Here is a 1,153,433-nt window from a genome sequence, read left to right as displayed (position 1 = left end):
TTCCTGGCATGAACTCTGTCAAGGTCACATTTTCAGGCAAAGTTTATGGTTGGTACAGAGAGGTTCAGAATCTTCACCATGACACTATGAAGCATATGGAAACTGAAACTTCTCAAGGAAACTTTCCACTTCAGTATTTGGCAAAGAAAATAAGACTGAGACAAGAACAAGAATTAGATCATGACACATGTTACTTGGCAAAAGAGGAAGTCAAAGAAAAGAGGATGAAGGAAAACCTAAGAGACAAAAAGTTGGCGTCACTTTTGTACCTAGGACTCTCCTTCTTTTAGCTGGCTTCCAAGTTAATTTTTTATTATTCTTACATTCTTACTATCTTTATCTTGTTCAATACTTCATAGTTAATAAAACAGCGGTTGAAAGCCAGTTAGTTATTTTTCTAGAGAGTTCTTCCTCCAATTGTAGAGCTCTGTATTCTTGTTACTTTTCATAGTCTTATTCAGTATTCTTTGATTTAAGAAATTGACCAGGTTTCTGAAGGCAGTCTGTTGTCTTATTTCCAGTTTTCAGCTATGTTCAATTTTTGGGTTATTCAGAATAGAGAATATTTTGCTTCCTTGTTGGTACTTCTCAAAGTATAGATAACAAATATCTTAAAAACACAAAAACTAATGTTGTAACATATTGGCTCAGTAAATCTGTAAGTAAGAAACTGGAATGCAAAGTGACACTGCTGTTAAGTGGCAGAACTGAATTTTGAATCCATGTGGTCTTATTTCCCTCATGTTCACTTTGGAAAACATTTTCTGAGAACATGATAGGTACAAAATACTACAGTATATACACTAAAAGCTGCAACAGCCAACAAAGTATTTGAAGAGATGGACATGGCCATAATTAAAAGTGAAACTAGTATACACTTTAATTTTTTTTTTTTTTAGTTAAAAATACTTGGGGGGGGGGTACCTGTATGGCTCAGTCAGTTAAACATCTGACTCTTGGTTTTAGCTCATGTCATGATCTCAAGGTCATGTGATTGAGCCCTGAGTCAGGCTCCATACTCAGCATGGAGTCTGCTTGAGAGTCCTTCTCCCTTTCTTGCTGCCGCTCCCCCTTATGTACACTCTCTCTTTCTTGTCTTAATTAAATAAATATTATCTTTTTAAAAATATTTTTCATTGTGCTTAGTGGGAAAAAAGAATTCTGATGACTCTTAATCTCACAAAACAAACTGAGGGTTGCTGGGGGGAGGGGGTTTGGGAGAACGGGGTGGGATTACGGACATTGGGGAGGGTAGGAAACCTATTTGAAGGAGATAAGCTTTGAATTGCTCTTTGCAGTCTGAAGCAGAAAAGACAAGCAGAGACTGGGGAAGGACATTCAGATGGGAGAGCATAGGTAATGGTCTGGAGGCTGAGACTGTGGCAGGCTGGGGCTGAAGGGTGAGATTTCCCATGTGACTAAGCTTGAGGATATAGGAAGAAGGCAGAATTTAGAAAGAGATACATGTACAAACATATATAGTCAGATGTGGAGAGCCTTGAATGTGAAACCAAAAAAATTTGGATTCATTCTATATGCAGCCTGGACCTAGTAAAGATTTTAGACTTGGGTTATATAGTCAGATGAGTTTTAGAATGAGATCTCTAGGAGCAAAGTATAGGGTTAACTAGAAAAGAAGAAAGTGCCTCAGGGGAAAGCAAATCAGTTAGGATACAAGTGGGGAGCTTTATATTTAAGAGAAAATATGTCAAAAGTAGAGTTGGAGCACCTGGGTGGCTCAATGGGTTAAGACTCTGCCTTCGGCTCAGGTCATGATCCTAGGGTCCTGGGATCGAGCCCCATATCAGGCTCTGTCTGCTCACCTGGGAGCCTCCTTCCCTCTCTCTCTCTTCCTGCCTCTCTGCCTACTTGTGATCTCTGTCTGTCTAATAAATAAATAAAATCTTTAAAAAAAAATAGGGTTGACAAGCTTTGGCCAGTAATTTATTAATCCTCTTCACCCAATTCACTCATCCCCCCATTCCCACCCCTCTGGCTACCACCAGTTTGTTATCTACATTTTTTTTTTTTTTTTTGGTCTCGTTTGGATGGGGAATCCTGATTGCTCAGAAGTGTTCCAGGGTGCACCTTGACTGCACCACGGTTAATACATCCAGCTACATCTGTTCAGTCATCTCTCACCAAAATGACTAGGAGGAGGAATGCCCAACAGAAGAAAAATACAGAGGATGGACCTTCTGCAACAGAGCTAACAGATATCAATATAGACAATATGTTGGAAAGAGAATTCAGGTTAACAATTATCCAGGCAATAGCTAGGTTGGAGAAAGCCATGGATGACCAAACAGAATTGATTAGGGCCGAGCTGAAAGCGACCAGACAGGATGTTCACAATGTTAGGGTGGAGCTTAAAGCTACCAGGGAGGAGGTTCACAATGCTCTCAATGAGTTCTAATCTAATCTAAACTCTCTCAAAGCTAGGGTAAATGAGACAGAAGATAGAATTAGTGATCTGGAGGACAAACAGATAGAAAGAATCAGGAGGAAGCCTAGAACAAACAGCTTAGAAACCATGAAAACAGAATCAGGGAAATAAATGATGCCTTGAAACGTTCCAACGTCAGAATTATTGGAATCCCTGAAGGGGAGGAGAAAGAAAGAAGTCTAGAAGATATAGTGGAACAAGTCCTTCATGAAAAATTTCCCAATCTCGTGAATGGAACCAGCGTTCATGTACTAGAGGCTGAACGGTCTCCACCCAAGATTATACATTCCAAAAAAACATCACGACACCTGATAATCAAATTGAGGCATTATAATTGTAGGTATAATCTCTTGAAAGCCACTAGGGCAAAGAGGCTCCTTACTTACAGAGGAAAGCCCATCAGAATAACATCAGACCTGTCCACAGAGACCTGAAAAGCCAGAAAAGGCTGGCAAGATATATTCAGGGCACTAAATGAGAAGAACACGCAGCCAAGAATACTTTATCCAGCAAGACTGACATTCAAAATGGATGGAGAGATAAAGAGTTTCCAAGACTGGCAAGGCTTAAAAGACTATGCAACCACCAAGCCGACACTGCAGGAAATATTAAGGGGGGTTCTATAAAAGAGGAAAATCCTAAGAATAGCATTGAACAGAAATATAGAGACAATCTACAGAAAGAAAGACTTCAAAGGTAACTCGATGTCAATAAAAACGTATCTATCAATAATCACTCTCAATGTGAATGGCCTAAATGCGCCCACAAAACAGCACAGGGTTGCAGATTGGATAAAACGACAGGACCCATCCATATGTTGTCTACAAGAGACCCATTTTGAACCTAAAGATACACCCATGGAGCATCTTTACACCCATGGAGAAGCATTTTTCATGCCAATGGGTCTCAAAAGAAGGCCGGGGTAGTGATTCTCATATCAGATAAATTAGATTTTAAACTAAATCTAAGTCAGAGATACAGAAGGACACTACATAATCCTTAAAGGGTCTATCCACCACGATGATCTAACAATTGTAAATATCTATGCCCCCAATATGGGAGTAGCCAATTACATAAGAAAACTGTTAATCAAGATAAAAAGTCATATTGATATGAATACACTAATCGTAGGAGATCTTAACTTGCCTCTCTCAGAAATAGACAGATCATCGAAGCAGAAAATCAGTAAAGAAACAAGAGAATCAAGAAACAAGAAAATCAATAAAGAAACAAGAGCATTGAATGACACATTGGAACAGATGGATATATACAGAACATTCCACCCTAAAACAACAGAATACTCATTCTTCTCAAGTGCACATGGAACCTTCTCAAGAATAGATCACATACTGGGTCACAAATCAGGACTCAGCTGATACCAAAAGACTGAGATTATTCCCTGTTATCTACATTTAAGAGTCTGTTTGTGTCTTTCCCTTTGTTTTATTTCTTAAATTCCACATATGAATGAAATCATATAGTATTTGTCTTTTTTATGACTGACTGACTTCATTTTGCATTATACCCTCTATATCCATCCATTTTTTGCAAATAGCAGGATTTTATTCTTTTTAATGGCCGAGTAGTATTCCATCGTGTGTGTGTGTGTGTGTGTGTGTGTGTGTGTGTGTACATATACATATGAAAACTACTGAGATATATCATATTATGTATAGTATTTTTATTATTCTAGTCTATATTATATAATCCTTCACAATGTATGTGTGTACTGGGGCTTTGAGTACTTGCTTAGCATGTGAATCTGCTCATCATTGTATCAAAAATCTCTATGATAATCCAGATCACCTTTTGCTGTTTTCCTTGATCATGCTATTATTTCTAAAATACAAGCAATATTTCTATCAGAAACTGATATAAATTTGAAATAATTGGTAAGTAGGACCAACAGTTCGGTGATTTGAAGTGTGGAAAGATTCTAGTACAAAGAAGGTATTTTTAGATATAGAAGTCATATTTTAATTTTACATTATTCTTAGAGAAGATTGAGTAACAGTGCTTTCTAACAAATAGATCTTTTGGTTATGCTAGCAATATTCTATTCAAATATTTCAGTGGATTATAAATCTACATTTATGTCTGTATGTTTTTAAACTTTTAATCATATTTAAACCATTGTTAATCTTGGAACTTCCCAAGATCTGGGGCATATTTTTGATATCTTTTAAACAGGTGGCACACACTTTAAAGTTACATTTTCCCTTAAAAATTGTAATATAATTTTTATAGATGTATTGCTTTTATTTTGTTTTATTTCTTCCTATCATGATTTAAAATTATCCTGTAATATAAAGAGTATTTAAAGGCACACATCCCCTCCTTACCTAAGCTCTCCAGATGCCTGCCATGTCCATTCTCATGTCAGCAGAAGTATAGGGTTTTATTCTCTGGAGAGGACTCTGAACTGCAGGATGCCATGCACATAGTCTAGCCTTTACTCTAAACCCTAACCCTAATCCTAAAACTGATCCTAACTCTACCCCTAACCATTACTATAACCCTGACCCTAAACCTAATTATCTGGAGAGGTCTCTGACTCCAGGCACCTACCGTCACCCTAACCCTAACCCTAACCCTAACCCTGGATGTGAGAAAGAGGCTTTCCTGAACACATGATCAGAAAAGCTGAGAAGCAGCCTAGTTATTCTGGAGACTGGAATGAAATGAAGTGAAATAAAATGAATTGAAATACTTTCCTGTATTTATAATGTTTATATATATATAGTTTTTGATAATTGTGGTGTATTTCTAATCTGCTATGTATCTTTTTGCAATGAGTCGTCAGTAAGTCATTCTGTAAAAGGAACTTAATTTTTATATCCTTTAAGATGCCATCTATCTCTATGTGTCTAACCTATCAAAACTGAATCCAAGACAAAGGAACATTCTCTAGGAAATTAGTCAGATGCTCCTGGCAATTTTTTATAGATTGTATTATTGTGGAAATAATGTGATGCTTTTTCCAACTAGGTCTTTAACCTGACCCTCTCTAAGTCCCAAAATTATGCATCCTGCCCCATTCACTTCAGGTTTGGCAATATACTTTGTTTGGGTCAGTGAAATATATGTAAAAGTAACATGTTACACTTTCAGGCAGAATCCTTAAGAGTAATTGCCTTATTATACCAACCTTTTTGTCCTCTTCTCTTCTAGAATAGCATATCATAAAGAGGCTATACCTCTGCCTTGGTCTCAAAATAAAGTACTCTTGGAGCAGAACCTTGGTCAGTCTGTAACGATGTGTTTTTCTGAGCTACTGAGATTTGCAGGTTATTTGTTAACTGTATCATATACGCCTTACACTGACTAATCCAAATGACTTTTTTTAAAAAAAAGATTTTATTTATTTATTTGATAGACAGGGATCACAAGTAGGCAGAGAGGCAGGCAGAGAGAGAGAGAGGGAGAGGAGGAAGCATGCTCTCTGCTGAGCAGAGAGCCCAATGTGTGGCTCGATCCCAGGGTCCTGGGATCATGACCTGAGCCGAAGGCAGAGGCTTTAACCCACTTAGCCACCCAGGCACCCCTCCAAATGACTTTCTACATTCCTGATGTTTGCTATCTATTCTTCATTTTGGTGCAAACTATTGTAGACTTTCTCCTACAAGTCTCCTATATAAATATTAGTATGTTTTTATTAAACAGTATAATACTATGAAATAATTATAAATTTAAAAATCTTTATTATATTTCACAGTGTATTGTGAATATTTAACCATCTTATTTGGCATATTTAGCCATCTGTGCGTTTACTGGTTGAATACTGTCCTTTTGATGGAAAGTAGTATAGTGTAGTGGTTAAGGATACAATACAGTCTATAGGACAAAATTTTGTGGTTCAAATCACTGTTCTATCACTTACTAGCTGTGTGACTATAAGTAGGATATTTAATTCATTTGTGATCTTATATAATAAACTTATTTGCCTCATGATATAGTAAACCAGTCTCTTATTGTTGAATAATAATTAGTATTTTTCTATTATAAGAACATGTTGAATATCACTGGCACCATCTTTTCCCTTATCCTCACTTTGGTCTTACCCCAATTTCTCACCTGATTATTTTAGTTTTAAAATATCTCTTTTATCTGTAAAATATATCCAGTACTACAATTACCAAATTACTTGATGATTTAAATATATGCTGAAGAGTGGGGTGCCTGGGTGGCTCAGTGGGTTGGAGCCTCTGCCTTCAGCTCAGATCATGATCCAGGGTCCTGGGATCAAACCCCACATTGGGCTCTCTTGGAGGAGAGCCTGCTCCCCGCCCCAACCCACCTCTCTGCCTACTTGTGATCTCTGTCTGTCAAATAAATAAATTTTAAAAATTCAAATAAATAAATAAATAAATGCTAAATAGCATGAAACATTTTATAAGTTAATAACTACTATTGACTTAATAAAAACTATTAGGAAATGAGTAAAATGGAAGCATCATTAACCTCAGAAAGACTATCTGGCAACATATCTCCTACTTGTGAAACATTTAATGATATTTTCATTAAAATAAATGGTAGGCCAAAGATGACATCTGTTTTCCAGTACTGTTTCTAAAAGGCATCTAAAAGGCATCCCTTTTGGAAAGATAGATAAACTCAGCATTTGAAATACCCTGCACTGTGAATAAAATGGTCTTCACAGAGTTCTCAGTACTCCTTGATGTACTCCATTTTGATCTTTATACTATCAACTGACCACTATAATACTTTCTTTGAATATATGATAATATTAGTTAAGTGAGCCATTTACATTTAATGCTCCCAATCTGTCTAGCCAATCAGGATTTTTTGTCCATCAATAACCATGTATTGGGTTTGTTTCCCTACCCCAGATGAAGAAGGTGGATTAAGTGAGCCATGCAACGGGGTTCCCTTGGTCCTAGAATAGAAGCAGAATTGCCTCTCTCCTACAGGTATTAATGTGAGGTTTGAGGGGAGAGGAGAATTCCAAAAGGGGTCCAATGGTGGAAGCCAGGGAAATATGCTTGAATGTTTTTTACATCTGCAAAGGTCTGGGGTTGGTGATCCAGGTGAGAGGAGCATCAGATAAAGGATGAAAGAGAGATGGAGGGTTGTTAGAATTTTCTGCTTGGCCAAAGGGAGTCCAATCCAAGGCCAATTCTTTTACATGGCAATTTCAGATTATTCAGTAGCCTTTCTGTGACTCCAAATGTACATACATCTCAGATACACTCAGTCTTTGTAATTCATTCCTTGCCCATGTTTAAATATTACAGGGAATATGAGTGAACACCAGAAAAGATAATTAAAGAAATACTTTACCCACTCTGGTGGATATTTGGAAAGCAAGAAGAAAAATATGCACTAGAAATCAGTATTTTCTCAGTAGTGTCACCAGTGGGAAGGTATGAAATTCAAAAGAAAAGTGAGATATTGTTTGACGAATCAAAGTAGAAATATTTTCTTAAATATTACTTTGTGTAAGCAGAGAAATGTTAAAACTGGTACTGTCATACAAATAACTTTGGCCTCAAGAAGCCAAACAGACTTTGAAGATGTGAAGAAATCTTGACTAGTCCTACCGTTTCCATCACCTACATGTGGATCTTAACACCCAATCTCAAGGCGGGATGCCCCATAGAGAATTTCTGGAACATGTGTCAGCTGGTGCTATAGCAATGTTTTCTGTTACATAACTCAGCTGGCAGGCTCAAGCACAGAGTATGGATATTTGCAAAGCAATGGTTCTAGGCTGCAAACACTGCATCATTCAACCAATTAATCCATAGATGGATATGGCATGCCTGATCTATGGATGGGGACTGGACTCACACAGGTTTGCCTAAATACAGCATTTTAAAGAAAAACAAAAACATAGCTTTAGGTTCTGAGATTGGACTGCAGATGGTGAGAAAAAAAGAAAACTGTTGGGAGAGACAGAGTTACAAATAGGAATAATTACCCCAACTTCTAAACTAAATCATAATCTTTATATGCAAGTAATATAGGAAGTACTTTAGATTCAGTATTGTAGATAGAAGTCATATAAGTTCAAATCAAAAGAGCAATGATATAATTCCTTTTATTATAAAATCAAGGGTAATTCTACATTTACAAAATACAAAGCCATTTTATACTTTACATGAATCTTTTTAAAGTATAGAATTTGGCCTGACTCTATGTGTAATGTGATGTTTTACAGCTCTTTTTGAAAGGAACTAAATTTCTTAGGTGGGATGTTCGACTTAAATATGAACACATTTGTTATAACTCTAGGGATCTTTTCCAATGGATTTTTCTTCAGTTTTTATGTTGAAGGTTCCTGTAGACTCAAAGGTCTAAACTAGTTCAACTGAGCTGAAGGAAATCTGCCACTAATAACACAGTAAACACAGGGCACCAAAAGGGATTCTGGCTGAGAATATTCCTCCTATAAGGGAGGACAGAGTCTATGTCAATTATGGTGGCAACTCTTTGTGAAAAAGCAACACTTTTATAACATTACCATTTTTAAAAAAATCAAATTGCATGACTGCCTACATATTCTGGATGTACAGGACCAGAGAAAATTTAGTAAACAGCCATCTAATCCCAAATCATAAACATGTATCAGATAATTCTAAAAATTTCCTACCTGTCTTCTGCAGATTTTTCTAATTTGTCTTTGAATTTATTGGTAACTCAATATGGGAAAGAAACTATGTCAGACATCGGCTAGTTTGAATAATTTTGGTGAAACCTGATTTACAATATTGGTTCCAGGTGTTCTAGTACTTGGCTCTGTGGTGAATTAGAGCAGGAGGAACAGTGTCCCAGACCACAGGATTCTAACACAAGGAAGCAAGTTGAGGTATGTACTTGGGATTGGTTGGTTTGTGTATCAGAGATACCCTCATATGTGCTATCTCTAAGAATTAACTAGTTTCTCCCCAGTCAGCAAGGCCCCAGATTCCAGAGAATCAAGAATACAGAACATAAGAAAACATTGCTAATCTACCTTTTTATCAGATCAATGAGTAATTAGGAGCTTTGGTCCTTGAAAAATCCATTAAGATATATATATATATATATATATATATATATCTGATATATATATATATATCTGATATATATATATATATATATATATCTGATATATATATATCCATTTTATATATATATCCAAAAATCCATTGATTATATATATAATATATATATGTAGGCATATTGATTATCTATCTATTTATATGTAGGCACTAAATTCATTAATGTAATGTAATTTTTTAAAAGATTTTATTTATTTATTTGACAGAGAGAGATCACAAGTAGGCAGAGAGGCAGGCAGAGAGAGAGGAGGAAGCAGGCTCCCTGCTGAGCAGAGAGCCCGATGTGGAACTCGATCCAAGGACCCCGAGATCATGACTCGAGCCGAAGGCAGCGGCTTAACCCACTGAGCCACCCAGTGTAATTTTTTATAGATTTAATTTTCTACTCTTTGTTCTCAGTGTATTTAAAAAGTAGAAACTCAATCCAGGACAAGACTTACCTGTTCAACAGATAGTCTCCTTATGTCACCACATCTCTGTTCCTTTCCCATAATTAGAGTTCCTCTCCAAACCATCTTTCTGATGACATTCAGTCAGTTATGGGTTAGACAGGTTCATTTAAGATTGTACCTCATCTTTTGTTACATCATAGATTAGGAAACCAGAGAAAGATTTGAGCAAATAAAAAGGAGTTATAGAACAACTTTAGGTAGTAAAAGTTTAGTAATATAGTTTGGGAATCTCGTAGCCATCACTAAGTTTTTAATCTTATAATTTCACTGTTCACTGTACTGTACTTTATGGGTACAGTAACTTTAGAGAAAGTATGTGGATAACCAGAAAGAAGTGGTTCATTTCCTCAAAGCCAGTTTTTCACTTATGCAGAACAACTTTATTATTTTATTTATTTTTTACAGTGATTTTATTTTAATATTAAGTATTTTTTCTTGCACCTAATTTTATATTTCTGTTTCTGCTATACAAATCGGTCTTTCATTGTTAGTTGCCTTAAATAATAATAGTTATAATAATAATAGTTATTATTATTATTACTATTACTATTTTAGAGAGAGAAGGGTGCAAGTAGGGGTGAGGGGAGGGGCAGAGGGAGACAGAGAGAGAGAATATCAAGCAGGCTCCATTCCAGCATGAGCCTGACACAGAGATTGATCTCAGGACCTTGAGATCATGACCTGAGCTGAAATCAAGAGTCCAATGCTTAACTAACTGAGCCATCCTCCCCAACTTTAAATTATTTTTTGGAAAGGGGAGAAGAACAGCAAAAATGCATGTAAAGATGTGTCTTTATATCTGACAAAATGTTCCTTATAGAGAGAAGATGTTTTAGTAAATGAATAAGATAGTGACAGAATGAGGCATAAATTTCCTACTTAAATTTATACTACCTAGGAGTTTGCTCCAGACTCCTCTTGAACTAAAAAGGGAACTACAGTTAAGGATGCAGGAGTTTGGGCTCTCCTTTCAAACACTCCCATGTCTGCCTTAGAGCTCCTACATCAAAGCCTAGGAACCGCATGTGGAGCCTGGCACATGAGGTTAGTAGGTTCTGGGCCAGCTTCACATAGCTGTTTGGTCTAATCACCACAGTTACCCAAGAAGATCCCTCCCACCCAGTCCTCTTATCTGGCCCTGGTGCCCCTCACCAACAGTGACAGAATAATGCCTCCTTCTGACTCTCTTCCAAGATGTTCATGTCCTAATCTGTGGAATTTATGAATAGTTACTTTATAAGGCAAAAGGAACTTTGCAAGTACCATTAAGTTGAGATCATCCTGGATTAGCTGGATGGTCTTATAAGAGAGGAAAAAAAGGGTCAAAGTCTCTACTAGTAGATGTGATGACAGAAGCAAGAGGTTAGAGTCATGTAATGAAGAGGCCATAAGCCAAAGAAGACAAGTGGCCTTTATAAGCTGAAAAGGGCAAAAAATGGGTTCTCCCCTAGAGTCTCCAGAAGGAATCAGCTCTGCCAACAGTTTGGCCTTCGTTTCTTGCTCTAGGCTGATTGTCTTCTCCAAATTTGTATGCTGAAACTTAAGCATATTTGATGTATTTGGAGATGGGACCTTTAGGAGATGATAAGGTCATGAGGGTGGAGCTGTCATGAGTGGGATCAGCACCCTGATAAAGGAGACCCTGGAGAGCTCCCTCACCTCCACCACCCCATAATGACACAGCCAGATCATGGTCATTTATGAACAAGGAAGCAAACTCTCAACAGAGACCAAGTCTGAGGGTGCCTAGATCTTGGAAATCCCAGGCTCCAGAAAGGTGAGAAATAAATTTCTGTTGTATTTAAGCCATCCAGTCTATGGTATTATTTTATGGCCACCTGAATGAACTAAGAAACCTTGTAAGACTCATTTTGGACCTCTGACCTTCAGAACTGCAAGAGAAATAAGTTGGTGTTGTTTTAAGACCTGAATTCATGATGATTTGTTATAGCAACAGTAGAAAACTACTAGTCTGGCCCTTATCCCCAAAATTCAGCTGTTATCTGGTAACATTTCTCACAATATTTTCTATTTTTAGCAATGTCAAAAGGGCATTTTTTATGTAAAGAATCTTTCCACTCTGTTTCCTCCATATCCCAAATGAGTTTTCATAATAAAGAAAAATCATTTGAAACATTTATTATTCCCAGACAAGGCACTCATGATGACAAATAAATGAATGAAAACACACTTCATTATGAGTTATACACATTGATGAATATAAATACACATATGTGTTTTAATTCATATATGCATATATTTATATGTGTGTCACTATATCTGTATATTAAACCAAGTGGAAAAAGCCCAGCCAAAAGCAATTAGCAACTTTCATATAGATGCCCTATTACCAATAACTTCTCCCTTCAAACATTATTTCTGGAGGGCAACTTAGCAGTGCCTATAAATTTCAACACATGTATATCTTCTGGCCCAACAATTCAATGTTTAGGAATTTAATCTGAAGAAGTACTTTTTAAAATGTGCAAAAATCTATATGTAATAATGTTTGTTGCAACATAACATCTTGTAACAATAAACTGAAAACATATCTGTCATTTAAAAAGTATACTTCAGGAGCACCTAGGTGGCTCAGTTGATTAAGCGTCCAACTCTTGATTTCAACTCAGGTCATGATCTCAGGTCCAGAGATTGAGCCCCATGTCTTGCTGCACACTCAGTGTGGAGTCTGCTTGTTCCTCTCCCTTGGCTACATCCTCCACTTGCTCTCTTGGTTTCAAATAAATAAATAAATAAATAAATCTTTAAAAAGAAGTATTATAAGAATTTTCTCACACAGGCATCATTACTTTGAATACACACACACACACACACACATATATTGTATATATATGTACATATATTGTATATATATGTATATATATATGTGTGTGTGTGTGTGTGTATATATATATATAGCATGAAGATCAAGAACAAAGAGAAACGTCTAAGTTAGGAATGCAAAATTTTAAGAATGTTTGCTAAATAGATGGTTATACCATTTCTTTTTCCATTAAATTTATAGGTGAGTTACTCTTTAAAAAGTTAGCTTTTTAAAATGCTATTTAAGGGAAAATAAATAAATATAACTCTGGAATTCTTTTCCTATAAATGCAAATGAAGTGATGTTATGTGCATGTCTTTGTCCTAACAATTTTAATATGTCATTGCTTTTTGTTCATGAATGCCTATTGAGACTATAATCATTAGGCACATTTTTCTAGGGAAGAGCATTTGTCCAGGAAGCACGGTGTGATCTTGTCCCATGTTCTCACATAGAACTCATTGCTTTTTCCCCATAACACAGGTCATAAAAATACTCTTTGGTTTTATGCAGCCTACTAGTGGAATTATTTTTCTTAAACTTCTATTTGCTAAAGGTGAGCCTTTGTCTTGGGCAAGTTCTGTTGGGAATGTGCAAACACAGAATGCAGCCATATAAAGTATCTAAGATGATAACTTCACTTGTAAAATTTTCTTGCTCAAAAAAAGAATGGTTACAATTTAAAATATGTATCTTGAGCTTTTCTCTTTTGAAGACTATCATTAGACATTTTATCTTAGGTGCCAGGAGGTTAGGGCTTTTAATTTTCTTTTTGTCAAATCCACATGTATCAAAATCTGAATTTAGACATATATATTTAAACATAAATTGGTATTTTTAGACAAAACTATAGCTGATCCTTCTGATGCTTACCATCCAGATATTTTATTGTGCAGTTTGGATCCTACATTTGTGCTGTATTTGAAGAAACACATACTGAAATTCAGCGAAGAGCTTGTAAACATTTGAGATTATTATTGATACGAATAATAACACAGTTCCTTACATAAGAACTCAATAGCTACATTTTTCAAGGAGTTATTGCCTTAATATGGGCTAGAATCTCCTTAAAGAGTGCTTTCAGCCCAAACAAAACCAGTGGTTCTGAAGAATTTCTCAGTCTAGTGGGAGCAAACTTTCCCCATTAAAAAACAGCATACCTATTGTGATATATATATATATATATATATATATATATATATATATTGCTTTATATATATATAGTGTCTCCTATGTGCTAGGTATTATCATGATTTCCTCTAAATTTGCTTATCTGACCCTCACAATAACCGGGTTTTCCTCTCCCTAGAATGTGCTTGCTCTTACAGTCTCTTGGAAACTCTAGTTTATCCTTCAGAATCTTGCTGCGATGGTTCCTCTTGCATCTCTGCACGTATATGTGTTACATAAACCACACTGAACTAGCATTTCATGTTTATGTCTCTCCGATTCAACTGTGAGGCCCTTTGAGGAAAAGGATTTTGTCCTGTTTGTTCAAGTCATACCTTACTGCACTGGACTAACCACTCAAGTCTTCAAAGCTTAGCCAGCTGCCCTAAATCATATCTCTTGTCATCCTCACTGCCTGCACCTGAGTTCAACATCTAAACATTCTTTCCTTCTAGGAAGCTTCTCGGATGTTTCAGGCAGATAAGGATATGCCTTTGTATTGTATCTTTCTCTGTGTCCCTTGTGATCTTCTGAAACCACTCATTTGCTCCCTGGCCTCCTCCACTAGACTATAGGGTAAGAGCTGAATCTCATTTGCCTCTGTCTTTTATCTGGATAGTAACCAAAGCCTGAGGGCACTCTGTAAGTGCTTATCAAACTAAATATTTCTCCTTAACCTACTCTACTTTTGAAAAAATAAATGTTGTTGAGGGATAATTTGTATGCAATAAAACTCACATATTTTATATGAACAGATGGGTTACTTTTGACAAATATATACCTCTGTGTATCCATCACCCACATAAAGATATAGACCATTTCCATTTACCCAGAAAGTTTCCTCATGCCCTTCTATACTATATCCACTACCTTTGCTCCAAAGACAAAAATCTCCTTATTATGGAATAATTTTACCTATTTTAGGAGTTCACATAAGTGGAATCACACAGTTTGTACTCTTTTGTGCCTGGCTTCTTTCCCTCAATTTTATGTCTATAAGCTTCATCCATGTTTTCATATGTGGAAGTAGTCCTTTATATTGCTGGATAGTATTTCATTGTGTGACTATATTATAAATTTTTTAACCATTCACCTGCTGATTATGCTTGTGTTTTATCATTGTGTACTTTGTCTCAAAGTCTGCTTTGTCTGATACTAATATAGCCACATTTTAACTACTTTGTGAAAAGAAAACAAACCCAATCTTTTATATTTTTGCAGTTATAAATTTTGGGGATGTTGCATACTCTCTTTTAGATCCAAGTTTTATTAGTATATATTTTCTTTTGGCCTTACAATCATCCTTCAGAATTTCTGGCTGTGTAGTTGGCTGGTGGAAAATTTGCTCAGCTTTCATTTATCTGAAAACATCTTTATTTCATCCTGGTTTTGAAGAAAAATTTCCCCAGTATTGAATTTTCTATTGGCAGTTTTTCTTTCAGAACTTTGAAGATGTCATTTCATTGTTTTATGGGTTCCATTTTTTTTCTGATGAAAAGATGAAATAAACCAATTTCTTTCCCTTATATGTAATACGTCCTTTTCCCTCTGGCTGCTTTGTTGGATGGTAAGCCAATTATTATTATTTCATATATTTTCCTTTAATTTTTGAACATACTTGTAAAAACAGCTTTAACTTTTTTTTTCAGCTTTAACTTTTTTATCTGTTAAGTCCATTATCTTGTCAGTCTGGTGGTTGATTTCTAATGTCTGCAATTTTTTTCTCCTGATTATGGAGTACTGTTCCTTTGTATGTCTAAGGAATTGTTTATTGAACTCTGGTTATTAGAAGTAATAGACCTAAGAGATTCTAGGTACTGTTCTCTTTCTGTTAAGAATGTTGGCTGTTATTTTAACAGGGAATTTGGTCATTTTGAACTCATGTACGATTTGGTTTAATTCTAAGCCTCAGATGGTGCTGCTTGATATAGGTACAGTCAAGACCTCCCCCAGAGAACTATAGAGGGCCTCCAATAGAATTCTAAAATAATTCCTTTTTTTCCATTGCCAAGCTTCATGGATTCCAATGCCTAAGCTGCTCCATCCTCTTAATTTGACTTCCTCTGTTCCTAATGGGTTATGCTTGGACCCGGGACAGCAAATTAAGAAATTATTTATTAAATAGTAATCCAGGGAAATAATGGGACTGGGCTACACAGGCACTGTGATAATTTTTCTTTGAAAAGGGAAAACAATGGAGGAAGGACAGGAACAAGAAGGTAACAATTAAAATCTATATAATTTAACAAAATAGAAGTCTTTTGGAAGAGGAAGAATTAATATTTTCAACCTAGTGCAGGAACTAAGTATCAGACAAATCTAGTAAATAAGAGATCCTTGTAGGAATTACATGCACCAGGATTGGTAAAAGTGACTTATAGTTACCAAATAAATTATGTGGAAGTAAATTTATGTTTTCAGATTACTTGAAGGCACATAAATTAGTTTGTTTCAAATAACTTGAAGATCTATTTAAATATGCAAAACATTATCTCAAATATCTTTTTCTGTGTGTTCTATGTATGTCTGTCTAGGTGTAAAGTCCTTACTCCACAAAGAATGAAAAGGTACCATGTAAGCAAGTTGAGTTGGGATTTTCTCTTATCTAAGAACAATAGATCAAATGTAAAAAATCATTAATGTCACCCCTATTCCTAGAATGTAGAGTCACTACTTATTCTATAATACTGAAATAGAAGATAGAATCTCTTCTCATTGAAGAAATTTCTCACCCTTCTGAAATGGCAAGAAATCTTCCTCTTACAGCATTCTCCAAGAAAAGTTTGGTATTCTTTAGATGTAAGGACAATTCTTTAAGTTTTACAAGACACATGAAAATTCATGACAGGAACATACAGATTTATAGTGTGCTAATAGATGTAATATTATTTAGTCTCTTCTATGTGTTTTTTCCCATGGCAATATATGAAAGTGAATATTAATATTCAGGTAATTCCTTAATGGTTAGATTTCTAGCAAGCACATTCTGAATGTTATAAGTAGAAAAAAGATCTATAGAAAGTTATTTATTGTAAATATTTTATTTAAAAGTTTTAATGGAAAATAAATAGCCCATACTTAATAGTTTTTGCACAAAACAATTTCACATATATTATCATAATGAATCAGCACACTAGGATGGGATTTTATGGGCTCATCTTGTGAACCAAAAACTTAAGTTAAATTGTCCATGATCAAATAAATAGTAAGATTTGGAGCCAGAAACCACAAGCAGGTTTTCTGACTCCAATAGATATGAATTCCTCTTTGCAAAACAAACATATAAACAAAAACACAATGCTAACCATAAGCATGTTCTTTAAGATACTTCTTTCAAGCAGTGGACATTTTGGCTAAGTGGGAAAAAAAAAACAGATGTGGAAAAATTTTCTTTGGCTATGAAAGAAATGAAAGATATTTATTAAAGGAATCATATGGAATTTCTACAGTTAAAAAAATTACATGAACTGATCAGAGATACAGAAGGACACTACATCATTCTTAAAGGGTCTATCCACCAAGAAGATCTAACAATTGTTAATATTTATGCCCCCAATATGGGGGCAGCCAACTGTTAATCAAAATAAAGAGTCATATTGATATGAACACATTAATTGTAGGGGATTTTAATACACCATTCTCAGCAATAGACAGATCATCTAAGCAGAAAATCAATAAATAAACAAGAGCTTTGAATGACATATTGGACCAGATGGACCTCACAGATATATACAGAACATTCCACCCTAAAACAACAGAATACTCATTCTTCTTGAGCACACATGGAACTTTCTCCAGAATATACCATATACTGGGTCACACATCGAGCTCAACCAATACCAAAAGATTGAGATTATTCCCTGCATATTCTCAGACACAGTGCTTTGAAACGAACTGAACCACAAGAAAAAGTTTGGAAGGAGTACAAACACTTGGAAGCTAAAGACCATGCTGCCTAAGAATGTTTGGATCTACCAGGAAATCAAAGAAGAACTTAAACAATTTATGGAAACCAATGAGAATGAAGACACATTGGTCCAAAACTTATGGGATACAGCAAAGGCGGTCCTAAGAGGGAAATACAGAGCCATCCAACGCTCCCTCAAAAAAAAAAAAAAATTGAAAAATCCCAAATACACCAACTCTCTTTACACCTTAAAGAACTGGAAAATCAACAAAGCCAATCCCATGCACAAGAAGGGAAATAATTAAGATTAGAGCAGAGATCAATGAGTTAGAAACTAGAGATACAGTGGAACACATCAACGAAACTAGAAGCTGATTCTTTGAAAGAATTAATAAGATTGATAAACCACTGGCCAAACTAATCCAAAAGAAAAGAGAGAGGAACCAAATTAATAAAATTATGAAAGAAAGGAGATCATGACTAAGACCAAGGAAATAAAAACAATCACCAGAAATTACTATCAACAGCTATATACCAATAAGTTAAGCAACCTAGAAGAAATGGGTGCATTCCTGGAAACCTATAAACTTCCAACACTGAAGCAGGAAGAAATTGACAACCTGAATAGACCAGTATCTAGTAACGAGATTGAAGCAGTGATCAAAACCTCCCAAAAAGAAAGAGCCCAGGACCTGATGGATTTCCTGGGGAATTCTAACAAACATTCAAAGAAAAAAATAATACCTGTTCTCCTGAAGCTATTCCAAAAAACAGAAACAGAAGGAAAACTTCCAGACCCTTTCTGTGAAGCTAGCATTACCCTGATCCCCAAACCAGCCAAGGACCCCATCAAAACGGAAAATTTCAGACCAATATTCGGTCTGAAATTAATATGGATGAATGAAATGAATATGGATGCCACAATTCTCAGCAAGAATTTAGCTAATAGGATCTAACAGTACCTTAAAAGGATTATCCACCACGACCAGGTGGAATTTATCCTTGCAATGCAAGGGTGGTTCAACATTCCCAAATCGATCAATGTGATAGAATGAATTAAGAGGACAGAGAAGAACCACATGGTCCTCTCAATTGATGCAGAAAAAGCATTTAACAAGATATAGCATCCGTTCCTGTTAAAACTCTTCAGAGTATAGGGATAGAGGGAACATTCCTCAACTTCATAAAATCTATCTATGAAAAACCCACAGTGAAATCATTCTCAATGGGGAAAAGCTGACATCATTTCCTTTGAGATCAGGAACACAACAAGGATGCCCACTCTAGCCACTGTTGTTCAGCATAGTACTAAAAGTCCTAGCAATAGCAATCAGACAATAAAAAGAAATAAAATGTATTCAAATTGCCAAAGAAGAAGTCAAACTCTCCCTCTGCAGATGACATGATACTTAGATGGAAAACCCAAAAGACTCCACCCCCAAACTATTAGAATTCATATAGCAATTCAGTAATGTGGCAGGATCCAAAATCAATGTACAGAAATCAGTTACTTTCTTATACACTAACAATGAAAATATAGAAAGGGAAATTAGAGAATTGATTCCATTTACTATAGCATCAAGAACCATAAGATACCTGGGAATAAATCTAATCAAAGAAGTAAAAGATCTGTACTCAGGAAACTACAGAATACTCATGAAAGAAATTGAAAGACACAGAAATATGGAAAAACATTCCATGCTCATGAATCAGAGGAATAAATATTGTTAAAACATCTATACCATCCAGAGCAATCTATACTTTCAGTGCCATCACGGTCAAAATTCCACCGCCATTTTTTTAAAGTGCTGGAACAAACAATCCTAAAATTTGTATGGAAAAAGAAAAGACCATGAATTGCTAAGGAAGTATTGAAAAGAAAAACAAAGCTGGGGCATCACATTGGCTGATTTCAAGCTTTACTACAAAGTTGTGGTCACCAAGACAGCATGGTACTGGCACAAAAACAGATACATAGACCATTGGAATCAAGTAGAGAGTCCAGATATGGACCCACAACTCTATGGCCAAATAATCTTCAACAAAGCAGGAAAAAGTATTCAGTGGAAAATAGTCTCTTTAATAAATGGTGCTGGGAAGATTAGACAACTATGTACAGAAGAATGAAACTCGACCATTCTTTTATACCATATGCAAAGATAAACTCAAAAGTAATAAAAGACCTCAACTTGAGGCAGGAATCTATCAAAATCCTAGAGGAGAGCAAAGGCAGTAACCTCTTTGATGTCGACCACAGCAACTTCTTTCAAAAGCAAAAGAAACAAAAGCGAAAATGAACTTTTGGGACTTGATCAAGATCAAAAGCTTCTGCATAGAGAAGGAAACCATCAACAAAACAAAGAGGCAACCCACAGAATGGGAGAAGATGTTCGCAAATAACACTGCAGACAAAGGGCTGATAGCCAAGACCTATAAAGAACTCCTCATACTCAGCACACAAAGAACAGATAATCATGTCAAAAAATGGGCAGAAGACATGAACAGACACTTTTCCAAAGAAGACATACAAATGGCTAACAGACATATAAAAAATGTTCATCATCCTTAGCCATCAGGGAAATTCAAATCAAAACCACATTGAGATACCACCTTATACTAGTTAGAATGGCCAAAATCAACAGGACAGGAAACAACAAGTGTTGGAGAGGATATGGAGAAAGGAGAACCCTCTTACACTGTTGGTGGTTGCAAGTTGGTGCAGACACTTGGAAAACAGTGTGGAGATTCCTTAAAAAATTAAAAGTAGAACTAGCGTATGACCCTGCAATTGCACTATTGGGTATTTACCCCAGAGATACAGATGTAGTGAAAAGAAGGGCGATTGGTACCCCGGTGTTCATAGCAGCAATGGCCACAATCGCCAAACTGTGGAAAGAACCAAGATGCCCTTCAACAGACGAACGGTTAAAGAAGCTATGGCTCATATATACAGTGGACTATTATGCCTACAAGAGCAAGGATGAACCAACTTTTGTATCTGGAGGAGATTATGCTGAGTGAAATAAACCAAGCAAAGAAAGTCAATTATCATAGGGTTTCACTTTCTTGTGGAGCATAAGGAATAACATGGAGGACATTAGGAGAACAAAGAAAAGTGAATTGGGGTAAACCGGAGGGAGAGATGAACCATGAGAGACTGTAGACTCTGAGAAACAAATTAAGGGTTTTGGAAGGGAGGGGGGGTGGGGGGATGGGTGAGCCTGGTGGTGGGTATTAAGGGGAGATACGTATTGCATGGAGCACTTGGTGTGATACATAAACAATGAATCTTGGAACATTGAAAAAATAAAATGAAATTAAAAAAAAAATACCTGAACTGAAAAATATTCTCTGTGGGCTACATACAAAGCACAATTCATCTTTTTTGAAAACCAGTGATACAGAGAATATCTTAAAAACAGAAAGAGAAAAAAGATGTATTACACATAGGGGAACAAAAAATAAGAATGATCATGGAATTGAATATAAGCCAGAAGCTGAAGAATAACGTCTTTAATGTAATGAAAGAAAAAAGATAATTGTCAGCCTAAAATTCTATGTCTAGTGAAAATATCCTAATTAAGACAATATAAAAGCATTTCGACACACCCAAAAGATGAGAGAATGTGTCAGTCTTCCTCAGGCTAAGGAAATAATACCAGATGGAAATTGGATCTACAGAAAGGAATAAAGAACTTCAGAAATGTAAATATGTAAATAAGTAATAACTTTTTCCCCTTTCATGGCTTCTTTAAAAAAATTGATTGTTTACATTAAAGATAATAAGACTGTATTAGAGGTTAAGATATATGAAAATAATACAACAAAGGACAAGAGGACAGAAACAAATACATCGTACTTGGAGGGGTATAATATTTGGTGGTAGATTGTGAAAACGTAAAGGTTGCATATTGCAAACCTCTTTAATAAAAAATAAAACAGTGAAGTAGAGCTAATAATCTAATAGAAGATAAAACGAAATACTGAAATATTCAATTAACTGAAAATAGAAGAAGGAACAAAGAAAAGTGCACCAGTGGCCAATAAACACACTAAAAATTCTCTTCATTCTTAGTCATCAGAAGGATGTAAACTAATATCACAATGGCACACCACCACACATTCACTAGAAGGCTTTAATTTAGGGAAAAAATGCCAACACAAATGTTTAAGAGGTATGGCACCATCAGAACTCTCATTCATTTCTGGTTTAAGTATAAATTTTTACAACCACTTTGGAGAACTCTCTGTAGTCTCTTATAAAGCTAAATAATACCTACTCTATGACCACTTCAAAGTATTTACCCAAAACTTAAGTGCACTAAACAACTTATCTGAGAATATTTATAGAAGTTTATTCACAATAGCCAAACTGGAAACAACTCAAATATCTGTCATTAGGGAAATGGATAAAGATTTTCTGGTATAGTCATACAGTGAAATAGTACTCGGCAATAAAAACAGCAAACAATTGATGCATGCAATGGCATGGATGTATCTTGAAAACATTACAATAAAACAAAGAGGCCAGACTGAAGAGTCTGTCATCCATGATTTCATTTAAATATAATTCTACAGCAAGCAAAACTAGAGTGACAAGAAGCCTATCAGTTTTATCCTGGGGCTGAGAAAAGAGAGGTATGGAATTAATCACAAAAGGGCAGGAGGGAACCTGGTGGTGTGATGGACATGTTCCATAACTTGGTTTGAGTAGTGTTACATGAATGCTTACATTTGTTAAAATTCATCACTCTGTATACATAAAATTGGCACATTTTATTAATATAAATTATTCCTCAGTAAAGTTGATTTAAAAAAGAAAAATCATAACATAGTAGAATAAATTTCATAATTAAAGTGTATATAAATTAATATACTATATTAGTTAATATTGCTCATTTGTTATTTTAATCTCAAACTGCCAATCTGGAATAAGTCCATATTTACCTGATACAATCACTAGCTTTAAATTCCTCTTCCACTAGCAGCCCTTTACCACAATACCAATTAATAAATATCTTTCAGTTTCACGTTAGTTACAAATAAAGTCACTAGTTTCCACAAATGTTTTGGATAGTGAGAGTAACATGTGTGTGGCATGAAGAAGTTGTACTTGTAATTACCAGCTTGCAGTGAACTAAGTTTTCAGACAACTTACAATGCATAGAGAGATGCAATTTGCTGGAATTTGGCTTCTTGAGATAAGTCTGATCAGCTTCATAGTATAAAATAAATATCATAATTGTTTGGTGGTTGAGTTTGAAATAGGACAAAAATGTCATGATGAGTCAGGTATCAAGAGGCTGCCTATATTTAGTTTGAAGTAAATTAAAAACAACAATAATACATCATTTGGTTTGTGTGTGACTCTCTAGAAGTAGTTTGTTGTTTTTGACAACAGAAAAATATTGAAGGACCTGTTTGTCTGCAAGTATTTCTTATTTCTGCCTTCTGATTTCGATTACGTTATGGGCCCCTGAGTCTCATCATTTCATTTCATTCCTCTCATCTGTATCAACAGGAAACATGGAAAGTAGTGACTGAATTCATGCTTGACAACAATAAAAATGTTTAACAATAAAAATGTTTAATTCATGCTTGAAACAATAAGAGAGTTTAATTGAAACTTCTCTCATCAGCACCAAACAAGCTATTAGATTTGTGATCAAAGAGTGAAGCTTAATCATCAGAAATTTATTTTATTCCCTTGCATAGGCACTAAGTAAGATATACCAAAGAACCAGAGGTGACTTCACTAAAATTTGTATATTCCTTTCTCACCCAACTGTGCAACTGTCTGACCCCTAAAATAGGTAGTTGAGGGGCGCCTGGGTGGCTCAGTGGGTTAAAGCCTCTGCCTTCAGCTCGGGTCATGATCTCAGGATCTTGAGATCAATCCCTCTGCTGAGGGGGGAGCCTGCTTCCTCTTCTTTCTCTGCCTGCCTCTCTGCCTACTTGTGATCTGTCTGTCAAATAAATAAGTAAATAAATCTGTAAAAAAAATAAATAAAATAAAATAGTTGATTTTAATCCTGAAGGACTCTCACTTTTATAATTCTGTGACTATATGAAATTGTGATGTAGAGTAGAAAAAAAGTAATATCAAAAGTAATGCCACCTTATTAAGCATCCAAAAATATTTTCCAACATGCATATTTGATGCAATTTACTTAGAGAAGTTAATACATTATCTAAACAAATTTTATTCAGCTGTTTTAATATAGATAGATAATTTGAATGTTTGAAATGTGATCCATGACATTGGAATCATTTAAAAATAAGTTGATACTGATTACATTTTAGGAAAAAGTTTGCATATAGTTAAGTTATAATAATTTCCATTAATACCACTGAATAATGTAAGATTATAAAAAATATAGGAATGTTACTTTTGTTTTTATTTCAGAACATATTTCTATACCAATGAGTAAATAATAATCTTATGTTTCTTTGTGGTAATCAGAAAAAATGCAGACTATTCTTTTATTTATGCTGATTTAATTGCCATATTTACATATTTCCTTTTGATTGGCTCATACATCTGTTCTTAATATTTCTATGAAAATTATATTAAAACCACAAAGTCAAGGTTTTGATGAGTAGCTCAGAAGCAACCCAAATACAATATAAACATTAGAACATAATGCTTCTCATGGCTAGTGATGGGCAGGGCCATTTTTCATGGAGGCTGCAGAGCCAAAGAAGCCAAAAATTAGAAATATGTCAGGCTCCAAGTTTAAGATTTTTTTAAATAGCTAAATACTTCCAAATGTGCAAGTTTACCCAAAGTAACTTTGACTTTATTCTGTTCCTATACTAGGGGTAAAAGTTTCCAAGGATAAACGCTTTCTTGTGAAAATTCTAAATCATCATAAGAAATACCAGGTCAGAAATTCTGTGTAAAGATGTGGGGTGGTAATGATGATCTTGTATGTGAAGAATATGACACTATATAGACATCTAATGAACTGTTCAATGAACACATAACAAATAATGTGTTAGAAATCAAGAAAATATATTTAGCCATATTTTAAATCTACTTCGTTTGAATGGCAATGTATCAAAATAAGCTTAAGAAGCACTGAACAAAGGAATTAAGGCATAAATCAGAAATTATAGGTAGTGCTAATTGTTTAATCAGGCATATGCATTTATCATTTTATCTTTTTTGCAGTGGCTCAAGTACTTGTCCCATGCAGACACTAAAATGTTGTCCTTTAACTTCTTTGGACTTTGTCTTCACATCACTAATATATACAAATCAACTAGTCAGGCACATTGGATTCAGATATCATTTTTCTATTACCCTGAGATATGTAATTTAAAAATGAAGTAATGAATCAGAGGACATCTCAATGTAACTTTCAATGATAAGATGCTTGGTCATTGTTGATTAATTTTATTTTGTGTCAATATTGAGACCAAATCACAAGGAATATAAGCACCACGTGAATAGAAAATTTAATATTCAATAAGAAGGCATCACTCCGGGCACCTAGGTGGCTCAGTGGGTTAGGTCTCTGTCTTCTGCTCGGGTCATGATCTCAGGGTCCTGGGATTGAGTCCCACATCGGGCTCTCTGCTGAGCAGGGAGCCTGCTTCCCACCCACACCTACCTCTCTGCCTACCTGTGATCTCTGTCTGTCAAATAAATAAAACCTTAAAAAAAAAAAAAAAAGAAGACATCACTCCTTAGTCATCTTTCTTCCATTCCTCTCCATTCAATAAGTTAAATCAAGTAAGAAAAGGTAAAAGGGAAAGAAAATTCATTATTTTTCAGTTCTAACTCCCTCTCTTTTCCTATTTAATATGAGCAGTATTAGATAATTAGAAAATTTTAAAAATGCACAAAGAAGGATATAGTTAAATAAAATGGCTCTACCACTTTGGAGAACACTTTGGCTTAATGACAATTATCTCCATAATATTAGATTGAGGGGGGAAAATATGGCAGAGAGATATGCTTGGCATGCTATCATGTTTATGGTTGAAAAACATTTGAAGTTACATTATTTTTTTTTACTAGGTACAACAAATTTAAGAATCAAAGCATGTATTTAAAAATCATCAGAAGGAGGAGAAAAGAGAATAATATCTAGAAAGAGATGAACACAGTAATATTCTATCATATTGATATTATTTAATTTTTTATAACAAGTATAGGTTTGGGGATGCATACTACAGTACTTTTTGCCTTTTGGCATGTCTGTTAATATTGTTACTATTCCATAGTAACAAAATTAAAAGAAAGTAAGGTTATTCAGTCTGAAGATAAAAAAGTTAGTATTATTTTTTTTAATGTGGAGCATGAGAAGCAGCTATTTTCTGCCTCCCTAAACAGAATTGGAAATTTAGGTTAAATATAAGGCTGACTTTCCCAGGTTAATGAGTTCTTAAATACTGCCATAAGTTGCAAAGAAAGGTTTATGTGGCTCCTTCTGAACATCTTGATAATGAGGTTGGGCTTTTATTTCTCTCTAGGAGCTTGGGTGGTCCTGGCTTAAAGTGATCTCATCACTTCCTTACTTCCATCTGACTTTTCCATTCTTAAGTGGTAAGATGGTAATAGTTAAGGTGAAGAAGAAGAGGGAGGAAGGAACATTTATGAGCACACATATTAGAGATTAAAACCTCCCAAAGCAGGCCAAATAAACATCACAGAGAAGTAGTCTCTTCTTTCATTTTTGTCCTTTATGATTAGAAGAAATTTCTAAGCAAATCAGACATACTTCAGTGTCTTTTCACTCAGTGCTTTAAATCAATTTTTTAAAATTTGTATAGGGAGTTTCCTGGGAAGGAGCCTTTAAAATAGCTCCAAATATATAGCCAAATGATGGAGTCAGTTGGGAAGATCTTGATCTTCCACTCCTCCATTTCTATGTCCAACTGAGATTGTTGCAGACTATGCATGGTCATTACTTCTTATACCAACATGAGACTTAAATTGATCCTACATCTGGAAATGGGACTTAGATTAGACTTTTTACATAATGGTATTTCTGGATGAGGGACAATGTTTAGACTCCATTTTCCAACTATAGAAAGAATGGACATTTCTTCAATACCACATATTGTTAGTGCTTAAATTTGTGCTCTTGTGTGACATTCCTGAAACACTGTCACTTCTGCTCCAAGTGTAGGAACCATCTGCTTGTTTATGTAGATGAGGTAAAATTTCTTTCCTAGGACTGCTAGGGAAAGAGTCAGAAAAAATAGAAATCATGAATCTAAGCCTTTTTACATTGATCCCCTATATAGATACACTTCCCAGAAAATCACTTTTAACAGCTTTGATCAGGAAACAAAGTCCATGACTACCAAGATTTTTGTCTGTTTTGTTCACTGCTATGTGCCTGGTGCCTCGAATACCACCTGGCACAGAGTTGTTGTTCAAAACATATTTGTTAACTGAGTGAGTGGATTACAATCGTGTTTTCATGCATAAATTCTTTCTAAAGATTCCAAAAGGTTTCCTTATTTCTGCAAATGTTAGAATTTTGATGGGTCTTTTTCTTCCTACTACATATAGCAAAAGTACTTTTGACCTCTCAGTGATAATCTATAGAATAGGTGTTTAACTTAAATGTTATGTGGTGAATCTATTTTTTTTTAATTTTTTATTTTTTATAAACATATATTTTTATCCCCAGGGGTACAGGTCTGTGAATCACCAGGTTTATACACTTCATAGCAGGTAATCTATTTTTTTAAACGTTGATGGAATTTGGAGAATCCAGGATTGCTTGCCGTATATTTCAGTTATTTCTACAGTAGTACAAAGTGCCATTTACACGTGTATTGAAAACATACACACACACTCATACAAACACACATATCTGCTAGGGAGGAAAATAACATATACATCCAGAATGGCTTACTCATCTATAAAACCTAGCTAACAATATCCATACTGGTTCACTCCAAAGGTTGTGGTAAGAATCAAGTAGAATTACATATTTAAAAACTTTTGAAAAATGTAAAATATCAAGTGCTAGGCACTCAGACATGCATTTCTATATAATTTCATGGAGAAAGAGTTGCAAATAATGAGTGCATTTCACAACTCCTTTATTTAAAAAATTAAGCAGATAAATTTAATCTCAATTGTTTTTAGTTTGCCTTTTTTATCATCATGTTTAAAAAATTGACCTATTTCAGTTATAATTAAAGAGATAACAAGCTTAGTTTTTGATACCCAATTTGCAGAGCTTATTCATTTTATCAAACCAATCTACAGGTTGAAATAATGATCTTCACAAATTAGGTAAAATGTTCAGAAAAAGTTTGTGTGTTCTGAAATCTGTGTATTCAAAGGTTACCTATTTTACTGACAAATAGGGATTTCCCCATGATGTGTTGTCACACAGAGAAATGTAATTTATGGTTGGCACACTTCTCAACTGTAAACATTTTGCCTAGCTCATGAGGACATATGTCATAATATATGTCTCTATTTCTGACTACAAAATATGGACATAATAATTCTATTCAGTAAGGCTGGTATTTAATCTAACCTATGTTAATTTTTCTCAAGATGCACACATAAATTTGTATTTGATGGAGAGTTATTTAACAAATTTTAAAAATCAGTACTTTATTATTTAAATATCAGATTTATAGCCAGAAAGTTGAATTTTTGCTTTATCTGTGCTGAATTATAGCAAATAGAATCATAGTAAAATATTCAAAATAACATAGTTTGAAGAGCAGCTATCACCTGCTAGCTAATGCTTAATTATTCATTAGTGGAAAATCCTGTATAGCCTGTATTTTTGTATTTGCATTTTAAGGCAATAAAACTAAATTGCAAAATAACTCAGACTATGAAACACCAATAAATATTCTCATTAATATATCCTCATATTTTGGATGAAATAAAAACAGTGAATTCTAAAATTATCCCAGGTGCTATTAATATTTGTTGAGCATGTAGAACAAGAATTGGGAAAGAATTGGGAAACACAGACTTCTGCAAGCACAAGACAAGAGAAATTTGTTTTATAAAGTTTGTCTTTTTTTTCTTTATTCAACCTGACTAAAAGTATGGTAACGAGATAGAGTTTGTTGTTGTTGTTGTTGTTGTTGTTGTTGTTTTCCTGTCTGGTGATTTAATTGCAATTTTAATGTTTCAGAACCATATAAAGCAACTTCCCTTCAAATTAATATAAATTGGCAAGTGTAAAAAAATCTCTATGAGCTTTGTTTTTTCTCCTTCAAAGCACAGTATTTCATAGTAGCTGAGTTCTTGGAACTGTAAAAAGTACATAATTCTTTTTTAAAACAGTAAAAACAGAAGATTGTGTACACAGAAATGGTTCTACTAAACCCATTAAAAAATAGCATTACCTTTTTCTCAGAACTAATAAGCAAATAAAAGTAGCTGTGATTACAATTACTGGATGTTATCTTGGCAGATTTGCAGACAAATATTTTCCCAAAAGCATAGAAATAAACATACCCAAATATTTTTTTTTCCAGCAGAAAAGAATGCAAAAGAACTACATTCTATAAACCTAAGTATACAATGAATCAACTAGATTAATGTGCATTTCAGAAAATATTCTTGAAATAATTTTTTATTATTTAGAAAAATTCACTTCCATAAGTTGAATTTATTTATATCTATTTATTTGTTTATTAAACATTAAAAGACTTCACATTAACATTACCACAAATATTTAGCCAAGAATACCAGACGCTGATTATAGGCCTATGACAGAAAATGTGGCCTATTTCCAATCAGATGCCTCTACTGTATCCAAAACAGAGCATTTAAAAATACAGTGCTTCTCTGCTGAAAGATGTTTAATCCCCAAATGAATATACTTGAGAGAATGCAATCTACACATTGTAGCTAAACCATTAGACTAGGACATTAACATAAAACTGAAAAGCAAGAAGTCTCTGGATGATGCTATTAAAGACCAACAAACCTGTAGTCACACACACACAAACTCAAATACAGTATAATAACAGCTAACAGTTCTGCGTGCTTATTCTATCTAGGCTAAGTGATTTATGTAAACTAGCAGATCTAATCCTCATAATCCTATAAACCAGGAACTATTCTTATCACCATGTTAGAGATAAAAGGAAAAAACTGTGGCACACGGATAGCACATTAGATGTTCAAAATCTTAAAGGCATTTTGACTTTGGAGCCCATAACCTAACATCCCTGTGTCATGCAGTGCTATCTCATGTACATGCATGTTCTGATACAGAGACTAAAGATTCAACCAGACAATACTAACATCAAATTAAACATATATTACTCAGCAAATAGCCAGTCAAGTGTGGTGTCACAAAGTGGATTGAGTGACCTTTATCATACCACTCCTTTTGTCTTTTGCTTAATCATCACTGTTCCTAGAGTTGGCATTTATCTTATATCTACTTTTACCTTGAATAAACAAAACCCCAATGACTTCAAAGTTAGCTCCAGCAAGAGAATATCTAAACAGGAATAGAAAGGCTGCCCATGGCACTGGTCTGCCTCATGAGGTTAATTCCTCCTTAAGGTTTCTGGCAGTTAGATGCTGCGCCTTCACTGCGTGCTTAGGTCTTTACTCTTCACACCATGGTCCAAGTGTGCGTAGTGGATTCATAACGAGTTTAATACCAGTCACCACTTATGGGGTAATATTCAAATTATCTACATTTGTACTGAGCATGGGACATACAGTGACTCATTTAATCCCAAACAAGAGTCATTATTTTCATTTTTCTAAGTAAGAAAAAAGAGGCCCAAAAAGAATAATGAAGTTGCCTAAGGTCACTGACCTAAGTGATAGAACTACATATAGACTCAGTTTTCTTTTAATTCAATGACTATGTCCTTAATTTTTACACTTGAATTTCCTCTTCCCAAACTTCCTAAGGAATTATACCCTTAAACAAATTCACTCAAAATTATATTTTTAAGTGTTCTATGTGCCAAATACTGTAGTAGGGTTTAAGTGCTAAGAATATACCAATATCACATTTTTTAAGTAGTTTAGTGTTTGCCAGGGAGGAAGCACATGAAACAAGTAATTAAAAATGTCAAATGGTCTGACAGGTTAAGGCTAGATAACTATTCCACCTTACTTTTCCAGGTAAGGTAGAGGAGGCTGGAGGAGACACAAAGGATAGACGCAAAGGATTATATATATATAATAATATATCTAATAATATATATATATATATATATTTGCATTTTCCACCACTTACTCATGTTATCAAAAATAGTTCAATCTGTTTTAAAATAGACATCTTTCCAAAGAAGACACATAAATGACCAACAAACACATGAGAAGATGCTCAACATTGCTAATCATCAGGGAAATGCAAGTCAAAACCACAATGAGATATTATCCAATGCCAATTAGAATAGCTAAAATCAAATCAAAATGACAAGAAATAACAAGTGTTGGTGAGGATGTGGAGAAAAAGAAACCCTTGTGCACTGTTAGTGGGAATGTAAATTGGTATAGTCCCTGAGGAAAACAGTATGGAGGTTAGTCAAAGAAATTAAAAACCAAAGTACCATATAATCCAATAATTCCACTACTGGATATTTACTCAAAGAATATGAAAACACTAATTCAAAAAGATATATGCACCCCTATGTTTATAGTAATATTATTTACAATAGTTAATCTATGGAAGCAACCTAAGAGTCCATCAATAGATAAATGGATAAGGAAAATACACACAATAGAGTATTATGCAGCTATAAAAAGAATGAGATTATACCATTTGAGACATGGATGTACCTAAAAGGCATTATGCTAAGTGAAATAAGTCAAACTGAGAAAGCAAATACCATATTACTTCACACATAACTGAGATTTAAAAAAAAAAAAAAAAGAATAAACAAACAAACAGCAGAATCAGACCTATAAATACAGAGAACAATCTGATGGTTGCCAGAGGGGAGGAGAGTGGGGGGGTTGGGCAAAACAGGTGAAGGGGAGATGGAGATACAGACTTTCAGCTATGGAATGAATAAGTTATGGGAATAAAAGAGCATAAGGAATACAGTCAATGACATTATAAGAGCAATGTAACAGGACAGATGGTAGCTACACTTGTGGTGAACATAGCATAATATATAAACTTGTCTAATCACTAAGTTGTACACCGAAATCTAACATAATATTGTATGTCAACTATATTAAAAAAAATCAACTCTTCTTGAAAAACAAAAGCAAATTAAAATAAAATAAACACACATATAACATTTTTTTTCTAAGACTTTAACCCACTCGCACCCCACCAAAGGAGGAAAAAACTAACTCTGACTACATTCACAGAAAATGACATCATAACATACACCAAGACAGAAGGAGGTGTCATCTGCTCCGTGTCCAAATATTTCCTGTCTATTTCTTATATGAGGCAAGCAACCATCATTGAACATGCTGTGAGCCAAATTAAAACATAACTTCAACATATGTCAGATCTCTCTAGAAATGGTAAATACAGTAGAAATTGGAGTTTTCCAGCAATATTTTTCTTTAAATAAAAGATGTGTCCTTTGGGTCACATAATGAGAGGTATAGTGTATTGAGTAAAATCTAAAGGTAAGCAGAGGCCAGATCATGTAGGACCATGGAAATCATGATAAGGATATACTATCTTAGCTTTTTTTTTTATCTATCTATCTATCTATGTTTTTTTTTTAAGATTTTATTTATTTGACAGAGATCACAAGTAGGCAGAGAGAGAGGAGAAGCAGGCTCTCCGCTGAGCAGAGAGCCCTATGCGGGGCTTGATCCCAGGACCCTGGGATCATGACCTGAGCCGAAGGCAGAGGCTTTAACCCACTGAGCCACCCTTGTGCCCCTATCTATCTATCTTTAAAATATTTTATTTATTTGAGAGAGAGAGAATGAGAGCGAGTGAGCCTGGGGGGAGGGTGAGAGGGAGAAGCAGACTCCCCACTGAGCAGGGAGTCCCATGCAGACTGGATCCTGGGACTCCAGGATCATGACCTAAGCTGAAAGCAGTTGCTTAACCAACTGAGGCACCCAGGCACCCAGGATATATCTTTTTTTTTTTTTTTTAAGTCAGCAGAAAATCACCATTTTTCAACCTCTTAACTTGAGGCACTGAGGTCACTTTTATGCTATTTCTGCCAAAAATGAATAACCTGAATTTATGAGGAAACATCAGACAAAGCCAGAGTGGGAGCTATCTTACAAAATAAGCGACCTATACTTTTCAGAAATATCATGATCGTGAGTCATAAAAGATTAAGGAATTATATGAGATTAAAGGAGATTAAAGACACAGAGCAACTAAATGCAAATTGTGACTCTGGATTGGATCCTAGATCTATGCATATGGTGGTTATATAAAAGAATGTGCTTGTTTTCAAGAAACACCATGAAAGTATTTAGGGGCAGAAGGTCATTAATTACTTCTGTAACTTATCCTCAAATCAGAAAAATTACACACACTTTCACATACAGATGCAGAAAACAAATATGATAAATATTAATTTGGGGAATCTGAGTGAAAGTATAAGAGAATTCTTTGTACTGCTTTTGTGATTTTTCTTAAATCTAAAAACTATTTGTTGTAACCTAAATTGAGACCATCTTTAACACTAATGTTCTGGAGTGTGTGTGTGTGTGTGTGTGTGTGTATAACATATATATATATATATATTTTTTTTAAATATTATTATATATATATTATTTTTTGCAGTCTAACCTGAAAGAAAAGTTAAGACACAAATTATATTTTCCTTTCTATCTAAGGCCTAGTATCTCAGATTTTGTTTTCCCTCTGTGTGTTTTTCCCCCCTCCAGGTGCTCTACATACAACATGACTTCACTCCATCTCATTTCCACAGTACTAAGTTGTCCTTGAAAATTCTCGCAAAATAAACAAATCCAAATGCAATCAAGTAACTAATATCCATGAGTGACATACAATAGATTCACATTTTACACTGGGGCTAAAATTGAACATTATAGTCAAAACTATCCTGGAACAACCTTTAAATACCCCCATTAAGTAGAGGATCATTGATTTATATAGTCATTCTTAAGCACAGTAAATTTTGACAACCACTGAGCTGAACAAAATGAAAATTTAAATGTAAATGAGCATTCAGATAACTCTGCTCTTAAGATTGTCAAATCCTAAACAGTCTGTGGTGGGGAAGGGGATGAAAGGACAATCTTAAGTCATTCTGCTTGCTGTGGAGTTGATTCTATTTGGTTTAACGTTAAGCCTCTAAAAACACAATATATACAAATAGATTTGTTTTGCTGTCAGTAATAAACAGGAGTAGAACAAATAAATTGTAATCCCAACCATGATGGAGGAACTGGTATCACAGTAAGCCTTTCACCATTAGCGACTAGAAAACTAGAACACGTGTATGAAATCACTGCTTTTAGACATTGGGAAAAAAGCACGCAAAACTGTGATCCCTGAAGGGCAAAAAAATGAACCCTGCAATTGTACCAGCTTTCCACTTGGTGTCACTTTCCAGACTGTGGCTCAGGGAAGGGGAGCACAAACAGCACAGCAGTCTCCCTGAGCTGAGGAAACACAGGTGATAATTCAGAGCTGGTGAGGTAGCTGGAATTTGTATGGTTAAGTTGCTGGAGAGAAGTGAGTGGGGCAGAGAAGGAGTTTCAGAAATCTGAATAGGGATCCCCTAGAATCTTTGGCTGAATAGTAAGTAGTGTATATGTAGGTTGAAATTCTGAGGTAAGACAAAGTATAATGCTAGGAAATAATGCATACTGAAGAGCTGAGAATCAAACTCCCACAGCCAGACAGAGCAGGAAGACATTTGTGTTCTGACCCACCCACAAGAAAGGACCTTATGAACAATGCAGATTCAACAGAGACTCCAGAAGGGCTATGCCTTAGGAGTAGGGCAAATCCAATCCTAGAGAAAAGGTGACCTTTCACATACCCTAACAATAGGGCTTGAAAGAATGAAACGCTATGGCAAATAATTTGACTCTTACTAGCACTCTAGTAAGAAAGTCAATAAAATCCAGATTGTCAATGATGAAGCATCTATAATGTCCAGTATATAAGTTAAAAGATTACCAAACATAAAAAGAAGTGGGAAAATGTGGCCTATAACCAAAATAAAAATTACTTGACAAAAATAAACCCAGAAATCACATAATGATGAAATTAGTAGACCATGTCTTTATGAAAGCTATTATAAAAATACTCAAGGATTTAAAGGGGGGAAAAAAGAAGATAAAGAATATGATAAAAATCAGCAGGAAAATGAAAACTATAGAAAAGGATATACTACAGATTAAAAAATACAATACAAAAATTAAAACTAATTGACTGGGTCCCTCAGCAAACTCGATACTGTAGAAGAAGTTATCAATAACTTGAAGATGGAGCAATGGAAATTACCCCAACTGAAGCATAAAAGGAAAAAAGTCAGTTGAAAAACAATAGTGGAGTTTCTGTACTTGATGGTATAACTTCAAGCAAATCCAAGAAGCTCAAAGAATCCCAAGCAGGGTAAACATCAAGAAGACCATTCCAGAGCATATCAGTTAGGGCTCAATTAGGTAAGAGAACTACTATATGGGATGTACAACAAGGAATTTATTTCAGAATTAGACCTTAAACCATTGTGGGAACTGGTTAGCAGTCTATATAAGGCTGTTGCCTCTGTGCCAGTTAGGCCTGTACCTGGCAAGGAAATTCAGACATGAAGTGGAAAAGAGCAGAGATGAACCCTGAGGGAATCTGTGAGGGAAAACTGAAATCTGTGAGGAAAAGTTAGAACTCACTAGAACAAATAAGAACATGTGTTTCTCTTACCCCCTTTAATTTTGTTGATGTGAGTGAATTGCAAGCTAAGTTGGAAACCTTCTTCCTGAAGCTATAGGTGACCTGGTCAGGGATTCACAGGATCTGAAAGAGTAGTTCTGGTTAGAAGAACTTTATCAAAGTTAAAAAGTACTGCTTGTCGGAGGCGCCTGGGTTTGCTCAGTTGTTAAATGTCTGCCTCTGGCTCAGGTCATGATTGCAGGGTCCTGGGATGGAGCCCCACATCAGGCTGCCTGCTAGGTGGGAAGCCTGCTTCTCTCTCTTCCACTCTCCCTGCTTGTGTTCCCTCTCTAGGGGTGTCTTCTCTGCTAAATAAATAAATAAATAAATAAATAAATAAAATCTTTTTTTAAAAAAGTTCTACTTATTAATGCTGGTGTTAAGAAAATATGTATGAAAGCCACAAATTGAGGGGAAACATTTGCAATACAAAATTTTTCTCTAAAGCATACCGATACTTCCACAATTCAATGATAATAAGATAAAAACAACCCCATAAAAATACATAAATTGCTTGAATTGGTACTTCATAAAGAGAGATATATGCATGTATAATTATAAGCACATGAAAAAGTGCTCAGTGTCTTTAGTTATCAGTGAAGTAAATTAAAACTACAGTAAGACATCACAATGAACCTGCTAAAAATAGTTAAAATGAAAAAGACTGACAATACAAATGTTGGAGGGGGTATAGAGCAACTGAAATTTTTGTACATTGCTGGTAGGGCTGTCAAATGGCATACAACCACTTTGGAAGTGAGTCTAGCAGTTTCTTATAAATGTAGTCATGTATCTGCCCTATGACCCAGCAGTCATATAGTCAGGCACTTGCCCAAGAGGTATGTTTTCTTGTGTGTACACGAAAAGATGCACAAAAATGTTCTAAACAGATTTATTAATAAATAAGTAAAGACTAGAAATGATCTTAATGGCCACACACAGAAGAAAGGATAAAGAAACTATGGTATATTTTTATAAGATATTGCTTTAGCTCACCAATAAAAAGACCTAATACTCATAGATGGAATAATATGAACAAACTTTAAAAAATTATGCTTCATGAAAGAAGCCAGACACAAGAGTATATACTATATGATTCTGCTAGTCCATGACTGAGGGTACCAGAATCTCTGGGTGAAGGGCTGAGGTTGACCGGGAAGAGGCACAAGAAAACATTCTGAGATTATAGACATGTTCTAGATTCCAATTAGAATTTGAGTCCCACAGGTATATACAATTCTTAAAACTCATCAAATTGAATAGGCTCTTCATTTAATCTGTCATTTTACTGTATGTAATTGCACTTTTCTGCGGGTCATCCCATAATAGACACTCACATATTTACATAAATTGAACTAATGTATTTTTTATTACGCTTTTATGAATACATTTTTTTTTAAGTTGTGAACTATCTTCAGCAGCTGTTTCCAGCCTTTCTAAGTCAAATTATTTTATCTAGGCCCTACTACACAGTTACCATTTTCATGCCCTGGAATGTTTGTTTCAGGACCTCTTCGAGCTATCATTGAACTCTTGTGATTGACTATGTACTCTATGGTATAAATTATTAAAATCAGAAAAGTCAAAACAATCCATAGGATACTATGCATAATTGCTGTTCAAGTTCACTTGCATGCCAGGTTAAACTGTCCTACCAGGCTGAATTCCTAATATATCAAAAAAAGACATCACTTGCAAAAAGCTAAGCAAACCTGGGGGATCACCTAGTATGAATTCTCATTTGTTGAGCAGTTTTATGTACAGTAAGATTCTTCTGCGGTGGTTATATATTTCACACCTAGAATCAGACTCAGAGCCTATCTTCCTGTTCTGCATCCCTGGGCTGCAATCAATGTCTACTTGATCTGTGAGAGGCTGTAAGTGCTGTCAAATCTCCACAATCACTCATATTGCCTGCAGGTGTCTGTAATGTCTGTTGAATGACTTTATCATTCTTAATCAACAAATGAAATCAACTCCTAGGACAACAAACAAAAACTGCAGTGCCTCAATTGATTATAGTGACAGGAAGAAAACAAATAAAACAAAAAACCATCAAATTTTTAAAAGAACAAAAACAAACAAACAAAAAAAGGGAAAAAATGGAAAAGCAAAAAACCAGAAAGAGAAACAAGATAATGAGAAGAAAAATGCACACATACAAGCATGATTTATGAAGCACACGATACCCCCTCAAGCTCTATTATTATAAGATGTCTTTGAATAGTTGCATTGAATTTTTTAAAAACACATAACTCTTTCACTCACAGTAAGAAACAATTTAATCCTTTGGAACGTACTTACTGCTTTCATTCAGAAAATTCTCTCAATAGCACAGATCTTTCTGCAAAGAATTAAGTTCATTAATAACCTAGTGAGTAAGAATATATTTAAATCATGGCTGGATTTCCTTTTTTAAAAATTAACATATAATGTATTATTAGCCCCAGGGGTACAGGTCTGTGAATTGCCAGGTTTACACACTTCACAGCACTCACCATAGCATATACCCTCCCCAATGTCCATAACTCAACCACCTCTCCCTACATCCCTCCCCTCGGCAACCCTCAGTTTGTTTTGTGAGATCCCATCTTGTTTCATTTTTTCCTTCCCTACAACCCAGACCCTCTGCCATGCCTCTCAAACTCCTCATATCAGAGAGATCATATGATAACTATCTTTCTCTGATTGACTTATTTCGCTCAGCATAATACCCTCTAGTTCCATCCACGTCGTCGCAAATGGCAAGATTTCATTTCTTTTGACGGTTGCATAGTATTCTATTGTATATATGTACCACTTCTTTATCCATTCATCTGTTGATGGACATCTAGGTTTTTTCCATAGTTTGGCTATTATGGACATTGCTGCTATAAACATTCAGGTGCACATTCCCATTCGGATCACTACATTCATATCTTTAGAGTAAATACTCACTAGTGCGATTGCTGGGTCATAGGGTAGCTCTATTTTCAAATAGAGCTGTATTCCAGAGTGGCTGCACGAGCTTGTATTCCCATCAACAGTGTAGGAGGCTTCCCCTTTCTCCACATCCTCCTCAGCATCTGTCATTTCCTGACATGTTAATTTTAGCGATTCTGACTGGTGTGAGGTGGTATCTCCTTGCGGTTTTGATTTGTATTTTCCTGATTCCTAGTGATGTGGAGCACTTTTTCATGTGTCTGTTGGCTATCTGGATGTCTTCTTTGCAGAAATGTCTGTTCATGTCCTCTGTTCATTTCTTGATTGGATTCTTTGTTCTTTGGGTATTAAGTTTGATTTTTTTTTTTTTGAGTTTGATATGTTCTTTATAGATTTTGTATACTAGCCTTTTATCTGATATGTTGTTTGCAAATATCTTCTCCTATTCTATCAATTGTCTTTGGTTTTGTTGACTGTTTCCTTTGCTCTGCAAAAGCTTTTGATCTTGATGAAGTCCCATTAGTTCCTTTTGCCTTTGATCCCCTTGCCTTTGGCGATGTTTTCTAGGAAGAAGTTGCTGTGGCTGAGGTTGAAGAGGTTGCTGCTTTTGTTCTCCTCAAGGATTTTGATGGATTCCTTTCTCACATTGAGGTCTTTTATCTATTTTGAGTCTATTTTTGTGCATGGTATAAGGAAATGGTTTAGTTTCATTTTTCTGTGTGTGGCTGTCCAATTTTTCCCAACACCATTTGTTGAAGAGACTGTCTTTTTTCCATTGGACATTCTTTCCTGCTTTGTCAAAGATTAGTTGACCATAGAGTTGAGGGTCTATTTCTGGGCTTTTTTTTTTTTTTTTTAAGATATTATTTATTTCAATCTCAAGTAGGTGGAGAGGCAGGCAGAGAGAGAGAGAAAGAGAGAGAGAGAGAGGAGGAAGTAGGATCCCTACTGAGCAGAGAGCCCAATGTGGGGATCAATCCCAGGACCCTGACATCATGACCTGAGCCGAAGACAGAGGTTTAACCCTCTGAGCTATCCAGTGCCCCTATTTCTGGGCTCTCTATTGTGTTCCACTGATCTATGTGTCTGTTTTTGTGCCAGTACCAGCTGTCTTGATGATGACAGCTCTGTAATAGAGCTTGAAGTCTGGAATTGTGATGCCACCAACTTTCTTTTTCAGCATTTCTCTGACTATTGGAGGTCTTTTCTGGTTCCATATAAATTTTAGGATTATTTGTTCCATTTCTTTGAAAAAAAAAATGGATGGTATTTTGATAGAGATTGCATTAAATGTGTATATTGCTTTAGGTAGCATAGGCATTTTCGCAGTATTTGTTCTTCCAATGAGCATGGAATGTTTTTCCATTTCTTTTCTTTTTTCTTTTTTTTTTTTTTTTTTGCAAAGTTTAATTTTATTTCCTTTTCAGAAAATAATTTTATGGTACATTTTTTTGACAAATTTTTAAAAATTTTTTATTTTTTATAAACATATATTTTTATCCCCAGGGATACGGGTCTGTGAATCGCCAGGTTTACACACTTCACAGCACTCACCATAGCACATACCCTCCCCAATGTCCATAACCCCACCCCCCTTCTCCCAACCCCCCTCCCCCCAGCAACCCTCAGTTTGTTTTGTGAGATTAAGAATCACTTATGGTTTGTCTCCCTCCCAATCCCATCTTGTTTCATTTATTCTTCTCCTACCCCCTTAACCCCCCATGTTGCATCACCACTTTCTCATATCAGGGAGATCATATGATAGTTGTCTTTCTCCGCGTGGCTTATTTCACTAAGCATGATACCCTCTAGTTCCATCCAAGTTGTCGCAAATGGCAAGATTTCATTTCTTTTGATGGCTGCATAGTATTCCATTGTGTATATATACCACATCTTCTTGATCCATTCATCTGTTGATGGACATCTAGGTTCTTTCCATAGTTTGGCTATTGTGGACATTGCTGCTATAAACATTCAGGTGCACGTGCCCCTTCGGATCACTACGTTTGTATCTTTAGGGTAAATACCCAGTAGTGCAATTGCTGGGTCATAGGGTAGTTTTATTTTCAACATTTTGAGGAACCTCCACGCTGTTTTCCAGAGTGGTTGCACCAGCTTGCATTCCCACCAACGGTGTAGGAAGGTTCCCCTTTCTCCGCATCCTTGCCAGCATCAGTCATTTCCTGACTTGTTAATTTTAGCCATTCTGACTGGTGTGAGGTGATATATCTCATTGTGGTTTTGATTTGTATTTCCCTGATGCCGAGAGATATGGAGCATTTTTTCATGTGTCTGTTGGCCATCTGGACGTCTTCTTTGCAGAAATGTCTGTTCATGTCCTCTGCCCATTTCTTGATTGGATTATTTGTTCTTTGGGTGTTGAGTTTGCTAAGTTCTTTATAGATTTTGGACACTAGCCCTTTATCTGATATGTCGTTTGCAAATATCTTCTCCCATTCTGTCAGTTGTCTTTTGGTTTTGTTAACTGTTTCCTTTGCTGTGCAAAAGCTTTTGATCTTGATAAAATCCCAATAGTTCATTTTTGCCCTTGCTTCCCTTGCCTTTGGCGTTGTTCCTAGGAAAATGTTGCTGCGGCTGAGGTCAAAGAGGTTGCTGCCTGTGTTCTACTCAAGGATTTTGATGAATTCCTTTCTCATATTGAGGTCCTTCATCCATTTTGAGTCTATTTTCGTGTGTGGTGTAAGGAAATGGTCCAATTTCATTTTTCTGCATGTGGCTGTCCAATTTTCCCAACACCATTTATTGAAGAGGCTTTCTTTTTTCCATTGAACATTCTTTCCTGCTTTGTCGAAGATTAGTTGACCATAGAGTTGAGGATTTATTTCTGGGCTTTCTATTCTGTTCCATTGATCTATGTGTCTGTTTTTGTGCCAGTACCATGCTGTCTTGATAATGACAGCTTTGTAATAAAGCTTGAAGTCCAAAATTGTGATGCCACCAACTTTGGCTTTCTTTTCCAATATTCCTTTGGCTATTCGAGGTCTTTTCTGGTTCCATATAAATTTTAGGATTATTTCTTCCATTTCTTTTGGAAAAAAATGGATGGTATTTTGATAGGGGTTGCATTAAATGTGTAGATTGTTTTAGAAGGCATAGACATTTTCACAATATTTGTTCGTCCAATCCATGAACATGGAACATTTTTCCATTTCTTTGTGTCTTCCTTAATTTCTTTCATGAGTACTTTATAGTTTTCTGGGTATAGATTCTTTGCCTCTTTGGTTAGGTTTAAAACTAGGTATCTTATGGTTTTGGGTGCAATTGTAAATGGGATTGACTCCTTAATTTCTCTTTTTTCTGTCTTGCTGTTGGTGTATTGAAATGCAACTAATTTCTGTGCATTGATTTTGTATCCTGACACTTTTATGAGTTCCTGTATGAGTTCTAGCAGTTTTGGAGTGGAGTCCTTTGGGTTTTCCACATAAAGTATCATATCATCTGCAAAGAGTGATTGTTTGACTTCTTCTTTGCTGATTCGGATGCCTTTTATTTCTTTTTGTTGTCTGATTGCTGAAGCTAGGACTTCTAGTTCTATGTTGAGTAGCAGTGGTGATAGTGGACATCCCTTCCATGTTCCTGACCTTAGAAGAAATCTCTCAGTTTTTTCCATTGAGAATGAGATTTGCTGTGGATTTTTCATACATGGTTTGGATGATATTGAGGTATGTACCCTCTATCCCTACACTTTGAAGAGTTTTCATCCAGAAAGGATGCTTTACTTTGTCAAATCCTTTTCCAGCATCTATTGAGAGAATCATATGGTTCTTGTTCTTTCTTTTATTTATTTTTTGTATCACATTGATTGATTTGCAGATGTTGAACCAAACTTGCAGCCGAGGAATAAATCCCACTTGGTCGTGGTGAATAATCATTTTAATGTACTGTTGGATCCTACTGACTAGTATTCTGATGAGAATTTTTGCATATGTGTTCATCAAGGATATTGGTCTGTAAATCTCTTTTTTGATGGGGTCTTTGTCTGGTTTTGGGATCAAGGTGATGCTGGCCTCATAAAATGAGTTTGGAAATCTCCTTCCATTTCTATTTTTTTGGAACAGTTTCAGGAGAATAGGTATTAATTCTTCTTTAAATGTTTGGTAGAATTTCCCTGGGAAGCCGTCTGGCCCTGGGCTCTTGTTTGTTGGGAGATTTTTGATGACTGTTTCAATCTCCTTACTGGTTATGGGTCTGTTCAGGTTTTCTATTTCTTCCTGGTTCAGTTTTGGTAGTTTATATGCCTGTAGAAATGCATTCATTTCTTCCATATTGTCAAATTTGCTGGCATGTAGCTGCTCACAATATGTTCTTACAATTGTTTGCATTTTTTTGGTATTGGTTTTGATTTCTCCTCTTTCATTCATGATTTTATTTATTTGGGTCTTTTTTCTTTTTGATAAGTCTGGCCAGGGTTTTATCAATCTTATTAATTCTTTCAAAGAACCAGCTCCTAGTTTTATTGATTTGTTCTACTGGTTTTTTTGTTTGTTTGTTTGTTTGTTTGTTTCTATTTCATCAATTTGTTCTCTGATCTTTATTATTTCTCTTCTCCTGCTGGGTTTGGGCTTTCTTTGTTGTTCTTTCTCCAGCTCCTTTAGGTGTAGGGTTAGGTCGTGTATTTGAGATCTTTCTTGTTTCTTGAGAAAGGCTTGTATTGCTGTATACTTTCCTTTCAGGACTGCCTTTGCTGTCAGATTTTGAACAGTTGTGTTTTCATTATCATTTGTTTCCATGATTTTTTTCAATTCTTCTTTAATTTACTGGTTGACCCATTTATTCTTTAGTAGGATGCTCTTTAACCTCCATGTATTTGGGTTCTTTCCAACTTTCCTCTTGTGATTGAGTTCTAGCTTCAGAGCATTGTGGTCTAAAATATGCAGGGAATGATCCCAATCTTTTTGTACCAGTTTTTTTTAATTTCCTCTTTTAAGCCCTCTAGAAAGTCATGATTTTTTTTATGGTGGCTACAGTTGTGAATTTTTAAAAATTCTTGATTCATACATTTAAATTAGTTTCTAATATTTTTATACCCTGTAGCTACTCCTCACAGTAACAGAAGGAATATTCTTACCGAATGCGTTCTGACCAAATGAATTGTGAACTGGGTATTTGCTATTTTTTTAAATCTTTTTTAAAGATTTATTTATTTATTTTAGGGATACAGAGAGAAAGCAGGCACACAAGTTGGGGGAGGGACAGAGGGAGAGAATCTTCAAGCAGACTTCCAGCTGAGCATGGAGTCTATTGTGAAGCTTGGTCCTATGATCCATGAGATTGTGACCTGTGCCTAAATCAAGTGTCCTATGCTCAACTGACTGAATCATCCAGTCACCTGAGTATTTGCCATTAAAAAAAAAAATCAATCGAATTTACTAAGTGAGATATTTCTGTTAGGAAATAGGATAAATCACTTTCCATAGGTCCTTGGTTTTTTTTCACCTTCCGACATCCAAATAATCCTGAGGTGTGTTCTTCTTTCTGTTTTGTTCTATTACTCATATTTACAAATTTATCTGTTAATTTTGTGTTCATTTATAGATCCACTAAACTGTAGATGCTCATACAATCCCCTTCCATTTGTTCACTAATCTGTCAAATAGTTATTGAGAATTCACTGTTGTAAATACTGGCGACACAGCTGTGAACAAGACAGATGTAGTCCCATCCCAATGGAGCTTACAGTTTCTTGTCACACAAGCAATTATGCAAATGATGACTTAATTACAAATACAACCAATGTCAGGAAGAAAAACCTGGATGTGTGTGGGAATACCATTAATCAAGTTCTCATCTAGTGTTAGCCATTAGTTTAAATTTTACAGGTATACTATTTTCAAATCTAGTTATTTTGGGACAGCATTGTCATTTTTTAGTCACATCAGCCCCAATCCATCTGGTGGTGTTGAACAGTATTATATTGATTTGTTACCTTTGCCCAGGTTGAAAATGGTTTGTATTGTTTGAATTACAAATATTTACAGCTTGATTTAAATTTAATCTATATCTTTCTAGGTTTGTTTTTCCAATAATTAAGTACAAAGTTAATTCTTATTTTCTGAGCCATAAAAATCCACAGAAAAAATAAATAATTATGAAATGCTAACATCTTGAGAGAGAGCATTTTGTGACCTTTTGAAAATTGCATTTATTCATTCTTTGGGGATAACAATGAAAAAAATTTTTCTTTATTGTGCAAGATGCTAGAAGTTGATATAGTTCTGCATTCTATAACAATTAAATAATTAAATGTTTCTTTATCAAACAAAACATTATTCTTACTAAATGTCCTTGACTTTATTGACTTAGTTATATAACTCCATTGCTTACCTGTAGAACTATATAGTTAATATTGCTTAACTCTAAATAATTTAAGGAATAAATATCAAGAACAAGATTTCATTTTATAAACTGCCTAGAACTTATGTTTTTCTTTACTTTCAATTTCTTAGCAATTTCTACAGATCTATATATGACAATGAACTAACTTGCTACACCTTATGTGAATGTTCAAAACAATGACAAATCTTGAATGTCATTGCTGACATATGCCTAGATTGGTTGCTTTAAGTTTTAAAAGATTTCAACAGTCATGTTCATTTTTTAGTGATATTTTAGAGAAAGACCTAAAGCCAAAAGTGATCTCAGTTTTGAAGTACCCCAATAGAGAAATTTATTTTGGAAAACCTAATATTGTGTTATCTTTATGTTGTGCATCTCCCAATTGAAGAAAAACTAGCTGAACTTAAAAAAAAAATTTTTTTTTAATTTTCAGCATAACAGTATTCATTATTTTTGCACCACACCCAGTGCTCCATGCAATCCGTGCCCTCTCCAATACCCACCGCCTGGTTCCCCCAACCTCCCACCCCCCACCACTTCAAACCCCTCAGATTGTTTTTCAGAGTTCATAGTCTCTCATGGTTCACCTAGCTGAACTTTTTAAAGAAATTAAATCACTGCATTAGTCTAGTTAGGCTGCAATAACAAAATATCATAGCCTGGGTAGCTCAAACAACAAAAAATTATTTGTTTATAGTTCTTGGGAATGGAAATCTAAGATCAAAATGCCAGTAGGATTGGTGTCTGGTGAGGACTACCCCTTGGCTTGCAGATGGCCACTTTCTTGCTAGGTGTCTTTCTTTGGCACATGTAAATGGAGAGACAGTGAGTTCTATGAAGTCTCTTCTTTTAAGTACATTAATCCTATTGGATCAGGGCCCCACTCTTATGACCTTATTTACCCTTAATTATTTCCTTAGAGACTCTATCTCCAAATACAGCCACACTGGGGTTAGGGCTTTGATATGTAAATTTTGGGGGAATGTAAACATTTAATCCATAAGAGTAATGAAAATGTCCATTTAGGTTAAAGCCAAGATCAGTAATGCATTGCTTTACTTAACAAGAATGAAACAAGCTTTGATTCTCAAAACTTGGTTCCCATTAGCAACCTGAACCTTTGGGTCAAACAGAAATAATTTCATGTTGAGATATTATTTAAAAATAATATAAAATTCATATCAGAGCAATCTACTGACAAGTTTATCTTGTTAGCAGTACTTATAAAAAGATATTTTAGGGAGTGCCTGGGTGGCTCAGTGTGTTAAAGCCTCTGCCTTCGGCTCAGGTCATGATCCCAGGGTCCTGGGATCGAGCCCTGCATTGGGCTCTCTGCTCAGCGGGGAGCTTGTTTCCCTTCCTCTCTCTGCCCACCTCTCTGCCTACTTGTGAATTCTGTCTATCAAATAAATTTAAAAAAAAAAAGATATTTTTGTACCTGTCAGTGCAATACCTAATATATTAGAGATTGTTAATGATGTGATAGCAATCAACTATATTGTAATAGATATACTTCACTCACTGCTCTGTAGGAAAAGCAAAAAAAAAAAAAAAAGAAAAAAGAAAAAAGCATTATATAAAAAATTAGCATTTCCAAAATGAAGGAGTGATTTGAAACAATATTATAGATATAGCAAAATAAAACCTGTTAAATTAGGAAACACAGGTTTTGGCATGAGTAGGCTTAAGTTCCTAATTATTTCCACTTTTACTTTAGCTACAGAGTGCTGGCATAGGCTGCCATAGGCTAGAACACTGAGGATGCAGAACCTCAAAATGTGATGTCCAAACATGGTCATCTCAGATGTCCAAACATGGAAGACAAACAAGCCTGAAAAATACTATCCTCAAAGAAATTAGAACTACAAAGAGATGCTTTCCAAACTTAAAATTTATGTGGTGGAATAAGCACCTCATTCTCATGGAAATGATAACTTCTTAGAATGGACACACACACACAAAAAAGCAACTTCGTACACCTGGATTGGTGCCCGGTTTTTAGTGCAAGAGTTCTGATGTTTTTAAGTAAGAGACCAGTTCTCAGGTTTTCCAGAGAATGACCTTCTCAGCTCTGGTGGAGCCCTTACCATCTGGGTGTGTTACACATTCTATGTGTAGCTCTGTTCTATAACTGAGCACCTCACACAAGTCATATAGCTCTCCTGGGAAAGCAGGGAGCAGGACGAAGAGACCAGAAAAGTTACAAAGGGAAACCAAGGAGAAACCATTCAGTGGGATTTTATGGTGCATGTTGACACAGGAACAAATTAGCTAAATGGATAATTTGGGTATCAAATGGACATAAATCACATGGATAAAGTGGTTAAAGTTGATTTTTGAGAATGAGACAAATTGCTTGCTAATGAAATGTCTTCTAATAGGTAGAATATATTAAGAATTGGGGTCTTGGGGTTTTTTTTCTTTAATTGATACCCATTGTGAGGTGTTTTCATGACTTGGATCACTATTCTGATTAAACTTTAGGGATAGAGAAAGTGTTTGGCTTTTTTAGTTTGTTTTTTAAAACAGCTTGAGCAAGATAGATCTGGAAAAATGAGAGCTGTAGCTAAGTCATTCGCGAGTTGATCCAACATCCAAATATCAGTTTTTGAAGTAAAAACCACTGTAATTATAAACCAAATTGTAAGTTACAAGAATGTTATTATATAAGAAAAAATGTCTCATTTTTCCCTGACCAAAAAGTCATAAAAGTGAATAAATCCAATAGAGTCTTAAAAAATACTCACTCATACTGCTTGCATATCATTTAACATAATTTATTTAAAATTTTAGAATAGTTAACCTGATTATAGGAATGTTGCAAAGTTTGTAAGAAACTCAGTAGGAAAAATGAAACTCCTAAAACAAGGCAAATGCAGAGTAACCACCTACACCATGCTTGTCACATAATAGTTTCCCTCTAAAGATTTGTTGACACATTGAATGCCTGGCTTGAAGGCCAGAAAATAGTACAGCATAAATTTTTTATGAGGGTGCTCTGTAAATATCTTGCATTTATCTTAGAGAGGTAACTTTTCCTATACCCTGGGACTACTTTATTTTGTTATAGCTAACAGATACAATCCTGAGTTATTAGCTTTGCTTTGCTTTCTATATTTTCTTTTAAATCTCTATAAAGAATAACATGGGAACTGTAATGTTTACATTTTACATCCTCGAATTCCATTCTGTGTTCAAAGCAGGTGGAGAAAGAGCAACAGAAAATTCCGTATAGTATGTCTCAGCTCAGAGTCAGAACCTGTGTTCTGAACTTTGCTGGAGATGACAGAAATGTCAAAGCTTGGGGGGGGTTGGCAAATGAGAAAGAAAGGTAATAGATCTGTAGATCTTCATGAAGAAACCTGTAAGACCTTGGGCTCGAGGCAGGTAAAGACTCCTTTAGGGTCGTGTTCTATCACTTAACCTAAATGATCCTCAGTTTCTTCATTTATAAAGTGACCTTGATAACATGAAGATTAGAAGCAATATGATTAGGTTCTACACTTGATACAGTAGGAGCTCAAGAAATTTACCATTTTTCCAAAAAATTTTTAGTGATATAAAAATATAGTAAATATCACCCAGGAATCATAGAAGATTCTGGGTAGATGATAGTCTAAACACCACACCCAAAGTACATCCATGAGGAAATTTCCGTGGGGCCAAAGAAAGCTGGGAACTATTGAGACCTTGAACTCAGGTTTTCTCCCACAGGGAGATCCTCAAGATCTGAGGATCCTCAAGATCTGAGGATCTTGCGAGGGAACTATTGCCCCCAGTGGCTGGACCCAAATCTGACCAGATAGTTCCCCAGACCTGTGACCCCAGCACCCACTCAACTCTGATTCTCACCACAGTCTAGTAAGTCCCTGCTATTTTCAGTCAGTCTAGTCCAGAACCCCCCATGATTGTACTTTGGAGCACTCCTTCCCACTAGAAGAGTGCAGGTTTAGGGAGGGTAGAGTACAGAAGAGAGAGGCAGGTTCCCGGTGGTCTTTGAACGAGCGTGCTTACTCTCCCAGTAGCACTATTTCTAGCTTTCCCCAACCCTGAACACCTCCCCCATTGATTCCAGACCTCCTGAGTTTGGCTAAAGGACTCATTAAAAATTCTCACTACTGATGCCCTAAATCTCTCTTTGGTTGCCAGCCATCCTCTATCTCTATAGAGTTTTGCAATCTCCATCTAGAAGATTAGTGGAAAAACACAGAAAGTAGATGAGTTGCCCACTCCACGGATTAAAGCAAGACCCTTACCAATGGGTCAAGCTCACATTTCCATACCCAGCATGTACATGCAATGCTTGTTCCATAATTCAGAAAACCTGAACTTTTAGTTCAAGTGGCTTGATGCTAGGGTTGGGGCTGACAGGGCAGCCTGCTCTGTCCACAATTCCTATTCTGCCAGATGGCTTCCTTCTAACTGGGGTGGTTTGGAGGGAGAGGAGGGATGAGGGGATGGAGATAAAAAGGTAGGTTGAAGTTGGATTGTATGGAGGCTTAAAAGCTAAATTAGGGAATCAGAATCTTACCATGTAAGCAGTGGAAAATCAGAGAGGTGAAACAAGTTTTTGAGGAAAATTAATCTGTAGGCAAAATGCAGGACTGGCTACAAGAAAGAAGATACTCAAAGACAGAGACAATACCTAGGAGAATGTTACATTAATCCAGGTGTGGGGACTTCGCCTAGGAGATAATATTGGGAATGAAAAAAAAAAAGTGATGTCAGCGAGGAAACATTGACACAAACCCGGTGACAGATTGAAAGTAAAAGCAATGATTCTGGTTTTGATAGATAGGTAATAGATAGCTAATAAAGAGAATTAGTCAAAACAAACACACAACAATCTTAGTTATCCCCAAAGGTAACTAAGAAGTGTATATTTACTAAATTCTTTTATCAGACCTTAAATTTTATATTCCTCAACTTAAATTTCCTTTTTGGTGTTATCTTCAGTTTAAACATTGATGTTTAAATCCCCTTAATTGTTTACACTTTATACTAAATGATCCTGATATGCATGTTTTTCTCATTTTCCCATTTACCAAATATATATTTACATGACGCTTATTAATGGGCAGAATTAGTATGCTTGTGCTCTCTGCCATCTTTCTGTAGGTAAAAGCAGAAAAAGGGATTCTAGAGATTAAAAATAAGAATAAGAGCTCGCTTTACTGAACTTTTATTATGTATCCACCTCTATGCCAAGTTTCTAATAAGTCCTATCTATTAAATGCCTCTAGCAACTCTATGAGATAGGTCCCTTTATTATTCCATTTTACAGGAAAGAAGGCCAAGACTTGGGGAGGTACACGAAATTGTTCAAGGTCATGAAACCAAAAGTAATAAGGCCAACATTGTATCTTCTGGCTGTATCCTCCAGAGCTTACACTCTTAACCACTACTGATGAAGGTTTATAATAACCGATTCTAAATACATCTGAAAAAAATATTGTAACTGGGAGAAGTGAAGAAAATTCTGGCATTGTTTTTCACACAGTGGCTTGTTTATGCTATAATTTACCTGTTAAATAGGAATGTTTCCATGGTTTTCTTTAAGACTTGTATGTGATCCGAAGACCATTACCACACTTTAATGCACTAGAACCTGGCTGCAACATATTTCCAAGAAAGAGAATTTGCTGTGATTGAGAAAATCTTGAACCCCATCCAGTAATTCATTATTTTTAATCCAGATATAAACATAAAGTTATTTCAAGGTGTAAACTCATGAACAGAAAGAATGTCAGTGTATTATATATAGCATACCCCATAAAGGGGTCTGACTATATAAATAATAAACAACTATTTTATGCCAAATTAATGAGAGAAGAGAGAACAGGCACATAAATCAGAAATCGAAGTGCCTAGAGGTTGGTAATTTTTGTGTGTTCATATTTTATTTGTCAGTACGCTCTCGTAAGTGATTTTCAAATAAGCAAACACACATTAAAGGAGAATCTTATTTGATTCATTTGCAAGGCAGAGACTGTGGGTTTCTTTTTGCTGGTCCTTTCTGCACTTTCAGTGGAACAAACAGTGCAATTTTTATCCCTTCTGTTTTTAGAGCGGCAGCTGTAAAAGTAATTAATGGCTAAAGAAACTCTAGCACGTCCCACAGAAGACCATTCTGCATTCACAAGTGGCCACCTCTCACCCTTCTGGACCCTGGGGGAGCATCCTGGTGCATTCTGGGACTCCTGTCTCAATATCAGAGCCTCCTCTGCACCCTCATTCATTTTCGCCATTGACACCTGTAAAGAGAAACTTGTGTCAGTGGGTGTTTTTATACTACTTCACATGCTGACTTTGGTGGATGTTCAAAATACTTTTAACCCTTCAAGTTGACAGTGATGACCACAGACTTTCTACATGTAATTAGTAAAGAAATGAGAGAAAGAAAGAAAAGAAACGAAAGCAGTACATTTTACAAAAGGAAGTGCATTTCCCCCTGATTTATTTCTCTTCCTTTTTCATCTTCACTTTTTTCGTTTCGTCTCTCTACTTTTCTTCCAAATACGATTGTCGAGAAAACATGCCTGCGGTTAGGTAATGTCACATATAATGAGGAAGCCTGCCCTGTGTGCCATCTGTAAAGGCAGTGGACACAACGTGGGATTGAAACCAGATGAGCTGGCTTTTGGGCCTTGGCAAGGCTGTTGCTACCTGTGACCTTGAGTAAATTGCTTGACCCTCTGGATTCTCAGCTTTCTGATCTATGAAATAAGGATAACAATACTTGCCTGGTTTACTTCAGAGATAAGTAAAGCTTATAAGCGTCCTTGAGAGATAATAAACGTGAGAGCGCTTTTAAACCAAGATGGTTCTATACAAACATGGGGAATGATGGTGTTGATTTTGACAGAACAAGACGCTCCACAACAGTGGTAAGAGAGAGGACTCAGCCTGGGGTTCCTTTGTTTCATCTCATTGAGTCGTCTAATAACACTGAGGGGACAACTTTTTGTTGCCTCCCGGTAGGCTGGGAGAACACAGATTTGCCAAATATGGAGGGGGAAGCAGAGCCTTCTGGATTCCCTCCTGTTTCTGCCCTGGAGCTGAGCCATTCTGCATCTCCAAAGGTTACTGATGTAACAGTCAGGAGGCTCCCTTCATTCTGCCTCAGCTCTGCGCTGCTCCTCCAAAAGGCTCAGCAAAGTGATCTTAAATTGTTATGGCTGTCGCCCCACCCTTGGGAGAATGCCCAGGGGATGTGGACCGCCCCCAGGCAGCCCACAGGAAACTGGACCAGAAAGTGCAGAGTCACTGTGCACCCAGGCGCCAGCACGCAGAGCTTTTCTCCACCACATGCATTTTCAGTGGGCCCTCTTGCAAATGCCCAATATTGGACATTTCAGAATGCTTGGGAAGTGTCCTGTTAGTCTTTTACTTGCCATTAAGAAGGTAAGATAACATTTATCCAACTGTAATTGGATAAAATTGGTAACAATTAAAACTGGACTATAGACCCGGGGCCTAAATTTTTCTGACCATGGCCAAATTAAAAACACTAAAAATTGAAAATAGCATTCAAGATATTTGTGAAGACTCATTTTAGGTTTATTTTTTTCCCCCTCTCTTACCCAGACATGAGTTTAGTAAGAATTAAAGAATTTTATAGAAATGGTAAAAATATGCATCTGCTAAACTGACAAATGGACTCATTTCACAAAAATATCTTAATTTTTATGTTGAATCCAGAACAGCAGTTCTCAAACTTCTTGGTCTTGGGAACTCTTCAAATTAATAAATTATTCAGGATCCCAAAGGGCTTTTGTTTGTACGGATTATATCAATAAATATTAACTATATTGAAAGTTAAACTTAAAGAAATTTTTAAAATACCTATTAATTGATTCAAAATTAATAGAAATAGACTCATTATTTGTTAACATCAAAGCAATGGTATTATCATATGTCATACAGCTACTGAATACCTAAATTGTTAATTCACAAGGAAATGAGAGTGAGAAAGGCAAATAACAAAGGAATTGTTTTTTGATAATCACTTTGAGAACTTACTCTCAAATATTTTGATCTTCCAAAAAAGGTATAAGGATCTTCTTTGAAGAAAGTTTTAAAAGTTAGTTTCATTGATCTGAAGAAATATGTTTGTACGGTTAAGATTGTGGGCAATGAGTTTGAATCCTCTTTCGGCCACTTACTGATGGAATGATGTTGGACAAGACATTTAAGCTTTCCAGACTCAGTGAACTAACTTATCTGTAAAAGAAAGGTGGTAAAAATGTACCTAGTTGTAATGAACAAATGACCTTGTACATATGTATTAGTCACAGTTGCCTAGAGAAACGGAACCAATGAGATGTATATGTATATATGTGTATATATGTCTATAGATGTGTATATACAATATATATTATTATATCATATAATATGGTATATTTAATATAAAACATGCTATACAATGGATAATAGATAAATATTGTATATCATAACATAAAATATATATTTTACATCAGAGAGAGAGAGAGGGAAAGAAAAAAGAGAGGGAGAGAAATTTATTTTAAGGAATTGGCTCATGTGATTATGGAGGCTAGGGAATCCAAAATCTTCAGGGAACACGAACAGCCTGGAGACCCAGGGAAGAACCAATGGTGTAGTTCAAGTGTGAAGACCTTCTGCACTGGGGAGATCAGTCTTTTGTTCTAATCAGTCCTTCAGGTGATGGGATGAAGCCCACTCATATTATGAAAGACACTATTTTATTCAAAGTCCACCAACTTAAATATTAATTCAAAAAATTAATTCAAGAAACTCTCATGGGAATATCCAGAATAATGTTTGCTCACATATTTAGGCACCATAGTCAGCCAGGCTGACACATAAAATTAACATACATTATATGAAGTACTTTGTCTTTTTGTTTTTATTTTGTTTCTTAAATTCTATGTAAGAGTGAAATCATATGGTATCTGTCTTTCTCTGTCTGACTTAATTCACTTAGCATTATACCCTCTAGGTCCATCCATGTTGTTGCTAATGGTAAGATCTCATTTTTTTTTAATGGCTGATTAAAATTTCACTGTATGCATATGCCAGTTTATTCACTTATCTGTGGATGGACACTTGGATGACTTCCATATCTCAGCTATAGTAAATAATGTTGCAGTAAACATAGGGATGCATATTCTTCTCAAATAGTGTTTTGTTTTCTCTGAGTAAATACCCAGTAGTGGAATTACTGGATCATATGGTATTTCTATTTTTAATTTTTGGAGGAAACTTCATAATGTTTCCTACAGTAGCTGCCCCAATTTACATTCCTACCAACTGCACAAGGGTTCCCCTTGCTCCACATCCTCTCCAGCACTTGTTACTTCTTGTCTTTTTGATTTTAACCATTCTGACAGGTGTAAGGTGGTTTTGATTTACATTTTCCTGATGATTAGTAATGCTGAGCATCTTTTCATGTGCGTGTTGGCCATCTGTATGTCTTCTTTGGAGAAATGTCTCTCTGCCCATTTTTTTCATGGGTTTGTTCGTTTTTTGTTTTTTAAGTTGACTTGTATAAGCTCTCTATATATTTTGGACATTAATTCCTTATTGGATATATTATTTACAAATATATTCTCCCACTCTGTAGGTTGCCTTTATTTTAATATAGTCCCAATAGTTTATTTTTGCTTTTGTTTCCCTTGCCTGAGAATACATACCTAGAAAAATGTTTCTATGGCTGGTATCAAAGAAATGGCTGCCTACATTTACTTCTAGGAGTTTTTTGGTTTCTGGTCTCACATTTAGGTGTTTAATCCATTTTGAGTTTATTTTTGTGTATGATGTTAGAAGGTGGTCCAGTTTTATTCTTTTGTATGTTGCTGTCCAGTTTTCCCAGCGCCAGTTGTTGAAGAGACTATCTTAGCCCCCCTATAAATCCTTGCCTTCTTTATTATAGATTAACTGATCATATAAGCTTAGATGTATTTCTGGGCTCTCTATTCTGTTCTTTGATCTGTGTGTCTGTTTTTGTGCCAGTACCATACTGTTTTGATGACTACAGCTTTGTAGTACATCTTGAAATCTGGGATTGTGATACCCTCAGCTTTTTTCATCTGTACTGTATACTGTACATTGAATAGTGCTTGGCATAAACAAACTTTCAACAAATGTTAGTTACTATATATTGTTAATATTATATTGAATATATTATTCAATTTTAGATATTATCGCATGAAAAATAAAGTAATATATTAAAATGTTTTTGTAAAGAAATGAAAAACCAAAACTCAAATGATAAAAATAAAAATATTTTTACATCAGGGTACAATGATAATCATTGATAAAATCAATGATAAAAATATATGGCACCCAGAAATAGCTTTTAATATATACAGTGATATATGATAAAAGCTGACATCAAAAATCATTGTGGAAGTTGAGTCAATTTTTCAGGAAATAGTGTTAAAAAGTTATTTAATTATTTGTTTAAAAGTCACTTAATATCATCACTTTATTCCAAGTGCAAAACAAATTTCAGTAGGATTTAGGAATGAGATGCTAAACACACACACATACACACACAAATTGAGGAAATAATCTACAGATTTATCTATGGATAAATATTTAGCTTATTTCTAGGTAAGAAGGACTTTTTTAGCTTAGAAATTACAAAATAAATTACAAAACATTGATATTGATTACATTAAAATTCCCAGTATTAAAAATAACTGAGAAAGAATGTCCACACAAATATATAATAGTATATTTCAAATATGATGAGTTTATATAAATTGAGAGCTAAGACCCCAGAAGAAAAAAACAGCAAAGGATCATAATGCTCTGTTAGCTCCCTTGGAGTCAGAAGGATGAAAGAAATACTGGTTCCTTATTATACTGGAAAGTTACATAGGATTCCTGGGACTGTGGTGTTAAATTATTGATGTGGAAAAATTATTGTCCACTTTGATCTCACAATCATCTAAACTGAAATAAAGGCTTAGCTTCAAAAACAACTTTAACAATTGTTCAGTTGGTGAAGGAAACCTCTCTGTTTACCTTGCTTTTGTACTTTGTAAAAACCAAACCTGATTAGATGTTTTGGTAACACTAGATGGGTAAAGAAGTTGATTTATGGGAACACATTTTGGAGAAGATTTATAGCATCAACAAATAAAAAGTGGATGTGTTCTAGACTTTCTATTGTATTGACTCCTATGCAATGACTTGTTGAAAATGTTTCAGCCGTAATTCTTCCTCCCACCCCCACCCCCCTGCTTTTGGTGAGATTTTTATGGTCTCATCAACTGTGGTTCTTTTCAGGATCATGATCCTATAACTGAGGGGAGGATTCATTGTCAATGCCAAGTCTCTCACAAGTGCTCCACACCCCCTTATGTCTCAACACCACATAGGAGAGCAATTGCCTCGTAGGATTAATTGGTACTTTTCACAAAGTGAAGAGGGAGCCAAATTCCTGTTTCCAGAAGATGAGCTGTATAGGTTGACTCTTATCTCTGGTTGGTCCAGACCAGTATTTTAAAAAAAAAAAAAAATCTGGCTTGATTATAGAAATTGGCTTAGACTGCTGGACCAAAGAGCCAACTCCTGATCCTGATCATTGCCTGAGAGCCTGTGTGTGGTCTCAGAGAGAGAACACTTGGCCAGGAGTAAGGAAATCAGAGATCTGCTGTGGTCCAGTTTTGAGGACAAGTGGCAGGGCCAGCTTTGTTGGACTCCACTGTGGCTTGTATGCCTCTAGCCTTCAAATTGTAGTACTCCTTTAAAAAGGCAAAGTCTTTGAATTCACACATCTTTGAGTTTGAATTGCTGTCACTCATGAACTTCAACTATTGGATTTACCTCTCTGAATCTCAATGTTCTCATTTGTAAAATGGAGAAACTATCTATACCATGCCACTTAAATGTTGACTAAATGAAATAATGTATATAGCATTGTACCATATAGATACAGTATTGCTTGCCATATAATAATCTCTCTATCGATTATTCTCTCTCCTTCCTCTTGAAGATTACCTCACCATCTTGTTTCCTAACAAACCCACTTTTAATTAATTTTAAGAAAAGATCATGTAAGTCTTGTGTATTATTGGCTAATAAGGCATAGTTAAGTGTTCCTTCCCAAGTATGTTGACATTTTAATAAGGATAACTGAGAAATTATAGTTGTAATGATCCTATCAAGGCAGCAAGGAAAAACCAATAGGGATTGTGTCTGGAGATTCAGGAGAAACTATCCAGGAAATCTTAGCACCAAAGCATTTTGACTCAATCTTTTGATTTAAGTCTTCTAAAATTTAAATTGCCAAGATTTTGAAACAGGATATAAAGATCTTTATACACCTTATGTGCTTTTCAGATTTTCCCTTTTCAGAAGGGAAACTTTAATTTGTGAGTGTTAAGGAGAATAGGAAGGTGGTCCTATAACTGGATATTTAAGGAGTAAAGGGAGAAGAGAAATAGGGGAGAAAACGTCACATAATTCACAATTGTACCTTGAATTGTAAAAAATTACTGGTATAAATAAGTACTTTTGCATAAACTGGTTTAAAATGCTAATGTATGGTATTTTTATTTATTATTCTTTATTTTGAAAATTTCCACTCAAAGATACATTTCAAATAATACCCTTAATCATCATTATGCTCCCCCACTTATTGTAAATTCCTATAGAAAGTCATATATTTCCTTCCGGTTGAACTGTTACTCTACAAATCATAGTATTTTCCTAGGATTTTTACTGTGTAAGTTTCATTGCAGTATTTGCGGTAAACTCTATTGTGTATGATATTACATGATAACAACAATGCCTAGTGCCTAAAAGCTGTAATGACCAGCTATTCTGTGGTCGGTAGGAGGAAATTATATAACATTAGTTGCCAATATGCTGTTAAGGGAAAGGTCTTCACATTGCTACAACCCAGCCCCTGCCCCTGTTACTTACCACTAATAGTAGGTTTTGCAAATAGGTTGAGGATAAGTGGACCCTGGAGTACTATTCTCTGTATCCCCAAACCATGCCCTACCCTTCCGCTTGGTTATTTCCCCTTGGTTATAAATCAGTGGTGGGCAAGTTCTGGTGGGCTTAACTCCCACGCATTTATTCTGTTCTATCTCAATCTAGGTGTGTCTAGCACTGTCAGTCTAGGCATTTTCACTATTTCTTTATTTATATAAAACAGTTTTTAAAAGACTAGCTTGACCTAAGATATTGGTAGTCTTGGACTCTCTCATCCTGTGTTTGTTTTGTTGGTGGTTTTTTTTTTTTTTTCCTTTTCCAAGTATTTGCCCTTTAAATGAAAAGGGACGGCAGCAATGGTTACTACTTCCCTGTCCCTTATGAGCTTTACCCTTCACGTTCACTTCCCTTTCACAAGTAATTGGCTTTCAAATAAGGTCTCTGCTAATCTCCAGTGTAGGAGGCAGCCACTCATCCAGGGAGATGAGGCCCAGTCCCTCCATCAGCCTGTGCTGGCCACGTGCTTGCCCTGACCCTGGGTCTGGCTTGGTTTGCCCATGATTATGGCTCTTGCTGGCAGCTCAGTGGTCCATGGGTCAGAAAGCAGAAAAGGAATTTAGAATTACAGGGGGAAATGATGCTTAAAAAGGCAACAGTTTACTGATGTCTGGGTGGTTTTTTTTTTCCACTCTAAGATATTTTCATGCAGTTTGTCCTTTATTTCCATCAAGTACGGTTGGTTGCCCTTCTTAAGAAACTTAAGTGAAACTACGTGAAACTACATTTCATTATGCAGTGAATCTTGGTGAAATAATCCAAGGCTACAGAGAAAATACATCCGCAGCTTTCTTCACTAAACATGTGACAGAATAGATACCTGGGGTGTAAATTTTAAAAACTTTTTTAAAATATAAAGAATAATATATTTTGCTTAGTTAAAATGTTATTAAGCATGTTATGCTATTCTTTTTGTTCATATTAATCAGTCATTTATATTCATTTTATATGTTTCTCCATGTAGTGAATCTCTTCACGCATTTGATTCAATGCTTAAAAGGTAACAGATACCTTAAAAACAAACTGAACACTGTTAAAATGATTATGCTCATTGTTTTTATCACTACTTAACTTTAAAAAAAACTGCTAACAATTTATCTCAGTTTACAGAGTACCAAATATAATTATTGGATCTACTCTTTCCAGTAACGAAACTTTAAAAAGAAATTCTCTTATATACACTCTTCAAAATGAATTCTTTGTTACCTTCTTTCCCCCTGAAATATCAGGTTTTATCAGTAGTGATGGATTTTCTTGTGTGTTTCTTAACCTACCGGGCTTGCTCCAATCAGATTCACACACCTGAGATGAACCCCAGGGCCCCGGCAGCTATGAAATCATTCAGGAATGTAGACTTATAAGTAAGCAATTAAAGCAGACTCTGGAGTCCTCTAAGGCATGTGGCAATCATACTGGGCAACAGGTGATATACTTTCCATCATTCCTTCCCCTTGCCCCAGTTAGCCTCTCTTAAAATAGATAACATGTTCTATGCTACCAAGTATATATGTATCACCTCTTCTTTCCTTGTGTTTTAATGGACATAGGCAGAGAATAAACAATAGCAATAAATAAGAAATCATAACTGCTCACTATAGTGGATCGCTGATTATATAATTTTGTAATGTAATTCCTATTTAGGCTCCTGTGGACTTTGGAACCCCTATTTCACCTGTCCTTTCTCCTTCAGGCTTCACGTTGACTATTTATTACTTTTTTTCCCTCAGTCTTTCAACATATTTCTCAGTATGGTCATTATCAAAACTCTGCATCAGAGCCACTTGTGTACTTGTTCAAAATATTCCTCGTCCTCCTTCCCCACCTACTGCCAGCTGAATTGGATCCTCTGGAAGAGGGACCTAGAAATATGCCTTTTGAACAAAACCTGTGTCCTCCACAGGTCGTTCTAATGCATGTGGAAGTTAGAAAACAGGTCTTTTGATATCACCTGCAACACAGTAATCTTTCCAGTTATGTCTTTTTGTGGCACTTTCTTCTTTTTTTTTGGTGTCAATTCCTCCATTTCTTTTGTTCCCCCTATTTATTTAATTATTTATTATTTATCTATTTATTTCATTTTTTCTCCAAATTCTTATTTGTTTGTTTGTTTTAAAAAGATTTTATTTATTCACTTGAGCGAGAGAGATAAACGGAGAGCACAAGCAGGGGGAGAGGCAGAGGGAGAAGCAGACTCCTTGCTGAGCTAGAAGCCTGACGCCGGGCTTGAATCCAGGATCCTAGGATCATGACCTGAGTGGAAAGCAGACACTTAACCACCTCAGCCCCCCAAGTGCCCCTCTCCAAATTTTTATTTAAATTCCAGTTGGTTAATATACAATATAATATCAGTTTCAGGTGTAGAATTTAGTGACTCATCACTTATATACAATATTCAGTGCTCATCGCAAGTGCACTCATTAATACCCATCACCAATTTAACCCTTCCCCCCTGCCGACCTCCCTTCCAGTAACCCTCAGTTTGTTCTCTATAGTTAAGACTCTGTTTTATGGTTTGCCTCTCTCTTTTTTGTTTTCACCCTATGTTCATCTGTTTTGTTTCTTAAATTCCACATATGAGTGAAATCATATGGTATTTGTCTTTCTCTGTCTGACTTATTTTGTTTAGCATAAGACTCTCTGGCTCTATCCACATCACTGAAAATGGCAAGAATTTATTTATTTTTTATGAAAGGGTGCTCAACATTTCTCATCATCAGGGAGATACAAATCAAAACTATAATGAGATAACATCTCACGCCAGTCAGAATGGCTAAAATGAACAACACAAGAAACAACAGGTGTTGGTGAAGATGTGGAGGGTGAGGAACACTTTTACACTCTTAGTGGGAATGCCAACTGGTGCGGCCATTCTGGAAAGCAGTATGGTATTTCATCAGAAAGTTAAAAATAGAACTACCCTACCGTCCAGCAATTGCACCACTAGATATTTACCCAAAGGATATAAAAATACTGATTTGAAGGGATACATGAACCCTGATGTTTATAGCAGCATTATCAACAGTAACCAAATCTTGGAAAGAGGTCAAATATCCATTGACTGATAAATGCATAAAGAAATGTGGTACATCTATACTATGGAATATTACTCAGCTGATTTCTCCATTTTCAAGAGGATTTGTGAGCCAGTATGAAATGGTATTATTTCATTCTGCTCACCAAATCTTTATCTACCTTTAGACTTTATCAATATCAACTCTCTGATCCAACAGAAGGATCTGGATTTGTCCTTAGTCCTTTAATACCATTTTAGAGAGGGCTCCAGTATTCCATGGCTAGTATCACACCATTGGGCAGATCATTCTTTAGCATCATGAAAGTCTAAATCATGTTGTGACAGTAAGTTGAACAAAACTGAAATAACAAAAACAAACACAACAAAAACTCAATTCATATTTGCCAAGTTTCTCCTTTTCATATCTATTTCTAAAATCTCCAGGTCAAACAAGAGCTCTAATTCTGTCCTATGTCTCCTACCCACTCTGACTCTCTGACACTCTTTTGGTTCTCATATTATTTATACATGGGAAACACTTAGGATAGTGTCACACACATGTAATCTGTATTCTATAAACTTATATATTATCATTATTCATATTCTTTAAAACTGCTCTTAAGTAATATCTTGGGAACCAGAGCATATCACAGATGAGCTGTGAAAGCCCTAAACCTATTTAATTGATTTATCAACATACTTACCCTATCTTCTGGAGCTTAGGGGACTTAGGCTTAACACCCTAGGCATCCTCAGTGCTCAGAGCTTTAATAGGATTCCCCTGACCTTGTTCCAATGTCTTAACTCAAACCCTGAAGGCCTCTTAAGAAAGAGGCCAAACATTGTATGTCCTTGAGAGTGTTTTCAGTCTTGTATGCTAACCTCCTTGAAGTCATGAAAACATATTTTTTCTTTGATTCATTTTATCTAAATGTCTTGGACAGTTCCATAAATGGGTTTATTGATAATAACTGTGAACATGTTTTTCTTTTAAACTATCTCTCTGATGAGTGTTTGGTGGCTTTAGAAAGAGGGGTTTTTGCTTATTAGTGTGGGGTGTTAAAACTTGAAGGTTAAATGGATGAGGCTGACTTTGAATGACCTTACTGAAGCAATGTGTGTGAAAAGTCTTCTGTTAAAAAAAAAAAGTTTTATATTTGATAGGTCCACAAAAAAGACTTTCACTGCCCAGGGCAAACTTTTAGAAGGTCACAGTCTTACATTTCCATATTGTCAATACCAAGTCCATAAAGTTTCCAGATGTTTCCAAAAGCAGAGATTTATATCTTGAAGTTGTTGAGTAGGTGTAGCAGAAGGGTCAGGTTTATCATATGACTGGGCAGTAAGTCTAAGTTTATCATGTGACTGGGCAGGTTTATCATATGACTGGGCAGTAAGTAAGTATCTGACCTGACCAAAAGTAATTTTTGAAGAGGACCTCTCTTTGTCATGTTTTCAGTTTTTTCTCAAACTGTCTTTAAAGATTGTACTTTGTAGGCAACAAAATGGGCTGCTAATGAGGAGACCCTAGACCTTGAGTTGACTTCTGGCAGAAGACCTCAGAAAAGGAACACAGTGAGCCCTTGAACTGAAAGAATTGGTAGAAGAACCCAGGAAATGACAAGGACTACTTGTACTCAGGAGACCTGTTCAAGTACAGTGATTAAGCCTCTGTGGACCTCACCTGTAAGCATAGTAGAGAGTAGTTGATATTTACTCAATATGGTTTTAAAAAATAAATCAGTGACTGAATAAGCAATTTTGTTTATATTAAATCCCTGACCAGGACATAGGGTCCTATTCCTAAACCAGACCAGGAGAGAAGATTCTGGATCTGACAGACAGCAGCCCCACAATATTCAGGGTCTTCAGATACCATCTTGAGTTTGAACAACAATTCCAGGAAGTAACCCCTGCCCCACTGAGCACACTAACCATACCAAGACAGTTTTGTGAATCATTTGACTACAACAACCAACTTCAGGCAGTCAGTGGAGAAGCCTGCAGCTGAGGCCCCAGATTCACCTGAATATGAGCTAAGATAGTAGGCAGGGCCTCGTCTCTCTTACCCTTGAAAACATACCCAAGAGACATCTTGGTTAGGAGTGCTGCTGCTTCAGGTGGCCTGGTCCTAGGCTGAGTTGAAACTTCTCTTTAATGAGATGAAAAGACCACATCTTGAGGATGGGAGTCCTTCTGGCTGATGGGCCAGCGTTCTCAGCACACTGTCCTTACTGCACAACATTTACAGATTTGCCTTAGGCTGTTTGTGCTGGCGAAGAAAGACAAGTCTCAGCAGTGGATGAGAAAAGAGGCTTTATACCACCTCAAAGGTTCTAAGAGATAATATTCCTGAGGACAAGACAAAAGAAATGAGAGAGCTAGACCTATGGTCCTTGACTCCATTCTTAAAGTAGATTTCCTCCTCCCATGCCAACGAATAAAAATCAGCATTACATAGTCCAGTGGCAAAAGTCACCTTTCTGAGGAGTTTGGGGGCATTCAGGATACTTCTGCTATGTGTAACATTCCTACCCATTTGGTCTATTATTCCAGGCTTACATATCATGACTTTACTATTTAAGGTTCTGGTTGAAATGGAGAAAGCAGGAATGTAAATGGGCAAGGTGGATGAAGAGCAATCAGCAGCTCTATGGTCCCCTGGGGCTTGGCAGGAGCTGGACCACAGAATGGAATGAGAAGTGCAGAATGGAGCTCTATCTTGTACACATCAATTACTCTGATGAGGGAACCAGGAATTAGACAGCTAACCTGTGGGTTCTCAGAGGAACCAGGTCGCTGTGAAGACATGTTTAAGGGATAATTATTGCTTTACCAGAGCTTCGACCAGAAATGGATGCTGAGGTGTCAATGCAAAATGGACTGAACATAGAATAGCATCTGTGTGTCCATGGAATCTCTAGAGAACCCGTGGAGAGGTCAGAATGAAAGAGGGGATACTGGGAAGCTTATTTGAGAGCTGGGAGTGAAAAAAATCTGATTGCCATAGAGATTTTTAAATACAGCTATTACCCCTTTCAAGAATGACTAATAATTATTATATGAGGCAATGTTTGTGCACCAGGCCGTAACAAGAGTTAAAGAAAATGCCTGCTCAAAAGTCAAATATCTATGGACATTGGGGAGGGTATGTGCTTTGGTGAGTGCTGTGAAGTGTGTAAACCTGGCGATTCACAGACCTGTACCCCTGGAGATAAAAATATATGTTTATAAAAAATAAAAAATTTTAAAAAAGTCAAATGTCTAAAGTAAATATAGTTTTAGGAACAAAATATATTTTATAAAGAAAATATAAAGTATGTAGTGTGTGTGTGTGTGTTTTTTTTTTTAAATGTTTATGCAACAAGCACTCATAGGCCCTTTTTCCTCACACTGGTTTGTCATATTAGACTATTTAAAATTCAAAAAGAAATAGGTATATTTTTGTGTGTACAACTACCTAGAGTTGCATCCCTAAGTATTTTCCCCCATCCCCAACACACAAACACATGACTAATAGCAGAGTTATTGTTTTGTAAAAGTTTGATGGTTTTCACTTCTTGGAAGTTGGGTGTTACCAGTTTGTTCATTGCTTTTCTGGGAAATGTGGTCCACCTGTTACAGTTGAAAATACTGTCAAAGTGTCTCTTACATTGCTAAAAGGCCCAAAGGAGAAAATATATTTTATAACCAACAAAAGGTTAGGACCAGTTCTTAAATGCTTGCTTGGGGGTTCAAATTAAAACTTAGAACATCTCCACTGACCATGTTGTTCTAATTAAAATATATTGACATGAATGCCTATTTTGACCGTGAATAACCATACAAATATAGCTTATCAAAAGAGTATGTGGATTTCGCATAAATGTTGTTACTATCATTATTTTGATTTTAAGTGGGAGATGCAGAAAATATGCAAAAATAAGATATTTCTACTTTCAGCATTAATCCTTCTCAATATAGGTGTTCTTTCTAGAAACCTCTTAAGGACTCCTGTGTTTGTTTCTCCATCACCCTTCCCACTACTCCAAACTGACTTTTCTAGGACACCCTTTTCCTCTGAAAATTGACCATTCATTCCTCCCCAGCTACCTTGTGGTAACTGTAGGAACTATGAGGCCTTGGGATCCTGTCCTTTCTTTGACCCTGAGGTGGGCAACCTAGGCTCTGCTTTGGTGTGCTGAACTTGAATCCAAATAGAGTAGGAGAAAAACCCTCTCATGAAGGAGAAGCTGTGGGATGTAATTTTGAAAGGTATAGGCAGCCATAGTTTCTGCTATGTATGGAGAACTGCTCTATAGTGGAAAAGATTAAGATCGCCACTCCAAGAAGAGCAAAGACAGGACATGGAGGGGTAGTGCTATCAATATACAAGCTCCTTATTTCTCTGGATCACTGCCTATCCTGAGATTTGATTAGTTCAACACTTTCTTGGGTTGCCTAAAGCAATAAATTCTCACTTGTCCTATGTGAGTATTGCTTGGGTTATTAGTCATTTAAATAAAGAGTCTTATTCAGAGGATTTGGCAAACTCCTGGGTGTGAATTTGGAAAGAAGCCTTGGGGCAGATTATCTGAAGGAACAGTAATTAGAAACATCAATCCATAGCCAGATATATCCATGGCATGAAGTATATAGATGGGTTATGTACCCTTGGCCACAACCCACATATAGTGGCATTACAATATGTTCCAAATTATTTGACTTTACACCCTCCTTTCATAAGGTGGGATATAATTTACCCTTCATTTAAATATGGACCCAACATGATGACTTGTTTCTAATAAGCAAAATATGGCAGAAGTGATGTTACATGACTTCTGAGACTAGGTCTTAAAATGGATAGTTTCCACCCAGCATTCTCTTTCATGGATCACTTTCTCTGGGAAAATGTAGATTCCGTGTCATGTAGACATTCGACCAGTGCTAAGAGAGGCCCACATGGAAAGGGACTTAGGCATACTGCCCACTTGCCAGCCACATAAAGGAGCCATCTTCAAAGTGGATCCTTCAGTCCCTGTTAAGGGACAGATAACTACAGCTCTGTTCAATATCTTGATTGCAACTTCATGGAAAACCCTGAGCCAGAACCATCCAGATGTGACATTTCTGAATTCCTGATGCACAGAAATAATTAAATGTTCATTGTTGTTTTAAATCACTATAGATGTGGAAATTTTGTTTCCATTTCTTTTTTTTTTTTTAATTTTTTATTTTTTATAAACATATATTTTTATCCCCAGGGGTACAGGTCTGTGAATCACCAGGTTTACACACTTCACATCACTCACCAAATCACATACCCTCCCCAATGTCCATAATCCCACCCCCTTCTCCCAAACCCCCTCCCCCTGGCAACCCTCAGTTTGTTTTGTGAGATTAAGAGTCACTTATGGTTTGTCTCCCTCCCAATCCCATCTTGTTTTATTTATTCTTCTTCTACCCACTTAAGCCTCCAGATGTGGAAATTTTGTTACATGGCATTAGATAACTAATAATACTATGTCTAAGATTGAAGAGAATTCTTCTGAAGAGGTTAGTAAATCAGCTTCAATAGTAAGCAATGACAGGAGATCCCAAAATAGGTAAGCCAGTCACAGAAATAAATGGAGGTCATGGTTTAGAAGTTTGGTCTCCTTGAACTAGGGTTCCAGGTAGAAAACACAATTATAGATTACCTACTACAAAAAAATAAAAATAAAGTTCTTTAAAAGGTGGTTCAAATGCATAGTTTTAAGGTCAAGCACATATATAGATTCAAATCTTGACTCTGCTAGTTTCTACTTGAAGTTACAATTTGTCCATATTTTTTCAGGTAGTTTCAGGCTTATAAAAATGTTACAAAAATTATCAACAGTTCCAGTGGCTCCTTAACCTAGCTTCTCCAAATGTTAACACTTTAGCACTAAAAAGCTAAGAAACATAGCATAAGAATATAACATAGTAAAAATAAAGCAGAACAAGAAAAAAGCATCCTGATGTCAAATCCATGAATCATTTTTCTGATAAATGACTAGAACCTCGATTTATATTCATAAAAGGTAATATATATTGTGTCAACTTATTCTATTCCCTCTTTTTCTTTTCCTTGGTTCTACTTTTCCAGGGCATCTGGGTCCTTTTCTTCCTGCTGTGTCAAATTATTCTTTCCCAATGCAAATTAATGTATCCAAGCTTATTTCTCTCTTCAAAAGATTTAACCATGAGCAAAGAAGCCAGTGTGAAATTTCTCAATCTTAGTTTCTCAATATTTTAATAAGCAAATTTCCAAAATGAGTGATTCTTGTCCACCACACCCACACCAAGAAATTTTGAGAAATTGATCATGAATTTCTCAGAAAAATAATCACTTAAGAAATGTGCAAAATATCACAAATTATCAGTATATGTATGTTTTAAAGAAAACATTGTTTTGTCTTGTGGCATAAAGGAATTTGTTTTCAGAACTTGAACTTAACCAGTTAGAGAAGAAAAATGAATCAATGAAGCTAAATCCTGGGTAAGGTCAGCCATATTTATGTACTGGGGTGTGCAGCTGCCTTTTCCGTCCTGAATGTCAGCTACATAAAGACAGGAGCTATGCATGACTCAGTTCTGGGTCCTCTGTACCTAACACAGTGCCTGACATAGAAAGAATATGTTGATGGACTTCAATATGATAAAGAGGTTCCTCTAAATTTTATATTTTTTTCAGCAAATGATTCAAAAGTTGAATACACATTACCTAAGACATAAATCTCAAAAAAGGAAACATTCTCTATAAGGGGCCACACTGAATATTTGTAAGGAAATCTTAGCCATCAGGTACATGAGCAGACCTTCCTACCAATATGCCAATGGGACCTGTTCTTGGCCCAGCTCATCCCCAGAAGCTCTTACCCTTCAGTGCTACCTGAGGCCCTTTCTTGGAGCCCTGAGATGCAGTTCACCCCTTGCTAACTCATCTTCACATATGACTGCAGACTAAGAACCTGGTTTACATCCCTGGAATTGCTGCCCTGAAGGAAAGTCAGTGGCGCTCTCTCTCTCTCTCTCTACTTAAAACAAAACAAAACAAATGTGAATGCTAATTATTGAGTAGTAAGAAAAAGCAAACTATAGACTAGTGACAGGACAGTCATGGTCCAAATTCAGATTTCCTAGTTTGTGACTGAGAAAGAGCTTCCTGCACTTCCAGGCACCTATTCCTGCCTGTGCTGTGCTACACTGGGTTTGTTTCCTGGTAGGCTGGCAATGTATTGATGTGCCTTCCAGGGTTTTCTTCTTAGTGGGCATAGCACTAGGCGGTATCCACAAGGAATAATAATTCAATAAATAGTTGCTGAAATAGTAAATGAATGAACCATTTGCCTCCTTTTTTATCCATTCGGCTGGTGGAGGCCATAAAAACATTGTCAGAGTAAGGAAGTCAAGTAGAGGGAGGGCACTGGGAAGCAAATGTAGTTGGGAGATAGCAAAGAAGGAGACATGAGGCCAATCACTGACACTGTGAATGCAAAACCATCTCGGTGGGAGTCTGACTTTCCCACATAGTAATTATGTGTCACATTGTGTACATCCTCTATAGCTTATTTCTCAAAACATATTTGTGGGAACATTTTTGCCTATGCTATTTTCATAAGACGTGTTCTACATAAAAGACCAAGAGCAGCCAGAAGCAAAACCCACCAAAGTCCTGTTTTGTTTTTCTCTCTGTTAATATAGGCAAGACTTAAGATAACTAAACTACTTTTCCTACTTAGAATAGAAGGATTTTATAAATTCTTCAGCTAGCCTACCAGTAATTGGCTTTGACATCAGTGGAGTTAAAAGCCAGTAGAATGGTTCTATTTTGTATGTGTGTGGTTACTTCTTTCTTGGCACACACGAAGGATATTTTTGACTCTCTCTTTGCTGACATGAGCTATAGAGTCCAGTTAAGAAAACCCTCTGAGTGAAAACAAACAAAAACTCACCAGAACAAATTAGGGACAGGGGAACTTGGAAGCAGTGCAAGAGTTGTGAAACCATCAGAACATCAGGATTTAGGATGCTCCTTTAAAGTTCCCTAAAATTTCTGAGAACACTCTTTGGGAAGTGTTTTGTTCTCATGGGGAAGTTGTTGCATGCCTGACAGACCAGGGAAGCGGGTTGCATGAAGGCTGGAAACTGAAAACATTTTCAGCAAAAGCCAATCTGGTAGCAAAAGTCTAAAAATTGTACTTTCACAGTACTGTCAGAATATGCAAAACATTCTTTTCCTTATCTATTACATGAAATTAAAAAGGATTTAAGGCAATTGATGTTTCTGTTTCCTCCCAGAGAAAAAAATCAATTTTGCAGAGTTCTGGTGTATCAATTAGTACATGATTGTTTCAGATTGTCTTTTCAGCTGCAATATGTGTCATATCAAAGCTTGCCTGATATAATTTTGTTCATTCATTAGCTAAGTCTTACCAAACTCTCATCGAAGAGGAGAGCCATGGCCAACTTAATAAAGGGGCAGATTTAATTTTTTTTTAATTGAGATATAGTTGACATGTAACACTTTGAGTTTTAGGCATACAACATAATGTCTTGATAATTGTATATGCTTCAAAAATGACTACCACAATAAGTTTAGTTAACACCCGTCATCATGCATAGCAACCCTGTTTTTGCATGTTGAGAACTTTTAAGATCTACAGTCTTAACAACTTTCATATATGCAACAGAGTTTTGTTAACTACAGTCACCATGCTGTACATTAAACCCCCAGATTTAAATTTTTATCCAGTAACCATAAAGTAGAAACATAATGAATCCTATGCAATTCTCATTCCATCATTAATTTGTATCTGAAAGAACAAGCAGGATACATTTTCATGTATCAGATAATTTGGCTATTAGCCATTTAGCATATGTAATAGGACTTACAGAAGTTACAGAGTCATAAAGGGACACAGTCAGATATGGGAAAGCATATAGACCTCTTGTTTCTGAATTAGCTGCATTTCCAGGCATGCGAGGTGAAACTTTGGAGGAAAAAGAACTTCAGCGATCAGTTTACATGAGGAGCAGGTTTCAACTAATCTAAGTAGTTAGTCCCAGTCAGGCTGGGTCAGACTGTCCTTAGATTATCAAGTGCGGCTTTACTGGTGTAGAATTATTATCCCAAAGGGGATCTGCTGGAATAAGCCATTTCTGCTGTGGAACAGCATGACTTTTGGTGCTTTAATTTCCTTCCTTCCTTTAGAAGGCAGATCTGCGGCCTACTGGGAAGGGCACATGCTTTGTGGCCAGCCATGCCTGGATCTGAGTCCTGTTCTGACGCACACCAGCCAGTGTGTGATGTGTTTTTCTCATAGATTCTCTGCCTCTGGTTTCTGCCCGGTAAAATGAGCCTGGTGATGCTCACTTTGTGGAGTGGGAGGAGTTCAGATAGATCATGTGCCACAGAGCAAGGGTTCAGTTCCTACCAGCTAATATTCATGCAGAGACATCACCATTTCTTGTTAACCAGACTGAGCCAACTGGCATCCTGGGTCAGAAATCCCTCAGCAACTAGCTAGCACTAATTACAGACTCTTTCAAAATGAGGACTATCAGCGTATAGTTAGGCAGTTACTGGCCACTAATTCTTTCCCACTTAAACATGTCGTAATTGTGGTCTGTTTAGAGCAGTGTTGAAAACAAAAAGAAATTCAGAATTTGTGAAGAAGCTTTAGGTTGCTTGATTTGTTTCAGGAAAGCACGCTATCTGAGTACTGTTCTAAGAAAAAACACAGGCACTTTTGAGAGTGCCCTGAGTTTTGCAGAATCTCCACACTGTTTTCCGTACTGGCTGCACCACCTTGCATTCCCACCAACAGTGTAAGAAGGTCCCCCTTTCTCCACATCCTCTCCAAGACTTGTTTCCTGTCCTGTTAATTTTGGCCATTCTAATGGTGCAAGGTGGTATGTCAATGTGGTTTTGATTTGAATCTCCCTGATAGCTAATGACAAACATTTTTTCATGTGTCTGTTAGCCATTTCTGTGACTTCTTTGGACAAGTGTCTGCTCATGTCTTCTGCCCATTTTTTGATGGGCAGAATATTATCTGTTTTTTGAGTGTTGAGTTAGAGGAGTTCTTTATAGATCTTGGATATCAGCCCTTTGTCTGTAGTGTCATTTGTGAATATCTTCTCCTATTCTATGGGTTGCCTCTTTGTTTTGTTGACTGTTTCCTTTGCTGTACAGAAGCTTTTGATCTTGATGAAGTCCTAAAAGTTCATTTTTGCTTTTGTTTCCTTTGTCTTTGGAGACATGTCTTGAAAGGGTTGCTGTGGCCGATGTCGAAGAGGTTACTGCCAATGCTCTCCTCTAGGATTTTGATAGATTTCCTGCCTCATGTTGAGGTCTTTCATCCCTTTCGAGTTTATCTTTGTGTATGGTGTAAGAGAATGGTCAAGTTTCATTCTTCTTTACATAGTTGTCTAATTTTCCCAGCACCATTTATTAAAGAGCCTTTTTTCCACTGGATATTTTTTCCTGCTTTGTCTAAGATTATTTGACCATAGAGTTGTGGGTCCATATCTGGACTCTCTACTCTGTTCCACTGGTCTATATGTCTGTTTTTGTGCCAGTACCATGCTGTCTTGGTGATCAAAGCTTTGTAGTAAAGCTTGAAATCAGGCAACGTGATGCTCCCAGCTTTGTTTTTCTTTTTCAACATTTCCTTAGCGATTCAGGGTCTTTTCTGGTTCTATACAAATTTTAGGATTGTTTGTACCAGCACTTTGAAGAATGCAAGTGGAATTTTGATCAGGATGGCATTGAAAGTGTAGATTGCTCTAGGCAGTATAGATATTTTAACAGTATTTATTCTTCCAATTCATGAGCATGGAATGCTTTCCCATCTTTTGGTGCCTTTCAATTTCTTTCAAGAGTGCTCTGTAGTTCCTCGAGTACAGATCCTTTACCTCTTTGGTTAGGTTTATTCCCAGGTATCTTCTGGTTCTTGGTGCTATAGTAAATGGAATCGATTCTCTAATTTCTCTTTCTGTATTTTCATTGTTAGTGTATAAGAAAGCAACTGATTTCTGTGCATTGATTTTGTATTCTTCCACATTACTGAATTGCTATATGAGTTTTAATAGTTTAGGGGTGGAGTCTTCTGGGCTTTCCATCTAAAGTATCATGTAATCTGTGAAGAGAAAGAGTTTGACTTCTTCTTTGCCAATTTGAATACATTTTATTTCTTTTTGTTTTCTGATTGCTATTGCTAGGGCTTCTAGTACAATGTTGAACAACAGTGGCAAGAGTGGGACTCCTTCAAAATAGAGCTACCCTATGACCCTGCAATTGTACTACTGGGTATTTACCCCAAAGGTAAAGATGTAGTGAAAATAAGGGCCATCGGTACCCCAATGTTCATAGCAGTAATTTCCACAATTGCCAAACTGTGGAAAGAGCCAAGATGCTTTTCAACAGATGAATGGATAAAGAAGATGTGGTCCATATATACAGTGGAATATTATGCAGCCCTCAGAAAGGATGAATACCCAACTTTTGTATCATCATGGACAGGTCTGCAGGAGATTATGCTGAGTGAAAGTCAACTGTCATGTGGTTTCACTTACTTGTGGAGCATAAGGAATAATATGGAGGACATTAGGAGAAGGAAAGGAAATGTGAATTGGGGTAAATCAGAGGGAGAGATGAAAGATGAGAGACTGTGGATTCTGGGAAACAAACTGGGGGTTAGGAAGGGAGGGAGGTGAGGGGATAGGTGAGCCTGGTGGTGGGTGTTAAGGAGGGCACATATTGCATGGAGTACTGAGTGTGGTGCATGAACAATGAATCTTGGAACAAGAAAAAAAGTAAAATTAAATTAAGGCGTTAAAAAAATAAAGTAATTACTATGGAAAAATTTTTCTACAGAATTAGAATGTTAAATCAGAAATAATAATAATAATAACAATAATAATAACAAGAGTAGTTTTGTGGTTGGTGGTTTTTTGTTTGTTTGCTTTGTGTTTTATTTTGGGGGGGGGGTGCTTTTTTTTGCCACTGAGTGACTGCCAGGATTTGTCTTTTCCTTTGGTCCATGAGGCCCCAGCTCATGCAGTTTTGGGAGTGAGGTGCACCTAGCTCCCATCTGTAGGATTCATTCTACCTCTTCAGAGGGATTTCTGACTCTTAAAACAAACTTACATAGATAACAGATCAAATATTTTGTAATCTGAAGTAACTCAGTAGGAATTCGGGATGAACATAACACTTAAAGTCCCCATCTTCCCTAGCTCTTTCCCTCAGGCCATAAACATACTAAATTCATCCCATTCTAAGGTGACTTGGTTATGACTTGGCATCCCCTTATGTTGCTGCTGCTGCAGCCAAAAGTATGTAATCCTCCCTGACTAGATCCTTTTTCTCCACTCCCATTAATGCTCTACCTTCTGAACTTCCTGCTGCCTTCTTGAAATTGTCTCTGCCCAGCTAGAAGTGGGAGCTGCTTGCTCAGGGCTCATCCTAGACTTGAGAGATTGGACTGTCCCACAGTCCCCCACAGGGGTCTACATTCTCCCAAGTGATATTAAAGGAACAGTCCTCTGTAAACCCCACCACTGCTCCCACCATTACCAACTCTTGCCGGTGGAGCTAGGAAGCAGCGGAAGTTGAACTGAGCTATGGGGTGGGAGCAGGAGTCATCCAAAGGAAAAATGACCCCTGCTGCAAGTCTCTAGTTATCATGATCAAAAGAACACTGGCCATTTGTAATCAAAGTCTGTGTTTTTTCTCTGGGAATTCATTTGTATTTTAAATGCTCTAAATCTCAAATTATCTGGGTTCCTTAAAGGTACAATGATTATATTCACTTAATTTCAGTGAATAGATAAATTTGTTTGCTTTATAATGGCGGTTGGGTTTTCATTTGAAAAATTCAGAGGAAGAGCCCCTCTGTCTTTAGTCAACTTCTTAATTACACTAATTTTGCTTGATTGATATATTAGGCTTTGAGGGAAAGGGAAAACAGGCACAGAGAGGCCACAATACAATCCCTTATTCTCAGCTCCAGACAGCACAGGAAATCCTCAATTAAATTGTACCACTTCCCTCAGCACTCAATAAAACACATGCATTATATTTAGTGCCTTTAAACTCATTTATAATAATGATTTTATGTGAAATGGTGCAGTGAATTCATTCCTTCTAGACCTTCTTTTTATTATTATTGCAAAATAATGCATGCTTTTTGTGAAAAATCAAAAGCTGAGAGGAATAAATCATGAAAATGAAAGTCTCCTTCTGTTTCCCTTAGGTTTTCATTAGAGAGCTTCCTGAAACAGTTTCTTTCAGTTTGGGGAGGTAGATAAGAGGACATCTCTTCACTCACAGCCAGGAAACTAGGCATGTAATATTGTGCTGGGACTCTTTCTTGACACGATTAGGAAGCAAATACGATTTCTTGGGCCCAGGGAGGACACGGACACAGCAGTATAGCATCACAGAAAAGGGAGAAAGTCTGACCATGGTTATGCTGTAGAATTTTTTCTTCTGATGCAAGGTCTGAATGAGAACAATGTCTGCCTTGTGCATACCCTTTCAGGAAGGGTTGGCTGGACCCTGACAATTAGTAGCTTGGCACATAGCTTTCTGTGTTGGTGGCCCAGTAAGGGTCTGGAATGGGTTTTCCTTCTACCTCTGCTCCCTGGCCTGGGCCGCCATGATGTTAAAAGAGGAAGAGCCCTTTGCTCTGGAACCCGCTATCCACGGTTGAGCAGCACAACCACCTAAAGGCCTGGAAGGATCACAGTTGTGGGGAGTACATTTATTTTGTGGTGAGCATTTGAAAAAAGCCATCTCCACCTCCAGGACCTGCTCAGCCTTCTGTGAAGGGACGGACTATTCCCTCTAGTTCCAGTGTTCTCTACTCTGACCTAATCTACATGTGTGATTCCTCTAGAACTATGAGTGTCCCTGACTCCCTGTGTGTCCTTGTGTACCCTGCTGGGGGACACAGAGAGCAAAGCTTCCCATTCTGTCATCAACTAGCCTCTGGTTTGCAGGCTTAGCTGCCAGCAGCATTAAGTCTGTTCCCATCCAGGTAGAGAAAGGGGAACTTCCAGGGAGATTCAGGACAAAAAAGAAGAAAAAAAAAGAGATTCAGAGTAAAAGTCTTTTCAGAAGTGCCATTTATTTAGATTGAATATTTTTCTCTCAAAATGACAGACTGAGTTTTGGAAAGGCGGGATCCCTAACAAATACACCCCCTTCATATATAGTCAAAATAACCCCATAGATTATGTTCTAGGGAAACATCTTAATTCTGTGATTTTCCATATTTCCTTGGCTATACTCTATGATGAAACTGGAACAAACTGGCTTAATGGGACACCATTTCTCAACATTTTATAATTCTGGTGGTCTCTGACTGGAAACCAGCAAACTTCTAATTACCGAATAAAACTTTCAGATGTCTGGTAAACTTTTTTATCCGTCTTCTGAAAAAACAAATTAATTTTAATGACATTTTTAACCATATCTGTTGCACTTATATAGATGTGTTAGCACTAAATCTAATTTGTACTAATGAGAGAAAATTACCACTAGTTTTAGGATAAATTATACCTGTCTGATGACTTTTTAAGATATTTGAAGAACCTTGACCATATGGTTTCTTAGACACTGGGAATATTATATTATCCAGATCATTGACATTAGGTTTAAACTGCCCCTATTAAAAGATAGTTGAAATTTAGCTTCTTGGACACCTTTTATTTCCAAAGTATGTACATAGTGAGTGCTTAATAGATAATTGACAAATTGGTAGGGACCACTTACAGTACAAAGAGTTTTAAATACTTTTACAATCTGATTTGTTAGGGACTTAATCTTTATACTTTGCTTTTGCATTTACAGAGGAAATAGAGAAAAAGTTACACTGTTTGGAAAAAGTAGCATTTGAGTTTACATCCTATATCCTAGCCATGTGAATTTGGATAGGCTCATATTCTCTCTAGGACTCTATGTGCTTATCTGTAAAAGGCAGATAATGATACTTTCTCAGAGTCATTAATGGGATTGGCTAAGATCCCATATGAAAGCACCAGCACAGGACATGTTCTAAGTGTGTAGCAAATGCTATTCCCTTCCTTTCACCTTTATGTGGCCCAATTGACCAATCCTCTACAGTAGTTTACAAAAGAATTAGAACAAATACCAAAGCAATATGTTCTTCCTCTTAAGTGACAGTAGGAGGATAAGATAAATATATTTATTCACTTATGCATTCCGCAGCTCATCCATTCAACCTTTCAAGAAACACTCTCTGAGGGGGGGAGGAGTCAAGATGGCGGAGAAGTAGCAAGCTGAGACTGCTTCAGCTAGCCGGAGATCAGCTAGATAGCTTATCTAAAGATTGCAAACACCTGAAAATCCATCGGCAGATCGAAGAGAAGAAGAACAGCAATTCTGGAAACAGAAAAACAACCACTTTCTGAAAGGTAGGACCGGCGGAGAAGTGAATCCAAAGCGACGGGAAGATAGACCCCGGGGGGAGGGGCCGGCTCCCGGCAAGCGGCGGAGCAACCGCGCACAAAATCAGGACTTTTAAAAGTCTGTTCCGCTGAGGGACATCGCTCCAGAGGCTAAACCGGGGCGAAGCCCACGCGGGGTCAGCGTGGCCTCAGGTCCCGCAGGGTCACAGAAGGATCGGGGGTGTCTGAGTGTCGCAGAGCTTGCGGGTATTGGAACGGGAAAGCCGGCTGCAGAGACAGAGCTGACAGTAAGCTCGCAGCTCCGTGTTACCTTGAACCGGTCGCAGGCTCGGTGAGCTCGGAGCGCGGCCGGAGGTCAGGCAGACGGGAGTAACTGGGCGCGGTTCTCTGAGGGCGCACTGAGGAGTGGGGCCCTGGGCTCTCGGCTCCTCCGGGCCGGAGACCAGGAGGCCGCCATTTGTATTCCCGTCCTCTGGAACTCTACGGAAAGCGCTCAGGGAACAAAAGCTCCTGAAAGCAAACCCGAGCGGATTACTCACCCCGGCCCCGGGTAAGGGCGGTGTAATTCCGCCTGGAGCAAAGACACTTGAGAATCACTACAACAGGCCCCTCCCCCAGAAGATCAACAAGAAATCCAGCCGAGACCAAGTTCACCTACCAAGGAGTGCGGTTTCAATACCAAGGAGAGCAGCAGAATTCCAGAGGAGGAGAAAGCCAAGCACGGAACTCATGGCTTTTTTCCTGTGATTTTTTTTAGTCTTGCAGTTAATTTAATTTTTTCTTTTTCTTTTTTTTTTTTTTTTCTCGCCTTCGGGTAAAATTTTTTTTTTAACTGTTACCTTTTTCTTTTTTAACGACTTTTTACTAGTTTATCTAATATATATATATATTTTTTTACATTTTTCTTAGGTGTTTTCTTTTTTTAAAAATTCTTTTCTTTTCTTTTCTTTTTTTTTTTCTTTTTCTTTTCTTTTTGTTTTTTTTTTCTTTCTTCCTTTTTGAACCTCTTTTTATCCCCTTTCTCCCCACTCACGATTTTGGATCTCTTCTAATTTGGTTAAAGCATATTTTCCTGGGGTTGTTGCCACCCTTTTAGTATTTTACTTGCCCCTTCATTTACTCTTATCTGGACAAAATGACAAGACGTAAAAATTCAACACAAAAAAAAGAACAAGAGGCAGTACCGAAGGCTAGGGACCTAATCAATACAGACATCGGTAATATGTCAGATCTAGAGTTCAGAATGACAATTCTCAAGGTTCTAGCCGGGCTCGAAAAAGGCATGGAAGATATTAGAGAAACCCTCTCGAGAGATATAAAAGCCCTTTCTGGAGAAATAAAAGAACTAAAATCTAACCAAGGTGAAATCAAAAAAGCTATTAATGAGGTGCAATCAAAAATGGAGGCTCTAACTGCTAGGATAAATGAGGCAGAAGAAAGAATTAGTGATATAGAAGACCAAATGACAGAGAATAAAGAAGCTGAGCAAAAGAGGGACAAACAGCTACTGGACCACGAGGGGAGAATTCGAGAGATAAGTGACACCATAAGACGAAACAACATTAGAATAATTGGGATTCCAGAAGAAGAAGAAAGTGAGAGGGGAGCAGAAGGTATACTGGAGAGAATTATTGGGGAGAATTTCCCCAATATGGCAAAGGGAACGAGCATCAAAATTCAGGAGGTTCAGAGAATGCCCCTCAAAATCAATAAGAATAGGCCCACACCCCGTCACCTAATAGTAAAATTTACAAGTCTCAATGACAAAGAGAAAATCCTGAAAGCAGCCCGGGAAAAGAAGTCTGTAACATACAATGGTAAAAATATTAGATTGGCAGCTGACTTATCCACAGAGACCTGGCAGGCCAGAAAGAGCTGGCATGATATTTTCAGAGCATTAAACGAGAAAAACATGCAGCCAAGAATACTATATCCAGCTAGGCTATCATTGAAAATAGAAGGAGAGATTAAAAGCTTCCAGGACAAACAACAACTGAAAGAATTTGCAAATACCAAACCAGCTCTACAGGAAATCTTGAAAGGGGTCCTCTAAGCAAAGAGAGAGCCTACAAGTGGTAGATCAGAAAGGAAGAGAGACCATATACAGTAACAGTCACCTTACAGGCAATACAATGGCACTAAATTCATATCTCTCAATAGTTACCCTGAATGTGAATGGGCTAAATGCCCCTGTCAAAAGACACAGGGTATCAGAATGGATAAAAAAACAAAACCCATCTATATGTTGCCTCCAAGAAACACATTTTAAGCCCGAAGACACCTCCAGATTTAAAGTGAGGGGGTGGAAAAGAATTTACCATGCTAATGGACATCAGAAGAAAGCAGGAGTGGCAATCCTTATATCAGATCAATTAGATTTTAAGCCAAAGACTATAATAAGAGATGAGGAAGGACACTATATCATACTCAAAGGGTCTGTCCAACAAGAAGATTTAACAATTTTAAATATCTATGCCCCCAATGTGGGAGCAGCCAACTATATAAACCAATTAATAACAAAATCAAAGAAACACATCAACAATAATACAATAATAGTAGGGGACTTTAACACTCCCCTCACTGAAATGGACAGGTCATCCAAGCAAAAGATCAGCAAGGAAATAAAGGCCTTAAACGACACACTGGACCAGATGGACATCACAGATATATTCAGAATATTTCATCCCAAAGCAACAGAATACACATTCTTCTCTAGTGCACATGGAACATTCTCCAGAATAGATCACATCCTCGGTCCTAAATCAGGACTCAACCGGTATCAAAAGATTGGGATCATTCCCTGCATATTTTCAGACCACAATGCTCTAAAGCTAGAACTCAACCACAAAAGGAAGTTTGGAAAGAACCCAAATACATGGAGACTAAACAGTATCCTTCTAAAGAATGAATGGGTCAACCGGGAAATTAAAGAAGAATTGAAAAAAATCATGGAAACAAATGATAATGAAAATACAACGGTTCAAAATCTGTGGGACACAACAAAGGCAGTCCTGAGAGGAAAATATATAGCGGTACAAGCCTTTCTCAAGAAACAAGAAAGGTCTCAGGTACACAACCTAACCCTACACCTAAAGGAGCTGGAGAAAGAACAAGAAAGAAACCCTAAGCCCAGCAGGAGAAGAGAAATCATAAAGATCAGAGCAGAAATCAATGAAATAGAAACCAAAAAAACAATAGAACAAATCAACGAAACTAGGAGCTGGTTCTTTGAAAGAATTAATAAAATTGATAAACCCCTGGCCCGACTTATCAAAAAGAAAAGAGAAAGGACCCAAATAAATAAAATCATGAATGAAAGAGGAGAGATCACAACTAACACCAAAGAAATACAAACTATTATAAGAACATACTATGAGCAACTCTACGGCAATAAATTTGACAATCTGGAAGAAATGGATGCATTCCTAGAAACATATAAACTACCACAACTGAACCAGGAAGAAATAGAAAGCCTGAACAGACCCATAACCAGTAAGGAGATTGAAACAGTCATTAAAAATCTCCAAACAAACAAAAGCCCAGGGCCAGACGGCTTCCCGGGGGAATTCTACCAAACATTTAAAGAAGAACTAATTCCTATTCTCCTGAAACTGTTCCAAAAAATAGAAATGGAAGGAAAACTTCCAAACTCATTTTATGAGGCCAGCATCACCTTGATCCCAAAACCAGACAAGGATCTCACCAAAAAAGAGAGCTATAGACCGATATCCTTGATGAACACAGATGCGAAAATACTCAACAAAATACTAGCCAATAGGATTCAACAGTACATTAAAAAGATTATTCACCACGACCAAGTGGGATTTATTCCAGGGCTGCAAGGTTGGTTCAACATCCGCAAATCAGTCAATGTGATACAACACATCAATAAAAGAAAGAACAAGAACCATATGATACTCTCAATAGATGCTGAAAAAGCATTTGACAAAGTACAACATCCCTTCCTGATCAAAACTCTTCAAAGTGTAGGGATAGAGGGCACATACCTCAATATCATCAAAGCCATCTATGAAAAACCCACCGCAAATATCATTCTCAATGGAGAAAAACTGAAAGCTTTTCCGCTAAGGTCAGGAACACGGCAGGGATGTCCATTATCACCACTGCTATTCAACATAGTACTAGAGGTCCTAGCCTCAGCAATCAGACAACAAAAGGAAATTAAAGGCATCCAAATCGGCAAAGAAGAAGTCAAATTATCACTCTTTGCAGATGATATGATACTATATGTGGAAAACCCAAAAGACTCCACTCCAAAACTGCTAGAACTTATACAGGAATTCAGTAAAGTGTCAGGATATAAAATCAATGCACAGAAATCAGTTGCATTTCTCTACACCAACAGCAAGACAGAAGAAAGAGATATCAAGGAGTCAATCCCATTTACAATTGCATCCAAAACCATAAGATACCTAGGAATAAACCTAACCAAAGAGACACAGAATCTATACTCAGAAAACTATAAAGTACTCATGAAAGAAATTGAGGAAGACACAAAGAAATGGAAAAATGTTCCATGCTCCTGGATTGGAAGAATAAATATTGTGAAAATGTCCATGCTACCTAAAGCAATCTACACATTTAATGCAATTCCTATCAAAGTACCATCCATCTTTTTCAAAGAAATGGAACAAATAATTCTAAAATTTATATGGAACCAGAAAAGACCTCGAATAGCCAAAGGGATATTGAAAAAGAAAGCCAACGTTGGTGGCATCACAATTCCGGACTTCAAGCTCTATTACAAAGCTGTCATCATCAAGACAGCATGGTACTGGCACAAAAACAGACACATAGATCAATGGAGCAGAATAGAGAGCCCAGAAATAGACCCTCAAATCTATGGTCAACTAATCTTCGACAAAGCAGGAAAGAATGTCCAATGGAAAAAAGACAGCCTTTTCAATAAATGGTGCTGGGAAAATTGGACAGCCACATGCAGAAAAATGAAATTGGACCATTTCCTTACACCACACACAAAAATAGACTCAAAATGGATGAAGGACCTCAATGTACGAAAGGAATCCATCAAAATCCTTGAGGAGAACACGGGCAGCAACCTCTTCGACCTCTGCCGCAGCAACATCTTCCTAGGAACAACGCAAAAGGCAAGGGAAGCAAGGGAAAAAATGAACTACTGGGATTTCATCAAGATCAAAAGCTTTTGCACAGCAAAGGAAACAGTTAACAAAATCAAAAGACAACTGACAGAATGGGAGAAGATATTTGCAAACGACATATCAGATAAAGGACTAGTGTCCAGAATCTATAAAGAACTTAGCAAACTCAACACCCAAAGAACAAATAATCCAATCAAGAAATGGGCAGAAGACATGAACAGACATTTCTGCAAAGAAGACATCCAGATGGCGAACAGATACATGAAAAAGTGCTCCATATCACTCGGCATCAGGGAAATACAAATCAAAACCACAATGAGATATCACCTCACACCAGTCAGAATGGCTAAAATCAACAAGTCAGGAAATGACAGATGCTGGCGAGGATGCGGAGAAAGGGGAACCCTCCTACACTGTTGGTGGGAATGCAAGCTGGTGCAGCCACTCTGGAAAACAGCATGGAGGTTCCTCAAAATGTTGAAAATAGAACTGCCCTATGACCCAGCAATTGCACTATTGGGTATTTACCCTAAAGATACAAATGTAGTGATCCAAAGGGACACATGCACCCGAATGTTTATAGCAGCAATGTCCACAATAGCCAAACTATGGAAAGAACCTAGATGTCCATCAACAGATGAATGGATCAAGAAGATGTGGTATATATACACAATGGAGTACTATGCAGCCATCAAAAGAAATGAAATCTTGCCATTTGCAACAACATGGATGGAACTAGAGCGTATCATGCTTAGCGAAATAAGTCAAGCAGAGAAAGACAACTATCATATGATCTCCCTGATATGAGGAAGTGGTGATGCAACATGGAGGCTTAAGTGGGTAGAAGAAGAATAAATGAAACAAGATGGGATTGGGAGGGAGACAAACCATAAGTGACTCTTAATCTCACAAAACAAACTGAGGGTTGCCGGGGGGAGGGGGTTTGGGAGAAGGGGGTGGGATTATGGACATTGGGGAGGGTATGTGATTTAGTGAGTGCTGTGAAGTGTGTAAACCTGGTGATTCACAGACCTGTACCCCTGGGGATAAAAATATATGTTTATAAAAAATAAAAAATTAAAAAAAAAAAAAAAAAAAAGAAACACTCTCTGAGTACCTAAATCTGCCAGTCACAGGATTTACAAAGAAATATAAGACATGAATGACCCCCTCCTTCCAAGAACTCACCAGTTTTCCTCACTGTAGTTCATCTGTTTTCTGTGGAAAAGAGAAGTTGATCAAAGAGTTGGGGGGAAATAAAAAGTCAAAAACAGAAAAATGTGTTCTTTTTACATTCTTTAAAAACTGATTGGTGTAGGGGTGCCTGGCTGGCTCAGGGGGTTAAGTGTCTGCCTTCAGCTCAGGTCGTGAAAACTGGGTCCTGGAATTGAGCCCCACCTCAGGCTCCCAGCTCAGCAGGGAGTCTACTTCTCCTTCTCCCTCTGCCTCTTCCCCCCGATCCTGCTTTCTTGCCCATGTTCTCGTTCTTAAATAAATAAATAAAATCTTAAAAAAAAAAAAAAGCCTGGTGTAAAAATGAAGAATTTGTAAATAACGATCACCACCATCATCATCATCATCATTATTATAGGACAAATTATGCTGTATAGCATGTACCAGAGAAAACTGTGCTGTTAGCTTCTGTTTGTAGGAGTCCAAGCAAAGTGAAATTAACCTTCGGTGTATAGAATGTACTCTGAAGTCTTCACTGAAATGAATGTTATTCTGCTGTTTGTCTATCCTATTTTTCTGAATGTTTCTTTGACTTGTTCTTTTCTGAGTTGACATAAAATTTCCAGGATATAATTAATTGATATCATCTGATTCATAAACTCTCCCTTTTCAAGAAATGTTCCCATCATTGTGGTCACTAGCATTGTGTTCCTTTACATTTACTTGGCGTGTTACTCTTGAAGCCCAGAGTAGTGGTTCCTTTACACATTTTTCCTATCTTTTCAAAATATCTCTTTCCCCAGCTCTAAATTTCAGATCAGGAACAAAGCCTGTGTCTTTCTCAGGCATAACTGATACTGACGGACTACTGGACAAGAAATATTTGGACTTATGTTTTTGCCTGACTTGGAAGGAAGAGGGAAGAGGTACTCATCAGAGTTGCCTCACAGTGTTGAAGAGGATGGGGTAAGCAAGAAAGGTTCCCAGAACTCTTTCTGCTCTCTCTACCACCCCTACAGTGTGGGAGAGAGCTTGATTCTGACAGCTGTCTGCATAGAAGAATTTTTAGCCATTCTCACCTGCAGTTATCTGTCACTGTGGGTAGCATGATTTTTGAACGTGGAGATAGTTTCTTTTTAGTGGGTAAAACCCTTCATATCTCAAGCTTAGCTACAGGATTTAGTGAGAGAAAAGAAGAAAGTCTGATACAGTCCAGTAATTATTATTGTTAGTGTTAAACCCTGTCCTTGACTCTAGCACAATCCAAACTCACCTCTGAAGAACATTCAGTTAGCAGCAGGCTGGCCTTCCTTTTTGGAAAGCCATTAGGGTCCTGCAAGGCTGTCCCAACTGTCCACACTCTGAGAGCATGGAGCTGAGAAATAACCTTTTCACCATGCTCAAGGTCACAACTGCCAGCAGCTCCGATGGTCTCTGGGGCACTCATCTTCTTGTCATCTTCAACTTTAGTCCCTTGGGTACCTATGTTCCAGCACCAACTTGTCCTGCCATGGGGTCTTTGAACAAGGGCCATCGTATCTGGCTTCTCACTTAATGGTCTGAGATCTACTTTCCCTTCTTACACTCAGAACAAGCAAATGGCCAGGATGAAAATGTATCAGAAATTAGCTTTAGTGTATCTGCTGCTCTTAAGCAAGCTTAGGCATTAAAATAGAACATACAAACCAATAAACAAATAAAGCATTAGGTAAGACAGTTATTCTCTCTCTCTCTCTTTTTAGTATCAGTATCTTTTTCTTTTTGTTAATGGATACTACAGTATGGAAAGATTTCATCTGCAAAGAAGATTGTGTGTTACATTAAGTTTGACTTCCTACTCAGGCTTCTCTTCATATCACATAAATATGTCCACTTTTATTATAGTAATAAACATGTTTTCTTTTTTATTATTTAAGGACACGAGTAACTATCTTCCAGAGCTGTAAGAAGCACAAGGTGGCAAATAGGGATTTGCTAACTAAGTTCATGATATTCCAACCAAAAATGAAGAGTTTTGACAATGGTTTTGGACTGTGAGGTCTTATTTCAATTTAGCTTTTTAATGTGTAAAAATTGCTCCAGGAGTCCCATGCCTCTGCAATTACTGTTTTTACTGAGCCCCAGGTTTCTGAACGCCTCAAGTTGGGGATCCCTGGTTAGAGTTTGTCAAAAATAGACTTGGGCTTTGACCTCCCCATTTCCTGTGGTTAGCTGCAGTTTCTGTAGGTTGATGTTCATGGAGCAGCCAAAAAGAAACAAACATGATGTCCTGTCCTCCTAACAGAAGGTTTTTCTACTGCATAAAGTGTGCTAGGATTCTTATCATACATAGCCAAGGACAGAAAATGTAAGAGAGAGGGTTGGGAAGAGAAGGACCCGAGCTGAAAGAACGAGTAAAATTCAGTGCCCCCTATAGATTTTTTCACTCTAAGTGCCATTCACAGAAATTTGGTATCCATGGAGACGAGTGCAGGGCATGCTAAGGTTACATATTCTCTGCAGATACAAAAGGCGAGCTATCCAATCTGATGCTACGTTTAGGAGTAGCAGAGGGAAAGCATTTGAGAAAAGTGTTGAATAATTAATTGAGTACCTACCATGTGCAAGGAATATGATTTGCACAATGAAGATACAAAATGTACAACGAATGATTATAAATATGGTATCAATTATTTCCATGTATGAGTCTTGGCAATCTTTAGCATTTTGGCTTTTCACAAATCCATAATATTACCTATGAAAATATGAGAAAATGTTCCTGCCATAAATCTACTTTTCACCTGCTGCTTTGGGAGAAAAAAAAATATTATCAAATTTAAGCAGAAATTTCCCTGAAATTTATTTTATAATAGAATGATAAACAAGTAAGCAAGGATTCCCAGAAATTGAAGAAGAAGATCATAAAAGCTCGCATTGCAGACTGGTGACCAGAAATCAAGCAAAGCTGGGAGAGAAAAAGAAATAATTGAAAGAAGCCAGTGTTTGATAGCATGACAATTTAATCAGAGTGAATGAGCTGTCACTGCAAGAGTGTGTTCAGAGGAAGAGAGAGTGAGGAGCAGTCTGGAAAAAGAACCCATTCAGGGAAGTTAATGTATGCTATGACCAGGAATGGGAAGTTCATGGAACTTTCTGCGAAAGTCAGGGGAGAAACACCCCTTGGGATAATAGGAATTCACTGGGCTACAACTCTGCCCTAACTCAAGGGTAAATCATAGAGAGACCAGCTAGAAAGAACTCTGTTTTCTTAACTCTCAGTGGAATTGGGCAAGAGAGTTCTGGCATAGCCTTGGAGAATAAGCCTGTGTGACTACAGAATGAGGAAAATGAAAGAAAAGCTTAATATTATTTGAATTGCACTCAGGGAATGATATATATAGATCAATTTCATAGCCTCTTAAGAAACTAGAAAGTTACCGGTCCCTGCTGCTTATTTATTTTTCAGTCTATGTGTGAGATATGGTTGTCTCATTCATCTCTAGCAAAGTGGTAGAAGGTGGTAGAGGCAGTATTGATTTGAGATCATGCAGCATAGGAAAAGTGGGGTTGTCTTGTGCCATGGCAACAAGCAGGCATGGAAGATAGTAGAGAGAAAAAAAAAATGACCATGCTAGAGAAAAATGCATTCATAGTTTCAATCTCTTGCTGAAACATATCCCTAGCTTTTTTTTTTTTTTTTTTTAAACCTAAGAACAAAGAATATTTTCCTATTGGCAAATGTCTACCTCAATAAATAAGTGAAAGTGCCCTACGAGGCATTTAAAATGCTGTATGCCTATGTCTCCATGTTCACACACTAACCATTTGAAATAGTTTTCATGTTACAAAATTGATTTTACATGTGGTTGATTTAACACAATTTAACTGAAACATTTTTTATCTTAAATTTTACATAAGACATCAGTTTAAACCAACCTCGCAGATTCATACTGTACCAGGCATCTCTACTTGCCCCTCTCTTGAGATAAATGTCCAAAGTTGTCACACTGTGATGCACATCTGAAGAGTCATTACACACCTCTGAGGTCTTTTGCAGGGGGATTCTGTAGTATATGTGGTAAAGACTTAGGCATATCTACATGGATCCAATAACTGTAAAAGTTGGCCATCTCCCCAGCCATGAAGCTGCCAGATACATACAATTATTCTAATTTCTTGTTTTGTAAGATTGGCTAAAGCCATTTAATGACAGTGGGATAAGATACCTGAGATGAATAAATCGGCCTCTCCTTTCATAAAAGGATCTGTTTCTTAGGGAATACCTGGTTTGCTAGCATTAAGAAGCACCTCCTCATTTTTCTAGGTTTTTGTTTTAAGATTTTATTTATTTATTTATTTATTCGTTCATTTGTTTGTCAGAGAGAGAGAGAGAGCACAAGCAAGGGGAGAAGCAGATTCCCTGCTGAGCAAGAAGCCCAAAGCTGGACTAGAACCCAGAACCCTGGGATCACACCCCAAGCCAAGGGCAGACACTCAACGGACTGAGCCACCCAGGCGTCCCTCATTTCACTGTTTATATCCACTTTTCTTGTTCTTCTGTGGTCCCTCAATAAATGTATAGGTAGACTTTCCTGCTGCTTGCAACCCTCCCTGAGACATAATTTCTTATAGCTCTTCTTTAGTGCTAGGTGATATACCTCCTCTACTGACCTGCCCACTAAAATCTTTGTCCTCCTGCAAAATAAGAACCTCATGATTTTATCACTCAATAAAATATCCAGCTTCTTTCCCTGGGTTCATATAAGCCAGATTCCCAGCACAGTTTAACTGCTTTTGGCTTCCAGCATAGTTCTGTTGTCATAAGGACCTTTTTTCTCTCCTTTTAATTTTTATTTTTTATTTACTTATTTATTTTTACTCTCCTTTTTAATTACGTTCTTTGACTCATGTGTAACTTCTCCAGCCACTCTCATTTGCTTATCAATTCATTCATTAAAGGAATATAGACTGGTGACCTACAGAATGTCAGGTAGTGTGCTGGGTTCTGGGAACACATTACACAGCTAGTTAGACCCAGTCTGGTGACCTCGTAAAGCTTACTACCTACTGGTGGTATATCACTGAGTTCTTAAGAAAGGCATGTGTGTGCTTTCCTAAAATACAAGTAAAATGTTTTCCTACTCATTAGAAGATTCCCTAAATATAACATGTCAGTTGAAACTTTGTTAACTGGAATTCAGGTTTTAAATGCCCTCATGCATTTAAATCTTATAAAGTGTATTAAAGTATCCTGTAAAGTTAATAATCAGACTTTAATTTTTATTATGAATTTTAACTTTTGGAATGATAATTTTCTTAATGTTGATCAATTTTATAATAGTTCAAAAATTAAAGCATTTTAAAAAGGCAAATAAATAATCTTTGTAAACGGAATCTCTATTTTAAATGCACTAAGGGTTACTGCTGTTTAAAGGAATCCTGATGTAACATTGCAGAGAAAGTAGTTAACCATCAACTTATTTTTAATAAATTAGGGTTTTTAAATTATAATTTCTATATTATAGAAAGCAAAGCCTTTAACAATATAAAAAATTTAACTGATAAAAACCAAAATGTAAATTACAGGAAAATATACATTGATATTATGAAAAGAAACACACAAGCAGTCAAACACACGAAACCCTTTACCTCTTATGTTCTGAAGAAGCTACTTTCCCCAGAGTCTTAGTCTTACTTAGGATCTATGTTTTGGCATGTATTAGTTTGCTTGGGCTTCCATAACAAAATGTCACAGCTGGGGTGGCTTAAACAACAGAAATTTAATTTCCTCATAGTTCTGGAGGCTGGAAGTCTCTGATCAAGATGTCATAGGATTGGTTTTATTCTGAGGTCTCTCTTTTTGGCTTACAAATGGATGTTTTCTCCTTGTGTCTTCCTATGGTCTTCCCTCTGTATCTTTCTGTGTCATAATCTCTCCTCATAAGGACACAGGTCATATTGGATTATGGACCACCCTAATCACCTCACTTTAACTTAATCACCCTTTTAAAGGCCATATCTCCAAATAAGTTCAGATTCTGAGGTACCAGGAGGTTAGGGCTTCAACATATGATTTTAGGGAGACACAATTCAGCCCATCACATGGCATGTCTCTAGATGAGAAAATTCCAATGTGAAAGTAAATAGCCATCAGAGTCATGACACAACATTTTTTTTTTCCTTCTACTAAAAATCTTCCACATGGCTTAGGTTATCAGATAACTACCATGTTCAGGTACAGCCACTCTAGAAAACAGTGTGGAGATTCCTCAAAAAGTTAAAAATAGAGCTTCTCTCTCTCCCTCTCCTGTCCCCTCTCTCTCCCTCTCAAAAAAAAAAAATAAAATAAAAAATAAATAATTAAAAAAAAAAAAAAAAAACAGAAAATGAGTAACCAAAGCTAAATTGTGATTTGGAAATTTGCTGTGCTGGAGAATTGTTGAAGATAAGCATTAAATGGTAGAGTTTAAAAGGTTTTTGTTTTTGTTTTTGTTTTTTGCTTCTTGCTTTCCAATTGTGCTTTCTATTTGGTATTTTTGCTGTGATTCTGAGCTAAATTAGCACTTTGGAACCATGGTCTCCAAAGATAGTCTGTTGATTTGGGAAACAGTTTTGGTAAAAGAATAGTAGTGGCAAAAGAAAAAGAGTAAATAATTTGAAATAGGAAATATTTTAAATGCAGTGGATGAAAATCCAGCAGAAGGGCAAATATTTCTATCTTGTCAAGATTTAAGTAATTCATTCGTAATGAATTTTGCTGCTGATGATAGAAGTTTCCAGATCTTAGTAGGCATTCAATAAGTATCTGTAAATATTATTTACTTTATGCTTGACCAAAACTTTTCTGTGAAGAAGTAAAAATTCCATTTTCAAGGGCTTTAAGATATGCTCTCACTGCCTTGCTGTTCTATCACCAGCAGGGAGGAGGATTCAGATCGGCAGACAAGGTTATAGTGAAACAAAAAGGAGAAGGTGGTATGAAATATACATCAGTTGACAGAAATGTGGAGATGATAGATGAGGAAGGGTGGTGTCCATCAGAAGAGTTAGTGAGGAGAACACTAAGCTTGAGGACTCTGTACCAGGTAAGAAGGGCTAAGAGAAAGGGTAATGACCTGCCTTAGACTCCATGGAGGTTGTTAGAGATTATACCCATCTTAACATTCAAAAGAAAATTTCTAAAATTTAAAACCCCATCTGTTTTACCTTTCTCCTTTTTAAAAATTTTTATTTATTTATTTAGACACAAACAGAGAGAGAAAGATCACAAGTAGGCAGAGAGGCAGGCAGAGAGAGAGAAAGAAAGCAGGCTCCCCACTCAGCAAAGACCCCCCATGCGGGGCCCAATCCCAGGACCCTGAGATCATGACCTGAGCCAAAGGCAGAGGCTTAACCCATTGAGTCACCCAGGAGCCCTCTTTTACCTTTCTTGAAACAAAATTTTCTTTGGATTCTGTGACACCACATTCCCCCATATTGTTTTGTTGTTGTTGTTGTTTTTGAGAGAAATGTGGGGGTTGGAAGAGGGAGGAGCTGAGGGAGAGGGAGAGAGAAAATCCCTAGCAGGCTCTGTACCCAACACAGAGCTCCACTCAGGGCTTGATCTCGTGATCCTGAGATCATGATCTGAGCTGAAATCAAGATTCAGATGCATAACCAACTGAGCTACCCAGGCACTACTCTTTGTCCAGTTTTAAAGGCTTCTCTTTGTTTGCTTAGCCCTTGAACATTGGCATTCCTTTTGGGCCTTCTCCCCACCTCCAGACTTTCTCCTCTGTTTTATACATCTGATGGAGAGGGATGTCTGGAGGCTCAGTTGGTTAAGCATCTGCCTTTAGCTTAGGTCATGATCCCAGGGTCCTGGGATAGAATCCCAAATTGGGCTCCCTATGCAGCGGAGAGCCTGCTTCTCCCTCTGCCTGCCACTCCCCCTGCTTGTGCTCTCTCTGTCTCTCTGTGACAAATAAATAAAATCTTCAAAAAAAACTCTGATGGAGATGTACTAATGTGTAATAATGTATATTTATTATGGTTTATATAGGCTGAAAATATATTTATAATGTCTTTGATCATATAGAAGACTTTAACTTTGGCTTAAGATACTTTATCAATGTGGGGCATCTGGGTGGCTCAGTGGGTTAAAGCCTCTGCCTTCGGCTCAGGTCATGATCTCAGGGTCCTGGGATCCAGCCCCGCATTGGGCTTTCTGCTCAGCAGGGAGCCTGCTTTCCCTCTGTCTCTGCCTGCTGCTCTGCCTACTTGTGATCTCTTTCTCTCTCTGCCAAATAAATAAATAAAATCTTTAAAAAAAAAAAAGATACTTTATCAATGCTCTTTGTTGTGGCCTTTGCTTTAGTACCTTTTTAAAGGTCTATTCTACTTTGAGATCACATATATCCAGCTGTATGTTTTCTAGCAACTTTGTAGCTTCAGGTTTTCATGTTTAAATCTTCTAAATATGTTTTATATTTGCAAATGGATTTTGGAATGAATCTAAGGTTGATATTGTATTTACAAATGGCTAGCCTTGTCCCATCAGTTTCTGAAGCAGTCTATTCCTCCTTCACTCATTCAAAACACCACTTTTATCATACCTATTGGTTCACTTTCGGGCTTTGTTCTGTTCTATTTATTTGCTTTTCTTTTTTTTAATTCTTTTTTTTAAAAAAGATTTTATTTATTTATTTGGCAGAGAGAGAAATCACAAATAGGCAGAGAGGCAAGCAAGAAAGAGGGGGAAGCAGGCTCCCTGCTGAGCAGAGAGCCTGATGTGGGGCTCGATCCCAGGACCCCGAGATCATGACCTGAGCCACAAGCAGAGGCATAACTCACTGAACCACCCAGGTACTTCTTTCTTTATTTTTCTATTTATTTATACCTACATCAATACCTTCATGTTTTAGTTTTATAGCAGTTTAGTAGCTATAAAAGATGTTGTACTGTTTTCCTCTCAGCAGATTTAGCATTATTAACTATATTTTATGTCTTGAAACACAACTTTCCTTAGATCCTATGGACGCCACATCCTCTTTTCTCTATGTTGCCACTCTTTGTCCCCATTTTTAAGGTTTCTTTTCATTTCCTGGCCCTTAAATATTGTGTTCCTTTTGGTTTCTTTTCAGATCCTTTTCTATTCTCATGCTAGGCACACTTTCTGAGTGATTCCATCAGCACATATGGCTGATTTCAACCATATGTATGATGGTACTCAAAACTTCTCCTAACCTACGTTTTTCTGCCAACAACGTATCCATCTTCACTTCGATATTAAGTTCCAAACTGAACTTATCATGTTCCCTTCCAAACCTAACTCAGTAAATGGCACCCTATTTGCCATGGCTAAAACTTGAGTGCTGTCCTTGATTGTCTTGTTCCTTATTCTTATCCCGTAGTAAGCTTTTCAACTTTCACCTTCAATCTATCACTGAATCCCATGGAAGGCATCTCCTGAACAATGTTAAATTTTTTCATATCTCTCCTTCCACATGACCACCATCCTCATCCAAGCTACTGTACTTTCTCTCCTGGACTTCTTGTCTCCAGACTTCCCTCATCTGCTCTCCACATAACTGCCAAAGTTATGTTTCAAAATATGAAGTTGATCCTTTATTATCTAAAGGTTTTCAATATATCCCCATTTCATTTAAAACAAAGTCCCAATTTCTTGTATGACTTTAAAAGCCCCGTACTATAGTTACTTCTTCTTCCTTTTTTTTTTTTTTTTTTTTAAGATTTACTTATTTATTTGAGAGAGAGTGTGTGCATGCACACGTGTGAGTTGGGGAAGAGCCAGAAGGAAAAAATCTCAAGCAGATTCCCCACTAAGCATGGAGCTTGACATAGTGCTCTATCTCAGAACCATGAGATCATGACCTGAGCTGAAATCAAGAGTAGGACTGAGACACCCAGATGCCCCCTGTGTTTACTTCTTATCACTCCAACCAAACTGAACTTGCTTCTGTCCCTGGAGTAAACCATGCTCATCTTCACCTGTCCATGTTTATGTTATCATTTCAGCATTCATCATTTTGTACCCTCCCTTTTTATTGGAGCAGCTCTTAATCATCTCAGGTTCTTTTCCTTTTTACCAGAGTACCTTTTACTTATCTTTTAGAATTCATCTCAGATGTCAGTATTTTCAGGGAGAAGCCTTGAGTTAAAAATATGGTGTTGGTTTCTCTCCTATATACTCCCAAATCATCCTGGACTTCCCCTATTACATTCCTCACTCCCTTGTATTGTAATCATATGTTTAATTGTCTGTACTTAACACTAGACTTTTCGGCGAAAAGGAATACTCTACTACTATTTTAATTCCCTACTTGCAGACCTTTAATAATGCCTTACTCCTTAATGAGTAAAATTCAAATTTTAGATTTAACGTTCTATAATTTTCACTGATCTACCATGATGGGTTCACAATATATCATTCCTTTCCCATGTCCTGTACTTCCATATCCTTATACTTAACCTACAGGTTAGTCTCTCAACATAACATGTCTTCCTGGTTCAGGACAAATGAAATCTCCGACATTATGCAAAGTCTTCCCCTTGTGAGAAATAATCTCCCCTTTCTTTGGATTTCCATTGTGTCTTTTTCCATCTTAAGAATTCTTACTGCATCTTTCCTCTTATTACTCTTATAAGAACATGTATATTGCCCTTTAAGCCAAATATATAACTTTCAAAAGTAGAGATCACATCTGTTGATTTCTGTCAACCCCAGTAGTATGTTGAACATACACTACTGGGTTTTGTCAATAATTTATGCTCAATAGGTACTCCTTGAGCAAATTTAATATTTCTAAGGTCACTGAGAAAGTTATCTTTCTTGAGATGCAACACAAGAAGAATTATATTTTCTATTCTGGTAATAGAGAAAATAGAGAGTTAAATTATAAAGGAAAGTAAATGAGTAAGAGTGGTCATTTCTGTGAGTCATAAGCTATTTAAAAAGGGAATTTGGGAAGAAAATGAAGAGGCCAAAGTAAGGTGGCTCTTTGTGGATTATTTTTCTAGCTAATAAATTACAGAAAATGTGGTCATTTCAAATGTTGTGTTTCAAAGAATACTCCAAAATATATGTTAAATAATGGTGCCTTGGAAAACCAGTTAATATTTCAAATAAGTAGTCTTAGTAAATATTTTGTACTTGGTGGAAATGATTAGATAGATATAGATATAGTTACAGACACAGATAGATCCTTAAAGTTTTTCAAGCTGCAAATGGTGAAGTATTTATATCAGGTAGAGGAGAGTTGACAGTCACCTCTAGGAAACATTGACACCGTATATTGAATTTGTTAGGACTCTTCCTGTTATAAGGAACAGAAAGCCAACTGAAGTGGCTGCAAGCAAAAAAAAGAGAATTCGTGGCTCACGTAACTGTATTAGTTCACTTGGATTGAATAACAAAATATCATAGTCTGGGTACTTAAAAAATAGAAATTTATTTTCTCATAGTTCTGGAGGTGGAAGACCAGGATCAAAGTGAGAGCAGCGTTAGTGTCTGCTGAGAGTTCTCTTCTTGGCTTGCAGAAAGCTAACCTTTGGCTATGTTCTTTCATGGTGGAGACAAAGAGTTCTAGTGTGTTTTCCTTTCTTACAAGGGCACCAGACCTGTCGGATTAGGGTCCCACCTCTATGACCTCATTTAACCTTAATTACCTCCCTGTGGGCCCTTTCTCCAATTGCAGTCATACTGGGAGTTAGGGCTTCAACATATGAATTGGTAAGTGTCCTTGGGAGTACCGGGGAGGGTAGAAACATTCAGTCCACACCACCAACTATTGGAACTTAACTTTTGAGAGCCCGCTGTCTTGGTTGTGTGTCTACCTCCATGTCCAGTCATTTTTGGTCTCCTTTGCTAGATCATCCTCAATTTTCCAATATCCCAATAGATATTGGAAGACCCCAGACTTTCGACCTTGAGTCTATACTCATTCATCAAATGATTTCATGCCCTCCCATAGTTTTCAATAGCATTTCATCTGCCCTTACCTCCCCAGAATTATCTCCAAGCTGCCCATATGACATTTCTATTCGAATGTCTCATGGATATTGTAAAGGTAACACACTCTCTATTATCACTTTAATTAATGACAACTAAACTCAAATAAGCCCTTAGTACTCTTGACCATTATGTTATCCTTCTATGATAACTCCTTATTTTTACTCTTCTGGATGACTATTTCACTTCTTTTCTCTTCAAACTTTCACCACTTCTTCTATACTGTCTCTTAGCCAATATTCTTAATTCCTGGGGTGCCTGGGTGGCTCAGTGGGTTAAACCTCTACCTTTGGCTCAGGTCATGATCTCAGGGTCCTGGGATCGAGCCTTGCATTGGGAATTTCTGCTCATCAGGGAAACTGCTTCCCCCCTCTCTCTTTCTGCCTGTCTCTCTGCCTACTTGTGATCTCTGTCTGTCAAATAAGTAAATAAAATCTTTAAAAAAATACTTAGTTCCAATTTTATTGAGAAATTAGAAATCACAGAGAACTTTCACAATCTTGCACCACCATTACTACAATCCACCTAGCAATATCTCTACCATTTACTCTGCCTTCTCTTCTGGTTCTGTGGATGAATCATCCATGCTGCTTTCTAAAGCCAATCATTTTATACCAGTGTTCCATCACTGCTGTAATGGATTAACAGAAACTTTATTAGTTCATAGATCTTTAGGTGCCTTGGCTAGATACTCTGCTTAGCATCTCAAAAGGCTGAAAACAAGGTGTCAGCAAGGCTGTGTTTCTTTCTTGAGGTTCTAGGGAAGAATTTATTTCAGGTTGTCCATTCAGGTTGGTTGCAGAATCCAATGCCTTGCAGCTGTGGAACTAAGGTGATTGTTCCCTTCTTGTCAGCTGGGGATAGCCTTTAGTTTTCTCTTTTCCTTGCACACAGGTCCTACATCTGAAACCAGTAGCAATGCATTGAATGCTTCTGATACTTGGAACTTCTCTAACTTCTTCTGCTGCATCTCTCTTCTGCTTCCAGCCAAAGAAAGTTCTCTGTTTTTAAGGGCTCCTATGATTAGATTGAGCACACCAGATAATTTAAGATAATCTCCCCCCCCCCTTTTTTTTTTTTTAAGTTTTATTTATTTGAGAGAAGGGGGAGAGAAAGAGAGCACAAGTAGGGAGAGAGGCAGAGGGGGAGGGAGAAGCAGGTTCTCCACTGAGCAGGAAGCCCGATGTGGGGCTCAATCACAGGACCCTGAGATCATGACCTGAGCCAAAGGGAGACACTTAACCATCTGAGCCACCCAGGTGCCCCAACAATCTCCATCTTTTAAGATCCATCACCTCCATTATATCTGCAAAGTCCCTTTTGTCATGTAATATAATAGAGGCACAGATTCCAGAGACTGGGCATCTTTGAAGGGCAATTCAGTATACCACATACTCCATGTGTTCCAACTATTTCCCCTTCTCTCTTCTGCATCACTAATTATTCTTCTTAACTCGATATTTCCTATCACTGCATACAAAATACTGATATTTCTCCCAGTTGGAAAGACCTCCTTGATTCCACTCTCCCTACCAGTTAGTACCCCGTTTCTCAGCTCTCTGTGGGTAAAAACACCTTAAAAGAATTGCCTATACTGTCTGCCCCCACTTTTCTCTTTAATTCTCTTTTGACCTTTCACCCTTTCTACTGTACTGAACCTGATTTTGTCAAGGACACAAATGATTACACATTCTAAATTCAAGGGTCAATTTTCAGTCTTTATCTAATCTTCATTTTACAAGGCTGATCATTGAAAATTTCATTTGTCTTCCAAGGTATCACACTTTTGGGTTTTGTTTTGTTTTTTTTTTTTCTTATCTCTTGGAGATTCCTTCCCAGTCTCCTCCACTTGTTCTTTCTCATATTCCTGACTACTTAATCTTGGACTGCCTGGGGCTTTTCCACCTGTACTCACTGCCTTGGTAATTTCATCCAGTCTCATGGTGTTAAATACCTTGAATATACAATGATTTCCAAATTTATATCTATAGCTCGGAACTGTCCCCTGAACTCCAGTTCTATATATAGAACCATCTACTCCACATCACCCATTCAGTGTATCCTTTATAATCTTCTACCTTATTGTAATGATTTGTCTTCTCTCAGAAAAACCCAAGTTTCATGAGGGCAAGGGCCTTTGTGTTTGTTTGTTTGTGTTCACTTCTTCATCTCTAACACTTAAAACAGTGCCTGTACAGAGTACATGATCAATAAATATTTGTTGCTGTTCAATGAAGTCCCAGAACCACTTTTATTTCAGCTCAAAACTAGGTTCTTCTTCCAGTTACCCTCTATCAGTAAGTGCCAACTCTATTCTAGTTTGCTCAAGAGAGGATCCTGGGAACTATTCCTGATCCCTCTCTTTCTCTCACACCCCACATCTTGAAATCCTGCTAATTCTATATGTGTACACACACACACACACACATCCTTCCAGAATCTGGCCCCCTTCACCTTCCCCACCTTCACCGAAGATCAAGCCATTATTGCAATGGTCTCATTATTGGCCTCCCTACTTTTACCCTTGTTCCTCTAAAGTCTGTTTTCCACACAGAAGGGAGAGGAAATCCTTTTAGAATTTATGTTGATCATAGGCATTCCTTAGTTCAAAACACTCTGATAGGTTTTCCATCTTAGAATAAAGTCTAAATGCTTTAACTGGCTTCTAAGATGCTTCCTGATCTTGCCTGAGACATATCTCTCTAAACCCATTTCTTTCTTTTGCTCATTCTCTTCTAGCTATTCGATTTCCCCTGTTTTTTGAATATACCAAGCATTCACCTGTCTTAGGACTTTATGCAGCTTCTGTTGCCTGGAATGCAGAGACACAGATGACCTGCTTCTTCATTTCATTCAGGACTCTGCTCCACATTGCTTTATCATAGTGCTTCCATGATCATTATACCTAAAACAGCAAACACACGCACACGCACACTACTTTTGCCCTTACTTACCTTTATTTCAAAGCCTTATTACCAACGGATATTATATATTTATTTATTCTTATTGCCTGTCTTCACGCTTCCCTCAGATGTAAAGTACATGAAGGCAGGTACTATCTGTTTTGTTCATTGCTGTATCTTCAACATCAAAGATGCACCCTAACAACTACAGGCTTATTTAACCCTACCTCGTACGCTTGTAGAGAGAGAGAAATACGTCCTTTCCCAAAGAATCAGTATTAATATTTGAAAAAGGACTCTGGCCTTTCTTAAGTGATGTGCCTACTCCTAAAACATTTTCTGTGTCTAGAGCAATGGAGAAATCTGATTGGCCAGTCTGGGTCACTATGGTCACATAGTTGGGGTGGGGGTTCAGGGGCTGAGAGGGAGGAGGGAGGTGGCAGAGGAAGGCTGTGCGGTCCATAGGTGGGGAAAGGAAAGTTTCCAAAAGAAAAAAAGATGTTCTAATAGCAAAATGGGGCAGGGGGCGAAGGGAGAGAATATGGAGGAGGGAGAAACAACAGATGGCCACCACTGAGATTTTCCAGAGTAGGAAGAGAAATACAGGGATAAGCTGGGGCCCCTGGTAGAGGAAGAATCCTTAAATAACTGTACCTTCACACGTTTGGGAAGAGGACATGCTGAAATCCCAGGCATGCCTGTATGGTATCAGCACGCCCTGCTTCTTAAATGATTCCCTGTGGGGAGTTGCAGGAAGGATCCCCCTAGCACAAATAATCCTAAAGCTTCACCACAGAAGCTGGAGGAAAGATAGAAAATCAGGGATCAGCAGCATAAACAGGATCTCTGTTTTTCCCTGCACATAATATCACTCACCAGCTCATTTGCAGAACTCTGCATCCATGACTATAAAGATTAACAATTCATTTTAGGTAAGGCTGACAAAGAGTTCATTTTGAAATAAGCAACAGCTGTCAAGTGGGCATATGTACACAACTTGCATTTGGAAAAAGAGTATATAAATCTTGCCACTATTATTTAGCTCAAGGTTTTTATCTATTTTTTGTTTTTATTTTTGTTTTTGATACACCCAACCATGAGGTATTTTAAATTTTTAAACTCCATTCCTGAATATAGGAAATGTTTCTTGGGTTCTCCTGAGAGTGGGGTGCCCAGACTAACCACAGGCACACACACATTCTTCCCATAGTACAGTACTTTAAAATTAATAGCACATGCAGAGGAAAAACTAAACCCTTTGACGTCACTCTTGAAATGAGGAAACATAAACAGAAAAGGCTCCACTTCAGTAAGCCGCCAGAGTTGAAGCCGATTGGTCTCTGCTTTTCCTCGCCTGTGGCAACTGACAGCACCTCCCAGCCTAGCAGGCCGGCTGCCTGCCTGCTCCCCCAGCCAGTCGTGGGTCTGGGCACTGCAGCAGGCTCGGCTCTGTCCCAGCTCTTGCCTGGGAGAAAAGTCGTGTACTCACCCAGAGACAATCTCTCTTTCTACCTTCTTTCTCTCTCGATTTCTCTGCGTGCTTTTGTGTTTCTTTTCTTTCCTTTTCTTTTCTTTTCTTTTCTTTTCTTTTCTTTTCCCCTTGTTTTTACTTAATTATATTCCTAATCCTGGATGAAGTTGCTGGATTCTGCAGCACAAGTCTTCATGAACAAGCAGCACCGCTCAGAGATTTCACGGCATTCAAAGGTCACAGAACTGCCACTATGGTTAAATGTCTTGTTTAATGGTTGAGGTAGGTACAACAAATTTAAGCGGCAAGCTCATTTTTCTTGAGAGAACGGAATCACAGAGAGATGGCAGGAGTTTTATTTAAAATGAACCTGTGTGTATATATATATATGTGTGTGTGTGTGTGTGTGTGTGTGTGTGTGTGTATATATATATATATATATTTTTTTTTTTTTGGTCTGTGATTGTTACTACAGCAACCAGCTTTTGAATTTCCTTCCTTTTTCTAGGCGAAGGGACTAAACATTATCACTTACCCTGAATTAACCCTTTCATTCCAACCAGCCTAAATGCGAGACTCCGGGATTTTCATTGCACTTCGAGCCCCCATGGAGGAGGATTCCTATTTCCCTTCTTTTGTAATGAATGCAATACTTCTTCTTCAACATAAACCTTAGAGTTGGCTAATTTTTCTTTTCAGTGGAGATAGAACAGGAAAATATTGGTACAGAGATTGGTGAGGACTGCAGGACAGGGAAAAAGAAAATCAGGGTTTTTTCTTTTTTTTTTTTTTTTTTTTATCTTGAGTTTGCCATGTTGGTTGATAGCAGACTTCAAGAAGAAAAAATTAGTAGGAATAAGCTAATAGGTAATAGGGCTGAAGGTAGAAAAACTTGTAGAAGGTATGTCAGAAAAACGAATTCCTGAGGAAAATGCACTTTATCACCTTGTTGCATTTAAAAAAATATTCTGGAATTGGAAGTCGGCAGAAGAGGTGCAGGCGCTGAGTTAGATGACCCATGGTTTTTAGATCTTACTTTTTATAAAGGAAACTAAAAAGTTCTTTATTAACCCTGTGAATTTGCTAATTTTCTTTTCCTGCAAGAGTTGAAAGCAGAGTGAGATATTTAATTAGGGACCTCAGTGATTGAGCCGGGGATCTAATTAATCATCCATAGATCCTGTTCTTTATGGGCTTTGGGCAGAGTGACTGTTTGAGTAAACCTCTTTGCATCAGAAGGCAGGCATAGACAGTAAACACACTAACTGCTGCAGGAAGCAGGGCAAATAACATAATGTTGTTTTCAATGACATGTTATTATTATGCGTTGAGGGGAACCCCTGCTAAAAATCATTTCTGTGCAAAGAGTCCAATTTTGCCAAAGCAATTCCAGTAACATATGGTTAACCTGGATTTCCTTATTAGCCTTCTCAAAGTTATGCAATAGCAAGTAAGACGGGATTATTCAAAACCATGACTCTGTTTCCAAAATTTCTTACTGATTTTTCTTTTTTTAAAGATTTCTACTCTCCACCTCGAAAAACAGAAATTTTAAAAAGTGGGTCATGTTAGAAATATTAAGCAAGATATCAAAGACATAGTGCATTTCAAAGGGTTAACAAAATTAACTGCATGAAACTGTGATGTACTAAGTTAAGAACTGTGAAAATATTAGCTCCGAAATGCAAAGGATGTGCTGTGAATGGACAATTGCTTTTCTCCAGCGCCTAGTGGGAAAACAAGGACTTTGTGTGTTCCAAATGCGGTCCCTCCATTTCCTCTGCTTTATCTTGTATTACCCGCTGGGGAAACAAAGATGGGTGTCAGTAGTTGCGTCTTGATTGACATTTTCTCCAATAAAATGAAGTTGCTTTTTGTAGCAAGTAGAAGCCCAAAGTTAACTAGTTGCAACTCCGAAGATTGTACCCTCTTTGTAAGGATTTTTACCTGATACCATAAGCTGTCCAATTTCAGACTGTACTGGCTCAGTTGACCAAAAGGAGACAAAAATCAGTGGTGACTCTAAGTCAGCAAATTAGCTGACAAAAAACCTTTTTGGAATCAAGTTACTTAGGATAAGTGTGGAAAAATTCAAGATGTGTCATGAACAGACATCGACTTAGGGAAAATCATACCAGTGCACCTTTTGGTGCTTTACATGGTTTTCAGCACAAAGCTGTTTATTGTCAGTTCTCAATAAATACCTAGTTAAAATACTTGTCGAGCACTTACTACCCTTCATATATTGTAAATTATTTAAATGCTTCAAAAGTATGGCATTTTTTACTGTCTTTGAAAAATGTTTTTGGTGTCAGTCCGGCCTAAAATGTAATCTAGAAATCAGCACATCAGTAGTACAGAGGAGGGCATTCTCAGCATTGACCTGTGTTATTTTCAGCCAAAGGACATCCTACTCCAAACAGATGCAAAAGTAAAATGACCAAGTTTCCTCAAAGTGAAAATGAACCACCTTGAAAATGCATCTGCCTAGTAATTAATCTTCCAAAGTCCAAGGTTGTTAGCTAGGCTCAAATCACGGAGGAAGCTGCTTGCCAACTCACAGAACAGTGTTGGAAGGAATTTTTTAAGCCCTAGACTAATCTCAAGCAAGATAAAGAGGTCTTCATTATATTAAAGAGAACCACCAAAATTAAAAATTAGGATAGATTTCCAAACATCTAAATGTAAAAGCTAACAGGTAGTCTAAGTAGCTCAACTGACACTGACTTTGGGGGGACATCTTATTGGGGAAAGTAGGTCACTTACCGGGGACCCTGGATATACAGAATGTCTTCTTCCAAAAATCCACCATCCTATGGTGGGCACACATGTGCTACTTTGCACGTGTATCCCAAAAGTAGCCTAGAGACAAGTAGGAACCTCTCCTCTAAGATGTACATCTGGCTGAGGAAGAAGGGATTTGGCATTTGGACATGTAATGAGGTCCTCTCTAACAGTGTTTCTTCATGGTGGCACCTGCATTTCTCCCAATGATGTGCCTTGGAGAGCACTTCCATCATTCACATGAGAGCAGCCTTGTGATCTGTACTGTTGGCTTCCAGGAGCATCTGGGGTGACTAAGTGGACGTGCTAACTTTGATGTGTGAGATGGTACATACTTGGTGTATTAGCAATTTTTGAAGTAATTGATATGGAAATTTGGGGGAGAGAAGGGAAAAAGGGATGTAGAAACCCAAACTGACTGAATATCTACTATACACAAGCACTTAGAGATTTGAACGCAGAGAGTGAAGCGTGTCAAAGTTCTAGTGTATAACCAAGGTATTTATACTTTTCCAAGAATCATTTAGGTATCCAAATGATTTCATTTGTACTTATTAGAAAGTGACTGCATGGAGCACACAAAACAAAACAAAACAAAACAAACAATGACAGCAGCAACAAAATCAGGAGGCAGAGACAGGAGACCAGAGTGGATATTCTCTTCAGGCTCTAACTAGCTGGGTGACTGAGCTATTTGCTCACTCTTCACTTCAGTTTCATTATCTATAAAGGAAACTGATTGTATTGTGTTTCTAACAGTGCTTTTTATTTGAAACTTTTTATAGTATTCTTAATTTAGAGTTTTTAAAATAATATATATGTATAAATGTGAAAACATCAAACCTTTATTCAAAAACATCACTGTGTATTTTCTACATGTCCCATGAATGAATACAAAGATAGATAAACAACAATTTCTACCTTTGGGAAATTTAAATTCTGGATAAACATATAAGTGAATAGCAGAGTCTTTGCAGAGAAATGGAAGAACAAAGCAAAGTTTGGAGGGAGGTAGTGATGAGGAAAAGTGAAACTGAAGATGTGAAACTATGCTAATTGGAATTTAAGAAGAAAACTAAATTTTCTATCTATGTATTTATTTCTATTATGGTGATCTTTAATATGATCAATTAAAGGCATTGCCATTCTTCTAAAATAACATATATAATGGTGTTATTAAAAAAAAATACAAAAATATAACATTGAAGACATCTGAAGTTTTCTCCAGGGGCCGAATTAAGTTACTGCACAGGATGGAGATGGTGAATTAAGTCAGTGAACTAAATCAATGGTGATGATGGTGTCTTCTCTATCATCGTTTGAACTTGGAACCCCAAGGAGTCATAGAAAGCAGGAGAACTTTAACAGCAGCCCCAGATGCCAGCAGCCATTTGGTACAAGCAGGGAATGGTCACAAACTGCAATGGGCTTGAGTTATTGATGCAATGTGGTGGTGTTCTGGGAAATGCCCTCAGTGTTAGGAAAGCTTACCTAGCAGCTCAGAACTTATGGAGATAACCCATGTGAGTTAGTGCACATTTCTTAAATTTGGGGGGCCTCAGTTTCCTCATCTTTAAATGCGGCCATTGGAATATTTGTAGAATGCCGTTTTCCTTCCCAAATCTGACAAGATTAATATCTGACTTCTTAGCATCCATTTGTTTTTATTCTTCCATCTCTCCCATCCTTTATTTCTACCACTTCCCTTTCTACTTTGCCTTTGCTCAGTTTTCCAAATTCACATAATTTCACCTCCAAAATACTCTCATTGCCTAAGAAAAACAAAAGCCAAACAAAGTCCTAGGTTTTGGAGAATTTCTCCTCAGGAAGACTATTGCTCCCCAGAGACGATCACCCAGGCTTGCCCCGGTTCTCTTGTGCTAGGGTAATGGGCTGCTCCATGGCGGCAACACTCCTTCATACAGTAAGGGACGTGCTCTGTGTTCATTGTAGGTGGGTACTATAATGTTACATAACAAGAATCTTTCTCCTGAGTGCCAATCATTATTGTGGATTTTCTATATTATTTAGTTCAATATCTCCTTAACCCAATTCTGGTTTCTTTAGCATAATTGAAAACATGTGGATAATCCAATTGGAGGAATCCTCAGACAAAGAACATTTTCTTTGGTGAATCAGTTGTCCACTGAGTAGCTGCTCTGAGAACTTTGCCCTGATGGCCCAGGGTCACTGCCTCATCCTAGTGGTGGGATTGATGCAGTTCAGCTCCCCTAATCCAGACACACTGGTGAGATTGGATCTCACCAGTCAGATTGGGTCAGAACATTCATCCTGGCATCTCCTCTATGTGACAATTTACAGTTACCAACTCAACCATGGAGAACAGGGAGCAAGGTTTGTAGTTTCAGATAAACCTAAAAATAACTCAACACTAAACACACAGGAACTTATTAAACAATATACAGGTTTTAATGTAATACTGTATAAATACACCAATATTTTGAAAATCTAAATCCTTTCATGGCTGCTTTATACATCTATTTGCATGTAGTATAGAAGTAGGATAATAATAGCCTTAGCTGACATGCCAGTAAAGAAAGTTTATGTCATACATTTAACCTTCTTCCTTCCCTCCCTTCCTTGTCTCCTCCCTTTCCTACATTTGTAGGGAGAAGATGGAAAAAATTAAGATTAGTAATGAGATGTTGATGGAGTTTCCTTTAGTAAAATTTGGAGTAATATTTTTTTTAGTTTTTCCTTTCTAGTAGTTGGTAAATTCACCTAAGATTTTTTATTAAAATTCCAGATTGTTTTCTTATTAAGACCTTTTGTGTTTTGCATTGTCATAATTAACATATAAATAAGAAATACATAAAATATCCTTTTAACAGGATATTTGATGAAATTTATCATCACATGATGAAAATGATCATTACCAGCCCACTGCTTCAGACATACAAAGTAAAGATTTTGTTCAAAAAGGGGGTTTAATACCTGACTTAAATATACTGAAATATATTTAAGAGTTCTGAGTTTTAGGAATACGCCTATCTTCTCCTGCAATTGGAGGTCAGGTCTAGGGCCAATTTGGGCTTAGGGCTGTTTCCCTAGGTCCAGGTGTAGACATAAGGTGGTTAACATATGCCTGATTTGGTCTGACTTGGTATCAAAAAGATATCAAATAGTCAATGACTTAAATATTCGTTGACCTTGGTAAATCTTAGCCTAAGAACATATCAAATTATGTTCATTTTATATTCTGTAATATAAAAAGAACAAGAAGGTTCCTAAATCCAATAATAGGTGAGTTGTTGAAAATGTTACTTTAAATATGTACATTAGAAAACAGATAGTTATTTAAAAGAATGTGCTAGATCCGCAAGCACAAATATGGAATTTTTAAGGAAATTAATTATTAAGGAAAAAAAAGGCTAAACATTTCCACAACTATATATACACATTCATACACACCAACAGAAATTTTCTGGAAATTCCAATAAAAATCTTAAACGATGGACACCTCTGGGAGAACTTGGAATACAGGATGGAGAGCAAAACGTACTTTTCCTGCATATACTTTAGAATCGTTCAGCTTTTCTCCCCACAAGTTTATTACATCTACAGTGGGGAAATGAAAAATATTTATTTTTATTGTGTGATATTTAAAGTTGAGAAAAAAATAGAAAGTAAAAGAAGAGTTCTGTTTTGTTTTTTAAATTGCTTCATTTGCTTCTTCCTTCAATCCTGTTGAGTTCTTCCCATATGTCATTGACATGACGAAGGAGCGCAGTATGACCAGCAAGGAACAACTCCTGCTTGAGTAACTTTGGGCCAATCATCACTCTGAACTCCAGTTTCCTCCTGGAAAAAACAAGGGGCTTAGTGAAGGTCAAAGTTCCTTCTAGCTTTTACACATGTCTAAGAAAATATTTTGGTCCATTGTATGCCCAACTATTTGAGATTTTTTTCCATAAACTGTATATACATATTTTACTGTACATATTTTATTGTTTTGAACATTTTGTCTAAATTTTCTGCTTTAGAATTGGTCAGGTTGGTTTAGTTTTTTGAATTAATTAAAGACCCAAAATTTATATTCATCCAAATAGTATTTAGGGAAACCACATGTTATTGATAGACCTTTAAAATTAAAATTTACTATAATATCATGTGTTCACAAAACAGTAGAAAACACTTATGTGTATTAAAATGTGTCATTTGTTGCAATACAAGCAACTAACGCTTCAGTTTGAATACGATTTATATATTTTTTGGTTTTACAGGAGAAAAAAAAAAGACTTTCATTTCCCTTTCTCATTATGCCACTTGCCAGCTGTGTCTGGTCAGATGAAAGAACTCAGTCATTCACAAAAGTGTAGAAGCATTCTTATAGAAAGGAGATGCTGCAGTAATACAAAGGTCTAAAAAATGCCTTGATTTAGAAAAGGTCATTAAATTTAAGAAAAAAGTTGTTTTTCCATGAAATAGAAATATAGCATATTTCTATGTCTGTAAGATATTGTTCTTGCTTTTTCAACTAAATGAAAACATGTTCAATTTGGTTTTTAATTTGATTGGGAAAATGTAAATATTAGTCATTTTTGTTATTCAGTACTTTTTATTTTATATTTTTCTAGACTTTATATTATGTTTGGAGTAAAGAGTAATCTTTAAGTAAAAATAAAATGAAAAGGATAAACATAAAACAGATAGGAATTTGTTTGATTGCAGGTTTTGAATGACCAGAGCCAACATTCTAAACTTGTCTTCATAAATCTATTTTAATTATTAAAAAAATCATTAATCACATAAAATTATTCATTGACTTATAATAATTGAGAAATATTGTCCTCTTTTTAAAATTAATATATTGCCCCAAGTGTTTACGTGTGAGTGCATGAGAAAGAGATTAAAAGCAAGGACTTCTCAAACTTGAAGACGAATTTATATAAAAGCTTTTTATGTGGTAATTCATGTCAAGAAGACAGTGATTTGGAGAATATACCCTACCGAAAATGCATCCTTTAATGTAATTCTTTACCAAAAGAAATAGATGCATTTATTAGATTAAATGATAATAATTATAATTTTTCTTTAAAAATTCAGTTTGTATGTTATGTTGTGAAAGAGAAAGGAAATCAGGAAGAAAAAAATGAGGTTCAAACTTTTTTTTTAATATTTTATTTACTTATTTGACAAAGAGAGACAGCGAGAGAGTCAACACAAGCAGATGGAGTGGGAGTGGAAGAGGGAGAAACAGGCTTCCCATGGAGCAGGGAACCCAATGCTGCTGAATCCCAGGACCCTGGGATCATGACAGGAGTCAAAGGCCGACACTTCACGACTGAGTCACCCAGGCACCCCAAGGTTCAAACTTTTACAAGGGGCACTAAACTTGTAATCTAAAGCCTTGAGTTTAAGTTCCAGTTGGTAGTCTTTCTGAGAGTAATAGTTTCAGCAAGTTATTTAGAGTTTTTGTCTTTTGTATTTCTGCAATGTAAATATTTATTTATTTATTTATAAGAGTAGGAGAGCATGAGGAGAGGCAGAAGCAGACTCCCTGCTGAGCAGGGAACCTGACATGGGGAGGGCAGGGAGAGCCTGCCCATCGAGCCTGACAGGGGACTCGATCCCAGGACTTTGAGATCGTGACCTGAGCTGAAGGCAGAGGCTTAACCAACTGAGCCATCCAGGTGCCCCTGAAATATAAATTTAAAGTGAAGTAACTTTAGGTTCTAAAATTTCTAGGACTTACTGCAAAGATGAATTGACTTTCATATGTAATTAATCACTCGATTCATAGCACAAATGTCAAGTCACCTCATTCTTGAAAGATTCCTGTTAGGAAAAGATTAGTTATGCCTATTTTAATGGCAAGAAAATTGAGGTTCACAGAAGTTACAGCTGACAGAATTGGTATACAACCCCAGCTTTTTAATGACAAATTTTTATTGCTTTTATATGTTTAAAATGCTTTATGTTTCAAGTTCATTTTGAATCATTCTAAGCATGAATTGAAAAAATTTATGCAAAACATAAAAGTATGTTTCAAATGTTAAAGCAATCTACTTGGTATATTTACTTATAGGATGTTCTAATATATAAAGGAACAATACTATTTCTTTTTAAATGGATTCACAATGGATGAATCTGACACTTTATACTTCAGAATTTTGGCTGTCAGAGGCAGTATAGTGTAATGGTGAACGGTGCAGAATCTGGTGCAATTCATTGTGGTTCGCTTATTAGCAATATGATCCCAAGAAAGTTATTTAATCTCTTTGGGCCTCACTGGACTTACTATAAAATAAAAGAGTTTATAGTAGTGCATCATATGATTGTTGAGAAGATCAAATGAGTTTTACCTGTAAACTGCTTAGAACACTGTGTGAAAGACAGTAAGCATCATGTGTGTTAAGAGTTGGTACTATTTTCTTACAAAATATAAAAATTATTTCATGAAGTTGTAGCTATTTTGTGTATAGTGCTGCTGGGTGCTTTAAAAATTTAAGGGAAATATTGTTTTTTTAATTTTTAAAATTTTCTATATTAAACAATAGTGCACATACAGAAAAATACCCATCATATAAATAAACATAACAATTCACTTATTGTAAGTGAACCTGTGCAATCATGACCCAAGCCAAGAACTTGAACATTATTACATTATTGCCACCTCAGGAATCCATCATGCCTCCTCCATTCTGCCATTCACCATTACAGGGTAAGACTCATTCAGTTGTTAAATATGGTTGTATTTTGTTTATTTTCACTATTCCATAGTGTTTAATTATTTGAATATGCAAGAATTTGTTTGCTCATTCTGCTGTGGAAAAACATTTGTGTTGCATCTAGTTTTTTAATATTATAAAAAATACTGGCCTGAGTATTCTTGTTACACATCTTTGGTGCACATGTACCTGTATTTCTGTTGAACGTATACTTAGGAATAAGTTGCTAGCCAACAGAGAATGTTAATGTTCAACCTTAGTAGAAAATTCGAAAAATTGCTCAAAATGGTTCAAATAATGTACATTCTTACCAACTCCATATGATAGATCACTTCCCCATAACCTTACTTATTAGCATTTAGTAGGTATGTAATGAAAGCTTATCTTGGTTTTAATTTGCATTTTCCTGATTATTAATAAATTGGAGCATTTTTTCACTTGTTATAGGTCAGGTAAACATTCTCTGTCAAATTTTTAAACAAGTCATTTAGATATTAACTTATAAGAATTCTTTATATATTTTAATATATAAAATATATATGTATATATATTTTATATATATTTATCATATATATAAAATCATATATATATGATTGCTATATATGTTATATATATTTTCTCCCCTTGGTAAAATCTTCTGTTTTCGTAAAATCTTCTGTTTTCTTCTTCAGGATTATTTTGGTCCTTCTTCATTCCATATAAATTATAAATTAACTTAGTTTCCTTCCTGTAAAACGAAACACTGTTACGATATTGATCATAGATCAGTTTGGAAAGACTGACATCTTTCCTGACTCTTCAAATTTATAACATAGTATATCCCTCCATTTATTTAGGACTCTATTAAATTCTCTCAATAATATCTTCTAGCTTGTTTTGTGGCCATTTTACACATTTTTTGCTACATATTTTGATATTATTCAGAATGCTATCTCTTCAATTTCAATTTTAACTTTTGTTGCTAATACTTAGAAAAACAGATTTTTCTAGGAGCACCTGGGTGGCTCAGTGGGTTAAAGCCTCTGCCTTCAGCTCAGGTCATGATCCCAGGGTCCTGGGATCGAGCCCCCATATCGGGCTCTCTGCTCAGCAGGGAGCCTGCTTCCTCCTCTCTCTCTGCCTGTCTCTCTGCCTACTTGTGATCTCTGTCAAATAAATAAATAAATATTTTTTAAAAAAACAGATTATTTTATATCAATTTATCAACAACATTGCTTAACTCACTTATGAATTATAATACTTTATTCTGTAGATTTCTTTCATTTTCTAGGTAGACAATCTTACTATCTCTATATTGACAGTTTTTTTATCTTCTTTTTCCATACTGAACTTTGTCTTATTGTGCTAGCTAGAATTGTCAGTAAATTGTTGAAGAGGGTAACACTGGGTAAATGGATTGTTTCAAATCTCAGGAGAGCTTTCAATTTTTTTTACACTTAGTATGATATTCTTTATAATATTTGGTAGTTTCTTTCTATTCCAGTTTGCTAGTTTTAATGAATGAATACCTATCAGATTTTTTTTTAAGATTTTTATTTATTTGTTAGAGAGGGGGGGGGGGAGAGATACAGAGCGCAAGCACAGGCAGACAGAGTGGCAGGCTAGAGGCAGAGGGAGAAGCAGGCTCCCGGCTGAGCAAGGAGCCCGATGTGGGACTCGATCCTACGATGCCAGGATCATGACCTGAGCCGAAGGCAGCGGCTTAAGCAACGGAGCCACCCAGGCGTTCCTCAAATTTTTTTGATACCTATCATATGATTTTTCTGTATCATTCTATTGTGATGGTGGTTGATTTTACAATGTCAAATCAAACTTGAAGTCCTAAAATAATTGCAATTTAGTCATGATATGTTGTGCTTTTTTTTTTTTTTCCCCTAAATCCCTCATTTCCTTGTTTCTGGAATGCTAATAATTTTCAGGATTTTGAAACTGTGTTGGTGAAAAAGATTAGCCTAAAACGATCCTTTTTGGTAACAACCCTGTCAGGGATCCACAGGCCTCATAAAATTAGAAAAATTATTCTTTTAAAAATATTTTGGGGGAATTTATATAAATTTCTGTTATTTTTTCCTTAAATATTTGTTAAAAATTATAAATAAATCCATGTGGTCCTAGAATATTTTATAGAAAATTTTATAGTTATAATTTTAATTCCACTAACTTTTATAGGCTATTCAGATTTTCTACTTTTATTTTCAGTTTTGGTAAGTTGTGTATTTCTTGTTCTTAGCTATTTTGTCTAAATTTTAAAACTAGCATGAGGTTATTTGTAATATCCTGTTTTAATATTAGTCTTACTTTTTATTCTTGCTATTAATTTATTGTGCTATTCCTGTTTTTCCTTTTTTCCCTATGGTTTTGTCAAGATCAATTTTATTAGCTATTTCAAGTAAATAAGTTTTATTTTTTAAAAATCCTTTTCATTTATCTATGTTTGTTGTCTATTTTTAATTTCAGTTCTTTATTATTTCCTTCTTGTTCCTTTCTTTAGACTTATTTGCTGAGTTTTTGTTTTGTTTTGTTTTTCTGTTTTCCCAAATGATTTTGTTGTTGTTGTTATTGTTTTTGGCTCATTTACTTTTCAGTCCTTCTTCTTTTTGAATATATACATTTAAAGCTATAGATTTTCCTCTAACAGTTCTAGCTGTGTCCCAAAATTTAGCGCTTCCATTATGAGTTCATTCAAAATAGTTTCATTTGTAATTTCTCTTTGGACTCACAGATGATTTAAAAATGCATTTATTAATTTTTAAGTATATTGAGATTTCCTAGTTATCTTTTTGTCATTGTTTCTTAGTATAATTCTACTGTGATCATAGATCATACTGTGTATGATTTAGGTCTTTGAAATTTGTTGCAGCTTGTATGTGTGACCCAGCATATGGTCAACTTTTGTAAACATTTCACATGCACTTGAAATGAATGTTTATTCTGTGGTTGTTAGGTATAGTGCTTTATATATGCCAGTTAGAAAATTCAATAATTGCATTATTCAGATCTTCCACATCTTTACTGATGTTTTTTCTTCCTCTAATTACTGAAAGAGGAATGTTAACAGCTCCAGATAATTGTGGATTTGTCTATTTTTCCTTTTAATACTGCCATCTTTTACTTCATTATATTGTGTTAGAGATATGAAATTGCCATTATGGATCAAATAGCTGAATATCAGCATTTTTATATAAACTAATAAACTAATATTTTAATGGTGTGCTGTTAAATCATACCTTCACTGTGGGGTGATAATTGGTTCTTGGGAAGCAGAACATTCTTACATATCGTAATAGTTTATCTCCTTCCAAAAAGACTCACTAACAAATATAGTGTTGGAAAGAGAAGCTAAAAAGACTCCTTAAGGAAATGGGATGATACGGAGAGGTTGATAAATACTTCATTTAGACAAATTATATCTTCCTGGTGAAATGAAACTTCTCGTATAATAAAGTATCCTTTTTTTTTTTTTGTCCATCAATGCTTTATGTGTGACCTATTTTTCATTCTTTTAGTTTTAAATTTTCTATATGTTTATGCTTTAGATTTGTCTCTTTATAGTGGATGTATTGCTTTATCATTCAGTTTGGTTATATAGGTCTTTTCAGAGGAGTATTCAGCCCTTTTATATTTAATGTAATAGTGATTTTTTTTTTAATTTAAGTGCCGACTTACTCTCTACATTCCATTTGTTTTCCTGTTTTAGATTTCCTTTTATCTCATTGCTAGTCATCTCTTGGGTTGAGTATATTTGTCATTGAATTTTCCTTTCCCATTAGCTTGTTATTTTTAAATTCTTTCACATGTTTTACTGGTTACTACTGAGGTTACAGAATGTATGTTTGACCTAATCAAAGTATGATGCAAATTAGTATTTTTATTACTGTAGCAAAAATTGAGAACCTTTGAATGAATGTCTTAACTATTTTTATACCTCTCCTGAATTATATGCTGTTTTCAGGTATTTAATTTTATATAATTTAAGTCCCATAATACATACATTATTATGTTTTTATACAGTCATATATACACTTAATTACTTCCTGCATCTCTGTGATTGCATATAGAACTTCTTTTAGTCTATTCATAATTTGGTTTAGGTTTTCGTTGTCTGAAACGACTTTATTTTGCCCTTTTTAAATGTGAATGTTTCCTGGAAATAAAATTCTAGATTGGTAGTTTTCTTTCCTCACTTCAAGACATTATTATATTGCTTTAAAAATTTCACTGTTTTGTTTTTTTTTCTTGAAGTCAGAAAACAGCATTTAAAAGCAATCTCTCCTTTTTACAAAAATTTTCTTGATGATTTGTAGTTCTTTATACCTTCAATTTCCAATAGTGTTACCATTATTGCTTTGTTGTGATTCTCTTTGCATTTATTCCTGTGAGGGTTTATATGATGTATTAAGTGTGCATCTTGATATCTTTCAGCAATTTTGGAAAATTACCATTCATTTTCTTTTTCAACATTGCTTCTGTCCCATTCTCTCACACTATTCTTAATGGGACCCCAATTACATATATACTTATCTTTGAATACTTCTACCCTCATCGTTCACCTTTGGTCTCTTTGTTCTTCGTTTTGGACATTTTCTTTTGACCAATATTTTATTTTCCTAATTCTTTATTCAGCTGTATACAATCTCGCACTTAATCCATTAAAGGAGTTTGCAACTTCTGTTATGGCATTTTTCAGTTCTAGAATTCTAGCATTCTTTTTTGTAGTTTCTAGATCTCTTTCAAAATTCTTAATCTTGTCTTTCATATCCTTGACTATATTCTACATACTGTTTTAAAGTCTTTGTAACTGTTTTATTTATATATTTTGAGTGTTTATATGTATTATCTGCTATTGATCCTGACTGGATCAAATTGTCTTGCCTTTCATATCTTTAATGGCTGTGAAAAGAGGGAAAGGGAAGAAAGTATTAAGGTTAATTGATGTGGCATTATATGCACCAGTGGTAAATTCTCGTTTTTCAAAAAATATTTATTGTCTTTTCTCATATATTTGAAATAAATTTAAAAATGAGAAGTTGTATTCATCGAAGTCATGAATTAAATAGATAAAAATTAGTATGTGTTCACCTGCCTAATTTTACTATGGTCATTATAACCATTATGCAAAAGCTAAACAATATAAGAATTATAATCTCAACAGTGTAATCACCTCATTATATAATTATTTTCCTTATTATATAATTATTATATATTATTTTCCAATAGCACTTTGACAAACTATTATTTTGAAGATTGTTAATATCCTAATGAGACCTTGGGTCTAAGAACTATTTGTAATAGACAGACTTTTATCTGCACCTCACATTTCCAATTAAAGATAGCTACATAAAAATATTATTTAATTCTTGATTTATGATTTTTGTGACTGGAAGCTAATGTTTTAGATTGTAGCTAATATAAATTAACTACAATGAGCTATTAACAAATTTCTTTATTGTCCTAATTGTTTCATACAAGCAAATATGTCATTGAATGAAAATGATACTCCATATGTGTTATAAACACTCAAAAATTTTTATTTTTATTTATTTTTTAAGTTTTTATTTAAATTCCAGTTAGTGTACATAGAGTGCAATATTAGTTTTAAGTGTACAATTTAAGTTATTCAACACTTACATACAGCACCTGCTTCTCAAGTGCACTCTGTTTTTTGTAATTAAAAAATAAATTATTTTCAGTACACTAGCTTGTCCTATGGAATGCACAAATTAATTATTTAAATAGTTGCAAACAAAATATTCCTGGGAATAAGCTGAGCTATGCTATAATTAAACTTTGGCCTAGTTATGGAAAACCAGATTTTTGGTGTTCTGTATTTATCTATTGCCTCTGGCAGTTTGTTGGCTTTCCTGAGTGTTTGTGCTGTCCTAGTGCTACTCTATGCAGGTTTTGCCAGGACTGGGATATCTTTGAAGCACAGGTAAACTTGATGTCAAACCTAATAAGTGCAAAATATACCACGTCCTTAACCTTGACTCTAATCACTAATTACTTATGAGAAATTTTCAAACAGCTTGAGAATATATATTTTTAGAATAAAAATATTAAGAAGTTAAGAAAAATGAACTTGATACATTCTCCTCTATTGGTATTCTCTTCAAACAAATGTGTATTTCTAGTTTTCATACCTTGTGTGATGTTTTCTTTTCAAAATAGAGATGAAAAAATTGGAATTTAAAAAGAATCAATGCTCAATAATTTTCAAACCTATTACTAAGTAGATATTAAGACATAATAAATTTAAAACATACTAATAAGAGGTAAGTTTTATGCACTGTTACTGTTTTCCATTGATAATATCATACCTCACAGGTAATTAAAATAAAGGAAATTTATTTGATATTTAAGCCAAATGACTAAGTTTCATGTGTTACTCCATGAAATTTTAAATTGAGAAGACATTTTTAGCTTTAGCACATTATAGAGGAATAGCGAAGAGTTACAAATTATTGAGTAACTAAATAGTAGTTATGTAGTTTTTAATTGCCACTGCCTCAAATTCTTCATAAAAGCTACATGAGCTGTTTTTTCCATTTTTAACAGAACAAATATTTAATGTCTTTTCCTTAAAGAAATGCAAAAAAAAAGGGAATATTTAAACTAATATTTAAACTGATTTAATGTGCTGTCTCTCCTTCACATTTGAAGGAGTTAATTTAATATTTAAATTATTTTAATGAGCTAATTTAAAATTAATAAATATTTACAAATCTGATTATTTTGACCTGGTTATTCATGCACACTTGAGTAAACAAGATGATTTCATATTTTCTAACTGTGAAATGGGCCCAAACTTATGTCATCTGTCTCCAAAAAAGTTTGATATCAAAATATCAAACATTTTTTTTTTAAGAGTGTCAGGGAGAATTTTTTCCTATGGCTTTCAATTTGCACATAGCTAAGAATTCCTTGTTCTGGACTTTTGTCACAGAACAGGGGCAGATATAGACTTCTTTTGATTGCAAAACTCTCAATTTTTGCACACAAACTATTAGTACAAATTTGTGATATAGTATATTGATAAGCACTATCATCTTGAGGAAAATTTTAATTTCTGATTAAATCTCTCAAATCTCCTCAGAAAATCTCCACACAGGTGTAATTGTCCCCTTTTCAGGAGCAAACACAGGCTTTCATTGGTTAAAAAATTAGTCTAAGGTCACGGCTTTTCAACAACAGAGCCTGATTCATTCATTCGACCATCAGGTACTTGGGGACCTAATGTGGTATAGGGACTGGGGATATGAATGTAGAAAAAACAAAGTTCCTTGCCCACAGAGCTTGAATTCCAGTGAGGAAGACTGACAGTCAACAGGTAAACAAGTAGATAAAACAAATTGTTTCAGACATGGCTAAATGCCATGAAGAAAATAAAGCAAGATAGTGAGACAGCTCGATGCCAGCCACAGAGATACGGATGTGTGTTGGCAGGTCAATGGAGTCTTCTCTGGGTCTGAAATGATGAGGAAGTAGCAGCTATGAAAAGACCTGGAAGAAGAGACATCCAGGTAGAGGAAAGAGCGAGAGCAAAGCCCTTTGAAAGGAGCAAGTCACACTGTTGTAAAGACGGAAAAGGGCCAGTGCTGCTGGAACAAAATGAGATGAAAGGAAGGACAGAGACAGTGGGCCTAAGTAAGCAGGGCCCAGACTGCATGGGCCTTCACAGAGCCTGGTTTGAATCTTACTCTCGCACTGTGAATGAAGTCACTGAAACCAAGTAGACAGGGAAGGGACAGCCACTGATTTATCTCCTGGGTGGAGCATGGGTTGTTCAGCCCAGGGTACAGTATCCATCATGGGCAGCTGCTGGCTACAGCAGGCCAGATGGGAGGTGAGGGGGCTTGGATCACAACAGAGACAGTGGAGTAATGATCAGTGTTCAGACATTGAGCATCTGACAGTAGAACAGATGGGACTGGATGGTGGATCAAATGTGAAGGAAAGACAGCGATACATAGTGCTTTTGATCCCAGACTCTGGGGATGGGCTCCCTGGGCTCTGGTCAGCCTCCCACCAGATTTGTAACCTTGGACAAGTAACTTCAGACAAGTAACCTGTTCTCTAATTTGTAAAATTGGAGAAGGATTCCAATCATGCCTGTGTTATAGGACCGATTGTGTGTGTGTGTGTGTGCACGCGTGCGCGCCCGCGAGCACGTACACTTAGGAGTGGGTTCAGTAGTATGTACTTTGTCCATTGTGTACATGACCGTTAAATAAAATAAATTTGAGAATGATTGATGCCTTCTAGATGTTTAGCTCACATCATTGCCGGTAGCATTGACAATATAGGGAAGATAGAGGGAGGATGAGGATGGGGAAGGGGGTTGCAGAGAGAAGTTAGGAATTCTGTTCAGGACACATTCAGTTTGAGATGCAGTATTCAGGAAAGAGATCAGAACTGAAGTTAGATTTGTCAGTGCATACGCTATTTAAAGCCTTGGCACCAGATGAGATCACCTAGAAAGACAACGTAAATAGGAAGAGGGTGGAGGACTAACCCTTCCACCAGCATCCAAGGGTCAGGAGAGGAGGAGGAGCCAGGAAATGATTCAAATGCATACACATCTGGTTTTTACATGGTGCTGCCTATATTACTGGAGTCTTGCCAGAGCTCATGCTTTAGAAGACTCTATAGACATGAAAGCCTCTTTGTACATCTCTAGTGGCAAGGGGCTGAGGCTTCCGGCTTGGACCCTGACGACAGGAATTTTCCATACATACTTGAAAGCAGCACAAAGAAACTGTGGTATAAATATGCTGTTCCATGTTTACTCATAGATTTTTTTTTTTCTTTTAGCACAGTCATACTTAAGCATGGCCCCTAATGAGAACTCACTTGGCTTTGCACAAGCTCAGATTTCTTCACATGAAAGTATGGGCGTCTCCAATTGACAAAGATTTTTGTTTTGGTACAAAAGTCTAAAACTGGAAAAGAATCATCTCCTAGATGCTGTATTATTTATGACAGTTTGATTTCCAGTCAGCCCACCAAAGCCTCTGTAACCCACAAAGAAATGAAATCCAAGTGCAAAGAATACATATGTAGACCCTAAACTACACATGGGGCAGGGTTTAAGGAAATAGTCACAAGAGACCAGGAACACATTTTCTTCTCTTGTTGGGCCTAGCAAAAAAAGGGTAAGAGAATTTCCTACTGGGTGGGGATGTTTGGCATCAGAGAAAGGTGTTCTTGTGGCCATGGTCATTAACATATAAGCTGGCCAGTAATTGTGGAAAACACAGATATATGAACTGAGGAAAAGAATTCTCAGGAAAGATAGGAAACTTGAAATTTAGTCTTGGCTCTGACATTTACCTTTGTTGTGATATGAAGGAAGTCACAAACTGTTCTGTAGTTCAGTTTCCATTCGTTTGATATTGGTTGTAATAATCCCTCACAGTGTTGTTTTAAGAATAGATTGATTATATATATAGATATACTTATGTGTGTGTTGTGTATAGTCTGTTGAGGTATATACGTAAAATATGTATTCACTATAGCGGTGTGAATGATGGAAAGATCATTTCTCTTTGATTTTTATTTTAGTAAACGATTCTTAGGAAAATATGAATGACTGGATTTTAATCATGTGGAGCAAAGATAACAAAAATGAAATTTGAAAGAAAACTAATTCAAGCAATTCAGAATAATTTCTATTCATAATAACATTGCGATTAGGTTACCTCATTAGCTCCTCCAATTTTTCCTAACAGATGCCTCAGAGAGCTGTCAAAAATGATCCAATTCCAGCTTCTTAAGAGCCTGAGTGCTTGCAGAGAAGAGTTCAGTTGCCTTAGCAAATTTTACCTTATATAAATATAATTGGTAGCATCCTTATAATTTACCTCCAGCAGGCGATCTAGAATTTCATTACAAATCATTATTTACTATCTTAGTGCTGCTCCATGTGCTAAACCCAGAAGAACGCTTATTTAGGATTTCATAATTTTATCAATCACTACCCAGTTGTATGTCACTAATGAGTGAAAATGCTATGTTTCTCATTTTTTCATGCCTAACTCTTTCTCTTACACTGTATTTTTGAAAAGCTTTTTGAACACCAGCAGATTACCAGTAACTTGAGTTTGGTGAGGATATTCTCAGCTTATATTTTATTCTACAGAGAGAATGGGTTCTACGTAACAGAACAATTTTTGTGTCTTGGTGTATTGTCTAATGCTTTGGTGTCTTGATTATTGATTTCCATCAATATTCTATAATGACTCTTGTATTAATGAATTAATTTTACAAGTGTGAAAAAAATTCACTCTGGTAACTATCCATGTACACAATCATACCCTAAAATGAAGTATCTGATTATTATACTTACAAGGAAGATGGAGAGCCAGAACTGAAAGAAAAACTGATTTGGTTATCAATCCAGAAGTGGCACTTGTTTAACTTCTTTCATTCGTCTCTTCCACAGACTTATAAAACACATCTGAATTTGTAAACCATCCATAAACACCAAATGATACAATATACGAAAATACCAAAAATGGGAAGAGAGATGTCTTTCCCATACATATTGTCAGGTGTCGTTTTTCCTTCAGGTTTTTAAATAGACTTTGAGTCCAAGAACATTCTCCATAATGTTCTCACTGAAAGAATGCAGTGTCCTGTGAGTGTATGTATTATGGAGTTGGGTTTTTTCGGCCTAAATTGTTTTTGAAGTATTCTTTAATGATCTTTCATATAGATCATTAATATTGAATGATATAGTTCTGGGAATTTCTCTACTTCTGGAAAAGAACAGATGCTTTAAAACAGTTATTGAATTTGCTGAATATATGAACTAGCTGTTTATGATTTATTTTGATGAGTACTACTTTTATCTTTGTTGTGATTATAAAAACAATATAAATATGTTGTAAGTAATTGGACAACATAAAATATAAATATTGATAATCATTAATACTTTGATTTCTATTCATAGACATCGACTTTTTATTTAAAAAGGTTGCTCTTTTTTTTTTTTTTTTTTTTTTGAGAGAGAGAGAGAATGCATGCATGTGTGATGGGAGAGGTGGAGTGGGTGGGAGAAGAAAGGGAGAGAATCTTAGTAAGCTCCATGCAAGGGCAGAGCCCACTGAGGGGCTCCATCTCATGACTTGGAGATCATGACCTGAGCGGAAACCAAAAGTCATAGGCTTAAGTAACTGAGCCACCCAGGCACCCCAAAGTTTGCCTTTTTAATTGCAAATATTTCCAACATACAGAAAACTATAGAAAAGAAAATGTTGTGGCAGACATCTGTGTACTCACTACTTCCATAGATGTAAAATTACTCATTCAACAAAAAGTTCCTGAAAATTGCTAAACTAAACACTGTTCCAAGTGCCTGCAGATTCAGCAGGGAGCAAAACAGATACTAGCAGGGGACACAGTAAGTTAAATGCATATGTAAAAGATAATAGTGATAATTGCTGTAAGAGGGAGAAAAAAAAGCAGGAAAGATAGGGAATGTTGGGGGGTGGGCATGAAATTTTAAACAGAGTGGTTGGGAGGCATCACTCAGCAGATGATGTTGTAGAAAAGACCGGAGATGCTGAGAGAGTGAACCATGCTGATACCGATGCCTCAGGGAACAGCAAGTGCAAATGGCCTGAGGTAGGAGAGTGCCTGATGTTTGGAGCCTCTCTAGCTTTCTTTTTATCTGTCTCATTAATTTCTTTCCTTAATTCAATGGGGGTTTGTTTTGTTGTTCTACCAACTATTGGTTTACTCTGTTGTCAGTTTTAATCTTTCTTTCTTTCTAATTTATACATTTCACATTGTAAATTTCCCTTCCAATATCTTTTTACCTATCATAATCTTTAAAATATGGTATATTCATTGTAGCTCATTTCTAAATATTTTGTAAATTCTGTGATTTTTTTTCTATTAGATGATTATTTAGAAGTTGTTATTTTAAATTTCTAAGCGTGGGAGGTGGTAAGGAGATGCTTTCTTTTGTTACTGATTTCTAAGTTTGAAGCATTGTATTCAGGGACTACTGCTCATATAAGATGATTCTTAAATCCTTTTGAGAATTGCTTTGTAGTTTAAGTCACTAATTTTTGTGAAAAAAAAAGTTCATGTGAGAAAGAAAGGAAGATATTTTCTGTAATTTTTGGAAATCGCAAATAGTCCCCAACTCAAGCTTAACTGTGTTGTCAAAAGCATCTATTCTCTTACTAGCTTTTTAACAGCTGGATCAATGAAAGCAATATGTTGTTAAAATTTCTTACTCTGATTTGTGAATTTCTCCTTGTAATATTGTCAATTTTTGCTTTGTACACCTCAAGGTTTGCCTAGTAAGACAATGCAAATTAAGAATGATTATCTTCCTTGTAATTATTACTTTTATTTCAATTATGTAGTCTATTCCATCTAATATTAAAACATTAACAATCTCTTAATAATATTTTAACATAAAACCTGCTATTCCTGTTCTCATCTGGTTGTTATTTTTCTGACATATCTTTTTTTATCCCTTTGCTTTCAACATTTCTGCGAGTATATGTTCTTTGTGTGTCTTTTCAGATAACAGAACTGGGGTTTAATTTTTTTATTATATCAAAGACTCTCTTTTAACTGTCAAGCTAAATCCATACATACACTAAAATCTATTTATTTAGTTTTAACTTTGCTTTTCTATTCATGATGCTTTTTGGTTATTTCTTATTTACTCTTTTTCTGCTTTCTATTGAATGGATTTGAGCTTTTAAATTCATTTTCTCTTCATTGGTCTAGAGATTAAGCATCTCACTTTTTAAAAATGATTTTATTTATTTGGAGGGGGGAGGATCAGAAGGAGAGGGAGAAGAGGCTCCCTGCTGAGCAAGGAGCCTGATGCAGGACTTGATCTCAGGACCCTGAGATCATGACCTGAACAAAAGCAGACACTTAACCAACTGAGCCTCCCAAGCACCTGAGGCATTTCAGGTTTTATGGTTTCAGTGACTACCCTTAAATTTTTAATATTCACACTAGAGATAAATATAAATAAGTATATATGTACTCAATATCTCTATCACACTCCAGAATGATATAAGGAACTGACTTAAATCAGATCCTGTCTACCCTCCAAACCATGTCGTTATGCTATTTGAGCTTATTTGAGCTTATTCAGGGTTTATTTTTAAACCCTGAAGTATTATCTTTTTAATATTTTTATAGTAAATGCTTATTTAAATTTACCATTAGTTTCCAACATCGCTCAACATTGTTTCCTATGTTTGATTCTTTCTGTGTAGGTCCTTGTTCTTTCTTTGAGTGTTCATAAGTAATGAATACTTTCCATATTTAGATTGGCAAATGTCCTTTTTAAATCTTATTCTTGAATGATAATTTAATAAGATATAGACTTCTTTAAGTTTCATTCATTTTCTTGCAACACTTTGAGGATAATATTCACTTGCATTTCAGTCTTTATTGTTGCTGATGAAGTTTTTGCTGTGAGTCTAGTTTTTACTTTGTAGTGCTCTGTCTATTCTGGTTGCTTTTCAGGTTTTCTAGGTTCAGCTCCTCTGCAAAGCACACCTCAAGACAAAGGTAGAAACAGAAAGGGTTTCTTGGGGGAAATGATCTTTGGAGGGTAAATCACAAAGAGATCAGGAGTAACTGGGAGAACTTTCAGCCCACAGACCAGGTCTGACTTTGAGAAAAGAGAGAAGAGGAAAGGAGTCTGGGGTAGGAAAGGCTCAGCCTGCAGGGCAACTCCGAGAACCTCAGCCAGGCTCCTGGGGATCTCCCAAGCACAACTGCCTGTTGGAAGATTTTGGTTTTGGGCCAGAAGAGCTTTGCTCTCATTCCCTCACTATCCCAGCATGAACTAAGAACAGTCTGGGAAGAGTGGCCTCCATGGGAATCCTGGTGTAGATCCTGAGGGAGGAGAAGCTGGAGCCCTCATCTGAGGCACTTCTTCCACCAGGTCCTCCCTTGAGTGCTGAGGACGGCTTCTCTCTCTCTCCTGTTCCTCAGGCTCACTGAAATATCTAGATTTACCTATATTTATCCTGCTTTATAATTTCATATCTCTTCTATGTTTCACATATTTCATCAAATCTGGTAAAACTTCAGCCACAAGTTCTTTGAAAATTGCATCGAATACCTTCTCTTCCCTTCCTGAATGTCTGTTAAGTATGTGTGGTTTGCATTCTCCTTCCATGATCCATTTTTCTTAAACACTTTTCATATATAGTGTATCTTTATTTCAATATACATCATTGTGAATGTTTTCCTTAGGTTTCTCTTCCAGATCTGTAATCTTTTGAGCTATGTCTTAAAGGCTTTTGATCCATATTTGAATTTTCATCTTTAATTAATCTTATTTCTTAATTCTCAGTTCTAGAAAATATATTTGTTATTGCCCATTGCCATGTTAGTGTCTTGTTCCTTCCTTATAATTTTGATATTGTCCTTTATTTCCAATAATGTTTAGCCTACCTGTTTTTCGAATTTCTTCAAATTGTACTAATAACGTGTGTTCTAATTCCCCTGATGACTGACTCTTGTTTGATAAATTTGCTCTTTCTAATTGTATTTTTTACATTGTTTAGTTTATATTCAGCAGAGATTTGCTTTTCTCAGGTCTTACATGTTTTGTATTTTCTTCCAAATAGTATCCTAGGAATTTTGCCATTTTAGAAGCAGTTCATACTTTTTTTTTTTTTTTTTTTTTTTTTTACACTTTACATTCCTATACTACTTAAATGCCAGGCTCAGGTCTTGGTTTTCAATTTCTCATGTCAGGTTTTTTTTTTTCTTCCGTATAACAGAAACTGGCTTGCCATTTCCCTGGGATGATGAGCAAAGACCTTTGTGACTTTTGTCTCTCCTTTCCTTGAGGTACAGCCCAGGATTATGGTAAAACAAAACTCCAGGTTCCAGGTTCCTTCACTTTGGCTTTCCAATAAACACTAAAATCTCAATGCTATACTTACGAGTTATTAACATCTTTCTTAGTCTTGGTTCCCCTAAAAGTCAGTCCTGAGGCAAGAACTCAAGGGTGTATAGACTTTGGGAGGTCTACTCAGAAGCCTAGTAAGACAGAGGGGAGGTGAGTGAGTGGCAGGGAAGTGAAGGAAGCCACTGAAAAGTGTGTATGTAAGCCAGCTACGTCACTGCAGAATTCAAGTGGGAAATTCTGGGAAATGGTGCAAAACACATACCTCATAATTAACCTACTACAAAGGGTTATATAAACCATATCTGGAGAATCATTGGTTGAGGATGGCTAGGGCTGGGGGTGGAGGGGATATTATTCTCTGGTCTTTCCAATATGCCACGTAAAATCAGAGCAGCCTTCCAGAGTTGTGGGGAAAGAAAGCTTGGAGTTACTGAAATGCAGATCATGGCCATTGAAAATCAGCAGGAGCACCTTAAATAGCCCAAGTGATGTGGACAGGAAACTCTCAGCATCTGCTAGGACATCCTGTTGGTCGCCCAGTTCTCTCATGACCAGAACACCTGGATTTAAGTTCCCTGTTTGCTCTGGTTCACAAGGACTTTCTTTTCTTTGTTTTATGTTTAATAAGATACTTACAACTTTTGTTCCGTATCTTATCAAACCTTTTTAAATGTGTGTTTGTAGGTGGAAAGAGGTCTGCCTAGGTCAGTCCTCATGTGGCTGGAACAGATGTTCCAAGATATTTAACATACACTTTAATTTTATGAAATAAGATCACACTAAGTATGCTATCATAACTTGCTTTTATACTTAAATAACGTTGACACTTTTTCCGTAATCAGACATGAATATAAGGTCCAACTAATTCTTCTAAATTTATTTTCCCAAATTCTATAAGATAGATCTCTGTTTATAAGGTATCACTATTCAAAGAATGCAATAAACATTATTTCATCCATGTTCTTACATATTTATTGCTAGTATATTTCTGGATTAAAATCCTAGTACTAGAATTTATGGGTCAAAACTTTAAGCAGTTAAATTTTAAAAGATATTATCAAATTTACCTAATGTTTATAATTGTTTTTATTCCTACCCACAGCCAATAAAGGTATCTTTTCCCTTATCCTTACCAAAAATGTATAATATCAATCACTTGATTCTTTGATGATCTGATGAGTGAAAAGTGACAGGTTACTTAATTTGTTTTATCTAATTATTAGTGAAGATAATTTCATATGCTCCTGGTCAGTGGTATCCACTTGTATCACTTTTGCTCCTATTTTTATTGGCCTGCTTATTTTTAATATTTGACTCATGAGAGCTTTTTTATATTATGAACACTAGCCCTTTGTCATTTGTCTTGAAAATATTTTTGAAGCTTATATTTCCTTTTTTGAATTTGTTTGTGCTTTCTTACCCATGTAAAATTTTATGTAACCAATTTCATCCATTTTTGACTTTGTGGTTTCTCATTTTCATGTCATGCTTTTAAAGGGCCTTATATAATTATTAAATATAAAGAGCATTTAGGCACTTATTGAATGCTTACTATGAACTGAGTATACCGTGGCATGAGGGACAAGGGACAACGATGAATAAGAAGCCTTTTATTGCTTCAAAAAGTATCATATTAAATATAAAATATTTTGTTCTGTTGAAGGAATGAAGTAAATAGATCTTTTCCCCTCTACAAACAAACAAGGGAACAGATAACAATTCTCCAAACTTGTTTATCTTTTTTTAAAGAAAAACTCAAACCAGTCAAAACATCAACACCTATAGTAAATAATAATATTTAGAGCTGATCATCAAGGAAACCAGACCTAGAACTCAAGGTCTGTTTACATACTGATACTGTGAGACTGTCAAACAGTGCCACTTTTTTATTAGCTGAGGCAAATTCTGCAGGATCTACAAAAAGAGAGGGTTTTTTGTTGTTGTTGTTGTTGTTGTTGTTGTTGTTTTTAATGCACTTAAAAAAAAATGTTTAGCCAGGACTCATCTCAGTAGCATTTTTAGACACCTACTGCAAAGGCCAAATTTTGCTCAATGTTGATATAAGTGAATACTGTTTAAGACACAATCCCTGCCCTTAAGAAAATATAGTTGAGAGGTAAAATATACATAAGTGAAGCAGAGAATAATTTGAAGACAAATAGTGTGGGACATTCCCTATGTATATTTGCACAGATACTGACAGTTTAGGGAAAAAGTGCTCAATGACCCAGTAGCAATCAACAAGTATTCGTACCAACACAATGTAGAGATTCCATAAGTTGTAAGCTTGCAAATCATGTTGACATCTGCTGACATAAAAGGCTTTTGGACAGTAAAAAAGATACAAATAAGTTTCTGTATGTATCAAATTACATGTGTAAAGATATAAGTATCTACCAAAAAATTAAAGAAATAAGGGTAACCCAGAAGTCTTGACTTTTTCTGTTAATGTAGCGGGACAGAGTAGTGAACAAGCCATAAAAGCAGACACAGTAGAAAATTCACTTCTCTTTGTTTTCATACACATAGGACTACCTCACCTACAAATCGCATGCTAATCTTGCCAACACTCACCCTGCCTGTAAAGGCCCGGCGGGACCCTCTTTGATGCCTATCAACTGAATGGGGTTTAGAGGGAAGACCAAAAGAAGAAAAAAGTGGACTATAGATAATCCACCCAACAGAAAATCTACTCTGGAGAGTCTCTTCTCTGAGCCACAGATTTTGGGAGCAGAAATGTTGTTCTAGAACTGGAGGGTCTCCTGAGTTTATTCCTCTATTGAACACTTACTAAATATACATTATGAACGAAGCATGGAAGCTTAGATGGATGGAATCAAAAGTCACTATTTAGCCACATAGAGGAGGAAAATCTGAGGCAAGAGTATGATAAGTTGGAATGGTAAATGGGATGTGTCGAACTAGGGAAAACACTGCAGATGATCTGATGGCCGGGAAGAGGCTTCAGATTGGAAGGTGGGAAAACCAAAAGTATAACAAGATGAAAAGTGAGGTGTGGGAGAACCATCCTGAGTAGGAAGAAGTAAATTTCTCTTATTCCTCCATCCGGAATTTAAGAAAAAGAGAATGTGGGACTGATCATCCTTTGGGCCCTGAAGTTGAGAAAGACAAAAACAAAACAAAACAAAACAAAACAAAACCGTTAAGGACAAAGAAAGCTAGAAAGCTAAAGCCAAGATTCTTGCATAAAAGAAATCCTTCAGCAAATGGGGATTTCAGGCAGCTTAGCTAAATAATGTCCATCTGGGGCTGGTAAAGAAAGGGAAAGTTTCATTCAGGGGATGAAGAGGCAGGAAGAAGGCAGTTGTCTGGATGCGTTCTTTGCAATCTGGATATACTAGAGTTCAGCAAACAAAGTTGTAAGTTTGCTAATAGTTCCAATCCCAGAGATGCTGAAAAGGAAAAAAAAAATTTTTTTCTTTTCCAGTCAAGAGTCATGCCAGGGTAAATCTCAGACCAGGTTTGATGTTTGCACATTTCCCTCCATGTATTTTGGAGCTTGGGAAGTACAGAAGCCCCGCAGGGATGGCATGCATCATTTGTTTTTATTGCATTTCAGTTTTGGACCATGCAAGTGACCTGTTTTATCAGGCGACATGGCGTGGAGGGCAAATCTTTGACAGTCTGTGTCAGAATCACAATGTCGTAAAAAAGAAATAGGAAGTTCAGTGCTGGAGCCTGCACATTAATATCCAGGTCCCGCAATATGTTTTTAATAGCAAATACCTACAGCAATGACCTGCAAATCTAGAGAAACTATAGGTCTAAAGGCAGTAAAGGGCAATGTGCTAGAAAAGCCATGTTTACTGTAGGTAAGGCCACTTGCCCAGACGCTAGAATGGAATCACTTTGCAAGTCACTAGCAACACCTCTGGACTTTTCTCCTTGCTTGCTCTATTACACAGGGAAATTTCCTTTAGAGAAACTCAGAGTACTCTAGAAGAATGCAGTTGAAATAACTGCATTGTGTAATTGAAATAATTACACAATTCTTTTCGCTACGCATTGTTAAAAAATGTTTAAAAATTTGTTGGGAACAAAGTGGAGGAAGATTTGTTTACCTTAACCTCTCCCATCCTCCCACCCACTCTTATTTGTGGAAGAGGTTTGAAATAAGTCTACTCTTTATTATGTAGAGGTACAATTCTTCTTCTGTGTTTTTAATAATATGCTCTGGAACCATTCCTCAAATCAGATTGAAATTTGCAAGAGATGAGATTTAGAATAAGAAGTGAGGCAGCTGGCCTGATCCGTCTGGGGGAATTACTCAAAGCTGGAGTGTAAGATTTGTGGCTAATTCTCCTCTTGGCTATCTGTACATAGCACACCAAGTTCTTTTTTCTTAGCATGCAGTGTGACCACCTGAGAACAAAGATAGTTGTTAAATTATCTCCTGCTTCCCTGAGTTCCTTACAGTGCTGACCAAAATGTGCTGTGTAATTAATTCATGTAAAAAAAAAGTCTTCAGCTGAGAAAAGATCATTTTCAATTCTCTTTCCTTCTGTGTTTCTCCTGCTTCCTGGTCCCTTTGTTGTTTGTTGGTTCTCCCCACTATCATATCATCTTCTACCATGTTTCTTTCAGTTTGAACATTCTCAGTTTCTCCCTTTCGGTTTGTCAATCCTCCTGCTGCTTTTTTCCTAAGTATTGCCTCCATTTGAACCTTATTCAGTAATAAATATTCTTTGAAGGCTGAACAGATGGATTACAGCACTTTTCCCCTAAGATTTCCATGTAGAGTGATTTCTCAAACAAAATAATGGGGATGGGGATAAAAGTGTTCCATCTCTTCAGAGTGTCCATGCAGGTTTTTAAAACAGGGTTTGCACTGTGTATCCCATGTGGCTTTAGAAGGCAGGGTCTTTACCACCTTTGATTTGTAATTTTTGTTTTGTTAACTGGATTGGTCTGTATAGTGAGAATGAAGATTATCATCTATCTTTAATAGGATCTCTTTTATAGAGCAGTTTTTTTAATTTTTAATTTTTTACTTGAGTGTAGTGGACACTCAATGTTTTGTTAGTTTCAGGTATACAACATAGTGATTCAACGTCTCTTTACATTATGCTGTGCTCACCACAGATGGAGCTACCAACTGTCACCATACAACACTATTACAATATCATCAACTATATTCCCTGTGCTGTATTTTGTTATTGTGACTTTTTTTTATTATTGTGACTATTTATTATTGGGACTTTTTCATACCATAACTAGAAGGCCATATCTGATACTCCCTTTCACCCATTTTACCCATCCCTCACCCCCTTCCTTCCAACAATGATCAGTTTGTTCTCTGTATTTATAGGTCTGATTCTGCTTTTTGTTTATTTATTCATTTGTTTTGTTTTTTAGATTCCATGTATGAGTGAAATCATATAGTACTTGTCTTCCTCAGTCTTACTTCATTCAGCATAACACCCTCTAGGTCCATCCCATGTTGCCACAAATGGCAAGCTCCCACCCTTTTATATGGCTGTGTAATGTTCCAGTGTGTGTATAATGTGCATGTGTGTGTGTATGAGGGTGTGTGTACACCATGTCTTCTTTATCCATTCATCTATCAATGGACACTTAGGTTACTTCTATATCTTGACTATTGTAAATAATGATTCAATAAAAATAAGGGTGCATAAGCTTTTGATCTTGATGAAGTCCCAAAAGTTCATTTTCACTTTTGTTTCCTCTGCCTTTGGAGACATATCTTGAAAGAAGTTGCTGTGTATGTTCTTCTCTAGGATTCTGATGAATTCCTGTCTCATGTTGAGGTCTTTTATCCATTTTGAGTTTATCTTTGTGTACGGTATAAGAGAATGGTAGAGTTTCATTCTTCTACTTAGAGCTGTCCAATTTTCCCAGCACCATTTATTAAAGAGACTGTCTTTTTTCCACTGTATATTTTTTCCAGCTTTGTCGAAGATTATTTGACCATAGAGTTGAGGGTCCATATCTGGGACCTCTACTCTGTTCCTCTGGTCTATATGTCTGTTTTTATGCCAGTACCATGTTGTCCTGGTGATCACAGCTTTGTAGTAAAGCTTGAAATCAGTAACGTGATGCCCCCAGTTTTGTTTTTCTTTTTCAACATTTCCTTAGCAATTCGGCTTCTGCACAGCAAAAGAAACAGTTGACAAAACAAAGAGCCAACCCACAGAATGGGAGAAGATATTTGCAAATGACAGTACAGACAAAAGGTGGATACCAGGATCTATAAAGAACTTCTCAAACTCAACACACACAAAACAGATAATCATGTAAAAAAAGGGGGCAGAAGACATGAACAGACACTTCTCCAATGAAGACATACAAATGGCTATCGGACACATGAAAAAGTGTTCATCACTAGCCATCAGGGAGGTTCAAATTAAAACCACATTGAGATACCACCTTACACCAGTTAGAATGGTCAAAATTAGCAAGACAGGAAACAACGTGTGTTGGAGAGGATGTGGAGAAAGGGGAACCCTCTTACCCTATTGGCGGGAATGTAAGTTGGTGCAGCCACTTTGGAGAATAGTGTGGAGATTCCTCAAGAAATTAAAAATAGAGCTTTCCTATGACGCTGCAATTGCACTACTGGGTATTTACCCTAAAGATACAGATGTAGTGAAAAGAAGAGCCATCTGTACCCTAATGTTTATAGCAGCAATGGCCATGATCGCCTAACTGCGGAAAGAACCAAGATGCCCTTCAGTGGACGAACAGATAAGGAAGATGTGGTCCATTTACACTATGGAGTATTATGCCTCCACCAGAAAGGATGAATCCCCAACTTTTGTAGCAACGTGGACGGGACTGGAAGAGATTATGCTGAGTGAAATAAGTCAAACAGAAAGAGTCAATTATCATATAACCATATATTGTGAAGCATAACAAATAACATGGAGGACTTGGGGAGATGGAGAAGAGAAGGGAGTTGAGGGAAATTGGAAGGGGAGAGGAACCATGAGAGACTATGGACTCTGAAAAACAATCTGAGGGTTTTGAAGGGGTGGGAGGTGGGAGGTTGGGGGAGCCAGGTGGTGGGTATTATGGAGGGCATGTATTGCATGAAGCACTGGGTGTGATACATAAATAATGAATTCTGTTACACTGAAAAGAAATTTAAAAAAAAAGAATTTAAAAAAATAAGGGTGCATATATGTTTTATAATTAGTGTTTTTGTTTTCTCTGGGTAAATACTCAGTAGAGGAATTATTGTATCATATGGTATTTCTATTTTTGATTTTTTTGTGGAACCTCCATTTTGTTTCAAAGAGTGGCTGGACCAGTTTACATTCTCACCTATAGTGTGTGATAGTTTTTTATTTACCACATCTTCACCAGCATTTGTTATTTCTTGTTTCTTTGATTTTTGCTATGCTGACAGTTGTAAGGTAATATCTCATTGTGGTTCTATTTGCATTTTCCTGATGATTAGTGAGTTTGAGCATCTTTTCACATATCTGTTGGTCATCTGTATGTCATCTTTGGAGAAATGTCTATTAAGTTCCTTGCCTCATTTTTCAATGGATTATTTGGTTTTTTGGTGTTGAATTGTATAAGTTCTTTATGCATTTTGGATGTTAACCCTTTACCAAAAATATATTTGCTCATATCATCTCCCATCCAGTTGGTTGCCTTTATTTTGATGTGGTCCCAATAGTTTCTTTTAGTTTTTGTGTCCCTTGCTTTAGGAGACATATCTAGAAAAATGTCGCTCCTGCTGATGTCAGAGAAATTACTGATTCTGTTCTCTTCTGGGATCTCTATGGTTTCAGGTCTCATAGTTAGGTCTTTAATCCATCTTGAGTTTATTTTGTGTATGGTGTTAGAAAGTGGTCCAGTAACCTTTCCATTTGGCTGCCCAGTTTTCTCAACAGCATTTGCTGAAGAAACTATATTTTCCCTGTTATTTTTGCTTCCTTTGTCATAGATTAATTAGCCATATAAATTTGTGTTTACTTCTGGGCTCATTATCCTGTTTCTTTGATCTGTGTGTCTACTTTCATGTCAGTACCATACTGTTTTGATGACTACAGTTTTGTAGTGTATCTTAAAATTTGGAATTGTGATACCTCCAGCTTTGTCCTTTATTCTTTCTCAAGATTGCCCTGGCTCTCTGGAGTCTTTTGTGGTTCCATACAAATTTTAGTATTATTTGTTCTAGTTCTGTGAAAACTGCTGTTGGCATGTTGATGGGCTAGCATTGACTCTGTAGATTGATTTGGGTAATATGGAGATTGTAACAATATTAATTCTTCCAATCCATGAGCATAGAATATCTTTAACTTGTTTATGTCATCTTCATTTTCATTTACCAGTGTTTTATAGTTTCTGGAGTACAGATATTTCACCTCCTTGGTTAGGTCCCTTCTTCTTCTTCTTCTTCTTCTTCTTCTTCTTCTCCTTCTCCTTCTCCTTCTTCTTCTTCTTTGCAACAGTAAATGGAATTTTTTTAATTCCTTTTTCTGCTACGTTGTTATTAGTGTATAGAAACCAATTTCTACATATTAATTTTATATCCTATTACTTCTAGTCATTTTGGGTGGAATCTTTAGGGTTTATTATGTAATAGTATCATACCATCTATCTTTATTTGAAACTTTCAATGACTGATGGAGACCTTAATATTTCAGTAGATGGCCAGTAGTTTGACATTTCCAGTCAATATAAAGTTTTCTATTATACTGAAATCCATTCTAAATTTCACTGTTAATACGACAGAGAACAAATGCACTCTCCCTTTTACAAAGTAAACATTGAAACATTGGAAGACAAATCTCCTACTCTTCAGACTAAACATCTTCAATGATTCCAGGCACTCCTCAAACATCAAGGTGTCCAGTTTCTTTGCGTTCATGGTTTTCTTTTATTGATACACTCTAGTTGTCAAGTTTCTATTTAAATCTTGTCACTGATTTGGGAGAATGAATTGGTCAAACATGATTTATGACCATCATTAAAATATTAATGTATACTCTAAAGATAGGACATCTCCCCTAAGACCTGTTAAACAGATGGCCTGGTAAAATAGGCCACACTCAGCCAAAGAAATGCAGCATCAATTGGACATACTAGTTGTCCTAACAGCTCCACTGAACGCAATGACACTCAGCCCTCATGAGGAGGCCTTGAAAACTGCCCAGCCCACTATGGTTATGTTTTCTATGAGTCAGATATTAATAATTCAGCAAAGCTAATTCAGACGGAGTGTCTTTTGATGTCTAAACTTTTTTTTTTTTTAATAGAAGGAGATTGGGGAGGAGCAGGGGAAGAGGGTAGGAGAATCCTAGGCAGGCTCCATACTCAGTGAAGACCCAGAAGCAGGGCTCAATCTCACAACCCTAAGATCAGACCTGAGCCTAAATCAGGAGTCTGATGTTTAACCAACTGAGCCATCAAGGTGCTCCTTGATGTCTAATCTTTACTGATAAGATACATTCATTCTCTTAGGCCATCTAGTAATAGGAAAATAAAACAAATTTCTCTGATGAAAGTGATTTCCAGTTGTGACTGCAAAATCTGATGATTTTTATTGCTTAAAACATGAGCCTGTAATAGTGTTTTAGTCAATGGAACAATTAGAGTGAAGGACTTTTGTCAATGAGATCAATGAGAAACCTGCATTATTTATTCAGAAAACTTTCATCAAGTGTTCACATGTGCCAGCCACTGAACTAGGCTGTTTTCTTAGTCCTCAGTCCAGACTCTTTCGGGGTTTTAAATATGGGTTAAAATAAGCAAAAAAAAGTTCACATTGTCCCAGGTCACCAAATGTACTCCACTGAAAACAAGGGCATTTTTTTCAGGGCTTCCCTGACAGTGTTGATGTCCCCTCCCACTGGGGTCCTACACCATGATACTGTCAGATCACCAATGAAGAGAGGTGCTTTCTCAAGTTCTGCCTCACTTCACTAAGTTGAAGGGACGTGACTAAATCTGCATGGTTGATTTCTCCATCAGCAAAGTCATTTGAGTTTTAGTTTTGCTTTGTATTTGGTAATAAGAACTAACAGAGACCATTAATACAGAGAACGTTATTTTTTAGTGTTTCAAAACAATCTCCGAATCTTAACTATCAATAAGTCCTTACCCATTTTGAATCATAACAGCTCACATCCCATACATTCATAGAGTTTAGGTGTCAATACTGTCCATATGGAATAAATAGAGGAATATCTCTAAGTATTTTATGGGCCCACTAGCCTCATATTTTACTTAAATAATAGATATGATTTAAATTTCTCAAATTCACTAGAGAAATTGGATCCTTCTAGTAACCAGTGTGTATTATATTCTAGCACATATTGACTTTTCATCATTTTCATAACTCTGCTGATCACAGAATTGCTCTCCATATTCTCTGAGCCCTCCACACTTGATCAGAAACTTCTTATATCATTCCTCAACCATAGCTCTTGGATTTCATGTCAAAATCTGTACCCTGGTCCCAGTATCTTCTTAAGGTCACTAGCATCTTATAAATCAAGTCCAGGTGCCCTTGTTAGGTTTTATTCTCTTTTAATCACTGTGGCATTTAATACTGCTAGTGACAGCATGTTGTGTGTGTGTGTGTGTGTGTGTGTGTGTGTGTTTCTGGAACCCTCTCTTCCTTTATTTTTGGGAAGACTCTATATTTCTAATTTTATTGATTAGTCAACAGACACTTACTGAACACTAGGATCCTACTTCATGCATATCTTTTTCATTGTCTTCTGCTGCTGCTCTTTTCATGATTCCTGAACTAAAATCCAGTCTTTATCTTTCACTCTCTGCCTCTCCTCTGTCTGCCCAAGAGTCAAACTAGTAAAATTATAGAAATTCTGAATTAGAAGGCAGCAGTTAACCCAAGTAGCATTCTACAATGAGGAGATTACACCCAGTTAATTAAGGGTATCCCCTATGATGTCACAGCTAGCTAGTGACAGAGCCCACACAAACTTGTGTAAAAACCAGGGATATTTCTATGCTGGCTCTTTAACATGGATGGAATCTCATTCTGGATCTTCTGAAGCTCCAGATCCAAGTCTCCTCTTGATTTTCCTAGACTGTCACTATATTTCCATTCCTCTCTATTTTAGAGATTAGTTTTAGTTATATTTGACATCTCCCAATTTCTTATTCCCTTCCATCCTTACAGTCAAATTATTCACAATGTCCAGGACAGCCTTCCCTCATGATCCCTTAAAAATCTGTTTTTTTCCCTTTAATTGCTATCACCGTGGCTTAGACAGTGAAGCTGTATAATCATAAACATCGTATCAATGGCCTTCTAGGCTTTGGTCTCCCCATTATCAATCAATTCTATAGTTCAGTTTTTGAAATATCACTTTTCCTAAATCAACCATCAGAAAGCCAGTCTTTTCTCCATTTATAAACAGTTATTTATAAATGTTCTTAAATATTGAGGAAAATAAGAGACATCCCTTTGGAGAGGCAACCTGTGTTAAATGGACCTCTATGGGACAGTAATAATACTTTTAAAAGATATTTCCTTCCTTTTTTTTCTTTCCTTCATACATTCTTTCTCTCAACAAGTATTTACAAGTATTTGCTGAGCATTTATATTGGGCAAAACTTCATACTAAGGCCTAGACATACAATGTTAAATCTTGCTTTGGGGTATATTATAATTTCTTTGCAAATTAAATGCAAAGTCCCAAGTAAAAGGAATTCTTCCCTAAGCTGTTCCCACTAGAAAAAGTAAGAGATTATAAAAAGATCTGCCTAGATTAGGAAAGAGAATATACCAGTTAGATTAAGTTATGATGACAATACAGCATTGACAAAGAAAAGATACTAAATATACACTTAGGTGTTGGTGTTTATTTAAATATTTGCTATCAAAATTGTTAAGCAAAAGCTTATATTCAGTAATTAACCAGTATTTATAAAAGCTATTTAATTAAGGGCTTTCTTTTCTTGGTTATGCTGATCTGTAGCCTCACAATTATCCACATTTGGAAAAGTTTAGTTGCTCCAAATAAATATAACTTATAGCAGTTTCTTGTAGTCCAAACCTATAAACTAAAAAATCTCACATATTTCTTTCTCATAGATTTTCATTGTTTTTAGCACCAAATTCAGTCTTTTTTCCTCATGTTTAGATTCCTCCATACTCTGGTCACATCCTATCTTATGACTATTCATCTCCCACTACTCTCCAATTCTTACTGCACTATGTTGACAATTTCCCTGAATAAATCTTTGTGTTTACTTATATCATTCCTTCTTTGAAATGTCATCTGTTAATTCTCTCCATCGCTGATGCTGTTGACATTGAATTCTTACCACATATCAGCTACTGACTGAGTACTTTTACCTGTTATCTCATGTAATTTTATAATAACCTATGATCCCAATGAGTCTCATGATAAACATTAAAAATACGGAGACATAGAAGGACTAGGTAATCTTCCTAAGGCCACACAATTAATAAATGACAAATAAAACTTGAATCAAATCTGTCCAATTGCAAAGTCTAGGTGTGTAACCATTATGCTCTGCTGCTTCCAGTGGCTTATAGCTATACCTCAGGGTAATTATTTTTGTGACATGATAAATTATCTGACATCTCTGAGCCCTAGTAAAACTAGAAGAAAACATACTCATATGTGTGTATGTGTGTGTATGTATATATATGTATATGTGTGTATATATGTATACATGTATATATATACACAATACTAAATACATATATATAAAAGACATATATATTTTTTTAGAATAGTTTCTTGTTATTTCATTTATGGTTATTACAGGTATAAAATAAATGTCATTATCTTGGGTTATCTGGAAACATAGATCAAAGAAGTAAAACCAATGTCAACAGTAAAGTATGGGTAGCTTTGTTTTTCAGTGTTTGTAAATCTTCTTCCAACTTTGTAATTCTGAATACCCAGAAGATAAATGTGATTAATAGGTTCTACCCCAAAGAACATACACTTAAGGAAAACAAACACAAGTAATATGAATATATCTAAAGTTGTGATGTTTCTGAAAGTCAGAAATGAATTTTTTAAAAAATTCAATCCAGATGATTTTTTCCAGTTATTCACCATTCTTAGTTAGAGAAAATATGTCTGGGAATGGTTTTGGTATTCTAGAAGTGAATTAAAAGCCTTAATTTAAACAAATGATATTTAAACAAATGATATTCATCGGCACCTGTTTTGAGCTAGCTCTTCTAGACTCAGGAGATACAATGACGGAAAAAACAGAATTCTGATTTTCAAGGAGCTGAGAATCTGAAGAATAAGTATTATATCAATAATCATGCAAATAATTATTTGTTTACAACTGGGATAAGTGCTTTAAATGGAAGTATATGTTATGATTGGCATGCTTGAGCAGGGGGTGAATACTAGGTAAATCCAAAAGTCTGAAGAGATACTTAAATAAATGTAAACACTGTGTAGAAGTTGATCAGCTGAAGTAGGTGGGGAGCGGTTTTGCTGACAAAGAACATAGCATATACCCAACTTCAGAAAAGGAAGAGGAGGCCATTAAGGCTGAACTTCAGAACACAGGAGAGAGAAGGCTCTAAAGTGGCTCTAGACAAGGTCTGAATGATGGCTTTCCAGGTTATGTTACATTGTCCAGATTTTTATCTAAAAGAAATGGGAAGCAATGAGCATATTTTAACAGTGTGTGTGTGTGTGTGTGTGTGTGTGCGCGTGCATGTGTGTGTGCATGTGTATGTGTATGTGTGTGTGTGTTAAAGAAGGCAACATGATCAATTTTTATTTTAAAGATATTTCTCTGACTAGTATGTGGAAAATAAATTTATAAGGAGATTCTTGCGCCCTGACTGAAAAATGATGGCTGTACTAAGGTGAAGGGAAAAGTAGATGAAAAAATTATTGCCAGATTTGATGCATACTTTGAAGGTAGAGTTAGCAGAGATTATTGATGAACGTTTGAATGTGGAATATGACAAAGAAAAGGTATCTAGTATGTCTCCCAGGTTTATGGCTGGAGCAGCTGAGCTGTATCATTACTTTGATGGAGAATGCTGGAGGAGAAGGAGGAGGAGGAGGAGGAGGTATAGAAGAGGAATGGGGGAAGGAGGAAGGATGGAAGGAAGGTAAGAAGGAAGGAAGGAAGAAAGGAAGGAAGCTAGTTGGTTAGTTCTTACAGGGAAGATTGTTGTTCCATCCTGGGAATGTTTCAGAGAATTTGAGCTATCCAAGTGGAGTTTTCATGGAGTCAGAATGTTGATTGTAACTCTGAAGAGAAGACAGGTTACAGATATAAATTTGGAGATTAACATGACTCTGACATTAGAAGTAAAATACGGTGAATGAGAAAACAATAAAGTGAGAAGTGAAAGGAATCTAAAAACTAAACCCTGAGAAACACCAACTTTCAAAAGTCAAGTGGAGGAAGAAGTGCCAATGAAGAAGACTGATAATGAAAGGTCAGAGAGAGGACGAGAAGCTTAAATGCACAATGCCCATTTTATATGAATAAATGAGAGAATAAGAGAACATTTCAAAATGGAGGAGATGGGTGGGACTTCCAGCTAAAGTGACATGAAGAGGTCAGTAAATTCTCTCTCCAATACACAAGATGTACATACAACTAATAAGCATGTGAAAAGATGCTCAAAATCACTAGTTATTAGAGAGCTGAAAATTCCAATTGCAATGAGATACCATTACATGCCCACTAGACATGGCTGTACTCCAAAAAACTGACAGTACAAAATGTCAGTGAAGATACAGAGCTTTATTCACAATAGCCAATAACTGGAGAAAATTTAAGTACTTCTTAGCTGGTGAATGGATAAGCAAAATGTGGCCAATCCACTCAATAGAATGCTATTCATTATTTAGATAAACTTCCAAAACGTTATGCTAAGTGAAATAAACCATTCAGGATATATATAAACCATATATTACATGATGCCACTTATATGAAATGTCTTTTAAAAGATCAGTTTAGACAGAGAGCAAATGAGTCGCTGCTAAGGCTGGGAGGCAAAAAGGGGACTCACTGCAAACTGAACAACAGGAAACTTAGAGGATGATGGACATATTCTAAAAGTGGATTATGGAGATGGTTGCAGAGCTGGATAAACTGACAGTCTTAGAACTTTAGACTCACAGTGAGTTAATTTTATGGTATATAAATTATACCTCAATAAAGCTTCAAAAAAATGAAATGGTATTCATTCTTGGCTAACCCACAATGAAGCATGTCCCATAAGCCTTTCTTGCTCCTCTCTAAATTTTACTATTTATTTGTAATATCCCTTTACTATGGTATCAATATATTCTACTTGGTTTTGAACCTAACTTCAGTATGGAGGAGAACTTCTTTTCTCGAGTTTGCCTGAGAATATAAATGGAATGTCTTCGCTGAGCAGTTTGATCTCCACGGGTCATGCCAATTTGTAGATTCTCAAGAATGTCTTAAAGTTCTCTTCAGGCAACTGGTTCATTCTAGAGGCGTCCTGAGGTTTGGGTAACATGATCTACCAATGGAAGCCTCAGGCCTATATTAGAGTATGGATCTAAACCAATTCAGGCTCTTGCTGAACCACTGCCAGTTTGACCCGAGAGGACCCTGGCTCTAAGCCCATGCTGTTCAGCTTGCTCCAGCTGGAATATCTTGCTTCTTTTTCACACCAACCTCAGTGTGTGAATAAGGCAGGGACGTGAGCTGAGGACCAGTTATATTCTTTTTTATGTTGTAGTATCCATGATTCACAACAATTAACAAACTTGCTCTGATAAAACAATGACATTTTCCAAGAAGATCTATTATCAGAGATTTCTAAAGAAACCATTTTGAAAGGCGATAGAAAGTCAAAACTGTTCTTTAGTCTCTGATTTATTAATATAGTAAATTCACAGGGCAGGTTCTAGGTTTTCCCTGTGGTATTCGGAGCTGTGGATATTCTGTCCATTCAAACAGGCCAAAGTAGCAGATGAGAGCACTGTTATAGATTTGTTTCACTCTGGTGAATGTAAATGATTTGTGTTCAACAGATTTGTCCTACTAGAGATAAAAGAGAAGGAAGAAATTGTACAGAGCCTCAAAGATACAGCTTAACTCCACTAGTAACCCAGAATGGCCATCAGCATACCTGGCATTTTTAAGTGTACATGCTAACTCTCCAAGGAATCAGCACCATCTTTCCTTAGATCATTATAGATCAACAAAAATTAGTAGAAGAATATGGAGAGGGATCAAAAGAGGAAGCAACTATAGCTTCACCTTTTTTTTTTTTTTGGTGGTGCAAGGCAATTGCATTAAGTCCAGGAAAGTAAACAGACACTTTTCAAAGTCCATGGAGGAAAATGCAGAAATTGTTAATGTGAAAATGTCCCTGGTCACGTAAGTGCTGTGATATTTAAGTGTCCCTGCTCTACTCATGGTTCTCTACTCATGAGCAACCCGTTCTCTAAGAAACTACTGAAAGTTGAAGTGTTTACTCATATATTATTTTTAAGCCAGTAGTACAACAGGAGGGCATAGTTTCCTATCTTGCAACCGAAAACGACATGCCAACAAAGCCCTTGTTTGACCTGCTTGCAGGATTCAGAGGCTTTCTGCCACCAGTGGGCTTTGGTTGCCCATCTTCATGGAGTACCATGCACTTTGACTTTACCATGTCACATTCCATGGGTGATGCTGCATTTACAAGTGCAATATATTTTCTCCCAGCCTAAACCAAAGAGCAGAGACATTCCTGCTCTTTCTGATAAGATTTTAACTATAATATTGTGCTGTTAGGAAAACTAGATTTCAAAGCAGAAGCAACACTTATAATTTCAAGATGAGACACCAAGAATAACAAAAAATGTTAAATGTGAAAAGAATGTGAAAGAGTGACCCTAGTTACAATAAAAATCCTTATGGAAATGAGTGCACATAAAGTCATAGATATTAGGACCCAAAGAAGAAGGTATTTGCCAGACATTAAACTGGCCTCTTAATTTGATCATTTCTTACCATAGGTTAAGAATTCCATTGGCATGTCTCATTAGTAATGCTGAGAAAAGCAAGGCAACCTTCAGAGCATTGTTAAAAGTTACAAATGTATTACAGTGAACTCATTGCGAAACTGAAGCAAGAGATTCAAAGGACTTACCAGAGGTCCATGCTAGAATCAGCTGGAGGAAGTGTTTCATGCCAGGGTTCTAATGCCAGTCATTTTCATTCATTTGGGTCTGGAGTGAAAGTTAGGTATATGACTTTTGAAAAATTCCCCGAGTGATTTTTATGATAACACTAGTTAATAAAAGAAACCATTTTCCACTCTCTTTTGAAAGGAACCTGCCTTTTACCTTGTGTCTTTTGCTATGCTTAGCACAGCTAAACTGTAAACTCCAGGAAGGAAGAATGTGTGCTAGTCTTCTTTGATATTGTAATTCCTCTTGCCCCACTCCTGCATCCGCAACTAGAAGAACAATGATCTATCATTGATACTCAAGAAATTGAATTTTTAAAGTGAATACTAGATTTGAAAGTAAGGCCAGAAACCATAACTCCTAGAAGAAAATAGGCAGTAAGTTCTTTAACATTGTTTTGGGTGATTTATTTTAAATTTGATTCCAAAGACAATGGCAGCAACAACAAAAAGAAGTAAACAAATGGGACTACATCAAACTAAAAAGCTTCTGCATAGTGAAGAGAAACATAAACAAAATGCAAAAGCAACTTACTGAATGGAGAAAATATGTGCAAATGACAATAAGGAGTTAGTATCCAAAATAAAGAACTCATATAGCTCAGTAACAAACAAAAGCAATCCAATTAAATATGGCAGAGGACATACAGATAGCCAACAAGCACATGAAAAGAGCACGAATAACAACAGCACTAATAACCAGGGAAATGCAAATCAAAATCACCATGAGATATCACCTCACAGCTGGAAAGGACAAGAATAAAACAAGTGTTGACAAGGATGTGGAGAATAGGAAATCCTTGTGCACTGTTGATAGGAATGTTAATTGGTGCAGCCACTATGGGAAACAGCATGGGGACTCCTCAAAACATTAGAAATAGAACATCATAAGATCCAGCAATTCCACTTCTGGTTATTCATCCAAAGAAAATGAAAACACGAATTCAAAAAGATATATGCACCCCTATGTTCCCTGCAACATTATTTACAATAGCCAAGATATGGAAACAGCCTAAGTGCTCATTGACAGATGAGTGGATAAAGAATATACTATATATATGAATACTACTGAGTCATAAAAAAGAATGAAATCTTGCCATTTGCAACAACATGGATAGTTGCACGGTATGTTAAGTGAAATAAGTCAGACAGAGAAAGACAAATACTTGTATGATTTCACTTGTATGATTTCACTAAAAATCAAAACACAGGAACAAACAAAACAGAACAAAACTCACAGATACAGAGATTGATTGGTGGTTATCAGAGGGGAGTTGGGGGGGTGGGAAGGGTAGATGAAGTGGGCAAAGTGGATCAAGAGGTACAAACTGCCAGTTATAAAATAAACAAATCATGAGGGTGTAATAAACATCATAGTAACTATAGTCAAGAATATCATATTACACATGTGAAAGTTACTAAGAAAGTCAATCTCAAAAGTTGTCATACAACAAATAAATTGTATCTTTGTATGGCTACAGATAGCAACTAGAATTATTATAGTGATCATTTTGCAATGCATACTAGGTAATCAGTACATAGTCACTATGTTGTGTACCTAAAAATACGTTGTATATCAACTATATTTCAATTCAAAAGATGACTATAAGGAATTTCACTCTATATGTATGGACTTGAATTGAGTTTTCTCTTTTCTTTTGTTATTAATGTCATAGTGGGTTCTCAAATGTTTGTTGAATGAACACATTGAGTTTTGAAGGTTAAACAGAAATTATTTTAAGGGGCTTTTGAGTGGTAATTGTAGAAATCAGTCTCATTACTTTATATTCATTCATGTTCTCTTTTTGGGCTTCTCTAAAATACATCCTTGATTTATACCAGATTTGGTGAGAACAGCTTAATTGTACGTGCTTTCAGAAAATTGGGAATCAAATAACTAATCTGAAGTAACAAAATAAGCAAATACAGTTGATACTATTACTTCAAGTATCTTTCCCAAATGGCATTACTAATGGATCTTATCTCATGGACTAGCATAACACTTATTTTTATAACTGATGTATCAAAAGACTATTTGGGGGCGCCTGGGTGGCTCAGTGGTTAAGCCGCTGCCTTCGGCTCAGGTCATGATCTCAGGGTCCTGGGATCGAGTCCCGCATCGGGCTCTCTGCTCAGCAGGGAACCTGCTTCCTCCTCTCTCACTCTCTGCCTGCCTCTCTGCCTACTTGTGATTTCTCTCTGTCAAATAAATAAATAAAATCTTTAAAAAAAAAAAAAAAAAAGACTATTTGGACTATTCATTTCTAAGGTCTTATAACCCTAATTTTATTTTGAGGAGATACTTACATGTTCTAGTGATATAATGAAAAGAAATAAAAGCAGTTATTGATTAATTACTGCAATCAATACAGAAATAATATCACATAAGGGAATATATGTTATAATAGCCCACTTCTTCCATGTGATTCAATTCGCTGATATATGAAAATAACTAGGAATGATAAAATTGATTGGCATCAATTGTGGATTGTTATTAAAGGCCATCATTGAAATTTATATGTAGAAGATATGATTTGAAATGTTCAGCTAGGGGCGCTTGAGTGACTCAGTCAGTTAAGCGTCAGACTCTTGATTTCGGCTCAGATCCTGATCTCACAGTCATGAGATTGAGCCCCCCATCAGGTTCCATGCTGGGTCTGGAGCTTGCTTCAGATTCTCTCTGTCCTCTCTATCTGCCACTCCCCCACACTTACTCACTCTCTCTTTAAAAAAAAATAAAATAAAAATAAAGGGAAAAAAATGTTCAGCTAGTCACATTCATATGAATTATAACAAGCTGAATATTTCTCAGTATCTTCATTAAAGATGCTCATTTTCTGGGTACAGTATATTTGTAATAGACCAAGCTGAAAATGTATAGGTGAAATATGTGCTTTGTTTCCAACTTCACTATTTAATGTATGTTTTACAAACTTTTCTCTGTTCCCCTTTTACTGTGATCTTGCCTCTCTTTGAACCCATATGTATGGATTTTGTAGCTTCCGTATGCACTTACCTTCCTCTGTCTTCTTTTAGACACTTTACCAACTAGTAAACACCTGTAGGGGCAAGACTTATTCTTACTCATCCTGTGTCTCCTGCCATGACAAGCACATAGCAAACACACCATTGTAGACTCTTTGAATTGATCATCTGTTATCCAGAAATTAATAATGGCAATATCTTCATAATCCCAAGAATAATTATACCATTGAAATTAAAGCAAAAAGAGAGCATTTAACTTCAAATGTTGAAGTCTTTTAAAAATAGATGTTATAAGATGATTTAAAGTAGATCTTTTAAGCTGTCACTAAAGTCATTTATTCTAGTTAAAAACCTGATCCATTTATATATTCATGCATAATTTATATTCTGCCTACTTCCAAAAATTAATTGAAGGAACCATTAAGATGATGTCAGTCATGGGGGTGACTGGGTGGCTCAGTCGGTTGAACATCCAACTCTTGATTTCCACACAGGACATGATCTCATGGGTCATGGGATCAAGCGCAGAGCTTGAAGATTCTCTCCCTCTGCCCACCCCCCCAGTCATAATCTCTCTCTCTCTCTCAAATAAATAAATCTTTTTTAAAAAAAATGATGCCAATTATGAAAACTATTAAAATACCAATAGCAAAACTGATCACATAAAGTTTTATTTTTAAACTATTTTGATATTTTTAAATGTTTGAGTTAAAATATTGACCACACCTATATGCATTATCTCTACACCAAATAGTTTTGGGATGTTTATTGTTAAATATTTTAAGGTAGTCACCAGTTTATCATACAATTCTATATCAAGTATTTTTTTAAATTTACACCATTAATTTATGCTGTTATTAAAACAGTATGAACTATAGAGTGAATAGAACACACACACACACACACACACACATACATATTTTGTGAAAAATACCTTAACTCTTGGCTTCAAATTAGTTTAAATATGGAAAATTCCAAATGGTTGGGAAATCAAACACTTTAAGGTCTAGCAAAGCCACAATAGAAGGAATTGTAACCTATTCCCACTTTCCTTAAAAGATGACTTGAGGTAAGGGCTCCAAGGAAACAAGAGAGTCTGTTTCAAGAGAGAAATCTGAGGCAAATGGCCACAAGAGGAGAGAGAACATCCCAAGGACAAAAGCCTTCCACGTTCCCACCCAAAATGCACTTACCAAAATTGCACAATTCCAGTGAGCTCTGCACAATTGACCTGTCCAAAGGAGTTGTGTGGCAGGCATTCAACTTTCCACTCAGATAGGCTGAAACATACAATAAATCTTGGAACACGTCATTTAAATTAAAAATGAAATATTTGGACATATCAATATAAGATGGGTCCTGCTAAATACGAGAACATATTTATCCAGGCAGATTCAATCATAATTCCTACTCTGTGAATAAAATTTCAATCTAGCTAGCAAAACTAAAAATTATAATTTTAGAGGTTTTTTAAAAAGAAATTTTTCCCAAAAAAAGAATTGTAGTTCAATTTTAAATATTGGATCATTTGACTTTATGCCTTTCTATTTAAGATGGGACTACACTAAAAACCTATAAAAGAACTCTCACTGAAATATATATATATATTTTTAAATATATATATAAATATATATGTATATAACTCTCACTCTCTCAGTGAGAGTTCTTTTATATATATATATATATATTTCAGTGAGTTCATTGACCAAAATGAACTCATTCATTGGTTCATATATATGTATATGTATATAGGCAGTCGAATCATTGGTCAATGATGGCAGTCATGTGATGGAATAAAAATAAAGCAACTAAATAAATCTTTTTTGAGATTTAGGCTCTGAATTGACAATAATATGAAGTTTGTCCCTCAATATCCAAAGGGCACACATGCAATAAAGAACTTTATATCATCCAGAAGAAAACCGTCAAATGACTAGAAATCCATTAGTAATGATAATGAGCAGTAAAAGCTAAAGACTGTATGTCCAAAATCAATGCTGTTTAATCAAGCCCTGGTAAACGGGTTTACTTCTAACACACCAGATAAAGTTGCTGCCAAACGTGAGGTGCCATGATAACCTGCATCAGGAAGGGAAAAACCCACTTAAAGACTAGAAAGAGATCTGATATCCTAACACCTCTCTCTTATTGCTGCCAATGTTGCTGGCCCCATGGATAATTCAGTTACACTAGTTATGTCTATTGTTGACTCAGAAAGAAGTCCTTTATCCAATGGACCTAGAATTCAGTGCTGGTCTGCCTGTAAAAGTTTTAACAAAGATTAGAGTTAACTGTGGTTATAGGCTCCAGCATGTAAAGCAAGAACACTTTGGGAATATTGGCTAAAAAGTACATTCATTGTAGCCTGGAATGGAAATAAGGCCTCATGAAAACACTTAAAGCATTAGAACTTTCTACTTGTAAATAAAAGCTTCTGTTGCATACTGACAGGGCTTGCTAAGCCATTAGTGTTAGTGTTCTTGGAGGGAGGGGTAAGGGAAAAAGGTAATAAGCAAAAAGAATGTGAAGGGGATTTTGGCAGAGAAGACATAGCCTTGCATTTCATATGTCTCCTTCAACTAGTACTTGCTCCATTGTCTTCTGTGTCTCATCCCAAGGTCTACTGAATCTGTCCCAAGTGTCCCTTTTCTTCCATTGTACCAATCCCCTCATTTCCTGTGAAATAGATATCTTGAGAATGTCTCACCCTTTCCCAAACATCTTCCTCTTTATCTGATATGATTCTTTGTGACTAGCTACGAAAGTTGGTGCCACTTACAAGAAGTTTAGCTGTTGAACAAATTTTGGGGGGGTAGGCCTAGAATATGCCAAGTGATGGATATTTGAGAAAGTTGGGAGAGGACAATTCATTCTCCTAGCATTGATGAATTCACAGTCTAGTGAAGAACTAGAGTAAAGGGGTGATTTGGACTGGAGGTAGAGCTAAACACTGTGGGTGAGTCTTGCTTCAGATGAACCTATTCATACCTAAACAGGTGGACCCAATGCTTTAGGTCACTGACAGAAAAGCTGACCTGGGGACTCAAGAGAACTATGTCAAGACACTGCTCTGAAAGATTGGTCCAACCAACTTCTAAGATGACCTTGTGACATCTACAGCCCTAAGCTCTTATTATGCACCTGTTCCTATCTGGCCAAGTCAATTTTCTGCTTTGAAACCTTCTGTTATGGTCTTTGCTACATTTTATGTTATTTCCTATAAGCCTGGTAATGTGTTAGATGATTTACATATATCTACTATAATCCTTGCAATATATCTACTATGATCGGTGCTACTGTAAGGTGTATATAGGTATCCTCATTTTATGGATGAGGGAAAACAGACATGAAAAGATAAAAGAGTTTGCTCAGGAGTGCAAAAATGGTGATACACATGAGAATCAAACCAAATAAGTCTGGCTCCAAAATCCATGCTCATTGCTCTAGACCTCATACCATTCAACAGTTCCTCAGCTTGCTTCCCAAAGCACAGTCCTGCTGCTTGTCTACATTCTAGCTCCTTTCTGACCCTCTTTTCATTCCACTTAATGCTACAGCAATAGTTAAATACTTGTAATCCACCCCCTCTCCTCCTCCTCAATGTGTATGCATGCTCTTTCCTCTGCTTGAAATACTGCTCTCCAATTTAGCTTAGCACCCCTTTTCTTTCTAGATGTGGGTTCCCTCAAGAAGGACTCCCAGGTACCTCCCTCAGACACACCGCAGCCTACATCCGTCCCCGTCAGAGCACTTGCAATAGCGAGCTGTCACAGTGATCACTTTTGGGTATGTTTCACCTACACAGTCTCGTGAGATAACAAATACATTTTTTTTTTTTTTTTTTTTTTTACCTTCACATCAAGAAAAGCCAGGGTGGTGCCTGGCACAAGCAGAAACTCTGAGAATGTTAATTGAATGAAACCCATTTTGAAACTTCAGAATTGCTTTCCCATTGTGGGGTGTGTGTGTGAGAGAGACAGACAGAGTACAAAAGTGTGTGTTTTAATCTTCTCAACTTGATTTCATGTTTTGTAAGATTAGGGATGGTGTCTTCTATTTTTATTAGTGTTCTCCTTCAAAGCCCCTTGCCTGCTGAAGGCAACAGAATGAATGACCCTGTTCATGTCAGTGTTGAATACACCCACGAAGGTAAATACACGAAGTGAAAGACAGTGAGGACAGATGGCAACAGAGAAAAGTACATATATATTTTGTATGTGAATTTTGCCAGCTTGTTAAATAATTTGAGATTCTAACAAAATTAAACAAAATAAAGCCAGGCAATTAGGAATGAATGTTGAACTGAAACAAAATAAAGGGAAGAGAAAAACTGATAATTGAATGATCTACTTCAATTTGGGCACTTAATTTAGCCATGTTTCCTGACAGCTAAAAATCAGAAAGCGTTCAGTACCATGGATTATCAGTATTATTTGGCTACAAATAATAGAAAACCTGGCTTACCTATAGGGTTATTCTTTTTGAGTAGGTCTAAAGAGGCAGCCATCTTTGATTCAATAGCTGGATTATGTCAAGGTCACCATCTCTGCAAGCCTCTGTCTTTTCCTCAGGTTTCTCACCTACTATGGCTGCAAGATTGTTGCTGCTGTTCCAGACATCACATCAGGTTTAAGGCATAAAGAAAGGAGGGAGACAACAAACCATGTCTGCTGCTTATAGCAAGAAAAACAAGAGCCTTTACAGACTCCTTATTAAGTTTTATTGATCAGAGCATGTCAAATGGTCACTTAGAGCTGGAAGAAAGTTTTTAAAAGATATATCCTACTGTGGCAGGACACATTGCTACCCAGATCAAAACTGGCATTCTACCTGCAAGGAAGAAAAAAGCAATAAGTATTAGATAAGCAACTCACACCAGTTGCAGATTGTAGATTTCACTGACTGCCAATAAATATCATATAAACTCCAGAAGAAATTTATAACATACTTCAATAATTATTTGATGAATTAATAAGCATAAATTTGGTCCCCCTAACCGAACTCTTTGGGGGAAAAAACCCACAAACTTGATTTTTCTGCTTATAAAGTAAAAATGTCAGAAAACATGTGAGATAAAAATATAAGATAATGGTGATCAATAATCATGTCCCAGTGATATTTTATTTAAAATGTTATTTTCATGATCCTAAAAAATGCAACATATATTACTGTAGAATACATAGAAATTATTGTAAAATATGTTGCATACTCAAAACCTAGCATGCAATTAATAACTCCAGTAATTCTACCATCTATAAAAACAGATAATTTTAGCCATTTTGATAAGAAAATAGCTTTTTCACAAAATTAAGGTCACACTTTTTCTAAAAAAAAATAAAACTTAACCATATATTTTGACTAAAAATTGCTTCAGAACCTCACTTAGCATGGCCAGAATTTTGTGTACAAAATTTATTTAATCTCCTGCCATTGGACATTTAGATTCTTTCCATTATAAAGAACCCAAGGATTAATATTGTTACAGATACACTTAGGAACATATTATTATTTCCCGGGTAAAAAATCCTAGAAGTAAAATTCTGGTGACAAAATTTTTTTTTTCTGGTAACAAATGTTTTAAACATTTTTCAATTTTTTTTTTAATTGAGATTTTTTTTTTCTTTTCAGTGTAACAGAATTCATTGTTTATGCACCACACCCAGTGCTCCATACAATACGTGCCCTCTATAATACCCACCACCTGGCTCCCCCGATCTCCCACCCCCACCCCATCAAAACCCTCAGATTGTTTTTCAGAGTCCATAGTCTCTCATGGTTCACCTCCCCTTCCAATTTCCCTCAACTCCCTTCTCCTCTCCATCTCCCTATGTTCTCCATGTTATTTGTTATGCTCCACAAATAAGTGAAACCATATGATAATTGACTCTCTCTGCTTGACTTATTTCACTCAGTGTAATCTCTTCCAGTCCCGTCCATGTTGATACAAAAGTTGGATATTCATCCTTTCTGAAGGAGGCATAATACTCCATAGTGTATATGGACCACATCTTTCTTATCCATTCGTCCGTTGAAGGGCATCTTGGTTCTTTCCATAGTTTGGCGACCGTGGCCATTGCTGCTATAAACATTGGGGTACAGATGGTCCTTCTTTTCACTACATCTCTATCTTTGAGGTAAATACCCAGTAGTGCAATTGCAGGGTCATAGGGAAGCTCTATTTTTAATTTCTTGAGGAATCTCCACACTGTTCTCCAAAGTGGCTGCACCAACTTGCATTCCCACCAACAGTGTAAGAGTGTTCCCCTTTCTCCACATCCTCTCCAACACACGTTGTTTCCTGTCTTGCTAAATTTGGCCATTCTAACTGGTGTAAAGTGGTATCTCAATGTGGTTTTAATTTGAATCTCCCTGATGGCTAGTGATGATGAACATTTTTTCATGTGTCCGATAGCCATTTGTATGTCTTCATTGGAGAAGTGTCTGTTCATGTCTTCTGCCCATTTTTTGACATGATTATCTGTTTTGTGCATGTTGATTTTAAGAAGTTCTTTGCAGATTTTTATACATGCTGTTAAATCATGCTTCAAGAGAATTCTATAGTTTATATCTCACAAGTAGTAAATAAGAATGCTGATTACCTTGTATCCTTCACAGCATGACATTTTGTGTGTGTGTGTGTGTGTGTGTACATATTTATATATGTGTGGGTATATATATATACACATACATACATATATACGTGTGTACATATACACACACATATAAATAAAACATACACACACATACATATATAAATACACACATACTTATATAAATAAAATCTTCCAGCTGATTAAGTTAAAACTGATATTTAATGTTTTTGTTTTTATTAATTTTTCTTTGGTTACTCATTTGAGTAAACATATTCAAAAATGTCTTATTAAAAATGTGTATCTAGGGGCACCTGGGTGGCTCAGTGGTTTAAAGCCTCTGCCTTTGGCTCAGATCAAGATCTCAGGGTCCTGGAATTGAGCCCCACTTCGGGCTCTCTGCTCAGCATGGAGCCTGCTTCCTCCTCTCTCTGCCTACTTGTGATCTCTGTCTGTCAAATAAATAAAATCCTTAAAAAAAAATGTGTATCTCTTTGTCCATATTTCTTGTTTATATTCCTTGCTAATTTTCCATTGGGATATTAGTATTTTTTGTATCGATCCAATAAGAGCTCTCTCTATATTATGAATAAAAATTCATAGTTACGAAATAAGAACAAGAATACAACTATTCATTTTTGGACTTTTAATTTTGTCCTTTAATTCCTCCCTCTTCAAATCTTTGAAAAAATATTCGTGGGTAGTATATTTTATATACTCTTATACATATGACAAAATTTTTCTGTTGTTTTCATTTATGTCTGTAGATGATAACTGTTTCGGTCTATGATTTTTTGTTTACATCATTTTTAATCTCAGAACTTTAGTTATTTCTTTACCTGACTTCTGGAAATTAATGTTCTATTTTTAATAACCTTTTAAAGCTCCAATTCTAGCTGTTTTCCTAGATTTGAAAATTTAATGTTGTCAGCAAGTCATCTAAAGTTAGCCTAAGGATTATTCCTTTGTAGCTAACTTTTCCCCCAGGCCACCTAGTTATTATTATTTTTAATTGCTCAGTCTTTTAATAGAGGAGAACCTCTGCTATCTAGTTTGTTAGTGTAAACACTTCTCTTATTTTTTTTTTAATTTAATTTCTTAGGTCATAGTGAGAATGTTCAATCTGAGTATATGGATCTTTCTAGCACAGAAATATTTCTTTAGTTATGCCTTGATTGTTGCTTCCTTTTATTTCTTCCTTAGGAATATCAGTAAACTTTGGGTTGGAATTTTTACATGTTGTCCTCCAGAGCTACCATATTTTCCTTCTTTTTTCCATCTATCTTCCCAGAGTTTCCTATGATTTTTCTCTGATTCAATTTCTTATGGTGTTAATTCTGATTTTATTTCTTTCCAATGAGAACTCAGGTATTTCTAATTCACTTATAATTTCCTTTCAATTCTATCCTATTTCACCCAGTTATCTTTAATTTGCCTTGTTGTCTTTGGTTTTTTGTTTGTTTGGTTGGTTGTTTTTTTTTTGTTTTTGTTTTTGTTTTGTCTTTTCTGTCTCCCCATGTCTTTCTGCTCAAGTTTCGTGGAAGACATATCTACTTGCTGCCTGTTTCAGGAGTCAAATTCTTAAATATTTTCTTTTAATTGTTACATTATCTTTTCCTATGTAACTTCAGGATGATATCCTTATTCTGTATTTTTTTTTTCAAAACCCTCATATATAGATTAGCCTTCCATACTCAGAATTTCCAGTTGTTAAATGTCTGATTGACTTTGGACCTTCTCAAAGTTATTTCAGTGTTGATAATGGTGACATATTCTCTTAGCTCCATTTTAGGTGTCTAGACAGCATTCACCTGCAGTTTGTATGGCAAATCTTTTATTCTCAGTATCTGATTCTTTGCCACCATGAATCTGAATGCCCTTGGCCCTTCTAAAAGTCTTACCAACCCTTTTCCCAATAATTTTTGGATGCCATAGCCCATGCAGCAGCAATAACTATGGTGGGGAAAATATCTTGGACTCACTTATAGGACTTCCAGGAATCTGACCATCACAGACATTTATCAAAGGAACCAAAGTGGCAACAACTGCTAGTGTATTCAAGTCATATAGCATAGATAAGATCACCCACTGTCAATGAAGAATGCTGCTTTTTAGGAAGATGCAGAATAAATCAAAGCAGAAATGGGAAAACTCTACATTCATACAGAGCTTCTGTGGATTCAAATTTATAAGTCTATTTAAATAATATGTAATAAGCCATACTCAGAAGCAAAAGAAAGCTATATATGTTCTTAGGTATGTGAGATGAATGATTTCAGAGAAACTGATTAGCTTATGTGGGATCTTTTATTAGGTGGGAGAAATAGTAATTATCTATCTTTATTAAGTGATTCCTTAAAGTTTGGATTTGAAAATGTTTTCAATAACTGGAATTTTGCAGTCTGGCTCTTAGTAGATATACAATACATATTTTTCAATGAATGGATGAATGATTATTGAAAAAATAAACTTGAAAAGAGTGGGAGGTGAAGTGGGGTTGGAGCTGCTCTCTTCTTCTTGTCTCCAAGGAGTGACCTCCCCAAACTATGCACCATAGGGTTCATGTTGCTGAGAAGGCCTGGATGGAAGGCTCAAGCTCCATATTGATACCCAGAAGCACACCAGGCAGCAACAGTGTCCAGCAGCCTTTTATGAGCCTCCAATTATCTCCATGCTTAGCCAATTCCAACAGACCATGCTTAGTTTATTGTAACTCAGTAATTGGTAACTTCTACAGTACACAAAACCCTTAGTTTTCAAAAACAATTACCTCAGTGTTCGGGCTTTATATAAGAAGAGATTAGTGTGGAGAAATATTGATTATTATACTTAGAATTGTCCTGAACTGTGCAGGAACTAAAAAGCAGAATGCTTAATTCTAATCCTGTCTTGGAACCTTGTCTAGCCTTGGGAACATTTCTGAATCTGAGTTTCAGTTTCCATTTCTTAAAAATGGAGGAACTGAACAAGATCATCTCTAAGGACACTTTGGCTATAATATCCTACAATTCCTTTTTCAGATCAAGGGGACACTCACTGTTCCCGTTCCTGGACACTAACAAGGTTAACTCTGTGAATGTGACTCTCAGAGCTCTATAGGTGTTTGTTTAGCAGTAAACAGGAAAATTGCTTATGATGCTTCTACCCCTACTGTAGTCTGAGATTAAAAGGGTGCATTTTTTTCAGTATGTTCAGTTTTCAAAAGACATGCTGGAGGAAGTCAGCCAATTTCTGCCCACACAACTTCCAAGTGACGTCAATGGAAGCAGAGCACACAGATCTCTAGGCAAGTTTTGGCTCATTATGTGAGGGTTTTTTTTCTTTTTTTAAAGAACAACTGCAAAAATGATTTCTCTCAACTCAAATTACACAATTTGTTCTTCTTTGTGCCCTGAGTCAGCAATAGAAATAATGTGGAAAATAAAGCAAGATCTCCTTTTTACACATCAACTAAAACGGGACATAGTTATGTGAAACACAGCATGTTTGAGATTCTCAAACACTCTAAGCAATATTCCTCTTGCCATGGGCTGATAAATGATCATCAGATGAACAACTGGAAAAACATACCTAGTTATTCTTATTTTGACCGTGGATTTAATCTCCAGTCCTGCTATTACTGTTACATATCTGGGGTTCATGGCTTAACCCTTGGAAGTATTTTAAAGGACTTTCCTGACAAAAAAATATAATTTGTGTTTTGTCTTTAGCTCAACTTTATGCAATAAAATCAAATAGCTCTAGTAATTATATTCTACTTTAAATAAATACGTCTATAAGACAAAGAGTATTAACAGACACGCAACTCTTGATATGTGTTAGGTACAGCTTGGCTCAATCCTTACGGCAAACTTAAAAGGACTGGTATTGTTATTCTTCTGATTTTATGAATTAAGAAACTGAGGATCAGAGAAGCTGGGTAATTTACCCAAAGCCACACAGCTGAGCCAGTAGCATTAGGATCCCCAAATCATATAGTCTGGCTTCAAAATCTAACCACTATGCTATCCAGACAATAATTTATTTTTCTACTCAAAAAACATTGAATGGTACCTAATTATTTAAGGTTCTGAGTATGGTTAGTTACTAGATAACGTGGAATAATGGCAAAAAACCAAAACAAAACAAAACAAAAAAACACCAGAATGAATAGATGGGGAGGAAATTCAGATTTTCTGCACCTACATTGTATCAGTCAGAAAGTATGCTAGACAATCCACATCTATATAATCTATGGGAAAACTCTATGAACAAAGCTGTTGTATTGATGAAGAAACTGAGTTGTAAGAAGGTTGTCACTTGCCAAAAATTACACAGCTGGTTAAAGCTTGAATTTTAAACCAATTCTGTGTGTTTCTACCACTGGCATTTGCTTCACTACCACGTGCTGCCTCCATGAGCATGAGTATTGTCTTAGCTAGAACAGGGGACATGTACAGGTGCCCCAGTATTTGGGAAAGTCTTAGAGTTACTTTAGAAATGATAATATCAAAGGGAATTTCTAGATTTTGGAACTTTTCTTTTTCTATACTCTAATGTGGTCTGCATGGCCCAAACAATATTGGGAGGATTATGTTCAAGTCTAAATCTGGAAGTAGTCCATGGACAAATTGGAATGTAATTTTTAATTAATAGTATGTATTTGACCTAAGCCAGCATCAAAACATTAAATTTCTTAGTAAAGCAATTATAAGTGAATTCCATGTTTCATATATAAGCTCTGGTATTTTTAGAGGTACCAATAGAAATTTTTGAGTGAAATTGTATTTTTTCATGAGTATGTGCAGAAAGGAAAATTGGTATCCTGTATATGATATGTCCTAGAAGGACCATTTTATAAATATTAAAAGGAGAAACATCTGAGAAATATTAAGGAAGTACTTTAAGTCTTTCAAAATCAAAATGTAATATAAGCTTAGTTATTTTATTATTCCCTTCTTTTTTGACTTGAACACTTTTCCTCATAAATATTACCAATTAAGTAAGAAGCGGTTGGGGTTTAGATTGTTCTCCTTTCAGAGTTTGTTCACATCACACCAAATGTCTTATTTATATTTAAATACCACAGGGAATGGGCAAGAAATTGTATGTTTAAACTGGACTTTTCCAAGGCTTTTAAGGCCAGAATATTTGCTTTGCCGAAGACCAAATTATTGCAAAGTGGAGCAAGCACCTGATCTTGTGGTGAGTCAGAATAAGTAAATATCTCCACCTGGAAATGGAAACAAATGCTCTCAAGACCCCAGGGCACCATCCATTAGCCTGGTGACAGCTGTCCACTTGTTGGTGTCTCGGCTTGATTATACATATTGAGAATAGGGATCCCCCAGCAAACTTGTCTCCTAACACATATTCCACGTCACTTATGTCCTTACTCTTGCAAATTTTAGCACCTTCCAGGCCAGCACAAGCTCTTCAAAACCCAGAAACACTTACAGACAGCAGGTCACCTCAGTCCCTACCTCCTCCATGTTTATACAGACATTCTAAGAAATAGAATTTCTAACTAACTTTCACCCCAAAATGTTTCAATAAACTGTCGGTCCAACCATGTACTACATAGTCTTCTGATAATATGAAATTAGCTGTATTATAATAGTGCATGAAATACTATGATGTAAAGTTAACTGTGACATGTGTGGGGACACTTTTAATCATAGGATCAGCACAACTCTAATACATTTTTTTAAACTTCTCCATCCTGGGGCACCTGAGTGGCGCAGTATGTTAAGCCTCTGCCTTCGGCTCAGGTCATGATCTCAGGGTCCTGGGATTGAGCCCCGCATCGGGCTCTCTGCTCAGGAGGGAGCCTGCTTCCTCCTCTCTCTCTGCCTGCCTTTCTGCCTACTTGTGATCTCTGTCTGTCAAATAAATAAAATCTTAAAAAAAAAAAAAAAGAAACAAACTTTCTCCATCCTTCCTGGAATATATGGGGATCTCAGAAGAGATCTGTGTATACTTAAGATCAGAGATTGGCTGTTCCTATCTATCCTGCATGAGTAACACAAGATACTACCTATTGCTATTCATGAACCTCACAGAGTTCATTTACCTTCTGTATTTGCACAATTTCTTTTTCCTTTGTAAATAGGATTACAGAACTTTTACCTTCCTGAAAGTCATGTTTAGGGCTGGATCCTGTGCATATGACCCATGCAGTTGCATTGTGTTTTCATTTTGTACTAAGATCTGCAAATTATGTAGCCAGTCCTGAAAGTTAAAGTGTAAGAATTAAATGAAAAATTGACCAAAGTACAACTAACACATTTGAGAGGTTTTTCCAAAATGTTCCATTTAGTATTTAGTAAATCTGGATTTTTCCCCCCTGGTAAAATAATCCTATTTCTTAAACTGATCTTTCTCCAGTGTATTATAAGATACATGCACCCATGTTTATCTGTGTATATTTACAGGCCTTGGGCAATAAATATTTTGCTTTTGCATAGTTGTAAGTTGAGCAGAAGGGAGTAAGGAAAAAGAAAGACCAACCAGATTCCGTAATCTCTTAATTTAGTTGTGGCTAAACCCTTAAAACATTACACACTGTTTCCTTTCACTATAATCATTACATTGCTTCCTCTCTTTCAGAGAAATCATAATCCTTTCTTATTTGTTTTTGGATTATTCTTGTTTATAAAAATGCTGGAGATGTGTAAATGTCACCAAAGTTGAGATTGAACATGGCCAAACAGCTTGGAAGCCTTGATCCTGAATGCCTTGATAACAGTCTGAGAGCCCAGCCCAGTCTTACCATGTTTCCCTTTCTTTCTCTGTGTGGGTGCAAGGGCGTAGGGAGTGGGCCAATATGATGCTAAATGCAATATGCAAAAGCCAGCATGAATCCCAGGCCTTTTTGTGGACAGAAAGGACTGATTGTGTGGTGAGCAGCTGGAATGCATGCCGGTCACTGTTTGGAGCGGTGTTAGCAGGCATCGTTTTGCTGGATTGTTCGAGGGAGTGACAGAACAAGGACAGAAGGCAAGCCTCCTTCTCTGTACTTCTGTGGCCCTGTAATTTTCCTCTTCTTTGTTCAAATTATAAAGAAGAATTCCATACATCCAGAATTCTTTGATGCTGTTTTCTCAATTGGATAGCGTTTTTCCAACAGTGCAGCCCTCCTTCTCTGACTGCTGGGAAGTGAACTGTTGAGGAAGTGTGCCCAGAATGACAGGAGTTAGGGTATCTGGCAGAGCAGGCCTATGGTGGAGACTCAGAGGATATTTACGAAGGTTGTATGGATAAGGCCTGGGATGGGCCAGTAAAATGCTTGTAACAAATAGCATTTTAGAGAACTTCTTGCATAGAATGGTAAGGGGGAAAGCCAGAAATTTTTTTTATGGGGTCTTTGAGTTTATTAAACAATTTTGCAAAATTTTCTGCAAAATTATAACCAAAAGGCCTACCCATTGGACTACATACAGATCTACTGGCTCCAGTTTCACAAAGTTGGAGAATGCCCAAGTTCTGATTTTTGTCTAATGTTTGATAATTAGCTGTCACATAGTTGGTCCAGGCCTCAATCCTCTGGATATCCATCCACCCCACTCCCACCAGCACTCACAGCTCCTGCAAACCCAGTCACATCTGCTGAGCACAGACATGATATATAAAACCCTGTAAGAAGAGGTTCCAAACGTCTTTCCCATCTTGCTATTTTTGTTGAAGTGTATTCTCCAACTTCAAATAGGAAACAGTCGAAGTCCTCAATGATGCATAATCTTCCCTGCAGGCAGGTATGAGAATCAATGGTATGAACATACTTTATACAGTGTCTTTCCATAATGAGTCACACACGTATTTTCAATAACATGAAAGCTTACATTTCTTATTTTGACTTAGATTTTAATAAGACCTTTTTTTTTTTTTTTTTTCCAATCCACTGGGCTTTACCTGGGATGTCAGTTTGGAAATGCAGTTAATGAGATTTCACTTGAGTCCATGTGCATTTTTGGCTTCCATAGTTCATTGGTAGCCCAGCTGAACCAGTCAAATAGATTTTTTTTAACTTTAAAAAATTTTTTTTTCAGTGTACCAGAATTCATTGTTTATGCACCACACCCAGTGCTCCATGGAATACGTGCCCTCCATAATACCTACATCACCAGGCTCACCCAACTTCCCACCTTCCGCCCCTTCAAAACCCTCAGATTGTTTTTCAGAGTCCATAGTCTCTCATGGTTCATCTCCCCCTCCCATCCTTAGCCATCAGGGAGATTCAAATCAAAACCACATTGAGATACCACCTTACACCAGTTAGAATGGCCAGAATTAACGAGACAGTAAACAACGTGTGTTGGAGAGGATGTGGAGAAAGGGGAACCCTCTTACACTGTTGGTGGGAATGCAAGTTGGTGCAGCCACTTTGGAGAATAGTGTGTGGAGATTCCTTAAGAAATTAAAAATAGAGCTTCCCTATGACCCTGCAGTTAAATGGATTTTAATTGCCTGGCCCCACCTATTCCTCCTGGCTTGTGAAAAGCTCTGGAATGGCTTGGTAGGATAAGAGGAAATTAACTGGAATAAGCCACGTGCAAGGGGAACTGCAAACACCCGTCTCTCGGCACCAGGAGATCTGTGCGAAAAATCTCTGCTCAGTTTTAGGTTGGCCTCCTGCCTAGGGCTTTCTGCTGCTTTCTGTGGGATTCTTGGATGCGGTTCCTGCACACGTACGATTTAGGAGTCAGTCAACAATTTAAGAGGAATTTGTGTAGAGCTTTTAGGGTTCTTTCCCCAGCTCTTCTTGGAGTCCTCAACTTTGACCTCTGATTCCTTAAGCCAGTAAAACATGCCTTTCCATTTATACCCTCTTTTCTGGCACCCCAAAGAAATTTTAAGGTCACCTTTCCTTCACAGATCGTTCTTCCAGTTTCTGCTAGCTTTGGTTGCTGTGCTGTGCCTTCAGGCAACCGTTTACATTTATTTAGCTTTTATAGTTCTTACCAGAAGGAGGGTTCCGCCCAATACAAGCCATTGAGCCACACTCAGACCTGAAATTCCTGAATTACTACAGTTAATAAGAGAGTATTAACAATTTGCTGGTTAAAAATTGAATATACAAAATCAACTGCATTTCTATGCACCTGGGAAAAAGCAGTTAGACAACATAATTTTAATTTAGTTTACATTTAAGTTTGGTAGAAGGATATAAAATCCTTAACAGCTAATCCTACAAAAGATGTACAAGAATTTTATACAAAAATTTATAAAACTTCTTAAATAAACAGTTTGGAAGATTTTATTACCTTAATAAAGACATATGTGTCTCATTCTTGGGCAAAAAGACTCAATATGAAAAAAAAAAGACATTAATTCTCCCCGGAGAAATGGGGAAAAGAATAGAAAAGAATATCACAGCAAAGGCCACAGAAAATGGCTCATAAACATTTGGGAAGATGCTCAATCTCACTGGACATCCATAAAATGCAAAATTAAGTTCCTAAGAAATACTATTTTACACTTACCAAATTGGCAAAAATTTAAAAATCCGATCATATCAAGCATTGTGGGGAAATAAGAAGGCCTGTCAACTGTTCACAGAGATGTTAATTTGTCCAACATCTGAAAATACTAAGTCATTATCTATTTCAGCCCTAGATATTTATCTGAAGAAACCTTTACATGTATGTATGTAGAAGTGTTCGTAAGACTATTATTGCTAATAGTAAAAAAAACAAAACACAAGAATCTTGAAGCAACCCAAATGTCTATCAGCAGCAGAATGGATAAATATAGTGTGGCATTAGAGTACCCTACCATGGTAAAAATGAATAATATACAGCTACACAGAGAAAGTGTGAAAATATAAGTTTGAAAGAAGGAGGAACAAGTATCCAGACCATTCATTTCTATTTGCATAATATTTGAAACAAAACAGCATGTAATAATACATTTCTTTAGGGGTACCGAGCAGGTCAGTCTAATGAGGCAGAAGAGGAAGAGCGTGATACATTTCAGAACGGGCATTTCCTCTGGGTAAATGGTGTGACTGGGGAAAGAAACAAAAGGGTCTCCAAAGTGTGGTGCTGTGATGTTGTTTTTCCCATGCTGACAATGGGTACATGGGAGCTTTAGTCCCTTTTTTAAATTGTGCATAAATATTTACATACTCTTCTCTGTGTGTATTTCACAACAATGTATATTATTTTATATATATTTTTTATCGTATCCAGGTAGATTTTTAAGACTGCTCTCTGGAATTGCTGTGGAAAATAAGGTGTCTGGGCAACAGGGTCTTGGTAATAGGGTGGGATGTGGAACCCAGGGCTGGTGGAGACAAGAGTAAAAGGTGTGGCATTTGAAGGTCCACACTTGCAGCTTTGGGATTGTCAGTGAATGGGCAGGTGCGATCTTGGGAGTGGTTCTAGGTCGAATAGTTCAAATCTAGCACTCCATCACTGTACCAGTTATCCTTGAGGTAGCATCCTCAACTGCTTACATAAACTAGAGCACGTTCCTGTCATTTGAAACACAGATCCCTAAGTGACATTTTATATTTGCAATGTCTGTGGGAAAAGGTGAGGATATTCAATTAGGCCATTAGAAATACAAGTTTGAAATTTAAGGATGATATCTAAGATTGACACAAGTGTCAAATATATACGGTCAAACTGTGACAACAGATGAATTCACTAGGCAGAATATGGAGCGTAACCCCAAAGAGGACCCATCACAACATCCACTGTTCTCATGCCCTACAAACCAAAATTGCAATCACTACTTTAGAATCCTAGGTACCATCTAAGAATGTACCAGAATACTCACTAAATGGATTTTTAAACTTTCTTTGATGACATGACTTCCACACAGTCTAAGTGACCCCATACTCTTAGAACAAATCAGAGCATTACTCTGTACAATTAGCCTACAATCTAGTGTCAGAAACCAGACTAAGAAAGAGTGAAAAATAGATTATTAAGTAATATATTGTTATATTATAACTATCATATAATTATATAATTTTATATATGTAATTATCTGTAATATATAATGTATGATATTATATATAATATTAAACTACTGATAGTGATTGTATGTTGATAGCACAAAACTCTATTCTGCATATATACATCTTTCATGAGAGATAAAATATTTGAAATGTTAGAATAAAAGGAAAAAGTGAAAACATTTGACTATGAAAAAAGGATTCAGTAATTAAAGTGAACATCTCATTAAATATAGTCTTTATTTGCAGGAAAGCTAGAGAACTCTAATTAAGTCATAAGCTGTCCCTATGAGTAATTAACTGTGGCAGGAAAATTCTAGGTGGTCCATTAAATCTTTATACCCACAGCTGTTCAGGAAAAAATATAAGCAAACCCTACATGTGCCCAGATTTTGGATGGATGAGGAATTTCCTCCAGTGGCTTTTTGTCACAATGGGCCATGCGTATCAAGAGATGGCATTTAAGAAAGTCAACTATTTCGTGAATAGTTTTATATTCATTGTATGTTGAATGCTAATATTTTGACTACTAGCCATATTTGACTACCAGAAATCTTAAAATCGTATAGGTGGTTTGCATTTGTAGTTTGCATATATATATATTGGATGGCACTTTGGATTCGTGGGCTGAAAACACATATGGGAATATTTTCAAAAAGACATCAGAGGGTCCTAGAGCTATACAATTTCCTAACCAGAAGAGATTTTCGAAAGTGAATAATGTTGAAGTGCTTGTACATTCTCAACGTAGTCTTTACTTTCCATCACACACTCTCACACAAGTCTCCATGCATCCAGCACTGTGATCCTGTAAGTGAGGAGTTGCTAGGACAGCACACGGCATCCCTAGAAAGAATGTCCTACTGGTGTTCTAAACATTCTATTAGCACGTAAGTTGGAGAGTCAGAGGAAGAATATAACTGAAAAAAGAGACTGAGCCGAAGAGATCATGGACAGAGAACAGACATGAAAGTAGAAGGGAATTGGAAAAGAAAAATAAAATGAGCAAAACCTGGAAAAAAAAAAAAAACTGTGGGTCTCTACGACAGGGACAAATGTGCTATTGATAATAATCAATATCTTGAGCCTTTGAATTACAAAGATTTCTTCTCAAGCATCGTTTTAGTTTATCATCACAGAAATCTGTTGTTACCATTCCCATTTACAGATAAGAAATTCAAGAGACTTGCCCCCGATCACAGTTAGTCGACAGTAGGACCAGAACTTGGGGTGTAGGTATTTCTGTTTGCTGAGGACTGGGGCTTCCCAGAACATACGACCTCTAGTGCTAGAAGCAGGAATGTCCAAGACAAACTATACACTTGAACTTGTATCTTCTGACTCTAAATCCTACCCTTTGCATTAATAACAATGACATTTATTGAATGCTTTCTATGTGTCATAGACTATGTAACAAAGATCTCAGATAATTATCTTTCAAATCTGCAAAACAACCCCATGAGTTAACTTGGTATTTCTCTTCCTATAGTCCAGATAAAGAAAATTCAAATCTCCTGGCTTATTGGTAACTTACCCAAAGTCACACAGCTGGTGAGGGTCTGGGTTCCAGCTCAGGCTATCCCAGGCCTGGGCTCACGATGCTGCCCAGAAAGCAGGAGGCTCAGGACTGTAAGATAATGTAGCTTAACTGAAATCTGTAGGTTTTTTCTTCACCACCCTGCTTCTACTGCAGCTATTCTTTGCTGCATAAAACATTCCTCCCTGTTTATATTCCACCAGATTCCATCTGATATAACCTCTCTTATTGAAATCTTACAAATATCTCTCCCTACCTTCTACTATGTCTTGATTCAAGAAGTGTTCTTAGAAGGTAAAAAAGGAAAAAGAAAAAGAAAAAGGAAAGAAAAGAGAAAGAAAAAAAGTTTTCATTCTCATTTGACATGTACCAGCAAGAGCTGCCAGACAACTTGTCCTTAGAATTATAAGCAGTTACGTTTGCTTTAATAAAACCCTACTTTTTGTTATCATCTACCATTTAGTTTGCTCTTAAAAATGCTTCTTAAAAGAATATGCATTATTTACATGGGACAGAACTTCTTGGCACCATTTAAGGCATGAAAACCGATACACAGGTGTATTTTGTGATCCTGTTCTTATAAAGTGTGTTACGATTAAGTTTCTGGAAGACAAGGATTCTGTAACCCATCCATCATGGACACAGTGCTACATGAAGTTTTCCAGAAATGTAGAATCAGGTGGGATATAATGTTAGACAGTGACCTTGCTGGCCCAGGGCGGAGGCCAAAGGATTTATCTGATGCTCATTGTCTATGGCTTTAAGCCTGTCACGTCTTTCTCCTTGTGCCTTAACTTTCCAGAGTTGAACATCCCAAGCAGTGTTGGTATATAGCTGCCACTTCAAAAGGTGAAACTGATGTTGGATATTGGAATTATTTCCCTTTTTAAATTTTATTGAATTATTTATTACCTTATTATTATTATTTAAAGATTTTATTTATTTGAGAGAGAGAGAGGATGCATGAGCAGGGAGAGGGGCATAGGGAGAAGCAGATTCCGCACTGAGCAGGGAGCCTGTTGCAGGGCTTTATCCCGGGATCCCTGGTTCATGACATGAGCCAAAGGCAGACACTTAATCGATGGAGCCAACCAGATGCCTCACCTTACTATTTCTTTATTGAGGTAAAATTTGCATATTCTAAAACTCATCCTTTTTGAATTCATCGTTTTGAAAAATAAACCACGTAGAACACAATCAAAACATAGAACACTTATATCATTCCAAAATATTCCCTGTGCTGCTTTCTGTTGTCAATTCTAGTCACCACTCTGAGCCCCTGGCACCAGTGATGTGTTTTCTGTCCCTACAGAGCTGCCTCTCTGAGACACAGAATCTTGCTGCCGGTAGACTTTTAAACTGGCTTCTTTTACTTCGTATAATGCTTTTGAGATTCAGCCATCTTGCTGCATACATCAGCATTTGCTCCTCATTTTTTTTTCTGCTGATTATTATTCCAAAGTAAGAATATAACAAATTTAATTATCCATTCCCCAGTTTAAGGACATTTAGGGTTTTGCATGCCTGTTATGAATACAGCTGCTATAAACAATGTACAGGTCTTGGTGTGGATGTATGTTTTCATTTCTTTTGGAGACGTATGTAAGTGTGGTCATAGGATGAGTGTATATTTGCCTTTCTAAGAAACTGCCAAACTGTTTTCCAAAATCATTATAACACTTTGCATTCCCATCAGCAATAGAGGCGAATTCCAGGTGCTCCACATCCTTGCCAATACTTGCTATCATGAGTCTTATTAATTTTAGCTATTCTTGATGTAGCTCTTTGTGGTTTTAATTTGAATTTCTAGTAGATCCCTTTTTTTGGTATAATTTGTATACAGTACAATGATTTTACATGTTACAGCTGATGAGTTTTGACAGATACACAGCCCTTATGTAACTCACACCAGATCAAGGTAGAGATAGTTGCCAAACCCCAGAAATCCCCTGGTGCCCCATCCAATCACTTTTATCCCACCACAAACACTGTTGTGACTTTTTTTTTCTATCATAGATAACTTTTGCCTATTGTATAACTTCATATACATGGAATTATACAGAACTTACTTTTTTTGTAACTGGTTTCTTTCACCCAGCCTGGTGTGTTTTGAAGGGCATCCAAGTTGCAGTGTGTCTGTCACACTGGAGTTCCTTTGGAGTTCCTTTGATGACTGAGTAGTGTTCCATTGTATGGATAAACCACAATTTGTTTATTTATTCTTTTGTTGGTAGGCATTTCAGTTGTTCCCAGTTGTTGTCTACTATGAATAAACTTCTATAAATATTTGCCCAAGTATTTTCGTGAAGACATTTTTATTTCTCTTGAGGAAATAGCTAAGAGTGTAATTGCTGGGTCACAGTGTAGGTATATGTTTACTTTTATAAGATGTTGCAAAGCTGTTGTCCAAAATGACTTCTCAACTTTGCATTTCCACCTGCAAAGTATGATTTCAATTGGCTTACATCCTTGTCAAAATATTGTTCAGCATTTTTTTTAAGTTTAACCATCGTAATGGGTATATGGTTATATCTCACTGTGGTGATACTGCATTTCCCTAATAACTAATTATGTGCCTATAGCCCATTTGCGTATCTTTCTTTGTGAAATGTCTGCTCAAGTCTTTTTGCCTTTTTTTTGTTGGATTGTCTGTTTATTACTGACGTACAGTCAGTTGATTGAGTTGTAGTTATTTAATATATTTTGTATACAAATACTTTTTCACGTATGTATTTCTCTTTGTATGTGACTTGGGAAAAGTATAATAAAGTACAAGCATATATAATATTACACATAATATCTTCATAATTTATTCACAATGTATTTAATATAATCTATATTTGAATAAACATATTTTATAAAATACAAATATGTTAGGTGAGCAAACATTTTAATTTGATGGTCTAGTTTATCAAAAATTTGTTTTTCCAGTTTTTTTGACAAGTAATTTACATATAATACAGTATAAGTTTAAGGTATAGAGCATGATGGTTTGATTTACATGTATTGTGAAATAATTATCACGATACGTTCACCTAATATTTATCATTCATTAGCTATAATATAAAGAAAAGAAGAAAAAGAAGAAGAAATTCTCCTGTATTGAGAACTTTTAGGATTTATTTTCTTAACAACCTCCCATATATCATACAGCAGTGTTAACTATAGTCATAGTGTTGTATATTACATCCTTAGTACTTATTTATCTTATAACTGGAAAATTATACCTTTGACCACTTTCCTCCAGTCTTGCCTCTCCTTACCCTCCACCTCTGGTAACAGCGTGTCTAATCTCTTTTTCCATGAGTTTATTCTCACTTTTGTTTTTGGATTCCTCATATAAGTGAAATCATCCAGTATCTGTCTTCCACTGTCTGACTCATTTCACTTAGCGTAATGCCTCCAAGGTCAATTCATGATGTCACAAATGGTAAGATTTCCTCATTTTTCATTGCTAAATAATACTCTGTTGGGTATATATACTATGGCTTCTTTATTCCTTCATCCATCAATGGAAAATTTAGGCTGATTCTATTTCTTGGCTATTGCAAACAATGCTGCTATGAGAATGGAAATATAGATATCTTTTTGAGTTAGTGTATTCACTTCCTTTGGATACATTCTCAGGATTGGAATTGCTAGATCATAATAGTTCTATTTTTCGTTTTTTTGAGGAAACTCCATACAGCTTTCCATAGTGGCTATACTAATTTATATTCCCACCAACAGTGCACAAGTGCTCCTTTTTCTCCATGTCCATATCAGCATTTGTTATCTCTTGTTTTTTTGATGATGGTCATTCCAGCAGGTGTCAGGTGATAGCTCATTATGGCTTTAATTTGCATTTCCCTGATGAGGAGCAATGTGGAATATCTTTTCATGTACCTATTGGCTTTTGGATTATTTGTTTTTTTGCTACTGAGTATTTGAGTTCTTTATATATTTTGCATATTAACCCCTTATCAGATATATGGTTTGCAAATACCTTTTTCCATTTCATGGGAAATACAGAATGATCCATATGTATCTATTAGATCCATTTGCTCTCTGTCCGGTTAATCTGTCCATTGTTCCTCCAATCTTGGACACATAAATATGTACAACTCTCTACAATAGCTGTACCATGTATAGTATTTTTGGTTGACAGCTTTTTTTCTTTCAATAGTTTAAATATGTCATCCAAAATGTTCTGTTGAGAAATCTACCAATAATCTTATGGAAGTTCCCTTGTATGTAACTTTTCTCTTTTATTTTACTGCTTTTAAAACTCTTTCTTTTGCCTCTGATTTTTAATTTAATTATAATTACTCTCAGTGTAGGCCTATTCAGGTTCAACCTGTTGGAACATTTTGGGCCTCATAGATCTGGATGTCCATTTTTCTTCCCAGGTTTGGGAATTTTTCAGCCATCATTTATTTATTTTTATTCAAGTATAATTAACATACAGTGTTATATTAGTTTCAGGCGTATGACATAATAGCTGTTATTGTTTTAAATATACTTTCTGCCCCTTTCTCTTTCTAGCATTTGCACATGTGAACATTATTTATTTTCATTGCATTTTATGTCTTTTTTCCTTTTTATTCTTTGTCCTCCTTGCTTCTCTGATTGGATAATTTCTAATATCCTCCAGGTCACTGATTGTTTCTTTTGCATAGTCAGGTTTGCTTTTGAAGCTCTATTGAATTCTTCAGTTTAATTGGGATTCTCTAGGATTCTTTCTGTCTTTTCATTGTGTGTTGTGCTGATAGTCTTCATTGCTTTGCCAATCTTTGTCTTTTGTTTACATATTGTTTTTATAATTTCATCAGTTGTCTTTGTGTTCTTATAGTCTATTTAACTTCATTAAGAGGAACATTCTGAATTCTTTGTTGGAAGGTTCATAGATCTCCATTTCTTTAAGGTCATTTACTAGTTCTATTAGTTTCTTTTGGGGTGTCATATTTACCCAGTATTTTGTGATTCTTGATTTCTTATGATGGTATCTCGACATTTGAGTAATCAGTTCCTCTTCAGACTTTACAGGTTTGCTTTGGCAGAGACAGGTATTGGCCAGTCAGCTCAGTTTGGGTTCCTGGGGGCATCTGCTGGTAATGTTTCAGGGAAGGTAGTCTATTATGGCCTAATTTGGGATGAAGCAACCTTCTGAGTTCTGTGATTGGGGATGGGGGATTGGGTCACTGACTCTGAATAGTTGGGTAAGAGTACTGGTTTGGTTCTCTACCCACATGAGTCTATCATATGGGCTCCATGGTTGCCTGGATTCTCTGGTCAGGCTTACAGGAGATTTGGAACTAGGGGCTGCATTCAGTTGCAGATGAGGTTATTAATTAGCTTCCTTGCCCTGACAGGGCAGCAGGACAGGTCCGAGGACCTATATAGTTTGTTGTTTGGGGACCCAAATCAAGCAAGAGAGTGCAGTGAATACCCTGGTCAGGTGAGGCCCCCAGTTTTGCTCTGCAGATGGGGAAAGCCACAGACCGTGCTCCTGTTCAAATGTCACTGTAAGCAGGACTATTAGATGACCTATGTAGTTTCCCATATGTTCTGGTTAGGCTCCCAGTCAGGCAGGCTGGAGGCTGTATTCAGTAATAAACAGGACTATGAATTCATTTCCTTGTCTGGGTACAGTGGGGTGCAAAAGCAGAAGCAGCTTTAAGGCTGGTAAAGTTCATTGTTATCTTAACTCAAGCTGACCCTCCCCCCTCCCCAGCCAAGTTTCCTGGCCTTACAGGTCCATTGGCTTTGCTCTGCAAACTGTAAGTTCTGTCTGTCCTTTCAAATCAAGTGCCACTTGGATTACACAGCATCCAGGCATTCTCTCCAGTTCTTCTGGTTAGATGGAACTAGGAGCCACAGTGGGTAGGTAGAACTGTGTCACAGTTTCATTGTCTAATCAGAAAAGGCATGGTCCACTCTAGGCAACTCTAAAGTTCCTAAATAAGCTCTCCATTTGGGAGGGGCCAGGAGCTATACCCAGCCTTGGTTATAAATTAATTTCTCCTACGCAGGAATCTTCCACCACTGGTACGGCTTTGCTTTAGAGGTGATCAGTTTTGCCCACTTGGCTTTCTACACAAGCACTGCTGGGCCACAAAGTCCCAGGTGTTCCCACCAGCAACTCCAGTTGGATGTCACCAGGAGACACCCTCCGCTATGGGTGGGGCTGTGACTAAGTTCCTTGCCTCAGTGTGAGCAAACCAGGCTCTAAGACCAGCAAAGCTTTTCATTTGACTCTCCAAATCAAGACATCTGCACCCCATTGAGTTCCTTGCTCAGAGTGCACCACACACTCTTCTGCAGATGAGCAAAACCCACTATTTTGGATTATTGCTTGGACACTGTGGGTGTTAACTCAGGGTGCCAAGATCCCTGAACTGGTAATTGCAAGCCCCTCTCCTTCTCGATCACAATTAGATACCCAGTGGTTGAGCCCTGCAGATTCCTCTGCAATCACTGTGGGGTGAAATCAGAGTCGTGGCTCTCATAAAGGGACCCACACTACTGAGATGAGTAGGAGGCTTACTGTCCTGTGGGTTCTTTTTTCCCACTGGAAGAGCCAGGGACCCATGAAGGACCTCTCCTTGCAGCCTGGAAGAGTGGCAAAGTAGTCAGTGTGTACGGCTTCTCTTACCCTTCTAATGCAGGCTGATTTGGTCTCTGTGATGCAGGGGGTACTTAAGCTTTACCCCGTTGTTCTAGGATTCTCTCAGGGATAACTTGGTCTTAAGTAGTTGTTAGTTGTTCTTCTGAGTGAGAGTGAAGTCAGCAAGACGTATGTCACCATCTTGGTGATATCACTCCCCTCAAAAGTGATTTTGAACACTTTTAAATTGTTTATTTAAAATTAAGAAAACAATTTCTTAATTTTCTTAATTTTCTTTTGTATTGTTCATTGCTGGTGTATTGAGACACAACTGATTTTGTGTGTTGATATTATACTCTGTATCTTTACTGAATTTGTTTTTAAGCTCTGGTAGCTTTCTTTGTAGAGAGTGAAATCTTTGAGATTTTCTGTATCTAAAATCATATCATTTGTGATGAAAAATAGTTTTACTTTATCAGAAAGTGTTTTTATATTTAGTTCTTTATTCTATGTAAGAAATCTTTGCCTATCATAAGGTCTCAAAGATATTCTAGGTATGTGTATGTTATAATAATACTACATTATTATGATTACTGCTGCTTCATAGCAAATCTTAAAATCAAATTGTCTCCAACATTGTTTTTTTTTCCCCCCCAGGATTGTTTGGCTATTCTAGGTCCTTCCATTTTCACATATGTTTTAAAAATTAATGTAAATTTTTATAAAATCTGCAGGGATTTTTTAAAAATTTTTCTTCTTTTGTGCCTCAATTTTGTATAGTTTTTGTTTTCCAGTTTTCAGTGTCACCTTTTTTTCCTCCCTGTGTATCAAATCCATTATTAAGCCCTACTCAATTAATTTTTCACTTAGAATATTGTATTCTTCAGTTCTTAAAGTTTCATTTGGTTGCCTTTTACTTCTAGTTTTACACTGATATTTGTCATTTCTTTACTTATTATATTACTCTTTCTCCTTTGAATTCAAAGCATGTTGAAAATAGCTATTTATTTTTACTTTTTATATAATAAACTGTTATGCTAAGGCTAAGCCCTGAGCTTTTAATAGCTCCTGCTGAGCAGGTTATTGGAAATAAATTATATTTCCTTTCCTAGAGACAATTACGGTCCTTGCCTTCAAAAAGTTTACTATCCACTTATGTAGAGCAGGACTATTATACCCAAGGTGGAAGGCTTATTGTTCAAACCACTTTTCTAAGGTCAAAGCCTTCAAGAATAAGTAAGATTTAGGTATATAAAAGAGGTAGTATCAGGGAATTAGCTTATCTGCTAAGTCCAACATCTTTGTCATTGCAAGTTTGCCTCTATTTTCTTCTGGTGGCAGCTTAAATTTTTTTTATTCCTTTGTATAGCTAGTAAATTTGGGGAGTATGCTAGATATCATGAATCTTAACTTGTTGAGAGTCTGGATTTGATTGTCTTCCTTTAATAATTGCTGGATTTTGTTCGGGCAGGAAGTTAACTTACTTATAATTCAGTTGACTCTTTCAGGGCTTGTTACTAAGATGTGTTAGGGCAGGTTTTGTATAGTCCTTACTCTACACTACACTGGCCTTCCTCCTAAAGTGTGGTGATTTCAGAGCAGTTGTATGCCCAGAGTATCTGTGAGGCCTCTCCACTCTGGATGGTCACAATTCCTGCCACGCCCAGCTCCATGCACTCCTGGTGTCTTCAGCCCACTCTCAGTTCCCTAGTAGCCCCATGTGTACCACACTGAGTCTTTGACCCAAGTTTTAAAAGACCTCTTATGCAGATTTCTATAGTTCCTTCTCTATGTAGTTTTCCCTTCTCTTCTCCTTAGGAGCCTGCTCCAAAATTTTAGTCATTCCATCAGCCCCAAACTCAGGTATCTGCCTCCTCATCTCAGCAAAACTAATGGGCATTAGTCTTTGACTCCATCTCTCTGTGCCTAGGGAGAGATCTAGGATATTCAGGGAGGTCTTTCCATGCAGTTCCTCTGTGTGGCCATGGTTCTGTGCTAAGTGTCTTTCAATATCTGAAAGCAGTTGTTTCAAATATTTTGCCATTTTTTAATTGTTGGTGGTCAACTGAGCCCACCGTTACCAGTTACTTCACTGTGGCTGGGAATGCAAGTTACCCATATCATTCTTGACATTTTCTTCGTGTCTCACATCTGGTGTCATCTCTGAAACCAGAATTTCAATTTTGTTTTTTGACTGCTACTATTACATGTATAACTCTGAAGCAAAGTAAGAGTATCTGCAAAGGATAACATATGTCTTGAGAAAGTATTACCCTCCTGTAAGATGTAGTTCTATGTTAGGATGCATTTTATAGAAGAACTTTAAAAAGTATTTGGAATTTCAATTGTATTTAAAGTGAGATCATGTTTTTATCATAGGCAGTTCCTCTGGATGATTTGTACAGATGACACAAAGGTGTTCATTTAAGTAGAAATACAATATCTCTAGCATTTAAGGCATTCCATTTCTGCTTTGGCAGAGAGTAAGTACAGATTCCTATCATTTTTGAAATATAGCATCTAATATTTTACAATGAATGAATTATTTCCAGTCAGATCATTTCTGTAAGTCTGCTGGTATGTTTTAACATGAGGATTGTTTTGTGCTGTGTTTAGTTCCTCTACAGTCCCATGGGAACTTTTTAAAGCTAACTGTCTTGTGTACTAATTTAAAACACTCCCCACATTAATATTCCTAATAGGAAAAATATGAAAGCATCAAGATATCATATCACTTTTTCAGGTCAGCTGCATGGGAGTCACTCTCCAGGGTAACTGTGCGTTCAGGTTTTGGAAAGAATCACAAATGTCTTCTCAAAATAAAAGAACTCCTCTGGCTATAATATGAGAGGATAACAATCTGAGCAGATCTTTCCACTTGTGCTCCCAAACACCTCTTTTTTGAAAGTCTCTTACTTCAGTTTCAGTTGAAAATTAAAGGCAACAAATAATGAGTGCTTTGTTCATTTGACCTAACAAGGAATCTTTTAAGACTTAGGCTAACCTAAGGATCCAGTCTTCCAAATACTACATCTTTAACTCTCTGGCTTATTACAACTTCCTGAATCTTGCTAAGAAAAAAAAAAAATTAGATATAGTCACCTAATAAAATGTTATTAAAAATTATGTAATTTATACACTTAAGTAATCATATCCTTGCTGTGAATTGCTCTTGTGCTCCCTACAAATACTTATAGATTTATTTTTTTTCTCAACATGACAATAGTACATCCCTGCTGTGATTGCATAAACTCCATTAGAGTACTTGTGATGTGCTTATGACATAGGTGATCTTTAAGCAAAACACACTGCATTTTGTTTTTCCTGGTATTTTGATGTGTCCTTTACCGTGGAAATAACTCCAGAAACAGGAGACCCAAGTTGAAATTCAGACTTTGCTACTTCATAACTAAAGAACCTTGTGCCAACTAGGTAACCTTTCCAGGACTTACTTTATATGCTGAATGGTTATGAGGATAGTACTTGCTTCACAGGAGAGTTGCGAAAGTTAAAGGAGTTCACACAGGTCAGATCAGTGCCTGGCACTTGTAAACACTTGATAAAACTTACCTGTTGTCATCCTCCTCATCATTATTGTTTACAGAGCTCTTTAAAATTAGCTCATTGAGTCTTTACAACAGATCTTTAAAGTAAATATTGTTATCCCCATTTTATAACAAGAAGGCCAAATACAGGCTTTTGAGCATGGTTAAGCTATATTTTTGTCTCAGTTTTCCTGGGTAACATTAAAACATTCAGACTTTTAAAAAATGTTGATGATGAGCCTTTGCTAAGGTTAGCTTGCTTATCTGTTTAAATTAAATAATAATTTCATAATCATTTTTAGTGTCATCCAACCTTTTTTTTTTTTATAGAATTCAAGACTGTGAGGTATTCTGCTAATAGGAAACATTGCTAGTTCTGTTTAGTTCCCTATAATTTCCTTTACAATTAGAATACAGAACTGTTCATTGTAGTACATGAGAAACAGGTTAAAGGTAAATAAAGCCCCTTGCCTGGCACAGAACATGTCAATCCCCCTCAGGTTTCTTTTTCCTTTGAAGTAAATGTATCCAAATTTTTGATCTGTTAATCTTTCGAGAAGTTATTTCTCTGATTCTAATTCAACTTTCAGGTACACAAGATCCCTTATACCAATGTGGACAATTTATTTTTCAAACCATCTGTAGCTTGACCTCCTGAAAGACTAGTCTGTCTCTAGGACTATTTTTGTATATTTTCCATGTAATAGGCTCCTCCAACTTTTTTCCATTCCCATTGCAAAGATCTATTACTCAAATGAACTTTGAGAAGGAGATTCACATAAATATCAGTAATTAGAGTTAACTTATCAACCCATAGAAAAATAATCGCAGCCCATGAAGTTCTTTTGGGATCTTAGACTGAGTCTGTGATTTAGGTTACTTTCCACTTCGATTTAGGTTACTTTCCACTTGTTTTAAGAGCTAAACATAACCTAGGAAAGGAAAGGTATTTGAGGTGAGAGCTGGTTGACCATTTCCTGCAAAGAATGTCCAATCCAGTTGAAAATGTTCTGGAAATGTCTCCAGATTCATCAGCAAGGGCTGGGGGAAGACGTCACTGTGGGATTTCTACCGAACTTTATGTTCTGATAAACAATGTGGTGCTGGTAGTTCCCACTGGTAAATTCGTTTTCTCTTGGGAGGAGCCAGCCAACTTCCTTATTCATTTTCAAGCTTTGTTTAAAGGGCAACAGAGAGTAAGACAGAAAGAGCTTGGGAGTGGACAAATGCCAAGGAGGACTACCTATTAAAATCAGTGAGTGCTAAGGACAGTATTGGAGTTTCATTCTATTTCTCTTTGAGTACAACATAAGTAAATAAACAGAGTTTCTTGGAAAATGAACTATTTCCAACTAACCACCAATTGTGTCCTGTTCTAATGTCCTGTTCTAATCTCCATCCTAACACTTTGTGGTAGAATCCAGATGGCAAAAGTTATCTTGGAATTAGTGCTTTTCTGAGATGAATGGCTGTATTCAGGAGGCTGATAGGGTGACATAGTGGTGGTGAAAGCTCTTCCAGCAGCAACAATAACAATGAAAAAACCCAACAGGCGGTTTTGCAAGCTTTACTCCTGAATGGAAGCCAAGAGAACGTATTGCTTGTCACCAAATTCAGAATTAAAATAATACTAGAATTTTCACAGAAATAAGCACATGAAAATGCCCTTGCATGTTAGGCTGTTTCCATTAGATTATGGTCACTTATATGAAAATTTCCATAGTAGGATGCATCCCGTCATCTGGGCACTCCGAGGGGTTTTATTTTTATTTTTTCAAAGAAAATTACTTAAGTAATTGCTGTCTTTAGAAAGGGGCTTTTATTTTCTTCAAGACACAAGACTGACATGCCAATAAAAATAAATGAATTAAAATGAACTCACAATTTTATTCGAATACCTTTAGAGAATTAAACTAGGTTCCAAAAGCCATACTTACTTGCAGGTTGTGAGGGTTTTAGAATTTGGAGGAATATTCCCAAACCTCAAATAACAACAACCAGAGTCTTTTTTTAACCTGTTCTCCATATCCTTTACTACGACCAAAAGGATTAAAAAAAAAAAAAAAAATTAAAGCTCTGAATTCACCTTGTAGTCTTATCCCAACCTCTCATTTCAGTATTTTTTTTTAAAGATTTTATTTATTTATTTGACAGAGAGAGATCACAAGTAGGCAGAGAGGCAGGCAGAGAGAGGAAGGGAAGCAGGCCCCCTGCTGAGCAGAGAGCTCGATGTGGGACTCGATCCCAGGACCCTGAGATCATGACCTGAGCCGAAGGCAGTGGCTTAACCCACTGAGCCACCCAGGCGCCCTCATTTCAGTATTTATCCCCTCTCCTACCCTTCCTAAAAGCAGCTACAAAACAAGGAAAAATAAAATTCACTGGGTCAGGCTGAGAAGAGCTGGTTTATAGCTTTCTCTCTCCCACAGTTCAAGCATCCATAAAATGAGCATAGCATTAGGACTCAAAACATAAGGACTGTTTTCAGTATGGTTTCTATAAAGTCTGAATCCAAGTTTCTACTGATTGACACTGTTGATTCTAATTCTTATTTTGATTTTCTCTCCTGCTGACTGTCACTCTCAAGATCTCTTACATCAGAAGTCTTTATGTCCTCATTTATAACTCTGGATAAGTGTAAGAGAAAATACAAGCCCAGAGTGGCATATTACGGGATTCAGTAAGGTGCTCCCCTGTCCCAAATGGCATGGGAACCAGAGAATCATGTGGAGTTACAAGTTTCAATAGTGAAACTCTATAGCTTTCTTGGCCCTTATAAAACCAGGTCACAGCTGCCTGGCTTCCTAATTTGGTTTGATGTACTGTGAATTCCCAAGGGGATAAGTCACTCTTTTATTCATATGTGAGTTCAGGAACCATTCCAAAATAAAAATCAGTCAGAGTTTATCTGTGATTTTATTTTATTTTATTTTTTTTAAGATTTTATTTATTTATTTGACAGAGAGAAATCACAAGTAGGCAGGCAGAGAGGCAGGCAGAGAGAGAGGAAGGGAAGCAGGCCCCCTGCTGAGCAGAGAGCCCGATGTGGGACTCGATCCCAGGACCCTGAGATCATGACCTGAGCCGAAGGCAGCGGCTTAACCCACTGAGCCACCCAGGCGTCCCTATCTGTGATTTTAAATGCCCTCTAGCACTCTACAATGCAGATCACCTAGAGCTGACTCTCAGCAAACATTTACCATATTGGAGAGGAATTATATGACAATTTTTCATCTTTTGAAATAGTAACTTTATTACCGTGAATATTCATGACGATAAAATTGCCAGAAATTTCTTTTTCTGCTCTAGGAATGTTTCACTGAATGTGAAACCATTAAAATGGAGAGAAAATGAAAGTTAAAAATAATTGATTATAAAATATCTTAACCATGAGATACTGTGGACTATGAGAAACAAACTGAGGGTTTTGGAAGGGAGGGGGATGGTGAGTTGGGTGAACCTGGTAGTGGGTATTATGGAGGATACATATTACATGGAGCACAGGGTGTGGTGCATAAATAATGAATTTTGGAACACTGAAAAAAAAAATAAAATTAAGAAAAAAATGAAGAAGAAGGATATCTAACCGAGGTGGGGGGCGGGAATAAAATATCTTAACAAACAGGGTCTTATGTTTAGTGTATGAGATAGCATTATTATATATTTCTCTTGTTACCTTCCAACTCATAAGAATATCATAAATCACCTTCCTTTATAATATTTGATGGGGCAGAAAGATCTTCCCTGTTGGTCATCAAATTAAGATGCAGTATGACTTTACACATTGTTCCATCTCAGACTTTGGCTGTGTTCTATCTTTGTAATTTCCCAGAGCCAACTTAAGGTTGTTTGGGTCTCTGCCAGTGACTATGACACAGATGCCTTTAATAAAGAGATCCAACCACCTGGAAAATCTCCTTGCTTTATTAGAACTTTCAAGAGATATCAATCCTGTTTTATTAGTGTTTATTAAAAAAGAAAGAGAATAAACTAAAGTAGACAACGCAGTCTTGTAGTCTGCTTTGTTTTCCTTCTTTTACTGCATAAAATAGAACACTTCTGGAAAAGTTCATGCAGTTCACAACTGTATGTTCAATGGCAACTATCAGTCAAGCTTTGCACTTGGCAAAATAGATATGGTGAAGATGCATGGCCTTTCCTGAAGAAGCTACACAGATGTTATATTACTTTAAAAAAAACTTAATGAAATAATCAAAATTAATCTGTAAAATATGTAGAGATGTTTTTATAATGTCATATGGGGTAGAATATTTAAAAGTATAAAAAATTGAGACAAGGTGACTTTATTATATATGAAATAATGCAACATGTGATTAAAATGCTTCACAATGTTGGGAAAGTAGTAGATCATTCAAAGAATGGTATAAGGAAAACTGACTATTTAGAAAAAAATATAAATGGTACCAATCTCCAATAGGACACCAAAAAAAATTAATTAATGGTTAGTTGTATTAAGAACTATATAAAGTAGAAAGAAATGTATATATGTAATGGCCTTAGGATAGGGAGAGAGTTTCTAGGAATAAGTCATGGATGAGAGAGAAAATGTGAAATTTGATAACATAAAAATGTAGAAGTCATATATAGAAACCTTTTAAAATTAAAACACAAGTGATAAACTTGATAAAATGCTTGCAAAATATGACAACAAATTAATACCGCTAATAATTGAATGTTTCATCCAAACCAACTAATATTGCTAACTATATGTGGAAAATAGCAAATGATATAGAAATACACACTAAAAGAAATTCAAAGAGGGAATGAATATGAATTTATGTTAAACTTTACTGGTAACCAGGAAAGCCAATTAAAACAACAATAATAAATAAATTTTTGCTTATCATATTGACAAATATTTTTAATATAGTAACCACAGTATGAAGGTTCGCAAGCAATCTCATTCAATTCCTGTTGATACTAGAACAAATATTCTAGAAATTTGTTTAAACTAAATATTACAAAAAGTTTTAGAGTTATTGTGCTTTAATCTAATAATGCCAATTCCAGAAGTGTCCAAAACTAGTAATGAAATATTTATGTAAAAATATATTCATCACAGTGTTACTTATTATATTAAAATTTGATTGTTCTGTTGTAGAGAAATCAACACCTTGTAGCCTATCTAAAAGATAGAATTACTTTTTTTCAAAATAACTTAATGACAGGAGGGAAAGCTCTTGAGTTATTGATAAGCAAAAAATCTTACATACACTAAAATAATTTTTAAAATACATGTATTTATTCAACAGATAAAATTAAACATGTACTATGTGACAGGCAATATTCTCAATGTTTTATGCACTTTATCTCTTTAAAACTCACAAAAGTTCTACAAGGTAGGTACTATTTGTATCCTCATATTAAATGAGGGAAATTGTTTCCCAAAGAGGGAAACAATTAAGGCACTTGCTGAAAAACTTGCCTGACATCATCATTGTTGGAAACAGTAAGATCCTTATTCTCATACAGTTTACAATCTAAAAGAAAGATATTAATCAAAGACTTGTCAAAACAAATGTGAAATTGTAACAGTGATAATAACCCATAAAGTAGAGGTCCATTCTAAAGGGACTGCCCTAGCCTAAGAGAGGAGGAATGCTTGCTTCAGGAGACCATGATTGAGCTGACAATGTATGCAGGAGAAAGTGTTAGCTGGAAAGAGAAGACTACTCCAGGAGGAGGGAACAGCATGTGCAAAAACTTTCTGGCAGGGAGGTGCATGGCATGGTAGAAAGAATTGGCAAAGCTAAGACAGCATTGGAGCAAAGAGCGAATAAGAGAAAATGTGATGTGAGACAATGTTCAGAGCACAACCAGTGGTCCAAAGATGCTCATTTATAGGTGAGCAATGCGGTAGTCTGAAAGGCAAGATGACTTGTCCAAGTCGTACCACCTACTTGTGACAACCTCTCTGGTTGCAGGACCAGGAGTTTTTCTACCACATTATTTGCTTTAGAGCAGAGGTTTTCAAACTTTCTGAGTAGTAGAATCTTATACAAAATTTCCAATAAAATAAAGATCAAAATATTGTAGTAATATAAATATAGTTTTTTTTTATTTCAAAGTATAATTTTTACTTGTAAAGCCAGCCAATGAGAAGAATGGAAGCTGTTTTAATAACACAAACATATAAAGAATGGGTGATGGGTGAAATTTTTAGTTTTATATCAAACTCAGCATACAATGTATTTCTGTATTTTGTTTTTTCTGTAATATGGGGGAAGTTCTGTTTCAACCGATGAAGTAGCAGCAAATGGTAACAGTTTTAATAGTTTGTATGGCAATCCTGGAATAGTGTCAATTATATTGTAACTGAAGCTGAAAGAAAAGTAGAAATTCTTCTATTTTGACAGTAAATTGTTAAAAATATCGAGTAAATACTATATTCCTTAATTGTCAAGAGTTCAACTTGGAAGGTGTCAATGACAGATTCCTCAGATCTTCAGTAAACCTTGATGAATGTCATCTTAGTTTGTGCAAGCTGCTATAACAAAAATACCGTAGACTGAGCAGCTTAGACAACTGACATTTCTCTCTCATATTTTTGGAGGCTTGGAAGTCCAAGACTGACACACCAACAGATTTAATATCTGATAAGGGCCCGTTTGCTCATTCATAATTGGCCATTTTCTTGCTGTGTCCTCACATGGGGGAGAGGGACAAGGGAGCTCTCTGGGGTATCTTTTTATCAGGGCACTTATCCCATTCATGAGGGCTCCACCCCCATAACCTAATCACCTCCAAAAGTCCCACCTCCTAAAATCATCACATCTGAAGGTGAAGTTTCAACATACAAATTTAGGGTGACACAAATGGTGGGGGACATTTAGTCCATAGCGAGTGTTATAACATTATGAGACATCCAATAAAACCCCTCAGATTACCCACGAGTGAGATATCTCACTCTACCTCAGCTAGATAGTCATTATGTTTCCAGTCAAATGTATTTCACTGCTGACACTTTCTCTGTGGTTTTAAGCATTCCTGTAATGTGATCCTGCAGTGCCAAATTGAGCTTGTGATGTTTACTGCAAAGAAAGTCAGCAAGGTATGCAAACCAGGGAAAACAAATTTTGAAAAATATCTCACTAGAGGAAATTTTTATTTCTTTAAAGATTTTATTTATTTATTTCACTAGAGGAAATTTTTAAAAAATGAATTTTTATCAACACCTTTCCATAAAACACCCAAGGATCTTTGGTATGAAAAAAATCTAGAGCTAACACTACAAATATTGACATCTGTGATTTAAAGACAATTTCTTAATAATATTTACAATTAGAATGATCTTAGACTGTTGCCTTGACAGATCTTTTTTTACAAGCTTATATTCTCCTATGACACATAAATAGCTTTTCAAAAATAGCTTTTATACAAGGCATAAGACACTAGTTTTTTCCCCCAACATTCTTTTTACACCACCTCCATAGCCTTTCTAAAAAATTCTTATTATTTTACTTTTCTGTCATGTTGTTTGTTGGTATGTGAAAAACCAGTCTACCCACTCAACCTAACCACTCCTTCTATGTGACAAGTATTTAATAAAATACCATATTTTTCCTGCAAAAACCTACTGAACAAGGAAAGAAAAAGAAAATCGGCAGTAGTGATACTCTTGAAATGTTGAATTTATAAATAGTATACATAATCTTAGTCATTAAATAAATTTATCAGTTCTGTAGTGTTCATGTTCTTGGACTGTTTTTCTGGGTTATAGCACTGTGGTGCTAATTGTCTAATTGCCTTTACAATAGCAGCCTACTCACCCATTATACTTGTTAGCACATAGTTTAATGAGCCTTCTCTGGAGAAAAATGTATTTCTTCCCCATATACTATATGATACTTTTTGTCATTACTCCAGTTTTTTCCCTGTAACATTTATGCTAAATTAACCTGAGAATCTTATTTTTATGCTCACAATGTTTTGTTTTAAAATAACACTGTAAGTTGACAGGAAAGATAGAACCATTGTACAAAAATTTCACAGCCTACAATACTGTGAGGAAATGGGTGATTATTATCTCTGCAAAAAGTGAACCCTGTAACTAATAACACTCAATGCAATCTCCAGGTGGCTGTCTGGGAGATTCTTGTGCATTTTACTTTCATTTTATTCACAGTGTGGTGAACAGTGGTGACAAAATCCACTGATGTTGGTGTATCGTTATTATTTTATGTCTACACTCTTGTCCAATCCACTGTCATTTTTTTTTCCAAAGTCTAGTTTTAAAAGATGACCTATTTTTAATATAAAAGTCTTGTTATATCATATTTTTTTAAAAAACTATCAATACAAAAATTAATTCAAGGATACATAAAACTTACAATGAGATTAAGGGAAATACAAACAAAGACAAAAAAGCACCTACTATTTCACGTACAAGTTTTATCTGTAACTATGCTATCCATATATGGCTCCTGATTGAGATTTGCTGTAAGCATAAAATATACACCGGATTCAAAGCATTTGATACAAAAAATTTAACATATTTTATCATTAATTTAATGCTGAAATAATATTTTAGATATCTTGGGTTAAGTGAAATATGCTAATAAATTAACTTCACTGCTTCCTTTTCCTTTTTTCAGTTTTGGTTTTTCCTATTTTCCTTTTTATAAGCTGGCTGCTAGAAAACTTAAAATTACATATGTGGCTTGAATTATAGTTCTAATGTGTAACACTGGTCTCTGATAAATCACTAGTATTCAGTCACTTATTCCATGTCAAAAGCATATGTTGAGCAAATGTGCCTGAATTTACCTGGCATTGACTCAGTGAGATACAGAGAAGCCATTCCAATGTACCTGCTTGGTTAATTTCGTGTGAACAGACACTCACAGACCTGCAAGAACTATCATTGCTCCAGTCAAGGATATAGTCATGAGAAGTTCAAGTATAAGGCCAGAGATGACAGGAGACACTCTATTCTTGAGGTTACAAGTAGCTTGACAGTGATCTGTTCTATCAAAATTGTTAAAGAACTGTTTAATTGTGCATATTTTTATTACATTTTTAACTTCTTAAAAATATCTAATTGAAATGTTTGTCAAGTAATCAGTACTGTCCCTGAAGTGAAATAAATCTGAGAAGCACATGGTTCCACAAAATCTATTTGAAAGTTACTGCTTTAGAAGAATTGTCATGGGTAGTTAGGTTTATTAGTCAAATATATGTATCAACCACTTTAGCTTTGTTCCTTCTCTCTTTGATTTAGAGTAACAGTTCTCAGACTCTTGTGTGCCTGACAGTGTGGAGACTAATTCAGCAAGTCTGAATTAGTCTGGGGATGTGGGGTGGGATCTGAAATGTTAATTAGTTTCTACTCTGAGTCAATGAGTCTACCTATCAAGAAGCCCATTGAGGGCCCGTGTTGCGAGCCAAAGTCTTAAAATATCTCTCAGAATGCTGCCTATGAAGTCATTAAGCTGGATCCTGAGACAGACTGCTGGGTCTGAGAAATGATGGCCAACCATTCTTACCAAAAAAGCAGCTGACTTTCCATTTACTGTTCAGAGTAAATTATTTAGATTTTTTTTAATTGACTTGTGAATTTTGGGAATGAGCACACAAGTCACAAATCCTAGCGCATGCATAAAGATAAAGTCATTCTAAGATAATGAATGAAAAGGGCAGGAGAGTGTCTATCAGAGAGAAGGTATTGCCTTCTTTCTTTTTCTTTTTATGTGTTGTATGTGTGGGTGTGTGTGCACGCTCATGTGCATGTGTATTCAGAAGAGGGATTCTCTGTCAATGTGCTATTCTACCAGCTATGTATAGAAACTAAAAAGTTGTTTAATCATGGACATGGGTTATAGTTATTTAAATCTGAATATGTCCTTCTGGGTTTCCAATCCTGTTGCTTACATGCCATTCAACTTCTGTCAATGACTAAAAACCAAATTCTCAAAAGAAGAAAATTTCTACTTGCTAGAAGCAAGCTACTAAAAAGATTTTTTTTTAAATAGTGAATTGAATGTCAACACTGGGTATTTCTTAATAAACTAACAGAAAGGTCCCCATAGAGCAGTGAAATATCAAATAAAACACATACAAAATATAAACCCAAACCAATATTTTGTTATCATTCCACAGGAGTATATTACATCCAGATGGAAAGACTGGCCTTACTTGGACTTTTCCTGATTTTGGTGGTTTGTGTGTCCATCAATTTTAAATAGAGTATACTTTTGAAAAGTTCCTATCTTGCTGAGGTAGAATGAGGTTTTAGTTCTAGACCATTTCTCTAGGCTACAATCTATAGTACAGAGTGCTATTCTGAGTCACATTATATTTTTAAACAACTATTTTCAGTATATTTATAAAGATGCAGTAATTCCTGTGGTCCATAAGGTTAGCTATGCTTATTTGTGCTTATCTTGAAAGGAGAAAATTTAGATTATAGTATATTTTGACTATTTTTTTGAAGTGTAAAAGCTGACAATGAATAATGCCTCACAGAATCACTGGAAAATTCTCTTTTTGTTAAACATGCATGAAGTCTGCCGATTATAAATCTAGCCATTGCAGAGTAGTTTTCAAATTTGTTTTCTTAATTCCATTATTTTTCTTGAATGAGGTTATCTTAAGAAAAAAATCAAAATAATAGTCACTAAAGGGCTAACTCCATAGAGAATAGTATCGTTCTAGCAAGACTGCCCTTCTATATTCTTGACTTACTTTGCTTGTGACCAAGTCTATGAAAGGAAGTACACAAGAGCTATAGGAATAAATTCAAATAATTTCGAGGTGGAAGGATGGTCAGTGGTGAGGGACTTACCTAAGGTCATCAAGCTGGACCTGCGATGTAAGGTTCTTATACTCCTGGCACTTGGAGCTGGCTGGAAGTGTACTCTTTGCTCATTATTAGACTATGTTTGGAAGAAAAATCACAAAAAAAAAAAAAAAAAAAAGTCCAGAAGGGTTTGAAAAACATCTGGTCCAACTCTCCTGTTTTCCAAGGTAACACTAAAGGACATTAGCATCAGCACCACCAGAGGTGATTTTTAGATGTTTAAATTCCTAGGTCCTTCTATTTTTTTCTCTGTCATGGTAGAACCCAGGACTACCCATTTCAACAGACACATCAGATGACTTGTATGCCAACTAGAACTTGATAATCAATGCATCTTACATATAACATTTTTAAAGAAAAATGCAGATTATCTTTATATACAAAAAGTATATAAAATAAAATATATATTGAGATAGGCAATTTGGAAAACTGACCCCAATTAAGAGGAATTAATTATGAGAGCCATCTTGGAGGAAAACAGGTGAGCAAGTGAAATGTGCGATGGTTTTACATTATTGAGGTTTGATGAAGTAAGAGTGCATCTTGGACAAATGCACAGAAGTGGATATGAATAAGCACACACATATGGAGAATATTACATCAGTGGGATCTAGGAATCATACTGGGAAGCGAGAGAAAAATAAAGCTGCATGGAAAGGGATTCTCACAAGATAAATGTTATCGTTTGTCAAGCTTTCATGCTTCTAAATGCCTTAAATATTACAAATGTTTGTTTTTGGTAATGAACTGAAATACACAATAGCAAAAAAATACATGTTTGTTATTTCTATTTGTCAGAGCTTTAATTTAAGAAGTAATTGTGTTATCTAGGTCATGTTGGGGATCCAAAGAGGAGAAATGTTTTCATCCTTTAAGGAGCTTAAAATCTAAACAGGAGTAATGAACCATTAATATAAAAAATGCTGACCATACAAAGAGGTAAATTGGTGTAAAGATTTGGAGAAGGGAAGAGTGATGTCACATACGGCAAGCAAAGCAGTGTGACGGTGGGGAGATGGTTCACAGGGGAGGTGGTCTTTAAGCTGGATCTGGGTGGGCAGGTGGAATTTTTTTACATGCGTTGGCCACTGTCACTGCTTAAAATTGAATTTGGGTTTTAAATTTCAGCCATTTTGAATGAACTCACCTCAAAAAGAAAGTTTATCTTTTTATTTATTGAATTTATTTTTCCAAAACAAATAAAATGTCCTTATCTCTTTTGGATTGAGAGTAAGCAAGAAAATAGGGTTTAGTTCAAAAACTATAAAATAACCATAAAATCAGCATAATAATTGTAAGTGTTAAAAACTTGCAAATGATTAGATCTTTCTTCTCATAAACATTTTTAATGTCTTATGCAATTTTTCAGCCATATGTTTAGTTACATACAATATGGGCCTCAAACTATATTAGTATGTTGGTACAGAGAAAGGAGACATTTAATCTTGAAATTTGATTGTGGGATTTTTTTTTCTCTTTGATACATCTAAACTTCAGAATGCCAGCAGATCATAACGAATATGTCTCCCTGTTTACACAAAAAGTAGAGGTCCAAGAATAAAACTAATCCCCCTACATTGAATTCTGTTCTTTTCCTATACCACTCATTCGTGCTAATAACAGACAATTATTATGCAATGCCTCTGCCTTACTTCACTCCAAAGCTCTTTGTTCCCCCGCAAGACTAGAACTCCAGTATCAAAAGAGTGTCAAGAATTTTAATTTTTTTGTTTTATTGCTGTTTTGAATCCAGATGTTCTCATACTTGGGACACCCAGCACTGTTTTTACTTACTCTTGGATGACTATGTAGACTTTGTGAGACTTCTCTTTTGTTCTATTAGAGTCACATGTCTTTCACCCCTGTTTCCTTCCTTCCTTCCTTCATTCAACAAACATTTATTAAGTGCCAATTAAGTATGAGACACTGTAGCTGAAGATAAATTAGGGGACTTACCTGCCTTTTAGTCTAGGGAACTACCTCAGCGTGTAAGTGCTTTCATAGAGGTCTATCCTGAGTGCCACCATGGTGTTCAGAAGAGGCAGTCTGCAGAACCTTAGAGGTTGAAGAAGGCCTCCAGGAGAGGCAGATGGTGTCCACGTTGTAAGGTGAAAGAAGATAAGGAGGAACCTTTGGTGAAGGTGCGGGGGCGTACAGTACATGGAAATAGTGAAGCAGTAGGACAGTAGCTCGGTAAGCCAACAGCAGTGTAGGGAGCAAAAGCCGGGAGATGCAGGACCTTCTGTGCCAGACTAAGAATTCTGGGTTATTTTGGGGAAAAGGGAGACATGAAAGTCTTCTGAGCAGGGAAATGACTGACTCAGACTGTAGACCATTCTGGCTGTGATGTGACAATGAGAATACTAAGAAGGGAGGATTTATTAGGCAGCTGTGCAGAAAGTGCATGATGAGAGGGCTGGAACTGGGGTGCTGGCAGCGGGAAAGGGAAAGGTAGATGGATTTGAGTAGAAGCGAAAAGACTTGAAAAATCATTAAATTATTCTGAGGCTGAGGGAAGTAGGAGTGGGAGGTAGCAAGAGTAAGAAAGAAATCAAAGAAGACACTGACGATTCTGGCCTATGCAACTGAACGAGAAAACAAGGCAGAAATAAAAAATGTCATAAAAATTATTTTCAGGCTATTCGCCTTCCAGATATGTGAGTGGTGTGTGCATGACCAAGACTTTAATTTACATTTACTTTATCATCCACTGTACGATTTCTGGGGCCACTTGGAGTTACATATGTAATTGAAAGTTTGTGTTATATTTCATGTTTTAAAAGTATCATTTGCCAGGGCTCTTTGGCTTTCTTATTCTGATCATCAAAATAGTTTCCTTATGCAGAAGCATTCTTGCCAACTCACCTAAACACATGTTTGAAACATCGGCTGTTAATAGGTTGGCTGGTATTTTATCTTCCTTAAAATTTGCCTTACATTAAAGGTTTTGCACATCAACATTCAGAAAAGATATTGCTTTTCCTTTTTAGGTAGCAAAAGCCACTGAGGGGTCTAAAATCTGAAAATAAAATAAAGACTTAGTAAATATTTTACGTAACTAACACATACACCTAATGAGTAGTTAGTGTAAAGATACTCAAAATCAGATCCTGGTTTTAGAACTTTGTTTTGAGAAAATTCCATAATTTTACTTCCTTATTCAACTAAGTACTCTCTTAAAAGAATAATCTTCCATGATCTGATATGGGCGATAGTATCAGAAGGACTGATGGCCTGTTTGTACAGATGAAATCCAGAATGCTATCCAACATCAAGATTATTCACTTTGAAAACAAACAAACAAAAAAGATTTACTCTTGAGATTTAGATGAAGAAATGTTTCACTAACAGAGAGCTAGCTCTAAAGGAACGTTGGCAACGGTGAATGTGAAAGGTATGAATGGTGGCAGGCCAAGAAAACAACTGAATATTACTTCCTTGATTCCAAATGCTTAATATTTTCGTTTGTAATACATGAGTAACACTGATCAAAATTTTTTCCTGGAATCATAACAACAAAATATATTACAGGAAGTGTCACAAGAGAATGTCTCCTGTCTTAATAACTTCAGAGTAAATAGAAGATTTCAACACGAAGAACTTTGTTCTACAGTGAGGTTATTAGCACTGTGAACTAAATGTTATTTTTTGGAACATTCTGAGGTTTTAATTCCAGACTTTAAGCTTGGTTTAATACGCTTTGCAATATATGTGTATGTAGGTGTGTGTATGGGGGTGGTGATCTGCATATGTTCATAAACATTGAACATATGTGCACAAAAAGAAATCTACATCTACCCCCAAATCTTTGTACAATAAGGCAGGGTTGTAACAAGGTTTTTAAAAACAGGTCCGTGTTCTTTTTTTTCATGACCACACTCTCTCTCTCACACACACACACACACGCACACACACACACAGAGACACTAATTCAGAGGCTGAAGGGGAAATATATGGAATATTTAAAGCAAATCTGGATTCAGGCCTTAAAGACTTCATGGTCTAATAGACAAAGAAGTGAAAATGTGAACAAGAAAATGGAAAGCTGCTATAAGAATTATAAGACATTCAAGGAAGAAAAAAGGTTAACTTCAGCTCAAAAAGTATCAGAAAAGCTTCATAAAGGATCACCATGTTACCTGGGCCTTGAATAATATGGTGAACACATGGAGAAAAGAGGGTGAATACTGAAGGACAAGTGCCTACACAGTTGCATAGACGCACATGTGCATAGAGTAACACCATGGAGCTGGGACCTTTACCCGTAATGTCGAATCCTCGGGTCCGGAGGGCACGTGGCTGGTAAATGCCATCCACAAGCTGCTGGATTCCAAAGACCAAGCTCTCTGCCACCCCTTCTTTGTACTTCCTCAAAAATACAGAAGAAGGGACACCTGGGTGGCTCAGTCAGTTAAACATCTGCCTTTCGCTCTAGTCATGATCCCAGGGTCCTGGGAGCGAGCCTCTTGCTCAGAGGGGAACCTGCTTCTCCCTCTGCCTACCTCTCCCTCTAATTGTGCTCTCTTCCTGTCCCTCTCTGGCAAATAAGTAAATAAAATTTTTTTAAATTTTAAAATTTAAAAAAAAAAAATACTGAACTTGTGGGAAAAAAACGAGCACAGGAAAGATTCACTTTGATCGGAGGACAAAGTAGCATGATGTCCAGACTTGTCCAAACAAGACTTTTCCTTTTCTGTTCTCTTGACTCTGATGAAGGCCACAGTGTAAAGGTACCATAGTTACAGAGGCACACACTGTCTACTTCCTCCTATGTACTGGGCACTGCACTAAGAACCTCGTGTGGGTTATCTCATTTAATCTCTTAACACCTCTGTGTTGTCTCAGTTTTTCAGATGAGGAAAGAGAGGCTTTGAGGGAAGGAATAAGTCAATTTCCAAGGTCAAACTGCTAGGAAATGGTGGGGCTGGGATTCAAACTCACAGTTAATGAGACTACAGACAGCAGCTTGAATTCTTAACCACCAAACCTACAGCATAATAGACAGCAGTTCTATAATATGCATCATGTGTGTGCGCCCGTGCATATGTGTGTGTGTGTGTGTGTGTGTGTGAAAGAAAGACACACACACACACACATTTCATCCTCACAGTGATAACCAGAAAGGTTATTGTATTGACATGTTTGAGTGTAGCAGAATTTGTTTAACTAATGATCAGATTCCTCGGTATATGATATTTTCTTCATTCACCCATGCATGAAAACATTTATTATGTACTTGCTTTATGCCAAACAACCTGCTTGATCCTAGAATTCAAAGCTAAGACATAGTCCTATCCCTAAGTAGCCCAGCCTTTTGAAATTTAAGGATAGTAAATCAATACAATGAACCTATAAGCATGATTTTACTTCTAAAATTATTTGTTGTTTTGTGTTCAATTTCTTTCTTGCTTTACAGAAAACACAAGGAGCTTTATGTCATCAGGTTAAAAAGATTCAATATAAGCAAAAATCTACTAGTTCGCTAAGCATTAATTAATTAACAAGCATTAATAGTAGATGAATATATGTCCCATTACAATGTCAGCTGTGCAGGCAGTTTACTGATAAAGCATGATCTTCAGGATTCCAGAAGTTCATTGATAATAATGAAATCTCAGATCAATGATCATCTCTACTTTTAAGAAGGCTAAAGAGGATTTTGAGGCCATAAAGTGATTAAGATGAGAATTTTAGGCCATCAACAACATAGCACCTACTATCTCAAGTAATCCCCGTGACCTTTATACAATTTTTCTCCTTCCACACCTGAAACACATGGCTGGTTTAACCCTTCAAACATTTACTAGTGAGATGGCATATAGATATTGCTTCTACTCCTTGATATGGACCCTGACCAAGAAGATTTAAAAACAAATTCTGTCTGTTTTATTGTTTAATTTTAGGGACATTCATCAGTGGAAAGAGCTGCTGGTTGAAAAATGAAGTGTATATGAGTCCTGCTTTTCAGGGAAAATTATGTTTCAACCATATAATACTTGGAGAAATCTTTGCCTTTGGGTTGGGCTCCACTTAAACATTCATGGTAGATTCACTGCACCCCCCCTCCCACCAGATGCCAACTTCTTTTTTTTTTTTTTTTTTTTTTTTTTTTAAAGATTTTATTTATTTATCAGAGAGAGAGAGAGGGGGAGAGAGCAAACACAGGCAGACAGAATGGCAGGCAGAGGCAGAGGGAGAAGCAGGCTCCCTGCTGAGCAAGGAGCCCGATGTGGGACTCGATCCCAGGACGCTGGGATCATGACCTGAGCCGAAGGCAGCTGCTTAACCAACTGAGCCACCCAGGCGTCCCCAGATGCCAACTTCTTAAAGGAATAATGCCATCAAAGCTTGCAATATGATCTTATTTAAATTTTATGTACAATTGTACTCACTTTTCTTCTCTTTAATTTGAATTTTCACCATCTCACGGACTTTTGACTTGACTGCCATATAGTAATGAATGGATTGGGTAGATTTTAGGCCCATATCATCCGTTCATTCTTTATTTCAAGCAATATTTATTGACAGTCTAGGGTGTGACAAATGATCTAGGTGCTGGGGCATAGCAGTAGATTAGACAGGAAGTCTCCACCTTTATGAAATGAGAAAGATCCAACAGGAGGTGACTTTTTAATACTGCTTTTATCCAAGTATGTTGTGGGGATTAGTAAGATATACCAAAGCAGAATACAACTGTTAGCAAAATAGACACTATTTTCATTTTTACTTGTAGCTTTTAAGACCTGTCAGTTGTTTCTCCAAGATATTGGATTTTCCAGCTCTGATTTGAAGTTGCCATTGATTGCCAGTAGAACTTACAGAATTCTCCTTCCCGAGGCCAAATGCATGTCTCAGAGCTGTCCATATGGACATGGTCAATACAGTTTGACCAGTAATGGTTTTTTGATTGTCTGTGGGAACATCTGGATCTTTGACCTCACAAGTAGTTATACAACAAGCCCTTATCCCTGTGGAAAAGTGTTTGTTCCTTTGTGGCTCAGAGGCCCTGTGTTTGCATGTGAGGCTTCATGTTCTGGAAGTCATTTTCTCTAGCACTGGGGTTATTTAATTCCAAGGACTGGTTTAAATTTCTTTTAAAACTATAAGTGTATAAGATTACATTTAATTGTTGGTTTATGTACAGGAGCATTACTGCACTGAGCAGCAAAAGCACATTGTAAGTACTCCTTTGTCTTGTGTAAATATTCATTCAGTTACAGGCTGGATGAGGTCCCATAATCTCTGAATCACCATGTCTGTATGATGATTTGGAGGTACTGCTGATATTATCTATGAAGTTTTTGCTGTCTATAGGGTCTTATAAAGTAGCTTGGAAATTGCAGTGTAAATCAAGAAAACCAATGTCTAAAGCTTGGATGCTTCAGCCAGATGGCTGGAGTTTAGCAATTTTGAGTACATTATGGGCAACACAGGTCAGACAAATAGGCGATTATTTCAAGGACTTGCAACATCAGTCTTCCAGGGGCAGCAGAGGGACAGGTTGCATGTAATATCAGTCTGAAGGGTAGGAACACAGAGTCCTGTTTGGGTTTGATTTTCACTCCGAAGGTGACAGTAGAATAATGGAATGATTTTCTTGGAGTACAGCGTGCTTTCCCAGTAGTGTCTAGAAGGAGATTCTATCTCAAGTTTTGGGAAAGACTTTGGTTACAGGACCATAGTTCCACCATCTTTGGGGAATCCATGGACTTGGCTACTAATCACCCCTTCACTGTGTTCTCAGTCTTTACCCTATGCATGACTTGAAAGGTCCTGCTCTTTGTAAAGTATTCATGCTAGACATGGAAATTTGACAAACTGCATTCTTATTTCCATGAACTATCCTTTGTAATGGCCATATGGATTACACTAAATCTAAAGAAATCTGATTGTGAACACCCTGTGTGAGTGGTAATGCTGGAGAGTCAGAAAGAGTGAACAGTTGTGGTGGTGGTCCTTAACTTTGTTGTTTGCCAAAACTGTGAGTATTAGGGAGAATGAAGATGATGTCATTAATCACTCAAGTATAAGACGGTATAAGCAGAACTCTTTTCCCACTTAAAGATACAGCCAAGTGTGGTGAGGAGCAACATCAGTCAGCAAACGTGGCGGCTGTATGGTATTCCCATCACAAAAGCTTTCTAAACACTTTTGGGATTTCTCTACTGCCTTGAACAGATGGCCTGTGACCTGTAGTACCTTTGTTCAGATCCAGGGCCTACAGAACCCAGGCTCGTCTCCAATCACTAAATGGAGTCCCACAGGGCCATGTGTGATCTGGTCCTTACCAACTTCCCCAGCCTCATGTATCCCACTTGTTAGTTCTGATTATCTGGACCCCATCCCCTTCTAGCCATTCCTAACTTCCTTCATTTACTCAGCCACCTTTAGGTTTTTGTGCCCATAGTTTATTACCCAGAATAAATACCCTTCTAGCTTATCTTGTGTCTTCAACTCCCACTAAGGACTAGTTCAATGTTAGTTTTTCTCTTCCTTATCCAATCAGAATACATCATTCAGGAACTCTTCTGCACCCATCAAGATGTGGCCAGTGTAGCTGAGCACCTATGAGAAACCTCCTTCTCAAAACCACTTGTGTTCCTCCCCTTCCTCAACACCAAGTAAAAGGGTGCATCAGGCACAGTCAGTCAGTCTCTGGGCACCAAATATAGGAACCTCCTAAAGTCAAAGTGTCCACTATACAAAAAGTCTGCTTAATTCTCTTTAATTAGGACTTTAAACACACAAGAATTATCTGAGAATAATATAATCAAAATAGAAATAGTTTCTACTGAATTTAATAAATAAATTCAGCATAAACAGCCAAATATAGATAATTACGTTGCTGCACTGGGAATCCCTCAATGAAGGTTTGCTGAATGAATATTTTGAATGAAATATTCAACTAAAGTGAGACGTTAAACCTTGACATCCTTCCCTTACAGCAACTGGAGATAATTGTCTTGGAGGGATTAGTCCAGTTTTCAACCTGCTCTTTGCCCTCTGATTTCCCATTCATTCATTAAACAAATATTTGTTGGCCTCCCCCATCTAACAGGTACTGCAGGTGTCTGTTTATGCGTGCTTCAGGCGCCTTGAGGCTACCCAGGGCAATGACTCAATGTCCAAATTAAGGGGGTAACATGGACTAACACTGGATGGCAGCTGGAAAAGCCATGGTTTTCATGGCTTCTCTGCTTACAAATAATTGTATATTCTTGAAAGTAATAATAATTTATTGGGTACTTACTTTTTCCAGGCACTATTCTAGTTGGTTTACGTATATCAATTCTCATGTGATCCTCAAGATGAACCCATGGTGTAGGCAGTAGTAATATCTACATTTGACGTATGAGGAAATTTTTGAGGCAGAGAACTACTGAGTAACTTGTCCAGGGTCATGCATCTGGTAAATGCTGGAATCTTGCTCTCAACTCAAGAGTTCATATTCTGATCATCGTAAGACCTTTTGAAAGGGAAAGTCACCTAACTTCATTGGCCTTGTTTGTTTACTACATCTAGAAAGTGACTGGTTGGCCACAGCGCTTTCCCAGATCCCTCCCAGATTAGCAGTGCATGTTTCTGGTACTGGAGCTGCCCTGCCCATGCTACAGAGCCATGACTTTTCCTGCCTTTTTTCTCTGCCCCTCACATGAAACTCTGTTTCCTCTCTTATCTAATGCTTTCTCAAAATCTGCTACTCTGCCCAGCCTGGCCTTACCACTTCAATCTTGCCCTGCCAACTTCTGTTCTCAAGACGACTCTGACTTTGCAGGTTACCCTCTAAGGGGCGAGTGCTCTCCATCATGGGAGAAGACAATTTTTCCCCTCACAAAATCCTATGATTTACACAGTAGAGCTGTGTTTTCTTCCTTTTAGACAACCCCATGAAATGGCCCTCTCCACCTTCCACCTCCTTCCTTCCACAAAACAACGTACACACCAGGCCCCATTACAGGTTTCAGAGTACATAAAATGCTTTCACACATATTACCTTAATTATTTCAGTAAAAGAGTGACCATTGTCATTCCTTCTCCTTCTACAAAGAGGTTCAGAAAGATAAGTAGTATTTCCAAGATCACACAGCTAAGGAGGGATTAAATTTGGGATTTGGATCCAGATGCTCTAATTTCTTTCCACTATGAACAGCAATGCTGTTCTCTTTCTATACTGCTTGCTGCTTTCTCTGACACAGAATATCTACGGACTTCACTCTTAAAAACTCACTATGTAAAAATTAAATATTTATGCCTTCACGGAAGTTAACTGTAGCTACTTATGAACACCTATGACTCCAAAAAGAAAAACAAAAGATGAAATTGTGTTGCAAAATTCTGACATAATTTTTTCTGACTTTATAATTGTTTGTGGCATAGGTTTTTGTGTCTGATATAGGGGAATTCTCAGAGACCATTCCAAAATTATTCCCAAACTGCCTTGGACCCAGATGTCCACTTAGTTGCTATGGCTGGGTGCATTAGAGAGATATCTTTGTTACATTCCACAAGCCATCAGCCTTTGCAGGTACAGATTCTGCTAAAATTGTGCTGGACCAAAAGCTTATAGCCATTGTTTTATGCAATGAAAAATGTGATATTCAAAGTGAATTTCGATATGTGCAATAGAACTCAAGCATAAAAGTGCATGGAGAAATTCTGCAAATACTGGAGAGCACAACAACACAGGACAACTCTGAACCTGTGCATCCTTTGACCCCAGGATCTCCTTAAGTGGGGATCCAACCCGACATTAGATGGACAACCTTTCTAGTGCCTTCTACTGTCCATGGCTGAGAGGACAGAAAACACAGTTCTGAATTCTGGATGTTTGCTTAATAACAACAACAAAAAATTACTCTTGGGCAGAAACCAGGTTTTCCAAGTTTTGGTTCATAATAAGTAGTTTTTAAACATTTAAAAATAGGGGTGTGTAATAAAATGCTGAGAGACTCTCTGGAGATTGCTGTTGCTGGCACTTCTCTAATAGAAAGCATACGCCATTGAGCTAACATTTTGTTCTTTGACTGAAGGAGAAAACAAAGCTGTTAAAAGCTTGGTAGGCTCATTTTCCAATAGCAATAGCATTAATATCTTTCAAGTCACTCCTAACTGTAGCTAATTAGAGGTTTATGAGGGATGGCCCTCCTGAGGGGTCAACTCAGGTTATGTAGCCCACAGATTTGCTATTGACTATTGGCAACAATGGATTTGTTAAAAGAGTTTCTGCTCAGCTCAAGGTGGTTATCTTTTTTCCTTTTGCTGATGTGTCTCGTATTTTGACTGGCTGAAGTTGGATTGGACAATGAGGCCCCAATTCAAAGACAGTGCCGGGCTGTTGCTGGAGATCTGCACTGACAGATTGTTGAAAACTTACTAGTCTGACGTTTTAACAGCCTGCAATGGGATGGAAATCTACTCTTTCACTGGAAAAACTTAGAAAGGAAAACATGAGCTTAAGCCGAAATCAGCCCCAGTTCCAAATCTGCCATCCTCTGACATCAGAAAGCCAAGGGCTGCCACAGTGTTTAGAAATTGAGGCCTGGCTATGCCACCCACATGGTAGATGAAACTTGTGCCACCGTAAAGTAGGAGACCTTGGAAACTCACCCTGTGAGAGCAAGGGAAATTGTGATGTACTCAACTCTAGGTGCTAATGGCTTCACCAGTAGCGACAGGACAGTCGGCCTCACATGAGGTTTTGACTGAATGGTTAGGGACTGTTCTTTTGGCTGTGGTCATTCTGTGTAATAATTCAAGAAAAAAGAATAAGGAACACCGCAGACTTGGTACCCTCTTGGAGATAGAAAGGGACAAAAGATTGTAATCAATACAATTGGTGAGAGATATCTGGGACCACCATATTGTAATTATATTACAATGCTAAAAGAATTTTTTAAGCATCTGATTCTTCAAAAGCCAACTCAGCCTCTCTAAGCAAGCTCAGAATTTTTATAATCCCTGTTGGCCCATACTTACCTCCTGTCCCGCCTGTGACTACCACTTTGATTAAGCCCTCTAACCTGACCCACCAGTTTCGCTCTCCTCATGGGCAGCTACTGGAAGGGTCCCAGCAGGGTGTCAGGACTTTGCCTGAGCAGCTGCCTCTGTCCTCTCCTTTGTCAGCCAACTCCTTCCTATCAGACCTGTCTTGTTTTGGAAGGATTCTATGTTAGCCCCAGGCAGCACTAGGGAGCCCACCACTGAGGGTGCCCACGGTCTCCTATGTTCTGGTTTCAGACTGACGTATAAACTTCCTGAGGACATTTGGTGTTCCTAAGACTCATTTGATTTTGTATTTACATTCATGGTACCACACCTACACAGAGAGTAAGCACTCAATAATGACGTCGTTTTGAATATTCAGGCATTCATTCATTCATTCATTCACTCATTTGATAGACAATGGAGTTCCAAGCTTCCACGCCCTTGTTAGACTTTGGGAGTTCAGTTTCTTAACAGAAGCTATCTTTTTATGATCTATAGACCTAGGCTATTTTCTCTCGAGGCTTGTCTTCTGGAATCTGGTTTTGATTAGTAACATTCTGTTTATTGTTGGGGGAAAATGTGAGATGGAAAGTGACCCAGATATTATGAAATGCCTTCTCAATGTTGGGTTTCCCCCTTCATCACCACACATAGCTCCCCATCGTGTGGCTGCATCTAACAGCAACACTTACTGGTGTGTGTATACGTAAGAGTCCAGAAAACAAATTCCTTTCATCCTATCCCAGATAATCTCAAATTCCAAGCATGTCCCACAGAACTGCATTAAAGAAATATTCATTCATTCATTTAATTAACATCAGGAGTGCCTATCATGCACCAGTCATCATGCTAGACACTTAGAGGTTCAGAGGTGAACAAATAAAACAGATGCGTCAGCATACAGGCATTTGCCTTGATTACTGAAAGCCTCACTAGAGAAATTCTTGGATGGCAAATTTGCAGAATCAGAACACTCAGTGATGGGGTGAGGGTGAGGTGAAGTCGGGCTGTGCTGAGGCTTGCCTACTCCCGGCTGGCTTTCTTGCTCCTGACACAGATGAAAGGTGCTTCATTGACCACCAGAAAGCAACCATGGTTAACACTTCTTCAGCTTGGGAAACTCAGTTTTGATTTTTTTTTCCCCCCCTGGGATAGGTCTAGTCATATGCTAGAGCTCTTCATGTTGTTTTTTGTTTAATGCTCTATCAAGCACAGTCATGGGCATGTTGGGTTTTTCTGCATTTCTGCGGGATCCAGCATTCAGTTACTAGCTCCATGGGTATCAAAAGGCAATCAAGCCAATAGCTTTCTAATCTTTGAATCATTGCCATGATGGTGTACTCTTGAAGTTAACAATTCCAGTGATGCCCCTTGCTCTCCACGCTCCCAGTTGTGGCCCACCATCAGTTCCCCTCATGAGCCAATTCTGCATTATCAACACTCATTTCTAGATGCCTAGCATATAGCCTTTAGTGAGCTTCTGAGCACCTAATTTCATGTATTAAATGTCTTTCTACTTAAAAAAAAAAAAAAAATAGCTACAACGATGGGAAGAAAATAATCAAGGAAGCACAGCCTTTTAATTATTTGCTGATAGCATTTAACATTACCTACTTGCAGAAAATAGATATTGCCTCAGCTGGAAAACCACCCCAAGCAATGAGGACTTCAGTTTTGGGTTTTGTTTGCTAATGTTTCCTCCCATCCAAAGATATTAAGACACCTGCCCTAAAAAGATCAATTGCTGGTGGCCTGCTGAGAGACTAATATATTCAAAGGATAGGAAATATCCAGAAAAATATAAAGAGTATGAAGTCTTATTCGAAGCAGGAAAAATAGTAACTGATTTAAGAATGACAGAGTGCTGCCAGTTGAATAATGTATGAACTTTTCACTATCTTTAATGTTTTTTATTTCTTTTTTAAATGTTTTTTTATTTCTTTTGAGTATATTAGTTGCTATTATCATTATTTTAAGTATTTTCATTTCAGATATAAATTTCCCTTAAGAAAAAGTTTTTGAATACTTTAGTGTGATTTGTAAAAATCACGCCTAATATCAATTTTTCATAACTAATTTTATTATGAAAGTAATGAAAAAATATAGTTCACATAAGCAAAATATATTTTTTGCACATTTTGCAGAAACATGATTTAACTAATAGAAAATATTTTTAATTTAAAATACTAAGATGTAGTATTTTATATATTTATATTACATAGATAATGTAGGTTATCCATGTTTGTCTTCCTGACTAAAAGGCAAATTTTAGATATAATATAGAACTTTTTAATAATAGGAATTAGCAACCAAGTTGTGAACTATTCTGAATTTTTAGATTAGAAATATTCATTTTTAATCCTCATAATAATGAGAATTAAAACTTAATGAATAAATTATATTTATTCATTTATATTTTTGTATTACAATCTCATCTACAGTACTTTAAATTAGTACATTCTTATTCACAATGAATTAAAACTAAACATAATGATACTAAGATGTAGACAAGATTGCCTTGTTTTACAAATGAGAATGCAAGTTTGACAAAACTAAATAAATCCTCCATAATAATATAGTTGGTAAGTGATGGCAACAACAGTATTTGAACTTAGATCAATCTAGTACAAAGCCTATGCTCTGATAGATTAAAACCCAGGCAAAAAGCCAGCGGCTGAGTGAGGGAAGAGGATGTCAATGGACATGGTCTACCAGACCAAGACAGAGAGGGGTCCAACAATAGTCCAACAACATTAAAGAATCTGTGTCTGCCCATCAACTGTCAGGTAAACTGTCAGCTTTCATTCTGTCACTCATGGTAGTGGAGTATTCTGTAGTGAGTGGTACTCTCTTGGCCTCAATTTTCTATTCTCTTAAAAGAGTATCACAAAAGGATAGGATGAGAGATGTGCAGCACTTAGAACAATGCTTACTTAACCCAGAGTATGGGCTAAATGGATGTCAGGATGTCAGCTATTCTAATCTAATTCAAATCTAAATTAGATTTAGATTCTAATCTAAATTATCTATTCCTACTAGCTAATCTAAATTAGCTATTCTAATCTATTCTAATCTAAAAAAGATTCACAAATCTTTTTTTAAGGGCCTGGTAAGTATAAGGCATCAGGATTTTTTTATTTTATTTTATTTATTTATTTGAGAGAGAGAGAGAGAGTGCACAGAGGGAGAATGAGAGGGAGAAGCAGATCCCTGCTGAGCAGGGAGCGTGATGCAGGGCTTGATCTAGGACCTTGAGATCATGACCTGAGCAGAAGGCAGATGCTTAACCAACTGAACCACCCAGGTGCCCACAGGAAACAAGACTGTAATAAGGAGGCACGTTGGGAGCACTAACAATGAAAGTGGTTTGAATCTTCATGTCTTTGAGGGCAACAAGCATTCAAACAGGAGTTAATGTGCAGCATATCCTCTGTGCTTAGAAGAACATATGCCAAGAGGATTTCTGTTGCCAGCAGGGCTCTAGCTCCTTGGATGGAGATTTCGATAATTATGACCTATTATTTGGGGTAGTGTTGGCTGGGAGAGATGGACAGAACAAGAAGAGTTGGTATTAGGATATCAGGAAAAAAAAAAAAAAAAAAAAAAAAAGATGGAGATCCTGTAGAGAAATGGGATTTTGAGAAGTAGGTAGAAGCCTGGCATCAGAACCAGGTCAAAGTCAGGATCATGCAGCAACAAGGAGCTTAAATGGGAAGTCCCAGCATCCATGACCAGGTAGAGCCATAAGGAGACAGCTGCAGCACCTGAGAACCCAACAGGGCATGAGATCTTGCCTTATGGAAGATCCTGCGGTTTTCTGAGACTCAGACTCTGTGGCTTAGCCCAATTAATCTCTTAGACTGGGTCATTGTCCTAGGTTGCATAGCAAGCATAAGTGTGGCAGCCAAGGCCCTGTAAACACTGGCATCAATGAGAAAAAGCACTGGAAAGAATCCGGTTTCTTTCAAGTCCTGAGAACAATCAGATCCCCTCCTGGGCATTGCTTTAAAATCTGTTACCACCATTAGGTAACTTTACGAAGCAGAGCAATTAAAGAAGTAGTTAGAGGTGCCTCAGCCATTCCCCAGACAGCCAGGGAGATGAAGACACAGAAGAGGATGGTCCGGTGGTCATCAGAAGAGCCATCACACCTGCTCCTGCTGCTCAGTCACTAGCTGTGTGGTCAGTGAGCCCAGGCGGGCCATGACTGTTAAGGAATGCATGTTTCAGGACTTATAGAAACTTATTCTGGATTTGTTTATGTCTAGGAAAGACAGCAAGACCCCCATGGCACAAGTCACACCCATACCCATCCCCACCTGCCTCTTTAGGAGCATATATAAGATTGCCTTTGAGTTTGGATGGCGATGGGAAATCATGCGACCTCCACCAACCATCTACTTCCAGCCCCTGTAGTGAAAGAATGGAAGCTCTTCAATCCCAGCACATGTGGGGGCTTGGCCATTAACAAAGGGTAAAGGAGCACTCCAGAGTTGTTTCCTTCTAGGACCCAGGATATAGATTGATAGGGCTCCTTAGCACTTTGGTTTTTGCCAAGAAGTTGAGAACATTTTTAGAAACCTCTGCTCTTTCCTTTAAAAATAATTATTAACTCTTTCGGGTCATAAAAATACCCCTTGGAAAAGGAGGTAATGCGGAAATGCATCCTAGCAATTTGAATGGGTTTCACCTTTGCCAAAACACAAACAAAACAGGAACAGATGGTTGAATCAGACTCCACGGATTGTTAATCCTCACATTTGCTCTCTGATCTGACTTTGCGGCGTATACCAGCATCCCCATGTTACTTCCAAAGAAATGAAGCGTGGAGAGATTAAATAGCGTGATAAATATCACATGATATTTAGGTCAGCAGAGTAGCCGGGAAAAAAAGCTCATGATACAGACTCTCTGCCTAATATTCACTGCCCTCTTGCAACGTTCAGGCACATCCAACCTCCCTGCTCTGCCATTCCATTCTCTTGATTCACCAGAGCAACTGGCTTCCTTCCCTGAGCCAAATGTCCATCTCTCTGATGTAGGTCACCCCAGAAAATTAATTAGTTTGAACGTATATGATCGAGTTGTCAATTACCCTCTCAACCTGCCCTCCTTAGTACCACAGGATTTCATAATTATGAATGACAACATATATGCTCCATGTATCACCCTCCTACCCTGATTTTGAGCTTCCTTATTCATTGCCTATTTTTATGCTTTTTCTGTAAATTAATATGTCTACAAACAATATGTACTATTTTTAGATATCTTCAACTTCATATAAATTGGAGACAGTTTTTATATGTTTTATATGATTTGAAAATTTTATGTCTTTGCATGATTTGAACACTATATATTTCACATAATTGGAGCATTATCATTATATAACTTTATTATTATACATTCACATGTACATGTCACACATATATAATTTATGTTTTTAAAATATGTATAATCCTCCCCCAAATAAAATATACATAACCCTAGTTCATTCATTTTAACTACTGTATAGTATTCCAATGTATGAAAAATATATTTAGCTGTTTTGTAGCTGGACGTTAAAGTTGTTTAAGTAAATTTCTCCAGTCATTGGTCTAGAAGATGACTTGCTATGTCATTGGATATGCACATTTCAACTTTACTATATTTTGCCAATTTTTCTCTGAAGTAGTTCTATCATTTTATATTCCAAACCCCAGTATGTGAGAGTACCCTTTCCCTACATTCTTGGTAACAATTGTTCTTACCAGACCCGTAAGTTTTGCCACACAGATGAATTCAAAATAGTCCTCATTTTACCTTTAATTTGCTGGTTCTTGGTTATTAGTGTGGTTGAATTTATTTTCTGTGTTTATTGACCATTTGGATCCCTGCTTCCATGCATTGCTTGTACCTTCATCCATTTTTCTATTGAATTATGTGCTGTTTTCTTCTCAGTTTTAGAGGATTTATTTACATATTCAGGTACTAACCATTTTTCAGTCATATACATAAATGTAGTCCATTCTCAATAGCTGATGGTTATCTCCAGAGTTCACCTTGCACAAAACTTTTAACAAGCAAGTTGAAACTAAGATATAGATAAGAAAGTTGCTATTTCCATGAGTCTGTGAGTTCAGGAAGAGCATCACGAGGGCCACTTTTTCATCATTTCCTTATTTGTTTCCTTCAGGTTCAGAGAGTTCAGTGTAGGCCACTTAGTTTTGTGCCTACAATATCTGTGTTTGATTGCAGAGTGGGTAGTTTAGAATAATTTCAGTCTGAATAAGGACCAATTTTGAGAGTGATTAACTTCAGAGTAACCTCAGAGTATTAGATCTAAAGATTACATGTCTTCCACTGAAATAGAAAACATTAGACACCTAATTCATCTCTGGCCACAACTCAAAACTCCTCAGAAGAGCACACAAAATCAGCCCCAGGCAGACTCATGAGGCATGAAGGAACAATTTATCCCAACTTACCTCCTAAACATTTACTACCAGGAAATTTTCTGCTTGTGACACAAATCCCTCGACTTAATTAACCAAGCAAAACATGAAAAGTAGAGTGAAGTTATGGTGATGTCCAGTTATGAAGACACATTGTCTTGGGAACACTAATATAAGATCTTAAAATAATTATGGCTTTCCTTCTCTTTCAGAGGTGTGGCGAAATCTTGTTTGAAAATCCTGATCAGAATGTCAAATGTGTTTGCATGCTAGGTAAGAAGCCTTCTCATTTTATATATATTAAGTATGTTGATGTCACGTGGACTTCCTGTTGCTCTGTAGCCTTACTGACAGTCTTTTGTTGCATATTACAGAGGCCTATGGGTTTTTTTAATAGGTGTATAGACAGGGATAGTACATTTATATGTGGAACACTTGATGATAAAAAGGTTTAGATTTTATTAACTGTCAATAAGTCAAGAACCATGCTTCTTAGTCTGTCAGAATTACTCTTGGATCGTCGGCATAACATAGAATTGGGTGCCTTGTATTGAGGCAAATGTGATGAAAAATAAGAATCACACTGTTGGGGTGCCTGGGTGGCTCAGTGGGTTAAGCCTCTGCCTTTGACTCAGGTCATGATCTCAGGGTCCTGGAATTGAGCCCCACATCAGGCTCTCTGCTTGGCAGGGAGCCTGATTCCCTCTCTCTCTGCCTGCCTCTCTGCCTACTTGTGATCTCTATCAAACAAATAAAATCTTTAAAAAAAAAAAAAAAAAGAATCACACTGTAATTCCTAAACCAGAATGGTAAGTAAGTAAACTATTAAGAATTTACATCACAGCACAAAGCTCTTACTAGAGCCTGGGAGAAATATACATATGAACTAATTTAAAGTTAGCACAATTACTGGCATTGCCTTTGTAACAGAATTGCAACATTGTAATGAAAAATCATTTGTTCTTGTGGGATGATCTATCATCGACACCTTTCACAAACCTTTAAATATATAATATTCAGTTAAGAAATGAAGTTGATATGATTTTCCTCATTTTATAAGTTAGAAAGCTAGTAAAGAGAATATAAGAGATGTACTTCACCTCCAAGTAAGGAATTGTCCAAATTATAACATAAATGTTTTTAAACTGTAAAGGTTTAGGTATAGTATTTAAACTTATTTAAATCACTAAGCTATGTCTATTAAGCTTTTGGTTAATTATTCAAATAAAATAAAACAGTAGCTTGGATAAAGAAAAATAATCCCTAAATTTGACTCACAAAAATCTTACTGTTGTCCATTCCAATCTTGAAAAATACTCATTAGCAAAGAACAAAAGGATTCATTCTAGCTCTTCCATTTTCTCTGGTTAGCTCATAGGTTGACAGCCTAGGTTATTAGTGAGATGACTCAAAAATCAGCAAGATAGAGGCATGGGATGGTCTTGGTAATGTGTAACCTAAGATAATCGGATAATAGTAACCAAAGATTGCTCATGGCTTGAAAAATAACCAAAAACTAACAAAAACAGATACCATATTTCCCAACCTCTTGATCCTCCTCATTTTTTTGTAATAGTGTTTTAAACCTTTGTTGCAGTTCTTATATGTTTTCATTTTAGTTAAGATGGTGGCTATATCCCCTGTTCAATGAGTATTTTATTGGAAATACATAACAAGAAACATAGCATAGCATCCATACAGCCATTTCAAATATCCCTTATTTCTTATGAGATAGATAGATAGATAGACAGACAGACAGACAGATAAGCAGAAAAAAATTCTTTGTCCAGCCATTATATCCCAATGTTGGATTTGGGAAAACATTCCACCATCACATCAAATCTATTCATCAATTAACCCATTTAATTTTTTCAACAATAGGATGAAGCTGGTGCTGTTATTATCTTCATTTTATAGATGAAGATAATAAATTGAAGTAAATTTTCAAATAGGGTACCTGAATACTATTAAAATATTATATGATTATAGTAATTATAGTAATCTAGTAATTTCAATCCATTTTTTTTAACCCATAATCATTTTAAGCACACGAGCATCATCTATTTTGCCTGAATTCTCTTTTGTCCTGGTTTCCCTGTGAGTTACTTGTTTAGTTTATAGCAAGGACAGGGATCGCAGCAGACTGTCTACTACTGCCTATAGATCTCTCTTCCCTAAAGTAAGGCCAGTCAACTTCCCATCTCTTCTAGATTATATGGAATGTTTTGTATAGCTGCCGGAACACATTCCTGGCCATGAAATGCATCCCCAGTGAATCTGCCTGATTATACAATATTCAAAAACTAGAAATATACTTTATTAACCAGTTCCATGTGACTATTACTATCATAACAATTATAATTAATTGAGCACTTAAATATATGACAGGTGGAATCTATCCTAAACACCTACATAATTAGATCATTTATTCTAAGTAAATTAAGGCACAATATCTCTTTCAAAATACAAATAGTCTTGGTAACAGCAGTATATGATTAAGCCTGCAGATTTCATTAGTTTATTAGATTTCTATTTTCTTAGTGATATAGAACTAAATAATATAAAGTCATTATGAGAATGGAAGTTTTTATTAGTTTGAGGACACAGGAAAAGTAAAGATGGAATAGAAAGAACATTCATGCATTTTACCTTTAAAATGGATGGTAGATGGTTATGTGGTGTCAAAAATAATACCATGCCTAGAAAGCTTGATATATTCACATAGTGAAAATTTGTGCCCTCAAGGAACTTGCATCTAAGAAGGTTTAGACTTTTTCCTGTTTATCTTTTTTTTTTTAAGATTTTATTTATTTATTTGAAAGACAGATATCACAAGTAGGCAGAGAGGCAGGCAGAGAGAGAGAGAGAGAGAGGGAGGGAAGCAGGCTTCCTGCGGAGCAGGGAGCCCGATGCGGGGCTCTATCCCAGGACCCTGAGATCATGACCCAAGCCGAAGGCAGCAGCCCAAACCACTGAGCCACCCAGGCGCCCCTTCCTGCTTATCTTTTTAAGAGGATTGTTACAAAATTTAACTGAAACATTTGCAAAGTTCTTTGAAATCTTAGATGAAGTAGAGTACAAAATGAAATTATTAAATTATTATGGGTATCAATACACATGCATAACCCACCATTAACAGGTTGTACCCCTGGTGTACCCAGGTGTACTCGGGGGCCATCATTTCACAGCAATATGGTACAAGATAATAAGAGAAGTGAAGTCAAATGGTTTATTCCCTTAAAATCAAGTTATGAACATGTGACTCACTGTAAATGAGAGCATATCTTATATTTCATCAAGAAGGGGAATTTATACTCACACAACAACAAAACACCTCTTCACCATTATCTGAAGTATTTGTTGCTTCCTTTGAGAGGAAACTGTGATCATGCACTTATGACTTCCTAAAGCATTTCTTGAGAAAATTTTGCTCTCCAACAGTAAAAGATAGACTCTGTTATTTTAAGGGACTATTAAGTTTTCTAATTGTTGCCAGTCATAAGCATCATTTCTTTTTTCACAGGTAATGTTACCACATTTTTATTAATAAATCAGAATTTCCAAACAAGAAAACCAAACCAAACATTTATGCCACCTCAGAACTGAGATCCCTAAGGGAGGCCAACCAGAGACATCCATGGTTTTAAGTTGTGAAGTTTGGGGCTCACTGTAACCCCCAAGAGTTCCCTCTTTTCCCACTTACATGCCACAGTGCTCTGGCTCCACACAGTGGAGACAGAATATGGAAGAGGGTCACTAGCCAGGGACACCGTTTGCCGTTTCTGTCTCTCCTGCTGGTGCGTCCCCAGATCATTATGAAAAATACTTCGAGTGTATGAGTTAAGCTGTGTAGTTCATAACTTTCAGATGTAAGCCATCCTCACCAAAGTTGTGCTTCTGACTCATTACATTCAATGAGATAGAAGTGTAAAATTCACCTTGAATTACTCTGAAACACGAATTCAATGCAGTTTTAAGTGGGAGCAATGACTGTCTTGTGTAGGTCTTACAGAGAATCATTTCTGGGTTGAGGGGAATGGTTCGTGTTGGATATGAAGGTAAATAAAGATGTCCTGCAGGGCTGGCTACACTGAGTACTGAGTATTCATCCCCTCAGAGAAGGCAAACATGGGCAATTGAGTTAAGCATCAAATTGTAACAAATATTACTTTCTTCTTCCCTTTATCCTTAGGACATATGTTTAAACTCCACCCTCCCAACTCCATCCTTTTTAAAATTTAGTCATAAGATTTCTCTTAAGCCCAAACTGACCTCAGAAACTCATATAACTATATCCAAGGGTATATAGCAAGACCTGTGTCTTACTTAGGTATAATGAGCTGATACCAAAAGAAAGAGGAAGTGGAAGAGAAATTAGCTCTTATTGCACAAGTAATGTCTAAAGTATGATGAGTTACAAAGGATTTTACTTTTTAAATATAATGAATCAAACTGACTCACAAAAAGTCAAGCATATTTTTAAAAATTACATAAAGTGAGCAGTGTTGATTCCCTTCTTAGTCTACTTGCTGACCTCACTCTGTGAAATGATAAATTTTGGGAAAAGAAACTTTTAAAAAAGAATTCCCCAACAGACTTGATGCCTCTTATAACTGCTTCTTTCTCCTTATTCTTAGAGGGAGATTCTCTTAAATAGTAAGCCTTATTTTGTAGTCGTTTGGGGAGGAAGGCTGTTTTAATTATTTTATTTGAGTACGACTGACACACAATGTTACATTAACTTCAGATGAACAACACAATGATTCAGCTTCTCTGTACATTATGTTGTGCTCACCCCAAGTGTAGCTACCATCTGTCATCATACATTATTACAATATCATTGACTGTGTTCCCTAAGCTGCCTTTTATTCCTGTGAGTCTATTCCATAACTGGATGCCTTTGTCTCCCACCCCCCTTCACCCATTTTTGTCATCCCTCCACCCCCTGCCTCTGGCAACCATCAGTTTATAAGTCTGATTCTGCTTTTTGTTTGTCTGTTTATTCATTTATTTTGTTTTTTTAGATTCCATATTTGAGTGAAATCATATGGTATTTGCCTTTCTCAGTCAGATTTATTTCATTTAGCGTAATACCCTTTAGGTCCAGCCATGTTGTTGCAAATGACACAAATTTATTCATTTTTTTTTTCCTTTGGCTAAGTAATATTCTATTGTGTATGTATATACCACATCTTCCTTATCCATTCCACTATGGATGAACGCTTAGGTTGCTTCCATATCTTGGCTATTGTAAATGACACTACAATAAACACAGGCGTGCGTATATCTCTTTGAATTATTTTTATGTTGTTGTTTTCTTTGGGTAAATACTCAGTGGTGGGATTATTGGATCATGTGGTATTTCTATCTTTAATTTTTTGAGAAAAATTCCTACTGTTTTCCAGAGTGGTTGCACCAGTTTGCATCTCCACCAATAATATACAAGAGTTCCTTTTTCCCCACATCCTCATCAACACTTATTTCTTATATTTTTTGTTTTTAGCTATTCTGACAGGTGTAAGGTGATATCTCATTGTGGTTTTGATTTGCATTTCCTTTAATCCGTAACTTATGGCATTTTGTTGGCTCAATTTCTCCAACCTTTATCAAGGTTTAATTTTACAGTTTGAAATTTTCAGTGATGCTGCTTTTATTTCATCTGTGATGTTTTCATGCTAATTGGTGTCTTATATCAACATAAAATATGCAGTTTTTTAGAACCATGGCTTAGAAGAGGGTGTTCATACTGTCAGGCTTTTGGTTGAAGTTTCTTATAAATCAGTTAAAATGGTTACCAGTTTCAAAGCAAAAAATAACACAAAATCAGTGTTTTACTCGCATATAACATAAGCAAAGAGAGACTTGTTTTCTAGCCCCACCGCTGAAAAATTAACTGTGTATTCATAGAATATGTTTTGTCTTTAGGCTTTAATTTATTGTTTTTCTGCAAAGTGGAAATAGAAACATCTGTTCTTTCTAGCCGAGGGGTTATTCTGGTGATAGAATAAAATGTTCTATGAGGAGACATTGCTTGCTGTTAATGTCCTAAATATCATTTATGCATCAATAAATTGGTAAATAAATAATAAACAATTGAACACAAACAAATTGATGATAATCAAAATAATGAATTATTTATTGATGACATTAATAGTGTTTAGAAAAGCAACTGAAAAGTGAAACATTATATAAATATGAGAACACTTTTTTAAAAGTATTGAATATAGGGGCGCCTGGATGGCTCAGTAGGTTAAAGCCTCTATCTTCAGCTCAAGTCATGATCCCAGGATCCTGGGATCGAGCCCTGCATCTACTTGGCAGGGAGCCTGCTTCCTCCTCTCTCTCTCTGCCTGCCTTTCTGCCTCCTTGTGATCTCTGTTTGTCAAATGAATAAATAAAATCTTTAAAAAAAAATAAAAGTATTGAATACATTCAAAATTGTATGGTAGCTCGAAGTCATCCTTCAATATTCATTCAACAGATATACACTGAATATCTATTATATGCAAGGTATTGTACTGGACACTAGTAATGCATGGCCAACGGGACGTGTGCCTTGCCCTTGGAGGGTTTACCTCCAGGAAGCATTTCAAGCCCTGAACCCCAAAATCTGCAGCATCAGCTTGAGAGAACGCATATACAAAAAAATAATAATAATAAAGATGAAGTATGTTGAGACTTCAAAAGATGGAAAGGGCACATACAGCTGGAATATGAAGACGTGTAGATTTGGATATACAGAGGCTGAGAAAATGGCAGGATTCTAGCTGGATGCATGGCCGTATTCGAAAGCCCAGATAAAAGAAACCTGGGGAGAAGGGGGCAGCAGGAAGTGTTTCAGGCACAGGGATGATGAAAGGATAAGTTGAAAAGGAATTGGAGGCCTGACTGTGGACAGTTTGACTGCTGTCATTAGCTCTAAAAAGAGCAGAAGTATCAGATAAGAGAGAGTTCTAGTCTTTTCTTTAGAGAGTGTTTTTTTCAGTCCTAGAATTTTATAGAATACTCTATAAACTAGTTTCTACTGTGCAGTTGTTAAGTACAGCCATTCACCAGATACTCGTGAAATTAAATACTTTTAACTCAACATAATATTTGGACCTCATCACCTGAATTCTAGGTTTGATTTTTTTTTTTAAGATTTTATTTATTTATTTGCCAGAGACAGAGGGAGAGAGAGTGAGTGAGCACAGGCAGACAAAGAGGCAGGCAGAGGCAGAGGGAGAAGCAGGCTCCCTGCCGAGCAAGGAGCCCGATGTGGGACTCGATCCCAGGACCCTGGGATCATGACCTGAGCCGAAGGTAGCTGCTTAACCAACTGAACCACCCAGGCGTCCCGGTTTGATTTTTTTTAATATGTTCATTTAATCATTTCTATTTGATACTAAATATCATAGTGTTTCATTTAAGAAGTAAAACAGTACTGTTATCTTTTATACTAGAGAAAATTGATATTTTTTATGTTTTGGAACTTTGACATCTAATAAAATGGGGAGTTTTTGATATTAATAGTTTTCTTTTTTTCCTCTGGCATCAGCATATGATCTCTGTATATAGACAATTTTGAGGTCCATAAATCTTTTTCTCAAAATTAATACACACTGTTTCAGAGAAAAATAATATTTGATATCAAAGTGGGCCACTGTAGTATAACAGAAAGAACAGGGTATTTAAAGGAACCAGCTTCAATGCTGTGGCTAAAGACAAGTCACTTAAAGTTTATAACTTCAGTTTACTCTTCCCTAAAACAGAGTCAGCCATAAATAATAATAACTATTATTATGTACCTTATCAGTTTTGTTAAGGATCAACTAATAAATATTAAAACATTCTGTAAACTTTTAGAAGTACTAGAAATATAAGTATTATTTTTGTTACATCCTAATAACTAATTTGTTCTAAGTCATTACATTTTATTTGCTATCAGCTGAACTTTTAATATGCCAACTGACAGTTTTGATATATTACAAATATTAAACTGTCTCAGCTTGGGGGAGCCAGGGTGGTTCAGTTGGTTAAATGTGTGACTCTTGGCTTCAGCTCAGGTCATGATCTCAGGGTCATGAGGTCAAGCCCCACACATGGCTCCACACTCAGCGCAGAGTCTGCTTGAGATTCTCTCTCCTTCTCCCACTCAAATAAATAAATAAATCTTTAAACTATCTCAGTTTGATTCAAGTGAAGAGATATTTTCAAGTGCCTATTTGCAATCTATAAGTAAGCATCTGCTCCTCAGAGGTTATTACAGCAAGATTGTTGTTAAGAGCTATTTTATGTGTACCTGACCTTAAAACCGAAGGTCTATGTTTAAAAACAAAAGTTTCGAGTTGCTTAACTTTGATTTATCAAGATTAAAATGCCTCAGGAATTTGAATTAACTCTAACTTGCTCTGACAAAGCACTTCATTCACATCATATGAAGAGATCGATTCGTTATTCCTATATGCCTGTGCATGGATGATATTCTCTGCCTTTCAAAAGAGAGCAAATCGAAACCTGGATATTTCCAAGAAAAGGCAGTGGAGGCATTATCCCCATCACTCAGGGTCAGCTTTGTTTTATGTTTCATTGCATTTATCACCAAATGACATATTTTACATTTGTCTGTTCATCGCTGTGCTGCAACATTACCCCACCAGCAGAATGCAAATATCGCAAGAGCAAGGACATAGTTTTATTCACTGCTGAGTGTCTAACAACTGGAATGGCGTTTAGCTACCTAAGCCTGTAACGGGGACCCAATATTTGCTGAATATTGCAATGCATTTGTGAGGACAGCATCACCATCTGCAGGGCATGGAGCAGGTGTATCAAACACCAGTTGGTGTAGAATTTAAAACCATCTGTTACCTCAGCCAAGGGATAGGAGAGCTCCTACATGAACTAATCAGCAGTTTCCCAAGCATATTACTTTAGGTTACAGGATGATAAATTCGTAGTTCTTCTCAAATAGAGAGTTAGAACCTAGCCTAAGAATCAGGTGACTAACACATATTACTTGAGCACCACCGTATGCTCAACCGCCCGCTCGGGGTATTCTGAAAGTTGATATAATGAGCAGGTAGACTCCCTATCATGACAGTTTCTTCCTCTGCAGATGAAACATTGTGTTGAGAAAACAGAAGGAGGCCCATTATTTTGCCTTCTTTATGTTTATAGGAATAGACAGAAAATTATTTTACAAGGTTTATGATTTAAAGGTTTTTTCTGCATTATCTCCCTGACTTTTAGAATTTTTATTTGGAAGTCATTATTGCCTTGCATAAGAAAAATAAGTCTCCTGGTTTCACGGTTGCTTTCTCTGGAATGCTGCAACATCTCCACAGCAACAAAACGCCATGCTTCTGAATGCGGCCTGGATCCACGGCTCCAATAAGAGCTAGCTGAGAATAACAACACAAGCAAAGGGCATTCAATCAGAACTGAGGCTATCAAATCCCTAAGTGATAGAAGTGTCAGTCTTGTAGTAGTTTCATTTTCTCTCTGAAGGAAAAGACCCTTCATCTGAAGCTACACTTCAAAAAATTTTTTAATCATCAGATATTTATAGATACGTATGGAGTTCCAGGGTAGGGATGAGAAGACACTGAAGTTGGTGCTGATCTCCAGAGGCTTCTAGTCTAGTGGGGTGTGGACAACTACACAGACAGAACAACCTAGCATGATAGAACATAAGCAGGATGGGCCTGGGTCTTGTGGAAAGAAAGAGATGCATTAGTGTCAGAAAGGTCTGTGCAAGAGGTGATAAGTAAGTGAGTGTCAAAGAGAAGTCCTCACAGGACTGTGAGGCTGGGAAGGGGCAGCCTGCTGAAAAGGACATTAGCATTTCCAGGCAAAAGGAGCAGCAAGTGCAGGAAGCTTAATGTGACCAAATAAAGAAACTGTAAGTCATTATGCCTGAAGAATAAAATCAGAGGAAAGAAATGATAAGATAATCAAGGTGGAAAGGAAGGTGAGATTTAAAGGGCTTTATAACAGGACAAACAACCATTTAAGGATGTTCAAGCCAAGGAGCTACAGTGTAAGATTTATGTTTCAGATGGATCCCTTGGTTTGCTAGAGAATGCCCTGGAGGAGGACAAGCCTGGAGAAAGAGAGGCCAGTTTAGGAAATCGCAGTAATAATTAGGCGAGAAATGATGAGTCCTGCCCAAATGGAGACAACATCAAGGAAGAGAGGAGGCACGAAATTCAGGAGACTTTGAAAGGGGATGATAGAATTTTATAATGGATTGAGTATAGGAAATGTAGTTAAATAGAGGTGCTTTTTCACCCTCTCTCAGACAACCTTCCCCAGTAGGGGAAGAAAATAGATTTGCAACTGGGAGAAATGATGAGTTAAATTGTGAACACAGCAAACCTGAGATGCTGAAGGAACTCCCAGACATAGTAGAGGGTCTGGAGCTCAGAACAGTGATCTCTGAGAAGGAATTGATGACAACGTATCAGTGGTGATGTCCCCAGAAGAAGGTGAAGAGGAAGATGAATGGCACCTCGGATTGCTTGGAAGAAACACACTGAAGGGTTGAGCAGGATCAAGAAGAATCTCAAGAAGGGTAAATAGGTTAGAGGTTAAGAATGAGTGGGCAAAAAGATGGGAAACAAGAGAGAATGCTATTGTCTAAGCCATAAGGAGAGAGTTTCAAAAGGAAGGTCATGATAAAATGTGAAGTACAGAAGTCAAATAAGATCAGGCTTAAAGGCGTTCATTGGATTCAGCAAACTGAAGGTAGAATCAGCAAGAGCATAACTAGTCGAAGGTCAAGGGTGCGGAGGGTGGTGGTGTGGAGCCAATGAGCACAGAACCAAGGAGGGGCACTAGTCTATCAGGAAATTCGTCTGAGAAGGAAAGGCAAGAATAATGATAGCACCTAGAAAGAGTTCTTAAGATGGGAAGGATTTGAGAATGTTTTGATTCAGGAGAAAGGAAAAGTAGAGGAAGTGGCTGAATATTTCTGAAGATAAAAGGAATAGCTGTGAGCTATGTCTTCCCATTCCAGCAGAGAGAAGGGGGGAAGGTGCACAAGGAAGAGTAAGGATGGAGACACACCCATCAGGTGGAGATGGGCAGAGACTGAGATTTCCATTTAATTGTTTCCCTTCTGGTTAAGAAGAACAGATGATATCCTGGAGAGAATAAGGAGAGGAATCGAAAATGCAAGCATGAAGAGGCAGGTAAAGGTTTGAAATTAATGTAGGAAAGAGAAAAGAACTGACTAGAGATAGGTCAAAGAGAACTGTGTTCTGAGGTCAAACTCTATAACCTAAAATATCAATGCCCATCTGTAAAAAAACAAACAAACAAAAAATGCATAAAACACCGACAGAGTGTCCAAAACACATATTTCCAAAAAGTAACTGTTGCCTATCCATGAACTCTGCCTTCCCTTTTCTCCTTAGGGGTCTTCTCCTCCAAGTGCCAGCCAAGGTAACCTGCACAGGACTGCGCTCCTTGACCCTTAGTCACAAGATCCTCCTCTCAAACTGTCAATGTTGAATTAGTTCTCCATTTTTTCATCTAGCATGCATATTCCAAGGGAGTAAGTGTTAAGCAAATCTCTCGATATTTGAAGGGATTTAGTTCTTTCAGATGTTGCTTTCATAAGACCTTAAAGTTGGACACAGGTTTGATGGTCAAGTAGACGGCAGTAACTTCTTCTCCCAGCCTAGTTCACCTGCCTGAACTCCAGTTCAGGGTTGATCAGGTCTCAGACTTGTGACCACACAAAATAGTATAAATGTTTAGGTCATTCCAACAAATCAAGGATTTTTCCTCTATAGCAATTGTACTGCTGAAAATGGAAACATATTCAATTTTTTAAAAAATACTGTGTTTGTTTATTTGAGAGAAAGAGAGAAAGCATGAGCAGTCAGGAAGAGCATAGAGAGAGAGAGAGAGAAGCAGACTCCCTGCTCAGAGGGGACCCCGATGTGGGGCTTAATACCAGGACCCTGAGCCTGTGACCCAAGCTGATAGCAGCCCTTTAACCAATTGAGCCACCCAGGTGATCCAGAAACATATTCAATTTAAAAACAAAAAACAAAAAAAAACTGTGTGACTGTGCATGTCTATTTTCTTTACTTTCCTTCAGGGAAAGCTCCTTGGGAAATTAGATTCAAATGTTAGCATCTTTGAAAGAGCAAGTTGTCAGTTAGTATATTTAACATTAGTAAATATAAACTAATATGTGTACATGTGTTTAAGTTTCTATTTATCAAAAGCCTGATATCCCTCAACAGTTGAAATTGTAGTTTGTGTATTTATTGGCCCTTCTACCTGCTATTAGTCTATTTAGTTATTAGTTTATTTAGGTAGAAAAATTTTCTTATCTTTACTATTGAAATACAACTTAAATTCTGTGAAGTATCCAATTTTTATATGCGCAGCTCAATTAATTCTTATAAAGTTAATACATTTATGTGAAACCACACAGATCAATATAGTTTCCCTCATGCCTCCTTCCCAACATTATTTCCCAAAGATTCCATACTGACTTACTGACTTTTATCACATCCCCTAATTTTGAAATATATAAAAATAGAATCAAAGAGCATTTTCTACTTTCTGTCTACCTTCTTTATTTATTTAAAGATTTTTTTTTTTTTTTTGAGAGAGAGAGACAGAAAGCACTAGCAGGGGGAGGGGCGCAGGGGAAAAAGCAGGGTGAAGGACTGAGGGGGATACAGGGGAGGGAGAGGTGCAGAGGGAGAAACAGGCTCCCCGCAGAGCAGGGAGCCCGATGTGGAGCTTGAACCCAGGACCCTGTTATCGTGACCTGAGCAAAAGCAGATGCTTAACCAATTGAGCCACTCAGGTGCCTCTATGTCTACCTTCTTTAAGTCAGCATTGTCTATGAGATTCATTCATGCTGATGCACATAACTACAGTTCATTCTTTTTCTTGTTTATTTTACTTTAAAGCAGACATAAGCAAATTATAGCCCATGGGCTAATCTGGACTGTCACCTGTTTTTGTGAATAAAGTTTTATTAAAACATAGTTATGCCCACTCGTTTCTATATTGTCTATGGCTGTTTTCACACTGCACTGGCAGATTTGAGTAATTGTGATAGAGACCATACGATTCCCCAAACCCTTCATTGTTTGAGGATCATTGTTATAGAGTATTCCTTGGTGTGTGCGTGTGTGCGGGCATGTGTATTTATTTTATTTATTCTAGTGGTAATGAACATTTACCTAGCTTTGAACTGAAACACAAATAATCTCTGGTTTTGAAGTGTTAAAAATGTTACTGCTATCAACATTCTTGCATGTCATTTTGTGTAAAATACACACATTTTCTCTTAAGTATTTACATAGAATTACAACTGTTGAATAATAGGGTATGTATATGCTTAGCTTTAACTGATTCCACCAAATTGTTTTCCAAAGTGGCTGTACCAATTTACCCTTCCAGCATGTATGAAATCCAATGAATAATTTAACACTTAATAATTACCTTTGAGTAAAAGTTAGAATGTATAATTCAGCATTCAACTCTATACAAACATTTTATGCAGTAGCCTCTAATGAGACCTTGTGTCATTTACATAAACTAATCATCAGGTTGATAATGGTGTAGTAAAACACATATACTTCATTTGTTGATTAACAATGAATTACAGAGTTGGAGTTTGTTGCACAAATGAAACTAATAGTTATTTTTCCTTGAATACTTGGAAACTGCTGTCCCACAGGTGATCCTAATAAGTGCATCTCACCCGCAGTGGAACTATAAACAGAACCCCAATTCCTAAATAAAAACTCTTTTATGTTGAGATAATTAATTTCCATTTTTTTCTTTTACTACAAAATACAAAATTAACCAATTTTTTTCAAGATTTTATTTATTCATTTGGCAGAGAGTACACTAGTAGGGGGGGCACAGGGAGAAGGAGAAGCAGACTCCCTGCTGAGCAGGGAGCCCAATGTGGGACTCAGTTCCAGGACACTGCTATGGTCACCTGAGCCCAAGGCAGATGCTTAACCAACTGAGCCACCCAGGGGGCCCAAGATTAACCCATTTTTTTAAAGATCTGAAGTTCTATGTATGAAGTTATAATATGAAAATTATAGTGAAGACATCTAATTCTGACAAATCAATAGTCTAGTCATTAGCAGAGTGAGTCTATAAAATCACATAGCAGAGTGATTCTAATCTTAACTTCATATGTGTTTCATGGATTTTATTCACACTTGCTTTAAAAATAAAACAGCAAAATTTTTTATTTTCCCTTTTTACCTTTTTGCCTTTTTTTTCTCTTAGTTTGGGTATTTCCAGGTATGCTAAAAGAGTCACCTTTACCCAATATCACAACTGAGTGGAATAAGAGGATTATAGTTTCCCAGTACTCAAGGATGTTTTTGGCTTTATTGATGGTGGGATCGTGCATGATTTTTATTTTTCTTTTTGTTTCTCTATACATTCCAAGTGTTCAGCAATGAGTAATCATTAGTTTTATAATATAAGAGATTTCATAACATATCATATGTTAATTTAAAAAACAGTTAATGGGACATACTGGCGTTTTGTTTAGTCCACAAGAATTTATTGAACAACTACTATGTGCCAAGAATTATGCTAAATGGTAGTTATCCAAGAGTGAAAAGAAATTGTTTCCGCCCTCAAGGAGTTTGACCTAAACATCCATTAGAAAGTGTAGGGTCGTCTGGGTAGCACAGTGGTTTAAGCAACCAACTCTTGATTTTGGCTGGGGATTGGGCTTCATGTTCAGCATGGAGATCTGCTTGGGACTTTCTCTCCCTCTGCCCTTCCCCTCAGTGCATATGCTTAGGGTCACTCTCTCTCTCTCCCAAATAAATAAATGTTTAAGAGGGGGAAAAAAAAAATAAGAGAGATTTAGGTTGTTTTTCTGATTTCTTAGGGCACGAAGCTTGTTTCTTATGGTTTGTTTGCCTTACTAAAACCTACACCTGACAAGTGTCAAAGCTTTGAGAACTTATTCCAGTGGTGAAATGGACCTACATGGGGAGGTGTTTGTAATAGGAACTGTGCCTTGGGGTAACCAGTAGTTTGGTTGCTACAGCTTGGAGAGGAATTGTGGTTTTTATTAAATTATCTCTCAAAAAGTCACTTTCTCCCAAAACAAATGGACTCTCTGAGATCAACCATTCCCTCTGCAGAGTTTCATGGAATCCTAGCAATCCTTTGCCTTGTGTCATAGCTAAAAGCCCATGAAATAGCACAGAAATTGCAAAACAATATGAAAGTCAAGTAACTGAGGTTTGTGGCTCCGTGGCCAATGGAAACTCTCCAGAACAAACGTGCACAGAATCTGTTGTACCAGGGGTCAGGGATGGCTCACTGTACAAATGCTGTGAAACGGTATAGAACAAAACCCTGTGGAACTTCCTTAGATTCTCCAAATTGTAACATGCATACACAGACGTCCTGACTCTGTCTCAGAGACCCCCTCAGGGGGTTACCATGAGATATTTCAAATACGCCAGGAAAATTCATAACTTTCAGTAGGCAAGCAAGCAAACGGGAGAAGATTGTAGTTTTCCAAGTTCAAGATCTCTATTTCTTTCCTTTTCCTCAACAGAGACTCAAAAAGCACAAGGTTTTTGTCTAAGTGAATAAAGGTATACGTGCAATAATTGTAGACAACTAGCTATTCTACTTTCAGAAAGAAACAAGGAGAAATGTTTAATGGTTCTGCATGTCCTAAAGTCTATCTCAAATATAAGAAGATCCTGCAGACATAGAACTGTATTAAGAACTACATATATACTGCGTTTTCCCAAATATGTATGGTCATAAATGTGTGTGTTTATGTATATAATTTTAGTTGTAGGGAAAAAATTAACTTTCTTTGATTCATCATATTTTCTCTTTATTTCACAACCTTCATCCCATCAGCATGTATTTATAACTTTTAGAGTAGAATAAAAAAACAACATAAAAAAGAAAGGACCTTTGGTTGTGGGATTGCATCATTTGACACTATAATGGTCGATACGTGTCGTTATACATTTGTCCAGACTCACAGAACGTACACCAAGAGTCAACCCTGTTGTAAAGGGGAAATGTGAGTGATAATGTTGTGTCCATGTAGGTTCATCAGTTGTCACAAATGTACCACTCTGGACAGAGATGCTGATAATAGGGAGATCTGTGCACATGGAGGGGCAGAAGATATATGGGAAATCTTGGTACTTTCTGCTCAATTTTGCTGTGAACCTAAAGATGTTCTTCTTAAAAAGTCTGTTTAAAAAGGAAGAAAGAGGGATGCCTGCATGGCTCAGTGAGTTAAAGCCTCTGCCTTTGGCTGAGGTCATGATCCCAGGGTCGTGGGATCAAGCCCCACTTCGGGCTCTCTGCTCAGCAGGAAGCCTGCTTCCTCCTCTCTCTCTGCCTACTTGTGATCTCTGTCAAATAAATAAATAAAATCTTTAAAAAAAAAAAAAAGGAAGAAAGGAGGAAGGGAGGAAGGAAGACAGGAGGGAGGGAAGGAAGGAAGGAAGGAAAATAAGGTAAGAAGGAAGGGAGGGAGGGAGGGCGGGAGGAAGGACGGACCTGCTGGCAACTCAAAAAAAGGAAAAATCCTTAAAGCGTGATAAAAAGAAATTGGAAAAAGCTGATAGCAGTGTCCAGTTGTGATCTCGTGCGCTCTGGAGAGGCTCTGAGATGTTGTTCAGGGACAGGACCCCAATGGAGAACTTTTCTGAGAAATGAGAGACAGGCAAGTCTTTGTTCAGGCTCTATCATCTAGTTTATTGTTTTCTCACAGGAAAATTAAAATGTGTTGTGACCCCTTTAGCCATCCATCTGTTTTTCAAATTAAAAGTTTTTTTTCTGAGTCTATTTTTAAAGTAAACCTTCCACTGGAAGGAAAGTCAGTGGCCTCCCTAAAATATATAGCTTGTAAATTATATCCACAACTGTTGTCATTACAAAGAGCAGTGTTGAACACTAAGATTTCTAATGCACAATTATAAATTAATGACAAGGGAAGGAAAATATTGTTTTGTATGCTATCTTGTTTATAAAATGAGCCTGGTTAATCCAGAGCTTGGATCACCTAATATCCTATGGCTGTATGATTGAATAGTGCTGATTCATCCAACAAAAATAAGCTATTGAGTACCTACAAATGTGTACACTCTTCTAGGCAACAGAAAAGCGGCAGAGAATAAAACAAAAAAACACAATTCTTGTCCTCCTGGAGCTTAGATGTTAATGGGACATGGACAGCAAGCAGCATAAAGAAGTGATTTATAGACTACATTATTTTAAGGGTAACAATGATAGACACACTCCTAAGAAAGAAATAAGGCAGCAGTGCCTATAAGGAATGGAGTCATGATGAATGGGGGAGGGGTGCAGATTTTAACTAGAACAGCCAAAGTTTTCCCTGAGAAGGTGGGCATCAGCCAAGCTCTGCAGTAGTGTCCTATGTATAGGAAAGAGGACATGACAAAGCCATGAAGCAGGAGTGAGGCGGCAGGACCCAAGGAGCAGAGGAAGACAAGTGTGCTAAAGGCTTGGAATGAGGAGGGAGAGCTAAGAGATCCTGGGAGCCAGATCCCATGAGTCATTGTGCAGATTCTGGATTTATTCTGCAAGAGAAGAGGAGCCATCGGAAATTTTGGGGCATTGGTGTCATGTTTTAAAACACTGGATACATTATGTTCATTTTTCAAATTAGCAAAACAAGAAAAGAGTGCTTGCTTGCCTGCATTATGGTTTCAGAGAAGTATATTCCCATTGTCCTGAAATGGGTATTGAAAGGATGTATTTGGGGAAATAACCATAACCAGATTTAGTGCCATATGTTACAGACGGTTGAGATAAATCTATGGTTAATGTTCATCTAACTTAGAAAATCATACTGGGGAAGTAGCACTCTAAAGTGGTTAAGATTTTGAAAGGAAAGGTGATGGGCAATCTCTTCTTTAAGAAATTTTCCTTCCTTAGGAAAACTTTACATGATTTGTCTACAGAGAAACCTTATTTTTTGTTTAATTTTAATAGAGGGGCCAATCTCTGTTTTAGTAGATCCCCTCTGATTTTTCCTAAATCATAGCTTTAGAATCCTAGTTAATCAGGAAATCAGTTTCACGAAAAAGCAAAAGAGAGAAACTTCAACTTTTTCTATCATCTTTAAAAGTAAGTGTTTGCAGATATGAACGGAGTTAAGCATGCCCCAAGAATCTTATTATGGCAAACAGCAGGGACTTTGGATTCTTGGAAGGTTGTGCCTGCACAACCCCAGCGTGCCATTGACCTAGACTACATGTGACTGCTGCCCCCTGGAGTTGCAGAAAACTCTCTAATGCAGAGATGCAACCGAGAGTCAGAGGCCTAATTTCCTGTCCTATCTCTTCACAAAATCTATGTCACCTTCTCTCTCTGCCTCCAATTCTTCATCAACTGTGCCAACAACTCCCTTGAAACTCCTCTTTTACACTGCTTATGACTTTGAAGATAAAACAAGGTAGGATGAGTAAAGCACATGTGGAAAAAGAAAAACAGCCATCTAGGCCAATGTCAGGTGAATGAAAAGTATGGTTACTTTTTATCTAGAAACCATGGTGGCTGAGTGAACTAGCTTTTTGCTTTCGTTTGCTTTTGGTGAAACACGACTAACTGAATAGAATTGCTGTCACCAAAGTTTCAGCTTTCAACAAACTAGGATAATGCTCTGAAGGGGGTAATCTTGAAACCTGTGAGATCAGAAGTAACAAACCGTCTGCTCTCAGGCACCAGTGCCTGACTTGCTCAGCAAATAAGCTGGAGTAAGTGTCCTGATTAACCTTTTAGGGTCTATGTCCATATGTGATGTTTGTAGAAAGCAGTGATATTTAACTTTATATTAGACCAAGTGGTTTGGCTTATCTTCATTCCCAAAAATACATCTCAACACAGTAGGAAAGCTTTGGTTAGAATGAACCCTGGAGTACAGAGGAGACGACAAGAGGTCATGGGAGAAGTAGACACAACTGATAACTAAAAGGCAGATAGAGTCACTTGTGCCGGCTCTGAAGGCCCACAGAAACTATAAATGATTAGGCCAAGGTGCCTGAGGAAAGAGAAATTTCATGATTCCTGAGGAAGTATTCTCTTCAGAAGTCTCAGCAAGAATGCTGTGGCTTTTGAAAAAAAAAAAAAAAGCCTGCTTTTGACCACCCTGAACCAGATTCAAATTCATATTGAAACAAATGACTAAAGAATCTCAGTTTAAAAGAGTTTCTTGGGGTGCCTGGGTGGCTCAGTGGGTTAAAGCCTCTGCCTTTGGCTCAGGTCATGGGTCCTGGGATCGAGCCCTGCATCTGGCTCTTTGCTCAGCAGGGAGCCTGCTTCCCTTCCTCTCTCTCTGCCTGCCTCTCTGCCTACTTGTGATCTCTGTCTGTCAAGTAAATAATTAAAAAAAAAAAAGAGTTTCTTAATATACATCAGATATGTATATTAAAATATGCATTTTTTCCAGGGACGGTTTTGAAGAGACTTCTCTGTAATGAAGAAGTAATCAGAGCTCATTGACACTTCATATTTTAGAACCTTCCTCGGCTCATTAGAGAGCAAAAGTGTCTCACAGATCAAGAGATAAGTTCACTATTTTGTAAACAAAGCTTGAAATGTTGCAGCCATCTGTGCTGAGTTTATTGCCAAGATTTTACACTAAGGTTGCAATTTTAAAATTTTCTTTGATTTCAAAAGCTTGAAGTCCAGAAACTCCAGCCAGCACCTGCTATATAATGAAATCATTATTAAACTTGTATTATTTCATGTTGCTTTGGCAAGTTGAGTAGAAATTGCCTGTTGTATCACTCCTGGCCATTTTTATGGTACTGTGTCATAGAAAAGAACCCCATGGCTCTTCCAAAGAAGAAGAAGGAAGATGAGATTAGAAAGCAAGAAAAAATAACATAAGAGGGGGAATCATAAAAAGTGGTGAATTAGTAAAACACCACACTCTAATCAACAGTAGCCTGAGAGTGTTTTACTAGGCAAAGTAATTAATTGAATCAGCACACACAAAAATGACCTATCCTATACCAGAACTGTAGATATTTACCTTTCCTGAAAATAATTATTGAGAACTTACTGTGTGCCAGCCATTCTTCTCTGCTGAGGAGGAAATAGCAGTGAATAAAATAAGGTTTCTGATCTCATGAAGTTTACAGGTCATTGACTGAAAAAAATTAAATTTAGATAAATGCATATGATTTCAGGTAGCAATAAAGACTATGCAGAAAACAAAGCAGAAGAAAATCCTAGGGGGACAGGGCTTGCTTTTTCAGATAGGATAGTCTCTAAGAAGATATTCCAGGGGGGTGCCTGGTGTCTCAGTCATTAGGCATCTGCCTTGGGCTCAGGTCATGATCCCAGAATCCTGGGATAGAGCCCCACGTCAGAATCCCCACTCTGCAGGAAGCATGCTTCTCCTTCTCCCACCCCCCCTGCTTGTGTTCCCTCTCTCATTGTCTGTCTTTCAAATAAATAAAGTCTTAAAAAGGAAAAGAAGAAGAAGAAGGCATTCTAGGCAGAGAAAGAGCCACAAAGGGTGGGAAACAGCCAGAAGGTGAGTTAGAATTACATGGACAAAAGTGAGAGTGGCAGAAGGGAACTGAGTTCAGAGATACAGGTTGGAGGACATCCTACACAGTTCTCTAGGCCAGTGTTTCTCAAACTTCAAAATACACACAAATCACCTGAACATATTGTTAAAATGCCTTTTTGATTCAGTGAGTCTGCAGTATAGGGCCCAAGATCCTTTTTGTTGTTGTTGTTGTTAACATATAATGCATTCTTTGTTTCAGGGGTACAGGTCTGTGAATCATAAGTCTTACACAATTCACAGCACTCACCATAGCACATACTGTCCCCAGTGTCCATAACCCAGCCTCCCACCCCTGCCCCCTCTCCAGTAACTCTCAGTTTGTTTCCTGAGATTTAGAGTCTCTTTTGGTTTGTCTCCCTCCCGATCCCATCTTGTTTCATTTTTTCCGTCCCTTCCCCCCATGACTCCCCACCCTGCCTCTCAAATTCCTCATATCAGAGAGATCATATGATAATTAACTTTCTCTGATTTGTTTAGTTTAATACCCTCTAGTTCTATCCACATTGTTGCAAATGGCAAGATTTCATGTTTTTTACGGCTGCACAGTGTTCCATTTTATATATACAGCATGTCTTCTTCATCCATTCATCTGTTGATAGACATCTAGGCTCTTTCCATAGTTTGGCTATTGTGGACATTGCTGCTATAAACATTCAGGTGCACATGTAGGACCCAGGATTCTGTCTAACAAGTTTCCACAGGGTACTGATACTGCTGATCTCCAGAATTCATTTTAAATATTAAGCCCCAAATCCATGGCAAAGATTTTAGATTTTATTCTTAACTCAGCGTTTTGAACAGGGAGTGTCATAACGTAACTTATATCTTAAAGAGCTCACACTTGTTTCTGTACAGAAAATAGATTCTGAGTGGGCACCGGGGCACTGGGAATGAACAATGACATTAGTCCAAGGAGAAGAATAGTGGTTTGGACTAAGAAGTCTATAGTGGTGAGAAGTTTATATTCAGGCGATATTTTGATGGTAGGAAGTCTGATAAACCCTACTGATGAATGGGATGTAGTGAACAGAAGAAAAGAGAAAATTATGAATAGCTGGCCTAAGGAACTGGGTAAATGGTGATGCCATTAACTGAGATGAGGAGAGTAGGAGAGGGGATGGAGAGTAGCATGGCAGTAGAAAAGGCAGGTACTATAGGCTGAATTGTGCCCCCCACCCTCCCCAGGCATTCATATGCCTTCCCCCTAACCCACAATACATCAGAGTAGGACCTTACTTGGAGATAAGATTTTCATGGAATTAATGAAGTTAAGTGAGATTATTAGAATGGACCCTACTTGCAATAACAGTGGTGTCCTTATTTTTAAAAAAAAAAAAAAAAGATATTTGTACACACAGACACACATATAGGGAGAGCGTCACGTGAGCATGAAGATGACCATCTATACTAAGGAGAAGAGCCTGAAGAGCCTGAAATAAAACTCCCCCTGCGTCCCCCCAACCCCCGGCAAAGAATCAACCCTACCATCCAGAGAGGAACCCAGCCTCCAACCAGAGGGCTACACCTGTCTAGAAGAACTCCTCTCCATTCAGGAGTCTGACCTGATTTGGGACTTTAAGCCCCAAGACTATGAGACAATAAATCTTTATTCTTTATATCACTCAGTGGTATTCTGTCTCAGCAGCCCTAGATGAAGGTGGGTGTGTTGCTCTTTTAGGCAGATCCTCTCTAAGGAGGAGTCCAATGATCTGGGAAGGAGCATTCCAGGAAGAGAGAACAGCATGTAAGCATGTGTAAAACTCCAATATGGAAACAGGTGGTACCAAAATCAAAATTTTATTTTGGACCTGAAAGTAGTGACATGATTGAGATGTAACACTGGATTTGAATTCAAAAGACATTGGTCTGAGCTCTAACGCTACCATTTATTGCACTATTGAGCAAGTCCCTTTAACTTCTGAGCCTTAGATTACCCCTTCATAAAGGGAAACAATAATACCCATGCACCTGTCCCACCGGGCTGCTATAAGATCCAAATAAGACAAAAATGCAAGTGAAAGTAGTTTACAAGTACAGAATGTTATGTAAATGTTAGTTGTGGCCCTTGTTTTGTGGTGGTTCTTGTTGTGATTGTTTCCCCCACCAGGGGAGAACGTGCTGCTGGAGTGAGCAGACAGAAGCATACCCCAGACGTGCAACTTGAAGGCCATGTGCCTTAATATCGTGAGGATGCTCCATGTGTCTCTTGGCACTCATCGAGTAATCCATCGTACTTTTTTTAGGAGCGAAAAATTCAATGCATGTGATTTTAATTAAAACCATATTTTTATTTAAAGTGGGAAGTGACGGAAGACTGTGGTAGCATAAATCACAAGTCATCTAATCTCATTTAGGTTTCATGAAAACAAGATGGAAATCTTTGAAGTCAGTGTGTTTATTTGCTAATCCACCCCCCTCCAAAACAAACCCAAAAAATCACATTATGTTTCCCAGAACTGTTTCAATGGGAAGTATGGGGGGTTTTGCAGGAATTTCTATTTTAAAAATAATCTGTTCAGTGTCTATTCTATAAATCAGTATGGTTGAAAGTAAACCATTTTAGCTACCACTGTTGCATCAAATTGTGCAGCTCATTGAAATAAAACCAAGGTTTTTTCTGAGCATTGGTGAACTAAACAGAGAAGAAACCCAAGGCAGATACATGACAGGATGGTGTTCCTGACACAGTTAAGGTGGAATGGGAGTGGGTATGGGGAGAAGAATTTGCAAAAATTGCCCATAAAATAATCTTCTGCCCCCCCCCAAAAAAGTCTTGGGACACAGTTCAATGCACTTAATATTGTCATTTATTTCCTGTAATAAACTATATTTTGTTGGAAGATGCCCAGGTTAGTTGCCTTGTGGGGAGCAGTTACCAAACTAAGGCACTCCCAGGTATCTATGTTGTCCTGGTGGCTGGTGGCCCCCTAGAAGAAGCAGGAAGACTCTTTGGGCCCCATGTCCAAGGGGTGCTTGGTTCCTGTGCTGAGACTCGAAAATTACGAACTGGACAGTGATACCAGTCAATGAGCAAGACTAAACCATTCCTAGCATCTTGATAATATGGTGTTCAAAATACCTTCTTTTCAGATAAAGCTAATCACCTCCTATCAACTATTAATTGATTATCTATAAAAACAGCTAACATGTACTTTTTAGATGCCAGACTGTATTTTGTGCTTTCCATGCATTATATCATTAATTCTCAAAATGGCCCTGCAATATTTTAAACACTATCTTTTCGTTCAAAGTTAACCAAATGTGTATGTATGTATGTGTGCACGTGTGTGTGTTTGTGTGTGTATGTGATCCTCTTTATCTTTAAAACTCTCCTAACTTTTATTCTTATGAATATTTGCTATGTTCCCTAAGACACTGAACCTGAGATACCAGGCAATTACAGCTGAAAACTTTAGTGATTTATATTCAAAGATGAAGTGTTATTATAATAGCAGTTTAAGGTGGAAAAAAAGAGTAGACTATTTCTCTCCAAATGGTTCATACTGAACAACCTGGAAAGTAGTCAACACTACATGCAGTTAGTTCTCTGGCTCTCTTTTACAGGATGGGTGATTGTGAAGTATGTGTCATTTCTTAGAAGCATGCCTGATAAAACCACTAGGCACTTAAATACCAGAAAGTGTATTCTCAATATGTCAGGAATATGTGACAGACACTTCTTGTACTTGAACTAAATCAAGTTTTATAGCTATCTTTAACTATAGCTATACAATCACTGCAAGTCTACAGTCCTCCTGCTGTAACCTTTTCTAATCCAAAGATTCAAAGTCACATCAATTCAATAAGCGTGTGTCAAGCTCTGTTTCCAAGATATAGTGCTGGTGATCCTAGGAGTGGATTTGCAAACCTCCAACTTCCCTCTCTAGGTGTTCTCCCAGAGATCTTGCACTCAGATGCCTCCAGGAGCCAGGTGGGTGATGTATAAGAGTGAAATTGACTGTGTTCAACATAAGACAGGGCGGTGCAGAGGCCACCCAGAGAGCAAATGCCCCCATTGAGCACGCAGTTGCTCTCATCTCTCAGGGAATGCAGGTTCCATATAGCTATCTCCACACATTTTTTAAGAAAATCTAGAAATTCAGATATATGTGTAAATATCCTGGTTTGTAAATGTTAGCAGCTAATATAATTTTCCTTTCATTTAAATTCAGTGCAGCCAGGTTCACTAGGCCACCATTTTGCAACTCCTCTTTAGAGGTTCTCAGTGGGGAAGACATATATGTCAGAATGTTCCTACCCCACTCCTCTCAGCAGCTTTTCCCCTCTGCCCTTCTCACACTCAGAGGGATACCACAAGCCCCACCTCCCTTCATCTACTAGGAAGGGTATGAGCTTTAGGGAAAGAGGAAAAACAAGTCCTTCAAAGATAAGTTTGCACAGCCTCTTTCCTCCTGCCCTTGGCTAGAGCTGCAGGAAATGTAACACCATTACAGAGAAGAATGCAAGCACATTTGAATTTCTCCAAGGTAAGAGACCCCTACGGTGTTCATATGCTCATGCAGATCACTGTGGGCCCTCTGATTGAGGGAAGGAAATGAGAAGAGTAAGGGAAAAAAAGGTCTTTGTTTTCAACACTTTGGGTTCAATATGGGAATAGCAATACTTCCAAAGTAAAACAACTTAAGATATTTTGGAGTAGATTATAAATGAGGCACAGGACTAAAAATTATAGATTTGGGGGCCATGTGAATAGAGAGAACAATTAAGTCATAAGAACTGATATCATGCCTGATGGAATTAGCCAAATATGGCACCATGGCCAGGCCTAGCAGGGTTAAGAAATGACCTGCACTAGACCTATCCACACAGGGATGAAACGTTACAGTGAGCTACAGAGGATGTATCCAACCAGCCAAAGAAGTGCAGGGCGCCAAAAATCAGAATTGTTAACCTTGGGGACCTCCAAATGCAGAGGGTAACAAGGCCGAATGAAGCCAGAAATGGTGGTTTTCAGTATCCAGACTGCAGCTAGACCAGAGAAATAGACCAGAGAAATCTATTTATGGTGGGTCCTTATGAATAGACTATCTATTAGATCCCAGAAATCAAATTAGTTAAAAATGAGTTTGGTATACTCAGAATGCAGGGAAATACATGATTTCTTTAGAATGATTTTTATCTAGAATGATTACTGAAAATGAGTTCCTTCTGAACATTTGCTCTTTATTCTTCAACTAGTATTCTCCACAGTTCAACTTCTGCTCCTCTGGGCCACATGGGGGAAAAGAGGGAGCAGAGGGAGCTATGAGGGTCCCCCTGTCGTCACAGTAGGCCCTCAGCTCTCATAATGGTCCTCAGGGACTAATTTTACTGTTTCCCCAGTGACTGCTTCTGGAGAGCTCTGTTCCACACCTCTCCCAGGGAAGACATCTGTTAACAGGGCAGAGAGGAAGCAAGTACAGCAGAAAACAAAGATGATGTAGGACAGCTTTTCATTCTTTCTTTCAGGTCTCTAGAGTTTCTTTCTCTGGATCACTCTACGAAAAGGCAGCTAGATAGCTTAAATAGTGAAATATGGAAAAATCTCTTCACTCATCTTTTAAGCAGCGACAATTGCCAAGAAATATTTCAGAGGTTCTATGTGATTTATTCCTTCCTTCCTTCTTTCCTTCCTCCCTCTTTCTTTCTTTCTTTCCTTCCTTCTTTCTTTCTTTCTTTCTTTCTTTCTTTCTTTCTTTCTTTCTTTCTTTCTTTCTTTCTTTCTCTTTCTCTCTTTCCAGAAAGAGAGAGAAAGAGAGAGTGGGGCAGCAGCAGAGAGAGAAGGAGACAGAGAATCTTAAGCAGGCTCGCTGCCCCCTGTGGAACCTCACACAGGGTTCAATGTCATGACTGTGAGTCATGACTTGACCAAAATCACGAGTCAGGAATGTAACCAACTGAGCCACCCAGGCACCACTCTATGTTATTTCTTTACCTGAAGTTCCATCCTAGGGCTACCTTCTTTAATTTGTTTTTTGCTTTGGAAGTAAAATTCTTTATGATGCCCAAAAGAGTCTGTGTTATCCAAACAATATAATAATGACTTTGAAGATGTCAGCCTTGACTCTCCATTGGTTTGAGCTTCTTGCTGGTTCACACAGGCTATATCAGGTCCTGAAATTACATCCATTTTACCCACTCATTACCTCCAGCCTTCCCACATATAAGCACTAGAGAACAGGTGTCATATCTTTACCTAGCTTTGTGGAACTTAGGTTTACTAAACCTCTTGGGACAGAAAAGGAAATAGGAACTAGAGATTCCGTGCTTGCTTCTCTGAAAATCTGCTTCATTTCTCTCTCCCTCTCCAAATAGGTTTTCTCTGACTCTGAGGTGGTCCACCCACATATTACTAGTCTCCCTCTCCCTCTCCCACTCCCACTCCTTCCTTTCCCTTCCCCCCTTTCTCTTTCTCCCTCAAAATTTCTTTTCTCTGTTTCAACTTTCAAATACAGAAAGTGAATCTCCCTGGCCCAATGTGGATCCAACATACATTGTCCAATTAAGAGTTGCTAAGGGATGTTTCATGTAATACACCTTACCTCAGAGAGATTCGATCTTAGAGAACTGCACTTCTCAAACCTCATTGTGTATATAGGTCACATGGCCATCTTGTTTAAACGTAAATTCTGATTAAGTTTGGGCTGGGGCTTGAGACTCTGCATTTTTAACACGCTTCCAGGCAACTCTGCTACAGGTCTGTAAATCACATGTAGAAAAGTTAAAAATGAGCTAGGCAAATTCCCATCACAGTGTGACCATTGGTTTTCTATACAAAAAACAATGCATACATTTTCATGCCCTTCTTCTGGCCCCTGGATGTTCATTCCCCTTTTTTTTTTTTTTAAAGATTTTATTTATTTATTTGACAGAGAGAGATCACAAGTAGGCAGAGAGGCAGGCAGAGAGAGAGGAGGAAGCAGGCTCCCTGCTGAGCAGAGAGCCTGATGTGGGACTCGATCCCAGCACCCTGAGATCACGACCTGAGCTGAAGGCAGCGGCTTAACCCACTGAGCCACCCAGGCGCCCTGTTCATTCCCTTTTATCATGGAGTCAGCTTTATGCAGGTGTACTTGTCCTTTCTGAGAAAATCCGTGTGTCCTTTAAATATTTTTTTTTCTCATATTCTTCTAACAACTGATTTGATCAAAATTCCTAATCACTGTTCTTATCTAGTTTTTGTGGAGAAAACTAATCGGATGAGCAAATTCATATCACTGATGATATGCAAAATATTAATTAAATCAAAAATATTGATGAACTATTTGGGCTTATGACTTTTTCTTTAAGAAAATATGCTATATTGTCAAAGGAATGAATTATCTATTTGAGGTATTTCAATCACTATAGCAAGTAAACAAAGAAAAATCTTAAGACGGGATAGACACAATACTACCCGTATCTTGAAATAGTAGACTTAAAGGTGCACAAAATTCAGTTGGAGTCTAGAGAATCCACGGGTTCTCATTGCCACGCTGGGCTATTGCTGGTTCACCAATAACTATGGTGGTCTGAACCAGCTTCAGAGCCATTGGTGGTAGCCAGTGAGATTTAGCCATCCCAGCTAGATTATCCACGTAACTTATGCAGAATCTATTTTTTAGCTTCAAAATTATGTTTTGGTGTGCATAATATCAGCAGAGCATTTTTGCAAGGAAAACTACCTACATTGTATAGGCACGTAGCCCGCAGAAGAGTACGGTGGGGCAATGCTGCACACCTGAATTCTGAGTCAATGCAAGGTCTAGCAAGGGTCCTAACTAATTACTGAATTTGTCTTAAAGCCTGTAAAGCGTTTATCTTTTTAATCCAAGTTTCAGTAAGTTGGTCATGACACTGAAGTTTTCTAAATAGGAACTTCTTTCTTTTTCCTGTCTCATATCTGAGCATTTTAAATGAAAATAGTTCCAAAATATCCTATAGGCATTCTCTTAGCCTGCCAAAGCAAAAGATTCTCTGCAGACGACATAAGATTTCATTGATTCTTAAAAAAAAAAAAACAAAACAATGAATTGATCTTCCAGATAAACACCTAGACTCCATTGCAAAACGCTGCAGGAGTTTGTTGCCTTTTGCACCCAGGGGCCTAAAAATCTTGGAAGATGGTGATTGTTGCCAGCAAACCTCAATGTTTACTCAGATTTCTTCATTTCCCATACGTGTGTGCTCGCTTGCCAAGCCAGGAGTATTTACTCCCATCATTAGTAACCTCTTGCAAAATGGTCTTCCTCTATATACTACAAATTCTAAAGGAATAGGAAATAAAGAAAATAAGGTTGATGTATTTTTCTTCAGAGCCAGATGCTTCTGCACTGCGTTTTTGGCAATTCTTTCATCCACCTATTAGACCAGCTGGAATGGGGAAAAGAAGCATGCTTTGAGTAAAAATACAATTGCAGGAAGATTTTTCATCAGCCAGGATTGTTGGTGTAACAGTCAGCTTGAGGTAAGAAGTGACGCATATTGGAGTCCCTGCCTAAAACATCAACGTTACTCATCAGAGGACCTAAAGTAAATTGTAGCTTACCAATTTTTTTTTAAAGGCTAATGTCATGCAGATGCTAACACACAGCCAGGAATGATAGCTCCTGGTTTTTAACTTAGAACCTCTCTGACCATATTTCTATTAATCTTTCAAAATATTTTTCTCTAGTTTGAGAGATGTAGACATTTTCAGTTTGAGCAGTTTATTCCCCTAACCACAGAAATTGGTTGACAAATGTTTATATTAATTTTCTAATTGAAGGGGTAAATTGGATGACTGACTAGAGGTATCCCACATAGCACGTGGTGGCTTTTATACAGATCCAATCCAGCGCTAGTCCAGGTTCACAAATTATACTGAATTTTCATATAGAAAATAAGATTTAGACTGTGGCTTAATTTGAGAAAAATAAAAAGAGTAAGGATGATTCTTTATTGTGGTAGTTACAGACCTGGGTTCTGGAATCAGATGTGAGCTTGAATTCTGACAACAAACGTTCCTGATTTATATACCATGCTGGCTTCCTTACCTAGAGATGTAGGAGTAGTCATTGTGGCGGCTATACTGAGATCATGTGAGAGAGATACAGAGCTCAAAAAGAGCTCAGAGACACTGAGGCTGGTACTACACATCTCTGATCCCACCTTCCCAGCTCCACCCAGTCTTCATCAGTCCCAAGGAAAAGAGAACACAAACAAAAATGCAAAAGTTACACCGGAGAGAGGCTCGGAGGAGATTTGGAGAAATTTCTAGAACAACTACCATCCCCATAGTAGTGGCATGAAATTAAAGCCTTACATAAGCAAACTGAACACCACCATCCCTTTCACCTGCCTTTTTGTTACAAGACTATCCCTGTTTAAGCACCAGACTTTACACTTTAATTATTTGCATTCCTTTCTCTGTGACTGCTCTAGAAAGGAAGGAGAGTGTCATGTTACTGTATTTTCCACAAAATCAGAGGAAAACCCCACTGGGAAAGGAGAAAAAAAAAACCTCTCCAAATAGCTCTATTCCCCCTATTCAGCCATACTGCCCTGTAATGCCATCTACCTTTTAGCTGAGCTGAGCCGAACTATTGGGCCCCTGGTGGTAGCTTTCTGTGGTTGGATGGGATGAAATGACTAGAAGTCTTCAGACTATCCTGGAAGTGTCACTTGTCTGGGGGGCCCAAAGTCTTCTACCATTTTTTTCTAGACAGGTGGAGAAATGAAAATAGAGAGAGAAGAAGACTGGAAAGGAGAAGGAGAATTAATCCAAAGATTATCTTTCTCCTCCTAAAAGAGAATGATTTCTTTGGAAATAGACTCCACTTTGGCAACACTGCTGCCTCAAAATCGAAACTAAAGCTGCTGTGGACACCTTTAGTTCTTCCAACCACATTTCTTACATACACACAAAAGATAAGACACATAAACATTGTTTGGAGAACCCAAACATATTTCTGTTCCCTGGAAGGATTGGACTATAGGAAAAAATGGAGCCAGTTATCTCTTAGCTAGCTCAAGACTGACTTAATTCCAAGAATTTCATATTCAAAGCAACTGTAACCTTTCTCCGTGCACTGGCAAGGTTGTGCCTTAGAGAAGCCCTTTAGTAGTTCTGAGCAAGGTGGCAGCATACAGGGGCCACTGAGCCCTTGAGAACAGTTTTTCCACCTCTGGATCCTATATAGCACAGTGTTTGTGAGACTCGTTGCTCAGACACCCAGATGATGCTCTCAACTCGCCTCCCATCCCACTGCTAATAAAACTCCTGGGATCCAATTATAATGTAGCTACTGCTCTAGCAGAGATTTTAGCCCTGTGTTTTATAGAAGGTACCCATACTGCTCACTAGAGACCCTAGCATCAAAACCCTGTTCAGTGTCTGTTTGTATGCACTGCAGTTCTCACGATACTCAGTCTATGAAGAACACAAGTCTAACTTTCTTCAGGTATATGCAGATAAGTTTGGTTGGTGACCAGGGGGGCTGCCTTGACTTATTTCCCAAAATATCTCCGAAATGAGAGTAATTTCAGTGACTGTGGAGATGACATTTCCTTTGAGCCCTCTACTCCCAGTGCATTGTGTGAAAATGTCGAAAGAAACGAATATGTTTTTCCTGAGCATTGCAAAATGGTGGGACTTCAGAACATCGTACTACTATTATTTACTTAAGGGAGAACATTTAGAAAAGTGTAAGAGCCACTTAGTTAAGCAAGCTTTTTATAAACTGAATACAAAAGAAACCCAACCAACCTTTGCTTACAGAACAGGAACACGTTAGTGGTTAGTAAGTTAAAATATAGTTATGTTTTCAGTATGGGCATCCTATGTTGGTGGCTTACAACAAGATGGCACAGGTACTCTGGTCACATTTTATACTATGTCCTGGACAGCTACACCTGTCAGGTCTGAAGAACAGAGGAGTGAGGAAGGAGTACAATCACAACTCTTTACTAGCTTGCTTTTGCTCATCTCCTTGATATGATAACCCTGTCTTAGTGTCAGTTTCTTGAAGAAGCTTCTTTCAGAAAGGGATTTTAGGAAGGAAACAAATTCTGAATGTTGATGTTCCAGTAAAATATATTTTATATTATTTACCAGAATTCTAATCATTAAGAGAGTCTATTTCCTCCCAAATTTCCAGTCTGTCTCAGACCAAGAATCTGATGAGATTGGTCACAATGTTTTAGGGGAAGAAAATAAATGACCAACCCCATCTTATGTATAATCTTGTTACACAAAGAGCACAAGAAACAAGAAGAGGAAACAAGATTGTTATTTGTAAGATACTAAACTCTTGAAATACTCTCGAAACTTCTAGAAGAGAGCTATGATAATCCTATAAACTTTCTGCTCTGAATTATTGAAGGAGGATATATGTGTAGATTTAATGTAAAGATAATGTAAATTATCCTTACAAGTAAATAAAACTTTCCCCAAAATAATACAGTGATCCTTAATCCAGACACAGATCTACAATGGATTACACATCTAGAGGAATAGATAATAATGAACAGAATTTATCACATTTTAAACGGTGTGTGCTCATAGTCTCAGTTCATGTGAACATTGGTCAGAATTTCAAGGAGTCCATTAGCATAGATGGTAAGAATAAGGTGATGCCAGTTCATAGGAATTGGAGGCATGATCCCTCTCTAGTCTGCATTGAATGTGAGTTCTGCCCTGGTCCTAGGGTCTGACCTGTGAAATGAATGGTAGGGCTTCTAGACTTGATTAATAAGGGATTTCCTTGTCCAGCTAATATTAAACTCAAACATTATGTCCATGTACATTCTATCTGTGACTGTGGTGTGCAAAATGGAGTCTACCAGACCCCAGCCTTCTTTCCTTGGTCACCCCTCGGCAGTGGCAGTTGAGATAACTTGCATGAGACAGATCCCACTTATTACTGGAGATGCCCATCTGCTCTAAAAATAGAGTGTGTTTATGCTCCCACTCATTAGAATTAGTAACCTTGTTACAAAAACTACTCCCACTTCTTTCTTCCAAAGAAGAAAGAAAAAGGCAATTTTACTAAACAGGGTACATTTCCCCAAAAAGTGTGGCTCATCTTTCTGACTTGATTCACTAATAAATACATAAGAAGGTGAACATTAGCTAAGCAGGAAGCAAACAATAAAGATGGATATGATAGGACATGATATGATGTATGTACTCACACATATACATACATGTATGTGCAAATATATGTGAGATGTATATAATACATAATTATGAGATGTGTGAAACACATGAGGTATATGTATATATAAATATGTATATTTATTACATAAATGATAAAAAGGGAGGCAAACGCTATATATCAAAGCTATCTATATTTACAGTCATAAAACTTCTTGCTTCACTAAAATATTGATTTTTTCACATAAATTTCCAATTTGAAGTCTTATGATCTTAAAAAGTGAAAAGTATAAATCGTTAAGCAAGTAGATTTTCAAGGTATTTGTGTATTTTTAAAATCTAAATAATCTGTTGGATAAATCACAGTGACTTCATCCAATAATCAAAATTATATCCGCCCCCTTTTTTTTAACTACACGTGTGCTAAGTCTGCTCAGGCTGCCATAATGTACTGCTGTGGGCTGAGTAGCTTTCTCAGTTTTGGAGATTGAACGTCTGAGGTAATGGTGCCAGCATGGTCGGGTTCCACTGACAGCTGGTTTGCAGAAGGTTCCCCTTGCTTGCCGAAGGCCACCCTCCTGCTGTGGCCTCTTTTTTTTTTTTTTGCTGTGGCAAAGAGGGAGAGTGAGCAAGCTCTGTGGTGTCTGTCTTTGTTAGGGCAACAATTTCTTTATGGGAGCCCTACCACCCCCATGACCCTATCTAGCCTAATCACTTTTCAAAGACCCCATCTCTGAATACCATCACACTGAGGTGTGAATTGGGGAGGGACCCAAACAATCAGTCCATAACACATGCATACCACATATGTGAACTTACACAAAGTCTCAAGAGATACTATTGCTGTAGCAGTATGTCTATAGGTCATGTACTATAGATCATGTGGGATAATGGAAAGAAGGACTGTATTTAAAGGAAAGAAATTAACAACTCAAAGTCCTAGACACCTTATCATAAGAGGTATTTGAGTTGAAGGAACCAGAATTCCTTGAAATTAAGAAGGGAAAACTAAGGGAGGACATCACCTACAAATATCTTTTGACTTCTTTGTAGTCAAAGAAGTCAAAGTAGTCAAAGAGTGTGAAATAAGTGGAAGATAGAAGGAGGTAGATTTTGGAAAAGTATAAGGCAGAACCTCCTAAGAAAGTGAGTTGTCCCAAAATATAAAGTAGTAGCATCTTCAGCACTGAACTCATTCAGACTAACAATCTTTTTTCAGGATGTTCTAATGGAATGTCTGAATTTGGCAGAACTTGGGACCAGAGCTTTTCACAGTCCATTCTGACTCTTAGATGCTATGACTAATGATAATTCGTCTTTAAATAATTCATATGTGAATCGGAGAAAGCATATAAGGACCAAAGTTACACATAATATTATCCCATGTTAAATAAAGGGTAGAAAGGGGGATCCAAAATGCGTTTAATAGTCAAGAGTCCTTTAACATAGTGCTTTAATATAGTCAGAGTTCTACAATAAAGCACACTGTCTCTCTTTTCTTGTGTAGAAAGATTTAATATTTATTTCCTTTTTTCAAAAATATTTTATTTATCCATTTGAGAGAGAGAGTAAGAGTGAGCAGGCACAAGCAGAAGCAGATTCCCCCACTGAATATAGAGCCTGACTCAGGGCTCCATCCCAGGATCCTGAGATCATGACCTGAGCCAAAGGCACCAAAGGCAACCACTTAACCAACTGAGCCAACCAGGTGACCCTTCACTTCCTTTTTTTTTTTTTTTTTTTTAGATTCATTTTCTTCTCACAAAGATATCTATTTCTCTCTTCTGAAATAATAGATTAAAACAATTTCTGATCAAGACAATATTTCCTATGAATGCTTTTAAGTCGTGCATAACAAATCATCTTCCAAGTGTGATGACAGACAAGAGAATACCAGCTGAAGGCAGAAAAGGGGTTCCAATGATGGAGGTGACCAGGGTTTATAAGAAAAAAAAGGCTGTGAACTTTCGAGACTACAACCATGCCTTGAGATACCTTCAACACACATATTCATTGAGAAGACCTTCATGAAAATAGATTTTTTTCCTGTAGCTACAAAATCAAACTGTTCTGTTTCATGTGATTCTTGAGGATTTTTAGTTTGTTTTGGTTGTTGTTGTTAATCCAAAAAAGAGCACTCTTGCCAAAGAATTTTTTAATCAAAGTGTCACTGTAGTCCATAGTTTATTCATCATCACCACTATAACAAATCAGAGAAAAATTGTAGGTGGTTGTCTCTCCTTTCCTTCCCACAAACGCTAGCCTAGAAATTTTAACCAGAGAAGTCCCTTAGAACAATTCCATTCCATTAGTATTGTGTTCATTTTAGGTTTCAAATACATATCATTTATTTACACTTTGGATTGTTTTTTAGTATATAATCTTTTAAAGTTCCAAGTAAGCCTGCATCACACAATACCTAACATAAAGTCATGGGCAATAAAGATTTAATAACATTTGTGATAATACTTTAGGTTTTCTCCATTCTATTTTTTTTTAAGATTTTATTTATTTATTTGACAGACAGAGATCACAAGTAGGCAGAGAGGCAGGCAGAGAGAGAGGAGGAAGCAGACTCCCTGTAGAGCAGAGAGCTCTTCTTCTGGCCCCTGGATGTTCATTCCCTTTTGTCATGGAGTCAGCTTTATACAGGTGTACTTGTCCTTTCTGAGAAAATCTTTCTGTCCTTTAAATATTTTATTTTCTCATGTTCCTCTAACCACTGATTTGATCAAAATTCCTAATCAAGCCCGATGCAGGGCTCAATCCCAGGACAGAGGCTTTAACACTCTGAGCCACCCAGATGCCCCTCCATTCTAGTTTTTAAACAGATCAGATTCCCTTTTTACTTAATGATTTCCTGTAGTTCGATTTTGTGGATGGTTTATCATCTGGATAAACGTGAAGGAAAATATGATGAAAATATTAGCTACATGTCTATTTGTGTTTCATCCACAATTATTAAATTGTATTTTCTAGTGCTCAGTCCACAGAAAGAACACATGTAAGACACGTTGAAATAACCATTACACAAGTAGGAATACTCTCTTCTATGAAGTGTGAAACTTCTAAGTTTATAAGTGCTTTCGGGGACACAGTCCCTCGTGACACTCCCAACAGCCCTGTGCAATAGGCATGGGGTTATTATCTCTTATTTACTGGACTAGGAAAAAGGGTCTTGGAGGATGTGATGACTTGCCCAATGCACGCAGTGAATCATGAAACCAATTGTTTGTCTGGATGTTCTATCAGCCATGCTCAGTTACCTTTTCCATCATCATCAAAAGTTGGGTTCTCTCTGTCCTCCCGAGTTGGTCAGTCCCAGATGCATTGACCAGGTCATATTTCAGTAGGCGACATAGGAAACTCTGATGGGTTTATGCTTATTTGGAAGGAGGTGGAGTCTACCACGTATCTGACTCTAAAAGTAGACAATAAACATCGAGTCTTAGTTAACATCTCAGCATGCCACAGTAGAGTCAAAAATATCAACTATGTCATCTTCTAGAGGAGTGCATCTTCTTGCTCTAAAACTCAGTGGTTTTCAATCCTGGCTCATCCTTAGAATCACTTGAGAATTTTTTAAAGCTCAGATGCTCCTGCCTCATACCCCACCTCCCCATCTCTGTGAATCTAGGATGGGGCTTAAGCACTGGTAGTTTTGAAAGTTCCCAGTTGACTCTAATGTGTAGCCAAAATTGATATGCATTGATATAGTTGAAATGGAAGCAAGACTGTTACAAACTGGCACAGAAGCAGCTTTTTTTTTTCCTCCTCAGTCTAGGTAAAAAGAGCATGTCTGTTGACATTTTCAACCATTTCTATGTGGAGGCCTTGTATAATTTCCAAATAAGCCAGAAAGTTGTGTCTACTAGGGAATTCCTGTGGGCTATTATTGAAGGGCTTATGGTTAACTGATGGGCTGAATTAATAGTGAGTGTTAAGGCAGATTGAACCTCAAAATTTGGGCAGATTAACAAAGTGACCAATGTGGAGGTCCAGATTTCAAGTTTAACTTTGAGTTTCCTATCTCTCTCAAGGCAAGCACTGGTGGTAATAAAAAGAATGCTTTCTTTCCTTTGTGGGTCGAGTGTACACGGACCAGCCCTTATAAAAACTTGAATCTATCCAGATAGACATAGGAGGAGAGCTATAATTACCTTGAGTAAGCAAAGTAATAAACAGCAGTCAGAAAAACAACTTCTAGAAATCTAAGAGGGACCTAGGGTCTGTCCTTAAACTACCCCTTCCTTTAATAATCTCCTGTACAAGGAAACGAGTAGAAATTACACCAATAACTAAAGATTCTTCTCCCTGTATTGGATCTGTTTCCACTGAGGAAACACATAAGAATAAATGAACTTGTAAAAGTGGATGAGTTAGTAAGAAATAATGCATTTCATATAAAAATGAGATGAGTGTATCATACAAAGTTACATTACTAGAGGAAAAAATTGGATGGTGCTCTTCTTAAGAGGATTAAATACATATACAAATTATATATAAAGTTTTTTCTTTGACCCCATCCTACCTAGAGTAAAGGGATATATAATTATTAATTAAACTTTTGCAGCTAAGCACATGTATAAATGGATTTATAATCAGAAAATCATTAAGTATTCAAAGGCAAATGAAATGTCTCCTGCACAATTTATGGAAGTCAAGGGTACAAATGAACCCACAATAACCACCCCCCCACAAAAAAAAGAAAGAATAAAAGGTAATCAAGATATTTTATATTCAAGAACTTGCCTTTATTATATAAGAATGGTTTTTTTAAAAAATCTAATTTATCCATTTGTATTCAATAAACACTTGAGGATCTGCCATTGGTTTGGTGTTGTTGATAGTAAAAATAATAGAGTACTTTTTCATAGTAACCACAAAACACGCATTAAATGAGTAGGGAATGCTACTAAATATAACAAAATTATTACATAAGACAGCATATATTAAAGTTCTCACCTAAATATATGTTGTTATCAGAAGAAGAAACATGGAATTGAAATGGTAAGTACCGTCCGCAGTCAGAAGGATAAAAAACCATAGGCTATTTAACTCCTCATTCTAACAAAACTTCATAAAACAGCACTTTTATCAGTAGAAACTATTGGCTGCCCATTCCCATCAAATCAGGTCTAACTTCTTCTCCCCATAATCAAGGTTTATTCAGAACTGGACCCATCCATCCTGATTTTTTGCATCCTCTCCCAACTTCGCATTCTGTTGTTGTTCAGACCAAGCGTCTTCAATTGTTCTGCAGCCCTTCTGCCCTGACTTTAATCACACTGGCCCTTCCTCAAGGTCCTCAGGCCACCCCACTCCCCTTCCCAAAGCTTAACACTCTCCCTCACCTTTCCCCTCCACAATGCACCCAGTTCCCACTTATCCATCAAAATCAAGCCAAAAGCATGGAACTTTCACTGACAAATCCAGGAAAAGGAAGCCATTTTTATCAATGGAAATGTGTCTGACTCCCAGTATCTTGAAAACATCAAAGATTCTAAAAGAGGTGTTTTTTTGTTTTTTTGTTTTTTTGTTTTTAAGATTTACTTCTGAAGTAGATAAAATAGTACTTTTTATCAAAACTAATCTCTAATTCCTGCTTCACCAACCAGTAAGGACACTCACTGTGAGCCGGTTGAGAGGTGACAGTAGGAAAGGAAAGCTGTTGTGTACAAATGGAAATTCTGTCTGTTCCGAGGAGCATAGAAAATTGTTCCCCACTGTTAGAAAGGAGAGCCATGGTGAAGTTCTTGAAGGTGCCTAGCATGCCTGTGATCGCTGCTTTGTACAAAACAAGGTACCTTCTGTTCTGATAAGCTGATTGGTCTGAGAAAGATAATCTTACCAGCCCAGGGACACAAGTTCAAAGACCTAGCCATATCTATTACATGTAAAAGGGTTTTCCTCTAAGACAGTCTGAGTGAGTTAAAAAGAAATATTCTAATTAATACACTTGTCAGGAAATAATTGGGAATACATATAAATAAAAATTAGTGAAAAGAGAAATGAAATAATCCTAGAAGTTTGTCCTCTTTAAGAGCCTATTGTATTGAAATTGTTCCTTTTTTTTTTTTTTTTAAGATTTTATTTATTTGACAGACAGAGATCACAAGTAGGCAGAAAGGCAGGCAGAGAGAGAAGGGGAAGCAGGCTCCCCGCTGGGCAGAGAGCCCTATACGGGTCTCGATCCCAGGACCCTGGGATCATGACCTGAGCTGAAGGCAGAGACTTTAACCCACTGAGCCACCCAGGTGCCCCAAAATTGTTTCTTAAATGTAATTGTTAGCACTAGTTTCCCAGTTTCCGTACACAGAAAGATATTCTTAATGTTCCTTTAAGTTCATTAATTCGCATTTAAAGCTCACCCCTAACAGAAAACACTTCTACCCGATAGTGACATATGCTTAGATACAGGAACCTTTCCAAAAAGATGTAAATTCCTTAGTATCAAACATACAAACCTAAATAAATATCTAAGAATAAGATAGCATAGAATTTCCTAATTTCAAAATCATGATTTTACAGTTTGGCATGATTATTGTCTCGCTTATAAACAAGCATGTATTTCAAACTAATTTTTCTAGATTTATTTATTCAAATAGATTAAGCAATGACACCAGCTCTTATTTAGATCATAAATATTTTTGAGCAAAAAAGTCACATCACTCAGAAGCCCACTGTTCTACCAAATGATCCAGCAACCAGCTCTTTTACACTATGTATTTAGATTTTCTTTTAATTATATATTATACAGTCTCCCCCATATCTAAGAAGAAAGTGATAACATAGTTTTCTACCCCTACAAAGGGCAGGAAAATGACAGAGACAAAAGTGCAGATTCTTATCAATATAGGACAAGCAAGAGCGTTTTGTAACTTCGTTCTCTGTCAATTTAACCCATTTAAACAATCTGGCTTTGTTGAGAGAGGAGTGTCCTCTCTTCCTTTTAACTCATTCTCTGTCCCACTGTGGAATGTTAAACAGCAGAAATATACCCATTTGACCCAAAATGTAGTCTTTTATCTTAGCCTGGTTTTTTTGATCCAATGCTGAGGAGAAAAACTCCATCTGGTTACCCTAATTCTCTTCCAGTGTGCACCACACTTGGGTGAGTCAATGTAGGAAGGACCCAGGGAAGAATACAGTAAATATGTTTTTCAGTGTTTTCCCCTCTCTGAGAAATAACAATCCCCCTTAGAGCAGAGGGGCGCTGTGAGGATTAGTGACTGTAAATTCCAATTACAGGAAATATGGTACTGCGGCCAAATACGAAGGCTGATAAGAAACAGCCTATTCCTACCCTTTGACTGGCACTTTAACAAGGTCCAAAAGGAAGCTGGAAGTCATCATCCCTTTCAAGCTTGTGACTTTATTTCTGAACTCGTCTGGGGTGGCAGTGGTGCTTGTTTACTGACCGTGTGATCATTTCAAGAAGCAGAGGAATTAGTTCATATGTAGAACATGTACACATTTGTTTCTGAAATGTAATTCTCCTACTAAGAATCTGTCCTAAGAAAATAATCTAAAATGCAGAAAAAAAGCTTTTTGTGCCAATGTTTCTACAGCATTATTTATAAAAAACAAAAATTTAATAATAATCTAAGTGCCAAAAAGTCGGGGAGAGATGAATTTAATTGTCATAGAAACATATGTTGAAACATCATACAGCAATTAAACATTGTGTTTGCAAAATGTTTTAGTGACAAGAACTCTTTTTCTACATTAAGTGTAAAAGAACACAAAATGATATAATGCCAGCTCTTGTATATCCATAATGTACAAAATATGTAATACGCATCTGGATAAGACTATCTTGAATAGAAGGGTAACAGGAAATGTTAGCAATAGTCAGTAGGCTGGGGACTATACATGATTCTTTCCTTTTTAATATTGCCCTTTTATTCTCCTCTTGTTACAAGGAGCATTTTTCACATTTTACAAAACACATACACACCACACACACACATACACATCTACACAACTACTGAAAATGGATCAGAAAACTTGTTTTCCAAGCCATCTTACCATTGTAGACGGTGACATTAGGCAAATTGTTAACCCAATCTTCATTCATAAATGATAGCAATTTTATCTCCTAAGACTATGCTAGAATTAACTGATAAAATATATATTAAATAACTTTTTTTAAAACTGTGACTTTTTTTTAAGATTGTATTTATTTATTTATTTGGCAGAGAGAGATATAGTAAGAGAGGGAACACAAGCAGGGGGATTAGGAGAGGGAGAAGCAGGCTTCCCGCTGAGCAGGGAGCCCGATGCAGGGCTTGATGCAGGGCTCGATCATGACCATGATCATGGGATCATGACCTGAGATGAAGGCAGATGTCTAATGACTGAGCCATCCAGACATCCCTATATGAAATCACTTTTTAAGAAGAAAAATTCCCCTATAATTTAAAAAGAAAAGTCCCACAGAAAAATATTTTTTGGAGGTAGAGAAAGATCTTCCACAGTTTCTCCAGGTCAAGCTATACAATGAGGACAGAGTTTTACCATCATTCCTTCTGCCACTGGTGGGAATGCTGACCACCATGAAGGAAATGGTGTAGCCTGTGTGAAACCTGGTTCGTGTAGATGAAGTAAAAAACACATAGTGCAAGCTACTTATGATAATAAATGATATATTTCAATTTATTTATATAATATGATATGTATTTTGAGTTATTTTTCAACCTTGCCTTAAAATTCGTAGCCATAACTTTAAAATTCCAAAAAGTGATGCTAGAATATTATAATTCTCATTCTTTTTCTATTGCTGACTCAAACAGTGGAAAGAAGGAAGAAAGGGAGGGAGGGAGGAAAGAATGGAGGAAGGAGGACAAAATGATAAGAAAGAACTCAGAAATATAGCTCCCAAATATACTGCAAGGGAGGTTGAAAATATAATTTTCCTTCATGCTGAGGAAGGAGAAACAGAATAATGAGCATATCACCTTTTCTCTGCCACAAACTCCTAGGTAAAGAGAGAAGTAAAGACTCCTCAGACCCAGAGTGTTCAGAAGACTTTGCCCAACAAGTTGCCTGTGGTTCAGTACAGTTTGGAAAAGGTGTAAATATTGTATAACCTGAGGGATTCTTCTAGAAACTTTCAAAGACAATCAGGTGATATAAAAAAAGAAATCACAGGGTTAAAAAACTATGCAGTCTTTCATGGCTTTTTGAAGTCAACCTCTAATCAGTCCATACCAGAGTTTAGGAACTCCCAACCCACAAGGACATGGGTAGGCATTAAACCTAATCTCATTCCTAGACTCTCCCTTTTTTCAGTTCACATTCTAGCTTTTCTCTTATCTCCTAGAAGATGCATTTCAGGCTTAGCAGACACTTTGACAAAATAAGATCTGAAGTCAGTTTCTAATTTGTGACCCAAATCAAAGAAATCAAGATGATACAAATGGAAAATAGAGTCAGAAACACAGTGATGAAAATTGGATTCCATAACCAGGATCACAGAAACATAAAAGGTCAGCATCAAGAGTTTAAGGGAAAACCATCAAAGTCCTGGTGCTAGGGCTAGAACAAGATCAGTCCAGACAAGTCCAAAAATCCAGCTCCTGATGTCTTAGGTTGAGGGTGCACTTTCAGCCACTTCCCAGGAGAATGTTAACATCACCAAGACCCCTTGCCTTGGAATTTCATGCTTTACTCACGTATCAGATCCAACCACAAACTGGGATTTGTTTGTTTTACTTTCACAGGTGGTTGATGGAGAAAGAGATTCATCATAATGGTGATTTTTCACTTCTAACAGAAAAAAAAAAAAGCGAGAGAAAGAGAAAAGGTTTTGTTTTGTTTTTAAATTTTGCTTTTTCTTTCTTTACACAGAAATATGAATAGACTCTTCCCTGGATTCTCAGGCTGCTCTGTTACACAGATAGCAATACTCAATGGCTCCCAGTATGTAACCTCCCTTCTCAAGGGCATATTAAATATGGAGTATCTTTCTTCTCAGAGTAAGACTGACTTTGGGTCACCAAGGGCCCGTTTATCACTATTTATTTGAAAATACTATAGGATCTGAATCATATGCCAAAGTAATGGTAACTATAATTGCCATTTCATAATCAAAATAGTGATTAATAGTTGCTGTGTTGACCAACCTTGGAATCACTCCTTTTTTGTTCTCCTTTTTTACCCAAATTTTTCTGTCTTTGCTAATCAAAGGCTTGCTGTGGACTGATCAGGGTAGGGAAGCATTAGAGTGTGTGTATACTTCTAAGGGTTTGAATTAACATGGGACAAGCAGTATGGGCGTGGCTAACTTGATGGAACAGCCCAGCTAGGTCCTCATCACGGACATTATCCAGGCTGGTTGGGGTATGTAGACATCTGTTGCCAAGCTTCTGTTTTTGTTTTTGTTGTTAAAAAGGTATTTGAAGAGTGTAAATTTTATTGGATTGGGGGAATTGAAGTTCTTGGGAAATTATAATGATGTAGAATATGGTTTATGTGTCTGCCTTGGATGAGAATTTAGGGTCTTTATTTTGTGTATGCCTCTCTCATGAGGTAGAAAATCCAATTCTAAGCTAGTAACATATTTGTGACAATTTAATAAAGGAAAAGGAAATTTTTTAAAAAAGCACTTGAGCAATCCCTTTGACTTCCCCAGTTTACCAGCCTTGATTAAAAATATGCCATATCTCACCTCTCTCAACTCCTCTACTCCCACAGGGTGCCCACTTCCTTCCCAGCCCATAGTCCACAGTCACCTTCCCACCTTCTGACTGCTCAGGAGGCACCACTAGTAGCAAAACAAGGCCTTCAGGACTCACATTTTCCTGGGACTCCCTTTGCGTGCTCTTGATCCGTTTATGGCCCCTACATTATGAATTGTGGCTCCTTCTCTTCATCAGCAATGTCCAAGGAATGGGAGAGATCAAGATGCATTCAGAGACTGACATACAGGCTTGGCCTAGAGTGATGGGACCAGACTGGTTGCAGTAACTCCTTATTTTGACCCAATGTACTCATCTTACGAATCCCTATTCACAAGTAGTTTCAGAGTTGTGATATGGAAAAGTTAGGGAATGGGCAATGTGTATTTCCACTTTTGGGGTGCTTGTGGAGCCACCTTTTAACAATACATGGTTGTTAGCATCTCAGGCATTTTAGCTGGGAATTGAGAAAGAGATGTGTGGAAGTCTATAGATGGAGAGATGTAGTTAAATATACACAAAAAAGGATATAATTCCTTTGGCTAAAAAGAGTACTCTGACAATAAACTATAATATGAAAGTAATTTTTGCCATTCTAACTAAGAGCTAGTTAACATCTATATTCTAGCATTAACTTTTTCCCTACATTCTCTTCACTGTGGAGTATAAAATTAGCCCCATTCTACAGTTAAGAAAATGGAGACACATAAAGCATTTTCAAGGGACTCATACAGTATAACAGAAGAGCCAGGCAAAAGCTAATGACTTACAGATGCAGGATATTTTTCAAAGAAGAGGCGACAAATCATGTTATCTTTGATGTAACATGTGTAGAACTAACACAAATGTTAGCTGTTGAAACTTACAAGAGTCAGAGGGGAAAAAAATCTTTTTCATCTTTTTTATTTTAAAATTCCTTTGTGTATGTAGTCACTTCTCTAGGACTAAGCCAAGCTATTTTTTTATGGATAACTAACTAAATTATGCAGCAAGTTAAATTAAAATTTCCTTGCAATAAATCTTAAAAGTGTCTTCCTCTTTTTACCAATTCTTTCATAGGAGAAAAACCTAGGCATAGTAAGAGTGGCCAATAGTAAGGGCTTCCTCTTTATCCCCAAATTCAGTAGACAGGAACAGTTGTTGACCTAAGGAAGTCACATCAGTCCTTCTCTGGTGAGTCACACTTGCTGTGTACCAGGCATACAAGTTTCTGCCTCCAAGTGGCTTTTAGACTAGAGGTGATAGATAAGACAAGTGTGCTCCTAGGAGTGAACAGAGACAGCCACAGGAGCATAAGGGAGGCCTTCAGACTTGGTCTGGAGACCAGGATATGATTTGTGAAGAAGGTGAGAGCCAACTAAAATATGTGCTGGAATTAGCCTGGTGAAGGATTGTGGGTAATGTTTCAGAAAGGTGGAACAGCATGTGAGAAGACCCAGAAGGAAGAAAGCCTGCAGCATTTTAGAAGAACCCAAAGAAATCCAGTGTGACAGGAGTGATGGCGAATGGGAATAATTTACTTATCGGAATAGGTCCCTTTCATACTTTTTGAATTTTTTAAACTTATGGACAGTCAGTGGTGTGCTAGGTTGAGCAGATAAGACTACATCAAACTGTTGACATACTACAGAAACCTGGACACAGAGAGAGACTTTGGATATGGACAAAGAATTTGAGTATTTTCCTTTAATGATAGGTTAGCCTTGAGCTTTCTATGGTAAACAGGGTCCAATATTAGGATATTGGATTACCAATATTATTGGAATACCAATATTATTGGATTACCAATATTATGGCAAACAGGTAAACAGGGTTTATGGTAAACAGGGTCCAATAATAGGTTAGCCTTGAGCTTTCTATGGTAAACAGGGTCCAATATTATACTATAATTTTTATAGTACTTTAAGTACTATATAGTACTTTTATAGTGCTTAAAGAGTTCAATGGCATTTTTTTTTCTTAAAAGCTCATTTGCATTCTGAGAAATTTCCCTCTTGTCCAGTTAATTTTTATAAAGATATTTATTGAGATTATTTTCCTGATTTTGGAAGTACTACATATTCATTTTAAGAGACTTGGACTATATAATAGGAAAGCTATATAAATAACATATACAAGAAAATAAACTAACCCACAATACCACCAACGCTGATAACCATTATCAATATTAACTTCTATAGAATATTCATTTTACTATTTTCTATAGTCATATTTCATAATACATTTTGTCACAATTTGAGTGTATTCCTCATTTTTGTGTATACATATACATATGATATATAGTCCATTCATTTTAAAATTAATTTCAATTGCATAACTTACAAATATATTCTTATTTTGCATATTTTTATAGAGCTATATATCCAGTATGTAACTTTGGGCCCAGTTAAAATTAATTTGGAAGTTATAAAGCTGTTGTATTTTAAAGAGCTTGGGACTCATGCAGACCTCTATTCATTAGTTTTAAAACACCACTTTGAAATGACTTAGGCAGCCGGTATTATCACTATATTGCAGATGGGGCATCCAGAGCAGACAGTGGTTGCATAACCAAGACAGGGCTAGAAATAAACTGGGGTTATTTTGAAAGTAGGTAGAGTATAAATTTTAAGTGAAATTTTAAAATGATAATGCGTATTTCTATTGAAAAACTCATCTCTTTGAAATGATAATGCATAAAACATACAAACCCTCTATTAGTTTTCCATGAATTAAAAATCTAACCTGACCTTAGGATATCCACATGGATATCGATGGAAAGTTAACCCAGTTGCATAGGAAGAGTTATTGCCAGAACCTTGCCTGAAAGCTTACAGTGTATTAGAACTCCTAAAATATTAAGTTGAATATGGATGTTGAAGTTAAAATACACATAGATGCGTGCACATGCAAACACACAGTCATACACACGCAGAATTTTAAGACCCAAAGTAGCCCCAGAGCCAATTTCATGATATTTTTATTAGTAATCTCGGGCACAATTTTGCTTAAAGTTGGTGGGATTCTTTTTCCAGAGTCAAGCCTGCAGAATCAAGCCTGTTGGGAGTCAGCAAACCACAACAGACGTCATCAGATCTCTGCTACTTCAGGATATACATACTGATCACTGCAGGGGTCACGGAAAGATTTTTTCTTTTCTTTTCTTTTTCTTTTTCCTTTCTTTTTTTCTTTTCAGCTTGCGTAAGCTTGCGCAATTATCAGAGGATATAACCCTTGCCTTTCTTTGAAGTGTGAGCTATGAAAAACTAAATAAACCAGATGGAGCTGTTTTCTGATTCAAGGTGACAGAGCAGACCAGTGCCTGAATGACATTTCTTTTTAAAGATGGAAATAGAATTACAAATTTACTACATCTAATTTGCACCTTCCTTTGAAAAGGTGGAGCCGCAAAAGAAATTTTCTCAGGTGCCCTTCCTCCTGAGAATAAGTAATAAAATTGAAAATAAGAGAAAGGTAGGATGATTGATGACACAATACATGAAGGTAGTGAGAAGATGAGGGGGAAATGGCCACCCAGAAAAGAAAGTGACGATCACTGGGGGGGAGGCATTTAGATAACCTCTGTTCTCCTTGTGACCAGATAAATACACATTCTTGATTCCCAGATTCCTTCCATTCTTGGTGCAATACTTGAAAAAAGATTTGACCAGGTTTTTGGCATTTTCATCTTTTCTGGGAATACTTCTAAATGACCTAGGGGAAATTTTCTAAACCAAAGAACAGTTTTGGCAGCAAAAAACAAGCCTCAGTATGTATTATGATTGAAACAAAGTAATTTAGCCTTTTACTCATGCGAGGATCTATGTGAACATCTATGTTAGAAAGAATAAAGTGAATTTGATATTGTGGAAAATGTTTTACATTTTACTTTCACTCAAAGAAAACAATGATTGATGACTTGCTAATAAAAACAAGGAGAAAGTAACTAGATTATTAATGTCAGTGTTATAATTTACTCTGATAGAATTAAGTTCCCAACTGTACTCTATTTGTTCTGCTTATTGTGCTGCTTTCTTGGTTATCATATAGAAAAGTATAAAATAACTCCTCAGGGCTTTAGTTTTCCCATCCATACAATGGGGATAATAGGTCCTATTCCAAAGGGTTGCTGAGATGATTAGATGATACAATATAAGTAAAATGTCTAACCCCAAGGCTGTACATAGTAGATTCTTTCTGATTCATTTCTTTTAACCTTCTTGTTATTTTCTATGGCATTTGAAAAAAGCATGTGAGGACTTCAGTGGATTAATTGTATAAAGTCCAACTAGTAAGGGCACAGAGTCAAGTATGTCCAAAGGAGCCACCATTTATGAGTACTAACTACGTACCTGGCACATAATCATTGCTCTATAAATATTAGTTATTATCATACCACACACCTCATTTTATCCTCACAATAACTCTGGGGAGTGTTTATTTTCCTTCTCATTTTCCAGTTGATGAAACTAAGGCTTGGGAGGTAAAGTAACTCGCCCAATGTCACACAGCAGGATTATGACAGAGCCAGAATTTCAACCGAGATCTGCTCCAGAACTCCTGGCCTCACCACCGCAGCCATGCCACAGCTACTGAAATATTGGGCAGGAAGGCCTTGGGCAAATTTAATCATCTGGAATAGAACAGGGAAACCAGAAGTAAGCCAAAAGGATCTCTGGAAATAAAAGACAAAGTAGCTGAATTCTCATCTGTGCATTCTAAGAGAAATTCTTAGTAGCTAACTCTAAGCCTACTTATTTGCAAGCACTAGGCATTTTGTGGACCCTTAACCAAGGGGTTTGCAGTCTCTGGAAGGTTCAAAGCAGAACTGAGGGTAGGGACAGGTTACTACAGCCAAAAGCCTTGAAAACAATAAAAAATGACTTCTGAAAACCTGTCAAATCTTGACCCAAAACTTTAAAAAAAAAAAAAAAAACCGTAGCAGCCTGACCCATTTAGAAGGAAATGACCTGAAAACATCCGCATTGTGCTTGAAGTATAATTGATACTCATCACAAAGTCATTTAAGTTGTTAAAGTGTTAAGGCAGAACAGAAATGTATTACACATTCCATATAAAAAACAAATTTCAGGGCGCCTTGGTGGCTCAGTTGGTTAAGCGACTGCCTTCCGCTCAGGTCATGATTCTGGAGTCCCAGGATCAAGTTCCTTATTGGGTTCCCCACTCCATGGGGAGTCTGTTTCTCCCTCTGACCTTCTCCCCTCTCATGCTCTCCTTCATCCTCTTTCTCCTCCAAATAAATAAATACAATCTTTAAAAAATATAAAATAAATTAAATTAAATAAAAAACAAATTTTAGGGGTGCCTGGGTGGCTCAGGCACCCTTCAGGCATCTGCCTTCAGCTCAGATCATGATCTCAGGGTCCTGGAATCAAGTACCAAGTCAGGCTCCCTGCTCAGTGGGGAGCCTGCTTCTCCCTCTCCCTCCTACTTGTGCTCTCTCTCTCTCAAATAAATAAAATCTTTTAAAAAAAATTTTCATCCAAATACATATTTTTTTTTAGTTCAGGGCTTAAATAGGAAATACCAGTAAAGCTTAAATACACCTCCTGTGTTTACAGTATTAGCTAAAGGGCTATGACAAAATTAACTCTTTCATCATTAATCCTGAAAACTTAACAACATAAACTTTAATCTTTGGCTTTGCTGGATGTTCTTCCATCATATATAAATTTTTGAGTTGTGTGATCAATGCTGTACTAATGGCAAGCCTTACATCAGGCAATATTCAAACATCACTGACTAGTATAGTAAATGGGCTCTTGCATGGTTTAAGAAGGAATTGGCAACTTTAAACTCTCCACTAATATTTTAACACATAGTAAGGTCAGAAAGAAAATGAATCCACTTCGGAAATACAGAAGCTCCCAAACCATTCTTACCTTGGGCATTTTTTACTGAACCTGTTATATTTCAACATCTTTACAAGATTACTTCCGTAGCATCAGGTGGTTAAGGACTATGATGGCAGTGAATACAGTAGCCAGGGAAACTTTCAGTGGTATTAAACCGTGACTTGGGATTTTGAAAGGCACAGTTATCTTTTGACTTTTATCTCTTACTCTTCAGGCATCTTGGGACAAATAATTTAATCACCAGAGGAAACCCAATCTCAACATGACTGGTGGGATGGAATACATTCAGCCCCAGATTGCGGAATAATGAATCCAACATAAGTCAGGGAGACACACTCCCACCCCCAAAATCCTTGGGGACCAGACAAAAGAGCACCTAGAGAGATGGACTGATTTCTCTTTCACCTGTTTCTTCATTTAGAGCATTACTTCAGCATATTCCCTATTTAGTCTCAGGCTCCTATTATGTAATCCTCTCTTATGGTAGTTCCATACAGATGGAATCAATAGGTGATCATTCTGGGACCATATTCTTCACCTGAAGACTTTAGGTCCCTCTCCTGAGTGATCTTGGATAGGCATGGAGATATAGTACAATGGACTTAGCACATGAGCATTTTGGCCATTCAAGAAAAAGAAGGCCATCACTTGGCCTGTATCTGAATTATCATGGTATTTTAGTCAAATGAAAACCTTTAAACACTCTAAGCAATGAAAAGAACATGGTGCCTTCAAAAAAAAAAAAACAATACAGAATCTTAACTTGCCTTAAATAAGTCCAACAAAGTTCTAACGTTTCTTAAGCTATTTTTCCATACTTTAAATACACACACACACACACACACACACACACACACTGAGTGTCCAAGTATGGACTTCGCCTACCTGCTGATTTTTGTGAACATGCATTTCTCACCTTCAGTGGCATATGCCTGGGCTTTCCCCTTCCCCACCATAGGCCCAGAAACATCTGATGGCCACCCACCCATCTTAGTCTCTAATTTTACAGAAATGTAGTTCTTCTTGTGCCTACTTCATGAAGTCTATATGCATATTATTAAGTGAAGAAAATATTACAAAAATACAAGGTATTAGTCTTAAAACTGACTTACTTCTGTGGTTAATAAATGATTCTCTAGGAATAAAGTGTTCAACCAAGTAAGAAGAACAAAGTTAAAGGCATTCCAGGGCTATTTAGCCACTATTCTTCTAATATATAGGGTGTCTTGCAAGAAATTCATTGTTTCAGGTGATTAAGAAATTAATTCCAAGAAAATAAATTTTTGGTTACTATTAATTAATTTTTGCTTATGATTGCACATAACCACTGAATACTTTCTTGTTAATGTATTTGTGTGGCTATGTATTTACTTTCTGGCTCTTTTTACTGGGATGTAAAGTCTGACTTGTTCAAACTTTGCTTCATGCCTGGATGAGGGCCACCTTTATGGAAGGTGCTTAATAAATATTGTTTAACACTGTCAAATTTATTTTCCCATCTTTACTATTGACAAGTGCAAGAAGAATGAAGTCTTGTGCCTCTAAGACCACCAGGAGAAGCTTTTACACCTAGGGTCACACTCTCATAACAAATCTCCGAGTTCTTTCATTATGGGCACCATCCCATGCCCACCCCCACAAAATAGATAGAAGACTTTGAGGTTATTTTATTTTGTGGGGGCAAGGGGATATCATTTTAAAAATGGCTACTTTAATGCCCTTAATGATGTTCCTAAGGCCTGAAGAGGTAAAGGACTTTCCCAGAGTGTTTTATCTACCAGCCAGGAACGTGCTTCTTACAATGTCCTAAGGGATTGACTTCTAGGTGACACTGCCTTGCCGAGAAAGCCTTTGATAATTCAGTATCTACATCCTTTAATGGGAAGAATGAAATTCGAAAATTTCTCCTCTATAGGAGGTTTCAAGAGATTTAGGAAGAAACTAACTCAACATTCGATGTTTTTTGGCTATCCAGATCAAACTAAAAAAACAATAATTTTAACCTGTTTTATAGAATTAGATCCGAAGAATCTTTTAGATGGTCTGGAATACATGTTAGAAGTTAGTACATGAGGGAAAAAATGACATCAGACCAATATTAAAGTGAAGGACCCAAAGCCAATGACCTCTAGGGTCTTGGAGTATCCTTTAAGACCACTGCTAGGGAAAACCTGTACTTTTTTTTCTCTTTTCCCTCTACTTTTTTCTTTTTGTCTCTGTCTTCTTTTTCCCCCCATCTCCTTGACAGCTCCACACTAAACACATACCCTCTGTTTCCTTACTTTTACATCTTCTATCTTTTCCCCTTCATATATGACTTTCTGCTCCCTTCATATATTACTTTCTGCTTCTCCTGGTGGCACCGGGGCTAAAGAGCTTACTGGGGCCAGCTCTAGAAAGAAGGGAGCAGATAATTTGAAGGGAAAGGTAACAGCTGGCTTTTATGGAGTACCCACTTTCTGCCTGGGCTTGTTCTATATACTTTCCATAAATATTTTCTCTTAAGCCTCTTAATTGGCACAAAAACTCAGTCTAATTTTTCCAACATCCTGGTTCTATTGGAGAATAGAGGCTGTTTTGTTTTGTTTCTGAAAACTCTGTCTCCAAAAGTTCTAAAGGAAAACCCCAAGAAATGGCAACTTGAAGACAATGGATCTAGTGGCACATTTGGCCAACGGGTTAGAGATAAGAAAGATGCAATGACTGGGTGGCTCAGTCATTAAGCGTCTGCCTTCAGCTCAGGTCATGATCCCAGGGTCCTGGGATTAAGCCCTGCATAGGAATCCTGCTCTGCGGGAAGCCTGCTTCTCCCCCTCCCATTCCCTTTGGAGTGTTCCTTCTCTCGCTGTGTCTCTTTCTGTCAAATAAATAAAACCTTAAAAAAAAAAACCAGATGCAACAACTGGGGGAATCCCAAGTAAGATCTCACGCAATTCGCAATTCTCTATGGCCCTTCTTGTTCTTCTTTTTCTTTTTTTTTTTTTTTTTTTTTTTTTTTTTGAGAGAGAGAGAGAGAAGAGTGGGGTGTTGGGGGGTAGAGGGAGAGGGAGAGAATCTTAAGCAGTCTCCATGCCCAGCATAGAACCCATAGTGAGGCTTGATCTCACAGCCCTGAGATCATGACCCAAGCTGAAATCAAGAGTCAGACACTTAAATGACTGAGCCACCCAGGCGCCTCCATAACCCATTTCTTTTATTTGCAAATTTGTGTTCTTGGAGGAAAACGTGACTTTACTAACCATGTTAATGGAGGAAAAGTTCTAACCCTGAAGTAATCTCAAGAAAACCAATATATGGTTTAGGTCAAAAAGAATCCTTGATTTTGCAACACCAAGTATCCTTTCTGAGGTTTCCCAAAAATGCTGTGGCTGTCCCACACAGAACTCTCTCCACGTTTTTGCCATAGAAACAATAGTGCTATTTCAACATTCACTGTAATCGAGACCACTTTGGGATGGGCTCTAAGGAAGCTATCAAAGAAATAAATACCTGCACTGCTATGATCTACAATCATAAAACAGGAAATGCAAATTTTACATGCAAATGGATATAGAGACAAATGCCAAATAAAACAAGGCATCAGTTATAATGTATCTAATATGTGCAGAAAGATGTGGGATAATTAGATTTACTTGGATTTAGTCAGAGAAACATTTGCAGTATTTACTGTTTTGTTTTGTTTTTTCAAATAAGAGAATGAATTTGTTAATTATTACCGGGTACAAGAAAGGGGGAATACCGAAAGCAGTTGAGCATCCTAAAGGTCAGATTGATTTGCCCAGGGTTTGTAATTTCCTTTCCTCAGGAACATTTCTGAAGAGCTAAGCCCTTCTGTCACGTTGCAATGCCTTTATCAGAGAAGGTGCTATGTAAAGGTGACATGAAATGCATAGGTTTCCATTTCCCTAGCAGGAGGGCTTTGAATATAAATGACTAAATGACCACATTTACCATGTGGAAGAAAAGCCAAAGAAAGGAACTGAGGCAGAAAACATAAGATCCCTGATCCCTTGAAACATGGCTGTCCTCAGCTTTATCCCTGTTCCAGTACTCCAGGACAAAAATCAGCTGGGCCCGATTTGAATTTCCCCATGTATTGTCATCCATGCAAAAAGTGACCCAAGTGGTTTCCTTAACACTCGGAAACACTTAAAGCTCCCTTCCCCACCCCCCTTTTCTGGCCAAGCTATCTAGCAAACACAGATGCAGCTGGCAGAGTGAAACTGTAAGCAGTCTTGCTAAATAGCTCCCAAAGGGAAATCTCTCTCCAAGGTCTTGGGTAAACCTAGAGGACTCCATTCACCAATTCCACATCATCATTCTCGGGTTCTTCAGACCCAAGAATTTAGGGCTGGGACTGTGGAATTGCTGCTACAGTCCTGTTTAAACAACATAGAAACTACTGTGATGAGCTTTCATCGCTGCTCGCGGGTGGCTCCGGTGCATTGCGATGGCGATCACCAGTGCTGGTGTGGGTAAATCAAGTCACTCTTTAGAAGCAGAAGAGTTATTTTAGCAGTGTAGGGTCTGATTTGAAGAAACCACCCCATTATTGGAGGGACATTCATCTAAATTTTTTAAAATGCCCACTTATGCCGTGTTCTTTCTCTCTGGCCACACTGAAAAAGCCACCTTTCTCCAGCACATGGCAGAGATCTAAAACCCAACCTGATATTGACAGTCATGACCACATGGCAGTGAATCTGGCTTGAGGAACACAAGATGTAATCCAGGCATGAAGAACAGGCATAGAAATGGGTGCTGGGGTGTCATGATTATTCTTGCTTTCCTTCTGACTTTCTTCACTGAGCTGTTTATGATGATAGGGCCAGATATAATTACGATCTAGGAATCAAGCAGAGTTCCTACTGCTTTCTCCAATACCTTAACCACACAGGTATTCTGAGCACAGTGTTAAGGAGTGCTCTAGAATCAGCCTTTGGTGGATTCAAATCACCCTTCTAACGTTTGACAGCAGATGAATCTTGAGCTAATTACTTTCATGGACGTGGCGGTGTTGGGGGGTAGTCATCATAGTACCTACCTCATCTGGGTTCTCCTAAGGATAAAATAAGGCATTTCATTTAAATGCTTAATACGGGGACAGCTGGGTGTGTCTCGGTTGGTTAAGGCTCTGCCTTCAGCTCAGTTCATGATCCCAGGGTCCTGGGATCCAGTCCCACATTGGGCTCCCTGCTCAACAGGGAATCTGCTTCTCCCTCTGCCTGCCGCTCCCCTGCTTGTGCACCCTCTTGCTTTCCCTCTCTCTCTGGCAAATACATACATATATATATACATACACACACACACACACACACACACACACATACACACACACATACGTAAATGCTGAGTACTATGACCAGGTACATAAACACTCAGAGGAAATGCTTGTACTCAGGTCTGTGGGAATCCAGGGCTTAATGTGTCTGGATAATGCTTTATTGTTGGCAAAATTAGAAAATGATCTTCTATGGATTGAATGTTTGTGGTCTGCCAAAATTCATATGTTAAAACCCTAATTCCAGCATGATGGTATTAGGAGATAGGGCCTGTGGGAGATAAATATGCCCAGAGAATAAAACGCTCAGAATGGGATTAGTGTACTTATAAGATAAGATTCCAGAAAGGTGACAATTTGAGGACAAAGGAGGCAATTTGAAGTAGAGCACAAAGATTTCATAAAGAAAATGGGACTTTTTCTGAATTTGAGGAATGGGAAAATCTTTCCCAACAAAATGAGGGACAATATGTTTGTTTCCTAAGGCTCCTGTAACAAATTAACACACGTTTAGTAGCTTAAAACAACACGTTATTATCTTACAGTTTGGAGATGAAATTTTTGAAATGGGTCTCACTGGGCCAAAACTAAGATGTCCCCAGGTCTTCATTCCTTTCTGGAGGCTCTACAAAGGAATCTGGTTTTTGCCTTTTCTATCTTTTAGAAGCTGTGCTCATTACTTGGCTGGAGGGCTCTTTTCTGTCTTTAAAGCCACAGATAGCCAATGAGTCTTCCATCTCACCACTCTTGACACTGACCCTCCCACTTCCCTCTTCCACATTTAAGGACCCTTGCATTTTCATTAGGCCTGTGTGATAATCCAGGAGTATTTCCCTATTTTAATATCAGCTCATTAGCAACTTTAATTGCATCAACTACCTTAATTCCTTTTTGCATGTAATCTAACATATCCACAGGTTCTAGGGATTTGGATGTAGACATCTTTGGGAGGCCAATATTCTGCCTACCATACAAAATATGACAGCACATCTGTCATGTCTGGTCAACAATATCATTTTCATAGAAATTTTGTGCGTTGAATGTAAGCTCAGTAAGTTTACAGAAGTAGGTGAGTGGGAACCTGTTTTTGAAAGCATTAAATGCCCAACAGGGGGATTTGAACTATATTGATAAGCAGTAATTCTCTTTGTGTCAAATTAATATTTATATTAATTATTATAATTATTATTATATTTATATTATTTTTATATTTTATATTATTTATGTATTTTATATTTTATAATATTTTATGTTTATAATTATTTGTGATTATTATAATTCTATTAATTATGATATTAATATTAATATTTGAAAATGGCATGGTCATAAAGTAAGTCCAATTCACAACGCTACAACCACTAAAGATAAGTAAGGCTTCACTGAAGTTTTTTTTTTTAATGTTTAATGAGAGATTTGAAAAACACATTTTGATAGTAGCTCAAATCATTTGATTCCTCAAAGTTTGAAAGCAGAAAAGAAAGTAGTACCAGCATTATTAAAAAGGCATTTATTACAAGGTGATTCTGGAGTTGACTCTTTATACTCAAGATACATAGATGTGAAAGTAGCAACGTTTGTGCACATATGCAAGTCAAAGGAGGTCTATTTTACTTTACACTTAAATAGCAACAAAATATTAACATCAAAAATAAAGAATGCAAGGAGTCTCCGTATCAGGCTGCAGAATGGATTCAGGAAGGTGGTCATGGAGAACAGAGAGTAAGAGAACTCAGAGGTTTGACAAGAAAATACAGGGAGACCATTAGGAACATATGATATAGGCAGAAGGATATGCAATCATTTTAGACAACTTATAGAATAGAAGAAGCGAATTTTAATTAGCATTTGAACTTAGGCTGGAAAAGAAAGTTCCCAAAAGGAAACTTTTAAAGAATCTTTTCATGAAGAAGACCTTATACATACATCAATGTTTCAAATAGTCTAGTGTGCTAGGCTTTCTTTCCTTGATAATGGTGCTACTACTATTCTTCCAGCAACACTACATGTCAAAAGGGGAGGGGGCTGATGAGAATACCTATACTGTTCTGTATAGAGAATGCGTTCTATATTGTCTGTATGCTGTCTATTAAGTGACCTCACTTTACCTTGATTCTCCTTCCAACACAGAGGAAAGCAGGGGCCAAAATTATCCAAAATAATAACCATGATATATATTAGTTTTAATCTAATATCTTCCAGCTTTCTCTTCCCTTTTTTTTAGTTACTCCTGGGGAAACAACAGGAAATATAGGTGTTCATAATTATTGCGAAGCGTTTAGCCTTAGAAAAGACCAGGAAAGACAATGGGGAAAAAATACACCAAACTCTGTCTCCAATTACCAGCAGATGCTTTCATTTATGCTAAGCATTCTTATTTAGTTAACTGTACAAATTTTTTTAACTATACAGATTTTTAATTACGTAAATGTGGTGGTGTTCTAGCCTCATGCTCTGGATTACCCTTGCCTCTTGCTTCTGGCATCACTTTCCCACGAATACCATGCCTGGAGCTGCATAGATTCTGAACGATACCTGATAAAGAGTGCAGCGTGTTGCAGTTTATTTTATTTATCTCTTGTGTTTCGTGTTTCGCTGTGGCTGTGTGACATGGCAGTCTGTTTCTCTGAGTCAGCAGCACCATTGGCTGCTTGCTGTAGCACCGTGAATGCGTACTTTCTTATTTTCCATCTTTGCTTAGTGGAATCATCTGGCTGCCATTCACTTGTGCCTGGAATATCACAGTGGGAAAGATTGCCAGGCTCCATCCAAAGACCACTTTACATAGACCTCTAATACATCGAAGGAAGGAGAAGGTCTTAGTGAGACTGTCCCTAATGATGAAGATCAAAGACTCTGAAATTTGCCTGTGTTCTGATTGTTCTGAACATAGCAATAGGAGCAGAACGAAATACTGGCAAGAAGGAGGAATGGCAAAATTGGCCTAAGCAGATTTTGTTTCACATTTGGTGAAAAAACATTTTCAAAAATAGCCATTTGGTTTAAAGTTAAAACTTCATATATATTATTCATTACAGTGGCTTATATTGGACCTTCAACCATATTTTTACAGTTAATTCGTGGGGGAAAAGAAATGAATGAATGAATGAATGAAACAAAATTTAAAAGCCAAGTCCAATGTCATGAATGTCACCAGACACAGTCCTACTCTCTCACGCTGTGGTTCTGGTTGTTTATTTCCAATTTAGTGTTTGACCTGAGCTAGTATTTATTGTTACTAGAGTCCCAATGTATGTATCTGTAAAGATTAGGACTCTAGCTGCATTTTCTTTCAGAAATAACTAATGTGGAAGAGGCAGAAAGTATCTGCTACTGGTAGCCTCCAGTACTGAAGGCACTGAAAGTGTGGTCCACCACCTTGGCACTGAAAGTGTGGTCCACCACCAGCAACCTGGCAAATCCAGGGAGCTTTGTAGAAATGCAGAGCCTCAGGTCCTCACCCAGACCTGCCCAAACAGACTCTGCACATAATGGGATCTCCAGGTGATTTGCATGCATGCTAGCATTTAAGAAGCGTTGCTCTGAAATAGCACCTGGGAGATACTTTCAGCCACATATATTTTCATGAGCCACATATATTTTCATAGATTAATTCATAATCACCAGGAGGTAGTAAGTGAAAGAGGAAAAAAATAAATAATGCTTGGAAGAGCCAGGAAGATTATACTTCCTACACATTAGGAGTTGAAATTTCCTTCTTCAGAATTGACTTTGAACTCCATAAACATAAGCATAAATGAATGCCAAGGGAAGAAAGAGTTCCTATTAGATTTTGTTTTTTATCATCTTCTCACTTTCTTTTTATGTTATGTTATTGAAATCTCTCTATATCTTATTAGTGGTCGAGGTATTATTATTATTATTGCTACCTTAAGAAGGGAAAATCTCACTCAAGCATTCCTCAGCGTTTCTTTGAGGGATGTCTGGATCATCAGCCCTTCAGCCTCATTAGGTCTACTCAGCCTGACCTAATTCTTGAGAACTTCCAAAATTCCTGTCCTTACTGGCAAAAAAAAAAAAAAAAAAAGGTAGAAATGTATTGCAGACTTTGCACAGGCTACTTTTTAAATATTATATTTGGTTTTATACACTCCACTTCTTTTAAAAAACCCATCAATTAAACAGAGATCAGCAAGGAGCAATCAAAATTATAAAAATGCAGGTACTTGGTGGCCCAGTCGCTTGAACATTCCACTCTTGGTTCCAGCCCAGTCATGATCTCAGGGTCATGGGATCAAGTCTGCACACTCTACAAGGATTCTGCTTGAGTTTCTTTCTCCCTTCCCCCTGCTTGCTCTCTTTCTCTTTCTCTCTCAAATAAATACATAAAATCTTTAAAAAAAAATTATAGGGGTGCCTGGGTGGCTCAGTTAGCTAAGCATCTCCTTTCAGCTCAGGTCATGATCTCAGGGTCCTGGGATTGAGTTCCTCTTTGGGCTCCCTGCTGCAGGGGAGGGGGGGATTCTGCTTCTCCCCCTTCCCCTGCTCCCTCCCCCACTCATGGTCTCTCTCTCTCTCTCTCTCTCTCTCTCAAGTAAATAAGCAAAATATTTTTTAAAAAATATTATAAAAATGCCTGGGGCATACAGACCCCTAAGCAAAAATCTTGAGGTCCACATAAGTTAGTCTAGGGAAATAAGACCAGTGGAAGGTCTGAACACACATGTACACAAGCACAGCTTATAACACAGAGCTGTGCAGCTTGTGAACATCAAATATACCATTAGTCATTGTGGGCTAAAATTGAAATTCCCAAGCAAGGGAACCTATAGTGTATTAACCAGAGCAGTAAATAATAATGACAGTGCCGATCATGCAGGCTGAGACCCTAGGTATGATTCATGGGCTGTCTTCTCACCTCCAAAAGAGTTACAATGAATATTCTATTGAGACCCTTTTTTTAAGCACGTTTTGTCCTTTGTCTATCTATTCTCAATCACACTTCAATCATTTTGCCTACTTTCCCCCACCTTTGTACATTAATTCCCTTACTACCTCTCCCATTGGACCACTGTCCAATACTCCAAGACTCCTGCCTTTGATTTCTCTGCTCCTGCATCCTCTTGGGGAACACAAATGTCCAAAGTAGGACCTACTTCAAGGATTGGGTGGTTGACTGTTCAGCTTTCTAATAGATCCCAGGAAAACATCGCCACAACCTGAGTTTAGGTAAATTGTCAATTATAATTTCTTATAGCTTAAAAATGACCAATTAAAAAATTAAGTGCATTATGGTCTTAAATTAACCCACAGGTTAATCTTAGTTTATTTTTATAAGATCCCAGTGTGATGAGTAAGATGGTTATTGACATCAGACCCTTTTATGGAGAAGTCCCAAGTTTAAGGCAAAGCTCAGGGCTGAGTTGAGATTGAAACATAATTTTTATAACCGTAAGTCTTAGAGGGCTGCTTTGGAGATTTCGTTGCTGTAGCTGTTTATTCAGAAGTTGACATACCACAATATGAAATTATGAGAAGTGGACTCCACTTATAATCTTCCCCAATTGGAAATAAGTTCTGAAATCCTAGAAAGGTTTCAGCTAGAGGATGCCATGGTCACACAGCAAAGCTCAGATGTTCAGTAATGAAGAGAATAGCAGGGGATGAGGGAATTGTTTGTTTGTTTGTTTTGAGGAGTTGTTGTTGTTTTACCACAAAACAGTGTATTTTTTTTATGTATGGGTTTTCAACAGCAGGGAGGAGGAGTAAAGTGGAGAAAATCAAGTTATCCTGCCATTTTGTCCTCAATCCCTGTGTCATTGGACTCATTTGTCATAGTTAACTGTCAAGAGACAGTAAACTTAGCATTAGTTAAGATATCTGAGAGCCAAGATAGTGATCTCATGGCAGCTAAAACCCCGGTGTCTCTCTTTAAATGTGTAAAGCAAAGAAATAGAAGAAGGGATAACTCACAGTGAAAACCAGAACATAGGTTGGGGAGGACAGGCAGTCCTGGTGCCTGAAAGGGTTACACAAGGAGTTCTCCCTTCTGCTCTTGCTCTCATTATTAATATATATCTGCAAAGGGAATAAGAGAAGCCTTGGTTGTAGTTAAAACACCTGTTGTGAAATCAAACTATGAATCTGTTTTTCCTACTTCATTTTTCCTCATCTTGCCACATCCACTTTCCTCCCTTTCCACGTGCTAGGGGAGATGTGTGCAGCCTTATGTGGTCGGTCTGCAGACCAACTCTCTTTCCCTATTTGCTGGCATCATTCCTTGAGATTAGTGAAGGCCAGAGTTATTCCATTTCTATTTCTTTTGAAGGACACTGTACGTTGTTCGAGCTCCTTCTATTTAGACTACGTTAAACACAGTTGGGAGACCTGTTTTTCCTTCCTCGCTCATTTTGAGTTTCATTTGAATTACATTTGTGTGTTTTTGTTGAATTGCATTTGAATTCGTGCGTGTGTGTGTGTCTGTGTCTGTGTCTGTGTGTGTGATTGCACATCTGTATTTAACTGATGGAGAAGAAAGGCCAGGACAAAATTAATAAACTCCTTTAATAGTTTGTAATTTTTCTGTAAAGATAGAGGCAGAATGGGATTTAATAAGTGTAGAAAGTATTGCCAAAATATCTAAGTGGGAAGATTTCCATTAAGATGAAGGTCTTGTGAGAATCTGTTAATAAATTCAGAATTATAAAAAACAAAGTGAATATATACTTCCAAGTTTCCTTTAAAAAAACGCATTTCTTGGGGCACCTGGATGGCCACTTGGTTAAGCATCTAACTCTTGGTTTCCGCTCAGGTCATGGCAGGGTGTCTGCTTGAAGAGTCTCTTTCTCTGCCCTTCCAACAACCACTTGCATGCACTTGTTCTCTCTCTATCTCTCCAATAAATGAATCTTTAAAATATATTTCTTAAAATCCTTAGAAATATTTAATATTGTTAATATTTCTTTTTAAAATTACATATCTTACCTGCTTAATGACTAGAACACCCACAAGTCTACAAGATTTTTACGTAGCCCCCAGAACACTAGAAATTCTTCAAAATAATCCAGGTTCTAAATCATTGTCTTTGAATCTTTGTTCTTGGCCATAAACTTTAGTATTGTGGTTACAAATTCTTTCCTTTATAGCTGCAAACACATAGCAAAGTATTTTTGGTAGAATTAGTTATCCATTGGAACAGGCTGTCTTTGACTTGGTTAGTTCTCATTACATTTCTTTCACACAAGAAAAGAACTACCCTATTTACCTTTTACTGGAAAGTTAGGTTGGCTCACAATGCCTGAAATTTAAAAATGGGATTATTTTGAAAGTTTAAAATGTCCTATCTACAGCACATTAATTACAGATATTAAGATTTGTAAGAATCCTTGCAAGTCACATAGATGAGACCTCTTTGTTCCATGTCTCTGCTGGGTACAGAGCCTTCTCACCAGTCCCTTTTCCCCATCCCCAGTGATCCAAACTTCTGGCTACAGGTACTGTCTCAAGGTGAATGATATTCACTGAGGAAGGTTAAAATCATAGGCTTATAGGCTTGCTCTTCCAAAGTAACTATCTGAAGGACAAAAACAAGCACAGCCTATACTACCTATGAAATGGAACAAAACCACCTGTTAGAGAATGTGAGTGGCATAATAATTTTAGTCTGAGTACTAGCATCTTGTCAATTTATCCCAATCTCTCGAGCCTGCTGCTGAGCCAAAAATCTCCCGAGCCAAGCTTTCCCGCAAGATTTCCTGTACTTCCTGTTTCTATGTGAGACAGAAATACCATGAGAATGACCTTTCTTGTGGTATTTTTGCACTTCTACCCTGGGATGAAGATAATCCCATATTGGGAAGAATTTTTTTTTTTTTTTTTAAGAATTCTGCAACCTTTTCAATTTTTAAAACTTCAAAGTAGATTCCTTCTTGGGAATGAAGATTTGAGATGGTGTTTGCTTAGCCCTAACTCATCCCCACTAGCAGGTATTTACGTTCAGTGATCCCACATTTTGTAACTTCTCTAAGATAAATTTTTACAAGGAAATATGCACAACAGCACAGAGAATACAATGGAAATTTATATGCTTGGATTTCTTAAACTGCCATTCTTAAAGAAATGTTCCATGGAGAGTTGTATTCTTAATACATTAGTGTGTGTGACATATTATATCATATATTTGTTTTCTTTGTTCTTAACCCCTTTGTTCCGAGGGTCAGGATATCCTGATGCTAAGTACTATTGCAAAATAACTGAACAAAAATAAAAATAGTTGAACACTTAGGAAACTTTAGTTGTTGTGTCAAGGAAGTTTGTGACTGAGGAATGAGTTTAAGACATTATTCAGGAAATATGCTAATAGAGTGCAACAGCCTACATGTGCTTATTAAATAAAATCATTTCAAATCTACAAAGCCTTAATGCCCCTGTCTGATAGAAGTGTCAGATAAGAACTGGAAGGGCAGTCAGAAGTGGTGAAAGTGTCACACTGATGCTTAAATCTCTTCATTCTTTAACAACGAGGGAAGTTATTTAAAAAAAAAAAAGGCACATTTTTCTCCTAAGTGGATTACTGATTATTCCCTAATTGGGTTGAGTGACTATGGTAGTTACAAGAAGAGCTGTCTGATCAATATTTCAATAATGAAATTCACAAACAGTAGTCTTCAATGTCTTTTATTGCGGCTTTATACCCTCAATGGATGGTGACGTTTCTTCACCTATTTGGAAAGAGAGTAGGCTTACCATTTTTTTTTTTTCATCCAGAAAAAGAGAAAAGCCATTTAACTCAGGGTGAAAAACTAAACTTATTAGCCATAGCCTTAGAGGGCGAAGGATAACAACTAAATAACTGTAGCCTCCACCGGTTTCAACTTGTAAAAAAAGGAGATGAAGGTGATGAAAATAAAACACACCCTATAATGGATTTTTTCCTCCCCCACACCCCAAGTCTCCTCTCCCCTAAAGCAGCATCAAAGGGTTGTATGATAAACCTGCCTGCAAGGAATGTAGAGCAGGATCAACAGATGCACCTCAGCAAAACAAAATGCTAAGTAAAATAAAGCACTTGCATTGCGGAGATGAGAAAAGGAGAAAAAGTTGGGCTTGTTGCAATGGCCTCCAAGAAAACAGGAGCTACATGAATGTTCGAGTTCAAATTGTTCCTACGAACCCAATTTGCTGACAAAAGTGCCAAACACAATACCACCCACTTTCATTTATGTCTGGGGCTTTTCATACAAGCTACAGGGGGTACCCCCCTTTTGTTGAATGGGTTCTGACTTTCAGGGTTGGTGTCTCCACCTCGAAGCCCTGGGACCAAACAGCGTGGCGCGTGATTGTCCTCAACTGAACTGCGCACAGGCGGGGGCACAGCAGTTAGTGGCCCAAATATGAAGCCCAGAGCGCTCTGGGTCTGGAAAGCCGATCGGCAACACTCTTTCCTTTCTTTTCAGTGCCATGTATGCACCACTACCACCCCGCCCCCGTGAATAGCCTTTAAAGTTATCATTGTTTTCCTTTGAAATGGGTTTCTGACAACCCCAAATTGTGTGTCCCGACTATAGGACCCCACTGCATGTTCGCAGGAGGATCTTGGTGCTTCCCTAATTCACTTCTCTCGGAGTTAGCTTTGGAATGTGATTCAATGTTATTTCCCTTCCAGCTGAAGGGCAGCTGAGGTTACAAAGGGATTTGACTAATGGGCCAAAACCCAGTTAGGTTTGCTGAGAACCAAATGACAGCAGAGGGGGAGGGGGTGCAGGAGGGGAGTGTGTGAAGCGTGGTGCTGAGGCTCCATCGCGGAGCCTTCTGCATAACCCCATCCCAAGGCAGACCTAGTGGACAGGCAAGGTGGCCCCCGGCCAGACCTTCCTCAGAGCAGCAGCTGCAAATTGGTTCTGCCGGTGCTCAGCGGCCCGTTTTCCGAGAGCTCCTTGGGACTCGAGGGGCCCGGAACCGGGAGGTGGGGAGGGAGGGAGCTTCTAGGCTTCCTGCACTATCGGGGTGACTCCTCACCTGACACCGTCAGATAAAGGCCTCTGGAGGACCCCCGTGAGAGGCTGGCAAAGGGGGAGCCCCGCTTCTTTGCCGGGAGACCTTAGCGGCTGAACAAGCCACTTGACAAACTTTGACAAGCACCGGAGGGGAATGGAGAACACACGAATCCGGGCAGGAGAGGCGAACACTGAAGCCTCGATGGCGGTCCCCCCCGCCGCCGTCCCAGCTGCAGCCTGGGATTAATTAAGCGCCGCGCAGCCGGTGCGGGAGAGAGCAGGGAGGGGAGAGCGCTCCATCTCCACGGCAGGCGCCCGGGAACACTCCTCACCCGCGAGAAACCTGGCCCAGCGAGTCGCCGCGCCGGCAGCGTTTGCGAGGGACGGAGCGACAGGGAGGCTGTGCCAGGCTGGAGGAGGCTTGCCTTTCCGGAGCCGGAGATTTCCCGGGGCTTCGCCTTCCCCTGCCCGGGAAGACTGTCCCCTCCGGTAGCAGCGGCGGCCGCGGCGGCCCCGGCAGCAGCAGCCCCAGCTCCTCGGCGGGGGACCGGGGCAGAATGCCCGTCCTCGAGCGCTACTTGCACTCGGCAGAGCTAGGCAGGAGGTGGACGGCCCCAGAAGGTGTGCTGCCCTCCTCCGCGGGCAGCCGGCCGGGGTGCCAGCAGGGGCCGCTGCCCTGGGACTTGCCCGAGATGATCAGGATGGTAAAGCTGGTGTGGAAATCCAAAAGTGAGCTGCAGGCGACCAAACAGAGAGGCGTTCTGGAGAACGAAGATGCTCTCCACAGCTTTGCAGGTAAATTGGACTCTGAGGTGCGAAAGGAATGGGGGCCAAGGCTGGTGATGACTTGTCGCTCCCTTCCTTGCAGAGCTCAAGCCAGAAAACCGGGAGAAGGAAAGACGACAAACTGCAGCGCGGGGGTTCGAGGGCTGTGATTAATGAATGTTTGCTTTATTGTAGAAATGCATCTTAAAATTAAGAAGGATGTGGTAGGAGGAGCATTAATAGACTGAGAATCGAGGAACCTGGGCTCTGGGCTCAGCTCACACTTGATTGCCCTGTGGCTTAAACAAGTGAAATTTCCTGAACTTCAGTCCGAAAAAAAAAAAAAAAAAAAAGTGGGGCTGGAATTGGATGCTCTTTAATGGTCATCCTGTCTGTGCAGTTCCTTATGGACAAGCCAGAGTTCCCTTCAAGACAGTATGCTCCCTGGGTGCTCTTTGTCATGTTTTTTATAAAGTAAAATACATTTTCCAGTTTTTGACTATGGAGCTACGGTGTGCATAATGTTTGCAAGAGTGAGTTGGCCTGGAAGCTTTGTATGTCCTGGGAAAGCTAGCAAGCTTCCTTGCCTCGGTTTCCCTTTTGGACACGACAGTCAATAGTACAGATTACCCCATTGATACCAGGAAAAATCAGCTCCCTCACAAATGTGGAAATGATGACTCATAGGGACTTTGTCATGTTATAAGAATGTGTTGAGGCCAGTTGTGGAGAACTTTGCTTTATTTCTGACAGCCAGCACCACAACCACAAAGGCACCTAGGGTCCCTGTGAAGGATCCCAAGCGGCTCTGATAAAACCCAAAACTAAGAAAGTGTAACTGGCTATAGGGTGCTCTCTTCCTTTAGGGAATCTGTCCGTAGATATTTCAGAAAGCGGTGGTTCACTTTAGAAGAATAAATATGAGTGTGTGTTTATGCATTTGAAGTCTTGGCTAGCCCTATGCAGTGGAATCCTGACATACCATTGGTGGGGAGAGGTGGGAGCCTAGATGGGAAAGATAAACTAAAAATTACCTTTCTCTTCCTCATGGAAAGGGATGAGAAAATCAAAACACGACTCACTTTATTTTTAGTAATTTATGCAGAAACTTTTGTAAGTTGCCTAATAATCTAAAAAAGAATATCATTACAAAGTAATGTTCCAAACAACAACAAAAAAGATTTGAAAGGAAGGGAAAAAAAAAAAAACAAAACACTGCTGGTCTCTAGTAAACAATGAGTACTTAGGAATGAGAAGAAAACCAATGAGACTGAGGTTTTTGTGGCAAGTGGGAGATGGATGCCCAGGGAAATGGGTCTTGGTCAAAAGAGATGAGGTAATGCCGAAGCCATCCTGTGTTTCATGTGAGTAGTATAAGAAAAGTGGAAAAACCCACCTAGACAGAAAACTTAACTATGACACTTCAACTGTTAACACTCTTGGTTTGTTTCAGTAATTTAAATGATTAACATTCATATCTTAAATTACACCTTTGATAAAACTACCAACAGACATTAGCATGTGTTGGGGATAGGTTTATGTTATGATTTATATTATATGCCAGTGGGGGTCCAATTCTTGAAAAAGCAATACTACAGACAGAAAATAGAACTTCTGTAACTTTTAATCACTTAAAAGGGATGTTTTTCTGAATGTTGCAAAGTTTGGCTAGTACAGTCTTAATTTATCCCAAACCACTGCCTCACTCTCGGTGGAATCTCTCAGCAGCCACTTTGGTGCCTAGAAAGGCTGTCCCTGGTCTGCTGTCCCCTTTATCTTGTCTGCAGGGAGGCAGGCCCTACTTCAACACCCCCTCCAAGGAGGTCTACCTACCCTTCTACCTGCCCTGCCTTCACATTCTCAAGGAGATGAGGGGCTCACACTTCCTGGCATGCGCACGAGACCTTATCATCTACAGACACAGCAGTGTGGACCCCAGCAGGCAGCCCCAAAGACAAGTTGCTTCACTTTCCAAATTGTCTCTTACTTCTTCTCTTCTTGTCTTTGATATTGTAGCTCCTACTTGCATCGGAGCTCTGTGCCATTCTACCCAGAACAGCACGATGGAGAGGGCCTCGGGAAGGGTTCCAAGGATCTGGCATGCTTTCAATTTTAGAAAGAGATGGTTTAAGTTGTGTTCGACTAGTTTAAGGGTTTTGTGGTAGAAAGCTTGTCAAACAAACAAACAACAACAGCACCAAAACACATGGTGATCTCTCTCTCTCTCTCTTTCTCTCTCTCTCTTTCTCTTTCCTTCTCCCTCTCTCTCTCTCCCTCCCACTCTTCCGCTCTCATAATTCTGACCCTTGCCTCAGAACCCTCAAACAGGTCATACTTTGACAATACTAAACAACTTCTTGTTCCTCAAAATGCATCAGGTAGTACCCTATCTCTGAGCCTTGCCTGATGCTTGGACTCTTTCTTTGACTTAGCCAAATGAAAACTTTTTTTATTCAGACTACAAAGTCCAGCTCAAGGATCCCTTTCTTTGTAATGACTGTCTTAATCTCCACCCTCACATCCCTGAATCGTCCCCCAAAGTCATTTATTTCCTCCTCTCTGCTGTCTTGGCCTGTACAGATGTTACATTTACAGCACACAATATATTTGCCATGCTATAACTACACACAGGAAAACCAAAAATTATAGCATTCTATGTATATCTTGATTGCTTGTGAAAACAGATAAATAGGTTTACCTTTTAAAAACCATGAAATTGAAGAAATTCCGATAGAACCAAAAGTCCTGAGGACTTTAGAGATGGGTATCACTGTTTCTTAATAAGTTGAATGTGACCTTAAATTTCTTTAATGAGGGACATGATTATTTTCACTCCTACTTCTTAGGCAAGACTGGAACTTTGTTTCTCACAAGTGAAATGGAAAAGTGCTCTGAGATTTTACTTAGGTACTAAAGGGAGAGAACAAAAGAATTTATGGGAAAATAAGTGTAGAAACATGTATTCATGAGAGGTTTTAAGGAAGAGAGAGGGGAACAATGTCCCTTAAAGGGATCAAGGACATTGTAGGGAGGAGGTCACATGTGTGAACATCTTCCTGCCACCTTCAGATGGGCATTGGATGGAGACAAACAATGGCGATCATGGCAATAGGCTGGAGGAAGGAATGGGGGATATAACAGGAGAAAGGGGTCTCATCATCTGCCCGTGTCGGGATGCGTGCATCTGGGCATTGGTGAAGGCACGATTTGCCCTGGAGAGAGCTCTAGAAGTCAGCCACATGCCCAAAGTTGGAGCATCACCTTGGTTCATTGGATTGTACCCAATTATTTAGTTTTCTTAATACATCATTATCCCTTTATGAAACAAACAAAGAATGGCCTAATTATCTAGTTAATCCAAAGAGGACTAACTAGAGAGTAAGCAATCTGTCCAGGGTCATGCTCTGATACTGTGTTAGAACCAGATCAGGATCTCCATCACCCAACTATAGTCCACAAAACTGGCATAGTCAGACCACATGCTGGGTAATTTAAATTTAAACCAAGACATCACTTTATTGATATATATGTAGAGGGACAAAGAAAGGAACTCATAATATAAACCTTGGTCAAACCAAAAAAATTATATTACATGTGAAATAAGTCAGGTGATTGTGCCTTTACATTTTTCTACTTATTTTGTGGGCTTTAGTTTTAAATCCAAGTTTCAAATGCTAGGAGGACCCAGGGGAAGATTCTCCATCTACTATCAAAAGAAAGTAAGCTTTAAAGCGTGGTGGTGAGAACATGCCCAGGAGTGGGGTCTGGTTGGGGAGAGGGAAGGAGAACAGGAAATAAATAGTCTCTCAAATGCTGGGAATGCAAATATTAGTCTAATTGTAATTCTAGACAGCAACCTATGGCTAGACATCCCCTAACAGAACTCATTCATAGCTGAATAAATAATTTTATTTTGGAATTCAACCAAATAATTACAAACTCTATAGCCATGAAACTTACCTTTCTTTTGGTGTCTCTGGTCTAAATTTTACATTACAGTTTACTTATTTATTAAGCTTCTTCCCATTTCAATAGCCTTTGGCTTCAGGAAAATATAAAAACACATTGACTCTCTAAAATAAATTCATTTTCCCCATTGCTATTATAACCTGTCCAGCCTTTCTAGGAGAATAAAATATCAGAAATTTGCTTTATACTTAGCTCTAAAAATCAAACCACTTCAAAGGAGAAAATCTCCAAAAGGATTCTTTGATTCCAGAACTCTACCATTCAAACTGACATTCAAAGTGCTATTTTAAAGTATCTCAAGTATAAAGCATAATATAAATTAAATATATTGTAGATTGCATATTCCTATTGTTATAATTCAAGGAACATTTATTGGATGCTTAGTGTATACTAGGGACTGTGTTAGGCACCAGGGACTCTGGGAGGAATCAAACACTATTTGACATAATAGAAGACCTATTATGAATTGGCGAATAGGAGTTCTATCTCCAACCTCACAGAAGTTGGAGAAACAAGCTTTTGTTAGTTTAAACCTTTCTCTCCACTCAAAGTATTAGATATAAAACTGCCCAAATTCAGAAACATTTGTAAAAATTCAAACACATTAAGATTTTATTTATTTATTTGACACAGAGACAGAGAGAGTACAAGGAGGGGAAACAGCAGGCAGAGGGGGAGGGAGAAGCAGACGCCCCACTGAGCAGGGAGCCCGATGTGGGCACTTGATACCAGGACCTTGAGATCATAACCTCAACTGAAGACAGCTGCTTAACTGACTGAGCCACCCAGGCGCCCTAAAAACTCAAACACAGTTTCAAGCACTCATCAATATTAATGATTCATTCAAAGTAGGACAAATTGCTTTGATCAAAGAATCAGTGAGTCTAACATTAGATAACTTGACATTAATTCAGAACATTCTTCTAAAACTACTTCTTGTAGACATTAGCCTGTACTCAATCTGTAGCTATATTGGATAATAATCATTGATACTTTAGTCTGTTTGTAAATGTGAATGTAAATTGAGTGAAAACTGGAACCCATCTCCTCACCTTCCCAACATCTAGTCCTCCACATGACTTCCTTGTTTTCATAAATGATCTGACCCTTGCAGAAACCCAGGTTCAAAACTATTCTAACTGTCCACTTCGAATTTGTTCTAAATACATAGCATAGATTAAGAGTACCAGAGAGTCATTGCAGTGCTGAGATTTTCACGTTCTTAAGTCCTACCTCTCTGTTCCTGAACTGTGTGAACCTGGCCAAATGATTTCACCTCTCTGTACCCCATTTTCTCTTCTATAAAAAGAGGATGATGATAGCATCTTCACAAAAGATGAAGATTAAATGAGGTAACACCTCCCAAGAAGGTGCCTAGAAAAGAGCCCAAGCCTTACCACATTCTCAGTAAGTGTTGACTATTTACACTATTGGTACTGTTGCTATTTCCTCAGTAAGTACCTTGCACTCATCACCTGCTTTCCCTTCAGTTCCATGGCCCTTGGCCAACCATGTTTTGGATATCATCTCGCAATAGCTTCCAACTCCAGTACGCTTTCTACTCCTCATCCTTCTATTCTGTGATCTAGATCAATAACATCAAAAGGAGAAATCAGAATATGTCTTGCTCCTCTCCAGATTCCTTCAATGATTCTCCATTGTCTGCAGAGAAAATCCATTTTTTTTTATTCTGCTTCAAAGCTCTCCACACACCAGAACTATCTCACTTTTATCTGTCTTATTTGTCATTGTTGCCCCATAAGCACTTACATTCGACCCAGACAAGACAAGCTTCCCACAGCTACACCCTTGCTTTGTTGTCATTGTTCCTAGTGCCTAAAATGACTTCCCTACATGTTCTCAACTTCTGCCATTCCTTAAGATGCCACTCATAGGCCACTCCCTGCACAAAGCCTTCTTGAGGTTACTGAGAAAGACTGTGTCTTTCTCTTCTGAAGTATCACAGAACTTTCTCTGTATTTATTTTGTAAGCAAATCACTTTGTTATACTAATGTACATTTTCTTCTTTTCCTCCTGGATTTTCAGCTTTTTGAGAACCTAAAGGACATTCTATTTTCATTGTGTTCTTCCTAACATCTTCCACATGTCAGCTACTGAATACACTTTGATAAGTGAAAAAAGGGAAATTATCAGAAAGAACAAAATAGCTTACAATTTGTCATTGAATGCAAGAATGGACATTTTTTTTTTCTAGGCACAGATTGCTCAAGAAAGAGGAATTTTAGTTATTCCTTTTAATGGAACCATTTTTAAATTTATATTCTAGTAGAGGTTCAGGTTTAATCATTACAGCTTTTAAAGTAAAAGAAAAGAATGCACAAGAGTACATTTCTGAACTATTAGAAAGGTATAAAGTATGTGCCAAACTAATATGAGACAGTTCTCTCTTCATACAGAGAAGATGAAATGTACCGATAATTATAAAATGTTAGAGGAAATGCATACAAATTATGAATGCTTTTATATACTTTTAAAATAATTATGCTGTTCATGCATTTTGGAACTTTTTATATCAATCAAAGTTTCAGAAGTTGCTTTTTTTTTTTTTTTAACAGATAACAGTCTGTAAATTCCTCAACGTAATTTCTAAAATAGAATGCGGAAGGTGTGTGTTTACCCCATCCTATAAATGAGCTTTTGAGGGAATAGAGCTGAGTGGAGGATGTTATTCCCACGTCCTCTGCTCTTTGCCTGGAAACAGTTTCCTTTTTCTTTTTCTTTTTGTTTTCTTTCTTTTTTTTTTAACAAGCCTGGTTAACTGGACAACAAAGCATTGACTTCTGCATCTGACTAATTTCTAAAAGAAAAACATTAGGAGCTTTATTGTAAGAAGACCAAAGCTTCAAGTTAGTTTTTCAACTCACAGAAGCAGCATGAAGAAGTATGTGCTCTTTTCTCTTATTTGATTTTTCTCACTCTTTAGTTATCAGTACGCTTCAGGGTACCTGGTAGGTACGTATCACCATATCAATAAGAAAAAGCGAAGCTCAAAGTACTTGCAATTTAATACAATGCCCTAGTCTAGATCTATACACAGTGTAGACAGTCTTTATTTTTCCACTTATCTCTCTCTGCCTTTCCATAAATTTCTCTTCAGAATTGACTTCAATGTCTAAAATGCTAAGAGACTACCCAGGAGGAGAACTTTGTATCTTTACACTTGTCTTAAGTTTCCTTAAACTACAACATTATTGGAGATCCTTCCTTCAGAGGACTTCTTCTCACCTAAAAAATCCACATGCATGGTATGTTGCAGATTATAAACCAAGCCTGTGTTCTGAGCATTGTATGACTTCCTCAGTTGGCACACAGTGCTGAGATAGTACTAAAGAAGAGCCTGTAGGTCATGGTCCTTATCCTTAGTAACAAGATAAAACTTAAAAGTTGGCCTTGTATGCAATTGGAAAGCATAATTGACAAAGACATAACAAGATTTAGTTGTGTATGCCCTTAAAATGAGTCCAAAGGGCCAGGCTTACTGCAGAAAAATAAAATCCCTAGAGAGAAAAGAACATATTTCAAGAGAGATTAAGTAGCCATTGTATGTACTTGGTAGGAGAAATCGAAAGGGAGAAAGCCAGAAAACTGTAAAATAAAATCAAGGTGAGAGATAAATATAGATAGATGTAAGTAAATGTAATGATAAATGTAATAAACATGATGAAATAAATGTAAATCTTTAGCCAAGGTATTGAAAAGGAAAATTAAATAACTGAGGGTATTATGATACACATAATGCAATAATTAGAGCTTTTTCCGTTGTATCCTCAGATGTTCCTTACTTCTAGAATTAAAGCCGAAGCACAGGATTCTTTTCTTGCTTCCTTCTGCATCTCTTTTTGGATGACACCCAAATATCTCACACAAATCCCTACAGCCTTGATGAGAACTTCTGAAAACTGAGAGGCATATTTGTTTAGATGATCTGTGACAAAAATTCACTGAAAAAAAATTGATAGATTTTGCTGAAGAAAATGATTTAGAAAGAGAAGAGAAAAGGAATGGATTGGCTCCTTAAAGTAAGGAGCCAACTGTGGAATACCAAGGGGAAGGAAGTAAGGTGAGGTTACTACAAACAATCTACATTCAAGTATAAGAAGTGTAATCAAAAACACATATAGCAATGAAGAGGAAACAGTCACTGGTGAAGACAATTGTAATGGAGATCTCAAATGTCCACACTCAAATGCATAATAAAATATAGTCTTTTTTTCTTCTCCAACTAATAAAACTTCCTCTTTAGCCCACCCTAATGGGATAAGAAAATTTATTCTTACTAACTATTATGACGAAAGTCAATCTTTTCCAGATTAAATTACTTCTTTTGGGTAAATACTGCCCCCCACACCACACCCCTGACTCTTCTCCAAGGTGGTTCTGGTTGAACATGTGCCTTGGGTTCTCACCCACCTATCTGAATGTGCTTCTGCACACAATGCAAAATGCCAGCCTTAGACACAGGAGCCAAGGCAAGTCCATCTGGCCACTGGGTTCTGACTTTGACTCTCTTCCTCACAACTCTCCAGGGTGTAAGTTGTAGATGCCCTTACCTTGTGCCATATTTTCCTTCCCAGGAGAAAGTCTCAGTGTGGAAGGGATAAGAAACCATACCAGCAGGCCTAACTCTCAATGTTAATGGGATCTAATGAAAGAATGTAGAGAGTCCCTTTATCTTTCCACAAAGAGCAGTTTTCAAGTGTACTATTCTGCTACAAACCCAAAACTCAAACACAAAACCAAACAAAGAACCCAAAACACCAACAACAAAGTAAAGCAAACGAATAAGAACCACTCTGAAGATCAAATGATGAATATTGGCACCATTCTCAAAAAATATTATATCCATTACACACTGCTTGAGCTACACTACTGGGCCCTAAACTTGAGTATTGTGTGCTCAATATTATTTATTTTAGTATATTCCCATGCATATGTTGAACCCAATTATTCTGTCCTCTCTGTTACCTATGTCTCTTTTGGCTAAAATATACACATGCATTTCAGCAAGCTCTCAGGACTTTGACACCGAAAAGTTCAACTGAATGACTGTAATACATGGAACATGATGTGTACAAGTCTCACCTTTCTGGTTGGATTCCATATCAAAAGCTGAAGTTTTATATCTATTACATATTGTAATTGTCATCATAAACATACATGCATTGTACTCTGGTCAAGTCTGATGCATTCTCATTGCTTGAATGTGTTCCTTAGAAATTTCTGAGAGTTATTCTCCTTTCTCTGCACCCCTAGAAAAGGGGGCAGAAGACACCAAGAGAAGTGAGAGTGATGAAGAGTAAGGCTGCCAGCACTGTAACAGGGATCACTGTTTTCTTCTAGCATTGTAACAGGGATCATTATTACATCTTCCACAGTAGCTGATGTGAAGAAACTGCTGCCTCCCTCCTGTCTTTCTCTCTATAACTCATTGGAGGTTTAGGTACACCTATCTTTTTGCCTTCGTTTTTCCTTTGAATATTAGCTGAGTTACAGAGTGCTTTTTCCTGGCTCAATCCCTAATTCTACAGTAAAATAGGAGAAAAGATCTCCTTGTCAATTAAATTGATATATAAAATCAAGAACTATGAATTCACCAGATTTCATAAGCTCTAAAGCAATTTCTACCTTCTTTAGTCCTAAATGTCATATTGTTTGATCTGGTGATAAATGCATTATGGAACATGAATAGACAAAGTTGAACTAAAAAGTCTTTGTTTTGAAAAAATTTTTTGAAAGTCTCAGCCCTCCAAAAATAATTAGAAACACTCTAGGAGGTCACAGAATGGAAATTGTTTTAATGTTACATATGAATATTCAGCATCTTCTACTATACAGTAAGTATCAATTGAAAAAGGACTTCTACCCAATTTAGAAAGAAAAGAAACTGAGGCCTACATTTACTGGTTATTTATTCAAGATATTCAGGAAAGGAAATAATTCAGATCTCTAGGTATTTCTTGCAAAGCAGTTCAATTGAAGAATTACATTCTGTCCATTAGGTGCATAGCATTGTGTTATGCGCCTGGGAGAAAGCAGAAGGAAAAGAGGTTATGACCCATTAGAAGAGGCAGACATATAAACAGCTCACTGATATCAAGGCAGAAGGACATATGTCTCAAGATACAGTAGAACTAATACTCAGAACATTGAGAAAAGACAAAGACTGTGTATTTAACCAAGTTTATTTATTGATTATCATGGGCCAGATACTGTCTTGATTCCTTAGAAAATAAAAACTCATCAACCAGGAAAGTTGAGGTAGATGGATGGATGGATAGATGACAGATGGGTGGGTGGGTGGATAGATAGATGGTAGATAGATAGATAGATAGATAGAGGATAGAACAAATGAGTGAGTAAGTGAGCAAGGCAAATGACATGCTACACTATAAGCACATACACAAAGTCTATGCCAACACACAAGGGAGTGATTAATTCTGTGTGTATGATGGGTGTTAAAGAGTTTTCAGAGAGGAGGTGATTTTTGAGGTATCATTCAAAGTAAGTTACATTTCTCCAAATGAAGAAGAGATAGAGGACATTGCAGGAAGAAGAAACAGTGGGCCCAAATGCAAGAAATTCTTGGAAATGCCAAGTCCTAAGATTGGAAGTGTATCAGGAGGAGGGCTAGAGATGACACTAGAGAGGTAGACTGGAGGTCAGATCACCCAGAGCCTCATCTGCCTTTCTAAGGAGTATATCCTCCAGGTAATGAGAAGGCTTCAATTAATTTTAGTGGGAAGTGACATGATAAACTGTACATTTTAGAAGGATTGCCGTAAAGGTGGAGAGTTAGGCTTGGGGTCAGGATACTAATGAATTTCTAACTGTCATATTTAGTAAACCATATTAGTAAATATTTAGTAACCATATTTAGTAAATATCAAGAATTTTGAAATGATGAAAACTTCACTTTAATTTACAAACCAACTTTCCCAAGTGCTATAGTATTTTATACAGAACCACAAGAAATAATATGTAAATCATCAAGTCCAAGTCCTTTAACACTTGATACCAACCTGTCCTGAAGGGTTTATATTCCTCATGTTCTTCCATCCAGACCTCTCATTCCATTCATGCTCATCACTTCTCCAAATTCAGACCTGACTCAACTTTTCCTCACAGTTCCAAGCAGTCTATCCCTCCTACTCTGCCAAGTCATAGTTCTCCCTGTCTTCACGTTACCATTTTTTAAGCAATTATTTCAAGGTTAGGTGCTACAAGATGGAAGAGAGAATGTCTAAGAAAAACACAATTTTTGTAATAGTAAATTTATAATTTATAATGTAGTGAGTTACAGAAAACCAGGTACTCAAATACAAACCAAGTGTGTGGGGTGCATGGGTAGCTCAGTTTGTTAAGTGTTCAACCTTTGGTTTCAGCTCAGGTCCTGATCTCCGCATCATGAGATACAAACCCACATTGGGCTCTACGTTGGGCATGGAGCCTGCTTAAGATTATCTCTCTCCTATCCTCTCCTTCTGCCTCTTCCCCCCCACCAACAGCCCCACCATGCCTACTCACTCTCTCTCTCTCTCTCTCTCTAAAAACAAGCAAACAGACAAATCCAAGTGTGGTAGATACTCCATGAGGAGTCATGTTAACTCTCTAGGGGAACCCAGGAAGGTTTAGTGTGACTGGTCATTGACAACTGTGTTTTTAAGATCATTAAGGTCTCAACCAGATGTGGCAAAGTGATCTTCCTGTGAAGGAATTAAAATGAATATAGGTACAAAGATAGAAAAACAAAAGAAATTATTGAGAAATAGAGATTATTCAAGTTAGCTTGATATGACATTGGAGTAAAAGAATAGTGGGAAACAGAGAAGTAATGAGACTGGTTATATTTGGACAAGAACCCTTAATTTTTGTAGAACCATTGAAAATTTTTAAATGGAAGAGTAGAGAAGTCTTTAAATTTTATAATGGAAAATGCCTTTAATATCATCAATTAAACCACTGCATTTCTTTAGATGAGGAAACTGAGACCCCCACAGAAGTTACACAACATACTCGGAACCAGTTCTAGGTCCGTCAGTGCCACCATGCTGTTGATTAAGTCATGCTGCCTGTCATGGTCCAACTCCAAAAAATGCCTCTCTACATGATTAAATTCTCTAAATCTTATTTTATTTTCTTTTCACTACCAAGCACTAACATTTCTGTGATTGTATTTTATGTGCGACGTCCATCTTACATAAGCAAGAAGTTTATGTGTGCCCCTAAATGCATATGTGCATGTGTACATGTATTTTTTCTTGTTCCCAAACTTAGATTCTAGATTGTTCTGGGCAAGTCTCAAGCCCATCTAGAGTGCCTGCAATGTACTAAATGGGTAGCTGTTCACCAGAAAGGAATACCGGATATAAGAATTTAAACAGGACTGTGAGGTTAAAGAGGGTTATATGTGAGATAGAGATGGCAGCTGCTAGAACCATCGTAAGTGAAATGCCATGTTACTGTCATCCTGTATAATAGTTCTGTTTCTTTCTGCATTATTGTCCAGAGGTCAAATTTCAGGAGGGTGAGCCAGACAGGGCCAGTGCATGAGGCTGTTGAAAGCTTAGGTCTACAGTACAATTGCCCATAAACCACTGAGGATGAACCCCTCAACCTCTCAGTCTCTCTTTGCAAACATAGTGCTGAGCTCAGAAAGCACATTGAAGATTTGGCAACAGTTAGTTTAGGCAAGACTTTATACAACTCATCCCCCTGACCACTTTTTTTTTTTTTTCTTTCCTATTTCTGTAAGGTGTTTGTATTCCTAAAAGAAAAGGGTAACCGTTGGTGACCGGTTTCCTCCTTTTTGCTCTGAAACTGTATCCCCTCTTCTCAAAAACCTTTTTCACGGCCAACATCATGCATTCACAGGCTGCCTGCTGATTACCACCCAAATAAGGTAATAGTGAGAAATATAATTGAAGTGGCTTCTTCTTTTTAATGAACAATAGACCCATTCCATCAAAAATAAGACCCTACCCTGAACCATTGCAAAAACCTTTTTTGATGTTGGAAAGAAACGTCAGTGACTGTGAAGGGGTGGGGGTGTTGGGGGCTGAGGGAGCTTTCTGATGTTGTTCTTAATTATTTTTACTTAATGCCTCCCGTACCTCTGGCTCTAGCTGAGGCAGAAATGGTGAAATGCCATAAAATGACCCTCTCTCGAAGTATATTTGGCCTGACAGGAAACAGGAAATACCAGAAAAGATCACAAGAAAAGCTGTAATCATAAGATTTCTAGCCTAATTCTTTTGACGTCAGCAGTTTAGATAAGTCAGATAAGCAATCACAAGCATCCGCGAGCTCCGGAGTGCCAGTCCAAATACCCAAAGTGCATCTTCAGCCCCTTTGAACTTGCACATTGTTGTTTTGCCCCTGCCCCTCTCTCTTCCCCACAAGAAGCATATCCTGAAATTGTGAATTATGAATTTAGTGTCAGCATTAAGGTATTCGGAGACATTACACAGAGCTTCTAAATTGGTCTTAGAGCGAATTCAGCTGGATCCGTGCATGATAAACTCTGGATGAAGTGACTGTTGATAAGACATGAGAAAACTCCCTCTGGCTTGTCTCAAACAGAGTTTACTTCCTAGAGTTTAACTCTGCCAATCTTGACAACTAAGCAATAGCTATGATTTGTCTCTGAGAAGATGCAAAGAGCTACATTACCATCTCCAGAAGATGCCAAAGTAGTAACTCCAACTGTCATTATTATCAACTTTCCTTGGCCACCACCATTGCCCATCATAACTAAATATGTAAAGGTTGGTTTGATATAAATGGTATGGGGCATCCACTCCCCTTTGGGAAGCTTTCATAACTTCAGAACCAGAACTATAGAATTGGACCATTAGATAATAAGCAGAGGCACATGGATGGGCTGTTCAGAGGATGATGGAAAAGACCAAATCAATATTACATTACATGTAAATTTATAAAAAGAAGAACTTTAAGGGTGACAACTTATTTATAGGCATCTACCTGTTTCCAGAAAGATTTGTATGCCTATTTTTCAAAAAGATTTTATTTATTTATTTGACAGAGAGAGATCACAAGTAGGCAGAAAAGCAGGCAGAGAGAGTGAGAGGGAAGCAGGCTCCCTGCTGAGCAGAGAGCCTGATGCGGGGCTCGATCCCAGGACCGTGAGATCATGACCTGAGCTGAAGGCAGTGGCTTAACCCACTGAGCCACCCAAGCGCCCTGTAGGCCTATTTTAGAAAGCCACAATAAAACATAAGAACACAAAGACATAAAACCATTCTGTCATGATGAAAGACAAAAGCTGCATAGTAAAGTCGGAGGGAAGGAGAATAATCACATAAAGTAACAGCTGAAATGAGATCTAAATTTCCTAGCAGACAGGGCAAAGGGGGAAAAAATAATTCTAGCACTCATGATCTCCTCGAAAATTCCTCGGGAAGAAAACCATTTTTCCCCAGGTATGTATATAGGGCTCTTTTATCATGTTCGTGATAATGATGATATGGTAATATAATGTGATATTTACAATGGAGGATGATAATGGTTAGATGACACGGTTTGATATGGGTGACATAGTATATGTCCTTCTGAGGACTTTAAGCAGATATGAAGAGCTGTGCCACCTACAGACAGTTTTACAGATAGTCAAAGATGGTTCCATAGAGACTATTAAATAGGGAGTCAAATTTGAAGTAGCCCCAGGTTGTGGTTTCGGAGAGGTCTTACATAATGAGTCAAGAACGTGTACACAGTCGCAGGATGTAAGGTTGGACGAGTCTAGCCTCATGAGGGAAGAGCAAGCCTCAGGAGAGTCCAGCTCTCATGAATGTAGAAAGTTAGGTCACAGGATCCTGGAACATGGAGCTCACACAGTTCTACTAATTTTATAATGGGCATACCTATTCTTATAATCTTTAAAATAAGAAGAGAAAAATTAAGAAACAAATGCCTCCTCTTAGATGGTAGAAATATTTTTATATTTACCCTTGATTGTACCAGACATTTGGTTCTAATTAAACATACAAGTGTCCCAATTAGCTCATAGGGCTTTTCCTGGTTTTTTACCTGCTACACTATCTTGAGTAATACAGCTAAGCCCTTTACTTCATCTGTGTTCCTCAGTGTATGAACACATGTAGGTACTCAAAAAATACCTGTTAATTAAATGTTCAGAATAAATAATATCTGAACATATTCTCATTTTATTTGAACCCATCTCCTTCATTCCACCTAACATTCTGCTCAGTGAAAACCCTCTATAATATTTTCCAAAAATTCAGAAAATTGGGAAGAATGTACCTGTTTAGATTAAAAGATAAATATTATATTTAAGAAAACCCAGTAAGTATGAAAACAAGTAGATTTCTTCCTCTTTAGTACAAAAGCAATGAGAAGCTGGATGTTAAATATATTGAGAGCTGCAGTCAGACATCTTTTCGGAGACTGCTTCTAAATAAACTTACCAAGGAGGACTGCCAGGGCGGAGGAGACACTAAAGGAAGCAGATTAATGTCAGAAAACAAAATAAAACAGCCCCTTGCTTTGTCTGAGTGTCATACACTGGACAATGATCTTGCAAAATAAGTAAGGAAAAGTGTGGAAGACTAGAAGATGAGAGGAGGCCGCTTTCTACAAAGAACAATGGAGTGTAGAAAGAAAAGAAGACACCAGAGCCAAAGGTGGCCCAGAGACTCAAAGGAGGAGGTGTCTGGACATACTAGGAAGACCTGTCACATACTGTATCTTCTAGCTTCTTAATAGCCAACCTGCTCTTCCTGACACCTCACCAAGGTCAAGGTGAGTTGCTCTTAGCTATCAAGAGTTGCTAGCAGTGTCTGGGTGGTTCAGTGGGTTAAAGTCTCTGCATTCAGCTCAGGTCATGATCCCAAGGTCCTGGATCAAACCCTGCATCGGGCTCTCCGCTCAGCAGGGAGCCTGCTTCCTCCTCTCTCTCTGCCTTGCCTGCTTCTCTGCCTACTTGTGATCTCTGCCCGTCAAATAAATAAATAAAATCTTAAAAAAAAAAAAAAAAGAGTTGCTATACATTTATATCATCAGTCTTGGACACATTAACCAAGTTGAATAACCTTGTCCTTTCATTGGAAACCAAGTATGAATTAAGATGCATGTGAACACAGGCATGCTGTATACTGGCTACTGTAAAATTACTTTGAATCAGGTTCATGTGCTTTAAAGGCTTCTGGGGCCACTCTAGAGGTTACTGAGTTCTTTCTAGGACCATTGTTTGCTATTGCCCTGCAAAGCTGAAAAGTTAAAGCATATAAAGAACTGCTCTTCTCAGAAAGCCTTCAATTCTCAGCTCTTTTGGAAATATTATATCCATTTTTATAAATTTGTAGTTCTGATTTATGTTCTTTTTTTAGAGCTTACAAAAAATTAATAACTTACATTCCTACACACCTCCCCTTTTAGCCCTATCCCTGGGGATACTTCTCTTTAATTAGGAATTATCATGGTTAAATGACAGGCTATGGAGTAAGAATTTGCATCTTTACTAAACTCTGTGGTCATCAGTTTTCTCATCTGTAATATGGAAACAATGATGAAAACTGCATTATGTTTAAGTCAGATAATCCACCTAGCATGCTGCTAGTGCTAACCATTATTATCCCACACTTTTCTTATTTCTAATAATTACTCAAAAATATTAAGTTGCCTTTTTAGCTTATTCTTGATTAGCAGGGAGCACTTATTCAACTCCCCTTCCCTCATCCAAGATTCATTACTCTGACTCATAAATAAAGTGAGAAGTAAAGTCATAGAAAAGAATTTTTACTTATCTATATTTGCAAATCTAGTGATACAATCTTGAAAGTACTCTTTACTTCTAATTTGTAATCCAACCTTCACCCTTTATACATCAATACCTACAGTGAAAGCCTAATACCTCTAATCATACATTTGCCAAAATATTCAAATTGGTTTGGGCTGGAGATACAGAGTTGAAGATTTGGTTGAGTCAAAGTACATGCAAAAGTAATTTCTAAAAGGATATTGAATTTGCCAGTATTGCTTGTCAACTAAATGCTTTGTTAAAATAAGTTAAAATATGAGGAGCTTATATTCTCATTTTTGAGAAGTCAATTGTTTGTGGTATGAATGGTCACCTAATGTCAAAAACCTAGTTAATTACCAAGAGTTTTGTGATTTGAATTCAGTCTCTAGATTTCCATTTTGTTGGGATGGTATCTGCTTAGACTTTTTAATGCAGAAATCCAATTCATAACACGTTGCTATTAGAATTCTAGCCACAGCTTTTTAAGAATCAAGATTGATCACTCTTGACAAGTGGCAGACCTTTCCAAAGCACTATGGGGAAAGAAACTTCTCAGAAACCAGGGGTTTTGTAAGGAGATCAACATAATAGCTTATTTCCTAATGAAATTGGCAGGAGCTGATGTCTTCTAGTTATGTTTAAGAAAATTATTAGATTTTCTCATGAGATTTCAAGTTTGGATGACCTTTGATTGGAGACAAAGGACAGCTTGAAAACATATAACATCTGTTCATCCCAAAATGTCGAAAGAAATCTGAAATTATTCACAACTACCAGCCTGTTCATTGATCAAAGGCCATCTTACCTCCAGGGTATATTTCCTGGGAACTCAGCAGTAAGATAGAAGTACAGTCAAAGGGAATTAAGAAAAAGCCTATCTGGTTAATTGCTTTTAAGGGAATAAAACTAGTCAAAATTATCCCACTTTGGAATGTACTACCCATTAGCAGTCCTAATATATGATATTCCAGTGTTATAAGCAATGGTAGATTCAGGAGGCTTATAAGTACCTCACCTCTCATCAACTCAGGTGTTGGTTGGCCACCTCTTAAACGAAACAACAGGTGGATTTAGAAAAAGAAGAAGGTGGGGGGAATGTGGGTGTGGGGGTAGGTGGCATTTTAAAAAATTCTGGAAAAGATATACAATACCATGTCCATTAACTTCATGTCTTACTAGACCTCAAAGGAATTCCTTTGCGGACACTGATTTGAAGGAAGAAAAGTGATTTATACAAGAAATAGTCTAGTAGAACATAAGGCTTTTAGGTTCTTCTATGAAAATATAGGAAATGGGAAAAACCATCAACCTAAATACACACAATCCACTTTTCAGATGCATGAATTACGAGCGAGTTACCCCACACGGTTGTTCAGCGTGAGTGGTGCTGACATGTCAAGCTGACCTGTGCTTTGGACCAAGGGTGGTCTAATAACAACTTTGCAGGGTATGAGTTAAAAGTGACTCATTTCTGAGGCAGAGAGAAGGCAGAAGAATGAACGCAGACTCCATCCTTGGCTAAGCTCTCTCAGTAATTCCTCAGCGCAATTAGAATTAATCAATCCCCGGACATAGAATCAAAAGGCACCTTCTTACTTGCTATGCAGATGTAAACTTTCCTCTGTCTGCACCAGAGCCAGTGGAGGTGCAAGCCACAAAGATGTGAGCCATGATGGAGACATGCTTGGAGGGTGCAGTTACTTGAAACAGAGCCCATGTTTGATTTAAGCTCAGAATGACAGCTTTGGCAAGAGCGGGTGATGGCTTTGCTGCATTTGCACAGGAAAAGCCTAGACACTGGGCATAAATTGCTAAGTTTTAATTACGTAAAGTCCAAGAACATAGTAGCTGTTTGAATACTATCCTCAAGTCCACTTGATTAATCTTCCCCAAATCATGCCATTCCGTTTTCAAGACTATTTCACATTCAAGATTTTATCTCTCACCCCTCACAGTTGAAATAAGTAAACTGCTTCCATATGCAAAAAGCTAATAACCCTCCATTTTAATTAAGAAAATAGTGATGCTGATAATAGGAATATCAGATATCACTCTCTGGAAGGTGTTTGCCATAAGTTGACTATTCCATCCACCAGAATGCAGACATCTCCCAAGCTTAGAGAGGTTTATGAAGAAACACAAGTTATAACCTCTTCCTCTTCAAAATTTACAATCCAGTTTGGAACCAAAGAATCAAACAAGAAAATTAATGAACAGTCCAAAACCCTGTATTCTGACGTCGAATATTAGCTGAAAAGTTAGAATACCTCTGAATCAAAAATAGATAATTATTTTAGTTGATAAAAACAAATACCTAATATACCCCTCTATTTTTTTTTAAAGCTAATCACTATTAGCAGAGCTTTTTCCTGAAGAAGGATTATTTCTAAATCTAGGTCCTAATCCCAGACTTTCACCTTTTGTCCCTAACTTTGATGGAAAAGAGGATTGATTCTTTGGCTTCATTTGATTTATGTCATTTTTCTGTGTTTTCTCCCCTGCTCTGTCTCCCTTGTCTTCTCTTCTTTACTGCCCACTTTTAGAAAACTTAACATATTAAAATTCACGTTTACAAGTAAATAGCTAAATTAGAATAGATATTCAGATATTGGCTTTATAGAAGAAGCATGTAAATAAGAACCTAAAATCATCTTATTAGCAGAATAAAAAATGCAAGAAGCCAGGAAAAAGTATAAACTATAATAAAATCTAAGTTGTAGTAATAAAAGCAAGTTTATTTTAAAAATTTAGAGTACGTAAGGAGCCTTCACATTCATATTATTTCCTTTAATCCTCTTAACAGCTCAGTAAGATAGATAGATACAGAATTATTACTCCACTTCACAAATGGGAAACTGAGGCTCAAGTTGGGTAGGAGATCTGTACCAAATTAGAGCTTCAAAAAAAGATTAGATAAGAAACACATCCTGGATATGAAGAAAAAAAAACCCTAAAATGTCATTGGGAAGATGAATGGATAAAGAAAATGAAATATATAGGTAGATGAAGGATAGATAGAAAAAAATGAGAAAATATGTACAATGGAAATCATGATGGAAACTGCATATATATATAATGGAAATTATTATCCTTTAACAACAACAAAAAAAGAATGACTGACATTTGTAACATGGATCAATCAACCTAGAGTATATATATATATATATATATATATATATATATTTTATATATATACACATCCCTTGATACAAACCACTTTTTTAAAATTTATTTATTTTTCTCCAGCATAACAGTATTCATTGTACAAACCACTTTTTAAAAAAGAAGTCCTTTGAATTATTTTGTTTGCACTTTAAGGTTGGTCCTGGACACTCCCCAACTCCATGCACCTGGACGCAAGGCTTCCTTCAGCTAGCACCTGCAACTCTGCCTCCCTGGCTGGAGGACTTTTGTGCTATTTCCTAGAACAGTGTGCTATGCTTGGTAGCTGCCATACACTGGATGCACAGTAATGATTTCTTGAATGCGTGCGTATACACAAATGAGACAAATGCTATGAAGTTGACTGCCACCCTCTGTTTCATTTTACTCTTAGATAAATTTAGCTATTAGCTAGTAGCATAATAAATAGCTTTATTTTTTTTTTTATTTTTTTTTTATTTTTTTTTTAATTTTTTTTTAATTTTTTATTTTTTATAAACATATATTTTTTATATACATATATTTTTATTCCCAGGTCTGTGAATCACCAGGTTTACACACTTCACAGCACTCACCAAATCACATACCCTCCCCAATGAAAACATAGAGAGGTGCTTTCCTCCCAAGTTCATATCTCTTTGACTTTCAGATTTGGCAAGTAATGCTATCTTTTTTTCCTACAGGAGGGAGGGAGAGAGGAGGATGAGTCACTAAGGTTAGGTTAATTGCTCAAGAATTCCTGATCCCAGACTAGTCTCAGGACTTCCTACCCAGAACAACTACCCTTGAATTAGTGCAGAATTATTTGTAATCTCTGCATGCTATTAACACTAATACTGATGCATTAAAAAAATAAAGCTAATAAATGCATCAGTATTAGTGTTAATAGCATGCAGAGATTACAAATAATTCTGCACTAATTCAAGGGTAGTTGTTCTGGGTAGGAAGTCCTGAGACTAGTCTGGGATCAGGAATTCTTGAGCAATTAACCTAACCTTAGTGACTCATCCTCCTCTCTCCCTCCCTCCTGTAGGAAAAAAAGATAGCATTACTTGCCAAATCTGAAAGTCAAAGAGATATGAACTTGGGAGGAAAGCACCTCTCTATGTTTTCAGTTACTTAGCACTACCCCTACAAAGGTCATATGAAATGTGTTCAAACTCAACCACCATAGGTTAATATCTACCAAAAGCATTCATCAAGCACTAAATGAGTATCTAATCCAGCCTGGTCATTGTAGCAGGCCCAGGGGGTACAAAGATGACTGCGATTAAGATACTACAAGACCGTGATCGAGAGAATAACTCAATATACCCAGCTTTGAATCCTGGTCTGTTGCTTTCTAGGTATGTGATTCTTGGCAAACTAATCTCTCAGACCTCAGTCTTCTCGTTTGTAAGTGACCACTGTTCCCACTAACCTGTTCAGACCTCAAACATGAGATATTAGCATTACTGTACTGGCCCTCAAGATGCTTGCAGTCCAGTCAAAAGACAAAAATGGAAACAATGAAGTGCTGTATGGTGTGCTTGCTATGATAGAGTAGGGCAGAGCTCTGTGAGAGCACTGAGAGGACTGGAGACCTAACCTCTCAGTGCTAAGGGTGTATCGTGGTTATGAACTGAGCCATGTTCGAATGCTTTCTCGGTAATCCTCACAATATCCTCATGAGGTAAATCCCATTACAGTTGTCCCCCTCCTTGTCCATGGGGGATGCATTCCAAGAGTCCCAGTGGATGCCTGAAATCACAGATGGTACTGAACCCTACGGACACTATGCTTTTGCCTGTACCTACATACCTAGAGATTAACAACAATAATAAAATAAATTATAACAGTATACTATAATAAAAGTTATGTGAATGAGTTCTCTCTCAAAATATCTCATGTATTATACACCCTTCTTCTTGTGATGATGTGAGATGATACAAATGCGTATGGGACAAGAGGAAGCGAGCTGAATGGTCTAGGTACTGTGTGATATAGGCTCCTATAGACCTCTGACAGTGCATCTGAAGGAGGATCGCCGGCTTCCCTACCATGGGTAACTGAAACCATCAAAAGTAAAACAATGAATAAAGGGGGACTATTGTATTTTATTTTGTGGATACAAGAACTAAGGCAGGTTAGGGTAGCTGTCTAAAGAAGTTAGGGTAATTGTCTAAAACCACACAGCTAGAAAGGCAGAATTTGAACTCACATGAGGGTTCTCCAGACCACACAGTATTAGTGAAGATAGCACACAGCCTCTTTTCATGCAGGTTTTTCAGATCAAAGAATTACCAAGAAAACAAAAAGAAGAAATCCGTTTCAGGCCTAAGAACAGTAGCTCTGGGGTCCTCGGAGATTCCTTTCCCTCCTTCCATCCCTTCCTCTCCACCTCCAATGCCCATTTAGGCTCTGACCCAACCTAACACCCAGATCCCTCTCTAGAATGGATCTGAAGTTGTCTCCAGCATCTCAGGTAGACCTAAAAGCTAAGTTGTCCTAGTAATGCACCTAGAATCTACTGTTGATTCTAAGCCATTTCGAATTCTTGGTGGGGAGGAGGAATATCAGGGAAGCAGTTACTGATCACACTGACCTGAGTTTGTATTAAATTTCCTACTGTTGTTCTAGATTCTCAAAACCTTAGGGTTAAAATTGAAGCAGGTTGAGAGATTAAAAAAAAAAAAAAAAGTGAAAAGAACCTTTAATAGTGTTCTTTAATAGGGTCTTTGTTGTGGCCTTGGGCAAGTTTTTTAAATTAATTTTTTATTTTTTATTAACATATAATGTATTATTAGCCCCAGGGGTACAGGTCTGTGAATCACCAGGTTTACACACTTCACAGCACTCACCATAGCATATACCCTCTCCAATGTCCATAACCCAACAACCCTCTCATACTCCCCTAGCCCCAGCAACCCTCAGTTTGTTTTGTGAGATTAAGAATCTCTTATGGTTTGTCTTTCTCCCGATCCCATCTTGTTTCATGTTTTCCTTCCCTACACCCCAAACCCCCACGTTACCTCTCAAATTCCTCATATCAGGGAGATCATGTGATAATTGTCTTTCTCTGATTGACTTATTTTGCTCAGCATAATACCCTCTAGTTCCAGCCATGTCATTGCAAAAGGCAAGATTTCATTTCTTTTGATGGCTGCGTTTTATTCCATTGTATATATACCACATCTTCTTTATCCATTCATCTGTTAATGGACATCTAGTTTCTTTCCATAGTTTGGCTATTGTGGACATTGCTGCTATAAACATTCAGGTGCACGTGCCCCTTCGGATCACTACATTTATATATTTAGCGTAAATACCCAGTAGTGCAATTGCTGGAGCCCGGGTAGCTCTATTTTCAACTTTTTGAGGAACCTCCATGTGGTTTTCCAGAGTGGCTGTACCAGCTTGCATTCCTACAGTGTAGGAGAGGTCCCCATCCTTTGCATCCTCGCCAGCATCTGTCATTTCCTGACTTGTTAATTTTAGCCATTCTGACTGGTGTGAGGTGGTGTCTCATTGTGGTTTTGATTTGTATTTCCCTGATGCTGAGTGATGTTGAGCACTTTTTCATGTGTCTTTTGGCCATCTGGATGTCTTCTTTGCAGAAATGTCTGTTCATGTCTTCTACCCATTTCTTTTTCTTTTTTTTTTAAGATTTTACTTATTTATTTGACAGAGAGAGAGAACACAAATAGGCAGAACATCAGGCAGAGAGAGAGAGTGAAGCGGGCTCCCCTCTGCCCATTTCTTGATTGGATTCTTTGTTCTTTGGGTGTTGAGTTTGAGAAGTTCTTTATAGATTTTGGATACTAGTTGGGCAGGTTTTCTATAAAAATAACACTAATACTAATTACCTTGGCTACAAAAAGTAGGTTCTAGAAGGGACAGGATGAATTTCGAGTGAATACAGGGAAATAATAATGCAAGAACTTACAGTGGCCTAAAGAGTAAAGACCATTGAGCTAACAACATATGAGCCACCCAGGGGCACATGGAGAATCTGACACCCTAACTGATAAATCTCATAGATGCCTCTTTAAGACCACAATTGGATATTTTGAGACTAAAAAATAAAGCAGAAAAAGTCTCACAAAATCAAAACACTTATATCCACCCATCAGTATTTCCCATCCATATCCTCCTGCCATTTTCTTCCACCATCCTGAGAAGTCATGACCTAGGCTATGACATCAGTCTCCTGAGTTCCCTGTTGTCAACATTTCCTAAAGGTGAATCTGTCCTAAACACAGGTTACTCTTTCCAAAGTCTAGCTCCACTTATGCCATTCTCCTCAAAACCTTCCAGCGGCTCCCCACTAATCTGGCATCTAAGACAAACCATGAGCTGAACCCATTCTTTAATTTCCACTTCTCTCCCTCATTTTCTACATGCCAATGAAACAGGATAGCTGTGTTTCTCTTACTCACTGTTATTTCCCGCCTCTGAACATTTACTCAGAGTTGTTCCCCCAGACATTCATGCCTCATCCCCAACTCTCTAATTTCCAAATTCCCTTATCCTTCAAGAATCAGCCCAATTACTACCCTCATGTAGCCTTCCCTGATATCTTGGTGATAAACACCCCCACACCTGTAACCCATAGCATCTCTTTCTTGCCTTCTAGTTATTGCTGTAGTTTCTATTATATATTTCATGTCTCCTGGCTACATAATACATTTCCCTCCAACATGCATTTGCCCAGGGCAAGGCAGGAACTTATTAAAGTGCATTTAATTAATTAATGATATTTAATACGACATGTGAAATATCTGGTTTAAGAATCTATTAACATGTGAGAAAACTATGAAAATATTCACAACTCCTTAATTGTACATCTTTTTACTCTGGGATTCTTCTTAATGTGCAACAGAAGACTGTTAATAGCTAAAATTGTTCTCAAAGTGCAGCTGTATTAACATTGCAGCTGTAAAGAAAAGCACAAACAGGTTAAACATGTGCTTTGAAAGAAGAAAAACAAGCCAAATTATAATTACTTTCTGTCTGTGCATTAGAAGCCAAAAATCACCAAACAATAGGCAAAAAAAAAAAAAAACCCACTTCAGCTTTCTATCTCATAAATGCAAAAGCTACCCACCTGCTTCTCTGTTGGTGGGGAATTCATTGAGTAAGAGGCTGGGGACAAGGGACTCAAAAAGGAGGACTCAACAGCAGGCTGCCTGTTTGCTTAAATGTGGGTCCTTAATGGAGACAGTTCTCCACTGGAAGCTAAGAGGGTCTCAGGCTAAGTCCTGTCGGGTTTGCTTCCCTGGTCCTAACTCATTTCTCAACTGTCTCATATAATTATCTCCACCTTCATATCTGGAAACTTCATCAAGAACTTTACGATGCAGACGAGACAATCAGCTTCATTCATCTCCTTTCCTTCAAAAAGGAGTCAGTTCACATGGCCCATAAAGCATTGTTTTCATGGTCTTTAGCTGAATTATCACTTTTTTTTTTCATCCTTTCCTGATGCCCCTAATAGATTAGGTCCTAAGTACATGCTCATACTGTACCCATCTTTCTCCTTCATGATATTTGACATTGTATGTTTAATTTCTATCTCTCTCCCAAACATTACAAGCTTCTTCCAAGCAGAAATAGTGCTGTCACTTATAAGCCTGGCATATGGTAGATACTCAACAAACATTTGTTGTAGATAAGTCGATAAACAAATGCAAGTAACAGAGAATCCAATGGCTTGTAAATTTATGAGAATGGCATGTGTTTGTGTGTGTGTAAAGATATTTATACCGCATCCTTACAGACAACCCATAACCCAAATACCACAAAGCACAATTTCATACATGCTTAGAAGTGAATGAAGGAGACAGCTACTTGGACTCACCTGGGGACAGGAGAACTTGACAGAGGCTATCTGGGAATACTGCCCAAATCTGGGCTTGTAAGTTGTTCTTAGTCTACTTTGAGGACGTCATATCCTCATGTGACAATTAAGGAAATATTTCATTTTTCTGACACAATTACTTATAAATAAGCTTACCAAATTAAACATTTGCTTCACAAAACTACCTTTAAGGCTGTCACAGGAGGACAATGGTTTGAAAAACTGAAATTGTCATCACTTTTCTCTCATATGAGAAATCATGTTAATGGTTACAAGTGTTGGCTAATTTAAGAAGAGACCTTGGTCTTGATCTGATTATTTTGTGAGTCCACTAAGTCTACTGTAGGTTGGAGTGGCCATCTTCAACAAGCATCCAGTTTACTCTCAGGGCTTCAGGAACATTGCTTTTAACTCCAGTTTAGGGGAAATTGCAGGATCCTGTTCCGAATTTCCCACCCCTTCCACATATCCCTGAGGAATTACTGGTTGCCTTCCAGAAGGACCAAACTAAACCCAAAGAGCAAACAGAGGATCCTGCGTACAGAATGTGTGCTAAATAACAGTATTAAGTTATAAAATGCTGATACCTGATTTGGTTGAATGGTGTTTATGTAATGTTTTTATCAAAGTCTTTTGTTCTACATTTCTAAAAAATCCAGATAATTAGGCATAACTTTCAGAAAGATCATGATTTAATGACAGCAGCTGTCATTAAATGGTTAATATTTCCAATTCAAAGACTAAGCTATGCTCTTTTTTATCAGTTCTTAGTAATAGTATGAAAATAGTATTTCCCTTGTGGTTTTCAGAGTTCTAACTAGTGATTTACAATCAGGTCATCGATTTCACACATCACTGCCATGGGGGCTTCCTCAAAGCTTCTCACATTCCAATGTCCCCATAAAAATTTCTCTTTCCCTTTTTTTTTTTTTTTAAGTCTTATCCAAGCATATCCACATGTAGCTCTTATCTTACTTTTAGTCAGTCTGACTTAGTCACAATCGAGAAGGAAGTGCCTACGAGACAACACAGACATCTCCTATCCCCACAGCACAATGGCTGAGTACCATGCCCCAGATTTTAACCTGGCTCCCCCAGGATGACTCAATGAGCTCTAAGAGCAAAGGTACACACCCTGGATTCCTTGCTTGCTGTTCAGATTTGATTGGTCCTTCTAGAAGACACCTGTATGGTCAGAGTATGTGAGTTGATTTTGAACTCAATCTGTATCAGAAATGAAACCTTGTGGATATTCATTTGCAAAGCCACCATTTTCTTGTTGGAGCATTCATAAATTGTGAGAAAAGCAAAGCCCTCAATTAGTGTGACACTTTGGACAGATCTGTAGAATAATCATGGCCTGGGCTGCAGACAAAGAATTCAGCTCTCTCACTGTGCAGATGCAAATCAATTATAGGAACAGATACCTAACATAAAAGGGAATTTTTTTCACATTATTAGGTACACAGTATATTCTGTTACATAAAGTACCACGATAAATATTCTTTAAAAAGGAAAAAAAAAAGTGACACAGCATCGCTTAGCAACCAAAGCAGAAGAGATGGCAAGATAGAGCACGAATCTGAAGACAGAGAAATATGAAGTTGGGTGATTTGGTCACCCGACCAAATCACCCGACTTGTCGATGATTACCTGAGAACTCCTCTGGACAAACGCTTCTGATCTCTGCAGGAATTCCTTTAAGTGATGGAAATGATATACCTGTCTCCCTAATGCACAGAAACATCCTAGATCATATAGATGAGGTATGCATATAAAATTTTACAGCTTAAAACAACTTTAGTAAGGGGCGCATGGGCAGCTCATTCCTTAAGCCTTTGGCTTTGGCTCAGATCATGATCCCAGGGTCCTGGGATCAAACCCTGCATTACACTCCCTGTTCAGCAGGGAGCCTGCTTCTCTCTCTCTCCAGCTCCCCCTACTTGTGATCCCTCTCTTGCTGTCTCTTTCTCTCTCTCCCTGTCAAATAAATAAATAAAAATCTTTTTTAAAAAAATTCTTCGATAGTAACAGTTTACCTTTTTTCTTCCAGAATAAATGATCCCATTGCCAAGGGAGACCACATCAAGTTCATGTCTATTTCTAAATGCTATTCCTATACCTCTGTTGTTTTCCACCAGCCCCCACCCCAACTAGGTTACACACTACATGAAGAGCTACACATCTAATACTGAGCATTAATATTTGTGATTGAAATGAGCGAATGAAAAGTGAACAATACTTAAATTATAAAATTGAATATTATAAATTATATATAATTTATATTTTATATATTAAATTATATGTTAAAATTTATATTATATATAACATATATATAATTTATATGTATTATATATAAATTATAAAGTCAAAACTCTATAGGACATTCTAATTAAGACTTGAATAGCTATATGTAAGTATTTCTATGTACCGAGCACAGCTAGAATTAAGGTGTTTTGCTTCTTTGGTTGTTTGTTTTCTTTGTTTTTTGTTTCAACTGTTGTCCATATGACGTTGAGCAGGATTTCATATTGCTACAGATGTAGCTTCACATCTAAGCAAGGAAGGTGTTTTTCAAGTTGCTGGAAGTGAGCTACCCAGTATTTCCCACACGTTGGGCCCTGTTTTTTCAATACCTTGTGGATCACTAATTAGAGTTTGCATAATCTACCACCAAATTGCAAGCATTCCTTTGAAATGAGTGCAGCACACACTTCCCTTTCAGAGTCAACGAAAAGAGAAGGTCAGGAAGAGGAAAAGCAGCAAACAATGATTTCTTAATTAATTTAAAACTGAATTTCTGGTTCTTAATTCCCTTCAGGAGAAGAAAAAAGGGAAATGCAATCCGAAAAGAAAGTTCGTGGTTTATATTTTAATCCTAAAAACAGTTCAGTGGTTAGTGGCCCACATCCCATTACTCTACATAGCAAAGGAAAAATAATTTTGAAATGACTTGAAAATGTACTCTGTATGAAACTTTTAAGGCAGGGAAGCTGGAAGCTGTAAGCAGGCAGGAATAAATCATGAACGAGAACATGCTCCATGTATGCAGGGAAATAACCTACAAACCATTTGAAGACTGTGTGACTGCACACGCATGTGTAAATATGGAAATGTGAGGCCGTGTTAGATTGCACTCATGGAAGAATTAGAAAATAATCAGCAGTGAATGTGTTCTCGGACAGAAAGTCATGGTTTTCCCCTCAACTTCAGTCCTTGAAATAGTACAGTTTAAAACTGTCTCAGAAATACAAGACTGTTATTTAAAAATCTGTATAAATGTGCAGAATTTTAAAGGCATTCAAGAAAGCAATTATTTATATACTCTTAAATGGTTTAAAATAATATCTGACCAATTAAAATAAACTAGGTCTTTTGAATGAATCAATTCCAGCGTTTTTGAGAGCTTAGTTTTTTAAATATACAATTATAAAATATGAAAAAATGATCTTAAATTTGTGTTTGTTTCTTTGTTTTTATTACTGTGCTACAAGATCCGAAATCTTTATCGGGAAATAGCTCAGAGATGAAATGCCTTGGTAAAAGTATCACAAAAATAAATGTTAAAAAAATAAATTAAGGATGGTAAATATAATACTAGAAGATTCAGTTAAAGAGGTAGCATATCTTTTTCTCTGCCCAGCTGTCTGGCTACTGATCAACCAATGGGTCATCTCTCTCTACTTTGAATCAACATTAAAGAAAAAGTGTTAGACAGCAAATTTAAGACAAAATGAACATAAAAGACCCCAAAGTTAAAGAATATTAACAGATAAATAACAAAAATTAGAAATCTCCCCAGTGGCCAACTCTCTCCCAGAATACACATTATGTTACAGACAATGAATCTATCAGTTGAATACACTGCATTGTATTTTAAAGGACCAAAGAATAAAAAGCAAAATGAAGATTTAAAACCAATTTTAAGAAACAGGTACCTTAACTCGAAAACAGTCAATAACATGTCATTTTGATGTGACACACAGAAGAGTTCAATGAGAAATAGATTGAATCTTTAAATTCTTTTTTTTTTTTAATTAACATATAATGCATTATTTGCTTCAGGGGTACAGGTCTCTGAATCATCTGTCTTACATAATTCACAGCATCCACCATAGCACATACCCCCCCCCAATATCCATAAGCCAGCCACACTAGCCCTCTGCCCGTCACCCCCCAGCAACCCTCAGTTTGTTTCCTGAGATTAAGAGTCTCTTATGGTTTGTCTCCCTCCACAGTCCTATCTTGTTTCATTTTTCCCTCCCTTCCCCATACGGCCCCCTGCCGTGCTCTCAAATTCCTCATATCAGAGACAGTGTATGATAATTGTCTTTCTCAGACTGACTGATTTCACTCCACATAATACCCTCTAGTTCTATCCACATCGTCGCGAATGGCAAGATTTCGGGATTTTTTGATGATGAGTCTTTAAATTCTAATTGGACAGAAGAAAAAGTCCATCACATTTGAATTTATTTGGATTAGAATCAGTAAATTAGGGCAAATTATTTATCTCACAATGATATCCAGGTAGAATATTTATTAAGCTCTATGAACACCCATTCAATTTTTGGTCAGACCTGCATTTTTCACATTTTTGATGATTTTATTAATATGAGATTCTCAAATCATTAATATTGGCATACTCAAGTGTCATAAATGACAATATTATTCAATTAAAAAATTTTAAGTGTATTCTAACGTACTCTTTTATTTTAGAAGTTCAGTAATTGATCCAGATGGGATAACACTTTAGACATTTCATATATGCCATAAATCATTTAATTTTTAAAGAAACACTGTAATTTTTATATATTTTAAAGTACTAGCACCCATATTCTCTCTTCTTCTCCCTTTCTAATTATTTAGAATGTCATTTTTTTGCCCTTTTCTAAAAATTTGCAAAACATTGACTTTTTATTATCATCAAACTAAAATATGGTGATGGATTGATTTTCCTACATGATCATATTACTTGAACACTTACAATTTGAGTCCAAAAATCTAAAGTCAGTAGAAAACAAGTTATTTGGGCTTACATAGGAATCAAACCCAAAGTCTTGCCCAAATGAACAATTGAAATTCCTGTTGAGGTTTGAAAAAGTCTCCACAACCCCCTCAATGTCCTACTTTTCATGCAGCTCAGCACTTCCCAACCAAGCCAGAATGAGGAGCCTTGAGATCCCTGTGGTCGGCTGTTTCCCAAGTATTCCAAACCCACGCCTGGACCAAGAAGCTCCAGGAATCTCATCAGAAGTTTTGACCCCAGGAGGTTTCTAACTATACTTCCAAACCAGAGAGGTTTGGAAAAGATCTCATTGAACCTTCGACCTACTGCTGACTTGCCCATCAGGATTTCAGTTTCAGGAGCTCACCTAGGATTGCTGACTACTTTCACTATAGCTGCATAGTTAATGTGCCATTTGCACTGGGGAAAACTTGGCCAGAGACAGGCAACATGGTTCCATTTAACAACCTAATAAATATATTGAAAATAACCAGTGAAAACAAAATTACAGAGACTGTCTTGTAGCTAAGCTACCGTGGTCTCTGCAGCCAACCTCAGCATTTACCTCAGCACTGCTCAAAGTTTAAAGTCACCAAAGCATCAGAAAAGTTAGACAAGAGAAAAAATAAACTAGGGGGAAAAAGCCATACATAATATATAAAACTTGAATTTCGAAATATTGGGAATTTTATTTTCAAAGTGCTAAAGAGGAGAACAGAGAGAGAGTTCATTCTACAATAAGTACAGAAGCACCAAAATGTGATATTTCTCTGGGCCTCAGTCTTCTCAGCAGAAAAATGGTGTTCAGAATACATCATTCTAATATTTTGAAGATTAAATGAGATGAGCCTATGACAGTGCCTTTTAAGTGGCACACGCGATAAAAACTAAATAGATACCAGCTTATTTCTTGGATTTCCATTGACATTTTTCATTAATGCAGTCATTCAAAAAATATTTAGTGTGTATCTATTACATGGCAAGCATTAAAATTGGTCCTAAACATAATTGGTGAATACTACAAATATTGTTCCTGCCTTCATGAAGGCTACATGTAATGGGGGGGGGGGCAGCAAATAAATAGTGAGGGAGGAGGGTAGGGGAGAAACAGGCAGATAAAATTATCATTAGTGTTATCAAAGAACTGAACAAATTTCAGTGATAGGAAATGCTGGGGAGAGTTAGCAGGTAAGACAGATGTTTAAATTTTGTTTCTTTATTTTTCTATTGACCTTAAGAAAGAAAAAATGCCTTCTAATAGTCATCTTTTGCCTTCATCATTTTAGCATAAGTTTCTCAGCGTCACATTACCCTTTAAAAAGACTGTCCACCTTGTAGGACAGAGTATTTCAGACAGAGACTGTATCACTGAAGACTTTTCTGGACACGGATGGTCAGGCCAACTTTCATTTTGTCATTACTTTTCCTTTTCTGAGAAAGGTCATATGAGAGGTGCTGACAGAGTGATGCTGTTGATATTTAGAATCCTGACTTTCTGGCTCCTTGTCAGTTGAGCTGCAGACCAGCACGTGCGATGGAAAATGTCCTGGTTGCTATGGTGGATTATGTCTTGACAACAGACATGGGTCAGGTGTCCATTTTGGATCTTTCGGGCTTGTCAGCAGCTCTTGAGAAAGTCAGTCGTGTGGTTTTTATTTGCTCACCTATATATTCTGCTAGGAAGGGCAAAGAGTCACTCAGTGCACCCTTCTCTTTTTGGAGAAGCCCCAGAGAATAATGTTGCTTATGACTGGTTTGCTCTGAGAACATGGTTGGTTCTTGGGTTATTTTGGCCTCCTGCCTGGTTAAAGTGTGTTGATGGAGTATTTGAGTTAGCACTGTCAACAGAGGTGGCCATGCTTGAATCCGCCTCCTATTTCACAACCCAGGTCACCGCTGCCTTGCTTCCATAAAACATTATCACTCAGTTAGGGCCTCAACCAAGGACCTCCTAAATGACGTTAAGGGGAGTGTACATAACTCAACACGCATTGCTGAGCTGTCTATGTGCCAGCTACTGTGATAGGTCTTGGAAAAATAGATATTAAAAACACCCCACCCTTTTTATGTAAAGAATGTGATTGGGTTAAATAAAGGCAAAATCTATCTTTCTAATCATCTGTATCAGTTTGCTAGGGCTGCCATAACAAAGTATCACAGACAAGCTGGCTTGAACCACAGAAATTTATTTTCTTACAGTTCTAGAGGGTCAAAGTCCCAAATCAAAGTATCAGTAGCTTTGCCCTCTTCTGAAGCTCTCTTTGTGGCTTAAAAATAGCCATCTTCTCTCTATGTCTTCACATGGTTTTCCCTGTATGGCTGTCTGTGTCCAAATTTCCTCTCCTTAGAGAGACACTAGTCATACCGGATTAGAGTCCACCCTAATGTTCTCACTGTAACTTAATTATTTTTTCAAAGACCCTCTCTCTGCAAATGCAGGCAGTCATGTTCTGAGATACTAGGGGCTAGGATTTTAACATATGAATTTGGGCAGTAGGGGCACAATTGAGTTCATAGCAGCATCTTTAATGTGGTTACATTAGTAAAAATCTAGAAATATATCATAAAAGTGTATCAGAATATAAGTAGCCATGGATGATGATAATTTGTATCTGAGAATCTCAACATACTTTGTAAAAACCTGTTATGAAAGTAAAATGCAAATCAAAACATGACATTTCACCAAAAGTCTCATATCTGAACCAAATGAAACATTTTGGCTCCCACATGCCACCAATAGACCCAATTCCTTGGTGGGGATTCATTCCCACCCTGTTCCTAATGCAAAAAAGAAATTGGGAAACAAAGTAGTAGGAAGAGCTAAATATCACTCAGAAATCAACATTTAGAATCACAATGTCTTCAGAAATGTTGGACAAGAGGAAAAGTAAACTAGAAAAAAAAGCCATATGTAATATACAGAAGTTGAGTTTCAAAATACTGAGAATTTTATTTTCAAAGTGCTAAAGAGGGGAACAGAGAGATCACTCACTCCACAATAATGACACAAGATCATTCGGTTGTTAACTCTAATGAGGAAAAGGGTCTAAAATAACCTCACTAAATCAAAGACTTTGGTTGACACTTGCTAATGAATAAAATGTCTTCAAGCTACAGTCACCTTCTCTCTTTGTCTGTTTCTCCTTTCTGAGTACTTTTCCTTACACATAGCAAAAACATATTTTAGACTCTTTGAAACTGGAATTGTTCAAAGCATTAAAGGGGAAGAGGAATCAGAAAATTATCTGGACGTTCTCTGGCAGCTGTAATATCATGTAAATTGTAACTGGTATACCAGGATTACCAAGTGTTAGGCACAAGTCCCCTCCCCCCTCCAGATTCTCACAAAAAGGAAAGCGTGTTGAACTGTCCTGCTTAGAGAGCAGTTGATGACTTCCTGTCTTGGTACATAGTAAATGAGATGTTGCAGAGTTGACACAATAGTTGGTACACAGTCACGATCATGATGCTCTCACTCTCCTGCCCATTAAAACAAGGACGAGCACTATGTTCTCTCTACCCCAGCCATATGGGGGTTTGTGTGTGTTCTAATGTCCAACGAACGGCACCACTTCATCATTTAAAGACCTAATTCTGGGTGAAGTGCAGTTACATATTGCAATTCATAGTGCTTATTGCTTGATGGCCTTTTTCTTTCCCTAATTGCCCCCTTTCCTTTCATCCTTTCCCTCTTCTCTAAGCACTTCCTATTAGAATGATCCCAGGGAATGGTACTCACCATTGAGGAGGGTTGCATAACAAACCTTCACAGGCAATGCCTCAAGAAGAAGCACATTTGTCAGAAGTAGGAAAGAAAACTCTAGCCTTAACTACATGACTCATTTATCTAGGATTTTGATTATGTATCTTATTATCTGTGTCTCAATTTCTGCATCTGTGCAGTGATAACATGTTTCATCTTTATTTTTTTATAGGGCATTTAAGTGTGGTAGGTTGATCGTGACTGTTTATCCCAAAAACTTATGCTAGGGCAGCAATTAAAAACTGAATAAACCCACAAGGGAAGAATAAAAAAGAAAACATCAGTCAACAGGTGATACACTTGGAGGACAGAAAGTGGATGAGTGGGTAGTAACTGAGCTGTGTTTACCTTTTTGTACAACTAAGACCCTGCAGAAGAGAAAATGTGGACAAAATAAGTGACATGGGCCTCAAACCTTTAAAACACTTGGGAACGGAAGACACCAGGGAATTGTAAAAACATGCAGCAAGGAAGAAAGGAGAGAACTAAAAATAACAGAATTTGTTGAAGATCCATGTAAGTTGCAGTTACACCCTCAGGTCTCTTCCCCTACCCCACAAACCCAAGCTAATACTCCTGTTACATCCTGGCAGAAGACTAGGGTCTATTCTCTGAGGATATGAGGCCAAAATGTTCTGAACAACAGCACATGACAACACCTGGGGAAGGAGGAGGCACTGTTGTAAGATCATGGGAATGAAGTCAAAACATATCTACTAGAAGACAGCACCAGATTCTTTCCCTGTGGGAAGTGGCCCAACCAGGAAAAAGACATAAAACTATTCACATTTGGTGGGAAGAGGAGTTCTCTAGAAAAAAAAAAAAAAAAAAGTCAAGTCCCTCTTGATCCTTGACCATGAATGAAGATGGAATAAACTATATGCAGATATACAAGATGTCAACTTTTCTCTTCTTATGTATCCTTTGTCAGAGACCTTCAAGGGGATGTGTTCCACTAAAGTGAGAATAAAAATAGAGGGCAATGGGGGTGGAAAGTAGAGAATCCAACACAGGAAAGAAAGAGAATAACCAGGAGGACAGTGACAAATGCTACACAAAGGAAGCCTACAAACAGAACCAATAAGTTAAGTCTCATACCTGTTGTGCTGCACAATATTAATGTGTCTTACCATGATTTTAAATACACAGAAGACTAAGTAATGTTAAAAAAGGGGAGGTGTACAATAAAAAAAACCATAAACATAATATCCAATAAAGCTCAGCTGTGAAATATTAAAACTATAATAATGGATAGGATTTAGCCCAAATTGGAATGATTTGAGAACAGAAAGTATGGGGGGTTGTGAGAGGGGATGAAAGAAGAATATGGAAGAGCCTGAATTCCTAATTGTTTGTGGATATCTAAAATTGAAAAATCAAGTTATAGTGCTACAAATATATTATTTAGAAATACAGAGATAAATAAAATAATTAAAACTCTAAAATTGTTTAAAGTAACTGCCAGTGGTGTGTGTGACTAGGGACTGAGTGGTGGTGAGAAAGAAGAGTATTCTTTGCTTCTTGTAGGCTTCATAGTATTGACTTTCTAAACTATATATGGTATTACTCATAATAAAGTTAAAATTAAGTTTAAAATACTAAACTAGTTCATATGAAGTACGTATTTCAACCTGTATTTATAAATTATTAAGCACTTTAATGAAGATTAACCTTAAAGGCTTTTATGAGGTCTCCCAAAAAGCAGACTTTTATAAATGTAAATTTCTCTCAGATATTATTGCATTGTGTAATATTCCCACAACCAGGCTTATGAAAGAGGTTTCATCAATCCTGGATTTTTATCTTTCAAATATAGGGTATATTTTCTTTGTTGTATATTCAAAAGCTGAGCTACTTGATAATGACCACAAATGTACTGTGCATTCCAATATGGCACCCATAGATGCACATAGGTTTCCATGATTATTTTAAATCTGATGGAGTCATCCATTGCTAATTCAAATCTGGCCAGAATTCCTGATTCTAATCTCATGTCAGGGTGAGTTGAGGTTAGCTGTTGGATGAAATGCTCAGTTCAGTTGAATGTTGAGCCTAGTGCCAAGCTACATGTGAGCTGAGTGCTTCAGGGTGTCAGATGATAAATGGGGAAAAGAGATATCACATGAGGCTAATGTTTTAGCATATGCATATGGTCCTCTTCTGTAGGAATATGGTGCAGGGTTGTAGCTCAAGTTACAAAGAGGGTATGGCTTTGCACTGTAAAACACAGCCCTCAAAGGACTGATTAATCTGGGGGTTGGGGGAAGGAATGACAGTGAGGGCTGAATGTTAGCTATGCTCATCTTTGGATAGGTGACCGATGAGTAACTATATCCTTGGAGTGCCTTTCCAACATTCAGCTAAGGCTACTCATCCTTCACAACACATTTAACTTAAGGAAAATGGATGAGTACTTACCTGACAACTTTGGTGATCAGACATCGCCCTGATGTCTGCAAAGGGGAGCTAGCGAAGAAACTTCCCCTTTGCAAGATCTGCTCTAGGGCACACCTAATTGATTCCCTTAAAACACACACACACACACACACACACACACACACACACACACATACCTCATTGTTAAAGTAGATTTGGATATCTTAGCATCCAAGAGCCCCATGAATGAAATACCACAAAGGTTTCTCAGAATGCCTGTGGTGATGAAAAACTTTAAATATCCTGAAAAGAAATATTGGTATCTAAAGGAGAGAAAAGGAAAAGGTGTCTCTTTGGAGTCTCTGATTAGCAAGTTATATACAACTTTCTGTGCAAAATCCCACCACAACTCCCAAATACTCTTTTGGGCAGAAGCTGGGTAGCTGAATTTATGATTAAAAAGTACATATACATTTTAGAGTAAATAATGTTGAAAGACATACATTATACACGTTTATAAAATAGCCTTATAATTTAGAAAAAAAGAACTAGACATGCTTATTACAATTGTTAAAAATAAACAAAACAGAAAAGAACAAAGTAAAAAGTGGCCCAAATCCTATCACCCAAGAAAAATCTATTTTGCTAATATCTTTCAGCCATCTCTATATGAATATACATGGAATTTTATACAAAGAGGGGGTCATGTCCTTCATACTATTGTCTAACCTGGAGAAACTATATATTCTTAATGAACAGATAAACTTCCACAGCAATACCCTGACTTTGTTCTTCTCTTTAAAGACCACCAATTTTCATGCTCAGTATATCTATTTACGCGTTAAGACCATGCCTTGAAACGACACTGTCCAATATAGTATAGGCATTAACCACATGTGACTATTTAAATTTTAAGTTCGTGAAAATTTATTAAAATTATAAATTCAGTTCTTTAGTTGTACTAAGCACATTTCAAGGGCTCAATAGCCACATATAGTAGATGGCTACACTATTGGACTGAACAGCACTATTAGAACCAGATTTTCTTTAGGCGTAGACCACTTAAAAGCTGGGGTCTTATTTATACACTTGAACTTTCCAAGCACTTGATTTTTGACTCTTGCCAACATAATATAGGGTTAAATCCCAAATTTTAGCATTCACAAGTCACAACTGAAACCCAAACATTTGGATGAAGAAGACAAATAGAAAACTTCCCTATTATTTCCAATGATTTCTCAAAGATCATGGTTTCCAACTGTTCTGGACTTTTCATAAGAATCTGGTCCATTGAGACATCATTGCTCTTGCTCAGTCAAAATTAGTGTGACAATTTAGGGTAGGTGCTCCCGGGTGGATTGGGATCCAGCCTACTTCAGCATGGGAAAATCACTCCAAATATCATAATATAAATAAAACAAGGACAATTAATGAGCATCAGGTCTGGGAACTGGATTCAAACCAACCACCCACCTGCAGTTCTCCTAGATCTTATGCTACAGTGATGAGAAAAAAAAAAAAAAAACTGGAGAAAAAAAACACATTCAGTATCATGTTCTCAAGTGAGAAAATAACTCCCCCCTTTTTGGGTCCCTATAGCTCTAGAGAATATAACACAAAATTAAATTCCAGGCTTGTTCTAATAATTTGAGATGGTAGACTTTCAATTTTTTATAATTTATTTTCAATTTAATAAGCATCTAAATTTACATGCTCTCTAATCTGACACAAACTTCTCCTCCCATACACAAATCTCTGGAGGCTGAAATTTTGGCAGTGAGAACAAACATTCTCACAGAAGATTTCTTATCCTTCCTCTTTCCACTTCAATTTTAACTTCCTTGAAATGACCTTTGGGGTTTCATTTAAACACATTTTCTCCCAGTCCTAGTAGGAGTGTGGAAATATGAGGAGAAATAACAGCATGGAAAGAGATTTATGATTTCTGTAGGTTCCCAATATGGTTCAGTTTGAGGTCTGTGGGAAGACTCGGAGTCAGTTTGATGTGAACTGTCTTATCTGTGCTCATGAGCCATTTTTGTTCAGCAAACATGAAAATCTTTCTCAACTCTATCCCCAGGAGCAACTTTTGGAAGGACTACTTTCTATATATATTGATTCATTCTTCCCTTTGCTGAATCAGCATGTATTGAGCAGCTGCTGTATACCCAAGAAAAGAGCCAAGTGTCATGTTTACATACATAAAGAAATGGCTCCTGTCCTTGAGAAGCTCTAAGGAGAAAGAGAAGACAGATGTGATGAACGTTAGGATGGGGTGCTACACAGAGGAGGGGCACCCGCTGAAAAATGGGGGTGGGTGGTCTGAGAAAGTCTTCTCCAGGAAGAGAAATTTGAACTGAGTCTTGGAGTATAGCTATGAATTAGCCACAAGGTGAAAGTGGGTAGGAATATCCCAGCACAGTGAAAGACAAGAACAGCACACTGTTTACAGAGGACAAGTAAGTTGGTAAGGTAGGTACAGTAAACCAGGCAAGCAATAAGGCTGGAGAATTAGGCAGAGTCAGATAATGAAAAGGTCTCTGTTTCATTTTGAGCATGATATAAAACCACTGAAGGGTCTTAAATGTAACAGTGACCACAGAGTCTTAATTTCAGGGAAATTAATGTAACCTGTTTGTAATGAATAGAGTCACACATGGAAAAAGAGAGAGCTGCCAAAGAGATGTGACCTCAGACAAGAATGGATGCTTAAACTAAAGGCATATTGGAGAAAGTACCCAATGAAAGAAGTTCAACAAAGAGGAAGAGGAATATTTTCACGATCTGATAACCAGTTGGACAAATGGAAGAGAGCTAGAATGGCCTCAGGGACAACTGAGTGATTAAAAAATAAACCAGTCTTGTAAGCCTTGTTTCAAGGGAGAAGTGGTTATTATCAGAACATCTACTAACATTCTGAGAACAGGAGAAGGAAGAGCACTTTTGGTCTTTTCTCTGTACATCACAACTGATTCTCTTTATCCTAGAAAGTTCTACCTCTCGGATTGGTGTCCATTTTCTAGACTTCAAAGAGTGTCTCAAAAACAAATAAGCAAAGAAACCCAAGACATTTTCTTTGTGGAATATTTTTAATTTTGGCATCAACCTGTATAAGACACTTTCAGTTATTTAAACAACAATGTTTACTGAAATTGATTCTGTGCCACACATTGCAAGTATAAAAAGAGATCAGACCCTCTACTCAAATTACCCTTTATCCCATATTTATTTCCGTATTTGTTTGTTTGGGTTTTTTTTAGTTATATCTAAGTATCATCCTCATACAGTAGAACAGTGGTCCTCAAACTGTAGCATGAATAAGAATCATCTGGAGAGCTTGTTAACCTAGTTTACTGTGCTTTAATCTCAGAGACTGTGATTCTGTAGTTGGTCAGAGTAAGCCCATGAATCTATGTTTCTAGCAATTTTAAAATTGCTGCCAATATTGTTGGTCCAAGGATCACACTCTGAGACCCACTAATTTACAGATTTGAGAGAGTAACTCTGACTTGTGGAGCAATGTAAGGTTCTTTCCTGGGTCCCAAAGTATCCATAACATGGAATTGACGTCAGTGGGAATTACACAGGCCACAAATGTGTCACTCTGAGCTCTTAAGTGTTTATGACCAGCCCCTTACCACTAGCTCTCACCTCCTGTTTTTCAGCTGCATTTCCCACTGGGCAATGCTGTTGCTCTTGGTCCATAAGTTGCTGCAGTTATGGCTCTTGATGATGTCAAACAGTCCCAGCTGGAGAGACTGGAGAAATGAGAGCAAGCTTTCCTCTGTCTGAACTTCTTTTATCCTATCTGAACTTAAAAGTCAAAGATTAATAACCTGATCCCCTAATGACCTGGAGAAGGTGGCGAGATTTCCAAATATTACCAGACACTGGAAAGGCTGTGATGGTCAGCTCAGGGACAGTCATGCAGTTAGCCTGGATCACAAAAAAGATAAATGGGTAAGAACCTTTCTCACCATACCATTGTTAATTTAATGGCTTGCCAGTTGCTTTAGGTATGAATTAGTTTTCTTGTGAATGGTTTCAAATTGCATGTCTCTCCTAGATAGATTTGAGCATCTTCTATTTATTTATGATATTCAGGAGTTTTTCTTGCCTTTGCCTTCAGGTATATATTTTCAGTCTCGCATACTGAAAAATCAAATAGAAAATTATTGTGTCATTCTGGTATCAAGTGAAGAGAGCGTAATGGGAGTGGGTATAAGGGACAAATGTAAAAGATATTATAAAGCAAATGGTAAAAGACTTGTCTTTTCCACCTGGGACTATAAGGGATGAGAAGAGGTAGATGAAATTAACTACCAACTCTTTTGACCAGAAGAAGGATGCCATCAATTACATAAATATGAAGATTAAAGAGTGATTTGTTTAGGTAAAAATGTTGAGTTCTGTCTTGGACATCCAGGTGAGAATGGGGCAGCAAAGTGGAAGTGTTTTGAAAAAGTTGGAAATCTAGGACTGGAGTTCATATGGGAACAGTAGCTTGGGGGATAACACTGGGATACCCCCACTTAAAAGGGAAAACTGAAACCCTACCAATAATGAGCTCAGTGAGAGAGGTCCATGAAGGAACAGTCTGCAGATTCAGGACAAAACCTGAACAGTCCCTCCAGAAAGGCTCCGCATAAATGCTTCTTGGATTTGATACCTTTGTTTATTTTCAGTTAGTGTTTTGTTTAAAATGTAAGTAGTATTTCTGGAACACAGTATAGGTTACCAGTGGAGAGATACGTCTTGTTACCAGTGGTGAGATACATAGGTCTACTTGTATATGTCTACCTGTATAGAAAATATGGCTGAATTTGCATGGCTTAGAAGTTGAATTGGAGGGTATAATAGACTTAATAAAAGGCATAATAAAATAGTTTGAAATGGCATGCTAACTACAAAATGTCTCTAATTTTTCTCCCTTTTTTCCATATCATTCATACCACATGATACTGATGTGGGGATACTTTCCAGCCACATTTGAAAAGCCTCCCCTGAAGTTGCAAACCCAATGGTTTGGAAGGAAGATTTCAAATAACTCAAAATATACAGTGTAAACAAACTGGCCTTTTAGTATGAAGTGTACTAAATTAAAGAAACCAGATGCTTTGGTTGGCTTGGAACAGCTGGATTATGATTGGCTCTCCTTCACTAACCATTTTCTTTGGAGTCTCTTCACCTTCTCATCCTCCCTCCCACCTTCTTCCTCTCACTTTCTCCCTCCTCCCCCAGCCCTCCTGCTCTGTCTGATTTTATTTTCAGACAGATATAAGCTCATCAAATATAGAAGACATATCTCCCAGATATCAAATAGTTTCTGAAAATAGAGTTGTTAATTTCGTTTGCTTGTACTCATAAAAACTTGCTTACTGGAAACTTGGTGTGAGCCTCTGAATTACACCATCAATCATAGTTCTTAATGTGAAGGACTCGTTTATGTAACAATTTTAGTTGACTTGAAAATTAATGTTAAAATATTCCTCTTTCTATACTACTAACTGGGACATTTTATAAGTTCTCTAGATATCATTTAGATTCATAAATCTCCACGTTATTTATCCATTCAAAATCATGAAACCTCACAACCCTCTGAGAAAGGGTCCAGACCCAAATATGCACCTCGATGAAATGGAGTGAGTTTCCCTGACACACACAAGATTTTACTGGACAAATCTAGACTCTCTCAAATCATTGATAAGTTGGGAAATTATTTAGCTCATGTGGATTGAAATCCACTTTCACATAAAATATCTAGAGAACTGTGCCACAAATGTATTTTCAGCTTGAACCATACAGCTAAGGTCCCAAGAAAGGGAAAGAAAAAAAGGAATGGACAGGGAAGAAAATTTCCATGCAGAAGGATAGACACTATTGCCTCATTAAGTTTTTTGTTGTTTTCATTTTTTAAAAATAGACTTTATTTTGGGGGGCATCTAGGTGGCTCAGTCAGTGAAGCATCGAACTCTTGATTTTGGCTTGAGTCATGATCTCAGGATCATGAGACTGAGCCCCTGCTTACTCTCTGTTTCTCTTTCCCTTTCCCCCTCCCCCACAGTCTTCCTCTCTCTCTCTCTCAAATAAATAAAATGTTTAATAAATAAATAAATGTTTAAAAGTAAATGAGTAAAAATGGACTATACTTTTCAGAGAAGTTTTAAGTTCCCAGGAAAATTGATCAGAAAGCACAGTGAGTTCCCATATACCCTACCTCCCAACTCTCAGCCTTACTCACTGTTGACATCTTGCACAAGGGTGGTTACATTTGTTGTAATGAATGAACTTATATTCACAAATCATTATCACCCCAAATCTACAGTTTACGTTGGAATTTACTCTTGGTGGTGTCCATTCTATGGGTTTTGACAAATGTAGAGTGACATGTATTCATTGTTCTAAGCCTTAAGAATTAATATACCATATATTTGGGGGCAATTCCATGTTTCTGTGATTTAAGATAAACACCACTATTCTCTGTCAGAAGGCTTAATTATGGCTTAGCCTATAAAGGTGGCCATAAAAGACTTTGTTAGTAAAAGTGGTCTATTAAGTATAAAAAGCAATTGCCGAACTTAGCCTCACAACTGTGAATCATATGATATTTCAACTGGATAAGGGACTCTTGTAGGGCTAGGGCATCTAAAATGCACAAGATCTATGTTCTCCCTTTGAGGGAAATTTTTGTTGTGCTTTAGCAAATCAAAGCCTTGGGAGTGGTGCTGGTTCCAGACAATGGAGGGGAGGAGGTAATTTGATTTCATTTCCAGGAGATGGAAAAAACACTCCAGAAATTCTCCATGATCTCTTTTTTCTCCAAACTACCCATCACCACCACACTTTCTCTCCACCCTTCTCTCTCTGCTGGGTTCAGTTCCAGGCTGATGACTGGCCACTCTGGCTTCGTTCTAGCACTTGCAAGAGAGCTGGGTCGAATGAGCAGGACACACTCTGGAGATGATAGTTCCAGTGCTCTTCCCACTCCACTTGAGCTGGGCAATAGATCCTTTCAAAAATGCACTGTTGTTTTAGACACTTTTTAGAGAGTCTTAGAGCAGTAGCTAATGCCTCATAGACGTGGGACCCTTTTGTTGGCTAGCCTTTTATTTCACAGTCCGACCTAGCTTTCCAGCTCTGAAACAGGAAAAGGAGAATATACTTACTTCTCTCCTCTGCTTTACACCCTCTCCTCAGAAACAGGAGAAAATAGAAACTACACATACAGAGAATGAGTCAGGAAATTCTTTTTTGTGCCTTGATTTCATATACTTGTGCTAACAGTGCTGTCCTGGTAATAATGTGTTTTGATATCTAAGGGGATTTGCAAAACAAAGCAAAGGCAAAAGCTTCTGAGCTAGTAGCCCAGTTTGTCTTACTTTTTTTTTTTTTTTTAAGATTTTATTATTTATTTCAGAGAGAGAGCACAAGCAGGGGGAGCAGCAGAGGGAGAGGGAGAATAGGCTCTCCACTGAGCCTGATGTGGGGCTCAATCCCAGGACCCTGAGATCAAGACCTGAGCCAAAGGCAGACACTAAGGACTGAGCCACCCAGGAGCTTGCTTCTGTAAGGCACTGGGTCGCTGGGTGTTGAGACAAATAGCTCCGTGCCTGAGGACATGGGGACTTTGGGCTGGGTACATGAGTTGACATCCCCGGGTGCATAAGGAACTCTTGATTTCCATCATGTTGGCTCTCCAGGGGAGGCTAAAGGCAAAGAGTTGGAGCAAAAGAAAAACAGGAAAAATAAAAACAAAAACAAACAAAATCAGAAAAGTCAACCCTGAAGAATAAAAGGAATTTCTGAAGCTCTCACCCTTTTCCCAGGACAGCTCCTCTTGCCATAAGGGCAGTGATTGTTGGGTGTCATGCTTACTGTGTGTCCTTGCCCCACATCAATCCCTTGACTCTCTGCACTCCCCCTCACTGGGTGACACTGAGGTGACCAGGTGACTGAGCCTCAGATGCCACGCTACACAACCAGTGTATTTTATAACTCATGCCATCTTCGCATGAGTATTAAGCTCTGAACCATGTGAGTTTTTTTGGATCACCCATCCTCAGAATGCTTGCCCATGATACCCCTAGTTTTGCTTCTTAGCTGGGTTTGGCACCTCCTGCGGGGCTGTGATTTCTTCCTTCCTAAAGGGGTATTTTTTACCACGAAAGTTACTCCGTTATTCCACAGCACCAGCAGGACCTACTGAAGTGTGTCTTTGTCAAAAGAGAACTTTTCCCATTGTTTTGTTTTCTGGGTTGGGATTGTAGCTCTGGGTAACTGAAGTTATAACCTCTGTGCATGGGGAATATTCTCGTTCTCTACACCATTCTGAACATTCTGTGCCTTTCTTTTGCATCTACTCCTACAAGAGTATTCCTTTCCATGCCTACTACGAGAGGCTACTCACACTTTCATACTCTAGATCTTTTTTTTTTAAGATTTTATTTATTTATTTAAGAGAGAGAGAGAGAGCACAAGAGGAGGATGGAGGGTCAGAGAGCAAAGCAGACACCCCACTGAGCAGGGAGCTGGATGCAGGACTCATTCCCAGATTCCTGGGTTCATGACCTGAGCCAAAGGCAGACACTTAACCAACTGAACCACTCTGATGCCCCTCTAATTCTTTTTTTAATGACTTTTAAATATTCCCATATGCTATCTGCTTTTTTCCTTTGCTCAGCCCCCTTTTTTTATTCCACTTTGATCCTGTCCTGACGTTTTTCCAAAAGGGACATATCATAATACTGGTAGATGTGGGAATCCAGTGTCTGTCTCTTTTCCTGACCAACACATTCACGATCATTTACAAAAACATTGACACAAAGTTGGCTAAGAACACATTTCTCCCTAAATTGAATTTTTGTTGCCCCTCCTTTGACCAAGGATTAAAGATGCAGATATTTTGCTTAGCATAAAAAGCGTTAAAAAAGGAAGTACTGTTATGGGAGATACTCTGCGAGAGTTTGAGAATGTCAGCAATTGAAGCTGTGTGCAAACCAGCGGCAAGGTGGACACAGCAGCTGCTTCGGAAGAATACTGAGAAGCCAGCTGTTATTCCCATTGGCACAGAAATGTGCCAATCACCTCCCAAACTGCAGGAAGCCTCCGCCAGATTCTGGGGGAAAGAGTGCCTTTGCATGCCAACTAGAAAAGGGACTTCTTGTTTCTATGTGTTAAAATTACATCTGCAGTGACTTATGTACTTTTCTCTCTTTATCCACCCATTCTCCTGTCATAGGTTGGAATGAGAAAGAAAGCATACTGAGGATAGAAACATTTTTCTCTTCCATCTTCCGTTGTCTTAACAAACAATTTTATGATTTAAATGTTGATAATAGACTAGCGGGCATCTTATGTTGATCAATGGTACAGGCATAATGCAATGAATGAATGCAAATGAATTTCAGAGGATGACTAATCTACCATCCCCGTATGGATCAGTCCATTTCCCAAGCTTGTTAACCAGAAATTTGGGCTAACAAAAACCAGTACTCCAAAATTTCCCTAAGAAAACTTTTTACCTCTAAGCAGATAGAGAAAAAAAAATTTTTTTCCTCTAAGTTTGTTTACCACAAAAGGTGTAGAACAAGACAGTTTTTCCTCCAAAATTTATTCTGATTTGGAATTTAAGTCAATTCCGTTAAAGTGAAGCCTAGTTAATTTTCACTTTGTCTGTATGTAAATAGTAAATGTAAAGAGTTTTTTGAGATCCGAAGTGTTAACAAACAATCAGAAAGCAATAACTTCACATCCTTACTTTTCAATATGTGTGAGGCATAGAAAATTTTGTATTGAACAGCAGTCTTCCTCAAAAGGGAGGCAAAATCATCATCATCATCATCATCATCATCATCATCATCATCCTTCTCTTGCATGTGTCTGTGTATCTCCATACTTTGACAAATATATACATATATACTTCTAGTTTGAGAGCAATTTGTTCTCATATGCTAGTTTAGAGGTTGTAATGCAATACAGATATGTAGCAAACAGAGTTATATTCCACCACCAAAACTGGTGAATCTTTTGCTCTTGGAACTCTCCCAGAAATTTGAATAAATAAATAAACAAACAATTTGATTTTTCATAGTTTCAAAAAGCCAATCCCAGTGGGTGAAAGTCTCTTCTGTAAATCACACAAGGAAGAGTGGACAATCAGTGGGAATTCTGTGGAGCAATCCATTCCACTGCCAGTACACCAGTGCCCAGAAGACCTAAAGTTCAATGTTACTCTCAAACTGAGCAGGTAGGCTACTACAGCACATTTCTGGAAATTGGGCAGGAGAGAGATAGGACAGATGGAGATGGGTGTAGAAAGACTCAGGGCAGGAAATGCACTGTGTATGTACCGTATGTGTTGAACACATTGTTAGAGGGGAGAGAGAGGAGACTACTCCATAACATGGGAGCAAAGCACTGTGACCTTCTTTAGAAAGATACTGCAGACAACTTCTCTTGGCATTAAGAGTGAAAACAAGAGAAATGGTTCAAAATTCACAAGCACTAATTGGGGTGTGCTGTATGGATCATACTCTGCAGGGTGTCTCTGACTCAAGGAGAGCACAAGCTATGTGAGGAGAACAGGTAGGGTCACATTGAGAGTTTTCAAAGCACAATGCAAGATGTCACAACCACAAATATTACAAGGCAAAACAGATTAAGAGCCAAGTGAACAAAAGACCACAGTTTGTATGATTGCATTTATATGAAATGTCCAGAATAGGGAAATCTAAGACACAGAATGCAAACAAGCAGCTCCTGCCCAAGGAGGGTAGAATGGGGGCCGAGGAAGGTGAAAACTAAAAGGTATGGGGTTTCTTTTTGAGGTGATGAAAATGTTCTAAAGTTGGCTTGTGGTGACAGTTGCACAAATCTGTAAATACACTAAAAATCATGGAATTATACACTTTAGATTGGTGAATTAAATGATATGTACATTATGTCTCAATAAAGCCATTATTTTAAAACTATAAGATTGTATAAAACATGGAAAAAGAAAAGTTAAGTAAATGGTAGAAGCAATAAGTACTCTTAGGAGTGGGTCTTCTTCAGTCCTCCGCATACCCAGCCTCCACTCCTTTATCAGTTACTTACAGGGAACAAAACAGTGGGATCACTGAAATATTCTTGCTCATCTAGAAACAGTGAGACACAAGTAAAACTCTCCAGAAAACATGGGTTCTTCATTTTCTATCATACTTGAATTCCACTTAAATGCAAGGTTGGATAGGGTTCCAATTCAGTCCTAGGAGAACCATGAGCTTGTGATTATTTTCCGGCTTCTTTTCTAGACAAAAGGGCTTTAGCTCTCAACAACACAAACTCCTGGATGAGAGAAGGAAAGAAAGAAAGAAAGAAAGAAAGAAAGAGAGGGAGGAAGGAGGAAAGAAAGAAAGAAAGAAAGAAAGAAAGAAAGAAAGAAAGAAAGAAAGAAAGAAAGAAAGAAAGAAAAGTAGGCATTGAAACTCTCTGGGCCTTCTCATAAATAACAAAAAAGATTGGCACCAGGTAGGTCTTACCAGAGACTACAGCCTTTACAAAGTTCTTCTATTTGAATTTATTTCAAGCAGTCAATAAATAAATGGTTCCATGCTATTAAATATGGAGAAAAGAGAAGACTACAAACATGTGCTTCTACCTCCTGCAATTTGGTCCATTTCCCCAGCTCCCTTTTCAGAGAAAGATGCAATTGTTCACTTGATGACCCTGGTACCCAGCATATTTTCTTTGGGGCCATCTTTTGAATATTATTTTTGTTTAAAGCCAAGTAAATGAATGGGGAAGTTGAAAAACATAATCAGAATGTTATATTGACACTGTTGTAGATTTTCCAAATACCAAAAAACAAGTAATGAATGGAAATGAGTTTGCCAAAGTGAACATTTTATGCATCTTTATATAGGACATATTCCCAAGTGGGAGAAAAGTACGCTTGGATAAAATAAAATAACAAAATATTTATGGCATATTTTAAATTCATGACATATATTTGTCATATTGAGGCAGAACACTTACCCTCAGGGACTTAAATTCTAAACATTTACTTCTTTGTGTGTGTCTTTTCTCTCTTTCTTATTTTTATCTCTAGTGCTCAGAAGGCACTTTCAGCTACTTGGTTGGGGATACAAATATTCTGCCAACCAGAGGCATATAATTCCCCTGGATCCATCTATCTTCCCAAAATGTCGCTCTTATGATATACACAGTGATGGCTGGTGATTGTGTAGGCCCCATGAGATAGTCTAAGACCAAATGAAACTTTTAAACTAACTCAGTCCTGTATTACCATTAGCCCTGAATGACCCAGAAATGACTGTTCTTTTTGTACCATAGCAATATCATCAAGGAAAACATCCTTCCGTTGGCAGGGTAGCATGGGTCCCTTTACATAGCTATGAGAAAGACTGAGCATGTATAGAGCATCAAGGTTTGGAGAAAAAAACAATGCTGAAAATTTTAGAAAAGACCCAGAAATGAATCCTCAATAAAATTGGTGGTGAGTTATTACTAAAGGCATATTACAAACCTAAGATTCCTTATTTAGGAATTTGGAGAATTTGTGCTTCTAGTTGAGGAGATTATTAGGATATAATATGACTTCACAGATGCTATATAATAGTCAGATTTTATATCATTACTTGTTTTTTTCTTCAAAACTTGAATTGCGACTTCCATATACTAAACAATATGAAACATATACCTATATCTATACCTATATTTTAAATTTTTTGGCACCACAACCACCACAGGAGGTGTTCCTGGGCTCGGCCCTCCAACTCAGTGGGCCAATGGCCAATCAATCCTATTGGCCCCCTACCTCCCTGGAGTCATCAAGCTGGTGCCATGGCCCATGACATAAAGGATATGGGAAGTAGATGAAACATACCTGTATTTTATTGTGCTTTCAATCTTGTCAGTAAATAATTTCAAAAGTAATCCATTGTGTTATTTTTGTTATACTTTTGCTTTGAGTATGAGTACAGACTGTTGTTCACAAAGTCCTTCCTCAGCTCTGATTACCCAATTCAAGAAAAAAAAAAAATGTACCAGTTACACTTCTGGGTCTGAATCAGGCCCTACACAGAGTGCTCTAATTTTTGCTCAGCAGTCAAGCTTCTCACTGGAGGGCCAAGAGTCTTTATCTCCTATTCATCTAATCCAACCCCAGTCCCAAGTTCTTTCTCACCAAACATCCCACTCCACCACCATTTCTCCATTTGACACTCTAATCCTTCTTTTTGCCAATCTATAAATTCATACTCTATGTTTTCCCTACCTTTTTCTTTTCAAGACATCTGCAAGTTAATTTGTTTCATAAAGTCTCTCCTAACTCAGCGTAGTGATAATACATTCTTCCATCTGAAGTGCCCAAACGCCAAGACACAATTCAGAAATACCCAAAGGTGATGCATATTATAAATATTTCTGTATTATTTTCTTCTTCTGTATGATTTCTATGATCTATGATGATCATACTTCCGTATGATTTTCTTTTGCCTCATGTCTCATCTCTATCTTGCTAAGCAACTGTGCTTTGCGGTATATCCTTTCACATTTGTGTTCAGTTTCAGAGTGGGATATTCATCAGCTGTTTTCAACAATGTCTCCCCATTGAAGTCTCTAGGAATCTTTTTAAAAACACCTATGCCCAGATTCACTCCAGACCAATTAAATTAGATCTGATTGAGAACAGCTACTCTTAGATGTTTGTAAAACAGGACAGTGTTAGTCTTTTTCCCTCGAGTCCTGGGGTAAAGAGAGAAAATCCTGACCAGTTTGACACTATAATGGAAAAAGAGAGAGAGAGAGAATGTTCTATTGAATCCTATGATGAGAACGCTAAAGGTGATCAAGAGCTTGTGTTTTTCTTGGTCATTCCCATGTCAGTCTAGAGAAATAACAGCATTTACTTTAAATGGTGGTCTCCTTCTTCTACTTTAAGTTTCCATAACCTATATCCCCTCTACCCAACTCTTGATACTGAGTAGTATGATTCTCTAAATTCTATGAGGTATGCTGACCTCAAGAAGTGTGTATTCTAATCTATCGAACCTATGGTGAGCCATGTTTGAGGGTTCTTTCCAGGTAGTGTTGTCTTAGATTGGAGGATAGATGGAACAGAGATAGTATAGATTGTATACTATATGGATTGGAGTTACCCAACCAATGTGCTATAAATAGTTTTCTAATGTTCTGAGAGGTTGGTCCCTTTCTGCCTCAGGGTGGCTAGGCAAGCTTGGGGCTTACAGTCTAGTCTGAAAGACTCTGGACTAGCACAACCAGATACATTTAACCCAGTGGGAATCTAATGTTATTTTCTGTGTCTTATGGACTGAAAAAGCAGGGAAGTCCTGGAGAAATACAGGTAGTAGAATCTTGAGTGCTGAAGTAACAAGCAATACATAGCACCAAGTTTGTACTCGGTATAAAAAAATTCTATACTGTGCAAAAATCCATCCATCTGTTACAATTGCACTTGTAAGTGTATAGACATAAACAGCAAAATATCAGATATGGAAAACTAAATAATTGGTACTAAAAGAAATTGCCCCCCTAGTGTCACCTGGCAGCATAAAAAAGTCACTGTCAGTAGTAATACATGAGTACAGTAGCATCACAATAAGTACTCAATAGATAGAACTGCATTGAGAATGAGCTTTATTTATATATTTATCATCTCCAAAAAAAGTATTTCAATATATATAGAGATATATTTGGATCAGTTTTTCAATTCCAGTTCTCACATTCAAATAGATTAAAATTGTGTAATTGGGTTTGGACATAAAGAAATACTTCTCTTGGTTTAATTATCACAAGAGGAAAATGGTGGAGCATGAGTCACAGAAAATGGAATGCTGAGCATTGTTGGACTTTAATTTCAAAAAGTGAGATATATATGTTGCTATCAAAATCAGATATATGACTTGATAAGGACATAAAACTCTAAAAGACAAATTTATTATAATTTGTATCCATTCCGTTAATTCAGACACCATTTTCTTAATAATGGCCAAGACAAACACTCAAACTTATGGCGTTTATAGACAAGAAATATAGAAATCTTTTATACTGACATCACAAAATATTTCCACTAAGCAAGAGTAGAGAGGTTTACCTAAAGAATCCAATGAAGGCACACGGAAAATTCTCTGAGGAATTCAGATATTTTATATTTTTTAAGTGTTTTTAATCTTCAAGTAATGTCTATGGCCAACGTGGGGTGCTTACTCACAACCCCTAATTCAAGAGCCTCACATCCACCAACTGAACCAGGCAGGGGCCCTGAATTCTAGTATTTTTAAAATATTAATAACATGCCTAAAAGACAGAGAAAGTTTTATCTAACCAAAAGCAAGCATAAATGTGTGATGGAAAACAGTAAGAAAGAGGATTTTTAAGGGATTTAGAAATGCTTTTTAAAGAACAAAAAGGAAAAAGGACCAGTCCATGGCCTAGGACATGGCAAGACATTAAGAGCAGAAGTCTTGTAAAAGTATAGTAATGAAGAGAACGTAGTAAAATCTCAGGGCCCTTTTTAAAAATTTCCTCTTGTCAAAAAGAATTAATTCGGGGCGCCTGGGTGGCTCAGTGGGTTTAAGCCTCTGCTTTCGGCTCAGGTCATGGTCTTGGGGTCCTGGGATCGAGCCCCGCATCGGGCTCTCTGCTCAGCGGGGAATCTGCTTCCTTCTCTCTCTCTCTGCCTGCCTCTCTGCCTACTTGTGGTCTCTCTCTCTCTGTCAAGTAAATAAATAAAACCTTTAAAAAAAAAAAAAAGAATTAATTCAAACTAAAAAAAGGTATACCTTTGTTTTTAAAAGGGGTCAGTGTGGAGGGTTGAAATGGAAGCTCAAGAAAGTAAAAAACAAACAAACAAACAAAAATGATGGCCATTCTGCAAATTCAAGTTTCTGAGTCTAGTGAATTATAACCCCACCTATTTCAGATATATTTGATAAACTCCTGTCAATAATCTTCATGGAATATGGAGAATGAAAAGAGTGTTGGAAAACTAGGAAAAGGCAAACATTGTATGATTCTTATTTGGTTAAAAGAAAAAAGCATCAAATTATCTCTGCTTATAAAATACCTCCACTTAAGTTTGGTCTCCAATTTGAGTACTAATGGCCATGTAACTGGCTCAAAAGGAGTATGCGCAGAGCAGAGCAGCGTTCTCATTGGGCAGATCAGCAGAAGATCCAATCCCTGTCATGAGTTAGTAAGTTCCAGTCACATACATGTGACTTTCTGGGACTGTTTCTACAGTAGCCAATGTTTCTTGATTTTTATCTGCTTCCTGAATAGTCCTCACTTTAAGTAAATATGCTGCAAGGTCTTTCTTCCAAGTGTGTAGCCTACAAGGATCAGTTCCATTAATTTTACAGATAAAGTAAAATACTCTAAATTATACTTCTCCTCAAAATGTATGTATTTATATTTTATATGCTTATAAATTTGAGAGACAACTTGTGTGAATGAAATAGCCATGTGGTCATGTGCCATGATCCATTTTCTGTGAAGCCAGGAGAATATTTATTGTGGTTTAGCACTCTTGTATAGAGAGGCCCCACACACTCAGGCCCTAACAGAGCGCTTATCCCCCTACTGAGTTAAAACCACCCACGGGAACAGGGGACACAGGAAGTACGGCCAGTGACATGGCTGTGGTGACTGACTGGATTTACCATGACTTGAACACCAAACACAACCTGGATTATAGAAAAAGCACATTCACTTTGGGATCTATTAAATGTATAAATCTCTCCCTCAGGGCAGCAAGTGCGATTCTTCAAAAACATTGGATCATATCGCTCTGTCATCCAAAGCCTTCTGTGTCTCCCTGTTTTTCTCTAAGTTCCTAAACTGTCTACCACTCCTCCCACGCCAAGCTTCTCCTGGCATGTCAACTCTAGGCCTTTATCTTTTCCTCCTCTCCCTTCATCCCCTATGCTCCAGGATGCTGGCCTCCTGTCTGTTTCTAAGACATGCCACTCATGTTCCTTGCAGGGTGCTTGCTGTTCCCTGAGCCTGAAAGGCTCCTCCCAGAGAACCTCATGAATCCTCCCACATTTCATTCAAGTCTTTGCTTCAAGTCACCTCAGAGCCATCTTCTTAGACCCTTCTCCATTTTTTTTCTGTTGATTACCCTTAAATTTATTTTTTCACTCTGATATATATTTTTTAATTAACATATAATGGATTATTGGTTTCAGAGGTAGAGGTTAGTGATTCATCAGTCTTATATAATACCCAGTGCTCATTACATCATGTGCAGTCCTTAATGTCCATCACCAATTACCCCATCCTCCTACTCACCTCCCCTCCAGCAACCCTGTTTGTTTCCTTTGATTAAGAGTCTCTTGTGGTTTGTCTCCCTCTCTGATTTTGTCTTGTTTTCTTTTGATCCTCTGTTTTGTTTCTTAAATTCCACATATGAGTGAAATCATATGATAATTGGGTTTCTCTGATTGACTTATGTCGCTTAGCATAATACCCTCTAGTTCTATCCACATCGTTGCAAATAGCAAGGTTTTTTTTTTTTTTTTTTTTTTTTTTTTTGATGTCTGAGCAATAGTCCATTGTGTAGATATACCACATCTTTATTCATTCATCTGTAGATGGACATTGGGCTCTTTCCATACTTCGGCTATTGTGGACATTGCTGCTATAAACATTGAGGTACAGGTGCCCCTTCGGATCACCGTATTTGTATCTTTGGGGTAAACATCCAGTAGTGCGATTGCTGGGTTGTAGGGTAGCTCTATTTTCAACTTTTTGAGGAACTTCCATACTGTTTTCCAGAGTGGCTGTACCAGCTTGCATTCCCACCAAAAGTGTAGAAGAGTTCCCCTTTCTCCACATTCTTTCCAGTATCTGTTGTTTCCTGACTTGTTAATTTTAGCCATTCTGACTGGTGTGAGGTAGTATCTCACTGTGGTTTTGATTTGTATTTCCCTGATGCTGAGTGATGTTGAGCATTTTTTCATTTGTCTGTTGGCCATTTGGACGTCTTCTTTGGAGAAATGTCATTTTCATATCTTCTGCCCATTTCTTGATTCATTATTTGTTCTTTGGATGTTGAGTTTGATAAATTCTTTATATGTTTTGGATACTAGCCTTTTATCTGATATGTCATTTGCAAATATCTTCTCCCATTCTGTTGGTTGTCTTTGGTTTTGTCGACTATTTCCTCTGCTGTGCAAACGTTTTTTATCTTGAGGAAGTCCAAATAGTTCATTTTTGCCTTTGTTTCCCTTGTCTTTGGAGACAAGTCTAGGAAGAAGTCGCTGTAGCCAAGGTCACAGAGATTGCTGGCTATTTTCTTCTCTAAGATTTTGATGGATTCCTGTCTCACATTTAGGTCTTTCATCCATTTTTTAGTCTATTTTTGTGCATGGTGTAAGGAAATGGTCCATTTCATTCTTCTTTTTTCCTTTCTCAGTCTGATTTATTTCATTTAGCATAATACTCTCTAGGTCCATCCACATTGTCTCAAATGGCAAGATCTCATCTTTTTTAAGGCTGAGTAATATTCCTCAAAACTATTTTTGAGGAATAAATGAACAATTATCCAGCTGATTTGTAGCCTAAAAAAAAAAAAAAAAAATTAGAACCAGAGGTGTAGATTTAGTCATACAAGACAAGAATTTAAGAGCTGATGGTATTTATAAAGGAAGTCAAAGGACTTCTAAGTTCCTTAGAATGCTAAAATTTTGACCTAAGTAACACACACACACACACACACACAGGCTCTATGTAGAGCAATATATAGCCAGTTATTTTCCTCAAAACAGTCATCTTAGAAGACACTTGAAAAAACATGTTTTGTGGACAAATGTGTTTGGAAAATGCTGTGCGATCTCACTTTCTTGGATATTCACAGTAAACATCAGTATGTTGAAGGATCTGAAAAATCTTTCATGTATTAGTCAGGGTTTTCCAGAGAAACAGAACACTGACTAATACAGATATAGGTACCAAGACCAGTGCCAGAGGAACAGAATCATAAGGATGAGTTTTCTGAATTGGTTCTCAGTTTTCTGTAGTTGGATCTCTAATTTGATAAGGTTTAAAGATGCTGATTAATCTCTTCCCAGTAATAAAGAAAGCACTGATAATGCATGTTGTGATGTGGCAAGAGAGATAGGAAAAAAATCAACTTTGGATATCCCTAATCAAATACTTACAAGAGACAAGTTTCTGGGTAACCATATACAGGATTCCTTGGAGCATTTTTGTCAAACTAACGAGTATCATGAGATTGACTTCTCCTAATGATTGTTGCTCCCAATGTTGCTGGACAAAGTGGGGAAATAAAAAGAAGAGCAGAGGGATTAAAATTTCCAGCTCAGGCAGCACATAAATGACCAGGAACCTTCTCTATCTGCTCTGAAAGAGACTACTTCCTATAGCTGTGGAACTGCTTCCCTCCGGGATCTCATCATGCTAGTGGTTGAATTACAAAACAGATTGGATTCCCAACATTGCAGGGTGTCTATTATTAAAGTGAGGAAGGAATGGGACCCTGGAAATCAGAATGGGGACAGATGGGAAGCCCCTGATGAAGCTGGGGACACGGAACCCCTAAATTCTGAAGAGTTTTCTTTGCCAGTAGAAGCAGCCTCTTCACCCTGTCATTACAAAATACTGTAGAGGGCATCTTAGACAGCAAACAAATTTTTTTCTCATAGTTCTGAAGTTTGGAAGTCCAAGATCGAAGCATCAACATGTTTGGTTTCTTCTGAGGCCTCTCTCCTTAGCTACCTACTTGCTGCATCATACATGGTCTTTCCTCTGTAGTCATCTGATTAGATTAGGTGCCATCTAACACCTTCTTCTTAAATTGATTAGTGCCTTAAAGGCCCCATCTCCAAATAGAGTCACATTCTGAGGTACTGAAGTTAGGGCTTCAGCATATGCAGGGGAGGGAGGCACAATTTAGTCCATAACACTGCAATTTTTTTTAAAGATTGTTTTAAAATTTATTTGGGGGCAGGGGGAGAAGCAAACTCCCTACTGAGCAGAAAGCCCAACACAGGGCTTGATGCCAGCACCCTGAAATCATGACCTGAGCTATAGGCAGACACTTAACCTAATGAGCCACCTAGGTACCCTTATAACACTGCAATTCTTTTTTAAGTTTAATTTTTTTTAAAACTCTATGCTTCCCAAGAGTATTTGACTATAATACTCTTTTTTTAATAAAGATTTTTATTTATTTATTTGACAGAGATCACAAGTAGGCAGAGAGGCAGATAGAGGGAGAGGAAGGGAAGCAGGCTCCCCACAGAGCAGAGAACCTGATGTGGGGCTCAATCCAAGGACCCTGAGATCATGCCCTGAGCCGAAGGCAGAGACTTTAACCCACTGAGCCTCCCAGGCACCCCTATAATACTCTTAACACACATGTTCAATTATATATCAAAAAATAATATTCCTCACTTTAAATATACTTTAACACTGACCCAGATTTATATAGCAATATCAATAATAATACTACTACTTAAATAATAAAAGTATAATACAATATAGAATTTATATAACATCTTTTTTGTATGTTTAATACTTATATAGTAACAACAATAATATTCTTAATAATAAAAATTCATTACAAAGTAATTGACAGAGTACTTTTATCTATGTGATTTCATTTGATTAGGTATACAAAGCAGATATTATTATCTTTACTTAATGAAATGAAAGATCTTAAAAAGCCTAGAATGGTTAGGACTTACCAACGTCATACAGGTAGTAAACAACTTCTCACACAATTGATTTCTTTACTTTGTAATACAATTTTTAAATACTATATAATACCCATCCTGTCTTAATAATATACTATGGCTCCCACTTCAGATCAAGACATAATTGAACAGGGATGGTACCATATAAGCAAAAAACAAAAACAAAAACAAAAACAAAAAACATGGTTTCAAATCAGCCTTCACACTCATTGGGCCATGTCATCATGGAAAAGTAATTTAATACCTCTACCCCTCAGGTAGGATATTGATAAAAATATTTATCTAAGGGAATTATTAAAAGGATTAGTAAGTACACGAAAAGTACTTCAAATATTACCTAACACATACAAAGTGCCAATTAATGTTAGCTATTACTATTGAGATAAAAGTTACTGGCTTTAATAGCAAAATAATATCCTATAACATGGATATAATATAATCAATCAATAACTTCCTACAAAGTCCATTTTTGTCCTTGGTTTCCATTCTGAAAAACAAAAAATGAACAATACTTGAAGATTAAAAGAATGTTAAGTGCCATTTTAAAACAGAAGTAAATGAAGAATTCCCAAATACCTCCTAGCCCTGAGCAGACTTCAGTAGGGATTGTCGTAGCCCAGTGGTCCTTCTGAGGTCAGCAGACTTGGTGTGGAAGTCTCTTAAGAACATGCTATCTCATGGGACTTTGAGTATTTCCTGCCCATGATCAGCAACATCTTTTCTTGCAGTATTTTGGCAGGTTTGTCCTTGTTCCCGGCCAGATTCAGGAAGTTCAGAAGCACATGAAAACAAACAATACATTAAAACACTTCTCTCAAATTATTCAATGCTCAAAAAAACAAGAATTATTCTGCAATATTGGGACTTGGCCAGTATTTTATCTTATTAATTATATTTATTCATTCTCAATTGATATGTCCATCATTTTCTTCCCAGCAAATAATTGTCTTAGGAGTGATTTCCTTAAACTTTTTTCTTGAAGTATATTTAAGTATAGGAAGTGATTAGGGTATCAATGTATTTTGCAAAAATTTACAGACATTTTCATGACTTGGACTGTTTTGTCCTTTGTGCAATTTTCAAATTATGCTTTATTATTAAGATCATTCCTAGTGATTATTGTCCTTAAGATCATCTTGATTTTTTTCCTAAAAATCCCTTCCCTTGATTTCAATTATCATAGTTGGATGAATCACAAGCCAACAATATAATGTTCTGCTTTTCCAGAGTTTGCTTATCATTTAAGATCCATCTAAATATCTGCTCCTTAATTAAACAACAACAACAACAACAACAAAACCTTTCCAATTTCCCAACTCCACATAATAGCCAAACTAATTGGCTTCTATTTCTCATTATAGTCACTTGACTAAATTCAATGGGCTTTTGCCAATCATCATTTCACTTATCTTTCAGCAAGATTTATCTGAAAACCATTCCCTCCCTCTTAAATTACTCTCTTCCATGACAAAACAAGCTCCTGGATCTCCTCTTACCTCCCTGGCTTTCCCTTCTCCCTCACAGACTCCTCTTCTAACAAGACATTAAATGTTATAGTTTGTCAAGGCTGGATGAGAGGCTCTATTCACTTCTCACTTCTCCTCCTGGGCAACTTCAAGCATGCCCACAGTTTTATTTGACTTATAAATTTATATCTCCATCCCAGACATTCCCTCTTGGTGTCAGACCCATGTGTCTAGCTGCCTACATGACATTTTTGCTTTGAAATCTCAGGAACACTTACACGCAATGGACCAAAGTTGAGCACATGAACTTCTCCTCCAAAATCTGGTCCTTCTGGAATTTCCTTTTTCTGTGATAAACATAGTCATGCAGTTATGCAAGCCTGGAAATCTAGGACTTATCCTTGCTATTTCCCTCTCCCTCAGCCTTATATGCTATTCCACACCACGTGTCAATTCTCCCTACTAAATATCTCAAAAATCTGCTCACCCGCCTGCTCCAAGCTACCAACTTTTCTCACCTAGACTATTACAATTATCTCTAACTTTCCGTTCTTGCCCCTTCCAATCCATTCTGCATATTGCACCAAAAGTTGTTTTTTCAATATGCAAATCAGATAACATCATCTTCCCTTAAACTCATCCATGGCTTCCTAATTGTCTTGGAATAAGGTCAAACCCCTCAGCCTCCTTTGTCCTACGAAGTCCTGACAACTATCCAACCTCATTTTATACCATGCCCCATCACATCCACTTCGCTCTTGCTGTGATGCACTTGGTCTTGTTAAGTTACCTCAAATATGTCATCCTCCTGCCATAGGACATTTGGAAATGCATTTTCACCTGCCTGGATTGCTGAGGTCAGAGTGATCATGTAAGAGTCAACTAGAATACTTCTGAGTGTGAAAGGGGCACTATTACTAATTCCACCAGGCAAAACAAAAGGCATAAACTAAGCTTTCCAGGGAAAATTGAGATATATGCTCACTTGAAATTAACTTGCATTCATTCAACAGATCTCAGATCAAATGTCACCTCCTCAGGGAAGCTTAAAACAACATTCCTTCGCCTATTGTAAGTTTCTTAACACAATATATGTCTCTTTTGTTCCACTCTCCAAAGTTACAACTTTACATTCATGCACATAATTGTTCTTTGCTGTCCCCTCCAGTAGACTAAACTCCATGAGACCAAGTCTGTTCCCAAGGTTCTTCACTATTGTATTATCTGCCAAAACGACCATGTGTCATAAATATCTTGTATATTAAATATCATTTTTCAAATGAAGAACATAAAACAATGCCTCTTTTAGAACTTCCTTTTTTTCTGTGATTGGCACAACCAATCATCCAGTGATGCAATGCAGAAATCTAGGAACTATCCTTGACACCGTCCTCCCCTCAGCCCCAGGGTTCATAGACTCTTCTCTCTCTTCTTCGTCCTATGTCTCTCTCTCTCTCTCCTTCCCACCTCTCCTGCTGTGTGTGTATACATATTTTTTTTTTCCAGAAAGCTATCACATTCATCAGATACAAAGGACATCTCTTCTGATAAGAAGTGGTTTCTGAAACTAATGCTATTCATTTAAGTCTCTTGTCTATAAGAAACTTGCTTGCTAGAGACCTGGTGTCAGAGTCCAAATCACTCTATCAACCGTAGTTCTAAAATGTGAATGGCCTTTCAGTGTAAAAATTATATTTAATTAAAGTACACTTATCAGAATGAGAACTGAGTAATGTATAAAATTATTGAATCACTATATTGTAGACCTGAAACTAATATAAAGCTGTGTTAACTAAACTGAAATTAAAATATTTTAAAAATTTAAAAATGATATTTAATTTAAAAATTAAACATTAAATAATTATCTTTCATTTTTACCAACTGAAACATTTTATAAGATAGCTAGGGAGCCATTCAAGGCACAGAAATTTTCAAGTTACTTATCCATATAAAATCATAAAGCCTACAATGCTTCTTTCTGAAAGAGGGATCCAAACCCAAATATTCCAGTACCATTAAACATCAGACTTCTTCTAGCATATGCCATATTTGCTCATTTCTGTAGCTCTCTTCTAGATGATTAATTATCTGAGTGGCAAGATTACATCCTATGGATCTTTGTATTTTTCTTTTCCACACCTACTTTTTAACACTTTGTATAATGTTGTGAATGAGCATTTGTTGAAATGAATTCAATTAACCTAGGGTCCCCTCAGAGCCTGCCCTAGAACTGGCCCCTTTGCTGACTCACTTACTCAAAAGTTCTACTGACCTGCAAGATGCTCCGATCTCCAGTGGGGTCCAGACTCCCTGTGGTCTAACCACGGCACCAGTGGGTACCATGCATTCCCATGTCATGGGCCACAGCATTCCTGTCATACTGGGCTTGCAATGCTCCCATGAAAAAGTAACGGGATAAACATTTGTCTTTCCTTGGGACATAGCTTTGGTACTTACCTTTATAACCCTAAACTACCCAGCAGACAGAGGAGAAACAGACTGGTGGATCAAAGGAAACCCTGAATAATGTCATGGGTGAATCTCATTGGTCACTACTGTAGAGAATAGGGATAGTGGCCCCATGTAGCAGTGGTTAGACACCACGAGCTCCCGAGGCCACTTGGCTTCTAATCCCAATTCAGTCTCCTGCAAGCAAGTTCTTTGTGTTCCTCAGTATAAGGGGGCTGATACACACATCTCCTTCAGGCGAACTGTCATAAGGACTAGACAAGCTCATACAAGTACAGTCCTTAAAACAGTTCCTGACTTAGAAATTCTCCTAAACAATACTGATTATTATGGGAGGGGGAAATGAGGGGACAGGCAGAAACCTCAGGAAGAACAGTAAGTAAATAAAAATAATAGTTAATTTTTTTTTTAATGCCTACCATGTGCCAGACATCATGAAGGGTTGGGGGTGAACAAGCACAGCTCTATCTACATCTATATACAGAGCTGTAACATTTATTTAAAACAACAAACTTTGCTTTGGTGAGATTCTAGCATTAAAAAGCATTACCCCAGGGGCACCTGGGTGGCTCAATCATTAAGCGTCGGCCTTCAACTCGGGTCATGATCCCAGGGTCCTGGAATCGAGCCCCTCAATGGGCTCCTTGCTCTGTTGGAAGCCTGCTTCTCCCTCTCCCGCTCACCCTGCTTGTGTTCCCTCTCTCTCACTGTGTCTCTCTCTGTCAAATACATAAATAAACAAATAAAATAAAAAACATTATCCCAGAAATAAGTGAATAATGTGCAAGCTTACACCAGTGTTTTCATTACTTAAGGCAGACCCAGATCACATATTCCCTAAAATGACTCTGCAAATTATTCCCCTCATCCTTAATCTTTATAAGAAGACACGTTCTTTGTGTTCTTTTAAGTTCTTTTATAGCTTCTTGGAATTCTCTTCAGGCATTTCTGCTACTTCTTGTTCAATATCTTTTTTTTATTAGACTCCTGTGTTCCTGGTGATTGTAACTTTTTTTCCCTCAACTTTTTTTTTTCTTCTCATTTTCCTTCTGTAAAACCATCAAGCTGAAGAATGTCTAGTCTGAGTTGAAACCTGCCTCACCTGCTTTAGAAAAGAAGGACACTGTTATTTGTATATTCACCTTCGTAATATGCAGGTCCTAAAATGTACCTTCATCATAAAGTATTTAATAATTCTAAGCCAAAGTTGTAAGGTGATATAGACACCTTAGCCACCAGAGAGGCCCAGCCTCACTCAAAAACCTAAAGCAGAGGACTGAAGCCCCCAATAGGAAATGTGGTCTAATCAGCCATCTTGGATCTCGGGCAAGCTCATAACCCTCAGAACAGTCATCTCTACCTAAGTTATCCCATAAATCTACAGAGAGATCAAATTGTACAACATTCCTCCTCTTTGGCTAGATAAACATCTCAGGAGAAATAATTCACTCTGCTAATTGAGAGTAGTCATCTGAAATATCTGAAGCCGCCCGCTGAGGCTGTGCAGCCTGGTGAAGCTCCTGGCTGTGATTTGGGGGTCTGGGTTCTCTCTGCCTTAAGTTTGCAAGTTTACAGCAGTGCTGTGCGTGAGTACTGTCTTAAGGAAGCTCGAAGGAATACCTTTACCGAGAGCCTCTGCTCCCACCATGTCTGGGCTGCTCCACAGTGGTGGCTTTCTGACATGACCCCTGGCTCATCCTTCTTGCTCAGAGTGACTCCCCTGCGATGACTCTCCATGTGTTTCCTGCAACTATTATCATGACCTTCCTCAACATCTCAGATGCAACAGGAGCACAGTAGCCACGGCTCTGTTCCTTTCCTACCCATCTTCTCCACCCTGAAATGACCTTGACCCCACAACTGGGGCCAGACTCCGGTTCCCATCATGTGGCCCATGTTCCAGCCTCTGTACGTTGTCACCGCTGCCAGAGTCTCCACCATCTTTGCCAGTTACATAAGAGGCCCCAGAATGTCTGTCTGCTCCCTAGCACAAGCTTTTATGAAGCAGAGACAGCCCGAGAGGCCAAGTGGGCAAGAGGTCCATCCCGGAACCACGTCCCCTGGGAGGGTGAGTGGCTGTCTCCGGGTCTTGGCTCCCAGAGCCACTCAGCTCTGCTCTCTGCCTGTGTTTGCAGCCTGAAATACTCAAGGACGACATGTTATGTTTTCGGCTTGAAGAGGCAAAAAAGAAGCAGCCCTTTCAAAATAATTCCCCTGCTGTTTGTTTCATTCTGGAACACAATAAGGACAGGCTGAGGACACGACTCTGAGCTGTCAACACTTCCGACCCAGCTTCCATAGCACCTTTCACTTGCCAGAAAAAAAGTTGCTTAAGTTAAACAAGGGCCTAATGAATAGTCAAAATAATTGTTTAGTTTGGATATAAGGTCTTAGGTAAATAGATGAGTGCCCGGGACCAGAGGCCAGAAAAAGCAGTCCAGCAGGAGTCCACTTGTTCTGTTTTTCGGACATCAGCCCAGTGGCCTCTGCTTCTCCAGGGACCAGAGTTACTGAAGTATTTCTCTCTTCCCACGAGCATATTGAAGCAATTTAGCATCAGAAGGGGCTCATAAAAGCAGGGAGAAAGGGAGAGAACTTTCTACGTTAGAAATATATACTTAAGACATGAAGTTCACCTCAGTAGAGTCTCCAATTAATAGAATGCTCAACATATGGAATGTTTGGCTTGTTTGTATTTAAGTGTTCATGTGGAAAACTTTCTAAAATGCTTTGTTACCCACTTAGGATTATCCTGCCTCCTGCCTTACTAGTATTTTTAACGTGATTTCATCCTTTTTAAACACTATTATTTACTAAACCTAAAGACCATCATTAGGTTTATGAGTAATCCACTTCCAAGACTGTAATTGTAGTTATAGACAGAATAATCATTGAAAAGGAACCTTCCAGATATGGGTTCTGTAGGTTCTTGTCGTTGATGTTGATTTGTTTTGTTCTGTTTGTTTATTTAGGTGTCCTTGCTATCAACTTGCTTCACAGTTTCTTTTTCCCCAAAACGGCATTACATCATGAAAATTCTATTTAATTAAGAGCTTGATTAAATTAGTTGCTAGGTAATTTCAGTTCTACTGAATAATATTTTTAATAATTGCCTTCCATCTCTTACTTGAAAATAATAGATGCCTTGTTGATCCAGAACAGGATTTGGTTGTCTTACCCGTTCAGCCCATTTCCGCTGGACTGCTGTTCAAATAAACAACATCTATCTGATTGAATCTCGAATTCATCAAGGGGGTGGATTTCCCTGGCATTTAGGTTCCAGGAATCATGATGAATATGTCTTTGGTTTATCAGCAAATAGCAATCAAAGCATGCATTGGGCAATAAAAAGTGAATGCTCAACTATTCATGCAATTTTTCACCCTGATAATACAGAAGAGGGATTAACAACGTGGGGTTTAAGAGCCGATTTTGATTTTGAGCACAAGCTCCACACCTATTATTTCTGTGAGGTCAGACAAATTATCAAATTTCCACTGGCTTCAGTTTCCTCATCTGCAAAATGGTGTAATAACACCTACTCCACTGGGTTCTTGGGCAGATGATGGTCAATAATGCAAGTAAAATGCTCGGTCTGGTGTAAGGATTGGCTTACTGTTACCTATCATGCTATTTTCACCTTGTAATTTCCTCACAACCACCTATGGGGTGGGCAAAGCTGCTGTAATTATGCTAATTAATTTAAATATTTAAATATAACCACCTCCAAGTGGTTATATTTATCAATGGGCAATTGATTTGCCCATAACCACCCAAGAGGGTGAAATATTGATCCTCTCGGCAACAGGAGTCTCTGAATTACTCACGCCTTGCCTTCCCTTTAACCACTCTGCCATGCGGTGCTGTCTTCTCAATGCTTCCCTAAACTTAAAGCCTTAGAAGATAATGGACATCCTCTGCCTTACACTGTCAGATGGACAAACGGAATACATTTTGGCAAAGGCTTTAAAACCTATGTTGATATTACACAGACATTTTCTGGGAAAATGGTACCTTCTGAACTGCAAAGTCAGGAGGAATGTTTTGTTAATATGGAGGGAAAGAAATGCTGGGGGACAAGTGATTTCAAATCAATGAGCCTAAAGCCATTCAGAAAAGCCCACAGGGATGATACAAGACTAAAAGAAACAAGACTAAAACCTAGCCAGCTTTGTAGACCAAATGAATACAGTCTCATCCATGCAGAAGTTGTTACATATATGTCTATCTTCTAAAACTAAAACAGAAATCATTTAGGCAGTGCTGAATTTATTATATCATTTTGATATGCTGTATCTTCTCCATGACTGTTAAATTTCACCTTCTATCATGTGAGGGCCTGTGACTTTTTTTTAAACCAGGTTTGTACTCTCCTTAAGGTTAGTAACCAATGGTTACATGAGGGGAGAGCTCTGCTGTGAAGTTCAGTAACCTAGATTTAAGGACCAGCCCTGCTAATTCTGAGCTTAAAGAACCATAAGCTTAAGCAGTCACTTAAAGTCAATAACCATCTATTGAGTGCCTTTAAAGATTTATTTATTTATTTATTTATTTGAGAGATAGAGAGAGCAGAGGGAGGGTCAGAGAGAGAGAATCATCAAGCAGAACTCTCAACTGAGTGGGGAGACCAACTGGGGGCCAGTCCCATGACTCATGAGATCATGACCTGAGCTGTTGGATGCTTAACCAACTGAGCCATTCAGGCCTCCGTACTGAGTGCCTTTAAAGGGCGTGAGCTCTGAGCTGGGACTGGGTAGGTGAACAGCAGTCCTTTGTTTTCTTTCCCTGAGCCTCCTTTTTCTCACCTATACAATAAGGATAATAATAGTCATTCTCTTCACAAGACTATTGTGAGGATCCAATGAGATGAAGAAGAAAATAAATATACTGTGATGTTTGTGAAAGTGCTTTGTAAACTTTCCAAAGTGTTATAAACATGGGGTGTTCAAGACAAGCTGCTGAAGACAGGAAAACCCTCCAACTCTCCCCAGTGGCTTTCTTATAACTGCTGGCCATCTACTCCAGGAGCTTGCCAAATTGCTAACAGCATTCCTTTCTTTGATGTCAGATGATATTCATATTTATAAAAGTACTTTTCCATCTCTTTCCTCCTCCTCCCACTTTGCTTTATTCTGTAAACTATAACGTTCCTTAATATCAGTATGGCACTATAATATCAGATGATATAAAGCATTAAATAAGGTACCAATATAAAATTCAAAGCACAGAATAGTCCAGAGGCTCACAGCTTGCAGTTGGTAAGCCCATCTATTTGTAAGGGATATTTTAAACATTGCCAATGATGTGGATTACAGCTGAAGGGGATCTCACCCAGGCGCTTGTTGACTACAGGAGGTGGGAATGGTAGAGAGAAGACTGTCCCTCCTCTCTACTCATAGGCTAAGGCCTGCTGCTGCCTCACATCTGGGAAAGAGTAGTTTATGGGAGTGGACCCATTACTCATGGAACTGAAATTTTCCCTGATTCAGTTCTTCCAGAAATATAGTAGATCTCATGTATTTTTACCTCTCCTCTAATTCCACACTTTATGTATTATTTGGCAAATTTTGTCTTTATATTTATTCTTGTCAACAGAAGACATTCACTTAGAGTCTGATATATGCCATACAATACACAAAGCTGTATGGAAAAGTGCAAAACACATAACATGCAGAGTCCTTGCTTTTCAGGAGTTGAGAAAAAGGTAAACCCAGCATTTATGGCAAGACAGCAAGTGTTATTTTAGATTCTTCAACCAATGACACTTTAAAAGGAGGCAACTGAGGCTAAGAGAAATAAATTTCCCAAGATCGTACAGGTAACAGGTGTCTGAGCTAAGGTTGACCCCGAGTCTGTTTCGTACTAAAGTCAATGCCCTTGATCGGGAAGGCAGAAGACACATCACAAAGGAAAGTGAATGCAGACATTAAAGAAAACCTACAAAAAAATAAGTTCTACAAACCCTAGCAACTGTTATGTCCAAGGGAGGCGAAGTATCCAAACTACCTGGAGCAGGATGGGCCTTCACTGAGCGGGTTCTAAAGCAGATCCATGATACGGCCTAGACAACAGGATGGTAGACACCAGTGAGAAGGCAACTGTGCTAGAACCAAGAGAATAACACTGGGCAATTAAACATGTTAATAAGAATAAAAGCTATAATCCCAGAACACCATTCGTCCTTCCCAATTCAGATGCCTCATCTTTGTGGCCCTCAGACAATGGACATTTTGTAAATTCCTATGGTTTTCACAGATCCATCTTCTAGGCAGATCTAAAAGGGAGCAGAGTGGGCACCTGGGTGGCTCAGTGGGTTAAGCCGCTGCCTTCGGCTCAGGTCATGATCTCGCATCCCGGGATCGAGTCCCATATCGGGCTCTCTGCTCGGCAGGGAGCCTGCTTCCTCCTCTCTCTCTGCCTGCCTCTCTGCCTACTTGTGATCTCTCTCTGTCAAATAAATAAATAAAATCTTTAAAAAAATAAAAAATAAAAAATAAAAATAAAAGGGAGCAGAGTGCTGCTTCGCTCATAAGAGATTGCCAAGTTCATTACACTCAGCATTCATTAAATATCCCTTCTCGGGGGTGCCTGGGTGGCTCAGAGGGTTAAGCCTCTGCTTTCATCGCAGGTCATGATCTCAGGGTCCTGGGATCAAGCCCTACATCGGGCTCTCTGCTCAGTGAGAGCTTGCTTCCTCCTCTCTCTCTCTCTGCCTGCCCCTCTGCCTACTTGTGATCTCTGTCTATCAAATAAATAAATAAATAATCTTAAAAAAAAAAAAATCCCTTCTCACATAGCTCTCTATTATGCAAGGTGAATGGAAATCATTTTCCTCCTGACATTTGGTGTTGGTTCCAGTGACATAAGTGGAAAAGTGAATATACTTGGCAATGTTTTCAAACATTTGTTTGGATTTTCTGTTTTTCAGGAGATGTACGTCTAAGGGGTCAGACGGGGGTTCCTGCTGAACGCCGTGGCTCCTACCCATTCATTGACTTCCGCCTACTTAACAGTGAGTAATCAAGTGTACCTGGAAAGGAACAAATGTTTCCTTAAAAAAAAAAAAAAAGAAAACTTACTTCCCTCTGAACTTCAAAACCCTCCGAGGTCTGCCTTCCTTCCTCTCTGTCTCGCCTCCCAAATGGAACTTAACCCTTTGTCTTTAGATTTCCTCCCTAGTGATGTAATTCTGACCCAGCCTACCTGCCTCAGCTTTAGTGAGGATCAAATGAGATCAGGTCAGCTTTAACAATGTAAGTCTTATGTTACCTAACTAGAATTTAAATAAAAATTTGAAAAGAAAAAAAATAAACTTCAATAAAGTGGGAAAAATTAAAATAAAAATGTAAGTCTTAAAAACTGTGAAGCCCTATACAAGGAAGCTTATCCCTTTCATTATCCAGCACATTCTTTCCACCATCATCCTGGACTCAACCAGATGAGATTCTATTTCATTGCTAAAACTCCACAGGGGAACCTATTATGCCGCTGCCCTTAGTAACTATCTGTTGTGTCATTCTCCCTTCTTTATCTAATCAAGGTCCCCGAGATCCATTCTCATGTTTCCAGTAATACTCTTCACCATGGCAGAACCCCAGAAGTCTGGACTTGCTGCTTCCTCCATTATGAATACCTCAGAAAGTCATTCGTTTCTACCTTTCCCCTTCATATACTTCTCCTTATTTGGAGTTTTTCTCAACCTCCAGTTCATAACTCTGTTAATCTCAAATTTCTTTGGAAACCCAGACCAGTGACTAGTCTCTCCACCTTATTTCATGTCTTCTAACTATGGCAACCATCCAGCACTTTGGACTTAGAGAGGCCGGTGGAAGTAGAAAGTGGATAACTTTCAGTTTGCTCCAAGGTTTTTAGTGTTTGGTTCTCATGTCACTTCCCATCCATAAATTTTGAAGTGTTGGGTTGCAACTACATTGTATTTCTTTCCTTTGGAATAAACAAGTTCAGCAGAAGAGGTAATCCGATTTACCTTAACCCCTAAAAATTACTAAGAGAGTCAAAACTTGCTATCTTTAAATCCTCAAAAGCTCAGTAGGGGATGGAAATGTTTATGATCTTCTAGCTCATTAAACTTCCCTATCGATGTACAATATCTATTTTCTCAGCTCTTTCTGGGATACAGAGATTTGGAGCAACGTTTCCATACTAGAGATAACCTCCCCAACACGGCCCCCAAAAATACATTGTAGAAGACATAATTGATTTGCCAAACCAATGCAATATTGAATATATTGGGGGGTATAGTGCAGAGCTCTGATGGTGTCTCTTAAGTTTCCTTATGACCTCCACTAGGCTGTTCCAGCCATCCATGGAAGTTACCCCTTTGACAGTCTCTAGACTATACTGATTTCCAGTTGCCAGGGATATGGTTCCACCAAGCAAGATAGGGATGAGTAAAGGGTTTATTTATTTCACTGTCTCACAGACACCAGGGCTCTCCAATGGCTTCACCTACTAAGTGCAAGATGGAGAAAACCAAAAAAGCCTCTCTCAATATTAGATGAGATGTTATATCATGGTTTCCGGTATGAGGCACAGATGAATTAGGAAAATAGGAGAAACTTCTCTTTATAATTTCAAGGTTCCAAATGATATAATCTGTTTCTAAATTATGCTACTATTAATAAGCAACATCAGCTAATAGCAGTTATCTTTGTAAGTGGGGTTATGGAGTATTTCATTGTCTACATCATAGGTTTCTGTAACACTTGGATTTTGGTTTTTTTACAATTAGTTTTTTTGGTTTTATAACATTAAAAAATGAAAAAATATAAAAAATTTAAACAGAAAACTAATGCAGATAATATTTCACTATATTACAAATCACTTACAAACAGGTGCCATCCTGTTACCCATCTTCTGTAGGTCCACCAGAAACTTCCTAGTGCCAAGACTCACGCTGGCCTCCTTCCCTTGGTATGAGATGTTCTCTTCTCCTCCACTCCCATTTCACTCCAACTATTACTCATGACCTTCCACACATTAAGTGACAGTGTTGGCCCTCCATTTGGAAATCCACTTTCTCCTCTTCTCAACACTCTACTCTAGATAATCCCTTCACTTATGTCTCTTTATCAGTAAAACATGCTAAAACAATATCTATTTGCCTTCATTGTATTTTGCTTTATGGTGGACTCAATTTCTTTCCTAGATGTATAAAACGTATCCCTAAATAGACTACGAGATCTCAAAGACCTGACTTCTCACTTACATTTGTTACCAATTAGATCAAAAGATCCCCCAAAAAGATTATATTAAATGATTATGACATCTGTCATCCCCTATATTTTGCTCAACAGCTCAGATAGGACTGAAACCCTCTGAGATTTTTCCTTGTCTGTGGTACTTTCCATTCATTTTGTCAAATGCCTGCTGTACCTGGTTAGAGAGTTGAAAACCGAATCAATAACATGACTGTGGTCACTCTCCAGTTTCTAGATTAGCCTGCAATTACAGCAGCTTGTCACCAGGTAGCAGCAGGTGTGTGTCTATCTGTGTTCCATATAGTGACTTACTATAGAATATTTAAATAGAGATACTATTTAATTCTCTTTAATGTCGTTCATGTTCTTGTTGAGATTTGCCTGCCTGAGTTTGTTAACATATGCTTCCTGCCTAAAAGGAAACATTTTAAGTATAATTCTATAAAAAGAGAAAGATAAACTCCAAAGGAACATTTTAAGACTTTCTTCTAAAAATTTATTTTTACCAACTGATTCCAGTTCTACACAGTAAGTACTGGACTAGTTTAAAGTGATTTGCTGTATCATTTACCTTCCTTGTTGGTCATTTTTTTTCAAGTATAGGCAGAGACTGAAGACTTTATTTTCCTCAGGTGCTTGCGGTTTTCCCCACTCTCCCAAGCTAGAATCCGGGTAGGATCTTTTTTTTTTTTTAAGACCATTTATAGTAATAACCAAATCACCAGAGCCTCTCTCCCCTATGTCTGCATCCCAGCTGCTCTTCTTCTAAAACGCTTAGTGAAATCCATGTGGCTGCCACTCCCTGTCCAAAATGTGTCAGGAAGTTCACCTTCTACCCCCCACTTCAGCATATGTCTTGAATGGCTGGAATATGACTAACAAAAATGTACATTGAATAGTAAGGTCCATTGCACTTCTTCATTGGCCCTCTCAGCTACTGCCCCAACCTGCCATAGCAGAACACAAAGATGTCAGAATTAGTATCTAAAATATGTTTCTGTCAGAACAAAACTTGTAGACATTAAAACAGATAACTAGAATGAGAATGAGCCAATGAAAACCAATGCAGTAATCTATGCTCCCACCCATCCCTGTCTCATAAATAAGATTTTATTGGCAAACAGCCATGCCCTTCATTTACATATCATCTACATCTTCTTTCCAACAAAGACCATATGACCCACAAAGCCAAAAAACACTTAACTGTATGACCCTTAACAGAAAAGAGTGACTAACCCTTAAGTCAGTTTTTTAAACAAAGTTAAAAGTTTATGACATCTTCATAGGTACATTCACCCTGGTCTATTTTCCTTCGTTAATGTCATCTTTTTCCCCAATCCCCAGCGCCATCATTTTACTTTCAAGAATGGACTCACATTGACTTAACTTACTCGAGATAGAAGTGTAAACAGAAAGGGAACTTCCTTGCTCATTCAGATTTTAAATTCCTCAGTTACAATTTCCAACTGAACAAACATTGTTCCGGAAGAGGTATCTCTTTCCCCCTATTTTTTGAAGACATGGTACTACCATGCCTATGTACTTGTCTACATATAAGGGGTCAAATCTGTACCTGTTGCCTAGGCAAACTTATTAATGCCATTTTCATTCCCTAAGTATTCTAGTTTAGACAATAATTACAAGGCCAATAGTTTTTTAAAGTTTTTCCTATCAAAAAAATTTACTTCAAGACAACACCTCTTAAATGTCACTTTCAATCCAGGAATAAAGATCTGAAATCCTCCTCATAAGAGACGCATCCAGACCCACGCATTTCTTTATTGAGAAATATGTCAGATAAAGTTACCTGTTGACAGCCAGTTTCATTTACTGTTTATATTTCATATAATTTAGAAAAGAGGCATTTGTGTGAATTTTGAGAAGCTTCTCTAGATAAGAAGAAAAAATGTAGCTTCAGCACCATTGTGCGGGCTCAGGAATCATAGACCTTTAAAGAAGAGGATTATCCTTACGCCTAAGCATGGAGGGGCAGAAGAGAGGGAGAGAAAAGAATGACAATTATTTTTATTCTGTGTGAGATACGAAAATGGGGACCCGGAGGAGGGCAGGACGAATGGGAATGTAAGGACTCAAGTTATCCCAATGCCACTGTCCTACAAATTTATGTCATTCCCTAAATCTGGAGGAAAACGGAGACAATGTTCTGAGAAATGTGTGGCCACAGAGGCAAAAATGTCGCATAAGCGCTCCAGTTTTCTCCTGAACAGGTGGCTACAGTGCCCTTGTACCTCTCCGTCTCCAGGTTTAATGTAATCAGTAGGCTGAGTAGATAATGACTAGGTGGAGATGTTCCCATGGCAACCATTTCGGAGCAACACAATGACTTCCACACTCGCTCGGCAAAGGAAGTGACATACAAAGCAAACACTCCCAGAGACTGTGGAGCTTGAAGGAATGAGGCAGCTTCAGCAGGAAGTTTTAGGGAGGCACATTTCAGCTGCCTCAGAGAGCCTGGAGCCCCAGGGCAGCTACGGTCTTTGCAGGAGGAGGAGACTAATTGGCTCTTTGGCGTTTCCTGTTGGCTAATTTGCTAATCTTGATCTTTAAAGTTCTATTCCTCCAGATCTGCTTCTCCAGGGCCGTTTTAACTCCACAAGCATGAGGTAATTTTAATAGAGCTACAAAAAGATTTTCCTTTGCTCATTATTGTTGAAATAGAATAAATACTATTTATTCATATATATGAATATATATGTGTTTGATATATTATAATTATACTACATAATGCATATTTATACATATGTATTATACATACATATACATTTATACATATAATACATATATTATATAATACATAATTAGACAAAATAATACAAATATTTTATGTAAACATAAAATAATATATAAATATATAATGTGATTAATATATAAATATATAATTTAAAAATATATATTATTCTTTATTATTATGGAGGAGAAGTGACTCAGAGTTTCAAAGACTTTTTTAAAAGCTGCCATCAGGGATGCCTGGGTGGCTCAGTTGGTTGGACGACTGCCTTCGGCTCAGGTCAGGATCCCGGAGCCCCGGAATCGAGTCCTGCATAGGGCTCCCAGCTCCATGGGGAGTCTGCTTCTCTCTCTGACCTTCTCCTTGCTCATGCTCTCTCTCAGTCTCTCTCTCTCAAATAAATAAATAAAATCTTTTAAAAACAAGCTGCCATCAAAGGGTACCCTGGTGGCTCAGGCAGTTAAGTGCCTGCCTTCGGCTGAGGTCATGATCCCAGCCTCCTGGAATCCAGCCCTGTAGGTTCCCTGCTCTGCAGGGAGTCTTCCTCTCCCTCTCCCTCTTCCCCTTCCCCCCAGCTGGTGCTCTCACTCTCTCTCTCTCTATCAAATAAATAAAATCTTTGAAAATAAATGAATAAAAAAATAAAAGCTGACATCTAAAACATTACACCCTGCAGAAATATAAAATACGTTCACAGAAGAACCATCAACAAAAGCTACCCAGCATGTTACAAACCATCTGGTACTAAGGGATGCCCCCCTCTTAAAGAGGGACAATTTGCTTACAAACTCAGTTTTCTAAGAAAGAATTCCTAGCAGATGGTGAGAGCCTTTCAGCCATCTTCTTAAAGGTGACTCTTAATGTTACCTATGAGAATCACACAAAATGTAAAGGGCTTAAATTAAAATGTTCCAGGGTGAGATGTTTTTGAGGGTATAAACTTGCAACTGATGGATAAGTTCGGGAAATCCAAAGCACAGCACAGTGATTATAGTCAGCAGTACTGCATTATACACTTCAAAGTTGTTAGGAGACTACATCTTAATTATTCTCACCACAATAATTAAATGGTAATTATATGACCTAACAGAGGTGTTAGCTAACACTGTGGTAATCATACAGCAATATATAAATGTATCAAATCAAATACCTTATACACTTAAACTTATACAATATTACATGTCAATTATGTCTCAACTGAAAAAGAGAAAATAAAACATCCTTTAAAAAATGTTATGGGATGTTTGGAAAGAAGTCATGTTCAGATGATATCCAGTATTCCCCCCGAAGTTCAGGCTCCCATGCTCTACAAGCAGAGAAGGGAGATGTCAGCTGGGAAAAGCTCAGACTTCTTGTGAGCACCAGAGTAACACTCCAAAATTTCAAAGTTTAATAGTTGTCTAGAAGAACTACAAGAACTCCTAGAAGAAAGACAAGACAAGACTCTGACTGTAGTCATGGTTCCTTTGTAACTCAAGGGGGTCATGCTCCATGATGTGCACCCAGGGTCTGTGGCTACAAGCTCCCCAGCACTCCACACGCAGAAATGCCAGACCAGTAGGATGGTTAGCCACCGAAATGCCACTGCATTGCAGAAGACACAACTGATGTCAGCCTCACTGTTTTACTCACTCCCTGTCACTACTCACCAATAATCGTTGATGGAGTACCTCCCGACGTTAGGCAGTGAGCCAGGTGCTAGAGATACAAAGATAAATGAGACACAGCCACAGTCTTTGAGGAATTTATAGAGACATAAACCTATACATTCTGATGTGTTCTGATACATTTAATAATACATGCGTGTATACTAAAAGTATACATAGTATGAGAAACATGTTTGTGTATACAGGATTCAGAGGAGAGCATGACTAACTTTGGGGAAGGGAACGGTTAAATCAGTCTTGGGAAAATAGGGAAGGCATTCTAGAGGAATTAGAGAGGAACAGCTTTAGAGCAACAGTGAAGTGAAGGAGGACTGCACAGTAAGGCCAGCATTTTTACAGTCCTTCTGAAACGTGCTTCAAGACCCAAGGAACTAGGAAGGAGTCATCAACAATTCTACTCAACTAGATATAAATTTCATTGGAAGATGAGGTATTCAAGTAGGAGCCAAACAAAGAAGTCAGGAGAGATCATTCAATGCACCTGACTTTCTGGGGAAATCCACAATGAAATAGAAAGGTTTTGCCTTCTAAAGCTAAAACTGAAACTAGCCACTGCCTTTTGTTAGCCTGGCTGACATTGTTTAATAGATTTATTATTTTGTATATGATTGATAAAAAATGGAAAATCAGAATAGGGAGCCCAGTATTTCCTCTGAGTTGTCATTCATTCATTCAATGAATAGAACATCTACTTTATGCAAAGCCAGACATGAAGCCAAGGTGTCCTGAGCCACACCGGTAACCACACAGCTGGGATAGCTCCTGTCTCCGACAGCCGTGGGACTGGAGTCTGCCAAAGACCCCGCAATATCTGAACAATTCCTTTCAAGTCAACAAGGACAGTGGATAGCAGGGTGGCACTTACTATATCCTATACCTGGGCTGAGGATTCTGAGTGCTCAAAAGGAAACTTTTAGATATTCCCTGGCCCTTAAAGACCTCACTACATGGGCAAGACGCACATACGTTAAACTATACAAGGAGTATACAAGAACATAAGCAATCTAGTTCTAAAAGAATTGACAGAGACAACTAATCAGAGACAAAAGGCAGCAGAGATTACTGATGTGTTCTGAGCAGGAAAAGCGGGCTTATGGTCTTGTGCTGAACCCTCAGAGATAAAATAGAGTGTCCTCTCGTTAAGGAATTGCCTAAAAGTGAGATTGAGCTGACATATGGGAGACATTAAGTCATTAAGTGGGAGAAGATCCAGAAAGTAGTAAAGTATGTTGACTAGAGAGAAAGCAAAAGGCTTAGAATGCCAAGATAAAGAACTTGAACTTGACTCATTAAGCAAGGAAGGTCACCAGAGAATTTTGAGAAAAACATAGACAGCATAAAATCGCATTTAAGAAAATTAACTAACACTCCTATGAGGAGGGGCAGACTCAGTAAATCAAGAAAAACGTGATCGCAGACTATGGCAGAAGTAGAAAGAAAGTCTAAATCCAGAGATGACATGGAGACAAGGAGATAAAACTTGATGATATGGAATGCTAGGAATCCTGGGGTGGATCTGGTCACCTGAAGAACTGGAGATGAGATCAACCATGAACAAAGTTGGAGGGTGAGTTGGGAGAAGATAGTGAGCTCAGGGACAGGTTGTTTGCAAGAATGAAAGGGAAATGTCCAAGAGAGAGCTGCAACTAAGGGACTGCGGTGCAGATCAGAAAGGCCTGATCTGGAAGTTCCACTTGGGAATCATGATCCTCCATGAGCCATAGGACCAGAACAGGTATCACCAAACCAACGACTTCATTCCAGAGACCCTATAATTGTAGTGTCTAATAAGCTTGATTTAGAAGTGTAAGACTACAGATAATAAAACCCACAAAGAAGTCTTACCAGCCATTTATTTACCTCTGTGAGAAACTAGACACCACGATTCAGACACTGCCCTACCTCGCACCATGGATTCTAGTCAGTACAAACACATTTGTTTATGTCAGAGCCCAGTGGGTTTGCGAACTCATTTGAATGTAGCACAGAGAAATGATCATTTTCTACTGCAGCACTTCTGTGAGTAAAACCCTGACTTCCTCAGTCTTTCTGATATAGCGGCTTCTTTGGATTTATAGAGACAGTAAAATCAAGAGGGAAGCAGGAGTAAATTAAGTTTCTTTTGACTGAAGTTATCCTATGAGTCACTCAGTTAGAATGAGTTGTTTGTGAAACAAAATTAAATTCAACCTCCCACCCAGAAGGAAGCACAAGCCTATCTCTTGTGACTTCATTAATAAACAAAATGAGGGGTTATGTCGTGTCACTGCTACCCCACCTTCAAAGTCTTAGAAGATTTAAATGACTTGCCAAGGGTCTGTATTTAACTCTACATGTGAAAAAAGAGAAAGTGTTCCAGCCTCAGAATCTTTTGTGTGTTTCCGAACTGAGATCTCAGGGTTCCCACACAAGCTCAAGAAGATGGTTTTCTCTCTTAACTAGCAAACCAAATTGCCTTGGGTCATCTGGGTGGTTTATTACTCATGAGTAACCTAAGAAGGGAGGACAGCAATTACTGAGGAGAGTCCCCAAGGGAAATGGCCAGTACAGTGGCACCTAACAAGAGCCACCCCCACACCTTTGAGATGGGAGGTGCTCCATTCCAGGGCGAGGCTGAAGGAAGCCAGGTGGAGGTCCCCCTTGGGCGAAGTCCCTCTTAGTCAAGGCCCCCCAAGGCCAGAGGTTTCCTGAAGGCCAAGAAGCACAGGAGGGCTGCTGCAAACACCAGAAATAGCCAAGGTTCTGCCCAAATAACCACAGGCTGCTTCTTTGCCTGGCCCACCATCACTGTCCAGCCCAGAGCCCCACCACACACACCACACACCCATTGCTAAGTGTGCACTCTAAACCATGCTTAATGGAGGAAGTGGGCAGAAAGACAAAGAGCTTTGAAGTCAGACCTGGCTTTGAATCCTACTTCTCTTGTGAGTGTGGGAAAAGTGCCCAAACTACTCACTGTCCACACCTGTGGAAGGAGACGGTAACATCAGCCTCACTGGGTTGAGGGGAGAGGTAGATGAGATCAGTGTGTCCAGCAGCCTGTCTTGCTTATAATAGGTCCACCGTAGATGTAGTTGAATTTTGGATGTATCTTCTTCCTCCGCTGAGTACACCACCCACACAACCCAGCCACTTCTTCTCCTAAGTATCTATTCACCACTCAAGCCCTCTCCCAGCATTATGACCTTTGCAAAGCCTGCTTGCACCCTCCCAGGGGAATGATGACTCATTCCCTCCTCTGTGCAACCACCACATCTCCAAGAAAAATCCACCACCCTGTAACTGCAAACTTTTTTGAACCTGAATCTTTGGAGAGCATATTTCAAAACGCCCCAGGCTCCCTGAATCAGCAAGCCTGGCTCTGGACCTTCCATGAGTATTAGGGAACCACTGATAGAGGTCAATTATGCCACACACATAGTATAGCAAATAGTAATAATAATAATAATAATAATAATGTGTGTGGAGCTCTTAGGTTCTAGACCCTGCTTTACATGCTTTGCACAAGATTAATGCATCTAATCCCAACCAGATCCCTAGGAATTAGGCACTACTATTTCAGAAGAGAAACTAAAGCTCAAAGAAAAGAAACTCACCCAAGAAATAACTTGTAAGCTGAAATTCAAAGCCCAAAAATCCAAATACCAGAGCACAAAAATCCAAATACCAAAAGCACAAGCTTTTAACGATAGTGTACTATAATTTCTTCTTAGAGATGAATTTTAATGGTCAGAGGCAATACATGTATGCAATACATTCCTTTTCTGTGTTGCAGATATAATTACTCATATGAAATATTTTTCATACATTATAATAGTCATTTTCTTTTTCTAGTACATTTAGACTCTCTCCTTTTTGGTACAAAAATGCCTCAATATCTTGGAACAAATACTTCTATAACTTAGTGAGAAGATATATAATCATACATCAAAACACTAGATTTGGCAACTTCTCAGCTATATATTGCTACTGCTCTGGCAGAAGATGCCAAACGACAAGTCGCCTGTTTCATTATCTGAGCTTGTATTCTTTGATAAGAAGGAGAAGGGTGTGGTGGTGACCACGGAGGACACTTGCACGCCTTCCCTAAAGCAGAAGGAAATGGAATTGCTATTGTGACAAAGTCAGATTTGAGGCTGCCACCGGTTGCTTTAATTTTTCTCAAGGGGGAGTTGGTTATTTCCTGTCACGCAAACTGTGCATAATTGAAAGAAAGTTTCTCAAAACGTTGATAATATGTTAAATGAAAAGAAGCAGGATCTTAAGGATGTCGGTTATGTTTTTTAAAATACACTAAAGTTTTAACAGGTGTGGTTTCAAGGTGATTATTATTTCTTTCTTCCTGATATTCTATTTTTTTCTGCCATAAGATGTATCCCTATTATAATCAGAACAAAGGGGATTTTATTAAAAAGAAAAAGCAATATCAATCCAAAATGGATTTTTTTTCTAAATAAGGTAATACCAAGATACAGAAAATAAAGCTGCAGCCATGGGCCAGAAAACTTTATTTGCTAAACCACCTTGGAAAGATTATTGGAAATTATGAAGCTAGGTACTTCTAAAAGCTATGTATGTATGATACTTCACAATAATGCCTTGTCATTTCAAGAGGAAATTTATTCCAAAAAGCATGAAATCCAAGTTCTAATTCATGTTCAAACAGCACTTTACCTTTGACAAACCTTCTAAATGAAGGCAATCAAGAGGTCTGTTAGCCGGGTTTCTCAGTTTATAAACAAAAAACAAAACAAAACGAAAACCAAAAATTAGAACAAAAAGAAAACAGAGATGCTAAGTGACTCTTGGCAAGGTATTGAAAGCATTAAGATCCAGGATTCAGGTCTTTTGACATTCTGTTTTTCCACTCAACCACAGGCCTTCCTTATTTAAACTTTACCTTATATATAGATAATAAATTTTAACCCTGGCAATGAAAGAAAGGATCAACCAAGGCCTTCCCCTGGCATTGGGGGCCGTTGGTTCTCCAACAGTTGTCTGGATTTGGATTCCGGCAGCAGTGTCTGTCCAGACCCCTCTGTCCTCCTGCCTCCCGATCTGAGAAAGAAGAGCTGAAGAGTGCATATCTCCCAGAGCTAGCATGAAGGGCACTGAGTGAGTAGTGCTAGCGCAGCACCTACCGTGGTATCAATTCTCAATAAGGTGGACTGTTATTATCTCTGGTATCTGTATTTCCCTTCTCTATGGTCACATGTAGATGTGCTTTGACAAGTATACGATACATAACAGTAAGGAGTTCTCAACCTATGTTGAAGAAAAGAAAGATGCATCCTCTTTTTCATTCTCCTATTCTTGCAGGGACTTTCTCTTTCAACAAATCTTTATTGAGCCCCCTCTACAATGCCAGACATGTTGCTTTCCCACGTATGGTTGTAAATAAAGTGATAGAGAAAAATAGAGAAAAAAACGTGGTTGAGAATGTGGGAGAGAGAAGGCTTTTTTGGTCTTGTTTTTGTTGTTGTTGTTGTTGTTGGTTGGTTGGTTGGTTTGTAAGACATTCGAGGATGCTGAAATTATGGTGAGAAAGATCTAGTTGAGAAAGAACAACAAGCCCTATGGGACAGAAAAGTCACAACTGGGAGTAAAGGGTCCTGAAGAGTAATGGAGACAGGAGGACTGGTCTTAGAAAAGGAGGCAGCTCCGGGCACCTGGGTGGCTCAGTCAGTTAAGCATCTGCCTTCGGCTGCAACCATGATCCCAGGGTTCTGGGGTCCATCCCCGCATCAGGATCCCTGCTCAGCGGGGAGCCTGTTCTCCCTCTCTTCCCCATCCCACCCATCCCGCTCATGCTTTCTTGTACGTGCACACTCTCTCTCTCAAATAAAGAAATAAAATCTGAGAAACGAAGGAAGGAAGAAAGAGAGAGAGAGAGAAAGAAAAGGCAGCCCCTCTTCCAATAGAACAAGTAGAAAGAAGGAAAGAATGTCTGCATAGTTTTGTAGTTTTTGTAGCAGAAAAGTAAGGAATTTCCCACCTAATGCCTTCTACTTTCTCTCTGAAGTAGGACACAAGGTGGGGTGTCATGGACACTGGGCATTGGAGGACCCTCTGAGCTTGATGGTTGTGTATTTATTGCCCAGAGAACAAATTCTGTGCTCCCCCTGGCCACCAGCCCTTGGTATCAGAAGTACCACAGCTGTGGAACCACTGAAAGAGAAATTCCTGCCATAACATGGTGGCCTGGCCCCACCTTTATTGGCTAAGCATCTGCCATTGCTTTCCCTTTTTCCCATTGTGTGAGCCATTATAGAAAAGTCCATCACTATTCCTGTCCTACCCCACAATCTCACCTCTCCCTGAGATACAAAACTGCAAAAAAGGAAATAATCTCACAACAGAGACTCCTCTCTTTCCTGTGGTGTGTGTGTGTGTGTGTGTGTGTGTGTGTGTGTGTGTGCCCTTGCATAATACAGTCTATAAGGAATGGTTAGCCATGGAAACAAGTTTTACCTCTGTCTCCCACGGACTCTACTCTGTCCCACATACCCACCCCACTACCATGGAGAGGAGGCAATTCTTTGCGTGAAGACAGCTGTGGCCGTCGCTCATTTCCTTCTAGGCAGAGGCTGCGTAGTGTTCTCTCCTTGTTCATCTTTCCCCATTGGTTCCAACAGCAATGGAAAGACTTTTAGCATTTCCAGGTTGCCAAGAAATTAGTGAAGTAGAAAATACTTCCCTTAGCATAGATGATAAGCCATTCATCCCCTTTCCCTCTCTCACTCCTCTCACTCACTATGGGTGGACAATCCTTGCCATATGACGAAGGAAAGGCCACCATCTCTTTTCTTATTCTTTTCTCATTCTTTCATTTTGTGCCTTACCACAATAGCTCTGTTTTCTAATTTGGAGATAATTCTGGTAGACTAGAAAGCTAAAAATCTATGCCAGAAGTCTCCTTGGGAGACCTGGAATAAATCTTGTTGTTTTTTTGTTTTTTTTTTTAAAGAAGAAAAGTTAAATTAGATCAAACAATTTATATTTACTGAGCCACTACTGTGTGCCAAGCTATGAGTTATAGGAGATACAGGATGGAAAAAAATAAAAAAATGGGGGGAAATGGTGGCACACAACTCAGATAAACACCAGATAAACTGACAGGTGCCAAGGAAGTTTTAATGAAGAGATCACTGGACCTTCTAGGGAAAGACTTCATCAGGTGACTGGCATTGGCACTTGGACAATGATTAGATCTTTGTAAGTGGAGTTTTTTTTAAGGACATTCAAAATAAAGATCAGTGGTGTGAAAATGCTGGATTCATTCAAAGAGTGAGTGTCTTCAGACCCTAGAGTCAGTGCTTAGTGGTGAAAGGAGGGAGTGGTGGGCTGGAGGGAAGGTAATGAGAATGAATGTCAAAACCAGTCTGAACCTCTACACACAATAAGGATCGGTTAGAGCAAGAACAGGGACCATCTTAAATGGCAGTTTGTTGTTTACTCTGTAAAAAGAATAAAGTGGAGAATTATTAAGTGCTTGTGAGTAAATAAAAACATTTTCTCACCATTGTATCTTGCTTATTATTAGCAAGTGGTTGCTTCTTGCTAATATTGAAACTAAGTTTTGGAAACACGGCCAATTTTTCCTGGTTTTGCGATGAAAATGCATTCTCTGTCACATCAACTCCTTTAGTCCAACCTTCTCTACCTTAGATTAAGACTTCTTTATCAACATGCTTCATATTTATATATACACACTGCAGTTGCTGGGATACTCTTTTCCATTTGCTTATTCACTAAATAGATACTGAGAATCTATTATGTGCCAGGCACTATTCTAATAGCTTAGCCCCTAGGTTGGGAAAGAAAGAAAGTTCCCTCTTTTAGAGGACCTCTTTTCTTGAGATGTTTTCTCTATCATTTGTCCCTCTTGATTATAGCAATAATTATTCCTTAAAGGGCAATATTAGCTTTCTAAAGGGTCAACATGACTTATGATACCATTGATAGTCTTACTACCCATGTAAATAAAATCACAGGCAAATAGATTTTAACACCTCCAAGGGAAATCTCTTAAAAGAGTTGATTAATGTATTGAAAGACGAGCCTTTTCTGGTCAGTCTAATGTTCTCTTAACTCAGAATTGCCAAATATGGATAACCTGTTTTGAAAGAATTCTAATATAACCAAAATGCCTAACACAAAAGCTATTTGAGGGTATAACTTAGTTTGTCTTCAATGACTCATGACTTCTCAGAATCTTAGAATTCTTTAGAGCCAATTATTTTAAACAGCAATTATTAACTGGGACGTCAAAGCAATCTTGGAGAAGAATTCAGCTTTCTTATTTTAAAAAATTTCCATTAGCTGAACCTATAAAGGCCAGTCATGCCACCCGAGATTTTGAAAATAATCTAAAGCACTGGGTTTTTTATTTCAGCTGTTTGGAAATGACTAACAAGAGTAACACAATGGATGAACTTCATCGAACATTCATAGCTGGATAAGTAAGAAACACCCACTACATGGAAATTAATAGGAAGGCATGTCACCATAGTCTTATGACAGGAATGTTCTCTCAGAGTATTTTGAGCCATTAAATAGCTCTCACCACCTTAAATCACCTTTGGTATTATTTTCTAAGTCTCTTAAATAGAGAAGATGTAAGAGAAGGAACAACTGACACTCCTTTAAATGATACAAAGCACTGGTAACCATTAACCAACAATAATAATGGCATGAATAATAGAAAAGTGTGACTCGAGGGGCACCTGGGTGGCTCAGTTGGTTAAGCTCAGGTCATGAGCTCCAAGGTCCTGGGATCGAGCCCCATGTCGGGCTCCCTGCTTAGCAGAGAGCCTGCTTCTCCCTCTCCCTCTGCCTGCTGCTCTGCCTACTTGTGTGCGTACTCTCTCTCTTTCTCTCTCTCTCTCTATGTCTGTCAAATAAATAAAATCTAAAAAAAAAAAAAAAGAAAGAAAGAAAAGACAAGTATGACTCGAGGTGACTTAAGGACAATTTTAAATTACATAGGAAAAATGAAAACTTGGGCTGAAGTATCAGGAAATTCTAAATTCCATTCCTTAAATTGTAGAGCGGAATTTTAAATGAGGCCAAGAAGTAGGGCAAAGCATCAACCAAATCGTATATTGTGAGAAAAGCTATACAAACAAACAAACAAAAACATGAAAATTACTTTGCCAGACAAAATGAAAAGCCAAATGATAGCATGTGTGCATCCACTCATGCCAAGTTTAGGCCATCTGATTGATTTAGAGTTTAATGCTGTAGCCCTATCTATTTTCTTCTTGGGACTAACGGAAATTAATTTTGCATTCATTCTCATCTTGCATTCATGAAATATAAGTTCCCAATGAAAAAAACTCTATTTGGGGGCGCATGGGTGGCTCAGTGGGTTAAGCCTCTGCCTTCAGCTCAGGTCATGATCCCAGGGTCCTGGGATTGAGCCCCACATCAGGCTCTCTGCTCAGCAGGGAGGCTGCTTCCCCCCCTCTCTGCCTCTCTGCCTACTTGTGATCTCTCTCTCTCTCTCTGTCAAATAAATAAATAAAATCTTTAAAAAAAAAAAAAACTCTATTTTGTTCACTTGTCCTGGTGCCTAGAACAATGCTTTGCACATAGTAAGGGTTTGACAAATATTTGTTGAGTGAAAAAGCATGTTAATCAAAAAGACCTGCTGCTATAGATGATGTAGTCTCTTCTTACCAAAGTTAAACTACACATGACATGCTTAGAACAGCTGAAGGTTTTGCCCAGTTACAAGACATTTTTCAAATGAGTTTAGTAAAGAGTATCTTCGTTAAGATTATCAATATTATTTGGTAATTGCCTTTAAGTCATGTTTTCCAAGTGAGCAATCTTCCTTACTATAGACCCTCCATAGCACCGGTTCCCAAAGTGCACTATGTGTATGGAAGAATGAACCAGGTTATCTTCTTGTTACCAAAAACAAACAAACAAACAAACAAACAAAACCTTCTTTCTTTTACCTTAATAGTTACCTATTTGTTTTAATGCATACTAGGAAACAATGTAATAAGCATGTCTGATCTGGTTTTTATCGGTACCAAAATTACAAAAGATTTATGTCAGTACACGTGAGTTTGTTTGGTTTAAAAAAAAGACATTAAGTAAATAGTGGTGTGGGCAGATGTGCTAAAAACCATAATAATGGCATGTTAATATGACTAAGTTTGTGGCAACTCTGATCTTGGTTCCCGCTTGGAGCAATAAGGCTCACACGGGAAATCCGGCCTTCTTGTAAAGATCTTCCTAGGCTACAGGCAGGAATCTGTTACTTCACCACCTTTATCAGCTAAGTTTGTATCTAATAGAATAGCTTTAAGCCCTCTCGGCTCCAGTGTCTCCTTTTTACAGCAAATATTTTTATATTTTTACTATCTTAAAAGGATATCCATAGCCTACTTATTCACTTAAGTTCCCAAAAACTCAATCTAAGGTTCCAGCTGTATTATAAAGCAGAAATCAAAAGCAGTCTGTGACTTAAATTGTGTTTCAACACATAAATGCTTAGGCATAAGCCCCCCACCAACACCCCAAAGGGCATCATGAAGTAGTCACATGGCACCCATCCATGCAGAATCACTGAGAGTGTGACAGCCACTAATGCAGACAGTCACGGGTGTGTTCTGTGGGTGACACAATCAGATATCATAGGCAGTCTTGCCACTCTGGTGGTTTCCTAAGATACAGAACAAGTCCTGGGAGATCCTGTCTACCACCCCTCCCTGCCGAAATGACATCCCTCCCTTAATTTGCAAAGCAGTTGCTTTCCTGAAAAGGGAAAGTTAAAATGGTGCAAAAAAAATGCTTTGTGTTTATATGTAAAGCAGAGGAAGAGGGTCAGGTTCCAGGTTCAGATCATTATAAAAAGGCTTTCCACCTACATGAATACCCAAACAGCTGATAAAAGCTGAATGAGATACAGGACCATCATTGGATGTGTGGAGCTATCCCACACACTTCAGGCCATCTATCTTTGCTGGATCCCTTCCACTCTCCAGCTGGGCTCTTTCCATCATTACAACAACCAAAAATGCCCCCAAACACTTCCCAAATGCCTCCCACACTGATCTCATAAATCCAATGGCCCTATTGGGGTTGTTTCTTAAGCTCTTCATTACTAAGGTGTAATTTATTAATCCACTTTGGGTTTTTTTATTTATCAATAATGGCTTTTGGTTATAAAGTATCTTAAAAGATTAGCTCTAGGACTTCTAAAGCTATTATTATAATATTCCACGTTATTATTATTTCAGACATTTTATTGTTTTATGGCTTGTTAACAGTAAAATTTCTCTTTGGCTTAAAGTTGATGAAGAAGAAATATTTCTTTTCTGTTTAGAAACATATTTGTTACATTCTTGTTAAACACTTCACTACATGCCTCACACAATGGGTATCACTTCCAAAGAGTAAGTATTCTTAAAGCAAATTTCAGAAACTTTGGTTTTTTTCAAGGAAAAATATTTCAGAGTTGGGGATCCTGAAAGAATCTGAAATTCAATATAACTAGAAATATGGTTCTGAAAATCAGATACTTCTTGAATTATCTAAGCCTCCCAGGGCTGCAAATTTTGACAGTATAACTTTCAAAGCAGATTCTTGGCATAATTTTGAGTGGGTTTTGACCAAGTCGTGCTTGGAAATTTGCAACTGCAGCATTGGGGGCGGGGGGGACAAGAAAGAGAAAAAATGAATGAAAACTTTCCGGGGTGAAAGACCTTAAACTTAACTGAACTTCTGAACTTTACACCCTGTTGTGATTTTTCTGACACTTTGAAGAATAGTTCTGGAGAGCCTCCAAACAGCACACTCCTCACTCTGTTCTTAAACAGTGTGAAATCTGTCAACCCAACCAGGTCACTAAGAGGGCAGACCATGAGTCGTCTTTACTGAGAGGTACATTCTGTAGGACACTGCAGAAGCTGGGCAGATTTTGCTTTTTACCTAGAGGTAGGGCCTGGCAATTTGAGAAAAACACTGATTCCCATTCATTCAGAAAGCTGGCTCAGTATGTATGTTTGTTTCAGATATGCCCTATACAAGTTACAAAGTGATGACTTTATATTCATCCCCTCAATTCTTATCAGAAAGCTGATCATTGAAAATAACTAACAGAGCTTTATTTGCAAAGAAGGAAAGTTTAAAACACTTGTCTCAGCTCAAGATAGAACATGATTTTTTTTAATTAATTCTATTGTGTGCGACTAAGAAACAATATCAGTTAATGAGAGGCGTGGGAACTCTTTTGATGCCTGTTCTACTTTTGAAGTTTTTTCTACCAAGTTCCTTAACCTTTTGTTACTCTGTTTCTCTGCTTATAAACCTGGAACAATGATAGGCATTATTAGCTCAAGCTATTTTGTTCAGAGAACTGGGACCCCTGGGCAAAATTACTAAGTCAATGAAGTTTTTCTTCAACTTTTATACCTTCTTTCACTCATTCCATTGTGCTAAATGCTAAGGATTAAAAGGTAAATAAGACATGGCCCCTGTCCTCAAGGAACTAACAGTTTAGTGGCTGAGAAGTAAACAAGACAATTCATGAATAACTGTTTTGCTGAATATAAATGGGGGGGGGGGAGGGGGCGCAGGTGGTAGCTATGGAAACCCAGCACAGAACACCTGCAACCACTGGGAAAAACAGGGAAGACTTTCCACCCAACTACCTTCTTTCTCCTCTCTCTGCCTCTCCACCCCACCTTCCAGCAGATCCTCGCCCATGACTTCCCATCCAAGATAAAGCCCCAAGCCTTGAAATGTCCTTTCTGCCTTCCTGCCTCAGAATCTGTCTGTCTGATATTGTGTACCTAACTGCAAACTAATTCAAGCTAAGGTAGTCATTGATTGGCTAAGCTAACTCTTTCCAGATGATATTTGCCTTCTGACTGGGGCTGTCTTTACACATTCAACCAATCTTTATTGATCTTTATTGAGCATACACAGTATAAGTAAATTTCAGCTCTTTTCCCCAAGACTGATAAATGGAAGAACCAAGACTTGAACAAGGTGGTCTTGACTCTAGGCCAAGGGATCTTTCCAGTTACTTAGTTATCCAGCTGCACTACCTGTTCTACTAGAAGGGCCGTTGGAGGGCCCAAGAGAGTGCAGATACCCACCGCCCCACTCCTTCCTACCCCCCACCCTGCCTTACACACCCAGAATCACTGCTTTCAGCTGTTTCTGCCATGGAGGAATAGGAATAAGCCCTCCCCTCGACAGGGGACTCTCTGGGGGAAGAAGGTGTTTCTGCATCATCTTTCACCGCCAGCACTGCCCAGCGTCTGGACCAAAGTAAATGTCTAATTAATGTTTGGAGAAGGAAAGGAAGGAAGGAGAGAATAATGAGAAAGGAAGGGAGGGCGGGAAGGGGGAGGGGAGGGGAGGGAAGGGAAGGACTGGAGGACAATTCTCTTTGGTTATTTCACAAGTCCTATAATTGCCAAGTGTCTACCACCTCTTCCTCCAATGCCCCTCCTTCAGACACAGCAATTAAAGTCTTCATTCGGAAGAATCCAGTGCTAACGATCTAGGGCAAAAGAAACAGTACAAATACTTCATTTGCTTCTTGGTGCATTTCAATGTCACCCCACCTTCACTCCCCGCCATTTCCTCCCCACAACTCTTTCTTGAACAGGATGGTCTGCAGGTTTAGTAGGGTTTTGTGTGTACTGATTTTTTTTTTTTCCCAATACAGGCTATTATAAACTTCTAGAGCTTATAGAGTTTTTAGAGCTCTCTAGTCTCTATAGTCCTAAGAATAGGAATGTATTTCTGGCTGACCATTCACCTCATCTGGAAGGCCATTAAGGACCCTGGCCATTACCAAAAAGAACACAAGCTCACTGATAGCAAATTTCAAACCCATGTGGGATTCAAAGGGTAGTATAAAAACCTCCTCACATTTTGTCTCAGATTGGCTTTCATGGTACAGAGTCCACCTCCAATGGGTACTTGTATGCCCCTTCTCTTTTTGATCCCTCTTCTTCATTCCTTTTCTCCCGTCCTATCCTCTGAGCCTCTCTACCCCACCATGTCCCCTCCATACATGCCAGGGGCCATCTTGCCTCTACCCTTTTGGGCTATCTGACTCCACCAAGGGCAAGGGGCAAAGTGAATCATCACATTCTTGAGAGGGGAACCCACTAGACATAAAATCTTCCCCTTGATCATATTTTCCACTTCATTGATAATTTCTAGGCATTTTCATACTAAAATATCCCTTTCCCATCACCGCTGAAGTAGAAATGAAAGTAGTGAAGACAACAAGAGTCCATCCCACCACCCTCCTCTGAGTATTTGACATAAGAAACTCTGTCCAGAAAATGCTGTATATTCAAGGACCTATCACTGAGTCAGTGTTCAGTAAATATTTGTAGGTAGAACCTAACCAGTGTTTACCACACTGCTTAAATCTATGCACTGAGACTCAGGAAGAGCAAATAGCCAACTCGTGATTAAAGGGCTTCCATTTCATTCCTTGAGAGCTACCAAAGAATACCATGTAGTTATTTAATATCTGTTCCTGAGTAGAATATTATTTCACATTATAAAGGTAAATAAAAATGTTTAGAAAACACATTAAAGCCATATGTGTTTTCTGGAGGGAAGGAAAGAGGGAGAGAAGACAATGCTGGGGGTGGGGGATTAGGTGAAACAGGGAAGATCATGTCCTCAGACCAGGTCTCAGTCAGCAGATACCCTTCAGGTGAAACTTTAGGTGACTTGAAGGCGTGGCTATGAAATGGTTAAACCAGAAGCTTGTATGCATCCTGTCACGATTTTATTTTGAGCAGCCTGTTTGCCCGAGAGCCTCCCACTCTTTCCCTTCCCCAGAAACTGCAGCTCTGCTCTATGTCCACAACAAAAATGTTCGTCTTTTCCACAGCTTGAGGGACTAACCAATGCCTATAAATTTCTTTGTGTAATAACATAACAATCAAATCACATTAAGTCAATGTCAGTCATACATGTGTTTTCAATTTTAAAGCTCACCAGTGATCTATTATTCACCTCCTAATATGCCATTTGTGCGTATAGTGAGAGATACAGGAAAGTGACATGTGTAGAATCACTTCCAAATTCTACTATGAAGTTGTCTCATGTGTTCTGTCATTACTTTACAAGTTTCCTTTCAGTATTTCTCATGGTGACATTTTCTGTTCAGTGATATAGATTCTAATCTTCAACTTTTAAATCTTCATCCATCTTTAAAACACTTAAGTTTATGGGTTATATTGATATTTCCTTTAATTGCTTTTATTTTACTATCATTTTTTAAAGGAAAGGAATCTGGGTATCAATCCCTGACTGTATCCCAGGGAAATAGGGTCCTATGCTGGCCACTCACATGTCGCCTACTCTTCGTCCATTCCTATAAAGAGTAGAATATAAGGAACCCTAGAGTGTCATTTTCAAGGCCAGATAGACCTGGATCTCTGTCCCCTTCTGCTGCTTATCAGTTGTGTGACTTTGAAAACATTACTAAACCTTGCCAAATCCATGGCTTCATCTGTAAAATGTATCTATCACTATCAACTTCATAATACCCACTTTTTCAAAAATGAATAGAGTGACAGATGTCCACTATCTAGTAGATGCTCAGTATTTCCTAGTACCATCACTCCCGGCCCCAAGCCCTGTCCTTGCCGTGGATAGTATAAGTGGAATAGGAGGCCAGTTGCATTTGTTCTAGATGAAGTATATCAGTTATATCTTTGGAAACAGTTCAGGTACCCATGCAGATGGACACTGCAATGATCATCTAAAGCAATTCTTTCTTCCCCACGTAAGAAAAGCTTTCCATGGTCTGAATTAATGGCATAAGTCTTAATGGAAGCCTGTTCCTTAAGAGCTTGTTCCACCAAGAGTCAGAGATGTGATTACACCTAAGGAGCCACTTTAAGCCATAGAGAGCCATGGACCATAAGAGACAAATCTCAATGAACAGATAAATAGCTCGAGTTCCCTACTGAACTACAGTGGATATTTGCATTTAAAGAGTATACTCCAACCACTTCTAATGCCCATTTGATTCAGTCCATTAAATCAAAGAATTCGCTCAGAAGAAATATAATTCTAGTAACCTTTTTAACATATGAAGGAAAAGGAATTCACTTAAAATGCACCTACTTTTCAAAGAACAAAATATAGAGGATCCTTTGCTGGTCACTTTTCAAGATATATGTTTCTACCTGCGCCTCGACCAATGGATAAACTTAGTACTAATCTCCCACCCTTCTCAAGATGCACTTGTAATCATTGCAGAAAATCCAACAAATTCAGAAAAGAACTAGAAGTTCAAGTTCTTCTACACAGGGCATTAGCTCTGTTATCTGTTGTGTTCGAAGAATGAATCTCTCCTGTTCAGATAATTCATTCAGTTCTATAATCCCATGGTGGTACAGAAGTAGAAAACCAGAGGGGGACCTGGTTGGGGGTGAGGGGAACAGCAAGAACAGAGACCTATTTATCTGCAAGGGAACTAGCAGGAGATAAAAATGGAAAAAGAAGTTGGCATCACATTTAGAGAGCCACGAATACCAGAATAAATAATATGAACTTAACAAAGTAGAGACTGGGGAGCCATTGAAGAATGCGGAGCACAGGGTTGACATGGTTGGATTTGGGCTGAAGGCATAAATCTGCCTGTGGTAGGTGAGATAGACGGGAAGGGTCAACGGGAGACGATCAGAGGGTTTGTCCAGTTTTCCTGGGGCAGGAGAGCAAAGAACTCGCAGAGAGTGGGAAAGCAGAGGAGCAGATGCACATTCCAACACAATTCTGGAATTTTTGTAGTTAAACAGAACAGTTCAAACACATCTCTCCAGACGAAAGACCACACTTACTTTAAATACATGCTGAGACCTAGTGGGTTAATGCAGCCGTTTTTACCCTCTGGAAACTTAGAACCAACTGTAGTTTGGTCACCTCAATATGCTCCCCACAAACCATTGCCCTCAAAACTCAGGATTTGCTAAACATTTCAAACTCCCAGAAGCAGAGAGTTCAATAAAACCGCATTGTGCCTGGCACGTACTTCTTTAGGACTGAGGAAATTTGATCGGCTTCTTACTAATTCATTTAAATTTCATTCAAACTGGGATTTTGGGAAACTTCTCTGTTGCCCAAAGAAGTCTTAAGAGCTTATTTTTAAGGCCTTTTCCCCTCCTTAAAAAAAGAAAATAGTAGTTCTCCAACCATCCCTGAACCCTGGAAGTTACAGTCACAGCTCTTGGGTTGAGATGGAGTCTATAGTAGGCAAAGCAACAGGCTCAAAACAGCACATTTTTGCCAAACGCCAGAGTGTCGTGTGGCTGAGGACAAGCATTTGACCCTCATGAATACTTTCTGACCACATTTTCTAACCCTGAGGCAGCAGGTGTAGGGAAGCCTGGAAGGGGTTCATTCTATTCTGAAACTCCTATTAGGCACGCTGGTGTGTCCTCCTCACTGTCAATAACGTCAAAGAGAAATCTGGCAATTGAAAAAATAAACGCGTTAAAAAGTAGAACTAGAGAAACAATTTACCCTGTCTTGAAGAAGACTTTGCTCTTCCGCCTCCTCCTCCCACTCCATGGCAGTGTTGAAGCAAATCTCTTCTTCTAGTGACAGCCATCAAGCAGTCGTGAGTATCTGTCACACACAGAACAGCTAATCACACGGGGCTCTGATACACCTCTATTCAACACCTGATTGTAGAGAACTTAAAATTACCTCCACACTGCTTTTAACTCAAATTGATGTCCCAACTTCAAGTTCCACTTTAAGGTGACTGTATACTTTGAGTTTCTTTTCTTTCCCTCTCTTTCTTTCTTTCTTTCTTTCTTTCTTTCTTTCTTTCTTTTTTTTTTTTTCCCTCAGTGTTCTGTTAGTGTTGTTGTTGATGTTATATTATATGTATTTTTGTTTATTAGCTTTTTGGTATCACAACTGATTTTCTTACTTTCCGACTCAACACTAAGCCTAGAAAAGGCCCTAGATGCTAAGGAATTTAATTTGTATTTTATCTCAGTCCCACTGCTCAGGATTTCAAAATTCATTTGTAATGACCATATCTTAAAAATACGTCCCTCCACGTGTGATGGTTACGAGCCAGATAACACCCCGGGTTGTCATCAGCTCCTACCTAACATTCTCTGAGTGCTGGGAATATATACAGGAAGAAATCAACAACTATGGCCATTTTTGACCACTGACGATGTTTGAAAGACTGGGATAGAAATAGTAATGTATTTAACAAGGCTTTTTGGCAGCTGATTCTTTTTATGAATAAATGCAGACCTTAATGCCTAGAGATGCTAAACTCTGAAAGGTAGAATTTGAGGGCTAAAGTCATTACATCCAAGTCTAAATTATGAAATTTGCTAAAAGCACATGAAAATGAATCCAAGTCTTTAATACATTGAAAGGAACACTAGTCTTATGCAGAGCCTGGTATCTTTAGCACCTCGTCAAGACTACCAGTCTGCAGTGTATAGTTGAGAAATGCACCAAGATTATTCTTTATAGGCAACATCTTTAATTATAATTATTTAAATTTTTTTCACCTTTTAAAATGGTCTACTGAAAATTGTATCTACAGGGAACTGCATCTTAGAATAAATTGTTTCACTCTTAAAATCCTGTATTTTTTCAAGAAAAATGCCATCCTGGACAACCTCCCTGTTTCTAACTTTGCAGGAACCCTGAATCCTGAATTAGTTGAATTTGTAGGAAGGGAGAAAGAGCTGTGCTGTAAATCTGCCATTTGCACACAGGACACCTACAATCAAATGAATTCACTTCTTTTCATCTTTTTAAGAGCTACACTTTAAATCTAGAATTTCAGCCTGATTTTTCCAACACTTCTTGAACTTGAAACTGGAGCACAGACACAAGAAAGTTTTTAAGCGCCTCATCCTCCTTCATTTACCATCAGTGACTTGCAGGATAGTGTGGAAATTCAAAGAACACTAGCAGGAATCTGGCCTCCAAGACCTGACATCTAATTAGAGCATCAGACGTGTAAATAAGAGTGAATTTGCAATCATCCAGGGCACAGTTGGGTGTTAGAGTAGGAGTCATCACAGCAAGGAGTGGTGGCAGAAAGATCTGGGCCTTGGAACTCCACTGGAAGGTTTGAGAAAATGATTTCAAAACTAACATAAATTGTAGCATCTTTCACTTTATAAATCGACTTATTATTTTAAAATGGCATTTGATGATGATATTTCTGCAAGCAGAGATAATTTATTCAAATTAAATCCACAAATTTTGCATAGAGTTTCCATTATGTCAGCATTATGCACCAATATAAGGGATTACTGCTGTGTGCTGGTCTCAGCTTTTCACTAACCAGTGTCATGGCTGGACCAACACTCGTGCTTCTTATTATGATTGCAAGACACCCTCCAGCCATAACCACCAAGACACTTTGAAAAAATAAAGGTTTATTACTTACGGGACCTGGAAATTGCACAGCACAACTGGGGCCACACAGCCAAGTCATGGGTAGAAAGGGAGAGAGAGTGTGAGCGAGGCCAGGGCTCTTTTATTGGGGCCTGGGGGTGGGGACCTAGGGTTCTGCAGACTCACTCTTTATTGGTGAATTTAAAACATAAGAGTGGGAATTTAAAGCATAAGAAGAGAAAAAACAAGTGGCCCACAGGGCTAGTTATCGAAATCAACCAAGACCTCTAAAACAAAGGAGCCTCAGTGGGAGGGAGGTGACCTGGCTCTTTATTTGGTCATGAGGCTGGCAATGTGTTTATTTGGAATAGCCTTCTTTGAAGTGGATGCCCCTTTGAAGTGGATGCTGGGCCCAGCAAGCAAAGGTTAAGTCAGGCACTTGCATGACCAAAACAAAACAAAATTTAAAAAGCCGTTATGGCTTCCCCTACAATTACAAAGTTTGATGAGATGGTTTCTGACCTTGGAGGGTAGGAAGTTATTTATGCCAACAACTCATAGTACAAGACCTGTTAAAAATCCTATAATAGAAGAATCAACAAAGCAAATGAATAACACTAACCCTGCAAAGAATTTCATTATAATTATTATATAATATAGGTATTGTAATAAGTATGAGTACAATAATTATCAGAGTAGAGCATGGATTAGTAACACACTGTTTAAAAGATTCATATGGATTGGGGCGCCTGGATGGCTCAGTCATTTAAGCATCTGCCTTTGGCTCAGGTCATGATCTTATGATCCTGGGGTCCTGGGATCCCAGCAGGCTCCCTGCTCAGCGGGGAGTCGGTTTGTCCCTTTCCCCTAGGTGGTACTCTCTGTCTCTCTTTCTCTTTTAAATAAATAAATAAAATCTTTGTAAAATTTAAAAAAAAAAAAAAGGATTCAGGTAGATTAATGCTCTGGAAGTATTGATATTAGGTTTATAGAGTCGGGTCTCCATGTTTACTTGAGGCGAGTTCTGCTCACTTAAATATAAAGGCATTCTTTGTTCTCAGTATCATCTGTCCTACTTCTGCACCAACTACCAGCTATCCAAACTCAGGAACAGTTACTACAGATCTTGCTGAAAGAACCAGGTATAGAGTTGATGACAGAAATAGCCTCAACATAGTAGGTGTGCTTATAGGTTTTTTTCCCCTAGATATTTATTCTGGGTTCAAGGTGTCTCCTCCTACCAAAATGTATCAGCCCCTATAAAGAGAATATGCCATAAAGAAGCTTCTCAAATAAAAATAATTTTTATTAACGTTCTTGGTATTTAAGCCAACCCCACCTTGTGAAATTTAAGAATGACCATATTAGCAGTGCCAAAATAAACTTCATAACCCTAAATTAGTGTCTAAATAGTGCAGAAATGTGTTAATATGTACATATTTGTGAAATTTATAAAACTACAAGCAAGCAGAAAATGAATTTCACAGTCTGGGTCAATGCACGCATAGATTAGGCAATGAAACTATTCTGGAACACCATTTTATAACTGTTGCAAAAGAAAATTTGGGGACTGAAAGCCCATAAACAACAAAATCCAAACGAAAAGTACCATTAGGATAACTGTGAATGCCTTTAAATAATGAATTTTTAACTATGTAAAGATATTAAATAAACAGCATTGCATTATTAGGTATGTTAATAAAACTCTATAAATTTTCACAAGCTGAATTTAGCTGATCTGTAATGTAGCTTAGCTACTCATTTAGATTTCTATCCAGATACACATATCACTATGCCCGAAACTATCAAAGTAAATACACTGGTTACTTACTGAGAGCCCTTTTGGAAACACATGTAACCAATCCTATTCAATAATTGTATAACACATGTCAACACTCAAAATAAGTGCCTGGGATTAGCATGCTGTATGCTTATTCATGAATTGTTCCTTATATGGATTTTTTTTTCTCCCAACTGTACCTTCGATTTATATCCTAGCTTGTCATTATCTCACATAGCACCAAGTGTTCCCTAAATGACAGTTGATAAATGAGTTATTAATATTTTTTAAATAAATTTTTCTTGCACTATTGAATATTCTTCCTGTTTAGAGTCTAACTTGAAGCTTTTCTCATTTAGCTTTATGTGTGTCTTCAAATAAGAAAATTAAACCCTACTTTTTCCATAAATGGCTATCCAACAATTCTGAAATATTTCTTTAGTCAATTAAAGAATAACCCAGATAGAAGTGCTAAATAGCATAGTCATGGCTTGCCTCGGTATTTAGAAAATACTGGCCACCTGCTTGGTAGATATCTGCTTGTCCATTGCAGTGAGGTTGAAATTGCATAAATAAAGAATATACCTCATAATAACCAATTTGTTCAAAAACTTGGAAAAATCCTCACCATGAATAATATTATATGCTATCTTTTTTAAACCTACAGACTACCATAAAAAAATGAGCCATGAGAAGGTTTTATTGTCTAGGTTTATTTTACTATTGAACGTGTTTGACATTATATGAGCTTGTGCACCAAAGATGCAAGACAGGGTGGGAACTAGGGCAGTGAGTTACTTATTTCATACTCCAGATCTGAGACAGCGCCAAATAACTCCGTGATCAAGGTATATCGCATTTTAAAGTAATATTCTTTCAAAAAAAAATAAAGGCCAAAAATATCAAAAACTTAAATAAAGACCAAAGGAGATCTATATTCTGGTATGTTGGTTCATTTTTACCTGTTTGACCACAGGGTGAAGAAAGGTGGGGAAGAACGAATCTAGCTGTTTTCTTCTTTGATTTAAGGGCAAAATGGATTTCAATTAAAATTTAATATGTCCAGGGGTGCCTAGATGGCTGTCATTCAAGCTTCCTACTTTTGGTTTCAGCTTAGGTCATGATCTCAGAGCACGAGATCAAATCCCCAGCCCCCCACCCAGTAGGCCTCTGCACTATGTGTGGAGCCTGCTTAAGATTCTCTCTCTTGGGGTGCCTGGGTGGCTTAGTTGATTGGGCATCTGCCTTTGGCTCATGTCATGATCGTAGGTCCTGGGATCAACTCCCTGCTCAGTTGGGAGTCTGCTTCTCCCTCTCATTCTCCCTCTGGCCTCTCTCTGTCTCTCTCAAATAAACAAATACATTCTTAAAAAAAAAAAATCTCTCTCTCCCTCTCCCTCTGACCCCCCCAGCTCTATTTCTCAAAAACAAACCAAAAAAGCAAAAACAGGAAAACAAAAGAAAACCACAACAACAAGAACAAAACACAAAATACCTCCAGCTCAAAGCATCATTAGATTAGCAATATTTTAGGTAATCTGATAACTTTAATGAATGAAACCATTATTTCCTATCATCTATATTTATTGCATGTAACTTGTCATTTTCTTACCTATGAATCTATTTGAAGTATTACACCACTTGGAAATCTGAATGGAAGTTTACAAAGGAATACAGTTGATATTTGAACAACACAAGTTTGAACCGCCTGGGCCCACAAACATGCAGATCTTTCTCAACAAATACAATATAGTACTGTAAATGTATTGTCTCTTCCTTAAGGCTTTCTTATTATCATTTTCTTTTCTCCAGTTCACTTTATTTTAAGAATGCAGTATGTAATACACGTAACATTAAAAATATGTGTCAATTGACTGTGTTACAAATAAGGCTTCTAGTCAACTGTGGGTTATTCTCACATAAACTTTTGAAATGCCCAGAGTATATACAGATTTTCAACTACCCAGCAGGTGTGCACCCCCAGCCTCCACATTATTCAAGGGTCAACTATAATCCATAATTTGAATTTGCTATGTTTGTGGCATATTTCCATCATTCAGGCTTACCTTGTTTACTTTCCATTCTGTTATGTTAGTACTCTCAGCTACCTAGGAGATTTTCTTTTTGTGTTTTAGAATGGGGAAATTTTCATAGAAGGCTAAAAAGGAACAGGTCATTGTATGGTTGTTTCCTATTCAATTTCTGCACAACACAGGAATAACTCATTTCAATAACTTGACACCCTTGATTTCATTCTATATAATTCTGTATAGAACCATCACCAACATTTCTTTGCTTCCCTATGTAGTAAAACCCCTTGGGTTGTCTATACTTGATACTATTGCCTGACATTTCTCTTCTCATTCCCTCTCAAACTCTTTATTATAAAATACCTTCAAATTTACAGAAATTTTTCAAGTATAGAACATTCACATACCCTTTACCCAGAGGAACCAATTATTATTCGGCCCTGTTTGTCTTTGCTATATATATTTTTTGTAACCTCTTGGGAATTCATTGTATACATCATGCCCATTTATCCCTAAATATCTCGGCATGTATTTTCCTTTTTTTAAATTTATTTTTAAATTATCTATTTATTTACTTATTTTTTTTGAGAGAGAGAGAGAGAGGGAGAGAGAAGGGTGGAGAGGGGCAGAAGGAGAGAGAGAATCCCAAGTAAGCTCCACGCCCAGCCCAGAGCCCACCTCAGGGCTTGATCTCAGGACCCTGAGATGATGACCTGAGCTGAAACCTAGAGGCCACCACTTAACTGACAGAGCCATGTAGGCATGTCCTAGCACGTATTTTCTAAGAACAGGAGCCTTCTTTTGCAAACCACAGTTCCATCAGCACGTTCAAGAAATGTATAGACAGAATTGGAGTATCTCATATATATATAGGTCCATATCCAATTTTCAAAAATTATCCTAAATAAGCCATTTTTGGAAATTTTCTCCTGATCCAGGATCCCATTCAGAGTCACATGAATGCATTTAGAGCCCTCTATCTGGTATCCATTATTCTGAAACAGTACCAGAGACTATCTTTGTCTTTCAGGACATTGACATTTTTTAAGAATGCAGGTTAATTATTGTGTAGAGGATCTTTCAGCATAGGTTCTCATGATGTTCCCTCTTCCTGGGGGTCAGAGCAAGAACACAACACGGGCCATGTTGTACCCTCGGTGTGTTATTACATCGAAAGCCTGTAATGGCAACTTCTCCCATTACTGGGGAGGTGAACTTTGGTTACTTAGTGAAGATGCCGCCCCCTCTACATTTATCCACTAAAAAACTACACAGTTCTTCCTTTCCAGTTAGAAACTCTGTGGGGAGATACTTTGATATTATAAATTATCCTGTTGCTTTTTAAACTTTCACTGAGTAGTTTCAGCATCCATCAATGATTTGGGCCTGAAGCAGTATCACCATAAAAGTTGCAAAATGTTGGGGCACCTGGGGGGCTCAGTCAGTTGAGCATCTGATTCTTAATTTCAACTCAGGCCATGATCTCAGGGTTGTGATACCCCGTGTCAGGCTCCATGCTGTGCACCGAGCCTGCATAGGATTCTCTCTCTCCCTCTCCTTCTGCCCTCTCCACCCCTCTCTCTCTCTTAAAAAAAAAAAAAAAAAAAAAAAAAAAAAAAGGTGTAAAATGGTAATTTTCTAACTCTGTTAGTTCCTCTGCATTATGGGTAGACTCTCTGCAAGGGAGAGCTTCCCCTTCTCATTTATTTACTTACTTGCTTACTTACCATCAGTGTGGACTAATGGATTCTTCTTTCAGTCCATGGTTTATAATCAGCTCTTCAATTATTCATGTTGATGCTCAGTTTCCCATATTTGTGCAGAGGGACCCCCTGCAAGTCATCTCCTTTGTCATTTTGTACTGTTCCCATCATTTCTCGAGCCCTCCCCTACCTTCCAGAAGGCCAAGAGGTTGCATTTCTTCTTGTACTTTGCCTGCCCCAGTCCTAGACTTGGCCATTTCACTGAGGTGGTCTAGTTTCTTTTAGTGAGAAATTGTGTTTTAAAACAAAATCTGGGTGCTAGATGTGTGGCTGAGGTGTTGCTGCTTCTAGCACAGAATAAAATGTGCTCTATTAAGTGCATAGCTCAGTGAATTTTGACAAATTCTTATTCCCGTGGTCAATTTTCAGTCTTTGTTGTTTTGATCTATTAACAGCATTCAATACTGAGGATCTCACCTTCCTCCTTGCAATGCTGTCTTCACTAGGCTTCTGGGAAATGCTGGGCTTTCCCTATCCCCACTGGATACTCCTCAGTCTCCTTTGGTTTTCTCTGCTCTTCTCTATACCATTTCAAAGTTTAAATACTGCAGAACTCAGACTCTGATGCTTTCCTCATCTGTATACACCCTTACTCCCTAGGTAATCCCATCTGACAACTCCCAGATTTGTAACTCTAGCCCACTCTTCTCCTGGGTTTTATATCCACTTATTTCGATCTGACATCTCTGCCTGAACTTCCAATGGACATCAAAATCCAACATGTGCAAAACCGAAATCCATCCCATACCTGGCCCACCTGCAGCTTTCCCATCTCAGGTGATGATGGCAGCTGCATTCTCCTTATTATTTAGGGCAAAAACTTGGAGGTACCCAAAGTTTGAGATCTCCAGATCCCTGACTCCACTACTGGTCCCTCCACTCGTCCCACCAGAGTCTGAGCAGTTATCATCTCTTGCCTGGATTATTTCAAGGGCCTCACAGCTGGTCTCACTACATCAAAGCTTTCTTTTACAATCTGCTCACCACACAGGATGACCCTTTTTAAATGTGTGATCATATCACTCTTCTCTCAAAATTTTGCAGTGGCAGGGCGACGTCTGGGTGGCACAGCCAGTTAAGCATCTGACTTAGATTCAGGTCATGATCTCAGGGTCCTGGGATCAAGCCTGCATTGCAGGGGAGAGGGGAGTCCGTGCTTAGCAGGAAGTCTGCTTGTCCCTCTCCCTCTGCCCCTCCCCCCTCTCCCCACTCATGCTCTCTCTCTCTCTCTGTCCCACTCTCAAAAAAATAAATAAAATCTTAAACAAACAAACAAACCTTTGCATTGGCTCCTCATTTCTTTCAAAGTAGATCTCAAACTGTTAGAATGAGCTACAAGACCCTTTTAATTTCCATGCCCGCCTTTGCTCTGAGACCTCACCTTCCACTCCTCCCCCTTCCTCTCCTTCCTATCTAGGTGGAATTCCTGCCGCTCCTCCCACATGCTAGCATGCCAGGAGGCTCCCACTAAAGGGACATTCAAGCTGGTCCCTCTGTGAGGAAGGTATTTCCCCAGATCACTGTTTGGCTAACTTCCTCATCTCCTTCATTTGATTAGACTGTACCCTCTAGAAAGGCCCACCCTGACTCTCCAAACACAGAAGACCTGGTCCCTCCCTTTCAGCTTTTCTGGCTACTCCCCCATTGTTCTTCCCACCTTCTAACACAATTTTTATAAATTACTTATTTTTTTGTTTATTGGTTATCGCATGTCTTTTTGTGCTGGAAAGTAAACTTCCTGAGTACAGACATCTTTGTTTTGCTCATCGGAGGATCGAGAACCAAAGGATTTCACTGTGCCTCTATGTTTTAAATAAATGGATGAACCACTTTGTCCTGTACTTTGACTTGATAAATTGGTAGAAATGAGTAAGAACTCACTAGTAGAACTGAGTCCACATATACCATTTTTAATTTGGCCATCCGCTTAACACCCAGGTTCGGTTACACTGCTCTTTCTGGGTGTGTATTTGCCTCTTTCCACACAGAAAATCTAGATCCATTTTAAAAATAGAGAGCTTTTTGGTCAGGTGGGATTTCCAGACAACTGTGGGTTTTGCCTGCCCTGAATTAAGCCTTTGCATGCATAATACAGCCCAAGTAACAAATTGATCTTCAGCAGTCACTGCCGTCAGGGAGGGCCACATTGCTCACTCTTTCCTCTGCTTCTCTATCCGCTGTGATTCTGAGTTCCCTAGAGGAGAAGGGGAGACAGAAGGCAGCATGAAAGAATCCAGAATTTCTTTATATACGGACTCTACATTTTCCTAGTAGACCGTTCAATTGACTCCAGATTCGAAATGGGCAGCACACGTCACTTAAGTGGCCCTGGAGTGATTCATAGAATTTTAGCTGAGATAAAACATACCTTGACAGCCTTTCAAGTAATGTGCCTGGGTTATTTCTGGACAATCACCATGATGTCAACAGTCAAGTTTTGAAAGGCACATGTGACATGAGTATTAAAATATCTCTACTGACAGGATCAAAACTTTCCTGGCCGCTAGTAAAAAAGAATATAATCCATTAGAAAGTAGACACCCTCTCTGCTTCTTGTCCGGAAAATCTAGGTCACTTCACTTGATTCCCATGCCACTGGTATTCCTGGAACATTAGGAAACATTTTCCTCATGTATAAGCTCGTGTATTCTCAGCCCTTTTAATTTAGAGAGTGTAGGATGAGAACCTTGTTTAAATTATGGAGGCTTGGCTTTAATATCATAGGAAAAAAAGCATAACTGTTCCTTTCAAATGCATACAGAAGTATGCAGATTTTACGTACTTAGCACATCAGTGCCATTAATAGGAAAATGAAGATTTTAATTTATATATTTCATGTCTTCTAAAATCACATTCAGAAATATCTTGACATTTTAATGAAGGTAATACATAAGAAAGGTCATTTTCGTTCTAAGACAACTTCAAATGCAGAGTTAAATAGGCTATATCTAAGAAAGGACTGAGAGCATATTTTAAGTTTATCTCTTTTATAATAGATTGGAATCTTACATCAGGCTCCCTGCTCATGGGGGAGTCTGCTTCTCCCTCTCCCTCTGCCTGCTGCTCCCCCTTCTTGTGCTCTTTCTCTGTCAAATAAATAAATAAAATCTTAAATATAATACATTGTATTTTTACATAGTGGAGAAAATAGGGCTTTTAAAATACATAACTTCTGTATTTGATTACTCTCCACAGATACAACACACTCAGGGGAAATTGGCACTAAAAAAAAGGTGAAAAGACTGTTAAGCTTTCAAAGATACTTCCATGCATCGAGGCTGCTTCGTGGAATTATACCACAAGCCCCTCTCCACCTGCTGGATGAAGACTACCTTGGACAAGCAAGGGTAAGTTAGTTTCCCCTCTGTCACCTCCCAGGAGGTCAGGGGCTAAGAGCATGTACCTCAGCTGATAGTACCAGAAGTCAACTTCTACCACTGAGACGCTCTGTGACTCTGGCTAGTTAATCAATACATCTGGACTTTTTCCTCAAATATAAAATGAAGTTAATAGAAATACCCACTTATAGGGGTGATATAGAGATTACAGAAGGTAAAGCATTGCTTAATGTGTTTCAGATATTCATACCTAGCACATGCTAGCTACTTTCGTTTCTATAAATGGGCAAAACATATTTGCACAACACTAAGTAAAGTAAAATTTTGGACAGATCAATTACCAATGAGAGAAGAACTCAATCTTTAAGCCCAGTGAATTGTCTCATTGTGATAGCTATGTTGAAAGTAACCCAATAATGACCAACTCTTAATTCCACTTCCATCTACCGATATGGTGTGTCATCCTTTATACATTTTTTATTTTATTTAAATAATTTTCACAAATTTTATGATTATTTTTGCAATTCATTGGTCAAAGGTTGAAATTAAAATGTGACAATCTAAAAAAAAAAAAAAAAAGTTCACAAGTTATCTCTAGCCCAAACTGTCAAAGGAGTTTAAATTTCAGGGTAAAATACCACAGTTTAAACAGAAATCAGAAGTAGTGTCCTAGAGTTTACATGGCTATGTAATATTATGCTAGCTATATACTTTTAAGAAATATATACTATTACTGTATAGTATTAGTAGCTAAGCAATAAGTAATATCAGAAGAACTACTACTTCAGGTCTAAAAAAGGGGAAAAAAAATCACTCCTATCAACCCAAGACCTGAGATTGAGTGAATGTTGTTTGTTTGTTTATTCGTTTGGTTGGTTGGCTGGTTGGCTGGAGAAAGAAGAGCAAAACTAAGTGAGCTCCCAATGCAGGGGCAACAGCAACAGAGCACTCTTGGGGGCCTCTCCCTCTGAGGTTCACTCCTCAAGAGAGATGACATTGAGATGTAGAACGAACTGTGTGTCACAAGTCAGGATATCAGGGATCAAGTTCTGATTCTGCTTTAGTATTTGACTTGGATAAAATGTTCACACACACTAGATCTCACAGGTCACCTATTAGTCCTTCATTTTTCTGGTAATGCTGGAAGGTCTTTGTGCGCTATGACAAGGCCCTTAGACTTACTTGAAGATGCAGGGAAGATATTTAGGGTTAGGAAGAGGGGAGTTATCTGGTCATTACTGGAAGCAGTGGCTTTGGGAGAAGAGGAAGGCCAGCTGCAGAAGCCACAGTGAGGATAGAATCTGTAACCATAGCTGTGCATAAGGGATTTAAACAAGAAAAACAGGATAATAAGCCCACATTGGAGAGTAGGTCTTTAAATTACCCAACATTTTCCATGGCCCACTTCACTTTCCTATCTATCAGACTGGTTCATTTCACATTTAGTCCACATTGAGCAGAGTAATGTGCTCAGCAATCATTTTGACTTCATTTTTTAGAAATTTGCTATAAACATTCTCCTTAAGTATATAGTCATTTGCAATGTAGAGGCTTTACTGAACTACAATTTTAACAGATATCAAATTTTATGTGTGCTTATTATGTACAAACAACATTCTAAGCACTCCACATACGTTGCCTTTTTTAATCATTACAAAAATCCTGAGGTAGGGGCACCTGGGTGGCTCAGTGAGTTAAGCCTCTGCCTTCGGCTCAGGTCATGATCCCAGGGGCCTGGGATAGAGGTCCGCATCGGGCTCTCTGCTCAGCACGGAGCCTGCTTCCCTCTCTCTCTCTCTCTCTGCCTACTTGTGATCTCTCTCTCTGTCAAATAAATAAATAAAATCTTTAAAAAAAAATCCTGAGGTAGATTATATTATCAGCTATATTTTTCAAATAGGAAACTGGGGTATGGAGAGGTTAAGGAACTTGCCCAAGTCCCCACATCCAGTGAGGGATGTGGCTGACACCGAACCAGATAGTCTGAATCTTTTTACACTCTTGTTAGTAGAGCAAGATTTATTTTACCACAAGCCAGAGAGCAATGTGCTACTATTTCCAACTTTTTAATTGTTTCACTCACTGTCTCAAAGTAAATGTTTGAGTCTCCAGTATGATTCATTTGACTGCTGTTTTCGTTTGCCTTTTTAGCATATGCTCTCCAAAGTGGGAATGTGGGATTTTGACATTTTCTTATTTGATCGCTTGACAAATGGTAAGTCACCCCAAAGAATCCTATTTCCAAACACTGTTATTCACTTTCCCTTTTTTTCCACTTTCTTAAGTCTACAGCCACTCCAGAAGGGCCAGGCCAAGGGAAAATTAATTCAGATGAAAAGGACTATATTTGGCCTTAGAACCTTAAGACCATTTTCCTTCTGGCCTTGATGATCCCAAAGGAATTTGGAAACTACACATTAGATTCTTTCCTCACAGACTACTTTGGCCACATCCAAATGGAGGCTTTTCATTGTTAGTGAAAACTAGAAACACTAAAGCTCATATGACCAGGCCTGACCACTATAGGGCAGGTGTCTGTGCGTTTTCCTTGAGGGAGCTGAAGCTCACCCAATGCAGGTCTTGTTCAGATATGCTCGGCATTACTGAAGGAAAACACCGGCTGATGACGCAGTGTAAAAGTTTTGGAGGTAGCTGAAGGGGAAAGTAGACATTGCCACTGGTTTCACATTTCTTGGTGCCTATAAAGACTTTCTTAAAGAAAGCAATACAATTTGGTTATATATTCGTCTGCCCATTAAACAAATACTGATAGGCTTAGGGAGCCAATGAAAGACGTAATATGTGATGCTGACCTTCACATGTCCCACCACATACCAGGCTTGTACTTTAAGTCATTACAGATGGTTTTCTCACCATTCGGTTACTTGACAAATAACATACAGTTGAAAGAAACAGCCTAAGAGTATGAAGCAGAGCTTTACACTGTGGAAAGCTAACTAGACCATATAGCGACAGAACCCACAATCTTATATTTCACTTTGCTCAAATCAATTGAGAAATGAGTACCAGTAGATGAAAGTAACTGTGAATAAAAGAATTGGTTCAAAAGAGGATAATCATGACCCTCATAGGGATATGAAATGAGTACATGCCGAAGATTTAACTCAATTAATTAGCGATCCAGTAAGATGCCATCAAGAAAGAATGAACGAACGAAAGAAAGAACGAAAGAAATCTTGCCATTTGCAATGACATGAATGGAACTAGAGAGTATTATCCTAAGCAAAATAAGTCAAACCGAGAAAGGCAATTATCATATGATCTCTCTGATATGAGGAATTGAGGGGCAGGGCAGGGGGCTATTGGCGGGGGCGGGGGGCGGGGAATGAAACAAGATGGGACCGGGGAGGGAGACCAACCATAAGAGACTCTTAATCTGAGGATACAAACTGAGGGTTGCTGGGGTGGTGGGTGGGAGGGATAGGGTGGCTGGGTGATGGACATTGGGGAGGGTATGTGCTATGGTGAGTGCTGTGAATTGTGTAAGACTGATGATTCACAGACCTGTACCCCTGAAGCAAATAATACATTATATGTTAATAAAAAAAATGCTAAAACTAGGTGAAGGGAAAATTCAAAGAACAACACATATATAAACAGTAAGAAATGCTTAAATGAATTTATTAATAGCTGTAAAACTGCGAAGAGGAAGTCAACTGTATTCTGTTGTCAAACAGTGATTCTGTTTGCATGTTATGGACAAGAATCATTTGCAATGCTATCCGTTATCTACAAATTCGAGAGTCAAGAAAAAGCTCAAAGACAATGGAATCTGCAGAACTGCAGGATCAGGTGCCCCAGAAGATTGTGCTTAGGCAATATTTAGTTTTCCACTTAAGAAATCCAGTCATCATCTTGGTCCACTGCAAAGTCTTTCATAAATTCTCTAATGCTTTTAAAATACAAAAAATCATTACTCAAATTATTCAAAATTCAAAGTCATTACTCTTTAGTCCATCATATTTTCTAAATGCTTACATATTTTCTAAATACTAAATGTATTGCTTCAATTTCACATCTCTGCTGGCTTAAGTTCTAAACTATCTCCTCATCAGATCTCATCCTGGGTGACTTTGCCTGGGAAGAACAAACTCGGATTCTTAAGGAACTTGGTGACTTAGGTATCTCTGTAGACGTAAGAATCAGATGGAAGCAACTTAAGGCACATCACAAGTAACCATTAAACTGTGTCTTTAAAAAATACACTCACATGGGTGGGTGGGTGTGTCCCCACAATAGGCAGACTCTTAATGCTTTCATTGCCTTTGATGTAGAGAAAGGTCTGACCTAGCTTGTTTCATTTGTACAATATGAGAAAACCTAGGACCAAACCATAAGAATAATATCTTTTATACTGGAAAAAATTCAATTCTAATAGGGAAAAGGAGACCTACCAGAGAACTTTCACTACAGAAACTTTGGATCCTTCTGTCAATCTCGATATTTTAATGGTGATAAAAATGAGTTAAAGCAAGTGACTGTTTTCCTATAGGAAACAGCCTGGTAACACTGCTGTGCCACCTCTTCAACACCCATGGACTCATTCACCATTTCAAGCTAGACATGGTGACCTTGCACAGGTTTTTAGGTAAGTCTTCATTTCCGTATTCCTACCTCCTTTCCCCTGAATGATGGCAGTCCATGGTATTCTTTAACATAAAGTGGCAACAGTGATAGCTGGAAAATGAAGATCTCAAGTTAAACTTAAATTATCTCATCTTAATTTTAAAATATGGTTTGCCCCTTTTAATCAGTGAGAAAATTATTTACTCAATTAGCTATGTTTACAATAGAGGAAAAAAATGATATAAAGAAAACCATGTGACCATTAAAGAAATTACAGATCTGCTTACATCTCAGCAAACCCCAGTAATGTAGGCCTCAAATAATTCCAATCTGGACATGAGCTGTTAAAATTCTTCAATAGGCTTTTTTTTTTTTTTTAATATAAGTAGAACTACTGTTTACATAGAGCTCGTGATCTACAAGATGCCCTCAGTGTGTTATTTCTAACCGTTTCACCAACTCTGCAAGTTGGGATTGTCAACGCCATTTGGCTCACGGTTAAGGAAAAGTAGGAAGAGGTTTCATAACTTGCTTGAGGTCAACAACTTGTAATTGGCAAAGCCTCTGTCCAAGTCCAGGTCTGTCTGACTTGAAAGTCCACCATGTTTCCACTCCATTCCGCCCCATCACTCTCTATCAAAAACAGCCCCAGTTCTTACTGGACATAATGCACATGCTTATTTATCTGCCAAATTATCCAGAGCACATTTTTAATCACCATATAACTTCCTACTGTCACTTAGCATGTTTCTGGCTTCTTCAATGTGCCCCATAGCTGTGCTTTGAATCTTGAAGCTGACTTGATGCCTTGTTGCCTCCAGAGTAAAATAACAGTGACATGATAGCAACAGAAAGAAGGACAACCAGGCCTATACAGTGCTTACATGTGCTGGGACTACGGACTTGCATATCTTAACCACCTTTCATCCTTACAGCAGCCGTTTGAAATTGGAGCTATTGTTATTCCCATTTTATAGAGAAGAAAACTGAGGAAACGTATGGTTAAGTAATTGACCCAACCACAAACAATAAGGGAGAGGGCCAGAGTTGAAATCTAATTGTTTTTAGAAACCCGTAAAATAATACGTGACACGAAAGAAACTTTTGAAACCAGCTACGACATGGCTCAATTCCAGAAACACAAACAACCTCAGGCTAATTGAATTTAGATTTCTCAAGCAAAGTAATGGCCACAAACGGCCCAAATAATTTTTATTTGTCTAAAGGACAACACAGATACTTTGGCCCACAGAGTAAAGAATGAAAAGATTTGATGACAGAAATAACACCCAAATTCAGGGCTAAACTGGCTGAGATAATATGGCCACACTTGCAAATCTGGACATTCTATGCACACTGAACATACTGAACCCTAACCCATGGCTATGAGCTAAGGCAGGCTACCAGCTTCTGTAATTTGCAAAACAAAATCGCCTCACTTATGCCTCTACTTGGCTCCAAGAGCACTCTGGTCCTTATATTGGAAAGGCGTGAGAGATGCTAGCTTGATCTGAATAAGATAGAAATAAAACAAAGGAGTGCACCATTGGATCAACACAGTACTTTGACTTTCTGCCTGAAGAAGCCTCGGATTTGCTTTGGTCAGTCTTTGGTATTCAACTGCTAAGCCAATCTTTGGATATCAGGGGCCCAATGCTACTTGGGCTCTTTAAAGGGAAACCTCTTTTATGGAACGTATTATTCATAAATGGTAGCAAACTTAAATAATTAAACTATGGTGTGAAATAAAGTTGTCCTTTTCCTACGTATTTATTTTTCCTATGAATGAAAGCCTTGATGCGCCTCAGAAAGAGGTGATTGATGAAGGTGGTGAGGAATCCCAGGGGCCTCGCAAATCCTTTCAGCCTTTCTCCTGTCTGCCCTCCCCCCTCCTCTTCACTAAAAACAGCCCAGTAGAACTGCCAAGCTTGCAAACCACGTTTATTTTTAAAGGATCCCCAGGCTGCACATTTTGGAGACATTCATATTTTTAAGCAAAAGGGATTCTAGATAGGTCTGAGCTTAGTCTGCCCTTCCTGTTTTGGTTTTAGCTGATGGAGTTATCTGTTTGCCTCCTAGTCATGGTTCAAGAAGATTACCACAGCCAAAACCCGTATCACAACGCTGTTCACGCAGCTGATGTCACCCAGGCCATGCACTGCTACCTGAAAGAGCCAAAGGTAAAAGAAGACCCGGGTGCCTCCTCAGCCATCTGGAGATGTCAAGTAAACTGCCTGCTAAGTCCCAAATCACACAACATATCAAAATAACTGTATGGGTCATTCACTCTAAGAATACAAATTATGTCTATGAAAGTTCCAGGATCCACTTTGGAAGTTATATAATACACATGAAAGAGGGTGGACATTTCCCTAGGGTTTTTCCCCCATAATTTCTATACTTTTCAAGATTGCACTGAGGACAAAAACAACCCTTTCTATGACAATCTACATCTTAGATATCTTCAAAGCCCTCAAGAAATTCATTGTTTGGTCTTGGACCTTTGCCACAAATTGTGCCAGTGGTGAAATGCTCTGGAAAAAGTCTCCTGCTGCATGGGTTTTGACTGAAAAATAGAATCAAAACTCTTCAAGACTGAAGCTCTATTTCCTACTAAACCAACGGGGCATCCTGATACAGGCCCAAGAGAACTTGTCAACTCCAAAGATCCCAGAGCAAGTGTGTTCTGAAGCAATAAAGCAATCCAAAGCTAAAAACGTAATAATAATAATCACGACCTGAAACCTCAGCATTTCTCGACCATATATAACTAAATTGGTTTAACATATAGGATGCATTTTCTTAAGGTTTTTCGAAAATGATATCTTAGTTTGACCAGTTTTAATACCAATCACTAGACATACAGATGCCAGACAGGCATTCCCAAAAGAAAACTGGGTAGATGCCTCATCCTTGTAAAATATCCCATTAAAGGTTGTGTTTTTTTATCTGTAAGTTGTCTGAAAGCTCTAATATATCACACAGTAGTATGCTTAAATTTAACACTGGATTCCCATTCTCCTGCTTGTTTTCGTAGCTACCAAAATAATGACAGATTCTTACACATTCCCCCACTATTTATTACACATTGAAGAAATATGCAAATTTTGTAATTCAGCCCACTCTTGGTTCTGTATGTACAGTGGCAATGGTAGAGTGGATGGTTGAAATACACAAATTTTTTTTTTAATGTGTCCATTACTTTGGCTTTAAAATTTTCCTTCATTCACTGCTTTCTCTCGGAGCAAGGCTAACTTCAGGCCCTGCCTTCTCCCTGCTCAGCAGAGAACAGTCTTGACAACAGGCAACACCACTCACTACACCAATGAAAAGAAACAAGGACAGCAGTACAAAGAGGAGGGTGGTTGAATGAACGATCCAGAAAAATTTGACTTGCCTAATTACTTCCCACTGTCTTTTTTTCCCCCTGCAATTCCATGTGGTATCACCTCACTGACTGCTGCTTCAAGAGGGTAAAAGTTAGGATGGAAAGCATGAAAAATACTGTCACAATCCAGACAGTTTGAGCAGCCAAAACAAACGCTAACCTATGTGGGAAAACACCAATCAATCTCCCAATGTGATTTTTTTTAACAGCTCGCCAGCTTCCTCACACCTCTGGACATCATGCTTGGACTGCTTGCTGCAGCAGCCCACGATGTTGACCATCCAGGAGTGAACCAGCCATTTTTGATCAAAACTAACCACCATCTAGCCAACCTATACCAGGTAAGGGAGCTCAGTGTTGAGTCACAGTTCAGCCAACAGCCTTCGGCCCAGTGCTGGAGCCTGAGTCTCACCTTTGGAGATAGCCTTCCTTCGGGATCAGCCTCAATGACAACCATAGCCAAAGATCATAGATTTGAATAAGTCCAGGATATTTTCCAAAGAAGATTAAATTTGTTTACAAATGTATCTGAGGAAATCCATTCTCTCCAAAGCAGATTGAAAATTATGCAAAGGAAAACAGGATCTCTGAGCCTACCCTCTCAGGATCTGAGACTATGTGTCTCTCTGGACACCATCGCATATATAATGGACAGTTGAAGCCAGTCCTTGTAGGACTTCTATAAATGATAATTCCCAAGTGCAATCCTAATTTAAACTATGTCTCTAAGACTATTTCTGAACTTGAACGGCCTCCAGGTCAGAGGTATGTTATCAAAGATAATAGGCATACTTTGATATTCTAAGGTAGCTCAGCAGCATGAGTAGATTGGCCTAGAGACCTTTTATCTCTGATGTTATTTAAGGTAATAAAATTTGTATCAGAGATTAATAACTCCCAGAATTTTCAGGGTGGTCCTTTGGAAACCTTTGGTTGTCATTCACAAAATCATTGTGTACAAGGTAGCCATTGATCTCAATTTTAGTAGATCTTTTGAAAAACATGATGCTAAAAATTTCCTGACAGATCTCCATAAAACACCTGCATTATACAAGATGTTACAGCTTGAGGATGCATATATTTCCAATAAAGCATGATAATAACATGAGAAAAGCCTTTCCCCAACTGTTGATTAGCTTTTAGAGTAGGTGGGAACTGACATTTCAGGGTTTATGGATCCACCAGTATGTATCCAGAGCTGGGCTCTGTTGAGTGGCCAGCCAACACCCAGAGCCAGGACAGATGTGGCCACATTGAGGGGACAAGATGACAGAATTCAGAAAGCCTTTGATGATGAGCTACAAACTAAACAAAGAAAAATAAAACCTGAAGCTAAACTTTCTAAAAGCATATCAGAAGCTAAATTTATTGCTTGAAAAAACACAGACATGAACGACTGGACTGAAAACCTCCAGACAGATTTTCTATTCCTGTCAACGCTGATTTTTTTCAAATGTCTTTTATTAGACAAAGGAAATCTATCAGCAAAATTTGCTATTTGGTCCCTTCCCATATAAAGTAAATGCTTACATAATTCTAATTTCTTGTCATCAAAGAAATCATGTCAATGAAGTTTAGGAAAGTATCTGCTGTCACTGACTTATTGGTACATAAAATGAGGGTCATAAAACTGCACTTCGGCATGTAGTATATACAAGACATGAGATGGATTCATATCTAGACAGGAAGTTTAAAAAGAAATATGTCAGATGTTAAAAATAAGAAAGTCATAGAATTGTGTAAGAATTAAGTCCTCATTGCTAATTAACAAAAATTGATTCTCCAAATAAAAATACTGTCTTGTTCAGATATTAAAATTGTTCTCAAAAAAATGGATTCCTTAAACATTTGAAGTCCAGTAATTTTTAATAGTTTTTATTTTAATCTCTTTGTTAAAAATATATGTTCCAATATTGGGGTGCCTGGGTGGCTCAGCTACTTGAGGCTCTGACTCTTGGTTTCGACTCAGGTCATGATCTCAGGGTCCTGAGATTGAGCCCCACATAGGGCTCTGTGCTCAGCACAAGTCTGCTTGAGATTCTTTTCCACTCCTTTTCCCCTCCCCCTGCTTGTGCATGCATACTATCTCTTTCTCTCTAAAACCAATAAATAAAATCTTTTTTAAAATTTTAAAAATAAACATTCCAATACAACCAAATTCTGCAGTCTTTTCAATACAATATACAGACTTGCATATTTTTAATCAACAACTATTTATTGCATATATCATATAATATACTAAGATCTAGGAGTACAAAGATGGATCAAGTATAATCTCTGCCCTCAAACATTTGTTGAAACTTAGATGCTCAAAATGTGCAAAATCTAAGACTTAATCTCAGTTTGAAAACATTTTGGGGAGTTAGCTAAAGATACACATACAGATATTATTTAAGTCTTTAAAGAGTAAGGACCTGTTCTGTTTTTGTGTTCAAAATTGTTATTATAATAAAATGAGCTATTATATTTTCTAGCAGTGAATTTATCCATCTGGACTGTCTGGCCAGATCCTTGAAAGGAAAGACAAAGATCCTTTTGATAATAACTAGAAAGAATTGGGATATGGGACTTGAAAATCACATGCAGGATAAATCTTCCCCAGTTTCCTTCTCATCTGGTCTTAGGATCTCTTGGAAGCTAGGTAGAGGCCCTTATCTTTAGGTTTTAGAAATAATGTTTTAAAAAAAAAAAAAAGGAAACGTGTGTTGAAGGCAAACAGGATCACACAGTATCATAAAGATATTTCTACTATCTTAGAGCTCACTAGGATAAAAGCTGAAATTTTTATCAGCCAAATTGGGATTTAACATATTAAAAGTAAAAATTGTCAAGAGGACCTAAAAATATTATGAGATTTCAGTTCTGTCGAAAAAAAATTCTTTTTTTAAAAAAGTATTTTATTTATTTATTTGAGAGACAGAGAGTGAGAGAAAGATCATGAGCAGGAAGGAGTGGTAGAGGGAGAAGCAGCCTCCCCACTGAGCAAGGAGCCTGATGCGGGGCTTGATCCCAGGACCCTAGGATCATGACCTAAGCTGAAAGCAGATGCTTAACCGACTGAGCCACCCAGGTGACTCTCTCCAAAAAATTTCTGATGCCTTCTATATTTGGCTATATACCATTATTTATTTCAAAAAAATAAAGAAAATTCTATGTAAAATATAGTTCAAAAATTATATAACTAACCTTTATGTAATGCTTACTTTGACTCAAAAACTGTGCTAAACACTTCTGATGCATTATATGATTTACTCTGCACAACAGTCCAGTTAGGTGGGTACCATTATCATACCAATTTTCCAGAAAGAGGAAAATTGATACTTAGAAAATTCAAGTGTTAAAAAAAAAAAAAATCAAGTGTTTTTCCTGAAAATAAATAGCTAATTAATGGCAAAGCCAGAATAAGTGTTTTGTCTCCAAAGCAGAAGTGACTCAGCACTATACACACGGCCTCTGAAATTCACAGGGATCACCTATTTTCTGTGCGCGAGGCAGTAGGAGCCCTCAACCAGGTTTCCTCCTGAAGTGAGGGAGACAAAGGGGTTAGAGCCGAGTGGCAAGCAGAGGGATTCTGTGAAGTACTCTTCAGGACATAGCTACAAAGGTGAGAGAAAGACAGAAACTGATGCTGCAGATGGCCTGGGGGGGGGGGGCACCTCAGAGAGGAAGAACGGGAAACTGGGCCTTGACGTGTAACGTTCTGAGTAGCAGAGCTGAGGGAGGACACTGGAAGCAGCATGAGCTGGTGGACTTCAGGGTTTAAAACCCCCAACTAAAGAATAACTGAAAACAGACTCTCTGTGGCCATTAGCTGAGCCTAGGAACAGCCCCTGCTCTCAGATCAGTGTCTTGGGCATATTTTCACATATATATTTTCTCTTTGTAGAAGCTTCTTCTGTAGATTAGCTACACAGAACTTGACCTGAGGCAGAAAATCTCTGCTTTGCACCAAGTTGTTGATGAGGAACTGGCATGACTTCAGGTTTTCAATTTCAAGAAAAAAAATGATGTTACCTAATATATAAACTGAGCCAGAGAATTAACAACACATGTTATTTAAAATCTTTACAAATGTAGACTTTCAGCCTACCAAGAACCTATTGGTTGAGACATGAATGAACTTTCAGGAAACTATATGCAGATTTTCCAAGGATAGACCTATGCACTTCTTTCTAGGGTAAGGATCCATAATTTACACCATATTTTAAAACAAGTTGACCATGGTAATTAATAAAAAATATATGTATATACATTATATATATATTACACAATATATATTACACAATATATATACTGTAATGAATAAAAATATATGTATATACATTATATATATATTACACAATATATTGTGATTTTGTGTGTATGTGTGTGTGTATTCACACAAACAAAATTATACACACCCACATAAACACATTTGGTTAATGAGAATCCAGCAGAGAAGATGTGCCAGGAATTATGTGGGCTGAGAACACCCTGTGCGTGACTTTCTGCAATCTAGTTTTTCTATAAATGAGATAAAAATGGAAGAGAGCTTCCTCTCCCTCCTTTTGTTGGCTGTGCTCTTTTAGTTCTAATAAATAAGATCATTGCGTAACACCCAGCCTGTGCTTCTGCCCTGAGATAAAGAGAGAGTCAGGGCAGCTGGAGTGAAGGCCAGGTCAGAGGGCTCCCTCCCATTGTCTGATGTCTGGACCAGACTCACGAGCTGAACTGCCAACCCAAGCTCAACATGAAGGTGAAAAAGCACTTCCACATGGCACCTCTCTCAGTAGAGTGGAGGCCATCCAGATGTCCCCGGTGGACTGAAAGAGAAAGGAACATGGGAGACATGGGAGCACTTAGCTTCTGCCCCTCCCCCACCTGTGTGCTCAGCAGTTGGGCAAAGTAAGCATTAAATTTGATAGGATATTGGTTATCACAACAAGGAATATTGCAAAAAGAATCACTTTCATTTCCTTTTCAAATGTAATTCCTTTTGATAGGGTCTAACTTATCTAACATCTTAACTAATGACAGAGCAGCCTAATGAATAAACTAATTAATCATTGTTCCTTACAGTGTAATGTAATGTTCCATAATATTGAATTCTATATTATCTTACAGAACTATATAATCATTTTTCTTAGTCACTTAACACAAGAACTTAGAGCAGGTCAACATTTTTTTTTTTTTAAGGTTTTATTTATTTATTTAAGAAAGAGAGAGAGAGCTTGGATGGGGTGAGAAGCAGAGGGAGGGGCAGACTCCCTTCTGAGCAGGGAGCCTGATGCAGGGATCGATTTCAGGACCTAGGATCATGAAGTGAGCCAAAGGCAGACACTTAACCGACTGAGCCACCCAGGCATCCCCCATCAGCATATTTAACCACTATTTGTTCTACTGACTCTGAACCATAAATAGGAACTTGACAGAGCCAGGAGAAATGTTCCTGCCACATGGTCCTATGACCCCTCTTCAAACAAGCAACTGCAAAGATGATACAGAACCTCATAATTTCTGCAGTACGAACAGTGTTGGGGCCAATCATGTGAAAATTGCAGGAAGGAGGCTCAAATTGGATTTTCTGTTTCATAAAGTTTCTGCTGCTTACAGTGCAGTAGCTTGTGTGTGGCCTGTCCGGGGCCCTCATCTGAACACGGGCCTGCCCCATGGACAGCAGTTGGTGTCCAGGTTCTCAGAGCAGTGCTTTGGGAATCAGAGAAAGATGTCTTCCAGCGGGCAGGAAGCGCGGCTGTGTTACAGCTTCACCAGGGGCCAAGGTCTTATTTAGGCTCAAGGAGCTTCTGTCCCTCTGAGCCCTCCTGGGCTGAGGGGCTTGCAGAGTTACAGAGGGGACCCTCTGGCTTGTCAGGGAAGAGCCCAGCAACCCCATGGTGTCCTCACGTCTTGCTTCCCTGTTTCATGAGTGAGTCAAAATGAAAGTGCACACTATGTTCCTATTGTTTTTAAAAATGTGTCGTTAACTCGGATTCCTGTGATACACCAGACTCAGTTTATCAACATATTTTAATCGAAGAAAGTGTCTGATAAATAGGGGAGAAACGGTTGGAAGCTGCCTTGCATGAGAGCAGTTCTGTTCTGCTGGCTTCTCTCTGACAAATAGACTCTTGATTTAATTTGAAAACCTGTGCTGGTGGTTTATTAAATGCCTGATGTGATGTTATTCAGGAACAAAGGGATTGTTTTGTTCTTAGAGCGGATAGTACTTGATAATTCAACATAAAGGGAAACACAGGCTTTGCCGCAGGGGTTTTAAGAGTTTTATTTTTTCCAAATTAAAACTCTAATAAGTTATGTTGCCACGACAGGAGATAGGTACTCTTTCAATTCTAAGATGAAGATTATCTTTAAAAGTATAAATATAAAGAGTTTGGAACATGAGGACTCACTGTCGTTGGGATAATGCAAAATTGCTGAGCTGATACTTCTTCAGGGTAGACGGACAGGGTACCTAATGTGGGACTCCAAACAGGACAGGGGATTTCAATAACTATTGAAGTGCTATCATTTCATCCTATGCTCAGATCTTCACCTGCATTTAGGATTATTTTCTTCTTTCTTCAATTGAGCTTTTTCTGCTATTGGTCTTTGAAGATTTTATTTATTTATTTGACAGAGAGAGATCACAGTAGACAGAGAGGCAGGCAGAGAGAGAGAGAGAGGGAAGCAGGCTCCCTGCTGAGCAGAGAGCCTGATGCGGGACTCGATCCCAGGACCCTGAGATCATGACCTGAGCTGAAGGCAGCGGCTTAACCCACTGAGCCACCCAGGTGCCCCTGCTATTGGTCTTTGAACCACTGTGAAAGCCAGAGGGGTGTATAGGAGCAGAGCCATCCCACTGTTAGTGAGGACACAGATAACTCTGGCCGCTTCCTATGAAGGACCAGGAAATCCCTGCCTGCTCACAGCACCCTCTCCCCCGAAACGCACGGCACCACCATCATCCTGGGGTCCACACAGCCTCGCCCGTCTCCAGTCCTCCCTCCACTCTCTTGCCAGCACGAGTTTCCCGAAACTCAAATCTGACCCTACAGGTTTTACTGCTTAAAACCCCTTATCCTCATGATCGAGCCCAAATGTCTTCACACCATTTACAAATCCTGTTATGCTCAGGCCACGCGACATTCCCAGCTTCACTTTCTGCTCTGACTCAACTCGGCCCCCAGGCATCCTCCAATCGGATCTACTTTCCGATTCCCAAACATGTCACTCATTCTCTTATCCATTCAACAAATATTCACGGAGAGCTTAATACATCCCAGGTCCTGGTCTATGGAAGATGATCCAAACAAGTAATAACCCCTGCCCTCCTTCCTTTCTAACTCACTCATCCTTCAGAGCTCAATTTGGACATATCTTTTTCCTGAAAGCCTCCTTTTGTTTTAAGAGCCCATTTTCCCTGCTCCTCTTTAAGATTTTCCAGCTCTTCATTACTTACCCTATCCCAGTGCTCATGTCTCTAAATTGCCATTGCCCGGTTGGCTGTCCACACGACCACCGGCCCACATCGTCTGCAATCTTCTGGGTACCTACCTCCTTCTGTGTCCTCCCTTGGCACTGAGCACAGTCCTGGTGCTCAGGGACTATTTGTTGGGTAGGAGGAAGGTTGCTGGAGGAGTAAGTAGAAGGATGGTGGGCGTACAGACAGGACACCTGCAACAGGAAAGACAGAATCTGACTAACGCCAAGAGATCAGGAATATTGGCAATAGGGAGGACGCCAGAGACCCTGAGTGGAAATCTGCCAAGCAGGGGCAGTAGCACTCAGACCAGGGAGACCACCAAATCAGGGCACGCACTTCCACTGTCCATTTCCTGTTGGTTATAAATTCTCACTACATGAAGAATGAAAAGCATTGATTGAAAAATTCTTTATAATCATCTTATTTGCTTATCTTGGAATTGAAAAATGCTATCAGATACATGTTATTTTTGGAATCATTTACTTGATCCTGGCTATCTGCAGATGAGTAGTGGGAAAGAGCGCATCGCTGTAATATTTTTAAAAATCTCTTTGGCTTCCACCTAAATCTAAGGATTTCCCAAAAGAAGACCCCAAGTCTGGCTCCTTTAGGGTATTGGCCAAAAAAAATGAACAGAACTCTTTTCTTGTAAAGTTATTTAAACTCTTGCAGCTACTGAACTTTCAGATTTCGGAAAGTAATTACTCAGTATCCATTCAACAAATATTGACTTGTTTAAGTGGCACTGTGCCACGTACTGGGGCTCAAAGATAAATAAGATATGCTCCCTGCTCTCAGTGGTGATCGTGTATGGCGGCACTTTTCAGAACAGGCCTGTGCACCCATGGGGATACATGAAGATTTTCCATGGGGCACACAGGCGTGAGTAGTGCTAACAGAATCCATTTGAAGGCCCTTAAATTGACCTGTCTGGAATGTACTTGCAAAGCAGTCAAGCCAGTTCTCCGTTTCAGCTACTCTCACTTTGCAAAAGAAGAACATATTTCTTACCCATTCTGCAGATTGCATAGTCTCCTATAAACTGACATATTTTAACTCTCCCAGTCACCACATAAATAGATGTATGGCTAGAAAATTTTTTTTCTTAAGCACAATTTTTTTTTCTAAATTGGCCATATACATGTATCCTGATCCCTTATTACTAATAATAATTGCATTGTAAACTCAGGCTGGAAAAATATTTATTACTTACTTAGAGCCTGACATTAGAAATGTTTGTTAAATTAAAATGTCAAATTGTGTACATATCTTTGTTGCAGAGAAATATGATAGGTGACAATAAAGGAATTTCACACCTAAAAATATATTATGTTAAGATAAAATTCTATGGGGAAATAGATTGGGAATATAAGTTCTAGAAGGGAAAGAATCAATTTAAAATTTGAGTTAGAATTTAAATTTAAATTTGAGTTAGAATTCTAACTCAAAAAATGAATTACACATGTGTTTTTTTCAACAGGTGATAAATATGTATTAAATGCCGTTGGTGTTTAGAGTCCCTTAGATACACTTACTATAAAAAAGAATGATGCAATGACTTTGTATTAAATCACCAGTAGTCACGAATATGCAGGGCATTCCCTCTTGTGCTACCATTGAAATTTGTAGGTTTAGATATCAATTTTTTTTAAAGATTTTATTTATTTGACATAGAGAGAGAGAGATCACAAGTAGGCAGAGAGGCAGGCAGAAAGAGAGGGGGATGCAGGCTCCCTGCTGAGCAGAGAGCCAGATTCAGGGGTAGAGCCCAGGGCCCTGAGATCATGATCTGGGCCAAAGGCAGAGGCTTAACCCAGCCACTCAGGCAACCCTCAATTTTTTAAAACTATATGAAGAGCATGATTTCTCAAAGTTATTTTCAAGAGTAAATGAACAAAAACCTGTGAAGATCACTGACACATAGGAGCCAGGGAACAAAGTTGTTATAAAGTATCTCAGACACCAAGACAGAAGCCTGGGTTTGGGGTGGAAGAGGGAGCTGTCAGTTCTGTTTAGAGAACTAGAAGAATCTTTCCTAGCAGAGGGCAATGGTTTATCTCAAAAGTAAGAAATGGGGGGGGGTGCGTGTACGTGGGCATGTGTGAGCAGGTGGGTGTGCAGACAGGCCCACAGGCACACGCATGTATTTCTGATTTTACTGAGGTGTACTCTCCTCACGCTTTTGGAATTATAAAATTCTTTATTATCACTCTTATCCAAAAACCAAGCAGGATTACAGACCAAAACATTGAAAAATCCTTTCATTAACCCTTCCAGGGTGATATGGAAGACCATATACTAAACTTAAATTACTTGGTGTTTTTAATGGCTTAACCGAGGACAGAAGTTTATCTCTATTCTCCATCAAATAAGTCTAGAGGTTGGTAGTTCAGAACTGGCACAGGGGCTTCACAAAATTAAGGATGAGGGGACCAAGAATTCTTTTAGTTCTACAAGCCGCCATCACTAGGGTGTTACACTTTTCTTCACTGCACAAGATAGCTGCTGGAGCTCTAGCTATTCCTTCTGCATTCCAGACCATGAGAAGGAAGAATGGGAAAAACAAGAGAGGCCTCTGTCAGAGAAGTCAATTCCCATTAAACAAGCTTCCTAGAAATCCAACATAACATTTCTGCATACATTTAATGAATGAGAATTTAGTCAACTGATCCCACCTAGTTGTAAAGGAGGCTAGAAAATGTTCTCTTTGAGACCATGAGACCATCTAAAACTGAGGCTCTGTGAATGAGAAGCAAAAGAAAACAGATTGAGGGGATGAATACCCAGGAGTCTCTGAGGCTTAATTTTAAAGCAGAGACCATCAGAATGATTCATCAACATGGTCTTGCCCTTTATGTGACATTCTCTCTCCATTCAGAATTACTATAACACTCATGCAACTGTTTTATCTTCCTTTTGTTGTTGTTAATACTGCTTTAGCTGTTTGAGATCTCCACTATGAGGTCCATATGTCAAACAGACATCTAGAACTCAATATGTCCTGTAAACCCACTCCACCTGCAGCCCACCCGTCACAAGTGATGGAGGGGCCATCCTTCCAGCTGCTCAGGCCAAAAACACTGCAGTCATCCTTAGGTCCAGACTGACCGTTCTGCCCACTTCCACCTCGGCTCCCCAACCTCCATCATCTCTTGCCTGGATGACTGCTCCTACCCCCGAAGAGCCAGCTATGCCTCCTTCTACACTTATTCCCTCCAAAGTCCACTTTCAACTTAGCAGCCTCAGTGATCTTATTAAAATCTTTTATCATTTCCTTCCTCCCAAACTCCTACAGTGGCTCCTTATTTCTCTCAGAGTAAAATCAAAATCTTTATAATAGACAGAAGGCCATACATGATTTGGTCTCTCATTGTCTAACTTCTTATCCTGTTACTTTCCTGCTCACACTACCTCCTACCTTCAAGCCTTTGTTCAAATCTTACATCTTACCCAACTACCTTAGCAGCCCCACTTCCAAAGGCTCTCAAATTCCCACTATTCTGCTCTATTTTCCTTCTTTCCATCCATTTACTGCCTTTTGACATGAATGCGGTTCTTTTCAGAATTGAAGTATTTATTATGTTCATTGTTTATTATCTGTCTGTCCCATTCCTGCCACCATCGGTTCCCCGTTTGTCTTGTTCGTTGATGTAATCAGCACCTAGAACAGAGTAAGCGCTCAATATATTTGTCAAATGAATAAAATAATTTGTTCAGCAGCTTACTTTGCAAATTAATAGAAAGCACTTTCTCTGTGCAAGGCTTATAGTGGGGTGGATACAAAAGGAACAAAACGGGTTTTCTACTCACATGTAGTTTATAATCTGGTAAGCACATGAATAACTCTAACACATGTCAAAGGCTCTGAGTCCTCCAGGACTCAGATGCCAGGACTTAATGCCAGAAGAAAGAGCTACAGGACTCAGAGCAAATGAAGTTTGCCTCTGACTGGAATGATTCCCAATGGCTTTATGGATGGAGTATTTGAAATGGATTTTGAAAAACAAATGAGAGGTTGTTAAGTAAACACAGAGATAGAGGTGTTTGAGCATCATAACTCACCCTGGAAGACATGAAATTAACAAAAGAACACTGAAAGGACAGTCATATATTCATAATTTAATAATTATTTCAATAATATGTTACCGTCTTACTAATGTGGCATCATTTATGTGCACCATAAGATCTTCATAGGAGAGCGATAATGATATTCATTTGTTTCAAACGTGTAGGAACAGGATGGCAATTGAGATAATTTTCTGAGAGTACTGAATGCTGAGACTTCATTTATCTGACAAAGAATATCTGATAAAGAATCATGTAGGGTTTGGAGCATGGGAGAAAGCAGATGGCATAATCATATCGAAGTTAGGTGAACTCAATTAGGTGAACTTCTTGAATTGAGGGCAGCAATTTGTCTTATTAATCTTTCCATCCCTAGGACCCACCATAGCACCTGGCATATTAATCAGTGCTCAAAAAATATTAGTTTATATTTCAACCAATGATTAAGGAGATGGTTAAAAACAAACTGTCAAGTGAGCAAGTCACATTCTGGCCACTGTAAGGAGGATGGATTGCAGGAGGTTAGAAAAGAAGGATACTAAAGCCCTAAAATAAGGTCACTTGAATGCAAGGAAGGGATGGGCGTAAGCATTGCCATGTTGGAAGAACCAGCAGGTCTAAGTGGATGTGCGGGCTAAAAGCACATGAGCGATGAATTCTTTCCCAATACAGCCTTAATCTACTCAACTCCCAACATTCCAACTACAGGATTTTTCACAGTGAAATCAAATTTAAAGGTAACTGCCAAGATTTCAATGTGGGGAAAAACTATCATCTCATTAAAACAATCAACCATAGACTTTTAAAGCAACAACTTATAGGTAATTTCTGGAAAATTAAGTGAAACTGCAGGCATTTCTCAGTTTATAAATGGCAGGCTTCTGAATGCTTGGTTGTGGCCACACAGAAGAAATTCTTGGGAGGCAGCAAGGGCTGTGTGCAAAGCTTCGGCCTTGAGAACCAGCAGGCCTGGGTTTAAGGCCTTCCTCAACCACTAGCTGAGCAGCCCTGCAAAGAAACCTGAAATTTAGTATCTGCAAGTTAACAATAAAAATAGTACACAGCTAAGTGAGGCCTGAATGAGATCATAGAGATGGCTGGCACAGAGTAGGCGCTTCATAAATGTTCGTCCCCCTGCTTTTCTTTTCTCATTCTCTGGAATCCACAGAGCCACCCCTACTTCCAGCACAGTTCTGGGCAAAACATACTTTTATTTATAATGACTGCTCCACGAAAATTTGTTTTCATAATCATGCATTCTATTGTCTTTTATTCTGTGCCAGTGTCCAGGCTCGCTCAGTTTCCTTCCACTTTCCCAGAGCTCAGCTCCAAATATGGTTTCACCAGCAAACTTCCCAAGTATCCTTTTATCCCGTCTCCAGGAAGATTATTAATGAAGATGTAAAATCAGGCTGACATGAGTAACTATGCTTGAGGCAATCCTCCAGACTCTTCTGTTCCACTCAACAGGGATATGGTGTCATTTATCATTAGGTCTTGTCCAGTGTTCTGACCCCTCGGAAAACTTACTTGCCTCCACATCTACAAGAATTAGTCTAGCAAGTGAACACTTGCAAGTGACTGAATGAAATATCACGGCAGCATAGAACATCCCTTAAGTCACGCTGACCTATCGCTCTCTGCTCTCATAAATCTTTGCAATCAAAACAAATTAGTCTGACCTTTTATTTCGAACAAACATTCTCTTTTGTTGTGTGTGGCTCATGCCCAAAAGGAGATAATGGACCAGTTGATAAAAGTCACCAAATCTCATCACCAGTTCAAACACGGTCAGGTGATGAATAAAGAATAATAATTCCTTGGTGAGGGAAGAAAGGAAGGGCAACAGAGCAGTCTATCCCAGATGCTGCCTCATGAAACTAATTTCTCAAAGTCCTGGAGGGATATCACAGTCTGGTTGGAGACCCAAGAACAGTGGAGGTTTTCTTGAATTTGCTTTATCTTAATGGACCCTAGGATTCTCTTTTCGGATTAGCTGAAGAAGCTGAGCATTGCGTGGTGGGTGGCTAAGTTAGGTGTGCCCAAGCAGGGCACAATGGTGGGATAGTTCCCAGTCACTCTCTGGGCTCCATTTAGTCTCCATATTATTTTCCTTGCTTCCTCCCTCTCGTTTTTTGTTTTAATTGTGGGAAAACAAATATAATGTAAAGTTCACCCTCTTAAAGTTCACCTTTTTTTTTTTAAAGATTTTTATTTATTTATTTGACAGAGAGAGATCACAAGTAGGCAGAGAGGCAGGTAGAGAGAGAGAGATGAGGAAGCAGGCTCCCTGCTGAGCAGAGAGCCCGATGTGGGACTCGATCCCAGGACCCTGAGATCATGACCTGAGCCGAAGGCAGCAGCATTAACCCACTGAGCCACCCAGGCGCCCCTAAAGTTCACCTTTTTAAAGATTTTATTTATTTGACAGAGATCACAAGTAGGCAGAGAGTGGGGGGGGGGGCGGAAGCAGGCACCCTGCTGAGCAGAGAGCCCAATGCGGGACTCGATCCTAGGACCCTGAGATCATGACCTGAGCCGAAGGCAGAGGCTTTAACCCACTGAACCACCCAGGGACCCCCTTCTTAACCATTTTTAAGTGTACAATTCAATGGTATTAAGTACATCACCACCATCCATCTCTTGAACTCTTTTCCTCTTGCAAAACTGAAGCTCTGTACTCATTACATAATCACTCCTATTCCCGCCTGGCCCCTGGCAACCACTCTTCTGTCTGTATGAATTTGACTACTCTAAGTACCTCATATATGCCGTCATGCAATACCTTACTTTTAACAAATGCTATATCTTCCTGTGTTCTGTGTAAGTTTATAGCCCCATCTGAAACAAAATGGAGAATGAATAAATAAATCAGAAAAAAAATAATAAAAGCAAAAATATTTCCTGGGGACTAGAGGGGTTCAATTCTATATGCATCGAGTCAGAGGCGAGGTCATAATGCTTGCTAATTCACATAAAACACAATGGATTGTAAGAAATAGTTGCTATTTAAACAGTTAGCTAATGTGCACACAAGCAGCATATTTAAGATACCAGTAAGGTGAAAGGAGAGATGGAACATAGCCGAGGTTCCCACGAGGGAAGGAACGTCAAGATCATTGAACAAGGAAGCAATCGTGGATTGAAACTCGTCCCTAAAAGGCTAAGTGCAAATCTACTGACCACGATGGTTATTGATAAAGCTGCTTCCATAGCATAGTGGTTCTCAAACTTTAGTCAACATAAAAATTACTCACCACAAACCTACCAAATCAAAACTATCTTGACTGGGACTCAGGAATCTGAATATGTCACCAGCCACCTGGCTGAACCAGACACAGAATATTCTCAGTGGTTAGTGCCATGGATCAGAGCTTGTGGGGCCTGCTTCTGTTCAGCTGAGTAGTAAAATCTTGAATTATATTACGCGCAGGGACTTGCGGTATCTATTATTACCTATTTTTACCTGTTTTGCTTGTTTTCTTCTACATTGAGTGCTGCCTGACTGAGCTATCAAAAATGGGGGCAGGGGGCAGAGAGAATAACCCACCAGGGGAGACACTGCAAGGGACTAGCCCTGCCACTGTCCCGCCACTGTCTCACCGTCATTATAAGCCTGCGGTGGTTCTATTTTCTGTTTCTTCTCTCGCCTGCCGCTTTGTCACCAGGGATAGATGGGCTAGAGGGCAAACACTGGCCTCAGGGAAACGGTGTGCGGTGTGAAAGATCAGAATCTGCCTTTTCTCTCATTTATGACTTTGATTTTCTTTCTTTCTAGAATATGTCTGTGCTGGAGAATCACCACTGGCGATCTACAATCGGCATGCTTCGAGAATCGAGGCTTCTTGCTCACTTGCCAGAGGAAATGACGTAAGTGGTGTAGAGATGAAATGTACTGATGTCCACACCTTAGAGATAAGCCGCTTTCTCTAGGCCACGCTTGAGACCCCAGGGTTAAGGGCACAGAGACAGTCGGCTGTGCTTCCTGCCTGCGCTTGGTGGTTGCCCCAAGGAGATTTGGCGTCAGTTACAGCAACCCAGAACCCGAATCTCTCCATGAGCTTTGAAAGGCCCTTGGATGGTCTCTGACCTAACATCAGGAAGAAGGATAATAAACAGCTCTCAGCTTTCACACTCTTCAGCATCAATGCTCAGCTTTGTCACATTCCTGTCTTTTACGTTAGCAACAGTGTCCTCCCACAAAGATCCAAATAATAAATATTTATCAAGAGGGAACACAGGAGATCTCCAGCTAGATTTAAGACTAGTTCAATAAAGTTTGTTTTTTAATGGCCGGTCTTAGCAAACACAGAAATCAGAAATTCTTTCCTGGGATGTATTTTGTTGAAGTAACTGAATTGGCCCCAGCTATTCTGGGGGCCATTAATTTACCTATGTCTCTTGCATTTTAAACAGAAGGGGAAATACTAGTTTCCTGGCCCACTGTTTGTCCATCCAGGTATTCAGGCCAAATCCTAAATCGAAGGCCAGTACCTCATTTTCCACATGGTTCTGAGTTAACTCCTGGAACATCATCCAAGGCCACCACTAATTCTCACCTGTTAACTTAAATGTGCAGAACTCAGGACAGCTAGAGGAGAGCAGATGAACAGATCCATGCACCCATCTTTCTGAGGGGGCCTAACTTAAAGTCAAGCACCGAGTTTCCCCTCTGCAGAACAGGCAGTGTGCTCTGGGCTCCTACATGTATTCCTGGCCTCGTGACACTATCTTGCTGTTTCCTAGCACCCAGAGGAATGTGGCATTTGCAGGAAGAATTTCAGTTCTGATCGCTTTTTACCTCCTGGCATGAAATAAAACCGATTATCATGCAGGGATTTAAAACCTGTGCCTTTTGCTAGAACATTTGCAAAGATCCAGAGAACTAAAAACTCGAATAAGAAATCAAGTAAGAAGGAGAAGAAAAGAGGAGGAATGTGTCAGGGACAGCTAAAGGAAGACGAGAAGGGAGAGAACGAGAGAGAACAGATGGGAAAGAGCAAACAAAACTAAAGGAGGAGAGGAGGGAAAGACTCGGGGCCAGACTCTCCGCCCTAACCCTGCCGGCTGCTCAGGTACACTCCTTTCCTGAGATACGTCTACTCATCCCTATGGATCCCAGATAAAAACGCCATGTTTGTTTTGTCTCTGTGGGATGCCGCATTATAGATTGCTTTTGTAGGAAGACTAAATGTTATACCATAGTAAGAAAAAAGGGGTTTGGAGACAGGTGCAAGGGTCAGACCATATATGCTATTGCTTGTACGTTCCTGCTCTCCGCCTGGCTGGGGATGACAGATATTTACTTCATACCTAAGCATTCAACTCTGTGTGCTCTAAGCACCCTATAAAATAAAGGGATATAAAGTATGACACCGTAAACCTAAGACATGGAGGGGTGGGGGGAAGCGGAGGAGTAAAGAATAGTTGCAAACGTAAGCGATCATCAGCTTCATAAAGACTGCTATACACAGATGTTATAGACAAACCTAAGTATACTGAATTTTTTAAGATGAATTTTAAAAAGCAGTTATGGATCTTTGCTTCTGTTGATTTCCTTCTATGTGTGAGCTAAAGCTCTGATTTGCTTGTTTTTCCAAAATATCTCATTTTCCCTCTACCGTTTGTCAACTACTATATCGCTTGCCTACTGATTTTTTAATGGTGTCTTAATTACCCATGATTCTTTTTTTAAGTCCCAGTATCTTTCCTAGCCTCTTTTGTTCCATTGGTGTATCTCTCATACCATCAGATCAGTCACTGTTATTGTCTTCCTTATTATTACTCTCCTCATGCCCTTTCTCTCTCCATGCAAAGCTGAATGTCTGAGTTGGTTTCCACTCTTTAAAAGCATAACCCAAACTCTTGCGATGCTATCCAGTTTTTTATGTCCCACATAAAGCATGCATTTCTAACCAATTTTCCGTCTTTAGACCCATGGTTACCATGGGAATGTATAAACTACCATCACTATTCACTGTGTAGTTACCAGCACCTCCGGCCCAAAGACAGAAGTGACCGGGGGTCAGAGAGTCCCCCTGAGCTCAGAGGGACTGGACTCTGGGTAACGAACAGAATCAAAGGCACCAATGAGAGTCCAAGCCACCTGCTGGGGGCAGAACCGATCACCCTCCTCCAAAGGATTTGCTCTGTGTGTGTGTTTTCTCTTTCCCTTTCGCGGATGCAGACAGGATATTGAACAGCAGCTGGGCTCCTTGATCTTGGCCACAGACATCAACAGGCAGAATGAATTTCTGACCAGACTGAAAACTCACCTCCACAATAAAGACTTAAGACTGGAGGATGTACACGACAGACACTTTATGCTTCAGGTAAGCAACAGCCACCACAAAGTAAGCCACTGCCTTCCTTGCGGGTAAAAATGCTTCGTGACGTGATCAATCACTTTAGCACCTGTGAGAAGGCATGTCCCCCATGGGATCAGTTAGAGCGGTGACCGACTTTATGAAAAGCTCTGAGACCCATGAAATTTTTAAGTGTTTTCTAAGTAAGCAAAATCTGGGTTTTATGTCATCAAGTTGATAAGCCCTCACTTTTCCTTACCCCATAGTGTCCACAAAGTAGCCCTGTGGGGCAACCATACATGGTAAGAACCTACCACGTTTTGTGGCTTGGTGTAAAAGCGGCCCCTGTGATAGCTGTGCAACTTAGAAACACTGTTTGTATAACACAAAACCAGGTTATATTATCTGTAGTATGAACAAAATTGAAACCCAAGTAACCTTCCTTCATGTAAAACCCGTTTCATCAAACCCTGCTGTACTTCCTTTTATTCCTAAATTCATAGGCTCACAAACTAGTCTTAAGTGAATGAACTGAATTGTGTCAGGGCTACCCTTTCTGCTTCCTTTCACGGCAAGGAGCCATTTGGAACATGAGAACGAGAGGACGGGTGGACCCCATGAGGGCAGGTCTGAGCTGGTATCCAAACCATAGCCTTTTCCTGTATTTTCTCTTGTCTTGCTTCCTTCCTTTTGGCACAAAAGGCTGAACGGATGGACCCTGGATTCATCTAGATAGACCGGCTTTACCCAGGGAAATGCAGCTGCACAGAGCAGACTGAACTGGGCAGTGGTTTTGTTCCATGCTTTCCTGCTGCTCTCTGTGGCTGTCCCGAAGGCTCCATCCTTCCTAGGAAATGCCTTCCTCCCAGCTGTAAAACTAGGTTTCCTTCCTTCTTTACTTTCCAAACCCATCTTGTAGTCCCCGAGTGCCACAAAGATCAAGGTATCGGGTGTTCAAGACTCCCAGCCAAGTTGGGAGTAGCTGAAAGAATTGGCTGGCACACTTGCATTTCAAAAGCAAGGCTTGCTGCGGCCAATGAATTCCCAAAGGGCAGATCCTGGAGGACACTTCTGCCCCTCACCAGTTCCAGCATGGCCTGGCGTCCCCGACAACGGGGAAATAAGGAAACAATCAAATTTGTAACTTTAATATGATCAGGGCATTCCCACATGCCAGCATTGCCAGCGATTCTGTGATGCCAAGGAACTGGGTCAAAACAAACAGAGTTTGCTGGTGGCCAGAACACACTAGCGGGGGCCCAACTTAGCAGTCGGTGGTTAAGGGAGAGAATGGACTTTCCTGAGAATTCAAGGTAACCCTCTTAGAGTCAGCATTATTGACAAGAGCTGGCATCCCAGATCCAGACCAATGTGAGGTAAGCTTTGGATTAGCTTGGGTTGGGGCACCTGGGTGGCTCAGCAGGTTAAAGCCTCTGCCTTTGGCTCAGGTCATGATCCCAGAGTACTGGGATCAAGCCCCACGTCAGGGCTCTCTGCTCATCAGGGAGCCAACTTCCTCCTCTCTCTCTCTCTGCCTGCCTTTCTGCCTACTTGTGACCTCTGTCTGTCAAATAAATAAATAAAATCTTAAAAAAAAAAAAAAAAAAAAAGAATTAGCTTGAGACATAACACGCTCCAAGGTTTGATAGACCTTAGCTCCCTGGCTGGATAAGCAAGTCGGGGCTCGCTTGTTATCCACAGACACAGGCACGAGAGCCCACACAGAAGTGAAGTGATCCACGGCGTCTGTCAGTGCGGCCACTGTGAGGATGAGGGCCAAATGATCTCACCGGAGCCTGGCTGGGGCCCCTGCGGCTTCCCCACTCGCAAGGGGTGGGGCAATGGAAGGAGCCAGGCCACCCGCTTTCCTTGGCCTGCCCACCCCAGGCCTCCTCCAGGAAGCTCTTGTCCTTGGACCGTGGCTCTTCTCTCCTTCTCAAAGCTATAAAGTGGGGATTCTGAATGAAGGTTTTGTGTGGTGGTGAATACCTGCTGTTTCCTGAAGAGGCACTCTGTAAATACAGGCTGCGGACCATGAGGCCCCCTGGCCGGTGGGACAGCCCCTCGGGCTTAGGGCACGTTGGCTGTGGAAAGATCAGCCTCTAACCTTCTCTCCCACCCTGTTGTCTCTCAGATTGCCTTGAAGTGTGCTGACATTTGCAATCCTTGTAGAATCTGGGAGATGAGCAAGCAATGGAGTGAAAGGGTCTGTGAAGAATTCTACAGGCAAGGTTAGTAGTGATCCCACAGCTGAGTTTTTCACGGTCCCTGTTCCTGTTGGGCATTTAGCCTCATCAAACAAGAAATGGCTAATCTATCATGACATTTGTTCCTTCATCAACTCTTATTATCCTAGCCTTTCTCTTTGACTCTCCTGCGAACCATTCAGCCCTTTTTTGGAAATAATTTAAACATAAATAACACTGTCTTACTGTGAAAACAGGTAGTAAAGAGGGATAATAAAAATGAGAGGAAGTGGGAAATAAATGTGTGTGTATTTATATGTATGTATATGTAATCTTTTTAATGGCTTTCCTCTGTGGATATAAGAATGTGAGGGACAGATTGATTTTTGCTCTGACCTTCATTCTAATGAGCTTAGCACAACCTAAAGGCTAAATGCCATTTGGGGTCAATGTTTTCCACTCAGATGGGACTTGGATTCCTGTTTTCCTTCCCCCAGCTTTCTTAAATAGAGTTAATAATGAAACAGAGCACAGCTGACCAAGAACTGAGCTCATCCTCTCAAACATACTCAGTGAGAAAAGAAATGGCCCCAAGTTCGGTATAATTTTTGAGAGATTAACCTCATTCAGAAATAAGGCTATGAATGAGCGAACAGGATCTTGACGCTGGGTGGGATATCGGCCTTTAAACATAGCCTTGTTTCTTCAGGCCTGGTTTCCGTGCTCAGGATGTTTGTTCAGGCACAACAGTGGCCTGATGTTAGAGACAGGATCAGGTTTGAGAGGCTGAGAACAAATAAAGCCTGAAGTGTCCCACATACCAGCTCCGTGGGGAGGTCAAGCAGCAACAGTGAGCCTTTTGGAGAAGCTTTCATCGAAAGATGTGTCAGTGACATCGAGATGGTCCCAAAGACAGAAGACAAAGCAGATGGGACAGGGTTCACATGGGGCCAGAAGTCTCTGCTCACCATCTCTTTTGCTCAGAGGAAAAGCGCTCACGGAGTGCCCACAACTCTGTGTGACTTCACTTCAGTTGAGTGTGAGTGGCTAGAAGTCAAAAAATCAGTTCTTATGGCCTATGATATAAAATCTCCACTGAGAGAAAACAAAAGGAAATATGACAAAATTGGAACAGGAGACTTAGATAAGACAAGTATCTTCTTTACTCTGTGATATAGAAAATACTGAAACATGAGAGAAGGACTAAGATCCTCATGCTTGGAAATCAAATGATGGGGCAGAAAAGAGATTCTACTCTGTCCCTCTTGGTTTTGACTCAGTCGTGTGCTCCAGATGGCACTGATTGCCATTTAACCCCTTCCTTTGCTTATTTTACCTCTTATTTGAATGATGAGCAAGCGACTTGAGGCAGGGGGCCATGTCACTTGGACAGATAGTAAGGCCCACGGAGCTGGGGAGTTAGAGTTATTAACTACATGTAGTAAATGGGACCAACCAAGGAAAAGAATCCATAAGATCTCTTTACCAAAACCCATTGTTGCCCTTAACAATATATGCAAATGCAATGTTACAAGATAGAACAATCTAGAACATGTGTAACCCTGACCACAAAAGGTGAGCTTCCATTCACTTTGCTATGGCGTGTCTCCTGGAAGGATTTGGGTTTCCACAGACAGCTCATAGTCTTAGCCCAAGTATCTTTAATGGTTCATGATGCTGAGCAAAGAAAAGCCTCTAAAATCAAGGCTGAGGACTTAGCAGGGAAAGAAGATGACATCCCATGAATTAGGAAAATAGCATTAAATTCTGAGAACAGAAATTAAGATTCTGAACATCATTCAACTCCTTCCTCTCCATGTTTTAGGGAAGTAGAATCTCTGTCCTGTTGTAACCACCGGCTGATGTCATCTCCATCAACCAAGATTCCCAAAAGTTTTTATTGAACATCTGCTTCCAGCCTTGTTAAACCCTAGCACAACTATTAACTCCTCTATGTACAAAGCCCCCCAAAGGGGTCGTGAAGGATACAAAGAAGTAGAGTTAAAGATTCAGAACCTCAAGATAGTATAAAGTGTAGGCAGTAGTAGTAGGCAGTAAATTTCCTGGAGTAGCCAAATGATGCAACTTTCCTCTCTGTTCTCTATACTGATTAACAAAGAGTCTGAAATGTACCGTGCTTTAGAATTCTGTGCTGAATGAATAAATGATTTAACTGGATGGCATCTCATGGTTGAGGTCACAGGAGAAGACTGGTGCTGAGGACAAAGAATCTGAATTGGATGTGTTGGAGGATGTGTAGTTAGTGTCCTGCATTTTCCAGGAGGAGAGCCATGAAGCATATGTGACTAGTTAAATTTAAAATAATTAAATTTACATGTTAGTTCCTTGGTTTCATTGATCATACTGCAAAAAGCCACTACAGTGGGCAGTGCAGAGGACATTTCCATCATTGCAGAAAGTCTGTTGGATGCTGCAGCTCTGGCTAGGCAGGTGTAGACATGGACAAATGCACTGAAACGGGGACCTGCTTCATATAGCAATCTGGACTCGTAGAAAGCAAGAATATGGGGACTTGGGGATTTGTACGCCAACCAGGCTCAAGTAGAGAACATGACAATGAGAGTCATCTTAGAAAGTGCAATGGAGGCAACTTATGTAATTGAAGTAGAAGAAATATTGAAGGAAGAAAACCAACCAAGAAGCAAACACTAAAAGTGAATTATTAGTAAGCCAGAATAGAGACAGGCAGAGTGTGAATAGGGGAAAAAAAGATATTCTGAGAGAGGAATAAATAGGATTTGATGCTTCAAGATGGAGGGTGAAGGGAAGGGAGAAATCAAAGACAATTCCTCCAAAGTGTCAAGCTGACTGAAAAATCATGATGAATAGAATTATGCAGGTAAGGAGTAGAAGTCATTTTAATATTAAATGATATCATGCCCTGTCCTCAGAAAGCTATTATCATCTGGCTTCCCCGGATTCCTCAAGTTAATCCAGACTGATTTCCTTACCTCGGTCTTGAGAATAGCCAGGCCCCAAGGGACCACAGGACTCATGGTTACAAGGCTTAAAACAAATGACAGAGGTGTGGCATCTCTGAGACCCTAGCTCAGCTGTTAAGTGCAGATACTTTGGAGCTGGACTTTTAGGTTGGAACTAGGGTCCCCCATTTATTAGTAGTGTGGCAACTTGAGTCAAAATACTTCCCTTCCTCTCAGTTTCTTCATCTGTAAAATGGGTACCATAATGAAGTTGTTAAGAGGATGAAATTAATTGACATATGTAAAATGTTTAGAATAGTGCCTGACACACATGAAGCATGATATTAATGTTGTATTTAGATCTCCTCTGTGAATGCAGCTAATGTTTCTAAGGAACAGCTTCTCTACTGATTAACCAGACTCTTTTTCCCAGTGCAAAGTTGACCCATAATCTTTCACCCCCCAAAAGATTGATAAAGTATTCTGATGAATCTTTAGATGGTACACTTGGCCTTTGGCCTTCTAGCTGACAAAGGCATTAAAAAAATATTTTTCTGACTTATACTTTTTTTTAAACTTTAGTTACACTAGGTGACACTAAGTCGGATTAAAGGTGATAGATAACCTTTGTTTCTGCTCAATATTGTAGCTACAGACAGAGATATTCCTCGAATGAGATTTTCTAGTCCCTCACTCCCATTTCCTGCCTATTCACTATTCCTGGTTCAGAGGAAATCAGACGAGGCTCAGGCAGGGTGAAAGGCAGGGGGAGCACAAAATCTATTCACTTTAACTGTAACTTAAACCAGAACTTCCATTTAATGTAGGAAATTACTCATTACTTGTATCCTTGTTTTTACAGATCTTGGTGAAAGGTTTATTCTAGCCCGAGAGCATACTCATTTACAACAAGCCTATTGTAAATGGTCATTGACACTCTGATATCTTAAAATTTTCACAGAAGCTACCAGAGCAAGTGGGTGCTAGAGAGTTCCTAATGGTAATAGGCAGCAAACGGTAATTCCCACAATAACTTCTTTGAACTAGATCACTAAAGCTAACAACACACATTTTTTACATATTCTAGATTACCAGTATTTCTTCTTCTTTCTTCTTAGGTGACCTTGAACAGAAATTTGAGCTGGAAATCAGTCCGCTTTGTAATCAACAGAAAGATTCAATCCCTAGTATACAAATTGGTGAGTTTAATTCAGTTTTAATTTTTTTTTTCAGTTTTAATTTTAAATAAGTACTTTTGGCAGCTCTGCTAGAGTCACGAAGAAAAAACATCTACACACAGCCTTTGAAAGATCCAAACTTGAGGTTTAATGAATGGCTAAGTCCAAATAAACAGTCTAACCATGACTGATCTACTGGGTAATTACCAACTAAAAAACTAAGAAAAATGGAGTAAATTCTTTGTTACAGACCCTTAACTAGCCTGTATTAACTTTGTAGTTCAGAATCAAATCAAAACCAAACTGAGTAGAAGGAAAGTCTGAAGAACCAACTATTTGCTGCTGAGATACAGATTAGTTCACACTGTTTAGGACTTGAAGAGTGGGAAGTCGGCAGAATGAACCTTGAGGACCCTTCCAGTCTGCCCCAGTACCTTTCATCCCCAACACGATCCGAAGGCGTGTGCATGGTTTGCCGCATGCTCAGCAAACCATGTTATTGCTTCTAGCTCTGGGTCCCCTACTTCTCTACTTTGCACTTCAAAACTTATTTTCAGTCTTATTCTCAAGTATTGATTGCAGTAAACTGTTCAACTGTGATGCTAATGCACCTAACATAATAATTACTTTATATTACATAAAACTATGAAACAAATCAAATGGTGGAAATTTCAGGCACATAGGAAATATTTTTGATCCAATATGAATTTCCATCAGTTCTTAAAATACTTTTCCAATTTCATCTATACTTAAAGCAAGTCTTCATATCCTTGCAGTTCCTTCCAATTAAAGCCAAACTCAGAACTTGAACTCCTTTAGTCATAAACTAGAGCCTTGACATGTACCCACAGACGTCAGAGAGCTTAATGCCTTCACGGGGCTGCAGCCCTCTGCAAGGATCAAGGCTTAAAGCCTCTACTGGGAGGGAACGGGGCATCGGAAAAAATTAAACTGAAAATTAAGAAAACCAGAGCAAGTTAGCCAAATAATAATATGCTTATAGTCACTATGAGTCAAATCTCATCCACAAAAGAGTCATAAAGTCATCCTCTGGGAATAGGAACAAAATTAACCTAGTTACAAAGATCTGAATGACGGAGTAAATATTAAAATAGGTATGTTGAAATTATGGGATTATTGGTGATCCATTTTTTTTTCCAAATTGCCCTTAGTATTGTTGTGTTGTTTTTAAAATTAAACTGATTCTTCCACCCAAAAGAGGAAAACATGGGAGTGTTATAAAACAAAAAGAAAACAAAAAACAAACAAACAAAAACAAACAATCAAAAAAAAACCACAAACCAGGACGAATTCAGGGTGATGACATAGCTACAGAATCCCTGGGAGGCAGTGCAGAGAAGGGAGCAACATCAACAGAAATTCAGCCTTGGTCTCCCTGGAGCCAGTCTCCACTCCAGGTTCCCTTAGTTATGGAGGTTCTGCAGATGCGATTTAAAAGGAATAGACCCTGACCAAAATCCCACCCTGTGCCGCCACCCCCCCCCCCCCACAATTGTTAAGGCTCTGGCTAGAAAGAAATTTACCAGGCTCTGCTAAAGACATTTTGTGAAATGTCTTTACAAATCCAGGTTGTGTGCTTAACAATTCACATTGTTAAGCACACAACCTGGATTTGCAAGACAGACCTGATTTTAGAGATTCTACCCTGTTGTTGTCATGAGAACACACTTATTTTGTCAGATCATATGTCCTGGTTTTCAGCATAGGAAAATGTGGTTACCATAGATACCTGTTTTTAAAATGGGGTGGGGATTGAGTGACTAGGAAAGGCTCGGTGAGGCTGCAGAAGCACACCAATAAAGAGAAAGAGAAAGAAAAGGTGATGATAAAACAACCTTTCGTACATAAATCTTTCTTAATCTCTGTTCCCCATTCCCGGGCTCTGTAGGGTCAGGGTTGGGAGGTGCGTGTATGAAGGCATAGATCAAGCTAAACTACAAAAATCTGGAGATAAAGTCTGATTGATGGGAGCTGCAGGTTTCATGCTCCCAAACGAGGATTTTGCCAGTGGGTCCTAAGTAAGGCAGCTATGTCCTCTGCCCTGATTTCCCCGGGACTGTAACTGTCCCCTTTTTTCCTGTCCCAATCCACAGTGAGAATTTCCCCACGTGCCATCTCAGGTTTGGATCTGATTTTCTGTTTAAGTCATTCATATTCGCCCAAGTGGAAGTGGGATTTAAAATCCCTTTCCCTCTCTCCACTGAATTCTGCATTTTAGAAAGAAGATATTAGATCAAATGAATCTCTAATTGGCGAAAGCTATCGAAGGAGGAAGAGAAAGAGGCTTGCCTTTATTCCCTGTTTGCTCTGAGGCCACCATGCCTCCCTCTCCCCCTCCCAGCCTTCTAGGAGGACACAATCCAGGCAGGCAGTCCCTCGCTTAGACGAGAGAGCTTGGCATAATGCACTGGGAAGGGATGGAACAGTTTCCCAAATGTGATCGTGCGGAAGTCACTTTCACTTGAAAAAGTACCTCCTGGTGTCTACTCAGACTTCAAAATTGGCTTGCCTAATCTACTATGAGCGCTCTTTATATCGGGCAAGTAGATATATGGGGGATAATTCCCCAAGAACACCAGGAAGAAAATGAGTTGATTTTCAAGTACCAGATTTTTCAATGTTGGATTGATATGAACTTTTTGATATGAACATACACCTGATAAATATTTACACTTTAAACCTGAAAATAATATCATTTTGTAAGCCATCTTTCTAATATCAAATCTCTCGTATGGTGAAGGATATTAGAAATTAGATATGGAGGTTATGAAGGAAGTGAAGAAAATTCAGGAATAGTAAACAAGAAAATTCAAGGGAATCCTTACTTGTGACTCCCTATATAACCTTATCACTGGCTTAAATTTCCTCCTCAGTCAGGTTTGGGTGATCTAAAATGATCTCATACTACTTAAATCATATTTCACATACAATGAGATAATGCAGAAATGTGAAATAACACTTTGCATGCCTCCATTCTTTTTCCATCTCTGTAGCACCCTCAAAGGCCAAGCATCTGCTGTTTGTTCAATAAAAAGATAATCCAATCAAGCCTTGTAATTCACAGCCTCATAAACATACATTGTCAGTGGAAAATTCGATATGCTAAAAAACACTTTCTCCCCACACCTACATTTCAGTAAAACCTAACTATGTCCAAGTTGGTGATGATTCCAGTCAGTCCAGCCTAGACTAAAAGTCGTCTTGGCTTTAATAAATCATATTTAATATGGAAAGACCCTGACATTGAAATTAAGAGAACAGACATACCGAATATCAACCATTCTTATCTGGTCATCAACGTAGGGATTTTATACAGGTAAAAATCCCTATCAAAAATGAGCGAAGCTCCGTTTAGTTGCTTAACATAACTGAGAGTAAGATAAAGCTGTAAATCAATACTCTTGAAGAAATATCCTACAGCGTGAAACACACGAATTCCCCCATGGATCTACGGCAACCATACGCCCCTTCCTGATATCATTCCCCCTTTCCTCCTCTCCCGCACCCCCTCCTCAGCTCCAACACAGACTTTTTCCTACCTTCCTGTTCCGATGTCTTTCTCCCTCCGCAAATAACAGCCAAAGGTATGGCGGGTTTACTACGTGCCGGGAGCCTTCTGCGCATTGCGCCTGTGTGAAGTCATTTCCTGGTCATAAGAAACCTATGGGTTTGGTCCTCTTCCTAGCTCCTTTTTACAAATGAGGAAACTGAGGCTCGAGGGGTTAAGAAACAAGCCCGGGGTGACACACCAGGTGCTCCCAAACCTAAGTTTAGGGAACATACCTGCTTTTGCCTCTGGAGGGAGCCCAGCGGGGTCTGGGAGGGAGGATGCGGTGGGGTGGGTGTCGTGCCGCCTTCGCGGTGCTGAGCTTGGCCTTGCCCGTTCTAGGTTTCATGAGCTACATCGTGGAGCCACTCTTCCGGGAGTGGGCCCGTTTCACAGGCCCCAGCGCCCTGTCGGAGAACATGCTACGCCACCTGTCCCACAACAAAGCCCAGTGGAAGAGCCTGCTGCCCACGCCCCACAGGAGCGGCGGCGCGGAGCACGCGGGCCAGGGGACTGACAGCGACGTGCCCACTGGGACCAAAGGCGACGCCCCGTAGTCCCAGCCAGTCCGCCCCCGCTCCGCACAGAGAGGAGAACCTCCTGGAGCAGAGGCCTCCTGAGAGGGTGGCAGCTCTTGGCCACCAGGCCAGCCACGTGCTGGGATCCGTCTTGGGCTTTTTGCAAGGCCACCCTCCTCCTACTCACCTGCCTCCTCTCCTTTTTCCAAGTGTACAGAAGCCATCCGTCACCTCAGCATTCGCTGCCGAAATAAGCAACTCCATTCAGGAACGTGGGCGCCGAGACTCGGGGGGGGGATGAGGGGGTCAGGTTCGCCCCTCCAGGAGAAGACTGGGGAGTAAGAAAGAGGTGCTCCTGCCATGTCCTCCTCGGGCCCCGGGTCACACTGTGACAGACAGGCGACGGTGGCTGAGTCCAGAGCAGTTTTTTGTTTGTTTTGGGGTTTTTATTTTAGCGTTTGCCATCTGACTGCTGATCTGCATGACAAAAACACCAGCATACTTGGACCTCCAAGGAGATGGGTCTTAAGTGCCAGAGCACAAACGAGAACGTGAGAGAAAGGACCTTCTATTTTAATAATAATTATTATTATAAAAATAATAATAAATCTTTTTAACTTTTATATTTTATGCACTAGACAATGGATCTAAAACTTTGGACTAGGATTACTCAATGTACCCAATCTTGAACAGGGGGTTCATTGTTTTGTTACTGACTTGATGCCACTTGGGGTCAGAGATTTGGCATCTGTTCAATTTAAAAAACCACGTTTCCTATCCGATCCGAGGGGAAGGTGCTGTACAGTTCATTCCTTTGCACCATTAGCCGATCTGTCTTTTATCTACAACTCAGATTCCATGATATGTTTATATGCACACGTGTACATTTTCTGTAAATACCAAGCGCTACTGATTCCCATGCCAAAATACATGAGTATTATGGGATTGCTACCTGTATCAATAATGGCACTGTGAACAGAATACTGTTAGTTTTCATACAAGAGAATGCGTTTGTAAATCTGGTATAGAGTTTATTAATATACTATTGTTTGCAGATAAAGGCCTTAACTTTAAACATCTTTCATCTTCTGAAAGCTGCCCGACTTAAATCCTCACAGATGTCCTTCTGAACTGCCTTCCCATGCCCATCTTTGTGCTTTCCAGCTAAGGTCACAAACCAAAACTGACTAAAGTCTTTGAGGAAATATTCTGGAAACTTCACACGCATTCCGCTTGAGACCATAGTGTTTTATCTATGGCACCAAGCATCGTTTCCTCAGATTAATGGGACCTTTCAACAAGCCTGAAGTCACTTTTCAACACAGCGATGTTGCACACTGTTTTAACAAGCCAGCTGATAAGCTCGTGTTTATGTGACTCTTGTCTTGGACCGTGGCGATGTGTCAACCTCGCAGGAGACACGGCAGGTCTCACAAACCTTCTATGACCCTGTCATCTAACCATCAGGGAACTCCCTGCTTTCCCACCACACTTTGTTTGTTATGGCTACAGTACCAAAGCACCTTTGGTTTATGGTTGGCGTGCATTTCTTTGGCGTTAACAGTAACTGGATTTTTCTTTTTCCTTAATTTCGTGTGAACAACTACTCAATTATCTAGCTGAAGCTAACATTATTGAAATCAAGAAAACATTTCAGTTTTGTGACCGAATTTACCTTCCTGGCAGGTCATCGTGATTCATTACAGTTCTAGCTAACAGAGACACCTTGGAATCTCGTTGGTCATTTTTTTCGACAGACTCTTGGTCGGAAAATCAGTTTGTTACTGCATCCTTCTCTGGTGACTGAGCTCTGTGCATTCAACCTTTTCTTTCAAAGTTCTAGCTTAAATAATGTTACATGAAAATTGGCATGTCCCTTTCTTCTTACCTTAAATAATGTTGTAGTGGGAGAATGATAATATGATCATTTCTGCCACTATCGAGCTGTTTCGCAAGCTGACAAACTGACAGCTAACTCTCGTTTCCTACTTGCAACTCTTGTGGGTTTTCTCCCCTCCTAACATACAAATGAAATGTTGGAAACTAAATGGTTTGTACTAAGTTTCTGTAGAGACACTGAGGCTTGCCGAGTGAAGGTTTAGGGGACGTTTTGGAAAGTTGGTTATATTTTCATTAAAGTAGGAGAGATTGTCAGATGGTACTAAAGAAAGTGTGAAAAACCTCACGAAATGGGTGGATGAGAAGTTGAAATTGTTGATATGGGTAAGAGAGAAGTTGTGAAATCTCAACACTAACTTTTTTTTCTCTGTAATAGCTATGAACTGACACAGGATTCTTTATTGCTTTCATCCTCTGGAGCTCTCAGCTGGGTAAGGCCTCGAAAGAGAAAATGTTGAATGTATTCCTGCTTCTGAATCTCTCTTACTTTGGTCTGATGGTGCAGAGAGAGCTTTTGAGTGGTCTGTGTTTAACGTACCTGAGATCAAATGAAGAAAAGCAATTGTCAAGGATGGTACAGTGGAGAAAAGAGAAGATGCTATTCGAGCGAATGGGACCTCTGTCTTGGGTTTAAGAAATGGACTTTGTTTAAATTATATTTATATTGTAACTTAAATAAGTAAGGTTGGAGGCATTTTTAGTAGTTCCAAGTTCATAGGACAGAAGCCTATTTTACAATTAGGTCTTGAAGAAGAGCTCACAGAGAAAACCACCGGATATCCGATTATGATGCAGCTACTAGTATAATCCAAATTTGAAGTAGAAGGAGACACGATGCATAAACTAGATGCATTTTTCTCCTTCTTTCTGGAGTTTTCTTGAGTTCCTTGCTTTCTGGCAAAAAAAGAAAAAAAAAGAAAAAGAAAGAAAGAGAATGTGAAAACTTTTTTTTTTTTTTTCCTGCCTAGTAGTGGCTCCCTTTCGATAGAGGAGTTCATTGCTAGTTAAGACACAGCTGTTGGATCAAGCATGGATTTTATCTTTATATTCTCCTCCTGGTCCATGGACCACCAATAGTTGACTTACCAAGTTTAATTCTGTCATTACTTGAGAAGAAAGGAATCAAAGGGCTATTTTTAGTAAGCAAAACAGAGTTCAGATCAATTTAAGAGAGAGAGAATATATATCACTGCCAGGTCTGATTGTCAAAGCCTGCTTTTCCTTTAACAGAACCCGTGAGTATGCAGAAACTTGTTCATGAAGCCCTAACCTACCCGAACTACTCCAGGCTGAGTAAAAATCCAGCTCTCTTTCCACCTGCTTAAGGCTTCTCACAAAGGCATTTGGAGCGTGTCCAGCGACACTGTCTTCAGATAGTGCTTCCTACAAAACACAGACTAGTTTTGTAATCTTTTCTCTTGTTGAATCAGATCCGCTCACTGATTTGAATTTGGTTATGAGCTTGTGTCTCACTGTATTTCTTATGTTCTGTTCTTTTAAGCAAATCCTTAAAATTGTGTTGTTTTGTGTATACATGTGAGATTTGGAAAACAAACAAACACCTTGTGAGTTTTGCTCAAAATGTGGCCTAAATATCCATTGGCATGTCTAGATCAACGATTGAAAATAAAGATAATTTCCTAAAAACATCAAAGCTTGAAAATATACTGATTCTCACCAGGTAACATGTTATAAGCAAAACAATCAGATTCAACAATGAAGCCCAGCTGTTCAGGAGAGGAAACTTGCAAGGGAAAAATGCACAGATACAGACATGTTCTTCATGTGACTCATCCTACTTGGGGCTGCAGAAACAGCCCTGTCCATGAAGGCATCTCTTGCCAGTTAGTCCCAAGTTCAGGAAAGAAGGCTCTCATTCTCCCACCATGCAGTTCTACACTTCCCCTGAGTCCTGATATTTTTCTGTTTCACATTTGTCAAACTCATATATGAGTGAGAATAAGGTACAATGGATTAGGTTGTAAAGACAAAGCTGACTTCATTCAATAATTACCTGTGAAAAATATGGTTTTGCAGATTTCAGGACTAGAAACCATCAAGAACAAATAGAACAGTTCAGGAAGGACAACTGAGTGTCCTAAACCCATCTGGAAATAGAGGAGAAAAAAATCACCACCCTTGCTTCCCAGAAACAACCTTGTATCTGCATGGTCTCTTCATGTCCCTTTTTATTAAGATTAGATACAGAATCTCACCCCCTTCAGGCTTCCCTGTGTCTGAAAACAAAGCCACTTTTTCATTTGTGGATATTTGATATCATAAGATCAAAATCAAAATTGAGAACCCAGTGGTTTTCCAAATAACAGTCAGACATGATCTTCAAATGGCCCCAAGAACCTAGCTGAGACATTGTGCACTAAGTCAAGCCTATGTGAGCAATTGAATTTCAATTCCACAAATATTGATTGAGGATCTACTCTGTGCCAGAGGTTGCACTAGAGACTTGAGATATAAAAAGACTCCATTTCTCCAGGAGAAATCAGACTGTGTCAGAGACCAGCACGGCCAGTGAATGCTTCTTAGAGAATCCGTGAGAACACCTGTAAGGCCTCAGCCACCGATAAAGCTCTCTCCCCGAGTACAACATAGCAGAACATAGATAAGCTTGGAGACTGTAGGGGCCAAGGCAGGCTACCCCAAAATGTGCCATGTCAGCATATTGAATATTTTAAATAAAAGTTACTTACGTGACAGCCTACGTAAGGATACTCAGACCATCCTCTGTCCCCCTGAAAGCAGGCACTAAATCTCCCATGTGTAAAGGTAGCCTCCTGTACCAAGAGGTAAAGACATCCTTGTCACCAGAGATGGGAAATTTAGAGCCAAGAAGTCTGTGTAAACAACTTTTCACACTCTACTAATTTGCTACCCCAGCCCAAATTCTGTTTAGCATTCTTTACTAATTGAAGCTTCCAAAATTGAGTTTTCTTCATCTTGTCAATTCCTCCCAACCTATTGTCTTTGTGTAAAGAGTGTAAAACTGCCAGCCTTGGTCATTTCTTTAGGTCTCAGTTTCATTATTGGGCCTCCATGGGCACATCATCAAACTTTGGGTTTTTCTCCTGTTAATCTGTCTCACGTATATGTAATTCTTAGTTCAACTAGAAAAACCTTGGACTGAGGAATATTTCTTCCTCTCCTTCAAGACAATAGTGGGTCCCAATCTTGATTCAGTCACTAAATTATTCTGAGACTTCAGGGAAGTTACTGAACATCTATAAAATTATTTCCAGACAGGGGACCTGGGTGGCTCAGCTGGTTGGGTGTCCAACTCTTAATCTCAGCTTAGGTCTTGATCTCAAGCCCTAAGATCATGAGTTCAAGCCCCATGTTGGGTCCCACACTGGGTGTAGAGCCTACTTTAAAAAAAAAAAATGCATTTTCAGATAGTAATATCTTTCATGGTATTGTTGTGGCAATTAAAAAAGACCAAATACAAAAAGCACCAACCGAATATTCTGTCTATATGTGGTAGGCTTTTCAAGAGATGCAAGTTCTTTCCTCATCAATGACAAGAAGTTTGGCAAATAGCCATTCACAAGTGAGTAAGTATGTGAAGAATATATGGGGGGGAAATGCAGTGAAGAAAAGCTGGTAATTTTATGTTAGGAAGTCAAACTCATTTTCATATTTTTTCAAAACAGTTGATTAACTTATGTATTTATTTATTTGCAAGGTGGGATAAAATGATTATCCCTTCAATCCATTCCTCAAATGAAAGCTCTGTCTCAGCTTCCCATGACCTTAGCTTAGCTTTCTATACTCTAGAGTGGAAGATAGTGGATCTTCTGTTTGCTGTTCTGTCCGAAATTTCTGTGAAGGAAACAGGTCCTAAAAACAAAAGAAGAATCATTTACCTCCTTTGCATATGCTCTACTTCTGACTGGTGATGGCTCTGTTCTTCTGAGTCCAGCCCTGAAAGCTTCATTGCTTTTTTGTAGGCTCCACTGTGGGCGGAAGTTGGTGCCTCCCAGACACACACCACTCACATTTCCAGACGCGTTCTCAGCCAGTGCTCACCATCTGTCCCACAGCAAGACCAAAAGCAGAGGCACTCCTCAAGTAACATGCCGTCAGAGAAAGGAGAAGACACATTTTTGCATCTGTGAGAATGCAATGGACATTTAAGCAATGACTACCCAGGGAGTTTTTAGCTACAGAACAGTCCATGACGGGATTTTTATTTTTTTTCCAAACTTTCTTTCTTCTCTCTTCTTTCTTCTTTCTGGAGAGATTATTAGAAAAATTTTAAGTTTTAGCTGATAGGATTATTGCCTTGTCTCAGCTGTCTAAGCAACAATGTGTCTTAGATTCAATTGCCTGGAATGTTTTAAGTTCTAGTATGGCAAGATTTAATCTTTAGTAATTTTTTTCCTCTTTTAAGGAGGCAATGCCTAGAGTTGCCTAGAGTTTTAAAAGTGTGGGCACTGAGGTCAACAGACCAGAATTCAAATCCCTTGTTATTACTTGCTGCTTAACTCCAGGCAGATAATTTGTTTGATCTCTCTGAGCCTCCATTTCCTCACGTGCGTGTAAAATGAGAGTAACACCTACCTTCCAGGGTGGTTGTGACGTCAAAATTAGAAAACATATATAAAACATACAGCATGTTTTCTAATAGAGTGTCCTCAACAAATGTAAGTTCCTATATCATTTAAAACAAATATACAAATTGAGGGTTGGGATATACCTTTTACTTTCTCTAGGTTGTACAGTTTTTGTGCAAAAGAAAACACAAGAATGCTTAATAGACATTGGGAATGATTATATCTGTAGGTGACCAGCTTGATCATGAAATAATCCTTATAAAATATAGGATACAATATTTTTACAAAATATTGTAAAAATGATTGTAAAAGAAGACAATGTTCTTCAGGCACTAAGGATACACTGATAAGACCAGGAAATATAAGGAACTTTTCTGATTATAAAGTAAATACTCAGCCCAGTCAGAGACGATCATCTGTTTAATCTAAGCCCTTCCTAGAACTGATGACAATACAATCCTGGTTAGAAAGGATTAGTTAGCAAACAAAATTTGATAACTTGTCACGTTTTCATGAATTCCATTCATATCCTACAAATCCTATCTATAGAAGTTTCCAGTGGCCATTCCTTTTGCAACTTTATCAGAGGCAGAGAAGTCAAGTACAGCCTCTATAAATAAAAGACCCTAAAATAGATTCTGTTCCTCTAAACATTTTCAAAATTGCTTAAAAATGTGTCTGCCAGACCCAGCAATGGCACTACTGGGTATTTACCCCAAAGATAAAAATATAGTGATGGAAGGGGCATGTGCACCCCAATGTTTACAGCAGCAGTGTCCACAATAGCCAAACTATGGAAAGAGCTTAAATGTCCATCAACAGATGAATGGATATGGTATGCGCATGTGCGTGTGCGCACACACACACACACACACACACACACAAAATAGAATATTACACAGCCATCAAAAACCTGAAATCTTGCCATTTGTAACAACATGGGTGGAACTAGAGGGTATTATGCTAGGCGAAATAAGTCAAGCAGAGAGGGACAATTATATGATCTCACTGATTTGAGGAATTTGAGAAACAAGACAGGATTATAGGGGAGAGGAGGGAAAAATGAAGTTGAAACCAGAGAGGGAGACAAAACTTAAGAGACTATTGGCCTTAGGAAACAAACTGAGGGTCGCTGGAGTGCAATGGGATGGGAGGGATGGGGCGGCTGGGGGGACACTGGGGAGCCTGTGTGCTATCGTGAGTGCTGGGAATTGTGAAAGACGATGAATCACACAGACCTGTACCCCTGAAACAAATAATACATTATATGTTAAAATAATAATAATACTAAATAAATGACTGGGCAGGTGGCAGGGGTGGGGGAGGAGGGGATGTGTCCGCCAGAGTGCCTGAGTGGCTCAGTCAGATAACCATCTGACTCTTGACTTAGGCTTAGGTCATGAATTCGGGTAGATCAAGCCCCAGGTAAGGTTCCACAGTCTGCTTCTCCCTCTCCTTTTGCTCCTCCCCCTGCTCATTCTCTTTCTCTTTAATTCTCTCTCTCTCTCTCAAATAAAAAAAATCCTTTTTTTAAAAACTGTGTGTGCCAAAAGTTGTTTAAGCATTACCTGGAGAAAAGAAGTCTTCATAGCCCATGAAGTTTGAGGATCAATAGCTTAAACACACAAGTTTCTCTTCTGCGTGCTTCTCAGAGCCTCCCATGGGCTAATGGACAACTCCAACAAGATGATATGGCTGGTATTTCTTGTTTAGATCTAATATTGGTTTCATATCATGAAGTCTTCCTATATCACACCAACCCAGGATGATCTCCCCCATTTATTTTACTGCCCTAGTATTGTTAGTGACTATCAGTTATCTGTTCTTATCTGTGATGTATGTGTGTGTGTTCTGCCCAACTTGAAACTTATGGCAACACTGTGGTTAGCTTGCCTGAGTTTGTGGCATGATTTTACCACTTACTAGATTTCTGACCTCAGGCAGGTTTCCCAAATTTTTGTCTCAGCTTCTGCATTGGTAACCTGCTAATAAAAATAGGACCTATTTCATAGAGTTTCTGAAGACTCATAGAATTCATAAATGCAAAAACTCTGGACAGGGCACGGCTCATAGAAAGTACTCAGTAAGTGTTGGCAAAAACCAACATCTGCTCCCTTGCGCCTGCATCACCTCTCAGACCAGATTTGTTAAGTTCTTTGGTGACAGGATCACTACCTTTTTAAATATATTCTCCTATAGTACAGCACAGAAATTCCTGAATAAATACTTCTTAAATGAAAGAATATATTTGGATTGATAAATTGAAAATCATATCAGAATAATAGGTTAACATTTAAACCCAAGCAAATGAGTACCAGTTGCAACCATAAATGCCCCCAATAATTTGAATAGAAAGGTTGTTTTTCAGGAACACAGATTGCTACCTGCTGGACTTTTATTCTTTCTAACAACCTGGTTCAGGAAAAAAGAAGGTTTTCTCCTCCTAATTTGTAAGTCTACTCTTCTGAGCGATGAGGACAAAGATCAAGGCCCTGAGAGACTTGAGGTCCAAAGACCTCCAAGTTTTTCCCATCCAACTGGAAAAAGAGACTAGAAGGACTAAAGGAAGAACAGTTAGAAGAACTACTAACTGGCTTCCTTTGCAGGGAAAACAAAAGTCCCCTACCGTATCATACAATCCAAGAGAGACAATTCCAGGCCTCATCTTTGACAAGGAGCATGGGAGTAGCAAGTGATTCTCCTATTTTATCCCTGTGATTACACATGACCTAACCCTGCTCTTTTTCCCAGGAAGCATTACACTTGCATTTTAAAAGTTGTCAGCAAAGTAAGCTAACGGACCAAAGTAAAGGGTCAGGGTTTGTTTTTTGTTTGTTTTTTTAATTTTTTTTCCTATTTCTCACTGCGCTATTTCATTTGGCTTTGTCTAACAGGAGAGTCAGACTTTACACTTCAGTGGACTTTCAGCCACACAAACACATACAAAAAAACTTATAAGTCAAAACAGATACCGATTGTGTGACAGTAGCATAAGGGAGAAGTACATTCTGTAATTACAGACAGATTTGCAAGTGTGAACCTGACGGAGATGGGGGAGCAACAAGTTCTCATAGATCTTTCAATTCTTCGGTTATGTAACATGCTACGAGATCCTTCCTTCAAGCTTCTACTGACTTTAGCTCTTAAAAATGTATTCATCATCCCACGGAAAGCTTTTCAAAAAATACCTTTTGCAATGACATTTTCTTTACCTTCAAGTCCACCAGGAAGGTTCAGATTTTCTTCATGCTCATCAACTTCTTTTTTGAACAGCAGCTTTCCAGTCTTTAGGCACAATTGCAGGGATGTCCAGTCCCAACAACAGCCTGCAGACTTGGCGGGAAGGCAGCCTATCACCCCCACACTGATCGTCAGGCACTCGTGGCCCAGACCGGGAAGCTGGGGCACCAACACCAGCCCACAAGCAGCATGAGAGGAGAGAAACTTCAATGCGGCCAGAGGTCCACACAGCCTCCATCTGCTGCCGGCTTGGGTATGTACGAGTTTCGTGTCAGATTGCCTTGGGGTTGTGGGCAAAGGGGAGAACACCTGAGTTGAACATCTAAAGTGTTTACTGCATGCTTTTTTTCTTTTTTAAGATTTTATTTATTTATTAGACAGAAGGAGAGCACAAGGTGAGGTTGGGGGCGAGTGACAGGCAGAGGAAGATGGAGAAGCAGACTCCCTGCTAAGCAGGGAGCCCGATGCGGGACTCAATGCCAGGACCCTGGGATCGTGACCCGAGCCGAAGGCAGAGACCTCACCAACTGAGCCACCCAGGTGCCCCATTTCCTACATGTTCAAGTTCTGTCGGGCCAGCAAACAAACCAGAGAGCAAACAATGACTGAACATGATTGTTTCCTCTTTGTCATATTCAGAGTTAAGTGTTTTAGGGACACTTCAGTGTTTTTTTATACATGGTTGGTAAAGGCTCTGATCACATGTCAAGTATGCCATTGTGCTTCGTCCATAGAGATCACAGCCTTGTCAGAAGTGATCTCTGAGACTTCATTTCATTTCTGAAACAAGAATAATACAGCCCATTTCGCAGATTTGTCGTGAGGATTTTGGCTACTGTACGTGGAGCACCGTAGGCGGTGTCTTGCATTACCTACTTACTGTCACTTAGTGAAGAACAGGAGTTCCCGAGCAAAATCCATGGTGCTCCCTCTGCTCCATTTGCTGCAAGAGATTATTTAATTCTTCGAACTCAAATGAAACTGTCAACAGGTATAGGATGCAAGGAGGAGACATGACTAGGGGAGTGAACTGATAATGATTTTTCTTCAATACATGAGGGAAATAAGCATAAGGGGGAAAAAAAGAAAAGAAAGAATAAGCAAGATGAAACAAAATGACTCCTCCCCTTGTGTGTGAGTGTCTTAGAGCTTCTGCTGAACTACCATAAACCGGGGGCTTAACACAGTACAGGGTTATTCTCTCACAGCTCTCGAGGGGAGAAATCTGAAACCAAGGTGTCAGCAGTGCCTGAAGTCTCTAGGGAAGAATCCTTTGTCACCTCTTCCAGCATCTGGGGGTTGACAGCCATCTTTGTGCTTTTGAACTTGTCGCCACATAACTCTGATTTTTATCTACATTTTCACAGGGCCATCTTCCTTGTGTCTCTGTGTCTGTCTTCTCATCTTATGAAGACCCCAGTCTTGGGATTAGGGTCCACTCTCACCCAGTTCAACCTCATCATAACTAATTACATCTATGAAGACCTTATTTCCAAATAAGGTCCCGTTCTGACCTTCTGCCTAGACATGAGTGTTGGTAGTGGGGGTGGATTTTCAGACCAGTACACCGTGACATCCCTCACTCATCCACTCCCTGCTTCACCTCCCATCTCCCTCACACCCAGCCCATACACACAACCTGCACATCTTCCAGATTTCTCCTGAGTGATGCCATGGGGACAGATTTCTTCTTCAGGTTTGAGGTAGGGTTGCTTCTACATATTTGGAGGTAGTCTAGAGAAGTCTCACAGAAAGGAGGATTGAAAGCACATCTTCTTTTCTTTCTTCTATATTCTTTTCTTACTAATTCAAATCTGCCTGAGGGGAAAAAAGAATTTCCAGGGCACTGGGGTGACTCAGTCAGTTAAGTGTCTGACTCTTGATTTCGGTTCAGGTCATGATCTCAGAGTCATGAGATGGATCCTCGTGGGGAACCTGCTTAAGATTCTCTCTCTCGCTCTCCCTCTGCCCCTACATCCCTTAAAAAAAAGGTTTCCAAAATCCCACTGGCATCAGCCATCTTGAAATGACAAAGTGAGTCTTGTTCCGTATTTCAGCTTCTCCTCTCTCTCATTATCATCAATGATCAGGTCCTTCAATCCATTCATTCATTCGTTTGACAAATATACACAAAGCACCAAGCTTGTGTTAGGCACTGGGGTACAATGATGACCACTTTCGCCATGTTGACAGTTAAAGTAAACAACTAGAGAAAACTCACTCCAGAAAACTGTGTCCTCAGGGTATGGTTTGTGACTAAAGCAATGGCTGGTGCAAAGACAGAGAATGTAAGTGTGTGTTTGTCTTGGAACAAATCTGGGAGCCTTAGAGAACCTAATAGAAGGGTCAGGAAGGAGAACTGCAGCAGGAGAAGGATGGATTAGAGTAACATGGGGTATGAGGATGCAGGAGGACATAAAAGACAAGAGGAAACATCATTCATAGGTAATAAACTAGGTGGGATGGTGGACTGAAGTAGCCATTAACCCTCCCAGAAAATTAGTCCCAACATCCCCCACCCTGTGGCTTGGATGGACTCGGGGATTTACAGAGTCTTCTTAGATATATTTTTTAAGCCTTAGGGAAATGAGGAGACTTTGAGTTCTTAAAAGACATAACATTTGGTCTGGATTGACTGTGATGGTCACAGGGAGGCTCTGGGCATGAGGCAGTCCACACATGAATAAAGAGAGAATGGTTGGGAGAACCCAAACCAGAGAACCTGGAAGAGAAGAGGGTGGTAGGAATAGGATCCCTAAGGGAGCAATAATGACTGGGAGATCTTGGCATATAACCAGCTCCACTCTTCCCTCTGGGGCTCCAAGCCCAGCAATCCTACAGTCCACTGCTGCAGATTCTGTGTGCTCTCTGGAGATACTAACAGGGTCTATAACTGACACTTTTCAAGCTTCCTTTGTACTGTGTCCCCAGAGGTCAACTGAGAGCCTAGGCATCTTGCTGTGACAGGGAGGGCCATCAGGCCTGCCAGTTTTCTGGATGAAATGGAGACCCACAATAAGGAAAAATAGAAAGAAATCTATCCCTTACCAATTAAATGGGCCACTCTTAAATGATGGAGAACACCATGGAGGAGCAAAGACCAAACACAGGTACTGAAAGGTAAATGATTTTTTAATAAAGACTTCCAATTACACCCTGGAAATGCAGGCAGTCCTCCTATAAAGTATAAATCAAGAATATCCATAAAAATATATCTAAGTTCAGGGCCCATGTTCAGGGGAAAAAAGAGAGGCCCAGTAAACAGCTAGAAAAAGGGCCCCCCTCAAGACCTTTTCCATCAGACCAGAGTAGGCTCCCAAAAACCAATGGAGAGCATAAAGAAAAAAGAGATAACTTGACAGCATCCCTATGGCACAATGATTTCTTATTAACCTTTAATTTAAGAAATAGACCATTCTTAGAATTTGAGAACTTGCTAGAAAATAAAATATCTCTTTGTCTCTGAAAGTGGCCTTGCTGTCCAGAAACCCCCAAACCTTCCTGGATTTTTTATTTAGAATTCCAGAGACTTCCATAAAGATTTTTCAAATGCAATCACATCCTCTACTAACATTATATGCAGGGACGTGGGCAGGAGGGGGACTTCTTCCTCCCAAAATCACAGGGTTTATAATCCAACATTCTCTAGAAATAAAAGCTAAATATGATAATTCTACTATGAACAACAGCAAGCACCAGTTTCAAGCAGAATTTAATTTCCAAATCAAGACCCAAGTCAGCAGTCATTGTGCTAAAACATACAATGTACTGAAGTTATACGAGCACATTGGGTTAGTCCAAGAAAGATTTTCAAGAAAAATAGAGAATGGCTTGGTTTGGATGGTTACTAAAATTTCTGGAAGACTAGTCATTAAAAGAATTCAACATTTCAACATTTAGGATGTTAGTATCTCCCCCTACCACCCCCAACCACCATTCTAATACAATTAGCCAGCAGTTGTCCACCAAGCCAGTAATTTCTAGCAACAGCATGGAGAGATGGTTACAGATTGTCTCAAACTGAATTCTGGCTCAGTCACTTACTAGCTGTTAATCACTTGACTAATTTCTCTCTCTCTCTCTCTTTTAAGATTTTATTTATTTGTTTGTTTGTTTGTTTGAGAGAGGGGGACCATGCATGAGAGCGGGGAGAGGAAAAGGGAAGAATCCCAAGCAGATTCCATGGAGTATGGAGCCTGATGCGAGCCTCAAGCCAAGGACCCAAGGTCGTGACCTGAGCTGAAACTAAGAGTCTGACACTTAACCGACTGAGCCACCCAGGTGCCCCTTGGCTGGTTTCTAATTTCTGTATGCCTCTATGACATGAATGGGACAATAATACCACCTCTCAAAGGGGTGTTACAAGAAACAAATGAGTTAGAATAGTGTAGGTCACATACTGAGGGCTTGGTAAGTTTTCACAATTTTTAAATGGTCAGGTGAACAGGAAATATGGAAACATGCTCTCCTGACCTTCTCTCGTTGCTTAGAACTCAAGAAAGGAGGGTCACTGTATGCAATATTTTCAGAATGTACTTTTAATATGTAATTCAGTAAGTGCCCAGGGGTACTTAGGAGTGTGTTTGCTCCCATGGTAGGTGTTGCCAGATTAGCATCATAATTGTGGAGTTGACGTTCCCAGACACAGTCTTCTCTGGAACTGCCTAACCCATCTCTTCAAGACCAGCATAGATCACAATGTCTAGCAGATCACAGGTCCTCCACAAATGATTTTTCAACTACATTAAATCTCAGACACAATAGTTAGAGAAGCCTTAATTTAAGGATATTAAAAGGAGATGAAGTGAGAAGAATGGGAAAATCCAAGAGTGGTGAACCAACGTTGGGACAGAGTAGCCTGTGAACCAACAGCCAGGAGTAGAAGCCCAACTCCAGCTCCTCCTAGCAGTGTCTGCTAGTTGACCACACTCTCTCCATCATCATTTGTCCATGCTGGGAGAGCATGCCAAGAACTAAGTTTCTTAGAACAGAGCCATGGAAGTTACCAGAATAATGAAGGCAGACTTCCAACGTCTTGGTTACATGTGGGCAAAAGCACATTTGGAAGAGTCCCAAACAAGACACACACAGCAACTGCAAAGGAAAATGGAGCACTTTCTGTCTTCTCTTCATAAAGTTCTAAGCAAACTCCCACCTCGTGCTCTTCTTTGATTTTTTCCCTCTGTTTCCTAGGATGTTTAAATGCCTACTTTTTCAATCTCTAGAACTCTGACCTCTCGATCCTGCAGTCATTCATGTCCAATTATGCAGAAAACATGCAGAGGAGGGATAACCATCAGAGGCTTGCACAATTTGTAGAGGGGAGAATGAGAAAGAGCTATTTCCTAAACCAGACTCGAAAAATGGCTCACTCCAGAACAAACTGGGATGGGTGGTCACCCTACTCTTCAATCTCCTTTGAAGACTTCATGTCTTCCACTCATAACTAAAATGTCAACGTCCCAAGAGCTTCATCACTGGCTTTCTTTTTCACCCTTTAAATTCTCCTTGGTGGCTTTATCCAACTCAAGGCTTCAAACACCATTGATCTGTTTGTGAGATGGTTGTCAAATCTATATTTTCTCAAATGCCCAGATAGCTTAATGCATCAAAATCTCCCTCTCTGATTTTCTCTTGCCTATTTTTTCCTCTCTTCTCCTTTGATCCTCTGTTTTGTTTCTTAAATTCCATATATGAGTGAGATCATATGATAATTCTGTGATTGACTTATTTCACTTAGCATAATTCCCAGTTCCATCCATGTCATTGCAAATGACAAGATTTTATTTTTCTAAAGGCTGAGTAGTATTCCATTGTGTATATATACCACATCTTCTTATCCATTCATCTGTTGGTGGACATCTTGGTTCTTTCCATAGTTTTGCTATTGTGGACATTGCTGCTATAAACACTTGGTGCATGTGCCCCTTCGAGTCACTACATTTGTATCTTTGGTGTAAATACCCAGTAGGGCAGCTGCTGTGTTGCAGGGTAGCACTACTTGCAACTTTTTGAGGAACCTCCATACTGTTTTCCAGAGTGGCTGCCAGCTTGCATTCCCACCAACAGTGTAGGAGGGTTCCTCTCTCTCCTCATCCTCACTAACATCTATTGGCAAAGCTTGCTTCTTACTTCCTATCTTGATAAGTGACTGAGACATCTGTCCAGCTAGTCAACCAAACCAAAACAAAACAGAAGTTGTCCTTAATTCCTTTCTCCCTCACCCCTATTGATTCTACCCTCTAGATATTCATCCTCTTGTCTCTATTCTTCACATACAGCTTTTTTTCAGGCTTCATAATTCTCTACCTGAAATATTACAATCTACTCTGTGAACCCAATAAACTTTCTAAAATGCTAACCTAACTAACTTTTTGCAATCATTTGCAACCCGAGTTTTGGATCTAGTCATTACAAACACCAACAGATCACTGAAGCTTACAAGCTAGTTCCCACCTGTGAGCCTTGCCCTGCATTCCCTCCTCCTGGACATTTCCAATTCAAATAATGGTACCTTCTGTCGGATTTGGCTGACCTCCTTCACACCACCAAAGTACCCTTATCAGAGCATGTATTACTCGGAGCAGATATTATCCTTGCTTATGCGTATGTTTCTCTGACTGACTTTGAGCAACTTGAGGAAATAATCTATGTGTTTCGTGCTGTTGTAAACCCGATACCTAAAACAGCAGTGCTAATTAAAATTAGTCCAATGAAGGAGTGAAAGAATAACCCATGGGCAAATGATTTCATACCTGGAAACATTATAAACTTGTTATAAATGGTTTTATGAGTTTTATTCCTAAAAGTTGGTATTTCCATATTTCCCCCAAATAGTAGAAGCTAAAGAAGTTTCCAGAGTAGTAAAAATGAAGCAATTTTCCCACTGATGAGAAAAAGTATGTGAAGGAACCTGATTAAAAGTATCTGTGAATTCGTAAGTCGATACAGCCATCATTGTATGACTGACTCTTTTTGACCCTATGTCAACTAAGGAAGTGAGCACACACCAGGAAATGTTCTGTAGTCAAGGAAGAGTAAGACATAATCTTTGCCTTCCTGGAGCTCACTGTCTGGTCAGGAGACAAGGCATACAAATTATAGTATGCTGCTAGCATAAGATAAGGACTTCACCAAAGAGAGAGATTTGTTGCTTTGGTCTGGATCAGAAAAGACTTCACAGTGGATGAGGTCCTTCAGCTGACTTTGAGAGGGAATCTAAATGAGCTTAACCGTGAGGAAGAAGGAACATACTGCAATATGTAGAAAACGGCCTCACCTCAAGGAAGGGCCACAATTTGGCACCACACCCACCTGGTGAGGAGTGTGTCAGCCAGATGAAGCTAAAAGTAAGAATGAGGAGGACTGGCCAGCTAGCCACCAAAAGGCCATGAAAGACCCTACTGCCCTGCTCCTTGAATATCACCTACAGTCATGTCCTGTTGGAGTATTGGGACAAAACAGAAAGAGTGTTGATTAAGTAACCAGCCCTCCAAACTACTAAATGATAAAGGAAACATACAAATCAAGATATTTCTTTTTTCCATAGTACTGTAAGAACTGGTAGGGGCAATTGGAATGCCTCGTCTACTTAAGAGCCCTCCTTAATGGGGATGGCTCAGCAGTGGGTAAAAGAGGGTGGGGTGTCTGAGCAGAGGAAATATCCAAGCAGAGGAAATGCAAAATCTCTGTGAGGAGGGCCCCTAATTATGGAACACATTTTTGTAAAAGAGATAATGTGGTGTCATACAATCAAGAAAACTAGACTCAGTTAGTAATCATGAGGTCATAAACACTATAGGACTTACAAGGTAGTAACAAAGGGGACTCTGATACCATACCAGGATGCACATAGAGCTGAGCTTCCAAATAGAATGAGTGGGCTCAGGAACTACAGATGACTTGTCTCTGGGGCAGAACTCTCCACCCCTCACCCCCTCACCCCCAGGCATCTGGCAAATCAGCAACACTTGAGACGACAAAGGGCAAATCCACAAAGACCAGACAAGAAAGCTTAGTCCCCTGCCCTAAGCTTCATCGTGCAGTGAGTGCATTTCAAAGTGCAAAATGAGTAAGTTCATATTGTCTGTGTTTGCTTTCACATATATTATTTCACTAGAGTCCGAAACGACTCTGTCATGTAGATTGGGTGGGAATTATTACCCCCATTTTATGACCAAGGCAGCTAGGACTCAACATTAATAAATTATTTCCCCAAGGTCCCACAGAGGGTAAAATACAGAGCTAGCTCTAGACTCCTGACCTGGGAGTTCAGTTCTCTTTCTCCTGTTAGGGTGACCTCTCTGATTCAAGTCTTGCCCTAGGAAAAACAGAAACAAAGAGCTGATGAGGCCTTGGGAGGAAGGCCCATGGGGCTGGAGCTCAGGGTCCCCTGCAGGAAGACAGGGGTAGTCAGCACAGTGTGATGGAGGGAAAACCCCGGAAGAAGACTAGCAACCTCTGTCAGGCATCCTTTGGGGTAACAGAGTGGTCAGGTGGTTAACCACTCTGGTTTGCCCAAGTCTGTCCCCATTTTAAAATGGAAAATCTTGCATCCTAAGGAAGCCCTCTCCCCTTTCTCAGGCAGACTCGGATGGTTGGTAGCCCCTATAGAACAGAAGCTATAGCATCAAGAAGGCCTGGGGTCCAGACTGCACTCTGTCACCCTGGGTGACCTTGGGTATGTCCTTTGACTCTCTGAGTTGTTATAGGGAAATGAAGTTGGTCATTAGTACCTGGCTTCTCTGTTTAGTGAAGCATTTTGTAATCTGTTTTGTTTTTGTTTTTGGTCCAAAAGGACCACATGTCATTACCTTGTGTCTACCTCTTCAAACTACAGTTAGTAGGACAGAGGAGAGTGTGTCTATGAAAATACTTGGTAAACAGTGGAGAGCTTATAAATACAAACTATTATTATCATCATTATTATTATTATTATTATAAAATGACCCTTCTTGTTCAATAGCTAGGTGGACACAGGCCTGGAGTGACCAAAGACCTTCCTCAATGAGGAGCCCCTCTTGTTTTATAATATTTTCTTAAACTTCCAAGAAAATTAACACTCTTTCAAATTTTTTCATGTAAAAAATTTTCCTGCCTAAGATCAACGGTCATTCTGCCGTCTACCAGGTAATCAGAGAGCAAGCCAACAAAGCCATATATTTTTGACATCTGGTTTCCCCTTAAAACAAGAACACATTTCTGAAATTGCATTTTAGATCTGTATCACCATGGAAATAAATAAATAAATAAATAAATACTCTCATGTAAAGACAGAAACCAGAAGTAAATTGCAGAGCTGATGCTACTTGGGTCACCGGGGAATGTTTTGGAGAAGTGGGAAGGAGACCCCTACTTACTGGAGACCATAATCACCTTAGGCCACCCAGAAATATCCATGTAATTAATTGAGGAGGAAATGTCACAGTATGGCTTCAGTGCCATACACACCTCCACGATGTGCAGAATCAGAGACAGAGCTCTCTCCCTTAAGAGAAAAAGCAAAGAGCAAGAAATCAAAGTTTCACAGAAAGGGCACAGTCTATCTTCTGGGCCACACATGAGCTCAGGGAGGGAGAGTGATTTAGAGCGATTGAAATAGGCCCCTTTGGCCAAAAACAGCTCTGTGAACCTTCTCTGAATTCACAGAACACTCACAGGCTGTCTGTAACAAGTACACAGCTTCCAGAAAATCTGACTGCTTCAAACACCCGCACTAATTGTGCAAAAATGACATCAACAGTAACTACACACAGAAGCCCAAGGTCCCCAGCAAGTCAGGTTGCCAGCCACACTGTGAGGACAAGGCAGCCGGCGTCCCTAAGGTCTCCGTGTGGGAAAACTGACCATGCTCGCGTGGCTCACGTCTGCTCTTTGAATTAGATTCATTTGACTCAGTACTGATGTGTTAATTCGCAAATAATGTCTTTGTTCCCTTCATAACATTGGAAATTGTCATCACCTTCAGGAAAAGAAATTTTTCTAAGCTCTGATGGAGCGCAAACTGTTTTATACACATGCAACATTTAACTAACTTTGGGAGTTAACACGGCTGCCAAAACCCTTTCCGAACATGGAAAATGAGGTCTAGAGCCAGGCCAATTAGTCAGTGAGTGGAGACACCTGCTCCTCTTTCCCGCCCTTCGTTTGCCAGTGGCTGTGCCCTGGGAAACTCTCCGCCGCTGGCCCCGGGCGAGGACCGACCCAGGAAGGAAACAGACGCCAGCGGTCGCCGCACGCCCCGCCGCGTGCACACACGCGCTGAGCCACACTGCGATGGTGAACCAGACACCACTGGGGGTTGTCTGAAGAGGCAGAGGAGGAGTCGCTCCCGGAGCAAGGCAGCAATTCAAGCCCGGGGCGTCTCCGATTCTGGAAGCTAATCAGCGGCAAGTTAGAACAAGAAGCAGAATGAGAAGTCATCGTGGATGTGGGTCCTAACTGGAATCCAGAGACCCGAGGGGCTACCTAAAACCGAAGGATCTAAAGTTTCTCAGGCATCTCTGAGGGTCTCAGAAGTCCAGTAACGTGATGACGGTGACGATGATAGCAGCTAACGTTTATTAAGAGATTATGAAGGCATTGTTTTAAGAGCTTCACATGAGCTACAAACACATCAACCCTATGAAGTGAGTCCTAGGATTTCTTCCAGTGTCTGTTAGAAAACCAAGGAGTTCGATCGTTGTCCAGAGTCGATGAAACCAGGCAGCTGGCCAGGGAGCCTGCCAGTGTTGGATCATCTTTCAAACCCTCCTTGAAATGTCCCCTGTCTTTCAATACCTCCAAAGCAGACAACTCTTCCCACCACCAGCCCGCCTCATCCGTGTGAACGAATGCGCACCGGTGCACACACCCTCTTTATCAGCAATTGCATTTCCAGAATTTAATACACAAATGTTCATGCAGATGATTATTTATTTATTTATTGGTGTGTGGTTGAGGTTTATACAAGAAAGAACACAAATTTCCATCAAAAGATAACTAGTTAAATACATTGTGACAGAGCCACCCAGGGCACGAGGCTATAAAGCTCCCTCCTCTGCTCCGTCCCCCTGCAGCCCTGCAGGCAGGTTGCTTAGCGAGCCTGTAGCACCTTGGTGGGAAGTAGACCTTGCTCCTTCCCCCAGGTGGAAGCTCCCCAAGTGCACAGGCCACACCACAGGTGCAGCCCCTCCAGCCTACCCCCCAAAAAACAGCCCACCCAACAGCAAAAAAAAAAAAAAAAAAAAAGGAGAGAGAGAGAGAGAGGCACGTCTCCATCCACACATGAACCATGCCCAGACCATCTCTGGAAAGACACACAGAACCCGATAACCGTACTCACCGCCAAAGAGGAGACAACCCCACCCTGCTTGGGTTGATATTCTTCTTACTCTTAAGTCTTCTGGTCATATGTCCGTTTTCTACGTGTGTGCGAACCAAGCATACCTTAAAAACACTAAAATTTAAAATAGGCAAACCAATGATGGGACTCCTGGGTGGCTCAGTGGGTTAAGCAGCTGCCTTCAGTGCAGGTCATGATCTCGGGGTTCTGGGATCAAGCCCCACATGGGGCTCCCTGCTCAGCTGGGAACATGCCTCTCCTTCTCCCTCTGCCTCCCCCCCCACCCTCATTCATGTGCTCGCGCTCTCTCTTTCCCTGAAATAAATAAATAATGTCTTTAAAGAATTAAATAAAATAAACAAACTAATGAAAATAGCCTATTCATTACTGACCAATCACAAAATACTTTTAAAGAAAAGAATCTAAGAGTCCAACAGTTGGGGAATGGGTAAGTACGTGGGTGGCTACCTCTTCCATAAGTTATTATAGAGTCTTGAAAAGCTGGGGAGGTAGCAGCCACATTGAGAAAAGGAAAATTATGTAGATGATCACGTTAGTGAAAGAGCACTGTACCCCATCAGCTGTGCAGTGTGACTGCAATCACAATAATATGAAGAGAATTGTCTTCTCTTAGCAGCTGGAAGGGGTATTTCTCCTAAGGGTGGTAAGGAGGGACACACCTTTGTTGGGAAAATAGTTCAATATGTCCTTAGGGGCAGCAGGCGAGCCCTTAGAGCTTCTCCAGATCCCCAGGGAAAATGTCAGTAATTTCTACTTTGCGCCCCAATGACATTTCAGAATGAATGGATTCTTCCCACAAAGACCGCATACCCAGCCAACCCTAAAGATCCTACAAAATACAACAGGAGGGGGCTAAAATAGACTACGGGAAATTGTGGAGTAGTCATAGTAGCAAAGGGTTCCCAACATCCTCTTTATTTCCCAATTTGGAGTAGTATGATTTTATTACCTCTATATTTTAAAATAATAGTGTTTAGGGGCGCCTGGGTGGCTCAGTGGGTTAAAGCCTCTGCCTTCAGCTCAGGTCATGATCCCAGGGTCCTGGGTTCGAGCCCCACATTGGGCTCTCTGCTCAGCGGGGAGCCTGCTTCCCCCACCCCACCGCCTGCCTCTCTGCCTACTTGTGATCTCTGTCTGTCAAATAAATAAATAAAATCTTAAAAAAAAATAATAGTGTTTAGATGTCTATAGAAAGAAGCAACAAGAAGCAACTTCATTCCAGCTGCCAAAGTGCAGAAGAGATTAACTGGCAGCTTCAGTAATGAAACAGCCATCTTTCTCGGATCCTGGGGGTTTTAGGTTCTTGCTGCCCTCCCGGTCAGAAGGGAGTCTGAGCTGCGGGGAGAGGGAAGTGGGGGAACAGGAGGGAACACTTTAGAAGCAATAACTGCTGTCTTTCTCTTGTTTTTGGAAACACTTTACCCTAGGAATGCGTCTCAGGTTGATAACTCGTAGAATGCCCTTATACAAAATAAGGTTCGTTACAGGGATGACAGGATTTCCTGATGATATCTGTGCCGCAGAGTGTATAAGGAGAGGATCTGGAGGTGGAGATCCCTAGAGGGCACAGTGTCTGGTCCCACTGGACATCTAAGTAGGTGGATAACTAAGAATGGATAATCGTTTGGAAATCACGTTTTTAATCCTCTTGCCTCTGGTATTCTTTTTTTAATTAACATATAATGTATTATTTGTTCCAGGGGTACAGGTCTGTGAATCGTCAGTCTTACACAATTCACATAGTCACCATAGCACATACCCTCCCCCATGTCCCTCCCTCAGCCACCCTATCTCTCTCACCCCCCCTCCCCTCCAGCAACCCTCAGTTTGTTTCCTGAGATTAAGCGTGTGTTATGGTTTGTCTCCCTCTCTGGTTTCATCTTGTTTCATTTTTCCCTCCCTTACCCTACGATCTTCTGTCTTGCCATCAAAAAAAAAAAAAAAATAATAATAATAATAATAATAATATTGTCATTTGAAAGGACTTGGAAGGAACTAGAGGGTATTGTGCTATGGGAAATAAGTCAATCAGAAAGACAATTACCATATGATCTCATTGATATGAGGACTTTGGTCTGGTCTTCCTGCCAAGGCTTCCTTACCCTTCATCCCTCAGCCCACAGCAGATCATGGGGTTTGCAGGAGACAGAGAGCCGTGAGCCTGCCCTGGAGCCTACCATGACTATCCACGTTACACAGACTCTCATCCTAAGAATCTCCAGCCATAAGATAGGAATGTCAGCAATCCTTGCCCTTCAAAGTTACTCTGAACTTTAAGGGAGATAACGGATGAGAAAAGACCCCTTATCAACTTAAAACATGCTAGAATATTACCCAAAGTGAACAAAGTTTATACAGTCTTGGAAAATACCAAATAATTTCCCCCAAGTAATATAAATGAATAAAGGACATGATTTGGGGATATCACATAATTTTATAGTACTCTAATAAATGATGTTAATAAACTTAACAACCGTATATTACCTTTACGTTTTCCTTTTATTTCCATGCATACTTATAAATAGAATCTAGTGCAAAGGAAAAGGGACTCATTTGAGTTCTCTCTTGCCTTAAGGCCCCTTAAAAAGTAAATAAATAAATAAATAAATAAATAAAACAAAGTCCTTTGTAAGAAGGACTGTGAAAGAGGAGGGTAAAGTCAGTTTCTCAAAGTCACCTTTCCAAATGCAGCAGGGCTGCCAGTTGCTGCCAGATTTTCATTTAAAAAAAAAAGTCAGTGATAACTGCCTGAAAAGTCCACATAGCTGAATCAGAGTATTTCCCCAGGTTCTTCCACTGATTTTTCCAGGTAAAAATGTTCTAAGTTCAGCTTTCTTTTGCATTATATTGACTTCCTGTGCATGCACAGTATGGGATGATAAGCTTCTGGGTCCTTATCATTAATGTCGTTACTGGAAATAAACATGGCAGTCAACTGAAAGTGAATATTCTGAATGAAATGCACCTTAATGTCAAAACCAGGTCACAGAGCTGTCAGGGGCAGCCTGTCAGGGAGGTCCGACCCGAAGCTCCAGACCTCAGAGTGCAGGGGACTCCAGGCAGAGCAGCTCTTCCGGACTCCTTGTCCTCTGCTTTAACTTCCGCCTGCGGGCTGGGGGCTTCCCTCTGGAGCAGGGAGAAAGATCAGTGCCTCCTCACATGAAGAGACCTACCGTACACTCCGTCAAGCTCCTCTTCCAATTAGAAACATCTGCTCCTGTGAACAACTCCTTCTAACATAGGCCTTCCTGACTCCCTCACCATCCTGGTCCGACATCTCCGGATGGACTCAGTGGGAACAATAATCCCTCATGGATATGCTATTCCAGGCCTCCTCTAAGTGTTCAATGGAACTTCCCTTATAAGCGAATATTACTTCCATTGTTTATAACTTAATTTACACACATTTTATTGTTTGTTTATGTGTTTTGAGTGGAAAAGTTTCAAAAAAACTTAATTTCATTCCAGGCATCCATTAACCTTATTCTCTTATAGTTGGAATTTTTATGATTCAATGAATAAATTTCATTTTAAATTTTACAGAAAGCATCTTACTATTTTCATTTAAATTTAACACCCTTAACCTTCTTCAAGATCAAAGAGATAAGAACTACATGCATCGAACTATGAAGTATTTTCAAAAGTAGGGGCACCTGGTTGGCTCAGTGAGTAGAACATGTGACTCTTGATCTTGGGGCTGTGAGTTCAAGCCCCAAGTTGGGTATGGAACCTACTTTAAAAAAACTAAATCACAAATCTCTACAAAGAGCAGAATTTCTGAAAAATTCTGTGCAGTCAAAGCTAGAATGATTTTTGATCTTCCAAAAGTATTAGTTAAATGTCTTGGCAATAAATCAACTGGGATGGATAGAGCTTAAATAAGGAAACTATTTCAGCTAAACTGACAACTATGAATTAAGCCAAGCAAGAGTTGCAGTTGGGGTGGGCTTTCAAGTGATTTATTATATCTCTAGGACCTGGCATGGTCATGGTACCTGGAACCTGGCAGGCATCTGGGGATCAGAAACTGGGTTCCAGATGCCAGGGGTATACCTTTGAATAAAGCAGGACAAAATTCCCTCTTTGTGCAGCTTACTTCTGCACACCCACTGGTAAGGACATATATGGTGGCAAGAGGTATCAATAAATTTTCTAAAAATACAGAAATTCATGGTCTTTCCCTCATGCCATTCAAAAGAACAAAACTGTGTGATTATGATATTGAGGTGTGATCATGAAATAAGTATGTTTCATGGCTCATTGTCCTTAAGGGATCAAGGATACACTATGATTTAATTGGGAAAAGAAAATATTTCAGGTGTTCCAATAAAATAAATAGGAGAATGGAGATCTCATCTTGGACTTGTCTACTTAACGAAATAGGGTCAGAATACTTGGCCATTATTTCTGCTACGATGACAGGTAAGTGATGCAGCCTTTTAAAATACACATGTTGTCGTCTCTAAATATTTAGTCATAGGATTTTCTCCAAAGTCTTCATTTTAAAGAGAAGGAAATTGAGGTCAAAAGATGTTAAATGACTTGGCCAATGCAATGCAATAAATTAGGATCACAGCGCTGACTCGAGCTCTCCAGGTCCCAGAGCCAGACTCTTTCTAGTCACAGCTTCTCCGGGTCACGTCTGGACTGAGGGAAAGGAGATGAATGGTTCAGATGGAATGTGCAGGAGCCTGTTGTCATACGCTTGCCTAACACTCCAGAACCGAAGTCAGCTTGAAAGTGGCAAAAGCTGGAATTCTTACAAAATAAAGCTTGCACTAAAAACCATGAAACTTATGCTCCACACAGCATGTCATAGGTGAAACACTATGACAGAATTGAAAATAATGCTATTTTCATTCACTTCAAGCTGACGGTAACCAGTGTCAACAATTTATAAGGTTAGAGATTCCTGGCAGCAGGCACATGCCCTTAAAGGCAAAGAAATTAGTATGTGTGATTTTTACCTTCCATCTCCTTTTTTTTTTTTTAAGATTTATTTATTCATTTGACACAGAGAGAGAGAGAGATCACAAGTAGGCAGAGAGGCAGGCAGAGAGAGGGGGGAAGCAGGCTCCCTGCCTAGCAGAAAGCCGTATGGGGGGATCAATCTCAGGACCCCGAGATCAAGAGCTAAGCTAAAGGCAGAGGCTTAACCCATTGAGCCACCCAGGTGCCCCTCCACTTATTTTTTTTTTTAATTAAAGATTTTATTTATTTATTTGTCAGAGAGAGAGCACAAGCAGGGGGAGCAGCAGGCAGACAGAGAGTGAGAAACAGGGAGCCCAATGCAGGACTCGATCCCAGGACCCCGGGATCATGACCTGAGCCGAAGCCAGACACTTAACCAACTGAGCCACCTAAGCATCCCAGCAGTCCACTTTTTTAATGACTAAATTTGGCCAGAATACTCAGCTCATACAGAAAATTGCTCATGGGTCTAAAGGTCCCATGGGTATCATAAAAAAATAGAGAAAAGCCAGTGTATTTATGAGGCAAATACTTCAGTAGTTTTTGTCAAAACTAACTTGCCTTTGGTCTAAGACTATTTTCATCTTCATCCAAAATTTTACTCTATCATCTGTTAAAACTAACTTGTAAAATCTTAGATCCGGACCCCTGACCAGACACTATCAATCACAAAACATACGATGTTAAAGTCCTATGACTGAGTTACTGGCACTTCTACCAGAAGTTCTGTGTTTTGGGTGCCTGGGTGTGTTAGTCGTTAAGCCTCAGCCTTGACCCCAGCATCCTGGGATCGAGTCTCGCATCGGGCTCCCTACTCAGTGGGAGGCCTGCTTCTTCCTCTCTCACTCCCCCTGCTTGTGCTCTCTCACTATGTGTGTGTGTCTCTCTCTGTCAAATAAATAAAATCTTTTAAAAAAAAAAAGGGGGGGGGGACCCTGGGTGGCTCAGTGGGTTAAAGCCTCTGCCTTTGGCTCAAGTCATGATCCCGCGGTCCTGGGTTCGAGCCCCGCATCAGGCTCTCTGCTCAGCAGGGAGCCTGCTTCCACCTCTCTCTCTCTCTCTCTCTCTCTGCCTACTTGTGATCTCTGCCTGTCAAATAAATAATAAATGAAAATCTTAAAAAAAAAAATGCTTTAAAAAAAAAATGAGGATTGTCCTTCCAAATGTCGTCCTGGGTAACACACCCAGGGCAGCCATTGCTCAAAATATGTTTGGAAGCAGTCTTTGGGAAATGCCTTCCAAGCCAGCTCATAATCTTGGCAAGAGAATGGCTTGAATTGCTTGAAAGTCGCACCTCAGTTGTGACCAATCATGATATCACCCAGCTCGGTCACCCACTCATTCATCAGATTTGGTGCTTGTGGGACTATTTCCAGAAATCAAATTCAACCTTAAAGGAGAAAATGTTACTCTTGCCGAGGTGGTTTCCAAAGACTCTGAGCCAAGTCTTGGGCAGGCTAATGTGTGAAACATGCTGGGACAGAATGCGCAGGAAGGGAGGAAGTTCTGGCTGGGCAGAGAGATCAGCTCACCAGGGCCCGGTGTGGTCGGTCGGCAGTGTTCAGCAGGCCCCCAAGATGGGTGGTCCTGGGAGAGCCGGGCACTCCCCCAACCCCATCCTGCTAATAGTTTGGGCCGTCAGTGGTTTCATCTGACCCCTCTGGCCAAGGAGGCCTGGCCTTACAAAAATCTTTCCCTCCAAACATGGGCCACACACACTGAGAGCAACAGCCTTTGGCTTCTGCAGCCCTGGTGTAAATCCCAGCTCAGAAATCTCCCAGCTATGTGAATTTGAGCCATTAGCTTGAATTATTTTTCATACTTTTGGATAGAGTCTGTTACTAAATAATATACACAGTCTTAACAAAATTGACATCAAGTCTAGATTTAAATAAGTTGACATCAAGTGTATCTTTTATCACGTTTGTCAATGGAGGACACAGAGTCTAAGAGTTACACACGCTTGCTCTGAAGTCAGACAGACCTGGTTTCGATCCCAGCCCTTGCGCTCAGCAGCGGCTGACCTTGGACAAGCTACTGGAGTTCCATCAGCTCTGTTCTCTTCATCCATAAAATGGAGATAAAAAGTTCTCTCTTGAATGGTGTTACTAAATAAGGTAGCCTATAGACAAGCATCATTCTTTTTTTTTTTTTTTTTAATTTGACAGACAGAGATCATAAGTAAGCAGAGAGGCAGGCAGAGAGAGAGAGAGAGAGAGGAGGAAGCAGGCTCCCTGCAGAGCAGAGAGCCTAATGTGGGGCTCGATCCCAGGACCCTGGGATCACAGCCTGAGCCAAAGGCAGAGGCTTTAACCCACTGAGCCACCCAGGTGCCCCGACAAGCAGCATTCTTAAACATCAAAGTGTCCACTAGTTAATGTCGCACAATAACATAATAACATAACAAAGCACTATTATCATTGTTTGTCTGTAGGAGGAAATAGATAACACCCAGGCTCTACCCTCAGGCTGTTCAAAAAAGCCCAGTGCAGTTTGGGAGAGACAGATGAGAAGCAATTATCACTACAATAAATCCATCAGCAAAGACTGGGGCTTGGTTCTGTGGGAACCAAAGTGGGAAATATTGAAGGGACTGGGTGGGTAGGGGGAAGGAGACTCAAAAGAGTCTTCTGAGGAAAATGCTGTTTAAACTGTGTCTTGAGGAACACCTGAGTGGCTCAGTTGGTTAATCTTCTGCCTTTGGCTCAGGTCATGATTCCTGGGATGGAGTCCCGCATTGGGCTCTGTCATCAGTGGGGAGCCTGTTTCTCCCTCTGCCTGCCGCTCCCCCTGCTTATGTTCTCTCTCTCTCTCTCTCTTGCTCTCTGACAAGTAAATAAATAAAATTCTTAAAAATAAATAAAAAAATAAACTGTGTTTTGAGGATGAGTAGGAACTCCCATGTGGTGGAAAGAGCAGATGCAAAGGCACAGAATGATGTCAGCCTAGCGCTCTGGGGACCAGTAGTCGCTTGTTGCTTCTGGAACTCGGATGAGCTGGTAGCCATATCTGTTGGGAGGGGCTTACCAGTCAAGAACTGAGGCTCTGGACCCCTGAGTTTGAATCCTGGCTGAGGAGCTTGCCAGCAGTATGACTTTGGGTAAGGTACTCTACCTCTCTTCCTCAGTTTCCCTATCTGTAAAAACGGAATATGACTTAGATTAGTACATGTAAGATGCCTAGTGCATCATTATTGACCAGAGCAAGATTACAGAAGGCAGAAAACCTGGTCTGGCTTCCTGGAAAGAAGCGTTGGCAGGAGCAGACACAGCCAGCAGCTGCTACGTAGGGCCAGGCTGAAAACCTGCCCAGGAAAGGTAACTCAAGGGTTCTTAACTGGGTGGGGCGGGGCGGGAGAAGTGCGGGGAGCTGAAGGCAGGAACCTAGTCAAAAGCTGGAGAAATCACGTGGGACAGACAGTGCCATCCCACCCAGCAGGGAATCCTCCTGAGCCACAGAACCAGTAACTCCTCATCCCAACAGCTGGATCTGAAATCACTGATGACCCTCTCTGGATTAGCTTTTGACACAGTTTATCTCAACTGCAAGACCCATGTAGGACCGACACCGGAGGAGGAGGGAAGAAAAATGAAGGCAAGACCATCTTTGAAAGAATTACAATATTTGCATGTGTTAGTTATGGTATACCTAATAAAAATTCCACCCCATCCATAGCACCAATCTTTACTGGAAAAAAAGCCAAAACTATAATCCCATTATTTATAATAAGCCTTGTGCTTTCCTCTAGCATTAAAACAAATAACTGAACTCAGACGGAAGAAATGACAGCAATCTCACTACAATCTTTAAGTTTTGCAATTAAGCAATACTATCTCTTGCTTTTATCAATGAATTTTATAGAATATTTATTATTTGTTGGAAAAAATTGAATTAGCCTGATGACATAAGTAATCTCAAATATATCAAAGACATGGCCATTTAGAATTCAGGCACATCCTTTAAAGAAATCTGCTTGTGCAAGTAATATTAATCTAACTTCGTGTTGTCTGTAACTTAATAAAAATTCGATTTCCAAACTGATGGCAGTTTTCGCGTCGGCATGCATGCTCGCCGATGTTATGCTGCTCTCTTGTGGTGAGTATGGAAAACTGCAGCCTGAAGGGTTTTTTCCTCGGAGTTTCTGGCTATATTATCCTGCCTGACTTTACCCATCCTTGTACGAGATGCCTTAAATACTTCCTGGAATAAGGCAAAATATAAATAAATAAGTAAACAAATGTATACTACGGGTAGCGTTGCCTAGGGGTTAAAAACGTGAACACCATCTGCTTCGGTTCAAACACCAGCTCTGCCGCTTAGAGGCTGTGAAAACTTGGGGCGGGAGGTGGGTGGTTACTTAGGCTCTACACCTAACTCCTCGGGGTTAAATGAGTTAATACATGGAAAACACTAAGAACAGGAGCTGATCTGTGGTGATGTCTCTAAAAATGAGAGCCACTGCCGTCACTGAGAAGGTACAACAAAGCCCACTCCCCGGTACTGGGTAACAGAAATCTCAGGACCCCACAGGTCACCTCCCCACTGGGTCCAACCCAAGACCACATCTCCCAGGGAAGAATATTCGCATAGAGCGCGGAAACGGAAATGGCAGCCAAGTTGAGTTAGGATCATGTATCTTTCCGCTGCAGCAGGTAAGTCACAGAATGTTAATGTGCGTCTTGGACCTCGGGCACACTCCCATTTAGTTTTCCAGTAGAGGAGCCTGGGGCCCAGACAAGTGAGAAGGCGGTTCTCCTGGCACGTGTCCAGCCCTCCTCCCATGAGTCCCCCAATCAACGAGATGGGATAACTGCTTAATGCTTCTGCGTCCCTATAAACAGAGCAATTTCCATGAAAAGGCCGAAGCTAAGGCTGAGCAGCCACAGGTAACCCACGGAAACCTGGAGGACAATAGGGCAATAGTTCTTTTTAAAATGCAAGTTATTTCCTTGAAGAGGGGTGTAAGGGCTAAGCTGGCAGAAAGATGAAGAGGCAAAAAGCACGGGGAATTCTTGGCAAGCAGAAACCCCCTGAGCCGACTGCAATGGGCGGGAGTGGGGGGAGGGTTCTGCTCCATTCTCGGAGCACACGTGTCCTCTAACTGACTGGGGGCGCCCCTGGGATCTGTCTCAGAATGACAACCCTCTGTGACAATTGCCCTAGGCGGAAGAAGGCCGCTTTGTCGAGGCCAGCGTGTGGTCGGTGTCAAAGTAGAAAGACGCAGCACCCTCGGATCCCCGGGAGACCGCTCCGACTGGCTTCCCCAGGTTCGGCGCTCCGGGTGGGATCTGCCGGGCCCTCTTGGAGACGCGGCCCTCCTAGGCTTTTCCAGCACCTGCTCGGGCCTCCTCGGTTGTGGGGGCTTAACACCCAGACCGACTTCCCCACATGGATCTCCTAAGGAGTCCGCATCCCGGAGAAGCCCCTTGCAAAACTGCCTTTTTCTGATACAAAAATCTTCCTCTTCATTCCCCTGCCCGGTGTCGTTTGTGTTTTCAATTCGAATCAAATCCAACTGCATACTCAACCTCGCGGATCTAAGGCCGGTCTGCATTTAATATCCAGCCAAACCTGCTTTAAAATCCTCTTACCCCATTGCTATCATATAAATGGCCGCATCTCCCCCAACCTAATTCCTATGTAAGTTTCATAATGAAAGCACAAATATATTCTCGTTGCAAAAGTCAGGCCTTTGGATACCCTCTCCCCATAAATGGTCCCATGCCACTCCTTTTGACTTGCCCCCATGTTGGGGCACATCCCTGGGAACCCCCCTCCCCTCACTGCCTCGAAAACCCTCATTGTCCTTGTAGGCTGACTCAGCTAGTCAAGATTCTGACCTTTAACTTCTTGTGATCTCCATTATAAAACCAATGCTCGTTTTTCAGTTTTCATATTTGTATCCTTGCTCAAACACCTTAGTTTATAGCGATTAGCTAGCAGCGCATTGGGTTGAAGGCATCTGAGAAAGCGGAGAGAGGGACTCCTCTCTAGGGCAATCGGGGAGAAGACGTGTTTCAGAGTCGGGAAGTTAAGCTATCATTTCTAGAGCTTCTCGGAAAGTTTTGGCATTCAGAGCACGTTTAAGCAAGTTTAAGATACAACCAAATATGATTTTATAAATAACATTTGGTGTTAGATTGTGCGTATACAGGATCATGAAGGCCCACACGGAATCCCCAAGCCTCAGAAGCTGCACAGGTGCCAGGGGCCTGAGCGTGGGCCCCTCGGGAACCTTCCTGAAGAACTTGGAGGAATGTGATCACATCTCCCAGAGCACCAGAAATCATGTTTCTAAATGGAGGGGAGTCCAAGGCCACTTCAATCCCCATGTGTCCCGGTGCTGAAATGAGCTCTGGGCAGGCAGGAAATTCTAATATAGAACAGGAAAGCCCACAGGCCCCCATAAAATCAACCTGAAGTCTATCAAGAAATGCTTTACCTGGCAGAGGATGGCACCTTCCAAAGCTTTCTAACCTGGTTGTTAAGGAGGGATTGTTCATTATACACCTTCAAATAAGGAAACCATGGAATTGAAAATGCAACATTCCTTTGTGGGTTAAAAAGTAGTGGAGGAGAAGGGGCGCCTGAGTGGCTCAGTGGGTTAAGCCTCTGCCTTCAACTCAGGTCAGGATCTCAGCGTCCCGGGATCAAGCCCCGCATTGCGCTCTCTGCACAGCAGGGAGCCTGCTTCCCTCTCTCTCTGCCTACTTGTGATCTGTCAAATAAATAAATAAAATCTTTAAAGGAAAAAAAAAAAAGTGGTGGAGGAGAAAAGACAGGGTGGGGATAGACAAGAGGGGCAGGAACAACAGCAAGAACAGAGCTGATAACCAGAGAAGTATCCGAAACTACACAGAAGGAATAAGAGCCGGGTAGCAAAGCTACACTGCTGCACGTGCTGTGTCATTATGCATGTTTGGGGCTGCAAGTAGTGGAAAACCCAGAAGGCCTATGTATCTTATTTCTCTCTCTCTCAGGTAGCAAGAAGTCTGCAGATAGGGTGCCTGGGTGGTTCAGTGGGTTAAGCCTCTGCCTTCAGCTCAGGTCATGATCTCAGGGTCCTGGGATCAAGTCCCACATCGAGCTCTCTGCTCAGTGGGGAGCCTGCTTCCCCCTTTCTCTCTCTGTCTGCCTCTCTGCCTACATGTGATTTCTGTGTGTGTAAATTAAATAAAATCTTAAAAAAAAAAAAAAGTCCAGATAGTTCTGGACTTCTCCACAGCTCTTTGACATCCGGGTTCACATCTCTGTGATCCAAAGCCTGTTCCTCATGGTCAAAAGATAGCTGCCGTATGGCCACTCCTAACTGGAAGGTGACTGGGGAGAAAAGGATTGGAAAAGAAGGCGAGCCAAGCAATCAGTTCTCTAGCACAGCAAGAAAACCATGGGCTGTTAAGAGAGGGATAGAGTCTGGCAAACTGGGTGGGTGCCGAGTCCATTCAAACGGAACCTAAATTCACTGGCAGTCCTAGAGGCTGAAGAATCTAGGGAACATGTAAATTTCCACACATTTGTATATGGACCAAGAGGGACAAAATATATATTCCAACCCTATGTGTGTGTTTCATCTGTATTACCCAAGGTACTCTCCCTACAGAACTGTACCCCCTGCCAAAAAAAAAAAAAAAAAAATTCAAATTTACGAAGCAGAAAGGAGAAAACATGAATTTGATTTGCTACAAAAAATAACCAAGTTCAAAAAACACATTTACAAAAGTACAGAGTATAAATGGAAAAAACAGAAAAGAAAATAAAACCATAGCCATTCATATTTGTGTAGAAGTAGGCAAAACTTATCAAAAAGATTCTTCAAGTATTTCTACTTCCAACAATCAAAATCAATTTCTAAGAATAATTTTTGATCACCTTGGGAAGGATTTTTAGAAGACTCAATCTGTATGATGCAAACTTTAACCTTTTATTTACTTACAGAGAGTGAGCACAAGCAGGAGGAGTGGCAGGCAGAGGGAGAAGCAGGCTCCCCACCGAGCAAGGAGCCCGGTGCAAGACTCAGTTCCAGGACCCTGGGACCATGATCCGAGCCGAAGGCAGATGCTTGACTGACTGAGCCACCCAGGCATCCCCAAACTTTAACAATTCTAATGAAAAAATACTTTGTATTCTTTGAAAATCTCTAAGTCCCTCCAGACCAAGTAAACCAGATCACTACAAATTTTAAAAAAGACTCAAAAGCTCTTAAATTAGGAAGTCATGATTGTTTTAAGAAATTATTTTTAAGGAGCACTTGGGTGACTCAGTTGGGATCCGGCTTCTCCCTCTCCTTCTGCCTGCTGCTCTGCCTATTTGTGCTCTGTCAAATAAATAAAATCTTTTTTAAAAAATTTGTTTTAAAACATCCAAATATGTTATCATTGACTGAGTACTACAATATATTGTTTCTTAACCCATGAGCATGATTTCTGTCACCCTCTAGTGAGACCCTACTGCTCTCCAATGAGACACCTTAGGTCATTTACTACTTGGCTTTTAGGACCTTATGTATCGTGTAGAACACGAATGTACACGCAAAGAGAAATCCATACACCTATTGCCAGTGGCCAGTTAACTGCTGGATCTTCCAAGAACAGAGACAGGTGTTCTTAAGAGTCAACCCTCTTCAGTGCCTTGCTTGACTATATCCCAGTGCACACATTTCATTCAACTTCATTGACAGATGAGATCTTCGCCCGTGAGGGAAAGACTGGCTGCTTACTTCCGCAATCTTTCCTTGCCGGTGTACACTCAGCTCATACTGTTCACGCCTGCGTTGGTCCATTCTTCCTTTGGTTCACTCTCCTGACTGTGAGATGTGGCACCCAAACGGAAGAAAAGCAAAAGTTTCACCTAGAAAGTACTGTCACATAGAAGAATGTTAACAACCAAACGACCGCTTGAGGTTTAATTCTACCAACAATCGACAGGGATCTGGGACTGGGCTGTGAGTCCGGCACTGTGCCCCTAGCCGAGGACACAGAGCGAGACTGGGTTCCCCCCCAACTACAGCTTGAGTCCCCGTGTGTCCTGCCCTAAGCTTGGTGCCTTAAAATATACAAAAAGAGATGATTCTTTCTCTGAGGTGGTGGTTGGCAATAAAATGCTGAAGAGTGAGCAGTGAGACAACCCCGTAATCAATCCCTCAATCACCCACTGTCACTGGAAGTGTGTCCCACACAAGTGACTCACATATGTGACTGAAGGTTTTCAGACACCCTACATGTTAATAAACCAAGCTCCAGTCTCTGCTGTGCCAGTTAGATGAAGGGTTACACTTAGATTACTTTGGCACTCTGAGGATTATTTCCTCAGGGAGAGACAGGTAATACTTAGTTTTAGTTCTATTTATTTTTAGGACGGTGCTGTGAGGATCAAATGAGGTGAGCAAAAAAGTACTCCCAAGTTAGACATTTCTACACAAATGCTAAACATTAATTTTTAGGAACATTTGTGCTTTATGATTGTAATAATTCTAAAGTACACAATACTTTTTTGCCTTCTTAGAGTTAAGAATTTCCAGAGATGACATGATTAATGTCAGAGATGGCACACGCACACCGAGTAACTCAGAGACGTGAGTGGGGCCATTTCTCCTGCTCCGATCCATGCCGGGAGCCAAGAAATGTTGTCACTGAAGAGAATTACGATACTAGCTACTTTTTAAAAAGCACTGTTAACATTCTATTTAACTAAATAACCTAGTCTTTATAGTTGAGAAAAATACTGGGAGTATCCATGTAACTCCACTGAGGCAATCTGTCACCATTCTCTGGTCTCTTCAAGTTTCAGACACCTTGGCCCAACTGCAGACAGCGACATCAAGTTAGCACCTGTCAGGAGAAACCTTGACAGACTCATACACAAGTATTTTTCAAATCAAGTGTTTTATTTTAAAAAAAAACTTCATAGTAAGCCAAAAAGCTAAAAGGAATGTGTGAAAGGGAACAGAAACCACAGAAACAGACACGGTACCAGCCAACAACCACATGGCCCATTCTGTGCAAGTACTTCAAGAGAACCTGAAGGCGAAGATGTATCATGAATGACATACTTAAGAAAAATTAAAACACTAGCTTTACGTTATTATAGCTCACTCTTGACGTTTCTGGACTAGAAAACGGAGAAGATTCCCAAGACCTATTTTCTTTCTCAAAGGAATCATCTTCTTGGAATGCAAACTTCTGCTTAAGTGCATGGGATATTAAAGACACTGGATCCCAATGTGAATCTTGTCTTTTCCTCTTCTGAATGGGTCTACCTCCAGGTGACCTATTTAAAAAAAAAAAAAAAGTTTTTTAATTAAAGCCTTGTGTAATGTAGCTCCTTAATGACAAATACACCAGAAATATAAGCATAATACATTACAACCTAATGATTCTTCAAGATTGAAAATTTTCGCCAAAGAACAAGGAATCTGGAAGGCACAATGAATTAGGAATCAGAAATCCAAGAAACTATGGTTTCTTCTGGTGGGTGGGACTCCACCACAATCTTGCTGGGACCTGAGATTATCAAATATCTCACTGTGCTAAAGATCTTTATTTTTAATTTTCTCATTTTCCAGTGGAAAATTTAAAGACATATTTAAGAACTTTCGAAGGGGACTAACTGAATTCATGAAGAGAAAGCTACTGGGCCAATCATTCATTCAGTCTTCACTCAATGCCTACTACTACGCCAGATTCCATTTTATGCTTTGAGAGTACAGCCATATCTTACTCCCATGGAATATTCTGGTAACAGGAAATCATCAACAAACAAGTGAGATCACTGCCGACAGCAATGCATGCTATAAATAAAATTAAGTAGGTAATGTGACAGTGACTGGGACAATAGCACCTTAGATGAGATGACCAGGAAAAGTTTCTTTAAGGAGATGGTGTCCTCCCTATAAATGACCCCAAGTCAGCGTTAGTGTAAACATGCAGTGGAGGCATATGTGAGAAAAAAGAAAAACAGTTACAGCTGGAGCGCAGAGAGTGACATGAGAAATAGGTCATGAGGTCAGAGACAGAAGCAAGGACTGGACCCTGGGGGTACTGAGAGGCCACAGCAGGGTGTCTGAATTATATTCTAAGCATGATGGAAAACCATCAAAGGGTTTTAAGCAGGGAATGGCCAGACTGAACTTCAAGTTTTATTTTGTTTGTTTTTAAAGATTTTATTTTGAAGTAATCTCTACACTCAGCATGGGGATTGAACTTACAACCCCAAGATTAAGAGTCGCATGCTCCAACTGAGCCAGCCAAATGGCCCTGGACTTCAATTTTTAAAGGATCACCCTGATTACTCTACGGAGAAAAGGTAAGGAGGCAAGAACGCAGAGAGGCCAATTAGGAGGCTATTGCAGAAGTCCAAGTTAGAGATGGTGGCTTAGATTGGGGGTGGCAGTTAGATCATGAGGGTACACACATTTGAACTGTATGCTGATAGAAAGGAAAGGAAAAGGATGATTCTAGATGTCTGGACTGAACAGACACCTGGGTGATGAACAACTGGGTGATGGTGTTGCCATTTACTGAGATGCAAAAACTTGGAACAGAACAGGTTTTCAAGGTGGAGAAAGTGGACAGGTAGGAAGGAAGAGTTCTGTTTTGAACACATGAAGCCTGAGACATCTGTGAGACAAGCAAATGATGTCAGGCAGGCATTTCATTAAGTAGGCATGGAATATAGAGGAGAAAATCAGGATAGAAAAATAAATGTGAATGTCATTAGCATATCAATGGTATACACAGCCACAGGACTCCGTGAGATCACCAAAGGAAACAATGTGGATATAGAGAGAAGGGGACTGAGGTCTGAGCCTTGCACATGCCAACATAGACACCAGGCCAAGAAGCAAGATTAAGCAAAGGAATAAGGCATGGCCAGTGAAGTAAGAGGAAAACCAAGTGTGATTTCCCTGAAGCCAAAGGAAGACAGTGTTCCAAGGAGGAGGGAACCACAGACTGTATAAATACTGCCAAGATATCAAGTAAGAGGAACACTAAGAACTAACCATTGTATTTAGCAAGGGAGTCACTGGTGACCTTGATAAACAGCAGTTGTCAGTGGAGTGGTGGGGACAGAGACCATATTACAGAAGGTAAAAGGCGGCAGTGAGAAAAGCAAACAAACTATTGACAACAAGAATTTATACCATAAAGAGGAGCACAGAAACAAATAATACCAAGGATATACGTGTTTTGAAGATGGGAAACAGTCAAGTACGAGGAGAATAAAGTAAAGAAGAAAACTTTGATGATATAGAAGACAGAAGGGATAATTTTAAGTAAAATCCTTGAGAGGATGAGAGAGAAGGGTAACCAGTGACCCAAGGGAGAGGCTGGACATGAACAATGATACTTTATTCACAGTAACAAGATAGAAGGCAGAGAACATGAATAATGACTTTGTAAATGTAAAGAAGGGGGAAGTCTCATCTGATTATGGAGTAATGTATAATGCAAGGTTAGCTGTAGAAAAATGAGATACTGGGGGTGGAGGATAGAGTCTATTGGCCTCCTTGCTGTGTCTCCACTGATGGTAGTAGTCGGAGCACAGTCTGACACTGACTGGGCCCAGTAGGCCCTCTTGCTGGAACAAGTGTGCCCATCTAGCCACAATATTTCTCTCTGTACCAGGTGCTTCACAAATGATCAAATCATAAACTCATTAATAATGAAATGATGTGGGACGCCTGGGTGGCTCAGTTGGTTAAGCAGCTGCCTTCGGCTCGGGTCATGATCCCAGCGTCTTGGGATCGAGTCCCACATCGGGCTCCTTGCTCAGCGGGGAGCCTGCTTCTCCCTCTGCCTCTGCCTGCCATTCTGTCTGCCTGTGCTCGCTCTCCCCCGCCCCCCGATAAATAAATAAAATCTTTAAAAAAAAAAAAAAAAAAAAAAAAAAAAAAATAATGAAATGATGTAGCTTTCCTAACACTATTATATAGAAAATGTATTTATTTTCTCACAAAAAACCTCAATGAGGGATTTCCAAATGAACATGGCAGATCTCTGTGAAATCCTACTAAAATGACAGTAAAGAAATGAAAAGGACACAATACCCACAAAGACAAAGAAATTATGAGAGAGTGCGTAAGAACCACAACAAAACACTGAAAGCTGGAAAGCTGATGAAAGCAAAGATAATGGGGGTTGAGCTGCCTTCCTGAAAACAAGGACTGAGGAGAAGTCTACACACTGAATGAAAGGTAAACTCAAGACTGAGTCCACAAGTGCCCAGCATAAGAAATTCAAAAAGGAACTCTTCAGAGCATGGCATCATGAAATTCCCAAACACCAGGACTAAAGAGAAGATCTTAAATGTTTCAAGAATAAAGAAACGGGCTGCATACATGGTACCAGGAATGAGAATGACATCAGCTTCTCAGTAGGAACACTGGAAGCTAGAAATCGATGGAATGACATCTTCAAAATTCTGCAGAAAAATGATTTTCTGCCACTGTATACCCAGCCAAACTAGCAATGAACTGTGAGAATAAAATAGTAACATTTTCAGAATGAGGTCTTAAAATAGTCTCCCTCTTTACAGATCCTTTCTCAGGAAGGTATGGGAAGATAGGACACCCCAGTAATGGTAAGGCAACACAAGTGAAGGGGTACAGAATGCCCATGATGATGGCCAAGGAAATTCTCAACATGGCAAAAACACAGCAGGCTTGCAGGAACCAGAGATTGGAGCAGGACAGAGGGCTCCTACCAGGGAATTTATTTTAAAAAGAAAAAGAGAAAGAAATTCAGAGAGACATTAACAGCAATAGAAAATAAAATTATTCAACAAACAAAACGTAACTATAGCAAAGGAAATGGCTTACCTGTGACTGTTTACTGTTATAAAGATGTAAATTCTGAATACTGATTTAAGTAAAGCCTATGGATTTAATTACATTGGGAAGATGGAACAAGAGGAGTATTTGTGTACGTGTTAGAGGACAGGATGGCTGGGAGAACATACTCTTGTTTTAACAAAGGGAAATACAGTTAAAGTATCAAGAAATAGCAAAGGAAGTATGTTGTTTAAAAAATGCAGATAAGACACTAGAAGGAAGAGTAAAAAAACTGGAAAAGAATTCTTTCTGGGAGAGGTGTTTAGAGTAAAGAGGAATAAGAGAGAAGACTTGTCTGTAGTACTTTAATAAATACAATAAGTCACTAAAACATGAACAGAACTTGGTGCATTTCTCAAGTTATGGTAACATACCGTTCAATAGCACGAAGTTTAACCTTATTCATGTCCTTTAGTACATCCAACATGTTTGGAACATCTTTATTTTCCTGGTTTTTTGAATGACTGTAATTGGTCTTACTGTCAGCCGGGTGCTGTTTTTTCATTTCATTTGCGGAATTATCTGAGTCACACATATTATTAGATCCTGACTGTGTGAGAGGAGAACAGGTCGGCTGTGGAGAAAAATGCTGAGGGGGCAGTGGAGGAGGAAGAGGAGGAGGAGGAGGAGGAAAAAGCATTGAACTTGAAAATGGATCTGGCTGGACACTCAGTTCAGTAGTCCCTGGTGATGGTCTTTGTCCCAAACCACGAGGCTCATCATTCAAGTCAAAGAAGCCTAAAAACAAAGTAGTCTTTTGAAAAATCATGCAAAATTCTAACATACCACATAACTAATTAGAACCAAAGCAGGAACAATTTCTGTAATTTTACTGAAATAATGATAGGGTGGCCAGGAAAGAGAAGGAATCCCATCTGCTTAGTAATTTTGATAAGAGTCAAATCAAAAAATAAATTTATTTTTAAACCAATTAGGATTGTCTGTGTAGGCCTATAAAGGGAGTAAAGGTGAGAATGCATTTTAAAAAGAAAAATATAAAGTTCTTTCTCAGTAATTAACATACAATCTGAATTTCATCATCTATTTTTAAAAAAGCTAAAATATAATTAACAATTTGTAGTTCGAAACACTCAGACTGGTACATTATGATGGCACTGTAGAAACAAACCATTTTCTAGGCAAGAGCCTAGGATGGGTACAGAGTACTATACTTTCACAACAGACTTGCTCCCTAAAGACTGTGTTCTTAACAGGACTGGTTTAAAAAATGTATGTGTGCATCTCACTTTAATTGCTATTATATAGTATTTATATATTATAAATATACAACACTATATGAACATTTCATGTTGTATATGAATTATACACGTGTGTATATATTACATACATGTTGTTTAAAGCAAGTCACATCTCTAAACACGGAGAAAAGGATCATCTGAAATACACTATTCAATGTGAATTTAGTGGAAGGATAGCAGCAATAACTTCAAGCTACAGATACATGCTCTTCTTTCAAATTAACATGTCCTTCCTCATAAATTTCAATGCTTTTCTGAAGAGGTAGAAAAGTTTCCTTCAATCTTCAGCAGTATAGCTGGAGCCGATACCAGCCCCCTCACTACAAACGTGCCTTAACTTACTTTAAATAAACTCCACGCCTAGTAATTGCACATCCCCAGCAGCATGAGGACAGGAATTGCTAGCCCCGCCCCATCGGACTGAAACAAACCCCATGTGACTCACCCACATGCCTACTGGCTTTCAGTTCCTGCCTTCCCACGATGGCAGCGATCTGGGTGCGAAGAAAAGTCAGCTCCTCTTCAAGGGCAGTTATCTTTTTAAATGCAGCTTCACCTATAGTCCCATCACTTTTCATTCGTTTACTCTGTCTGAGAACAGGTGAAAATGGATTTCAAACTGATTGAAAAGAATGGGAAAATTCCATTTTCTCCTCTTCTTCATGTTTCCATATACTATTTCTGTGCATAGAAGGAAAAAGTACACAATGACATAATAGAGGGAGGGAGAGAGAGTGAGAAATGGAGGGAAACTTTCCTGGAGCAATAAATTCTTTGAGTCAAAGAGGAATGAAGACACAAAAAAAATAGGGAAGTTCTCTTTATCCTGTGATTGTCTCTAGACTGGCTGAGGACAAGGACAACTTCTTATGTAACTCTGTATTCTCAGTATCTGGAACACAACAGTTATAGGTAACCAAAAGTGGTAAGTGAATGAAGGAACAAATCTTGCTCTTGGACTGTAAAACAAAAATAATTACCCTGTAACTGTTCTACCTATTAGATTTAAATACAGTACAGATTGATTTATTTAGAAATAATGTTGATTTACTTAGAAATTCTACATATTCTGAATATAAGGTACTGAAGGGCCTTATTTAATATTCAGCATTATGTTAGGGGTAAGTTTGTGGTATTCTGTTTTAAAATAGATAAATCAGTTTGATAAATTTAGCCAGAATATTTGAATAATTGACCCTTATTGTGCTGACAGCCTATATCTGAACATATTAACAAATGTTAACACAACAGTAACACATCCTAAATTTTGAAAGATTTTTAACATCATTGCCTGGTACACAGTAAATACTAAATACCTTTTGGTTAAATATATAAAATAAATAAATATATATAGTATGTAGTGTAGGAAACAGCTTTCTCCTAAAAATGGACATACTGATTCTGACATTCTTTTAATATTATTCTTTCCTAATCCTGCATTAAGAGAAATGGGAAAAATGAAATAAATCCTTATTAGGAAGATACAGGGCAGTAAAGACAGTAAAGACAGACAAAAGGCTCAATTAGAATGATCAAACTTCAACACATGCAAGAACTCAGATTACAGCCCATTACCCATTTTCCAAAGTATATCAAATTACCGAAATCTGAGATAACTGGCTTCTTCATCATTTGCCACACACAGAGTATCAGCAAAAGATGGAACTACAGATCCACAGTTACCAGAGTCTACAGAGTTCAACAGTGGGATCAACTAAAGGAAAAAAAAGTGAGAGAAAAAAAAAAAAAGTCAGAGCTCTGCAGGGGTCTGGGGCAGGGGTGGAAGGGAGGACACATGCATGCCCATGGAAATTACATAAATTAAAAATACAAGAGTGAAAAGGAAAAAGAATATTCAATACCAAACATGCATCTGTTAGCAAGAAACAATACTGAGAAAAATGTTATTCTGAAGTCTACATATGTAGCAATATATCTCTACCCTGGTTAATATCATCTATCATGAAACACAAACTAGAAGAATAAAATAAGCTATTCGGGTGTTGCTTTGTACCTTTCCAACTCTGAATGTAATTACTCAAAGAAGTAAAAACAAAAACATACAACAAATGACTTGTTTCCACGAATAAACTAAAGGGTTTTGGCTTACAAGAAACCTTTCTTCTTTTGTTCTACTCTGACTCTGGTACCGAGGTTATTTTAGACATAGTACTTAAACAATGCCTATTGACAGACTTACCTCAAAATTAGGCCTGGGACAAGGTTCTAGAGGAAGAATTTTCCCAATAATACGAACAATACTCCGAGCTGATCCATAGTCTTTATTTTCTCTAATCTGCAAAACCTATTTATACAGTGTTTGAAAAGTACTGTTAAAGCATGTTTTTATCTTTGAAGAAAAGCAGATGTAAATGCACTAACACTTGTTTAAAAAAAGATACATAATGGTATACTCAAAGTATTTTCTTCAAAGAATTAAACTTTATTCATATTTGTCGTAAAAAAAAAAAAAAAAAAAAAGGATGGGAGTTAACCTATATAATATTCCAGGAAGAACGGTCTTTCTGATAACGGCAAAATACCTTTGGGAACTTTATTCAGAAGAACTGCCTCCCCTCTTCCCAGCTAAACATATCTTCTGGCCCAATCAAAAATCGACAATTTTGAGTTTGTCGAGCATCAGCCAGTACAGAGTAAACTCATGTAATTCCCTTTAAAGGTGAGATCCTTTTTAGAGGTATAAATAAATCCTCTTTAGTGGAACAAATGTAGATAACTTTAAAAACTCTTTACTTACAATGCAATATATCAGCTAGAAGTCAGTTCTTAAAAAGATGACAGAAATGAAATGTAATTCATTTACTGTAATTCATCTACTGTAATTCAAATACCACCTATCTGTTGCTTTGGGCTTTCCAGACTGTATAAACTACTCCCAAAAGAAGCGCCCCCGAAATAGGACATAACATTTAGCAGATTTCAACACAAAGTAAGCACTTTCTCTTTTTAAAAACCAATAAAACTTGGGACTTTTAGTTTTTCCTCAGATCCTATAACAAGGACAAAGTTTATTACAAGCAACAGATATAGGTAGCATCCTAACAGCATCTTCTTGAAAATATCCAATAAGCAGATGGATATACAGTTTTGGAACTTGGGAAAAAATATCTGGGATTTAGACGGAATTGGGAATCATCAGCAGACAGAATACATGATAGGTAAAAATCGAAGCCATTTGACTAGTTGAAAAGAACTAGGGCTAGAGAGGAAGACCCAGAAGCCATTGGCACACTGGATGCCATCTCTCCGCTTTGAAGTAGTAAGGGTTCTGAATGTATCTGATCATATCCAAACACTTGAGTCTAAGATTAAATACTGATGCCACCAATTCTGCCAGCTCAGTCTACATAAAGTCCTCCATGAATTCTGTATTCATTCTCCACTCAACCGTAAAGGTCCTCTGCCACTTGGCCCTGTTTATCTAGCTGAATTACCTACTCACTCTTCATTAACAAGGACACAAGCTCTTTTGAGTTAAGCCATTTTCCTCATTGTCTCAAAGACAAGCCAATATTATCCTAACTGCCAAACACACCCATGTGCCCAGAGGGCCCAGCTCTATCTCAAGCCCTAGAACCAGCTTTTTGTACATCTCTTCTAATGCCAGATTCACATTCCTCATTCACATTTGATTCTCTCTGCTCTCGGGAGCTTCCTAGGCTCTGAATTCCGAAACTAGTTCCAAGGAGTACCATACAATAGGACACCTAACTACATATAACTTCATTTCATTTGCAGTTTTCTCTTTGCTTCATTAGATTGTAAAGTCTTGGCAGGCAAAGACATGTTTGTGTTGGTTTTCAATCCTACAGGGTGGTAGTTCTTAACCATAGGCATACTAGAATCACCTTGGAAGGTGGGTTCCAAGAGAAATAAAACACAAACCACATTTGTAAAATAAATTTTCCAGTAGCTATATCTGAAAAGGTAGAAAGAGGTGAGATTATTTTCTTAGTATATTTTATTTAACTCAATATGTATATATTATCATTTCAACATGTAATCAATATTTTTAAAATAATGGCATTATTTTATATTCTTCTTTTCACACCAAGTCTTTCAAATCCATTGCATATTTCACATCTATCAGAGATCTCAATTCAGACATTTCAAGTGCTTGAAGATGACATCTGGCCAGTGGCTACCATATTGACTAACACAGCCTGGAGTATACTGATCCTGGACCTAGTAACACTAGAATCCCTGCCAGCCTGAGCAATTATATTTAAAGTGTTCTACAGGCCACTCACACGCACTGTTTCCACGAACCACAGGTCTGGAGGTTTTGCTACAGTGAGGGCTACTCACTGTACAAAAATTGCCACCCAACTCTTGGTTAACTCGGATGGTACCTTCATGTCTCACTCTACAAGTTCCATCCTGACAAATTCCTGTTCTTCTCTCTCATCCCTTCATTGCCATCCTCACCATTCTGATGCTTTCTTCTCCTTTTACTACTCCTGATCCAGCACCCTCATGTTGACTTTACTGGTGTGACTTTCCTACCAACCAGAGAATTTTAATTGTTTCAGTGATATGCTTACTACCAATCATGAACTACCCCAACAACTCTAAGCCGGAGAAAAGAAATCACAGAACAGCAATATTCAGAAAGACTACAAATCCACGCTGACTTCAGCAGAGTATTCTGCACAGGTATTCTGCAACCTCTTCAGAACATGTCTTGTTCTCTACCGTGTTGCCCAAAGCAATCCCTAGTCTCTGCAATCTACAATGTCACCATTTCTGTCAGTAGCCTTGACTTTGCTCTTAACTAAGAAAACTGAGAACTCCAAGGTGACAAACCTCAATTTTCATTTCTCTACATTCAAAACCTCTCCACCATCTCTCAATTTTTTCATACTCGACTGCCCGTCTTTTTTCCAAGGCTTATATATTTATATTCCTTTTTTTTTAACTTTTTTTTTTTTTTTGCCTGATAGCCTTTTTTTTTTTTTTAAGATTTTTATTTATTTATTTGACAGACAGAGATCACAAGTAGGCAGAGATGCAGGAAGAGAGAGAGGAAGAAGCAGGCTCCCTGCTGAGCAGAGAGCCTGATGTGGGGCTGGATCCCAGGACCCTGAGATCATGACCTGAGCCGAAGGCAGAGGCTTTAACCCACTGAGCCACCCACGCGCCCCTATATTTATATTTCTTATCCAACTACCTTCTCAAGGGCACTGCTCAATCACTCACTATTTCATTTGAATCTTAGAATTTTTCCTGGCTGTGAGGTTCTTCCTCAATGCTTGCAAACATTAAGTTATCTCTAACATCAATTTGATGGTCGCTCTTGATCTCTTTTCACAAACTTTTCAAAAGAAGGTGCAACCTTCCTTCTTCAGTCATTCTTCAAAATACAAGGCAGTTACCACTCTCCACCTATAGAAACCCTTAAAGGCATCAGTAATCTAATGATGAGCAAATCTTTTACTCAAGCTGCCATTATCTTTGATCCCACTATTTCTGAAATTCAAAAATGCATCAATAACATCCAACAACATCTTCCATTCTGTCAAAGTCCATGAATTCAAATATCATAAGAATGCAGATAACCTTAAATCTGAATCTCTTTTTCCTACATTCTAGAACCACTTATCTATCTGCAGGATATTTGTATTTATAAAATCCAACAGCACATCTGGCTCACCTTATCTCCCTACTCAAACTAGTTCCTCATACTGAATTGCCCATTTATAATATTTATAATATAATAATTGCCTATTTGTAATTTATAACCAGTCTTCAACTTTTGTTTAAAATCTTTAAAGCATCCTGGACTATTACTCTCTTCTAATTCACAACAAATAGCAACACTTTGCCCATTCTGTAAACCCAACTATTCTTTCTTATATTCAATCTTGTACTATAGTCTGTATATGTTTCTTATTCCTCATATTTTATTTTAAACATCATGAATACCAGAACCATGTATTGCTACTCTGTTATCACCTGCAGAACCAAGCATATTATCTTAGATGTAGTAATGCTCCCTAAGTAGAAAAAATTGAATTTGCTTATAATTCTCAGATCTAAGTCATCCTCTCTCAAGATTTATGCTGAATTTGTTGAACTATAACTTGCCTTATATATCCAAATACCAAAATTAAATTACCTTAAATAAAACCACTAGTTAAAAATATATTTTATCTATGAAAGCAAAAATCTATTTTGCTGCATTTGCACCTTTTGCTGGCATTTGACCTATCCTGTAAATAAGCTCCTAATATTTTTATCCTTTTTTAAGTAAACTCTACCTCCAATGTGGGGCTCAGACTCACAAGCTGGAGACCAAGAGCCGCATACTTTAACAACTGAGCCAGCCGGTACCCCTAATCTAATACCCCTTTTAACTCAAACTACCAAAGGTATATTATTGCAAACTCACCTTCGTTATACCTGAAAAGAAGCAACAATTTTGCCTTAAATGTTTACATATAGATCATTTTCAAAATAAGACCCAACAACAAATACAACAGTGTCATTCAAATCAATTAAAAGATATTTACCTGGTCTATGGGAACACCAAAATATTCCAGCATTTCTCTTAAGATATTCAATATGAGTGACATTGAGGAGACAAATACATAAGCGAATTCAAGGAAACATTATCGTTTCTTGATACCTTCAGGAAAAATAATTTAGAAAATATTACTCTCGACAAAAAGAACCAAGAAACAAAAAAAGAATGCCACAAAACTGTATTAAGTAACCTGGAGGAATCCTTTCGGTTCACATTACACCATCCGCTAATTCTTTTGGCCCGCAGTATTTTGAAGGAGAAAGTTAAAGAGAAAGAGAGGAATGGAGAAGTGGGGATGAGCTCGTAAAGGAAACTTCAATCTATCAGTTAAATTTCCACTGAAAGTTCATAGGATGTTTAAGCCTTCATTAATAAATATCAACCAACAATGGATTGGACACCTGGCAGGAAAGGCTTTAGGAGAGCTGCGACGGCGAAGTCTGCGCTGTCCGGGAAGCTGAGCTGAGCTCAGGCGACCCTTGAAAGAGAGCAGGCAGAGGGCCGACTCCAAGCTTTCCTAAATGAACCGCGGCTCTGTCTCACAAACGAATCGGGGTACCATCCATCCTCCTCATGTTAAGCTAAGGAATATGAACCCCAGATATACGACTTATTCACCCAGTAACAGGCCGAGACTAGCGCCCCGTCGCGTCACTCGCTTTGGCCGCAAGCCTCCGCAGAGGCTCTCCAACCCAGCTTGGTCGCCTGGCTCACCCTCCTCCCAAGTCGAACCTCCGAGCAACCACCGGAACATCAAGCTGCCTCGAATCCGCAGTCTGCGAAGCTCGTGGTGCACCTGTCCCGGTACAGGAGAGCTCGGACGACGACTCAAGTCGGCCCGCGCGGCACAGTTTGCAGGCCACAGACAGTAACGACGGCCCCCGACCGACCCGGGACTGGGCACTGGAATCCCCTCGCTCGAACTAATCCCTCCTGCGTTCCCCACCCACCCTGCGGCTCCCTCCTAGGACTGGCGCCACTTCCGCCTTCCTGGACGAAAATCAAACTCCGCGGGCCAAACTCGTACCGGATCTCATTGGACAAGGCTAAAGACCGCTGCTTGGGATTGGCTGCGGAATGACGTCAGGTCAGTTACGGTTATTTGACCCGGCCGCGGGATTTTTTCCAGCCGCTTCTTCTAGGGGGCGGACCTTCCGCGAGTCAACCAATAGAAGCCTATAGACAACTGGTGGGCGGGGACGCGCAGAGATGGTGACGCACGTGCAAAACGTGTCTTCAGGTTCCTCCCGGTTAAACTACTGGTGTCTACAGCCGGGCGTTTTGGAGCCATTATGGGTTTGGGGCCAGGCCCACAAGCCAGAGTTCGTGCCAGTTCGTAGAGAAAGTGTGTCGTCCCTTTCACCGAGACCCTAAACGGGGCCGTTCTCCCAAGTACTTTTGCCGTGGAGTCGCTATTTATTGTTTGACCATTTCATTCAGCGAACATTGTTTTTGGGACTCGCAGAAGCTAAACACAGTGCTCGAGGGGTATGTAGCTTTGCTGTACTTAGAACGTTCACTAAATAAACGCCGCTGGTTATCTAGGCTACCAGATACCGGCTGGACGTTAACCTGGCCTAGCCGATAATACTGAAGACCAAGTCTTATCAGATGATACCCAGTTTTTTAAGAATTTCTGGATCGGGGATTACTGACTTCCTTTTTTCCCTATTTCAGGTAAAGATGCACTGCTTACCGACTTCTATTTTAAAAAGCTGGGGGAGAGGGTATTTTTAAACGAATTTCTCTATGACCCACATTTATTCAATACTGAAAGTTTGTTAAGTTGCCGGGCACTATTCCAAGCATGGGGAACATAATAACGAGCAATACCGGTTACGTTTCTTGCCCTGCTGGAGATTACATTCTAGTGAAGTTTTTTTTTTTTTTTAATAGCATCTCTCTCCACTGTTTTATTTGATCACCCACATACATTCTTGCTCCTCCTATCGCCAAACTAGAATGTAAACACAAGAATAGGTTCTTTGTTTTGACCCACACCGTTTCTGTAGTGCTTTAGAAGAGTGCCTAGTATATGGGGGGGGGGGGGGGGGGGCCGCGGGTCTGGTTGTCTGGCATATGCAACTCTTCATCTCATGAGGAATTATAAATTCGGGCTCCTCCTTGGGCATAGAGCTAACTTTATATATATATATATTTAGCATGCCTAGTATATACAATGGGCAATCAATACTTGTTGGATAAAATAACTGGATATGGGATCAGAGGGAACTGACAACAGAAATGACTTGTAATTAAGTAATTGGCAGACTATCCCAACAGTCCAAACTAGAAATCATGAAAGTAGGGGCAGAGGAAGGCTGTTGGACAACGTAAAAGTAGAAGGCAAACAGATCAGCAACCCTACACGGAATCAGCAAGTCACAATTTTGAGTTCCTTGTCTTCCTTTTGTGGATCTTGTAACCTCTCTTTCCACAGCACCCAATAGGTCCAGATAACGTTACCAGCCGCAAAACTGCCTTCACCCTTCACTATTAAGAGAGCTTCACATTCAACTGATTCAGGTAGCAAGCTGGGCCCGAGTCAAATGCTACACTCTCCATGAATGCTTTGCTGACAACTTAGTCCTAACATTTCAGAGATCTTTCCTTCATTTTATGTTTACTAAGCACTCATACATACTCCTTGATAACCTTTAGTGAGATTTGACATTAATATTTCCCACTTGCTCACATTTACATGAAATTATTTCCTTGGCCATTTAGAATGATGCAAGACTCAGGAAAGCTTAACTTTAGTTACATTTTCTGTTGCTTTTGAGTAGTGTTCAGAAATATGGTGGCTTGCTTTGTAGGATTTTCCTGGTTGTGTTCCCCTCCCCCAGTTTGACCTAGACCCTCTCCTCTTGTCTCTATCCTACTCAATGATTCCACTTTCGATACTTTCTTCTCAGTATCGGGGTCCGGTAAAGGGGAGTTTTGTCTTGACAGGTCTGTTTTGAGAGTTCACTAGGGTAAAAGTGCTCAAGTCTCTCCAGTCCTGTGGATACCTTGCATTCACAAGGGAGAGGACAAAAGTCCAAGTTTCAGTTGACTAATTTGAGATTCTGCTTTTCTCAAGTCTTTCAGAAGCTACCTCAAGTCTTCCTTCTATTCACACAGAAATCAGCACCAGGCAGATGGGTGGTTTTCCCCATCTGCTATTTGGAGATTCTTCACCTAGCTTAATTGCAAATGCTGTTCAGAGGTATTTGGTCTTGCGATCCCAATGTGTTTTTCCATTTTCCTGTACTAATAATACAACATAGTTAAGCATCATGCTATGTTCTGGATCCCCAACACCAAGAATGTTTTATTCATCTTAACACCCAATGCCAGCCATACTTTTTCACTGAATAAATGAAAGGAGAGAGGCTGAGGGCCGGTTTGGACAAAGGCTAGAAAGATGTGTATACTCAATCTTGCCCACTGCCCAGCAGAACCCCATTAGCATGTGCCACAAGTCTTAAGTTTCTGGTGATAGGTGAATTCAAATTACTGTAATTATCTTAAGTAGTAGGACAGAATACAAGTCAACATTCTATCAAAGTAGGAAACATCCTCTCCAACGTTAACCATAGAGTTCATGTGATCTCCAGATTGGGTTGTACCCACCCAGAAAGTTCATTTAAATACTACATTTCTTTTGTGGTTTTTTTTTTTTTTTTTAAGATTTTATTTATTTGATAGAGACAGAGCAAGAGAGCCAACACAAGCAGGGATAGTGGGAGAGGGAGAAGCAGACCTGAGCTGAAGGCAGACACTTAACGACTAAACCACCCAAGCGCCTCTAAATATTACATTTCAAGAAGAAAAATACTTTGGCCCTTTTTCCTTCTACTTCTGCCAATGCTTGAAGCCTCTCAGGGGTAGTACCAAAGCAGTACACTTAAACCAAACCAGTGCTATTTTTAAAATTACACACCTTTTAAAATTGATTAAACCTTTATAATTATTTATTCAAAAATCTTAAATATTGAGAGCAATTAAGACCCAGATTTTCCTTGATATTAAAATACTTCAAATTAACTCTCCTGAAAATGTCATCTTATCTTTCTGACAACAGATAAAAGTTAAGACCAACTGTATTTCAATGTCTACTATATATCTATAATATCTTCACGATAAATTGCTACTTACTTGTGATATATTAAAATTATAAAATCTAAGTTAAATGTTTATAGTCTAAAAGCAGGATTTCTTTTTATTTGAACCTTTAAATAATTTAAAAGAAAATCTAGGTTATGCTCAAAGGTCTTGTGTGTCTACAACTACTCATTCTATTTTTGAACAAAAATAGTCTACTACAGCTAGACCTATCTAAAAGCATAAAAGCGAACTGCTGCTTGAGTTTTTTGGTTCCATTTTTTTTAGAAGATTCATAGGACTTCAGATTCTGTAATGTTTCCTGATACAATCATATGTTCACAAGTAGGTATGCCTTGACTCTTGTCAATCACTTAAAAAGAGTTGGTTAAAACCTAGAACACAGAAAAAATAGTTAAAGGATGCCCTTCCAGTCTTACTCCATTTCTGGATCACCCACACAGTCAGCTATACATCAGTGCTGTTTGCATTTAGCCCTTCTCATTTTTAGCAATAATTAACTCATAATTTTCAATACTGTCAATGGCCCTAATAGGAATAAAAACATTCTACATTATAAAAATTTCAAGTAACTGATTTGGATCGCCTTACAGCTAATAACAAGTTATTTGCCATCCAAAAATTTGACATAAATAAAGAGTATACCCTAAGTCTTAAAAAACAATCTAAATTTAAATTCATTCCTATCACAACACTGAAAGAAATGTAGCAATATGCAGTACTTCTTTTTAATTATCACTGGTAATTCAGTTGATAACATACAATTTAACAAAGAAAGCATCTGAGAGTAAAAGGTAACTCTTAATCTTGAATTAAGTAATCCAGAGAACTAGGAAAAAAGTTTTAGCTTCAGGCAGCACAGACCTCCTAACAAAGAGATCCAGATTCTCCATACTTCTATAAGCAGAAAACTTGCTTTTCACAAGCTAGCTACTCTACTTGCCAGGGGACCTGGGTGGCTCAGTAGGTTAAGGTTAAGCATCTGAATCTTGATTTCCGCTCAAGCGGATCTCACCCAGTGCTCAGTGGGGACTCTGCGTGAGATTCTCTCCCCCTCTGCCCTGCCCTCCAACTCCTGCACATGCACGCATGCGTGCTCTCTCTCAAATAAATAATCTTTAAGAAAAAAAACCTAGTTGTCAAATATCAGCTCATTGAGTCAGTAACAGTCTGTGTACCTATGGTTCGAGGTTCTGTCTCCTCTAAAGATGGAACATGTTAAAATGATGAGGCAGGACAAAGTAATATAAAATGTGCTTCCTATAGAATTTGAATTTGACTGTTTCCTCTTTTAAGGGAAAGCCCTTTAAATACTTGAGGACTGCTATCAAGGACCCATCCCAGTCATCAATGCTCTATACTACTGTAAACATATCTTCTCCATCAAGAACCCATTTCAGTTACCATTTCTCTACTTCTGTTCATGGCAATCTGAAATCTCTTCCATTCAGCATATTTTAAAGCAACTTAGACGGCACTAGGTTTTAGCGACAGTCATAAAATAAATTGGCTGATACCAATCAAACCTCTCTTACACTAGTGTATCATGCTTTCACTATACATTCAAGGAGCGTTTACTTCATGTATGTATGGCATGTAGTATGTCTGGCATACACAATGCACAATGCTCAAAACTAAACATTTATTCTGGGAAAGGAAGACATTTAAATGGAATGAGTTGCTAGCCTAAAAGAATGTGCTACATTCAATGAGCACAAAAAAAGAACTTGGATATTTGCTAGCATGCAAGATTTTAAGATAGGTAAGTGAACAAGGAGTGAGTGGGTAGGGCACAAAGGCAAAAACCAGCTCAAGTTGTTCACCTTAACTAAGTTTAGGCAATGGGAAGGTTTTTAACTTAAAAATGACATTAATTTTAAAACTGAAAAACATCCCTTTAGATGGCAACTAATGGATGAAATTTAAGGGTCAAAGAATACAATTAGGATTCTACTGCAGCAGCTGAGGTATCTTTACTACAGTATTACAGGGGTTAAAAGCGGGTAATGCTGATTTTGAAATCTGAGTATTGCCAACAAATGTATGCATAGACTATAAGCATATACTGACAGTAACCAGTGTTAAATAAATTTGGTGTTTTATTGTAACTTTCTTTTTATGCTTATATTTGGTGATGATATTCAGTTTCTTTCAAAAAATTCCAAGTGTACTTAACATTCCCCTCAAGGCAGCTTCAGAAGTACCCTAATAAAAAGTTGAATTTTCCCTTCTTGGTACATTATTGTATGACCCTCCACAGTCAAGGGCCAGCTAAGGTAGCAAACAATTACTCAGAAAGATGAGAATGGTATGCTTTTTCTGTGGCTTTACACACTCCATGAAATTCGCCAATTACTGTGCCAGTACCAAGAAGTTACCATTGCCAAATACACAGGTCATACTGTCAACAGAAGTCCTTCCAAGTCACCTAATTTTGAGGTGTACTTACTTATCATCTACTTTTACTAAAAGGCATGCCCACTGGGAAGCCAGGCAACCCCAAGACATTACTAAGAAAAATCTGATTCTGATTCTTAGGAGAAAAGCATTAAGACCCACTTGTCCAACCCTCTTCTACTTGCAAGAATCAAGATCATCTTCTGTACTTAGAGAGTACAGTAAATCAGTTCACTGTGGTAAACCATCTAAAATATCTGTAAGAAAAATATTCCTCTTATGCAGAGATCATTATAAATAAGGCACATTATTTGAGATTCTTTTCCTAGTAGTGAAGTACCATCCTAGTGCCTGTGTTTTTTTTTTTTTTTTAAGATTTTATTTATTAATTTGACAGAGAGAAATCACAAGTAGACAGAGAGGCAGCCGGAGAGAGACAGAGAGGGAAGCAGGCTCCCTGCTGAGCAGAGAGCCCGATGCGGGACTCGATCCCAGGACCCTGAGATCATCATCTGAGCCGAAGGCAGCAGCTTAACCCACTGAGCCACCCAGGAGCCCCCTGTGTTCTTTTTTTAACCAGTGGGATCCATTTTTAAAGGCTAAAGAGGTAACATGATAATATAAAGAGAACTGGAAAACTTAAATATATAACTTTAGCTTTATCTGCATAGTCAACACACACTAATCATTACTGAATTTTTGAGAAACATAAGAACAGCTAACAAATCTATACAACCTCTAAGGCTCTTAAGGAAGACAATGGAATACAGCAAATTTCCACGTATTCCTGGATTCTAAGAAACTGAGTACTAACAAATCTTGTTAATTTAAAACTCATTAACATGGACTCCTAATTTTTAATATCTACCTCAATGAACTGAACAATTAGAAATTAGACTCTCGGGCGCCTGGGTGGCTCAGTGGGTTAAGCCGCTGCCTTCGGCTCAGGTCATGATCTCAGAGTCCTGGGATCGAGTCCCACATCGGGCTCTCTGCTCAGCAGGGTGCCTGCTTCCTCCTCTCTCTCTGCCTGCCTCTCTGCCTACTTGTGATCTCTCTCTGTCAAATAAATAAATAAAATCTTTAAAAAAAAAAAGAAATTAGACTCTGGACATTCAGATTTAACAATGGTTTCAATAATATTTGATAACCCTAAATGCACTTTAACATAGTATTCTAAAATTTTGTTAAAGGATGTATCTTGATCTACTATTCAGAGAGTAAGTCTAGTCAGATACAATCCCATGACAATACATTTTATTTCTCCAACTGCCTTCCCTATTTAGCAACTACATAAATTGAAACAGGTCTCTGCACTTCTCTGAATGCAAAAGTAATACTGTTCCATATGGAAACAAATACTTCCAAAGGGATTCCAACTGAAACCCAAAAAAGGAAAAAGTGTTCATCATCATTAGCCATCAGGGAAATTCAAATCAAAACCACATTGAGATACCAACCTTACCCCAGTTAGAATGGCAAAAACTAACAAGATAGGAAACAACAAGCATTGGAGAAGATGTGGAGAAAGAGGAACCTTCTTACACTGTTGGTGGGAATGCAAGCTGGAGCAGCCACTTTGGAAAACAATGTAGAGATTCCTTAAGAAATTAAAAATAGAGCTTCCCTATGACCCTGCAATTGCACTACTGGGTATTTACCCCAAAGACACAGATGAAGAGAAAAGAATGGCCATATGTACCCCAATGTTCATAGCAACAATGCCACAATCACCAAACTGTGGAAAGAGCCAAGATGCCCTTCAACAGACGAATGGATAAAGAGGATATGGTTCATATATGTAATGGATTATTATTGCCTCCATCAGAAAGGATGAATACCCAACTTTTGTATCAACATGGATGGGACTGAAGGAGATTATTCTGAGTGAAGTCAGTCAAGAAGGGAGAGTCAATTATCATAGGGTTTAACTTACTTGTGGAGCATAAAGAACACCACGGAGGACATTAGAAGAAAAGGCAAAGTGAATTGGGGTAAATCGGAGGGGGAATGGAAGACGAGAGACTGTGGACTATTGAGAAACAAACTGAGGGTTTTGGAAGGGAGTCGGGGTCGGGGGATGAGTGAGCCTGGCGGTGGGTATTAAGAAGGGAATGTAGTACGTTGAGCACTGGGTATAATGCATGAACAATGATATCTTGGAACACTGAAAAAATTAAAAAAAAAAAAAAAAAAAAAACCTACGTAAACCTTAGAGCAAAAAGAAGTTAAAGGTCCCTAACAAATAAGCATACTTTATTTAAGGAAGGAAACTGGTATAGAACATTAAGAACATTAAAATTAACCAGTACAATTCATTAAGTATCCACCGAAAGCTCTTACTTGTCTAACAAAGTTTTAAGGGGATAATTTGTCATTTTATTAAGCAAAATGTATTTGCCTTAGCACATAAATTTCTATGAAAATACTTTTGTTTAAAGTTGACAGAATGGTCCACTTTATATTTCAAATAATTTCTAAGAGTGGCATGGTAAGAATTATACCAGATGTTACTCAAAATGAATGAGTCTGACAAAAGAAAATCAACTTCTTTAGTTAATGCCCATTACAGTTTTTAAAAAGAGAAGTAATGCTGATTCTTTGTAATATTATGGCTACCAAGTTCCTGTATTAACACAAGAACTGGAGGACTAGACTAGAAATCTGGAATTCCTGTATTCTCTAAAAATAACAGAATTATCCACTATAAAATTTTAAAAAAACAGTAAATGGGGTTTCAGGAGTTTTATAAAATATTTATCAGCCCCCCAAAAGCCACAACATACCAGTAATTTTACCAACAGAGGAGCTGGTATTCTAAACTCTATAAATAGGCCATAGAAATCAGTTGTATAGAACAGACACAGAAATAGTCTCAAAATCAGGTAAACAAACAACAGCTATTACCACTTATGACATTTTATTGGCATATGACAATTTACAAGGGTCCCTGTTGCATTATACATCACACTGAGTAAGAATCGTTTAGCCATCTACATTTCATTTGTATTGGGTAATATTTTTACTCAAATTATAATTTAATTCCCAACACTTGATTTTAACTGTGACAAAAGGGAACAAATAATTCCTTAAAGTTGGATGCAATTAGAAAAACATTTTTTGCTATATTATATTAAAATTCCTAGGATGTTGAAAGGTATACACACCTAAGTAAGGACTGAGTCATGGCCTTCTTAAACAGCTTTCTTAATCCTTTCTGGAAATATCCTTTGGTTCACTTTTATTTTCCTTCTCTAGGCAAAAGGAAGTTTGTTAATGCAGGTATCAAAGTTATTATTTTCTGCCATTTGTTAACAAAATTCCTTACTAAGAGGAACCATTCAGCTTTATAATATGTTGTGAAGTGTGGAATTAAATTGTGGCTTAAAAAACACAACACAGGCTTTCTCATATGCTTGGCTCTGAAAAAGATGTAACATCCACAATGGCATCCTATTGCAGAGTTCTATCACCCTTCCTACTAAATTCTAGTATAATCCTTTCCTCAATTTTGTTTCATAGAATAAAAGTAACCAAATCATGTTTCTTTCTGGGTTAAAGCAATGCATTTGCATTTAAGATATAACTTGCTGTTAGGATTTAAGGAGCTTTATTCCCACTCCCTATTCAATAGTTTCTCAGCAAATTCCCATTCTCCTATTGTCTTAAGTGGAAAAACAAAACTGCACATTTAGATTCATGCACAGAGATTCAAATAATCTAACCAAATAATAACTGTTAAAATAAAAGCTAAACTTATTTGTATAAAATAAAATGATTGTGAAAATTCTCCTGTGTTGAAGATTAAATCCATGTTGCTTTAGCATGTAATTAAGTAGTATTCTGACTAGGAGAAATTAGCTGTGTCCTGATTAATGCAATACAAACTTGCTCTGAAAGTATTTCCTCTGCTTCTCTGTAACAATTTCAGAAAAGACAAAATAGGAGAAATCATGCAATACTAAAGATCCCAGGGCCATATACATCACATAAATTGAGTTTTGTTTTCTTATTTTTCCCTCTTAGCAAATGCCCCTGGCCACAATCTAGGTGCTTGGAGCACTGCAAATCAAGTGAAGATGAAAGATTCATGTACTTAAGATCTTTGAAAGTTCACACTAACAGAATAAGCATTACCTTCTTTTAATGCAAACGTATGCAACTCATTTGGTTGCTGAATTAACAAATGAAATTTGACTAATTTTATATATGCTCATAGAGCAAGACAAACTTAATACTGAAATTTACTATTTTGGATTTTCATCTTAAGAACTATCAGCCTAAACAAAGGTAATTTACATCTGAAAGAATATCTACCTGAAGAATAGAACCCTTGGGAAGAAAAAGAAAAAGCCATTTTATAAGTTGCAACTGAAATAGGGGGAAAAGTAAAACCAAGTTAGACGAATACTGCAACAAACTTCCTGCCAAAATTTTTTATTGAAAAACAAGTTACTTAAAATACTACTAATGAACAATGTTTTGTTTATCTATTTTTCCTTACAGTTAGACTACAAACTAATGTTTCAGCTGTCCAGAAGCTCAAATAAATATGAAAGATATGAAATCAGGTACACCTTTCTAATGTATCAAGTTATTCTGCAGGATAATCCTCTTCCATACCAAGACCAGGATTAAAGTAATACATTTGGTAGGAATGGATTTTTTTATTTGTATTATTATAGACCAGTTCCTCTCTCAACAGGATTAGCTGATATCTAAGACCATGACTCAAACTTTCAAATAAGAATAGAAAGAGAACATTGAATTTTGAGCCCAAAAAGTGAAGGATCAGTTTTTATAGGCCATTGCTTGCTTTCAGTTAAAAAAACAAAAAACAAAACCCCTCATACTTGTGTATCTTTTTAATAGCTTGTACTTTTTAGCGATTGGTAAAGCTTTTTATTCCTCTTAAACATCTGCTGACATGTTAAACTACCTTAGTTTACCAAAGTAAAAACCTTTTCTGTGGTACACCTCAAAAATTAGTCACCCTACAATGTAGTGCGTTTGAATTAAGGAGAATGTTAAACAGATGTATACAGTTAAAATAATTAGTGTGGTCTCTATAAACTTCTGTTCAGGAATTTGTATGTAGAGCTAACGTTTACTTCAGAATAAACATTAACAAACAGGGAAGGAAGAGAATCAGAACTTTCACAGAGCTGTACTTGACCATATCTTATAGACAAAGCGAATTACAATGCATGTAACAAAAACAGTAAAAGTATTTTTTAAAAGTTGATAGTTACAAATATGGTACGTTAACAATTTTCTACTTTATTTCAGTACAATTTTCAACATACAGTCTACTATTTTTCAAGATATTTGAAGACTTAAAACAAAATTTCTATTGACTACTTGCAAACAGTAAAATTTAAGTAAAATGCTTACATTCTTATTTGAAAACAAAAATCAGGTAAAAAAAATGGTGGGTGCAAGTTCTGCTCTCTGTTGCAATCTCACTTCATATTTATTACTCCTAAAAAACAGAGAGAAAAAAAGAGAAAAAAGATTACCAAAAATATGGAGTGAAAATGATCCATAATAAGCACTGTCCCTAAAAATGAAATAGTTAACAAACTGGCCCACCAAACCCACACTGAAGAAAATGTGTCAGAATCACAAGTTGACATTTTCTACCTTTTCTTCTTTGCGTCTGTCCTTCTTTTCTTCGTTATTTTCCATGGTCTCTTCTTCATCTTCAACAATTCCATCCCCTTGGTATTTGTCATGAGTCCATTTTGGACTGCTACCTGATTTTTTGAAGTTAAAGCGCCCTCTGCCACGTTGAAAAGTACCACGACCTCTTCCTCTTTTGGCCCAATAATCCACACCATCATCTCTGTCATCATGCTACAGAGAGGTTAAAAAAAAAAATCATCACTAAAATCTCTTTCTTAAAGGGAAAATGATCATATGCCCACAATCATACTCATGGTATAAATATTCTGAAGACTAGGGTATGTAAGATTGGTAATGTTCTAAAACACATTAAAACAAATCCAGTAACACTGAAGTTTTCGGCAAAAATATTTTCCATTGTGAAAACAAATAATTACATCTTACTTCTTTGTAACCCAAGCTTTGAGAGCTGTCCAACTTTTTGGAGGATTTCAACTGCTAAATTACTGCCAATTTCCAAAGTTCTGACTTTTTTTTGTTCTCCATTATTTCAATATAACTAACTCCACTGACTAATGTACTGCATGTAATTGAGTTCAAATAACCAATCATTTTCCCAAAAATTACCAGTCATAAAGATATTAAAAAGTCATAAAAATATCATTACAAAACTATAAAATTTGTTAAGTAAGTCGTATAAATTATACTTTACCTATAGGAACAGATCTTAAAATCCTACTGAGGTTTAAAACTCAATGAATCTTACATATCGACCTTCTAAGCTAGAGAATTTCACATGCCTGATCATGACCGGATGGTCCCTAGTGTAATAGCTCAACTTATTTCTTCTTAACCAACATGAGGTACTATAGGTTTTTATTACTTTTAGTTATTATCATAACCTTAATTTTCATTAACTATATCCAAATACAGATATTCCTCAAATTACAAACTGTTCCATTAATTAAAACAATCTGCAAACTTAAAAAGCACTTAACTTTCTGGATCAATAGATGAGTATTACATCCCAAAATACAAAACAAAAAACCAAGGTTCTCCTATAATGTAATTAAACTGCTGTCCATCTCAAACTCTCAAGTTTATCACCTATAGAAAAAAATGGAAAATAAAGCAAAATAATGCCCCTAAATGACACAACGGGTATAATGCAAACAATGTTGCATAACCAATGGAATACCTGACCAGCTGTCAAGTCACTAAAACTTCTTATTAAGTATTATGTGATATGAGCACCTTCTCCAAAACACAATATGCTTTTGTGCGTATTCATGTAATACCAATCACCCTCCTGGCATGAACTGCAAAGCTCAGTTACACAAGTAACACACCATACAAAAGAACAGTTACCAATTTCCAACAACCTATCTTTACCAAACTGATGAAAAGTGACTAGCAAGAGGTGTGTGGGACTCCATAAAAAATCAATTTAGGAACTATAGAAAAGTGTAGATTTCAGAGTATCAGAAAGTTCAAGAGAAACCTGAAATAAAGTATTTTAAAATACTCTGCCACTCAAAATCATACCCACACAACTACATAATTTCAGGCTCCCTTCTGTTATTAGCACAAACTCTAAAGTTTATGTTTGTTTCTGGTATTTACACAGTATTCTATGCATTTGTGGGAAGAAGCAAACGGGTTCTGGAGTCAGAGGCATGGGTTTAAATGTTTCTAAACAGAGGCTGTGTGACTTCCTCATTTTAAAAATGGGAGACAGCTATAAAGGAACATAGTATTAATCTATAGAGTGCCCAGCCCAGTGTGTGACAAGCAAGCACTCAAACAGTGGTGATAATAAGGAGCACTTTCCCTGTATTTACTCATCTAATCCTCAAAGAACCCTACAAAATACTGTTACTAATCCTGCTTTAGATATAAAGAAACCAAGGCAGAAAAACTGAGTTACTTGTCCAAGGCCACAAAACTGGCTCCTTCCACTACTCCCTAGGTCCATCACCCACAGAATACATTTCCCAGATATCCTGGTGGCAGTAAATGATTACCATAAGGCTATTAATAGTTACAGAAATAGAAAAAGCAGAGGCATAACTGAACACTAGAGTTAAACTAGCCATTACCTTTAAATAACCAATGATCTGACACCATATAAAGAAAACAGCAGCTAAATCACACTACTTTTTCAGAGGGTATCCTGACAGCTAAGTGATTTTCATGCTAAGTATACGAACTCTTAATCCTCATATTCTAACTTGCAAGATTTTAGTCCTACAATTTTTAAAAATTACTTCACACGATAAGGGTCGGAGAAGTGAGATACTTACAATACACAAAACACATAAAGGAGGCCATATTAGAACAAGACCTTCTGGGGCGCCTGGGTGGCTCCATCCCCCAAGGATCTGACTCTTGATTTTGGCTCAGGTTATGATGTGAGGGTCCTGAGATGGAGCTCTCCATCTGGCTCTGCGCTCAGCAAATCTGGTCAAGATTTCTCTCCCACTCCCTCTGCCCTTGCCTGCTCCACATGCCCACCTTCTCTCAAGTAAATAATCTTAAAAAGAACAAGACCTCCTGAATCCTCTTCCCTACCAGGGATTTTTCTCTTCCTCAAAAGACAACATCAACACTGAGAACCTGTCCACTTCAGTACTTTCCCACTTGCTCCAACTCTTCACATACTCACCCCTCCACAGAATTTCAGGTTCTAAAATAGATTATCTTTCCTGGAGTACTTATTATTACAAACATTACCATATCTTTGCATAAATCCAAAATCAGAGATGAAAAGTTCAAGAAAAGAACGCGACAAATGTTACTATTACTCAGTACTGGAGAAATGAGTCATCAGGTGCTTTCAGAATCTGGTTCTTGGACCCAAGGCATGGGTTTAAATCCAGACCCCTGTTCTACTAAGCATGTAACTTTGGTCAAGTGACTTTGGTCAACCTCTGTACCCCACTGTTTTTCATCTTCTAATGATTTAGAACATCTCAAAATGATTTTTTATAAGCATGAAATAAGTTTATATATGTAAGACACTTAGGCACCTTTCTAGCATAGTACATATGCTCAATAAATGTTACACTGTTATTATTACTACTAACTATTAACATGACACCAAAAGCTTCATTATGTCAATTATTCTGAAAGAACCTAAGGGAACATCTGTAGATTTTCAATGTCATCTCTTCTGAATATTTTTGTTTATATTTCTACTTTTAGTAGTAGCAATCTGTATCTCTGCAAAAGCAAAATCTTTTAAATTTAAATATCCATGTAAAAAACTAGAGCTGTCATTTCAATGGTTCATTAATTAAGAACCAAAATAATTAACTATGGGAATAGATTTATAAGAAAAAACATATTAACATTTTAATTTTACTGCTTGTGAACATCAGTCTCTGATAAAATGCATGTTTTATACAGAAATGAAGGTTTTAAAATATAGCCCAGAATAGCAACATATAAAAATGGTACTGCTACTTGTAAGCTGCTAAATTCTTAAAAAATCAGTAAAATTGCCACCTAAATGCCAAACTAAAATATGTCCCAATTTAAGATAAAAATTACAACACCAGATTCTGAAAGAATGCCATAGATAAATGAAGGTCTAGCCTAAATTAAGTATTTGTAACACATTCAGAAGTATTAATTACCATCTACTTGTTCTCCTCTAGCTTCCCTTTTAACTTTCTGACCCTTAACATTTGGTCTCCTCTGGCTTTTTTTTCTTTTTTTTTTAATGAACACTCCTCACCCCCACTTTTTGACAAGGTGGCCTATTAATCTCTTTCAACTGGGTGATCTGGCCTTGTGTCCTTCTAGATTTTTTTCACTCCATAGATCACCTTATCAACAACCCACTGCACAAGTGCGCTTAATTTCTCCCTGGCACTTCAAGAACAGAACTTAATTATCTCCTCAAATTGTGTTCTTTCCTCTGTATCCCCGATCTCAGAGATTCCTTCATCTCACTATAAACATCCGACTACATACAGGGTCCCTAAGTCCTCCTAAATGTTACGTAACTTTTCTAATATCTAACCCCTTAGCTCCGACAATAACTCTCAGATCTATCTGTACAACCATGGTTTTTCTGAACTCTGGTTAAAACCCAAATTTATAAAGCTATTCTGGCCTTCCAGAATTTGGCTCCTGCTTTTTCTTAATTTTACCAAACTTAAACCAACCATCTAGCCATAGAGTTCTTTCTCAAGATGTTTCACTCCTGCAATCTGCAGTATACCTGCCTATCTTTCAGGCTCAAGATTCAAGCCCAGTTCCTCTAAGAAGGCTCTCCAAATCACTCTCTCCTTTGAAATAATCCTCCATTTCCTGCTTTGGAGGAAAACCACATGTATTCAGAACATTTGTTTCTAAATCTGTTCCAGCCAAGAACTGAAATCATGATTTGTTTTTGCATTCATAGTATCCAGCATAAACAGCAGTCTGTGAATATATAAAGTCTTAAATCAAAAAGGAGATCAATCTTTTAAACTTTCCTATAACTGAATAACATGTCCTTCCCTGTCCACATGGTCAACTCACCCAATTCAAACAAGCTTAAATTTCCCCTTAGAGGAGTGCATATAGAGTAAACTTTATGCATAATACACTTTAAAATTTTTTTCAGACCTTGGTCATTAAAGTACCCAGGAGAGTCAAATAGCAATTAATTTGATTGCCATTCTTCAAACAATATAGATCTAGTTCAGCATATAGCTCTCTCCTCTCACTTAGATAAATTATGGGTATTCAGGTATATTCATAAAAAGCCAAATAAAAGACATGATTCAATACATCTATTATTTTACTCCTTGCTTCTGCAAAACAACTAATCTTCAGAACCAGTCTCTGAAACATGACTTCTCTGAAAAGCTGTAATAAAAAGTAAGTATTTCTGATAACAGTTCTGGTATTTTCTAAAGTGTCTTTAATCATGGGCCGTTTTCTCCCACATCAAACTGCAGAAAATGCCCATCATTACCTAGAAACTCGGGATCCACATCCTCTAGTTCCATCTCTTAGAAAACTGCCTCAGAAGGTATTATATCACAAAGAAGCACCACATTAGTGTAGCTAGCAACTTTTCCAATGTAATTTTCCATCTTCCTTGTCTTCCAATGGAAGTAAACAACCTCCCTGAGATCCTTATTTATGTGTACTGTGAAAGAATTCTTTTTCATTTAAACAGGCAGCTGTGATGGTGAAAGGTAAATCTTAATGAGAAGTTTCTATAACTGTCATTGTCTTATAGACAGACATGAAACATATGTTAGTGTTCTTCTCTGAATGTGGCTATCAAATCAGGTACTTTTTAAATTTTACCCTGATCAGCCTATAGGTGCTATCAATGAAGTATAAACAGGACCAAAGGGACCCACATTTTCAAAACTTCAAATCATCTGGGTAATGAATTTTTAAAAGGTTTCCTGCATTATGGTGAAAACTTCTCACAGCAGTGGATACCTGTACTCAAATGTATTCACCCAGTATGCTTTGAAAATTAATGCAAACCAAATAAACACAGATTTCTAACACCCACCAAGAAGTACTTCTTGCTCTTTGGGGTATATTCTGGATCCCATTCCTCTTCCTTCGGTCTCTTTTGAAAAGTAGTATTTGAGTTGTTTGGACCAGTATTTGTCCCAGCAAAAACTCCTCTGGCTCTTCCTCTGCCTCTAATTCGAAACTGATTAACATTAACAAAATTGTTTAGTAATGCAATCAAAAGGTATTTAGTTACATGCAAACTCTAATTTTACTGCAGTAACAAAAAACAAATTCCCTAATTTCCTTCCTAAATTTCAATCTCATAGCCACTGAGGATAAAAAAGGTGGCTATTTGGTATTTGATATAGGCAAAAAATTCTGCCTTTTGAAAGTTGAAAAGGTTAAAAAAAAATGCAGTCAATCTAAGTATTAGCATACTGACTGCACTTTCATGGCCTGAACTAATATTTTTAAATAATAAAGTTGGTTCTTTTCACCTTTACTAGCTGAAAGAGTTGTCTATTTCTTTGAATTTCAATCACAGGAGTCCCAAGTGTTCAACTACACCTATCACCATATAAGCAAAGCTCCTCTTTCCTAAATGATCTAATTAATGAACCCTACTAATAATTGACTGGATACTTGCTTACAGTAGGAATCTGAATATAGAAATTGAAGAGTCAAGAAGATGCACTACTACGAAGTCATTAAATAATTACAACAAATTTATGCAAATATGGGGATAATGTGTATGCTATGTAGAATAAAAAGAAAAATTATATGATTTCTGTGATTATACACATATAAGCAAGGACTAGAAGGCAAAACAGGCAAAATAAAAGTAGTTGTAAATACAGAGACTAGGGGTGTTTTCTTTTAATGTTTTAAGGTATCTTTTCAAAAACTAAGTAATTAAAGAATTGGATCTCAATCAATACCTTTACTTGACTCTTGGGTCTTTATGCACTATGCAAAGATACTGACCCCAAAGTTTAAAAATCTAGTTTATGTACATAAATTTTTTTAGAATTAGACAAAAACACTTATTTTTTATTCTGCATACAAAGAAAGCATCATCCCAGCTCCAGCCCCTCCTTCCAACCACTAAATGGCATATCTTGAAGATAAATCAAATACCACTTCACTTTCCAAGACTAGTTCTGACTGTAAGAGTAATGACTCACAACAACATCTAAATCACGTATTTTTAACTTTCCTTATGCATAGTGAGTAATAAGTAAAGTCCTACCAAGAATCAAAGGTATTTCTACTACTTACAAAGGTTCCTCGTGGTCGGCTAACTCCTCCAAAGCCAGAGTATTCTTTCAGTTCATGGTGAGTTTTAAATTCTTCTTCTCTTTCCTTCTTACTCTCCTTTTCTTCTCGAGAACTGGGAGAAGAAGGTGATGCTGAGGATGATGAAGATCGAGAATGATCTTGCTCTCTACTTTTATGTTTACTGCAAAATAAACAAAGAAAACAAAAAAATATGTGCTACTTTAAAAAAGATGAAGACCCTGCTGAATCTTATGTAAAAGGGATATTTTTCAAGTCAAAAAAAAAAAAACAAAAAACTATCCCCTATTAAAATTATTACATAACTAAAATGATTGGGTGTTAAACTTTGACACAGTCTGTTTCCATTCTCCTTCAGTTATTTTTTTTACATAACTACTGAAAAACATGCTATAGCCTGCCAGTTAAAAACTAGCAGTCTGGAAACTTCAAGAATAAGGTTCAGTTCTTCAATATTTTTAACTTTTTTGTTGTTGTTATTTTAAGGAAAGGAAAAGAAGAGTAGGAAAAAGTTAAGAATGTTCTTAAGGCCAAGTTTCAAAATGACTGCAGTTTGTACACTCTGGGTGAGAACAGTTGGTATGGTTTGGGCCGTAACTCCATTATAGAAATAAAAAGCATATGACATACAAATACCAGTCATAAATTAAAAAAAAAACACGAGTAAAATCCACCATTTACCTAATGAATAGCAAGAAAACGATTATCTATGATACTAAGTATTCCTACTATTTGACTCTATGATGATCGATTTTGTATGGTTCTAATGCAACACCCGAAAAGGTCATACCTGCGGTAACTCTTACCACTGCTAACAGTATCCATGGAAACATTACTTTGAAAGATAAATACACATTGCTATTTCATAAAAACTAGTCCTTCCTCCCCCCATCTCTCCCATGTTAAACCACTAGATTATCAGTTTAAAATTCTTGTACTCTGGGTGTTATGAGTTGAAAAAGTGCGGAATCAAGCATAACGAACCAAAGTTCTTACACAAACTGTTTCTAGAAATGCACTGCATTGAAGTCCAACCTCCTGATGTAGCCTGGATAATAGGACACATTAATTTGTCATTTTTTTTTTCAGTGTTAGCTTGCTATTCCAAAGTTTTTGTCCTCATCCACCATAAGCCGTGTAAAAGACAAATACATTTTTGCTGTAAAACAAATAATTTTAATTGTTTAAATTTAAACATTCGATTACACAGTCAAAATTGAAAGCAATTAAGCTGACAATTATTAAAGGCTAATTAGAAGCTAAAACCTAACTCACACAGTTTTAACAATTACCTGTCATCTTTGTAAGATTTGTATTCCTTGTAATCTTTTGGAGTTTTTTCCTGCTTTCTTGATCCACTGGATTCCCTGGAGCCCTTGGAATCCCCCCGTTCTTTACTTCTTTCTTTTCTCCGACGATCAATGTCATGCCGAAGATCAGCAGAATCACACCTTAATTTTTTATCTCCCTATAAAAGACAAATGTAAAATACAAATTTCAGAATAGATATAAGAAAAAATATATATATAATAGCCAAATTTTATGCCAGCTTCTAAACTGGTATTTTAGTATCAGAGAAGAGTGGACCATGAAATACTACTTCCACACTTAGTTTTAGTTTTTGTTAAAAAATATGCTAGGTTATTTTGATCAGACATTTGTATACACAGTGAAACAGGACTAGGGAAGTTATGAAAAGCTAATTATCTTGACAGTGTAGTAGGTTTTTATTCAAAGCAATCCATAATAAACTCTGTACAGTAGAATGACATAATTATTTTTCCACTCAGCACATCCTCATTGTCATCACTCATCCTTTTCAAAGGGTTTTTGTTTTTTTTTTTAAAAAAAGCTGAACAATGACAGAAGTTATACTCGATCTGTAATTGTGGTATTGCTTTCTACCTAGAAAGTCAAGGAATCCTAAAGTAATGGTTCTCATTATTTAAGCCTCACTGTCACCAAGCTCTTCCCAATAAGTTGACCAACCCAATAAAAACGACTTCAAAAGGAAGAATTGTGTAATTTCCGTAACATGCAAGTGGAGTATGAGTAATAAAACCAAGTAAGCTTCAATAAGGGTAGAAACAAAGCCAGAAAGAGAATATTCCCAATCCTGTACTCAGTATCTTGGGCCAATATACTGCCCTTTCTCAATTCAGGTATTGCAACGGACATTAGTTTAACTGGGTCACAATTCACCTCCTTCTTGTTCCATTGCTTTTTCAAATACTATATAATTTAGGAAGATGGAAAGAGGCATCTAGGAATGAAGAAAAATTATACATCAGTAAGATGCTAAGCAATGTGGACATCCTTGCTAGTATTCAACAATATGAAGTACTTACTCTGGGAAATCTAGCTACGATATTCATAAGCATTCATAAGACTGAAAGTATATCTCTAAATGGTATCAACTACTCACCCATTTGCTCCCTGGGTAACAAAAAAAGTCTAATCAAGAGGAAAAACCTTCCTTTTTCACTTAGGTATTATATTACCAAGTCCACAAGTAACAAGATAATTTAAGTAAAACTACTTTATAAACTCCAAAACTATATACATTAATTAACACATATTAATTATCCATTCAGATCAGAAAATGAAGGATAAAAAGCAATGTCCTATCCTTATCCATCCATAAGTCATCACTATATTCTCTCCTCCACATGAAAATCTGGTGAATAATGAGGAAAGAAACAAGATACTCACTCTGTCAAGAGCACCAGGATAGACTAAATTGTTGGCAAAACAAAACCAACACTGAACCCAAGATATTGAAAGTAAAAGCCAAGATTAGTATTCACCTGTCAGAATCTGTTTTTCCAAAATCAGTATGCCCCATACAGAGACCACTTTCTTTTAAGCTCTAAATTTCGTATCTAGTAAGTCAACAGGATACCCTATTAAAATATTTGTATTATACAACTATTAATAACAGCTTCTGAAAATCAAAGTGCCGATGTTTTCATATTAGTGCAACTATTTAGGTCTGCAAAACATGTGGTCCAAGGGTTAATTATCTTCCAAGTATCATAAAAATAATACTTGGCTACAGCCAAACTGAAACCAGGCAGCATTTCCAAGTCCCCTAATCTGCCTGCCATATGGACTAGCCTACCTAGAAAACACCAATTTGATATCAACAGAATGTATCAGAATCCCCTTAAAAAAAGTCATTCTATTCCAAAGACCTCCCTCCCCCAACATTCACAGGTCCTTCTCTCAAGTTTAAAAACATTCTTCCCCAACCCACAAAAATTCCAACAGTGAGTTTTCATTCCAAATGTTCATTTGTAAATCAGTGAGGAAAGCTCATTTCTTAGTCCAGATCAAAAATGCCCAGAAGCATGGGGATTACTTCTTGTTCTTGCTGTGAAAAACCTAGAAATATTAATTTAGGCATATATAAATCAAGGAATATTTATTCTGGCTCATTTAACCCCAAAACTTTATAGAAAAACCCTACTATAATTTCTATTTTTGCTTTTGTAATTTTTCTACTGCTTGACTCTTTACCCTTTGCTTAGAACGAATTTCTCCTTTCAAATATTATCATTTTTAAAAATTAGTTTTGGTTTTACTTAGATATACAATATAGTGTCAGCTTAATTTCTTTTAGGAAAAACACTACATACACTACCATAAATGCATTTACTTACAAGTTAAAAATAGATGACCTCTGCAAACAAATTTTATCTACACAAACTACACTTAATATATAATATCATTAACTAAGTTGAAAACATTAACATTAAAAAAAATGTCCACTCCAAACATACCTTTTGATTTTCTTCTTTAAAAACTCTCTCTTCCCCTGCTAAACGAGTGTGCTTCCTCAGGGCACTTGGAGAGATGTCAATTCTCCTTAATGTAAAATAAAGTCTGTTTGTAGTCACGTTAACTTTATGGTTCAAAAAATTCCTCACAACTGTCCACTTTAATAAAGGAAATAACTAGACAGTTATTCCTCTCCCAAGTGAACTTTCACATTGTAAGGTTATTAATCTAATTCCAAATGAACAATTAAGAAATAAAAACTATATCCATTAAAAATAAAAATACTTCACATATTTTTACATATAAATAAATCTAACCTTTTAAAACAAACTTAATCATAAAAAACTCATGTTTTAAATAAGTTGACTATTACCATCCTAATTGTCAACCATCATACAATTATACCTCCAGATCCTCAATGAACACACACACAGGGTTATTTGTTCCTAAATATCTCCCATATTTTTACATAATCAGTGGATCTTTAGTTTTATGTTGTGCCTTTCCTTGCCTTTTTTAAACTAGTGTCCGTTTCAACTTCTCAGAGCTTCTTCAGCAGTCACCACCAAAACCCTATCTACTATGACTAAGCACTAGGTATTTTATAACCAATACTAATTGTCACCACCACTCTGCAAAAGAGGCACTGTTGTCCTTATTTGGTAGATGGAAAAAAACAAATGTTCAGAGATTAAATAACCTGTTCATCACAATGCAGTTATGAACCATGCTGTGAACATAACTGCCTGACTTTTAACATTCATGCTCTTATGAAAAACAGTTCTACCTGTTACCAAGCATTTTTATTTTACAAACTTACCTGTAGTAAATTAAATAAAGGGCTACTCTAGGTATCCAACTTCCTCCCCCCAAAAATGTGGTATCTATTGAATTCCTTACTGGGGAGTGCTTAATACTAAATACTTAGTATTTTAAGTTCTAAGAACCTGTTTAAACCAAGTGAACTGAAAATTAAATAGAAACAATAAATTACAAACTTTTCAAGGCTGGAAATACACTTATTCAAGGTATGAATCAGAAAAATAAAGTTCATTTTATATCATGATGACAGCACAGTTCCATTACAATACTGTTTAAACACGATCTTTCTATCAAAACATTTTTATATGCCCCTTCATCAGTGCACATACCTGTGTATCTCAGGGCTCTTTTGCCTGGTACTATGTTCTTCGGTGGCTTTCTGATACGAGGTGAACCTCTCGTTTAGGGTCACTGCAGCTGATTTGAAGTATTGCTCTGTTGATTTAGGAGAAATACTGCCCAATTAGTTATCTTTACTTCAAAAGAGATTTTCATTTGTGACAGAAGGGCATTTGGCAGGTGAAAAGAAAATAAAAATACTCAAGAAACCTAGCAGAAGAGAATCAAGTGTTACAAAGAGCTCCTACTCTGTCCCTTTTAACTTTTTGTACCTCAACTGGTCACCGATACAACGCCCCTCAGAGGGCACTGTCAGTACTACATATAATCCAAGAACAATAAACAGATTAAACTGAGAATCTCTAACTCAATTTGAGTAATGCACTACTACTTCCTCAAACAGAACAGAAAGGAACAGTAAGTGAATGTCCTTACACCTTGCCAATACGAACACCAATGAAATTACTTCAAGTAATCATTTGCAGAAAACAAAAATACTGAAATAACTACACAGTTGATTTTAGTATACTAATAAAATTATTGCATCAAGAACTATGTTGACAACAAAAAAACGGATTTAAGAAAAAACTGAATAGTACCATTTCAATTCAAAAAATATTCTTCAAATCAATTAACACTTATTACTCCAAAAATCTGGCATCTTGGCACCCCTGACAGCATATCTGCTATTGTTCCCTTGTCCTTTTAAATTTTAAAATTAGTAACATCAATACTAGGTTTTAAACCATTCAAGATACGCTCTAAATGTAAAATAGAAAGACGTATAAAGTCATGAAATGTCACATTACGAAGCAAGCTATCTGCTTAACAGGTCAACATACATCTGTGTCAACTTACCGCCCAATATCCAGCACATGTCTCATAACCAATCATTAAAACTTGAAACGGCCACTACAAGGGTAGTGCCTCAATCATAATTCCATGAAACCCAGGAATTTGAGCTAGCAACTCAGTTTTTATGCCATTTTTGCCAGGAAGACAGAAGATTCAACTTTGCCTGTATCTTTCAACGCTATTTTACTTTGAAACATGGATTTTGCCATTTCAAAACATATTCCAGGACCTAGTTACAATGAAAAAGAAAACATCACTGGGCATTTTCAGCTCTGAATTAAGAAAGAGCTGTTCAGATCGGTTGCACAATACCAATATGAAACATAACTACAGTTCTTTAAAAAAAAAAAAAAAAAAAAAAACAAAAAGAAAATGAAAAAGAAAAAATTTTATCAAAACCTGATCTCAAAATTCAGCAATAAATTGTAAAATGTGGAGACAGGTCAAAAAAAGGTAAAAAAAGAAAAAATGTAAATGTTTCATATTTTATGTACCACAATAATATGGTCATAAAGTGGCTCACAAACCTAGTTATAGCCAAATAACAAAACTCTTGTTACCATGTTTAAATAACAATCAAAAAGAAATTCATTTACTATTCACCGTTTTGAAACATCAACTGTGTAAAGAATTTGCTAGCAACAAGTTTCAGCTATTACAATGAGTTGTTCTCATATGAAAAGACAAACTTTTTTTAAAAAATGGCTTTAGACCAACAACCATGTAGCTTCCTGGGTAAGAACCTATTTCATAGTAAGTTGCCTTTTAAACACAGAAAGAAAATAACAAAAACAAAACAACCTAATTGCCCAAAAAGTCATACCCTAAACCTTTGAAAATTATTAGTACCTTTGAGTTAATTACATACTGGTGAAAATTGAGCATCCTTATTTTAACTGAAATGTAAACACCATTATCATCCTCAGGACTTAAAGAAATAAAACTATCATCCTAATTAGTAACTATTCGTAAAATCACTACTCTCCTAACGCATTTTTAAATTTCTTAAACTTTTTTCCCTTAAAAAATTCCAATAAATTCTTTTCCAGTTTACGGTTTAAAAAAGCTAAGTATTACAACAAATTAAGTAACAAAAATATAGGTAGAAAATCAATACTGCTTTTCTGCTGGTTTCAGGTTTCTTTAAAAATTGAAAAAAAATTCTTAATAATATGCAGTAACAATATGGCCTCATCTATTATAAAATCTATGCAAGTGCGCATTATAAATCCTATACATGCAATGAAAAATCATCTGTAAGCATTCTGCCCTTCAAGTACAATGATACATTTCAAAGACTTCCCCTTAAATATTTATCAGTTTTATCATGATACAGATTTTTAGAGTGTGTTTCAACTCTATCTGGTATCTCGGTCACTTTGTATTAAACATTTCCAAGGGTCCTGATGTTAGAAAGACTGATCACTCTTTCATGAAACTATTTTTCCCAATTTCTAATGCTATCTACGTAAAACTGCTAGCCCTAGAGTACATTAATTAAAGCCTAACTCTTCATTTTAATTTGCAAGGAATATTTAATTCACAATAGTAAACATACCTTTAACATGATGAACCAAGGACACAATGTGTTGAATAAAAGACTCTGAAGTGCTTTTGCTGGCCTGTGGCAACTTAATGTGGTCAAAGATGGATCGGAATTCTTGTTCTTTCTTGACAGAATGGACAAGTGTACTAGCAAGTAGCCTGTCTTTAGTCAAGGAAGCAGGTCTGGAGCAAATTGGTAACACACACACACACATAACAAACAAAATATACCATTGGTTTGAATATGAAATGGTAGTATGTTCACAAAATAAGATAATTAGAATATTAACTAAATCATCACAGATTATTTTCTGGGTATCAATGTGGAATTACCTGTTAGAATCATCAAGAGGAACAGGTGCCATTTTGAGTTTGACTTCAGGACGATGAGAATCACTGGCTATCATTTTGATCCTAAGTGGGCTCTCCTCTCTGAAAGTAGACTTTTCTCGTGCATCCAGATTCTTGTGTAGAGGGGGACTGTAATCAAAGAGGTCTTTGAGCTTTTCAGACTTTACCTGCTCAGGTGACTGAGTTTCTTTCTTTACTGTTATTCTCTCAGAACTTTTGTCGTCTTCCTTGTGCTTATCTTTTGCAGTGCTAGGCCTTTCCACTACGTAGCCAGTCTCTTTAAGTTTGTAATTTTTTTCTTCTCTAAATCCATCACTTTCTCTGTTGCCTTTCAGTGAAACTTTGGACTTGTACTTGGGTCCTTCCTCCTCAGTATTCCGGTGAGATGTAGTAGCAAAATTTTTACCCTGATCTGCAAGAACTGACTTCCTGAACTGTCTATAATCCTCTGTCTCCTCTGTATCATCCCCTTCTGAATCATTAAACTTTTGTTTTCCAGACTCTTTATCACTAAAGTAATCCAGCGCTTCCTGATCTTCCCATTCTCCCTCTGCCCTCCCTTTCTCTGATCCTTTCTCCTTTGGAGCCTCTTTATCCCTGGTATTACCCCTATCAAGCAGGAATACTCTAGACTCTTCATCTGTGAACCTGTGAATAAGCAGAGAAGAGGATGGTAACTCTGGATTGCATTCATTGTGGATCACTTGCAAACTTATATGTGTTTCCCAATACCACAGGACCACTAATAAAGAAAAAAAAAAAAAACCTTACTGAAAAAGTGCTTTCTTCAGATTCCACTTCTAAAAAACATTAAAAGCATCCATACAGCACTTATGCACTGAGTTTTTAAATAAATTTACATATTAGACCTGAAGTTTAGAAAGAAAAGCCTTTCCCAAAAACCTGTTCTAGTCATACACCACAATTCTACACGAACAAATCCAATTATCCAGAATTTCCATAGCATGCAACACTGTTTAATTTTTGAGACTAAAAACCATTAATAAAGAGTATACTCATCTATCAGAATTCTATTAATTATACTCAAAATTTCAGACTGTAACACAATCTACTGAAAGAAGGGAGTTCACAAAAGTGAACTTAGTATTATTTAAATACTCTAACTGGGGGCACCTGGGTGGCTCAGTGGGTTAAAGCCTCTGCCTTTAGCTCAGGTCATGATCTCAGGGTCCTGGGATCGAGCCCCCCATCGGGCTCTCTGCTTGGTGGGGAGCCTGCTTCCTCCTCTCTCTCTCTGCCTGCCTCTCTGCCTAACTTGTGATCTCTGTCTGTCAAATAAATAAATAAAATCTTTAAATACTCTAACTGAATCACAAAATATTTCATATATACTTTGCTGCAGAAAATGATTCCTGGCAATACTAAGTAGAAACTGTATCAGTGCAACAAGCAATTTAACTGTAGTTTGTACAGCCCTATTCCATAAAAAGCATGCCTGTTCTATTTCTTAGAGTCAATCAAACTACATTAGCAACCAATTTTCAGTTTTTTAGCAATTCTTTAGCAATGCTTGAAATCAGAATTTAAACAAAGTATGCTTCAAACATTACTAGAATAAGAAATACCACTATCTTTTCTATAATCAGATAGTTTTATTAAGTGGCAGCTGCATGTATTAATATCACACATATAAGAATATGTACTGTAACTACATTATTTATATGTTACCTTATAATGAAGAAAACAAAATAAGCTTTCAATGCTCTAACACAAAATTCACCTCTGTAAGATCTTACATGTTAACCCAGTTGTGCTTTATGCTACTCAATTTCTTATTTACATTCTTAATTCTGGACTGACTAAAAATGAGTAAAATTAAAAAGAGAAATATAAATTAGTTTCTATTAAAACACTTAATTTCCAAAGTTAACCAGATTAAGTATAAACAACCTGAAATTATAAAGAATTTTGAGTGAAAACAGCTAACTATACATCATGGTGCAATTTTAAGACTTGTAAATCCAAACATAATTTGAAATACAAACATATTAATATTATAATCTAAATACATTAATGCTTACCTTTTTAAGAATTTTCCTGTCTTTGCAGTTTCCTGATCTCCACCATCAGGATAAAATGAAGAACGTCCCCTAGTCTCATCTCTTGGAGCATTCTGTGGTGTGATTGTCTTTGCAGGGCTTCTCCGTGAAGGGATATGATGAATTGGACTATTCTGAGAAGGACTGTATCGACTAGATCCATTTCCAACAGAACCAGACCCAGACCTTTCAGGACTATGCTGAATGGAATGTGAATGCTGAGAGGGCGTGTTTTTTGCAGAGTGGACTGTACTAAGCATGGGGGCATCAGAGCAAGATGAACTCTGACTAGGTGGTGTAGCAATCGGTGAAGGACTATGAGGTGATCTGGGACTATTATCATAAGCTGAAAGGCCAGGCCAAATATCACCCGATGTGGCTGATGATTTGTTAAACTCATCAATAGATTCAGATGGGTCATGTTCAAATGTATCTTTCGGCTCCTCTTGCGATTTACTTTTCAAAGGACTCTCTTCTTGGGGCTCCCCTTCAGCTTTTTTGGTTTGTTTTTCCTGAGACCCTCGTCTTTTAGAGACAGGAGATTTGCTATATGGGGATGAAGAACGAGAAGAGGATGATCTTGGAGACCTAGAAGATCTATATGACCGGCGAGATCTGCTTCGGGATCTTTGAGAAGAAACGGATCTTCTTTTTGGACTCCTGGAACGTGAACGACCTCGTCTAGGACTCCTAGAGTGTCTTCTATTCCAGACAGGTCTATAACCACCTCGATGATATCTCCCTCCTCCTCCTTGATAATACCCTCTGCCCCTTCCTCTGTACCCATAAGGTCGTCTCATTCCTCTATTATTTCTGTAATCTCGGCGATAATCTCTAGAATAAATACGATCTCTACTACGAGATCTTGAATATGTCCTGGAACGAGACCTAGAACTAAAAATGAAATAAATATCAATGCAAGAAAAATAAACTATTCCACTCTACCATTCTAAATACTTATGGTTGAACATACAAAAATGTACATTTGAAAGACAAAACCTTTCATTTATACAAAAGTAAAGTTTATTGTTTTTAATGAAAAAAGCCTCACTTCTAAGATATACATTGAGAGAATAAAGGCTTGAGGAACAAAGGCAGAGAAAACAGAAAAATATCCAACAACAGGACATAATAACAAATTATAGTAAAGTTATACAAGCACTTAAAGTAATAGAGTAAAAGAATATTTAAAGACATAGAAGAATATTCGTCAGTCAAAAACTACTGCCTAAATGCATACACAATACTGAGACATTAGAATCGGAAATAATGAGAAACTATGAACTAATATACAAAGATGGCTTACTGTCAAATAATTTTCGTGTTACCCAATTATCTCTTAACATTTTAAATTCAAAGAAATTAACCATACATGCAATGTAAGAATCTGAGTTCTGAAGTCGCACTAACTTAAATCAAACCTAAGCCCTGCCACATTGTATCTTGAACAATTCTCAATCTCTCCAACTCTAAAATGAAGGTAAGAATAGGTCCACTTCAGAGTTAAGAGGTAAAATATATTAGTGAGTTTAGCATTGTGTCTGAACACAGTAAGCACTCCATGAATATTTGCTGATCATCATTATTAAAAGAATTAAAAACACAGTAATTCACCTGTATCTCTTCTTTCTAGAATGTGATCTTGATCTTGATCGAGAACTAGACTGTGATCTAGACTTTGATCTTGAAGAATGTGATCTAGAATTGGAGCGACCCATTTCTTTTCTCCTAGTCAATGAGAGAGCAAAAAAGTCAAAAATCACAATTAAAGAAGTTCCACATTCTTATTTATTTTGAAAGAACTAAATTTTACAAGATGTAAGTTTCTTAAAGGATATTTCTCATCAACATTTTCAAATGAATAATAAGACAATTATCCCTATCTATCTTCACCTGCATGACAGGTACTGTATATTGTAGACAGATTCCTATGGACTGCACCACCTATGTGCCTCAATTCAAAAAGTAAGCAATTACAGAAGCCAGAAAGAGCAATACAAGACTATAGCAGCATGTTAGATGTTATTCCCTGCCCAAATCAAATGCCTACCTGTCTTATAACAAAGATAAACAGTACCAGAGTAATAAGGTCAGATAAGGAAACTGAAACAAAGAAAATACAAGTGATAGAATACTTAAAAAAAAAAAAAAAGAAAGAAAAGAAAAGAAAAAACCTAGCAGACTATCATCCTAAATGCTTTATGGCCTTAAAATGGGACTAAATTAACCACTCCGTGTATGTAACACTACATGATTACACATGAAAATGGACTTATGTGACATTGCTAATTCACCCTGTAGCTTTCTGGTAAGTAGATAAAAAAGGATAAAAGATACACTAGAAGAAGTAGATAAAGTAGAAGAAGTAGATAAAAAAGGATAAAAGATACACTAGAAGAAAGATACTGGAAGTACAAGAAAAAAGAAAAGTTGGGCATCAGTACTCAAACTTTTCTAAACACTACTTAATATCTAGTGCAGTAATTAAACGTCACTGGGTACAGAAATAACAGGACTAAATAATTTAGAAGATCTACTCTTCTCAAAACTACACACACACACCCCACACACACACACCCACACACACGCCTCCCAAGTTTATTTCTGCTGTAAGTACTTCCAAATTTCCACTTATTACCAAAATAACTGTTTCCATAAAAATGGACTCACTAAACTTCTAATAGCCTACAATTGCCATATGACCAATTTCTCCTACCTAAGAACTGTCAGTATTATGAAAATAGTATTTTAAAGTACTAAGATTGAGTTGAATTACAGAAGAAGCAACATAATGTCTGCACATACTTCATTGAAAACCATAAATGACAAATTCAAGGTTTCAGATATTTCAAAATAAAACATAACTATCCTAAAGACAAATATTAGCCCTACCTTCTCTAAATAAGAAACATATAAAAACAGTATCTTCCTTGGAGTTGTAGTGAAGACTAAATGAGCTAATAATACATGTAAAATCAACTTTAATTACCTTAATACACTAATGCAAGGGTGTTAAAAAGTTAATTTATGGAATTCCTCTTATATGCATAAGGAAAAAAGAGTTATTAGCCTGAGTCTAAGTTGACGTGTTTATAAAAGCTGAAGGAGACACACAACAGAGAACCAAAAGAGATGAAGAGAATCTTCTTCCTCAAGCTTTTAAAATCTGGTTTACTTCATGTAAGCCACCAAAAAGAAACGAAACAAAAAAACAAAAACCCCCAAAACAAACTCAAACAAAAAAAGCTTCCCACTAAATCACTTTTAATCACTCAGATTCATGAATTAAAGTAATTGCATTTTCTCAAATAAACCTAAACTAGAAAACTAGAAAAACAAATGCTATTTACCTTGAGTTTTATGCAGGATTAAACAATCAAATGAAGTCTCTTAGATACTGTAAAGTTCTTCCTGGAGAAAATGGTCTGAGAAATTAAACTCTAAATTCAAATTCCTAGCAAAGGAAAAAAAATACGAATTGATTTATGGTAAATTAAACAACCACAGTTCACAACAATGAATTATACTGGCACTGAAATCAACTTTTTTTTTTTTTTTTAAAGATTTCATTTATTTATCTGACAGAGAGAGATCACAAGTAGGCAGAGAGGCAGGCAGAGAGTGAGAGAGAGGGAAGCAGGCTCCCTGCTGAGCAGAGAGCCCGATGCGGGACTCGATCCCAGGACCCTGAGATCATGACCCGAGCCAAAGGCAGCGGCTTAACCCACTGAGCCACCCAGGTGCCCCTGAAATCAACTCTTAATAAAAGCACTAATGATTTCAGGGAAAGGGAAACTCATTTAGGAAATAAACTTTTAACCATAAAAGCTTAAGAAATAGTTTTTGTTTTAATCAGAATGCAGATGTACACCATGAAACTGACAGCATTTTACTTTTTAATTTAAATACCTGAATTCTCATTTTAGTAACGTGAGCTTTAGAAAACAGAAATTGTGCTGCTATCCTACCAGAAAATTTCAAAGTGGGGCGCCTGGATCTACTCAGGCGCTCAGTTGTTAAGCATCTGTCTGCCTTGGGTTCAGGTCATGATCCCAGGGTCCTGGGATGGAGCCCTACATGAGGCTCCCCACTCAGTGGGGAGCTTGCTTCTCTCTCTCCCTCTCCCCCTGCTTGTGTTCCCCCTCTCTGTCAAATAAATAAAATCTTTAAAAAAGGAAGAAAAAATTTCAAAGTGGCTAATATAATGCCAAATACGGTATTCTTGGAATATCTAAATGTGTGATCTATCAGTAGTTAGTATTCATAATCCTATACCTGTAACTTACCTAAGTACCAGTTTATTTTTAATGCTCTGCTACTTTTCTTTATTCTCTCTGCATTACTTTCTTTCTACAGTTTAGTTTCATCTGAAACTGGTTTTTAAAATTCTTATTAACAGATATCACAAGAACTCTAAGTTCAGTGCCTGAAAGCATTCTGATACATGTTCAGACATTCCAATAAAAAAACAGGCCATAAATGAAACGAATATCTAATGAAAGCCAATACTCTTCCCAATTTACCATTATTATGCAAATAAATTAAAATTTTGCCCAAATTTTAACCAGTTATCAACACCCAACAGGTTAGCCTTATAAGTAACATTCAGTGATTGATCACCAATTACATGCAAAGGATAGTCAAAAACCACTGGGGGAGCAGAAACTAACGAACAGAAGATTAATACATGCCTAACCTTGAGGAATTCATAGACCATTATAAATGGAAAAAAAATACACATAAATGTGAAAATCTGTGACTCTTAATGAAGATCCAATAAAAATTGCAATAAAATTGGAAATACAAAGGAAAAGAAATGTTAAGATTTAAACTGGTGAATCAAGAACGTTGTCCCTATATACCCATGATCCTACAGTTGGGGAGATTAAGAGATGTAAGGTTCAAACTAGGAAGAATAGGAACTACTAATTAAGGGAAACATACTAAGATAAAAAATAAAAACAAAAAGACCATACATACAGAAACAAAAGAATTCCTAAAGTGCATGCATGTTTAGTTTTTAAAAAATATCAAATCTCCCCAAGGGAGCAGAAAAAAATTAATCTTCTATACTGATTCACTGTTCTAAAACTTTATTCTGGACCTAGAATTTCAACACTACCAATCCACTGCTGGAAATGATACAAGGCTCATTTTATCCAACACTTCCCCTAACCAATTCTTAAAAGCTAATTTTAATTTCCACATATCCAAAGAAAAACCAACTGCCAAGTCCCTCTTTACTTCAAATCATGACTTCTGAAATTCCAAAAAAATAGACACTAGAAATAACAAAGAGAGGAGGCGCTGTAGGTTATACTAGTAGAAACACTTTCTTGTTCACGATCTATAAATATGGTTAAGTATCTATAAAAAAAACTCCTAAGAACATATGTGAAGTGAGATGCATAACATATTTAACAATATTTAATAATATATATTTAACGCAAAATATATTTAACATTTAATAACATTAATGATATTTAATATAGTTAGTACAAAGACCATAATCAACTCTAATATTTTTTAAATAAGTCTATGTTTTTAAAAAGCACTATGCTAGGTTTTAATGGGAAACGGGACTATGAAAGAGGTGCTTGCTCTCCAAAGCCAACTAAACAGGAATAAAAATCAACATATCATAGCCAAAAACACCTGAATACCAACCAAGTGCTAAGAACTACTAGGCGACTTTAAATAAAATCATCACATTTAATCCTCAAATTCATAAGCTACATGTTAACCCATCTCTCAAATGAAGAAAACTGTAAGGTTTCAGAATTCTTCTGAATTTACAAAATGCCTATAACATGCCAGGCACTATTATCCTAGCACTGGAAATACTGTACTTCAAGTGAGACATTAAGTTGCCTACTCTCTTGGAGCTTACGTTAAAGGGAAGGAAAGAGAGAAGGGAAATACCCTACAAGATGATATGTTAAGAGGTGGAGAGAAGACTACAAAGGTGGGTCTCTGGGCCTTAAGAAGTTAACATTAAACATTAAAGCTAAAGACAAGGTACACTGCAAAGTTACACAGAAAGAAGAGCATTCTAGACCGAAGACACAAACTTTGCAAATTCAGGACAGAAAGACCAGTAATAAAGTTGAGGCACTCTGATCATGGAGAGTATAGGAGTTAAGGTGAACAGGCAGGAATGGACCAGATCAAATTGCATCTAGAAAGCAGGCCAGAATAGAAAAAAAGAGTAGATTTTATTATAACAGCAATGGGAAGGCTCTGCAACAATCAGGGAAGTCACCACCAGATTTACATTTTAAAATGGGGCTGTGCCTAGCATGGACAATATGGAGAGGACAACAAGGAGATAAATTAGAAGGTTGAGATTCAATATAATGGTTACCTGGAAAAGTAGTAGCAATGAAGTTGGAAAAAAGAGGCAAAGTGAGAATCAGATGTAGAAGTGCTGTCAATAGCACTTGTTCATAGGTTGCTGGTGGGGAGCAGAGAGAAGGCGGGAGGGAAGAGAGCGGGGCACTTCGACAGTGTCCCTGAAGTCTGTTTTGGGCTCAAGCATCTGGGAGATGTCCAAGTTTGGGACAGTAAAGAAGAGATTTCTTTGCCCTTTCAGGTTGCCCATGGTTAGAGTACAAATGGTTAATCCAGAATTTGACCCAGATCTCTTGATTCCAGTTCCTGCACTCTCTCCAGTGCCCTGACAGGTGCTTGATGTGGCCATAACCTATATATAGAATTCAAAATGCCAAATCAATCTTCCCTTTATTACAACCAAGACTGCTTACTAAGAGACTGTTAAAAAAAAAAAAAGTGTAAAAAGAGAGGGAATAAATTGCTGTGTATGTTTTTATCCAATTGATTCACCAACCAGTGAGAAACACTAAGAGAATAAATCAGGCCATATTTATTATTTCTTGTTAAGAAAGTCTTTTATGCAAGAATACATTATGATCAGCTAGAACACAAGTGATGAAAAGAACAGAGTTCAACAAAATACTCAAGCTCAAGCCCCCCAAAATGGTTTCTTTAGATTACCCTATCAAGCATATTTGAGCCAAGTTTTCATTTTAGCAGATTCAGGGAGTTTGGCTTCCAGATTTCTGTAAACAATCACTGCTATTCACATCTTTAATAATCCTAAAAATAATATCCTAATACTATTATTACAACAGACTAGGTTCAAAAATCCTGACTTGACCATTAACTAGGTGCTCACCACTGGAAAAGTTACTACCTTAATCTCTTTCAGCTTCAATTTCCACAGATATAAAACAAGGCTATCAGTAATGGTACTTACAGGTTTAAGGTTACATGAACTAATGAATGTAAACAGCATTTTGCACACGGTACATTCAAACATCAGCTATCATTATTGGTAACTGGTTTGTGACCGTTTTTCCTGCAGGTCATCTAATCTTGCTTCAAATGATTCTTTTAAGAATAAGTAATTCCAATAGAAAATTAATCAGCATTATAAATGCATAATAAAATGACTGGAATTTTGCTTTTTAATACTCCGAAAAGAAACACCTGGGTGACTCAATCAGTTGAGCATCTTTCACTGAGGTCATTATCCCAAGGTCCTGCGAATTGAGCCTTCAGCAGGGAGTCTACTTCGCCCTCTCCCTCTGCCCCTCAGGCTCGCTCTTTCATTCACACTCTCAAATAAATAAAATCTTTAAAATAAAAATACAATACTCCCCAAAAAAGGGGAGTGAAATTTTAAATAATTTAAATTTTAAATAATTTAAAATTGGTAAATGCTGACAATTACTAAACCTGTATGATGAGAGCACAGGAGCTCACTATTGTTTCTCTTTTGTCCTTGAAAATTTCCATAATTAAAAACTTTTGAAAAATGACAGGTTTAGTCACAAGTTTTGCCCAGCCTGTCATCCAGCTTTAAAACAAAACAAAACAAAACCAGCAAGGGACTGAGAAAAATGCCTGCATTCTAGACCAGACTGAGCCACACCTTGGCTCATGTGGCCTTAAAATGCTATACCTTTTTGGTGTCTACCTAAGTGTAGAAATACTGGATCAAGTTTGAGAACTCCACAAAATAATACACAAATGTAGATGAGAATTATTACTACCTTAATGTTTCTAGATTATTTTTTTTTCTGTCCTGGAGTCAAATAAAACATTAATGTTTAAGATTCTGAGATAACAGGGGCGCCTGGGTGGCTCAGTGGGTTAAGCCACTGCCTTCGGCTGGGGTCATGATCTCAGAGTCCTGGGATCGAGCCCCGGATCGGCTTTCTGCTCAGCAGGGAGCCTGCTTCCTCCTCTCTCTCTGCCTGCCTCTCTGCCTGCTTGTGATCTCTGTTTGTCAAATAAATAAATAAAATCTTTAAAAAAAAAAAAAAAAAGAAAAAAAAGATTCTGAGATAACACTAAATGACCACTGTCTAAGAATCTGGATGTGAAGAAGGAACAAATTCATAACCTAAAAGTGTAACGTAAACATTTATACTTACTATCCAGAGATATACTGTGCTTCCTGATTCCCTTATCTACATCTTTGTTCATTAATAAATCAGTGTAAATTACAAAGAATTCAGCTAGTGTTCAACTAAGGATTTTGAATGTAGTTTCTGGAAACTCCCTATCCAAAGTTCTATACAGAACTGAAAAGACTTTATTTCTACAAGTCTTCTCATCACACAGTTAAATCTAATAGAGGTAGATGAATTCAATAAACTCACGTATACCTAAGTCTTTCAGGTGGTTTTCAGAGATTTGTCTCTTGAGTCCTAAAATATTATTGTTCTTACAAAAAAAGAAAAATCTCCTAGGCTACCAATTATCTGAATGAAGGGGGATTCCAATGTTTATTACCACAACGTTAGTGAAAACACGGTATCCTTAAAACAAAATGGCTATGAGCCATCAGTACATAAACTTTGGGTTGTTCACCATGAGTTATTTTAGACACATAATACTTCTTATAGAATTATTTACCCTAAATTGGCTAGAATCACATAAAAATGCTGATAAACTTGTAGCGGTTTTTCCTATGTAATGAATCTCTACTGTCGAAACATTAGCCCAACCATTCCAACTAGAGTGTAACTGGAACGAGAATTTACACGAGGATTAAGGAATTCTGGTTTCCTTTTTAATATCCACAATAAATTAAAAGGCACTGCTCCAATAACATGTGTCTTAAGTAACTAATCTCTTTACGTTAGTTTTGGTCACATCTACTTTCAACTTTAGCCTTTTTTCAGCCTAAAACGTTAAAAAAAAAAAAAAAACTGACATAGGAAAGTGGTTGTTACTACTACTGCTTGATTCTGATAAGATAAATCTTAATGTGAAGAAAGCCAACTTACGGACTTAAAGTGAGGGCCAAGTCCCTAACCTTAACTCGCCACTCCCCCCCCCCAACTACCCCCACTGTCATATCATGGTTTCAATATCTGACTCGAAATAAAGACCTGAATCACTTGCCAAAAGGATGTGGTCTCGCGGGTACTACTCAAAGACTGCCTTTTGGGCCCGGGTAAGGGGGCGGGGGAGAAACAACAAGGCTACTCTTCGATCCATCAGCTAAGGCCTGCTCTCTAGGCTAGGAACCGGTAACCAGGCACAACTCAGAGTCGAGCGCACACGTTCGCTTCAAAACAAAGTGGGTTGCCAGGGGGATCCGAGATTAACCTCGGAGAAAACCATCCCGCGACGCCGGAGGCGGCTGTCCGCGTCAGAAACGAGGGACAACAGAACACGTTCTTAGTAACAAAAAAAAAAAAAAAAAATCAAAAAACAAAAAAAACGGGGCCTAAACCGACGAGTAGCGTGAAGCCGGAAAAAAGGAATTTAAAGACCACGTGAAAACGGGTCAACCTACCCAACGCACTTTGCTTCAGGTCATAGTTGTTTTGTGAAAGCCCCAAAGCCTGGAAGAAAGGTGGCGCTCCCAGCCAATGAGAAGCGAACACAAGCTGCACCTCCAGCAGCCTCAGCAGCCGTAGGCGGAGAACGGAGGAAGCGCGCGTGCGCCGGGCGAGCTTTCAGTCGGGCGCGCGCAAGAGTCCGGGCCGAGGAAATGGGGGAAGGGTGGAAGAGGGAGGTATGCGCACGCGCACGGGAAGGCCGCGCGGTCTCTGGGTTTCGAGCCAGGTTCGTAACCGCGCGCGCGCACCGTTCTCGCTGCTCACCCCACCCCCCACCTTTCCGACCTGTAGTGCCCCGAAAACCTGAGGGAATTTGATGGGAGAAACGCATAAATAACGGCGAAAGGGTCTCCTGGGTCCTCCTGTAGCCGCCAACCCGTCACTACCCACAAAAGATTCAACAATATTCACTCATCCTCGGGATTTGCTGCCCTTCGAGTGATTTGAATGCAGCATGAGGCCTACCTGAAACGCCGAAAGCACCGTTCCCGGGACTTATCTCCGTTGTAACTACACAGCGGCCATTTCCCGACTCAAGAACGGGAGAAAACCATAGAGGTATCTTCGACGCGCTACCCCGCCTCCGTCACTTCCGATTTGGGGCGTGGCCGCCAGTGCCGCTAAATATCTGGACTAGCCCCGCCCACCCTTCCGCCCTAAACTGGCTCCCCAGCTATTAAGATGTTGCCGGAGGCTTTCTGGGAAGTCTCGTGGTAGGTCTCGCGCGATGATCTGGTGGCTCCGCCCTCCGGCCTAGAGCTGCCGCCTCGGAGGTGGTGACAGTAGATGGTGGGCGGGGTGTTTTGTTAGGCCGTCAGGTCTCCTGGCCACACGGTGGAATTCGCGGGAGTCTCTACCTAGCTTTGAAGGTGCTCCTTGGACCTCTCTGTCGGCCGCGCTTGTTGCTTGTTTGGTCTATTCATACTGTGGCGCCGACGCGGACCAAAAGCAGAAAGCCAGTCTGACGCCGAGGAAAGACAAGGAGGCTAGAGGGCTGTTGGCACACCGAGTCTCCCTTCGCCAGCAAGCGCCGAGTTTCTTCTCGGACGCCTTAACTGGAAACTTGGAAGTGTCGCTTTTGCTTTGATGTAAAATGTGCCAAACGCACTTCGATTGTTGAAAAATGGCCACGAGCTAAGTCCCCTTCCAGAGTAGCGTCAGACCAACTCTGTTACCCGTAACAGAGTTCGAACCACAGAGCTCCGAGCAGCTTGGGCTGTCCTGCTTTGCATCAGAAGCCGGTGCTCCTTTCCTCCCGACGCTGCTAAAGCATTACCACTTAGGCACCCTGGAATGTTGGCGTAGGCATAAAAATAATACAGAGCATGAAGCATAAGCTCATTTGTGCCGGCTGAGAAACAGCCCAATATAGCTTGGTCTGCCAGAAATATAAGTCAGATTATAAATAGGCAAGCCGCGTTTGATTGGGACAGAATTTCAAATAAAAGCCATCGTGCATTTTCTATTAATACTTGTCTGGGCTGCACTTTCTTCCTTAGGCCCTGAAACCGTTATTACTTTGATGTTTAGGGACTTAAACTACCTTAAAGGATTTCAAACTTATAATTAGCAAAGCATCTTGTGTCAATTAAATCCAGTGTTGGGCCCTAGTTGTGAATTTAACACTGTGCTTAGGGCATTCTCTCACAATCCGATTTGCCAGCTCAATTAAAAAAAAAAAACCTCATTTTCATGGAATAAATTCTCATTTTTCTCTTGCTGTACAGCCTGCCCCTAACCCTACCACCACCACCACCATCCCAATGTGGAAAAAGTAATCTTTGGCCTATGTGGTGCACCGACAAGTCCCAAGCATTTTGTAGGTGCTCAGTATTTGTTGAATGGGTGAACTATATTAAAAGAAAAAAACCTAAACTTTGATAGCTCAATATAACTCTACGATTGTGCATGGGGGGAGGGGGAGTGGAAAGTTGTTGAAAGGTTTTAATCAGAGGTATGACATCTATTTAAGAAAGATCTTTAAGGGGCGCCTGGGTGGCTCAGTGGGTTAAGCCGCTGCCTTCGGCTCAGGTCATGATCTCGGGGTCCTGAGATCGAGTCCCATGTCGGGCTCTCTGCTCAGCAGGGAGCCTGCTTCCCCCTCTCTCTCTCTCTGCCTGCCTCTCCATCTACTTGTGATTTCTCTCTGTCAAATAAATAAATAAAATCTTTAAAAAAAAAAAAAAAAAAAGAAAGAAAGATCTTTAAGCTGCTATGTGAGAAATGGTTGACACTGGGCAAGAGATCAGTTAGGATGTTGTTTAGTAATTTAAGTGAGGTAATGATCATGCTGAGAAAAGGAAAAATTGTAAATATATTTTAGAAATGGCATTGACAGGTCTTCCTCATGGAATGGATTAGGAGTTTAGAGAAAGGGGGGAAATAGTGTTGCTAACTAGATAGTGGCCCTGATTAACTGGGTGCATTTTGGTACTGTTACAATAATTGGGAAGATTGGAGAAAACGATAGGATAGGAAGGAATGAACATGTTGTGAAATGGGAAGGAAATCACTAATTCCATTTTTTTTTTAATTTTATGTATTTGTTTTAGAGAGGAAAAGCTCATGAGAGCAGGATGAGGGGCAGTGGGAGAAGGAGAGGGGAGCACCTCAAACAAACTCCATGCAGAGCTAGATGCAGGACTGGATCTCACGACCCTGAAATCATAATCTGAGTGAAACCAAGAAGTCAGACACTTAACTGACTGAGCCACACAAGCACTCCATTTTAATGTTAGGTTTGAGATATGTGTGAAACATCCAAGTAGAGAGGCAAGGTGAGAATTTGAACATGTGTGTTTGCAATTCAAAGGAGTGTTCTGGCTTGAGAGATAAAGTATAAAGATGATACTTAAAATCACAGGATAAAAGATAGAGACAAGAGATGACCTGGGACTGAGCCCTTAAGAATCCCAACATTCAGAGATTTGTTAAAAGAGGAGGAGGATCCAGTAAAGGAGACTCAGAAAAACAGCCTATAATGGGGCACCTGGATAGTGCAGTCAGTTGAGTGACTGACTCTTGGTTTCAGCTCAAGTCATGATCTCGGGGTCATAGAATAAGACTGCACTGAGTTTGGGGTTCTCTCTGCCTCTCTCACTCATGTTCTCTCTCTCTCTCTCTCTCTCAAAAAATAAATAAATCTAAAAAAAAATAGCTGGTGAAGTAGGGAATAGTGAAATCAAGTGTATTAATTATCTATTGCTGCATAACAAATGACCCCAACATCTAATAGCTTAAAACACTTATTTTTTCACAGTGTCTATGGGTCAGGAATCTGGGAGCGGTCATCTGGATGGTTCTAGCTTAAGGTCTTGATCTGCCAGCTAAGACTGCAGTCATCTGAAGTCTGTGGATTCACTCCAAGATCAGTCAGGGTTGTTGGCAGGAGACCTCAGTTCCTCATTGCCTGGACTTTTCCATAGGATGCCCAAATGTCCCTTTGCGTAGTAGCTGGCTCCTCACCACCCACCCACCACCAGAGTAAATGATCCAAGGTGAGCCCAAGACAGAAGCTACAGTCTATTATAACCTAATCTCAGAAGTGACACACCATCGCTCTGCCATACTTCATTTGGACCAACCCCAGGTACAGTGTGGAAGGAGACTACACAAGGGTGTGAATACCAGGAGGTGGAGATCATTGGGGACCATCCTGGAGGCTGACTACCACACCAAGAGAGACAAGTGTTTAAAGTGTGTGAGGTCAAAAAAGACAAAGGACAAAATACGCTTATGTGCAATTTTGCCTGCAGGACACACTAAGAGGTAAAAATACTGACACATACAAGCACCTCAAACACCTGCCAGCTACTTCAGTTCACACACATCTACTTCTCATCTTACAACTGTCCATTTAATCTTAGAAGCTGTCCTTCTACCAACGTCACAATAACTAACAACTCACAAGTCTCCTGACATCTACTTCCTAAAGTATACTTTAGGTATTTTTAAGATAAAATACTGTATTAATTATAGTGTTTATGTATTTCTTAGCCATCTCTGCTACCGTTTTTGTTAGGTTGGTTCCTTTTTTTTTTTTTCATGTGTAACTGATGACGTTTTTGAGTATCATACTGCAATCCTATTTTTCCATAAAACCTGTGGACTTTATTGTGTGATTTTGCATAGCATAGTGATTTTTATGAGCACATCCATGCATTAGAACAAAACTGTATAACGTTTAGTATATAGTCCTAATTTTAACAGTAAGGAAATTGAAGTTTGGAGAGGTAGAGTATTTTGCCAAAATAAATAAATCACATTTTATATGAGATTTACATAATATTAAAATTTAAATAATATTAAATAGTATCAAATGTAAGTAATTTTAAATAATATTAAAATAAATAATATTAATAAATATTATTAAATATAAATAATATTAAAATAATTCAGATTTTATCAAAGATCCATCCGGCTTCAAAAATCACCTTCTTTCCACAGCTGTATTTACACACATGAACAGCTAAAATAAGGGCAGGAAAGGAAAAATAAAATAAAATGAAAATAAAGAGGAAGGCAAACCATAAGAGACGCTGAACAAACAGGGTTGCTGGAGGGGAGGTGGGTGGGGAGAAGGGATAATTGGGTGATGGGCATTAAGGAGGACATTTGATGTAATGAGCACTGTGTATTAAATGCAACTGATGAATCCCTAAATTCCATCCCTGAAACTAGTAACAGTATATGTTAAATAAATGGAATTTAAAGAATTTTTAAAAAATAAATAAAATACAGATAATATTAGATCAGCCTCACCTCAAGTGTTGTTTCTATTTTATTCAACTTGATTGATAGTCCCCATGTGTCCTATTCTAGGTAATAGAATATATATTCTAACATATGTACATCTACATGTCTATTTGTTTATCTGAATAGCTTTCTATTACCCATAAATAAAGAAACAAATTTAGAAACTTCATAGTCTCCAAGCCATGATTAAATGGTCTTACTAGATGAATGACACATGATATAATTTTACTTGGTATATATTAAGTATTAATGTTTTCTTTCATTTCAAATTTCCTTTTTCAGATATTTGATTAAGGCACTAGATAAGTAATAATATTACCACTTCTCCCTGCCTACAGGGCTTTCTCAGTGTTGGGGATTATCAGGCTCGATCTTACCTGAGCCACTCATTGCGTATATCACAAGACTACTTAAATTAAGGAAATCTAAGTAGTTTCAAGATGTGGGCCACAAATGGTGTGCTACACAGGGATAAATGTGGAATGAACATCTGTGGGAGGGCTTCAGGTCAGTATATGTATTAGTGATGTAAGAAAAGAAAAGACATTGTGGGACAGGTAACAAAATGGCCAAAAATGGTTGACTCACTGGTCCAAGGGGACCATTTGGCATCACATCCTTATTCAAGCTCAAGGATGGATTTAGGTGCACATTAACTGAAAGCTGAATGTTTAAAGGGTTAGAAAAGTAAGGCACTAAGGGTATGTACAATAGCAGGAGAAGTGTGGGACAGAAAGCAGAATTAAATAATCTCTCTGAGAGCCTGGCTCAGTTGTAAACATATGAATTACCTGAATGGAAAGTATGCCTTTCAGCTTTCCAGAGATAAACAGTTGTGCTAATGTCAAAAAAAAAATGATTGAATTTTGAAAAGTAGATAAAGTCAGCTGGATGAACTGTGATGCCATATCTGTTAATCAGCACATTTTTTTATCAAGATAGGTAATAAATGATCAGTGTCACAACTGAACTTTCTGTGCATCTCCAAACATTTGGTCATGCTCAGTTGATAGAAATGCCTGACTCTTGCTTCATGAAACTGACACGATTTCAAGAACAAATGTATGGGAGGGGAATAAATCTTAGTCTAAGCTTTAAGGTTCCTGGGAGTCTTGAGATAAATCCAGGTCATAAGCAAAATTCTAGCCATCTTTGCAAATGGCTGTGCCTTCCAGCATAAGTTATATGATCTTATACAGAGTCATACTCATTTTACCTTGAATCCATTTACCTTGAATGTTCTACAAGCATTATTAGACACCCAACAGTTTTACTCTCCACCATTTAACCATTTATAAAGAAAACTGCTTTTGAATTTTCTTTTACAATGAACTAGTGAAAAATCTTATAATGAGAATATGCATCTATAATCACTTTGTAACTGATTTCGATGCAGCATGGACTTTTTTCTTTTTCTTTTTTTCATGGATGAGGCTTCCCTTGACTACCTTATTTCTAATATTATGTCTCATATTTAACAAATCTTGCTTACCCTAGAAACAAATATTATCCTTCATTCTATAAAAAAATTGTTTATAGCATTTCCATCAAATCTTAAAAGCCAGTTTTAAGATGCTCTATTATTTTAGTACCAATAAGAAAGAAAAAAAAATCCTGCACATTAATAGTGTTCATCAATTATTATATACATGTCAGTTTCAGAGTTGTTAAAATATATAAAAATATGCATCATAAAAGTAATGTAATATGGTATTTGATTATATCATAAAGTTAGATTTTTAGTGTTCATAGAACTATAGCCATTACAGATAAAACATGCTCATAAGAAATTCGTCATGAGTTTACTTCTTCACTTATAGTACTATATATTTGATATATTTGATTTAGAATAAGTTTTCCATGTAAGTTAAAATATAAAGAACCTTTTAATGAAGTCATAATTCCTTACTAAATGCTATCTAAAGAAGAAAACACACGAAAGGAGCCAAAGAAAAACTGCTTGAACTGTGGAAACAAAGCCACAAGTGAATAAGTCTATCTTAAGATAGAGCAACCAGATATCAACTCATTTTATACCCTGGCAATGGTTAAGAAGTTAAAAATAAATAAAAATAAATCAAAAAGCTACAAAATTAAGAAAATTGATCCTATTGAAATGACTAAAAAGTGGGGGGGGGGGGTGAGTCTTAAGTTCAAGATACAATTGGGCAAGTTACTTAAAAATATTTGAAGAGGGAACCTGGGTGGCTCAGTTGGTTAAGCAACTGCCTTTGACTCAGGTAATGATCCTGGAGTTTGAGTCCCGCATTGGGTTCCCTGCTTGGTGGGGAACCCATCTCATGCGCTCTCTCGCTCTCTCTCTCTCATTCTCTCTCAAGTAAATAAATAAAATCTTTAAAAAAATATTTGAAGAAATCTGGCTAGATAACTAGCTTTCTTTGCTCCTCTAGAAAAGTAAAAAAGGGTCAATTTGAATAGCAAATAGAATAATTCTTGGCATTAAGGATTGGGGACAGAGTTGGTATGAACGGAGTAAATGGAAATGATATTTATTAAGTATCTACTGTGCAGCACATACTGTGATAGTAATTTTGTTCAATATTCACAAACCGAAAACAAGGCCAGTATTGGTGAGTTTTTAGATAGAGGCCTTCCTCATGTTTGCTTAGGCCTCTCCTCTACAATAACAACATCCTGACTAATAAACTAGGGCAATGATAGGAGTCTGGCTCCAAAATGACAAAGGTTTTATGACTGCTCAGCTCTAGCTTTTCAGGAAAACAATCACTAAACTTCAGGGCAGAAATAATATAGGCTTTGTCCCTGTGAAGATTCCAAAGAAAGAAAATACAATAAAAACAAAGCTTCTTTGGAAAACTTTAAGAAGACAAGGGTGTCTCTTATCTGTTAATCCTAGTAAGAATTGCTTAAAAAAAAATTAAAAATTATTTGTTATAGGTTATTTTTAAACAATTTTTCCCTTCACTTTTCTGCATTTAATAAAATTTGTACAATAAGCTTTACTTTTATAATAAACTTTAAAATTTATATTACTGAATTTTATTTGAATTGTGGAAGATCTTGAGTTAAGAACTCAAAATCTAAGAAAAGATGTTTTTAATATGTGGTTCTTATAAATCAGATGTCAAAAGTCCAACAAAGAATAAAATATATATTACTAAATCATGTTCTTTGATAAACCCAATTCTAAATGACTTTCAAGGGGGATATTTGCTTTCAGAAAGAATTTTTAAGTTTCTTTCTTTTTTCTTTTTTCCTGGTTGCCCTACAGTGCTCTGTTTTGCTTCATGAACCTTCTCTTGAGCAATTAAGGGAAATACTGTAGTTCAGTGAGAAAATGTTATGTTAAATTGCTTCCATTTAAAAGCAACTTAAAAGGGCACCTAGGAGGCTCAGTCAGTTAAGGAATGGACTGTTGATTTCAGATCAGGTCATGATCTCAGGGTGGTGAGATTGAGCCCTGCGTGGAGCCCTGCACTGGGCTTCATGCTCAGCGGGGAGCCTGCTCAAGATTCTATTTCTCCCTCTCCTTCTGCCCCTCCCCTATCCCTAAAAATAAATAAATAAATCTTTTAAAAGGAACTTATATACTGAATTCCAACCAGCCATGATAGATAGGCCTAAAAATGGCATGATCTTTTTGCAAGACAGTTGTCTTCAAAATTCATTTTGTCATAGTGGAATCTGGCTAGTTGGGTTAAAAGTTAACACCACTGGCTCATTTTTAAATTAAGTTTTAAAAAAGATTGTAAAATCATGAACCAGACTTTGTTTTTCTAGCATTTGTGCCATTATTTATTTTTATGTCCATGACCAAAAAAATATACATATAGAGAGAGAGAGTTTAATACTGTACTGTAGCTAGGTTAATTTCTGCCAACACAAATCCATCTGGTAGCTTTGCCTAGACACAGAATGTCTAGGGAGATGTTTCAGGGAGATTTGAGGGAGATATTTCTGGCAATGGCATATTAGATGATCTGTTGCCCCCACAATGAGATGGTTGTTGTTTGAAAACAAGTCCATTAACATGCTTAAAAATCGTTCAGGAACAGCAGCCTTACAAATATTTACCATTATTGGTCATTTGCAATTTATTCATAGAGATCCAGCTGGCAACCATCTGGGGTATAAAACTGAAAACTAAAGGGAAAAAATAAAGTAAAAATCACTGGAAAATATAGTCTCCATACATCTTTAATACATATTAAGTTAGTGGGTTAGTTGTTAATGGAATAGGATGGGTGCTCTAGTATAGCAGAAACATATATGGAATTTAACACAAAGGTAAGCTGAAATTTTACCCAAAAGTAGATGATGAAGGAAAAAATGAAAAAAGTAACAATATCATAATTAATTGACAAAGGTACTAGGGAGTACAGACTGGGCTGCCAGTACAAATGACTCTAAAATGCATAGTGGCACATGTGTAGTAAAGGCTTTTTCTCTCTCAACATCTTAAGGCAGTAAGGACAGGTTGGTAGATATTTCCTTGAGCAGTGATTGGGGCCCTAGGCAATGTTGCGACTCCTTCATTTCATAGGACCCATGGGCTGAACTCAAAGGTCCATAAACTTCCAAAGGATCCATGAGTAGAATTCCGAGCTATCAGTATACTTGTATGGGGACAATTACATCCCTTTGAACTCTGAACCAGAACTTATCATTTCCTTTGGCTATGAATGTAGGTAAAACTCATAGAAGTCTTAGCAATGCTTGTGACTTTGTGGCAAATAGAAATCACAGACTTTTTTTGTTGTCAAGCTTCCAGAAGACTGAATCCCCTGGTTTTCAACTTGAATGTAGCCTTCTGAAAGACTCTGAGCCAGACCCACCCAGCTAAGCAGCTCCTGAAACCTGGAGAAGTTAAGTGTTAAGTGTTGGGGTAATTTGTTCCATAGAAATATATCACTAATATACCTGTATATTATCATATCACTAATTTTATAAATATTTTGATAGTTGGATTCAATGTAATTTATTTCCTTTATAATTCTAGTATTTTATTTTACGTATTCTTAAAACATTCTTGATGCAGTGGTGGCTGGGAAACGTAGCCCTCGGTGAACAACGTTTGCTAGCCATTGTTCTATATTAGGGGAGGGATATATTTTAATAGATTGTGCCAGAGCAAATGCCCAAATATGAAGAAAAGCAAGGAAAATGACATCTGCTAGAATAAAATCTTAAAGCTAATTTGAAAATAAATACAGTCAAATGAAAGAAGCAGATGGTAATGACATAAACCATATTCTGTGAATTGATTTTTATTCCAAGTGATAAGACATCTATAGATCTGAAGATGTAGAGGACTAATTTGAGTCCAGCATCTGGATCAGAAAGTCAGAAGTGGAATTTTTCTTTAGTTGTCCTTAAGAATGAGTTTTGTCAGGTTGTGAATATAGTCTTAATTTTTCTGAAGTAAGGAATGGAATACAATCATGGTGTGCATTCATTCATTCAGTAAACATTTGCTGAGAGTCTACTATGTAACAGAGACTAACGTAAGTACTGGGGAAAATGAGATTGCCAAAAATAAGACTTCCCCTTCTAGAGCTTATGATGAAGGAAATGGCTTAGCCAACTCAATCTATACAGTGTTCTCTGCTGTGTACTGTGGCATACATAACCACAGGGTGCTAATAGCAGAATAATTCACAATTACTTTTTTTAATTTCAATATGCCTTGGGCTAAAAACATGATATTAAATCGGAATGTCAGGTTCCAGTTGTTAAATAGAGTAATTCTTTGAGATCATTTATGGGGCCACTCCCAGGATCTCTGAATTCACAAAGTAAAGCTATCCCTCGATGTTCACAGAAAGCTTTAAAAAAGGATTCCAGTCCTCTGCTGATGGGGGAATGGCAAGAAAGAATTCTTAAAAGTCCACCATAAGGTCCTATACACATAGTATCATGTGAAAAATGAGTTATCCTGTGTTCTCTCCAACACTGACAAGCCAGCCGGTGACGAATGACTCCTGGAGAAAAATCAGGACAAAGGAAACCTGGGCTGCCAGTAGCTCGCCAGGTGTCTTATTTAGGAAGATTAGGCAATTAATTTTTCCGTTGGACTGTGTTAGCCCTGTGCTCAGTTACATAGCTTGATGAGCAGGAAACAGAGTGCGGGCTGGCTCTCAGTCCCGTTTGAACCTGAGGCTGCACATTCCAATGCAGACAATAATCCATACGACCATCAGTCACAAGCAGAGGCCTGCTGGAAGTTTCTTCGCAGAACAGCACCTCTCTCCCTGCTACCCTCCCCTTCTGAACACCTGTCACTTTCTTCTCCCCCCTCAGCAACCTGGGGTTCCTAGCACCACATCTATTCTCCCTAGTGAGCCAACAGGATTATGTAGGAATTATATTCAGCTTCATAACGTTGAATATTCATTCATCAGTCAACAGATATTTATTGATAGTTATTCCTTGGCTGAAATAATGAAGTATACACTTACAATAAATATATGATAGGAAATGAATGATCTCATTGAACACAAGTAACCTCACATCCAGAAACTTCTAAAATCTATATTTAATTAAAACATCACTCTTCGTTATTGTATGTATCAGAAAAAGTAAGGGAGTGAGTGGTTATCGCAGTTCTATTTAAAGAAACATTTAATTTTTAAGAACTCTTCCTCAAAAGGATCTGACTGACGCTTAGGAAGATTTTGCCTCTGTAATGGGTAATCCATACCCTCAGTTTAAAGCCGTGGTTCTCAAGCCTGATGTCAATACACTGGTGAGGTGCATTCAGTTCTTGAATGCAACTTTTTAAGAATTACCAAGGTCATGATAGGAACTGAGATACTCCCTCCTCCTCCTCTACCAAAGAAGGATGTGATTCACCTGATTCCCAGGTGATTCTAATAGAGTAAATGGTCATTGGACCACAAGCAGCAGCCTCCCTGTATCTTAGAAATGCAAATTCTCAAGTTTCCACCCCAGAATTACTGAATCAGAAACTCTGGGATGAGGCCCAGCAAGCCACAGCTCAACAAGCCCTCCAGGGGATTGTAATGTACACTTGACTTTGAGAACCACTGTGGTAGGCCCAGGCCCACTTGATCAAATGGCCCTTGTCTTGTGAATCAGCTTGGGAAAGAATCAAAATGCTCCTGAACACACTAGGCTGCACTATTCTTTCACAGGATAGAATAAAAGTCATGTTAATAGGAGGAATAGAATGAGTCTGAACAATGGCGGAGGCAGAGGCTGTTGTATGCACCCCTAAGTAACTTGAGGCAGGGAGGGAGGATTGCCTGCAGCCCTCACTGGTGTAAAGATGGAACTGAAATCTGAGCACATGCCAGCAACATCTGCCTCCTACAACAGCTGCATGGGACCACAGCTCTCCCCATCTTTCCTTCAGAGCCAGAGAAACATTGAAAGACGGAAGCCACTCTCAGCATCCATGAAGGGTATGGTCAATGGCATAAGAAGAAATCTATTCTAGAAAGTTCTCCAGTAAGGACAGGCAGAGGGTGGGTGTGAGTACACCAGAGAGCAGAGCTTGAGAAGGAGTTAGAGCAAGGGTGGGGCAAGAGTGGGAACAGGAGTTGGCAGTGAAAGGTTTCTGAAGCAAATCAGGAATCCCTTGAACAGCTGAGGATTTTTATCTGTAGAGTTAAAGTTCTTCTAATTCAATCGATTTAGGAATGATTTTACAGTAGAAACAAACTGCCTGGAGCACCATTATAGTTTACTGTGAGAAGACAGGTGAGATGGGACCCCATCCGGGAAGACAGCTCTGCTCTCTGATCATAGGAAGGGCTTTTTCTCTCTCACACCCCACGCTGAAAACTCAGAAGCTCATGACTCAAAGGACCAGTAGTCCCTGTAGCCCCTGACTGACCATTGTGACTAGCAATGTCTCGTCGTTTTCTGTGAAGGAAATGGAATAAATGGCACTACCCCAACTGACCTTGTCCAGCTGAATACTCACTCGTCCTGCTCTCTCGGGGTTCGGCCTCTCCCTCCACAGACAGCAGCGTGTTCTAGAAGCCAGTGACAGCCCAGCATGGGCCTGGGTACCCTGGAAAGGGGGTATGTTATTCTTGTCAGATCAAGCTTACTTAGGACTAGAATAAAGTAAAAGATAACTGCAATTCCAGAAAAGAGAATATTCACACGGAAGGCTAATTCTAGGCTAGATGTTGCCTTAAACCAGGGGTGGACAAGCTGAGGCTCATGGGTGAAATCAAGCCCTCATCCTACAACAGCAAAGTTGAGTAGTTGCAATAAAGAACGTATGGCCCACATTAGGCTTAAACAATTTACTCTCTAGCCCTTTCCAGAAAGAAATTGCTGGTTCTGCCTTAGACTCAACTATGACTCTTGAGTCTTGGAAGGCACCAAAGCTCTTCAGTCTCAGGGCCACTTGGTCAATGCAAGAAACCTTTTTGTATTTACTGCTGTTATCTGCTAGTTGATCCCTACATTTTTACCAAAATAAATAGCTTCTCTCCTTGCCTATTTTGCTCTTTTCTTTGCTTCTCTTCAAACTTCCATCTGATGTTCACTTGCCAAAAGAATGGTTTGTTCTCCTTCTTTGCCTCTTTCCAACAGTGGCTTTGCCCTCTGTTTGGCAGCTTTTTCCCCATCAATTGATGGTCTCTTACTAGTCATACTAAGGACTCGTCATGGGGATCATCGCTGGGTAACTTACTCATTTTCCTCATCCCCAGCCACTGACAATCAAAATATTTTTTTTTAAAGATTATTGTTTGTTTATTTGACAGACAGAGAACACAAGTAGGCAGAGAGGCAGGCAGAGAGAGAGGAGGAAGCAGGCTCCCTGCTGAGCAGAGAGCCCGATGCGGGGTTCGATCCCAGGACCCTGGGATCATGACCCAAGCCGAAGGCAGAGGCCTAACCCACTGAGCCACCCAGCGGCCCAGACAATCAAAATATTTTTAAAAGCAGCAGCCTATGGCACCAACTAACCACAATTCAGATCTGGATGTCCTCTAGTTCTTGACTCTGAAATCAAGACTGTGGATCAGCCTACCTGACATGCCCACGAGCATGACTGCAAACATGTGTGCCAAAGACACATTCACATGTGGTCTGCTTTATTTCTCTTTGAGGCCAAGCTTTTCCGGTCAATAGAAAGTCTGCCGTATCACTCCACATATTTTAGGACTTAAGTTGCTCCTAGTTGGAAAATGCTAGAAGCTCTAAAAACTTGTTCTGAAAATACAGTATCATAACCACTTATTTCCTCTATTATGGACATGCAAACTGGTAGGGTAAGTAAATAACTTGCTTCATACCTCCTATGTGTTTTTCATGTACCCTTTTGATGTTCAAACTGTGTATCAGATATTCAAAATATTTGATTATTTTTAAACACAGAATACAGATAATTGAAATATAAAACACAGAAAATTGAAATACAAAATACAAATAATTTTTAAGAGTGCACGTCTTTTTAGAATGACCCTTAGCAACATAGTATGATGATGTTGTAGAAAATTCCAGATCATTGCTTTCCTAGAGGATTTCCGATCCAAGAGAACTATTTCTATACTATCTTTGGCTTATGCCATAGGCTTCTAGCTCTCCATCAAATATGTGAAAATATTTTATACTTCGCTAAAATGTAGTGTAATAGAGATTCTTCAGAAGCCATTTTTGCCTCTAGTCAAATTCTTGCTAAGTCAAGTCATTATGAAATGGCAGATTCATTCATCCTTTTTCAATCAAGATCTGTAGTACAAAAGAAAACCTGTATCATATTGGTGATATATGAAAATGTCCTTCTGCTTAGGAAATGCATTCTAAAAGATTCAGGGATAAGAAAGTAGGACATCTGTTATGCGCTCTCATATGGATAGAATAGCAGCACTGTCCAAAGAAATATAATTTCATCATGTAACTAATATTTTAAAATTATCAATGAAAGAGTTTATATTCTTTTTTTCACACTAGGTCTTTGAAATCCATTATATATTTTACACTTACAGCACATCTCAATTTGAGAGCTAAATTTTTCCTGGAAATACTCAGTCTGTATTTAGATGTCATAAAATTAACATCTCAAAAAAGTAGATTCTCATAACCAAGTTGTTCCTAACATACTTAAAATTTTCTCCAATAACTGAATCAATTAGCACTCTTAACATTTACATTTAAATTAAATCAAATTAAAAATTCAGTTCCTCTGTGACACTAGCCATATTTTAAGTGAAGCAGCTAGCACAAATCAAAAAAGAGAGAAAATGATCAACTCAATGTAACAGTTGTAAAATGTTAAGAGTTGTTGAATATGGAAGATCCAAAAGTCCTTTCTACAAGCCTTTTAACTTTAGTGTTACTTAGGACTTATTAGAAAACTTAAAAAAAAAATAAAATACAAAACTATATCCACTGTACAAATGATGGATTTCGCCCCCAAAACAAAACAAATACATTAAATCAAGAAGTTTGAAAGTAAATTGTATGGGCTATTTTACAAATAGAGTTTTAGAAGCACTTCTTTTCTTTCTGGTCCAAATTATAAGGTAATTCTTAAGCACCTCAAGTCCTATGCACCTGCAAAAGGTTTCATTCAGACTTTATTTATCAGGACACCTTTAACTGCAGGTAACAGAAAAACAAAACTAGCCTCAAGAGAAAAGTAATTTGTTGGATCAGATATCTGAGGATCCTTGTTTATGTCCTAGGACTGAAGAGAAATCTCCAGGAACACATACTCCTACCACAGGAACTGATTTTTATCTGTCTGTGTATTTCCGATTTCTCTATGTTGTCACTCTGCAGATAGGTGTATCCTCTGAGATGTAGGGAAAATGACTATTGGCAACCCCAGATTCATAAATTGGCAGCTTGGCAAAGCAGCTGCTGATTCTTCCCAAGTTTATATATAAATCCCAGGGAAATATTCTGAATGGCCCAAATGAAGTCACATGCTTACTCCATGCACAAATTAATGTGGCATCTCTGATTGACCAGGCTGAAGTCACATGCCCACCTCTATGCTCAGGGTTTCTAGGTAAGGGAAATAGTATATTTAGCTAAACTGAAACTGAGTTGCTCACAGAGCTATCTTCAGTAGCTCCTGGGATCTCTTTCAGGAACATGCCTCCATATTCTCCCCATTACTGTGTCCTCAGCTTAATGGTGTTTGTCCCAGCAAAGAAAAAACATAATAGTATGTGGTGTTAATTCTACAGCCAGAGTACTGAGGTTCCAAGTCCCTTAATAACAGCATGATCTTGAGCAAGTGACTTAAACTTTTGAAGCTTCAGTGTCCTCATCTGTTAAATGGAGAACATAATACTGCTCTAAAGAGCTAGAAGTACATGAACTCATCAATTAACACAATGTAGAAAAAGAAGAGAGAATTTGAGTAGCCAATTCAAACTAATGTCATTGCTAGGGACATTCTGACTGCCTAGCTATGGTGACATGCCTACTCCCTGGGAAGGGGACCTTAGGACATCTTGAATGACACCTCAGCCAGGTTCTTGTAGAGTGAGAGAGGAAGTCTACCAAATTAAGAGTGGTGATGGGAAAGGATGCTGGGGAGACAAAAGCCAGACTCCTGTTCTCTAAAACACTGCCAACAACTGAGAGAAAAATACTAAGAAGGAGGTCCTACTTTTATCAGTCAATTGTGGGCCAACAAGTTCAGAGTAACCATCCTACTAATGACAACTAAAATATTGGACAAATAGTTTTTTTTTCCCTTTTTTGCTTAAAGGCACTGAAGAAGTAAAAAGATAGAGAAGGACTAGTAGGCCAAGATCTGGAGAAGATGATGGGCAAGAAAATTAGAAAGGCATTGTTACCTGAGTAATTTTACGTTGGGGGCATTTGTGGATTCTGAAGGAGGTGGCTAAGATGCTGAGAAGTGCTTTTGACAGCCTCTCAGGGAAAGTGATTAGAGTCAAGAGTTCTCTCAGAAGGACAGGCCTTACTTGGGGTTGAGTACCCAGAGGGCTTCACCAAGGACTAAGCATGAATCAGAAGTAGGTTGGCCCTGGGACTGCAGCTCAGCTAAGACATCCTGTTCCTTTACTGAATAAAGGAACAAAGCTAGCTGTCCAAGTATTCCAGGATCTGGTCCCCCAAGACTTTTGATAGAAGCAAACATAAAGCTTCTGGCAAGGAAGATGGCCTCCTAAGTCTCAAACTGGTTTTGGCAACAATTTTATAAATACAGTGTCTGACATTCAATTTCAAATAGTTAGGCACATGAGAAACAAAACAACATAAGAAAGCCAGCAAAAAGAGAAAGAGACAGAGAAAAAGAGAGCAAGCTCTAAGTGTTCTGGATACTGAAAATATTGTGCATATATTTTATATTTAACTTGTCAAGGTGATAAAAGGCAAAATCAAAAGTTTTGGCAGAGAATTGGAATCAATTGTAAGAAATGGAAATTTGAGAACAGGAAACACAATCTATTGCTCCCACCATATAAACTACAGAATTAGTGTTCTTAAAGCCCACCAGAATGAGAAGGTCATAAGAAAACCCAATGAATTCAAACCCCAAAAGTAGAATCCCCTCAGAGAAGAGGGACAGGGCAGTGGTGAGCAGGACAGCTCAGGGGAGGAGGAAGCTTCCACAGAGGCAGGTAAGGAGAAAACAGAAAACAGCCGAACTTACAATGAGAATTTGAAGACTGCCTATAGGCTGACTTGGTCATTTAAAATCCATGGGATTGTCCCTGGGCTTTCACACAGTGCTCATGAAAAAGACTGAGGCCCAAATAGGAGAGCTGAGAGATACCCGTGCTGGGGCACAGGTCCTTGGATGGGGTCTGCTGAAATCTAATGGCAAGATGAGAGAATAATGTGAATCATAGGAACTCTGGCCCTTACATTGCACATCAGGCATCGTTGACAGCTAGGGGAAGAATAGGAGCTATGAGAGAGACCTTCTCCCCTTGAGGTACAAATGTGGGGTCTGTTGAAGAGCAGAGATGAACTCCTGTGGCAAACAGATCCCAAATATACTAAAGAAAATGTTTTGGGGCACCTGGGTGGCTCGGTCAGTTAAACATCTGCCTTTGGCTCAGGTCCTGATCTCAAGGTCCTTGGATCGAGCCCCATGTCAGACTCCGGGCTCAATGGGGAGCTTGCTTCTCCCTCTCCTTCCTCCACTCCCTCTGCTTGTGTTCTATCTCTCTCTCAAATAAATAGATACAACCTTAAAAAAAAAAAAGAAAATGTTTTAATTCAACCCTTGAAAATTTGAAGCTTGTGGTGAATTGACTCTATCTAAAATAACAACAAAGCCCAGGCCCCACTCAACTACAGACCAGATTGACTCATCCTCCTATACTAACATTCTGACAGAGAAGGAGATGTGCCCTCTTCTGAATATAAAGTTTATTTATTTTGGTCTCTTCAATCTTTATATATGCTCCATCTTGCATTTAATAAAAAATTATGAGACATGCAAGAAAGCAGAATGGCCAAGGGATGGCCAAGATGCAGGGTATGGCCATACATGGAAGATACCGCCAAGATGTTGGAATTATCAGATATGGACTTTAAAAGAACTGTGGCACACATGTTAGTGGATCTAGTGATCCAGGTGGACAATATGACTAAACAGGTGGAACATTTTAGCAACACATGGACACATAACAAAGAGTCAAAGGAAAATACTAAAATGAAAAATATAGGATAAAAATGAAGAATACTCTGGTGGGCTTATCAGCAGACTGAACACAGCTGAGGAAGGAGTCAGTAAGATTGAAGACAAGTCGATAGAAATTACAATAAAACACACACACACACACACACACACACACACATACACACAAAAGAAAGAGCCAGAAAAAGAATAGAGCACCATTTTTAATTTTTTTAAAAGAATAGAGCACCATTTTTTAAATTTTTTTTTGTTTTCTACAGCAGCTTCACCAGTGTTTCCATCAATGGTGTGCAAGTTGCAAATGTTCCTTTTTCTCCGCATCTTTGTCAACACTTGTTATTTCTTGGGTTTTTGATTTTCGCCATTCTAACAGATGTGAGGTGGTATCTCACTGAGGTTTTAATTTGCATTTCCCTGATGATGAGTGATATTGAACATCTTTTCATATGTCTGTTGGCCATTCCTTTTTGTAGAAATACCTGTTCATGTCCTCTACCAATTTTTAATCGGACTTTTTGTTCTTTTGCCATTAAGCTGTATAAGTCCTGTATAGACTTTGGATTCAAATGCTTTATTGGATATGTCATTTGCAAGTATCTTCTCCTATTTAGTAGGTTGTCTTTTAGTTTTGTTGATTGTTTCCTTTGCTGTGTAGAAGCTTTTTGCTTTGATGTAGTACCAATAGTTTGTTTTTGCTTTTGTGTTTCTTGCCTCAGGAGACATATCTAGAAAGATGTTGCTACAGCCAATTCAGAGAAATTACTGCCTGTGCTCTTTTCTAGGATTTTTTGTGTTTTCAGTTCTCACATTTAGATTCTTTTTTTTTTTTTAAGATTTTATTTTTTTATTCGACAGAGAAAGAGATCACAAGTAGGCAGAGAGTCAGGCATCAGGCAGAGGGAGAGGGGGAAGCAGGCTTCCCTGCTGAGCAGAGAGCCCAATGATCTCAGGACCCTGAGATCATGAGCTGAGCCAAAGGCAGAGGCTTAACCCACTGAGCTACCCAGGCACCCCTTGCATTTAGATTCTTAATCCATTTTGAGTTTATTTTTGTGTGCGGTGTAAGAAAGTAGTCCTGTTTTATTGTTTTGCATGTAGTTGTCCAGTGTTCCCAACACAATTTAGTGAAGAGACTGTCTTTTTCTCATTGCATATGACCTTCTTTGTCAAAGATTCATTGAGCATAAAAGCATGGGTTTATTTCTGGGCTTTCTGTTCTGTTCTATTGAGCTATGTGTCTATTTTTGTGCCGGTAACATACTGTTTTGATTATTACAGCTTTGTAGTGTATCTTGGGGATTTTGACATCTCCAGTTTTGTTTTTCAACATTACTTTGGCTATTCAGGGTCTTTTGTGTTCCATGCAAATTTTAGGATTATTTGTCCTAGTTCTCAGAAAAATACTGTTGGTATTTTGATAGGGATTGCATTAAACCTGTAGATTTTGGATAGTATGGACATTTTAAAAATATTTGTTCTTCCAATCACTGAGCATAGAATATCTCCATTTGTTTGTGTCATTTCAATTCTTTCATCAGTGTTTTCTAGTTTTAAGATTATAGGTCTTTCACCTCCTGGTTAAGTTTATGTCTAGGTGTTTTATTATTTTTGGTGCAATTGTACATGGGATTGTTTTCTTAACTTCTCTTTCTGCTACTTCATTATTAGTACATAAATATGCAACAGCTTTCCGGGCACCTGGGTGGCTCAGTCCTTAAGCGTCTGCCTTCTGCCCAGGTCATGATCCCAGGGTCCTGGGATCGAGCCCCACATGGGGCTCCTTGCTGAGCAGGGAGCCTGCTTCTCCCTCTTCCACTCCCCCTGCTTCTGTTCCCTCTCTAGGTGTCTCTCTGTCAAATAAATAAAATCTTAAAAAAAAAATGCAAAAGCTTTCTATATATTGATCTTTGTATCTTATAACTTTACTGAATTCATTTATCAGTTCTAGTAGTTTTCTGGTGGAGTCTTCAGGGTTTTATATGTATAGTATCACATTATCTACAAATAGTGAAGGTTTTACTTCTTCCTTACCAATCTGGATGCCTTCTATTCCTTTTTCTTATCTGATTGTTATATCTAGGACTTTCAGTACTATGTTGAATAAAAATGGTAAGGATGGAATCTTTGTTCCTAAACTTAAGGGAAAACTTGTAGTTTTTCCACCATTGAATATGATGTTAGCTGTGGGATTTATTTTTATATATGCTGGTCTGTTCAAATTTTCTATTTATTCCTGATTCATTTTTGGTAGATTATATGTTCCTGAGGATATTTCCATTTCCTCTAGGTTGTCCAATTTGTTGAAATATAATTTTATATAATATTCTCTCATAATCCTTCATATTTCTATGGAGTTGGTTTTATTTTTCCTCTTTGATTTCTGATTTTGTTCATTTGGGTCCTCGCTCTTTTTCTTTTCTTTTTTTAAAAAGATTTTATTTTTATTTTATTTTTAAAGATTATTTATTTATTTGTTTGTTTGAGAGAGAGAGAGAGACAACACCATCTGGGGGAGTGGCAGAGGGAAAAGCAGGCTCCCTGCTGAGCAAGGAGCCTGATACAGGTCTTTATCCTAGGACCCTGGGATCATGACCTGAGCTGACAGCAGACACTTAAACAAGCCACCCAGGCATCTCTAAAGATTTTATTTTTTAAGTAATCTCTACACCCAACATGGGATTCAAACTTGCAACCCTGAGATCAAGAGTCACATGCTCTACTGACTGAGCTAGCCAGGAAGTACTCCCTCCCTTTTTATATTATTTTATTTTTATAAGTCTGGCTAAGGTTTATCAATTTTGTTGATCTTTTCAAGGAAACAGCGCCCATTTTTATTTAACTGTTCTATTGTTTTTATAGTTTCTATTTCATTTATTTCTGTTATAATCTTTATTATTGCCTTCCTTCTACTGATTTGGGGTCTTGTTTGTTCTTCTCTTTCTAGCTCCTCTAGTGTAAGATTAGGTTGTTTATTAGAGATTTTTCTTGCTCCTTGGCCTAATTAAGGATCACTATTTTATCTCTTCGTATGGATTTTTTTATCCTAATATCTTTCATCCAAGTCTTTTCCTCCTCACTTAAAAAATTTTTATATTAAGCATACTGGACATTTAATTATGATATGTATTGCAAATATTTTGTCCCAGTCACCAGCCTGACTTTGACTTTGATTATGGCGTTTTTGTCATGAAAATGGTTTTGATTTTTATATTATCAAATGTGTCCATTTTTCTTTTGCTACAATCTGGAGTTTCAGTCATAGTTAGAAAGTCTTTCTTCTCACCCAAGACAAAGATCATTTCACTCAAGTTTTCCTCCAGTACTTGTATGCTTTCATTTTTCACATTTAGGTCACTGATCCATTTGGAGTTTATTCCTATATATGGCATGAAGTAAAAATCTAATTTTATTTTTTTCCAAATGGCCAACCAGTTGTCCTAGCACCATTTATTAAAATTCCATCTTGGTCCCAGTAACTTGAAATGCCACCTGTATTACATATTAAGGTTTCATATGAACTTGGATCTATTTCTAGACTTTTTCTACTTCTACTATTTCTATTCTATTCTATATATAGGTATACCTGCATATTCATATACTAGTACTACAGTTTTAATTCTAGTGTCTTTATAATATGTTTTTAATATGGCAGGCAAGGGGACTAATGCCCTCTCATATATATTTTTATTTTAGTGTTTCTCTGATGGTTCTTGAATGGTTTTCAATATGAAATTAAGTATCAGCTTGCCTAGCTTCATGAAAATGCTAGAACTTGTTGGCAGGAGGACTGAGTTAAATTTATAAATAAGTTTAGGGAGAACTGATGTCTTTATAATGGTGAGTTATCATATCCAAATATGAGAAATGTCCTTTAATCAAAATTAGTTTTGTCTCTTTTAGGAGAGTTTTAAAGTTTTTCTCATATGGATTTTTATATCAATGATTCACTGTATGCCTATTATTTTAGCTTTGTTATTGTAATTAGGATTTTTCTCTGTCATTATATTCCTGGTTGGTTACTGTTTGTATATATGAATGCTATTCATATATATATATATATATATATATATATATATATTCATGCTATTTCCACATGTTAACTTTATATCCTACTCTACTTAATTTTGTTTGAGTTAATTTTATTATTTATCTCTAGGATTTTCCAGATATATCATTGTATCAGCCACAAGTAACTAACAAACATTCTTGTGGAAATTGTCAGGTTAATTACAAAATTTATGTGAAAATGTGCTAGACTTAGAAAAGTCAGACCCAAAAAGGAAACAAATGTGGTGGGCTTGTACTACATGATTGCAGGTGTCACTGCAAACCACAGTAATTATGATATTGTGGCCTCAGTGTAAGGGTAGACAAAGAGATGAAACAAAATAGACTGCCTAAAAATGGACCCAAACACATAATGGTCAATTGATTTTCAACAAAGTTACCAATATAACTAAATGAAGAAAAGAAAGTCTTTTTGAATAAATACTGCTAAACAAGTGGACACACATTTAGGGAAAAACTTAACCTTGATCATGTTTACTTCCTGACCTTTACTGAACTTTGGTAGTCTTAGTTTTATCATCTGAGAAAAAAAAAATCAAGCTGTCAGTCCACAACTCTTTTATCTGTGGTTCCAAAATCCAAAATTGAAAACCACACGTTTCTTTCCAAAACTTTTGGTGTCAAAATCCAACCAAACTAATTTAAGTGGCTACAAACCTAATCTGAAGTGATATGAGGCTTCCTGTGTAGCCTCCATGTAATTTGCCATATTCATAGACTAAGCTGCAGGTGTGTAAATTTATTTGATTACAAGTTCACCCAACCCCTGCTGATTGTGTGCCATACTATACAGGACATACAATACATTACTTTACCCAAATCCAAAATGTTCTGAATTCATACATACCTAGAATGAGATAACACTTACAAAGCTCTTATCATCTGGTTTGGCCCAGAGTAAGTTCTCAATGTCTGTTCCCTCCTCTTCTCCCTCCTCCTGCTGCTGTTACTGCTACAAGCCTCACCACCACCATTACTGGTATTGCTGTTATGAATGGTAGGAGTAGCTGAAAAGGGGATTCAACACAAAAAGAAGTCATTGAAATAACTAATAACAACGGTAGAGTTTCGAAGGAGTGGTTCAATGTCTGCAAGTGAGTCCAGTTTCTCTGGCATCCCCAGGGCAGTGGCACTGGTGCGAGAAACGATGCCAAGTGCCCCTGAGGAAACACCCTCCACCTCCCCACTGAAGAGTCTCCCAGCATTGCTCATTTTTGTGTTATGTTATGTTATGTTGTTATGTTATGTTACATTACGTTATGTTATGTTATTTATTATATTTTGCTCTGCTCCTTTAAGAGAATTTAAAGGGATTAGAAGAGGTGGCTTGTTCCCTATTACAGCACAGTCAGGAAAAGATTGTTACCATGGAAAAAAGCATTTGCTGGGGCGCCTGGGTGGCTCAGTGGGTTAAGCCTCTGCCTTCAGCTCAGGTCATGATCTCAGGGTCCTGGGATCGAGCTGCCCATGGAACATCAGGCATCTGGCTCTCTGCTCAGCAGGGAGCCTGCTTCCCCCTCTCCCTCTGCCTGCTTCTCTGCCTACTTGTGATCTCTGTCAAATAAATAAATAAATAAAATCTTAAAAAAAAAAAAAAAAGCATTTGCTTTTCAGGGAAAGAGGAAAAAGGAGGGAGAAATAAATACAAGAGAAATAAATACAAGAGAAATAATAGGGAAGGGGAAGAGAAAAGAGAGCGCCCGAAAGAACAGCTCTTTTCCAGAAACTGCTTCTTTTTCTTGAGCCAAGGCTAAGACTGAGTCATGACCCATGCTTATAATTACGGGAATTTTAAGGTCCAACGAAAAACTTTCAGAGAAAATAAACTGTAACAAAAACTGTTAAAGCTACTGTTGCAGAGCACTAACAAAAGTAGGTGGCTTGTATTTTGCAGAGTTTAGTGAACTAAATAAACCCCAGTTAACCATAGTGTGATTACAAGTCTATTTTAAAGGGATGTCTGAGAGTAGGTAGGAGGGAGATAAAATCTCTTTGTTCTGGGTAATAAGGGCCCTAATAAAGGAACCCTCCAGGCTCCGGACAGAAATAGCTGAGATACACAGTGGAGATCAGAGAAGAGAAGATCCAGACCATCAGGAATGTGTCAATTGTCTTCTTTAGGGCTCAGAGCTTTCAGCAGCTCCTTCTGAGACCCACTGTTCACCCTTTGCACTTATTCATTAGGGACTAAACATTTGTGTCTTCCCTCTCCCACCAGATTCACATGCTGAAGCTCAAACCCTCAGTCTGATGGTGTTTGGAGGTGCCTTTGGGAGATAATTCGGGTTAGATGAGGTCATGAGAATGAGGCCTATGATGCAATTAGTTAGGAAGAGAGTGCTCCCCAGGAATCAAAACCTTGGACTTCTCAGCCTCCAAAGCAATGGGAAGATAAATTTGCCGTGGTTTATGCCAGCCACCCTAAGGGCATTTTGTTACCACAGCCCGAGCAGACTGAGACAGCCTGTAGCAATACACTTACATCTGTTTACTCATTCCAGAATATGGGCTCAGTCATTGCAAATGAATTTTATTGTCATCAGTCCAAAACTAAAGACGCCTCCTGGATTGAGTGACCCCTGAGTATTCTAGCCCAGTGAGGTCAAACCAGGGAAGCAGCCCTCCTTACGTGATGCTGCTTTAATAAGGATTATTTCTGCCTGGGAGTGCTACAAATTAAATGAGTAAATAAGGATAAAATAGCTACGGATAGGCCAACTTCTCTACAATTCAAATTACTAATAGGTGTTTTGTTTTTTTTTTTGACAGACAGAGATCACAAGTAGGCAGAGAGAGAGGGAAGCACGCTTCCTGCGGAGCAGGGAGCCCGATGCAGGGCTCGATCCCAGGACCCTGAGATCATGACCCGAGCCGAAGGCAGCAGCCCAAACCATTGAGCCACCCAGGCGCCCCCTAATAGGTGTTTAAAGGCAGAAAACAGACGAGGCTGAAATCTTCTTAGTGGCTCGCTGCCTCCACCTTCTGGAAATTTGGAGACATAACAGGGCTGTTGGTTAGGCATTTTTTTCTTTAATAATTCCTTATCACCTCTCTTACACTGAAAATTAATATTGGGATAAAAACAACCAAAACCTTACCATATCAAGATCCTGTTGCTTGAAGACTTAAAAAAAAAAGGCCACATTCTTTTTAAGTCATTTTTTTTTATATCTAAGAACACAGATAATCGGCTATATAGAGTCTCTTCTGCTCACACAGCTTGTCCGGTTTAGAATTTTTTTTTTTAATTAAGTGAGATTTTATAATCAATAGTCCATTCCATTTTTAGCTAAAGATCAAGTCAAAAAGTGCCTTCTTTCCCACACTTACACAGGGCTTCTGCTGTCATAGATCTTTATGATATTTTCTCTTCCAGATATTTTAAAATATTTTTATTTCAAAATAATTCTAATATTTTAAAATAACTTATTTTAAAATATTTTTTAAATTTATTTTAACTTTTAAAAATTATTTTAAATAAATTATTTTTAAAATACCTTATTTAAAATACCTTATTTAAAATACCTTATTTAAAATACCTTATTTTAAAATAAAATATCTTCCAGATATTTCCAGATATTCTAAGAATAATGTACTATCCAATCATGATAAGACTTTTAGAAGACAATAGGAGAGAACTACTTCTATGTGATAAAGTTTTAAAAAACCCTACAGCAAACACCATGCTTAAATGTGACATGTTGAAAGTTTTTGCTTTGAGTCCAGGACCAAGTAGAGACTGTCTCCTACCACCAATCATACTCCACCTTGTACTGGAGGTCTTCGTCAATGCATATTGACAAATACAAATGACAAAAAGTCATATGTATTGGGAAGGAATAAATAAAAGGTGTTCTTCACAGATTATCTGATTGTACACATAAGAAAAAAATTAAGTTGCAGATAAATTATTACACTAGTAAGAGACTTTACCGAGGGTGCTAATAGGAGATAAATTTTAAAATATCAGTTGTATGTCTATTTACCAGCAACTAGTGGTTGGAAAATAAAATCTTAAAAAGAAACCATTTATAGTACTATCAGAAGATGAGATAGTATAAATGGGCCGGTTCTCTCCAAATTTATCTCCAGATTCAATGCAAACTCAAACAAAAATCCTACAGATGTTTGAAATGAAATTGGTTCTGCAGGGCATCTGGGTGGCTCAGCCATTAAGTGTCTGCCTTCAGCTCAGGTCATGATCCTGGGGTCCCAGGAGCCCCCCAAGTCATGTTCCCTGCTCAGCAGGGAGTCTGCTTCTCTCTCTGACTCTCACCCAGCTCCTGTGTTCTCTCTCTGAAATAAATAAAATCTTTTTTTAAAGTTTTTTTTTTTATTATTTTAATTTACCTGAGTGAGAGTGAGAGCACAGAGGCAGAGGGGGAAGCAGGCTTCCCGCTGGGCAAGAAGCCAGATGCGAGGCTCCATCCCAGGACCCTGGTATCATGACCTGAGCTGAAGGCAAGATGCTTAACTGACTGAGTTACCCAGGTGTCCCATAAATAAAATCTTAAAAAAATAAAAAAGAAATGAAATTCATTCTGAAGTTTCTATGGAAATGCGAAGGTCAGAGACCCACTTGATGAAGGTTAAAGGAGGACTCACTTCACCTGCATATTGTTATATCAGGTGGTTTTGGCTTAAGGATAGACATACCAATTATGGGATACAATAGAGAAACAAACATATCAAGAGATAAAATGGACATTTGGTTTACGACAAAATTGGGTATTGTAGGGGAGCTAGCTGCTAGAGGGCAGCTTATCCACAAATAGTGCTGGGGCAGTTGGTTATCTAGAAGCAAAAATGTTAAAATAGATGGCTAGCAAAAACAAATTCCCAGTGTAAGACTGTTATGGACTGAATGTGTGTGTCCCGCTCCAAAACCCTGTGTTGAAGCCCTTAATCCCCAATGTGATGGTGTTTGGAGGTGGGGTTTGGGCGAAGTAATTAGGTATAGATGAAGTCATGAAAGTAGGGTCCCCATGATGGGATTAGTGTGTCCAGAGCTCTTGCACTCTCTCTGCCACGTGAGAACACGGCAAAAAGATGGCCATTTGCAAGCCAGGAAGAGGGCTCCCACCAGAAGTCGAGTACCAGCACCTTGAACTTGGACTTCCCAGCCCTTGGAATTGTAAGAAATCAATATTTGTTGTTTAAGCCACCCCAGTCTAGGTATCTTGTTACAACAGCCTGAGCTGACTAAGATGAAGAACTTCTTGAGAAAGATAAAGAAAACAAAGATTTTTAAAGTCAGTGTTGGATATCTTCATCAGTTTTGGACATCAGTGTTGGGGAAGTTTTCAAATAGGACACACAACAGGAAAACCATAAAAAAACAGATTTGTAACTCTTTTTTAATAATTTTTTATTTTTTTATAAACATATAATGTATTAGCCCCAGGAGTACAGGTGTGTGAATCGCCAGGTTTACACACTTCACAGCACTCACCATAGCACACACCGTCCCCAATGTCCATAACTCCACCACCCTCTCCCTCCCCCCTCCCCCCACCAACCCTCAGTTTGTTTTGTGAGATTAAGAGTCTCTTATGGTTTGTCTCCCTCCCGATCCCATCGATCCCATCTTGTTTCATTTATTCTTTTCCTACCCCCCAAGCCCCCCACCTTGCATCTCTACTTCCTCATATCAGGGAGATGATATGACAGTTGTCTTTCTCCAATTGACTTATTTCGCTCAGCGTAATACCCTCTAATTCCATCCACGTCGTCGCAAATAGCAAGATTTCATTTCTTTTGATGACTGCATAGTATTCCATTGTATATATATACCACATCTTCTTTATCTATTCACCTGTTGCCAGATATCTAGGTTCTTCCCATAGTTTGGCTATTGTGGACATTGCTGCTATGAACATTCGGGTGCACGTGCCCCTTTGGATCACTACATTCGTATCTTCAGGGTAAATATTCAGTAGTGCAATTGCTGGGTAGTAGGGTAGCTCTATTTTCAACTTTTTTTTTTTTTTTTTTTTTTTTATTTTTTATTTTTTATAAACATATATTTTTTATATACATATATTTTTATCCCCAGGTCTGTGAATCACCAGGTTTACACACTTCACAGCACTCACCAAATCACATACCCTCCCCAATGTCCATAATCCCACCCCCTTGAGGAACCTCCATGCTGTTTTCCAGAGTGGTTGCACCAGCTTGCATTCCCACAAATTGGTAACTCTTAATTGAAACTAAGAACTTTTATTCACCAAAAGAGACCATTAAGAGGGTGAAAATGCAAGTCTAAATTGAGAGAAGCCATTTGCACAAGTAACAAATTACATGCAGACTATATTAAGAACTCCTACTAATCAATAAGAAAAAGATGAAACCCAGAAGAAAAATGAGCAAGAGACATGCATCTCTAAATGGCCAATAAAGATTGAAAAAGTGCTCAGTCTCATTAGTCATCCACGAAATGCAATGGGCTACCACTGGAATGGATAATGTTGGAAAGTCTAACAAGACCAGTTTGGAGTGGGAATGTGGAGTAACCCAAACTCTCATCACCGTTGGTTAGAGTGCCAACTGGTACATTTATCTCAGAAAACAACTTGGCATCAACTAAATTTGAACATTTGCATTCCTATCACCAAGCCATGCCATTTCAGATATATAAAACGAGCAGCCCAAAACACATGTTCAGGTGTGTGTGTAATAGCAATATTTTTAAAAATCCAAACTAGAAGCAACACTAATATTCCTTGAGAGCAGAAACTATATTTACAGATTGTGGCATCTTCATGTGGCAGAATGTCAAAAGAAATAAAATGTGGAATCTTTAAAAATATAATGTTGATCAAAGGAAACCAGATATAAAAGAATACACACTGTATTTTTCCATTTATATTTGCTGTGAAAAGACTGCAAAACCACAGTGTGTTTAGGTATACTTAGGTTCAAAGCAGAAAGAGAGCAAAACAAATGATTATATTCAAATAAGAATAGTAGTTTAGAGCAGGAAGGAATTCGTGTTTTGGAAAAGGCATGCAGAGGTTTGGGGGGGTTCTCTTAAGTTTTTCTCTGACCTGGGAGATATACATGGGTGTTAGATTTCAAATAATTTTTTTTGCTGTAATTAATATTTTACCTGTGTTTCTGCATGTGCATTATGTCACAATACAAAAATCCTAGTCAAGACCATCAGACATGTACACTTCGCTCACGCTAATGGTCTTTGCAAAACACTCCCCCAAATTTAGACACCATATTTTCAGACTTGGCACAACAGCTTCGGTCTTCCACTTGTTGCCCTGATACAGTAATACTGGGGGCAATAATCACAGCAGCTAATATTTATGCCAGCCGATATTTACTGTTTGCTCTTCAAGTCTTACATCACTTAGACCTTATTCACCATCGGAGGCAGGTGCCCCTATCGTGCCCGTTTTGCGGATGAGAATACAGGAACAGAGAAGTTAGCAGACCGCTTATGAGGGACACAGTCAGAATCCAAATGCAAAGACCAGACCTCCAGATGCTGCACTGCTAATTACGACGATAGGATCAGCCCTTCTGTCGCCCCAACATCCTATGGGATGCTTATCCTTGCTAGTGTGATGCTAGGTGTGGAGATCTTTTAGCTTGACAACATGAAGGACAGAGATGGCTCTGAGGTCATGCTGCTGAGTGGCTTTGGCCCCATTTGGATCTGAGTTGCTGGTCCAGATGGAGTGATATCCACTAGTGAGACTGAAAAGCAAGAGATCTTTTCCGGTCGTAATAATGTTCCATGGCCGGCACCTGAACAAACCATTTAGAGTTTGTAAGCCTTACATTTAAGTCCTTAGTAAACAAAAGCTTGGCTTTTTCTTTTGAGGTGAAATGTACTGTATTCTTATCACTCCATAATGAGGCTCACTCTCTTTGTGGATTTTTAAAAATTGCTTTTTCATGAATTCTGCAGGTGTTTACAGTTGGGCTAGACGTCATGCCGTTCTCTCTCTTTGAAATAAGATTTAACGTTTGCATTCATTAAAAATGCTGTTTTTAGTTAGAAAGGCCTAACCAGACAGTCATTTATGTGACTGGCTATCTGGATTTCTGGTTACTATCTGACTTTATGAGAAGGTATTTAAGTGGAAGGGTAAATAGTAGGTCAATGGGACAATGCTGCAAACTTAAAATCGATAAATACTAACAATATGGTATAGAGAAGTTTAATAAAATTTGAGGCAGAAGAGGAAGATGAATGAGGAAAAGAAGGAGGAGCAAGGAGCATGGAGAGGAGGAGAAAAAAAGATGATCTGCTTGTAGGGATAAAGGAAGAATACCGATTTCTCATTTGAAATAAGCCTGAGAAAGCAGCATGTATTTCAAGGGACAAGCCCGCTCACAGAATTGCTGAGAAATACTGGCCTGGCCTTTGGTACTGTGGAATCCTATTAATGACTAGAATGAAACTGTGCTTATTTAAAAGTCTTATGAGTCCCCTGAGTGGCACAGACCTGGTCTTTGAAAACACGCATTTACATAGCACATAATTGCAAACCAGAGGTATTTACCTGATGTCATTGTGGAAGCTGTTTCATTCATTCAAATTTCATTCATTAAAGCTTGAATAACACATTTAGTCAATTCCTATTCTTTCTTTCTTATTCTGCCCTTTGTTACACATTTCCTGAGAGGATAAATCCCAGTGTAGAAACTGCCAAGATGACAAGGGCGTAGGGTACTTAATTAAGACTATAGGTCGTGTTCAGAAAATGTCCAGTGTTGAAGGGAAGGTTAGAAAGGATTTCTTTGCTGGTTGCATTTTCTTTAATCCCATTTTCTGTGGCCTTGAATAGGTAATCCCTGGGCTTGGAGCAAGGCATAGAAGGAGGTATTGGCTACAGAGGAATGCGGGGCAGTGAACTGGTGAGTACTGTATTTTCCAGAATTGTTCTGTCAGCCTGCCATGAGGAGACTTTCAAGCTTGTGAGCCACAATGTTAAAATATCATTAAGTCATGGAACTTTCTAGTACAAGTTAGGTTCCTCCTACTGAGAGAAGGGGTGTGAAGTTTTGCTTCACTCCTATTGTGTGTCAGGCACTTTACTATATTAGAAGAAAGTCTTTTCACTCTATTCCCTTTAAACATACCTGATTTTAGGGTTTAGAAGAAACATTTTCACTCCTTACTCACCATGTTTCTTATACTCTGAATGCCTAAGGTGAACAGTTGAGTGACATCATGGAGTGGTACAGAAAAAATAATGTTTCAAAGGAGACACACCTAGGTTCCAGCCTTGCCTCTGGGTTTGCCAAATGTGAGACTTCGATATGTTCCTTAATTTTTTTTCAAGATTTATTTTTATTTATTTGAGAGAGAGAGAGAGTGCATGCACGTTGGGGGAGGGATAGAGAAAATCCTCAAGCAGACTCCCTGCTGTGCATGGACACCTCCCCCCATCCCCCGCCAAGACTGTGACCCAAACTGAAATCAAGAGCTGGACCCTTAACTGACTGAGCCACCCAGGTGCCCCAATAGGTTCTTCCATTTTGCAGAGTCCAGCTTCTGCGCCTGTGAGACGGTAAATGGCTCTGCTGTTGCTCATCTTGCAGGAGTGGTGTGAGGATCCAGGGAGAACAGCAAATGCACAGTTCACGAGTCTGGCTTATGGTCACAGCATTTAACATGTAGAAGCTGTGAGTATTTTTCGTTTTCCTGTTTAATATATTTATATAGGATGTGAGGACTAACCTTTGATTCTTACTTTCTTTCCAGTGTTAAGGTAATTTATCTCATTAGCAAGGCAAAGGAGGGAAGGTAGGAACTTCAACCAAAGGTTCCTTCCAGTCTTCTTTGGCGGCATGTAGGTGGCTCAGTTGGTTGGGCAGCCAACTCTTGATTTCGGTTCAGGTCATGATCTCAGGGTTGTGAGTTTGAGTCCTGGCTTGGGCTCAGTGCTCAGTGCTGAGTGTGGAGCCTGCTTGAGGTTCTTTTTCTCTCTCCTTCCCTCTGCTCCATGCCCACCACTGCCCACCCTTGCTCCTGCGTGTGCATGCGCATGTGCCTGCTCTCTCTCTGTCTCAAAAAAAGTCTTCTTTGTTGACCCGGAAGGACGAGTGGGGGGGAAAAAAAAGAAGAAAAGAAAAGGAAAGAGAGGAACCGACAAACAAAATGAAGACAAACATGAGTTCTCATTAATTTTTTCTTCTTTTTCTTTTTTTCAAGATAATTCCATATAACTTTTATTTAACATTTTCATTAGGTTTTACCTTTGAATACTAACGTTCTTAGCTGTTTTCTCACTCAATAATTTTCCGTACGTTGAATATTAATCCTTTGAAGGACGACGATTTTTTTTTTTAAAGTGAAGTGAATGTTTATTAAGTGAGGGTGAGAACACAAAGGAAATAAAATGCTCCCTAGAGTGAGAGGGGTCCCAAATGGGTTGCCACGGAGGGCTTTTATGGTCTGTGTTTTATAAGAAACTGGCCAGGGAACTTGGTAGATTTCTACAATTTATTTTTTGACCTAAATTTCTCTCCCCCCCCAACACCTGTCTTAAGAAACAAGGGAAAAACTAGTGCCAAGACGGTCAAACGAGGAGCCCCATTTGAAAGAAAACATAAGACAGCATTTGGCAGCATCTTCAATCACAACATTTTATCTGAAGGTAATTTTTGTTTTCAAGAATCCCTGTTGATGGGGGGAATGGGATATATCTCAGTGCTAAAATGGCAGGATAAGTGTTTTAATTAAGCAAGCGCCCAGACTGGGCGTGGGATGTCTAATTAGATCCCCTGGGTATCAGTGATGTCTACCATTCGAGGGATGGTTCCCAGCCCTGAGAGATAAGCTTTGCTGGGATCAGTGGTGCCTGCTGCTCGCCCACAAACCATTGGTCATCATAGACGTTTCTTTTTCTTCCTGAGAATGTTTGCCAACGGAGTATTTTACTGAGTCTGCATCTCCTTACAAAATCCATCCCGCCCTGAGTTCCTAGTGAAAAACGAGAAAGGGTGAGAGAATGGGAAGGAAGTGGAGTGAGTCTGCAGGCAGGACTGGCGTCTCTTCGGTCCCTCCAAGCCCCCTTGGTCATATGCCCTGAGCACGTGGGATTCCAGATCAATCGAGGGGTTGTGTCTCCATGGGAACAGCTTGAAGAGAACAAAATGGGGAATAAAGTTCATATTTATCGCTCAGAGCCGTTGATTGTATGTGCTGGCTTTATTCATTAAGTTATCTCAGGGCTGCAGTGAGTACCGGAGTTTGTGTCCCACGGCTACTTTAGTTCCCAAATCCTTTCTCTCCTTTCCCTTCCCAACCCATCCCTAAGGTGTCAACACAAATAGTAGAGTTATTAGCTGTAGAGTTTATTTGTACAACCCTCCCTGGGCTGTGTTGGGTGGATGGAACACTGGCTTCAGAGCCAAGGGGACAAGGATTCAAATCCTGGCCCTGGCACCGACCTCAATTTCTTCATCTCTAAAATGGGAATAATGGTACTTCTACCAGCTGTTGGGGTGATTGAAAATGAGGCAGCCCTTCACGAACCGTCACTGTTATTTATATTATGGCTGCCCTTTTGCTCACATAAATGGTTCTTGTCACAATCTGATTAACAGAGAAAGTAGGGATAAGGAACAGAAGGAAAAAGTACACTCTGCAGTGGAGCTCGATGTTATCAGTAGAGCCTGTATCTTGAATCAGAAGAAAATGTTTTATAACAAAACATCTGGATTCTTCGTGCCTAAGAAGCATAAGTAAATGGTCCTGTTTTCCAGGGATTACTGCCTCCATGTTCGGTTTAAAAACATCTTATGTTGCCTGTGTTTCTCTATTTTACTGTTCTATCCAGGCTGTCAGACGGGTCGATTTCATCAGCCAACCCCCCCCCCCCCCCACTGCACCCTCCGCACCCCACCCCCCAGCCAAAGACACAGAAAAGATACACACTCACATACAAAAGCCTCTGCCAGCAAAGCCTATTTGTTTTGTCATGGCAACACTTGTCACCTCCAGCTGGAGAGTAATGATGTCATTCTGGAGAGAGGACTGGGGAGCAGGCTGGGACCCCGCCTGAGCTGCAGGATTAGAGAATTAGGTTTCGGAGTCAACAGATCATGACACGGAGAGAAGCCATCGGCACAAGGCGCTTGGGCTTTATGTAAACAAACATACGCCCTCTTTGACAAGGAAAGAATTGAGTTTTGAAAATTTGATATTAGGAGCAAAATCCCTGTGTCTGTGATTTTAAGAGAGAGTGCACGAAGCTCCTTCAGTTCACCAGCAGACCTGTATGGGTGTTTCGTGAGACTCTAAGTGGCTTTAAGTCTTGGGGATTGAACAGAACATGGTCTGGTCAGAGATCTGCTGGCTAGATGGGGATGAAGTGGGGGCGGCCTAATGGACAGATGGCCCAGGAGAGGCCCTGACAGCCAGAATCAGGAGGGAGGGCTCTAGCAACTGATGAAAGAATCCGTGTCCTGAGCACCTTGGAATAGCAAAAGGGGGTGATGGCAGGACATACACCAGTACAGCAGGCACACACGGGATGATGTGTGGTCCCTGCATGTAAATCAAGGATGCCGGGCACTTGGGAGGCTCAGCTGGTTAAGCATGTGCCTTTGGCTCAGATCATGGTCCCAGGGTCTGGGGATCAAACCCCACATTGGGCTCCCAGCTCTGCAGGAAGCCTGCTTCTCCCTCTCGAACTCTTTCTGCTTGTGATCCCTCTCTTGCTGTGTCTCTCTCCATCAAAAAAAAAAAAAAAGAAAAAAGGGTGTCCCTGAAGTCAGCGGTTCCAGGGACAGCTTCCTGATTTCTCATGTCTCTGATGTGGGAAAGGCAGCATCTCTCCCAGTGGGTGATATCTGCTGTGACCTGGGAGTCATTCCTGGAGGTCCAGTCTGCAGCATGCTCTTCCAGTCCTTCCATCAATTTAAAAAGTATGTAAATCCCCCTCAGCTGAAAATACTGCAGTGCTTCCTCTTTTCTGAAACTGAACTCTGACACAAAATCCAATGGATAAAGAATATTCCAGAAGAAGGGGCAAGTCGGAATCACTATACTGTACACCTGAAGCTAATATAACACTCTATGCTTGTTATACTGGAATTAAATTTTTTTTTTTTTTTAAAGAATAGAGGGCTAATCAAAAGCTGTCAAAAAGTTATGAAGATTTCATTCATCCATCTATCCATCCATCCATTTCGATTCATTAGTTACCACTGAGTCCACAATGTGTACCAGGTACCATGCTGGCCATTTGGGAATACTGTGAAAAGATGAATAAAACAGTCTTTCAAGTGTCCGGTCTAGAAGGGGAGACTCAAATCATAAACATCAATGGGATAAATTGTGGCAAGCACACCGACGGAGAGATTCAGAGAGCCAGCATGAGAAAGAAGAAAGGGTACTGAACTTGGAATGAGACTCTGGAAAGAAAGTAGACTTTTTTTTTAAGGTTGCAAAATGGGCATTTTTATTTAAATTCAATTAGTTAGCATATAGTACACCATTAGTTTTTGATGTAGTGTTAAATGGTGCATTAGTTGCATATAACACCCAGTGTTCATCACTACACATGCCCTCCTTAATAACCATCATCTAGTTATCCCACCCCCAACCCCCCTCCCTTCTGTAACCCTCAGTTTGTTTCCCAGAGTCAAGATTCTCACATGGTTTGTCTCCCTCTCTGATTTCTTCCCATCCAGTTTTCCCTCCCTTCCCTGGTTGTCCTCTACGCTACTTCTTATATTTCACATGTGATTGAAACCATACGATAATTGTCTTTGTTTGACTTATTTCACTTAGCATAATCCCCTCCAGTTCTATCCACGTGGATGTAAATGGTAGGTAGACGTCCAGAAAGTAGGCTTCTTGAAGGAAGTGGAATATTCCACAAGTGGGATATTGAAGGATGAGCCTGTTATTTAGCCAATAAATACCAAATGTTTATTGTGGGTTGAGCATAGTGTTAAGATCTTTACATTCTAGATTGTGGGTAATCCTCCAAACATTTATAGGAGGTACAGGGTATTATCAGCATTTTACAAACGAGGACACTGACGTTAAGATCTGACTCCAGGTTATCTGAAGGGTATTTCTTCAGGTCATTCCATGCAGAGGGAACAGGTGAGAAACACACGGTTGGTTCTAGCCAACACCTGAAAATAGGGCCCATCCCCCAGCTCCTGTGGCAGGGTAGGAATCCAACTTCAGTAAAAGCCAGTTAATAAACCCAGATGGGTTTCACATGGAACAACATCGCCCCTTCAGCTTTTTATTTTTCACTTCCCTAACTCTGAGCGCCCACTTAGCTACTTCCCCATTCCCTCATTCTCCTTTTCTTCCTTCCCTCCTTCCTTCCTTTTCTTTTCCTTCCTTCCTTTCTTCCTTCCATTCTCTTTCTTTTCTTTTCTTTTCTTTTCTTTTCTTTTCTTTCTTTCTTTCTGAGAAAGCCACACTACTATTCTGCTCATGCAGAATTTTGTTTGCATTTGTCTGGAGTCTTGGAAGCTTGACTACCCCGTGTTGTCCTACAAATGGACCTTGAGAGCTTGTTTGGAGGTTCCAGCAGGGGAGTGAAGCTCCTTGTATACCCTTGACCAGAGAACAGTCCTCCTTTATGGGGAAGGTTGTCTTTTTACACCCAGTACACAGCTTTGGGAGGGGCACACATGGAGAGGTGAAGGAGCAAAAGAACACGCATCTCTAGCCAGCCAGTTTGGTCAAATCAATGCCAGAGATCAGAGATTGATGGGGTGACAGGCATCATAACGAGATTGCCCCCTTATTCTCCTTTTAAAATGCCCAGTCACCTCTGCACAAATTTGGGTGTATTTTACCTGGATTCCTGTCCTCCTCATTACAACAGTATACTATTGAGTAAAATCAGTCCTTACTACTTTAGTGTCTGGCTTTATCTTTGACATACTTTCTTGCAGACACCTCTGGATGGAGCGGCCTCTTTGTCTCAGGGTGACTTTTGTAGTTTCTGTAAGGGTTGGGATTTTGAGTCCCATTATTGTTGAGAATTTGCACCAAATATCCAAGCGTCCAGTTGTCACCTGGCAGATGGTGTCACCACAGAGCAGAAGCCACCAAAGTGCAGAGATCCACAGGCAGCAGCAACATAGACAGACAGCAGGAACATTCAGGACAGCCCCTTACTGGACAGCTGGCTTCCTTCTATAGTTGGGGCTGAGTCTAGAACAAGTAGCTTGGCTATGTGAAATGGGCTTTCTAGGTTGAGTGAAGCGCAAACGTAGCTGGGTGTGCTTCTAGCCTAGAAGAGAGATCTGAAGGAAATATGAACTTTTTCTGGACTGATTCAAACGGTAAGAGGGTGATATCATTCATGAGTTGTAGGAAACCTAGAAGTTACATAGCGACCATGAGGCCTTTTAGGGTAGAATACCATTTCATCTCTAGTGTATTTCTAGTTTTTAAACTATGCTAGGTTTCCATTTCATTCTTTCTGTTGAAAATACGGCCAATAGATTATTTTCCTACCAGTAAAGGTTTTGGCCTCGTATTTCCTCTATCTCCATTCCTAATATATCACCTTAATATTCAATAGAAGACTTACATTTAGAGTACTTCATGTATATATAAGACAGACAACTGGTGGGTCGTTGTGTTTATAATAGTGCCCAAATTATTGTTCTAAAAAATTTGTTGGCTAAAAAAATATGATTTTGAAATGATCTGCCATGCTCTTTTGTAACTAAAATTTCTTTATAAAAATAAAATAAGCATTTTGATATAAAAATTGCAATTGTAGAGGCCAACTGAACGCATTTCATGAGCCTTATGTGCACGTTTATGTAACATCTCGATAGCTTTCACATTTCTGTGAAAGCACACACTTACTGGATTATCTTTCATATTTCCTTCCCACTTCCACTTGGTTTCCCATAAAAGTCTCTGAAAGAAAATCCCTCCCTGACGAGCAATTTGTGTAAGTAGTAGCAGTAATTTAATTTTTAAAAGTACTTGATAATATTGAGTTTAGCACATTGTTAAAAAAAATAATAAAGCATAAAAAATAAAAAAGCTATTAGATTTTTTAAAAGATTCTTTCAGCAAATGCTACCCATTCAGTACTTCCGACTCCTCCGGAACTTGGTCGTCATAGCACAGATCGTGCTGTGAGGGTGAGGAGAGGGTTCGAGGGCTGTGGAGGACAGCAGGGAGTTCGAAACATGTTGAGACCTCACTGAAAAGAATCTGGGACATAAGTGAGAAGGTGAGGAATCAGAATCCAACAGCTGGGAACCACCTGTCTGAACATAAACAGTTGGGACAATGATGGAGTGTTTGGGTGATCACGGATGATCACAGGCCAGGATCCACCCAAAAACTGAAGCACATTTACTGCTCATTTACATATGGTTAGAACTGAATTATGCCTAACCCTAATATGTTTCACTGACTGGTGTGACAAAGTTATGTTTATGCATTTATTTATGAACGAAACTGTTTTTTTTTTTTTTTTTAATTTTCTGGGAAATAAAATGCTGTTTTATAACCTCATGCTAATAGACCTCAGCATAATCTTAGTTTTGGTTTCCTGGAAAGCACACCCTATGGCACAGATGGAGCAGTAGTTGTTTATCTGGTTGGCAAAGGGAACTCCTCCAAGGAAATGGAGGAAGGAGACAAGGAAGGACAGACAACCAAAAAATGGAGTGTTATCAAGAGAGCTACCATGGTAACAGCCTAATCCAGTGAGGAAAAGGTACATACCTTTTCCCAGAGTTTCCTCAGATGTGTGCCCTGACGGCATGAGCCACTGAGAGTGGCCTTCAGAGTGGTTTTATTTTTACTCTTCTTACCCTAGCAAAATTGATGATGCTAGTCACCCATGTTAGTTCCCCTCTTACCTTTCCTAACACTCTCCCAATTAAATCCAAACATCTGAAAGCCTGGGACACTGACCTTCCAGCTGGAGAGCCTGTCAGTTGGCAACATCAGTCACAGCACAGGGCAGGAGAAGCTCTGTGTGAAGAGGCAAATTCCTGCCACCTCCCCACACCCCCCTCCGACCAGAGAAGGAAGGATGATTCCAGAACAATCAATAGAACACACTAAGATTCATGACCTTCAAATCTGACATGGGCCTCCAAATTCTTACCTTCCTAATCCATCTTCTTCTCTGACATCTTTTGGTTGAGCAGCTCTACTTGGGGAGGAAAAGGAGTCATTAGCTAAGGTCTGAAGATGACTTGCTTTGCTCTCCAGTTCCCCACACAGCTCTGCAAACTTCCCGCTGCTCCAGTTCCTGCAAGCACCTCCCGAAGGTTGTCCACTGTTGACAGCTTCCAGAGGAACATTTAATCAACCCCGGCTTTGCAGCCAACAAGACCAGTCTAATTGTGTCCGAGGATGTCAAGGAGTGCCTCCATGCGTATAAGACTATGAAGTAATAATATAATTCTTGTTGAAAATAAACCATTGTGGGAGGAGTGGAGAAAGGGGAAATTATGAAATTAAATAGTAATTTGTAACAACTCAAAAATGATCAGAAACTCCAAAGTTGTTATACTGTTCTAGACAAATGAATCCTTATCTGTTTAGCTTGTGTGGTATATACTTAGAACAGGCAACTTATTTAAAATATATATATATAGGGCGCCTGGGTGGCTCAGTGGGTTAAGCCGCTGCCTTCGGCTCAGGTCATGATCTCAGGTCCTGGGATCGAGTCCCACATCGGGCTCTCTGCTCGGCAGGGAGCCTGCTTCCTCCTCTCTCTCTGCCTGCCTCTCTGCCTATTTGTGATCTCTCTCTGTCAAATAAATAAATAAAATCTTTAAAAAAAAATAAAATAAAATAAAATAAAATAAAATATATATATATAGTGGCCATCAAGGCTACTGTTGGAAAGAGTGAAGTTTCCTACCTTCTAGGACAGGGTCCTGCCTACCACAGGGATCTCAGACTAAAGACTAAAAAAAATCACTTAACATCTATTGGATAATTACTAAGTGTCAGAAACCTACATCTACTCTCAATCCAATCTTGATAACTACTAAGACAACCCAATGAGATGGGCATTGTCTCCCATATCCGGATGAAGAAATCTAGACCCGGAGCACATGGAGAACTTACCAAGCCTCATGAAGCCCATCAGTGCAGACGTGGAAATCAGATGTATTGTAACACTAGGTGCTGGCTCTTCCCCACTGTCCCATCTCCTAACCTTCTCCTTTAGGTCTTCTATAAGGTGTTAAAGAGCCAATAATTCAAAGGTGGTTGTCAGTACTACTTTTTTCATGTATATTTTTAAACAGGAATCAAAATGTTTTTCTCTTTTGAATGTCACCAATCTTGGCACTAACTACTAAAAGTAATTTTGACTTCTAGAATTGTACTCAAACAACATAAAAATCCAAGTGATAGTCAACAAGGAAAAAGTTACTAATGAATTGTTTTATTTGTAACAATTGGAAATTGTATCTTCAATTCACGTGCTGGTCCTTTCCTCTGTCTTCTTGCAAAGTCTTTGGAGCTTCTTCCCCAAACTAAAGAGGTGCTGAAGGATGTGAAAAAGTGACAATCTTGGGTACTTCTGAGCAAGTTTAGGTGTCTGCTGAGTAAAAAAAAGGGGTGGGCGGGGAATTGAAATTCCTTCGAAGGGCATCTTTAAAAATGTTTTAGTTGTGGACACCTGGGTGGCTCAGTTGGTTAGGCCACTGCCTTCGGCTCAGGTCATGATCCCAGGGTCCTGGGATCGAGTCCCACATCAGGCTCCTTGCTCAGTAGGGAGCCTGCTTCTCTCTCTGCCTTACCTGCCACTCTGCCTGCTTGTGCTGTCTCTGTCTCTCTCTCCGACAAATAAATAAAACCCTTTAAAAAAAAATGTTTTAGTTGCTTTTTGCAACTTGATCCAATAGCCGTTCCATCATGCCTTTTCATGTTCTACGCACCATCTGATGTAGGCCAATAGTGAAATAATTTCCAACCATCTAGAAAATGCAAAAGGCATCTGGGTGGCTCAGCCCACGAAGTGGCGTACTTTGGCTCAGGTCATGATCTCAGGGGCCTAAAATCCTGCCCCGTGTCTGACTCAGAGCTTAGCAGGGAGTCTGCTTGTCCTTCTGCCCCTCCCCCCAGCTTGTATGCACTCTTGCTCTCAAATAAATAAAACCTTTCCAAAAATGCCAAAGATGGGAGAATTTATTGGTGCCTATTATATTTTAACATGCAATAATTTACTACAAAATGCTTTAGTATCAACTTTGTGATGTCCGTGTCACTTTAGTCTTACCCTGATGGCTAGGTCAGATAGCATTTGAAGGACTCCAACCTGGTGGCTGGGCGCTATTGTCATCTAGATCTATACCAGTGTTAGTCAGCATAAGGGAGGTTAGTAATTTTTCATTAGCAAATGGAACTTGAAAGGTAAGTGGTTGCCTAGAAAGATATTGAGGCAAAACACACAAAACGAGGTGTAAGAATATGGCAGACCATGCAAGTTCAAGACTTTTGATTAGTGCTTCAGACCTAGAGCTCTTTGCTCTTGTGCCATCTTTCCCCCGACCCCACACATTTAAGACTGCATTGGCTGTTTCAGTTAGGTTACTTCTGCCTTCAGAATATCACTGCTTTGGGGGTGCCTAGGTGGCTTAGCCATTAAGCATCTGCCTTCGGCTCAGGTCATGATCCCAGGGTCCTGGGATCGAGCCCCACATCGGACTCCCTGCTCGGTGGGAAGCCTGCTTCTCTCTCTCCCACTCCCCCTGCTTGTGTTCCCTCTCTCACTATCAAACAAATAAAATCTTAAAAAAAAAAAAAAAAGAGTATCACTGCTTTGGTATTACTATGAAATCTTTTGATTGAGGCGTTTGTGGGATTACGCACAGAGAAGGAACTTATCCAAGTTTGGCAAAGGCACTGCTTAATAAACGTTTGTTCACGTGCGAGAACTCTGTTTTACATTTGCTTTTATGGTAATGTTCCACCAGGGAATGAGGTTAGGCAAGAGGAGACATATGGCCTTACCCCTTCCAGGAGAGGTGGGCCACTCTCTACCAAAGGAACTTGTGATTGGTGACTACTTTGGCTTAGACAGTCTACAATGGTGTGAAAAAGAAACTAAAAGTCATCCACCCTCATTTCATGCTGAGGATCATATCTGATCCCTGAGCACTGCCCTTGATATAGTACCTACTAAAAATTTCTTTATGACTAGCGGGTATCGACATTTAAGGGCTGGAGAAAAAGCAATCAAGACATTGTAAAGGTCCAGGTCATCCTCTGGTACTGTTGTTTTTAAAATATAGTTGATTTTACAGGCACCTGTGTGACTCAGTTGGTTAAGCATCTGTCTTTGGCTCAGGTCATGATCCCAGGGTCCTGGGGATCCTGCTTCTCCCTCTCCTTCTGCCCCTCTTCCTGCTCATGTTCTCTCTTGCTCTCTCTCAAATAAATAAAATCTTTAAAAAATAGTTAATTTTATGTCACTTTTAACTAAAACTTGATTACTTAGAAGGCTTTGTTTGTTAATGATGGCTCAAATTTAAAAATATAAACAAAACCAGGAAAACCTAGCCAAAATAGAACTATTGTTCTAAATTTTAAATAAACCTTTCTATATTCCCATTCAAAGGAAGCTGGGGAAATGGCACTGTGATTGAATGAAGGGCAATTTGAAAACTCAAGACTCAATCCTAGTAAAGTTGTAACATATGAGAAACCTAAAAGTAAAACTATGTCAAAAACATTTTATTTGGTGTTTCGTCCTAGGTCAACTTAAACAAATAAAAAAAACAACTTTGTTGAACAGATTTTTTTTTTTTTTTAATATGACTACATGTACATGGACAACTGAGAATAGGGAAACCCCCCAAATTAATATTTTCACAAATTACAGCTGTTACTATAGTCTGGATTTTAATAAATGAATAGTTTCTCATTCAATATAGATTACCCAATCCCTCTTTTAATAAAGCCAACATATTACACTGCTAGACATTTACCTTTCCAAACACTCCACACACACACACACACACACACACACACACACACACACACACAGCATTCCTTCCGAGTCCCCTCTCCTTCAACATTTAGTTAGTAGTAGCTTCTAAAATGGTAAAATAAAACTGAATTATGCTAGTAGATGAAAGTGCAAGCTTGCACGGCTAAGCTCAGCAGCAAAAGTGAAGAGTGAAAAGTCAGAGCTGATGGGAGCCACACAGGAGGAGGACGTTTGGGAAGGTGACCTGCACAGTGCTCCATGTGCCAAACAGTCAACATCTCATCAGGTTTTCTTTGCTCTTAAACGAGCAAAACCAAATTCTTTTTTTATTTAAAGAAATAGTAAATCTTTACTCCCCTTCCAACCACCCCCCCACCCCCACATAATTTGTGATCAGGTAAGGCAAAGGTAAGTCCCACCATCACTGGGGACAGCAGCAATGTACAGACATCAGAAATAGCCCTGAATCATCACGAACATTCTCTCATGGTAACATAAGGAATGCATCTAATAAATCAAAGTTTGCAATGTTGTCACGTTGTTCTAATTTATTTGATTAGTTTATCTGGAAAAACTTTATAAATACATTATTTAAGAGGACAGTCTATATTCTTGCTCTGAAAAAATAATGTTTCTTTTTCACATTTTAAAACTGTTTAGTATGCTTTTGCAAAAAGAGATGCAAGAATGTGACAGCTGGGTTTGCAGAATGTCCATGTACAAATTGCATTTACAAGAACCTGGTAACCTGCCTATAGTTTGCTTCTACAAATAGAACTCTCTGCAGTAATATTTAAACAGGCTTAATTTAAACACCTCTCCTGTTCACTCTACTTGTAGAGCAAAGAGGTACTTACTTTTCAAGTATTATATTGTAAAAGATAAATTTTTTGTGCCAATTTTATGTTAGCTTTTAAAGACCAAAATATTTATGTGAAAAATCATGCCTGTTCAGCCCGATTTTTTTTTTAATAGCCAAATGCTCTCATCTTTTAGAGAATGCAGAAAAATATTGATTTGCTAAGAAGGAGCACACTGGAATAAGCCGTTTTAAAGTACTAAAGAATAAGGAACATTTTTTTCCTCTATTGGCGAAAATTATTAGAAAAGCCATCCAGTCTGTTGTCTTTAGCTGGTTTAATAAAGTCTTTTCAAAATGATGGTCAAGAAATCTTTAGAAAACTGGAGGAGAGGGTTGCTCCTTTATAGCATGGAAGGAATTCCATTAATTGTAGAAATTCTTTTTAAATTTCTGCTTTGGTTCTTCTGAAGAGATGCTCATATAACTTCTATATTAGGAGACACAAAAAAGAACAGATTACCATTTATCTAAAATTTTATGTCAAGAATACTATGGTAATATCTTACATTTCTAAAACTTTACCATGCTTTTTTATACATTGTCTTATATAAGAACTCATCAGAATCTTATATAAGATCTCATCACAATCTTGTATTTTAGTGAATTCTACCACTAAAACACAGGCAGGAAAATACGTGTTCTTTTCTTTACCTTCAGCTTAGGCTGTATCATTCACTTTTCTAAAGGACATACATCACTTGTACTCTCCTTTGATGTTAGAGACTCATGTTCATTGGTCTTTTACCCTCAGCACCTGATGCTTCAGGCTCCAAACATATGGCTAAATCAACGTTTATCGAAAAACAATCATGATCCCAAAAGAACCCTTACAGCACTGAAAATCACGACACTTGATTCTGTTCCTACAGAAGTTACAGAAGTGCAGAAACAGTGAGAATGGGATGACAGATAAATCAAAAGGTGAGGTAAGGCCTAGTATGTGACGCCAAAGGTCATGTGGGTGTTGCTCTCCTCTCTGTAAATCTGCGACATGACAAGGAGGGGGTGTTTCCACTAACATACATGCCAGCAGATTATCCCTGGAGTCTTAACAATGAGGATGGCAGACCTGGGCTGGGATGTATAACTTCCTTTTACAATCTAGAGAAGGGGATCATAAAGTGACGTTAGACTCCCAAGGTCAGTCTATTAGAGAAGGAAAAAAGGACAGGTGCTCCTTTGGACAGGTGCTCCAACACTGGTTTTTCCAGCCAGTTAAAGTGGGAAAGAGGACTTATAAGTTCATAGATGGAAATCTGAAACACAAAACAACTTGACCACTGATAGTTCTACACTGACTCCATTAAACATGCTAAATTTGGCCAGCTCTGTCCTTAATACTATAAAGGGATGCTGCTTGATACATGAAAGTGATCTGCTGAGAAGAGAAACTTGACAGAACTCAAAGAGGTTTGAGAAGAGCCAGAGCTGACATGATTCCACTTGTGTCAGACACTGATGAGATTGTGCTGTTGAGCTGCTAGTGACCCTTGAGTTGGTAACTTTCGATGTGCTCCTTATTTCTCTGGGTCACACAAAGCCATTGTTCTTTTTGCACAAAGACTTCTGGTCAAGGATGAGTCCCAGAGATGGTATGAGAGTCACTGGTTGTTTCAACAACAGCAAGAGTCACTCCACGGAGGACAGACCACCACTGGGTTCATATGCTCGTAGTTCTGAATATGGGTCCCATGATCTAATTCCAACTTATTATGTTTAAAAAGGACAATGGCGTATCATCTAAGCTGCTAAACCAGGACAGGAGAAAAACGGGAGAATGTGAAGGCAGTCTTCATACATCTGAAGAGCTGGAAAGATGGAACAAACACCAGGGGGCAGAACTGGGCCCGAGGTCCCGGCATTATGGTGAGGCATTAAGTGCTTGTCTTTATAGGAAGTCTGTTCTGACAGTGTTTCTGAGCAGTGAGGACTGCTCTGTGAGGAGAACGTGATGGACACCCAGCGGGTGATGCCGACTGGATTTGTACACCCAGTTGGGGGAACAAATTGCCTAAGGCAATTCAAAATTCAAATTCTATGCTCCTTACACAATCTTTTCCATGTGGTTCCCTAGAAGAACAAAGCTGCCGTAATCACACTAAACAAACAAGGTTTGTTCCCTCAGGTGGTGTCACATATTTGTGAAGGCTACTGAAGGGAGATCGAGGCAAGCTTACCTGCTGTCTGTTGTGTTTGAACACCGTCTACCTGAGGCAGGGGCCCAAGTGTCCCTTCATCATCAAAGGCCAGAATTGGATTCAAAGGAATTTCTGGGCTCTCACTGTTGGTGACATCTAATCTGGATGGTTTAGATCCAGTGGGTAAGTTTATAATTTCCTCAAAATTTTCATTCTGAACAGATACTCCATTTTCACTTGGCTGTTTTTCCAAATTGGGAGTACTAGGGAAATTGAAAAGTCAAAAATGAAAGGAGTTAGCATTAAAGCTGGAAAAAAACATTTTTAAAACAACTGGAAACTGTTTTGTAATAAATCATTTTAGAATTTTAGAATCAAATGTTAACACTGATGGACCACATCACTCACAAAAATGGTGAATTTTGACATTTGCAATTTTACTCTCTTATTTTTAAAAATCTGTTTTTGTTGTAAAAAATTTACAAGATGGAACCATTTATCGGTTAGAATAGATCATCGTCAACACACACATAACAATTTGTACCACAGGCATTTTCACACACCTTTTGTTTGATAACCAGTAGCCCATATCAGGTCCTTTACTTCAAAGATGAGGGATTGAAATTCAGGGGAATGGGGGATAATCTGTAGAGTCATAGAGTGACTGAGACATAGTTCAAACTGAACGTATGATCTTCCGAGCTCTGGTCCTGTGTTCTGCTCATTATGCCATTTTGTACATACCTGGCTATTCAGATGCTAGCCCTTCCTGGGTTCTTCTGGCTTCTTAAATTACATGCAAATTTTTTACAGGTATGTTGTTTAAGACCAACTTTATCTTTACCGCTTAAATCTGCCTCTGACCCCACCTTACTTCTTCATTAATTCACACTCAATATCTTGGATTTATTTTTGAGGTACATTTAATTGGCCACCAAATCCTTAATTTTCTACCTACAGTTCCTCTTAGGTTTTTTCCTCTCTTTAGAAGCTCCATAAGCAAACTGAAAGCCTTATATATGTTCATTATTCTGCTTTACAAGGCAGCAGAAACAATGCCTGTACAAATGAATGCTAGATTGTTCACTTTATCTGAATGCTGTGATAAGCATATATTTACAAGCTTCGTATTTTGTTCAGTGCTCAGCTCACGTATCAAAAAAGCACAAAACACCCTATTTAACAAAATTCTAGGTTAAATTTTCCAAATGGAAAAGACTAACCACATGAAACAAAAGTTATTTCATATAGGAATGTTTAACTATAGGAAGGTCTATGGAAAGAGGCTAGAGATCAGAAAATCAGATCTGTAGTACAAAGCCAACTGCTTGAACTTTAGCAACTCAATTCATCTTTTTCTGTCTCCTTCCCAAATGGTAACATAAAGCTAATATGCATCCAGTTTTTCCATTGCTTTTTGTTTATTTTGAGGAATCTGCTTTTTTACCCTGTTGAGGAAATAGTTTACCTAATTCGCAAGAAATAATGACTTTTGGAACACATTCTAAAGCACTTCTGATTTAGATATTTTGGTATATTTTTGTTAATTAAAACTTTTTGGGGTACCTGGGTGGCTCAGTGGATTAAGCCTCTGCCTTCGGCTCAGGTCATGATCCCAGAGTCCTGGGACTAAGCATCAGGCTCTCTGCTCATTGGGGAACCTGCTTCCCTCTTTCTTTCTGCCTGCCTCTCTGCCTACTTGTGATCTCTCTGTCAAATAAAATCTTAAAAACAATAAACAACAACAACAACAACAACAACAACAAAAGCCAAAAACTTTTCTTGGGTGGCTGAGTGGCTCGGTTGGTTAAGCGTCTGCCTTCAGCTTAGCGTCTGCCTTCATGATCCCAGGGTCCTGCGATCAAATCCTGCTTCGGGCTCTTTGCTCAGTGGGGAACCTGCTTCTCCTCTCCCTCTGCCTGCTGCTCTGCCTGCTTGTGTTCTCTCTCCCCCTCTCATTCTCTGTCAAATAAATGCATAAAATTATAGACCTTCTCTTCTAGAGACAAAAAATATCTGTCCGAAGTACCTCACAAGGTACTGCAGGGTACATTGAAAGTATTATTCGTAAAAGTCTGTGCAAAATAACATAAAAACAGTATACAAACTCAGAGCATGATGGCAGTTTTCTGCTATTTCACCAAGAAGGCTTGGCATTACAGTAGTGATTCAGAAGGCATGCGTGTGCATGCCGACACCCACTGCTCGCCCAACACCCGCTGCTCTAGTTGCTTGGACCAGTCACCAGACCCATCCTCTTGGGTCTTTTTTTTTTCCCCCTTAAAGATTTATTTATTTGAGGAAGAGAGAGAGCATGAGAGAGAGAGATCATGAGCAGGGGCAGGGGTAGAGGCAGCAGCAGACTTCCCGCTGAGCAGGGAGCCCAATGAGGGGCTGGATCCCCAAATCCTGGGATCATGACCTGAGCCGAAGGCAGATGCTTAACTGACTGAGCCACCCAGGTGCCCCCCACCCTCCTGGTTCTTTCCCAACATTGATGGGCTTTCTATAACCAGGGAAATGGTTTTGGTTCTCATCCTTAAGTGTTTTTCAGGAGAAGTTTCAGCAAAAGGTAAAGAAGAGGAATGCATTTCCAAGTCCCGTTTTTTGGCCACCTCAACTGCCCTCACCTTCCAGGCTTGCGTGTGCTAACAAGTTTTAATGGCTACGCCAACCCAGACTTGAGTCAACAGCTGACTTCATTTTCCCCTCCCACTCCTACCTGACCTCTCCACCCATGCTTTCTTGTTAGCAATTAGAGGAGTAATTGTGGATGGCCAGTTATTAGATGTTCAGAAGACACTGTGACTGGCAGAAACTATAAAACTGAAACTGAAGTCACCGGGATTAGGGAATATCATCTGTGTGTCCTCTTAGGGTAAGATCACCAGTTTTTGAAGTCCTTTTCTTTGGCTATACTCTGGCAGCTGAAGCTGGATGCAAGCATCTTCAAAACTGTGCCCTTTTCTTGCTTAAATCTACCTAGGGTTGCACCTGGCTGATTCAGTGGGAGAAGCATGCAACTCTTGAACTCAGGATCATGAGTTCAAGACCCACACTGGGTATAGAGATTACTTAAAAAACAAAATGAAAAATAAAATCTACCTGGGGAAGGATCTGGGATCATGGTGGGAATCTGACAGTCCATATGTCTTACTATAGCCAGGACCTAATTCTTTCTTGATATTTATTATCATGGTAGCAAGTACCTTTATTGTTATTTAAAATTTTTAAAAATTATTTATTTTATAAGAAACTTTAAAATTAAAAGCGATACCTCTCTTTCTGTTTGAATGGTAGGGGCTTGGGAATGTTATTTTCCTTTAGGACAAACTAAAAACAATGATAAACTCCTACAGTTTGAAGGAAAACCAGAAGGTCAAAAACCAAAATTACGGGGTGCCTAGGTGGCTCAGTGGGTTAGGCCTCTGCCTTCAGCTCAGGTAATGATCTCATGATCTTGGGATCAAGCCCCTGCTGAGCAGAGAGCCTGCTCCCCCCCCCCCTGCCTGTCTCTCTGCTTACTTATGATCTCTCTCTCTCTCTGTGTCAAACAAATAAATAAAATATTTAAAAAAACATGAAGGATTATTCTCTTAAGAGTGAAGGATCTTAGCCTGGGGCAAAGGACAGGCATGAAATGTCTTCTGGGTATTAGCAGGGTAGGACAGTAGCCCATGAGAAGTTTTCAGTTTCTAGAACAGATTTTCTGTTGGGGGTGGGAGACTGTATCAGAATGACCTGAGAAACTTAATATCTTCCTTCCTCCACACCCCACATACACTTGTACTCACACATTCATCTGTGTTCTCTGTTTCTTGTTTCAAAGCGAGTTTCTTATCCACAAATAAACACTCTCCTCCATTCTGTGGGCTCTTCTCTCTACAAATACTCATTCTCAAGAACCCAAAATGGTTCTGAAGTAAGAAATCATCTTGGCCAAGCTCATATATTTCTTTGCACCTATAAAAGCTGGCCAGACTTTTGGTAACTCCAACCCTCTTCAGTCTATCTATTGTCAGCGGGGCAAGAAGACTTGCTTTCAGGCATTAAAAGGCATTGCACACAGAAGGCTGAGAACACTAGAAACCACAGGGGCCAGCCACGTAACTCAGGCCCCTCGGGGCTGAAGTCAGGTTCAGAGTGGTACTGGTGTAGGGTTTCTCTGCACCAGGAACTGCTGCTCCTCCTCGATGCTAGAAAATACTAGGAGGATGCTCTGACATCGCCTCAGGGGTGGGTGGGGGCAGTGTCTCCGAGTTCACGGCACTTATTTTTGCTGAAGACAAGGCAAACCAATATATTAGGTAGCTGAGGCATTAGGGAAAGTTCACTTCTCCAATTCTGAACTGCAAGTATTCGTTCATTTGGAGTGGTGTTTTCTAGTGATAACACCCTGCCACGTGCAGACAGCATTCGCTGTGGTGGATTCCCACAGGGGACCACCCATCTCACAGTCTTCAGAAGGGACCCTGGGGAGCTCCAATCCATGATTCAACTCCCAGTGAGCAGGCTGGAGGGATCTATGCCTCTACTTTGGGGGCGTGGTAGGGTATTTATCATCATGTGAACTGATGACAAGGATTATGGAATGTTTCACTAGCCATAACACACTGAGGTAAAAACCGACTTGGTAAGTGGTACCAAGGTCGACTTGAAATGGGGGGTAAAGGGAACATCCGTGGATGCCATTTGTTACTTGAAAAATCTTTCACAGGCTTCCAGAGGTAAAACTGTTAAGTCCCCGCTGGAGCAAAGGGAATGTGAACAGGAAACCATCTTAGGGAAGGGTATGAAAGGTTAGTAGTGGTCCTTCTCCCGGTGGAAAGAGTATGAGTGGCAGATAGCCTCAGGGGCCCGGGCTAACAGCAGGTTATAATAATCTGGAAGACAAGCAGGAGGAAAAATTTAAGTATCCAGATAATGATTATTCTGGGAAACGCAAGTCCTTGAGGATAACAGGCAAAACTCGTCAAAATGTCAGGGATGGAAAGGGCAGTGGGTGTAGAGAACCACTGGAAGCGGAACCATCCTCAGAAGATGAAGAGCTCTCAGGGAAAACGGACGTGGGAGATCTGCCAGTTACCAGAAAACGGATCCAGGTAACAGCGATTCCTCATGTTTTTATGGTTAAAGCAGCAGCCATTAAATGCAGGGCAGGAGAAGACAGGACATCAGATATGACGTAAAAGCACTTTCCTATAATACCACACTGCAGCTACACCAGCATGCTATGACTTCTGGACACTGTACCTTAGAAGGACAAAGAGGAATAGCATCTAACATTTGCTGAGTACAACACAGTTTTCAGAGCTCCTTCACAGACTATATCTCACTGGACCATTTGGTACCCTGGGGAAAGACCTCTTTAGGTCCAGACAACAAAACTAAATCTTACTTAAGTAGGTTAATCCCAGAGTCACTGAATTTCTCGAAGTAATACTAGGAATCCAGCCTGGGACTTTTGGTTCTAAAGCTCTTCTTCCTCAACCTCATGCTCATGCTGAAGAATCTTCAGAAAATACAACTAAAATGACAAAGAGCTGGAGAAGGAGCCTTTTTAAAGGTAAGGTGAGCCTGTCAGGTTTGGGTTTTTCTTTACTTTTCTTTCCTTTTTTTGGCCTCTCAGCTCCAAATTCATCCTTCAGTCTTGCTCTGAACTGGAATAAATTAAATAATCGTCCTTTGCCAGCTGGCACAATCTTTGAGGTTTGTCCTTTAAGGCTACTGGAGAGACATGGCACGAAGAAAATTCTGCTTCCTGGTGTGGTGGCTGTGCTTGCTCAGCGGGCCCCTGCAGCACACCCTCATCGCATTCCCAGTGTCCGGCTCTCGGTGTGCGCAAGGCTGCCGCAGCGCCAGCCCCTGCAGCAGAAGCAGCTGCCCTAGCACTTTGCCAGGGCCAACCTGTGGCAGAACTGAGACACCTCCTCATGAACAGTTCTCCTAAGCATTCTAGAGGGTAGATATCTAGTGGTGCGAGTTGCACCACCACGTTTCTTTTATAAAAGAACTTGTGCACCATCCAGTGGGTCACAGCCATACCCTCGCCAACAGGGTCTGGATGGAAGCCTGGGGAAGGCACTCTTGCTTGGGTATGGCTCAGGGATGTGGCCACGCCTTAGACCGTATTCTGGAGTTCTCCTTACTTCTTACTAGCAATCTGTTGCTACTTTCATCTCAAGTAATAGTTAATTATTCTTGAAGTTAAACTTTCCTGTTCAAATTAATTTGCCTGGTTTCTCTCTCCTGACTGGACCCTGACTGACTAAGCATAGGAGGACTACTTGCTTTATCAGATGATATAGTGGGAAAAATAAAAGATTTTACTGTCCTAGAAAGATATCAATGGATGTCTTATGACTTATGGACGTCTTAGAAGGACTTATCTTTGCATTACAGCCAATATTGTAAAACGCTGTGCAATGTGTGTTTTTAGACTAAGAAAAAAGTTAATTTGAGGACCTTTAATTCTCTGATGTTAGCAAACACCTGGCATTAGAAACAGGAAAACATAAAAGAATTAAAAATTGAAAAAAAAGTCATAGCTGAATTTTTTTTTTAACAGTATTACAAATATTTCTTAAAGATCTTTATGCCTGGGTTTTTAGGCACAGGCTAGGATTAACCTGATTTTTTTTATTTTTGAGAGTGTTCTTAGGATGTTGTCAATATAAACACCAAAGAAGAGAAAGGCCATCTTTTTTCAGCCCACACTTCTTTCTTGACTGTTGTTAGCAACTGTTTGTTTCTTCAATAAGAAGCCTTACTACCAATATAAGAAATACTGGCATCCAAATTATTTTACTGTAGAGCAAATTTGTGACACACGAGAATATTATGTATGGTGAAAATATGCTATTAAAGGATGTGAATATAGTCTAGATCATGTTAAATATATACATATAAAATGCTTCCCTGTAATTTTCTTTAATAGGCATACAAAAACCTAATTATAATATTTAAAGACTCAAGAAAAAGAAAACATTTTCCCTTTCTTTGACTACAGAATTACTAGCTCTACCAAACATTAATGGACACAAAGGAAAATAAATCTTGATGTTAAAACTTTGAAATTCTGTCAGGCTTAGGAAGTTCTGATGGAGTTAGCGCTTTGCTCTCATGTAGATCAGGAAAAAGGGCCCAGTTTTAACTCACCTCTCCACAGTCACTGTCGATTGGTGTGAGGTAACCACATGTGGGCTGGCCACTGGTTCTTCATTTCCTGGAGAGTTTGTCATACATGGAAGTGCAGATACCACTGGACACAGCAAAGAAGATGGGACAAATGGTTACTACGACTCTAGTATCAACCCTAAACCTCAGGACCCAGAATGCCTAGATTTATGACCTGGCTCTGCTGCTTACCGGCTGTGTGACTTTGGGCAGGCCACAAACTCTCTGCGCCTCAGTTTCCTCATGAATAAGAATACCTACCTCACAAGCCATGGGAAGAATTAAATGTATTGACATATGCAAAGTACTTAGAACCGTGTAAGGCTGGAAATCAGTGTTGTTACTATTTTTGTTTGTGCTAAATTGACTGTGGACAAGAAGTATGTAATGTTGAAACCAAAGCAACTGATGAAGACAGCAGTAAGCTGACCTGATTAGGCTGATTGTGAATATCTTCTGAAGAATTTAGAGCAAATCACCATGACCTACCTTAAGTGATAAAAAATAATTTTAAAATTCAGTTTACTTCTAGTCACAGTTAGAATGAAAGGGATTTCATGAATGGAAGGCCAGTGAATTGTACTTTACCAAGCCACCTTGTCGTTTAATGCTCAGTGATGTAGTCCAGCTTACACCAACAATATTGACGACAGACTCCAAAATCTAAGCCAGGGTTACTTAAAGTCCTGTAAACCTTCATAGTGATTAGAGTTTCAGGGAAATCTGTGGCAGTTTACGGTTTCAGCTCGACATGAAGAACTAGCTGAAACATAATTCCAAGGAAGTGTTATTTCATAGCCTGGCACAATTCACTAAAGCTGCCAGAGGTCCAGAGAGTCTGATAACTGAAGTGATTAATAACTTTATTAAAGGAGCCAAAATTCACAATTTTGTGATTACACAAATTTGGTAAAAGGCAGCCTTGGAGATTTCTGATAGGTCTGTGAGTTCGGCTGTCTGCCTGCCCTAGAATTCTCTTTGAAGCACTAGTAAAACCATTTAGCCCTCAACCACACATGCGATGGGGAAAAGAGAATATTTGTTAGATAATCCCTCAGGCCTCCTTTTAGCAGTATTAACTCAAACTAGATTTATTATGAATGTTGATAAATACAGATATGATGACTGAAAAGTTGCACCTTCCCTTTTGGTTTTGTTGGTTCTCAGGCTGAGGTAGAAAGAATACTGGAAGAATTGATGCGGGAAAGATGGAAAAACAAACAAATAAACAAGGAACCCAGCCATGCGCTAACTACACTCAAAAAACCCCCGTACTGGTACAATTTACACCCTAAAATGCTCATTCTGATGACTCATGGAGGGTCGTGCCTACGTCAAGTCTCCATGAATTATGATATTTGTGGAGAAAACCTATTAAAAATGCAATGGGGTTAACAGGCAACCATTAGGGTTATTCTCTGAGCAAATATAATTAGGGCATCTTGAAAAAAGCATGGAAAGCTCACTAAGAAGGGATCACGACATTGAGAAACTCGGATAGCCTCTGCTGAAATAAAACCAAATCCCAAGACACCAACATATTAACTTTTGAAAGCCTCTAGAGTTTACAGAAAATTATTTTTCTTCACATAGATCATTTCATTTGATCCTTAGTCTTACAAGAAAAAACAGCCAAGGGAAGTGAGGTATCTCTGGTTCTTTCTTGTCACATTGATACTGTAAGTGAGGAAAGAGGAAGAGTGTGTGATGAGCTGCGTACCAACCACCTGTACATACGATCGTGAAGACCATGGGGGATCGTAGAACAATCATAAGCTTGGATTCTAGCTGTATGAGCTGGGCTTGCCACTTGAATGAATTATTCCTTGGGGGAAAGGGACCTGGCCTGGCCTGTTCACACTGAATCCCAGCGCCTGCAACAAGGCCTCGCACTGGCAGGTCTCTGAAAATACTTGCTGACTTCAAGATAAACCACTTCTACCCCACAGGCTGCAGTAGAAATTAAAGAAGAAAATGTATGCAGGTGGTACCTGACACAGAGAGACCATTTAATGAACACTAATTGAATTTGGGTACTAATGCACGAAGGTAAATTTTATTTTAAGCAAATTTGGTTTAAAATCACCAAATTTCTCTGTCCAAAGCCTAGAGGTATCAACAACTTTCCAACGAAATTTCAACTAATTTCTAATTTTAACTCTACTCTGAAGTCAAAAGTTAAAAGGTATAAATTCTTTTGTGAGAATTGCCATAAATACGAGTTGTCAAATGTGCAAGTTTAGAGTCCTTAAGAGCACATATAAATACATGCTACTTTAGCAGACAATAAATGATAAATGAAATTTAATTTTATAACACAAAAAATTCTTCTAATCATGTGTGTATAAATATTTATATGTGTCTATTATCTCTCTGTATAGGCATGCATCTATATACACAGAGATATATACAAACATATATCCACACATGTGGATATTTGTAATATAACGTATTTTAAATATTAAGCACACTATTAGAGTATAAACAAATGTGAAAAAACATCTTTGAGAAGTGTGAGAGTTTTACATAAGGGGAAATTCTATGGACATCCACCTAAGCTTCTGTAAGTCAATGAGTACTTTTTTCCCCCGATCAACGAACATCTTCATCTCTAGACAGTCAATCCAAAAATTCTACAATTGAATTTGTTTGAATTCACTGAAGTAAATACCTGTTCCTCCAGTGAGAACTCCCTTGGTTATATCTCCATTTCTCGGATCAACAGTTTTCTACCAAAAAAAAAAAAAAAAAAAAAGAGAGGAAAAAAAGATTCTTAATGTTAAAGTTGCAAGTGAAAGTAAAGAAAAAAAAAAAACCAACAAAACATTAATAGTTTAAAAATGGCCTCCTCAGTACCTTATCTGTAGCTTCTGTTCGCCTTGTTCTTTTCATAATCTCCTCAAGTCGCTGCGAGAAAGGGAGAATTTTTTAAAAATATTTTATTTATTTATCTGACAGAGAGAGATACAGCAAGAGAGGGAACACAAGCAGGGAGAGTGGGAGAGGGAGAAGCAGGCTTCCTGCTGAGAGCTCAATGGGTGGGGGGGGGGGTTGGATCCCAGGACCCTGGGATCATGACCTGAGCAGACACACCCAAAGGCTGAGCCACCCAGACACCCCAGAAAGAGAACTGAGCAAAGGGGTCAAATAGGCAAAGAAGGCAAGCCTGGCACATTTCACTAAGCAGATGGGTCATCCGAACACCTCTGTGACTTTGGACATTATAATGCCCACTGCTCCCTTTTAACGGGCATTATTCACACCAAGGCTGGAGCTGACTTAAGCCACATGAACGGGAAGGAACTGTTTGGGTGCGGTCCGCACTTTGCGGACAGATGTCTTTGGAGATGATGATGAATACTCGGAGCGACTTCGGTTTCTCCGGAATGCGCAGAGCGCGTTTGCTTTCTGAGAGCGTTGAGCTAGTCTCCTGGTCTTGGGGCTTCAAGGCTGGGGAAGAATGGGGACAATGAGCACCCCAGGCTTCTGGTCTAGACACAATCACCTTTTTTCTTTCCAGGCGCTCCTGCTCTTCTCTCTGGAAGTGCTTCTCCCGCTCCTGCCGAACCCTCTCGGCTTCCTCACGAAGGCGAGCTTCTTCTTCCTTCTGGAAACAAGAAGTGTGCCTGTGCTTCAGACCAGAAGGGCTGCCGGGAGGCGGAGGCACGGGGTGGGGGGGGGCAGAGCAGGTGCGGGACACACACACACACACACACTCCGCTGAGGAGACTGGCCCGCACGCCGGGCGGGGGGAGGGGGCTCCCCTACCTGCTTCTGGGCGCGCTCCAGGTCCTCGCGCTCGCGCCGCTCGCGCTCCTCCGCCTGCCGCCGCAGCTGCTCTTCCCGCTGCTCTTCCCTCTCCCGGGCCTGCTCGGCCTCCAGCCGGCGGGACTCCTCCTCGCGCCGCGCCCGCTCCTCCGCCACCTTCTGAGCCAGCTCCTCTCTCTTTTGTCTGGAAAAAGACACACACAAAGCAGAGATACACGGGGGGCGCTCCCTGAAGAAAGGCTGGAGATGGTGGTTGAGGCCTGAGGGCTGGAGGGCAAACCTCCCCGACGCGCTCACTGCATGGCTTGGGGTCCAAGAGGAGGAGGGACCCTCTGTTCTTCCTCCCCCAGGTCCCCAGCCTCCCGCTGCCTCGTGGTAAACAGAAGGAACGTGCAACACTGATGCTTTAAGGAGAGCCTGTCTTGGGAAAGGATGTGCAACCGAACTATCGTTAAAGGCTCAGACTAGTTTTATCCAATAATGGGACAGTTTAGTAATGAGTTTGAACATTCGTTTCCCTCCCACCCCTGGAAATCTTTGTAAATTAATAAAGGTTACAATGTTCTGTTAACAGGGCCGGACAAGACAGACCACGTAAGCAAGCTCCCTGCTGTGATCAAGTGTGTCCAAAGTTGCTGCCCCGCACTGGGGCTGCGGTCCTCCCCCAAGATGCAGCTCTGTTTGTCTGGAGAACAATGTCCTTGGCATTGGTTGTATTAGCTAGAGGAGGAGGCCAACTAAATCATGAGGCACTGAACTATCTCACCCCTGAGAGTTCTCTTAGGAAGAAAACACAAGCTTCTAGTATGCGGGTTTAAAGGATTATTAGAAAGATAATGAGGAAATATGGAGATTAGAAATATTTTCAGTAAAAAAAAAAATCAGACTGTACAATTGTATGTCTACTGTCGTTATACTGTGGCTATAATTAGGTAAATGGTGTGTGTGTGTACATATTTATGTATGTCTATAAACCCCTACTGTGCTCAGAGACTAGAAAGGATGACCCAAAATCCACTTTGCCAATGACTGAAAACTGGTAAGACTATGGATAGATTTTTTTCTTTCTATAAACCTTTCTCCATCAATGTTGTTATACTGTCATCAGAGCAAGAAAACGTGATTTTAAAAAAAATCACTTAGTGATCAGAGGCATGACTCTGAAGCAACTAGTCCATTCACCTTCATCACTACTACCAGCTCCTGTCTCTCAGACTGAAGACTTAATCCAAGGTATCCCTAGGATGTCCCTTCTCATTGAACAATGTCACTGCTTTACCTTTCCAGCTCTTCCCTCTCCCTCTTCTCCCTTTCCTCCTTCTCTCTCTGCTCTCGGGCCAGCCGTCTCTTCTCAGCTAGCAGCCTCGTGGCCTCTTCTGGGTCGGTGGTGCCTGCGGAGGTCTTGGGGGAAGCGGCGGCAGTCACAGTGGATGGCGAGGCTGGGGCTGGGTCTGGGGTCGGCGCTGGAGTGGGGGCCGATGCCGGAACCAAGGCTGGGGCTGAAGCAGCTGTACAAACAGGTACAAGGAGAAAACCAGTTGGAAACAAAACCCAAAGAATAAAACAAAAACTAGCATTCCCCACACCCCAGGCCTAGAATTCATCATTATAAGAGAAAAGGGAATGTTTATTACTGGGTGTTCTCACGGTTTCACTGTATTCTGCTTGTAACCAGGCAACAGATAACAAAAAGGTGCATGTGTAAGGGAGACATCCAACAAAGCTGACACTCTGTCACCGGCTCCTATTTTTATACAAGTTAATCAGTTAACAACATATATCAAATGTGTACTCCGTACGGAGCCTCACGTTAGGTTCTGTGGGAAGTTATACTCTGAACAAAAAGAAGATGAGATCTTCCATTTGCCTTTCATTACATTTAAAAAATTCCTTCTCTTTAGTGACTATTTGTTACTAGCGGACCAAAGCCTTTCTACGACCATCCTCAGAGTTCCGGCCATGAGCCCAGATTCAGGCTGGGAAGATGACACCGATGAAGATGAAGAAGTCCCTTTTGTCTACCCAGAGCTGTCTCCAGGTCTGAGACGGGATGAGCCTAGGGCCTCTTCAGGAGCCAGCACTCGTATTCTTTACCCTTTTGCGCCTCCCCTGTCCATCTTGATGCCAAGATGCAAGATGGCAGTACAAGTCCTCTGACCTGATCCACACTGAGGAAAAGGCCCAGAGAGCCACTCTAGAAGGCCAGGAGTCTCACAGAGATGCTCCACTGGGAGGTGTGATCTCTGGTATTCTAGACTCTCCATTCAAGAGTAATGCATTCTTCTCTGTCCCCGGAACACTTTTTAGCCTTTCTCTTCTATTTCCATGCAAACAAATATTGGACCCTTCCACTGTCAAACAACATTGTCACTTGTCTGAGTTATCTATTCTATCTTTGCCCCTACCCCCATCTTCAAATTAAGCCTTAAGGAGAAAACTTTTGAATGAAGACAACTTTCAATAAAAAATATTGAATTCCTGGTTCCAGGTGATTCTAAGCTTCTGGCTAAACATCTGGTTTAGTCTGGCAGAGATGAGATCCACTGGGTCTTTTGAAATGAGTTCTGACCTCCGTCAAGTACCAGAGGCTAGTCAGTGGTCCTTTGGGCTCCACTACACACAGGGTAACTGGCCATTCTATATTTTATTTGACATTCCCGCACAGGACTTGACTGATGAGCTTAGTGTCTTTCAGGGTCCCTAGGTCTACCACATACTTGGATTCAGTAGATCTAAGACAGAGCCAGGGCTCTGTCCTTTGAAACATTACAAAAGTGGTGAATTAAAATTATTTCCATAAACCCTTTGAAGATCTTCACTGTAAAAGGGCGAGACTAATCCCCTTCATTTGAGTATGAGTTGAATGTAGTCACTTGCTTCTGATGAATTGACTATGAAGAAATTGTGACTTCTGAGTGTATGACTTCTGAGACCAGGCATAAAAGGTGTGGAATACTCATGAGGCTCTCTCACAGATCACGCTTTCTGGGGGAAAGCCAGTAAGCAAGTCCAGCAGAGAGACTGTGAGGACATAAAGCAGCCCCATAGAGAGGTTCGTGTGCCAGGAAATGGAGCTCCGCCATATGTGTGCGTCATCGTCCAACCACCCAGCTAACCTGCTTCCAAACTCCTGACCCAAGAATCTGTGTGATATAACTGTTTTTATGAGCTTGAAAGTTTCAGGCTGATTTGTTACACAGCAGTAGAGATAACTAATATAAGCAATCCTGATGTGGGGGCTCTGAACACCATGTTTTGTGAAAATCTGGACTCAGTCAATAGAAGGTCTCATAAATCATACCTGAACTAATATGCTGTGCCTCCAATGACAGGCTTTTGATCAGATGTGCCTTTCTTTATACATAAGAAAATTGCACATGGGAAAAGCTCCTGAAATGAACCTTCGAGGAAATGTCTAAGTCTCCCAGGAAGAGCAAGCAACCCACGCTGTATCACAAGGCAGCTGAACCTTACCGGGAGCAGCTTCCGGCTCAGCAGGGGTCCCCTCTTCAACTGTGGCTTCTTCCACCTTCACTAAAGGTGTTCTGCCCTTAAGTGATGGCTCTTTGGCAGCATTCTGGGATTCCTTCTCAGGGTCTTTCCTCTCGGGTTCCACTCTGACTTCTCTCTTGACAGGGCGGATGTTGCCAGGGGATGGGGGCCGGGCCTGAGCAGAGGCTGCTTTGACTGATCCGGGAGGCAAGGACGAGGCTGGTCTGGGTGTGCCAGGCAGATGAGGGAAGGATTTGGATGGCAACCTGGGCAACACATCGGGGAAAGAGAATGGGAGCCATCAGAGCCAGCCTGCCGGACCCTTCCTTTCCCCACTCCTCTACCATGTGATAGTCCTAGCATGCCAGCACCAGGAAGGAAAAGAAATGAAGATACCAAGCTGGTGTGTTTGATTTTTTATGTAGCAAACAGAGAAATATTCACTTTAGAGACTCACTCCTATTTCCTTTTTCCCTTCCTACAAGGAAAAATGTTATTCCCTAAGTCAATGGCAAACAGTGGGGAGAGAATAAATAGTTTGCTTTCAGAGAACAGAAGCTACAGATGCTTCAACATGCGGCAACCCAGACAACCTCTTAAATTTCACTTACCAAAGTCGGGAGGGAGCTGGTGATCTTGCTTTGGAATGAGATGGAGACAGTGCCCTCCGAATGCCAGGTGTGGAGTGGAATGGTAGGTTTTCTCTCTCCTTCTCTCTTTTATAGCCCTAAGTGTGGAGAAACACAATAATCAGATTTGGCTATGAGTGGAACAGTCCCATTCACAGTATCAATAGTGGAGCTGCAACCCACTGAGTGACTTTTTGGAAAATTTCCAGCCTTTGTCATTTATATCCATTACACGGCCACAAAAAGCCCTTGTTACCTCAAATCTGAACCATATAACTGAATTAACACCATCTGACACTGATAATAAAATTGTTGATGTCTGAGGTGGAGTTACATTTGTTAAAAAAAAAAAAATACACTAATACTCTTAGAAAGCACCTATACTTACTTTGTGCCTACAATAACCTGGGATAAATTCTCTCATTACCTTTTTTAACCCAGACAAGTATCGAAATAAAAGTGACTTCCATTTCTCCCTGCCCACCCCCCATTTTAATTATTCAGCATTTTTTTTTCCTATGTTGGAACATAACATATTCAAGACTTACTTTTTTAAAAAATTTATGTGTCTGCTACATCAGAGGTTAATTCCTTTTTTTCTTTTATACTGATACTATATAAGTAATCCCTTTCTCATCTAACGGCCTTTGAAGGAAAAGTCAGGTTCAAGGTGAAGAATTTTAGCTATTTTTAATCTTCTTTGAGGATAGGGGCGCCTGGGTGACTCAGTGGGTTAAAGCCTCTGCCTTCGGCTCAGGTCATGATCCCAGGGTCCTGGGATCGAGCCCCACATCGGGCTCTCTGCTCCGCGGGGAGCCTGCTTCCTCCTCTCTTTCACTCTCTGCCTGCCTCTCTGCCTACTTGTGATCTCTGTCTGTCAAATAAATAAATAAAATCTTAAAAAAAAAAAAATCTTCTTTGAGGATAAAGTGGAAAAGGGAGAGTGGGTCAAAACATCATTCCTCTTCTAATGGTGCACTAGAAATTCAGCCAGGGAGGTGATACCTTTTCTAAGTCAAAATGAACAAAAGGAAACCCAGAACTGTTTGGTAATCTATAGCCAACTGCGACAAAAACAACAACAACAACAAGCCGCAGAGAGCGAGAAAGACTCATTCTAAGTATCTGAAACACGCCAATGAGGACCCGATGCTCGCCGGAGGCATGTGTGTGAGCACCTGTCAGGACCCGACTCCATGCGACCCTGGCAGGAAAGCAGACAGTGGAAGTCGAAGGCAAGGGACAGAATTTCTTTTATTTTATCTAGCTGTGGGGCCAAGAAGCTGGTAGTGTCCCCCTTTTCTCTCCTTCCTGCCTGGGGCAAGCATTAACTCCCTTCTTCCTTTCTTTGTTTCCCCCTTCTTACTCCCCTTCAGTGTTCCTTCTCATTGCTTCTCTCCACTTTCCTTAGTAGCATCCGAGTTGATGGACTGGGCGACAGGTGGGGGGAAAACATGGGTATCAAATAATACTCAGTGTCTTCCCAGAATTTCTAAATAAAACTAATGAACGAACGCCGGGGCAGGGAAGAACTTTACAAGATGCGTGTCCGTTCTAGATCACTTGTGGCTGCCTGACCAGCCTTTGCCCTGATTTCTGGTCCCAGAAGGTGGGAGGTGAGGCCTCAGAAGTCAGTTGTTGTCCTTGGGTGGCAGATGTGGCAGTCAGCACAGAGGAACCTTCCAGCTGCTATACTGGGTGGCAATCCTGTCTGTAGCGTATCAGTGCCAGAGTGGAAGGCCTGGGGCTCTTCCCGAGGGAAGCTGGCATTAAGCACCTCAAGTAACTTTTCTTTTCCTTTTTCTCAAAACATTTTACTTTGGCTGAAGTCAAATTAAGGAGCGATCTGAATGGGAAAATAATTCAGGGTAATTTGTGATGCAGAGGAAACAGGGATGAATTTCATCATCTGTGTCTTGGTAAGACAGGCATCGAGGGAAAGAACCTACAAGAACTGTATAATTCTTTTGGGATTAAAAAAAAATGTTAGAGTGCCATTGAACCAATTCTTTCTAAAACTGCCCTCCTTTTATTCACCTTAAAGAGGCAGGGAAACAGGCAAAGAGAGGTTGAGAAAAATGTTGAATACTTGAGGTGACATCCTCAGGCAGGTAGATGGTTTTACTCTCTTAGATCTTTTAGATGTCTTTTCACTGGTCTTGTCACCCAATCACCTGTCTGGGTACCACACATGTAAAGGCATTTCTCATCTTCCCCCTGATCTGAGTTAATAGCCAGTGGTCTGTACAATAATCTTTCCTATTAACATTTTCCACAAGGTTAATGTGGAACACACAGAGCAATGTGCACACGTCAGTGGACACTGGACCAGCAGGACAAAGACTTTGATTTTACAATTAGAGTTAGGGTTAGAATACAAATAACACTCAAAAGAGACAATATAGACCAATACTCCAAGACCCTGCTTGTCCAATAGAACATTCTGTGATAACAGAAATGTCCTACATCTGTGTTGTCCAATGAGCTAACCACTACCCATATTTGGTCATTTGAGTTTAGATCTAAATGAATTAAAATCAGATAAAACTGAAAAAAGCTATGGAAACATTTCTATGTATAATAGCATCAGAAAGAAAAAAAAGTTTATTCCTTAGGAATAAACTTTACCAAGAAGGTAGAAGACATGTACACTGAAAACTAAAAGACATTGCTAAAAGAAATGAAAAGAACACAAATGGGAAGACATTCTGTGTTCACAGACTAGAAGACTTATTGTTAAAATGTCAATACTACCCACAAGGACCTACAGATTCTAAGCAAGCCCTATCAGAATCCAATGTCATTTTTTGCATAAATAGAAGTATCTATTCTAAATTCATACAGAACTTCAAGGGACCCTGAATAGACAAAACAATCTTGAAAAGAAAGAACAAAGTCAGAACAAAGTCGCGTCCTGCTTTCAAAACATACTACAAAGCTACAGTAATCAAAACAGTGTGGTACTGACATAAAGAGAGACATGGAGACCAATGGAGTCAAGAGCCCAGAAATAAATCCTTACGTTCACAGTCAAAGGATCCTCAATAAGGGTGCCAAGAGCACTGGATGGGAAAAAGACAGTCTCTTCAACAGTTGGTGCTGGGAAAACTGGATATCCACACACCAAAGAACATAGCTGGACCCTTACCTTACACTGTAGACAGAAACTAACTCTAAATGGATTAGAGACCTAAATGTAGTGCTTAAAACGATAAAATTCATGCCAAAAAACAGGAAGCTTCATGACACTAGATTTGATAATGAAGGATTTCTTGGATATGACACCAAAAGCACAGGCAACAAAAGGAGAAATAGACAAATGGAACTGCATCACACTTAAACACTCCTGTGCATCAAAGGATACAATCAAAAGAGTAAGGAAATAAACTACAGAATAAGAGAAATACTTGCAAATCATACATCTGATAAGAGATTAGTACCCAGAATATGTACATATGCTACAACTCAAAAATTAAAATTAAGATGAAACAAATTAAAAAACAAGATTAAAAAACGAGCAAAGGACTTGAATAGATTTTCCTCCAAAAGAGATATGGGAATGGCCCACAAACATAAAAAGATGTTCAACATCACTGATCATTAGAGAAGCGCAAATCAAAATCACAATCAGACAGAGCCTCACACTATTAGGATGGCTACTATAGAATAAACAAAACCCCATAAAATAACAAGTGTCGGTGAGGATGTGGAAGAAGTGGAACCCCTCTATACTGTTGGTGGGAATATGAGTGATATGGTTCATTTATTATGGAAAACAGTATGGTTGGCAGTTCACCAAAATACTAGAAATAGAATTACCACAAACCCCAGCAATCCCACTTCTGGGTATATATCCCAAAAGACTGAAGGCAAGATCTTGAAGAGATAATTTGCTACCCACACAATACAGCAGGGCTAATCGTAGGGTTATTCAGATTCAAGAGGCAGAAGCAGTTCAAATGTCCACCAGCAGATGAATGGATTAGCAAAATCTGGTAGATGTGTACACGTGTGTTCATGTGTATACGCATGCATGCATACACACAATGGGATATTATTGGCCTTAAAAAGGACAGAGATCCTGTGACATGCTACAACATGGGCGGACAGACCTTAAGGACATTATACAAAGTGACACGAGCCAGTCACGAAAGGACAAACGATTCTATTTCTATGGCATGTCTAAATGTAGTCAAATTCAAAGAAAGAGAAAGTAAAATGGTGGGTTGCCAGGGGTTGGGAGAGGAGGACATAGGGAGCTGTTGTTCAGTGCGGATAGTTTCAGTTTTGTAAGATTTAAGTAGTTCCGGGGATAGGCTGCACAACAATGTGAACAGACATAACATTACTGAAATGGACGCTTAAAAATAGTTAAGATGGTAAATTTTGTTACTTTTTTTTTTTAACTATAGTTAAACATTTTTTAAAAAAGAAAATGGAATTTAAAGTTCTTTTTGGTATTCTCACTAGTGACTTTTTCTTCCCCCCCACCCCCACTAGCCACTTCTCAAGTGTTCCATAACCACTGGTGGCTGGTGGTTCAGCTGAACTCCAAGGGGCAGCTCTGGGGTATAAAGGAATTGTGAGTCGTTTCCGGAAACAGGTATTTGCCTTAATATTTGGTAAGGAGGTGAAAAGATGACCAATAAATCAAATACAGAAGAAGGCATAAAAAAAAAATTAAAATGGGTGAGAAAGCGGAGCTTCTGAATCATGTGATGACAAATCCCTCTCCTTTAATCTGTTGGCCAAGGGTCTGCTCTGATCCTTCCCTCCTGGCATGTTAGGTTGTGTTTTTATCCATAACAACATGCTTTTCCTTTGCTAAAGGCTTCTCCCCCTCCAGGAAGTCCCCAACCTCTGGGGGCAAAGCTGTTCTAACTATGGCTTTTTATCCACAGCTAGGCTTTCTGAGGCTAACATGCTAATGATGAACAACTACCCAGACATCCAAGGTAGTTTCACTTCAAGGTTCATTCGCAAGACCTCCTTGCAGTGCTGGAGGTCTGGAGGACTGACTCAATCAGGAATTAAACGCAGATTCCTGAAAACCTGGGGCTTGGAAGAAAACTGCCTATAGGAAAAGCCATCAAGCTCTCACAACCCTCAAACTATTCTCAAACATCTAAGCAGCATCCTTCTAAGTGTCCATCAGCTTTATAAGTCTGAACTGCTCTGCAAAGTTAAGATAAAACAAAAAAATTGTTCGGCCTTTTATTAAACAGGTCACAGTATTCCCATGGGAATGAGATCTTCTGGTCCTTTAGGAGTAAGTACAATGACTGAAGACCACACAACAGTATCTACTTTTTTCAGCAGATACCAAATACACACAGTGTGAAGAAGAAAGGTGCTTAGAGACACAAAAGCTACCTCACTGTATTTATGGCATGAAATTCATTATCAGTGAAAACTTGCGTTGGCTCAGCCACCTTGCCAGGTCTCACAAGTACAAGTTATATTCTTCACTTGCAAAATCCGAGTCTCTGACACAGCCCAACTGCCTTTCAAGAATTTGTTACCTAGCAAATCACTAGTGCTTTCAAAATATTTGCTTACTATATTGTAAGATTTGGGCCTTGACAGAGAGAAGCTAGACAGACAAAAATGCTTTGTTTTGCTTTTTTTGGTGAATCACATTCAGAGTTCAGCAAGCTCCTGGATATGCTGTAAGAAAAGGCAGAGGCAGCCGTCCAGGCCCACATGCCCTTCCAGGGCTTTCTGACTGGCAAACATGAAGAAGTGTGCTGGCGTGACCTTTATTCGTACACAGGCCCCCTGTGCATGCACACACTTGAACAGAGAACAGTTTTCATTCTCAAATTCACATTTCTAGGGGGAGCCCAACTCACATTTCTAGAGGGAGCGTGGGGAACGCCGCCGCCCAGGTGCGGGCACCTCCCGCTCTGACACCCACAGGGCACCTGGGGCTGGTGTCCATTCTGCACAGAAATAGCACAGACTCGCCAGGCTACTCCCACCGGCTACTCACCGCGGTGCCGGGAACCGTCCTCCTTCTCGCGGAGCCCTCCGGTGGCGTTACTGAGAATTTGGGTCGCTCTGTCAGATTTCTAGAGTGTGCAGCTCTGTAGGGCATGATGTTGATGGGGCTGCAAGATGCTGAACGAGGACAAATGGGGATAACTAGGGTGTAGGTGATTGTTTTACACACAAGAGCGCCAGAGGAGCAGTTGAAGGAAAGCCAAAAGCGGGTTCAGGAAAAGGAGCAAAGCAGAGACAGAGAGAAAAGTAGGGAGAAGAAGTTATTACCTAAAGGTGTCCAGAACCATCACAGCCAACTCTCCTCTCACAGTCCTATTGGTTTACAGTGTGTCCAAAAAGAAGCCATGTCCAAGTGAAAAATCTAGACTACATAAGTTATTGGGCTATTGAAATATTGAGTAAAGATACAGATGTAGTCTAATATTAAGGAAAGCAATGGGCTTATATTCCTATGAACTGATGGTTCTGGTAAAACATGACATTAGTGACAGATCATTTTATATAAGGACTGTTTATAAACAGATTTTTCCTAATTAGCTTTAAGATGGAACGAAAGGTGGAGACAGGAAGTAAGCAAGCAGGCAAGCAAGGTGGACTCCAGCCATTTCAGGAGTAAAGTTCAAAAGCCAGTGGAAAGCACAACGGAATTTTTACAATGTTAAATAACCAAGTCGTACTAGATGTTCAGGCTTGTTACAAGGATAACTGATAATTTCCAGAAACAAATTCTGTAAATGTTTTGTCTCTTTAAAGCCAGATCAGATGCGTGACTTCTGGGTTTTCCCAAAAGTCAAAGCATTTGATGATTTATAACAAGCAGTAGAAGATATGGGGATACGGAATGTAATCATTTCAAATGGTGAACAGAACATATACATGTTAGAACGGCCAAAAATAAAGTTGAATTGTGGATAGCTTTTACTGTTTTACTCAGGTTTTGTTTTGTTTTGTTTTTGTTTTTAAATCACATTTTCTGATTATTAACCTTCACAGAAACACAATCATTAATCAAGTCATTCTGGGCAAAAAAAAAGGTTTAAGGAAGTTCATATAACATGACATAGGTATCAAAAGTGTGGATTCTAAGGTTCCAAGGTTCATTTTTCAGATCTCACTCAGAAATCTTTTTCTCCAGCAAAAGATGAGACAATTAAACATTACTCCTTGCAAAGAATACTATGTGCTTGGATAATGTTATGAAATGACTTTACCTACCTAAAGCGATTGTAGCAAACTTTTAAAAAGACCATTATTTCAGCTAAGTATAATGGTATTTATTAGTAAATTAAAAACTCAGAAGTTCACAAGGCAAATTAGGAATTTTGGAATTACAGAGTTGAAACTGTTATTTTGGTTTCATTTACAGACAGAAAGTTGATCCGATTGCTTATTTATTCACGTGCTCTCTTATTAAACAAGTCATATTATTTTTTGGTTATCGCTAAATGGTCAAGGCAGGGAATGCATTAGAAATTGCATTCTCTTTTCCAATCCTCTCAAAACAGAACTCTGTTGCTTCAAGATAAACTAAAACACTTGGCATTCCCTCTCAGCCCTCCTTAAAAGAATATGTGTATCTTAACTTGGGAGTTGACCTAAAACTTTGCTTTAGACCTTAGTGGTGAAGGAAGTTCCCTTTCATTGTGAGAAAGGAGAAAGAACCTAGTCTCAATTGTCTTCTTGTGATCACAGGGGAAACTACTAGAAAATAACTCTTTTCAAGCACCACAACAAAGCATTTGCATTTCCCAGACTCGAAAGAGTTCAATGATGTAAAATTCTTGCAAGCCGGTCAAATGCATTTGAAGAATAACATCCTGGCACAAGGCACTTCCAGGGGATTAATGACCAGGAGAGGCACAGACTGCCCAGGGCACAACTAGAGGCCATTCACCTTGTTCCAGAATCAAGAGACCTTAGACCACAGCCCTGCTCTGAGGACAGAATCTAACAGAAAAAAAGGAAAAACAGAAATAGGAGTTCATTTTCCTCCAGCAGAAAATAATTTCAGGGGTATCTAGGGAGCACTTCCTGAGATGATCATCGATGGCTGTAAGCCAATCTCATCACGCCTTTGGTTCATTCTGTATTGTAGCACCAAGGTCATATTAAGCAAAGGAAGAAAAATATCCTTCAATCCATCTAGTGAAGTCTGTACAAGAATCCTCAAATTTAATTGTTTAAGGAATATTGTCTGGCCAAAACAAACACTGTAAATTCTTTCTAAAGACATTACGTTTCATGGAATTGGTTGTTCAGAACTGCAACTAGTAAAAAACCTGAAACCTTTCAATCATTTATTGGAATTATCTTGCCCTTCTGAAGAAGAGAGTAAGAACAATAATATACAGTATTTTGATTTTCCCAGAGTGCTCTTCGTATCCCAAAGTAGTTTATTAAACATGAACATTCTTCTAGGGAGTGTCCAGTAGACCATCTTCTATAATATCTCTATTTCCTTCTACTCTCGGTAGCAAGGGTGCATTAATTTAACTTACTCAAAATCTTATAAATGAACTATATGAAAAGGTGCAGAGAAAAGAAAATGCAGTACAAGTAGGCAGATTATAGCACAGAGAATAGAAAACTTATAAAATAAAATAATATTAATAACATTTATTGAGTGTCTACTATATGCAGGTACTACTCTAAATATTTTACATGTATCAACTCATTTAACCCTGAGCTCTAACAATCACATGTATTTTAAATGTATTTTTAAAAATGGGCACGGAGAAGTCAACCCAAAGCAGTGGCCACAAATGAGAGGTAGGGGACCTGCAAATTTCAAATGTTCTTACTGCTTCTTCTGGGAGTTTGCCATCACCAAACACCCTATGGGTAAGGATGGCTGTTGTGATCTGCTCTTGTAACCCTGGATTTGGACATAGGTCATCCTCTTGCCAGTGGCAACCAGATTTAAGATGAACTCAGGAGACAACAGTAAAATGGAAAAACAAGGAAGAATAATTGTGGAGAGCAGATGGAAAAAGGAAAAGTGATGAATACAGTGTTTTTGACAAGATAAACGTAATTACATATATAATTTCAAATGGAAAATAAAGAAAAACAACAGTTCTGGTTGGTTAAATATAAGGTGTATCAAGGCAATAATAAAGTAACAATCACCTAAGGACTGTATTAGTAAGAGCGGCAACTCAAGTAAAGGCATTTACTTGAGCATTGCTTCACAGTAACATAAATTACAGAAATGTATCCATTTGTGAGAAGGAGAATGGAAAAGTTGCAAAGCAAAGAACAGGCAGCCAGCAGGCAAAAAGCACCCTGATAGAGTAGAACAGTGAAGAGGGAATGTGGGAAGATGGGTGGGCAGAGTGGGTGGAGAATGAGCCAATGATGTCGAAAAGGACTGGAGGAGGACGAAAAGAATTGACACAAGTTAGTGGTGACAGAAACAGCAAAGACAGACACTTTCTCAGCTGCAAGGCAGTCATTCAGCATGAAACCACATATGGGGTGGAGATTCCAAAGCATCAGAGCCCTCAACTATTTAGAGCCTCCGAAACAGGACTGAAAGCAATGTTACAGTTTCTTCAATTAGCTGGACATATGGAAAAACTTCATGGCTTGTGTAAGAGTATGACATTCTCAGAAAATAAACTATCTTAAAGTTAGCTGTATTTTCTCCTCCAGAAAAATCTCAGATGTGATGTGACAGCTGACAGGAGAGTTCCTTCAAAGAAAACACAGAACACTGTGGTCCAGCTAATTGAATGCACAACCGTACGCAGAGCATCCCTCCAGGCGCTGAGGATGGAGGGGGGGAAGCACGTATAAGATCCAATGCACCAATGTGAATTCTAAGGGACTCTTCCATAAGTCACTTATTGTCACTGCACTTGGTCTCCACAAGCAGGTGGTATGAATGTCTGCACTTGCTTCTATGACTGCCTCCTGGGGGTACTGTGAGAATTAGGGTTGTTATTACCTCACTGGGCACCAGAGATGGGAAAAAAAAATCATAAAACCACCAAGAATTCTTCGCAAAGAGGGCTAATGAACATGAAGAGACTTGCAGAGGCCAAGCATTTTGAAAGGGAACTTTATGAAGAGGCTGTGTAATTTCCCAAGCGCCAAAGACAAGGGCGGCTCGGCTGCTTACAGAGATATACCAATTGTGCCCAGAGATATTAGGGAAAAACCAAATCATCATGAAAGAGCCATTGAGAAAAGCTGCGTATATATCTTTCTTTCCAGCTAGATATAGGCTCTACACTAACTTCTCATTAAACTAATTGGCTCATTCAGGCATGCTTTGCATTTCAAAAACGCAGAGGAGTTATAACTAATTATAATAACCAGTACTTGGCACATTCTCCATATTTTCAAAGTATGTAACAAAGAAGAAGACTGTAATTAGCCTTCTCCACAGCTCTCAGAGATTTGAAAGGGTACTAATTCCTAGATTACCTACAAAAGCCCAGCCCAGGCAGAAGTAGCTAGCCCACAGCCACATCGTGAATCTCTTGCTTAAATCGACCTGGGCTTTGATTTTAGTCTCCAGCCCATCTATTAGTATTAAATATTAAATTGTGTCTACCTCCAATGGTTTGCTCAGATGCAGGGGCAGAGAGAAAGGCGGGGAAGGGGTAGGTTTTTCTGGTGACACTACAAACACGCAGAAGCATCCAAAGCCATTGGATCCCAAGGAGGGGCATCCTTTGTCTGCCTAGCATCTGGTGTCCAGATAAGATGCAAAGGGGAAACGGTACCAGGAGCATGAAACCAACACCAACAGACATTTCCAAAGCTACTGCACCCAGGCAGAGAGAGGGCGAACACACTGAGGAAGACCGAGATGTGATTGGATGGACCGGGGTGGCTCAGGTGTGCTTTAAAAGGAAGACTTTACCTCACCAAGAAAGTGGTACCTTGACAGTTTTACCTGTATCTCCAGACAAGGCCGCTGTGCTTTTGCTTCTCGCCAGGAACGAATGTGTGGGCGTCAGCAGTCTGTTAACAACGCTGCTCTCCCAGGGGCTGAGCTGCAGGCGGCGAGCTAGATGTCACCACATAAGCGAATTGTTAGACGAATTCTTTCCGGGGGGCAGGAGGGGGCAAGAGCATCATACTTATTGCTTGTATATGCCAGGCCTTCAAGAGACGAGGCTCTCCAGGGAGGACCGCTGGGATAGGGTCTGGGAGATGGGAACTCTGCCCAAAGGAGGAGCTATTCCAAAATGTTGCCTTGCTTCAACATCTTCAAGATGTTAAGTTTGTGATGGGCTCTATGTTAGTTTCATGGATGCAGACTTTGCTAACCACCCTCCTTTAGGAGTGAACAGGTAACAAAACCTAAATATCATGTCACCGTCGGGTTTGGCATGCAGTCATACCGATCTATGACCTCATCAGGATAGGCAGAGGTAACAAAACCTAAATATCATGTCACCGTCGGGTTTGGCATGCAGTCATACCGATCTATGACCTCATCAGGATAGGCAGAGGACTAAGGGGCACACACCTCAGCCAAAGGGCTTCCTAAGTATCCTGAATCATCAACTCCAACACAGGCTTTGGCAGCTTAATGCAAGACTGCACTTCTATACAAATATAGATGGAAAGGGTCTCCGTCACATTTTCTAGATGTCCATGAGCTGCTACTTTGTCAATTGGGGGGGAAATTAGATCTAATAAAAGGATAGAGGGCTCAGGCAAAGTTCTGTCTGGGATTTCCTTTCCATTTAGCAAGCCAGGTTCTTTCAGGTCCCTGTTTGACAACAACGTAAACATTTTGGTGGAGGACAAGGGTAAAATGGAAGCAAGATGAAATTAAATAGAAAAACCAAAATCCAATATAAACCTAATGTGAGAAATTACTAGTGGGTGTGTGAACATAGTCCCAAACTATACTGGGGCTTGGTGGTAAGACCACTGTTGGGAAATGCATGATAATTATAAATTAATGACTTTGCTGATATTGTTAGCTGATATTGTTAGCTTCCAGTGGTGGCCCATAAAAATATAGAAGCTACTTTCTGCAAATATCAGGGAAGAAGTTTGCAAAATCCTACAAGTACCACTAAAGTAAGGTAACCATACATCTTTATTTAAGGGTACACTCCCTAGTCACTGATAAAAGTCTTTAAAACTGTCTAAACCTGACAAAGCTAGTTCTCATCTATACTATAAACAGCAGGTGCAAATCCTTTTGTCTCTGGAGCGATTGTTCTTTTAATAATCTTTTGTATGTTGTACTTTAAAGAAACGACATTTAAATTCTAAAAAAACTAGTTTTAGTTAACAGAAGTTACCTGATGTGAAATGTTGGTATAAATATCTTCTCCCATATGAAAGGAACTACCAACCTTCAGTAAGTACATTAATTACCTGACTTTATTTTTTAAAAAGTGGTTATTTTGATCAAGGCTGCAGTGAATCTAAGAATTAGTGAATTATTTATTAGATTTTTGTTATTAGGAGAGTCTTCACAGTTAAATCAAATCTTACCTGACAGACATAAATAAAAGGATTGTATCAATACATACATGTCTTATAAATACAATAATATATGTAACGGAGTAACAGTTACATGGTAGAACAACAATGGAACAAGGGCTGCTGTAATATGGCCGTGTGTGTATGTGAGCACCAACAATGGCATTGAATGTCAACTAAAAGTACTATACAGTCACACAAGAAAGCCAACAGGGAAGAGTGAGGAGGATGAAATGAAAATATTCAACAGAACTATATTTTTTCAAGTAGACGAGAAGGGGAAGAAGAGAGGAATGCTTCTTTTCCTTGATAAACTCTGCAGGATGACTGGTTCACAACTGCAGAGATGGTTTACTATTGGGAAGACACGTCTTTTCTTGCCCCCTGGATTAACAAGTTCATTAACTTTATTTCTGTGAGTCTTTAAAGCATCAACCAAAGAATCTGCCTCAAATAAAGATTCAAAACCCTTTTTGACTTGTGTTTAAAGCAAATCCAAAGAGATTTGTTTCATAGATCTGACAGCCTGAATGAAAGATTTTGCCAGAGGGAACATGTTTCCGCTTCTGCGTTCATTACTATGCCCTGAATGAAAGAGAGAGAGAGAGAAAGAGAGAGAGATCTCTTTCGTAAGATAACTTTCAGTAAAGGTTAGGACAGGAGAGTTAGTTTATGCCCTCCCTCCCACCCACCACCACCTGAGAGGTGCCTGATTTTAAGATGACAAGCTTCTGAAGAAAGGGATATTAATTTTCATGAAATAATTTTTAGTACTGATCCTACTTAAGCACAATGAGATATTGACAACTTCTATAACAGACCATCTGGACCAGGGGAGGCACACAAACACAGATATTTGTATTATGGTGTTCTTCCAAATGCAGGAAATCACTGTTCAGTTTCAGATGGGTGCCGTGCAAAAATCAGGCAAGTGTTGCCAGATCCTGATAGTTCGTGAAAAGCAGGAAACCCAAATGTTATAGGAGATATTTCATTTTTAGTATGATGGCAGTGAATTCAAATCAAAACGAGAACAAAAAAACCCTGCTTAGGTCCACCAGAACCTGCCTGTGGACAGAATGCAGCTCTACCACCAGGTCCTGTGATCTAGATTCTAGGGGAAAATGTATGGAGTAATTTTAGTAATTTCATTTATTGCTTTTTTGGAAACTCCTTATCCTTCCTTGAGAAAAATCTGGTTAAGTAGGTAGCTTAAGAATATTAAGAAACACATTTTTAACGCAAAAATTTCCAGTGGCAAAATTTTCTCTACTGCAGCACTTACAAAAATCTTTGTTAATCAAAGGTTTCCTTTAACCTAGATCATTTTCTCAGTCTATGTAACACTATATTCAAGTGTGACAACCCAAATATTTAAAAACAAGTAGGGCACAGGCACAGAGCTAATGGATGCCATGCATTAGGTCTGGAGGACTTAGGGAAGCATGGCTTGGGGAAGTGGATATTTACCAAATAGTATGGGAATATTTCAGTATTTTTAATAACCAGGAGAGTATTCCAGCTGAATGTCAACCTTGATAGCACCAGAGCCTCAATTTAGCCTCAGCTTGAAGGCCTGTGCTGTAGGGCTGAGAAAGCTCAGACAAGCTAGTAAATGGTGTACACCCTTTATAGATGAGTCTGTAAAAGCCTCTAATTTAATAATTTGATAAGAATGCTTCCTAATTTAATAAAGCATAACCAACTTTTAAAAATAGCAGAAAAAAAAGAGAGCAGAAAATAAAATCAACTAAATTACTTAAATTTATCAATTAGATAAGTTCAAATTCAGAAGAATATCTGTTTTCATTAAAAGGCCTAGACCCCTCACTGTCCAACTGAAGGTTTTGGTTAACTTAAAAAAAAAAAAAAAAGCTTCCTGGGCCATGTGGGAACTCCTGATGAACTAAATCTTCCTTCCTGGCCAAACTTGACCTTGCCTATTGGACCCAGCACTGGTGGTACATGGTTCTTTCGACAAGGGGGCAGAGAAGCAGAACTCCCAAATTTAGTGCTCTCCCTCTGATCCTATTAGTCCAGCTTAGGATTCTACTGATAGACCCCATGATTCAAGGGGCAGTTTCCTGGACCTGGCTATTGAACGTCCCTTGATCCTTAACCTCACTCAAAGGAAGAATGCATATAGTTGGGGTTGATGTAAGGAAGGACCACCATGAAGGCAAGAACTGAAGATTCAGTGTAGCAAAAACATGGGTTAGGAGCTGGTGATCTCTGTGCTAGACCTTTTTCTCCAACAGTTAGTCTGTAGGATATTAAATCAGGTCTTTCCCCTCTGCCCATCATCTCTGGAACTGTTACCCCAACTGGAGCAGATGAGCCATCCAATAAAACTCTCCCAGTTCTAAGATCCTATTAAGAATATCCAATCAGACACGATCAGGCAGAATCTATTAAACAATCTTGCTGCTAGTTGACAAATCACTGTTGTCCCATAGAAGGGTGGTAGGATATTGTTCGGTTTATTGCCCATCTACCCCAAATGCAGCTGTGAAACTGCAGGAGGCAGTAGGTAATGTTTGACTTTAAAGTGCTGTAAAATCCTGATTGTAGTTTGTCTTAGACACAGGTTCATAAAAGTATGAAATTGAAGTGCTGAGTAAGTGATCAAATCCAAAGAAAAGATGAGTGGACAACTATAAGAACAGCATTCGTATGTTATATTTTATACTAAGGGAATGGGTTTGAAAATAAAGGCTATTTATGAAAGGAATGTTAATTCATAATACTTATAGAATTATATAATAATACTTATAGAAATATATCATAATTATATATAATGAATATATAATTCAATTATATAATAATTATATATATAAAGAATATATAATTCATAATACATATAGAAGGCTCCTAAGTCTAGTATCCATGATTTAGGTAAATTAGTTAAAAAAATAAAAAAGAGTAATGGTTTAGGTTAAAAGGCAAGAATAGGAAATTGTGCAACATGCAGTGCTTTAAGAGATTAGTTATTAGTTATAAAATAACATCAACATATATAATATTATACATTACAATTACACAACTTTTATACAATACAAAATACATCAATACACATACACACATACAGAACATGCACACACTGAATTTTTTTTAAAGACTATAAACACTGAACGTTTCCCAGTTTCTTATAAAGCATTGAAAATATCACAATTTGTTACTTTTAGAGAGTATGTGTTTTTATACTGCACACTAATTCTTTGGCTTTCTAATTTAAAATGAATTTAAGTTCTGTAAAACCATAGCTTATCTTAAAAACTTGATTTTTGCTTCTATGAGATATAAATATGTAAAATAAAACTTAAATTTTGTCAATAACTCAACATTCATGTACTGTAAATCCGTGGGATGAATAAAACTCAGAATTCAAATAAAACATTAACTGGAGGACTATGATTATTAAAAGTTGTAGGAAGTTTCAATGATGGTATTCTTGAGGTTAGGCCAAATCCCTGAAGAGCAAAATGAATGGACACCAAAAATCAATCACACGCACACACAAGAAATGCAGTAAGCAAGGTTTGGTTAAATGAGAAATCAAATAGCAAAATGAAATCTACCAACATGAATCATTTAAGATTTTTTAGAAAGTCAAAGCTTGAAATTCCCAAAGTACAGATGAAAAGTCAAAGACAACATGATTGAAGTGAAATAAATGTTCGTAACAAAGGTTATTGGCATGTTGGTGGATAAGTGGGTGATTTCTGGAGCTGTAAACTCATTTACTAAAAAGTTGAGAAGCACCGCTTTCATCACTGCTAAATGCAACCATTCAGCCAAGTTCTAAAATGAGCAAGTTCTTGTCGCAAGGGAAATGCTGTTCAGCCGTTTATTGCTTTTTTACTCTGAAGTTTTTTTCTTCCTATTTAAGAAACGTAGGGAAAGCAACTTCAGATGCTTATTGTTAGCTGTAAACATCCAGAAAAAAAAAAAGCATTAAGTAAATAACAGAACACTTTTTTTTTTTTTCCTTTTGACTGTACCTCTATCTGGAGAATTTAGTAAAGTTGCAGATGAAGAGGAGAGCCGCTTGCTAATGACGGGATCAACATGTTTCGAAAGATTCATGGTGGAAACTGACCGCCTGTCTGGATCTAAAACAAATGGAGATAATGCTAATTGACAGCCAGCATGCAGGATTGCAATTTCCTACTTTACTGACGGGAGGAGAAACTAGGATTGGATGCTTTCAGCTCTATTACTAGATCTTACATAATAGCACAGTTTTCTAAGTGGACATCTTAAAGGTAACTTAAAGGTTAGAAATACAATTCATTTTTCTCATAGGATAAAATAAATATGTAGCACACCAGTTTGTCAGCCAGGGAAATTCAAGCATATTGTTATAATACAACAGACAGATGACAACCACAGGTAGGCCAGTGGAGGACAGCTAAAATAATGGGGCAGACCATACAGCAAGGAAGGAATTGTGAAAGTGGATGCCCTTAGAATTTCCCCAGCCAGGAACAAGGGGGCAGTAATGGGGCTGGTGAAATAGAATCCAAACACTAGGAAAAAAGAAAAAGAAAAAAAAAAAAGAACTCCAGGTTCTATGCTTTGCTGCTGCTTTTTCTTGCACAGTTACTTTACCCAGGGCACTAAAGTTCATTACAGAAAAACAAATTAAAAAGAAAGAAGAAAGACACTAGGTGTGGAACTGAAGGCCACTGTAGAATTTCTTTTTAAAAACTCTACAAGTAACCACACCTCTGGGCCTATCACACGCAGTTTCAGGTGTTTACAAATGTAGAACCGGCCCACAAACCTGCCCAACGAAACTGACGGCAATATCAAGAAAATCAGAATTCTTTAAGTTTATTAGCAATACTGTTGATCCTGTAGGTGAGTAATTTCCGAGTAATTCTTAAAGTTCAGAGAGAAGATACAAGGCAAAAATCAGCTGTTAGTCTGCTGTCTGTATGGTGGAACCAGCTGTCACCAGGTTCATTAGGAGAGGTCATGTTCTGTGAATAAAACTGCATCGAATAAAGTCAAAAAGTCTCATTATATCTATTTATGAGGGCAAGTAGATGTTCTGACCTATGACCAAAGTTAAAAGGGTTTTGCCATATTTTGTTTTCTATTGCTAGCTTCTTCTAAAACTAAAAACAAAAAATAATCCTCGTGGTAGATGACTTTAAAACCCAGTTCCCATTGGTCTAAGAAACAGTGGTAGTCAAAAATTTTTCAGTAAACGTCCCTCCACAGAATAACCATTTGTGACCACTACTGACAGCGTATGGCGGATAAACAAGTCTTCTAGCAACATCAGACATTCCAATCTCTACTGGGATGCATTTGTACAGTTGAAGCCACTCGAATTATAAAACAAACAAACCCAGACATCAAGTCTGTGACGTCAATTAACCCTTAACTGATAGGCTCTTGGGGCAATCCTGAAGATTTAGGATAAAATATCAAAAGGAACATTTTAATGATGAAGTGTAAAGTCCAGGGACACAAGGAAGGATAACAAAAGCCATTTCTGGGTGACTGACAGTGACACATTTCCTGATACTATGTTTACATGTTCAGCTGTAGTTGGGGGACATTGTGTTTCCATGCAGGCCTGCTCTGCCTGGTGAAAATGATGGAGGTATAACATGTATTTCTTTGATGATTTTTGCTCGCTGAACAAAATACAAATTCACGAAAAGGAAGAGTGAGTTTAAAAAAATTTACAAAGCAGTGCTAGTCGATGTGTGGACAGTAAGGCAGCACACTGATTTAACCTGGATGAAATTTAATTTCTAGGATCTATTTTTTGGTCAGCAAACACTGACTGAGTGCCCAACCTGAGTGAGGCATTGTCATAAAGGAGTAAGACCAGATCACTGCTCTTCAGATCACAGCAGATCATTGCGACCTTGGAGAAGGCAAATTCCAGTTACTTCCAACCTTCTCTGTTCTGGTATAGCAGCAATTTTCTCCAATTCACAGCCCATATAAAAATGGATATTACCCAAGAGCTAACAAATACAGCACTAACTCCTCTTGCTCTGAGTGGCAGAGTTAAAGGCCATATACTGAACTCTGAGTGTGGAAGCAAGAAAAAGTAAGGTTATAAAGATATACACCATGCATGGAATATATATGCAAAACTGCCCCTAGAATAAAACAGCACACATAAATGAGTCTTATGATTACAGATTTGACACCTGCTCCACCAACTACCACTGGGTCCCCAAGAGCCAAGGGAAAAACAAAAAAGTGCTTTTGAATATGGTTCAACATCAGAGGAAAGTAAGCTGTGATAAACTGGTTTTAGAATTTTTAAAATAAAGGGATTCTATTGGATGCACCGAGTGTTAGGAATGCAAGAATAGAGCAAACAAAAATCCACGGCATTTAGATTAAAACCAAGAGCAGAGAACAGCAGTACTGACAGGGGTGGGGCTGGGATGGGGTTGGGGAGTGCAAACTGGATGTACTTTGATTCCGGGTAATTTATTAACTATAAAAACACTTTTTGAAGGTTTTCTCCAAAATGATCACTTAGAGAGAAAGTAAGCACATCACGTCATTACATTATTTCAACACCTTCAAGTCACCGGATTTCTATCATCGCACTTCAGAAACACTGTGCCATATCCCAGATCTAGGTCTATGTGACGGGATATTAAGCATGCATTATGACTAAGTGATGATTCAGCTACTGACAGACCGGCCCTAGGTGGGAGGTGCTAGCTACAGGTCAGGCAATCAGCAACCATGGGGATGTCTGTACCAGCTTTTCTAGTACCACCAAGAGTTGGGAAGTGGTGGTCCAGGCCTGCTAAATCGAGAAAGGTGAATGATGAATCAACAAAACCACCTGGGGACAGAATGTAAGACAATGATTTTTCAAAGTAAATCATAATTTTAAAAAAAGTTATTAGACTCACACAGATGAAAAAGAACTCACACGCTATATAAAATTCAAGGTGTATTGAATTTACAGTACAAAAATAAAGCCTCTCACTGGTCCAAATTTCAGTGTGATTTTACGTCTGTTCGAGAACAAGGTAATGGCTGAGACATTCCTGGCTCTAGTTTCAGAACCTGCACTTTCTCCCGCACATGCTTTATGGTCCGAATACGCAAGCTCAGAGTATCAATTCTGATCAGTCAATACTACTATGATTCTTCCAGAGAAGATGATAAAATCGGCTAACTTATTCCATCATCCTGGAATCCTAATGCAAATGATTACTTAAAATAATAAAGTGTGCAAACTGCATGTTTTTTTTAGAAACACTGCAGAGATTTCTATCTCTTCGAGGAATTGTGTAACAGAAGAGAAAAGCAGCCTGTGTTAAAGGAGATGAACCTTATCTTCTTACCTCCATCACCCTCTTATCCTCAAACAAGTAGAAGCAGAATTTATAGTTTAATTATTTCAGCACGATTTTTGTTTTGGAAACACAGGCTTAGAGAAAAGCAACTGCCCTTTTGATGCCCAGGAAGAAAGGAGTGATTTTCCAAAGCAATCAAGATTTGTGTACCTGCACTGTGGATGTTAGGGCTCCCATGGAGTGGGCCTCCCCATGACCACCGGTTAGGCTTCTGTTTGGGCTTCTGGCTCCTTTCCATCGTCCGTCGTACAACAGCTTCATGGCGTTCCTTAAATGGAACAGAGGAGCAGTGATCAGATTCAACCTGGTTATTGGAGGCTTCTTCAACTGAAGGCAGAATGGAGTAAAGGCACTACTGAGATTTTAACTGGAGGACTCCTACCTCCTAACCTTTACACCTTATCTCGGGACAGGAATAACATCAGCCTGGGAGGGTTATGGAAAGCATCAGGTTCCAGCTGCCAGAGCCCCCGGGGAAGGATGGGTACTTAAATCAGCAACCCTTGTTATTACTTGTTATTACTACGCGCCACATAGGCACGGTGGCGCAGGTCTTAGCTTGAGCAGATGTTGAACAATTGTGGTACCGTATCTTAAAAAACAATGGCACTGAGAATCTAAGCAGGTGGGTAAGGCCAACTCCTTGACATACTAAGCTGTGACTTACTCATTCTGAGTCTACAAGTTCATTTTTGCAGAAACTGACATATAAATACTCAAGGGTTGAGTAAAGATTAAATGAGCCAATCTATGTGAAAACTTTTGCACGTGGGAAAGCCTGTGAGTTTCACACAAATGAACAGAACACAAGTAAGTTACCGTTCTAGTCCACGGACTTGGGCTTTTGAAGTTTTTAGGGAAGTAACTGTAGCAATCATACCATTCGCTACCTGCCCTCTGTACCCCGACCTCTCCAGAAGCTAGGGTTATCTATAAAACTGATGACTTAATGCTCCTAGGCATCCTAGCGCCGCAATGGGAGGTTTCATGGTAAACGTGCAGCATTTCTGGAGCAGACAGACCTCCCCTTCACTGCCCGGGGCGGCCTCTTACTTTGTCCTCCTCCAGCCTCTGCCTCCTCTTCTCCTCCACAGCAGCCCTCCTCCGCTCCTCCTTCAGCCTCTGTTCTTCTAGCTTCTTCTTCCGCTCTTCCAGGTGCTTTTCATAGTGCAGCCGGGCTCGCTCTTCCCGTTCTAACCAGATGATTTCTCTTGCAGCTTCAGGAGTGAAAACAAGGGAAATCATGCACAGGCTGGCTCAGAACTAGGACAGATACTGGGGTGCCTCAGTCGGTTAAATGGTGGACTCCTGATTTAGGCTCAGGGATGATCTCGGGGTGGTGAGATCGAGCCCGTCCCTGGGGTTCTACGCTGGGCGTGGAGCCTGCTTAAGTTTCTCCCTGTCACTCTGCCCGCGCCTCCCACCCCTCCCCCTGCTTGCCTGCACTCCCAAAAGAAAAACAAGAAAGTGTACATAGGTAGTACTGTATAAATGGGCCACAATGAACAAATATGGGTTCTTTGGTTTTGTATTTGCCAAGCCTGGCCTTTGCTTTTCTTCAATTTTGAGGGCAAAAAGGCCACTGTTAATTTATAGCATAATTTGATATGCTAGCAATGAGGTCTAAGAAGATGCACTGAATTTTACCCTTCACAAATCACTAATGTCCTCTTGTTTGGTGTGTTACCCTGATACGATGCCCTCAAAACCAATAGTACCATTCGTCTCTCTTTTAAAAAATGTGATATCCTCCATAACATAAGCTATGACTACAGTTGTTTAAACAGAGCACTGGTTCTCTGAAAGTATTAACAGAATTTGGGAGAAAATCCCCAGAATAGATAGCTGATAAAAGATATATTAAACGCCTTACAGATTTATCACACTGAGTCAGCTAAGTGGTGTGAGAGAGTAAAGAAGCAGTTTGACTATGGTTAGACAAATGAGACTATTAATATCATAGGCTGAATGAAAATACACAATTCAGAAAGTATTGTTCAGGGATGGAATGCTTCTTTTCTCCTTTACATGTCCATGGTTCTTCCTCATCTTAGGGGAATACATACCAACAAAACGTTTTTCTTTTTCTTTTCTTTTATTTTGGGGTACAATGCTTCCTTGACCCGTGATAACTAGACAGATCTTTAATATGAGGTATTAACACTGTTTGAAAAAGTGTCCATACAAATTTAGAGCACAAGCCTTGAGGATAATAGATGGCATATAAGTTAAAATGTTATTTTTTAAGAGAAAAAAAATCAAAATTCAGGACATTTCAATTTCCTCTAAATGTTTATTACTAAAGATCCTGCATTTCTGCTACCAACAAGCATTTCCAAAGATAGTCATTCGAGGAGACAAACCTACTGAAAGCCATTTGAATTGACTTCACTTGTGTGAAAAGTCAAGAACAATCCAAGATGAGTTTATCTTGTGACAGCACTCATGGTGGTGGCAGAGAGAACGGGGTTCTCCCTGCAGCTTTTGTCACTAATGGGTGGTGAGATCTTAAGACACACTCATTTGAATTTCAGTTTTCTCTTGCCTAAAAGACGTGGGAATTGATTTTCAAGGTTTCTTCCAAGTTTAAAAGTCCATGGTGCTAAAGAAATTCTCAAGCCCAAGCTGAAAATTTACTTTAAGTAGAAGCACATAGCATGTGCTCAATAAATATTTGCCGAGTGAGTGAATAAATAAAAAGACTATGAGAAAAAACATTGAAAGTAACAGGTGGGAAACATAATTCTAATGTGTTTTAAGGGTGATTTTACTGTGATTACACACACTTGTGCATGTAATATCTTTTGGTTTCATATGTGGGCATACCTTACCAATAGGCTTTCAATGATACATTTTTGTGTAAAATGTGTAAAATTACACATTTTAGTTCATTTAAAAAGATGGATTTACAGTGATCAACTTCTGTCAAAGCTTAGAGTACAAAATATTTAAAGGCAAAATGAAAGTCTTCCTTTAACCCCACACCCTCTTCTATTCCACCTTTACCTTTTGTATAAATGTAAAAAACAAAATCCATATATACTGTAGCACAGTACACCATCTGCTCTGTGTCTTGCTTTATTCACTGAAAGTATACCTTAGAGATCTTTGCATAGCAACACATAAAACATGAATCCAACAACCCTTTTAATGGCTATATAATATTCCACCATCTACATATCTTATTTTATATAATCAGATACTTATTGATAGATTATCTAAGTTTCCAGTATTTTACCAATGCAGACCTGGGATGACATTGTACTATCACCACCTCTGTAGACACATGAACATATCCATGTAGAAGTAGAATTGCTGAATCAAAGGGAATATACACTTCAAATTTTGATAGGTAGTGTCATACTATCCTCTGCAGAGGTCACACCAATTTACACTTGCACTGAAAATGGATGAAGATCCCAGACAGAAAAAAGAAATGGATTTGCACCCTGCAACCTGAGACAGGCAGTATGATACAAGTATGATAGATCTATTCCTTAACTCTTAGCTTTCTAACTACATAGTCTTTGAGTTTTATACCCACGTTGAGGAAAACTTCAGATTCTTTGGGGACATTTCTGAATGTAATATTGTCTTTTCCTGTAAGATATCCCAGAAGCCAAAAGACAAAATTAAAAAAAAAAAAGTTTATTGAATTTTAAGTAAATATTTTTTCAAAGGTAAATTTGTAAAATTAGAGTTCATCAGTTCACAGATTAATATTCCTTAAATAATGTTTTTCATCAGGCTACTTTCTTGCTTGTGAATATTTGTGATTATTTTCTCATTAAACTGAAGCTCCGCAATTTCTGAAGTCCTCCCTAAACTTGGCCTTAATATGCTTCTGTGGCCTATTCTGCATTGCTCTCCAAAATGGCCTCTTAATTCTAATTAGACCTGTTTCCTTGCTGCCCCTCCCAAACAACCCATCCTTCTTCCATCTCTTCGTTCCAGTTGTTGCCCTGTTGAGAAAGTTGCCATCACTGTTTATCCAAACTGACCCATTCTTTAAGGCAGTGGTCTTATATTTCAGAATCATATTGGGGTGTGTGTGTGGAGCGGGGAGAGTATTAGTTAAAATGCAAATTCCTGGGCTCTAACCCTCCTATTTCAGAGTTACCAATTCTAGGACAGGGCCTGGGAATCTGAATTTTGAGCAAACCTCCCAGGTGATTCTGGGTGGTCACAAGTGGTCTACTGATGGGATCTGGAGGCACACTGCCTTCAAGGTCTTCAGGAGTTTTGAATCTTCTCGGGGTGTGGGGGGGTAATGTTATGACATCTACCACAAACTTCAGCATTTCTTCTATTTTAATTTCTAGGTCGCAAAGGTTTTCATTGTTCTCCCTCCTTCCCCTCACTCACCACAGTGATTCTCATAACCAGAACCTATGAACGGTCTTCATAGTTACTTCCTGATTCACTGGGAACTACTTCCTGATTCATTCACCTATAACTGTGTGGTCTTGGTCAAGTTACTTAACCTCCCAATGCCCCACTTTGTCAGGGTAAATCATGGATAAATATAGGACCTTCCTCATGGAATCACTGTAAGGAGTAAAAGAATAATTACAGTTAACATAGTTTTAGAATAGTTCTCAGCACTTATTAAACACTCAGTAAAATTGTTTGGCAAAAATTGTTATTGCCAAATTGTCATCACCATCATCATTGTGGTTTCAGTTCAAAAAATTTAATGTAGTTCTTAAGGTTGTGCTATAAATCACAACAGGGTTAGATGTTTTAATAATAATAATAATAATAATAATAATTTTACCTCAAATAATCTTTTTAAAGAAATAATATTTCTTTAGCCATCAAACTCTAATTGAGTTCTCCTCCAATTTTCTTCCAGGAAGTGGAGATCCTATTGCAGTGCCCTTAAACACTTCTACAGAGAACAGGCAAACAATGGTGAAATAGCAAACAAGCTTTCTCATATGACTGCAGAGTGTGCTGGTGATTGCCAAGTTTATTACCAAGTGCAGATCCTGGATCATGTGCTCTTTTCAATTACAGGATAATACACAAAATATTTCAATTATTTAATAACTGCAAGTTAGTTTATTCTAAGAGGTTTAGTTATTTAAAATATTCCCTATGGATAATAGGTAATATCAAAGTCTTTTATTTTCTCATTCAGAAATAAGAGTTCTGAACACAAGAAAATAATCAACGAAATGCTATGGACTGAACTGTGTCCCTCCCCCCTCAGCCCCTAAATTCAAATGTCGAAGGCTTAATGTTCAATGTGACTGTATTGGGAGACAGGGCCTTTTGGAGGTAATCACGTTTAAATGAGGTCATAAGGGGCCTTAATGAGATCTAAATGAGGTCATAAGTGGGGCCCTAATCCAATAGGCTTGGTGTTCTTATAAAAAGAGACACCACAGAGCTCACTCTCCCTTTCTTTGTTCTTACAGGAAAGACCAGGTGAGAATAAGGTACATGTCTGCAAGCCAGAAAAAAGGTCTCATCAGAAAGTGAGCTCTGCTAGAACCTTGATCTTGGACTTTAAAGCATCCAGAATGATGGGAAAATAAATCTGTTGTTTAAAACCCCTAATCTATGGTATTTGTTATGGCAACCCAAGCAGACTAACACAACACTTGGTTCCTACCTAAATCATTAACGATCACTCGTTTCACAGATGCAGCTCTATAAAAAGATAGCATGTCCAGAAAAGGAATCATAATGAATATTATTAACCTTGACTCTTGTGAAGTTTTAATGTTTCCCTGGACTCTGGGATCATGATATAAAATGAGATGAAAGCCCACGGCAGTCCCTGAAATACTAGGTGTTAATAAATCAGTCCCGTCCCTGAGCTGCTGTTGCCAGGAGTATACTTCAATGACACTAACAGTATGTCAGTGCCATGCAAAGGGGACACTGCGACAGTATGAGTGCCACACAAAGCAGAAATCCACTATCAGTCTGGTCTCCACTTAGAAACACACAGCGACTCTAGTACTAAAAGAAATTTAAAATGAAGGGCAAGTATTGTCACGGCTAAAGCATGTCTCGGGCTTCACAGCAATGTGGGTCCGCCCTTAGGCCTGCCACTCACCGTTTAGGTGCCACAGAGCAAGCGATTTCTGTGGTCTCGCATCCTCACATGGCAATGGCGCCATCTTTCTGACAGGGTCTTGGTGGGCTCACGTTAACAAGTGGAGCGCTTAGCACAGTCCCATGTACACAGCAGGAGCTCAGTAAATGTAGATAATTATCAGGAGTGAATCTTTAGGACAATCAAACCAATTCCTGCCCTACGCCACAGAGAGGATGCAGCGAATGGGAAGAACAAAGACAGGAAGCGTACCAGTGGGTTGGGTGACTCCCCGTGCCGGTCACCATCACCAGTCTAGTGCCCAGCCTGGTCCTTCTGAACAGGCTTCCATCTGCGTGAGCGCATGTGTCACTACTACGTGACGGAAAGAAAAAAAAAAGTGGCATTCAGAGAACAGAGCAATGTTATCACCTCACCTCTGAAACATGCAGATGGGCTGTCTCCGTTTCACAGGAAGACATGGAAGAATACGAATTGGTTACTGGTAATGCTGGGCACTAGCAATGCCAGTAATATCTTGAAGAATTGGAAAATGACCAGTGCTAAATTTCTGAGTTCAGGATTTGGTTCTGCTAGTAATTTTGTGTGACCTTGGGATAATGAGCCAACCTAGTTGACCTCTAAATTAGAGTGTGTGTACAAAATGATCTCCCAGATCTTTTCCGATCAATGTCTAGAACTCAATGTTTGTTTTTACTTTGGAGGAGGTGTGTGGAATTACTATTAGGTCTCCTTTTGTTTTGATTTTGACTGTTAACATTTTCATCGTTATGCTTTATCTCAACAATTATTGAGATTACCTGCATTTCCAGTTTAAAAGTAGATCTGATGGATGAGCTAAAGAATTAAAGGATTGGGTGACTTCCAAGCCAAGTGACTTGTATTAGGCCTTAGTGTTAATTCCAAGCTTTCTAAACTCTTCTTCCACTCCTGTCTTGTTGGACTGATATACCAGAGGTCTGCCTGGTAGCAACTGTGACCTTGCAGGACGCTCACACTGTCTCCTGCTCCCGAGCAGTCTTCCCACTCTGCCTGCTTCCCAGCACACAGCAGTGGGCCCAATGGGATTGAGGGGCTGGGGTAGCAGTTTATACGTTGGAAGATCAAGAGCCTTCCCCATACACAGGCTGAAGGACTTTTGATATAAGAAAGCAATACTATCCAGGACTCCTGTCTCTAGAGCCAGGCTTAAAGGAGGGTTCAGCCTCTGCTAAAGTATACGGAGTTTTGCTAAAGCATAGAAATCAGTGATGGTCCTTGGAATTTTTTAGTTATTACCTCAACCCCAACCTACTTTCACTTCTTAAGCATTGCTATCTTCCTCACCTGGCTGCTTTACTGAGCCCTGCCTTGCCCTGCCCTGCTGGACCAGGAAACACAATATCCCTCTCCCTTTGTCTCCCCCAGCTCAGAAACATTAGGCTTCTTCAGTCCCAGGCATCGGAGTCTGTGTCTGTGGCATCACGTGGCCGGCCATCCTCATCTTCTCACCATCACCGCCATGGTGAGATGTCTTCAGTTCTCCCTTTGCGCTCATGCCAAGTGATCTGCAGACATTATCTTCACAGCCTCTCAATGAGGCAGACGCTGCTATTAAACTCACTTTATCATGAGCAGTCTGGGACCTGGAGAAGTGGTGTAACCTGCCTGATGCCTCACAGTAAATCAGTGGTGGATCTGGAACCAAACTCTGGACTGTCTGCTTCTGGAAGCAAACACTGAGCCATTATGTTGAAGGACATGCTTTGCAACGCCTCCCAGAAACTAACCTGTTGCTCTAGATTGGGACAAGCTGGTCATGCAACATGAAGACCCTTGTCTCCTAATGTCACTCTTAGCCCTTATCCTCTTCTGTTTATAAGATCCCTTACTTTTCAGATTTTAAGATCTTTTCATCTTCAGCCTCAAAGGCAAAGTCTGTTTCAAGAAGAAGAAATAATGGCTGCTTAGTCAGAATGATTCATTCATTTATGGTAAATCTTCAGCCTCTAAGTTACCAAATCCAACCTGCAACAAGCATTTATTCTTGCCAGTCCCGAGCTTGACTCATGATACAGCCGCTGAGGTATGTGTGCGCTCATGTCCGTATCCCTCCCACTGCCGTGCAGTCAGAGCCCTCAGCTGTTCACGGCCTGCCTGACGGCCTGGAGGGCTTTTGTACTTTATGTTCATCAAGTGACTTCGGGAGACCAGATGCCAAGACTAACCACAGATCGGTCAAACTTCTACCCAGTAGCGATTTGGTTTAGAAAGACTGCTTTCCCAAAGCTCACCCTGTTTTGTGGAGAGTCTGGTCAAAACCAAAAACTGGGCTAATCGAATAATGTGAAATGTGAAATCAGAGGCAGCTTTACTTATGACTTTAATCGGTACAGCATTATTGGTGGTTTACTAATTAGTCCTAATCCCCCATCAATATTTTTGAGATGAATGCTCAAGCCAGGCAGAAATGATCATTTATCTCTTGGCCACACTTGGATTAACAGTGCTGTCCCTGTGTTGAAAACACACTGTTATTAAGGAGATTTAAAAAAGAAAAAAAAAGATAAACTAAAAAAGCTATGACTGGAAGGGCAAAGAAGTCTGGTAAAAATTATCCACAGAAAGAAACTCAAATAAAAGTTGATTAACGTTTGTTCGAAGTTCAAAATCTTTTTTATATTATCTTGGTGATTTCTAACACAGTATGAGAGATCTCTTGTACAAGTTTGAACCTAGCTATAAAACCCCTATGTTGAATACATTGAAGGATAGATTTTATAGACAAATTTTTCTTCGTGAGATATGCAAATCAATCACAGAAGTCTGATAATCTTTCATGATGTCACAGAACCCCAGAAAGCCCCAGTTGGCAATGTCACTCCATTCATGCCAAAACTTCAAGCTTAATCCATATCATTTTAAGAAAAGGGGTTGAACCGTGTATCTCCTTGGGTGCAGAAAATTTTTCACCTGTGAAAGAGTTCTTAAATATTCTCTTGAATTTGTCAACATATTGTAGGGCTGTCAGTTTTATAACATACATAAAAATTCAACAGTTTTAAGGCACAACTAGTGTATAGATGACCTTTGTAGCCTTGTCCCTCTGAGACAATGTTTAAGAATAAGAATCCAAGACCTGTTGGACTGACCTATTACAACGGCAGGTATTATCTGATAATTTGGTAATGTCTTAGCAAATCTGCAGTACACCTGCCGCATTCGTCTGTGCTCATGTTAACATGCATATAATTAGTACTCATTTACCATTTGACGATAATGGTTAGACATTGACTATGGGCCGGGCACTATTAATAGGTACTGGGCATGACAAAATGACACAAGTACTTTCTCTCGTAGAGCTTATACCCCAGTGGGGGCAGACAGATAACAAACAAGTGAGTAAAAATACACACATGCTTGGATGTTGAAAGTAATATCAAAGACATATTAAAGACATGCTTAAATATGCTCTGGCAGAAAGAAAATCCATCTACTTATCACAATGTAAAAATAAAACACACACCCTTCTATAAAATAAATTACCTTAACAATTATGGCAGGCCCACACAATAAAAAGGACAACCATGGTGTTAATTTGCTGCTAAATGTGATAATGCAATGTATAATGTTGTTTGCCCCATTATTATTATTAATATTGCATGAAAGACTGCAGAGTAAGGAAAGTCTGCAAATATTTACTACATGTCTGTTGAATAATTAGTACCATGCCATGTACTGGGATACAAAGAACTAGCAAATTATAGTCAATCACACCCTTTAAAAGTTTAACAGACATGCAACCAGGAGGTTATATAAATCCAACTAGGAAAAGTTCATAAGGGCAAACAGCAGCATTAGAATGTGAGCTAAAATATGAGGTTACCGACCGCAGAGTGAGAAAATGATCAATTTCTGAAAGGGGGAAAGGCCATGAGGAGTAGAAAGGGCTTCAAAAAGAGGGAGTGGCCCTAACTGCAACACAGCTGGAGAGATGCAGTACATCTGCGAGATGGTTCTAGTGAGCAGGACCTGAATTTATGAAGGCCTGGATGGGTCTGATAGCACAGGCAGCAGATCTGAAGGCAGGGACCTGACATTTATCTTGAACATTGCATCAGCTATTCATATGACTAAGTGGACTGAAGGACAGAGAGAATGTGGCAACTTCCACCCACCTACTAGGCTCCAGACACTGAAGCTCCAGCTCGAGGACTAGGCTCAGTCCAACTCGCCACTGGTAACTTCAAGTGGCCCAACAGGCCAGAGTGGAGACTAGTGAGGGCCCAGCACTGGGACCCAAAGGAAGAGAAAAAAAATGTTTTATAATGCAAAAGAGCCAACAGCTAAGACTAGTGGTCAGGAAGATGCCAGTGCCTCCAGCAATAGGACAATTACCAAGCACAGCTGAAAGACATTATTGCTTGGGGCCAGAAAAATACTTGTACAATTGACCGGGCCACAAAAATCACCCAGAGGAATTGGTTTTGGAATGAGAGTTGATGAGCCAGATGTACAGAAGCTGACTTTCAGATAATGGGGAAGCATCGACTGCCTTAGGAGCAAATGAATGTGTAGAACCCATGTCATCAAAAAAGGAGAGTTGGAACCCATGTGCACAAATGAAATTTTTTTCCCTTACGGAAAAAAAACAAAATTAAAGCTTGGAAGAGAGTTGGTGAAAAAAAGATACAGAGGTCAAGAGAGGGGAATTTGAAGGAATGGCCTGAAGAGACTCAGATAGAAGGGAGTGGTTAGGGGGATTCCTTCACGGAGAAAGCTTTCAAGACTGAAAAATACAGCTTTCAGAGTATTTGTGCTCAACCAAATGGACAGAACAGCCCCAAACATGAAGAATTATGCCTGGTTTTATGTGATAAATTGAAGGACAATGTAGAAAGACTAAGCCACATGACCCAATCCCACCATAAAATCATTAAAGCATGAGTCAGAGATTTAACTTACAGAAAGTTATGAGGATGTCCTCTCTATTTACAGAATAGTACAAACATGACATGCCGCCCAAAACAAAAGGAACTTTATTCTCCCTCTCCACTTTGCTTTTTTGAAACTTTGGATTAAAACAAAAAATTTTAATAATTTCCAATGTCAGTTGCAATCTATATCCAACACTGAGTAATCAATCTCAATGTCCAATCATTTAAAACTTTGCTTTGCTGGAATTTATGGAGTGTACTCCAATTTTTTTTCCCCTTAAACTTGAAAAGCGTTACAGTTTGAAAGCCTGGTAACAGCTGGTATTACCAACTGTTTTTGTTTTTAAAAAAGCACAGTCCAGAGATCTGATATTGACATTCCCTCACCCCTTCTTTTTAAAAATATTCCACTGTCATTATAGTTTTTGCAAAGCACAGTTTAAGGGTAGCTGCTCGGGTGTGTCCTTCCATTTTTAGTACTAAAAGATTTTTTTTAAGAAATCAACTTTATAGACTGCAAGGCACAATTTAAGTTAGGTGCTAGGTTTTAGATAACACTTTTACAAAAATATATGTATGTGTGCTCACATGTATGTTTATTCATGTATTTATGAAGATTGAAGAGAGCCTCTCAAGATTTAATTGCTGCTATGACTGATTACATGGAAAAAATAAGGCAAAAAGACATTGCTTTAAAATTTAAAAAAAATGCAATTAATGCAAATGAAAAATAAAAATTAAGACTGATGTATTTCATGAAAATTGTGATTTTTTACAACAAAAAGAGATCAGAATTCAGGAAGCCATGATATATAACATGGCAGGGATAAGAAGAAAAACCATGTCTATTATATGATGGCTCACTAAAACAGTCCAGGTGTAATAACAGGATAATACAATCACCTGAAAACTACTTCGACCCATGTAATATAATCTGTGAAGCATGATGGCTTCCTTTAGCAAATGCCTTTTCCCACATATCCCTGTGTCACTGTTCTCTGATCTCTGTCTCTTCCACCCTCCTGGACAGCACTTCCACATCCTCTGGTGGGAAACTCTGCCGGCACGTGACACCCACAGGCTGGTCGGGTGCTTCTGTGGGTTCTCACCAACCCGTGTGCATACCCTTTCAATACCACCTCCAATTACAATTGCTATGGGTTTATCTCCCTCCCCACATACCCTGCAGCTAGCCTTTGAAGGGTGGGTCTCAATCTCTATCTTTTGAACACAATACCCAGAAAACAAGGTTTTTGACTTTATAAATTAGTAAGTCCTGTGCTGCCCTGTGGATATGAATTAAAATGTGGGGTTTCCTCTTAAGACAAACATCGAGCCACTCAACATACAGAACTAGGCAACTTGCAGGAGACTGTGTAGGCTCAAAGCGATAGGTCTTGTAACTTCATAGCATAAGAAGTGAGATCATTTTTGTTTGACCAGCGTGTTAATTAATACATTCCACAAAACTAAAAAAAAAGGAAAAGAAAAAAACCAAACAGTGCTTGGCTTTGAAAGACAAACCCAAACAGAAAGGTCTGAGTTACTGTGTAAAAGCTGACTCACAATGGGATTTAAATCATAAAGGGGTGGTCTCCTGATCCTCTGGAGCTACTTCTACTCTAGCAGGTGGGAATTCATGCTGCAACTCTAAGGAAGAGATAAAACGGTTAAGACCTGACCCCGCTGGATGGGACAGAGAGGGGAGAGAACTCAACAGCTAATCCTTGGACCCATCCAAAGACAGTGCAAATACCAGCCATCCCAGAGCAGGTAGGCAGTTGCTTTTTTGTGCTTATCTGGAGTCTCTTTCTGCTTGGGATGCTCTGCCTTTCCTCTGTTCTGATCTACTTGTCAAACCAACCTGAATCAGGGAACAGTGGGCATACCTCCCAGGAGCAAGAGACCCAGGCTGCAGAGTATGTGGGGGAAAGCATCAGCCTGAGGGCCACAGAAAGCCCTCCACCAGGAACCCACTCGCCTGCAGCAAGCCTATCAGCCACAGGGAACTTCAAGCCTGGGCAGAAAGCTAGGCACACAAAAGCAGCAGAGCTCAATCCCTTCCACCAAGTTGTTGAAATCTGTGTCAAAAAGACTTTGGCAGCAAAAGAACTGACCTGGCATGCCCATTATGGCAAAGGAGAGAACAAGGCCCTTGTTGGAAGAATTAAGTAATGTCAGTAGACTTCTGAAAACCAGCATCCCAACAATTTCACAGATTTGGGTTTGTGGATTAGAACAATAGAAAAGACGGGGTACACATGCTGGGTTCTCCCGCCAAAACATGAATTCTTACAAAATGCAGTGGAACTCTAGAAAAGTTAGGGGTCATCCACTGGGAACATGCTAATAACCTCGGTCAGTCCAATTTTTAAAGACAGAGACATTCTGCAACACTGAGACAAGCTAACCAGACATTTCATCTTTCCAAGGCACTTAAGGAGAGCATCCTGTTTTAGCAGTTTGGCATAAATGGACATCAAAGTAAAGGAGGAGTTAGCATGAGCATCCTTGCTCAGTGTTCTAGAGGACACTGGTGCTTTGATCTTGGCTTCCTGGTAAGGTCATCCCTGGGACACAGCTCTCCAGGTGATGGTATGGCCAATACCACAGTTGCTAACCTTTCACAAAGACCTTAGGTAGCAAAAGAAAAATCAGATGGCTCAGCACCAGGTTCTGCACTCTTCTGGCAGCAAGGCTGGTCGCATCCGTCTATAAATTCAGCAGCAGGGTTATTTTATTATGGGAAGCAGGAAGTGCCCCAGTAGTCTACACACTCATGACTCTTCTTCACATAAAAGAGAACCATAAGTTCACTGTCCTTGTGTGCTGTTTTTTTTTTTTTTTTTTTAAGCTATAAAATGTAAGCTGAGCCATCGAGCCTGTCGTACATACATTCTCTCCTAAACCACATTAAACTGTGATTACAAGAAGGGAAAAGGACCTTAATCCTGGGCTGGGCTTTCCTGTTACTTAGAATCTGGTCCCCTGTTTCTATCACATACTAAATTCTGTTTCACATCCATCTGTATGACTCACAAAGGCACGTCAGCGAGCATAGTCATTAGAGTGATGTCCGTGTGCTCAATGGTTAAGTGGCCTTTAGTCTTGAGGTGAAAGGTAACAACTCAATGACAGTGTCCCTGAAGGAGGGGATGAGGGCTGGGGATGGATACCTAGCTGCTTCTCACGCTCCTCGCGACGCTCCCTGGCCATCCGCTGCCGGTCATCGACCCGTAGCACGAGAGGAGGGTCTGCAAATGAGATAAAACATATAAGCAGAAGAGTGGATTTTCTCATAACAATATACTTTGATAAATACCTTTTTAGCTAGTAAGTTCGATGAATGAAATATTACTATGTCTTACAACTGAATGAAAGTAAGTATCAAAGTTTCACATTGTGAACATCAACTCTGCACCAGGCATTGTTCTAGGTGCTGAAAAGAAAGCAATCGAGGAAAAAAAAAATCTCTGCCCTTGTGGGGACTGTGCTCTATTCAGGGAGAATTTTACGAACAGGATAAATAAGAGATAACGGAATGAAAAAAAGGGGCTGGGGCGTCTGGGTGGCTCAGCTGGTTAAGCGTCTGACTTTGGCTCAGATCATGATCTTGGGGTCCTGGCACGGAGCCCCATGTGGGTGCTCTGCACTCAGCAGGAAGCCTGCTTCTGCCCCTCCCCCTCGTTGCATGTGTTCTCTAATAAATAGAAAAGATCTTTAAAAAAATGAAAAAGGGGAAAATATACTGAACGTTAGTTTGAAATAAATGCTAAGGGGACAACAAAGCAACAAAGGGGATTGTGACATGGCAGGAAGGGACTGTTTAACATTTTAGACAAGGGCCAAGGGAGGCCTAACTGACGTAACTTTTACGTGTAAAACCCTGATGGAAAGGACACATGGATGTGCAGATATTCCAGGAGATGGGAAGCAAGCACAAAGGCCCTGAGATTAAGAGCACATAATGTGCTCAAGAAACGGGTAGATCTACGAGCCTGGAACGGAGCGAGATCGCAATCAATGGGGCCAGACCTGCAAGGGCCATGGCACGGGGCTTGCTGGTCACAGGGAGGACTCTGGATGGCACTCCAAGCAAAACACTGCTGCGGGTTTCCCAGCAGAGAGCTATACTAATGCATTCACTCTGCTACTACATAAACAAGCAAAATGATGATGATGATGATAATTACCTCAAAATCAGGTTTATTTTCTCTTCTTTTAAATTGACATATTTTTAAGATCTCATGTTAAAAAATAGAAAGCTAGTGGGACAATATTTTACATAGCATGGTGGTGGTTCATCAACAAATTGAAAGGCCCTCCATCCCAAAGGCCTCTTGAAAGCCACGGGATTTGTACATTGAGGGGGAACAGAAACCGTAGAAAAGGCCCATCAGGAGCCTGCAAAAACCTGGCAGTGAGAATCACGTGCAAGACTAAGTGATAGCATTTTATGCTTTTCCTTTCTTTTTCTTTCTTTCTTTTTATTTTTTTATTTTTTAAGATTTTATTTATTTGACAGACAGAGATCACAAGCAGGCAGAGAGGCAGGGAGAGAGGAGGGCAGGGAAGCAGGCTCTCCACGGAGCAGAGAGCCCGACATGGGGCTGGATCCCAGGACCCTGAGATCACGACCTGAGTCAGAGGCAGAGGCTTAACTCACTGAGCCACCCAGGCACCCCTCTTTTATTTTCTTTTAAGATATGAGTTTTAGAATCTGGTCAAAGGACCCCTCAGTAGCTCACATTTATTAGGATACTTACTTTTCAGACTTACTGATTATTTATGAGATTTCAAATATTGTTTGTGTAAGAAAATATGGCTCCTGGCCCCAAAAGATTTACTTCTGGAATCTGAAAGTGGGCATGTGGCCTCCTGCTCAGGCACCTGGTTATGGGCCATACACAGGGGTGTTTTACTGTCATTTGTTTTTGGTGAAAAGAAATGACAGCATGGCAAGTGGCATTTGCAAGAAAGAACTATCTGAGAACAAGTCAAAATGCAGTTAGAAGAGACCTTCAGGGACACCTGGGTGGCTCAGTTGGTTAAGCAGCTGCCTTCGGCTCAGGTCATGATCCCAGCATCCTGGGATGGAGTCCCACATCGGGCTCCTTGCTCAGCGGGGAGCCTGCTTCTCCCTCTGCCTCTGCCTGCCATTCTGTCTGCCTGTGCTCGCTCTCTCCCCTTCTCTCTCTCTGATAAATAAATAAAATCTTAAAAAAAAAAAAAAAAAAAAAAAGAAGAGACCTTCAATGATTACTTACGACTTAAGTAATATGCCTTAAACAATGAGGTTTACCCGTTCATAAACACTTATTTAACTATATATAACCCCCAAATCAACTTTATTAAAAAAGACTTTATATAAAAAAGACATAAGCACTTTACAGAAAGCCCACAAAATAGTTTAGGGGTGCCTAGGTGGCTCAGTTAGTTAAACGTCTGCTCTTGATTTCGGTTCAGGTCACAATCTCCAGGTGGTGAGATCGAGCCCCGCATCTGGCTCTATGCACGGCATGGAGCCTGCTTGACATTCTCTCTCTCCCTCTGCCTCTTCCCCTCTCCCCGCTCCCATACTTTCCTTCTCACTCAATTAATAAATATCTTAAAAAATAGTTTAATTCCTTTGAATTACATTTATAATTTCTGTCACACCATTCTTATTCATAGTGTGTACTTTCGAGTACTTGCCAAATTTCAGGCAAAATTTTGAAAAAAAATTTTCGAAGGGAAGATTTTAATAACAACATATGGGACACACACCCCCTCACCTATCCTCTTCTACCCCAACCAAGCCTGAGAGCTCCAAATCAATCACAATATCAATAACCCAGTTACACACTATAATGGTTGCTGTTTGGATACACAGTAGGAAAACAGCACTACATGGGATGATTTCCGTAATATCATTTCATATGAAGATTATGCTCATCGCATGTAACGAACACCACCCTGACTGATCGTTTAATATATAAGAAACAAGGACATATAGATTGCTGCACAAACAAATCAATCAATTGCTAAAAATAAGGCCAATGCTTACAAGTATCACGATTCCTGCTGACCTTGTTTTGAGTGCTGGAATGATAATCACTATTCATTTGGAATCAGATTTTGAGGAAGTAAAGAATTAGGGCACGGTGATTGTGATATCCTAGATGATTTTGGTTGGATTAGGAACCTGGCATTAGAAAACGCTGAATTGTTAGAGGGAAAAAGTCATTCAGGTCTTTTTTTTTTTTTTTTAAAGATTTTATTTATTTATTTTAGAGAGAGTGGAGGGGAGAGGGAGAGAGAATCTCAAGCAGACGCTGTACTGAGCACCCTGAGCCCGACGGTGGGGCTCCATCTCCGGAGCCCGAGATCATGACCCTGAGATGGTGACCTGAGCTGAAACCAAGAGTCAGAGACTCAACTGACTGGACCACCCAGGTGCCCCAAGGCATTCAGTTTAAATTCTGTTTCCATCCTTCTGATTACATCCGTCACTTGGGTGCCAGAATGTCAATAATACTGCTGGTGGATTAGAGATGGGGTGGGGGAGGAACAAAGCCTTATTGGTTTTGTTCACTGCGTATTCCCAGTGTTCAGGACCACATCTGGCAGGAAGGAGAAGATTTAGAAGCATCTGTTGAACGAATGAGCAAACAACCTTCACTAACTTTCAGAGCCTTTAACCCCCCCCTCAACATACACCAATGGGGCAAACAAACAGCAACCTCGTATTTGATAACAGACTTAAAAAAAATAAATGTTAAACAGTCACAGTTTTAATAACCAAAAGCTGATAAAAATTATCTTTAAAGAGAGGTTTCCAAAAAGAAAAAAAATTGAATAGTTCCAAGTAAAGAGTGAATTTTCTAGGATTCTTCGTCTGCCTCTCATCCCCAACCCTCACGTCCCTTTTCCCTGCAACAAAACCAAGGTGCAGGAAGTAAATGAACGTCCTGAACATTTCCCATCGTTTCCTGACAGATCTAACACTGTCAGAAGGAAAAGTTTTCAGAGCAACAGAACGTTGCTGTGAGTTCACCTGCAGCTGCCCTCTACATTCAACCTCTGGCTGAGACGACTTGAAGCAGGGGGCTGGCCACCCAAACTGGGGCACTTTCAAGAGTGACGGGAAGTGCTCCTGATATCCTGTCTTCAGTGACATGCATGAGCCTAGACCACAAAGGGGGAACTCAGGGGCTCTCGAAGAAAGAAAATCAACTGACACGGACAAGGTTTTCTCAAGAGCTCACCAGGCTTTGACTTCGATCCGAACAACTAGAGTTGACACAATAAATAACTTCACTGGGGCTTTTGCATTTTGCAAAGCACTTTCACAAACATTATCACTTTGTTCTTCACAACAGCTCTACAAGCTGGCCAAGTACCTACTCCTTCAAGGACGAGTTCTCATGCCTGTTTTCCAAAGGAGAAAGCTGAGGGAAATGTCTGTGACCAAGGAAGGTGGCACAGTGAAGTGTCACAGCTAGTTCCTAAAACCAGATCTCTAGCTCAACCCCGGGCCCTTCTGCACACCAGGGCACTCAGGGAGGCATGACAGCGGCAAGATGGAGCAGTCAGAGAAGGCCTGGAAGATTCCAAGGCCTGCATTCCTCTGTGATGGAAATGACTTATAAATGCTAGTGAAGTTTTTTGTGGCTCTTTTAAGACTTGTTGGTGGAGCGTGATAAAGGGATAGAAATTAAGAGGGATTTTTAAAAATGAATTTAAGTTTCTGCTTTTTTTTTTTTTTTTAGGTATGTACTGATCATGAAAAGAATGCCAATGTTCTCATCTAATTAGGTTACACTCTGAATCATCTGGAGGCAGCTGATGGCATCCTCAAGAGCCCTCACCCACTCTGTAGACATGGACAGATCCATGACTTTACAAATGGTCTCTTTCTGTCTGGGTCCAAGTATTCCCAGCTGAGAGCACTTGTCTTTCCTAGATAACATGAGACATACTATGCCCACACTTATAAACCACAAGGGCCTCCTATGCCTGTTTCCAAGATAAAATATTAACAACTTGAATGTTATTAACATCAAAGAGATGTTCTAGAGTCTTTATCAGAAGGTAAAAGATGGGAAAACATTTAACTAAAATTTACTGGGTTAGGGACGCCTGGGTGGCTCAGTTGGTTAAGCGGCTGCCTTCAGCTCAGGTCATGATTCCAGCGTCCTGGGATGGAGTCCCACATCGGGCTCCTTGCTCAGCAGCGAGCCTGCTTCTCCCTCTGCCTCTGCCTGCCATTCTGTCTGCCTGTGCTCACTCTCTCACTCTCTCTGACAAATAAATAAAATCTAAAATAAATAAATAAATAAATAAAATAAAATTTACTGGGTTAAAAAAGACCCCAAGAAATCATTTGGTCAGACTGTCCATTTTGGGTTGAGGACAATATTCAAAATATTCCAAAATTTAGTATATACTTTACTTTTCACCACCCCTGCCCCAAGTTCCAGAGAATGAAAATTAATAGACTGCTCTAGTCAGACATTCCCATGACTTGTATCTCATAGAAGTAACAGGTTTTACTCAAGCCTAGCCATCCAACATGAAAATTCTTCTATCATCCTTTGGAGATACTAAGGAAAACAACATGGTGGTTTTAAAAGCAAGACCTTCATATGTACATCAGCTCATCTATATATATTTATATAAGCAAGGAGACACATGATGCTCAAAAGACACAATATGAATGACTGCCAGAGAGGTTAGGGGTGGAGGGGAACAGGCAGAACGGGTGAGGGGAGTGCAAGGTATAGACGTCCAGTTATGGAATGAGTAAGTCACAAGGATAAAACGTACAGCACAGGGAATACAGTCAAAACAAGGGGAAAACAGTATATAGCATTTAGCGAATGTTCAGTTCTCATGGTAAGACAAATGAGGTTTCCATGCTAAAGGATCCTCACTTCAGTGTAAGGAACCTAAGTCCCCTAGAATAAGGCCTGGGAGCACAGGGGCCCTGCTTTGCTCCTCCAGTCCCTGTCATGGTCCCAGGCACAGGACAATTACTCATTAAGTAGTAGATGGTGGCTGAAAGGTAGGTGGGTCCATGAACAGATGGAAAGGCAAACTAAGTGGGGAGTCTCAGCCTGCTAATTAAAATTGCACTGAAATTACACATCATCTTCCACTAATGGCTGGTCATACAGTCTGGCAATAGTACTTGTTAGCTGTCCTTCGTTTAAGCAAGAAGCCAGATTTATCTGCTCTGTTAAGATCTTTCCCACATGGAAACCCCACCAACCCACCCCCGCTAAACTACGAATAATGGGGGAATGTTTTGTTTGAAGCTAGAAAGAGTGATTTCCATCTTAATTCTCACTGATTCACTGCTCTTGAGTGATTTTGGTCTCGGATGCTGCATAAAGTAGGCTTCCAAGGCCCTCATGAGGGGGTCAAATTGCCGTTGCGTCTCTTTGCTTGTCTACCATCATACTGGACAGTGGGCTCTGTCAAGGACCACACAATGGCTGTTGGACACCTGGAAGCAACTTCATTGTCTTCAACTGTTTATGTTTACAGGCTGTTTGCTTCTTTGTATCACTGAGTGGAACAGACCATGAATCACAGGCTATTAAATGAAATTACCATGTAGGTGTACAATCATTGCAGACAATAGAGAACAAAAACATAATTCTGTAGCAGCTTTGCTATGTATGAAGATTTCCTTAAATGGCTTTTGAAAATGTCACAAGAAAAGATATACAGTAATGCTGGGCGCACAGGCACAAAAAGTTGTGGTTCACGCACCATTACAAAAAAGAATAGGAAAATGATTACCTCTTATACATCGCTGGACAGTAAACAATGCACCCACACGCATTATCTCGCTGATTGCCAAAATGATTCTGAGAAATTAGCAGGGCATGTGTTTGAATCTCCATTTTAGAAAGAGAAAATCAAGGCTATAAGAGGTTCTCGGACTTAAATTCATATAAGCCAGTAGGAGTTGTGTTTTGGTAGCAGGATAGAAACTAAGTTCTCCTAAATTCCAGCATGCCTTAAGGCTTTAGGGATAACTTTTTTTCTACAGCAAAAGACATGAATCGTACCTGGTTTACTTCCTGAGTAGTTGCTATTCTGTCCCGAAATAGCAGAGGGACGGCTGGAGGCAGCAGTTTTCTTTTCTTGCACTTTGTAGCTTTCAGGCGCTGTACAAATGAGACAAAGAGAAAAGACCATATTTAGTTTCTTAAAATTGATTTAGAAACATTCACCTATTCAATGTTTACTGTGAACCTTTGTATCAGGCACAAGGCTAGATTTAGGAAATAAAAAGATGAGGCTGTTACAACTCTTGCTGGCTCAGTGGGAAGGACACACCCCAAACTCAAGGGCTGTGGCTCAACCGATCCTCCAGCAGTAGCATGTTCACGGTTGGTCCCAGTTTAAACATAAAGCAAGCAGGTGGAAGCATGACTGGTATCCAAAGTCTCTGATCTTAGTTCTTAGAAAGCTCATGCATTAGGGACCCAACATTCCAAGAACATACCCAAGTGGGTCACTAGAAGAGAGCCAGGACATAAAATTTACTAGGATTTTGAAACAGGTACTGGAAAAAGTTTCGTAACACAGATTATTAAAGAGACTATGGGAAATGTATTCTCGGAAAGGAATAAAGGGGCAGACATACCCAGTAGTTCTCTGGTTATGTCAAGTGCAGGATCCCATACTTTAAACACATTACTTTCTTTACCCATATGTATTTTTTAAAGATTTTATTTATTTTTCAGAGAGGGAGAGCACAACCAGGGGGAGCTGGAGGCAGAGGGAGAAGCAGGCTCTCCACGGAGCAAGGAGCCTGATACAGAACTCGATCATAGGACCGAGGGGTCACGATCTGAGCTGAAAGCAGATACTTAACACACCGAGCCCCCCAGGAACCCCTTTACCCATATTACTTCAGTGTACCTCAAAGGATATTTAAAAGATGTCTGCTACTGTCTCAGATACAAATCATGTCAAAAACCGAGCCCATGAGTTTCTGCCTCCTACTCTCTGCCTTATAACCTGCTCTGCGGTCTTCCTTACCAGCTGAGAATTCTGCCCTTCCATCTGATTATGCCCCAAACCCTGGACTCACCCTTGATCCTCATGTTCAATCTGTTAGTAAGTTCTTTCCCCTCTACCTTATAAAACATTTTACCACCTCTCCAGCTGCCTCTCTAATCATCTCCTCCCTGTGTGACTACAATATACTCTTACCCAGTCTACCTGATCTTCCCACTGACTACCTTTAGTCTGTTTTCATCGTAGTAGCCAGGGTGATCCCCTTAAAATACAAGTGGCGTCACTCCTCTGCTCAGAACTCTCCAATAGCTCCCATGTTGCTTGGAGTAAAACCTAAGGTCTCCATCATGGCCCACAAGGTACCCCTTTCCTTCTGAATTACTCTGTTCTAGTCATCCTGACTTAGTCCATCCCAGAACTTTGCAAGGACTCGAAACATTCTTGTCTCTGATACCCACATGGATTTCACATCTTCTGGGACTCTGCTCAATAAGACAGATAAGAAAATCCTCTTGAATTGTTTAACAGAGCAACCCCACCACTCAGCACTTCACACTCCTTCCCTGCTTTGTTTGGAGCCCTTGCCCCTGACATATGACACATTATCTCTTCATTAGGCTAAGGAAATTGGACATTATCAAGACAATAGGAATTACTTGCTCAATGTTTTTGAACCAGAAAAGATGGGATGATAATTATGCTTTAAGAGGAGCAAATTTGAAAACCGTTCCTAAGACATACTGAGAAAAATTACTAAAAAATATTCCCTAAATTTACTTTCAACCTCTAGAGAGCAATACGCCAAATTTTTGTGGTATTAGCATGGAAAACTGTGGATAATGGGGTGCCTGGGTGGCTCAGGCAGTTAAGTGTCTGATTCTTGATTTCTCAGGTCATGATCTCAGGGTCTTGAGCTCGAGCCCTTCAATGGGCTCCGTGTTCAGCAGGGAGTCTAGTTGAGATTCTCTCTTTCTCCCTCCCCCCAACCCTGCATACATGCACACACACTCTCAAATAAATAAATCAGTAGATATTAACCACTATATTATTTTATTATATTTATTATTTATTATTAACTATATATTATAATTAATATATAATAACTAATATAGATAAAATCATAGACTAAACAGTAAAAGTATCTTATACAAATCTTTTAATATTGCTTACTTTGGATTTGTTTGCTTTAAATAATAGCTTCAAACACTGACATTGACTGGTTTAAGTTTTATCTATTGGGCTTTTTTGGCTTTATTTTCAAGGAAAGTTCTGTAAACATACAGTAAAAAATGAGCAGAAAGCAAATAAAAGGCCTCATTCAGTATCTTCTGATGGGACCTTGTCACTTGAAATTTTACCAGGCAAGCTACCACTGGAAAAGGGCTACATGGTGTGTGTATGTGCTTACACTGGAGGATGGTGGCTGGGAGGGAAACTGAAAGGAGTATGAGTGGAACCAGGATAGGCTCTTATTCTGATACTGATCTAGAAGGGAAATCAGCAAGTATGCTTGGTTCTTTAATGCTGTCACATAACCTCTCATCCCACCTACCAAAAAGGAGTTGCCAGTTGTCACCATGTGGCAAGTGAAACCCAAGCTAACTGCTCTTGGCTCTAGGCTCACAACTTTAGAGAGATCCCTAAAGATACAAAAAAGTCGATGAAACTCAAAACTCGGAAAGTTTCTAACTCAGTATGTATAGAACAGCCTTTCACAGGGCTCCGGGGTGGAGCAATTGGTTAAGCGCAGTTAAACACGTGACTCTTGATTTCCACTCAGGTCATGATCTCACGGTCGGGAGATCAAGCCCTGTGTTGGGTTCTGCACAGAGTCTGCTTGAGATTCTCTTTTCCTTTCTATCTGGCCCTCTTGCTCATGCTCTCTCTAAAATAAATACATCGTGGGGTGCCTGGGTGGCTCAGTGGTTTAAGCCTTTGCCTTTGGCTCAGGTCATGATCTCAGGGTCCTGGGATCAAGCCCTGCATTGAGCTGTCCGCTCAGCGAGGAGCCTGCTTTCCACCCCACCCCCATCTGCCTCTCTGCCTACTTGTGATATCTGTCTGTCAAAGAAATACGTAAAATCTTTAAAAATAAATGAAACAAGATGGGATTGGGAGGGAGACAGACCATAAGTGACTCTTAATCTCACAAAACAAACTGGGGGTTGCTGGGGGGAGGGGGGTGGGGAGAAGAGGGATGGGGTTATGGACATTGGGGAGGGTATGTGCTATGGAGAGTGCTGTGAAGTGTGTAAACCTGGTGATTCACAGACCTGTATCCCTGGGGATAAAAATATATTATATGTTTATAAAAAAATAAAAAATTTAAAACAAACAAAAAAAACTATCATAATAAAATAAATAAATAAGATAAAATTAAAAAATAAAATAAGTGCATCTTTTAAAAGAAGAAACTTTCTCCTTATTCTGCAAGTTAATCTTATTAAAATTACTCATAAAGAAGTTAACTATTAAAAAACATAACAGAAAGAAGCAGAATGTATCACATATTTGGAGTACTAGGATTATAATTTTCTTTTTGTTATATAGCTACCTCTGGCACACAGTAAGTAAAGCCTTAATTAGGAAGCTATTTATGGATCTGCTATATATTATTTTTACTTAACTGAAAAAGAATTAGAACCATTTGTCTAGAACATATTTCAAATATTCCTTTCTTTCTTGCCTATATTTGACATAATTTAATCTTTCTCTGGTGACTGCATATCCGCAGGGCCCCCAGATCCTGACAACAAACATCAATCCTAACTGGATATTATGTAACTGTCCACCATGAAGGAGATTAAAAAGACTGTAACACATGTTCAGTCCCGTTGACTTTTCCAAATAATCCCTGATAAAAGCTTTTTCTGGGGGGGTGGGGAGCTATAATTGTCTCATAATCTTGAAATTCAAATGTAAAAAATATACTTGAATTTAACTGGAGGTCTGGTTACTTGAATGCCAGTTGATCTACTCCTGACTTCCACTGGAGCTGCTCCTCCTGCCACTCCTTCCACCTCCTTCCACTCGCCTGCCCTCCTACCATCTGGATCTCAGGAATTCATTGCTATCCCAGAAGACCTTCTGCATCCTACTCACAACAAGATGCATGGAAAATTTTAGAATTTTTAGTGGCGCCTGGGTGGCTCAGTTGGTTAAGCGACTGCCTATGGCTCAGGTCATGATCCTGGAGTCCAGAGATCATGTCCCGCATGGGGCTCCCAGCTCCGAGGGGAATCTGCTTCTCCCTCTGACCTTCTCCCCTCTTATACTCTCTCACTCTCTAATAAATAAATAAAAATCTTTAAAAAAAAATCTTAGAATTTTTAATGCTCATGTAAAAATGACAGATTAACTTAGTAAAGCAAAAGTAATTTTACAAATGGTCTCTTCATTAAATATTATGACAACTCTAACAATTATAAATTACAAATAATTGCTAATGTCTATCCTTTCGGTTGGACATTCATCTAAAGTTTTCAGGTTATCTTTCTACTTTTCTATCAGTCCACTTTTCCTTCCACCTCTGTAAGAATCTTTACTTCTCCAACAACCTCTCTGGTTAACACTCTAATTGTGATAAGGCAGAAGATATAAACTCAAACAGATCTGGGCTCAGGTGACCTTCAGAAAGTTTCTTGACCTCTCTGAGTAGGTATGTGTGGGGGGATATAGCCTCCCTCATAGGGCTGCTGGGAAGATGGAGGATTAACGGAGAAGATGCGTGGGAAGAATCTGCCATCGAGATTAGTGCACAACAGGTATTTAACACACTCCTTTTCTCTCTTTCTCTCTTCCGATGAGGTCCGGGGCCTTCCTCAACCACGGTACTTGCCGCACTTGGCATGGTGTAGCAGTGTGTTTGGAAGTTTCCAGGAGGTGGTGTGTGCTCTGGAGTCAGCTGAGCTGGCTGTGCCCTTAACGGGCTATCAATTCTCGGCACATCACTTAACCTCTCAGCCTTAATTTCCCCCTCTGTAAAGAGGGACAACACTTAGTTTCAGGGTTGTGTAAATTAATGAGAGCACTGGGCTCACCACAAGGCTCAATAACTGGTAGAAAGCTTTTTTTTTTTTGGCTCTCTCCTTATTCCCTACACAAATGTGGGAACCTGGGTCTCCATTTCCCCAGGGCTTTGCTCATGCAGCACTAATGGGGAAAGTAACCTATGTCAACTTGGTGATAGGGTCTTGGGGAGCAAAGTCTGGCTCAGCTGCTGGTTTCAGAGGTTTCCAACTCAGCTACAAGCATACCTCCTGGGGACCCTCAGGGTAGTAGGTGGGGCTTAATGGTATGATTTTTAGGGTACAACCTGGCTTTGGAAGAGGTAATCCTCAGTGTTTCTGGGACTTAGATGACAGCTTGAAGAGACAGAATGCCCTTCAAGTTACCACTGCATTAAGTAAATATGAGCTTTAAAAAAAAAACCAAAAAAACCAAAACCCAAAAACCCAAAACCCAAACACTCCATTGTAATAATGAGAAATAAAACCTTTTTCTTATTTTTTTAAACAAAGAACAGGGAATTTCACTACTTGAGAACATGATGAAAGTAATTTACTTAAGATTTCCAACATTTAAAAAACTGGAAATCCTAGGTAACTCGCAGACAGGATTGAATATACCTCCCCCCCACCATTAAAAAATACCATTTTTTAAAAGACTCAGGTGACTTTCCAGTATTAATTTGAATCTCTTTCATTTTTTATAAAGAAAACTGAGTCATATAGCATAATGCTCAATAAGTCTTTGCTAGCCTTATAAAATCTCTATTGATCTTCCTGCTAGCTTGAAAGCTTTATTCCATTAGTATCCCATGTGTGAGTGTTAAAGGCAAGAGGAAGGATGCAGAGAAGCATCCTTGTGGTCTGGGGCTCTGTCTCTCTCCAAACCGCTCTGAAACAAAATAGAGAGATGGCAGACATTTGGAGCTTTCACCTAGTAAAAATCCTGCAGCCACTAAGTGCCATAAATGAGCTTGTGAAATCCAGATCCTCTACGATCACTGCATTCCTTGCCATGTCTTCCCATAAAGGGCACGGGTTCTTGCTGCTTTGTTTCTATTTTGGGCTGTACGGTCTGGCTGAAGAGTCTCTCTCAACTGATCAGAATAACTGGTTCAACAAATGCTTAATGTAGTAAAAAAAAGCTTACTCTAATAAGACATTTAGGATTACAATCTTAGGAATCACCCTGAGTTTAAATCTCACTGAATGGTATGTGGCCTTGACATCCACAAGGATAATATATTTCTTTACCATTTTTTAAAAAAGATTTATTTATTTTAGAGAGAGAATGCATGTGCACATGAGCGGGAGGAGGGGCAAAGGAAGAGTGGGAGAGAGAATCTCAAGCAGACTCTGTGCTGAGTGCAAGATGGGGCTCGGTCTCCCAACCCTGAGGTCATGACTTGAGCCAAAATTAAGAGGTGGGCAATAAACCGACTGATGTACCCAGGTGCCCCTTTCTGTCTCTATTTTTAACAGAGTTTAGCCATTAGGCCCAGCTCTGTATGAGATCTTTGCTATATTGTTCAGTTGGACTTGGTGGACATGCAGCTCAGGGTATACAAACAGCTTTGGGGGAGAGTAAACTAGAAGACAGAACTAGAGGTTGAACCACAGGCACATGCCTTCTTTTTTTTTTTTTTTTTTGAGGATTTTATTTATTTCAGAGAGATAGAGAACACGCACGAGCGCGAGCATGGGGAGGGGCAGAGGGAGAAGCAGGCTCCTGGCAGAGCGAGAAGCACAATGTAGGACTTGATCCTAGGTCCCTGGGATCACAGCCTAAGGCGAAGGCAGACGCTTACCTGACTGAGCCACCCAGGGGTCCCAGCAATTGACGCTTTTGTAGTGAAAAATGGTTGAATATTGCAACTTCATAGGTCTCAACTGAATAGTTTCAATTTATCTGTGCAGAAAAGACTTCACACAGCAGGCGTTAGAGAGCTCTCCTTAGGAAGGCCTGGTTTTGCTCCAATCTTAGCAGGATTCTGACTCCATGCTGAGGCCTGAGTCTTCCTCGTAAATCACAGAGCCTGGGGTGGTCTTGCCAGACCCCCAGCACACTAAACAAATCACTTAGTTGAAAAATTTGGCTGTATAACACTGTTATGGCAATTAAAGAATGTTTTTGATTCAAAAACTTAACAGAGAGTGATTACAGAATAGTTTCCAGGCAATTCAGTGTTTCTCCTAAAGTTTTCTACTTTATCATCCTTTTGCTTATTTACTTGACAATTACATTTGATTCTAATAGAGTTGCCTGGAGTATTGTAACACAGATCTTTAAGGTTTTATCCAACATTATTTATGAAATTTGCCTTAGAATAAGGCCATAATGCAAACTTCTCTAATGACCTTTCTGATTAGTTCACAGGATAGAGAGCTTCTCAGTTTAAATGCCTCATAATTGTTCCTGAAATTAAAGAAATGATAGAGCTCATGGGAGTTCACCCTAGACAAACGTGGGTTCAGTTTTCTTCCTACTGGCATTGCCCAGATAGTATCTGACTCGGGGACACCCTGTGCTCAGTACTGGGAAGAAATATTAATGTGTCTCCCTCTACCACCTTTCCCTTCAGGAACCCTTACTTCTGGGTTACTTCTTCAAACTGTGTTTTGGAACTTCTGATTCTCCCAGTAATTTCTTTTCTCCTCAGAAAAGTTGCTTCCTCTTATGGCCCAAAGCACATGCTCTAGTCCATCATTTTCAAGTGCATTTATAAATATGTTCTCTCAAATACAGTTTGTCTCCCACCTCTTGGGAATCTATGCTCCTCTTTCTCTGTAATCATTGGAAACTATGTCAAAAGGTGAACTGTCCTCAAAAAGTCAGCCAAACCTGATATTAGTCTCTTTGTTACAGTATCATCAGAACCACTACATTCCCAAGCTCACAAACACCAAATAATATTTTTTTTTCAAAAAACGTTTTAAAAGATTTATTTGAGAGAGAGAGAGAGAGAGCAAGCGTAAGAGGGAGGAGCAGAAGGAGAAGGAGAAAAAAATCTCAAGCAGACTGTGCACTGAGCACACAGCCTGATGTGGGGCTCGAGCTCATGACACTCGGATCATGACCCGAGTCAAAACCAAGAATAGGACGCCTAACTGCAACACCCAGGTGCCCCTAAATAATTTTATCAATACACATTTACAGATACTCTCATGGGCCAGCCACTGAACCATACACTACAAGCACCAAGATCAAAGGACACAATGTCAACTTTTAAGATGCCTGTGAACATAGGAGGAGACAATAGGAAAACACGTGCAATCATAGCAATGAATCAGTTTTTTAAAAAAATCAATATACCATAGAAGATAGATACCAGATAAATGATGCAGATAGTATTACAGAGATTCAGAGGTGGGAGGAGGTGCTAAGGGGGTAGTAGTGATATAAGACTTCACTGCATAAAGATTTTGAAGAATGGAGAGAATCAGTAAAAGCAAAGAGTGAAGCAGAGAGGGCTGCAGGAGGCCATAAGCAAAACTACCTGGGCAATTAAAAAAAAGAAAAGATAAGCAAGGCACTATGCAGTTGGAACAGTGGGTTTAGGAAGGTAGGCAGTTGAAAACAAGGCTGAGGTCAAGGACTCCTTGAATTCCAAGAGTTTGGACTTTACCCTGAAGGCAATGCAAGTCACTGGGATAAATCACGTGGGACTTCGGGCGGGGACTCTGGGTAAACAGAGTGAAGCCTATAACAAGCCTGCTGGAAGTATATATACAAATGTGCTTATCTTCTTAACGAAAACAATACAAGGAAACCAGGCTAAAAACAGACATCTTAAGAATTCTGCTTTCTATTTAATTTAATAATTTTTCAGATCTTCACATTTGCCCGTAACAGGTACCAAGAGATAAATATCTGACCTCGAGGGAAAACAGAGACTCCAGTGACCTGGGGGAAAACTGTGCCTGCTACTGTAGCATCACAGAACCAGAAGAGTCGTCACTGTGGCCATCCAGGACGGAGCCCGCCAGGTTGCTCCACGCAGGGAAACTCCCTGAGCTCTCAGCCTCTCCTCTGCTTCAGATCCTGCAGGAAATGGGACCCCAGCCACCCACTCCATGGAGCAAGGGCGGTGGGTAGAATGACAAACACAGAATGGAGGGAATGTGCCTGGCTAGGGAACAAGTGGCATGCTCTGAAGGTCATTCTGCAGGACAGTCAAGGAAATAAAATGTGGACAGAGGCTCACTGGTGTCTTTAATCTTTCACAGATCGCCGCAGGATGGGGAAGAAGCCACGTCACCATGCAGATTTACAGGCACTGTGCCCTGGAGACGTGTGTAACTACAGATGCTGAGAAAGAGTGCAGAATGTAATTTGCCCTTCTACACCAGAATAAATCCACCGTGTGCTATGGTCTAAAATCCAGCCATGAGGGTGCCTGGATGGCTCAGTTGTTAAGCAGCTGCCTTCCGCTCAGGTCATGATCCCCGGGTCCTGGGATCGAGCCCCCCATCGGGCTCCCTGCTGAGTGGGGCATCTGCTTCTTCCTCTCCCTCTGCCTGCTGCTCCCCTCTGCTTGTGCTCTCTCTCTCTCGGTGTCAAATAAATAAAATCTTAAAAAAAATAAACAACAAACCCAGCCATGTTTAATGTGACACAGCAATAAGAACAAGGAACTGCTTTACTCAAGAATCTATTGCTCATTTCTTGTTGCAAAGACAAATGCAATTAAGAACATTTGATAATGTCTATCAGTCTCCCATTTCGTCCTTATTCATTCTGACAAGAAACAATTCAATTCTTACTTTTTCTTTGTATTTCGTGCTCTCCAGATACAACAAGAAGTTATGACTTGGTGGCTACAATAGACTACACCAGAGGCTTATAAGGCACGTGGAGTTTAGGGAGCGCTCATTCGGCCAGAATGAACAGGGACTGAAAGTCACTTTCTGATTACTTCATTTCTGCATAATGAAAAAAATGAAAAATTTATGACCGTGATAGAAAGGGATAGTCAACCGAAAGACAAAGAAATCTGTCCAATACTGAGATAATACAAACCCAACACAAAGACACTGATTTTATAAATACAAGCCAGCATTGTGTACAGTTATATGATCCATGGGAACAGAACGCACCAGAAACATCACTCCTCATCCTGAACTATAATGTGAAGGCACGAAGAAGGGGACAGGCACACAGAGCCATTTATTAATGATTTATAATAGTCTGTCAACTTCCAAAGTAAAGTTGAGGCAGTTGTGCCGAAATGTCCGCGGCAAAAATATCGACATGTCCGTAACTTTTTACCAAAAATTCCATTTTTGCTTGTTAAATTACACATGACAGGGATAGCATAAATAGGACTTAAATAATAGCAAAAGAGAATTCTGTCAAAATAAGTTATCAGGATACATTTAAGGGATAAGGAGTGGGCTACGTGTTTGCCTCCAAAGAGCTGTAATCACAGTCATCATTGTTTTGAGCTTCAAGAACCAGAGATGCTCTCCAACGGAATGGAGCTTGAGGCATTCGTCTCTGGTGCTCAGACAGGCGCAGTTCTGAGATAAGGCTCTAAGAGACCAGAGCAACCTGAAGATAGGGCCTGTGGTTTTCATCCTCAGGATCTCCATCTTTAGTTCACTATCTGGCACTTCTGTGACGCTGAATAAATGGCTGAAGAAGAGGCTGAGGGACGGCTGGAAGGTGGGTGGTGTACTCTGAGCAAATGGTAGCCAAGGCCCAGAAAGATAAAGTTTTCATGACAAGTAGAAAGAAAAAGGGTGCATTTGCTCATTTTTGGAAGGCTGCTAAGACTGCAGAGAAAACACAACCAAAAGAATTGTCAGATTCCTGTTGTGTCCATTCCAGGTGGGGGAAAAAAAAACCCAGAAAATATTGTAATTTTAGGATGGTTTTGACGTGACATCAGGCAAGCCCCAAAATCAAATCATTGCATCTGCAGCCACATAACAGGAAGGTATGCTCAGTGCCACTTATAGTGAATATCACAGAACTAGAGAGAGACTCCAAATACAACAGAATATTGTCTATACGGCATGGGGAGAAGCATGAAGACATGACAGCCTTGGCTGCAAATACCAGAAAGGCTACAAAACAAGCATTTCAGCTTTGAGAGATTTGTAAACCCCAACATTTCCCCCAAAGCAATTTAATAGATTCCTTTTGGTAATCTGTTAAAAAGACAAACATCTGTTTTAGCTGAAATGAAGAAAACTGTATTTCAAAAAACCATGTGCCCCATATATTTTTTGTGTATAAGTGATTGGGAATCATTTCTCAAGCTGTTTTGTTTACCAATAAAAGCAGCTAGCTGATTCATGGTACAAAGTCCTTCTGATGTAGTTAGCAGACAGGAGCAAACATTACATACTTTAAATCCAACCCAAAACATTTTTATCTAAAAACAAATAAATAGAACAAGCAAAAACCTTTCTTCAGCCAGATGGCAACATTATAAATAGAACCGGAAAGGCTGTATCTTCCACCTGCATTAACATAAACCAGATTAAAAGGCAAGCCTCTTCATCCCTATGGGTGACGGACCTTCTCCCTTCTCCATGATTTATCAACAGTCACAAGGCTAGGTATTATACAAATGAGCTCTGCTTCATAATATGAGTAATGTTTATGACTAAGCAAAGATTAGAGCAAAGGACAGAAATGAGGGGGAAAGCCTAACCATATTAAAAGTTTTCCATTTACACTAGGAAATGGTAAATTATGGAGACTGTAGCTAATTTTCCAAGTTTCAACAGCTGGATAGGGAGTTTATCAAATTAGACCGAATTCAATTAAATTCAGTGTGTAATTAAAAGCAACTATTTAAATAACTTGGGGAAAAATAATTAGAACTCAACTTCATTACTCTGTTTAATTAAAGTAACCAACTGAAAGAAGGTGCTTTTACTTTTACCAGGATAATGATTTACTTTAAAAAGAAAACTAAAATTGCTAATACCAATATTTTATAAAATGATTACTATAGGCCACAAAACAGAAAAGCTTTCATACTTAAATGCCAAAAAAAATGATCAAGGTAAAAGATGTATAGTTCTTAAAATCCCAAATAAACAACACAGTCAGTTTTAATACCAGTTTTGCAAAGAAATGAGTATTATTTTAATCCTTTGAATATTAATCAACTGAGTTTAATCTGTGAAAAAAACCCAGACATACAAGGCTGCAGAATATCAGTATTTCACTCTTCCTCCTCTGTAGAACATAACAGTAAAATGCTCAACTTTAAGTTTTCTTATGCAAACTCAGAAAAATGCCATAGGAATGAGTGGTAAATAAGGGAAGGTTAAGATTATTCCAATTCCTTCTGAGTCACAAGTGAATGTTTAACCTCAAGGTTGTTTAAAATCAGGGGCAGCCCCATCTCACCATGCTGTCCTATGCCATCACTTGTACATCTGTGTCCTTGCTCATTTTCCCCTCTCATTGGAACACCAGCCTCACCATTTCTTCAAATGTTTAAATCCAATCTATCTGCCTCTTTTTCCTTCCTTCCTACCTTCCTTCCTTCCTTTCTTCTTTTAATAGCTTTTATTGTTTTAAGGAAGTTTCAGGTTCACACCAAGCGGAGTGGAGAGTTCAGAGGCGTTCCCATGGGCCCCTACCTCCACAGAGTGCGCACTCTCCCACTATCAGTAGCCTGCACTGGAGCCGTACGTTTATTTCAATCAATGAACCTTTAGAGACATACCATTATCGCCCCAAGTCCACAGTTCACAACGTATCATTATCACCCAAAGTCTACAGTTCATAGAGTTCATTCTGTTGTTCTGGTATTTGACAAACGTAGAAGGTCATTCATCCGCCATTACAGCGTGGTAAAAGAGTCCAATCCACTTCTCATGGCCCCACTCAGTTCTCTTTCTCGTGTAATCTTTTCCAGCTATCCCAACACTTTTCCTTCTCTGAATTCTCCTACACACCCCAGTCTGCCCCACACTGGCTGGCACTTGATTTCATTGCGTCTTATGTCGTTTTTAGAATGTAAAATTCCAAATACTGCTCATCTCACAGAAGCAAGGCCAAAAAAAAAAAAAAAAAAGGTACTTTTTTGTAAAAAAACAAAAATAAAAACAGAAACAAAAACACAATTGGGGAAATGCGTGTTGTAGCCTTTCCCTCTTGGAAATTCATACTGCCAATTTGCATAGGTAAATTGTGTTGCTCCATGCTTGCTACCTAATAAAGGCCTATATGAGGCTTCTTCTCTAACAGAACCCTGACTGGCCACAAGGCACAGTTCTGGCCAAGAAGCTGAACACTGCCGGGTTTGTAGGAATGCTCCTTAAAGGGGAGGTGTACTCAGGAGGCAGGGCTCCTCACTCTGCCTTTTTCTCTTGTCTTGAAGATGGGTATGATGTTCAAGGTAGAGCATCTGCCTTGTAACCAGGAAGCTATCATGAGGGAAAAGCTAAGGCAGTGACAGACACCCAGCCCTGACATCGTTGAACTGCTGTATCGTTTATTTCCGTATTTCCTATAGGTAAGAAAAAAGAAAACTCCAAATTCGTTTAAATCACTGTTATTGGTTTTTTTTTTTCCAGTACTCACAATTAAAAGTAATCTCTAATCTGACAGAGTTTCCACTAACTACAGAATGAGGTCCAAGCATGCACCTCTGCCACCAGATACCTTCCAAACTATGGCCCCTGCCTACCCTTCCAGCTTCCGCTTCCTCTAGCCTGCAACACGCAACACCTCTGTCTCAGGGAGATGGCACTGAGGGCCGGTGGTGAGATCCCAGATGGGCTCTGAAGGTGGGGAGACTCAGAGAAGGCAGAAGATTTGATGTTTAGTGGGGACGGGGACAATAAAAGGCTACCAAGGACAACGTGTGAAAAGGACAACCTAGGGAAAAAACAATGCGTACAAAATTAAGTGGTGATCAGATAGTAAGAACATCTCCTATGTTGTGTGTTAGAGAATGGCTCTCCATTCAAGGCATTCAAAAGCAGGCTGGACACATCGAGGGGCTCTGTGCATACTTCCTATTGACTTCCTGTTGGGTGCATCAGGAATCTTACGTATTCTCATTTCTTCCAGATGTCAACACATGTTGGCTCATCATATTAAAGCTGGTCAGCATTTAGCTTTGAAAGCAGTAGAAGAGCAAAGTCAGGAGGAAAAAAAAAGTAAAGGATGTGAGATCAGGGTTTTAATAACATCATTTGTGATAGAAATCAGCTCCAAACAATTTAGAAGCCAGTGGATTTCTGAAAAGAACATGAGGGTTCCCCCCAGCTAAGCTGGTCATCTAGAAGAGCTCTTGCCAGCACTGAAAGGGCCTGAAGCCAACTGCTTCCTCATTGCAATGGACTCACGCATTGGTTACGGTAAGACTGCATTACCTTCTCTGTCAGCTAGTCTATAAATGCGGCATCACAGCAGATATTAATTCCACACTTGCCTATAAAAATTTCAACTGATTTGGCTTAATTTTATTAAAAAAACAAAACAAAACACTTCTATTGGGGTGCCTCGGTGGCTCAGTCGGTTAAGCAGCAGACTCCTGAGTTTAGCTCAGGTCACGATCTCAGGGTCCTGTGACTGGACCCCGCGTCAGACCCTGTTCTCAGCATGGAATCTGCTTCTCCCTCTCCCCTCTGCTCCTCCCCCTGCTTGCTCTCTCTCTCTAGTAAATAAAAATAAAAAACTTTAAAAACAATCTATTAGCTTTTCTATACTATAGGAAGACTATGAAGACAAAAATGCAAGGCCTATAATCCCATCACCTGGATAACTCATTTTTTAAAATTAATTAGATATTTAATTTATTTATTTGACTCAGAGAGAGAGAGAGAGAGAGCAAACAGGGAGGAGAAGCAGGCTGGAAAGGCAGAAGCAGGCTCCCACTGAACAAGGAGCCCAACGCAGGACTCGAGTCCAGGACCCTGGGATCATGACCTGAGCTGAAGGCAGATGCTTAACGCCTGAACCACCCAGGGCCCCCCTATTTTTTTTTTTTTAATCTTAAAAAACAAATGTCTATCAAGTGGTTAGAAATTCAAATAGTCCATAAAGCTGTAAAATAAAAATAAAATGCCTCTTCCCTCCCTCTTTTATTTCTGGAAAACAAAGTTTCTGTGTTGACATGTATTTGCTTTCTATTTATTTGAAATATCATGCTACTTACTCTCCGGTCCCTTTCTTCTCTCATTTGATAATTTTACTTTGCCTGCTTTTTCCAGTTCTTTTGTTCACTGCGAGGGATGCCGCCATCTCCAGTACGCGCCCTCAGTCATCAGCTACCCCTATCTCACCTTCTCTGTAGCCTGAAATTCTCTGCATCTCCGTCAGTGTGTGAAACCGTGGCCCCAAATGCTATTGACCTCCCCATATTATCACCAGCACTGCTCCTTCGTCCCTGGGGTTGGTGTATTAATCTCCTCCAGTTTAAGCCTCTTTGTTTCTGCTAGTCTGGCCACCGCCAAGAAGGCAACCACTTCCAAGGAAGAGGACGACCAAAAACCAAACCAAACAACAAAGCAAAGCAAACCCCACATCCCAGGTAGCTTTACTCATCTGGGAAAAGCAGGAATGGGGTGTGTAAGGAGCCACAGCATTAGGGCTGATTAGACGCTTAAAAATTAGGTTTAAAAAAACAAATTAGGTTTTGTTCTAGGTGGCTGCATTTATGACTCCTTCCCCGCTCAGTTTTGCAAACCAGACCCATATCAGTTCAAGTGAGGGCTTCTGCCAGCTCTGATGGGAGATGCTGTGGGCTGGGCTGGGACCCAGCTGTTTCTCTGCACAGGAAATGGAGCAGTGCAGCAAAAGGGTCGAACACGGTCTGGCCATCCAGGGCCCCCTTCAAGGCCAGAATCACAGACTCTGAGGCGAGGAAGAGTGGAGGAGAGCGGAGCGCTGTGGCTGCTCCTCCCTCTGAACATCAGGGACAGCCGGGGGAGGACAGCCCTGACTCCCGCCCCGTGCTCCACGCACATGCTGCATGGGGACTCACTCCACCACCGACTTTCTGCAATGTGTGGCTGTAGTTTGAACATACGTTCGAATCTATTAAATAATTAAGACGATCCTCTTGGAGTGCAAAGAAATGCAATTAAGCCAGGACTTCAGTTGGCTTCGAGTAACCAGAGACTCAGGCCCAGAAAAGGGACTCAGATGACAAAGCATTTCTTCTATCCTCTGCAGGAAATAAGAGGTGAGATTTAAAGCATGTTTTTCTGCTTGCCTTTTTATTTTCTCTTCACTGGACATGGCAACTTATTTGTTGGATGTCTTTAATTTGCCCCACTCAAAATGTCCCCAAACCGATTTTTGGAACCTATCAAATACCTAAATGTAGTAACTAATGAAAACAAAGCCAACGAAAGGAAAGGAGGCCCGTCTGCAAGGCTAGGAGCAGTTTCATGGGGTTGTACAACTCTCCAAAGCACGACGACAACCGTGCAGCAGGTGGCATAGCCCGGTGCACTACTGGACCAGATGGAAAGGCTCTCTGCAAGGCGGAGCACTCGTGACCAAGCAGTTTATACTTATTTTCCAAACCGTACATTCATTTCAAGTATGCTACACCCATTTCAAAGAAGAGAATCCAATTACAAATTCTAAATCTGCCCAAGCTATAGGGCCTTTGCGGTCCTCAAAAGCTAAGCCAAAAGTAAGTTGATAAACGGACTCCTGTCTTCTAAGTGCCTTGGAAATTTTCTGGGACCATGTCTCAGCTGACAATCTCCATGGGAGAGTTGGTATCTAAAGCAGTGGGAGAAGCCAGAAGGAGGGTGAGAGAGACTGAGAGTGTCCATCCGCACAGCTAGCTCCTCCTGGAGGAAGGGAAAAAGAATCAACAAACCCTAAGTGGAGGTGGGGAGGAAGGAACTACTGTCAGCCAAGGTGTCTTCCTTCCATCCCAGGGAGCGCCATATTGGTCGCAGGGCCTGGCCTGTCTCTGCCCTGCTCTTTATCCAAGAACCTGTTCCTAGACCACTTATTCTGTCTTCAAAATTCCAGCAGAGTCCCTGTGAGAAAGGAAAATACTTAGAGAGCTGTCTGAGCTTTCTTTCTTTCTTTAAAATGTTATTTATTTATTTATTTATAGTGCATAAGCAGGAAGAGCAGAGGGAGAGGGAAAGAGAGAATCTCCAGCAGACTCACACTGAGTCTGGAGCGGACATGGGGATCAATCCCAGGACCCTGAGATCAGAACCTGAGCCATAACCAAGAGTAGGCCCCTTAACTGACTGAGCCACCTGGGCGCCCCCAACTGTCTCCGATTTCTAACGAAGCGTGAAGGACTCTCAGGGCAGCCTCTGAGTGTTCCCTCACACCAGACACTTCCCTGGATGTACCACGAACAGCCCGTGAGCGATACAGCAATATGGTTTCTTTTTAGTTTACAGACGAAGTATAAGCCCAAGACTTCTTCAATCCTTGTTATTTTACCTACTGTTTTATGGCAATGAAGATCCTTAGGAAATGCCCAAAAGGGCGCATGCTTTTTAGAAAGAGTGAAGGAGAGAGGAGTTGTAATATGGAGTTTCATCTCCGCGTAGACTAACGAGAAAAACAATGAGGATGGGGGAGAGGGCAAGGATTGAGAGAAAGAGAGAGTGAGAACATCAGCTTTCAAAACAGAATATCAGCAATCTGAGGGAGGATCCTTTTACCATCAGTACGGATGTTTAGAAAGCGCTGAATAACTCTGGGCATATTTGTTTCATGAAGATTGTATGACAGTATTACTACATAATAGATGAAAGAGGCTTTTGGGGATATCAGTTCTACATGCAGTATTATCATAATGTGAATGTGTGTCCCAGTTCTCGACCAGCCAATTTATAAATGAACCCATATGACATCAGGAATTGCTCTTAGTCTAGCAAATATGTATACGATAAGGGTCACAGGTGATCATGTTTTAGAGCTAGTTGAGAAAGGAAGTTCACTTAATAAACAAGTATAATTAGTCATTCAGATTTTTTAAATATGTTGTCTTAGAAACAGTCATTCACATGTTTCTCAGTTTAGCTCCTCTGGATATGCTCTTCAATTTTTGTGAGGCAAGATTTTTCTAGCAGGCAGGCTGAACTTGACTTTGTAAACAAATATTCAGTAGCAAAAAGTGTTGTAACTATTGATATTGGAGAAAAACTGATTTTTAAAAAAGGTTAATCCATTCGAGAGAGAGAGAAGAGAGGAGGAAGGACGGAGGGAGAGAGACTCCCAAGCCGACTTTACATGGAGCCCAGACTCCCAAGCCGACTTTACGTGGAGCCCAGAGCCTGATCCCAGAGATCATGATTCGAGCCAAAACTGAGTCAGATGCTCAACCAACTGTCCCATCTAGATGCCCCCAAACCCCATTTTACATTTGTCTGAAAGACAACGTTTTTCATCCCTGAAGACAGTGTCGACAAGCATTCACTTCCCTCCAGCAGCAATAGGAAGGATGAAAAAACAGCTCATATTGTCTCATTACTGAGGGATGTGTTTCACACAAGGAAACATTTGCCTTCTCTGTCTAAAACTCACCGATTGAATTTAGAACATCTTAATCATAAAAAAAAATCACATTAAAGTGGTACATGGACCACATTAAAAATGATGACCTAGGTCTCTGCATTGAATAACTGGTTATATGCAATTTTTGCTGCCTTAATGGCTACCCTCTATAACAAGACATCCGCCCCAGCTGTATGAGCATTAGGGACCCAAAGATGTAACTCCACTCTATACAGACAGAAATAAATATGAATGACATCACTGTGTTCTAGCCTCATCACCAGGCTGATTTTTTTCCCCAAACTTTTTTATTTTTTTTTTTATTTTTATTTTTTAATTTGACAGAGATCACAAGTAGGAGAAGAGGCAGGCAGAAAGAGAGGAGGAAGGAGGCTCCTTGCTGAGCAGAGAGCCTGACATGGGGCTCGATCCCAGGACCCTGAGATCATGACCTGAGCCAAAGGCAGAGAGAGGCTTTAACTCACTGAGCCACCCAGGCGCCCCATAGTTAAGGTTGATTTTTAAATCCTCCACCTAAACTTGCACTGTGCTGGGCAAGACCAGGTGGGTTCAAGAAGTGAACTTCTGAGAGCTCTGGGGGTAACTGACATTTTACTTGTATATCAAGAGAATAATCTCTCTATAGCAAAAAGTTTTTGCAATGACATACACTTTGTCAGAAACATTACTGCCTACAGCAAAAATAATGCAGAAGGTACATTCTTTTATCTAATTTTCATCGAAGAGCTGCTCCCTCGCCCCATCCCTTTCTCCCTCCATGACCCCCTGCCACACTGTGCAGTTTTTGTGGAGATGTTGCTGCTTCCATCAGAATGAGACTTCTTATAATGAGAATCCAAGAGCCTACCTCAAATTCCTTCCAAATTGATCTGGATAAGGTCTGGAGCCCACTCATGAAACGCCTGTCCCAGCGACAACTTCTCAGTACCTCACTCAGTATGGACAGAGTGGGGGCTTCTCTACCTCCATCCCCAGGGTCCCTGGCCCACTCCACAGAGATGCCCAGAAGCCAGGTGGTTTGGTTCCCATGAGCTTAGTTAGCTGACATAGTGACATGGTGTATAGTTCTTCCCCTGGAGTAGAGTGAGCACCATCTCTGTGAGCAGGTCCCTCAAACTCATGGCCACCTGCAGCTGTCAGTACAGGTCCTGTCCATGCTGGGGTTATATAGGTACCAATACTGATCTGCCTCGTACCGATCCATGGTCTTTTAGCTAAGTCTGCACGTGAGAAAGCTCATTTCATCTAAATTTTTAGAAATGCAGACAGAATGCAGTCATTTCATAGCCATCTACAATAAAACACCTGCTAGCAACACATTTCAGTTTCCACTGATCTGGAAATTATTCTAACCCAGCTTGAAAAACCTGTTGACTCTCATTTCACTAGGGGAAAAAAAAAATCTTAGCCCTTTTATAAAACTCAACTTTACTTAAAAAGTATAGGTTGAAAATAAAAGCTAGAAAAACTATCCTAATACTGTGCAGTGTTCCAAATGTTGATTCTAAATCTTTATATTTTGGCATCAGATTATTATAAACCTTTTTATATTACTTAAAACCACACTTCAAATTCTAATTCAAAATGTCCAATTTAGTCTATGGTACTTCTACTCATTCAACTCCTGCCCAGCAGACTTGGGATTTGCTCTCTCAGCTGGTATCAATTAACTCCAGGAGGAAGGAAAAGTGGCCTGAGGCTAACACACCAAATAAGTTGGCAATGCCAAACACCACTGAAAACACTCATAATTGACCCTGTAAAGCAGGAGAAACACAGACTGCTCGTTGTAAAATCCGAGCTTTAAAAAAGCAAGTGAGGTAGAACCACCATAGAGGGGAAAGAATTTAATATTAGCAACAATAGAAAGAACGAGAACTGGGGGAGCCATTCATTCAGCCTCACCCACTTAAGAAGCCCTGGGCCAGAGGCTTTGCATACAGCAGGTCTCACTCCTTGGGTCACCCTGCAAGGCAGGCAATTAGTGTCCCCGTGTTATACTGAGTACACAGGGGTGGAGGATAATGAATGGTTGGAATGGAATATGAAGCTGGCTTGGTTTACCTCCAGAATGCTGACGGTTGAGAGCAGGGTTGGAAAGCTCACCTGCTCAACTACCTGGGGAATAACCCGGTCCTGAGGCCTAAGAGGCCAGAGGCTTTTTAATTATTATTATTTTTCTGATGAGGGAAAGAAACAGGTGACTTTGTGCTTCTGATGCTCTGTCCTGGCACTAAGGAAAATGTTCCTCTCTGCTTTGTGAAAGTTCATCCATGTACTTGTAAAGACACAAAATCACAGGAGTTCTATAATTTCACAAGACTTCACAATACTAATGAATTCTTGATAATGCCTGCTATTTTTAAAGAAAAATTGGGAGGTCTCCAAGACAACAGAAATAGAAGCCAAGACCTTCAGTGAAAAGACAGAAAATAATCCACATGGGATGAAATCATGGTTCTCTCTCTTTCTTACCCCTCCCTTCCTTAGCTTAATTGACAGGCATAAAATAAATAGTAGCAATCTGATAGTAGATACAAATATTTCAACCACGCTCTCTGCCAAAATTCCGGCTATAGAGTACAGCAGATATATGTAGCTCTGTCTTAAATCCTACTGATTTGTATTTCGTCAAAGGGAGACATAACTAATTTTATGTTCAACTGGACCCTGGATCAGTGTTAATACCTGTGTGCGGGAAGCACCAAGAGGCCCCAGGCCCCCTGCTGTTTTTATGGCCACTCCTTTTTTTCACTTTTCAAAATGCAATGCAACTGCTCTCAGACCCTCTGTATTTCGCTTCCCAATAAAGTCACTGGGCTGTCACTAAGAAACTGCAGTTTTCAAGTTCAGAACTAAGCTCAGATTAAATTAAAAACTGAGCAGACATAAGTGACTTAAACAGTTCCCCCCCCCCCAAAAAAAAAAAAAAACAGTGTAGGCCTGGAAAAAAGGAAGTGTTGGTAAGACAGTAATAAAATGGCAAGTTTGAGAGTCTGGAGCTGACGTACAGAGGGAGCGGCGAGCTCAGCGCTCGGCTTCATGCCTGGTCTCGCCTGGGCTCTGCAGGGTAATCTTGGGCTGATGGCCAGTCTCATGCTGTTTGATCTTCTCTGGATTCAGTTTATGACAGTGAGCTGCCAGTCGGGCCGGGTGGGTTAGCATGGCTGGTGAGGGCAGAAGCTTGAAGGCCAAAGGCATGATCCCCGTGCAGCCAGGTGAGGGCACACTCAAAGCCAAGTACGATGACTAATGGGTGAGGTGTGTGAGCTAGGGTCTACACAGGTAATTACTCAGCAAAATATTTAATGAGCAGGCATAGTGCCAGCCATGGTAAAACAAAAATAATGGTACCGAAGCTAAAGGCCCCCAAGTGATACAGACAAAGAAACAGATAATTAAAATATAATGTGGATAAGTACCATGACAGAGGGGCATGAAAGGTTCTATGGAAGCAGAGAAAGGCAAGGGAGGCTTCCTGGAGTAGGGGGCACCTGAGCTGACTCTAAAGAGTACACATGTGGGTGGGGGGCATTTCTGGTCAAGGAGAAAGCACGATAACCCAAAGCAGGAAGGCATTTATTGATCACAGAAAAAACGGCAGAGATGCATACATCAACCTACAATCACAGCAACTAGAAAAGCTGTCAATTTCTTTTATGAAGATTGTACCTTTATGTCCTTAAAACCGCTTTCTTAAAATATAGAACTTTTCCTCACTTGTTGTAAGAGGACACTATACATTTCCTATATGATATTTGTTGCTTCATAATTTTAGAATGTGAAAAGAAAGCTTTAAGCTCTATAGTAAAATAAGAATTAAGACCCAGGAATTATTAAAATGATGAGCAGAGGGCTCATGTCCAAAGATAACAAAACTGTCAAACGTAAGAAGAAAAAAAAAAGCCCAGTAGTAAGATAAAATCTTCTTATTCTTACTAAGATAAGAAAAAATCTCCAGAGTGTTCCCTAAAATTCCTTTCACCTTTCTTTTCACATTTCCCTTCTCCTACTACAGTGAGAAAGGGACACCACTTACGCATCCTGAATGATACGTGGTTCATATCGGGGGTAAAACCTAGAAGTGTCACTGAAGGAACAAGGAACAAGGGGAAAATGCAGTGCTCCAGAAAAGGAATCCACTGAGCACAAGGCAAGAGAAACTAGGAGAGCAGGGCCCTACTTTATGTAAAAGAAGGAGATCAGGATATACCAACCCCAAAGATGCCACTTTGGCATACGGATTATTTTGAGCTGAAGGCAACTGAGAAATGGATACAAGAGGAACTCTCTGCCCACCTCCTTTTTGCCTAAAGGCAAGGCATAAATTTCACCTTGTGAAAGTGACAAATTTCCATTTGCAAAGGTGCTCTCCTTTTCCGGAAGAGAATGACTTCACCAGAGACAACTTGAGTCTACCTAACAAATCTTACTAAATAACCTTTATCTACCATTAGTTTCTCCCACATAGTTACTTTCCCACAATGGGCCTCCCCCTACATGCCCAAACCTGCTTTCCTTTGTCTAGTCACTTCTCTACTACTTATCACGCTTATTAAGATGGAATACAAGTCTCTGGGTTTAAAAGTCTCTTTGGGTTTTTACTTCAGTAGTATGAAGCCCCTATGCACGTAAAAATACTAACATCGGTAAAAATTTATATGCTTTTCTCCTGTTAATCTGTCTCTTGGCGTTTTAATTCGCAGGCCTCAGGAAACATACCTAAGAGGGTAGAGAAAATGTTTTTCTACCCCTTACAAAGAAAGGTTTTGCTTATCTACTATGTTGATGCCATTGTCATAAAGCATAAATTAACACTTATTTGCATTAAAAAATGAGGTTAGACTTTTTGGTTAGAAAATCATTAAGTATGACACAGTTGACTGTTCATACTGACACTTGAACTGATACTTTATACTTTGTATTGCTTTGTGGTGAAATCTTCCAGAAACAATAAAGTCTGAGTCATTTGGGGGGACTCATTTGTCCTCTGACTCTCTGGAAAGGCAATTGTTATAAGCTAAATTATACAAACTCAACACAGGCTACTGATAGCTACTCAGAATTTGTATGTTGGAGTCAAGGGCAATGGAAGCCATCTCTTTATGCAATCTTCCCGTGGTATAAAATAGTGGTGTGGTATAGAATAGTGATGTGGTATAGCATAGTGATGTATTCTCTACTGTGTTTCTCAGAAATTTGGTACCATTTTTCAGTAAGCTGTAAACTAGCCCACTGCAGAAGAGAAAGTCAAGTATGCTCTTTTATGCAAATATCACCCTACCACATGATCTAATAATAGATTTACACAGTGGTCCTATTGTTTAATTACTGCCAGAAAGATGGGTTAAAGCTTTAGGCATTTGGCATTCCATGCATGCATTCTTAAGATTTTTAAAAAGTTTCCTAGGCTGCAATTACATTAATTATACTACGTGGAGCTTCGATGTTGGGCTTCAATTAAAATGAATACAAGTTCAGCAAATGACCCAGCTTAAAATTATTCTTAAAGCTTAGCCCCGCCCACTGGTACTCTCTAGAGGCAAGATGTGTTGGCTAACTTTTTTTTTTAACTTTTTATTTTTTATAAACATATATTTTTATCCCCAGGGGTACAGGTCTGTGAATCGCCAGGTTTACACACTTCACAGCACTCACCAAAGCACATACCCTCCCCAATGTCCATAACCCCACCCCCCTTCTCCCAACCCCCCTCCCCCCTGTTGGCTAACTTTTGATGTCTATATCTCTGTTAGGTCTCTCAGGTTCCATGTGATCAGATCAGCTCTACCCCAAAATCAACTTCATGTGATTCTACTAATAAATGACAACCTAGAATGCACTCCAGGAACCTGCTAAAGACCACGAGGTCTTATACTCATTGTTACTCAAGAGATAGCACAAACTCAGTCTCAAGAAGTTATATTTATAGGTGGACTAATGCTTATATTCTAAAATCTTACAGTAAGTAGACTAACAGCTCTGCAGTAAACCATACTGTCATCATTGAACCTGCTCTTGAGGTTAGTCCCCGACTTTAGAGTATTCAAAAATTCAGCACTTTAGAAAATTAATTTGTATTGTATACATTACATGCTCAATCTTTTTAATGTTTTAATATTCATTTCTACAATGAACAACAGCCAAAGCTAAAACAAACAAAACAACAAACAAAAGATCCCCAGCAAAACAAAACCCTTAACTACTTGTACCATAACCAGGGTAATGTAAAGTAAAACATACTCTCTCTCACAAATACCCTCCCAAAACACAAATTTTTTAAAAAGTTAAAAGTAACGATTTCTGGCTTTTTTTTTCCCCCAGAGCTTCTCTTTCCTTTTTTTTTTTTTTTTTTTTCAATGCGGTAAGAGCAGAAAGTAAAGAGATGTTTTAATATTATTTCAATTAAGAAATAACAGTTTGTAATAAGTCTTTAAACTGTTACAAGGCAAAATAAAGCCTCAAATATTGGTTTTAAAAAGCATCATTATTTGAAAAACATACTTAACTACATGGGGCTTTAAGAAAATTGCAAAAACACTGTTTTTTAATTTGTCTTGAAACTTATCACATAAGACTTAAGCAAAAATCTTCATATGGTGCTGTGCTAAAATAAAAAGCAAGGGAAGTTCAAGCAATTGGAAACAGGAAGCTACTTTAAGACTTCTGAAAGAATAAGCAGATTCTAGGAAATATATAACAATGCTCTGTGGGGTATGTGCTAGAAAATCTTTCTATATGAGCTTAGTTTGCAGTGAGGTCTATTTGGTGACACGATTATTTAAACCTTTGTATGGGGGAGTCAAACCTTTTAAAAAACTGCAATTGTTAAAAGACAATGAAATCTTATAAAGCATTCCCATTCTACAAAATGGTGTTATAGTATCGCCTGACAGATACAAGATGCAGAATGAAAAAGTAACAAAGCAATTCTTTCAATCAGTTGCTGAGTAAGGACAACACAACTAACATGCTATCTTTAAAAAAGCTTCACGGACTTTTAAAATAATATCTGAAAGAATCCATCCTTTTCCATCACCCTGTCCCATCATTCCACTGTTCACCAAGTGCCTACATCCAGTGTGCCAGGCACTGGGAGTACAATGGTGGGCAGAAGTAGGAAGGTCCTGCCGACATGAAACTTAACAGGCAACAGAGACATATGCATTAGCAAAAGGATCACACTAAGGAAGGTTACAGTGTAAACTGGGATAAGGACTCCCAAAGAGAAGAATACAGTTCTACAGAAGGATATAACAAAAGGATCTGAATAGATGTTATCTGAAATTCCATGTGGCTTCTGTTAAGCCTTTTGTCCTTCTCACCAATGGAATTTAGGACACAACTCTAGGTAGAGAAATACTATAACCAAAACAACTTAGAATCCCAAATTTATTTCCAGAGAGATTTTTTTTCATTTAATTTGTTTTTAAATAACGATTTTATCCCTACTCCATTTTAAGTGCATATTTTTAATGGAATATAATTCCCATCAAGGAATATTTTTAACTATCTTACTAAAATATTAAGAATTTAATACTTCAGGATAAAAACAGTAACTTAAGTATTGATTTTTTTTAAAGGGGGTTTTGAGATAATACAAGTTTTTTTTCCCCCCAAAGTGGCTAAATTTTCTAGGAAGAGGAGAAGCTGAACAACATAAATCAGTGTCCTGTTTTTGAAGGTTACTGCAAAAGTAACAAGCAACTGCAAATGCACAGTGATAAAACCCTTTCTACTTTTCTCATGGGTATAATTTCAAAACATTCTGATGACATCTATTGACTGTAAAATCTGTGTACAACAACATTCAGCATATTTCAACTCAGCTTAATAATTAATGAACATCCTATGCCATTAATTTATAATACGTCAGAGCCATTTCAGAGTTTTCAAATGCACTGCTTACGATCCCACCCAGTGGTAACCAGCTGATGGGGACAAGCCTCAAATTCCCTGATTCGCATGTGTCATAATATGCCCTCTGGAAAATCCAGTCAATGTTCAAGGAGTGAGTTTAAGGAATCTGGAAGTGATCTGGACATCTAGTTACTTGCTGTAATTGGTGAGAGGCTCTTCCTTACAATTAGAATGGATGCTGGAATAAAAAGACTTCCTTCCTTTAGCCATGAACAGGAGAAAAATTTAATGATTACGATTATTTTAGTCATCAGGAGTCTCACCTGCTCTTTCCTGTAAGATAAATTCTGGGGCATTTCTTTGGTTTTCTTATCCTTATGTCCATATGGAGCGCTGGATCAAAAATTTTGACTGAATATAGTAAAATAACATGAACTTTTAAAAAAAAGTGGAGAAAGAGCTTCAGAGCATTTGCCCCGAACTATTTATAACTATAATTTATAACTGCTGCTTATATGAACAAAGACAGATCACTTAATTTTAAGTGTTCACCGAGACATTAACTATTTTTTTCAATTGTTTTGGTTGTTTACCTATATATGCATGCATGTGATCTTTTTTTAAGTTTTGTGTTTGTTTTGAAACAATGAAAAATATGAACAAAATTGTTGCTTTTCAATCTTTAATCTCCAAAATTTGTGTTAGCCTCTTGGTCTCCTTCCTGTCTACCCAGGCACATGGAGCTCCTTGGATTGTCCTATAGTGCCCACAACTCCAAGAACATTTACCAAGTAGGGCCAACCCAGTTCTAAACCTCAACCACAAATGCTCAGCCACATCTCACCCTTCAGAATCTATTTATCATCTGACCCATCAGTCCCATTGGGAATGAAATGTTAATTTGGGTTTAGAGGTGAATAGCACATGAAGACTGACCCCTACCCAAATTATCAATTTATAATTTAAAAAACATCTTTAATTACCCCTCACCCACACGTCAACATGGAGACAAACACCTGCTTCAAGTTATGTGACCCCTTAAAACCACAGCACATGAATATCACAACCAGCTTCACCTATTTAGAATTATCCCTTTCTGGATCCTTGAACAGACTATTCCTGATTCTTCATCTGGGATGTACCCGGAAGAGAAGTATCAGACATGTGCTTCCAAACGCAGCACTGAAGATGTGAGGAGCAAAAAGGCTGTAAGGAGCAAAGAAGCAGTATTAAAACTGAGTCCCGGTACACGGGCACGTTGGCGTGATTCCAGGAAAGGAGTCCAGCCATGTCTACTCACTGCTGTTAAAAAGCCCCAAATTATCAACTCCATAGTCCTACTTCTGAGTCTCTAAAGGAAATAATCTAAAACATGGAAAACCTTCCACGTAACGATATCCATCAGAGGACCAGGAAGGGAGCACAGATCCCACTCCCAAAGTTGTCACTGGGGCATCAGATATTACTTTGAGCCAAAGGGAGTTAAGCCTCAACAGATGGAGGGAGAATTCTCAGCCTGTTCCCCACCCCCATCCGCCTAAAATCAGGGGCTTAAATTTCCCCTATGACAGTATCCCCCTCTCCCGCACCAGAAAAAGAAGAGTGACTCTTACCCGCAGAGACAGTTGGTCAGTGCGAAAATGAGTTTGCAAAAACAAACCTTACTATGTTAACCCTCATCTTCTCTGTATATCTTCTACTTCCTTGCTACTGCACAATTTATCAGCCCCTGAAGCCCAAACCCCCTTCCTTTGTTAACATGTCCCAGAATCCAAACTCACTAGTTTGAGTTTTACTTCCTTTCTGTGAACTCCTGTGTAGGTAAAAATAAGAACTGTGAACCTTTTCTCTGGTTAATCTGCCCTTTGTTAGTTCAATTCACAGGCCCTCAGGGACTAACCCTAAAAGAGTAAAGGAAATGTTTTTCTTCCCCAACAAACTTACAACTGTCAAAACTCAAAAGCAGCAACAGTCAATGGGAGAATGTTCCTTCTGTGAGTTATTATCTAACCAGTAAAAATAGAATTACTAAAAGTAAGGCACCACGATGCTCATAATGTAACCCTTAATGAGAATAATTAAATGATACATGTGCACATTGATGCTGAAGGGGAACACATGAAAATCAATACAGTTACGTCAGGGTGACAGAGTTATGAGTGATCTTTCCTTCGATTTGTGCCAAACTCTCTGTAATGCCTTATCAGACTTTGATAAGTTCACATATATATATATGTATATATCTCACACCCAGGAAGCAGGTTTACACAAAGATTTGAAAAATAAACACTTCTGTCACTAGAAATCAGTTGATCTTAATTCTTCACCAAAAACCATTTTTTTCTGTGTTGTTCTAAAGAGAAGTTCTGAACTTCCACTGAGTTTATTTTTATTTTGTTTTATTTTTTGAGAGAGAGCATGCATACAGAGGTAGGGGTGGGCAGAGGGAGAGAGAGAATCTCAAAGAGTCTCCATGCCCAGCACAGAGCCTGATGTAGGGCTTGATCTCACGACCCTGAGATCATGACCTGAGCCTGTATCAGGAATAGGAGACTTAACCACTGAGCCACCCAGGTGCCCCAACCAAAAATCTATTTACATATCACAGAGAGCAAAAGGAAGTGGGTCTATCCTACTGTTTTTTCATTTGCAAGACAGTCTAGGTAGGAAGGGTCTCAGTCGTGTCCCTAACTCTCAACACAGGCATATGTCAGAGACTTTGCACGTTCCCTTCTAGACCACCACAAAAAGCCAGTATCACAACAAAGCAAGTCAAATGAATGTTCTGCTTTTCCAGTCATATAAAGTCATTTATAAAGTCATATAAAATCCCAGCTATATAAAGTCATATAAAGTTATGTATACACTATAGTCTACTAAGAGTGCAATGCATTATGTCTAAAAAAACAATGTATTTACCATAATTTAAAGAATACTCTCTTACTAAAAAAATGTTAGAGATCGCCTGAGTTTTCAGTGAATTCTGATCTTTCTGCGGGTAGAGGAGTCTGCGTTGATGCTGAAGGTTGTTGACTCATCACAGTGGTGGTTGCTGAAGGCTGGGGGAGTTGCGGTAATTTCTTAAAACAAGCCAGCAATAACGTTTGCTACATCGACTGACTCTTCTATTTAGGTACCGTTTCTTGGTAGCATGCAATGCTGCTTGACAGCATTTTACCCACAGTAGAACTTCTTTCAAAATTGGAGCCAATCGTCTCAAACCCTGCCGCCACTTTATCAACCAAGTTTAAATGACATTCTAAATCCTTAGTTGTCACTTCGACAATCCTCATGGCATCTTCACCAGGAGTAGATTTCATCTCAAGAAACCACTTTCTTTGCTCCTCCATAAGCAGCAACTCCTCATCTGTTCACGTTTTATCATGAGACTGCAGCAATTCAGGCTCCATTTCTAATTCTAGTTCTCCTGCTGTTCCCAGCACGTCTGCAGTTACTTCCTCCACTGAAGTCCTGAACCCTCAGAGTCATCCATGAGGTTGGAATCAGCCTCTTCCAAACTCCAGTTTATGTGGCTATTTCGGCCTTTTCCCATGACTCACAACTGACTTTGCCCAGATCCATCAGAGCAATCACTATCTATGGCAGCCATAGTCTTATGAAATGTTTTTTATTTTTTTTTAAAGGTTTTATTTGTTTGTCAGAGAGAGAGCTCAAGCAGGGAAGCAGCAGGCAGAAGGAAAAGCAGGCTTCCCGCTGAGCAAGGAGCATGGTGCAGGACTTGATCCCAGTACCCTAGGATCTTGACCTGAGCTGAAGGCAGATGCTTAAGTGACTGAGCCACTGAGATGCCCCTGAAATGAAATAACTCCTGGATCCATTGGCTGCAGAATGGCTGTTGTATGAATAGGCATGAAAACAATTATTTCCATCCCCCCCAAGAGCTCTTGGGTGACCAGGTGCATTGTCAATTAGCAGGAATATTTCGAAAGTTTTTTCTAAGCAGATCTCAACAGTGGGCTTAAAATATTCAGTAAACCTTGTTGTAAACAGATGGGCTGTCATCCAGGCTTTGTTGTTCTATTTATGAAACACAGGCAGAGTAGATTTAGTGTAATTCTTCAGGGCCTTAGGATAATCAGAATGATAAGTGAGCATGGCTTCAACTGAAAGTCACTAACTAGAGTCGGCCTATCTTTTGAAGCTTTGAGGCCAGGCAGTGACTTCTCTCTAGCTGTGAAAGTTCTAGACGACAATTTCTTCCATTAGAAAGTTGTTTCATCGACACTGAAAATCTAGTGTGGCCAGCTTCATGAATGACTGAGTTAGATCTTCTAGAGAACTTGCTGATTCACCTTGCACTTTCCTGTTATAGAGATGGCTTCTTTCCTTAAACTTCATGAGCTGACCTCTGTGAGCTTGCAACTGTCTTCTGCACCTTCCTCACCTCTCCAGACCTTCACAGAATTGAAGAGAGTTAGTGCCTTGCTCGGGATTAGGCTTTGGCTGAAGGGAATGTTGTGGCTGCTTTGATCTTCTATCCAGACCACTCAGACTTTTTCTCCCTATAGGCATAAAGCAGTTTCACTTTCTTACCATTTGTGTGTTCACTGGAGTAACACTTCTAATTTCCTTTGAGAAACTTCTCCTTTCCATTCACAACTTTGCTCACTGTTTGGCTTAAGAGGCCCAGCTGTTGGACCATCTGAGCTTTCAACGTGCCTTCCTCACTAAGCTTAATGGCTTCTAGCTTTTGATTTGAGGTAAGAGACAGGTAATTCTTCCTTCCACTTGAACACTTAGAGGTCATTGTGGGGTTGTTAACTGGCCTAATTTCAATATGTTGTATCTCAGGGAATAGGGAGGCCAAACGGGAGGGAGACAGGGGAATGACTGGTCAAGGAGCAGTCAGAATACCCCCATTTACTAAATTCACTGTCTTGTGCGGATGCAGTTTGTGGTGCCCCCAACTAATGATAGTGACATCAGAGATCACAGATCACCATAACAAATATAAAAATGAAAAAGTTTGAAATATTACAAGAATCTCCAACCTGTAATGCAGAGACATGAACTGAGCAAATGCTGTTGGGAAAAATGGCATTGATAGACTTGATGGATTTGCCAGAAACCTTCAATTTGTTAAAAAAGAAAAAAAAAAAAAAACTATCTGCAAAGCACCGTAAAATGAGGCATATCCATACCAGCACATTCAGTTTCCAGCTGTGACTTGGAAAACACAGCCTCACCCACTGTGGTGGGCCATTTAACTCAACTGTTGCTATGAGGTAGCTGAGGGATTGCTGTTTCATTAGGTATCGTGACATACAGGTCAATAAAGCAAAATCCAAGATCCATCTCAAAACTGAGGGGGAAAAAAAACTGCTTTAATCCTTCAGCACAATTGTTTCAACAGTTCCTGAAAAACACAGCCTTTCCCTAGACTGGATGAATCACATCATTTCCATTTCATGTATTCTCAGGTGTGTGTATTTCTTAGGTTCCCACAGCAGGATTTTAGTTAACTCTATTGCAATTGGTTACAGACCTTATAATTTATATGAGGAATCTAAAACACCATCCAAAATGGACACAATTGAGAGCTACTTTAGTACAAGGGCCCCATCTTATTCCTAATACCCACCATATACCTGCAAAAATACTTTTTAAAAAATACATAAATACTTAAGAATGTACTTAAGAATGCTTAAGAAATATGTATTTGAGAACTAAGAGAACTCTAACATATGTACAGATAGAATTCACGTAGGTTAAACAGCTCTCACTTAGTTCTTGATAATTTTTTTAATCTAACTAAAATTCTTGATTGACGCTTGTTTTATTTTTTACCTTGACCATTAACTGTTTGCTAGTATTGATAGCATTTAATTATAAAGACATTAAACTTAAATATTTATATATCTAAATTATGTATTTTGATTACCAGAAAATATTCCAAGAATTTTTATTCAAATTCAAATATTCAAATATTTGAAGAATTTTTAATAAAGTGTTTTATAAAAATGTTAAATCTTTGACAGTACTTTATAACTCTTGTGTTAGAGAAAAACAGGACGACTTTGCATTGCTAATACCAGATTAAGTAAATGGAAAGCTTAAATATTAACTTTACCTTTTTGGTCTTTCATCACGTGTTACTTGCTGCTCAAGCAACATTATTTTATTCTGTGATAAAATACTAAAAATTTATTTACATATCTTAACAGATTATAATCCAGAAACAGATTATGGCATAATCTTTTAAAATAGAACAGATCTTGTAGAAAAAAAAATTCTCTAATGGAGGAGTCCCCTATGTTAAAAATTTGACCCAAGTTTTGAAATTAGTTTATAGTTCAATTGAAATTTATCTGTTTCAGGTTACCTTGAGGTTCTGATAAGAAAAGTAAATAATATTGTCAAGACAGTATATAAATGCTTGCAATTCGGTACTAAAACTTCAATTCAAAGAATATTCACCAGACAATGACTCAGTGAAATGCTCCAAGAAAGGATTGATGACTTTTAATATGACGTGCATTTTATTTTATTTTTTTTAAAGATTTATTTATTTACTAGGGAGAGAATGAGAGAGAGAGTAGGGGAAGAGGCGGGGGTGGGGGGAGGAAGACTGGATCTCATGCAGATTCCCCCTAGTGTGGAGCCTGGCACTGGGCTCAATCTTACATCCCTGAGTTCATGACCTAAGTCGAAATCAAGAGTTGGATGCTCAAATGACAGAGACACCTAGGTGCTCCTGTGATGTGCATTTTAGACTATGCGAGGTCCATCCTGGAACTCTAACATCTTTAGGTTGTGTGACAATATGCATTACCACCTTGATGCCCTTCTTGTTGATTACAGTCTTCCCCGGCCTTCGATGCTATTTCACTTCTAGAACATATCCAGCAGATTCTTTTTTTTTTTTTTTTAAAGATTTTATTTATTTATTTATTTGACAGAGAGAAATCACAAGTAGATGGAGAGGCAGGCAGAGAGAGACAGAGGGAAGCAGGCTCCTTGCTGAGCAGAGAGCCCGATGCGGCACTCGATCCCAGCACCCTGAGATCATGACCTGAGCCGAAGGCAGCGGCTTAACCCACTGAGACACCCAGGCGCCCCTATCCAGCAAATTCTTACGTTTAAACTTGAGAAACTCTGGCTGTACAGCATACAAGATTCACAGGCAACATGCATTTCTCAAGAAAGAGAATTCTTAACTTCTGCCCCTGAAACACCCCTGCCCAAGCTCTTCCCTTAGAACACCCGCTTGTTTTGCTATGGAGTGATAAGTTAAACCCCACTTAACATACTTTGCGATCTCAGGAGGTTCAGGTGTGTGAATGATAGTATTTGGAAACTTTAATTGTATTGATGTTTGTTTCAAAGACCACTTAATCTAAATATCCTTAGACCCAGAAAAGTAAAAGTCATGTAAAATCAGAGACTCTACCAGATTTTTATACAGAGTAATAGTGGCTAACTAATATGTTTTAAAAGTCTAGTACTATATGATTTAAAAGGCAAGTCATATATTCATGTTTACAGAGAATTAAAAAATAATAACTATACAAACACAATCACCATTTACTGAATCTCGTGTTCTAGACTGTACTAGATGCTTTAAGAACTTTGTCTCCTATTTAATTTATTCCTCATAGTAAGCCTACATTTAGGTAATATGCTCCCCACTATACAGAGACAAAAGTCAAAGCTCAAAAAAGTTAAGAAGTTTGTCCAACATATATAGCTAAACCATGGGTAAAATCAACATCAGTTTGACTTTAAAATCTAGTATCTTAACCACTATGCTACAGTGTTTTCTAAATTTCAAAAAATGTATATATATATATATATATATATATATATGGCATTAAAAACTATACTTTGGTCTTCTTACTCTTGATGGGGTTTTCCTCCCCTAATTAATGATACTTTGACAAATACAGACTATATACACAGTCATAAAGTAAATAAATTTTTCATTTAAGGAAATAGCCTGCTTTGTTTTTTTAGTATATCTTTAACTACCACTGTATAACTTGTTTTATGGATTATAAATCACTTCTTGGGTATAAACTTACTTGCCCATGTTGACTAGGGCAGGCATGACTGTTGCTAGGGTAGGGGACAGGGAGGCTTGGGAGGTTAAATGGGATTTGCTTGTGGTCCCACAGGGAGTTTTAGAGGTTAGCGTGGAAATCTGGTTTTTTGACTCTCAAGTGCAACATTTATCTTCTTGAGAGAAGGAGAGATTCAACATAACTTCGAGAATGCCTAGCGTTTTTCCAAAGCCCCATTTAACATAATTTTTAGCTTTTAAAAAATAGGACAACATAAAACTCCTGGTGAAGGAGGCTGAGTTTACCAGGCGGTGTGGATCGTCACTGAGTGTGTGGAAGGGGCTGCCCTGCAGAACACACCAGGGACCTCCCCCAGGGTTTGGAGGAAGAAGGAGCTTATCTGGCCTGCGGCCTGGCATTTTATTATTGAAATTATTTCATGAGAGTCCTTCCTTTAATAATTCTTCACAAAAGAAGTAAACATTTTTGGCTTTCTGTTCTGCTTGGCACACAGTTAATCATCTGTAACAGAAGACAGTAACATTTCCTGCTGACTTCTTCTTTTCTTCCAAAAGTTGGAACCAACCTCTAGTTTTTTATCAACTGCAGAAATAATCATTAGGTTCTCATGGAGTGAGACGCTTTATTTTATATATAAAACTGTATCCTCGTTTGTTATTTTGTGTGTTTTATAAAGAGTAGGTATGGCCCTACTGAAGACTAGGCACCGACGCATTAATTTGTAAACTGACTGGGTGCCTACCACTTGGCAGGCACTGTCTGTAGGTGCTTGGATACAGCAGTGAACAATACAGACAAAATTCCCTGCTGTCAACAAGCATACATTGTAGCGTGGGAAAACAGACAGTAAACATTATTACAGCAGTGGTTCTCCACCCACAGCTGTACGGGCTTCTGTGAATGGACAGAGGGGAGGACACCTGAAGGGTACAGAGACATGGATCCAATTTTCTTACTGAGTAACCTGTACTTCATTTGACTGAAGCAATCTTATTCTATCACATTTAAATAATTCATTATGAAAACCACTGCCTATTAGGTATGCAACTGTGTCTAATCCCAAGACTTGAGTACTATACGTAAATATGCTTTCCACACAGAAAGGTAGGGCACTGTAAAATAGCATCATTAAGCACAAAATAAATTTGAAAGGAGTTAACAGAACTGAAAATGAGTTAATACATGCATTAATAACGCTGATTTTTTTTTTTTCTGGAAAACTGGGTATTAAGTAAGGCTTTTACTACTTCTTTCAAGTACATGCAATCCTGCAAATTAGCAATTACTCCCATTGTAGAATAATGATACCAATACACTTATAGACTATAAATAACTTGTCTGACATCACAGAGCTATAAGGAAAAGTCAGATCCAGTTCCAAAGACCTGTCTAATATGCTACTCTGATTCCTTATTTTATAATCCTAAAATAACAAAAGCAAACCATTTAGTCACCCTGCAATCCATCTCCTAATGGTTACTGGGTCCTGACATTTTATGTAACATTTCTTTCCTAGATCAGATGTGTTTTTATTATAAAATTTGCAAATATTACCTATGAAAATGAAGATCCATAGTATTTTATGAGAACAAATAACTTACCGAATAAGGAATCTTTATTACTCTTAAGAATTAAACTGGATAAAACAGCTACATAAAGACATTTCTAGAGAAGAAAATAAGGAGATAAAAATAACTCCAAAATGCAGTATGTAAGATTCTAGTGCCTGTGCTTTTCTCTGTAAGGCCCACGTGATTCACTGTTTATATGCCATGAAAATGAAAGCATTCTGGTGAGGAGAAATCTAAGAAAATACAGGCACTTCTTGATTAAAAAACTAAGAAATCAGGATGCAGACAAGAGAAGTAGGACTTTTTAAGCAGGGAAAAAAACAACACTTCCCGAATATACCCCTCTATATAGGAAAGCAATCATTTCCCCAAATTCTCCTGATCCGGTCCAGATACAAATATTAAGAGCACTAAGAAATCACCAGGGACACCTGGTTGGCTCAGCTGGTAGAGAGTACGACTTGATCTTGGGGTTGTGAGTTCGAGCCCCACATTGGGTGTAGAGATTATTTAAAAAACAAACAAAATGTCAAATATTTTAAAAGAATCAACAATAAATTATGTACCAAAATTTTCTTTGGACAGCAGCACAAATGAATGTATAGCTTGCTATAGCCTACATCCCGCACTTGAAGGAGACCCTAGGTGTTGTTAGCACCTTCATTTTGGTTCTTCCCCAAAGAGAAAAAAGTAGGAACACGGAAAATGGAGAACAATGATAGTCTGCCTATAATTTTCACAGAAGCTGTCACATGGCTCCAGGATAAACGAAGACAGTACTCAAATCCATCATCTATAGAACATAACAGAGCTCATTCCATTTAATTACACTTCCCACTCCTTTTACTAAGAACATTAAAACCAGTCAGGTGTTTTTCCCCCAAAGACAAAACAATTAAAAGATTTTCTGGTGTGTACTTTGGCCCATTTTAAGCATTAAAAACTGGTTTAGAGATTGCCTGATGCCCGAATTTCCTTATTCAGAATGTAAACACACATGTTGAGTCCAAGAACTTACAGTCTGGCTCAGTGTCTTCCATCCTAAAATCCTTCTTTCTTGAATAGGCTGCAACATATCTGCATGACTCCCCCTTCTTGCTTGGAGTTTCTGCGCCAGGCAAACACCAAATAATCAGTGAAGGGCCCTTTTAATCGTCCTAAGTATTTGGCCTCACACAGCTTGGGGTACACCCGGGGCTGGGGGGGGGGCGGGGGCATGAGGGCAGTGAGAACTGCAACTCCCCAGCCACTGTTTTTAAACAGTAACCTTGTTCACTGAACCAAGTAAAAAGTGAGAATAGCTTCAGTTCAAAAGAGCCAGTGAAGCTCAAATGGGTGTGGGCTGAGAGTAGGGGAGGCCTTCCCCGGATAAGAAATGCTTGCTAAACATCAGTTCAAGCTCAGGGATTCAAACTCAGCTGGGGCCCCAACCAGAATGTACATTAAACACATCATTACAAACTTAATTGTTTTCTTTTTTTTTTTTTTTTTTTTTTTTTTTTTTTTTTTTTGTTGAAGATGCTCTCCTTTTTTTTTTTTTTTTTTTTTTTTTATTTTATTTTATTTTTTTTTTTATATTTTTTATTTTTTATAAACATATATTTTTTATATACATATATTTTTATCCCCAGGTCTGTGAATCACCAGGTTTACACATGCAGCCATCAAAAGAAATGAAATCTTGCCATTTGCAACAACATGGATGGAACTAGAGCGTATCATGCTTAGCGAAATAAGTCAAGCAGAGAAAGACAACTATCATATGATCTCCCTGATATGAGGAAGTGGTGATGCAAACTTAATTGTTTTCTAAAACCATCTAAAAAAAATTTTTTTTTTCTTCACAGACTCTTCTGCCTTTTGGTTTCCTGATGTATTCAAAATGACATTGAAAACCCTGAAGATTATGGCTGATTTTGTTCCCATACCAAAAGCATCTGCAAAAGGCGATCATTTACGATCAGTCAAGCAGAGAGACCTCTGTTCTTTTTCTCCCATCACTGAGGACAGACATGGAGCTGCTGAAAAACTGCATGAAATGAAGTTTTGCGGCTCTTTAGGAGGTTCCAAAAGGCTGGCTTGGTTCAGCAAGGTTTGGAAATTCTGAAGGTCTTCCCAGAGGAGAGGAACAACCAATGACCGTAAATACCGAAGTCTGAGAAATGATTTCTGGATAAATTCTGGGGACCTATACTGATCTTTTTTTTTAAGCTGGTGATAAATTACACTGTAGACTTTGAACTCAACATTTCAATTGTAATTTTACCTTAGTTTTATCTTTAGAATGGCCTTTGTCTAAGGGCACAGAGGGGAAACTGAGGAAAAAGGATCCTGTCACATCCTTGCTGGGCCGCTATACAATTTAAACGCATGGGGGCCAGAATACTTCCATTAAAACCAATTACGTTAATGAGTTTGGGTGAGCAATCAGCCTAATCTGAAGAAAGAAATATGATTTTTAGAATAAAATAAAACCTTTAAAGCCTTTCTGAGTAGGATTTGACCTACTAAGAAAACCAGACACATAGGATTTCTAAGATACCTGTGCGTCAAGCACCCACTGGACTTGGCAATCAACCTTTTTAATGCCCTCAGGATGAAAGACTACTTAATAGGAGCTTGCGGAATGCCAGCTGCAGTCCGGCCCCACCCGGCATCCCCAGAGCTGCCTGTCATCTTCTTCCCCAACCAGCTGCTTACATTTTCAAAAGTAGCCCGCAGAGACAGCATCTCTAGTGTTAAGTCTTCTCAACCCTGGCACTACTGACATTTTAGGCAGGGGACAGGGAGGGAGCTCTGTAGGACATTACAGGGTAGTTAGCAGGATTCTACATTCTCTATGCTGATGGCACCACCACCACCAGCACCCCCACTCAGAGTTAAGATGATAAAAAAATGGCTTCAGACATGGTCAAATGTCCCTGGGAGGATAGAGGGGGTAAAAATTATCCTTAGTTTGAAAAAAAAAAAAAAAAAATCACAGCTCTGCTGGCTTCAAATCGGAAAGCAAGGCCTGGTGCAGTAGGGATATGCTATATAGGGCATCTTCTCCTGCTGCGTGTCTGTTTATTTCCCCCATGTCTTTCAACTGTTGCACTGGTGTTTTGTTTTGTTTTCCAGCAGACCTTAATGCTGCTAGAGGGGTATGGGATGGATGCCACAGGAAAGGCAGGTCCATGTTCGCTACGCTGGGACTTGGAAGTCATAAACCAAGCCTTACAAACTTCTCCAGGCTCAAGTTTGGACAATGGCTGGAGTGCGATTAATATTCAAATACTGCCTGAACGCTAAAGAAGTGGAGGAATTCTTTAATTCGGCCCAATCAAAGCAACCAAATTCATGAAACAGTAATAAGTGATAACCAAAGAGGATGTAGACTTTTAGGAATTTTTGAGGCAGGTTACTAAAATACCAACTTATTTCCCTAATCCCATAGTCATATTTTTGTAGGGCTCCATTAATATTAAAACTGAGATCCTAAATTACCTGACAGCTCATTTAAATAGAACAAAGACAGAAACCAGGAATGTATCAAACAAACAAAACACAGTTCCTATCAGCAAACTTAAAAAACCTTTCGTTCCCTCTCTCAATCTAGAAATGCATATTTCAGAACCAAATGTTAACTAGCTCGGTTATCTGTTTCCCAGCTGATGGAAGATAAGCGGTTTTGAGGGGGCAGGAAGTTGTCACGAGGGTGTCCTCACTGGTCTACGGATGGCCTTCCAAGTCTAGACCCACAAAACCAGTCACTGACATAGCTCTGACACTCATACTTTGACCATTCTTTGAGTGCCTCTGTTTTCCTGGGATAAACTCCAGCCCCCTTGGCAGGGACGTCCTGCTCTCTGTGACCCACAGCATCACCCGCTGTGGGCCCACCTGGCCGTCTCTGCTCCAGCCCCGCAGACGGCTGCGGTGAGTGGCACTTTCCTGAACTTGGCTCTCCTTGCACCATCAGTGTTGCACACGCTGCCCCCACTCCTTGGAAGAACCCGTCTCCTCCCCTGATCTCCTCCCCTTAGCCTCTTCCGGCTCTGCTTCCCATCACATCCTGAGCAATGACCCAGAGAGCCTGTCCCCGCCCTCGCATCCACCCTCCCGCCCTGTGGTCAGCTGTGCATGAATCTGAGATGGCCAGGTGGGAAGGAGAAGGGGTAACAGAAGAAAAATTTGCCTTCTGAAGCACGGATTCCTTCCGCTGGGCCACAGCAAATAAAAACAACTCCTCCTCATCATTTATTATGTGTCCAAGATTATTCTAAGGGCCTTGACACTAAGAAAGTGGTCTCATCTCACACCGTCCCTGGTGTCATGCCCATTTTCCTAACCCTGTGCTATCCGGAGGGGAGAACAGGTAGAACCGGATTCCTAACCCTCGCAGCAGGATCTAATCCCTGCACCCCATGTGGGTGGCTTCTCACTTCCGAGCACCCAGGAAGCACGAGGCCAGGGTCGCCTGCTGATGGGAAAAGGCCGGTACCACGAGGAGAGGAGGCAGGCAGTGAAGACAGGAGGTGACATTGTGTGGAGACACTGCACCACTCTTCCCCTGGAAACAACAGTTTATTACTAAATGGTGATGCATTCATCCAGAAAAAAACAGCTGAATGCTAACAAGGGAGGAAAGAGAATAAAGGGTTTTATATGACAAGTGGCTCGAGGAGTCCTGGATGCCCCAGCGTGTGGAGCAGTGGCCGCCATCGGTGACGCAGCCTCTCAGGCTGTAGCTGCCTGGTGGCTGTCTGAGAAAGAGGGCTCCTCACCCCACACCCCAAAACTGCCTCGATGCAGGAGACCAGTCAACAGAGGAAGGCACAAATCCCAGTTCATAATTCAAATTTAAGGGAATGGGAAATCCCTTCTAAAATATAGGAAATTCCAAAAAGTAATCAATACATCCTGAAACATTAAAGGGAAATTAATATTTGTTATTTATATTATAGTATGTATAGTTTATATTACATACTATATAAACTTAGTATAAAACAGGGCACAGTTTTATTTTATAATGGCACAGTTGGTGAATTATCAACTTCACAGAAGAGTTTAGGACAAATCTGAGGAATCCAGCCTTTTCCCTTTTGTTTACTTCCTCATTTTCCATTCACTGACACCCCCCCCCCCCCACTGCTTCCCTCAGAGGCCCCCAAAAACTGCTCTGGAGCAGAGACGATGATTCACCAGTTCTTGGTCCAACCTGAGTCCCCACCATAACCCTTAACACCACAGAGCACCTTGTCTTGATGTGGTAAAGTGTGGAAGAAGCTCCTGCCCATTAGCATTTTCTCCCTCACCAAATGTGCGAAGTGGGTACCCTGCTTCCCCTTTGTTCTTTCCTAGCTTTCCTTCTTAACTTTTGGCTACTCACAGAAAAAAGCAGTTCTTATAACATGGGAATTTTAAACTGCATCAAGGATTGCATGAGATATCTGGTAGCTTTTCTGCCTTTATTCTTTCTTTCTTTTTTTTTTTAAACAAAGCTTTCCATAGACAATTGTGTGATCTAGCACTGTTTGCCCTCCTTAAAAAACGTCAGAAGGCAATCCACGGAATGGGAGAAGATATTTGCAAACGACAGTACAGACAAAAGGTTGATATCCAGGATCTATAATATAATGAACTCCTCAAACTCAACACACACGAAACAGGCAAACATATCAAAAAATGGGCAGAAGATATGAACAGACACTTCTCCCATCAAGACATACAAATGGCTATCAGACACATGAAAAAATGTTCATCATCATTAGCCCTCAGGGAGATTCAAATTAAAACCACATTGAGATATCACTTTACACCAGTTAGAATGGCCAAAATTAACAAAACAGGAAACAACATGTGTTGGAGAGGATGTGGAGAAAGGGGAACCCCCTTCCACTGTTGGTGGGAATGCAAGTTGGTGCAGCCTCTTTGAAGAACAGTGTGGAGATTCCTCTAGAAACTAAAAATAGAACTTCCCTATGACCCTGCAATTGCACTCCTGGGTATTTACCCCAAAGATACAGATGTCGTGAAAAGAAGGGCCATCTGTGCCCCAATGTTTATAGCAGCAATGGCCACGGTCGCCAAACTATGGAAAGAACCAAGATGCCCTTCAACGGACGAATGGATAAGGAAGATGTGGTCCATATACACTATGGAGTATTATGCCTCCATCAGAAAGGATGAATACCCAACTTTTGTAGCAACGTGGACGGGACTGGAAGAGATTATGCTGAGTGAAATAAGTCAAGCAGAGAGAGTCAATCATCATATGGTTTCACTTATTTGTGGAGCATAACAAATATCATGGAGGACAAGGGTGTTAGAGAGGAGAAGGGAGTTGGGGTAAATTGGAAGGGGAGGCGAACCATGAGAGACTATGGACTCTGGAAAACAATCTGAGGGGTTTGAAGTGGTGGGGGTGTGGGAGTTTGGGGGAACCAGGTGGTGGGTATTATAGAGGGCACGGATTGCATGGAGCACTGGGTGTGGTGAAAAAATAATGAATACTTTTTTCTGAAAATAAATTGGAAAAAAAATAAGAAAAAAAAAAGGTAAAAGGGAAAGATTAAAAAGTTAAAAAAAAAAAGTCAGGAGGGTGGGTGTCTGTCCATCATAACACATATATAAATGAATATAGCAAGATATAGAGATGAAGATTGAGTTGTTCTACCAATAGTTAACAGAACACGGACAGATTAGAAAAACACAGTACTTACAGAGTACTCTCACTGTTTATAAGAATTTAAAATGTTTTCCTGCAGACTTTCAAATATTTTACATAAAAAAATCACATATACTAGATTTGATAATCATAGCTATCAAAATGGTACAGTTTAAAATCTCTTGGTATTTGGCAGAATTTAGTGTTTAGTATATGTGCTGCTGAATTGAGCACAGAATTTAGTGTTTAATATAAAATGCTGGGATGATGGCTATTATTATCTTAAGAGGCAAATACTAAGAAAGAGATTTTGTTTATGCTTTATAGTTTTGGAAAAGCAAAAGCAGAGATTTGTCTTATAAAGGAATTTACGTTTTACTGCTAAACTTCTTAAAAGCTAAAGCCATACAGATTTGGTATGCATAATTATTATTTGGTATGCATAATGAAAAGACAGAGTTCATTCAGACCACCTGCCACACACTGATTCTGATCATGGTGGATCTTACTCGAAGACTTGTGAACTGCTTCAAATACCATAGCAACTTGTTTCTAATCCCAATGTCAATCAAGCAATAGTGCCTGTTGTCACCTTTTCTCCAGATCCCCATCTTACTCTTAATTCTTGATTCTTCCATTTCCTCTGTGTTGTGTTCAAAATGTATCGAGTGTAGCTTTGGGAGGGGATTTGTTTATGTTCAACCTTTACAATGCACTCAGCATTCTGTTTTACTCTCCTTCCCCGAAGTTATCTTACTCCATTCTCTTTTCCCTTTAGACAGTCCCCAGAGGCAGCAATCTTTGAGATGCTGGAAAATCCAGGAAGATGCTGCTTTTTTAGCCTCCTTTTTAAAGTACCGTGGACAGTGACAAAAGATACACAGGCTGATTATTCAAGAAATTCACTCAGTTCTGTAAATAATGTATTCCATACAATGATGTTTGCTTTAAAGAAGCACAACACGCTTGTTCGTTTCTCAAAATCCATATCCACGTAACCCCGGAATCCTCAGCACTGACCTCGAACTGCCCCCAACAAGTTTCCTTTCTGCCTGCACTTCACAGTAATGTCCAAAACTCTACATCTTACCAAACTCATGAGACACTTTCATTTTGCATGAATACCTTTCCATTTCACTAGTGATTAAACTGTCTCAATTTTCTTCCTACCCCACTAGAGTCATGTCAGCAGCTATAACCAGCTTTTCTGGGGGTACCTGCTGTGAGGCACAGTAGATTTGGGATAACTACATGGAAGTTATTTAAACTTTTTTTCTTTTTTAAACTTGAAGCTACAATCCTCACTAAACATTTCAGCAAAGGCAGGTTGCCCAGTCTGGATCACTGTGGCTGAAGCTGCTAGGAAGGGTCAATTGCATCATTCAAGGAGAAGAATTTCTGCGTAGCTACTATCTCTCCAAGTGGGGTTTGCTTGTTTGTTTTTGGTGGTGGTTGTTTTATTTTCATGACTTCTCAAAGGTTTACATGTCCACTTCCAAATGAGGGATTTGTAACGAAATAATATCTGAGCTCTACATCTTTTGTTGTGAATTTCTGTGATTACAATGTGTTTCAGATGGGATTTCATGGACATGGAGGATTAATGGGAGAGCCTGACAGCTGGAGTCCTGAGTTAGAAGGGAAGATAAAGTTAAGGAAACTGACCTGGTTTCAAAAGGGACACTTACTAATTTCTTTAACCCAAAACCAATGTAATATTTCAGGTATTTACCTTCTGAATTTGGGGCTGAAATGTCTCTGTTATTTCAGGGAACTGAAATATATTGTCCATATATGTACGAAACTCTTGTACTAAACACCTTACATCTTGCACTTTAAAAACCCCACCACGTGAGGCTTCCTTTTTTGGATATCCTAGCCTATGACTATTTTTCTTACTTTTCTTTTCTGCCCACTCACCCCAGACATTATGCTGTCCTCGGTGTGGAGCAATGCCATAAGGAAGTGGGGGAACGGAGACAAGTAAAGATGTCAAGAGGACGTCCAAAGTGCAAATTTTTATCTTACAACCTAATTTACACACATGGCCAGACTGGAGAGATTTAGGACTCCACAGGAAGTCACTAGGAAATAAGAGCATTTAAGCAGTACGTGCTTTTCCCCTTTTAAACAGTCGGGCTTAGCAGCCTGTGGGACACGTTGGGCAAGAAGCCTGGGCTCAACCAGCCTCACGGCTTTGTTCCCACCTTCAGCCTGGATCCAGACAGGTCTCGTCAAGGCCAGTCTTTCCCTTTCAATTCCTGGGAACTGTCAGATTGGGGGCCGGAAAAACCAGCTCTCCTTGCCCATCAATTCCCTGCTCAAACATCTACTGTGTCTCCCAGTTACTTGCCAAAGGAAGGCCACTGCAAGGTGTTTTCCCTACTCTTCAGGAACTGCTTCCCAACACTCCCCCAGAGAGCCCCCTGTTTTTAGAGAATTGCTGCATTTGCTATTCCGTTAACAGGCCTCATGACTGCCTTCCCTCTCCTTGTTTCCAGCCTTCCCTTCTTCTGCTTCCGCTCTTCTCTCCATGGGGTTGGTCTCTTCAACCATCTGTCAAATCTTCTATGTACTTCAAGGGCCAACGCAAATGCCTTCATCCCCCCATAATCTACCCTGGTTCTCCCACACGGAAGGGCCTGTCCTTCTTCCAAGCCACAAACACACTGCTGACACTCCTCGGACAGCGCTACCGCAAGAAGAGGGGAGTCAGTAGACCCCCCGTCTACCCCGTGCAAGGCTCCATGCAAAACTGTTGCTCCAGCAGCATACTACATGGCAATGACCTGACTTCCAGTATTGGGGTCATTTTTAGCAGTACTGGGGGGTGTGTGTATATGTCAAAAGATAATAAAATAGACAAATAGTAAGTGCAGAGAATGGAAAAATAAGCAAAAACTTTTAAAAAGCTGCATTCTCGAAATTCAGGCATAATCCCTGTACATATTCCAGTATCTGATCCTGTAGATTTTTTTCAAAATATGTATATTAACACCTAGAATACAAAAAATGGGATCTTCATATGAAATTCTGGAACACGTTTTATGTTTTGGACATCTTTCTGCATCAACAGCTATGTTTCTAAAGCATCCTTCATGATCACAAAATACTGAATTGTAGGAAAACACCAGAGTTTATGTGGCAGATTCCCAAACTTTAGGTTGTTTCCAATTTTTCAGTGTTGTAAACAAGGCTGCCCACAGAGTTCCATAGATCTCATCAATGTGTGGAGGATATGTTCCTAGAGGGGAACTTCTACATCTTTGGTTGGAAGCAAAGAGAGCCCCTTTCACTGCAGCTGCAGACATGGTAGGTCTTCAGTCACTAGATCATTCCTTTGCCAAGTGCCTGCTGTGTGCTAGGTGTCCTTCAAGACTCTTCCATCCAGTGGATATAGATAGCGTATGAAAGACTAGGTCTTGTAGATCAGCATTATGAAAACAATCTTTGGGGTACAGTAGGAGATGTTAGGTAGTGGGGAGTCCTGAAAGGCTTTCCTGAGGAAGTAGCAAAGCAGGCTGAATTGAGTCCAAAAGCCAAGAAGAGGCTGTTTCAGATAAAAAGGGAGTGATTGGTACAGAGGTGCAAAGGCCCTAAGGCCAGAGTGAGCAATGAGTATTAAGAGAATGAAAAGAAAGTCAATGGGTGATAATGTGGTGAGAAAGAAGAAAAGCAGGGGACTGTCCACCTATAGTAATAAAGATTTTCTACCAAGGTCAATGAAAAGCCGTCAGCCACATAAAAGTTTTAAGCAGAGGAGTGCCAGGTGGTCCATAATTTTGAAAGGTGGCTCTGGCTGCTGTGTGGAACCTGGCTGGGGGGGTTGTGGTACACAGTGCAAACGCAGTCACTGATGTAGTGAGAGCACCTAGGATTTGGACCAGGAATGGAGCCGGACATCAGGAGGCAGAGGTGACACACTTTGGAGGTGGTGTCGACAGGGCTTGTCCTCGCTTAAATGTGGGGGAGACAGAAAGGCAGAATCAAATGGGACACTCAGCATGGGTTGAACATTTATTGAGACAAAGCTGACAGGCGACCAAACAGGTATGAGGAAAAGAATCAAGACTTCCTACTTGGAAGAGGTAACAGAAGGTAAAATTTGTGTCACTGTGGTAAGTAGAGCTGTGATCACACTGCTATTCTGTACTTTACATAAATCATTCTGTGTATATTGCTTTCTATAGAGCATTTTAATATAAAATTCTAGTAATTATTTCTAGGTCAAAAAAAGCTCTTCACTGATGTTTCAAGTATGCTTATTTTCATCTCCTTGCACATCCAATTTATTCTAATTCTTCACCCTATTTTTATACTTAAAGCTTTAGCTGTAGATTAGATTTTAAGAGGAATTATTAGGTCAAAGGTAAGAACAGTTTTAAGGCTTTGCTACTAAGCACCAAAAATAATTTCCTAAAGGGGCTACCAATTTTCAGACTCAGCAGAGTGAGAATTACTAGCTAACTGCACTGCATATTGTCATTACCAACAAACACAAGTCTTGGTATTGCATTAGGAAAGGTTGTAAACATTAGTAGTATAACTGAATCTATAAGGGGATTAGCATTTTTGAAGAAAGTATTACCATTTAAATATGTTACTGGTAGCAGTTTACACTCTTCAATAAAAGCATTTGTATTGATAATAGTTCCACAGACTAAGAAGTCAAATTATAGCTATTACTCTCAGTCACAATAACTTCTAAGAATAGATCAACCTTCTCGATGTGTTATTGGCCTTTAAATTTTCTCTTAAGTATAATAACATATTGCTATAGACCATCATGTTGATATTTGGGGAATTTAAATAATCTACTACAAAATTAATATGCTAGAAGGTTTTTTAAAAATATTTTTATTTATTTATTTTAGAGATAGAGGGAATGAGAGCACACACAGAAGCGGGGGTTGGAACAGAAGGAGAAGGACAAGCAGACTCACTGGTGAGCACAGAGCCCGACGAGGGGCTTGATCCTACAACCCTGAGATCGTGACCTGAGCCAAATCCAAGAGTCTGACATTTAAGCAACTAAGCCACCCAGGAGCCCCGATGCTATAAGTTTTAGTGTCAAAAAAATTATAATTAGCTACTATGCAAGGTTTAGGATAAATCTGGGTTAACCTGGTATGCACTATCAAAAGAGACCTTCTTAGCTTCTGCCACTAGTACCTGTGTGATACAGAGCGAGTTGTTTGCCCTCTCCAGTGCACTGTCCAATGCGGAAGCCAGCAGCCACACCTGGCTATTTAAACTTAACTAAATAAAAAATGCAGTCCTCAGTCACATTAGTGACTCAGTAAGTGCTCGACAGCTTCGGGTGGCTGGCAGCTACTGTATTCGATATATTAGATAGCACAGAATATAATCACTGTCATTGTAGATGTTCCAGGTATCTTACTGTAAAACGGGGACACCGAAGTATGTACTTTTTAAAGTAGCTTCCTACATCTAAATTCTAATAGATTTGGCGACTTTGAAATTTTTTTAGGTACTCTTCTGGTTTCCTGAAAACTTAATCACAAAATCTGAATTTCATAAAATCAAAGAATTTCAGAAATAGAATTTTTGTTAAAGATCACCCTTTATTTATTGCCTAATTTTTAACAAGGAAGAAGCTGAAGAGGAGGAGGTCGAGGTCTTAGGACTAGTGAGCAAATAAACAAACCAGAATCTATGATTACTGTTCTACAAACTCCTACCCCAGTATTATTATCATGGTCTAGAGAGAAAAAGGAATCCGTCACATTAAAAACAAAGGTCACTGAGTATGTATATACAAGATTTAGAAGGGTGTGTGTGCGCACCTGTTTCACATACCTAGTCCTTAGCTCTGCCTGTGGCAGTGATAGTGATGAACACAACTATACATAAATCCAGATTCAAAACATCATTTCTCCACTGAAAGGAACTGGAGTTCCTTGAAGAAATGGCTGTCTCCAAGGCTGGGTCAAAGAAAGTGCAAGATGAGTTTGGAACAACTTGTTCCAGAAAGTGAGGATGTGCTCTAGCAGTGAAGGAGACACATCAAAAGGACACAAGCTTTGGGGCATCTGGGTGGCTCAGTCAGTTAAGTGCCCAACTCTTGAGTTGGCTCAGATCATGACCTCAGGATCATGGGATTGAGCCCCATGTAGAGCTCCACCCACAGCAGGGAGTCTGCTTGAGATTCTCTCTCTCTCTGCCCCTCCCCCTATTCTCTCAAAATGAATGAATAAAGGGAAAAAAAAAGGATACAAGTGTCAACTTGAACGGGATCCCACTGACTAAATCTGGGACAATTTGACCATCAAAATAAGTAATTAGTGAAAAGCATTATAATCCATAGAATAAATTAAATATTACAGAGTCCACAGGGATATAAACAAATGAGAGAAAGGAAAGCTCCCCCTTCCCACAGAAAGTCAGCTAAGAAATGTAGAGGGTACAATGAATTAGAAAATCATCATTTGGCAACTAACATATTAAATGATGAGAATTACTGATACCGAAACTAATGGGTAAATATAAGAGGAAGAACAGAATATTTACACAGTCCCATAAGATACTTAATTACATAACAAAAATCAGTAACGCAACAGTGGAGAAACCTGGAAGGTACCACGTTCACGGAGTGACAGAGGATAATATCCCTAGGACTGGGACAAACCAACATGTACCTTCTGACATGATACACTGAGGACAAAATATCGCTTCTTTGGCATTCCTGTCAGATGTATAGAACCTCAATCTAATCATGAGGAAACCTGTCAGGTAAACCCAGATTGAAGGGGATCCTTCAAAGTAACTAAATGCTTCAGCCACATCAACACTATGAACTACAAAGAAGGGCTCCAAGGAGGTATTACAGAGTAGAGGGAAACGACAACTAAATACAGTGCATGATCTTGGAACGTCTTTTGCTATAAAGGACATTTCTGGGCTGAATGGTGAAAGCTGAGTAAGGTCTACAGATTAGACAACAGTATGGTGTAAGTGATAATTTCTTAATTTTGACAAATGTGCTATAGTTATATAAAAGACGGTGCTTGTTTCTTGGGAGGGAAAGAATTAAAATTAAATCTCCCCAAATGTTAAGATTCAGGGAATCTGGGTGAAGGGCCCATGGGAGTTCTTTGTAATCTCTTGTACCTCTTCAGCTTTTCTGTAGGTTAGGCACTTACATGGAAAAATAATTTAACCAAGGCCACTGAATCCCTATTCATGATTGAAATTTAATAAAACAACTTTTGACTTTTTAACTTTTACTTGATGATTACTGATACTGAGCAGCTTTTCATGTGTCTGCTGGACATTTACAGGTCTTTGAAAAAAGGTTTATTCAGGTCTTCTACTATTTCTTAATTATTTATTTTAGGTTGTTGAGTTGTAGAAGTTCTTTATTTTTTATATTAATCCCTTATTGGACATATTATTCACAAATACCTTCTTCTATTCAGTAGGTTGCTTTTTGTGTTGTTGATGGTTTCCTTAACAGTAATACTGTATGGTCCCCACATTCCACTACTATTTACTCGAAAAAAATAAAAACACTGATTTAAAAAGATATATGCACCCCTGTTTATTGCAACATTACTTATAATAGCCAAGATATAGAAGCAACCTAAGTGTCCACTGACAGATGAATGGATAGAGAAGATGTGGTATATACATATAATAGAATATTATTCAGCCATAGAAAGAATGAGAGCTTGCCATTTGTGACAACACAGAGGGACCTCAAAGGTATTATGCTAAGTGAGATAAGTCATAGACAAATAGCACATGATTTCACTTATATGTGGAATTTAAAAAACAAAACAAACCAAAACTCCAAAATAGACCCATAAATAGAGAACAAACTGGTGATTGCTGGCGTGAAGGGAGAGCTGGGGGCTGGGCAAGATGGGTGAAGGGGAGTGGGAAGCACAGTGTTCCAGTGAGAGAATGAATAAGTCACAGGGCTGAAAGGTACCGTAGAGGGAAGATAGTCAAAGTATTGCTATAGCATTGTATGGTGACAGACGATGGCCACACTTGAGAACATATCGTAATATAGAGAGTTGTCAAAATTAATGTGACATTGCATGTCACATTATATTATATTATATTATATATTATATATTCAGTAAAATAATACAAATGGCCACAAGTCAATATGAAAATTGAGCAAGAACAATTTGAGAGTGAAAATAGTTGGCCCTGTGTGGCAAGTGGAAAAGGAATCTGTCAGATTCTCATTCTCAGGTCAAGCTACACTTGAAAGGGCCATCCCTAATGGCTCAGCACTTCTCTCCCTGGACCAGGGCAAACCTCGTTATTTGGTAGGCTCAAACCATATTAAGAAACTGGCACTGTTGTTAAACACAAAAACAAAAAGAAATAGGTTCACACTTTTCCCCCACAAGTAAAATAAAAACTTTCTAAATATTACCCAATTATTGAGTGAAAAACCATGATTTTGAATAGAGTAAAAGCTTCTTTAGTTGGACCCTAGCCTGGCTAGCCTGGCTTACCTGACGTTACTGTGGTCTGAGCCATTTGTACTCGAAGACAAGAACCTTATTTCTCTCTCCCCATTTCCTTCTCTTCCCCAAAAGGGTCTTTCTAGTATCCTCTAAGTTTATTTATTTAATGCTTTCTTACCTAAATTATCAAATCTTTGATTAAATTTCTTTGCTTTATCAATATCTTGCACAAAGAAACATGTTTTGTGCATTTGAAGAGATATTTCTATACCTATAAATACCGAGAGATAAAGAAAGTTAACCACATTAAATGCTTCTTAAACTATGAGTCATAATGATAATCTTTTTTTTTTTAAGATTTTATTTATTTATCTGACAGACGGAGAGCACAAATAGGCAGAGAGGCAGACAGAGAGGGAGGGGGAAGCAGGTGATGTGGGGCTCGATCCCAGGACCCTGAGATCATGACCTGAGCTGAAGGCAGAGGCTTTAACTCATTGAGCCACCCAGGTGCTCCTCATAATGATAATCTTAACTGCTTATTTAAAAGCTTACTCCAGGGGCGCGTGGGTGGCTCAGTGGTTAAGCCGCTGTCTTCAGCTCGGGTCATGATCTCGGGGTTCTGGGATCGAGTCCCACGTTGGACTCTCTGCTCGGCGGGGAGCCTGCTTCCCTCTCTCTCTCTCTGCCTGCCTCTCTGTCTACTGTGATCTCTCTCTGTCGAATAAATAAATAAATAAAATCTTAAAAAATAATAATAAAAAAATAATAAGAGCTTACTCCATGGCCCAGGGTTTAGCAAGAGAGGGCTCTGAGTGATACTTCCCCAAAAGTGGGATTCAGACAGTAAATACATTTAGAAAATGGTAGGAATTGTGTCTCCTGAGGAATTATAACATATGGAATTACAGCAAATGTTTTGAGGAACTCTGTAGTAAAGTAAGCAAGTAAAGTTTGGGAGTAATGGTCTCCCAAACCTACCTGACAAAGGACTTTTTTTGGGGGGGCAGTATTTATTAATCTGGGACATACTTTACAAATGTCATTATGGTATGTTTATAAGTTATAAGACTGCAGAATTCTCTTTAAAAGACAAATAACATTGTTTCAACATAATATTTCTCATAAAATGAAAATAATGTAGCAGTAAATTCTCTGTGTTGGTCAAATGTACTGGGATAAGCGCACTGATCGGAAATGTAGGGGAAATCAAATTCAGAGGTCACCTGATTGCCTTAATAGAAGGTAACTAAATTTGATGACTTAATGATCAATACCACTACAGTTTTTTTAAATTCTTAAAATGTGAATCCATAATGCATTTTTACAGATGGCAAAAATAGATATTAAACTCCATTAGTAGGCTCCACAAGTCCGTTGTGGGTGAACGTTTTTTCCTCTCCCTAGAACCTTGTGAAACATCAAGTACATCTAATGGACCAATTAGAGTGATAAACCGTCACAGCCCGCTCACTGCTCTGTGGAAGCCATTCTAAGAACAAGGACAGCTGATCGCAAATGAAAACTGTCTGCTTTCTGGGTGTAGGAGAAACTGGGGCATCTATCTGCTCAGTTCAGTGGTCAATGGGAAATGCCCCAAAGTATGCAAAAGGCTACATGTTTCTTTGGGAAAGAAAAGAAAATCTGTTGGGGGGTGGGGAGAAAAGGGTAAAAATTACATTCAAATCCTTCATAAAGTACTGTGTTGGGAGACAGACAAAATCATGAACGCCAGAAAAGAGATTCCCTCCTTGGCAGTGACAAGAACAGGACGGAGGGCACCACAAAAACGAAGCTGTCTTCCTGGAACTGAAGCCCTGCGGGTTTGATAGCTGGGAAGTCTCCCTGACAGCCCTTTAGGTCTCTGAAGAATTTGAGTGTACTTAAGACTTTGCTTTTTTCAAATTAAATTCTCTGTACATAATTTCACTAATAGCAACCATATGGCAATCATCATCTGTAGCTTTTCTCAATTCTAATTTCTCGTAGGCAGAAGAAACACTGGTAAAAATAGCCCTTCAGACTGTCAGGGCCGTTGCAGACTGACCTAGTTAGATGCAGCAGGCTGAATGCATCTGAGCTGGCTTAATCCTGCTGTTCGCCCCACCCCGTGCCCTACTACCCCCCCCAACCCCCCTCTGGGGCTCAGGCCTGGGGACTCACCAGGTCTTCACAGTGGAGGAGTGGACAGTGGATGCCTTACATGTGTGTTTCAGAACTGCCTACTGACACTCCCAAATCAGCTCTCTGAACAGACCTCTGAAATCAGCCTTCTCGAAAAGACGAAGATTTAAATGAACAATAAAAATCCCTAACAATATTAAACTGAAAATGCTAAAATGAGAAAATATTTATAATAAGTAACCAGAATAACATAGGTATCCTTTGTTTAAAAAAGAAGATAAACACCCCAACAGAAAATGTCACAATAAACACGTAATTTACAGGAAAAAAAAAAATGCTAACAAGCAGGTAAGAAATGTGTAATATCATCAATAATCAAACAAATGCAAATCAGAACAATAAGCCATCATTTCTTTGCCCATAAAGTTGACAGAAATTCCAAACAAGAGGATATCATAACTGCTCTAGAAGAATGTTTCTAACACTCTGTGGAAAGAAAACAGGTTGTAAAACCACATACGCAATGATACAAGTTTACATGCATGCGTGTGTGCACATATACACACAGTTTATAAAGGCCAGAGTAATATTTATCAGAATGTGAATGCAGCTATGTGCAAATGGTAGATTACAGATGATTTAAAAACAATTTCGACCCTTCTCTGCAAAAGGGTCTCCCAATATTTATTTCTTTTCTTATCAGAAAAATGTAGATTTATAATATTTAGGCAGTAATGAGTAAGAGATGCCCGGAGACTATTTTGATAATTTTCTGTGTGTTCCAGCTATCAGTGATAGCAGAAAAGATGTTTTAAGTTGGACTACCAACATGGGCCCTAATTTCACAGGCTAACGTGGACTGCTGAGAAGTCCGATTAAAGGCATACTTATCCTGGGAACAGGCCTCCCCCAAAAAAATCTCTCAAAAAAGACAAGCCTTACGGGAAAAGGGCAGCTTATACTTTGTTTACTTTCACATTATGTTCATATTGAGATAATTATAACATATTTCACAAAAGGCAAGTTTCTATAACTGAATTTCATTTTCAAATCCCTTTTTAAAGTTTTCAGTAGCTGCTAGATAATATTCCTATACAAGCTTTTCCATTTTTGACGAAAACCATATGCTGAGTATTAACTTCTCACATTTTTAGTTACTTTTTCAAGTTTGAAGATGGTGGTGACACCATTTTGGCAGTATTTTAGATTTTTTTTCTCTTTTTTTTTGGTCTCATCAAATGTAGCAGAAGCAAATAATGATTCTACATTTATTTCATGGATAAGATGTGTTCGAAGAAAAGATTATCAATAACTTGAAATGTTACTTGTTATTAAAACAGAAAATAATAGTGTCCCTTCTAGGTAAACCACAAATATTTGTTGATTCTTGCTGTGGGTCATGCTAGGCCTGTCTTAATTAAGGATTCATACGCTATGAGAAATACATTACCAAAAACACTTGCATTATAGAGTTAGGGATTTTTAAATTTTAGGCATGACCTGTAGCCCCCCCCCCCCTGCCGAGAATGTGCTACCCTCATCACTCCTCTCTTACTGTAATTTTTTTCAGAATTTTTATTTTAATAAGAACAGATGCTCCAGTAGGTGCTAATCTCCCTGATCAACATCAGAAGAAGTTCCCAATGATGGCCATTTCTCTACCTTTCAGGGGTAGACTATCTTTTCATGACATTTCAGAATGCATCCTCCCATGTTGGGGAATGGGGATCATCAATCCCTGGTGTACTGAGAGGTAGGAAATTGTGTAAATTCATTTATGTCCTGAAAAATTTTCTAAATCTTCAAGTAGAGAAAGGTACATTTTTTTTAAGGTTGCTGTTAACCAGAAAATACCTAATTAACATCTGCTCTTTTATCCCCAACACTAATGATTCCATCCCTTTCCTTTCCATTCTGGCTGAAGCCTATAACCTCACTTTACCTCTTCATGCTCTTCATTTTATTTGGCAACAGTATGTGCTGGAGAACTCCTGTGTCATCCCAGTGCTCTGTAAAGTCAGATTTCTTACCCTTCCAGAGGACCCTGATGCTTGATGGTCCGTCCTGCATGCAGGCAGATCCCTATACCATTTTGTCTTTCTACCAGGGATGAACGTTAAATGCTTTAGGGTTGTCAACTTAGAAACTACCAGCACCCAGGGAATACAAAGGCAGGCCAGGTGTGGTGAAGGCAACCTGGAGGAACTTTTTGAGCATCCTATGGTTTGAAGATTATGAGGAAAAGAATAAGCAAATGGTATGGAGGGCACAGGAAAGGAAGAATCACCTGCAGAGGCATGAAAAATTTAAAACATCGAAACCAAATATATTGATGAATTTAAAGCATTTTTTTAATAAAAGAGCTATGTAGGGGCACCTGGGTGGCTCAGTGGGTTAAAGCCTCTGCCTTCAGCCTTCAGCTCAGGGTCCTGGGATCGAGTCCCACATCGGTCTCTCCCACATCGGTCTCTCTGCTCAGCGGGGAGCCTGCTTTCTCCTCTCTCTCTGCCTGCTTCTCTACCTACTTGTGATCTTTCTTTGTCAAATGAATAAATAAGATATTTTAAAAAGTATAAAAATAAAAGAGCGACATGTACTAAGATACAGAAGCTGTCTGTGATTATAACACACGGTAATACTGACTCATACATGAAATCTCAGGAATTTCACCTTGATTTCAGATTAACAGCATTTAAAGTTACAGAAATGCTACCCTCAACTAAAATGGTGTGCTCTTAACTCAAAGCTAGGGAAAGTGTAGTTCCCTTTGCCAGGAGTTTTCTCATCTGAAGACGTAAATCTATTTTCTATATTATAGTTGTGAAAATCTAGTTAGAGTTGCCAAGGCAACAACACAGCCCGTTGGAAGTATGAGAACAGCAAACACACCAGACTTGAGGAAGCAACAGTTCTTCTGCAGAGGCCCACAAGACACTTGCGAACTGGAGACAGGCAACAAGGGCATACCGTTCCACTTCCATACAGGATTGTTCTCATAAGCTGGCCCAGAAAAGACTTTGTGAGCTAGTGATGAATTAAAAAAAAAAAAAAAAATCCTCCTCTATCTAAATGTAAAGTCACAAATAGTAAAGGACACTAGCCATTAAGTCTTCAACCATCACACACCGGAATATTAATCTCATAGTTATTAGGTTCTGCTTCCAAAAACGGAAGTGACACAAACAACCTGAATAGCTAAGAATAGGAAATAACTACCAAGATTCAAGAACATTCCACGTAAACACCCTCAAGCAGATTTTCTGACATAGCAAGATAAACTTCTAGAAACACACTATATGGGAAATGAAAGACCCAGGGAAAAGCTACTCTGATTATGCTTACAGCTTTTTTTTTTTTTTTTTAAAGATTTTATTTATTTATTTGACAGAGATCACGAGTAGGCAGAGAGGCAGGCAGAGAGAGGGTGGAATCCCGGAGGATTCCCGGCTAAGCAGAGAGCTCAATGCGGGGCTCGATCCCAGGACCCTGAGATCATGATCTCAGCGGAAGGTAGAGGCTTAACCCACCTGAGCCACTCAGGCACCCCTATGTTTATAGCTTTTAATGATATAAATATGTTAAATGACATCATTAAGATATAGTAGGACCTCAATTAATTAAACACTACCTCTAAATATTCTAAAAGCTAAACACAGGCAATTCCAAGAAAAATGCAAGACCCTTTATAGGATTCTCACACTCTTATACCTCATCATCCTAATTTCAGGCTTTTGGCACTCTCCTTTCTATGTCCCCCATATCCGACCACCAAAGGATTGGATGAGGGCTTCTCCTTCCATTTTGGATTACTGAGTTGATACCAAGTCAATGTTATCAAGCCTGGTGTGGATTGTTCCTTTGGGATATTTGTGTTTTACTTTTCTAATTAGCTAAGAAAAAAGTACCTCCCTCACATAGATGGTTGCAGGCATCAGCAGACAACATGCTCTTTGTGAGTCTGAATGTAGTCCTTTAGGGTAAGTGGGAAGCAGAAACCATGTATGTGCCTTACACTCCCCAGATCCCTGCTGCTTGGAAGGTGAGCTGACGGTGGTGCTATGGGCATGTTCCTATTATCACTGCTTTTAAGGGCCTGGGGTCCCATTTTCTCCCACCTGAGTCTGAATGTAGTCCTTTAGGGTAAGTGGGAAGCAGAAACCATGTATGTGCCTTACGCTCCCCAGATCCCTGCTGCTTGGAAGGTGAGCTGACGGTGGTGCTATGGGCATGTTCCTATTATCACTGCTTTTAAGGGCCTGGGGTCCCATTTTCTCCCACCGTAGCTCTGCCTGACGGGCCTGTGCTTGCAGACTCTTATTCTCTAGACCTCTGGAGTGTTCACCTTATCTCTAAGCATCCCTCCTCCCTTCTCCCCATAACCACTCCTCTTTCTGATGCACATTTTATGCTGCAAAGACTTCTGGCATTACTGTAGTTAGGACCTTGTCATGTGTTTTATCTTCATTCTCTCCTAAGTCCTAGAATCCACCTCTACCCTCCTAGGTCATCTTTGCCACTGACAATGATGTTGCTTAAGGGAGAGGTATCACCTGTACAAATTCTCATAGACTATGGAACACGTTTTTAACAGGTAGTATTTTTTTAATGAAAAGGCTTAGAAATTATAGTGCAAGTCTAAAACTTAAATAGATTTTATTCATCGTACTTTGTGTTAAACTGAACAACAACAAAAAATGATCATTTTAGAGTTCAACTTAAAATGGCAGAGTTCACATTAATCCCTGACCCGAATTATGCCAGTGATTTCAAATGCAAAGATGAGCCATGTGGGCAAGACATAGAACAACCAACAAGTCTCTTGTTCCTAGGACAAGGCTGCTTATGAGTACTGACCTAGATTTCACACCCTGTACTGCCCAAGCCCAGTCTATTAAATGACATGGCCAAGTTTATCACAACAACTACCTCAGACCACCGCCAGCCATTATACAATAGCACGGATGACGAAAAACAAGCTGGTGAGGACACTGTATCCTTGTGGAAGGTTAGCATCGCCAATAAAGCAAGAATAAAGCTGAAGAATAAAAGCAGAGCTTCAGTATCATTCTATTTACTTTCCAAAGTCATGTTTATAATATGAAACTGAATCCTTTTAGTGGGTTATACTGAATGGAAATCCTAGATTTAATTATGGGAATAAAAAAAGAGAAACAAACCCAAAAAGCAAATACATTAAAATAACAGTCCTGATTGGCTGGCTGTTTGGTTTCACATTCTGATCTGAAAGAACAGCTTTAATGGGAAAGAGCTGAATAATCATGCTACAAATGTATTCATTCTACACAATAATCACTACTGGGAGCTTCTACATTGTTAATGATCTATATTCTCAATAGACAACAAAGTTGCTAGGGAAATTGGGGGCAACACGGGGGGGGGGGGGAGTCGTAAGGTAGCTTTCCTATCCTGTTCCTCTACCTATAAGCTTACATTCCAAAAGGAGATGGCTAGCACATATAAACAAGTAGCTCCGATGCAAGACAGCATGGAATTTATGAACTAGAGATTGTAAATACAACACATGTGCAATCATTTCATTCAGTTTTTGGATCCAGTAATATGAAACACAGTAAGTAGTTCTAGGTCAGGAGTTATACCTAGTGTATTTAACCTAGACTATACTAAGCGTTCTTGAATTTAAAACTTATCTTCATCTCACTTAACTCCTGGAAACATACACATCCAAATCTTCTGATGAATGAAGAAGAAAGGAAAACTTTCTGTCAAATAAGCATGGTTTGTTGCAAATTCATACACAGGATTTTAAAGGACATATAAATATCATCCTTGCTCTACTAAGTCTGGGGAATTTGGAGAAAGGTATTTACAGTTCTCTGAGTTTTTTCATTAGAAAAATGGAGGATTCTTTTAGATTACTCATCTGTATTCAGTAGGGTTGAAAAGATAAAAGATGAAAAACAGATTTAGCTCATTTCAAAATTTTAGGATAAAGGGCGTGATCTCCATACAATAAGTATAACATACTTATCTCTATACATTAAGTATAAAATACAGCAAAAGTAATTTTAAAAAGTATGCTTCTTAATCTTGCTAGAAGAACCTAAAAATTTTTCCTGAAAACCAAAGAGATGAATAAGAAATGTCAAATGATGTTTTCATTCAAATATTCTCGCATAGGAGTAAAGGGAGTGGCTTACACCAAAACCAGTTAGAGCTCTATCAGATAAACTATTTCCTGTCTGCTTGCTTAGAAGGAAGAAGTGCCACTGGACAGAAAGCAGTGTATATACATTTACATAATTTTGTTATGTAAAATTCATGCACCTTATGTTCTAGAACCAAAAATTCTGTGAGAGATTGGAAAAAGATCTTTTGAATAAAATCATGCAAAGCTGAAGACTATTATCCTTCACAGTGCTAAGAAGCATTCTGAATGTAAGCTCTATCTTTAACTTTTAAAAATAAACATTTGAATAAGGGGACTAAGATTTTTTGCTCAGTAAAAGCTTCATCTTTAAAAGCCACAATTCTGCAATAATTATCTCACAGTTTTGCAGTTATTTCTCTGAAACATATTCAAAACCAATACTGAGAGTATCACATCTTTCTCATTGTGATTCGATTATTTTTCAAAACTCTAAGACATGAGGTCAGTGCTTTGCTACAGAAGTGTGCATAAAACCCTGGTTTTATGTCCCCATAAGTGTAAGAATGGCACTGGACTCCACCTAGCATTCTACGGCATTCTATAGAAAGGCAACATAAGTTGAATCCCAGCCCTACAATCCTAAGGTTATTATTTAATTTCTGAGCTTCAGATTCCTTGTTTATAAAATGGGGATGGTATAACATACCTATCTCTCAGGTTATAACTAATTAAAATCTTTTAAAAAACCAGAGGGCATTAAAAACTCTAAAGATTTTATTTATTTATTTGAGAGGGACAGCAGAGCAAGAGAGACAGAGCACACACACAAGTTGGGGCGGGGACGGGGGAAGGAGCAGAGGGAGAAAGAGAAGCAGGCTCCCTGCCAAGCAGCGAACCTGGCTGCCCTCTATTTTATCTGTGAGGTACAAAACTTCTCTTTTTTAGAGACTGAGGTCCACCAGGTTGAAGGTAAGCGAAGGCAGCGTATCTTAGCACAGGAGGTAATCAACATCCACTGGGCCGAACTGGCAGAACCAAGCGCACTGAAGTGGGTGCCTTCAGTCTTGCAGCCTACCTCGAAATAGATTGTTACTTAGGAGACAGAAAGGGGAAACATGAGGATTTAACACAAGAAAGGCTGCCTTTACAGGGTGTGATATGCAGAGGCTAAATTAGAATCCCGACAGATTTAGTAACAGATTTGGTGGCAGTTGTAAAACTGAGTCTTTTTTAATTATAAAAAGTGAACTGATATGCTCAGTTATTTTCACAGACACAGTTTACTTATATTGTCTTCAGGGTAAGAGATGTTTTCTGGGGAGAAATTTCTGACTAAGCACAGTGGAGATATCTGCGCAGAAAAACCCCTTGTTAAAAAAGGCTACGGTTGCGCAACAATGTGACTGTACTTCATGCCCATGAACTATACACCCAAAACAGTAAAAATGGAAAACATTAGGCTTTATGTATTTTACTGCAATTAAAAAAAAAAAAGACCAAAAACCACCAAAACTTAAAGAGTTACTCTCTTCTCTCTGGCAGTTTCCATGGACATGAAGGCTATAGCTAATCCATAGGGTCCCCTCATTACTGAGTCATGTTTACATGAGATACAAGTTATACTGACAGGAGACAAACTAGAGAAAAAGTGGTTGAGAGAAAGGATGGCTCCATCCTTAACAGGGAGCCCATGAAACAAAACTTGGGATGACTGACCACTTCATGCTGCCAAAGCTGTAGACAGCACATTCACTTAACAGCTGCTGGATTCAGTAATACAGAGCTCAACCTCCAGATCAGTATTGCTCTAGTGCGCATAGAAGCCATGATGCAAGGTCAACACACACACACACACACACACACACACACACACACACACTCAGCAAAGAGAAATGAGATAAACCATGATAGCTCACTTTATAAAACTAAGACCATCAGTGAACCCTCAGGTACAACAGCACCAACCTGATCAAAAATCAAAGCCACCAGCCTAGCAAAAGCTCTATTTGGCCCTCAAAAGTCCATGGACTCATTATCATTGTTACTCATCCTCTGCACATACCCAGATCCTGCCACCCTCTCTTAACCTCTAAGACCCTAGAAATTTGAACATTTAGAGAATTCAAGATTCTTCCAAGGAGAGGAAGAAAGATATTATTTAGGTCCACTCCTTAACCTACTCCAGAAAAGTGGCTTGTAAACTGTGTCACAGCTTTCTCCACAAAGAATGGATGAGCTCTGAATCCTCCCGGAAAACACATACCTTAACAATTGTATGGGGACTGTTCCAATGTGGTCATAGCCCACCTGAGACCATTCTGGAGCTCCCATCCTCCAGATCCATGAGCTTATTTTCATGACCCACCAGTGAGAAGCATATGTGAGATACAAACACATACACTGATGTACATAGGTATAAATTATACACAGAAATACAAACACAGATGTGTATGTTTACTTTTAAAAAATATATTCCTGATACGTATGGTATATCAACCTTTCTTAGAAAGGGTTTTTCCACTGGGATTATTATAGATCCACATGTTAACAGTGTGAAGAATGATAGGCATTTGGATATAATCTACAGATATCTACAAAATCTATAAGAAAATGACTTTCTCAAGTTTACACTATGATAGTCCTTAAGGATGACAAGTCTTGGACTTTTCCCTTGAATTTTATTTATTCAGATCAAAACAAAGAGGAATTAAATACTAGATAAAGAAAAGATTGCTAAGAAAGCTGAAATAATTTTCTAGAATTCCTCTCAAAATAAAAGTAGTTTGAAAAGTGTTGGCTCATAGAAGGCTGAATTTGTAAGGAATGTTGCATTCAGAAGAATAACTAAAATACTCCAGTTATACTGTTTTAATGTTTCTTTTTTTAATATTTAATTTTTCTATTTGAGAGAAAGAAACAGCGAGAGAGGGAACACAGGCAGGGGGAGTAAGAGAGTGAGAAGCAGGCTTCCCACTGAGCAGGGAGCCCAATGCAGGATTCGATCCCAGGACCCTGGAATCATGACCTGAGCCGAAGGCAGATGCTTAACAACTGAGCCAACCAGGTGCCCTGTTTAAAAAATGTTTCTTCTGCTGCAAACTATCAGGCATAACTTACGTCCCCAAATCATGTATTGTTGATGGATACACTTCTTTTGTCACATAAACCTACTGGATCCACCTCTCTCTACTCCAGAAGTGGGGCCAAAAGGAAATTAATGGCTCAAGAAAAAGCTGTCTTTTTTCCCTCAAAGGAAGAAAAGATGTCTGGGATGGATTTCGTGACTCAGGCCTTGGCAGGGGCAACACTGTTAAGCCCATTCATGGCAGTAGCTTTGATCACTCTGGTCAAAAGAGAGGCTGGGTTGTCTCAAAAGGAAAAACAGTAAGTACCCTGTCATGCATATCTCATCCCATCATGTCAAGCAATTAATAAATGGGTGGGACAGGTGTGATGTCCAAATTACATGAAGTTAACATTCAATAAACAATGGGAAAAAGTGTAAGTATTTGTCAATGTCTTGTTTCTTGTTTCTCGGCATCTGTTTGTCTGTCTGTCTGTCTCTCTCTTTTTGGCCTGAGAATGATTCCCTAAGACCTTCCTGACCAATTTTCTAGTCTAATCTCCAACATATGAATAGGGCATCTCACTGGAATGTAGAAAATAGCTTCCCGACAGAAACATTACATATGTTAACACAGCTCCCAGGCTGACCCACAAAAGCCCACTGACCCACAACCTAGCCTATAACCTAAAGCTGAGTACTACCTTCAGAGCTGGCACGAAGCAAAATTTTCATGGGCCAGAGTTTCAACCTGAGCCGCCAGGAACACAGCCTCTCCCCTTCTGTAGGACAGACCTTGCCCTAATTCCACATTAATAGTGATGGCTGTCAGAACCTATGGGTAAGAAGGGAGGGCCTGTTTTCTGGAAGGAAGGGGTTGTAGAACCACTGGCAAACTTCTTCTAAGTACCCCTGGAAACCTATCCTGGGGCCAGGCCCTTTCTGGTCTTGCAACCAACCCCCAATGTCAACCTTGACCTCTCCAAAATACGGTAATAGCTACCATTTACTAAGTACCTAAAATTTCCAGGTATATTCCCCACCTTCACGTAAATTTAGTAAGTTCTTTTAACCTCATGCTAGATCAAGAAAACTGGGTTTCAGAAGTTATAACACATGCCACATGTCACACAGATAAGTGACGAGCCAAAATTCAAATCTCAATCTCTTTCTCTGCCAGAGAAGGGTCCCATCAATGCTAAATGCTGGAGATGATTAAATGAAAAATTAGAGTCTGTGGCCTAAATTCTGGCACACAAAATGTGTAAATGTTCCCTTCTCTTGGGCATTGGTTGGCTTGATTCACTCTCTACTGGTACCACTGTTTTTCTTCTTCTTTACAAAACTTCTTCCCTTTTCAGCCTCCATACTACCCTTGCACCCTGTATTAGCAGTGGGGGGAATCCAGTAGATAATATAGTGAAAATAGGTTATCATTTTTTTCCTCCTAAATCTTTTCATCCTTTGCTTTATTCACCAAGATCCCACAGGGTGAGGGATTTTATCCTTTTCTTAGGTCATGTGTCCTTTTCAGAATCTGCACAAGCTATAGATTTTCTCAAAGGAAAAAAAAATGGACATAAGGATGTATGTTTCACAGATTTAGGAGTCTTGCAGACCCAGCAGTTTTAGGGAATCCCTCTTAAGAACTCTATTACAAAGAAAAAAATTATACATTTAAATTCTGATACCCTAAAACTAAATCCACCTGCCTTTTAGAGGAATACCCTAAAACTGGGGAGTTCATCCTAAGCATGGTGGCAGGATAGAGAGAATATAGAGGGTCTGTACATGAGGAACAGATGCACCTGGGAACACCGGGGCCTGCCTGCTCTGGGGATGGGGAGATGGGAACGAGAAATCGTTACAGGATTTATGTACTTTTTTCCCCCACTGATTTTGATCAAAGTAGTACATACATTGGTTCCAGAATGAAATGAAACCCAGAAGGCTCTGTGCATCACAGGGTGCTCACAAGTATTTGTATCTGCATCAGCATGCTTGTTTGTGCAAAAGAAATGGGAGGAGAATGGCTGGAGGTTAAAAGGAGAACGAAGGTAGAGTCCAGGCATCAGTTAAGAAAAAATGAACTGATGATGGAGAGGCAAAATCCTGTGAGCAGAGGGATCCCATTAGGCTTCTGGTGACTTGGCTTGGGTAATTGTACTTAAAAGGCGATTATATACATATAAGCACATATATATAAATATACTATATATACACCTATATAAATATACCTTATAAATAAGGTACATATATACCTTTTGAAATCCTGAGCTGTTTATATACATGTGTGCATACTATATATGAATATATGACTGCATTAGAATTTGACTCCTACTTTGATCAAAGAACCTCATTTATTATATGAGTTAATGAAAATGCATCCAAAGAAAGAAAAGAGATGCTTGAAATCAACTAAAATGTTACCTTTGATGTTCTTTGATGTTCTAATCACTTTAAGATTTTGCAATTTCTGGCAAACGGCCTATTAATCTTTCCCTTTATTTGCACAGCCCAGTTGAAAAACCTCACTAAGCCGGCCATAGTGACGTAGGATGGAAATTTCTGAATTACATCCTCCTAGGTACAAAATAGGAAATACAAACTTGCCACTCAGTACATGTTTTAAAACGTCATGTATACATAAGCCATAAGCACACTCAAATAGATTCAGAGAAAAAACAGGATATATATTTGCATACAAGCCTGAACTACTTTCCCACCAATGTTCGATACAAATCACAGACAGATGTCTCTGGGTGGTGGGGTGGTCAGTGAACATCAGCAGCTGTGGCAGCTGGTTATAACAACAGCCCCTGGTGAGCGATGCCTGTGTCCAGGCTCCTTTGCAGTCTGACTTGCTGCTCCTCACACCGGGAGTAGCTTTTTCCCTACTTCCTGAATCTGAGCTGGCCTCGTGACATGCTATGACCATGTTCTGTATATGGCAGAAGTGACTTTGTGTGACTTCCGAGGTGAGGCCACAAGAGGCCCTGCAACGTCAGCTTCTGCTCGCCTGGGATGCTTCCCTGAGATCACTGCACAAGCCAAGCCTACTAGAGGATGAGAGGCCACATGCAGGGGAACTCAGGTGCCCCGGTGGACAGCCATCATGAACTGGTAGGCAAGTGAGAGGCCATCAAGGACCTCCCCCTGCAAACGGCCCTCCAGTTCAGTGTAGCCCACCAAGTGAGCCCAGGCAAAATCAGCAACAGAACTACCAAGCCGACCCATAGAATAATTAGAAATAGTAAACTGCTGTTCTAAGCTGTAAGTTTTGGAGTGGTCTGTTGCCTGGCAGTAGTTAACTGATGTAGTAATATTTAGCAGAATTTGAATGCCAGTGTTCTGTTGAGAAGCTGTATTTCCTTGAGGCCTGGCCTGAAGTCTTCAGCCCTCAGCCTCTTGGACATGAAATGCCAGCTTGACTGCATGGTGATGATGCTATACTAGAAGGTACCAGAGACTTCTGGGTATGGTAAGCTACCCTTGTGGCTGGGGTGGGGTAAATGTTTTATCTACTGGAGGCCCAGAAATACAGAGGAACTTCTGAGAGTGTTCCTGGACTTGCAATTCTAAGCAAAATTCACTAAAAAAATGACAAAGCAGATTGTGGATTTAAAAAAAAAAAAACCACTTCAAAATATATTGCTAATTACTCAGGAATCTTACAATGAAAATACAGTCCAAAGTTATCTTCTGAAAACAGCTTATACTTCTAGAGAGTAGCAGCAGCTAAAAAGCTGGCAGACAAGAACGCCTCCTCAGCTGAAGGTTGCAGTGGCCATCTAGCCCCACCCCATCCCCCACAGCCACTTCAACCCTCCCTGGATGTATGGGACCAGCCCTGCCCTTGTGGGCTCTGACTACCTCAAGAGCCAAACAAGTTACTCCCATTCTCCTTACCATTATATTTTCAAGAGTAGTTAATATACAGAGAATACTATAAAAACTGGAACTTGCTATGGGCTGAAGTGCCCACCCCCCGGCCCCCAGGCAAATTTGTATTTGAGGTTCCTAGCCCCAGCACCTTAGGACATTACCATATTTGGAGACAGAGCCTCTAAAGAAGTCATTAAGGTAAAGTGAGGTCATGAGGGTGGGCCCTAATCTGACTGGTAGGTGTTCCTATAAAGAGATTAAGATGAAGGCCCAGAGGGAAGGCCCTGTGAGGTCAGAGCAGGTTTGCCTACAAGTCAAGGAGAGAGGCCTTGGAAGACATCAACCCTGTTGACCCCTGCATCTTGGACGCATAGCCTCCAGAACTGAGAGGAAACAAATTTGTTGCTTAAGCCACCCAGTCTGTGGTGTTTTGTAATGGCAGACTCAGAAGACTAACACCTAACACACGGCACTGTGAGCTTGAGCAAACTCAGTCAAGGTGGATTTATGTGAGAGGCAGGCCCTGGAATGGGATGGAAGGGCATCAGTCTGATCCCAGGATATAGGGTGGTAGTTCCATTTCTCACTATCTTCTTTTTTTTTTTTTTTTTAAAGTTCTGGTCTCCCCTTTGAGCTGGCTTAGCCCTCACGCTGGCCCTTCCTCCCACTGGCAGCAAGACGGCCAGCAGCTCGTAGGCTCAGAGAGTCCTTCAGCTCCGGGGAGGAAAAGCCCACGAGCTTCCTCTGGGCGTGTCAGGGACAGGATCCCTCATTTACTGTTTGAGTATTCTAACTGACCATGTGCCTCTCAGGTATTCCATTTAATTAGGAGAGCGGCCTAGAATGTCGCAACTGTTATCATCATCACTTTGCAGGGCTTGAGAAAAGCGAGGCCCGGAGTCATGTGACCTGCCTCATCGCCCCCCACCCTCTCCCAACAATCATGGCAGAGCCGGAAGTGAAGTCAGGGCTCTCCAATTGCACAGCGGACTCCCTTGATCCTGATCTTCCTTATGTTCACTTTCCCTACAGAGAAAGACTGAAGCAGCAGGGGTCAAACATTCTCTATAAAACATTCTCCATAAAACATTCCCTATAAAAGACCAAGCAGGAAATATATAGGCTTTCAGGCCACAGAATTGAGTCACATATTCTTTGTGTTTTGTTTGTATAACTATTTAAGATATATTAAAAAAAAACCTGTGAATGTGCTCAGTGCCACTGAACTGTACAGCTGATGGATAACATTGCAAATTTTATGTCATGTATATTTTACTGCAAAATCAATCAATCAATCACTGTTCTTAACTCTTGGTACAGAAACAGCCCAGAGTCAGACCGGCCTGCAGGCTGTCCTCTGTAGTCCGCCAACCTCTGATGCATCCCTGAGATACACTTCTTAGAAGAACTCAGTACCAGCTGCGGGTTTCCTTGATTTAGCAAATACACTCTAACCTTTCTCAAAAAATTCCGAGACACGATCAGTAGGCTGCCATTCACATTTACCAACAAAAAAAGTGGAGGGAGAGCAAGGTCAAGGCAGCAGAGGCCACCCCAAACTGACAGGTTCCTCCAGTTTGGGGGAAAAAAAAAAGAACTTGGCTCTTCTACTCAGGGGGAAAAAAAACAACTGTATGACAGACTTGACCTACTTTGTTATGAGTAGGAAAAGGGAAGATAACCTTGAGGTCATTCTGTGCACTGAACACAAGATATCTACCTTTGCAGTTATTGATTTTGTTTTGCTCTATAGAGAAAGGGCAGTGGTGGAAAAGGACTGATTCACTCCTACGGAACTGTTTTCAGGGCCTAGAGTCTAGCGAGTGGTTAAAACTGGGTTGAAGCTTAAAAGGTAAAACATTCAAAGATTAAAGAATCCTCCAAAGACAGGCTCAGTTGTTGTTGTTGTTTAATTGTAGCCTACAGCCAAACTGCAAGTCCAGAAGCATACAGTGACCACTATAAGCCAGTGTCTTACCCAAAGAACTCTGACAGGGATCTTGCCAAGAGCTTACAAGAAGGAAGCGCATGAGATACAGCTGAAAAAACGTCATGAGTCTGACCTAAAGGGAAGGGGGAAGAAAAACCAACCCTAAACCCCTAACACCTATATAATATGGCTAATGTTGCAAAATACCATGAGTAATGTTTAAGAATGCGGATTCTAGGGCACCTGGGTGGCTCAGTCATTAAGCCCAGGTCATTATCCCTGGGTCCTGGAATGGAGTCCTACATGGGACTCCTTGCTCAACGGGGAGTCTGCTTCTCCCTCTCTGACTCCCTCTGCTTGTAATCCCTCTTTCGCTGTGTCTTTCTCTGTCAAATAAATAAATAAAATCTTAAGAAAAAAAAAAAGAATGTGGACTTTATTGGCAGTTATTATTAACAAATTATTCTGATAAAAGTTCCAAATTCCACAGGTTTCATTGGCATACTAGGCCAAGAAATCCATTGTTCACAATCTCTACACTGTTTCCTTCAATGAAATTTTCTCCATTCCTTCTTTATGGAACCTACTGTTAATCCTAGCATTTAAGTGCATTTGCACATGTAAGGAGGATCTGTCTCGCTGTTGCCTAGAGTTGCCCCACCAAGTTTAGTAAAAGTCCTTTCACTGATCTCCAGTCACTTTGGAACTAACTAATTAAATTCTTTCTGGATTTTTCAGTAATGTTAAAGATGTTACCTTTCCTTAAGAATAGGAATGCTAAAGTAGCAAAGTGTTGTGCTCCTGGTTATACACCAAAGTCGCACTTCTAGCTGGCCTCAGAGGGATCTGAATTGGCAAAAAGTAAACTTCCGATTTTAACAGATTCTTAAAAGCAGGTGTTCCAAAATCTGCTGTGATTTATAAGCAACCACATACTCCAATCTTAAACATTTCCCTAAATTGTTTTAAGAAAAACATAAGCTCATTTTTTATATACTAGAAGAGAAACATTTCCAGCACTATCTAGTAGCTTAAGAATAAGCTTAAGGGGAAAAAGATCTTATGTACTGTGACCACTGACAGATTTTTAAGTGGAACATCTACTTTCCAAACCACTAAGAAGAACAGGGGAAAAAAAAAAAAAGACATGGGGAAAAAATACATCCAAATGTCAATGATTTTTCTCAGAATGATCATTGTAATTTTTAGCCTTTTTTAAACTTTTTTTTGGTAATCTGTACACCCAACATGGGGCTCAAACTCATGACCCCTCACAACCCTGAGATCAAGAGTTACCTGCTCTTCCAACTGAGAGACTGCCAGGCACCCTGATTTTTCATCTCTTATTAATACATATCTTATATTTTGCAAACGTGTTAAAAAATCATCACACACTACTTTTATACTGAGTAAGCAAAATAGCCAAGGCAGACCTGATAAAATAAAATTTTTCTTTATTGTTTTGCATGTTGAAATAGTTTACTGCACCTGACACTTCTTTGAAGTCACAGGAATTCAGTGCCCGAAGGAAAACAGTGACTTTCAACCCATTCCTCCAAGTCTCAGTTTCCTCGCTGTGAACTCTGAAGGATGGGGGGGGGGCGGGTCAGAAGGACTCCCTTCCCTTGCACTTCTGTTCGATCACAGCAAGTAGAGTAAGCAGGTGACTTGGAGCCTGACAGAGGGGTCTGAATGCTGGGCTACCACTTACTAGCTGTGTTATTTTGGGCCAGGCACTTCACCCAGGAACTTCAGCATTCTATTTGTGTAACATGGAATTGAGAGTTAAATGGGAACACATTGAAAAGGCCCCTGCAGGGCCTCTCATGTGGTAAATGCTCCATTCACAGCACTGGTTCGCATTTCTACTACTAACCTAATACTACACAAAGCTGGAAGTGGCAATATTTTCAGATCTTCCTTTCCATTCCTTTCTCTTTAATCTTACATATCATTTATTTTATCCCAGTTATTTATACAAATTCTCTGCCCAAACATGTTAGATACATGTCAAGCAAGTTACAGAGCCATCAAATCACAGTTAAGTCAGAGCATGACTTAACTTTAGTGCTTCCAGAGTTCAGAAAATAAACAGATCCATCATGACTGGCTCACATGCAGCTCTCAGATAAGGATCTTGAGGAAACAGTTAGGTTTCTATCACGAGTTTTCTCTTCCTTACTCACTGGAACATCAGAAGGAAGGGAGGATCACAGCCTCTGCCTGAGGCAGCAGAATAAAGACAGACCCTTCCCATGAACTCAGAGGCAGCCATGGCTTCATGGACCAGAGTCTGGCACTCACTGAAGTAGTATCTGTCTCCCACTTCCACAGCAAGAACCAGAAAAGGTTGAGATGCCTTTTTGTGCATTTTGTCACCAGCAGCCAAGCTAGGTTTATAGACTTCTGTTATGTAGCAAGCGTCCAAGTTTGACTTTAAGAGAAATTCATCCACACCAGGGCTTGTCAAAGAATTGACCAGAAGCCATTCTTTGAAAATCTAAATCATCCATTTACAACAGACCTGCTCACGGCTCTGGTACCATATGGTGCCAAATGAAGACTTTCCTATGTGATGCTTTGCATGCATGCAAACACACAAACACTACAGAGTTTCCTCGACTGGGCTCTCTGTGAAGCAGACACACATACACCCCATACAAAATTATCCCAGGTCAAATAAGTCTAATTCATAATATCATAATAGCATATTAAATGTCCTTACAAGTCCTATAATATAGAAATAGATTTCCTAAGCTGATCTGAGTTAGAATCACCCTGCAGGAGGAAGGATGTGCGGAACACCAGTTTGGGAAACATAACTCCACTGCTTCGGTGGTGCAGCACTGCCCAGCAGAGCACTAGCAAGGAAGGTGGCGCCAGTGCAGGTGGCCAGACATTCCTTGGGAAAATGCCCAAAATTTTGGGAGGAACGCTTTGTGGGGACTACAGGTCCCGAATCCATGAGTTGTGGCAAAGACCAACATAATTTTGAACAAGGTATGATTATACTATGCACAGCTCTCCTCCCAGAAATTCAGATTGTACCCTTATAATTGAGATCAATATAGAGCACAGAATACAGATTTCCATCCCCTGCCCCCTGCAAAGTAATTTTCTTTATCCAGGAAAATAAGGCAACCGTACAATATATCATGCCGTGTGGCTGAGCAAGAGCATAACTGAAGTCTTCAGACTAGCAGTCTACAAGTCTAAGCTTCCTGTTACTAAAATAGCCTCCACCATAATAAAAGAAAACACACAGTCGCTATAGCTAGCTCTCTACCATTCAATTATTCATGTTAATGCCTTGCATTTGCAGAGTTCATACTTTGCAAATGCTAATCAGGCCCAAGGATTATGTGAATAATGGAAAACCACAAATAAGTACCAAACCTGATTTTAAGCAATGTCTTCAACACATGCTCTCCCCCCAAACACTACATCGCCCCTCCTCTCTGCTTATGTTCTTCAACCTAAAAGAAACCTTACTACAGTTAGTTTGGTCAGGAAGATCAGCCTAACTTTTATACTTTGCTTTTTCTCTGGTTCCCATCTGGAATGATGGTGAATGACCAGAAGTACTAATAAGAGAAAAACAAAAGACTCAGGCCCAGAAACTAGATGGACTATTTGAAAAGGGGAATCTGAAACCTGGCTCTAACGCCCGGCCACTGTGTCAGTGGAGAAGGTAACTGCCTTCCCCTCAGTTCTGCATGGTAGTGGCACCATCTGTTTCTTCCTTCAGTGATTCCATATACCTGCCAAGAACCATGAACTTTAAACCTGATTATCGATGCAGCAGTTTTCGTCCCCTTCTCTAGGGGGAGAAAAAACACCGAACAATGCTAGGGTTCCCATTATTAACACAAAACAAAACACTACATTAGCTAATGTCCGATGTCCCTACTTAAAATGCCAATTCATGACAATCCGACTGGCAAAAGTCAAAGTGTCTTACTAAATCCAGTCTAAGGATAAGGAAATGTGGACCTTCATACAGGGTAGGTGGGACTATGCTGATAAAATGATTTTGGAAAAGCAACTCAGCACATGAGAATGCACACACTACTACTAGGAATATACCAGAGAAACCTGCATACATGTCCAAGAAGAGATGTACAAATGGTTACTGGAGCACAATCTGTAGTCTCAACAGGACTAAATAAACTAATCAATACCTCTGTCCCTCCGCTGGAAAATAGTAATAAGTAAACTGGGAAAGTTGCACTGAAGAATTAAACTGTGGTCAAGTCCTATTATAACATTCTACATAGCAGTTAAAACAAACTATGGTGATCACTTTGCATTGGTATTGCTAAACTTGAGGGGAAAAGTGCAAACTGGCAGGTTGATATATTAATACATAATTTATATGAATTTAAACACACAGATTTTTTAAAGATATCTCCATGTAGTCAAAATAAAGAAAAAGACAGGAAGAGTACATGTTATCTCCCTGGGAAGCGGAAAGGTGGGGCGATAGTAAGGACTGGAAGGAGAAAGACCATGGAAAGATACATAAAAACTGTAACATTAGCCATAATATTTTTTATTTATATTCCCCATAAATATTATATATTTCAATATAAAATTTTTGGTCTAGGTCCCAGACATAATGGGTATTTTTTTAAGTTAATTTTATTTTTTTAAAGATTTTATTTATTTGTCAGAGAGACACAGAGGGAGCAAAAGCAAGAAAAGGAGAAGTAGACTCCCCGTTGAGCAAGGAGCCCGATGCTCAATCCCAGGGTCCTAGGATCCTGACCTGAACGGAAGAGAGCAGGCATCCGACATACAGGGATTTATTATGTTAGCTGTTTTTTAAACTTTTTTTCTTAAAATCACAACTTTCAAAATATGATAAATTATAGTCTTCTGTTAAAAGCCAAAAGGAATGAAAAAAATAGTGGTCTGAGAATATTATACAACCTTACAACAATGTGCAAGGTGAAAAGGAACTGGGTTATTAAGCCACGAAGTAGTAGGTTCCTGAATATTACTTAGGAACACAATGACACATTTCAAACACACTTTACTATCTTTATTTTTGTGTGGCCAATATAAAAGTGGCTTGCAATACTGTTATGAAAGTAATTGTCTAGGAAAAGGAGTTCATTAGAAATATTTTCTATAGTTATACAATCACTAGGCATCTGAGATTATTTTCAGGTTAAAAAAGTTAGAATTAAGGGGTACCTGGGTGGCTCAGTCAGTTAAGCATCTGCCTTTGGCTCCGGTCATGATATAGGGGTCCTTGGATTCAGCCTGATCTGGCTCCATACTGAGCAGGGAGCCTGCCTCTGCCTCTAACCTCTGCCCTTCTCCCTTCCCCTGCTTCTCCCTCTACCCCTCCTCCCTACTTCTCCCTCTGCCCCTCCCCCTGCTCATGCTCTCTCTCTCAAACAAATAAATAAAATCTTAAAAGGAAAAAAAAAATAGAAATAGAAGAAAAATAGTCTTTAATTATTGCATTCTCATAAAGCAAGTGCATCTTTCAACTGGTTTTAAGTCTCCTAAAATTTAGAAGTCTTAGCAGCAATGCTGGGCTCTTAGAACTATTACAATTAAGCTATCAAATTGCAAAACCTTTCCAAATAACATTTGGGATCACTTACACACTAGCTCATTAGTGCCCGGTGCAGTTAGAAGCACGCTTTATGTACCACCCCACCTAATCCTTAGCCCTCTGAGACAGGTGATGCTATCATCCCTGGTTAGAGATGAACCGAGTGGGCACAGAACGAAGTATCAAGCACTGTGCCTGAAGCATCAAGTTGGAGTTGGTTTCGCCACCTCCTAGTTCCAAGTTATTCATCCCTCCACACATTGTCTCCAAGAGACCACAGCCCTGTGCAGATGGGAACAACCTCGATTCAACATCTACTTTCACATACAGCCCCCAATTTTAAATTTCAGGGATACTTCTATGACATTCAAACCTGCCTTGCTTGTTTTACCAGCCAGAAAATCTGGTCTCCCCCAGGGACCACACTGTCAAAGACTTGTCATGTCATTAGAGGTCCTAAAGCATCCCTGTGATTCTGAGAAGGAGGTCTTCATCAGCATCCAGAAAAGGAAACTTATTTTTCTCAGTCTGTAAATGAAGGGATCCAGTATATTCTGAATTTTGGTACCGACACATTCTGCCACCCTAACTGCCCGAAGTAACCTAGGGGCCATTCAGTGTGCCGCTGACACCTCATTCAGCGATGCCTGCTCTCCTTCCGTCATCATCTTAGAAGTGTGAACCTGACATCTCAGGGCCACGGGGAGGAAGCAGGTCATGCTGAGCTCATCCAGGATGAACCACCCATCGCACCTAGGATGGTTTTCTTTTTTCTGTTTTCCTCTGTTTAACTTTCACACTAAAATGTTCCAGTCAAGTTTTAAGATAAAATAGGCTAGAAGACAACATAAATAGCTACATATTTAGTCAAAAAATTTGCTGTTACCTAGAGTCATTAAAAAGTCATTAATCTTAAAATAAATTAAAAAATAAAAAGTCATTAATCTTGGGGCAGGGTTGGGGAGTCAAATGCAGGACACTGGGAATGATGAAGTAGCCCCCCACTCGAATGACTATGACAGTACTGCCAGAAGAAAGGAATTCAACAAACACCAAAACTCCTGAATAGAAGTTGTGGTTTTTTAACACGTCACCTGAAGTAGCGCGAACTCCCTCTTTAACCCTGTTCTCCTGAACACAGATCAGTAATTGTATAGACCCCCCTCAAGAAGCATCAGTAGGGTAATGATCCACAGCAAATTCTCAGATGGGGATTGGAGCATTCCATTTGCTTTGCTTTCATCTACGATGTTTCACCAAAAAGCATGTCACTGGCCACATAACCAGTCATCCCCCAACACTTGGGCTTTAGTTAAAATCCGGTGTCGGTGGCCAATAGTCCTTTTAAATGTTATCTTCTTCACATCAAATGAAAACAGAAGTTCCTCATTCCTCTTTTGCATTGTAGTGTTTTAGTGAGAATAGTGCTAATTTAATACATCCTCATGTTCACAGCAAAGTGGCAGAAAAGTCACCTGTCAAGAGTGAGGTGGAGGGGATGAAACTCATGGTGAATATCGCCTGCCGTGTGTTTGACTCACACAACCAGCCATCAGCAGAAGGGCTCATCTCCCGGAGAGAGAGCAAGAGAGTGAAAGGGATGGGGCACCTGAGGGGCTTAGTTGGTTAAGCGTCGGCCTTCAGCTCAGGTCATGATCCTGGGGTCCTGGGATCAAGTTCCGCATCATGTAAGGCTCTCTGCTCAGTGGGGAGCCTGCTTCTCTCTCTCTCTCTCTACTGCTCCCCCTGCTTGTGTACTTTGTCTTGTTCTCTATCAAATAAATAAATAAAATCTGAAAGAAAGAACGAACAGACCCAAGCACGCTTGCAGCAACACTCGGCAGCCATAAGGAAGAAAGAAGAGGCTATGTGGGGATACTCTGAGCCTGCAAAGGACCAGGCATTGATCCAAGTGCACTGTTGAGAGGTTTACCCATGAGTTCCAGGCTTGAAAAGAGGACAAGTGAGCTGGAAGGGTAATAATAACTGTGAGAACAGAGGGTTCAGGAGCATAGGGGTCATGCAGAAGATGAAGCGTTTGGAGGAGGTGAGTCCACGGTGCAGGCAGGAGGTTGAGCTCACATAGTTGGTGAGATTTAGCATGTTGTCGCATGGTACAGACACACAAAAAAATCAGTGTTTGCTGAATCTGAAGTCTGTGGGTGCCCAGGGGAATTTCCAAGTTTATGGGATCGCAGATGGAGTGCTAGTGAGTCCCAACACAGGTCTACACTACCTAAATGGAGTCAAAGTGAAGGTCACGTAGCATGAGAATAAATGTCAAGGTCACTGCAACTTGTGGCAGTGGAGAGGATTTCAAAGTCACTTAGGCTGTGATAAAATGTCAAGCTGATTGATGATTGAAGTGTTGACCCAAGTGGTCAGTTTGGAGTTCCATTCAGGACTCAGGCTAATGTGAATATAATAAAACTCTGAACCACTAGATGGATAAGAGGGAGCTAGAGCAAACCGAGCCCTGTGTAAAAAGATTAGGGAAAGGATTTACTACTGCAGTGGTGCAGAAGAATCAGAGGTAGGAGACTCGCAAAAAGAAAATATGATCATCCCAAAGTCAGCCCAGGGTAAAAACCCAGAGTGCTGAGGTCTGGAATCCTAACACTGAGGTTGCCACTTTGCATCTTTACATAGTGCTGACAGAAAGATCAGTGCCAGGAACTGTCTACCTGTTTTTCTGGGCCTTGGGGAAAAAAGAAAAAGACTGATGCAGAGATGGTAGTATAAAAGAGAGACAGGAAAGGAAAATTCTGAGCGTGGCTGGGCTGGGTGGGGGTCCAGAGGAAACAAGGCCAGAAAAGCACTGGACGGCTGCTCACAGGTCTTTCCCCACCCAGAGAGGAGGAGGCGGCAGTGGGAGACGCTACCTGTCACTGTGAGGGAGTAAGTCATCAAGGATTCGTTTCTTATGTAATCTGCCCCAACTTAGAACTTCTACCTTACTGTCATAATAGTGAATTTCGGTTGTTCAAAGGGAGGTAAATACTTGTAATACTTCAATCATGGCTGTAATGAGTAACATACCACAAACTTAAATGGACACTTAATAATGAGCTCCAGTAGTTCAAGGAAAGATGACGGTAGAAGCTGCTTCTGGCATACTCTGGCACTGGAATGTGGTCCAAGTCGGTCACTGTGGAGTCTGCATACCCTGAACAGAAAACTAACTACAAGTCCTGTCTGCATGAGGGCTGGAGGGCAAAGGTCTGTAACACAAAAGTCACTGTCCTATTGCCTGGCAGGGCAATGGCTGACCTGGTATCTCGAGGCCTTTGATGTATTCAGAATGTAGTCCTGGACCCTGGAATGTTCCAAGGCTTGGACAGATAGCCTCGCTGGCTGTGCTTCCTCGTTTTCCCTAGCTGACGGTGTCGGGGGGTCATCTCTCATTAGTCATTGTGTAATAAGTATTTAGGAAGCCTCAACTATACGTGAGGCCCTGTGTAGCAACACAGGCTGAAGCTAAAGGTCACACTCACTGCCCTGTCAGAGTTCAGTCGAGTTGGAGAGATTTTTTAACAGTACTCAGCAAACACAATCTAAAATTTGGCTGGAGTAACAAAGGACAAGTACATGATCCCTGAAAAGCCTAGAACATGGGGTCCAGCCTGATCTGGGGACACTCTTGAGGAAAGGACATTTAAACTGAAGAAGTAGATGGTGACCAAGTATAGCACAGCAGAGGGAGGAGAACCAGCCACAGCGCACACCAGATAGCGAGAAGAGCTCCACCTCAGAATACAAAGACCTGCTAACACATACATTTAGTAACAGAAGTACGGAACATCCAATATGCTGCCTGCATCAAACGTTCACAGCACTTACTGCTGACTGACTGGTGAGAGAAACAAGACCACCAGAGAGAAATAAAAGTATTGAGAGACAAGACAGAAACTGACCAAATTTAGAACAAGAAATCTTGGTGCTGAAAACAGCATGAGAAGAAAAACGGCCCATAGAAAGCTAGTAGCCCCCAAATGTAAGTGCCTATAACCTAAGCCCCTGGCACAAACCTGCCCACAAGCCTAGGACATTTCCATTCGTGCATGCGAGAGGAAGTAAAAACAAAACAAAAAACTCCAGAAGTCGAAATTTTGAGAAAAAATTCCTTTTGATTGGTTTCCAAGAAGGCAGAGGATCATGGCTATTTTTCCCTGATTAAGGCAGGCCAGAAGTTTTCCATTAACCCCAAGGAATAAAAGGTACACTCCCTTAATCGTATTTTAAATAACAAGTGAGGTGATCTGACATAATGGTAATTTATTTCCTTCCCTTAGCACGGCACAATTACAGGGTACCGCAATGAGTAATCTACCTGACATCTAACATCTGATCCACACAAATAAACACAGAACAGGGAGACAGTCACATATACCTATTGTGGACAAGAGACTAAAAAGGCCTCAGAAAACTGGCAGTCCTCCTGGAAATGTTCACTCACAAGCTAGTTAAGGGAATAGGCAGGAGATTAGACTAGGGAAACTTTCTGTAACAGACATGTACTGGAACAGACAAAGAGTATGTTTGTCGGAGTTATCAGAAAATTTGCCATTTGTAGTCAAATGTCCCATCTTTTATAAATATCATTTAGTGAGCCCCAAATATTTTCCAGAGAGTATACTAAAAGCTTATCATATCTCTAATCCTCACCTCCACCAGTGAGCATGGTATGATTAATTTCATTTTACAGCTCAGAGCCTGAAGCTTGGAAAGGTTAAGAACTGTAACTTGCTTACTTTCACATGTGGCAACTTTTCTATCACATCACACAGTCTTCTCTCACCCCACAGTTACACTGAATTTCTAATAATCTTGGCAAACTTGGATGTAGCCACTAATAGTCCATCTGGTTAAACTTTTCCTGCCATATAGACCAAGAGCGCTGACAGGAGAAGGTTCTGAATGTCTATAGTTCTCTACAGGGGCTCAGAGGCAATAACCACAATTTTGACTTTGCATTTGTACTTAGATTTTTGTGCTACATTGTTTCAGAGGGGTTTCAAAAGGGGTCCACAAATGAGGTATCACCTCACACCAGTCAGAATGGCTAAAATCAACAAGTCAGGAAATGACAGATGCTGGTGAAGATGCGGAGAAAGGGGAACCCTCCTACACTGTTGGTGGGAATGCAAGCTGGTGCAGCCACTCTGGAAAACAGCATGGAGGTTCCTCAAAATGTTGAAAATAGAACTGCCCTATGACCCAGCAATAGCACTAGTGGGTATTTACCCTAAAGATACAAACGTAGTGATCCAAAGGGGCACGTGCACCCGAATGTTTATAGCAGCAATGTCCACAATAGCCAAACTATGGAAAGAACCTAGATGTCCATCAACAGATGAATGGATCAAGAAGATGTGGTATATATACACAATGGAATACTATGCAGCCATCAAAAGAAATGAAATCTTGCTATTTGCGACAACATGGATGGAACTAGAGCGTATCATGCTTAGCGAAATAAGTCAAGCGGAGAAAGACAACTATCATATGATCTCCCTGATATGAGGAAGTGGTGATGCAACATGGGGGCTTAAGTGGGTAGAAGAAGAATCAATGAAACAAGATGGAATTGGGAGGGAGACAAACCATAAGTGACTCTTAATCTCACAAAACAAACTGAGGGTTGCTGGGGGGGAGGGAGGTTGGGAGAAGGGGGTGGGATTATGGACATTGGGGAGGGTATGGGCTTTGGTGAGTACTGTGAAGTGTGTAAACCTGGTGATTCACAGACCTGTACCCCTGGGGATAAAAATATATGTTTATAAAAAATAAAAAATTTTAAAAAAAAAGAGGGTCCACAAGATTCCCACCTTCCACCTGGACTCCCAAATCACTCCTCAACAAATACACTTGATGCTTGACCTTGTAAGAAACCCTATGAGGAGGCACCACACCACACTAACCTTCATAATGTTATTCTCAATGATGGTTTTAAGATGACTGGTTCTGAATCCACATCTGAATCCACAGATGATCTTGCTACTACTTTATTAGGCCTGAAACTGTGAACATAATTTTCTTCGGTCAATATGCCTAAACTCTATTCTCATTTCACACTCCACACTGGACCCAGAATGGTAAATTCTCTGGAATTTGGACAGAATCTATTAAAATTCTCAAATAATCATCATTGGGAAGAAAGCCTAAGAAAATGGAATTTGTGGGTGGCTCAGTGGGTTAAGCCTCTGCCTTGGGCTCAGATCGTGATCCTAGGGTCCTGGGATTGAGCCCCGCATCAGGCTCTCTGCTCAGTAGGGAGCCTGCTTCCCTTCCTCTCTCTCTGCCTGTCTCTCTGCCTACCTGTAATCTCTGTCTGTCAAATAAATAAATAAAATCTTTAAAAAAAAAAAAAGAAGAAAATGGAACTTGCATTTTATAGTCAGCAAAAATATTCATCAGTGCCCTTTGAAGTACACATTTCAAACACGATGTCTTATGGCCGCCTGTGGTACCCTTTGGGTCTTTGTATCCAGATCTGATGTATAATGAGGTATGAGTTGCCTTTGGAAGTTAACAAATCTAGAACATAAACTTAATGCATAGAGGGCCCAACATAAATGGGTTCTTCCAAATGCTAAGAACGGAGAATTAAAACGAATTCTCTCAATGAAATTTCCTTTGTTGATGTGAAGGTATTAGTTCCTGCTCAAAACATGGTTAATGTGCCTCCAAATGATCTGCTCATTTTTTAGTAACAACGGAATTTAAAGTTGCCCCTTGAGATATGTTGATGTTAGTGGAAAAGGATACTCAATCCCACCTTCTAATAAATAATATGTAACATTTATCAGCTGAGAGATTTTCACCAAATACATGTGTTTGGCTCCTAAGGTTAGAGCAGTCAGCTATTTTAGCTCTACTGATTATGTCTCTTGAAACACACACATAATTTTTAAGCCTTTTAGTTTTATAGAGCAAGCAAATTCCCATGAATATAGTACCTCACCATAAAAAAAAAATTTTGGTTATGTAGAGATTAAATCACGTTCCCCTTGTATAGCGATACCTACGGTAATTTCTACTGTAACACGGGATGCCTGGGAAATAGTTCCACTCACTCAACAGGTGTTCACAGAGAATCCAATGAGTGTAAGCCATACATCAGATGTTGTGGTCCTTGTTCTCGACAACCCCTGTTGTTATTTTTATATAAAGGCTTTGAATAAAACATTACATTTTGGGTTTCTTGAGCAAATAAAATTTATGGCAATCAATTTGACTTTAAGATTTCCTCCTTATAATAGGGATCTTTGATACTATTGCTATTCTGAACTATACCTTTGCCTCACTAGCTGTAGAATTCTACTGCTAAAAGTTTTTGCCTAGTCCTGAAATGGCACAAATAAAGACAGTGGGAACAGACAAAAGTCCAAGTCTTACAGAACAAAAGAGGAAAGAAACAAGAAAAAGAGAGAGAATGATTCTAGAATGGCATTCACATTTCTTGACATTAACACTCCTTTTTGGGGAAAAAAAAAGACTCAGGACTTATAAAGAGGACATTATAATTGCTAGATCATCACTACTCCAATAGGAATACAAATGGTAAATGGCAGATCATATTTCATTTGGAAACCTTCACTGGCAGAAATTCTACCTTTAGAGTGCATAAGCCAAAAAAAAAAAAAAAAAAAAAAAAGAAGAAGAAGAAATTACTGCAGGCTCCAGAAAAACCCATTCTAACAAAAAGGCAGGGGGAGGGAAACAGGGAAAAGGAGAAGACAGCTTCCCAGAACTACTGTGTCCTGATTTCAAGGAGAAAAATTCTTAACAATCTAATCTGCAATTTGCTAACAAAATGAGCAGGAGGCATTAACCTCAATACTAACAAACTGGTCAGTTAATACTACCTTGTAAACATATGCCTTCATTTTTCCACCAAAGAAAATGAAAAATAGTATAATGGAACACAACAATACAGGGCAGAATCCCTGATACACTCTAAGGTAAAGGCAACGTGGTAAAAAGTCATAGGATTAACCTATCAGATACACCCAAATATCAGATACACCCAAACATTAAAATGGTTGCCTAGGAAGGACAATCCTAATATGATCAACATTTCTTAGTATTCTTATGTTAGTAAGACTTTCAGAGCCTGTGCAAATTATTTTTAAATATTGAGTTTATCTCCATTCAATAATGTTCTATCCACTCTGCAATTTCATACACAGAGGAGTAGTCTTGGCCCTTGAGAAGCTTACTGTCTAGAGAAGGGCACATAGGTATAGATACTTTCATAATACTCTCAGCCCTTCCCCCGATGTCAGTTTATATTCTTGCATTATTGGTACATAGTGGTCTCCTTCACTAGAGAGGTAGACACCTCTGAGAGCAGAAACCGTCCGTGTCAGTTACCTTTGTACCACCTCCACAATGTCCCAGCAAAGGAATCTGTACAGACTGAGCATTTAGCAAATGTTGGTTTAGGGAGAAAAGGTGTTTTTACAAATTAATTACACTGTGCTCAGTAAAACTCAGTAAAACTCACCATAAGGCCTTGAAACCTAAGCAAGGACACTGAGTCACTGCAGTACCTAAATAAGCTTTCCTGCACCAGTCCACAAATCAGCATTACACTGAGACCTAGGTTCTAGAGGTATAAGAGCAGAAGCCCAGCTCACCCCCAATTACTGTCTAAATGTTATTCGTCGATAAGAGCAAGGCATGTAAAACATTTGCATCTCTACTGATTACAAGGGAGAGAAATTTCACCTTCAAGAACTGATTGAGTCTACCAGCTAACTGAGCTACTGTCTCACCCCATCAAGGCAATTTTGAAGCCACACAGGGAGTCCAGACAGTAATCATTATGTTCATTCCTACAAAGTTTGTTATGATGGCTACCCAAGAGTAGAGTATCTGGAAAGATGCGACCTGTCATTAACCCAGGGTAATCCTGAATAGGAGCATTTACCTCCTGAATTCAGGTAACAAACTTCTTTATGCCTGGTGGTGACAGAAAAAAGATACTAAGCATGAAAACCAGGTTGCACACAGTTGGCTGATTAGCCCACAGAGCAGGCAAAAAAGAAAACAAAATTTCTGATTGCTTATCTTAATAATAACACATAAATGATAACCTGTATGTCATCTTGCCATGATGATTTGGAAATAATTTAATAAATAAAAGTCCATTATATGTTGCAAAGGATGATGTCGGCAACCAGGGAGTAGCAAGTATAATATTCAAAGCAGGAAATAACATTTATGTGGAAAAGGACAACTGAAATTATCTATAAAGCCAGTTTACTATGCTCCACATTCATTTCAGGACCTGACCATATCTGGCGCCAGGAAGCACGTAAGGTTGGACAACACAGAGAGGACAAAAATTCAGATCACAGCTCTATAGAGATAGAGCTATAGAGATAGTCTAAGAGATATCTCTATAGAGATAGTCTACAGAGATAAGACTAGAATTATGTTGTCTAAGAAGGTAACCACTTGCCATGTGTGGCTCTTTAACTAAAAAATCAATTAAAATTTAAAAGTCAGGGGCGCCTGGGTGGCTCAGCGGGTTAAAGCCTCTGCCTTCAGCCCAGGTCATGATCCCAGGTCCTGGATCGAGCCCCGCATCCGGCTCTCTGCTCAGTGCAGAGCCTGCTTCTCTCTCTCTGCCTGCCTCTCTGCCTACTTGTGTTCTCTGTCAAATAAATAAGTAAAATCTTTAAAAAAAAATAAAATAAAATTTAAAAGTCAGTTTCTTAGTTATAGTAGCCATATTTCAAGTGCTCCCAGCTACATGTGGCTAGTTATCATATCGGACAGGGGATACATAGAATATTTCCATCACTGTTCTACTGACAAAGTTAGATTTGCAAGTGGACATTCCTATTGCTCAGACAGACCTCAAAAGAAATTCAGAACCAAGCCAATAGTCTTATCCATCAAGAACCACTGATATTTCCAGGGCTGTTTTATTTTATTAGATGTGTCTTGGGGGATATACAGAAAGTCTGGACATCCTGATCAACAAAAGATTTTCCTCCTTCTCTATTCCTTCACTTTCTCCTTGATATAGGGAAAAGCAGAAAAAGAAAAATGGTAGGGGATCAGAACGTTCTTAAGTCTCTCTTATCCAAAAAGTTGCACGAATTGCCAAAAACAGATTTTTAGAAGCACCTACTTCCCCTTCCCTTCCTCCTTTAAATAAAACACTAAAGGCAAATGAAAACAAACAAACAAAACACAGGAGAAAGAGAGTAATTCAAGAAAACTACTCAGAACAAAACAGATAGCTATCCTAAATTACTGCTCTAAGATGCCTAAGGGAAAAGTGCTGCAAATGAAGAACATTTCAAAAAAAATACACAGTGGGCACAATTCAACAGATCCACATTAATTTAGAACGTTACCACTTCCTAAGAGGCCAAATGATCTGCTACTAACAATTTAAAGTATTGGGTTTTCATCAAAAGCACACCCTGGTTCAATTGTCTAACTCCTGGGCAAAAAAACAAAAACAGAAACAGAAACAAACCAATCATCTCCATCAGCTTCCATCTGTGGCTTCTGTAAATTCCTGAAGTCATCTGGTTCTAAGACAGAAGCTATGTCTGATAGTGACATTAAAGTCAACTATGCTACTTAGATCCCAGTTATTAGAAATTCTCTGTATATGGTATTTTAAAAGTGAAGTAAAATATACTTCTGGATTTAGAGTAGACAGTTGCAATTATATTTGAGAAAAGCAAATGAAGATTCACTCAAGAACCAGGAAAAAGAAAGCCGGTCATTTTCAGACACTGGATTCTATTCAAACACTTATTCTATCAGTGTTTAAATATTTGCCTGCTACTTTGCCATGCTACTGCTCTGTATCACACAGAGAAAAAAAAAAATTTGATATCTCCGTGACAGAACAGTTTGCATGCAAGCTAAAATTTAATCCCCACATGGAAACAGCAAAACTGGTACTCTATCAGCTTAAGCAATGAATAGCTTATATATTTTGGGGAAGGGAGTTGCAAGAAAAAACTTAAAATGCAAGCCTTAAAGCCCTTCTAAAGGCATGATGTTGCCATCCCGAAAATTACAGCCCTGGGGAGGAGGGGTGGCTATGAGACAATGCTAAAAGATGGAGTACCCAGGGATTTGAGAAGCCAGTCAAAGCTGCTACTCCATGTCATCATTATGACAGAAATGCACAAGAACCAGACCTCTCCTTTCCACACCCAGCACAGGCCAGCCTCCGGGAGATGTTCAGTAGCAGTTACCATCACAAGTTAGAAAGCCTCATGGTCCTCCCTCCCTGTTCCCTAGCTTTGTCCTCTATGGTGCACTCCGTGTTTATTTATCTCCTCCTTCAAGCTCTCAGTATTTCGGAATACAAAAGGAAGGAAGGAACGTCTTGACCCTGTGCCCTTGGAAAAGGCTGCACTCTTTGGTCACTTTAACTCATCCCCTTCGGAGGAGAAACTGTCCTTATTAAACAGAACTCACCAAGGCACCTAAGCAAGGTGGGGAGGTGTTCATTTAAACCTGGACGACTCCTATTCCTATTGCTAGGACAGTGTCATCGGTAACTGTTCAAAGTGAGCATGAGAAAATTAAAGATCTCTAAGCCAAGAAAGCAGTGAAGGTCAGAAAGGCAGCTGATCTGAAAGCTACCAAATCTGCAAAATCTGTTCCCCATTTCACGCATCCACAGTTCTACAGAATGTGTAAATACCACCGGCAAACTGCTAGGGGATCACAAGCACTCCACACCGTGTGCACACAGTTTGTAAATGTGCCACAGAAGGTGTGGGAAATAGGGACCGGTTCCAACCAAAGGGTAGAGCTAATGCATACCTTTTGGTCTTCTGGAATTTCCATTCTTTTGCTGTTCCTCTTCCTCGTTAATGGTGAATAAACCAAGGGGAATTGGCCTTGCACTGGTCTTCTTCAGTCTCTCTTGTCGGATAGCTGTAGCAGATCCAGGCATACCGAGGCTACTAGTTCTTTTAATTATTATTATATTAAAAATATATGCTTATGTAATTGCAGCTCCCAGGAAGCTGCTAGTTTCTAAGCGGCCAGTTCATTTGAGCACTTGTAATAGATCCCCTATGGGTAAACAGTGTGCAAACAGCTGACAGATACTACCAGCCACTTGGCAACTGAGGCCCTGCAGTTCCTCTGCACCTAGCAGCAGCCCCCCCACCTCCCCTCCGCGCCCCCTCCCACTTACTCCCCCTGGGCATGTGGCTGGCTAGAGCCCGCTGCTTGCACACGCGCTCCCCACACACGCACGCGCACTCTCCTTCCGGAAAAGCCCCAGGAAAGGCACGCAGGGTCAGCTGCCTCGGTCCGCTGCCTAACCTGTGCAGTCAGATCCCGGCTCTTCCCCCCCAGGCACCTGTCCCCAGGCTTGTCCCCCGCCGCGGCACGGTAAGCTGTTCCGCACACGGCACAGAGGGGAAGCGGCGAGATGCCGCTGTGCACAGTTGCCCTGACAACCCCGACCTGTCCGGATCCAGGAGGAGCACGAGCGGCTCTACCAGCGCCCCGTGGCCGCGGGCTCTGGTCGGGAACTCACCGCAGTGGGCGGGAGCCCAGGGAGGGAGGTGGCCAGCGCGCCGCCAGGCTCCTTCTTCCTCTCCTCTCTACCCCAGCCCCGCTCTGCCCGCACCGGCCGCAGGGCAGGGCACCCCCCCCCCCCCGCCCCCAACCACAACGGAGCCAGGGACTCAAGGCAAGAAGACTTCTTCTTTGTTGGGGGGGGGCGGGTTTTCAATCGGGACAATGTTTGCGAGTCCCTGGATGAAGGAAGGCCTCGCTGGACCCGCACGGCACACTCCGCACTCTGTCACACAGCCCAGCCCTGCAGGCGTCCCTGCGATCCCAGAGTCTGTGTGAACACAGGCGGGGCCTCACCTGGCAGGAGGACCAGCACTGCCCTGCACTTGAGACCTTCCCGGTAGGGCAGGCAGGGGGAGAACCCGGCCTCTTCTCCCAGAGCTGGCAGTCTGGAACATCCCGAGTGCAAGTCGAATCGAAAGGAGAGAAACTACAGTTCACCAAGGAAAAAACAATCCGCCCCACCACATCCACGCTACTCCCCCTGCAATTCCACCAGCTCTGGGCCGGTCACTCCCAGCCGGGCTGAGCAATCCTCAACATTTGACCCACTTTTAGTTCTTTTTCAGATTGTTTTCTCCAAAGCATACAATCATGTGATACTGTTTTCTCCTGAAATGAGCTTTCTCACTTAAGACTCTCCAGACTCTCCACCTCTAGGCTGCCTGAAACTATGATGTGGGGAAAAAATTTCAGTTTATAGTGACACTGACCAATGCCAACTGCCAAATTAAACTAATTTTTGTTGTTTTTGTTTTTGCTTCTTAATCAAAATCAAGTCTGCTTAAAAAGTCCAAAGCCATCTTCCCACTCCAGACCGCTCTACTTTTCCTCTCAATACTTAATCTACTCACCCATGAGAGGACCCTGAGGATTCTATGTCTAGTACTCTGTCTAAATCCTTTGAATGGAAGAGTAACTGTTGACAATTCACTTAACTTTTCTTGGTGACTTAGTCTTTGCTGTAAAATTGAGGTGATCATTTACCTTCCAGGATTGGGGAAAGGATGAAATGAGCATAGTGGTAGCTGGAAGAAGTCCTTATAAAAAGCAAAAAAAAGCAGGTGATACGTATAAGAATCATTTTTTTAAAAAAGTAATCTCTATTCCCAACATGGGGTTCGAACTCACAATCCCAGGATCAAGAGTCACATATTCTTCCAACTGAGCCAGCCAGAAACCTCCTTGCTTTTACTTTTTATAATACATCTGTTCTAAGTAGTCCATTTTTGCTTCATATTTAAGGTGTTTCCAGTTTAACTATCAACTTTATCAAAGAACAATTTTATTTTTTTATCTACTAATATTACCCAGGCCACTGCAGGAGACATACTAGCAAATGTACTCTGGGGAAATAAAAACAAAAACATCAAAACTATAGAAATCTTTCGCTCAAAGACTGAGGGGATTTAATTAAGGTTAACAGTTATTAGATGTGTAGATTGGGGAAATGCTGGAAATTTCAGATATTAAGTTTACTTAAAATCATAGTCATCTATGTGATTGGTATTTGAAATAAAAGTGAATGGGGCTGAAGAACTGAGCGGGTCTGAGAAAGCATCTACATCAGCATTTTTCATGCAAGGAAAACTGAAGCCCGAGAGGTAAAATTCCTTGCCCAGGTCAAATGTTTGTTGGCAGCAAGAGTGAACATTTAGATCTCCTCCTCCATAGTTCAGTGCTTCTGCTTATGATGAACATTTGGCCTATACAGTTTAGAATCCTAGATCCCTTTCTCCAGCCTCTACAGAGGTGGCAAGATGTGAAGGAAGGAAAGGAGAAACTATGCTTAGAACATGCAAGATCCTATTGTTCAAGAAATAAATGGTGGATACCACATAGTTCCATAATCCTACTTAGTAATTTTATTTGGTAATTCTATTTCCAAATTGAAGATGATTTATTATTTCTTATTTCTTTAATCAGGTGATCAAGAAACATAGTCCAGTATTACCATACACATATTTATGGAAATCTTTTCAAATCTAGTTGTTTCTTCTACCTTCCAGAGAATCAGGTTAGTATTTACAATGGCAACATACACACACACACGGCTGAAACTACCTTTTGGCGTAAAAAGCTACGTTTCAAATGACAAATTTCATTCAAAAATGTTCCTTACCCAAATAAAGCTAATAGCTTCTAACCATCTCCAAGAAGTTTAACAAAAGTAAAGCTAAGGAAAAAGGGATCTCTTCTTCATCGTCCACATAAAACAATGAAAGGATTAACATTTTATGAAGTATCTTAGGAGGACAATGAAACATCTTTCTAAGAGCAAAGCAAAGGGAAAGCTGAAATTCAAATGACTTCTGCAGAAGATGTACATTCCTTTACTTTCAAGGATGGCCTGGATGGCTTTAAAGCTTTTATAGGAGAAATGCAGCAGCAAAGCAAAGTCTTCATAGCCTTTACCTTGTCTGGGTAAGATATCAAAAAGGAGCCCCCCATTGAGGTCTGTGGAACCAGAGATCACAGGACAGCCCTCTGGGACCCACAGGACCGAAACTATGATCACTAGGCAATCACTAGTTCTCCTGTTATCCGCAGTAGACTATCCCTTCAAATGACAAAGATGGCATTCTTCATGCATAAGAAGTCTCACGGAGAATTTTGATTCGTATCAAAATGTGGAAGTCACTAAAATGGCTGTTTTGAAAATTATGCTTAAACCATCTACAGGGAAATGAAAGCCTAATCAAAGGAGGCCAAAAGTCACCACCGTCCTACAGCCCATGGGCAGGCATGGGTCCAAGAATTCCATTATCTAGGAACATCTCCAACTTTGTCAGATGCTGTGCGAGGTGTGTTAAATAGGTTACCTGTGTTAGTCATAACAGCATGGGGGAGAGGAGTCCTCACCTGACAGGTCAGGAAACAGAGGCTCACAGAGGTTAAAGTCCCCCAGCTAGTTAAGTCACTGAGTCAGGATTAAACCATGGCCCATCTGCTCTGAGGCTAAGATGCTTTTGTCTAGCTGCCTTGTAAATCCTGACTGCAACAGTGACTAGCTGTGTCCCAGTCACAGCTGTGACCAGTCACAGAGAAGCAAACAGCCTCAAGATCAAATAATCATAATAAAGGAGGCTTTTTCCCCCTATCCATGAAGTACACATTTAAGACATAAATACATTTTAGATTAGTTTCTTAAATGCTCAAACCCCGTCTTTAAATGGATATAGGTGTTTAACTCTTATTTAATTTCAGGAATACTGGGGCTGAACCCCTACAGAAGCATGGGCTTCCAGTCTTCTCCCTTTTATACTCAGACCCCAAACAAAAGCTGATGTGGAAAGGGTATGGCAAAGCCTTAAAGTAAAAGGAATCCTATTCCGAATTCCTAAGCTCTTCCTCAGAACTAGTAAGTGCTTTCAATTGGATGTGGCCTTGAGCATCACTTTCGGGTACAGTCCCCATGGGAACCGGGGTATGTAGACTTCCAAGAGTCAGTGAGGTTTTGCAATGGTTTCAATTGTTATAATTATTTTTAATAATAAAATAATAATTATTATTTTAATGATTTTTAATGGACTTGGTACAAAGTTGGAAGAAATGAGATACTACCTAGTGAGAAAAGGTAGATTTTTAAACTAAACTCACTTTATAGATAGAAAAATGTTCCCAATATAATCATTAAATATAGTGACAACTGTAAGTGGAAATGATACCACTCGTCCATTATTAATGAAACAGGCCACTAGGCTGTTGAGCAACTGCTGTCCTCACCAATTCCCACCCCCAGCCCCACTCCCTTAGTACGTAATTAATTTGTATCTGTCCTTCTTATCCTGGCTGTCGGGTCCCTCTGGCCTGCCTCCAGCCATGAGGCAAGTGAATATGTAACAGTCAAACTAACTGCTTGGTAGTCCCCTACCAAGTCCCCTACCAAATCATCTCGTGATTTGGACCTACCTGTCACAATGTTCTAGGAGACTACACACAGGCAGGCGCATGTATACACACATACGTTTCAGGCTGGCTTCTGCTCACACGTATCCCTCCTTTACTTTATGTCTGTCTTTATGACTGTAAGACTAGAAAATAGCATACAGTCCATGAATGAATCTAAGACTATCCTCCTGCAAAGAGCAATCTGTTTAAGCAGTGAGAAGCATACCTAGACCCTTCCTTCTAAAAGCCTAGGGAGCTTTACGAAAACTTCCCTGAAATGGAAAAGAGCCTGACTGGCACTCATTAAGGACTGTAGCTGAGAACAGAAATCACTACTGCTGGAATTGAATGGACAGTCACTGGTAAATTACAGTTCTATACACATATAAGTTAGTTACTTTTCAGCAGGGCCCAGAAGTGCTAAAAAGACTTATTTCTACATTATGATTAACACACAGGAGCTGATTAACTCCTCAAAACTACTGGACTTCAGTAATCTTTTAAATATTTAATGCATTAACCCCCGCTCCCCCCACCAAGGTAAGCTGCAATTTACTTCTAGTAGCAGTTTTGGAAATCTACATTTTAATGCAGTATTTAAAAGAAAAGAAAACCTTCATAGGGTTTGAAAACACAAAGCCAGCACAGGTTGACTGTGGAATCAAACAGCCCCTGAGAACAAAGGGTCCCAGCTGGTTCTCTGCCATGGCCTTCTTGAAGTTAGAGGGCTCCCTTACAGTTTCCTAGAATGAGGACACTTCCTCACGGCAGCTTTGGCAATAAAGGCAGAATGTCCCGCCATCTTGCAGCCTTATACAGAGCTTCCAATAAGCTGCTGGACAAAGAAGTACAGCACAAAGAAAGACTGACCCTTTGAAAGGAAAATAAAAAGGCAGGTTTGCTTTGATCTTTATTTTACCACCTTTTGTTAACAGGCACTAAGAAAAACAGTAAATACTACTCTAGCAGTGGCGTGCCAGGAACCAAGAAGTCCAAGGTCCCTGCCGTGCCTTTTATAACATTTCCATAAATCTCTGCTGTGTGGTGAGCACTTTGTGGTGCCAGCACTTTCCCATGTCTGCCCCTCTGTAAAAAAATTTTAAACCCTGAGGATTCACTTATCTGAACATAAGGTATGGATAACTAAGCTTTAAAACTCTTTCCTAAACATTAGGAATCACTAGCTAAGTTGCTAATATTATAAAATGCCACATTAAATTTGGAACCCAGGAACCTAGGTTAGAATGTCCTCGGGCTGTTCTAATGTTCATTATTCCCACTGATGATACCTAATATACACTGCATGAACTTCTGAATTCCTGGACACGAGTTAAGATGGGCACACATCATCTCCTCTAATAGTGACACCCTTGGGAGGTTATAAATCTAATTTTACAGATTCAAAAGGAGGCAAAGAAATCAATTGCTGGGTTCAACAGAAGAATCAGATGGACAGCCAGGCCTGTGTTTCTCCGTTACCTGACCTATCATTGGTCTGTGAGCAGTTACAGATTGTTTTATTTTTTGAGCCACACCACAAGAAAGGTAAGGAGACTGAGCAACTGTGGCCCCCGTCTTGCTTTAGGAGGCAGAAATCATGTCAAAGGTGCAAGGGCGGGGGGTGGTTTGGGCAATGACATCAGAGGGGAGGCAGTAGGCAAATCCTACAAGGTTCTCCCATGTAACAGGGGCATTCAGGAGTGTTGATAATGAAATGTTTGATCCAGACCGGCCAGTCTGGTGGAGGATGGGTTGAAAAGGAGGAGTGAGACTTATGAAAAACCAGTTCCCTAAGTTCTCTGCCCAGGTGGAGAAAAGCATCTCACGCAGTGACTGTGGGGATAGAAGGCCAAAAAAAGGAAAATGAGCACTCACTTGTGTTTGTTTTTCAAACAGGCAGGCCCTGGCAGCGTGGAAGACTTATTTCAGGGGGATGAGCATGGATACCGAGTTGCTGCCAAAGCCCAGATGAGTGTGGACAAGTGGGCAACGGGGAGGAAAGGTGGTGTTTTATTAAAGATTTAGAGGAGAACGAGGGTTGTATATCTGTAGATAAAACAGAGAGATGGCTAGACTCAGGGCCAAAATCATCAACAGATCAAAATAATGGGCTATCGCTAAAAAAAGACTTAGTAACGATAAACGAACCCCTCTTTTTAAGTCCAGCTGCACGGGCACAGAAGACAACAAGACAACCCAGCCAAGCTTCAGGAGCTGCACAGAAGGAGGGTGCGCAGACAGCGAGCTCTCGACATACGATCAGCGTGATGAGGCAGTGAAAGTCCTAACAGTATCACAGGTGGTATCAACAGATGTCCAGCTCGCTGAGTAAGCGGAAGAGCCTTCTCTGCTTGGGGGTCCTCGGATCACATTGCCTGAACTAGGTATTTCACTAGGATGATAAATTAGAACACACTCGAAAGAGAGCAGCCTAGGACCTGCCAAAATTCTAGGCTATAATACAGGAGATCATTGGAAAGAAGGTACATTTTCCTTTGGAGAAAACAGGGCAAGATCTGGAGAAACAAGGTAACTGTATTAAAGGTTAACATGTGGAGGCATTTCTACTTTTAGTGTAGTGCTGGAAGGCAGAATGAGGCTGGGTGACTGGAAGCTACCAGAAGGTAACAAGCTGTGCCTTCCGTCATTGAAGATGGCCATGCAGAAACACGGACCTGGGATGACAGTGCTGAATGAACGTGTTGTGTCCAGGTTGGATTCTTAGGTCTTTAGAGTCTCTACTGATCCCACAACTGATTCCACAACCGGATGAGAACCTAAGGGCAGTTAGATGCCCAGGGAGAAACACTCTGGCAGAAAGAAAAAAGGCCTGAGAGAGCTTCAGAAGGCCCTCCCCTCCCCCCTCCCCCGCCCGTATTTACACTTCACAGAGCTCTGTTTTTTGCCAGCAGCTCTACAGTTGTACTGTTTTACTCGTTCAGCTGATGCCCCCCAGAGGTTTTAGACGTAAAGCTAAAATACACCAACAATGGAAGCTTCCCTCAGTGGTCCGGTTACCACAGGCAGGTGCTCAGGATTGCTATACCTGCAGCTCCCAGACTTCCCGCACTCTCCCCCACGGGCAACTTCAGGGAACTCTAGAAGATGAGAAATTCTAGGGAAGATGGGGACTGAAAATGAAGAAGATAAATGACACCAGATCAATGACACCATTTACTTTGAATGGAACACCACGGCTCTGTAACTTCAGAGAGATCTAAACGTTTGTGAGAGAAGAGCAGTATTGAAGAATAGTAAAGCAATTCAGTTTATTACTTTATGGACATTTTAAGGAGAGTGATTGTCTTAAGTCTTCAGGTTAATGAAGAAGTGACCCAGCCCAGAGCAAAGGGTTCAACGTTCATTACAGAATTTCTTGAGACTTGTCCCAATCCCATCTTTTGTGGCTTTGCTACTCTTTCCAATTCTTTATCCTAAAATGCCCTACCGTAATTAAAACTGACATCAATTAAGAAATTTTAAGAGGTTTAATATCCTGTTTTTACTTTAAAAGTTAATTTAAAAGTTTCTCTTAAAAAGTAATTGAAATGTGTTACATAATCCTGGGGGAAAACTGATTTTCTGAGGGTCAGGGTATCCGGTCAGGCTTCTTCTCCAAAGATTCAGAACCCAAACTACTACTGGACTACTACTGATACTACATACTACTAGTTCTCTGGAGAAAAATACATAAGTCATACAAAGAGACAAATTTTTTTAAAAAAAGACTTATTTTAAGGAATAATGGCAGCTGTGATCGTAGAAGCTGGCAAGTCCAAAATCTGTAAGGCAGAATTTCCTCTGGGAAACCTCAGTTTTTGCTCTGAAGGCCTTCAATGGATTTGATCAGGCCCCCTATATTATCGAGGGTAATTTTCTTAAAGTCAAGTGACTGTAAATGTTAAAAACATCTATAAAATATCATCACAGCAATATTTAGACTAGTGTCTGACCAAATAACCGGGTACTGTAGACTTGCTAAATTGATAGATAAAATGAGCCATCGTGAGATTAGACGTAAAGCTAAAATACACCAACATAATCACAGAGATTAAGACACTCCATTCCCACATTGAAATCAACATGCTGTAGATGAAAGCATGCCACTCAAAAGTCAAAGGTCTATGTGTCAGGGATCATAATTTTCACTGTAGAGGCTGGACACTATTTACTAAAGTCATTTCCAATATTGCAATGCTCTATTAATTGTATTGTATTCATACAATCGGGCTCAGGCAATCTCAGAGTAGAACTATTAAATCCTCTTACCTTTCACTAATGATCTCTCCTTGAGCATCCAGTACAGGTCAGCATCAAAGCATTATCAAATAAATCCTTTTAATCATTATAACAACTGGTTACCTCAACATTAAATGAATTGGAAAGTGCAGATATGCAAGTTAAAAAAATTACTCCCTATTGTCATCAAGTAACCCCACTGTCTCAATCAGAAGAAACATATATAAATACGTGGACAGGGAGGGCACTGAATAATACATGTTTCTCATGAGAACATAAAGTGTGTATGAAGGTTTGAGGTACTAAACTTTACAGTTATTCGTTAAATAGAACCAACTCTGACAAAGGAAAAAATGATTACAATTCTGAGGCATAGTTCTGAAATCAACCTAGGGGAAGGAAGCGCCTAACAGAAGGGCAAATTATATAATCATGGTGGGTAAGTTTGAGGTTTGGTTGTTTTCACTCAGCTAAGGCCCATGCTGAAAAAGATAAGCATATCCAGTGTAATTGTCAGCAACCAACCAGAACACTGAAAGCCTTTAGCTAAATTATACAGATAAGAGACAAGTATATTTAGAATTAAAAGCAAGCCAGACGCTTTTCAAATTTGGAACTGCTAAACAAAAAAGATTCCTAATGCATCAGTAATTGCTTTAAAAAAGATAGGAAGCATTAATTTCCAAGAAATAGATACTACTAGCGACCCAGTACATTTTTTGAGAAATATCATCCCCTTTTAGTCTTGTCTGATCTACAGCCACTGAGATTTTAGTGGGCACAACACAGAAAGACACAGAAAGAAACAATAGCTCTGAAAGATGAACAGGTTGAGAAACATACTTGGAGTGCCCCAAACCTCATTTCCAAAACCCCTTTACCTTTCATATCCCTTTCCAAGCTCCTGCCTTAAAACTTCTGTGAATTTTAAGATTTATTTATTTTATTTGAGAGAGAGAGTGTGTGTATTTGAATAAGTTTGGGGGAGGGGCAAGAAGGAGAGACTCTTCAACCAGCCTCCCTGATGATCTTGGAGCCCAACACAACATAGGGCTCCATCATGACCTGAGCTGAAACTGAGTCAGACGCTCAACCAACTGAGCTACCCGGGTGCCCTGAAACTCCTCTTAATTTTAGACAGGCAACTGAGGAAGGATTATAATGACAAAAGGAACCTTTTGGCAAACTTCCTAAAACACCACAAATGGACCGTTTTGCCTTTTTATTATTGGGCAAAGTGGCCACACTCCCATTGTTAAAGGCACTAAAACCACTGATACATTATAAAAAAACAAAAATAAAGACTTGTTCCAGAGACAAACAATGTTGTAGAGAAGCAATCACAGTTATAACAACATTCTTTCTACTCTCCTAATTTTTTTTGTTGAGACGGTCCTACTTGGTTCCTATTTCCATCTAGGCATGGTGGGGGAGGCACCCCCACCCCCCGCAACCCTTATTATAAGAAACACCCAAGTCCCTTTGCAGCCCAGAGCCAGGCTTTCGTGGACTCAATGAAAAAACACCTGGTTCTTGCGGTTTACAAATAAAAGAAGGGAAGTTTATGAAACCAAAAGCTGTTTGTTTTAAAAAGAATTATCATACTGCAAACTGTTCCATAAACGGGTTTCGAGATAGGGACACTGACAACAGATAGCATGTATACCATAAAGCAAAACGTCATCTTTGTGCACTTCACCACTGGGTCTGAGCTCCCAGACACTGGATTCAGTAAAGCCTTCTTCTCCTTCCGTGTGTCATTCTGTACTCCTCTCTTCCAAAACCTCCTTGAAGACCTTAAACTCTATTGTGGATGCACTCTGGGTATGGCTGGACTACCAAAGACTGAATCTAATATGCCAAAGTAGTGTTTCCTTGAAGTTCACTGGATTAAAAGATTATGGGGGGTTTTCTATTCAAAGACATTTGCCCTCTCATAGGTCTTACAGACTAAAAATAGCTCCATCCCCCATTTCTCTATTATAATGCTTTCTACTGTGGAGCCATTTCTTCTACTTGTATTTTAGTTCCTGATAATCTACCTGGGACTTATACGATGTCACTTTATTTTATTTTTTTAAATGTTCATATATGTTTTTACATTTTTTTAAAAAAGATTTTATTTACTTATTTGACAGAGATCACAAGTAGGCAGAGAGGCAGGCAGAGAGAGAGGAGGGGAAGCAGGCTCCCCGCTAAGCAGGGAGCCCAATGTGGGACTCGATCCCAGGACCCTGGGATCATGACCTGAGCCGAAGGCAGAGACTTTAACCCACTGAGCCACTCAGGTGCCCCACGATGTCACTTTAATGAAGCATAGGGATATACCCTTTTACATACTCAACAAGGACATCCTCCCAGGGATGGTAGGAGGTAGGAAGCCATTGTTGCAAAAGAAGTTTCTGGGTTTATTCTCATGTTGAATATTTCTTATTTTTAATAATTTTTCTTACTGAAGAATAATATAAACCTTAATATTTTAAGGGTGGTTTAAGTTATGTTGGTTTAATCACCATAGTGTCCACTATATTATATACAAAATCTGAAGGCATTATTCAGAGCATCTAAACCTAGGACCCATCTGAGGAAGTGATATTTAAACATTTAGGAGTTAAATTTTTAAAAAGATAAAAATTGAAATTACAAGTTGAATGAGTTATTTTCTTAGGGACAAAGGTCTGACTCATACATCTCTGCCCCAATATCCTATGGGTCTTATAAATAATCCTCTGTAGGGTGCCTGGGTGGCTCAGTCATTAAGGGTCTGCCTTTGGCTCAGGTCATGATCCTGGGGTCCTGGGACCAAGCCCTGCACTGGGCTCCTTGCTTGGTAGGAAGCCTGCTTCTCCCTCTCCCTCTGCTTGTGTTCCCTCTCTCGCTGTATGTCTCTCTGTCAAATAATAAAGTCTTTATTTTGTTTTTTCTCTTCAAAGATTTTATTTGACACAGAGAGATCACATGTAGGCAGAGAGGCAGACAGGCAGAGAGAGAGAGAGAGAGAGAAACAGGCTCCCTGCCAAGCAGACAATGCAGGGCTTGATCCCAGGGCCCTGGGACCATGACCTGAGCTGAAGGCAGAGACTTAACCCACTGAGCCACCCAGGTGCCCCTAAATAAAGTCTTAAAAAAAAAAAAAAAGCCTCTACAATTTAAGAAAGTCTCTTCTAAAATTTAACACACAAAAATTTTTAATAAGAGAAACAATTTTCTGATTTTTTTCTATTTTAATGTATGTAGAATTAAAAACCTCTTAGTTATAGTTGACATACAATTTTACATTAGTTTCAGGTATATGACTTAGTAATAGGACATTTATATATATCATGAAATACTCACCATGACAAGTGTAGTTGCCATACCAAGTTATTATTAACATTATTAACTACATTCCCTATGCTGTACTTTTTACCTCCACAACCTGTAACTGGAAGTTTGGGCCTCTTAATTTTCTTCACCTACTTCGTCCATCCCCTATGAAAGTACTTGTTTCAAGAAACACAAACTACAGACTTCTCTTGAAAGCCTTGTGGGAGGCAGGTTGTACACACTTCCCAGATTTTCCTTTTAGAGAAACATATTCAATGAAGTGGCTTGTTTCAAGTCAAAGTAAGTCTGGGAAGTCCATCTTTGTGGTTTAAAGGGAACAAATCCATCTTTATGATTTAAAGTGCAATAATTCTGTGGCCAGTATTTTAGGAAAGAACGTAAAATGGAGAACTATGACACAGTCAAAAAATACTTCTGAATATCATAGAAATGAAAAATAAGTCAAGAAAGGCTGGCATGGCCTTTAACTCAGTAACAACACAATCTGAGCATCTCCCAGGTTTGTGTGCAGCAACCTTCTACTGGAACATTCCACGCAACATTTTGACAGGTGAGAAACACCATCCAGTGTGCCAAGCCCATGGCGACATGATCACACAGCTGCAATCAGGTTTGAATCAGCATGACACTCTGATTCTCTGAGACTTCACAAGTAAAAATAAAAATTTGTTTGAGGAAACACTTTAGAATGCCAGGGGAAGCCCATATTTTCACAGTGATGCAGTACCAGTCCTTAACTACTATGAGCACATTAATTATAACCACACTCTGTGCTGTGTCAGGCATGGTTTTATATCCTTGACATGCATCAACTTACTTCATCCTTACCGTAGCCTAATGAAGGTATGACTGGTATCCTGGTTTCAAAAAGCAAGCAAATCAAGGAAGAGGGATGCCTGGGTGGCTCAGTGGGTTAAGGCCTCTGCCTTCAGCTCATGTCATGATCCCTGGGTCCTGGAATCAAGCCCCGAGTTGGGCTCTCTGCTTGGCGGGGAGCCTGCTTCCTCCTCTCTCTCTCTGCCTGCCTCTCTGCCTACTTGGGATCTTTGTTTATCAACTAAATAAATAAAATCTTTATTAAAATCAATCAATCAATCAAGGAAAAGCCTGGTCAAGACTTGCCCCGAATCCCTCAAGTAGCAAGTGACAGAGGTGAGAACAGGACTCAGAGTCCTGCACAAGGTAATAGATTGAGTGCAAAACCATATGGCTTCAGTATAACCTTGAAGGGGCGGAGAGGAAATCAAAGACCATCTTTTCCTTAGGGATCAGTCCCATCCAGTATCCCCTATTCCACGTTTCACTGTGGTCCCGGTTTGTATAGCTATGCACACATCAACAGCAATGAAGAGGAAAAAAAAAAAGGAAAAGGAAAAGAAAGAAAATCTGAAAAAAACAAAAAAGAAAATCTTAAAAAGCTTCATGTCACAACTGAGAGCACCATAAAACCTCAAGCACACACACAAACAGACCTCAGACGTGCCTCTAGAGGTTCTGACATGTAGAGCTAGAGATATTAATTTGTCATAATGTTCAAAGTTACGAGTGTGAATAATACTTTTAAGAAAAAGCAAAAAGAGCAGAGGTCACCAGACTGAGCCTTATGTCAAGTAACATCTAATGAGGAGAATGAAGAGAGGTAAATAAAGCCAAGAACGATTAATCCACAGGCTATTAGCATAGGTTGTTCAGTAGGGTGGAAGGCGAGAATGGCGAGGTCATTCTTATGTCAAATATTTACTGGCAGACAGAAAAAACAAGAGTGGTCTCCAGAGCCAGGGGTGTGATGATGAGAGGTCATGGGTCACTATGAAAGTCTCTGAGAAGAGTATAAATTTGCTATGAAAAACTTTATTTACCTGAAATTGAAGTTTCTGATTTTGAGGGCAGGGAGGAAGAAGGTGGCAGAACCAGAGAGAAAGTTCATTACCTAACCTCTCGTCTAACTGCACATATTTTTACATAAAAGGGCATAAATACACATACCAGTGTGCACATATTTTGCTACTCAAGTGTACTCATATTCACATCTATATTTCCTTCACAAAATTGCTGAAGCCAAATAAGAGACAAACACAATAAATTCACTAGGTTGAGGGAAATGGCTGTTAGGATTTTCCAGGCGGTTTCCATGAGCAGGATACACCTGACACATCCAAATTAAACCTACCAAGGTCACACTGAAGAGCAGTAGGTAGGAAATCAATCCAAACTAGTCTTGAATGCACACTGGAATCACTGGGGGAGTCTTAGAACATACAGCCACCTGGTTTCCACCCCTAGAGATTCTCCGATAATTGCCTAAGGTGGGGCTTGGGCACAGTGAGATTGAAGAGGTCCCCATGTGATTTTAACTCACTGTCAAGCTTGAGAACTGATGATGCTAATCATTAATCAATAATCATTTCAACAACATAACCCTATGCCCAAGGAATGAGCTGTATTTAAATGAACTGACCAGTGCTGTGGTTAAGGGGGTCAACATACAGAGCATCAGCCCTGAATTGAAACCAATCCAGCTGAATGTGGGTAGCAAGGAACCAGGTCCTGTTGCATGTGTTAGGTCAAGACTTCTGAGAACCAAAAGCCTGGGTTAAGACCTTGATAAGCAGCCCCCACATTTTTGCTGTAGCCTATTATTGTGCACGTTACTCAAGCAGGCCTTGTGTCGGTGAGTGTGGACACTGAAAGAAGGGGTCTCTTCTGGAATTTCAGCCTGGAGTTTAAAGTTATTCTAGAATATGACTATTTTCTACTTTCAACATAGTGTCAGGGATATGTGAGAGGTTATGCCATAGTAAATGATGGTTCCTTTTACAGGAAAGCCAACTCCAAGGGGAAGCTTTAAGTCACCTAAGTTTAAAACTCCAGATCTCAATTCTCCACTTGATCTTAGCCAAAAGGCCAAGAAGTGATCAGATCTCAATTCTCTAAAATTTAAATATACATCATTTTACTAACGATGCTTGCAAAGACCAGTTCACATATCCCAAATGCATGGCTTAACTTCCTTTCTGCTCAGTTTTGCATTCCTATGTTCATCTGCAATGTTTGGTCAGGTGTGTTCATTCTCCCAGGCATTTCTCACAATTATTTCACAACTGTTTCTGTAGGAGCTTCAAAGTTGAGGAATTGTTGAGTACAGTGAATTCTTGTTGTCGAAATATATTAATCCTCAAATCAAAATTCAAAGTGGCACCTAAGAAAATTTTATAGATTCTTTAACTGGCTCTTTCTCCAAGGTACTAGGGAGACTAGTATTTAATGAACAGAAAAACCACTTGATGCCATTAAATTTGTAAACTATAATTCAGAGCATTGCAAAAACAGATGTTACAGAGGCAAAAGGCCCAACATGGATGGATATAGAGAGAATAATGCTAAGCAAAATAAGCTGATCAGAGAAAAACAAATGTCATATGATTTCACTTATATGTGGAATTTAAAAACCAAATGGACCAAAAAAAAAAAAAAAAAAAAAAAAAGACAAGACAAACCAAAAAACAGACTCTTAACTACAGAAAACTGATGGTTACCAGAGGGGGAGATGGGTGGGTGGGTGGGTGATGGGGTTTAAAGAGTACACTTATTATGATGAGCACTGAGTAATGTATAGAAATGCTTAATCACTATATTGTAAATTTGAAACTAGTAACACTATGTTAACTATACTGGACTTAAAAAGGAAAAAGGCAGTGACCTTTTGAATGGCTACAACCTTTAAAGCTGGATTTTATATAAAAGAAATAAGCCAAAATACCATACATATTTAGCATATAGAACCTTAGATCATGCTCAGTGATTAAAAGTCCAGTGACTATCGAGACCTTTACAAAACACTGTAAAGGTACACTTCAGAAATTGAGAGCTGACCCTTTAGTTGATTTGGCAATATAAATTCTGCAAACAAGCAATAACCAGGACCATAAAACAAGCTATATGATCAATATGTCCAGCTTTATAACTGAAACAACATTCTTTCCAAATTCTGGAAAGCCATCTTTCAAGGAATTGGAAGACAGACATTAGGGTGGGAAGAGAACTTGGACTGGTATGGGATGTGCTGCCTAATGGCACTTCTGTTCATAATCAACTCCAGAATGAAGACTCCACAGGAAATCAACACTATGGAAGAATAAAGAAGATGGTGATGTTAAAGCCAAAAAAAATCTCCTCATTATACCTCCGCTCTGGGCAACACCATCTCCACAGCTGTTCGAAGTTCAGTGAGCATCATTTAGCATCCAGAAGGGCACTATTTTACTTGAAGGCAATTAGACTCTTTAACTCAAAGAACTTGGGCATTGGCTAAAAAACTGAAAACAAAACCTAACAATATCAAGTGCTGACAAGGATGCCAAGCAACTTGAACTCAGACATTGCTGGAAGGGATGCAAAATTATAGGGTCTCTGGAAAATGGTTTAGCAGGTTCCTATAAACATATGCTTTCATAGGAGTTAACAACCCCACTCCTAGGTATCTAGCTCCCTTAGATAAATGAGAAAAGCCTGTGTGTCAGTGTTTACAGCAGCAATATTCATAATCGCCAAGACCTGGAAATAACCCAATGCTCCTCAATGGGTGGATGGATTACTAATCTATGGTACTTCCTTATAACAGCAAACTACTCATCGATAAAGTGACTAGTGAGACATACAACATATCAGAATCTCAAATGCATTATGCTAGGTGAAAAAATTCAGACTCAAAAGGTTACATGGTATATGCTTCCCCTTTTGACATTCTAGAAAAGGCAAAACTAGACACATGGTGAACAGATCATGTCTGGCAGGGATTAAGGGAACAAGGAGAGCCTGACTAGAGGGGCAACACGACAGAATTCTCTGGGGCGAGAGAACTCTTCTAGTCCACGATTACAGTGGTGGTTACATGACTGCATATTTGGCAAAATTCAACGAATTGTACACCCAAAATATCAGTCAATTTCTCGTAGGCAAAAGTAAATTTTAAAGAGAGAGAAAAAGTCCCCTGCCTACTTAAGGATGTGTTTTCCTTTCACCAGTCAATTTTACAGTCTCCAAAGTCGGCTATCTTTCCAACTGCCCATCCATTAATCACTTACAATCTGGTTCATCCCCTACTCTTGGGCCAAGTGAAATTCCTCTTCTAGGGGCAGTCAGTGACCAACCGGGAACCACAGTGATGACTTCTCTTTCACTCTTTGAATCCTTGACCTCTTTGTCCCTCTCCCTTGGCAGGTGTGCACGGCTAGATTATGTGTTTCCTATCTTTTTGGCTTCTCCATCTGTCTTCTTTTCTGGCTCTTCCCCCTCCTATGCTTGGAATATTGTCCCGGCCCTTTTTCAGTTTTTCCTTCTAGGCTCTCCTTACTCTCCTGGCTTCAATTATTATTCTCTTATGGAATGAATCCCAGAATTCCAGCTTCCACTTTTCTCCCTATCCCCATACTTCTTGCTGCCCATTAGACATTTCTACCTGCACATCTCTCTTACACCATGTTTAAAACAGAAAATTTTCTACTTCTCCCACTAAAACTAGGTCCTCCCCTTGATTACTTTCATGCCATCCTTAAACCAATAAACCAAACTCCAACCAGGAGTATAATCTTAAATGCAACTTTTTACCTATATCCTTTCACACATGTCTCTGTAGAATCTTGAATTCATCATTCTGTCCCCACTTCCAACAGCCCGCCTGGATTTCTGCAGGAACCTCAGAGTTGATCTACACATTCCTGAACTCTTCCTTCTTTAATCCATCCTCTAGTCTACACACCTACTTCAAAATGAGAACCAGACAGGTAATTTCCAGATTTCACTAATCTTCAGAGGTTTGGCTGATCTGTCTGGCTCCACGATGTTCCCCATACATTATTGTTACCATTCTTAAAGTTGGCCAAAGTCAACTGAAGAGAATGATTTTCCTAGATGGAGGAACTATGCATTTGTTAGAAGGCACAGCTGAACTTTTTTACCAAACTTTGCAATCAAGCTTGCAAATTCGTGGGTGCAGAATTACTAAATAAGCATGTTTTGATCAAGATACGTTATTCTCAAGAATCATCAACAGTTTGCCACTGTTTACAGAATAACATACCAGCCTCTCAGCTTGACCGGCAACCACTCCACAATTTGGCCTCCATGTATTATGATTCCTAATTGATCTTCTTTGACTCTTTCATTCTGAGGCACCAAAATTTTGCTCTTTTCCATGTTTGCACCTTTTCCCCTCTTTCCTCCACCTAACTTTATGTATAATTTACCCATACTTTTTAAAGTGTATAACCTCCCCAATGACCATGGCCAGAAGCAGCTCTTTCTTCAATGAAGTCTTCATGACCCACAATTATTTATGAGTTTTGTTTCGCTTACTAAATCCAAGAAGCATGTCTTTGTCAACCTTCTAGCTACCATATTGCTTACTATATGCAAGGTACATATTTTTTGGTCAAATTATCCTAAGCCTCAATATTTTCAGTTTTTACATCAATATAATGAGACCTGAGTTTAAAAAAAATAACCCCTTTCAACAAAGGATTATTTTCCTGCACCAGGAAGCAAAGATGTTAGAAATTTTTTTAGAGAATATGCCAATGTAAATTAGTGTTTCATACATGTGCCTAAATAATGATATTAAAAAGTCCATGTTCCTGCGCACAGCTCTGGTCTAATAATACTTCCCTCTTTAGCAAGATATAAAATAAGAGCTAGTTATAATATAATGGGGAAGAAAGTTATGTAGCTGCCTGAATGAAGCTTATGAACTTTAGGACTTGAATTTCAGAAAGGATAGATTTAATATCAAATTGTGGCCTGAGCCCCTATCTTAAGGGTTGATTTGCAGGTATCTGCAGAAGTTTCAAGCCAAGTGAAACCATGAAGATCACTTAAATGCTGTGAAAGTTATGACCAAGATCACAAACTAAGCCCATATTCTTCTGCCAGACAGCCTGCTGAGGAGAGAAAAACCCAAATCCAGGTTCCAAGTCATTTCCCCCGAAAGAGTATTAACAGAATTCAGATTATAGGTATTAATTTATTTCCTGTGCATGAAAAGTGTTGTCTCATGAATTAGTCAGATGCAGCTTTAAATGTGGTCTTAACTCAGTCGACTTTTTAAAAAGAAGGCATCAAGTTGGGAAATAAGCTGTGCATGCTCACTTTGCACAGCTCTTAAGCATGAGCACTAAAAAATTAAACACCGAAAGCTTGGACAGAGGCAGTTTGTGAATATTCATCTATGTGAGGACTCAAAATAACAGCCTGAAAAAGGGCTTGATGTCCTCTAGTGGTGACATCAAAAACTTGCTTCCAAGTCAATTTGGTTTTTGAAAAATAATGTTGAAAGAACGGTTCATCCTCAAGAAAAATAAAAAAATATTATGAGGAATGTAGCTTGACTACCTTTGAAACAGAAGATAAATATGTGCTGACAGAAATATGGTTTTTTAAAAATTATTTTTATTTTTTAAATTAATTAATTAATTAATTAGACACAGAGAGAGATCACAAGTAGGCAGAGAGGAAGGCAGAGAGAGAGAGAGGAGGAAGCAGGCTCCCTGCTGAGCAGAGAGCCCGATGCGGGACTCGATCCCAGGACCCCGAGATCATGACCTGAGCCGAAGGCAGCGGCTTAACCCACTGAGCCACCCAGGCGCCCCAGAAATATGGTTTTTAAATGTCGGATTAATATAGTACCTTTCAATATCCTTAAGTGTTTTGTTCTATAGATGGTATACCCCCAATTTTCAACCCATCTTTGATATGTACACATATACATATGTGTACATATGTACATATTATACAACTGTATAGTTATGAATAATTACAGGTCTTATTTTTACAATCACCTGAAATTCTAACCTAAATTGTCCTAGGACCTAGAGGATATTATGCTAAGTGAAATGTCAGACCAAGAAAGAAAAATACCATACAATTTTGCTCATATGTGGAATCTAAAAAGCAAATGAATAAACAAAAAGCAGAATCAAACCTATAAATATGGAGAAGGAACTGATTGTTGCCAGAGGGGAAAGGGAGTGGGAGATAAAAGCCTCCAGTTATGGAATGAATAAATCACAGGAATAAAAGACACAGCACAGGGAGTATAAGCAATGATACTGTACTAGCACTGCATGGTGACAGATGGTAGCTACACTTGCGGTGAGCACAGCATAATGTATAGAGATGCTGAATCACTGTTCTACACCTGAACCTAATGAAACACTGTGAAGCGATTACAAATTTAAAAAAAATTGTCTTAAAATTACACCAGTTTTTGCACAGGTAAACAAAAAACTAAGAGACACCTAAGAATGACCATTACCTTAAAATAATCTAATTGAAAGAAAGAGAGAAATAAAATTAATCCCTCAACAAATCACCTCTTGATGGTAAAAGATGTAAGTCCCTACTTCCTCCCTGAACACCCACCTATATACAAACCTGTGATTGTTAAAAAATAATGAACTGCAGCATTTGGATGTGTATGAGGTGAAATATGTCCATAAGAATAAAGCACTAACATTGGAGTCCTATATTCAGATATAGATAACATGTTCTAAATATATGGAAAACATTTAAGTTATTAAAATTCAAGGAGTCCTTAGTTGTTCACTCAAAATATTTCGATCTAGATTTTAAAAATCTATTTTTACCTTTCTTCTATTTTTGGTACCTGCTCACATATGCACTTCTGAACACCAAAAACATTAATTTAGAGCTACAAAAAATAGGAAAAAGATGTGGGCCAGAAATAAGTTTTACTTAAATCATAAGTACAAGCATTCAAAAGACCATACATAATATGTGTCTCTTGGAAATCAGAGTTTCTAAGCAAAGGTGTGAAAGAATTTTTTCTTTGAAGGAGATGGCAGCCAATTAAGTTCCCCCTTCATAAAAGAAAAGATTTCACTGATAGTCACATGATTTGTGTATTAATTGTTAGAAACATGACCAGTTCATTAGTTAACATGCTCAGACACTGAAATGCTAGTTTGTAGTTCATTTATATCTGAACAAATTGTCCATGTGCAGGTTCTAGAAGACGCTTTTTTCCTTTTTGTTGAGCATAAACTGGTGTGAATTAACTTTCTGGAACAATGTTTTTCAGAACCAGTCACTTAGTGGGAGATTAGGTACCAAACCATTTATATTCACAGTAAGGATGCTGCTCTTCGGCTGCCCCCGCTTGGAGAGGGGCCTCCCCGCACCCCCCTCCCAACACCCAGCCCGTCAAGTTCGATAAAGCCACCCCTTCCCCACCCCTAGTCAAAATAACAACGGCCTAATCTTCCAAACACATTAAGACAAAATAAACCACTCTACAGGAAGTAGCATGACTTCAAAGTAAACAAGTTCAAGGCATCTTGTCAGACTTAACCTCAGGTATTTGGCTGAAGAGATTAAGTCATTAGACCTTAGGTGTCCAGACTCTCCCTAGCAGAGCAGTATATTTCCAAAAACGGTTACAGGTTTTCTGGAACTTCCGCATTAAAATAAGCATACCATCTAAATCAAAAGGTCTTTGGGTGGGGGGAGGGTGGGTAGGAGAATCAGGAGGTTCTTACATTTAGGGAAACAATGGTTTCCGATTTTATGTGTGTGTAACCAGAAAACGCAGCGCAACTGGGGAACCTGCAATTTGAATTCTTTTTAAAATAAGAAACTACCTCCCGGTCCTCATCCCTGGTGTGGAAAGGTACCAGAAATAGTTTACCGGTAAGAACTGAAGAAACTAGGAGAGAGGAGGGGATTTGCAAGACAGTTTCTTAAGAAAAAAACTATCACGAGGGGAAACATCGTCCTTCTACAAAACGGGGCTGGGAAGAGAGACTTGGTGCTCGCTTGGAGATGTGAGCCCGGGTCCCCGAATGTTAAGGCGGGGGTCGGGGGGGCGGTGTTACCACCTGAGCCGACGCTCCCTCCTACCTCGGGTAGGCGCAAGGACTAAAAACATGAACTCAGAGGACCCTTTCAAGTCAACGAATCTACGAGTCCGACGAGCCCGCACGCTCAGGCTCACTGTCCTGCAACTAGCCCTGCAACCACCACCACCCCCCCACCCGCCGCCACCCCACTCCGCGATCTCAGTCCGCCCGGGAAAGGGTCTGAACCCTCGCGCCGGCACTCACTGCGCCACCGGCGCCTGCGACCCCGGCACCGGGTTCGACCGGGGAAGGCGCGAGGGAGCCAGAAACGGATAATCCTGTCGGTCGCACCTGGCCGAGGATTTTCCGGCTGGTAGTTTGGTTTGGGGGATACGGTTTCCCCATTCAACTGAATTAGAGCCGGGTCGGCAGGTGAGAGGGGAGCGGCCGGCGTTTTCCAGTTCCTCCTCCCGCCCGCGCTCGCTGGCGAGTTTCCACCTGTTGTGGGAAAGTCGAGGTGGAGCGTAAGAGGGGCGACCGGAACTGGGGCCGGCCGGCCGCCCGCGGGACTGGGGCACGGCCGACCCGGGCGGCCGACGCACAGCGGACGGCGGAGGGCGGAGGACAGGCGCGCTCCGAGTCCGGGTGCGCGGCGCGCGGGGCCGGCCGTTCCGGGCCGCGGTCCGGCGGACGAGGGGACCACCGGTGCCCGGCGCGAGCCCACCCCTCCGGCTCACCGCCCCCGCCTCCCCGCCCGCGGGACCCCCGCCCGCCCCAGCCGTGCAGTCACCTGTTTCACTTCGCACAGCGTCGTCGCCGCCCCTGTGGCCGTCGCCGCCAGCTCCTAGCTCCGCCATGGTGCTCCGATGACGCGCCCGGAGAGCCGCTCCGCCCTCTTCCCCGGCCTCGTTCCCGCCGGCCCCCCGCCTCCAGGGGCCGCGGCCCAGACAGGTGAGCGCAGTGTGGGGAGGGACAGCGGAGGGCGGAGGGAAGAGGGAGCGCGAGCCGGCCCGCGGGGAGTCGCTGGAGCCCGGCGTGCGGGCGCGCCCCCGCGCGGGCAGGTGCGGCGTGGCAGCCGCTCCGACTGACGCCGCGGGGTGTGGGCTGCGAGAGCGGCGGGCGGAGTCAGGCACCTGGTCGGGAGCTCCTGCCCGCCCCTGAGACCGCTGTGGGCCCCTCGAGGTCTGGAGGTGGGGCGACGACACTTAGTGCCGCCTGCGAGAGGGCGGTCTGAGAATCAGCCCGAAGGACGCGAGGGCTTCGGGACGCTCTGTACGCCTCTGAACTCTGAAGCAGCCGGGTCACTTTCGACTTCGCCAGGGCTGGAGTTCAGGGTGACAGCTCCAAGTGCATGATGCCACGTGGGAAGCTGAAGTACACCGCCTGGATTCCACGCTGGGTTCCGGTTTCCATCTGCGTTTTAGGGCGCCATTATCTTTTCAGCAGCTTTTGTATCTGATGAGCCCCGGGGCACACAAGTCAGTGAAACTTCTGCCCAGTGATGTGGCTTCTTATTCTTGCTTTCCGATTAGTAATTACTTGGCGATTTTTGGCTTGCTCAGGAAGACAAGGGGGGAAAGCAATAGTAACAATACATGTATAACAGATTATTAGCTGAGGAGAAACCAATTTCTGATCTTTTACACAAATAAGCAAAAAGCAACAAAACGCAGAGGGGGAAAAAGTAGCTTGCATAAATGGAAACATAAGGAACAAAACAGAGCAGCAACCAGTTCCGCCTGGTTACACAGAAATGCGCTCCCACAGTCTCGGTTGGCAGAACGTAACCAGGAGGTTCCCAACAATTTAACACCCTTTCAAGGACTTCAGCAGAATCTGTTGCAGGCCCACGAGTGCCTGGGAACAATGTTGGAGTTCTTGTTAAAGTGACAATTCATTCTCACCATCCTTGCATATAAACCGGACCACTCAGCTCAGGAGTGGACTGTTTTTATTTGGTTTACTTGTTCCCTGGCTGACCTGGTAGGGGTTTTGACTGAGGGGCAATGATGCCATGGTGTATAGTAATGGATTTTTCCCTTAGTGCCATTTCTACAGTGAGTTAGGCAAACTGATCATTTAGCTGTTTGATCTTCCTAAATCACATTCACATCACTCATCTCAGGTGCCTAATCAATAAAAATAAAGTACCAGGTGGGTGGAGGTGGTTGTAGACCTGAGCTTGGGTCTCAGCAAAGACTTTTTTTTTTTTTAAGATTTTATTTATTCAACAGAGAGAGAGAGAGAGAGAGAGAGATCACAAGCAGGCAGAGAGGCAGGCAGAGAGAGTGGGGGGAAGCAGGTTCCCTGCTGAGCAGAGAGCCTGGCTCCATGGGGGGCTTCATGCAGGCCTCCATGCAGGGCTTGATCCCAGGACCCTGAGATCATGACCTGAGCTGAAGGCAGAGGCTTAATCCACTGAGCCACCCGGGCATCCCAAAGACATCTTCTACGACATGAAGTCATCAGTTTGAGACACTCCTGTGAACATCAGAAAGATTCTCTTACTTGAATTTAAAGAGCTGAACTCTGGAAGAACATTGATTTACTACCTACTTCAGTAAGCCAGTGGATTCTTTCTGTAATACATTACCAGCACCCCCCCTCCCAAGTCAAGACTTACTGTTGTTTGTGTGTGTCTTTTGTGGTTTGGTTTGGTTTGGTTTGGTTTGGTTTGGTTTCGCTAACTTATGTTTTAGGTTTTCGCTAACTTATGTTTTGGTTTGGTTTGGTTTGGTTTGGTTTGGCTAACTTATGTTTTAGTCTGTCACAGGTTACACAAAAATAAGTGCTATAAGAAACACATCAAAATCCTGCACTTAGCCCTGAATTGGCTATGTGTTTCAAACTTAATGCGGTGTCTGGAACAGGGTGAGATATTGCATGAAAATGTGGTGGGGGACAACATCTGTTAAATGTCACACACCACCATGTTGCACTTTGTGCTGTACTTAGCACAGAGAAGCCATCTGTCTGGAGTTCCCACACCCATCTCAGAATCTCTCCAAATAATCACGGTTCCCTTTTCCAGGGGGCCTCCTGATGCCATTACCCCTCTGTTCCTGCCTTCTTTGAAAACTCAACCCTCTCTTCTAAAACCATCTCCATTCAGGGCCCCTACCCCAACAAGGACATTCAGGGCTGATTCTGAAAACGTCTTCCCTTGACATCTCACCCTCCCAAATCTATTGTCACACCTTTTGTTCACCAAAGATAATAAATGTGCCATTTTTTTTTTTTTAATCTTTGTTTAACCAGCTTTATTAGTCTTTGTTGCCTGTCTGTAAATAAACTTTCCAGGTCACAAAATCAAATTTACCTGTTATTAATTTTTAATCTGTTGTTCTGCACATCTGATAATTTTCCTCTTGGCTTACCCACTGACCTGGTTTTTCTCATTCTCCTGTGACCAGTTCTTTTGTCTTTGGCTGATTTAAATTCTTCCTTCCTCCCAAACCATCCTCAAACTTTTCCCAAAATTTTAGGCCACGACCTTTCCAGCTCTCATAGCCCTCATTTATTGTCATATCCAACAAGGTGATCAGGAATATATGCCCTTGACCTCTGCCTAACTTCCACCAGTCCAATGCACATTTCTTTCGGAATGCTCTGTATTAGATCATCATGTCAAACAAGCTTCCTTTCAAAGTTGCCTGTTCTCAAATTCTTCTCCTACTTGCATAGCTTCAACATCTATTCTTTCCTGTCCCTGTCATCACTGCCCAAATCATAGTTCCTCAGTCTTGTCAACTCATGGTTTTAATTCCACCCTCTCAATTCCTACTGCTCTGCTACCGGACTCTCATTCACATCTGAATCAGTCTCTGAACCACTCTGTCCTAGTTCTGTTCTAATTTCTCCACTTCACTGGATTAATCTTCCCTTACACTGCTTCACACCCACCCCTCCCTTGCTCAAAAACCTTTAACAGATTCCCCATTTCTACATTAAATGCCAATACCACTTCCTTCCCTAACCACCATCCCCATCACACCCTGAGCTCTCTCTCCTATCCCACTTTCCACTTTTTATTTCTAGAACTCCTATTTCCAGCCAAATATGAGTCAAGCTAAAATTTGTGTATGCTCTAATATAAAAGTTGTTCACTTTCTCCAGAACATCTTGCAGATCCCCACTTTCTGCCTTTGTTCTTGGAACTCTATATGCTGATTGACTTCCCCGGTCCTGAGTTGTTGAATTCCTTCTTTCTGATGCCCCAGTTGAGGTCTGCCTCCTCAGTACAGCCGGTTCCATGGCCCTGGCTCCCAGCCAGCTTGTCCTCTGAAGCTCTCCAGGGCTTCTGGGTTTGCATTCATCTGGCCTTTAACATAGAGTGGGTGTTATTTGTTTTTGCAAATTTGTCTCTTCAATCTGATATGAATTACTTGTTTTCTCCTTCTCTATAGGGTATCTATAAAGTCTGACCATTGATTATCTTCCTTGTTTACAAATTGCAGATGTTCTTGATGACCTAATGTGTGAGCCTTCTGAACTCGATAGGCATCATGCTTATCTCTTCTGCTGCCACATTGCTTCACATGTAGGCATTCCAGGGGCTTCACAATAATTCCTCATCGCCAAACTGTTCTATGTGATGCCTTAGGAATGAATGAAACAAAATATGCAATGACCGAATTTGGAGAAAAATAAAAATAGGGCTAAAAAGAAACATGAATTCTCCTTTTTCCAGCAAATTCCGGTTTTGTTTCTTATGAGGCTACTTCCACCACCCATGCGTAACTGTTCTGTTACAAATCATCTTTCCAGGCACAGCTCTGAACCTCACTCCTCCAGAACCTCACCCCTCTGGAAAGCTTTTCTTGACCCTCCCACCCCTTAGCAGTCAGATGGAACTGTAGCACTTACTGCTTGTTCTGTTGTTTCTGCTTTGCCTCGATTCCTCCTCTGACAGTGAACTTCAGGGGGCAAGAACTGTGTCTTGTTCCTGCACCACAGTAGGTAGTACCCAGTAAGTATTTCATAAACACTTCTGAATGGAAAGAGGTAACAGTGGCAGGCAGCGTCTGATTGCTTACCATCTGCCGAGCATTGCACTAAGCTTCTTATCTGCATGGTTTTATTTAAATCTGACAACAACCCCTTGAGGAAGGTACATGATTTCCCCCATTGAGGATGAGGAACCTGAGACCTGGAGAGGTTAATTAATCTGCCCAAGGTCAAAAGGGAAGTGATGGTTTTGCTCCAGGCCTAGGTGTCTAGATTCATGCTACACCAAATGGAAAATGAACACTAACCATCTTACCACCAGCTCTATGGAAAGGGACTCTTTATTTCTCTGTCCAGGTGTCTCTTGAAATAAGAAGATGGGACCTGATACTGTTAAATCATCTGCAGAGCATTTTTTAAATCGGACCTATGGGCATTACCCCAGACAAATAAACACAGTTTCTCTAAGGTGTTGGCATCTGTATATTTTATTTTTATTATTTTTTTAAAGATTTTACTTATTTATTTGAGAGACAGTATGAGCAGGGGGAAGGGCAGGGGGACAAACGGACCCCCTGTTAAGCAGGGAGCCCCATGCGAGTCTTGATCCCAGGACACTGGGATCATGACCTGAGCTGAAGTCAGATACTTAACCAACTGAGCCACCCAAGTGACCTCATTAGTACATTTTTAAAAGTATCCCAGTAATTTTAATGTGAAGCTGGGTTGAGAGTCACTGGTCTAGACTAACGCCAAACGCCTTCAAAGTGAAACTTTTAACGGAACTTGGATGATAATGGAATGGCTACTTTTTGTGACTGAGGCCCAATGTTCTGACAAAAAAACGTAATGATGCTGGCCTGGGAATATATTATGAACCATGCAGGGACAGAGGAACCTACAAAGCCCACAAAGATAAGGTAGGAGGAAGATCCCAAGGAAAACCCCATCATTAAAGAATTGGCTGAAAATGGGTAGCTTGATCCTTATGCACAATCTATAAGAAGCAGCTACCATTAGAACTGGGAAGATGATCTGTGGCTTAATTAAGAACTATCCTGTGTTGGGGTGCCTGGGTGGTACAGTCAGTTAAGCAACTGACTCTTGGTTTTGGCTCAAGTTGTGGTCTCCTCCTGCACACGCTCTCTCTCTCTAAAATAAGTAAATAAATCCTTAAAAAAAGAGAATTACGCTGTGTCAGTATGAGTGAAATGACACCTCATTTAATTTATACCTCCCCTCGTTCGAAATATACCCACAGGCTACAAGAAGCAATCATCTGTCCTTGAGATGGGGATGTAAAAAAAGATGCAGCCATGTTGTTCCAAGTATCAAATGAGAAAATAAGGTGCAGTCTAATGCAATACAAGAAATATCAGACCTTGATTTTCACATAGAAATAAAGATGACTCTTATTCTTTCAAAGACTGTTACATATGGGTCAAGTTATGATACATACGTTATATCTGTCTTGCATAACAAGCAAGTTCCTCTGTGTGTTAGAATTTTGTGTTTATCTTATCCATCTATCTAGGAGCTGCAGACTTCACCCTATTAACACGGGCAGGTTTATAAACTATAATATTCAGCTTCAAATAAAAACGTTTCCCTCAAATATGAGAACTAAGCAATTAAGGAGACAGAAAATGCAGTGTTCTCCACTGGGATGCTATTTGCAGACCCTTTGAGATATACAGTAGCCACTCAAGATAACTTGTGGCCTTGAGAAAAAACACAGGGACTTTCTTTTACATAAATTCTTCTTTTTTTTTTCCTTCACCCTCTCTCTTACCACTCAGGTACCCTGAGGGACAGCCTGCAGATCAATTGTTCTTTGATTACTTGAATAGATTCTATTGAAGAACAAAAGAAACAACTAGAAATTTGACACAGTGGTTCATCTCATTTGCCAAAACAAAATAAGAACTCTTCAGAATTTATCGAACAGTATGTTAAGAGTCTTTACTTTTTAGAGTAAATATGACACAATGGATAGCTTTAGAACAAGCTAACATTACTAGGATTCAGACATGTGCAACTGGTACAGTTCAGTAGTGCATACACGACTCAAATGAACGTACTATGGGCCAGAAACTTAAGTTACAAAATAGAGTCAATATTACAATTAATACAGATCAGTAAGTAAAAACCGCTGCTTCTCAGATTCTGCACACTTTAAAAAAAAAAAGCCAAACAAACATAACCTTTACACAATAACCCAAATTATGCATTTCTACTCTGAGTATCCTACATACACACAGAAGTCTAAAAAGTTATGGTCACATTTTGGTTTTGTTCCAGTGATGCACAATCACATGAAATGTTCTATCCGTTTTGTGTAAAAGAGACATATGGCCGAAGTGCAACAGCTGCTAAGTTAAAAATATTTCCATAAAAATGTTTAGACGAAAATAATCCCAAGCATCCTGATGTTTAGGATTATTTTTGAGAGTCCTTACAAAGAGTCCTTATGAACAGTAGAAATAGAAGCAGTTAGGAAATTTCAGTGTATTTTGTCTTTTTTTTTTTTTTCTTTTAACACAAGTAAACAAATACTGGATTTAAAGTGCAGCTTCTTTCTCCTCTCCCTTAGATTCTCCCTCCCCTGCGAAGACCAGTTCTGTTAGACTCTCCACGGGAGGCTGGACACAAATAGAGCCACAGTCAAGTCTGTGTATCTCGAAAGTCGGTGATGGCCTTCCACAGCGCGCAGAGCATCCCTCCCCTGTTTAAGACACAAGAACACGGGGAAGAGAATACCTCATTTGAAACACTGCTCTTGACATATACAAGTGACCTTCGCCTGGCGCCGCTCTGATCAGAACACGGAGATCCCAAAGTCTTATCGGTCCTCATGTAATTCTTTCTGTGTTTTGTCATTATCCCTCCCTGCCTTTCCTTTCCATTCCCCCAGACTACCAGTTCCCAAAGCATCATTTCAGGTTTTCAGCACATTTGAAATGGGTCTTTACAGAATTCTGTGTGAGTCACTCATGGATGTGCTTGGCCTGATAGAGAAAACTATGATAAGAAACTGTATCACATTATACATGTTACAGGATGGCAAATGGGAACCTGTCCTATTATTTCTAATAATTATGGTATAATCATGAACTAAATGAGAGCAGTTGCTTAAGGCAGCTTAAAAATAACTGCATAGCCTCAGTCTACTTTATTATCAAGAGATTCTTTGAGTTGATTTGCATTTACTAATATAGAAATTTTGGTTATAAGAGTACCCAGTAATAGCCTGGGGAAACAAACTCCGTTTACGCAGAGCAAATGTGAACCACAGAATGGGCCCCAGGACTGCTGAGATGGTAAGGGCTGGGGAGGGGCCCAGCCAGGGCAGGAGCCCAGACTTCTCAGCCCAGCGCTCTTTCCACCAAGAAAAAGGGACATAAAGAAAAGAGTGGTACCTTAGTCTGAGGCATTTTAAATCATCACGTGTAACATAGTAGAGAACATCCTCTAGTGAATAATCCTCAGCCAAAAACTGTGGAGAAAGTAAAACATACACAAAAGTAAGACATTTTATATATACCTTTAATAAATAGTAAACTCTATTCACAATATAAATGGCAATAATTTAAAAATGAATCTAAAAGGAAATCTACTAAAAACAATCTTCTGGAGTGATTAGGAAAAAGTCCCCCCATTACAAAACAAAGAATACATCCATATGACTTCCAAATGCGTAGAGATCACAAGCAACGTAATTTCTGAATGGCCTTCTAATGAACAGATAAAACTCATTTGTAATTACATCTGCTGTTTGTAAGATAACGTTTGTATATTTTTTTAACTTATTGAAATTCAATTAGTTAACATAGAACGTATCATTAGTGTCAGATGTAGAGCTCTGTAATTCATCAGTTGCATTTAACACCTAGTGCTCATCACAAAACGTGCCCATCACCCAATTACCTCATCCGCTCCCCCATAATGTTTATATTTGAGAGGTTTTTTGCTGTGTAGCTTTATTTTTCTCAAGTGGATAAAAAGTGTTCCTGAAAAGGTATTGTTTACACTTAATTTCTGAATTTGTTTTTCACAGCTGATAAAAGGTATTTTTAAAATAATAACTATAAAATCAGAGTCCTGAATTTAAACTGAAGCTTTAATTTTAAATAAAAAAATCAATTTTTTATTGGATCATCAATTACTACTCTTTAATTGTGACTTGAGTCTTAGTTTGAGAAATAAATATTTCAGAGAACTTGAATGGACACATCATTCTCCATAAGCAAGAGAGTGGTTTAGGTAGCAGTAACTTGTTCAAAGCAGATTTCTAAGGAAACCCTAAATTCTATTTAGTAGCCCAATGAATTATCAAGTGAAGAGGAAAAAACCTTTATTCTTTGTTATTTAAAAAATTTAAACATAAATCTAAAATTAATGTAATATTGTATTGGGGCCCTTTCTATAAAATAATAAAAAATATAACCTCTTCTTGTGTGTATGTGTGTATACATGTATGTAATCTTCAAACATAAGTGCTACTCCTCCCGCCAATTTCCCAAAGTTTGTAAGGAGCAGAGAGGAATCAGGTCATTATAGATCTAGAAAGTGTTCCTGACACAAGTTGACTAACTAGGTCTATTTTATTAAATATTAATAAATAGCCACTGCCCAGTAGAGTCTAATAATGTTGTGAGAGAACTAAAGAGTTAAATAAAAGAGAGAATTAGAAACTTTACAATTTTTGGTTTTGTCTTGGTTTTTCCACTCTTCCTTATTTTCAGTTCAAAAATATAAAAACTCCTTAGAGGAGTCCTGGACCACAGAACTTTTGCCTGCTTCACTTTTTTGCACATACAGCATCCCAGCCCGCGAATGATTTTTCCCTCCTCACCTGCCCCTCCCCCATATACATACAGATGGCATGGTTTATTCCTACATATGCCTTTAGACTCCAGCTCATTCACCGACCTCTTCCTCTCTCTGTCCCCAAACACCTGATAACCTCTCCTTCATAGAGCTTATCAGGGTATCATTATACTTTATCTGTGGAATTATTTGACGACCACCTGCAGGCCCTAGTCTGCAGGCTGCAGGAGGGCTCACCAGTGTATAAGCCCCATGCCTCACACACTGTAGGCACTCAACATTATGGAGTGAAAGAAAAGCTAGTCCCACGGATAGTTTTCTTTACCCGACTTATAGTGTCTTCATCAGCTCCCTTATCTCTCAGCCACTCAGTAAGCTCAGACTCTTCAGTATTTGTGCCAGGAGAATCCCGGGGGCATACGGACAATCCAGGAATATCTGGGACAGAATTGGGGAGGGAGGGACATTCTTAGCTTCTCTTCACAGAGACCATCTGGGACCCTCCGAGGCCACAGACATTTATTAATATTTTAAAAGATTTTGCTCTATCAGAAAATAACAAACAATTGAGATTGGCAGTATAAATATAAACAAAATGCTTAAAGACTACTAATAAATGGAGGGGCAGAAGTAATAATGTAATGATATCCCCACCTCATACTTTTATATCAAATCTATAGTTGCTCTGAATTCAAAGAAATATAGTTTCTTTCAAACAATTCTATAGTTTCACCAAAATCATACTGCGGGTTTTTCATGTGACAAACATGAGCATAATTAGCAGAAAACCATATAATCATATAATAATCTCTTTTTCCACTATTTGCAATAAAATAGAAAAAACCCAGAATATAAAGAATACAAATGCAAAAATGACCAGAAATAGTCTTTTATTGTAGTAATTTCATTTGAAAATTAAAATAAAGACCAAAAAAGTGTTAGAACCATATTCGCCTCAAATAATCTCAAGAAAAAATGACCATGAATCATCTTATATGAAATCAAGTTATATTTTGCTGCTACTAAAAAATGGATATTTCTTTTTTTAAAGATATTATTTTTACTTATTTATTTGAGAGAGAGCACATGAGAGGGAAGAGATCAGACTGAGAAGCAGACTCCCTGCTGAGCAGGGAGGCCCATGAGGGACTCAATCCCAGGACTCCAGGATCATGACCTAAGCCAAAGGCAGTCGCCCAACAAACTGAGCCACCTAGGCACCCAAGAATTGGATATTTCTTAAAAGCAATTTATGCTTGTAGTCATGGTACAAGTGATGGGTGTCAATTAAGCCATGAAATAAAACTTTCCATTAGCTTTCTCCCCTTTCTGTGGCAGCCTCATTTAATAGTATCACTTAAAAAGTTTCTGCTATTCACCTATTGGTTGGGACTTAAGCTTCAGGTGTTTAATTTCTTGGTCTTTTTCTTCAATAGCTTGATGAAGGAGTGCTTGTAATTCTTTTTCTTTCCGAACCAATTCTTCCAGTAATCTGTAGAAGAAAATTATATTGGTTGACAGGATAATAAAGCTGGAGCAGCTGGAGTGACCTTCTAGATCTGAACTTCTCAAGTTACAGGGAACACAGACATCCCTGGGATTTTATTGAAATGCAGACTCTCATCCAGTAATTTTGTTGATAAGTTTGAGATTCTACATTCCTTTTTTTTTTTTTTAAAGTATATTATTTATTTATTTTTTTAGTTATCTCTATACCCAATGTGGTGTTCGGACTCACAACCCAGAGTCACACACTCTTCCAACTGAGCCAGTCAGGGGCCCCACGATTCTGAATTTCTAATGAGCTCCCCCAGGTGATACTCATGTTGCTGGTCCACAGACACCCCCCCTCCACCCAATGTTGAGTAGCAAAACACTTGAAGACTTGTACTTCCAGACAAGAATTCAAAACTACCACCTCAATTATCTGCCCAAATCTTCAGAGATATTTTGTTTCTTTTTATCACTGTAAATGGCAAATAAATAAAGTAAAATAAAATATATGATATTAACAAAGCTATATTTTACATGTGTGACTCTTCATCGAAAAAGTTGATGATATGATATAATAATCAATGCAAAGCAGAAAGGCAATCATTTTTTTTTTAACTGAAAATTTGATAGGTGAGGTCCCCTATAGTACTCAGTAAACGGTAATGGTTTTTGCTAGGATTGTTGAGGATGTTACTATTATTCCTCTCCCTTCTAAGAGGACTGGTGAAGTGAGTAAAAGGATAGCTTCATTCCTGGTACATTCAGTTCTTTGTTGGCATGTTCTGTATTCTTCAAAGAAACAAAAAGAAACTAACATATCATTTATATCAGAATTCTCATTCATGAAAGATTCACTATGCAACTAAGAGCCAAGTGGTGTCCTACTCACCATTTCTAACACTACTCTCTGAAAAAATATTTCCAAATAGAAAGGGAGATGCTCTGATTTTTATAGAAAATGATCATTGGGTAACTTGGATTCAGAATTTAAAGTTAAGGTACAGAATTATTCATAAGATCATCAGGAAAAATTGTTGCATGCCCTGCAGTTCTTAGCCAACTGTATTTGTTTCATTTTTTCAGTGTGGAGAGATTTAACTTGGGACCAGATTTCATTCCAAAAGTTTGTTTCTGTTTCAGTTGGCATGTTTGAAGGCAGCACAGGCCCAACTGAAAGATAGCCCTGGGCTTGAACCTTAGTTCAGCCCCACACTTCCTGTGTTAACTTCGACAAATCACTTAACACTTTTAGCCTTCAATTTTCTCATCTATGGAAAGGAAAAGTAAAACTTCCCAAAAGAATGACTGTGAATGTTCAATGAGACAGCTATAGCTAACATGCCAAGGACAGTGCCAGACCATCAGGGAAGGCCATCCTGTCCCCAGCCACAGATTTGGGCCCAGGGCTCAGGAGGCTGCTCCTTTCCCACAGGGCAGAGATGGGGAGCCCTTAGGAGAAAGGGCTGTGTAGAGTGGGTAGTAGAAGCAGGACAAAAAGGAAGACTCTTGAGAGGCAGCCAGAGAAGGTGATTTGAGAAAGATTATTTAAAGATAAGCAGAGTTAAGCAGCACACAATCTGGTGGATTGAGCTGCAGGAACTGAGGGCCAGAGGAAACTAGAAGATCAAAGGAGATGTTTATCACTCTAGCAAGAATGATATTCCAGGAAATGGACAGCAAGCTCAGCATGAATTTTTAAGTTGGTAATTTCTCGGTCTAGTATGTACTTTTGTCTTCCTTGATGATTTACATGTATGGAATATTTATTATTTTTTTCAAAGAACACAGTGACTTTTTCTAGAACTTAACCTATGTGTATCTAGACGACATATTTTCTTTTTATCTTTAAAAGCCAGACTTATCCTTAGAAGCAGAGCTCTGACAGGCCACTTCATTTGTCCCAAATCAAGCTCTCAAAAATTATTTATGTACCCAGTCCAAAATGAAAAATAAAGTTCAGCTTTATTTTTACGTTGTCTTGCAGTTAAGAGGGAAGTTCTTCAAAATTAAGGTAATTGCCTGCCTCTCTTTTCCAGAAAAATTTGGCAAGCATCTGCTCTGACGTCAATTTTTTTAACTTAGGTGAGTGGAGGTAGGTAATTCCGGAATCGTTTGAAAGATAAGCAGTCAGCTCTGCGAGAGTTAGATTTTTAGCTAACTCTATTACTATCCTCCAGTACTGTCTCAACCACTGGTGTGAGGTGAATTATTTCCAGAACATGTTATGTAAACATACCCCGAAATAAAAGTAAAACATACATTCTAAGGCCACCATGTTATTTTCTCTATCTGGTATTCTTATTGGTGATCTAATAATCAAGAGCTGGATAAACCTGATTGACCTTCATCAGTGATTACCTAAACACAAGCTTAAGATTTCTAACAGGAGAGCTACAGCCTTCTGAAAAACATACTAACATTTCCTTTAAGTTTATTTTGCAATGTATGAACTTTTTAAAAAAAAGATTTATTTATTTATTTTAGAGAGCAAGAGGGGGAGAGAGAGAATATGAGTGGGGAGAGGGGCACAGGGAGAGAACCTTCAAGCCGACTCCCCGCTGAGCAGGGGGTCTGACGGGGAGCTGGATCTCGGGACCCTGAGATCATGACCTGAGCTGAAACCCAGAGTGGGACACTCAACTGACTGAACTACCCAGGCGGTCCCTGCAATGTATGAATTTCTGTATATCAAGTAATAACTGAAAGTGATACGGACATGATTCGCCTCTCATTTCCGTTGCTTAGTACCAGTACTAAGGCAGCTGCCCTTTTCTAACATCTCGCCATGAGGTGAGTGCTGTGCCTCGCCTCCCTTCTCTGGGGGCGACAGGGAGGAGCTGTGGAAGATATTACTAGAAGCAGAAAAAGGAGGCTCATAATCCCGTAGATGTCACAGATATAAGGGTAAATATGTAGAGCAAAAACACACGAATGTGGGCTGTTGTGAAACATACAGGAACACAATAAAGAAACACGGCCAGTCGAAGCCCTTCCAACAGTGATGTGGGAAGCAGGCCCTCCGCCCGCGGCTGCGCAGAAGAGCAGCCCTCCCGGCCTGCAGAGGGCGCAAGCGTGGCAGAGGGCGGGACAGCATGGAAATGGGCTAACCCCAATGGTCTAAGGGGAAAAGGGAGAGGCTGCAGGCAGCAAAGCAGGTTCTATTGACACAAGCCAGGGTCTATAGACAGAAGGTTTGAAGGCCAGAGAAACAAATATACCAGCTCATTGGTAAATAAAGTAGCTTTATTGCCTTTATAAATCTGACCACGGAGGAGGAGGAGTTGGCGACAAAACCAAATCGAGTGAACATTCATCCTCCAGAGATCAGAGAGGGGTATAAAAAACAACTCCATCTAGAGCTGGGTGACAGTGAACTAAAAAACAACTAAAGTTAACATCTACTACCAAGGTTGGTGTATTGCTTGAGAAGAGGAGGCAATGAGGATTTCCATGGAAGTCTCAGAGGAGGAAAGACACAAAGTCTTCCACTAAGTAGTAGAGATGCCAACTAAGAGCTGGTTTTACCAGGACAAGATTAGGATCTGGAAGTCCAAAAGCCATTTTCCCCTTACTCAGGAAGATTTCTCTATGCAAAAGGAAGATGATATGAATAGATTTACTCAATCATGCAAACAAAATTCATGTTTCTGAATATAAGATGAACTTTGTACTACTTGTACTAAGCTTGGTATTCAAGCTTAACTTTAAAAACTTAAACTTATGACAAGAAGTAAAATATGTTCTATCTTCCTGATGAGCAAGATTTTTAAGTAAATATTTGCACAACTGGTATTGATTCACTCCAAAAAAAAAAAAAAAAAAAAGGTTTTCACTATAAGGCCAGAGTTGTAAAGTCAGTTGATCACATGTCAACTGCAGCCAGCACAGGAAGCTATAAATCATAGACTCAGAACCTGAATTGTGCCAACATCTGTAAAGAACAGGAAATATTTACTCTTCACTTAATAACCTGATCATGTGGATTTTATGTCACCAAATTCTCAAAGGAAAATTAAAGTCCAGATATGACAGAACATATTCAAAATAAAATAGGATCATAAATGCAGTCAACTTATCATCCTTTCAAGGTTTTTGTTTGTTTGTTTATTTAAGAAAAGTAAAGCTTTAGCATCACTAAGTTTACTCTCAAGAGCAGAGATCTTCCTCTTCTAAGAGAACTTGATATTCCAAATCACGGGCTTTTAAGAACATGGATTTTCTGTCTTTCTTTCATCCCAGCTGTTTTCTGGGATGGTACACACTGCTCTGAGTCTGTGTCCAAGACAGTCTCTGAAGTTACAGCTACTTCGAAAATCTCACTGTACTTGGAGAAAAAGCAGGGATCAAAGAATGCTGCCAAACAAGGCTTGAATTTGTAGAAACAGAAAATGATTTTGACTAAAGAGACTAAGACAAATCTCTCTTGTTTGATAAAGAAAGATATCAAACCAAGTTTATGTGAATAGGATAAAGTGATGAAACATTTTGTATTCTCTGGATCAAACTTTATTATTATTATTGAAGGTCGGGGGAGAGCGAGAGGCAGAGGAAGAGAGAAAATCTTAAGCAGGTTCCATGCTCAGTGTGCTGGACCTCACCACCCTGGGATCATGACCTGAGCCAAAATCAAGAGTTGGATGCTTAACTGACTGAGCCACCCAGGTGCCCCATCTGTGGACCAAACTTTAAAAGAGACCCCAAACACATGCACTTATGTAAAAGTAAAGGAAAGAAAGCCCACCCATGTCAGAATAGGACTTACCTATTAGTTTCTATTTTCATCCTTCCAAGTTGCACATTGAGGGACCGGTGGGCATTTTGGGAGTCATGGGATACAGTAGAACTGAGCGTGCTCACCCCTGAGGTAGCTACAGCATCTTCAATGACAGCATGAGGTCTTCGGATAGTTTGGTTCGAAGGCCGTTCCTCATGGTCATCTTCTGCCTCCAAGTCTTCTTGATCAGCGGTATCGCTCTCAGATGCGAGGCTAAAGTGTGGCCTCAGTTCTGTGAGGCATAACATTAACAACAGTGTTAATAAAATATGACTGACTGCTTTAATTTCTTCTGACATCCCTGCTATTAGTAAGATATGTATTCCAAACTGGTTTTCCAAATGTAGGCATAGATTTCTGGGCACTAGTTTACAGTTTTTCTTCCAGTGAATCTAAAAATTCACAGGCTCTCTTGACTCAAACAAGAGGAAAATGGCCACACCACACAGAAGACGTGGGAAAGAGTGCCCGGGTGCTCAGTTGATTAAACGTCTACTTGGCTCAGGTTGTGATCCCAGAGTCCTGGGACTGGGCCCCATGTCAGTCTCCCTGCTCACTGGGGAGTCTGCTTCTCTCTCTCTGCCTCTCCCTTTGCTTGTGCACGCTCTCTCTTTCTCTCTCAAGTCAAAATAAAATAAAAAAGATATGTGGGGGGGATGCCTGGGGGCTCAGTGGGTTAAGCAATGGCCTTGGGCTTAGGTCATGATCTCAGGGGCTTGGGATCAAGCCCTGCATCAGGCTCCTTGATCAGCAGGAAGCCTGCTTTTCCCTTTGCCTGCTGCTCCTGCTGCTTGTGCACTCTCTCTCTCTCTCTGAAAAATTAAGGGGGGAAAAAGAGATATGTGGGAAAATGCTAAAATCAGAAAGGCAATTATGTAAAAACCTCTTAATATAAACATTTGTTTATACAAGTAAAATTCATTTTTTAATATTATATAATATCAGGCAACCATTAACTCACTTAGAATGAGGAAAATGAGATATAGTGAGATTACCTAATTAAAAGAAAATTCACAGAATACTTTTTGCCTGTAATGGTCAAAGTGTAAGGGGATGGAGGAGGTCCTGAAAATGCCACATGTGCTTATATTTACTCTAATAAGACTGTTTTTGACTACTGGATTCTTAGTGTGAGTCCTTCTCTACCCTGTTGACTAATCACTGAAATTAACAGTGCAAATGTTATAAGTCTCCAACTTAAATATGTCGCATGAGTTCATCTGCATGTCACTTAACAACTTGGATGATATCTTCCCAGAGAAAACAATACTATAAATTGTGATTATGGTATCAAAATGAACTAGGAAAAGGAATTACACTCATAAACTAAGTGAAGTCAGGGTAGCAGAAATACTGGATCTTGACTCCATATGCTATGACACACGATGAAAACCATGGAGAGTCTCTGTCAAAGAAAGGCACAGTCACACAACATTTTGCCTTGATATCCTGAGGGCTCACAGACTCCCTGAAGCTTGTTCAGAGAGTCCATGAACCCACAGGTTAAGAGCCCCTGAGTGGGGAGATGGCTCCAGGGATAGTGATAGAAGACCCAATCACACCCCCAATCTAGCCAGGGCATGGCAACGAAAGGCTGACTAATTAACAAATTCTCTTTTCTTTCCTCACCTTTCTCTTTCTTTCCTCACCTTACTAGATCTGTGTATGGTATTTTCCTCTAAATCTCTGGCTAATACTTCTCTACAGATCGTTTTTTTCTTTTTTTTTAAATCTACCATCTGCCCCTTAAAAGCTGGAACCTGGAATTCTATCCTTCACTTTTTTATATTTCTATTTACTATAGCTAAGCTCATTGAAATCTATCAAGGTTAAGTACTTATAACCTGTGAACGACCAACTATATTTTAAGACTTGATCTGGTTACATCCAATACCTCCTAGATATTCTTCCTGGGCAGGCATTTTAGATTCAACCATCTAAAAAAAAAACCCTCATCTCTTGCTCATGACAAAAGTCAGGGTGTCCTTCAGGGGCCAGGTTTATGCAGCTCTGACTTCCTTCATCTCTCTTTATTAGTTTTCTCACTTCTTATTGTAGCAAAAATGCATGACATAAAATTTACCACTGTCACTGTTTTAAAGTATCCAGTTCAGTAGTGTAACTTACTCTCTAGAGCTAGTTTTAAAGTTGCGAACTTTTTGTAAGTTTCATCTTGCAAAACTGAAACTCTATACCCATGAAATACCAACTCCGATTTCCCCCTACCCCCTGTCCTTGGCAACCCCCATTCTACTTAATGTTTCTGTGAGTCTGCCTACTACAATACCTCATAAAAGGAGAATCATTCAGTGTTTGTCTTTTTTGAGACAAGCTTATTACTTCACTCAGCAAAGTGTCCTTAGGATTCATCCATGTTGTAGCATGAGTTCATCTGCATGTCACTTAACAACTTGGATGATATCTTCCCAGAGAAAACAATACTATAAATTGTGATTATAGTATCAAAATGAACTAGGAAAAGGAATTACACTCATAAACTAAGTGAAGTCAGGGTAGCAGAAATACTGGATCTTGACTCCATATGCTATGACACACGATGAAAACCATGGAGAGTCTCTGTCAAAGAAAGGCACAGTCATACAACATGAATTTCCTTCCTTTTTAAGGCTACATAATATTCCATTGCATGTATAGACCACATTTTGTTTATCCTTTCATTTATCAGTGGATACTTGTGTTGGTTCCACCTCTTGGTTTATTGTAACTAATGCTGTTATGAATATGAGTATGCAAATATCTCTTTGAGATCCTGCTTTTAATTCTTTCTTTGGATATATACCCAGAAGAGGAACTGCTGGATCATATGACAATTATTGTTTTTTTTTTTTTTAAGATTTTATTTATTTATTTGAGAAAGAAAGAACACAGAAGGGGAGAGAGAGGGAGAAGCAGACTCACCGTTGAGCAGGAAGCCCGATGAGGGGCTTGATCCAAGCACCCTCAAATCTGCCTGAGCTGAAGGCAGATGCCTAACCAATTGAGCCACCCAGGCACCCTCGTATGACAATTGTAGTTTTAAATTTTTTGAGGAGCCATTCTGCTATTTTCCATGGTAGCTGCACTGTTTGATAATTTCACCAAGAGAGTACAAGGGTTCTAATCTCCCTACATCCTTGTCCTTTACCTCTTAAGCTTAACAAAGTCCCACCTCTACTCTGCTTTCTACATTATCTCTTTCCAAAATTCCATTTCGTAACTCATCTACAGAAGGGGAAAGGGCTCAAAATCAGGGGTTTTAGTGCTGCAAACCCAGAATCCAGTACAGGGATTAGGACATATTGGTCTAAGAAATGTTGACAAAATGGAAGAGTTATAATACTAGGATTATTTGTATTTATAAGGGAACCAAATGATTTTTAAAAATTTCACTTTACAAATAACTTAGGGAACCTGAATGGCTTAGTCAGTTACGCACCCAACTCTTAATTTTGGCTCAGGTCATGATCTCAGGGTCCTGAGATGGCACCGCCTGCATCTAGCTCTGTGCTCAGCCAGGAGTCTGCTTGAGATTCTCCTCTGCCCTCCCTCTTCCCACGCCAACTCTCTCTCTATAAAATAAATTTTAAAATCTTAAAAAAAAAAGAAAAAATAAGAAAGTGCAATTCTAACTTAAGTTAGAACATAAGATTAGGCCTTTTAAAATTTTCTAAAATTATTCTTAAATTTCTTTTATGGTATCCAAACTGAAATTTTAAAAACAATTAAAAAGTTTTGTTGTGCTGTTGACTATTATCTCACGTTTGGGGAGAGAAATGTTCTGATATTTATTATTATATTTAAATACCCCCTCATATAGCCCTAACTCTACATTTTGTTATTTTATGTATGTACAAATGATTGAAAAATTCTCTCAAATAATTTGAAGAAAGTAGAAAATTGTAAGCAAATGCAATACTTTGTTATTTTGGTCTTTTGTAGCAGCTCCCTGATTATACATCACCAAATTCCACACTGTAAAATATGCAAGTGGATGGAGCAACTGGTCTTTGTCCTCAAAGAAATAACAACCTAAAGGAGAGCCAGAAGGAATATACAGAAGAGCCGTAAGAGCAGGCACAAAGATGTCATGATTATAAGCTCAAATTAAAGCAGCTAAAAACTTCTTAGATGATCTCAGTTATAGACCTAGCTACACATATAATTCACATGTGCATGTATTAAGAATTATAAGAGGTAAATAAAAAACATTTGTAATAACCAAATTCAGTGGTGGTTTGCTCATGGATTGAATCATGGAAGCAGAAAAGCTTAAGCAGGATTCTGGAGGAGGGGAAAGCCTTCCTTGGAGGGGAAAGGGGCAGTGGCATTTGAGAGAAGGAGGTTCAAATGGTGGTCCAGAGCCCCCTGAGAAGAATGGAAGGCAGAATGGGCTGTCAAGAGAGAGAGAAGGGGGCGCCTGGGTGGCTCAGTGGGTTAAGCCACTGCCTTCGGTTCGGGTCATGATCGCAGGGTCCTGGGATCGAGCCCCGCATCAGGCTCTCTGCTCAGCCGGGAGCCTGCTTCCTTCTCTCTCTCTCTGCCTGCCTCTCTGCCTGCTTCTGATCTCTCTCTGTCAAATAAATAAATAAAATCTTTAAAAAAGAGAGAGAGAGAGAGAGAGAGAGAGAGAGAGAGAGAGAAGTGTGAGGAGAAAAGCAGGGACCTGGGGTTTGGAACGGGGGCCTTTAATGAGGAGGTGGTATGTAAGCTCATGTGTGGGAATCTAGAGCTGGTGGCTGTTTCCAATACAGCAAGATGGACTCAAATCGCAGTACTCTTCCCACTTCCCTGCCCCCAGACACCACTCCAATCGGTTCTTTTCCCAGAGGAACATAGCCAGACCCAGCTTCTTTAACACAGGGTATTTCTGACACCAAAGAGATTACAGTCCTTGTCAGTGCAGAGTATGACTCCCACCATAAGTTCAGATGGTACAGAATGCTGGTCATTTTACTTTCATGTGGACACAGGGCACATGAGTAGTTTAGCTGAACTGGTAATAGTATCAAGTACTTTAGCATTAAGAATTATTATTAATGTAGTTAGTATGCCTCCATTATCAATTCTCTCTTGGCATTGCCAACATGGTCTCTATGCTCAGCATTTCTCCATCTGGTCACCCACAGCAGGGCTGATTCCTGATGACAAGTGAGAAAAGAGCCTGAGTAAAAAAAAACCCCAACTCTTAAGGGGCTTGCACTGTACTCTCTGTTCTGTGTGCTCTTTTGGGAGAAAGATGGAATACTTATAATTTTTTTTTTACTTTTCAATTTTGAAAGAATGGCAGAATAACAAAAAAGTTGCAAAAATGATGCAGAGAGTTCCTGTATACCCTTCAGCTTGCCCTAAACTTGACATCTTATGCAACTGTGGCACTAGGACGAAACCCAGGAAACTGACATTGCTACCATACACTACATCATCTACAGACCTTGTTGAATTTCACCAGGTTTCCCGATGATGCCCTCGTGCTTTTTTTTTTTTTTAAGATTTTATTTATTTATTTTGACAGACAGAGAGAGCATGTAAGCAGGGGGTGCGGCAGAGGGATGCACAGAGAGAAGCTGGCTCCCTGATGAGCAGGGAGCCAGACGTTGGGCTGGATTTAGGACCCTGGGATCGTGACCTGAGCTGAAGGCAGATGCTTAACTGACTGCCCACTTCTTCTGAAGCAGAATCCCATACTGCATCTGGTCATCATGTCTCCTCAGTCTCTTCCAGTCTGAGACAGTACCCAGGTATTTCTTTGTTTCCTATGACCTCCTCCACACTTTTGAGGAGTACTGGTCAGTTATTTTGGTACGATGACCCTTGTTTGGGGTTCACCAATGTCTTGTCATGATGAAGTTGATACTATGCATTTTTGGCAAGAATAGCACAAAGGTGATGTTGTGCACTACTAAATGAGTCATGTCAGGGCGTACAGGATCCTGATGTCTTATTTCTAGTGATGCTGACCTTGATCATTTAGTACACGACATGTCTGTCAGTTTCCTCCACTGTAAAATCACTGTTTTCCCTTTGAAGTTAGTAAATATCTTGTTGGCAGACACTGTGTGGCCATTCAAATCCCTGTTTCTCATTACTCTTTTGCCTACTAATTTTAACACCCATTGATACTTCTTGCCTGCAATAATTGTTAATGTACTGTTTGCCTAATGGTGATTGTCTATTTTCCTCATACTTTCTCCATTTATTAACTGGAATACTACAACAAAGACCTGACTCTTCTCCTTCATATACTTATTTATTCAATTATTTCAGTATAGACTTACAGATACTTAGTTTATTCTATATACTATAACCCAAGACTATTATTATCTTATTTTATTGTTCAAATTGTTCTGGCTTAGATTTTCAGGAACTCCTCCAAATGGGTGTGGTCTCCAGTGTCCTTTCAAAAAGGCTCCATCCTTCCTGGCATCACAGGATGTTCTAGGCTCCTGTATATTTTCCCTGCCCCAGGTCTGGAATCAACTGTCACTCCAGGGAGCACTGATTGCTCTTATTGGAGAATGGTGTTTAGATACTAAGATCTGGGTCCTCTCTGAGGAGAGACCTAGGATATGCATGCACTGATGATGACACACTTTTAAATCCTTGGTTTTATTTAATATGTGTTTCAAAATTTTGTAGGCCAATTGTACTGTTTTGTCACCTAGAAGGAATTTTTATCAGGGGAAGATGAAGACAAGCATTTTTAACATTTGTTTGAATGTTTAAGTGTCTTTGAATCTCAATTGCATAACAAAATCTTTAGGGACATTCAGAAATTAGATGGAACTCTCAAGTGCTTGAAATCAATTCCTCTTGGTCACACATTTCATTATTTATATATTGGTATACAAATGTATACGGTCTTCCCCTTTCCTAGGAAGAATATAAAAAATACTCTCTCCAGTAATTCTCAAAAATTTCTACTTAAAAATGCTTGTGAACAGTAATTTGGGTTTTCATCTGAGACTCCTAACGTCCTCAAACAATTTCACAGTGGAAGGACAAATAGCTTTCCTTAGCAAACCCTCTTCTTAAAGAACATGGCTTGTTCCATACACATGTTGGGTAGACGCAGTGCTCACCAATGTGCCCCACCCTCGTACCCCCAAGACACCCATGTGAGCAGAAGATGTGCCTCTCTTCACTCTCCCTAAACTTACCAGTATTTCAACTACTGTATGATGATCAGTGTGCCTTTTAAACTTCCGATTTGGGGAAGAGTATTACATTTACAGAAACATTGCAAAGGTCATACAGAGAATTCCCATACACCTTCCAGTTCCCCTAATACATCTTATATAACTGGTATACTCATCAAAACCAAGAAATTAACACTGGTACAATACTATTACCAACTACAGACTTTATTCAGATCATACAAGTTTTTTTTTTTTTTTCTATGCCAGGATATAATCTAAATCCTTGCATTTAGGTAATCCATTTTTAGAGGGAAGTTTAAAAAAATTAGATCAACAGATCATTTATATGCTATTTAAGTATTTCAAGGTATACTTCCTCTCTCCTTTGCTCATTTAGATCGCTACTGTGTTTAACTTATGCCTACACCTATCCCTTTCACTAATATGCACCTAGTTCCTTTCACCCCTCCTATCTTCTGAATATATGACCCCTCTAGGGTATATTCCTCACATCTAGGTTTATCCCAACAACATATTCCCGAAATACAAGAATCTATTAACTTGGTTAGAGCATTACTTTAGGTCTACACTAGCATTACCTTTCCTAGGTTCACATCCAATTGTTAATTACGTGTTTCCATGCCTCTAGAATTTTTTTTAAGTTATGCAAATTTTCTACCTTCATTTGTTATAATCAGGTGAAATTCACTTATGTATTATTTCAACTCGTATTTATCAGGGGTCCACTGATTTACAGGCACCGTGCTGGACAATATGCTCTGCACAGAATAAAGCGGACACGGTTACCCTCGGTGAGGGTAACAGCCAGGAGACAGGAAAATAACGGCGGTTTCAAACTGGCAAGGCATCGCAAATGGGGAAAAGCACTTTTAAGGAGACAGAATAGCAGTGGAGCCTACTTTAGACTGCGTGGTGGGTCAGGACTGTCTGAGGAGGCACCTTTTAAACGGAGACCTGAAGAATGAGAAGGAACACGGCAAGAGCAATGAGGGGTGGAGGTGTGGCCTGAGTAGAGGATCAGCGTGTTTGGGGATATTGGAGCTTCCCATATTTCTTACTTACAGAAGAAGGAAATAAATTTATCTTTACTGAGGTTTCATATAAACTTTGACACATGTGCCCTCACTCTCAAACAAGGTATTTTGAGAGAAGAGAGGGAATTCCACAACACAGAAGGATTGGCGATGACTTAAGTTGGTGGTGCCATGTAAATAAATAACCTAAATTTTAATTAATCCTTTTAAACTTCTATTTTAGACTGCTTTATAATACATGCATAATTAGTGCAACATATTTCTAATTTATGTATCTAAATCTGTTTATCTTTCTACTTATCATCTGTACACACACACACACACACACACACCCTCCCACACACCCATATAGGATGGAAGAGCTCTGCTTAAAATGTTTTACTAGTGCATACACTATCAAAAGTACTTGGAAGTTTGCCTTGGAGTATGAATGTGCCTCTCACTCCATAAAACTCTGTTTCATCAACACTACCCCTTTTGTACCTCATTGCAAGCATAGCTGGGATCTGTCTAGACCAGTGATTTCCAAACGTGGCTGTGTATCAAAATGACCTGGGAACTGGATTAAAATCAGATTCCTGGGCTTTTTTCCCAGCCGATTCTTACTCATTCAGTCTGGGATGGGGCTTGGAGAGCTATAATTTTAAAGAGCTCCTGACATCCCTCAGTGCACCAGCTGGTTTGGGAACCACCAGTAAAGGATGACACAAGGGTGTGCTTTGTGGGCACAAGTATCGGCATATTGAAGTGCATATGTGTTTGGGTATCCCACATAACCTTCTCTTTCTCGCCATACCCAGACACATTCTTTAAAGACAAGGAAGCTATCTTCTTCACTCACTGTATACATTCGGCTTGGTGTTCATGGCTTAGACTGGAGGCACTAGATAAACATTATTCGGTAGTTTTAAAAAGATTAAACAAAAAGGCTAACTTGGCCTGAAAGGCAGTAAGGAAGACACCATAAATGACAGATCAATAGTAATTTAAAATGTCACACACTAAATATTTGCCAAGTAACTGAATATTCCTGACCTGGCACCAGAATGGTGATGGCCGTCTGCACCGCCTTTCGGATGATACTGTCTAAGGCAAACATCCAGTGTGGCTTGATATTATGATTCCGAAGAACTTTATTGACCTGGAGAAAGAGGGTGACATTTAGTCTGCTTTAATTTTTAACTGCAAATAACCTAGATGACACAAGCATCAGGATGACATTCTAGCAACAACAACTAAAAGGTTTCTTCACCTTGAATCGTGCATAATTTCTTTATGTCACTGGGAAACAATGAAAAATGGCCACTTTGAATCAGAGTCTGGTGATCCCCATGGGAGCAAATCAAAGGCAGTCTGGTTAAATAAAATGTGGCTTCTTTGGAACTCAGAACAAGCTACTTCAGCTTTTCATGGCGTCTGCAAAATGGATGGTGGTGGTGGTAAAGGAGGAAAAAAGAATCTAATGGGTTTGAAATAAAAACAAACACTGGTCTCTAGTGTTGTGACTCTGAGGCTTAATATAACCACATGCTTCAGCCTAGTCTGGTGACTTGGAAGAGCAGGTAAGGGAGGAAATGAGCATGTGTGTTGCTACCTACAGATTTGCCGCAGTGCTTGCCTTATCTTCCTTCCCACAGTTGTCTATATCTCAGCAAACAGGGGAGGAACCTGCTAGAATATTCCAGAAAGGCTGTTCACATTGAAAGTCTGTGGTGTAAGGGTATCTTTTTTTAGTGACGAGTACTAGTTCACATATTTAAATAGACACTGAAATAGATACATGCATTACCTTTTTTTAAACTGTCATCAAATACACATGCCATATAATTTGCCACCTTAACCACTTTTAAGCATATAGTTCAGTGGCGTTAAGTACATTCACACTGTTGTGCAACCATCACACCATCCATCTCTACAATTCCTTGCATGCACCTCCCAAAACTGAAACTCTACACCTGTTAAACAATAACTCCCCACTGCCTTCCCCCCCCAGCCCCTGGTGAACACCATTCTACTTCCCACCTCCATGAATTTGACTCCTCTAGGTCTGTCACGTAAGTGGAATCATATGGTAATTTTGAGATGGGCTTATTTCACGCAGTATAATGTGCTAGAATTTTCTTCTTTTTCAAGAGTGAATAATATTCCTTTCCATGTGTAAGCCATATGTGTTATCTTTTAAAAAAATAACCATTAATATAAAAACATAAGAGAAGCTTATTTAAAACTGGGGTTAACTGCACTAACTGCTGGTTGACACGACCCTCTATGAAAAAGTCTGGGCTCTGATCAGAGAATTGAGAAGAATCGATGGAGAAGATGCTCCAGCTGCGATCCCATGCCAAAAGCTGGAGTTCCAGTTGCTTACTCCTGCCGTTGGTCTGTCTTCATCAAATCCCCATAGTAGTTGCTCTCAAAAGGAAGTGAACCACTGGTAGGCTCACACTTGTTCTAGGACATCCTTTCAGAATGAGTTTGTTCTCAGACCTTCATTTTTTAAAGGATCTGCCTGCTTATTTGAATAATGTAAGGTATAGCATTTAGTAAACTAGAAATTTCTCTAGATGGAAGGGGATCCTCCATCACTATGACCCACTCCCCATAGTTCTTCATTAAACGGGGTACATTCTTTGGGTTCACTCCCATCCTGGATAGTGAGTGAGCAATAGCAGGTGTGTGTGTGTGTGTGTGTGTGTGTTAGAGAGAGAGAGAGAGAGAGAGCAAGACACAGACAGAGACAGAGAGAGTGACCTGGGCTCAAGGCCCACAATTAAAACTACACCACTCAATCTGAATTCTACTGGTCAATTTGTTTTCCAGCCTCTAGGATGGAAGCCAAATGTGCGGGCAAGTGCAAAATCAATAAATTAATTCCTTCTATTTGCAGATGGTTAGGTTTCCCTAGTTGCAGTGAAGTGTGCCTTTAGCATTTAACTATTAGTGATAGGCGCCGCCCGTTGTTTTCATCACCCATGACCTCAGTCAAGTCAGTAGTGTTGTCCCTGACCACAGCACGGCACAAAGACCAAGGAGCTTACATAGAGTTTCAGAGAACGTGAGTGGCTGTTGAAGGATTTACTTTGGTTTTAAATGAGGGATCATTTGATGCACCAAATACAACTGCCAAGACATCTATGCAGGAGAAATACATACATTAGCAGTGAGTTAATTTGCGGAATTTAAATCCCTTCGTGCAAAGTGCTTTTGTATTTACAGCAGACGCTGCCAGGAACTCTCTTATTTCAGTCTCCTGCACTCTGCGAAGGCCTCGAAGGCCTAGGAGTGGCTTCAGGCTTCTCTGGTACAGAGTTCCACAGAGCAGTCTCACTCACAAAGAGCACCTCCCGTGCTGAATCAGGCTTTAGAAAGACTGGCGTCTAGTTGATGTTGCGTAGCAACTCTACTTGAGAGGCTGGAGCCTTCAGCAATCTCTCGTGGATTAATTTTCATTCAGTGAGGAATTAATGTGTACTAAACAAACGTGTTTAAAGTGTTGGGTATGGAAACCAGAGAAAAAATCGGGGCGGGGGTCGGGGGCGGGGAGAAGCACTGGATTTACTCAGGGGCGATTATTCCAATCCGCATGGTTGCATTTTCTTCGGTGACCACTAGGTGGCAGTTCTCGTACAGAATTTAAAAGTCCATGAGGAAAATGAGTTCCGTGGCAAGTCACCAAAACAGTGACCCGCCACTACAAGATCTCATAAGAACAGAGTTCAGCCACGGGAAATGTTTGTTAGTTTTTGCTCTTTCCCACGGAGTTCGATTTCATGGTTATCCAACTTTGTGGGATACAAACACATAACAACAGATCCGCTCCTTAGAAGCACACAGAGAGGAACCAGCTCACACTTACTCACCATCGAAAAAGAAGAGGTCATCAGAGTTAGTAAAGAAAGAAAAGGTAACAGAACTTAACGTTTTAACCTATTTTTCTAAATTTCGTTGGGAGTCTGTGGAAGGACATAGGCAAAATATCATACTTACAGCATCCTGAAAACCGAAGAGCACCACCTGAACCTGGCTAATGCCGTGGCTGTCGAAGTCAAGTTCCAGCTTCAGCTTGGACAGTGTGGTGGCGATGATTTTTCGGTCCGTGGATCTCACAAATTCTCTGAGGCTTGCGATGAGGGTTGTGATATGTTCCCATTTTAGTTTAGGTTCTTCAGCCCCCTGTGAATAAAACCTGTCAGTTGATCTGTGCTAGACACAGTCATCATAAGCCGGCCATTCCCACAGCCCCTGTTGGGACCTGGGCTTCAAAACGCCCCCACTAAAGGGAAGAGGCCATATTGGAACTCTATGCCCCACCAGCCCCACCAACCACCCAAGAAATAATCAGACTTTGTGAGGAAGAGTACCTACTGCAACAGCTCAGCCACCAGCTATGATTTAGTTAGATATACAGACCTTTCCCCAAATAGGAACAGGCTGAGGTAAGACCTCTCAGAAATTTTAATGGGGAACTGAAGAGAGAACAGGCAATGAGCCATAGGATCTTAAGCTCAAAGTTGGCCCAGAGAGACAAGTCAAAAGATAGCAGCAAGAGTACCTCTAGTTGTAAGGAAGGGAGAGTACAATCAATGGGATTGAGAGTGACTATCTACATGGAGAGGAGAAGGGAAGGGACAGAAATAGAAATGGCATGCTAAGGAGGCCAACAGCAGCCAAAGCTGAGAAGAGATGTACAAACTCTCAGAACACGAAGTAATCAGAATCACACACAAGTTTCAGTCTCTGTGGGGCTCGGCTAGGCACTAGGGTTGGAATTCCTTAAGACCCCACCTCCTTCAGGTATGAGAGGCCACTTACAATGTGCCCCCCAGAACTTTAACTGCCCTTAAAATGTGTTGATGCCTTTCACTTAAAACAATTCCTTACCCACCGATGAGGTAATTGGTTGTAAGACTGAACCAGTGGACACGTTTATACATTAAAAATATAATACGATATTTAAACAGGTTCCTTTTCTCAAAGGAAACATGGTAGGGTATTATTTATCCTCATTTAACTTTAAGAAACAAGATTTTTATTATGCTCATTTCTATCTCTTATTATACAATCTTGTTACCACATCATTAAAATTAAATTCCTCAATCAGGCTGTGATAATTACAATTTCTAGGATTCTATTAAAATCAATGTACCATCAAGTTCTCTCCCTCAGTATGGTTTCATTTGGGAGCTCCCTCTCATGTTTATGTTTTCATGAGACAAGATTATATTGAAAAGCTTGAAAGCTGTCATTAAGGGAATTAGAACGAGACTGGGAACAATTATCAACTTTCTTTTCTTACCACCAACTAAATTACACCCAAAGTAAAGATTCACAGGCAATATCATAATAACATGAAAATATGTTCAAGAAGAAAAATGTGAGTTATTCAGAAATTGGAAGCTTATCTTAGTGAAGAATCAGCTCCCTGTTTGCCAGCAGTTGAAATAGCAAACATTTTTTTGACATTAGCTTTGTTTTCACAACAGACGAACATGTTGCTTCTGGTTTTCTGATGTGTGTGCCACTGTCCTACAAAGGAACACTGTCTGCTCTGGGAAATGTTTTCTGTCTGGAGTGGTTCATCCACTTACATGATTGTGGCTTCTGTTCTAACTCCTGTGTTTCACGCGCACTCCTGAACGTGCTTATGCAGACGAGCATCTCCTGTATCAAGGATGCAGATTCGGCATCCTAAGGTTGCCCTTGACAGTGTGCCTTTCCTGAGCACAGCACTGTCCAGGTTCTGCTGTGAAGGCGCGCTCTATTCTCTATTCTTTATCCTTTAAATCTCCTCAAAAATGATGAGTGAATTTCAGAAGAATGTTATGAGTCCAAAGGGCTTTTGTGGGCTGCTTTGGGACAGCAGTACTTTTGGTCTTATTAAAAAAGGTTAGGCTTGGGCACCTGGGTGGCTCAGTCGGTTAAGTGCCTGACTCTTGATTTCAGCTCAGGCATGATCTCAGGGTCATGAGATCGAGTCCCTCAAAAGGGGTGTAGAGCCTGGTCGAGATTCTCTCTCTCCCTCTCTCTTTGCCCCTCCCCTCTTAAAAAAGGGGTGGGCTTGGGTGCCTGGGTGGCTCAGTGGGTTAAAGCCTCTGCCTTCGGCTCAGGTCATGATCTCAGGGTCCTGGAATCGAGTTGTGCATCAGGCACTCTGCTCAACAGGGAGCCTGCTCCCCCCTCTCTCTCTGCCTACCTCTCTGCCTACTTGTGATCTCTCTCTGTCAAATAAATAAATAAAATCTTAAAAAAAAAAGTTCAATTTTAGGATTATTTGTTCCAGCTCTTTGAAGAATACCGGTGGAATTTTGATCAGAATAGCATTAAAAGTATAGATTGCTCTAGGCAGTATAGACATTTTAACAATGTTTATTCTTCCGATCCAAGAGCATGGAATGTGGTCCATATACACTATGGAGTATTATGCCTCCATCAGAAAGGACGAATACCCAACTTTTGTAGCAACATGGATGGGACTGGAAGAGATTATGCTGAGTGAAATAAGTCAAGCAGAGAGAGTCAATTATCATATGGTTTCACTTATTTGTGGAGCATAACAAATAGCATGAAGGACAAGGGGAGATGGAGAGGAGAAGAGAGTTGAGGGAAATTGGAAGGGGAGGTGAACCATGAGAGACTATGGACCAGATCTGAAAAACAATCTGAGGGGTTTGAAGTGGTGGGGGGGGTGGGAGGTCGGGGTACCAGGTGGTGGGTATTATAGAGGGCACGGATTGCATGGAGCACTGGGTGTGGTGAAAAAATAATGATACTGTTATGCTGAAAATATATAAATTTTAAAAAATTTTTTAAAAAGTTCAAAAAAATTTTAAAAAATGGAGGTGGGCTTAAAGGTAAAAATGTATCCAGAGATATTTAACACTACGAAAAGAATTATTTATATCTGGTTGTAGAAAATACGTAAAGAGATTAGACAACTATGATTAGCCTTTTTGATAATGGTCACAAAAACAATAATGATAGTTAACATTTGTGAAACACTCTATTAGTCTCTCAGTTGCTCATGATCTTGGCTATTCCTTATAGAAACTCCATGAGGTAGATACTGGCATTTCCTCTGTTTTGTAGGTTAGAAAATCAGCTTCAGAGAAGTTAAATAACTTGCCCTAACTGCACAGCCTGCTAATAAACAGTAAAGCCAGGCCTCTGGCAGAGGAAAGCTGAGGCTGAGCCCAGACTCCTCATCATTGCCTTCTCTTGCCTCGGTTAGCTGGAAGAGCGGGCAGAGAGCCTGAATCAGAACCTGTCTACTGCCACACCACCAAGGGATTCAGAGCACCCTTAGAGATACAATCAGAAGGACCCTTGCTATCCCTGGATGATTTGAGATGCAGCACGTGACTCTGACCCATAGTTTCTGGTCCTCACTGGTTCCTTTGTGCCGGTGCACCAAGGCATGCCCTCTGAGTTCTTTCTTCTTTCTCCTTTTACAGAGAACACTCAGGCATGCTGAAAAAACCAGGAGGCCACAGACGACTGAATAGGATTAACAAACTGCAAAATGTTAAGAATTTCAGCACACTCATGAAGGGAAGTCTCTTGCCAGGCTCTGTGCTAAGAGCTGGGACCATGACAACGACCGAGGCAGTCCTGCCTGATGGACCTTCAAAAACCCCAAACAAGCAGATGCTTTCTCTACTGGAAGAGCTCGTCCCTAGGGATGATTATGAGATTTAGACAATCCCTGAGTTCTGCATGTTTTGGAGCTGAAACAGGCATCTGACATGAGCAGCTACAGTTCAGAAAGGGTTTCGCTCTACAGCAGCGAAGGGCGATTTCCTTTCCTTCCCCCACTCCAAGCACCAGTCCTTCCCATTTTCACTAGCCCCTGTCAGCATCTGGGAGCTGTCTCCTAGGGAGGAGAGGTCCGGGGCGGGGGGCGTTGCTTAGGAGCACAGACCCTGGAGCCAGACTGTGTGGGTCTAAATCTGGACTCCGCTGCTTAGGGCTGTGTGGTCATGGCCATTACTCAGCTCCTCTGTGTCTCTGAGTCGTATGCAAGATGAGGACAACAGAACTATTACTATAGTGCTATTGCCACGAGGCTGGAGTTAGTAAATACACCTGAACTACTAAGAATAATACTGGCCCTTATGAAGCGTCTGCTGTTATTAGTGTATGTTGAGTATGTTTCCTGTTACCACTATTATTGATATAGGTTTGCTATTATTACTATGTCACCGGATGTGCCACTACTACTATGAAATATTTACTAATATTTATTGTTTTTCTTCCTCTGCTAGAATGCCAGCTTCAATGGGATATTTCTTTTTCCCAGTTTTGTTCACTGTGATGTCCACAACAAGTAGACGGGTGCCTGGCATTCAGCAGAGGTTTAATAAGTATTTGTTGAATGAGTGTATGACCTCCAACTGCTGCCCAGCTGTTCCTTCCATCTAAATTTGATTCCCCTTCTTATTTCACACCATCTGATCCCTGATCCTTGAATGACCAGAGAAAGCAGAAGTCAAGAGAAGAGAGAAAGCCGAAGGTTCAAGATGGCTCCTGTCTCGTCCACATCTCCCACATTCCTGTGCAGCCTCCTCAGCCCTCACCCTACTCCAGCTCAGGGTCCCGACTGTCCCTCAGCCCAGAGCCCCCACTTCCTGGGCCTCCAAGGAACTGCTCGAGGTGGATTTCCTCTAGGAACCACGCAGGGTCTTCCCATAAAGTGTAGGTGGTGCTCATCTCAGTTCTCCTCATACTAGAGACCCTGCTGGCATACATGTGGCCTTGACTCTTCCTATGGGATCAAAAGGCATTAGAGAACTGCTAAGGAGAAAAAAATCAGCAGAGAAACTTTGTGGGGTTCTCAAGATAAAGACAGGAGCCCAGAAGAAAGTCTTGCCCTGTTTACATCCCAGTACAGCTGAGAACAGGGAGACAGTTGGACTGAGAGACAAACTTGACCCGACTCCTCTAGCTCCACACTTTCCACAGCGGTTTTCCCAAGACAGAAGGTAGGAAAGAAGGCATAGCCAGCTGGTGGTCATAGGAGCCCGAGCAGGCAGACAAGTCCCCAATGCCCATGCCACTGAAAGAAAGTACCAAGTATCAAGCCTGAAGCCAAGCATGGCTGTGGAGGCTGACATCCTGAAGAGATGTGAGCTTCTGCTCCAAACTCAGGAGGCAGCACCTGAGGCCTGGGGCTGCAGGAAACCCCATTTCTACTGGGACAAAACTGGGGAGGGGATTCTTCCTTGTTATCTGTAAGCAGAATCCTAGGGAACATATTTTCCCAGGTATTACGGACTGAACTGTGTCCCCCCAACCCCAATTAGAAGCCCTAACCTCCAGTGTGATTGTGGTTGGAGAAAGGGTCTTAGTAGGTAATTAAGGTCAAGTGAGATCACAACAATGGGGCTCTAATCCAACAGGAAGAGACACCCACCGGTGTGCACAGGGATAAAAGGCTGGGTAAGGATGTGGCAAGAAGGTGCCACAGACAAGCCAAGGAGAGAGGCCTCATGAGAAACCAAACCTGCCGACACCTCGCTCTCAGAGCTTCTGCCTCCAGAACCGTGAGAAATAAATTTCTGTTGTTTCAGCTATTCAGCCAGTGGGATTCTGTTACGGCAGCCCCAGCAAACAAATATACCAGGGAGTAAGAGTTCGACCAGCTTAGTTTTTTTTTTTTTTCACAGCACACACAGCCTTCAACACACTATATAATTTACTTATTATGGCCCATTACCCTCCATCCATCTGGATGTAGCCCCACGAACACAGGGGACCTTGTTGAGTCTGCAGTATTTCCTAAATGCTCAAAGGAGACCGGCAGGGAGCCTTGTGCTACCATCGGAATTAGGAAGTCACGTGGCTCAACGCGTACGTGTGGATCCATCAATAAACAAATGAACGGAGTGTAACAGGGGCTTGTGGGCTGGTTGGAACTTCACCGCAATGAACAAGTTGCTAGTGACTTACAAGTAGCTATGTTCAAAAATGCAGTTTCTACATCAAGGATTTCCCTTTTACCTCTCCTGGGTAGGTCTGATTCATCATCAAGAGCTCTACACCTTTCTCAAGGCTCCATGTCGCCTGGGACAGTTCCAAGCAGTGAGGACACAGCTAAGATACATTAGATACATAGATACTAAGATACATTAACTCTGGGAAACGAAGAATCCATGAGAGGTTTTACCTGAGCCAATGATTCCATTAAGTTTCTCACAACTTTGTCTTGGTCTTCCGTCAGGATCCTATGAAGGGTGGCGCGTCTCTCACTGTCCTTCCTCAACATGAAGAAACCAGAATCTTTTTCTTCAGGGGAAGGGGGAGCACTGTGATCTTCAAAATTTTCATCCGGAATGCTGGAAGAATTTAGACAGCATAAATCACCATGTCCTTTATAAAAGGACACACAACACAGTTCTTTCACCCAAAGTTGGTCAGGTCTTTACCCCAAAAAGAGCGTCCGTATTCCTTTTACATCTCTTTCTCCGCAGGATTTGGCTCTCGTTTTGAAAGAGAAGGGGTCCACCTTTAACTCTGTGTCAGGAGAAACTGAGCCGTACTCGCTGCTGCTGCTCGTGTCCTCGACCAGGACAGGCACAGGCAAGGATATGCTTCGAAGATACTCTGTTTGTCACGAGAGGGGAGGAAATGGTCATGGATGCTTTTAAAAAGATACACATACTAGACACGCACTCAAAGACAGCGACAGTGGTGGTTAAGTGTCTCATTCCAATGACTAGTCAAATTATGCTAAGAGGCTGGTCATGGATCCCGTGCTCCACATACAACCCGGGCAGGAGGTCGGCAGGGTAGGGGTCCCCCAGGCCCTGGAAGGAATATTTCAGGGCCATGAAACTGTGGAAGAAGAACCAGGCCCAGTAGTCCTGGGTTCCAATCCCCTCATTGCTATTGGCCACCTGTCAGACATTAGGAAGGTCACTTCTGGGTCTCAGTTCTCACATCTATAAAATAAAGGATCAGGTGGGGCATCTGGGTGGCTCAGTCGGTTGAGCATCTGCCTTTAGCTCAGGTTATGATCTCAGAGTCCTGGGATTGAACCCCGCATTGGGATCCATGTTCAGTGGGGAGTCTTTTTCCTTCCTCTCCCGCTGTCCTTGCTGTGCTTGCTCTCTCTCTCTCTCAAATAAATAAATAAATAAATAAATAAATACATATATTTAAAAATAAAATAAAGGATCAGGTTCATATTTTTTTAAACCATCTTCCTCACAGGCTCAAGGGTCCACCTTAGCATCTTGGGACTGCTGTAGCCAGGGGGAATGAGGATTCTGTGATTCTAGAACATAGGTTTCAACCCTGTTTTGTCTAACAGAAATATGATCTGTCAGTCTTATATATCAGGGTTCTGCTTAAAGGGTCATAAAAAAAAAGGGTCCTTTGCTAAATACAAATTTTGGAAATCAAAAGACCACATGATCTCTTCGGTCTTTCCCAGTTCCCAGAGACTGTGATCCTGCGTCAGACATGGGCTCTTATTGTGATGGAGATTCTCTTAGCCCAGCAGTAGTTACCAATGTTTCATCAAATACTTATTTTAAAGGAAGTAACTTTTGACAGAGTCATCCCTTACCAAACAAGTGTCCCAATACTACAAAAGGTCTTACCAAAGAAGGCAGACGTAAAATTATAAAAAAGGAAATCCAAGGTTGCCTAGAATCCTTTTTTACTTAATCCCTCTTGGGCTGGGCTGTTTCAACCAGGGTCCCAAGCTCAAAGATGTGGGATGGTCATTCAGCTGTGAACTCTTGCCTCTGTTCGGGGTGACTGCAAATCAGTAATGATTAACAGCGAGGGGCGGAGGCAGCGGGCCAGCCACACTGAACAGACAGATGGACATGTTTGAGAAGCACTCATCTGATTTACCAATATATGAAAGCCAAACAGAACTTCCCTTTCTTTTCTTTGCCCTTTTCTTCCAACTATCTCTGGATTCTATCCCTATGATTCCACATACAGATATGCCTTATGATCTGCTATATATATACTTGGAAGAAAATATACCATATTATGAATGGTAGTTATTTCTAGAAGATGTGATTTGGGGTGATTGTGACTTTATTTTTCCAAAATTTCCAAGCCTTCTACAATAAACAAGTATTATTTTTGTAATCAGAAAAATATATGTTACTATAAATATTTTTCACATGCATATACTCAATAGGTGGTCACACCACATTACCAAGAACTTGATTTACTTCATAACACACTTAGTGATGATCCAGAAGATTAAAAAAAGAATCCCATTACACAGCAGGAAGTGACATTTCACTGAAAATGGATTGCCCTGACCACACCCATCAGGGAAGCTTTCTGAAGCTGCTGAGTCTTAGAAAAAGTTTTCTAGCCCTATCTAGGAGCTTCCTTAATCACAGAATCTTGCAGGTGGGACACGTCCTACACTCCTTGGTTGTACCGAAGATGTCATGTACTACCGTTCTATTATTCTATCCCACTTATAGCTCAGATGAAGAAAGCAGGTGTTAGAGGGATACTTGGCTTTGGTTTCAACTGTGGGGAGGAAGAAGAGATGTATACAGCTTCCTGGGATAGTTCCTCTCTGGGGAAATCATCCCAGTGATCAGTTAACTAGAAAGTCTCCCAAGGAGGAATTGGTTGACCCACCTTCTGTCATTGAATTTGCTGCATTGCTGACTCAGTTGAAGGCAGGAACTGAGATGAAGCTAAGGAGAGCTGCTCTGGGTTTACCAAGTCAACACCACTATCCCTTAGTTAAAGGTTAAGTGCAAACGGCCACATTGAAGAGATGTTGGGGGTGCGGTGGGGGGAGGATAAGAGGAGACAGGTCTGTCGGAGGGCCCAAACAGGACTGCTTCTGCGAGGGCGTTTCTGGGAGTTTTCAAGACCTATAGTGTACTTTGTTTCACTCTGCATTTCCGGGGAGAGATTGCTGAATGGACAAAACAGCTGCTGGCTTGGCCAAATATGGATTCAAGGAACAGGAGCAGGGCTTGCATTGCTATTAGCTATCAAGTCCTTAAAGTTAAATGTGGCTGGTAGAAAAAGATAGCTGAAGCAAGCTCTCACCCTTCTCTTGGCTCGATGGGATGGCCAACAGCTTTGTGAGGAAGGCACAAGAGCCCTGCAGTGGGGTTCACTGTGGACCCCCTGGACTTGGTGAAGGCATCTTTCCCAGCTCACAGAGTGGAGATCCTCTCTCAGCGTGTGTTCCACGCAGAAATGGAGGCAGGCATCATTTACACGCCAAAGACAAAATTGTTGTTCCTTGGGACTAAATTCTATCTAGAATGCTACCACGTGGAGTTTCTATCCTGTGTTTCTGTAAGCAAACATTCTAAAGAATAGAGGGAGTGAGGATTTGACTTGTCTTGCTCTTTGGTTTTTTGGTCACATTATGTGATTTAATAGCCCAGTACTGAGAAGGCCTGTGTCGTACTTGTGAATTAGGGTTGCTATGGATACCGACTGCCTAAAGGAAGTCTCATGAGTCTCATGTCTATGTTTAAGGATGGAATCTAGTGCCCAGGGTCTTTATGGCTCATCTAGGAAAAAAAGGGACTTGTAGATATTTTGTATGTTCTGTGTACACAGCCCTGAATTCCTCTTCTACCAGATTTAAGTTTAATCCTAAATTTGATTACTCTTCTCTGTTGGGCTCATGCAGTCATTCGTCCAGCATATATCTACTAGATATCTAATATTTGTTGGGTAGCCAACAGGACTCATTGCTGGACTGAAGGGAGGGTATGAAAGGGAGGAATCAAAAATGACCCTGAGGTGTCTGGCTTAAGAAATGAATGAATGAAAGAACTACTTATATACTAAGATGAAAAGGAATCCAGGCTGAACGGGAAATTATTTTTGGTGGGGAAGAGGTGTGATCTGAGCATTCAGTTTAAGAAATTAAGGCCATGGGATGAATCTGGAGCTCAGAAGACAGAGCTGGGGACATAATTCTAGCAGTCCCCTGCCTAGAGATGGTATTTAAAGCAAAGGATGACATAATTAAGGGAGGGATGAGGAGAAAGCAGAGGTCCTGGACCTTAAGAACACCTCTATTTAGAGGAAAAGGAGGTAGCAAAGGGGAATGACTGGAGAAGCCATGAAGCTAGAGGAAATCAGGAGAATGGGGGGGGGTCACGGAAGCCTCCAGAGGAGAGGGCTAACAGAAAAGAGGAGGCGTATCTGGGCCAAAAGTCACTGAGAGGATGAGCAAATTCAGAATTTGGCCAAATGGATTCCATTAGTGACCCTGAACAAGGCAGGGTCAATGGTCAGTGACGCCAGACATCAGACACAATGTAGGCCAGACGCTAGATTAGTGGGAAAGAGGTGGGGAAGATCAGGGGACACTGCTCTTCAAGACCTGAAGCTGGGATGAGGAGCAGGAAAAGTGGGGTGTTAGCCAATGAAGCACTAAGTAGTGTCAGGGGAAAGGTTAGTTTAGGACAGAAAACTCTAGAGCATGGGTAGATGGGGATTTATGTGGAGAGTGGGGAAGCTGAAGAAGTTAGGGGTGTGTGGGGTGCAGAAGCCAAGTGGGGGTTCACCTTCTGTAGGAAAATGAATACTCCCTCCTCCATGAGGTAGAAGAGGGAGAAAAGGGGATGCCGAGGTAGCAAGTATGTACATTCTTGGTGGAAACGTGATGAAATCCATTCCTGAGATTTCTAGCTTCTCAAGTTGTAAAAGATTTCCAGGTAAATGAGAAACCACAGTGCCTTTCTGGGGAGAAACTCAGGTATAACTGTTACCATAGAAGCATGCTGACAGTTTCTGGAGAGCACGGAGGTCACAAGTCCCCTGATATCAGCTCAAATACACTGAGGCTCTGGAGCCTCCAGATGTCAGAGAGAAGTCTGGCAGGAGTTAAGTCACTTGCCTGTATGCTACTCTCTCTTCAATTTTTTTTTTTTTTTTAAGATTTTCTTTACTTATTTGAGAGAAATGAGCAGCGGGAGAAGGGCAGAGAAAGAAGGAGAAGCAGGACATGGCGCTCACCACAGGGCTCGATCCCTGGGCTCCATCCCATGGCTCTGAGATCATGACCTGAGCTGAAGGCAGAGGCTTAACCAACTGAGGCACCCAGGCGCCCCATGTCTTTGTCAACTCTTAAGAAATCCTTTGCTGTAGGGCTGGCCATGGGAAGTCTTAAACAGGCTGGATGACATCTCTGAGGATGGGAAATGTCAAGGGTATGCCTCTGGAAGAGTATTTCTTGTTGTTCTTTTGTGGGAGCTGATGGGTAAGGGTTCCCTAAACCGTAAGGATGTCTATCCTCATCCCAATAAAAATTCCCTAAAAAGATGGCTTTATTATGGGTAGACTGGCGTGGGGAGGGAGCACATGGGGCCAATCTATGGGCCCCAGACTGCTGGGAGCTTTCTGTTTAGGGGAGAGAGAGGGCTCTAACTTCAGCAAATTGGCTATGCCCATTCTGGAAAAGGGGGAATGTTCTAACTCCCTCCCACCACTGTGAGAGCTGCCTTAGATCCTTACAGCTATTCAAAAGCACCAGGGACTCTAAGTTCTCCGAGTTCAGGACAATTTAGGGACAGAGCTCAGTCAGAGCCAACTCCTAATTGTCGCCCTATCTCTGACTGCCCAAATCTCAAAGGTTCTCAAACTTTAGTGAGCAAAGAAGTCATCAGGTTGTTTACTTAAAAGTGTAGCATTCTAGGGCGCCTGGGTGGCTCAGTGGTTTAAGCTGCTGCCTTTGGCTCAGGTCATGATCTCAGGGTCCTGGGATCGAGTCCCACATCGGGCTCTCTGCTCAGCAGGGAGCCTGCTTCCTCCTCTCTCTCTTTCTCTGCCTACTTGTGATCTCTCTCTGTCAAATAAATAAATAAAATCTTAAAAAAAAGTGTAGCATTCTAGGTTATAGCTACAGATTCTGGGAAGGGCCAGAAATCTTAATTTTTAACAAACATTCCAAGTGACCCATGCAGGCAGATCTGGGCCTGAGTCATGCCTATGTATTTTGAGGGCCTAGGCCCTAGGACCTAGATCCCGAGTGCTAAGGGCACAGCAGAGGTTTTAAAAGGTTACCTAGTACATTTGTATCTTTAGGGTAAATACCCAATAGTGCAATTGCTGGGTCATAGGGCAGTTCTATTTTCAACATTTTGAGGAACCTCCATGCTGTTTTCCAGAGTGGCTGCACCAGCTTGCATTCCCACCAACAGTGTAGGAGGGTTCCCCTTTCTCCGCATCCTCGCCAGCATCTGTCATTTCCTGACTTGTTGATTTTAGCCATTCTGACTGGTGTGAGGTGATATCTCATTGTGGTTTTGATTTGTATTTCCCTGATGCCGAGTGATATGGAGCACTTTTTCATGTGTCTGTTCGCCATCTGGATGTCTTCTTTGCAGAAATGTCTGTTCATGTCTTCTGCCCATTTCTTGATTGGATTATTTGTTCTTTGGGTGTTGAGTTTGCTAAGTTCTTTATAGATTCTGGACACTAGTCCTTTATCTGATATGTCGTTTGCAAATATCTTCTCCCATTCTGTCAGTTGTCTTTTGATTTTGTTAACTGTTTCCTTTGCTGTGCAAAAGCTTTTGATCTTGATGAAATCCCAGTAGTTCATTTTTTCCCTTGCTTCCCTTGCCTTTTGCGTTGTTCCTAGGAAGATGTTGCTGCGGCAGAGGTCGAAGAGGTTGCTGCCCGTGTTCTCCTCAAGGATTTTGATGGATTCCTTTCGTACATTGAGGTCCTTCATCCATTTTGAGTCTATTTTTGTGTGTGGTGTAAGGAAATGGTCCAATTTCATTTTTCTGCATGTGGCTGTCCAATTTTCCCAGCACCATTTATTGAAAAGGCTGTCTTTTTTCCATTGGACATTCTTTCCTGCTTTGTCGAAGATTAGTTGACCATAGAGTTGAGGGTCTATTTCTGGGCTCTCTATTCTGTTCCATTGATCTATGTGTCTGTTTTTGTGCCAGTACCATGCTGTCTTGATGATGACAGCTTTGTAATAGAGCTTGAAGTCCGGAATTGTGATGCCACCAACGTTGGCTTTCTTTTTCAATATCCCTTTGGCTATTCGAGGTCTTTTCTGGTTCCATATAAATTTTAGAATTATTTGTTCCATTTCTTTGAAAAAGATGGATGGTACTTTGATAGGAATTGCATTAAATGTGTAGATTGCTTTAGGTAGCATAGACATTTTCACAATATTTATTCTTCCAATCCAGGAGCATGGAACATTTTTCCATTTCTTTGTGCCTTCCTCAATTTCTTTCATGAGTACTTTATAGTTTTCTGAGTATAGATTCTGTGTCTCTTTGGTTAGGTTTATTCCTAGGTATCTTATGGTTTTGGATGCAACTGTAAATGGGATTGACTCCTTAATATCTCTTTCTTCTGTCTTGCTGTTGGTGTAGAGAAATGCAACTGATTTCTGTGCATTGATTTTATATCCTGACACTTTACTGAATTGCACCCGAATGTTTATAGCAGCAATGTCCACAATAGCCAAACTATGGAAAGAACCTAGATGTCCATCAACAGATGAATGGATCAAGAAGATGTGGTATATATACACAATGGAATACTATGCAGCCATCAAAAGAAATGAAATCTTGCCATTTGCAACAACGTGGATGGAACTAGAGCGTATCATGCTTAGCGAAATAAGTCAAGCAGAGAAAGACAACTATCATATGATCTCCCTGATATGAGGAAGTGGTGATGCAACATGGAGGCTTAAGTGGGTAGAAGAATAAATGAAACAAGATGGGATTGGGAGGGAGACAAACCATAAGTGACTCTTAATCTCACAAAACAAACTGAGGGTTGCCGGGGGGAGGGGGTTGGGGAGAAGGGGGTGGGATTATGGACATTGGGGAGGGTATGTGATTTGGTGAGTGCTGTGAAGTGTGTAAACCTGGTGATTCACAGACCTGGGGATAAAAATATATGTTTATAAAAAATATATGTTTATAAAAAATAAAAAATTAAAAAAAAATAAATAAAAGGTTACCTAGTAAATGTTATTAAATAAATGATTCTTCAGGCAGCTCTCAGAATGAGCCATCAATAGCTTCACAGTTCAATATGGTAGCTGCTAGCCCCCTGTGCTTATTTACAGGAACATTTCAATGAAATTAAAATTAAATTTAAAATTCAGGGCCTCTGTCAATGTAGCCCCATTTCAACTGTTCAAAGCACATATGCTTAGTGGCTAAGGGACTGGACAGTATAGATAGAGGACGTTTCTATTACCACAGAATTACAGACCCCGTGATTTTAATTCCAGATTAAAGTCTTTCGCTGGCTCTCCCCTCCTGACTGATAATTCTCATAGGGAGCTCTTTGGGATATGCTCCTGCTTACCCCACCATGTATTTTAAGCCCAGCAATGCTGAGCCACCTCCTGCCCCCTTCACACACAGCGGGGGTTTTACACTTACAGCATTAGCTCATGCTAGGACTGACCTCACCTGGCTCCCCACTCACCCTCCGTGACTCCCTCTGCACTGACTACATTACACCAGAGAGCCGCAGATTTTTTCCTTGTGTGTCTCCCCTACAAGAAAAACGGCTCCTTAAAGACAGGAACTACGCTTTTCTCATCCTTATGTACTCAGGGCCTAGCACATTCCTTGCGCACACAGCAGAGTCACAGTGTTTATTAGGTTAAAACGAACTGCTTCATTCTCTGGGTCTCTGTGTGGCAGTGGGAGAGCAGTCTGAGATTGGACAAGCCATGTCTCTCAAAGGGTGGAAGGAGGTCCTCCTCATCACCACCCTCCCACTCTTCCTGTTGAAGTGGGCACCCCTCGAGGTAGGGCAGTGCCCTCTGCTCCTCTGCTACGGGACAGAAAGTGTTAATGACCCGTAAAGAACTGGGGAGGGAAGAGTCCTGCAGCTTGCATTCTTTGAGGAGAGGTAAAGCCAGGCCGTAGTTTGTAGTCATAATTAACAGGAGGCATAAAGTGCTCTGTAACACCTAAGAACACTCATAAATGGGACTGTAGCTGCTAACTGGGTTAGCACATCGATTTTCGCTTTTCTAAGGAGGAGAGGGGTTTCTGAAGGAATGAGCCCAGCCAGGCCTGCAGCTGCACACAGCCTTGGTACCTGGGAGCCTCCCACGGAGGCAAAACGCAGAGGCTTTTTAATGGGAAATCTAGAGCTTATCACATGATCACGTACCAAACTTCGGCTCAATGGGCAATATAAAAATGAACTCACCATTTGATCCAGCTGAAAGGGCTGTGGAAAGAAGAGCAAACAGCAACATAAGCACATGTTGGGTTTGTTGCTAAACACAGATAACAAAAAAGCAGATGCTCGAAATGGGATCAATGTCCTTTGCAAACATTCAATCTGTCTACCCTCATCCCCGATAAACACAAAAATGTCAACAACAAAGGGATCATTTACGTGCTTTTCTTTCTGAACTAAGTTTTGGACATTATTGCAAAAGACAGTTTTGCTGTTTTACTTGTAACTGACAATCTTCTTTTCTTTTTTTTTTTTTTTCCTTTCTTTCACATTGCAGGGGGTTGGTGATTCAGAAAGATATCCTCTAAGAGGCAATAGGTATTTGCCTAAAATTCAAAGAACACAGTACTGGATGGCTTGGAAGTTTTAACAGCTTCATAAGAGCTCTGGAGCCCATCACTGGTGACCTAGAGTTTCAGCTCTCAGAGGCTATATTTCACCCCTTGTGTATCCCTTGTATCAGTGATGCAAGATTGCTATAGATCCTGATACATTGCTATAGATCCTGATACATGACCTACCTACTAACTAGCCATGAAACACTACTATGTATGAGGTCCCAGAATTCATGAAATTGATGGTAAGGCGGCTTCCTGAAACCAAAACTGAATGTCTAAGCACACTGTGCTAATGTTTATACCAACTTCCAGTGATATCTATAAGCAGATTACTTCTGGAAAAATCTTTCACCTTAAAAGCTTAGGGTTTATAATGACTCTGACCCGTATCCTCTTCAATGCAACCACATACCTGAAAGCTTAGGTTGTGTCTTTTTCTTTTTGCTCGAAACCTTTAAGAACTCATCAACAAGCAAGTCGTTAGCACAGGCTCTCTTGTCAGGGTCAGGTTCAAAACACTTCAGTATGAATGCCTTGGCCTCTGCTGACATGGACTCTGGGATCTCTGGGTGGACTTTAAACATTCCCACCTAAGACACAACACATGTAGCTTCTGAGTAACCATCTCATCACATGAGCTCCAGGATTGAAAACTTGGCCCCCTAGCACAAAAAAAAATCCTTTACTGTATTCTACAGACTCATGTCTTTCCTCGAAGTGACAGAGGGTATTTTTTTTTCTCTAGGTTATGGAAAGTATCCAGAGTGTTTTTGTAACTTTGTCAGTGACATAGGCCAAGCAATTATGTTAAGAGAGTAGACAGCACTATGAAGTAAGAATTCAGCCCTTGACATTTTAGAGCACGTTAGCACACTGGCATGCGAGAAAGAGGTTTTTAATTCAGACTGTTGTGTTGACCATAATAGCTGTGTGCCAGGAACTGTGCTTGGCTTTTTGATTTATGAAATGTATTGAATACTCCCAACAACCCACTGGATTAAATATTATCCCTGTTACAACAATGAAAAAAATGAGTTTCAGAGGGGTGAGTGATACGTTCTAGAAAGGCAGGTCTGGGATTCAAACCTTAATTTGTTTGGCTTAAAGCCTGTGTTCTTTCCCCTATGCCATGAAACATGAATATTTCTCCTGTCTCAAATTGCCCATATGCAGTCAAATGCTCTACCACTGTCAAATTGCCCATATGAAGAGATATTTTAAAATACCTTAAAATTAAACATAGAATTTTTGTAACAATTATAATTTTCTTCTCACTGCTAGCCATTCTAAATTCTTTTTAATAATGTTTTCATGTAGTTAGTGGAGAAATTTTTCTAAGGAAATATTTTTTGTTATTACACAGCTTACAGAAGCATATTATTATATAAGCAATAACATACAGTTATTTGTGGTAATTATATAGACTTTATTATATGTAAGATACTCTTGTAAGTACTTTATTATCTCATATATGTCTCAAAAAACCTTTATTAGATAAGTACTATTTTTATACTCATTTTATAGATGAGAAAAATGTGGTACCAGAGGGTTAGGCAATTTTCCCAAAGTCATTAAAGAGTTTGACTGTGTTGGAGCCTAGATTCAAACACTGTTAATCAGTACGGGAGTCCTACTATATAATAATCCCTGCACTAACGGAGGTAGTGGAGGTAACGGAGCAGCATTTCAGAGCAAAATCCTAGAGATGGGTGAAAAGTTGAAAGTTGAAACATTGACCCAGAAAAGAAAGACATCATTTATGTTGAGAATCGCAGCTCTCTTAGCAGCTCTCATTGCCCTTCTGGTTTGGGTACAGTCCTTGGTTCTGTATCAGCAGTATCCCATCAGATCATCTTCAAGCTGAAAGGAAGCCAAGCCTTCTATACAAGTAGAAGGTATATGACACATGGCCCCTCACGAGAGGCTATTCACAGTGGAATAAGTGCTAGAACCACAGTCAATGGCAAGGAAAGAAATCACAAATTCTCATCAGAAGTGCTCTGCCTTAGAGAATAGCAGACGGGTGAACTTTACTTCTTGGGAAACAGGTGCTCAGTTTAAAAACCTTCCTCCAGCTTGGCAGTTTTGCAAGTGAGGACAGATGGGGACAGCAGGAGCTCAGAGTAGGTCACTGCTTTGCTCAGTCCCTGGATTCCCAGGCTGTGGCCCCTGGGCTCAGTCAGCCCTATTTCCATATTCAGCACTCCCTGTTTTGGGAGGTAACTCCCAGGAGAGTTACAAATGAATGGGCAAGGCAACGAGCTAGAAGAGTAGCTATACTAAGAATACAACTGACGTCCTTAAAATAGCAATTACTGTCCACCCCTTTCTTAGTGGAGCCTCCAAACTCTTATGATAGTGAAGGAAAATATTGCTTTAATACTTAAATGAAGTAAATGTCTTACTATCTCCCTCTATGGAAGATTTCAGACCATTTCCCAAAGAGCTTAAATCGTCTTCCAGGGAGTAGTGTGTTATTTATGCTGCATTGTGAAAGGTGGTCAGACAAAGCTATACGGAATCTCACTTTGAAGCTGAGAAATCTAATGCAGGGAAAGAGCCGCAGTGTGAGGCACAGGCACTGACTTCGAGGGGAGTGAATCTTCTTGACTTTACTGGGCTCAGAGAGCACATTTAATGTGCCTACCTAGGCTCTTTTCCTTTTGCCTAAAAAAATACCATACACATAAATGGACCATCCAAGAGCTTTATCCTATGGTTTTTAAGACATTTAAGACATATGAAATGTGACCTTGAACATAGCTGCTTGTGGTTCTCCCAGCTCATAAAAAGGTGGTTTCCCTGTGGCCATTTCAATGATGGTGCAGCCCAAAGACCAGATGTCTGCTGCTTTCCCATAGCCTCGTGGTCCTTTGTCTATGATTTCCGGTGCCATATACTGAAGGGTACCTGGGGATAATTCAAACACACTTCTACTTTAAAGGAGAGAAAACAGATGAATATCTACCAACAGCTTTAATTGTTCACATAAATAAGACAATTTTAAAAGTATGATTCAGGTCTTAATATCTCATCTTTCTTGAGTTCCAGTTTTCTGTCGTTAAGAAAAGTAGAAATAGCAGTTGTTATAGTGGATTTTATCAGGGATATAAGAATAGCTCACCAACATCATCTGGTCATGAAGAGATACTTTCTCATCTCCTAGATGGTAGAGTATAAGTGAGGTATCATTTTATTGGGACCGCTTAGAAACTTCAAAGAATGAGTCATTTGAGAACAACAGAGAATATATCAACACACATATTTTGCAATTAGTTTTTCAAATACATGAAGATTCCTATTATGTATATGTCTAATCTTTCCAAGAAAAGCCTAGGTCAATCATCCATTTTTCCTAGATCTCTATTTCTCAATTTCTAAATTGAATGCTTAATTCTTCGTTTTGATTCTTATTTCTAAACCACAAAAGCATGAAGTTTCTGAAAGCCATTGTTAAAAGTAATGTAAATCATTTTTGGTGTATTTCATTCTGTAAGTCAAATATATATGGCTTCTGCTGTGCTGCGGTCCATGGCATAACAGGTTTAACAGATTAAAGATGGGTCAGGAGCCATCAGTACAGACAAATCACGAGGCACAGAGTGCAGAAGAATACAATGAAACATAGGAGATTTAAAAGGCCATGTGGAATCAGACAGTGAAAGAGTTTGGTATGATAGAACACTAAACGGAGAGCCAACTATGCTTGGTTCTGGCTCTGGTCTGGTATATCAGATAAACACTCAACTGCAGTTGTCTCAGTGGATGGAACAAGAGGGCTGAATTGGCTTCTACTACCCCCTAGAGTGATTCCTCCAAATCCAACAATGAGTCAGAAGTGTGAACAGGAACAGATTATTGCCATATCCCCTGCTACTGATAGACTCATACAAATGATATAATCAGCAAACAGGAACTCATCCAAGATGCCATATTCAATTATTTCAAATACTGAGGCATTTGCTAAAAGAGCTACTTCAGTATTTTCTGATTCATAACCAAACTGACAGACATTTTGATAAATACAGACACCTTTTATGAACACCTCATGCATGATTTATAGGTGAAACTGCTATGCACCATTCCTCTAAATTGTTCCTAGGAAACCCAGCAACATATGCTAGAAACTGGCTGTTTGTTGTTCATAAAACCAAATAAAAGTATATTATTTTTGTCAAGTATTGTCATTTTGCCAGGTTATCTTCCAGCTCTCATTATTATGTGGCAATAGCTCATGTTCAAGTTCACATATGACTATACATGTCTGCTGTCTGCTTAAATCAGCAACATTATTATTTTTTTTTAAAGATTTTATTTATTTATTTGACAGACAGAGATCACAAGTAGGCAGAGAGGCAGGCAGAGAGAGAGAGAGGAGGAAGCAGGCTCTCCGCAGAGCAGACAGCCCGATGCGGGGCTCGATCCCAGGACCCTGGGATCATGACCTGAGCCGAAAGCAGAGGCTTTAACCCACTGAGCCACCCAGGCGCCCCTAAATCAGCAACATTATTGGAGGGAAGCATTTCATCTGGCCAAGGGAAAGGTAAATACATTCTTCAAATCACCTACCCTTAGGAGAAAACTGCTATGATTTCTCTATTTATAAATGATGAACAAGGGTGAATGTTTTTTTTTTTTTTAATGATGTAAATAAAATCAAATGGTCTTTTAGAAAAAGTTTATGTGTTTAAGTCTACCAGTTGGTTTTTCCTGTATCTGAGTCTAAAATAGAAGTGATGAGAGAATTTAAGTTGTACTAAATACAGTGGACTTTAAAAATTGGACAATTCAAGTAATATCTTAACACAGTATGCAATGTTTTTATTTATCAGATATTTCGAGAAGTTCTATCTGCTAGTCATGCTTAATTATCCCCCATAGAGCAAGTGCCAAAAAAAAAAAACCAGGTTTAATTATGTATTCATATCTTCTCTCTATATTCCATAATCATATGACACATAATATTTTATATAAGGAGATTTACAGAGCAAGACAGTGAAGACACAAGCCAATCTGTACATTAGCCTAAGGAATGCATTGACTCTAGTTAAGAGTACGGACTCTAAAATCCATACCTTATATAGCTTCATTCCAAAGATTTAAAAAATTACTTTATAATAATCTCTTTTAGTATTTCTTTGACATTGCAATCACTCATGAAACTACTACGACTTAGTGGTTCAAAGTGTGAACTTTGACATCCCACTTAATCCACTCATTCCTTCAGCAGATTTAGGTCAAGGGCCTAAAGTGTGGGCCAGGCACTTAGCATATAGCAGTGGGGTTAGCAGAAATCCTTGGCTCATGGAGCTTGTATTTTTTGCAGTGGGAGACAGACATTAAAGTATAGCATAATAAATCAGCAAATTATATAGTATGTTAGAAAGTGATATATCAATGACCAAAAAAATGTTTTGGGGGGATCAAGAGTGCACAGGGAGGGCTGCCACATCAATAGGGTAATCATGGTAGGTCGCTGAGATGGTATCTGGGATAAAATTTGAAGGAAAGGGACTTAGCCATACATAGCTGGGAGAAAAGTGTTACTAGCAGAACAAAGAGCAGGAGCAAAGGCCCTGCCACATGGTATATGAAGGAAATGCAGGAAGGCCAGGGTTTCTGGCACAGAGGGAGCAAGGGGAAGAGTAGAAAATGAAGTCTAAAAGGTAATGGACTCCGAATCAGGTCAGAGCCTCGTCCACCATATTAGGACTTCCGCATTTGTTTGCTCTGAAAGAAACAGAAAGCAACTGAAGTCTCTTAGTAACAGGGCTTGATTTATGTTTCAAAGGATCACTCTGGTTGCAGTGTTAAGAGCAGACAGTAGGAGGCAAAAGCCAAAGGAGGGAGAACAGGCTTTGGAGGTAATGCAGTTGAGAGCTGAGGGTGGCAACAGTGGAGGCAGAGAGGAGTGGTCCAATTTTGGACACCTTCTGGAAGGTAGAGCCTGTAGGCTTCCTTGCGGATTGGGCTGGGGTGTGAGAAAAGAGGATCCCTCTAAGTTTTGGGTGGCCATCAACTGAGATGGAGAAGTGTGTGGGTGGAATGGGTTTGGGGAGAAGATAATTCCACTTGGCATGTTAAATCTAGTTTGAATCATAGCTCTATTACTAGCACTGTGGCTTCAGGCAAGTTATTCAACCTCTTTGAACCTTAATTTTGCATCATAAATTGGGATACTGATTCCAAATAATTAGAGCTGATGTATGAATTTCAGTGAAATACGTAAAGCACTTAACACAGTCAGATAGATAGTAAGCACTCTATAAATGGCGGTTGATGCTGCCTTCCCTCTCACCAAATCACCAAATAGGTCAATGTCTTTGCAGTCAGTTCATCAGAAATTGACTGAGCACTTGTGAGGGCTATGGCCGTGAGCAGATCAAGGTATGCCTCTCCAAGTCCTCTCGATCAGCCCTGGAGACAGACCAGGCATGTTAGTGACCTGTGTCACTCATGTGAGGCCAGTGTGAGAAGTGCAAAGGATTCTGGAAGGACTGCTTCACTACAACTCCTTTGGGGATTAAAAAACATGTCTTCAAGATTAGCAGAAGACATTACATTAACATCTTACTCAAATAAAAAGTCTGAAAGTAGGGATTCTCCCATCAGAAGTTACTGAGTCTTGGCGGCATCTAAAATGTCTCTTGCCAAGTTGAGAGGGTATGAGAAAGAAATGGAAAGACATTTCAAGTTACTAGTAGGCTAGAATTAATTTTGTTAAAAAAAATACAACTTAAATATGCTTAATGCTGTGCCCTAAATACCCATTGCTGTGAGGGTAGGAACTGGGTCAAAGGTGCTATTGACGGAATGTTCTGAGGAGAAAATATACAGAAATTCTCTCTCTCCTTTTCCCTTCCCAGGCTACCAGAACAGATACATCAGCACAGTGCAGAGGAAGATGGACTAGAGCCAGAAGGTCAAAGGAAAGAGCAAAGGGTAGATGAAAAACCCAAGTTCTACCATTTACAAGCTGTTGCGTCTTCTATCTGTGATCTCTCTTTGCTCCCTCAGTCTCCTCACCTGCAAAATTGAGGTACCATCACCTACCACACAGAATTCAGAAATGGGGGGACCTGGCCATTTTGCTTTATCTTAGATCACAGATTATTCATTACAGTTTTTGGTTAAATTAGTCTTTCTCTGATGATTATAACAAGGGCTTAGCGCTTCATGAGACTCAGCAGAGTGGGACAGTAAGAACTTCAAGTGGAGACCAGAGTCTAAGTTCCAGATGGCCTCCTGTACCTGGTGGTGAGGCGGGGAGGGGTGGGGGAGTGGCTGGCATTCATCTCTCTGAGCCTTGGTTTCCTCTTGGTACCTTTTTGGCAATCACTTTCTCTCCATTCTCCCAGGACTTTGTTAAGAGGTAGCTTAGTGGCTGGATTGCCTAATTTCTCAGGCAAGCTCTCTCCCCACCCCAATTCCGAGTTGGTGAGTCATTTCCTGTTTCTGAATTGAAATGCTAAGGGTTATTTATATTGTGAGTAGGAAATAGGCCACAGGGAGTAAACAGATTAGGAACTTATAGTTCAAATGGGAAGTGATTAAGATATGAGTAAGAATCACAGAGAGGTTGGGCTAAAAAAAAGTTTAAAAAAAAATCTTGTTAGGGTTATAGTGGCTTTAGCCAACCAGAAGAGAAGTAATGACATAAAGGGGAAAACAAATAACAAATGGACTTAAAAACAAAACAAAACAAAACAAACATTTCCGTGGCATTAAACAGGAGACTGAGCAAATCCTAGAAATACAAGATGAGAAAAGAGCCAGATCAAATTCTGCGTAACATTTTTCAGTGAGCACCAAAATATACACACGGGAATGTCTGTGAGAACCCAGACTGACTTTATCTCTCACATTAGGCTCTAATGTAGCAATTATTTCTTTAATTACATAAGATCTGTATCATCACTGCAAAAACATACCAGTAAAAGTTTCGGTACATGGATTTATGCCAGCTAGCCTCTTTGATGTCCCGAAGTCCGAGATCTTGAGAACACCACTATAAGTATTAATCAACACATTGTCGCCCTGGAGAACAAAAGACTTGAGTCAAAAATGTTCTTTCTTCCATTACTGTTTGTTGTTGGCTTGTAAGTCCAACAAGAAAAGGTGTCCTCAGAGCAAATAAGGATTCAGTCTGTGCTCTTCATTAATAGTTAACCTTCAGAGTGAATTCCTGACACCATTTTTGTTTACATATTATCAATTCACAACCTTCTACTCAGGCCACAGGGTCAAACAGGTGCCTCGTTTTGGGCCTGCTATAGTTTGCAAACTGTTGGGGCTACCTGTGTTCAGCCAAGATATTCATGATTCCCTAGTCATTTTATTTTTTCTGTTGTTTTGCTTCTTTTCCTGGAATATTTAGGGATATGGCAAAGAAATGAGATCTGGGTTGATTTTGGGGATAGTAACAGTAACTTCCCTTCCACAGTCCCCCTATGTCGAAATTTATTAGCTCTGAATTTTCTCTTTTAAAAGAGAAGCAAATAATTACTTAATTTTAGTTCTAACAACTATATCATACTTGTGAGAATAGGGAATCTTTTTTTTTTTTTTTTTTCCTTTCCCCTCCTAATCATTCATCCATTGATGTAGTCAATATCTACTGAGTAGCCAGTCCGGGCAAGGATACAAAGACTAAGCAGCTTGTAAGCGCCTCAGGCATCGGGACCCTAAGCTGCCCAGTTTTGTCCTGCTGTGTTACTCCCTCCCCAGAGCACCTGAAACAGTGTCAGGCATGCAGTGGAAGGTCAATCTTTTCTGGCTGAACACGGCTGAGAGATTTATTCCTTGAGGAGAAGAGAAAAGGTTTATCAATAACTGACTTGGAGCAGAGGAGGTAGTGCCTTACATTTCTGCTCTTTCTAAGGTTGATTTATTCACGATTCTCAATTAATACTCGTAACACGCTATGACTTTTGCAAAGCAAACAGTGACCTACCAAGGAGCTTGTAAGCGTGAATCCTAGTGCATCCTACCTTTATATCCCGGTGGACTATCTGATTGTCATGGAGGTATTTTAATCCTTCAAGTATCTGCTTTGTATAAAAGCCGATTGTTTGCTCATTGTCCTTCAATGGGCCCCATTTGGAACGAAGGAGAGCCGAAAGACTTCCTGTAAAGTAGGGAGAAACAGTGGATAGAATCTTATCAAATCAGTTCTTCAAAGTATATTAAAAGTGGAACAGTAACTTAAACTAACATTGATTGATTATTCCTGGGGGCCCAGGAAGTAGAGTGAGTATTAGATGCTTGGGCTCTCATATACCCTGAAGATGCTCATTATTACAGTCAAAATAAAAGGCCACTCCGTCTCTAACTTTAATCCAAGTCACGATGATTGGTACTAAAATGGTTCAGCATACTTTTATTGTCTCCTAATAAACAGCAAGCTGATGTCACAGGTCTAATTTGAAAAAAAACTTTTATTGAGGTATAATTGGCGAACATTATGTAGTTTCAGGTGTACTACACAATGATGGGATATTTACATACACCGGGTTGTGATCACCACAATAAGTCTAGTTAACACCTGTCACCACGCACAGTTACAAAAACATTTTCTTGTGATGAGAAAGTTTAAGTTCTACACTCTATAGCAACTTTCAAATACACAATACAGTAGTGGTAACTCTAGTCACGAGGCTAAACATCACATCCCTGGGACTTATTTTATAACTGGAAGTTTGTACTTTTTGACTCTTTTCCCCCATTTTGCCCACCCCTACCCTCCACCCCCCTGCTCTGGCAACCACCTATTTGTTTCTCTGTTATTTAGGAGCTTGGTTTTTTTTTTGGTTTGTCTGCTTGGTATTTTTTTTTTTTTTAATATTCTACATGTAAGTGAGATCACAGAGTATTTGACTTTCCCTGTAAAATTTATTTCACTTAGCATAATGCCCTCATAGTTATCTGTGTTGTCGAAATGGCAAGATGTCACTCTTTTATATGGATGAATAATATTTCACTGTGTATATGAAACACATCATCTTTATCCATTCATCCAATGATGGACACTTAGCTTGTTTCCATATCTTGGCTATTGTAAATAATGATGCAATGAACATAATCTGATTTATCTTTTAACTTAGAAAAATTAAGACCTGTAAACTGGTAAATCCCATTCAATCGTGCTTCTCTTTAAGCCCATAAAAATTTATACTTTTTAAAGAAAGAAAAACCTCTCTTACCTCCTGGGACCTGCTCCATGAAGATTTTGATAAAGCCATTCTCACTGAAAGAGCCCAGATACTGGACAATATTTTTGTGCTTCAGATGCTTATGCAATGCTATTTCTTCATGCAGGGGCTGGGAGTATCTAAAAGACATGCCAGTGTTGATGAGCTAATCGTGTAGCCAGATTTTAGTGTATAGATGAAAGCAATACTGTAAGGACCTATTTTATATTTTTATTTTAGTCAAAGGCTTCCAATGAGGTTAACCATGAGTTTGTTGTTTAACTCTTAAATTGTCCCTGCTCCCCTTCCCCCAGGGGACTTAAAAACAAGTCCCAGAAACCAGCTCCAGGTGTGGAGGCCAAGAAAAACAAGGCTGTACCCACCTCGAGTCTAGCCCTGACATAAGCACAGTCATCTTGGCAAAGCAAAAGCCGGCACCTTTCACTGTGAGAGTGGGTTAGCATAAGAATGGCCATCCTGAAGGCCCAGAAGCCATTTTACTGAGCGTCCCTAACCAGCGGACAAGACAAGCACAGGTAACTTGAGATAAGAGAAAGTAGCTAAAACCTAAGAAACAACTTAATCACATACCACCAGGGCCGTTAGGTGATGGCACCACAGGGACCAGATGTTAAAGAAAACAAATAGTTAACTTGCAGAGATCACAATCCTGCAATACAGGAGTCTCCGTTGGTTTGCAAATGTCCTGGTGATTTACAACAAAAAGGCTATCTCTTCAATGGCCCAATTTCCAGAGACAAAGGCTCAGTTCCTCAAGGCCTAAGGTCGCCCTCCCCACCATAAAACTGGGGGAGGCTGAGGCAGAAGGAAATGTAAATAAAGTTAAATTTCTTCTAACCCTAAATCTCACTTAACCGCCAAGATGGCGCCAGGGTGATGCCGGGGTGGCAAAAGGTTAAACAAAGTTAAACTGTCAAAGTGGGGTGCAAGATATGTATGTAGCCATGAAAAAGTGCCTTGAAAATGCTAATATAAACCCTTGGCTTTGAGTGCTCAGGATCCTTGTTGAAACCCGCTGTGCCGGGCAGATACTTGGACCCCAGCTAGCTGGAAATAAATCTCGCTGTGTGACTTGCATTATTGAGAGTGTTCTCTAATTGAGGGGTGGTCGACTCTGGAGCCTAACAATACAAATTGAAACGTCAGCTATATGTCCATACATAAAATAAAATATGACTATCTAAAGTATTTATTTCTCTAATGTAAATTCTGTGAAGTTGAAGCAGTGGTAGGTAGGGCCTGAAGAGAAATGTGTCAGGCATTGATCTGAGCCTCTTGTATACACTAACTCATTTCGCATGACAACCCCAGGAGAAGGTACTTTTAAGGTGCCCATTTTATAGATGAGGAATTGATTGACCAGGATGATAACTAACCTGTCCAAGATCTTAAAGCTAGTAAGTGACAGAGTTAAGATATTAGTTCAGGAAAAGTGAATGCACCCACATAGCTCACTGTCTACATTAACATGACTTTTTATTTCACTGGCCTCATAACATAACTCTACTACTCCAGGAGACTCTTGCCCTGGGAGATAAAAATTATAAATCACTTTCATTTTCATTCCAGAACTTACCGAAAGGCCCAGCAACTCTTCTGTAGGAAACATAAAACCATTTACATCCCAAGCCTCTTTGAGCTCCTGGCAAATCCTCATCTTACTGGGTCCATCAGTTCTAATATATCATGATTTTTTTTTTTTTTACCCCATCCTATGCAGGCCTCCATACTGAAAGACCAGCATTAAACCATCTGGTTGCTTTAAAAATCACTTACTTGATATACGTTGCTTTATCAGATTATACAGTGAAAGTGTTTTATATTTCTGGAACAGACAGAACAACCCTTTTGATGATTATCTGAAGTACTCTAAAGCTTCTAGACTCTTCTCAATCTTGAAGATTAATATTATATACTTATACTAACATGATTATTATATGGTAGCATGTTAGAGACCCAAAGCTATTCTCTAATTTTTTTTCTGTTGTACAATGAAGGTTACAGGTATGAAAGGCACTAACCACCAGCCCATAAACTACAAACCTGATGCCTCATTATTTCCTTTGCTGCTACATACAAGAAATGCTTAGATCTTATGATGGTAAATCCATATAAACAGAATGGCTTATTTTTTTTTTTTAATAACATATACTAGAATTGGCTAGTATGGAACAATTCTATTGTCATGGAGTTTTTCCCAATAAGCTATAAAGCTAAAGCAATTAGGAAGTTACAAAAACCCAAATTCCTTTAAGCAAACTTTTATAATCTGTAAAATATTACTCAGAATGCTTCCAACAACCACAGAAAAATTAACTTGTATTTTAAATCTTTCGCTCATTTTATTTTTCTGTAGAACTGCTCTAGGAACGATAAAGTAGGTATTAACCTGAACCCCTCAACAGGATATCAGTTAGAGACAACTCCATTCGGTAACTGAGACAACTTGAGAAACACAGATATGTAGTGTTACCAATAAGTTACTTAGATTGTGATTCTCAGGACATTTGCAAGTTCCTTCTTCCATGGTGTTTAAAACAGTTTAAAACACTAGTTAATAAGAAAACACTCAGCAGGGGTGCCTGGGTGGCTCAGTGGGTTAAGCCGCTGCCTTCGGCTCGGGTCATGATCTCAGGGTCCTGGGATCGAGTCCCTCATTGGGCTCTCTGCTCAGCGGGGAGCCTGCTTCCCTCTCTCTCTCTCTCTGCCTACTTGTGATCTCTGTCTGTCAAATAAATAAATAAAAATCTTAAAAAAAAAAAAAAAAGAAAACACTCAGCAGAAGATTGCTCTCGATATGCATGAGATAAATTAGTAGCAATACTGGGTCTGTTCTATAGATTTAGGGCATTAAAAATGATTAAAAATCCAAAGCAAGTGATTAATTCAGCTTATGATAAGCCAAAGCGTTGTCACCTCCTGAGCCTCTACTGAAAATCAATTATGAATGTTTAAATATAAGATCCTGGAAAAGGAATTATGTCACTCTCCTGCCCTCCTCCCCCATTATATAACCAAAGGATAGCTTAAAAGTTACAATAATAGTCTGGATTCAACCTAGCTAAGAATAAGAACTCTTCTCCAATATGAAATTGATTAGTAACACTCAGAAAGTCTCACTAAGTGAAAGGGTAAGTGTCAAGCTCCGAATAAGCATGAAATGCTAATTTGTTCATGTCAATCAGCAATGTGTATCTATGGGAGTTACAAGAAATCTTATTTCTTTTCTACTAGTCGTGACAGTGGAAAGAAGAAATGGTACAGATAATCAGAGTTACTTATATATATTTAGCTTTGAAAAACTATTAACCCATATGTATTTCCAGAGCACGTTCTGAGTCAAATCCCCACTACGTCGATCCATACCAGTGGTTCCCAGCCTTGGCTGGACATCTCACCTCCTGAAAGGGTTTTGTAAAAATAACCAATGCCTGAAAAACTCACTCCAGAATTTCGGGGGATAAGGCCTTAGCATCAGTAATTCTTAAAGTGCCCCAGTTGGCTCTAATATGCAGCAGGGTAGAGAATAACTGATCTAAGTAAATAGTTCAGTTGTGTGTAGAATGTTGGAAGAGGAAGCCAACCTGAGCTTAACCACTAGTTGGGACAGATTAGGAACCCACCGCCCCTTCTCTCCTACAACTCCTCCGATTCTCTAACAAAGTGCTTTTAAAGTGTGAAGGAAACAAAGCAACTGTCTTTGTTGCTATGATCGTTCATTCCAGATGGCCACACGTGGTAGATGCTGGATCATGCATTATTCACATGCATCCTATTACCTTAGCAATCATCCTTTCTAACTGCTATTTTTTTTTTTTTTCTGCATGCAACGTGAAAACTTCTCCAGGGCATATAGATGGAAACAGCTTTGTGTGTTGTCTCTCACGATAATACGAGAGACGTCACTTTTGCTTCTACAGGTAATAAGGAGATGCCAGGCTCTAGCTGTTCAAGAGAAGCACTCGTCATTCGAGGGTTTTCAAACAACCAATGTTCTGCCAAATGCATCGCTACCAAACAGGACCTTTGTTGGTGTTGGTGTGCTTTGTGAATGCTCAATGGCAGCTGAATAAACAAGTTACAAAGGGGATTCTAAAAGTGGTTTGCTTCCAACTACCTACTTAAATTCATTTGCTGGTGGGAGGGGAAGGGCTGCTGCTAAAGGTTGGTCGGTTTGCTGCCGTCATTGGATAGTGATAAACCTGTTAAATTTTATATTGTTTCAAAATCTGCATATATGTTACTGAAAGATGTGGATGGAACTAGAGGGTATTATGCTGAGCGAAGTAAGTCAATCAGAGAAAGACAATTATCATATGATCTCTCTGATATGAGGAATTTGAGAGGCAGGGCACAGGGGTCGTGGTGGATAGGGAGGGAAAAATGAAACAAGATGGGATCGGGAGGAGGACAAACCATAAGAGACTCTTAATCTCAGGAAACAAACTCAGGGTTGCTGGGGGGGGTGAGAGGGGTTAGGGATAGGGTGGCTGGGTTAATGGCACTGGGGAGGGTGTGTGCTATGGTGAGTGCTGTGAATTGTGTAAGACTGATGATTCACAGACCTGTACCCCTAGGGCAAATAATACATTATATATTAACAATAATAATAAAAGAACCTATAGGAATATTTAACATTTTTAAGATGACAAGTTTGTATATATTACCCTAGGTATTTCATTAACAATTTCTATCATCATCTCATAAGAGGGGATTCATAAATATGTCTCATGGATTAACCAAGAGGAAACTCTGCAACAGTATCAAAGAAAATAAAATGAAAACCATACGTGGGGCACACAGCAACAGCTGTTTGCCTACCTCACATTTGTCTTTCCATTTGTAGGATTTTTTTTGTAGGGTCAGCTAAAAATGCTATTGGGGGTCAGGGTGATCACTTTCAGTGAATGGAACAGAGGTGAAAGTATGCTGGACATTTCTGGGAAAGTTGTCTTTTTTTCTTTTTCCTACCTCGAATGCTAATATAGAGGCTGGAGGCAAAGCGGCCATGGAGGAAAGTCACACACTAAGGATGGAAAGGCAAAAAGAGCTGGGACCTGGGACACTGGCCGCTTTGGGAGGATGTGTTTTTCAGCTTGGGGGAGGTAAGGAAGGCCTGTCTGCTGGTTTAAAGTCTGAATTGAGAACTGAAGGAAATGAGGCATTGCTGCTGAGTCCTTTGGAATGAGCCTCTGTGTTCCTGGGGTCGGCGTGGCTGCCAGAGAGGAAGTGGGGGCCACCAGGGGAAGCCAAGGTCTATGCTAAGGGTTGGGGGTTTCATGCTGGTTACAATAAGGATCCACTGAAGGGTTTCAAGCAGCAGTGACATGATGTGATTTTTCACTTCAGAGAGATGTCTGTGGCTTCTCCGAGGAAGGCCTGAGTAGGGGAAAGGAAGAGTGAAGGCAGAGATTCCTTACGAGAAGGCTGCAGTAAGGATCCCGTGTGAGAGACCTGAAGACTGGACTTGTAGCTGTAGTGGCGGGTAGGAGTGGGGAGACCGAGGATGTTACAGAAGCCGAGACCTCAGTACAACTTACTGATGGAGGAGACATCGAGAGAAGGAGAGGGATCTAAAGGAATCCTAGGTTTTGGCCTGAGCAGCTGATAGACAGGATAACCTTCACTGAGGCAGGGAATACTTCAGGTGAGTACATCTGGGGGTAAAAATGTACAGTTCTGTTTTGGCCATGTTACCCTGGAAACTTACAAGTGGTGAGGCTGGGTAGACAGATGACCCAGAGAGCTTCTGAAGAAAGTTGGTCATGTAACCCAGTCACCATTGCCAGAGACAAGTGGACTTGAGTGGACTTGATCTTATGACCCTGAGATCATGACCTGGGCTGAAATTGAGAACCAGATGCTTAACCAACTGAGTCACCCAGATGCCCCAGTTCTGGAAGATCCTCAAAGCCAGGATGTAGCCTAGCATTAAAGTCTGGCTCAAAGAGGCCAATAGTAACAATGGACTCAATCCACTCCCCTCTTTTTCAGAGTTTGAATACACAACCCATAAAGAATGCATGTAGTTGATTGGAGGAGCTCTATCTTATGGAGAGAAGATACAAGGGAAGCCACGGGGCAGCAGGAATCATGAGACTGGACAACAGAGAATTACTGGTTAGAGATACAAACCACAGAACAGAGGACCAGAGCAGGGAGCAACAGAAAATTCTGTGAGCAGAGCGGTTCCATGCCCTCAACAACCTTCTTGTTCTAAAAACCCTGCCATTTTCTACACAGCCAAACTATGTGTGGTTCACACCATTTCTTCAAATAGTTCTGTTCTTTTCTCTTTATTTTCCTTCTGCTATTGCCCTAGGCATTGGATATACTGTTCTGTTCTTTACAGTCTTCTTATTTTTCAGTTTTAGAAGTTCTTTTTTCTTTCTTTCTCTTTCTCTCTTTCTTTTCCTCCCCTCCTTCCTTTCTTCCCTCCTTCCTTCCTTTCTTCTCTCCCTTCCTTTTTAAAAGATTTATTTATTTGACAGAGAGTGGGGGAGGAGCAGAAGGAGAGGAAGAGGGAGAGAATCTTAAGCAGACTCCTTGCTGAGCGTGAAGCCTGACATGGGACTTGATCTCACAACCCTGAGATCATGACCTGAGCCAAAACTGAGATGCTTAACCAAGTGAGTCACTGAGGCACCCCAGTTGTGGAACTTCCTGAGGACATATCCTTGAGCTCAAAAAGGGAACTGTGTCCAGCTCAGCAAAGGCCTTCTTCATTTGTTAGTGATTTTGATCTCTAGCATTTCTTTGATCGTTACTTAGGATTTCCATCTCAGCTTATACTCCCTCTGTTTCTGTACACCATCTACTTTACCCATTAGAGCCTGCAGCATATTAAAGTTGTTTTTAAATTCCTGGTCTGATTGTTCCAACATCCCTGCCATATCTGAGTCTGGTTCTGATGCTTGCTCTGTCTTTTCAAACTGTGGGGGCACCTGGGTTGCTCAGTGGGTTAAGCCGCTGCCTTTGGCTCAGGTCATGATCTCAGGGTCCTGAGATCGAGCCCTACATTGGGCTCCCTGCTCTGCAGGGAGCCTGCTTCCCCGCTTCTCTCTGCCTTTCTGCCTACTTGTGATCTTCTACCTCTCTGTCACATTATAAAATAAATAAATAAATAAATAAACAAACTGTGTTTTTTGTCTTTTGGTATGCTCTGTAATTTTTGTTGAAACTCAAGCATGATGTATTAGGCAAAAGGAACCATTCTATAGTCTTATGGGGAAGCATTCTATAGTCTTATGCTTAGGTCTCAGCCTCTTCAGGAGCCTGTGCCACTGGGCTGGGAGCCTCACAAATGCTTTGCAGTCTCCCTTCTCCCCTGTCCCCTGCTGCCCTCAGCTAGGACAGGGCGGCTACAGTGGGCAAGAGTTGGGTATTTCCTTTTCCCCAGCTGGTTAGGCTCTGATAACACTCTCATAGGTTAGGGCCTGGTAAAAATAGCCTCTTTGAGGTCAGACCTTGTTAGGAAGAACAGAGCTGTGGCATATTTCAAAATGGTTCCTCTCCCCCTTCTCCCCTGCTGGGAGCATAAGGGAATTCTTCTCCAATGTCACTGTGAGGGTCTGGTAGGGCTTCTGGAGGCAAAACTCACAAAAGTGTCCCCCACCTCCCATGACTGTTTCTCCAAGCTTGGGGTCCTGTGACCTCCCTTCTCCAGTGGATTCCAAAATTTTTAGTTTGGTTTTAGTTTGGTCAGTTTCCCAGTTGTTAAGATGGAGGGATGACTTCCAAGCTCCTTAGGTGCAATATTGGACACTGGAACCTGTGGTTCAAACCATTTCTGATCCTGCTCACTCCCCATCTATCCATCTAATACATCAACCATTCTTTGACACATCTGAGCCCAACATGCCCAGGCCATTGTCTTTTCTACTCTTTAGAAGTCTTGTCCTTGTCCCCTCCGAGAGGTGATACCAGAGGGCTGTGCTTAAGTCACTGACTGATGCAGCAGCTAACCCTCAGAGGGGGCTGATTAAGACACTGGAGTTTTCAGACAGAGTTTCATTAATTAAAATATCACCAAAACATTGTCTAAAATTCTATAAACAATCCAAAGTACTTTGAAAACTGCATTTATTAGCCACAGTTACTGTACCTGCTGTCTCTCTCTGGAATTTCCTTTATAGCGATTCTGACTTGGTTGCTCAGGTCTCGGCCAGCGTAGACGATCCCGTAAGTGCCTTTCCCTAAAACGACTCTGTCACCATTCTCGTCATATTCGTAGTCATACTTCAAAAAAAAAGGAAAAAAAATGGGGGGAACAGAAGTTAAAACATGAGCTGCATTCCACATTTTCAACATCAACCTTTTCCAAGAGCATTTTCCCTTATTTTATCAAATGGCTTTAGCAAGCAAAACATGATGAAGCTCTGAGCTGCAGCTCCAAGAGCCAAACACTGGACCGTCTCAACACAGAGCAGAGCGTGTGTTCAACGTTCTCACAGTCGCTATGAACACAGTAGGGACTACGTATTCAAATCCAGAAAAGTGCTTCCTCCAAAGCCCACTTGTATTCTTTTATCCACGAACTCCTGTTTTTCATAGATCCAGGCGATGAGTATGATTTTAGCAATAATGTCTATCAAGATCTGTAACAGCTAATTGATCTTTCTTTTATTTCTCAGTTTTTGATACTGTCCAAGTATTTCATACTCTGCCAAGAGAATAAAGCCACTGAAAAGAAAAGGCTTTGGGTAAGAAGAAAATCTGCTTTGACAATGATAAAATAAGGATTATTTTCCCTTCACCCTCAATTCCCAAGACCAAAATACATTTTGAAAATGATACCAGTTTCATTAATCCACTCATTTGTTTTTTGTTTCTATATTATTATTTCTTCTCTAATCTTTATTGTTTCCCCTTTTCTGGTGGCTTTAGGCTTTATTTGCTATGCCTTTCCTTTTCTTTCTTTTTTTTTTTTTAAAGATTTTATTTATTTATTTGACAGACAGAGATCAAAAGTAGTAAGAGAGGTAGGTAGAGAGAGAAAGAGGAAGCAGACTCCCTGATGAGCAGAGAAACCGATGCAGGGCTTGATCCCAGGACCCTGGGATCATGACCTGAGCCGAAGGCAGAGGCTTTAACCCACTGAGCCACCCAGTTGCCCCTGTTGTGCCTTTTCAAGCTCCTTTCAGTATAAGGTTAGGTTATATATTTGAGATTTTCTTGCTTCTTGAGGTAGGCCTGTATTGCAACACACTTCTCTCTTAGAACAATACCGGAGGCATTACAATTCCAGGTTTTAAGCTATATAAGAAAGCTGTAGTCATGAAGACAGTATGGTATTGGCACAAAAACAGACACATAGGTCAGTGGAACAGAATAGAGAACCCAGTAATGGACCCACAACTATATGGTCAATTGATCTGCAACAGAGCAGAAAAGAATGTCCAGTGGGAAAAAGTCTCTTCAACAAATGGTGATAAGAAAAATGGATAGCCACATGCAGAAGAATGAAACTGGACCACTTTCTAACACCAAACACAAAAATAAATTCAAAATAAATGAAAGACCTAAACGTGAAACAGGAAACTATTAAAATTGTAGAGAAGAATATGAGAAACCTCTTTGACAGGCCGGAGTAATTTCTTTCTAGACACATTGCTAGGAGGCAAGGGAAACAAAAGCAAAAATGAACTACTGGGACTTCCTCATGATAAAAAGCTTCTGTGGGTGCCTGGGTGGCTCAGTGGGTTAAGCCTCTGCCTTTGGCTCAGGTCATGATCTCAGGGTCCTGGGATTGAGCCCCACATTGGGCTCTCTGCTTAGCAGGGAGCCTGCTTCCCTCTCTCTCTCTGCCTGCCTCTCTGCCTACTTGTGATCTCTCTCTCTCTCTCTCTCTCTGTCAAATAATAATAATAAAAAAGAGAAAAACCTTCTGTATAGTGAAGGAAACAATCAACAAAACTAAATGGCAGTCTACAGAATAAGAGAAGATATTTGCAAATGACATATCTGATAAAGGATTAGTATCTAAAATATATAAAGAATTTACACAACTCAACCCCCCAAAACAAATAATTCAGTTAAAAAATGGGCAGAGGACATGAATAGACACTTTTCCAAAAAAGACATCCAGATGGCTAACAGACACGTGAAAAGATGCTCAACATCACTCATCATCAGGGAAATGCAAATCAAAACCATAATGAGACACCATTTCACACTTCTTAGAACAGCTAAAATTAACAACGTAAGAAACAACAGGTGGCAAGGGTGCAAAGAAAGGGGAATACTCTTGCACTATTGGTGGGAATGTAAACTCATGTAGCCACTCCGGAGAACAGTATGGAGGGTCCTCAGAAGTCAAAAACAGAACTTCCCTATGATCCAGCAATTGCACTACAGGTATTTACCCAAAGGATACACAAAAAAAGATTCAAAGGGGTACATGCACCCTGATGTTTACAGCAGCATTATCAATAATAGCCAAACTATGGAGAGAGCCCAAATGTCCATCGACTATTTAATGGGTAAAGAAGGTGTGGTACATGTTTGTGCGAATGGAATATTACTCAGCCATCATAAATGAAATCTTGCCATTTGCAATGATGCGGATGAAGCTAGAGTATACTATGCTAAGTAAAATAAGCCAGCCAGTGAAAGACAAATACATATGATCTCACTCAGATGTATAATTTAAGAAAGAAAATATATGAACTTATGGGAAAGGGAGGGGAAGAGAGGGAAACAAACCATAAGAGACTCTTAATGATGGAGAACAAATGGAGGGTTGATGGAAGGAGTTGAGTGGGGGATGGGCTATATGGGTGATGGGTATTAAAGAGGGTACTTGTGATGGACACTGGGGGTTGTATTTAAATGATGAACCACTAAATTGTACTCCTGAAACAAATATTGCTCTATATGTTAACTAAAATGTAATTTAAAAAAAATGAAAATAGGAGGAAAATTTTAATCTTTGATGTAAAAGGAAATATCTACAGACCTAAACCCCAAGCTGTCAAGCGTCTCAGTCAAATATGGAAAACTGATCAAAATAAAAGGGGTTTAGAGAGTATTTGGCAGAGACCTCCTGGGATGTGCAGGAGTAATCCAAAAAGACCGATTTTTGATGTCAGACTGGAACTACCAGGTCAAGCCCAAGTCTCTGCAGAAACCGAGTGTAAAACTACACACAACAGGAGATGAGCTCTTTCTATTGCCTACATTTTTCTGTAGCGCAAAGCAGGCAGTCCATTGCTGGATTTAACTCACAGGAGGGTTTGAGTTGCATTAAAAATTTTTAAAAAAAAATTAAAAAAAAGATTTTATTTATTTGACAGAAAGGGACAGCGAGAGTGGGAGACAGGGGGAGTGGGAGAGAGAGCAGCAGGCTTCCAGCTGAGCAGGAAGCCTGATGCATGGCTCTATCCCAGGAACCTGGGATCATGACCTGAGCCGAAGGCTGCTGCTTAACCAACTGAGCCACCCAGGTGCTCCTTGCTAATGTTTTATTGAGGATTGCTGCATCTATGTTCATCAGATATTTGCCTTAAGTTCCGGTCCCTCCCTCCCTCCCTTCGTCCCTTCCCCCTCCACCTCTCCTCTCCCCTTCCTTCTTTTCTTCCTTTCTTCCCTCTTCTTTCAAGTGTCTTTATCTGGTTTTGGTATCAGGGTAATGCTTACCTCATAGAATGAGTTGGAAACTTTCCTTCCCCTCCCCAACCCCTCCTTTTTTGGACAATAATTTGAGAAGAATAGGTAATACCTTCTCTTTAATGCTTGGCAGAATCCACCGGTGAAATGGTTTGGCGGTGGGCTTTTTAAAGTTTTTTGAGACTTTTTGATTACTGACTCAATTTCATTGCTAGTAATTGGTCTGTTTAAATTTCCTATTTCTTCCTGATTCAGTTTTGAAAGGTTTTCTGTTTCTAGGAACTTACTCATTTTTTCCGAGGTTGTCCAATTTGTTGGCATATAGTTGTTCATAATATTCTCTTATAATCTTTCGTAGTTCTGTGGTATCAGTTATTTCTCCTCCTTCATTTCTGATTTATTCTATTCCTTTTTCTTTGTTCTTTTTTTCCCCTTTTCTTTTCTCTTTCTTCCTTTAATGAGTCTTGCTAAAAATTTATCAATTTTCTTGATCTTTTCAAAGAATCAGCTCCTGGTTTCACTGATTTTTCCTATCATTTTTTTTTTTTTTTAGTCTCCATTTAATTTCTTTCTGTTCTAATATTTATTATTTCCTCTTTCTACTGGTATTGGGCTTGATTTCTTTTTTTCTAGTTCTTTTAAGTATAAGGGTAGGTTGTTTATTTGAGATATTTTTGCTTCTTGAGGTAGGCCTGGATTGCTACAATCTTCCCTCCCAGAACAGCTTTTGCTGCATCCCAAAGATTTTGGACTGTTTTATTTTCATTTTCATTTGTCTCCATGCATTTTAAAATTGTCTCTCCAATTTTTTAAAAAAAATTTTTATTAACATGTCATGTATTATTAGCCCCAGAGGTACAGGTCTGTGAATCGCTAGGTTTACACACTTCACAGCACTCACCATAGCACACACCCTCCCCAATGTCCATAACACAGCCACCCTATCCTTCCCCCACCACTCCCCACCAGTCTCTTCAATTTCTTGATTGAGCCCTTATTGTTCAGTGGCATGTTATTTAACTTCCATGTACTTGTGTTCTTTCCAGAATTTTTCATGTGATTGATTTCTAGCTTCAAAACATTGTGGTCAGAAACGATGCATGATATGATTTCAATCTTTTTGAATTGATTGAGACTTGTTTTGTGGCTTAATGTGATCTATTCTGGAGAATGTTCTATACGCACTTCAAAAAATAAGAATTCCACGTTTTTGCGATGGGATGTTCTAAATATAATATATGTTAGGTCCATTTGGTCCGATGTCTCATGCAAAGCCACTGGGTCCTTGTTGATTTTCTGTCTTGATGATTTATCCACTTAAGTAAGTGGGGGATTAAAGTTCCCTACTATTATTGTATCAAGTTCTTCCTTTATGTCTGTTATTAGCTGCTTTATGTATTTGGGTGCTCCAGTATTGGGTTCATAAATATATGCAATTTTACAACCTCTTGTTGGACTGCTACCTTTATCATTATGTAGTATCCTTTTTTTTGTCTCCTTAGTGTTTATTTTAGTCTCTTTTGTTCAATATAAATATTGCTATCCCAGGTTTCTCTTTGGTTCAATTTGCATAGTGGATGTGTCTTTCTATCCCCTCATTTTCAATCTGCAGGTGTCTTTAGGTCTGAAGTGAATCTCTGGTAAGCAGCACGTAGACGGGTCTTGCTTTTTTATACAGTCAACCTATGTCTTTTGCTTGGAGCATTTAGTTCATTTATATTCAAAGTAATTTTTGAGCTATGTAATTACTGCCATTTTGTTACTTGTTTTATGGTTGTTTTTGTAGTTCTCTGTCCCTTTCTTCTTTTGTACTCTTCCCCTGTGGTTTGATAGCCTTCTTTAGCGATATGCTTGGGTTTCTTTCTCTATATTGTTTGTGTATCTACAGCATGTTTTTGATTTGTGGTTGCCATTAAGTTCATACATACCATCTTATGCACATAGCAATCTATATTATCCACGAAAACAGAAAGTGGGTTCTGGTACTGGCAATATGGCAGACTTGGTATTTAGAAGACTTCCTGCTAAAAACCCCTCTGTAAAATAAAACAGACACACTTTTTCTTTCTTTCTTTCTTTCTTTCTTTCTTTTTTTTTTTTTTTTTAGAGGGATTGAGAGAGACAGCAAGCACTCAAATGGCAAGGGAATGGCACGGGGAGTGGGAGAGAGAGAATCTTAAGCAGGCTCCATGCTTAGTGTGAAGCCTGATTCAGGGCTTGATCTCAGGAGCCTGAGATCATGACCTGAGTTAAAATCAAGAGTTGGACACTTGACCAACTGAGGTACCCATACAACCCCAAATAGACACACTTTTAAATGCCCAGCAGGGCTTACAAAAAAGTAAAGGCTGCCAGGATCTAGAAATAAAGAGAAAGTGGACCACTTGAGAGTAATCATAACTGATGTTCCTGCAGCCCAAGGTGTGGGGATGAAGGCTGGGCTTTCAGTCTCATTAATCTTGGGCAGGGATTGGCAAATGTTGTCTCCAAAGAGTCAGATATTGAATACTTTAAGATTTGTGAGCCATATGATCTCTGTGGCAACTTCCTAACTCTGCCATGTAGCACGAGCTCAGTCAATATATAAACAGATGGGCATGTTTATATATGTTTATGTTTATATCCAGTATGTTTTTATGTTTATATGTTTACTGGATATGCTTATATCCAGTAAAACTTCATTTACTAAAGGTAGTGGCAGGCTGGATTTGACCTTTGGGCTATAGTCTGTCAACCCCTTTTCTAGTGCTTTTGTCTTAATGCCCATGAAGGGATATGAAACAGGGCCTTGTGCCTATACCAGGTGAAGAGCTGGGCCCTTGAAATCAAGGGTTCTTGAAGGACTGTAACTTGATGAAAGGGTAGATTAGAATAAAGTCAGCCCACTTGCTCACTTGGCCACTGCAGTGGGAAACAAAAATACAGCTCATCTGTCTTAAACTAAGCTCTAGGTGGAAAAAAAAACAATACTTTCTGAATACTTTGAACCACAGGCTGATTCTCATGCTGGTTTAGTTAAAATTTACACTTATTAGGATACCATAATTGGTCTTGAGCTTTGGACATCCCTGGAGTGCTAGCAAAAACAAAGCAAAAACATTTTAAAGAGAGATTCCCTTAAGATGGACTATATACATATATTTTTATCCCCAGGTCTGTGAATCACCAGGTTTACACACTTCACAGCACTCACCAAATCACATACCCTCCCCAATGTCCATAATCCCACCCCCTTCTCCCCAACCCCCTCCCCCCGGCAACCCTCAGTTTGTTTTGTGAGATTAAGAGTCACTTATGGTTTGTCTCCCTCCCAATCCCATGTTTATAAAAAATAAAAAAAAAAAAAAAAAAAAATTAATTCATTAAAAAAAAAAAAAAAAAAAAGATGGACTATAAAGGATTTGCACTCATAATACATCATTGAAATTGAGCTCACAACCCCAAATTTTAAAACATATAAGGAAATAATTCACTGCCCGTGAGTTAGCAGATTTGACAAATATCAGTCTTCCTAAACTTCATAAAGTAAATGACACAAAAACTTCAAAATAAGTACATTTAACATAGAGATATAAAACAAGAAATCAAAAAGCAGGAAAAAAGGATAAGACATTCTAAAAAAGGCCAGGCAGGTCTGAGACAGAACCAAAGTTAACTTCCAGAAAGTGAGCCCTAAGTAGGAAAAATAAAAAATATATTCACAAGCAGACATAGTACAGGGAAATTACAAAACGAACAGAAAACAGAAGATCAAAAAGGAAGCAGACATTAAAAAGGACAAATTACCTACAAAGGTAGTAGTCAGATCACTCTGCAAACTCTCCAGGGTACACACACTCGACTTGAGGGACCATAGCCAAGGAAGATGAGGAAAATGTGGTTTTGTCATTACCAGCTTCAGTTTATTTGTTTCCAACAGGTTTCTAAGCACTGACAGAAGGCAATTAGTTGTATTTCCCTGGGGAAAACTATGCCCAATAGCCAACCAGGACTGGATGAGCAATGGCCTCCTTATCATGGACCCTTCTCTGGCTAAGGACAGACACCATGCTCTGGAAGGGACACATCTAACCTTTCCACTGGCAACACTGTACCCAACGTACATAAAAGAATACTCCTGTTCTGGATGTCTCATGTAAGGCTGAAGACTGTCCTAGTCCAGAGCAGAACATCAGGCATGTTTTCAGGGTGAGGGAATAGGGAGCAGGAATCATTCAGCCATTTCCTCAGACTAGAAGATAACATGGGGCTCCAGCAAAGTGGCAGCAAAAATTGTCAAAAAATTCCACCAGAAAGAGCCTAAGACTCCACACCCAATTCCTGTGGCCCAGACTTCCACCGTGCTGTGCCACACATGCTGAAAATCTACCAGACAGGACCCAGGTCAGCAGAAGGCAGGGCAGGGACCATCACCAAAGGTGCTTATCTTTGCTAGTGTGCCTTACCAAGGGTAGAGAAACCTGCACACTGAAACCTAGTATACCTTACATTATTATAATGCTTTATAATTTAAAAGAAAAAAAAAACTGTTCATAACCTATCTCATTTGATGGTCACAATAAACCTGTGTCATACTATGATTAGCTTTAACTTACAGATGATCAGAAATATCTTTTCCAGTGAATCAATCAGAGCTGTCGTTTATACCCAGCTCATGATTCCTGATTCAGTGTTCTTATCACTACTATTGTTGTAGGGATATTCTTACTTTGTTTCCAAACACCATTACGATAAAAGCATTCTAGTGTGTCATGAATATTCACGGGAACATTCATTCTCTTATTTAAACAGATATCTGGGAGACAGCTGGTGCCCGCCTGAGACTCCATTCTTGCCTTTCCCTTACTCCCCATATCTGCTATACTAATTCTACAGACTCTTAACTGGCTTTCCCTTTTCCCCTCCTCTCATGTTGGCTGTTCCCTGATCTTTAAGATGGCAGTGAATTTTCCAAAGTCCAAACTTCCAAAGTGAGCTGTCCATGTCTGTACCACTGCCTCTGCTTTACTAAAAGGTTTCTCATTACTTTCAGAATCAAAGCCAAACTCCTCAGCACAGGATAAATGCCCTTTGGCTTCTTTGTGCTGCCTCTGTGCCCAACCTTCTTTCTCAACAACCTCCTTCAAAATCTCTCAGTGACGTTCCTGAGATCTTTGTGCCTTTCCACAGGCTGTGTTTTCTACCTAGGTAATTCTGCCTCGTCTTTCAAAACCAAGCTGGAAGAGGCTTTCCCCAACTACCCCCCTGACCCTCAAGAGCTGAGTTACTTTCTGGTCTGATGCGCTTCCAAGGCTTTCTGTCCTTACTCATACTTTGGTAACCCTTCCTTCTCTTGCTTAGTCTGCATCCCTGTCTGGACTCTGAGCTTTGTGAGAGCTACGATTTATCTTTAATTGCTCTACCTCTAGTCTTGGCAGTATCTGGTTTGCAGATGCTCAGTAATTATTTACTTAACTGATTAATCAGGATATAGAAAACTTGAACAGAATCACTTTTTTTTAAATAAACCGGGTTCCAAAACAAAACATTGAAAATCAGCATCAGTTTATTCTTAGTTGAAAGGAGTTTTGCCACACGGATATTTATACAGTATGGTGAAGAATGTATAAACCTCCATGAGGCTGCCCTAGTTTTAGCTCCCCTCTGGAATCCAAAGCATCAAAAGACTTTTCTCTTTTTAAAAGATTATTTGTTAGGTATGGCAGATGATTCCTGATGAACAAAGTAGTCACAGTAAAAATTGAAAGGGCTTTTCATAAAACCAAAGTGACTGACAACCATTCCAGGGAGTAATTTCTACTTCATTTTAAAAATTTCTTCTTTCTATTCTGACCATATAGACATATAAATTGGAAAGGCAGGTTTGAGGAGACTAGCCTGGTCTATAAGTCAGAAAAAGTAGAACAGAGCTGGCCCTGGAAAGAAAAGGTGTGTTAAATTGGAAACATGGAAAACATAAGGGGTGGAGGAAAGAGTGTTTAAAAAAAAATAAAAGGTAAGAATACACTGCTTATATACTCTGCATTCTATTTCTATTGCCATAGAAATAAGTTAGTGAATTAGATTGTTGCTAAGGGAAACAACTGCATTTTGAAGCAATGATGGGAATACTTCTAGAATCATCCCTCTATTGTTGCCTGCCCAGAACAATCTAAGTCTGGTACTGGAAAGGGAATCAGCGTAGGAAGACAATATTGACAAGGCCAAACAACAAAGTGGTGATTCACTTAGTTCCCGCGCTGTCGAGGGACCTACAGTAACACAGCCAACTTCCAAAGGCCATACACTTCCCTCTGGGGCTTAATTACATTAGGTGAGTGGTCACCTCAAAGACCCAAAGAATAACTTCGTCAATTTTCAGTCTCTATTGCCTTCTTAATATGTAAATGTCAAAAACATTAATAATGATTAGGAACATTAATAAAATGCTAAAAATGCTTAGGTTCAAATAACCAGTTTGATAGATCTCTTCTTCCAAGAGTTTACTCAAATATCACCTTCTCAATGAGCCTTCCCCTGCTTATTGGTCCAAACTTGCATGCTCTGTTACACTGTAACTTTCTGACCCCTTTCCTACTAAATTTTTCTCCTTAACACTGATCATTATCAAACATGTTATGCATTTTACTTATTTATGTTGTTTATTGCTGGTCTTTCACTAGGATGTAAGCTCAGTGAAGGCAGGGATTTTTCTCAAATTTTTCTCTGTTGTATCCCCAGCAGCTAGGATAATGACTACCACATAATAGGTGTGAATAAATATTCATTGAGTGAAGTGAATTTATAACTATCAATGTGGTATAAAGATGAGTTTAAGCTGAAAACATGTGAATCAATAGTGGCTGCATTAAAAACCTTTATCTAAAACCTTTTTGGCTGGCTTAAAGAAAGCCTCCTGAAAATACAGATGCCAAAATCCCCTCTCTGGGAGGTTTAGGACCATTCGTACCTAGATGAGAAATGACATAAACAAAACCTTGCCAAAACGTTCTGTGCCTTCCACTTTTCCCTCATTAATTTCCCACTGCATGCTTTTCCTTAAAGTCCTATGAAGGACTTTTCTCAGGAGGATAAGCAAAGGTAACTCAAGCTAATCAGAAGCCACTTTAAGTGCTCGCATGTATCTGAATAAACCTTGCCTTTTCTCTTGTTAATCTGTCTTTTGTCAGTTAACTTGCAGGCCCCCAATCACTGGACAGTTGATAGAGGAAAAAGTTGTTTTTTTTTTTTTCCTTCCCAACAGAAGGAAAGAATGAGTGACAAACTGGTACTCATATCATACAGCACCGTAAGGGATATATTTTCTTAGTGCAGTAAATGTGGGCGTTGAGCTTCAGATATGTGCAAAAATAGAAATGGGATGTTAAAGACAAACAAACCAACGTGCTGATGATTCCAAATTGATTTCAATGAATTCTAAACCATAATTCACTGTTAATGTTTGTAAAGCAAATCATCAGAAAAGGAAATGGTAAGGTATTCCATCATTCTGCAGGTGTTTACGTCAAAATGTTCCTTTTATCTTGCTTGTCTCCACGCCTCAAGGGGTCAACTTTCTCTTTCTGCACACTAGAAAGTACATGGTGCACACGGGTGCACAGGGCCCGGCACTATGATTGCTTCAGGTTCAGGTCAGCCATGTGCCCATTTTGATGAAACAGTGAGGTACACATGAATATATGAGAAAGAGAGATAAAGAGGAAAAGGGATGGCAGGAGGGAGGGAAAGAGAGAGAGAGAGGCAGAGGTTCGGAGAGGTGGAGTATATGTATGTATTTGGGAGAGGAGCGAGGCGGGAGACACACCATATTTTGTATTGAGGGCCAAAAGGACCTTGGTAGTTTGTGTCTAGCATTTTTTCCTCCAAGGAGATAAAAACAGAAAGAGATGAAAAGAGAATGAGTCAATAATGCCTTGGTTATGATATGCAGCTGGATTATGGTGTTCATTCTTTCACTTACTTAACACTGAACAACTTCCGGGACAGTGTCAGAGCACCTACTCTGTCCCTTCCAATCCATAGCTCTCTCCCCCAGTTTGAGCTTTATCACACACCACCTTCGAGCCCTTCCAAGCCTTCTGATCTAACTGAACTACTTCTGCTTGGATGCCTCATACCATGTGAGACTACATGATTAGAAAGGAAACAGAGCCACAGCCCTGTCCTGGGATGTCCATAGTCTGGCATGGACTACAAAATTACAATGCAGTGAGAAGAAGTGAGGCAGAGGAGGGGCCTGAAATGCTAGGAGAGCAGAGGAAAGTGAAACGCGGTGTTGAGAAATGACACTTGACTTGCATCTCAAAAAATGAGGATGCAGTCACCAGGTGGGACAAAGAAAAGGCATGTGGAGTTGGGCATCTGCGGATCAAGCCCAGGGGCAGAAAACCTTAGTCCTCTGCAAAATGGAAGAGTCTGGCCATCCCAGCCCACAAGGTGGAAAGACAAGGCGATGTTCCAGCCAGAGGGCTGAGAACACTGTATCTGAGGAAAACTTCTACAGAGAGAAGCATCAAAGGTTTTTAATGAGGGGAGTCGCAGGATAAAATCATGTGAGAGATCTTTCTGATGATTACAGAGATGCATACTGATGGCAGGAGAGAGATGAGGCCACGGGAGAGATGGTAAAAACCTGAGACGGGGAATGACAGAGCGGATTAGGTAACTGGGCTGGAGACACGTTGTGGTGTGAGGAAGATGAGAGGCAGAACAGGAGTTTCTCCCAGGAGGCTGCTGGGTAGATGCCCAAGGTACTAGCGAAACTATGGAAGGCTGAGAACAAAATAGGGACCACAGCTGATACGTATTCGAACTCTTAGAGTTAACGGCAATCCAGTGTTCAATGATTTCAATATAACTTTACCGAACCATTAAATTATTTAAGATACAGATTCCTTGCCTTTCCATGTCAGAGGAAAGTCCTTTGAAAGTGGGACTGATCTGTATTTGAAATAACCTCACATAGTTTGTACTAAGCTTGAAAAACTACACGAAAACATATTTAAGGTGTTCTTGGTCCACTTGCACTTGAGGAATCCAATCATTTTAGCCTAGCCAAGACTATGAATTTTGTCCAAAGTTATAAAACTGGCCATTAGCAAAGTTAGAACAAAAGCCTATGGCTCTTGACCCCCACACAGCAATTTCAGTAGAGTCAGGCTTGATCAGTTGAAGAAGGCGGCAGACCATGACCTGAAGGAGGCTGAATTCCTCCCACAACTGTACTGCTTCAAAGAAACCTTATGAGTCAAATAAAAAAGAAAAGTAGATCTTAATACGGGCTTCAGATTAGAAGTCTGTCAAACATCCAGAAGTCTAGGGATTAGCTTCAAATTTGTAGTTTATAGAACTACATTGATAGTTGAAGTTTGCCAATGTTGACAACACCCTAAGTGAAGTCAACATTAAAGAATGTTTCACCTTTCCAACATTTTAATTTTGCTGTGGCCCTGGCTTCCCAAAGGCTTCAGAATAATTGACACATGCATTGAAACAACTTTAGTTCTATCCCCAGCTGAGGTGATGATAAGAAAGCAACTATTCTGCATATAAATCTTAATCGCCATGTAAAGATGGTCTCTAAGTTTACACTATCACGAATAGGAAGTAGAGGAATTATGTTTTGTGTGTCATTTAGGGGCTGATGGTTGAGTCTAGTTTGTGGTAATGAAATTAAAGAATTTTCTTTTTTTTTTAAGATTTTATTTATTGATTTGACAGAGAGAGATCACAAGTAGGCACAGTGGCAGGCAGAGAGAGTGGGAGAAGCAGGCTCTCTGCTGAGCAGAGAGCCCGATGCGCGGCTCAATTCCAGGACTCTGAGATCCTGAACTGAGCTGAAGGCAGAGGCTTAGCCCACTGAGCCACCCAGGCACCCCTAAAGAATTCATTTTCATCAAATATTTAGAACACCAATAAGATCGTTTTAAATTAAGAATGTTGAAGATATGTAAGAAATGTAATCATGTGTTTATCAAAAGTTAGGCGAAAATGTAAGTTCAGACTATTTAGTGACTCATCTCCCCAAGGTGCTCTGGCTACAAAGGGACACTCAGTGAGAGGGAGAGTGAAGACAGACGTCCCAATGTTCACAGCCCGGATCATCACCGCAATCTCTGTTCATGACCATTGTGCCCATAGAACATTGCCACCCCATACTCCACCCAACACATGAATGCCAGCAAGGTCACTTTTTGGGGTTTAATGGAAAACTACCCACAACTTATTTAAACATACTTATTTTAAATATGCTGGAATTCACTATATATGCTATACAGTACACTGGGAATACTGTAGAAGCCATTCTGTGTCCAAGATTTTAAATTATTCTGAGAGCATACAAAGGACAGAGTGGAAGAGTGTTTTTCTAACATTAAAAGAATAGAATCCCGGGGCACCTGGGTGGCTCAGTGGGTTAAGCCGCTGCCTTCGGCTCGGGTCATGATCTCAGGGTCCTGGGATCGAGTCCCGCATCGGGCTCTCTGCTCAGCGGGGAGCCGCTTCCCTCTCTCTCTCTCTCTCTGCCTGCCTCTCCATCTACTTGTGATTTCTCTCTGTCAAATAAATAAATAAAATCTTTAAAAAAAAAAAAAGAATAGAATCCCTGTACTTCCTTGAGAGGGGTGAGTAGGAGCACTTTGATGCATCAGCAAGACTGTGTAAGCTGGTTTCTGTGAGGTCCGCCCAGCAACTATAAAACCCTCTGGCTCTTCCTATGGAGAATCTGGAACATCCCCTTCCTTATTTGGTTGGTGACTGTTCTCAGTGCCTGCAGATGGACTGCCTGACCAGAAAAAGCCCCACACAGCCACCCTATTTATTACTGTATCCAGATCAAAGGATCTTGGTTCTGTATCTTTGTGGAAGCTCTTTAAAAAAGTGATCTACTGGGATGCCTAGGTGGCTCAGTTGGTTGGATGACTGCCTTCGGCTCAGGTCATGATCCTGGAGTCCTGGGATCGAGTCCCGCATCAGGCTCCCAGCTCCATGGGGAGTCTGCTTCTCCCTCTGACCTTCTCCTCGCTCATGCTCTCTCTCACTGTCTCTCTCTCAAATAAATAAATAAAATCTTTAAAAAAAAAAAGTGATCTACCTACTTTTTTTTTTTTTTTTTTTTTACATTATAGGAAACCAAGTCTTAGAAAAATCAGCTGGCAAAATTTATCACAAATTCTAAGGCTGTTAGGCCTGTGTTATGCTATGAATATGGTTAAAGTGGTTTCTGGAGTAGAGTCCAAACTGTGAATTTAATCAATTAAGAAGACTACGTTGTCTTATATGGTGACCACAACCTGGCTATGCTCTGTGTATTTTTGGTAAGATGGATTTAGTTCCTTAAAAAAGGGCAGAAAACACAGGATGGCTCTCACTGGTTTAAAAAAGCCAGCATTTTATGACATTGCAGGAGAACTTTATGGACTTTCCAATCCACCCACTTCAACATTTTATATTTACTAATAAAAGTATTTCATTTTCATTGTCTTTGCTACCTTTTACCTTGGTCATTGCTGTGTATCAAGTGACTAAATTTAAACCAAATAAACACAAAGATAATGAGGTCTAATCAAGGACCACTGATGTAGGAACCAAGAGATCTAATTCCTAATAAAATCACTTGAATAAGAAAATAAAAGTTGTAAAATACAAAACATATACAAGTAAATATTATCTATTCCTCCTATAGGCAACAAGCTAATGCATGGGGAAAAAAATTTCCCCCCCAAATTAGGTCCTATCATTTTTTTTATAACTTTAATGAAAGAGCCTTAGGCTTACCTAGGAACATCAAAGCTAGAGAACTGCTAGATAATTATAGAACTTAACTCTGCACAGAGTTAACACTTGGTTATTATATTTAAATTCTCCTTCAACTGCTACCCTACGACTTCAGTGTTTTTATAAAGATTCTAGTATGTGGGATGACATTATCAAAGTGACCTAATAAATAAGAATGCCAGACAGGCTGGTGCTCTAGCTTCCTCAGTTTCACTTTAACATTAGAAATGACATTTTCAGCATTGTTTGGATTCTGAATTTTTTCTCAAGTCCAGCACTGGGCAGGGCTTAGAGAAGAAGCTGGCCTACTGTCACTCCTGGAGGAGGGTCAAGCACGGGGGTCAGCCCTCTTGGGACACTCCACACAGTCTTTACAGAGATGAAAGGCTCTTTATCACTGAGGAGTCATGACAAAAAAAGCAGGAATAGGTGTCTGCAGTGTCCTGTGTCCCTGAGGCAGAAGTCAGAGGGGAACAGCATTTCAGGTGACTGTTATTACTTTCTTTCCGTATTCCATTAATCTTCTGTTGGTCCAGGTCCTCTGTGTAGCACACAGAGGAAGGCCATGGCCAGTCATGCCATTCAGAATTTTCACTTTATTTTGCTTGTCTGAATTGCACATATCTCAGAGGAGCATAAAAAAACGCGAGGGCACTGTGGCCTGTGTGTGGAGGGTAAATCAGCATCCTCAGAGATAAAGCACAGTTACTATCAGGTAAACAAAACATAAAAACTCAGTATTCCTAAGTAAGAGTTGTCCAATGTTTGCTTTTTAGCTTTTTTTTTTTTTTTTAAGATTTATTTATTTGAGAGAGAGAGAGCACGTGGACAAGCCTGCCTCTATGAGCAGGGGGAGGGGCAGAGAGAGAGGGAGACAAGCAGATTCCCTGCTGAGTGGGGAGCCAGACATGGGGCTCCATCCTAGGATCCTGAGACCATGACCAGAGCCAAAATCAAGAGTTGGGCGCTCAACCTACTGAGTCTTCCAGGTGCCCTTTTCAGCTCTTTCTTAAAACAAGGAATTCCATAAGCTGCTTTCAGCATTAAGGGAAAGCTCACAGGCTCTAGCTCCTCACCCATCATCACCACTTACATGTCCTCCCCCAATGCGTCCTCCAGTAAGACTTTAAATGTTCTTTTTTTTAAGCCATAGAGAAGGCTTGCCTTGGTGGCTCAGTCAGTTAAGTGTCTGCTTCTGGCTCACGTCATGATCCAAGCGTGCTGGGATTGAGCCCTGTGTCAGGCTTCCTGCTCAGCGGGAAACCTACTTCTCACTCTGTCTGTCCCCCTGCTTGTGGTCTGTCTTTCACACTCTCTCAAATACGTAAATAAAATCTTTAAAAAAAATAAGACTCCTTGCCGAGCAGGGAGCCCAATGTGGGACTCTATCCCAGGACCCTGGGATCATGATCTGAGCTGTAGCAGATGCTCAACCAACCAAGCCACCCAGGTGTTCAATAAATAAAATCTTTTTTTTTTTAATAGATTTTATTTATTTATTTGACAGACAGAGATCACAAGTTGGCAGAGAGGCAGGCAGAGATTGAGAGGAGGAAGCAGGCTCCCTGCTGAGCAGAGAGCCCGATGTGGGACTTGATCCCGGGACCCCGAGATCATGACCTGAGCCAAAGGCAGCAGCTTAACCCACTGAGCCACCCAGGTGCCCCTCAATAAATAAAATCTTAAAACAAACAAACAAACAAAAACCAAAAAAACACAGAGAAACTTTGTAAAATGAACATGCAACCAGAGTCATTACCTCCAAGGAGTCACCTTCACAATCACCTTCCTCCGTGCTTCTCCCCTTCTCCTCAGTGATGGTGTTCACCATTTCAAAAAACCTACAAGGACAGTTGGTATGTGGTCACTCAGAATACATCTGATATTAAATACAAGCAAGTATGTTCCAACGTGACTTCAGAGCCAAAAATGGGAACGAAGAGACTTTCTAAAAAATCAGACAATAAACTATCAATATCAACACAAAAAATAGGATTTTTCAAAAAGAAAAAGACAGGCTGGTAGAATTGTCCAACCTAATGCCTCACTTCAAACAACAATAATGTAATATAGATTTAGAACAATTAAGCTAGACAAATTCATAGAGATGTGAAGATTCTGGGACTTGGATGTCAGGCCAAGATTGTTAGTATTTGTGTGACTTGGGGCAAGCTCCTCCACCACTCTGAGCCTCACCCCTTCATCACAACAGAGTTTATAGTAGTATCTAACTTAAAGGTTGTTAGGAAGACTACTTGACCTAATACTTGTAAAGTGATTAACAGAGTGCATTTATTAAAATAAGCTACTATTGTTTTGCTGATGGTCATATTATTATTTAAAATGTAAATTAACAAAAATACCCATAATCTGGAATAATGTCTCTAAATTCTGAGGTGATTATTTGATATAGTGTGGGCCACTACAGCATCTGACGTCAGTCATTAAATATTTTGCCTTTACTATCATAAATATGGTGTTCTGTAAACACAATCTGCAAAACACCAATATGGATTAGGAACAGCTGGCTTTTTTGGTGACATTCTCTTCGGGAACTCTTCTTGTGAAGTTTTTTATTTTGTTGTTGTTGTTGTTCTTCTTCTTTTTTTTTTCTGTAGATCATTTAAGAGCCAAGAAAAATAGTCACAACAAGAAACAGATTTGCTCCCTGTAACACTAGCTATGTCTAGTCTATGCAGAGGGGTTCCTAACAGTTCACAAACTTAAAGCATGGGAGGCACTATGACTAGAGGCTGATGATCTCACATGTAAGTCACACACTGCATTGCCAGCCCAAGGGAAGAGCAGGTTATGTGGGATAAGAAAAATCTACCTTCTATAACTCAGAACTTTTTTTTCTATTTCTATACCTCTTTTTTTTTCTGTACCTCTTTTTTTTCTGTACCTCTTTTTAATCCATTCATCCATCCATCCATCCATCCAGCCTCCCCCCCCCCCCCATCCATTCATCCATCCAACAAATACTCATCGAGTGTCTACTAGGATAAAAAAACTATTCGGCCTTTGAAACTGTGACAAGGAACAAAATAGACAAAGCCCATTTGGGAATTTGGAACCGATCTATGGAGTTTGCATGTGGTATCTACTTCTCTACTTTTCCTTTATCTGTATACATTTCTTAGAGGTCGCTGACAAGAAAAAGAAGTTCCCAAGTCTAATCAGAGTAATAGTATGCCCTAGGGAAGGTTAAATATCCTGATGAATTAGAGACAAAGGCAAATTCAACCAAGAGGAAGAAGAAAGTGAAAAACCTTAAAAAAAAAGGTTTAAAGTCTGACTTTAAAGACAGACTTAAAGATCTGGGGTAAAGACTTCCATCAGCTATTCACACAAAGTTTTAATGAACATCTCTAAGCAGAATATAATACAGTGGGATGGGAACACCGTAATTTTTTGGAGCCTGGATTCTAGAGTTACATGTACTTGGTCCAAATCCCAGATGCTCATTTTTTACTATATATGATTTTAAGTTCATTGAACTGTTTAAGACTCTTTTCAATGAAGATGTTAATATTAGCTACCTAACAGTTTTTATTTGAAGATTAAAGCAGATATTAGATCTGGGTTATGTACTCCATAAATCTTGGCTATCATTATCATAAAAACAAATCAGTATCCTTGGGAATTTAAGTAGAAAAGCAGACCATATGTGTGCTAAGAATTATTTCTTATTTCCAAATCTTTTTCTATATATTTTATAATAATAAAGATAAAACTATAACCATATAGTTCTATAGCTGACTATAGAATTACGGATTTATAAATTTCTTTTTTGGTACCAAGATAAAAAAAACTATATATTGTAACTAGTATATTAGTCATTTACCATGGGCTCAGATGGTGATTATTCGAATAAGAACAATACTCAGGAAAATTTTAAGTCTAAGCTGGCTTTTACCTGCACTTTGGTTTCTAAATTGTTACTCACTTGCCTGGGTCCCCATAGTCAGTCACTATGTCCTAAGGGAGCATGAAGTACTTAATTATCAGCTCAAGAGAAATACACCCAGGGAGGTTAACACAAGCATACAGTGCAATGAATGGATTTTTGGACTGTCTTTTATGGGTATAGATCAGATCACTGGCTCTTAACTCGAGCTGTACCCCCACCAGGAAATCCAACATAATTTGTCAAGGGTAGAGCCCAGGCACTTGTTAAAATGTACCAGCTGATTCTAATCTGAACCAGAGTTAAGAGTCCCTGTTCAAAGAATTCAAGAATGAAAATTTTGGTAATCATCTATTGCAATAAGTGAGCACTTTAAAAATGAGACATTAACAGTTGGTCATTAACTGGCAGGTCTTGGTTAATGTTTTATCTGTGGAAAAATAAATTATGACTAAGAAAAATCATGGTTTATTAAAGAGAGCTCTCCCCCCCCTTCTGATTGTTAAACATACCCCATAATTATAAACTATTAGGCCAAATGAAATATTTATACAACCACACAGCCACAAATTCCTTATAGGAGCTACATGTTCACTCATTAATTAAAAGTAATGATCAGGTACGAACAGTATTTTTTATACCTAAACAATGATGAATACGTACTTTTTACAATGCAGTTCTGTACAGAAATAGATTTGGAAATCGTCAGAATTATGAAGCACGTAGAGAAAACAGCATCGCTCTTCAAATTTAGAAATACTGAAAGAAACAAAAAGAATTATTCAGGGAAACAGCAATACTTCTATGAAGGTGCAGTGCAAAATAAATAACTTTTATATCCAATCCCCATTATGATATCAATGTTGTTTATAGCAAAAAGATATAATAAATAGCACTTGAAAAAGTGACATTCCCCCCATACCACAATACTAAAATTACTTAAGAGTCTGAGAATTGTGCTCCTACTCATATCTGTGGGTGGGGTTGCTCCGGGGGGCTGTAAGTACACCTCCGTTATGTATCCCTCCAACCAAGCACAGGAAATTGTCCTGCCTGCTACAGCACCACACTGCAATACGGGAGAAAAGGCAGAAGTATGGAGTGGCTGACTTGAGCTCCGCGATTCTAGTTCTTTGGCATCTACAGAGCAGCGAAATGTTTCCAAAGCCAGGAAGGCAATGCGGGGAGGCAGTCAAAGCACCTCATGGATTGTAGAGATTTTAGAGGTGTGAGGAAATGTGAAACGGCACTTGGTTCTGACTCAGCATGCAATTTTATAGCAACTGAAATAATTTTGAGTCTACCATTCAGGCCATGCTGTTTTATGCCAAAGGTTAGCAAATATTTCCTGTAATGGGCCAGAGAGTAAATATTTCAAGTTTGGGTGTTGGAGCAGTCTTAGGCAATACACAAATGAATGAACATGGCTGAGTTCCAATAAAACTTTATTTACAAAAACAGGCAGTGGCCAGATTTGGCCTGTGGACCCTCTTCTGTCAATTCCTATTTTATGCCTTTGCATCTGCTGTTCCTTCAATTTGGAATGCACATCATTTTTGACTTTTTAAAGAAATTCTATTCCTCATTCAAGGCCCAGCTTAGATTCTACCCTCTCCCTTCCCTACTTCTACCTTAAACAGAAAGACTTTCTCTTGTGCCTCTGTTCCTTAAACATAGATCTGTCATTTCTTGGCTCACTGTCAGCTCAATAATGACTGTGCAGTCCTTCCTTGTTAAATGTTCCACTGATGGGTTGTGAGCTCTTTGAGAGTGCGAGTCTTAGTCATTGTTGTATTAGCAGAATAGGACTCAACATTTGACATACACCTGGTGCTCAATACATGCCTGTTGACTGAGCTGAGCAAGCAAGTTCTGAGATGATGCAAGACAAACTGCTGACTCAGGTTTTTGGTGTGTTTTACTTTTGTGGTTATCTCTTTATAAAGGAGGAAGCCAAGAAAAGTTAGCTCCCTCTGAAGACACACACTGCAGCTTAAGTTTCTCAACATATAAACCAGCAGGAAGCCATCTGGAAGGATTCTACATATATGCTGCAAGTCACAACAGAAGTTTATGGAGTGTTGCCATATTTGATTTAAAAAATTTCATTGGAAAATAGATATGATAAGGTGGAATTTCTATTACTGTACTTTCCTAAACTGTTTAGAAATGCAGTAATAAATAACAATTGCCTTGCTAATGACTGGTTTTAAAAATTAAATATTAAGAGAGTAAAACTTTATTTGAGAAGGCACTGGTTGGAAAGAGAGCAAATGAGTCAGTCCATTATCTTGCTTGTTTCTCTGCAGATCCCTCAAGAGGTAACAGGTGGTTTTACCAGGCAAACTCCAATTATCAGTGACTCAGACGGCTCTACCAGTTCATGCTCCAACAAAACCAATTATTATTATGCCAAAAGCAACAGCGTATTGTGTAACCAGCCTCCAGAAATCTGTTTTTTCTCATTTCTCTTTATTATGTGGAGATAAATAGTAGTAAACACAAGTAATTTGGTTTGAAATTTCCAAGAGTTGGTTTAGCCTGAGCTTCTATAAAGTAAGTATTTAAATGTTTAACCAGTGGCTCTTGGTTCTGGAAAAAATCTCATTTCTAAATCCAAGGAAATGGCATTTCCTGACCTACTGGCTTTATAATGGCAACGTCAGAACAGAACTAAACTGAAGCGAGCCACTATAATCTCAAGAACACGTCATTAGCAGCAAGCCGAGGAAAAATTTTTAAAAAATGAATTTCTCATAGTCTCACTAATAGGTTATGTTAACTCTAGGACACAATGTGATCGATGGCATGTGGACTTTTTGGTTACACCTAAGAAGAGATTAGTTCCTGGCATCTCAAACGACTAGAAACCCATCCTAGCACATAAACCCACAGCTCAACCAGCTGGAGAGGACCCGGATAGCTCACTTTTATGGACACCGTGATTCTGGTCCACAGTCCACATTTACCCCTCGTTCTCCACATCTGAAGCGGGTGACAGGCACAGAGTCAGTTCGACTAACAAAGCTTTGTTATAGATGTTTTCATAACAAAGACAGAAAAGGAGGCTGAGCATTTTCATCAAGAGAAGGGTTCTTCAAGTTCTCTGCATTTTTAAATCCTGACTAAAAGTTCTATTGTCTTCTAAGTAAAAAAAAAAAAAAAAAAAAAAAATGTACCAAGTAAACTTACCTCACTCCCCTGATAGAAGCAGCACTGAAATTCCACTCATGTATACCTTTCTAGAACACAGGGAAAGAACGACAAGAACAACAAACATTGAGTCATCCGAATGAAAATAACATAATTTTGTTTTATTATTTTAAAATAATATACACAGAATAATTTTTCCGAGTGCATAATTCTTTAATAATCTGGATGGAAATTGTAATTCATTTCCAAGCCACAAGGGTGATGTTTACACTGCTTTATAATTTCTGTACTTCAATAAAACCGCTTCCAAGAGAATCTAGGGGAATTACTCTCATTAAATCCTAAACTTGATCTTTAGCAAATTAACCTAATAACTGTCATGTCTTAATTTTTTAAATAAAAACCCAGTGATCAAGGTAATTCAATTATTATAGCTGAGTAATATTTCTTTTCTGAGAAAGAAAAACATTAATTTGAATAAAGCCTCTGCAAGGCTTTAGAGATGATTATTTCTGAATTATCTTTAGTTAAATTTTCAACTGAAATGGTAGTTCTATTTCTCCAGAAAATAATACACCAAGTATGTCTGTAGTACATGCATGCAGATAGTGTCTGTCATAGCTACAATGCATTATGACCTAATTTATGCAAAATTCAATATAGTAATAAATTCTGAACATAAAAATTTGATTATCATATGATAAACATGGGTGATTGCAGGGCCAAGATGAAAAAAATGTGGAAATTTATTTTTTGAGTTTATTACTCAAACTAAGTTTAAATTATTACATTCATGTCTTTAAATTAAATAAATTATGAATTGGATCACATTCCCTATAAAAATATGTCTGGTAACAGCACAGAATTGACAACATAAATATTTTAGTAGAAATAAAGTAGTCGATACACATGTCCAAGTTTAGCAAGTGCTCTACAATAGTCCATTCAGATGGCCAATTCAACTTTGTAAATGGGAAACAACCAGGAAAACAAGTTCTTACCCACCCACTTAAAATACTGCCAGGAGCTTGAGGTCTTGGCTGGACTTGTGAAATGGGTAAGGAAGCCTGTGGCTCTGAGGTGGACCAGAACTCTCCTTTTGGCTGAAGCAAATCAAAAAGCCACAATTTATATCCATAGCACCTAGTTCTTTGCTAGGGCCATGCAACTTAAAATAAAAATAGAACCTCCCAAGCCCAAAGGAGATGTACGAAAAAACTAGTTTCAATGCACACCAGTCAGGTCACGGGTATGTGACCTGAATTAACACAGAGCAAATGTGCTCGTGCTCAGGAAAGGAAGGGACCATGGAAAGATGCTCTTGGAATCTGGCTCTCTTTCACCAGAGTACAGAGGGAGTTAAATTAAAATAGCACCCTGCAGCTTCAGCTGGTAATATGGAAAGTTGGTTCTAAATCCTGGTGGCCTCAGGTGACCTTCTAAATAGATGGGACCCCGGAGCTGCAGCTGTTACCCGCATGCTACTTGCGTACAGTTCAGCCTTATCCTCAGAGCCTGCGTCCAGGATCAGGAGGTGGTGGCAGAAGGCACAGCTAGTAGGGTGCTTAGGCAAACATGCAACTGAACAGGGAAACTGGGAAACACCCACAGGACAACGCTGGTAAAATCTATCTCATATCAGCCCTGTTCTGGGAATAGGCAAGGAGAGATTTCCCAGATAGATTGGGCTGGGTTTGTAGGAAAGGAGAACCGCATTTCCAGAATGTTAGGTTACTGAAAGGTTGCAAGTGCTGCCAGTGAATGTTCTATCTTACTGGTGTGAAGCCCAGGGCCTGCGATGGAGATCTGGAATAAGGAGGCCCAGCTCCCCAGCGCCTTTGCTACTGGGACTCACCACATGGAGGCGCTGGTGAGCTACAAGGCCAACGGGTGCGGTTAAAAAGTTCCTGGGGCCTGTCTGGGAATCTGGGGAAAGGGATTGCCAGAGGCAGAGCTAGAGTAATTAGCCTCAACAAGCCGCAGATGCACATTCAAGCTAACTGACTCAGCACAAGCACCATACTGTAGTAACTGGTTAGTGTCAGATCCTATGCCCTCGTCACTAGAGTTGGGACTAGGAGTTAACATTGAGTTAAAATGGCGGGAGTTCTCCATTGGCAGATACTGTTAGACAACAAACACACTCTTCCTTCTTTGCTAAGGAGAGCTGAATGTTGTCGGCATTCAGGTGGCCATGTTTAGCAATGAGGTATAATGATTGGTCTAAATTGGCGATGTAAGTCCATTCTCCTTGCTAGTGATTGGTTTAGGCATGAACACATGGCACAATTTATGATACAAAAGGAGGGCCGGACCCTTTCCTTGGGAAGCTGTGTGTGAACTGATGCTTTGAGCTGCTATTTAAGACAAGGAAAGAAAAATCAAGAGCATTTAGAGAAGCCACCCGAGAATTCTGATACTGTTCAACCACTGACGTACTGCCAGCATGATCCTCTGCCCCTGAGAAGTTCCTGTGATGTAACATTTCCTTATCTGTGAAGCCACTTTTAGGTGGGAGTTTTGTATCTAAAAGCATCCTTGATGGATGCGATGATCATATCATCAAAATCTAGAATCTGAGGTAATCATATTCCACTCATAAATTTCCTAGGTCTTCGCAGAGGGGCCATGGCTGGAGCCGGTGTGAGGTAGCACCTCATATTCCACTGGGACCCTGCTGTCTGCTACCTTTCCCTGAGAGACCACCAGACAGGACAGGAGTACTCAGACTCCACAAAAGGAAGGGATTCTAAATAACAACCATTTAAAATATCTTAGAAATGTTTCTCTGCCTCAGTCTAAGTTTTTCTTTCCTGTGCACATGCAGACATTTTTTCAAGTACTAACTTGACTTCAAACAACTACCAACCATTGAACAAAGGGAGAACTGTTTAAAGATTAGGATTTCAATTTATTTTGTCCTTGACTTAGAGTAACTCCCTAATAAGAGTCCTGAGACTCTTAGGAATTGGTATAATGATATTAACGTTTTGACTGCTGCAATATAAAGTATATACTAACTGTTCATTCCACATTTTAGAATGAAAATCCTGAGAGAAGGAGTAAAGAAATAAGTGATAAATGAAAAGCAACACGCTCTGCTCTATTCTTAGATAAAAATTTAAAACTTTTTATGACAAGGGGTGCCTGGGTGGCTCGGTTGATTGGGCCTCTGACTCTTGATTTTGGCCCAGGTCATGGTCTGTTGGGGGAGGGTCAGGATTGTGAGCTCTGTGGGGAGATTGCTTGGGATTCTCCCTCTCCTTCTACCCCTCCACCCAACTTCCATTCCACAGCTTGCACTTGCGCTCTCTCTCTCTCTCTCTCTCAAAAATAAAATCTTAAAAAAAAAAAAAAACCCATCCTATGACAAAAAGAATCCATTTTTAGTTTAACATCAGATCTATACCCCTGCTATTTGTCTGTTATTAGTTATAGTTATTCCAGTTGCTTTAAACTAATATAATATTAGCAGAGTTATCTTATTTTTATTACTTGTCCTCATTCCAATGGTATCACTTCTATAGACAAAGATAGTGGTAATGAACATGCTATGGATAGAACCAGGGTTTGCGAAGAAACTGACATAACTTTGAAAATGGAAACTGATTTAAGAAAGCTTAAATTTTTGAACAAGGAGAATTTTTAGCACAGTGGGGACAATGCAAATGTAATTCTTCTTGATCAAAGATGGTAAAAGTGGAAACTGGACAACTCATGGCCCAATTCCATTACCTTTCTTAATGAACTCTTTTACATCTTCATTTATTTATTTCTCAGTATAATATAAAAATTGTCCCTACAGTTGTCACAAAACATGAGAGTCAATACAAGGCTAACTTTATTCAACAAAGAACTTCCAGACAACTGGCTGGAAATAGTATTCATTTTCCAAAAATCTCTAGCTTACTTTCTGTTCTTTTTCTGTCTTCTGGCTGTCCACTCATTCTCCTGGCCCTGCTAATTGCTAATTCCTTTAGTTCCATTCTGTTTCCAAGTGTCCTTGGATAACCTTGCTCTTTCCAATCAAGCCTTTGAAAATCGCCTCTCCCAGATAATGTTCCTGTTTCCTAACCTCTTAGATTTTGTACTTTCTACGGATGATTACTTCTGCTTGTGAGAACATACAGGCATATACTTTAAAATAAGGTAAATAAAACACTGTGTACTTTAAACAATGTGAACAACATGTATATAGTTACATTAGTTATTCTTGGTTTTGTCTCTAGACAATTCCACCTGGAGTTATGCCATCATCCTGGCCATAGATGGGGGGCTCCAAGGACCCCCTTCTTGTGTTTGACTAATTTGCTACAGTGGCTCATAGAACTCACATTTTAGTTACTAGATTACTTGTTTATTATGAAAGGATATGACCCAAGAAATAGCCATATGGATAAGATGCATCGGGCAAGATGGATAAGAAAGGCTAAGAACTTCCCTGAACTCTCTAGGGCTGCCATCGTCTCCAAAGCTCCACTTGTTCACCCACCTGGAAGCTCTTTGAACCCGTCCTTTTTGGGTTTTGGCCGGGGGAGGGGGGCCTTCATGACGTAGGTATGATTGATTAACTCCACCAACCATGGGAGATCCATTCAATTTATCCCCTCCCCCCCTCCCTAGACGTAAGGGGTAGGACCCATAGTTGGTTCTCTTGGCAGGCAGGCCTCATCCTTAGGTGGGTCCAAAAGTCATCTTATTAACATAATAGAAAAACACTTTTATGGCTTTGAGCGCTTTGGAAATTCTAAGGGCTTTAGGAAATCTGTGCCAGAAGCGGATGAAGACCAAATCCTTATTTCTTACTATAAATTACAATACCACAGTGTCCAAATATAATACCAATGACCTCCCAAATGATTGCTAAAGAGCCAAGCCAGGTTAAGTTCTGGGGTTTCAATGTTAGGGCTCAGTTCATATGTGGATTACTGTTGTTACAATACAGTAAGCATATATTACATGTTAGGATCTGTGCAATATGCCCTACTAATAATATTTCATTTACTTTTAACAACAACCTTTTGAGGTGGATATTATTATCATCCCATTCTTCAGATGAGGACACTGGGATGTGGAGAAGCCATGCTGCCAAGGCCAGAGATGGAATTTGAACACAAGACTGTTGACTCAAAGACATTTTTAAAACTGACATGGATATTTTAAAAAATTGCAACCTCATGCTTCCAAATGTACTCCTTAACTCCCCTTTTCTGCCATATTTTCCCCTTTAATATACTTCTATATTGTATTTACTTATTGACTGAGTAGACAGCAGGAATTTTGCTTATTTTGCATACATCTGGTTCCTTCGTTCCTAACACAGTGCCTGGGATCTCCTATCACAGAGTAAGTGCTCCAGAAATATTTGTTGAGTTCTTAAGGATGACTATTAAGGAAAATTTAAGGGTATTTTGGAAAACAATTACCAAAAATCCCACAAAACTACTTTGCCACAAGACTTTTCTCATTTCTGTGGTTGATCCAATGGATTGAAATCAGTTCTTGCAATTTTTATAACTTAAAAAAAATAGTAAGATTTACACATGCATCAAAACTGATAAAATCCAGAAGTGGAAGGAGTTACTAAAATGACTGCTGTAGGGAGAAATGAGAGCATTTCAGACCCGTCTGCAAACCAGGGCAGCACAGCCCCCCTGAGGCCGTGCCAGCTCACAGAGCCAGGGGCTAATCTGAAATCGAACAGCTGCTTAGATAACCAAACAGTGTCATGAAATGATAACTATAATCACACTCGGATAAGACTAGAGTGGTCTTATTCTGATAGGCTTCCTAGAATTAAGATATGCATCTTTTAAGTCTCAGGTCTCCCACACATAATTTATAGCATGAATTTATAAAACAGAGAAACCATCTCATTTTAAGCGTACTTTGGATGGTTATTAAAAGTCCAAATAAGTTCAGTTATGTTTTACTAAATAAGTGAAATTTGTAACCCAACTTTAACAAATTTATACTACAAGATGTATCTATGCCGAGATAAACACACAGTGAAGCTATTTCTTCTTAAGTAATGCAGATATTTGCTGGAATACATAAGTGCTGGAAGGGAGTAGAGTCCTTCACTAAAATGCTCTTGTCTTAATAATTACATAACTTACCTTGTCATCAGGAAGCACATGCCAAATAGATATTGTCTTTTCCTCAACTTCATTGTTGATAGACAAATATGAAGGTTGATAGATTTTGGTTGGTTCCAATATTAGTACCTTGAAAACATAAGGCAAAGAAACACACATTAGTGACTGCAGGTTTAAGCCATTTAGAGCTGTTAGAGCAATACTGAACTGATGTGGGAGATTATTGGATAAGGCTCTGGGTCCACAACTGCAGGAAAACCATTTTAACTCCTAACTGTTGCCTTCCCTATGAGTCCTTTGAGCACTTTTGGTATTACACAATTATCCTAAGTTCCAGTAACACGTCACTTTTTCTGCTAAAGAAATTAGAAATAAATTTTTGAAGTCCATATATTGGTTTGACTATCCCCAGGGAATCTACTCTAAAGATATTTTTAAGGTCTTTTATTTTATCTTGCTGTAAGTGCAAAATCTATTTCTATAAATCTAAATGTGTCCAAAATGGGAAGAAATGTGGTAAAGCAAATAATTCTGTACATAGAAAAGATTTCACATATAGAGCATCATGTACTATTTTCAGTTTTCTCCTGCCACACCTTATCGACAAGATGTGGCAGGATGTTCTCCTCCCTACGTGAATGGATTGAAAAATGATTTTGGTTATTACTGAAAGAGTTTTATATACAAGCTAAAGGAATGGACGCAGCTCTATGAAACAATAAAAATGTTTTTGTGTTGCTTTCAAGATAAAACTGGGCTCTTCAATAATGGTATATTTAGTCTTATGATAGAAAAAAAGGGAAGTAAAACTTACTCCTGTTTTGGAGATGTATGAGGTGTACATAACAATTGAGTTGACAATCTCTCTCAAAGGATGTAGTGCAGTATTACTAATATCTGACACTAGGTGCAAATAACATTAAGATACCACACATGCACTGATTTTAAAGGTGAGGCAACTATTGTCTTTTTACACAGATGCTTAAAAGCGCCCACCTAGCTCAAATTTCCTCCGCAGTCTTAAGTAGGAACATTTAAAAAAGGAAAGAAAAGTCAATACTAAATTATCAGAGAACCTAGACTAGTTCTTTCTACCCTACTGCTTAAAATGCAAGAAAATTGGCTTTTAGAAAGAATCTTACATGAAGCAAGTTGACCAAATAAAAGTGGAGGAAAACTCTTCAGAAGACTTCATCAGCAAGGGATTATGAACTCACAATACAGAGTAAGCTAACACACAATCTGAGTGAGAAGGTATGTGGATTGGCCACCTGACTCTCGGCTATCTGCTGCAAACACAGTGTACTGATTTTATGCTATATTTACCACAAGAGTAAAATTTATTTAAATTAGGGTACAGATAACTACAGAAAGGGGATTAAGAAAACAAAATTTTCTTCACTTTTGATTATTAAAAAACAAACAAACATAAGGGTTTAACTCTCAGTCAGGCTCCAGTTATGAAAATAAGATAGAAGAGACCACAAATAAAGCACAAGAAGAGCCCATTGAGGAACACATTCTGATTAAGGAACATACCAGGAGAATCAAGGCCCAAATTCCAATCAACAGACAGTGAAGTGGTGCTGATTAATAATGGAAACAAATTTTCAAAAAATCTTGGCAGAACTGGTGCTCTCAAATCTGAGTATCCCAGGGTTGGTGAAACAAGATGAATAATAGGGAATAAAAGGCAGGTCTTCCAAAATAGCATCCAAGTCACTGTACTCACAAATGAGAATATACCTTGTTCCCTAATCATGTGGGCACAGAATTTAACACTAGAAAAGCATAGGACCAGGTTATCTCCTCTTCTAAAATTTATGTCTTTAGCATTGTTTCCATGTTTCTAACAGATAAAATCTGACCTATGTTTTCTTATGTCAAGATTGGTTGTAATTATCATTAACCTTTGTTCAGCCCTTTGAGCTGCCCTTGAAATCACAAAAATGGGAGGAATTCATCGCATACATTACAGAGGTCACAGAAAGACCGAGAGAAGGGGGTGGAAGAGGAGGTAATTTGACAAAAACAGTTAGATAAAACTCACTTGAAAGTATGAACATTCTTGCTTTTAGTTCCTAAACTTTTCTACTGGTAACATTAAAATCGATGGCTAAAAATTAAAAAAAAAAATGAACATCTAATACCTTGTATCTGAAGTAGGAAGGAGGGCAATAAGACCTATAAACTATACAGGGTAGAAATTAAATAGTTACATGTCTCAGCTTCTACAAGAGTCCGCAGAAACATCACACTCCACTTCCTCTCACCTCACCTGGGGTGAGTGGTTGATGGTCCCCTAACTTTTCAACATAGGAAGGAAAGAAAATACACAGAGAAGAGAAGTGAGAAAAAAGAATCAATGGAACTAAACCCAAATAATAATAATAAGTGAGGGGACTATCTAAATCATTTTGCAAAGAAACTTTGGTCTGTCTTCTTTTACCCAGTGTCACTGTTATTTCTTTGAGGAATGAGAATGGATATGGTAGTGAAATAAATAGAAGCAATCAAATAAAATATTTTCTAATATAAGTAATCTTGGTTTTAACCAGATCTACTTTAAAAGAAGGAAAATGTTATCATCCCTAATCAAGACCTACTGTGGCCTTTGTAAGTATGAGCTAAGGATGCACCCTGAGGATGCAATGGGTTAGTGACTGACATGGCACCACAGGTACTAGACACCTGCCTTTCTCTATGCAGAACACAGGGAGCAAATTGCTCCCCAAATGCAGGAAGCGGGCCCAGTGAAGCGGGCCCAGTGAGAAAGGCAGATGAGTGAAGCAAGAAGGGTGGGACTATAATCAATGTCTAGAATGGCAGCATACAGATAGGTGACTTAGTAGGTTGCTGCTTCTGAAAAAAGGCAGTCCAACTGCCAGTCCCTTTAATTTTCCAATAGATGAAAATCTAGATTTTTATGTGAACTCTCCTTATTTTTCATCTGACTTTTAAAATAAACTTTATTTTCAGTTGAAATACTCTATCTTTTCATGTATTTTGTCTATCTTTTCCTCTGTCTTCTTTAACATGGTAATTACAGTTATTTGAAGTTCTCATCAGGTAACTTCAATATGTGAATCACTTCTGGGCCCGCCTCTATGGGCTCTTTAAGCTCTTTGTTGTCGGCCACTTTTTTTTTTCTGCTTCTTAGAATGTCCAGTAATCTTTGATTGTGTCTGACCCAATGCAGAGGCTCTGAACTGCACCTTTCCAGAGGTTTCCCTACCCCTGCCCCCTAGCTAGCAGTCAAACTTTTAATGCATCAACTTCATTCTATGGAGGCTTAGTTGTATCACAGCTTTGTTAGGATGGGTCTTTTATTTTTGCCTTTACTCCTAGGGCATGGATTTTCTCTGTCTCCTCTAAATCCCTGGGGTATTCATCAAGATCTCATCATTCTGGCTAGACCCAAAGTCCAACATCTTACTCCTCCTGCATTGTTTAAGTTATGGGATATCTGCTCAGCTCTTGACCTTCCAGGACCTACCACTTCTGGTCCTGATCTTCTAACTAGCAAGGGGATTTACCTTGATAAGGTTTACATAAGCCACATAGGTTTCATCTAAAACCCAATTTTGGTCAAATACTGGAACCAGTAGTTAGTTGTGTTTATTCATGCTGTGCTTACCCCTTGCTCACACTGTCTAGGAGTTGCTCTGTGGCTCAAGGGAAATTCCCAGGCAGAATTTTGGGATTCACTTTTTAAGACTCCCCCTTCTCCAACACCCTGCTTCTCATATTCCACCTGTCTTAGAGTCCCAAACACTCCTCCAGCCTGCTCTGCCCAGAGAGAGAGCCGCACCCTGCTGGGGCTCCACTTCCTGGTGTGGCACCCAGAAAAAGGCCTTAAGGGAAAAAAAAGTAGGTGAGGTGGCACTCACCTCAAGTGCCTCCCTGCCCACGGATCACAACCCTGTGATAATCGCTATTTAATGTCTAGAAACAGTATTTTATATATATCTATTCAAATTTTATAGTTATTTATACCAATACCAATACCCTTTACAGCCAGCACTGATGATCTAACTCTTATTTTTTAAATGTAGGCAACAAATTATTATTATTTTTTTAATCACCAAGTGGTTTTTTAAACACAAACACAATCATATGCACAACCCCACACATAATCAGAGAAATACTAATTAAAATGATCCCAATTTACCATTTTTTCATCTGTAAGTTTAGCTAAAGTACAAATATGATAAACATACTTTTTGGGGAGAGACTTTAGGAAAGTGGTAAGTCTCGTATGTTGCCAGTGAGGATGCCAACTGATACAATCCCTATGGAGGGCAACATGGCAATCTCAATCAATTCTACTTCAGGGAACTGATACTACAGATTTATGCTCATGTGTGCAAAATGGCACAGTTACAATGATGTCTAATTTTAATTTGCATGTTTTGACTACCTAATGAGGTTAATTATCTTTTCATATGATTTGCCCATTTTTTTTCTTACCAATTAGTAGTTGTTTTTTTTTTTCTTTTTGCCTATGAGGCAAATCGATAACTTTGCTGAATTCGTATTAAATACCTTCTCCCTCTCTGGAATTTGCCATGTCCGTGATGCTCTTTATTGATCAAAAATTAGGATTTTTAATGACTCAAATTGGTCAATATTTGCCTTTAGGGCTTACAAGTCCCTTTCTTGCTTAAGAAAGCCTTTCTTATCTGGAGTATATTCCTATATTCTCCTAACTTCTTAATATCTGCTGGTTTTATTTTTTGACATTCATAGTATGACAGACAAATTCATACTAAACTAATTTAAATGAGCTCAGAATAGCTAAGAGGAGTGGTTTCCTTTCATCGCCAATTTTCTAGTCGATCAAGACAACAGTCAACTCAATACAGACAGTTCTGCGCTGTCTTCTTTCACGGTATTTGCTCCCATCAGAGCCCCAGCTGTGGGCACACTGCCAGCTCACTGAGAGACAAGTATTTTCCTAGGCTACACATTCTCTAGGCTGGAAAACAAAGTGTTTTTAGTTTGAAAGGCTTTTCAGCTGAAGATCCTGCTGAGCTGAAGGCTTCATTGGGAAGGGAGAGTAAAGAAAGCCTGTTAATGCCAGCAATGGATTTAATTAAATGAAACAGATGATCCTATAAACAAGAATTAGGGAACAAGATCTTAGAAAAAGAACTGAGGGTTGTCACCACCTGAGTATGGAGGATTGGACCCGAGAGCTCACACAGAGAGACTGATGGCGTCACTTGGACGTGGGAAGAGCTGAGGGCACACAGTGACTTGTCAGTGGCTCTTGAATTGGATGCTAAAGTGTATACTGCTTTGGGCGGTATTCTGAGAATGATCAGGATGGGAAAGGCACCAGCTGAGAAGATGAGCAATGTATTTTTGAAAGTGTGTGTGTGTCTACTATACATATATCTGTATCTATATCTAGCCAACGTGCGCAGCAAATCGGAACCTCTGAGTCATCATTTCTCACGATCTAAGGGATTGTAAAATGTGACTGGGAACTGAGGACACTCCATCTAACTCTGACCCATGTGGGTAATGAGCAGTAGAGAGGGAATAATGACCGAGGTGAGTAACAACACTTCTCACCACAGTAATGGTGTCAACACTGATGACAATGTTCACACAACTGTCGTAGGAATTAACAGCAACCTTGGCTCTGGTCTGAAGCGATGTGTTGATTGACTGAGGCTAAGCAAGAGACAATCTCTTCTTGGAAAGCATGCTTCACAACTTATCGAAAGAAATCACCAAATTCCATGGCAAAAACATAAAAATGTATCTCACGTCCCCGAGTTTGAGAAGTTATTTTTAAAAAAAGTAACACTTGTACTGTTAGAATCACGTGCAAAAATGTTCTTTAAATAAAAGAAGCAAATGAGAAGTACAACTAAAGTTAAGCTAAATGAAGAGTACTCACTGGAAACCTAACGACAGTAACATTGGTCTTTGTGGCCTCGACCAAGAAGTCCATCCAGAAGTCCACGAGCTCCTGCTTGGCCACAGGCTGCTCTGTAGTTAGTTTCACAAAATGCTTATATATCAAAATTGTCTCTACAATCGACTTGAGGTACCTAAAAATGAAAAGATATAAGACACATAACAGGCAGATCTAAATATGATTTTAGTATTTACGCATCCAGATTTCACCAAACATTATTCACTATTTGTGACATGTCATGCACTTTCATACACATTCTCTCATTTAAATCTTACAGAAATTCAATAAAGTGGGCTTTAAAAAAAAGAAAAAAGATTTGCTTATTTGAGAGAGAAAAGAGAGAGAGCCTGAGTGGGAGGGGTAGGGAGAAAGGCAAGCAGACCCTATACTGAGTGCAGAGCTGGATGCCGGGCTCCAAGTTAGTGCCCTGAGACCACAACTTGAGCTGAAATCCAGAGTCGGCTGCTTAACTGACTGAGCCACCCAGGTGTCCCAATAAAGTAAGCTGTTTTATCCCCATTTTAAAGATGAGTCTGTTGAGGGGTATAGAGCTCAAATTGCTTGGGCTGGATGGTACATCAACTGAAAACATGCCTTTTAAAATAATGCCTATCCTCTTCAAGGGAGTGGTTAACACACTTGTTTTAAAATATGCTTCCTTGAGAAAGCTTTTCTAAATAGACCGTTCATAAGAGATCATTATTTTGCTGTGAAGCAACTTAGCTTATATGTTATACAAATATCCTCCAACCTAACAAGACAGATGGTGCCTCAAAGGAAAAAGCTAAGAAAAAATGAGGAAGCATGATAATTATATGAGATACTGGGTTGTAAACTATAAACATGGAAATTAACAGTAAGTGAATGGGAACTTAAGGCAAGGTTTTGCGGTTGTTATTACTATTGCATAAAATAATGTTCTCTCTGTTGTCAACAGAAGCTGGGACACCTCAAACCAGAGCTCTTTCCATCCCCTTCTATACCATCATGATGATCATTGTAAAGCAATGACAAAAGAGGCTGCATATAACACACGCATTGACTGATTCATTTATTTCATTCCTTGTCAAACACCGATTGTAGACACCCAATGGGGAGCACAGCTTTGTCCCTATGTAGCACAGACTGCTGACGGAGATAGAAATGTGAAAGGTACACAGCAAAGCGACCTACATCTCAATCGGGCTACAACTATGCAGAGATACGACTAGTCACTCGCTAGAGAAATATGATTTAAAAATGAGAGAAATACAAAAGCAGATTTCATAAGATGAACTAATCGCATGCGTGCTTCTATCTGGATGCAGGCAGGAAAGGGTTTTAGGTCAGGGTCTGGTTTGCGTGTGGAGGTGATCTAGGAGTGTCCACAGGTGGGGAAGAAGGCCAGAAGAGGCACGTGCAGTGTGCGCACGAAGCCACAGTCTGGCCCGTTCTGTGTGACTAGAGAGCCACGTAATTGGGGGCATGTGACATGATCTGAGTCTGGAGTGACTAAAGACAAACATTGTTCCCTAAGCCAAGAAGGTGGACTTTATACTCCAGACAGTGAAGAGCCGTTAAACTCCTTTAATGTAGTAAGGATTTCTGTGGCAAGGGGGAAGGGTCAGGGTCAGACATGAATTTTAGAAGGATCCCTATGGGTGTGACACTGGGGAGGGTTTGCCAATGAGAAGACCTGAATGTGAGGAAATTCTATGGGGAGCCATGGGAACCTACTTGGGGAAGCATGTCCTGAAGTAGTTTGTCTGATGAAAACAAGTCAGTAGCGCAGGCTCTGAGCCAACCTGAGCCTTTCTTGATACCATGGTAAACCTTTTAAAGCCTTTACAGCTAGTAATCATTACCTGGGATGCATAATAAAATCAGCATTGTTTTCCAAAATAGTCCTAACGGCACTCCTAAGTGCTTTCATCTCTTCAATTACCACAGACAGAAGGATGAGACTTGGGGGCACTCCAAGAACAAGATGAAATTAGAAAAACACACATAGATGAAACATTCAATGGCGCGAATAAGCCTTAAGCAAGAGAAGTGAAAATCAAGAATAAGAACCCCGGAACTGAGACAGGGCCATAAAGAGAACAAAGGGTGTGTGTTTGGGGCAGAAACGTGAGAGGCTGACATGGAAAATTGTCAAAATACCGAATCAATGCACAGGTGTCAAATTTGGCTTCCTGTGGGGACCACTGGCCAACCTGGGCTCGTGGTGGGTCAGTGTCATGACAAGGCTAAGCCGAAGGCCAGAGAACATCACCTGCATCCAAAATCATCAGAACCTAGACGCAACACATTTATAAACACAGTTTTCCCTCTAAATTCTGCATTTCATTCTGTAAGCAAACAAAATCATCTAATTGTCAGTTCAACAAATATAACAATTTGGAAATAAGTGATAAGTGTTGTTTATTAAAAGTATTTGCTCAAACACCTAAGAGTTTACTATTACCATGCTGGTGTCTTCAGTTTAAAAAGCTTTTCAGATGCTTGGATGACTCTCATGTGGTCATTGGCCAGGACACTGGCACCCAGAAAAAATCCAACTTCCCAGTAGCTCTGAAGTTTTTCTAAGTTTCCTTTTTTGCCAAGGAGGCTACTCAGCTTCACCCCTAGAAGATCATCAGGAAGCATAATGTTACAAACACATAGCACCAAGGCAGAGCAGACTTTTCATTAAAAAACAAAATTAAGTTTTCATTCCTCCTTTTAGATTCAAATCGCTTTAAGTTTGAATTATAACAGTGGCTTACGTTCATTGTGGAAAAAAAATTCCCTTTATTTTGAAGATCCAAAGATAAATGCCACTTTGGTGTCCATCATTCCTGAATTTTGATGTATGCTTGCATTTCATATGCATAAATCAAAAGGTGGTAATATCTTGTTAGGAAAGCACCTTGCTTCCCTTATAATATCATGAATTCTTTAGTTGCTTGAAATGGAAACATGCAACACGATCTATCACTCATTTGCAGTATAAAAGTATATAGTATATATATTTTGCAAGAGTAAAATGCTACAAATATGCAAGAATAATTAGACACTTTAAAGTTAAGGAAATAAGGAAACTGACAGTACTGTTTGATTACTGTTGCTTTATAATGAGACTTGAAAGTTAGGGAATGTAAATCCTCCCAATTTCATTCTTCAAGATGGTTTTGATTCTTCCTGGTGTTTTGCATTTCATTATAAATTTTTGTCTCTACTCTGCCCTGTCTTATTTTTGCATTTGTAATCCTTTGTTTGCTTAAAGAGAATATATCCTTGTAGAATTGTTAAGTGCCTCTAGCTTTTTTTTTTTTTTTTTTTTTTAAATTTTTTATTTTTTATAAACATATATTTTTATCCCCAGGGGTACAGGTCTGTGAAATCTTGCCATTTGCAACAACATGGATGGAACTAGAGCGTATCATGCTGAGTGCCTCTAGCTTTTACAGCATTAAAGAATCAGGAAAATTATCTGAGATTTGAGGCCAAGGTAAAATAGATGGGCCATGTCATCTCAATACTTCACAGGGGCATCAGGCCACACTTAAGGACTGTCTACGTAAAGTGTAACAAGTTAATTTCACTGTTTACTATTCATTAAAGATCTCAGATTTAGAGAAGTTTACTTGTTAACTTGCATGTTTTGGTTTAGTAGAGATTCAAATACTTTCTGTTTAGTAAAACAGATAATCCCTAAGATTTATGACCTATGGGCCTGAACTAGTTCTGCTTTTTTTCCAATCAAACTCAGAAACGTTTGTTAAATTGTCTATGAATACCTCAGCTTCTAAAACGTACTTTGAACTACACATATCCTTACTGTTTTCCATATTAACAGAATTACATAAAAAATATTTTTAAAAGATTTATGTTATTTATTTTTTAGACACAGAGAGAGAGAGCACAGAGGGTGGGGCAGAGGGAGAGAGAGAATACCAAGCAGACTCCCATCTAAGTGTGGAGCCCCATGGGGGGCTCGATCTCACAACCCTGAGATATGACCTGAGCCAAAATTAAGAGTCAGATACTCAGTCAGCTGAGCTACCCAGGCACCCCCAAAAATCTTTCCAGGTGTAATATTTTATATTTCCTGAGACTGTAAAAATTTTTGGAAAATTATACTTTAACAAAACAAAATAAGCCTTAAAAACTTAATGCTACTTTTTATGATATAATACATTTAGGCCCTGAGTATTTCAAGAAAAGTCCATTTGGGAATCCTTCACATTTTGTGATAAGTCAGAAAGAGAATGGCTTTGTTCCTAAAAATTTCGTAAGGTGAAAAAAATCATACCCAGGTATGCAACAACATCCATGAGCTCCTATCTGAGTATAATAATTTTTAAAAAAATCCAACAAATACAAGGGAAAGAAGAAAGTGTAGAGGGAAAATGAGATAGTAAAAATGGGTATTTCTACTAACTTCATCTGAAAATGAGCTATTTTTATGTGTCATGCTTGCAGGAAATGAACCAAGGATTGCTCTAGTAGCAAATCACGTCAAACATTTAAATAGGGGCTATGAAAATGTATGATCAGAAAATTACAGTAAAAGTTTAAAAGAAAATTTCAGGTTTACTTACTCTTGCATGCCGGAAGTTCGTATTAAAAGGGTGACATTTAGCTTTCACCTTGGCGTGAATGTGTCACATGTTTGTGTTGTTTGACTTATTTTTATATCCACTGCAATTCCTATCAGCTGGACATTAGAGCTTACAATTTGGGTTAAACATTTTTGGCGAGACTGTTTTACTGGAGATGTTGCTTTACCCCCTGTTCATCGCAGGAAGAGGCACGACTGGGCCATCTCACTGTTAGGGATGTTGACTGGATCACTGAGGGCCAGATCTCTGGAGGGCATATATAGAATGGACTGTGCAGGTACAATTGTCCTTTGCAACTAACAAGCAACCTGTGAGGGAGCTTTGGTATCAGGTAAATATGGTAAAATGAAATTTAAAGAAATTAACATTTTCACTTAATGATATTAGTTCTGATTGATGACCCTTGCCAGAATCATTATTTCAACATCACTATCATTGTGAGCCTTATGGTTCTACTTCATTAACTAGAATTCTCTTGAAGATATGTTCTCTTTTGGAATAATACATTTAGTATGAAGCATACTTTAAGAAGAGGGTCTACCTCATTAACTAGACAAGCTATAATAGCTCTTGAAAAAGAAGGGAAGGTACCGAATTTCTTCCCTATAATTTCCAAGTATCTGAGCAATTGGTCACCTCCATACAGGACAAATGATTTGTTCTGTAGTTGGTGATGGATTTTGTTTTTGTTTTGATTTCCTTTTTAAAATTATCTTTATAGAATCATGAACTTTCATATTCAGTAATACAGATTTCATTTTTATTGCTCCCTGAAAATGAGATTCAAATAGTGGTTTGTCTCAATCCCAAGCAAAATGTTCTTTCATTACACCATCATTATTGTTGGAGACCCAAACCTATAATTCTGACTCTCTCCCATAAAATGTCTCATAGTTGAAAAAGTCCCCAGAAGATGGGAAAATCATCTGTTATTAGGCTAACATCTGAATATTAATTTTAAGTCTTGTGAAGCTGAAAAGAGGAAGAACATGTAAGATGTGGTTCTGTGTTTTAAGTAGTCTAAACATTAATGCTTTTCCAAAAACTGGGAAAGTGCAACATAGATCATGAAAGAGTCTTAATCTCAGACACTCACACAACTAGAATTGAGAGTCTTTGGGCGTAGGCAAGGAGAACTAAGAATCAGGTCTTACCATAGAGGTCTTAAAATTAAGATGGTATGTTTAGATGCTTCAATTTAGTGGTTATCTTTTGGTATCTTAATTTTTAATTGCTTACTTTTTATAAATAAATCAAAATTTCAAAATGCACCTGAAGAAGGGATCTTATTTTTTAAAAAGTCTGATTACTAAAGGGAACTCATAGTTCAAGCTAATTTGTACATTTGCAGGGGGCCAAGAGAAAGAATAGAAGAAGATACAATTACTGGGAAATTTGAAATTTGAAATACTTTTTAAAAGTATATCTTTAAAATATGCAAAATGTGGGGTGCCTGGGTGGCTCAGTGGGTTAAGCATCTGCAGGGGTCATGATCCCAGGTTGTTGGGATCGAGCCCTGTGTTGGGCTCACTGCTTGGCCGAGAGCCTGCTTCCTTCTCTCTCTCTGCCTGCCTCTCTGCCTACTTGTGATCTCTCTCTCTCTCTCTGTCAAATAAATAAATAAAATAAATCTTTAAAAAATAAATAAAACATGGAAAATGTGTTATTTATTAATCTTTTTATTATATACTATTAACTAATATTACATTATTTAATTTATTTAATCTGTTTTTCCTTGTAAATCATTTTAATTCTATTTTGCCATAAAAAATGAACTTAAGGTCAGCCTATGATGATGAGCATAATTTATTATAGAGTAGAATCTAAAGTAGTGAGTTTTAATTGCATTTTAGTTATAAAGGACATATAATTTGGAGTGCATGTCACAGTGTTTCAGAAACCTAAAAAGTCACATTTTCAGTCTGTGTATGTTTTTGCATTTTCCAAAATTTAAAATTCGACTTATATGTTTCCAAATGCTTGCTTAACATATATTATGAATGAGTTCTTTTTGGAAAAAAAAAAGTAAGGTACATTTTCTTACAAAGTTGTATTATTCATAGTGCCTCAAATCTCAGAGTGCTGACCATTCTTTTCCCTCAGCTTTATTGTAATATACATTTAATTATAACATCTTGAAAGTTTAAGGTGTAAAATGTGTTTCTTTGATACACTTACATACTGTAAAATGGTTACCACCATGGTGTTAGCTAATACTTTCATCACATCACATAATTATCATTTCTTTTTTGCAATGAGATCTACTCTCTTAGCTGAGTGCTGATCATTTTAAACTGTACTTAACTTAAAAATGACAATTCGGAGGAGGTACATTTTCAAGCCATTTTCAAGTTGTTACTGCTCCATCAACACATGCAAATCAGTGTCAATTCCTATAATGATCTGGAGGCCTTAATAAAATTTGACCTTAAGTTCAAGAATAGAGCAGTACAAATTATTTTTAGCTCACTAGTACTTGAAGAATTTTGGCTTATGTAGAGTTTGAAAATCAAACTCAGATACAAACTTTTTTTTCACTGGTCCTGAGTACAAGTTGCCACGTATTTTCTCTGATTTCATTTATCAACTGAAAAAATTATTTCAAATAAAGCTCTGTGCATTAAATAACAGTGAAATCCAGCAGCAACCAGTATTTTATCATTCTTTTAGTTGGGGTCCTCTCAAAAATTATTTAATACTCAAACTTTGCTGTAAAGGATTTCCCAGAACATTACACATTTATAAGCCCTTCCCAAATGATGTAAAAAAAAAAAAAAAGTCTAGGACTCATTTTTCTGGAAGAAAAATTAAACAGAAACAGTCTCCAGTTAAAAATCTTAACAGAAGGAAAAGGTTCTTCTACAATTTATAGATTCACTAAGATCGCTTTTTTTCCTTTATGAAAAATATGGCATAATAGTTCTAGGTCTGTAGTAATGACTCCAAAAGTGTTGGAAAGATTCTCTGAAAGATGGCAAAATCTCACTACCATAGACAGTTTTCCAATATGCAAAACTTTAAAAAATGTTATTAAAGCTAAAAGCACAAAACAAAAACAGAAAACAAAAAGCCACAAAGTTTATTCACTAAGATGCAGTCTATCTTCAAATTCCAAAGAGGGGTGAGCAGATCAGATAATGTCCACAGATAAAAGGGATAAAAGCACATTCTATCAAAGGCTACAATTCAGAGATGGTGTCTCAGAAGACTCATCACTGCCAAGACTGCCATCTGCTTGACCTACTGTTTTGGGAGCTTTTGAAGGCTCACCTCCAATACCACTGAAATCACAGTGCTTGAAGGTATGTAAGAGAATCAGAAATAGAAAATATCAGAGGTCTTTTCTTCATGTTCTCCTACTTCTCCTTTTTTCCTCCTCCTCCTCATCCTCTAAATCTAAAACAGGAAATGTTTCTGATGTTCCAAATATTACCTTATTTGGGAGTTGAGGCTGAATGCAGAGCCCATATTTTCAATATTAGTTTGTGCTGGAACAATAAATATTAACCAAGGTGTTTTTAGAAACAGGCAAAATAAATGAAAAACCAAATTACATCCCAATATCAGGATTCTGTGCAATAATATGAAACACTAAACAAGGAGATACCGTAACAGAAAACCTATAGAACTAAAAAGCAAAGGGTCTATCTGTCAATGATTCTCTTTTTTTGTACCAAGTTGGCTCCAGTTTCTTGACTTCCATGTAAAATATCAAGCAGCAATTACCAACTTTCCGGAGCTCAAAGGAAGATTCAAACTGATGCCCAGCTGCCAGGAGAAGGACCGCATAATTAATTCCCGACTGTAACGATGGCTCAGATTCAAACGCCTTTTTGAACCTAATTTAAAAAAAACAAAAAAACAAACAAATGTACAAGTTTACTTCCTCAATCATGAAACTCTGGGTGTGCAACAGCTTCTGTTTGCATAACCCTGATGCCTGAGCAAGCAAAAATATTCCACTGGCCTTCACCCCAGAATGTAGCGTGCTGTGTTATTAGAATTTAATGCTTAAGTAACTCTGCTTTTCTTGGCCCTCCCTCCACTGCATTCCCTTGCTTAACTTACCTTTACCATAGTAGCCTTTGTCTTTTTAAAAAATCCTCTTTTCTTTTCTTTTTTTTACTTTATTTATTTATTTATTTATTCATTTTTTGACTGAACTCTGACTTTATCTTTCACAGTGCATTTCGCATTTTGCGTCCTTTCAAAGAAATAGTACTGAAATTCTGGATACATGTTCCTGCAATTATCATAGCAATATAATCACCTAATAACTACCTAATTTTTGTTAGTGGTATTAGTTTTTTTTTTTTTTCTATTTATTTATTTTCAGAAAAACAGTATTCATTATTTTTTCACCACACCCAGTGCTCCATGCAATCCGTGCCCTCTTTTCAACAATCTACCAGAAATGTGAGAGAGTGTGTTTGTGCGCTTGTGTTCGTTCACATGTGTAAGCAGTGGTAATTAAAACATAAAAGCCCTGTACCCCTGGGGATAAAAATACACGTTTATAAAAAATAAAAAATTTAAAAAAACCCATAAAAGCCCTGTACCTATTTTTTCAAAGTGGTTTTTAAAAGCCTGAAAAATATACAAAGCAAAGAGGAGACCATCTAGGTAAACACTGAAACAGTGAGTTTCACAAGAGTGATGCAGAAATGAAGTAAAGAATGTCAATTGTACTAAGACATTAAGAAAAACAGAGACTGTGGCTGTGCATGCTAATGCTGGCTCAAAGAGAATAAGAACACTTTTCTGAATATGCATGAAACTAAATATCAACCTTTGAAAAACACTTCGACATCTGAAAAGACTTCAGCGTTTGCATATCCCTGTATTTTCAAGGTGATACTTTAGATTCTGTCCAAGGATTTCCTTACATCGAATTGCTCAACAGGCAACAATATTCAATATTATCACATTTTGGAGCATGAAGAAAAAAAAATGAAAATAAACACCCTGGTGACTGCTAGAAATTGCTTGACACAAACATGAAAAATGAAATCTTTACTTTAAAAAATCAAATTAAGCAAAATTTAAGGGCTACATACTGAATGAATGATGATTTGATGATATAAAAAAAAAAGGTTATACAGAAAAAAAAAACACTACAATTCCAAGATAAAGACATTCCCACTTAAATTATTAACTGTTAAAAGATAGGAATAGCAAAAGTGGTGACAGACACAGCTGTACGCATTATAGTATACTCTTCTTGGCTTTTATACATGCTTGAAATTTTCCATAACTTAAAATGACAAGTTAAGCTTCAAAAGGAAAGAAAAAGTACATTTTTCTGGATATTAAGGATTATGTGACCTGTTTAAGGGTCTTTTTCTTTTTTTAATGCACAACAGTCACTTTTAATTCACAATAGGTTTTTATTTTTTTTTTAAGATTTATTTATTTATTTGAGAGACCATGTGCATATGTGTGAGTGGGGAGAGGGGCAAGAGAGAGAACCTCAAGCAGACTCCATGCGGAGCGCAGAGCCTGACACAGTGCCTCATCTCACTACTCATGACTTCATGACCTGTGTCAAAACCAAGAGTCAGATGCTTAACCTACTCGAGTCACCCAGGCATCCCGGGTCTTTTTAAATAGAATAAGTATCTCTGAATGGAAACAAAAGTCAAGCAAGTATTAATCTTAACTAGTTGGCTTAAATAATTACAACATGGGAGGAAGAACAGAAAATTTCCAAGTACACCACTGCTGGTGATCAAAAGGCATTTTTACCTCTCTAGAAGTACAGGTGTTTCCCAGTTCTAAGATGGAAAAAACATGCACCCAGACTGCTGATATTTAAAACTAGTCATATAAAGGAAAGACATGATTTTTAAATCTTAGACTCATTTAAGTCTCAGAAGTTTTTGTGTTTGTTCAGAGACAAGTAGAATATCCCACTACAAAGAGCACAGAAGAAGAAGGAAGTTGTATATTCTATTTTCTCTCAATTCATATCAAGATATGCAATATTTTCCAACAAATAAATTCTTTCCTTTTTCCTAAAACCAAAGAACATGAAATTTCTCTTAAAGATATTAAAGTTTAAATGCAAAAAACAAGACATGCCCATGATCCCGGGGTCCTGGGATCGAGCCCCACATCAAGCCCCACATCGAGCCCCACATCGAGTCCCACATCGGGCTCTCTGCTCAGCAGGGAGCCTGCTTCCCCTCCTCTTTCTGTCTGCCTCTCTGCCTACTTGGATCTGTCTGTCAGATAAATAAATAAAATCTTAAAAAAAAAAAAAAACAAGACATGCCCAAACCAATCAATAAAAATTGACTAAGGACTTCCTATGTGCCCAAATCAACCAAAATGAAAAGTTTGGCTTACATGTGTTTGAATGTTACAATATATAGTATACATATATATATATTTTTATATGTTTTTAACCAAAATATGAATGCCAATAAAATAAATAATTTGTTTTTCTAGGATTCATTGCATTCCATGAGAATGACTTTAGTACTTAGGAGAAAGTTTTAACATTTTCTGGATTCTTCTGGAGATTAAGATAGCATGTAGGCTGTGTTACAAGAGAAATAAAACCCTGTCATATATTATTAATATACCACCCATAGGAATTAAAAATTCTCACACACTGTCAAAGTAAATTAGTATAGTATTTCTTGCCTAAAATTTGTCAGTATATACCAAAATTGTAAAATTTTAAAAAATTAAGCATACTTGTTGACACAATAATTATACATCAATGAATTTTTCCTAAGGAAAAGCATTAAATATGTAATAAAAAATTCAGTTATAAGGATATTTGTTGTGAGTTGAAAAACTACTCTAAATTTCCAATATTATAAAGTTTAATAGGGAATAAAATGTATTCTAAATGTTTGAAAGATATATACTATTTAAATTATAGAAGACTATTTAATGCCTGGGGGAAAACTTAAGCTTCAAAGTAGATGGAGTAGTCTAGCTAGAAGCCATCACTTCTGCTGTAACAACTATGTGGAAAAGGATACATACTCAAAAATATATTTTTATAGACACTGGAGATCTATGGCAACAACAATTAAAAACATCATTCAAATAAAGCTTCAGAGAGGGAAAGTGCCCTTGCCAAGATGAGCTGAATTGCTTTGTCTTCTACAGGGGCATTTGCTCATTCTGATCATAAGATGAGGGTTGGGCTTGGCATAGGCAGAGGAACTTCCGATTTGAAACTCTTCCAGGGAAAAGAGAAACTAGTGGATTTCCTGATAGTTGCATGGGTTGGCATGAGGGAATGAAACCTGGAGGAACCTCTCCATGGGGCATTTGTTGAATGCTGGGTTGTATAGGCAGCTGGGAGATGAGGCAGGGCTGGGATGGCAGAGTGAAATTTCCTCAAGTCTGGCAGGACTTAGAAGTAAAGTGCCACTAGCAAGAGGAGCTGGCAACAAAGATATGACAGTCTCCTCCCTAAAAAAATTGCCAAATTTTAGAGCTGTATGATGTGAAAGAACAAAGAGTTAAACTCAAAACTTCAACGGGTAGACATGAAATCACTCACAGCACTCAGGGATAAGGAGATAGAGATCTGTTTGGCTCTCAATCAAAAGCTGAGACAAAATCAAGATAGACTGGGTCAACCAAAACTGAAACCCAGACCAACTCAATTCAATTGCATTTTTCCATAAAGACTTCTTTATTTATTTGAGGAGGGGTGAGAGGGGCAGAGGGCAAGGGAGAAGGAATCTTTTTTTAAAAAAAATATTTTATTTATTCATTTGAGAGAGAGACAGAGCACACAAGCAGGGAGAGAGGCACAGGGAGAGGGAGAAGCAGAATTCCCACTGGGGCAGCTGGGAGCCAGATGTGAGGCTTCATCCCAGGACTCTGAGATCATGACTTGAGCCAAAGGCAGAGGTATAACCATCTGAACCACTCAAACGCTCCAAGGGAGAAAGAATCATAAGCAGACTCCATACTGAATGCAGAACCCTGTGTGGGCTCAATCTAAGGGCCCTGAGATCATGACCTGAGCCAAAGTCTTAAGACCAAGAGTCTTAGCTTAATTAACTGTGTTACCCAGGTGCCCCAACTCAATTGCATTCTTTGAAGTAATCATCTTCTTATCCTATCTGGCTAAAAAGGAAAGTAAGAACTTCCTGTGAGAAAAAATAAACCATCTTCAGTCTTAAAAATTCTTAAATAGAAAATATATGGGATATAATAACTATGAGACATGCAAAAATCCAGAAAAATGTGACCAATAAACAAAAGAGCAAAAACAGACAAGAGTAGTTGACTTAGAGATAATTCAGATGCTGAAGTTTATAAACAAGGAGTTTAAACTAATTATTACAAATATGATAAAAATCAAGAAAAAGATGGACAAAGGAATAAAAAGATAAACAATTTCAATAGAGGGTTGGAATCTTAAGAAAAAAGAATCAAAAGGAATCTTGGGATGGGTTTAATAGACTAGACAGAGCAAAGGACAGAGTTGGTGAAATGAATAGGTCAATACAGCATACCTAAATGGAAGCAGACAGAAAAAAAGAGGGGGAAAACACAAAAAAGCATGAGACATATGGGACACAGTTAAGCTATCCAACATATGTATTATTGCTACTCCAGAAAGAAGGGAGAATACAGAACACAAGAAATATCTGAAGACATAATGGCCAAAAATACTACCAAACTGTTGAAAACATTAACCCACAGATTCAAGAAACTCAGCAAACTTCAAGTTAGGATAAAATGAAATAATCACAGTCTAAATGCCAAAACCAAAGACACAGAAAAATCCTAAAATGAGCCAGAGTGAAAAAGATACATTCCTATAAAGGAAAAATAAAACAGATTTAGCAATACAGATTAGGGAAGCCAAAAGATAATGCAATGACATTTTTAGAGTGAAAAAAGGAAAAAAGAAAAAGTATAAGAAAGATGCTTTCAAGCAAGCAAAACCTGCGAGGATTAATTGCCAACAGATCCACACTACACAAAATACCTAAAAGTACTTCTTCAGACTAAAGAAAAATAATACCAGTTGAAACACTGAACTGCAGAAAGAAAGAACATCAGAATGGGTAAATAGGTGACTGTACATAAAAGATATTAACACTTCAAAAACTTGATTATTTAAACTCCTCTACGTTTCTTTCCTTGTTCAGGAGGTGGTAAAGTACAAATTTAAGGTACACTATAAAAGTCAAGGATGTAGATGGCAATCTCTAGGGAACTACTAACCTAATAATATAAAAAGTATTAGTAAAGGGCTAATAGAAGATAAAACATAATATTAAATTAATAGAAAATGGGGGGGGAGGGAAGACTAAAAGAAAATAGAACAATGAAACAAATAGAAAAAAATAGCAAGATGATAAACATAACTGCAAATACCAGTTATCACAACAAATATAAATGACCCAAACACAACAAATAAGAGAGTTTTGTCAAGTTAGACTGAACAACACCCGCAAAGGAAGGAAGGGAGGGAGGGAGGGAGGGAGGGAGGGAAGAAGGAAGGAAAGGGCAATTTCAATTATACACATTTAAGAGACACACCTTAAATACAAGGACACAGTTAATTTGAAGGTAAAATGATGCAAGAAGACATACTGCTCAAATATTAACTGAAAGAAGTTTGTTGTGATTATATATTAATATCAGATAAAAGACTTTAAGGCAAAAGTTATTACAAGACATAGGAGGGACATTTCATAAAAATAAAAGGAAATGAAAAAATTTATAATCTTAAACTTACCAATTAACATGGATTCATAAAAGCAAAAATTGATAGGACTAAAAATTAGATAAAATTATATTCATACCTGGAGATTTTAAAACACTTCTCTCAGTGATGATCAAACAAGCAGACAAAAAATATTAATGAGGATATGGAAGATTAGAACAACAAGATTAACCAAGGTAATCTCACGGACTTATGTGGAACACTACGTCCAACAACAGTGCACCATCTCCTGGGTCACAAGGCACTTATCAACAAATTTCAAAAAAACGAAAATAAAGCAGAGTGTGTTCTCTCATTGCAATAGAATTAAACTAAAGAATAAGAAAAAAAGATATGTTTGGACATTGAGCAACCTTCTGAATAACCCAGGGGTTATGACTTCAGACAAGTCATGCTGATAATGAAAAGATATTTGAGCTGAACAATACTGAGAGTTCAATATATCAAAATTTCTGGGATGTAGAATAATTTATACCTTTAAATGCATATGTTGGAAAAAGAGCAGGGTTGAAAAATCAATGCCATAAGCTCCCATCTAGAAAAATTACAACATATTATCCCCAAAGTAGAAGGAAAGATATAATAAAGGAAAGAGCAGAAATTAATGAAATAAAAAGTGTAATAAAAAAATCAGCAGTGCCAAAAGTTCGTTCTGTATGAGATTAATAAAATGATAAACTCCAAGACAAACCGCTCATCAGACAACAAGAGAGAGAGGAGAGAGAGAGAATATAAGCTACTCTTATGCTACACTACTGGGAACAAAAAGGAGGACATTAGTTCAGGTCCTGTTAGTATTAAGAAGAAATGAAAAGGCGGGGTGCCCAGCTGGCTTAGTTGGGAGAGCATGTGACTCTTGATCTGGGGGTTGTGAGTTCAAGCTCCGACACTGGGTGCAGAGATTACTTAAAAATAGATTATATTTTTATAAAGTTTTAAAATATTTTTAAATTTTATTTTCTAAAGATTTATTTCAGAGAGAGAGAGACAGAGTGCAAACATGAGCAGGCGGGAGGGGCAGATGGAGAAGGCGACTCCCTGCTGAGCAGGAAGCCAGATGCTAGGTTCCATCCCAAGACTCTAGGATCATGATCTGAGCCTAAGGCAGACTCTTAACTGACTGAGCCACCCAGATGCCCCAAGAACAAAATCCCTAAAAGTAAAGTGATATTCAGAATAACTTAATGCCAATAACTATGGCAACTTAGGTAAAATGGAAAATTTTCTTGAAAACCACATAGTAACATGATTTAAGAGAGAAAAAAGAAAACTGTGTAATTCTATATCTGTTATAGAATTTATAACAATCTGAAATTACTTTTTATTCTATCATCTGTCTCCCCCAACAGACTGCAAACTCCATGAGAGCAGGGACCTTGTCAGTCCTGTTGGCCACTGAATCTCCAATGCCTAAATCATCAGGATGCCTGACACATTGCAGGTGAATATGAAATACTTGCTAAATGAAGAAAGTCTGCATCCATTTCTTACTAAGAACCAAGCTGAGACAAGTGATAAATACAGTGGTTCATAGAAGACTCAAGTATCTATTCACTTTCTTCAGTAGTCTAAAATCTGACTTTGATAAAAACCATACACCCAGAAAGCTACATCCTTTGACCACATTAAATTAATGCATTGCATACCCCCTTCACCAGATTACATTTTAAAGTTGCTGAAATTCACTGTTTCATAAAATATTGAGGATACTGTTTATATAGCTTGCACGGTTGTCTACTGAGTATCTTTTATAAGACATTCCTTTAATTTATTCCTAGGGAGTGCACAGTTTCTTCTGAAGAAGTAGCATATGATTGTTTTTTCATGCTCTACTAAAATGCCTATTGACTTGGAGGTCAGTTATACCAAGCATGTTGATCCTTACGATGTGCATATTTGTATTCTCCACTTCCTTGATGCTAATTTTCCAAACATATTTTATTATTTCATTGGCTTTTTTTTAAAGACTCAAACTTGATAAATTACTGTTAAAATGAAGATGCTAAAATAATGTTAAAATATAGATGTTAACATAGAGATGTTGAAAGAACAAAAGGATCCATTTTAGCTGAAGGTGATGTAGCAGTCATTTTAGGGTAAGTGTGTCACAGTATCAAACAACTGCAAATCCTAGGAACTAGCAATGCCTGTTCATGCCACATTTCTACATTAGGTGGCTCAGCTTTGCTCCACATTGTTTTCCTTCTGGGACTCAGTCTGCAGGAGTCATTTTCCCCAGGAAAAATGACCAAGGAAAAATATACACGGCACAACCACAGCTTCTGCTGATAAGGAGCAACAAGCAAGACATATACCCAAACCTGGTGTCATGGGTGGGACAGATCGCCTACCTATGAACAGGGATAGGATATTTCTAACAATAGTATGACATAGCACAGATGATGTTCTCCACCCAAGAAAGCTGTGATTAATACCAAATAGTAACAATACCAAACAGACACACTAGTAACAGCTGCCTCTCATTACTGAGCACCTACTAGGTACAAAGGATTGCATTAGACGCTTCAAGCATAGTATTTCTAATTCTGACAGTTCTTTAAGGAAGAGGATTCTCTCAAGATTACTGATCAGGACACTAAAGACTGGACATATTAAGTCATGCACATTACAAATGGTACAGTAGGAACTTGACCCAATTCTGCTCAATTCCAAAGCTGAGCTCTTGGTATCACCCTGCTTTATCCTTTGGTGTATATTCAAAAAAATTTTAGTCCTTTTTCATTACTTTCTGGATTTTTTTGCTTTGTTTTGTTTTTGTGTTTTAGTTAAAGGGAGTTGGGTGAAACGTGAAAAATTATGACAAATAAAAGCAGGAAGAACTGCTTTTACATCAAGGATAAAGTTTATATTCCATATACAACAGAAACAGCTATTGATATATTCTTTATATATATTTTGTCACAAAATATATTTGATTGATCTTATTAGAGACTAATGTTTTTTTAAAGATTTTATTTATTTATTTGACAGACAGAGATCACAAGTAGGCAGAGAAGCAGGCAGAGAGAGAGGAGGAAGCAGGTTCCCTGCTGAGCAGAGAGCCCAATGCAGGGCTCGATCCCAGGACCTTGGGATCATGACCTGAGCTGAAGGCAGAGGCTTTAACCCACTGAGCCACCCAGGCGCCCCTAGAGACTAATATTTTTAAAAGAATAATATAGCAATACTGCTGAATGTGCCCATAAAATTCCCCCAAAGAAGTTTTATGTTGTTGAAAACTTCACCATTTAACTGGCAAGAAGATAAATGAATGTGAATGTAAGTCCTTACATAAAGAAATCTATCAACAATGATTAATAGTGTAAACCTCTCTATAGAGAAATAAAATCACCAGAGGTGAGTAAGCTAAACTAAAGATGACTTCATGAAATAAATCTCGAGGATGAAATTAGATATTCACATCTTAAGAGGATTCTAGTGACTACATTTGAGTAACTGAATGAAGATATGTCCACTACTGTTGATTTTTTCCCCATTTTAATCCTAAATATTTACTGGAAAAAGTAAGTACTTTGCACTCTTCAATTCATTATTACATTGAAAAGATGCAAACTTCTTAGTTGAGCTTCCAAAGCAAGAGATTTTTGTTCAAGGCTGCCTTATTATTAGCAACTGTATTTGTCACCTGATTGCAAACTAGCTCTAAAAGAGGCAAGTACTTGATTATGAAGTGAGTGACGAAGTCTTTAGAACAAAGACAGCTCATTTTTTGCATCTGCACTGAGATGTTCAACAAAGTCAAGAATAAAGGAAATATTCTTGAGTTGATTATTTCTAGCTAGAGAGCATCTACTTTCCATCAAAGAGGAAACTGAGCTCAAGTCAAGTTCTCTCTATTTAGCTGTCATTTTTCTTGCTTTGTGATATAACAGCTGTGATTCTTTCTGGGAGACATAAAAGTAATTAAATTAGAATTTCATGATGCTTTGCATCTCTAGGGATATTTCTTAAATTATCACTCATAAAATAACTCACAGACAAAGCAGGACAGCGTAAGAAGAAAACTAGTGCCAAATCACTCCATCAATTTAAATAGGGCGGGGAGACCTTCTCTTCATTTCAAACTACTTATTTGTATATGATCCTTATTATACAGAAAAGTTGGAAGAAAATAAAACAACCCCAAATTCTAACTATCTTCTTCCAGTCCTTTTCCCCTTCACAGACTTTTTTTTTCCAAAAAAATAAAAGAGAATCATGTTATCTTTATAATCTGCTTTAAAATTTTGATGGAATGGCATGATGTGTGTTACTATCAATTTTTTTTTTTTAAACCACCATTTTCTTCTGGGTATATACCCAAAAGAACTGAAAGGAGGAAACTCAGATATCTGTACACCAGTGTTCATAGCAGCATTATTCACAACGGCCCAGAGGGTGACAACAAGACAGATGTCCATCAATGGATGAATGGATAAATATAATACAGTGTACACATAAAATAGAGTATTAATCAGCCTTAAATGCCATATGATTCTACCTATATGAAATACCTAGACTAGTCAAATTCATAGAGAAAGAAAGTATAATGTTGGTCGCCAGGGGCTGGGAAGAGGGGAAAATGGGAAGTTGTCTAATGGGTATAGAGTTCGAGTTTTGTAAGATGAGAAGTATTGTGGATGGAGAGTGGTGATGGTTGCAAAAAATGTACTTAATGCTATTGAAATAGACTTCAAACAGTTAAAATGGTAAGTTTTATGGTACCTATATTTTTATTACCAAACCCCAGCACCACAATTTTGAATGAGTGATAGTCCATCAGATGGGGAGGCTACCCTTTGTTTAACATTTTCGCCAACGGTTGGACATTTAGGTTTCTTCCAATTTTTTGTTACCATAAAATTCAGTGTCATAAACACTGCTGCAAACACATCTTTGTTTCTGTATCTGCTGTTTCTTCAGGATAGTTTCCAAACGACATAACTGGATTAAAGAACATGAAGTATGTCAAGGTTTTTGATGCATAATGCCAAATTGCTTTCCACAAAGATCTCACCAATTCACTTTCCTAAGAGCAGTGTAGGAGAGAGACCGTTCCATCACATTCATGCCGAAATAGAATACCCTCATCTCTTTTCATCTTTGCCAATTGATAACAAGAAAGCCTAGCTTGGAATTTTAACATGTACTTAGTCGACTGCTCTTGAGAATGAACTGTTTTCACATGTTTCTGACCAATCTAAACTTACCCTTCCAATCACTGCCAATTCTCTCAAATTAAAATGTAAACCCCATGTTCTAAGAAGGCTGGGAAGATGGGAGGAGATACCCTGGGGAAGCTCTGAAGGGCAGATAAAAGTGGGAACCGGGCTTTAAACTTAATCTTTAAAGACATGAAGAACAGTGAAGATTTAGGAGGAAGGGAGTGACAGCGAAATATGGAGAAAACCTAAACTTTACTAAAAAAAGAAGAAGCATATTATCAATTGTGGTTAATCTATTCAATAACATGGACTCAGAATCTCCCAAACCAGATCTCCAGGGGCAAAGAACTCCATCCACATAGCTGAAAAACTCCACAAACGACTGTGGAAATGATCACTTTAATTCACTGAGTGAAATCAGCCCTATTCTTCCACTTTCTCCTTCCTTTTCAGCATAATGCTTGGCAAACATCTAGCTTTCTCACTCAACCCTCTGACAACTGAGTTACATAAAGCAAGCCTTGGTTGCCCTCCTTAGGTGCTGAGTACTTGTTAGCTGCAATTAGGAACCTCCACAGCGACATCCTGAATACTACCATTCCTGGATTTCAAATGGTTAGGCCATAACAGAGCTTCATCCAATCTTTCGTTTGCTGGGTGTGTCATTAAAGCAAGGCCAAGACATGCAACCAATTTACCAGGGTGCTAGCTTATAAAGCAACTGTGAGGGCACCTGGGTGGCTCAGTGGATTAAAGTCTCTGCCTTCAGCTCACGTCTTGATCTTAAGGTCCTGGGATTGAGCCCCTCATCGGGCTCTCTGCTCAGGAGGAAGTCTACTTCCCCCCTCTCTCTCTGCCTGCTGCTCTGCCTACTTGTGATCTCTCTCTCTGTGTCAAATAAATAAATAAAATCTTCTTTAAAAATTAAATAAATAGGGCGCCTGGGTGGCTCAGTGGGTTAAGCCGCTGCCTTCGGCTCAGGTCATGATCTCTGGGATCGAGTCCTGCATCGGGCTCTCTGCTCAGCAGGGAGCCTGCTTCCTCTTCTCTCTCTCTCTGCCTGCCTCTCTGCCTACTTGTGATCTCTCTCTGTCAAATAAATAAATAAAATCTTTTTTTAAAAAAAATTAAATAAATAAATAAATAAAGCAACTGTGGGTACAGTGTATGTTCTTCCCGGATCTCCAGGTCATCCTGGAGCTGCTGGTCCCTTAGGAGCCCTCTACATCTGAACATCAATGAGCTAGGGGTCATGCTGAGTTACTACAAACTTTTCAGGCTTTGAGTTCTTAAAAATAAAAAAAAAATAGTCGGGGGGGTGTCTGGGTGGCTCAGTCAATTAAACGTCTGCCTTCAGCTCAGGTCATGGTCCCAGACTCCTGGGATTGAGCCCTACATCAGGCTCCTTGCTCAGCGGGGAGCTGGTTTCTCCTTCTCCCGCTGCTGTGCTCTCTCTCTCTCTCTCAAATAAATAAATAAAAATTTTTAAAAAAATCATCTAAAATTTGGAAACTCACCTAACAGACACAATAAAGGACGGATCAAAAATGATGTCAGGGGAATGGTGAGATAAAACTCTGAGGGACACAGAGGGTAGTGGAAATGGAGATAACACAGAGAAAGATATCTCGAAGCCAAGAAAAAGAAAAAAAAGGCTAATCTGGCAAATGGAAAATAGGCACTGGTCTCTATTTGTAGGTCAATTGGCCTGTTACATAACTCTCCCAAAGTAAAGCCAACCCTATTAATAATGTAAAAACTAAGTAGTTATTAGGCACACATTACTGTTTGAATAGCACTGTCAGTGACGTCAAAGAAAATTAGTTGATAAGGCAAAGCTGTCTGTCCTCTCACAAGTTACTATGGAAAAACGAACATATTAATGCTAAAAACAGGCTGAATGCTTTCAATTTCCTGGTTATGGACCTTTTTTGGCATTACAACAGGAGAGACATGATTATATTAATATTGTACAAGCACCTAATTTCCTTTCAAATTGCTGCAAATGACTTTGTATCTCCCCTTAAGAATGAGAATGCCATCATGTCTAAAACCAAATACAATTGCAAACATGCATGGCCTATCCACGGTACCCCACGACAGCTCTGTACGTGAAATTTAAATAAGGCCCATGTAAAAAGTACACAAACTCTAATTTTTCCCTCATCAACTACATGTTCAGCTAGATGCAGGAAGAACAGAAAGAAAACATGGGAATATTTTAGGAAAAGGGAAACTTCATCTAGTTAGTGTTCATGTTGAATGTGGATAAATGTAACAATATATAAAGAAATACAAAATATTTTCACATATTCTACACCAAAACTATAGTACTAGGTGCCTACTAAATTCTAGGACTTTAACATATGCTGCTTCTTTTAGTTCTCACAATAGAGCATTTATTCCTCCCAAAACAGTAAGTTTAAGCCAGTTGCAGTTGTAACAATCCTGTCCTCCTTCCCAGTGATTTGTGCAATATTGGGCTGATGATGGAATACCAGAAGCATGAAGAAGAAGTAAGGAAAGTCTGGGGTAGGTTTTTGTGAGCATGCTTTCCCAGTTCGAAGAAAAAGATGGCTTCCATTTCCTCTCCAGACCGTGGTGTAGCTAAACTGGATTCATGCCTGGAATGACCATGGCCACTTTGCAAGCCTAAGAAAGCCAGCCCAAGGGCAGAGCCACCGACAGCAATAATGAGGCAACAGATCTTGGCTGATACTTTTAAGCTTTTGACTCAACCTACTCAGACCCAGCCTCACTTTTGGAATTCAATACACTGTCTTATTGTTGAAGCCCATCGGAGTAAGGTCTTTTGCTACTTATAAGATGCTAAGAGCATTCCAATTCCTGCAGGTAAATATTATCCTTACTTTTAAATAAAATGGAATTTTCTAAAGGGTATCTTTTCTAAGATCACACTGTTTCTAAGTGTTGACTCAGTGTTTATCTCACATCAGTCTCCCAAAAGTCCTCTTCCTCAAAACAGTATAGACATTCCCAGAAATATTTGTTCCTGAAAATTCTAGGAAAGAGAGCCTGGGATGTAGTAAAAACAACACTGAATCTGAAAAATTAGATTTGAGATTTTATTAGTAACAGCACATCAAAAAATTCATTTAAGTTCTCCCAGTTTCAATGGCGTTGGTTGTAAAGTGGGAGGAAAAAATGTCAGCATTGTTTTCTGTACAAGGTGCTTCTAACTCTGCAATAGCTAACAGCATATACAGAAACCTTGTGTCAACTCCAAAGTTGAAGGGATTGATAATTATTTCCACCAACTGAACAAATACTGCACATAACAAAATGTTCTAAGTAAGCCACTCTCCACGGGAATTCAGCATGACTGTTTCGTGGTTACTTCTTTGTTAGATTAGGTTAACGAAGGAATGGTGGAGATAATCTTTGCAATGAATTTTCCATGGCTCTCCAAGTCACAGTACACAGTATTTCCTTGGGCCATTCTAGTTAAGTCTATCGCTTCAGAAACTCTGTGGCATCTTTTTAGGATGTGAGTCTAGGCTTTGGGGTCATAATATTTCCTACTTTGAAAGCTGAGTATCCCCCCCGCCCGGCGTCACTGTCTCAACTTGTGTGATATCCTCTCGCAGCCCCAAACATCCTCTAACCAGAGCCTGTGATCCACACAATCACTGCCTTCTCCAACTTAGATTTACCTGTATGTTGCACAGCGATGATAAAAAGTGACAACTCTTCATGACTAAGAGCTAAACTCAGTTTAATTATGGAAAGGTCAAAAAGGCGTTTTTCCTACCCTAAGTTGGATTATAGAAATTTAAGTATAGAAAAAAACAGCATTATTTTAGCCAGCCTCAAGAGCTTCAGTGGACAAAAATAACGAAGGAAGTGACAATGAAAAACATCAAATGTCAGAGAACTAGTCTTTTTTTATACTTAAATCAGCAGGATGTGTTCATTCAAACCACTCGGCCTCTGTCCCAGATAAGATTCAACAACCAAAGTTTGTTCTAGCAGAAGAGAGAGAGAGAAAAAATTATTCGAACAACGTATCACAATTCTGCAAACTTAAAAAAAAAATTGAAACCATAAACTTTTTTCTCATTTCCTTCTTTTGTACTCTGAACCCCCAGGAAAGGATCTCAGAAAAATAGATGTGCCCAGGTATAAAACAGCGCCTCGCCACAGCTCCTGGTTCCATGCTCAGAGGGGGGCAACATGTTCTCCCTCTGGTATGGAGCAGAACCCTAAACTCATCAAAGGTGTTAAAATGGGAAACCGGAAGAAAGAGCTTGATGAGCCACTCGAATCACAATTGCTTGGGGCTCTTATACTATTGAGTGAAAGTTCCTGTCCTTAAATTTTCCGTGGTCAATACATCACTGTCTCTGCAACCCAGCAAGAAATGATTCAGGCCATGGAAAATGTCCATGGGAAGAGGCCTTAAGGGACTGACTTACCTGCCATGACATCTCTCTCCTTGGCCTCGCACCGGCATCTGACAAGTGAAAACTCAGAGAGATGACGGCTCAGACAAAGTCAGTGGAAACATCCCTGTGGGACCCATGACTCAGGACATATATAATCCTGGGTAAATCTGGCAGGATGTCTCATAACCTCAGGGACACCCTCTTGTGTCAGCACCTTGACAATGTGCTTTCACAGCTCAACTCGAACAGGAAGGCAGGTTAGGGACAGTGCCAACACACCAATATGAATGAGTGTGTTTGCAGCACTGTGGGAGCTGGATCAAAACATTAAGATATACCGAAGAAGCTTTACAAGTGTGAGGGTGTGTGGGGGGAAAACACAAAAAAACAACAACTGTATTTAAAAAGGGAGGTGGGGGGGTAACTTCTTAGCAACCCTTGGGACAAACGGATATATATGGATATACACGACAGTAATGGTAGGTTAGCTACCTACAGTAGCTAATCTACAGTAATAGTGACATTCTTTTAATACCAAATAAGTTTGTGAGTGACACAAGATCAACTCCTAGGCGCCCTACCGTTAAAAGGCTTTGATCTCTAACAGCCTTCCTTGTTCTTACTAGAAAATTAATGGACAGCTTAAAATGAAATCATAAAAATTCTGACATCTTCAATTTGACCCAAAGACCTTGACACAAAGCTCTTTTGAGAGACTGTTAATAGTCCTCAGCTAAAGGGGAACCATAAAAAAGGAGTCAGAATCTGGAGGTACAGAAAATTAAAACAATACACAACTGGAAAAAACTCTGCTCCTTAACTGAACTTTATGTGACCTTGAAAGCTCACAGAAGTCTAAACTGTTTGATTTTCAAATAGGGAAATGCTTTATTTTATTCCTGTGCATGACATGTGCTAACTTCATAGGAGGTGTTTTCCATTTGATTTCACTGACCATGAAACTTAGGTTTGTGAAGATGACCCATGCATATCATTATCACAATGATATCAGAGCATTTCTACTGACACAATGCTTCCAAATACCAGATTCTAATTCTCCTACAACTTAGAATTTTCTTAAAGTATAAATCTGGTAATAAAAAGGCTACATAGTTCCATTCCTCTTTTGTAATGGCAGGAAAAAAAAAACAAAACAAAACTTGGTTAAGAGAAACCATAAAACTCTCTGGATTATACTAAAAATTTGTAATACAAATTTAAAAGTCTAAACCAAAATTTTCCATGAGGATCCAGAAAATCACTGTCCCCAAGTTCTCCTCCCCGTTGTAACCCATTATCCCAATTTCAGTCCCTCATTCAGTGGCTAAAATGATACAAGATTTTGAAAATTAAGATTTCCCTTTCACAACTTAAAAAGATTTTATGGCTATCACTGAGGAATTCCTGAGGTAAGCCAACCTCTTTTAATGTATACATTTAAATTAGAGAATAGTTTAGGAATATTAAGAAATACAGAAAAACAATATAAGCAGCACTCCCACATACCCACTGTTCTTACAGCTGAATGTGAATCCCTCCCTTCTACTCCTTTATCCCCACTGGTAACCAGTATACTGAATTGAGAATTTATGATGTGCACTCATGCGTATATACCTTTACTGGGTGTGTATGACTGCTTTTAAAGTTCCCATAAATGATAGTGTACTCCATGGATCTTCTGCCATTTGCTGATTTTGCTCAACTATTTTTTTTTAAGATTTTATTTATTCATTTATTTGACAGAGAGAGAGAGATCACAACTAGGCAGAGAGGCAGAACTAGAGAGAGGGGGAAGGGAAGCAGGTTCCCCGCTGAGCAAAGAGCCTGTTGCTGGGCTCGATTCCAGGACCCTGAGAGCACAACCTGAACCAAAGGCAGAGGCTTTAACCCACTGAGCCACCCAGGTGCCCCTTGCTCAACTTTTTTTTTAAAGATTTTTTTTTTTCATGTTAGAAGTTTTATACAGAAGAACTTTAAGAATTTCTCTAGAGTATATAAGTAGATCTGCTGGATCTAGGATAGGCTAGCTGTCAACTTGCCTTGATATTATCAAAGTCTTTAAGTGGTCATAAAAATTTCTGCCACAGCCAGGAGAGACTACCTTTCCTCTAACATCCTTGCCAACAATTGATATTGTCACACTTAACTATTTCTTTATAAATCTAGTAGTTTCTAATGGTGTACTAGACATTTTGGATGCTACGTTGTAGAGTTTGGATTCTGTTATACTCCTCTTAAGAGTATCTGGTCTTACTCTAACAGGAAAATAAATTGTTGGTAGTTTACCTGATCATGTGGGGGCTTGGTCTTAAGTTTTATTAGAGTGGCTCCATATCGTTTTGCTCTTAATTTTGAGTGCACTTCTTTAGTCCTGGGATGTAGTTTTTTATTCCTATGCCGTGACCCTTTGAGACTTTCAGTGGAAAGCTCAGATTGCTCATGAAGCCCTTCTAACGTCAGGTTCAAATTCCAAAGTCTGTCTCCTCTACACAGGGCAGCTGCTGAAATTTCTGTTCACCTCTCAAAGACTTCTAGCTCCTGTGTTCCACCTGGGCTCCTAGGGTAAAACTCACACATGCCAGGGACAGCTGAGAATTGAACAAGAGTTTATACACAGATTTTGGGGCTATTTGTGGCTCCTCCATGTAGGTGGTATCTCCCTTAATCTCTAGGCACTCTGGCTGCCTCAAACTAAACCCTCTGACTATTAAGACTCTGAATTTCTTCTCGAGTTCTATCTGTCCTTGGGCTTGCAGATTGGAGAATGCCCCCAAGATAAAAATGTGGATCTTACCCAATGTGGTACCCTTCATCCAAGAACCAAAATTTCTCCAGTTTCTGACCACTTATAGTCACTCTCCAGTGCTTTCAAACTATTTTCCTTCTTAAGTGTTTTTTCAAAGTTTATAATTGTTAAAATTGGTAGGATTAGCAGGCAATAGAACCCACTCTGCCATTTCCAAAAGGCAGAACCTTGATGAACAGAAGCAAATCTCAATGCACTCTCATTTCCCAATCTGTTCTTTCTATGATTCATGGTATTTTTAACCCTTAAGAAATTCTTTCCGGGGCGCCTGGGTGGCTCAGTGGGTTAAAGCCTCTGCTTTCGGCTCAGGTCATGATCCCAGGGTCCTGGGATCGAGCCCCGCATCAGGCTCTCTGCTCCGCGAGAAGCCTGCTTCCTCCTCTCTCTGCCTGCCTCTCTGCTTACCTGTGATTTCTCTCTGTCAAATAAATAAATAAAATCTTTAAAAAAAAATAAAATAAAAAGAAATTCTTTCCTATCCCAAGGTCAACTTGCATATTTTATTCTAAAAGATTTTTTTTTCTGAAGTATTTAAAAAAATATTTTGGTCTTTAATTCACTTATTAAACATGGCTTAAAGTAGAAATACAATTTCATTTTATTTTTGCGAGCAGATGAACAAATTTTCCCAGTCCCATTCCTGAAGAGTCCACCCTTTCCACTCTGATCCATGAAGTGCACTGTCATAAATCTAGTCTCATAAACATGTAAGTCTGTTCCAGGCTCTTTCTTCTGTTCCAGTGTTTGTCTATGCCCACACTTATATTGCAATATCTTAATTATTACATCTTTATAGTAGGTCTTGTTATCTGGTAGAGCAAGTCCTTCCACTTTGTTCTCCAAGATTATTTTGCCTTTTCTTGGCCCTTTGTATTTTTCAAATAAATTTTAGAATCAATTTATCATGTCACATGAAAGCCCTGTTGGGGAGAACTAACATCTTTAAAATATTAAATCTTCTCATCCACAAATTTGGTATATTTTTTCATACATTCTGGAATTCCTTCATGTCTATCAACTTCTATAAATTCTCCAAAAATGATATTTTTGTTGCTATACTCTATATTTTAGAATATCTTTTTAAAATGTTACTTTCTCAAAGTATCTTTTCATCCAACTTACCCCAGTGCACTCTACCATATCAAATGAATTTCATCAAAGTTGTTTACTGAAGCTATAAACTCTAAGATTTACTTGTAATACACAATCTACAGGATAACAGTAATTTAGCACTCCCATCTGTAAACCATTTTTTTCATGTCATGGATTTATCAAGTATCTTATCCGATATACTCACCAAGAAGCTCCATGGTCTCTACTTTCAGTGTCCAGGAAATTAGAGTCCAAAAACATATCTTTGTAGATTCGACCAACTAGGCAATACATATCGGAGGCAACCTGCCCTTCACTTTGCACCAGCGGGATCATAACATCAAGAGCTTTGGCTCTATCTCCAGGGAGATTTCTCCTAAGGTAGGGGGAGAAAAAATATCACTGCTTCAATATAGATCACAGAAGCAATGTAGGCCATTTAAGAACTCTGCTTGATATTTTGATTCACACTAGTGAAGTCTGGCAGGATAAAGACAACCATAGATTTTGAGAGTTCCCTGTAAAGCTCTGCCTAAGCCTTTTTGTCTTTTCATCCTACTGCATGTCTACTGAATTTAACAAGGATCACTTTTGAGCTGCTTTCCTGAGGACAGTGATAGGTTTGCATTAACCCATCTATCTATATAGTCCTTCTAATTTCACAATCCATAGGTTCATGGTTCATAGTTTCAAGGGCATGAAGTACAATTAGGAATGCCGTCTGTGGCCTTACATGGGGAAGCTGACCAATCCAAACAAGGACCAAACCCTGACTTTAGGTTTCAACGGCTTTTGCTCTAAAACACTGTACAAACTTATTCACAGACAATACCAACAAACCAACTTTAAGCCAAGAGTTGCCTAATGTCCATGTGTGATCAGATGATGATCTAAGGAAGATGCTTTAGGTAGGTCATTTTAAAATAGCAAATATGTGTAGTTCATTCTCAAAACCAGATAAAAATTCTCTTAAAGGGAAGCCTGGGTGGCTCAGTTGGTTAAGTGTCTGCCTTCAGCTCAGGTCATGATGCCACGGTTCTGGGACTGAGTCGTGCTTCAGGTGCTTTGCTCAGCAGGGAACATGTTTCTCCCTCTGCCTGCTGCTCCCCTATTTCTGCTCGCTCACATGTGCACATGTGCATAGTCTCTGACGAATAAATAAATAAAATCTTTTTTTTTTAAGATTTTTAAAATTTTTGCTTATTTGACAGAGAGAGATCACAAGTAGGCAGAGAGGCAGGCAGAGCAAGAGGAGGAAGCAGGCTCCCTGCTGAGCAGAGAGCCCGATGTGGGGCTTGATCCCAGGATCCTGGGATCATGACCTGAGCTGAAGGTAGAGGCTTAACCCACTGAGCCACCCTGGTGCCCCATAAATAAAATCTTTAAAAAAATTCTCTTAAAAATTATTTCTTGGACCTTAAGAATATTATGCTAAGTAAAAGAAGACAGTCACAAAAGATTACATATAATATGATTCCATTTATATGAAATGTCCAGAATAGGCAAATCTAGAGACCAAAAATAGATTAGTGGTTGCCTAGGTCTGGGAGATTTGTGGGGCAAGGGGAGAGTGACTACTAATGGGTTTCCTTTTAGAGAGATGAAAATGTTATATTGTGTTGATGGTCATACAATTCTGTTACTATATTGAAAAAACATTAAATTGTATACCTAAAATGGGTGAATGGTATGATATATGAATTATATTTCAATAAAACTGCTACATAGAGTTATTTCTCTTCTCTACTATGACTTCAAATATATCTGGTCTATGAAATACCCTTTTACACTTTGTCCTAAATACCTTGAGCTTATAATAATCCTTCATACAAATATGCTTATCAATTCATCATACTGTATTTTAGGAAAGGTAAGGATAAAACACAAAGAAAAATCTAAGAGGCTCTATGGACTTTGATTTTTCATTTCATAAAAAAGAACATATTCCATTCTGTCTTTCAAGAAAGATTTATTTGAGAGCCAGCTGGAGCTGGTAATCTCTGGAGGTCTCATCTCACTCTGTCAAATCTGAAGAAAAAGATGTTTAATAAATGGGGAAATGAAATATACGTCCATTCTACACTTATTGATAACATTAGCAAGGATAAAGGAGGAAAGAAAGAATCTCTGGTTGAATAGTGTGCTGACTTCTTTCATTGCAGACGGAGGCAGGAGGACCTAGTGATGAAGAGCAAAGACATCAGTATGGGACAGATCCAGGTTTGAGCCTCAGTTTTATAACTTGCTAACTATGGGTTCTGAAGAAAAGTGATTCAAGGTCTCCAAGCTTCAGCTTCCTCATCTGTAAAATAATCAAGCCTTAAGTGACACACAGCAAGTAGACATGATGCCCCTCCCTTTCTTTTTCGCTCCTTCTCTTTAGTTGTAGCAACAATATACATATTTAACTCGCCACCAGGGAAGACAGCAGCACAACTAACAAGCTTTGGACAGCTCAGTGCTTTGGGCTTCTCCATGCCTCTCTGAGCAAGGCCGGCTTCCTTGGTAACTCCGGGTAGGATGTGGCACCGACGTATGTGCCATGATGTGGACAGAAGGCCGACAGGCAGGACTGGAAGTAGCAGCCTTCATGCGAGAGTCTTAGCAGATTTCTGGATACATGCCCTAAAATGTGGCCAATGGAGATCTGATTGTAATTAGATATGTTCAGGGCAGTGAAAATGAAAATATTCTCTGGTTAGGAATATGTTCACCTAGACATAACTACCATTACCCTACTTAGCAAATTTTTTTAAAGATTTATTTATTTATGGGAGAGAGAGAGAAAGAGTTGGGGCAGAGGGGAAGGGGCAGAGGGAGAGAGGGGGAGTCTTAAGCAGATTCTGCACTCAGCACAGAGCCTGATACTGAAATTGACCCCATGACCCTGAGATCATAACTGCAGCCGAAACCAAGAGTCCAATACTTAACGAACTGAGCGACCCAGATGCCCCCCTACTTTGTAAATTTTTAGGTAAAGAACCATTTGGGGCTGAGCATATTTGCCTAAAAATAACATTATAGGGACGCCTGGGTGGCTCAGTGGGTTAAGCCGCTGCCTTCGGCTCAGGTCATGATCTCAGGGTCCTGGGATCGAGTCCCACATTGGGCTCTCTGCTCAGCGGGGAGCCTGCTTCCTCCTCTCTCTCTGCCTGCCTCTCTGCCTACTTGTGATCTCTCTGTCTGTCAAATAAATAAATAAATAAAATCTTTAAAAAAAAAAAAATAACATTATATTTGTGCAATTAAAAAAATTCTAAGCAAGTATAAATAGCAAATACGAACTCAGAGAAAAAAGAATTTTTTAAAAAGATTTTATATATTTATTTGACAGACAGAGATCACAAGTAGGCAGAGAGGCAGGCAGAGAGAGAGGAGGAAGCAGGCTCCCTGCTGAGCAGAGAGCCCGATGTGGGGCTTGATCCTACAACCCTGGGATCATGACCTGAGCTGAAGGCAGAGGCTTTAACCCACTGAATCACCCAGGTGCCCTGAGAAAAAAGAATTTTAAGAATTTAAGGAATAGCATGGAGGATATTAGGGGAAGGAGGGGAAAACTGAAGCAGGGGGATCAGTCAGGGAGACAAACCATGAGAGACTATAGACTCTGGGAAACAAACTGAGGATTTCAGAGGGGAGGCACCCAGGTGCAGGGAAATGGGAATTAAGGAGGTCACAGGTTTTAATGAACACTGCATGTTATACACAAAAAATGAATCACGGAACACATCAAAAAACTAATGATGTACTGTATGGTGTCTAACAGAACATGATAAAAAAATAAATTAAACAAAACAAAAAAAATAAAGAATTTAAATATATAAACTGTAGGGACTTTTTTTTTTACTGTCAAAAAAATAAAAAAACAGAATGCATATGCTTCTTACATTTCATATGGTTGAAGCAGAAATATTAATATTACATTCCAATAGGGAGTGGCTGCAATGCTACAGCAAAAACATATCCTAGGAAGAAAACGCAGGTTATAAAATAGTATGTTAGCATAGTACGAACAGAACCTTTTCTTCTTACCTATTCAGTGCAAATGCATAATGAAACTTCACATGGTGATGGGAAGCCAAATCAAAGGTTGGCAGCTTTTCTAAGGTCTCTACCAGCTTCACTATAGAATCATAGTCCTTTCAAACAAAAGGAGAATAAGACAGAATTAAACCCCTAGGAGAAAGTTCTGACAATGAGAGGACTTTTGACAAGCATATATCTAAATCCGAGAAGGGTGTTAAAAAGAGAACTAGGATCCATGAACTACTTTGAAGAATCTAGAACCAAAAAGAAATTGATTCTTCTTAAATAAGAAATTTGGATTATATATGTAAAAACCTTAAAATATAGAGTTACCACAACCGCCTCCATTAGCATGATAACACTCTGTTGTCTGACTATGGGTGGTTTGCCTCTCCCATGGAGCCAGATTCCTGGGATGGTGTCCTATCAATTATTTTCAAAGAAAGAATTTTCAAAATATCAAGGACATGGAGCAAATGATTGAACCTCTCTTATAAGTAACAAGATGATGTCATTTCAAGTTCCCCTAGTTTTGGGATCTGAAATGCCACACCTCTACATGAATGCTAATTTCTGTTGTTCTCATAAAGCTTTACTTGGGCCTGAAAGGCTGTGTGGGAATAAGAAACTAGAAGTCACTTAGATTTTACTATATAAAAATCTAAAAACAAAATTCCCAACTCAGAGAAGATTGCCTTCTATTTACCATATTTAAAAAAATTTTAAGACATGTCAATAAAATTAAATGGCACATTGGTGTGTTTTACATGAGAAATTTTTTAAAGTTATTTTTATAATTAATCAGTTGCATATTTCTTGGTCCTGGCTAGTCAGATCTAGCACTATCAATTCCAAGCAACAGAATTCCCAGGAGTAAGAGCTATGTCCAGAAAGCTCCCCCTCCCACTTCTGCTATTTGCCACAACAAAACTTTCACTTATTGCCTGACAGGTATGTCTGAGGCTAACAAATTAGTATAGGTTGTCCACAGGTTAGCAATGTACACAGATTTTTCTTTTTGTTCTTCTGGAGGAAAAACTCGGACCTTTACCATAAAAGTACTTCGTTACATAATCAAGGATGGCTAACTCATATGAGTCTTTTTCATTCATCATAAATTCTCAGGATAGAGAGCTTAGAAAAGGCAATAAAAAATTACATGTAGTGACCTGGATGACCTCTCAACTAACTGAAATGTGATGCTAACTCTCCCTTATTCCTTCAACATGCTACATGACGAAGAATTTCCTGTAAGCATCTTCTCACCTGGATATCTCTGTAGGAAAGTAAGAGGTTTATGACAATATCTGCTGTCAAGACTTCGATATTATCTACTCGTTGCCGAATTCTTGCCAATTCAGCTGCCAATTCTTTACCAGTGTATAAATTTCGAGCTTTCCTGATATCATTGAGAATAGATTCCCGGAAATACTGGCTGGTGGGAGAACACATTTCAAAGAGTTAATACTAGAAGGGATTTCAATGAAAAGCAATGATCGTATAAGGAAATGAATGACGTCTGCGGCATTTGTAACTTTTAATTCACAGGATGCATAGATGGAACACCTCATGGATTTTGCATTATAAAGAATTTTGGGAGTCCTATATGTATTTTTTAATACTTTGCTTTGCTTTAGAAAAACTTAGGTAAATATACTGCATCTTAATGACTTTTCCAAGAACCTGCCATGTGCCACTTGAAACACCAAAACTTTATTTTTCATTGCACTGTTTTGAGTAGAAATTGTTCCAAATAAATCAGGTGTGCCTATGATTTGAACATAATATAGCCCTCACTTTCTGACTCAGCCTCATCACAGATTACCCTAACTGGTTTTTCTTAACTAAAATATAATAATGTCATCAGCAATTCTGGGAAAGTTCCTGTTCTTATAGTAAAAGTCTGTGGACATTAATTCTAACAGTGTTTCTGTACTTTGAGAATATATATATATATATATATATATATATATATATATATATATCCCTACCATTACCATAATGTACTTAGCAGTCTTTTTTTTTCCCTTTCTGATCTTAATGGTTCTCTTCTGAATACAGTAAACTATCAGGCATCTCTTTTATCTACTTAGAAGATATCATACTTTCATTTTCCTGGTTGTTGGCTGTGTGCTATATCTGAGAAACATCTGATAAGATGCACAAATAAAGGAAGTAGGACATAGCTCTGTTATCATCATCAAACGGCATTATTCAACTTTACCTAGAACTTGCTTGTGCCACCTTCAGAAGCTGAATGAAACGATCCACAAGAGGTAAGCAAATGGGTCCAAGAAGCAGCTCGAAGTTCGGTTGCATGAGCTCCGTCAACCCCTTCATGAAGCTGCTATCACAGCAGTAGACCTTGTTGTGTGGAGTGATCATGTAAGGGACGAATGTATAGTTCCCAGTGCACATCTGTATAAAGAAGAGGTGCCAGGAGCGGGTGAGCTGGCCTGGAGACTCCACACTAACAAAATCCCAAGTCCTACTGCACTGAGTCATTTTAAATAGTCATCCTGAATGTGAAGCAAAATTGAAAAACCTCATTTCTTATTTATGACCTCTGAAAGTGGAAATTTCCTCCAATTTCTTTAATTGCTAATTGCAAATAATTAGGACTTACAGATGATGTAAAAAACAAACAAACAAACAAACAAAAAAACCAAAAAAAGCAACAAAACAAAAACCCCCAGTAGGACAGTTTACATCAGTCAATTAAATATTTATTCACCATCTCTGATGGCTAAGGTATTATGATATATGCATGCTGCAGGAAAAACAGAGGAGTTTAAACAAAGCCTTTAGCCTTCTGGGGAATTTAAAATTTAATCACAGAGACACAGCATAAATACATGATAAGAATAAGAGCTAACACTTAAGGGCTCCGCACCTGACAGGCTATGCTGTGAGTGATGCGGAAACAAAGCTGCTCTCTCCAGGCTGCTCTGTCATGGTCATGGCTCCATTAGCCTCCTAGCTACTAAAACTAGAGACCCAGGAGTTTTCCCTGATGCTCCCATTTCCTTCACCACCCACATCCTATTGAAATCCAGTCTATTCTACCTCCAAAATCCATGTCCTATTTGATCATTTCCTTCCATCTTCTCTGCCCACATGGAAGACAAGGCCAACATACCCAGCCTGAGCTACCATCACTGGCCTTCAGTTGGCCTTCCTGCTTCCATTCTCCCCCCTCAACATGTTCTCTACCTACTAGTCAAAGTGATCTTTTTTTCCCTACTGATTTCAAGTTTTTTTTTTTTTTTTTTTTTTTTAAACTTTTTTTTTTTTTTTTTTTTTTTTTTTTTTTTTTAGATTTATTTATTTATTTGTCAGAGAGAGAGCCAGCGAGAGCGAGCACAGGCAGACAGAGTGGAAGGCAGAGTCAGAGGGAGAAGCAGGCTCCCTGCAGAGCAAGGAGCCCGATATGGGACTCGATCCCAGGACGCTGGGATCATGACCTGAGCCGAAGGCAGCTGCTTAACCAACTGAGCCACCCAGGCGCCCCTGATTTCAAGTTTTAAAGATTATTTATTTATTTATTTATTTGATAGACAGAGAGAGATCACAAGTAGGCAGAGAGGCAGGCAGAGAGAGAGGGGGAAGCAGGCCCCCCGCCGAGCAGAGAGCCTGATGCGGGGCTCGATCCCAGGACCCTGAGACCATGACCTGAGCCGAAGGCAGAGGCTTAAACCACTGAGCCACCCAGGCGCCCCCGATTTCAAGTTTTAATTTAAATTCTAGTTAGTTAAGATACATGGTAAACTTGGTTTCAGGTGTAGAATTTAGTGATTCATCACTTACCTCAACCTCTTAACAACCTACATCATATTGCTTCCCTTAGCTGCCTAAGGCCCCCTCCCTTGCCCCTGGGATGAAAATAAGACACATCCTGGGGGACTACGAGGGACTGACCACCCAAATCCTACTTCTCTCTCTGCCCTCAACCCACGCCACTCTCCACTCACTCCTCCCGAGCTTCTCTAGATTCCCAATGATGTCAGGTGAGGGAACATTAGTGCAAACAAAGGGTGAGCTGGGAGGAAGAAAAAGGAAACTGGACTGGACATCCCTAAGTAAGTCAGCCTGCCTCAATCTAAGAGCTCGGGGAAGGGATGTGGATGCAAAGCTCAGGACATGTCCTGGGCATGGGAATCATGGAAGAATTCAGAGCAGTAAAGAACACATGAGCACAGTCTTAAATGGGGCTACCTAAAATGAGTGGTATCATTAGCAAAACGAAAACTCAGCAGAAGCAGACTTCATTATTTATGAACATATTACAGTTGAGGGCACTTGTTATATATCAAGTAATAAATCACAAACAGAACCTGACTGCCCGTTAATATATGACAAGAACTTCAAGAGGTTGAAACCTGAGCTGGGGTAGGAAGTGTAAAATGTTCACGATTAAAAAGGCTGAGATTTAAGGAGGGCAGGACACCGAGAGTCAGAATGTCTAGAAGAAAGTCAGAAATATGTGATTGGAACATAAAAGAGTTTCCAACAAAAGTACAGACCTGGGAAGCATTTGGTGTGGCTGAATCTAAGGAAATATGAGGGACCTCTAAGAGATTCTCCACCAAGCAGGGAGGACTACTTTCTGTTTTATAGGCAAGAATTCAGACAAGGCTCAGATAAGGTCATGCATCTGGTCTGTGATGTGTTTGGGACTCTAGCCCAGGGCTCTTCTCTAGAGGGTATCCCATTATCCATTAGAGGGGTCAGTACCCTTCCAAAGGGCCTCTACAGGCTGACACGCCAACACTTCACCTCAGGTCACTTTCGTGGAACCCTATATGAGCCAAGCTACTGCTTCACAGCAAACAGACAAGAACTGATAAATGCCTTTATGGCCAGACCGAATTATTTATGAACATGGTCTCTGAGGCACTTGTTGTATGTCAGGTTGCGAAGCAGAAACTGGACCTGACTTCCATTTAAAGTATGAGAGGAACTTCCAGAGGTTGAGATTTGATTTTTCAAACACATGAAACAGTTCTTTCTTTCTTTCTTTTTTTTTTTTTAAGATTATTTATTTATTTATTTGGCAGACAGAGATCACAAGTAGGCAAAGAGGCAGGCAGAGATAGAGGAGGAAGTAGGCTCCCCGCCAAGCAGAAAGCCCGATGTGGGGCTCAATCCCAGGACCCCGAGATCATGACCTGAGCCGAAGGCAGAGGCTTTAACCCACTGAGCCACCAAGGTGCCCCAGAAACTTCCTTTCTTAAGCTCTCCTCCATGGACAAATAATTTGGAAGGCTAGTCAGGAAGAGGAAAAATAAACATATCCTGCTTCTAAAATGTTTCTGACATCCCTCAGCATAGCCACCAATTTAATCCTTTGACCTGATCCATAGCCTGAGCAGAAAAGAAAGGCGCGTGTATCAAGAGGTTGCCTCCCAAAGCTTCTAGAGCTTTAACTATGAGCAGGTTACAAAAGAGCAACAGAACCAAATACTCCTTAGATAAGCACTATAACATACAATTCAAAAAGAAAATGCTCTGAATCTTCCAGAAAAGCACTATTAGTGTTTCAAAATAGTATTCTGCTGCCGGATAAAGTTCTGTATCCTCAGAAGCCTTAATACCACATGTCGTTATGCCTAAGACATGAAATAAGATACATCATTACTCAAATACTGGGCATCAGGGAATAATGCATCCGTGTAAAACTAATTCTGGGAAAGAATGACTCTCGGACGTCTGGGTGCGTAGCAGCAGCAGAGGGGTAGAGACAGAAAAACGAGTCATGCAAATGGCAGAGAAAAACGGATTCTTGCAACTGTCTCCTTCAAACCCCATGGAATAAGGCTTCAGAGCCCTCACAGAAAATAACCAACATGCTAAGGTCTTTCTAAGTTCCTGGCCTCACTATACTTTCTGGAGTCTCTTCCTTATGTTTCTAAGGCAATAAATGTATTTTTTGCCAATCCACCATTGTTGGGGAAACACAGGGGTGGTGATGAAGCTTCAGGAGCCACAGGGATGCTCGCAGGCCTGGGCTGAGACCCCTGTGAGCATGTGGTGGGGGAAAGTGTAAGGGTTGCTTGTGACACTATTTTTTTTTTTTTTTTTGCTGCCGAGAAAAGCACATTTTTTCAGAACAATGAAAGACTAATACTACAGGAATCTTTTTTCCCCGGGTAGGCTCACCTCTACCTCAGGAATCTTATTATTGCAATTTCTGTTTACAGATGGCTGTTGCATCCCTAGTTTGAAATAACTGATCATTCAAAGCAAATTAAAAAATAAAACACTGTATGATCAAGAATAGACACCTTGAGCATAGCAACTGCCTTTTATTAATAAGGTACTAATTCTAAAATATTTAAGCTTGCTTCTTGAAAAAGAAAGCCCACATCTCCTTAAATTTCAAAACACCCGAGGTGTGCTCATAAAATAACAACAGCGATCTCTCTGGCCCACGCCTGTGTTCACAGCTATAAAAACATGCAATTCAAAACCCAGTCCTATTCTATGATCTTTAGTTAAAAAAATAACACTGGCTCTGTTTTTCAATTTTTAAAAGCTACATAAAGATGAACATACGTATATATGTGTGGGAAATGAATTAAGTTTCTGGGAAGAAATGCTCTCAGCATTCAAACATATTGAAATACTGGCTCAAAATCCTCAACTTTTGAGAAGGACACCCAGCCCCTGAAACCCAGCAAATTACTCAAGCCAAGAGGTGACCTGTTCATCATGTGCAGTATTTGGAAACCATATAACCCCGTTTCTCCACAGGTCTGACCTGCCAGTGGATATGATTAACTCTTTCCTCCAAGTTTCTGGTAAAGACCACCTCCTCTCAAAGAACCGTGACCATTTGGTATATGGCCACCCACTCTTCAGCACACTGCCTTGCGTTAATTTTCTAATCTGTGTCTTTGCTGATTTGTTTACCAATCTTCTCCCCGACCTAGACTCTGGACCTAGTCACTGGCCATCTCTCGGAGGAGTTAAGAATCTGACTGCCTCGATTTTCAGCTGCCATAGTGAATCCCTATGGCACCAAGCCCAAAGCCTGGCACACGGTAACATGTTCAGTCACTATATGTTTAATAAAAATGTTACACGAAATAGATGCCTGAAGCAATAACTGCTCATTTCCTGTGGAGATGGGCAGAATAAAAGTAAATAATGACAACTTTATTTATGTTGCCATGAGTCTCTGACTTGGTACAATCTTAACCATAAGTTTTAAATCTTTCTGGTCTAAGGAAAAATTACAATTGTATTTTTAATCTTATCATCATAAATCAAATCAGGTGCAGATCTTTAGGTAGGATATTATTTTCGCTGTAAGTTGCAAAGATGCACTCTGTGGTTTTTAAATACTGGTTTTATTTTCCAAATGAAAAGTATAACCACTAGCATAAGAAGGCTGATGTCCTTAGATATTAAATTGTGTAATTTTACTTCATGCATTTTTAAAATTTGAAATTTATTTTTATCACTTTTTAGCTTTTATTTAATACTGTGTGTAAGGTAATAATTCTGTGATGTGGTCTCAAAGGCAGACTACAAGACTCTGGAACTTAGATCAAACTGTATAGATAGTTAGATAATAGATATACATGTACCTATATATGTATGTGCATATATGGGCACATTTGTACCTATAATTTGCTACATAGCATATATATAGGTACAGATATCTATATGTGTGTGTATATAAACATAAATACATGTGTATAAACATATATACACACACATATACATATATGCAGTATGTATATATATGATACCTGAGTACCACTCAGAATTACACAAAATTGGATACACTATGGAAACTTTTTTTTTTCAAAAATATAAGTATAAACAGGCATCAGTGTCCTCTCCCAGTAAAGTTTTGCTTTTAAAGAAATGTTTTGATAAAATAACCAAATTTATATTGATATATCAGAAACTCTAAAGAGGGAAAACAGAGAAATTAATAATCTGTGGAGATAAAAAAAAGGCCAGAGATTAGTTGATGAAACAGAAAAGATAAAAAATTTCTGGAAGAGTTAAAATACTCACGGTATTCTTCTGGCAAATGATTTCCTGAAAAATGAGAAAAGAAAAAAAATTAAGTTAAAGTTAATATAAAATTAATTCAATAATTAATTTAACTATTTGATGTGGGAAAAAGTCTTAGCAATCTGAAATTTCAGGGAGTGTACCATAAGTTCCTGTATCAGAGAAATTTACAATCTCATGAAAATGAGAGAAAATAAAAGGATTCTCAATGGTTTAAAGGAAATTGTACAAACATATAAAATCCAAAAGCTGAATAATTTAAAAACCATTCTTGTAGAATATGTAAGCACAGAATTATCAGCCACAACCTTTTTAGGAAAAGGCTAAAATGAGTTCAGTTTTCCAATGTACAACATCAGTCACACTCTGCGTGGAGGTGGACCATGGGACCATGCAAATACTGTCTCCTGGGAAATAAAGGGTATTGGCTACTCATCAGAGTGGGCAAATCCACACCTATGTAAGATCATCTGACAATAAACAGTCACAAATATAATTTACGTATTGTTCAATAAAAAGTGAAATGTGAGAAATACACTGAAAGCAGTTTCCCTATCTTCTAGGTTGTGAGGAGAGAGATTGTGAAAATAATGTAGCTATACTGTGTCAGGTGCATACAAATCGTGATAAAGCTTGCTGTCATCATCATGATTTCTGGATGTTTAAGTGAGTAGAGGCATGGAAGAGACAATCTGGAAAACCCTGTGGCATAAAGGCTTCACCGAGGCTGAGGAATCATGATTTAGAAAGAGAAATAGGACAGAATTTTGGAAATGATGGCATGTATGTTGTCATGGAAACAGGGACTGTGAGACTTTTGTGGTGCCTCAAGGGTAGGGCCATCTGGCTAAGAAGAAGAGCCAGATTTGGTGAGGTAAGGAATGAGCAGAGGAGCAATTCAAGGTTCAGCCAACTGGCCATCACTTCATTCAAGATCAACATGGGGGGCAAAGGGGAACTGAGAAGTTCTTTGGCTTAGGGCAGTACGTAGGAGTTTTGATGTTTAAGGGTAACAGATGAGTAAATAAAAAGCTGTAGAAGAAGGAATGGTGCTGGGTAATTTTGAAAGTCATAATGATATATATAAAACAGTACAAGAGGCCCTTCAATACTTCACAAACAGAAAAGAAAAAAAAAGACACATACACATTTAAAAAGAAACATTACATGCCTAGGTCTACGTGCATGTATGTACACAAATGCTAAATCAAAAGAGTAAGACTCCAGTAAGGCCTTGTGTTTCTGAGAGAAGGAGGATTTTACTAAGCAGTAAGGAAGTCCGGGAAGATCAGCAGAGAAGGTGGAACTCAAGATGAGCCAAGGAGGACGGACAACTTCCAAAGACAAAGCAGGAAGGTGGAGATACAAGTTAGAGGACCAGGAACAGCAAAGGTCCCCTTGGAGAATAACATAATTACCAGGGACTATAGAAGACAGTTCATTTGGGGAAGTAAGAAGGAGAAAATAAAAGAGGCCTATGAAAAAGATCTTGAATTGAATCATTAAACTAAGAAGGAAGTTCATTTTGGCATGTACCAATAATATTAGAAAGTTCTTTGGGGCCTTACTGGAGAAGGCCCTGAATGCCAAAATAAAGTATTTTGTTTTGTGAGCAACTGGCGGCCAAAATGTTTTTTTAAGGTGAGCTATACATAAAGAAGAATCAGCACATGGGACACTGTAGAAGCAAAGGCTGGGAACATCATCAATGTCTATCAGCTAGAAACTGGTTGAATAAACCATGGTATGTCCATTCAGTGGAATACAACGCAGCTGAACGAAGAACAAGGAAGTTCCTCATGCAGCAATATGGAAAGATTTCCAAGATACACTGCTAAGTGAAAAAAAGCAAAGTACAGAACAGTTTTCAAACATACGCTCCTATTTACGTATCAAAGAGAAAAAGAAAATTCTCATTTGTACATTCATAACATCTATCTAGAGGAATAGACAAGAATCTAGTCATAGTGGTTGCCAGTGGAGGGGAGCTGGCTGGGTGCAAAACAAAGATGAGAGAATGACATTTCACTGTATATCCTTTCCACTTTTAAAGTTTTGTATCAGGTGAGTGTGCTACCCAAGAAAGACAAATACGTAAAATGTAAACCTTATTAAAGTCTAAAAAATATGAATTCAATGGTGGTATTTAGTATTGGAGGGAAAGGAGCACTTAGGTGACGTTGCAAAAGTTCAGGGACATCAAAAAAAGGCCTTGGATGACAGTGGTGCCTGGGGGACAGAAATCAAGAGATGGATGAGTGACATTGTGGAGGAAAATTCAAGGTGGCTTTTCCTACGGGTGTTTCATAGATAGATAGTCCTTCTCTCTTTCTTCATTCCCTCCCCCTGTGCACACACACTCTCTCACACACACACTACACACACAACTGTTCACAAAAAAATAAATACAAAAATGCTGGATAATCACAAAATCAGGAACACAGTATGCAGAATTCTCCAGACTTGATTTAGGGAGCATCTCTTCAGAGAAGCAAACCACAGTCTTTGGGATGCTGCTCTGTTGTGACCGTCACACGCTCCTCTCCTCCCTCCAAGTAACAAGGGAATGCCCTTCTCTTCTTCCTCTACCACACAATATCCTCATGCACTGACTGCATAAGAAGTCTGTTCTTTGTGAAGGTGCCTTCAATGATGCCAATTTTCCCAACAGAAGCAGATGATGTCCTTATTTCTGCCCCGACTACCCCTCGTACAGCCCTCTATGACAACAACACATGTACCAATTGCAAATGAGTCATCGTATGATTCTCCCATCCTATGTCATTAGCAAATTGGATGTTTTGTTCATCTTCATACCCCAATGGTTGCTTAGTAAATCTAATGGAATACAGTAGGTACTCAGTAAAAGCATGAAAAAATGAATAAGTCAATGAAAGTACAAAATACTGGGCTCTGAAATCACAGTAGAAATGTGTAAGTCCTGGCTCTGCTCCTGACTAGCCATCTGTCATTTCCCCTCCCTCTAACGGAACACACTAAGAGCTGGGTTGAGCGATTACCCATCTCTTCCAACTCTGTGTTCTAGCATCTGCTTTTGGCTAAAGGCCTATCACAGCGAGCATTGTCCTTTGTGCCAAAGGAAGGAGAGATGTCCTCATGCCCAGCACAGGAGCTCGCCTACCAGCATCTCTCTTTTGGTGCACTGGGCCCAGAAATGGAAGTTGTAATGAAAGGAGCAGTGGGGAACACTGAGCAGGATGAAGGCTCCCTCTGCTTGCCCCCACAGAAAATAGGCTGCTGTTGTCTTAGAACCAATATGCTACATCTTCCTGAAGAATGGCTCATTGGAAAAATAAGCCTCTTAAAAGTCTTCTTTGTTTTCATTTCATTTTACAATATAAAAAATTAAGAAACTATATTAAAATCATTCCCATAAAAAATCTCCCCAAGAAATAATACAAAGTGTGTGTGAGGACTATGTCATACCAGAGACAGGACAGGACACAGTGGCATGATTTACAAATCAGTGGTCAGTTATCAAGTAAGCAAGACACTTGTGGGAATGTCCAGAGGCAGCACTTCTATTAAAAGGGCACAGGTTCATTCTTTACAGTTCACTACTAAATTGCTAAACTACTTTGTAGGGTCATATTTTCAAATGATTGTTTCTTTAACATTTACTGATTGTGTAATTTATACTACTAAGTTAGCTGCTATTTAGAAGTACTGAAAAGAATCCAATAAAAATTCACCGTGAAACAAACAAACAAAAAAATCCTAGGATCTACTAAATTCTTATTAACTAATGCTTATGTTTTGTAGAAGCTAAATGAATATAAGTTATTCTCTTGAAGGAAACAGAGTTTATTCACAGTTTATGATGTAACCTTACATGACGCATCCACTATGAAGAAAAAAGGACAATTTGTGCATTTTAACTTGGTACAAATAAATAGCAAACAAGACCTTGCAAGGTATCTCCCTACCTAGGCAGACTAGTGAACGTTTAATGTGTACTAATCCCATCAAAGGAGAAAAAAAAGGAGGAAGGGGAATCAATTTAAGACACAATTGCTGTATTTCACATCACAGCATGGAAGCTTCTCGTCTAAAGTACCTAGAAATAGGACAGTAAAATAAACATTCCCAGTGAAATGTTTTGAGGGTGCATTGCCTCACTACAACTTCAGACTTGTCTGAAGTTTTTAGGGGCCTTCTAGTCACTGCAACTCCTGCCTGTACCAGAAACAAACCCCCCCACCTGCAAAAAATTTTTACCCCATTCTCCGGTACCCTTTGATAACCAAAGAAGGAAGGAAGACAAAAGAGACAATCTAATCAAACGTCTCTTTGCAAGGAAAGACAAAGACAACTTTTTTTTTTTTTTTTTTTTTTTTTTTCAAAGACAACTTTTGATAGCTATTTGGGACAACCTAACTTCGAAGAGGTCATTTTAAGGAGAAATAAATGGAGTATCTCCAAAATTGGAAAGTGTTTGTGCCTAGAATTTAGGTAATTACAGCCAGGGGAAGGAAATGGGAACAGCTGGTGTGGGGTTGCCAAGTTAAATTGACTCAGGGTGGGAGAAGCAGAACTAGCAAGCAGGATCTTAGTTTCCTGAAAGAAAAGGAGCAGGCTGGGAGTTCCTGGCCAGGAAAGAACATGGTCCCCAGCTGGTGACCTTCTGGGTCCTCCCTTCTGATCCCTCTTCCTGTCCAAGAGGAACTGGGCAAGTTTTCCACTAAAGTTGGGTAAAAGAGGAATATTTCTTATGCTCCCCAGCTCCATCCTCTTACCTAATTTGAAAACTTCAAAACAAGACTAGGAAATATTAGATGGGCTGTTGTGAACACCCTAGCCCTCACTGAGGAGGTGGGTCCCATCCTTCCCCTCAAGCATGCTGCTAAAATAAAGCTGAGCCAGGTTAGGAAGAGCACTCCAACACAGGTGTCACAGAATTGGCCCATCTCTAAAGTTAGGAAACACATTAGACTTGTGCTTACGCATTATGCTTGTATAAAAGCTCAAGTTAAAAAAGAAAAAAAAAAAAAACCCAACCTCAATAATCTAAAAAGAATCCAGAAAATCCTATTTTTACAGGACATACAAAATCTGTGTGCAGACTTAGAAGTATATACAATGATAAGTCAGACAATCTCGGGCTCCCCCTGATCTGACACTGTGTGTGTCTCTAAGTCACTATGTCTCTCTGGGTTTATTTCTTATCTGGAAAGAAAGTAACTTTGATCTGCCTAATCTATGTAGCACGTACCTAACATGTCTTATCTCCTTGGATTGCTTTTGAAGAACAACTGAAATAAGCTTATGAAAGTACTTTAAGCATTTTAAGGACATACACAGTATGAGTATTACTATTATCAGGTCAAACAACCCCAAATTGGTTCCTATTTTACCAGATCTAGAGACACTGTATACCTGTATTGTTCTGTGATCTGTAGTGAGAACAACCTTCTCTTGATATAAGCAACTGTCAATTAAAACAACCTGTACCAAAAGTCAAGTTAAATTATACCAAAGCTGGAAAGAAATCTTAAAAGAAATTCTAGACTCTCTTCTCCTTCCCTCTGAATTTTATTTTATATTTAAATATATATGTCTTGGTGCAAGTAGATACGGGTCTTTAAATGGGGCAGGGATGCTGACGAGTAACATTTTACACATAGAGAATTGGAAACAGCTTTTTAACACAAACTTCTCCTTATAATGTGTTGCTATCATAATTAACTTCCTCTTCTTTGACACCAGCTGTTTCTTTCAGCAACACCTAATTGGACCAAATTATTCAAATGCAGGTATTTCTTCTCAAAAAACAAAAAGCATAAAACAAAAACCCCTATTGTTGTATAGCTAGAGGTATCACAAATTTCTGTACACTAAATCACATTTTTCACATAAATTTCAGTAAAAATGTCAAGGATGTATTCTAAAAGACCTAAATCAGATGATGAGTTGGAGAATCGGATGAGGGGTGGGAGTGCCACAGAGATCAACCTGCCTAGAAGGGTCATTTATTTATACTGAGCAAAAGGGAACAGAATTCAGACAAGCCTTGCCCCCTTTGGGAGGGAGTAAGGAGGCTTTCAGACATCTATCTTCTTTTTTTTTTTTTTTTTTTTAAGATTTTATTTATTTATTTGACAGAGAGAAACCACAAGTAGACGGAAAGGCAGGCAGAGAGAGAGAGAGAGAGAGAGGGAAGCAGGCTCCCTGCTGAGCAGATAGCCCGATGCGGGACTCGATCCCAGGACCCTGAGATCATGACCTGAGCCGAAGGCAGCGGTTTAACCCACTGAGCCACCCAGGCGCTCCCAGACATCTATCTTCTGCATGCAGAAGCATTCCTTCTTGCTCTTTAAGGTATTCAAACTCATGGGCCTATGATGAAAGTCTCCACCAATGAAAAATATCTAGGGCCAAGCCAGTGATATGATGACATCTTCCATTCACACTGCAGCACCAACTTCCTTCTCTCTGACAAAATGATAATTAGACACTAGAAATGGTGGGCAGGGGTGGGGAGGATAAAGGAGGTACTAAAAAAGAAAGCAATGTATACTCTATGCAGTATACAGAAAATTCCTCAGTAGAGGTGATACTGCTAACTGACATCAAAGAAAACTGGATTCTCCAGTCTCCAGCCCTTTCCCAAACCTCAGGGATGGATTCTACAACTGGGAATCAACTTGCGCTAAATAAACCATGCGTCTAGTTTGTCAATTCAAGTCTTGAGAAAGCAGTACTCACATGTACTGCTTGTCCGCCCCTACCCCAAATTACTGCCCCCACCGCTAATTTGACATGGAATGACTATAGCTCAGAGAAAAGGTAGATCATTCCTAGAAGTAAAATAAAGAAACAAGATGGTCTCCTCTCTCAACAGAAAGAAAGATCTCGCCATGAAATAATATGAAGGGTCTGTGAGGGCTATGTTGCACCAAAGACAAGACAGAGTGCCATGATTTACCAATCAGGGTCGGTTATCAAGTAAGCAAGATGCTTGCAGGAATGTCAAGAGGCAGCATTTCCTAGTAAAAGGGCACAGGTTCATTGCTTCCAGTTCACTATTAAACTGTTAAGCTACTTTATAGGATCATATTTTCAAATGACTCTTTCCCTAACATTTACTGAGTGTGTAATTTATACTACTGGCCAAGTTAGGTGCTATTAAAAAGTGTTGAAAAGAATCCAATAAAATTCACTGTTAAACTAAGAAAAAAGTCATAAACCATTGGAAAAATACGAATGTTGATTTCATACACAATTAGAACAAAAACTAAATCCCTCTTAATAATTAACTTTGATAGGGGAGGTAAAACTTTAAGAAGAGGAATTGGGGGTATGAGAGGGGAAAACTGATGGGTTTGAGAACATTATGGAATCTGAGTGGATTCACCAGACACAAGTAATTCAATTTAGGTTTGAGGTCTTTGTACCAAAAATGGCCCCACACCTTCATCAATTTATTGGAAACTGGCATAATCACTGAAATGGACAATAAGAACATCACAACTCTTTTCAAACTATCACAATTTGCTTTAAGTGGAAATGAATAAGTATCAGAAAAACAGACTTAATATGCAATTTCTCACAATAAGTTCTAAAAGAGATTGGATACCCCTGTACCTGTCGAGAAAGGAGCATAAGTACCACAGAACTGTCTGAACGAGCAACCGTGACCATTCTCAAGTTTCACCCCTGTTGTAGCATGTGTCAGAAGTTCCTTCCTTTTTAAGACTAAATAATACTTTATTGTGTGCATATACCATTTTGTTTTATCCATTCATTTACTGATGGACATTTAGGTCACTTCTACCTTCTGGCTACTGCGAATTAATGCTGCTAGGGACACGGGTGCACAGATATCTCTTTGAGAGCCTGCTTTCAACTCTTTCGGGTGTATGTCCATAGGCGAAAATCCTGGATCATGTGGTAATTCTATTTCTAATTTTAATTTTTTGAGGAACTGCCATACGGTTAAAAATGGATGATTCTTAAAGGGCTATTTTAGTGATGGTATACAAATTCTGGTTTGTGCACCCATGATTTCATGATAGTCAGATCCCAATCTAGAAAATACTAGATGCACTGAGGCAGAGGAAGAGGTTCCGCTATCACATAAGTGTGGATCTCCTCAGTGGGATTGTGAAGGATTAAGCACATAGATAGATTGTTGCAGAGAACAATCTACTAAGGAGAATCCCTTCTGTAAAACAACTTTTCCGGCAATGAGTAAAGAGAAAAATCCAATTAAATTTCTTGAAAAGGGAATACTCTCACATTATCATTACTTTTCAACACAAGCTCTGTCCCCACTAACTGACATGCATATCAGTCTCTAAGATATTTTTACTCTGTAGTAGATAAAATGGGAATAAAGCCCATCTTGGTGCAGAAAGACCCAAATGCATCTGAGCCTTTTTAATCACAGTTAGAACATTAGGAAAAAGAAATTATAAGTGATTTGGGGATTCAAATGACCAAAATAACTATCCTGGTAGATACAATAACAAAGTATCATAGACTTCTTCCTTAAAAAAAAAATAATTGTGAAATATTTCAACTATATAAAAGGTACAGAAATTAGTACACACCCATGTATATACCACCTTGACTTAGAAATCTAATATTATAGGTAAGCTTGAAGATGCTTATCTTTCCCCATGGTTCTGTTCTACTCCTACCCCCAAAAGAGATAACTATTCTGAATTTGTTGTTTGTGATTTCCACGCAAACGTCAGTCCTTTGTAACCCAAGTAGGTATAAAAGCACTGTCTTACATGGATTCGATTTGGTATGGATGGCATCATACCACACACATGCTTCTGTAATTTGTTTTTGCTCCCAACACTGTTCTTCAGCTGTATGGATAGTGACTTGAAAGCTCTAGTTAACTCATATTAAGTGCTCTGTAATGGTCCACTAACTGACTACACCAGAAGGTATTTGTTCATTCTCTCCTTGATAGGTATTTACCAATTCCTTTGGGGGAGGGGTTATTACAATGTCAATATAATGTTGATTAGATCTCCTTCTGCATTCCACAGACTCGTTCTGCGGTGCAAATCGAGAGACAAGAGTTGCTGAGTCTTGGTGCCACGCTCATCTGATAATAGTAGGTGTTGCCAAACTGCTCTTTGGAAGTAGTGCCAACATCCCCTCCCATCAGCTGGGCCTGCTTCCCACTCTCCACAGCCTCGGCCTGGGCATCATAAGGGCTTTTAAATGTTGACTATCTGATGGTGCGCAGTGGTACTTCCTTGTTTTGTTTTGCTTTGCTTTTCTAAGCAGCATTGTCTGAAGTGAGCCGGGAGTGGCCTACAAGGAAGAGAGGGAGCTGAAGAAGGGAAAAGGGGGAAGAATCTCAAGGAGTGGAGCTGAGAGCTGTCATTAAACAGGAATTTCTTTTTTTTTTTTTTTTTTTAAAGATTTTATTTATTTATTTGACAGAGATCACAAGTAGGCAGAGAGGCAGGCAGAGAGAGAGGAGGAAGCAGGCTCCCTGCTGAGCAGAGAGCCCGATGTGGGACTCGATCCCAGGACCCTGAGATCATGACCTGAGCCGAAGGCAGAGGCTTAACCCACTGAGCCACCCAGGCGCCCCTAAACAGGAATTTCTGATGCTAGAAGAAATGGCTCATTAAAATAATTTCCACACTCTACACAGTGGCTGTTCATTGCCGCCTCACAGCTCATTGGTCAGTAGTGTCCAGACCTAACACTCCCATTTACTGAGAAACCCCAAGGGGGTGTTGGATCATTTCTGTAATGCATGAAGGTAATCCGAAAAATACCATTTCAATCATTTCTTATTTTCAAGCAAATAGAAGTCAGCATAGAGTCTCACTGGCAGACACCTAAGAAGTTGTCACGGTATTTAAAGAAAACTGTGAAAACTGTGTTGTTAAAATGCTAAGGGGAAAAATATCAACTTCTCTTTCTCAATGCGCAATGATCTTTTTTTTTTTTTTGGAAAAAAAATTAACTATTTCATTCTTCTAGAAGAGTACTTGTGATTTCCCACGGATGCAAAGCTTATTGCAAGTATGTGATTTGATTAAATTCTCAATATCCTTTCATATGAAAACTCAGATGTAGCTTTCAGGTACTTTTATGGATTCCTATCAATTATTTTTTAGGAGCTTAACCTTAAAGGTTTTTCCCTATGATTTCATCCAGAGAATTTACTGTCAAAGGGAAACTGCTGTCTTCAACAAAGAACAGCAAATGAAAATTAAACTTGTGTAGCTGTACTTTCTAGATGTCTAAAGAATCACCGTAAGGGAAGCTAGCTATGTGACAAGAATAGCATTCTCATTCTGTATTTGTTCTGCAAAAACAGGGACAAGCTTCATTTTTATTTTATTAGACTGATCTATACAGAACAGTTTATGTATAATAACTCTTGTTCTGCCTTATTTCATAGCAATTTTCTTTTCTATTGGTAGAAGGCAGGGATTACACCTATAATTAACTGTAACAGAAATTAATAAAATTAAACACACACACACACACACACACACACACACACACACAGAGTTTTCTCAACAGCAGAGGACCAGAAAAATTTCTAGGGCTCAGGAAATTATTAGATTGAAAAAAATATTTTCTATCCTAGAGGCCTTTGTCCTCCCCAACCAAACACTTATTTGGGCTAGGAATAAACTAAAAACAACAACAACAATGACAAAAGCTTAAGTTAATGGAAAGAAGGACTGAAAAGAAAGGATAGGTGTCTCATGGAACAACTCCGGGGCAGGGGGGCAGACGTAGTTGATGGGTTTTCTAAAGGAACACACTAAGCAGGGAAAGTTGGATATCCTTCTAACTAGAAGAAATTCCAATAAAGTTTAGTGGTTTGGAGGTTGGTCTTGGGAGTTGGGCAGACCTAGGCTGTACTTTACTAGTTACCTGATCTAGGGCAAATGACTAAATTTATTTGAGATTTAGTTTGCTGTTCTACAAAACAGTGATATAATAGGACATAATATACCCCAGAGGGATGCTTTTAGAATTGAATGTGAAAATATAAGTAGGGAAAGCACAGAGTAAATGCTCAGTTACTAGTAGCTATTATATACAAGATAAATGAGTGTGTTTTAGCTAGACTAGCCTTTTTAAAGAACTATTGTATTCACATACCAATAACACTTTTAAACAAAGGCTGGTAAAAAGCAATTAAATAAATCAGTGTATTTGTCCCATACAAATTTCTGATAATATTAGCTTCAATTCTTTCTCTCTAATGTAATTTTAATTCAGCTTTTAAAAATTTCCCCAGGAAAGAGTAGTACTAAATGAAATCACCAGCTACCAGTAGGGCAAGAATAAAAAGAGGGTAGAGTGAAAAATGTCTAACACTATACTGTTTGCTTAGAATACTTAATGTAAAGAAAATAGAATAGTACAATAAAAAGAATAAATAAAGCTATCTCATTCCTTTATCACTGTTAATGTAAATAGTAGCAAATCAAAATATTTAATTAAAATACAACACACAAAATTTTATGATGCTTTACTTAAAGTGGTAAATCTAAGGTAAAATAAAGTAGGGCAGCTTAAAGAATTGCCCCAGGTTTAAAAAAAAAAAAAAAAAAAAAAAACAGATGCAGACAGAGATGGCAAACATCCTGGGACTTGAATTTCTGAGTATTCTGGAAAGGTTAGCCTATCATTGCCTGGCATGCAGTAAATGTATTTGCTAGAAGTAACTGCAGATTTCTCAGAAAAAGCCATATAAGCTTTAGACACTCAGATAAAAGCAAAATATTACTTTCTTTTTTGTCTTTTTTTTTTTTTTCACGGTTGTGGAGTTAAAGATCTTCATATAGCAATTACTAAGCCACTAGAAATATGGCTCTGGGTTTTAGGACTCCATGTCTCAAGGTTGGCTTCGATTTGAAAACTGGAAGATATAGATGAGAAAAAGCCACATAAAGCTAGCTGGAAGTTTCACAAAGGAAATGGATGATATCAGGTTTAGCATGAGTTTCACTGAATTGTTAAATGCTTTTCAAAGAATCGCACAATGATTGTATTGCAAAAGCATTTTAGACAATCTTTCTGGACGGAAGAAACGCCTTCATATCATTATGTTCCTATCCTGGAGAGAATGACATGGGGTCCGCTGAATTTGTAGACAAATATAGTAGGTTCTTATCTCCCCTTTCCCTAAGTTATTAAGTTATTGAAAGCATTTCCCAGTCAAGAGGATGGCAGTTTTCTGGTGATAATCAGTGAGAGAAGGTCTTTTTAGAGTCCTTCTAGTAGGAGGCGGATTTCCAGTTGAAGACAGGTGTGCCCAATGAAAAACCCCCAACGGTGATACAGCTCAGGGCCTGACCATGCTTATGCAACTTCCAGGTCTTTCTCTGGCACGCAGTGGGCACGGACGACTTCTAGTAATGCAGTTTCCTCAACATCAACTCAAACTCCAGCTCAGAACTCAACACCAAGATTCTCCTACCTGTGTATCATCAAATTTCTACATTGAATTCTAGATAAATGTCATGAGGAATTGCATAACTATTGGACTAGCAAAAACAAGCTTTCGCATATGTAAGCTGCTTCCATTGCCTTGGTTATCATAGGGACAGAGAGGTATCGCTAGTACCCTGGTGCTCTGAGTGAATACTTAGCAAACAGGTCAGGTACCTTCAGGGACTGCAGAGAGTCTGAGTTGTTATCACAGTAGAGGATGATGTTGTTGGCCATGCTGAAGCTTTCTCTCACTCCAAGGTGGTAAAACAAGGACGGCTGTCGGAAGGCATCACTCATCTCGACCACCGCGATATCTGCAAACAGAGAACAAAGCCCCCCCCCAGGAGATGACACATGAATAATGCCCAGTAAGCACATTTTGGTTTCAACGACTGAGTATTCAAAGAGGAAATGAGGAAAGGATAGGGATTTTCCCTCCTTGCTTACCCCTGAATTTTGAATTTGTGGCTCTACCCAGACGGAAGTGGTTTTTAGAAAATGCAGCAAACCTGCATCTTTTTTTTGAACATTTCTTTTCTTTTTAAATTTATTTACTTGACAGACAGAGATCACAAGTAGGCAGAGGGGGTGGGGGAAGCAGGCTCCCCGCTGAGCAGAGAGCCCTATGCTGGGCTCAATGCCAGGACCCCGGGATCATGACCTGAGCCAAAGGCAGAGGATTTAACCCACTGAGCCACCCAGGCACCCCCATTGTATTTTTTTTTTTTTTTTAAACACGAAGGTGATCCTGTAATTACTGGAAACTGAGCAAAATCTACAATGGTGGGATGCTGGAGCTAATGCTCTCTGTTGAATTTCAACATTAAAATAATTTCCAGAAGCAGATCCATTTATTGCAATAAGCAGTAAATGTAAAATGAGATTTAAGAAAGCAAGCAGGGGAGCATCTGGATGGCTCAGTCAGTTAAATGGCTGATTCTTGGTTTCAGCTTAGGTCATGATCTCAGGGCCAAGTGACAGAGCCTCACGGCCAGTTCCACACTCTGTGTGGAGTCTCCTGAAGATTTTCTCCCTCTGCCTCTGCCCTTCTTCCCCCAATTAAATAATTTTTTTTAAAAGGAAATAGGTAAGATTATAAATTAATCCAGAGCTGTATTTTATTTTTAAGATTTTATTTATTTGTCAGAGAGAGAGAGAGAGAGCGCAAGCGGACAAGCAGGCAGAGTGGCAGGCAGAGGTGGAGAGAGAAGCAGGCTCCCTGCTGAGCAAGGAGCCAGATGTGGGACTCCATCCCAGGACCCTGGGATCATGACCTGAGCTGAAGGCAGCAGCTTAACCGACTGAGCCACCCAGGCATCCCCAGAGCTGTTACTTTATAACTAATTAATTATCATTATTAATATATAGCAAGTCCCTAGCAAATGTACTCGAGAAAGAAAGAAAGCAAAAGTATAGAAAATTATGACTGAGAAGGAAAATACAAACACAGATAAAAATTCTACCAAAGCTCAGAGATGACTATACCAAGGTAGTATAAACCTGATAGCAATATCTGATACTAATGTCAAAAGAATGAAATATAGGTTAGTCTCAAACTCACTTTATACAGGGACAAAAATATGAAAGAAAAATGGGGAAAAAATGCACCAAACATTATACGATAAGAAAACTAGATCATGGGCTTAAAATTTATTTTGGGAATGCAGGGATATCTCAATGGGGAAAAAAAAAATTCATCTGCATCTCCACAGATGCCCCAAGTGCTTTAATTAAGATTCAAAATGCATTTCTTATTAAAAATAACAGCAAAACAAAAATAGAAGAACACTCTTTTAACATGAAAAATAATATATATATTCTGGGGCATCTGGGTAGCTCACTGAGTTGAGCATCTGACTCCTGATTACGGGTTCAGGTCATGATCTCAGGGTTATGAGATCCAGGCCTACACCAGGCTCTAGGCTGGGTGTGGAGCCTGCGTGGGATTTTCTCTCTCTCTCTCCCTCAGCCCCTACACACCCTGCTCTCAGTCTCCCTCTCTAAAAAAATTATATATGCACAGCAACTACCAACTTTGTGTTTATAAGTATTCTGTAAAAATCAGGAAAAAGACAAAACAGTCAATTATTCCTACTACTAGTTGGCTTTCTGAAAATCCCAGCTAATGTCACAAAGTAAGGAGATGTAATACTTTAAAATAAAACACACAATTATCATTACTTGCAGATGTTTTGGTTGTCAACAAAGAAAACCCAGTAGAATCAACTAAATAACTGTTATAAGCAATAATATAATTTAATAAGTTATTGAGATGCAAAATCATTATGAAAACCAAGAGCTCCCTTTGTAATCATAGTATCTAGAAAATATGATGGCAAAACAATTCCAAATCACAATTACGATGAAAATGTTGACATACCTTACCACAAATTTAACAGATGATAATTTGTTAAACATATTTGCAATGTTTGACAGATGAAAGGTTAATATCTCTATAAATTACCTCTTATCGGTCAGTTTAGAGCAAAGAAGCAGCCATAAAGACATTACAATAGAAAATTAGGCTATGGGCACGGGCGGGCAAATTCACAAGAGAATAACTAAAATGATAAATAAATACACAAAGAAATCTACACCTTACTATGAACAAATGCACGTTAAGCAAACTCTAAAGTGCCAATTTTCTTGTCTAACAAGTAGTCAAAAAAAATTAAAGAATTCCCAGTGGAGATGCAGAGAAATGACATTCTGACAACCCAAGGAGAATTTTAAACTTCCCAGGAGACCTCAGTAATCCTTAAAGCTATGTACACTTTTTGGCCCAATAGCTCTAACTCCCAAGAATTTACCCTGAGAAAATCCCCATAAATGTGTTAGGTTTACTTGTAAGTATGTCGAATGAAATATATTTTTTACAACAAAAACGGAAAATACCTAAATATCCATTAACAGGAAAATGGTTAGATAGGTAGGTAGCCAGATAGGTACAGAGGTACATAGATAGATTCAAATAGTGGTTTTGTTTTGTTTTTGTTTTTAGATTTCATTTATTTATTTGACAGAGAGAGAGAGATCACAAGCAGGCAGGCAGAGAGACAGGGGGAAGCATCTCCCTGCCAAGCAGAGAGCCCGATGCAGGGCTTGATCCCATGACTCTGAGATCATCATAACCTGAGCCAAAGGCAGAAGCTTAACCCTCTGAGCCATGCAGGCACCCCCAAATAGTGGTTTATTATGTATAATTGAGAACCAAATTGTTGAGTCACTATATTGAAACTAATATAACACTATAAGTTAACTACTCTGGAATTAAAATAATTTTAAAAAGAAAACTATATTGTAGAAGAATATTTAGCAATGGAGGTAAACTCAAGGTATATTAAGTAAAAAAAAATTAAGATATAATACATTATAATGTATATATTCTATGTGAATATACATATGTGTATTTAGAAATTTTATTTTTTAAAGATTTTATTTATTTATTTGACACAGAGAGATTACAAGTAGGCAGAGAGGCAGGCAGAGCGAGAGCGGGAAGCAGGCTCCCCACTGAGTGGAGAGCCTGGTGTGGGGCTCGATCCCAGGACCCTGAGACCCTGACCTGAGCCGAAAGCAGAGGCTTAACTCACAGAGCCACCCAGGCTCCCTGTGTATTTAGAAATTTAAAAATTCTTCAAAGTTCTACACCGAAATGTAAACCATGATAATAGCTATGTAATGGGATTGTGCATTTTTTTCTTTATTCCTTCTATATTATTTTTAACAATTTCTCTTACGAACATTGATTACTTTTGTAATTTAGGAACCCACCAAAATAAAAGAAAAACAACACTTAAAACCCAAGTGGATATAAAACCAAACAGCAGCACACACAAAAAAAATAACGCAGACTCTCGAGAAACTGTTTGGGGCAGTTGGCCTTGTCTAGTGAATGTGAGATTAGAATTCACATTCTGTGAAAGAGAACTAGATCAGATCAAATGGAGGCTGAAGACACAGAGACTTTAGTGAGGTTACGAAAGAGGCAGCCAAGTCAAAGGAGCTTCAAAAGATATTTTTCCAAGGCTAAAAGGACTTACGGGCTTTTTAAAGGGTTTTCTTTTGGGGTCCTTAACATTTCTACACCAAAAACCAACACATGAGAAAATGAGTCATCCCATTCCACCTACACACCCCATCTGCCTCCTGCACCCACTGTTTCCTCTTCCCACAGATGCCAGCCACTCGCCGTCAGTCACAGAGCTTGAAAATCACGAGAGAGCGTAAAATGGGGCTGAAAGAAACCAAACCAAACAGTAGCTGACAAGAAATAAATGAGAGCCACACAAAGGAAAATACTAGTGAAGTTGAAGTTGTCACAAGAAGAGGGGAAATGGGTGATTTCGAGAGAATGGGCTCCTGGGATTTGATGTTAAAATTAATAAAGGCACTAGAGAATGCACTCAGATTAAGAGAGAAACTAGACATTCAAAATAAATGGTACAGGCAAAATAAGGTATAGTCCTCAGGTCTGAATGACTGGGCAGGAACAGGTCCATTTCGGGATGCTATCTAGAACATTAAAAATGCTTGTTTGTATAATTTTAAAATACTGAATATGATACAATAACTCAGAAAAAGACTGACTTTTTTTCTACTTCAGGTTCAGGTGACTGATGGGTTCTGATAGATGTATATTCTTTTCTAAATGTATTTTTTAATATCCATGGAGTAAAATGTACTTTTCTATCTCTCTGATGAAGTGATCAAAGTCTATGCCCCATTTCTTAAATTGTTGAATCTATTTTCTTATTGTCGAGGTTTGTGGGTGCTTTACATTATCTAGATATTTTTCCTTGGTCAAATAAGGGGACTTGCAAATACTTTCTCTGGCATTATCTAGATATTTTTCCTTGGTCAAATAAGGGGACTTGCAAATACTTTCTCTGGGTTTGTGACCTGTCTTTCAAAACTGCTAACAGATATTTAGAAGAGCAGAAATTTCTAACTTTAAGTCCAAAGCATCAGTTTTTTTCTTTTGTGATTGTGGTTTAAGTGCAGTATCTTAAAAAAAATCTTTGCCTAATCCAGGTCACGAAAGTTTTCTCTCTAGAGAAAGTTTTCTCTAGAAGTTTTGTAGTTTACATTTTACATTTTGGTCTATGATCCATGTTAAAATAATTTTTGTAAATGATGTGGGGTGTGGGTCAAGGTTCATATTTGTTGTAAAGACTTACCTTTCTCTGTAGATTGCTTCTGCTTCTTCATCAAACACCAATTAGCTACATTTATATGGGTCTGTTGTTGGGTGATTCTGTTCCATTGATCTATGTGTCTATCTCTTGCCAACACTACACTGTTTTGATAATTGTGGATTTATAGTAGGTATTAAAATTAAGCCCTGCAAGTCTTCCAACTCGATTCTGCTATTTTCAAAAGTGTTTAGTTTTATTTGATTTCCTGTGTAAATTTTAGAATCATTGTGATTAGAGCTATCAGTTAATAGCTATAAAAAAAATCTTCTAGGGATTTTGACTGATATTGTATATTAAATGTATAGATCATTTGGGGGAGAACTAATATCTTCATGGATTGCGTCTTTCTATCCATGAAAATAGTATATCTCTCCATTTATTTAGGTCTTCTTTGATTCTTTCCTATTTTATAATTTTCAATACACAGTTTCTGCATGTATTTTGCTAGATTTACACCTAATGTTTCATTTGTTTTTGATGTTATTATAGATGGAATCCTTTCAAATTTCAAATCCCAGTTGTTCATTGTTAGTATGTAAAAATACAGTTGATTTTTATATATTGATTTTCTGTCCTGAGACTTTGCTAAGCTCACTTATTTGTTCCAGACCTTATTTTTTTTATTTGCACATGTCTGGAATTTTCTACATGAACAATCATGTCATTTGAAACTAGAAATGGTTTTTTTTTTTTTTTCCTTTCTAATCTGTATGTCTTCTATAGTTTGGGGTTTTTGTTGTTGTGTGTCTTGTTTAACCTGGATATAATGGCTGGGGCTTCCAGTAACACAGCATTTTTAAAATAGGAATACTTCATTATTTAACAAAAATATCATCTTATCATGTTTACCTCCTGACTCTGATGACTATCTTCTCAAAAATAGTAAAACAAACAGGTGAAAATTATCTTCCTTGTGAAACGATATTAAATCATGTCTAAAATGAAAAAAAAAAAGGATGCAATTATAAACACCTGATATTCCACAATTCTTGAAACTCATTCATATGGGTTACCATTTATCCACTTTATTTCACAAACATGTATTTAATAATTACCAGGTGCCAGGAACTGTATGCTTATCAAATATTAACTCGATCTTCATAATACTCCTTTGTGGTAGGTAATATTACTATTTCAGGACACAGAGGCAGAGAATTTATGAATAATCGGTCCAAAATCAGCTAGGAAGTGGTGGTACCACTTCTATCCTTTGAGGGATCTGACCCCAAGCAATCTAGCTGGAGATCCATACTCTTAAATCTTTACTGAGCCACACCCTATATTTACAAGATATAGAGGTTCTCAAGATCACAACATAAATTTGGAGGTACAAAAAAGATTTGGGGACCAAAGCATATATTTCTGTTATGTATTTTGTGACCAAATGAACTTAATAATTTTCTGATTGAGTTTTTATGGTAATATTGTGAGTAAAACAGCTATAATTAACAAACTGAAGACTAAGTCTGTTTAAAAATATACAGAAAGGTACAAAAATCTCTTCCATTTTTTACCCGAGGTATTGTTTCTTTCCTTTCTTCCAAATGGGTTAATGTTAAATGGAGCACAAAATTAGGTTTACCAAGGGTTTATAAAAGCATAACAAATTTTTAGGGCAATAACATAAAACTGTTGTGCCTAATTACATTTTGGACATTAAATGGCAGTGGTTCATGGTCTGTTTTTCTTTTTTTATCTCATTTTTCCTTTATAATACTGTATCTGTTAGTTAAATATCTCACATGAGCTTCTGTTGCTTGTAAAAAGTAGAGTTAAAGCAGAACATTAATATTCAGTTACTTTTTATCTATTCAGTGTTTTCCTTAGGCATTAGATCACTGATGACAAGAGCCCAGTAGTGATTTGGACTGTACTATAGTCTACAAAGCACTCCCAAACTCCATTGTCAACTTCCCAAGTTTTACATAGGTATATGTGTGTGTATATATATGTATGTATATACATATACATACATACATGTACTTCCCAAGTTATCACACAGAACTAGCCATTCAGTCATGATAGGTTAATCCCCCAGGATGACCCCACCAGTACCAATTTAATTCTACAAATGTCCTGACCACTTATTATATAAAAAGTCTTGTTATTTGCTGTTATGAAAGTTAAAAGAAAAAATTAACTGGATGTGGTTTTTGCTATCTCTTGTGGGACAGAATCACGAGCTGGCAGATACTGACATAGGGCAGAATGTGGCCAACACTGGGGACATACAGAGGGTGACACTCAAGGACCAGGGAGGCCAAGCCTGGTGGAAGGGATGACAGAAGCCAACATTAAAGAGGCATCATCAGGCTATGAAGCTGGAATGGAACACCTCAAATTGGAGCTGGGGGAAATTGGAAGGGGAGGTGAACCATGAGAGAGTATGGACTCTGAAAAACAATCTGAGGAGAAGCAGCAGGGGGTGGGAGGCTGGGGGAACCAGGTGGTGGGTATTGGAGAGGGCACTGGATTGCATGGAGCACTGGGTGTGGTGCAAAAACAAGGAATACTGTTATGCTGAAAAAAAAAAAAAAGCACTGCATATCAAAGGAACCATAGGAAAAGGAAAGAGGCAAGATGCCTAGGGCTTGGTCAGAGCAATGGAGGAAACTCAGTAGGGAACTGAGTCAGTGTCCAGGGTATTCTGAACTGGTAAACCAACAGAGATCCCCTCAAGAACAGATACTAACCCCCAAATGCTTATCCCATCTTAGATTCTTAAGGGAAGTGTATCTTGACTTTTATTGATTTTTCTTTTTTCTTTAAGATTCTTTATTTACTAGAGAAGGAGAGAGAGAATGAGCAGGGGGGAGAGCAGAGGGAGAAGCAGACTCTCCACTGGGCAGGGAGCCTGATGCGGCACTCGATCCCAGGACCCTCAGATCATGACCTAAGCCAAGGGCAGATGCTTAACTGACTGAGCAACCCAGGTGCCCCTCCATTGATTCTTCTATATTATGAATAAATAAAGGCTAATTACAATGAATCTACTGTATGCAAATTACTAAAAAGTTATTCATGACCTAGTGTCCTGGTAGAGTTCCCTAGAGACTCAGTGTCGGTTTACTAAAATTTGGCAGATATACAATGTTGGGAAATTGCAAACCTCCTATTACAGAGGTAAAACTGTTGTGATTTTCATGAAGGACAGGAGAATTATCTACCATCTCTGCTGTCTCAAATTAATCATGGTTTAGCAATTCCTGCTGTGAATTACTACTCCTGTAGCTTCATCAGTATTTTATTTCCCTGTACATTATTTAGTTAACCCTATCATGTATAATGATACATATTTGTGTCAACGATAAATATTTTGGTCCATAAATACATGTATGCATAATGATTCAAACATGATTCATTCTTATATTGCTAAAACAAATGTATACATAATGTCCCCACCCCAGCCTAATTTGCTTGTTTAATTTGCTTGTAATGCTCTATTACACAGAGGTGTTGGTTTTTTTTTTTTTTTTTAAATCTAGAAAGTGAGGACTGGGAGGTAGGTGATCAGAGGTGATCAACCTCCAGAAGTTGGCTTTTAAAAATGTTGAGAGCCGTGGCTCCTATAAAAGGAAGACGGGAAGAAGAAGGAGAAGCCCAGAGAAAGAAAGAAGAAAGAGACAAAGGGAAAGAAAAATGGGGAAGAGGGGGAAGGAGAGAAGGAAGGAGCAAAACCAAACAAGATTGGTATTATAAGAATGGAAGTCCCCTTGCCCAGACAATAGCCACAAGAATCCAGTTCGTGATGCTCCAGCTTTAGAGAACGTGAGGGGCAAATTAGCACATATCCATAGAAGGCACCCATCCCAGAGTGGCAGGACCCAGAACCAGAGCTCTCTGCCAGGAAGAGATGCAGCCTCAGGAAAGCACACCACAGAGGTGAAAAGCTAGAAAGAGAACATCTCCAGGGGCCTTGAGAGGAGTGATGAACATGCAAATGGCAGACAAGCTGTTTCATGATTTCCAGTGCTTGAATCCTAATTAAGGTTCTGAATGGATGACCTTGGACAAGATCTTAAGTTCACTGAACTATGGTTTCCTCAGCTGTCAATGGAGACTAAGAACAGGTATTCACTGTACAAAGCTGTTGTTAGGATTACATGTGCACTAGGCATAGCAAACTCTCAATATATGGCTATTATAAGGAGCTATTATAAGAAATATTAATTGGGGGAGGCACCTGGGTGTCTCAGGTGCATATAATAAAGCATCTGGGTTTAGCTCAGGTCATGATCCCAGAGTCCTGGGATCAAACCCCATGTCAAGCTCCCCGCTAGCGGGAAATCTCCTTATCTCTCGGCCCTTCCCTCTGCTCACGCTCACACACACATTCTCTTTCAAATAAATGAAGAAAGAAATGTTAATAGGAAGCCCTTTGAACAATTTAACATAAAAATGTTATTGAAGACAGTGTTAAAATATAATATTCCCAGTGAAGCCTTATATGAATAATTACTCATAGAAATGAGTTTGAAGGGGCGCCTGGGTGGCTTAGTGGGTTAAAGCCTCTGCCTTCGGCTCAGGTCATGATCCCAGGGTCCTGGGATCAAGCCCCCATCAGGCTTTCTGCTCAGCAGGGAGCCTGCTTCCCCCCCCACCCCATCTCTACCTGCCTCTGCCTACTTGTGATCTCTCTGTCAAATAAATAAATAAAATCTTAAAAAAAAAAAAAAAGAAATGAGTTTGAAGTCCAATTATGAAAACACACAAAGCCCACATAAAGAATTTTGACTTGATTCTATAATCAGTAGTGATCCATCCATATCTATGAGTTTTTTTTTTTTTTTTTTTTTACTTTGCCCTGAGTTTTTTTTTTTTTTTTATAATTTTTTATTTTTGAGAAGGGGTATGGCAGGATCAAATTTATGGAAGATAAATCTAGATTTTGTGGACGGACTGACAGATTAAACAGACTGGAAGCTGGGAGATCAGTGAGGAGTCCTTTAAAGGAGAGTGTGCCCCTAAACTAATACAGAGAATACATGGCAAGGAATTCAAGAGGCTTTAGGGATTTGGTGGATGCAGGATAAAGAAAAAATTAAAGGTGATTTCAAACTTGAATGGTTAACATTTATGGCTTGCCATTAACACAAGTGACACAAGAAAAAAATCTTTTTTGGTAGGAACTTGAGATTGGATTGAGACACATTAAACCTGTGTGTGTATGCATGTGTATCTAACTGACAGCTGTTATTTTGAATCTCAGCAGAGATCAGAATCAGAGTTAAGAGTCATGATGACGTAACAGTTGAAGTAGCATGTGTAGATGAGATTGACAATGCAGACAATATAGAGACAAATGAAAAGACATCTATGATTCAGGAAATCCCTTCCTCATCATATACCCAACAGAAACACAGTTCATCAAAATACATGTAATAAATGTTCATAACAGTACTGTTTGCAAACCTTCAATAGTAGAAGAAATAAAGTATGCTATACAGAGATAATGGATGCCATACAGCAGTGAGAATTAAAAATCTGACTACCTGTGGCAACATGAATGAATCTCACAGACTGTTAAAAGAACCCGAATAAAAAAGAGTAGATACCTTATGATTCTGTTTACATGGGGTTCAAAAATTTGGTATTAAAAGTCAAAATAGCAGACACTTTGGTGGAGCACAATGGCTGAAAGGGGACTTGGGGAGTTCTTATGGAGAGCTGGTAAGGTTCTGCCTCTTGATCTGGGTGCTGGCGATTCAGGCATGCTCACTTTGTGAAAATCAATGTATCTCTGGTTAATAATTTTGCCAAGAGTGTTAAAAGAGGGCTGTATTTAGTTTCCTGTAGACACTATAACAAAGTCTCATAAACCTGGTCCCTGAAACAACACAAAGTTCCTCTGTCAGACTTTCAGAGGCTCCATGGCATCTCCAAATCAAAGGGTCAGCAGGGCCAGGGCTGTGCTACCTCTTGGGGCATTCCTTGGCTTGTGTGTATACATGTGGTCTACAACTGCCCCTACCTCTCTCTTAGAAAGACCCTTCTGATGGCAGAGAGGGCCTACTCCAGTAATTCAAGATCACCCAATTATCAAGACTCTTAATTTAATCATGTCTGCAAAGACTCTTTTTCCAAATACGGTTGCATTCCCCCATCTCAGGGTTTTGGCATAGACACTGGAGCATAGGGGTAAGCATTTCTCAGCCTACCACGAGGGTTTAGAAGGTGAGTACAGCAGAACTAAAAGGGTTGAATTTGAGGTGAGGGAATGGAGATTAAGTAGCATAGACAAGTTTCCAAAAGAGGAAGAGAATGGAAGAAGATTAACATTTACTAAGATCCATAGTAGATATTTTTACATTCAATATGGAAACCAAGAGGTCAGACAATACTTTAATACTTTAATTGCCAGGTGGAGGATCTGAACATTAGTAGAAAGAGAAGATTTTAAAGGGGGGTGGGTAGGTGATTAATAGAAACAATCTCTATATTCTCAGATAAGATAGAAAGATTTAAGTTGGGGAGAAAATTCAGTCTTGGAAAAAAGAAGGGATCCTTGAAGGGCAAGAAGAAGGGAGCTAATGAAAGGCAAAGGCAAAGAAATAATGAAGTAAAAGGAAGAATGATGAGATTCTTTCATTTAGGTAGTGACTCCATGCAATAGAGCTGGGATACAGGTTGCCAACAGAAAGCAAAGCCCAGCCCAGGAAATAGCAGGGATGAGCCCGCATCCTGTGTCCTGTGGACATCACCAGAAACACACCTGAAGGTAGCACCATCTCTCCTCTGGGAGGTTGTGGTCCCTTTTCTTTCCTCTTTTCTTTTTTTTTCCTTTTCTTTTCTTTATTATGTTCAATTAGCCAACATCATCAGTTTTGATGTAGTGATGTGATGAGCACTGGGTGTTATATGCAACTAATGAACCATTCCTTTTTTTTTTTTAAAGGAATTAATGTCAACATGTCTATTGCTTGCTATAGTATCAACGCTAACTACTACAGCCAACAGAAGCAAGATGTGAGCCAAGCCCTAAAAGAACCAAAACTCTATTTCCCCCCCTTACTTCTATAGGCCTAAGATGAAAATAAAGGAGCATGTGACGAAAAGAGGGAAGACAGAATAGATTTCGGTTTTCTTCTTCTTACTGGCCATAGATGGGTCTTAACCAGATATTAAAATTTCGGTATCACCAATGAATATTCTTGGCCACAAGGAAGACTGGGGTAATAAAGGATCCTTCTGTCCTATTCTTAAAGAATACCCAGCACTCAGCACTTTGATGGTGTTTTACGAAGTATTTTTAAGAGAACCCTGTAAAAATGCTCTAATTAGATGCAGTCTTCGAGTGAATCCTTCCTATCAACACACAAGGAAAGCAGATAAATCGCAATTTAGGTCTTAGGTGCACAGCAAGTGTTTCATAAAGGGATCCTTCCTCGGCTGTGGGCAACCCAGTCTTCAACATCATTTTGCTTATTAAACAGATAGAAGCAGGCCCTAAATCAAAGAGTGTTATTCCCTTTCCAAGTTAAAATAGGGTCCAGATTCTACCTTAAGAATTTTTTTTTTTAAATATTTTATTTATTTATTTGAGAGAGAGACAGTGAGAGAGAGCATGAGCGAGGAGAAGGTCAGAGAGAGAAGCAGACTCCCCATGGAGCTGGGAGCCTGATGCGGGACTCGATCCCAGGAATCCAGGATCATGACCTGAGCCGAAGGCAGTCGTCCAACCAACTGAGCCACCCAGGCGTCCCAAGAATTTATTTTTTTAACGTAAGGGCAATAACACTAGACCTGGTCACTGATCTGTAAAGAGTAGGGAATATAAGAAAAAGGGTAAGTCAAACTTAACTCTCAGGTTATTATGTGACAGGACCACGCTGCCCATTATATGCCAAAATAGGATACGAAGTGGCTTTGACGGTAAAAATTTCTTTATCCCCACTAAAAACTATTTTTGTCTCTGAAATTATTACATTTCCTAAAGGTATACTGGGTTGAAGAGTCTATAATCATAAATTTAGATCTGTATAAGCTCATTTTATGTAACAAATTTCAGTTCTTAACTAATCAATCTATTTTCTCAGATGCTGAGAAAGCTATTCCTGAAATTTGGGACAGGCTCTTTTAGACTTTAATATAGCTTTTACTGTGGTTAAGGATAAATGCCATTTCAGGGGAGAAGCATCTCTCAATCAGCAAAGCAGTTTTCATTCTTGCCTCAGTGAAATTCCCAAGCACACAGCATAGCCCTTTGTACCAGAATCTTGCACAAGAGTCCCCCTTGCCAACTGGACCCAATAACCTGCCTCTTTTAATTGGCACTTGTGTTAAGTTGTGTCAGGTTGTATATGGTTGCAAGAGTTGATTTGTGGTAATTTTTGAAGAGAATCTGACTGTGTTTCACAGATGTGCTTCCTGAGTGACCTATTATTCCTAATTGTTTTATACATTTACAACTTTTCCACAAAGAGACAGCAGAGAGTAGCCAGGGAACACTAGAAACATGATCTGACCGTGTTCTCTGGCAAAAATGGCCATAAACCGTGGCAATTTTATTCATGTCTGAGGTTGTTCTGAGATTTTTTGCATTCTAGGGAAAGAGTTACAGTGTATGTGTTATATCTACATAAACAATAGGAGTTACTAAAATAGTGTGGCACAGGGATACAATCAACACAATTCGAATTACAAAGAAGTCTACAGGAAAGATAATCAGATTTCCTCACAAAACCGCCGGGAATGGGAGAGCAAAAAAGAAGGAGAAAAGACATAGTAAAGACTTTAGGAACACTGTCAGTGACCACGTATATACCTTATTTGGGTTCTGACTAAAACAAACTTAAAAAAACCCACAACATTCATGAGAATATTTGACAACTGACAAGATTTTTGATGATATGAAAGAAATTACTTGAAGTGTGTGATAAGAGACTGTGGCAGGAACCCTTATGGTTTAGAAAGTTAAAAATGAACCATCAGGTGCCTGGGTGGTTTGGTAGGTTAAGCGTCTGCCTTTGGCTCAGGTCATGATCCCAGAGTCCTGGGACTGAGCCCATCTGCTTCTGCCTGCCCCCTGTTCAAGATCTCTCATTTTCTATCTCTCAAATAAATAAATAAAATCTTTTTAAAAAATAAATAAAAATTAACAAGTGAATTCTTCATACGGTGCCCCACAAAACATTCATTCTTTATCAAAGAGTGTTACTCCTCATGTTAATAGGCAATTTACTTGCAAGCAATAAACACTGAACTTGTTCCTGCTGCAGGAATAATATAGGTAGTAAAATGAAAGAAACCCGGCTTGCACACTACTTGATAGGCCAAAATAGTTACTCACCCTAGTGAGCAGGCCAGTTTGAAAAGGTTTTTTTTTTTTTTTTCTTGCGTTGATGGCTGTCAGCCCCAATACTGAAAAACCCAACAGGATCTAAGAAGCTTGGGTGAGTGCCCGGGAGCTGCGCTGTGCTCCTGGGTTCTCAGGGTCAGCAGGCCCAGGCATCTGAGTCAGAATGTTCTGCTTTCCCGACCTTTGTATTCCCTCAAAGTTATGTTCAACACTTAAACAATCAGCATCTAGTCAAAATGTGTTCAGATTCCTACAACTTCTTTGAAGGGGATCTGTGATGCTGTTCGCACACCAGATGTGTAAATCATTCTCTGCCGGGAATGATTTCCCTACACGGCTTACATGTTGACATGGCCTTGGAGTTCAACAATTCATTTTGGGGGTTTTTAAAGCTTCCTTCTTGAGGGTGACCTACTGGAGTTAGAACAATTCATTGTTAAAGGAGCTTTTAATTGCTGACTTGGGTGGCTGACCTTAACTGACTATAATGGAATAGTCTGGATCCCTTTTTTTTTTTAGGGAAGTTAAGGTTTGTTTAAGTGTGACAGATTCATGTGATTATAAAAAACATCACTTAAAACAGGAGCTGGCAGTACACCTCAAAGGACAGTCACATGGAGATGAAGATGGGGAAGAACAGACCCCCCTCGGCAGCCCTCCAATGGCGAAAATGGGACAATTCTGGTCCACAGACACAGCAACAGACCAGAGAGGAATGGATGTGGCGGAGCCCCTCCCCCCCAAACTCCCCACGAAGTTATGCCCTCCTTAGAGCCTTTCAACAGCTTCTCATCACACCACACTGGAGGCTTGGGTTTCTTAACCTTGCTTCAATCCCAGCCATCAGGCATTCTGGAAATGCTTCCTTGGCTCTCACATTTGTTTAGCAAGCATTTATTATCTGTTCCACACAGGGTACTGTGAATGGGTCAAAGAAATAATCACCAACCCCATGATGAGCTTATAATCTCTAAGTGCCTGTGAGCTGCAGAAGTCCAAGGTCAAATGAAATATATGTACATCTTTGACAGGGGCACAGAACCAGGAGTTATTAATTCCAATGGGGGTCTCAGAGAAGGCCCTGCAGCAACAACAGTTTCAAAGGAAGCCTTCAGAAAGGCTATCTTACTGGTCACAGACAGGGAAGGAAGGGCATTTCTGGCTGCCCGACACTGCATAATAGAGGAGTTTCTCTCCACCAGAAAAACTGTTCCACCACCTAAGATTGGACATGTGTATAGTCTCCCTGCGAGTGAGGAAAGGCTTATCACTCTGTCTATCCAGGCTTCCTGCAGGAAGCCTACAAGTAATGAAACAAATTGCACAATCATTTCTTTGGAATGCTTTTCAGTAAAAAACATTTTTCTTACTAGGAAGGGAGATATTTCATTTTGCTTGTGCTTTCACACATTCTAAATTGTATTACTAAACACACCCCCTTCCCTCAGGTACCGCCGGGCTGCCCCGTTACTATCTCCCCTAATCCTGGGTCCCAGGGGAGTTTTACACATCCCTTCCCTAGCTCCTCTCCCAAGCCCACAGCTAAGGATATGTCGGTCTGTTCACCAGAAGCCAGGAGGTGCTTAATAGCTGAACAGAAGACCCTGCTGAGGAGGCATATGAGAGTAAGAAGACAGCTTTTAATTCATGTTGCTGAAGCAGGAGAGACAAAAAGGAAAATCAAACCTCCAGGAGAGATGACAAAATCCAGGGCATCTGGACAGGGACAGTGAGAACGGATTGTTGGTGGGGCCTCCCTGGCAAAGTGATGGGCTCTGAGGGAGGCACACAGATAAAGGGAGATCGAGATAAATGTGGCCCATCCGTAGTCAGTACTGACCAGCACTACAAATAGCTGGGTATTCCTCGGCTGGTTATATTTCGGTGTGGCTGCCTGAAGTAGGCTGCCCAGGTCTGCATTTCAGCTGTGCAGCAAGCATTCCTGGGAGCCCAGGGCCTGAAACCCCCCACTCCAAGCCCATTTCTGTCAAATGACAATAATAATAGACACTGTCACATAAAGGATTGAACAACGAGCACTTAATAAATATTAGCCATCATTACAGAGTGGACTGTGGACTAGAAGTTACCCTCACACCTTATTCCCACCACAAAGAACTGTCAATAATTTAGAGGTAGGTTTCTGTTCTTTTCTGGTTTAGTAACCAGGAGACAATGAAATCCATACAATTCATACAATCCATACAATTCACTCTTCTCAACAGACCCTCTTGCTGCTTTGACAAAATCTCTAGCTGAAGAGCATCTTTGAGAGAAGGCTTAGGCCACACAGAAACAACCCATATCTAGAGTTACTCTTTTGGAGTCTACAAGGGACAGATCAGAGTTACCTACAAGCCCCTCTCTCGGAAGGTGCTAGAATAGCCAGCTCAACATATGCCCTGGATGGCGTCCAACAGTCCTAGAGTCTGCCTACCGTCCGTCCCACTGTCATTTCTGATAGAGACCCCTTCACCCTGTCATCGTGAGCAACAGGAAGGGCAGTCTTCTGTCACCTTCCATGGGGTAGTGGCAGCAAGGGGACTGCAGCTGCCAAAAATCTCAGTAAGAATCCCCCTCCGCTGCTCGGCCCTGGGACTCTCACCAGATGAAGACCTCAGCCCTCGGCATTCCCCAGATTGCTTTCTGATAGATACAGAGCTCCTTTTTCCAAGTATCCCAGGCCAAGGCGATGAGGGACATTTTACAAATGGCATGGGGTAGACTCTAACCCCTTGCTCCTCCCAGTAAAATGCATTTCATTTTTGCTGGGAGTTTTCACCATTTCCCACAGTCATTTTCTGTGTGCACATGTGTGTGCGTGTAAGCATTTCCCTCTTTTTACCTGGCCCCTCCTTTACCTTCAATCCTGGTTTCCCTTTTTTGGAATCTACATCTTCCTCCAAGGGCTTATGTTTGTCCTCTGTGTTTCTGCTGTTTACTCACCATTTCTGACTGAAAATACCCATGCCAGGGTCAAGTTTCTTTCAGACATCAACTAGCCAGAGCTGGTTTTGCAGGAGACCATGTGACTCCTGGGTCTTAGACTGAAAGTCCCAAATACTCTTTGGGAACTGGTTGAAACCAGGCAGCCAAATCTAAAGATTATTCTCCCCAGCCACTGCTTCTCCCATGTGTTTTTTGTTTTTTTGTTTTTTGTTTTAGGAGATTGAGGAGCGTCTCTGGCTCAGTGGGTTAAGCATTTGTCTTCGGCTCAGGTCATGATCCAGAGTCCTGGGTCTCCCAGCATAACAGGAAGTTTGCTTCTCCCTCTCCACCAACTCCTTCTCTCTCTCTCTCTCTCTCTCTCTCTCTCTCTCTCTCACACACACACACACACACATACTCTCTAATAAATAAATAAAATCTTAAAAAAAAAAAAGAGCAAGATTGAGACCCCCCCAACAAACAATAGAATAGAAAAATTACCTGAAATTCCATCATCCATACTCTCACCACTATGAACCCAGATGCCATTTTTACTACAGTTTCTGAATTCATTTTTATGTTAGCTTCGTTTTAGAATATGGGTTTTCTTAAACCTCCCAGACTTGTGAGAAGGAGCCTGAGTGCTGCAGAAGAATGCAACAACTTTTTGCCATTTATTTAGTTCTTAGCACTCTGAAAAAGAGCCACACTTTGCACTTTTCTTAGAAATAAGAATTAAATTGGGGTGTCTGGGTGGCTCAGTTGGTTAAATGTCTGCCTTTGGCTCAGGTCATTATCTCCAGGTCCTGGGCCTGAGCCCCACATTGGGCTCCCTGCTCAGCATGGAGTCTGCTTCTCTCTCTCTCTCTGCCTTTACCCTCCCCACTGCTCATTCTCTCCCTCTCAAATAAATGAAATCTTTAAAGAAGGAAAAAAAAAAAAAGGAAAGAAGGGAAGAGTTAAATTAAAATGTGGTTTTTGGGTTGCCTGAGTGGCTCAATTGTTGGGCATCTGCCTTCGGCTCAGGTCATGATCCCAGCACCCTGGGATTGAGCCCCATGTTGGGCTGCCTGCTCAGCAGGGAAACTGCTTCTTCCTCTTCAGCTCCCTGTGCTTGTGTTCCCTCTCTTGCTCTGTATTTATTCTCTACCATAAATAATAAAATGGTGTTTTTTTTTCAATTCCTAGAACTATTTACTTTATCATGTTGAATTCCCATCCCATGATTTTTCATCACAACTCATTATAAAATGTACACTTGCCTTTCTATAAATAAGGCTGTCTTGGTTAAAGCCAAATGGACAATCAACAGAAATCCAGCAACATCACCCTCTTTACTCAACTTATAGACTATAAGACTACACCTAGGTAAGTGATAAAAATTTCAGTGTTGTCAATTCTTAAAACAGTGTATCTACCCCTCAGTCTCAGTGCAGTAAATTGTTATACAAATTTAAATAATCTTTTATTAATATTTCTCACCTGGTTTATTTACTTCAAAGCTTTTCCCTATACAATTATCATATATACACAAACCTACATGCATGCACACACTTATATGATATGCAGGCAAAACAGCAATTTATATATAATGTTCCTATCATATCCACTTCTAATTTCTAACTTTGCATGCGGTGAAGCTCAAATACAATGTTCACAATTTGCTGTTGAATCAAGATACTAAAAATCAGTGCTCAAACATTCACAAAATCCCTCCACCTATAGCTAGCATCATACTTAGTGGTGACAAACAAAAATATTTCCTGCTAAGATCAGAAACAGGGCATCTTCATCACTCTTTTCAAAATGATACTAGAAGTCCTAACTAACAGAATAAGAAAAGGAAATAAGAGGTATACTGATTGGGAAGGAAGAAATAAAATTGTCTTCGTTCACAGATGACATGATTGTCTACACAGAAAACTTGAAAGAATCAACAAAACAATCCTTAGAACTTATAAGGGGTGACAGAAAGGTTATAGGATTCAGGGTTAACATACAAACATCAATTGCTTTCCTATACACCAGCAGTGAACAAGTGGGATGTATAACTAAAAACACATTATTACCACCTACATTAGGATCCCCAAAATGAAACACTTAGGTATAAATATAACAAAATGTGTATAAGATCTATATGAGGAAAAGTATAAAACTGATGAAAGTCAAAGAAGTAAATAGAGAGATAGTCCATGTTCATGAATAGGAAGACTCACTATTGTCACGGTATCAGTTCTTTCTAACTTGACCTATAGACTTAATGGAATCCCAATTAAGATCCTGGAAAGTTATTTCATGGAGAAAAACTGATTCCAAAGTTTGTATGAGAGGCAAAAAGACCAAGGATATCCAAACAATATTAAAGAAAAGCAAAGTTGGAGGTCTGACAATACCCGACTTTAAGACCTACCATAAAGGAACAGCAACCAAGACAATGTGATATTGGTGAAAGAACAGACAAATAGACTGATGGAATGGATGGAGGACCCAGAAACAGACCCACATGAATACAGTCATGGATCTATGACAAAGGAGCAAAGGCAATACAATGCAAAGATAGCCTTTTCACCAAACAGTGCTAGAACAAACTGCATGTTCACATGCAAAAAAACAAAAAAAAACAAAAAAAAAACAAAAAAACAATGCATCTAGATATAGACCTTATGTCCTTCACAAAAACTAACTCAAAATGGATCACAGACCTAAATGTAAAATGCAACATTATAAAACTACTAAAAGGTAACACAGGGGAAAATCTGGATGACCTTGGATATAGCAATGACTTTTTAGATATAACATGAAAGAAATAATTGATAAGCTGGACTTCATTAAAATTAAAAACTTCTGCTCTGTGAAAGACACTGCTAAGAGAATGAGAAGATAAGCCACAGACCCAAAGAAAATATTTGTAAAAGGCATACCTGATGAAGGACGGTTTCCCCAAATATACAAAGACTGCAAGCTCAAAAATGAGGAAATACACAGCCAGTCTAAAAAATGGGCAAAAAATCCGAATAGGCACCTCACCAAAAAAGATGAACAGATGGCAAGTAAGCATATGAAAATATGCTTAAAACCATATGTCATTAGGGAATTGCACACTACAGCAGTGAGATATCACTACCTACCCATTAGAATGGCTAAAATTCAAAACACAGACAACACCAAATGCTGACGAGGATGCAGGGCAACAGTAACTCTCATTCACTGCTGCAGAAATGCAAACTTCCACAGTTTGGAAGTACAGCCACTTTGGAAGAATTTTGGCAGTTTCATAGGAAACTAAAGATACTCTTACCCTATGATCCAGCAATCATGCTCCCTGGTATTTAACCAAAGAACCTGAAACTTGTGTCTACACAACAACCTGTACACAAATGTCTGCAGCAACTTTATTAATAATTGTCAAAATCTTGGAACCAACCAAGATGTTTTCAGCAGGTAAATGCATAAATAAACTGTGGTACATCCAGACAACTGAATACTATTTGGCACTAAAAAGAAATGAGCTGGCAGGCCATAAGAAGACATGCAGGGACCTTAAATGCATATTACTAGTGAAAGAAGCCAGTTTGGGGAAAAAAAATGCATACTGTATGATTCCAGCTATATGACAAAATTACGGAGACAGTTAACAGGTCAGGGGTTGTCAGGAGTTTGGGAGGAGAGGGAGGAACAGGCAGAGCACAGAGGATTTGGGGGGCACTGGAAATACTTTGCACAATAATGTAATTGCGGATATGTGTCATTATACTTTTCTCAAAACTCAGAATGTACAATATCTGAGCTCTAATGTTAACTATGGATTGACTACAGATTTTGAGTGATGATGGGTCAATGTAGGTTCATCAATTGAACAAACGTGCCACTCTGGTAGGGGATTCTGATTATAGGGGAGGCTGTGCTTGCGTGGAAGGAGGGGGCATATGGGACACCTCTGTACCTTCTCTATTTTGCTGTGAACCTAAAACTACTCTAAAAACTAAAGTCAATTAAAGAAAAAAAAAAAGAATCCTGGATGTCCCTCCCTCCAAAAAGGCTGTGTTCATGATGTCAGAGTTTATAAAGAGGGTCTTTGGGCAGAAGCCATCGTGCTCTCCTGGACATCCTGAGATTGTGCTGGAAGAAGGAGCTGGTTCATGCCACCACGTCTGGAACTTGGCAGCTCCACTCTGGGAGCAGAAAACAGATCCCTTCAATCCCATCGGCCCCAGTGTGCTTGGCAATCCACACCCTGCACAGCACTAACCAAGCCCACACCTGGAGCCTGGTTGGATGAAATACAGCTCCCAGGTCTAGTCATTGAAAGGATGACTCACAGCCTTGGCTACAGGTTGTAATCACCTAGGAGCTCCTAAACCAAACTGAACCTGCAAATCCATTGCAGAGATCCTGATTTACTGGGTAGGGGGTGTGGTGTGGGCATTAGGATTCTTAGAATCAGGTGGTTCTAATTTTCAATAGGGCTGAGAATTGCTAATTTGGCAGCTGATTCAAAGATGTTCACTCATTCATCAACCCTGCAACTTGTCCAGAAACAAAGCACAGACTGCTTCTTTCAGCATTTTGACCCATTATTGTGCTCCTTACAAATTCTGGCAAGAAACACTAATTTGCATAATAGTGGAAATAAATGATTCTTATAATGAAGACCAGCGTAAGCAGTGTTTGGTTGGAACCCAATTTTTCCTGTTCAGAATGCTGACGGGGCAGCAGCTGCCATACACTTGGCAGTTATTAAATATTTTTATTTTTTGAGCAATTTAATTGGAGCTTTTGCATCTATTAGAAAAGTTTCTTTAAATTGGTTGAATAGTGACTCCTTTTCCTTTTTCTTATGTCAAATTATTTTTTTTTTAAAAGGACTCATTACAGTTAGTTATAATCGTGTATTTCACCAACACACACACAGTTGGGGGCAGAAAACTGGTTTCCTTGTGATTTCGACTTCCCACACGCAACTCATGAACACACTTTTCAATAATGAAATAACACTTATGTGGCCTAAAAAAAGAGGTTTTATCCAGGCACACAGTTAAATGAAAGGTCAGCCAGCTCTCTGATTGTGAGCAATGTAGGGAGAAAGGGAGGGTGATGGGAATTCGTTCTCCTCCTGCATGCCTCCCCCCCACCCTGGTCTCTGATCTAGGAGTACAGAGGTGCCCTGACTCCCAGAATACCTACAATCCTGTCCGTGAAAATCACAACACCCTATACACAAGGAGGACTTTGAAGATAAAATTCCTTTATTCATGAGCTTGGCTCTTGCCAAGGTCTCAGTTTTCCTGCAGGTGTTCTGCGTGTTTCTATGGCTTCTTTGCTCCATGCTTTCCAGCTACACGCAGAGAAAGAGAGCACACCCACCCTTGAGAAAGAGGTCAAATCTGCGTGTGCTGTTTTGCAATGGTATTTTCAATAAAGACATGTATAATCCGTCCTTTTTTTATAGGAGGTTATTTAATCTAGGTAATTTCAAGGACAGTCCAGTAAGTTCTTAGTCAGATTCCAAGTTAATAACAAAATTGGGTTGACCGTTAACATTTCTTCTTGCTAAACCTGGGCTGATCCTGGGTAGTCTCCTGGTGGGACTTGAGTTTGTAGTGAATCATGCCAGCTGTGTGGAGAGCAGAGCCTGGATGCAAGGGAGGGTAGAAGCAGAGAAACAGATTGGGTGGTAACTGCAGAGGTGCAGGTGTGAGATGAAGTTTCAGCTGGGAGACAACATAATGATGGTAAGGTATAAATAGGTTCTAGACACACTTTGGAAGATCATCAGCTACTTAAAATGATTTAGTATTTAAATTCCCTTTTCTCTCTCCAAAATACAGTAAGTGAAAAAACAACAACAAAAAAAGACACAGAAAAGTAAAGTCTGCTATCATCAACTGTAAAAAGACATGCATTCCAGAGAACTGCTTATGCATTAAAGAATTTATCTAAAGCATACAGAAGTTAGTATCATAGACTGAGTCTAGAGAGAATAATCAGGTGGTAATAAGACAAGGGTATATTCTTATAACTTTTAAACTCTCAATCTTATAAATATATTATTACCTACTCAAAAAAATAAAAATTTTTAGAAGAGGAAATGAATAGTGAAATGTCATCAATTTCACAAAGCCTCATCTGTAGGCATTTTCTACACCTCTGCTAAGGCTCAGCCAGTATCCCAACAAAACTCCAATAAAATTTAGATTTAAATTCTTGACTTCCCCAATAGAACAAGTATCTTCCATGGTAAATACAAGCACATTTATGGCCTAGGTCTTTATTATAAAAAAACATGTATAAGGGAATCAAATGTAAAAGCATAAAATTTGGGGTAGGCCGAAAAATACAATTATGTTCATTTACAGGTCTATGAAAAATGATACACATAGGAGAAGATAATCTAAACTGTAATAAGACATCTGACTGTGAGTTGTTAGTTACAACTTTAATTGCAATCTAGTTAGAAATTTAGGAGTTCCCAAACACTATTCCCTAAAGATATTGGCTCAATGGTCTCCTTAGAACAAACTGTCCAGCGAAGCACTGAAAGAATCCTACATATAAAATTGAAAGAGGTATGCATTCTACTAACTACCCTAATAGAAAGGAGTGGCCCATTCCTACAGTCCCCAAGAAAGGGAGAAAGAAATCTACCTATAATCACTGTTGAAGAGTGCAGACCAGTGTTCTCAAATTTACTGTGTACATGAATCACCAGGGAATCGTGTAAAACAACAGATTTTGATGCTGTTGTGGAAGGAGGAAATGATGAGACCGCCTTTCCCACATGCACCCATGACACCCATATTGCTGGCACAGGGACCACATTTTGAAGCACAGCCAGACTGTAAACCCATAAACAGGATAAAAGAAATGTTTTAAGCCCACAATGAAAATAAACTTTAGCCAGCATGCCACATACTGTTACATTAAAAAACCAAAACTAAACACCCAGATCTATCAAATATATCTTTTCAGGCAATCACATCTCTCACCATGATCTAAGAGATTTCAAAATGCCAAGTTTCTGAAAGAAACACATTTCCATTTTCTGTCCCGACAGAGAAATCCCAAATAAAGCTGTATTCCCTGAAGCATGCATAGAGTTGCGAGTGCGGACGTGTCAGTACTGTGCGCGCAATGCTGCTACCCATTTCACGGCCCTCCCTAGCTTCGCCCCCCTTTCTGCATCAGGCATGAAGATCTTAGCTGATAAGCTTCCTGACGTGTAGTCCAAAAAAAGGAGACACTTGCAAAAATGTTAATATTTACCGCTAAATATCCACACCTAGACCCTGCGACTATCCATCACAAATCCCAAGTATGGGAATTTACGTGCGTTCACACAAATGTTTACTTAGAGAAAGCTGAAGTTGAAAATTTTCTTTGGGAAAAAAGAAAAAAGTAGGGTGGGATTCTTTATAAAATATATGCAAAGAAAAGGCATAGGGCAAACAAAACCTGGGAAAATATATAAAAGACTACCTGATATCAACATGTCTTTTTTCAAACATCAAAGTGAAGTTAGAGAATTTAACACTTGGCATATAGCAATAAAAATACTTGAGATTAAGAGCTTAAAGTTGAAGGCAAATTTAAGGAAGTTAAAGACTGAAGTAGGTATTTGTAGAAACTATGGTCAAGGGCACCTGGGTGGCTAGTCAGTTAAGCGTCCCACTCTTGATTTCGCCTTGGGTTGTGATCTCAGGGTCCTGATCTCAGGGTTGTGGGGTTGAGCCTCTACTTCAAGCTCCCTGCTGAGCAAGGAATCTGCTTGTCCCTCTCCCTCTGTTCTTGCCTATAGCTTGCACTTCTCTCTCTCTCTCAAATAAATAAATAAACTAAAGAAAAAGCTGTGGTCAAAAATGAGGGAACTTCCAAGGATAAGGTACAGAATACTGTAGAACAGCTTTAAATAGATCAATACCAATGAAGGCTCTTGGACACCTATATACATACTTATTTATAATTAAGGAGGAAAGCTATAGCCATGGAAGAGGTTTTACTTAATATCTTCCAGATACAGTCACAGGCAAATTATTGATCTTAGGAAATAAAAATAGAATATAAAGCAAACCATATAATGTAGTTAAAAAGTTATAAAATACTAAAATTGACTTAATTATGGGGGCCCCACTAAGGTATATGTTAAGGTCACCAGAAAAAATATCATTCCCTGACTTCAGGTTGGCAGGGGGTACTCTCTAATGTGAATCTCAACTTTGGGGTCTCAGGACCATTGTCATGTAACCAGACGACCCTCTGCAGCACCTACAGAATGCTCACTCATCTTCCAAAAGGCTGAGCTTTTACATGACCTCCTATAAGACCTGCCTACCACATGAAGTCTGGTTTCGATTACCATGAATTGAATTTAGAATCTGTCACTTATGTCCATCTTGTCCAGGTGACAGGGTGAAAAAGGCCAGAAGTCAGAGGTGAGGGAAGAAGTAGGCTCACAGAGGGCCCCAGGGCAGGCTGTGCTCTGCAGCACCCCTCCTTCTGGTGTTTACGGAATTACCCGAGAATGCTCTGGATGAGCAACTGTGTTGGTGAACCATGCACTGATGCTCCTTTCAAATTCATCCTCTTCCAACTATAAACACGCAAACAACCAGTCAATATATGAACACACGTGCCCCAACATACTCATCGAAACAGAAAGTAGAGACAAAATGTGGTTCCCATCTCTCCATACCCTACTGATTCAGGGAAGTTGCAGCCCACTGTCCTTCCAGTTTTTCATTAGCCAATACAGAATGGCTCTGAAACATTCCCTACAGACCTCTGCAGCACAGTAATTACGTGCCAGTCAGGTGCTGCAAAGAACTAGTTCTCAGTGATGAAGGTCCATGATGCATTTAAGTATTTTTGTTGTTAAAAACAACTTGTCAAATTACTTCTTCAACAAGAACATGTGTCATCTTTAGATAGATTTAGAATATATTGCTCTTAATACGTATTTCAGAGTCTAGATTTTTTTGTTTGTTTTTTTAAAAAAGGTTTCTTTTCCCCAATTTATCATTGGTTTCAATTGATGGATTAAAAAAAAAAGTCTCGAGCTTGTCAAAATCTGTCATTCTCACACATTTCATTTTTTTCCCACTTTCTAAAGAAGGCAGTTCAAAGTCCCATTCCTGCAATGTGTTTACCCAATTGTCTCCTGCTTCTGAGAAGCAACTAGCAAATGTAAAACTTTCCACTAATGTTCTTACCGAGTATTTCAGGGATGTTAAAAGTTCAGGAATTTCTGATGTCACTTTACAACTTTGCTTCTCAGAATAACTGAACAGAGAATTTGTTCCTCTCTTTGGGGACCCTTGTTCAGCCCAATCTTCTCATGACTTCTAGCCCTGGTGAGTGCATTTCATTCTTTTTGCTACCCATCCACCCCCCCATACCACCCCCGCCTCTTCCTCACTGCTTTAGTCCTTCCAGAACAGCATTTCTTTGCTCTAAATCAAGAGCTGTGCAAAAATCTGCTCATCATATTTGCTTCTCCTTGGGCCCCAGCTGCTCTTTTGGCTTATGATTTTATCACCTGCGTTTCGGATTAGGTCACCAAAAGATCTGTCATCCTGAATCTTCCCACATGCTAAGTGTTTATTTGGGGATTACAGCACTATCTTCCTGAAGTTTAAATCACAGATTAGTAAGAGGAACTGAATCCAGATTGCATTACTATAGCCCATGGGAATTTGTGAGAGGTGGAGTTTACCAGTATTAAAGAAACATGAGAGCAAATGTTAACAGAATGTTAAATATAGTTATGAGGACTTTGGCCAAATATAGTAATGATTTTCACAAAGGAACATACCAATAAATAAAGGTATGTGCTTTTTGAGTGCTGTGAAGTGTGTAAACCTGGTGATTCACAGACCTGTACCCCTGGGGATAAAAATATATGTTTATAAAAAATAAAAAATTTAAATTAAAAAAAAAAAGACCTGCTTATTTCATCTTTCTATCCAACGAACATAAAAATACCCAAATGCCTCTAATGTAGAAATCAGCTGGCAGTCACAGCCCACAGGTGCTGAATTAAACCCACCTTCCTCATTCCGCTCAACCATCAGCAATGCTCTATGAAGTTTAAAACGTGACCTCAGCTGAAAAAGGCTGTGAGTGCTGCTCGGGAAGAAGGCAACATGTTGATGTTTCTTGTTTTCGGGCACCGAGTATTATTTCCCAACCCAAGCTGCTCAAGAAGGGATGTGGTTATACAGAAAGTAGATTTTGGCTTGTATTCTTGTAATCCCACCCACCAAACATGTGAAGTCTCAAAAACACACTGACTTAAAAGAAAAAAAACTAAGCCACTCCTACTTTCAGAAGGTTACCACCCTAGAAATAGACGTGAACCTTTAGTTTGGTTATGCCTTGACTGGAATCCCAATGATCATGGCAAACACTTGGGCTCTAACTCAATTCATGAGAACACCTCTGTTTTCCGATCTTACAGTCATGTTCATTTAATTTTAGTTCATCTTTTTCAGTGAGATAATACCTTCAAGGAAAGATTTTTACATGCATTCCCTCACTCCACCCCTCCACTCTTCTCCCCTTCCCTCTCTCCCCGATTCATTCATGTATTCCCCAATGCTTTAGCACCTGCCACATTCCAGGCATGGTTCTGGGAACTGGTGTTACTGAGATGGTTAAGTCATGATCTGTGTTTTTAAAGGTTTATAGTCTAGGGGAGAGGGGGGAGGAGCAGAGGAAGCATTAAGATGAGAGACCAAATAAATAAACAAATAAATAAATTTTTAAAAAAGGTGAGCAAGACCAGCTCTTCGGACGAGGAATAGGAAGGTGTGAGGCTAGGAGACTTGTGGGTACGTGGGTTACACACTGCATTTCAGCTGTGTTCTGAAGTATGATTTCACCCAAGGAAGTAGAGGAAGGGCACTCTAGACAGAGGAAATCATGCACAGAAATAAGGCTATAAAAGAACAGAGGCTGCAACAGTGGGCTGGAAGGAAAGGAGAGGTCAAGCCAGGGCTCAAGGGCTCAAGGATCTAGGGTCCAGTCCCAATGTAAGGTTCTAGAAAGTCGGCTCTGCTTCCTCTGCCTTGAACATGTCCCTCTCAGGGCTCTAAGTGGTTCCTTCACATCATTCAGGCTTTGTTCCAACACCAACTCCTCCTAATTCTCTGCATCCTGGCACTAGCCCACCTCTGAATTAAAAACAAAACGTCACAGGGCATAGTGCTTATCCTAATAGGGAGTCAACATTTGTTTATTTGTCTGTTTGTTTATTGAGTGACATTCTTTAAAGACACCCCATATGACCAACGGATGCTATGCAAAAGAATGTCCACTTGTTAAGTATTTTTGCTGACTGTGGGAGGCTTGTATTTAAATAAATCTGAGTCATCATCCCATTAAAACAATGACAGAGGGCTTTACTGCTCTTTTTTTTCCCCCTGTAAACACTGAATTCCCCACCTTCTCTTCCCATGAAACCATATGAACCCAGTGTTAAGCAGCCACAGAGCTTACTCTGGGCACATGGGTCACTATCCTGTCCGTGGAAACATCTGTGTACTGCATGAAGGATGGTAAGGACGGGGGCAAGGCTCCTTCTTGGCCTCCAGAGGTTATAACTTGTAGAAAGGAAAATTCTGTGGCAACAAGTGAATATCACTACAGATTTATTTTCCCCCATGAATCTAGAAGAATTTAAAATCACTTTGAAAGAAAAAACATTTTGATCATCTTGGGAAAATACTATAGGAAGTAAGGCACTGTATTCAATAATGATGTACAGTAAATTGCGTGAACATTCGTTATTCCTGGGTCATGGGAAAAAGTACCCACTGAATGCATCTTCAGTCTTCCACAAATAACCTGCTAGGTTTTGTTTTAGGCAACCATGCATTTGCAGGCAGATGAGATAGAGCAGGGATATTGGAGCAGGCTCTGAAGCCAAGGGAGAATGTGGCCCCGTGGAGGTGGAGGGGTTTCAGGCAGCTGGGACTGAAGGGGCAGAGGCAGAGATGCAGGGAAGGGGATGGTGCTTATCAGGAGCCGCAAGGAGATCTACCTGGTGGAAGAGAAAGGATGCTAGAAGGTTTAGTTTGATCTCAGGGCTCCACTGCCCCATGCTTAATCTGCAGAAAATGGGCAGCCACTAAAGTTATTTCATCAGCAGAGGATTATGTCCAGAGGAGCGCTTCAGGAAGAATATCCAGGTACCAGCCCAGAGGGGAACAAGTTAACAGGTGGGGAAATTTCCAGGACGGTCTTCCATGGTACAGGAAAGAAAGATGGATAATGCAGTGCAGATGTGAAGAAGGGAACTAGGTTGGGACAATTCCTGAGGACCACTTACAAGACCTGGGATTCTCGGGATGTTGGGAAAATTATTATTCAATTCATTCAGTTCCTCTTGCCCGAAATCTGAGGGTTATCCTTATAATCTCCCTTTCTTCCTCATCTACTCAGTCATGAAATCCTGCCAATTATACTTCTGATGAGTCAATTTACTTCTTTCCATCCATGTTGCCTATCTGGCCTCCTAAGGCATTCTTAGGCACTCCCTTTGCCACAAGATAGTCATCTTGATCCTTGATCCTTTAAAAAAAAGGCTAGGCTGATAATGGCATTCTCTTGCACAGAAAAACATTTAATGGTTTAATGGAAAAGCTTGAAACTCCTCACTTTATTCTCTTAGCCCCTGATTAGCTCCTGCCTCCTTCACCGGCTCCTCTCCACCCTGGCTTCCTTCTAGATCCTCAGGCTCAGCTCTGTTCTTTACTCTCTTGAAGCCTCCACACGAGAAATGCCTGTTCCCTGGCTTCTCAGATGAGGGCAGCTCCTCTCATAGTCCTTTACACTTTCCTTGGAACACTTGTAATAGCAGAAAAGACATTTCTTAAATGACTGTCTCCTTGGAAAAACCCTCCTATCTCCCACTCCCACCCCAAAGCTGAGACTGCATGGTTTACTGTATCCATAGAGGCTAGGATTCATCTTTAGATGAATGGATGAATAAGGAACAAAGAATGAAAAATGACACTGATGTTTGCATCTAGAGACTGGGGAGAAAATACTGCCAATGATAAACAAAGGAACATGGGTTTCACAGGGAAGATGAGGACATTAAATTTGAGGCTGAAAGAGATATTCATTCAGTAGATTGTTGGATACCTAGAAATAAAGCTAAGGAGGAAAGAATGGGCTAGAAACAAATGGAGCTTAAACAGTGAGCTCCTTAAGGGTACTACCCATGGTGTACCCATCTGCTGTAGACTGAATGTCTGTATCCCCCCTAAATTCATATGTTGAAACCTAATCCTCATTGAGATAGTATTTGGGGATGGGGACTTTGGGGGGTGATTAGGTCACAAGGGTGGAGCCCACACGAATGGAATTAGAACTCTTACAAAAGAGACCTCAAAAAGCTCCCTCACCCCTTCTGCCATGTGAGGACATGGCAAGCAAAAAGCCATCCTTGAACTGGGAAGCAGGCTGTTACCAGATGCCATATCTCCTAGCACTTTGATCATGGGCTTCCCAGCCTCCAGAACTGTAATAAATGTTTGTGTTTAAGCTACCGGGTTCATGGTACTCTGTGACAGCAGCCAGAACTGGCTAAGGTCCCATCTTTTTATCCCAGGTAACCTACATAATGAGAGAATGGTATTTCAAGAAAAGGGGAGTTGTCAGTTCTATCCACTTTCCTGTTAAGGGGAATGAAAACCAAAGGCCATATTATTTGATGCTTGAAGTCCCTGCTGATTCATCAGAAGACAGTTTCTATCAAGTGACAGGGAAAAAGACAACTGTTAAGAGGTAGGTGAAGAACGTGAGTGAGAGAACAAAGACTACATTTGGGGAATTTTATCAGAGGGAGCTGAAGGTCCAGGACACGGATAAGATTTCCCTTTCTTATTCCATCATGTCAGAAGAGTTACCCCAAGCGTCCTCCAAAAGTCTCTTTCCTAAGTATATACATGGGCTTTCCCTTCAGATCCATTCTAGGCTTTGAAGCAAAGCTCCCTGGAGCTTCTCCAGCACCTTCATCCTCTTTTGAATTAGTGTTAGGACTAGAGGAAACTCAGATCTCAGCGCTGCAGCAGAAATTGGTAGGAAGGCACTTAGACTTGCTCCAGTTCTAGACCATTAAAGCTCCCTTCCCCAGAGAAGGGGATCGTTGAGGGCTCCAGCCTAATTCACCAGAGTTTTCCACTGGGGTCTGGTATCAGAGTTCCATCTAATAATCAAGAGATGCCTTGCCCTACTTCATTTTCTGACTACCTACCTCTGGGACCTCTCAAGGAAGTAAGTTGCAGGGCAAGATTGTGGTATTCCTTAGGAACAGAGCCAAATACAGTCATAACAGAATTCAGTTTCAGTACAACTTACAAGAGAGTGTCAGGGATCGGTGTATGGAGAATTAAGGCCAAGGGAGCTGTTTTAATATTAGGAGGCAAGAATTTATACAAGACCTGTCCATCTAGTCAGCACCACAGATCTGTGTAATGTTCATATATTAACTATTAACAAGATTCACTTTTGCCTATTAATTAAAACTTCATTAGGCATATTAGAGAACTCCTTTCATAGATCACCTTTTTATACTTGAAATAGCTGAATATACTTTAGATATAAAATCAAGAACATAAAAATGAAACTATCTGAAGTGGTAAAGTAGTAATAAGTACTACAGAAAAGTATTACAATGAAAGTAATAGTAAAGTAATAGTCTTTGTACCAATAATTGAAGCCTATTTTAATATGGGTGCCAATGTAAAATTTCTATTTTAAGTAGTCAATTTTAATACATTAGGTTCTTTTGTAGTTTAGGAGCAAATACTATTTTGATTTGATTTTCACTTACATATTCCATAACTGATAAAAGTGTCCTTTTATCACACTAAAATTTAAATAATTAATAACTTTAAATCATAATATAGTTTTAATAAAATAAAATGTAATTTAAAATTTAATTTAAAAATAAAACTTAATTAAATAAAATTTAAATAATTTAATAATATCCCTGCATTTTAAAAGTAAGTTTCTTTGCCCCGAAAAGTTTATTCTTACATAACATTTGAAAGCCCTACTAAGAAAATCATTACATAATGAAGACTTGTAATTTTTCATTTTTATTATTTTAATTTTTATCATTCATGCTATTCCCATTGTGTTTTTTAAAAAGGTATAACTTTACATTTCATGAAAACTGAACCAAAATGGAAATTCTCTGATTTTATTCTGCATTTATAGCTCTCTGACACATGCGTCTAGGACTCTAAGCTCCTATAAACAAGAGTACCTATTTGCTTTTCATTTAAAAATCCATGGGCTCTGCCCATCCTCCCAATTAGTTTCAATTGGCATAGCACATAATTTTCACAGTCCAGATCCTCAGATTTTAGAAGCACCACTTTTTACCCCTCCCCTACCCAAGCTTTAGAAAAGTCAATAAAATAAAGACAGACTAGCAGGAAGCAATTGGCAAATTCATAAATTAAGGATTTGTTTATAGTTTAATAATGTATAAAGAATCAATCAATAGGCTTAAGTATATTCTTCTGTCTTGATTAAAACTGTTCATCCTTTTGAGGAAAAAAACGTAAATGTTTTGTTTCTGCACATCTTACATTCACAGTGGAATCCTGTTCTTACCTATGTTTCTATGAAGTACAGCCTTTTGAAAATAAATTGTTCTCTACACAACCTTATTTACTCGTTCACTCAATAAATATTTATTGAATAGGTATTATGCAGCAGGCATTAGCCCGAACAATAGGGACAAAGATGAATAAGAAGTTGGTTCCTGATTGTGCCATATTTCCCACTGTCGAAAATAAGCAGGAATCAGTAACAAGAGTCCCTACTGTAATTTAAGAAAACATAGTCCTGAATAGATCTTTCAAGAAAAAAATTCTTAAAGTAAACTTTAACTGAAACTACACTTAAAGTAGAAGTCTGGAACATAAAAAACTATTCCTAGACAAACTATCCCCTATTTTCAAAGAACAGGTTCCACCTACTATTATAATAGGAAAAGTCTACACAACTTTGAAGAAGAAGTAAAAATAAGCTAAAATAATATCTTTACATGTTTTAAATTTTGGAGGCAGGGAACACATTTAAAGTCTTCAGCTAGGGGCGCCTGGGTGGCTCAGTGGGTTAAGCCACTGCCTTCGGCTCAGGTCATGATCTCAGGGTCCTGGGATCGAGTCCCACATCGGGCTCTCTGCTCAGCAGGGAGCCTGCTTTTCTCTCTCTCTCTCTCTGCCTGCCTTTCCGACTACTTGTGATTTCTCTCTGTCAAATAAATAAATAAAATCTTTTAAAAAAAATAAATAATAAATAAATAAAAAAATAAAGTCTTCAGCTAATGTTTTATTATCTGAAAACTGCCCAACAAATGCAACCAGCAAGGACAGGGGATGCCAGTCACTGCCTATCTTTTGAGCCTCTTCTGACGGGCAGACATGAAGGCAAGTAGGATAGAATGCACATGGGACTATTCAAATGGTCCTCTGTCATCTTGTGGTAAAGCAAGACAGTATTTTTAATAAAAGCTCAGCCATCATGGTACTTCAATTGCTATATGATGACACAAACATGCAAACTTACACCGAAACAGCAAAGCATAGTCAGCAGCCAATCATATATATGATTGTTACCAGACTATTTTTCCCCCCCAAAATAATAAAAGACTTAAAGGTAGTTAAGGCTAGTAAATCTTTTTTTTTTTTTTTTTTTAAGATTTTATTTATTTATTTGACAGAGAGAGATAACAAGTAGCAGAGAGGCAGGCAGAGAGAGTGGGAAGCAGGGCACCATCCCAGGACTCTGAGATCATGACCTGAGCCAAAAGCAGAGGCCTTAACCTACTGAGCCACCCAGGCACCCAAGATTAGTAAATCTTACACCAAATTTCATGGCACGTGTCACTTTACATATGGATTAGCTTTTCTTTTTAACCAGGAGCAACGACTAGAATAAAAGGCAAAAGATTTTCTGCATGAAGCTCTGGCATGAAGTTTTGCTTATGAAAATGATCGTCAATACCCACATGTTCAATGAATTTAAAGAATGGCATTATTTATTAATTTATTTATTCAAGAAACACTTATTGAACATTTATTATATGTGAGTACTAGGGACACAAAAATGAAAGAAAACCAGACCTTAATCAAACTAAAAATACTCACCACCTTACAGGGAGTCAATCATAAAAATGCAGAAGCGAGCAGCTGGCACTATGGGGAGACAGAACTAGATGCCTGCGTGGGGACTCTTTGAGAAGAGAAGGTACACAGAGCTGACCTAGAAGATGCAAAGGAATTCCCTAGGAAATGTGAGAAGAGAATTCCAGGCAGGAAGGGGGAAGGAGCTTAGAACATTCTATCAGTTCATTTTCCCAAATCCTTGGGTCCTGCAACTCTCATCACAGTAAAACTATAGAACTTACAAGGGGAAAATGGGAAAATAAAAGTAGAATGACATCTACACGCAAGAATGGTGAGATCCCTGGGCTGAGTTTATTGGCGAAACAGGGATCTGGGTCCAAACATAGGGCTTGTGGAGAGTGACTTCGCATGCTGTGCTAACAAGTTGAGTTTCCTCCTTGAGTTGGTCAGAAATCCTGGAAAACTATACTGATTAAAAAGTCATTTTGTAGCAACTATTCAGCACAAAGAAGATATGGAAAAGGAGGTGAGAGAGGTGAGGCACCAAATGGCCCTATGGAGAGCAAAGGCAGATACAATGCATGCTTTGCAGAAAGACTGACTCAGTCCACAACAATCCAGCCCAAACCTAAAGATTAATAGGATGTCTTCATTGCCCAATAAAATGTTAGAAAAGGAAACAAAAGAATTTGAAAATTAACTTATGGCTCTTTAAATTTAAAATCCATGAGGCTTAAAGATAGTCACACAAATACTTTTTGTTTCCAATGTTAGTAGACAACAATGTGTCAGTTTGCAGCAAGGGACAAAAATAGGAAAGAAAAACCTATCCTGAAGGTGCAACCAGGGAGTTAGAAGAAAGAAACAGAGCAGTCAATGGAGAAGGGAATGGATATGGGCATAAGCAAACAGATCAACAGAGCTCCTGACTTTATGCATTTAAAGCTGGAAACTTTTTGTTTGCCAAGTAGAAGAACCAATACTTTTTCCAAAGATAAACAGTACATTTGATGGGATGCCCAGCCAAGAACTGTCTGCCGATGTTTGCACATGACTCTCAGGTGTTCTCTGGGCAAAGTTTAGGGAGAGAGGCTGGCTCACATTCATCATGGGTTCAGCCGTCCACAGACAGTACCAGAAATAAGACACAGAGTATATGTGGGTAAGGTGCAAGGAGGGCTTAGATTAGGAAAAATACAAAAAGAAGACTAAACTTCCCATTAGAGTTTCTAAAGTCAAGTAGAATTAAAGTGGGGGACGGGGGTGGGACAAGGGAATTGTACAAGAGAAAGTACATCCTGTATTCTATCTTTATCTTTCTGGAAATTTGAACACTGGCTGCAAACCCCTCTAGGGATAGGCAGGTTGCCTGCAGATTAAACCAACCCATGAACCACATGCTCCTATTTTCACTTGGCCTTGGGAGAGGCCACTGCCCCCTCCCCCTCCCAACCTCCTGAGGTCTCGTGGCTAAATGCCATTGCTCCTGCCTGGGCTTCTCTGCAGACCTACCTATTCCTGTACTGTTTCACTCTCGACATAGCTGGAGGGGGTAAAAAATGTCAAAAATCTTGTCCATTCCCAAGGCTGAGATGGAGTAGTGAGTCTTAGATGCATGCTAATTTGTATAGCTTTTAAAAAGGTCATAATCTCCACTTCCTTGCATAACTAGCCAGTGAAGATGAAGTCTTAGAAGTCTAAACAAAATTTTCACAAAATTGTTCATTTTCTTCTCCACTTCAAGCAAACGTTTAGCTGTCCTCTGTTTAACCATCTAATCCCAATGGGTCCCAGTGTGTGGGGAAGCAGGTCAGTTTTCAAGCTGATGTTCTTCTGATAGGCAGCAGAAAGTGTCAGGACAGCATTTTGACAGTAAATTTCTACCAGCCTTATCTGTGGAAATGGAAAATTTAGAGAGGAAAAACTTTTTTCCATGTAAAGTGTACTCTCGCTGAATCTATTCACATACTTGCAGGTTTGAGTTTTAATTCTTTCTTTCTCAAAATCAAAGGACTCTCTTCAGGGTCCAGGCCTCAGTTTCTCTCCATGACTTAGCTACGACATGGGAGTGAAGCAGGCACAGAGCTTCTGACTTGTATTCCTACCCCTCTGTAGGCACTTGCCTACTTCTTCCCCCACTGAATTCCCCACCTCCCCTGGAGTCTTAAGTTGGCACTGGGACTGCTTTGACCAGTTGAATGGTGCAAACATATTATTCTGAGGATTTTGAAAGCAAACCCATGAGAACTGAGAGCTTTCCCTTCAGTCTTCCTGGAACACTTACGCATAGAAATTTTCCCTCAGAATGCAAACTGAGAAATCCAACCTGGCCATGTGGAGAGGCCACAGGAGGAGAACTGAGGCTCCCACACATCGCCCACACCAGCATCTGCTGATGGGAATGAACCTTCCGGGACATTCCAAACAGGTCCAGAGCCTGGATGACTGCAGACCCTACCAACTTCTTATGAAATGAAAGAACCCCCCAGCTGGATCTAGTCACCCCCCTGAGCTGTAAGAGATAGTAACAGGTTGTTGTTTCAAGCTCCTGGGTTTTATAGAGTTAGTTAAGCAGCAGCAGGGAAATGAAACACGGACCTCTCAAAATAGAAAGTCAATACGATGAATAAATGTATGTAGGCTGAGCACCGACTGTGTGCCTGCTCCTTTCAGGTTTCTTTTTCTCCTTGAATCCTCAAAACTGTGGTAAAATATGGGGCACCTGGGGTGGCTCAGTGGGTTAAGCCTCTGCCTTCAGCTCAGGTCATGGTCTCAGGGTTCTGGGATCAAGCCCTGCATTGGGCTCTCTGCTCAGTAGGGAGCCTGCTGCCCCCTCTCTCTCTACCTGCCTCTCTGCCCACTTGTGATGTCTGTCAAATAAATAAATAAAAATCTTAAAAAAAGAAAAAAAACCCACCTGTGGTAAAATACAGGCTTTCCCGCTGCAGAGAGGCTGGGTGAGGCAGGACTGAAACACAAAGGAGCCTCCCAACTCTGAAGCACGTGAGCTTCCCTCCACAGCTCCGCTCAGGAGCAGAGCCGTGTGCACTCTTTGGGGTCAGCTCTCTGCAAATCTGTCTCGGTGGGGCCCACTCTCACCATGCACCTGCTTCTAGGCTCGAGGGGTTCTATCATCCTGCCACCAAATAGCCAGGCAGTGGGGAGGTTCTGAAATGTTCTCTTAACGAAAAAGCCAAGCTTCTTTTTTTTTTTTCCCCCAGAATTCATCATTTGATTCCCCCCTTCAAAAATCAAATGTATGTTGCCATTTGGCAACATAACAAAAGCACATAAGTGCCTCCTGATAGACTGATGCATCAGATAAAGTGCTGGATTAAAGAGCCTCCACAGTCCTTTGTATTCCAACAGTCTCTGACCTGCCAGGCACCATGCAAAGCTCCTTAGGTGCACCACGCCATTTAACCCCCTCAACAGGCCCAGAAAGCAGAGGCTGCTTTGCTGTTTTTGACTTGGGAAAATGATGGCCAAAGAAGAGCACAGATTCAGGAAGTGGCAAGGGCCAAGACTCGAACAGAGAGGTCTGTCGGAGCCACCGTCCGTGTTTTGATCATCGCATCACATGGCTTCCCTCCCTTCCCTAAGAAGACATGATTTTGTTTTTTCTGGTTCTCTGATCAGTGGAGATATAAATCCCCAAGGTGAACACAGTCAGATTCTCCATATGCCAAGGATAGTCCCTTCCCCGCAGAGCTATCCTGGTTATACCCCCAGTCATGAGGTGGACAAGAATCTGTCTGGGCCAGCAGCAAACAAACCATGGAAGCTGCAGGTGAGGCCAGGACCCAAGGCAGCTTCTACCCCCAGCTCCCCACACTGGGGAGTGAGGGCCGTCGGAGACTGGCCGCAGGATCACCTCACTGCAAATCCATACCCACTGTTGTGCAAGATAGGTTTCTGAGTCAAAGTGCTGGTTTACCTTTCAGAACAAGGCCAAGTCATCACTTGGCAAAAAGCAGCCCATAAGGAGGACCTCTGGGATCACTTCACAATTTAAAAGCAAAAATAGCTGAGCACTGAGGATCTCATCGCCAAGTGGGTCACTGCTGTGCCCTTTCAAACCTGCTTTCCTTCAACTCACCTGTGGTAAGGGACAGACTGGTGAGTTATCTGGGGGCTTTGGATTGGTTTCCTTCATTACCAGACATGGCAGCCAACAACTGGGTTTTAGGGCAGGAGGTTTTAGGAGATCTGATTCAACAAAACTGGACAGGTCAGAATTTGTGCTTGGGGACAGAGTCACTGAAATATCTATAAAAGAAAGAGCAAGTCAATGGGATGACCCAAGGAAAGGTAACATTTCTGAGATTTCAAAGCAAATCAAGACCATGCCAGAAAATTTAAATCTATAATAAACTCCATTTCCTCATCTACTATCTTAACACTGAGATGCTGAACCTGCAAAATACAGAATGCTAAACTACTCTTGCCTGGAAATATTTACAGACTGGGCCTACTTTCAGAAAGAGCTTCAATAGCTAAGTATGCCACAGGCAAATTAACTTTCTAGTAAATTTTTTTTCTTATAAAAATCAGATTTTCTATTTTTTTAAAAGACAGATTTATTTATTTATTTATTTATTTGCCAGAGAGAGAGAGAGAAAGAGATCACAAGTAAGCAGAGAGGCAGGCAGAGAGAGAGGGGGAAGCAGACCTCCTGCCGAGCAGAGAGCCTGATGCGGGGGATCCCAGGACCCTGAGCTCATGAACAGAGCTGAAGGCAGAGGCTTAAGCCACTGAGCCACCCAGGCGCCCCAGATTTTCTATGCTTTGTATAAGAAACCAAATCACAAGGGACAAGTTTATCACCATAATAACCCTTCAAGAAACATTTTGACTTTTCATATTTAAACACTTAAATTATAAGTAATAAGCAGACAAAGCAGTGATTCTTATTAATTCTTAAGTCAGACTCTGCTAACATTGATAATTCTGGTAAGTATCAAACCCACTGGAAGGAAGGAAGAAAGGGAGGGGAGAAGGGCAGGACGGAAGGAGGAAGTGAAACCTACCCATTTCTAAGTGTGATAAATGACAATAAATGTCCCAAACCTGGAAACTCTGTAGTCATGGTTCACTGAGCAGTTCCACAGCCAAAAAAATAAGAAGCAAAAGTCGAGGCCAGTTGTCATGAAAGCCAAGAAATGCAAAAGAAATAGAAGCAAAAAATTAATGAGAAAGAAAAGAGTATGAGGGACAGTTAAAAATAAGAAGACCCAACCATCTTTTTTGCAGAAATTATAAGCCTACAATTCATACAGAAATACAAGGTAAACAAAACAGCCAAAGCAGTCTTTAAAAAGAACAAAGTTAGAGGTCTCATGTTTCCTTTACTTCCTTTCCAAAACGTAATACGAAGTTGAAGTAATCAAGACTATGTGGTTCTGGCACAAGGATAAATATATGTAGATCAATGGAACAGAATTGAGAAATAAACTCATACACTTGTAGTCAATTGATTTTTGACAAGGGTGCCGAAGAGAATTCAGGAGTGAAAGAAGAAACAGTCTTTTCAACAAATGGTGCTGAGACAACTGCACATCCCCATGCAAAAGAACTGAAGATGGACCCCTGCCTCACCTGATACATAAAAATAAACTCAACATGGATCCATGTCCTATATTCAAGAGTGAAAACTATAAAATTCTTAGAAGAGAGCATGGGTGAAAATCTTCATGACCTCACCATCGGGCAGTGGTTTCTTATATAAGACATCAAAAGTATAAGCAACCAAAGAACACATAAGGTGAATTTTATCAGAATTAAAACTGTTTGCATTTCAAAGGACACTAGCAAACTAGCAAGGAAAATGAAAAAAAAAAAACCCACTAAATAAAAGGAATATTTACAAATCACATGTCTAATATGGGACTTACATGTGGAATATGTACAATATGTAAAAAATGATTACAACTCAACAATAAAAGAAATTTTTTTAATGGGCAAAAGATCTTAATACATAGCTCTCCAAAGAAGTCATACAAATGGCCGGTAAGTCCATGAAAAGACGCTCGATATCATTAGTCATTGGGGAAAGGAAAATGAAAACCACAATGACATACCACTTAATTCCCACTAGGATATCTAGAATCAAAAAGACAATAACAAACATTAGTAAGGATGTGGATAAATAGAGCCCTCGTACATTATTGGTGGTACCAGAACATGGCACATACACTTCAGAAAATGGATTAATGGTTCTTCAAAAGGTAAGCAGAGATACCATGTGAATCAGCAACTTCACTCCTAGATATAAAATCAAGAGAATAGAAAATATGTATCTACCCCCAAAACATGTATATTATAGCTTTATTCAGAATAGCCCCAAAGCAGAAATAATCCAAATGTCTGTCAATTGATAAATGGGTAAACCAAATGTGTCATATACCTATAGAATGACATAGTATTCATCCAGATAAAAGGAAGGACTGACACTTGTTACAACATGAATGTCATTTGAAAACATTATGCCAAGTGAAAGAAGCCAGTCACAAAATACCACGTATTGTATGATTCTTCTTCTATGAAATATCTAGCATAGGCAAACTCAGAGAGAAAGCAGAACAGTAATTGCTACGACAGAGAATGTGGGGAGTGACTACTAATGGGTAGAGAGTTTATATGTGAGGTTGTTGAAAATGTTCTGGAATTAAATATTGGTGATGGTTGCTTAGTTGGTAAATCTACTAAAAACACTGAATTAATACACTTTAAGAGGGTAAATTTTACGATATGTGAGTTATCTCTCAATTTGAAGAAGTGATGTAAAAAAAAAAAAAAAATAGAAAAAAGTACCCAGAAGTGGGATGGGGTAAGAGTAAAGAGAAAAACAAATAGTGAGGAGATGCAAGGGGAAGATGAACACCTGACTATTCTGTGGGCTTAGCTCATGTCACAGCCTTTCTATCCCCAATGTGTGGCTCAGGATGTAGATCCAACCAACGTTCACTGAAGGAAGAAGGGAGGAAGGGAGGGAGGGACCAGGGAGAGAAGGAGGGGGAAGGAAGGTTTGGTGTATGGAGCTACTACACACATAAGGAGCTTCCAAGCATATAGTTGCTCTGCACTAACAAAAGTAACCAAATGGCTGTTACTAAGCTCGCCTCTTTCTTCAAGGGAAGGGGAGGCCATGTGGGGCTACCTCTGCACCTCCTCCCACCCCCGACAAGAAATGGGCTTGCCACATTAGTAAAAGCAGCAGCTCAAGGGGACCTGGGTGCTCAGTTGGTTAAGCATCTGCCTTGATCCCAGAGTCCCGGGACTGAGTCCCACATTGGGGCTCCTTGCTCCACCCAGAGCCTGCTTCTCCCTCTCCCTACAGTACCCCCTGCTTATGCTCTCTCTTCCTCTTGCTCTCTGGCAAATAAATAAATAAATCTTTTTAAAAAGAAAAAAAAAGGGGCGCCTGGGTGGCTCAGTGGGTTAAGCCACTGCCTTCGGCTCAGGACATGATCTCAGGGTCCTGGAATCAAGCCCCGCATCGGGCTCTCTGCTCAGCAGGGAGCCTGCTTCCTCCTCTCTCTCTCTCTGCCTGCCTCTCTGCCTACTTGTGATCTCTGTCTGTCAAATAAATAAATAAAATCTTAAAAAAAAAAGAGAAAGAAAAAAAAAATAAGCTCAGCCCCTCTCACGGAATTTTATTACCGCTTAGCAGTTCAGTACAACAACTGATGTTTGTAACAGCAACTCTGAGCAAAGTGTAAAGGGTTAAATTATCTTTGGTAGAATTCTTGTTAAGAGTGAGGGAGAAGATCATTTATAAAAATAACTGAGGTAGGGGCACCTGGGTGGCTCAGTCTGTCAAAGGTCCAACTCTTGATATCGGCTCCCGTAATGGTCTCAGGGTCCAGAGATGGAGTACCGACAAGACAGGCGCCCCATGCTCCAAGCTCAGCACAAGTCTGCTTGAGATTCTCCTTCTCCCTCTCTGTCTGCCCCCACACCCTGCATGCTATCTCTCTGTCTCCAGTAAAGAAATCTTAAAAAAAAAAAAACAAAAACTGATGTAGTTCAGAACATGCCATGAACAAATATTAAATGATACTTAAAGAAATGTTACAGTTGTCAATTTCATGTAGCTTACATGTTATTTCCTTTCACCAATCACAGTACACTGGAATACAGATACATTACTTCTCCTACATCATAAAACAAAATAAATTCAAGACGGATGAAAGAATCAAATGTAGAAGAAGAAAAATCTATTAAACTTTCTAAATCAAAAAGAATAATTCTCAGATCTATGTATGGAGTGAGAATCTGCATTTAAATGCAAGATCCCAATTTGTAAATGATCAATTTTAACTAATAAAAAGATTTGGGTAAAGAATTAAAATGCTATAATAAGCCTCAAATTAAGGAAATTAGGTTATACATTTGGAAAATTTTTCGTTAATTTTTTTATTTGAATATAGTTGACACACATTGTTACATTAGTTTCAGGTGCAGAACATGGTGAATCAACTTTTCTCCAAGTTATGCTATGCTCCCCACAAATGTTGCTACCATCTGTCACCATACAACCCTAATTCCTAATATATACACAATTTCTGATTATTTGAAAGGAATCTAGAGCAGCTTTGGGGTTTTGAAAACTGAGAGCCATGTAATGAGATGTTCAAGGCGAGGAGACCAGTTTCTCTAGGGAAACGAGTTGGAGGTACTTGTGTGATGGCAGGTGTGTAATCAGATGGCTAAGCCTACAGCTTTGCAGGGAGTAGGGCCTGGGCTAAAAACACAAACTCAGGAGACATCTGACACCAGAAGAGGGTATTTCTGTTCATTCCACATGAACAAAGGAAAGAAACCTAGTTGGCTGGTTGTTAGAAAGCCATACAATTAACCCATGTACCCTAATCTTTTTATTAATATATTTACCCTTATTATTACTATGATCAAAAAAGATTCTGTACTATCTCAACAACTCAATATTTAAAAATAGGTTTTCTCTGGAAATGCTCTTTTAGAAAATTCAAGTTTCACTCCAAGAACTGATTTTCAAGATATGTTATTGGAGGTTTGGCTAAGTAATAGTCTCCTGTTATAAAAAAAAGGGGGTGGGGAGACCTCAGTCCTCAAAGTCATCCTTGAATATACAAAAGTCTTCTAGGCCAATATGTCCCTTCCCTCTCCCATTTTGGTTAAGTGTGGCACTTCAGATTCCCTCTGAAAGGGGGGGGGTGTCATCAGGAATATCAGCTCCTCTGTGTGCAGGACATATAAAAGATAAGGACCAAGGGAGGTGGTTCCAAACGAAGCCAGTAAAACAACAGTAACTACTCAGATAATCTGACTTTTTTGAGGAGGAGGAGGGAGCTTCTTTGGACAGACAATGAGTACAAATGGAAGCACACATACGGTAGTGAGAGTAACTTCAGAACACAAGGTTTGTTCTAGTGACCTACTCAGAGCAGTCCTCCTCTAGGGAGAGGTTTGGAACCCAAGGTGAGGAAAGCCTAAAAAGGAACCAAGAGGTTTTTTTCTTTGTTTGTTTGTTTGTTTTTACAAGTGTTTTCACTAGAAGTTTACAAAGTGAGATGGCACTCAGCAAAAACGTCTTCTTTAAAAAAGGAATCATTTGAACTCCTAAGTGGCCAGTGTTATAAGCAATGAAGTGTTTCAAGTGGCTGACAAAACTATAAAAGCCTTGTTGGTCCCAGTTCTTATTCTTTAGTTTCAAAAGCCGAAGCAATCCGGCCCCTGGGGACAGACGAATGAGACACTTCCCTAGCCTGACCTAGCCACTGGCTTAGGGAACACCTGCACTTCCTGGACAAGTCCTACACTTCTGTAAACGGAGTTCAACCAGTGAAGAACCCCTCATGCAAGTGCTATCGTTGTGATTTCAAACTGGTCTAAGTCACAGAATAAGGAAAAGCTAATTCCAACTAGGAAGAAAACAAGGACCTTTACAAAAAGGCAATGCTCCGAAAGTTCTTTCTGGAACAAAGGGGTTTGGAATTTGTATTTCATGTTCCCACAGAAGCGATAATACCTGAGAACACAAAGGCTTCCTCATGGCAGCCTATCCCTGAGGCACAGATATGTACAGCAGGACCGGGCCAGGTGACTTCCGGGAGCAGGACTGCCTTCTCTTTCCACTTTTCTGACCAACGCATTTCTTCAAATAGTACTCTTCATTATGTGCCTCCGGCACATAACAGCAGACGCTATCCTGACAGCTGCTAGCTCCTGCTTTCTTGAAACTACTCTGCCAAAAGTCATCAGGGGCCTTCTAACCACCTCAGTTATTTCTCTGAAACAGTTTGCTTTACTGACCTGAAGGCCTTCTTTAGGCCACCTTCAGGGAGCTCACTCTCCTTTTCTCTCTCTCTCTCTCAGAACTCTACCCAATCTGTTGCCCAACCTCCTGACCATTTCTCTTTTTTACTAGTCGATGCTTCTGCCCATCTTTAATGCTGGTGGGTTTTTTTTTTTTTTTGTTCCATAATAGGCTCTCTTTTTTATTCTACCTCTTTCTTAAGGGAAGGCTCACTTAGTCCTGTAATTTAAAATGCCTGGCACATAATAAGTGGTTTCACGTTACCCTTCAGACCTGATTCAAATGTCACCTCTTATCCAAAGCTTTAGCCCACCTCTTCCACACTCCCTTCCTCCCAGAGAAGAATCTGTCATCTGTGCTCTCCAAGCACATCGTATAAACCTCCAGTATCACAATCAGCACAACCTACTCTATGGTTATAGGCGGGTCTCCTGCACTAGACTGTGAGCTCCCCAAGGGAAGGGTTGATATCATTGAATTCTATTCTATAGCAGCATTCAGTGTGATCAAGAACACATCTACAGGTCAAGCACAGACACAAAGACCTAGGGAATGTCAAGAGCTATAAAAGGTGATCCCTGCCATTTAGGAGCTTAACTCACACTTAAGTAGGAAAGACAGACAGCAAAACCAATTAGTAAACACTGGAGGGGAAAGTACAATATTCCTTAGTTCAACCCGTCAATATGTATTAAGAGCCTATTACGTACCAAGTACATTATTAGGTACTAGAGATACAGGATAAACAAGACAGACAGGGAAAAGAGATGTGGAATTACATTTTAACAATCCCCTAAATATCCTGGAACTGCTTCTACGACATCAGACCTTTCAAATGAAGGATTTCTTATTATCCTACAACACTGGACTTGACTTTTTCAGTTGTTCCATCTTAGTTATTTCACAAAAAATGCAAGATTTATGGAGTAATACCCTTTTTTTAATATCCCCCAAAGAACCAAGTATGCATTGAATACTGCATCTGAAAGCAAATCGAGGTTTATTTAATACCTTTTAAGAGATTATTTTAGGAGAGAATAGGTGCTATTGACACATATGCAATAAAAAATTATGCAGATCTTAAAGGAAGAATAACAAATAAAAGGGTAATAGTTCCATGATTATTCTTAGCTTAAATGAATAAGAATGTTAAGCTTATTAAACTCATCAATAACCAAGCAATATACTGGATGAAGGAATTTCCATGGTAACTGGTAATCAGGTATACATTTTGGCCTTAAATTTGAGCAATACTTCCTTCTATTGCTAAAGGCTAAAGTCTTGAAAAGGTAAATCTCATAGACTCGCCATAAAGTCATCAGAAGCTTCTAAGCCAGTCCAGATTTTAAATTGAGCTTCCAGCATTTAGATCAGGTAACTGAAAACTGAAAGCAGATTAGGGCCTTGGATTCTCCAATCATAGCCTTTTTCTCCTTTAATGCGCTCAGAAAATCTTCTCAAATTAAGTGTGGCTTATCCTCTGGCATAGCCGTCTGTTTGGGTAACATGTTCTTACTCCCCTGAGAAATAAACTAAGGAGAACAAACAAACAAATAAAAAAAGTGAAATTTGAAGATAGAAAAATAAGAGTTGCCTCATATATCTGCCTCATATATCTTCCTCTGCAAAGCTATTCCAATATACCTCATTATATTTTTTAGAGGAAAGCCCACATCTATTACATAGCAGTGATCTTGGGAAAAATCAAGGCATGAAAATATAAATATCACAGCACAATTTTGCTTCAAAATTCCCAGTGTCACAACACAGAGGCAACCACTCTCTTGCTTCTGGTACCACTTGAGAATGGCATCTGGCCCTTCTTGGCCTTCTCCAAAAATGCATAGAAATAGGTCATGCACATGAGTTATAAGACTGGATAATCAAAAGATTATCCATCAAAAAGAATTTTTTTTAAGATTTTTATTTATTTATTTATTTGAGAGAGAGACAGTGAGAGAGAGCATGAGCAAGGAGAAGCTCAGAGGGAGAAGCAGATTCCCCATGGAGCTGGGAGTCTGATGTGGGACTCGATCCTGGGACTCTGGGATCATGACCTGGGCCAAAGGCAGTCGTCCAACCAACTGAGCCACCCAGGCATCCCTATCAAAAAGAATTTTCACTACACAGTCAACGAGATGAAACCTGCTTCTTTACTAATATCTGACTAAATGCAGAGTCCTGAGTTCCATGCAGCTTTGGAAAGTGTGAGGCTGTGCTTTCCCACTGCTTGCTTACATCTCACCCAACAGTGAAAACATGGGTCAATGCTGGAGGCAAACCAGGTACATAGAGCAATATCTTTATCTTAGTTCTAAGTGTGTAAGAGATTTGGCTGAAGTAGAAAAGTGCCACTCTTAGGACACAAGGTTTTACCTTTTCAAATATTTCATAAATGGCACAATGAGCCAGAGGTAATGATCATTATAAATGTAGTTATAAAACCCACGAAGGTTACTTAAGCTCAGTCACCTAAAATTCTTATTGGGAGTTGTCTGCATTTTTCTTCCCTTAATGTTGCCTTCAACAAAAGAGTCAAGAACAGAAGGATTCTGCCTGAACTTTAAAACTTCCCATAAACCCATTCCCTAGCCCTGTCCTTAATAAACCCTGATGAATATTAATATGTTATCAGTTTTTAAATGCTCCTGCAATTTGTCTTCTTAACTAATGTATCTTTGCATCTAACTCATTTCTTACACAGAATCCTAAAAAGTGAACATTGTCAATATACTATGTTTATGGTAAGTATGAGTTTTTGTCACTTTAGTGTGACACAAACTAATCAAAATTAACACTTAGCACTGTGCCACTCATTTGAATACATGGACTAGTAAACACTAACAAAATATTCCTGGAAATTAAATGTTAAGTTAAAAGCATAAATGAATGCAAAGATTTTGCAATGCTGACAACCCTTAATTTCAGACTTTAGAAACAATGCAGATTTCCTGGTTGACATTCTAATAAACACAGCAGTATCAGTCCTCAGGTAACCCACTCATATGTCATATTCAACGATTAAATGAATTTTCTACACTACTGATTTTATAAAGGAGAAGAAGAGCCTAACATTTTGTTAAAAGTCTAAGCTAGCATTTCCTTTCCAATTTTATTTCAGATTTAACAAACTGCCAAGTATACTTTAAGCACATAAAATACTGGCAGCACTAAGTTGCTTGGCAAGGAAGGCCAAGCCAACTATTCTTATAACTCCTGTGTAAGCTACCACATTGTTCTCTGATTTCACTGGGTCAGGCCAAGCAACTTGTACCCCAATCATGCTTTCCAACTAATAATAAGTGCATACATATACATAAAGAATTAAAGCTAGACTCCCTACCTCTACTGATTGTCTACAAACTTTTCTTGATTCTGATTGTATATAAACAGTAAGCACTTGGCCAGTTTATCTGGGAAACTTTCCAGAAGTTCCCTTTGAAGAACTAAAATCCTACTGTCCAGTCCTGAATAGCTAAATTTTCACTCAATCAACGAAAGCTAGATTCCCAAGACCCAATTCTTAAAAATCTAGGAACTCTTGTCTTGGTAGAACTAACATATATCAACTGTATGAATGTGACTCGCAAATAATTAGAGATGTTATGTAAAGTATTAATTCAAAAATATTGTTTAGAACTTCTAAAGGTAGCCCAGATTTCAAACTTAGTCATTCGTATGTATATTAGAATTATGTTTTGGGGGTATTTCAGTTATGTAGAACAGCCTATATTTTTTTCACAAAATGAAGAGACAATTACAAGGAAAATTAAAATACAGATCAAATTCTATGACTAGAAAAACAGCATGCAAGAAAAAAGGCTCTGAGTCTCAGGCGATAAGTCTACTTGCTTCCATAAAAGTCAGTGTAAAAAAATTCTTTTACTTAAAGAATTCTAATATTCCCTTGTAATTCAAATTAATGAGATTTTATCAATAGCTACAAAAGATCTTAAAGTTGTTTAATAAAGGGGCGCCTGGGTGGCTCAGTGGGTTAAGCCGCTGCCTTCGGCTCAGGTCATGATCTCAGGGTCCTGGGATCGAGCCCCGTATCGGGCTCTCTGCTCAGCAGGGAGCCTGCTTCCCTCTCTCTCTGCCTGCCTCTCCATCTACTTGTAATTTCTCTCTGTCAAATAAATAAATAAAATCTTTAAAAAAAAAAAAAAGTTGTTTAATAAAATCTGGGAATTTACTTAAATAATTTTCAGTATGATACTAATTTCATATAAAAATAAAGTAGGGAGTCTAATTCAGTTTACAACTGTGTAAGATTTTTATTTTCAATGCATTCCCACACATATTATAGTAGTAATAAACATTGTTCTCCTGTGTAGTGTTCAATGAAATCACCCACATTATAAAGTCTTCAAAAAGGTCCCCTTGGATTTTTCACTTATTTGCTACTTAGAGCACCGCTGTGCATCTGGTGGCCTCCCAATAATTATTTATTACATTGTTGAACTCAGTGGGTAAGCTGTAAGATCATAGAAGGCAGAGATTGTACTTTTTAAACCTAATTTTGTGTAGACCTTAGAAAGAAATCTTGTAGATTTTAAGTAGTCGACAAATGATTACTGATGAGAAGACTATAATTATGGGATTAATAATAATTTAAATGTTTTCAAATAGTTTGTTTTGGAGGGACAGGAGAGCATAGTTATAAATGAACAGACTCTGGAATCAATCTTGGGTTCAAAACTTGGCTCTGCCCCTCAGTGGTATGTGACACGGGGAAAGTTGATAATCCTTGCAGGGTCTCAACTTCTCCATATATAAAACTGATCCCCATATGCTATTTGCCTCGTTAGGCTGGTATAGATTGGAAATGATCAGGAATGTAGCGACTGGCACAGCACTCAGGGCATGGTAAGGCATGAGGCCCATTTGGGTATGACACCTTAAATTACAGAACAGAGTAAGAAATTTGGCATGTGGAATTTTACAGCCATTTGCCAGTCCTCTAAAATATTGCAAGGACTTTCTGTCCTCCAAAAACTAAACCTACTTGGAGCAGCCTGGATTACTGAAGTTCCCATGAGTAATGATGATGATTTCCTAATAGAAGAAGGAAACCAGATTTGTAGACACTGCAGGCATCATGCGGGTATATTTCTGACGGTTCTGGCCACAGGGTTTGGACTACTTATCACATCCCAAACTTAGGTGACTGATACCTTAATATCCAATTTTTACGTGTTTCCTGACTTGAAACAACTATGATCAGGAGCCCTGGCTTAAACAGGGGGATTCTGGGACCTTCTCAGGGCACGCACTGCTTCAGAGGGCAGAGCAGCTCAGAAAAGAAAACAGAGGCCCCTCTAAATCAAGAGTACCTGAGGAAACCACGGGCATACAGCCTGCTGAGAATGACCAGCCTTCTGTGAAGAGAAGTTGTCGAAGACTTGGAAATGGGTAAAAGAGAATACTGGGTATCATTTCAGTGGAGGGCTGGCTTTGGGCAGTGCATTCCTCTGGGAACTACCTGAGTTTTTTAAAGGATGTGCCCCTGATTTGTCCTGCTAGGCATGAGTCCATTTCACAAGGCTATTGGGATAAACATTAAGTTGTGAAGAACCGACAGTAATGCAAATAATTCTTGTCTCCAGCAACACAAGTGATTATTGTTCGGTAGAGATACAACTCATTTCCATTCCATAATGAAGATCACTCCAACATTTACACTCACAGATTTGCCTTAAGGAACATTAGTCAGTTTCATATCTACTAGCAAATTCATTTCTGCATTCCTGCCCGTATGTGTAGATAATATCTGCTCTTCAAATTTTCCTTTAACTGATTCTAGTATCTTACTGGTTTTCTTATTAAATAATGAGTTAATTAAATATTGGACATATATTTGCAGAAAGCCATGATTTTGGATTTTTGGAAAATTATAATTTAGCACTTCTGGTAAAGGAAGCATTTTTCCCAGAAAGGGAAACTGAGGTGGCACAAAGGGACTTTTAGTTTTGTCCAGACCAATTAATTTCCTAAAAGGGATGGAGAAGTGAAACAAATGTCAAAATGTTCAACAGCTACTGTATCTAGGTAGTGAATGAATGAGTGTCATAAAATATATACTTTCTTCATGACTGAACTGTTTCATTGCTTCATTTTTAGAAGTAACTTTTTTTTACTATTACACATTTATTGTAAAAGATACAAATGAAAAGCCAGATAACAAGGTACAGAGGATTTTTAGAAAGAACTAGCTGGGCGGGAAGAAAAGGGAGTACAGGTAGCTCCTCCTACTTCTTCCTCAGCATCACTTTTTCCCATGAAAACAAACACATGTAATAATTCCATTCCCCTGCAGATGCACACCTACTTCCGTTCCATGATTCTTCAGCGCATCCATCAGAGTAAGAGGCACATTAAGGGCAAATGATAAATGCTCATGGAATTGAATTACTGAGAATATCTACTCTAACATTAGAGGAAAGTGACTCAGGCACAGAAAGGCGAATTTCTCAGGGACCTAAGGAAAGAAACAGTCCCCAAGAATACGTTGTAAACCCAGCTCTTGTGTTCCTTCTAGAGAAAGGCTTGTTTTGGTTTACACTTGGCAAGTCCCTCTGATGAACCATGTCCAGAAAATAGCCTAACATTTACCTGGAGGAAGCCCAGTGGATGGTCCCAGCCTTCTGATGGGTTATTTTTACCAGATTATTAATAAGAAGTCACTGAAATTTGGGACGCCTGGGTGGCTCAGTGGGCTAAGCCACTGCCTTTGGCTCAGGTCATGATCCCAGGGTCCTGGGATCGAGTCCCGCATGGGCTCCTTGCTCGGCAGAAAGCCTGCTTCTCTCTCTGCCTCTGCCTGCCTCCCTTCCTGCCTGTGTGCTCTCTCTCTCTCTCTCTCTCCTTCTCTCTGACAAGTAAATAAATAAAATATTTTTTAAAAAAAAGAAGTCACTGAAATTTGTGAGCAAGAAGAGTCCAGGAGTTACGTCTTACTCCCATGCCTCTTCTTCATAATAATCCTACCACCATGGACCAAGAGGTTAGCACAGATCCTTTTCAAGAGCAAATGTGCTTGGAAATGCCCTTCACTGCAGGAACCGCCCCGATTTGGAAGTCAGAAGACCCGACTTTGACTCCTACTCCACCATGTGATTTGTTCTAACCAAATGACACACCTTCTCCAAGGAGGCATTTCCTCAACTGCAAAATCCAGGTACTTACTTGGACACATTGATTTATTCTATAGAGCTGATAAGATGATCAAAAGAGGATGACATTGCACAAGACAACATATGTTTATATTATCATTCTGATCTAGCCAAATAAAATCACCTGCACCCCAACATAGCCAAACTATGAAGTGGAAAATATGAAGTTATGAACGCATGGGCCCTGTGTGTTAGGAATCATAGTGCTTGTGCTGGCTGCCTGGGTTACAAGTTGATAGCTGTCACAATCAACATATTAGAAAAATTAAATGTGACATGAAGAGGTACTTGACACCCAATAGTCTCCGTTGACTCCTTCTCCTGGGATGATTTTTTTCATAAGAAATAGGGGTAACCAAGATTTTTTTAAGGAGAATGAATTCTTTGGCTTAGGCAAATAATTGGTTTGACATGACTCAGAGTCAATGAACACATGGCTTGAAGTTCACGGACATTCCCTAGGGTAGTCCTTCCCCATGTTTCTTAAGAATTCTTAGAAGCCACTAAAAGTGGTAGAGAATACTGATGTAATTGGTCACAACCATTTTAAGAGACATGCGATATACAAAGGAATATAACTTCCTTCCTGTTTGAATCATTTACCAAAGGCAACTGCTCTCCCCATTGTTGATTACCTACTATAATAGAAAATATTTGCTTGTAATGGAATGTTTACTGTTCCTTTTGCAACCTGTGGCATTTAAGTTACACAGATCTCCTCGGCTGGGATTTCAGTAGGAGATGCTGTTAACATTTAAATGTTCTCTCCTCCTTTCTATCTCCCCTAAGAAAATTACCAAGACATAGCCTGGTTTATGAGTCTCTGAGTTTTTGTTTTCTTTTGGGGGGGAACACTATAAAATAAAACAAGATATAAGTACTCACTTTTTAAAATTTTTGGATTAGGTAAGACCTTAAAAATCAGCCTTCTCTCATACCCTTCCTCCTTTTCCAATGATCTGGCACAGATTTGGATTAGTTTCTTTAAACAATATCTCCAGCCAGAGAGAAAAGCTAATATATTAAAGCAGCTAAGGAAACCAATGTATTAGAATCACCAGTGGATTTTTAAAAATTTTTATAATTTTGTTTTGCTTTCCTTTTTTTGTTTTATATGCCACCATAAAGTTGGCTAATTTAATTTGGCTCCCTGAAAATAATGGTATCTTTCTTAACTATAGTCAGTGTCCCCATTTACCTATATTCAAACTATGGGAAGGTGAGGCTGTTTTTAAGACCTTCTCAAGGCTGTGGGTTCTGGGTTTCTCCCTGCAATCCAGAGTGGTGGGTTCCTACAACACTGCCCACACCGCTCATTTACCACATTCTCAACTTTCATCTTGCCCCACACAGAGGAGGGTGGTATTTTAGAAGACCACTAGGGGCAATGACGTGGAAGGCAGAAACAGTTGATGCCTATTGGTGGAGATCTGTGTATTCATTGGGCTTTGCACTTGTCAATCCCCCATTGCTCCACAAAGAAGCTGTGAACCAATTTTATCCTGCAATCAGAAAGAGGAACTGAACAGGCCTCTAACAAGGCCTCTGAAACAGGAAGCAGGGGACAGTCCCTGTAGCCACCAGAGGGGAACTGAGCTGTAGCAGAAAACTCCCAGAAGGCTGGCACCAACCAAGGCCATGGGTGAGCCAAGGCCACAACTGTGCACTTATAATTAGGCTTCACCAGGAGGTGGAACCCACTCCAACTACCAACTGATGGATGTCTCAAGCTGACCAGAGGTGACCAAGTTGAGGAAAGAAATCAGGATCCTGAGAATCTGGAAAGCAGGGGCAGTCATGACGATCTGTAGTTGACGATTTGGGGTAAGAAGTGGGTGCTCTAAGAACAAACGCATTTGTATGCTTTGGAATTTTCTTTTTAGTTTTACTATTTTTCAAGTTTCTAATAAAGCTCTTTTTGGAACATTATAATTTTGCTTCGATTGGCCAGTTATCCAAAAACGACAACAACAACAAAAACAAAAAACAAAACCCAAGAGGAAGCCAAGCCCAATGCTCTGTGTTCACAGGGGATAAGTGGCAATTGCCCCCAACGGTGTGCCAGCAAAAAGTTAAAACCCGGGAGAATAACCATGTGTGGGACACCACTGGGATGTTTTTAAATACCATCCTTACCAGAGTTTTCTGTGTAAGTTTGTCTCTGTTTACTCTTTGGATAATTTTGTTAAGGAAGCAGCGATGAAAGATATGATGGGACTACAAGATGGTTTACATCAGAGGTTCTCAACACACTGCTTCACTGCTCTGTTGATTGGTGACATAAGGTTTCACTCAACCTTTAGTAAAATGGGGGATAAAAGAGTAATACCGAGTCTTCTTGTACATTTACTGAATGTGAAGAGCGACTCTTTAAGCTTATGTCTTCCCTAACTGAATGTAAAAATGGCTTTTCTTTTCTTTTCTTTATTTGAGAGAGACAGAGGGAGATAGCAAGAAAGAGCATAAGCGGGGAGGAAAGGGAGAAGCAGGATCCCCGTGAGCAGGGAGTCCAACGTGGGGCTTGAACCCAGGACCCTGAGATCATGAACCAAGCTGAAGGCAGACGCTCAATTGACTGAGCTACCTAGGCACCCGAAATGGTTTTTCTTTTTAAAAGCTCATGGCAGTAGATGGCTGGTTGTTGAGTTCTCTCTTTCTTCTATTCAGTAGGCTTACTTGGAAAAATGAAAGATTGACAAACATATGTCAATCTTCCAATTGTTTTTTAACTTGTGCATAGGAACCACTATTTAATACAGACTTCACCCTCTCCCTCAAAGTATATGAGACTATACATATATATATACGCAAAAGCCTCCCTGGATTTAAAGGTAGAAAAATGAAGAAATGGGCTGAAGACTTTCAAGAACATGTCAGTCTGAGATAGACAGGAGACAAAGGTTGCGTTTGTTTTGCTTTTTATCAATTAAGATTGGAAGTCCCAAGGAGCTATGCTGGGAGCCAGTGGAACAAAAGAAAGTTTAGATGCCATCAGAAAGTTCAGAAAACTCTCCAGTGACAAGGCCTACATGGGTGACTTTCATTCCAAGCCCAAATCAAGCAGGAAGATAATAGAGATAAGAGGATAAAAGCTAAATTCTTACCATTTCAACCAGCGTGTGTTTCCTTCCTATTACCCACTGTTGCTACAGAGGGAAAGGCTGAGGACTAGGCTGCAATCTGCAAGGAGCCTGGTGAGGAGAAAGACCCTGGTGCATGTAATGGCTGGGTAGGGGGTGGGGGGGAGCAGACAGCCCATCTAATCTTGTGCCCACTGAGGACGAAGAGTGGCCTTGAGCAGAGCGATGTCCCTGGCTCTTACATCAACAGGAAGTGGAGGGCCATAAATAGAAAGTCAAGAGGGGAAGAAGCTGAAAAGAGGTGAAAGCATGAATGGATCCCCAGCTGGCACCGCTTCCTCCAGGTCCAGTCACCAAGCACCGAGCACTGAACATCATCAAGTACTGAGCACTGGGCATCACCATGTACCAGCACTGAGCACCACCAAGCATCCTTCTTCTCCCCTGCCCAGCCTCCCTCCTCCCCATGCAGCCTTTCCTATCCTTCCTGTGTCCCTTACCTTACCACATCACCTCCTGTCATCCTCATCCACCCAAAGTGATGCTGAGGTAACATCTGGCCCAATATTATCAGAAACTGGATGAAAGCAGAAGTTATAGATTCGAACATAAGGAGAGCTGTGTTCAAAGCCCCAGTTTTTGGTCTTGGAAACACAACTTTCCTGAATGTTTAAAAGTGGTGAGTGGGCCCTGTACTTCAAGTACCCAGAGTTAACAAAGCTTCTCACAGGCTAGTCTCAGATTCACACCATCATCTATAATACTGCTTCTGAAGAAAAGTATGCTTTTGAAGAAAAGAAAACAAAAGAAAAGAAAAGGACCACATGGACCCAAGGCTACTACCTTAAGTCATTTCACCTGAATGAATGAATATAATCACTTTATGGTTCAGTTTCCTTATAAGCAAAGTGGGGGGGGGCAATAAAGTCTACTCTAGCTAGACATCACAGAACTGATATTCATTAAAAAAAGATCTGTTTTTTTTTTTTTTTTTTTTAAAGATGCTACAGTTGGATCTGTCTGACTGAATAGAATAGCTCTGTATCACTAACATCTATTATCACTGATATCTCTGCTTTTATAGAAATCTCCTGCCTACCATGCAGGGGGCTGGGAAGGCACATTGTTAGCTTGCCATTTGCCATCTCAGAGTGACAGTCTTACACACGTAAACACGATGAATTTTCACAAAAGCTTTGATAGAACATTAGTTTCCCCTCAGAACAGAAATGAAAGAGAGAATGACAAGTGTAGTCGAAGAACAAACTAGATTACAGTTAAACAATAATCAAATAGGGAAACCTTGAACTGCAGTCTGTTCTTTAGAAAGGCTCCAGGAAATATAGGGGAAGCTTTTAAAAATGGAACCAATGAACAAGTCCTTGTCCACTCCATAAACCGAGCTATTTCAAGTAGTCCTTGCTCACCTGTCCTCCCCGGTTCAGCTGTCACCTCTGAACCTGCCCTACCCCCAGTCTGATTCTAGAATTTGTTTCCTGGGAATGCAGGCGTTCTGTGTGGACCTTCACAGAGGCTGCACCACACAACCAGGCTTTGTACGTGCCCTACCCACTAACCCTGAACTGCTTGAGGGGCCAAGAACATGAAATAAAAAAGCACCTCATTCACCTCTGGGGATGGAAATAATTCATTTTGTATTCATGTAATTTCAAAGTACAGAATTTGTGAGCTGGAGAAAATTTCACAAACCAATTATCCCAAGCTTTCCCTCTTTCCTGAGATTTTTAAAAATGACTTGCTCCAAATTAGACAAGAACCAAAAACCAGAATGCAGACCATGACACTCTTGTTCTGATGCTCTGTCCCAGGATACCATGCTGCCCTCCCTTTGCAAATGCACAGAATTAAAGGAGGGAGGCTTAGAAATTAACTCCATTTCCCCCTCCACTTCGGCTCCTGGTCAAGTTTATAGGCCTTTGGAGGAGATGAAGGATTTTGCTCACAATGACGTGGTTCAGAGCAGAGCCAGGATGGAAACTCAGATCTAACTTGCAGGACAATGTTCTTCCCAGTATATCACAGTGATTTCAACTTTCCCGTGGAGGGAATGAAAGTAGAACAAAAGATAGCATGGCCCAGGGGCCAAAAATCTCACAGGGCCAGTTTTATGTCCCTTGCAAATAGTCTTGTACATTTTTAAATGGTAGAAAAATATTCGGAAGAATTTGAAATGCAAATTTCAGTGCCCATTAATAAAGTTTTACTGGAATACAGCCACAGTCACTTGTTTAGGGACTGTTGTGACTGCTGTCGCAACAACCACAGAGCTGATGAGCTGTGAGAGGGATCTCCTGCAAAGTCTAAAATATTTACCATCTGGCCCTTCCCAGAAAAATCCATCCCTGGTGGAGGAGGAGCAAGCGCTCTCTCAGAAATCAGAAAAAAAAATTATACTACCATCAAACTCAGCAACCCTTGGTGGGGAAAAACAGAGGATTTCGACAAAACTGATACCATCTTCACTCAGTCACACCTTTATGTTGAATGACAAGGCTCCAAGTTCACATCGCACGCACAAGCAGCGGTTAAACTGGGGCCTTCCCCGAGTTGAATGAGGCAGCAGATAGGACAGAGCTGGCTGAGAAACGCAGGTCTTCCCAGAGTGTCCTCCCCACTCTTCCACATTGCACCTCCATGGCTCCTGAGGTCCCTGCCAGTTCTCCATCACATGACTCCAAGATAGATTGCTTCCCTCAACTCAGAATAAATCAACCCAGCTGAATGCAGGCGGCAGGGGCAAAGATGACCTTTTACGGTCAGCCACCTGAAGATAAACCCTGTACTGACCAGTTACTACCTATAAGTCCAGGTCAGTTATGGAGCCCTTGGTTTTCTCATCTAAGAATAGTTAAGCACTTCCTCCACGGGCTTGTTTTGGGGGTTAAAGATACCGTTCAAATGTCAGTTGCCTGTCTTCTTCCTCTCTCCCTTTCCCAGAGATAGTTATTTGGAGAATAAACAGTAAGTGAGCCTTGTTAGGAAACTTTCTTTCAAATTAGCTTAGAGTTTAAGACGTTTTTTACAGAGTCCTATAAAAGATATGGAATCTATCAGAGCAATAAAAATAGGCTCAGTATTTGCTTGGGTGTTTTCCTTACATATCTTTCAGTCCTTTGAAGCTTCTTCCAAATCACAATCCAAAAATAAGAGCACTATAATTTTTAGAAAAGTTACGTTTATGCAATTTTTATAGCAAGCCACACAAAAAACTAGGCTACATCATACTCATGTTCAGTTATGAAGACCGAGACTGTAAAAAATACCAGCAGCCAGAAAGCCCTAGTTTATTTAGTCTGGCTTCCTTAACATGAAGTTCTTCTTGGTCTTAAAATATTCAACTTTGGCTGAATTCCAAAGCTGACATAAGCCTACTTCAGGTGTTTTGAAGAGAATGAAGAAAATCAGAACTGAAAGCAAGACTGGAATATAAAACCTTTTATGTGATCACAAATGCAAGAACCTAATTGTCTAAAACCACCATTAAATCAAAATTTCCACCCACACTTACAAAAATATGTATATATTTTCATATTTGGTTGTACAGGATACCAAATGTTAATTTCAATAGCATGTTACTATTCCTGACATTGGCGAACAGAGAACTAATTGCATCAGTCACTGGAACTGCAATGACACTTTCTGGAATCTGTGATAGGATGAAAAGATACATTTTTTATGGATTATGCTAGCAATCGCTTTAAATAGCCAAACCAATCTTAGTTATTAAAATAGCCAGTAGCATTTTAAATAATGCTAAATTATATACTTTCCAGCCCATGATGGTATACAGGGCAATAAAAAACAGACCCTGGTTCTCCCACCAAAATCCTTACAAAGATACCACCTAAATCTAGTGCAAGCGACAAGGTTATTGCTTTCATAAGTAATTAGGTGGAAGTTCAAAACGGTAAGACTGGGACATCCAAGCCACTAAACATGTTCAAGTAAGATCACGACATAGCATGCAAATTCATATAGATCTACTCTGCCAGGAACCGGCTGCGTGGTTCTGGTACTCCCAAAACTACACGGAGAAAAAAATGAGAGCGTCATCTAACACAGTCACAGGTATATATAGAAGGAAAATATGCGCCAAACCTAACAGAAGAGAAACCAAGACACCAAATGGACAAAGGCTGATTGGGGCACTATTTCGCACTGCTCATCTGAAAAGTTCTTTATGAGGACCACACAGACCCATGGCTCCAGCGCGGGCCGGTGGGTGTGGGTGAGTCAGTCGGTCTAGCACAAATACACATAGGATCTTGCACCAGCACCCACTCTTTCCCAGGAGCAGCGAGCGCCAGGAGCAGTCACGCAGCGCCGCTCGCTGCCCCTAAGGTGGGGGCAAGAAGTAAAGAAGTAGGAAGCACGCTTGCTGCCTAGAAAAACATCTGCCCCCCCTGCGGCGTCCAGGGAAAACGTGGCCCCTGACCGTGGAGGATGGGGAAGGGGTTGCACACGCACCTGCATTGTAAAAACGGTCCAGCACGGTGGTTTCTCCAAAGTCCAGTTTACCAAAATGCAGGGTCTCCAGGGTGGCGCCCACCGTCTCACACGCCTCCCGCAGGCTCTGCAGGGCCTCGCTCTCGGCCACCACCAGCTGCCCCTGGCTCGCTTCGTTGATAACATATGCCACCGTGGTCCGTCGGCCGCCTCCGCTACTAGAGTTGCCCCGGCACCGGGTGGCGCTGCTCCCAGAGGTGGCGGCGGGACAACCGGTGCCAGGGGCGGCGGCAGTCTCTACGTTCCAGAAGCTGCCCGGCGGCGGTAGCTGGCTCTCTTCGTCCTCGACTGCCACCGCCGCTCCTCCCCTCCGGCAGCTTCCACCCTCGGCGAAGGGTGGCACCGAGAAAGTGATGCCCTCGCCCGCTTCGGCGCTCATCTCTCCCGGCCGGGCTGCGGCGACGTCCCCCGCCCAGCCGCACCGTCTGGCCAGCCACAGCTCCGGGCTGCTCCGCGCGCGCCGGGCTAAGCAGCTGCCATCGCGCGTCGCGCCCTCTGCGCCGCGCCGCCGCCTCCTGTCAGGCGCCCTCTCCCCCGAAGGGACGCCGCTGCCCGGCGGCGGCTCACCCCTCCTCTGCGCCTCCGTGGCCGCGCCGCTTGTCCGAGGCAGGGTGTAGAGTACAAGGGGTGGGGACGCCAGGTTGCGCGGGAAGGGACAGCTCTTCCTTCTCTTGGCCCGCAGACAAGTCGCCTCGCAAACGTGCGCCGCCGTGCAGCTCAAGGGCGCCGCGCTCGGGGTGCGGTGCGCCCTGACCACCGGAGCACGGCCCCGGAGTCTTCCGTGCCGGGCGCTGGGAGGGGACCGGGAGGGTGCCCGCTGGGTTGGCAGCTACCTGGCCAGCACCTCTCGGGCGGGCAGGCTCCCCGGGCTGCGTCCCGGAACAGCAGCAGCCGAAAGGACCCGCCTCCCTCCTCGGCGGCAGCTCCCCTTCATCTGCTCTATTTCCTCCTCCTCCTCCTCTCCTGGCCTCGTTTCTCGCCAGAGCGCGCCGCGGCGGCTTAGTCCCAGCGTTGGCCTCGCCGCTGCAGTCTCGCCGCTCCTCGCAGCTGCTCGCTCGGTGGGCCACTGGCTTCGGCCGCCCACTCGTCGCGGCCACGAGAGTCAGGGCCCGCCCCGGAGGAGGGCCCTGCTGGGAAGCTCCAGCCGGGACGAAACCGACGGCGCCGCGGCTCCGGGACGTCGGCTGGGCCCCGAGCGCGGCGCCGGGCCGGGGTTCTCCGCCGTCACCCACCGGGCTCCACCTAAGAAGACTCGGAGTCAGCCAAAGCCCGGAGCGCAAACGACGGCGGCTTGGCGGGAAAAAAAAAAAAAAAAAAAAAAAAAAAGAATGAAAGAAAAAAAGTCTCTTCTGAGAACGCTCTGGGCTTTGGGAGCTTTTGCTACGGTCCCTGTGGCCAGGGCGCCCCCCTCCGTCGCCTTCTGGGCTAGCCTTGCGCGCAGTCTGATACGGAACAGCGCGGAGGCGCCGCGGCTGAGCGGGGACGCAAGCGTTGCGCAAAGCCAAAGGACTTCCACTAGCGCGCCGCAGCTGGGGACCGAACTGAACCACGATCGATTCCCGACCGCGGCGCTCGGGAAGTGGCTGGCGTCATTTATCAGGGAGGCCTCTGCTACTTTCCATTTAGAAAATTCCAGTGGCTATGTTAACATTAATGAGTAATTGATTGGTTGCAACTTCTGAATGACTTCGCATTCTCACTTAGGTTCTTATAAAGTACCCCTCCCCACGCTCAATATGCTTTCTGGACACAGAATAAGGGGTCTATACCCCACTCCGCAAAGCGTCATCCACCGGATGAAAGGAGGAAATTAAGAGACATTGGATTCTTTCAAAATGCACTACGTTGGGGGAGGGGGGGATACCTGGATTGCTTAAGAGCGATAAAAAGGAAGAGATCTACTTCTTTGGGGAGCAAAAACATGTGTAAGTTCTCTCAGAACTTCTTCAACATGCTCTAATTGGAAAAACCGGTGAAAATTTCAGCGAAGTAAGGTAACGGCTTTGGACTTCCTATTTCAGAGATGGGAACCGAGATTAATGAATTCTGTAAATAAAATAGAATAATGCAAATTATTAATGCGAATTCAAGTTTGGAAGAAGAGGAAGGATAAAGCAGTTGAATAGTAGAGTTAAAAGAAGGAAGGAAATAATAGTGAGAAAAACACCTAGTAGCTACACAACCATATCCTCAACGAAGCAAGTGACATTAGCTTTTTCTAAAGGCGTGTAAAATGATAGAAGTATATTTATCGTAAGGAAATTATGTCAGCTGGGATCTATATGCTCTCTGTCTGCTTTAGGACTTGATCTCATTAGGAAAGTAGATATTTAGTGAATCAGCTATCATACTGGAGTGAAATCTTGACAGGCTCCTAATAGATACACACTATTATTTCCAACAACTTGTCAAACCTCCAAACTCTTGTGGCAGTCCATAAGCCTCTGCCCCATCCTGGCCCCAAACAATACATTCTGGAAATTCATTAGGACCAGGTGTGGAAAACTAAAATGCCTAAACTCTCAAATTGCATTTTGCTACACAAATAAGATATGAGATTATATATAAAACTATTTTCTAAAGCCTATAACTTTTTAGATCATTTCAACTTTGACCCCTTCCAGATCTTTTCAAACACACAATTTTTATTTTTGTTTTACTTTGTTTGCTTTGTTTCACTTTGAATTGAGGTAGTAACTTTAAAGATCACCCAAACCCCCAGTGCAATATGAAGGATTCTAGATGGTGCTAAGGCTTTCTTACTACCTGAATGGCTGGTTTAGCTAATGAAACTTAAATGCCATGTATTAGATTGAACCATGTGAAATTTCCATTTTTACAGCTGATCAACACTCACATACACCTAAATTCAGATGGCTCAACTCAGATGTGGGGCCTCTGTGGAGGCAGAGAGGACAGGTGGAGTACTGAGACCCAGTCTGTCTTAGCTTGCCAAACCTGGCTTAGTGTTTCCTAGAGGAATGAAAGCCTTTTTCTAATTGACCTGCTTAGAAGTTATGCCTTTGCAATTTGTCTGTAAAGAAGGAGCAATTTTTCTAATCCAAAAGGACATCTAATATGGTAGTGGTCAACAGGGAAAAATCATTGCCTATCTTGGGGCATTGTTTGTTCTTGAAAAGGTAATTTTAAGCCTGAAATGGACAAGGATCTCCTGCTTTTGCTTTAGGTGACAAGTTTGCCTTTCTCTGTCTCCTCAGATAAGATAAATGGGAATACAATATATTCTTAATTCCAAAAAGTATTTAAGGCTACAGATAAAACAACATAATGTTTTATATGTAGTAATGTAAATATCATTCAAATTATCAGAAATCAATAAGGAAACCAGTAAAGAAGTATCAAGTGCCTGGGATGAATTAATAGTTTAATTATTGCTAAATTTAGTTCCATGTATTTTGGCTGCCAAAATAAAAAGAAAATACATAAGAGTACATATATATTCATACAAAGAGTCAAGTCTTGTCCTGGCATGGAATTCTATAAAGACTTTATTATAGAATCTGATATAGAGGGGCGCCTGGGTGGCTCAGTGGTTTGGGCTGCTGCCTTCGGCTCGGGTCATGATCTCAGGGTCCTGGGATCGAGCCCCGCATCGGGCTCCCTGCTCCGCAGGAAGCCTGCTTCCCTCTCTCTCTCTCTCTCTCTCTCTCTCTCTCTGCCTGCCTCTCTGCCTACTTGTGATCTCTGTCTGTCAAATAAATAAATAAAAAAATCTTTAAAAAAAAAAAGAATCTGATATAGAGTACATTAAGCAATACATTAGAATTGAATGTGGATTTGTAAAATAATTATGTTTTTCAAGTTTATATTTAAAATTTTTAGACACTAAGAACATAATATTGAATATTAATTCAATGAAAGCATTTCAGAGGAATCTAAAATAATATAAATCAGATGCAATACATTCTGGTTATATTACCTTAATAAATGCAGGGAATTGAGGGTATTATGTAATTCACTGTAAGCTCATAACTTAGTATTCTGCATGGAGGAAAGAAGGAACCCAAGGAAATAGGTAACATACTGCTTAGATCCTATCATAAACAGCAGGCTTCCCTAGAAGCCTTTGACAAGAATTAAATCACAGTCACTGAATAATAGCAGCATAATATCATGAAGACTATGACCTCTTTCCACTTTTAAAAGGCATGGCAGCAAAACTGAAGTGTACTGGTCAGAATCATATTCTCACTCAGAGTCTGGTCCTCTTCCACTCAGAGACAGGTCTTGGGACACCTTTGAGAACACCTACAGATAGAGTAAAGAATTTTCCTAATAAAGAGCTAGAGAAATACAAGGGAGAGATTTCTGCTTCTGATTATGACAGATTAGGTCTTTCCTTCTCCCTGAATAAGCCTAAGAATGCTAGACAAAATTTGAAATTTAAAATAAAGGCATTGAGGGGTGCCTGGGTGGCTCAGTGGATTAAAGCCTCTGCCTTTGGCTCAGGTCATGATCTTAGGATCTTGGGATCGAGCCCCACATCGGGCTCTCCACTCAGCTCTCTCTCTCTCTCTTTCTCTCTCTCTCTCTGCCTGCCTCTCTGCCTACTGTCTAATGAATAAAATCTTAAAAAAAAAAAAGATATATATTTTTTAAAAATCTCTGTCAAATGAATAAAATCTTAAAAAAAAAAAAAAAAGGCATTGAGGCACTAATGAGATAATGAGGAACTAGCTGACCAGATTTTGGAAGAGAGGCCAGGGATCTGGAGGGTGTTTTCACAGTTGGAGCTACTTTGGGCCTGGCAGTTTCTGAGAGTCTGAATTACACAGCTGAAAGGCTGAGCTACATTTTTGATAACACCTGGAAGGACAAAAGTGAGGAAGATATAATCAAAAAGTAGGAGTGAAATAAAAGTGAAATGACCCTTACATGGATAGCTCCCTTTCTCCAGGTATCTGAGTAACCCAGAAAAAAATTCTCAAACCCTGAAATAGGCTTAAGGTAATTCCAGACCTTCAACAAACAAAAGTTATTCTACAGGAAGATAACATGATCCTGGACCATGGATTATTTCTACAAATATAAGACATGTGCATGTAGTCAAATATTTGAATGCATGGTATAATGGTAGAGGAGGAAAAGAATATGAACCAAATCCTGACTGCCATCTGTTCCTGAGTCTCTCTTCTAGATCCCTCTCCATTCATATCCCCCTAGTCTCTGCTTTGGGAGGCTAATCTGTATGAATTAAATCAATGGGCTTCCTTGCTTTCTTTTTATCAGTCAGGGTTGATCAATGGCCAGGTAGGGGATGTGAGGGAGGAAGGGGATTGGGACTTTATGAGTCATCTCAGGCTAACTTTGTTCCTCAACAGGAAGTCACTGCTTTTCTCAAGGGGCAGATCCTACAGGATCCACTTTCCTACAGGGCCTTAAAACTGTCCCTCACCTTGTCCTCTGGTACGTAGAAATGATGATAACTCTGAAGACTTCAGCCCCAAATTTCAGCACAATCCTTTGAAACTTCCTTTATACCTCTTCCACACCTTTGTAATTAGTCTTTTTGCAAATAAATCCACCTCAAATTATCTTGTTTCCTATTGACTCTGATAACTACTAATGAGCTTTTAGAAATTGGAAAACTAATTTAACCTCTTTGGGTCTGTTTCCTCACCCATAAAATCGAGTGTTGAATTAGATTAAACTGAAAATCCTTTGAAGCTCTAATGTGTTGTGTTTAAGTATTCAGTCAAAATACCAGTTCCTATACTAAATTGAAATGTGTAAAGAACAAAAATACCACCGGGTAACAAAATAGTACATGGGGGAACTTTCTCTTTATAGAAATATTCTAGCAAACATACATAAAAAAAAGTCTGAGGTAGTTACAATATCACCATTTTGCAACTTTTCTCTTTTTCTCTTTTTTAAAGATTTTGTTTATTTATTTGACACAGAAAGAGAGAGATCACAAGTAGGCAGAGAGTCATGCAGAGAGAGAGGCAGAAGCAGGCTCCCCGCTGAGCAGAGAGCCAGATGGCGGGAGCTCGATCCCAGGACCCTGAGATCATGACCCGGGCTGAAGGCGGAGGCTTAAGTCACTGAGCCACCCAGGTGCCCCCCATTTTGTAACTTTTAACGAGTTTGGATCCAGGTATGGATCATCAATGATGGTGGCACTAACATCACAAAAAAAGAGAGAACCAGGAAAAACACACCACCAATTATAAGGTAATCATACTAAAAATAGTGGGTATAATCTCAACTGAAGCCCCAGACTCCAAGGCTGAGATTCGACAAGTAATTCCCAGAAATATGAAGGATCAAAACAGGTTAAAACATTTTGGAGATGCAACTTATAGAATTGAAACTGTGGCAAACTCTGTAAATTGATCGGCTCAGTTACTACCACTGCAACAGATGCTAAGTTCATTGTCTAGTCATAACATGGTCAAATGTGTCTTAGGGACTTTTCTAGTTGAAAAAGTAAGTGCCCAACACCACACTGACTGCTTTATATGCATATCTCCAGTCTCCCATGCAGCAGAAGCCCAGAGGGAAAAGGTTACCGAGTGTCAAACAAGGAGTGAGTAACAAACCAGGGTTTCAATACAGAGCCTTTGCTATTACCCACAGCTCCTTATTGTAATGAAGGCATAAGATCATCACTTCAGAAAATACCAAACAGCTTGCCTTTTTTTTTTTTTTTTTTTGCCTCTGGTGTGAAGACATGCAACCATTTCATTTCATAGCTGCAAAAAGTTTAGAGGAAGGGCAATGAGAAGTTGAAGCAGTCTATTTGTCTAATTTGAAGTTAAAACATGTCAAAAGACCATTTTTACTTGTTATTCTGGAAGTTGTGCATAGTAGTTACGTGTTCAAGCTCTTTCACCAGAAACCAGGGAGAGTGAAATCCTGGGGAATGATCTGAGGCTAAAGCCAACAGGGGTGAATGCTGCTTGTGTTGATAGCTAGACAATCACCAACATTACTACCTCTTGTTACTTTAAAATTACTCTTTTTTCTTTTTTAAGATTTTATTCATTAATTTCACAGACAGAGAATACAAATAGGCAGAGAGGCAGGCAGAGAGAGGGGAGGAAGCAGGCTCCCTGCTGAGCAGAGAGCCCCGTTGAGCAGCTCGAACTCTGGGACCATGACCTGAGCCGTAGGCAGAGGCTTTAACCCACTGAGCCACCCAGGCGCCCCTAAAATTACTCTTATTACTACTACTATAGTGCATGTTTGATGCAGTGATTGTTAAAAAACAAGTTTGGAAACCAAGGCTGAGGCCAGATTTTGAAGCATCTTGATGAAAGATAAATTTAACTTCATCCTCTAAGAAAAAGAGACACTCAAGGATTTAGAGCAGAGGAGTAATAGGATCCAATCTATATTTTAAAAAGAAAACTCTCTGATGTCGACATCTGGGCCTGCAGCTAACCACAAAAGGAAGTGGAGACACTTCTATAATAGTCCAGCCCTTGACTAGAGAAGGAGCAGTGATCTTGATGCTTCTCACGTCTCCTCTAGTGGGAATGATTTTTTTCTTTGATACACTTCTTCTAAAAGCATCATTCCCAACATTTTCATTTCTCTTTATGCCCTAGGAAGTTAAGGCGATTTTAATATAAAGAAATGGTTCTCGCCACATTTTGTGAAAGGAACACCAAAGCCTCCTCTATTTAAAATTGTCCCATGCTGCCCTGATCCACCCATCTCCAGAGTGTCAGAATCTTACCTTCTTCTCCCCACTCCCAACTTTGACTAAAATTCTTACTCTTAAAGGCATCCCTTTAATTTAGATAAACAACTCATGAAAAATATATACACAGGGCCACAGTAAGAGTTTTTGTATCAGCAACAGAAACCAGTTTTGACTACCAAAACTAAAAATAAATTTTTTTGCAAAGATATTAGGGCTCAAAGGCATCATAGCAAGGCTGGGGCCCAGGCTCAAAAATACAGAAACCAATAGGCCTCAAAGGCCAGGAGTTACAGTCTAAGTCACTCCACTGCAACGGTACCTGTGACTTTGTCACTTTTCTTTTTTGAACACTATAATCGTTAAAGATGTAAGATCTCTAAAATTAATAGTGCTGGTTCATGAATAAATAAATCAATGAGACAGAATAGAAAATCTGAAATAGATTCAATTACATATGAAAATTTAACATAAGATAAAAACAGCCTTTTAGACGATTGCAAAAGAAGGACTTTAAAAAGTCATGTTGGAATAACTGCAAAGCCATATGGAAAAGATAAAATTGGATTCATTCTCCACACCATACACCAAGAAAAATTCCAAATGGCGATGAGATTTAATTATAAAAAACGAAGCTATATGAGTACTCAGTAAATTTGTGGGTACATTCTTTTCAACCTAGGAGCAAGAAAAACTTTCAGGACCATGACTCAAAATCCAAAAGCAAGAAAGGAAAAAATAGATAAACTTGATAACATAGAAATAAAAAATCTTTACATGGGAAAAGATATCACAAGCAAACTAGACAGACAAATAACAAACTGAGAAAAATATCTACAGCTGATTCAGACCTCATAAAATGAATTTCTAAAAATAAAGAAGAGATAAACCTATAGAAAATGAGCTATGGGAAGTCATAGGTGATTCATAAAGATGGAAGTACAGGTGTCCTTAACTCATATAAAAAGATGTTCAGTGAGAAATAATTCATAGTGAGAAATACAAATTAAAATTACACTAATAGTCCACTTTTCACCTAAGATGTTGGCAAAAAGCCAGAAGTCTGACAACACACTATAAGAAAATGGGCATTTGTTTATTTCTGGTGGGAATAAAAAAATGATAAAATACCTGCAGAGGAGTTGTCAATAACTAGCAAAATTATATATGCACGTAGCCTTCAAGCCAGCAATCCCACTTCTAAAACCATATTTCAAATATTAACTGGTAAAATTGTGAAAGACATCTTTACAAGGTTGTTCATTTTGGTAATATTTACAATAGCAAAAAAAAAATTAAAAACCATTCAAGCATTCATCTATCAGGAACTGGTTTAATAAACTCTGATATATCCACTAAATAGAGTACCTACCATGCAGCCATAAAAAGGACAGTAGACTATTCTACATGACCATTTTTTATTCTAGTTTTCTAGTGATTTATACTGAGAGGATAATTCTAGGTCCTATTTCTCTTTTATGGCTGGAATCAGAGATCCAGATAACTTTTTAAAAAGTAAAATGTTATATTTTCACTAAATTTTGTAATACAAAAGCACACACACACACACACACAGTATGTGTCACTTTCTTAATAAAATGATAGCACATGATCTACAACTTTCTACTTCTTATATTTTCAGATACCAGACAACAGGCAGTACATGGCTGTGAACCTTGAAAAAAGATATACAATTGAGGTGATTGTTCTGTCAGGAGGGAATTTCTGGATAGTTGTGCAGGGAAAGAAAACTGCAACAGAAGCCAGATATCTTTGGTTGAAGATATAAATTTGGAATGGGGGAGGCTAAGCCATTAGAATGTGAAGTACAGAGTGTCCAAGAGGAGGAAGCTATGAAGAGAGAAAATTCCAGAAATCTGCACACAAGACCTTCAAGTCTTTGATACCAGACTTCATGTGCACAGGATAAAACCTCATAGGGCCAGAAAACAACTCCCTCTGAGGAAAGAGTAGAGTATCAGAGAACTCTAGCATCACACAGAGCTGAGAATAATTTGGATCTTTTCCCGACAGAGTGGAGAGAACTCACCTAGTAATGGAACATTTATAAGAGATTCCAGAAGATCCACACCAGAGAAATGAGCTAGATTACCTCTTGCATAAAGGTGATTTAGCCCTGCCGTGAATGAGCTTAGGAACAAGCAAGTTCACTCATAAATAAGTAATTATTTAAATAATTAGATACCCTTTAAAGAAAAATAACATAAATATAACATTTAATAAAGTAAAACACAGAACACTTCCCATCCTAGCAAAACTTACCAGACAACAAAGAAGAGAGAAAAGTGGGACTTTTAACAAGGACAGAAATCAGTTGTAGAAACAGTCTCAGAAATGACAGGGATGATGCAATTAGTAGATTGGGAACATTATAACAGATATTATACATATTCACAACTTCTCAAGAATGCAAAATCACACAAGGCCATAATGAGAAAAGAAATGGAAGATGTAGCAAAGAACCAAAAGGCATTTCTAGATATGAAAAATATAGTAGTTTATTTAAGAGGGGAGAGAGAGAGAGGGTGAGAGCACGTGAGTAGGAGAGTCAGAGGGAGAGAGAGAGAGAATCTCAAGTGGGTTCCATGCCTAGAGCAGAGCCCCACGTAGGGCTCAATCTCATGACCCTGAGATCATGACCTGAACTGAAATCAAGAGTTGGATGCTTAACTGAAGAGCCATCCAGCCAACTACTTTAAACAGTAGTTTAAAGTTTGTTTGGATGGGGTTAATAACAAATTAGACACCATGGAAGAAATGACCAAGGAACCTGCTATAATAAAAACACACAGGAAAAAAAAAAAACCACTGATGAAAAAATGAGAGAGCCTAGTGATCTGTGGGATAATATCAAGTGATCTAAAATACATGTATTTCGAGTCTCAGAATTCTAAGTTAAAGGAGATTCTTCAGGTGAAACTTTTAAATTTACATTGCTCCCTTTCCTCAGCTGGAAGTTTTTCTTCTTCTTTTTTTTTTTTTTTTTGCAAAAATGAATTTTAATCTTTAATCTTTAGTTTGATTTAACATTGCTTTTAGTATGATGCTGACACCAGCTGTGCGGAAAGGGCTCTGGAGACATGTTCATAGCAGCACACACCTGCGGCTCTTCTTCGGTTCGGGAGGCTCCAGGGCAGCCAATATTGCTTCGTCAAATACATTCTTTATGCCTTTCTGTGTGAGTGCAGAACACTCCACATACTTGACCGCCTTCAGGTCACAGGCCAGCTTTTCAGCAGTCTCTGGAGTGATAGGCTTCTGTTTGTTCTTGGCAAGTTTCTCAATCGTAGAGGGGTCATCTCGGAGATCAATTTGGGTCCCAACAAGCAAGAAAGGAGTCTTTGGACAATGGTGAGTTATCTCAGGAACACACTTTTCCTTCACATTTTCAAATGAGGATGGAGAGACGACTGAAAAACAGACTAGAAATACATCTGTTTGTGGATAACTCAGAGGTCGTAATCTGTCATAATCCTCTTTCCTTGCAGTATCAAAAAGTCCAAGAGTATATGGCTCTCCACCAATCATAACTGTGACTGCATAGTTGTCAAAAACAGTCGGTACATACTCAGATGGAAATTTGTTTGTTGTGTAGGATATCAGGAGACATGTTTTACCAACGGCACCATTGCCCACAACAACACACTTAATTGTCTGCATTGCTGAAACAGTTTTGTATCCACTTAAAATACTTCAAAATTCAGTGATGACGTCAGCTTCTCCGCCGGGGCCGAAGTTTTTCTTCTTTAAAAAGATAAACCTCTCCCCCACCAACTTTATATCATGTTATGTATCATTATTATATTAAAAGGGGATGTTTTTATGAACTCAAATGATTCTCCCAGTTAATAAATATCTTGACCCCGTATCAGTTATAGTCTTTCATTTTCCAGCGGGATGATCAAAGATAATCTTGATATCTTAGAATTCCATAAGAATAGCTAAGATTGATACATATAAATATAGGCTACTCTTGAGATTGTGTGAAATCCTCTTTTGATGTATGGGCCAAAATGTCACATTTATTTCTCCTTTATTTTAATTACAAATATCTCTTACCTCTAATATACAATACCAGTTTAGAAGAGACATTTGGTCAAATAGAAATATTTATTGTCTTACTAGTTTGAGAACTAGTTTGGGAACTAAAATGTTCAAAAGCCAACAAAGAAAATGTTTAAAAATCATATTTTATCTGGATAATATCAATTAATTAAATTGATTACTGGTTAATTTTTTAATATTTTAACTCCAGTGTAGTTACCATACAATGTTATATTAGTTTCACATGTACAATATAATGATTCAATAGTTCCATACATTACTCAGTCCTCATCACAAGTGTACTCTTAATCCTTACCTATTTCACCCATCCCCCCCACCCACCTTCATTCTGATAGCCATCAGTTTGTTTTCTATAGGTAAGAGTTTATTTTTTGCTTTGTCTCTTTTTTCTTTGTTTTGTGTCTTAAATTCCACATAGGAGTTAAATCAAATGGTATTTGTCTTTCTCTGACTGACACAATACTCTAGAGCCTTCCATGTTGTTGCAAATAGAAAGATTTCATTCTTTTTTATGGCCGAGTAATATTCCATTGTGTATATATACCACATATTTATCTATTCATCTATTGATGGACACTAGGGCTGTTTTGATAGTTTCACTATTGTAAATAATGCTACAATAAACATAGGGGTGCATATATCTTTTCAGATTAGTGTTGTTATTTTTGTTAGGTAAACACTCAGCAATAGGAATTACAGGGTTACATGATAGTTCTATTTTTAATTTTATGAGGGACCGTCATACTGTCTTCCACAGTAGCTACACCACTTTTCATTCCCACCAACAGTGCATGAGGGTTCCTTTTTCTCCACATCCTTACCAGGATGTGTTCCTATGTTTTTGATTTTAGCAATTCTGACAGGTATGAGGTGGTCTCTCATTGTGTTTCTAATTTGCATTTCCCTGATGATTAGTGATATTGAGCATCTTTTCATGTGTACATTGGCCATGTGATGGTTAATTTTGTCTGTCAACTTGGTTAGATTTCCCAGTTTGTACAAACCCTAGTCCAGATGTTGCTATGAAGGTATTTTGTAGAATGACTAACATTTACTACAACTGTCTTTAAGAAAAGTTGATTACCCTCCATAGTGTGTGTGGGCCTCATCCAATAAGCTGAAGGCTTTAAGAGCAAAGATGTTGAGGTTTCCTAGAAAAGGAATTCTGCCTCAAGACTGTAAGAGAGAAATCCTCTCTGAGTCACTATCCTGCCTATGTACTTTGGATTTGTCAGCCCCTATAATCCCATGAGCCAGTTCTTTAAAATATCTCCCTGACTCTTGCTCTTTCTGCATCTCTTTGTCTCTTTCTCTGCCCCTGCCATACACACGCATACACACACACCTGACTGATATAATCACTAAAAAAAAAAAAAGTGTCAAATGCAAAACATTTAAACTTTACCTAGCAGAAACTTCTCTATAGGTTCTGGAATTTTTCAATTTTCCTAACTCATGCTAGAAGTAATTCACAAAATGTACAAATGTTTACACATTCCAGGCATAATACATTTCTGCTTTATACATTTGAAACCCTGCAAACTGTATAAATGTATAAAAATACATTTGAAACCCTATACTTACATTAAATTTACATAAATATAACTATTTAATGTTGGAACACAATTCTAAATTTGTACATTTGTGCATGCAACCAAACATGCCATATCTCAGTTCCCAATTTGGTATTTAGTAGCTGTACTTATCACTATTGAGAAAACCAATAAAGCTATATTCTTTAAAAATTAAGGCAAGAAATTAAATCTCCCAGATTCATTGTAGAATATTTAACCTTTTAGATTTTTATTTTTTAAAGGCTTTATTTATTTATTTGTCAGAGAGAGAGAGCAAGGGAGCACAAGCTGGGGGAGCAGCAGGCAGTGGGAGGAGCAAGGAGCCCAATGTGGGACTTGATTCCAGCACCTTGGGATCATGACCTGAGCCAAAGGCAGACACTTAACTGACTAAACCACCCAGGCATCCCTCCTTTTCGATATTTAAAGTTTTATTTATTTATTTTTTTCAGAGGGAGGGAGAGAGCACAAGCAGGGGAGAGAGGTAGAAAGAGAGGGAGAAGCACGCTCCCCACCGAGCAGGAAGCATGATGCAGGGCTTGATCCCAGGATGCTGAGAACATGACCAGAGCCAAAGGCAAATGCTTAACCAACTGAGCCATCCAGGCACCCCTGTCCTTTTAGATATTTAAAGTATTTTTAATACAAAATACCCAAATTTGGGATGTTAAAAACCTAGAAATTTATAAATCATTCTTCTACCCAAGAAGAGGGGAGATAATTGCTTTATATCCATTTGTGTAGTTCTGGAACCACACTACAACTAGATCGGGGGACTGTGGGAGGCTCAGCCTTGCTCTTAAACCCATGACTGCCAAGCGAGAGGAAGAGAGACCAGAAGTTGGATATGAGGAAGGGAGGAAGGAATGTTGGACAGACAAAATCAGTGATTGCAGGGCTTTAAAGTTCTCATTTGAAGACTGAAAGGAATTACCTCAACTGCTTTTGCAGGAATTCCATAGCACTATTCCTATCAGTTCTTCCCCCATTCTTAGCTCTGTGACACTAAGAATGCTTTGTAAGTATTCAAGCATCATAATCCCATGAGAAAGACAATGTCATTATACTCGGATGTTCACAGCAGCATTATCAACAATAGCCAAGCTATGGAGAGAGCCCAGATGTCCATCAACCGATGAATGGATAAAGAAGATGTGGGGTGTGTGTGTTTATAAATATTTGTGTGTGTGTGTGTTTATATATATTATTATTCTTACATATATTAAGAATATTAATATTAAGAATATTATTCTTACATATATAATATATATAAAACAAAGGAATATTATTCAGCCTTCAAAAAGAATGAAATCTTGCCATTTGCAATGACACAGATAGAGCTAGAGTATATTATACCAAGTGAAGTAAGTCAGTCAGAGAAAGACAAATACCATATGATCTCACTCATATGTGGCATTTAAGAAAGAAAACAGACTCTCAATGATAGAGAATTAAGTGTTGATGGAAGGAGGTGGGTGGGGGTTGGGCAAGATAGGTGATGGGTATTAAGGAGGGGGTTTGTTCTGATGAGCACTGGGTGTTGTACATAAGCAATGAATTCTATTCCAGAAACCAATATTGTACTGTATGGTAACTAATTAAGTAAAAATTTAAAAAAAAAAACCTGTTGGTTTTTACCAACAGTCCTATTACCTAGCATGAAGGGGATTAAATATAAGAAATAATTGTTGGGGGCACCTGGGTGGCTCAGTGGGTTAAGCTGCTGTCTTCAGCTCAGGTCATGATCCCAGGGTCCTGGGATCGAATCCCACATCGGGCTCTCTGCTCAGAGGGGAGCCTGTTTCCCCCTTCTCTCTCTGCCTGCCTCTCTGCTTGCTTGTGATCTCTCTCTCTGTCAAATAAATAAATAAACTCTTTAAAAAAAAAGAAATAATTGTTGGCAATAATTGGAAAATACAAACATTCCATGTTTATTCCCAAATGAGACATCTTTATCATACCAATCATGGCCATTTATAATGAAAGGCAGAAATTACTGTGCTGTCACACATGTGTGAACATGACGTTGATTGCATCACTTTCCAGTGTCTGTGAAGATGAGTCCCTCTTACCTGTTATCCTGAGCCAAAGCATTCAGTTTCAGTAGAGAAGAGCCCTGCAAATAATGCACTTTCTATTGTGTTAATCACTTCTACTCCTCCTGGTTATTACAAATTTGTTGGGGAAAAGAGATGAACTCTGAAATGTAGGTTTCTTCTGTTACACATTTTTCCGGTCTGTGTCCTTTACAAATGCATCTTTATTGTGCTGCTAGGGCGGAGGGAAGGTTTTCAGCATTTTTTATCTTTTTTAGCAAGTGGGTGTTTCTATTTACATGAATATTTAGTTAGACTTGCAGAGGAAACATTTTTGTTAACCTTTCCCAGAAGTTTGTTATATATTTCTAAATCCTATTAATTTTTACTTGAACTCTCTGTCATTGATCAACCACATCTCTGCTCATTATTATTTCACTCATGCACCTATTAAATTTAGAGTGGTTTAATGGGAATACAGTATGCATTCCTCTGAAAATAAGATATTTAACAATTATCATTAATGAACATTATTAGCGCCTCAGGTACCAGTGACCCTGACTCATTCTAAGAATAAATTGTACTTGAGAAAGGATAAATGAACTAACTGAAAAAAAAAAAAAAAAGAAAGAAAGAAACTTGTCGCATTAAGCAATATATTTCTTTTCTTTTTTTTTTTTTTTTTTTTTTTAAGATTTTATTTATTTATTTGTAAGAGAGAGAGAGAGTGAGAGCGAGCACAGGCAGACAGAGTGGAAGGCAGAGTCAGAGGGAGAAGCAGGCTCCCCGCAGAGCAAGGAGCCCGATGTGGGACTCGATCCCAGGATGCCGGGATCATGACCTGAGCCGAAGGCAGCTGCTTAACCAACTGAGCCACCCAGGCGTCCCAAGCAATATATTTCGAATGACATTTTACTTTTTGTATTTAATAATTATTAAATTTCATTAAGTGTTTATATAATTGTGATCAATAACACTAATTATAATACTAGTACTACAACTACTACTAATAAGTAATAATGCATCCTAGGAAAAAATAATCCCTAAAGCCAACTGGTTATAGGAAATTTTTTAATTAAAACTTCAACTTATATACATAATTTTCTTTGTGATGTATGATAAGGAAATCAATAAAATAATTCCAGGCATAAACATATACTAGATTAAAACAAAATTCAGGAGAAATTCGTAGAATGGAATTATGAGTTCAAGGACAAAAAGAAATGATAAATTTTCTAACAATGATGACCTTGTTCAAACATTTTTTAAAAAGTGATAACAATAGTAAAAAGATAGGCACCCTCTACAAGACGGCCCCCAGAGATCCCTTCCTCCTGGTATTCATTCTCTGTGTCATCCCAGGAGAGCCTTGACCTAATGATTTGCTTCCAACAAAGAAAATACAAAAGAGGGGCTGGGATGTAGCTTTCAAGAGCACATTACACTGTACCCCTGAAACAATACATTATATGGCAAATAAATAAATAAAATACACAAAGATGGGAAAAAATTAAAGACTACATTTCAAAAAGACTGTGATTTCCATCTTGCTCATTCTCTTTTTTTCCTCCCTACCTGTCCCCCATCTCTCTCTCTCTCTCTCTCTCTCTCTCTCACACACACACACACACACACACACACACACACATGCACACACAGTTCATATTGTGAACTGCCTTATGAGAACCCCGATGGCAAGGACTTGAGGAAGGACTATTGCCTTTGGCCAGCAGGGAACCAGACCCTCCCTCCGACAGTCCACAAGGAAGTAAATCTTGCCAACAATTATGTGAGCGAACTTAGAAGCAAATTCTACTTAGTCAAGTCTTCAGATGAGACTGGAGCCCTGGCCTTGACTGCAGTCTTGTGAGAGATCTTGAGTGACCTAACCCAGAGAAAATGAGAAAATAAATGGTTGTTTTCAACTGCTCAGCATAAGGACAATTTGTTACACCGCATTAGATAACTAATAAAATAATTGTATCAAATAGCTGTTGTTTCTAGAACCCATCGATTACATTTAAGAGTGACAAAATATTTTGAATTTTAAAATGACATTATTTTTCAATAATTGTGACCATACATCATTTGCAGCTATTTAAACTTTGAGAAAACATTTATAGGGCAACTGTGTGGGGGGGGGCTCATGATTTTTCCAAATATTTTTGGAGAGTACATGAACAAAAAATTAGCAATGTCCTGACAGCACTGGGAAGCCTTCCTTCCTCAGTGATAGTGAAAGAGGTTAAGGGAGTAGATTAAGAGTGAAATAGGAATGAGAGTAGTAAATTCTCTGCTTTGAAGAAGTAAGTTTAGTACTTGACCAGAGCGAGGAAGCACAACCAAAATAAGAATCTGCAGTGATCGAGAGTTTACAGTTACACATATTATCTCATTTAATCATCACTACAAATCCTTGAGGGAGATTTTATCTGGAGTTTTGAGGAGATCCTAGCCCATGTCGTCATCATACCCTATGTCATTTGGCTGAGTTGGGCTTACAGACAAGGCACCCATTTATTTATCCAGCCATTTATCCATTAGAGCCAATATTCGTTTAAAGGATACAACTATCCATTTGTCCAATGTATCCAATACATAATCAAGGAGCTGTGAGCACATTTACAGCATCACATAAATATTAATCCTGCCCAAGAGCTAAAAGTATACAAATAGATGTTAGACTATCCTCATCACAAAAGTAAAAAACATGAGGCTTAGGTAAAATCCTAAGACTGATTCCAAAAGCCGGTGCAGTTGACATATCTGTCTTTCCAGAAAACAAGGAAAATTATTAAATGCACTTTATGCTGTGTTCGGATTATATCAATCACTCACAGAGTCTTGTTTCTCCTTCTACATAGAAGCATAGTAATATAGGAATCCCATAGTAAATATATATTTTAGACCAAACACAAACACTCTAGTTAAGATTCAAAAACATTTTTGTTGTGCCAATATATATATGTATTGTATATATGTGTGTATATGTATGTATATATGATATATATAATAAATTTTACAATTTTAACCATTTTAATTATGCAGCTCAGTGGCAATAAGTACATTCACACTGTTGTGCAACCTTCACCACACCACTATCCATCTCTAGTACAAAACATTTATCTATCTATCCCAAACTGAAACTCTACAGTCAATAAACACTAATTCACCATTGTCTCCTCTCCACAGCCTGCTTGATGACCACCATTTCTACTTTCTGTTTCTATACACTTGACTACTCTAGCTAACTCATATAAGTAGAATCATATTTTATTTGTCCTTTTTTGGCTGGCTTACTTCACTTAGCATAATGTCTTTAAAAGTTTACTCTTTGGGACGCCTGGGTGGCTCAGTGGGTTAAGCTACTGCCATTGGCTCGGGTCCTGATCCCAGGGTCCTGGGATCAAGTTCTGTATTGGGCTCCTTGCTCGGCAGGGAGCCTGCTTTTCTCTCCGCCTCTGCCTGCCTCTCTGCCTGCTTGTGTGCTCTCTCTCTCATTCCTTCTCTCTGACAACTAAATAAAGTATTTAAAAAAACAAAAAACAAACAAACAAAAAGTTGACTCTTCATGTTGTAGCATGTAGATTTCCTTCCTATTTAAGGCTGAATAGCATTCCATTATATGTATATACCACATTTTGTTGATCCATTTATCTATCAATAAACACAGGATCCATTTCTACATTTTGGCTACTGTGAATAAAGCTACTATGAATATGGGTTTACAAATACCTGTTTGAGTCCCTGTTTTCAGTTATTTGGGGTATATATCCAGAGTTGGAATTTCTGGATCATAAGATAATTGTGTGTTTAATTTTTTAAAGGAACTGGTATCCTGTTTCCATGTCAGCTGCCCCATTTGACATTCCTACAAGATACTAAAACTTTTAAGAGCAAAGTCTAACTAAAATAAGTGATGAAAGATATAAAATGAATGAGGTAAACAACTGGCCCATAATTATTGACTCCCAGAGCTTGAAGGACCCTTAAAGTACATCAGTCTAAATATCCATCATAGGGGTATCTGGGTGGCTCAGTGGGTTAAAGCCTCAGGTATGATCCCAGGGTCCTGGGATCGGGCCACATATCGGGCTCTCTGCTCAGCAGGGAGCCTGCTTTCCCCCTCTGTCTCTGCCTGCCTCTCTGCCTACTTGTGATCGCTGTCTGTCAAATAAATAAATAAAATATTTTAAATAAATAAGTAAATAAATAAATATCTATCATATATTTGAAGATAATGATTGAACTATTTGAGTGATTATTATACTACCCTCTAGCAAACATTGATTAAAATCTTATTATGTGCCCAGCACAATGCTGTGCAAGACAAAAACAAAAGCAAAAAAACCCAAAATCTCACCCTTCTCTGAAATTCTTTCACATAACTATCATATGCAGCCTTAGACACAGCAACCTATTCACCTGGATGGAAAGACCACATATTTCAATTATTTTACTTCTTGTCTATCTCCATGGGAAAGATAAACTAGTTTCAAAATGATGTGAGTTGTTAAGTATTTCCAATTTGAGTCTTTATGAGGCCCCCACAGCAGTTATAAAAACAAAAATTATATTTTTAAATATATAATTACAGATCCTTAGCCATGCCCACCTACATTATTTTATTTTATTTTTTTTTAAAGATTTTATTTATTTATTTGACAGAGAGATCACAAGTAGGCAGAGAGGCAGGCAGAGAGAGAGAGAGAGAGGAGGAAGCAGGCTCCCTGCTGAGCAGAGAGCCCGATGCGGGACTCGATCCCAGGACCCTGAGATCATGACCTGAGCCGAAGGCAGTGGCTTAACCCACTGAGCCACCCAGGCGCCCCCCACCTACATTATTTTAATTAAATGTTCTTTCACAGCATTGGCCAAGTTTAGATGTTATGCAACTCTGAGATTTGATCTATATTGAGATGAAAACCATTTCTCAGTTGAGAAAAAACAAGTACCCCCAAAAGATAATGAGGACAGGTAGTAGACGGGCATCTTATAAGAAGAATGGGAGTCCTTTCTAAGTGATACTAATGCTATAAGTACCCTAAGTTTTGTAAATGGTCTCTCTGCAGGGCTTTGAATTCCCTGGTATCTTCCCTCTTTTTAAAGACTTCTATTCAAAGTCACAATAAGGAAATATTATACAGCCCTACAAAAGAAAGGAAAGCCTATGATTTGTGACACTATGCTAAGGGAAATAAACCAGACACAAAAAACAAATGTCACACCATCTTGCTTATATATAGAAACTAAAATAGTTGAACTCATAGAGTCAGAGTAGAATGGTGGTTGCCAAGGCTGAGGTGGGGAATATGTGGGAATATTGGCTAAAGGATACAAGTTTCATTTATGCAAGATAATTAAGTTCGGGGATCTCATGTACAGCATGATGACTAGTAGTTAACCATACTGTATTGTGTACTTGAAATTCCAAAGGTAACTATATAAGGTGATGGGTATGTTAAGTTTGATTGTATTTATCATTTTACAATATATAGATATAGCAAAGCATGTATAAATGTATGCAACTTCTATTTATCAGTTATACCACAATAAAGCTGAAGAAAAGACACATGCATGATAAGGTGTGAATGACCCCAACTCTATGCTTTAGTCTTCTTGGCAATGCAAAACCTTAAACATCAACCCATTTAAAACCTACAAACTTTGTCAAAGACTTTTCTTCTATGAGCTCAGAAAAGTCATGATTTCATAAGTGGTCAATCAGAATTTAATATCAACACCAGAGAGCCAGTTTGTAACTATATAATTGGTAACAACGTTGCCTCCCTATAATTTAAGCCTAAAAACAAGGAAAACTAGAATTTTAGGCTGGCTTCTGATGCAGAATTACAAATGTACAATGCTTGTTTGGCTTTGGAAATATTTGGAATAATTTATCTAGCCTTGTTATAGTCCTCAAGCCCTCCTAGCTAGAAATGATTGATGTAATGGAAACTTCCATTTTACGTAGGAGGAAATAAAACTCTAGGGAAAGTGTAGAACTAAGAAGTAAAGGGCAAATTGAGATTAAAATTCAGTATTTTTTGTCATATTGCCTACTTGCATTTAAGGGAAGAATCCTCAAGTAATCATGTAAAAAATTCACAGGGAATAAATTTCTAGTACTAGAATTTCAGGCAGTCCTTAAATCAACTTCCATTGACACTTCTAGCAAACTTGGACTCTACCTGAGAAGTGCAGGTGTGAGGAGGGGTATAGCAAAAGGGAAAGGGAGAAATAGGAGAAGATAAGTAATATTTCATGTTTCCTATCCCACTTCTCTAATTCAACTCAAGTTGGCAACATTTATGGAAGATTTATTATGTACTGAGCATTCTTTAAGGTGCTGGAGACAAAGTAAATTAGACCTGGATTTTACTTTCAGATGCCCCAAATCCAGTATTGGAATGTGGTTTACTTATTAATATATTTAATCATTTATATTCTAGAAAACCTTGCTGATGGAATGAAATATTTTAAAACTTTATAGTCTTATATTGCAAGGTAAAGAGTGGCTAATATCTCAGAGCCCCTCAGAATTTTTTTTCCATGATCAGCATCACCATAAACAGTTTACCCCAGCTGGAACCAGCTTCTGTCATTCCCAGAGAGACCACACTATTTTTAGCTTAGGTTGGAAAAATCTTCCTGTGCCACTCTTTGCCAAGGTTCCAGCTGTTTTTTGTTTGCTAATCTCTGTTTAGCATTGCAAAAACTCCAGAATTTTCTCAGCTTACCCTTTGCAGTATTACAAAAAATACAGTGAGGCTTTAGGTTATATTACGTGGGATTCACTCAATAATATTTCTTGAATACCTAATTCAGTCCTGGGATATACCAGTGAACATAAAAGGCAAACATTCCTGCCTTCATAAAACATATACTCCAGTTGGTAGATATATAAAAATCCAAAGTTATTGAGCTCAATATAGATACACATTTTTCTTTTCTGTAAAATAAGTCCAGATTTAGGTGTCCAGGACTCCCTTGGTGGGTCCACTGTCACCCAGGATCTAAACCCCTTCACTGTTTCTCATTTCTTATCCCTATCTCGTGCTTCCATCCTCGTGGTTACCTCATGATTAGAAAATGGCTGTTGTAATCCAGCCATCATGCCCATATTCTAGGCAGCAGGAAGGAGGAGAATGTCTGATCGCTAGTCAGCTGTTTTTAAAATAGCTTTCCTAGAATCTTCATCCAATTACTCTACTTGGAGAAAGGATATCCATTGGGGAGGCTGGAAACTGTAGCTTTAAAGCAGGACACTTATATGCAACCATCAATGTAGGGGTTTTATTACCAGGGAAGAAAGGGAAAACGGATATTGGATAGGCAACAGTCTTTGTCACAGATTTCTTAACTCAATATGATGTGTGTCTGCACGTGTGTGTATCTACCTATAAATAGATGACTGATAGATAGATAGATAGATTTATAAAGAGAAATTTTAAAGCATCATATGGGGAATTATATTTATATAGTACTTTGGGGATTGTTGCAAATGCATTTTGAAAAATCGTGTCTATAACCCTCATTTTAAATGTTAAACTTCTATCCATCTATAAATATTTAGAGGGCTAATTATCTCAGCTAGATGGTTATTGTTTAAGGAGTATAGGTTATGAGTAAAATTATTGAGTAAAATGCACTATTCCTGGTTCTCAAAACAATCTGTAAATTCCTTAATGTACTTATAATTGAAAATAAAAATTTCCATTAATGTCCTAAATAAGAGGGGGAAAAAAAGCCCTTCTCTAAGGGGTCCTGTTTTGGGTTCAGGGAAGATACTGTGTGTCCCTAAATCCTTGGCCCCTTCGTGGTATGGTGGGGCATGAGACTGCAGTCAGTTGCCCCCTCCTCTCCTTTGCCATGCCCTGAAGCTCTAGGAACTGAAAAGACCCATGGCACTAAAGCAGCAGGTGTAATGGGATGAGAGCTCTGGGCACCTGAAGTTGTGAAGGAGCTGACTTCCTTTCTTTTCTTTTCTTTTTCTTTTTTTTTTTTTGGTGCCAATTTTAAATACAGTTTTATTTAAGACATTGCATTTTCCACTTAACAATGCAGTGCTTATAAAGTGCAATGTTTATTTCCTTTCCCTGTGCACATATTCCATATTCAAGTATCAAGAATGCCCAGTTTTTTTGCTATAGCAGCTCAACATTACAACTGCCATGGAATTTGCTACAAATTTGGGTCCCTTGAATATTGTATGTGGAACAATGCTCAACCTATTTATTCTCAGACTGGTTTAGTCAACCTCTTCAATGGTGGGCCCAGAGAAGGCACCACCAGAGGGAGGAGCTCCACCATCAGGGAAGCCTCCAGGCGTTCCTCCTGGCATGCCCCCTGCACTCTGTTACAGCTTGGTGATGATGGGGTTGCAGACTTTCTCCAACTCTTTCTGCTGGTGTTCAAATTCTTCCTTCTCTGCAGTCTGGTTCTTATCAAGCCAGTTGATGATTTCATTGCACTTGTCAAGAATCTTTTGTTTGTCTTCATCATTTATCTTGTCCTGAAGTTTTTCATCTTCAACAGTTGCTTTCATGTTGAATGCATAAGACTCCAATGAATTCTTGGAAGACACCTTGTCCCGCTGTTTCTCATCTTCAGCTTTGTACTTCTCAGCTTCCTGGACCATGCGCTCAATATCTTCCTTGCTCAAGCGGCCCTTATCATTAGTGATGGTAATCTTGTTCTCTTTTCCTGTGCTCTTATCCATGGCAGAGACATTGAGGATACCATTAGCATCAATATCGAAAGTGACCTCAATCTGAGGGACACCACGAGGAGCAGGAGGTATGCCTGTGAGTTCAAACTTGCCAAGTAGATTGTTGTCCTTGGTAATGGCATGCTCACCTTAATACACCTGAATAAGCACACCAGGCTGGTTGTCGGAGTAGGTAGTGAAGGTCTGTGTCTGTTTGGTAGGAATGGTAGTATTACGCTTGATAATAACAGTCATGACTCCTCCAGCAGTTTCAATGCCAAGAGAAAGTGGAGTGACATCCAACAGCAGCAAATCTTGAACATTTTCAGATTTGTCTCCAGAAAGGATGGCTGCCTGGACAGCTGCACCATAAGCAACAGCTTCATCAGGGTTGATGCTCTTATTCAGTTCTTTTCCACTGAAGAAATCTTGGAGAAGTTTCTGAATCTTGGGGATATGGGTAGAACCACCCACCAGAACAATATCATGGATCTGAGACTTGTCTAACTTGGCATCCCGAAGAGCTTTCTCTACAGGGTCCAGGGCGCCACGGAACAGGTCAGCATTTAATTCTTCAAACCGGGCACGAGTGATAGAGGTATAGAAGTCGATTCCATCATACAGAGAATCAATCTCAATACTGGCCTGGGTGCTGGAAGAAAGTGTACACTTAGCACGTTCACAAGCAGTACGGAGACGACGAACTGCCCTCTTGTTTTCACTGATATCTTTCTTATGTTTGCGCTTGAACTCTGCAATAAAATGGTTGACCATTCGGTTGTCAAAGTCTTCTCCACCTAAGTGGGTGTCTCCAGCTGTGGACTTAACCTCAAAGATCCCATCTTCAATAGTAAGGATTGACACATCAAAAGTGCCACCTCCTAAGTCAAAGATCAGCACATTCCTTTCATCTCCAACTTTTTTGTCTAAGCCATAAGCAATAGCAGCAGCAGTTGGCTCATTGATGATTCTAAGTACATTGAGACCAGCAATAGTTCCAGCATCTTTGGTAGCCTGACGCTGAGAATCATTAAAGTACGCAGGTACTGTGACAACTGCATTGGTAACGGTCTTCCCAAGATAAGCCTCTGCGATTTCCTTCATTTTTGTCAAAACCATAGAAGACACCTCCTCTGGATAAAAGCTTTTTCTCTCTCCCTTGTATTCTACTTGGACCTTGCGCCTGCCAGCATCATTGACCACCATGAAAGGCCAATGCTTCATATCAGACTGGACAACAGCATCATCAAATCTCCGTCCAATCAGGCGTTTGGCATCAAAAACTGTGTTGGTGGGGTTCATCGCAACTTGGTTCTTGGCAGCATCACCGATCAATCGTTCGGTGTCCGTGAAGGCGACATAACTTGGGGTTGTCCGGTTTCCCTGATCATTGGCAATTATTTCCACTTTCCTGTGCTGGAAGACACCCACGCAGGAGTAGGTGGTGCCAAGATCAATGGTCCCTTAGACATGGTTGCTTACGTGTAGGCCTGGCTCGGGTTGAGAAGAAGACAGCAATCCAAAGATCTGGCCCTGTGTTCAATGAGCGACTTCCTTTCTTTTGGCCTCTGTTTTCTAATTTGTAAAATGAAGGTGATTTTATTTACTGTCACAGCTGTGTATTTTATTGCTAAAGTAATCACTCCTTGGGCGCCTGGGTGGCTCAGTGGGTTAAGCCGCTGCCTTCAGCTCAGGTCATGATCTCAGGGTCCTGGGATCGAGTCCCACATCGAGCTCTCTGCTCGGCAGGGAGCCTGCTTCCTCCTCTTTCTCTCTGCCTGCCTCTCTGCCTCCTTGTGATCTCTCTCTGTCAAATAAATAAATAAAATCTTTAAAAAAAAAAAAAGTAATCACTCCTTGACAGCTTTCTGAATTTGCATTATCTGTGTCCTTTTTTTTTTTTTTTGGTCTTAGAAACAATTTTGATTGAAGACAGACAGATATATATATATATATATATATATATATATATATATATGTGTAGATATATACATATATCTATATACATATATATATATATACAGATGTATATATATCTCAATAGAGCAACAGCACATTTTCCAGTTGTCCTGACAGAGAGGAAACTCCTTCAGTAGTGTTAGTCAACTCGGGCTTCCATAACAAAATACCTATGATTGGGCAGCTCCAAGAGCAGACACTTATTTTCTCATGGTTCTGGTGGCTAGAAGCCCATGTTGAAGGTTCCAGTAAATTCAGTTTCTGGGAAAGGTCCCTTTTTGTCTTGTAGACAGTCACCTTCTTGCTGCATCCTCACATGGCCTTTCCTCTGTGACTGCACAAGAAGGAGAGTGTCTGGTGTCTCTTCTTTTTTTTTTTTTTTTTTTTTTTTAAGAATTTATTTATTTATTTGGCAGAGAGAGAAACAGCAAGAGAGGGAACACAAGCATGGGGAATGGGGAAAGGAGAAGCAGGCTTCCTGCCGAGCAGGGAGCCTGATGTGGGCTCCATCCCAGGACCCGGGTATCATGACCTGAGCTGAAGGCAGATGCTTAATGACTGAGCCACCCAGGTGCCCCTCTTCCTCTTCTTATAAGAACTCCAATGGCCACAATTGCTGAACTGTGGAAAGAGCCAAGATGCCCTTCAACAGACGAATGGATAAAGAAGATATGGTCCATACATAAAATGGAATATTATGTCTCCATCAGAAAGGATGAATATCTAATTTTTGTATCAACATGGATGGAACTGGAAGAGATTATGCTGAGTGAAATAAGTCAAGCAGAGGAAGTCAATTATCATATGGACTCACTTACTTGTGGAGCATAAGGAATAACATGGAGGACATTAGGAGAAGGAAAGGAAAAGTGAATTGGGGGAAATCGGAGGGGGAGATGAAGCATGAGAGACTGTGGACTCTGAGAAACAAACTGAGGGTTTTAGAGGGGAGGGGGGTTGGGGGATGGGTGAACTTGGCGGTGGGTATTAAGGTGGGCAGGCATTGCATGGAGCACTGGGTGTGGTGCATAAACAATGAATCTTGGAACACTGAAAAAATAAAATTAAATAAATTAAAAAAAAATAAAAAAGAACTCTAGTCTAACTGGATTTGGCCTCACCTTTGTGACTTCATTTAACCTTAATTACTCCCTAAAGGCTCTATCTCCAAGGTTGGGGCTTCAACATATAAATTCAGGGATGAAAGAACACCATTCACACATAGTAACATGAAGCACAATGTTCTACAGTCCTGTCTTGATCATTGTGGTGACACAGGTGATAAGCTACATATGCTATACGTCATTTTAAAGTCTCACATAGCTTCCTTATTTGGGACCTAACTTATTCAAATCGTATAGCTCAGCTGACAATAAGACTGGGTAATGTCTCCAAGCTCTTTGATTTCCCTCATTTAACTGCCTAAGAATGAAAAGAAAAACTTCCTTTCAAAGGGTACACATTTAGTTCAACACTCACTCTCCAGTATTTATTTCTTCAGAGTAGAAGTCTGCTACAAACAACATAGACAATTATAATTAAGAATGACAATAAAAACACAACTTTGGGAGGGGCAGAGTCAAGATGGCGGAGAAGTAGCAGGTTGAGACTACTTCAGCTAGCCGGAGATCAGCTAGATAGCTTATCTAAAGATTGCAAACACCTGAAAATCCATCGGCAGATCGAAGAGAAGAAGAACAGCAATTCTGGAAACAGAAAAACAACCACTTTCTGAAAGGTAGGACCTGTGGAGAAGTGAATCCAAAGCAACGGGAAGATAGATCCCGGGGGGAGGGGCCGGTTCCCGGCAAGCGGCGGAGCAACGGTGCACAAAATCAGGACTTTTAAAAGTCTGTTCCGCTGAGGGACATCGCTCCAGAGGCTAAACCGGGGTGAAGCCCACGCGGGGTCAGCGTGGCCTCAGGTCCCGCAGGGTCACAGAAGGATCGGGGGTGTCTGAGTGTCGCAGAGCTTGCGGGTATTGGAACGGGAAAGTCGGCTACAGAGACAGAGCCGACAGTAAGCTCGCAGCTCGGGGTGACCTTGAACCGGTCGCAGGCTCGGTGAGCTCGGAGCGCGGCTGGAGGTCAGGCAGACGGGAGTAACTGGCGCTGTTCTCTGAGGGCACACTGAGGAGTGGGGCCCTGGGCTCTTGGCTCCTCCGGGCCGGAGACCAGGAGGCCGCCATTTGTATTCCCGTCCTCTGGAACTCTATGGAAAGCGCTCAGGGAACAAAAGCTCCTGAAAGCAAACCCTAGCGGATTACTCACCCCAGCCCCTGCTAAGGGCGGTGCAATTCCGCCTGGGGCAAAGATACTTGAGAATCACTACAACAGGCCCCTCCCCCAGAAGATCAACAAGAAATCCAGCCCAGACCAAGTTCACCTACCAAGGAGTGCGATTTCAATACCAAGGAGAGCAGCAGAATTCCAGAGGAGGAGAAAGCAAAGCACAGAACTCATGGCTTTCTCCCTGTGATTTTTTTTAGTCTTGCAGTTAATTTAATTTTTTTCTTTTTCATTTTTTGTTTTTTTTCTCGCCTTCTGGTAAAATTTTTTTTTTTAACTGTTACCTTTTTCTTTTTTAACGTTTTTTAACTAGTTTATCCAATATATATATATTTTCTTTTTTATATTTTTCTTATTTGTTTTCTTTTTTAAAATTCTTTTATTTTCTTTTTTTCTTTTTTCTTTTTTTTCTCTTTCTTCCTTTTTGAACCTCTTTTTATCCCCTTTCTACTCCCTCACGATTTGGGATCTCTTCTAATTTGGTTAAAGCATATTTTCCTGGGGTGGTTGCCACCCTTTTAGTATTTTACTTGCTCCTTCATATACTCTTATCTGGACAAAATGACAAGACGGAAAAATTCAACACAAAAATAGAACAAGAGGCAGTACCGAAGGCTAGGGACCTAATCAATACAGACATTGGTAATATGTCAGATCTAGAGTTCAGAATGACAATTCTCAAGGTTCTAGCCGGGCTCGAAAAAGGCATGGAAGATATTAGAGAAACCCTCTCGAGAGATATAAAAGCCTTTACTGGAGAAATAAAAGAACTAAAATCTAACCAAGTTGAAATCAAAAAAGCTATTAATGAGGTGCAATAAAAAATGGAGGCTCTCACTGCTAGGATAAATGAGGCAGAAGAATTAGTGATCTAGAAGATCAAATGACAGAGAATAAAGAAGCTGATGAGCAAAAGAGGGACAAAGAGCTACTGGACCACGAGGGGAGAATTTGAGAGATAAGTGACACCATAAGACGAAACAACATTAGAATAATTGGGATTCCAGAAGAAGAAGAAAGAGAGAGGGGGGCAGAAGGTATACTGGAGAGAATTATTGGGGAGAATTTCCCCAATATGGCAAAGGGAATGAGCATCAAAATTCAGAAGGTTCAGAGAACGCCCCTCAAAATCAATAAGAATAGGCCCACACCCCGTCACCTAATAGTAAAATTTACAAGTCTCAGTGACAAAGAGAAAATCCTGAAAGCAGCCCGGGAAAAGAAGTCTGTAATATACAATGGTAAAAATATTAGATTGGCAGCTGACTTATCCACAGAGACGTGGCAGGCCAGAAAGAGCTGGCATGATATTTTCAGAGCACTAAACGAGAAAAACATGCAGCCAAGAATACTATATCCAGCTAGGCTATCATTGAAAATAGAAGGAGAGATTAAAAGCTTCCAGGACAAAGAAAAACTGAAAGAATTTTGCAAACACCAAACCAGCTCTATAGGAAATATTGAAAGGGGTCCTCTAAGCAAAGAGAGAGCCTACAAGTGGTAGATCAGAAAGGAACAGAGACCATATACAGTAACAGTCACCTTACAGGCAATGCAATGGCACTAAATTCATATCTCTCAATAGTTATCCTGAATGTTAATGGGCTAAATGCCCCTGTCAAAAGACACAGGGTATCAGAATGGATAAAAAAACAAAACCCATCTATATGTTGCCTCCAAGAAACTCATTTTAAGCCTGAAGACACCTCCAGATTTAAAGTGAGGGGGTGGAAAAGAATTTACCATGCTAATGGACATCAGAAGAAAGCAGGAGTGGCAATCCTTATATTAGATCAATTAGATTTTAAGCCAAAGACTATAATAAGACATGAGGAAGGACACTATATCATACTCAAAGGGTCTGTCCAACAAGATTTAACAATTTAAAATATCTATGCCCCCAACGTGGGAGCAGCCAACTATATAAACCAATTAATAACAAAATCAAAGAAACACATCAACAATAATACAATAATAGTAGGGGACTTTAACACTCCCCTCACTGAAATGGACAGATCATCCAACCAAAAGATCAGCAAGGAAATAAAGGCCTTAAACAACACACTGGACCAGATGGAAATCACAGATAAATTCAGAACATTTCATCCCAAAGCAATAGAATACACATTCTTCTCTAGTGCACATTGAACATTCTCCAGAATAGATCACATCCTCGGTCCTAAATCATGACTCAATTGGTATCAAAAGATTGGGATCATTCCCTGCATATTTTCAGACCACAATGCTCTAAAGCTAGAACTCAACCACAAAAGGAAGTTTGAAAAGAACCCAAATACATGGAGACTAAACAGCATCCTTCTAAAGAATGAATGAGTCAACTGGGAAATTAAAGAAGAATTGAAAAAAATCATGGAAACAAATGATAATGAAAACACAACGGTTCAAAATCTGTGGGACACAACAAAGGCAGTCCTGAGAGGAAAATATATAGCGGTACAAGCCTTTCTCAAAAAACAAGAAAGGTCTCAGGTACACAACCTAACCCTACACCTAAAAGAGCTGGAGAAAGAAGAAGAAAGAAATCCTAAGCCAAGCAGGAGAAGAGAAATCATAAAGATCAGAGCAGAAATCAATGAAATAGAAACCAAAAAGACAATAGAGCAAATCAATGAAACTAGGAGCTGGTTCTTTGAAAGAATTAATAAAATTGATAAACCCCTGGCCAGACTTATCAAAAAGAAAAGAGAAAGGACCCAAATAAATAAAATCATTATTAAAGAGGAGGGATCACAACTAACACCAAAGAAATACAAACTATTATAAGAACATACTAGACAACTCTACGCCAACAAATTTGACAATCTGGAAGAAATGGATGCAATCCTAGAAACATATAAACTACCACAACTGAACCAGGAAGAAGTAGAAAGCCTGAACAGACCCATAACCAGTAAGGAGATTGAAACAGTCATTAAAAATCTCCAAACAAACAAAAGCCCAGGGCCAGACGGCTTCCCGGGGGAATTCTACCAAACATTTAAAGAAGAACTAATTTCTATTCTCCTGAAGCTGTTCCAAAAAATAGAAATGGAAGGAAAACTTCCAAACTCATTTTATGAGGCCAGCATCACCTTGATCCCAAAACCAGACAAGGATCCCATCAAAAAAGAGAGCTATAGACCAATACCCTTGATGAACACAGATGCGAAAATACTCAACAAAATACTAGCCAATAGGATTCAACAGTACATTAAAAGGATTATTCACCACGACCAAGTGGGATTTATTCCAGGGCTGCAAGGTTGGTTCAACATCCGCAAATCAGTCAATGTGATACAACACATCAATAAAAGAAAGAACAAGAACCATATGATACTCTCAATAGATGCTGAAAAAGCATTTGACAAAGTACAGCATCCCTTCCTGATCAAAACTCTTCAAAGTGTAGGGATAGAGGGCACATACCTCAATATCATCAAAGCCATCTATGAAAAACCCACCGCAAATATCATTCTCAATGGAGAAAAACTGAAAGCTTTTCCGCTAAGGTCAGGAACACGGCAGGGATGTCCATTATCACCACTGCTATTCAACATAGTACTAGAGGTCCTAGCCTCAGCAATCAGACAACAAAAGGAAATTAAAGGCATCCAAATCGGCAAAGAAGAAGTCAAATTATCACTCTTTGCAGATGATATGATACTATATGTGGAAAACCCAAAAGACTCCACTCCAAAACTGCTAGAACTTATACAGGAATTCAGTAAAGTGTCAGGATATAAAATCAATGCACAGAAATCAGTTGCATTTCTCTACACCAACAGCAAGACAGAAGAAAGAGAAATCAAGGAGTCAATCCCATTTACAATTGCATCCAAAACCATAAGATACCTAGGAATAAACCTAACCAAAGAGACACAGAATCTATACTCAGAAAACTATAAAGTACTCATGAAAGAAATTGAGGAAGACACAAAGAAATGGAAAAATGTTCCATGCTCCTGGATTGGAAGAATAAATATTGTGAAAATATCTATGATACCTAAAGCAATCTACACATTTAATGCAATTCCTATCAAAGTACCATCCATCTTTTTCAAAGAAATGGAACAAATAGTTCTAAAATTTATATGGAACCAGAAAAGACCTCGAATAGCCAAAGGGATATTGAAAAAGAAAGCCAACGTTGGTGGCATCACAATTCCAGACTTCAAGCTCTATTACAAAGTTGTCATCATCAAGACAGCATGGTACTGGCACAAAAACAGACACATAGATCAATGGAACAGAATAGAGAGCCCAGAAATAGACCCTCAACTCTACAGTCAACTAATCTTCGACAAAGCAGGAAAGAATGTCCAATGGAAAAAAGACAGCCTCTTCAATAAATGGTGCTGGGAAAATTGGACAGCCACATGCAGAAAAATGAAATTGGACCATTTCCTTACACCACACACAAAAATAGACTCAAAATGGATGAAGGACCTCAATGTGTGAAAGGAATCCATCAAAATCCTTGAGGAGAACACAGGCAGCAACCTCTTCGACCTCAGCCACAGCAACATCTTCCTAGGAACAATGCCAAAGGCAAGGGAAGCAAGGGCAAAAATGAACTATTGGGATTTCATCAAGATCAAAAGCTTTTGCACAGCAAAGGAAACAGTTAACAAAATCAAAAGACAACTGACAGAATGGGAGAAGATATTTGCAAATGACATATCAGATAAAGGAGTAGTGTCCAGAATCTATAAAGAACTTAGCAAACTCAACACCCAAAGAACAAATAATCCAATCAAGAAATGGGCAGAGGACATGAACAGACATTTCTGCAAAGAAGACATCCAGATGGCCAACAGACACATGAAAAAGTGCTTCATATCACTTGGCATCAGGGAAATACAAATCAAAGCCATAATGAGATATCACCTCACACCAGTTAGAATGGCTAAAATAAACAAGTCAGGAAATGACAGATGCTGGCGAGGATGTGGAGAAAGGGGAACCCTCCTACACTGTTGGTGGGAATGCAAGCTGGTGCAGCCACTCTGGAAAACAGCATGGAGGTTCCTCAAAATGTTGAAAATAGAACTGCCCTATGACCCAGCAATTGCACTATTGGGTATTTACCCTAAAGATACAAACGTAGTGATCCAAAGGGGCACGTGCACCCGAATGTTTATAGCAGCAATGTCCACAATAGCCAAACTATGGAAAGAACCTAGATGTCCATCAACAGATGAATGGATCAAGAAGATGTGGTATATATACACAATGGAATACTGTGCAGCCATCAAAAGAAATGAAATCTTGCCATTTGCGACGACATGGATGGAACTAGAGCGTATCATGCTTAGCAAAATAAGTCAAGCAGAGAAAGACAACTATCATATGATCTCCTTGATATGAGGAAGTGGTGATGCAACATGGGGGCTTAAGGGGGTAGGAGAAGAATCAATGAAACAAGATGGGATTGGGAGGGAGACAAACCATAAGTGACTCTTAATCTCACAAAACAAACTGAGGGTTGCTGGGGGGAGGGGGTTTGGGAGAAGGGGGTGGGATTATGGACATTGGGGAGGGTATGTGCTTTGGTGAGTGCTGTGAAGTGTGTAAACCTGGTGATTCAGACTTGTACCCCTGGGGATAAAAATATATGTTTATAAAAAATAAAAAATAAAAAAAAATGTTGCACCAGCAAAAAAAATAAAAAATAAAAATAAAATAAAAACACAACTTTGTCTTTCTATTTTAGGCATTTAATCTTTTTTTTTTTTTTTTTCTATAAACCAACAGAGGAAGAAATCTAAACTTCACTGAACTTACTCTGTGCCTGGCATAATCCTAGGTCCTCTGCATAATTTGCTCAGTAAATCCTCACAGCAGCCCTAAACACTATTATTATATCCACTTACAGAGAAGGAAATGAAATTAAAGATAACTTGACCATAGTTGTACTCATAGTCAGTAATGAAGCCTGGATTTCAATCCTCATCTTCTTAGTTCCAAAGCCAATTCTCGGCAATATTATTTTGGGTAAAGCTCAATATATGTAATTTCCAGGAGATTAAGAATCCTGTGTATTGTTAAAAAGCTTGAGACAGAAGTATGTGTAGATATGGAATAATCTCCAAGATACAGTGTGGGAAGTTTTAACTGGTGGTTGTATATGGTATAAACTCACAAAGTAAAAAAATACATTTATAGTGGCTAATAAATCTTGATTCTCTCTTGTCTCTTGGTGCCTCCATTTTTCTTCCCAATGGCAACCACTATTACCAGTCTCCTTGTATTTCTATCTAGAGACATTCTATGAATTTATAAGCAGGATATATACACTTATACACATAGTTTAAAAACACAAATGGTGGCTAATTCTAAGCATTGTCCTGCACTTTGCTTTCTTTACAGTATGCAGTATATTCTCTCTGAGGAAGGGAACTGAAAAAATTAGAGGGTCTGGAGTCAGAAGGAGACTTATGTATACAGAAGGAGACTTACCTATACAGAACTGGATACAGTATCCAGTATACAGACTCACTGTATACTCTGAATAATTTTTAACCATGGGCGTGTGTTAATTTTTTTCTATTATAATGCATAAATGCGAGAAAACTACTGCATATTCTTAGTCTTTGGATAAAGATCTTATCGTCAAGTGCTAATATATTAAAGAAAACCAACCCAATGTCCTTGATTTCTCTTTTGATATTGTGACACCATTAACTTTTTTGAGGAGCATGATTTTTAGCAACATTTATTTTCTGAATTCAGCTTTGGATTGGACTCTGAAGCAAACATTACTGTTGTTAGTGAAATATAGAATCCAGGTTTTGGGATAAAGCTTGGCCACCCTCTGGTGGTTTTAGTTTGAATAAAAATAGCCTTCAACTATAATCACTTTTCTTTATAGCAAGTCTTGGAGTCCTACTATTAAGAGATAAAAAGGACAGAATCCACCATACTTATTTTAGAGTTGAGAAAATAGAGTACCAAAAGGGAAAGCAATTGCCTCAAAAAACAAAGCAGAGTCCTGACATTCAGTTCATTGCTTTCTTCATTAAAAAAAAAAATAATAATTCTCTTATAAATATCTTATTCACTGAGTTTGTCACAAAAAGGATATGCTGTGTATCATCCTCAGAAGGGCAAAAATAAGAAAAGCAATTACAGTTCTTACAAACTATATTAGATTCAAGCTCTTTTCAAATTTGGAAGTTAAGTTTTAGACATGAGTGAGAATTTCTGGAAGAAGTCAACCCTAAGGGGAAATCTGAAAGAGGACACAGAGTTAGCTTATGGGATAAGGAGGTAAAGATTCTTCCTGCGTAGGGGGCAGCATTAAAGAACACCCAGAAAAGTCAGTGGGTGTAGGGAACAAAAGAATCTTTCAGAAGAAATCCATAGGCAATCCATGTTAGTGGAATGGGGGAGGGGAGATTTCATTTTCCTTTTTAGCTTCTTGTAAGTTTTCTCTTTGAAGGGTAGTGGAGAATAAAACTGAATTCTAACACTTTTCAACTTACTTAAGAACATTAATTGCCCTTAAAGTTTGTTTTTTATGCACCAGACTTTTTAAAAAGTAAGACTAGTTTTTTTAAAGAGCAGTTTTAGGTTTGCAGAGAAATTAAGGGAAAGATACAAGAGATTTCCCATATATCCCCTGTCCTCACACATGCATAGCCTCCCCCATTATCAACATCCTCCACCAGAGTGGTACATTTGTTACAATTGGTAAACCTACATTGATACATAGTCATCAGCCAAAGTTCATAACTTACATTAGGATTTACTCTTGAAGTTGTACATTCTATAGGTTTAGACAAATGTATAAATGATATGTGTCCATCCCTATGGTATCATACAGAATATTTTCACTGTCCTAAAGATTCTCTGTGCTCTGCCTGTTTATCTCTCCCAATTCTCACCATGCCCCCCTTCCCCATGCAACCCCAGGCAACCACTGGTCTTTACTGTCTTCATAATTTTGCCTTTTCCAGAATGTCAGATAGTTGAAATCACATAGTATGGAGCCTTTTCAGATTGTCCTCTGTCACTTGGTAATACGCATTTAAGCTCCTTCCATGTCTTTCATGGCTTGATAGCTCTTTTCTTTCTAGCGCTAAATTATATTCCATTGTTCGGATGTACCACAGTTTATCCACTCACCTACTGAAGGACAACCTGCTTCCACATTCCATCAGTTATAAATAAAGCTGCTATAAACATCCATGTGCAGGTTTTTTTGTGAACCTAAGTTTTCAGCTCTGGTGGATAAATACCAAGAAACATAATTCCTGCATCCTATGGTGAGGGTTCTGTTTGGTTTTGTAAGAAAGCACCAAACTGTCTTGCAAAGAGGCTGTGCCATTCACAGTCCCACCGGCAATTAATGAGCGTTCCTGGTGTTCCATATATTCTCACCAGCATTTGGGGTGTTGGTGTTCCAGATTTTGGCCATTTTCATAGGTATATAATGATATTCCAGTTTTCCTAAATAATTCTCTCAGTCATGTGCCTTCTCGATCCCTCACTATTCTACTGGCCCTTCTTAGGAAGCTCTATTTATGAGGAAACTGAGACTCAGAAATAAACTATTTGCTGAAAATCATACAGCCAACATCATCAGAGATGAAATTTCTATTCATCATTATTTAAAATGAATTGACTTACAGTGTAGTGACTTCTTTTTTATTGTGAATAATATAAAGAAGGAAGGAAGAAAGGAAGGAAAGAGAGAGACTCAAACTACACAATAGCAAGTGCAAAGAGCCTCAGGCTGGAGACTATTTGGGGTGTTTGAGGAACAAAGAAATAAAGAAAAGCAAACAAAAGAAACCCCAAACCAACCAACCAAACAAAAAAACCCGTACTACAAAACATCAAGGATCTCAGATACTCTGAGAAGAATGCCAGACAACTTCGAAGATTTCATTTTTCAGATGAAAGCATGCCTGCCTTTTTGACCAAAAGGATTGAACAGGTTTGAAGGAAACCAGTATATTGTTCTTTTTCTTAGTTAATAAAAATGAAATGATAGATTTGGAGGGGGGGGGGGACAGACGGAGAGAGGGAGAGATTCAATCTCAAGCTTGCTCCATGTCCAGCATGTGAGCCTGACATGGGGCTTGATCTCACCACTCTGAGATCATATCTGAGCTGAAATCAAGAGCTGGACACTTTCCTGACTGTGCCACCCAGGGCCCCTGAAAGGGCAAGTTTGCAGAATATGCTGTCTTCCAGAGCTAAGAAATCCGAGGCACATAATGAGCATGCTAGATTTTTAACGTCTGATGCTCAGATTTAAGACAATCATACACATTCCCTGAATACTTGACAAATTGTTTCTCTGTCTAAACTTTTCTTTCTTAAGAATATATAAACAACACATACGGTCCAGAGAAATAGCTTGGTCCTGTACTATGTTTGTCCAAATGTAAAATGTATGTAGTGACCAAAGTTTATGCTTATCATAAATGGTAAGATTTATGAATTGCTGAGTGAAACTTACCAAGAATCCTGGAAATGAATGATTCTGTTTTGACTGATTTCTCCCTGAGGTCAGTTCTAGGTCACTGTAGTCAGAGTCTTTATGCTGCTTAGTCATGATGGGAATTATAGTTGACCTGGATTTCCCCAATGTGTTTCCACTTGATTAGCTCTGAAATATAAAGTGCATGAGTTCTGTTTCATTCTGACTTAAGTAGCAAGAAACTTCTGCTCTTTTTCCCAAACATACGTCCTCAAATTTATAGAAGTCAGAAGCAACAGAATCATACAACAGGTGTTTCGGGCATATGGTTCTCTGACAGGGGCTCTGTGGGCACTGGTATAAGAAGTTTTCACAGGCTTCCAGGTACTACTTAACAAATTAGAGCCCTTTCCTACTAATTCAAACTAATTGGACAAGAACAATCTGAATTAGTAAAGGCTTTAGTCATATACTTCAGATGACCTTTCAATTATAAAAATTTTAAACTTATAGGAATATTACAAGATATATATAATTCCCATATATCATTTATCCAGATTCCCAAATTCTTAACATTTTCACCATATTTGCTTATGATTCTATTTGTGCATGCCCATATTCCTTATTTTTTTCTGAACCATTTGAAGGGTTATCCTTTTATAATTCCCTTTATCTCTTCTTATTTCTTACGTATTTCCTAAGAATAGGGGAATTTTCTTACATAACCACAGTATAGTCATCAAATTTGAGACATTTAAAATGATGCAATATTTTTGTCTAATGAACCATTCATATGTTTTCAATTATCCCAATAAGGTGTGTATGACAGAGAGCAACTCTATGCCTTAGTCCATTTGGGCTTGCTAAACTGCTGCTGCAGACCCTTAAAGATCAACCCATACAAAACCTATGAACCTTTTCAGATGTTTACCTTCATGAGCTCCAGAAATGCTATACTTTCATAAGCTATCAGAAATTAACATCAACACCAAAGAACAAGTGTTAGCACCTTGGGTGCCTATACTTTCAGCCTAAAAACAAACCTGAAGAGTTGGAGCTTTAGGCTGGCCTCTCTGCAGATTAATCAGTGTGCAGTTCCAGTTTGGCTTTGGAAATGTTTGGGATACTTTATCTCACCCTCTTAGAGTCTTCAAGGCCTCCTCGCTAGACATGATTCATGTAGCCGAAACTCTTCCTCTGTACAAAACTCTAGGGAAAGTAGAACTGAGAAATAAAGGGAAAATTGAGATCAAACCCCAGCATTCTCCTCCGTGTTCTTTGTTGTGTGGCCTATTTGCATTTAAAAGAGGAATCTTCAAGTAGTTAATTAAAAAACTCACAGGGAATAAATTTCTAGTCCTGGAATTTCAGGCGGTCCTTAACAAACAGAAAATCACATCAGGTTATTGGGGCAGGAGGGGTAGGGGTGCAGGTAGGGGCAAATTTGATTAGGAAGGAGCACAGGGGAACTCTTCTGAGGTTGATCGAAATTTCTGTCTTGATAGGGAGGTACATGCACTTGTCAAACGATGGAATTGTACCCTTCAGATCTGCAATAAATAAGCCTTTAGTAATGTGGTGGTAAGGTGTGGGGGCAGGGGAGCCACTCTCTGTTCCCACAATTAGGTCTCAGTCTTTTACTGAGCCTTGCTTGTACATTTCGAGTGTGAACTTCCCAAGTGTTTCTCAGTTTTTGTTTTTGTTTTTTGCTTTTGTTTTTCTCTCTGTTAAGCTAGGACAGGATGTCTAGAATGGGCTAAAGTTGGCTATTTCTCTTCCTTCAGGTCAGTTAGGCTCTAGTTAACTAGTTTTCTCTGAGGGGCAGGCCTTGTTAAGAACCGAGTGTTCTGGCAAGTTCCAAAATGGTTCCCCCGACCTCAACCACCGCACTCTCTGCCAGAAGCAGGGGGTGATTTTTCTCTGATATTTGCTGTGGGAACCTGGTTGGCTTCATGGAAGTAACTCTCATATTTTGGGTCCCCCCTCTGATGGGGTCTCCTTAGAGATTTTAACTCTTAGACTTCTCTGCACTGAGCCTCCAGTAATTTATGAATTCTAGTCTGTGTTTTCTTACATAGGCACTGGGTTCTGTGCAAGTCTCCACTACTGAGTTTTGGCTCTGGTAAGCCATGACTTGCTGCATTCACCTGTCTGACTCTCCAGTCAAGAGGGTAGAGGTTTGCTATGTGTCCTTCTGTCAAAGATCTAAGAAGAGTTGTTAATTTACAGCTGTTTACTTGTTATGAGGACAGAGTAGTGACTTCCAGTCTCCTTATGTACAAAATCAGAAACCAGGAGTATAGGTTTAAAAAAAAAAGCCACACATTTTTATTTTAAATGATTACATATTTACAGAAAGGTTGGAAAAACAATTCAAAGTAATCCTGTATAAACTTCATGTAGATTCCCAAATATGAGCATTTTATCACCTTTGCTTTATCTATGTAACCATCTGTTTAAGTATCCATTTTTCTAATTTTTAAGTGCTTGAGACATAGTACATATTTCCTAAAAGCAAGAACACAGTCTTACATAAACACAATACAGTGATCAGAATCAAGAATTTGGTATTGGTATAAAACTACTAACTAATCCACAGACTCTTTTCAATTTCTGCCAATTATCCCCTGCTGTCCTTTACAGCACAAGAAAAACATTTTCTAGTCCAGGATCTAATTCAGAATTGTGTGTTGCTTTAGTTGCGACGTCTCTTTAGTGTGCTTAAATAGGCAACAATTCTTCAGTCTTTCTTTACTTCAATATTTTTGAAGAGTATAGGCCAGTTATTTTGTAGGATGTCAGTGAGTTTGGGTTTGTCTGATGTTTCCTCATCATCTGCATTCCTCAGGTATACAGTGTTTTGGGCAGAAACATCACAAAAGTGATGTTGTGCTCTTCCCAGTGCATCAGTCAGGAGGCACGTGATGTTATTTGAGCCATTATGGGTGATGTTGTATCACTTGGCCAAGGGTGGTGTTTGCTAGGTGTCTTCATTGTAAAGTTACCAAATTTCCTTTTTTAACTAATAAGAATCTAGTGGGGAGATACTTTGAGATTATGCAAACATCCTTTTTCTCTTCATACTTCCTCCCACTAGTTTTAACATCCATTGACGATTCTTGCTTAGAATAATTATTATGGTGATTGCCAAATGATTATCTTGTGATTTCTGTCATTTCTTCTACCTTTATCAATAGGAGCTCTACCATAAAGAAAAACTGCCTCCTCTCCTATTATTCTTTCCGGTCTTGGCTTCTTAGATTATTACTTTATTTAGTAAGTTATGATCTGTAATAAGCAATATTTTAACTGACCCATATATGCCCAGGAAAGGCCCCTTCCAGAGAGTTCCTGTAACCTTTCCACAGTCTTTATAATGTTTTCATGCACTTCCTTACTTTCTGGCAGAAGAAGGTTTTCTAGGCCTTGCCATTATGTTAACATCTTTAAATGACATTACAACTTTTCTTAAGTTTATAGGAATTTATTTAATTCTAACTAATGTTGAGGATTTCACTGTGCTTAAAGCACTAAATAAGATGGTCACACTTGGTGCTTCTTCCGCACACCCTTCCACGTGAAGTGGCTACTCCTAGAAGGAAAGTTTGGGGACTGGCTTATTAATTTCCTTTTTGTTTGCAGGTGCAGACACTCATGGATGACTAGCTGTCTGGGTCTCTTGTCTTCTCTGTGACTGTGAGTTTAAAGAACTTGAGGGCTCCCACTCTGTGTTTATTTGGTCAAGGTGATGTAGTTTAAATTGGAATGTAAATGGTCTGTGTCTAATAAAGTAAGTGACTGCAGCCACGACGTTGACACTGATTCAGAAGCTCACAAGCCATCTTGGGCCACTTTCAAAAACACAAAATATGGGAGATGAGAGTGAAGTGACATCAACCATCTTGGGGTCTCAGGTTCCCACAAGGGCAAAAGTCATGAAAATAATGAAACAAATACACTAGAGGGTATGTGTCGTACACAAACCCTCCTAATTCAAGCTGTATTTCTGAACAAAGTAATTAATTATAATAGGATCCATCTGTGTGTCTCCCCTATATGTCCCGAACTCCTCTTCCTCTGATAACTTTTACATATGCATGTTTTCCTCAAGGTTCTATTTTTGGCCATTTTCTCTTTTCAAAAAAACTCTTTTCCTGAGTGAGGACAATTCTCTCCATGACTTATGTATCTTCTACATGCAAATAGAACTCTTGCCTTAGTCTCTGACTGCAATGTCCAATAGTCCATAAGAAATTCACATTCAATGTGTTAAAACTGGAGCTCATTTTCTTTCCATACCTGCTTCTCCTCCCATGGTCCTTATTTCAGTGAAGAGTCCTTCACTGAAGGACTCACACACCAAAGTCAGAAATTTGGAAATCATTTTGACACCTCCCTGTTCCTTGTGTATAATTTATTTTAAGTTACTGCCTTAAAATCTCATCTGACTCTACTTTTCACTCCCCTTACTATAATCTTTTGTTTGAACAAATGATAAAGTCCTTTAACTGGCCTCCTCATCTCTGATCTCTGTCCTCCCAGTTAGTGTTGCCAGAAGATCTCTTATTATTTTTTAATTAAACCTTTTGTTTTGAGATTATTTTAAATTCACGTGCAGTTATAAGGAACAGTACAGTGAGTTCTGGTGTACCCTTCACTCGGTTTCCTCCAATGGTAATATATTGCAAAACTACAATATAATACTACAACCAGGGTATTAACATTGACATTCAATAGACAGAACTTTTTCATCACCCAAAGCAGTCCTCATATTATTCTTTTATGGCCAACCACTTACATTCATCTGTAACCCCTGGCAACCACTAATCTGTTCTCCATTTCTATAATGTCATTTCAAGAACATTATATAAATGAAATAATACAGTATGGAAGCTTGTGGGGTTGACGTTTGTTACTTAGAGTAATATTTTGGACATTTGACCAGGAAACTTTTTGACACAAAAGATCTTTTAGAATGAACATGTAATTTATCACATTGAAAACTCTGATGCTTCCCCATTGTTTAAATTCCAGTAGAAATCCAATTCCATTAGTATAATTAGTATAGCATGCAAGACTCTTCATGATCCAGCCCCAGTACAATACTCTAGTCTCTTCACTCAAGTCTTCACCTTAGCCCTTCTCTATCTGGCTAGGCTGAGTCCTGGCAGCTACAGTCTCCTATGGATCATGTTCCTTCTTCCCTCCCTCCCTCTTTCTCTTTCTTTTTTTCTTTCTTTCCATCTCTTGCATTGCTCATGTTATTCTTGATCCTACAATTACTCCATCTCCTTGTCTGTTTAAAGAAAACCTCATCATTTACTCATCACAAACAAATACCTTCTTTCTGAAGCTGTTCTTCCAGCACTGACAACTTCCTTTTAAAAAATACCTGTATTTATTTCTAATAGCACCTACAGTATTTTGATCACAGTTAATTGTTGACAGGTTAGCCGATCTCCAGAGGACATCTTATTGCTTTTAAACCCCAAGTACCTAAAGCTTTTAAACCCTAAGTACCTAAAACTGTACTTGGTGTATAGTTAAGTTGACCCATATGACAAGGTTTTAGCAGGTTTCCCTGGCTTCATTATTAATTGCATTCTCTTTCACTCTCAACAGTGTCATATATGACAAATAAGTTATATATAGTCACCTTCTTTATAGCACATGCTTGGTAAATGTTTCAATGAATGTATGAATGAACTTTAATTTTCCTTAGCCTCGCACCTGAGCATTAGTTACTATACAATATGCACAGTGAGAATTTTTAAAAAGTTAACTGCTTATGATCTCTTTTTTTCCTAAGCTTAACTCCCGCTTGACATTGCTTCAAGTTACCTTTGACAACACAGCACTCAATTGCCTTTTTGCTTGCTGCTTGGATTCAGAGTTGCTGTATCTTGTCTTACTTTGTAATCGTCAGAAACACTTCTTGATGCCAGTCTTCCGAAATCTCAATGAACTAATAAAAGCCAAAAAACTCCGCAGAGAAGGCTGATACACAAAAACAGAAGTTGTCAGAATCATCACCTAATCCTAGAATCACAGTTCAGGGTAGGTGGCGCCAATCGCTTTGTTTTGCCCCAAACAAAAATGGGCTCTGTCGGAGTCAATGCCCTTTCCTTTGCGGACCAATCGAAATCTATCATTCAGGGCTCCAGGTGACCTCACTTCCGCCTCGTCTTCCTGGGCCTCTCTACTTGGCGTGCCGGGACTGTCCGCTTCCGATCCGGAACGGCTGTGGCGGTCCCTGGGCGGCGAGGCCCGGAGGCGGCGGGCGGGATGAGCGGGGCGCCTGGTGGAGCGGTGCGGACGCTGCGGGTGCCCGGCCGCCACGGCTACGCGGCCGAGTTCTCCCCGTACCTGCCGGGTCGGCTTGCCTGCGCCGCAGCCCAGCACTACGGCATCGCGGGTGAGGCCGCGTCGCCGGGGCGGGGGCGGGTTCTCGTCGAGCCCCAGCTTCACACTGCCGTCGGAAAATCACTTCCGACAGTAGACAGTGCTACAAATGAACACCAGGGGGAGCCTGGGAACGGGCCAGTTCCCGCTTCCTCCTTTGTCCACCATGGGAAGTGGGTCTGGAGACCGAAGTCCATGTTTTTTTCCCAGTTACGGTGCGGAAGTAGCTCGTGGGAGGTGCCTCCTGGCTCGTGTCGTTATTAGCGCACCGACTCCACCGCCACCTGATCCAATACCCTACCCCCACCTCCAGGCTCAAGCCACTTGTAGGGAGTCGGCTTGGCGTTTGTGATCCCTCCTTGGAAAGCGACGGTCTGCAAGGTCACCCCTGCGGGCCCTCCCACTACCTGCTAATGAGTCCCCCATCCCCACAGTCTGCATCTCCAGGATGTTTGGGTGGCCCTCAGCGGACTCTTGGCTTCTAACAATTGATCCAAGTTCTGCCCCTACTTTTGTTGTCTCTGGAGCAATCCCCACAGTTGCAAGCAGTTGCTGGAGGTTCAAATTCATTGTCTCTTTTCAAGGGCTAGATTGAAAGGCGGGGTTCCATTCGTAAATTTGCAACTTTTAATTTGTATCCTAGCTGTTATTTACGCACTGAAGCTCCGTGCATAATGTCAGCCTTTGATAGGTTTTTTGTTTTGTTTTGATCTTAACAGCTGAAAAAAAGAATGTGATTTCTAAAACTCAGAGGGCAAGAAAGATTTAATTATGTTTTCACCACTTAGCTTTTACTGCTTGCATTTGCACATTCAGATTTACAGTACTTGCCCACTAGTTAGGTTGAAACTCATGAGTTTGTTATTTTAAATTAAATCCTTCGTAAAAACTTACAAGGAGTTGATATTAAAAAAAAAAAAAAATCAGTCGTGTGTAAATAGAGTGTTTTTACTCCCTTAGTCTGTATAACAAGTACAAGTTTTAAAATATGCTTGTCCTTTAAGTGAAATAATTCATTTTTGGTAGATAACATAGTATTCAGCACTTTACCGCCTAGTATGTGGTAAATTCCACTAGGTATTTTGTTTTAAAATCCCATGTTGAATGTATTTTAGGTTTATTGGTGAGGCAGTGTAAGGCAGTAGAAGGAGAGGAGGAGTTTCTGGGGTTTGTAGGCCAAAGGCTTCTCAAGTATAAAAACAGATGACAACACCTGTGTGGGAGTTGATGTGCCTCACAGCCTGCCTGGCCACAGAATATGAATTCAAATATCTCTCCTCTCTGTTAGAGCTGTGTCTGGATTCCAGACATAGGTAAGATAAGTTTAATATTTCATGGTTGAGGCATAGTATAGAAAGAAATGGAAAGCACAGTCCTGATCATTTTGTATACATAGTCTCAATAACTAGGGAGGAATTTGTGGTAGTAAAATTAGGTGCTCAGTGCTCCATCCCCTTTGACCTTAGATGCTCTCCTGACAAGTTCAACAGCATAACTTTGATTTTCCACCCCCCCTTAGGCTGTGGGACCCTTCTAATACTGGATCAAAATGAATCTGGGCTTAGACTTTTTAGAAGGTAAGGTGGCTCTCAGGATTAAACTTACGTGTATTCTCTGTTGCTATTAAAGCCTTAATATAATTAGATTTTGAATCTTTTTTGATGAGTAAAAGATTTTTTAATTTTTAGATTTGCAGTAGAAAAAAAAGTCAGCATTTGCATGGTACAGAACATATTTTTGCCAGTAAGTTGTGATTATATAAATTTTTCTTCTAATGGCCTTGTTTCTTAGGGCCAAGTTATAAACTATGAGGCTCAAACATTTAAAAAGTGTGTAAACTGGTTAGTATACTGTGGGACATTTTTAACTTTGCTGTCTTCTTCACATAGTTTAGTTTTACTCATTCAGGAGCTGATGGTCCATTTTGTGAGTTACCTAAGCACTTCTTGCCCTTTTTTCTTTCTATGACTGTCTTGACTGTTGGACATATTAACTCTTCTGGCAGGGTTAGTCAGTGTCAGAGAAAAGAAAGCAAATCCTATCAGAAGATAATTACCTGCTCATAGCTGAGGTGAAAATTTTATGTGGAAAGTTGAAATAATTGGTCTAAATTAGTATTATGAAGTGCTTACTGCTCCCTCCTATCGACTACAAAAACCAGTGAGCACCTAGGTATGGCATTTCGGCCTCACATAAATCGTGCCCAATTTCTAGATGGGAGACCTAATTTTAATCTAGCTCTGCAATTTTCTGTTTTATGTATGACCTGGGCTGTTCTTCTCTCTCTCTCTCTTTTTTTATTAATCTGTTTTTTTAAGATTTTATTTATTTTTGCAAGAAAGAGAGAAAGAGAATGAGCACGAGCAGGGGGAAGGAACAGAGGGAGAAAGCAGGCTCCCCATTGAGCAGAGAGACCAATGCGGGACTCCATCCCAGGACCATGAGATCGTGACCTGAGCCAAAGGCAGATGCTTACCCACTGAGCCACCCAGGCACCCTGGGCTGTTTTTTCTACCTCTCTGAACGCATTCTTTATCTGTCAAGTGTTTGCTGTGCTTATCTTCCATAATATGAAGACTTTGTGAAATAGTATGTGATAAACTTGAAGAAAAGCTGTAAAATTATGATTGTTATTTTCTGTTCAGCTGCCCGAGTAGCTGTATGTTCTGTTTTCACTTTTTCTGATGTAGTTTTGACTGGAACGATGGTTTGTTTGACGTGACCTGGAGTGAGAACAACGAACATGTCCTGGTCACTTGTAGTGGTGATGGCTCGCTGCAGCTGTGGGACACTGCCAAGGCCACGGGGCCCCTGCAAGTCTACAAGGAACACACTCAGGAGGTAGGAAGGCAGTCTTCCTGGGCCGATTATTTTTCTTTGGATGAAATCCACTCGGGGATGCAAATATGGGGACAGGAAGTTTAAGTTTGGTATTTCTTATACATGTTGGATGTCATTTATTATTTGATTATTGAAACATAAAGTACATCTTGGCCCAAGGAACTAGGAAAGAAGAAAAGGTCAGTCTTCTCATTAGTCTGTGAGAATGCCTCCAGTACTGTAAGTATGCTGTGGCCCCATTTCCTCTAGAGAGGCCTGTCACTTTCCTACCCCTGGATATGCCTGCCCTAAGACTGCCTGGAGACAGAGGTAGGCGGACTTTTCACAAAGACTTCACAAGATTGCCTCTAGGGCTTCAGGAAGGTTCTGAAGGATTTTTCAGAATATACTGGAGCAAGAACATCAACTACTGATTATGAGACAGAGCTTACTGAAGAAGTTGGGAATCAAAAGCCAGTTCATGTGTGTAGGTTCTCTGTGTGTGTGTTATGTATGTATGTATATATATGTAGTGTAGAAAATAGTTTGGTTTTCAATCATATAGAACTACATATATATTTTTAATGGACGTGATGATAAAGATAATCCCTTTTGGTGTTGTAGTTTAAATGTTTAAAAATTTTCCTCCAGGTAGCAGTAGATCCTTCAAATGAAAACTTGCACATTTACATTCAAACTTGTGTCTGCCACAGTGTCTGGCCCATGGAAGGCCTCCCGTCAGTGCTTATTAGATGCAAGAATATTAGTCTTTTGAAGTAAAAAGATTAGTCATGTGAGGATTCCAGAAATCATTGTGTAGCTATTACTATTAAAAATCAGTATCTCTAAGATTATGACTGAAAATAATGGAAAATTTTAGTTCCTCTATTTTTATGGTGAAGCCTCTTTGAATAAATGTACTTATAAATGATCATGTTTTCATAGAATCACTGAAAACAACTTTGGTAAAGAAGAAATTTTAGTTTCAGGATTGTCAATGCAAGAATCCCCACAAAGCATCATGTCCACAATTTGGACATTTTTGTGGTACCTTCATGATTTTTGCTTTTTTCTAATACCACTTTTTTTTTTTGTTGTTTGTTTTGTTTTGCTTTAACATTTTTCCTCTCAAAAGGTTTTTTCTTTTTTTAAAAATTCTTGGTGCTTTATATTGTTTGTCTTATAAATTCTAGGACTATAGCCAACAGGTCATAAAATAATAAGTCTAATTATCTTAAATGAGGTATATTGATTTAATATATTTTTTAAATAACCCTTACTTGTTATTTCACTTATCCTAAAACTGTTATATTTAGGAAGCCGTGGAACTGATAACTAACTTAAAAGGTACATTTATTAGTTTTTAATGTACATTAAAATAAATATGTAATGAATGAAATGAAATGTATGTACCAGTTAAAACCATCTGTTATACATCCAGTGGTGTGGGTACTACTATTCTCTGGGAAATACTGCCTTAGAGTGTTGCTGATGACAGTCACTCAGCCTTTACTTATCTCAGTGAAGGGGGATCAAACTATCTCATGAAATAACTTATTTGACTTTAGATTGCTCTAATGGTTAAGAAAAATTGCCATCTTAAGCCCAAATCTACTGTCTGTCAAGCAACTATTTTTTTAATGCTTTACTCTGAAGTGATGAGAGTGAATCCAGTCCCCTTTTCCAGGGAACCCTTGAAAATGGCCACCATGACCCCTTTTAGTCTTTCCTCTTCCAGATTCTATGTCTGTAATTCTTTTAGCCTGTCTTCAGTTTACATGGTGTCTGTATATTTTACCCTTTGGTAAATTCCTTCACATATTTCCCTTTTTCATAGTCATTTCTGACATTGCCTACATTATTTAATTCTAGAAATGTGATGATCAGTGCTGAGCTTTTTAAGGCTTTGCCACCATAATCTTAAGCCTCTGGCTCTAATATTACCTAACCTGGCTTCCTGTCCATTTCTTGGCCTTGTGATAGTCTTGGGTTACTTTGAATCCACTGGTAAGGCACCTTCATCTCTGCTATTTGAACTGCCGTGAAGTCAGCTTTATATCATTCTATAATGATGTAACTGGGTTTTTTTTTGTTTTGTTTTGTTTTTTTTTTTTTTTTTGAGTTGAAGACCTCTTTTGGGTTTTTTTTCTTTCAGGCTTTTTTTCCCCTTAATTTCTTTTCAGGTGCAATTTTTGATAAGTGCTTACATCATTTAGGGTGCCTTGGCTGTGTGTGTAATGGAGACTACAACTAAAAGCATGTCTAACAATCAGAGTTTATTATCTCACACAACCAAGTATGTGGAGGTGGAATGGGTGCTGGCTTGGTTATTCAATCTTGACAATGCCATCAAATACCCAAGTTGTCCTTGCCTTTGCACTGTTATCCTCAGTGGGTATTCTTTTCTCCTTATGCTGCTTATAGTTGCAAATATCATCTTATCACCTTTCAAGGTCAAAGGGCAAAAAAAGTGAATGTCCCTGTCTAGGGACTTTTTTGAGGAAAAACTTCCTCATAGTTCTCCAGCAGACATGCTTCTTCACATCTGTGTAGCTAGAAGAGCATAGTATGCCCTGTCCTAACCGTGTCACTTATGAGGAGACAAGCAACCATTCCTGCCTTCACCTAAGCAAGGAAGGGACAGAGCTTTTCCCCTAAAGGATAAAATTAGGGTTCTGTGAGCAAGGAATAAAGGAGGATTGGCCCCACTACAATATACTTGTCCTTCTCACATTCATTAGTAAAAATCGAAGTATGCCAAGCAGCGTGATGAATAAAGAAACTGTAGGATACCCTCTGTAAGACTATGAAAGACTGTGAAGAGGAAGAATATCTGGTGATTAACTTAAGGCTTAGTATCATAATACCAAATATTTGGCATTTTTTTCATTGAGGAGTCATACAGCATATATTCAAAGGATGTCTCTATAACAAATATTCAGAAACACTTAAAAGGATGTAAGGGCAAGTGAGAGTTTATTATTAAGAGCTAATAAAAATTTGTTAAATAAGTAAGTAAGTGAACAAGCATAGCTGATTTCCTTTTATGTTTTTTATCCCACCAACATGTTCAAGAATAGCAAATAATGGGTCATTTTTCCCATGGGTAATATAGTATAGAATAAGGATGAGCAGCTTAGTTTCAGTCAATTTTGAGTTGAATCCTGGCTCTGTAACTTATCTGCTGTGGGACCTTGGGCAAGTTACTTGTTTCTCCTAAGCTTTTTTCATTTGCAAACTGAGGATAAGAGTAGTCTATATCATAAGGTTGTTGTAAGTACTTAGAACAGAACCAACACTATAAACAAATATGTGCTATTATTATTATATATAATTATATCTTATTATACTAGAGTTAGATAGAGAACAAGTTAGGAAACCTGCACTTACCCATTTCATCACTTTATAACTGAGAAAATGTCTAATCAATTTTCAGATAATCAGATGAGAAGGTGCTGAAGTGAAAAGGAGAAATCCAAGACCTGGGACCTAGATATATTTTAGGCCTGAGGAATGAAGTGCTTGGTGAAATGGAAAGAAAGAAAAACACGGACATTATCTGTGTGCATGGCTTCTAAACTTAGCATCAAAGCAAGAACCCGATTCTTCTCTCCATTGTTTAACTGCTGTCCGCAGAGGCCATTATGTCTTTTGAGCCCATTAAATACCTGTGGCTTAGCCTGGCTGAGTATATAGCAGTGGAAGAATAGGAAAATTTAAAAACGACTCAGCAAGAAGAAGAAAGGGTGAACTGAGAATTTTGTTTCTGTACTTCATGACTTACAACATGGTGCTATTGAAAGCCATTGAAAGTCTATTGAAAGTCAGGAATGACTTTCAAGGTGACATTGACTCAGCTTAATGTTTATATCAGTATCTAGTTTCCCATGTACTTATTACGGTTTTTAAAAATAGTTAACATTTGTCTTCATTGTCAAAAAGTAATCTTATCAATTTGCTGAATTTAATTTTTAAAGATTTGATCTACTTAAAATTTTTGTTTATGAAAACTTCTCTTTGAAGTAAGTATTGCATACTTACTTAGTATCTCATTGGGTAGAGAATGTATTTAATTATACGTTTTGCGGTAAAGATGTGCTATATGATTAAGATCTGCTTACTTTAAAAAATTAATGACTTACTCCTATGATAAGATAGAAGCTGAAAAGTTTATAAGATGGATGCCCATAAATATATTAATGCAGACTGACAGTGAGTCATGCATTTAACACCAATTTGTTCCCTTTAGAAATTGCATTTATGTTTAATTGTGCAACAGACTTCTCAGCTAAAGAGATCTCTTTTCTTTCCCCTCCCTTGCTTCCTCCTCTCTTCCTTTCTTCCAGGACACAATTGGACTTGATATAGTTCCTTGTGGGTATTTAGTCTCCTAAATTTTGGAGTAGGTTACTGCAGTAAGACTTTTATTACAATTTAAAATAAGTGTAAAGCTTCCCCCCCAAAATTGTGATTATGGAGAAAACTAGTTTCCAATCATGTGTCTGTTGAGTCTTTATGGATTTTACTACAAATAGGATGTGATAGATATCCTTCACTTTGTAATCCTTATGTTGTTAAAGCATTCACTTTTTTTTGTTTGTTTTGTTTAATATCTTAAAGTTTTAATTGTATTTAAAAAGCCAGGTCTGGAGGCACCTGGGTGGGTCAATAAGTTGAGTATCTGACTCTTGGTTTTGGCTCCGGTCATGATCTCAGGGTTGTGAGATCAAGTCCCACGTCAGGCTCTATAACTGGGTGTGGAGCCTACCCAAGATTCTCTCTCTTCCTTTCCCCCTCCCCCTGTTCACATTCCTTCTCTTGGAAAAAAAAAAAAAAAAAAAAGACCCCCCCCCCCCCACACACACACATCTCTTTCTCTTTCTCTCTCTCAAAAAAGAAGCAGCTAGATCTGTCCATACTGGTTGCACATGTTATGGACCAGGCATATTCTAGTCATTGAAGATGCAAATATGAATAAGACTCAGGTGCTAATTTATGTTCTTGACATTCAAGCAAACCATTTAATTCAGTGTGATCATATTGAAAAGAAGTGTCTAGAAGGTACAGAGAGGGCACAAGAGAGATATCATTTGAGCTGAGTCTTGGACAATTAGTAGAAATCCAATGTCTGGTGGAGAGAAGCATCTCCACAGGTGCAGATCTGTGAAAGAACAGGACGTGCTCGGGCACTCCATAGGTCCCTTGGTGTGACTGGAGCCTAGGGTGTATGTGTTTGATTCTAACCTACTAGAATCACCTAAGGGCCTTTAAAAAATCTTCATACCCAGGTCTCAATGTCTGGGGGCTGGAACCAAGCTTTATGTAGTTTCCCAGATGATTCTAGCATGCAGCGATGTTTGGAAGCCACTGCTTTAACTCAGTAGGCATGGGACGCCTGGGTGGCTCGGTTGGTTAAGCAGCTGCCTTCAGCTCAGGTCATGATCCCAGCGTTCTGGGATCGAGTCCCACATCAGGCTCCTTGCTCAGCAGGGAGTCTGCTTCTCCTCTGCCACTGCCTACCATTCTGTCTGCCTGTGCTTGCTCTCACCCCCCTCTCTCTCTGATAAATAAATAAAATCTTTAAAAAAAAAAAAAAAAGAATAGTTCTATAACTCAGTAGGCATTCCGTTCTCATGACCTTAATAAGTATATTGCTTAATATTTTGAGGATTGTAGATTCAAAATGTAGATTAACAAATATTTAATAAAAAGCATGATTTGATTTGCTTTACAAAGGGGTGAACTCAAAGCTTTAGAACTTTTTTTTTTTTTAAAGAAGAGGAAGTGATAGATTTAAATAGATGGAAACTGTAATGGAATATTTTTGGGTCAAGAATGAGTTTCATGCATGACTACTACTGCTCTATCTGTAGTCTCCTGTCATATACTCATTGTGGGTCTCAAACTCTGTGCTTGTCTCCAAAGTAGGTTGGTGAGTGAATCATGTCTAGAACTTAGAACCCCATGCCTCCTACTTTAGATCTGGAAGGAAACATACGTAGATAACATATGTACAGTCTTATTTGATAATTTTGAATCACATGAAACTAGAAGGTTTTTTTTAGTTTAGCTATGATCTGATATCCAGTGAAGTTATCCTATGGAATTATTGGCAGAGCTATTTAAGTATATTTAGAATTTACATTTTATGTGAGACAGGGAGGACTTTTATATATATTTTATATATACATGGATATATATGTGTATATATATTTGTATATATATGTATATATATATTCTATATTATATATATAATATATATAATTATATATATAATTATCTCTGTATATATTTCAAAAAGAAACAGTGGGAAGATAATCCAAAAGCTAATAAAAGTGGTTACCTTTAAAGGATGTGGGGAAGAAATAATCGGGGAAGAGAGGACAAGGATGGATAATTTCTCCAATATAATTTGTATTATACTTTTGGTCTTGGAACAGTTGAAATATTTTACAAAATTAAAAATCACCATTTAATTAAAAAAGAAAAAAGCAATTGCTAAAAATTGAAAACAAACAAATTAATCTAGTGGTATATCAAACTGGCATCATAGCTAGGTCTTGAAAATAATTAACTAGAAATGTTACTTTTAAAATACAGTATTGTGATTGTCTATAACCAAATGAGATATGTCTGATAAACAAAAAGAATTGCAAAGAAGTTGTAAACTGTATTCAGAAAGATCAGTATTATTATTTTGAAACTCTTATGGTATAGGAAGACAATTATCATATTTCATTTCATTCATATGTGGAATGTAAGAAACAGCACAGAGGATCATATAGGAAAAGAGGGAAAACTGAATGGGAAGTAATCAAGGGACAAACCAGGAGAGACTCTTCACTCTAAAAAACTAACTGAGGGTTGCTGGAGGGAAGGTGGGTAGGGAAAGGGGTAAATGGGTGATAGGCATTAAGAAGAGCGTGACGTGATTTGATGAGCAGTGGGTGTTATACGCAACTGATGAATTATAGAACTCTACAACTGAAACTAATGATGTACTGTATGTTGGCTAATTATTTAAATTTTAAAAAACTCATATTAAATTGTAGGTTAAAGCATAATAGTAATTATGTTATCAGAAACCAAAAATTTTTATGTAAGAGAAAATGATGAGAATAAATAAGTTAAAAAGAGATTTTATTTTAAAATTGAGACATATCTGTACAGACTCATTTATTTTTCTATGTTTAGAAAAGTACATATATCCTGGTTCTTTGGACTATAAAGACCAAAAAGCAGTGACAACTCAGTCACAGTGAATATCCCTAGTGCCCAGATTACTGCCTCTAAATACCAAGGAACTGGGATCTTTGCACAGATGGTTGATTCCAGGAATGAGAAGAAACATACAAGATGAATCTAAGACCTCCTCTTGTGTCAGAAAACTATGAAAGGCCAATGGAATGAACATCAAAAGTTTAGAAGAGACAATGTGTAGAGAGATGATACACTTAAATTTCCACCCATTACATGCAGTTGTAATCATTAAGAAACAACCAGTAGGACACCACTGAAGATTACTAGGACAGTGGACTCATTCTGAAAATTGTTAAGATAAAGAATCAAGGCACTTATCTGGCTTTCTTAAATGAATTTTATTGTGGAATAATCAGATGCTTGATGAGGAAAATTTCTCATAACAGAATCCTGGCTAATAATTACAGAAGGAATAGCATAATTAGAAAGCCCACCATTGAGTTTCCTCAGATGAAGTAATGACTGTAGACAAAGGCCATCTATGGATGCTGAAACATTCATTTAACATTGCTCCATCTTCTGAATAGTTTCAGGATCACTAAAAATGGGTAAACCGGCAAGTATACACCTAATACAAAAGGAAGCTTAAAAAAAAAAAAAGATTGAACTGAATGTAATCAAGCCTCTAGACCTAACTTCCAGCTTAAAGAAATGGGAAGGGTGAAGGAGAATGGTAACACCATGAGGAAACAGCCAAATCCAGAGTGTAGAAGATTCTACAGGACCATTAACTTTGTGTCTCCAATAATATAAATGTCATGGGAAGGGTGAGTGGGGAAAGCAAGGTGGGAGAGGAGGACTTTCCTAGATTAGGAACATAACAACTAAATGTAAAATGGATTTTGTTTGGTTTCTGGTTCAAGTAAACCAACTGTGAAAAGACATTTTTGAGACACTTGGGAAAATAAGAATGTGGACTGAGTTTTGGATGATATTAAGGAACTGTTATTCATCTTTTTAGGTGAAAATAGCCTTGTGCTTCTATAAGAAAGAAAAACATCCTTACCTGCTTAATTATGAGTGAAGTGTTCTGATGTTAAAATACTCCAGCAATCGTTAATGGGACAGATAAAACAAGGTGGCAAAATGTTGATGATTTTGGAAAGTATGTGATGTGATACCTGGGGATTTATTATGATATTTTTCTTTTATGTGCATTTAAAAATTTTTATAATGATAAACTTTAAAAACTTGTTTCACATTAAAAGAAATATGTATCCTTTTCTAATCGCTCAGTAATTAAAAGTCAGTGTCCCTTTCCTTTGTATTGATACAGATAAGTATGAACATTCTGGACATAGTTTCTATTTGATGATTTTTAATTAAATAGACCAACTTAAAAAGGGCAATGCTATACAGCAGATTAAAAATGAGCTCTTTGGGAATTGCTTTCAGTAATAAAATCTGTCCTCTCAAACAGTGATTTTGATGAAGTTCAGATTTCATAAGGCAGCACAAAATATTTTTCAGGGTTTTTTTTTTTTTTTCTTTTTGTAGTTTCTCAACTAATTTTCTCACCACTGCCAAGAGTAATTACATGACATAGGCCTTTAGAGGACCCTGGTTTTAAAGCATAACTGCATACCCCTCTTCTTTTTTATCCTTAATCTAACCATCAAGCCATGTCCACTGTTTGAGCAGCAGTAGAGGGGGGAATTGGGAATAGGGAAAGGGTAGAAGACTGGACTAATGTGAGATGTGCTCTTCGTTCATATTTGTTTCTCTGCCCCTTCATCCATTCCAGAAACTTTGATTAACCCTACAGTGCGCAAGGGACGGTGTAGAGCCTGGGGGGGAGATGAACAAATCAGACGTGGTCCTCCTTGCCCTGTTTGAATCCTCACCCGCGGGGGTGGGGGAGTGGTGGAGCTGCTGGGTATCTCCTTGATAATGTGATAAGTGCTGGAATGTATGGAGTACAAGGGCATCCTTAGGTCTACAGGGGGAGTTGGAATTAACTATTCAGATGGAGATGCCAGAGGAATAGCATTGGAGGCAAAGGAAAGTGTAGGCTAGAAGGGGAGGGATTGAGCCTGCAGGCCTGAACAGTTGGCGCCTTGGCTGTTAAGCTCAAATTAGTGGAAAGACACTGAAGATTCTTATATTTCATGCGTATAAAATAAATGTAAGCTGTAAAATGTATGCTTGCATATTCATTATCTGACTTAAAAATAAAACATCCCTTATACTGTTGGAGCCACTGCTTACAGATGCTATCTTCTATCTACTTTTTTTTTTTTTTTTTTTTTTTTTTTCTGATTCTATAGTTCTCTCTCCCTTCATCTTTACTCCCTTCTTCCCAGGAGTAACCACTAATTCTGAATTTCTGTTTCTGTTTTCTTTGCTTTTCTTTTTAGTTTTACTGCTCATGTATGCATCCCTAAACCATTTATAGTTTTGCATGGTTTTGACCTTTGGGTAATAAGCAGCAGCACAGACAAATCTCAATGTTGGTAAGTTGAGATGGTAATGGTAAGTTGCAGGAAACCCATAGTATGAAACCGTTGAAGGGCTTCCTACAGGGGAATGATATGTGTGTTTTTATGCAGTGCAGATCATGGATTGGAGGTAAGCAAGGAGAGATGGGGAGGCCTGTGGAAGGATGCTGCCTACAGTCTAGGTGGTAGCTAGAGTGGGCTTGATGGCTGTAGCCTCTTAAGAGAAATTATATACGAACTTTTAACCATGGTCCTTGGGGATCAAACCCTGTTTGATCTTTCTGTTCTTCAAAAGGGATAAGCCTGTTTCCTGCTTCAGGGTCTTTTCCTGTTCTTCTGCCAAAGCCTTTCCTCTCAAACCTGCAGAGTTCTGTCTTCGCTATACTCAGGTCTCTGCTCAGTGGGATCTTCCCTTGCCACTCTATCAAGAAGTGCCTCCTTCCCTTTTGTTGTTTCCCAGTCTCCTTCCTTGGTTTTGTTGTACTCTCTAGCTTTTCTTTAAAATCATGATCTGAAACTGTTTACTTATAGCCTGTCTATAATCCTTGAGGGTGGGGACTTTATCGGGCTTGTCTAACATTATACCCCTCTTTCCCCTGTTCCTTATACATAATAGGTGCTTAGTAAATACTGCTTGAATGGACTAGTGAAGTAACTTGAAGTTGGGATAATGGAATCTACTCATCCTTTTTTGACTGTCTCCCAAACATTTCCCTGGCTGTAAACTTTTTTTCAGAGCCTGAGGTCAGTGCCCAAACCCTGTTTCCGCTAGACATTTCCACTTTACTATCTTGCTGTCACTTCAAAGTCAGTTATGTCTAAAATTACACATTATCTTCTTTCCTCCAGTCTTCCCATTTTATTAATGCCACCACCACCAACAGTCCCCAAGCACAAAACCTTGGTGTTATCCTGCAGTGTTCTCTAGTCCTAATCCCTCGGGTGCTATCCATGCCCTTGTATGTCTTTGGGGGAGTTTATGATCACTGTTTTCATTTCTGTTTTCTGCTACTGACATTTTAGCTAGGCCTCAAGGCCCTGCTTAGATCCTCTCTTCTGGGCATCAAGCTGAATTTTCCATCCCAGTGCCATTTTATACTTATATCTATAGTTTTTTTTTTTTTAAACAATATCCTGGCTTGTACTGTTAGTCACTTACCCATATCCTAAATTGTAAACACAGTAAAACACATAAAATACTTGAGTTGCCTTTATTTTGTTCTCTGTTGTCCCATTTTTAACATCACCATGTGCGTCCTGTCCTTAGTTTTGTCCTAGTCCTATTGCTTGCACTTTCTTATGGGACTGATGGGACACTGCCATAGTTCTCTTACCTCCTGTCTTTTATTCTCACTAGGGCTGGGTTCTCTCCGAGCCTGTGGGGGCTCTCACAGTTTTAAAAGGTGAGAAGTCACAAGGTGTCAAATTCTGTATCATGCTGGACACGTGTAGAGGCAGTGGTATCTGAGGTGTTGATCTTAGTTTTTAGTTATATCTGTTGTTATCCTCTGAAATGAAAACAAAAGCTCTTTATAACTACTTAGTGATACAGATTGTAAAGGTTAATTTTGCTGGATAAATTACTTAACTCCCACTTATTGAATGCTTATTAAATTGCAAAGGATATAGACAGACATATAGGATGGTTTTGCTCACATGGTGGATCTTCCAGAATCTAGCAGGTATTTAACACAAATTGTAGTAAAATATGGTAAATGTAAAATTTAGGTAGGTACAAGAAAGATGCTATCAGAATGCATGGAATGAAGCATTTCAGTCATTGAGGGTTTTGTCGAGGGGAAGCTTGTTTCATAAAGGATGTAATGGGGCCAAGACTTGGCGGATGAATAGGAGTTCACTAAGCTCACAGGGGCTTTAAGTCCTTGGATTTGGATAATTCATGAAAACAAAATGGAATCAATCTGAGCTCTAATGAAGGGTGATACCAGTGAGTCAGCAAGGAAGGGAGATTTTTATTTCCTTGATATTGCAGCCCAAGGTCATTCCAATTCCACAGTGCCCTCATGGAGCATGATGTAGAGATAGCCTGGCGTCATGATTAAAAGTGGATTCTGCAGTGAGGCTGCTGAGGTTCAGAATTCAGCCCTGCAACTTACTAGCCTTAGGAATTTCAACAATTTATTTAAACTTCTTGGGTTTTAGCACAGTATTTACTTCATAGAGGTGAAGATTAATGAGATAAAACATGTAAAATCCTTATGACAGTATCTGGCACACAGTAGGTGCTCAATAAACATTTGCTGTTGTGTTTTTTTTTTTTTAACATTTTATTTATTTATTTGACAGAGAGATCACAAGTAGGCAGAGAAGCAGGCAGAGAGAGAGGAGGGGAAGCAGGCTCCCTGCTAACAGCAGCAGAGAGTCTAATGTGGGGCTTGATCCCAGGACCCTGAAATCATGACGTGAGCCAAAGGCAGAGACTTAACCCACTGAGCCACTCAGGCGCCCCTATTGTGGTTATTTTTGACTGTTCACATCAGCCTAGAGTAGCAGTTGGCAGACTGCTACTCATGAGATGTGGCCAACCAAGTGTGCTCTCTGATTTGTAAATAAAGTTTTATTGGGATACAGCTATGCCTACTCATCAAGTGTCACCTATAGTTACTTTTGTGCTCTCCCAGGCTAACATACAGAACCAAGTGGCCCATAAAGCCCCAAATTACTGCTCTTTACAGAAGAAATGTGCCATGCCCTGGCCTAGAGGATAAAATCAAGCTCTTTAGCTCTCAAGAACTTCTATGACTATTTCTGCCCATAACAGATGGCCATAGCAGCTCTTTGGCTTTTGCTGCCCCTTCTGTAAGAGGTGCTCTTCACTGCTGGATTGTGGCTTCTTCAGTGTTCCAGCTGATGCTCTCTCTTCTGCATGAATATGGACAGCAGCAGGGCTGGGACTAGGATAGGGTGGGTGGGGCACTTACCTTAGTTACATGATTAAGGAGGACCCCCAAAAATTCAGTAGTCAAATAATGTCTTGATGCAATATTTTTTAAAAATCCCAATTGAAAAAATCCATGATGAGAAAAATATCAGTTTTAAGCAAAGATAGGATTAGTATTACTGATATTTTAAAAACTGAGCCTCCAACATGACTCGCCATGGTACATGTACAAGACAGCAGAGAAGAGGTAACCCATACTTAAGCTACAGCAAACTGCAGACCCTCTGCTTCCTACATAAATGTGGTAGCTAGAATTTTTAAGATTCAGAAGAATCTGCTGGCTGGTCACATTTAATGATGTATACTCAGGTCCACATCAGTACTACTTTAATAAAGAACAATTATGCACATATTTTGTGGAACTTAGCTTACAGTAGCGATCTATATATAATCTGTTGTGTAAGATGACAGAATAAAACATATTTCCATAAGTTTTCAAATGGCTTGTTTGAAATGGTTCACTGAAAGCAGTAAAGCATAGATTAGAATAGCAGCATTGGATAACTAAAGCTGTTTACCAAGAGATCTGAAAGGATTACCTGGTTCCTATAAGCTTTTTCTAAGAAAGGCCAGATAGGGATATTAATTGAATTTTAATGCTTTCTGATAAACACTGACCTGGCAAGCTTTTTTAGACGACTAACTTTCTAATCTGCTTTGACATTTCTACAGGGTGCTTCAAACAGTGATTTGTTGGTAGGTTAAAAATATATATGATTTGTTTTAGTGAAGGAGGTTTGGAAATCATCTGTAGCATTCTGTTAAAATAGAAGGGAATCTTATCTGTAAGGAGTATGTCTGGAAGAATGGGCAAAATGACCTTCCCATTTCTCAGGCACCATGTTGAGATTTGTAGGACTTCATTTGATGTTTCAATGAAGTGAATTAGTTATTCTAACTGGCTATCACTGTTATAAAGAGATAAAATATAATATTGAATTTCATGCTCCTTTACTTTCTAAATGACACATTAAAATATTTTTAGGTCTATAGTGTTGATTGGAGCCAAACCAGAGGTGAACAGCTTGTGGTGTCTGGCTCATGGGATCAAACTGTCAAGCTGGTATGTTAGCATTACTGTATTTAAAACCAAATGGTCTCTTCCATAACACTTTCATTGAGTTTTTTTCTTTTCTAGAACATACTTCTATATCGTTTCAATTATACAACTAATTTTCTTTTAAAAAAACTATAGTAAAGCATTTATTAGAATTTAAACATTTTTAACCTTTTGGCTGTAAACTAACCATTAGCTCAGCATTGATTATTTTGGTCCCTTAAATACTGTTCTGCTTTATATGAAAATAGACTTTAAAGAATCCTTGAGATATGTCTGACTGTTACATGTGTACATATAAATACATAGGTGGTGTATTGTATATATTATGTATATAAACATAAATTTGAATTTACCTCTAAGTAATTGATTTATTCATTTGTTTATAGTGGGATCCAACTGTTGGAAAGTCTCTGTGCACCTTTAGAGGCCACGAAAGTGTCATTTATAGCACAATCTGGTCTCCCCACATCCCTGGTTGTTTTGCTTCAGCCTCAGGTAAATAATTCCGAATTTATCAAAAAAGCCTTACTTGTAGTGAGTGATGGCTTTGCTTTCCCCAGCAGGTGGCACTGTGTACTTGCTATTTGGAGGGAAAAAGGGACCACAGTTCTATCCTTTGTGCTCTTTAGATGGTTTCATTCTTCATCAACCTCTAGATAAGATTTAGCCAGGCCTGGACTACTTTCCAACTATTAATGAACAAATATGGTTTGTCTTAGGCATATCATAACTGGTTATAAATCTTCCAAAATTGGGAACTCATCTAGTTCTTTTTATTAGTCACTGAGTTCCTTCTTTTAGGTGGCATTATCCTTGGTTTGTTTATTGGAGTAAAGGTGGCTAAGTCTGAGTAACAGTTACAAAAGGTATAACATGTGCTAATTAATGACAAGTATTTATGGTGAATGACAAAGTAAAATTATCACTCTATTTCTTGCTAATTTTGTAGCTTACGAAAAATATAAATTTATAAAGAAAAAACCAAAAATGGTATCCTACATAATCCCTCTACTAGACTTACCATATGTACAGTGAGGAAATTCAAACAGCACATAAAGATGCCAAATAAAAAGTCCTCATGCCTCCCCCTTCATAGAACCATGGTTAACTTTTTTTGTATTCCTCCATAAAAATTCTTATTCTTTTTTTTTTTTTTTAAGATTTTATTCATTTATTTGACAGACAGAGATCACAAGTAGGCAGAGAGGCAGACAGCAGGGGCAGGGGTGGGGCAGGAGCAGGCTCCCTCCGAGCAGAGAGCCCAGTGTTTGGTTCCATCTCAGGACTCTGGGATCATTATCTGAGCCAAAGGCAGAGGCTTTAACCCACTGAGCCACCCAGGTACCCCCCAAATTCTTATTCTTATTTCAGAATATATGGTACAAAAGTAAAAAATGTTTGGGGCACCTGGGTGGCTCAGTTGGTTAAGTATCTACCTTTAGCTTAGGTGATAATTTTGGGGTCCTGGGATGGAGCCCCACAGTTGTGCTCCCTGTTCAGTGGGGAGTCTGCTTCTCCCTCTCCTTTCGCTCCCCTCCCCCTCGCTCTCTCTTTCTCTCAAGTAAATAAAATCTTAAAAAAATGAATAACGTTTGTGGGGAATACGCCCAAGTAAAAAGTCAGATGTCTTTAAGGGCTGAATTTGCTTAGTGATGTTAGGTTTTATGTGCTTATAGCTATAAAGTTTTTGTTGAAATTATACAGGAAAATAATATAACTGTGAATCAGAAAATCTCCCGTCCCAAGTTCATTTTCCCTGCTGAAAACATTGTAAAAAAGCTTTTGATTGTGACAATTTTTTAGTAGCTTAGTCCAGTATTATAGTTGAATTGGGTGACTCATGCGACCATTCAGGAGTTTTTAGACTCTAGTTTTAAATAAATTTGATGGAAAAAAAATTCATAAATTATATTTTATAAATTATATATGAATTTATATTATATTCTTAAACTTATGGAATCAACACAAATTTAAGTTAGAAAAAGAGGTACACCATGTTTCTTTTATTTGATCTACCACCAATAGACACTTGGCTAAAGGATTTTCTGAATACCTTCCTAAAATCTCTGACACTTTAATATACATTACTTCATTTTTCTTTTAGATGATTTGTGTTGTGTACAGAGTGCCATTAAAGCTATAAAAAGTGTAGGAATGAAACAAAGGTGAACAACTAATTGTCACAGGCAAGGCAGGGTTGCTCTGCTAGGCTGCCTCCTCAAGTCACTTTGACCTTGCCTCTATGAACAAATAGTGGGAAGGCAAACTGATGTCTCTGAGTATTCCAACGTGAGGATTTATTAAATTACATCATTTGGGGGGAATATATTCATAAATACAGCCTGTATGACACTAATGACTTTCTTCCTTTCTTTCTTTTTTTTTTTTTTTTAAAGATTTTATTTATTTATTTGACAGACAGAGATCACAAGCAGGCAGAGAGGCAGGCAGAGAGAGAGGGGAAAGCAAGCTCCCTGCCGAGTAAAGAGCCCAATGTGGGGCTCGATCCCAGGACCCTGGGATCATGACCTGAGCCAAAGGCAGAGACTTTAACCCACTGAGCCACCCAGGTGCCCCGACACTAATGACTTTTAAAAGTGTTTCTTATAGAGCAGCAACACCTTATAGATTAGTCAAAACAATGACAACAACCTTCCCAGTCTGGATGATGTCAGTTAATTCTGATAGTGAGAATCTGGTAATATGAAGATAATAATTATTTTAAGATTTGGACCTTGAAATGATAAATAAATGTACCTTTTTAATCTTTTAAATGTTTTCCAATTTGATGAATGGAAGATGATACCTAATTTTGTTTTGACTTGTGTATTTGATTACTAGGGATAGTGAATATTTTTTGTATGTTCATTTACCACTACAGTTTTTCCTTTGTGAGTCTTGTGTTCATGTTTTTGGCCCATTTTTCTACTGAGAACTGTTTGTTGTTGTTTTTCTGTATTGATGTGTGAGCTCTGTTTTATATTTAAGAATTGGTCTAATGTATCTTACATATATTTTCCCAATTTTTTGTTTTTTAACCATTTTATTTTCTTTTATGTTGTATGTATGTTGTATATGCATTTAAGTTTTTTGGTATTCAAAACTGTCAATTTTTTGCTTGATAGGTTTTTGGCTTTCATTTAGGATGACAAGGAGTTGGCTCAGTGAAAAGTAGGAGGCCTTGCATGGCATGGAAAGAGAGGCCATTGTAGGCTGAGAGAATAGGATGTCCAAAAGTAAGAACTTGGCACATTTGAGGTACTGAAAGAAGACCCGGGAGACCACTGGTTAAGAGGAAAAGGTCATAAAAATGAGGTTGGGCAGTAGAGGAGGTGCCCACCTTATGTACTGGATTCAAGATTTTGGATTTTATCCTATGGACATGGGCAAGGCACTGCAGAGGTTTAAGCAGAGGAGTGATATGATTAGGCTTGCATTTAACAAAATTCCTTCTGGCTCTGTGTAGAGAATAGTTGGGAGGTGAGCGGGAGTGGATGTGGGAAGATTAACTGACAGATGAAGGAAGGTATGGATAAGGATGGCTGCAGAAGGGCTGGCTGACATTAGGCTGACTCAAGTTGGTATTTAGAGATGATTTTATAATATGTACAATAGGTGAAGAGAGAAGGATGAGTAAAGAGTAACACCTAGATTCCTGCCAAGGATAAATTGGTGGGTGGTTAATGTCATAACTGAGGTAAGAAATACGTTTGAAAGAGAAGATCTTGAGTTTAGTTTTAGAGCACACTGAGCTCATGGGACAAGGGAGTTGTCGATGAGTAGGGCGAGTTTGGAGCTGAGACATCTAGCCTCGTGAATAAATTGTGTCATTGGCTCATAAATGATAACTAAAGCCATTGGAGTAAGTCAGAGTCCCCAGGAAAGATTAAACAGAAGAAACCTTAGACTAGAGCATAGGTTGGCACACTATTGCCCTCAGATCAAAATGACCCACTGACAGGTTTTGTGAACAAAGATTTAGTGGAACACAGCCATGCCATTCTTTTATAGATTGTCTGTCTGTAACTTCTTTTGTGCCATAATGGCAGAGGTGAGTAGCTGTGGCAGAGGTGAATGGCCCTTGAAGCCAAAATTACTTATGTTGGGTCCCTCACAGGAAATGTTTGCTGACACTTTGTATGAAGAGTCTTGAGGGGACATAAAGCAATGGAAGCCCTTTCATGCAGTTTGGTTGTTTAGGGGAAGAGAGAAGAAAATAGCTAGAGGAAGAGGTAGAGTGTGTCTACTGTTGTCTCCTCATTTAATTATCTAGCATCCTCCAAATAGGCTATCAGAAGGATAATTGTTCTTTACTTGCTACTAAACTCTGTTAATGCTCTGAGTTGTTGAATTATGTTGAATGGGTTCCATAGTAAATACAACGTCACAGAAACCCTTTTCCTTCTGTTTATTTTATAATTTTCTTTATTTTAAAAATTTTAAATGACCAAATGTCCCTCAATTTTAAAGCATTATTAGGTTGAAGACACTCAGAACTGGAAATCTTCAGGTAAATTGTGTACAGACAAACATGTCCATTAGATTAAGGAATTTCCTGGATTCTCAGGTAGGAGAAAGTAATAGTAAATTCTGTGTATAGAAGTTCAGTTAAGTAAAAAATGTTCAGTGTTTGAAATTAACAGCATGGTTTTCTAGAATGAAAAACAGTATACTTTTAAGATTATTACTGTTATTTTCTAAATTTCTAAGTTGTCTGAGTTAGAGTGTTTTGTCCATAATCTGAGTTAAATCTTTCCCAAGATATTAAATCTCTTGGGATGGAACTAGTAATATATTTTTCCTTGGCACATTTCCTTTTCCATGCCTAAATTTCTTACTGGATTTTTAAAAATTTTTCTGTGGCATAGCTAATTGTAAGGCTGGGTGGATATTAAGTAAGTGATAGCAATATTGATGTGCTGTTCGAATTAACTAACCCTTTAACCTGCCTATGTAACTTGAGTTAGTCATCTTTGTGCTTTTAATTTAGTGTAAATGCTAATGAATTTCATGCTTATAGTGAGTCAGTTCTGTAAGATGACCACAGTTTAGCATAATGGTTATAATTTTACTATAGGTGAAAAGCCCTAATACAGAAAGTATTGGTACAAGTTCAATTAAAATTCTTTTAAGGATGTGAATTAGACTGACATTAGCATCCTTTTCTTTGAGTAGGGATGCCCTTTGGCCTTATATCCTACAGTTTCAAAGAAGTCATTTCAAACCCTTCATGAATTAATGGTATAAGATAGATCTATCTTCAAAATGAACTGAAACTTAACTTCCTTTCTGGTGAAGCAGTGAAGACATGTCTGGTGCAAGCTCTAATTGGCAACATCCATAATAAGCTGAAATTAATAATGAGTATAATTTTACATATTTGGACAAATATTAATAAGTAAAACTCCTTGAACTACTGATATATTTTATAAAAATTCCTTTACCTTACTATTGCATGTAATTTTGTTGATGTATATTATTATTTAAGGTTCTAAAATTATCTTCATTTGTTTTTAATCATTGCTCTTTTTATGACTGAGACTAAATATAAAATCTGATGGTGACAAAATCTTGAACTAATACACCTGTGTTTATTTAAATGTCAGGCAAAATTCTGTGTATTAGCCTTTTTTTTTTTTTTGTACTTGTCAGAATTCACTCATTTATTTAACAAGTATACAACATGTACTGTATGGTAGGCCATGTAAGATGTAGGAAATCCCAGAATAAGCAAATAAAAATTGGTTTCCATATGATACAAGAAGTACAAAAAAGATCCACTTGGCAATCTAAGGGAAGAAATGTAACAAACACCCTTTATTTGGGCTGAGTCACACACACTCCTTTTGCTTTTATGGTGGTCTTTTGTGTAGCATGGTATACATAATATTGAGTATGGATGTTGCATAAAGAATATTCAGTGTATGAGAATGAATAGCATGAAAAGGCTTATTGTGTGGAGAGTTAGCAATATAATCACAAAACTTAACTATCTGCATATTGTAAATAGGTATTATTTAAACAATCTTTTATCATCACAATGTCCATTTAGTTGAATAGAAAAAAAAGGTTATCTGTTTAATGACATCATCTTCATGTATTATATTAGAAATAAATATAAATAGCAGCCAGAGTTTCTTTTGTTGAAAGTCAAAGAAATTCTGAACCAAACCACTTTAAGAAGACAATTTATTTGCTTGCATGGTTGAAATGTCCAAAATTACATCTGGATTTATACACATGGCTGGATGTAGGACTTAGAGGATGTTCTTGCCATCTCTTCTGTTTTTGTTAAGTTAGTTTCGTATCAGGCACCATGTGAAAGTAAGATGGCAGCAGCTTCAACCCCTCTATCCTTTCTGGTTTCCGTCCAGTATGAAAACGTGTGAGACTCCTTCTCAGACATCTAAGAAAGTTCCATTTTCTCTCTGATGACCCACGTGAATGTTTCTAATCTGATCATGGTGCCTAGGAGAGGAGGATGTGATGTGTTGGTTGGGGCCCAGCTTACACCTACCGTTGGGAATGGGAAATGAGAGAGAGGGTGGTATTCCATCTCTTACACCAAGAATGGAAAAAATGAATAGTGATTAGGTGGGAGTGGTTCTACGGGGCCTATATTCACTAGACTCTATGCACATCCAACACTAAAATCAAAGGGATTTCACAAAATATGGACCTGTGAGGTATAAAATATACTTTAAAAAAATTGGATAAAGGAAAGCCATTTGCCAACTTTTATGATTTTAGAAACTCTTTAGAAGGTTTATTTATTAAGCATTTGCCATTTTCCTTCATAATGATTTTCAAATAATAGCCTCCTTAATAAAGTTGAAAAGATTTGAAGTTTTTTCTTCCACTCTACAAGAGGAGGGTTTGTGGTTCAGTAAAGGATGGGGCACACTCTGAAGCTCTCACTGTGCTTTTGCCATTTCAAGTGAAATGAGGAAATTTGCTTACCAAGCTGTATACAATGTATTAGGAGGCAAGTGAACATCCTTGCATATTTTCTTGACTTGTTTTCATGCATTTTCTATCAGGCATGTGTATTCTTTTACATAGCTGAGTGCCTTACACAAGCAAACACTAAAATATTTTTAATTACTATTATATAAGATATAGGAAGTAAGCATCTTATTAGAATTTTGAAAACCTATTGGAGGTTAATTTTGGTTGTTGAGAGGGACATTGGCAGTGAGTCAGTCAGATATTAAGTGAATGAACACTGTTTTCTGAAAGATACATTGAAAGCCGTTGAAGAGACATTGAGGAAGAAGAAAACAGTCAGGGTTCCTGTTTCTTAGAGCCGCAATCCAGTGGAAAAGAGAGATCCTGTGGAAAAACAAACTAGCAATGGATAATGCAAGGAGTGTGAAATTCTCTGGAGAGGTAACATAGTAAGTAGAATCCAGGAAATTCCTTAATCTCATGAACATTGTCTGTACACAATTTACACTGCACTGTCCGAGACAAAATTCTTCTTTCACCACTATGACCTGACTTCAGGTCATGCTGCTTAATGTCCGTCTCTTCATTCCTCACTTGGAAAACAAGGATGACGGTAATACTTATTTCATGGAAGTTTTGAGAAGGATTAAGTAAGTTAATATGTACAAAAGGCTGAGAACAGTACCTGGCACAGAGTTAGGGCTCTATAAATGTTACCTTCTATGATTAACGTGTGTGCTCAGAATTCTGTGGGAACACAGGTAAGGATTCTTGAGCTTGGCAAAGTTGGCTGGTCAGGGTAGCTAGTTCTCCACTCTGAGAAAACAGCGTTCAAGCTGTTGCTCCAGTAACTAAGCATTAAGAGATGAGAGCTGGGAAGCAAAGGAATGGGAGGTGGCAAGAACAGAGCATATTTGGGGAGTATCTGAATGACCGTGGCATGTGTTTGTGTTGTAAGAATTACCAGTGCTCCTCTGGGGAACTTGCTCTGGGTAGAATCTGGAATGCTTGGTTGTGTGATGGTTTACAAGGTCAGTGATCCTGAAACCTGACTGGCCACTGGAATTGTTGGGGGAGCTTTAAAAAAGCAACAGGATTCTGGGCTCCATTTTAGTCCTGATGAATCAAGTATCTCTGGGAGGCACATTTTTTAATTACCCCAGCTGAACCTAGCGATCAGCCTCTTCTGGAAAACGCTGTTCTAGTCTACAGCATAGCTTTGTTTGAGATGCCAAACTAATAGTTTATTTCTGCTGGTGCAATGGGAATTGCATGCTTAATATTCATCTCTCTTTAAAAACCCACAGAATGGTTTCAGTGCTGAATTCAGAGAGGAAGTGGTTTCTGTAGTTTGAGAATGCCTTAGTTGTCCCTCCCGCCCAAGTGTGTTGTTTGAGTTGTATTATGGTCTTCATCAATTTTCTTACTTTGTCTTCTTGCTTACAGACAGGAGCCTGCTATGAAACCTACTACAATCTTTGCATAAGAAATCTCAACTGTAAATTTCATGGTTATGGAAACCAAAGTTGTGAAATATTTGTTTTTACAAATATTACAAATGGCAGAAGCTTACATGATAGGCAGTCATATGGTTAATTATGTCACTCAACTTCTTATAGCCATTTATATTTTAAAGATAATACAGGAGACTATAGCATTGAAGTCATTCCAAGAATTGAGTCACCTTCGAAGTTAGATGGTGTTTACAAATCTGGAACTAAATTTGTTAGCATTGGCTAAGTTAGGACAGGCCAAAAGGGGGGAATTTTTAGAGATTTAGATCTAGATTTACTTTCCAAAGCATTCTAAGGTTCTCTAAGGACATTGTGTTTTATCTAGTTCATGAAAGTTGTTAGTAGGACAGAATTAATATTTCTAAATTACATGAGATAGAAGGGAAGACTATTTAAGCTCATTACATTAAGAACATTAATATGAAGTAAACTTTCTTTTGAACCATGAAAACTAAGTTACTGCTATTACAGACTCCATATAATTGCATAAGTCATAGCCATGCCTGAATGAATGGGTCTGGTAGTTAAAAAACAAACAAACAAACACACTTCATTCTATTCTAAGAAAAAAGTCATATTACATTTGGTAAGCATCTGACATTTCAATTCAGTTCAATTATTTGGGCCCAATATGCATCCTTTTGCTGCTCAGTTCTTTGCAGAGTCAGATCCAATGTTGACACTCATTCTCCCTCCTCACCTTACTCTTACCTGCTGTGGCTTGAAATTCAACATAGTAGCATCCAACATTTCCTATTCTGCACTATGCACCGAGACTCGCTGGTTCTGTTGCCAGTGGCTGGCCTGCCACTGGTAGGGGAAGATGGTGGCACTATCATAGGGCCCTGGTCAACGTCTGGCTGTCAATGAAGGGTCAGTTGTCTGGAAAATGCAATTACTAAAAAAAACCAACATAAGTACAGATATCTCAGTGGCTCAGAGTTGAGTGAGTCATGGTACTGTTGGGCCAGAAGCTGTCTCTCCTACCTGGAAAATAGAGTGAGGAGGATGAAGTGACAAATGTGTGCAACAGAAGTGACTGTCAAGTAAATGGAATTCTTAGCTCCTTCAGAGCAGTTCCCTTCTTCTGGTGTCTTTCAAGTTAACTGCAAGATGGGACAACCTAGGCAATGGCTTTTCTGTGTGTGTGAATGCTGCTTGACTGTGATGGTAAGGAACCAAAATATTGCTCCAGAGAGATGTGGAGTGGACACCCACCCAGTCTTTGTTATTGGGTGTTTTGCTTAATCTTTTTTTCCTATGTAAATATGCATGTCATATAAAAATACATGTAGACATGTGTTTTTTAATTTAAATTCAGTTTAGTTAACATATAGTGTATTATTAATTTCAGAGGTAGAATTTAGTGATTCATCAGTTGCATATAAAACCCATCAACCACCGCCCTTGATGTCCATCACCCAGTTACTCCATCCTCCCACCTACCTCCCCTCCGACAACATTTTTTGTTTTCTAGAGCTAAGAGTCTCTTATGGGTTGCCTCCCTCTCTGTTTTATCTTATTTTATTTTTCCTTCCATTCCCCTGTGTTCATCTGGTTTGTTTCTTAAATCCACATATGAGTGAAATCATATGGTATTTGTCTTTCTCTGCCTGACTTATTTTGCTTAGTAGAACACCCTCTAGTTCCATCTCTGTTGTTGTAAATGGCAAGATTTCGTTCTTTTCTGATGGCTGAGATAGATGTACACATACACCCCACATCTTCTTTATCCATCCATCTGTCTGTGGACATCTGTGCTCTTTCTGTAGTTTGGCTATTATAGGTGTTGTTGCTATAAACACTGGGGTCCATGTGCCCCTTCGAATCACTTCGTAGTGCAATTGCTTAATCTTTTAGTGAAGTATAATACACATGTGGAACAGTGCATAATCTTAAGTGTACAATGCAAAGAATTTTCACAGTGAGCACATACAGGTGTGTATGTAGCCCCCAGATCAAGAAACAGAACATTCTGAGAGGCTCCCCTACCCCACTCCAGGGTGGGTGACCACTGTCCTGCCTTTTAATAGCATAGATTAGCTTTGTGGTTTTTATACTCCTGTGTCAGGTTTCTTTTGTTCATTATGTTTTGTGAGACTCCGATAATGTTGCTAGAATAACAGTTACTTCTCCATGGACTGGCCCGTATTCCTTGTAATGTTTTGATACTTTAATCTTTAGTTTCCCCATTTGTAAATTACTATAAAAATTACTTGTTATATTATCAAAATTTTTACCTCAGTTTTTATGGTTTTAAAAAGTTAAGGCATACAAAATGTTTAGACCACCATCTGGCATAAAATAAACACTCGATAAATATTGGCCATTATTCACAGCATTCTGAATAGGAGTGGGAATGACTTCTAATCATGGGTATGCTTTCTTATTTTTTTCAAGTATATTATCTCATTTAAACTTGATAAGGTAAATATTTTATCACAGGTAAGGAAACTGAGATTCAGGTAAGTTAAGGAACTTGATTAAATATCAACAGGTACAAAATGATTGAGCTAGATTAGGACTAGGCCCCAGAACTCTGGAGCCCACATTCTTAACCTCTACATCTACCACTGACAATTTAATGCTTATCTTTCTTAAACAACTTCCAAAGAAATCGAGAAAAAAAAGCACTATCTAAAATTGCAAATGTAGCTACATGATAATATGATTTAGAATTGGGAATGCAGGAAAATATATGTAATTAAGCAAAGGATAATTTAAAATTTTAGTATTATCGTATACCATATATAAAGGTATCTGTTTGTGCCAGAGACCATGCTAAGTGCCAGAAACTTTTTTACACTATATGCTTGTACAACCCTGAATGCAGGCATTCTGTTGCTTTTTTAGAAATGAGGAATCAGTTTCAGAGTTATTATATAACTTGTGCAGGGTCACACAGCTACTAAACAGAATTTCAGACCCTGACTGCCATCACACCGTAGACCCTGTTCTTACATCCAACGGTACCAGCTTACTCTCAGCATCACTGCCTGTTTCTAGTTGGCTGTGATGTTAATACATATATATATCCTGAGTTTTATTCATCAGGTCATTTTGTTGTCTTCTTTTAATTTATAAAGATCAAAGGCAAACAGCATATAAAACATTTAATGAGGTAACTGTGAAGCTAAGCAATGTGAACCATTTTTGTAATAATGCAAGATATAATCCCCAAACTTTTCAACTTGTTTTTTCCAAGGAGAGAAATATACCTCTGGCTGGCCTGTTAAAATGTAGTAAACATAAACACAAAGATGAAAAATTCTCGGGGCGCCTGGGTGGCTCAGTGGGTTAAAGCCTCTGCGTTTGGCTCAGGTCATGATCCCAGGGTCCTGAGATCGAGCCCCGCATCGGGTTCTCTGCTCGCCAGGGAGCCTGCTTCCCCCTTCTCTCTCTCTGCCTGCCTCTCAGCCTACTTGTAATCTCTGCCTGTCAAATAAATAAATAAAATCTTTAAAAAAAAAAAAAAGATGAAAAATTCTCTATTTTGACTTGGTAGACTGCCCACATTTAACAATAAAATTGTTAGCATTCGGTTTCTTATAGACTAGAAACCGATGATTTTCAGGACATTTTTCCTGTCCTGAAGAGAAATGCACTATGTGTTTTTGTGTGTATATAGTCATCACTGTCCTTGTTTCAGTGTGAAATTCAGATTTTCCTGCTTTGAGTAGATGTATAAACATTGTTGTAACACATTACTTTTTGTAGTTCCTCACTTTTAGTAGTTCCTATACATTATTATAGTTAAAATCAATGATGTAAAATCATGGGGCACGTGGGTGGCATAGTCAGTCAAGCCTCCGATTTTTGGTTTCGGCTCAGGTAGTGATCTCAGGGCCATGAGATCAAACCCCACATTGGGCTTCCGCCTCACTGCGGAGTCTGCTGGAGATTCTCTCTCATTGTCCCTCTGCCATTCCCACTCATGTGGAATGGCTTTCACTCTTTCTCTAAGTCTTCAAAAAACAAAACAAACAAAACAGGTAAAACAAAACTCTTTCTCTAAGTCTTCAAATATATATATATATATATATATTATATAAATGGTAGTAACCTCCCAGCAAAGCAATGTATTTTCCCTTAATTTATCATCATGAGTACAGTGTCACTAAGCATCCAAGTGGTGTAATGGAAAGTGATCAAGTCTTCATCTCTCACCAGGTGATCAAACTCTGAGAATCTGGGATGTGAAGTCAACAGGAGTCAAAATTGTGGTTCCTGCACATCAGGCAGAAATTTTGAGCTGTGACTGGTGTAAATACAATGAGGTACCCTCCTGTCTGGATCTGTCCCTTGCTGCTGAGCCCTTCTTTTTGTTGAAATGTTCTGGATTTTATTTTCTCTTCCTTTATGTGGACTTTGGTAGTGTTTATGGACCATTAAGTTGAATTCAGTCCCTTTCAATTCTAATTGATGATTGTGAGTGACCTGCATTAGCATTAATTGGATTTAAGTGCACATGAAACGGGCAGAGTAAGAAATAGAAATTCTCAAAGTTCAACAGTGCAGGCTTACTTGCTTATTTGGGAAGCTGCTTTACAGTTTATGTACTTTTTTTTTTTTTTTATTGCTCTTAACCCCACCAATTTGTATCGTCTGCTTGCATTTCTCATTCACTTTGCTGGTTAGGCTGCTGAACTATTTGTAATTTGATTTTTAGTTTGATGGTCTACCAGTTTTGTTTGTTTGTTTGTTTGTTTTTTAAAGTTTTTTTTAAAATTTATTTGGCAGACATCACAAGTAGGCAGAGAGGCAGGCAGAGAGAGAGGGGGAAGCAAACTTCCTGCTGAGTAGAGAGCCTGATGCGGGGCTCGACCCCAGGACCCTGAGATCATGACCTGAGCTGAAGGCAGAGGACTAACCCACTGAGCCACCCAGGTGCCCCGGTCTACCAGTTTTTTAAAAAATTTTGTTTGATCTTCCCATATAAGCCTAACCAAACTTCATGCTTCTGTAGATAACAGTGTCTATTTTAACTCTTTGCAAAGCTTTAGTTAACCACATGAGCATATGAATTCAGAATAGAAATGGATTAAATGTGTGTTGAGATACTATTTATATACCTGAGGTGGTCTGTTGCCTGGGACAGACAGGTAAAACATACTCCTTGTTTCTTCTCACTTTTCAATTAACTAAAGGAAGTTAAGAGAGCATTTTATTGGCAGAGTTCTTTGAAAAGAAATAAAATCGATTAAAAGAAAAGAGAGTACATATTCAATAATAATACCTGATCTAAATAACCATTTCATTGCTGATAACTGCATTTCAAATCTCTGTCATCATAAATGAGTTTTCCATCTGGAAAATGAATTGTGGACTATATGTTATACTTTGGGGAATTCTAAAAAAGGCTGATACATAATTGAGAGTTGTTAAAATTGTTTTTGTTTTAAATTATTGAAATTTTCCCTCCCATGAGCTTATGCTTAAACCTAGCACATTCAGACAATGAATTACTACCCCGGTTGACATGGGAGGGGGCTGACTGTGGGCCCAGCACTTGGCCTGTTCAGCTAGGAACTGTGGTTCACTGAGAGCTCTAGATAGAGGGATTTGTAAAACCTGACCAGATAGGAGACTCATCACTATTTACAGAGGTTCTCAGATAGGATTAGATATTGTATTAAGACATGGTCCATGAGAGTGGGAAACAATGATTGAATTAGATTTAGAAAAGCATAAAAATCAAATTGGTACCCTTTCCTTCTCCCCCATATTCCTCAGTTAACAGGCCTCTTGCCTTTTAAAGCCTGGTAAAGCCTCACAATACACTCAAGAGGAAGGTGGGCTCATTTGAGGGGTGTAATTTTTAACCCCTTTATACTTACTGATACTACTACAAGTAGATTGGAGAACCCACAGTGCCATTTGAGACTGCACATTGTTCTGTCCTGTGCACTGCTCACTGTTCTCTGAATTTTTTTGCAGAATTTGCTTGTGACAGGGGCTGTGGATTGTAGTTTGAGAGGCTGGGACCTGAGGAATGTACGACAGCCAGTGTTTGAACTTCTTGGTCATACCTATGCTATTAGGAGAGTGAAAGTAAGTGTTTTTCTTTTATTTTTACCTGTGGAGTAGAAATAAAAACATAATGAAGTATATAGAAAACATGTTTAGGAGTTGGGGTTATGGGTGCTTTTTGTGCATATTTCTGTTAGCCAGTTGGTGATGAACAATGAAAGCTAAAATTAGGTAAAAATATTTGAATAATTGTTGAATGAATTGGGACAATGTAGACGATCAGTGCTTAAGCTTAAATAGAAAATTTTTTTTCATTCTGTTCTTTCCATTCTTCTACTATTCCTTTTTGTGTGTTTTTAACTATGGTAATTTGCTTTTAGTATTCTTCGTAATTTCCGATTCAGTGGTTGAAGCTACAGAGAGGTTTCTTTTCTCTAACATGGTAATTAGTATGAATGTTCACAACATTTGGGGTATAGAAAATTTTCCACTCTGCCAACAGCAGACAATGAGATGAAGGTAACTTTTTTCTACCACTTCTGAGAAATGGGCCTAGTTCTAAGGGGACTTATATTAGCTTCCCAGCATTTATTGGTGGGTTTTGCTAAGTCACTGTGGAAAACCTTATTAAGTGCCATCTCCCAATTTCATTCTTTGTTTTGTTATACTAAGGGTAAAGAAGTATTTTATTCATCTTTTAAATAAGTTACTGGGTTATTCCTATTTCAGAAATTCTGACTTTTCAGTTAAATTAATATTTAAAATTTTACTGGTTGTAACTCAGCATGTGACACCTGGTGCCATGTTGTTGTTTTAATGGCACACAGGTTATAGTAGTTGAAAGATATTTTCAGTATTTATTTCATGGTGTTTTTGAGAATGAAATTGGGTAATTTACTGAAAGTATTTTGCAAACTATAAAGCATATTTGAATGTAGTTATATGTATGTATATAACCACTAAAGTACTGGGAAGAAATAAAAACTAAAGAAATATAATTACAAAGGGCAGCCTATTAAGGTATGTTGATTACTTATCTAAAAGATATTTATCTTTAAATTTGCAGTTTTTGTTCTTGATATCCTTTGCATTAATTGTGATATACCAATAACATAAAAATTCTTTTAAAGATGTTTTTATTTAACAACTGATAAATTGATACTTGTACATATAGCAATTGTAGTTATGTATTCATAAAATTGGTAAATTATATTATTACATATTGTATGATCACTTAACTCCCTTAAATTCTTAGGAGTCATTTTTGGATAGGCATTGCAAAATTGTATTTAATTTTTCCAGAAGGGCAACCCTTTGGGAATATTTTATTCTAAATAAGTGCTAAAAAGCTTGAGGAATGACTTTTCTTTGGAGAATATAAAAGTAAATTTGTTTCCTACAGCTGATGCTTAAAATGCCAGAAGATTTTTGCCTTAAATTAAAGCATATAAGGTTTGGGGAAACGTAATTTTAAGTGACAGGCCTGATTAAACTTTATTGTAGTGCTCATGCGAATAACCTTATGAAGTAGCATGTTACAATTACAGCTAACTTTAAAAAGTTTTGTTTTGTTTTGTTTTTGTAGTTTTCACCATTTCATGCTTCTGTTCTGGCCTCTTGCTCCTATGATTTCACTGTAAGGTACGGTAGATTTTGATAAGTTTCATTGTGAAATACCAAGTAGCATCTTTTCAACTTTTATGAAAAACAATGTTTTTATTATAGTAATCTGAAAATAATCTGAGCTGAGCACATTTGAATATTTGCACTAGGATTAATATTATATTTTTTCTGTTTTTATGATCTGGCCCTGTACATAAATTCTTTGCTATTTAAAGGTAGCTTGGCTGTTCTGCTTAAAAGCCTTTTTTCCTGATACCTATTGCTATAGTAACGACTTTTCACACAATAGGCTGCATAGCCAGTACTTCTTAAACTTAGAATTTAAAAATTGTGAAATTCCATGTCTTCAGGTCTAATTATATGAATCTTAAGGCTGAGATTGTTATAGTTGAAAAAAACTAGCAAGGCTATTATTATGTTTGTGACTATATATAGATGAGTGTGTGTATTTATACGTGTGTGTACATCCACAGCTATGTATGAATATATATGTGTGTGTGTGTGTCTCTATCCATACATCCCAGTTCCAATCCCACACTGCACAGGGTTTATTCTATTTTTTTCTCCTTTTCCAGATGTGTAACTCCTAATTCCCATGTACATAATACATTAACTTACTTGCGAACCCTAGAATGCTCAGAAAGTAGTTTTAGAATTGTGGAGCCATTCCTCTCTGAAACAGAGTTATACTAATTAGAGTTCACGTTTGTTTAGCGCTTTTTCCCTCCTAGTCCAAATACGTGTTTTAAAGGTTATCTGGGTTAATTCTGTTCCCCTCCCATCAGTGTGGCTGTGTCATTCTTTGGAAACACAGTTTGATTCATTTGCTTCTGTTTGTAGTCAATTTTAGGGTTTTCTACCATCCTCATTAATTTTGTCTATTTTCCTGAGCAGACAAAACAGTAACATGGTTCCAAAGTCAAGAGCTATTTCCTCTACTCTTTCCAATCCATTCTGTAGGGTCCTTCACCCTATAATAATCTATATTACTCAGATAAGTAGACAATGTCTATTTTCTTATTTCCCCCTTTCTTATACAAAAATGGAGTGCTCTGGATATTCTCTTCAATTTTACTTTTTTTCATATAAAATATATCCAGGAAATCACTTTATGTCAATTCACAGAGATACTTTTCATTCTTATAATACTCCATTATGTGGATGTACCATAGTTTATTCAACTACTCTCCTACATATGGGGATTTAGCTTGTCCTCAAATATTTTGTAAATAAACAATGTATAGTGGATAATAACCTTGTATGTATGTATGTGCACATTATTAGAGAACTAACTTCAGAGTATATTCCTAGAAGCGAGATTGCTGAATTAAAATTTTAGTAAGCCTACATATAGTTTTGTTGGATAGCACCAAATTCCCACCAAAAGGAATGTATCAATTTCCATTCCAAGCAGCAAGTGTTTGAAAATGCCTGTTTCTCTACCATCTAAAGATCATTGATTCCTTAGGGTTTGCCAAGTACCTGATCAAAGCATCTGCAAAGAAAGATGGTCATGTATCTTCAATTTCAATTCTGATGCTTCTGGTTTATTTCTCTAATTGCATTGGCAGATACCTCTATTAAAGTGCTAAATAGTGTTATAATGTCTAATTCTATATTCATGAAAGTGCCTTTAATGTTTCCTTGTTAAAAGTAAGGTGTTGGCTTTAAGTGAAAGTACAGTTGACTCTCAAACACCCAGGGTTATGAGTGCCGACCCCCGCATAACTTTTGACTCCCCCAAAATTTAGCTCATAGCCTGCTGTTGACCAGAAACCTCACCTATAATGTAAACAGTTGATTAACATATATTTTGCATGTCATATGTATCATATACTGTATTCTTAAAGTAAGCTAGAGAAAAGAAAATGTTCTTAAGAAAATCATAAGAAAGGGATACCTGGGTGGCTCAGCAGTTAAGTATCTGCCTTCTGCTCAGGTCATGATCCTAGGGTCCTGGGATTGAGCCCTGCATCTGGTTCCCTGCTTTTCTGGGACCTGCTTTTCCCTCTTTTCACTCCCTGCTCCTGCTTTTTCTCTCTGTCAAATAAATAAGTAAAATCTTGAAAAATAAATAAATAAAATTACAGATGAATGAATATTTTTTTAAAAAAGGAAAATCATAAGGAAGAAAAAAAATGCATTTGCAATACTATATGTGTATTTACTGGGGAAAAAAAAAACCTGCGTGTAAGTGACCCCACACAGTCCAAACTTGTGTTGTTTGTCATGCTAAGAAAGTGTGCTCAATTCTTGTTTTCTTAAGTCTTTTTTCAAGTCGGGAATGTATGTTAAGTTGTGTCAAAGACTTTTTCAGCATCTGTGGAAATGATCATGATATTTCTTCTTAGAGCTATTAAGGAATTATTAATGAATTGAACTAGCCTTGCCTTCCTGGACTAAATCTCTCTTGATCTTTGTGTATTATTTTCTTATGTGGTATTGAATTTGGTCTGCTCATATTTTATTCAGATTTTTGCATTAGTATTCAAAGGTGATATTGGTCTACAGCTTCCTTTTTTCCTTTCATTCTTTTTTTTTTGATTTATGTATCGGAGTGTTACTTGCCTCATAAAAAAGAATTAAGAAGTTTTCCTAGTTTTCAGAATTCTGGAACAATTTATACAGCATTGAGGCTATTTGGTCTTTGAAGCCTTGGTTGAATTCCCCTGTGGAACCATCCAGGCATGGTTCTTTTTGTGGAGTACTTTCCTGATGCCTGTATTTCTTGTTTGAAAATTGGTCTATTTAAACTTTTCATCTCTAATGGGATCAGTTTTGGAAATTATCCTTATAGAATTTTAAATTTATTTGTTACAAATGTCTATTAAATAGTATCATGATTTTTTAATTTCTCCTGTTTCAATGGTTATTTCACTTTTATTTCTGACTTTGTATGTTTGTGATTTTTGCTTAAGTTATTTAATGGTATGTATTTTGTTATTAACAAATATTAATAATAACAGATATTAACAACTAATAACAAATAATAACAAATAACAAAATATTAATAAAATATGTATTTTGTTATTTTTCTCCAGCAAATAAGATTTTGGTTTATTAATTGAACTATTTTTTTCTATTCATGACTTAATTACTCCTTTTATCTTTATTATTTCCTTCTTGTTACTCTCTTTTGGCTTATCTTGTTCTTTTTTTGACTTTTGAGCCAGGAATATATTTTTATTCTTTCATTTTGTTAATAAAGTTTTTAAGGCTATGAATTTTCTTCTAGTTACTATTTCAGTTCTAGCCCATAGATTCTGATACATAATGTTTCATTATCATTTTTTTTAAAGATTTATTTTATTTGAGAGAGAGAGAGCATGAAAGGAGAGAGGTCAGTGGGAGAAGCAGACTCCCTGCTGAGCAGGGAGCCCAATGTGGGACTCGATCCCAGGACTCCAGGATCATGAACTGAGCTGAAGGTAGTCGTCCAACCAACTGAGCCACCCAGGCGCCCTTCATTATCATTTCTAAAAGATTTGTAACTTCTGTTTGTATTTTCCCTCTCTTCCAAGAGTTGTTTAATAGGAAGTTATTTAATTTCCAGATGAAAGGGCTTTTTAATTTCTAAAAATCTGTTAATTTGTTAATTTGTTACTTTATAGTTTTATTGCATTGTGAATTGAGAATATAATTTTTAGTCATTGTTTTATAGAACATACTGATTTTGAGGGGACCTAATAAATTATCAATGTTTGTGAATGTTTCATAAGCAATTAAGAAGGTATATTCTGTATTATTATGCTGTAAAGTCCAATATGTAACATAAGCTCTACTGATTGTTGTTTAGATTTTCTGTATCCTGTTTTATTTTTTTGTCCATTTAATTTGTTTTGTACTGAGAGTGGATGTTAAAAGTATTATCAGTGGACTTCTATCTGTCTCCCTGCAACTCTTGTAGTTTTGATTTCATAAAGGTAGATAGTGTAGTCTGTTATTTGGTGCATAGATATTTATAACGGCCATTTAGTGAATTGAGACTTTTAGCATCAAAGAGAATCCTTCTTTATCACAGTTGATCCTTTTCAAAAGCTTTAGTTGTGCTTTGTCTCTTACCTGTGTCACTGCCCCTGCTTTCATAGTGTTTCCACTTTCCAGGTACATTTTTTTCCCATACCTTCATTTTTAGCTTTTTTGAAGCATTTTGGTTTTGGTATGTCTTTTATATAGAGCATATGTTTGGGTCTTGCTAGGTGAACTAAATAAAAAGTCTTTTTAAGTAATAGTCAAGTTTAACCTATCCATATTTTTTGATAAAAACATGTTTGGTATCAAGTCTGTTGTATCATTTTATGTGGTGATTGTTATGTGTCTTATGTTTGACTTGCTGTTTCTGAATGTGATGTATTTTGGTTGTGCTTTGAAGGTTTATTTTGTTCTTTTATTTAAATTTTTGTAATATTTAGGTAAGTTTTTATTTGTACTAGTGGTTGCCTTTGGCATTTTAAATTTTCTAATACCTTTAGTCCCCTGTTTTAAAAAAATGTAACCATTATCCGACTCATGAGTTTTTAATGGTATTTTAACACCTGCTTATTGCATGTACAACAAGCAGTGAATTCACTCTACTTTCCTTTTTATCTCCTTCCTTTTCTCCATCAAATTTTGAATTATTTTATTTATACTTTGTCAAACCTTGCAACGATTAACATAAATTATTTTCCACTCTCGTTTTCACATTTGGTTTAGTCTTAGATATATGACTAAATATATTAAATATTCATCATCAATCTTTTTGCTGAAATTTCCCCATCATGTCTTAGTCTGATGAAGTTTATCTTCTAGTAGATTCCTTAAGAAGACCTGATGGGTTCAGAATTCTCAGGAGCTCTTGCAGGTTTTTTTTTTTTTTTTTTAAAGATTTTATTTATTTATTTGACAGAGAGAGAGATCACAAGTAGGCAGAGAGGCAGGCAGAGAGAGAGAGAGGAGGAAGCAGGCTCCCTGCTGAGCAGAGAGCCCGATTCAGGGTTCGATCCCAAGACCGTGGGATCATGACCTGAGCTGAAGGCAGAGGCTTAACCCACTGGGCCACCCAGGCACCCCTCTTGCATGTTTAAAACTGTTTCTCTGTAGCCTTGCTCTTCAAGTGTAGCTTATCTGAATAGAAACTCTTTGATTTACATTTCTGGAGCTTTTTGAAAATGCTACCTTTTTTCTGCCTTGCTTTCTGTCTTGTTTTTGGGAATTCCAATGCCAGTCTAATTCTTTTGTCCTTGTAAGTTATTTGATCTTTTTTCCCTGGGGACGCTGATTGTTGCAATTCAGTTTTCCCTGCTATAGATTAAAGTGTCCAATTAGGCTTACAGCTGAAACATGAGAGATGGCGCATTGTGATTGTTTTATTTTTCTTTTTTTTTAACCTGTAATTAGAATTTCATGTGTGTTGGGAGTTTGAGTTTTGTATAGGTTGGTTTTTTTGGGTTTTTTTTGTTTTTTTTTCAGAGATGGAGAGAGAGTGAGTTCACACATGTGAGCTGGGGTAGATGGAGGGGGGAGAGAGAGGGTCTCAAGCAGGCTCCATACCCACTATGGAGCCTGTCAAGGGGCTCATTCTCACAACACTGAGATCAAGACCTGAGCTGAAATCAAGAGTTAGGTATTTAACCGACTGAACCACCCAGGCACCCCAAGTTTTGTGTAGTTTTATTTGTTCTTCTTCTTTCGTATTAGTTTTTTTGTGAAGATGCACTAGGAGTTTTGGATTTGTATGGCCTCACTGCCTCAACTACCCAGAATTCTTCTCTCCTTTATTTCTGAGTCAGTAATTGATATGGCAGAAGCTATATAACTTTGTTTCTGTGGAATGTACTGTGGAATAGAATTATTTACAACAATGCCTTGGGAGAAATTACATGCCCTAATTTGTTTTTTTTAAAAATCTAATACAAGCATGCAGATAAACTGGGAAACATAATCATACTGAGGCTTCCAAATATCAATTAAAGGGGTGCCATAACCAGTTTTTTTTAATAGCCCATATAAAACTTCTGGCATGGGAGCCAAAGAATGGCAACATGGCAGACAGGAAGAAAACTTGGCAGTTGCTTGCTATCTACCCCAAACTTTTCCAAACTGGAATTGTGGAGCTAGATTATTGGCTAGAGGTTTGGTCTATAAATATGGATTAGAAGATCATTAACTTACTGACAGATCAGTCCATAAGAATGAATACATTTAGAGAAAGAAGAGCAAAACGCAGGAGAGAATTACTGTTGAAATAAAGAAAGGACCAGCCCACTTAACAAGGAGAGCATGCAGTATGTCATGGAAGTGTCAGGAGAGGATTTCAGCCAGATGTGTATGGCCAGTGATATGAGATCCTTTGGATGGGGTGAGCAGGATAAAGAGCTGAACTTTCAGTTTTCTCTCTTTATATGGTGTCACTTTGGGGCTCAAAAGGGATTCTGGATATAGAATCTAGCCCTTGGATTTCAAAGACCTTTCTGGTGTTTTGAAACTGATCACTGGAGACTTGACCAAATGAGATGGGGCATTAATCTTTTGATCTCATTTTAGTGTCTCTAAGAATTTTAATTGGGTCTTTCTGGTTTCGAGGTATTACTAAGGGGCATATTAAATCCATTTCTGTCCTGTTTTTAATTAAAGGGAAAACCTAGTAACTTACCTATACTTTCTTTTCAGAACTGTTATCATGTTCTTAATCCTACTGGCCATGCCCCATTTTATCTATATCCTTAAGTATCTTTGAGGACTCCGTTGGGAAATGCCTTTTTTTTGTAGATGTAAATTTGTTTCAGAAGTATTTGTTAAGACTGGACTTTTGAATGCAAACTGTAGTATTCCAGAGTCTTGTAGGTAGCTAAACGTCTTCAAAAATCATCGCAATTTGAGGCTCACAGTCTTACTTTTCCATTTCTAAGAATTAGGTTTTGCTTTTTTCTTGAACCCTGAGCAAGACTGGAGATTGGGGGATAGATGTTTCATGCTTTTCGGGAGAGGAATGGCTTCGGTGACATGCTGCAAGGTCAGAAGCGTCATTGCTGTATTTGTAAGCATTTGGAAAAAGTGAAATTATAGTGAGTAATAAGAGATCCTTAACATATAACTGAAAAAAAAAAAAACATTTAATGCAGTTTTCCCATATAACTTCGAGTCCAGGTTTCTTCATGTGTAAAATGGAATTAATAATATCTCTCCTCACAAATTGAGTATAAGAATTACAGAAAAAGACCTGCTTGAAATTACTGTGCTAATTTTTCACTGTCTCAACGTTTGCTTCTCTTCTCAAGACACCTCACCAACCTTATTCACTAAAAGGCCTTTTATATTTCTTTAAAAAAAAACTGTAGGGATCAAGCACAAATTATCTCAATTCCCACTGCAAGCCTGAGGATTGATCTAAATCTGTACCTATCCATTTCTCTGCTACCATTGGGCATGAGAGCTCTTAACCCCATATGCTCTTGTTTTCAGGACTCCATGAAGTCACCCCCTTTTCCCTCCTCTATCATTGTTCTCTAATTCCCTAATTTCCCCCTCACCCTGTAACTTATTCCTTTATCTGCTTTTAACTTCTCTTGGATATTTCTCTTTCCTTCCCAGCCAAGCTTTTAGTGTCCCTTAAGCCTCCACTCACCAGGGCCATTTTAAGATTTTCATGGGAATATTATTCCTAGTCAAGCCTAAAGCCTGGAATTCTTTTTTCCTCCTCCCTGCAAAACTGGTCATCATTTTCTCAGTACAAAGTGAAGTAAAAAATTTAAATCAAATTCCATCACAGGCAGTATGTAGAAGCAGCATCTTCTTTTTACCAGAAATAGAATTTTAGTTTTAACCTACATTATGGCTACTTTACTACACTACCTTCATACTAAATATAACTGGAGGTTATTAATTATTTCAGTATAGTACTACCAAAGACTTTCTTATGAGAAAGTAGAAAAAGAAAACAAAATAATTTTTTAAAATTTCATTTTTGAATATATGTACTGTATTTTGTAATTCTCAAAACGTGCTGAGAATACAACTTTAACTACAGTAATGCCTTGTGTGAGTTTAGTTCTCATTATTTGTGTGTGATGACCATGCGTTGGAAAGGTCAGAAGAGATATGTTTTTGGTAGATTTTTTTTAATCCCATGTGATATGAGTTGAATTTATCCTCTGAAGAATTTTAAATCTCATTGGATTCATGATGTTTTTAGTGTCAGAAAACTCATTTTAGTAAAAAGAAAAAGATTAAAGACAAAAGACCAATAATAACCTGTCCAATCTTCAGCACTGATAATTATACAGATACTACCTCTAGATTTTGGATGGCCAGTTTCTTATAACATAAGCTCTTCAAATATAAGTTTTCATTTACTTGTCCATTTTTATATTTTGTCTAGCTTTTTTAGCCTTTAAGATTTTATTTTAACATATTTTATATTGTTTGCATGATGTCAAAAGTGACAATGTTAAGGACATTTTAGTATTAAAAAATTCAAGTTTCATAGTTTTGTTTTATGTCATTATCATATCTAATAGAAATGCTTTAAGTTCTTTACCTGTGTAGTAGTTCATTATGTTTCACAGAGTAAGTAATAAAAATCTAAAAATTCATGTGTAACATAGCACTTGAAATTAGTTTGTTTACATTAAATAAAAGTTCCAACCTTATGAAAAATATCAAAACTCCCTTTAGCTGATGGGCAATACACTCTATAAAATTACATATCAGTTCTGGGGTGTCTGATGGCTCAGTTAGTTAAGTGTCTGCCTTTGGCTCAGGTCATGATCCCAGGATTCTGGGATTGAATCCCACATCGGGCTCCCTGCTCAGGTCTACCTGCTCAGTGGAGAGCCAGCTTCTCCCTCTCCCTCTGCCTGCCACTACCCCGTTTGTGCGCACTCTTTCTCTCTCTCTCTCTATTATATATATATATATATATATATATATATATATATATATATATCCATTTATAATAAAATGTATTAAATGTATTTATAATAAAATGTATTAAAAATACACATCGGTTCTTTTTAAACTTTACTCAGAGATGGTAGTGAATCTAAAATATTTCACGGTAAATTATTTCCATTCTTCTGTGAATGTAGTCACCATAGGTTTTAGCACATCATCTTCTTCTGGTGTACTCTCTATTAGGTTATTTCTTTTTCTGCTGAGGCATGTTTGCTATGCCGACCGTGCCTAGCATGAGTTGAGTTTTGAGTGCCTGTTTTGGTTTCATACTAAGTGGATTGTTCAGTAAATGCAGTTGGGAATCAGCAGATCCACTATGTATGGCAGCCAAACAAAAGTAAAAGCTGTTAAAATTATGTTTTATTAGAAAAAGCAACATTTTATCTCTTCCAGGTATAGCAAGTACTTCTCAGCTATTTAAAGATCTAACTTTCCTAAAATTGATAAAACTAATATGATAAATTTAAACTCAGAGTAATACTCTTCAGCTTCATGTTGCTTTTATAAACATTCTAACCTTCCAAACATTCTTTGTCAATGGTCTTTAGTGGTAGTAATATATGAAACAAGCAGTATTTTGTTTCTTTCTTTCTTTTTTTTTTTTTTTTTTACTATATAATTTTTGGGTGGAAAAACAGGGAGTTTTAATTCCAGTGTTTGCAAACTGTGCTCATCCAAGCTTGTGTGATGTGAAACACTCTGCCTATACCAGCAATGTTAATGTTTCCAATTCCACTGTTAAGCTACTTACTTCGGTTGCAAATTGTAGGACTGTACCCTGCTTTAAAATTCAGGCATTTTTTATAGAATGCCTGTTATCTGACAGCCCTTGTAATAGACATAATAGGCAGTTCTGAATATCTTGCTGACAAAATGATAAAAGTAAAGGCCTGGAGAGAAGTAGAAACACATTAGGGAGTCCTGAGCCTGTCATTTGTGTTGGGGTTAGCAAGAGTAGCAGAGAGACATGTGTCACAAATACAGATCTGGGGTTCTAGGAAATACAAGTTGAATGGACTAATTGTGGGGTGGCACATTCCTGGGAACATAGGAGTTAAGACCACAGCCTATGGAGCCTGGCCACCTTTTACTAGCTGCATAAACTTGGACATGCTATTTTAAAATAGTATGTGCAATGTCCTCTTCTGTAAAATGAAGGTACTTACCACAATGGCTCGCTGTGAGGACAAGATGAGTAATGTCCACAAAGGCTGCACATAGCAAGTGCTGTGAAAGTGTTGGTCACTTACTAAGTTACTACACTGCCAGAATGGATTGGTGACAGGAGACCATCTCTTTGGGGTCGAGGCCCATTTCAGCTCTCGTCTTCAAGGGTGAGATAACAATTTATATTTTATGGCTACAAAAGCAGGCACCCTCGACCTGGCCTTTTGTTGTGCTTCCTGGGAGTGCATTTTCTTATTAACAGTGTGCAACTTTTTATCAACATGTTCTCCAATATCTAATTTTCAAATTTAGTTTCAGTTCAGAGCTCTAAAAGTATAAACTACTAGTATTTATTTAAATTCAATTTGCCGACGTATAGAACATCATTCGTTTCAGAGGTAGTGTTCAGTGATTCATCAGTTGCATATAACACCAACGCTCATCACAACACATGCCCTCCTTAATGCCCATCACCCTGTTACCCCATCGCCCCACCTACATGCTCTTCCGAAACCCTCAGTTTGTTTCCCAGAGTCAGGAGTCTCTCATGATTTGTCTTCCTCTCTGATTTCTTCCTATTCAGTTTTCCCTCCCTTCCCCTATGATTCTCTGCACTGTTCTTATATTCCACATATGAATGATACAATATAATTGTCTTTCTCTGATTGACTTATTTCACTTAGCATAATATGCTCCAGTTCCATCCATGTCAATATAAAAGGTAGGTATTAATACTTTCTGATGGGTGAGTAATATTCCATTGTGTATATGAACCACATCTTCTTTATCCATTCATCTGTAGAAGGACCTCTTGGCTCCTCCCATAATTTGGCAATCGTGGATATTGCTGCTATGAACATTGGGTGTCCCTTCGTTTCACTACATCCGTATCTTTGGGGTAAATACCAAGTAATACAATTGCTGGATCATAGGGTAGCTCTATTTTTAACTTCTTGAGGAACCTCCATACTGTTTTCCAGAGTGGCTGTACCAGATTGCATTCCCACCAACAGTTCCTCTTTCTCCACATCTTGCCAAGATTTGTCATTTCCTGTCTTGTTAATTTTAGCCATTCTAACTGGTATAAGATGGTATCTTATTGTGGTTTTGATTCTAGTATTTTTATCAGTGCGTTTCATTTTATAAGACCGGGTAATGACCCCATTTCAGTTTATTAATAGTGTATTATTCAACATAATTCCATAAGGGCTAACCAGAAAAATGTTTAACCACTGACTCTCTAGGCAGGTGGGGGTAACCTGTTTTGTAATGTTTGAAATAAGAGTTCAGTGTTGTAAGTACTCCCATCATGGCCAATATCGTGCTGCCAGTGTGACCCCATGTCCATAAGCACAAGGTTGGGAAGCTGTGCTCAGCGAGCTCTCACAAACCAGAATGAGCTAGCTTCAGCATTCCACTGGGGCTGGTCCAGACCTAGGTGATTGTGATCTTAATAATTACTGATTTTAAAAAGCTTCTGTAATTGTAATATATGTATATGTGTGCATTTTTCATTGGAAATTGTCTGGAAAGTTATATACCAGATAAACTTCACGTAAGCGTTCTTTACCTCCTCTCCGTTCCGTGGCTTTTATGCCAGTCGAAGAACATTTTTATCCATTTATTTATTTGGAGGCAAAAGGACCTGAGGCTCACTGTATGTTTCCCAGTTTATAGTTACACTTTAAATTAAACCTGTAGTAATTCTTAGTGGGGCCATATTTGGTTTTGTGGCGGTACTGACAGACACCTATGGCATTAATGGGCAGGGACTGGGCATAGGGTCCTGGAATGGCCAAGACAGACCCTCCAGTTAGCAGTTCACTCCCCTTCCTCCAAGGTCAGCAGTGCCCTACCCAGTGGATTTCAGGCAGTGGGAATACTGAGCAGGATAGGTCCAAATAAAGAGTCTTTATTATGCCTCAAAATCTTCCACACCAGTATCTGTTCTTATATTTAACTTTATATTTTTTTCCAAATTTCTACTTAAATTCCATTTAGTTAACATATAGTGTAGTGTTGTTTTCAGGAGTAGAAATTTAGTGATTCTCCACTTACATATAATACCCAGTGCTCAAAATGATGCAAGTTCTTATTTTTGATTAGCCATGTCTAGTTTATGAGGTATGTTAATATACAGTATTTCCTTTCATTCACACACCACCGCTTTGGGCATGTAGTCATTTTATCCAGAAGGCGGCTGACTCGAAGATGGAACGGTAGGCTGTTATCACATAGCTGGCAAGTAATGAAGCCAAACTTGAATCTAGATCTTTTATTTTTAAAGCTGGTACTTTTTATATTACTTAATACCTGAACACTTCTAGTAAGCCCAGGCCTTTTTGTATTTCCAAGTAGTATAGTTTCCCCTGTTATGTTAAACATTATCTCTTTAGGGATTAAACTGCCAAAATAGGGGCGCCTGGATGGCTCATGGGTTAAAGCCTTTGCCTTCAGCTCAGGTCATGATCTCAGGGTCCTGGGATTGAGCCCCGCATTGGGCTCTCTGCTCAGTGGGGAGCCTGCTTCCCTCCTCTCTCTGCCTGCCTCTCGGCCTACTTATGATTTCTCTCTGTCAGATAGATAAATAAATTCTCTGAAAAAAAAAATAAACTGCCAAAATACAGTATTGCCTGTCATATCTATAATCATTTTGGGATTAAAGTATTCTATATAAGTGAGTCTTGACAATGATGGACACATAAAAGATTATGTGCCATACTTTTATCTTAACAATTATGGATTTAAAAACCTTTCAGCATTATGATATAGCTTTATGTGTATACACCTTTAAGTATATATAGATACACATTTAAGTATATATACAACATACACCTTTGTATATACATTTTCATTGAAAGGTGTTTGGAAAGCTGTAACTAGAATTTAAAGGTGTATATCTTCTTTATCCATTTGTCTATCGAAGGGCATCTCAGCTCTTTCCACAGTTTGGCTGCTGTAGACATTGCTGCTATGAACATGGAGTCCATGTGGCCCTTCTTTTCAATATTACTCAGCCATGAGAAAGGATGAGTACACAACTTTTGCATCAACATGGACAGGACTGGAGGAGATTATGCTGAGTGAAATAAGTCAAGTAGAGAGAAGTCAGTCAATCATATAGTGTCACCTTTTTGTGGAACATAAGGAATAACATGGTGATCATTAGAAGGAAGAGAAAGATGAAGGGGGGGAATCAGAGAGGGAGATGAACCACGAGAGACTGTGGATTCCAGGAAACAAAGTGAGGGTTTTGGAGGAAAGAAGGATGGGAGGATGGGTAACCCCGGTGATGGGTATTAAGGAGGGTACGGATTGCATGAAGCACTGGGTGTTATACGCAAACAATGAATCACTACATCAGAAACTAATGATGTAGTGTATGGTGACTAACATAACATAATTTAAAAATAAGAATTTAAAGGAGATTGCTGATGGTTGGGATTTCAGATACCTTAACACAAAATTTTAAAAATTCTTTAATTGAAGTATGACTTAGGTATGTATACAGTCTTAAATCTTTCTTTAAAAAAAAAGTCTAACCTTCTTTGGCCAAGGTATGAATGACAGTGTATAAGTGATTAAACTGTCTGTGTAAGGTAGAACTGTCCTGAGAAACTGTGGCTCCAGAAAAATTTTACTTTCTAGTTTCTTTTCTTTTGCTTTTTGTATGTTTCTCTACCCTTCTTTACTTCCAGGTGACATGTTATTCTGCTTTTGTATGTACTATTTTTAATCTGCTCACTTAATAAAATTCACAGACTTAAAAATAGCCGTTTTTCCCTGGTGATTCACAGACCTGTACCACTGGGGATAAAAATACATGTTTATAAAAAATAAAAAATTATATTAAAAAAAAATAGCCGTTTTTCATGTACACTCACTTTTCTGGATCTTTTTTTGGTTCTCTATTTTGGGATGTTGTTCTTCTCAAAGATTCCTAAATAAGTGCAGTGTTACTAGCAGATGGTCTGTCATTAAGTGAAGTATATTCAATAACTATTGAAGTATGTTTCAGTCCTGTTACAAATACGATACATTCCTGACCAGACAATATAGTTTATAACTTCAACATACATCATTTTAAGGTTTTATTGGAAGAGATTAGAGTAGACAATCTAAGACCAAGACTTCATTACTATTTCATTGAGAAAGAATGTTTAAGAGCAAGATATGATAGAATTGCTAACTTTTCTAAATATCTACTCATAAATTATAATTTACTAAAATTCTACATTAATAAGTAGGTGAGAAAGAAGTACTAAGGGGGGCTAGAAGGTTATCTAGAAGCAGTACTGTCCCTCCCCTTCCTTTAGTTTCTGGAGACATACGGGGAAAGTTCTATGGGTTAAAATCCCCTGTGTGGTGCGGTAAACGTATGCTCTCTTGAGTCCATTAGACTTGTTGAAATGCCATTTCCTCCATTCGCTAGCTGTGAAATACAGGAAATGATACTTTGCAGAGATGTTCGAAAGATTAAATGAAATTGTAAACACCCTTGGCACATAGTAAGTGCTCAAAGAAATAGCCGATATTTTAAATGAGAATAGTTATAATAAGTTTTCTATTTTAAAGTGTAAGTACTGGTAGGGAGGGTTAAGGTATTCATCATTCATGCCTTCCCTAACATTACTTTAATAAGATAATTATGGTGCTTAAACCATGGAGGAGCTTTGTGAATGGGAATTCTTGTTCCATTGTCAAGGTGGGGGTGCGGGAAGCGTACCTTGTGAATTTAGTGTAGCATGACCCAGAACAGAGCATATTTGTACATATAGACAAAGGTGATAGACGTGAATCATTTTCTTAAAATCCACATGACCACTTCTACTTCAATTCAACCTATATTTTTCTCTAAACGATTATATATTATGTATATATTTGTTTTAAAATTACTGCTTAGGGAGGCAACATGATGTAATAGGAAAAGAGAGATAGTTTAAAATCCTAGATTTGCCGTCACTAGGTATTGTTGTATTTAATCTTTTATAAAGTCACTTGACCTCCCTGAGCCATTGTTTCCTCAGTCATAAAATATATTATTATGAGATTTAAATAGTGCCTGGCCCATATCAGGCACTCAACAAAATATAGTTTCTTCTCTTTTTCATCCACATATATATTCCTCAACTTTGTACTTAGTACTGTGTCACTAATTATATGTTCTTATATTTCTGATCAGAATTGTTTAAAAAAGAAGCAGAATCACAAAAAGACACTCAACTTTATTACTCCTGCAACTTATTTTTATTTGGTTCTGCAGAAATATTATTTGATATATGTATTTATAAAGAAAGATAAAGCATATGTAAAATTTTAACAATGGTGAAACTAGACAAAGAATATATGAGTATGAGTGTTCATTGTATTTTTAAAATTTTTCTGTGGGTTGGTGATTTTAAAAATAACAAGATTTAAGGAAAAAAGTAAGCTGTATTTGCTCATGTAAAATAAGACACTGAAAATGTTTCTTACTAATACCTTTTCATAAATGTGATATTTAGTGATACATTTTAATTATAAAATAAGATAAATAGCTTGATTATATTGCATAAGCAGGAAAATGGTCTTTAATTGTAGTAAACTTAGAATCTTAACAAAGCAGCAGACACAGAAATACTTTTTGTCATATTTACTCTCATGGGATTTTCCTTTATATAGTAAGTGTCTTAACTTTGGTGTGGTTGATGGGCTTTTTTGATCCTTATGTTTATTAGCACAGAGATTTCCACAGGCAGATACTTCTCTTTCTTCCCCTTCCCCATAAAAAAAGGTCAGCCAAAGTAAACAGATAGTATAGCTGAATATGTACTCTGTCTCACAAACCTTTCCTTTCAACTTTACCTAGGCCCCCTTACCCACAAAAAAAGGTCAGTCAAAGTAAATAGGTAAGAAATGTGGCTGAATGTGAGCTCAGATGCTGTTTCAAGTGATTATTTTACCTCATCTTTTCAGACAGTTGTTAATTCCTCTGCATTTGTTCATCAAACCACAGGAAAAATTATGTGGCTAATGATAAGACACAGCTGTTAACATTTAAGTAGCTGTGATTGCATCCTGAAAATGATCAAAGAGTTGTTTAACGTTGGGTGCCTTTCAGATATCTCACATGTGTCTTTGTAACTCTATCACAGGTTTTGCTTTGTGGCAAAGGTTCACTAAACTTCACCACTGATATTAGGAAAGCATCTTAATGTGGTTGTCCTTGATGTACTTTTTAAGAATGAGATTATTCGCACTCACCTATTTGCTTAACTCTGATAAGGATATTTTAATACTGAATATATTTTGTGTTAATAAGGCACATTACCTGATTACAGGCTATGGGTGTCTGTTTCATTGTTTTGTCCCTAGTACCTGGTATGTGTATATACTAGATAAATGTTTAAGATGTGAATAAATTTAAATTACATGAAAAATTACATTACCCTTGGCTCACTCCTGAGTGTAAAAGCTTATAACAATTGTATTTTAATATAGCTTTCCCTTTAATTATATTTGAAGTAGTCATTAATCAAACTGAATTTAAAGTGGAAAGTCCTGTTGGGATAAGAAAGTGATATTTTTCTAGGTAAAATTTGCTGTTCCATTGCATAAGTCAGGACTGACTAGATCATAAAATTCTGCTATTTAACAAATTTGGAGCCATTGTATTGGTATCCTGATTGTCAGCTAAATTTACAGATAGATTTTTTTTTTTGTTTTTTTTTTCTATAATCAATTGTCATATGCAATTTATTAATAAATCTCCTTGAGCGTCGTACAACTAACAGTTAAGGTATTTGAATGTATAAAGGAATAAATCCCAAGTTTGTTGATAGATTGGTGTTTTTATATGTCCCAAAGAATTTTTCCATTTGACTTGTTTAAATTAGAAAAGTCTTGTGTTCGTTGTTGTCATACTGGAAAGATCTTTTGAGGATGTGAAGCATAATTTTGCAAGTTAAATGCCAGGTGAAAAATGAAAGTAATTTCCTATAAAATGAAACAACGTACGTTAATTAGAAAAGAATGTGTAAGATTTTTATGTTAAATACCTTGATTTGTAACTGCAGAACATTTTCAGAACTATTTAGTGCTAACATTTTTCATTAAGAACCAAACCAAATCCATGTGTAATTCATAACCTAATGCAAGCACATGAAAAAATACATAGATCTAAAAGGAGTGAGGAATGTTAAGCCTTAGCTTAGTGTAGTGTCAGTCACTGCTTTGAACTTTGAATTGTGTTGATTAGCAGAAAATTTCTGGAGTTTGTCAGTTAATTTGCATTATAATTTTTAACAACTTCTGTTGTGCAGTTTGAATAGGACCTGAGTGGCTTTTGTCACGTATATGTGTATTTTCTAATGTAGATAATGCTTTGCCTCATCCTCCACAGTAGGAAGCCAAAAGATAAGATGTGAAAATGAAAATAATCAATGAATTCTGTGAGCATATTATTTGGAAATATAGAAGTGAATACAGGGTATCAGAAGGAACAGTTAAAAGAATGGAAAGTGAAGGCCTCTGAGGTGAGGGCCTGAGGGGGCTGTGCAGGAAGCTGCTGTTCTTTGCTCTAAACCTTGTAGAATTAGTGGACTAATCTGTGCAATTACCATTTTTAAGAAAAAGGTAATTGAGCAGAAAACCTCAGTGTTCCCACCACATCCCTGTTTGCACACACAGTGAGCTTGTTTATTTAGAGCAACTGGGTACTACCCACCAGCTGTTTGTACTTTATTCTGTCCCCTAAGAACTCAAGAATAAATAATTCACCCTTGAGGGGTAGCCTGGGTGGCTCAGATGGTTAAGCGGCTGCCTTCAGCTCAGGTCATGATCTCAGGGTCCTGGAATGAGCCCTGCATCAGGCTCCCTGCTCAGCAGGGAATCTGCTTATCCCCCCCCCCCGCCCCCCCCCCACTCCCCTCCTTCCCCACTCGAATAAATAAATAAAATCTTAAAGAATCAAGCAAACAACAGTTCACCCTTGAAGTCTTCCCTGAAGCCCCAATCTAATCTGACAACACTAAATATTGTAACTTTGAATCTTAGAGATCTGACCTAATAGATCTGACCTAATAGAAATACAAAGAATAAACACCTAATACAAAGAATAAACACCAAAAACGAGCAATCTATTTGCAGCTTTAGATTCAGCAGTGTCCCTTCAGTTTCTTCACTGTGAGGACATGTGTGTGTTTGCATGAGTGTGCACTGTGTGCAGACTCATGGGTAAACGGAACCCATTTTGAGCTAGCGTTTATAGAAGAGGAGAGACATTACTCAGGATCTGGGACCCCTCCAAGCACCAGGGCAGGAGCGCCGCAGGGGCCAGGGAAGGTACTGAAACTGCTAGATTCAAGTGCCTGCTTCTTGTTTCTGCTCTTTCTGCACTGATTTTTTTTTCTCTTTTTTCCCCACCTTAAGCTTTCATGTCCAGTTTCCAGAAAAGAAGCAGAATTATTTGGTCAGCTCTGTGTTTTTCTTTCTCCCACACTTATGGATGTCTGCGTCTCTCCCTCATCCCCTCGCTATATCCATCCTCCATTGACGAGAGAGTTGTTCCATAAAGGATATCCTTGTAAGCTGTGTAGACATCCCACAACCTGACAGTCTGAGTGGATTTATTCACAAATGCTTAGCTTCAGAGATGAGGACATTAAGAATTTCAGAGGGATGTAGCTGATACAGGACGGGAGCAGGGGAGCAGCTGCTGTCAGTTTAGTTTTTCAACACTTAGGTGCCGTATTCTCCTGCAGCCTCATCCAGTCACACTGTGTCTGTACTTCTGTGAAATAACCTTTTGCCACATTTTGATAGGTAGTTAACATAGATAGCCACATTTTGGTGTCCTTTACAGTTCAGTTGAACATAGACTATTCTCATCCCTGAGATACTGATACTATTTCATGCCAGATAGAATTCTTCACAGTTTGTTTCTTCTTCTCCTTCTTCTTCTTCTTTTTTTTTTTTTTTTAGATGTTCTTTGAAACTTGATCACAGAATTTTATGGGTTTCCAGTTGGTACCAGTGAGCAGTAAACAAAGCCTCTAAGAGTTCTTACTTTTTTTCTTCTTCTTTTTTAAAATTTATTTATTTATTTATTTATTTTTTATAAACATATATTTTTATCCCCAGGGGTACAGGTCTGTGAATCACCAGGTTTACACATTTCACAGCACTCACCAAAACACATACCCTCCCCAATGTCCATAACCCCACCCCCCTTCTCCCAACCTCCCTCCCCACAAAAATCATAAGTGACTCTTAATCTCTTTTACCTCCTCTTGTTGAGATGTGGTATTCTTCACAAAATCATCCTGTATCTGGGTGGGTTGCAACCATGAATACTGTCAGAGCAAGCCTTGCATCAGCTAACGGTTTTCTTTAATTTGGCAAAGTACGCTAGGCTTTGTGACATGTGGCTCCTGGGCTTAATGTTTATTGTGATGAAGTGGAATAAGTCCCTCTAAAATACTGATGTAGTTAAAGTTTTAAATGAAATATTAAAAAGCATTTCTTTTGATAGAGAATCTTAATTCTAGAATTTTGTAATTTAACCTTGAAAGTCTGTAAATATGGTTTCTGGATTTTTGTGAATGAGTACTTCTAAAAGCTCTTTGAAAATTGTTCTGTAATTCCTTAAAATTAATCCTATTTTTTCATTTAGCAGACAGTATTTTTCAGTTTTAAGTATTATTTTTTTCATTGCCAGTTACAAAAATAAACAACTCTCCATCTAGTCATGCAAACAAGAGAGCATTAGCACTCTGTGAATATTCTTTTTTTAGGTAAGGAATGGAAATTTAGCTCTTTATAAGATTGTGTTGTCAGTCTGTATTTCCTAAGTTTAATCCCTTCCAAAAGCAATAAAGACAGTAAAATAAGAAGCCCATGATTCCATGTGCTCTGATCAGGGAGGATTCACTTAAGAAAGATGGGTATCTGTGAGGTTACAGAAAGATCTATCAGTTGAGAAATACAAAAATCAGGAAGGGACAGCAAGGTAGATGGAAGATCCAATCCAGTAAGTGCATGTAAAAAAATATTAGAAGAAAGGAAAATTTCTGAACTCTTTGCTGTAAGAGCTCAGTTTTATTCTAGCTTATAATTTTCTTAGGGTATTGGTTTTGAATGTAAACTGGCAGACTAATGGAGTGTTGGCATGGGCTTTGGCTAGTGGAATTTTCTATATAGTCTGAGGAGTATAGGGGAAGCCTGACTTGGTCAGGGCCATTTGAACTTTCATGGTGTCAGTCAGGACCACCTGAAGAGCCCCGAGGGCCACCTATATTCCGGATTCCTTGGCATGGCCCAGAGAAAAAGCAAATGGCAGCATCTTTCAGTGGAAAAAGTACTGGACATGGTGCCAATAGAGTCTGTCTATTGGGGCTGCCATTTATTAACTGTTGTCATGATGGATTGCTTAATCTCTAAAGCAAATTCTTGAGGCTCACGCCATACTATTTTGGGGGGGTGCTGAATTTATTTATTTATGTATTTTTATTAACCTATACTGTATTATTAGCCCTAGGGGAACAGGTCTATGAATTGTTAGGCTTACACACTTCACAGCACTCACCATACCACATACCCTCACCAATGTCCATAACCCAACCATCCTCTCCCTACCCTCCTCCCCCCAGCAACCCTTAGTCTGTTTGTGAGATTAAGAGTCTCTTATGATTTGTCTCCCTCCCTATCCCATCTTGTGTCATTTTTTTTCTGTCCCTACTCCCCAGACCCCCCACATTGATTCTCAAATTCCTCATTTCAGGGAGATCATATGATAATTATCTTTCTCTGATTGACTTATTTCGCTGAGCATAATACCCTTTAGTTCCATCCATGTCGTTGCAAATGGCAAGATTTCATTTCTTTTGATGGTTACATAGTATTCCATTGTGTGTGTGTGTGTGTGTGTGTGTGTGTGTGTGTACCACATCTTCTTTATCCATTCATCTGTTGATGGACATCTACGTACTTTCCATAGTTTGGCTATTGTGGACATTGCTGCTATGAGTATTCGGGTACACATGGATCACTACATTTGTATCTTTAGGGTAATTACCCAGTAGTGCAATTTCTGGGTCATAGGGTAGCTCTATTTTCAACTTTTTGAGGACCCTCCATGCTGTCTTCCAGAGTAGCCACACCAGCTTGCATTCCCGCGAATAGTGTAGGAGGGTTCGTTCCTCTTTCTCCGCATCTTTACCAGCATCTGTCATTTACTGCCTTGTTAATTATAGCCATTCTGACTGGTGTGAGGTGGTATCTTATTGTGGTTTTGATTTGTATTTCCCTGATGCCAAGTGATGTGGAGCACTTTTTCATGTGTGGTTGGCCATCTGGATGTCTTCTTTGCAGAAATGTCTGTTCATGTTGGTTTCCTTTGCTGTGCAATAGCTTTCGATCTTGATGAAGTCTCAATAGTTCATTTTTGCCCTCGCTTCCCTTGCCTTTCGCGATGTTCCTAGGAAGAAGTTGCTGCAGCTGAGGTCAAAGAGGTTGCTGCCTGTGCTCTCCTCAAGGATTTTGATGGATTCCTTTCTCACGTTGAGGTTTTTTATCCATTTGGAGTCTGTTTTTGTGTGTGGTGTAAGGAAATGGTCCAGTTTCATTTTTCTGCATGTGGCTGTCCAATTTTCCCAACACCTTTGTTGAAGAGACTGGTTTTTTTCCCCATTGGACATTCTTTCCTGCTTTGTCAAAGATTAGTTGACAATAGACTTGAGGTTCTATTTCTGGGCTCTCTATTCTGTTCCACTGATCGATGTGTCTGTTTTTGTGCCAGTACCTTACTGTCTTGATGATGACAGTTTTGTAATAGAGTTTGAAGTCTGGAATTGTGATGCCACCAACATTGGCTTTATTTTTCAATATTCCTTTGGCTATTTGAGGTCTTTTCTGGTTCCATATAAATTTTTGGATTACTTGTTCCATTTCTTTGAAAAAAAATGGATGGCATTTTGGTAGGGATTGCATTAAACATGTAGATTGCTTTAGATAGCATACACATTTTCACAATATTTGCTTTTCCAATCCATGAGCATGGAACATTTTTCCATTTCTTTGTGTCTTCCTCAGTTTCTTTCATGAGTACTTTATAGTTTTCTGAGTATAGATTCTTTGCCTCTTTGGTTAGGTTTAAAACTAGGTATCTTATGGTTTTGGGTACAATTGTAAATGGGATTGACTCCTTAATTTCTCTTTCTTCTGTATTGTTCTTGGTGTATAGAAATGCAACTGATTTCTGTGCATTGATTTTATATCCTGACACATTACTGAATTCCTGTACAAGTTCTAGCAGATTTAGAGTGGAGCCTTTTGGGTTTTCCACATCAAGTATCATATCTGCAGAGTGATAGTTTGACTTCTTCTTTGCTGATTTGGATGCCTTTAATTTCTTTTTGTTGTCTGATTGCTGAGGCTAGGACTTCTAGTACTATGTTGAATAGCAATGGTGATAATGGACATCCCTGCCATCTTCCTGATCTTAGTGGAAAAGCTTTCAGTTTTTCTCCATTGAGAATGATATTCGCTATGGGTTTTTTCGTAGATGGCTTTGATGATATTGAGGTATGTACCCTCTATCTCTACACTTTGAAGAGTTTTGATCAGGAAAGAATGCTGTACTTTGTCAAATGCATTTTCAGCATCTATTGAGTATCATATAGTTCTTGTTCTTTTTTTTATTAATGTGTTGTATCACATTGATTGATTTGCGGATGTTGAACCAACCCTGCAGCCTGGAATAAATCCCACTTGGTTGTGGTGAATAATCCTTTTAATGTACTGTTGGTGAAAATTTTTGCATCTGTGTTCATCAAGTAATTCTCTTTTTTGATGGGATCTTTGTCTAGTTTGGGGATCAAGGTAATGCTGGCCTCATAAATGAGTTTGGAAGTTTTCCTTCCATTTCTGTTTTTTGGAACAGTTTCAGGAGAATAGGAATTAATTCTTCTTTAAGTGCTTGGTAGAATTCCCCTGTGAAGCCGTCTGGCCTTGGGCTCTTATTTGTTTGGAGATTTTTGATGACTATTTCAATCTCTTTACTGGTTATGGGTCTGTTCAGGGTTTCTGTTTCTTCCTGGTTCAGTTTTAGTAGTTTATACATCTCTAGGAAAAGCATCCATTTCTTCCAGATTGTCAAATTTCCTGGCATATAGGTGCTCATAAAATGTTCTTATAATTGTATTTCTTTGGTGTTGATTGTGATCTCTCCTCTTTCTTTTATGATTTTATTTACTTGGGTCCTTTCTCTCTTCTTTTTGATAAGTCTGGCCAGGGGATTGTCAATCTTATTTATTCTTTCAAAGAACTAGCTCTTAGTTTTATTGATTTTTTCTACTATTTTTTTGGTTTCTATTTCATTGATTTTGCTCTGATCTTTATTATTTCTCTTCTCCTGCTGGGTTTAGGCTTTCTTTGCTGTTCTTTCTCCAGCTCCTATACGTGTAGGGGTAGGTTGTATACTTGAGACCTTTCTTGTTTCTTGAGAAAGGCTTGTATCACAATATACTTTCCTCCCAGGACCACCCCTTGTTGTGTCCCACAGATTTTAAACAGTTGTGCTTTCATTATCGTTTATTTCAATGGATTTTTTTCAATTCTTCTTTAATTTCTTGGTTGACCCATTTATTCTTTAATATGGTGCTCTTTAGCCTCCGTGTATTTGGGTTCTGTCCAAATTTCCTCTTGTGATTGAGTTCTAGCTTCAGAGCATTGTGGTCTGAAAATATGCAGGGAATGATTTTGGCAACCTTTTGGCACCCGCTGAGACGTGATTTGTGACCCAGGATGTGATCTATTCTGGAGAATGTTCCATGTGCACTAGAGAAGAATGTGTATTCTGTTGTTTTGGGATGGTATGTTCCATCTGATCCATTGATCAGATGATGTCCATCTGATCCAGTTTGTCATTTAAGGCCTTTATTTCCTTGTTGATCTTTTGCTTGGATGATCTGTCCATTTCAGTGATGTTAAAGTCCTCTACTACTATTGTATTACTGTTGATATGTTTCTTTGATTTTGTTATTATTGGTTTATACAGTTGGCTGCTCCCATGTTAGGGGCATGGATATTTAAAATTGTTAGATCTTCTTGTTGGACAGACCCTTTGAGTATGATATAGTGTCCTTCCTCATCTCTTATTATAGTCTTTGGCTTAAAATCTAGTTGATCTGATCTAAGGATTGCCATCCCAGGTTTCTTTTGATGTCTATTAGCATGGTAAATTGTTTTCCACCCCCTCACTTTAAATCTGGAGGTGTCTTTAGATCTAAAATGAGTTTCTTATAGATAACATATTGATGGGTTTTGTTTTTTTAACCATTCTGATACCCTCTGTCTTTTGACTGGGACATTTAGCCCGTTTACACTTAGGGTAACTATTGAGAGATATGAATTTAGTGCCACTATATTGACTGTAAGGTGACTATTACTGTATATTGTCTCTGTTCCTTTCTGGTCTACTACTTTTCGGCTCTCCCTTTGCTTAGAGGACTCCTTTCAATATTTCCTGTAGGCCTGGTTTGGTGTTTGCAGATTCTTTCAGCTTTTTATTCTCAGTGATAGCCTAGCTGGATAAAGTTTTGGCTCCCTGTTTTTCTTGTTTAGTCCTCTGAATATATAATGTCAGTTCTTTCTGGCCTGCCAGGTCTCTGTGAATAAGTCTGCTGCCAATCTAATATTTTTACCATTGTATGTTGCAGACTTCTTGTCCCAGGCTGCTTTCAGGGTTTTCTCTTTGTCACTAAGACTTGTAAATTTTACTATTAGATGACAGGGTGTTGACATGTTATTACTGATTTTGAGGGGGGTTCTCTGTGCATTCTGGATTTTGATGCTTGTTACTTTTGCCATATTAGGGACATTCTTTACAATAATTTGCTCCAATGTACCTTTTGCTCCCCTCTCTCTTTCTTCTTCTTCTGGAATCCCAATTCTAATACTGTTTCGTCTTATGGTATCACTTATCTCTCGAATTCTCCCCTCATAGCCCAGTACTTGTTTGTTTCTCTTTTGCTCAGCTTCTTTAATCTCCATCATTTGGTCTTCTATATCACTAATTCTTTCTTCTGCCTCATTTATCCTAGCAGTAATAGCCCCCATTTTTTATTGCAACTCATTAATAGCTTTTTTGGTTTCAGCTTGGTTAGATTTTAGTTCTTTTATTTCTCCAGAAAGGGCTTTTATTTCTCCAGACAGGGCTTCTCTAATATCTTCGATGCCTTTCTGAGCCTAGCTATCACCTTGAGAATCGTCATTCTGAACTCTATATATGACATATTACCAATGTCTGTATTGATTAGATCCCTAGCCTTTGGTACAGCCTCTTGTTCATTTTTTTGTGGTGAGTTTTTCTACCCTGTCATTTTATCCTAGTAAGAATATATGAATGAGAGAAGAAAATACTAAAAAGGTGGCAAAGAGCCCAGAAAAATGTATGCTAACCAAATCAGAAGAGACCTCAAATTGGGGGGAGAAGAAAAGGAGTAAAAAGAAGTTTTTAAAAAGAGCTTAAAAAAATTAAAAAAATATATATATATATTCATATATAATTAGACTGATGAATAGAACAGAGCCACCCACTTGATTTTGGGTGTATTTTGGTCTCTTAGAAGAAACTATGTCCCAAAATTTTAAAGAAAGAAAAACTTATATATATATAAAAATAAGAGTAAACACAATGAAGGGATGGAATATGACTGTAAAGATGAAAATTTTTTAAAAATTCTAAAAAAGGAATTGATAAGTTGGGAAAAGAAAAAAAAAGAAAGTGAGAGAATTGTTCAGGCTGGAGACTAGAACAAAGCCCTGTGCTAGATTAGGGTATATTTTGATCTATTAGAAGAAGTTGTGTTCCAAAATTTTTTAGAAGAAAAAACCATATATGTATACGAAAAATAAAGTTAGATACAATGAAGGGTAAAATATGACTATTATAATGAAGGTTTAAAAAGATCTTTTTTTTTAATGAATGGTATTGTTAAGATAAACTAGTTAAAAAATGTTAAAAGAGGAAAGAGGAAAAGTTAAAAAAATTAGAATAAGAAAAAAATTTTTAAAATTAACTTTGTGAGATTAAAGAATCATGTGGAGAAAGCCATGAATTCCATGCTTTGCTTTCCCCACCTATGGAATTCCTCTGTTCTTGATCAGTGAGCTTTGTCTTGGCTGGATGTTCTTGCTGATCTTCTGGGGGAGGAGCTGTTGTAGTGATTCTCAAATGTCTTTGCTGAGTTGGAATTGCACTGCCCTTGCCAGGGGCTAGGCTCAGTAATCTGCTTGAGTTCACTCCGGGGAGCTTTTGTTCCCTGAATGCTTTCCGTAGAGCTCTGGAGGATGGGAATGAAAATGGCAGCTTCCCAATCTCCAGCCCAGAGGAGCCAAGAGCTCGGGGCCCCACTCCTCAGTGCGCCCTCGGAGAAAAGCACTCAATCACTCCCATCTGTCTCCCTGGTCTTTGGCCGGGCTCTGAGCTCACCAGGTCTGTGTCTCTGGCACACAGCCTCGTTTGGAGTCTCCAAACCCAGCAGAATCCTGTCACTCTGCTCTTCTGGTGACTGTTCCCAGATCTGCTACTTGTGGGGTTCCTGCTCAAAGAGTAGTGGTCTGATTGTGCCACAGATCACAGTTTAAGGTGATCCTGAGCTGAGAGCTCACTCCTCTGATACCCACGAGCTCTGCGACACTCAGATACCCCAATCCTTCTGTGACTCCGTGGGACCTGAGACCATATTTTCCTACAAGGGCTCCACCCGCACTTAGCCTCTGGAGCGATGTCCCTCAGTGGAGCAGACTTTTAAAAGTTAGAATTTTGTGCTCTGTTGCTCTACCTCTTGCCAGGAGCCAGCCCCTTTCCCCGTGGTCTATCTTCCCCTCGTTTCATATTCTCTTCTCCATTCATGCTATCTTTCAGAAAGTGGTCAATTTTCTGTTTCTAGAATTGCTGCTCTTCTTCTTTCGATCTCCTGTTGGGTTTGTAGGTGTTCAGAATGGTTTGATAACTATCTAACTCTACTTTGTTCACAAGTTCTCTACAGATTTAAAACTATTAAAACATTTAAAAGTTTACTAAGAAAAATTTTTTAAAGAAAGTGAAGCCAAGTATATAAACCTCTTCAGTTTTGTTTTCTAAGAGGATTTTATTTATTTATTTAACAAAGAGAGAGAGAGAGCACAAGCAAGGAGAGCAGCAGGCTGCCCACTGAGTGGAGAGCCTGATGCCGGGCTTGATCCTATGACCCTGGGATCATGACCTGAGCCAAAGGCAGAGGCTTAACTGACTGAGCCACCCAGGCACCTCTCTCCTTCAGTTTTTTTTTTTTTTTATTTGTTTCATTTTGTTTTGTTCTTTATACTTAAAAGAAAATCCCAAATTCCTCACATGGGCAAAAAGATCTGTGTGAATGACCCTTTCTGCTCCCCGCTGACAAGAGGCCAGCTACTCTCTACCTGACTAACTCCTCAACCTTCAGATTTCAGTTCAGTGTCAATAATTCCTTTCTTTTTTTTTTTAAGATTTATTTTTTTATTTATTGAAAAGAGAGGGAGCATGTGTGCACCTGAGCAGGAGATAGAGAGAATCTCAAGAAGACTGTATGTTGAGTGTATAGCCCAGCACAGGGCTTGATATCAGGACCCTGAGTTCATGAGTTCATGAGTCATGAACCTGAGTTATGAGTACATGACTCTGAGCCAAAAGCAAGAGTCAGTTGTTCAACCGACTGAGCCACCTAAGTGCCCCAGCATGTCATTATATATAGCATGCCACATTATCTTTGGGGGTACTTGTCCAGTTGTAGTAACGTTTTGGTTTCTGTGGTCTTTTAAAGAATGTCAGTCTATCCACCCCAACTCAGATCCACAAGGATGCTGAGACCACATCTCTTTTGCTTCTGGATCCCAGCACCACACCTGGCACATCCAAGGACTCACAGATCGTTGAATGAACAAGTAATTAAGCGATGAGGAAACAAGTTGTTGTAATTTTTTTTTGCTTATCACTCTAGAGAACACTAGACAAAAGCAGTACAAATGGAATTATAATTGGGCGATTTGCTAAGAATTTTAAAAACACAACTAAAATTAGTGTGACTAAAATTAATTAAAATTCAGCTTGACTAAAATTAACGTACATGTAAGGCATGGAAAAGGAGCCAACATTTTTTCCGCATCTTTTTTTATTGCAGTTAGGAAAAACTCACAGAGAATTATGGACCAAGTTGTAATTTGAGAAAAGGAAAGGAAAATGAAAAATTTTGAAAAATATCATAAATCTTCTACTGAACTTATATGTTGGCTAAATTTCAAGAGTGTTTAGGGATTTCAAATTACATTTTAGTAAAGTAAAAAATAATTTCAGCTTAATTTTCAAAATTGTTTGGATGTTTTATTTAACATAGTGCTACTTAGTTGCTTTGTTAAAGAAGTATGGAATCAGAAGACAAAAAGGAACTCAAACAAGACCTTGTACTGTCATGAATTTTGCTCTCTCCATCTCCAATTTAAATGAAAAATGTTCCTACAGTTTTGTAATATTTTTAGTCAGTGGAAGCCTGTCCAGTATATTTATTTCCCATGAGAGAGCTTAAATAGTCAGTGATTTCATCAGCAAAGAGACAAAAAGGCACCAAGTCGTATATGTGCTGGACTAAAACAAACATTGCACTTAACAATAATATGCCTTATTTGACCACTTAATGATATATGGAGCCTGACTTCTCCCAATGAAAGGAGCCTATTTTACTTATGTGATAAGCGCATGAGGGCCCTTAGATATATAAAATTTATGGGATCTTTGATTGCAGAAGATGGCAAGGAGAGACCTTGCATATCCCCTTACTTGGCAAATGTGAGGAAATGTGGAGAAATGCCCACCTCCTCTTTACTGCTCAATCCTTCCTGGTGGAACTGGGATGGAGAAACATGGAACAGTTCTGGAAGTATCCATATAAAACTGTTAGCAGTGTTTGCCATTGGAGAATGGGAATGAATTAAAAAATACATACATTTCTTTAGTTATTAAAAAAGATATTAGCGATGAAAAAATGAATTATAGTGTATAGATGCGTTGCTTAGCTTTTGGTTTTGTTAACTTATGTAGCCTGTGCCCTTTCCTGTCTTTAACTCAATATTTTTGTTAAGATATTTTAGCCTATTGAAAATTATTTTTAAGTTCTAAATATTAACATTAATCTTGCTGATTTTTCTGGCTCCTGATCTCCCCGAGATTTAGAAAATTGAAGTTCCAGTTCTCCCTGTTCAGTACACCCTTTCAAGGCAAAAGCCGGCTCATGGTCGATGTCCTGCTCTGAGCTTTGGTGTTACTTTTGACCTGAGTGCACCTCACTGATGCTCTTACGAAGTTTTGGTGGTGGTGATTCTTTTTATATTATGTTCTAGGATTTTTTTTTTTTTCAGTAAGAATGTTGTTCTAGACACCTAATCAGCCATTCTGCTGGAAGTGAACCTCTCATAATTTTTGTACTATCATATGCATAATAGGCATAATTTGTATATTACATAATTTCCATCAGAGCTGTGAACTGATGTAATAGACCAGTAGCACTTTTATGATATTCTCTAGACTAACCCTCCCTTCACCAAATAGCATCCTTAGAGTTGTAAGCGTGCATCTTATTTGGTGACTGTTTTGCAGATTGCAGGTAAATACCTGATGGTTTTTCCCAGGTTAAAGTTAGAATGGGTGTGACTCTGGTGTGGAGTGGTATGGCACCTTGACTGCCTGTTAAGCTATGTATTAGAGCAAATTCAGCTTTACTTTTTTTTTTTTTTTTTTTTTAAGTTTTATTTATTGGTGTAATCTCTATACCCAGCACGGGGCTCCAAACTCATGACCCAGAGATCAAGAGTCACTTGCTCTCCGGATTGAGCCAACCAGGTGCCCCCAGCTTGACTTCTTGAGTAGAATTTCAGCCCTCCTGCTTATGTGACTTCCCTTACCATATTTTAAAGCTAAAGTTTGATGTCTTCACACATGCTTTCTTATTGGGCATCCTCATTTTCATAAGGCCCACCTGTTTTGTCCTCAGTGCCACCTTTTCCTTAATTAGCTCAAAACAACAAAATAATAATAAACACTGCATTCCAGGAACTTGTCAGGAGGATACAAATGAATTCTTTTACTTTTATTATCCTTAAAAAGTTCTGCTGAAATTCACCAGCCAATTTTTATGGTTGGTCTGAAGACTAATGCTCATCCATTCTATTGAAACAAAAATCTAAATCCCAAATGCAGTCAGAAAGTTGAATACCTTGATTAAATTGACCTTCCTGTAGAATGCTTCTAGTACCCTGTCCTTTGGGTGATACCATTGACTCATGAGTAACATTTCTGTTTCCTTCAGAGATGTTGAGGATGTTCTTTATTTTTGTTTATCAATCTCATTGCAGGTTCAAATGTACTTTTCTATCCTTTTCCTTTATTCATCTTTTGACCATATTAAATACTCATTGTTAACAAAAAAACATTTTGAATATTTTTTGGAACATAGTGGGTATGTACAAAATAATTTGATTACTGTTTCGAATAATGCAAATCAGTGGGTAGCCATGTTCTAGAAATGAAATTATATGATGACTTACTTACTTTTGCTTATATAAACATTATCAAAATCTCAAAAATTAGATTTGAGTACAATATTTGTCTCTAGAACCAAAGGAACAAATATGCAAAGACAGTGGAGGCCACTATTATGATTTCTGAGGACTGTAGCCTGTTCCCTCATTTGTTTGAACAGTAAATTTTCAAAAGTAAAATCACTCTCCTTAAATATTTTGTAGATTTCAGTTTCCGATAAATGAGCTATTTATTCATTGTCTCTCTGGTACCCACACAGTGGTTTATCCATAGCAACAATCCTTTTCAAACTTAATAAGACCAACCCTGTATTTATTAGGGAAATAATACTACCAGGTTAAACAAACTGTGACTGTTGGTTCTGTGTATTTACTTTCTTTCAAAGAGATCTGCTAAACCTTCAGTGTGTTCCATGTTGCAGATCATTAGGGAGGCTGAGTTGGAGTATGACACTATGATCCTGAATGTGCTATTTTTATGGAGCGTTTAGAATCAAATAAGAAAGATGATGAGCAAATAAAGCTTTATAAATAAAGTACTATTTTGTATATTGAAAATAGGGCCAAGTTCCTATCTGTATAGAAATCAGAGACATATTATGGTAAATAGTACCACTCCCAGTCTATAGAGGATAAATAGAATACTTAATATTGGCCCAGGAAAACACATTTCAGTTTCTTGACTCCAGAAATTACATTGATGTGGAATCTATAAGAAAGGCTGTGCCTCAAAAAAAAAAAAAAGAAAGAAAGAAAGAAAAGATTTTTCAGAATTACCAAGATTTTCTTAAGAGGACAGATTCTTTTTAAAGAATCTGAATTCCTGTTGAAATGTAAATTAGACCTAAGATCTTTTCATATCAGTTCTTGAGAAATGAAGTATTTAAAAATCACAAAATGTTAGAGTTCTTGTAATCCAATATCCTTATTTTACAGTCATGAATACTTTAAGAAATTGCTACAAAAGCATAGTATCTCTCATCTTAAATGTCCTTGTGCAATATAAAAATTTTTTTTAACTAAAACTTGTTAAGCTTCTATCCTACAAGGTATCCTAATGGGAATAATCTTTTAATTGAGTAATAATTTCTTTTTTTATATATGATAGAATGGAGTACATTTTTTTCTTCATTAGATATTTTTCTGTAGATCAATAGTGGGGTTCTGTATTTATGAATTGGTTGAAGCTGCCTTGATAAAGACCCTGCTATGGTAAATAACTGTTTTTTCTTAGATATGTTTTTGGGTAGTTTAGCACTTAAATGATTTCTTTCTGTTTATATTTACAGATTCTGGAACTTTTCAAAGCCTGACCCTCTTCTTGAAACAGTGGAACATCATACAGAGTTTACTTGTGGTTTAGATTTAAGTCTTCAGAGTCCTACTCAGGTAATGGATGCTGATGTTTTTCTTACCACATAGTTTTGCAACTAGCTCTGTGTCTGGAGTGTGCTGCAGTCAGTAGCACACTTTTGCCTTTAGGGCAGAACAAAGTACATTTACTTAATTAACTTGATCTCTTTTGTTACATAAACTTGGGCATTTGAGCAGACCTCTCCCGGTGGAAAGGGTAACAGAAGAATGGAATGGGGATGGCTTGTTCTCAGAGGTTGGTGAGAGTCAGGAGTGTGGTTCTAGATACAGCTGTCTCACTGAGCTGTTGAGATGATGGGTAGGTCACTTTCCTCTCAGGACTATACCATCCTCTCCACACCCCATATCAATAGAGAGGCTTCCAGGGGCACCTGGGTGGCTGGCTCAGTGGGTTAAAGCCTCTGCCTTTGGCTCAAGTCATGATCCCAGGGTCCTGGGATGGAGCCCCACATTGGGCTCTCTGCTCAGCAGGGAGCCTGCCTCCTCCTCTTTCTCTGCCTGCCTCTCTGCCTACTTGTGATCTCTGCCTGTCAAATAAATGTCCTTGTACAATCTTAAAAATCTTAAAAATCTTTAAAAATCTTAAAAAAAGAAAAAGAAAAAGAAAAAGAGAGAGGGGGGCTTCCAGTGGGGAATTAGGTAGAGTAGAATGGCTACTGTTTTAATTACATTTAAGGGGCACCTGGGTGGCTCAGTCAGTTAAGCATGGACTTGATTTTGCCTCAGGTCATGATCTCAGGGTCATTGGATCAAGCCCAAGTGTGAGGTTCTGCACTCTTTGGGAATCTGCATTTCTACCTCTGCTCCTCTCCCCATTCATGCTCGTAATTGTTCTTTCTCTAAAAATAAATAAATCTTAAAAAAATTAATAAACTTCATATTTTCTCCTTTTTGTTCTCTTGAGGATTTGACAGTCAGTATTTTGGACTTTAAATATTCTTCAGGGTTTTTTTTTTAATGCTGTTTCAGTTTTGGAAATTATAAACTCAGGTCAGAAACACCACAGTATGTTGAGTGATTAGACACTTTATAACACAGACTATGTGAAAATACCAACATAATCATGAAACAAAGTAATGTGTGGAAATTCTAGAGTATGACTGAGAAATTGTGTTTTTATGATGAATTTTAGAACTTGGACCAAAAGCAAATCCCATTTCTCATTACTGTCTATAATTCTTAAATCTAAATGGATAGTTCTCTTTTTTTTTCATTTTAGGAACTTAAGACAATTCTCATTATAAAATATTCTCAAAAAATAAATACATAAAATAATCTTCTTAGACATTAGAATATTTTCATTAACATTAGAATAAGTGTTTTTAAATGATTTGATGGCATCCGAGAAGAAACTGAAATAGTGATGGGTGAAATAGCATTATTTTTAATGTAAGTACAATGTGCTTCAATGAACTAGTTCCTTTTCTGAGAAATACATTTATTGTAGATGATTTTTAATAAAATGATTGTACTTGTTTGCTGTCCTAGTTAAAAAAATGTTGCAGTGTACCTACTGAAATGTGGCACTACCAAACAAAGAACCCTGAGTAAATATTTTCCTTCTCATATAGTTCTATTAACTTGTACTTTATGCATCCCAGACTGTGGCCTTCTCAATGTACATGGTCATAGCTGTTCTTCGTCCAGAGTGCCAAGTGTTTTCTAAATCATCTACGCATAGACCACCTTATTAAAAGGAACTTTGTTTTCAGAGGATTTATTAATCATATTTATTAATCATTTTGTATTGGTCATATATTTATAACGTGGTGACTGCCACCCATCTCTTCCAGTTTAATAACCAAATTACATTTGTGCTAAGGAAACAGTTGCTACTGAGAGCAATTAGGAATGGAGAAGCAGGGGTCTTTGAGCTCTAGAGAAGCATCAGATTCAGTGACGTAATATACAGTTCAACTGTATTAGTAATCACCACCGAGTTAACTCATAGTGGGACAGAGTCTTGGGATTAGGAAACACCGTAAAAATAAGACCACTCCCTCTCATTCATTTACTCTTTTCACAGATGTTTTCATATGTTGGGCTTATATTAGGTACTGGGGATTCAGTGAGGAGTGAAAGTAAATGTGGGCCCTGTCTTCATAAAGCATTTACTCCACCATTGTTATCAACTAATCTCACAAATAATGAGAATAGACAAGCCTACGAAGGAGAAGTACGTTGCTCCTCAAAGGTTCATAATGAGGATAGATATTTGACCTATATACAACATCCGTAAGGCAGTGAGGCTTATCTGAGACCTGACTAGTAAGTGTCACGAACAGACAGAAGAATATCATAAACAGGCAAAAGGAATAGTATATCACAGACCCTGGGATGGGAGGGAGCATGGCTAATACTTGAGAATGAAAGAAATGGTTTCTTCTTTATTTATGGTTTATTATTCAACATTAGAATTTAAGAAAATATATGTACCTGTCATATTTTTAAAAATTGAGCATTGAGATTATCAACTAAATTTTATGTTTCTCCCCATTCTTCAGAGTTAGTCCACTTTGCTTTATGTAACTTTTGCTATGTATTATAGGTCATACAAATGAAATATTAAAGAGTTTTTTTAGTTAATGCATCTCTTTTTATTACTGTATTTTTAATCCTTGGAGAGTATTATTATGGAGTTATCTATTTTCCTGTTTCTCTTAATGCTCTTTGACATTCATTGATCTCTCTTTTATTTGGTCACATTTATTGAGTATCTACCACAGCTGTAGAGGACGGGTAATTCTAGTGTAGTGTGATTAATGCTAGAACAGAAGGGAGCAAAGGATGCTGTAGGAAATATGTGTTCATTCATATTTGTCAGCTGCCTGCTGAAGGCTAGGCATTGTTCTAGGCATTAAGAATAAACCAGTGAGCAAAGCTGACTTGGTTCCTGCTGTCATGGAGCTTAATAAATGAAAATTTGATTTCATATAGTAATAAATGCTATTCAGAATTGGGGCAATTTGATTGAGAATGATGGGGTACTTTTGCTTAAATGGTCTGGGGAAGACTCTAAGAAAAGGGAAATGGGAGCTGATAGTTGAATAATGAAGCCAGTTATCCAAAAATCTAAGGAAAGAGTGTTTTTCACAGAGAAAACAACAGTCATGTCCTTGAGATGGTAAAGGGTTTGTTATGATTAAGGGATAGAAAGAAGGTCAGTGTGGCTGGAGTCTACTGAATGAGTGGGAAAGTGATAGGAACTAGACAGGGGCCAAATTGTGGAGGGACATGTAGACCATACTGTGTTTGATTTTCTTTGTAATTGTCAGTGGAGATTGAAAAGCAGAAGAATGATTGACATTGATTTGTGGATTTTCTTTATTGAGGTATAGTTGACATTTCAGGTATATTACATAATGATTTGACATTTGCATATATTGTAAAATAATCACCACAATAAACCTAGTTAACATCTCTCATCACAGAAAATTATAAAAAAAAATGTTTTTCTTGTGATGAGGACTTTTAAGATCTCTCATAGAAACTTTCAAATATATAATACAGCATTATTAACTATAGTCACCATGCTGTACCATCTTAATTCCTAGGACTTATTTATTTTATAACTGGAAGTTAGTGCCTTTGACCCCTTTCATCTGTTTCTCCCACTCCTTACCCTTCGCCTCTGGATAACCACCAGTCTGTTCTCTATATGAGCTTGGTTGCTTTGTTTTTTGGTTTTGGGATCTTTTAAGATTCCATATGTGAGTGAAATCATATGATATTTCTTTCTCTGATTTCTCTTAACATAATGACTCTAAGGTCCATCCATATTATCACAAATGGCAAGATTTCATCTTTTTTATAGCTTAATTTCATGTATGTATTTATATGTGTATATATACATACACCTACCATATTTTCTTTATCCATTCATTCACTGATGGACACTTAGTTGTGGCTATTGTAAATAATGGTGCAGTGAACATAGGGGTAGATATATCTTTTGAAATTAGTTTTTCATTTTCTTTGGATACATATCAAGGAGTAAAATTGCTGGATTATATGGTAGTCCTATTTTTAATTTTTTAAGGAGCCTCCATGCTGTTTTCTATAGCAGCTACACCAATGTACATTCCCACCAGTAGTTTACAAGAGTTCCCTTTCTCTATATAATTGCCAACACTTATTATTTCTTGTCTTTTTGATGATTGCCATTCTAACAGGTGTGGGGTGATATCTAATTGTGGTTTTGATTTGCATTTCCCTGATGATTAGCAATGTTGAGCATTTTTCATGTTGGCCATCTGTATTTCTTCTTCAGAAGAATGTCTGTTCAAAGCTTCTTCCTATTCTTTAATTGGATTGTGTGTGTTTTTGCTAATGAGTTGTATAAATTCATTATGTATTTTGGATGTTAGCCCCCTATCATATATGATTGGCACAAATTTTCTCCCATTCAGTCTTTTCATTTTGTTGATTATTACTTTACTATATGGAAGCTTTTTAGTTTGATGCAGTTGCCCTTGTCTTTGGTTTTGGAGTCAGAAACAAAAACTTGCTGCCAAGATTCATGTCAAGGAGCTTACCACCTGTGTTTTCTTCTTGGAGTGTTATTGTTTCAAATCTTATATTCAGGTCTTTAATCCATGATGAGTTAATTTTTATTTATGGGATAAGATAGTGATCCAGTTTCATTCTTTTATATGTGGCTGCCCAGTGATCTGTGCTTTTAAAAGATCATTCTGGGGGCACCTGGGTGGCTCATTTAAGCATCCAACTTTTGATCTCAGCACAGGTCTTGATCTCAGTGTTGTAAGTTGAAGCCCTGCATTGGGCTCCATGATGGACATGGAGCCTACTTTAAAAAAAAAAAAAAAAAAAAAATCATTCTGTCTGTTGAGGCAGAATAGAGGACAGGTAAGATTGAAAGCTGGGAGGGCAACTTAGAGTCTCTTGAAGTAATCCAGGCAAAAGATAATGGTGACTTAAAGGATGCCTGGGTGGCTCAGTTGGTTAAGTATCTGTCTATGGCTCACATCATGATCTCAGGGTCCTGGGTTTGAGCTCCGCATTGGGCTCCCTGCTCAGCCAGGAGCCTGCTTCTCCCTCTCCCTCTGCCAGTCCCTCTGCTTGTGCTCTCTTTCTCTCAAATAAATAAATAAAATATTTTTTAAAAAGATAATGGTGACTTAAAATCTAACAAATGTTGAGATGGAAAGATTCATAATATATTAGATTGAACCATATAAAATTACTAGAAATTCCACATGGTTTGCTTTGGAGATAGTGAGTAGGATTTGCTGATGGGTTAGAAATGGGCTATGACAGAAAAAGAAAAATCAATGAGTACTCCTCTAAGATTTGGACCTAGGAAACCAGATGGGCAATGGTTTAATTTACTGAGATAGGGAAGAGGAGATAATTTGGGATAGGGAACAATCAAGAGTTATGTTGGAGAGGTCTCCTGTTAAGCATTCAAGTGGAGATGCTAGATAAACATATTTACACCTATCCACCTCAGGCAAGAGTTTAGGATAACAGATACAAATTTGGGAGTTTTGGCATAAAAAAGATCTTAAAATTTGGGGGCAGATTAAAATTATCTAGGGAGGATTTTAGTGAGGAAGAGGCACAGAAGAAACTCTAGAAGTCTGAAAGAAGAGAATCCAGCAAAGTGGGTTGAGAAGGAATGGTCAGGGAGGTAAAAGAAGAACTACTGAAGTATATATAGTATCTTTGAAGTTCAAAGAAGAAAGTGGTCCAAGAAAGGAGACATTCCCATGTATTGCTGATGGAAATGTAAAATATTGCAATCACTTTGGAACAGTTTGACAGTTTCTTAAAAAGTTAAAGTAAATTTACCCTACATCTGAGCAATTACACTTGTAGATATCTAACCAAAAGAAGTGAAAATATAGATTGACACAAAGACTTGCACATGAACGTTCATTGCCAGAAAGTGAAAGCAATCCAAATGTCAATCAACTGCTGAATAGATAACAAAATGTGGTGTAGCAATACAATGGAATACTGTTCAGAATAAAAAGGAACAGTTTGATACATGCTACAACATGGATGAATGTCCAGTGCATTATGCTAATGAAAGACACTAGATGCAAAGACTGTGTAATGTATAATTTCATTTATATAAAGTATCCAGAAAAAGGCAAGTTTATAGAGATAGAAAGGAGATTAGTGGTTATCTGGAGTAGGGGATGAGGATGGGGATTATTTGCAGATTGATCTTTTGGGAGTGATAGAAGTGTTCTAAAACTGGATTATGGGGGTAGCTGAACAACCCTGTGAAGATTCTTAAAAATCACTGAATTTTACACTTAAAATGGGTGAATTTTATGGTATTTAAATTACATCTCAGTGAAGATGTTTTTTACATAAAGGAATGGACATTCTAATTTCCCTAAAATGTAAGAAAGTGAAAAAGCATTATTCCCACTGTAAAAATAAGAGAAAGTCAGATAAACTACAAAATCAGACTTTCTGCAAACCCATTAGAAAGCTGAGATAGTAGGGCAAACATGGAGCCCCCGATCCAAGGGGGACAGAGGCCCCTTTCCAAGGAGAGATGGGATGCCAGCTCCGTGTTTTTTTTTTTTTTTTAATTTTTTTCAGCGTCTGGCAGAGCACAGGCAGAAGACACAGCTGCCATACACATGGGATCAAGTAGAAAAGGTGGACATGTGTGAATACATGAGGGATTTCATCTGGGAGATAGAAATATAAGAAAGAGTCAAATGAAAATAGTAATTTTTTAAAAGTATAGTGTCAGAGATGCAGTCCTTCAATATGCCCATCAGAGGACTCATCAGTGAAGTTAGAGATAGGTCACTAGAAACTACTCAAGCTGAACAAATAGGAGAAAACAAGAATGAGGGAAATACAGGAGAGCAGAGCATGTAGCATCTGTGGAATAGTATCAGGTGTTCTTAACATATATGTAATTGGAGTCCTGAAGAAGAGAGTGTAAATAGGGAAGATGAAATATTTAAAAGAGAATTTTCCAAAAATAATGAATGTCAAATCACAGGTTTGAGAATCCTAGAGAAGCCCAATAAACAGGATTTAAACAAAAAAACTGACACATCAAGACCCATATTCAGACTGGAAACCAAAGATTAAAAAGAAAATGTTGAAGGCAGATAGAAAAAAGAAACACCACCCAGAAGCATCTAGATAAAAATTATAGAAGATTTCTTATCAGAAACTATGCAAGCCACAGAACAGAGGAATGTCTTTTTAAAGTACTAAATGAAGAATATAAAGTGGAACTTTTTGAATATAAAGAGGAAATAAAGGGGGCTTCTTCATGGCTCAGTTGCTAAAGCGTCTGCTCTTGGCTCAGGTCATGATCCCAGGGTCCTGGGATCCAGCCCCCTGTCAGGCTCCCTGCTCAGTGGGGAGTCTGCTTCTCCCTCTTCCTCTGCACTTCCCATTGCTTATGCTCTCTCTCACATGCTTTGCTCTCTTTCTCACAAATACATAAATAAAATCATTTTAAAAAGAGGAAATAAGTAAACTTCAGACAAGTAAAAGCTGAGAGCATATCTGTGCTACAAGAAATGTCAGAAGAAATACACGCAGACCAAAATGAAAAGAAAGAGGCAGACAGAGGGAGGAAGGGAAGAAGGTAAGATGAAAGGAAGGAAAGAAGAAAGAAAAAGGAAGGGAAGGGAGGAAGGAAAGAAAAAAATAATAAAATAATTGGAAATAGCAAAAATGAAGTAAATATACAAGACACTTTTTAACTTAATTTTTTCATTCTGAAAATTTTTGCCTAAAGCAAAAATAGTATTGTATGCAATAGTATTGTATGCATGTATGTATGTACATTGCATGCATACATGTATATGCATATAATGTACATACATGCATACAATACTATTGCATACAATACTAATACATGTATGTGTGTATATTGTATGCATATACATGTATGTATGTATACATATGTATGTATACATATATACAATATACATACATGCATTCAATACTATTGCATACAATACTAATACATGTATGTATGTATATTGTATGCAATGTATACTATTGCTTACAGTATATTGTGGAGTTATATCATAGTATATACAAAAGCAAAATGTATGACAATAATAAAATGTATATCATAGTATATACAAAAGCATATATACAAAAACTATATACATAGTATATCATAGTATATACAAAAGCAAAATCTATGACAATACATTTTGAGAGCAATAATAAAATGAGGGGAAAATTGGAAGTACACTATTATGAAGTTACTACTACATGTGAAGTGATACAGTATTTGAAGGTAGTTTGTGATAAATTCAAGGTGTTTTTTGTAAACTCTATGTTAACATTTAAGAAGTTTTAGAAAGAGAGCTATAACTATTAAGTCAATCATGAAGATAATTATAAAAAATAACTACCTCAACATAATAAAACCCATCTAGAAAAACCTATAGCCAACATCATCATCAGTGGTGAAAAACTGAAAGCTTTTCCTCTAAGATCATGAATAAGACAAGGTGCTTGCCTCCACCATTTCTATTAAACATAATATTGGAAGTTTTAGAGCAGTCATTCAAAAGAAATGAAAAGCACCTAAATTGGAAAAGAAGAAGTAAAGTTAATCTCTCTTTGCCAGGACATGATCTTATATGTGGGAAGCCTTTAAATAAAACTATTTCAACAATTATATTAAATATAAATGGTCTAGGAGTGCCTGGATAGCTCAGTCGGTAGAGCATGTGACTGGGTATTAGGGTCGTGAATTCAAGCCCCATGTTGGGTGTAGAGCTTGATGAAGGAGAGAGAAGAGAAAGAAAAGAAAAAAGAAATGAAAGGGAAAAGAAAGGAAAAATGTAAATGGTCTGAACCTCCAAATTAGAAGACAGAGTAAATGTGGTAGATATGTGAAAGACTTTAAAAAAAAACTCACTTTAAAAAATCTGGACTAAAATATCCAGATTTTATAACCTGTTGGATTTGGGATTCAAAGAAAAGGCTTTTCTTTCTTTTTTTCTTTTTCTCTTAAAGATGTCATTTGTCAGAGAGAAAGAGTGTGCCTGCAAGTGATCAGAAGCTGTGGGGGTGGCAGACAGAGCAGGCAGTGGGAGAAGCAGGCTCCCTGCTGAATAAGGAGCCAGATGCAGGACTTGGTCGCAAGACCCTGGGATTATGACCTGAACTGAAGGCAGCTACTCAACCAACTGAGCCACCCAGGCACCCTCAAAGAAGAGGCTTTTCTAACTCCTAAGATCTAGGTTCTTGTTACTTTCCACATAATATTTTCAGTTGCAATTTTGTCTGTTCTTCTCCCTATAAATTTATCTTTAAAATTTTCTTCTTCTTTTTTCCTTTTTTTAAAGTTTTTTATTTATTTGAAAGAGAGAGAGTGAGAGAGCACAAGTAAGGAGGAGGGGCAGACGGCAAGGGAGAAGCAGAACCCCCCCACTAAGCAGGGACCCTAGTGTGGGGCTTGATCCCAGGAACCTGGGATGATGATGACCTGAGCTCAAGGCAGACACTTAACCAACTGAACCTCCAGACACCCCCATTTTTAATTAAACAAGGATGATGACCTCAACCACTCTCTTTGCATATCTACAATGATGAACACATTTTAACACAAACATTTGTATTGTTTGTAGTATTTATGTTTTTGCCAAGTAGCATTAAACTCTTTTGAAGGGAGATACAAGAGATCAAGTTTTTGATGCATGTCCCTATTTTTCTCTCACTTACTTAATCTCTGTTATCTATTCTGAACAAACTCTTCTACAACTTAATGGCTTAAACATCAGTTTTCTTTGCCTTCCATTCTGTGAGTTAGCAATTTGTGCTGGGCTCAGCCAAGCAGTTCTGTTGGTCTCCCCTGGGGTCTTTCATGTGACGCCGGTCATCTAGTGACTTAACTAGAGCTGAGTGGTCTAAGAAGGCCTCACTCACGTGTCCAGGGTGCATTGCTGGTTGTCGTCTTGAGTCATGTGTCTCCAGGTGGGCCCAGGCTCCTTTACTTAGCGGCTATAGGTTTCCAATAGGGCAAGAGTAAAAGCTGCCCTGGATCTCCAGTACTAGACTTAGAAATTCACGCAGCAGTCCATCTGTTGCAAAGTAAGTCATGAGGCCAACTCAGATTCAAAGAGTAAGAAAAATAGACTCCACTTTTTGATGGGAGTAGCTGCAAAGAATTTGTAACCATTTAAAATTTATCACATTAACCTTTTGTTGGTGTAGTCGGTAGTTTAAGTTATTTTTGACATATTTATCCTTTAGTTTCACAATATGTGGTTAAGTTTGCTGATTACATTTTGATTTCACCCTTTGTCCATATTTTATTCTCTTAGAAAGTATCTTCCTCTCACCTTTGAGAAAGTACCTTTCCATCTGTTTTCAAAAACTTGTTGTCTCTTGTGATCTTAACAGCTGTTGGACTTTGCTGGTGTTACTTTAGGTCTTTGTGTCTTAATATATCTTCTATCTTAAAAGAGATTTATCTGAGTTCTTATATTTATAATTCCTTTTTTCTTTTTAGCTTCTTCTTTCTTAGAGATCTGAAAAATGAGATCCAAAAGCATTCTTATGCCTCCTTTCTTCTTGACAGACGTAAGATCTTATCTTTAAAGGTTTAAAACTTGACAAATAAGTATCTAGGGTTATTCTTTGAGGATAATTGCTGAGAAATGCTCTATCCCCTCTCTTGTTAACCAGGCTGAAGTTACCTTTCAGTTCAGAAAATATTTCTTTGATTTTTCTTCCCTCTGATCATGATTTGTACAGCCCTGGCATTTTCTCTTTTCTCTCTTGTTCTTATTATTTCTAAATCAGATACCATTTTCCTGTTTTTAGGCGTATGATTCTGGACCTGTAATATACCCATTTGTATAATTGGGATTTTCTGTAAAATATATTTTTAGAATTCCTGACTTTGTGTTCTGCGGTATCAACTCTACTCTACTCCTTTGAATGCTCACTGATATTTAATTTAGTATTTATAATCTGGATATAGGTTTACATATTGTTACACATGTCTTTTGGGATACAGTTATTTCTCTTTTAAACTCTTTTAAAGTAGTCTAGTAGTTCATTCTGAAATAGAATCTCTGTGTGTTTAATAAAGTTGCTCTTTTTTCTCATGATGAAATTGGGAAATTACATTCAGAAGAAAGAGAAAAGATTACCCATGGTCCTGCCACTTCAGAAAGAATCTCTGTTATACCACATTAATATGTTTCTTTTCAGTCCTTTTTTTAAAAAAAAAATTTATTTGAAGTGTAACATCCTTGTTGGAAAATACACATTTTTAAAGTGAGCAGCTAAATAAGTTATCAAGAAATGACCACACCTGAGTAACCACCGTTCAGGTTAAGGTATAGAACCCTACCTACCAAATCCCAGAAAGCTCTCTCATGCATCTTTCCACATCTTGCCCCCTAACCTTCCTAAAAGTAACTATTCTTTCAGTAGTTTCCCATATATATGCATATTTTTCATAGTTGTGGTTGTATTACATATGTAAATCTATCTTCTGGGACTCCTAAAATTCTTGGTAAATATAATCTTTAATGTGTGAATATCCTAGACTATCCATGATAGGAACACATATGCACTATAAAAATTTTTTTAAATAGGGCAAAAAAAATTTTGTGTATTTTCATTTTGTTTCAATTGAAGATGCTTAGATTTGGCTTTGATTTAAACCAGTTCCACAGATGTGTTTTTAAAAGTATCTTTGACTTTGTTGACATTTTAGTAGAAAAAAATGTTGACAATATATATGTGATTGAAACATTATGCTACACACCTAAAACTAATGTAATGTTATATGTTAGTTAATCTCAATTAAAAAAATAAATTTAAAAAGAAAATTCTTTTTTAAAGACTTTATTTATTTATTTGACAGAGAGAGAGATCACAAGTAGGCAGAGAGGCAGGTTGGGTGCGGGGGAGAAGCAGGCTCCCTGCTGAGCAAGGAGCCTCGTTCGGGGCTCCATCCCAGGACCCTGGGATCATGACCTGAGCCAAAGGCAGAGGCTTAACCCACTGAGCCACCCAGGTGCCCCAAAAGGAAATTTTTAAAAATTAGGCATCATTTAAAAATTCAGCTCATGTTTTGATTCAAATCTCTGTTCCCACAGTCTTAGATATCAGCTTTATGGGTTGACAGTGGAGAAAAATATTTTGTAGTATGAAATTGGAAAATTCAGTTTTAAAAGAAGACAGCATTATTATTAGTTAAGATAACTAAATCCTTTTCACCTTTTACATGAGGTGGTATTTTCTGCATCTGTCACGGACTAGCTTTAGAGCTGAAAAGAACATGTGCCAGAAGCATCCAGTGTCCTCAGACATTGGTCTCTGTTGTTTCCTTGTCAATGCTTTTAGAATTGTGTGATTTTTAGCTGAAAATTATATAACAAGGGCCTGTTTTTCCCCAGCTACGCCCAGATTGGTAGGACCTTGGTGCGTCCCTAAGGCAGATGTATTAACCTATTGCCTGCTGTGCTTCATGGACAACTCTTGCAGTGAGAGCTTCCAGAATTACTGACTTCTTAGTCTTTGCTGCCTCAGCTACCAATCCTGAATCACCCACTTTCTTATTGTCATTACTTCTTAGAAACCAAGCAAAAGTGCTGAGCTGGCACACTACAAATTAATTTTTCACAAAAATTTCATCTGGGCTCTTGGTCCTACTCAACTTATGTTTGAATTCATTTTGATTTTCTAGCCCATTCTTCATACCAACTTTTCTCATCCTCCCACAATATCATTAACACTCTGGACATGTAACCTCATTCGCTACTTCATTGTGAAAATAGATAAAAATGAATATTTTCTTCCATCTCTGTCACCTTACAATATTTATGTTCTATCTGTGTTTCTCCCTTTTCCAGTGGGTTCCTGATTTTCTCACTGGCTTCCTCATCTAGGTCTTTGCTTCCTCATATGTACACTGTACTTTAGATGTTCAGCAAGTTCTGTTCTCTATTTTCAAAACTCACTTGACCTCATTGTCATATCTCCCTACCAGCAAACTTGGCTTTTCTTCCACTATTAGACACTAAGAATTAGTAGGTTTACCTCTTGTTTTTACTCTCTCAGAATCAACATTCTCTTTTTACACCCTTGTATCTGTCTCCCTTTCATCATTCAGTTGAAGTCAAGACCAGAAAGTCACCAGAAAACTCCTGAAAACCAAATTAACCTTTTCCCAGACTTCCTTCTTCTTTAACTATAGAATTCAGATTTGTTCTGGAAAAATCTTCTCATTTTATTGCTTTAATGTTAACTATACTAACCTCATCTTCTTTACCACTTTAACAATGTCTTCATCTCCAAGTTTCTTCCTTACCATCCATACAGAAGTAGACATCCTTTAATATCCAGTTCATTTAATTATATGCTAGTAATCCTTGTCCCATTTATCCAGTTGCATTTACTGTGTGGTTGCAGTAGATGTCTTATTTTTCCTCCTGTATTCCTAACTGCTCAATTGATTGTATGATGGACCAGACCTGAGGAGTCATCCTAGTTTACTTGTCTCCTAAATTCAAATGGGCATCAAGTTTATAAATGTCTCCTCACCAGTATCTCTGAAGTCTGGACCATTGCCTTCTAGTTCCTCTGCCTTAGATAAACATTTATTAGCATCTCTGCCATGGTTGCTGCAGTAGTCTCCTAACTGGTCTCTAAACCCTCTTCATGATTCCACTCATTCTCAGCGCTGCTTCTGGGGAGAGCTTTCCACAATACAAATCTAATTTTGTTAGTCCTTGACCTGAAATCTATCAGTAGCTTCATTTAAGGTAGGAACAAGATGAGAATTACCATCTTTACTAGGATAATCAACATGTTCTAAAAGGCATAGCCAATTAGTAATAGAAGAAAATAAAATGATACATAAATATCTTTAAAAGGTAGAAATACTGACAAAGATATTCATATCAACTCAATATGATTATCAGTGTTATAAACCAGAAAATCAACTTTAAACCTATTAAAAGTAATGAGTTCAATAAGATCAGTAAAAATAAATGTGCAAGAATGAATACCATGTAGATGCCAGTAATCAGGTTAGAAAATAAAACAGGAACAATTATATTTGCATGGCAACAACTGTGTAAGTATTTTTGTGTGATACAGAGGAAAAATAATTTTAATATGCAGAATTCTAGATAAAGAAATTATGTGTCTTTAATAAGAGACTTTTAAAATTTTTTAAAATTATTTTTATTAACATATAATGTATTATTAGACCCAGGGGTACAGGTCTATGAATTGTTAGGCTTACACGCTTCACAGCACTCACCATACCACATACCCTCACCAATGTCCATAAGCCAACCACCCTCTCTCTAACCCCCTTTCCCCAGCAACCCTCAGTTTGTTTTGTGAAATTAAGAGTCTCCTATGGTTTGTCTCCCTCCCGATCCCATCTTGTTTAATTTTTCCTTTCCTTACCCCTTAAACCCCCCACGTTGCCTCTCAAATTCTTCATATCAGGGAGATCATATGATAATTGTCTTTCTCTGATTGACTTATTTCATTCAGCATCATGCCCTCTAGTTCCATCCACATCATCGCAAATGGCAAGATTTCATTTCTTTTGATGGCTGCATAGTATTCCATTGTATATATATACCACTTCTTCTTTATCCATTCATGTGTTGATGGACATCTATGTTCTTTCCATAGTTTGGCTGTTGTGGACATTGCTGCTATAAACATTCGGGTGCACATGCCCCATTGGATTACTACATTTGTATCTTTAAGATACATACCCAGTAGTGTGATTGCTGGGTCAAAGGGTAGCTCTATTTTCAACTTTTTGAGGAACCTCCATGCTGTTTTCCAGAGTGGTTGCACCAGCTTGCATTCTCACCAATGGTGTAGGAGGGTTCCCGTTTCTCCACATCCTTGCCAGCATCTGTCATTTCCTGACTTGTTAATTTTAGCCATTCTGACTGGTGTGAGGTGGTATTTCATTGTGGTTTTGATTTGTATTTCAATAAGAGACTTTTAAAAAATTAATTTATTTGAGAGAGAATAAGCAGAAGGGGCAGAAGGAGGAGAGAATCCCAAGTAGACTCCCTGTTGAGTAGGGAGCCAGAGGTGGGACGCCATCCCACGACCCCAAGATCATAACCTGAGCCAAAATCAAGAATCAGATGCTTAACTAACTGAGCCACCCAGGTGCTCTGAGTCTGAATTTTTAATGTTGCTTTTAAGATTCACTATAATCTGTATTGCTATCTAGTTTTATTTCCCAGCATCCCATGTAATCCCTCTGTTATATACCAATTATATTTTGTTGTTTGTCATCTGCATGTGTTTGCCACTATTTCCTTCACTCTTCCCCCCTTCTCCCTGGACAAAGTATTTCTGCCTTTCAGAGTCCAGTACAAGTTCTTCTCTTCCTTCTCTCCATTTATTTTTTGCTTCAGTAAATATTTGAGTGCCAGCTCTGTGCCAGGATATAGAAAGTAGATTAATGTAAACTACCTGATAGATATGTACTCAAGAAATATTGAATGAATGAATGAATGAATGAAAAGGATGTTTAGTATATCAGTCAACTCTTTCCTTACTTTTACTCAAAACTCCATAATCATTAACACAATAAGCCATGTTCTTTATAGTCACTTCCTCCTGGAAGTTGGTCGAATAGGTAAAACCTGCTCTTGCGTTAGCCCGTAATTTAATACACTGCAACATAATAACTGGGCTGCCTTTTCCAAATCTAGAGTTGACTGTTAGGAATTTCTTTCATTCTCTCGTCATCCTTTTGCCTGTTCCTCTTGTTCACTTTTACTAAAAAGGCCATATGTCATGCAGATAATTACAGTAAATTGAACAAATTTTCCAAGGGCAAAAACAATTGTCCCCAAAATTGAGAGTGATAAGAAATTTCTATTCCATTTTTCCAGAAACCTTCATTCTATTTTTTAAAGAATTGACATAGCGAGAAATTCATATTTCTAATTAGTGTACTTTTTCTTAAAACAGGAATGTTTGTTTTGCTACTAAAAGTGAAAATGAAATAACTAAAAATCGAACTTAAATGGAATTTTATCCTATTAGTTGTTGTTCACTACCTAGAAGATAGAAGATTTCAAAAATAGTAACAAGATTCTGTCAAGATTTATAAGTAAAGAAACGTAACATTTTGACAAACCATTTTTCCTATGATGTTGGTAACTTTAATTCTGAGTTTTAAGGAAAAGATTTGCATTTTGATGTGAGATGAAAGGAAATTCAGAGAGCACAGGAATGATGTACTGCAGCGGAAGCGTGCAGGTTATGGAATACACCTTCCACTTGAATATCCTTGGGCAGAAGAAGTAGAGCCTGGAGAGTCCTGCTCTGTGGTATCCACGTGCACAGTCACAGTCAGGGGAGAGGGTCAAACAAGGTAGGCCTTGGCAGCCAGCCCTCAAGAAACCCTAGATGGGAGTTAGGCACGAGTCAGAGAAAAAGCCCGTCTCCAAAGATTAAGAGTTTCACCTGAGGAGTTATAGTGCAATTTAGTTGTTTTAAAGCTAGAACTTTTAGGTCTTTGTTTATTCTTATTCTTATTTATTTGTTTATTCTTATTCTTATTTTTTCTATTGCTTAGAGCACTTTGCTTCTCTCCAGTGTCTGTCCCCCGCCCCTGCCCACCCCACCAAGCAATAGCAATACCAAATGCTGTCTAGGCCGAGGCATCCTTCTCCTTTAAGCCACAGGTTAGATGATATCCACTTTCCTCACATTTGGTTATGGTGACCCCCTACTTCTTTGGACCTTATAATTCTTCTGTCTTTGTCCATATTTCTCTGCATTGTGGCTGTCTATTTATCCATCTCTTTGCTGGACTCTAGATCTGTGGGGTCAGATACCAGCACCATCTTGTTTACTGTGGTGTCCTCCTCATGCTTCTGACAGAAGACATACTCAATAAATATTTGTTAAATAAATGGATGAATATAAATATGTAATATATATATGAATTGTGTTTTAGATAGCTTTGTAGTGCAGAGGAATGTTGGACTAAGAGCTTCTGGGATAGAAAAGAAGCCTCCCTGTGAAATCTCTTTAAATAACATTCATGATGCTCAATAATTGCATATATTCCACATTCCCGTACAGCTTGTTGCCCTCACCTAGATCTCTGACTCACACCTGACCAGGTGCTCCTTACCATGGGTGAGACCCTACTCCAGAAATTCTTTGGAGGAGGAAAACCACTACTCATATCTGGATTCACTCACTCACTCATTCATTAATTCAACAGTATTTACTAAAGGTTTACTATACAAAACATGAGAATACAGGTTTAACCAAGATGTGTAATTGCTGAAAATCCTATTCAGGTTTAATTACACAAAAATGTTTACATCCATATGTGTGTGTTATTAGAGAACAGAAAGCATATTACCCAGTATGCTCTCATTTTCTCCCTAGTTACCATAAAGCCCAGAGCCTGATTTATTCTCTAAGTGTTGTGATGTGCTCAGCTCCGATGCCTGAAAGCTTTTGCTCCATTTGTTCCCTTTAAAACAGATATTTTCCCCTGAATCTGTATTTATTTGGCCCTGTGCATTAATCTATAAACCACTTAAGCCCATTTAGAACTCAGCAGGGTACAAATATCAAATAAAAAAATAAATCAACTATTGGTTTTAACCATAGCTTACACAGCTTACATGATTAATAAAATTTTCTTATGTATTTTATGTAGAAATTTTGGCTACTGCCTCACATAGAACAGGATCAGGAAGCTACACAAGCTTTGGGGGCAGGAATGCTTCAGGGAGGGCTGCTGTTGTTCTCTGGAGATGGTTCAGTCATGTTGTTGTTGTTTTTTTTTCCTGAGTCCTCCCCTCAACTCACTATCTTCTACCATACATCGGCACATCAGATTTGAAACTTTTCTTTCAAATAAATGTGAAACTATGGCACAAGATGTTTTCCATTATATTAATTGCAAATGAAACTCTTTTTTCTCCTCAAGAAAGGAAGAGAATTCTCCCTCAAGAATATTTGACTCCTACTATATTTTGAGATGTATTTTGAGATGTTTATTTTAAAAACAGCCATAGGAAGAATGACTTTTTATCTCTTGTAAAACCACTCTTTTAGCACTGAATGACTTTTATAATAGAAGCATATTATATATTTCTTTTATAACCAGGGATGTGCTAGGAAAAACTTGATCTCTTCTGATGAACTGGTAAACTGATTGTGATATTTGCATTTCTTACATTATTGTTTGCCTTTTTTTTTTTTTTTTTTTACCTTTGCTGCCAGGAGATGTAGAGCTCAATTTCATGCCCAATTTTAACAATTATTCTTTGCTTTCTTTCCTAGTATAATTATCTACCCATTCTCTCTATTTCGTGTTTGTTCTTTTAAATGAAATGGCTTTTCTGTTACTGTGTCATCTCCTGTAAGAAAGCAAGGGTTATTTTGTTCCACAGAAGTACTGATTTCCCTGTTGAAGCAAATAAGCTATATCCTTGGATGGAGCCATGTTAAAGGATGATTTTCAAAATTGCGATCATGACTCTCACATAAGTGTGTCATGAACATAAATGAACATAAATCCAGGATTTATGTAACTCATGAAAGATTTTGCAACTAGTTCTGAGGAACCAAAGAAAAAACAGAAACAGACAATTCTGAAGGCTGAAATGAACTTACCTCATAGGGGCAGAACTGGGCAATAGCCACAGGGCAATAAAATGTAATATTTGAAATGTTTTCTGGGGGACAAGGAGAAGCATTAGTTGCATCTCAACAGGATGACATTCGTTTGCAACTTTAATGGGTGAGAATCATTTGATTACTATCAGTTTTCTATAACTTACAGAGTTGTAAAATAATCTGGTCAAAGACAGGGAAAGGCATAGACCCCCACATAATGAGGTAACCCTGTGGGGCCCTAGGACAGTGCGAGCATTTCACTGATACAACACCTAGCAGTCTTTTTGCTGATGGCAGTCTCAGTTTTTCCTGACAACAAGGTCATGGGCAAAGAAGTGAGTCCCTGTGTAGGATACTGAAACTGAGAAAGAGGATCTTCCATAGATGAGAAAGGAGACACTCTATTATCTCTTCTTCTCGATCCCGAGCCTGGCCTTGAAGGAGTCTTCGTAGCTAGGAGTGTATTCCTGCAGATGGGACAGAAAGATCACTTTGTTGTGAAGAAGTAGGAAAGGAGCTAGGAAAGATTCCTCGCTTTGTTTGACCACAGCTGAAGAATGAGTCTGTCTCATCCTTTAAAGGAGATTGTTTATTTTCATGTCATTCACTGTGCTTCTCGTTCAGTATTTTTGTTGACATTTATTTTTGAAGTCTTTTTTTTTTTTTTTTTAATGTCTTTCAGACTGGCCTCAGATGGGTAGTAGGGGACATTAAGATAGAGCCTTGTGTTTACTGTCAGCCACAGAATTAAGTGGGAAGCAGAGCCTGCAGAGGCCATGGAGCCCTGCCCACACTGCCAGGGACCACACCACCATCTTTCCTTACCAGGAAGTCCACTGTGCCTATCTTGGAGAGTCTGGCCCCTCTCTGTTAGTTTAGTAGAGCGCTTTACTTCTTACCTTATTATTAATTTTTTTTTTATCATAAGCTTTTTTAAACTTGTGGCACTAGCCAGAGTTTAGTTAATGAGTTAATGAAAAAATACTATTTACATTAATTTGAATCAACTATTCATAATTACATATCATTGCAGTTTGAGGTCTTCTTGGTTTTACCAATTAATTCATAGATTTTGAACAGTTGTTGATTCATTGGCCTTGATACTTGTTAGTTATTTAAGTTCTGAGTAAATAAGTCCTGAGTAAATAACATATGGAAAGGTCTAGCACTTGAAAAAAAATATACACAGATGAGACAGGGGTAAATTAATATAATCTTTGTGTCCCATGATATAAACACTTCCAATGGCAGGATTAGGCAGATAATGAATGTCAGTTTGCCTTTTATGATGTACTTTTTTCTGGTGGACAGACTCAACAGATTCTGGTTCTGGCTGCAGCTCTGCTACTTCAGTATAAATTTGAGAAACCGTTTTTCTCTGCAGTCTTAGCCTGCAAAATACATTCTTTGAGCTAATATTTATTGAGTCATTAGATGTTATAGCAAGACAGGGTCCATGTCTTCAAGGAGCCGAAGACACACATGTCAATAAGTAAGTACAGCCGAATAGCCTAGGTGCTGTGAATGAGTTCATAGAGGAGTAATGCTTAGCCCAGTTCTTCAGAGAGAGAGGTATCCTCTCCAGGCAGAACAAGGCGAGGGGGATAGAGGCAGGGAGGGAGAAGAGAGGTGACTCGGGAGGGATCGGTGAAAGGACAAGAGCACAGAGGCATGAACGAGAGGCAGGGATTGAGTGTGTGAGCCTGGTGTGGTAAGAAACAAAGAAGTAGGTAGCAATCAGATCTTGAAGAGCCTGGTGTTTAACGCTTATGTCTCTACTGCTCTCTCAGTGTGGATTGTGATCTAAAATACTGTTAGTGAGTGATAAGGAGTTAATGTGTTCAGATCAATATGAGTGGTTCTTGTACACGGTGACAGCCCGGTAATTTGACTGTGCACTAAGACTATGAATTCCTTTGTGAAACTCTGAGCCTTTTTCACCATTACAGGTGGGAAATAGAGTACAAATAACTTCAGTCAAAATCTCTCTCATGCCACTTCATCCTTCATGTCACTGTCTACATTTTTGGATTTTTTTTTTATTATGAAAAATTTCACACATATTAGAAGTTAATAGAATAGGATAATGAACTTCTTCCCTTACCCAGCTTCAACAATGATCAACATCCTTGTTTTATTTATCCCTCTACTCATGTCCCACCTCCGTTCAGTTATTATCATTAGTGTCTTTATTATTCTTACTAGATTTGGGTATCAGTTATATAAATCCAAATGTACAAGTCTTAGATCTGTGTTTTGACAGACAGGTACACTGTGCAATCTACACCCATCACAATATAGAACATTTGCCTCTTCCTCCAAACTTCTCTTCTATCTCTGTCCAGCCTCCCCCAGTCCCACCTCAACCTCCAGCTGAAGAAACAAGACAAAACTTTTCCGTTTGTTTGTTTGTTTGTTTGTTTTAATCTTAGAGTAAGTTTCGACTGTTTTCAAACATATACGGTGGAAGTGCCTGTAAGTTACTCTTGTTTTTGGCTTCTTTCACCAATGTAATGTCTGTGAGTCATCCCCATTGTTGAGCATATTGATAGCACCCTCTGCGTGTTGCTCTGTAACTCTCCGCTGCGGGAATTTATTACAGTTTGTTACCTGCTCTTGTCCAGAGAGATTTTGGTTGTTTCCGGGTTGTGCTACGGTGAATGACGTTGCTGTGAGCATTCTTGCTATGCATTGTTACATAAAGCCATTTTCATATGTCTAGGATAAACCTCTAGAAGTGGAATTACTGAGTTTAAAGATAGGTATATGGTTAACTTCGTAGAAACAGCCAGTTTCCCAAAGTGGTTGTAGCAGCCACGTGTGCAAGTTACAGCTGCTTGGCAGCTGACATTTGATGCTGTCTGTCCTTGATTTTAGCCCTTCTTCTGAGTCTGTGGCCATATTGTATTATGGTTTTTATTTGTATTTCCCTGGTGCCTAATGATGTTGAACATTTTATTTTTTTATCTACTTATTGGTCATATATCTTTTTCTGTCTGTTAGTAAAGGCTTTTGCCTGTTTTTAATTTCATTGTCTTTTCATTATTGAGTTACAGTTCTTTATATTTTATTCTGGATACACGTTATCAGATGCATTGGTTTTGGGAGCATTTCTTCCCATTCTGTCTCTTACCTATTTATTTTCTTCATGGTGTCTTTTGATGAGCAAAAGTTTTATTTTCAATTGCACCTAGCAAATTTTTGTGGGTAATGCTTTCTGTGTCCTGTCTAAAAAATCTTCACCTATCTTCAGATTGAGAATATATTCTGTGTTTTCTTCTCAAAGCTTTATACCTTTAGCTTTTAGATTTAGGTTCATGGCTCGTCCGCCTGAAATTACATTTTGTTTCTGGTGTGAAGTTGGGGCTGAGGATCATTTTTTTCCCCCATATAGATATCCATTTTTAGCACTATTAGTTGTAAAGACCTTCTTTTCCCTGTTGAATTGTTTTGGTACATTGGATGAAAAGTGTGGGGTCTATTCCTGAACTCTGTTCTGTTCCTTGATCTACTTGTATATCCTTATACCAACATTGCACTGTTTTGATTACTACAATTTTATGGTTAGTCTTGAATCAGGTAGTAAGTATAAGTACATTTTTGCTGTTCATTTTCAAGATTCTTTAGCTATTCTAGGTCCTGGGCATTTCCACATAAACTTTAAAAGCCACCTTGTCCATTTTTATTAAAAAGCCTGCTGAGATAATGAATTATTTATAAATTTTGTGGGGAGAATTAAATTTGGAACATTATTGAACCTTTGCACATATTTCCTCATTTATTTAGGCCTCTTTAATTTCTCTGAGCAGTGTTTTTGGTTTTAGTGTGGCTGTTTTGCATGTCTTTTATTAAATGTGTTACTAAGTACTTTGTTATTTAATACAATTGATTTTATTTTTTTAAGAATTTATTTATTTATTTGATGGGGGTGGGGGAAGGGAGGAGAGCATAGGTAGAGGGAGTGGGAGAGGAAGAAGCAGAGTTGATCCCAGGACTCTGGGATCATGACCTGAGCTGAAGGCAGACCCTTAACTAACTGAGCCACCCATGTGCCCCTACAATTGATTTTATATATTAATCTTAGTCTCTGAGACATTGCTATACTCACAAACCTTTTAACACCCAGTTCCTGAGCACCATGGCCTTTCCTCTTTTCATGTTTTTACGACGTGTAGACTTGAATGTCTTTATCGCCCATGTCTGCCCCTAAAGAGGGCCAGGGTGAATACCATAGCTTTTCTAAAGACTTCTGATACCACCCGACTTGGATTCAGATAGTCCCTCCTCTGAGAGTCTCTATTAGAGCACTTCCCACCACAGGTCTTGAAAGAACCATTCTGTGAAGGCAGGCACTCTACTTTATCTCCTTTCTGTCCCCACTATATCTAACATGGTGCCTCAGTTCCCAGTTTTTTCATTTATCCCGAGACATATAGGGATGATGTACTTCTGGGGTGAGGTGCGACTGTGGTGAGCTAATGGTGAGGCAGGAAATCCTTACAGGCAATTTCCATCAATTGGAAACAATCCCTGAAGTGTATCCTTAAGAGGGAAAGTAATGTTTACCACTGTGTGATCTGCTTCCACTCTCAATGACTTCAGCTTTTGCTGCCAACCTTGAATGTTTGTAAATTATGCTTCTTACTTCCTTTTTGTTTTCTAGGTGGCTGATTGTGCTTGGGATGAAACAATAAAGATATATGATCCTGTTTGCCTTACTATGCCTGCTTGAGATGGACGCCCCCAGTCAGAAGCAAAGGAGACTCAGGCTGAAGGCTACTTAACAGGAAATAAATTAACTATTGATAATATAGATATTATGCTTTTATGAGCTATTCAGATTTCAAATTTTAAAAATTTACCCTGGGATCATTTTGAGGCAGCTGATAAAGACTTTGGTTCACAATTTAAGCCTGGTACATAAGCCATATTTCTTAAAATCCTAAGGAATAATTGATGTTCTAGTACCTCTTGTAGTGTCGATTGAAATGTGATCTCTGTTTTGTGAAATGGATTAAAATATGGGAGAGCTCTAGATTATATTGATAGTGATATATTTCATTTTTAATTTGTCATTTTTGATGTAAAATATAATCACTGCTGTTGGTAAAAATTAAAATAAACTATATCTCTTGATTACTTATGATTTTATGACATCCTAGCAATATTGCTTTTTCTAATATAGTTTATATATATATGAATACAATACTATTTATAATATAGAGGTATCTGTGATTCAGTAAGAGTGCTGTAATATAGATTTGATTTATTCAGCAGTATTTACTGAGCATCTGCTATGTTCTGAATGAGATTATCTTAAGGACTGATAGCATGTTTTCAGAACATGGAATGCAGGGTGCCTGGGTGGCTCAGTGGGTTAAGCCTCTGCCTTCAGCTCAGGTCATGATCTTAGGGTCCTGAGATGGAGCCCTGCATCGGGCTCTCTGCTCGGCAGGGAGCCTGCTTTCCCCTCTCTGCCTGCCTCTCTGTCTATTAATGATCTCTGTCTGTCAAATAAACAAACAAACAAAAAGAACATGGAATGCTGTGAGTTAAAAGCTTCCATGTTTTTTACATTTATTCATATCTTTTTAGATGTTACAACCTCACCCTATATTTCTCTCTTCCTACTTCTCTATTATCAATTGAAACAACAACAACAACAAAAACTGGTCACTGGGCAAAAAGTCTTAGGTCCTATTAATAAGTTTCAAGCAGTTACCCTTGAAACTATCCCTAAGTAATGCCATAAACCCTGCTCAGTCAGTACCTCCCTTAATCTCCTAGAAAAATCCCTAAGTGCGGATGACCTGTTGTGGGGGGGGAGGCCAAATATGTGGAAAGGGAAAAATTAGTAAAACAACTTTGCATAACATTTATATTTTTATATAATATTACAATAAAATATAAATGGCATAAATTGTTATTTTTAACAAGTTTTTGAGAATTTTAAAGAGCAAAATATATTTGTAATAATGCAACAAAAATTAGAATATATGTATATTGTTGTATGTATGTATTTACATTACATATTTGTCTATTTGTCCCAGAAAAAGAAAAATTGACAGCTTACAACATACAAAAACAGGACTACATAAGAGATAAAACAAAAGGAGCAGAAAGTGAAGCCATGAGTGGGACTTGAACATCTGTGCCCCAGAGTCCTAGAAAGTTGCTCCCAGCAGCAAAAATGGGAAGCCTGGTTGAGTACACAATTCAGCCCCCAAGACCTAACAGCAGGGACTTTGTCCTGTTGCAGGCGTGGCCCTAGTACCACATCTGGTCAAGAAATTTTTGTTTCATGAGTGAATGCACTCGGGAAAAAGTACAACTCTTTTTAGTTCTTAGACCAATCAATACAAACTGTTTTGGGAGAGGATACAACTGTCATAACGTGAGTATAATGTAAGGATCACATGGTCGGAGACATCCTTAGGGCTGTCATGATGATAAGGCCAATGGAGCTGTTTCTCGGTTCCTTCCAGAACAAGAGGCATCACAGCAAACGCAGTTCAGTAAAAGCAGGTTCCCAGTGGGGGTCTTTTAGCAGCTGGATTTATCACAGACTGTTAAAAAGACCTCACCCAGGGCCCATTTACAATGAAACAAAATTACTTACTTTCCTTTGAGAATGCCAGAGATTTTATTAAAATAATCTATCATGTATCTTTTGAAACATATACTTGTGATTTAAAAACTTGATTTCCACTACCCCCCTCAATTTTGAGGACGTGAGAGACGTCTGGAACCCTAACTCCATAATACTTAACTCAGGTTCTTGGAGTTCCTCAGGATGAAAGAGTGTGGGTGAATGTTTATCCAGTGGGTTCCCTGGGGATAGGATTGGAAAACTAGAAGGCAAGGTGCTGGATTCTCTCCTGGAAGAGAATTCTGAAGATTTTTAAATTCTTCGTAGTTCCCAAGCCAAGCAGCTTCAGGACATCATTGGTCTCTTGGCCAGTGAGCTCTTAGCTTTCCTCCTGCCTGCCTCCGCCAACTTCTTCTGTGATCTGGGCACAATGGGAGATGATTTCTGTATGTTACTCCTTTTGATTTATATAACATCCCTGCAAGGAAGCCCTCCCAGTTTTGCAGACAAAGAAGAAGGCTCTCAGGAGTCTAGGAGCCAACAAATATAGAGCTGGAATATGAATCTGCTGTGATTGGATCTGAAGTCTAAATTGCTAAGAAGCTGACCCTGGGTGTGGAGCGACCCTACCAAGGTATGTCACCCCAAGAAGATCCAGGCTGGGAGCCCACTGTGTTTTATACCTCTTGCACTTTATAACTGACCAACTTGGCTATCATTTGGCTCTTCCCAAAAAGAACTCATTAATTTCTTAGCAGGCCTCTTCTTGAGTGAGACATATTTTTTACTTCCATATATTTACTGAAAACTTCCAAATATCTATCTCCTGCCTCCCCCACCCAGCTCTCCCATAGCCTTTGTGCTCATTTTCTTCTAAAACACACTGGTCTTGCTCCCTAATGGACTCCTCTGGCCAATGCTTTCTCATTCGTTGCCAGTACTGTCTACCCAGGGGCTCAAGCTAAAGGTTTAAATACCATTCTTGTTCCTTCCCTTTTGCCCACCTCTCTACTCCAAGACGCATCACATAAATCCTGCCCCTTGAACCCTTCCCCCCTCCCCCCCCCCCCCCGGCCGATATGTCTCCATTCTGTCTCCTCCCTTCAATCCAACCACCACTGCCCTGGTTCAAGCCATTATTAAGTTTTTTCTGGACGATCCCAGCAGACAGTCCCTTCCTAAATGAGGGGTCTATTTCTAGTTTTGTGCCCTTGGAGCCATCCTCCCCAACACACCTGTTGGAGACAGATCTAAAAATGCGATCTGATTACATCAATTTGAGTGTAAAACCTTACTCTGCATATAGGATCACCTATAGGAAAAGTTCAAGCTCTTTAATCAGACAGCTGCAGTCCTTTGGGGCTAGCCCCTGCCTCTCTCAGCAGCATTGCTTCCCTCCACGTGTTGACCAACTTTATGGTCCACAACATGGCTGTGTTCACAGACTCCCCGTATAAATAATGCAAGTGTTCATTTCTTTGTCCAAGGTAGTCCACTTCCTGGTTTGCCCTGCTCTTGACTCACTGAATTGTTATTTCTTTTTGATTGAAGGATAGTTGATGCAAAATGTTACATTACATTGGTTTCAGGTATACATTGTTTTGACAAATTCTTATCTCTCATTTGAAAGTTATGAGAAATGACTAAAGAAAAAGATTACAACATACAAAAATTAAAATAGCAAAATATACCATTAGCAAAGCTAAGATAGATTGGAAGCTATATTTGCAACATATGTAACAAATTAATAGCCATAATTTATAAAGAGCTCTCTAAAAATCACTTAAAATGACCAAACATAAAAGTGGACAAAGGATATCAATAGATAATTAACAGCTGTAAAAATGCAAATGTTTAGAACCCTTCAAAAATAGTGCCCAGACTTTGTCTAATAGGCCACAAAGAAATGCAAATTAAAATGAGAGTCCATTGTTTTTGTTGTTGTTTGGTTTGGCATTTTGAGGGGGGGTTGTTTGTTTTTTGTTCTTTTGCTTATCAGTTTGGCAAACACTAAAATACTGATAATATTAAGTTAACATGAGCACTGTTGGGGCGCCAGGCTGGCTCAGTTGGTTGAGTGTCCAACTCTTGATTTCAGCTCAGGTCATGATCTCAGGGTGGTAGGATGAATCCCCTGGGCAGGCTCTGCATTTGAGGGGAGCCTGCCTGAGTTTCTCTCTCCCTCTCCTTGTGCCCCCCCAACCCTGCTAAAGCACCCCCTCCATGTTCATGCTCTCTTTTGCTCTAAAATGAATAAATAAATCTTTAAAAAAGCACGGGGAGAGCACCGTTATACACCTGTTTGGAAGGCAGTTTGGCAGTGAAGATTTAAATGACTCAGCAGTTCCAGTTCTAGAATTCTCTGTCTGTATGCTCCCACTCCAAATAGGTACAGAGAATGTAAGAACAAATGCCCAAGGGTATTCATTACATCATTGTTTGGTGACATCCAGATGCCTGTCTACAGAAGAAAGGTAATACTATAGAATAATCATCAAAAAGAATAAGGGAGAACTATGTGTCCTGACATGAAAATAAATACATTGTTATCAATAGGTGTATGAGTTTCCTATTTCTATACAACAAGCACCCCAAAACATAGCAGCTTAAAATAACATACATTTACTTTAGAGTTTCCATAGGTCAGGAACCCAAAGATGACTTAGCTGAGTGGTTCTGACTCCACTTTTTTCATGAACAGGACAGGGAAGCTGTCATCTGAGGCTGGAGGTATCCGAAGCTCCACTGGGGCTAAAGGATCAGCTTCCAAAGTCATTCACATGGTTGTTAGCAGGCGTCCACCATGTGGGACCCTACACAGGTTGCGTGAGTGTCTCTATAATATGGCATCTGGCTTCCTCCAGGCTGAGCTGACAGAAAGTTCAAGATGGAAGGTTCAGTCTTTTTTTTTGCTGTTGCTTTTTTTTTTTTTTTTTTAATTTTAATAAATTTTTTTATTTTTTATAAACATATATTTTTATCCCCAGGGGTACAGGTCTCTTTTATAAACTAATGTTAGCAAGCGACGCCATCACTTCTGCTGTCTTATTGGTCACACAGACCAGCCCTGGTGCAACGTAGGAGGGATTGACCAGAGGTGTGACTACGAGGAAGCAGGGATCTTGGAGGCTAACCCACCACAATATGCTTTTTAAAATAGTAAATTATACACAATTAGGTAGATATCCCAATTTTATCATTTTTTAAAAGGGGGATTTTTTTTTAATTTTTTATTTTTTTATAAACATATATTTTTATCCCCAGGGGTACAGGTCTGTGAATTGCCAGGTTTACACACTTCACAGCACTCACCAAAGCACATACCCTCCCCAATGTCCATAATCCCACCCCCTTCTCCCAAACCCCCTCCCCCCAGCAACCCTCAGTTTGTTTTGTGAGATTAAGAGTCACTTATGGTTTGTCTCCCTCCCAATCCCATCTTGTTTCATTGATTCTTCTCCTACCCACTTAAGCCCCCATGTTGCATCACCACTTCCTCATATCAGGGAGATCATATGATAGTTGTCTTTCTCTACTTGACTTATTTTGCTAAGCATGATACGCTCTAGTTCCATCCATGTTGTCGCAAATGGCAAGATTTCATTTCTTTTGATGGCTGCATAGTATTCCATTGTGTATATATACCACATCTTCTTGATCCATTCATCTGTTGATGGACATCTAGGTTCTTTCCATAGTTTGGCTATTGTGGTCATTGCTGCTATAAATATTCAGGTGCACGTGCCCCTTTGGATCACTACGTTTGTATCTTTAGGGTAAATACCCACTAGTGCTATTGCTGGGTCATAGGGCAGTTCTCTTTTCAACATTTTGAGGAACCTCCATGCTGTTTTCCAGAGTGGCTGCACCAGCTTGCATTCCCACCAACAGTGTAGGAGGGCTCCTAAAAGGGGGATTATTATGTATACATAGATATGGAAGAAGAACTTAAAGGTTTGCACCAGGAGCCAGCTCTGTGTAGTAATGTTGGTGTGGGGTTGGGGGTGAGGGATCTTGAAGTTAGCATGTTCAGTTACTGTTCTAAAGTGTGTTTCTTTTTACATACTATAATAAGAATGGGTTATGTTTGCAATTAAAAATAATGAAAGAAGACCATATTTCCTTCTCCAGGATGTCTTGAGAAAGCTGATTTTATTGTCCTCTTTGTTGCTCCCCTGTTTCTGACAGGAGGCCCCACTGTAGCATAAGGATCATTGTGTTGCCTCACCTCCACCTGTGAACCCCTAAGAACTGAGATGAGTGCTCATCTTTGAATTCTCCATGGCTAACCACCAGCCTGGCCCCAAATACTCACTGTATGTTTGCCAAATGAACGAACTAAAGGATTTACTTAATGCCATCAATATGTATTAAGTAGCTCCAAAGATAATGGAGCTTGATACCAGTAGGTCAAATAGCTTTTTGACCTTCAGATCTACATTCTTGTTCAATTAACCTTGCTAAACATAGTATTCTTGTTTTTCCCATTTTTCTTTAAGGGCTTATCTAGTAATTGGTGTGGGAGATGGTACTAATTTTTTTAAATGAAAGCCCTAATGGAAAAGAATTATATGCAATAAAGTGGAGAAAATTAATTGTTTCATGCCAATGTAGGTTTCCAGTATTAAGCTAAATTTTCTTGCCTAAATGAGAAGGGTAAGATAGCTGAATCAGCCCCAAATCTTTTACCTAATGTTAGGATCACAAATGGAAGCAATTATATTGCTGGCAGAAATAAATCATTCCAAAACTAGGTCTGTGCAGACAGTTCTTTATTGTGTTCACTTAAGGTGGCTTTTATTGGAATGGTCCCCAGAAGCAGAGATCTGTTATTTGCTGATTTCTTTGAAAAGTTCATCTTCAAGTTTCTTAATAATCTGATTATACTTTGTTTATATGCTTATACTACACACATACATGTAACGTTACTTAAGACCCCATTTCCTAAAGAGAGAACATCACTTGAAAAACAGAGTCCATGAACCAGCCAACAGTGTGTAACCATAGCTGTTAGCAACAAAAACAAAGAATTTCCCAGGGAACTAGAAGCCCGGGATTTGGTAGATTGCTTTCCAGTGTTATTCCTGGAAAGCTGACACACTGAGCCATTTGCAAACATTTTCTTGAGTGTCCACCTGAGGGGGGCAGGGAGGTGGCCCTACTAGGCCATGGGCCAGACTGGTTGAAACCTAGATCTCTCCCACCAACATGATCTCCCAGCACATGCAAAGCTGGCCCTGAATAAGGACTGCAGTGATGCTGCTAGTCCCTGATGGAAATTATTTTTCTGCTCTGGTAAAAATAATCGCTGCTTCAGTATCCAGGCTGGAAGTGTCGCAGAGAAAACAAAACAATCACTAAAGAAACGGTTCGTGTATATTAGTTCGTGCAGCAGATAAGGGTTAGGAGGTTGGGATCCCCCTGGGAGTGGGTGGCTAGGAAAAGTGAACGGAAGGGAGCGGTGGTGCGCAGCAATTTCAAGCTCTCTTCCTCGCTCCCAAACCCTGGCCAAGTCCATAATTTTAAAGCAACGCGAAAACTGAATGTGTCTGGCTTTTAGCTGCGTCCTCGGCTGAGCGAACCCCTTTGCTGAGTTGCCGCGTCCGGGCTTTACTTTCCAGGGAACGAAATTCAGACCGAAGGGTCACAGAAGCTTTGTGCACGCAGAAAATAAGAATTTCCTTTTTCTTTTAGCCAGATGCAGGTGAACAGCTCTCAAGTCCTGCAGGGGCTCCGGGGGGTAAGAGTTAGGCTTTGCTCCCCAAAGCCGCCAACGACAGCCCGGCAGGCTGCGGTCGGTTCCAGAGGTTCCAGAGAAAGCTACACCTAGTCTCGGCGCGGTCTCGCCCGGGAGTTCCTGCCCACGCTACGCCCTCCCCCACCCCTCCCGGCAACGCACCCCCCTGCAAGTCTTAGCGTGGCCAGTCGCTCCCGCCCACCTCTGGGGCACTGTCGCCCCCGCGATCCACCAGATCAGTGGAAGGTTCTCCCTCCAGAGACTTTAGCTTTTGCTTTTATGCTTATTTCACATCCTTACCCCACTTGGAACGTGTGTCCCAGGCTCCGCAGTCCGGCAGGGCCACAGAGCCCCCACCCCCGAAACTCCCCCAGAGCCACGCCAGTCATCCCAGTTGCCTCCCTGAAAAGCGCACGGACTGGGGAGCGTGTTGCCCGCGACAGGGAAGAGGCCAGCCTTGGCGTCCTAAAGCACGCCGGGGAGGCGTCCTGGGGCTGTTGGTTTCTCCAATATGAGGGCACGGGCGCCCAAGCATCAGGAAGCCCCGCAGCCCTCTGGCACCGACTTTTCCCCCTCTCCGATCGGGCAGCTGGACAAGGTCCTGCGGCTGTGCCAGTAGGGGCGGCGGACAGAAAAGCCTCTGAAGCTCCAGAAGGGAGGGGCAAGGTTGGGGCGGAGGGTGCTGTCACTTGTTGCCGCTAATAAGCTCGACCCTGGAGCGCTGCTGTTTCCACAATCTTTAGCTGTGCCCGGGATCCCCCACCCCGCTCTCCTGGGCTCGGAGCTGGAAGGAAGAGGCCAGCGCGAGCGGCTGACATTGCGGTAGGAGAGGGGAGGGCGCCCGGAGAGCCCGCCTGGATGGGCGCTGGGGTGCGGGAGAGGTGCGAGTGGGGTCCCGCTAGCTGCAGCTGCCCGGGCTTCCAGGTGCACAGCGTCCGCCCTGACTGGGAAACCGCGCGGGACGCAACCCATCGCAGCTCGTCACATACTTACAAATCGCTGTCGCTAGGTTTCCCGCCACTCCTCTCAGACCAGCCCCCCCCCCGCCCCGCCACTTTTCGGAGTCCCCCGCCCTCATCACTGCCTCCCGGGAGCTGCGGGGCATTCGGACGCGGAGCCGCGGAGCCGCGAGGACGCCTGGCTGTAGGTGCCCTCTGCAGCGAGCCGGCGCCCCTTGCCCTTCGCCGCGGGGTTGGGCGGTCACCCCCGCCGCCCTCGCTCTGCCGCTCGCGGCTCTCTTCCCCGCTCTCCTCCCGCAGGTCCCGGAGCTCCGCCACCACCGGGTGCGGCGCGGCAGGCGCGATGCGGCATCTGTGCCGGGGCCGCGTGCTGGGCATCTCCGTGGCTATCGCGCATGGGGTCTTCTCGGGCTCCCTCAACATCTTGCTCAAGTTCCTCATCAGCCGCTACCAGTTCTCCTTCCTGACCCTGGTGCAGTGCCTGACCAGCTCCACGGCGGCGCTGAGCCTGGAGCTGCTGCGGCGCCTGGGGCTCATCGCCGTGCCCCCCTTCGGCCTGAGCCTGGCGCGCTCCTTCGCGGGGGTCGCAGTTCTCTCCACGCTGCAGTCCAGCCTCACGCTCTGGTCCCTACGCGGCCTCAGCCTGCCCATGTACGTGGTCTTCAAGCGCTGCCTGCCCCTGGTCACCATGCTCATCGGCGTTCTGGTGCTCAAGAACGGCGCGCCCTCGCCCGGGGTGCTCGCGGCCGTGCTCATCACCACCTGCGGCGCCGCCCTGGCAGGTGAGCGGGACCCGCGCCCACCCCCGACCCAACCTACCCCACCCGACAGAGATGGCGGGGATCACTTAGTGCAAGGCCCTCACTTCCAGATGGAAGGCAGAGAAAGGCTTGAATGAGAGTGCTCGGCTCGCTAACGGGACTTCTGAAACCAAGCCGAGCCTTCCCCAGCACTCCGACCTCCTCCTTCAGAGCGCACCCCTCCCCCCAGTCCAGGCTTCCGACCCCCGCCCCTGCCTAAACCGGTATCTCCCTCTCCGCCTTCCCTTCCCTCCCTCCCCCAATCTCCCCTCTCCTCCACCCTATCTCCCTTGCTCCCTCCAGGAGGGGTGGGGGAGCCTCCAGAGCCTGGGAACTGGAGCCCCCAGGCTGAGTCGGAAGAAGGGGGGCCGTGAACTTCCCTGGGTCACGCGGTGCTGGAGTGATGGGGGACGAGGGACAATGGAAACCAAGCCTGAGCCGCGGAGGCTAATTTGGGGGTCTCTGGCGCCGCGTGAGGTGCTGAGAAGGCGGATTGAGCCCCACTTGAGAGCTGAGCTTGCAGGACTGAACCCAAAGGGAGCCAGCGGGAATGGGAGAAGGGTCGAGAGAGAGAGAGAGAGAGAGAGAGAGAGACTTTCGCTCGGCGCCCAGCCCGCCCCGGGGTTAGAAGAGCCTAGCTGGGGTTCCCTCTTCTTCCGGAACACCACGGAGAAGGCCAGGGTACCACGAGCCTGGGTGACCTCCATGCCTACCCCGGGGGCACTTGTGCCCTCCCGGGCCTTTCTCTTGGACAGAACTAGACAGGGTGCCCCAGGATATGGCCCGGAAGGCGCCACCGATTATACCTGGAACTGGGCATTGGCTGAACTTGGCTCTTTTTATACCCGTGGGCAGAGCTGGGACGCGAACCCTGTCTACTCCCCAACCCTACGCGTTGTCCCAGTAATACCCACCCTCGCCAACCCGCTGTCTTCTCTTTTTCCTTCCTGCCCTGGCTCCGCGGTTCTCCTGGGGCGCTCCAGGAGCTGGCGATCTGACCGGCGATCCCATCGGGTACGTCACGGGCGTGCTGGCAGTCCTGGTGCATGCCGCCTACCTGGTGCTCATCCAGAAGGCCAGCGCCGACACAGAGCACGGGCCGCTGACCGCTCAGTACGTCATCGCCGTGTCCGCCACCCCACTGCTGGTCGTCTGCTCCTTCGCCAGCACCGACTCTATCCACGCCTGGACCTTCCCTGGCTGGAAGGACCCTGCCATGGTCTGCATCTTCGTGGCCTGCATCTTGATCGGCTGCGCCATGAACTTCACCACGCTGCACTGCACCTACATCAACTCGGCGGTGACCACCAGCTTCGTGGGTGTGGTGAAGAGCATCGCCACCATCACAGTGGGCATGGTGGCCTTCAGCGATGTGGAGCCCACCTCTCTGTTCATTGCCGGGGTGGTGGTGAACACCCTGGGTTCCATCATTTACTGCGTGGCCAAATTCTTGGAGACCAGAAAGCAAAGCAACTACGAGGACCTAGAGACACAGCGGGCGGGAGAGGAGGCACAGCCAAGTGGAGATCAGCTGCCATTCGTCATGGAGGAGCTGCCCGCGGAGGATGGAAATGGCGGGTCAGAAGGTGGCAAGGCAGCAGGTGGCTCCACTCAGAAGAGTGGGCAAGAGGCAGGGGGCAGCCCCAGAGGAGGCCCGCTGGTGGCTAGGAGCTCACACAACACAGCTGCCGGCCCAGAGGAAGTGAGCAAGAGGTCACTGAAGGATGCTTACCTCCAAGTGTGGAGGTTAGTTAGGGGAACCAAGTACATGAAGAAGGATTATTTGATAGAAAATGAGGAGTTACCCAGTCCTTGAAAAGGAAATGCATGTATGTATATATGTACATACACTTATTTTGTATGTTAGAGATACTGTATTTTAATGAGGGGCTGCCTGATTTTATTCCTTGAGGAGTGGGGAAGGGAAGCAAAGAAGGAAGCTGTAACAGACTGACAGTAACAGCATAAGCACCGTGTGAATTATTTAGTGTGAGCTTACCTGAGGCATCACAGAGACAAAAGCATGTGAAGGTGCTTAATGAGGGAAAGCAGCGGTTCTGGCTGCAGACTCCTGGCACACGAATTGTATGTCTTTAGAACCGTAACCAAATATCTGCATATACTTAGAATTCCTCAGTCCACCCCTTCCAAAGTTGGAGCATAGACAGGATGCCCACATTTAAAAAGCTCAAAGAGGACCCAGGTACATCTTCAGTGATAGTAGAGCTACAGTTTTTATAGCCAGCTGGCAAGAGTATATTATTGAAATAATATATATATACATATATATGTCTATATACATCTGTATACATGTAGACATCTATATACATCTGTATATAGACATATATATACACTGGATTGATGTTTACTGTTTGTAGTCATCTGAAATATGTTTGCTCTGATTTTTCTTCACTTAAAAGAGTATTCTATTATTCTATTGTATATTGGTAGAAAATGTTAAAGGTATTTTGAATATATGAGTTCTTAGCTTTAAACCCGAAGTTTAAAGCTGGTTTTTAGTAATTATAAAACTATTTTAAAGGTTGTTTGGGTTCATTGCTTTATAATATTTATTATTGAATGCCGTAACCTTTTGAAAAGCCAGTTTTACTGTGTCCAATATTCTTTCAAGCAAATGCAAAGGCTGAACAATAATTCGGTATTAACTGAAGCCCAAACAGAAGTGAATCCATCCTGTTAAACTAGCTCTTTCGAGTCACACTGCCCATCCCAAACCTGTTACAAAAACAGCAACTGCTATATTCACTTTATGATATTTTTCTATCTTACATTTGTCAAAATAAAGTATGAGCCTCTCTGCTAAAAGACAAAGTGTTATAAATTTGTTTCAGGCACATTTATGTTCTACTGTTGCTATGTAGGGGGCCACCCCATGGAGAAGTTCTTCAATTAACAGGGCAGTTTACTTTAAAACCACACCAATCACCACAAGGACAGTCTCATTTTCCAGTCAAGAAAACCATTATATAGTAAAACAAAATACTGTCTCAGGTGGCACAATGAGAGCCTCCCACTGCTGACGTCAGTGAACATGGTGCCTGAGATGTAATAGGAGAGTGCACCCAGAGGGAATCCTCCAGAGAGGTAACTTGAGACAAGGCACTTTTATTATTTGCCAGCATGTTCCTGAGATGCTCAGATGGTAGTATCCTATATTTTTCTTCATTTTTCAAAAAATGAAACAAAAGGCAGCTTCAAAAATGGAAGTTTCAGCTTCATCAGTTTGACTCCACAAGCCTGTGAGTAAGTGTGATGTGGCAACGTGATTGGTGCTGGGTTACGGGTGGTCCAGGCAGTTTCTCATTTCCACAGGTACCTCTCCAAGCCATTGGAGATGTAGGAGCCCTCATGTGTCTGCAGTTAAAAATGGCTGGTGAGGGTTATTACGACTTCCTTAAAAATAAGAATTAATGTTGACACCCACATGCCAGGAAACCACAACCTGTTGCACCTCTGTGAAGCAGAGAATGAAAAGCAGCAAAGTTAAATAAAGGATATATATTTTTGTTAATACCATCGTCAGAGAAATGGAGAGCATGGTTGTTTTTCATGGAAAAAAAAATTCCTTTTAGGCCAAAAATGTGGGTTTGCATTTATTGAAAATAGGTGAACTCTTTCCTGTCTCTGTAGAGACATTGTATCAGAGTTCTCCAGAGAAACAGAACCAAGAAGATGTGTGTGTATAGATAGATAAGTAGAACCAAAGAGATTATCTATCTATCTATCTATCTATCTATCTATCTATCTATCATCTCAGAGAAAAGGAGATTAGGGAGTTGGCAACTGTGGGGGTTGGAAAGTCTAAAATCTGTAGGGCAGGTTGGCAGGTGGGAAAGTCTGGGTTTTTATGTCACAGTCTTGAGGCAGAATTGCTGCTTCTGCAAACCCCAGTCTTTGAGCTGAAGGCCTTCCACTGATTAGACAAGGCTCATTCACTTCCTGGAGGACTTTCTCCTTTATTCAAAATCTACACCTTGTAAATGTTAATCACATCTAAAATATGTCTTCATAGTAACAACTAAACTACTCTCTGAGCAAATACCTGGGCACCACAGCCTGGCCAGGTTCTCACATCAAAGTAACCATCACAGACACTTACAGTGTGAGGGGACAGTGGGGAGTGTGCAAGGATGGAAAAAGCCAAGGAAGATCAAAAGTGGAAGTTCTGTCACATCCATTGGTTTGGGCCAAGCTTGGGAGTCTCTTGATGGTTAAAGAAAATAAGTCCAAAGGCAGGTCAGAAAGCGAGTCAGTGCAGGGAGCTCAGGCACAGGAGGACATGAGCAGAGGCAGGCCTTGCCTGGCTTCTAAATCCTTCTTCTATTGGCAGTAGCACTTACGTCCACCTAACAGATGCAGGTCCACTCTGACTTTTGGGCTCTGCCAAGGTCTTGAGTCAGGAAGGGAATTTCTGAGGCACTCCAAGATATTACAGTGGGAGGAACTCAACTAGAAGTCACCACTGTTGCTTGACTGACCTGGAATTTTGCCCCATTTTGGATGAGGTGGAGTCTCCTTTTCTCTGAGCTTATGCCCTCACCCTGCATGTAATTGGGTGTTTGATCCCTGCCTGGACAATCTGTTCCTCTATCAACTCCTCACACACTCACTTGCCAGTTATTGACTGGAACCTGCCTGTGCAACACAGCATGATGTCACACAGACCTCAATGCTCCCTTCCTTGCTGGCCAACTCTAAATGCTGTCTAGCCCTCTATTCTTAATTGAGTCATAGATGGAAACACTGGGGGGAGTCATTGCCCAGAATGTGCCAGTGTGTGTGTGTGTGTGTGTATACACTACCGTGAGTGGCTGAGCTGCTCAATGAGGGTCCTAAACTTCTGCAAGATTACCCATCCTACAAAGGTGGTCCCGTGTTGTCAGAGGGCCTTGTCATCTCTGTGATTAACAGCAATACTTCATGCAGACAAAGCTGGGTAAGACTAAGAAGGCCTCGACTAACTGACAGTTTAGTTTGGGAAGTTTCTATTGACCTATCTTCAAGCTCACTGATTCTTTTTTGGGATGTGTCCAGTCTGCTGATGAGCCCATCAAAGGCATTCTTTTTTTTTTTTTTTTTTCCATCAAAGGCACTCTTCATTTCTTTCTTTCTTTTTTTTTTTTTTTTAAGATTTTGTTTATATACTTGTCGGGTCGGGGGGTGGGGGGAGAACTAGCACAAACAGGGGGAGCTGCAGACAGAAAGAGAAGCAGGCTCTCCACTGAGCAAGGAGCCCAATGTGGGTCTCGATCCCAGGACCCTGGGATCATGACCTGAACCTAGGGCAGACACAATTGACTGAGCCACCTAGGTACCCTTCATTCTTCACTTCTGTCACAATGTTTGGCTTTTAGAAACTTCTAGAATTTCTTTTTGGCTCTAAGAGTTTCCATCTCCCTGCTTAACCTACCCATGTGCTCTCATATATTGTCCACTTTTACTATTAGCTCCATTAGCACATTAGTCATAGTTATTTTACATTCCCTGTTGAATCATTCCAAAGCCTGTGTGGTATCTGAGTCTGGTTCTGATGCTTGCATTGTCTGTTGAGACCCATTTTTGTCCTGGCTGTTTAATATGCCTTATGATTTTTTTTTTTGAAAGCCTGATGATGTATGGGGTAGCAGGACCTGAAGTAAATCAACTTCTAGTGTGAGATTTCATGTTAATATGGCTACAAGGTGCTCTGTTTAATGTTTGCTGAAACCGTGGGTGTCAGAGGCTCCAAATTCTTCTGGTGTCCTTGCTTTTATCTCCTTGTTGTTTTGGGGTTTCCTCCTTACAGTTTGATGCACCTCAGAGCTTTCAAATCTCATCCACTCTTTTTTTTTTTTTTTTTTAAGATTTTATTTATTTATTTGACAGAGAGAGATCACAAGTAGGCAGAGAGGCAGGCAGAGAGAGAGAGGAGGAAGCAGGCTCCCTGCTGAGCAGAGAGCCCGATGCGGGACTTGATCCCAGGACCCTGAGATCATGACCTGAGCAGAAGGCAGCGGCTTAACCCACTGAGCCACCCAGGCGCCCCTCATCCACTCTTTTTATACAGGAGTCTTGTTGCTGTGCTGGTAAATGGTAGGAGAGGAAAAGTGTTCTACAATCTTATTATTACATCTTGGACTCTTAGTAGTTTAGGTCCCGGGTTGTGACCTTCCTGAGTGTTTCTTGGTCTTTTCCTTTTTCTGCCCTTACATGAGACAGGAAGGCCAGAGGGGCCTACAGGGTGACAAAGGAGAAAACCTTCCCCTGGGATGGGATAAGGCTCTGGTAAGTCTTTGCCTCTGGTGAGTAGGCCTTTGCTCCGAGAACACTCTGGCCTATTTTGCAATTACCCTTTTCCTCCCTCTGCCAGAGTGCCAAGGATTCCTGGAAGTCAAATCCTTGGAATATGGGTGCCCCCCCCCCAACTGGACCCTCAGGTGTTTCTCACTATCATGATAGTTCATATTCAGTCTGTAGGAATTCATAATATTTACTATTTAAGTGGCTTTATCAGTTTACATTTCCAGTGGCTTCTGCTCCAGGTAAAATCTGCTGTAACTCCTGGATTCACCTGTCTCTCCAGATTTGGGGCTGGCAGCTCACCCTGCAACCTCAGCTTTCCCATGGGTCCTAGAAAATCATTTATTTTCCATTGATTGATCTTTTTTTCCTTGTTGTAGAAATGAGAGTTACAACTTTCAAACTCTTTACATGTTAGAGCTGAAACCAGAAGTCCTGCCTAAAGACTTTTGAAAAGCCTGCTCCATTTCTGTAAAGACAGAAGTTTTGAAGGGAAGTTAGACATTCTGAGGAAGGTTCCAAAAGAAAATGCAAACATCCAAGAGCAAAGAGTCACTGTGCATTCGGATTGGTATGTCGTGACAGCCGTCTTTAGTATCAATCCCCCCTTCAACACCTTGGGGGTGCTTCCCTTCTGTATAACAGAAACTTCTTCCACTTCTCGGTTTTATTCTACCCGGTTCCAACTACCTGCTATGGAACCCATAACTTTCATGTTAACCTCTAAGGGATAGTTGTGGATCTGACTCATCATCTGTTGCCTCTGTCTCTAGAGACCACAGTCAGTCTGCCAGGCTGGACTTCATTATCCCATCTGGTATGTTTTCCCTGGCCACACCCTCACCACCCTTTACACTCAAAACAAGTACTTCTGATTCTGGGTATATTCCTCTCCGAATCTGTTCTGTCCTGTTCCCAAGAGAATACAGCAAGGGTTGGAAGAAAGCTGGTGAGCAAAACAGAGTAGAACATAGAATAGCTGGAGGTACAGCTGGTAAAATGAACCTCCAAATCTCCCATGGGGAACCATCCCCTCCTCAATTCTGGTTTATGGAATTCAGATAGTGTTGACCTCATCCTTCTACCCTTGGTGTGTGACTCCCGCCAATCCAATCAAAGCATTTTCTCCATTTGGAAGCACAATTCGTTCAGGATGGTGATGGGACCAATCAGAGCTGATGCAGTGCAAGGATACTTTTGGCAAGACTTACTTATATTTGTTTCTTACTGGACTTGAACCTAGGAGTATGGAGTGGAATGGGGGCACATTTGCTGTCACCATCTCACCACAAGGAAAAGGTATAATGGAAAACAAACAATACAGAGTCCAAGTAGACGAGACAGGTAGAGGAGATAGAGAAACAGTTTTGGTGACCCCAAGTGGCCCTGAAGTTAAGATTTCACTGAGGTTAGCACTGTCCCTCAGATTGTCGGTTCCATGCAACAAAGCCTTTTGTTGCTGTCATTATTTGCTTATGTCATTTCAAGCTGGGATTTTTGCCACTTGCCACCCAAAGAGTCCCAAGTGACACAAACATAAATTAACGATTCTCAGCCAACAGGGAGAGTAAGGACCAAGAGAGAGGTTTTTCATTTGTTGGTTTTGGTTTTGTTTTTGAATTTTCACCACACAATCCTTGACGCCATTAAGGATTGGATATGATCTCTTGCAAATTGGATTGGATTGGATTGGATCCCTGATCTCTTGCAAATGATGCTCTAACACGTGTGTCTCCCCCACTGTCTCAAACCACCTATGCTGCCTCCGTCTTTCTCTTCAGTTTACCATTCAGTGGATTCCCATATTCATGCTTCACAAATTCACCAGATATTGGAAGCATTCACGTACTGCCTACCGTTACAATACTACTACTGATGCCTTTATTTTAGTGCTTCCTATTTGCTAGGTGAGGTTCTAAGTGTCTTACGAGTACCAACCCATTTCATTTGCGCATCACCCCTAGAGGTTGGCATTGATATTATCCCAATCATATAAAGGGGTGAACTGAGGCAGGGAGATACTGAGTAACTTGCCCTGAGCTGGTAACCTACAGATCTTGATTCACATGTGAACCCAGGTAGTTGGCTTCGGGACCACTAAGTTTCCTGTTGTGCTCTTCTTGGTGAGGAGCGTCAAGTCTGACATCATGGGGCTGGACTGGTGGTAGTGGGAGTAGTGGGGAGCAGCTATGGTGTCTATTGATCCTGCGACTCAGTGGGGACCCTGACTCTGTCCCTAATTCTTTCCTGCTGTCCTCCAAAAGGAAGAAGATACAACTTTATTTCTAGAACAACCTGTATGTATGTGTATGTATAAATCCTTTTCTTTTTGTGAGCCCTAAGGAACCCACAGAGCTGTTGAAAAGCAAAGTATGAAGAATCCCCAGGCTACCCAGCCTTTGGGTCAATCTCTCTCATAACATTCAAATAAAATCACTTATTCTTCACCTTGAATATAACCGTGGGAAGTCTAGACCTTCGCTTGTGTTTCTGAGGATTCACTGAATATGCTCAGGGAGCTCATTACTTCTTGCTCCCAGCTGCTGTGTGGATCACCAAAAAACCAAACCAAAACAAAACAAAAAACAAAACAAAAAAACACAACTAAACAACAACAGCAACAACAACAACAACAAAAATCAAATAACTTTATTGAAATATAATTTATATACCATAAAATTTGCTTATTTTATGTTTACAATAGTCCTTAGTATGTTTCTAGAATCATACAACTATTACCATTAGAACATTTTCATCATTCCATAAAGAAATCCTGTCCCCATTAGAAGTCACTAGCCATTCCTCCCCAGTTCCCGCAGCCCCCCGCAATCATGAATCTACTTATAGCTTCTGTGAATTTGTCTATTCTGGACGGATGTTTCGTGCTAGCCTGAGAGTGTTTATTCAGACGGCTTTTCCTTACCAGCTCCCACACTCCTGTCCTTACACAAGGTATGGCTAATATGAAATTGACATTAAGATGCAGTTGACAAGAGGTGAGTGCTGGGAAGTGTGTAAACCTGGCAATTCACGGACCTGTACCCCTGGGGATAAAAATACATGTTTATAAAAAAATAAAAATAATAAAAAAATTAATTAAAAAAATTAGAAAAAAGGAAAAAAAATACTTTAAAGGAAAACTCTTTTTTCCAGCTTTACTAAGGTATAATCGACAAAAATAAAATTGCAAAATATTAAAAAAAAAAAAAGATGCAGTTGACAAGAGTTACTGAACGCTTGAAGTCAAAGGGGCATTTCAGTGTAAAAAGGAACATTTGAAGGTCACTGTCAGAGGTCCCTGCTCTTGGAATCTCTGAGTGCCCCTCTCTCTCCTGCCCCCTCCTGCTAGGTGGTAGGGCCCTCCCTTCTCAGAACAGTACCTTTTCCCAAAGGAAAAGACTGAAGTCCCCCAGTTCCTTGTTTTCACAATATTTTTCTCAAGAAGAATCAGGAAGGACAATAACACTGTTCTATAAAATTAAAACTAAAAAACAATCATTCTCTAATATGGTTCTTCACCACTTCCTAGAATGTAAAAAAGCCAGAGTTATTAGAAAATCCTCCCTCTCCTGTTCCACTCCAGGGAGAGAAAGAGAGAGAGAAAGTTCTGGAAAATTCTATAACTAATGCAAAGTTGGTTGCCTGCCTACCCCTATTCTTCCTTACACAAAGAACTCTACATGTGTTCAGATGAAAGAAGCAGTGTGGTCAGGGAAGGCAGGTTAGTCCCCTAGCAGATTAACCATCATTTTTCTAAAGCCATCATGGCAGACTCACATCTCTTTGCCAATCACTGGTTCAGGGGTGGGCCTGTGACCCAGCTAGTGAATGAGATAAATAAGTAACTGTGCTAGGGAAGGGTTCTGGGTAAGTTCTCCATACGATAAAACTCCTTTTTCCTGTCTTTCATGCCATTGGTGAGGATGTGATGTCTGAAAGGTAGTCATTTCGTAACCAGAGTGGACACAGTCTTAAGGACGATGAAGGGCAATGTGCTGAGGAACCAAGACGACAGGGAAAGAAGGATGCTCATGTGCTCAGTCCACGAAGTGCGCAGCTCCCAATTTCTGCTCAGGTCGTGATCTCAGGGGCCTGGGATCAAGTCCTGTGTTGGGCTCTATACTCAGAGGGGAGTCTGCTTTTAGATTCTCTTCCTCTGTTCCTACCGACCCTGTATGCTTGCTGGCTCTCTGTCTCTCTCTCTAAAATAAATAAATAAACGGTTGGAAAAAAAAAAAAAAAAGAATGAGGAAAGAGCCTGTTCACTGATGTCTTCATTTCACTGCTGCATTAACAACACTGGAACTGCCTATGCCCACACTTGCTATAGGAGAGAAAAAATTCCTATCCTAAACTCACTTTCAGTTGGGCATTCTTTTTCTTTCAATCAAAAGCTTCCCAACTGTTATAATATCAATTTGATAATCAATTTTGTTTCAAAAAGAAAATAGACTTGATAAGCAACACTTTTTTCTCCCCATTGTAAATTAGTTTTCATCCATCCATTATCTATGCAGTGACTCAACAAACATGTGTTTAGGATATATTATATAATAATTTCTCAACAGTCTATTTCCCCTTTTTAATATTTCTGTATAATAAATGTAACTGGTGGTTTTATATACATGAAGAATTATATCCAAAAGGGCTAGTTTGGTAATAAAGACCCATCAAACATTCCTTAAAAGGACAATACAAACCCTAAAGATTATCTTTTGGAGTTTATCTGATAGACCAAAATGGACAGTGCTTCCTATCATCCCCCCCCAATTTTTTTTTAAATTTGTTTTTAAATATTCTATTTATTTATTTTACAGAGAAAGCACAAGTGGGCAGAGAGGCAGGCAGAGAGAGAGAGAGAGAGAGAGGAGGAAGCAGGCTTCCGCTGAGTAGAGAGCCCAATGCAGGACTCGATCCCAGGACCCTGAGATCATGACCTGAGCCGAAGGCAGATGCTTAACCCATTGAGCCACCCAAGTGCCTCATTCATAAAAAATGAACCAGATACCTCATAAAAATGGTCACAAGATATGAAAAGAAAAATTTTAGCAAAGAAGATCAAATACTTTTACATGCATGAGAAGATTCTGAACCTCATTTAAATAGGAGAAAAACAAATTAAACTGCAATAAAAATACTTGAGGGTGTAGGGAAATTGACCTGCTCTCATGTGGCTCATGAGTGGGCATGTCGCTAGGACCTCTATAGAAAACAGAGCACTTGTTATGGACTGAATGTGTGTAGGTCCCCCTGCCCCTATTCATATGAATTCCTAATGCCCAATGTGATATTGTTTGGAGATTGGGGTCTTTGAGAAATAGGTCACGAGGATGAGGGCCCTCATAAATGGGATTAGCATCTTTAAAAGAAGAGACAGGCGAGCTAGCTTCCTCTCTCTGCTCTCTGTCACGTAAGGATGCAAAGAGGTGATGGCCATTTGCAAACCAGGCATCCAGGTCATGCCAGACACTGGATCTGCCCACTGACTTTGATCTTGGGCTTCCAGCCTCCAGAACTGTGAATGTTTTCCTTTGTTTTTAAGCTACCCAGTCTGTGGTATTTCATTATGACAGCCCAAAGAGACTAAGACCAAGTTTTAGATAAATACCTTCAGTGGGAACTGCAGTTTTCCCCAGGCATTCCTCCTCTCTTCTTCCTCTCAGTACTGGAGGGCCCAGTGCTTTAGCTGGGTACCTGCTGCCGACCTTGGACTACTCTCCTATCTCTTTCTGGTCAGCTGCAGCCAATGGAAAGTGAAGGGAAGGGGTGTGGACAAGGCTCACATCTCTTGGTTATAAGAAACTTGCTTATTGATGAAAAAGTTTTGGAATATAGTAGTAAAGGTTGCACAAAATTGTGAGTGCGATTAGTGCCATTGAACTTTACTTAAAAATTGTTAAAATGCAAATTTTATGTTATATCTACATGTCTTAGTCTGCTCAGGCTGCTGTAACAAAATACCACAGTAGTGGCTTAGGCAGCACACATGTATCTCTCAGTCCTGGAGGCTGCGAGTCCCAGATCAAGGTGCTAGCATGATGAGAACCCACTTGCTGGCTTGTAGACAGTCACCTTCTCATTGTGTCCTTACAAGGCCAAGAGGGAGAGTTCTGGACTCTTCATCCTTATGTATGGGCACTGATCCCACTTGGGGCCTCCACCCATGACATCATCCAAATCCAGTCACCTCCCAAAAGTCCCACCTGCAAACATTACCACATCGGGGATTAAGATCTCAACGTATAAATTTTGGAAGGACACTTACAGTTCATAGCAATATACTTTATCACGATTTTAAAGATCGATAATGAATAATGAGTTATCCCCAAATCCACTGAGATGTGCGCTCAATGGGTGAATTGTGTGGCATGTGAAGAAAGTACAAAGAAACCTGCTTGTCCTTTCCTTCCTCTCTTTCCAGCCTCACAGCTCCACTGTGGATGAGGCCCTAACCCAGCTGTGACAAAACTCAGGGGAGGCAGAGCACGTGCAGACAAGAATGAGGACCGTGAATAGTCCCATGAGTGAGGCTTTCTGCCACCACAGCCCTTTCCCTTCCTTCAAACCCCTGCAAGAGACTAGCCTTGTTTGTTGAGCTTCTGTACTCTTTGTAGCTCTTTGTAGTTTAGCAGCTTAGCTGCTGTGGTATTCTAACCAAACCATTGCCACCCCACTTCACACATGGAGAAAGACAGTAATTTTGAAAAACGAGAGAGGAGGATTGAAGGTCTCGTCCAGTCCTCTTTCTTCCACTTCTTCCTCCCTCATCCTGACCAATACTCATCTTCTAACCAGTGATGCCCCAGGACTCTGCACATCCCGTACCTGCTATGTAACTTCACTCTTAATTTCCAGAACTGCTGAAGGCGCAGTACCATATATAAGAATAAACTACACTATTCAATTTTTTTTATTGATTTCATTAAGAGCTGAGAGCATTTCCGTGGGGACAATATTCTACAGTAGAACTCAAATGAGAATTTCTTTGTGGTTTATGCCAACAGTCAATTTATAATATCAACTATGTTCAAAGGGCAAAAACAATTTTCTCTACCTGAGTATAGCCTATTTGTCATTTGTTTTTTATTTCGCTAGAGAAAAGATTTCAGGACATGAAAGCAAAAGGAGAAAGAAGCCATCGTGTTCATCGAATCTCTCCTTTATATTGTAAACTAATGCAGTAGAGCTTTGAGGTTTGCAAAATTTAACGATGGATTAACCTCAGTGATATGTTCCAAAAACAGTTCATGAGATGATGCAACAGAAAGAATAATTACTTACTAGCAAAGGGCATGTGGTTGATTTTGTCCCACCACATGACGTAATTCCCAATGTGTTTGATCCTTTCCTGCCTCTGGATCAACCTTCTCTTTGGTATGATAGGAGAGAGAAAGCTTGATTTTTTAAAAAATAATTTTATTTTTATTTATTTATTTTTCATTTATTTTCAGCATAACAGTATTCATTATTTTTTTCACCACACCCAGTGCTCAGATTCTTATTACCTTATCACGTCTCCATTCAAAAGACTGACTTGCATATTTATTTTTACTTTTTTTCATGGCATTTAAAATGTTGTGTGGCAGAGGACAAACATACAGTAATTCTTTGGAGAAAAAAAAGGAAAACAGTTTATATTTATGAGGTAGAATCAAACTCTGGGAGTTTCATTTTTATTATCATGAAAATATATGAGCTCCACCATGGTCAAGGCTGCCCTCCATTACATAAGCACATGTCTTTCTGGAAAATAAATAAATAAAAAAATCTGGATTAGAAGGCTATTCTAATGATGCTTTGGGCTTCATTTGATGCCAAGGCACCCAGTTGAAAAATTTAAAAAACCCAATCATCTTGATGTTATTGTGCCTTGATGCAGAACACCTAATTTAGAGTTATCTGGACAGTGGACCATTTTTCTTCTTCTTCTCCTTCTTTTTCTTGCTTTTTTTGTTTGGCTATTTGACTTTATCTAGAATGTGTGTATGTTTTCTTGTTATCAAAGATCTCTTAATGAATAAGACATGCTGTTGGTCTTGGGGCTGGCTTTTCACACAATTATGATGAGTCTACAGTGCTAATCTATTGTGTGACATAATAAAACACCACAAGTTATAAATCTCTGCTGTGTAGCACTCCTGTCTTGGATTAGTGGGAGTTAATACTGTAAGTCAAAAGTCCTGGGTATCTGTAGAGTGCTTACATACTGATTGCCCAATTCTCTGGAGGTCTACCATTTTTCTCTCATCGACAATTTCTGGTTCCACTTACCCTTAAACAGCCTATAATAAGCAACCCAATTCAAATTACTAGTTCCCTACTTTTCTTTAAGGAATAATGTTCAATTTTCAAATGAATTGGGTAGGCAAATAGGGAAACGTTTTATATTTTGCAATTCACCTAGTGGCTGTCTTCCAAAATCTGCAATATATTTTATAAATGATATTACTGACTTGGTGAGTGGCCATTTCCATAGGCAATTACTGTCATTGCAATGGTATAAAGGGAAATTCACTTTGCCCAATATTACCTAAGCTTTCCAGAGCGCTGCTGTAATCATAGGATGGCGCTACCTCTTTAATTTGCCGAATGACTTTTTAGGCAAGTACAATTCCATAACCATATGGAGAGATGATTGCTGAAAGGGAGACGGTAGACCAGAGAACTCACAGCACAAAGGCAGCCATTCCATTGCCTTATCTGTCCTGCTCTTTCCCTCTGCCCAATTGATGCCTGCAACATGGACTAGCACTCAGCAAATACTTTTTGACTGACTGACAAAAGAAATCAAAGTCATGAAATCAAAGTATAACTTCAGTTTTCTCATTCAATTGGAAGCTACAGTGGATTATAAGCTCCTTTTAAGATGGCCTGATAGGTAAGCCTCATTTCCCTATAGTGCCATTCTTGGAAAATAAAATGTTGCAAATTGAATCTGCCAGATAAGGAATAAAAGGCAGAGAGGCAGGATGGCTGGGAGTAGGCTGTTCGGAAGTCTACTTGCCTAGGATAAGGGCTCTTGCCAGCGCTCTTGGTGCCCCCAGGCTCCATGCAGTCAGGCTTTAGGACACTTGCTCTGCTCAAGCCAATAAAAATGTTCATAAAGAAACTTTCTTCTGTGTGTGTGTGTGTGTGTGTGTGTGTGTGTGTGTGTTTTGGCTAGGATGCTTGCCTTGAAAAATGATATAGAACATTGTTAACAATTCAGACAGGGAAGGTAGAAATAGGTCAGACAAAAAATGGAAGGTGAAGTTGTCCTGCCCTTTCTTTAATCTTTTGAACAGTGTTTGAAAGAGCTCTTGGCAGATGAACAAATTTTTTCTGTATTGTGGAGTTACTATCTGTGCCAGGATTTCTGTCATCCCTCTGGGGGCGGTGATCAATATAACTAATAAATAGCAAATGACTAGATGGGGCCCACTGGAGGCCAGCAGTCTCCCTGATGGGGTCTCATAATAGAAAACATCCCAGGATATTGGTCATGCTGAGTTTGAAGAAATGCGGTTCTGAACAGAACAGTTAGCAGCTACTAAGTTAGCACTGAGTTATCTTAGTGAAGGTAGGCAACACACAAGGATAACATGAAGGAAAGAGACAGCAAGAAAGTGAACCAAGTGAATCATGGAAGAAGGAGCCATAGAAGAGGGTGAATGAACAGACAACCCTTTCTAGACTATTTAGGCTCTATAGACTATTTTTTAGAGCTGTTTTAGATACGCAGTGAAACTGAGAGGAAGTTACAGAGATTTCTCAAGTACCCCCTGCACCCCTACAGGAAGATCCTTCCCCATTATCAACACCTCCCACCAGTCACACAGATGTTAAAACCGATGATCCAACACTGACACATCATTATCACACAAAGTCTGTAGTTTACACTGGGGTTCACTCTTGTTCGTTCTACATTCTGTGGGTTTGTACAAATGTATAGTGGCAGGTGTCCATCATTATGGTATCATGCAGAGTATTTTCTTTTTTTTTTTTTTAAAGATTTTATTTATTTATTTGACAGAGAGAGATCACAAGTAGGCAGAGGGGCAGGCAGAGAGAGAGAGAGAAAGGAGGAAGCAGGCTCCCTGCTGAGCAGAGAGCCCGATGCGGGACTCGATCCCAGGACCCTGAGATCATGACCTGAGCCGAAGGCAGGCTTAACCCACTGAGCCACCCAGGCGCCCATGCAGAGTATTTTCATGGCCCTAAAAATCCTCTGTCGTCTCATTATCCATCTCTCTGCCTCCCATCTCCCAACCTCTGGCAACCACTGATCTTTTTATTGTCTCCATAGTTTTACTTTTTTCCAGAATGTCATATAATTGGAAACATATGGTATGTAGTCCCTGCAGATTGGCTTCTTTCACTTAGTCATACGCATCTAAGTTTCCATGTCTTGATAGCTCATTTCTTTTTAGTGCTGAATAAAATCCCATTGTCTAGATGTATCAGTTTATCCATCACCTACTGGAGGACATCTTGGTTGTTTCTAAATTTAGGCAATATGGATAAAGCAGTTATAAACATCTTTGTGTAGGTTTTTGTATGAACACGAGCTTTCAACTTCTTTGGGTAAATACTGAGCAGTGCAATTGCTGGACTGTGTGGTAAGAGTATGCTTATTTTTAAGGAAACTGTTGAATTACCTTCCAAAGGGGCTGTAGCATTTTGATTTCCACTGACAATGTTTGAGTGTTTCTGGCCTCCATATCCTTGCTAGCATGTTGTGTTGTCAGTGTCCTAAATTTTGTTCATTCTAATAGATGCGTGGTGGTATCTCATTTTAGTTTGAATTTCCATGATAACATATGATATGGAGTATTTTTCATATACTTATTTTCCATCTGCATCTCTTCCTTGGTGTCTGTCAAGGTCTTTAGTCCATTTTGTAGCAGGGTTGTTTTCTTATTGTTGGGAAGGAAGACTTTTTTTTTTAAGAACCACGAAAAACTGCTGGGTAGAGAGTAAACCAGTGACCTCAAAGATATCTCAGATACATACATAGTAGGGGCATCAGGGCTATGTGGCATGTATCCAGAGCTAACACATCTAAGTCACACCCAAGAGAACCTCTGATTAAGACACAATGGTAAAAAGAAAAATATGTAGTTATTAACTCAAATGCAAGGGGCAAAAAGTGCATATGGCTAAAGATGTTATTTAAGAATCCAGAAGAAGTTCTGGATGCAGGAGGATTCTTTTTTATAAAGATTTAATTTATTTATTTGAGAGAGAGAGAGCACATGAGATAGGGGAGCAGGGGAAGAGTTGACCTCAGTTTCCTCTTTGAAAACTGGGATGACCAAAGAGATCCAGAATAAGGTTGTTTTGTTTGTTTTAAGAATAATGTGTACACTAATTACTAATGTGTACTAATGTGTACACTAACTACTGTTAAATTTTTTAAAGCTTAATATATGAAATATAATTAACAAAATAAATAAATGATTTGCTTTATAGGAGTGTTCTGAACACAGTTTCTTTAGGTAGAAAGTTACCATATCTGAAAAGCCTGCCCAACTGCCTCTAAGCTTATCCCAGAAGGGTCTACTTCAACATCTGTTATGAGACTTTCACTCTACATTGTATTTTTATTTATGTTTGCATCCTCACTAGACTGAGCTGTCACAGAGCAGGGCGTGGGTTTGTCTGTCTTTGTATTTCTAGGAACTATGATTTCTAGGTGGACATTTAGTAAGCGCTCGCTTAATGCATGAATCCGTTCTTGTGCAGTGAAAATATTTTATTTATCAGAGAGAGAAAGAGAACAAGCAGGGGGAGCTGCAGAGGGTGAGGGAGAAGCAGACTCCATGCTGAGCAGGGAGCCCAACATGGGGCTCTATCCCAGGATCTTGGATTTATGACTTGAACTGGAGTCAGGTGGTTAACTGACTGAGCCACCCAGGAGTCCCACAACTATTTTAGTTTAGTTTAAACCAAACTAAATTTCAACAACACATTTATTATGAAAATAAAAGAAACACCTGTAATGAAGAAGTTCACAGACCCTTTAATGGCAGACCTTGCCAAAAGGTAATGCACTGACATTCCTTCCTGAACTTTCTGTTATGGCATTGTTGTCCAAAATATCAAAACCAAATTATACCACAGACATCCAGTTAATTCTCCTTTTATGAAGTTGACCATTTATATATTACTTACAAGCAATGTTGTCTTCAAAACCTGGGCAAGTCACTGTTCTGTAAGCTGGACTTTTAGGGACCAAAAACTTCCTTTTGTTTTTAGGTTCAGTAATGAAAAAAGATACTTGGGGAGACTAGCCAAGCTGGACCAGTAGGGATAATCCAGCTATGGAAGGATAATAAAGGTGGCTTCCTAAAAGTGGCCTATTTGATGGAGCTACTACTATGTAGCTGAGGATGCATTTAGATGCCTGCCAGAGCATGCTATTAGTTCTGGATGAACAGTAAGGGCTGTAATTTTTATTGGCTTTATTTTGAGGATTTTCCCAAAGCTGGAGGTACTCCACTGAAATCTCCAAATCTTTTAATTAACAAACATTCCTAAGCAGGCTAGAATTTCTCCTGATTAGACGCTCTGAATATACCACATGGAATTGCAGTATACCCTACCAGATAATTATTTAAATGAGATGCCAATACTTGTGTTGAACAGACACCTTAATTAGAAAAACAGCTATATCCGTATTTTGCTCCGAAAAGCTTAATAATACCATCGTTCAAGATTTAGAAAGACTTTCTTCTCTGAGAAGGTCAACAAGATCCCTCCATTGTTCATCTGCATGCATCTCAAAGTACATTTCTTATTCCTTCTATTCATGTCATGCTTGAGGGTTTGCTTGGGAGAGCTGTTGCTCTTCGGTGAGAGAATGAATTTCATTGTCATATAGAATGACGTTTTTTTGAGACGTTACAAATTGGTAAGGCTGAGAATAAGAATATGATCTAAAATATTCTGTAGAAGCATTTGGCTTGGTTGTGATGGCTCTGTTAGCTGCCCAGAGGCAAAAAGTCTTACCTTTTCAAAGATGGATTATAAGTGGTCCTCATCTGAAGCTATTAGAATTATTATGGAAAAGATGCTGATCTCTCTGAGATAGTCAGCCTTACAGAATGGTTGATTCATTCATTGTCTGCAACACTGGTTTACATTCACAAAAGACTATTTGAGTTTCGATAAATGTAGAGTAAAATTCAGAATAATCTACTGATGTAAAGGTGGTGAGTTAATCACTTACAAATCTACTATAACGGTTAAAATACAAAAGTAGTAAAAATAGGCGAAAATACAGTGATTTGTTAAGGATTATATAAGATTTTAAAAAAGGCTCTTTGGATTCATATAATGACTATGACAGATAAAAATTAAGTTGTATATTCCTAAATTTAAAAAATATTAATATGGTCTATTAGGCTTTTCCCTTTTCTCAGACCAAACTTCCAATTAATAAATATGTCTTCTGCAATATGTTGTGTTAAGACATTTTGGACATATAAAGAAATATATAAAGAAAATATATAGAAAAATATATATATAAAATATATAAATAAATATATAAATAAATATATAAATTATATGAAGAAATGTATATAAATAAATATATAAAGAAAATATATAAAGAAATATAAAGAAAGTAGTTCCTGCCTTCAAGGAGCTAATATCCTCCTTGGGAAGGTAAGACATATGTACATGGCAAGTGAACTAACATAAGCCAATATCAAAAGCAAAATAAAACAATACAGACCCTTAATTTGCTAACTACAGATGTTTGCTCCAGGGCAGGATAAAGTTAGTAACTACCAAAGCTGGTCTAATTTCACTTCCTCAGTAAGTCTCTAAGCTCGAAAGATTGGAGGCATATAATTTGGGAATGAGAATTATCTGTCTACAGACAGTACAAATCTAGATTATGAGTCAGATCTTTCAGGCAGGTAGCAAGTAGAAGAAAAACTAACTTCCCAGAGATTACATATAATGACTAGATTTACCAAAATTAACTATTGAAAAGAGAACTAATCATTCTAGCAATTCCCAGTCATGCTGGACTGATTGGTTACAAAGTGTGAGTCAATATAAATAATATAAATGAGACCCCTTTCCACATGCTTCACGAAGCATTATTACTGGGGAACCTGGGTGGCTCAGTGGGTTAAGCAGTTGCCTTTGGCTCGGGTCATGATTCCAGGGTCCGGGAGTTGAGCCCCACATCGGGCTCCCTACTCAGCAGAGAGCCTGCTTTTCTCTCTCCCTTTGCCTGCTGCTCTGCTTGCTTGTGCTCTCTCTCTGTCAAATAAATAAATAAAATCTAAAAAAAAAAGCATTATTATTGGTTCATATCGTTGTGGAATAACCACAATGCCAATGTGCTATAGACATCTTGGGACCAAAATCTTGCACAGTTTAGTCAAACTTTCTTCTTACTCTTCACTCAGAGATTCTCTAGATTCTACCTAACCCTAGTCATGTAGAGTGTTCTCCCTCCCCTCTTCCCCTTAAGGAGGTAGACTCATAGTCCTCAAAAGGGGCCAGTTGCTTTCCTATTCATTCTTGCCTCAAGAAGAGATCCACCTGAGCTGTTTTGAACCATGCCCTTCCAGATTAGAAATGATCTAGAACAAGATCAGACTCTGAAAGGGGTTTTTGCCTGGAGAAAGTTAGAATCTGAATATGGCTTTGTACAAAACATCATTAAGGCTGTCTGCAAACCAAGAATCGAGACTGAGGGCCAATGGCAGCCAGCCATTTGACCAACATGTAACACATGGAGGTTTGCGGGACCACTATGACTTTCAAACACAAGATTTCCCATTGCTACAGAAAAAAGGAATGCAGAAAAAGTTATGGGAAGGGAATGAGGCTGACTCAGAGAACTTGCACAGGAATATTCCAGGTTACAAGCCACCAACAGTTTTAAAATTCACAAGTCTCCATTAAATTGAATTTCAAGCACATCTCTTTTGTGATCTGTTAATGAGGACAGTTTGACATTCTCTCAGGTGAAATAATTTAAGTCGAAACCATGTGACATTATAATCAATTTAAGCAGCTCTTTAACTACTTCAAGTTTGTCAAAGTGTTTTACAGTTAAAGCTATAATTAGCTAGCCTTTCTATATTCACTGTAAGGTAGAGAGTTGAATTTCTAAGTAAGCTTTATAACTGTGGAAACAAAGAACAAATAATTTCCAAAAGGAGTCAACCATTGGGTGCTTGTTTTATGGATGGATTCATCTTATGAATTTCATCAAGATAAATATTTAGGGTGTGTGCCCTATTGTGAATGTATGTTGCATATCAAAATATTTAAAATGACAAAAACATATATATGAAGAAACCTGGTATAAAAGGAATGAAGAAAAATCTCCTTACTGGTTTAGCTCTTCTGGAACCATTGGGAAAGGGCGTTTGTGTAATGGGCCTTCGGCATGCTGAGCCAGGCACTAAAGATTCTAAAACTAACTCAGCTCCTCCTATGTCTAAGCGCTTGAAAATAATAGAATTGTGTGTTCAGGTGTGTCGATGAGAGTTAAAGTGGCAACAAGAGAAGGAGATGGATTTTCGCATGACTTATTTACCAAGGGGGTTGCTTCTTCCGAGGAACCACTGGGTCCTGACTGCATGGCGCTCCCGAGAAAACAAGTAAACAGTGACTCTGACCTCCCAGGCCAAAGCCTTCATTTTGCTGAGAAGGAAACAGTATCCAGAAGTGAAATCCCTGGAGAATTGCTCTCTCTCTCTCTCTCTCTCTCTCTCTCTTTCTCTCTCTCTCAGAGTCTTGGTGTTTCAGATCTGATAGACCTGGAACCGAATTCCAGCTCTACCATTTACATACTATGGGCCGTGGGTAAACAAGTGAACATTTGACTCAGTTTCCTCAGTTGTTCTAAGAGAGAAAAAATACGAGTGTCTGTGTTGTGGAACTTCTGGGGTAATAAAAGAAAAAACACAATTTCTGACATTTGGTAAGTGTTCCATAAATTCCTATACCACACACAGCTTTCTTTTAATTTAAAAGCTGAGAAGTGGATTAGGTTACTCCCAGAGTTCTCCTTAGGCAGGAATTAGAAGGCACACTGTTGAAGCAAAATTCAAGACTCTCTCTCTCTCTCTCACACACACACACACACACACACATACTCCTTTGAACTCTCCTATTTTCTGTCCCTCCTTCCTATGTGGTTTTGATGTCAAGCCTCTTGAAACTCAAGTCTGCACTGCAGTTTTTGTTTTCCCTTCCCCCACTGAGTGCTCCGTTGAGATCCGGGCTCTACCCAGACGATTCCACTGAGGATGATCTACAAGGATCCTCCGAGATGGCAGATTTACAAAAGCCAAGTCCCTCCTTTCATTCCTATTGGTCACTCTCTAAACACACTCTTCCTGTTGGCTTTTATGAGGCTCTCCTGGTTTCCCTTCAGCCCATCTGTCCATTTCTTCTCAGTCTCCTCCTTATGGCCCCTCAGGTGTTCTCTGGGGTTCCCTCTCCCCCGCTCCCCCAGCATTTCACCTATGCCGGACTTCTGTTACCTGCTGTATGCTAGCCGAATGTGTCTTTCTACCTTGCTCTGACTCTAGATCGGTTGCTCATGGGATATTTCCGGTGACTAAACTCACATCATTTCACCTGTGCCCACCATTGTGGCTCCCACCACTCCCTCCTTCTCCTCCAGGCGGCCCCCCCATTCCTGAGCCCTGAGTTGCACCAGCCTCTCTACTCCTGCCTTCGCTCTCAATCACTTCCGGCATCCAATCCACCAGAATGTTTGGTATCCTCCTTTCTTAAAAATACTTTTGAGCCTTACATGTTTTTCTTGTTCTCACACTCTCTGCTCCAGCTGTACCTTTTATCCTAGTTGGTTTTCCTGACTTGAGTCGTTTAGAGAAGAGTTGGCAGCCTATGCACAACACTGAAGCCATGAGTGCAAGTCCGATTATTCCCTTCTTCACAAGCCCAGTAGTCCGATTATTCCCTTCTTCACAAGCCCAGTACTCATTTCCCATCTCTTTCAGAATGAAATTCAAACTCAGGATAGCCTCCAAGACAGTTTGTGGTTGGCCTTGCTTTAATTTCCAAACTTACCTTTTCTGTTCCGTATCTTCTTTCCTGAGGTGGGACAGTTGGGATTGCCAGAAATGTCCTTCCCCTTTCCTGCACAACTTCCATCCGTCTTTCCGAACACAGTCCACTGTCCCCTCCTCTGGGGAGGTCTCCCTCCCCCTCCACACCCCATCCCCAGTTGGGATGGGTGCTTGGCTCATAGTCTCTGTAGACGTTCTGCTCTGTGTTGTGGTTGTCTGCCCACGTGTCTGAATTTTTCGTCAGAGACAGGAAAAGTGTTCTTTCCTCTGTTTTCCCAGGGCATATGGCACGATGCCCACACGGACCCACCCCTCCTCAGATGCAATCTGGGAGATGATGAGCGGCTCCAGCAGGTCTGTGGAAAACTTCGCTGTAGCCCTGGAGAAGTGGGGAGGTGTGAGCGTGTGTGAACTGGGTGGCTTGTCAACTCCTCTGCAGTCTAGAACAAGCGCAAAAGTAATTTAAATAAAAAAAGAGGTGTTCATTTCCCCCCCCCTTATCCACCCACATTATCATTTCCCTGCCACCCGAAGACTAAAAACCATATAACTTTCTGTTGCTTGCGTGACCGCGTCAAATGATCTGAAACATGTCATGCGTGAGCAGTCTCTCTCTGGTGGGTCTGACACTTACAGGATCAGATTCCTCCTACCCTTTGCTTTTTCCTCCTAAATTTTTCTGAAACATGTTATATATTCCTGCGAGCTTTTTCATCCTGGAACAATTTTCCTCTGGTGAAAACATCCCCTTCATCTTGTTCCAACCACCCTCCCCTCAATAAGCCTCCACAGATAGAACAAAGGTGATGACTTTTTAAAGATTTTAATGAGGCACCTCAATGAGTGACATAGAATGAGGCTTTAATATTACTCTTAAAATAAAATCAGACAACTCATTTGAATCTTCCTTTGGAAATGCATCAAAGTAGAATATTTGGCATTTAAACGTACATTGTAAAACAGAAGACAGTGTCCATTAGAACGAAATGATGTTGAACAGGGATGCCAAAACTCCACAGAAACAGATTTTTGTTCCTTTGAAGAAAACTGAATACTAGTTATGATACATTTTTGACCTCCAAATACTAGATAGAAGATAAGAATCCAAAGGCAAATGACTAATCTTAATCTTATCTATATTCATAAGTCTATTTATTGTTGTTTTACAGCAAAGTCTAGATCAATTTAAGTTACAAGGACAATGTTCTTTATTTCATGAGACAGTGCTGAAGGAACTCACTGAGTGAAAGCACAGTTACCGGTGGACGAACACGCAGTGCTGAGGAGATTCTGTAAGTTTTCTGGAAATCAGCATCCTTACGCAGCTCCCTTGCCATTATAAAGTTCATTCTGTCCAGATGAGAGAAAGCTTCTGTGCATTACTGCTGAGTTCCAGAATTCCTCCATTTTTAGCGGATGTTTTACTAATAAAATGGGAATGAGGAGATGATTATTTGAGCAAGATGTATTTAACAGCTGATTATCAAAAGATCCTTTTTTCTACAGAGTTAAGATCTCTTCAAATTTTCTCTCTCTCTCTCTTTCAGTTTCAGTAAACATGGAGATTAATGCCTCAGCTGCCGTGACCAGGCCCTCTGTCACCTGCCTCTGTGGCCCCTGCTGTTGAGATAATTTAGCAGGGAGGAGATAATGTTCAGGAGGATTGAGGTTGGGCCAAGTGCCAGTAGAGGGTCTCTCAGTAATACAGATCTTCCCTGTTGGTTCCTTCACATTTGCCTGAGGTTTAATCCTTCAAAGAGACCTTCTTCACCTCTCCCTCCAACTCCTCTGACCATTTTTCGGTTCTACACTCTCAGCAACTGCATTTACGTTTCCACCTATTTATGGACTTTTCTCATGTAGTTCTCAGATTATTGCCATCCACATATTTGATTTCTCATGTAATTTGTATATTCTCTAGGAGATCGGGTTTCTTAAGTTGGGAATTGAGAAATGGATAAAATCATCCTTCGGTTGACCATCATTCTCTGTCTGTTAAAGTGGCCTTGGCATTGGGATATTGTATTTATCCTGAGTTTTTATACTATTGGTTTTGTAGTCTGGACAACACTGTTTTCTGAGGGATTGGGATCGTTGACTGGGTCAGTTGTTAGAGGAGAACCTGCAGCATGGAATGCTATGGAAAGTGGAGAGAAAATAGTCCCAGGAAAATTGTGCAATGAGAGTTTTTTTTGGTTTTAACCCGTAGGTCTCAAGATGTCCAGGAAGTAGCTCCCACATGTTGGATCACAAGATGGAGGTGTCCACACAGAACCAGACTGGGAGGAGAGGAAATCATGAGTTTGCAGCTCTGGGTTTGCCTTTAGGGCTCGGTTAGACTATAGAGACTAAAGAAATGCAGAGCATGTTATGCTAAGTCAGCTATGACGGGGTCAGATACTGAAGTCCAGGGTCACAGTGTTTGTATGCTTATTTTAGTCTCTGTATTCACTTTCATTTTGTTTTCTGAAAATATTTAGTAAAATCTTTTTGAAAATTTGAGCCTTTTTCAGATAAGCTTGGGGGGGGGGCGGCTAAGGAAAGGTGCTGGCATGGTTTACTCCTCTGTACTAAGAGTTGGTCTTTTCTCCTAAAGGATCAGATAGTAAATAGTTTAGGGTTTGTGTGCCTGTCAAAGTGTTTTCTGTCACAACCACTCAACCTTGCTATTTTAGTGCAAAAGCGGCCACAGACAACACATGAATGAATGAGTGTGCCTGGGTTCTAATAAAACTTTATTTGCAAAAACAGGCAGCAGGCTGGCTTTGGTTCACTGGCCTTAGGATGCTGTAGATAGATAAAGCGGGTATGACACATCCCTGAGGTCAGGGTAGTGCTGCTTGAAGTAACAGAAGAGAAGCGTATGACCGAATAGCTTATGAGATTGGCTGGGATCTCCCTGGCTGCCTGAGCTTTGAGGGTTTGAGTTTTAATTTTATTAAGAAAGACACCTCCCCATCCCAACCTTCTTAAAAAAAAAATCACGAGAGTAGGGATCCCCCTTCCCCCCCCCATTTGGCTTCTGCTTTATTCTCTACATCTACAGTTAGCTGCCTGGCATACAGTAGGTACTCTGAAACACTTGTGAATGATGAATATTTGAGTGAGTAAAATTCTCTTCCTTAGTGGGCTTGACTAAACACTTAGCATCTCTGTGACTCTGGGCATGACTCAGGACAGCATTGCGAAAAATACCGGTTTTGGCGTTGTGAGACTAGAGAAAATAAGCAGCAAAGAGAAGAAAATAATTATATCGTCTTAATTTGAAGCTAACCGAAGGTAAGCATCATGTTTACTCGGGTCTGCATCTTGTACAGAATTGTGCTCTGTGTAGCCCACTCAGTGTCAGTAACGGGTGCTTGCAGGGTGGAGGCAAATCTTGCAGGGGGCCCGACCAGGGAGCAGGACTCTGGTCTGAATGTTTGTGCCCCCCAGGATTTGTATGTTGAAACTTAATGCTCAGTGCAGTGGTACTAGGAGGTGGAGCTTTGGGAAGGTGTTTAGGCCATAAGGGTAGAGCCCCTATGAGCAGGATTAATGATCTCATAATAGAGACCACAGAGAACTGTCTGCTTTCTTGTCTCCTTTCGCCGTGTAAGGTGACAGCAAGGAGACAGCCATCGATAAACCAGGAAGCATGTCCTCAGCAGACATCAAATCTACAGTGGCCTTGATCTGGGACTTTCCAGCCTCCCAAACTGTGAGAAATACATTTCTATTGTTCACAAGCCGCCCAGTCTGTGGTATTTTTGCTGTAGTAGCCCCAGTGGACTAAGACAGGCAGAGGAGGAAAAGGAGATGACCAAACTCACTGGGTTTCTCGTAGAATTATCTATCGTGCTCATGGGGAAGCCAACCTTTCTGTACCTTTTAATATCTTCATGAATGATGCCTTTGTAGAGAACATGCTGCTAGGTGGTATTGTACTCGGTTTGAAGTATTATGTGGGCTAAGTGCTTATATCTATGCTTTTAAAACGGGAACAGAAGTTCCCTGCCCTTTACAGATTGGTTTTGAAAAATCAGGACGTTCCTGAGCACAGAAAGGGCACAGCTCAGTGTAAGCACAGGCAAGAGGGTGGCAGGAGAGGACAGGTAGGAGGGAAGGGGTAAAACCTCCACCCCTGCTGTGTGCACTTGCACGTGTGTGTTCATGTGTGTGCATGCGTGCTAGAAGGCATGCGTGCGTGTGAAAATACTGCCTCTCCAAGGGCCTTCTAACATCAAACCTCTTGGTCTGATAATCCTTAAAATCTTTCGGTGACCACTGTCTTATCATGGATTGGTTTATCAGACACCTGCCTCAGTTTCAGAAAATGGCAGCGGCGATCTGATTGGCGACCCCTTTGCCAAGTGTTCTGCATATTCTCTACTTTAACCTACCTGAGCACCTCTGTAAAGCAGCATTATTTTCACTGTTTGTTACTGGGAGGACTGAGGCTCAGAGAAACAAAATAATTTATTGTGATTACTCAGTAATAAGTGGAAAGGACTAGGGTGAAGCAATGAGGCACACAGGAAGCAGACTTTAAGCAGGCAAACTCTCAGGTTTGTGCAAGTGCAGGTCGATGCACTTGAACCTGGGAGTGAGCATCTTAACGTTTTGCACCCTCGACGGCCCAGGAATTATGCTTAGGTCTTCCTGACTGCAGAACCTGTGCTCTTGATCACTGTGCCATAGCTGAAAGCAGGACATTCTGGATGGTAACCCTGGGGATGGAAGAGGTGTAGATTGGAATAGGGCAGTCCAGTGGTCTTCAGATCCCCAAAGAGAATTTTCAAAGTCTATTTTGCATCTGTTTAAGTTGATATCTAAAAACTTTCGACTTAAGTTTACATTGTTGCAAAGAATGTAATTTCCACTTTAATTTTATTGGAAATAAACTTGATATGTAATTTTCAATATACTTGACTGAACCCAAATTCCATGGTGATATGAAAGACATGGACATATGTGGGGGGATATTTTACAACATTTTTTTTTCCTTATTCCTTATGAAATCACATGTATATTCTATTCCCTCATAGAAATTTTATCCTAGTGTTTTCTATGCTTTAAAATTTTAAATATATTTTTGAAACAAAAATATGTATATAAATTAAAATTAATTTTTTGACCACAGGACCCTAAGTGTAAAGATTTTCTTCTGCAATTGAGTTATTACAAATATTATTAGTACTCAATGAGTACTCAACATCATTATATTACAAATTATATTAATAGTTACTAAATATAAAAATAAGATGCTATTTAGAGATGTAGCTCAGTGAGATATATGGGGTGCTTATAAAGTTATTACACATGTTTATAGATGAATATTACTTATGGTAGAAAAGATAGGGTTGAGCTCCTATTCTCATTATATTTATTATTTTTATAGATGTGTTGAGAAATTTTGGTCATTGAATAAATAGATGGTAATGGAAAGAGTTCTGTTGCAGGAAAGTCACTTGATTCTCCAAAATGTGTTCTAACAAAATCATAGAGTGATGTGTCAAAAAAAAAAATATTTTTAATGATTTATCAGTTTTTTTTTTTTTTTTTTTTTGCAAAAGAATCAGAGGTCACCTAACTTGCAAAAAGGGTTTGGTAGCTGGTGATTAAAGTCTCAGCACCAGTGCTACCAATTTCAAATTGATATTGTCTTTTTTGCCTGAGAGAATGTTAAACCCAAACTATATGGAGTCCTGATAGAGGAGAGGTGGACTTTTATCCTTTTAAGGGAGAGAGGTTGCCTATAAAAGGGGAGATGGGAACAGAGAACCAGAAGGACGCTTGGACCACAGGTTCTTTTTCTGGTAGAAAGTTTTTAATAAAAAGCCCATATGATATGAGGAACTGGGAACTAATTCCCACAATACTACCTGTGCTCATTTGGAGAACCGCTGGCATGGGTATGATGAACGTAAGAAAGCTTTGGAAGGATGAAATGAACAAGGGTGGGTGTAGGTTGTTCAAGTGGGAGGTAGGGAGGACAGGCGGGGTGGAGGGAGGAAGGCAGCAACAATCAAGTAGTGCACTATCGGAGAAATGGCAGGGCACCAAAGGATTAATCTACATTTTGAGAGTGGCTGGCCCCACTGTATCATACATTGGGCATTGACTCACCCTCACCCACTCAACATTCAGAACCTAGTGGTTTTGTCTTGCTTGTGTGTGTTGGACAGACTGATTTATTCAGGGTTTCAGTCAAGAAAGGAATGAAGATTAAGATTAGAATGAGATGTTTACAAAATAGGTCAAAATTAGAAGATAGAAAGGGTACCATTTGGAAGAAGGAGAAAGGACTGAGGATAAAGACTGGGCAGGTTGCTTCTGTGTCCCTGGTTTCTGTTTGCACTGTTTTCACAGCAGATGTTGCTTTCTCGTTTCAAATTAAATTAAAATGTCCTTAGAGCTGGAATAATGCAGTTCGGTTATCTTTCAACCAGAGCATACAATCTCTCGACACTTTCAAAACTGCTAAGTGTCTTTATTTTGTGTGTAGCACGCGAACATATCAAGTGTCATTCAGCAACAGGCCACTCCTCAATCAGTCTATTCATCAGCAAATTGACAGATCTGTATGAATCATTTTGCTATGGAGCTTACATTATTATCAACACAATTCAAAATCACCTATGCTAAGATTAGGCTCTTTCGGTGGAAAAGCAATTAAGCTAATTATCTCCCTCCCTCCTTTCTTTCTCTCTCTCTCTCTTTCATTCATCCACTTATTTTTAAGTAGGCTCCATGCCAGGCTTGAACTCTGGACACTGAGATCAAGACCCTAGCTGAGATTAAGAGTCAGATGCAGAGCCATCTAGGAGCCCCCAATGAAGCTAATTAAAAAAAAAACAAAAAAAACAAAAAAAAAACCTCTTGGAATGAACAGATGAAAAGGAAGACATAACAAAATGAAAGTCAAAAATCTTTGCTTGAGTTCAAAGTTCATGAAACTCTTTCACTAACATTTCGATACGTAATTTTAAAACAGAAGAAAATAAAATTAGTATCATATTTAAAATTAGTATATTTTTTAGCACTGCTTTAAACTGTGGTCATTGGAATTGTGCAACTCGTCTGCCTGTCTGCAGAAATTCTGTTTTCTCTTAAGTATATGTATTTATCGAGTTAACATGTCCTTAGGAAAGACAAAGCAAATGTTACAGTCACGCGATTATAAAAGCAGCCTGTGTATATGATTTCCACTTGAAAAATAAGTCAAAAAAGTCGGGAGACAGAGCCTTCCTTTAGGAAATGCTGTAACCTGCTCCTTACTGACCCACCTACATCATATTCCAAACTGATAATCGAGCTGTTAATCCATGAAATAAAGTAGATGAGGAGAAGGTTTCTATTTTGGTTTTGATTGTCATTACTTTAACAACTTTTTTCTTTCTCTCCCAAATATAACTTTTTAGCAAATGCCACCTAAATGGTACTTCCTTTGTGACTTCGCAGCTGTCATGGTTATGCATTCAAGGGGCCCAAGTGTTGTTCTGTATTTCTGGAAAGCTATTCATCTGTTTAAACTTAACAAATGGAGCCGGTTAAGCTGCTAATATACAGTACCGTAGTTGTTTGTTTTTTGCCTCTTTAAGTTGCATCTAAATGAAAGGTTCCGGCTAATCGGTTCTAGGAATAGTATAAAAAGCAGTTGTAGAGAATTTCTCCTGGTAATTAAGTGGAATGCACTTGGGGCGTTCTCACCGACCTCACATCTTTCCTGGTGGCTGCCTGTGCTTATCTCAAGCAGCTTGGTGGTAATGGGCTGGCGCGGCGAGGGGAGGAGGAAAAAAGATAAATGCGGCCCAGTGCACGCAGACCCGAGCTCAGGCAGGAAGGAGGTGCTCCCACAGAACGACGAGCCAGGGCAGGGCTGGCTTCGTGGCCATTGTGCAATTCGGATTTGATCTTTGAACTTGCGTTTTTTAAGGGAACTCCAGTGGGACCATGGATCATAGCCTGGGAGCCTGGGGAGCATCTCGCCTCCTCCCCTACCGGGAGCTGCCGGCTGCCAGCTGCCTGGGCCCCGGGCGCCCCCACCTCCGGGGCCCTTCTGTCTCCCCTTCCCCTCGCCCCGCGCTGGGCCTGGGGCGCCGCTAAGGAGGGGGCGCGCATGCTCCGTGCGTGCGTGGAGCCCACCGCGGGGTCCCCGGCACCAGCGCGGGTCTGCGGTCGCCCTGCGAGTTGCCCTGTGCTCTGGGAGGGCGGTAGTAAATAGAATAAAACAAAAAACACCACGAAAGGCCAACGAACAACCTGTGAGGAAAAGAGAAAAGCCCCTCCCCCCCCGCCCCGTAGTTTTCACTACTCCCCCATTTTCAGTAAGGGGCCCGCATTTTCGTTTTGCCCTGAGCCCCAAAACTTAGGCGGCTGGCTCTGAGCCAGGGCACGGAGACACCACCAGAGCCGACTGCGCCTCCCAAAGCCAAAGTAAAATAACCTAAGCAACAACCAAAGCGCTCTGGTCAGGAGGCTGGCATCCGCAGGTGAGTGCGGTTCCCCTGGCCCCAGTAAGGGAGAGGGGGAAGTCATCCAGACGTTAAGCCAAAGCGGCAGACTGGACAGGCGCCCTGAAGGGGCGGGGCAGGAAGACGTGGCCTTGGTTTTTCAGAGAACTTGTGCAATGTAGAGCTCAGACTCCAAAGCCAGGTGGTCCCGGCTCCATTTCGTTCCATCAATTAATTATACTGTTACTCAAGCCAAGTCCCTCGGTGATTCTGATCATCCAGTTCCTCGTCTGGGAACCTGCTCCTCTATCAAGCTGATATTTTGCTTTCTCTGTATCTTTACAATTATTATAAAACATGGGTCTTCGGGGCACCTGGGTGGCTCAGTCAGCTGACTTTCTGCCTCTTAATTTGTGCTCAGGTCATGATCTCAGGGTCCTGGGATGGAGCCTCAGCTCCTGCTCCTCCCTGAGCAGGGAATAGGTTTGAGGATTTCTCTCCCTCTTCCTCTGTCCCTACCCATATGGGTGCACACACACACACACACTCTGTCTCTCTCTTTCTCTAATAAATACATAAATCCTAAAAAAAAAAGTCCTGGGCCTTCAACTTAGTATTTTTATCTCGTTCGGTTAAAGAATGCCTTCTTTCCTTAATTGCTATCAGCTCTTCTTAGCCACACCTAAGTGGTTGTGTGAAAATGTTCATTTTTAAAAAGCCTCTTCCTGTAAAGACCAAAAAAAAAAAAAAAAAAAAAAAAAGTGAAAATAAAAGTTTTTTAAAACTGAAGAAAATATTTCAATGTCTAATAGCAGACAAAATGTTAATATTGATACACAAATACAAATTATAATCAGTAAGAAAAAGTCACAAACTATGTTAGAAAAAAGCAGGATAAGGCAATTATCAAAGAATTATACACAGTAATTAACTAATAAAGAAACAGTCAATTATTAATCAAAGACATAGAAATTTGAAAAGCAATGTTCCTTTCAGTTAGCCTGAGGAAAATTTTATCAGTGTAGGCAGAAGTATGAAAGAAACACACTCTGCTGGCTAGAGGTCTCCTGGAGAGCAACTTGGCACCAACCTTTGAAAGTTTTAAAAAGTCAGTATTCTTTGATCTGGCATTTTACTTACAGATATTTATCCTGAGGAAATATTTGGATGTGGATGTATCCGTGTGTATATAAGGATGATTGTCACTGTTTGTTACTGTTTATAATGATAAATGGCCTAAACATTCAGCAATGAGAGGCTGTTAAGTATATAAATATATATTTATAAAGGTATAAATACTACTGTTCTATGACAAATAAGAAATATGAGCATATATATATGAATGGAATATTACTAGGATTATTACATTATTAAATTAGAGATATATATTAAGAACCTGGGGCACTTGGGTGGCTCAGTCTGTTGGGCGTCTGCCTTTAGCTCAGGTCATGGTCCCAACATCCTGGGATCTGGCTTTGCGTCGGGCTCCCTGCTTGGTGGGGAGCCTGCTTCTCCCTCTTCTAGCTGCTTGTGCTCTCTGTTGCCGTGTCTGTCAATCTCTCTCTCTCTCAAATAAATAAAATCTTAAAAAAAAAAAAAAAGAACCTGGAAAGAATTTTTCATTATATTTTTAGGTGAAAATAACATGTAGTTTAGAAAAGGAGTAAAACATAGTGGTTTATGTGTGAATTCTGAAGCCAGACTGACTGTCTTTTCTTTTCTTTTTTTAAAGATTTTATTTATTTATTTGTGAGAGAGAGAGAGAGCAAGCAAGCACACAAGCAGGCAAAGTGGCAGGCAGAGGCAGAGAGAGAAGCAGGCTTCCTGCCAAGCAAGGAGCCTGAGAGAGGCCTCAAAGATCCCAGGACTCTGAGATCACGACCTGAGCCGAAGGCAGCACTTAACCAACTGAGCCCCCAGGCGTCCCCAGACTGACTGTCTTTGAATCGTGGCTCTACCCTTTCCTGGCATGGCCCCTAAAGAGCTGTGTGACCATGATTAAATTACTTAATATCTCTGTGGTTTGGTTTCCTCAGCTGTAAAATGAGCTACTCTTGGCAGCCTATCACAAAGGTATTGTGAAAATTAAATTAGTACATATAGAGCACTTAGAGTAGTGTCTGGCATGTGATAAATTCTCAACCATTGTTAACTTATATTTTACCATTTTATTAATTGTATATGTATAAAAACTCATAGAGAGAGAGATGTGAAATGCTCTCAGTTGTTATTTCAGTTGGGAGTTGAGGAACTTTTTTTCTTTGCTATATATACTTTCTTGGCTGTATTTTCCAAAAACTTGTGATGAACATGACTTGCTCTTGTAATCAGAGGGAACAATGAAGGTAATCCCATTTTTTAAGAAAGCACAAACTTCCTCTTTTTCTAAAAAAGACCAAATGAGGTTGCCTGGATATCCACAAAAGTAGGTTAAGAAACACCCACATTGGAGGACTCAGAAAATCTTCCCTATTACAAGGGATAATAAATGTGTAAAGAAGCATTTAACTTCTCTATTGATTGAAGTAATAATCTGAATCTGAATTAAGGTATTTCAGCCACCTTCTGATATTGTACGACAGTTCTAATGTTGTCTTTTTGATTTCAGTTATACATTTTTAATGAAGATGAAGTTGAATATAATGCCTTTGTTGATGGCACAAGAGAATATGGTGTATTAGTAAGAGTGGCTAACATGTCCCATCCATTTAACATCTTCTATGCACCTCTAAAAGTCGGAGCTCTCATTTCCTCCCACTTTGCACTTAAGGAAACTGAGGCCCAGAAATGTTAAATAACTTGTCCAAGTCACATACAAATAAAAAGTAGAGCTGGGATTCGAATCCTGTCTGAGCTCAGAGCCTGTGATCTGTAGGCTGCAGTGATCAAGAATTCCAAAATAAACAAATGAGAAAAAAAGAAAGACAGATAAACATGGAGTCACGGGGAGGGAGGGAGTATCGGATCAGCTGTTGCAAGCATTTTCAGGGCAAAATTTTATCTTATTTGTCTTAAATTCCTAGAATTTTATTCCATACCTGGTGCATAACAGACACTATGAATGAATGCCCGAATAGCTCATAGGCCTGACACAGAGCAGATATTCTTAGGTTCTTAATAATAGGGACATGGTTGAACACTCAGATTTGTAATTAAAACAAACAAAAAAGCTAGAGACTCTTCTAAAAATGAAAGGAGGACGCTAACGGAGAATGTGGAATATGGCACATGAAGGGGTCTCTTCTTCCAGACCTGTACCCTCTTATCTTTGAGACTACTTGAACTATTTATTAGTGGTTCCTGGGTCTCTAATTAGAGTCCCAAGCATTTCCTTCTGTTTCCCAAAGGGTTGGAGTAGTGCCCTGAGGGCTTGTCACCATCGTTCTTTACCCCTTCTAATCAGCCAGATGGCAGCTGCAGGAAGTGGCCACGAAAGCAGCAATCACAGGGTAGGGTTGACCGGGGACTCGAGGAAGCATATGTCCTAGAGTTTCTGAGCCTAGGCTGCTAGAATTCGCTTTTGTCAGTTAGGCTTTATGTATTAGCTGGGAATATTTAAGCAGTAAGACAACAGCTATTTGATTATGTTAATTTATTAGGCTAAAATGGAAAGCTGCTTTCAAAATAATCCTAGATGGCAATTTCGTGTGAGAAATATTGACAATTTGTCACTACTCTTAATCTAAAATTTTTGCTGACTTTGTAAGTGGCTCAAGGTGTGTGTGGCAATTGTACCTGTGTTTTTTTTTTTTATTATCCTCATGTGGGAAAGTGCATAAAACCCACTCAGACTCATTGGTAGCAACTTCTACACCTCATAATCCCTCCCCCTTTTTTTTTAAGTATGTTCCTCACCCAACATGGAGTCCAACATGAGGCTTGAACTTATGACCCCCAAATCAAGACCTGAGCTGACATCAGGAGTTGGAGGCTTAAGCTGAGCCATCCAGAGCCGCCAAATCTCATAACCCTAAAGGGGAAAGTGACCAGAGAAATGTGACTACCATCAGAGATTTTCCTGGCCATTATAGACCTCAGTGTGGACACTGGCTTCCTTCAGCAAGGGCAACACACTGTTGAGATGTGTTAATAGAGAGAAAGCAGAGAGTCTAATGAAAAGGCTAGTGAGCTCTTTGGGAAGCTATCAAAAAAGTGTGCTATGAATGTGGACATGGGCTGCAGAGCCCTCCATTGGCCTGTTATTAGAATAGGGTCAATATTCAGTGGCTATAATTGCTGGAAGATATATACCTGCCACTTAATTTTCTCAGTGTCACCAGTGAATTATGCCTAACATTAAATAGCAAGAACATTTGTTCATTCAGTTATCTATCCATCTATCCATCCATCCATCCATCCATCCATCCATCCAAACAATTGAGTGCCATCATTTAAAACTGTATCCAGCAGGCTTCTTCTGTTCCTACAAATATTCCCTTATGGAAGCCATGATGTGACATGGTTTATGGTCAAATGGATTATATTTTCCTGTTAAAACACCATTACAATGGAGAGCTTGCTTCTGTTCACAATGTCAAAAAATTATAAACAGGACCCAAAATACTTAGCAAAAGCACCAATATAAGTAAAACCGCACAAACCATGATAATCTATAATATAGTAGAAGTATATTCCAAGATACTGAATCTTAGAGATGGAGAGACTGTAATAATCTTTATTTCCAAGAAAACCAACGTTTGGTGAGAGGAAGTGACTTGCCCAGTGTCACCCACTTAACTCAGAAAAGCTAAGACTGTAACACTGATCCTTTGGTTCTCAGATCGGTGTTCCTTTTCTGATACCATACACCCTCCTGCAGAAAAAAGCCAGGATTTATTTAAGATAGCTTAAATATGGGGCACCTGGGTGGCTCAGTCAGTTAAGCAACTGCCTTCAGCTCAGGTCATGATCCCGGCCGGGGCAGGTGTCCTGGAACTGAACCCAGTATCATCATCGGGCTCTCTGCTTGTCAGGGAGTCTGCTTCTCCCTCTCCCTCTGCCTCTCCGCAACTCATGCTTGCTCACTCTATGTCTCAAACAAATAAATAAAATCTTTTTAAAAAGGTTGCTTAAATAAAAGACCACAATATAATGTAAAATGTGCATATGCCCTGAAAAGGTACAACCATATTTCATGTGTCTAAGTTAAATAGTCAGCCAGAATAAATATGATCAAAATAATTAATTTAAAAAATGGTTTGCTTTGTTAAGATTGATTAAACTATGGATGGAACACTGTGGAAGGTCATTTCTCTTAATGAAACTGCTCAGAAACATTGAGTGATTAAGCAGACTCCATTGTTTGTCTAACCAGTGTCCATTCCTTCTTCCTTCCTCCCGGAATCCTGATTTTACTTGGGCTCTTTCCACTCCTCTGCCCCTTTGGATTAATAATATACTGGAGGGAACAAGAGAGGGAGGGGGAGAGTGAGGGACCAGCTTCAGGGCTAAGGAGGAGTCCATGCCCTTGCCTGAGGTGGTTCGGGAAAAGTCATGGGACTCAGGCAACTTGGCCAAGAAGGGAACATTGTTAAAGGCTCTGGAGGAATTTCTAGAAGATGCCCTCTCTTCTGAGATTATTTTGTCAGGGCTGAGATTTCTGAAGCATCTCACTACCTATCCATGAACTGACAGTGAAGTGGGCCATTGGTGTTTATTGTTTAAGCCCATTGAATGTTGTCCCTTGTTTGTAGCTCAAGATGGCTGCAAATGCAGGTATATCCCTTCCTCCCCCTCCTCCCCTCCTCCCTCCTTGCCCCTTCCCTCCCTCTCTCCCTTTATTATGCACTGGCATTTTTCTCAGCGTGGAGGATATCACAGTGAAGTTTAGAATCCTTGTCCCCAAAGTGCTTACCAGGTAGAGTAGGCTTTCCAACTTTTTTTTTTTTTTTTTTTCATTATCATCCCCTCTCAGGAGCATTTTTAGATACATTTTTCTAATGCTGTTTCATGAAAATTTAATACCACAGACATACTCTATATCTGTGTGTATATTATATATATTCTGTTCCTCAAGAAGCAATTATTGCCTCCTTGGGGGTGATATGGTTTAGAGGGAGAGATGGAAGGAAGCCATCACAATGAGACGCGCGTGGGATGTCTCCAGGATGGGGACATCTCCTCATTTACAGAAAGCAGGGGCTTTGCAAATTCTTTACAAAATAGCCACTGTGACACAGAAATAGTTAAAAGAATCACCATGGACTTTATTTGGTTTTAAATTCATTCTGTTCCATTTGTTTCTCTCTTTTCCCTTCAGATTCTCCTGTGGCAGCAGCTTCTAGAAGCCTGAGAAGAGAAAGGAGACAGCCAGGGAGGGTGAGCAGGTATAGTAGACAAGGAGGCCTGAGGTCATGAGCCTCAGTTTTATTGGTGAATCATCTTTTTTTCTGTCATGTCTCTGAAATGTCTTTCCGTCTTTCTGTTCTCATTTTCTTTACCACCATCCTCCAAGCCTGCATTGCCTCTGGTCTGGGCAATCATCGATTTTTTAAATTACTTATTTAGGACCAACTGAATTTCAAGGACTTCCTATTGCAATCTCAATCAATACAACAGCCTTGGAAGTTAGGTATTAACTCTTCCATTTTACAGACGAGAAAACTGAGGCTCAAGGGTTTTAGTGGCTTGCCCAATGCTAGACACTAGTGGGAAGAAACAAAGAGAGATGAGCCCTGCACATGGTGGGGCAACCTATGCTGGTGCTCTGTCTATGGGATTTTTGTAATATATTTTAATGCATTTTAAAATGATACATGTGATAAATGAGTGTATTCTCTTTGCAAAAAATAAAAATATATTACAAGTTGATATTCCCATTAATCATCCTTCTCTGTTCCTAGTCTCCTTGCCCCCATCCCCCAAAGATAGCCAGAGTCACAGTGTGGCATGGATGGTTCTGAAACTTATTCTAGGTATTCCATACAGCTGTTGGTGTCCCACTGTACTGGAGGGACCAGTAGAGTGCCTTCAGGCCCCGGGCTCCACCACAGGGATGACCCTATGACATACACCAGCACATTGCGTGTGGCCAACTAGCTGTGCTTGGTGACTGGTTGGTGTGCAAATCCTTCTCATGAACTACAGGTTTATAATGTGCAGGGGGTTCTATCCTCTGCTCCAGAGCAGGCTGCAAATATGCTGTACAATCCATTTGGTTTGGGATCTGCCTCCCAACCTGATTCCTCCTCATCACCTTTTAACCGGAACATGTGTTCTCTTTCTCTCTTTAAGACAGCAGCAGTTCTCTTTGTAGAAGGTGCTTTGGTAAATATCACTTTGTGCTATAAATTAAGCTTAATTTAGCACTTTTCTACTGCTGATTAATTTATACCTCCTTTCCCTCAACTTTTTCTTCAGTTAATAGAACTTGTGAGCTAGTGATGGGGGAAAATAGGTTATTTTGAGGTTGCCAAACTTCCTGAAATCAGCCCTGGGGGATTATCACTAAACTAGCTATACACTGTTACCCCTGCTCCCTGCATGCTGATTCTCCAGCCCCTCCGCAGTCCTGCAGTAGGATACTTGGGAGGAAAAGGGACATATTTGTAAGGGGAGTGGCTGGGGTTGCTGATCCTCATGGAGACAGGCATGTGGGGCTTGGAATTTGCAGTGCCCAACCTAGGAATATGTGGTTGTGTGTCTCAGAGTCCCCATCCAGGATGCAGGTCCCTAGGTAGTGCCCTGCGCACAGACCTTACGTGACACCGATCCCATGGCCATCATGCTAAGGTGGCGGGCAGCTCATCTTCCCTGCAGAGATAGAAATCAGACCTCAGAGGCTTCCTTACCGCACTTAGGACTGGGGACAAAGGCATTTGCTCTTCAGGAGCGTTATTTGAGGCACGGGACCAGGGTGAGGAATGTGGAGACGCATGGGCAAGGAGATGCGAGAGGACAAGCCGCTGTAGTCCTGAAATCGCCCCACACTCTGGAGTCCGAAGAGGGCGGTCACGTGTGCTGCACACGTGGTGCACACGATGCTTCCGGGGGGCTTGTCTGCCCTATTAGCTTCCTGATTGAGGAGGGCTGAGAGGAAGGTGAGTGGTCTGAGAGATGAGAAGTCTGGGTGAAGTGGTCAAGTGTGCTAGCTCCATTAGTTTTCTCTGGGTCAGGACTCCTACTAGGAAAACCAACCAGTCTATATTTTATTCAGCGATTCATTAGGTAAGTCCTGCTCACAGACAGAGGTGTGATATAAATAGCTTCTACCACTAGGTGGCAGCAGCATCTTCTTGGCGGTGCTCACTAACCTAGCCTTTTTCTTCCACTGCAGAGGAGATAGATTTCTCCATGCTTATAATTTAGAGACAAGCTGCTCTCTGACAAGTTTACGAGCTCCACTATACTTATTACAGGAGTTTTCTTAATGTGTCTTCTTTCTTAAATTAATGTCTGGGAAAAGATGAGGTTATGCATTAGTGGGTAGCTTTTCTGTCTTTTCCTAACAGTAAGTATTTTAAATCTGAAACTCCTGGTGTCTGTGAAGCCAGTGGTTTTGTGACAGGATTAGGGGACAGGGGAAGGTGACCAGATATTCTAATTGAGGCAGACAGTCTCGGTTCTGGCAATGAGCAGGTGCTCTGGAAGAAGTCCCAGGCAGCCTCTGCTGCGCCCCTTATCTGAACTGAGCTGACGAGTTGGCCCCCTTCCAGAGGAGGGTGACCAGTGCAGAGAGGGATCTGGAAACCAGGCATGACAGGGACGTGTGGAAGGGAAGGGACGTGTTTGCTAAGGAAGAGATGATGCGAAACCTGCAGTCAAGTATTTGAAGGGCTGTCATAGAAAAGACAGGTGGTTGGAATAGATTGGTTAAATCCTAGCTATGGAAGGGACCTTAGAAATCACATCAAACACACTCCTCCATTTCCAAAAGGGGGAAATAAGGTTGAGAGGGTGACACTTGCTCAGTGTCACACAAGTGGCTGGTAACAAAGGACTACAACACAGACCCTTGACTATACCCAAATATGGTCACCAATCAGGTTGTTAAGGGATACTGGTGATGGGGGGAGGGGAGGGTGGTGGTCTCTATTTAGTGTTGAAGGAGAAACTGGATGTCCATGGAGAGTGTCCTGAATCCCTCAGAGAGCTGGTCATAGCCCTGTCACTAGAAGACTTCTGGGTTTACTTCTGAGACTCTCTATTTCTGTTTGGTTGCTACAAGACTCTTAATAACTGGCAGGTAACTCATGGTAGCAGAAAGTTTGTGTGTGGTTGGACGAGATGGAGGTTGGAAAGACAGGCCCTAGGAAAGGTCTGGCTTCTAGAAAGACTGCTTGTATGCGATGGCACAACTGGAGCCTAGCAAGGTCTTTGGTCTGGGATTCCCTATTGCCTCTGCCCTTGCAGAGGACTCTGCAAGGCCCTATCTTGGGGGAAATGAGAAAGAAAAGGACACTGCAACTTCTCTGGGCAGCACCTGGGCCCTTGCGGAGGGAGTGGGTTACTTGTGATCTGAAGGTGGATCTTCTTTTGCCCACTTCACAAACTCCATTCTTGTCTCCACCCCTGAAAAATCACTCATAAGCAGTATAGGAAGACACATGTTTTCACCACCTCTCCCTATACTGGTTTCTTGTCTTTGTCAAGGTGCCTGCATGTCCTGGGAATGTGGTTTCATCACACCTGGTGTGGCTTGGATTATTATTTGGAGGATGAAGAAATGGGGGCAGACCTTTCCCTGGATATAAAACACAATAAGTAAGCACCTGATGACTGCTGTCATAAGATGGATGGGAGTGGCAGCAGGTACACAGAGGAAAATGAGGTCCTTCTACTGCATTTTTTCCTGAGAATGAGCTGGTGGTACCAAAAGGAATCGGGCAATTATGCCTCCCCAATGCATCACACGTCCCCCAGGGGAACCAAAATGACTTTTGGTGCAAAGAAGAACATTTCCAAGGGAGTTATGTATATATCCTTAAATGTGTTAGAAATGTCTAATTAGTATATCAAATTTGTTTGCTTAGGATGAGGGGAAAGAAATCACTTAAGCTAAAAGGGAAGTAGATTAGAAGAATAACAGCTTTTAGGAAGTGTCACGTGCTGAGGCTCATACTAAGAGCTTCCCAGGTGGTTCCTGGTTTACTCTTCACAACCACTGTAGGAGCTGAACTCCATTTTAGATGAAACCAAAGTAAAGCAAAGAAAATTTGCATAACTTGCCTGAATTCAAACAATTGAAATGGGCAGGTCTGTCTAGATCCCAGCAAACCCAGATATGTGTGAATTTAGCGTCTGGATTCCCCAGAGATAGGGCTCTATAGAATGCTATTCCCACCCTTCCCCTGACAGAGCGGCTTTGTTTCTGCAGAAGCCCAGCACAGAGTAGGGCCTCAGGAGGTCTTTGTTGAAAGGATGGATACATGAACAAACAGTGTAAAGTAGATGCTGATTCTGGTAAAAAGTCCTATGTTGGTATGAGAACGCCTGATGCTTAAGAAGCCCTGACCTAGTTTAACCATTTCAAAGTGTGTCCTCAGGAACTATCCTGGGATCCAAGCCACAGAAGAGCTTCAGAGTGGGGCTGCTGTGAGGGTTGGAAAGGTCAGGAGGCTGGCTTCAGCCCCTTCTTCCAGCTCCTTCCATAGCAGCTCCCTTGTATCTAGTATGGCCCTTCTTCCCACTTTAGTTTTTTACAAGTCTTTATAGTCACCACAATTAAAATAAGCAGAAGAAACAACAAAGCCAAAACCCAAAACCAAAACAAAGACCTCCCAGTGATCTCCTGCAATAATGTTACAATATGATGAAGAAATTGGGGACCAGACAAGTAAAAGATTAGAACAAAGTCAGAACGTGAATCCTGTCTCTCTGACCCATTGCCCAGTGCCTCTGTCATGGCGCTGAGAAAATGATGTTGGAAAACACCATTGTCATTCTTTTTTTTTTTTTTTAAGATTTTATTTATTTATTTGACATACAAAGATCACAAGTAGGCAGAGAGGCAGGCAGAGAGAGAGAGAAGAGGAAGCAGGCTCCCTGCTGAGCAGAGAGCTGTAGATCCCAGGACCCTGGGATCATGACCTGAGCCAAAGGCAGAGGCTTTAACCCACTGAGCCAACCAGGTGTCCCTGGAGTTCTGATGCTGTATCTTGTATGTAGAGAAGCGGTGGTAGGGACCAACCCTGGCCTACATAAAGAAACATTTTAAATGCTGGGTGTTTCCCTTTATAAAAATGTCTTAGGTGAGGCCAGTTCTCATCACTTGTTTCTACATAAAGAACAGGTAATTTGGAAGTACAAATTTAGGAGGAGTAGATGGAGTTAGCCCATCTGATTAAAAAAAATGTTTTTAAGGACACAATGTCATATCATATATTGCTCAAATAAATGTGATTTAATAAATCACAATTCAAATCTTGAACATAGATAAAAGATAACATTATTACACAATACATGGTAAGTGCAAGAGGAACTATAGACAGAAAGTGGCAAGCTCGATGGGGGAAAGAAATTATTTCTGACTAGATTGGCTTCAAGGCTCCAAGGTGTCAGGAGCCCTTGAGGGGTCCTTGAAGGATTGGTGCCGTCCAACCACTCCTGACAGAGGGAGGGGGAAGATTTGGGACCTTTGAGGTAGGTAAGGATTTTGGGAAAACATATATGGTTGGAGCTGGGGCACTGAGCTGCTGGTGGTGACTGTGGAAATATCCCTTTTTAAAAAAAAAAAAATTTATTTTTTATTTTTTTATAAACATATAATGTATTTTTATCCCCAGGGGTACAGGTTTACACACTTCACAGCACTCACCATAGCACATACCCTTTCCACTGTCCATAACCCCAACCCCTCTCCCAACTCCCCCTCCCCCCAGGAACCCTCAATTTGTTTTGTGAGATTAAGAGTCACTTATGGTTTGTCTCCCTCCCGATCCCATCTTGTTTCATTTATTCTTCTCCTACCCCCTAACCCCCTCTGATTGACTTATTTCACTAAGCATAATACCCTCTAGTTCCATCCACGTTGTCGCAAATGGCAAGATTTCATTTCTTTGGATGGCTGCATAGTTTTCCATTGTATATCTATACCACTTCTTCTTTATCCATTCATGTGTTTATGGACATCTAGGTTCTTTCCATAGTTTGGCTATTGTAGACATTGCTGCTATAAACATTCTGGTGCACTACCCCTTCAGATCACTACATTTGTATCTTTAGGGTAAATACCCAGTAGTGCAATTGCTGGGTCATAGGGTAGTTCTATTTTCAACTTTCTGAGGAACTTCCATGCTGTTTTCCAGAGTGGTTGCACCAGCTTGCATTCCCACCAACAGTGTAGGAGGGTTCCCCTTTCTCTGCATCCTCGCCAGCACCTGTCATTTCCTGACTTGTTGATTTTAGCCATTCTGACTGGTGTGAGGTGGTACCTCATTGTGGTTTTGATTTGTATTTCCCTGATGCCGAGTGATGTGGAGCACTTTTTCATGTGTCTGCTGGCCATCTGGATGTCTTCTTTGCAGAAATGTCTGTTCATGTCTTCTGCCCGCTTCTTGATTGGATTATTTGTTCTTTAGGTGTTGAGTTTGATCAGTTCTTTATAGATTTTGGACACTGTCCTTTTATCTGATACGTAGTTTGCAAATATCTTCTCCCATTCTGTCAGTTGTCTTTTGATTTTTGTTAACTGTTTCCTTTGCTGTGCAAAAGCTTTTGATCTTGATGAAATCCTATTAGTTCATTTTTGCCCTTGCTTCCCTTGCCTTTGGTAATGTTCCCAGGAAGAAGTTGCTGCAGCTGAGGTCGAAGAGGTTGCTGCCTGTGTTCTCCTCAAGGATTTTGATTAATTTCTTTCTCACATTGAGGTATTCATCCATATTGAGTCTATTTTCATGTGTGGTGTAAGGAAATGGTCCAATTTCATTTTTCTTCATGTGGCTGTTCAATTTTCACAACATCATTTATTAAAGAGGCTATCTTTTTTTGATTGGACATTCTTTCCTGCTTTGTCGAAGATTAGTTGACCATAGAGTTGAGGGTCTATTTCTGGGCTCTCTATTCTGTTCCATTGATCTAGGTGTCTGTTTTTGTGACAGTACCATGCTGTGTTGATGATGACAGCTTTGTAATAGAGCTTGAAGTCTGGAATTATGATGCCACCAACTTTGGCTTTCCTTTTCAATATTCCTTTGGCTAGTCAACGTCTTTTCTGGTTCCATATAAATTTTAGGATTATTTGTTCGATTTCTTTGAAAAAAATGGGTGGGATTTTGATAGGGATTGCATTAAATGTGTAGATTGCTTTAGGTAGCATAGACATTTTAACAATATTTGTTCTTCCAATCCAGGAGTATGGAACATTTTTCCATTTCTTTGTGTCTTCCTCAATTTCTTTCCTGAGTACTTTATAGTTTTCTCAGTATAGATTCTTTGCCTCTTTGGTTAGGTTTAAAACTAGGTATCTTATAGTTTTGGGTGCAATTGTAAATGGGATTGACTCCTTAATTTCTCTTTCTTCTGTCTTGTTGTTGGTGTAGAGAAATGCAACAATTTCTGTGCATTGATTTTCTTTCCTGACACTTTACTAAATTCCTGTACAAGTTCTAGCAGTTTGGCGGTGGAGCCTTTTGGGTTTTCCACTTATAGTATCATATCATCTGCGAAGAGTGATAGTTTGACTTCTTCTTTGCCGATTTGGATGCCTTTAATTTCTTTTTGTTGTCTGATTGTTGAGGCTAGGTCTTCTAGTACTATGTTGAATAGCAGTGGTGATAATGGACATCCCTGCCGTGTTGTGACCTCAGTGGAAAAGCTTTCAGTTTTTCTCCATTGAGAATGATATTTGCAGTGGGTTTTTCATAGATGGCTTTGATAATATTGAGGTATGTGCCCTCTATCCCTACACTTCGAAGAGTTTTGATCGGGAAGGGATGCTGTACTTTATCAAATGCTTTTTCAGCATCTATTGAGAGTATCATATGGTTCTTGTTCTTTCTTTTATTAATGTGTTGTATCACATTGATTGATTTGCGGATGTTGAACCAACCTTGCAGCCCTGGAATAAATCTCACTTCGTTGTGGTGAATCCTATTTTAATGTACTGTTGAATCCTATTGGCTAGTATTTTGGTGAGAATTTTCACATCTGTGTTCATCAAGGATATTGGTCTGTAGTTCTCTTTTTTGATGGGATCCTTGTCTGGTTTTGGGATCAAGGTGATGCTGACCTCATAAAATGAGTTTGGAAGTTTTCCTTCCATTTCTATTTTTTGGAACAGTTTCAGGAGAATAGGAATTAGTTCTTCTTTAAATGTTTGGTAGAATTCCCCTGGGAAACCATCTGGCCCTGGGCTTTTGTTTGTTTGGAGATTTTTGATGACTGTTTCAATCTCCTTACTGGTTATGGGTCTGTTCAGGTTTTCTATTTCTTCCTGTTTCAGTTGTGGTAGTTTATATGTCTCTAGGAATGCATCCATTTTGTCAATATCAATGTCAAAATTCCAGATTGTCAAGTTTGCTGGCATATACCTTGTCATTTTGTCCAGATAAGAGTATATGAAGGAGCAAATAAAAGACTGAAAGGGTGGCAAAGACCCCAGAAAAATACACTTTAACCAAATTAGAAGAGACCAAAAATCATGGGAGGGAGAAAGGGGATAAAGGTTAGAAAAAAAAAATTAAAAAAAGAAAACAATTTAAGTAAAAATATAAAAAAGAAAAAATATATATATATTAGATAAACTAGTTTAAAACGTTAAAAAAGAAAAGGCTAAAAGTTAAAAAAAACTTAGCAGAAGGAAATTAAATTAACCACAAGACTAAGGAATCATGGGGAGAAAGCCATGAGTTCCATGCTTTGCTTTCTCCTCCAATGGAACTCTGCTGCTCTCCTTGGTAGGTGAACTTTGTCTTGGCCGGATTTCTTGTTGATATTCTGGGGGAGAGGCCTATTGTAGTGATTCTCAAGTGTCTTTGCCCAAGGCAGAATGGCACCGTCCTTACCAGGGGCCAGGCTAAGTAATCTGCTTGGGTTCGCTTTTTGGAGCTTTTGTCCCTAAACGTTTTCCATAGAGTTCTGGAGGACTAGAATGAAAATGGTGGCCTCCCAGTCTCCGGCCCGGAGGAGCTGAGAGCTCGGGGCCCCACTCTTCAGTGCACCCTCAGAGAAAAGAAGATACCAGTCACTCCTGTCTCCCTGGCCTCCAGCCGTGCTCTGAGCTCACCCAGGCTGCGACCGGTTCAAGGTAACCCTGAACTGAGAGCTCACTTCTCAGCTCTGTCTCTGTAGCTGGTTTCCTGGTCTAATACCTGCGAGCTCTGTGACACTCAGACAGCCCCGATCCTTCTGTGATTCTGTGGGACCTAGGGCCACACTGTCCTGCGTGGGCTTCACCCCGGTTTAGCCTCTGGAGCGATGTCCCTCAGTGGAGCAGACTTTTAAAAGTCCTGTTTTAGTCCTCCATTGCTCCGCCGTTTGCCGGGAACCGGCCCCTTCCCCTGTGGTCTATCTTCCCGTCACTTTGGAGTCACTTCTCCACCAGTCCTACCTTTCAGAAGGTGGTCGCTTTTCTGTTTCTAGAATTGCTGTTCTTCTTCTCTTTGATTTCCTGTTGGATTTATAGGTGTTTGCAGTGGTTTAATAAGCTATCTAGCTGATCTCCTGCTACCTGATGTAGTCTTAGCCTGCTACTTCTCTGCCATCTTGACTCCTCCCCACTGTGGAAGTATCCTTGAGGCAGAATGTCAGTTATATCATTTACTTGAAGTAAATGATAGGAAAACATTTTAAATAATGTGGAAATCAAAGACACATGCATTTTTATCAATGATAATAACATCATTATTATTTAAAAATAGTTTCCTTCAACTATATAGAATATGAAATTTTTAATATTCTTTAAGATTGAGAGTATTAGTCCAGTTTTCTAGGATAAATATACATTGTTAAATGTGAATCAATTTTAAATATCTAAATAGTCCCAAACCCCCTCCCCCCGGCAACCCTCAGTTTGTTTTGTGAGATTAAGAGTCACTTATGGTTTGTCTCCCTCCCAATCCCATCTTGTTTCATTTATTCTTCTTCTACCCACTTAAGCCTCCATGTTGCATCACCACTTCCTCATATCAGGGAGATCATATGATAGTTGTCTTTCTCTGCTTGACTTATTTCGCTAAGCATGATATGCTCTATTGGGGAGGGTATGTGATTTGGTGAGTGCTGTGAAGTGTGTAAACCTGGTGATTCACAGACCTGTACCCCTGGCGATAAAAATATATGTTTATAAAAAATAAAAAATTAAAAAATATATATATATATAGATCAGCCTACAATTCAATGTAACAGTTCTTTTTATGTATAATGCAATCATGTAGAAAAGCTTTTAAAATAAGTGCACCTGTATATTCAGTGAAAATTAGTCTGTCAATTGATTTTTAATGTAACTTCAAAATAATCCATTTTGTCTCATTTAATTAAAATAATTTTAAAAGGATATGAGACTCTGCTAAAGGAGAACACATTGTTAGGAAGTAATCCATTTATTCTTCCTTGCATTTCCCTTTATTGTAAATTTGTGTGTGTGTGGTTTTCCAATTTTAAGCAGTAACAAAAATACTCTGCAAGAAATAAAGACATTATTGTATTTTCTGTGCCTAAAAAAAAAAAAAAATATCTAAATAGTATTTTAAATGATTAACATTTAAAAATTTAAATCTTTAAATTTTATTTAATGTAATTGTATTGTGAATATTTGTTGTTGCTAAGTAATAGATCACTGCATATGTAAAAATTACTAGATTTGTGTTTTGGAGGAAACAGACTTGACACATTCATTCTAAACATAAAACACTGTGAAGAATCATTTAGGGGAATTACTAAGACAATTCAGAAAAGATAAATAATGAGGGAAAGTATTAAATTAAAGTCAATTCAGAAATCTTAACAAATAACATGACAGTGGTATAATAACATGTAAATCAATAGAAGCAAGAAGCAGATATTAATTGAGAAAAGGATTTTATACATGATAAAGAGGGTATATTAGTTTTCTAAGGCTGCTGGACTCAAGTACCATCTTAAAACAACAGAAACTGATAAACTTAATGTAGCCTCAGATAAACTTAATGTGGATTTAAGTTAAATATGAAATACGAACAAGTAAAAGAAAAACAGAAGAAAAAATAGGTGCATATTTACCTCATCATAGAATCAAAACATCTTAACTCTAAAAACAATCATAAATGTTTATAAACATCTAAATCTGCCAAAAAACATTAAAAGTTAAAATGTCAAAATCAATGATAAAACATTTTTATCAGGGAAATATTTACCATAAATATGACAAACATATCCAGAATTCTTCATGCTCAATAAGAAGAAAATACTAAAACATCAATAGAAGAAAAGAGAATGAAATTATGAGCAGTTAACATATCCATTCAGACTTGTGTTTCTAGCTCTCCACTGAAACTGCTCTTGTCAAAATGACCTGTGCCCTTCATCAGGGCTAAATCAGTTCTTGGGCCTCACCTCACTTGACTTATCTACAACCTGTCTGATGTTAATCCCATGCTCTTCTCTGTAATCTTTTCACTTGGATTCTAGAACTCTGTACCCTCCTAGTTTGTACCCTGGCCAACCATTTTCCCTTATCCTATCTCTCTACATGGTGTCATCTTCTACATGGTTTATACTGGCCCCAAACCTGGGGGTCATTGCTGACTTCTTTACTTTATGCACCAGGATATCCATTCTGTTGGCAAGATGTCTGCCTTCAAAATATATCCTGAATCCCATCGCTTCTCCACACCTACACCACCATTACCCCAGGTCAGGTTTCCATCTTCTCTCTGGAGCTGCTGTAACAGCTTCCTATCTCATCTCCCTCTTTGTCTTGTTACCCTCAGGTAAGTCTGCACAGAGCAGCTGGAAGTTGTACCTTGTGTACAAACACAAGGTACAATTTTTTCTAATTGAAAAATTTAAAAAAACTAAATTAAAAATTTCAATTTAAAAATATAAAATTTTAATATTTGAATTTAAAAAATTCAATTTAGGGGCGCCTGGGTGGCTCAGTGGGTTAAGCCGCTGCCTTCAGCTCAGGTCATGATCTCAGGGTCCTGGGATCGAGTCCCGCATCGGGCTCTCTGCTCGGCAGGGATCCTGCTTCCTCCCCCTTCTCTCTCTCTGCCTGCCTCTCTGCCTACTTGTGATCTCTCTCTGTCAAATAAATAAATAAAATCTTTTAAAAAAATTCAATTTAAAAATTATCTGAAGAGAATAAATAATGTGAAAGCTGAGTCTTTTTTTTTTCTTCATTTATTTATTTTCAGCATAACAGTATCATTATTTTTCACCACACCCAGTGCTCCATGCAATCCGTGCCCTCTATAATACCCACCACCTGGTACCCCGACCTCCCACCCTCTGCTCCTTCAAAACCCTCAGATTGTTTTTCAGAGTCCATAGTCTTTCATGATTCACCTCCCCTTCCAATTTACCCCAACTCCCTTCTCTCTAACTCCCCATGTCCTCCATGCTTTTTGTTATGCTCCACAAATAAGTGAAACCATATGGTAATTGACTCTCTCTGCTTGACTTATTTCACTCAGCATAATCTCTTCCAGTCCCGTCCATGTTGCTACAAAAGTTGGGTATTCGTCCTTTCTGATGGAGGCATAATATTCCATAGTGTATATGGACCACATCTTCCTTATCCATTCGTCTGTTGAAGGGCATCTTGGTTCTTTCCACAGTTTGGCAGCACCAAGAACCATAAGATACCTGGGAATAAACCTAACCAAAGAGGTAAAGGATCTGTATTCAAGGAACTACAGAACACTCATGAAAGAAATTGAAGAAGACACAAAAAGATGGAAGACCATTCCATGCTCTTGGATTGGAAGAATAAACATTGTTAAAATGTCTATACTGCCTAGAGCAATCTATACTTTTAATGCTATTCCAATCAAAATTCCACCAGTATTCTTCAAAGAGCTGGAGCAAATAATCCTAAAATTTGTATGGAATCAGAAGAGACCCTGAATCGCTAAGGAATTGTTGAAAAACAAAAATAAAACTGGGGGCATCACGTTACCTGATTTCAAGCTTTTCTACAAAGCTGTGATCACCAAGACAGCATGGTGCTGACATAAAAACAGACACATAGTCCAGTGGAACAGAGTAGAGAGCCCAGATATGGACCCTCAACTCTATGGTCAAATAATCTTCGACAAAACAGGAAAAAATATACAGTGGAAAAAAGACAGTCTCTTCAATAAATGGTGCTGGGAAAACTGGGCAGCTATATGTAGAAGAATGAAACTCGACCATTCTCTTACACTGTACACAAAGATAAACTCAAAATGGATAAAAGACCTCAAGGTGAAAGCTGAGTCTTACCCTCTCTGGTCCCCTCCCATTCAGTTCTTTTCTCTAGAAGCAACCTGTTTCTTGCATTTCCTTCCAGCATTATCGCAATATTATATTCATTTCTTTCCACAGATGGCAGAATACTATATACAATACTGTATACATCTTGCATTCTTTTTTTAGAGCTGCTAAGAATCTAAATCAGATCAGTTACTCTAATGCTTAAAAATCCTAATGATTTCCCTAATGATTTAAGGCTTAAAAGCTCCCTAATGATCAGTTCCTTAAAACTAGGAACAAAATCCACATGGTCTACAACACCCTACATGCCTTGGCCCTGGGTCACCCCATCTCTTAACCTTACCGGCTTCATACTACCACGTTGGCTCTCTTCATACTACCACGTTGGCTCTCTCTTTGACCAAAGTAGGCCAGTTCTCCCCTCCAGCCTCTACTCTCTATGTTTGGGATGCTCTCTCCCCATTTCATCTCCTTCATTTAGTGGGGTTTCTGCTCAGATGTGATTTTACTAGAGAGGCTCTCCCTGATCCCTTATTTAAAATATCATCCTTACCTCTGTCCCTTCATTTGTCTTCAGAACCTTCTTCTATCGTGAGATTATGTTAACTCAATTATTACCCCTACCTTGAATGAAAGATCTATAAGGAAGGTACTTTGTTCACTATGGCATGTCCAGGGCCGACAACTATCCTTGGTGTACTTGATAAATACTAACTGAAAGGAATAATGAAAACAAGGTATTTTCACATATGAAATTGGCAAAAATTAAAGTTTAAAAAATTGTTAAATATCAGTGCTGATAGGGGCTGCCGGTGGACATCATTGATTAGCACCATTTTTAACTTGGAAAATGAATCAAAAATATGTGTTAAGAACATGAATACTTATGTATCCTTTGGATACATGTCTAGTAATCTATCACAAGGAGACATTTTAAGTGAGATGGGAGTAAAAGTTGTACAGAAGGGTGATCTTTGGGATGCCTGGGCGGCTCAGTCAGTTTGGCGTCTGCCTTCAGCTCAGGTCATGATCTCAGGGTCCTGGGATTGAACCCCGAGTCAGGCTCTGCACGGGGTCTGCTTGTCCCTTTCCCTCTGTTCCCCCCTGCAACTCTCACATGCTCTTTCTCTAAAATAAATAAATAAATATTTAAAAGAAAAATCTTAGTCATTTCAATTTTTTTTTTCTTTCAGATCTACACTAAATTAGTTTTCCAGATGGATGTAACACAAATCCAAAAATGTCCTAGGGAACTCAAGAGACTGTTTACATGTGGGAGATATATGTGTATAATATTTTTTTTTGTTCTTTTGCGTATCTCAATGTTCCGAATTTCCTTTTCACAACAAATATTACATACCAGCTTTAGTTTTGAGGCCTGAAATGGGATCTTTAAGTGGCTCAGCTTCCCGAGGAGAGATTCCCTTTGAGAATCTCAGATTATGGGAATGAGTGTCAAAAATATGTAGATGGAGATACAAGGCAGAATTCTGAACTAGGCTTCTAGATAACATCCCCCAACTTGGAGTACCTTTCCTGTACTTCATAGGGCATTTCTCTCTTTTTCTTCAAATTTCAGTTCCTGCCTTTCCAGAGCGTATGGCTAGAGTCTAAAAAGCAAAGCAACTAGTCACCTAATCACTGGTGTGGGTCACTGATAGTATCTTAAATGAGTGCTAAGGAATTTGGCTGTGTGAAGCTATGTGTGTGTTCGTTGTATAGAGGGTGGGTAGATTTTTTTTCTTTTGGAGGAGAAAAAAATTCCTGGTAATCCTCATTGCTGTTGTACTAATTTTACTCCTCAAAAAATGTAAAGTGTGTCTGGGTGTCTGAGTCGGTTAAGCATCTGACTCTTGTACTCTGCTCAGGTCCTGATCTCAGGGTTGTGGGATCGAGACCCATGCAGGGCATGGAGCCCGCTTAAGGTTCTCTTTCTCCCTTCCCCTCTGTCATTCCTTCCCTTCCTCTCTAAACAAAACAAAACAAAAATTAGTAACAACAACAAAAAACAAAACCAAGCCAATAGGTAGGTAATTCTTGGAATCTTGTCACTTGGAATCACAGTGCCTACACAGTGCCTGTATTTTAGAGAGCAGCAGGTCTGGAGTAACTTGATCCCCATGCCTTCTGACATGCAAGATAAAATACACTCTGGGCTTCCTGTGTCTTCAGTTTGCAGTCTCTGATTTGTGACTGAGTTGGGGCAGATCTTAATTTTACTTGCAAATGGTCTACTTAATATTTGTCTCTTGAGTTTCATAGTTCTTGCCTTGATAGAATATAATTAATATAGTCAAATGGCATCACAAGGCTAGTTGACAACCTATAAATTGTTAAATACAAATTGATAAACAAAGGTTCATTTTCCCCAACTGGCTCTGCTGTTTTGGCAAGAGAAATGGAATGACCAAAGGCAAGCCTGTGTTCTGAAATCAAGTCAGGCTTCTGGGGTAGAGAAGCTGATTCAGTGGGGCTCAGGAGCAAGCCAAGTATACCCTGGACTAATGGGGTATGTGCCCATATACCTGTTGAATTGCTTCGATTTCTCTAAAGAGACAGGTCTCTCTGGGAGGCTGAAAACAAAATGTCAGGAAAGTGCTGAGTCAAATTATACTGGCCATCTCTACCTGGAAGTGAGTATCTGCAGCCAGTACCTCTCCTCATTCCAGCTCTTCATAGCTCACATGGCCTTATCAGTTTTTCCAGGCTCATGGTTGTGTTGATTGGCTAGGCTTCCAGACAAGAAGAACTTGTGCATTTGTCTCTGGCATTTGTCTTCCTGGAAAATGAGTAACCTGCACAAAACCATGTAAAAATCCTTCCTAAAAATCCCCCAAGGGGATGGGTTTCTCCTAAACTGGATAGTCCAACCATGGAGACCCTCTCCTTGTGTTTACCTTGTTAGTTAACCTGGGCATGGAATTCTGGAGTATCTTTCTCTCTCTCTTTTTCCCTCTTTGTCTCTCATTTCACTTTTCTTCTTTTCTCTTCCTCCTCTCTCAGAAGCTAAACACATGGCTCAACTTGCCTCTTGAATCTCCATTTAAGATTTTTCTCACCGGAAGCATCCCCTTGAGATCCTACCCTCAATCCTCATCAGTTTATCAAAATATTTTTTCAAATAAAAATATAGCACTTCCACAAAGCTAATCTTAGCGATTAAAAGTTTCTCTATCTTATCCTATTTATGTTATAACCGTTAGTGATGTTATGGAACTTGCAAAGCATAATGTTAAAAACAAAATATCATTTCACTTAGAAGAAACACACACACACCCCATTTATGATGCAATTATTATGTGTTGAGTGATCACTCTCTAAGTGATTTCCTTGACTTATCTCACTAACTTTTCTGGCAACTCTATAAATAAATGTTCTAATCCTTATTTTTCAGATGAAGAAAATGAGTCATGAAGTTAAGTAGTCTTGGGAATCACGCAGTTAGGGGTGGGGCTGGGGTTTGAACCTAGCAGTTTGGCTTTTAGTACATACATCAGAGGAAATATAAAGGGAATTGAGTTTTTAACCAGTTGTTGATGGACAAGCAGGAGAGAATAATAGATAGGTAAAATACATTTGGGAATACGTTCTCAGATACTGTTTTATTAATTTGTTACTGATTCTCTGTTTTAGTATTGCTTTTTTATTTGGTATATGTGTTAGTTCAGGCACAGAACAGTTCTTGACTTTGGGTTTGAATTTTTGTCTTCCAACCAATGCAGAGCCTGAGGAGGGTGTTAGGATAGGGGGGGTGGGTGTTAGGGGTGTCTCTTATACACTGTCCAACTCATCTTTCAGCTCCTAAATGAGGAATGGCCCTTCAGTCTTCGCCCTTAGGACAGGGCCCCACCCTACCCTCTTAGAGGCCCCTTTCTATTGAGATACTCTTATCTCTATCCTGTTATGTCTTCTAGCCCCCCTTGTCTCTGATGCCTCTAGAAAACAACACCACTTACTCCCCCATTGTGGTGGGGGCGGGCTGGAAATGACCTTGGATATTGTATGTGTGATATCTGCAAGACAATCAGAGCACATACACTCTGAGTGGATTTTCTGTGTAGACACTGCTATAAGGCCCTGCACTGACATCTCTGCTCTTCTCTGTCTTCTCAGGTTATCTCTGTTTTTATATCATGCATTATTAAAATTCCTAATTGTTATACATTTTAAATGTGTACAGTTCTAAATTTTAAGGGGTGCTGTGATGCGCATCTACTTACATAAGTATCAGAATACATCTGATAAATTCCTACTAAAATTGCATAACCAGTTTTAAAGCTTTTGATGGATAATGCCAGAAAGTTCCACCAATATCTGCTTCCAAAAACATTGCATGAGACTGTATATGTTACCACTCCTGAACAACACCTTAGGTATAATCAGTATTTCAATCTTTGACTACTTGATGAGTAAAAATGATACTCTAGTACTGTTTTACTTTGTATTTTAATCTCTCATGAAACAATGTTTTGTGGGTATGAATTGTCTTTTCACATTCTTTGTTCATTACTTTTTATTGAAAAGCTAATTAAAAAATCTTATAAGAACTCTTTCTAACCCCTTTTCTACTATATATTAGCTTATCATTTGCCTTTTTTATGATGCTTTAACAATTTTTAAATATAAAAATTATGGATAGCTATTGAATTTTATGAAATGTCTATTGATACCTATTGATAATTTTCCTTATCTTAAAGTCTATAGGTGTGATACATTGTAGCAATAAAGATAAACCATACACTGGACTGTCCTTGTATTTCATAAACTCTCCTCAGACATGATGTGATTTCTTTGAATTTGGCAGTACTTTTCAGGAGAACAAATCATGTCATGTTTATTAGCGATACCAATTGTTTTCCACTTGGGGATTCTTCCACAACTGAGCAGGTGACTCTGCCTTCCCAATTACAAACATCAGATGACTGCACTAGAATGAGACACTGGTCAGAGTTCCCTCAGTATACTTCCAAATGACCAGGCTGGCCTGTCTGTGAATAGAACCAATGAGGTTTTCCTGTTTGGGGGGACTTGAGAGATTGAGTCAGTCAGTGGTGGGTATGTGAGCTGAAGGTACATTGTGTCACTTGCTGGATGAACAAGCAGATATTCAGGAAACCATGTGGTTTCTGAGAGGTAGAAGGCATAGGTTGGATTCCCAAGGGCACTTGAGTTTCTCAAATTTCGAGTGGGTTTTAGATACACTCTCTGCTCCTTGTTTCTGTGAGAACCTCCAGAGTTCTTTCAGTCATATATCTTCTCCTTTATTTAAGGTAGTTGGAGGTTTTTGATTTATGCAACCAAAAGCTAACATGCATACATCATCTTGCTGGGTTGAATTTCATGACTATGTAGTACCAGAATGCCAGGAGGTCACTGGCCTCCTAAAAAACAAAGGGCTTGAACTCAGCACTAAAGGATTCAGTAGTTTCCTTTTAGCCATGTAGTTCAACCTGTCTATGAAATTAATGTTACTTTTTATTGGGACATTTTCTAAATCTAGCTTGGTAGAACTCTAGAATGACAAAGATTCAGTTAAGACCAGTGGTCGAGAGGGAATATGTTGAGAGAGACTGCTTAAGACAGGAAGACATTTCCCATTTTCAAAACATTGTGTTTCCTTAAAACCTGAAGGAGAATTTTACTTGTCAGCCATTAAATTGAAAGGGTACCTCTGCTTCCTAAACAGTGTAACTATAGCTGTCTGTGCTTCTCCTCACGTACCTCAGACTGGGCATCTGGCAGTGACATGTAATCAAATCACATCAAGGGACACTGAGCCATCTGCCCTAATTTCAGCCTTCAGAAGTGAGCTATTGGAAAGGGTTTCAGCTTTTAATCTTGAGCTTACAAGCCAGTGTGGTCCAATTTTCTCAATGAAAGTATTGATTTAGGCCTTTAAAAATAATTCTCAACCCCCTGATGACATCAAGAGATGACACATAGCATCAAGATAAAAGATAATCATGCTGTGAATAAATCTGTTAAAATTTTTTCCACACACAAAACAAAACTCTGAAATGCATGTCTGAAATAGCCAACAGAAAAGAGCAGCAAGCTAATTAGGACCTGAGGATGGGGGAAGTTCAGTGTTGGGAAGTGATGAGGGGGTTGGGGGGTGATAAACTGTGTCCCCCTGGAGCCAGTGCCACACTGGGATGGTCCTCCCACTAGGGGAACATTTGAAAGCCCCAATTCAACACTTTGGCTGGCATAGGTTTTATATTTTGTTCATCTCTTTGGTATCCAGATAGTGGTACTCTCTTCTTATGGTGATTATATTTGTGTTACATTTAAACTGAGAAATGTATGTTTATTTGAAGTATCACATTATATTTGAACTATCTGTACCACAAATGTCAGAACTGATTGGCTTTTAAATTACTTTTAGATCCCTAATATCTTAGTCAATTTGGGCTGCTTTACCAACTTATTATAGTCTGAGTGACTTAAACAATGAACCTTTATTTTTCATGCTTCTGGAGGCTGGAAGTCTGAGATCAGAGTGCCAGCAAGCCCAGGTTCTTGGTGAGGGTCCCTTTTCCCGATTACGTTCTTACATGGCCTTTCCTTGGCACAAGCACAAAAAGAGAGGAAGAGAGAGGAGAGAGAGAGAGAGAGAGAGAGAGAGAGAGAGACTGCATTTCCCTTCCTTTTTAAAAATAAGGACACCAATTCCATCTTGGAGGTCCATCGCTATGATCTAACTACCTCTCAAAGGCCCTAACTCCACATGCCATCGAATGGGGGTGGGGGGTAGGGTTTCAACAAAGGAATTTGGAAGGCATTCAGTCCGTACCTGGTAATACCTAGTCTATTCTGTGGTCTTTGGACTGCATCTTAGTTTGGGTTTCCCAGAAGTGGACCTTGAGATGAGGAGTCATGTGACAGTTTATTAGGAAATGTTCCCAGGAGAAACTCATGGAGGAATGAGGATATGTAAGAGAATCATATATAAGGCCCACAGGGCATAACCCTTACTCAATCCTGCAGTAAAATCCTTACTAAAATCCTGCGGTAACTCTAATTACAGCAAGAGTTACAAATAGCACTCAGGGGATGTACATTCCTATGTCATTAGGGATCTTAAGACCAACACGCTGGTCATATGTGGAAAATAAGAAATAGCACAGAGGATCATGGGGGAAAGGAGGGAACACTGGGAAGAAATCAGAGAGGGAGACAAACCATGAGAGACTCTTAACTATAGGAAACAAACTGAGGGTGGCTGGAGGCTGGGGTACCCGCGTGATGGGCATGAAGGAGGGCACATGACCTGATGAGCACTGGGTGTTATATGCCACTGAGGAATTACAGAACTCTACATCTGAAACTGATGTGGTACTCTATGTTGGCTAATTGAATTCAAATAACAACAACAACGAAAAGACCAACAGGCTGGAAAATCTGAGGGCAGCCCTGTAACAAAAGGTGATAGGTACTGGTTGGTAGGCATGAAAGCCACTTGAGAGAAGGCCCTTGTACGGGAAAGGGATCCCGCAGAATATGTGTGGAGCACAAACAGCAAATTGCAAGAAACGAAAACTGACTCAAACAACTTCAGTAAAAGGTTAAGATTGCATTTAAGATTGCATCTGGCGGATTCCTTTCGCACATTGAGGTCCTTCATCCATTTTGAGTCTATTTTTGTGTGTGGTGTAAGGAAATGGTCCAATTTCATTTTTCTGCATGTGGCTGTCCAATTTTCCCAGCACCATTTATTGAAGAGGCTGTCTTTTTTCCATTGGACATTCTTTCCTGCTTTGTCGAAGATTAGTTGACCATAGATTTGAGGGTCTATTTCTGGGCTCTCTATTCTGTTCCATTGATCTATGTGTCTGTTTTTGTGCCAGTACCATGCTGTCTTGATGATGACAGCTTTGTAATAGAGCTTGAAGTCCGGAATTGTGATGCCACCGTTGGCTTTCTTTTTCAATATCCCTTTGGCTTTCGAGGTCTTTTCTGGTTCCATATAAATTTTAGCATTATTTGTTCCATTTCTTTGAAAAAGATGGATGGTACTTTGATAGGAATTGCATTAAATGTGTAGATTGCTTTAGGTAGCATAGACATTTTCACAATATTTATTCTTCCAATCCAGGAGCATGGAACATTTTTCCATTTCTTTGTGTCTTCCTCAAATTCTTTCATGAGTACTGTATAGTTTTCTGAGTATAGATTCTGTGTCTCTTTGGTTAGGTTTATTCCTAGGTATCTTATGGTTTTGGATGCAATTGTAAATGGGATTGACTCCTTAATATCTCTTTCTTCTGTCTTGCTGTTGGTGTAGAGAAATGCAACTGATTTCTGTGCATTGATTTTATATCCTGACACATTACTGAATTCCTGTATAAGTTCTAGCAGTTTTGGAGTGGAGTCTTTTGGGTTTTCCACATATAGTATCATATCATCTGCGAAGAGTGATAATTTGACTTTTTCTTTGCCGATTTGGATGCCTTTAATTTCCTTTTGTTGTCTGATTGCTGAGGCTAGGACCTCTAGTACTATGTTGAATAGCAGTGGTGATAATGGACATCCCTGCCGTGTTCCTGACCTTAGCGGAAAAGCTTTCAGTTTTTCTCCATTGAGAATGATATTTGCGGTGGGTTTTTCATAGATGGCTTTGATGATATTGAGGTATGTGCCCTCTATCCCTACACTTTGAAGAGTTTTGATCAGGAAGGGATGCTGTACTTTGTCAAATGCTTTTTCAGCATCTATTGAGAGTATCATATGGTTCTTGTTCTTTCTTTTATTGATGTGTTGTATCACATTGACTGATTTGCGGATGTTGAACCAACCTTGCAGCCCTGGAATAAATCCCACTTGGTCGTGGTGAATAATCTTTTTAATGTACTGTTGAATCCTATTGGCTAGTATTTTGTTGAGTATTTTCGCATCTGTGTTCATCAAGGATATCGGTCTATAGCTCTCTTTTTTGGTGGGATCCTTGTCTGGTTTTGGGATCAAGGTGATGCTGGCCTCAATGTGCGAAAGGAATCCATCAAAATCCTTGAGGAGAACACGGGCAGCAACCTCTTCGACCTCTGCCGCAGCAACATCTTCCTAGGAACAATGCAAAAGGCAAGGGAAGCAAGGGAAAAAATGAACTATTGGGATTTCATCAAGATCAAAAGCTTTTGCACAGCAAAGGAAACAGTTAACAAAATCAAAAGACAACTGACAGAATGGGAGAAGATATTTGCAAACGACATATCAGATAAAGGACTAGTGTCCAGAATCTATAAAGAACTTAGCAAACTCAACACCCAAAGAACAAATAATCCAATCAAGAAATGGGCAGAGGACATGAACAGACATTTCTGCAAAGAAGACATCCAGATGGCCAACAGACACATGAAAAAGTGCTCCATATCACTCGGCATCAGGGAAATACAAATCAAAACCACAATGAGATATCACCTCACACCAATCAGAATGGCTAAAATCAACAAGTCAGGAAATGACAGATGCTGGCGAGGATGCGGAGAAAGGGGAACCCTCCTACACTGTTGGTGGGAATGCAAGCTGGTGCAGCCACTCTGGAAAACAGCATGGAGGTTCCTCAAAATGTTGAAAATAGAACTGCCCTATGACCCAGCAATTGCACTATTGGGTATTTACCCTAAAGATACAAATGTAGTGATCCAAAGGGACACATGCACCCGAATGTTTATAGCAGCAATGTCCACAATAGCCAAACTATGGAAAGAACCTAGATGTCCATCAACAGATGAATGGATCAAGAAGATGTGGTATATATACACAATGGAATACTATGCAGCCATCAAAAGAAATGAAATCTTGCCATTTGCGACAACATGGATGGGACTAGAGCGTATCATGCTTAGCAAAATAAGTCAAGCAGAGAAAGACAACTATCATATGATCTCCCTGATATGAGGAAGTGGTGATGCAACATGGGGGCTTAAGTGGGTAGGAGAAGAATCAATGAAACAAGATGGGATTGGGAGGGAGACAAACCATAAATGACTCTTAATCTCACAAAACAAACTGAGGGTTGCTGGGGGGAGAGGGTTTGGGAGAACGGGGTGGGATTACGGACATTGGGGAGGGTATGTGCTTTGGTGAGTGCTGTGAAGTGTGTAAACCTGGTAATTCACAGACCTGTACCCCTGGGGATAAAAATATATGTTTATAAAAAATAAAAAATTAAAAAAAAATATTGCATTTGGCTGCATGTATTATAATCCTGACTCAGAAGCTAAGTGAAGGAGGTTATGTTTCTAATATGAGAAGTTTAGAGATTGGCAACCTAGGATTGATGTTATCAGTGATGAGTGTTCCTGCTCTTCTTGCTGCTGTGTGATTGCCAGAGGGCTCTTCCACATCCAGCCTCACGCCTGCGTTCCTGGCAGGAAGAAGAAGAGGGATGGAAAGAAGAAAAGCTCATGTATATTAGTTCCCTGTTCCCAGCAACCAGTTCCCAGCAATCAGAATCCTGATGATTTTTCATTGGCTCTGATTTATATGATTATCTCTTGACGTAAGGAATTCTGGGAAGGTGGCACACGGTTCCCCTGAAAAGAACAATTTTTCTTTCAGTAAAAAGAGAATGGGCAATGATGACATCCAGCAGTGTCTATCCAATAGAGGATTTTTGTTCGTTGTTTTTGCAAAAATACAACGGACCATCTTAAAGACATCCCAGGACAGAAACAAGCACCAGGGATGGTACCAGAAATGATCAATAAGGAGCTTGTGTTTTGTAAGTTAAGTTAGATTGGACAATGGAACATGCACATGCGCAGAGAAGACAGGTAAAAAACAAGTGCTCACACAAATCTGTGCAATGGTGAGCTGTGGGCAACCTGCATGCCTTATAATCACACAGTTAGCTTGGCTGCACACGCCAAGGCTAGGACCTGGGCTGGGATTGGATGTGGTGATGTGAGGGCAGCCACAGAACCACAGTAGTGGCAACAGTGGCCACAGCCCGCAAGAAAGGAGGGTCCCCAAAGCCAGGATCCCTAGCTGGAGGCTGGTTTGCCTTGCTCTGCATGGAGGTCGTCTCTGGGACTTTGGCACAGATCCTAAATCTTTGGCCAAGAATTCTTGAAGCTCAGGTAGTAAAACTTCATCAACAAAATTATTACAAAATAAAAAAAGTACCATCGACATGGCCATAAAGCCTACTAGGAAGTAAATAGTATTCTTTATAATTTAAAATCTCTGGTTTTGAAAACTGCAGCAACATTGCAAAACAAATATCCATAAGCTTAGAAATAGAAATTAAATTTAACAATTGTCACATTTCGCAGAAAAGAACGCTATTTTCCTATGAAGCATCAGATGAAATAATTATTAATGGAGATGATTTTTAAATTAATTTTATCTTATAATAGGAGATACAGTGATAGCATGCATAAGCAAGTATTTGAATTATTATAAATCATGAAATCAGTTTCTTGTACAACCTCCAAAAGTTACAGGAAATGTAAAAGGAAATATTTAAATGCCATAGTATAAATTTACATTTAAAGTTAAAGTCAGACTTAGTTGAAACTGATTTGGAGGAAAACAGATTTTTCAAAGAAATCGTTTTCAGGAATCATAAGCTTTAGATATATTAATATTTGTATTTGAAAGTAACGAATCAGAAATTTATCCCAATGTTTTCATAGCCTATAAAATCCCCTAACAGCTCCAGTAACTGTAGCATCAGCAGATTCTCCTAAAAGGTTAAAAATTCTCAAAAATTGTCTGCAATCTTGAATTTTCCAAGAACAACTCGCATTGCTTTCAATGAAATTGATTGAAAATGAGGTTACTGAGAGTGTAACTTTTGATGACTTATAAATTAAATAAATATATTTGCAGAAGTAAGCCTGAAGTCTTATGATCAGTCCAGCTATCACACTAATGTAGTGTTATTGTATTATAAAGACAGTATATGACACAAAAAATATCTTCTTCACTTTGTAAGTTTATATTGTTACCTATGTATCAGTCTTCCCCCTATTGTATTGTATCCCGCTGCCAAATTCATATGTTGAAGTCTAACCTTCCATGTGATTGTATTTGGAGACAGGGCCATTAAAGAGGTAATTAAAGTTAAATAGGTCATAAGGGTTGGGCTCTGGTCCTGGAGAACTGTTGTCCTTACAAGAAGAAAAGACACTAGACATCTGTGTGTATGGGCATGTGTGTAATGTGCACAGAAGAGAGGTTATGTGAGATATGGCAAGAAGGCAGCTGTGTGCCAGCCAGGAAGAGAGGTCTTACCAGAGCTCTGAGAGCACCTTGATCGTGGACTTCTAGCCTCCAGAACTGTGAGAAAAGAAGTTTCTGTTGTTTCAGCCACCCAATCTGCAGTACTCTGTTATGGCAGCCTGAGCTAATACGCCCCTATAGATTTTATAATACTGAAGTATTTTTAAAGAAATAGTCCTCATATTTTAGAACCTTTAATGGCATTTCCCCCTTGCTTCTGAACAAAGGGCTCCACATTTTCATTTTGCACTAGGCCCTGAATTATATAGCTGGCTTTTCTTTGAGTTGAGGTCACACTCTGTGCCTCTTCTAGGGCTTCAAATGGTTCTTCTCTCTGTTTCCTTTCTATATATATCAGCTTTTCCCGGTTACATATAACCCAACAAGGCCATTTTCATCTTGACTACAGGATGTTTTTTCAAGTGTTCAGCATCAACCCATTCATTCTGCTGGGAAAAAGAATGGAATGGGCTTAGTCCGGCCTATTTGTTGGGCTGAATTGGATGTCATTGGCCCCACATGGCTGGAGATACACATGTGTACCTGGCCAGGCCTTCTTTGCAAGGGCTTAGGTAGCAGGTGATTTCCAAGGAGGTGCTGTGGGCTGGTCTTGTGTTCTCAGTGGAGGCAATTAAAATGCTTACATGGAAGATAATGTAGCCTCAATTCCAAACTCAACTTCTTTTTCCAAGGGTGTTCAGCATCTCCATTCCTAAATATAACCAACCACAGTTTAGAAAGGAAAAGCAGAAACCAGTGCTCTGTGGTGGGAAGTATTTCAGAGCTGGGTGGCTCAGCTCTACATGACAAAGAACACATTAAGAATAGGATTGGGTGGGGATTTTCAACAGAATAATGCAATGCCCACGTATTTGCAGTTGAGGATACTCTAAAGTCATTTGTACATGGGTTTTGCTATCTCATTTAACATTAAATTGTGTTTGGAAGGGTTAAACAGCAAATATATAAGTAAAAGCAGCAAGAAAAGTATTTTCCAGTGAGCTAAATTTCAATAACATATTTTGTAAGATTCATATTTATCATTAAAAAAATATAGTAACCTCAAGAGTTGCCACACATTTTCAGAAGCAAACTTGAAAGATTCCTGTTGAAATAAGAGGATAATTTAAAATCACTGATTACAAAAAAAAAAAAAAAATATGCAGCAACACCTTAGTTACTTGGAATTCAGGCTTATTCACGGCTTCTACAATCTGGAACACAGCAATGGAACAAGGTTCCCCGAGGTGCTGAAACAGCTCCACAAAATCAGAGCACTGAAGCTCATTTGCTTTAATTGTGGGAGAGGGACCCAGTCAGAGCCTATTCACCTTACTTTATACACTTTCTAAATAACTTTGATGATCTGGTTTGCTAGCCTCAACAGATTAAAACCAACAATTTATTAGGGTAGAGGAAGTAAGGGAGTGAAAAGCAGAGATTGCTGCCAAAACACAGAATGATTATTGACATCAGAGAAGAAACAGGAGAAACTGTAAAATCCCACTAGTTTGGAGACATGCAACGCACACATATTCTGTCTACCCTTCTCACATGCATCATTTAATAAGCACGGGCTGAAGTCCTGTTTATTAAAAGTCTGTTGCTGTGCTAGGCACCCAGGAGACAGAGACTCAGCCCCTGTCCTCAAGGGTTTATGATCTAAGCAGAAAGGTGGATGAAGAAAAAGGCAGTTACGATACAATGTGGAGAATGGTTAAGTGCTGAATAAGACTGAAGCCGGGCTGATGAGCCAGAATGCATTTAAAATATTCCAGGCAAATGTGATGAATTCCTAATTAAAGATAGTGGCAATAGAAACGCAGAAATGAGTAAGATGTGAAAGGTAGAATTTCCAGTTCAGGATGACTGATGGGATGTGAGGGGTGAGGGAGAAGGAAAAGTCAAGGATGTCTCTCAGATTTCTAGCTGGTGTGAAGAAACAGGGGCTCCCATGTTTCCAGAGGGCATGATCTTATTGGGGCTGACATTTTAAAGATGACCTGGGACTCACTGGCAAAAGGTCAGAGAAGTGTGAAATCCATTTAGTAGTGATTTTCTCTGTTGGGGAGTAAAACAGCCCATTCTAAATGAATGATAATATGGAGAAGACCTTGTAAGTTCCTTGAGGGCAGGGCCCATGCCATTTCTTCTTGTGTCCCCGGTGCCCAAATATGGTGGATGCTGAAGAGCAATTTATTTATTTGACTTGTAGAAACCAATTAAAATCACATTGACCTTTTCTAACCAACTCCCTTTAGGGAGTAAGATAAGTCTGAGGAAATTTATAGATGTCTTTTGTCCTTGAGCAGATAGCTCTTGGCTCCAGACATATTTCTCTTTCAAACAGAATTTTCCTTACGGGAATCAAAAGGTCTGTGTTGTCTTACTGGATCAGATCTTCTGAAGAGCCTGACAAGCAGCCTTCCCATCTCCTCAGGTTTCTGGGCTTTTACAAAAGTCATGGACACTAGTTGGCTCCCTAATGCTGATGCTGTGGGGTATGGAGGGAGGCAGACAGTGGCACCTCAGGGCATGGAGAATGGCCCTGTGTACACACAGGCACTGCATGTTTCCAGACCCAGGGACGGGTGCGCAGCAGAAGCCTGTTATTCCCTAAATGAAAGGAGGTCACATTCCACCTACCTTAGAGAACAAAATGTCCCCTAGAACTTTCCTGACCCCTTAGAAGCTTCCCTAGGGGTTTCTCTTCAGAAAAGAAGCTCATCTCTGAGGGGCAACTTTGTAAACAATGAAGTCAAGATGCACTTAAATGAAAAGCTCAGAATTAGGTCAGGTTTGGATGAAGGGAAGAAACAGTCCAGGTGCATTATGGAGCTTCTCTGGAAAAGAACGGTTTTCATGGTTTTAATCACTGACATCTACGGGAGCAATGTTATTTTTTCATTTGAATATTTAATTTTGAAAGCTAAGCTTGAGAAATAGAAGCATTTTTATCCTTTATCAAATAGCCGTGAGTCATGGTTGATATGTCTGGAAAAAAATCAGCTATAAAATCTCAGTTGGCTTCGAAGCAAGAACAAAAACAAAATAAAACAAGAACCAAATTGCAAAAGGAAAACCAGATTCCAAAAACACTTCCAAGAATGCTTATCCTTGCATACAGAATACAACATTATATCAGATTGCCAAATTTGTGCTTACATAGCAGATTTTCTCATTATAAAATCTCTGGTTGGACGAGCATCCTGTTGCAAAGGTACTTGTATTTAAACTAAAACTACACTGGGCCATCGGTGGTCTTGGTTCAATTTTAGTTCTCTTGGTTGCAGAGCCATGTGTTTTTTTTTTTTTTTTTTTAGTTTTTGTTATTTATTTATTTATTTCGGTGTAGAAAGCATCTTTTAAAAATTATTATTTTTTTATTTTTTTATTTTTTTTATTTTTTTTTTTTTAAAGATTTTATTTATCTATTTGACAGAGAGAGATCACAAGCAGGCAGAGAGGCAGGCAGAGAGAGAGGAGGAAGCAGGCACCCTGCTGAGCAGAGAGCCCGATGTGGGACTCGATCCCAGGACTCTGAGATCATGACCCGAGCCGAAGGCAGCGGCCCAACCCACTGAGCCACCCAGGCGCCCAAAAATTATTATTTTTTTAAAGATTTTATTTATTTATTTGACAGAGAGAGACATAGGGCGAGAGGGAACATAAGCAGGGGGAGTGGGAGAGGGAGAAGCAGGCTTTCCCACAAAGTAGGAAGCCTAATGCGAGGCTTGATTCCAGGACTGTGAGCCAATAGGCAGACACTTAACTGACTGAGCCACCCAGGTGCCCTAAATTATTTATTTAAATATGAATTCAATTAGCCAATATATGGTACAGCATTAGTTTCAGGTGTAGAGTTCATATACATCAGTTGCAGATAACACCCAGTACTCATCTCATCATGTTCCCTCCTTAATGTGCACCACCCAGTTATCCCATCCCCCCACTCACCTTCCCTCCAGCAACCCTCAGTTTGTTTCCTAGAATTCAGAGTCTCTCATGGTTTGTCTCCCTCTCTGATTACAGAGGAACATTATTACTCAGCCATTAGAAAGGATGAATACTTGTCGTTTACATCGATGTAGATGGAACTGCGGGGTATTGCCCTGAGTGAAATAAGTCAGTCAGAGGAAGTAATCAGAGAATGCATGTTTTTAAAAATTTCTTTCAAATACTCTTAAAGCAGCCATGATTTTCTGCAAACCTCAAAGTTGTTCAGTAAGTGTTATTAACTAGTTGCGTAGGTAGCAGACTCCCAGGTGAGCCTCTCCCATTCCAGCTACTTTGTTGGAAGATCATTCTGAACATATTTAGCTGGGAGGGGGCCATCAAGGAGAGGGTGCACAGCCTAGCTCCTGGGGGCAGTGGGACCCCATAAAGGAATGGGGGCACTTGTCACTTCTCCCTGGACTTGCTGCCCCCAACCAGGATCCAGTCACTGTGAGAAGTCATGGTCAACCCAAAGCCAACCCTGGGAGCAGTGTCTCCTGGAAATAGGCAGGCAAAGGAGATGTGCGGGGGACAGCAGCATAAGGGTGGCAATCCTGGGCACAGTGACGGACCTTACTGCATTTTTGAATGCAAGATAGGGGTCACTGATAATGTACTCCCCTGTTAGGAGCAACCCCTGCCCTTAGTGGGGAAGGGTGAAGACATGACAGACTTTCCTCTGGGAAGCCCGTGGCATCAGAACAAGCCATTTTTGGTTATAAATGTCAGTGGCTTCGCCTGCAGCAGCTCACTAGGAAAACATAATTGCTCTGTGCTCCCTCCCTCCACCCTCTTCCTTCACGAGCCACCCACCCTCCTTGAAGCAGATCACAGACTTGAGCAGAGGGAAAGGAGGCCGAGGCTGTACCTGCTGGTTCTTTCCCCCTCTCTCAGCTGCTGTCTCTGACTCTCTGGAATTCTGACCAGGAGAGCAGAGTGGGACTCAAGTAGCAGAGGGCAGACCATCTGCCATGGGTGTGAAGGCTGCTCAGGCAGGTCTGGAATTGAGGGCAACATATCAAGTAAAGCCAGGAGCTGCCTCTGTCAGAGATGTGCTGAGTTCGTGCATTCTGAGTTAAATCGTGAGCTTCTTGGAAATGTGGTTGGGGAAAGGAAACGGGTCTCAAAATTTAACCCTTAGGCCCTGCCTTCTCCACTTCCTTTGGAAATACAGACCCAGCACGGAGCTATTTATGCTTACCAACTATCCCCTTAAGTTTATGTGGGGTCTTTACTAAATCCTTATAAATTTTGAAACATTAATAATTCTTTTCTGTCATATCTACCACGTTACCTCAAATGTATTTAAAAGGCAGACTTATTGAAGATTATACAATTGCTTATACAATTGCAATTCTTATTTCAGATTCTATACAAACCAAACGTGGTAAGCATTGTTCTATACCTATCAGTATTAAAATATTCATAAAATTCATCCCACTTACAATTAGAGTTTACTTTGGTTCCTTTAAACGTTGGGGAGCACATATGTGCTATGGTGAGTGCTGTGAAGTGTGTAAACTGGTGATTCACAGACCTGTACCCCTGGGGCTAATAATACATTATGTATTTATAAAAAAATAAAAATAAATTAAAAAAATAAAATGTAAAGGTTCACAAGGTTGTATACTCTGTGTGTGTGTGTGTGTGTGTGTGTGTGTGACTAAGTTGAAGAGCTATCATAATTCTATAGTCTTAGTCTCTACTATTTCCTAATTTCAGGCTGTCACATCTTTAGCAACATCCTGGTTTGACTCCCTTATTTCAAATACAAATATCTTTTTGAATGTTTCTTCTGAGCTGATGTACTGGGTTTGTCCTTATTACATTATTGGAAAGATATCATTCATTTAATTCTCACCATTTCACCCGAATACTTTTTCTAGGAGACTGTGTCTTTAAAAATTCAATAGCCTACAGGACTCTCTGTTCCTGAGAGTGGTGCTGATAACAGAGAGAGTAAATGTGCTCATAATAAAATTTCCACACTTTTCTTTTTAAAATGTCACAAGCAATACATGTCCATGATGAAAATGAAAAAAATATGTAAGCTGAAAGAAAAGCTATGCATTTATATGTATTTATAGGGATATATTTATGAGAATATATATGGATCTTTGTAAAAATATGATACATTTCATCACTTTAAGATTTTCCTGGTTTATTATAACATCAATATGTTTCTTCATTCTAATGGCTGCCCAATTTGGCCTTGTATGGATATAATAAAATTAATTTAATTAAACATTTATTTTTGAGATTCAAATTATTATTTTTTTTAAGATTTTATTTATTTGACAGACACAGATCACAAGTAGGCAGAGAAGCAGGCAGAGAGAGAGGAGGAAGCAAGCTCCTCACCGAGTGGAGAGCCCGATGTGGGCTCAATCCCAGGACCCTGGGACCATGACCTGAGCCAAAGGCAGAGGCTTTAACCCACTGAGCCACCCAGGCGCCCCTGGAGATTCAAATTATTTAAAAACATTTTCTGTGGCAAATGAACATCTTATTTTCTTGTGCATTTGCTCAAATATTTTTGTAAGATAAATTTTCTGGACCCCAATTTTCATTTGGACCCTAGCTCTGCTCATGGCATTAACTTGCCCCCCTTCCATGGGACCTGATTTTGCCAACACGAAAGACAGTATTGCCTCTACTATATTTTTCCTATTAGTTCCTTGACCTTAAGTCTTCATTTTAGTTTCCTTATCTCCAGAAAATTCTCATTTGGGATTTATTATTCCTTTGCCTGAGATCATAAGGAGCTTGGTAAAAGTTATATTTAAAATTTTTCTGCTCACTCCTATCTCTCAACATTGTTCCTCTTCTTTCTCTTTAAATGCAGCATTTGTCAAGATTCTGTGCTTGGTTTCCCTTTGTAGTCCATACACCCCCCCATAGCCAATTCTCCCTCTAATTTCTGAGAATGGTTAATTCTTGAGTTCTATTCTAACCCACAATTCTTCAACATATACTCCCAACCACCACCTTGGCATCTCCACATGTGCGGGTGTCTCTCAGTTAGTATTCACCAGGCTACTCCTGTGTTTTACTCCAAACTCCCAGCAAAACAAAAACAAATACAAAAATAAGAAGTAAAATCAACCCTACCCCCAAAACCCAAACAACTCACTTTCTGCTTCCATGCTCTCTCTTTTAAGGTAAGGGTGTCCCTTATACACCATCACACAGTTGTTCAGACCCAGTCAGTTGACATTTATTGATGGAATCAAATCATAACAATCTCATGCTTAAAACTCTCTAGTGACTTTCCATTGGCATTAAGGTGTAGCCCAAACACTTTGCAGCCACCATGAGGCCTGGTCTTTACCTGTCCCAACCTTCATTTCCTTCCAGGCTCCTTCTGGTTCATTATGCCTTGCCTGCCTTCTTTCTGACCTTCCCTTCAAGTTCAAGGTTGCACACATCTCAGGGACTTAACCCTTGCCCTTGCCTCAGCCCACACCTCCTTTCTGGATCATGCTATTGGTGTTAGAACTAAAAGCCCATCCCTGATTTCATGGAGTTTATATTCTAGAAGTGAAGTAATATATAACATATATATATGTTTTTAGATGTTCTTCACAACTAAGTATAGCATGCACTTAAATTCCTGTGTCTTTGTTAATGTTTTTAAAGCATTTGCTCTCACAGATTTGAGCTGAATGCTACTCCACTGTGCGAAGTGCTGGGAATTTGAAGATATTCCTTCCCATCCTATCTTTTATTCTGTGTTCACTCTTTCTAGTCATTGGAAAAGCTAAATACTATGAGAAATTTAAGGGCACTAGCCCCCTGCACAGTTGAAAATCCAAATATAACTTTTTTTTTGAAAAAAAGTTATTTTATTTATTTTTAGTAATCTCTATACACAATGTGGGGCTTGAACTCATGACCCTGAGTTCAAGAGTCACATGCTCTACTGACTGAGGCAGCCAGGTGCCTGTACCACTGAATTTCTGCTACTAAAGAAAAAAAAAGGGCTAGAGTCCAACAACATTTAACAATATTTTGTCAACATGTTAATGGTACATGTCCCACTAGGGTGATGCATTGTTGATTTTACATGTTAGATGGCTGAAAGATATTTTTTTCCTTTTTAAAAAATTATTTTTGTTATTATTTAATTAACATATAATGTATTATTAGCCCCAGCGGTATAGGTCTGTGAATTGCCAGGTTTATACACTTCAAAGCACTCACCATAGCACATACGTTCCCCAATGTCCATAACCCTACCACCCTCTCCCTACTCCTCTCCTCCCAGCAATACTCAGTTTGTTTTGTGAGATTAAGAGTCTTTTATGGTTTGTCTCCCTCCCAATCCCATCTTGTTTCATTTATTCTTTTCCTGACCCTCAAACCCTCCACATTGCATCTCAATTTCCTCATATCAGGGAGATCATATGATAATTGTCTTTCTCTGATTGACTTATTTTGCTCAGCATCATACCCTCTAGTTCCATCCATGTCATTGCAAATGGAGAGATTTCATTTCTTTTGATGGCTGCATAGTATTCCATTGTATATCTATACCAGTTCTTCTATATCCATTCAACTGTTGATGGATATCTATGTTCTTTCCATAGTTTGGGTATTGTGGACATTGCTGCTATAAACATTCGGGGGCACGTGCCCCTTCAGATCACTACATTTGTATCTTTAGGGTAAATACCCAGTAGTGCAATTGCTGGGTCATAGGATAGATCTATTTTCAACTTTTTGAGGAACCTCCATGCTGTTTTCCAGAGTGGTTGCACCAGCTTGCATTCCCACCAACAGCATAGGAGGGTTCCCCTTTCTCCACAACCTCGCCAAGCATCTGTCATTTCCTGACTTGTTAATTTTAGCCATTCTGACTGGTGTGAGGTGATACCTCATTGTGGTTTTGATTTGTATTTCCCTGATGCCGAGTGATGTGGAGCACTTTTTCATGTGTCTGTTGGTCATCTGGATGTCTTCTTTGCAGAAATGTCTGTTCATGTCCTCTGCCCATTTTTTGTTTGGATTATTTGTTCTTTGGGTGTTGAGTTTGATCATTCTTATAGATTTTGGATACTAGACCTTTATCTGATATGTCATTTGCAAATATCTTCTCCCATTCTGTCAGCTGTCTTTTGGTTTTTTTAACTGTTTCCTTTGTTTTGCAAAAGCTTTTGATCTTGATCAAGTCCCAATAGTTCATTTTTGCCCTTGCTTCCCTTGCCTTTGGCAATGTTCCTAGGAAGAAGTTGCTGTGACTGAGGTTGAAGAGGTTGCTGCCTGTATTCTCCTCAAAGATTTTGATGGATTCCTTTCTCACATTGAGGTCCTTCTTCCATTTTGGGTTTATTTTCGTGTGCGGTGTAAGGAAATGGTCCAGTTTCATATTTCTGCATGTGGCTGTCCAATTTTCCATACACCATTTGCTGAAGAGACCTTCTCTTTTCCATTGGACATTCTTTCCTGCTTTGTCGAAGATTACTTGACCATAGAGTTGAGGGTCTATTTCTGGGCTCTCTATTCTGTTCTACTGATCTATGTGTCTGTTTTTGTGCCAGTACCTTACTGTCTTGATGATGACAGCTTTGTAACACAGCTTTTGAAGTCTGGAATTGTGATGCCACTAACATTGGCTTTCTTTTTTGATATTCCTCTGGCTATTTGAGGTCTTTTCTGGTTCCATATAAATTTTAGGATTACTTTTTCCTTCTTTAAAAAAAAATGGGTGGGATTTTGATAGGGATTGCATTAAATGTGTAGATTGTTTTATATGGCATAGACATTTTCACAATATTTGTTCTTTCAATCCATGAGCATGGAATATTTTTCCATTTCTTTGTGTCTTCCTTAATTTCTTTCATGAGTACTTTATAGTTTTCTGGGTATAGATTCTTTGCCTCTTTGGTTAGGTTTAAAACTAGGTATCTTATGGTTTTGGGTGCAATTGTAAATGGGATTGACTCCTTAATTTCTCTTTCGTCTGTCTTTTCTTGCTGTATAGAGATGTAACTGATTTCTGCACATTGATTTTATATCCTGACACATTACTGAATTCCTGTACAAGTTCTAGCAGATTTGGAGTGGCGTCTTTTGGTCTTTCCACATAAAGTATCATATCATCTGGGAAGAGTGATAGTTTGACTTCTTCTTTGCCGATTTGGATGCCTTAAATTTCTTTTAGTTGTCTGATTGCTGAAGCTAGGACTTCTAGTACTATGTTGAATAGCAGTGGTGATAGTGGACATCCCTGTTGTGTTCCTGACCTTAGCGGAAAATCTTTCAGTTTTTCTCCATTGAGAATGATATTTGTGGTGGGTTTTTCATAGATGGCTTTGATGATATTGAGGTATGTACCCTCTATCGCTACATTTTGAAGAGTTTTGATCAGGAAGGGATGCTGTACTTTGTCAAATGCATTTTTAGCATCTATTGAGAGTATCATATGGTTATTGTTCTTTCTTTTATTAAGCTATTGTATCACATTGATTTGCAGATGTTGAACCAACCTTGAAGCCCAAGAATAAATCCCACTTGGTTGTGGTGAATAATCCTTTTAATTTACTGTTGGATCCTATTGGCTAGTATTTTGGTGAGAATTTTTGCATCTGTGTTCATCAAGGATATTGGTCTGTAGTTCTCTTTTTTTGATGGGATCCTTGTCTGTTTTTGGGATCAAGGTGATGCTGGCCTCATAAAATGAATTTGGAAGTTTTCCTTCCATTTCTATTTTTTGGAACAATTTCAGGAGAATAGGAATTAATTCTTCTTTAAATGTTTGGTAGAATTCCCCTGGGAAACCATCTGGCCCTGGGCTCTTGTTTGTTGGGAGATTTTTGATGACTGCTTCAATCTCCTTACTGGTTATGGGTCTGTTCAGGGTTTCTATTTCTTCCTGTTTCAGTTGTGGTAGTTTATATGTCTCTAGGAATGCATCCATTTCTTCCAGATTGTCAAATTTGCTGGCATATAGTTGCTCATAATACGTTCTTATAATTGTTTATATTTCTTTGGTGTTGGTTGTGATCTCTCCTCTTTCATTCATGATTTTTTTTTTTTTTTGGTCCTTTCTCTTTTCTTTTTGAGAAGTCTGGCCAGGGGTTTATCAATCTTATTAATTCTTTCAAAGAACCAGCTCCTAGTTTCATTGATTTGTTCTATTGTTTTTGTTTGTTTGTTTGTTTCTATTTCATTGATTTTTGCTCTGATCATTATGATTTCTCTTCTCCTGCTGGGATTAGGGTTTCTTTTTTGTTCTTTCTCCATCTCCTTTAGGTGTAGGGTTAGGTTGTGTACCTGAGACCTTTCTTGTTTCTTGAGAAAGGCTTGCACCACTATATATTTTCCTCTCAGGACTGCCTTTGCTGTGCCCCACAGATTTTGAACCGTTGTATTTTTATTATCATTTGTTTCCATGAATTCTTTCAATTCTTCTTTAATTTCCTGGTTGACCCATTCATTCTTTAGAAGGGTGCTGTTTAGCCTCCATGTATTTGGGTTCTTTCCAAATTTCCTCTTGTGATTGAGTTCTAGCTTCAGAGCATTGTGGTCTGAAAATATCCAGGGAATGATCCCAATCTTTTGATACTGGTTGAGACTTGATTTATGACCCAGGATGTGATCTATTCTGGAGAATGTTTCATATGCACTAGAGAAGAAAGTGTATTCTGTTGCTTTGGGATGAAATGTTCTGAATATATCTGTGATGTCCATCTGGTCAAGTGTCATTTAAGGCCTTTATTTCCTTGTTGATCTTTTGCTTGGATGATCTGTCCATTTCCCTGAGGGCAGTGTTAAAGTCACCTACTATTATTGTATTATTGTCAATGTGTTTCTTTGATTTTGTTATTAATTGGTTTATATATTTGGCTGCTCCCACGTTAGGGGCATAGATATTTAAAATTGTTAGTTAGATCTTCTTGTTGGACAGACCCTTTGAGTATGATATAGTGTCCTTCCTCATCTCTTAAAATAGTTTTTGGCTTAAAATCTAGTTGATCTGATCTAAAGATTGCCACTCCAGCTTTCTTTTGATGTCCATTAGCATGGTAAATTGTTTTCCACCCCCTCACTTTAAATCTGGAGGTGTCTTTGGGTCTAAAATGAGTTTCTTATAGACAGCATATTGATGGGTTTTGTTTTTTTATCCATTCTGATACCCAGTGTCTTTTGATTGGGGGGCATTTAGTCCATTTATATTCAGGGTAACTATTTAGAGATATGAATTTAGTGCCATTGTATTGCCTGTAAGGTGACTATTACTGTATATTGTCTCTGTTCCCTTCTGATCTACTACTTTTGGGCTCTCTCTTTGTTTAGAGGACCACTTTCAATATTTTTTGTAGAGCTGGTTTGTTGTTTACAAATTCTTTTAGTTTTTGTTTGTCCTGGAAGCTTTTTATCTCTCCTTCTATTCTCAATGATAGCCTAGCTGGATATAATATTTTTGGCTGCATGTTTTTCTCATTTCATGCTCTGAATATATCATGCCAGTTTTTCTGGCCTGCCAGGTCTCTGTGGAAAAGTCTGCTGCCAATCTAGTATTTTTACCATTGTATGTTACAGACTTCTTTTCCCGGGCTGCTTTCAGGGTTTTCTCTTTGTCCCTAAGACTTGTAAATTTTACTATTAGATGACGGGGTGTGGACCTATTCTTACTGATTTTGAGGGGTGTTCTCTGTACCTCCTGGATTTTGATGCTTTTTCCCTTTGCCATATTAGGGAAATTCTCTACAATAATTCGCTCTAATATACCTTCTGCTCCCCTCTCTCTTTCTTCTTCTTCTGAATCTCAATTATTCTAATGTTGTTTCATCTTATGGTATCACTTATTTCTCAAATTCTCCCCTCATGGTCCAGTATTTGTTTGTCTCTCTTTTGCTCAGCTTCTTTATTCTCTGTCATTTGGTCTTCTATATCACTAATTCTCTCTTCTGCCTCATTTATCCTAGCAGTAAGATCCTCCATTTTTTATTATACCTCATTAATAGCTTTTAAAATTTCAACTTGGTTAGATTTCAGTTCTTTTATTTCTCCAGAAAGGGCTTTTATTTCTCCAGACATGGTTTCTCTAATATCTTCCATGCCTTTTTAAAGCCCAGCTAGCACCTTGAGAATCATCATTCTGAACTCTATATCTGACATATTATCAATCTGTCTTGATTAGGTCCCTAGCCTTTGGTACTGCCTCTTGTTTTTTGTTTTGTTTTGTTTGTTTGTTTGTTTGTTTTTTGTGTGTGTGTGTGTGTGTGTGGTGAGTTTTTCCGCCTTGTAATTTTACCCAGATAAGAATATATGAATGAGAGAATAAAATACTAAAAGGGTGGCAAAGACCCCAGGAAAATGTGCTTTAACCAAATCAGAAGAGACCCCAAATCATGGGGGTAGGAAAAGGGGTAAAAAGGTCAGAAAAAAATTTTTTTAATTTAAAAAAAAGAAAAAATATAAAAAAGGAAATATATGTATTATACTGGTAAATAGAACAGGGTCACTTACTTTATTTTGGGAGTATTTTGATCTCCTAGAAGAAACTACCTCCCAAAATTTTAAAGAATGGAAAACATATATAAGGATAAACATGATGAAGGGATGGAATATGACTATAAAGATGAAAAATTTTTAAAAAATTTCTAAAAAAAGAGTTGATAAGATAAGTTAGTTGGGAGAATAAAGAAGAATAAAGTCAAGAGAATTTGGGTGGCTGAAGACTAGAACAAAGCCCTGTGCTAGATTTAGGGTATATTTTGATGTATTAGTAGAAGCTGTATCCCAAATTTTTTTAATAAGAAAAAACCCTATATGAATACAAAAAAAAAATAAAGTTAGACACATGAAGGATGAAATATGACTATAATAATGAAATTCAAAAAAGATTTTTTTAATGAAAGATATTGTTAAGATAAACTAGTTAAGAAATGTTAAAAGAGGAAAGAATAAAAGTGAAAAAAATTTAGCATAAGAAAGAAATAAAATTTAAAAAAATTAACTTTACAAGACTAAGGAATCATGGGTGGAAAGCCCTGAATTCCATGCTTTGCTTTTTCCTCCTCTGGAATTCCGCTGTTCTCCTTGGTAAGTGAACTTGGTCCTGGCTGGATTTCTTGCTGATTTTCTGGGGGAGGGCCCTGTTGTAGTGATTCTCAAGTGTCTTTGTTGGAGGTGGAATTTCGTTGCCCTTACCAGGGGCTGGGCTAAGAATTCTCTCGGTTTTGCTTTCAAGAGCTTTCATTCCCTGAACATTCTCCGTAGAGTTCTTGAGGTCGGGAATGAAAATGGTGGCCTTCCAGTCTCCGGGGCAGAGGAGCTGAGAGCTCAGGGCCCCACTCCTCGGTGTGCCCTTGGAGACAAGCGCTCAATGACTCCGGTCTCCCTGGTTTCCAGCTGAGCTCTGGGCTCACCCAGCCTATGACCAAGCATCTCTGTCTCTGGGACACAGCCCCGCCTGGAATCTCCGAACCCCGCATATCCCTGCGCTCTTCCAGAGGTGTCTCCCCAGATCTTGTGGGGTCCCTTCTCAAAGAGCAGTGGCCTAATTGTGTCACGGATCCCAATTTAAGGTAACCCGAGTTGAGAGCTCACTCCTCAGCTCTGTCTCTGTAGCTGGCTTCCCTGCTCTAATACCTGTGAGTTCTGCGACACTCAGACACCCCCGATCCTTCTGTGACCCTGTGTGACCTGAGACCACGCTGTCCCCATGTGGGCTTCCCCTGGCTTAGTCTCTGGAGCGATGTCCCTCAGTGGAGCAGACTTTTAAAAGTTCTGATTTAGTGCTTCGTTGCTCTGCCACTTGCCAGGAGCTGGCCCCTCCCCCCACGGACTATCTTCCTATTGCTTTGGATTCACTTCTTTGCTGGTCTTACCTTTCAGAAAGTGGTTGGTTTTCTGTTTCTAGAATTGCCGCTCTTCTCTTTGATCTCCTGTTGGATTTGTAGGTGTTCGCAATGGTTTAATAAGCTATCTAGCTGATCTCCTGCTACCTGATGTCATCCCAGCCTGCTACTCCTCCACCATCTTGACTCCTCTTCCCCAAATATAATTTTTGATTCCCTCAACACTTAACTGCTAATGGCCTACTGCTGACCAGAGGGCTTGCCAATAACATAAACAGTTGAACACATATTTTGTCCATTATATGTATTGTATACTGTATTATATTTTGTCCATTATATATACTGTATTCTTACAATAAAGTAAGCTAGAGGAAAGAAAATGCTCTTAATTTCATAAGGCAAATGCTTTTACATTACTGTACTGTGTTTATTGAAAAAATGTGCATATGAGTGGATCCATACAGTTCAAGCCTGTGTTGCTCAAGGATCAACTGTAGTATAATTTTAGACTGAGGCATATCTGAGATTTTGAGTTGCGGTAAGAAATGAGATACAGGCCAAGTTCACAGCTCACATTGATAGTTCCAGAACATAAACTCCATTCCAATGTTTAATGGCCTTGGGGTTTTTTGAATAACTGAGAGGAGAACAGATAATATTTATTCAGATTAAAGAGTGATATAGACAATGGTGTTTTTTAAAAAAATTTATTTACTTATTTGAGAAAGAGAGTGAGCACTAACAGGAAGAGAGTGAACACTGAAACAGAGGACGAGGGAGAAGCAGGGTCCTTGCAGGGAGCCCAATGACCAGACTTGATCCAGGATCATGATCTGAGCTGAAGACAGACGCTTAACCCATTGAGTCACCCAGGTGCTCTGGACAATGTTTCCAAAATGTGAATTGCTCTTTCCCTATCACTTATTTGAATTTCATAGATATATGTATTTGTCGTAGTAATATCTGGTCCTGGTCCAGAAGTCAGAAAGAGATTTACAGAATCAAGTTGTCTTCTAAGCCTTATTCGTGTGCAGTATTCTCTCTTCTGACAACCCAAAAACTTAAGGAAAAAAGTAACAAAAGATACTTGCTAAGCAGGATAGCAGTTAAAATGGTAAATACAAAAAACGAAAAAAGTTGCCATTTCTAGGCTCAATCTAATTTGGAGCAGGGGTGAGGGCTCAGAACTGTCTGTCTACCGGAGAATTTCTAACCTCCTTATATCCCACTGAAGCAAATGTTTGGCTCCCCTTAGCTACACAGAAAGGGTAGGTGTATGACGATTTTTGAAAAACAGAGTTACTAGCTAGTGAACTACCTGGCAGAAAAAGGAGGAAAAAGAGAGGGGTGCAAATAAAGCTTATTCTAAATATTGTTTTTCTGTAGTAAACATTTGGGGGTGGAAGAGACATTAGGGACCATCTATTCCAATCTCTGTGTCCACGGAGGGATCCCCTCTGTAGAAGTCTCAGCAGAAACCAGTTTATGTTTGAACCCTCCCTGAAATAGGGAGCTAAGTGCTTCATACGGTTAAGCATTAAGAGCTGCCCATTAATTACAGAAAGCACTGAGCTGAGCTCTGTCTTCTAGCAAACCCCTGTTCGTGTTTTAATTCCATTCTTTGAAGCAACAAATACCTGTCTAATATCCTCATTCATAGGAAGTCCTCTGCATATGGTAGAGCTCTGGGCTTCACTGAAGCCTGGATTCCCCCCAGACTTCCCCTTATGTCCTGCCTACCAGACTCTCTTTGAGGTGTTTTCTGTTTTTAAAGCCTTTGTTAAAGCACAGTGCTCAGAATGAACAAAAGTTCCAGATTTTAAGGGTTCAAAAGAGGTAGGTTGCTAGGAAGAAAGATCGACAAACGTCTTTATTGTACTTCTGTTTGTACTTTTTTGGGGAGTAAAGTTAAATGTTTAAGGTTCATCATTATGCCTGAATGAAAGGTGTTTCCACTTGAAAGTGTTGTTTAAATCTGTAATTTCATTAATCGTTCATTTTGGAAGCAGGTGGCAGCAAGCTGGCAGGAAATATGGTGACTTAGGGAAAGCAAACACATTCTATTTGCTAATGATCACTAAGCATTTGTAATCAAGGTAAGCTTATTACAGAAAGGAACAGTTAGCTCAAGGGTAAAGGCAGAGCGTTTAGAAATCCTAATGTTCTTCCTTGCATGCTGAAGTCAGTTAGCAGAGATCAACTATTAGCTGCTACATAAGGAAGGGATTTGTCTACACAATATAATTTTTGTTATTGGGACTGCCTGCCTGCCTGAGATCCCATTACTTGTTAATTCATGATTTCCCCATGAGTAGGAGAAGGTGCTAGCATTTCTAAAGCTTGTGTGAATCACATGTCCTTTTCACTTCCTGCCAGGTCTCAGGTATTCGTCTTTGAGTAATATATATACTCCTTTTAAAGAAGTATAATCAAAAGGCAATATTGTTTTTCTGAAAATAAATAAATTGAAAAAATTAAAAAAAAAAAAAGGCAATACCCAGTTTCTCCCACGTTTAAAGAGCATATTGAACCAAAGCCCCAGTGAGCCCCCTGTGTTCCCATAGCCTCCCATTCTCGGGGGAACCATGATCCTGAACTTTCATATTAATCATTTCTTTGTCTTTTTCTTTCTTTTCCTTTTCCTTTTCTTTTTTTTTATTTCCCTTCCCTTCCCTTTCTACTTCTTCTCCTCCTCCTTTTCTTCTTCCTCCTCCTCCTCCTCCTTCTTCTCTTCCTCTTCCTCCTCCCTCTCCTTCTCCTCCTCCTCTTTTTTAAAGTAAGCTAAGTGCTTCATACGGTCAAGCATTAAGAGCTGCTCATTAATTACAGAAAGCACTGAGCTGAGCTCTGCCTCCTAGCAAACCCCGGATAGGTGTTTTAATTCCATTCTCTGAAGCAACAAATCCCTGTCTAATGTATTATACAGGCCCTGATGTGTGTATGTTTAGTAAAAACAAAACGATAACTGAGCCCCAGAGTCCCCGAATTCTGTGTCATGCTCATGGGTTCCATAATCAGTGTCAGCTTCATACCTTTGGTCAAGGCATTTGGAATCTGAGAGCTATTAGACATTATCGATTGGAAGTCAGAAACAGGTACACGTACAGTCAGTAAGTGTTTCTTATTGTTTACAAAGCTTCTTAATTTCCAATGTTTTGATTATGTCCAAAATCCAAACCTGGAAAGAACCACTGACAAATTTTTTTAAACCTGGGTTTACACAGTGAAGGGCATGTGCTGAAAACCTTGGCTTTGCTGAAAACCCCTCTTCTTCCTCCTCCTCTTACTCCTCCCTCTCCTCTCTCTCCCCCTCCTCCTCCTCCTTTTTTTTAAAGTAAGTTCTTTGCTCAACCTGGGGCTTAAACTTGCAGTCCCAAAAAACTCTAACAATTTGATAAACAAGGAAGGGGCACCTGGCTGATTATATATATATATATGAATAGTGTTCAATTTTGTAAGTTTTGGGCCTTTATGTAAATGGAATTATCCTCTGCATTCTTCAGGGAATCACTCTTTTTGCTTAACATGTTTGTGAGACTCATTCATGTTTCAGGTATAGGTGTAAACTTGATTCATTTTCATAGCTTTTTCCTGCCGATAAATATTGGTGCTTTTTTGAGGTCTCTTTTTTTCAATGAATAATTGTCACCTTTGTGAGGTGGGGATCTTCATGATTGGAGCCGGAATGATGGGGGGGTGCTACCGCTGATGATCAGTAGATGACTTTATTTCTTACAATCACTTTGGTACTTTACACAAGATCCGGTTACAAACAGGGTATAGATTTACGTGCAGGACGTGAACTGCATGGGAGATGTGAGCTACGTGCAGGTCATGGGCTAGTGTAGGCAATCAAGTGTGACAAGTGAACAACAATGATGATCTCTTAGCTTGAAGCAACAAGAGCAAGTTAAGGATTCTCCACACTTAGCAGATCTATCTAAAGGAGGATATGAAAGAGATCCTCCCACTTTTATTCTGGGCGTTGGCCCAGGAAGACTCTTGCCCTCCATCTCCTGGAGTTTTCTCACAGGATCCGACAGGACCCCAGTCACATTGGTGAATTTGGGTTGTGTTCCAACAATAATGCTTCTATGGAAATTCTTATATATGCCTCCTGGTGCTTTTCCCATTGCTGACATTTTCAAGTACTCGTTTTGTGGCAGGTACTCCTCTAATCACTTTAAATGTATTGATTCATTTAAACTTCCCACAACCCTATGAGGTAGGTACAATTATGATTCCCATTTCACAGTTGAGGGAATTTGGTCCAAAGAGGTTAAGTAAATTGCCTAAGGTGACAAGCCTAAGAAGAGACAGGGCTGGACTTTGAACCAAGCTTTTTAGCTTCAGTTTGTACTTTCAGTCAGTATACTACCCTGATTGATCTGTTAACCAATCACTCAGTCAATAGGATACGTTCCAGGGCTTTTTATTCATTTGTCAGTATATACCTTTTTTAGTCAAATTGTTAATAAGTTAGTTAATTGTTAGTTAATTTTGTTAGTAAATTCTTTTAGAAGCACAAAGCCAATAAATCTAATAAATATCCAATATCCCATACCTCCTTTTTGGGAATTAGGATTAAAATTCCCATGATTTCTGGTCCCCCTTACATCAAATATTCTGAAGTATCTGCATTTTGAATCAATTTCAGAAAGGGTGAGGAATGCAATTCATGAGAAGAAAGAATATTATGTAAACTATCTTAACCATATGAGCCTTTCAAGAGCACTGGCTAATTTGTATGTCCCACAGATCAGTTCCAAGGACAGACAAATGGTGGATAGTATTTATCCCCCTCAGTATTCATTGTCTCAGTGACCTGTGTATGAAAACATAAACATGAGGCATATGTCCATTTTCTGAGTTTGTGGGAAGCCTCCAACCACTACCTAATCCGGAGAATGAGAGATTGAGAAATCAAAAGAAATCTGTTGAGGGGTATGGGAGAAAATACCTCATCTGCTACCAAATTTAGCAAAACACCAGAGATAGGTTTTAGGTAAAAACATGGATGGGAGCCATCCCTGAAGATAGAAGGAACCCCTCTCTATCTGCACAAACACAACATAACACACTAGTTCTCACCTCTTTCTGAACAGAGCTTGGGTTGTAGCAATAGGAACATTAACCTGGCATCTTCTCTGGCATTCAGAAATGAACACCAACTGGAAAATCTGTTAAAAACTAAAACTAACAAAGTAAGAAAGAAATCTTGCAGCTACTGCAGGTAAATGAGTCTGGAGGAATATCAGTGATAAACATGAATGTTTATCCAGGATTTATGGTGTAAGCCAATGTTGCTTTCAAGCACCTATCACTGAAGATCCCAAAGACTGTAGGAGGAAAGTAATAGGAACTAAGTACAGGAGGACAATATCTCACAGGGAAATAAGTGACCACCTAAAAAAATAACATTTTGGAGAGGTTCAGTTATCCATAAAGGACTGACAGCTCTTTCCTCTTAATAACTCCAATTTTGGTCACTATTCAACAACAACAAAAAATTCAAATCATTAAATTTAGAAAAAATAACACATAATCTGCCATTTAAATAGTTCTAGTTTCATTAAAACTGAGGCTTCATGAAGTTAATCTAAGTATAGTTAAAATAAGAGTTTGTTACGTTTTTTGAGTGAAAAGAGCAAGCTATGAAAGAGTTCAGTGTGATCCCTCTTTTTGTGAAAAATATACACATATACACATCGAAAGTATCTGGAAAATTCTACCAAGTAATCAACCTAGGCACTATTGACATTATGGACAAGAGAACTATTAGTTATGAGGGGCTTCCCTGTGCATGTTAGGATGTCTAGCAGTATTCCTGGCCTCACCTACCAACCCCCACACTAGCAGCACCTTTCCCCTGAGTCACGACAATCAAAATTGTCTCCAGCCATTGCCAGATGTCTGCTGGGGTGAAAAATCACTCCCTGTTGAGAAGCATTTCTCTCCCTAATATGTTTGCAGTGGTTAAACCTGGGAGGGGGTCTGGCAGGTAATTTTTATCCTCCACCCCTTCACTTCTAGTTACTTTGCAATGAATATGTCTACATTTATCTCCTATACTAAAAATAGGAGCAATTAAAATACCTATGACTGTAGCAGTCTTGAGTAAAAGAACAAGAGGCATGTGCTTTTTTGCACAGTTTTAGGAAAAAAAACAAAAACAAAAACAACAAAACACCAGTAGATAGAAGGTTTTTGGAAGATATCATGAAGGGAACCACAAAGAAAACAGGGAAAACCACTTCTTCCAATATAGGTTAGCAAAGATTCCCATCAAGATGTGAGGGCTGTAATGGGTGGGCCAGAAACAACGTGATTTATGATCCAGGTTCACTCATCTGTGCTGATGGCGCCCTCTGTTTAATGTTCTCATCAGATTTACCATGCTGGGCATACTTGCACTCTGGGATGTACAAATAGTTTTTCTCTGTATCGATTTCCCAGGAGTTGGCTCAGCCTGGGGGCTTGTAGGCTGGTAGGGGTCAGTGTCTCTCTTCACATCCCTCCTTCCCATGCACATGATGTGACACTAGGCTTCACTCGCTTTGTAGTGGGTGTGTTTTCATTCCCCCAATGTAGAATTTGTGGGGTCCGGAAGTGGGGTGACGATTTGATGCTTTCACGAGGAAACCCTACCTAATGTGGAAGAGGTAGAAGCAACACAACTTTTGAAATGCTCAATACTCCTGCCATGCTTAGAATGACAAGAGATGTAAAAGCCACTCAGAATTAGATTCCCTTTTCCAAAACCATTGGCGATTTCAGTTTGAAGGCATCAAGTAAGAAGTAAAGTACGATGGTACTTTTGGGTAAGAAAAACCAGGTGAGGCGCATGTGGGCTTTGAGTTGAAATAGTCGTGTCCAAAAGGCCTGTCTTTCTGGTGTTAAGCACCATGCTCTGGCCGTTAATAACAATAAACACATGGCACTCACTATGTGCCGGACACCGTTCTAAGTGCCTTCTGTATTCCAACACTGTTCATGTCAAAACAGCCCTGAGGGATTAGTCATCCCTTTTTCATAGGTGAGGACACTAGGACACAGCAGGTGCTCAAGTAAATATTTTATGACTAAAACAAGTAAGCCAAACTATCAGCAATCACTTTGTTTTCTCTCTGCTCTTAATAACGACTTGTTCTTTCCCTCTTCTCAACTTCTTTGAAGTTAGTGTTATAAATTTGTTCTTCAAAATGAGCAGAGTCATGTCTACCAAGATTAAGAGGAACAGAACACTCTGGTTAATGTAATTATGATCTAAATTAAGTCTGTAAATCAGAAACGGTTTGGACTTGTGGATACTCTCTAAAGACCACGACTCCAGAATCCATCTCTCCTACCAGGGGTGTCTGCCTGTGCCAAAATATAAATGAGGAAAGACCAATGTTACCTGTTTTCCTGCAAATGTATCAAAGGATCATGAGTACACGATTAAAACAAACATATACTAAGGCCAAATAATATGATAATGCTAGTTCAGCAAATATCAATAATTTTATGTGGTTTAACTTAGAGATTTTGTTATATATTCATGCAGTCAGTAGAGATGACCTTTCTAGGTGAATGGTGAAGGAGATGAGATTAGTTGCTGGAAATTACCTAGGATGGTGTTGTTTATGGTACACTTTAGTTCCCACAGTGAATTGTGGCAAATTTTCATACATTCTCCTGTACTTATTTGTTTAACTTCTTTCTTTTTTGTATCCTTGTTTATAGATTTAAAAATTCTGTAGGTGGGACTATTTATTCAGATATATTCCATGGAGTCTTTCCGCATTGCTCATTCAAATAGAATATTTCGTATTATAATAGTAACATAGTGTTTCAGCAGATAAATGCATTCTAGTCTATTGACTATTCAAATATCTTTCTAAACACACATACCCAGACATAAATGTACTATTCTATCACAAAAGGTGGCATTTTCTTTCAGGTTAGCCCCCTACTAAACGAGCCTACTATGTTATTGAGAGGACATTTTCAGATTACAAAACAGTAATGTCAATTTAGGTCAACACTCCAGAAGTTCTCATAAAATATTAGTATGACCACTTTAAATAGTCATACTTAAATGAATGAGGGGCTCATTCAGGTCCCATACATCGTTGCTTTTTAACCTTACATTTACATCCTGATGAGAAGTGTTAGAATCTTCCACAATATTGAGGGTGATAAAATTAAGCACAATTTTTTCAGCAGGTACAAAGAATCTTTTGTCAAATTCATTTCCATAAATCAAAATCTATAAAGAGAGAAGAGAATGGTTTTCACCTTTTCACTTGAGAGAGACATGAAAAACAGCTGTTAAGTAGAACTTATACTGTCATCACATAGTTCTAAAAGCCTATTCTTACCAACTCATGGAAGTGACAGTTATTCTCGGAATAAACAGAAAGCCTCATTCACATGGAGGCAAGAGACCTGAGACACGCACACACAAAGGCTTATGGAAGTGAACAGTGGTCCCTGGGGGGGGGGCGTGGGGGTATCCTGTCCCAGGATCAGGGTAGACTGCTCCCTCCCCTAACTGGCCCAGGGAATTCAGGGCACTTATTCAATTTCTTGAGCCTCAGTTTTTAATTGTGTAAAATCAGAATTTCTGCCACATGAGAAGTGGCAAGGGCTGAGGGAGAGAGTTCGGAATTCGCTTTGTTAATTACTGTTGACCACATATTTGTCAACTAGCAGTGGTTTCCTGGACTCCCAGGCCTGGCTGGGATACACCCTACCCTGGACATGAAATGTGGATGGGCATGCAAACTGGATGCAAAGAGGGAAGGAGGCACATGAGTAGGGATGGTTTCCCTCACTTCCCCCATAGCTATCTAATCCCACTGTAATGGGGCCAAAAGGGAAATCCACCTGCCTGTTCATGGTTGATAGAGAAACTCTCAATCATGTCAGGTTTGAGATTAAAATGGTGCTGGGGATATGTGGAAGGTGTCTTTTGTGATGCCCAGTCATGACTTAAATTTGAATCCTCATTGTCCACCCCATGATGTGAGTTCAATGAACATTTACAAAATAGGGTATGTTCTTCAGCCTCATTCTCCCATAACATTTTGGTTTCAGAAAGTCTCACGTGCTCAATTCTACAGTGAATGTTCCTTCCAGGAATGTCTTTTTGGGTGAAAATCACCTGCACCTATGTAATGCCACAATTCAGCCTAGTCCTCTGATACAGTCTCTGGTCTCTGAACTTGCCCTACTTAAAACATGCCATGACAACTGATGGCACTCAGCATACAGCAGGACATGTCTGCATAAGCCTAATAAACTGTAATTGTATTGTCGTAATGGGGGACTGTGGAGAGAAGGAATATTTCTCGAAGATGTCCCAAAAGAGGTGGCCCAGCTGGGCTATCAAGGAAAAGTTCAGAACCCCAAAATATATGTCCTTATTTTGTCACCTCTTCTAGACTAGTGAGAAAGTTGGCTACATCTCTTACTGGGAAGTATTTAATGGAATCCGTATTTGAGTTGCTTTCAGTCTGCCAACTGCTTAAATGTTCTCCACTGGAAATTGATTCCTACCACTTGGCCACTGATCAAGCTGTAAACAGAGCACTTTTCCAAATACAGAAACAATTTCTTCAGTCTGCTTTGTTTTGCCTTTTGCTGGCTCTGCATTTCAGTTTTATTTGACATATGGCAGAGAACCTTTCATTTTAGGGGAAGGTATGAAAACAGAGATTCAAAAATATAGCTTTTCACTTATGAAAATCACAAAATCCCCTTTGGATTCCTTAGGGCAATTTCAACTTGTGCTCTGTGCAGCGTGAGGGAAGAGGAAAGTGGGGCTCCTGTCACCATGGCCATCCTATAGCTGGCGATGGAACCATTGCTGGCTAGGGGAAGAGGGGTTCCATTTGTCTTGGGCCAGCAGGTTTGGAAGAGGGAGATGGAAGAATAATGGATGAGGGGCCATTCGAGGAAGGTCAACTTTAGGGTTAATTTTCCATGTTCAGGTTTTGAGTGGAAAGTCCTCTGACCTTTGGGGAAGCACAAATACACAAATGCCAAGCTCCTAACCCTATGTTTCCTAACAGAAATGAGACTCTTCAGCCAAGCTCAGAAAACAATGTAGAAGCAATGTAAGTGGGGAAGTAAGTGTGGATTTGCTGATCCCAGACGCTCGTGCAGCCCATGAGTGATAGCTGAAGGCAGCTTGCAGAGCTCTAATTTGTACTCCTGGGGGTGAGCAAAGTCTGTTGTCTGCAAGTGTTGTTAGAATAGTGTTTTGTTTCTAGCACTAACATTTGACGTTCTTGAAGACCACAGAACTTCTCTTGATGAAAGGGACTACAATTAAGAAATAAAAAGATGTGTGTAAAATTCTACTTGCTTTTTTTCCCATGGAAGAAGCTTGTTGGCTGCAGATATCAGGACAGGTGCTGAGAATTCCTTGAGAAGATGCAAACACTCTCTAATGGTGGCCAAGTTCAACGGCAGAGTCCCAGGCTGCTCAATGCATTTATGGTGATGATTGTTTCTGCCTTTGTCTCAACCTATTCCTGGTAGGTGTGGATTTACCCAAACCTTGTTTTTAACTGCCACACTTCTCCTAGTTTCCTTAGAGTTCCCACCGCAGACCAGCTGAGACTTTTTCAGCTTACCTTTCAAAGTACGGACACACAGCTTCTCAGAAGGTCGAGCGAGGCGAGGAGGCCCTGGGACAAAGGACTCCACGTGGACGCAGTACAGAGTGTCTGGCTCCAACCAGCTCAGCACCAGCGTGTGGTTGGTCACACACTGGGTCCACTAGGGCAGGGGATGGCAAACAGCAGTTAGAGCCACGGAATTCCAGTACCAGACTGACAGCTCTAGAAGGAGGTAGAACACTGAGATACCACTAAATCCTTCTTTATTGCTGCAAGCTGGGCTTTTTTTTTTTTTTTTTGTAAAGTTTTATTTAAATTGAATTTAGTTAACATATACTATCATGCATTTTTTAAAATTTAAGTAGAATTATGAACATTTTTTCCATATTAATAAATGGATATTTGAGTTAAGATTTTTAATTTTTTTTCCCTAACAACAGCTTTAAAATACCCTTTTCCTTTAGCTCAGCAGAGCATGATCAGGAATTGGGACCATTCTGGGGACAATTCTAAATAAGAACATAAGGACGGATTTCTTGCTCATCTTGCCCTGTGTCCTTGCTGACATTTTTTCTCTCTTGGAGAGTGATTGACAGATGTCATGCAAGTCGAAGCTTTCCATCAGAGTGAGGTGGGCAGTCGTTCCACACCCAACAGCAACATCAGACCCCAGTGACGGAGAGGGTCTGTAAGGGAAATCCGAAGGACATTGTTGAGATGTCTATGTATCAGCTTCCACTATACCTTGCCCGGCATGTCTTTGAATATCACACCTTCCCAGATTCCCTGCCCCTGGGCTGCTCGTTCCAGCACTAGCTGCAGGAAGGGCACAGATTCAAGGCCCCTCTTCCATCCCAGGCTCACCGTTCTATTAGATTGAGTATTATATACGGACACATTATACTTTAGATTAGAGTATATCTGTTGCATGGAAAGAGAACTGTCTTCTGGATTTCTCTTCCACTTTTCCGGGGCCGTCAGAACAATGGAAATGGATCTCTCATCTGTCGTCAAAGCGATCCCCGGTGGGCCAATTTGTGCTTAAAGGGGAGGGGAGAGGGAGTTATCATACTCAGATGTAGAAATCATCATGGATAAAACTACAATATAACCCTACTGGAATCAAAGTCTCTAAAGCCCCCCTCTTAGTTGAGATGACTCAGATTGTTCTCAGGTGAGTCTGAGTTATGCCACATCTTGAAACAATCATTTCATACTCCCTGATACAATATGAAAACAGAAAATTCAAGTCTTGTATTTACTTGGTGCCTAATCTTATGGGTAAACTGGTGGTAAATACAACTAAAAGTGTTTACAACACTCCTGTGACTTGAAAAGTTGGTGATAAATAACATTAACATGATTTGATATGTGGTGGAAATCAGCCATGGAGGAATGAAACAGTGTTAAATAACTTAGAATGGTCTAGAACAGAGGTTCGCAGACTTTTGCTATAAAGGTTCAGACAAGAAGTACTTTAGGCTTTACAGGTCATATGATCTCTGTTGTAGCTCTTATTTACGTAAATGAAAAAGCATTCTTAGCTCTCGGCCGGTAGACAAATGGAGAGGGGGCCGCGGTGTATTTGATCTGAAGACATAGTTTGCTGAAGTCTGATCTAGAAGGGCACCGCTGGAGAGATTCTGGCTCCAGTGAGAAGCTCTTGTAAAGTTCATTATGGCAGCTCTGAGTGGGTGCTCTATGGCTGAATCAGCCACAGAACAAGGGGTGCAAAAGTGAAAGAAGCAAACATCAGGAAGGTGTTGCCTGAATTCTGAGTTACATCTAGAAATACGTCATCACATTACCATGTTCAGAACAAGAAGACACTTAGTTTGACAATCACAGTAATCTTGAACCAATCTTGTGCACCTATATCCATGGTTATAAACCCACATCAATAAAAAAAAAATCTGTCAGTTACTCATTACATAGTCTCTAGGAAATAATGAAACAAAAATGAATTTTGATACTATTGGCATCCACTATTAATTTTGGCTCTGGCAGAGATCTTAGTGTTGATCAGAGGAAACTCTCTTTGTAAAGATGAAACTCAGAGATTCAGTGAGGTGGAGCATCGTGGGCTGGTTCACCCAGCGGCTGAGGGACAGAGCGCAGAACAGATTTCTCAGGAGGCCTGTCTGTATGTATTATATTCCTATATGTCTATGGGAATACCAAGGCTATAAGGCCGAGGCAGTCTACTCGACAGTCAGAAGAATTTGGTATTTTTTCTGTGTTTTCAGACAGTTCTGTTACTTTCTAAGAATAGATAGATTTATCTGGTTTCTGCCCATTTGGAATAATTCATTTCCCAGATGGCCTTACCTTTGGCATGATTTTGATGCTTGTAATCAGAAGTTTCCACAGAGAGATCAGAGCAGGTCCTATTGATATTTCTGCAATCGGATTTATTCAACCAAATTTTTTTTTGCCCATATCTGGTGAGAAATAAACTGAATTAATAATGAGGTGCTCTCTATGTTTTCCAGTAAGAAAAAAAAACCAACAACGATTATTATACAAACTGAATGTGGGCACTTGAGAGACTTGGATGGTTAAGGGTCTGACTCCTGATTTTTGCTCAGGTCATGATCTTAAGGTCCTAAGATGGAGCCTCTCATAGGGCTTCACACTGGGCATGGAGTGCCCTTAAGATTGTCTTTCTCCCTCTGCCAACCTCTGCCTCCTATTCTCAGCTCCCTCCATCAAAACAAACAAACAAATAAAATAAAATAAAAAAAATAAACTAAAACAATGACAAAAAAGTCAATGGAAGTTCAGACCTTCACTGCAGAGCAACAAAAGTGCTTGTCATTGAATTAAAAAAGAATCCATGTTTGCTGCCCGCAACATTTTTAATTACCACTCAGGAGCATGAGTCAGAGTTTCTGCAATCACCTCTCCTTTTTGTGAATTATAATGTGGATAGTACATTTTGAAAGAGTGTATTGCTTTTATTATTCTTGGTCTACAGTAAAAATTTTACATACCATGTGATTAATACTTCTAGTAATTATTTATGTAAGATTTTAGTACACTATGCCTATGAAGGTCAATTTGATGGGCTATTTTAAGAAATATTAGTCATATTTTTTCTTGGAAAAAAAAGTACCTTGACATTTTCATAAGATTTTAAAATCTACTTGCTCGGAAGTGTCTAGGGAAAATTCAGTAGTTGGAGTGCATGCCACAGTAATTATAGTGATGGTGATGATAGCAACTAGGTCATTGATACTGATTTCTCCTTTCTTCTATTAAAGACACACACCTCTAGCAGGTAGAGGGGGGAAATATTTTTAACACTTTTCATGTGGGAAACACTGAAGTATAGAGAGTTGAAGTGCCCCAGGCTGAGCCTGTGAAAGAGGGTTGTGTGGGAGGCTAGGAAGGCATTAAAGCAGGTTTTGGAAAAGCAGGGTTTTAGAAAGCTAACAGGTGTAGCATGGAGAATGCAGAGAGGTAGGGGTGGCAGTCCTGGGGCACTTGGAGAGATACTATGGTGGTCCAGCTGGGAAGATGTCGGTGGCTTGAACAAGGACGGTGGTAGTAGAACAAATGGCAAGACAAAAGGAAGAACTATTAGGGGAAACAGAACTTGGTGACTGAGTGGAGGTAAGAGATGAGGGAGATGAGGGTGTTCAGGATGGTGTCTCTTTCTGTCTGGGATAGTGGTAATGTTTCCCAAGAGAAGGAATATCGAGGAGTACGTCTGGGAAATGGGGTGAAGTGGGGAGGAAGGAAAGGTAACAAGTTCAGTTTTTTGCACATTGAGCCTCAGGTATGTGAAAGACATCCAGCTGCATGGATGCCCACTAGGTCCTGGGGCTCAGGGAAGAGGGCTGAGTGGGAGGCAGTGATTTTGAAATCAAGGGCACAAAACTGTTCATTGAAGGTTTAGGTATGAAAGAAATGATCCTGGAGCCAGAGCAAAGCTTAGCATAAAATTCCAGGATCATCAAGATTTAAAGGTTGGATGCAAAGTACAGTTATAAATAGCAATTAAAGGGGCACCTGGGGTTCTCATTCAGTTGAGCATCTGACTCTTGGTGTCAGCTCAGGTTTTGATCTCAGGGTTCTGAGTTCAAGCCTTGTACTGGCTCCTCACTAGGAATGGAGCCTACCTAAGAAATAAAAAAGAAAAGAAATGGCAGCTAGAGTGGGAGTAGGAGAAGCAGGCATCACGTAAGTCAAGGCAAGAGCATGTCTTGAGAATGAGGAAATGTGGACTTTATCAAGTATTATTCAAGCTTAAGGGGATCTTCTCCTTTCAGAATATGGCAACAGATCTCTGAAGGCTACTGTCTCCTGTTTTGTAGGTACCATACCTGCCCGAAGACGTTAGAAACTCAGTTAAGACCTTGTCCCCATTGCCTAAGGGCTTTCATACATTTTTTGTCTGTGAGCTGAAAGATGTAATCCATTTTACCTTGTGAGCCAGCTCACAGAAACATACAAATATTTAACATATTTGAACAAAGGTTTCACAAGATTCTATTTAAACTGTAGTGCATGCCAGTTCAGTTATTTTCCACTCCAGTCTACTTCACACCATTCAAGTCCTTTCCATTGAAAATAATGCTAGCTATGTCCGTCAAAACTGATCTCATGGTCCAACAACAGCTCCTGACTTAGCGTTTGGAAAATACGACCATCACCCACTGGATCCCCTCTCCTTCACTTTCCTCACTCCTGCCAGGGGCAGGGCAGCTTCCCATGACAGAGGTCGATGGAGGAGAAAATGCACTTTCTGGATTCTGAACTACTTTTCAGAGCTTATGCCAGAGTTTGTGTTTTCAGTGATGCACTATATATTTTCTCCATTAAATTCTCTTGGCAGGTAGAGTTTAAACTGTTGTTAAAATGTCATCTTTTATTTGGAAACAAACTTCACTCTAAAGTGTAAAATCATAATATGTAAGTTTCCCAAGGTTACCTGGCTAGGATGACAGCCTGGCTGCAAACCAAGGATTGTTTGGCCTTGGAGCTGAGCTTGGAGCCCTGTCAGTGACAGACACTGCTCTGTATTTCTGTCCATCTTGGACATGCACGAACATGTCAGACCTCCGACATGGTGAGTTTCTTAATTCATTTGGGATGTTTTACCGTATAAGTTATTTGTTCTCACAGAGCAATTTTTGTTTTCCTTTCCTTTTTTTTTTCAATGTAAATTTTAGTTAGTTAACATACAATGCAATACGAGTTTCTGGCAGAATTCAGCAGTTTATCACTTGCAACGCCCAGAACTCATCCCAGCAATTGCCCTGTGGATGTCTTTTTTGGAGATGACATATCTATTCTTCTCTTCTGTCCGTTTCTTAACTGGATTATTTGTTTTTGGGTGTTGAGTTTATAAATTCATTATGCGTATAATATATAATACATATATATTCATTACATATATAGTGAATATAAGTATATAAGTTCATTATAGATTTGGCTACTAACCCTTTATCAGATATAATGTTTGCAAATATCATCCCCTATCTAGCCCATCTCCTACGAACCTCCCTCTACCCACCTTCAGTTTGTTCTTCTATGGTTAAGAGTCTCTCATTGTTTTTTTTCTCTTTCTCCTTTTTCCCTTTCCCCTGCTCCTATATGTTCATCTGTTTTCTCTCTTATATTCCACATATGAGTGAGATTGTATGGTATTTCTCTTTCTCTCATTTAACTTAGCATATACATTGTAGCTCCATCTGCATCATTGCAAATGGCAAGATTTCTTTTTTTTTGATGACTGAGTAATGTTCCATTGTATGTATATATGATATCTTCTTTTTCTGTTAATCAGATGATGGACATTTGGACTCTGTCCACACTTTGGTTATTGTTAATAATCCTGCTATAAACATTGGGGTGCATGTACCCTTTCAATACTGTATTTTTGTATCTTTTGTGTAAACGCCTAGTAGGCAACTGCTAGATCATAGAGTAGTTCTACTTTTAACTTTTTGGGGAACCTCTATGCTATTTTCTCAACAACAGTGCATCCTTACCAGTACCTGTTGTTTCTTGTGTTACTGATTTTAGCCATTCTGACAGGTGTGAAGTGGTAACTCATTGTGGTGTTGATTTGTATTTCCTTGATGATTTTGATGTTGATCATCTTTTCATGTGTCTATTATCCCTCTGTATATCTTCTTTGGAAAAGCCTTCTTTCTGTCTTTTGCCCATTTCTTAACTGGATTATTTGGTTTTGGTGGTTGAGTTCGATAAGTTCATTATAGATTTTGGGTACTAACTTTTTATCAGATATGATGTTGCAAATATCATCTCCCATTCCATAGGATTCCTTTTAGTTTTGTTGATTTCCTTTGCTTTGCAGAAGCTTTTTATCTTGATGAAGTCCCAATAGTTTATTTTTGCTTTTGTTTTCTTTGTCTCTGGTGACATGTCTAGTAAGAAGTCACTTCAGCAGAGCTTAAACGGCTTGCTGCACATGTTCTCTCGGATTTTGAAGGTTTCCCATCTCACATTCAGGTCTTTCATTCTATTTGAATTGATTTTTGTGTATGGTGTAAGAAAGTCGTCCAGTTTCATTCTTTTGCATGTGGCTGCTCAGTTTTCCCACCACCATTTGTGGAAGACACTGCCTTATTCCCATTGGCTATTCTTTCTTGCTTTGTCAAAGATTGGGTGACCAAATAATTATGAGTCCATTTCTGGCTTCTCTATTCCATTCCATTGATCTATGTGTCTGTTTTGGGGCCAGTACCATATTGTCTTGATGATTACAGCTTTGTAATATAGCTCTTTATTCAGAATAGTGATGCTTCCAGTTTTGTTTTTCTTTTTCAGGATTGCTTTGGCCACTCAGGGTCTTTTGTGGTTCCAAACACATTTTAGGATTGTTTGTTCTAGCTCTGTGAAAAATGTTGGTGGTATTTTGATAGGGATTGCATTAAATGTGTAGATTGCTTTGGGTAGTATAGAGATTTGGACAAAGTTTTTTCTTCTGATCCATGAGCATAGAATGCTTTTCCATTTCCTTGTGCCCTCTTCAATTTCTTTCGTAAGGGTCCTATAGTTTTCAGAGTACAGATCTTTTACCTCTTTAGTTAAGTCTATTCCCAGGCCTCTTTTATTGTTTTTGATGCAATTGTAAATGGGATTGATTTATTGGTTTCTTTTGCTGCTGCTTCATTATTGGTGTAGAGAAATGCAACAGATTTCTGCACATTAATTTTATATCCTGTGACTATCGCTGAGTATTTGTTCTAGCAATAAGTTTTGTGGATTCTTTTGGGTTTTCTACATAAAGTATCATGTTGCCTGCAAGTAGTGAAAATTTGACTTCTTCCTTGCTGATTCAAATGCATTTTATTTCCTTTTGTTGTCTGATTGCTAAGGTTAAGACATCCAGCTCTATATTAAATAGTAATTGTGAGAGTGGACATCCTTGTCTTGTTTCTAACTATAGGGAAAAGCTCTCAATTTTTCCCTCTTGTGGGTGAAACTAGCTGTGGGTCTTTCATATATGGCCTTTATGATGTTGAGGTGTGTTCTGTCAGTTCCTACTTTGTTGAGGGTTTTTGTCAAATACTTTTTCTGCTTCTGTTGACAAGATCATATGATTCTTATCCTTTCTTTTATTAATGTGGTGAATCACATTGATTTATTTACATATATTGAACTACCCCCTGTAGCCCAGGAATAAATCTCTCCTGATTGTGGTGAATAATTCTCTTAATGTTCTCTTAATGTCCCTTCTTTTAATGTTCTAGTATTTTATTGAGAATTTTTGCATCCATGTTCATCATGAATATTAGCCTGCAATTCCCCTTTTTAGTAGCGAGTTTGTCTGGTTTTGCAATCAAGGTAAGGCTGGCTTCCTAGAATGAATTTGGAAATTTTCCTTCCATTTCTATTTTTTTGGAACATTTTGAGAAGAATAGGCATTAACTCTTCTTTAAATGGCTGGTAGAATTCCCCCTGGGAAATCATTTGGCCCAGAACTTTAGACTACTGGGAGGTTTTGATTACTGATTCAATTTCTTTGTTAGTTATGAGCCTCTTCAAATTTTCTATTTCTTCCTATTTCAGTTTGGTAATTTGTACATTTCTAGGAATTCATTTCTTCCAGGTTGCCCAGTTTGTTGGAATATACTTTTTCGTAGTATTCTCTTACAATTGTTTGTATTTTGGGGGTCTTGGTTGTGATCTCTCCTCTTTCATTCATGATTTTATCTATTTGAGTCCTTTCTTTTTTCTTTCTGATAAATCTGGCTCGTGTTTTATCAGTTTTCTTAATTCTTTCAAAGAACCAGCTCTTAGTTTTGCTAATCCTTTCTACAACCTTTTTTTGGTTCGTTTCTATAATGTTCATTTCTCCTCTAATTTTAATTATTTTCCTTCTTCTGCTGGGGTAGGCTTTATTTGCTGTTCTTTTTCTAGCTTCTTTAGGTGTAGGTTAGGTTGTGTAGTAGAGACTTTTCTTGCTTCCTAAGGTAGACCTGTATTGCAATATACTTCCCTCTCAGGACGGCCTTTGTTGCATCCCAAAGGTTTTGGACTATTGTGTTTTCATTTTCATTTGCATCCATGTTTTTTTTTTTAATGTGTTCCTTAATTTCCTAGTTAACCCATTCATTCTTTAGTAGGATGTTCTTTAACCTACATTTACTTTAGGTCTTTCCAAAATTTTTCTTGTGGTTGACTTAAAGTTTCTTAGTGTTGTGGTCTGAACGTGTACACAGTATGATCTTGATCTTTTTATAACTATTGAGGGCTGATTTGTGGCCCAGTATGTGACCTATGCTGGAGAATGTTCCCTGTGCCCTAAAAAGAATGTGTATTCTGCTGCTTTAGGATGAAATATTCTGAATATCTTTTAAGTCCATCCAGTCCAATGTGTCATTCAAAGCCATTGTTCCCTTGTTGATTTTCTGCTTAGCTGATTTGTCTGTTGTTGTAAGTGGGGTGTTAAAGTCCCCTATTATTATTACATTATTATCAATGAGTTTCTTTATGTTCATTATTAATTGATTTATGTATTTGGGTACTCCTGAGTTGGGGGCATAAATATTTATGATAATTATGTCTTCTTGATGGATAGACTCCTTAATGATGATATAATGTTCTTCCTCTCTTGTTATACTCTTTTTTTTTTTTTAAGATTTTATTATTTGTCAGAGAGAGATCACAAGTAGGCAGAGAGGCAAGCAGAGAGAGAGAGAGAGAGAGAGAGAGGAGGAAGTAGGGTCCCTGCCGAGCAGAGAGCCCGATGTGGGACTCCATCCCAGACCCTGAGATCACGATCTGAGCTGAAGGCAGAGGCTTAACCCACTGAGCCACCCACGTGCCCCAATATACTCTTTGTTTTAAACTCTAGTTTTTCTGATATGAGTATGGCTTCTCCAGCTTTATTTCCTGGGAGATTGTTCTCCATTTCCTTACTTTCTGTCTGTAGGTTTTTGGTTTTTTTTTTAAGATTTTATTTATTTATCAGAGGGGGGGGCAGAGAGCAAGCACAGGCAGACAGAATGGCAGGCAGAGGCAGAGGGAGAAGCAGACTCCCTGCTGAGCAAGGAGCCCGATGTGGGACTTGATCCCAGGACGCTGGGATCATGACCTGAGCCGAAGGCAGCTGCTTAACCAACTGAGCCACCCAGGCGTCCCTGTAGGTATTTTTTGTTGTAAAATGAATCTCTTGTAGGCAGCATGTAGATCAATCATGAGTTTCTTTCTTTCTGTCTTTTTAAAAAATCCCTTCTGATACCCTATGTCTTTTGTTTGGAGCATTTTGTCCATTTACATTCAGAATGAGTGTTGAAAGATATGAATTTAGTGCTACTGTGTTACCTGTAGAGTTGGTGTTTCTGGTGATGTTCTCTGGTCCTTTCTAGTCTGTTGCTTTGGGACTTTTTCTCCTCTCAAAGAGTCTCCCTTAAAATTTCGTGTAGAGCAAATTTAGTGCTCATGAATTCCCTTAGTTTTTGTTTGCCTGGGAAGCTCTTTATCTTTCTTTCTATTCTGAATGACAGTCTTGCTGGATAGAGTATTCGTGACTGCATATTTTCCCCATTCAGCTCATTTATTATTTCCTGCCACTTTCTTCTGGACTGCCGAGTTCTGTGGACAGTTCTTCTGTGAACATGATCTGTCTCTCCTTTAAGTTAAGGATCACCCCACCCCCTTCCTGCTTTCAGGATTCTTTCCTTGTCCATGTATTTTGTGAATTTGACTATGATATGCCTTGGTGATGGTTGGCTTTTGTTGAGTTTAATGGGAGGTCTCTGTGCTTCCTGGATTTTGATGTCTATGTCCTTCCCCAGATTAGAGACCTTTTCAGCTATAATTTGTTTGGATCAAACTTCTGCCCCCTTTTCTCTCTCTTCATCTTCTGGGACTCCTTTGATACAAATGTTATTATGTTTTAATAAGTTGTTGAGTTCTCTAACTCTACCTTCATGATTCATTACTTTTCTTTCCCTCTTCTTTTCAGTTGCATTACTTTCCTTAAAGCTATCTTTGATGTCACTGAGTCACTCCTCTGTTTCATCCAGTCCATTTGGGTTTACATCCTGGTTATAGGATTAATTTCAGCCTGACTAGACATTAGTTCTTTTATCTCTGCAGTAGTAGATATTCTCTAATATCTCTATGGTTTTTTCAAGCTCAGCTTGTATCTTTATAATAATTGTTTTAAATTCTAATTTGAACATCTTACCTATATCTGTATTGATTAAATCCCTGCCTTGTGAATTCTACTTCTTATTCTTTCTTTTAAGGTGAATTTCTCTATGTTGCCATTTGTTTTTCTAGAAAAGAAGAAAGAAAATAAAAACAAAAAGCAAACAAACAACCCCAAGAAAGCTAGATTCTGGGTGTGTCTTGGTCTGTTTGTTAAAAGAATCTAGATCCAAAAATCAAAAATAAAATAAAATGAAATGAAAATAAACAAAACAAAAAATATATATGCAAAGTGTATATATGTATATATATAAATTTAAAAATAATAAATAAAAAAAGAATTGAAAAATTAAGAAAATATAGGAAAAAATAATACTAAGGACATGAAGAATAAAAGTAGAAAGGAAGCCAGATCCTATTTCCTCTAGAGCTAAAACTTTGCAACACTGTATGCTCAGTAGAATTGGTACCTGCAAGGAGTTTGTGCTGGTCTTCTGTAGGAGAGGCCTGCTGTGCTGATTCTCAGGTGGCTTTGCCCTAGTGGAAATGTGTCTTTAGTGTGCAGGGAGGTGGGGCTTGGTTAAGAGGCTCTGGCCTACATGAGATGGCACAGTTTTTCTCCCTGAAGGCTTTTCAGCATGGATGGGTGGGATGAGTATGGAGGCACTCTTCTCTGTAGTTCCAGAGCCAAAAGTTCATGTCCCCACTTCTTCACTGAGTCCTCACAGAAGAGTAATAAATCACCCCTGTTGTGTCCCTGGTTTCGTCTGAACACTCTGTTCTCCCTGCCTGTTTCCATGCTTTTTTTTTTTTTTTTTTTTTTTTAATATATCTCAGGCAGGTCACTGAATTTCAAAACTCCAAGTTTTAGGGACTTCCATGGTGAGGACCCACACTGTTCCTCTGGGGAAGGGTCTTGCTGTGCTTTTGCCATTTCCCAGCTGGCCCTGGGAGCACAGTTCCTTGTGACTGCACAGTGGTTTGCAGTTTATGGCAAAACAGAGCAGAAATCTGGCACCA

The 1,153,433-nt window shown here is 39.0% G+C and overlaps 8 protein-coding genes, 2 long non-coding RNA genes and 1 pseudogene across 33 annotated transcripts; 4 read left to right on the top strand and 7 right to left on the bottom strand.

Moving 5' to 3' along the window:
- The first annotated feature begins 98,933 nt into the window (after positions 1-98,933).
- Positions 98,934-410,546, top strand: PDE7B (phosphodiesterase 7B). 3 transcript variants are annotated; one of them, XM_059177480.1, is made up of 13 exons: positions 98,934-99,361; positions 202,239-202,299; positions 335,786-335,869; positions 370,652-370,803; positions 372,946-373,009; positions 375,308-375,403; positions 377,461-377,561; positions 378,979-379,110; positions 394,075-394,166; positions 396,484-396,628; positions 398,736-398,832; positions 402,848-402,928; positions 406,818-410,546. In XM_059177480.1, exons 1-13 carry the CDS (start codon positions 99,341-99,343, stop codon positions 407,030-407,032), a joined length of 1,341 nt encoding a protein of 446 aa, XP_059033463.1. In that variant the 5' UTR covers positions 98,934-99,340; the 3' UTR covers positions 407,033-410,546. The 3 variants fall into 3 exon arrangements, with proteins under 3 accessions (XP_059033463.1, XP_059033464.1, XP_059033465.1); XM_059177481.1 differs by lacking the exon at positions 98,934-99,361 and having other exon boundaries at positions 202,218-202,299; XM_059177482.1 differs by lacking the exons at positions 98,934-99,361; positions 202,239-202,299 and adding an exon at positions 266,751-267,294.
- A 30,122-nt stretch (positions 410,547-440,668) lies between these two features.
- On the bottom strand, positions 440,669-466,583 carry MTFR2 (mitochondrial fission regulator 2). 4 transcript variants are annotated; one of them, XM_059177479.1, is made up of 7 exons: positions 466,548-466,583; positions 454,636-454,751; positions 450,303-450,407; positions 449,704-449,816; positions 448,548-448,693; positions 447,218-447,581; positions 440,669-443,281 (listed from the first exon to the last, which is right to left on the bottom strand). In XM_059177479.1, the coding sequence occupies exons 2-7, from the start codon at positions 454,696-454,698 to the stop codon at positions 443,074-443,076; spliced, it is 999 nt and encodes a 332-aa protein (XP_059033462.1). In that variant the 5' UTR covers positions 454,699-454,751; positions 466,548-466,583; the 3' UTR covers positions 440,669-443,073. The 4 variants fall into 4 exon arrangements, with proteins under 4 accessions (XP_059033462.1, XP_059033459.1, XP_059033461.1 ...); XM_059177476.1 differs by lacking the exon at positions 466,548-466,583 and adding an exon at positions 455,268-455,634; XM_059177478.1 differs by lacking the exon at positions 466,548-466,583 and adding an exon at positions 455,382-455,634.
- On the bottom strand, positions 464,057-493,799 carry BCLAF1 (BCL2 associated transcription factor 1). 5 transcript variants are annotated; one of them, XM_059177472.1, is made up of 13 exons: positions 493,645-493,799; positions 486,652-486,755; positions 484,916-485,029; positions 483,284-484,195; positions 481,224-481,889; positions 480,904-481,073; positions 478,481-478,586; positions 477,332-477,416; positions 474,842-475,017; positions 473,532-473,712; positions 472,306-472,452; positions 466,797-467,009; positions 464,057-466,635 (listed from the first exon to the last, which is right to left on the bottom strand). In XM_059177472.1, exons 3-13 carry the CDS (start codon positions 485,017-485,019, stop codon positions 466,630-466,632), a joined length of 2,766 nt encoding a protein of 921 aa, XP_059033455.1. In that variant the 5' UTR covers positions 485,020-485,029; positions 486,652-486,755; positions 493,645-493,799; the 3' UTR covers positions 464,057-466,629. The 5 variants fall into 5 exon arrangements, 4 of the variants coding, with proteins under 4 accessions (XP_059033455.1, XP_059033456.1, XP_059033457.1 ...); XM_059177473.1 differs by having other exon boundaries at positions 483,284-484,189; XM_059177474.1 differs by lacking the exon at positions 472,306-472,452.
- A 42,468-nt stretch (positions 493,800-536,267) lies between these two features.
- Positions 536,268-703,996, bottom strand: MAP7 (microtubule associated protein 7). Of its 15 annotated transcripts, none has more exons than XM_059177460.1 (19): positions 703,867-703,996; positions 632,407-632,496; positions 595,468-595,566; positions 588,583-588,660; positions 575,474-575,637; positions 574,571-574,688; positions 571,067-571,177; positions 565,513-565,626; positions 560,596-560,747; positions 554,586-554,701; positions 553,957-554,240; positions 551,762-551,990; positions 550,483-550,666; positions 550,220-550,321; positions 549,571-549,621; positions 549,386-549,443; positions 546,697-546,799; positions 539,578-539,801; positions 536,268-537,827 (listed from the first exon to the last, which is right to left on the bottom strand). In XM_059177460.1, exons 1-19 carry the CDS (start codon positions 703,931-703,933, stop codon positions 537,817-537,819), a joined length of 2,355 nt encoding a protein of 784 aa, XP_059033443.1. In that variant the 5' UTR covers positions 703,934-703,996; the 3' UTR covers positions 536,268-537,816. The 15 variants fall into 15 exon arrangements, with proteins under 15 accessions (XP_059033443.1, XP_059033441.1, XP_059033440.1 ...); XM_059177458.1 differs by lacking the exon at positions 632,407-632,496 and adding an exon at positions 703,428-703,574 and having other exon boundaries at positions 703,867-703,960; XM_059177457.1 differs by lacking the exon at positions 703,867-703,996 and adding an exon at positions 681,001-681,324.
- Positions 703,891-712,725, top strand: LOC131833765 (uncharacterized). Its single transcript, XR_009354619.1, has 2 exons — positions 703,891-704,027; positions 710,617-712,725. It is a non-coding gene; the product is annotated as an uncharacterized LOC131833765 (long non-coding RNA).
- On the bottom strand, positions 709,960-912,275 carry MAP3K5 (mitogen-activated protein kinase kinase kinase 5). Its single transcript, XM_059177456.1, has 30 exons — positions 911,440-912,275; positions 852,003-852,142; positions 839,370-839,393; positions 833,563-833,756; positions 832,605-832,773; positions 831,345-831,451; positions 827,518-827,688; positions 807,855-807,967; positions 801,989-802,148; positions 799,522-799,675; positions 793,632-793,739; positions 787,552-787,601; positions 785,023-785,118; positions 782,209-782,290; positions 765,172-765,305; positions 757,059-757,186; positions 755,847-755,983; positions 754,788-754,893; positions 749,609-749,766; positions 747,269-747,446; positions 746,486-746,506; positions 737,734-737,911; positions 737,475-737,643; positions 731,300-731,485; positions 728,348-728,453; positions 719,110-719,353; positions 714,233-714,345; positions 713,179-713,291; positions 711,443-711,519; positions 709,960-710,748 (listed from the first exon to the last, which is right to left on the bottom strand). Exons 1-30 carry the CDS (start codon positions 911,855-911,857, stop codon positions 710,688-710,690), a joined length of 4,095 nt encoding a protein of 1,364 aa, XP_059033439.1. The 5' UTR covers positions 911,858-912,275; the 3' UTR covers positions 709,960-710,687.
- Positions 912,276-922,129: 9,854 nt separating this feature from the next.
- On the bottom strand, positions 922,130-922,898 carry LOC131833155 (cell division control protein 42 homolog). The gene has a single exon (XM_059176339.1). It carries the CDS (start codon positions 922,829-922,831, stop codon positions 922,256-922,258), a length of 576 nt encoding a protein of 191 aa, XP_059032322.1. The 5' UTR covers positions 922,832-922,898; the 3' UTR covers positions 922,130-922,255.
- A 5,574-nt stretch (positions 922,899-928,472) lies between these two features.
- Positions 928,473-955,423, bottom strand: LOC131833761 (uncharacterized). The gene is made up of 4 exons (XR_009354615.1): positions 955,075-955,423; positions 950,277-950,457; positions 949,273-949,422; positions 928,473-928,731 (listed from the first exon to the last, which is right to left on the bottom strand). It is a non-coding gene; the product is annotated as an uncharacterized LOC131833761 (long non-coding RNA).
- LOC131833759 (heat shock cognate 71 kDa protein-like) lies at positions 935,201-937,010 on the bottom strand (annotated as a pseudogene).
- PEX7 (peroxisomal biogenesis factor 7) lies at positions 955,423-1,044,084 on the top strand. Its single transcript, XM_059177455.1, has 10 exons — positions 955,423-955,648; positions 957,155-957,212; positions 958,326-958,476; positions 972,101-972,178; positions 972,562-972,670; positions 984,808-984,914; positions 986,575-986,688; positions 988,193-988,248; positions 1,020,210-1,020,309; positions 1,043,594-1,044,084. The coding sequence occupies exons 1-10, from the start codon at positions 955,519-955,521 to the stop codon at positions 1,043,660-1,043,662; spliced, it is 972 nt and encodes a 323-aa protein (XP_059033438.1). The 5' UTR covers positions 955,423-955,518; the 3' UTR covers positions 1,043,663-1,044,084.
- Positions 1,044,085-1,049,384: 5,300 nt separating this feature from the next.
- On the top strand, positions 1,049,385-1,056,020 carry SLC35D3 (solute carrier family 35 member D3). Its single transcript, XM_059177454.1, has 2 exons — positions 1,049,385-1,052,997; positions 1,053,999-1,056,020. Exons 1-2 carry the CDS (start codon positions 1,052,115-1,052,117, stop codon positions 1,054,829-1,054,831), a joined length of 1,716 nt encoding a protein of 571 aa, XP_059033437.1. The 5' UTR covers positions 1,049,385-1,052,114; the 3' UTR covers positions 1,054,832-1,056,020.
- Positions 1,056,021-1,153,433: the final 97,413 nt, after the last annotated feature.

The sequence above is a fragment of the Mustela lutreola genome, chromosome 6 (assembly GCF_030435805.1).
Source record: "Mustela lutreola isolate mMusLut2 chromosome 6, mMusLut2.pri, whole genome shotgun sequence".
In the NCBI taxonomy this organism is placed as follows: domain Eukaryota; kingdom Metazoa; phylum Chordata; class Mammalia; order Carnivora; family Mustelidae; genus Mustela; species Mustela lutreola.
Note: the sequence above shows the minus strand (reverse complement) of the source record. Positions and strands in the feature narration are given on the sequence as shown.

Excerpts from the sequence above, each read along its gene's own strand:
- PDE7B (XM_059177482.1), top strand. The coding sequence starts at position 267,057 with ATGCCCGTCCTCGAGCGCTACTTGCACTCGGCAGAGCTAGGCAGGAGG. Across the intron at positions 379,111-394,074 it reads ATCTAGCCAACCTATACCAG|AATATGTCTGTGCTGGAGAA; the intron begins GTAAGGGAGCTC and ends CTTTCTTTCTAG. Across the intron at positions 394,167-396,483 it reads CACTTGCCAGAGGAAATGAC|ACAGGATATTGAACAGCAGC; the intron begins GTAAGTGGTGTA and ends TCGCGGATGCAG.
- MTFR2 (XM_059177479.1), bottom strand. The coding sequence starts at position 454,698 with ATGTCACTCATATTGAATATCTTAAGAGAAATGCTGGAATATTTTGGT. Across the intron at positions 449,817-450,302 it reads GTCCCAGGCCTAATTTTGAG|TTGATCCCACTGTTGAACTC; the intron begins GTAAGTCTGTCA and ends TTTTTCCTTTAG. Across the intron at positions 443,282-447,217 it reads AAACTTCGTGCTATTGAACG|GTCACCTGGAGGTAGACCCA; the intron begins GTATGTTACCAT and ends TTTTTTAAATAG.
- BCLAF1 (XM_059177472.1), bottom strand. The coding sequence starts at position 485,019 with ATGGGTCGCTCCAATTCTAGATCACATTCTTCAAGATCAAAGTCTAGA. Across the intron at positions 481,890-483,283 it reads ACAGGAAAATTCTTAAAAAG|GTTCACAGATGAAGAGTCTA; the intron begins GTAAGCATTAAT and ends GCTTATTCACAG. Across the intron at positions 473,713-474,841 it reads AAATCTTACAAAGATGACAG|TAAACATAAAAGTAGAGAGC; the intron begins GTAATTGTTAAA and ends TTTATTTTGCAG.
- MAP7 (XM_059177457.1), bottom strand. The coding sequence starts at position 681,133 with ATGCCTGGATCTGCTACAGCTATCCGACAAGAGAGACTGAAGAAGACC. Across the intron at positions 549,444-549,570 it reads GAACAGAAGCTACAGATAAG|AAAACTGTTGATCCGAGAAA; the intron begins GTACTGAGGAGG and ends TTTTTTTGGTAG. Across the intron at positions 546,800-549,385 it reads AGTTCTCACTGGAGGAACAG|TGGTATCTGCACTTCCATGT; the intron begins GTATTTACTTCA and ends TGCTGTGTCCAG.
- MAP3K5 (XM_059177456.1), bottom strand. The coding sequence starts at position 911,857 with ATGAGCGCCGAAGCGGGCGAGGGCATCACTTTCTCGGTGCCACCCTTC. Across the intron at positions 787,602-793,631 it reads ATGTGCTTCCTGATGACAAG|AAAGGTATACATGAGTGGAA; the intron begins GTAAGTTATGTA and ends CCTGTGTTCTAG. Across the intron at positions 719,354-728,347 it reads CATCACCATTCTGGTGCCAG|AACTGAGGCCACACTTTAGC; the intron begins GTCAGGAATATT and ends TATGCCTCACAG.
- LOC131833155 (XM_059176339.1), bottom strand. The coding sequence starts at position 922,831 with ATGCAGACAATTAAGTGTGTTGTTGTGGGCAATGGTGCCGTTGGTAAA.
- PEX7 (XM_059177455.1), top strand. The coding sequence starts at position 955,519 with ATGAGCGGGGCGCCTGGTGGAGCGGTGCGGACGCTGCGGGTGCCCGGC. Across the intron at positions 972,179-972,561 it reads GGGATCAAACTGTCAAGCTG|TGGGATCCAACTGTTGGAAA; the intron begins GTATGTTAGCAT and ends ATTTGTTTATAG. Across the intron at positions 986,689-988,192 it reads ATGCTATTAGGAGAGTGAAA|TTTTCACCATTTCATGCTTC; the intron begins GTAAGTGTTTTT and ends TTGTTTTTGTAG.
- SLC35D3 (XM_059177454.1), top strand. The coding sequence starts at position 1,052,115 with ATGGGCGCTGGGGTGCGGGAGAGGTGCGAGTGGGGTCCCGCTAGCTGC. Across the intron at positions 1,052,998-1,053,998 it reads CTGCGGCGCCGCCCTGGCAG|GAGCTGGCGATCTGACCGGC; the intron begins GTGAGCGGGACC and ends GGGGCGCTCCAG.